The 983,784-nt window shown below is 42.7% G+C and overlaps 10 protein-coding genes across 12 annotated transcripts; 3 read left to right on the top strand and 7 right to left on the bottom strand.

Annotated features, from left to right (window-relative positions):
* Window positions 1-34,256: 34,256 nt before the first annotated feature.
* Window positions 34,257-744,715, top strand: cdh23 (cadherin-related 23). Its single transcript, XM_052041602.1, is given in 75 exon segments — window positions 34,257-34,448; window positions 51,960-52,046; window positions 63,162-63,242; window positions 173,036-173,178; window positions 178,286-178,333; window positions 182,736-182,828; window positions 212,283-212,477; window positions 217,565-217,693; window positions 235,565-235,643; window positions 276,920-277,032; window positions 300,218-300,406; window positions 301,176-301,182; window positions 308,102-308,158; window positions 308,161-308,249; window positions 318,603-318,761; window positions 408,284-408,348; window positions 420,112-420,349; window positions 429,284-429,389; window positions 436,652-436,779; window positions 444,618-444,690; window positions 447,241-447,357; window positions 449,009-449,121; window positions 455,889-455,996; window positions 463,811-464,000; window positions 467,716-467,861; window positions 468,669-468,888; window positions 471,265-471,417; window positions 472,542-472,655; window positions 477,863-478,011; window positions 533,086-533,146; window positions 535,018-535,166; window positions 535,894-536,029; window positions 539,584-539,972; window positions 543,590-543,691; window positions 560,518-560,667; window positions 561,164-561,292; window positions 563,849-563,977; window positions 572,812-573,039; window positions 653,240-653,461; window positions 655,675-655,794; window positions 663,377-663,557; window positions 664,894-665,027; window positions 666,544-666,753; window positions 670,222-670,329; window positions 672,415-672,517; window positions 674,551-674,728; window positions 678,347-678,458; window positions 678,461-678,499; window position 678,739; window positions 683,089-683,550; window positions 684,412-684,497; window positions 684,499-684,529; window positions 688,335-688,511; window positions 688,514-688,558; window positions 690,085-690,254; window positions 691,568-691,639; window positions 691,641-691,706; window positions 696,436-696,555; window positions 705,748-705,925; window positions 707,785-707,996; window positions 710,409-710,600; window positions 712,895-713,008; window positions 714,982-715,108; window positions 716,950-717,201; window positions 719,315-719,476; window positions 721,044-721,300; window positions 724,236-724,315; window positions 728,811-728,949; window positions 732,130-732,209; window positions 733,953-733,993; window positions 735,212-735,272; window positions 735,955-736,084; window positions 736,848-736,970; window positions 737,472-737,582; window positions 739,773-744,715. Coding segments are annotated over 74 exon segments (10,059 nt in total). The 5' UTR covers window positions 34,257-34,448; window positions 51,960-51,982; the 3' UTR covers window positions 740,097-744,715.
* On the bottom strand, window positions 493,789-509,803 carry LOC127584707 (uncharacterized protein C10orf105-like). Its single transcript, XM_052041601.1, has 2 exons — window positions 509,718-509,803; window positions 493,789-494,273 (listed from the first exon to the last, which is right to left on the bottom strand). Exon 2 carries the CDS (start codon window positions 494,263-494,265, stop codon window positions 493,849-493,851), a length of 417 nt encoding a protein of 138 aa, XP_051897561.1. The 5' UTR covers window positions 494,266-494,273; window positions 509,718-509,803; the 3' UTR covers window positions 493,789-493,848.
* vsir (V-set immunoregulatory receptor) lies at window positions 590,545-640,548 on the bottom strand. Its single transcript, XM_052041600.1, has 7 exons — window positions 640,315-640,548; window positions 616,567-616,974; window positions 610,278-610,346; window positions 607,715-607,825; window positions 606,050-606,077; window positions 601,859-602,037; window positions 590,545-597,545 (listed from the first exon to the last, which is right to left on the bottom strand). The coding sequence occupies exons 1-7, from the start codon at window positions 640,388-640,390 to the stop codon at window positions 597,520-597,522; spliced, it is 897 nt and encodes a 298-aa protein (XP_051897560.1). The 5' UTR covers window positions 640,391-640,548; the 3' UTR covers window positions 590,545-597,519.
* A 3,267-nt stretch (window positions 744,716-747,982) lies between the features above and the next one.
* Window positions 747,983-768,292, bottom strand: LOC127584578 (calcium-binding mitochondrial carrier protein SCaMC-2-like). Its single transcript, XM_052041353.1, has 10 exons — window positions 768,280-768,292; window positions 765,811-765,980; window positions 763,689-763,791; window positions 759,012-759,085; window positions 758,710-758,865; window positions 756,692-756,844; window positions 755,750-755,857; window positions 752,732-752,899; window positions 750,571-750,721; window positions 747,983-748,189 (listed from the first exon to the last, which is right to left on the bottom strand). Exons 1-10 carry the CDS (start codon window positions 768,290-768,292, stop codon window positions 748,005-748,007), a joined length of 1,281 nt encoding a protein of 426 aa, XP_051897313.1. The 3' UTR covers window positions 747,983-748,004.
* A 5,366-nt stretch (window positions 768,293-773,658) lies between these two features.
* Window positions 773,659-782,637, bottom strand: bloc1s2 (biogenesis of lysosomal organelles complex-1, subunit 2). Of its 2 annotated transcripts, none has more exons than XM_052041672.1 (5): window positions 782,466-782,637; window positions 780,045-780,161; window positions 778,788-778,907; window positions 775,982-776,086; window positions 773,659-774,597 (listed from the first exon to the last, which is right to left on the bottom strand). In XM_052041672.1, exons 1-5 carry the CDS (start codon window positions 782,605-782,607, stop codon window positions 774,566-774,568), a joined length of 516 nt encoding a protein of 171 aa, XP_051897632.1. In that variant the 5' UTR covers window positions 782,608-782,637; the 3' UTR covers window positions 773,659-774,565. The 2 variants fall into 2 exon arrangements, with proteins under 2 accessions (XP_051897632.1, XP_051897635.1); XM_052041675.1 differs by lacking the exon at window positions 782,466-782,637 and adding an exon at window positions 781,826-782,439.
* A 5,928-nt stretch (window positions 782,638-788,565) lies between these two features.
* Window positions 788,566-817,826, bottom strand: LOC127584579 (heterogeneous nuclear ribonucleoprotein D-like). The gene is made up of 10 exons (XM_052041354.1): window positions 817,808-817,826; window positions 816,146-816,261; window positions 814,735-815,210; window positions 802,657-802,825; window positions 796,657-796,815; window positions 795,557-795,688; window positions 795,203-795,287; window positions 793,612-793,779; window positions 791,049-791,154; window positions 788,566-788,949 (listed from the first exon to the last, which is right to left on the bottom strand). The coding sequence occupies exons 1-9, from the start codon at window positions 817,824-817,826 to the stop codon at window positions 791,084-791,086; spliced, it is 1,395 nt and encodes a 464-aa protein (XP_051897314.1). The 3' UTR covers window positions 788,566-788,949; window positions 791,049-791,083.
* Window positions 817,827-829,695: 11,869 nt separating this feature from the next.
* On the bottom strand, window positions 829,696-861,452 carry LOC127584580 (protein transport protein Sec24B-like). The gene is made up of 18 exons (XM_052041355.1): window positions 861,429-861,452; window positions 860,957-861,083; window positions 859,066-859,175; window positions 857,494-857,606; window positions 855,358-855,476; window positions 854,519-854,574; window positions 851,945-852,145; window positions 850,328-850,451; window positions 847,414-847,572; window positions 844,610-844,783; window positions 842,803-842,913; window positions 838,216-838,391; window positions 837,088-837,240; window positions 836,780-836,884; window positions 834,843-834,935; window positions 833,504-833,607; window positions 831,014-831,116; window positions 829,696-829,701 (listed from the first exon to the last, which is right to left on the bottom strand). The coding sequence occupies exons 1-18, from the start codon at window positions 861,450-861,452 to the stop codon at window positions 829,696-829,698; spliced, it is 2,058 nt and encodes a 685-aa protein (XP_051897315.1).
* Window positions 861,453-887,314: 25,862 nt separating this feature from the next.
* Window positions 887,315-913,232, top strand: sar1aa (secretion associated, Ras related GTPase 1Aa). Its single transcript, XM_052041521.1, has 7 exons — window positions 887,315-887,392; window positions 893,683-893,757; window positions 896,647-896,766; window positions 899,479-899,544; window positions 903,330-903,433; window positions 905,473-905,604; window positions 910,804-913,232. Exons 2-7 carry the CDS (start codon window positions 893,700-893,702, stop codon window positions 910,918-910,920), a joined length of 597 nt encoding a protein of 198 aa, XP_051897481.1. The 5' UTR covers window positions 887,315-887,392; window positions 893,683-893,699; the 3' UTR covers window positions 910,921-913,232.
* A 4,497-nt stretch (window positions 913,233-917,729) lies between these two features.
* Window positions 917,730-929,957, top strand: tysnd1 (trypsin like peroxisomal matrix peptidase 1). 2 transcript variants are annotated; one of them, XM_052041684.1, is made up of 4 exons: window positions 917,730-919,154; window positions 926,365-926,495; window positions 928,715-928,900; window positions 929,554-929,957. In XM_052041684.1, the coding sequence occupies exons 1-4, from the start codon at window positions 917,935-917,937 to the stop codon at window positions 929,769-929,771; spliced, it is 1,755 nt and encodes a 584-aa protein (XP_051897644.1). In that variant the 5' UTR covers window positions 917,730-917,934; the 3' UTR covers window positions 929,772-929,957. The 2 variants fall into 2 exon arrangements, with proteins under 2 accessions (XP_051897644.1, XP_051897645.1); XM_052041685.1 differs by lacking the exon at window positions 928,715-928,900.
* A 10,848-nt stretch (window positions 929,958-940,805) lies between these two features.
* ddit4 (DNA-damage-inducible transcript 4) lies at window positions 940,806-942,393 on the bottom strand. Its single transcript, XM_052041472.1, has 2 exons — window positions 942,124-942,393; window positions 940,806-941,696 (listed from the first exon to the last, which is right to left on the bottom strand). The coding sequence occupies exons 1-2, from the start codon at window positions 942,284-942,286 to the stop codon at window positions 941,215-941,217; spliced, it is 645 nt and encodes a 214-aa protein (XP_051897432.1). The 5' UTR covers window positions 942,287-942,393; the 3' UTR covers window positions 940,806-941,214.
* Window positions 942,394-983,784: the final 41,391 nt, after the last annotated feature.

Consider the following 983,784-nt stretch of genomic DNA (forward strand, 5'->3'; position numbering starts at 1 on the left):
TGGGTAGGAAAGGTTTAGAGGGATTATGGGCCAAAGGTGGGCAAATGGGACTAGCTCAGATGGGAATCTTTGTCAGTATGGACCAGTTGGGCCAAAGAGCCTGTTTCCGTGCTATATGACACTAGGACTCTGATTATACCCGGTAACAGTGAGTTCCACCCCCTCACCATTCTCTGGATAAAGACTTCAACTGAAGGCTGAGCCTTGGCAGGAATGTTGGACCCAAAGAGGAATCTGGAAAAGGCTTTCGAAAATGGAGAGGGATGGAATGGCATCGGAGAGAGTGCCAGAGAAGGGAGTGGATGCTTCAACCATCAGTGGAGTTTGACCTGCACACCACCCTTCTCCCTTCTTCCTTCAGCTAGCCCTCTCAACTCATCCATGAAAGTAAGTACAAATGAAACAGTAGAAATGATCTGGGTGAATCTCATCAGTCATATCAGCGTAGATCTGAGTACTTGTTTGTGGTGAGTCCAATGTATTATGGCATTTGATGAAAATGGTAAACCGAGATAGCTAGAAGATACTGAAAATTTTCCAATTCCTTGAGAAAAGAATAATAAGCCTGTTAGTTTGACATTTAACAGTTAGAATCTATTGTAAAGGATGAATTCAGGAACTTCTATTGACAGCCGAGGCAATAAATCCAAGCTAACTTGGCATCCTACACCAAATGAGCTTGTTGAGAATATAACTGAGTGAGTGGATGAAGGCATTGTGTCTGATATTGTATATTGATTTGCAGAGGAAAATTCAGAAGCTTCTTTGCAAAGGGGTTTGCACTTGAAATGAGAGCTGACAAGATTAAACAAAGTTGTGGTTCGTCAGAGAATGGAAGAAGGAATGGTCAAAAGTGGCAAGAAAATTAAGAAGGGCTTAAATAGAATAAATGGGAGGGATTTATTCTCCTGAGGGGAGAGGTAAAAATAAACAAAAGTTATAGATTTAAAGGAATTATTTGAAGAAATAGAGGAACGAAAAACATTTTTTACTCAGAGGGTGGATGGGTCGGGGACTCCCGATGCAGAAAACCTCATCAAATTTAAAATGTTGTTGTGGACTTGAAGAGCCAAGACCTGCAGGGTTACGGGTCTGATAATGGAAGTTGGCATGATGGCCTAATGTTTTCAGTGGCAGTCCCTACAATGGGGTTTCTTCCAGTCTGGAACTTTGTAACACACAACAATACATGGTTGGCATAATGTTAATAGGCCAATGGGGAAAGGGGAGGGACAGGTAACTACTTCAAAGAGCTGGCAGGGTCATGATGGCTTCTGTGACTCAAGGGCTAACCAGATAAGAGATAAGATATTTTTATTAGTCACATGTACGTCGAAACACACAGTGAAATGCATCCTTTGCGTAGTGTTCTGAGGGCAGCTCGCAAGTGTTGCCACATTTCCGGCACCAACATAGCATGCCCACAACTTCCTAACCCATACGTCTTTGGAATGTGGGAGGAAACCGGAGCACCCGGAGGAAACCCACGCAGACACAGGGAGAACGTACAAACTCCTTACAGACAGTGGCCAGATTTGAACCTGGGTCGCTGGTGCTGTAAAGCGTTACGCTAACTGCTACACTACCGTGCCTGGTGCAGCAGTTAGTGCTGCTGCCTCACAGCTCCAAGAACCCAGTCTGTGTGGACGTTGCATGTTCAAACATGTGGGTTTCCTTGTGTGCTCCACTTTCCTCACACATCCCAAAGGGGTTCTGGTTGGTTAATTGACTCCTGTAAATTACCCTTAGTGTAGACACGTGGCAAAAGAATCAAAGAGTGATGGGCATGTGAGAGAGAATATGTTGTAGAGCTGTGGGGTAATAAGGAGAGGGGGAATGGGACTGATGGGTTTGCTCTTCCAGAAGCTGGCATGGACTTGATGGGCTGAATGTCTTCCTCCTTTGCTGTGGTACGTCAGTAAACTCAGAACAGTCTTTTTGGTCTTAAGTGAGCCTCGGAACTCATTTGTTGTGGGAGGAAAATAATTCAATTTCCAAGGTTTGCTGAGCCAGAACAATTCAAACTGAATCCAAGAAACTAGATTTTCACTTCACCCTTCAGCTCCAGTATTTTACCCCCAGTGGCACAGTCCGTTCTTTGAACATGGGTGTCAAACAAGCTTCCTCCTCAACCAATGAGATTTGAGGAAGAATTGGGATCAAATCAGGTACATAAAGAATAATAAAATAGTTTAGACTAAGCATGCAAGAAAAGTAAGAAAATAATTTAGAATTCTATTACTTTCAAATCTTTAAATTAAGCTCAATTTACTATTGGATTGCAGTTTGAGTAACATTCCAAGAGCATTTCATTACAATGTACATGTCCTCGCCAGCTTACAAGTGCCCAACTTATGTACAACCTGTTTGTATGAACAAGCATTTGGGAGTCCACTGGGACGAATTTGCCAGCTCCTACGGGGCTGCAGGCATCTTCTGCCACTTGGGGACACGGCTCATGACCGCATTTCTGACTTGCAAACTGTTTGGGTTACAAAAAATTCACAAGAACGAGACCATGCTGTAACCTGGGGATGACCCGTACTTAAACTGTTAAGTAGCATTCTTTCCATTGAATTTGCAAACAAAGCACGATTTACAGCATATTTCCTGAAATGCAGTGGTTGACGGCAAGTGCTGTTTTAGTGAGTGGAACAGTGAAGCACATTGGTAATTTGGTAATTGGTTTATTATTGTCACACGTACTGAGGTACAGTGAAAAACTTTGTTTTGCATGCCGTCCATACAGATCATTTCACAACATTAGTACATGGAGGCAGTACAAGGGAAAAGCAATTACAGAATGCAGAATATAATGTTACAGTTATATTAACAGAGAAAGTGCAGTGCAGGTAGACAATAAGGCACAAGCCATGATGAGGTAGATTGTGAGGTCAAGAGTCCATCTTATTGTACAAGAGATCCAAGGGCAGGCACGGTAGTGTAAGGCAGGCACGGTAGTATAGTGGTTAGCATAATGCTATTACAGCACCAGCGACTCAGGTTCAATTCCGACCACTGTCTGTAAGGAGTTTATATGTTCTCCCCATGTCTGCATGGGTTTCTTCCAACATTCCAAAGACGTACGGGTTAGTTGGTGCAGGAAGCGTGGTGACACTTGTGGGCTGCCCCCAGAATACTCCATGCAAAAGATGTATTTCACTGTGTGTTTCGATGTACATGTGACTAATAAAGCTATATTATCTTATCTTATCCATTCAATAGTCTTGCAATACCTCTAACTCTTTGCAATTACCTGAACAAGTTGGACATTAATCAATGGTGAGTTCTATTAAATTCAGTGTCAATTCGGTGGCCTGTGTAAGCTCATTTATTTTGTATTTAGACTAAAGCTTTTGTAAAGGTCGACGCATCACTGCCCAGCATCTCCTTCCAGGTCATTCCAAAGGCAAAATACCGCAGATGCTGGAAATCTGAAATAAAATGTCAGCGATGTTTAGCAGGTCACTTCACTGGAGAGAGGAACAGAGTCAATGGGGCAGATCAGGCTGGAGCTGGCATGGTATTGTGCTTGATTCTCACAGGTTCCCATTGAGGGTAATTTACAGGAGTCAATTAACCCATCAGCACACCTTCGGGATGTGAGGGGAAAGCAGACCATGTTGTGGAAACCCACGTGGAAGAACGTGCAAACTGCACTTACCTTTCTGCAGCCATGAGGCTTCCTGGAGGCTTCTCTGCTGTGACCAACCTGCAAGATGGAAAGGTGTGTGAGCAGCCAACAGGCCACAGGTAGTGGAGAGAGGCTATCACAAGAGGTAAGAGCCTGTTCTTTCCCCTCAGTGTCCTCTGGCCCCTGCTGATGCTGACACCAAGGCCCCACCCACATTTTCCAAATGCAAGTTATAATCAGAGTCATAAACTGTTGAGAAGCACGTAAAGTTAAAAAAATAATTTAATTTAAACCACATTCAACTTTAAATAATTTTGTTTTTTTAAATAATTGTAGATTTATTTAAAAGCATCAAAATTATTTAAAATAAAGCTTAAAAAACACTAATATTTAAGTGCAACAAATAATCTGCTGGAGGAACTCAGTGGGTCGAGCAGCATCTGTGGGAGGAAAGGAATTCTTGATGTTTTGGGTTGAAACCCTGCAGCAGGATCAATGTAGGGGGTCGACCTGAGATGTCAACAATTCCTTTCCTCCCACAGATGCTGCTCAACCTGCTGAGTTCCTCCAGCAGATTGTTTGTTGCTCCAGATTCCAGCATCTGCAGTCTCTTGTGTCTTCACTTACATTTAAGTACCTTTTTAGTGAAGATTGCAGCTCTTTTCAAATGAAAGGGATTATGCTTGATATGTTAGTTACAGTCATAGAGTTATAAAGTTACACAACAGGGAAACAGGCCATTTGGCCCATCATGTCCACACCAACTAGTGGGCATCCATCCACATTAATCCCACCTTCTGGCCCTTGGCCTATAGCCTTTTATATCTAAGCAATTCAAGTGCTCGTCTCGACACACTGTCAGGAACTCTGCTTCCACCACTCTCTCAGGCAGTGCACTGTGAAGTTCTGAGTCCTGATGAAGGGTCTCGGCCCAAAACCTTCGACTGTTCATTTCCCTCCAGAGATGCTGCCTGACCTGCTGAGTCCCTCCAGTATTTTGTGTGTGTTGCTCCAGATTTCCAGCATTTGCAGTCTCTCTTGTGGCACTGTGAAGTCTTTCCAGCCATTTAAGTCAGAATGTTTTGGAACTTCCTCTGGACTTGATAGTGACCCCAAGGACAAAATGGAACGTTAAGTACACTTCCATCTCTCCTCCAGCATGTTCCATACTCCTGGTCCAAAGGAGAAAGTCTGCAGCACACTGGCATGTGCATTGGAGCTTGCTGGTGATTCTCGATGCATTTACCAGATGAACATTAGTGAGTTGTTTAAGGCCAATGACTTTTCATCAGGATCCTTTGTAGTTAGTGGTGTCCTTGTTTTCAGAACTGAAGGATAATGTTTAATTATGACAGAGATGTGAAAAGTTTCTTTATTTCTCATAATTTCTTGCAAAATTGAATGAGGCCATTTGGTCCAATGAGTCTATGCCAGCTCTCTGGACATTCCTGTCTGTCCTATTCTCCCATTTGTTTCCCTTTTACATGACCACATTCCCTGCTCATTCTCCTGCCACTCACCTACATTAGTAGCCAACTAATCTAAAAGCATGTCTCTGGCGTGTGGGAGGAAACCAGAGCACCTGGGGAAAACTCATGCAAACTCCATGCAGACAGCACCTGAGATCAGATTGAACCTGGGTCACTGTAACTGTGCAGCAGCACTTCCAACTGTACCAACAGTGGAAGATGTCCTGTAGCCTTAAGGCATTGCAAATTTCCTGTAGCCAACTGTACTTCCTGTAAGATAAAAACAGAAATTTCTGGATGTACAGAGCAGGTCAGGCCGTATCTGTGAAAAAAGAAACAACATTCAGGTTGAAGAACTTTCCTCTTGTAAAGTGTCTGTCTCCACTAAATACCTTTCAAGTAATCATGAAACATTTCAGTAGGCTCGATGACTAAACCTGTGTTATTCCAACCTCACCTCCTTTCCTGCTACATTCAAGATCATCCAGGACATATTTCTTTTCCAGGCAGAATCACGAATATTTATTTTAATTCCACTTCCCATTCCCAGACCGACATGTCTGTCCACGGCCTCCTTTATTGCCAGGTTGAGGCCAGACGCAGATTAGAGGAACAGCACCTCATATTCCTCCTTGGTGGACTCCAACCTGACGGCATAAACATCGATTTCTCCAACTTCCGGTAACCACTCGCCTCTGTCTCCTCTTTGTTTTCCCTCATCCCACCGTCCCTAACACCCCGCCCTCTCGATCTGCCCATCACCCACACATTCCTCCCTCTGGTTCCCCTCCCCACCTCCTTCCCTTTATTCCACGGTCCACTGTCCTCTCCTATCAGATTCCATCTTCTTCAGCCCTTTGTCACTTCCACCTATCACCTTTCAGCTTCTTACATCATTCCCGCTCTCCCCCCCTCACCTGGATGCACCTATCACCCACCAGCTCTCGCTCCCCCTCCCTCTCCCCACCCTTCTGCACCAGCTATCTCCCCACTTTCTTTCCAGTCTTGAAGAAGGGTCTCAACCCAAAACGTCGACTGTCCATCTCCCTCCATAGATGCTGCCTGACCCACTGAGTTCCTCCAGCATTTTATGGGTTGCTCAAGATTTCCAGCTTCTGTAGTTCCTTGTATCTCCATGAATACTTATATCTGATTTACTTTTTCCCATCTGTTTCTGACACCTGAGATCTTTCCCCACTAGATGTGAGAAGCTTTACAACAAACAACACAAAAAGACATTTGGACAGGTACGTGGATAGGAAAGGTCTAGAGGGATGTGGGCCAAATGTAGGCAATTGGGCATCTTGGTCAGCATGGATGATTGGGTCGAAGGCCTGTTTCTGTGCTGTATTCCTCTGTGACTCTACATTTGCAAGCCTCTGCTACCTCCTGCGATACCTTTCCACAGGGACTGTACTGACCCTAACCCCAAGCTTGAGCCAGTACACACTGGGTTCTGAGAGCTCGACTAAAAAGCAAGCTTAAGAGCTCTTTAATTGAAAAGATCACTCATGAAATAATTGCCAGAGATATCTGACCGCCTCCCTCCCCAAACGTATTTTACTTTAAGTTCTTCTTGTTCCAGACTATAAGTTTCACTGATTTAAGAAGACATCTGAGCGAAAGGTTTTTTAAAAAATTTTGTTGAGAATAATGTCTGAAGAGTAACAGCCGATCAACAACAATAAGGATCTGAAGGATATGGAGCTGCACATTTATACCATTTCAGTATTCTGACCAGTATAACAGACTGCCCGAAGCTTCATTAGATGAAGTTAAATTATAGATGGAGTGAGAAATTTTAAATAATACACAGGCATGGGCAATTTATCTACTGCAAAATAAATCATTAGCCATCTGAGCACCACATAAAATTATCAAGGCTACACAATCATTACCTGGGATTCAGTGAGTAGGAAGTTCATTTCTGTCAGAAGATCATAGGCTGAACTCCTGAGACTTCAAAGCATCACCTTGTCTGAAACTTGCAGGGCCGCGCTGAGAGAGAGGTCCTATCTGCCCTCATGAGTGAATGTGCAATGCCCCTCCTGAGCGAATGTACAATATCCCTTGGCACCTATTAGGAAGAATAGATTTAATTATATTAATTTTGCCACCTTACAATCTCTGAACTGATTGTCTGGACTGTAACCACTACACCACTACCCCAGCTAAATGAGCAATAGGAGAGTCGATGATTGACAGACTCAAACGCCAGCATTTCATGTGGGAAAAGGGAGGAGAAAGCTGATCAAACAACATTGTGGAAAACAAATAAAACTTCACACGCTTGAATCTAAAGTGATTCACTTGCACTTCTTCCAATCTAGTCAGCTGCATTCAGTTTTCACAATGAGACCTGCTCTACAATAGTGAGGAAGGTTGTCTAAGTCTACAGCATGATATAGTGCAGAGGGAAAATTGGTTGACTATTAGCAGATGGAGTTTAACCTCAACAAGTGTGAGGTGATTCATTTTGGAAAAACAAATAGGCGTAGGGTAGACACAGTAAATGGTTGGGCACTGAGGAACGTTGATGATCAGTAAGACCTTGGGGGTTCAAGTCAATTGTTCCCTGAAAGTGGCAAATTGGGTAAATAAGGTGATGAAGAAGGCATATGGCATGCTTGCCTTCATGGGTCAGAGCATGGAATATAAGAGTTGGGACATCATATTGCAATTTTATAAAATATTTGTTTGACCACACTTGGAGTATGCGTGAAGTTCTGTTCGACACACTATAGGAAGGATATGGTTGCACTGGAGGGAGTGCAGAGGAGATTCATCAGGATGTTGCCTGGATTGGTGGACTTTCACTATAAGAAGAGATTGGGTAGGGTTTTCTTGATTTCCTGGAGCGAAGGAGGCTGAGGGGTGACCTGATAGAGGTGTTTAAAATTATGAGGGGCACAGATAGAGTAGATTGTTAGAATATTTTTCCCAGGGTCAAAAACAAGAGGACATTGGCATAGGTTTGAGAGGGAGGAGCCATAAAGGGACCTGAAGAGGTGGCTTTTTTTTTACACAGAGAGTAGTTGATATCTGGAACACACTGCCAGAGGAGATGGTGGAGTCAGATATAGTCACTACATTTAAGAGACATTTAGACTGGCACTAGAGTAGGCAAGGCATGGAAGGATATGGTCCTAATGCGGGAAATGGGATTAGTGTAGGTGGACAAACCAGCTGGCATGGACAGGGTGGGCCAAAGGGCCTGCTACTCAATGACTCTGACTCTATTTGTTCTCTATACCTTTACTATCTCTAAACCTGACTATTCCAGTGTGTGCTCCTGGATGGCCTCCCTTGTTCTTCTCTCCATAGATGTGAGGTTCTTAAACATTGCTTCCTCTGTCCTAACTTGCATCAGGCCACATTTGTCTATCACTACCATGCTCACTTGCCTAAGTTAGCCCCCAGTTAATCAACATCTCAACACCTTGATTTTAAATTTCTCATCTTTGTCTTTGTTCCCCCCCCCACCCCACCCCCCCATGACCTCACCTCTCTACCTCTCCTCTCTAATCTCCTCCAGCCCCAAAATTCTGGCTTCTTAATCATCCCTCATTTTACCGGCTGCATTGTTGGTGGCTGTGCCTTTAGGTTGTGAGGCCTAATCCCTGGAGAGACCTCACCAAACCTCTCTGCCTCTTTTTCCTTCCTGAGACATGTCTCATTAAACCAGTTCTTGATCAACTGATTTAACATCTCCATAAGCAGACTGGTGTTAAATTTTCCAGGTAACAGTCTTGTAAAATACCCTATTTTGCTATACTAAACTGCTGCATAAATACATAGAAGGAAGCTATTCAGCCCATTGTCCATGGCAGCTCCTGGCACAGCAATCCCAGTCATCCCATTTCTCCTCCCCGTATTTTCCCTGCACACTGTTCCCTCTCACATGCCCATTAACTCTCCTTTGGTTCTTTTTACTGCACTGTGGATATTTACAGTAGTTAGTTATCCCACCTTTGAAACATGGGAGGAAACTGGAGCACCCACAGTTGTCCAGTCGGTCCACAGCTGATAAATATGCCTGTTATGGGCAGTTTCTGGTCCTTTTATTTCCTGTGCCAGTGTGGGTCTGATCTCAGCATTCCCCTCAACACTCACGGAGGGATTGGACACCTCTTCAGATCTTCTCTGGAGGTTGGAGAAGGTGATCCTGAGGGTGAAAGGCATGGAGAGGAATTGGGAGTGGGTTCCTCAGTGGTGCTGGTTGGGGACCAATTCATTTCATGGGATTTCTTTGTGGGTGGCATCAGGAGGGGTAGTTCCCTTACTCCCGGATGACCTCCCTGGTTCTGCTCTCCATAAACTTGAAGTCATCTGAAGCTTTGCTGCCCCCATCCCCCATCCTAATCTGAACCATAAAATTCATCCATGACTCCTGTGTATGAAACTAGAAACTGGCTGAGCCTTTTTTCTAAGCAGCTTTCGACTTATCATTCATTAGGAACCGGGGCCAATTCTACAGTCTAACCCTCCACCATTAACCCTCCACAGCTTCTACCCCATGCTACCGCCCTGTCCGTACACAGGGACCGCCAAAGGCCATCAGGGTGTTCCAGGAGTGGGGCCTCAGGATCTGCCACCTGAGGCCTCGTTGCTGCTTGTGAACCAATTCGTTTCATGGGATGGCCTTGGCAACCAGGCTTCTAAGTTGGTGAATCTCATAGATCTGCAAAAGGCAACAAAAGCTGTGCAGAAAGCATTGGGTTGGGGTAAAATTCAAAAAAAGGCTGCAGGCGCTGGAATAAAAATTCCGATTCACCCTTTTGTTCTTCCCATCCCTCCACTGCATTCTCTGCTGTTAAACGCTGACTGGTTTACACTCTCTCCCTATTCTGTTGAAGAGTCTCAGGCCCGATAGGTTAGTGGTTCCTCTCTTCACAGATGCTCTCTCCCTGAAAGTGGCCACACATGTTGATTGGGTGCTAAAGGAGACCCGTGGAATGCTTGCCTTCATTAGTCGAGGCACTGAGTTCAAGAGTCAGGAAGTTACGTTGCAGCTTTACAAAACAGAGAGTGGTGGGTGCCTGGAGTGTGCTGCCAGGGGCAGTGGTGAAAGCAGGTTCGATAGAGGCCTTTAAGAGGCTCTTTGATAGGCACATGAATATGAATGGAATGGAGGCATATGGACCATGTGCAGGCAGAAGGGATTAGGTCTCATTAGCTTAATTAGTTTGGCACAACATCGTGGGCTGAAGGGCCTGTTCCTATGCTGTACTTTTCTATCAATGCCTGATCAGCTGAGTGTTCCCAGCATTTTCTGTTTTTATTGGATTGGGTTCATGAGATCGAACACATACAAGCCAGACTGAGCCCCAGCCAAGCAATTACTTTGTTTGTTGCTCTTTGAATATACTTCCCTGGAGTAACCCAGAGATCTTGCTATATGTGTTGGGATTTGGAGAGATGTTGGGGAACACTGGCGCTGAAGAGCCAGCATAGACTAAAAGGGCCAAATGGAGCAGGCACGGTAGTGTAGCGGTTAGCGTAACGCTATTACAGTGCCAGCAGCCCAGGTTCAATTCCGGCCGCTGTCTGTAAGGAGTTTGTACATTCTCCCCGTGTCTGCGTGGGTCTCCTCCGGGTGCTCCGGTTTCCTCCCACATTCCAAAGACTTATGGGTTAGGAAGTTGTGGGCATGCTATGTTGGCGCCGGAAGCGTGGTGACACTTGCGGGCTGCCCCCAGAACACTCTACACAAAAGATGCATTTCACTGTGTGTTTTGATGTACGTGTGACTAATAAATATATCTTATCTTAAATGGCCTCTTTATGAACAGTGTGATTCTCTGATTCTCAATGATTCCTTCCCAATACTCCTGGAGAATGGTAACATTCCTTGGCAGCCCTTCCTGTAATGGGCTTGCTCCCAAGGAATCACTATAAATGCAAACTCCAGCACAGACACCTGAAGACACTGACACACTCATGGGGTCCCCCCACAGATGTTACTCCCTTTCAAGTTTATCAGTGTAACATTTTTGACCCCAATAGATAAGATAGATAGGATAACATAAGACAAGATAAGATATTGATTTATTAGTCATATGTACGTCAAAACACACAGTGAAATACGTCTTTTTGCGTTACTGAGAACGTGCTGGGGGCAGCCCGCAAGTGTCGCCACATCTCCGGCGCCAACATGGCATGTTCACAGCTCCTAACCTGTACATCTTTGGAATGTGGGAGGAAACCGGAGCACCCGGAGGAAACCCACGCAGACACGGGGAGAACATACAAACTCCTTACAGACAGCAGCGGGAATTGAACCCAGGTCGCTGGCGCTGGAATAGCATTACGCTAACCGCTATACTACCATGCCGGTAACCAATACAAATTCACCGCCCATCCCACTTGTTCCACCTCCCTCTCCGGCTTGAACCAGGCTGCTGGTTGTCTTGGCAACCTACTCACTTCCAAGCTGAGCTTTTGAATTTACATCTACTCCATCACAAAGACTGCTGTTTTCGCTCTGTAACGGGCCAGCTCGACCCTCCTGCTGATGTGTCACTCACCCATGGTTTGAGCCCCATCGTGTCCATTTGTCACCTCTTCCAGTCCTCAGCAACCCCTGGTCTCTCCAACTCTGCTGTCTGCAACCCAACTTTGAATTCCCATCTGAAATATGGCACTTCTGCCAGTGTACATAAGAATATAAGAACATGGAAAATAGGACATGAATAGGCTGCCCTACACCTCAAGCCTGTGACCATGGCTGATCTACCCCAGGCCTCATTTCCTCTGGTGCCAGTTCTCCACAGCCCTCAATTCCCTGAACGACCAAGAAAAACCTACCTCCTCTTTAAATAGATGAAGGATCCAAATGAAGTGTTTCGATATGAAACGTCGACTGTTCATTTCCCACCACACATGCTGCCTGACCCGCTGAGATCCTCCAGCATTTTATGTGTTGCTCCTCTTTAAATACCCCCAATGATCTAGCCTCTGGAATCCTCTAGCATAGAGAATTCCAGGATTCACCACTCTCTGTGAGAAGTTCCTACACACCTTACTTTTAAGTGACCATCCCTTCAGTATGTCCCTTCAGTTGAGATTCTACCACTAGTGGAATCATCTCTATATCTACCCTGTCATGCCCCTTCAGGGTCTTACATGTTTCACTAAAATCACCCCTTATTCTTCAAATTTCAAAGAATATTGATCTAATTTCTTCAGCCACTCACGTAATCCTCTCATCCCAGGAACTAGCACACTCTTGCTTCCTGTTTCAACTTTAATTTTGCGCTCAACTCTTTGGAGGGGAGTTCATACCCACAGTCTTCCGAAAGGTGAGTGGACAACCTCTGGCCCATAGCTGAAACTCAAAGATCCCACGTTCATCCCACTTCCTTGTCCCCTAGTGAACAGCCACCTCTACCTATGGTATGGTTCACAAAGACACCAGACAATGATCCCAATAAATAGAAATAAAAATGAACACAAAATAAATCATAAATTCGTTGTCAACTATAAATGGAATGAAAAATTAACCTTATTACCAATTTTGAGCAATGTAGTGTTTTTTCTCTTGTTTGTACTTAAAAGTTGCAAGTGAAATGTTAACATTAATATGTGATTTTAGATGTGTCTGTAATTCTTCCTTTAAAATGATTACTTTTCCCAGTGGCCAGGCTGAAACAGGTCGAATCTCTATTGATCTCTGTTGCTTCATAGTTTTCCTGTCTTTGTGAAGCATCTCTGCTATATCTGAGCTGTCACAGCAGCTGAGCTCCCAGGTGTAAACAATGCAGAGAAAACAAATCCACAATCAGTATGGAGTGAAGACACACACCTTTGCTTCCCAGATAAAGCCCAGTAGAATAGTATATTTGGAAGTAAAAGTCTCATTGGCACTCAAGTTATGAAGCAATGGTTTGCTCTCATCCAGATCTCTAAATCATTCCATTGAAATTCATTTTGCAATGATCTTATAGAGGTATATAAAATCATGAGGGGCATAGATAGGGTGAATGCGCACAGTTTTTTTTCCCAGGGTTGGAAATCAAGAACTAGAGGACATATGTTTGAGGTGAGTGGGAAGAGTAGGAATCCGAGTAGCAACTTTTTCACCCAGAGGGTGATCAGTATATGGAATGAGCTGCCAGAGGAAGTGGTTGAGATAAGTACAATAATAACATCTAAAAGACATTTGGACAGGTACACAGATAGGAAAGGTTTTCGGCCTTCCAAATAGGCCGCAGTCAGCATGGTTTCCTTAAGGGGAGATCTTGCCTGACAAATCTTTTGGAATTCTTTGAGGAAGTAACAGGCAAGATAGACAAAGGAGAGTCAGAGGATGTTATTTACTTGGATTTTCAGAAGGCCTTTGACAAGATGCTGTACATGGGGCTGCTAAACAAGATAGGAGCCCATGGTATTACAGGGAAGGTACTAGCATGGATAGAAGATTGGCTGACTGGCAGAAGGCAAAGAGTGGGAATAAAGAGTGGTTGGCTGTCGGTGACTAGTGGTGTTCCTCAGGGATCAGTATTGAGTCCGCTACATTTCATGTTATATGTTAATGATCTGGATGACGGAATTGATGACTTTGTGGCCAAGTTTGCAGATGATACAAAGGTAGGTGGAGGGGCAGGATAGTGTTGAGGAAGCAGGGAGTCTGCAGAAGGATTTGGATAGTTTGGGAGAATGGACAAAGAAATGGCAGCTGGAATACAGGGTAGGGAGGTGTATGGTCATGCACTTTGGTATAAGGAATAAAGGTGTAGACTATTTTCAAAACAGGGAGAGAATTCATAAATGGGAGGTGCAAGGGGACTTGGGAGTCCTAGTGCTGGATTCCCTAAAGGTTAACTTGTAGGTTGAGTCAATAGTAAGGAAGACAAATGCAATGTTAGCATTCATTTTGAGAGGACTAGAATATAAAAGCAAGGATGTAATGCTGTAAGCAAGGATAAAAGGCATTGGTCAGACCACATTTGGAGTATTGTGGGCAATTTTGGGCCCCATCTCCAAGGAAGGATGTGCTGGCATTGGAGAGAGTCCAGAGGAGGTTTATGAAAATGATCCCGGGGATGAAAGGGTTAATGTATGAGGAGCTTTTGATGGCTCTGAGCCCGTACTCGCTGGAGTTTAGAAGGATGGGGGGGGGGGGGGTATCTCATTGAAACCTACCAAATATTGAAAGGTCTGGATAGAGTGGACGTGGAGAGGATGTTTCCAGTAGTGGGAGAGTCTAGGACCAGAGGGCGCAGCCTCAGACGTCCCTTTAGAACAGAAATGAGGAGGAATTTCTTCAGCCAGAGGGTGGTGAATCTGTGGAATTCATTGCCACAGACGGCTGTGGAACCCAAATCATTGGGTATATTTAAAGTGGAAATTGATAGGTTCTTGATTAGTAAGGGCATCAAAGGTTATGGGGAGAAGGCAGGAGAATGGGGTTGAGAGGGAAAAATAAATCAGCCATGATTGAATGGCGGAGCAGACTCAATGGGCCAAATGGCCTGATTCTGCTCCTATGTTTTCTGGTCTTACGGTCTAGGGTTTAGAGGGATATGAGCCAAACGCGAGCAAATGCGTCTAGTTTAGATGGGAATCTTGGTCACCATGGACCAGTTGGGCTGAAGGGCCTGTTTCCATGCTGTATGACTCAATGACTCTATAATGATGTTGAAGTAGCTTAAGTAAGTTTTATTTATGCAAACACTACTACATCAACCATTTATATAGTGTTTTTATGTTCACAAAAAAGTCCCAAGGTGTTTCACAGGAGCATTATCAAACAAAATAAAATTGATGTAAGTATTCCAAAGTGTGGTCAAAGAGATGGGTTTTCCGGGAGAATTTTTAAGGTGGAGGAAGTGGGAAGTTTGAGGAGGGAATTCCACAATAATTGAAGAGATTGCTGCCATTATGGTGTGGTTAAATTTGGGGATGAGCAAGAGGTAGACATGGAGTGCAGCTGAGACAGAGAGTTTATACGGCTCATCAAAAAAAAGCAGCAGATGCTGGAAACCTAAAATAAAAACAGACCATGGAACAATACAGCACAGGAACAGGCCCTTTGGCCCATGATGTATGTGCCAAGCATGATGCCAAGTTAAACTAATCCCTTCTGCCTGCACATGATCCACAGGATGCCTGCCACCCTGACCATTCCCTTTTCTCTCTTCTACCTTCTGGGAGAAGAAGCAGGAGAAGAGACGCCAGGAGGACCAGACTCAAGAACAGCTTCTTCCCCACTCCTATCAGACTTCTGAACCAATCACCTCTTTCACATTCTCCTTCCCAGTGGCGCTGCCACGTTCTTGGTCTCTTAATTCTACCTCTTTCGATTATTTCATCAGTGATACTTCAGCATTTCGTTTTGCATGATTTCAGATTACACTACAATCTTTGCAGCATTCTGTTGTTTTGCGTTTATCACTGTATCTATTGTTGTATTTATTATTACCCTGTGCACTGCTTACTCTGTGAGTTTCACGTGAACAAGGAATTTCATGGCACCTTGGTGTGTATGAACAATAAACTTATCTGAATCTGAGTCTGAAGTCAGGGGATCATAATTTGTGATAATGGTTGAGGGGTCAATATTGATCAGGAAAGTGGGGTAACTCCCCTGTTCTTCTTCAATATAGCATCATGGGAGATTTTACACCAACCTGCGAGAGCAACCAAGGCTTCAGTTTAAAGGTAACACCTCCAACAATGTAGTGGACCCTCTGCAACTCTAAAGCAATGGCATAAGATTTTTTGTACTTAAGTCTCTGTAATGAGAATTGAACTGGGAACCAGAGGTGAAAGTGCGAACAATTGTGCCAGGGCTGATGTTTTTGTATTCAAACGTGTAGCCTGGAAGATTCAAACTGTGTTTGAACAATATCGATCGGTGCATTGTAATCAATAGATTTTTAGATATTAAAGGATTCAAGGGATAGTGCATTATTGAAGGAATGTGGTGCTGGGATCAAGATCAGCCAGGATCTTATTGAATGACAGAGAGGGGCCAAACAGCCTCCTCCTCCTTCTATTTCTTATGTTGCTGTGTGTGCCTTCACCAGAAAGACTGCAGCAGTTGAAGAAAGCTGCTTATTATCACCTTCTGAAGGGCATTAGGAATGGACAATAAATGCTGGCCAGCAATGACCACATCCTGAAAAGTGAACATATAAGAAAAAATATTTCATCTCCAACTCCCCCTACCGCTGCCTCAGTTTAGTCTGTCTACTAAAACCTTCATTCATGTATATATCTACATATATGCACAGATGTATGGTGGAGAGCCTTCTGACTCCTTGCATCACCACCTGGTACGGAGGCTCCAATGCACAGGATCACTTGAGGCTGCAGAGGGTTGTAGACTCAGCCAGCTCCATTACAGGCACAACCCTCCCCACCATCAAGGACATCTTCAAGAGGCAATGCCTCAAGAAGGCAGCATCCATCACTAAGGACCCCCACCAATCGGGACATGCCCTCCTCTTGTTTCTACCATCGAGGAGGAGTTACAGGAGCCTGAAGACCCACACTCAATGATTCAGGAACAGCTTTTTCACCTCCACCATCAGATTTCTGAACAGTCCATGAACCTATGAACACTACCTCATTATTCCTTTTTTTTGCACTGTTTATTTATTTCTGTAATTCATAGTAATTTTATGTCTTGGCACTGTACTGCTGCCACAAAACAACAAATTTTTCATCATATAAGTCAGTAATAATAATTCTGATTCTGTTTCTGATATCTGACTTTTCCCAGCAAGGTTTTCCTGCTCCCTCCTCAATCATCTAAGCTAATACCCAGCTCCATCTCCATGCAAAATCATGCCGAACTATTCCGCTCTCTGGCCTAGATTGATTCCAGATTCCCCTACCTCAAACTGAAAGTTTTCAACCTTGGGTATAAACTTATTCATGGCCTTCCCTCTTACTTATCTCTCTGGCCTCCTCCAGCCCAAAATCATGGCCAGACTCACTATCTCTTGTGCAGCCAAACCTCCCTTCACCTATTCTTGATGACTAGGTTTTGGCCTCCTAGAATCCCCTACCTAAATCTCTCCTCCTCTTTTATTTCAGATCCATCTTAAAAGCTGGCTCTTTGATGGAGTTTTTAATCACACCTCCAACATCTTCTCATTTGGCTCGTTATCCTTTCATGTTTGGGTTGCCTTCTAGGAGGCTTCTTGAGATGTCTTTCTGTAAGAATAAGGCAATATGAGTGCAAGTCGTTTTTGATTAGAACTCTTCCTCATAAAAACTAATGATGCATTGTTTATGAACTGGTAATTGCTTGCTAATTTATCACACCATTATGACAACAATCTTGGTTAAAATGAAACTTCATTTCTATGAATAATCAGTACTAACATTTTAACAGTAGTGACTTTAAATACATTTTGTTTTATAAACTGCATTTGATAAATAACTACAAGTTAGCTTCAAAATGATTTGAAATAATACATCACTTCAGAGGTTCATGGACATTACCCAAACCTAAGATTATATTAGAAGATTGAAATCACTGTGGAATGTCTCTCTGTTTATGTTTAAATTGCTTGCAAGATTTTATTCCATTTCTAAGTCATGGGTAGCTGTCATTTTATGACATCAGTTGTCACTCACTCTGTGTCTGTGATGCATACAGTCAGACACCAGAGAGGATTAGAAATTTTGACATCGGTTCTACTGATTTAGGAAGGAATATTTTTCCCTTAATTTACTGGCAGATTCTGATCCATTACAGATACCATACATTGGATTGTACACTTTCTACAGTTTCTGTAATGTTTGCAACCTTCATATAATGCTTTGAATACAAAAGCATCAGCTGTGGCTGAATTGGGAGTTTCGACACCTCTGCTTCCCAGTTCAAGTCCAACCTAGAAACTGAAACACAAAAAAATAGGCTGATGCTTCAGAGCAGTATTGCTACTGTACTCTTTCAGACAAGACACTAACCTCAGCTCAAAAGGTCATACAGCACAGAAACAGGTCATTCAGCCCAGCGAGTCCATGCCAACTATCAACAAGCGTTTACGCTTTTGCTATTTTAATTCTTCCCATATTGTCTCAACTATACCCCCCTCTAACAAATGTTCTACCACTCACTCGCATACCTGAAGCAATTTACAGTGACAAATTAACCTACCAACCCGCACATCTTTGGGATGTGGGAGAGACCAGAGCACCCGGAGGAAACCCACATACTCACAGGGAGAATGTGCAAACTCCACACAGACAGTACCCGAGGTCAGGATTGAGCCGGGTTGCTGGAACATCAAGGTCACAACGTTTCATCTGTTCTTTCAGCTGGATGCGAAAGCTCCCATGACACTATTTTTAAGAATTGGGGATTTACTCCACTGACCTGGCTAATATTGATCTCTCAACCAATATTATAAAAATTGATGATCTGTTCAATATTTGGTGTTTGTTGGATCCCAATGGCCGTAGGTTGGCTGCTGTGTTTCCCACATTGCAACGTAGAACAGGAACAGACCCTTTGGCCTACAATGTCTGTGCCACTCATGATGCCAAATGAATCTAAACCTATCTGCCTGCATGTGATCCATTTCCCTCCATTCCCTGCCCATTCGTGTGCCTGTCTCAATGCCTCTTAAACACAACTATCATGTCTGCTTCCATCATTTCACTGGCAGGGTGTTCAAAGTGCACCAAACACTCTCTGTGTAAAAAAACTTGCCTTGCACATCTCCTTTAAACTTTCCCCCTCTCACCTTAAAGCTATGTCCTGTCATAGCTGATATTTCTACCCTGGGAAAATGACTCTGACTATCAGAGTCATTTGCCCAGTGGTGGGCAAATTACTGGAGAAGATTCTTAGAGACAGGATTTATGAGCATTTGGAGAAGCTTTGGCTGATTAGGGACAGTCAACATGGCTTTGTGAGGGGCAGGTTGTGTCTCATGAGCCTAATTGAATTCTTTGAGGATGTGACAAAGCACATTGATGAAGGTAGAGCAGTGGATGTGGTGTACATGGATTTTAGTGAGGCGTTTGATAAGGTTCCTCATGGAAGGCTCATTCAGAAAGTCAGGAGGCATGGGATCCATGGAAACTTGGCTGTGTGGATTCAGAATTGGCTCGCCCATAGAAGACAGAGGGTGGTGGTAGATGGAGCGTATTCTGCCTGGAGGTCGGTGACCAGTGGTGTTCTGCAGGGATCTGTTCTGGGACCCCTGCTCTTCATGATTTTTATAAATGACTTGGATGAGGATGTGGAAGGGTGGGTTAGTAAGCTTGAAGGTTGGTGGTGTTGTGTAGAAGCTTGCTGTAGATTACAACAGGATATTGATAGGATGCAGATGTATTGGTATTAGTATTGGTTTATTATTGTCACTTGTACCGAGGTACAGTGAAAAACTTGTCTTACAAGCCGATCATGCAGGTCAATTCATTACACAGTGCAGTTACATTGAGTTAGTACAGAGTGCATTGATGTAGTACAGGTAAAAACAGTAATAGTACAGAGTAAGGTGTCACAGCTACAGAGAAAGTGCAGTGCAATAAGGTGCGAGTTCACAACAAGGTAGATCGTGAGGTCATAATCCATCTCATTGTATAAGAGAACTGTTCAGTTGTCTTATCACAGTGGGATAGAAGCTGTCCTTAAGCCTGGTGGTATGTGCCTTCAGGCTTCTGTATCTTCTACTCGATGGAAGAGGAGAGAAGACTGAATGTCCTGGGTGGGTGGGGTCTGATTATGCTGGCTGCTTCACCAAGACAACAAGAGGTAAAGACAGAGTCCAAGGAGGGGAGGCTGGTGTCCGTAATGTGCTGGGCTGTGTCCACAACTCCTTGCAGTTTCTTGTGGTCTTGGGCAGAGCAGTTGCCGTACCAAGCCGTGATACATCCAGATAGGATGCTTTCTATGGTGCATCTGTAAAAGCTGATGAGAGTCAAAGGGGACAAACCAAATTTCTTTAACCTCCTGAGGAAGTAGAGGTGCTGATGAGCTTTCTTGGCCTTGGCTTCTACGTGATTTGACCAGGACAGGCTGTTGGTGATGTTCACTCCCAGTGGGCTGAGAAGTGGCAGATGGAGTTCAACCCAGAAAAGCGTGAAGTGTTACACTTCGGAAGATTGAACTTGAAGACACAATACAGGGTTAATGGTAGGATTCTGTGCAGTGTGGAGGAACAGAGGGATCTTGGGGTCCACGTCCATAGATCTCTCAAGGTTGCTGCGCAGGTTGATAAGGTTGTTAAGAAGGCATATGTTGTGTTAGCCTTCATTAGTCGGGGTATTGAATTCAAGAGCCGCAAGGTGATGTTGCAGCTCTATAGAAATCTGGTTAGACCATACTTGGAGTATTGTGTTCAGTTCTGGTTGCCTCATAGTAAGAAGGATTTGGAAGCTTTAGAGAGGGTGCAGAGGAGATTTACCAGGATGCTGCCCGGATTGGAGAGCATGTCTTATGAGGATAAGTTGAGTGAGCTAGGGCTTTTCTTTTTGAAGAGAAGGAGGATGAGAGGGGACTTGATAGAGGTGTACAAGATGATAAGAGGCATAGATCGAGTGGACAGTCAGAGACTTTTTTCCAGGGTGAAAATGGATAATACAAGGGGGCATAATTTTAAGGTGATTGGAGGAAGGTATAAGGGGGATGTCAGAGGTATGTTTTTTACACAGAGAGTGGTAGGTGCGTGGAACGCACTGCCAGCAGAGGTGGTGGGGGCAGATACATTAGAGACATTTAAGAGACTCTTAGATAGCCACATGAATAAGAGGGAGATGGTGGGCAATGTGGGAGGGAAGGGTTAGATAGATATTAGAGCAGGATAAAATGTCGGCACAACATTGTGGGCCGAAGGGCCTGTACTGTGCCATAATATTCTAATGTTCTATGTTCTATTTACCCTATCATTGCCTCTCATAATTTATAAACCTCTATCAGGTATTCCCTCAGCTTCCGATGCTCCAGAGAAAACAATCCAAGTTTGTCCAACCTCTCCTTCTAACGTACAGTTCACAGGTAATTCATTGGCTGTAAAATGCTTAGGGAGGAGGTGAAAGGAGCTGTAGAAATGCAAGTTGTTTTTAACTTGCAGGAGGGAAAAAAAAGAAAGATATTTATTGGTCACATATACATCGAAACACACAGTGAAATGCGTCTTTTTGCGTTACTGAGGATGTGCTGGGGGCAGCCCGCAAGTGTCGCCACGCTTCCAACGCCAACATAGCATGCCCACAGCTCCTAACCTGTACGCCTTTGGAATGTGGGAGGAAACCGAAGCACTTGGAGGAAACCTACACAATCACGGGGAGAATGTACAAACTCCTTACAGACAGCGACGGAATTGAACCCGGGTCGCTGGTGCTGTAATAGCGTTACGCTAACCGCTCCACTACCGTGCCTGCCATTGCCTCACTGCTGTCTTTACCTCACTGGTACATTCAGATGATGCAGAGCGTTTTATGATGGTTGATCCATAAATACAGCACTGACAGTGTTCCATAAACCCATTGTGTATCTCATTTATAACATAGCTGAGTGATTTTATCAGTTTATATAAGTGTTTTTTTTACTTTGAGTTTGAAAAACATATTCTGTGGGCACAGACCATAGCAGAAAGATGTGCTGTTTTAGGTGACAGCTGATAAATTCAGTGTGGAGATGTATGGGTTGATTAAGTCATTAAGTATTGTAATGGAAATCTGTTCTATTATGAATGCAGGAACGCTTGAGATATGGGCCTTGTACCAAATCCAATAAATGGTCAGTTAATCTGTATGTTAAGCACCTAATGGTAGTCAGGCCTCCAGGAGAACCCTTAGAACATTAAAAATAAAAGCAAAAGCTTCTGAAGTTAGCTTGGCCATTCGAAAAGATCATGTGCAATCCTGTACCTTATCCACATTTCCACCCCATACCCATTTCCACTAATGCCTCAAGTGTTGGAAAATCAATTTCAGCCTTCGAGATTTCTTTTTGTATTCATATTTCCTTAAGCCATAGGAGGAGGCCATTTGGACCATCAGGGTTATGCTGGCTCTCAGAGCAATCCCATTCCCTGACCAATTTTCCCTGCAACTTATCCTCTCCACATTCCCGTCAACTCCCCCCAGATTCTACTACCCACCTACACTTGGGGTAATTTACAGTAGCCAATTAATCTACCAACCTGCCTGTCTTTGGGATGTGGGTGGACATCAGAACACCCGTAGGAAACCCACGCTGTCACAGGGAGAATGTGCAAACTCTACACAGACAGCACTGGAGAGCAGGATTGAAGCCGTGTTGATGGTACTACACTCACACCCCTCCCAGGTATACCAAAGATCTGGGTGAAGAAATTGCTCCTCTCTTAAATTTCTGACCCCATATGCTGAGACCATGTCCTCACCTCCCTAGCTTGAGGGAGCAGCCTCTCAGCATTTCAGCTGCTGATCAGTGTTAAAGTATTCCTTGTGTTCATTTGTATCTCATTTTACTACTTTATCTGAAAGCTGGAATCACTAACAGTGCAGCACACTCACAGTACTGCATCCTTTCATGTTACTTGATGTATCACGTCTCTGACACACCTTTTTAATTGTTACCAACTTTTTGTACACCATGCAAACCAAGTGTGGTTCAATTTCATTAATAATTTTCATATTTTAACTTTTTCTTGCTACATGTATTGTGTTATGATTTGAATGGTAGTGATATCACGACTTATTTCACTTTCTTTCATGTCCAGCTGAAAGGGTGAATGAGATTTTGTGACCTTGCTGTTCCAGCAACCTGATTCAATCCTGACCTCAGGTGCTGTCCGTGTGGAGTTTGCACGTTCTCCCTGTGACCATGTGGGTTTCCTCCAGGTGCTCTGGTTTCCTCTCACATTCCAAAGATGTGTGGGATGGTAAGTTAAATGGCCACTGTGAATTGTTTCTAGTATGTGGGTGAGTGGTAGGATTTTTCTTGAAGGGGATGTAGTTGAGGGAATATGGGAAGAAGTAGCTTTAGTATAAGTAGGTGCTTGTTAGTTGGCATGGACTCGTTGGACTGAAGGGCCTGTTTCTGTGCTGTATGACTTTTTGACCTCTGAGTTGAGGTTGGTGTCTTGTCTGAAAGAGTACAGTAGCAATACTGCTCTGACCCAGCCCAAGTCTTGAGTTCACCTGCCGTGTTATTCCCGTGGTTCCACTAGCTACTTACGATCTTGGAGGTCCGAAGACACTGAGGGTCCCAGCCATCTCATGGAGTGGTAGAGTCTCCAAAGGACAACTAGATCTCAGCTGACAGAACCTGAGGCCCTGCCTCAGGCTTCCCTGATGACCTTCAGACACCTTGTCCTAAATATTTTTAAATGTCTCTGAAGATAATGGATATGAACAATTTCAAAAATTTAAAAGAATATTTCAAAAAATTAAAATATTAACTGTTATTTATCTGATTACTAGAAGGCATAGCTTTAATGTGAGAGGGGGAAAGTTTAAAGGAGATGTGCAGAGCAGTATTTAAGCAGAGAGTGGTAGGTACAGGCTCCAGGGTGGTGTTGGAAGTAGATACGATGATGGAGTTTAAGAGGCATTCAGACAGGCACGTGAACAGGCAGGGGATGGAGGGATATGGATCGCATGCAGGCCGATGAGATTAGTTTAAGTTGGCATCGTGGCCGGCACAGACATCGTGGGCCGAAGGACCTGTTCCTGTGCTGTACTGTTCTATGTTCTCTAAAATTAATCAAACACATTGATGCTAATTAAAACAATGAGGAAGAAACAACCCACTTACCTCAACAATACCGTTTTCATGCAGGTTGGAGACCCTATTCAACTAGTGATGCCACCTATGGCTGGTATAAAACTACAGGGGCCGTATACAAAGTGTAACTGCTGCTCAACTCAGGATGACCTGGAATCATTTTTGGTGGGTGTCTGATCCGAGAGAGAAATCAGATCAATGTGCATTTTATATGTGTAGTGTGTAGCCATGGAAACCATTGGTATACCAACCTGGGAGACTCCCTCCATCCCTCTTCCTCCCCAGTGCTTCTCTTCTGATCAGGTAACTATGGTGTGGGCCCTTCTTTCAAGATATTTAAAGTATGCTTAAACCTTTATCTCTTTTGGTATTCACCTGAAAGCACAGATGATGTTTTAATCAGCTGCCTCTGAGTCAGAAAGTCATGGGTTCAAGACCCTCTCCAAGTAAGAGCATAAACACCTAGACTGGTATTCAATCAAGTGCTCAAGCAGTGCTGCACTGTCAGGCGTCCTGCATTTCCAATGAAATGTTAAGCTGAGTTCTTGTCTCAGACATAGGTAAAATATTCTGTGTCACTGTTTGAACCATTGCAGGTCTGGACAGGATTTAACCCTCAGCTAAAGCACAATATTACTTATTTAAGCTTTGTGAAGCTTGCTGTGTGTAAATTGGCAGCTGTGTTTCCTACCTTACAGCAGTGACTGCATCTCAAAAATATTTCATTGGCTGTAAGGTGCTGTGTTGAGGCCATGAAAGGTGCTATATAAGTGCAAGTACTTCCTTAAATATTATACACATCTAAACAAGATGATCAGTTTTCCCATTCAACCGTTACTACACACAGCATAAATTATATATATTTTTTAAATCCAGCATCTTTCCAAACCTGTTTAAAATATATTTATAGTGCAAATTAGACACTGGAAAAATATACTTTATCCCTGTGAGAAATGATTCATTCTGAAAGCATTGATTGGGAGAAGAATGAAAAGCAATCATATTGCATCTCAAGTGCTTCGTGCAATTAATTACTTTGCAATTCAGTGACTTTTGCAGATAAATACAACAACTATTTGGCACAGAGAAAGATTCCCAAAATAGCAAATAAATTCATTGACCAGTAAATCAATACTTTTGTGTGGTGAGGTAAGAGTGTTGGACAAAACATTGGATGAACTCCATGTTCTTGAAGATTGCAATGGGCTCTTTAATGTTCAAGTAAACCACTGGAGCAAACAGATCATTTTAGAATTCAACTGAAAGGCTGGCACTTTTGATAGTGCAGCACTAACTCAGTGGTGCAATGTTAGCCGAGATGATTTAGCCAGTGTTTGCTGCAAATTTCAATATCTTTATATTCTTTATAAAATTTCTGAAGGGCCTTTGAAAAATAAAATTGTGCTTTGTGCTCCCTGTATTGATCCAGTCATAGACTGACTCAAAAAACAAAGACTAATTACGCTGAAAGGTGACACATTGGCTCAGCTAGTACAGCTACTGCCTCACAGCTCCAGTGATCCAGGTTCAATCCTGAGCTCTGGTGGTATCTGCGTGGAGCTTATAACTTCTCCCTATGACTGCATGGACCACCCTCAGGTCCTCTGGTAATTGGTTCATTATTGTCAGGTACAGTGAAAAACTTTGTTTGCATGCCATCCAGACAAATTATTCCATACATGTTTCCTCCTACATCCCAAAAATATACAGGTTGGTTAGGTTAACTAGCCACTGTAAATTGCCCTGGTGTGTAGGTGAGTAGTAGAATCTGAGGGGGAGGAGGGGTGAAGTTGATGGAAATGTTGGATGAATTAAATGGGATTAGCGCAGATCAGCGTAGGTGGGTGTTTGATGTTCAGCACATGCTTGGTGGATCGAAGGACTCTATGACACTTAGGTTCATTCAACTGCAGGGTAAGTAATTCATTGTGGGCAAATGATGAAGGATAACATTCTTATGTAGTATTTACAGCACAGAGATAGGCCATTCAGCCCAATGGTCTCGGCATGACCCTCCTCCCACCCTCCTTCGTCCTACCAATATAACTTCATCCCACCCCATCAATGTAACTTCTTTTTCCTTCAATATTTAACCAGCATTCCTTGAATGCAGCCAAGCTAACAACAGTAACAACTTCCTGCAGGAATAAATTTCGCATTCTCACCACTCTTTGGATAAAGAAGTTCCTCTTGAATTCCCTATTGGATTTATTAACTACTACCTTATATTGATGGTCTTTGATTCTGGTATTGCCTCAAGTGAAAACATATTTTGTCAACTCTATCAAATACTTGTGTAATATTAATGATCCTTGTGAGGATATCCTTCAATATTCTAAATTGTTAGATTTTACTCCTTCTGGGACTTTCTAAGCAAAGCTGTTTCACATAGCTATATGGATAGCACTTTCATTTTTGAGAATGAAGTTTGTGGGTTCAAATCCCACTACAGAGAATTGAGCACAAAAATCTAGGCTGATGCTCTAGTGCAGTAACGAAATACAGTCTCTGAGGTGAGATGTTAAAACAAGGCCTCACCTGTTCTCTTGAGAGAATGCAAAGGATCTCATTGCACTACTTCATAGGAGGGGGATTAAAAAAATTCTCCCTGGTGTGTTAGGCAATCCAGTATTTACTCCAAAACAGATGAAACAGGCTGGTTCTGGCTCACCATGAATAGTCACATTTCATCTCCAACTTCTCCAGCTTCTGAAATATTAACTGTTCCTCTCTCCACAGATACTGCCTGACCTGCTGAGGATTTCCGACATTCCCAGTTTTTATTTTAGATTTCCAACATCAGTGTTTTTCTGCATTTTTGCTATTTGAAAACCTTTTTCCATCTGAGCGTTAAGAAATAAAAAGTAGAAAAGAATAAAATTAAAAACTAATTAATTACGTTCTCCCATCTAATCTACAGGTCCAGGTGTCCTAATTCAAACAAATGCTGTTACAATTCCTTCAGGATAGGATCTGTCAGGCAGAGTTGTCACAAGGGATCCAGTGAGGGAGCAGAGTGATGGACATGTCAGCAGCTTGTCCCAATCTTACAGTGAGCAGCCAATGTACATCCAGTGTTACTTACCCGGAAGGGGTTGAATGCCTGGTGCTCTCTTCAGAGCCTCTGGTCACAGCCTGCTTGATTCAGCCCATTAGCTACCAGGGCTGCTGCTGTGCAGAAACTGGCAGCTGCATTTCCTATGTCATTGGAGTTACAACCCAAAAAAAATGTTGAATTGATTGGGACTCTGTGACAGGTGCTATAGAAATGCAAGTCTTTCTTTCTTTCACAGTAATAGCTGCATATGGTAAATTACTGGAAACTGTGGTCAGCAAATTATACTACAGCTCTGATAATCTGGCACCCTTGAGACTTATGCCGGACCAGTAGATTTTCCCGACTATTGGACGTTACTCCTATTAATGCCCAAGCACATTTTTATTTTACTTTTTTTAATAAGATAAGATATTTATTTATTAGTCACATGTACATCAAAACACACAGTGAAATGCATCTTTTTGTGTTACTGAAAACGTGCTGGGGGCAGCCCGCCAGTAAGATAAGATTTCTTTATTAGTCACATGTACGTCGGAACACACAGTGAAATGCGTCTTTTGCGTAGTGTTCTGGGGACAGCCCGCAAGTGTCGCCACGCTTCTGGCACCAACATAGCATGCCCACAACTTCCTAACCCGTACGTCTTTGGAATGTGGGAGGAAACCGGAGCACCCGGAGGAAACCCACGCAGACACAGAGAGAACACCCAAACTCCTTACAGAGAGTGGCCAGAATTGAACCTGGGTGCTGGCGCTGTAAAGTGTTACGCTAACTGCTACACTACAAACTCCTCACAGGCAGCAGCCGGAATTTTCCTGTGAATCCAGTGAGTTTAAAGAGAGCGGGAAATATATAAGAACTCTGAACCATGGCTTTGGCTGAAAACTTTCTCACCTTCCTGACCCCTGGTGTTCTGGACCCCAACCCCAGCTCCAGCTGCACACCCAGCCCACATTCTGAACCCCAGTCCCAGCCACACTCCCAACTCAAGTGTCCAGCACAGCTCCGAGCTCCCTTCCAAGCCACAGAACATCAGACCAACAGCATATGTAAGAGTTCCTTCGACATGTGAATGAAGAAGCTGGCCCGCCCCTCACCTTCTGAAGGCCAACAAGAATGGGCAATCTTTAGAGCTTGAAAACAGATGACTAAATATTCACAGAAATGATCCAAAAAGAAAATACTGTTAAATAGGTGAATTAGGCACATAAATTACCCCTGGTGTCGATGGGTGACAGGGCATTCAGGCTGGAGTTGATGGGCCTGTGAGAATGGGTTGCAGGGAATAATGGATTGATGGGATTGCTCCGAGAACTGGCAATGACAGCATGGGCCGAATGGTCTTCTTAGTCATGAGAAGTATGAGAAAAAAGTAAATGGGTAATCCAGTACTCTTCATTTATTTCCTCATAGAAATATAATGGATTACGAAGCTGTATTATTGGCAGATGGGAAATAGTTCATCAGTCCTGCATTGCATTCAAGATGACCCAAGCCCATCCGTTACCTTCACTCTTACGGCCATGTAACTTAGTAGAGAATGTGTCACATTTTCAAAGCAGCAAAACTGGATCTGTTCTCATGGCTTTTACTGGTGGGATCACTTACTGACTTTCTTTAGAACTCATGTTCATCTGGGTTGCAATGGGGACTTTTTAATTGCTTGGCATAAAACTTGCTGTGATGCCCGGAAGGGCTGTGAAGCAGCAGCCCCTTTAAGGAACTGATAAACTGATATATGCTTCCATGGAAAATCAGACCTAATACTTCTCAATTCAGATGGCTTTCCAGCACAGGGACAGTTAAAGTTGTTGCTCGTCAGGCGAGATGCAACACCAGGCATCATTGTTTGAAATGAAGGAAGACTTGTATTCATGGTGTCAGCTGTAGCTCAGTGGATAGCACTTTCACCTTTGAGTTGGAAATTCCTGGGTTCTAATCCCACTCCAGTGACTTGAATACAAGTATCTGGAGTGCTGCTTCTCAAACCTAGGCAGGGGGTATTAAACCGAGCCTGCATCTGCTCATAAGATTGGATGTAAAAGATCCCACAGCACCACCTCAAAAGCAGTGGAGTCATTCTAGCCAGCAGTCATTCCTCAATTAACGTTATTAACTTGGTCATTACCACTTTTCCTGCGCACAAATAGACTGTTGTGTTTCTGGCATTACAATAATAACTCACTTCAAATTATCTGTAAAGTGCTTTGAGACATTATGAAAGGTGCAAATCTTTTGTCACCACTAGAATGGATATCTACAGGAGGTTTTGCAGTGTATAAAATGGTGGCTGCATCTGCCTAACATACTCCACAAAATAACTTGGTCATGACAAGCACCTTGAGAGGTCAAAAGTGCAAATTTTGTTAATCAATCAGATAATCAGAATTAGTGATGGGGGTGCTATAAATGGCTTTGTACAATGAAAGTTGTTCGTGATAATTTTTTTCAAGAAAACATTAGTTTAAAAGAATGGAAATGTCGTTCAGAAAACGTAACAAAGACAAATATAAAAATAAGTATGAGGAATACTACAAAGCATATGTCAACCAAGGTTGCAAAAGATTTGGGAATAAAAAAGAGTATTGGTGCTGCTATTCTTAAAATATTTTGAATGTGGTTCATTTGAAATTATTTTAGATTTTAATGCATTATGCATTGCATTTGATGGCTTTAGCATGTATATCAATATCTCATTAGGAGTCTGTTAAGATTTTCAATATGCACAATATATCTTTTTTGCATTATGCATATGATATGCATACTAGATTTATGCCTGTTTATTAATTTTTCATATTTCACACAGTATACATTACATTTTCATATTGTAACTAATGCCAACATATTTGTTTGTATTTTATTCGTAGTGTAAGCAAATCAATATACTACATGACATACCTCCAATTAGTCGGCAAGCCATTTACCATTGCAAGGTGCTATTGCTTATTATATGTTATTGGTATTAATTTCCATTTACTTTTTGGGGGAGAATTTTTGTTTACCAAATTGAGCTTGTTCACCTTGGTTAATAAAGTAGTTTTCTATCTGATCATTTCATCAAGCGCTCCCAATAAAGTAAAGAAAGACAAGTAGTTCTCTGAACATTGGAGAAGATAAAATGAAAATGATAGTTTTTTTTCTTTTTGGCCCTTTATATTTAATTATTGTTGTCATCCCAATGGCTACATGTGGTAAAGTTCCAATTAATCCTCTGTTTTACCCCCTTTCTTCCACCAACAGTAACAAAAAGTTTAACTTCTTTCATCACTATGCACGAAATCTGAATAAAAATAAAAATTAAAGTACGTTCTTTGGGTTGCATTCGGTATTCCTTACCACAGTCAATGGCTTTGGAATTTTACTCTGCAAATCTTAGTGATTAACAGTCAATGTGTTGAACTGCTTTTCCTTCCTCTGCTGTTTGAGCAGATTTTTTAAGTTCTTGCTTGAGGTGAGATGCCTTTTGTCCTAGGAGCTCACAGCAGAATATTATGAGCAGGGAAAATATGTCTTTCGACTATGCCCACAGAGTGTGAATTACCTTATCGTGGGCAAGGACTTGGAAAACCTAACTTATAACTTGATAAAAGAGTGGATGAAGAATTAACTACCAACAACAGAGCATTATTCATGCTGTCATTCCAAAACCAGTGGGATTTTTTCAGTCTCATTTTTTTTAATTGAAAAACAGGGAAGACAGATAATGTCATTGAGCCCGATAATGTTCTACCTGAGTATGCTGTATTTAATTGACATTACTTCAGTGGAAGAATTGGTTATGTATATGAATAAGTGCAACTAATCATGTAAATTTTGAGTGAAACCAGAAAATATTCAACTTGTAGAATCAGTGACTGAAATAAAAAGCATGATCAATCCAAAACCATACCGTAGAAGGTTGTAGGAATGGGAGGAGGCCAATTAGCTTGTTGGACCTATTTCACCTGGCTGATCAGTGACCTACTTCTGGAATTTTGTCATTGTCCCATATCCCTTGATGTCTTCGATTAGCAAAAATCTATCAGTCTCAGATTTAGAAGTAACAGTTGAACCAGCATCAATTATCATTTGCAGAAGGGAGTTCCAGATTTTTGCGAATGCCTGTGTCAAGACATTTCTCCTAACTTCACTCCTGAAGGGCCTGGCTCTGAAGTTTGGAACAGGCCCCTTCCTCTTCTTCTTCCTTAGACACTCCGTTGGACTTGATGATGACTTGCTTCCATTACAGTGGTTGGTGAGGCAAATGTGGGAACCACAGACTCTGCCACAGGTAGGGAAAGGGGTGCTTGACAAAGTGGGATGGGTGCCTGGTGCAAGTTGGTGGTGATCCTACTGCCTTCTTGCAAGCATTCCATGTGTCCCAAATGAAGAGACCCAAGGTACTTGTGCCATCTTAAATGCGCCTTCTCTATTTTGAGTGAGTGTGTCCCAGGGATTTCCATAACTCAATGGGCATGTGACATTTTCCCAAAGTGGTTCTGAGAACTTCCTCAAATCACTTCCTCTGCCCTCTCAGTAATCTCTTGTCATGGTGGAGCTTGAAGTAGAGTGTATGTATCAGAAGTCTGGTGTTGGACTGTCCATTGGAGCCAACTGAGTGTAGTTAGGGCCTCAATAATGAGAATGGTGGCCTGGTAGGGAACACTCAGAAAATCAAAAATCTGTAGATCCCAGGAACCTGAAATAAAAAAAGGAAAACGGTCAACAGTCGGAAGGTCAAGCAGCATCTGTGGAGAGAAACAGTTAATGTTTCGGTGGAAGGTTCTTCACTGGGGGATGTTCTTGTTGGTTCAGTTATCCTGCCAGTGGTTTGGAGATTTTACAGAGAGAGCATTGGTGATATTCTCCAATGTTTGGAGGCATTTGCTGTGAAATACCCGAATCCTGTATCCCTCAAATCAATGAAAATAATTTTTCACTTACTATCCCATCAGATCATTCATGTTAAAAGGCTTTTTGTTAGATTATTCAAGTATACAACTCATTCTCAAACAATCTGAATCAAATCCAGGGTCTAGATATACCAGGATTATCAAAAGTCCACACTTCAGTCAACACTTTCTGACAATCCTTTCCAGCCCATGCTGTTCACCTTTTCCCAGGAGCTTGAAGGTTTCAGATCTCAATCATTCAATCATTCTTGTAACTCAGATTATTTCCTACTCTGCAAGTGACACCCGAGCTGGTTGAACTCTCTTCTCGACTGTGCTGGCACTCCTCTGGTCAGTCCCTGTTAGATGCTCCCTGGTCAGTCCTTGTTAGGTCACCCTCTTTCTGCATTGTGTTTCTTGTAAATTTCAGTGGAGTCCTTTGGGAGGAATTTGTTCATTGGGTCCTCTTAATATTTTGGAAATTTCAATTAAATCATTCCTGAATTTTCTAAATTCCAAAGATTATTACCCTATTTTGTGCATTACCCTTTTGTAATTTTAATGGTTTCCAGGTATCATTTTTGTGGTGATATTTCAGGTCAATTGATGACTATTTCTGGTGAATGGTCATTGACCTGAAATGGTAACTCTGTGTTTCTATCTCCACAGGTGCTGACCGACCCTCTGAGTGTCTCTAGCAAATTTTTCTTTTACTCTAGGTTTCTAGCTTCTGCAGTATTTTGCTTTGAAGGGCACCGTTGTGCTATGACTTGCTGTAGTCCAGTCCTGACAACTCCAGCTGTGCATTTAACTCCAAACTCTGATGCACAGAGTCAGCCACAGTGTGGACATAGGAAGTCTGTAACCATGATATTTGACACTATAGCTTTGTGGAATCTTTCATGCGCAGTCTGGAGCTGATCCTGTCAGTTTAATTTGTAAATGTTACCCTGCTGATGAGGTGATGCAGTAGGTTATGCTGCTTGCTCAGATCTCCAGCGATCCCAGTTCAATCCTGACCTCTGGTGCCATCAGCATATCACTTCCACCTTCTCTGTGACAGTGGGCTTCCCCTGGGTGCTCCATATCCTAAAGTCATGCTGGTTGGTACGTTAATTGGCCACTGTAAATTCCCCCGAATGTAAGTGGGTGGTAGAAGGTTCAGGGGGAGTTGATGAGCATGTGAGAGAAAATAGGTTGTAGGGAAGCAACTGGGGGTGGGATGGATTGATCTGAGGCATAGACTCAATGGGCCAAATGACCTCCTTCAATGTCATAAGGAAATATAAGAAAAGCTTTATCAGAGATTGCTAGTGAATTATATCCTTAACCACTTGCTAGATATCTCTGGGACTAATCACTGGAGACTTCTTCAAATTGCCTTTGAAGTTCTTGTATGGGCAACCCTTCCCTCGCCTGCCCTGTCTCTGCTCCCAGCACAAGATGTCCTTTGGAATCCGAACATCTCCCATTCTGATGGCACATCCAATCCACCTAAGCTGCACTCTCAGCAACATTCCCTCACCCACAGGCCTCAACATTGATCACAGCAAATTGACTAGAGGGATAACTAACTTGCTCCCCATTTACTATACTTTCTTCCATTTGGGCAATCATATTAATTGCTTCAAATTGTAACCATAATATACTTTGTACTTTTTGCATTTTAAAGCAGAGTACTTGTCTAACTTTTGGTCATAGCATTTCCCATAGTTGAATGTGTCCTCTTTTATGTTAATCAGTTTTAACGTTTATTTTTTCATAATTTACCTCTGATATTATTGAGGATTTGCATAAATAATTTACGTAATCAATCCATGCTTTGGGTGTCCTTGACAGCGCCGTGACTGCAGATTGAGGTGCACCCTGCATTTCTAAAAATATTGGTCCAATAATCATAACTAATTGTAATATGTCATTTATTCCCAATTTGTGCCATTGTTGGCGTATACTTGCATGTTTAATCGTTTGAACGTGTACGGAAAATGAAAGCGCTCCATATGTTGTTACTGTGATCTGGGCTAAATGCAAAGATTGAAACAGTTACAGCGTTGAATCCTGCAACTGGGGAATGACGAGGAACTTCAGACTATACTCCTGTCTCTCATTACCCGACCTGATATTTCGCAAGAACATTTGACTTCGCCAACTCATCAGATGATTGATGAGAAATTAAAGCACTATGTGTATTTGGTCGATACCGAATCTGCTCTTTGCAATTGCATTGTTTTAATCTTTATTTCCCTCCCTCTCTAATTATGATTTTTGTAACTATTTGCACGGTTGCATCTTCCGCTACCATCAGCTTCGCAGGACTTCACCTTTCCTGCAGTCGGTGCGCGCCCCGCCTCGCGGGACGATTGACGGGACCGTGGTCCCGCCCATGCGCCAATCAGCGGCGTCCTCGCCCGTCGCCGGTTGATTGACGCGGCCAGGCCCAATCGCACCTCCGGAGCTCTCCGGTCTTGGGATCTGATTGACAGGAGGTGGCCACCCTGGGGCGTTGATTGACAGGTGGTGGCTGCTCGCAGGTAGCGGGCTGAGCTGGTCGTGCTCCTGTTCCTCGCCTCTCTCACTCCCTGTTCGAGGTGACTGAAGCCCCCCCGTGACAGTTTGCGCTGTGTATGGGCAGATGCTTCGTACAGCAGGTTCTTGAGCTCTTGGCAAGGACGGTGGCGGTGTGGGGCAACAGGTGGCCCGGGTCCTGGACGGTGTTCAGTTCGACACAAGATCGGTAAGAGGGGCTCAGCAGATAGCAGGAGGGACCGGGAACACGGGTGGCGAAATGTATCCGTTACAGACGTATCTGTTTCCCATTGCTTATGAGGTAATTTAGTTGTAACCAGAGCTACCTCTTGTTACTTTGTATCCTGTTCTAAAATGTATCGTTTCCCATTCATCACTTTGTTATTGTTTGGTCCCCCCCCCATTCACCTTTTTTAAAATTTCCTTTTATTTCACCCACTCACGTAAATAAATGACGAGTTTTGCAAACATTGCGAATTTATCATTTTCATAATGTCAGTTTTTTACGGGCGGGCGAGTTTACGAATATCCCATTTTCAATTGAGTCGCGTGAGTTAAAGGGATAAGAAGTAGACTTTTTTTTTGCTGGTCTGATCACGAAGGGCCGAAGGGCCTCTCTGTGTTGTATATTTCCAAGATGCTGCACTAGCTGATCTGGAAATACAGCTTTTCCAAGGATACTGTATTAAGAAGCGGTCGTGTAATATTTATAAACTGTCCTATTTAATTTGCAATGTAGAAAAGTCACAGTATTTAATTCTGCACACCCCTGCAATGAAACTAAAAGGGGGAATACTTGGCACTTATTTCCTCTCCGCGGGTGGATCCCAGCCAACCTCAGGTTATTTAATCTTCTCTCCGAGGGGAGCGAGCGGCGTTTGCGGGCTATTTTGCCGAAACGGACGGGAAGGGTTAACCCGGAGCGGGAGAGGCCAACTCGAACTCCCGGTGCCGGAGCGTCACAGAGTCATCGCTGCGAGATGCAGAGTAGCTGTGCACGCCATTGCATGTACATAGGTTTATTTTCCATCGTAAGTAACTTCCTGAACAGCTGCTGCAGGTGAACAATTGCAGTAGGGGGGATATAAGGGTATTTACTTTTTTTTAATCCCTGCTGTTAACCAGTAGAAAGCGCAAGGCACTGATACACAGCACTGTCAAAACTAATGCATTGCAAACCCTTGGATTGATACTTCAAACATAAAACGCGCGCACAATGGCCGGGGAACTTGCACCGGTTCGCAAGCTTCCGAATCGCCGAACCTGCCAGGACTAATACCGTTTTTTCCGCCGTGTCTTCGGGGAATAGAGGCATTGATTGTAATTGTATATCAATGTATTGCAAAAGAAAAGTGTCGTGTAGAATTTATGTGGAGATGTGCACGGATATTTGTAATCCTGAATCGTAGAATTGCAGTTATGGTAGGCAGGTGAAGATATTTGATGGAGTTATTTTCTGTCGACCTGTTTGAACCAGATATAAAACCTTCCGGATACGTCTTAACTTGTCGAACTAATTTGTCTACATGGTCTCCTCCATTGCAGTGGGAGTGTGTGGAGGTGTTCGATGCTTAATAGCAGTTCATAGCTGCAGAAACGCCAATATCAGATATACGCCTGAACAAATGATCCCAGCTGTTGGCTGGGCTTGCGAGAATTGAGTGGGAAATGAGCTTATTAAATAGGGATATAGCAAAACTCCCAATAACTGTTGTCTGTTGATACTAATCGAGTTATTCATTGATTGGAAGCTGTTTGGGTTGTTGTAGTTAATGATGCTCCTTTATAAATTGTACCCTGCAGGGCTGGCTTTATGCCTTCCTGACTGAATTGAATCTTCATGGCCGGTAACACGTTCTGTGCGTGGGTACTTAGCACAATGGCCGCTCACTTGGCTCTGAGTTAAAGTCCCAGTCCATAGACTTGCCTTACAATTGACCTGGATTTGCACCGCCCTTTCTCCACATCCCCAGGGCACCCCCAAAGTTCTGTGGGGTCAAAGAAGTTCTTCTTCAACTGCAGCCAATGTCATTATATGGGGGACACAGTAAGCTCCCACAAATAGCATTGTGAGAGTGACCAGGTAATGTTCCTGACACCAGGAAGAATCCCTCTGCTGCTTGAAATAACCGTGGGATTTTTGACAGAGCTGAGGGCATCTCATGTTCACTATGGGGTGCACATGTGGTGCGGTCTCCTCTCTCGTCCACAAGACATCGCCTCTATTTCGTTAGGAGTTTGAGGAGATTTGGTATGTCACCAAAGACTCTTACAAATTTCTATAGATGTACGGTGGAGAGCATTCTGACTAGTTGCATCACAGCTTGGTATGGAGGCTCCAGTGCACAGGATCGCAAGAGGCTGCAGAGGGTTGTAGACTCAGCCAGTTCCATCATGGGCACAACCCACCCCACCACTGAGGACACCTTCAAGAGGCGGTGCCTCAAGAAGGCAGCATCCATCACTAAGGTCCCTCCCCATCTGGGACATGCCCTCTTCTCGTTACTACCATTGAGGAGGTGGTACAGGAGCCTGAAGACCCACACTCAATGATTCAGGACCAGCTTCTTCCCCTCTGCCATCAGATTTCTGAACGGTCCATGAACACTACACCATTATTCCTTTTTTTTGCACTACTTAGTTTGTAATTTTAGTAATTTTTGTTTTTACACCGTACTGCTGCCGCAAAACAACAAATTTCATGACGTACAAGTCAGTGATAATAAATCTGATTCTATGTATTGCTCCCTTCAGTACTGCACTGAGGTTAGCATTAGTTTTGCAATGACTTGGTTTATTAGTTTATTATTATTGTCATGTGTACTGAGATATGGTGGAGAAACTTTGTGTGCTATTCAGGCAGAGCTTGCCATACATATGTACATCAAGGTAGTATAAAGAAAACACTTCATATTTCAAATATTTAATAAATGCCCTTTTAGCTGTAATGGGCTTAATATTCTGAGATCATGAAAGCTGCAACATAAATGCAAGTTATTTTTCATAGCTTTGAGAAATATTGGCTGTTGCATCTTTTATATTCACAGTCTATAACATGGATTCAAGATCTGGTAGATGTGTGAAACGATGCCAACTTGGAGCTGGGATGCTGGGCTGATTTGGGTGTGAGTTGCTATGCTCCTGTCGAGCCTCGTCACCCTTAACAACACCAACATTTTAAATAACCTGTTAAAGATAACCTGCTCTGGGGTAGTTTGCAGCGAAAAGGTATTTATTTACTAATACCAGATTTAAGAATTCATTTTTTTTGGGTGTATAAACAAACAGTTGATCATAATTTTAGGTTTGTTTTCTGGCACTGCATACTGGCTTTATTTGAGATTGGTGCACAGTCCTTAAACAACTTAAGTTTAGATTTTTAGCAAATTGTACTTTGCAATTAAATTTAATGCAACGTGCTGAATAGTTATAGGATGATACTGCACAGAAAGGCCACTTGGCCCATCACATCCCTGCTAGCTTTTTGAAAGCTCCATCTAATTAATCAGAGGAGAAGACAAGTGGTTAGCAGGTCATAATGGTATCTATGGAGATTTTCATGTTGCAGAGAACCTTGTATTCAGAATGTCACCAGAGCTGGCAGAAGGGAAGTCATTGTTGTCTTAGGCTGGGACCGAGGACGATTTGCTTTCAGTTCATTTCTGAAGAGTGGAAGACGCTGTGCGTGAATTCTTTCGACATGGCAAGGCCATTGCAAACCACGCCATCCAGATGGAATGAGATCTTGGTCTAGTGGCAAGGAAGTCTAAGGTATTGGAGACTGGGTTCTACTGCACAGATGTGTCCACACATCTACTATGGCCCTGTCTTCACATGCACGCTTTTACCTTGGTCATGTATCCTATTCCTCAGTCATCCCTCCTCCAGTCCATCCCACCCCCGGGTGTAATATTTAAGGCAAGTGGCATCACCTTATGGAGAAACAGGTGCATTTCTTGCAACAGTGAAGAGAGAGGTTATACTCCACCACCCTCTTCTGTCTGGCGGAACTGGTTCTCACCCTTAACAAATTTTCTCCCGGCTCCTCCCACTTTGTCCAAACCAAAGGTGTAGCTGTGGGTACTCGCATGAGCCCCAGCTATGCCTGCTTCTCTGTCGGCTACGTGGAACAGTCCATGTTCCAAGCCTACACCAGTAACGCCCCCCAACTCTTTCTCCGCTACTTTGTTGACTGCATTGGGGCTGCTTCCTGCACCCGTGCTTTGCTCATCAATTTCATCAACTTTGCCTCCAACTTCCACGCTGCCCTCAGATTCACTTGGTCAGTCTCCGACACTCTCTCCACTTTCTGCATCTCTCTGTCTCCAACTCCAGCGACAGATTAACCACAGACATCTTCTACAAACCCACTGACTCCCATAGTTACCTTGACTACACCTTTTCCCACCCTGTCACTTGTAAGGACGCCATCCCCTTCTCCCAGTTCCTCTGCCTCCGCTGCATCTTTTCCCATGTTGAGGCTTTCCATTAACAGGTGTTTCCCTTCCATCACCATCAATGCTGCCCTTACCCATATCTCCTTCATTTCCCACATGTCTGCCCTCGCCCTCGCCCTCTCCCCCGCCGACATAAGAGAGAGGGTTCACCTTGTCCTCACCTACCACCCCACGAGCCTCCGTATCCAACACGTCATTTGCTGCAAACTTCTGCCACGTCCAATGGGATCCTACCACCAGGCACATCTTCCCCTCACCCCCCTCTCCACTTTCCTTAGGGACTGCTCCCTCTGTGACTCCCTTGTCCACTTGTCCCTCCCCCCTGATACCCCCTCCCCCCCGGCACTTACATCTGCACCTGCACCAAGTGCCTCACCTGGCCCTAAACCTCCTCCCTCGCCACCATTCATGGTCACAGACAATCCTTCCAGGTGAGGCAGCACTTCACCTGTGAGTCCGAGGGTGTCATTTGTTGCATCTGCTGCTCCCGGTGCAGCTTCCTGTACATCGGTGAGACCCGATGCAGATTGGGTGACCGCTTTGTCGAGCACCTTCGTTCCGTCTGCCGCAACAGCCAGGACCTCCTGGTGGCCACCCACTTCAATTCCACATCCCACTCCCATACTGACCTCTCTATCCATGCCCTCCTCTACTGCCATGTTGAGGCCAGACGCAGGTTGAAGGAACAACACCTCATATTCTGCTTTGATGTCTCCAGCCTGACGGCCTCAACATTGATTTCGCTAACTTCCAGTAACCCCACCCCACTCCTTTGACTTCCTGTGGCTCCTTTCCCCTGCCTTGATGACCTGCCCGTCTCCTCTCCTCCCCTCCTCCATCCTTTTATTCCATGGTCCACTGCCCTCTCCTACTGGATTCCTTCTCCTTCAGCCCTTTGCCTCTTCTACCTATTACATCTTCTCCTCCTCCACCCACCTATCTCCCCCCGTCCCCCTCACCTGGACGTGCCTAACACCTTATCTCATCCATCCCCTGCTTGCATGTGCTCCTCCCCTTCTTTCACCCCCCCCCTTCTTATTCTGGCTTCTGCCCTTTTCCTTTCCAGTCCTGATGAAGGGTCTCAGTCCGAAACGTCAACTGTTTATCTATTGGACTATTTCCCTCCATGGATGCTGCCCGACCTACTGAGTTCCTCCAGCACTTTTGTGTATTGGTTATACTCGCAAACTGCATTTGTTGGATAATTGAAATAAATTGATTTGACAAGAAGTGTAATGTAATTGCATTTCCTGAGAGCAGGTTGTAAAGTTTTCAGTAAATGGACATCTGATCACCTGAGTGGAACCTGATAGATTCCACCACCAGTGAGTCGTCCTGTTCTGGTCAAGGTGCATCTCTGAGATGTCAGCTGTAGCTCCATGGATGGCACTTTCATCTGACTCGGAATGTTTTTTGTGTTCAGATCCATCTCCTGAAACTGATTGTAGAGTACTAGTGCATCATGGAATGTGCAACATTGCTTGATGTTCAGCTGAAGTCTCCCTCTCTCTCAAATGGATGTAAAGATGTCATGGTGTGATTTTTGAAGAACTACAGCAGAGTTTTCCCTGGCATTCTTCACACGTCACTTAAAAGTTCCTCCAGTTGCTGTCATGTTGCTGATCTAGTCCTGATCAGATTGCTTTTCATGGGAGCTTGCTGTGTGCAGATCAGCTGCTGTGCTGCTTGCTTTGCAGTTGAAGAACTTTGGTTTAACACCAAGCTGTCTTGAAAAAGTTGTGAAAGGAACTAGTGAAATGTATATTATAAGCACTTTGTGTTATTAATTGCACATTTGCACCATGCGGGAACTTGGTGTGCAGACTGTTTGCCTATGTCTTAATAGTGACAACACTTCAAGACCTGCATTGCCTATGAAATGCTGTTGGTTAAATGCAAATTACTTTGCCTCCAAAATATACTGTTTTTCAAAGAATTGTTTCACATTTCTGTAAATGTGGTATGTGACTTGCTCCTGTTGCTTAACCAAGTAGATTAGAGCCACTTTTCTGTGAGGTCTATATGTTTGGTTTGGCAGTGATACCACATAATAAGATTAAAAGTCTATTGTGCCAAGTGCAAAAGGCTTGCAGAAGTTCAACAAAATGTTGGGAGTAACATGATGAACTGGTGTGAGATATTACAGCTATCATTGACTGGTCACTGTACAATCTCCGAGAGGAAAGCTGGGGATTGTGTCTGCAAGTGGGAGAAGCCTTGACCATGCTTGAGAAGGAAAAATCCCATAAATGATCAGGTTAAGTTGCTTAAACATGCAACACAATAGTTCTTCAAACAGCTCTGACCAAGATTGAACTCCCTGATACCCATTGTCATTTATCTAACCCCAATCTCCAAGATCACAGCATTCTCCAATTCTGGCCTTTTGAGCATCCCTAAATTTAATTGCTCCACCATTAGCAGATGTGCCTTAAATTGAAGCTCTGGAAATCCCTCCCCTTAATCCCTTTCCTTACCAAAAACTCATTATCCCACCATGTTTGTGGGAGATCGCTACACCCAATATTGGAAACAGTAGCCAGTTTGCAATGACTTGCTGTCTGTGAGACGGCTTGGGACTTGCTGCATTTTGTTTTAACTTGGGCCTAACTTGTTCATCTGCACTAATATCCCCTATTGTGGCTAGGTGCCAAATTTTGCTGCTTAACACACCTGTGAAGCACTTGGGAACATTTTAAAGTGTTAAATCCACTGATGTTGGCTGAGTGAATAAAACTGCTCGTGCTAAACGACACAGTGGAAGTGTAACCTGGGTTGCATGTAAACTAGCATGTCAGTCTTGAGAAATGATGACATTGTTGAGGGTCAGTGTGTTGACTTGCCTTGCTCAAAGGGAGAGAGATTTTTAACCGTGTTTTGTCAAACATTTACTGATTCATTCCTGTCCCTTATGTTGCAGTGTTCTATTCCCAGTTAGTTAGCAAAGGGGTGGATGACCCCACTTTATTTATCCACTGGTCTTAAGGGTGGCATTTATTAATTATTTCCAAGTTTACTTAAACTGAAAGTCAACTGTGGTTGTCTGGAGTTGCATATTACAGAACAAGAAAAGGTAGGCAAACTTCCTTCCTTGCAGAGGATGTGAGAACCATGCTTTTTTGTAGTAACCTGGCAATTTCATTGTTACCAGTACTGATCTATCTTGGGAGTTCAGGTCTCCGGGTACCTGTGCAGTGGTTTAACCACTCCCTATTGTATCCATCATGCATGCACTGTTCCTCTGGAAATTGGTGTTCAGAGACACATCAGCACAGCTTATTTAACGTGCCCCTCTCTCTTTCCATGATGTGCAGCACCTTGGCTGGTGAAAGTGAATTCTGACATGACTAAATGTGTGACTTCATGCCTAAAGTAAACATTAGCATTCAGTATCGATACAGAGCAATATATTTGTAGACTGCAACGTGTTCAAATATTATTGCATCACCTCATCATTTGGTGAATTAATTGGGTGCTTTAGGAAAATAAGACTCTGAGAATGTTTGAGTGTTTGTTCGTATGAACCAATCTGACTTAAACATTTATAAGTGATGCCTATTTCTCTCGCTCATGCTATTCCCCTATTTCACTCTTTGCCCTCTTTCGCTCCCCTCCCCGGCCTGTTTTATTCCCTCCCCACCTCCTCACAACCTTGTATTGAATGGGGACCATTCAGAATGAATATTGCTTAAGTGGTACTTGATGGGTTGATTTTTCTATTAATAAGCTTCATTTTAATGTCTTTTCTCCTGAAGAAGGGTCTCTTCAGAGGAATAGCACTGCATACAATTCTATTAATGTGACTTAGGGTACTTTGAATACAGTTGCATATATGTATCAATTCTCTTGCATCAGGTTTTGAGCCTCTGAACTGAAAAGGGGTCTACTACTTGAATTGCAATGAGAAAGCTGTTTCTGTAACTGAAGCAAGGGATCCCTGGAGGATGTCAGTGTGTCACTTGCCATTTAGGAGTAAACTATAAGGAGAATTGACGTGGCACAGAACTGACCTGATCTGGACTATGCTGTTGGATTAGGCTCCGTTGCGGAAAGTAAGACTTGAATTGTAAATTTGTCGGAAGCTACTAACTGAGAGGAACGGAAGGAGAGCATCAAAGGCGATCGAGGATCCATTGATGTCCCAAGAGATGAGGACAGCTGTGTCCCAGCAGTGTTGAATGCTGAGCTTGTGCTGTTCGTTTTGAATGTGGTAGTGCAGGGTAAAACCGGATAAATAGATCAGGAGAGCTTTTGTATCTCCCTGAAATGCTTCTTCCACACTGAGCATTGTTACAGATATCACGATCAGACTGTACTAATCTGTCGCTTCTGCAATAATTGCTCTGCTTGCATTCAAAAATAAAATTGGACGGACTTCGATTCCACAGGGGGTGGCTGGCTAAAGGCTTTGTTGTAGGGGGAGGAGGAGAAAGAAGTATTCCTCAAGTTATTTTGCTTCAGGTTCCCTGTGTTCTTTGAACCAGGACAGGTGAGTGAATGGATATCTGTACCCAGAGGGTGGTGAGAATGTGGAGCTGAAGGGAATGACTGCAGTGAAAAGCAGGTATTGGGTTAAGGAGAAGCTTGTGAGATGGAAGGGAGTTTGGGGATGGGGTTCGGTGAGCTGAGGCTTGTAATCAAAACAAATTTGCATCATAACTAAGACCAATATTTTCTACTCGGGTAGGGTCAGATGATTCTATCCCACCTCATCCAAGCCTTTCTTATGAACTTGACCTTTCCAGCAGGCTCCTTCAATCAACACTCAGTAAATTGGAGAGCTTGCAAGAATACTGTCCATACCCTAAGTTGCCCCATGTATTGTTACTCATCTCTACTTACTGAGGTACCTGATAGACCAAGTAGGACTTCCTGTATAGTCTCCCGAACCCCATTGCTGATTCTGTCCTTGGCTGAAAGACCAGCCAAGGATAGTCCACTCCATTTTCTTGCCCTACTTCCCTTACTGATGGTTCATACATGAGTGGGCATATTTACTTTCCTTTTTCTGGTGCCTCATCTGGACTCTACACAGATCTTGTGCACAAAGAACCATATTAAGCATAGCCTGGTGTGCACATAAGTGTGATGGCTATATCGTGCTTCACTGGGGTAGCTGACTTTGGTAACTGAGATGGTGGACCTCAGCATGAACTCACCAGTGGAGTCCAAGCTTCAATTTGTCTCTTCATACAGCACATATTTCTCTGCATGTGTCTGAAGATGGTGCCTTGCCTATGATGTACTATTGATGCACATTTATGTCGTACCATGCCTCTTAATACATCTTGTGCTTTACGCGCATTGAATTCTTTTGAAGTGCCCTTGAAGTATATATGTACATAGAACATTACTAATGTAATAGAACGTTATAGAAACCACGATGTTGTGCCAACCTGTTAGCCCACTCTAAGATCAATCTAACCATTCCCTCCCACATACTCCTCAATTTCTTATCACCCATGTGCCTATCTAAGAGTCTCTTAAATGTCCCTAATATATCTGCCTCTACCAGCACCCCGGTAGCATGTTCCATGCACCCACCACTCTCTGTGTGTACTTAAAAAAAAAAACTTGCCTCTGATATCCCCCTCCTGTCAATGTCTTGTTGTAGCCCTCGACAACCTTCTACACTATCCGCAACACCACCAACCTTCATGTCATCTGCAAACTTAATAACCTACCCTTCCACTTCCTCATCCAAGTCATTTATAAAAATCACAGCGATCAGGGGTCCCAGACCACATCGCTGTGGAATGCTACTGGTCACCGACCTCCAGGCAGAATATGCTCCATCTATTACTACCCTCTGTCTTCTATGGGCAAGCCAATTCTGAATCTACACAGCCAAGTTTCCCTGGATCCCATGCCTCCTGATCTTTTGAATGAGCCTATCATGGGGAACCTTATCAAATGCCTTACTAAAGTCCATATACACCACATTCACTGCTCTACCCTCATCAATGTGTTTTGTCGCATCCTCAATTCAATCGGGCTCGTGAGGCATGACCTATCCCTCACAAAGCCATACTGACTATCCCTAATCAGACGATGCTTCTCCAAATGCTCATAAATCCTGTCCCTAGGAATCTATTCCAATAATTTGCCCACCACTGAAGTAAGACTCATTGGTCTATAATTTGAATGGTGATCCCTACTCCCTTTCTTGAACAAAGGAATAACATTTGCCACCTTCCAATCATCTGGTGGTACTCCTGTGGCCGGTGAGGATGCCAAGGGCTCAGAACTCTCTTCCCTCTCTTCCCATAGTGTCCTGGGATATATCCCGTCCAGCCCCGGGGACTTGTCTATCCTAATGTTTTTCAAAAGTTCCAGCACATCCTCCTCCTCAAGTGACATGTTCAAGTTCATCAGTCTGTTTTACGCTGCCTCACAAACGTCTAGTTCTCTCACAGGTGAATACTGAAGCGAAGTATTCATTAAGGACTTCCCCTACCACCTCCAACTTCAGGCACACGTTTCCTTCTCTATCCCTAATTGGCCCTACCTTCACAGTCCTACCCCCGTCCCACCCCCGTCCCGACGGCCCTCTTGTTCTTCGCATATGAGTAGAAAGTCTTGGGGTTTTCCTCAATCCTACTTGCCAAGGCCTTCTCATGCCCCCTTCTAGCTCTCCTACGTTCATTCTTAAGCTCCTTCCTTGCTACCTTGTAACTCTCTAGAGCCCTGTCTGATCCTTCCTAAACCTTAAGTTTCTTTCTTCCTCTTCACTAGATATTTCACATCTCTTGTCAAACCTGGTTCCATCACCCTACTATCCTTTTCCTGCCTCAATGGGACAAACCTATCCAGAACCCCCGCAAGTGATCTCTAAACAACCTCCACACTTCCATTGTGCATTTCCTGAGTACATCTGCTCCCAATTTACTCTCCCAAGTTCCTGCCTAATAGCATCATAGTTCCCCCTCCCATAATTAAATACTTTCCCATACCATCTGCTCCTATCCCTCTCCAAGGCAAGGGTAAAGATCAAGGAGTTGTGGTCACTGTCTCCAAGATGCTCATCCACCTAGAGATCTGACACCTGATCAGGTTCATTGCCCAGTACCAGCTCCAGAATGGCCTGTCCTTTAGTTGGCCTGACTACATATTATCGTTGGGAATCCTTCTTGGAAGCACCTAACCAATTTTGCCCCATCCAAACCTTTCGCACTAAGGAGGTGCCAATCAATATTAGGGAAGTTGTAATCACTCATGACGACAACCCTGTTATTTTTGCACTTTTCCAAAATCTGCCTCCCGATTGGTTCCTCAGTGTCTCTGCTGCTATTGGGGTGGAGGAGGGGGTGTCTATAGAATACTACCAATAGAGTAATTTGTCCCTTCATGTTTCTGACCTCCACACACACACACAGACTCAGTAGACGATCCCTCCAGGACGTCATCCCTCTCTACAGCTGTGATTAGCAATGGCGCTCCCTCCACCTCTTTTACCTCCCCCGTCCCTTTTGAAACATCTAAACTCCAGAACATCCAGCAGCCATTCCTGCCCTTGTGACAGCCAAGTCTCTGTAATGGCCATATCATCGTAGTTCCATGCTGTAAGTTCATCACCCTTGTTCCTGATACTACTTGCATTAAAATAGACACACTTCAACCCGTCCAACTGACTGTAATTTTGCCCAATCAAATGCTTATCCGTCCTCACAGTCTCTACGTGCTGCATCAACCTGTACGCAACTGCCCCATCCTCTGAGCTATCATTCAGGTTCCCATCCCCCTGCCAAACCAGTTTAAATCGTCTGCAACAGTCCTAGCAAACCTGCTGGCAAGGATATTGGTCCCCCTCCAGTTCAGGTGTAACCTATCCCTTTTGTACAGGTTATTCCTTCCCCAGAAGAGATCCCAATGATCCACAAATCTGAAACCCTGCCCCCTGCACCAATTTCTCAGCCACATTCATCTGCCAAATCAACCTCTTCTTACCCTCACTGGCACGTGGCACAGGCAGCAATCCAGAGATTACTACCTTTGATGTCCTACTTTTCAGCTTCCTACCTAGTTCCCAATATTCACTTTTCAGGACCTCATCCTTTTTCCTTTCTACATCGTTGGTACCAATGTGTACCACAACTTCTGGCTGCTCTTCCTCCCCCTTCAGAATGCTGTGGACCCGATCTGAGATGTCCCTGACCCTGGCATCTGGGAGGCAACATACCACCTGGGAGTCTCTTGCATGTCCACAGAATATCCTGTCTGCTCCCCTAACGATAGTGTCCCCTATCACTGTTGCTCTCCTCTTCTTCCCCCACCACCCCCCCTCCCCTTTTGAGCCTCAATGCCAGTGACCTGACTGCTGTGGCTTTCTCCCGCTAGGTTGCTTCCCCCTCCAACAGTACTCAAAGCGGTATGACTGTTATTGAGGGGAATGGCCACAGGGGTACTCTGCACTATCTGCCTATTCCCTTCCCCTCCACTGACAGTCGCCCAGCTACCTGCGTCCTGCAACTTAAATGTGGCTACCTCTCTGTAGCTTTTATCTATCACCTCCTCATTCTCCCATATGAGCCGACAGTCATCCAGCTGCAGCTCCGGTTCCCCAACACGGTCTGTAAGGAGCTGCAGCTGGATACACCTCCCGCTGATGTAGCTATCAGGGAGACTTGAGATCTCCCAGATCTCCGACATCTGGCAGGAAGAACACACTACTGACCCTGGATCCGTTGTCACTACTTTAGCTGGGCACTAGAGACCGAGAGCGCTGCTTCTCGCTCCAAGTCACGGCCCTTGCGATCTGGAAAAGAGTAATTTGACAGATTAACCCTGCCAGTAGCAATGTTGACGATGCCCGGTTATTGGTGACTGAGAGAAGTGTTGATAGAAAATTAGTGACATAGCTCATTCTTTAAACAGCAATGGGACCTTGAACAGGGCAATAGGAATTGCTGGATGAAAAAGGCCAGTGTACAACTTGAGCAACTTCTACTAACTTGACAGTTGGTCAATACAATAATGGATTTGTTGACTAATAGTAATCAATCTCTCTCAATTTAACGTCCATTTAATATCTCATCTAAAAGGCAATTCCTCCAGCAAAGCAGAACACTGCCAGTATTAATATGTTGTGTGAAAAATATTTAATTTTCCTTTCGATATTCTGGTTACTTCATTACATGTCCTGCAGGCTTGTCAATGCAAAGCATCTGCTGCTTGACTGGCTTCTGTGACAGGAGGATCCACTAATTCTTTCTTTTGATTTGTTAGTAGCTGAGTTTTTTCTTTGATAATTTAGCCACCAGTGCTGGTACCCTAAAACTCCAATAATCCAGCTCTTTGGGGCTTTGGTGCCAGGCTAGCAGATTTTCTGGACTACTGGATGTTACGCCTACTAATATCACTACACGCTTGTAACTTGTAAAATATAGTGGTGTAATAATGTAGCGAACCCGGTGAGTTTAAAGGGACCACTCCGAAACAGAACCTGGTGAATTTCAGCTTTTGTGTTTCAACTTGTCATTCCAGGCTTGTCTCCAGCTGCAAAACTGCCCATGTTCCTGCTCCCAGCCCTGGCTGCACACCCGGCTGGTGTTCCAGACTAATGAGTGGGCTAAATGCAGCTATGTAGGACCCTGGTCAGACCCCACTTGGAGTACTGTGCTCAGTTCTGGTCACCTCACTGCCGGAAGGATGTGGAAGCCATGGAAAGGGTGCAGAGGAGATTTACAAGAATGCTGCCTGGATTGGGGAGCATGCCTTATGAAAACAGGTTGAGGGAACTCAGCCTTTTCTCCTTGGAGTGACAGAGGATGAGGGGGGGCCTGATAGAGGTGTATAAGATGATGAGAGGCATTGATCGTATGGATAGTCAGAGGCTTTTTCCCAGGGCTGAAATGGTTGCCACAAGAGGACATAAGTTTAAGATGCTGGGAAAAAGGTATAGGGGTAAGTTTCTTACTCAGAGTGGTGAGTGCGTGGAATGGGCTGCCGGCAACGGTAGTGGAGGCGGATACTATAGGGTCTTTTAAGATACTTTTGGATAGGTACATGGAGCTGAGAAACATAGTGGGCTTTGGGTAAGCCTAGTAATTTCTAATGTAGGGACTTGTTCAGCACAGCTTTGTGGGCCAAAGGGCCTGAATTGTGCTGCAGGTTTGCTATGTTCTAAATGCCGAATCATTGGGATTTAGTCATAGAGTAATACAGCATCGGCCCAATTTGTCCATGCCAACATGGTGCCCACCAAGCTAGTTGCATTTGGCCCATATCTCTTTTTTAAAAACCCTCTTATCCAGGTATTTATGCAAATGTGTTTTAAATACTATGTCTTTCAAATATCCAAAATTTCTGAACAACTGGATCATGAATTATTGGAGCTTTGCTCTGTTCTGCTTATGGAGAATTGACCACACACAACACATTGAGCTGCTATTACGACCTGCATTTTGATCCCTTCCAATACATTCTGAATAGGATTATGCATTGGGCAACCTTTTATAGTTCGTAAAAGAAGACTTTTATTTCAACAACACTTTTCACAACATTCCAAATTGCTTTGCGGTCAATTACCTCCTTTCTCAAGTGAAGTGATAGCATTTAAAACACAATAGCTATACGCACACAGCAAATTCTCTCTGGTAGTGATGTTATAGTTACCAGGTGCAGTGTTGTTGGATTAATATTGGCAGGACATGGAAGAGCTTCACAGCTGCGAAGCTCTTCCATGTCCTGCCAAGTTAGAACTACTGTCTTTTTCTGTTGATTGGTGCATGGTCAGGGATTAATCTGAGTCAGATCTATGCTCCAAATGGTTGACCCATATTTTCCTTTGGCCTGCACTTTGCACTGTGTGTGATAGGTTATTATATTAAATGAGACTAAGGTAAGCAGCAACTCTTGGAGTCTACGCATGCAAAGTTGAAAGAGAAAGTTCAGAAGCTGCATCTAATTTGCCACTCTTCACACAGTGCTGCACAGCATCCTGCTGTTTGACTTGGTCGTGAAATTCACGCAAGGCTGTGAAATTGTGGCCAACACATTAAAAGCATTTGTGGTGTGTGCATTTAGGTGTAAGTGAACAATTGCTGATAAGTTATAATTACTGCCAAATTACTTAGAGGCTTTAAGTCATACAATGCAGAAATGGGTCCTTCATCCCACCATGTCCACACCAAGTAGCCATCTGTACTAATTCCTCTAAACTGCTCAAGTTATTGCAAACAAAAATGATGTCTCATTCCAACAGAGCTGATAGTTAAGAAACGTTTTTTATTTTCTTTTAGTCTAGTCTTGGTTTTGCTCTTTATTTTGCTTTCTCTACATGACTTGAATCTATATTTTCTTCCTGATTTAGATTCTGTGTAATTATAATGAGGCTTCATCTCTATGACTGAAAAACATGTTGCAGATTTCTTTCCATCTTTCCTACAGAGGATGAGATGATTGCTAATGGCAAGACCACACTCTCAAATGCCTGAGATAAAACTGAAGGGATTGTAGTCATTGTGACATTGTGCCCTCACGCCAACAACAAATGGAAGTTGATAGTCATGGCTTCCTTCACAAAGTAATATGAAATTGGAAAAACAAAATCCAGTGATATGACCAAGTCATATTTTAATAGTGAATCACATTACTGAGACTTTAAACATGCCATCTGGTTAAGTGCACGTAGTTCACTGAGCAGCAATGGCAAGCTGTTAAATGCAGATATTGAGAACTTGCTCCTGAAAAATGAGTTCTCTGTTAAACCTTTGTTGCCAGAGAGTTTGTATTGCCCCAGGATTCCATGAGATGCTTCTAATGAACAGTGTCAGGAGTTGAACACATGAAAGAACAAGGGAGATGCATTCTGCCAAGGTTGAGAAGCAATGTATGTTATGACATAATAGGTCAGTGTTCTCTTGGGTGAAGAGATTGTCTTTTGAGAAAAGATTGGGCTTGTACTTATTGGAATTCCTAATGAAGATATAAAACTCTGCAGGGGCTTGATCTGATAGATGGTAATACAGTGTTCCCACTCATGAGATGGTGGTTAAAATCTAGAACTCTAGGCTGACATCGTTTCAGAATAAAGGTTACTAATTTCAACGTGTGGAAGAAGTTCTTGGAGAATACAAAGGTTCGCAAACCTATCTCGGGCAGCTGTGGAGGCTGAATCATTGAACGTGAGAGATTTTTGGTCTAGAGGGGAAATGAGAGTAATGGATTTATCAGGAAAAGGGAAGTTGAAACCGTGATCTTTACAAATGACAGGCTGGGCTGAAGGGCCATGTGGCCGACTTCTGCTTTGGTTTCTTTTATTCTTGTGTGCATTAAATTTTCTCAAAGCATTATATTGGATATTTATTTTTAAAGCACTCAACTTTTCAATGTTAGCTGGACGTTTGGTTGCAGCATTCATGCCCAAGGTCAGACTCGTGTCCCACTCCAGGGTTTGGGGCGCAATCAATGCTGCTCCTTGGCTGGACCGCTGAAGGAATGCTGTTGTTGTTGGAGGTGCCGTCTTTAGGATGAACTTTTAATCTGAAGGTTCCTGAAAGGTCCATCAGAAAAAGGGAACATTTGTCCTAAAACAAACACTATCAAAACACATTTCATGGCTACTTGAGAAATTTGGTGCCAAAATTGGTTATGTTCATTTATGTGTCTTTAATTTCCATTTATTGACTGTTTAAGTTCAGTCTCAAGTTTTAAATCCATGAAGCAAGTTTATTAAACTATTGCTCCTCCCAAGAAACTATATGAATGCAGAGATATTTTTCAATATCACCAAGCTCAATAAACTTCAAATGTTGCTTATTAATGTCCCACTTATATTGTTTTTAAATATGCATTTATTCTTAGAAACCATAAGGAATGTATAATTTGTTTCAATTCAATCTTCAGTGTAATTAAAGCTAAGAGATTAGTGGGCCCTATTAGCATGAGGATTGACGTATTGGTGTGATACTTTGTTTAACTTGGAATATCGGTATGTTCTAATACCAGTTAGAATAGCTAAGTACCGCCCCACTAAATCAAACACAGCAGTTTGTGATTTTTGGCCTAACACGGGGAGATCTACAGGGACTTAAATATTGCTTTTTAAGAGATGCATTAAATGTACCAGATACACATCTCTGCATCTGTCCTTTAGATTTTAGGCTGGGTTTCATATCCCTGCTGGTTTAAAAAAAACCCTCACCTCCCCTTCCCTTCAGTTGTATACTTCAGTGGGCTAATATTTAGTTTATTGTGCACTTCCTTGGTAATTTCAAGTCGAGTTTTAATTCTTTGCTTTTTCTCTCTGAACTCCCCACCAGGTAATGGGCAATGATAGTCTGAAATGAAGATGAGTCCATTTCCTTGCGTGTTTGGCTTGTTACTTTTTCTGCAGTCTTTATCTCTGGGTGAGTATTGTCACAGAGCGTGTTTGTGTTCCAAGAATCTTGAGGATATGGTTGAGCAAGTAATTGCAATCCAGATCATCCGAAACCTTTGCATCGTGTGTTCCTCTTGGGTTATTTCATTGAGTTGTAATGTTGCAAAGTCAACTGGGTGTAACTGTTGATTGAAAAGCAATGGATGTACACTACAGGTAGTGATCAGTGACCTCAATATTAGTTATGGCTCAGTTTTATTTCATGTGTTTGTTGTTGGCACTGCCAGTGTTTATTCTGTATTCCACAATTACCCCTGAACAGAGGAGGGAGGTAGTCAACCATGATGTGTCTAATCTGTCTCACAGAAACCAGGTAAGGATTGCAAATTTTCTTCCCTAAAGGGCATTATTAACTCATAACAACAATCTGGTGGTTTTATGGTTCATGATACTAGCTCTTATCCTTCAGGCACTTGAACACAAAAGCTGGGTTGACACTCCAGTGTAGAACAGAGGGAGTGCTGCTCTGGTGATGCCATCTCTCAGTTGACACGTTAAACTGATGCTGCACTGTGCGTGCAAGTTGCCCGTGGTGCGGGATCAAAGAGGACTCATGGTTCCCAACCAATGTTTATCTCTTAACCAACAGACTTTGTTATTGCTGTTTGTGGGACCTTTATCTGGACTAATTGTCTGCTACATTTCATATATTGTAGCAGTGGCTTTGCTTAAGAATGCTTCACTAATACCTATCTTGACTGGGACTGGCGTAGTGCAAAGGGATTAAATGGGGCAGAATTTGTTAAGTGTGTCCAGGAAAGTTTTCTCGAGCAATATGTAGATGACCTACAAGAGAGAGGGGGCAATACTTGACCTCCCCTTGGGAAATGAGACTGGGCATGTGGCTCAAGTGTCAGTGGGGGAGCACTTTGGGACCAGTGACCACAATTCTATTAGTTTTAAGATGGTTATGGTAAAAGATACGACTGGTCCACAAGTTGAAGTCCTAAACTGTGGCAATGCTAATTTTGATGGTATTAGCAAGGTTGATTGGGAGAGGCTGTTAGCAGGTAAAGGGATGTCTGGCAAGTGGGAGGCTTTTAAAAGTGAGATGGTGTTGGATTTGGTTTTGTGATTGGACTATTGTTAGCTAAGGAGTACCTCTTATCTCAGGGATAAAAGGTGTTTTTTTTTTGTTAATCACTCTCTTGCCTCTTTTCTCTCTCCGCCCACCCACACCCACCCACCAGCTCATCTTTAGTTCCTTTTGTCTCTGCTCGTCTCCTCGTAGTAAAGCTAGTGTCATGTGCTCTGTGATTGTTTCTTTGTTTTAAACCTTTCCAATAAAACTTTGTGGAGCACCAAGTTGTTTTCAACTCATTCCTGGACTCCTGAAAGAACCTGCGGATTTGAAAATAACCGGATCCGACAGTAGGGAGAGTTCAAGGCCGATGTGTTCCTATTAGAGTAATAAGCAAGGTTGGCAGGATTAGGGAACTCTGGCTGACGAGCGATATTGAGATTCTAGTAGGGCAAAAGGAGGCGTATGTTGGGTTTAGGCAGCTGGGATCAAGTGAGTCCCTTGAGCATAAGGGATGTAAGAGTACAGTTAAGGAAATCAAGAAGACACAGTGTACATGAGGTATCCTTGGCAAATCAGGTAAAGGAGAATCCCTTGAGATTCTATCTCTATATTAAGAGCAAAAAGATAACTAGGGAGAGAATGAGTCCCATTAAGGGCCGGTGGTTTTCTAACATATGGAGTCGTGGGAGATGGGTGAAGTCTTCAATGAAAGCTCATGGAATTTGGGGAAGAAAACAATGACGTCCTGAAACATCGATATTACGAAAGAGGTGGTGTTGGCGGTCTTGAAGTGCATAAAGGTGGATCAGTCCCCAGGGTGAAATGTATCCTAGGATGTTTTGGGAAGCAAAGGAAGAAATTGTTGGAGCCTTGGCAGAGATCTTTGCATCTATCTTAGCCACAGTGAGGTACCGGAAGACTGGAGCATGGCTGATGTTATTGAAGAAGGGCTGCAAGGACAAGCCATGGAACGACAGGCCAGTAAGCCTAACATCAGTGGTGGGAAAATTACTGGAGGGGATTCTGAGAGACAGGATCTAATTGCATTTGGAAAGTCGAGGACTAATTAGTCAGCATTGGCTTTGTGCATGGGAAATTGTCTCATGAATTTAACTGAGAATTTTTTTGCAAGAGGTGACAGAGGATTGAGTGCTGAGGGATAGATGTTGCCTCCGTGGACTTTAGCAAGGCTTTTGACAAGGTTCCGCATGGTAGGCTGGTCTGGAAGGTGACATCACATGGGATCCAGGGTGAGCTAGCCAATCGGATACACAATTGGCTTGGTGGAAGGAGTCAGAGGGTTAGTGGAAGTTTGTTCTTTCAGACTGGAGGCCTGTGACCAGTAGTGTGCTGTAGGGATTGGTGCTGGGTTGCCTGCTGTCTGTTGGTTAAACCAATGATTTGGATGAGAATGTGGGTGGCGTGGTTCGTAAGTTTGCGGAAAATTGGTGGTGTGGTGGACAGTGAAGAAGGTTAAGGTTACAATGGGATCTAGATCAATGAAGAAAGTGGGCAAAGGAATGGCAGATTCCTGACAAGTGCAAAGTGATGCAGTTTGGGAAGTTAAGCCAGGGTAGGGATACCCAGTAAATGACAGGGCTCTGGGGAGTGTTGTAGAATGGAGAGACCTAGCGGTACGAGTACATCGTTCCCTCGAAGTGATGACACAGGCAGGGTGGTGAAGAAGGCATGTGGCATGTGCACCTCCATTGGACAGGGCACTGAGTACAAGAGTGGGACGTGTTACAGCTATACAAAACATTGGTGAGACAGCACCTGGAATATTGTGTGCAGTCCTGGTCGCCATGCTTAGAAAGGATGTGATTAAGCTCGAGAGGATGCAGAAAAGATTCACAAGGATGTTGCCGGGACTGTTAGGCTGGGACTCTTTTTCATGGAATGAAAGAAGCTGAGAATTGACCTTCAAAAGGTTTATAAAATCATGAGGGGCACAGATAGGGTGGATGGTCACCAGTCTTTTTCCTGGGGTTTGGAGTCTAAAATGGCATAGGGTTAGGTTGAGAGGGGAAAGATTTAAAGGGGATCTGAGAGACAACTTTTTCGCACAAGGGTGATGGGTATATGGAATGAGCTGCCAGAGGAAGTGGTAGAGGTGGGTACAATTACAATGTTTAAAAGAAACTTGGATAGGTACATGGATCAGAAAGGTTTAGCGGGATCTGGGCCAAATGCAGGCAAACGGGACTGGCTCAGGAAGGCACCTTGGTCGGCATGGATGAGTTGGGCTGCAGGGCTTGTTTCTATGCTGTATACCCATGACCCTATATTTTGGACGTCCTGTAACTATGTAAGGCTGTACAGAAATGCTCATCCACTTTACATTGTGCATCACACAGCCTGCAGGTCTCTGAGGGAAGTGTGCTCAGTCAGTTCTCAAACTTTATTCATTAGCCAACAACTCTTCTCTCTCTCTCTCTCTGCCAGCAGTTTGAAACTAAGCCATGCTATTCACAATCTTGATGTTGTACTTGCCCCCAAGCTGATGATCTGAACAATATCTGCTCCAGAATTAAGGCACGGTAGCATAGTAGTTGGCATAATGCTTTACAGCACCGGAGACCCGGGTTTAAATCCGGCCACTGTCTGTAAGGAGTTTGTACGTTCTCCCTGTGTCTGTGTGGGTTTCCTCCAGGTGCTCCGGTTTCCTCCCACATTCCAAAGGTGTACAGGTTAGGAAGTTATGGGCATGCTATGTTGGCACCGGAAGTGTGGCAACCCTTGCGGGCTGCCCCCCAAAATCACTACGCAAAAGATGTATTTCACTGTGTGTTTCGATGTACATGTGACTAAAAGATCTTATCTTATCCTGTAATGGCAGCTAACTCCACTATCACCTCAGCTCGTCTGTTGAAGCTCTCCTCCAAGCCTGTCTTGCACCAGAATGTGACTCTTCCTGGCCAGCCCCCCTCGATCAACTCTTGTTAAACTGGAAATTCTGCAAAAATCTCTTCACTCTGTTCCAGTTTCTCCGATTGTTGTTTCTGTCTCTGTTTACTAAAGTAAAAACAGAAAATGCTGGAAACGCCTAGCCAGTCGGGCAGCATCCGTGGAAAGAGGAACACTATTAACGTTGGTGAAGCATTAACTTTGTTTTTCTTTCCACGCGTGCAGAGTGTTTCCAATAATTTTGTTTATTTGATTTCTAGCTTTTTTTAGTTTTTCATCTTTGTATCGTGATCTGTTTAGGCTCCTGATTAAACAATGTTTCAATCTAAAGATTTACTCCCCTGTTTTCTTTCTCCCTCCCACCTCCTGTCACTTTCATCTCCTCATGTGCTGTCATCTTCTAAGATCTTCATGCTCCCTTATTTCAGCATCTTGATCCTCCTCCTCTGCCCCACAGATTCAGTTGCTCCAACACATGGTGCAGTGTCTTCAGCTGCCATGGTCCAAAGATCTGCATTCCCTCCTTGAAGCCCCTTAGTCTATCAGTCCCTTTTAAGATGAACCTTATAAACCCATTACTTCAACAAAAGAAAAGTTTAAAAAAAACTACTAATGCAGGAATGCTCAGCAGATCAGACACCAGGAAAGAGAAACCGAGTGAACATTTCAGTTTGAAGACCCTTCATCCTTTGACTAAGGAATTAATCATCTGCCCAAGCATCTCCTTACGTGACTTGTATAAAATTTCTGTTTGATTAAAGCTCCAGTGAGGAGGTTATACTGAATTAAAGATTCTATAGAGTTTAAGGTCCAGCAGAATTAAATAACTGATACAGCAGTGATCGCACTCGAGTGTGCAAATTTGTCATGGGAATTGGGTGTGTTCCCTGGAGTCTTAATTAGTTGGTTCTTCACAAAATTCCAATTTTGAATTTTTTGAAATTTTATTGATCTTTCTTAAAAGAAACATCAATTTCTTTTTAATATTTTTTTCAATGTTTGCAAATTTCTCCTTTTGACTTCAGAGTCTGTGACCATATACTGAAGAGAGGAATATGGTCTGAGGCACTAACTGCACTGCTCTGAATATCAATTCATCGTTTGACATTCACAAAGCCTCCTTTGTCAGCTGATAGGGTTTACAACACATCACCGGGACTCGCCTATCACCTGCCTGTGTGCGCTCCTGCCCCGACCCTCTTATTCTGACTTCTGCCCTCTTCCTTTCCGGTCCTGGTGAAGGGTCACGACCCGAAACGTCGACTGTTTATTTCTCTCCACAGATGCTGCCTGACCTGTTGAGTTCCTCCAGCAGTTTGTGTGTGTTGCTCTGGTTTCCAGCATCTTCAGAATCTCTTGTCAGAGCTTATGGAGAGGTCAGATTTGGTTTCTGGTTTCAGGATGTGATTGATTGGCTTATGGGACCATTTATTCAGTGATGAGCAATATCTTGGATCAGATTTCTGTGTTCTGGCATGTGGTTGGTTGCTCTGTGGTTCTATAATCTAGTTGAAGGCTCTGTGCAGAACATAATTTGGTGTCAGAAAATGAGGGCACATGAAAAATCCATTTGGCTCATTATTGCCTGATAAGTTTTTTTTTGGTAGAAGTATTCAACTAATCCCACTCCCCTCATTCTTTCCTCTGAGTATTTATCCTGGGCATTTTTAAAAAAAAAATTGGTAGAGCTAGTCTACCTGACTTGATCCTGGGACCTGAATGTGCATTGGGTCAGATCAGGTGGACTTTGAAAATAATTATAAGTTTTCAGGTTAGGACAAGTCCTGCGGACTCTTTTATAAACTGTGCTAATAATCAGGACCTTGTAAATAAATCCTCTACTTTGTAAATTAAATTACAGTAAATCCCTCAAAGGGAAGCATTTCTGGAAAATGCTTGACGAAGCAAAATTTCGTAAGTCATGAAGACTGTGAAACACATTGTATTTTTCTACAGTGTATTGTCATGGTCAGAGAGTTACACATTAATCATCAGAATGATCTGTAGATTGATGACAGCTACCCCCGAAGAGTCAGTGGTGGTGCTATGGTGAAAATTTGTAAATGGAGTGTTTGTAAATTAAGGAATTATTGTATTACATGATAATATTAGAGTCATACAGCACAGAAATGGGCCCTTTGGCCCAACTGGTCCATACCGACCATCTAAGCTAGTACCATTTGGCCCATATCCCTCTAAACCTTTCCCATCCATGTACCTGTCCTAATACCACTTAAATGTTGTTAATGTACCTCCCTCGACCACTTCCTCTTGCAGCTCATTCCATAAACTGACCACCCTCTGGGTGAAAAAGTTGCACCTGAGGTTCCTATGAAATCTCTCCCCTCTCACCTTAAACGTGTGCTCTCTGGGAATTGATTCGCCAAACCACGGGGGGGAAAGGACAGTCTTCATTCACCCTATCAATGCCCCTCATTTTAATATTGCATGATCAGGATTTTCCATTTAGGGACTTCTGTTGTCATGCAATATAATTTCCCAACTTACAATCACTCCATTTACAAATTTTCACCATAACGCCACCGACTCTGAGGATACCTGTCATCAATCTACAAATCGCAATGATAATCTGCATGATGATGGACCTCTGCTCCAGGCATGGCAGTGTGGATCAGATCACAGCAACTTGATTTCTTGCTTGAAAAGAAGTCTTTCCTCCTCACCTGAGCTTCTGTCAATTACCTTAAGAACACAGGACAACAGGTGTGGGAGTAGGCCACCAGACCCCTCAAGCCTGCCCTGCCATTCAATATGATCATGGCTGATTCTATGCTGGCCTCAACTCCTCTTCTGTGCCAGTTCTCTATAACCCTCAACTCTTTTGATCTTTCAAATACTTGTCCCTCTCCATCTTAAATATATCTAATCATCTGGCCTCCTCCACCATCCGGGACAGAGAATTCTACCCTCAGAGAAAATTCTACATGCCTCAGTTTTAAATGACTGGCTCCTTATTTTTCTCCCACTAGTGAAAACACCTCAATATCTACCTGTCAAGCTGCTTTAGGGCCTTATATTTGCATAAGGTCACCCCTTATTTTCCTAAACTCCAAGCAATACGGACCCAAACTGTCTCTGCTCTCCTGATAGGACAACCCTCTCATTCCCAGGAATGAGCCTGGTGAATCTCCTTTGGACTGCTTCCAATGCTTCGACAGATTGAAACTCTGGAACCGCAGCTCCCGCAGTCCACACGCTTCTGTAGTTCAGATCTGTACTAATTAATTCTAACTTGGATGTAATTAAGATCCAAAATTAACTAAGATCTGTACTTAATTAACCTACCAGTGCAACTTTTGCAATCTCAGATGAGTGTTTCTGACTTGCTGAAATTTTGGGTTACCAACGATCCTCAGGAACGCTACCTTGGTGTAACCCATGGAGTGTCCTGCACTGAAAGAACAGTTCTCCTGCTCAGGAAGGTGATCAGGGGCAAGTTCTGGGGTCCTGCACTAATTGGGTCCCAAGGGTGCTGGATGAGAGAAAGTTTCAACCTGTACATCCTTTTTGTTTGGGTAAGGGGGTTGTAACCTCTGGTCACTAGCTCTTCGAATGGAAATGGTCACTCCAAATATACTGTCAAAACACTTCATGATTTTGACCTGTTAATCTCTAAAGTAGTATATAAACAAAAAACATTAACTGAAATATTTTCTGTAGTTGATAACTGGTATTTGAATAATTACTTAACCCTTTATGTCTGGAAATTGCTACCTAGAACAGAGCTCCAAGGGTAAAGCTTGGGGGATGAGTTTTCTGGGACCATCTTGTGAGATTCACACTGGTGCCCAAGTTTGAGTGAATTGATCTGCACTTCCCGTGATCTGGTGATGGGGTGTAATGGAGCAAACGACTTGCAGACTTGCGCTAAACCGACCTTCATTCGAACAGTCTTGGAGTGAAAAACACTCTGTTGTTGCCAAAGGACAAAACGTTGCCCCTCCCTGTGCAGCCACACAGCGAGTGCATTTAAAACACATGCAGGCGCTTTCTACCCTGCTTACTGTTGAATACTTTAAGGGCTGATGTCTGATAGCTTGAAAAATCATTAGTATTCAATCAAGTGAAAAGAAGTGTAATTATATAGTAATGGTTCAGTGAACTGAGTTGCATTGAGTGACAGGGGTCAAAAGTTATTTTCTACATTACTGATCCCTAAGTAGTTTTTTTTTGGGAAGCTGTAGACTGCATAATATAATATCAAAATATAAGGAGTAAATTTTTCTGTGTCCAATTGTGATGTTGATGTATTATTTAATTACACTTTCTAAGTCTTTTATTTTGCTTTAAATTTAAATGGGGATAAATATTCCCAAAATTTCTCAGTGTAAAGTAGAGACCATTTGCCAGATTTGAAATATTTGTCATGCGAAAACAGGCTCTTCAGCCCATTGCTTCAGTGCCAACCATCAAGCATCAATTTACACTGATCCTGCACTGATCCCATTTTATTCTCCACAGATTCCTATAAACGCCCCCAGATTCTACCACTTACCTGCTAGGGATATTAACGGTGATCAATTAACCTTCCGGCCTGCACATCTTTGGGAGTGGGAGGAAGCCCATGTGTCATATGGAGAATGTCTAAACTGCACCCGGATAACATTGGAGGTCAGGATTGAACCTGGGTCACTGGAGCCGTGAATCTACTAAGCTATTACCTATGCTTTTGTTTTGTCCATTAACTGAGGCACAAGGTGTTATCCTGGACCTTGTGGTTTGAGGTTCTCTGCAATCTTTCTGATGTCTGTCACTGTAATAGTTAGTAAAAGAGTGACTTGTATTTCTACAGCATCTGTTGCTTCTGAGTTCTCCAAACCATTCACAGGCATTGAGGTACTTCTGAGATCTAGTCATGGCTATAATGTAGGAAATTCAGCAACCAAAGCAAACTCCCACAAATAGCATTGTGGTGCTGGTCAAGGCCTGGGGATTAGCCAGAAAGCTGGGGAGGACCTTCAGAATGGTGCGGTGGTCTCCTTTGCCTAGGTACAGGCACAAATAGGACTTCTCTATTTGGTTAGTGCAGTGTTGCAATGCTCAGGATGCTGACTTTGAGTTACAGTCTTCATACAAAGGCTTGCTGTCCATCCTTGGATGCATGTGTAAGAGCAGGGACGTTCTCCTGGTGTCTTGGACAATGTCTAACCATCGACCAAGATTAAGTTTGGTGCCCAATTTCCTACAAGTGGGGCCTCTGTAATTGCCTTTTCTGTTGAAATTGTATTTATTCATTCGTGAGATGCGAACATCACTGGTAGTGTTGACGTTTCATTTTCCATTTCTAATTGTCCCCAAGCAGGAGATGGAGTTAAAAAAAATCAGTGACATTATTTGGTCTAGAGTCGTGTATAGGCCAAACTGGATAAGGACTGGAGATCTTCCCTGGAGGACACTGTAGCAAAAACCCATCTAGTTCACCGGTCTGGTTGCTTTGTGGTAACTGAGGCAAGCTTTTTACATTCCAGATTGATATAATGACTTGATTTTTGAATTCCCCAGCTGCAGTTGAGGGATTTGAACTGATCTCAGTATCAATGGTCCAGAGCTGTTGCTGATGTCCAGTAATTTAACGATTATATTGACTGTAAAGTTCTTTGTGATATCGAGATATTGTGAAAGAAACTATATAAATGCAGATCATTTGTTTAGCTTGGGAAGTTTAGTCATACAGTTGTAGAGTCAGAGCCATACAGCATGGATACAGGCCCTTTGGCCCAACCAGTCTATGCTGACCACGTTGTCCGTCAGGCTAGACCCAATTTCCTGTGTTTGGCCCATATCCCTATTAGCCCTGCCCCTCCATGTACTTATCCAAGTGCTTCTTACATGATACTATTGTACCTGTCTCTGGCAGCTCATTCCATATATGCACCACGCTCTGCATGGGAAAAAGTTGCCCCTCAGGTCCCTATTAAGTCTTTTCCCCTCTCACCCCAAACCTATGCACCTTTGTCTTTTTTCCCCTACCCTGGGGAAAAGACTGTTACCATCCACCTTATCTATGCCTCTCATAATTTTAAACACATGTATATAATTGTCTCCTCATTTTCCTACTCTCCAAGGAATAAAGACCTAGCCTGGCCAACCTCTCCCTATAACTCAGGCCCTCTAGTCCTGGCGACATCCTTGTAAATCTTTTCTGCACTCGTTCCAGGTTAACTACATCTTTCCTATGATGGTGGCCAAAACTGTACACGCTACTCCAAGTGCAGCCTCACCAACGACTTGTACAACTGCAACGTAATGTCCCAACTCCTATACTTGGTGCCCTGACTGACGAAGGCCAGCGTGCTAACCTCCTTTTTCACCACCCTGTCTACCTGTGATGCTGCTTTCAATGAACTATGCACTTCTGGGTCTCTCTGTTGCATTATACTCTTTTCACAATTTTTCATTCCTATTTCCTTACAACCTAAGCCATTCAGCCCATTGGATCTGTCAGCTGAGTAATTGTATCACATTCCCACTTCCCCTATTTCCCACTCTTTCTCTCACTTGCTCATTAATTTCACCCTGATTCTCCTCCCAACCTCCTGAAGGAAATCTATGGTAACCAATGAACCAGCATGTCTTTGGAAGAAAACCAGAACCTCCAGGGGAATTGCATGTGGTCACAGGGAGAACCTGTAAACCGCACAAAGGCAGCACCTAAGGTCAGAATCGAACCCCAACACTACCTGCTGAGCCATGTGCTGATCTCTTTTGTAAGCACTAGTTGGTTTGTTTATAAATAGTGTGCTGGGTTGAAGAGTTACTTGGATTGTCTACCCTGTCAAGAGCAAAGTGAGGCTTGAGTTGCAATTGGAGCATCAAATAATCTGCTGGGGGAACTCTGGGTCGAGCAACATCTGTGGGAGGAAAGGAATTGTCGCCGTTTCATTGCAGGGTCAAGACCCAAAATGTTGCAGTCCCTTTCCTCACACAGATGCTGCTCGACTGTTGAGTTCCTCCAGCAGATTGTCTCTTGCTCCAGATTCCAGCACCTGCAGTCTCTTCTGTCACTTTTGAGTTGCAGTTGTTTAGTTATTCAGTGAGCTCTTGCTAATTAGTTGTATCTTTACAAAACAAAGCTCTGCAGAAGTGCCAGTCTCCTTCATAATTCATTTTATTGTTGTTTTTTCTTTGCAGGTCTGACATACAATCAGCTACCTTATTTCTTGAATTACTACTTCGATCAATATATTTTAATCTATGAAAATGTCTCTGTTGGTAAGTATTTGTTGCCTTTTTTTGTTTTAAAAAAAAACGTTTTTTAAAATTGCTATTGCGTACAGGTCGGTAGCTTAAAAATGCAAAGCTGTGGGAGTGCTACATGCTTGCTGGGACCGTTCTTCAAATGGGGCCTTAATCTTGAGCTGTTCTTCAGTTGTTTGTAGAGGTTGTTGTGGCCCTTTCGGAAGAGAGAAGGGAGGATCTGACCAGCGTTCCAGGCAACATTCCTCATCCCAAAGATGGACAACCAAGTAGTAACTTGTCCTATCTACTTTGGCTCCTGCGTCTGTTAGTGTTTTGTGGTAATCCAGCGTGAAGTGTGTGTGGATATTACTGAGGGCGAAAGGATCGGTTGTATAAACAGAGAACCTTTACAGACTGGATGTGAAATTCAGATGAATGTTCTCCTGAAATTTTACTGTAAAATGGATGTACAGATTGTGGAGCAATGAGCAGTCTGCTGGAGGAAGACTGGTCAAGCAGCATCTGTTGGGGTGGCTGGGGAAAGGAATTGTGGACATTTCAGTTGAAACCCTGCATCAGATTATGGAAGTTTATTTGTTGGTTTTGCCTGCTGTCTTGGCTTGATGTTTGAAATTTTGCAGTCAATGGAGAGGAATTGGTGTCCAATGGAAGCTGGACAACGTATTGAAGGACGACAATGAGAATTACATGCACAGCCAATACATCCAATAAGACCAAACTTAAATGCAACAATCTGCTGGAAGAACAGCATCTGTGGGGATGCAGGGTTTCAACCCGAAATGTCGACAGTCCTCCCCCACCAACCCCCCCCCCCCGTCCCCAACACACACACAGATGTTTAACATGTTTCCACTGCCAATCTGAGTGCAATTTGTGTGGTTCTAAAATACATCATTCAAGTTTGGTGTTTCTTCCCTAATCTTGATTCTAATAAGCTGTTGATCACTGCAAGCAATGAAATAAAAGCAGAAAATACTAGAAATACTCAACAGATCAAGCAGCATCTGTGAAAGAGAAATGGAGTTAATGTGTCAAGTCAGTGACCTTTCATCAAAACCGCCTGACATGAGCATTCCAGCATTTTCTGTTTTTTACTTTAAATTTACACCATCTGCTTTGCCTTTCGATTGCAGGCAAAGAATTTGACTTTCCAAAGGAATTGTTTTGCATTTTCTGGCAGTAAATTGGAAGTGGTGAATGAGTTTGTTGAAATCTGTTCAGCAACGTGTGTAATTCAGCAGTAAGTTCTGATGGAGAAATGTGATTAGTTCCCAAAAACCTGTTTACTGATCACATACCAGGTTGACAGGAGGGAGGGAATTAATTTGTTGGAGACCATGTAGAGTTTTGGGCATTTTTATTTTAGAGTTGTATATAAAACAAAAAATAATTCAGTTTTTTTTGTGCATTGCAATTTTTTTGTGAAAAATATGAACAAGAAATTTTTTAGTAAACTACTAGAAACTCTGAAGTATGATTATAACTAAGCACTTAGAGAATCATTGGTTAATCTGAACAATTATTTTCTGAAATACAAACTTCTGAAGTACATAACAAGATTGGATAAATGTCAGAATAGAGAAATTCCAAAGCATGTGGTTTAAATGGATTTTCAGAGTGTATTTAACAAAGTATTACACAAGAACTTTGTACCAGAGACTAGTGTGTGGAACTTCAACATTTTGGCTATGTGAGTAGAGCTCCAGAGCAGAAGGTGAGGCATTAGGAAGGTGTGGTGAGAGGCATTCTCTAGTGGTTGGTACTGGGGACTGTGCTTCTATTTAATAAGTAAATAATCTGGACGAAAGAGTTAAGAGAACAGATCAGAATTTCTGGTTGATATTCAATGGAAGTTGCCTGGGCAGATGAATGGGAGATGCAGTTTAGTTTTCTTAAATGATGGGAAATGTGTTACGTAATGTGAAGTGTATTTTGTAGGATTAAAGAAAATACTCAAAATGTTTAAAATGGAAGATATTAAATAGAGTTGGCACAGGAGGGCAGATACTTGTCTCATAAAGGATAGATGTTTAAAAAGGCAAATGAACTGAAAGGTGGCAAATTGAAAAGATATTAAATCTGATCTTGGAAACACAAGAGACTGCCGAGCTGGAATCTGGAGCAACTAACAATCTGCTGGAGGAACTCAGCAGGTCGGGCAGCATCGGTGGGGGGGGAAGGATTGTCGACATTTCGGGTTGAAACCCTGTATCAGGACTGATCCCCACAGATGCTGCTCAACCCACTGAGTTCTTCCAGCAGATTGTTGCATTTAAATTTGGTCTTATTGGATCTGCTTGGAATATTTTTGGGTATCCCATTAAGGGAGGCCATGAAAGCAGTGAATATGGCTTTGGCTTTGTTGGGTGTTTCCAGGGAGAAGGACTGCATTTATGAAAAGAAGTTTGTGAATTTGAGATACTTTTAAGTTTTAACCAAAATTAAAGCCAGATAATGAAAGGTTGTGTGTTTCCAGGGCTTGGATCAATGGGATATGGAATCCCAAAAAGGTTGAGACTGCATCATGTTGTGAAACTTCCAAATCTGGTTGGATCACATCTTTGGAGCCAGACTGTCACTGTCCATCACATTAAAAGCTCAGACTGAAATGGTGTATGTTATTCATGCAGATTGAGCCAAATCGTGTTTTTCTGCTATTTTCACCAGTATTCTGTTTGCCTTCACCTTTTTTAATGATGCATTTAGGTAATTGCTTTGCTTGTGAGATCTTGTATGCAAGATGAGAGTTAGTTGTAGCTCAGTTCATTGCGCTCTTGCTGCTTGCAATGGGAGTCCCATTCCAGAGACTTGAACACCAACATTGAGGTTGATGTTTCAGTATAGTGGGAGTGCAGAAATACAAAAGAAAAAATTCTGGAAATACTCAACAGATCAAGCAGCTTCTGTGGAAAAAGAAACAGTTAATGTTTCAGGTCTGTGCAGTATTAGCTTGAGGCATGTTGTAAGCTTGAGGAGTAACACCTCAACTTCTCTTTCAGCACGTTGCAACCTTCAGAACATGAATGAATTCTCCAACTTCAGTTAACTTGCTCTTTCTTTCTATATGAGAATGGGACATCTCTGCCTCTCATCCATTTGTGATTTTGGCTCAGTTTTTCTCTTGCCCATTAGTATAGCCTGACCTGCTGGGCTTGTCCTCTTGCCCTGCTGTTTACAGTATGTAACACTGAAAAAGTGTAATCTAATTCCAGGTGTCACATTAACTCATCTGGTCTCACCCTCTCAGAGATATTTCCTGGGTTCTACTTATCTCTCCCCACCTTCTGTTACTGAAAATGAACTTGTTTTCTCCCTTTTCCAGTTCTGATGGAAGGTCTTGGACTTGAAACGTTAACTGTTTTTCTTTCCACAGACGCTGCCTGACCTGAGTCTTTCCAGCAGTTTGTTTTTATTTTGGATTTCCAGCATCTGCATTTTTTAAACACAATTTTCATTTATAATCAGAGTGCTGCCATGTTAGAGACACGAAATGAAGTAATGAACTGAGTCATTGTGTGCCACATGGGTAAACACACAAGGACATCATTGCACAGGTTCAAAGACATCCCCATATCAGGGCCAATCATTTATCCCTCAATTGTCGCTATCAAAACAGATCCCTGCGTAATAAATAGCTTCTAGTTTGAAGGATGGATGAATGAATGGTCATTCCAGTTGGAGAGATTACTGTATTTTCTATGTTACAACAGTGACTGTACTCCAGAAGTATTTTGCCTGTAAAGTGCTTTGCGATGTTTGGAGATGGAATTGTGGTGAACTAAATGCAAGTTCTTTTATATCCAAACCAGATTACTTCCCTTGTGAAACCAAGTGTGTCTGGGGGAGCTTGCAGAGATAATTCATGTAAGATAGTAAGCATTTACAGAATCTATAATCCGTAATATATAAATGCTGTGAAGAACAGATTAAATGCATAGTTGTGGTTGTCTCTAATGTGGCATACAATCCTCTTGTACTTTAGCTAATGTATCTCATTAATTTGTCTTGCAGATTGTGTATTAAATGATGTATTAGTGTATGGCCATAAAACCATAATTGATTTTTAGGTTTCAGGTGGCTACATAATGTGACTTTCTGTTCAATGTAATCTTTTGTTAATCAGGAATTCACAAATATTTCTGGAACGGGCTGAGAGTCCCCGGCACTGATAAGCACATATCATCTCTCAACTAATTATCTCCAAGTTTTAGAAAGTGAAATCATTGCCTTTAAGTGGACCTTAATGGAAGGATTTCAGTAAGTTCCCCTGAACACATTGTGCTTGGTTTCTGGTTTTTATTATATATCTGCCTCAGTTGTTTCTCCACAATAACCAATAATCAAATCTGTACTACAGACGAAGCTGTTATCCAGCACGTTGGTTAATCAAATACGTTGGTTAATCATGATCAATATTGCCCAATAAATGTATTATGTTGCTTAAAACAAAATAAGTGCCTGTATGGAAACTAAGGAGGATACTGGTAGTTCCGCAGAGCACCCACAGCAGTTTTGGAATGTTAGCTTGTCACGGGAGCCTGTATTGTGTGCTTGGTGGCTTGCATTATTGGAGGATGATAAACTGAGAGATTTCTGAAATGCCAGTTAAGAGTGTGCAGGATTGTAAAATGTTAGATAATGAAGCCTTTACTGTATTTGATTACAATATTTTGATTACTTGTGCAAGATCACGTCACCCAGATTTGTTTTTATTACACCCAATTTTCTAAGAGATGTCTTGTGTTCATTAACTGCATTGAGAGGTTTGTGGATTTTGTCCCAATTTCGCGTCCCTTCCTTGGTTTTAAAGGGATTGTTCATGGGGACTTGCTCGTGTTTTGAGCTCTTCAAGTTGTCCAAGGTATAGATACAGATTATGAGCATTAGGATAAATGTGGACACTGGTATGGTAGATGCCATGTTACTCATGCTTAATGACATTAATAATCAGTCCCTAATGCATTTTCAACTCCCCCTTGCCTTCAATCTCATTTGAACCCATGATGGATTTCGATGCTACTTTGACTTGCAATTGATTTTGTTACTTTTTTTTCCATTGTTCCAGACTTGGGCATCACTGGCAATGCCAGTACTTATTACACATCCTTATTTGCCCTTGAGAAGGAAGTGGTGCCCTGCTGCCTTGAAACATGCTGTCCATCTAGCGAAGGCATTCCCAGAGGGACTTCTGGTGTTCAGACCTGGGCAATAGTGAAGGAATGGTGATATACTTCCAAATCTGGATGGTGTGTGTCTTAGGAAGGGAATCTGTGGTGGTGGTTTACCCATGTGCCAGCTGTCCTTGTCCTAGGTGATAGATACACCAGTTTGGGAGATGCTGTCTGAGTAGCCGAGGTGAGAACTTATACATGATACACACTGTAGCTACTGTCTGGTGAAGGCAATGAATGTTTCGGGTGGTAGTTGGGGTGTCATTTGAATAAATTGTTTAATTCTGGATAGTGGTGAACTTTCTGAGTAGTGTTGAAATTTTACTTGTCCAGACAAATGGAACGTATTCCATCTTGTAGATGGTAAAAAGATTCTGGCGTGTCAGGAGCAAGTCAATTGCTACAGGATATCAGGCCACTGAGTCCTTGTCACTGTATTTATGTGGCTGGTCCAGTTGAGCAGTTTTACTGATGTATTTGTTTCATTAAGGCAAAACTAATGTCGAGTTCCATTTTAATTCCCCTGATTTTTTTTGCTTATATTTTCTTCTCTCATTTAGCATCATTTTTGTACTTGTTCTTGATGTGTTCTCCATTTCTCAGTGACCTCCCCCAGCTCTACAACTCCTGGATCCCAGCACTTCCCAGCTGTTTTTTTAAAAATATCCTTGAAATTAAGCATTTGACCATCGGTGCTTCACTTGTCTAAGCCCTATGTTTTGGGCTCCCTCTTACATAAACCTTGCTGTCCTCTGGAAAATATTCCTTCAAACTCACCTTTTACCCGCTCTAACATCTGTTGAGGTTCTGTGTCAGTTTTTGTTATCCTGTGATGCACCTATGTTAAAAATACAAAGAGCAAGTTTTATTATTAAAGATGGGCTGATTAAGTGAAAATAATATTTGTAGGTTTCAAATATAAATGCAGAACGTGTGTAGGTGAAATCGTTTTGGCTCTTGAGTCTGCTTGAAGCAATTCATTTTGGTGCATTATTTGTTTATTCTCTGAATAAGTGTCCAGCAGTTTCTGCTTAGTTTCCATTGTTTCTTGTTACACTGGGGCACTTTGTATCTTCATTTTCCAGGTTAAAGCTTTGCAGTTGGCTAAAATGCATGCTTAAAGCTATTAAGAAATATCTACATGTCTTATTGGACCTTGGCTGCAGTTGAATGGATCTGTGATTCAACCTCCGTGATTAAACTGGTTAGGTTGCCTATTTTCCCAAAATATTGAAAATCCGGTTCTGTTAATTCCATCTGCTTTTTGTAAGAACATTTCAAATCAGAAACTATACTTGCATCATTCTGACCAGATTCCTGCCTCCAGATGTAAAATATTAATTAACATCAGTAGAAAGAGATTATCTGTACTCCACTATCCTGCTGTTTGTTGGATCTTGCTGTGCAAGTCCTCCCTGGGTTACAGTAGGGTTCTGTTCCTGTGAACTATTCATAACCTGGACAGCTTGCACCTCCCACCCGGCAGAAGATGCCTGCAGCAACTGGCAAGTCCATCCACCCAGTCTCCCAAATGTTCGTCCATATGTGTGGGCTGTGCACAAGTCTGGGATTCGTAAACTCGGGAAGACCTGTATTACAATGGTCACCACACTTTCTATGGCTGTAAATCATTCCGTTGATTGGTGACTCAACTTCTTGAAGAGTTCCGACTAATTCCAAGAAATCCTCTAGTACGGTCAGTATATCTCCCTACTTGTTCAGCATTTCTCTTCCATTTTAATTTGCTCAGTATATGCAGTATCACTCTCAATGTAGGAAGAATGACATGCATTTAAGTCGAATCTATCACAGCCTTGGCCCCAATGTGATTTGCAGACAATGGAGTATGTTTTGAAAATGTGGTCACCATTATAATACAGTGGCTGATATCTGTACATTTACAATAAATAGAGTGTAAGGTGCAGATAATCCAACACTTAGTACAGTTAATGTAATCTATGTAATGTTAATACGTAAGTGAGAATGGAGTTGATTTTTAATTTGAGGTGCTCTTGTAAAGTTAACAAACCCGAGTTTTCAATGTTTTGGGGAAAATGGGGAATCTGACTTGCTGAGTCACAGTAAGAAAGAGGCTGTAATTATAAGTGATAGGACAATGATCAAGTGTTTGCATCTTCTGCAAGGAGTCTGGTATCTGACTTATTCCACAAATGGGACTACAGAGTAGAAGTTTTTCCTATTGGCATAAATTGGGTAAAAGATCAGTGCTTGCATTGATGGGCTTGAGTCACGTGGTGTTGGGGTTCATGTATATCCTAGGAGATGCTGGGTCCACCCTCCTGTACCAGGTCACTATTGAGGATAATTGTCCAAAAACATTGTGTTGCTGGTGTGGTGGGTAATGTTGGTGGTTGCAGAGGGAATTGGAAGGCGTCCAGAAACCAGCTTGCATCCCAACTGTTCAGGACAGTGAACAACTTGCTAGTAGCTAACTTCTTTTTCCTCTTGTTCAATCTGGAGCTACACACCCAAATGTTCCAATCTCACTTCCCCCTCAGTTCTCCAGGGTCACCACTTAAGGTATGAAAAGGAGTTTGATGACTTCAATCAGGTATCATTCAATACTAATGGTGCCTCCATATTCCTTGGCAGTTTAAGTGAACTGGCATTAATGTTCTTTCCCAGGCCATCATCCCAGTTTTGAAGTACTGGTCACACTCAACCAGTTCCAGAGGACTGGCTAGATCATTTGTATATCTAACTTGTGGAAGGGGCACTGCTTTGAGCTTTGTCATGGCAGGAGATTACCAGGAGAACAGAGAAAATGCTCCTATGATCTTCTCAAAGCTTGCTTGGGGGAGGGGGCAAGTAACAGTGTTATTAACTGGTAGGAATCCCTGGCCTGTAGCCACTTGATGAAGAAGCAGCATCCAGGAAAGCTCTAAAAACTTGGTCTCTGTACAGGCCCAAAGGAACAAGTGAACATAGCGTAAAGAGCACAAAGCTTTCAAACATCTCCTGCACCCCCACCTTTGTCAAGCACTTCCTGGCCAGTCTGAGCCAAAAATAGGTCTAATCAGCTATCTCCAAACCCACAGAATGGATCGGATCAAGTCCTCCTCAACCGTGAGGGATTGCCTGAGGGAGAAGGAGAGTCCCATTTTTCATACCAATGGTGAGGATAATTGTGATTTCCTGAACAATTTTACAGGGGATAGTGAGATTTACAACAGTACTAGTTCCCATTCATCTCGATTTGGAACACAAATGAATTTCTGATGTTCTTGACTCCATTGCTGTAGTAAGTGCCAAATGGAATGTAGATCCTTTGGCATTTGGGAGACATAGATGGAAAGGATTGTTCAGAAGTTATTTTACAGGCAATTGGAATAGAGTTGGTCCCCCAGTTGAAGCAGGGGAGCTGGAGGATGTGGGGTTTGGTCTTCCTCCATCAATAGCTCAGACTACTTGAGCACTTCATCACCATCTTGCTTCTGAATTCTGTTTCTATTGCTAGCAAGGGATAGCCTATGTTTATAATGTTTAACTGTATTATGGAAGCAAGGAATGGAAGAGAAAGGCACAATATACAGGGAATGAGTTTAAAGGATTTTTTTTGGAGGAAGAAAGAGGTTGCAGTGAGGCAAAATGTCAATAAGAAGAGTGTAGGAGGATGATGAAATAGGGCAAATGGAAAGTAATCACAGAAGGTCGGTTTATGTTGGAAGAGTGATGGCTCTGTGCTGGGAGTTGTGCCTGAGCAAAATGGTGGTAGTGGGTATGAGGTCATGGAGATGATGACGAAGAGTGAGCAAATATTTGGAGACACAAGAGACTGCAGATGTGGAATCTGGAGCAACAAACAAGCTGCTGGAGGAACTCAGTGGGTCGAGAAACGTGTTTGGGGGGGGGGTGCGCGCAGAACTGTCGACATTTCAGGTCAAAACCCTGCATCAGGGCTGAAGGTCCCAACACGTTGACAATCCCTTCCCTCGCACAGATGTTCCTTGACTGGCTGAGTTCTTCCAGAGACTCTTTGAGCAAATGGCAAATTGAATAGGCAGAGTTTACAGTCTGAGGCCTTCTGCTGAATATGATTCTGTATCCAGTGAATTCTGTGCAAGATTAAATTATGGAAGCTAAATGGAGGATGCTGTGTCCTGAGTAGAAGAGCTGCCCGAGGATGTCGTCAGAAAAGTGATTGCAGACAAGTGTACGGCTTCAAGTGCTAATGTAAAAATACATCTTCAGTGGATTGCAGTGTGGATGTTTCCCCTGATGTAAACCAACTGACAATGTTTATAATGTGTTAATCATCCCACTGAACACTCCTTCAGCTTCTCTGCTCTTTACTTCAGTGTTTTCCCCAGAACATGCCGTGCCTCAAGAAGATGGCATCAGTTATTAAGGATCTCCACCATCCAGGCCCTGCCCTGTTCCTGCTGCTACTGTCAGGCCGGATGTACAGAAGCCTGAAGTCTCACACCACCAGGTTCTTGAACTGGCATGAACAACCCTAACCCTACCTCAGCAATGGAACACTATGGACCACCTCTTGCACTGCCATGGAATTGTCTCTGGTGTTATTGCACTAATGTCTTATTTTGCACAGTCTTTTCTTCACTGTCTTGTATAATTTATGCATTTTATGTATAATTTATGTTCTGTGTGTTGTCTGAATACATGTGCCTGTGATGCTGCTGCAAGCAAGTTTTTCATTGTACCTGTACCTCACTGTCCCTGTGCATATTGGCAATAAACTCGACTTGCTTTAAAATTAGATAAACAGATACCCTGCTGTCCTCTCTTGGTACTTCCTTTTATCTGGGGGAAAGAACATTACTTGCATTTCACAATGGGCTCTCCCAAAACTATTTACGTTTTAAAATCTCTTCATTGTCGTCACACTTGTCATGTCAGGAACAAGGTAGTGTATTTGCAGAGTGCGATTTTCCACAAAACAAATGAAGTGACCTGTTGTAGAGAAAGTGTGAGTGTTGGCACTGGTACAGCAAGAGGAACTGTTGCCACACAGCTCCAGTGACCCATGTGCAATCCTGACCCCTAGTGCTGGCTGTGTGGAGTTTGCATGTACTCCCTGTGACCACATGGGTTCCTCCTCGTGCTCCAGGTTCCTCCCACATACCAAAGGTGTGTGCAGGTTGCTCGGTTAGAGAAAGAAAAGACTGCAGATGCTGGAATCTGGATGAAAAACACGATGACGCTGGAGGAACTCAGCAGGCCAGGCAGCATCCATGGAGAAAAGCAGGCGGTCAGGACCCTTCTTCAGGACTGAAGATAGGAAAAGGGAAACCCCAATATACTGTATAGGGTGGAGAAAACAGAGCAGTGATAGGTGGACAAAAGAGGGGAGGTGGGGTGGGCACAGGGTGGTGATAGGTAGATGCAGGTAAGAGATAGTGATAGGCAGGTGTGGGGGAGGAGGGGAGAGCAGATCCACCGGGGGATGGGTCAAAGGTATGGAGGCAGGGGGCATGGGGGGAGGAGAGAAAAAGGAGGGAGTAACAAAAAAAATGGCGAGGAGAAGAAAAGAGAGGAAAGGGAAGAACAGAAGATGCAAGGTGGGGGAGAGGGTGGGTTTACTTAAAGTGGGAGAATATCATATGACCAGGACAGGTCATATGATATGTTAACACCCAGGAATTTAAAGCTGCTGACTCTCTCCGCCGCTGATTCTCGCAAAGCAGACTGGCACATGCTCACCCTCCTTCCCCTTCTGAAGTTGATTACCAGCTCTTTAGTTTTACTAACGTTGAGCAAGAGGTTGTTGTTGTGGCACTACTCAACCAGATGTCCCATCTTCTTTTAAGCTGACTCATCACCACCTGTGACTTGTCCAGCAACAGTGGTGTAGTCGGTGAGTTTGTATATGGCATTCGAGCTGTGCTTAGCCACACAGTCGTGTGTATAGGAAGTAGAGCAGGGGGCTAAGCACGCAGCCTTCAGGTGCACGTGTGTTGGTCAGCGATCGTCACTGATCAAAGTGCCATGAAAATTAGCTTTTTTGCAGCAGCAGTACAGTACAAACATAAATGAACAAATTTAAATTAACATTAATTATTCATAGACAACAAAAATAAACAAACATAACCTTAGTGCAAGTTGTGAGAGAAGGAAAAAGAAATCTAGCCTGAGGTAGTGTTAGTTATCCAACTAGTGTTTACTTACTCCTGCATTGCAAGTTTGGTCTGAATTTTGCACTACTTTTCTGTCATGAGTCTTGCTTCTAATCACGGGGAGAAAAGAAATATAGTTCAACAAACAATCTTCTGGAGGAACTCAGCAGGTCGTGCAGCATCTGTGGGAGGAAAGGAATTGTCACCGTTTTGGGTCGAAACCCTGCATCAGGGTCCCATAGATGCTGCTCAACCTGCTGAGTTCCTCCAGAAGATTGTTGGTCCAGATTCCAGTGTCCGTAATCTCGTGTCTCTAGGAATATAGTTTTTTGAAATAATGACGTGCTGTCTTCTATCTACAAAGGGAGCTGTAGTTTGCCTTTACACCTGGAAATATATTGAAACAAAGTTTGTGCTATGCCTCTTTGGTCTTAACAATAATACAGAGCTTTGACAAAGAAGCACAATTAAGCCATAATTTTATTTTGGCTTGGCTCTAAATTGAAAATTGGACAGGATGTGATTGGGAAAATCGTGATGAAAATCTTACAGTCCCACGTTGTAAAAAATGTAATTTGTTATTCAGTCACTGAAGTGTGGGATTAGAGTTTACTATCTTACAGGCAAAGGATTGGATTTAGTCAATTGACCCTTAAATGAAGGGAATTAAATGTTAATTGTTGGCTCATTCTTTGGAGGAGGATAACCCTTTTAATAGCCAAAGCTAAATGGTTTTCAAGCTTTTTGTAGCCAGCTGTAGATAAGCCAGTACAGGTGCTCTGTAAGGTTGTGGATAGCTGGAAGTTGGTGCAAAGATAATTTAAAAGTGAAGCATTTGGAGGATATCAAACAGCAACCGCTTTGCTTAAGTGGCTTCTGGGTATATTTTGTACTTGGAACTGCAAATTGAAGATTTTATCTGAGTCCATTGCTGCATTTTTGTACCTTTTTTCATATTGCGATCGCAATAAAGTGAAAGTCATCTGTGGCTAGGGGGGATTGCAATTTTGCTTCAGAGTTTGAAGTAGGACCCTTGTCAGAAAGGCAGTGCAAAATTCAGGCTGTACTTCTAATGTCGGGGCATGGGAATGCTGGTCGGCAGGCAGGGTCTTTGAGACAGTAGTCTGCGCTATCCTTGGAATGAGACATTAACCTAAGGCCCCATCTGTTCTCAGATTGATGTGAAAGTTGTAGAATGATACAGCAAGGATACAGACCCTTCAGCCCATCGAGTCTTCTCTGGCCATCAAGCACCCATTTACACCAATGCTCATCCCATCAACTCCACACAGCATTCTACCACTTGCCTACACACTGGGGACTATTTCCAGAGGCCAGTCAATCTATTCCTATCAACCCGTATGGACTGTGGGAGGAAACTGAAATGCACAGTCACAGAGCATGGAAACTCTACACACAGTGGAGTGGAGGTCTGTATTGAACCTTGGACACTGGCGCTGAGGCAGTGGCTCTGTGACCTGTGCTACTGTGTAGTTGTGCAGCATACTTTCGAAGGGAAGCTTCTTGCCAGCACCCAGTCTTCAACCTTGAACCAATATCAGCAGCTTTAACGATGTTAATTATTTTACTGTTGGTGAGAACTTGCTTTGGTTGTCATGGATCCCACATCATTAGTGCCTCCTCCAAATTGTTTGGAAGGATAAGCAAACCAATGTCTGTGACTTCTCTGCAGTTGACAGTATTGAGATCTATGTACACTCAATTGACTGCATTGGACAGGCTAAACGTTTGCATGCTGCAAAGACATTTGGATAACTATGTGAATGGGATGGGTTCAGAGGGATATGGGCAAAATGCAGACAAATGATATTAGCTTGGTGGGCACCATGGATGAATTGGGCCGAAGGGCCTGTTTCCATGCTGCATTACTCTACGACTGTACGTTCAAGGCCATGTTCCATTCCGAACGCTCACAGGAAGAGTCAGAGGAGAAGATTCAAGGATACGTTCAAAGCGTCCTGGAAGAAATGCAACATCCCCACTGACTCCTGGGAATCTCTGGCCCATGACTGCCCAATGTGGAGAAGGAGCGCTCGGAGTGGTACTGAGATCCTCAGCCGTGAGTGCAGAGAAGATGTGCTCAAATGGCGCAAAGAGCAGACCACCTCACAAGCTAGCCACTCCCTGTCCCCTCAGCCACCACCTGCTCCATTTGTGGAAGAGCGTACTGCTCCCATGTTGGCTGCTGCAGTCCCTCAGAACCTGCAAAAGCAGAGTGGAAGTGGGTCACCCTCAACCCGAAGGGACTGCCCAAGAGGACACAACAGTTCAAAAGAACTTCACTCTCTGTAAAGCACTTAGGGATAGCCTGAAGCCTCTCAAGGTTTTACAGAAGTGCAAGCCTTTAATTTTATTTCTTGCTGTTAAGCCAAATAAAAAGGGAAATTGCCTGGGTTGTGTGGGTATTCTTATCATGATGTGATTCGCTGGAGGGTGTAAGTGGAATTTATTTGCATCTCGAGGCAACGTTTTCAGTGAAATTGGTTTGTGATGAGTGTTACTTGGTGCAAAGGAAATAGAAATCCACTGCATCAAAGTCATGGTTTTAATTGAGCATCTTAATTGAGCATTCACTTCAGTGGTATCAAGAGCTTTGAAGTACTTTATTCTGACTTTTATTCAAAAGCAGCTGGCTTGACGATCTTTATTTTTGAAGACCACCTTTGCAACTCGTTGAATAGTAATTCTCAATGTGGAATTTCATTTTGAAAGTTAAAGGACGTTGTGAATGGAATTTTTGTTATCAATATTAATGGCCAATGGATCCTCAAAATCCAGGGCCACCAATTCTAATCCTTCTCTCTACTGCAAGAGATGCTTCAGAATGTTGAATTTTAACGGGAATTTAAATGCTTTTGTTTTGCCTCAGTGGTAGTCTTCACCCAGTTTATAATGATGCAGATTTCAACACCAAAGCTATTTATCATCAGTGAAGTCATTTAGTGTCATAACAAAATATTCAGTATTCTTTATATGCTTTATGATATTTACCTTAATTACAGCTGATGTTCTTCATTGGTGGATCAACTCTCACTTAGTTTTAATTATCAGTTTGGCATATTTTGATGTCTTGATACAAAGTATGATGGGTTAAGCCTCAATCTTGGATTCAAGCCTGCAATTCCTGCTGAAACTCCAGTACAGGACAGCTGACGTGTTGCATTGTCTGCAGTGCCGTGAGCTGAAGCCACGTCTGCTGATTCCAGTGATCTTACAGAAATTTTTGTGCTTTTACTTGAGTGGAATGTATTGCCGTGAACATTGTTCCCTTGCATTACACTGCAATTAACCAATTAATTGTCTTTTGATCACTTTGCAATTTCTTGCAAGATTTAGCTGTTTGCATTATTCCCCTGAATTTACTGTGAGTTGCTTTGAGACATTTTAGTTCTGTGGTGTTTATAAGGTCTTTGTTTGCCTTGGGGAACGTGGATTTCTCTACTAAGATGGCATCAAATCTGGCCTGAAATTATGTATTCCATTCATGAAAATTTGGAAGGGTGGACGAATATTATTTGCTTTGGTTTTGTATTTTTTTGGTGCATGTGAGTCTGACCAAGTAACTGAACACATTCAGACAAATTACAGGATTTTTGGAAAAGCTGTAGCATAACATTGGGTTAATTCCAAAATCGAGGGTGGTTGGAATAATCGAATGTGAATAGCATATTATAGAGCAAAGCTGTTCTCTGGACATTTAAGAAGAGTTCATTCAGGCTTAGGAACATGACATCTTGTCCTCAGCCGGCTGATGGTAACAATACTTTTGTTTTAATGGGAGAAATCTATACAAATGTGAACCTTTTTCTTGTATCTGATTTGGTTGTAAGTTAAGGGCTTGTGTTTTGACTGTGGTGCAATAAATGAATCCCGATCCTTTACCAGTTTGCAGGTAAAAGACTCGATGAACTTTTCGGTATGTTAATGACTTTAACTTGGCTGCTGTTTTATGCTCTCCCTCATTGCCTGGTGAGTCAGCTGGTGCATCTTTTAGACGTCATCAGGCGTGTGTCTGTCCCTGCCTATCTCATGTCCCTTTTGACAGAGCTGATGAGGCTGGGAGAGTTTGCACACAGTTGTGTTGCTGAGAGGAATGCAGATCTTACTTTTAAATCCTAAGTGTCCTGGATACATCACATGGAACACCAGGAAGTATATTTCCCACATGAAGTGCCAGAGTTGTTCTAGATCCCTTTGCTAACCAGGGAACTACATGGGTGTGTAGTAGCTCTTGGTAGGTAATGCAGCTAAATGACAGAGCTGCAAGCAACCAAAACACAACAGACAATTGAAGAAATTGCATTATTGTCTGTATTTGATGGTGTTATGTCAGTCCTGCAAATTATTCATATTAGTAGTAAAAGAAGTAATAGCGTTACGCTAACTGCTGCACTACCGTGCCTGCTTTTGGACACTTGCTTTTAGGACGCCACTTTACAGTGGGATCGGGAGATGTGATGGAACAATGTTCCTGTGAATTGCTCACTATTGATTGCACACCATTCATTAAAAACAAAACAGGAGGCTCTGAAGCAAGAGAGGGATCTGCAATTGGAGGAGAAAGGTTGGAGTAACGGATCAAATCCCAGAAGAATGACTTGCAAAGCAGTTGGGTGAAAGTAACTTTTATTTCTTAATGGTGAACATAACCTACTTTGCCCACCTGTGCTGAATGCTTCAGCCACTTTGTTACTAGCTCCTGTCGCCTTTGCTGCTGGTGTAAGCAAAAGATTGTGGAACATTTGGAATAACAATGGCAGGAGTTCAGGAGCCAGATTCAATACCCAAACCATTGTAAGACCCTCCTTGTAGTGAGGAGAGTTTTAACAATGTTTTGGCTGTTGACTTTTTGATTTATGTCTTTGAATTTACAATCTTAAATTCAAGGGAACATTCATGGTGTGAGCTCTTAAATTGTCAGGTTAATATCCACTATCCAGTCTATCTCCTGGAATTTAATTACATTTAATCATGTATGCACTGACTCAGTTGGTAGGTGCAGTCTGTTTGGAGATGGTCTGTTAGGCTGTCTTGTAGTGCTGGTTATAATCTCAGGGAAGCACCAGGAGGGTTAGAACAAGGATATACTGTGTATTTTCTTGAAGTCTGACACTAAACACTTGCTTGCATAGCAATAATGACGTCATTATACCTGAAACATCTGATTCATTTACATATAAATTTACCACATTGCTTTACCTCCTCAAGTGTGTTTCACTGTGTTCAGTATTAACAGTCAGCCTGTATGTTGTAAAGAAGTCACATTATTTTATTGTACTTCCCCAGGCTGCCTATATAGCTCGCATCATTTTGAGTTACCATTTTGTTCCATTTCCAACCAAGACGGTGCATTCGAGGCTTGTTGATGCTCTGCCCAATTCCCTTGTTATTGATGTGTTTCTCGGTGCTACAGACTGCTGCTACCTGTTTTTCTTTAAATTGCCTCTGCCAAGCTCAGTGTGTACCTGGGCAATTTTCAGTGTCTGAGCCACTTTCTCTTCCTTTGCTGATCAACACATTGACCAATAGATTGCAATGCTCAGTGGGTGTTTTGACTTCGTACTTCGTACCCATTCTTTATTCATCTGGAGCTATTGCAAATCAATTGTTTTGGCAGGAGTTCTATGAGTTGCAGTGTATTTGGAGATGGTCATGAGAGCACCTTGTAAATACTATCTGTAATAATTTCTAGGAGAAGCCAGGAACTTCAGAACATATTTTATTGCAGACTAACAATAACTAACGTGTGCTTGCTTCACACGTATGATAACAAAATTACATCAGATTTACACATGACATATTTGCATATTTCTGCTGTAGGACTCTGTTGCCTTTAAGTTAGTGGACCATAGGTTTGAATCCAACTTCAGAGACTTGAGCACAAGACCCAGGCTGGCACTTCCAGTCTACTGCTGTTCTAGGAGCTGTGTTTATGATGAGATTTTGGACTATGGCATTATCTGTAGTCCCAAGTGGATGTAAATATTCCGTAGCATAATGTTGGAGAGTAGAGCAGGTGCCTGGGTGTCCTGGCCAAGATTTATCATTTACGTCATCACTAAAATCGATTATCTGCTCGTTATCACGATTATTGTTTTGTGGGAGCTTGCTGTGTGCAGATTGGTTGCTTCCTACATTTCAACAAAGTCCCCAATTTAAAGGCACATGGTGTGCCCTGAGATTGTGCGTGATGCTTCATCAATGCAGGGCGTGTTCTTGTATGTTGTTTTATCCATCAGAAGTGAGTTGTTGTGGTTTGAGATAATAAAATGTTAATTTTCTTTCTGAATTTGGCTCTTGATCATTTCCCACCATGTACCGAGTGAATTTGAAGTGTTTGAAATAGATCATATAACAATCTCCAATTACAGTTGTCCCTTAGCCAACTGTTACACTTAGAACCATTCCTTGTGATGCATTTTCAGTGGCCCTGTAATAGGATTTTCATCTTCAGTCTGAAGATTAAGGCAGACCCATCACAGAAAGCTAGAAAATACTAGAAATAATTAGCAGGTTAGGCAGCATCTGTGGATAGAGCAACAACTAATATTTCAGGTCAATGACCCATCTCAGATAAAAGGTACTGATATATCAAACCTGCTTCCTTCTCCGTGGCTGCTGCTTGATTGGTTGAGTGTTTTCATCTTAATTTGATTTCTAGCATCCACAGATGTTGCATTGGTCCTGACTGCAGTTGCAGGAGCCAGTCACCAGGTGGCAGTGTGTTGTATTTTACCCAGTGGCTGAAAAATCATCAATCATCTGAAATTTCCAAGCATCCAACAAAATTAAACAGAAGTGAATTGCTTCCTGACAACCTTCGGTGCCTTTCACCGTGGGACATGTCTCGGCAGCCTGAGCTTTGGTTATTTTTAATGTGTTAACAGTTGGTCAGTTTTCATTGTGCTCAATTTTGAATTTTCAACATCCACAGTTGAAAGGTGTGGTCACTGATACCGTGATAATTTTTAGATGCGTAAATGTCTTGCAGTTGTACTTTAACCCAAAGAGTGAAGGTTAAGAGAGGCACAGTAATGATTTTAATAGTTACAAAGCATTCTTTAAAGGGAGCATCAATCATTGCTTTCATTTGTTTCCACTCAGTTAACAGAACCATGTTGTTTTTGAAATGTAATATGAAGTCTCTTGAATAAATATTGCAATGGGAAATGCTTTTTCAGATTATGTTGCCTGTTATCTTACTATTTTATAGCAAGATGTTCTACATCATAGGCTGGCGCTTTTAAATGTGTTTAAAAGTGTGATGAAGTGAGGCACAGAGGAAGCGATGAGCAACAACAGATCGATTATTGCTCCAGATTCCAGTGTCTGCAATCTCTTGTGTCTTTAAAGAGGAGTTGCGGTCTGGGCCAGATTAGCCATGACCATATTGAATGCTGGGGCAAGCCTGAAGGGTTGATGGGCCTCCTATTTTGTTTTGGACTTGTGTAAATCCTTTAGGCAGGATTGCAAAGATAGGATTGATCTTCAGTGGACAACAATAGGGCTATTTAAGGGAATAAGACTGTAAGGTTTAGTGTAAATGGTATATTGTTTGAAATGTGTAAGTTTAAGTAAAAATTTGATGTCTTAATGTTTTGACATTACAAGGATCATTACCGTTACAGCAATATGTCAAAGGATTGTTAAAGGGAGATTGTTAACTGGTTTTGTGATGAGGACATTTTTGAAGTAATGTATGCTGTTGGGTAAAGGGGAACTGGTGCGTGCTCGAAGACTTCCAAAATTTGGTAAGGTTCCTCCATGGCTGCTGCTTGATCGGTTGAGTGTTTTCATCTTAATTTGATTTTTAGCATCCACAGATACTGCATTGGTTCTGACTGCAGGTTATTGTGGAAAATAGAAGCTCAGGGTATAGGAGGTAACATATTGGTGTGGATTGAAGATTGGTTGGCTGACAGGAAATGGAAAGTAGGCATCAATGGATCTTGTTCATGAGATGTAACTGGTCTGTGCCACAGGGACCGGTACTGGGGCCTCAATGTTTTACAGTTGATATTAAGGATGGATGAAGGTACTGATGGAATAGTGGGTAAATTTGCCGATGACGTAACGGTAGAAAGTAAGGTGTGAAGTGGGTAAAAGGAGGCTACAGAGGGATGTGGAAAGGTTAATTGAGTGGGTGAAGATCGAGCAAGTAGAGTATGAGGGGAAATGTAAGTGTCCATCTTGTGTGGAAAAATATGTATTATCTGATGGTGAGAGATTGCAGAGCTGCGAGATGCAGAGGGATCTGGGTATCCTAGTGCACACGTTGCAGAGAAGCAGGTAGAGGAAAGCTAACACAATGTTTTGTTTTATTGCGAGGGGAATTGAATCTGAAAGTAGGGAGGTAATGCTTCAATTACATGGGGAATTGGTGAGATCACATCTGGAGCACTGTGTGCAATATTGGTCCCCTCGTGTAAGGAAGGACGTTAATGTGTTGGAAGCAGTTCAGAAAACGAAAACCCGGACTGGGCAGACTGTCTTATCAGGAAGGACTGGACAGGCTGGTCTTGTATCTGCTTGAGTTGAGGGCAAGAGGTGGTTTGACTGGGAGATCGTTTTGTGAGGGGTCTCGACAGGGTGGATGTGGAGACGATGTTTCCTCAATGGGGCAGCCTAGAATGAGGGGTCACTGTTTAAAATAATGGATTGCCCATTGAAGACGTGGGTGAGATGAAGTTTTTCACTGAGGATCATGAGTCTTCAAGCGGTGGTGGAAGCATTCTCTGAATATTGTTAAGGAAGAGGCAGATTCTTGAATCGCAAGTGGATGAAAGGTTCCCCGGAGGTAGACAAGAATGTGGAGTTGAAGTTACGTTTTGATCAGCCATGATCTTATGAAATGGAGGAGCAGGCCTCGGACTGAGTGGTCCACTCCTAATTCGTACATCGTCAAGAGTGAACAATGGCCACCCATCAGAAGTTCTTCATTGGCTAAGGGAATTGTTAACTATAGTTCATTTTCTTTTCCTTCTACTATTTGTCCCACTGTAGCCGTTTTAAGATGCTAAGAAGCCCATGTGTGATTGACACCAGATACGTCTTTTCATTGACATAAATTGTATTTTGATTTATTCCTTCATGGGCATTGGATGTTGCTGGCAATGCTGACATTTCCGGCAATGCTGTCCATCCCTAATTGCCTCAGAATTGAGGAAGCAATTAAGAGTCATCCACACGAAAGGTCTGGAGTTGCATAATAGGCCACGGTAGGTAGGTAAGGAGTGGTTGTGTTGTATTCCTGATCATCTGCAGCAAAGGTGCAGATTGTGGGCACTGTCTGTGAAAACATTGTTTACACTGCACAAACAATTTAACTTATCCCAAGACTGAATAATTCATGTGCAGTGGATGAGAAGCAGAGGTTTGAGTAATTCTTTAGCATTGAGGATTCTGAAATGATTCAAAGGGTTGACAAAGCTGTCCAGAAAGGAAAGAATTGCCATTTATTTCTGTCCTTTTATATCCTTGGGATATCCCAGAGCAGAAACACCCAATGCAATATTTTGTTTTGAAGCAGAGTCCTAGGAACGGGTTGGAGAAACAGCAGCTGGTTTGGATACAGTAACCTTTTGCGAAGGTCTGTTGTGACCAGGTATATAATTGTGGGCCAGCTCGCTAGGGATAATTTCTGTTATCCTTGTTGGAATAATGCCATGAGGTCTTTCGTGTCCACCTGAGAGGGCAGGTTGCGCCTTGTATTTGTGTCTCAGCTGACAGTGTTTTTAATTGTGCAGCGTTCTCTTGGTAGTGCCAGAAGGGTCAGTCTAGACTTTTGAGCTCAAATCTCTGGAATAGGACTTGAACCTTCAACTCTTTGGAGTTGGAGGTGAGTGTGCTACCCACTGAGCTATGGCTCATAGTGAGGTGGATGTAGCACTATTGCATTTGGGCACGCAGCCAATTTTCTCATATACGTCATCACAATGCAGTCTCAACATACAGGCCCTCCCCAGCTTATGAAAGCCTGACTTGCGTTCAGCCCGTACAGATGGACAGCGGTGAGACCGGCGGCATGGATTTGCCAGATGCTGAAGGGCTGCAGGCACCTTCTGCCGTGTGTGAACTCGGTTTGCAGTTGCATTTCCGACTTGCAAACTGCCCAGGTTTGGAACAGTTCTTAAGAATGGAACCCTGCTGTAACCCCGGGAGGACCTTTAACATGACCTTTGGAGGTGGGTGAGGTGGTAGCTTTAACATTTGCATTACAATGCAAGAACATTAAGTGAAATGAACATTTACCTAACTTTGGAACTTTTTTACTTCATGGTATGGAATGTGCACAGGCAGTTTGAATAGATTTCCCCAACATCCACCCCTATTCTCTCCACTCAAGCTCCACCGCCATTTCCCACAGCTGCAGTTGTAGAACAGATGCCCAGAGCTGGGTTGCAGATTCATTTCCAAAATCCATTAATCCTTCCTCAGTACTGCTATTGCCCAAGTGACTTTTGCAAACATTTTGCTGGGAATATTAGAGCCCCCTGTGATCCTGAAATAAAAATGCACACTGATTTGGAGGATGTGATGATGCTAGCAGTAGACTCTAAACTGCCATATAGTAGGAGGCCTTGTCTATTGAGGCTGTACAGTATTATGACGTAGAAGGAGGCCATTCAACCCATTGTCTATGCTGGTTCTCAGAGCATTCCCACCGGTCCCATTCCCTCTGTTACGTATTCACTCTCACGTACCTGTCAACTACCCCATGATTCTCCTGCCTCCCGACCTAACCTGAGGGGCAATTTGCAATGGCCAATTAATTTCCTGACCCCAGACATCTTTGGAGCACCTAGGGGAAATGTGTGCGATCACAGGGAGAATGTGGAAACTTCACACAGATAGCAGCAGAGGTCAGAATTGAACCTGGATCATTGGAACTGTGTAGTTGCAGCACTATCTGCTGTACCGCTTTGCCGTTGTCATTTTAGCTACTCTAAGTGAACTGGGAAAGCACTGAACTCTACGATAAGAAGATCCTTGTTACTCCTGTTCCATCATTCAGTAAGGTCGAGCTGATCTTTTACCCTAATGCCACCTTCCAGCACAAACCCCAAACTCCTCGAGTCCTTTAATATGGAAAGATTAAGTTATTGTGGGACCTTCATGTGCAGATTGTCTTCTATAGTTCCCTAAGATGGACAATGTACTTGAAGTGTACCTACCTGGCTGAGGAGCAATCGGAGGTGTTCCGAGGGAGTAAGTCCGTGAATGAAAATCCATTTGTTCTTCCTTTAGCACCTTCTAAGACAATCCTCTCACCTTCTCATCAGATGATGCAGATATGTAAAACTTTGTTGGGGGAGAGAAGAGAAATGGGGGAAAAAATGATCAAATTAGAATCTAACTCAGATGTTGGAACTCCAGAAATATTTGCTCAAGATGGAACTGTTGTAAGAATCTTTCACTTGCTGCCAAGTATCACGTAAAAGAAATTGCCAGTCAATTAATTATATGTGCTTTGGGCTGAATTGTGGATTATGCAGGGAGTAAGTTCTAACCACAATAACATTTATAGGACCCAGGGAGTTTCAAAACAATGGTGTGCACTTTATTCTAGCTTGACAGCGCACCAAAAAGGGCTTGTGTAATATGACATCATCATGTATCCATGTTATATACATAGATCAAAAGGAAGATGGTGTTACTAAATGTTTGACATTGATGTTAATGGTGCATCCAAGTGTTGCAATGGTGTCCACTTTTTATCCTTGTGATTGCAAACTGTGCAAGTAATTTATAAAATTAAAATATACACACACTACGCCATGTAGTCAGAATTTATTGTTCTATTTATATGATTTCCAATGGCTGTACTGCCAAATAGATTTTTTGCTCTGTTTTAACTCTAATCCCCAGGGACCTATGAATACTGACGGGCTTTTCCACTTTCCATGAATATGGTTTATTTCACAGGAAAGGTACAATGCTGTACTGAAGATTTTATTGATCTTTCAGTAAAGAGTGATGTTCTGGTAAATGTGGAAATAATAACCCCATATATCAGATCCACACAGTGAAGAGGCAGTCACTTTATACACAAGGAAATGCCTCATTATCTCACCATCACTTGCATCAGGTTGGAAGGCCCATCACACTTGGAATTGTTCCAACACACACTGCATTTTTGAAGTTGGAAGTTGCTGCTTGGAGTAGACTTCCAGCCAGGTACTATGTGTGAGGCTGGAGCCGCTATCCCTGGGTACAATGTTGAACTGAATTTCTTTGTCTACTTTGGAAGCTGCAGATCCCTCAGTACAGTGTGGTGAGGGCCAAGAGCTCTTCTTGTCTGGTCAATGTTCTTACCTTGGCCAGTACACTGCAACGGGGCACACAGATTTTTCACCTCAAGATATCTCCAGTGTTTGCAGTCCCAAGTCACACAGGCTACATTATTGTATAGAAAGAAGCTGACCCTTTTCTCCCATCCACATTGGCTTAATATTTGGCTGGAACAATAGTTACAACATGAATACAGGGTCTGTTTGCCACTGGAGAGGGAGTTTTTCTCTAAGAGATCTTTGAGTTTGTATCGAGAATGTGATGTTAAGATTCCTTTTCATCGGGGTTACAGCATTTGTGACTAGACAAGATTTGGTTTACCATTTGTGCATTAAGTGCTACGTGGTCCATTTATATCCTGTTAATAACTGCCCTTGTCCTTGGAGGCTGTTGAAACCTGAGGAGTATTGGTTTATTATTATCACTTGTACCGAGGAACAGTGAAAAACTTGTCTTGCATACCGATCGTATAGGTCAATTAATTACGCAGTGCAGTTACATTGAGTTAGTACAGAGTGCATTGAGGTAGTAAAGGTAAAAACAATAACAGTACAAAGTGTCACAGCTACAGAGGAAGTGCAGTGCAATAAGGCGCAAGGTCACAACAAGGTAAATTGTGAGGTCAGAGTCCATCTCATCGTATAAGGGAACTGTTCAGTAGTCTTATCACAGTGGGATAGAAGCTGTTCTTAAGTCTGGTGGAATGTGCCCTCAGGCTCCTGTATCTTCTACCTGATGGAAGAGGAGAGAAGAGAGGATGACCCGGGTGGGTGGGGTCTTTGATTATGCTGGCTGCTTCGCCAAGGCAGCGAGAGGTAAAGACAAGAGTCCAAGGAGGGGAGGCTGGTTTCTGTGACGTGCTGGGCTGTGTCCACAACTCTCTGCGGTTTCTTGCGGTCCTGGGCAGAGCAGTTGTCGTACCAGGTTTGGAGTTCCTTGTTTTGGACAGTGATTTTAGGCCAGGCTGTCATCACTGTTGAAAACGATGAGCCACAGGTAAGTGTTAGAAACAGTTTCTTAAAGACATGAGGTGGGATGGTGGGTTATGTAGGATTGCATTGAAATAGACCTTGCAGCTCAACCTGTGCATGCTAGTACTTATGCTGCACTTGAACCTCCTCCTGCCTTTCCTTATTGAAATCTCCCTTGGATGCCTCTCCAACTCCCCTTAAACTGACCTAGACTCATTGCTTCATCACTCCCTGTGGTGGCACGTTCCACATTCTGAGAGGTTGGAGGTGCCAGTTACCCATTTGTGTCGCAACTTGTGTTGCAGCCCTGCTCAACTCCTGCCAAAACCTCATCTGAATTTGGCATGTAGAAATATTTGGGCTTCCGTGTTGTTTCTGATTGGCCACAAAAAATATCGCCATGGATACTCAAGAAAGAAAAATGCCATTGTAATGAATGTGCTGTTGTCAGCAATCCATGGAAGTGACTGGATGGCAAATAGTGGCGACACAAGAGACCGCAGATGCTGGAAATCTGGAGCAACACACAAGATGCTGGAGGAACTCGGCGGGTCAGGCAGCATCTATGGAGGGAAGTGGACAGTCGACGTCTTGGGTTGAGACCCTTCAGGACTGGATAAAAAGAGGGGAGATAGCCAGTATAAAGGTGGGGGGAGGGGGTGGAGCGAGGGCTGGCGGGTGATAGGTGGATCCAGGTGAGAGAGGGAAGGAAGGTAGGCAGGTGGGGTAGGGGGGAGAGTGGGAATGATGTAAGGAGCTGGGAGGTGATAGGTGGAAGTGACAAAGGGCTGAAGAAGATGGAATCTGATAGGAGAGGACAGTGGACCGTGGAATAAAGGGAAGGAGGTGGGGAGGGGAACCAGAGGGAGGAATGTGTGGGTGATGGGCAGATCGAGAAGCTGGGGGAGGGAAAAGAGAAGGGGTGATGGGGGCCAGTTGGATAACGGGGAAAAAATGGGGGACAGAGGGGAGTAGTTAGCAGAAGTTAGAGAAATCGATGTTCATGCTGTCAGGTTGGAGACTACTAAGGTGGAATATGTGTGGCTCTTCTAATCTGCGTCTCGCCTCAACTTGGCAGTAGAGGAGGCTGTGGGCAGACATGTCGGTGTGGGAATGGGAAGTGGAATTAAAATGGCTGGCCACCGGGAAACCCCGCATGTTATGGCAGACGGAGCAAAGGTGCTTGACGCAGCGATCCCCAAATCTGCGTCAGGTCTCACCGATATAGAGGAGGCCGCACCGGGAGCACTGGATGCAATAAATAACACAGATGGATTCACAAGTGAAGGACTGCTTCACCTGAATGGCAAACAGTACTGTGGCCATTGGTGAAACAATTGTCACCAATCTTCTCTCATGATCTGACGTCCAACTCCATGGGAGTGAGGCACGAGTGGTTTATAAAGAAGCAAATTTTGTAGTGATGTCTTGAGGTCCACCCCAGCCATCTGCTCCTTTATGGGGTATAATGTCCAAAACTGATGATGCCTGCTTAATTTAAAATCTTTGGGTGAATGTTTTTATTGGTGGTCATTTAAAATCTGCATCTTTAATGGTCCAGGTATTCACGTTCTGTCATAAAGTAGTCTGCAGCATAAAGGAATAATGATAAAGAAAGCAGCTGGTTGAGGCTAAGTATGTCAGATCACTTTCCTTTTGCTCCTGAGACGAGGCTTAAACTCTGCACAGATGAAGATGATTAAAGTAGTATCTTTCTGCTTGTTAAGGCTCATTAAGTGGAATGAGTTGGGGCAGCCACAACCCAGTTTTCAACAGGCTTATGTATGAAGCACAGAGCTGTTTTGAATTTGGCACATTGTTTTTTCCTGGCAAGGTTTTGAAGCTGTTCGGCCTATTTGCATTGAAACAGAAGTATGTTTTTTTTGAATGGTGGGGAAATGTTAATGTCCAGGATTTGCAGTTTAATATTTTTAACTACTGTTTCTATATTGCACTAGTTTTTGGACCATCTTTGGGAAAATTGTTTGAAAATACTCAAGTTCAAGTTCATGTCATGGGCATACATAACTAGCTTTTTGCAACACCAGCACAGTACATTAATTTTGGGAGTGGGGGCAATCTTCATTTATGATGGATAAAGCTCAAGGTCAAAAGGGTTTTGATTTTTTTTAAATAATAGGTCTGGTGGCCACACATGCAGCTTGCTGTGTCTGGAAATTAGTTGCTGAGATTCTTGTTTTACCTGGAGTGACTGTGCTTCAGGAGTATTTCACGGAGTGTAGAGTGCTTTGGCGTGTCCTGATAGGGATGCAAAAGTACTTCAGAAGTTTGAGTCGGTCTTGAAGAAAGAAACCAACTTGAGCACAAATCAATAAATTCACCAGAACACTGCCCTGCAGGGTAATGTTCTTGGAATGGTAAATTTTAAATGGTGCTAGGTTGTGAGAAAGAAGTGAGAGTTCTAGGGAATAGGTGTACAGGGAAGAAAGATTTTGGGAAATGGGGAACATCTCCTTAATCTCTCTAATACTAAAGTAAAATACTGTGAATGCTGGAAATCTGAAATAAAAGTAGAAAATGCTGGAAATCTGCCTGATCTTTCCAGCATTTTAGATTTTTATTTTAAATTTCCAGCATCCACAGTATTTGTGTCTTGAACCATCTGCCTGACCAGTTTAGTGATTTGGCAATTTTCTGTTTCTCTTTTTTTCTCCCTCTTTGATTAGCTCCACCAGCCTGCCCCCTGTCCCATTGACATCATATATCAACAACTGTAATGTTTAGTTGTTGCATCAAACTTGCTGCTGTTCATTTAACATAGAATTGAACAGCACAGGAACAGGCCCTTTGGCCCACAATATCTGTGCTGAACATGATACCAAATTAAACTAAATCTCTTCTGCCTGCACATGATCCGTATCCCTCCACTCCCTGCATATTCACGTCTCTGTCTAAAAGCCTCTCAAATGCCAATATCGTATCTGCTTCCACCTCTCCCTTTGCAGCCCGTTCCAGGCACCTACCACTCTGCGTAAAATAAACTTGCCCCATACATCTCCTTTAAACTTTCCTCCTTTCAGCTTAAATGCATGTCCTCTGGTATTTAACATTTCTACCCTGGGAAAAAGATTCTGACTGCCCACTGATCTATGGTAATAGAACTTATAGACTTCTATCAGGTCTCCCGTCAGCCTCCGACGCGTCAACCCAAGTTTGTCCAACCTTTGCAGCTCATGCCCTTTAACCCAGGCAGCATCCTGGTACTCCCTTACCAAAGCTTCCACATTCTTCCTGTAATTTGCTTGGAAACGTTTTGAATACTTCTTTTAAAATAAGCAATAACTTGGTAGCTGACTAAGATTGTATTGTTGTACTGCCCATCATTTTGGTGTCTACCTTTCCAGCCTGAGTTTGCCACCTATCTCCAGATATTCAAGTGACTTATCTTGTTAAGTCAGCCATTGCCAAATGGCTCAATGTGAGATCATCCCATATACAAACCTTAAACCATGGGGTTAATTTGTCAAAGTTCAGCTGATTCTTTGTGGAGTGAAGGAGGGAATTGGTCAAAGGGGACAGAGGGATGTGGGGATGGGCCAGGAACAGGGACACAAGGTTGAGGACAAGGTGCCATCCTCCTGGCTGACAGACTAAGCTCGGAGTGGTGACCTACACCTGAACCCTTTTCCTGTGTCCAGTGGAGTGGACCCTTATCCAGTGCACATCAAACTTGGGAAATGGGGACTCTAACCAATTTAAATCTGAAATATGGTCCAATAATACTTTACAATTCAAGTTTCAATCTATAGAGTGTCTTGTATTCCCCTTGGAATGTGTATGTGTGTGTGTAGGACAAAAAATTACAAAGGACCAATTGCATGTCTGATATGTCCTCGTATGATAAATACTTTGAATACATGTCTTGTCTAATGTATGTCCAGCTCTTTATTAAAATATTAAATTAGCATAAACTACTTTTCCTGTAAGTTTATTGCATTCCATGACTGTTCCTGGGGGAGAAAATATTGTTTTATTGCCTGAGGCTGGTTAATTTTGTGTGCATGCTCTCTAATTCCCTGATCGTAATTTACAGTAACCTGATTACATCTGTCACTCCTGCCTTGCAGCAAATTAAATTATTATTTTTTAGATGTGGTTTTGATCAGAGAGGTCCTCCAGCCCACTTGATCTTTCACTTTCAGACTTAGCGTTATTCCATTGCAACGTTTTAACATTGGTGCAATGAGATCTTAGTTCCAAAAGCCTGTTGGCTTGATTGCACACTAATCTCTAAGTGATGCTGTATCATCCTAGGTTTAGCCTTGAACCCACACCTTTAGTCTAAGGTGGGCACATTACAAGTTGATGGTACAGTACGTGGTGATCCTTCAATATCAGTCTTTGGAATGAAATATAAACCTTTCTCAGGTGGTCATAAAGTTCCATGGCGCTCTATCAAAAAAGAACAGGGTTGTCCCCAGTGTTCTGCCCAATTTTTACCCTTTGATCAGTATTACTGAAATGGATTACATAGCTGTTACTATATTACTGTTGGTGGGACCTTGCTGTGAGCAAATGGTTACCGTGGTTCCCAACACTTGAAAATCGCTTTGGTTAGAAAATATTTTGGGACATTCTGTGGTAGGGGGAAAATGCAGCAGCTGAGCAGAGAAGGCCAGTATTAGCTGATACCAGCATGGAGATATCCATCTCTCAATCAACATTTCATTGTGTGATCCTTGTTGCCCAGCTGTTTGTGAGAGCTTGCTACGATCAAAAGTACTTCGTTGGGTGTAAAGCACTTTGTGGTGTCCAGAAAAGGATTTGAAAAATGTTTGTAGAGAGTTGGACAGCAAGGAAATAGGTCACTTGGATCACTAAGTGTGTCCCACCAATCAAATATCATTTACCCTAATCCTGTTTAATTCACTCCACATTCTCATGTCCCCCCCCCCCCCCCCCCCAGATTCTACCACTCACCTGCGCATTGGGGGCAATTTACAATTGCCAATTGACCTACCACCCCACACACTTGGCTACGGGAGAAGACTGGAGCACTTGGTGGAAATTCACGTGGTCGCAGGGAAAAAGTGTAAACTCCACACAGCACCAGGGGTCAGGATTGAATTCAGGTCACTGGAGCTACGAGGCAGAAGCTCTATTAGCTGCACCACTGTGGTACCTTTTGAAAGTGCTGTATAGCTTTTTTCTTCCTGTTTTAACAGAAGACGGTCAAAGATTAGGAATATGGATAACATGTTCAACTGGCCACACAATTCCCTCTACTTTCTACTGATGTGTTAGCCCTGCTGTAGGCTTCAGACTAAAAAGTGAGCATGTTCCAGGCTGATGCTTCAGGGCATTAATGTGGCTCTGGCGCATAGGATGGACCAAGTGTCCTCCGTCCAAAAAGGAATTGAACTTGTATTCACGGTGTGTTAGTTCAGGATGCTAGCAGATATTTAACAGTATGAAAAGTCTCACCATTTTCCAGGTTATCTGAATATATCTTCCAGCTTCACCCAGGTGCCAGGTATGTATCCAGCAGCTGCAGAATTTCTTGCTGCTCCAATTGTTTCTGGTGGCTTAAACCACAATTGCAATGTGTCGCTTGAGCCCTTTGCTGAAGAAGAGAGGCAAATTGATTGGTTGTGGGGCTGTCAACGTAGTAAACCTCCAGTGGCCTGAGAATTAAACAATTCATGGCAGGCCTCAATGGTACACAAATTCAAGTGAATTCTGTGCTGAATTACGGGAAGGAATCAGGGCTTATTGCTGCCATAATTTATCAGCACTTCAAGGTCATAGTTACATCAAGTTACAAAGTGTTTTTATGAATTGAGCAGGTCTTTTGGCCCATCAGGCTCTTGCTCTACACAAGCCTCAGTCCACTGTACTTCATTAAACCCCTTCGAGTAGAAGTAGATGGATGCATTAGTGCATGTATTGTAACACTTTAGATTATTTGGTGATTAACTAGATGAGTGGGTCATTAGGTTGAGAAACACATTCAGGATTTTACTAAAGATTTACAATGAAAAGAACTGTAGGATAATGCCAAACATTCAAACTCCAGCGTGCGAATATATTGGGGTTAAGGTCACTGATTTAGTGATTGGATAATTGGAAGTGTATTTAATTTTTGGGACTCTGGAATTGTTACTAGTTTTTGGTGATTATATCCCAAGAAGATAGCCTTGCCCATAGTGAATGAAATTCTCCTTCATCTATTGGATAGCCTCATCATAAAACCAACTCAAATCCTAGTTTTCTTTCATGGAAATTTTTTTTAGATGTGTCAGTGTTAGTTTATAACTCTGCCCATTTTTTTTAAATTTTGAAATATCAAGCAGTGATGTTTACCAAGTTTTAAAATGAAGTCTAAATATCCTCTCTTTCCAGTGGTGGGTGGTGTTTCCAGTATTTAGACCTAGCAATGATGAAGGAACAGATGTGCTTCTAAGTCAAGATGATGTATGACTTCCAGGGGACATTGTCAGCAGTGCTCCTTGCATCCAACTGTTACTTTTTGATAGAGAAACAAAGGACTGCAGATGCTGGAATCTAGATGAAAAACATGATGCTGGAGGGACTCAGCAGGCCAGTCAGCATCCGTGGAGAAAAGCAGGCGGTGAATGTTTTGGGTCAGGACCCTTCAGTTACTTTTTGATGGTAGGTATTATGGTTTGGCTGGTGCTGTCAAAGAAGCCTTTGTGATTTTCTGCAGTGAATCTTGCAGATGAGATGCACTGGGGGCATTATTTGCCCTCTAGAGCGTATGAACATTTCTGGTGATGGGAGAGGTGTTTATCAAGTTGGTCTTATTCTCTGCATGAGTGCTTTAGAATGAAAACCATGCAGATCAGAGAGAATTCCATCAGAGTCCTGAGTTGTGCCATGAAGATAATGGAAACGTTTCAGTGGGTGTGGGGAGAAGTGAGTCACTCGCCAAAGGATATCAAGCTCTAGTCTGCTCCTGAAGCTACAGTCGATATGTTTTTGGTTAGTGGGTTGAACCAGTTTCATTTTTGGTGGAATTGTCTGTACAAGAGGGGCAAATGACGAGCCCTCCATCATGGGGTTCACGGTTCATCTGACTGGGACTGCAGTTTGTCCACTGTCTCAGGTTAATGCTGAGCTGTGGACGTGTGAGCACCAGACTTGCTAATATGGAACACTGAATCTTTCGTCCAAAATCTGTTCTGGAATCCACAGCAGTCCACTGTAATCTTTTAAGAACAATAATTTTTTTTTTACTCAGGGTTGTAATTTTTTGGAATTCTCAACTGTGGAGCACTGCGGATTTTGAGGTCTGCTTGGTTGTAAAGTTCAAACCTGAGAGAATGCCAGCTTGAGACTCTTTTCCACACGCTACTTGACCCAACTACATTTGTGCCCAGACATTAACAATAAGTCAGGCTTGAACTGCATGTCTGACAAAAGCCCTCCCACCCTGGGTGAAGCTCCTTGTCTAACCCCATGGGCAGTTATCATCACCTGACCAGCTTTGAGGCTAACTTGAAACAGACACTGGAGAAACACACTCTGATACTGAGCAGCATTTCTTGTCCACTCTCCTACTGGGCATTGCACCTCACCACTGACTTGAGATGAAAACCCGAAAATCACTCTCCGGTCCCCGATCGAGTCCCTTGTTGTCCAGCACAGAGAATAGATTGTACTGTCTCGGACAAAGCACTAGGCTAGATTGGCACAACCTGAAGTGAATATTTCAGAGCAACGTACACCTGACTCAGCGTAGAAATGTAGAAAATAGGGGCAAGAAGAGGCCATTCAGCCCTTTGAGATTGTTCAGCATCATCATGGCTGATCATCTACTGCAGTAGCCTTCTCCCCATAGTCCTTTGACCCTTTTGGAATGTAAAATATATCTACCTCCTTGAATGTACTTAATGGCTTGACTTCTGCTGCTTTCTGCAGTCGAGACTTCCACTGATTCGCCATCCTTTGGATGAAGAAACTTCTCCTGATTTCAGTTCCGAATATCCTGAGGCTGCGATCTTTGGTTTTGGACTCTCCAGCCATCAGGAACATGTCAAATACTATCAGGAGATTTACAGTAAATGGCAGGGACTTAAGGAATGTTGATTTACAGGGGGACATTGAGGTACAAATTCATAACTCTCTGCAAATGGTGACACAGGTGTTTCAGGTAGCAAAGAAGGCATTCTGTACGCTTGCCTTCATAGGCTGAGGCACTGAGTGTAGGAGTTGGGATGTCATGTGGCAGCTGTGCAAACCCTTGGACAGGATGCACCTTCAATACTGTGTACAGTTCTGTTTGCCGAACTGCAGGAAGGATGTGGTAGCATTCAAAAGAATGCAGAAGAGATTTACGAGGATGCTGCTGGGAATGGAGGGTTTTACTTATCAGGAGAGATTGGATAGGCTGGGTTTTTTCTCAGCTGGGGGGGGGGGGGTGACCTTAAGAGAGGTTTATAAAATTATGTGGGGCATAAACAGGACAGATGGTCAGAATCATTTTCCTTGGGGGTGGGGTGGGGGGGAGTCAAAGACTAAAGGGCATAGAATTAAGGTGAGAGGGGAGAAATGTAAAGGAGATCTGAGGGGCAAGTTTTTCCAGAGTGTTTGTTATATGGAATGAGCTGCTAGAGGAGGTGGTAGAGGCAGATACAGTTACAAATTTTAAAAGGCATTTGGATGGATACACGGATAGGAAGGAGTAGAGGGATACAGCCCTAATGCAGGCAAATGGGATTGGTGTAGATGGGCATCATGGTTGGCATGGATGAGGTGGGCTATAAGGACTGTTTCTGTGCTGTAAAACTCTATGACTCTAACGTCCTCCCTACATCTAGTCTGTTCTGACCTGTCAGAATTATATTTAGGTTTCTGTGAGATCCTGTCTTATTCTTGTAAACTCCAGTGAATGTAGGCATAAGTGACCCAATCTCTTCTCGTACATCAGTCCTGCCATCCCAGGAATCAGTCTAGCAAACCTTCGATGTGCTCCCTCAATGGCAAGAACATTCATCCTTTGATAAAGAGACCAAAACTGCACATGGAACTCCAGATGGGGTCTCACCAACACCCCATACAGCTGCAGAAAGACAAACTTTGTCCTCTGCTCAAAACCTCTTGTAGTGAAGGTCAATATACCATTCGCTTTCTGAACTGCTTGCTGCTCCTGAACACTATTCAGTGACGCACAGCTCTCATTGTACCTGCTCTTGTCCCAATCTACCACAACTCAGATAATGTCTTTCTGTTTTCAGAATCAAGTTGGATAATCTCTCGTTTATCCACATCAAACTGTATCTACCATGGATTTGCCCATTCATCCAACTTGTTTAAACAGCATTGGAGACTCTTTGCATCTTCACAGCTCTCATTTCCATCCCCAGCTTTGTCTCATTTGCACACGGAGATGTTACATTTAGTGCATTCATCCATATCATTTATCTTTATTGTGATTAGTTGTGGCCCAAGCACTGAGCCTTGTGTCACCTCACGAGTCACTGCTCGCCACCTGGAAAAAGGACGAATCTTCCAACTGTCACTTTCCTGTCAACCAGTTCTCCAGCCATGCCAGTATGTTGCCTCCACTTCCATGTGCTTTAATTTTACACACATAGAACCTTATATGGGACCTAATAAAGAGCCTTCTGACAGTCCAAACACTTCCATCAATAAAGTTCTCCCTTATTTATTCCGCTGGTTACATCCTTTAAAAAAAAAAGTCTCCAGTAAATAAAGGACCAAGCACAACAAGATTGTTAATTATTGTGGTCTAGGATAGCCTGTTCCCTGGCCAGTTCTTGAATGTATTGACCTAATAACCATCGTCTGCACACTGCAGGAATTCCTTCTCCGCAGTCTCACTGCTACTTTGGTTTGACCAACCTGTCTGAAGATTAAAGACAGCCATGGTTGTATATGTACCTTCTTGCATGCACCCTTGTTGAGATATGGCTGCAGGGTGACCAAGGATGGTCTTCTCTGGCTTGTGGTGTAACTATTTCACTAAGTGTGCCATCCATGCACATCTCAGCATCACAGATGCTCCACAGTGAATCCATCCACGGGTCCTGTTCTGTAATGCGGTGAACCAGTAGTTGCAACTTGGATGTGCTTTCTATGCATATGGTTGCCACAGACACCCTGATTTCCCACATGGTGCAGGAGGAGCATTCTATGTGACTGAGCTCTCTGTGAATTAACTAAATTAGTTTAAATACTAATTACATGAGGCACATAGTCGGGTCTGTTTGGGGAGCTGGACTACGGTGATCCATTGATGCTTGTGTTAAAAGTTGAGATTAATAAGCAATTGAAACCAAGGCAAATGGGGACGGGAGGGAAAGTAGATTTGAAGCGCAGGATTGGCCCAGATCTTGTCGCTGAAGCAGGCATGAGGTGACTGTTACGTCCTACTCTTGGCTGTGTTTCTTGCCTTCCTGTATGCTGCTCTCTATCTCTGCCCTTATTGGAAAAGATTTGATACTCGTTTCACTGTTGTGCAATGAATTTTCAGCACAATGTCATTTGGGTTCCTGTTGGAGGATGGGACACAGCAGCCTGTCCCTTGAAGGCACAAGAGACTGCAGATGCTGGAATCTGGAATAACAAACCAGATGCTGGAGGAACTCAGTGGGTCAGGCAGCATCTGTGGAGGGAAATGGACCGTCGACAGTTCAGATCTTCACATCAAGACCCTTCATCTTTCCCTTGAAATCTTTTGCATCAACCATAGGAATATAGTTAAAATACAGGCTGCATTCAAAATGTCTGATTGGATAAGTGGATGCAGAGAAAGGGATTCTGCTTTTTTTTGGTAGTTATGAGAATTTATGCACTTTGAAATGAAATATTTGCTGCTGGCAATGCACCCTTAATTCTGCTTGGGGTCATCTGTGGTTTCCTCTACACCAACAGTGACGACACTTCGAAACTACTCCAAAAATCTGTGAAGTTCTTTGGGGGAATGCTCAGGATGTGAAAGGTGTTATGTAAATGCCAGGTTCTTTTTTTTTTCCAACATTGTCCTTCAGTTTTCATGGTACTGGTGCTGAACTGGAGATGTCATTCTCGAATACCAACCAACAGGTGCTCTACCAGGATTGAAGTTGAGCACCCATTTGGGTTTATAATGAGGAAATTATTTAAGCCAGTGAGTTATTGAATTGCTGAATGGTTTAAAGTATAAATGGCCTGGTTTTATTATTTGATGAAGCATTGTTATGTGTTTTTAGTATTGTGTCTGCTGATTGTCAGGTGACATATCATCCCAGTAAACTCATTAACTGTTGTGTAATGACGGACATCTGATCTACTTGGAAGTCACAGAATACATACTGATGCTAGAGTTACATACAGTATCAAGGATGTTTTCCTTTTGCTTTGCTTGTTACATAAAGAGTGAAGAATAGTAAAAGTTAGTGATACAAAAATGCACAGAAATATTAACACACATTGCAACATGTTGCTATGGTTTGCAGTCGGGCTAAGCTCTGGGTGCACTGCTACGACTTAGAAGGGCTCTTGCCTCTGAGGCAGAGTGGATTTACATTCATCTGCAGTTACTTGAGTACTCTTGGTGTTGTCTTTCAGATAAAACAAAATTAAAATCATGTATTGTGGCGACTCACCGTCTAGTCGGGCGAACCGGCTCGGCAGTCGGGTTGCGCGGCGTCGGAGCGACAAGGCCCAAGATGGCGGCGGGCCTCGTCTTTCCGAGCGACGGGGAGAACCCACGCGCGGGAAAGTCCTGATGACGTAGGACTTACGTCATTGCCGGTTGTTTTGGGTGGGAACATTCTCCCTTAAAGGGCCCGCGCAAGGCGGGAAAATAAACCAGTTCTGTTTGGCAATCCTCCGAGTAGAGTCTTGTTTTATTCTGCGGTAGCAACCGCTACATTGGTGACCCCGACGGTCCAAACGGCTTTTGGACCTGCGAAATGGACGACAGCGCAGCAGCCAACGCAGTGGCCCTCAAGCTGCTGACCTTTTGGACACTTCGGCCCAGCGTCTGGTTTGACCAGGCCGAAGCGCAATTCCACCTTCGGCAGATCACCTCTGACTCCTCGAAGTACTACCATGTGGTTAGCTCTCTGGACCAGGAGACAGCTGCCCAGGTTGGAGACTTCATCCAGTCGCCTCCGGAGGAAGAGTTCTGTCACATGGAGGAGCTGGGGATTGTTCGCAGGTCAGACAGCCCCTGGGCCTCCCCCCTGCACATGGTCCCCAAAGCCACCGGAGGGTTGAGGCCCTGCGGCGACTACCGCAGGCTGAATGACGCCACCACCCCGGACCGCTATCCCATCCCTCACATCCAGGACTTCGCAGCGAACTTACACGGGGCCCGCATCTTTTCCAAAGTGGACCTCGTTAGGGGATACCACCAAATCCCGGCCCATCCGGATGACATCCCCAAAACTGCCATTATCACCCCATTCGGCCTGTTCGAATTCCTTCGGATGCCGTTCGGCCTTAAGAACGCCGCGCAGACCTTCCAGCGGCTGATGGACGCAGTAGGCCGAGACCTGGACTTCGTGTTCATTTACTTGGACGACATACTGATCGCCAGCCGTAACCGCCAGGAACACCTTTACCACCTCCACCAGCTGTATTCCCGCCTCCGCGATTTCGGCCTCACGATCAACCCGTCCAAGTGCCAATTCGGACTTGACTCTATCGATTTCCTCGGCCACAAAATCACCAGCGACGGGGCAACACCCCTACCCGCCAAGGTGGATGCTATCCGCCATTTTGCCTGCCCCGACACAGTCAAAGGCCTACAGGAATTCCTTGGGATGGTCAACTTTTACCATCGTTTCATCCCTGCAGCAGCCCGTATCATGCGCCCTCTGTTCTCGCTGCTGGCTGGTAAGGGCAAGGACATCACCTGGACTGACGAGGCTGCGGCTGCTTTCGTTAAGGCCAAAGACGCCCTGGCAGACGCCACGATCCTGGTACACCCCAGGACTGACGTCCCGACTGCCCTCACGGTAGACGCGTCCAACACCGCGGTGGGTGGGATACTGGAACAGCTACTCGAAGGCCGCTGGCAACCCTTGGCATTTTTCAGCAAGCACCTTAGACCGCCCGAACTGAGGTACAGCTTTTTTGATCGGGAACTTCTAGCGCTGTATCTGGCGGTCCGGCATTTCCGATACTTTCTAGAAGGCAGGCCTTTCACCGATCATAAGCCTCTGTCCTTTGCCTTCTCCAAAGTCTCCGATCCCTGGTCAGCTCGTCAGCAGAGACATTTATCCTACATTTCCGAGTTCACAACTGACATCCAACATGTCTCCGGAAAGGATAATGTCGTTGCTGATGCACTGCCAGACGTCAAAAATCCAGCGACACACCAAGGTCCCACCACAGCAGTTCGAGCCTACCCGTAGGAGGTTCGACCACATACACGTCGACCTCGTGGGCCCTCTGCCGGTTTCAAGAGGAGCCCGGTACCTCCTTACCATCGTGGACCGGTTCACGAGGTAGCCTGAGGCAACCCCCCTGACTGACATCACAACTGATTCCTGCGCCCGAGCGCTGCTCACAACTTGGGTCTCACGTTTTGGCGTTCCGGCCCACATCACTTCAGACAGAGGCACCCAATTCACTTCCAGTCTCGCAGCTGCACACCACCACGGCCTACTATCCTCAATCAAACGGGTTGGTGGAACGTTTTCACCGCCATCTGAAATCGGCCTTGATGGCCCGCCTGAAGGGTCCTAACTGGGTTGAAGAGCTGCCTTGGGTCCTGCTCGGCATACGCACTGCCCCCAAAGAAGACCTCCGCACTTCGTCAGCTGAGCTTGTATACGGGGCGCCACTAGTTGTCCCCGGGGATTTCATACCTGCCCTTCGGGACCAAGGGGAACAACCCCTAGCAGTCCTACAAAGACTGCGCGAGAAGCTTGGCGCATTGGCCCCGATTCCCACCTCACGGCACGGTCAAGCCCCATCCTGCCAGCCCAAGGAACTACGGGACTGTCAGTTTGTTTTTGTTCGCAGGGGCACACCTCGGGCGCCATTGCAACGACCATATGAGGGACCGTTCCGAGTCATACGGAATAACGGATCCACTTTTATTTTGGACATTGGAGGTAGGGAACAGGTTTTCACGGCGGACCGCCTCAAACCGGCCCATTTGGATCTGCAACAGCCTGTCGAGGTTGCCACGCCGCGACGCAGAGGCCGCCCCCCTAAGCGGCAGCTAGCACAGCCCACGGACCTTGGGGACTGTATCGCCAGTTCTGGGGGGGGTTGTGTGGCGACTCACCGTCTAGTCGGGCGAACTGGCTCAGCAGTTGGGTCGCGCGGCATCGGAGTGACGAGGCCCAAGATGGCGGCGGGCCTCGTCTTTCCGAGCGACGGGGAGAACCCGCGCGCGGGAAAGTCCTGATGACGTAGGACTTACGTCATTGCCGGTTGTTTTGGGCGGGAACATTCTCCCTTAAAGGGCCCGCGCAAGGCGGGAAAATAAACCAGTTCTGTTTGGCAATCCTCCGAGTAGAGTCTTGTTTTACTCTGCGGTAGCAACCGCTACAGTATCTTCTTTTATGGAGCCTTTCAACACTAGTGTTTTAAAGAGCTTCAACAATATCCTCGATGTTCTGGCCAATACTTAGTCCCTCGCGCTGCATTGTTAAAACGGATTATCTTGTCATTGTTACATTGCTGCTTGTGGGATCTTGCTGTGCGCAAGTTGGCTGCAATGTTTCCTTCACACCGGCAAAGATGACAAAAAGCATCTCGCTGGCTTTGGGATGTCCTGTGGCTGTGAAAGGAAATAATAGACGAGTCTTTTCAGCCTCAGTTCTGCAGTCCGTACTCCGATACAGTGCAGCATTGCATCAGGAGTCGATCCTTCAGAAAGTCAGCTGGCAGGAATGAATTATAAATAATAATTTAGACAATATTTGCATATATAAATATGCAAGCTATTTCTGCATGGTAGGTGATGATTTTTTTTCGTTTGAGCCTCATTGAATCTGGTTATTGTTAATGTAAAAGATGTAATGTCTTTGCCGTGATGTGAATGCTGAGAGCCAGTTCTCCCATCTGGGCTGGGAAAATTGTTCAAAAGTCTGATTGCTTTATTCACCTTCCCCATTGCCCCCTCCCCCCCCTCCTCAACATGCACACGTTCTGGGAAAGCTCATTTGCCTGGATCCACTTTCACTGAGCCCTTTGAAATTCCACTTCAAACACGCGTTGAAAGTCAAAAGGCAGCTGACTTTGAAGGAAAGCTACCGCAATTAAAGATGTGCACTGATGTATCATGCAGGGGTGCAGAAGGATTGATTCACCTTGTTCCTTCAGCAATGCATTAGTCATACTGCCCGATACACTCCAGTGTGCATGCCTTGTGTTTGGGATTGGCACCAGGTGTGGGCATTGAAGCTCCATGCTTGGAGCACCATTCTCAGCTGGAGTGCCAACAGAAACATGCCCCTACAAAGCCATGGAAGCAGGATTAGGTCCCTTTGAGCTACTCTGACTTCAGTGTGAATGTGGCTGTTTTGAAGACACAAGTGACCGCAGATGCTGGAATCTGGAGCAACACACGAGATGCTGGAGCAGCTCAGTGGGTTGAGCAGCATCTGTGGAGGGAAATGGACACACAAGAGACTGCAGATGCTGGAATCTGGAGCAACACAAGAGGAGGAACTCAGCAGGTCAGGCAGCATCTGTGGAGGAAAACGGACAGTGCTTTTTATCTTGCGAGGGAATTGGACATTTGGGGCTGTTTTGAGCTTGGCCTCAGTTCCATTTTCCTGCCTGATCTCCATCACCAACGATATCTCTGTCGTCCAAAAATTCCACAGCCTCAAATAGACATAATGACCTTGCATCAGCGGCATCTAGGGTAGAGACTTCCAAAGGTTGACCATTCTGAGCGAAGAAATCCTCCCTCATCTTCGTAAATGGCCAGCCTGTTTGACCTGAGACGTATCTCCTCGATTGAAATTCCCTTGACCAGTGGAGACCTTCTCACTGCATCTACCCTGTCACCTCCCCCTCCCCAAGTCTTTTTTAATATGACTTCCTCTCATTCTTCTAGACTCCAGAGTGCCCTCACAATCTACTCGATGAGGCAAAACGGCTACGATAATGAATTTTTGTGGAAAAAAAACCTTTCACCACCTCATTACAAAGCACCTGAAATACTTCTGAAATGTCATGGTTGTTGTGGAGTAGGGAATAGGGCAGCCTGTTTGTGTACGCAAGATTACATAGCAACAGTGTGTTCAATGGGGAACAGGTTTTGAGCAGGACACTGGAGAGAACTGGCCACCACACTATAGGGAGGTTGTGATTGTGCTGGAGAGGGTGCAGAGGAGATTCACCAGGATGCTGCCTGGATTGGTGCATTTCAGTTATAAAGAGAGATGGGGTAGGCTGGAAGGGGTGACCTGATAGAAGTGTACAAAATTGTGAGGGGGATGGATAGATAGATGTTTCAGGATCTCTTGAGCTTGCGCCTTTAGTTCCTTTAGTGAAGGTTACTAAAACAAGAGGGAATGGGGTTAAGGAGAGGGACCAAAGAGATTCTGCAGATGCTGGAATCTGGAGCAACATGCACAAAATGCTGGAGGAACTCAGCAGGTCAGTTAGCATCTATGGAGGGAAATAAACAGTCGACGTTCTGGGTTGAGACCCTTCATCGGGATTGTAAGGGAAGAGGGCAGAAGCCAGAATAAGAGAGTCGGGGGAGGGGGAGGAGCACAGGTGAGAGGGGGAAGATAGGTGGGTGGGGGAAAGGGGATGAAAGGGAGTGATAGGTGAAAGGAGGAAAGGGCTGAAGAAGGACAGGAGACCGTGGAATATAGGGAAGGAGGTGGGGAATAGATGAGCAGGTCATGAGGACGATGGAGGGGAAAGAAGTGGTGAGGGGGCCACAGGAGTGAGAGAAAACAATGGGGGGGGGACACGAAAAAGGAGAGGGATTACTGGAAGTTAGAGAAATTGATGTTGAGGAGAGGGATGGGAGGTTCCGAGGGGGAATCTCCTTTCACAGTCACTGGAATCTGCAATGTGTTGCCTGAGGAGGTGGTGGAGGCAGATACTTGCCCAACATTTAAGAAGCATCTAGATGAGTATTTAAGTCACAAAGGCATAGAAGGCTATGATGAAATGTGGCTAAATGGGACCAGTATAGATAAATGGTTGGCATGGATGTGATGGGCCGAAGAGCCTGGTTCTGTCCTCTCTGACTTCACCGCTGTTCTTTGGATCTTCCTGGTCTATCTGGGAGAGCAGACAGGTCACCTCTGGCAGTGCAGCACTCTCTTTGCACTGCTTTGAAGTAGTGGCCTTGATTTCTTACTCAGATCTGTGCACTGGAGTGACTTGGGAAAGAAAGCAAATGGTTTTGCTGATGCCCATTGTTTCTATCACCAAAATTTCAGTTTGGATTAGCAATTCAAGGGTGAAAGTAAGCTGGTGTGCATGATGAACAGGTTTACATCTGTTCAGGATGTTTGCTCTGCTAATGAGACTGGCAGCATCTGCCTGTGCCAACCCATGCTCAGGGTTAGAGTCTGTGTGAGTGACCTGCTCACTGACCTCTCTGAGGCATCGTATTTGTTCGTAGACTTGCTTGACATCGGCAAATTTAAGTTTCTTCCAGCGTGGTTTTGGTGTAATTATATGGAATAATTAAATTTGCAAAATAATTCAAGTTTTTAAGTAAAAACTAATATTGATCAAAGTTTAATAAAGTATAAACAAAGCACTGGATTTTCTCTCCCAAAATCAGAATGGAAAAGCAGGACTTATTCTTGAGCTTGTATACCATGGTAAGACTACACTGGGAGTACTGGCCCCCACGTTGTAAAGAATGTCCACAGAATAAGTGATGCAGAGGGCTAGGCGATTGATTTGGAGAAGGGAATTCAACTCCCAGCCCGGCAGGTGAGAAATTTAATTTTAATGAAATTTGGGATACTTTCAGATTATCTTAAAAATCCATATGGTTCTTCGAGAAAGAAATCTGCCTTACCCATTCTGTCCTATGTGACTCCCGACCCAATGCAATGTGATTGACTCTAAACTACATTCTGAAATGCCCTAGAAGCCACCTCAGTTTAAGGGTATCTAGGGGTGGACAGTGGATGCATGTCTTACCATCAGTACCCACATTCCATGAAGCCCTTTTTAAAAATATGCTCCACAAAGAAGGTGCAATGTAAAGATTTCGTAGAATGATGCCAGAATTGAGAGAGTACACACATTGGGAAATAGTAATCTGGTTCTTTTTTTTTAAAGAAAAAAGCTGGTAAAGATATTGAGGAGCATGAGAAAATGGAAGGGGAGAAATATTTTCCACTTGTGGGCAAAACCAGAACTGGGGGCCTTTGGGAATTTGGGAGGAATGTTTTTACCTAGGGAGTGGTGAGAACATAGTTTGGGTGAAATGGAAGTTGGATGAGCAAATGAGGGAGGAAGCTATTGATGTATTGGTAAAGTTGGATGGAAGGGATTGTAGAAAGCTTGTGGAACATGTACCCCATTAGAGTAAAAGGCTTATTTCTGTGCTTTAAATAGCTTTACAAAAAGTCGACACATTTTAAGAATCTCGGATAATGTCACAAATATTTGGGGTGCAGGATTGACCTGAGAACTGATTCGTGATAACTCCATTCCTAAAATATTCCTAAACTTTGTCTCTTTCTCTGCTCAAGCATGGTATTTGAACATTCCTGGCAAGGCCAGCACCTTTTGAGTTTTGAGGTGTTCTGGAGTTGCATGCAGGTCAGACAGGTTAGATGGGGAGATGTTCCTCCTCTTACTTAGACACACACAGACACACCCTCCACCGCCATCCCCCCCCCCCCCCCCCCCCCCCCCCATGGGTGCAATATGCTGAAGGTGACTTTAAGAGACTTGATAGTTTGTGATTCTATTGTTCAACTCTCTGGCGGTTGGATGAACCCACACAAATAAAACAATTTCGTCAAGAGCATGAAGTGAAGAAGCTGCTGAACTGAGTGCATTTTATTTGATGTTTTCAAACACTGAACAGTGTAATGATAGTACCACAATTCTCGATTTTCATATTCTCTGCCACTAATAACTAGTTTCTTAGTTGATTTTTATTTAATGATCTGAAGCCAAGTGTCCCAACTGCTGTGGTAGGATTATTAGCCAAAGTCTTTGGATTGCTCATCCAATAACTTAATTGCCATTGGAGATGATTAGTGGACAGTTTACATCAATTCTTGTTTTTATTTCTAAAATGAGTTATTTCCTTTGACAATCTGGAAGCCCTTTTCATGTAGGTGTTTCCTTTTTTTGTAACATCAGATGTGAGTGATGCAAGGTGGCGTACCTAGGTGTCAGCTGTAATTCAGAGATAGAGTATTGGGTTAAGATTTCAGAAAGCAGCGGGTTAAAGCTCCAGTTCAGGAACTTGAGCTCATGCTCTAAGTGCTGTGTAAGTGAGCTCAGCACTGTCAAGCTCCCTTTTCAAGTTGAGGTCTATTCCTATTGGAAGTAGAAGACTCCATGGCATTTCTTGTATTGGAGCGGATGAATTCACTTGGCAACCAGTTAGCCTCTGACCAGCTTCAACTAGATTATTTACTGATTTATCTCCTTGTTGCTTCTGGGGAGCTTGTTGTACACAAGTTAGCCAAGGTCTTTCCTAAATTGGATCAGCAACCGTTCTTTGAAATTTTTAATTCCAGATCCGGATGAAGGGTCTCAACCTGAAATGTTGACAGTCCATTTCCCTCCATAGACGCTGCCTGACCCGCTGAGTTTCTCCAGCACCTTTTGTGTTGCTGTTTGAAATTTTTAAAATGTTTCTGGGATCCTGAGGTTATGAAAGGTGTAATTAATGAAACATTTGAGTAGCAGCTTTAACAAAGCAAAATATTCAAAGGAGCTGCATGGGAGTGATCATTGAGCATGATTTGGCACCAAATCAGGGTAAATGCAGTCGGTGCAGATCGAAATCTTGGGGAAAGAGGAATGTTTTGAGCTTGTGTTTCGGATGGGGAAAGAACAGTAAAGGGGCTGTGGGTTATAGAGGAGGAACCTCAAACTTGGGGCTTTGGTGGTCAAATACATTGTTCTGAGGACAGTTTTGTTGTAAGTTACAAAATGCAAACCTTTAGATGCCATTCCAAGTCTGCCTGTTTCCTTTAAAAATTCCTGCTGGGAATCTGTTGGAGGATTGGAATGTTTTGGTGCCGCTGGAGTCACAGTTGAGCAGTGAGGAACAGGTTCCTTTGTGTTCAAGGCGGAATGAAGCGCATCATCACCTGCTTCGACAATGTGTCGAAATTGCAGGCCTCTTGAAAGCACTTTATCTGTCAGCTACGTTTGTTTCCTTTGGGATGTATTCACCCAGTGTCTTTGATTAAGACAGCCAAGCTGTTGTGGAAAAGCATTGTTGCTATGATTCCTGTATTCTCAGTTCAGAAGGATGATACTTGCATTGCTTGGGCCTGTTGCATTTAGTGAATTGACAAGGATTGTCTTCTGCTATTACGTTTAGAGTTGTCCCTTAGGCTGCCCATGTCCATGCTGACCTTTATGTGTCCATCCACATAATCCCATTTGCCCACACTTGATCTTCAACCTTCTATGATTTGCCTATTCAAATGCCTGTCTAAATGCCTCTTAAATAGTTATTGTATCTGATTCCACCACCTCTTACGATGGCAAGTTCCAGATATCAATCAACCCCTGTGTTTAAAAAAAACATTCCCTTCAAAATTCCCTTTAAAACTCCTTCCCCTCAGCTCAAACCTAAACCCTCTTGTTTTTGATACCCCTATCGTGGGGAAAAACATTCTGACAATCTGCCCTATCTTTGTCTCTTATAATTTTATATACCTCTATCAGGTCAGACCTCAGCCTCCTTTGCTCCATGGAAGACAAGCCCAACCTATCCAATTTCTCCCCATAACAGACGTCCTCCAATCCAGACAACATGCTGGTGAATCTCCTGTGCACTCTCTTCAGCACAACTGCAACCTTCCTGCAATGTGGCAACCAGAACTGCACACAGTACCACAGGTGTGGTCCGAACGGTGTAATGTAAAGTTGTGACCTAACACCACTACTTTTATATTCTCTGCCCCGATCTATGAAGGCAAGCATGTCATTTGCTTTCTTCACCACCCTATCTATCCGTGTTGTCACTTTCGGGCAACTATGACCTTGAACCCCAAGGTCTACAACATAGGAGGCCATTTGGCCCATCAACATGCCATCTGTCAGAACAATCCCATCAATCCCACTTATTTCACCATAACCTACTCTCTCTCACATAACCATCAGTTCCCCTCCCACCTACACTGGAGATCGATTGCAAAGGCAAGCTAGCCAATCAACCAGCACATCTTTGGGATCCAGGAGGAAACTGGAGCTATCATAGGGAGAACATGCAAGCTCCACACAGAGAGCCAGAGGTCAGGATTGAACCTGGGACGCTGGAGCTGTGAGGCAGCAGCTTTCCCAGCTGTGCCGCTCACTGTCCACTGCAGCACACTACCCGATAGGGTGGTGAGACCAGATTCAGTCATCCCTTTCAGAAGGCAAGTGGGCAATTAATGAAAATTTACTGGATTATGGGGGAAGTTTTGGGAGTGAGATTTAATTGAACAGTTCTTGTAAGGAACTAGCCTAGGTATGATGGAAAGATGGGCCACCTTCTATACGTGATGACTTTAAATTAAACAGCACAGTCACAGGATGATGTGGTCTTGGGTTTACCAGTATTTTCTGCTTCTTAATCAGACTATTTGTAGCCTCTTTTGTTTTCTAATTACATGGTAGTTTTAACATGACAGCAACCTGGGGTGGACAGTTTTAATAAGTATTTACAACCTGCCTTTCAACATTATTTTCCAACAGATGAATGTCTTTTATTTCTGTGTTTTTAATGTCTGTCTACATTTCCAGCAATCAATGTAATTCACCTCAACGTTCCAGTTTGGTTAAAATGTTATGCATGTAAACATTACAAAAGCCAAGTTCAGAAGTCTGATGATCTTTGAATTTTTGGTGTGATGTGAATATTTTTACACAAATTGTTTTTATGGCAACGTGCTACGAAACAGAATCGGGACTTTACACAATAATTTAGTTTTAGTGTGCACTGATTGCTGTGACACAGGCAAATGTGGTATCAAGAGCAAAGGTGATGGTTATTGATTGTGATGGGATGAGGAGCAATTAATTCTCCCAATGTCCTGATCAATGTTTTTCCCTCAACTATAGGTGCTTTAAAAATATCCATTGGGAATCCCCCACCCCAAGTATGTTTCAACTTGATTACATTTCAGAATGCAGGAAATGCCTGGCTTAAATGGGTAATTTTTAGAGCTAGATTTCTGAAGGGGCTGAGTGTCTTACTCCTGCTCCTATTTTCTTATGTTCTTGTGTCTCTTGTTTGTTGTAGGTGTCTTCGTTACATGATGTTGACCACCTCAGTTTTTCTACTGCAGGCTCTCGCACTACCCACTGCCCTCTGAACTCTTGGCTGTCCAGTTGCTGCGGTAGTTTGGCTTGTAAATGTTGGTGTACTCTGCTTCCTTCATAACATTGAAGCCAAGTTGTTGCATTGTTGCCCTTCGTTTCCATGCAACTTCTCTGCGCAATATGCTTGTTACATTTTCTATCTCAGTTATACAACACAGAAATAGACCCTTCGGCCTACATGTCCATGCTGACCATCAAAGACCCGTCTATATTAACCCCATTTATCAGCACTTGGTCTGTGGCATTCCGTGCTTTGGTGATTCAAGTACTCATCTAGATGCTACTTGAATGTTGTGAGGTGGGATACTCCTGCCAATTATGTTGGGCTTCTACGTGCTCCTAATGCAAGGGCTTGAGGTTCACCCTGCCATCTGAAATGGTCCTTCTTGTGATGATATTGAGTGTACTGTCCGAGAGCTCTAAATTTAAGTCAAGACTTTAAGTTCTATCTTGTATAAGTATCTACGAGTACCCTCACTTTATAGAGATTATACTCTATCAACCTACACTCCAAGGACTAGTTTACTTCACTACTTTAGTCTTTACGGAAAGGTCTGGGTGTCAATCCCCCCCTCACAACCAAGGAGGGGATACTTCTAGCTAACAAAGCAATCTAAACACATTTAATTCCAATAAGTAATTCTTAACAAAGATTTGTAACTTACAAAGGATTTCCAAACACAAGTACAATTCTTACAAGTTTAAAAAGTCAGACCAACAAGTTGCAGACGAACAGGTTGTCCGTTGCCGAGGAATGAGTTCTCAGTCTTTCTGTCACCCCTTCTCTCTGTCATTCCATTCTGTCATTCCTAACTACCCTGACTGCCTTCTAATGTAGGGCGACACGGTAGTCTAGTGGTTAGTGTAACACTATTACAGTGCCAGCGACCTGGGTTCAATTCTCACCGCTGTCTGTAATGAGTTTGTACGTTCTCCCCGGGAATGCGTGGGTTTCCTCCAGTTGCTCCGGTTTCTTTCCACATTCCAAAGATTTCCGGGTTAGGAAGTTGTAGGCTGCTATGTTGGCGCCGGAAGAGTGGCGACACTTGCGGACTGCCCGCAGAACATTCTGCACAAAGGTGCATTTCACTGTGTGTTTCGATGTACATGTGACTAATAAAGATGTCTTGTCTTGTACTGTTTTTCCACTAGTTGGCATCATCGGGATGTGCTGTTTCTCAACAACATTCATCAGACCAGTTATTTACTGTACAGTAAATAAAAAAAGCCAACAAATTAAAACAGGGTTTTTATTATTAATGACACTTGTAAAACCCCTACTCTTTCACTAATGCCCTGTAGGGAAGGAAGTTTGCCATCATTGCCCAGTATGGTGAAAACGTGACTCCAGAACGACAACCTACTTGAGGCTTAACATTTGTCTGAAATGACCCAGCAATCCCATCAGTTGAAGGGCAGCTGAGGATGGGAAATAAATGCTGGGTTTACCACTTCCTATGAATGAATAACAACAATTTTAAAAATTAACAATTTCAGTGGTCAGTTGCTTCAGTGCAACAGTTTTCCAGCTTTTATCTGTTTGCAGAATATCGGCATGTTGCCCTGGTCTCCACATCAGACAAGTAGGAAGCTCTGTTTGAGCCTGTTCAAAGAACATGTCAGCAGCTTAAAGTGAATTGGGGACTGCTGGTTGTATAAAGTTTTTTCAATTGCTTACAAGCTCTTCATGGATTGCAAGACTTTATGTAAGTTCAATGCTGATATACAAATGTTAATAAACAAATATGGGAATTTAATCCTCTAGAATCTATGGCCTCCAGTCTTACAGAGCAGTTGAAGAGTTTCCAGCATGGTTATCGGATGCTTTAAAAACCTTCCGAGTCTAGTCTGAGGAAAGTTGTGGCACTTTGCAGCCAATTTTCAAGTCATTTTGTGTGAGGCCAGAGGCTGACTTGCAATGAAAAAAGGAGCAAGTTAATGTGGAAATATGAAATTGCATGAAATTTTGAGATTTGGTGTTAACTAAGTGTAAAGCTGTTAAAGGCATTGGGAAAATATTTGACAGCCTTTGGAAGAGCATGTAGGCCAATCGAGAGCCTTGGTCTAGACTAAAGGGAAAGGGGACCAAGTGGTGGCGGGCAAAGTGGAGGTAAGCACCAGGTGAATATTCAGGCAACCAATTTGCCAAGTCTGGCTGCTGCATCTTTCACAATCTCAGGACATTCCCAAAACATTTCACAGAAAATGAAGCAGTGTTGAATGTCACCACTGTTATAGTGTGGGAAATTTCTGTCCATGCCTTTCCATGTCACCATTTCTCAAAGGCAAAGCAGCATTCCTATAGGAGGCCTCATGCTACAAGGATTGAGGCTGCTATTTTGCCACCCAACGTGCATGTGTAGCAGCTTTACACCTTACAGAATCATTTTGCTCTGATTGACACTGGGCTGGTGTGACAGTGTCAAGGGATGTCAGCCTAGCCTTACTGGGCATCACTCTCAACCCTTGAAATGGTGGATCTGAGTCGACCAGTGCTGTGTGAATGCTCATTTGGATAAAATGTTAAACAGAGGCCCTGTCTCCTCTCTGTAAAAGATCTGCTGGCACTTTTCAATGAAGATCAGGGGAGTTGCTTTCGGTGTTCTAGCCAGGGTTTGTTGTTGACCACTGTCACTGAAAGCAGATGGGCTGGTGATGTTCACAGTGCTGTGTGAGGGAGCTGCTATGCACAACAAAAGCTGCCACTTTCTCTTCATTGTAACAGTGACTTCAGTTCAAAAGTGCTTCATGAGTGCAAGGCACTTTGATTTCCTGCAGGTATGAAGATGTTCTATAAGTGCAAGTCTCTCCAGTTAGCTGTCTCTTTACTGGACCCTGCTGTTGAGTTGATACCTCTTCTGCACAAGCTCATTGTAGTTGCAGTGGGAATACCTCAAACACCATGACTGATGCACGTCTACATTCAGTGGTGCCAATGGCCTTCCTGTCACTTTTAGTGAACGGAGGCAAACCCAGGGGCTAATCATTGTCCATGTTGCTGGTCTTCAGATCTCCTGCTGACTACTCCACTTCATGTTTGCTCTGCTTCAGTTTTGTTTTGTCTTCAAACTTCTAAAGTACACCCTGTGTACAATGCTAGGTTATTTGTGAAGATTGCGAGGTTGTGGATTTGCAACTTCCCAGCAATTCCATTAAGGAATACTTAGAATTCTTAATATTAAGGAATACTTAGAAATCTTAATTCTTAATACTTAATACGTCCCTTTAGAACAGAAATGAGGGGGAATTTCTTTAGCAAGAGGGTGGTGAATTTGTGGAATTCATTGCCACAGATGGCTATGGAGGCCAAGTCATTGGGTATATTTAAAGCAGAGATTGATAGGTTCTTGATTAGTAAGGGTGTCAAAGGTTACAGGGAGAAGGCAGGAGAATGGGGTTGAGAGGGAAAAATAAATCAGCCATGATCGAATGGCAGAGCAGACTTGATGGGCTGAATGGCTTAATTCTGCTCCTATGTCTTATGGTTTTATGGTGTAAGACCAGTGTTTGTTGCCCATTTCTAATCACTCTCAATGGTGGTGCTGAGCTACTGCAGCCCACTGATGAGGGAGTTTTGGGACTTGGACCCACGGATGAAGGATGAAGTACTTGTCATGGAGGGAGCGCAGCGAGGATTTACTAGGCTGGTTCCAGACATATTGGGTTTGCGGTATGAGGAGAGATCGAGTAGACTGGGACTGCTTTCTTTAGAGTTTTACAAGAATGAGAGGATATCAAAACTTATAAAGTTCTTAAAAGGATAGATGCAGGTTGGATGGTTCCCCTGACTGAGGACCAGAGAGCTCAGTTTCAGTCGGCTGCTGAAAACTGAGGTGAGGAGAAACTTCTTCAGTCTGAGTCTGGTGAACTTATGGAATTCTCTACCCTGGAGGGCTTTGGAAACTTGGTTGTTGTGTTTGTTCAAAACAGAAATTGATACATTTCTGTGCATTAAGGGAATTGAGGGATATGGGGATAGTGCTGGAAAATGGCACTGAGGTAGATCAGCCAAGATCTTAAATGTCAGAGCAGGTTCAAAGGGCCACATCGCCTTCTCTTGCTTAATTGTGTTCTGACGTAAGTCGTGATCATGTATTTCCAGGTCAGGCTAGTGTGTGACTTGAAGAGAAATGAGAAGATTATGGTGTTCTTGTGCCTTTTACTGCCTTATCCTCCTTGTTGGTAAAGGTTACAGTTTAGAAAGATGCTGTGGGAGCAGTCTGTATGAGCAACTGCAGTGCATTTAGTAGACTGTACACACTACAGCCATAATGTGCGGTGGTAGAGGTTGGTGGATGAATTGCTACTCAGGTGAACTACTTTCTCCTGCATAGTGGGGAGCTGCACATACCTAGACTGGTGGAGAGTATCCCATCACCCTCCTGCCTTGTGCCTCACAGCTGATGGAAAGCTTTGGGGAGTAAGACCAGTCAGTCACTGCAGGACATCCAGTCTCAGACTTTGCTTCATATATTATGCACAAACTGTTATACATAACCTATCTTGTAAGACAGATGATCAAGAGTGCTCCCAGTGTCCTTGCCAACCTTCATCCCTCAAGCAACACTGAAAATAGATGGTTATTTATTTTAATGCTGTTTGTGGAGCAGAATCATGCCAATTGACTTTATTGTGATGGTGACTGTTGTTCAAAAGTGCTTTATTTGCTGTAGAGCATTTTGGATCATCCTGATTTAGTGCAAGACTTTGTTTCTGTTTTTAGTATTACTTCGATCCTTTGAAAACATGACACAGCTGAGATCCTTGATAGAAATATAGAATTGTGTCTTAATTGGGCCGTATATTTTTCATTTGTGGTGATCACTAGAACCATAATCTCAGCCAAATGTGCAATTCGTAATTTTTTTCAATTTATTTGGGAATAATTTTATTTGAGATCTCGCACAGAGGAACAGAGGCTTCTATTTCAATGCAATTGGGAGGCAGTATATATCACAGCACAGCCAAACTATGTTTCGTTGACACTTGTTAATAAAAGTGTCTACTGATTTGGATCTGCTCCCTGTTCAAATGTGAGTTTGTTTGCATGCTGGCTAGCTAGTAAAAGATTGTGGACGTCAGAATTGGCTTTCTTTTGCCCGTGGTGACTGATATCATTATATCCAAACTGATATTTTTGTTTCTAATTAAACCCTCCAGCTAATGAATCTTGTATCTAATTAGTTTATTTATAATCCAGAAAATTAGCCTGTTTGGTTATAAAATTCAGCTGTTTTGTTGGATCCAACAATTGCTCCTGCATTTTTTTTAAACATGTTAACATGCCTTTATCTCTAAGTATTAAAAGGAAAGCCTCTCTGCTTTGACTGTAAAGTCTCCTGATGTCAATTTGTTTCAATGTGAAAATAATTAACTATATCAGTGAGAGGCAGTAGGGAAGATCAACAGGCGCATATGGCCAGATTATAGAACAGCTGGCACTCTGTGAATCACACTGCTTGATGAAGCAGACTAATAAAGTTGAAGATATGGTCACTGTACTAGCTGCACATTGATGGAAGAAACCTAATATTTTGCTTTAAGCTGTTCAGTTCATTTACTGTATTAAAATTTTCTTTAAAAAAAAATGTAGATGCTGGAAGTGTGCAATAAAATGCTGGAAACACTCAGCAGATCCACCAGCATCTGTGGAAAGAGAAACAGAGTTGATGTTTCAGGTTGAAGACTTTGTCAGAACTGATCTATCCTGAACCACCTCTACTCTCCACCTCTACTCTCAAACACTATAGGTAGATTCAGTCGAACATCCTAAAAGGAGGATAGCACCTGCAACGGTTCTCTTTTAACTCTGACCGTGGGTCTTGACGTGACGTAGGCTGCTCTTAGAGTATTGTGCACGATTCTGGTTGCCCCATTACAGGAAGGATGCGGAGGCTTTGGAAAGGGTACAGAAGAGGTTTACCAGGATGCTGTCTGGATTAGAGGGTATGAGCTGTAAGGAAAGGTTGGACAAAGTTGGGTGATTTTCTCTGGATTGTCAGAGGCTGAGGGGAGACCTGATTGAAGTTTATAAAATTATGACATGTGCAAAAAGGGTAGACAGTCAGAATCTTTTTCCCATGGTAGAGATATCAAATACTGCAGGATATGCATTTAAGGTGAGAGGGGGAAAGTTTAAATGAGATGTGCAGGGCAAGATTTTTTACACAGAGAGTGGTGGGTGCCTGGAACAGGCTGCCAGGGGTGGTGGTGGAAACAGATACGATGGTGGCAGTTCAGATGCTTTTAGATAGGCACATGAATATGCAGAGAATGGATGGATATGGATCACATGCAGGCAGAAGAGATTTAGTTTAATTTGGCATCTCGTTCAGCGCACATATTGTGGGTCAAAGGGCCTATTCCTGTGCCGTGCTGGCTCTATGTTCTATGAAACATTGCCTTTGTTTCTCTTTCTACAGATGTTGCCTGACTTGCTGAATATTTCCAGCATTCTTGGTTATTTCATTTACTGTCTTATCTGGCTTTGGTTCATTTCCTACAGTGTATAGAAGGAAAATAGATTAGCGCCATGACATCCTTAAAATTAAGGGAGGAATAGGTGCAAAATAAGAGTCTCTGACCTAAAATGTTAACTGTTTCTCATTCCATAGATGCTGCCTGACCTGCATTTCCAGTATTTTCTGTTTTTACTTCTGATTTCTAGTGTCTTTGATTTTTTTTCTGCTTTTCATAAAATAATGTTAGCATTTAAGGTCCAGTGACCTTCTCTCTAGGTCCTTACATGGAAGATTATGCAACAGCAGACAGTTGACAGCCAATTTCAAGCTTGCATCAATGACCCAAGTACACGGTTTTCTTGGAGATTTTGGATGTTCCAACTATTCATCACCTTGATAGTGGACTTAGCAAAGACCGATATGGTCCACTCATTCTGCCTTAAAGAAAGAAAACTTCCGTCATTCCCTGCATAAGAGTATGTGTGACTCCAGACCGACAACAATGTGGTTGACTTTTATTTGACCTCTGGCATGGCCTAGCAAGGCACTTGGTTATCAAGAAGGCAGCTCACCGGGACTTTCTCAAGAGCTGTCAGGATTGAGCAGTAAATGCTGGCCTTGTTAGCAATCTGCACATCCCATGATAGAATGGAGGAACATTCACATTGCATTTTATTGCAGAAACCTGTTTATTGAGATGTGAGCATTGCCAGCAAGACCATTTATTGCTAACCCCTGATTTCTCTTGAAAAGGTGGTCAGGAGTCAAAACCTTGAACTGATGACCGTACTTCCACCATGCTGTTGGGAAGAGTTCCAGGTTTTAGACTCAATAATAACGAACGGTGATGTATTTCCAAGTCAGGACAATGCGGGGCTTGGAGGGGAACCTTCAGGTAGTCATCTTCCCATGCACCTGCAGCTCTCGTCCTTCTTGGTGGTGGAAAGTCATGGGTTTGGGAAGTACTGTTGGATTAGTCTGGGTGAGCACAGTGATTGGAGTGCTCTTGTTAGATAGTGAACATTAGTCCTAATGCACTGGCAGTATCTGCCCTGAATGTTTAGGGTATTTGCATACAACTTGCTTTGGTGGTTATAGGAAAATGTAGCAACATTTCACACTCATACTGCATGATTGACCAGTTGTTGGTTGTAGAAGTTTGCAAGGAGAGCTTCAGTGTGATCTTTGCCTGCCTTATGACACCACTTCAGTCCAGCATCTACAACAGTCCTCTTTTGGTAGTTCTTGCAGTCTAGATTGTGGGTCTCAAGCCTCAGAAACCAGGATTTAATCTAAGTGACCATTTAGCATTATTCACATAACTTAGAGTTCATTTTCTAACTCTTAGTGCAAATTCCTTAATGTTACATTTTTTTTATTGCAAATTGTGATTCCACCCCTTGCGCGTATGTGAAGGGGTTAACAATGGCTGGTTAGCATGTACTGCGGGGCAATTGTGATTTGAGGAACAATTTCTTGATGTGTGATTAATTCAGTCTTGGATTAATGTCCTTGGTCTTTAGGCTGATAGTGTGGCAACCATGTCAGTCAACAGTTTACTTAGAGTGAATGAGTAATGTTTGCCACATAATGAATATGTCCCCTCAGCAGCTGGGGACAAACCTATTCTCAATAATAATTTCTCATTTTGCAGCCTTTATTTATTTTCTTGCTAAAAGTCATGTTCTGAAATGTTCCTTTGATGCATTTGTTACATTGAGAAGGTACGTGTTATATGAATCTTGTGTGCTAGCATTGCAGGGGTGTGCATTTCTTTGCATCTAATTTTAAGGAAATAGTTTCCCTTCCAATGTGAAAGACACTAATACTTATTAATATGCCACATAGTTTACCCAAAAACTAGTATTTGTATTGCACCTAAGATCTTCAGAAATGTATATGAGTAAACAATTGTGACAATTGGTAGAAGTCTGATGTGAGTGTCTTGTCCTGTCGATCTCTTCTCCCCACTTGCAAGGCGGTAATGGATTTGGAGAAACTTGGGAAACTCATTCCATGTTGTCATCTACTGACCTTGGCTTGCAGCTGTATCATTATAAAGAACTGCTTACGTACACTTTTGTTCTGAGAGTCTGTGTTAAGTATTGGGAGAACAATGAAATTGGAAGTGGGGGCTATCTTAAAAGATTTGCCTTTTGATTGGAGTTATAATTGGAAGTGCACTCCAAGCATCTTCCATACTTACTACACCATGGACATGTTGGCAAATTGTGCTCCCATTTGCTACAGTTCCTCGCCATCCTTTGTTTTTATCTTGTCCATTAGGTTTACAACTCCAGCACAGCCTCACTCCTCTCTACTTCAGTGATCCCAACTTGAACCCTTTATTGTTCTGCCTCTGATCTATTTAGTCACTGTGGCACAACAGCTAACTACAGCGTTCTTGTGTCTGCAAATGTCTCAGGCTTGAAGTTGTTATTATTCATCCTTGTGCATCATATCCCCTCCCCTCAACCCACCACCGGTGCTTCTTCCACGACTTCAACCATCAACAATTTCTGAATTCAAGTCTGGGATCACGAGCACCAATGGAGTTATCCCTCATGTCTCTGAACCTCCTAAGAAGTTGAGTTATGCCTTGGCCCAGTTCAACAGTGTGTGTAGGTGTTAAAATATGTGGGCTTCATTCATTGTCTATGCCTAATAGAGTGGATAACAGAACAGATAACATTTATATAGCACCTTTCACAACCTCTGGGTGTTTCCAAAGTGCTTTGTAGCCAATACAGTAATTTTCGTGCAAAATCATTGTGGGGAAAATGCATGGTAAGATCTCACAAACTACAGCATGAAAATGACCAGATAATTTCTCTTTGTGTATGTACGTGGAGGGATAAATACCACTTGGGACACCAGCTGGGCTGTTTTGCTCTGATTTTAAAAAAAAGTATAGTCCTGTCAAGCCCACAGAGTGATGGAAGTTTGGATTCTATCTGCAGCATTTATAGTCCCTGACACATTAGCTGCTTAAAGCTTGGAGTCTTAACTGGTGTGTCGCCTTGGGCATTGCTTATTTCTTGTGCTTAGTTAAGAATGCGTTTCCAGGATTCTGCTTGGATACAAGCACAGCTGTAATGTTTGACTGGAAATGCAGCCTTCATGGTGATATTGACTATCTAATTGTAATGTAGGTTTACTGATAAAGTGGAGCTTTAATAATGTTCGTCGCAACTCACCGAGGACATGACCTTCAAGCGTGTCTTTTGGGGAAAAAATACAAACTCCCCATCCATGACTGAACTGGCTATAAATCTACAAAATTAATATTCCTGACCTCCAGGTTCATTGTCCTGTTTGTGTGTGAGTGTGGTTAAAATGTAAGGCTCTCTCAGACAATAATTTCCAAATAATCTGTCATCTTCAAAAGGAAGAAGTTTTTTTTTCTCGTGCACTTCATTACTTGTATCCCAGAACAAACAGGATGTCACCGATACTCCCTCCAGTGAAATGGTAAATAGGCTTTAAAATGGTAATACCCAAATCCTGCTTGAACACTGCTTTGATCTGTTTCCTGAAAGTCCTTCTGAAATGCCTTTCCTTATACTTGCTTTGGCACCTTCCAGAAGTCCTGCATTCATAGAGTTACAGTTGTAAGCAAGTGACACAGAAGTAAGCCATTCAACCCCTTAAGTCTACATCGTCTGAAGACCAGTGCAGTTGGTCCCACTCCTAGTTCGTGCACTACATCTCTGCATTTTTTCTCCCTTGCACATTCACCTTTCTTTGGAAAACTGTCATTGAATCTGCTTCCAGGCTGTGCTTTCCTCACCTTTCCACTTGTATGTAAGAACATATTTTTTTTTGCTGCTTGTTTCTGGATCTGTTGAAATGTGAACAATTTGGGAGCAAATTTTTACTTCTAACCCTGATGTGCTCTCCCAGTTTGCATTTGCCTCGCAAACAAGAACCAGATAACCAGACTTTGGGAGATATTGGGCCAAAGGCAGGATTGATAGGCCTGGTGGTTTGCTGTTTCTCTATCAGACGTGTTGAGGGGATGTGTGGTAGTTCACTTTTGGGCTTCTTTTGACCAAGGAATTCTTTCGGTAAATAGGGTTAGTGTTGATGAATAATTGACAGTGTGGATATGGTGGGCCAGAGGGCCTGTTTGAGTCAGATACTGACAACATTTAAGCAGAATCTAGTAGAGCACTTGAATCGCCCAGCATAGACAGAAATGGACCAAGTACTGGAAGATGGGATTGATTACAGATGGGTCCCCATTGGTCGGCACAGACTTGATGGGCTGAATGGCCTGTTTCCATGCCATGTGACTCTAATTCCATGTCATGTTATGACATGCAACCCACTCATTGTTGACATGCAAACCAGGTCAATCTTGTGCCAAGCAAAAAGTATTTCCAATTTCTGAAAGTGAAGCATTTGGTGCTCAAAGAAATGTGGTTAATGTATACCCACTGCCCCACAATGATGTCATCACATGTACAATATGTGATTGGTCATTTCTATAGTTAATGCACAGTGGTTGAGCATGTGTCTGGCAAATCCTAAACCGAGGGCAGAATTATAATGCAAAAGGGCTGAGCCTGAATGTTGCCCTCATTTATAAAAGCAACCACTGCAATCTGTGGGTGTTCTGATGTTTAATGTTTTGGCTTCAGAAAATTCTTTCTTCCTCCTCAATGTTGGGATCTTTCTTTGCCTTTTCAAAAACAAAGTACTCTGTTTCAAGGTTCAAACTGCAGGGTAATTCATTGCCCTGTTTCCCAAGAATTAAATTCTGGGGCTGCATTCCTTGCATTTTGGGCTTTTGGATCAAGTTGACAAGGTGTTCAGTGGGCAGAGGGTCAACTATTGCTGTTGGTTAGGGAGGCTGGGTTTAAATTAGAAACAGGACTTTAGGGAGTGAAGTTAGCAAACATTTCCACACGCAGAAGGTTGTCGAAGTTTGGAACGCTTCCATGAATAACCATTGATGCATTTTTACCCATGAGTATTCAGAAAGTAGTGTCTGTATGGAGTTAACTCACTGATCGGCTATGATGTGGAATAGCAGAACAGACTCAATGGGAGGTGGAGGAAATATTGTCCTTCTGTTCCAACGTTCTGTTGAAAAGTTGTTCACTTTAATCTTGTCGAATGTTCTTGCTGTACAAACAATAATAGGAATATCAAATCAAAGATTTGACCATGTCTTCTATTTGTAATGCATGTGAGGAGCAATATTGCCTGGGAGTGATTTCAAGGCACAGGTTGAAAGCAAGTAGGAAGCTGCAAGCTGAGAGTGAAATTAGTTTTAATTGTCCTTTGAGTTTAGATATTACCACTTCAATTTTTGTGGTTTAATGCTCCCAGCAGATGTCACAAGGACGAACATCAGGAATTCAGGTGCAGAGATCAAAGGAGCCAATTTGTGGACTACAGTATTTTCTTTGCATTCTCACTTACACACTCAAATTCCCCACGAAGCATTCTTGACTCATTAATCTGTGTCCTTGGAGAATTACATTTGAAGCTTCACCCTCACTGTACCACCCTCAATGTGCTGCCTTTGCGCCTTGCAGCTTGTAGTGTGTGTGTTTGTGAATGGATGATAAGACTTTAAACATTACTTTTTGGCAGCAAGAATTATCAGCTCACCTTCAGTATTCCAATTGTGGGACAGTGTACTTAATTAAGAGAGAAACTCTTGATAATGGGATTTCATGTTCAAAGTTGTGATGAAGAAAATAAATCAGAAATGATCTTTACCGTTTAGCCCTCACTCTCATTGTGCAGCCACTGTGATTCCAATGAAATATTTATCCTGCTGAATGCTGAGACTATTGATTAGCAATAATTTACATGTCTGCCTGTGTATTGTACCATGTGACCCAGGGCCACTCTTAGTCAAAGTGCTTGTGTTTTCTCCTCTCAGACTATTCAAGCCACAACAAGAGAAAGAAAGTAAATGAAAATGCATTGACATCTCTTGACCGAATTAATATTTGTTTCATTTTGAGTCTGAAGTTTAAAAACAAGAATATTACGCAGATCTACATGGCATTTATTCTGAATGTCTTAATCTCAGTATCCTCTAGATTCCAAAGTAATTCTTGTACGTTCGGATGTGCACGCAGAGAAGTCATGCAGGAATGGCAAGGAAAATATAGTGCTCCACAGAGAGAGCTTGGCTGTGATTTAGGAACACTGAAACAATGGCTTTACAACTGTTGTAAAGTGGTTAAGATAACACATTATCTTGTAGGACAAAGGTAAGCCTTTAGTTAAAATGTCACAGCCAATGTGTCTGAAAATGAATCCTGAATCTTGTTTCTTGCAAGCACTGCATTATTGGTGGAGGACTGCAATCCAATTATCAGCCTTAGCTCACAGGTAACATTCCTGCCTCTGACACCAAGGGTCAAGGGTTCCAGCTACTTGACCTCCCAGTGAGCATTGATGCTCCAGGCAAGTATTGAGAATGGGGGCGCTAGCTTTTGATGGAGATAATTAGTCACATTGTCCCATATGGATGTCAAATATCCCATGCTATAGTTTGTAGAGGAGTCTTGGCAAATAGTGTAAATGGCTTTCTGGTAATGAAATGGAGCAGTGTGTGATGACTCTTCAATGCAGGTGATTTGCTTTTAATGCCCATGAAAGAATCTGGATGTTGTTGATCCAGAGAGATCCTTCAAAATATTCCCATGTTCACCTTGGAGTTGGGAGTAGGTTGGTGCTGGTTGGAATGCTTGGAACACCATATGCACTTACATTTCTCCTTTCAAAAACACTACATTTGGCAACCTTCCTTATTTTTGCGAGCAGAATTGCTGCTGTTGTCTTTATTTTTGTTTTTATTTCTTATAAGTAGTGGTTGAAGTTTTTTTTTGTTGCAAATAATAACCCCTTGTTTTGCCAGTGCAGTCATTTGAAAAGATTGAGCTGTCTGGGATGGAATGTAACAGCCCATACTTAGTGTGAAACAGAGCTTGAAGACTTCAGTTAAATTGAAACGAAGTGTTGGTTTCTAAACCATTACCCTTGATCCGAATACAGAAATATTGCAAAATGGTTACAGGGCCATTAGTCAGAAACCTTCAGCGAACACAATCTGACATGAAATAACATTTGATGCTGTACTTGTTGAGTTTTTAGCAACAGGAAATTCAGCAATTTACTTGAAAGGCAAAAGACTGTAGATGCTGGAAATACTCACCAGGCCAGGCAGTGTCAATAGAGAGAGAAATAGAGTTAACATTTTAGGAGGTGAAAGCAACCTGCAATATTAACCCTGTTTCTCCCCTACAGATACAGCCTGGCCTGAGTGTTGCCATCAACTTCTGTTCTTATTTCACCAACTTGTTTGTGGCAGTGCTTTGCGATCCACAAACTTTGGCTCATTCCTCTCATGAAGCCAAGTATTACCAGCACAGATTGGGGCCATTTGATCTGATAAGTCTGTACTGGCTGTTTACCAGGGAAATTCGAAACAAAAGTCAGTACTTTGCATTAGAATTGCAGCTTTGTATTTTCAGATTCAGTCTTACACACTGGGGTGCAATGAAATTCCTTGCTTGTGTGAAGCAGAGTAACCAGTATACATGGTAATAATAAATACAACAATAAATACAGTGACGAGTGCAAAGCAGCAGAGTGCAATCTCAAGTAGTGCAAAAAGAAATGCTAAGGTGACAATATCGGAAGAGGTGGAATTAAGGGTTCGAGAATGTGGCAGCACCACCAGGAAGGGGATCTGAAAGAAGAGATTGGTTCAGAAGTCTGATAGCAGTGGGAAGAAACTGTCCTTGAGACTAGTCATCTGAGCTTTCAAGTTGCTGTATCTTCTTCCAGAAGGGAGTAAAGGGAATGGCCAGGGTGGAGGCATCCTTGACGATGCTATTAGTCTTCCTGAAGCAATGCGTTGTGGAGATGGGAGGATGCAACAAGCTTGTGATGGACTGGGCTGTGTTTACCACTCTGCAGGTTCTGACAGTCCAGAGCAGAGCAGTTGCCATATCAGGCTGAGATGCAACTCGTAAGAATACTTTCTACCATGTGTCTGTTGAAGTCTATTGAAAAATCAGCCACCATCTTATTGAATGGTGGAGCTGGCAAGAGAGGCCAAGTGGCCTTCTGTACTTCAAGTTACCTCATTTAATTGAGGCAGGGAAATGCATGGAATTTTCCCTTTTGAAGTTGCTCTTGCTGCTGGTGAGAATTTGCAGCCCACTGAAGATTTCATTTTGCACCCTGGGCTGAGCAAGGCCACAGTGACTCAACCCCTCTCATCCAGAGTGGTTGTCTCAATCTGCTCTGCACTCTTGTGTGCTGACAAACTATAGAACCCACAGCCACTGAGAGTTAGCTGTCTCAGTCTGATTCTCTGTTGCATGGAGAAAATACCATCCGCTATCGCCCAACCCACTATTCTCATTTTCAAAGGATAAACTTCTTTTCCGTTGAACATGTCACATCACCTCTAGGTTACTCTACTAAAAACTAGTGTTCTTTCAGCAATGGTGTGTAACTACTAAATCCGACTTGAATTAAGTGCTCACTGTCAATCCTCCCTTCTCTCCTGCTACCTTGCATGTACATCACTTTCACTGGGGTTTCTCTTCACTCTGCTGTATGGAGAGAGAGATTACTGAGAGGTATAATCAAGTATGGGAGGCTGCACTATAGGTCCAGGACAGGATTTTGAAATCTGGAGCAGTTGTGGCTACGTAATGGGGGTCTCCAGTCGTAGCAGGCCTTGAGATTTGAATCCTGCTCCTGATGCAGTCAAAGCTCTCGACATCGGCTGGTAGCATATAGTCTTTGGCTATTACTGTATTATTCATCACAGAAACCCCTTCAGGGCTTGTGTGTTACAGTAAATCACAGAACGATCCTTTCTGTTGATTAAATCAACCAACACCACAAAGGGCTGTTCCCCTGTCATAAAAGATAAACCTAATGTGTGACTGGAGAATTACAAACATGTACTTTATTGCTCTTGAAAAGGATTCATATCCATTCACACACGATCTTCAAAATAAGCCTTTTTTGTTTTTCAAATCTTGACTCAAAATTTGACACATTGTACTTTCCTGCCCCATCCCCTCCTCCGTGTTCGTCCCCCTCTCTCGCCCCCTCACCCCCTTTCTGCCCTTTCTCTTCTCTGTCCCCACCCTGTCCCAGCCATCTTTTCTCCCATTTCCCCTGTGTCTGTCACATTCTCTTGCCCCACTCCTGTGTCTGTCCACTTCTCCCTCCCCCACAGTCTTTGCCCCCTCACTTACTCCCTGTCCCCTACCACCTCGTTGTTCATTCCTTGTTCCTCTTCCTACCCCTCTGTTTGTTCCCCCTTTTCTGTCTCCACAGTCCCACCCCCAAGCCCACCATCCCCCTTCTTTGTTCAACTCTTTCCTTCCCTGTGTCTGTCTTCGTCTCTCTCCGTCCCCTTCACCACCTCTGTACCCCTTTCTATTACCTACCAATGTCCTTCTCTCCAGTTCCCCCCACCACTCCCATGTTGTCTGTCCCCCTTTCTCCACCTCCCATATTCTTCCTCTCTCTACCCTCCCCCTCAGACCCCCTCTGTTCTTATTTCCATATGGGCTCCAGATTGTGTCTCTGGAAAAAGACTTGAGGACCTGATTTTATCAACGTTATGTTTCTATTTCCTGAAAGATGTGTAAGATTTAATAGATACAACTATTTTGCAGCATTAATTGCAAACATTTTAAGCTTCCATTTTCAATTTGAGAGCATGATTTTACTCTCAATGTTTCCAAGTGTTTTAGTTAAAGAGAACGGATCATTAGCTGTCTTAGTGACTTTGAATTGCTATACAACAGAATAAGTGTGCACCACATTATCAATGTATAAAAACATTACAGCTTTTGTTTCATTATTAATGGATTGGGTCTGCCATATCATTCATAATACTGATAGGAGCATCAATTGTTTCAGCAAGCTGCATTAATCACCAAGCAAATTGCTGAGGGAAGTATCTGAATATCAGAAATCAAAGCAGACTGGGATGTTGAGCCCCTTGGGGCCCCTCTGTGATTCAGTATGGTGGTTAATTCTCTGCCTTGGTTTACAACAAGCATCATATTCCTCCAACTCCTCTCCTGTCCAAAAATATTTGCCTTGAATAGATTTGCGTTTGCAGTATGTCAGGTATGTCCCAAACTTTTTCTTGAGCTTCATTTTGCTACAACCTAACTTTTACCCTAAATTTCTTCACCAAAGGAGTAGCTGAACATCGTGCATGAGGTACAGAAGCCTGAAGTCCCACACCACCAGGTTCAAGAACAGCTACTTCCCTTCAACCATTTGGTTCTCGAACCAACCGGCACAACCCTAATCACTACCTCAGTATAGCAACACTATATAACTACTTTGATCACTTTGCGCTACAGTGGACTTCTTCTTGGTTCTAATTGTGTTCTTTCTTGTAAAAATTGTGTATAATTTATGTTTTTCTCGTGAATGCTGCTTATCTGATGCTATGAGCCTGTGATGCTGCTGCAAGTAAGTTTTTCATTGCACTTGTGCCTATGACAATAAACTCGACTTTGAAAACAGGAACTGTTCTCCCAAAATGTTGTGGATCAGATGAGTATTTCCAAACTGGGATGTTTTTCAGGCAAGAGAATATTGATGATCGGAATTGGGGTGCAGAGGCAAGGATGAAATATACCACCCAAGTCAATAGCTCGAAGGGTTGAATGGCCTACTGGTCCTGAGCTGGTGATCTGCTGAGAGCTCCAGTCCTGGTCTGAGAAACGATATTGTCATAAGACCATACTTCCAGCAATTCTAGCTTCCCTATTCCCAAGGATCAAGGCTGGCTAGTAGTGTTGACGATTACAGTAAAAATCAATAATTGGGTTTCCTCAGGACTTTGGTGCTGGACTAGTAGATTTTCCAGACTATTGGAGGTTACTCAATACCCAAATATGCTTTTATTTCACTTTTTTACATGTAACATAGCAGTATAATAAAATTTCCATGAATCCAGTAAGCTTAAGAGGAGCAGGAATTATACAAGCGCTCCACACCCATTTCTAGCTGCAAATGTTCCCACATTCCTGACCCCTGGTGTTCCAGTCGCAGATCCCGGCTTCGGTCATGCACCCAGCCCACTGTCCAGACCCCTGGTTTGCATTCCAGACTAGTGAGTGAGCCAAATGCCCGATGACAGGATTTCTAAGCAATTGGACGTCAGGTTATTGGAGTTCCTCTGTAGTGGAAATCAGAAATCTGCAGGGACGGTAAATGGTTGCACGTTACATTAAGTCTAAAATAAACAGATGTTCAATCCAACTGGCCTAAGCTGGTTTATGCTCTACTCCTCTAAATATTTTTAATTTGAATTTATTAACTCCCACGTACCAAACAACCACCCCTCAAATGCTATTCACCTTGGCCACTCTTTAAGACGGTGCTTTCACATTCTGTTCTTAATCTGGAAAAGACTGTTTCTCCTACATGCCTTGTTGGATACGTATTGTTTTTGTACCTGCACAGCTTAAAGGGGGAGGAATTGTTCTGGCTGCAGAGTGCAGTGAAATCAAACTCCTTTCAGGAATAATATGTTCTTGATTTCACTGTGCCTGGCCTTTAGAGCAGTTCTGCATGCTTGATGTCGTGTATTGAACTGTACTACAGCTTGTATTTAACAGATGATTAGCAGAAGTGAGGGCATCCTGTAGGAACCACTGATTGGAAACTGTTGCTGAGAACTTCACCTTGGAATCTGTTAGTACTTCTGCAGAGGAGTTTATCTTGTTACTCTGCCACATCTGATTGAAAGAAAATAAATTTTGGAATGGGAAAAATAGAGCTCGTGGGCAGAGAAGTTGATCATTTGCAATGGTAATATTGATGAACTGCAAATTGGAAACATCTTTGAATATGTAGTGTTTGGCAGTGACAGGGAGCACGATTGGTTAGTTTGTTAGGTGCAAAACAGTAACATTGAAGGGTTGTAGAGTGTACGAAAGGGAGTTGAATTGCAAATACTGAGTTTTTGGTTTTGTAACTATTTATCCCAACTGGTTTTAATTGGGTAACCTTTAGATTGTGACGCCATGTAACAAACTTCATAATAATTCACACTGGGTGATGTGAAAGTGTGGTTAAAGCCAGGTAAGAAAATATCAGAAATTTATTTTCAGGCAGCTCCGTTCGGTTGCTCCTGAGACTTGAAAACAGGGCCTGTGTAAGTGATCTCTCTTAAAATCCTATAAAATTCAGCTTCTTGAGTCTGCACCATGTCATTGGTTGGAGAACATCCTCTGAGGAAGTCTACACTGAAGTATAATGTTCAAATGAAACATTTCCCCGTACATGTTAAGATGGGTCGACTCCAATGAAATTTTGTGCCAAGTGAAGCAAGAGCTGTGAAGTAAATACTTGTTTTCTGATTGTTCATTGTGTGTTAAATGCACATTAAACTGTGTGGTTCTATCTACTTTTACATTTATCTGACTGAAATCCAAGCTGTTTGAGTGATGTATACTGAGGGTACGAATGGATTCTCTATCTTGGAAAATCTGGGCATCGAGACGTTGTTTACAGTCTTTGCCTTGAGATATAGACAGTAGTTGCATCAACTCCTGTCCAAAGATTCATCGGCCAGTTGTCCCAATCTGATGTGCCAGACAAGATTTACAGGCAATAACTTTTGCTCTTGTCCTGAGAGTTGTGATACTTGCAGATTTATCCCCATTGCCCCTCTCTCTCTATTTCCTCCAACCTGATGTCTTTCATTGTCCCATTTATCAACAGTTACTTGGGCGCAGGAAGACATTTGAAAAGCACTTTAATGTTTCTTCCATTTTCGATAACAAGCTGAGGATGAAGGAAGTGGAATCAAAGTGATTGTCATCGAACAAGAAGATTTCTGGGTTAGTAATGGAAACGAAAGGAGTGAAACAGGAGAGCTGTGGTAATGTACAGGAGAGCAGACCAGTGAACAGCATCTAAAGTTACCTGTTGTCTACAGGCTTTCCAATGAGAAGGATGAGAAAGGATAGATTTTGTCACAACTGGACAGGATCAGAGCAAGCTTGATACTGTGGTGAGGGAGGTGCAGGATAGTCCTGATTTGCCTTGTGTCCCCTTGATTACAGATGGTCTTTTTGGCCTTCCTCAAACTTCCACAGTTTGGAAGTTGAGCAGTTGCATTTATATTACATGGTTGCCATGGTTAACTGGCAGCAGGACTTGAGCAATGCTTCAGTGCTGTTGAAACTTTACCATTAACAAGTCCAACATTTGACTAGAGCAGGTTGAAATGTTATTTCTTATCTGTTTTCACCAGAAGGATTACCATCCAGTATCGCTGAAATGGTTGATGTAGCACAATCTCCAGGAAGTACCACCTCATGCTCTTTGCTTAGGTTTACTGAATGGTTGTATGAATTTTGCAAAGGTATGACCAGAGTTTTGGTGCAAACGAGATAGGAACCCAATGTTGAAGTCACGCATCACTGTTCTGCCGGCTCAAGCTTTAACTCTTTTTGATCTATATTTCCCACTACTATTTAGTTTATGAAACAATATATATTTGTTATTGATCAGAATAGTATTCTTTTCTTGTGAAGGGTGATAATATATTCACTCAGACGACTTGCCAGTTTACAAGCCACACACACATCCTCACAATTATGAAGTTTCTCTCTCTTACAAAATGAACACTAGTGTGTTTCCAAATTGAGAAAAATGCTCAAAGGCCATTGTGATATGAACCGATAAGCTTGCAGTCAAATAAAAATCAGCTGTAATTGAAAGCATTTTCATGTTCATAGTCAATAAATGTAGTTAGTAAACAGAGCTTTGTGTAGAATGCACTCTGCACAGAACACACTTGTTTCAGAATATTTGAGGCTCGGTCAGTTCATAAGGTTCAATATTTTTTTTATGCAGCAATTGCTTTTTTTGTTGTAGCAGAACTCTTTTTTTTCTGGTTTGATCCCTAATGGTGTTGTTGCCATTTGAAAAAATACTGGAAACGATTTTCAAATGATCCTTGTGCCAATTCAAAATTGAGTTGCTGTCAAATTGTTCCTTTGATTATTCATGAGACCAGGCATCCCTGTTGATGCCCCACCTACTCAGAGCTGTCGCTTCAATCATCTGTAGGGCATAGGTGACAGTGGTCAACATTTAATAACTTGCGATGGTGAGCTCTTGGATCACTGTACTCTGTGGTGAAAGTACTCCAAAACTATCCTGTGAGTAGGATGGGGTTTAGATGTAATTATGGTAATATATTTAGAATTTCATATTTCCTTACAACATTGGAGCCCATTCAGCCTACTGAAACTATGCCAACTCTCTAAGCAATTCCATTATCTCCAGTTGTTTCCCTGTAACCTATTCTGTCCCACAAACCTGGTACCACTCACCTACCAAAGGGGCAATTTACAATAGCCAATTAATCTGACAATTGAGCATAACGTTTCCAAGTCAGGATGGCGTGCACCTTGCAGGGAGAAAGTCTTTATATGTTGGGGGTTATTTGAAGAAGAATTGGCATGATTTTATAATTCTATCTAAATACTTAGACCTTGAAACATCAAGTAATTCATTCAAATGAGTTTTAAGATGAAATCCAGATGTACTTATTTTATACTGAGGGAATCACTCCCATTTGGTAAAGCAGCCAACATAATCAAAGGCTGTTCCTACCCTGAATATTCTTCTCCTCCCTCCCATCAGGTGGAAGATACAAAAGCCTGAAAGCGAGTGCCACCAGGCTCAAGGATAGCTTATATCCTGCTGTTATAAGACCATTGAACGGACCTCTTGTGTGTTAAGATGGACTCTTGACCTCTCAATCTACTCCATCATGACCTTGCATCTTATTGTCTGCCTGCCTGCACTGCCCTTTCTCTGCAACACTTCATTCTGCATTCTGTTATTTCTGTTCCCTTGTACTACCTTGATCTACTGATGTGATGAAATCTGTATGGTTGGCATGCAGAACAAAGTTTTTCACTGTACCTTGGTATATGTGACAATAATAACCTAATTACCAATTACTGTCTGTCCTTGACTGCCAGTGGGAAATTGGAGTGAGTTGCTTTCTTGAGCCACTGAATTCCATGTGGTGAATGTAAATTGCTGTTGCCGAAGGAGTTCCAGGATTTAGATCCCATAATGACGATGATATGTTTGCAACAGGATGGTGTGCATCTGGCTGATGCCATTGTGTTTGTTGTCCTCTGTTTCCTAGTTGATCGGGAGGCCTGGGTTGTATGCCCAAGTGCTCAAGAGTATCTTGAGACCCTGTCCCGTTTGACTTCAAGATGACTAAAACCTCATTAATATATTTACCTTGTGCAAATGAAGCTTTTTTTGTGGTAGAATTCTTTTGGTTTTAAAAGATTCCTCATTCAACAAGAGTGCCTTGGTCACAGCTGCTCCACGAAAGATAAATGAGTTCACACTTTAAACCTCATTAAGCTAGCTGAGCAAAACAGAAATAATAGTGAAGTAATTGAGTTGGACCGAAATTGGAAAATAAGCTTTACTGAAGTAACTGCTGTGGGCAGTTTTTAATTCACTACTTAACCTGACTTAAATAGACGGGAATTCATCCAAAGTAATAAACCGGATTTCAAAATTGGCTAGTTAATCTGTTCCTATGGTGGCTGAGGGAGGGATGTAGATCAGGAAAACTGCTCTACTTGGAAAATCCTGTGATCTTTAACATTCTACTAAACCATTGGAAATGTCAGTAAATGAAAATAATAAAAACTCCAGATGCTGGAAATCTGAAATGAAAACAGAAAATGCTGGACATGCTCAACAAGTCGGGCAGCATCTGTGGAAAGAGGAATAGCATTGACATTTCAGGTTGTTGAAGACCCTCCGTCAGAACTGGTCTACCCTGAAACACCACAGGTGGATTCAGTCCAGCATCTCAGATGAACGATGGCACCTGCAACAATCTTTCAGTCCTGACAAAGGGGCTTTGATCTGAAATGTTTCTCTTTCTGCAGATGCTGCCTGACCTGCTGAATATTTCCAGTTTTTGTTTAATTGAAAATGACAGGTTGGACCTTAAACTCTTGTCCATTTTATTGTCTGTTGCACATAGTGTTGTTTGGAGTGTGAGAATTAGATGAACTGTATTGTATCTCTTGCCACTATTTTTATTTATAGCTATTCATATTGTAGGTGCTTTGGATATGGTAGTCAATGTACCAGAGGTTTTATCAGCCTCTCTGTTACCATTTAACTGTAGCAGTCTAGGTTAAACCTAGCCCTCTACCCAAGATGTCCTGTTCTAAGAATCTGTAAACTACCTAATTACTGCCTAAGCACAGCAAGTTTGCCTTCTGTAGTTACCATCTGGTTAGATACTAACCCTGCAGACATGTGTCTGCATAAGTGGTTCTTTGTGTGAAGATGTATTTTGAAGCTATTGGCTATTCTGGGAACTAAAATCATGAGAAAATGAATATTTCCATGAGTGCTCTGTGTGAATGCTGCAAGTTATATGTAGAGTGCATGACAGCAATGCAGATTTTTAAAGGTGTTGAGCCTGGCAACCTGACCCTAGACTGACAGGTCCTGATTATATCTGTCATGTTCAGGTCAGACATTTATTTGGCACTTCATCTGAGTCCAAGTGCTGGTAAATGGGATTAGTTTTGAGGGATATGTGATGGTCAACATGCACATCGTGGACTGAAGGGCCTACCTCTGTGCAGTACAACTCTGATGGTGTATTGCTGCTGCTCCTGCTCAATATTTTGTGTTTCATCCTCAAACAGAAGAAATAGGATATTTTAGTTTGTTATATTTACGGTGATGGTTTATTATAAGTCCTGGGGCTCTGGTCAGGTTTGGATCAGCCACAGTCAGATTCGGTTTTAATTTTGTACCAAAATAGACCCTGAATCCATTCGGCAACAGGGCTGTGACAGGCAGAAACTGGAAGTGAAATCAATAGAAGAAATGACACTGGAATTATTACCTCAGTTTGTTGTAGAGGAGTGACTGAAAATTGGCTGCCTTGGTTAATAAATGTTGCTGCATCAGATGATTGGCTGGATGGCAGGAAGCAGACAAGCTGGTCTTTGACCCTTTGATCTACCAGCAACCCCAATATGATGCACAATAGAAAGAGAACGATAGAAGAAGATTATTTACCCCACGATGCGTGTGCTGGCTCATTGAAGGAGCTGCCCAGTTCGCTGCCACATCCTTCGTTCTGGCCCTCCGCACGGTTGCACGCACAAAACGCTGCAACTTAGTCCTTCCACTACTTTGTCTGTCAACGCTCCTGGTAATTTTCAACGCAGGCGCTCCCGGGGTTGCCTAAGTGTTCCGTTCCTGAGAACTGTCCATAAACCGACTCATCCGTGAGTCAGGAATGAGCAACTTCTCAGGAAGGGAAAACAAGTGGGCAACCAAAAGACAACAAAAGTTTACTTTTTTGTAGCCAGCTGCTGCAGATACAGTCATTGAAGAGTCAGAGCGCCTGCAGAGACAATGAAATTCAAACAAGACATTTATTTGTAATCAAGCCACAACTTAAACACTTGGATGTTTGCCCATACAGACATTTTCAGCATAAATTATTCAATGTTATTTTAAACTTTGAAGACTCTACGACAAACCTCCATGATCAAGTATAATTGACAGATTTGTCTTCATATAGACATTGTTTGTACTATGGGAGAATTTGCGTAAAGTTGGTTTTGCATAAGTCAGGTCTTCCGTAACCTGGGGAACCCCAGTAGTGCTGCATGATGAGAGATTAAGTCGACCCCATTGTATTCACTAGTGCTTAGAATGAGAGGGTATCTGATTGAAACTTCCGACAGGGTTAGACAGACTGGATGTTGGGAGGATATTACTCCTGACTGGGGTGTCTAACATGAGGGGCCACAGTCTCAGGAGACTTAGGGCTGAGATGAGGAGTAATTTCTTCACAAAGGGTTATGAGCTGTTTAACAGGGACCTTTTTAACCAAATAGTTCACTCACGCAACATAATTATCATAACCAGGTACCCATAAATCTAATGGTTGGTGCAGTTAAACCCTTAAAGGCAGTGTCATAAGAAAATGAAATTTCATATTGTTGGTGTTACACACTGCTAGTTTAGGCGGGTTCAAAGTAACTGAGGTGAAGGCAGGATGAGCCATTCTCCGTTCTGTGTACCCACATTATCTAAAGGAGTGGAGATGACGGTTGTTCAAACAAAATAAAAAAAAAATCTTCAGTATTCTTCCCTCAAGGATTCCTTGCCATAAACACTATAAGCTAAACGAAAGCACCCCTGTGCACCCCCCAGGTTTTTCATGCCACTCTCCTACTTCAGAATCAGGTTTATTGTCACTGACATATATTGTGAAATCTGTTGTCTTGCGGCAGCAGTACAGTGCAAAGACATAAAAACTACAATAAGTTACCAAAAATAAATAAATAAAACAGTGCAAAAGCGGAATAACCAGGTAGAGTTTATAGACCATTCAGAAACCTGATGGTGGAGGAGAAGAAGCTGTTCCTGAAACATTGAGTGTGGGTTTTCAGGTCTCAGCTCTCGTGAAAACCAGCCTAGTGGACTTAATCTCTTCTACATCGGCCCCCGCCCCCCCCCCCCCCAACCGATCCTTGCTTGGCAACCCACTTTATTTTAAACATTCTGCCAACCCCCAACTTTAAAAACCATTGCCACATGATGCTAAGTTACTTAAGATTGTTAAGAAGGATGGCAGTAAATCTCTGGACGTGAGAGGCGTCAAGGGGTTTGGGGAGAGAGCAAGAATGTGTGAAGGAGACAGAGGATCAGCCATGCTTGTATTGAATGGCGGAACAGGTTCAAAAGGCGTAATGGACTAACTCTTCTATTTTCTTTGTATCTTTCATTAGGCCCCCTCCCCTCCCCTCCCCAAACCTTGTTCCTTATGTAAATGAGAACAGTTCCGTCGCTTCAATCACTACATTGTTGAACTTTGGTACAGGCAGTTGCTAGGTTATGATAGGGTTCTGTTCCAAAGGAATGTTTGTCGGTCGGAAGTGAACAAGAACAGTGCGTGGGAGAAGATCGCAGAACCGGCTGTGACGGAAGAAGGAGCAGGCGTGGGAAGAGTGGCCGCCAGCTGGCCTCACTGACTCAGTGAGCAAGTCTGGTCAGTGCTTCCAGCTCTGCTCGGCTCCACCCAGCCCCCGATTGTTGCAACTTGCAGCAGCTGGCAAACCCATCCCCATCTATCCTTGCCGGCCTCCCAAACGCTTGTTCTTGTGTACGTGGTGTCCATAAGTCGGGTGTTCGTAACCCGGGGAGGACCTGTGAAGTATTTTTGAATTACAATCATACTGTCTCAACAAAAGCCAGTTTGTGCCTGTCAGAGATCCTTCCCGAAGTGTGGTACCTGGAATTGGACAGCTGAGGCCCAGTCAGATGTTAGCAAGAGCTTAGTGTGATTTCCATGTTTCTCAGTAGTCAGTCCATCTGTCTACAAAGTCAGTAAGCCATAATATTAGGAAGGAGCACAAGGCTTGGAACAGCAAAGTGACATGATCAGGTGATTAAATTTTCATTTTCAATAGCAGATTCGAAAATACTGTATCTCAGCGTATTTTCAAGGTGGGTTTTTGTCAATGCTTAATGGGCCTGCTTTTCTCTGAATGCATTGTGTCAGAGACAATTACAGCTAAACACTTGCATTGCCCAAGCCTGGACCTTACTGCTCGAGTGGTCAGTGGAGGCAGGTGCTCCCACAACATTTAAGTATCTAGATGAGCACTTGACTCACCAGGTTATAGAAGCCTACAGACCAAGTACTGGTAAGTGGGATAGGTACTTCATGGTTGGCCTGGACATGATGACCTGAAGGGCCAGTTTCTGTTTCTGTCCCGTATGACTTGCACTTATATTGTTCCTTTACAAATCTGTAAGTGCCCAAAGTTCAGACACAATGTCTTTGATTTGCCATCACTGCTGCTGTAAGAAAGAGGAATGCCAATATACGCACAGCAAGCTCCCATAAAGACCAATGTGATGATGAGCAAGTAACCTGCAGAACTGATGGCTCAGGATGAGACTGGGACAGAGCATGCAACTCCCCTGCTCTTAGAAGTAGTGCCACAAGATATCCTCGTAGAGAGGGAGGGGCAGTGTAATTGGTATTGGATTGCTATAGCAAAGAGCAAATGTGTATATCTTTGCTGTAAACATTAGTGGTTCCCTGTGCAAAAGCTGCAGTTGCAACTACAGTTGAGTGACATTCCAATCCAATTTTAAGGATAAACTTGCATCAGCAATATCTCAGGGAAAGCAGCACACACACTGGTGAATCAGAAGGTTGTAGGTTCAAGTCCTGCTTCAGGTACTCAACCTGAAACAAAGGCTCTTGGCCCAGTGCCATACTGAGCAGTGCAGCAGTGTCAGTGGTGCTGTCCTGTGAACGGCATGTTAAACCAGGCTTCATCTGCTGGAACAAGAATATCCCGTGATATTATTCAAAGTGGCATTGACACTGGTGTCCTGGCCAGTATTAACCAGCAGATTACCTGATCATTCTCACACAGCTGTTTATGGGGGCTTGCTGTGCCTGAATGCTGCATTGAATGCACTTCGAAAGACACGTGGGAGGTGCAGAGCAAAAGAATGCCTTCCTGTCCAGATTCGATTTTGCAAATTTGCTCTGTTGTCTTTGAAAGGACTGAAAAGCAGTCGCTGGTAAAGCAACACTGATTCTGCTCATGCACAGTCTGACTGTGTAAGGGACAGATGGTATTGGAGACAGCTGGCAGGTCCTTTCATATTGTTAGTGTAATACAGACAAGGAGCAGTCTTACCTAAAATCATACTGGAAACCTTAAAAATCTTTTTTTTAAATATATGTGCTGCACGTATTAGTGGTGTCAATTGTCGTCTCTTTTATGCAAGCTACGATATTGCTTTGACCTGTTGCTGTATTGGCTTCTCTATCACCACAGTGCTATGCTATTCTGCTTGCTGCCAGCCAATAACACATTTTAATTCTTTGTTCTCCTGAAATTTATTACCGATTATTCATTTGAATTTGCTTTGCTGTTCGGTTTTGATGAGGTTGCCCAGTTATTGCCTCAAATACTTAATGTTACCCAATATAATTTATTTAGTTATCAGTCACCATACGTGCTACAGTTCCATAATGTTTCTGGCTGCAGATCACACCGGTTAAATATGCACCAGTGATTATTATTGGCCTACTATTATTTTCTTGCCCTCTAATAGTGGAATGCCAAACATTGGGTGGTGTGTGGGTTGGGGTCTATAATTGAAGCTTGGAAATGTGCCTGCTTTCATTAACTTGATGGTTCTCATTTGGCTCTGCCCTCCCTGACTGCCTAATGCCGATTTGCCTGAAGGTATGCAAGAGGGCTGGTGATTTGTCAAGGTGGTTGTCAATCAAGTAACTAGCATGTCTGAATTGGGTTCGGTTGGCTGGCAATGTTACCATAGATTTTGAACACTCTTTGCATTATTCACCATGTGTCATTAAATGTATGAATTATTGTACAAATGTGAAAAATATCGTGCATCTGACAACACTGGCTAATTCAGCAGCAATGGGACAACCAGATGATTAGCAGGATGACAGTTTGAGAGATCCAAGGTGTCAGTGAGTCAAGGGAATGTGTTGGAGCACAGCATTTTCAAAAGCCTTGAAAAGCAAGAGGAGGCTGGTAATTGTCAGTTGTATTCTCTCGTTTCCCCTGAAAGAGCCTTTTTGATATTGAGGCACTGGAGAAGGTGCATTAAAGATTTACAAGGATGATACTGGAACTGAGAGGAACTGCCTGTCAAAAAACATTGAACAAGCGGTAGGTCTCTTCTCCAGAAACGAGGAGGCTGCCAGGTGACCTGAAAGGTTTATAAGATTTTGAGGGGGGGTTGATGATTTGAACCTAGCAAAGATATTTCACTGGGGAGGCCAAAAACTAAGGCCCTATAAATATAAGATAGTACCTGGTAAATCCAATAGGGAATTCAGGAGAAACTTCTTTAGCCAGAACATGATGAATGTGTAGCCCGCTTCCACAGGGTGGTTGAGGTAAATTGTATACATGATTTAAAGGGAAGATAAGTAAGTAGATGGGAGAGGAAGGAGCAGGAGGATATAGTGACTGGGTGAATTGCACTATAATTGTAAGCAGCTGTATCGGGCATAATATTGGCAAACACCATTATAACTGTGTTTCTGTGCTATTCTATATCATTCAGGTGTAAGCTGATAGGACTTGATCAATGTTGTGCTCTCAGCCACTGGAAAATATTGTGGATCCCCAGAATGATTTTCTCTGCTGCCTTTGCGGGAACTGCACCATGCACATATAATGCATAAACAGTCACCACGTTTTGCGTGCAGGCAGAAGAGATTTAGTTTAATTTGGCATTGTGTGCGGCACAGACATTGTGGGCCGAAGGGCCAGTTCCTGTTCTGTGTTTAATGATTACCATGCTGTGTGGGTATTGGATGTGGACACCAGCAGGGCACACATGCTCACTGTAGAATTCGCCCACCTGGCTGAACTCAACCAACTCATTCCTAACAGGATTTGGAACCACCATCCAATCAACAGTAGCAAATGAAAGATTGGCAGCTTGCTGATGCTTCACTGCACTGATAAACTTCCCACTGCTACTGAAGGGAAAGGATCTTTGGTTAACTGACGGGTCTGACCATCTGGGTTACTGCATTCAGTGCTGGTTTTCATTGGCCTCTCGGTGTGAACATGCCTGACTTATCAGATCTTCAACAAAAAGCTTACACATGTTCCAATCTCTTGGTTCAATGAATGTAACTCCAGATCCACAGCATTGTAGCTGGTGCTTAGCAGCACTTTGGAATGACCATTAAACCAGAGGCCATAAATGTGGGGCCATAATATTAGTATTGCTTCTTCATTCCCATGAGGTGGAAGTTGTTGGCAAAGCAAACATTTATTGTTCATCCCTCATTGAGTCAAACTTAAGATAAGATTTCTTTATTTGTCACATGTACATCGAAACACACAGTGAAATGCATCTTTTTTGCGTAGAGCGTTCTGGGGGCAACCCCGCAAGTGTCGCCACGCTTCCGGCGCCAACATAGCATGCCCACAACTTCCTAACCCGTAAGTCTTTGGAATGTGGGAGGAAACTGGAGCACCCGGAGGAAACCCACGCAGACACGGGGAGAACGTACAAACTCCTGACAGACAGCGGCAGGAACTGAACCTGGGTCGCTGGCGTTGCAACAGCGTTACGCTAACCGGTACCCTACTGTGCTGCCCTTGAGCAGATTGCTTGGCAATTTCAGAGGGCAGTTAATAGTGAGTGTGCACGGAGACATAAACTAGACCAGGCAAGGATAGCGGATTTTTGGCAGCACAGAGCTGCTACCTCAAAGCTCCAGCAACCTGGTTTCAATCCTGACCTCTGGTGCTGTCTGTGTGGAGTTTGCATGTTCTCTCTCTGACTGTGTGTGTTTCCACGTTCCAAAGTGTGCAGTTTAATAAGTTAATTAGCCACTGTAAATTACTTGCAGTGTCTGGGGGAGTTAATGGGAATGTAGGAGAACAAAATGGGATTAGCGTAATTGGGTGTTTGACGGTGTGGACTTGGTGGGCCGTAGAGCCTGTTTCCCTGCTGTATACCTCTTTCTCGATTCCCTTCCCTAAATGCCATTAGTTATCCAGGAGCATTTTAACTACAATCACCATTACCGATGCTAGTCTTTTACTGCAGATTTAATTAATTACTTGAATTTAAATTTCCCAGCTGCTGTTTGGAATTTGCACGTGTATTTGGATGAATAGTATAGCCTTTGGACATGAGACCATTATGTTAACCACTATGTTGCCGTATCCTTAGTCAAGTAAATATTGGCCTTGTTAGCGGCACTAGCAAATGATCAAATAATTAAAGAAATAATTTGCCCATGTTATCAGTCCCAGCTATTTTCTGGCAAAGCGGAGAGCCCACTTGAATGTCTCAGAGCCTTTTTCTTTTGCCTAAGTGATTCATCAACATGGAAGAATTAACCTGTGGCTTTTGAGCTCTGATTTGAACTTGGGATGATTTTAAGTTGTATTTCACCAGAGGCCAAAGCACACAGGCTGGCGGTTCTGAGGATTCCTGACTAGGATCAAAGTGCCATCAAAATAAAAGATGGTCGAGTGTTAAATTCCTCGGCACTGGCCCTAGTCAACTGTCGGAAGTAATGAACAAATAGAAAAATTTGCGTCTTTGTTCTGTGGCCCTGAAGCCAATTTTGATGTTAGTTGAAAGTGTGAGGCTTTGCTGTGCAGTATTTCTCGGTGTGTTAGTCTGGTTAATTACTCCATCCTGTTCCATAAGGACCGACTGCAGACTGCTTCCAGGGTTCCATTAAATATGCAAGCAAACTCCTGCATTTTTTGCTGCTCCCTGGGCATTTGCAGGGAAAAAAAATATTGAGAGTGAGTTCTGAAATAATCAATGGAAGCAATCTCGAGTTAACACCATATTCACATGTTCTCATTGCACTCGGATGTCAAAAGTCATCTTGATTTTATTCATTCACTGGGTGTGGGTGTCTGGCAAGAACAGAATTTGTTGTCCATTCCAAGACCTGTTGAGAAAGTGCCACCTTGAGCCACTGCAGCCGATGAGATGCCTTGATTGCTGCCATATGAATAGGTTGGTTTCGAGTCTGAGGTCTGATGCAGCTGACTGCCTTGATGGGCTGTGTGTCTGAGGTCAATATAGAGCAGAATGTGGAACGAAAGAACTCTGGGCAGGAGTAGGCCATTCAACCCCTCGTGCTTGTCCACCATTCTGATAGGACCAAGGCTGATTTCCTACCTCAACACCACTATCCTCTCCGATTCCCCATCCATTGATTCCTCCAGTTTCCAGAAATCAGTTGATGCAGTTTTGTATCCACTCGAGGACTGAATCTCCACAGCACTTTTGCAGAGAGAATTCCCCACCTGATGTCATAAATGTCTTTCTCCTTATTTTGAGATTGTGACCCCTATTTCTGGACTCCTCAGCCAAGGGAAACCCTTAAGAATTGTTTCACTGAGGTCACTTTGCAAACTTTAGAGTGTGGAGGTCCGGCTTACTGAATCTCTCTTCTCAAAAGGCAAGTATGCTATCCCAGGACTCAGTCCGGTGATTCACAACCGCATTCCCTCGGTAGCGAGTATTTCCTTTTTTGGGTTAGAAGACAAATTTTACACACAGCAAACGTCCTTAGTGAAGGAATTGGGTTTATCAATCTGTTTGTTAGCTTTGTAATCGCCCTTTGCAGTACTAGCTTTTTATTCCAGGTTTATTAAAATAGCCAAATTCAATTTTCCAGCCACAGTAAAATTTCAATAATGGAATATCCTATTATCGAGTTATAGAGTCGTGCAGCACAGAGCGGGCTATTCGGCCCTCTATGTCCATGCTGACATTTTTGCCTATCTACACTGCACGAATCGCATTTACCTGCATGAGGACCATATCCTTCAATGCCTTGCCTGCCTATTCAAGTGCCTGTGTAAATACCTGTTAAATATAGTAATTGTATCTGATTCCATCACCACCTCTAGCAGTGTTCCAGATCTCAACTACTCTAAAAATAAAACAAACTTTCCCCTCAGGTTCCCTTTAAAACTTCTCACTTTGCACATATGCTTTCTTATTTTTGATACTTCTACCATGGGAAAAAGATTCTGACAATCTACCCTATCTATACCTCTCATAATCTTATATACCTTCTATAATGTCACCCCTCAGCCTCCTTCACTGCAGGGAAAATCCCAGCCTATCCCATTTCTTTGTGTAACTGAAGTCCTCCAATCCAGGCAACATCCTGGTGAATCTCCTCTTCACTCTCTCCAGCACCATCAAGTCCTTCCTACAGTGTGGCAACCAGAAGTATACACAATGATCCAAGTGTGGCCTCACCAGCATTTTCTAAAGTTGCACCATTCTATTCTGTGCCCTGACCTGCGAAGGCAAGCATGCCATATTCCTTTTTCACCACCCTATCTACCTGTGTTGTCACTTTCAGAGAACTATGAACTTGAACAGTAAGATCTCTCTGTTCATTGACATTTCTCAGCGATCATTTACTGCGTATGTCCTACCCCTATTTGGCTTCCCAAAGTCATCGCCTTGCACTTGTAAGGATTAAATTCCATCTGTCAAATCTCTGCCCAATTTTCCATGTAATCCATATCCTGCTTGAGTTTCAGACAGCCTTCTTTGCAACCCGCAACACCATCGATTTTCGTGTCATCCGCAAACTTACTAATCATACCACCGACATTCACATCCTTGTTGTTAATATACCTCACAGACAAAGGTCCCAGCAGCAATCCCTGTGGCACAGCACATTATTCAGAAATCCTGACAGTTCAGCATCTGGCTCATTGGCTGCTGTTTCCCATGCTCCCTTTAAACTCATTGGGTTGCTGTTCCCACTGTTCAAGCAAACTAGGGTCCTGGTTCCCTGCTTTCTTTAAACACACAGGGACCCCATGCCTATTCTACTTTTTCAACTCACCGGGGCCCTGCTTCCCACGCTTTCTTTAAACTTATCTGGTTCACTGAAATATTTATTATACTGCAGCGTGTCATCTTAAAAAAAAAAGAATTAAAATCATATTGAGAGGACTAACATAGTCTGGAAGATTAGCCAAAGTTTCAAAGGTGCCTTTTAACTGCATTGTGGTGGGATTTGAACTCTGGCTTCCTGGATAATTTCTGCATACCACACCATGAAGTATCAAAAATCTGTAGAGATGCTGTCCTGCACTGATCCCTTCACACTCCCATTGTTTAAGGCATGGCAAATAACCAGTGTGGACTGGGTTGCTAATAAAGCAAAAAAAACCTGCACATGCTTCAAGTACAGTGTACCCCCATGTTATAGAAGGTTTCATTCCTAGAAAACCATTCATCTCATGATTTTCCATAATGCACACCTTCTTTTCCCATTGAATCCCATGTTATAATTGGAGATGCATTCCTACAGGAAGCTTTTCTCTCAACTTCAATGCTCCTGTGAGTGCATGGTCAATAGGTAAGGGAATTCTGATTGTATTGTGGGCAGAAGAGAAAGTGTTGTTCTTTTAATTAATTAAAACTGGAGGTTATATTGTTTGATAACGTATCATTGTACAAATATCAGTAGAAAAGATGATTGCCTTGTTAATTTCCAAAGAAAATGTCTTCAGTAGCCTTCTGCTGTGAACCAACAGACTGCAATAATTTTTTTTGCTTTATGCAACTTTATTAAAAGAAAAACCCAATGAATACAAGCTATTAGTTGATCAGTCTAATGAAAGATGAGAGCCATGTAAAAATGTTGTGGAAACAGATCAACAGATAGTTATATTTTTCTTAAAAGCGGTAGAATCATAGAGTAATACAGCACAGAAACAGGCCCTTCGGCCCAACTTGCCCATGCACGCCAAGTTGTGTACCTGAGCGAGTCCCATTTGCCTGTGTTTGGCCCATATCCTTCTAAACCTTTCCAATCTTATGTACCTGTCCAAATATCTTTTAAACATTGTAATTGTATCAGCCTCTACAGCTTCCCCTGGCAGCTCGTTCCATATATGCACCATCTTCTGGTTGGAAAAAGTTGCCCCTCGGGTCCCTTTTAAATCTTTCCCCTCTCACCTTAAACCTATGCCCTCTAGTTTTAGACTCCCCTACCCTGGGGAAAAGACTGTGACCATTCACTTTATCTTTGCCCCTCGTGATTTTATACGCCTCTATAAGGTCACCCCTCAGCCTCCTGCACTCCAGGGAACAAATTCCCAGCCTATCCAGTACTGTAAATGAAATTTGGTATTGGTATTGTTTTATTATTGTCACTTGTATCGAGGTACAGATCAATTCAGACTTCAACTTCCCAAATACTGATTGGCACCTGCTCAGTACCAAAGGTTTAGACGGGGCAGGGTTTGTTAAGTGTGTCCAGGACGGATTTCTTTCTCAGTATGTTGACAGGCTGACTGGAGGGAATGCCATATTAGATCTAGTATTAGGTAATGAACCGAGTCAGGTGACAGATCTCTCAGTGGGTGAGCATTTGGGGGACAGTGAGCACTGCTCCCTAACCTTTAGCATTGTCATGGACAAGGATAGGAGCAAAGAGGACTGGAAAATATTTAATTGGGGAAGGGCAAATAATGAGGCTATAAGGCTAGAACTTGCGAGTGTGAATTGGGATGACATTTTTTGAAGGGAAATGTACTATGGAGATGTCATTGTTCAGGGATCTCTTGCAGGATGTTAGGGATAAATTTGTCCCAGTGAGGCAGAGAAAGAATGGCAGGGTGAAGGAACCATGGTTGACAAGAGAGGTGGAACATCTAGTTAAGAGGAAGAAGGTTGCATACATAAGATTTAGGCAGCAAGGATCAGATAGGTCTCTTGAGGAATATAGGGTAACAAGGAAGGAACTTAAGGGGCTGAGGAGAGCAAGAAGGGGACATGAAAACGCCTTGACGAGTAGGGTTAAGGAAAACCTCAAGGCATTTTTCACTTATGTGAAGAGCAGAAGGATGACGTGAGTAAAGGTAGGACCAATTAGGGATAAAGGTGGGAAGATGTGCCTGGAAGCTGTGGAAGTGGGTGAGGTCCTCAATGAATACTTCTCTTCAGTATTCACCAAGGAGAGGAGCCTTGATGGCGCTTAGGACTATGTTGGTAAGGTTAATGTTCTAGAGCATGTTGATATCAAGAGAGAGGATATGTTGGAGCTGTTAGAAAATATTAGGACAGATAAGTCCATGGGGCCTGACGGAATATTCCCCAAGCTGCTCCGTGAGGCGAGGGAGGAGATTGTTGAGCCTTTGGCTAGGATCTTTGAGTCCTCGTTGTCCACGGGAATGGTACCGGAGGATTGGAGGGTGGCAAATGTTGTCCCCTTATTCAAAAAAGATAGTAGGGATCGTCCAGGGAATTACAGACCAATGAGCCTTACGTCTGTGGTGGGCAAGCTGTTGGAAAGGATCCTTAGAGATAGGATCTGTGGGCATATAGAGAATCATGGTCTGATCAGGGACAGCCAGCATGGCTTTGTGAAGGGCAGATCATGTGTCACAAGCCTGATAGTGTTGTTTGAGGAGGTTACCAGACAGATTGATGAGGGTAGTGCAGTAGATGTGGTCTACATGGATTTTAGTAAGGCATTTGACAAGGTTCCACATGGTAGGCTTCTTCAGAAGGTCAGAGAGCATGGGATCCAGGGAAGCTTGGCCACCTGGATTCAGAATTGGCTTGCCTGTAGAAAGCAAAGGGTTGTGGTGGAGAGAGTGCATTCAGATTGGAGGGCTGTGACTAGTGGTGTCCCACAAGGATCGGTTCTAGGACCTCTGCTGTTCATGATTCTTATTAATGACTTGGATGAGGGGGGTAGAAGGGTGGGTTGGCAAGTTTGCAGATGACACAAAGGTTAGTGGTGTTGTGGATAGTAGAGGATTGTCGAAGATTGCAGAGGGACATTGGTAGGATGCAGGGCTGGGCTGAGAAGTGGCAGATGGAGTTCAATCCGGAGAAGTGTGAGGTGGTACACTTTGGAAGGACAAACTCCAAGGCGGAGTACAAAGTTAAAGGCAGGATTCTGGATAGTGTGGAGGAGCAGAGGGATCTGGGGGTTCATATCCACAGATCCCTGAAAGTTGCCTCACAGGTGGATAGGGTAATTAAGAAAGCTTATGGGGTGTTAGCATTCGTAAGTCGTGGGATCGAGTTTAAGAGCCGCGAGGTAATGATGCAGCTCTATAAAACTCTGGTTAGACCACGCTTAGAGTACTGTGTCCAGTTCTGATCACCTCATTATAGGAAGGATGTGGAAGCGTTGTAAAAGGTGCAGACGAGACGTACCAGGGTACTGCTTGGTTTAGAGGGTATGCATTATGAAGAAAGACTAAGAGAGCTAGGGCTTTACTCTTTGGAGAGGAGGAGGATGAGAGGAGAGATGAAAGAGGTGTACAAATAATTAAGAGGAATAGATAGAGTGGACAGCCAGCGCCTCTTCCCCAGGGCACCAATGCTCAATACAAGAGGACATGGCTTTAAAGTAATGGGTGGGAAGTTCAAGGGAGATATCAGAGGGAGGTTTTTTTACCCAGAGAGTGGTTGGGGCATGGAATGCGCTGCCTGGGGTGGTGGTGGAGGCAGGTACATTGGTCAAATTCAAGAGATTACTAGATAAGCATATGGAGGAATTTAAAATAGAGGGATATGTGGGAGGAAGGGGTTAGATAGTCTTAGGCGAGGTTTAAATGTCGGCACAACATTGTGGGCCGAAGGGCCTGTATTATGCTGTACTGTTCTAATGATTCCAATTGGGGCATTACACAGAGACCCTCTCTAAGCACATGGACGAATTTAAGATAGAGAGATATGTGGGAGGAAAGGGTTAGATAGTCTCAGGCAAGGTTTAAAGTTCAGCACAACATTGTGGGCCGAAGGGCCTGTATTGTGCTGTACTGTTCTATGTTCTATTTCCATTCTGTGTGACACCAATGAAGACCTTAAGTCATTTCTTTTATTAACATGCATAAAATCCTACATATATTTGAAATAACATTGACACTTTTTCATTCTGAACCATCCATAACAAAGTTATGAGCATGAAGTAAATAGACTCAAGTGCTATTTTTTTGAAGGAAAGTGAAAGATGCTGGTCCTAATTAATGCAACAATCTTTTGAGAATGAATTTGACTCACTTGACTATCAATAGAAGAGATTGCCTTGTCAGTTTCCAAAGCAAATCCCTTGCATTGTTTCTCGCTGTGAACTGGCAGCCTGCGATCCTTGTCTTCAGTAAACTAATTCAGTTCTCTGCATGTATTTTGTGCTTGCTTATTTTTTTGACATAAATTCCATAAGAGTAAATTTTTATTCCATATCTCAAACTTTTTCGTAGTGATTTGTGAATTCTGTAAGGGCAAATTTCCTTTACCTGCACTGCCGTAACACGGGTACACTGTACTCAGCAGGTCAGGCAGCATCTATGATGAGTAACAGGGTTAATGTTTTGGTTTGGCTTTTTTCTAAAGTGTAGGCTCTTGGGTGCAGGAGCAGAGCCTGATTTTGTTTATTCTTGTTTAGTTTTGGGATCTGGACATCACTGACAAGTCCAGCATTTATTGCCCACTCCAAACGGCCCCTGAGTAGCTGCTGGGTGGTCCAGTTGAGTTTGTGGTCAATGATGACCCCTGGGTATTGATGGTTTTGGGTTTGAGAATGTTGGAGTCATTGAATGTGAAAGGTCAGTGGTTAGATTCTCTTGTTGGGGATGGCTGTTCCCAGGCTGTCTTGTGGCATGAATGTCCTTGCCATTTATCAGCCCTGCTTGAATGTTATCTAGGTCTTGCTGCATGCAGGTACAGACTGCTTCATTTGCTGAAGAGTTGAGTGGAATTAAACATTGTAGAATCATCATTGAAGATCCCCACTTCAGACCTTAAGTTGGAAGGATTGATGAAGAATCTGAAGATTGTTGGGCCTAGGACACAGCCCTGAGGAACTTCTGCAGTGATGCACTGATAGTGGATAATTAACCTCTAACAATTGCAGCCATCTTCCTGTGTGTGAGGTATCACACCAACCGCTGGAAAGTCTTCTCTTTTATGCTCATTGACTTCATTTTTACAAGAGCTCCGTGATGCCACGCTTGATCAACTGCTTCCTCGATATCATGAGCAGTCAGTGTCACCTCTGGAATTCAGCTCTTTGGTCCATGTTTGGACCAAGGATGTGATGAGGCATGGAGCTAAGTTTGGCAAAACCTGAAATGGGCATTGGAATGTAGGTTATTGGTGAATAATTGCTGCTTGATAACACTGTTGAGGACACCTTCCATTACTTTTGATGAAAGCACACAAAAAAGTAGGAGCAGGAGTTGGCCACCAGACCCCTCAATCTACCCTGCCATTCAATGTGATTGCGGCTGATCTAAAATTGAGAGTGGACTGAATGGATGGTAATAAGCCAGATTGGATTTGTCCTGTTTTATTTTTGTGGACAGGATGTTCTGGCAATGTTGGCCAGATGTGTCAGTTTTGCAACTGCAGAAGCACAGTGAGTTAGAAAGTGTAGGTTGTCAATACTACAGCTACAGCTGGGATGTTGTCAGGTCCCATTGCCTTTGTTGTATCCAGTGCTGTCAACCATTTCTTGATGTCACATGGAGTGAATCAAATTGACTGGACACTGGCTTCTGTGATGGTTGAGGCAGCGAGGCATCATCCACTCAGCACTTTTGGCTCAACATGGCTGTGAATGTTTCAGCTTTCTTTTTAACCACATAAGGTGGGTCCTGCTATGGTTGGCGATGTTTTTGTAGCTTCCTCCTCCCACTATCTGTTTGATTGTCCACACTGTGGTTGTGAAATCCATCATGAAAGTCTTTTAGAGCCATACCTCTTTGTAGATCCAACACTGGCAAGAAAGACACAAAAGAATTGAATTTAAGTACCACCAATCTGATCCAGAGTTTTCAGAAGGTGAATACTGGTTGAGCTCAACATTGACTTTGTATTAAAGCCAGTTTATTCACCATTGCTTATTCGCATGTTAAACATCCACAACTCACCAATGGTTTCTGCTGCTTAGGACCGTGGTCTCTTGTAACCAAACATGTAAGCCAATAATATTTAATGTTCATTACATTTATTACAGGTGCCTTGAAAACTAGATCAGTGTGATAACTGCATAAATAATTAGGGTATTTATATCAGATTAATTACTGGTGATATTTAAGCTACAACAGTGAAAGATGGTTGAAGTTGCAGTGGCCACTGTTCTTAATGCCAGGACATTTGTGGAAGTTCTTCAGCCTAATCATCTTCAGTTTCTTCATAATGCCTTCCCTTCCAGCATGAGATCAGAAGTGGGGATACTTGCTGCTGATTGTGCAATGTTCAATTTGATTTGCAGAACCTCAGTCAATAAAGCAATCTGTCTATGCCTGCATGCAGCAAGGTCTAGACAATATTCAGGCATGAGATATTGAATGGCTAGTGACAAAAGGACCACAAGATCCAGGCAACAATAAAAATGTCAAAAGCCTTTTCTTGACATTGTCATCACTGAGTCTCTCAACTTCACTATTCTCGGGTCAGCGTTGATCAGAAGCTTTCCTGGTCAGCCATGTAAAAACTGGGACTGCCCGAGTCGAGGGGTTCAATGTGATGTGGCTGATGGAGAGTTTCTTCCCACCTGGTGGTCCACCAGACTTTTCGCCATATGCAAGGTGCAGGTCGAGTGCATGGTGGAATAAAGCCTTGAATGAATACAGCTCCAAAAATATTCCAAGCTTCACACCATCCAGGACAAAAGAGCCATGGGTTTTGCACTGCCTCCACCAGTGTAAATATTAATTTTCTCCTCCATCACTGCACTATAGCTGCAGCATACTTCATCTACAAGATGCACTGCCGTTACTCATCAAGGCTCTGTCAAGATTGCTTCTCAATGCATGACTCTCCCACCAAGGAGGCCACATGTGAATCCACTTGCTAAATGTTCCCTTCCATGTTGTGTGCCATCTGACTTGTATATATCACTGTTCCTTCATCCTTGCTGGTCTAAATCCTGAAACTCCTGCCCCATTATCACTCTCTGAGAACTTTCACCAGAAAAACTGCAGTGGCTCAAGAAGAGAGCTGACATTTGGATTGGCCTTGCCAATGACACTCCGTTCACAGAAACTAGGAGAAGGGATAGCTAATAGAAAGCAAAACCTGAGCAATACAGTTAAGCAGGGAAATCAGGCTGTTTTGTGACAGCCTTAACATGGCAGTAAGTTGTATCTTAATGTGTAATTTCCAGTTCCCAAAGCTACTAACCCATGCTCATTGGGTTTTGAGTTCAGTTGAGGATGAGTTGCAGGACATCCTTTGGCTATTGTTGGTCAATTTAAGATGATTGGCATGCACAAATGGGAAAACTGACAAGTTTACACCACAAGAGGAGGCCATTTGTCCCGTTGAATCAGCCAGCAGGAAAATGTGCTGTCAGGCTGCATCTCACTTTTTAATTCTTGCACTGCAGCCCTTTGTACACAGGACATTAAGTGCTCTTCCAAGTATTTTTCGAATAGGCAGAGGATTTCTGCCTTTCACTCAGACAATTCCACACCCCCACCAACCTCTGGGTGAGGAAAACTTCTCAACTCTCCCCTAACCTTTGGTGTTCAATTGTTGCCTCGACCTCCTCTATTCTAAGTAAAGTGATCTCAACCGGGCTGATGTTTCCCCATAGGGGAAAACTCTCCAGTTCTGGCAGCAACTTTGCAGATATCCTCCGCACCCTCTTACATGCTGTCACATCCTTCCTGTAATGTAGCTTTGGTCTAACTAATATTTTAAGCAGTTTTGACATGATCTGTCTATACTCATTCTAAGTTTTAGTTAATAAAGACAGGTATTCACTGTTCCTTTCCACTGCCACATCCATCTATCCCTTTGCCTTTTGGGAATATGTAGCCACACTCTCCCTCAGTGTTTTTACACTTCTTGATATTCTTAACCACATTTAAAAGACAAATAACAATATTAAATGATATTTGAATCAGTAGATGGGATAGGAGGGGTTTAGAGGGATATCGGGCAAATGGGACTGGCTTGGTGGGAATCATGGACGAGTTGGGCCGAAGGGCCTGTTTCCATGCTGTATTACTCTATATCCTGTTTTGTGATCCCTTGCCTCACTCATTCCACCCCCAGTACAACTCTGTGTTAAATTCCATTTCCCACTCTATTGGCCCATTTGAACAATTCCATTGATGTCTTCCTGCAAACCACAGAATTCTTTCTCTCTATTAATCACGTATTTTATCCTCTGCAAACATTATCATTTATGCCTCCCACATTGGAATCAGGTTGTGAATTAAACCTGTACTCCAGGTTTTACTTGCACAAGCTGGCGACATCTCTTGCAGTGTTGCAAGCATGCTGCATTGTCGAAGGTACTGCACTTTAGCTGAGACATTGAATGAAGGGAGGTTTTGTCCAGCTGTTCAAGTATCAATGGCACTGTTCCAGAAGGTACTTGTGTATTCCTCTTAGAATCAGGACCAGAGGAATAACTGGACTAAACCTTTACAGAGTCAGTAAAAGCTCAGTAGATAGCTTCTGTGGATATTGATGTTCTGGTCAGTGAACTTTCATCCGCCTGTTCAAAATCCTGCAGCACTATTTCAGAATACTTGTGTATATATAAAAAAATAATCTGATAAAGGTCATTGACTTGAGAGTTAACAGTGTTTCACTCTGCACGGTGCCTCCTGACTTGCTGAGTGTTTCCATCCATTTTCTGTTCTCATGTCTGATTTCCAGAATCGGCTGAATTATGATTATGATTTGCCTGTTTATGGGAAGCTTGTTACAAGCATAAGGCTGTCACCATTGCGAAGATAAGTTCTTGCACTCCAATGTAATTTAGTGCGTGTGAAGTAGTGAGCTCAGGCTGAGATATGATGAGACACTCTAACAAGACAAGTCTTTTATTCTTCCCTTTTGTGGTATGACAGAGCGCAAAGTCTCGTCAACCTGTTGTCAGTTCAGACAAATTATTTGGATGTTGTAGGCTGCAGCATCAGAGATACTTAAAAGCTTCGAGTGTTTGTGTTGTTAAGAGTTTGAAATAGAGACAAGAAGCTTTTAGGACACCGATGGATGGGTTGCCATGATACTCTATCTGTCCCTGACTGAAATCAGCACAAAGAATAACCTTTGCAAACAATTTCTTTTAGTTGAGAAGAATTGGATTTAGATTGTGCTTTTGTAACTCTCTTTTTGAAGTGCTGTCATAGCCTAGCTGTTTCCTTTGAGGATGATCAAACACACAGAAACTACAGCATTAAAAGCGTACATGGAGCTTGGTAGAATAAACAGTGACATTAGATCTGGATCGTGGATCCCCAGAGTCAATCTACCTTGGTACTGCTGTTCACAGAACAAGTGCACAGAGGCTTAACATCCTTGTACTTCATTATTTGCATGTGCAATTTCAAAGCCCAATGAGATTAGTGGCTAGGGCTTCAGCGTAGAGAATTCACTTTCTCCTGTTTCAATGAGAGCACTATTTCAAACTGAATATCTCAGCTATTGAAGAGATCACTAGTGTTGTAATGAAAACTTTGGACACTACTACCTTCCAGGCCTTTCTCAGCCATGGTTCAGTTGGTAGTAGTTTCAACTAAGTGAAAAGACTTAATGACAGACACGTGAGTAGGCAGGGAATGGAGGGATATGGACCTTGCTCAGGCAGATGGGGTTAGTTTAGAATGGCATCATAGTGGGTGGAAGAGCCTGTTCCTGTGCTTTACTGTTGTAAAAGGTTTTGGCTCTGTATCTCTTGCCCAAGCAGAAATCGACATTAGCACTCCAGTGTAGTGCTGAGATACTATTGCCCTGTCAGAGGAACTGTCTTTCAAGTGGGATGTTAAACTGAGGCTCCATCTGCCGCCTTGGGTGGGTGTAAAGGATTCCCTGGCATTATTTAATGTGAAGCCGATTTCTACCTGGTGTCCTGTTTGGCCAGTATTCTCCAACAGCACCAAATCAGATTATGCAGCTCTTAACATATTGCTGCTGGTGGGATCCTAAATGTGCAAAGAAGCTGCTCTATTTCCTACATCAGTATTTGTACTTCAGAGGTACCCTTTGGTTGTGAAGTGTTGTGGGATGTCCTGGAGTTGCCAAAAGTATTTCTGAGATGCAAGTCTTGTGTTTGTTGCTTTTTAAAGTTCAAATTTCAGGATTGTGATCAGATTTTAAGGTTCTGTTGCTTTTTTTTGCATTTGTCAAACCCCTTGAAGCAATGATGCAATTGTCTTTACAGCATCAAAGAGTGCATGGAATGTGTTACACTGAATGTCCCACAGTTTGTAGATGAGGCAGATCTCTGGTGGCCTTGCTGGTGCACATGAGTGATTCCATGATACTGTTTCAATGTAGAGCAAAGGAGTTCTCCCCAGTCCCAGGATCAGTGTTTACCCCTCAGCCAATGCCACTGCAGGAGAATATTTGGTCATTGTGACATGCCTGTTGATGGGAATTTGTTGTTCACACCTTGGTTGTTCCCTTCCCTACATGACAATTGCAAGTATATCATCATACTGCAAAGTGTTTGAGATGGTCATGAGAAGGTTTTTTTCAATGGGAGTTTCTTGAGCACTTTGCTGGGCAAGTAGTGCTGCTTTAATCATCATCCAGTTTGGCTATTAATGATGGGAAAGTCTGTGTTTCAAAAGGATTAGTGTGAACTGGGCCATTGGGCTTTGTCGGGACTGGAAATGAAATAACTCCCTTAAACTCTTCATCTGTACAGTTGCTTTTCCACAGGGTCTAGTTTAAATGGAATTTTTAACTGGTGTTTTGGGAAGTCATGTTTGATGAGGACTCTGAAGGACTCTAAACTTGTTATGATCACCAGAGTGCTCTCATTTCTGGTCCATTATGAAGTAATGGACCCAGAATTAAATATTAGTGCACTAAATCCACTGATTATTGGTGACTGAATGGCAGAGTTTGTTTTCATTAGTTCTTTTTCATGGCATGGTTAATGGTGATTTGTGAATCACACCTTCAATTGTGCCCAGCTTTATTGGAAAGTCCTTGTTCTTGGTTCTTTGATTAGTTTTATGTGCTGCAGTTGCTCTTCAATTTTTGGGGTGGAGAGGAGCAATTTAACAAAACAATATAAATCACTTAAAATAACCTTTGCTTGTTACTGGAAAAAGTTCTGTTCAAGTTACTGTACATGAAGTTTTGCTGTTTTACCAGAGGCAGACCTCCAGCATTACTTACCAAAGATCAATGGGTCCCAATGTTCAATATAATGAGTGCAGACTGTGGGAGTCATGGAAGATGTTTGAAGTGCATTCAAGGTTCCAGTGCTGCTTAATACTAATCATCCGATCCCTGCACCAGGTGGTAATGTGAATCTCTACCGTACAGATGGGTGTCTATTATGGGTCACTTTAAGAAGCATCTGGTGTATTAGTTGAAGAGCAACATTGGGAACCTCGTTGATTGAGTTCTGTCAAAAGTTGAGAAATAATGTGATTTAACAAAGTGCTTTGAAAATACTTCTTCAACAGAAGCATTTACAGTTTGCATTGTTTATCCTCCAGTTGAAAAGGATACATTGTGATTTCTTAAATACTAGAAGTATTGCTTAAAAACTGAAAAACAACCAGGGCAATGTTAGAGCAACATGTTAATCCAGACCACATATCAATAGAAAATTGATCGTCATTTTTGAAACGAGGATGCAGGATAATGGAGACTGTTGCTTTCTTATAATTATTGGTTCTCTACGCTGTTTAGTTAGACAATTGCAATCAGATTCTCTGCAGCAATTAGATAACTTCTGTTCATTCGCCCACATGGAGTTGAAGATGTGGTCCACAAGTCACGAATACACGTCCTCCCCAGCTAACATAAGGGCTACTTTATAAAGAACCCTTTGTTATTCAAAATTACGTTAAGCAGGCAGTAGGTTTCCATTATTTCTGATGGAAAAAATCAGTTTGGCCCCAGTGCTAAGAATTTAGTGGTGTGAAGTAAAACAAAAACATTATCAAAATCAAAGTGCTGATTTTTATTCAAGTAAAATGGGCAAAGGCAAACACTTCTGCAGAAGAGGGGAATGTGAGAGGTGGACTGATGATCTGAAGGTTGAGTGGTGGAGGAGGAGACCGAGGTGGGAGAGTCAAGTAATGAGGTAGATGGCTCTGGTGTGATTTGTCCGATGACATTGACATTGATGTGGCAGGCCCTCGTTTGGTGGAGACAGGTGCTGATAGTTTAAGGAGTCTTGAGAAGACTGATGTAATTTTTGCTACTTCCTTCAGCTCTGGGGAACAATCATTGCTTTGCTCACTGCTATGGACAAACTCTATGCAATGCTCAACTTTGAGATTCTTATTTTTGCAAACTGCAATAGCTTTTCCAATTTTACAGAAGATATCCTTTAACAGTTTCATATAAAATTTCATATTATTTTCATATTTCATGCAATTTCATATAAAATCATATAAAATCTTGAAGGCTTCTGATTTTCATCTTCCAACTCGCTTGCTGCCTGCTCCTTCGTTAGATCTTGAATGTCCTCAGTTGCAAGTTCTCAACACATGTTGCAAAAATTTCCTTCATTCCTTCCACATCACAACCATCAAAGCCTGCCTCACTTGTGATCGAAACAATAACTTCCTTGACTTCGGTTACAGTGGGAAAGCCTTTGAAATCATTTACTGCTTCAGGCCAGAACTTTTGCCAATTGCCATTCTTGGTTCATTTCATTCCAAGCAGCTTGTCACTGTGTTGATGGTATCCTTCCGGTGTTTTCTAACAGTCACCCCTGAAGGTCTTTATCAAGTGCTCTCTGGAAGTCCATGTCGATAACATCAGAGAGTCATGGAGATACAGTACAGAAACAAGCCCGTGAATCTGCATCAACTAATTCAATTTATCCTCCCCTCATTTTCCCCAACTCGACCCTGATTCTACTGCACACTAGGGGCAATTTATAGTGGCCAATTATCGTACTAATCTGCATGTCTTTGGAATGTGGGAGGAAACCGGTGCACTTGTATGAAACCACACAATCGCAGGGAGAACGTGCATACTCCAAACAGACAGCACTGGAGGTCAGGATTGAATCCAGGTTGCTTTATCTGTGAATCAGCAACTGTGCTTGCTGCAGCGCTGTGCTGCCCATATATATTTCATCATTGCTTTGAAATATTTAGTTGTCTTCATCAGTCATGCCCCACCCTTTACAAATCCATGCTAACTCTGATCAAGTGCATTTTTTAAAAAAATGTTCAGTCTCTCTTTGCTTAATATAACGTGTTTTGTTATTTTCCCAATAACAGATGTTAGGTTAATTGGTCTATAATTTGTGGTTTCTATCACACCTTCAAGTAGCAGAGTGACAAGAAGCATTTCCCAATATAAAAGAACAGTGCAAATTCTGAAAAAAGTTGAATGATTGTGGTTAGGGGAACAGCGCTGTTGCACACCTGCAATGTAAATCTTTGGATCGGAACCCATCTGCTCCTGGGGACTTGTCGCTCCATGGAGCTATTATTTTCTTTAATACTTTGTTTACAATAATTTTGAAGAGACCTGCCCCTATCAAAAACGTTTTGTTTGGGTTCTTGAAGTGAATTAATTTGGTTCTCCTATTATAGTTCCAGAATTCTTAGCTCCCTTGATGTTCCTGACTGAGCAACGCAAACCAGAGATCTGAGGATCAAGACCAAATTGTGTTGAGTTAATTGGTTTTAGCCAGGATTGCATTGTTCATGTTACTGTTGGTTTGGGGATTGATAAGATAGGAAAGCAGAAACCCAGTCATCACGTTTACTTCTGATGCCTGTGTGGGTATCCCTGCTAGGAAATGTTATGTGAATGTCGCATAAATGCAGCCTGAGGCTTGGATGTTACAGTCCCTGCAATGGAACAATTTGGCTGGGATTCACTGTCTGAGATTTTGCACACAGGATGGTCATTTATGCAAAGCACAGGAAGGTGTTTGTGGTAGCAAAACAGTGAGGATCTGAAAATTTGCAATTTAAAGTGAGGCAGGACGGAAGGGTGAATCCCTCCGTAATAAAGTGAGAAATAGTGTGCAAGAAATAATGGTTTATGGCAAGGTGGTACAAATGGGTACATCAGGAAACTTGGTAAGTATGACAGAACAAAAGAGTCATTTAACAAGTGAGCATGTTCATCAAAGTCAATAATATTGTAGCAAGAACAAATTCTGAAGAACCAAATGCAAGCATTAGTGGAAGCAGACCCAGACATGTACATGACATCAACTGCTTTGTGGCAACACGTGGTCGATGTCCTTTTGGATGAACAGTCAAGAAGTTAAAGTGACACGGACTTGGAAATAATGAATTTGGTCCATTCATTGAGATGCCAGAGGAGGCAATCGGTGATGGCAATAAAATAGGACGTCTGATAGAAGGGCAGAAAAACAGACGTGGAGCAAACCCAGAGAGGTAGCTTGAATACCATCTTCTACAAGATACTTGGCAGTGAGATACACCATCACTTACGCCCACTGACAGATGTTTGATGCCTTCAGTCTCCATTTGGTTGGGTTGTATCTCCCACTAAACACACTGGTGCAGTTCAAAAGGGCATCAGTGTTTCTGATATGGGTCGACTTACTTGTCCCTCAACAGCATGAACAAGGCGTTTGTTTTTCGTCGTCAAAATGCTCCTCCAGACTTGGGCATTGGGGTGTGTGTGTTTGAAGGTTTTCAACTGATGCCATATATGCATGTAGCATTTCAATCTAGTCTTCAATTAGGGTGTTGGGGTAAGGTGGGGCAGGGTTCCTTAAATTGTCACGCAGTGGCATCTTTGCACAGGGAGCAATTGCATCTGCTCATGGTGCTTTTAAGTGTTGGTATCTGAAATGGACCTGGAATATTAACTCTGTTTTTTCTTTCCAGAGATGCTACTTGACCTGGTGGATGTCCGATCATTTCTGTTTACTTCAGATTTGCAGCATCTGCAGGTTTTTTTTTGATTTTTTTTTCCATTTGGTATCTTTGTAGTACACGTCAATATCACCAACTGACCATTGGACGTTCTACCCTAGATTTCCAGCATTAGTGCAAACCTTGACTCAGTTACAACACCAAACTTTTCTCTGTGTGTTGAAAGGGTGGGATGACATTTAAGTGCATTACAAAGCTTGGTATCGGCTTCTTGAGCATAAATAACAAATCCATCGAATCTATTGATTTTCCATGAGTCATTGATCCTTCAAATGGAATTACCCCAACCTATACATGCTCAAGTCTTTGATTTTGGAATTCTCCTGATTTTCTCTGCTTCAGTGGAAATTCTGCCAGGAACTTGAAGCTCTCCTCCCTTGTTTTGTGTCACTCTTATGCATTCTCAAAATCACTTCTTAACTGCTTAATGTGTTATAAGGAGCGGTCTCCAGTTCAGAACTGGCATTCTGACTTTGGGGAGAAGGTGTTCAGGAAACTTCAGCCCCCAATAACAGCTCATGCACCCCTGCAGTACTACAGGAGTGCCACATTGGTGAGATGTTAAACTGTCATCCTGTTTGGCTTTTTGAAAGCAAAAGATCCCAGAGCATTAAGAAATCACCACCTTCTAAACAATGTTCCCCCAGTTAATAGCAGTAATTATAGAACGTAAAATAGTACAGCACAGAACAGGCCCTTCGGCCCACAATGTTGTGCCGACATATCTATTCCCTCCTACCTACAGAATGCCTATATCCCTCTATTTTCCTCTCATTCATGTGCTCATCCAAGCCACTCTTAAAAGCCCCCAATGAATTTGCCTCCACCACCCTATCAGTCAACGCGTTCCAGGCATCCACCACTCTCTTAGTAAAAAAAAACATACCCCTCACGTCTGTTCTGAATCTACCCCCTCTCACCTTAAAGGCATGTCCTCTGGTATTGGATCTCTCAATAATGGGGAAAAGATATTGCTCGTCCACCCTATCTATGCCCCTCATAATTTTATACACTTCCAACAGATCACCCCTCAGCCTCTGCCCCTCCAGAGAGAAGAGACCAAGTTTGTCCAGCCTCTCCTGACTTCAGTAATTATACTGCCACCTCCTATATAGAATCCTCTTTTAATTTCTGCTTTGTTTTCCCCCACCTCTCACTCTCACTTATTTTTCTCCTTTCATTTTGTTTCTTTCTTGCCTTTTTGTCTCCTTTTCCCATCTGTTTTGTTGTTCAGTGAACCCAGTGGCCATTTTACATCCAGCAAGGTCCACGAGGCTGCAATGATACGATTTTCATTTGGTACTTGAAGGAGAAATCTTCACTGGGAGAGCTCCCTGTTCCTTTTATCAATGGTTCAGAGGGTTTAATGTCTCAGCTGAAAGAAGGCACCTCAGACAATCAGTACTGCTCTAATATGTCAGTTTAGATTAGGCACCCGTGTGTGGAGTGGAGCAAGAATGCACAACCTGAGGCTTCAGCCAAGCTGATACAATCCATGAGGATTTGAAGTGACTCTCCCCACAATTACTTCCCTGAATGGGTTTCTCAATCTTTTGAAGTTTGTTTTAAAATCTTAGTGTAGTGGGTCATGAGGACTGTTAGCCAAAAGAGCCTATCAAGTTCACAGATATGCATCATCATGCATTTTTTCCACCAAAGAATTCTATTTATAAAAGTTGATGTGTAATACAGTACATTTGTGTGCTGCCATTCACAAGAAAAGAGATCATTCCTTTATCGTACACGATGTAAAGTATCCTAAGATGGCGTTGGAGCATGGTGACTCATTGGAAGCTGCTCTCTGCAGATCTGCTCATTACTTCTATTATAATCGTTCCACTAGATTTAAGTTCAGTAACTCTAAGTATTACTATAAGATGGACTCTTGACCTCACAATCTACCTCGTCATGGCCTTGCACCTTATTGTCTGCCTGCACTGCACTTTCTCTGTAACCGTAACACTTTATTCTGCATTCTGTTATTGCTTTTCCTTTGTGCTACCTCAATGTACTGATGAAATGATCTGCATGGATGGCAGGCAAAACAAGGTTTTTCTGCTGGACCTCAGTACGTGTGACAATAATAAACCAATTTACCAATATAAAATCAACATTCTGAATTCTAAAGAGTTGGGAAGTAGGTGGGAAGTGGAACTATTCGGAAAGCTCTTTTGAAAAGCCAGTAAGGTCCTCTTTGGTGATGAATAGTTCTATGAAGCCTGGGATGAAAAACTTTGAGACCAGTAGAATCGATTGTGCATTGTCCAGCTCTGATTGCTAAAGAAAGACTAAGTAAATAAGAAAGCAGAGCTGTTATAAGGCGGGCATCACTGAAATATAATGTGGAAGGATTTGTAAGATGTGAAGTGGGAACTTGCGGAACTGGAGAAAGCAGATGCAACATCTGGGCAAGAGAGAGGATAGCTTGCTGTGGAGTCATTGGTTTGGGAGAATGCCACTGTGGAAGAGTTTGCAGCACTCTTGAATTGTCTCCTCCTAACAGTAGTTCTGAGGCTGTGATGCAGTCAACTTTTTAAAAGCTTTACTTCATACAGCATGGTAACAGGTCCTTCTGGCCCAACAAGCCCGCACCGCCCAATTACACCCATGTTAACCTACTAACTCGGAAATCTTTGGAATATGGGAGGAAACCAGAGCACGCGGAGGAAACCCATGCAGTCACGGGGAGAACGTACAATACCCTTACAGACAGCGGCGGGAATTGAACCTAACTGCTATGCTATCGTCCCTTCATTGCAGTGACCACTTTACACTAAAATGGACCTCTCTTTTTGTTCTAATTGTGTTTTTTCTTGTAAAAGTTGTGTTGAATTTGTGTTTTTCCTGTGAATGCTGCTTGTATGATGCTATGTGCCTGTGATGCTGCTGCAAGTAAGCTTTTCATTGCACCTGTGCACACATGTACCTGTGGACATGACAATAAACTCGACTTCGATGGATTAAAAAACAAAAGTGTTGGAAGCACTCAGCAGGTCAGACAGCAATGACCCTTGATCAGAACTTTCCCTGACCTGCTTTTATTTCAGGTTTCCAGCATCTGCACTTTTTATTTTCATTCAACCAATGAAGTCATTCCATAAGCAGCAGTACATTGCTTTTTTTAATATTTCTTTGAAATACTCCAACCTCCCCCTATTTTATTACACACAGGCTTAAATTGAAGCTTCTCCTATCAGTTTAAGCATGACTGCTACTTTTAGTTTTTTTTCCCTTTTGAGTTCCCCTCCATTTGACTCTAGTGCCTTGGGGTGTTTTTATTACATTGTCGTCACCACTTAAAGGAGGGTTAATATTATGCATGCTGATCTAGTTGCATGTTTAATTCATGAACTGGCTTTACACAAGATTGGCTAGAATGTGGAATGACTCCACTGTAGTGTGGGCGAGGTGAACAGCAGTGATGTATTAAAGAAAAGCTAGGTGCATTCATGAGGGAGCAATGAAAAGAAACCCACGTCAATGGGTGGAAGTAGTGTGGGCAGAACCCACCAGTTGGGCCAAATGGTATCTTTCCCTGTGCTTGAAATGCAATGTAATTCCATCTAATTTTGCAGGAACAGTGCACCCTCTCCTGCCTGTGAAGGCGTGAGTGTAATGCGATAATCTCCCATCTTTCTCTCTGTTGTGTACTAACTTCAAATCCGTGCGATGCGGGGAGATGTTTGTCTTGCTTTAACAGCAGGAGATGAAAGCGTCTGCAGTGCTTAGTAAATGATAACAGGTTGGTAGTGTGCCAGACTGCAGGTTCAAAGGCATCATTTGGCATTGCCTCAATGAAGCACTGGCTGTTCATTTTTATTATTTAAAAGACTACCATTTAGAGGATTTAAATAAGTGTAACTCAATGCTGATCAGTATAAACCCATATACAGGAAGACAGTCAATTATCCAGCAATTAATGCCAAATGTGAAAACTCTGACATTGGAAAATGTTTTAAAGAGGGAACTAATTTGTATGTTACTATCATTGACGCTATTGGGAAAACAGATTGAAAGAATTGAGTGGTTATTCAAGCTGAAGTTTATCCTGCTTGCAATGATACTATTCAAAGTCCAAATAAATAAGAGCTGGAGTTATCTGACATCACTGGTCCCTACTGGAGCTGAGTCCATTTGAGGCAGGAATTTTTGTGGTGCAGTGAGTTAACCTGGGTGGTTTCAACTGAGACAGAATTGTATTTGAACTTTTATATGTTTCAGTTCAGACTGTGCACAGGAGGTATGGGCTAGCACAGGTGCCAGCCTGCATCTCCTGGCAGTGTTGCTGGGCTGGGCTATTTATCTTGTCTCGCTTGGAACAGATGGTAATGCTTTTCATCTTCAGCTTTGCATCTTGTTCAATCGGGGGAGCTGGAGGTGACAGACTCAGGGGGTTCTTCATCAAAGTACGGCACTTGTTGCGGCTTGATAAAAGTTAGTGCTGTGGTGGACTTTTTCCTGCACCCCTTCTGATCTCCTGCTGTGATATATGCAGACGTTAGAGAGGAGGGTTGGGGAGCACTGGGTCCAAGTCTCACTCCAGATACTTGCATCCAGAAATTCCTCTGCCATACCAAGGGAGATTTTAATTACGTTTTTCATGGTGTGTGGACTTCGCCAGCATTTATTCTCCATCCGCTATTGTCCCTGAATTGGGGAGGCAGTTAAGAGCCAACCATATTGGTAGGTCCGGGATCACTTGTAAGCCTGAGCAGATAATAAGGGAAGAATTTCTTCCCTGAAGGACAATACTGAGCCAGATGGGTTCATGGTTACCATCAAGGAGAGGAGTTTTAATTCCAGGTTGTGTTAATTATTTGCACTTGAATTTGTGGGATTTGAATTCATCCCTCAGAGTCGATGCTCCAGAGCTCTGGTGACAAAAGAGATTGCAGAAGCTGGAGTTTGGAGCAAAAAACAAACTACTGGAGGAACTTGGGGGTGGGGGGGGCGTGGGAGGTGGTGGTTGGTGGGGAGGCAGGCAGGGAAATGGACAGTCGACATTTCAGGTCAAAACCTTTCATCTGGACTTTGGTGTTAATTTAATAACTTAATCATAACACCACTGCATACTACTGTGCTATCAGATCTAACATCCTTTGGGTGAGATGTTGAGCCAGTAGCCCCTCAGGTCAGTGTAAAAGATCCCACGGCCCTTGTTGATTCAAGTGTTGTGGGTTTCGCAGGCTGAAGCAGCATTTAAATACCCATGTCTAGTTATCCTTGAGAATGTGGTATTGAGCTGCCTTCTTGAATCACTGCAGTCCTTGAGGTGTGGTGCAGTTCAAGAGGGAGTTCCAGGATTTTGACCCAAATACAATGAAGAAATGGTGATATATTTCGAAGTCAGGATTGTGTGCGGCTTGGAGGGCAACTTCCAGGCGGTGGTATTCACGTACTTTTGCTGCCCTTGTCCTTCTAGCTGGTAGAGGTTGTGGGTTTGGAAGGTGCTGTCTAAGGAGTCTTGGTGAGTTGTTTTCCTGTCCAAGTGGTACGGGCCGGTTGCAGCTAACATCAAGGAGTGTCTAAGCGAGACCTTGAATCGTCGAGGCATAGAAGGCAACAGGCCAAGTGCTGGAAGATGGGATTGATATAGATGAATGCCCACTGGTCAGTGTGGATGTGGTGGGCTGAATGGCCTGTTTCCATGCTGCATGACTAACCTCGATTGGTATGGACAATTGTCATACACAATATAGACCTGAACATGTGGGCACATATGGTAATATGAAGCAAGTCATCCTGACCTGGATAAAGAACTGAGTCAGGCTGGTGTGACGTGGTGTGGCCCACGACTGAACATTTTATCAGGATACATGCTCAACTCAATCTGAACCTGACATGTAGTAATCAGTTACCCAGGGTTTACATTCTGTGGAGTCATTTTCTCTTCATTGTTCCCAGTCCTTGTCACTCTGCCTTGGTTTAATGGCACAACGTTATGCAGCCCTAACAAGGGGCCTTGAATGCTCAAATAGGGTATGTCAGATATCTCCTGTGAGTAAAAGAGCAGGGAGTTCCCTTACACCCAGGGTCAGGCTAACCTGTCAGTTATTTACCTGCTGTTTGTAGGGTGTTGTTTCGCATTTCATGGCTGCTGCATTTTCCTCCATTGGTCACTGGAGCTTAAGAGTAGTTTGTCAGCTGGAGATACTTTGAGCAGTTTCTGGATGGAGTTGCCATGCACACAAGCGTCTTTCTAAAATAATATTTTAGCAATTGTCCAGCATTTAATGTGTGTGGTTCTATCAGGTACTGCAATCTGTCAGACTAGTTTTTCCCCATAATACATTATTAGTGTTCATCATCTAAATGCTTGTTGTTTTAAAAAAAATTGTCTGAAATGATTGGAATCCTCAAGAATGCCTTACTAAGCAAATGCTCTGCAAAATTTTTAAAGTGTTATTGATTGAGTTCCTCCAGGCAGGTGGGAAACAACTTGTCAGAAGAAGTCTATGCGTTATGCCAGCTTGTTTTCAGAGGTTTACAGCTTCATTATTCTCCTCCTCTACATCTGTAGGGAGATACTGGGTGAATTTAGTGAATAGCTGTGGGGTTTAATGGAGAAACAGGATTGATGCTCTGCAGGAATTTGCAATGGTAAATGATAACAAAGAAAAAGGTCTGTCAGAAGCTGGCCTGGGGAGAATAGACTGCCCCAGTACAGAAGGATGCTCTCATCAGGAAATACAGTTTGTGGATAGGCTTAAGGGATGATGGCTTGTGAAACTCTCCATCCAGTCTATTCCATTCAAATGGAAGTATTCTGAGACAGACTATTGACCACCTGTTGAACTCTACCTTGAGGGGGGGGTGGGTGGGTGGGAGGAAGGGGGGAAACTAAACCTCTTCTCCCATCTACCTCCTGAGTAATTTTATTTTGCCCTACTTCTGAACAATCTCTTTCATTTTCTTTTAGCTATTTTTCTTTTTGTTTTTAACCTTAGCTTGGTGGAAGTATATTTAAGAGTTGTCTCAATAGTGAAAGGGAAATAATGTACAAGGAAGTGAGTAGAGGCTGTGATCGATTGGATGGCTACCTCAAAGGGTTAGCACCGGAATGTTAGGCCTGATGGCTCCCCCCCCGCCCCCCCCCCACTGCATTGACATTGTTCTAAGTTATTAAATGCAAGTAGAGGAGTCTCTTCTGTATCCTTCCCCTCCCGTCCTCAGATCTCAAGGTCTGGTAAGTGTGCCTATGGAGATCACTGCTGGAGCTTATAAATGATGCATCTCCAAAGTAATTAAATTCATTTCATATTTATCCTTGTTGTTCATAATTAATGAGATGTTTGGGACACGGATGCCCGACAAGATCCCCAGGTAGGATTACTGTCAAATCTCAATGTGCCAGATGACTTAAGGGAGTCGAAGGGCCCCTTTCTGACCTGATTAGAGACAAATAAACGGAATAGAAGAATCGACATTCAAAAATGACATTTATCCTGTATATTTACTTTCCGAGATTAATAGAATTGCAGAAGTTTATAACGTGGGAGATGGCCATTGGCTCACTGTGTGTATGTTGTCAGATGGAGCAATCCCAGGTTATTACTGCTTCCCAGCTCTTGCCTGGTTATAGTGTATCCAGAGCTCAGCTGGGTTAGGGTTTCCACCCTGCCCGTCCCCTCAGTGGAGTTCCGTACGCCCCACTACTCTTCAAGTGAAAATAATTTTTCTTAACTCTTTAACCTTAAATCTATGGCTCTGTGTTGGTGACCCCCTCAAAGGGAATTTAGCCTTTCCTGTACACTCTATTTAAGGACTCTTCTGGCGTGACACTTCGCAATTAAATCACTCCTTAGCCTCAATCATTCCAAAGGAAATAACCCCCACTTAGCCAGCCTTTCCTCATTACTAAATTTTTCTTGGTCATTTCTTTAACCTTTTCTGCACCCTCTGAGGTCCTATAAAATCCTTCCTGTAGCATGATGACCAGAACTAGACACAGTGCTCTGGCTATGGGCCAGTGTGTTCACTGTTTGAGGATCACTTCCCTGCCCTGGTGTTCCATGCCTCGGTCTTTCATTAACCATCCTCTTAAAAGGTTCTAAGACATACCTGTTGTCGTCTTTGCTCCACGTTCTGACAATCTGAGACGAGCTGGTGGTGGACAGCCATTTCAATTCCACTTCACGTTCCCACACCGACATGTTGGTCCACGGCTTCCTCCACTGCCAGGTCACGGCCAAGTGAGAATTAGAGGAACAACATCTCATATTCCTCCTGGACAGTCTCAAACCTGGTGGCATGAACATTGAAGTCTCAAACTTCCAGTGACTGCTCCCCCTCTGTCCCTTTTCCCCTATTTTTCTTTTTTCTCTCTCCTCCTGATCCAACTGGACCCATCACCCCATGTCTTTCCCCTCCCCTCTGCCTATCACCCACAGACTCCTCCCACTGATTCACCTCACTGCCTTTATTCCCTGCCTCACCATCCTCTCCTATCATATTCAATCATCTTCAGCCCTTTGTCACTTACACCTATCACCTCCCAGGCTCTGACATCAGTCCTGCCCTCATCTGCCTATCACTCCCTCACCTGGATCCACCTATCACCTGCCAGCTCTTGCTCCACCCCTTCCCTCCATCTTTTTAAACTGGCTGTCTCCTCCTTTCTTTCCAGTCCAGATGAAGGGTCTCGACCAGAAATGTTGACTGTCCATTTCCCTCCATAGATGCTGCCTGACTCGCTGAGTTCCTCCAGATTCCCGTATCTGCAGTCTCTTGTGTCTCCATTAGGTTGGACCTCACCATTTAGGAACAGGATGGAGCTGGGTACCATTGGTACTCACAGACCCCTCAAAGGCAAGTCCTTTAATCGTATCGAACAGATGCAAGAGTGTGGGCCTTGCCACTGGCAACAAGCTCCAGCCCTTCTTTCTGGCCACTGATTTATATCTCAGTTAATCACTGAAAAATAAATTAGGATTGCAATAAGGTTTAGTTTCTAAAATAATTGTCCTTTCAAAATGGCATGCATGATTTCTGTGAAAATATCCTTGCACCTCCTGTGACTTGGAGTTGCATTTTGATCACACTCTTGGGAACACCCTAGAGCTATTTTACTTCGTTAACGATGCTTTATAAATAGAAATGCTGTTGCTGAAATATGTTGATGGGCACAAACAGAGCTTTAGGTGGTTCAGAGTATTTCTCCGAACTATACCCTCTGGGATTCATCATCAGAAGGCCAATTCAGTGGAGCCTGAGGGTTTTGTCCACCCACCCAAGGGTTTATTAGAAAAGGCACCTTTACAGCTGCATTCAAAATGTCATCTCTCCTAATTTTCTCCCAACATTGTCTGTATTTTCTCTGATTTGCAAGCAAACTAGTAGACATGCTGCCTCTCAGCTCCAGCAACCTGGGTTCAATCCTGACCTCCAGTGCTGTCTGTGTGAAGTTTGCACATTCTCCCTGTGAATACGTGGGTTTCCTCCAGGTACTCCATTTTCCTCCTCTATCCCAAAGATTGGTAGTTATTTGGCCACTGTAAATCGCCTCTTGTGTATAGGTGAGTGGTAGAATCTGGGGGGAGTTGATGCATATATGGAATAAGTAGGTTTCAGGAAAAATTAGTGTGGGATGGTGAGCTGGCAGAGTCTTGATGGGCTGAAATGGCCTCCTCCTATGTTTTATGGGGAATATGGTACCAATACTGGCCTAGGAGATGTGCTTGTTTTTTGAGCAGTTTTGTGTAAAAGGTTAAAGTAGATTGGTAATGCCCTTGTTCAAGGCCATTGGTGGAATTTCAGTTTTCGTTGTGTACTGGTTGATGTAATTGGGAGAGAGAGCGACTTCAGAATTTCCACTTCTCTAGATACATCTCGTGGAAAGAAGATTTATCTTGCTGACAGTTGCACAAAAACACTGAACATCCATCATTGTGATGGTAATATACAGTGACAAACATTGGTTGAAAAATTTGACAAATCTGGCCTGGGAAGTAGGGGCTGAATTGCCCCTTTTTGGCTGAAAGTTGTTCTGATCAGGTAATAAGGTTTGTGCCAGGATGCGTGTGAGCCCAATACAGTATTTTTATATAGAGAGAGACATTTGGACAGCAATAAGCAAGGATCAACAGACAAGCAAACACCTAAATTTGACAGTACTGATTTGAAACAAATGTCCAAAGTTATAATGAGCTCCCATAATATTAAATTCAAAAGTCTGAAGTACATAAGTTCATTGCTGCGAATGGCAGAACTAGTTTCCTCTCTCCACTTTTAGTGATTGTTCTTTCTTATCAATCTGATATGCTTTTGATGCTATTTATTGCAATACTGTGGGGATATGGTTTCCGTATCGAGTGATTTTTGCATATTTTCTGACTTATGGATAAAATCAACTGAAAACTTCTGTAAGAATAGAGCACATTCATATCCTGGGGATGACCTGTACTTAGCAGTCTGGCAGTAGCTGTGGAGAACAGTTGTTACCCCATTTCTCTCTCCACAGATACTGCATGACCTCCTGAATATTTCCTGCATTTTCTCCTTTTATTGTCCAAAGTTCCTGAGTTGAGTAGGATCACACAGGAGCCAAGTTAACTCAAATTCAAGATGTAAGCGACATTAAGCCACATTTAGATTTGCATTTTCACTGAACCTGTATGATTAAACCTGCAACCCATTCACTGTTTCCTGAACAGCTTGTGACTTTGTTCCCACATTATGCTGATTGCAATCCATTTAATTACTTTCTTCTTATCAGTATAATATTATGGAATTAACACAAAGGAAGATTTGCCATAGTGAAACTTTTGAGAAACTTTGGGATTGCAACTCTGCTTTGACCTATTCCTGGAGATTTGATCATGTGACATTTGATCACATGGTATTCAATCACATGGGTGCTTGACCACATGATCACATTGACCAGTTTGTGTGAGTGTTTGACTTTTGTTTCATAGTTTGGATTAAACTTAAAATTACATACAGTAAGGTCAAGGAAGTAAGAACTGGTTTGGGTCCCTGAATTGTCTAGACACTTGTACTTTGAAGACGTGACATTGAGACAAGCAACAAAACCTGGTTGATTAATGCTACAGTGGTACGTGTGTAGCAACAATAAATTCCATTTCCATAGTGCCTATTGATTCACAGAAAAGTGATGACAAATCACTTGGTGACCAGAGACTTGAGTAAAGAGTTGAGGAGAATCCTAAAGGTAAAGGTTGTCAGAAGGGGTAAATCCCAGATCTTGATGCCTAACAGCAGAAGGCATGGCTGCTATCGGAGTGGTTAAATTAAGGGATGTGGTAAGGTCCCAGAACTGGAGGACTGCAGAGATCTTGCATGGCTGTTGGTTTGGAGACAATTAAGAGATGGTGGTTTTAAATGAGAATTTTATGATCAAGATGTTACTTGTCTGTGTTTTCTTTTTGCATGATGTGTGCCTTTTGTAGTCTGATCTTCCAGTAGTAGGGTTGAGAAATGCCACAGCCATGTTCTCTCTGAATCCTGAGCCAAGTACAGTATATTTGTAGGTCTAATGCTTGTTGATAAATGTAATGTGTGAAGTTCAGGACAGAAGTTTGAGCTCCCTAGTAGTCCAGACACGCATACACACTGAATCCTCGAACATGTATTAATACAGGTTGGTGATTACTGGCCTACGGTGGCTCTCACTCCAGCAAGGCTTGATGTTAAAATTCCCATGTTTTGAAATCTCCAAGGTCTTGCCCCATCCAAGTCTCTAACCTCCAATAAAAATCAGAAAATTCTGGAAACACTCAGCAGGTCAGGCAGCGCCTGTGGAAGGAGAAACCGGTGAAGTTTCGGGTCTCAAGAGTCTTCAAATTAGCATGTTAACCCTGTTTCTCTTTCCACAAATCTTGCCTGATCTGAGTATTTCCAATGTTCTATAATATCAACTGCATGGGAAGAACCAAGTAAATACCAATGATTCAATTGAAACATCGTAACTGAGAGTAGTTTCAAAATTTTTATATCATACAAAGTGTCAAAACAAATAGAAACTAATTCAATTAATTAACTCCCACATCCCACCTCTGTAGTAAATCTTCAGGGAGTTGAAGTACAGTCCTTGGAGGGAATCAGAAGAACTGCCCAATTCTTGGGGAAAACAACATATTGTAAAACAATGTATCGCCAACTGACATGAACGTGGTCTCCTGTAGTGTTTAACAGGTGTAAGTACTTAGGTAAAATGAATGGGCAATACAGAGCACAGATTTGTGAGTGTGGATATGAATCACCATTCATTCATCATCTGAGTCAAAATCCAGGAACTCCCTACCCAATAACTCTGTGGAAACATGTTTATCATGTGGACTGCAGTGGTTCAAGAGGACAGCTGAGCACTGCCTTATGAAGGGCAATAATTGCCAACCTTCCCATTTGCAGAACCTGTGAATGAATTAATAGAAAGCTTAGAGCTTTTTCAGTTAACTTGCTAAACTTAATTGCTGCACTGTTTAATACCTCTGTCAAGACCGTGGATAAAGTATCGTACCCTGCATAAATTTAAAGCTAAAAATGTTCAGTGTTCTTCTTGTAAAGTGCAATTAAAGACAACAAAAAAATAGGAAAATATTAAATGAATACTGCACCTTATCATTGGAAACATTTTCATTTAATACAATTTATTCAAAGTGAGGGACTGCTTAGCAGGCAAATGTAGCAGCCGACTATGAAACTCAAGTCTCAAACAACAGTAGGATGGATCATCTGTCAGTGTTAATAGAGGCAGCGGCATTAGCTGGGGAATTTGCTCTCCTTCAAATGGAGTCATTGCATCTTTTATCCCTATCTGATCGTGAGTCTTGGATCAATGTTTCATTAGAAAGGCAGACCTCTGAATAGGCAGCACTCTCTCAGCTGTGCTGGCCAGTCAGCTTTAAGTAATTTGTGAAAAAGAAGCTGGTTTTGTGAAGCAGCCACACAAATTAAATGCAGGGCTGTGGTTGGAATTCCACAAAGTACTTAGACCACAATGGTTTTGTGTCAGTGATCTGATTCTAGTATCCCTTTTCTGCCATCTCCATCAATACATCTTTTCATCCTGTTCTCCCTCTGGTGTTCATTTAGCTTGGCTTTAAATGCTGTTGTGTTATATGCCTAAAGTAATCTTGCAGTGGATAGTTCTACGTTCCCATCACTCTCTGGGTAAAGAAGTTACTTGTTAATTCTTGTTGGATTTATTGATGACCGTCTTATACTTGAGGGCTTCTGGTGCTGTCTGTAAGTGGAAATATCTTCTCTGTGTCAAGACAACGCACGTCAACATATCAATTAAGAGCAGGAGTAGACCACTTGGCCTGTCGAGTCTGTCATTCAATAAGGTCATGGCTGATCTGATTTTAACCTCAATGCCACATTCCCACAATAATCTTTAACCCACTTGCTTATTAAGAGTTTATCTCTGCCTTAAGAATATTCAAAGATTCTACTTTCACTGCTCTTACAGAGTTCCAAAGACTCATGGTCCTCTGAGAAGAAGAAATTGCCTTATCTCCATCTTAAGTAGGAGATATCTTAAACAGTGACCACTAGTTCTAGATTCTCCCACAAGAGGAAACATCCTCTCCACATCCACTCTGTCCAGACTCCTCAGGATCTTGTGTGTTTCAATCAAGTCGTCCTCTCTTGTCCAAACTCCAGCAGGTACAAATCTAGCCTGGCTAACCTTGCCTCAGGAGGCAAGCTTTTCAGTCCAGGTGTTAGTCTGGTGAGCTTTCTCTGAACTGTCTCCAACATGCTTACATCTTTCCCTAAATAAGGAGACCAATACAACACACAGTATGACTGATGTAGTCTCACCAATGCCCTATATAACTGAAATATGACCATCTTATTTTTGTATTCAGTTCCTTTGGCATTAACAATATTTTGTTAACTTTCCTAATTACTTGCTGTACCTGCATTCTCGCCTTTTGGTAATCATGACTAGGACACCCAAACCCTTCTGCATCTCAGAGACCTGCATTCTCTCACCTTTTGGATCAGAGTTGCTTGAATTGAACCTTTTCTTAAATTTAAGAGCTCCTCTTAGGTCCCAAATCCCTCCAGATCTACTTATCAGATCTAAACTGCAAGGTTTTAATGTACATCTAAGGAGTTTCTTTATCTATCAATCTTTTCCAAGTGTTTAGATCTTGTTTTGAAATAAACTGTGTGATACCTGCTTGTTGATACTGAATCCTCATTTCTCTGGTTTAAGTTTGAGGCCATGTTTGAGCACAGGTGAATCTGTGTATCTTTTGCATCTACTCATGTATGGCAGGAAATTACAATGTTGTTCAGGCATGTTTATGAAATTGAAATCGCAAATTGCTGCAGAAATCTGAAATAAAAACACAAGTACTCAGTAGTGTAACTTTGAATTCTTCATGCAGCAACTTGTAGAGTGTGTGGAGTAACACAGGGAAATGCAGGGAGCACTGAGGGGCATCAGGCTTATTCTGGGTTCTTAGACTGGGAATGTGCACATAATGCTGTGATCAAATGTTGTTGCATATGGCATAAGCAGCATCTGGGGGAATGTTTAAGGAAGTTCATGAGAGCCGGAAAAAGGAAAGTAAGTTTTGAGATGCAGAGAAAGGGAAAGAAATAATAAAAGAAATGGAGAAGGCCTGTGATTGGGTGGAAGGCAGGATGGGAAAAGAGCTAATAGTGTAAGGCAAAATAGGATTCATAGGAAACAGATCAAGAAGGGGTGCAAATGGGAATATCAGGAGCACGATCTGAAGTTGTTGAACTGGATGTTGAGCCCGGATCACTGTAATGTGTCTGGGTGTAAACATGAGGTCTTGTTCTTTGGAGGTTTTCTATTTTTGGTTCACACTTACGGATCTGGGGGCTTAAATTTTTCTCGCTTTATCCGCAGGAACCTCCATAACCAAACTGTGGGCCAGAGATCCGGACAATGACACGCTTGTGTTTGGCGTTGCCGGGGAAGAAGCCAGCAAATACTTTGCAGTAGAAAGTGAGAGTGGTGTCGTGTGGCTTCGTCAGCCTCTGGATAGAGAGGTAATTTAGTTGCTCCTGGCAAGGTTGGACGCACAGTACAAGCCTGGACCTAGCATCTTAATACAGGTTTCATTGTAGCGATCAGTGATTTATCTTAACTAAAGCATCTATTAATTAAGCAATATTCGGCCCTTGGGGATAAATTACTGCCAATTTGATTGTGGTGATTTGCAGCAAGTAGCAGTCATCTATTCAATAGAAAAACAAATGTCTGCTAATTGGCAATAATACACTGCAACAAGTGCCTTGTCGTAATTCACTCTTACTTTAGAGTGGATTAACATGGTATGTGACTTTCTTAACATGGTATGTGACTTTCTTAACATGGTATGTGCCTGGCATTCTTAATGATTAAATAATATCATCCGAAGCATGACTCTTGAAACAGTTTTTAAAAGTAAACAGCCCTCTTGCATAGCTTAACTTTTTTTCATGTTGTATATGATTATTTGTTTAAATGATTTTAAGGTAATCCTGTTACTTGCTTCGGTGTTTTTAGATTAACTGAGTCCAGCAAAGATTTCCACGAGATGTTCTTCTCTCTCTCCCCCACTCCTCACATATGTTCAATGTTCGAATGAATCACTATGCAAATTTTGCATTGTTGATCCACTAATTTGTGTGGAAGGAGGGAGGAAGCACGCAAAAAAAGTAAAATATTGAAAAGTTACTGATAGGTTGGAAATGACCAAATTATGGTCATTTCTGCAGCTGATATCTGGGACTTCACTGGAGTCGGTAGGTCGGGAGTGCAGGAGAATGCAGCAATTTACATTTATATGAGAGTATGAAAACTTTGCAAAATGTTACCAAATGAAGTAAGAACTACATAAGATGTTTGGGCTGGTGACTAAAAGCCTGGTCAAAGAGGAAGGTTGTAAAGAGTTTCTTACAAGGGGGTGGATGGGTTTAAGAAAGATATTCCAGAACTAGAATCTTAAGCAGTTGAAAGTATGGTTACCAGTGGCAGAACAGTGACAGCTGGGGACATGTAAAGGGCCAGAACTGGAGGAGTACAGAACTCTGGAGTTGAGCCATCAAAGAGATCCCAGCAATAGGAAGGGGTGGCATTGCAAGGGCAAACTTGGGTGAAAATATCTGACTTTGCCAGTCTGAGTGCCAGTGTGGGTCAGCAAACAGAGATGATGGGTGGATGACGATGTTGGGTATTTCAAGGTGGGAAGAGTGGGCCAAATGGGTGACCTTCATTTCCTGTAGTCAAATTACTAGTGTTCTGGACACATAAGAAGAGCTCTTTCTTAAAATAAAGGTATGTGATTCAGTGTTAACAAGGGTTTATTTCGACTGAGAACTCTCTTTTCAGCCCCATTTCTTATGTTGTCTGATTGAGCAGTTAAAATGTAGTCAGTTATGAGTGGGTCGGTGGGGATTTTGTGGGAGTCCCTCAATTTTCGTTGTCGTAATTTCATGACAGTTGATAAAGTCCCAGACCTATTGATGTCAATCTCTCAGCTGGTCATAGACAGATAGTTGGTGATCTCTGATTCTCCAGGACCATCACCCACCACTGTCACACTTGTATGTATGTGTTAAACACAATCAGGCAACTGGAGGTCACTTCTTTAAAAAAAATCTGAGATCACTCCTTTTGGGCCAACAATGCACTGATTTGTTTTCAAAGATCTTATCAGGACTTTTATTCTCTGATTCATTTCTGTCCCAGCTGCTAAAAAGATGCAATCCATACTCCCCTGTCCAAAAGGAGTGTAGTTAACCCTCCTTTCATCACTCAAACTGATGAATAAAAGTTCATTTTTGCTTACATTTGCTTGATGCCTTCACGAAGTGGTTGGCCTCCCAGTACATTGTGAAGTGGAATTGTCACCACCGCTGCCACCTTTCACACACACTGCATGCTAGTCTTTTCCTTTAAGAGTCAAATACAGCATTTACACCATCCTGTGGTATAAAATCTTGCACATTAAACCATTGCCATCATGTTCCTTTTTCTTCGTTCCCAGAGCGCTCTCTTAATTACACTTTCAGACTCTGATTTGTGCCTTGTAACCTAAATTAAAATTACAGGCCATGTGTTGGCATTTTCCACAGAGGATACAGTGTATTAGTGACTCATGCAGTGCATTAATAACTGTAGATTCCTATTCATTCTTAAAACAGTGTTATACCAGGAGCCACTTTATACTTCATTATTTTTAAAACGAAGTTGAATTTTTAAAAAAAAACAGATGTCACCTTTATAACCAGAGTTTATTTTGTAAAAATGAAGGGTTAAGTTTTAAAGCCAGAGGTCAAATTACTTTAAAGCCAGAATTCACTTTACCTTTTTAAAAAAAAATCACTTTTTATAACCAGGATTCATTTTTATATTTTTTATTAAAAATATAACAAGTATTGCGAATTATAAGGAAGTTAATTTTTTGCACAGATTAGCCCACCTAGCTAAGATCAAAGTCATAAGACGGAACAGTTTCCCTGCATCTCTGTGGTCATTCCATAATAAATCTGTAATCGTGTTGGATACCCTGAACCCACTCAATTTTTTAAAAAAAATAGAATTTGGCAGAAGATGTTGATATGGTTTATAAATTGAAAGAAATTGTGCAACACGCAACCAGCAATTCAAATTGGAAACCAGACAGTGAACAAACTGCAAGGCTTCGATATCAATAGATGGAGTATTGCAACAAGAAAGCCAATTACTGTTACTAATGTATGTATCTACATGTTTCAGCAATTCTTGCCAGAATATTGGTCATATTGCAAATAGAACAAACTTGTAGTGAAAATATAGCCTTCACAATATTCAATGTTTTATCTGCCGAAATGCCTTTTCATTGATAATACACACTTTGTTTCTGGAGACATATAATGTCTCAAAGGTTTTCTATACCCTTGATTATAGTTTTTCTGTCAGGGCAAAAGATTGCCATGCTAAACTGCTTTGTTTCCCATTGTCATAGAGTCATACAGCTCAGAAACAGGTCCTTCTACCCACAATGTATCTACCAGCATCAAATACCTATCTGTATTATCCCTGTTTTCCAGCACTCAGCCCTATCCTTCTATGTCATGGCATTTCAAGTGCTCATCTAAATATTAAATGTGAGACTACCTGTCTCCTCCAACCCATCAGGCAGTGTGTTCCAAGTTTCAACCACCCTCTGGGTGAAAATGTTCTCCCTCTAGAGCTCTTCTAAACATATCCATTACCTTAAACCCATGCCCTCTGTTATGGGGAAGAGCCCCACACATAACTCTGTTATTGACCTGTTGTGGCCTACCGCAGGTGCACTTTCTCTGGCTCTTCACTCTGCTCTGGGCCATTTGGACAGCAGGAACACATATGTCGGGCAGATGTTCATTGACTACAGCTCATCATCCTATCCAAACGTCATTAATCTTCAAGGCCTAGGCCTCTCTACCTCGCTCTGCAACCGGATCCTCAACTTCCTCATCGGCAGACCTCAGTCACTGAGGATTGGTCACAACATCTCCTCCTCGCTGACAATCCACACAGGTGCACCTCAAGGCTGTGGGCTTGGCCTCCTGCTCTGCTCCCTGTATACACATGACTGTGTGGCTGAGCACAAGTCTAATTTCATATCCAAATTCGCCAACGACACCACTGTTGTAAGAGTCACAGGTGGTGATGAGTCAGCATACAGGAGTGAGGTAGAACACCTGATTGCGTGGTGTTGCAACAACAACCTCTCACTCAGTACTAAAGAACTGACTGTTGACTTCAGGAAGGAGAAGGAGGGCAAACCTGGGCCACTCTACTTTGGTTGATCGACAGTGGAGAGGGTCAGCAGCTTTAAATTTCTGGGTATTAACATATTGGAAGATCTGTCCTGGGTCCAGCACACAGATGCAATCACAAGGAAGGTGTGCCAGTGTCTTTACTTTCTTAGAAGGTTAAGAGGGTTTGGCACATCACCTACCACTCTAACAACTTTTACAGGTGTACTCTTGAAAGTATCCTGACTGGTTGCATCATGGTTTGGTATGGCAATTTGAATGCGCAAGAACGTAAGAAGCTGCAGAGGGTAGTGGACTCAGCCCAATACATCACTGGCACGTCCCTCCCCACCATCGGTAGTATCTACATAAGGCGCTGCCTCAAGAAGGCAACATCTATCATCAAAGATCCCCACCATCCAGGCCGTGCCATCTTCTTGCAGCTACCATTGAGCAGGAGGTACAGAAGCCTGAAGTCCCATCCCACCAGGTTCAAGAACGCGCTACTTCACTTCAACCATTCGGTTCTTGAACCAACCTGCACAACCCTAATCACTACCTCAGTATAGCAACACTATGTCCACTTTGCACTACAATGGCCTTTTTTTTGTTCTAATTGTGTTCTTTCTTGTATAATTTTGTATAATTTATGCTTAATTGATCTTTTTCTTGTGAATATTGCTGATGCTATGTGCCTGTGATGCAACTGCACGTAAGTTTTTAATTGCACCTGTGCATACATGTTATCGTGCACGTGACAATAAACTCAACTTTGAAGTTTCTCATTATCTACCCTATCTCTGCCCTTCATAATTTTGTATACCTCAATGAAATCACCACTCATTCTGCTCCAAAGATAAAACAAACCCAGCCTAACCAGCATCTCACAACTGAAATGTTCCATCCCAGTCACCATGAATCTCCTCTGCACCCTGCCCAGTGCAATCACATCTATCCAACAGTGCGGCAAGGAAATGCACAAGGTACGCCAGCTGTGGCCTAACTATGTTTTATATACACAAGTATCGCCTATGCCACCTCAACCTATCAAATTTCCCTGTGCTGACACCTTCAGGGATCTTCTGGCATGTACACCGGGGGCCCCACCGTTCTTCAGTACCTTTTAGGGTCCTACCATTCACCTTAGCCTTATTAGCTCTCCCAAAATACATTACCTCAGTTTTTTGGAATTAAATTCCATCTGCCATATCATTCGTTGCCCTTCTTACCAACAGATCAATAGTATTCTGAAAAATTATCTGGTCCAAGTAACCAATGTGCATCAGTCACTACCTTGATTTAATAACTCTTTATTTATTTCTGTGAAAACCCAGAACTGGTACTTATGTCATTACTTAACACATTCTATTTTTATAACTTTTTTCAGGTGGTATCAGAACTTCAAGTGGAGTTTTCTGTCAGTGATAAGCAAAGTGTAAGTACTGTACGTTCAGCTGAGTTTAAGATTTGTGAAGTTTAATCATTTTCATCATGTTAAAATAAAGCAAATTTATTCACGAGTCTGGATGAGATAAATATGTCCATGGTACAATCCTTCAAGAAATTGGTATATTGGTTTATTATTGTCACATGTACCGAGGTTCAGTGAAAAACTTTGTTTTGCATGCCATCCATACAGATCATTTCATCATGTCAGTACATCGAGGTAGTACAAGGGAAAAGCAATAACAGAATGCACAATATAGTGTTACAGTTACAGAGAAAGTGCAGTGCAGGCAGATGATAAGATGCAAGGCCATGACAAGATAGATTGTGAGGTCAAGAATCCATCTTATCGTACAAGAGGTCCGTTTTTATAATAGCTAATGTTAGTCATAATAGTGGGATAGAAGCTCTCTTTGAGCCTGATGATACGTGCTTCATTCTTTTGTATCTTTTGCCTGATGGGAGGGGGGAGAAGAGAGAATGTCTGGGGTGGGAGCGGTTTTTGATTATGTTGGCTGCTTTACCAAGGCTGCAAGAAGTGTAGACAAAGAATTGTTTCTGGAATAAAGCTTTCTCAAGATTGATTAAATTTTATTTTAAATTTCTTCACCCCCCCCCCCCCCCCAACTCCCAATGTTGACCTCCAGCTGTTTATTGTTATTAGCAGTCAGGGAGTATCATATGAATCGTTGTCCTGTCTGCTGGATAATGTGTATATTGATGGGTCTTCAATTAGCTCTCATTCCATCTGTTCGCAATTTGGTGCAGTAAATAAGACCAACCTAAACTGTAGGATGAACCAGGAAATTCTGGTTGAATTGCAAACAAGATGGACAAACTGAGGAAAAATATTATTTTTGCTTTGTTATAGTGCTAATTTCCAAAATTTGGTTGGCATGTGTGTTTCTTGGTGGGGGAAGAAAGAGATTGATCTAATTCTGTTTTGAACCATTTTAATACTGGATAGTAATGTTGTTGCCTTGTGACTCCTGTTGAGGACCAGCTGCTGCCCTTCCTCAGCCATCTCTCATCAGCAGAAGCAGAAGGTGAGTTGGGGTGTACTTGGTGGTGAAAGCCTGGAGGGTGGATGGAGCTGCTTTAATCCCCCTCACACCGAGGTTGGGGACAATGCAGCCCCAGAAGCAGGTCCCATCAGCCTGCTGACTGCCCCTCACTAGCCGGGCTGACTCCCTGAAGCCTCCACAGGAGTCCACCGCACCCCTAATATCTTACCCACTCTTGATAGTCACATGATCCTCTTCCATCCCCGGCGAGCTCCTCCCTTGTTCCGTCAACTATCTCATGAGAAAGAATCAGCAACTGAAGACCAGGCCAAAAAGTTGCACTGAGTCGTAATACTACAGGTCTCTGCAATTTCTGCAAAATTCCAATTTCGATAGGGTCTTAATACCCACTGTTGTGCTAGGGTGGCTTCTATTGCACAGCTTCCAAATTCTTGGATACCTGAGGAGAAAACTGCACCATTCAGTAAATTGGCAAGGCTGAGAAGGACTCTGTCCCTTTTCAGTTCATCTGTGCTGAAAGAGGCTGCAGTGATTCCTTATTTTCTCTTGGGGTTTATTCTTCCAATCTGGGCTTTCCATTTCTGTACCCAAAACAGTAAGGGAGAAATTCATAAATAGACCATATTGGCAATAAGCACAACTGATGCCATTTCATCTCTCTTTTTTGTGGATGTACAAATGTTCTCCTTCCTTCAGTCTGAAGATTCCACACTGGGGTTAGTGGCAGTTTCCACAATTATGTTAAAAGCAGTGTTTGCACTTGTGCTTTCCAGCCACAGATGCTTCCAGATGCAGTGAGAACACCTGCAAAGCTAACCCGTGCTCTGCTGTTGTCTTAGTTGCTACCCCAATTCAGTCAGAGCTTTTGGGTGACCAATTGAAGGCAGAATACACCGGAGAGGACTTGCGCATGGAAGTTATATGTGGCTCACTGTTCTGGCCATTTAGAATATACATCACAGTATCGAAAGATATTAACCCTGAATTTGCAGTGTTTATGACAGAGAACCCTTTGCTGTTACTCGTCACTGCACCATGAAGCTGACAAGACCTTGGCGATTTTTGCACATGTAGTTTGAACTGGAGATAACAGTGTTGCTGTCGGTGACTCAGTGCCTGTGGGGAGTTCATGAGAACGTGGGGTTAGTGGAGGATTAAATGGCTGCTCGATGGTCAGCACAGACCTGGTGGGCCATAGGGCCCATTTCTGTGCTTTCTGAGTCGCTTTCCATGAGTTGCGCATAAGCTGTGCATGTTGCAGCCTTCCGCAGCAGTATCAGGGAGGAGGAGATCATTCAGCCCAATGTGTTCGTGCTAATAGTAAGCTTTACGGTTGCAAGATTGTTTTCCAGCAAGCTTAAAAAGTAAGCCTGATAGTCAAATGGAATGGTTTCCTCTTTGTGCATTTCTGTGATGCGGACATGGTCGATGAGACCAGCATTTATTGTCCACCCCTAATTGCCCTTCAAGGTGGTGGTGAGCCTCCTCCTTGAACTACCACAGTTGGATGCAATTGGATGGCTTGCTAGACCATTTCCTGGGTTCCAATTTTCAGCCCCATTCAACTCTCTTTTTCCTTACAGGGATCAATCAATGAATCCAAGGGAAGCATCTCCTTCCTTTGACATGGAAACCTAAACTGTGGTTAGGAGTTGTTGGTGTAGAGTCGCATGAAAGCCAAGCTGGAGAAGCATGACAGATTCCCTGCCCTGAAGGATACTTGTGAACCAGGCAGGATTTTACAACAATTAAGCAGTTTTGTGGTTGCCATTCTTGAGGCCAGTTTTTAATTCCTGATTACGTAGTTAACTTAAATTCACCGGATTTGATCTTGCGTGTCCGGATTGTTATTTCTGGATTATTGGTCTGGTAATTTAACTACTGCAGCACCCCTGTACACTGTATTTGTATATATTGTCAGAGAGGTGCCATACAAGACCGGCATGTCCTGTTGCAGTAACGCAGGGCTTTGATGCGACCACACCTGGAGTGGAGGGCGCAGTTTAGGTCTCCGTGTCAAAGGAAGGAGATGCTTCCCTTGGGTTCATTGATTGATCCCTGTAAGGAAAGAGAGTTGAATGGGGCTGAAAATTGGAACCCAGAAAATTGAGAGCGGATCAGCCTGGAAGATACATGAACCTGAGAGGTGTTGGTGAATTCCTGTCTGCCTGTTGAGTCTACAACTGTGAGGAATTTTCCCAAGAGACCAATCCTAAAAGCCTTTTTAGGTTTAAGAATGAGGTTAAAGTGACTTCTCACTTGGTTGTGAATCTTGAATTTCTTTCCCTCTAAAGGGTAGTGGGTGCTCAGTTGTTGAGTATGTTGAAGCTGGAGGACAATAGCATTTTGGAATCAAGGGTTGTGTGGATCTGTCAGATGGATGGGGTTATGGATCAGCACTGATGTTACTGAGTGGCAGAACAGGCTCGAAAAACCATGTGGCCTATTCCTGCTCCTGTTTCTTGCATTTCAACTTAAAATATCTGCCCCAGAAAATGTAAGCAGAAAAAGTGCCAGAAATACTCAGCAGGTCAGGCAGCATCTGTGGAGTGAAAAGCAGCATTACTATTTTGGGCCAGTGACCCTTCTGCAGAACAGCAATTTTAAAAGGGTTTTGAGCTGCCAGATCATCTCTGATGAAAGGTCATTGACTTGAAGCATTAACTCTGTTTCTCTGTCAACCTGCAGCTGTTTTCAGCAATTTTTAAAAAAATTTCAGTTTCCAGCAGCAGTTTTGTGTTTTTTTAGTTATTTTGTCATATTTGTCCAAAATTTCTGTCTGTGAATATATTCTTACTATTGTTTTAAGCTGGTAATTGTATGTGGAATTCTCAGCTTAATGCTGAACATACCATCCACAATAATAAGTGCAGGTGGTGAAGGTATTAAACATTTATGTGGTCTAAATATTGCATGGGCTTTTCGTCTTTTTACTGTAAAGGTTTGAACAGAAACAAATAGAAGCCCACTTTGGCAGGATTCTGTTGAGTGCACATTTAAGTACTGCAGTGAGCTGTTAAATGTACATGCATTACATCAGAGTTCTGAAAATACAGTTCTGATTGTGGTTAGTTTTTCTGATTAGCTACGTAAGCTCATAACTGGTTGCGCAGTAAGTGATCTGCATGAATTAATCAAGCTTAGCATAATGCATATTGATTAGTTGGTTGCACTGTCCTTTCCTGCTTTGGGGAAGAGGAGATGGTGGATAAAGATCTCGAATCAAAGCTTAATGAATGCAAAAGCTGGGCACTTAGCACAAAGTAACAATAAGGTGGAAGAACCCATCTATGTCTAGAGTTTTTGATTCATTCATAATTAAATGTTGTACAATTTCTGAAACCCTTCTTGACTTTTAATTTGCAGGTGATTAAAGGCATTGTCAATATTCAAGTAGGTGATGTCAATGACAACCCACCTGTATTCCACAACCAGCCCTACAGTGTACGAATCCCTGAGGTAGGTGCCAATCTTGGGGAGGAACCTTGTACTAAAACCAATTATTGCCTCATTATTATTAATTTACCAGGAGCCCACAAGGTCATCAAATTTCCTTCCATCATCACCACGTGTATACTGTGCTACCTTGAGAATTCTGTTCATTTTTAATTCTTTATTGACTTTATGAGGGCAATGCGACACAGTGGTAAAACTTCTTGGCTCTGAGCCAAAGGACACTGGATTCGTACACCACTGCATAACTTTAGCTGACATTTGAGTACAATGTTGAGGTGGTGCAACACTTTTGAGGTGGCTATTTTTATAGCTAAGATCTGATAGCTCAAAATTCACTTAAGAGGCAATGGCATTATTTGTAGTAACTGCTTAATCCATTGTTGTTTTTGAGCTAACACCAGCAAAATCAGGTGAAATGGTTGGAATTATTCTTTGACTAATTTCCCTCATTCAGCTATTAACTAGACTGCTCCAAAAGCATGTGTCCCCTGGACAACCTTGCTCTCCAGCTGTCACAGACCTTCCCTCTGTTCTCTCCACCCCACTTCCTCCTCCTCTGCAATTTAACACACATTTTGCCACTGCTTCAGTTCTGATGCAGGGTCATTGACTTGCAAGGTTATCCCTGTTTTTCTCTATCTACAGAATACTGCCTGATCTCCTGAGTCTTTTGGGTGAAATTGTTAGTAACTTCATGACCAAATCTGGAGTTTACGAAGTGAAAAATAGCTGTCAGATATACACATATCAAACCAATGAATTACTTAGGAGACACAGGAGACTGCAGATGCTGGAATCTGGAACAACAAGCAGTCTGCTGGAAAAACTCAGTGGGTCGAGCAGCATCTGTGGGAGGAAAGGAATTGTTAACGTTTCGGTCTGAAACCCTGCATCAGACTGCAAATTACTTAATTCACTGACAACTGTTCAGGCCCTTCGGCCCACAATGTTGTGCTGACATTTTATCCTGCTCTAAGATCTATCTAACCCTTCCCTCCCACAGAGCCCCCTATTTTTCTATCATTCATGTGTCTATCTCAGAGTCTCTTAAATGTCCCTAAATGGAAGGGGTGTTTGGGTGATTTTTTCTTTCCAGAATATTTTTGTGGCTCTACACTGCTTTTTGTGAATTTCTAGGTGCTAGGAGAATGCCAAGATTTTCCTAGTGTCCTGAGAGTTTCTGAAGAGAGCAAGTTTAAGGACTGTTTATTTATTTTACACACTAGGCTTTTGTAACTGTGCATTTGGAAACCATTGCGTTCATGTCCATCCATGGCCCTGTCTGTCTCTATCTCCCTCAACTCCTGACGATGCATTCCCCCCCACTGCTCCAGTTCCGGCCTATTGCATTCCCAGGTTATGGCTGTGCATTCAATGACTATAATCTGAAGCTTTGGAATTTGCCACCAAACTATCCTTGCCTCCTGATCATCTTGATGCAGGGTTTCGACCTGAAGCATCAACAATTCCTTCCCCCACCTCCCCCCACCCCACCCACCAACAGATGCTGCTCCACCCATTGGATTCCTCCAGCAGATTGCTTGTTGCTCCAGATCCCAGCATCTGCCATCTCTGCGTCTCATCTGTCCTTGCCTCTCTACTTCCCTCTCCTATGAGTGCTCCTTAGGATCCACCTCTTTGGCCAAACTTTTGGTTGTCAGCCCTGGTATCTCCTAACCTGGCTCACTGTCAGCTTTTGGTTGGCAGGGGCCCAGTAAAACACATTAGGACATTTTGCAGTGTTAAAGGTGCCAAACAGATACAAGTTGACATCTGCCAACCCTGAGATTAAGCCTTACTCATTTGTAACAAAATATTTATTTTCAACTAAGATTAGAAAAATGGTTTTGAAACACAATTTTTTTTAATGTCATCTTTCCCTTTGGTGAGCTGGAGTGGAGCTAACAATGTAAGAATCTTTTCAATTTTCTGCTGACCTTGTAAGGTATTCTTCAGTTCTGGACAAAAAATTAAGCACGTTATCAGGAAGCAAATTCTAAAATCAGTGGAAAGAATTGTTGTCCATTTGTTGATGCCAAGATGAAAAATATTGCCTCTTTGCATTTCCAATTGCAATTATTGAGTGTGTATTATTGGCTGCTATTTTTTAAGTGTAGTCCAAAATCAATTAGCTAGATTGTGTCCAGAAGGTACAACTTTTCAGGAAGGTTGTGTTGATGAGATTAGATTTGGGATGCAATTACTGTTTGTAAAATGCCATTGGGGTTATAAGTTGCAAAAGAACACAATCTCACTTGTAAGCAACCCCTGTGTTATGGCTGTCTGGGAAACAGAAATTCGCCCTTATAGAATTCACAAATCACTACCCAAAAATTTGAGATCTGCAGTAAAATTTGCTCTCTCGGAATTTATGGTGGGAGAGGTGGGGGAAGAAAGTAAATATATAAACTTTTTTAAACTTGTTTCATGACGTGGCTTCACGTTATGGAAAATCATGATACGGATTATTTTCTAGGAAAACAACCTCCCCTTCCCTTGTAACATGGGAGGTACTCGGTACTGTTAAAAACCAAACAATCCAATGGCATTATTAACTACAAGCCTGCTTAAGATGAGTAGGTACATAAAGATGTTGGTGTCAATGAACAGTTGATGCAATTCAGTGTAATTGTAGAAACAAAAATTGAAATGCTTTGTGGATGAACCTAAACCACTGATTTTGTTGGCTTTCTGGATTGTGGAATGACAAGTGCCTGGAATAATCAAAGCTGGTAGTCCAATAATATATAAATGACTTGGATGAGAATGTAGGGGGTATGACTAGTAAGTTTAAAATTGGAGGAGTTGTAGATAGCAAAGAATGTTTGAAGTTGCAATCGAACATCAGTTGGAAAGTTGGGTGGAGTGTTGGTAGATGGAATTTAATCCATATGTGTGAGGCAATGTACTTTGGGGGGACAAATTCTGGTAGGATACTTAAAATAAATGGCAGGGACTTTAGAAGTGTTGGTGTATAGAGAAACCTTGGAGTGTAAGTTCATAGCTCCCTGAAAGTGGTGACACAGCTGGATAGGGTAGTGTTAAAGGTATTTGGTATGCTTGCCTTCATAGACCAAGGCATTAAATATAAGACTTTCAATGTGATGTTGCAATTATACAAAATATTAGTAAGACCGCACTTGGTGACTAGAACTGTACACAGTACTCCATCCTACAGGAAGGATGTGGTAACAATAGAGAAAGTGCAGAAGAGATGCACCAGGATGTTGAGTGGAATGGATGGCTTTGCTTATAAGGAGTGATTGGACAGACTGAGTTTACCCTTACTAGAATGTAGGAGGCTGAAGGGAACTTGGAGGTTTACAGAATATGAGGGGTATAAGTAGAATAGACAGAATCTTTTTCCCAGGTCAGGGGAGTCTAAAATTAGAGGGCACAGTTTTAAGGTGAGAGGGAAGAAATTTAAAGATCTGAGGGGTAAGTTTTTCCACACAAAGGGTGGTGAATATTTGGAATGAGCTGCCACAGGATGCAGTGTAGAGAGATGCTATTACAAAGCTTAAAAGGCATTTGGACATGTACGGACAGGAAAGTAGTAGAGGGATGGGGGCATAATGCGGGGCAAATGGGATTAGAATGGCCAGGCATCGTGGTCGACATGGACGAGGTGGGCTCTATGGGCCCGTTTCTGCACTGTATGTTTCTATTATGAATAGTGGTTAGTGTAACGTTATTACAGCGCCAGCGACTCGGGTTAAATTGCAGCTGCTGTCTGTAAGGAGTTTGTACATTCTCCCCGTGTCTGCGTGGGTTTCCTCTGGGTGCTTCAGTTTCCTCCCACATTCCAAAGACGTGCGGGTTAGGAAGTTGTGGGCATGCTATGTTGGCGCTGGAAGCATGGCGACACTTGCGGGCCTCCAGAACACTCTATGCAAAAGATGCATTTCACTATGTGTTTCAATATACATGTGACTCATAAAGATATCTTTAGACAAGTGGCTTCAAACTGTTGAGCTATTGAATGAAAATAATTGAAAGTTGCAATGATTGTGGGGGTAGTTTTGTTTTGGAAAGATTTCCAGCTGAGAAGAGGGAAAGTTTCCAATCAGGTAACACCCTGCATTATGGCCATTTGGGTTATGGAAATTTGCCTTTATAGAATTCACAAATAACTACCCAAAAATCTGCGATACAGAATAAAATTTGCATTTATGGAATTTATGTGGGGGAAAAATGCAAAAGAAAAAATAAATTTTGTCAATTTTTATTCTTAGTCCCTCAGTACTGCGGGGCAGTAAGATTTGGATATGATGTCACCACGTCGATTGTGCTGGCAGTCACAGCCGAATCCCTCCTTCACCACTACCCCTCCGGTCTGAGGACACGACAGACCTCTCAGAGTGCAACACTGGCGCGCTCTTTGTGGGGCATTTTCTCCGTCGCACTGCATTGTGGGGAGCCGCGGTCCCCATGGGCAGCTCCCTCGGCCTTTACTCCACTTCAACTAAGTCACTGCACTTTAACCCATCACCCCTTGAACTCCTCCTACACCACCTTTCTCCCATGAACCCCGATCTCCGAATCCCATCCCTTTCCTTGATATCCCCACTTCCTAAACCTTTTCCTAATCCATGAGCCTTGGGCACCAGACTGCACCTGTAAGGCTCTTTAACGGTGCAGGTTATTGTATTCATGATGTACTTCACATCACCATGTAATCTAAACTGTTTTACCATGATTTGAACAATAAGCCACCAGACAAGTTTTTTTTGGAATGGGAAAACATGAAGAAGATCAGTATCTGGGTATCAATGCTGTTTTTACAGAACTGCAAAGATGTATTCTTTGCAGTTACGCTCAATACATTGCATAGCATTAAACCGTAACATTTGTTTTTTTTGTTCCCAGAGAGCCCACTGTCTTGAATTAGTATCCTTTTGACCTTCAAACTGCCTTGTGAATCTTGTGCAAGGAAAAATGTAAACCTGCAATCTATTGTACATGTTACAGAGCCGCCTTTCAAAAAGAATCATGACCTCACTCATGCATCTAATGTGAATTAGATTTAGTTGCCAATCAAGCATATTACTTCATAAAGATCTCCATTTTGCCTTGGCCACGTGTTCTACTGTGAATCCTTTGCCTGATATGCTGAATACTAGCCTTAGGCAGCCCCTTGGGATCCAAGATGACTTCCAGAGGAGCAGAAGGATGACACAGTGGCTCCCGGGTTCAATCTTGGTGCTGTCTGCATGGAGTTTGCATGTTGTCCCTGTGGCCCGGTGGGTTTCCCCACGGTGCGCTGGTTTCGTCCCACGCCCCAAAGACGTGCAGGTTGGTAGGTTAATTGGCCACTGTATGTTGCCCCTAATGTGTTGGTAGAATCTGGGAGGAGTTGATGAGAATGTGGGGAGAATAAAAAAAATTGGGATGAATGTAGGATTATTATAAATGGTTGGCGTGGACTTGATGGGTTGAAGGGCCTATTTCCCTGCTGTTTCTCTCCATGACTCTGAGTGGAAGGTATTCGTGCGTACTTTACTTGGGATAGGTGTTGCACACTTGTCAGAGGGAGGTATTGATTCATTGGCACAGAGATCCAAATAATTGGAGACAAGGCTCTGCTAATTTAACACGTGTACATGGGCATTTTCCTAGATTTTCCTGTACCATGTGTGCCTTGATTCGAGGTTGGCAAGTCAGATGAATGTTCTCTGTAGTTTGAATGATCAGAGTTCCTGCCTTGTGTGCTTGAAGACAAGAGAAAATAATACAAAGAATTGATCGATATTATCCACAAGTGCCCTTGATTTTTTTTTAACCATGCTTGATCTTAGTTATAGGCTTCCAAATGCAAATGGTCCTTGTTGGTAAATCCTAAACTGCTTGGAATAAATGAGCAGAAATTTCCTTCCACTAAGTATTGGAAAAACTGAAGCTATTGGGCCAGATCATGTTAAAGTTAGACTCTGTAGAGAGTCATTGTGTAGTTGCGGTGCACATTCTGGACTTGTACACCTGCAGACTTCAACACAGAATTACGCATTGCACAAGTGGTCAGATGCACTTCACCCACTTGACTCCCCATTGGTATTGGTTTATTATTGTCACTTGTACCGAGGTACAGTGAAAAACTTGTCTTGCATACCGATCGTACAGGTCAATTCGTTACACAGTGCAGTTACATTGAGTTAGTACAGAGTGCATTGAGGCAGCACAGGTTAAAAAAAAACAATGACAGTACAGAGTAAAGTGTCACAGCTACAGAGAAAGTGCAGTGCAGGTAGACAATAGGGTGCAAGGTCACAACAAGGTAGATCGTGAGGTCATAGTCCATCTCATCATATAAGGGAACCGTTCAATAGTCTTATCACAGTGCAGTAGAAGCTGTCCTTGAGCCTGGTGGTACATGCCCTCAGGCTCCTGTATCTTCTACCTGACGGAAGAGGAGAGAAGAGAGAATGTCCCGGGTGGGTGGGATCTTTGATCATGCTGGCTGCTTCACCGAGGCAGTGAGAGGTAAAGACAGACTTCAAGGAGGGGAGGCTGGTTTCTGTTACATGCTGGGCTGTGTCCACAACTCTCTGCAGTTTCTTGTGGTCCTGGGCAGAGCAGTTGCTGTACCAAGCCGTGATGCATCCAGATTGGATGGTTTCTATGGTGCATCGATGAACGTTGGTGAGAGTCAAAGGGGACAAACCAAATTCCTTTAGCCTCCTGAGGAAGTAGAGGGCTGGTGAGCTTTCTTGGCCGTGGCATCTATGTGATTTGACCATTGTCTCCATTGGGGGCCATCAATCACTGAAATAAGGAATTAGATGCACTTTGTATCTCATCCTCAGCTAGATGCTAGCCTTAGCTGGTGTGTCTAATGTGGACCCATTCATTTGACTGGGATTATTGACCTGAATTTTAAAAAGTCAAATTTAGCTAAGAATTTTATTTATTTGTATGTTTGTGTTTTATTAATTAACTGTGGCTTAATGTGTCAATAGTGTTTCGATTTTTAAATTTCATATTTAAATTATTGAAAACAATTCCAATATGCAAAGGCATTTAAAGAAGCAGTGAAATGCTCCTTTGGCAGTAAGAGTTTTGTCGGCTGTCGGGGTGGTGCTGGGGACAGAGCCTCGGGAGATATCGTTGCTGCTAACACCCTGAGACACCTGTGTGGTTGCTGTGGTACCGAGTCCTTGGACATTTGCAGCTATTGGGCTATGAGAGGTTGGTGCAGCGACAAGGCTAGTGTGGAGCAGGGGTGTGGTGCAGGAGGCAGGTGAGGTCATGTATAATCTGGCCTATTGTCTTCAGACCTCATCGCAAACTTTCCCCGAGGCGTCCCTCTCCTCTATGGTTGTCTGAAACTGGACTGTTTGCAATCTGGGTATCACACTTGGCTTCGGGATGAACTTTGGAACGTGTGTCAGTGCCATCTCTGAGACTGTCCATTGTTCCCTCGGTCACTGAAACCTTTCTCCGATCACTGGCCAACTCAATCACCGAAGCCTTTCTCCGTGTCTTCATTCCCTCCAGACTTCACTCTGCACTCTGGCCTCTTTGTTCAATTCTTCATAAACTTAGTCATAGAACAATACAGTATCGAGCACACCCATCGGCTCAGAGTCCACACTAACCATCATGTAACCATTTTTACACTAATCCTACCCAAATCCATTTTATTCTCCCCAGACTCCTGTCAACAGCCCCTCTCCCAGATTCCGGCACTCACCTACATGCTAGGGATAATTTACAATGGCCAATTAACCCACCAACCTGCACGTTTTTGGAATGTGGGAGGAAACCAGAACACCTGGACGAGTTGGGCGGAAGGGCCTGTTTCTATGCTGTATAACTCTACAGAAACCCACCCGGTCACAGGGATAAAGTACAAACTCCCCACAGGCAACACCCAAGGTCAGGATTGAACCCGCATCACTGGAGCTGTGAGGCAGTAGCTCTACTGGTTGAGCCACTGTGCCACCCAGAATTCATTGCTTCTGTCCAAACTCCCCCCAGGTCTCCTCCCTCATCAGCCCTGTGCTTGCTGGCCTGACGTTGGCTCGTGTAATAGAATTTGTTATGATCTGGACGATGGAGTTGAGTTCTGAAATCTGAGCTGCTTTACTTTTGCTCCAGCTCCACAGAGGGACACTTCCTGCCCCACAGAAGCATTGTGTCCACTTAATCCTTGCCTTTGTTGCACCAAGAAATAACTAGCATTTTGGGTCCAATTAAGGAAATGTTCCTTCAGTGTATCCCTCCTTGTCATTCACTAATTCATCACTAATCAACAGTTCCCAGTATCCACATTGCAGGAATGTCATTTCACCACGTATCTGACTCTTTTGGGAGAATTTCTCAGTTTGGTGAAGTTGTCCATATGTCTCCTTCCTCTGTGCTTATGGTGGAGATGTATGTATTTACCTGTTTATGTGTGCACTAATGCCCATGGGTATTTTGAGTTTGTCTGAAGGCCATTGAATTCATGCACACTTTCTCCAATGTACTAATCCACTCTGTTGCTAGTCATGTGAATGGACTGCTTTCAGGTGTTGGCTAAATGCACTGAACCCAGCTGGTTCAATTGATGGTCACGACAGAAAAGGCAGTGACAACAAGGGAAGGCTAGGCAGGTAGAACTTGCCTCTCCTTTGGCACAGGCTTTTTACTTGATAAAATCGTAGCACAAGCCTGGGACGAGGTGGTACGTGGACTAACCTTGCCTAATTTGAGGTTATGTTATGTAGGACGCAGCAGAGAAATAATGAACCAGAGAGGCTAGAAAATAATTATCATTGTAATAGAAAATGTAATGTGATTGTGTCAAAGCAATATCTAGCAGTTCATGATTCTTGTTATTAAAATTAATCCATGTGCTCTATGACTTTGTTGAATTTTCTGAATAGAAACGAGTAAGATGAAACCTTACTGACATTCTTTGCAAGGTGTTCAACTGCAATGAATCCCTTTCCCAAAGGTTATGTTCCACCCCATCCCACACAATTCTTTAATATAGCAATAAAAACACCTGCAATCAAAGTTAATTTCAACAACTGAATATGCATGTAGATGCTGTGTAATACCCCCCTTCCCTTTCTAGCTATCAGACATCAACGACTGATCATGTGCTTATTAGCCATTTGTTTATGGGATCTTTCTGTTCCCAAAATGATGAAGATGTTGTACTTACACTCATTGTAAATCAGGCAACGTGAAAATATTAAAGATACTCAGTAGAAAGGGCAATTGCAGGTAGTCTGTTTTATTAGTCTGACTAATGGCCAGTTACAAATACAAGAATTTGACATCTTCTGGCAGAAACCTGAATCATCAGCTTGGATAGTGCATTTATGTAAATAATTTATGTCCCAGGGATGAATTTATAGCTTAATTTATGAAATCAAAATCAAAATGCTTATCCATGAATAAAATATGAAAATAATTTTACCAATTCCATAAAATTTTCTTTGTGAAACTATAATGATTCTTTCGTCATCTTAAAGGATCATTGAGTATTGGCTTAGCTGAAACTGATTCCTGAAGTTAAACGTGACAAACCTCATTAAATTTGCATGTATTCATTTTATGCTAATCACTGTCCTCTGACTGATATTTGATTCTTGGTAATAGAGTTTTATGACTCTCCAATTTGCAGAATGTGTTCTGTCTATCATGGTGCCCCGCAGTCTTTGTTGCACATTAGTTAAGGTCTGAAATATGTTTCCAACTGACCTTCAGCTCCCATTTGCTGTGGTAAACTTGCAGTGTCATCCACCGTGAAGATTTTGACAGAGAAGGGATGCATACAGTTCTCGCAGCCCATGAGGTGGTACAAAAATTCCCAACTTCCTGGTTTAAGGAAGACTTTAAACTTGGGAAAAGGTTCAGTAGCTGTAACAAATCCACCAAAGTTCTTGTATTACTAATCCTTCACCCCTGATCTCCCAGCGCTAAGCTCAGCCAAGGGACGCACCAGCATCCAGTTAGTCTTCTGCTCTGGTCTGTTAGCTGAGGTTAAGTACTTCATGTTGGGGAGAGGCTTCAACCTGAGAGGTGCAAGCATGCTTCCAACTAAGTTACACCTGACACCATGCTTTGAAAGATTTTTATCAGGAAACAAGAGCAATGTGTTGACTTAGATTGTGCTCTGGCAGATTAGATCCTGCGAGGCTTATCGTTTCAGATGGTTCCACTTCCTGCCTCAGTTTTTATCTGTTGGCTCAGCTAATGTTCGCCATGTGAAGCAAACTGTGGAAGATCCATTATTTCGTACGATAGACTTGGGACTAGCTACGGCCATCCATTATGTTGTTTCACATTACACAGCGTTCCAGGAGGTAAAGAAAGCTGATAAAAACTGCACAGAATCCATCAGTGCCACAGTGCAGAATCTTATTGTGATTTAACTCAAACCAAATGAGTTAACCTCTGTGCTCTTCTGTGGTGTCCCACGGCCACATGTTTGGATTAACAGTAAAACTCCAATAATCTGGTATCCATGGGATTTTGATCGTGCCAGACTATTGGGTGTTAGTCTTATTAACACCCAAACATACTCCTATTTCACTATCGTTACATGGTACCCAGTGGTATAATAAACTTTCCAGTGAACCATTTGAGTTTTAAAGGGAGCAGGAAATGTATAAGTACACCGGTCTTTGATCACACTCCAGGATTGCACTCTGGAAGCCCAGCTCACATTCCAGACTAATGAATGAGCCAGATGCCAAACCATCAGGATTTCTTAACGATTGGATGCTGGATTATTGGATTGTTACATATCCAGATGCTGTTTTGTAGAATCATGTTGTGTGCAAATTAATCTCCAGGCTTTCTGCATTACAATTCAAAGTGGTATATAATATCAGGCTTTGGGATTTCTAGAAGGGGACACTAAGTGTGGGAGAGAATTGCAAGTCACTTGTTTGTTGCTGCTTGTGTTGCTTCAGTTATTCTGCAACCGGGGGTTCTGGGAACCCTTTCAAACTCTGAGCTCGTACTTCCTGATTGGTGCAAAAATAAAAATTCCTCCTTCATTGGCTAAAATAGACCAATAAAAAGCAGGATGCTAATCATCAAGCCCTGGGTGGACTTTGAACAACTTGGTCTCCAAAGAGCAGAAAGGACAGAACTTGCAGGTTGCCGAGAGGAGCTTGTGGATCCTACAGACCAAGAGAACCACTGACCCATCGCTCCCTACAGACTTTTAAAGAACCCTGTGGGTTTCCAATTCAGGCCTCTGTGACATCCCCAAACTTAAATGCTCCATTGTTGGTGGCACAACCTCAGCTACCAAGACCATAAACTCTGGAATTCCCTCTCTAAACTAACCCACCTCTTTAGTATGCTCCTTAAAATCCGTCTATTTTATGACATGTTTGGCCACTGCCCTAACTCACTGTAGGATGGTGCGAAGGCATGTTAATTACATACCTGTAAACCCCCCCTAAGGGGGTTTGTTAGTTGGAGGGTGTGATTTTTATCAGTGCAACTTCCTGTGACCAATATGAAGACAGTTGCAAAGTCTTGAAAAGTTGGTTGACAAATTAATGACACGATAATTTAGATAATAAATATTTCACATGTGCCACACATCTAGTCTGCAACATGCTACTCATTGATAGAACATAAACATTATTTTTGTCGTAAAAGGAGCTGAGGTTAGGATTGCTGATGAAGCTAATTTATTAACACGCATCAAAGATTGCATACAGTGGAAGTGTTTTAATTAAATTCACACATGCTGAGCAAATTTGAATCTGGAACAACTAATTTTACTTGTCTGTATTTTAATAACTTGACTACAAAAACATGTTTAACCATTTTATTTCAACTTCATGGAGTGTGACTTGACATTTGCATTCAGCAAGGGATTTGGATCAGGCGTGTAGTTCCCCACTGAAGGGCTCAGTGTTTTCTGCTTCAGTAATTCCACAAAGTTTTAAATGAAGGGCACAGTGTTAACTCCTCACTTCAGGGGTGCATTGACCAATTTTGCAGGAAGCCACTTCTGTTTTGAGACTTCTTTTCTCTCTGCATTAAACTCTATATAATTGCCCTAAGTGGGGGAAGATGAACTGTAAGCAAGGAGCTGGAATTAGCCATTGGACGTGCTGAACACGTAGCATCTCCAACTATTTCATCATTATTCCTTACCCTCTTGTGTCTGGATAAATCCCACAATATCCTGACTCGAGTCCTTGCCGTTGCTCATCTGCTGAAACCTTCACCTGTCCCTTTGAGATCTCTACATCTGACTCTTCCAACCTACTTCTATTCCACATAAATTTGAGGATACTTAAAATTCTTCTGTCCAGGTTCAACCTCGCAGCCAAGCTCTGTTGGTGCATTGTCCCCAGATTGCTGACCTACACTGGTTCCTGGAGAGATACAGCACAGAAATGGCCCCTTAGGTCTACTAAGTCCACACTGACCATTGACCACCCATTTGCACCAATCTTGCATTTATCCCGTTATCTTCCTTCTCCCCACATTCCCATCAACTCCCCAAGGTTCTACCGCGACCAACACACGAGGGGCAGTCTACAGTGTACAATTAACCTATCAGCCAGCATGTCTTTGATATGTGGGAGGAAACCGGAGCACCTGGAGGAGACGCATGTAGAATGTGCTGAGAGCACCTGAGGTCAGGATTGAACCTGGGTCTCTGGCACTGAGAGGCAGTGGCTCTGCAAGTTGTACCACTGTGCCACCCAGGCTCCTGGTTAAGCAGCGTTTTGAGTGCTTCTACCCTCATTTTCAAACTGATCATCATGCCTTTCCCAATTCCTGTAACCACCTCCAGCTGCACAGTCCACCTGCCTCCATGCATTCTTCCAGTTCCGGCCTCGTGATTGTCACAGAATTTAATTGGCTCACTATTCACAGCTGTATTTTCAGCTGCCAAGCCCCTTCTATTTAACTGAACAGCTCCACCTCTTTCCTTGTTTGAACTTTCTCTCAAAATGCATCATCTTTGACCAAATTGGATGTTTCCCAAATGTCCCAATGGATGTTTCAGGTATGCAAATCCTTGAAGGAATGGTAAAGTATGGCTCTGTGTGGCTTGCTGAAGAACTTGCAAGTGATGCTGTTCTTATTTACCAGTTGGCCATGTTTATCCAAATGTTAGATGTCGGGAGCCTGAGGGCTATGTCAGAGTGCAAGCAAGTTGCTGCAGTTCACTTTGCAGACCTACAGTGCACCAGTGGAGAAGGGAGTCGTGGATGGGGTGTCGCTCTGTCCTGGAGTTGTTGAGCTAGAGGGCTGTTGGGGCCGCCCTCATCCAGGCAAGCAGAAGAGTGTTCCATTGCTCTCCCGAATTGTGACTTGCAGATGTGAGGTGAGTTACTCGCTGCCAAATATCCAGTCTTGGACAGGATAAATTATAGATTCAGAGAGTGTCATCCAGCGCAGAAACAGGCCCTTCGGCCCATCACATTTATGCCAACCTTTTTGCCCACTTATACTAATTCCATTTGCCTGCATGAGAATCATATTCTCTGCCTTGCCTATTTAGGTGTCTGTGTAAATGCCTCTCAAATGTACGTTTTGCATAATTACATCAAACACTTTTGTTATATGAGGTGGACTTTGCCGGCAAGGCCAGCCTTTATTGCCCATCTGTAGTTACTCCCTGAATTGGCTGCTTCATTTCTGAGAGCAAATAATAGTCAATCACAAAAATGCCAGACCTGGTAAGGACACCACATTCCCTTCCCTGAAGTGCAGAAGTGACCATGATAGGTTTTCAATGACAAACCAATGGTTTCATGGCCACCATCACTGAAACTAGCCCTTTCTTCTAAATGTATTACCTCACTTGAATTTAAACTGCTCAGCTGCCATGGACAGATTCAAGGTGTACAGACCTCTGGCTGTGGTCCAACAACAAACACTCTTCTGTCGCATGCACTAATACACAAGTGAATCTCAAACTGCTGGAGGAATTTTAGGAGGACACTCTGAGGATTTCTATGCTAGTGTTCAGCCAAGGCCAAGATGTATTTTTCATCTATTCAAGGACTAAGGGTTATGAGGGAAAGGTTTCTCGATTGTGCATTCAAGGATCATGGTGTAGTTAGGTTTTATATGAGCTTAAAAAAAAACCTGTAATCCACCAGGGTCAATATTATGTATGTTGTACAGGAGGTTGGTGGAGCTCATGCAGGAACCTACAAGAGATTGATGGATGATAAGGAATTCTAAAGACGGATAAACTGGGGTTAATATTTTGGGTGCTGCAATATTTGGTGTGGCACAGTGGAGCTGCATTCTCGCAGCTCAAGTGACCAGGGTTCAGTCCTGACCTCTGCTGTGTGTGTGACGGCTTGCACGTTTTCCCTGTGACTGCATGGGTTTCCACCCCTCCCCCGCCCCATGGGTGCTGTAGGTTCCCTCCCACATCTCAAAAATGCGCAGGTAGGTTGGTTAATTGTCAATTATAAATTGTCCCTAGTGTGTAGGCAAATGGCAGAATCTGAGCAGTGTTGACTGGAATGTAGCGAGAATAATATGGTACTCGTAGGATTAGTGTAAATGGGTGCTTGATGGTTAGCACGGATCCAGTGGGCTGAAGGGCCTGTTTCTGAGTCGTTTCTGAGTCGTATCACTCTTTGACTACAGGTTGGAACTCTCTAGTCCAGCATCTTCGGGACTTGATCGATCCCGGACCACAGAAAGTGCCCCCTGATCATCTTCCTGTGAGCAGGGGAACTGTTCTTTTTAACCCTGCTTTTTCATTTCCTCCCTGGGTTACGTAAGAGTTCCAAGAAATGTCTGTGACCCAAGGTTTCCATGTCAGAATCACTGTCGGCTGAGATTGCGAAAGTTGCACTGGTAGGTTAATTAGCTACAGATTAGTACAGATCTTAGTTAATTTTAGATCTTAATTAGAATTAGTTAATTAGTACATTTCTGTACTACAGATTCAAAACATGCAAGATCAAAGAGTTTCAACTCCATTTACACGCTGTACCAGGAGAGAATTAATGGGTTTTTACTCATTCACTGGATGTGACCATTGCCAGCAAGGCCTATTCCTTACTGTCACTGAAATGAGTTCCCATTTCAAAGGGCAGTTTGAAGTTAACCACATTGTACTAGGTCTGGCATCGCAAATGCCAAATTGCAGAGTGAAACATGAAGGCAGTTTGTCGTACACTTTCCAAATCAGATTTCCAGTCTTTGAAAGATGTTGCACATCGCTGAGCTCCATTTAAAGGCCTTCTTGTGAGGGATCCACAATGCAGCAAGTTAGCTTTGCATGGATCTCCAGTTGCTTTAGTGCTGTCCTCCCTCAACCAGTCAACCCCCTTCATTCCTCCTCCAAATCATCTGAATAGGTCTGGAGTCTTGAAGAGAAGTGTTTAAAATTTTCAAACGTCTCATTGTATTTGTTTGGGTTTTCTGAGAATTAGAATTTATTCCACAGATCGCAAAATCTTATTTTGTTGAATTCCTCCTTGGTAAAGCCTCACTTCAGGAGTGAGGTGTCCTGTGGCTATAAAGTGCTCTATAAATGTAAGTATTTATCTCTGCTCCTTCGATCTTTATGAACATCTGTTGCAAAAATAAAGTTATGGGAATGGGGTGGAGAGATAGAAGAATTTATTTTCAACAAGTGCAGTTACTTATCAATTCAACTCTTACTCACTTTAGTAATTTATGAATCATGTTAATACCATCCAGTGGTAGAACTTTTTTGTGAATGGTAATCGTAGTGGTTGCATCTCAGATTTTCTCTGTATCGTATAACTGAATCAACAGCAAGTTTCAGCTGTGTTGGTTTCTGTTTGGGTTCGTGAGAGGCCAAGTGGGAAATTAAGCCATAAATTAAAACCTTTCAATTAAGTAGTTACAGCACAACTGTGGAAACAATTACTAGGTGAAATACTTAATTGGAATTTCTCATTTACAGAAGCAGGATTAAATCATGGTGAAGCATTTAATTTTCCCCTCACCACCTCCTTAATATATTTTTGCACAAACACCAGCTTGTATTAACTGCTCCTATCACCAGGTCATTGCACTGTTTACCTACAGCGATGCTGACACTTAATAAAGGAGACAAATTCCTGCCACGCTTGGTTTATGGTTTGCAGCAAATCCCACTTGCAGTGATTGCCTTCAGTATTAGCTGAATATTGAGCAGTGACAAATCTTTGGACAAGGTAGGTTACCATCCCTCCACCTTAATTTATCTTTCGGTATGCAAACCAAAATTGAGAGCTAATCATTAGTTTTAATCCCACAATCTGTTTAAACTGCCCATAACAGGTTTGGTATAATCTCTGCTGGCACATACAGTCATAATATTCTAAAATCCATACACATGTTCATTGAGAAAAGTCATGGGGCATTTTGTTTGGGAGTTCCAATGGACAGTGTTTAGCTTGGTCCCTTAAGTTTCCATGTAATCCGTTGCAGTGCTCATAATACTAAGCAGCACCAATTTCCCCACGCACTATTGCATGGAAACTAATAAATATTCTACATTGCTTTGCTCAGCTGTTGAAGATGTTATTGCATGCATATAGCAGCACAGTGGTGCCTCACAGCAGTGCCTCACAGCTCCAGTGACCTGGGTTCAGGCCTGAACTCAGGCTCTGTCTGCTGTGGAGTTTGCAAATTCTCCCTGTGACCAGGTGGCTTTCCTCAGGTTTCCCTGCACGTCCCAAAGATGTGTGGGTTAGTAGGTCACTGTACATTTTCCCTATTGTGTAGATGAGTGCTAGAACCTGGGGAGAGTTGATGGGAATATGGGAAGAAAGAAATGGGATTGGTAAAGAGTTGCTTGATGGTTAGCATTGACTTAGTGGGCCGAAGGGCCTGTTTCAGTGCTGTGTGACTCTGAGAATAAGGATGCAGTTTGCACAAGAACATTGAATTTGACTTTAATGACCATCTACAAAGAACACGTGAGAAAACAAACCCTGATTGTTTATCCATTGATTTGCATTTTGCACTTCCTGTTGCTCTAATTAAAGTGCTCACCTTGAAGTTAACATGGAACCAATTTCCCAGTCAGAAACATTTAGCCCACTTGAATATTTCTGTTACTTCCAGATATTTCTCTGTTTGCTTTCAAATCTATTTTAACATGACCCAGAGGACAAATTTCAAAAACTTTTTCATTTCGTCAAATAAAAATTCATTTATTTTTTTTCAAACCAGCAAGGGTATATGAAATTGTGATGGATTAAACTGATTACATGAACGGTGTAGCTTCAGTTTTTGTGTTCAATGAGATTTAGAAAGCATATTAAGCTGTGAGAGGGATGGTGTCTTTCCTCATGTGATGCAAGTTCAAGTACTACAATAATCCACATACTGCTATCACCTCTGTGCTGACAGTAAAAATGTAAAACTTCTAATTTCTGATCTGAAGATGAATTAGAGTAAATTAGAAAATAAAACTGCTCAAAGACTGCAAGATTTGGTTTAGAAAATGTCGGCTGGTATGGAGCATTTCAGTTATGACGAGACACAGGACAGGTTGGGTTTGTGTTCCTTGAGGCCGATGGAGCTATACAAAATGATGAGAAACGTGGACAGGTAGATAGTAGGAAACTGTTCCCCATAACAGGTATCTAAAGCTGAGGGACATGGGTTTAAGATAATGGGCAAGAGGTTTAGAGGAGAACTGAGGAAGAATTTTTTTCACCCGGAAGGTTGATTGTAAACTGAACTGCAATGTCTGAGTTGGTGGGGGAAGCAGAAGAGTCCAGATGAGCACTTGAATCAGCAGGGTATAGAAAGCTGTCAACCAAGTGCTGGTTAATGACATAGGTAAGGTGGCCCAAAGGGCCTGTTTCTGTGTACTCTTTGATTCTGTGACTAAACACCTGCGAATTGCAGAGAGGGAATGCATCTGATCTCAGTGCAGCTATCAAAAGTGTCAGTTAAACTTCGAGGAAAGTAATTGGTAGATGTAGGATTGTGTATGGAGGCAGTAAAAGTGACCATGACCTCTCGCTGTGCTTTGTGAGGGAGAAGTGTAAGGGAGGATGGACAGGTGACTGGCGGGGGATTGTGTGGGGATGGGTTTACTATGTTGGGGCTAAATTAGTTGTTTAATAGGAAAGGAGAAAGATTTGTGGGGAAAAAAATGAGGGACTGGATGAAAGACTGGAGTTTTGATAGGTGACTACAAGAGAAAAGGCAGTCAAGTGTGGATGAGAAAGACCATATTCTCTGCTGCAGAGCCATGGGGATCTACTTGAAAAAAAATCAATAACCGGAAGTCGATAGTGTTTGTTGCTTAAAGTGGTTCAGATGATGGCTTAAGAATGAAAGTAATGTTCAGGTGGTGTCTGACTGTTTTATATGTTTATAGATGCAGCCTTGAAATTAGTTCTTCCTCCTGTAAGTGCAGTCAGGGGAAGTATATTGTAAGAAGTATGAAACTTCAGAATTAGGAGTAGGACCAGGCCACTTGGCCCTCCAGGCCTGTTATAGAATTCAATCAGACAACGGTTGCCCTGAATGTAACCTCAACTTCACATTCCTGCCCACCCACTGAAAACCTTCACCCTCTTATAAAGAATCTGTCTACCTCTGCCTTAGAAATATTCACAGCAATCTCATTACCTCCAGTGACAGCACATCAATAATAATTGCATATTAGTTATGCACTTTGGTACAGCCTCAGGGCATGATAAGTATATTTATTCTCCATCAAACGTAGAGTTTGGAAATAACCCAGGTAATGTAAAATGGACTTTGCTTCTGCTGTCCTTTGAGGAAGTGAACACCAAAAACTCAGAACTTTGAGAGGAAAAAAAAGTTTCCTTAGTATGTGACCTAAATAGGCAACCCCTTGTTTTTTTTAACAGTAATCTCTATTTCCAGATTCTTATTCAAACAGAAATATTATCCCCACAACTATTCTGTCAAGACCTTCAGAATCTTGTATGTTTCATTTGAGTTTCCCTCTCCACCATACCAGACTGTATCATTGCCTCCTACAGGCTGTAACCAATCTTGGGCATTTACTAACTCATTATAACTTCTTCATTGCTTTGTTGTCTCCTGGACCACCTAACTATACACTGAGAGCTTCATTGCTTCTTTAAAGGAGGAAGGCACTTATGTTGATGACATTAAGAACAGCAATGGGAGTGTTGCTGTTCTAACATTGTTTCCTCTTGAAATTGTACTGTGCACCAAATTTAAGATTCTCAATCTTGTTTTTAGATTCTTCCATCAACTCATTCCTGGCTATCTCTGTAACAGCTGTACAACCCCCCTGAGATGTGCATTTCTCTTTTAGTCGCCATTGCATGCCTCACTGCTTGTGGCAAAGTTTTGGGCTGACAAGTGGTGAAATTCCCTCCTTAAACTTCACCTTTCCACCCGCAACATGAGATGCTGGAGGAACTCAGTGGGTCAGGCAGCATCTGCAGCGCTGATGAAGGGTCTCGACCTGAAACATCGACTGTCCATTTCCCTCCATGGATGCTGCCCGACCCACTGAGTTCCTCCAGCACCTCTTGTGTTGCTCCAGATTCCAGTATCTGCAGTCTCTGGGGTCTTCATCTTTCTACCTCTTTGCCCTTCTTAGAAGCTCCTTCAAGCCTAAACTTGACTATCTATTGGTCATCTGACCGAGAATCGTAAAGGGATACAGGACAAAAACGGGCCCTTTTGGCTCACTGTCTGCACCAACCATCAACCGCCCATTTGCACCAATCCCACGTTAATTCCATTTTTTAAATCCTCCTTGCGTTCTTTACAACTCCCCCTCAATTTTACCACTCATCCAGGGGCAATTTACAATGGTTTAATTAACTTACCAACCTGCACGTCTTTGGGATGTGAGAGGAAACCGGAGCACCTGGGATAAACCCACCCAATCACAGGGAGAACATGCAGACCATACAGGCAACACCAGAGGTCAGGACTGAACCCTGATCTCTGGTGCTGTGAGTTAACAGCTGTACTAGCTGTGTGCCACTGTGCTGTGTGCCACTGTACTGTCCCACAGGCGCTTCATGTGTGGTTGTGTGTCTGTTCCTGTGAAGAGCTTCAGGAAGATCTACTAAGTTCTGGATGTCTTGTAAATGCAGATTGTATAGGTGGACAGATCTTGGTTTTATTTTAAAATCACAGTGATATAATGTGTAATGTAAACTCAATCTTTTTGAAATTACTTACTGTATCACTGCTTGCAAGTAATGCCTTGCAGACACCTCAAGTAAAGTGGATCTAATTGATTAGTTAAGAGATCAAATGTGAGCACTGTTTTTTAAAAAGGGATTTTGAAGTTGCATATTGAAGCAGAGCAGTGATGAGGGAGGGGCTTTAAATGTCCTTCCTGTTCACATAACTGGTTGCTACATTGAAGATGCTTAGTTTATTTTATTTTAAGATATCTTTATCAGTCACATGTACATCGAAACACACAGTGAAATGCATCTTTTGCATAGAATGTACTGGGGGCAGCCCACAAGTGTCGCCACGCTTCCGGCGCCAACATAGCATGCCCACAACTTCCTAACCTGTACGTCTTTGGAATGTGGGAAGAAACCGGAACACCTGGAGGAAACCCACATAGGCAATTTTACATTGCTTGGGTTATTTCCAAATTCCACATTTGATGAAAAATGCATATACAGTACATACCTTGAAGTTGTCCCAAACTGCCTGACTAATGTGCAATTCCTATGATGTGCTGTCACTGGAGGTAATAAAATTGCTGATTTATGCACAGCAAGATCCCCAAAAGAGCAAATGAAGTGAGTGTCTCGTCAGACCATTGCTCGAGGTGGTGAGATCTATCTTCCTCTGGCTGGGGAGGCAATCATATTCCAATATCAGGGTTAGTGATCCATTCAATGGTTTCAGGTGAGGCAGTGTCAATGGTTGCGGTGCCCCCAGAATCAGCAGTGGCTATGGTCTGATGGGTGGTCACAGTCACGATACGTGCTGCTCCTCATGTTTGAAGTGAAGCAGGTGACCGTATCTACTGTGGACTGCCCTCAAGTTGTTGAGGGCTGTCCTGGCTGTCTTTGGAACATTAGAGTCTTGGACTTCATCGCTCAGATGAGCTGTCGGCTTGTGGTTGGTGATGTTTGCAGTTAGCCAAGAGCTGGTTAGTAGGTAGGATGTGGAGTGTTTTTAAGTAGGGACCATGGGGTTTCAGAGGGTGCACGTGGAGGTACTTTGGCTGTCAGCTGATGGTGGATGATGTTGGGAGATATCTGTCGACCATAAGAAGGCAAACTCCTTGGAAATACCTTGCATTCCATAGCCGAGTTCACAAGCTCAAGATATTCCATCACACATTCACAGCCAAAGAAATTGTTTTGATGTGTGTTTGCTGATGTACCGTTGGGAAACAGAGCAGCCTGTTTGCCCATACCAAGTACTCTGATGTAGTAGACAGCTAAGCAGTTATATCTGAAAGAGAGAGATCTCAGCTGCTCTTACACCATTATTGGCAAGGGACATTTATCTGCAAAGGTAGAAGGGACCTCAGTTTGATGTCTCATTTGAAAGATGGCACCTCTGACAGTACAGCTTCCCCTCAGTACTCCTTTTGATTTTATCCTCAAGTTGCAGCTGTGAGATTTGAACCCACAGTCTTCTGACACAGGCGAGAGTCCTGTGAATAAGCTGACATAAGCTGGAGTCGAAGTAGCCCTCTGAGGCTGCCCCATCATTCGATCATATCTCAGCTGATCTCCTACACTGCTATACTTCCTGCCCGACCCCATATATCATGATGCCATTGCCATCCAGAAGTCGATCCTTCTGCCTTGAATATGGTCAGTGACTGGGCTTCCACAGGCATCTGAGGCAGGGAGTTCCAAAGAGTCACAACCCTCTGAGCTTTGACATGCCATGAGATCCATTGTGTCCATTGAACACCTTCGTACAGGTTCTGGACCTAGATTGAGGAAATAGGAAGGACTTATTGCTCTTAATGGAGGATGTAGTTTGAAAGTAAATAGTGGAAGGATTAGAGATGGGGAAACAACCAGAGGTAGTAGGGGCTGGAGAACATTTAGAGTCCTTGGGTGTGTACTGAAGAGCTGTGACCTGCAGGGTTCCAGACCTGATGCTGGAGGTGAGATTAAGTTGCAAATAAAACAAAATACAGATGCTAGAAATAAAAATGCTTGAAAAATTCAGCAGGAGAAACACAGGTGCTGCCTGACCTGCTGAATGTTTCCAGCATTTTCTGTTTTTATTTAAGCTTTTTTTTCTGACTGGCATTGATCCAATGGGCTGAATGGCCTCCCATATGGTACATGGTCTGTGATTCTGATCTGTGATTCAGTACCTCGGTGGAAAGGTGCCATCTCTGACAGTGTAGCAGCTTCACTTTCTGTCGACTGAGGTACCAGCCTGCTTTATGTACTCGAGAGTTGACATTCTGGGTTGGTGATCTTTCCTCGGTACTATTCTGATGAACAGTCATTGACCTGAAAGTGCCATCTGTTCCTGCCCTACCACCTGAACTGCTGATCATTTCCAGCCAGTTATGTTTTTATTTTCAGATCCCTGGCACCTGCAGCGTTTTGCCTTTGTGCCTTTGTGCCTTGGGTATTCACTCTGTTGTCTCAGCTCATAGACCAACAGCTAAAAGTGCAGCTCGGTAGTAGTCCAGGGAATCAGAAACACTGTGCCTCATCGTGCACTCTGATTGCTTAGGCTCTGGGTTCTGAATTATGTCTACAAAGCTTGGTGCCTTAGTGATGTAAATGAAAGGGTAAAGGCTAACGTAAATGAGGACAGTTCAGTCCCTTGGCACTCCCTGTTGGTCTTTATTGTGTTTGGCTCTGCAAATCTTGCAGGCTGATAGTGTGAGTCAATCCACTGGGGGAAATGAAGGTTAATGGTATCTTCTATTCTGCATTTTTACAGTCAGAAAATTACCCATTGTAATATCATTTGAACATCATACATTTTGCTGTCTAACTTATAAGTGGAAGCATTATCTTTACACAAGTGGGCTAATGCTCCGGGTGAAACAAAACAGAGATTTAATATTAACTGGTTATGTGTTCTTGCATTCCAGGTTAGTAGGTCCCATCTCTGACAAGTTTCGTAGTTTCTTGAATAAAAACAGGAAAAACTCAGCAGGTCAGGCAGCAGTTGTGGGAAGAGAAACAGTTAACATTTCAGGTTGAAGACCTTCATCAGGACTGAGAAAGAATGAAAACAAGTTAGTCTAGGTAGCGGAGACGGTGGGGGAGGGCAATGGGTGGAACAAGGAGAATGTCTGTGATAGGATGAAATAACGTAACCATTAAGAGGCTGTTAAGCTCCTTTGTGTAATGTGTTTTGAAGCTGGGTGATGTTGATTTTTTTTCCATAATTCCTTGTACTATTAATCAACACAAAATAAACAGTTGCACTTCAACTAGTTTCCATTTGCAAAACAATTCATTTCTCGTTGATGAAATCTATTTTTGTTTTCTAAATTTATTTAAAGATATAGTTCTTCTTATCCAAAGAATTTCAATGACTTGTGTTTTTCTTTAACAGATAAAACAAATTTAAATTGGGGTCCATTGAAGCACCCACAAGCTGAAGTACTCCAAACCTGCCAGTGCATTTTATTTTTCTCAATACATTTGTTTTACATCTGATAGATTCAATGATGTGTGGCCTGTCACCATCTCATTAATGCAGCATGACTGATGTTCTTTGTACATTCCATCCCTTGGGGGAAGAGTACTTGCTGGATATTTTAGTATCAAGGGGAATAGCAGCAGTCTTGCACCCTTGTGCAAGCACGATGGGGGATGAGCATCTTAATTGACCAGGGACTGTTTTCGAAAAGGGGTAAGGGGTGGTATTGAGTCGATGGCTAAGAACCTCCAAGTCTGCCTTGGTACTTGAAAGGTGATCAGGGGACATATGGTGTATTCTTGCTCCTATTTTTTGTGCTGTTATGTTCTGAAATTAGTAGCCCTCGTTTCTGAATCTTTGGCTGAGAAAGTATGCTTGCCCAGCTGTGGCTCAACAGATACCTCTTGAGGACTTTGAGCTGGGAGTTTTAGTGGGTTCAAATCCCATGCCAGGGTTAGAAAATCTGGGCTGACTATGGTACCGGGGCTTGAGGGAGCCCCAGACAGAGTTTTGAAAAGGAATAGAGGTCCTGTCTCTTTCCATAAGTGGATTTATAATATTCCTTGGTCCTATTTTGAAGAAAATCCAGTGCCCTGCCCAATATTTATTTCCCAATCAACATTGCCAATACTTCCACTGGTGTTGAGTTTTCAATCTCCGACCAAAACCCACTATCGTAGATTATCTGCTCATTGTCGTGCTGCTAATATGGAAACTTGCTTTGCAAAGTTTGGCGACCTCATTTCCCTACATTACAACAGGCACTGCATTATAAAGGTATTTAATTGGCTGTAAAATGTCATTTTAATTAAACATATTTGTTCAAGGATTGTTGCTTTCAGAGTAAATGTTAGTTTTGAAAGCTCGTGTTTATATTGTGCAGAGGACGTGGTGATGCTCAAAAGTGCATTAGGGCCAATGTTGTGCTGTCACAGTTGTAATGTAGCAAATGCAGCAGGCACAATGTGAGCTTCCTCAAACTGAAACCTGCTGATGAACAAGTGACATGCATTGGTGTGTTGATTGGGAAATATTCATCAGGGTACTGAGGAGTTACAACTTAACCCTGGGGCTAAACATTCCTCTTGGAAAATAAGAGAACTTCCTCATTTTCTGGAACACTCAAAATAGTGGATATCCTCAGCCTTGGTATGTGATTTCCAAATAGAATTTCACTTGAAGACTGATCATTGCAAAAATGTGTCATTCTCCCATTTTTAATGACAAAAAAGTTGTCTGAATATAGTTTTAATGTAGACAAATTGAGTCAAAAATGATTATTAGTTCATACTTAAATGTTGTAGATTCTGTCTGTGGAGTGGAGCAATATTTATTGCATTCCCAAAAATCGCATGGTTGGTACAACATTGGTATTTCGTTTATTGTTTTCATGTTTCCTGTTTTATTGCTTTTGCTCTCTCCCCTCTTCCGTGCATTTATGAAGAGTTCCCCTCCTGCAGTGAATTGTTCCCAAGTGCTGCAATTGTCTCAACTCTTCAGACTCCTGTATTGTGTTTCTCTCTGGTCTCTACTCTGCATTCTGCAGCCTCTCTACCTTCTCCTTACAACTGACCTTTCAAATTGATCGCTTGATCTTAGAAATTGGATTTTTTTTAATAAGCTTCTGTTCTATTAAACTCTTAAATTCCATCTCGCGATCTTCAGCTTCATCCCCGTGTGCTGAGTTTTATCTCCCAGTACTGGCCACATGTGACTGCACATTGAAGCCTCATTTTGAATGCAAGATGGCTTTGGGTGATGTTTCTGTATTCAGTGGCGGTCAGTCACTCACAAAGCAGAGACCAAATGGTGTTAAGAAAATTCAAAATGACTTTGTCAAGAGATGAGTACAAAAATAAAAATCTAGAGAGTGAACATTGGGAGAGATTTGAGAGAGAGAAAGGCTCACCTTTTATCTTCGAAATCTTAAATCAAAGATTATAGAACCATAAAATTGGTATAGAGAAAGAAAGAAGTTATCTGATTTTTTTTTTGTCTCAGGCACACCTCATCCCAGGTGTGAGATGTGGCTGGGCCTTGTTATTAGATGAGTTTCACAGGTATTGGCAATGTTCACATTCCAAGTTGGCCCTCTTGAAGAGGAATCTCTTGACACTGTAGGTAGGTAGCACAGCTAGTAGAGTCACTGCCTCACAGCTCCAGTGACCCAGGTTCAAACTTGACCACAGGTGCTGTCTGTGTGCAGTTTGTATGCTCTCCCTTAATCAGGTCAGCTTCCTCTTAGTGCTCTGGTTTCCTCTCACGTGCCGAAGATGTGTGTACTGCTTGGTTAATTGGCCAATGTAAATTGACCCTCGTGTGTTGAATCTGGGGGAGTTGATGGGAATATGGGGAGAATAAAACGGGATCGGTGTGGCTGGGTGTTTGATGATCAGTGAGGATTTGGTGGACCAAGGGCCTTACTTTGTGCTGTATGACTTTCTGACTTTAATCTCTTCATGGCTGATTTTAATAGTGTTGTCTTTTGTCAAAGAAGTGTTCCTTTTTTCCCCAGTGATTGCATTTATCTCTTATTTCTGAAACAGTTTTATTGTGATGCACACTTCCAGATCTTGATCCTGACCTAGGGTAAAAAGTGACCGCTTATCTGGCTTTGCACAAATTGGCGAGACTCGAGAGTTGTAGAATCACAGAATGAAATAGCCTAGGCAGTGGCAATTTGATTCATTGGTTCATTGGTTTATTATGATCATTGTCACAGGTACCGAGCTACAGTGGAAAAACTTTGTTTTGCATGCCATCCATACAGATCATTTCATTACAATAGTGCATTGAGGTGGTACAAGGGACAACAATAACAATGTAGAATATCGTGTTATGATTACAGAGAAAGTGTCGTGCAGGTAGACAATCAGGTGCAAAGCCATGACGAGGTAGATTGTGAAGTCAAGAGTCCACTTTATTGTACTAGGGGACAAGTCGATAGTTTTATAACAGTGGGGTAGAAGACGTCCTTGAGCCTGGGATTATGCTGGCTGCTTTACCGAGGCAGTGTGAAGTGTAGACAGAGTCCATGGAAGGGAGGCTGGTTTCCATGATGTGCTGAGTTGTGTCCACAGCTCTGCAGTCTCTTGCGGTCACAGGCAGAGCAGTTGCTGTACCAAGCCGTGATGCATCCAGATAGGATGCTTTCTGTGGTACATCGATAAAAAATTGGTGAGGATCAAAGGGGGCCATGCTGAATTTCTTTAGCCTCTTGAGGACTGAGAAGCACTGGTGCACTTTCTTGGCTGTGGCGTCTATGTTGTTGGACCAGGGCGGGCTATTGGTGATGTCCACTCCAAGGAATTTAAAGCTCTCAACCCTCTCGACCTCAGCACCAACCCTCTCGACCTCAGCACCGTTGATGTAAACAGGGTGTGTCAATGACCAGCTCTTTTGTTTTGTCATTGCATTCTGGCTTGGCTCTTTTTTTTGTAAAATATGTAAAATACGTTACCTTCCTTGTCCTAGAACCCATCAAATCCTTTCGTTTCAAATGTGCTTCCAGTTCCCTTTTGGAAGCTCTGATGAAAGGTCATTCTTTCTCCACACACAGGGTGCCTGACCTGTTGACATTCCCTGTGCTTTCTGTTTTTTTTCATATTTCTGGCATCTGCATTACTTTGTTTTTTTTTAAATCTCTTTTGAAAGTTCCCTTTCAACCTGCATTGAATCCCAGATCATGACATGCTGCTTAAAAATTAATCCCAGTCAAGCATCTGGTTCTTTTCCCTGTGCTATAAATGAATACCCTGTGGTCGCTGATTTGCCTGCTGGTGCACTCGAGTTCCCTTGGATTCATTTCCTCATGTCAGATGCAAGGTGTACTCGCTATTGCACAGAACAATCCAGATCAGAAGTAAAGTTGCAGCCCAGTTAGAAGACCCAATGAATTTTTTCCAATGGGTGGGATTGTAGTGCAGCAGGTGGTGCAGCTACCTTACAGACCCTGCGACCTGGGCTCAATCCTGAACTCCGGTGCTGTCTGTTTGGAGTCTGCACTTCTTCCTGTGACCACGTGGGTTTCCTCTGGGTGCTCCTGTTTCCTCTCTCATCACAAAGATGTGTGGGCTGGCAGAGTGATTGGCCACTGGGTGGCTGATGGGAGAATCAGGATGAGTTGATCAGCATGTGGGACAGAACGGGTTGCAAACGAAAAAGTGGCATCGTAGGATTGATGAGATTGTTCTGAGAGCCAACATCAACTCAATGGGCCAAATGGCTTCCCCTTCTATGTTGCAAGAAAATATGAAATAATATTTGAAGTTCCAATTTGCACTCGTTGATCTGGGTGCCATTGCTGTTAGCCACCTGGTGGATGAGGCTGTTAGAGGTGCAAGCAGATGCAGTGAGTCAGTGACGAGTGGGTAGTTGTACAAAAGAAAAGAAAACTGCAGATGCTGGAAATCTGAAATCATCATGGAAATAATCAGCCGCATCTGTTGAGGGAAAGAGAGTTAATGTTTTATCTCAATTAGAGCATTAACTCTGTTTCCCTTTCCACAGATACTACCTGACCCGTTGAATGTTTCTAGCATCTCCTGTTTTTATTTCAGATTTCAGATTTGCAGGTGGGTGACAGTTTCCTAGTATCCAATCTAAGTGACGAGCTGCTTTGAGGGAGGATATTTAAAGAGAGGCACTCAATGAATGCGAGACTTCTGATATAAAACTAGCAGATTACCCCCTGGTAGTGTAGTGCAGGCACGGTAATGTAGCGGTTAGCGTAATGCTTTACAGCACCAGTGACCTGGGTTCAAATCTGGCCATTGTCTGTAAGGAGTTTGGACGTTTTCCCCGTGTCTGCGTGGGTTTCTTCTGGACGCTCCGGTTTCCTCCCATGTTCCAAAAGACGTACGGGTTAGGAAGTTGTGGGCATGCTATGTTGGCGCCGGAAGCGTGGTGACACTTGTGGGCTGCCCACAGAACACTATGCAAAAGATGTACTTCACTGTGTATTTCAATGTACATATGACTAATAAAGATATCTTATGTATTCCTCATTCCTTTGTCAGCTTTGTTTCATGAAGTTGCTGTATTTTAGCAGGATTATCCAGTCTGGTAATTAACAGTTTATGCATGATTTACGGAATTGATTACATGGCAGCTCTCTCCAGGAGAGTTAACAGTTATAAGAAAGGAGTCCAAGGAATCCCATTGATTCAGGTGTTGACGTTGGGTTGTTTAACAGGTTTAAAATCTATTAATACGACTAGGTTTCTCCCTCTTCGACAATCCCTCGCTCCCCAACAGCCCCTTACCCTTGTCGCTCCCATCTCCCATTGTACTCAATGTACTGTAGTCAACCTGCTGCAACTTCCACTTGAAAGAGCTTCAGCTTAAAGATGCTAGAAAATGGACAACCATCTGAGGCACCACTGCAGTAAATTTTGGTGCAAAAAAAATTCTTAGCCAATCATCAGCTATAACAGTGATTAGTCAAAAGCTGTTTTATTTATTGTTGTATGTGGCAAACTTTTTGAGTTAATATTTTTATTCTGAAGTTCCTTCTGTAATGGAATGCTTGGAACTGCTGATCAGCAGAAGTGAGGAGATGTGACAAATCTCTGGAAACACTGAGCATGTCAGGCAGCATCTGTGGAGAGGGGAAAGCAGTTAATGGTTCAGGCTGAGAGAATCAGAGTCATAGAGCTATGCACGATGGAAAACAGGCCCTCTGGCCCAACTTGTCCATGCCATCAGAATGAATCAAAGTTAATCAACCTGAAACATTAACTCTGTTTCTCTCTTCACGTATGCTGTCTGACTTGTTGAATATCATGGTTTTTCAGGTTTCCAGCATCTGCACACTTTTGACTAGTCAGATTATACAGCAAAATGGGTACACGGGTACCTTGCTGTGTATTTTTTTGATGTTTGTGTTTAGTCTTCCCTTTCTCTTCCTTGCAGAACACACCAGCAGGGACACCGATTTTCATAGTGAATGCCACGGACCGCGATCAGGGAACCGGGGGCAGTGTGCTGTATTCCTTCCAGCCTCCGTCGCGCTTTTTCGCCATTGATGGAGCCAGGGGAGTGGTGACGGTTCAGAGACCACTGGATTACGAGACCACTCGAGCCTACCAGCTGCAAGTCAATGCAACGGTATGATCCCATTGTGTCATTTAGAGGAGCTTACGAGAGAGCTGGGGGCAGCTTCCTTGAGCGGTGTGAGGCAGACCAAGTACCACATTTCATTTCCCTGATTTGGAGGGGTGGGGGGGGGTTTCACACAGTCATCAATAATGATACTTGAAAAGGGGGTTGTTGTAAAAAAAATTGGACAGGATTGGCGTGTATTTGTTAGAGTTTAGAGTGAGGGAGGACATGATTGAAACATAGTAAGATCCTGTAGGTCTTGAGAGGTTGGATGTGGAGAAGGGGTTTACTATTGTGGGTGAATAATTAGGGCTCACTTTTTAACAAAAAAGTAGTAGGCCATTTATGACCGAGACGAAGCTAGACGGCTAAGTCTTTGGAACTCTCTTCTTCAAAGGGCAGTGGAAGCAGAGTCTTTGCAAATTCTTAAGGAAGGATGGATAGATTCTTGATGAGCAAGGGAGTGAAGAGTCACTGCACATAGACAGGGATACAGAGTTGATGTTGCAGACAGATCAGCCATGATTTTAATAAATAGGGGGAGCAGATTTGAGGGGCCAAGTAGTCTATTTCTGCTATGTATGTTTGCCAGGAGCAAGGAAGTGGAATGCCAGTAACTTGCTCCACTGGAGGGAATAATTTGGTGGGAGTTTTTAGATTTCCCAACAGTCACCAACCACTTACGGCATTTTGTAAAAGTGATGGTCTTGGAGCATTCAGTAACTGCAAGAGGACATTCAGTCTTTCAATCACTGAAATAGATCATGGCTGATCTGTGCTCTAAATCCACAAAATATTACCAGCCTAAAGTTAAAAATTGACTCAGCATTAAATGCACTTGACAGAAGAGAGGTTCAGGCTTCAAGGAAGAGTGTTCCAAAGACACTTAACCCTCTGAAAAAGATTGGCCTCATCCCTGTTGTAAATGCTCTACCCCTTAGCAGAAACCAATCTGCTGAAGGAACTCAGTGAGTCGAGCAGCATCTGTGGAGGGTGGGGAGAAGGAATTGTCCATGTTTCAGGTTGAAACCATGCGTCAAGACAGGTGCAGGATTTTGACCCAATTCCTCCTCGTCCTCCTCGTCCTCCTCCCCCCCCCCCCGCCACACTCCCACCCCCACAGATGCTGCTTGACCCGCTGAGTTCCTGCAGCAGATTTTTTTTTTGCTCCATCTTTCAGCATCTGCGCTCTCTTGTGTCTCCATGGTCTACCCCTTATTTGTTTTTCAAACAGTGAGCCCTAATTACTGTTCTCCCACTTGTACTCCCTTCTCTTGTGTAGAATGTTTCCAAACCGTTCCTGAAAGCATGGTGCTAATTTTTAGATTCACCCCTCGCCCCCCTCCGCCTCAAGTCCTAGACTCTCCAACCTGTAGAGAGAGTTTTTCCATCTACCCCATTAACTGCCCTAATTATGTTGAAAATTTCAATAAAATCTTCCTTAACTTTCTAAATTGCAAGGAATAAAACCCTGGTTCATGTGATGTCTCCTTGAAAGTTAACTCTGGATCCAAGTATCGATCTGGTAAATCAATGCCTTCTCTCCAAGGCTGATTCATCCTTCCTAAAGTGTGGTGCCCAGAAATGCTCAGAGTAGCTCCAGTGTGGTTTAATCTGGGTTTTGCACAGCTGGAGCATAGCTTCGAACTCCTTTCACACTGAAAGCACGGCATTCCATTATGCTTTTGTTTTGAGGATCTATACATATGGATCTTAAAGAATCTACATTTATTCAAAGGCTTCCTTGCATCAGGATGTCCCAGAATTCTTTCCAGTCTTCAAAGTGTTGTCCTTGTCGGGAAATTGGAAGCACGGGAGAAAATTTGTACAGAGCAGGCTCCCGCAAGCAGCTCGGCAATAATGACCAGATTACGTATCTCAATGACATTAAGTATTTAAAGATTGGTTGGGAACACAGGAGGACTCCATTCTTCCCTCTCTCAATAATTTCACGGGACCTTTATAGGTCGTCTTTTGAGAACCTACAAAGGTTCTTGTGGGGCTTTGGTTTAAAAATCTTCTGCAAGACCTCTGACACTGCAGCATTCCCCTGCTCCTGCACTTGAGTCTTCTGTGTTCAAGGCTCTGGAGTGGAGCAAACACACAATGTTTTGATTTCCAATGCAAAAGTGCTGTATACAGAGAAAATAAAGGCATTGATCAACAGATTTAGTTGTATGTGCATGTGTAGGCTGAAGGTTTAGAAGACTTGTTGAAGATGAGAGAGAGATGACAAATTGTGGATTTCCAGTGAGAATTCCAGAGATTGATGGTTGTCTTATTGATTCAGGAAGGAAGAGAGAAATGTAGGAGTAAATGTTTTAGTATGAGAAAATCTATTGAATGTGGTAAAATGCTAACTGCAAAAAGGAAAATCAATAGGAAAAGTTGTACATAAACCAATCAGCATTAAAATTAATTTGAGTGGATTTGTTTTTTATGCAACAGAAAGTGATGGCAGGCAATTTGGTTGCAGTCTTTATCAGTGTTAGCATATTAATCAGAGGTAGTGACAAATAACCTAGAAGTCAGTGTCATTTATTATTCATTTATTTAAAATTTAATTTGCAGTCATTAATGACTTCCGGCACCAGAGAGAAAAGATGCCATTTGACTCGATGCATTTGGAATGTTCACTTATCGTGGCTAAATTTGACCTCTGCGCTTGTGAAAGACTTGAATATATATGCTGCTTTTCACAACCTTAGGATGTTGCAACGTAGCTTATCGCCTGAATTACTTCTTGAGATATGCTCGCTGCTTTTTTGCAGGAAACTTGCCAGCCAGTTTGTGCATAGAAAGCTCCCACCAGTAATGACGAGCCTTTCTTCTGGATGTCGGTTGTGATTGTAATTCTGAATGCTGCTAAGATATTGAGGAGAAATTGGGACTTAAAGTAGGGCAGTGGGATCTCTTGTGTTACGAGAGCACTTGGTGTTTCTCACTGAGAAGCTAGTACGCCTGGCAGTGCAGTGTGGCCTGGGTACAGCTCCAGAGTGTTGGCCCAGTGTTTCTTTTTGTGTTCAAGCATCTGGAATGGAACATAAAACCTGAACTTGTTAACTCCAATGTTGGAATGTAACCCACGAAGCTACAGCTGACTGGTACACCTACTATTTTCTTCAATGATGTAGAGAGATGGTAATAGACGGATAGGATCAATTCCTGAATATAGTGCTCGAGTTCAGATAATTATTGACAAAATGGTGATAAGAGAAGGCGTTCTATTGATTGCATCCTTCCATACCAGCTGGGTAGTTGAGGTCAACTGGGATTTTCAGCTGGAAGTGTGCCTCCTAAAGACAGCTTTACTGCCAGGACTGCAGTTATGAACTTTAGTCATTGTTACATTGAAGCAACACATCAACCAATTTACACTCAGCAAACGCAACAGCAAAGTGACAATGATTCCATTGTTTGTGACACATATTGAGAGATAAAATTCACCATCTGCTCCACCTCTTTTGAAACGTTGTCGTGGGATTTGTATGTCAGCCCGAGAGAGCTGACGGGGCCTCGGTTTAATGTCCCAACTGAAGAGTGGCATCGACATAGAATCTGGATGTAAGAGTCACAAGTGGAAGAAATCTCTCAGCCACTCACAGGAGAAGTGACTGCGTCCATCTATATTCATAGTTGGGCAAAGTGTTGTCCAATAGTAGAAGTAGATTCAGACGTTGTACCTGAGACACAAGGCTAAACGTGCCCTTATTGAATACATTCATTTGGGATCAGTGAAATGGAAATCTGTAAGATTAAACAGAGTGAATTCAAGCCTATTAAGTCAGTTGGTAAGAGATGGTTCATTGGCTAATAAATATGCCTAAAGCAATCAGTTCCTTATCATAGCCTCTCTGAGCCCGTCTTAAATTGGAGATGGTCAACCAATGAGGATTAAACGTGCAAACAATGGGATTTAGAGGATTCTTGTGAATTATTTATCAGCTGCCCACCACCTAGTAGACTGGTGTTATCTCTCGAAGAAACACAGTTCATTCCTTAGTATCTACCTGAGCATGCAGCCGGGCTTCTTGTCTGCAGATTGTCATAGTGGTACATGTTTCACAGTTTGACTTGATATACTAGCTTTGCATGAAAAGAACTGGAGTAATTGCTTTCTGACAATCTAGATTTCACTTGCAAATGAGCAAGTGTGCTGCAGAAACCAAAGGGAAATTTATTGACATTTTTGTAAAAGAATGACTTGGGCTCAGGTGATGGCTTTCCATACCTCGGGACATCCCAAAATATTTTATGATCATAGTTGTAGACTCATAAAGCATGGAGACAGACCCTTTGGCCCACCAAGTCCATGCCAACTGTCAAGAACCCATTGACACATCCTATTTTGTTCTTCCCACATAACCAATGGATATTCCACCACTTACCTACACCCTAGGGGTAATTTACAGTGGCCAATTAACCTGGGGAAACTGGAGGGATCACATGTGGTCACAGGGAGAACATGTACAGAATGTGAGCAGTTTTTACCCTGTATCTAAGGAAAGATGTGCTGGCCCTGGAGAAGGTCAAGAGGAGGTTCACAAGAATGATCCCTGAAATGAAAGGCTTAACATATGAGGAGCGTTTGATGGCTCTGGGCCTGTACTCGATGGACTTCAGAAGGCTGAGGGGGAATCTCATTGAAACCTACTGAATACTGAAAGGCCCGGATAGAGTGGACGTGGAGAGGATATTTCCATTAGTGTGAGAGTCTTGGATCCAAGGTCACAGCCTCAGTATAAAAGGACGTTCCTTTAGAACTGAGATGAGGAGGAATTTCTTCATCTAGAGGGTGGTGAATCTGTGGAATTTGTTGCCATGGAGGGCTGAGGAGGCCAAGTCATTGGGTGTATTTAAGGCAGAGGTTCATGGATTCTTGATTGGTGAGGGGGTTAAGGGGAGAAGGCAGGAGAATGGGGTTGAAAGAAAAAATCAGCCATGATGGAATGATGGAGAAGACTTGATGGGTCCAATGGCCTAATTCTGCTCCTGTGTCTTATGGTCTTGTAGATTGAACAGTTACAAGGTTAAAGCCACCATTGCAATGAAATAAGTTCAGATAAATGTAAATGTGTTCCTATTTGTTGCAGGACCAGGACAAAGACCACCCCCTGTCGACACTGGCTAACCTCGCGATCACCATTACAGATATCCAGGACATGGACCCAATTTTCATCAACCTTCCTTACAGTACAAACATACATGAAAACTCCCCTCCAGTGAGTAGCAGTGTTTATATATCTCTCTACAATTGCCGTTGACAAACAACTGTGGAAATGCAGGTTGGACGAGGATGTTTCAGATGTCAATAAGACAGATGAAAGGGCGAGTTGTGATGACATTGTGACTCTGCAATGGGATAGATTGAGTTAATGGGTGAAAACCTGGCAAATAGAGTTTAATATGAGACAGTGTGAAGTTGTGCACTGGGAAGAGGAATCAAGAGGCAGATTATTACCTAAATGGAATGAGACCACAAATATGCACGAATCACAAACAGGCAAGTGCAGAGGGCAAATAGCATATCGGCCATTAGTGCAAAGGGTTTGGAGTTTATAAATGGGGAAGTGCTGTACATGGTCTCGGTGAGGCCACACCTGGGGTAGTGCACACCCTTGTGGTTCCCCTTCCAAAGCAAGGATATAGTAACCTTGAGGCAGGCCAAAGAGATTCATCACGCTTCATTCATGGGATGAGAAGATTGCTCTATCAAGAGAGATTAAACAGGTTGGGTCTGTATTCTTTGGAACTTGGAAGAATGAAGCAGATAAGATCCTAAACGGGTATGATAGGGTAGCTGTTGAGATGTTTTCACTAGTGGGAGAGTCTCGAAGGAGGGGACATAGTTTTAAAATAAGGGAACAGTCATCGACCGCTGAGGTACAAAAAAAATCTTATTAGAGAGGGGTAGTGAATCTCCGGAATTCTCTGCCAATGAGAGTGTGAGTTCATTAGAAATACATAAAGTGGAGGTAGATAAAGTTCTGAAGGATCAGGTTTTGAGGGCTATGGGGATTTGGCACAGAGCAGAAGTTGAGGCCTGAGGCAGATCAGCCACGAAAGGCCAAGTAGGCTTGAGGGGCCGAGTGGCCAGGGTATCAAGAAAATATTCATAAAAGCCAAGTGTTTTTGTTTCGAAAAGCTAGCTTTACCTATGCTTTAGCTTTAAAGGGCAAACATTTCCCACTCCCCAAAACCACTGTCCTTTGTAGCGCTAGTTCAAATTCACATAGGTGGGTCTATTCTTAACAAGAGTAAAAAATAGGTGGAAGACTCAAAAAATCAGACAGCCCATTATGCTTGTAAAAGCTCTTTGAAAGAGTACTTTCAAAATTACTGTGTGACATATTTATGTGAATAATTTATAATATAAGGAGTCAAATCCTGCAGAATGTACTTAATATGATTAGACAAGGAAAATCACATTTGATAGATTTATTAGAGGATATGACTAGCAGGATGAATAAAGGACAACCAGTAGAAGTAGTATATTTAGATTTGCAAAGCTGGTACCTGGAGCCTGGCATTGGGTTGTCCTCGAGGATCTGTACACAGCAGATATGTAAAGATCCAAGTCCTTGTCATTAATTCTTCAGTTGCAGTTTCCATTGTGTTTCTCCCAGACGTCAGAGAAAACTGGTGATGGCATCAACGTTCACTCCTTTTAAGAAGTTGTGTTTGTCCTGGGGATTCTCATCTGGCCCCTACAACTTTTATTTGGTTTTACGGGAAAATTAGCATTCTTCATCAATGTGATGTGGGACAGACAATATTCCTTTCAGAGATGGGAATACCTGTACAATACAGGATTGTTGACAACCTCAGATCTTGCCAAGCCCGTACCATTGTAACAAGACTTTTTTACTTTTGTTCTTCATCCCTCCTTCAATTACTTGCTCTGCCTTCATTCTAACTTTGCAGTTCATGAGCGAAAACTCCCAAATCACTTGGAACACCATCATTTAATGGTTGTTCTCTATTTAAAGTGTACTTCATTACTATCCTTACCACCAAAGTGGATAACTATCCACACTATACTTCATTATCTGTCACCTTTCTTGCCCACTCACTTAACCTGTCGATGTCCCTTTACAAATGTCTCATCTTCATAACTCTGTCACCCAATAATACTGTCAGTAAACTTGGATATGTTACAATTGGTCTCTTTAATTCATTAAAATAGATTGTAAACAGCAGAAACCTCAACACGAATTCTTGTGGTACTTAAGTTACAGCTTGTTAACCTAAAAATAACCTGCCTATTTCTTTTTCTTCAGTAATCAATCTTCATTAAATATTAATGTATTACCCCAACCCATGAGCCCTTATCTTTTATTTCAAACTCTTGTGTGACAACTTATGAAATTTCTTTTTCAAATCTAAATATACTACATTTTCTGGTTCTCCTTTATCCATCCTGCTAGTCACATCCTCAAATAAGTTTGTCAGATGTGATTTCCTTCCTTAAGCACATAATGCACATCCTGCTGGCTTTAACTTCTCGCATTGTAAACCATTCATGTAAATATGTTGCACAATAATTGTAACTTCTTGTCAGGAGTGGACCCCTGAAACACTGTTCTAGTGCTATGTTAAGCAAGGCAAGCTAGTATAGTTGAATCCTTCAAATACATAAGTGATATTTTTATGTGATCTCAAACTAAATGCGAGTTTTACTATGGATGCATTGCTGTTAACTGCTCAGAATTAGAGTAACAAACAATCTGCTGGAGGAATTAAGCGGGTGGAGCAGCATCTGTTGGGGGAGGGGTAGGGGATTATCGATAGATTGGGTCAAGACCCTGAGTCAGGACTGAGAGGGGAGATGGCCAGTATAAAGAGGAGAGGGGGAGTGATGAGGCCAGAGGTGATTGGTGAACTGGGGAGGGGGGGGGGGGGGGAGAGACGGCCTATCATCCTTCAACACCCCCTCTTCTCTTTGTACCCGCCATCTCCCCTCTCCATTCTCAGTCCTGATGCAGGGTTTTGACCCAAAGCCTCAACAATTCCTTTCCTCCCGCAGATGCTGCTCGATCTGCTGAGTTCCTCCAGCAGATTGTTTGTTGCTCCAGATTCCAGCATCTGCAGTCTCTTGTGTCTCCTGCTCAGAACTAGAAATATTTATGCAAGTTATTTGTAGAATAATTATCTTTACTCAATATTTAATGCATTGAAGAATTGACTTGCTATCTTCTCAGCAGTGGAGGGCACGTAGGGATCTTAGAACATAGAACATAAAAACATTACAGCATAGTACAGGCCTTCTTGGAATTGATCACCTAGTCTAGCCTACATTGGTATAACACTGTCATGGACAAGGTGGATGGTAACTTAATATATTGTTGGAGAGATTAGAGAAAAATTCTTTTATGTATCAGCTTCCCCAACCAGTGCCACTAAAAATAAATGAACTAACTAATCGTTTTGTCAATGTTTGGGTGACCTTGTTTGAGTGTAAGATGGCTACTGTGTTGCACTTCGAAGTAATTTACGTGAAATAATTAATTTCTGAGATGGAATGAGTTCATTATATAAATGCAAGTCTAGGTATCATGTAATTTTTGTGATGCACAAAGGGATTAAAAATAGAGATATTTTTAAATATGTTTATAATGGGTATGTCAAAACATTGGTTTGAAATTACTCTTAGCATTAATCAATTAAGTTTAGGTAATGACTGTGATAAAGTAACTTGTTTGTTACTGATATGATTAAGGTTTATTGTAGCCCTTAAGTTCCAAATAAATTCTATAACCCTGTGAAATTCCTAAGAACGTACAAGCCTTGAACCTGTAATAGAACTGGAACTCCCTATTTATAGATGTAAATGTGTGCAGAGCCACTTGGTTAAAAGCAAACCTTCTTGAGGTATTTCAGTTAATATCCTCATTACAGCCCTATTTTTGTGTACAGCCTTGCTCAGCAGTGCATCAATCCCTTTAATTAAATATTTAAAGATAATTAGAGTGAATAGTAAAGATTAAGTGCTCATGTATCAATGAGTCTCAATCGACCATTTCCTTCAAGTGTTGCATTAATGGGATAGAAGGGCTGTTGTGTCAGGTTTGGCACATTTAAAATTCAACCCATGTGCTTTTGGTCAGAAGTAATTACTAGCATACTGGTGTTACTCTGCTAAAACACAGAATAATAAGCCTTGGTATTCTGTGTCATGATGCAAGGTAGCAGTGCCTTCAGTGTCTATCCTGTGTGTTTTTCTCTGTGTGAGGTTAATGCATTAAAATAGTTAAGAGGGACTTCAAACCAATGCTCTGACCTACCCATTATAAACTTAATTAAAAACAGCTTAATCCTTTTTAAAATCTCTTAATCCTTTTTTTATATTAAGGAAATTACATAATGCACGTAAACTTGCATTTATTTAATGAACTGACCCCATCTTAGAAATTAATTATTTCTCATAACAAATGCTTCAAAATGAACATAAACACAACGGCTGTCTTACACCCCAGGAACATTCTCTGTGACATCTTGTGCTATCAGTTGTCTTGCTTGACCCAGATGTGATCCATGCACCCCTCTGCGGCTCCCACCCCCATCACACAGACAGCCAGGGCTTGTCCTGGTATCCATTGGTCTTGCATCTACTGAGTCCTTGCATTTAAACCTAACAATCGTAGGTTCAAGAAACATGTGAACTCAGCCTGACACTTCAAAGTGGGAAAGCTGCATTGTTAGAGATGCTGTATTGTTGGAGATTCTTTCTCACCTTTCGAGTGGATGCAAAAAGTGTCATGACACTATTTTGAAGAAGAGCAATAGAGTTATGTTTGGTGTTCTGGCTAATATTTTCAACCTACTATTTTAAATGTAAAATTCATTTTATCATTAATGAGATGTCATTGGTTGGAACTTGCAAATTGGAGGCTGCTTTTCTGACGTTAGAACAGGGACAACACTTCCAGAGGACCTGGGATATCCTGAAAGGGGTGTGGAAGGAGACACGAGAAACTGCAGATGCTGGAAAAAGCACTGTTTGTGGATGTACTGTCTGACTTTGCTGAATGTGCCAACCCTTTGGTCAGTACACCCTTTCAATCTGAAACGTCACCTGTCAGTCATGCAGCTCCATAATCTGTCTTAACATTGATCTCTTACTTTGAATTTCTGACCCCTTCCCAGGTAATTTCTTTTTCAAACTAGTGTAGGTTAGCCTCCAAACTAAGGTTCAGTGAAGTGTCTAAGGCATCCTCCATTGTTGTTTCTGGATGGGATCAAATGTTTTACTTTCCAAGGTTAATCATTAGTTCCTGCTTGGCCTTGAATTAGATGGATTTTTCATTTCAGAGGGCAATTAGGAATCAACCACATAGAAAGGTTGGGAGTCTCAATAGCCAGATCGGATAAAGATGGCAGATTTGTGAATGAGAAAAATTTATGACAATCCACTAACTTTATGGTTAAAATTTATACCTCTAACTAAACTTAAATACCCCAGGTGCTGTTATTGAATTTGTCTGTAGATAAATACTCTAGACATTTGGATTATTAATTGAGTTGCTTAACCATTCCCATAAGCAACAGAATTGGAGCTTCTGTTGTTTTCTTGGCTGGTTTTTTTACTTGCTCTCAAATGCAGTTTTAGGCTTTGTAACAAAGATTGAGAATGCACCTTTGTTGTGCGTTAACAGTTTTCTGGAATGGGGATGAGTGATTCCCTCTTCGTAACCTACCAGTCCATTTACCCTCCACCCACATTAACACTCGTTGCCTTGCCAACAGACTTCATATTGCATCTTTTGCCTCCCTCGTGATCCAGGTTGTTCAGTTGACGAGCAGCCAGAGAGTGTGACCAGGTGACGGAAGGGGTAATGCAGGAAAATAGGAGCCAGTAATTGCTGTAACATGGAGACAAGGAGAGCAGATATTTCAGGTGGAGATTGGGGCATGTGGCTTCAGTGCACAACAACAAGTTACAAAAGAGCATACAAGAAGGGTCCTGACCCGAAACGTTGACCGCCTGCTTTTCTCCATGGATGCTGCCTGGCCTGCTGAGTTCCTCCAGCATCATTGTGTTTTTCATCTGGATTCCAGCATCTGCAGCCCTTTGTTTCTCAAAAAAATAGGTGCAGGAGTAGAGCACCTGTCCCTGCCATTCAGCAGGATCGTGGCCAATCTATGTTGGCCTCAACTCCTCTTCTGTGCCGGTTCCCCATTGTCCTCAATTTCCTGATCTTTCAAAAATTTATCTACCTCCACCGTAAATACTTGTAATGATCCAGCCTGTACAACCCTCCAGGATAGAGTATTTCAGAGATCCACTACCTTCTGCGAAATGAAGTTTCTACGCACGTCGCATTCATAAAGTAGTTTTAACATTGTGAAATACGTCAGGGCATTTAACATGAGTGTTGCCAAATAAACTTGATTCAAACATTTGAAGTCATAGATTAATAGAGTCTCACAGCACAGAAACTCTTCAGCCCAACTAGTCAACACCAACCAAGATACCCATCCGAGCTAGTCCCATTTACCCGTGTTTGGCCCATATGAGAAGGAGCTTTACTGCTAACTAGATTGATCCAAGTCATGGCCTCATCTCAAAACCAAGGCAAGGTGGAGTAACCTGATAAGGTCTTGGACCTGAGCGTGGGCTTGCATTACACATTGGGCCAGTTTGGGCCAAGTGGTTTTGGTGTCAACTGAGGCAGGAGCCACAAGCCTCTTACTTGGGCAGAACGATGGGGTTTGGTTTAGGATGGAGCTTTTTAACAATTAACCCCATGCCTTTTGGTGGGAGGGAGCTGGGTCAGGATGCACTGACGAAACACAGGATCTAGGATTGAGACCAAAAATAGCACGAATTTGAAACCCACCATGTTAACATAGATATTTAAGCTTGACCTATACTCTGCAGGATAGCTTTCCTTCATTGGAAATTAGATTACTAGGAGGTTGTGTGTGTGTGTGTGTGTATCAGTAATTAAACGCAAAATCAATAAAAAAAATTGCTATTCAGGCAAGGTGTTAAAATCCATGAAACTCAGCTCAGATGACTTTTCACCTTCAGATGACAACAGAAAATTAAAATTTCAGTAGTAAGGACTAATCTTGGAATGGGGTTTAACTGCAACTTTGCATTTTGTAAGGTTTGATGTAGTAGTCAGTTTTTTATTGACTTGTGAAGTGTGAGAAGATAAGTGTGCAATAGCATCTTGCACAGTTTTAGGACATGTTGAAACTTAGCAGACAACTAAGTACTTTCTGAAGTAGAATCACTATTGCAGTGTAGGAAATGCGGAGGAGCCAATTTGCTTACAGCAAGCTCCCACAAACAGGAGTGATACAAATGGTCAGTTGAGGGATGGATATTGACCAGAGAAAAACTTCACTGCTCTTCAAGTCATGCACTAGGGTCTTTAATGGCCACCTGAGGGAGTGGGCAAGGCCTTTTTGTTTAATGCCCCAACTCAAAGATGGCACCTCTGGTTGTGAAATATTTCCTCAGTTGTGTGCTGGAGTGTCAGCATAAAGAATGTGCTCATATCCTGAGTGTAGTTTGAACAGAAATTGGGAGAGGGTGGACAGGCTAGGAGCAGAGGCTGAGGGATGACCTGATAGAAGCATATAAGATTATGGGAGGGATGGATAAGGTGGATAATCAAAATTTTTTTTCCTGTGGTAAGGGTATCAAAACCAAGAGGGTTTAAGGAGAGAGAAAGGAATTTTAATGGGAACCTGAGGGGTAAGTTTTATAAAGAGAGAGTGGTTGATATCTGGAACTAAATTATAAATTGGTTTATTACTGTCACATGTACCGAGGTACAGTGGAAAAACTTTGTTTTGCGTGCCATCCATACAGATCATTTCATTACATCAGTGCATTGAGGTAGTGCAAGGGAAAACAATAACAGAATGCAGAATGAAGTGTTATAGTTACAGAGAAAATGCAGGCAGACAACAAGGTGCAAGGTCAAGATGAGATAGATTGTGAGGTCGTGTCCATCTTATTGTACTGGGGACCATTCAGTAGTCTTACAACAATGGGATAGAAGCTGTCCTTGATCCTGGTTGGACGTGCTTTCGGGCTTTTGTATCTGCTGCCCGATGGGAGGGGGGAGAAGAGAGAATGTCTGGGGTGGGTGCCAGAGGAGGTGGTGGAATCAGACGTAATTACTATTTTTAAGAGGCATTTAGACACTTAAATAGGCAAGGGAGAGAAGGATGCGGACAAATGGGTTTAGTGTGGATGGGCACAAAGTTTGGCAAGGACGTCGTGGGCCAATGGACCCTTTGCTGACTCTGTGACTCCAATTGTTGTAGAACAGCTTTCATTAATTTTGTTTGGTGTGGCTTTTTAGATACCTTGTGTGTTCAGAAGCCCAGTCCTAGATCCCTGCACTTGTCCTGCAGGTCTGTTCCAGCTCCAGGCCTTGTTTCTGCAGCAGTTCTGCGAGGTGGGGCGACCTGTGAGTGGCAACAAAACCTCACCTGGGGGATCCTGAGGACATGCCCCCGGACTGCCCTGATGGCCTGCTGGTAGCTCGAAGCTGGTTTAAGTCTTTAGAACGTAGAACTTTACAGCACAGTACAGGCCCTTCAGCCCACGATGCTGTGCCGGCCTTTTAACCTTCTCTAAGATCAATCTAACCCTTCCCTCCCACATACCCCTCCATTTTTCTATCATCCATTTAACTGTTTTCAATCATCTCTGATAATCTAACATATTGAAAAGTAGTTGAAATTTATTTGATAATTAAAAGAAAATTAAATTATTATGAAAGTTAAATTTTACTTAAAGTACATTTAAGTGATAGAAATAAAGACATTAATATTATAGCAAAGTGGAGTTGAACAAAAAAATCAGTTTACCTTTTCAATCAAGGTCACAGTAAACTTGATTCCATTCAAATATTGATCCAGTCCCTCAGTTGGGCATTCAAATCAGGAGCAGGAATTGGCCACTGGCCCCCATCGAACCTGCTATGTCATTTAAAAAAGTCATGGCAGATCTGATTATATCCTCAACTCCACTTCCCTGTGATAACGTTTCCCACTTTGCCTTTCAAGAACCTATTTTATTTCTGCCTTAAAAATATTCAGACTCTTCTTTCACCTCCCTTTGAGGAAGGAAGTTCTGAAGGTTCGTGATCCTCAGAGAAGTAATTTCACCTCATTTGTCTTAAATGGGCAAACCCTCATTTTTAAACTGGACATGGTGCTGCCAGAAACGTGTCCTCTCCATTTACTCTGTCCCAGCCCAAACTGTTTTAAACACCACAATTAAATCTCTCTTCAGTCTCCTTTGTTCCACAGAAATCCCAAGGCACTGTTGGAATGTGAGCAGGGAATTTACCCCTGGAGATTTAGCCAATGTTGGTTCCCCAACTTGCGTCTCTTGAGCAGATTACCTGGTATTGTCTTGTTGCTGTCTGGGGAACATTGCTGCATGGAAATTAGCTACCAAGTTTCCAACCTTTCAACAGAATGAATACCAATATTGAGCAATCCAATACCAGAGGGCATGCATTTAAGGTGAGAGGGGGACGTATTTGACTCAGAGTGGTGGATGCCTGGAATGCGTTACCTGACAGGGTGGTGGAGGCAAATTCATTGGGGGCTTTTAAGAGGGGCTTGGATGGGCACATGAATGAGAAGAAAATGGAGGGATATGGGCATTCTGTAGGTAGAAGTGATTAGCTATGTTGGCACAACATTGTGGGCCGAAGGGCCTGTTCTGTTCTGTACTGTACTGTTCTATGTTCTAGAAACATGTTTCAAAGGTGTGTACAAGCTCTAGGACTTCAGGGTTTTTATAGGAATAACATAACTGCAAATTCTTTTGCCTATGTATGTTGCAAACCACTATCTGACAAACCAGAATGATGATGACTATAGGTTCATATTGATGTGTGCGTTGAAGTGTTTTTGCCATCTGTACAATCTCTGTTAAGTGGTAATAGCAGTATCATTCCTTGTAAAGTGGATGGTTGATACGGCCTTTCAGAAATTGAGGTCCATGGGAGTTTATCTGTCTGTGTAGTCTGTCTATACCTGAAGGAGTTTCCTTAGGATTTGCAAGTGGGAGGGTGTGGGGGTGGCATTGGTTGTCAAGATAGTGTATGCAGAGCGGGGGAGCCCCGTGAGTGTTATTATTTTCAGAGGGTGAGCTTACTGTGCCGTTATTTACAAGAGGGTATTTAATGGTAAGCCATTGTGTGAACAGAATTGCAGTATGTCAGTCGTTGATAGCCTTAAGAGTTTACAAGCAACCCTACGAGACAGGTGCAGTCAATTAAATCCAGAACTCTGCTTCCTGCTGCCAGCTTTGGGAAAGAGCATAATTTTTAAAATTTGCAATGTAATGCAGGATGCTATACGTTCTCTGATTTTTATTACAAGGCTTTTGAAATATTACAACATAGTTGCAATGCTGTTAGTAATGCACAATGGAACTGCTTTTCAAACTGTGGTCATTATGGTTGCCAGAGATCTGCCGCCTTGTTTTTTGTATCAGTCGGTTTACTGATGTGTTTGACTTTTCACTGATAATTCTGCCTCTTCAGATGAGTGACACGAATAAGGACGGAGGTCCGAAGGGTTTGTCTGTACGTGCAGGAGCTCACGGTCCTGTTTCCACCCAAAGGAGGTGACCTGGGATTTTTAAGTGATGGGGTGGGGTTGTCCCTGGGAGTGTGACAATACTTCTAGGAGATGGGGAATTTTAGGGAATGTTGGTATTTGCTGGGATTGGAGCTCTCTCTCTCTCGGTGTTTGCAAATGAGAGGGAGGGGAGCCCCTAGTGGTCCAGTATAGGCCATCCTGCGTTACAAACGCTTGACTTGTGGACACCTCTACGTACAAACGAGCTCCCATGATATTATTCAGAAGTCCGACCAACACAAGTACACTTGTTTCTATAAACGGCAGAACTACCTTCTTCTGCGATGAGATGGACTCTTGACTTCACAATCTACCTTGTTATGATCTTGCACCTTATTGTCTACCTGCACTTGCAGTTCCCTGTAGCTGTGTATTCTGTTATTTTTACCCTGTACTACCTCAATGCATTGTGATGAACTGACCTGTATAATTGGTATGCAAGACAAGTTTTTCACTGCACCTCAGTACAAGTGACAATAATAAGCCAATACCCTCTCTCTCCATTTTTAGTAATTGTTCTTGCAAGTCTTGTGGGCCATTCTTTACAACACTGTGCAGGTGTGGCTACCACATCAAGTGATTATTGTGTATTTTCAGACTTACAGACAAAATTGCCTTACGGATGTCTGTAAAAACAGAACCTGTTCATTCCCCTGGGATGTCCTGTACTTGCGGGGCTTGTCCATGGGGAAGGAGGGGTTGATTTAAAGATGAAGTAGATACATGTTTGAAATTGAGAGAGATGAGGAACTGGCACAGAAGGAGTGAACACAGAAGAAAACATGGGGCAGATCAGCTACGAGATAGGCTCGAGTACCCTGCTGCTGTTCCTATTTTCTTCTGGTTGTCTGATGTTACTTGCAAAGAGGCTCTCTGGGAGTGTCCATCCAAACATCCTGGATATTTCACTCAGGCGAGTAAAGGTAAAATGATAACGACTTGGTAAGCTATTTCATCAGATAAGATGCACATTGCTTACTTGATGCAGCAGAGACTCAAAGCACTGGTGGAGATTCTAGCAGACTGCATCAGTAGTTTTATACCGAGCAATCGGCTTTTATGCTCCACAGAGAAAGCTTCTGAAATGTGCTGTAGATTGTGGAGATTGTCCCCCTGAAGGTTACTCCAGCTAACCAGCCTGACACAACTGTCAGACACTGTTTATTCGCTTTAAGAAAATAGAATGTCAGTTTTTCTCTGAACGAGAGATTCTTAGGCAGATCTCCCAGGGCAGTAAATTAACTGCCATAAATTCTAGAAATGGGATGTTGAATATTACACATTGCCTCTATTTCCTGTGCTACCCTCTTTAATACAGTTGCTGATTTGAAAGACATTTACTGGAGTGACTTATTGCCACTAGAGACCATTTGAGTTTGTTCCCCACCCCCTCTGCTGCATCTCTCCATCTGCAAAGGTCAATGGCCTTGGATTTACGGGTGTCACTGTCGAATGCACTTTTGATTTTCAAAGCTTGGTAAACACGGCAAATTAACCTAGAATTTCAGCTATTGCAACAGAGCAAACCATGTGTGTACCTTTCTACTGTTGGACCTCAAGACAAGGTAAATGTTTTTAACAGCTAAAATCCTAATGATGTTTTGAAGCACTGATTGGCAGATGGTAAATTGCATTTTGTGTCAGTATACATAGAGAGTCATACAGCATGGAAACAGGCCTTTCGGCCCACTCAGTCTGTACTGACCATCAAACACCCACCCACACAAAAATCCCAGTTTATTAAAACGTAGAACAGTGCAGCATGGGAACAGACCCTTTGGCCCACGATGTCTATGCCAAACATGATGCCAAATTAAACTAAATCTCCTCTTCCCACATTCCCGTCAGCTCCTCCCAGATTCTATCACTCATCTGCACACTTGGGAAAATTTGCAGTAGCCAATTAACCTACCAACTTGTACAATGTGCGAAGAAACAGGAGCCCCTGGAGGAAGCGCACGTGGTCACAGCAAGAACACGCACAAACTGCACACGGGAGCATCCTGGGTCAGAATTGAACCTGAGTGTCTGAACCTGTGAGGCACATCTCGTCAAAACTTTCTGTCCCAGTTTCTTGCTTGCACCAATTGTTCAAGATAAATCAAGCTTCACGAAATCCTTGATCCTCTTGTTTTACTTCTCTCACCAGGCCAACATTTGTTTCCCATCCCAAATTGTCCTCAGGGTTAATGGTGAGCTACATCAGTCCTGTGAGTGAACCCCCACAGTGTTGTGAGGTGGGAATCCTGAGACGTGGATGCAGCAACCGTGACACAGCGATACATTTCCATGTCAGAATACAGGTCCTCTCCAGCTAATAACCACCCAACTTGTTCATACATAGGGGCTATACACAAGTGTTTGGGAGACCATCGGGATGGATTTGCCGGCTACTGTGGGGCTGCAGGCATCTTCTGCCATGTGGGATCTCAGTTTGCAGTTGCATTTCCGACCTGGGAACTATTTGGGTTACGAACGGTTCACAGGAACAGGACCCTGTCGTAACCTGCAGTGTGGATTTGTAGGGAGCCTGCTGTGCCGGTGTTCCCATGCACCTGATGCCCTTGTCCATCTGGGAGGTGCAGTCTAACGTTGGCAGATAGCTGCAGTGTATTCTGTCGATGGTAGGCACTGTGTGCCAGTGAGAGAGCTTGCTAGTTAATCTCTTGTAGGTGAGTAAGGCTGAAATGGAGCATTGGCCAGGTATGGTTGCCTTTACATGGTGAGGTGGGATTTATCACATTCACCTGAACACCAGTAACGAAGTTCCAGAGCTAATTTCCAGTTAAAGGATCCAAAGTCAAAGGAGCCTTCCGTCATGACCAAACTGTCTGTGACCACCACTGTTGATTGAATTCTACCAATCCTTGTTCACAGCTTTATTCAGATTTAAAGTAACACTGCCCTTAATGCACTGAGGTGTTTTGTTTGGAAAGATAAACCAGACTTCCGGAATCTTGCAGAACTAAAGGAAGCCACTTGGCCCAGTGCTAGCTCTTTGGAAGGATGCCCTAATTAGTCTCACTCCATTGCTGTTTCCCCAAAACACTGCATTTTTTTAGTTAGGGTCCATATTGAAAGTTATAATTGAATGTACTTCCACCATTTTAAGCAATGTATTCTGGATTGTAAAAAAAATACCTCCTTAACTATACCCTGAACCTCTTGCAATTGGGCCAAAAGATGGGTTCCCTGGTAGCAGGAGCATTCACCACTGGAAATGATTACTCCTTTTTTACACTGTTGAACACCGTTCAGTGTTGAAACCCTCTGTTAAATCTCCTCAGTATTCTCTGTTATAAGAAAAGCAGTCCCAAGTTCTCCAATCTCCCTGTGCAGCTGAAGTCGTTCATCCCTGGGGCCATTCTGGCAGATGTCTTCGCACGCTCTCTAAAGCCCTGGATCCTTTCTTACATGGGGTGCCTCAAGCTGCCCACTGTACTCCCATTGATTCCTGAGGGTAATTGAATGATTTCTTCAACTAGAAATTACAGACCTCTTTTGGTTGGATATTAGAAAAAATATAGCAATGTGTTTTATTTGCCTTTGTAGAATTATTTTATTTCTCTTCACAATAGCTGTCCTAACATTGACTGGAATCTGTGAGCTGGTCTTTGACCCTTTACCCTTGACCCCATTGACACTTCCAGGACCCCTTAGCAATAACCCCAGTGCTATTTCCCTGAAAGAAATGAACTGAATCCTCCATGGATCTCTGCAAAGTTTATAAATCAGCTGCTTTGTGATGAGATGAGTTCATTATAAAATTCACTTGAGAATGATTTTTTTAATATATATTGAAGGTCCAGGCTAATTGGTATTGGGATAAGGGTAGCAGTTCTGTGCACCTTTCCTGTCTCTTTCAGGAGTCCCAAAGTGCTTTTCATCAAATTAAAAACTCTAGAGATGTAGTAAGTAATGTGATGTAGGAAGTGCGGCAGCCAATTCATACACAGCAAGCTTCCACACACAGCGACAAGATGATGTCCAGTTAATTGGTCTTTAAAACTGACTGAGAAATGAACATTGGCCAAGAGTACCAGCGACGACTCTTCACATTGGATCTTTGGAAAGAAGAGACAGGGCCACAACTTGCCTCGTCCAGCACTGCAGCACTCCCACAGTACTCCATTGTCTGGAGAGGTACTTGAACCAACAACCTGCTGACTCAGAAGCAGGGATGTTACATACAGTGCCACAGCTGATGGGACTTGAGAGGGAGAGAGAGAGAGCTTGGCGGTTGGATTCTCAAGTGTTTACTGCATAACTGAAAAAAAATTACGTCACTAAGTTTTGTCTTATGTATAAGATATAAGATCTTTATTAGTCACCTGTACATCGAAACGCACAGTGAAATGCATCTTTTGCATAGGGTGTTCTGGGGGCAGCCTGCAAGTGTCGCCACGCTTCCGGCGCCAACATAGCATGCCCACAACTTCCTAACCCGTACGTCTTTGGGATGTGGGAGGAAACCGGAGCACCCAGAGGAAACCCACGCAGACACGGGGAGAACGTACAAACTCCTTACAGTGGCCGGAATTGAACCCGGGTTTCTGGCACTGTAAAGTGTTACGCTAACCGCTACACTACCGTGCCTGCTGTGGTGAGAAAGATCTTTCCCAGAAACAGCAGCATAGTTTTGTTTTAAACCTTACTTGGACGTCTCCTGCCTTATTTACTTTCATCTTGTTTTGAATTGTTAAATCAGAATTTTAAAAAATAATTATAGCTCCACTGCAGTTAAAAGCAGAATAAGAGACCAGTCGAAGGAGTAATGTGCTCTTTGACATTTCAAAACAATTTACTGGCAGTGCAGGTCACTTATGCTGCATCATCTTTGGTTCAGCAATTAAAATATGATTGTTCTGTTTGACATTTTCCACATGAAGGGACTATATTTGTGCAATATTTTGTCCTTTTTGTTAAAAGGCAGGGCGAGGGGAGAAATTAATCAGTGATACTGACTTACTATAAAAATAACTAATGTCTTTGGTAGTCGGGTTTAAATTGGTTTGGGACACTTCTTGCCCAGTGTTGTGGAACTCTTGAATGAGTGCAAATTACAAGGATGTTTGTGGCATTGTGTGGAATTCCAGTATACAGGGAAGCGAAATGAATTTCACTCAGCATTTGCTCTGAAAGCCATTCCATTTCAAGGGAAACTTGCTGTGGCAGCTGTGCATATTTTCACTGAGGTTTGGTGCCGGAATTGATGCTGTACTTCACAGTGGAAGCAAATCGTGTCCTGACTCTATCTGAAAGGAACTGCCATCAAAATTCTCATCTGAAATTGTGGGAGGGTTTTGCTTCACATTCACTTGAAGTTGAAATAATACAGGCTTCGACAAAATGGATTGCTCATCAGAATAACCAAGGGCAGCAAACCCTCTCCCAGTACTGTAGAGAGTCTTGTATTTCTGTAGTACCTTGTGTGATCCCCTAATGCTACACAGCCATTGAAATACCATCAAATAAATGAGGGTTAGCATGGACGATGGACAAATGGTCTCCTGTCATAGGAAAATATAATTAATATGAAATATAGGTACTGATGTAATGCAGGGAATGTGGAACATGTGCAACTTGGCTGCCACAACCTACAGGTGATGATGACTAGATTAAGTTGACTCAGTGGTGTTGTTTGAGGCTGAGAGAAGAGATGGCTTAACCTAGCAGTTAGATGATATAATGGATGTGAGAGGAAAATGGAACGATGGTTTTAAGTCACTGTGATGGTGAGCAAAGCTGGGTTGTGGTGGGACGTAAGGTTACATTGATGGATCGTAGTTCAGGCTGGCTTTTCCTTGTAGTTTAAGTGCAGCCGGGTGGCACTAATGCGTTGCATTGCCTCAGAATGTTTCTTTCTTGGTTCATTATTACTGTTAGCTTTTGCCCACCGCCAACATTCTTGACATTGAGTGATGAGGTTGTAGGCTGACGGAGGCAAAATTTGGGCTGAAGGTTCAATGTAGTACAGAGGAAATATTTAATCAAGACCCTGTCTGTCCCTGAGTAGAAGATTCCTTGATATTCCTTTGAATGTGCAAGGAATTTTTCCTCCAAGTTTTGGCCAGCGTTTGTCACCCAACAGTATTGCTGTTTATGGAACCTTGCTGTGCATAAAATGGTTACCTTGTCAATTTACAACAGTAACTGCAGTTAAAAGAGCAGCCCAGTGGTACAGCAGGTAGTGCTGCTGCCTCATGGATGTTGCGAGTTGAGCTCAATCCTGCCCTCTGCTCTCCTTGTGGAGTTTGCACGTCCTCCCTGTAATTCCAGGTGCTCCATTTTCTTCCTACATTCCCAATTTAATCTTATTAGTAGATTAATTGGCTACTGTGAATTACCTCGAATGCAGGTGGGTTGCAGGAGAATCATGGGGGGACTTGATGGGCGAAAGAGAGAGACTAGATTGCATGGAAATAAGTGCAGGAATGGATGGTAGGAATTCTATGAAAGTTGGTATAGACTTGATAGGCGGAGTGGCCTCCTATATCATAAGAAATAATACAAACATAAAAGGCCACACATAACGACAGAACTAATCCCACCAACAATGGCAGAGAGCGGCGGAGGCTGAGGGAGACCTGATAGAAGTTTATAAGATTATGAAAGGCATAGATAGACAGCTAGTATTGGTTTATTATTGTCACATGTACCGAGGTACAGTGAAAAACTTGTCTTGCATACCATTCATACAGATCAATTCATCACACAGTTCGTTGAGGTAGTACAGAGTGCATTGAGGTAGTACAGGGTAAAAACAATAACAGAATGCAGAGTAAAGTGCCACAGCTACAGGGAAGTGCATTGCAGGTAGACATTAAGGTGCAAGGTCAAACAAGGTAGATTGTGGGGTCAAGGGTTCATCTCATCGTATAAGGGAACTGTTCAATAGTCTTATAGAAGCTGTCCTTGATCCTGGTGGTATGTGCCCTCAGGCTCCTGTGTTGTCTTCCTGATGGGAGTGGAGAGAAGAGAGAATGACCTGGGTGAGTAGGGTCTTTGATTATGCTGGCTGCTTCACCAAGGCAGCGAGAGGTGAAGACAGAGTCCATGGAGGGGAGGCTGGTTTCTGTGATGCACTGGGCTGTGTCCACAACAAAAGATTGGTATCTTTTTCCCAGTGTTGAAATGTCTAATACTAGAGGGCATGCATTTAAGGTGAAAGGGGGAATGTTCAAAGGGGATGTATGGGGCAAGTTTTTTTTTACACAGAGAACTGGTGGGTGCCTGGAATGCACTGCCAGGGGTGGTAGTGGAGGCAGATACAAAGGTGTTTGAGGCTCTTGGATAGGCACATGAATGTGCAGAGAATGGAGGGATATGGATCATGGACAGGTAGAAGGGATTAGTTTAGTTAGGTGTTTAATTAGTTTGGCACAGCATAGTGCGGGAGGCAAAAGATAAATGCAAATTCTTCCTTCCCTAGTAAGATTTCTTGTTTGTTTGCAATTATCTTCCAGGGTAAGACAGTACGAGTTATTACAGCGCTGGATCAAGACAGAGGAAGACCCCGTGGGATTGGTTACACCATTGTTTCAGGTAAGAGAGTATTGAATTTTCCCCTTTTGACCTTTCATTGGTTAAAGAAAAATGAGCAAAAACCTCAATCTTTAATTTGTAGCGGAAGGAATTTGCAATTGTCGCCAACAAGTATGAAAAGCATGGAGTGAATAATAGACTTATTGAGTAATATAACCACTACAAATCAGAACGTTTTGTAAACTCAGTGTGGTGCTTAAGTGGAAGTCCCTTATCATGAAGCCTGGTAGTTGTGACAGGAAAGAATTTTGTTCTCTGTTCCCACACAGTGACATTAGCTTGCAAAATAAATTCCTTTATGTTGCTTTATCTGGAATATAATGCCTTTATTTACAAAAGAATTCAGGGAAAAAGGAACTTCATGCAAAGATATTGAGCTTTTGCACAATCGTGTAACACTCTGTAGTATTGCTTTCACTTGGAATAACACTTGGAGTATTGTGTTCAGTTCTGGCCGCCTCATTATAGAAAGGATGTGGAAGCTTTAGAGAAGGTGAAGAGGAGATTTACCAGGATGCTGCCTGGATTGAGGAGCATGTCTTATGAGGATAGGTTGAATGAGCTAGGGCTTTTCTCTTTTGAGAGAAGGAGGATGAGAGGTGATTTGATAGATGTCTATAAGCTGATGAGGCATAAATCAAGTGGACAGTCAGAGACTTTTTCCCAGGGTGAAAATGGCTAACACAAGAGGGCATAATTTTAAGGTGATTGGAGGAAAGTATAAGGGGGATGCCAGAGTTATGTTTTTTTTACACAAAGAGTAGTGGGTGTGTGGAATGCACTGCCAGCAGAGGTTGTGGAGGCAGATACATTAGGGACATTTAAGAGACTAAGATAATCACATGAATGATAGAGAAATGGAGGCCTATGTTGGAAGGAAGGGCTAGATAGATCCTCGAGCAGGATAAAATGTTGGCACAACATCATGAGCCAAAGGGCCTGTACTGTGCTGTAATGTTCTATTTTTTATTTATGTGAAGCCATTTCTGTAGATTCCCGATAGCAGCTGCATCAGCTGTTCTTTTGGTCAAGTTTACAGTGGGTGATCACTGGCAATGGATGGAGGGAAAGAAGTGATCTACCCAAGGGCTTTGCTCACGTGGAACTGAACTGCAGTTGACACAAGTTATTTGTTATAAGGAAGGCACAATGGTTATGTTACTAGGTTTCAGATGCTTGTTCTTGCGGTCTAGAGAGTTCAAATTCCACCATGATATTTGAATTCAGTTTATTTAGAAAATTTAGAATTGGGAATCCAGAGTCAGTAATGTGACTATGCAATGATAAAATTTCTCCTGGTTCGTTGATATCCTCAAGGGAAGGAACTCTGCCATTCTCCCTTGCCTTGGCATGTATGCATCTTCAGTGTAACAGAAAGGTATTGAGCTACTCAGTGCAAGGGCAATTTTGGATGGGTATTAAATGACATTACTGCCCGTACTGCATGAGCAAGTGTGAAGCAGATGTCACTCTGGCAAAAGTCTGGTGCTGCAGGTTCAATCTGTGCTGGAACTCTAGGCTTATGTACTTTTAACTCCCCCTGAAACTGTCACCATTGCTGTGATGGAACAAACCATTTAAAAAGGGTCTACGTGCAATCTTTTAGTGTCTCAATCTCCACATCCAATTCATGACCCTTATTGCAGCTAAGTTCACTGGTAAAACCAGAGTTACTTCTCTCTGCAAAATGCATTCAGTGGAAGATAGCTACATAATAGTGATGGTGGGCAAAATTAATCCCTGGTCACGTTCAGAAGTGATAAAGTGGAAGAACTGAATAGTCATCTCCATGATTTGACTCACAAATGGGGTGGTTGTGTCCCTTGTCACTTGACCAGAAGGTTTCAGGTTCAAATCTACACCCAGAGAATCCAGGCAGAGTGCAGCATTAAGAGAGTGCCATCCTGCCAGAGATACTGTCTTAGAAATAGAACATTAAACTGAGGCTCTGTCTACTACTCCAGGTAGGTGTAAAAGATCCCATAACACCATTGCAGAAAAGAATCTGGGAGATGTCCCTTGGCCTGGCCAATGGTTATCTGTCAACCATAGCAAACCATATCTATCCTCCAATACATAGTATCTGTGGAAGCTTGTGTGTATATTGACTGCCAAATTTCCTACATGACATCGTAAGTGCAAAAAATGTTATTGACTGCAGGACACTTCAGGACATCCTGAGAAGGACACACAAAATGCTGTGGAAATGCTTTCTGCTTGTCTTCCCGTCATCTTTCGAAAATAGCTCAACAGACTAATTTGCCTCTTTAACCTTTTGGTGACTAGTTGAAAAGCCACTGTTAACTAAACAACTGATTGTGACTGTTTCCCTCTGAAAATGCCAGTCTGTAAATAAACCTATTTGGAAGTTTGATCCCTTAGGAAAGTGACTGATATTAATCATTATCTGAAGAGACGGGCACAGCATCGAAATTCTACATGTAATACAAAATACAACAAATTAGTTTATTGCTTGCTCTGGGCGCACAAACCCAGAGTACTCTGTTTGCAAGGTCTCACTTCATTCAGTTCATAAGAATCGAAAGCCTGCCTGCAGGGAGCTGAATTTTATGTTGGGTTTGAATCATCACAGTTGTATTACAAGAAGCCACGTGACTTCTTCTGGTTTCTGTATTATCAGAATGGACCTGCTTGAGCCCAAGTCAGAAATTAAATGCACTTTTCAGTCAAAACCTTTTACTGTATTTTCTGTGTGTGTGCTTTGTTAACTCTGGAAAGGATTATGTTAAGTGAGTAATTGGATCTTGGAACCTGTTTGTGGCCGTAGTTCATTAATTCACTCAATTTTTTTTTGAAAGTACATGTGCGAATCTTTAATTTTACAACAGCATAATAAGTTATGGCCTTTAAAGAAAGTAGGTCTTGAGGAATCAAAAAGGCCTGAAAATATCATCTTTATAAAAAAAAATTAATCATTCTTAATTAAATAAGAATATATGAAATAGGAGCAGAATAGATCCTTTGAGCCTACTTTGCCATTCAGTGAGATCGTGACCGACACTCTGTCTTGAATCCATATTCTGAGCAGTCCCCATTACCACTTGATTCCCTCAGTGTGCAAAAGTCTGGTTGATCTTAGCCTGCAGAGAGTGACTGTGATATTTTAATAAACGGAAGAATAAAATGTTCATTGTACCTTGAATTCAAAGAATATTCTCCAAGGTGTGAATAAATACTGGAATATTTTTACCTGCCTTGTGCTTTTTAAAAGGAATCATTGCCCACTGATGCCCTGCAGGTTTTAGGAGTGCTGAGTATGTGGAAGATTTGGAGAATATTTTCTGCTCCCAGAACCTGAGTAAACAGATTCATTGAAGCGACTGTGATATCTTTTTAGATCCTGGCATCGTTATCGGCGTTACCTCTGTACCGTGCACATCTGCTGATGCAAATGAGAAGACAATTGCTGTCTCTCAGGTAGTTGGAGGATGATAACAAATTGCAAAGTGGGTAATTGCAAAAAGAAGTATGTTTGACACGTATAGGGTACTGCAGCAGACTGGACGGTTACGAAGGCCTGAAAATGATGGAATCTGATAGGAGAGGAAGGTGGAGCATGGAATCAAGTGGGGAAGGTGGGCATGGCAGATGGGAATAGTTGGGGGAGGAGTGTGTGGGACTGATGGAAAGGTGAAGGAGGGGAAAGAAACTGGCTGATGGGGGCTGGGGTGAGTGTAGGAAGAACTGGGTAGATCAGGAGGAGAGAGAAAAGGGACAGAGGGGGAGCAGTTTACTGGAAGTTGGAGGAATCAATGTTCATGCTGTCGGGTTGTAGGCTACCCAGGCAGACTATGAGGTGCTGTTCATCTTATTTGCGTTTGACTTCACCCTGGCAGTGGATGAGGCTGAGGACAGACATATCGGTGTGGGAATAGGAAGGAGAATGAAAATGACCGGCAACTGAGAACTCCAGATGGCCATCTGGAATTGGCCATTGGTGTCGATGTATAAGGGAAAAAAAATTGTTTACTCAATGCCTTTCATGGCCAAGGGGTCGTCCAAAAACATTTCTGCCAATTAACTACTTTTGAGGTGCATTCACTGTTGTAACGTGCGAAACATGGCAGCCAATTAGCACACAGGAAGCTCCCACAAATGGCAAACTTTGTTTTTGGTGATGTTGATCAAAGAATAAATGCAAAATGCTGGAATATCAAAATACCAATCTCAGCAAAAATTATTCAAAAACATGTGCAGCCCAGTGATGAACAATTAGCAACTGATGTCCTTCCATATGTAAATTGTGTATCTCATGCTGAGATCATGAGTTTTAATTAAAAATTAATGATCTCTTCCTGAGCAAATTAGATTGATATTTCAAACATTTGAAACCAGTAAATTGGTATCTATTAGCAAAAGTGGCAACTATTGACTGGAAGTGGTTATTCCACTTCCTAACGCAGTTCTCAATGCAATTTAATCAAATTCTAAGATGGATTTGATTGTAAATTGAAACTGGTTTCTTTAACATTATGCTTTATTAGTAAGGTCCTGTTTGTAAGTTTGAAGCTCTGCCTTAGGAAGAATCTGAATATATTGGAAATACTTTTGGACCAGAGTGAGACGGATGATTTTACTTTGTTTAAAGAGGCACTTGCTGATCCAAACAGCTTTTCATTGGAGACAAAGGTAAAGGACCCATAGAAAAGCAAAAATAAAAGAGAAAACTAACATAAAAATGGAGAATTTTGGGAGTGCTCAGAAGACCGAGCAGTAACTGTGGAGATGGAAACACATAATGCTTTTGGTAGGTGACCCATGTTCTGTATTTAAAAACAAACAGCGACTTGCATTTATATAGTACCTTTGAGAAACTCAGGACATCTCAGGACACTTTCTGACCAGTGAAATATTTTTCATATGTAATTTACAATTGTAATATAGAAAATATGGCAAGTCTGTTTATGCACAGCAAGCTCCCACAATTAGTAATGTGATAATAACCAGATAATTCATTCCCATGGTGTTAAGGCATAAATGTTGGCCAAGGCTCCAGGAAAAACTCTGCTCCTCTGTGGAATAATTCATGGGATCTTTGGCATCCACTGGAGAGAGCAAATGACCCCTGGCTTAACGTTTCATCTGGGAAGTGGCACCTCTGAAAGAACATGTTATTGGCCCTGTGCACGTGTTGGCCTAAATTTCTGTGTTATTTTTGCTGTGGTACCCAACCAACAATTTCCTTTGAAGAAAGAGAGCTGCTGACTGAGGCATGAATTGTGCAAATACCTTAACTTTCTTGAACGTAAGTTCCAATATAGTTGAGGACAAGAAAGTAGATTGGTTAAAATACACAAGGTTGGATAATGAATAACAATCGAATCAGTGTGTGCCACTGTCAAGATGGAATAAATATCAGATGAGAAAAAAGGCCTCATTGCTGGCAAAGAACAATATTAGAACACACTAAGAAATGTGGTGATTTCCTGCAGTTAATTCCTTGGAATGGAAGTGATTGAAGTGAATGCTGTATATCTGTGAGAACCCTTAGAGGGATGGTAATAAATATTAAAGGTTTATCACCAAGAATATCTCTCTTCTGCTTAATGGCCATTCTCAGTTGATAAATCAGGTTGGTTAAATCCCTAATACTTGTTGGTAGAATGGGGCTGATCAGCCATTTAGCCTTCTCATAGTTACCCTACTGTAAAACGCTGAGCAGTTAAATAATACATGCTTCGATACAGTTAGTTATAAAGTACATTTGCTTAATGTACTTTATAATTTTGTTTAATTCTGAGCCATTTTGGCTTAACTGGCTGTTTTTCTTCTGCTGGGATTTGAAGTTAAAACCGCTGTCAAAATAGTGTTGGTGATTGCCTTTCCCCACCTTCAGGAGATATTTGAAGTTGGGTTGGACTTCTTTAATTTAGTTTCAGGTAGAAATGGATCAATAGTGCAAAACCACCTGGCTTCAGGGATGTGATGGAGGAAGTATAAAGGGCACATTGGAACAGTACACTGGGAATAGAGGGCACTTGTTTGTACAGGAGCAGTTTTATTCTGGTTCATGTTACTCTTTGTCTGGGAATCCCTGATGCCAATGCTGGATGTAAGAACCCCTTCCTTTTCTCAACACTTGCCTTCTCTCATTGAGCAACCACCCCAAGATATATTCATTAAACAAAAGAAACACCATTGAATGTTAAAGTTTATTCCTGCAGTTGTTTCTCTTGTGCTGAATGACTGTTCTCAGTAATGGGGAAAGACCTTATTCCTTCGAGTCATAGAGTTATACAGCTCAGAAACAGGCCCTTCATCCCAACTTGTCCGTGTCGACCAAGGTGCCAACCTGAGCTAGTCCCATTTGCCTGCGTTTGGCCCATATCCCTTCCTTTAAACCTTTCCTGTCCATGTACCTGCCCAAATGTCTTTTAAACATTGTAATGGTACCCTATCACTTCCTCTTGCAGCTCATTCTATATACCTGCCACCCTCTCTGTGGAAAACCTGCCTCTCAGGTCCCCTTTAAATCTCTCCCCTCTCACTTTAAACCCATCCCTCTAGTTTTACACCCTTGTGTAAAAGACTATAACCATTCACCTTATCTATGCCTCTCGTGATTTTATAAACTCCACGAGGTCACCCCTCAGCCTCCTACACTGCAGTCCAAGCCTGTCCAGGCTCTCCTTGTAACTCAAGACCGCCAGTCCCGGCAACATCCTTGTGAATCTTTTTTTAAAATTTTATTTACAGCGTGGTAGCAGGCCCTTCCGGCCCAACAAGTCCGCACCGCCCATTTTAAACCCAAATTAACCTACCCGTATGTCTTTTGCAATGTGGGAGGAAACCGGAGCACCCGGAGGAAACCCACGCAGACATGGGAGAACATACAAACTCCTTGCAGACAGCGACGGGAATCGAACCCCGATCGCCGGTGCTGTAATAGCATCGCACTAACCGCTACTCTACAGTGCCGCCCTTTTCTGCATCCTTTCCAGCTTAATGACATTGTTCTTGTGGATTGGCAACCAGAACCGTGCACAGTACTCCAAGTTGGGAGCTGAATGGGGTTTACTGGGAAGGGAATCTTAAAAGCAGGAGAGTAACACTGGGCGACCAGGCTGCTGATTTAAGAATAAGTATGTAATGAACTGGAGAACACAATTGTTGCCCATCCACTGAACATTTAGCCCAGGCTGGGACCAGATGAATGCTGACTGTTTGCCGCACTGTTGGAGGTGCTGTGCCTCAGATGAGATGTTCAACTTGCTTTGTTCTCGTGGGTGAATATTAAAAAGTCCCATTGCAGTCTTTCAAAGACTTATCCTGCTCTAAGATCTATCTAACCCTTCTCTCCCACATAGCCCCCAATTTTCCTATCATTCATGTGTCTATCTAAGAAGTCTCTTAAATGTCCCTAATGTACCTGCCCCCAAAACCTCTGCCGGCAGTGCGTTCCACGCACCCACCACTCTCTGTGTAAAAAAAAACTTACCCCTGACATCCCGCTTATACCTTCCTCCAATCACCATAAAATTATGTCCACTCGTGTTAGCCATTGTTGCACTGGGAAAAAGTCTCTGACTGTCCACTCGATCTATGCCTCTTAACATCTCGTACACCTCGATCAGGTCACCTCTCATCCTCCTCGTCTCCAAAGGGAAAAGCCCTAGCTCACTCAACCTATCCTCATAAGACATGCTCTCCAATCCAGGCAACATCCTGGTAAATCTCCTCTGCACCCTCTCTAAAGCTTCCAAATCCTTTCTATAATGAGGTGACCAGAACTGAACATAATACTCCAACTGTGGTCTGACCAGAGAGAAATCTCTCTCTTAACCACTCAGAGATGTTATCCAGTTAGTTTTCTGCTGGGAGCAGGTTGGCTGTAAGACAAGTTGGGTTAGAACACATTGGGCCCTCAACGTGAGCCCCATGCCCATACAAACCCTTAGTGGCCAAGCAGCAGAGACCAACCTTAAGGCCTCACTACTGCAGCCATTCTGTGACTTGGAGCAGTCTATGAGCGACAACTAAGCCTCAGCTGGCACAACCTGAGGCCCTATCTATGGACTGCCGTGAGGACCTGTGACTGATCGTGCTGTTGATGGTTTTTTCCACCATTTCCAAAAGTGTGAAGATCAAAGACATTTGGAAATGGTTGAAAGAAAATGGTAAAGAATTAAAACAAATGTTATTCAGAAAATAAAGTAAAAAAAGAAATAAAGGTGAAAACTGCTGTTAATTTAAAAACAAATACATAGTTACGTGGGTTCAGACAACACAGAGTATAAATTTTATAAGACAGTGAAGAGAAATAAAAGACTGTGCAAAACAAGACATGAGTGCAGTCAAGACATTGAACACAGTCAGAGACAAGTCCATGGTAGCGCAAGAGGTGGTCTGTAGTGTTCCGTTGCTGAGATAGGGTTATGGTTGTGCAGGTCTACTCAAGATAGCTATTCCTGAACCCGGTGGTGTGGGACTTCAGGCTTCTGCCTGACAGTAGCAGTGAGAAGGGGGCATGACCGAGATGGTGGGTATCCTTGATGATAGATGCCGCCTTGTTGAGGAGTGCCTCCTGTAGATGCTGACAGTGGCGGGGAGGGCAGTGCCCGTGATATACCGGGCTGTATCCACTACTCTCTGCAGCCTCTTGCATTCCTGTGAGTTGGAATTGCCTTACCAGGCCATGATGCAGCCAGTTGTTGATTGGCATGTATGTTGTGGGCTGAAGCTCCTGTTTCTGTGAGAATGAGTTTAAGACTCTAAAAAGCCATGGAGTGGGTCTAATTGAATAGTACTTGCACGGGTTATGGGTGAATGAGCCTTCTCTGTATTGTGAAGTTCTGTGATTCTACTGTGGTGAATATGGATGGATTGAGAGAATTCCAAATGAACATCTTTGCCTATTTGTCATCCCACTTCATTCCCTGAGCATACTGCCAAGGGACTGAAATAAATAATCTTCTGATGGTATAGTCATTGTATTTAGAGCTGGTTGCTGTCATGTCACTCACAGGCCCAGAGACTTGTGAATTACTCAATATTGGTTCCCAAAACAAACATTTTGTGTGAATTTATGGGTAAGAAATAGAAATGTCCCCAATAAGAATGAGCTTCACTGACAACAGTAATAAAAAGGAACTATTGTTAGGCCCACCATATATTAAGTGAACTGTTTGCGAGGGAGATTATTGTTCCTCCACAGCAAAATGTTGGGAAGGAATTTAATTCCAGACTGAACACTTGAACTCCCTAAGATGCTCCTGTAAACTCCTGAATATTATAGCCCAATTCTTTCTGCATGGCCAGCCTGTTATGCACCACATCTTTGATCTATCGTGTACCTCCGTGGTGTCTCGACATTTTATTTTGCAGCTGGGTCAAGATGCTGGAAAACATGAGGCTCAAAAAGCTGATTTTGAGCAAAAATGTTCTTGTTAAACCTGTCACTTATGGCTATTAAATTAGCTCGTGACAAATGTGCTGTAATTCTTGAAGGGAATCTCACCATTAAGGGAAGAGTTTTCTTTCTGCGTATGTACCGCTTGAGACATGGTGCACATTTTCACGTTTACCTATATGTCATAGATACCAGACAATTAGAAGGTGTGCTGTTGTGTTCTCTGTGACGTTTTACATTTTGAAGCACTCCTAGATTCATACTACCGTTGGAATTGCTTTCTCTGACTGTGGTTTTGATGTAGTTTCAAAGTTCTGTTCATACAAGTTGGTCTGTGACCTGAACCATTGACTTTCTTCACAGATGCTGCCTGACCTGCTGCGTGTTTCCAGAACTTTCTGTTTTGGGGCATTTTCCATGTTTAATTCCAAAAGATGATTTGCAGGAACTTGGCTTATACCTGTGTTGTACACAAAAGAGGATATAACTAACCTGAAAGGCAAATGCAGAGTGAGGGCTGACTCTGTGCTCAGTACGGAAGGAGTGCTGCATTGCCAGAGGTGTGGTCCTGTGTGTGAGATGCTATACCGAAGCTTTGTCTGCCACTTGCTGTTGTACAGGTAGACATTACAGATCTCTTGACACTGTTTACAAAATATCATTTGGTTACCTTGCCTTAACCAATGTGGGTAAAAATAGGTGAACTGGTACTTAAACTACTGCTGGATTTAATGATATCACATTTGGGTTGGATGATGCCTTTTAATGGAATGCATCATATGAAAAGCTCTTAAGTGTATGAGATACATAAGTTTGATAGCTAACATTGAAGTGTTCCCAAATCTCAGCCATTAGCCAGTCTACTTGTGGCTATTGATTAAATTACTTAACTATATATATATATATATATATATATATGTTTCATTCTCCTGTTTTTGAAGTCACCATGGCTTCTTGTTCCCATTCCACCTGACTGAATGGGGTAACTCAGAACCTGCCACTTTCAGCTTTGCTTTGAGGAGTATCTCCATACAGCTTTAAGCATGACCCCTAAGCTTCTGGTCGACAATGATTTATTTCTATGTGACACTCCCATTCTGTATTTGGGGTCCAATACTGTCCCAGCACAGCTCAGCACAAGCTTGAGGAGAGTACCTCATCTTCTGACTGGGGACTCTACAGTCTTCCAGATTCAACAATAAGTTTAATGGTTTCAAATAACTCAGCTGCACCCATTTGCAATTCTCAGTGCGTTTACTGATTCTTGACCCATTAACTCCATCTTTTTATCTTGGCACCACCATCCAGTGAACTTCTCCACATTTATCACCTTTCTCTTTTCTCTGCCTTTCCTCTTTCACAATGTCTCTAAAAATACTTGGAGAGTCAAACAGCTTGGAAACAGGCCCTTTGGCCCAACTGGTCCATGCCGACCAAGATTCCCATCTAAGCTAGTCCCATTTGCCGGTGTTTGGCCCATATCCCTCTAAACCTTTTCTATCCAAATTCCTTGTAAATGTTGTTAATGTACCTGCCTCAACCACTTCCTCTGGCAGCTCATTTCATTTGCATACCACCCTCTGGGTGAAACAGTTGCCCTTCAGGTTCCTATTAAATCTATCCCCTCTCACCTTAAACCTATGCCCTCAAGTTCTTGATTCCCCAACCCTGGGAAAAAGACTGTGTGCAGTGACCCTATCTATACCCCTCATGACTTTCTACACCTCTATAAGATCACCGCTCATTCTCCTAGGCTCCAATGAAAAAACTCTCAACCTACTCAACCTCCCTCCATAACTCAGTCCTCTGAGTCCTGGAAACATCCTCATGAATCTCCTCTGCACTAGTTCCAGCTTAGTGGCATCTTTCCTATTAGTAGGGTGACCAAAACTGAACACAATATTCCGAATGTGGCCTCACTAACGTTTTGTGCAACTGCAACATAACATCCCTGACTGATGAAAGCCAGCCTGCCAAAAGCTTTCTTCACCACTCTGTCTACCTGCAACACCACTTTCAGGGAACCATATACTTGTACACCTTGGTCTCTCTGTTGTTACTTATTCCTTAATTTTCTTCCAGTTTGGATGAAGTCATCATCTGATCCACAAACTATCACCACAGATGCTGACTGTCTGTATATTTCCATTATTTTCTATTTATTTTCATTATAGCTAGTGGAAAAGTACTGCAGAGATGATCAGCAAACAGTGATACAGTTGATGGGCTGAATCTTGTAGTTTCTATTATGGCAGGTGGTGTAATTATCTTGAGGTTCAGACATTATAAGTTAAATTGAAGAGCAAGGAAATGGCTGTGATCCTGGTTTGTGCTCTTCAAGGTAAGTTTAACAAAATACTCACGTCCTTCAGAGAAAAATTATATGTGTTGTCTTTAATGGTTGATGGTTAGCGGACAGGCAGAATATTCATTGACGCACTGTGTGCTGAAATGACAGCTAATGAAGATATGTGGGACTTATCCCAGTTTTGCACAAAGTAAATGTGAAAAGTGCCACAGTGGAGCAGTGCTAAACATGATGCTCAGGAAAACGTCCATAGAGTGCACTGCAGTTTCTTACCCAGGGTACCCCAACTGTCTGCCTCCCAAATCTATAAACTCTACTATCTAAAAACAAAAGGCTGCAAAAGCTTAATTTGAATTCAATTTTAAATACAATTTGGAAGAATTGTATGATATTCAAAATCTTTGCTAGAGTATAGCATTAATTTTTTTGGAAATTTTGGTTATCTTAGAGGGCTAAGAAGTAAATTACTGCATTGATACATTCTGGCAGTAAATAAGGATGGCTCCTTCCTTCTGGTTTCCTCACTAAAGATGCCTGAAACTGAATAAATATAACATTTTCCCTTGCTATTTGCAAATTTTTCAATATGATAGGCTCCCTAATAGCAGTTTTCTCTGATTGTCCTTGTGCCTGACAGTAACCAGTGTTGGAGTAGGCTGCATTCTCTCAGAGTTTGCAGGATACTGTGTGCAGCTTTCATCAAGCTCATCAGCAGCTGCCGTCACTTTGCCGCTGAGTGCAGGTCCTGAACTTGGCCATTTGGGCCATCAGCCTGTGTTGGTGTTTTGCTTTGGATGCCAGTTGCGTGACATGACTTCTCTCCTGTTTGCTGCAGGTCATTTCATTAATATCTCTTTGTTACACAGCTGATTCCCTTTCTGAAGAATATGTAGATTCTGCTTCTACAAAAGTTCTATGTACTGACCACACTCAGTGTAAATCAACTTCTGCTTTGTAATCCATGGGATCATCTGCCAGTAGCCTTGAAGCTTTGAGCTTTGGTTTGTGGTACATATCATTGGCAATGTTCTTGTGGTCTCTTTGTCTTTCACAGGAAACCTCATCCCCTATAGGTCTTCTGTGCCTGCTCTCTGAATCATAGAACCATTAACTTTCAGCTTAACTCTGCTTCTCTGGGCTTCACTTGGTTTGCATCAGGTCTTTGAGAGGATATTTTGCAGGTGCTCACATTCCAACTTGAACTTGACACTATTGATCCTGTGTCAAAGAAAAACAATGTCCCATTTTTGCCCTCTTGCACAGGACAGAAGAAAGTGTTTTTAACCACAATTCTTTGAGCTTGCCACAAATGGGGATTAGAGTCAGGCAGTACTTAACTTAAACTCTGAGAGTGATGGAATTTTGACAGCCAAAGGCATTAATGGATGTGAGGAACAGGCTGGTGTATGTGTGGGTCATAAGACTTAAGGGGCTGAATTGTCTACTCCTCATCTAGTGTTTGATTTGTCAAGACTGCCTCAACTTGTCTCTCTGTATATTATCAGCAGACTCATTTAATTTAGCTTGTACTTCTGTTTGTTGGGTTAACATTGCACTTTGTCACTTCCTTGTTTAACTGCATGATGAGTTTTCTATTTGGCCCATAGATAATCGGGACAATCACATTGGATTCACAACTTCGATTATAATTAGATAGTTAGAGGTGGGGAAAGTCACCAGTTTGGAATGAAGAGTTGCACCATTGGTTCTGAGTCACTGCAACTGCAGCTGTTTACAATGGGCCAAACAGTTCTGGATTTGGACTGGGACCTTTCCCAGAAGTAGTGGTTCTGAAGAAGGATTGTTGACCTGAAAGACTAGCTGTTTCTCTTTCCACAGATGCTGCTTAGCCTGCTGAGTTTTTCCAGGATTTTCTGTTTTTTTATTTTAAGTTTATTGTTATCTTAGGCACATATACGCAGGGTACAAATGCCACGAAAATTAGCTTTTTGAAGCAGCAGCACAGTACATTACAAGACGAGGACAAACGTAAGTTTAACATAAACTTAAATTAACATCATTATACATAACTTACATGTGTACAAAATAAACATATCGACACTAGTGTAAGATTGAGAGAAAGATTAAAAAAAAAGTCCAAGGTAGTGTTAAAGTTTTTCAGAATTCCAGTGTCTACGGATTTTTTTTTTGATTTTCAGGACTTGGGTCATTGTCCGGATTTAGTTTCTTTGGATGTGGATACCAGACTAGCTAACGTCAGAGTGGCTCTGAGATGAGAATTGGCCTCGGAGTTTTTAGAGTTTTCAAACATCTGTGATAGAGATAATAAAAATGAACTTATTCATTTTTATATAAAATAAATGTTGGGAAAAACTGACTAAAAACTGACTAAAAACTGACAAATAAAATATAACAAAATAAGTCAGTCACTTACAGGCACAAGAGATTCTGCAGATGCTGGAATCTGGAGCAACACACACAAAATGCTGGAGGAACTCAGCGGGTCAGGCAGCACCTATGGAGGGAAATAAACCAGTCCTGATGAAGGATCTTGACCGGAAACATTGACTGTTTATTTCCCTCCATAGATGCTGCCTAACCTGCTGAGTTTCTCCAGCATTTTGTGTGTGTTGCACTTACAGGCACTTATCTCTTTGCACAGGATAGAATGGTGATCCCATTCTAATGTACAGAGTGGCCATTCCCACACCAGCTCTCCCTGATGTAAAGCTTGAGGGCCAGATATGAAGGTCATCTGGATTCTGACCTCAGCAAATTGTAGAATGCAAGTCCAGCAGTGGAGTGGCTGTTCAGGTTCATTGGGATGTGACCTTCAGGATATCTCAGACTGCTGCCTCTGACCATGCATGTGTGGATATCCGAGATTTTTTAATGGTTGAATGGCTGATGGCCAGTAGTTTCTTCAGAACATCTGGTCATTTGGTAGCCTGATTCAGCCCATCACTCCATTGTTAACCTCACACATTAAAAGAATAAAATTTGGCACCTCATGTAATCCTGTTAATTGGCATTCATGCCAAGAAATTGCTGGATTTGAATGTGAATTAAACTCACCACAGCCAATTAGAACAGGGACCCTGAAAACAAGGTAGGATACGGTCATCGGAGACACAGGAGACTCCAGATGCTGGAATTTGGAGCAAAAATGACCTGATGCAGGGTCTTGTCCCAAAACGTTGACAGTTCCTTTCCCCCACAGATCCTGTTCAACCCGCTAAGTTCCTCCAGCAGATTATTTTTTGCTTGGGATATGGAGGCTCTTGGGAGGGATAGTGAAGTTGCAGTTTTGTGGCAAGAGTTTTAACACTGATCTTTTTTATTATTTGTCTCTTTCTTTTCTCTCTATATTTCTGTTCCCCCTTTTATTTTGCATGTTAACATAGAACACTACAGCACAGTACAGGCCCTTCGGCCCACAATGTTGTGCTGACATTTTATCCTGCTCTAAGATCTATCTAACCCTTCCCTCCCACATAGCCCCCTATTTTTCTATCATTCATGTGTCTATCTATGAGTCTCTTAAATGTCCCTAATGTATCTGCCCCCACAACCTTTGCAGGCAGTGTGTTCCACGCACCCACCACTCTCTGTGTAAAAACTTACCCCTGACATCCCCCTTGTACCTTTCCTCCAATCACCTTAAACTTATGTCCCCTCGTGTTAGCCATTATCGCCCTGGGAAAAAGTCTCTGACTGTCCACTCGATCTGTGCCTCTTATCATCTTGTACACCTCTATCAAGTCACCTCTCATCCTCCTCCTCTCCAAACAGAAAAGCCCTAGCTCACTCAACCTAACCTATTATTGCTGTTTCTTGCTCTGTTTCTTGGTCCATATCTTCCTGTCATAGGTTAAGCAGATATACCAGTGCCACAACATCTGTGAGGTCTTTGATGCAATGTTGGTGGCCACGACATGACAGGAAACTGTGTTCTAGCAGTTTGCAACCTGCGGTGAGGTGAGGAAGCTCAGTTCACGTCGCAAGTTGTCTTGCTTCACTGGTTTGCAGACCATTATTAATCAATATTTTTTGAACTCGTGAAGCTTCAGGTGCATTTAACAAACTGCTTTTGTGAGGTAGAGACCTGACCTCTTAGCAACCTATTCTTCCCAAGAGGCTGTCACTGACTCCAAATCTTATTCATCTATAAAACAGTGAGTCAGTCAACCAAAATCAGCATTAAACAATCAATTGGCTTTCTACTCCCTGAATCGAGGAGATGATATTTCTGCCTGAGTGGCAAAGGCTTTAGAAAGTTCCAGAAAACTTTTCACATTGTTTCTCATTCAGTGTTAAATGTCTCGCATAGATTTAAGACTTCAGTTTGGATCACAGTCAGATTTGTGAATCTTTAGCCTCAGAAAGCACCATGTGTCCATTTCACCTGCAAATAGCTTGGATTTCTCTAGGTTCTTAGTTTGATTACACAGCCTTCCTTGGTTTGTGGATCGGAGACAGTGCTGATGCCATGGGGAAATGGGATTTCAGCACCATCTACTTCAATGCAGTATTGGCCTTTGGAGGTATGATGAAAAATTAAATAAAGGCCTTGCCTTTGCACATGAGAAGAAGGTGAATTCCCATCCAGACTGAGATATGCAAGATGGATGATCTGGTCATTTTGTTTGCTGTGTGTTGGATCTTCCTGTGGGCAAATTGGCCGTTGCTCTATTGCAGCAGGGGCCATGCTCCCAAAACACTTTGCTACATTTTGAGCCCACGGTTAAGTATGCTCTGCTCTAGCCTTCCTTTCCTGCAACCCCCCTATCCCCACAGCCACTGTCCATCCCCATTCTTTGAGTCTCCACAAAATTTCTAGATCCTGCTGACTGTATCCTCGTGTGCTGTCCTGTTGATAATCGCCTCATCATTGGTTGTTGTGCTTTTAACTGCCTCCATCTCTCTGTAACTCCACACTTCAACCTCCAAGATGGCCATTACAACCTCCTTGTTTGACCGAACCTCTGGTCACCTGCACTTTGGCCCCATGTCACAAGATCACAAGACAAAGGAGCAGACGTAGGCACCCACTGAGTCTGCTCCGCTACCTCACCATGAGCTAAACTATTCCCATCCAGCCCCAATTCCTGGCCTTTTCCCCATATCCCTTGATACCTTCACTAATTAGATATCTATCAATCTCCCCCTTAAATACCTCCAATGATTGGGCCTCTACAGCTGTATGTGGCAACGAATTCCACAAATTCATGACCCTCTGGCTAAAGAAATTTCTTCTCATTTCTTTTCTAAATGGGTACCCTCTAATTCTAAGACTGTGCCCGCTAGTCCTGGACTCACCCACCAAGGAAAACAACTTAGGCACATCTACTTCGTCCAGTCCTTTCAATATTCAAAATGTTTCTATGAGGTCCCCTCTCATTCTCCTGTACTCCAATGAGTACAGTCCAAGAGCTGACAATCACTCATCATATGTAAGCCCTTTCATTCCGGGAATCATCTTTGTAAATCTTCTCTGAACCCTCTCCAACATCAGTACATCCTTCCTAAGATAAGGGGCCCAAAACTGCACACAGTATTCTAAATGAGGTCTCACCTGTGCCCCGTAGAGCCTCATCAACACATCCTTTTATATGTTATACCTCTGAAAATGAATGCCAACATAGCATTCGCCTTTCTTACCGCTGATCCAACCTGGTGGTTAACCTTTAGGGTATCCTGCACGAGGACCCCCAAGTCCCTTTGCACTTCTGTATTTTGAAATTTGAGTGTCAGTTTTCTTCCATTCTTAATATTCTTGTTACTTGTCTGGGCTTGTTCATTTCAGCAGAGGTGCACTACAATTGCACACTGTTGCTTTAATCCCCTTCTGGTCATGTGTGGCAGTTATTTGGGTGGACTTTGAGAGCAAACTACATGCTCTGTGCTTGTTTTCATCATCAGTATCTTCAGTCATTTTGCTCTGAGCCCATGATGGTCCATCCCTTTTATTTGCAATGCCTTTTTATCCTCATTTATTTCTGTTCTATCCCAGCCTTGGTGGTTATCTGTCTGTGTGTTTATCCATCTCTAATGCTGGGTTTCTGAGTCTTGTGTGTGTGTGTGTGTGTGTGTGTGTGGCTTGAGCCAGACTGCATTCTGTCCCTCAATAATAACTCTATCATTATGTTAGACACAAGCTAATTGTAGCCTCTTCTCCAAACAATTATGGCACATTTCAAAGCAGGCTGGGATACCTAATTGTGTGAAGCGTATATTGTCCAACTGGCAAGATCAGAGACCCTTATTATTTATTCAGTGTGAGTTGCTGACTGTAGTGGGCTAAAGTTAACGAGGATGTAATGTACTGTTACTGTGAGCACTGCAGTCATTAGTGAGGGCTACTGTGTATCTGTCCCTAAATCTGTTTTTATTTATATATGAGAATCTTCTAATTTGGAGATGTAAAAAACAAAATCAGAATCCTGCTTCCTACCTGTCTGCTTCCAGATTTAATGGAGGAGCAATGTGGTTGGACACCTCTGGAGGTGCGTTGGCAAATTATTGCTAAAAGGTAAAGAAAACCTTTTGATTTAATGAATTTTTCTAAACATGGGAAATGCCAGGTCCCCTGAGTCCCAGAATGTCAAAAGTGAAGGGAGGCAAGCCAGTTTTTGGGGGTGGTGGTGACGATTCTGCTCTGTGTCTGGGCCAGGAGAAGGAGGTGTGCTTTCTCCTCTCATGCCCTCCACATGATTCCCCCTCCTCCCCATTCACACCCCCTTTCCCCCAACAATACAACTCCATACAACCAGGTTTTTGGCTTCAACCTGCCCTGGCCTCTAGGAAGGGTTTAAAAAACAGCTCAACACATTAACATCTTTAATGTCATGCCTATTCCTTCATAGGGCACATGGTCAAGTTACAAAACACAGTGAATGCAATGACTTAATTGTTTAGTGATGATAAGCCACTAGTGCAACCAGAGGAACTCTGCATAAACTTAGTGAGTTTACAAGAAATTCCTGAGATGTTTACTTCAGGTGAATTGCTTTCACAGAAAGTATGGAAATGTGATCCCATTCCCATTCATTTTGCAATATGAATACTGTTACTATCTGGCCCAAAGTGCATTTTCAGACCCTGACAAGTGAAATTTGAGGCACACTTACTATATTTGCAGAATTAAGGTTATACAGAAATGTATAACCTTATGTTTGAACAGCACTATTAAACAAGTCAATTTTCTTACATTTGCCATTTATTGTATCATGGAACAAGCTGCATTTTTTGAAGTAGCCACGTCAGTAAGGATGTTATATGTGTATGTTGCAATATTGTACATCTTTATCATTTAGTAATAAAAGCAGAAAATGCTGGAAACACTCAGCAAGTCAGGCAGCATCTGTGGAAAGAGAAACAGTTAACATTTCAACAAACAATCTGCTGGAGGAACTCAGTGGGTCAAGCAGCATCTGTGGAGGGGAAAGGAATTGTCAACGTTTCAGGTTGAATCCCTACATCAGGTTAATGTTTCAGGTGTATGACCCTATGTCATAACTGGATACAAGTTGGTCTTTAGTAACAAAGAAGGCAAGGGAGGAATGGGTAGGACAAAGGGAATATCTCTGATAGGGTGAGACCAGGTGAGTTAAATGTAGCAGTGAGGATGTTAGCAGTTTCTCTTTCAGGTCAGAGACCCCTCAATTTACATACAAAGAAGCATAATCACTCACTGCTACATGAACTCATCTCACCCCATCAGAGATATTCCCTTTGTTCTACACATTCCTCCCTCACCTTCTCTACTACCTGTTTTCCCTCTCTCTCCCAGTTTTGACAAAGGGTTTCAGACCTGAAGCATTTATTGTTTCTCTTCCCACAGATGCGGCCTGACCTGCTGAGTACTTCCAGAATGTTCTGTTTTTATTTCAGAATTCCAGCCTCTGCAGTTGTTTTGATTTTCATTTACCATTCAGATTCCATGTGTGGACCAGGACTGAACACATCCAACAGTAGTCTCCAACTGCAATTTGAAGAAGCTTGTGTACAATTTACAAATGCATGCCCAACTTGCCAGGGTTGTAATTGTGAAAGCACTTGTGTTTCAGTGACTTGCTATGATGTCCTTGATGGGATGAGATTTGAAATAATTCATTGCATATTAACTTCATGCCCTATTGAGGAATAGATACACCAGCATAGAGGTGTGAGGATGACAGAAAGCACTTCGATTGCAGCCTTGGACTGGATACAAGGGGTTATGAAGTGATTCGAACTTGAAAATTTCCTTCACAAAGCCTTTATAAAGATTAGTAGCTCCTGCACTTATTTTTAAGCTACATCTTTTCCCAGTTGCATCTCTATAAATCTTTATAAGTAGATCTGGCATTAATCCCACTTTTCCTCCTTAGCAGTGGCAAAATCTCTTAGGTTGCCTCATAGTACTCTATTCAACGAGAATTTTATTTGGAGACGCGTAATAGGGCAGGGGTCCAAAACCTTGCCCAAAGAAGTTTTCACTCGTGGGACAGTATTGAACAAGGGGACATGGCTACGAGGGACCGATCATTAAAATCAAAGGTGCATAGAAATTTCTTTTCACAAAGGTTGGTGAATCTCTGGAGTTCTCTACCCCAGAGGGTTGTGGAACCTGGATCGAAGTATTTAAGGTGGAGGTAGATAAATTTTTTGAAAGATTGGGGAATTGAGGGCTCTGGGGAACTGGCATAGAAGAGGAGTTGAGGCCAGCATAGATCAGCCATGATCATATTGAATGGCAGGGCAGGCTTGAGGGGACTAGTGGCCTACTCTTGCGATTTTCTTGTGTTCTTGCTTTCGTGAGCATCTTAAAGGAAAACAGGTGATGAGGCAAAGGTTTTGGATGGAACTTCTAGGGCTCTGTATCATTGACTCAGTGCCAGTGAGTTGTGATTAAAAATCAGGCTAGATTTAAAGTGTAAGGAATTCTCAGGCAGATCCAAAAAAATAAGTGATCCAATGATTGTTAGCTCACTGCTGTTGCTTCCATTGTGTTAGGAATTGGTGCTTAAGCCTAGGTTTGGTCTTCATGGTTAAATAGAAGAGTTATGTAATATTGTGGCTGAGCTTTCATAATGCATTTGTCCTATGCTTGACGCTAGCAGTGTGGAGGTTCTGTGTTCTTCATGTGTCTGCATAGATTTCTCCGGGTGCTCCGGTTTCCTCCCACGTCTCAAAGACATGAGAATTGTTAGGTTAATTGCCCCTAATTCCAGTATTATAAACTTTACAGTTAACACAGTACATTTGAGGAGCACTTGAGACGGGGCCCTCATGAGTTTCAAGAGAGTGAGGTGAACAGGACCCTCGTGAGTCTCAAGGGAGTGCTGGCACCATTACCTGCCTCTTTGCAGACTGTGGATTTGCTCAGAGGGAGTGGAGAAAGATGCAAGGATCCTTGTCCTGGTTCATCCCAATTAGCTGTGTAAGGGAGGACTAACTGATCCATGAGCTGTTCCCAGGGAGACACACCAAGACAGACATCAAGTGCTGCTGGAACATCATCAACTTGGTGAAAGATGCCCTTTGGTCTGCCCGAAACTTGTTGGTCTTCCAGCACAGCGAGATGTCTGTAAGAGAATATTGCTGACTGGCACAGTCCAGGCTGCAGGAGTACCTGCTGAGGGACGCACTGAAGTTCGATGCAGCCACTGCAAAGGCTTTATAGCGGAAGGACCACATTCTGGGCTTTTTCTGCCGCCGCAGGTGGAGGGGCTGAGTCGGGTGAGGAAGCCCTCAAACATCGAAATGGTGAATCACCCCAGGGGGCCACATGAGTGGCAGTGGCACTGTGTTTTATATTTTAAAAAAAGTGTTAACACTACTGAGTGCAATGACCAAATGACACTAAGAATATAAAATGCTTTTTGCACTGTTTATTCCTTTGTATATATTTTTTTTGATTAAGTTACCTGGTGAGCCAGATCAGGAGTTCCGAGTAGTCAGGTAGCAGATTATCACAGCTTTACTGCATAAATATTCTGTAACTACCTACCTCTAAAACCAATATAATGGATTTTTAAACATTCCTTTAATGTTGCCTTAAGCTTTGCCTGAGTGATAGAGCCACCACAGCCCCATGAATCCAGAAACGTTTTGGTGAACAAGAGCTAGAGGCTGGAACATTGTATTTATAAATGTCCCATTAAGTACAGCAGACTGATGTGTTGTTGATGAGGGATGTGTGGTTTTGGTGGACGGGTGGCGGGTATTCTTGTTTTATTGACTTCCAGCTGCTTTGTCCTTACTCTCAGTTGGACTAAACTCCCTTTGTCTGAATGATCTGAATAAGAGTAATAGAGTTATTCAGCACGTTTGGTGCTTAATAACTCTATCAGCCCAACTCATCCATGCTGACCAAAATGTCTATCTGAGCTAATCCAATTTGCTATACCATGTCCAGGAATAAACCTCAACCAACACACACCACTTGTTCCAAGTTATTGTTCAAGCCTTGTTCTGTTCACTTTTCTCTAAGGCTGTGATTGTTTGTGCGATGAATACCTCAGATATTGCCAAAATTCCCTGGCCTCTTTACTTTGCCATCTTCCTTCGTAAACCCCTCTGACCCTGCTTCCCTCTCTGTAAGTGTACCAAGCAACCCCTCACCTTTACAAGTCACTTTCATGCATTTTTCATGAAGACTGTAATAAAAGCATCTTGATGTTGTAGTTCTGCTGTTTGTGATTGATCTGTTGGTGTAAGCTCGAGTATTTTCAAATGTCAAAACTCTTTCCACATGCTTTCAGCATAATTCAAGTATAAAATCACATTTGCAGACAGTTTAATTCCAATCGTTTAAATTGCATTCACCGCTTTCATTGTTGGGTAATGTGGTAATGACTACAAATTACCTTTTCATTGTTGCCTCTTTAGGACTTGCAAAGTATAGTATAGTGCTTTAGTTTCTGACAAAAAATAGTTGATTTAAGGTTTAAATTTATGTCACTCAACAGCTAAATTTAAGATTGGATTCATAAACTAGATATCTTATTTGCATTGTTTTGAGTTCCAAGCTGTTCCACGGTTAATGAATGAATTTCACTGTCAGAGCAGCTTGCTTGCACACAGCAAGATCCCAGTCAGGATCCAGATATTCAGAGAAACAAAAGACTGCAGATGCTGGAATCTTCATGGAAAACGCGATAATGCTGGAGGAACTCAGCAGGCCAGGCAGCATCCGTGGAGAAAAGCAGGCGGTCAATGTTTCAGGTCTTCAAGAAGGGTCCCTGGCCTGAAACGTTGACCGCCTGCTTTTCTCCACGGATGCTGCCTGGCCTGCTGAGTTCCTTCAGCATCATAGTGTTTACCATCTTGTTGTTCAGTTTTTATATCATTCCTGTTCAACTTCAAAAAAGGTGGATGTTGGGACCATTGGTTCAACATCTCCAGGCAGCTGTCCTGATGCAGAGTCTTGAGCCAAAATGTTGACCATCCCTTTGTCTCCACAGGTGCTGCTTGACCTGCTGAGTTCTTCCAGCCCTTTATTTTTTGCTCCAGATTCTAGCATCTGTAGTCACTTGTGTCTCCTCTGATAATAGGCTTGTCCCCCTGTAGTGTACTTTCGGTGGAGGTTATTGGTGATGCATGAAGCCAGAGACTGAGACAGGAGACCCATCACTGAGCAAGATGACCACTTGGGGCTTATTTTTGGATGAGGTGCTGGGAGGTACTGAGGTGCCAGTGTCCTGAAAGCCCACCACGCACTCAACACTATACTTCTGCCATTTGTTGGGCCACCACTGTATTTGTGGGCGCCTTGAGGTATGGCATCCATACTCCGATAAAATTGACCCATTTCTACTTTTAAACATCCCAGTATTCAGAATGATGACCCAAGTTTTCTTTTGTTAACATTTCCCAACTGCATTAATTTTACTTTTTTAATTTAAAAAACACTAATAGTGCCACACAAGAATTTCTACAGGTAACTAATAGAACCATTTGGTTGGATTTCCTGGAAATATGAAGTTCTTGACTGCAGCCATTTGGTTCCACCTCCAGTAACCATCAGGGAGAAGGACTGAGTATCACCCATGAACTATTTCTTTCTTCAAAAACAAAATGTTCCTCTATCTCTGTCCGTATTCTTCATTCACAGGAAACAAGTTCACCCTTTGAGGAACAGGGAATGGAATGATGTCTTTATTGCCACATTGACTTGCAGAGTAATTTTGGTAGACTTGCTCATAGATCTTGAACTATTGATTCCGACATCAATAAGAGCAAAGTCCAACACGAGTTGGATAAAAAGGAAACAAAATGATTGAAAAATGCTGTATGTGCATCATGTGCATTTTAAATTTAGTATGTTTTTAAATGGCTGTCCATTGAGAGGGTCACTTCAGTCTCTTTGTAGACTTTAAATTGGAAATAACTGATTTTAGCTCTCTTGAGACAGTCATGTGCAATTTCTAATTAAGTTGGCGAGACTTGACTGAAGGTTGACTTGCTGTTTTTCTATTTGAAAAGAGAAATTGAACAGAATCTGTAATATGGCTTCTTCTTTGATGCGATCTTTGTTTTCCAATGCTGGTACAATAATTGGAAAAGTTCTTGAGATTGGAGCAACATCTGTGTTTACAAAGTAGTGTCTGACTATCACAAAAGTGCTCTATGTGCAGTGACTGTCACGTAGCAGTTGTTTTGCAAGCAGCAAGGGAACTATTCATCCGGTGGGATGCAATTTACAAATTGAGAGTAGGTGAGGAAGTTCTGGCTAATTGATAGTGGGCATGGAAAATGTGACATGAAACTGAAGATCTCACTGGGAGGAACCATTGGATGGCTCATGAAACAATGTGATAAATCATCAGTTCGTCTGTTATCATGGTCACATTGATGATTAGAGGAATGTTAATGTGGCAGGAGAACTCTTGCTTTCCAGACACTGTTGTGTGTCCTTGAATTCTCACCCAATGCAGGCTAGTGGGATCTTGGGTTAGTGTCCAATCTGGAGAGTGGACTTGGTGGAAAGGCAGATGGTCCTAGACATTGCACCATCCAGCTACTTCTCTCTTGGAGTCGGACTCAAATTTGCACCTTTAAACTTAGAGCAGAGATTGCCACTGATGAGCCAAGCTGACTGTCTAAGTATAAGCATCTGAAGTACTATTGGTTGACATGCTTTTCTGCAACAAAGACACCATGAAAATGAATTTTGTTTGAAGCATTATTGACATTATACATCTACCACCTTCTATTGCCAACATTGTAACCTTGGTACTCTGAACAGATGCTGTCAACTGAGCTGAACGGTGTCCTTTCATGCAAGTTTACCATGCTATTGTTTTGTATTTAACTAAAGGCAGGATTGTTATCTTGGGTTTGGACTCAAATGAGGGAATTTGTCAGTAAAAGGTAGGATTTGTAGCTAGGTAGGTAGGAAGTTTGTCAGTAAAGGGCACTTGTCATTTTCCTGAAACCTTGCCTTGAATAGTTTGTTCACCTCTGCAGCACCTTCACCCCCTTCACACTGTGCCACCAAGAATGTTACCACTCATATTCAACCCATCTTGTGTTCCTTGTTAAGTTCAGGTAGTCTGATAACGAAGGAGAGACTATTAGGCCAATTCATTAGTTGCTTTCATTACAGAGTTCTGCATTACAAACTCTGTGCCCCCGTTCCCCAAGCTGGCTCTCATTTAACTGGAGTCAAAATTGATGTAGAACATTTGAATATAAGATAAGATATGATCTTTATTAGTCACATGTCCATCAAAACACACAGTGAAATACATCTTTTTGGATAGTGATTTTGGGGGGCAGCCCGCAAGTGTCGCCACGCTTCCGGTGCCAAAATAGCATGCCCACAACTTCCTAACCTGTACGCCTTTGGAATGTGGGAGGAAATTGGAGCACCTGGAGGAAACCCACACAGGCACGGGGAGAACGTACAAACTCCTTACAGGCAGTGGCCGGATTTGATCCCGGATTGCTGGCGCTGTAAAGCATTGTGCTAACCACTATGCTACCGTGCCGTATATTAAGAATATACTTAATTCCAATAAAAATCATATTGCTACAGTTGACCTCCCCTTTCTGGGTGGTTGCTGAGAATTTGGTTTCATTTTTCCTTGGATTCTTTGGAGAAAGGAAACTTGGAATTGGTTTATTATCATCACTTGTACGGAGGTGCAGTGAAAAATTTGTCTTGCATACCGTTCATGCAGATCAATTCATTACACAGTGCATTGGGGTAGTACAGGGTAAAAACAATAACAGAATGCAGAGTAAAGTGTCACAGCTACAGAGAAAGTGCAGGTAGTCAATAAGGTGCAAGGTCATGACGAGGTAGATTGTGAGGTCATCAGGAACAGCCATTTTCCCCTCAGGATGTTGCTCCAGATCTTCATATGTACATTCCACTGAATTCTTTTAATGTTGCTGGGTAAAAGTCCTTCTGTTCAATCATTGCAGGATTGTCGCCCAAGGACTATGGCTAGCTGAGGTCGACCCTGGGGTTGGGCTATCAGTAATACGTACAACCAGCATTGACTGGGTGAAACCTTCAGCATCTCCAACCAGAGCTGAAAGCTCAATGTGGCTTCCTCATTATCAACCCAGTCCCTTGGATTAAATCCAGGGAATCTGTTAAAATAAACAAGGCGGATAGTGACTTTTTGTGTTAATTTAGTTACCTATTGATGGGATTTGAGCAATTCCCCCCCAACCATCTTTGTTGAACATCAAACTATTGCTGTGTGTGATGTGAGTCTGCACAGATACATTGTTTAATGAGGTAGGACCACAGAGATTAGACGTTTAATGAGATGGGATCAGACCAATTCTGTGCTTAATGAGGTAGCGCTGTAGAGGGTCGCCCTTAATGAAAGAGAAAGGACTTCACAGTTTGACATTTAAAAAGTATTATCTGATTATATTGGATAGTGACTCTATAAGCAAGATGTTTCTGTTGGTCTATGTGGAAAGCCTTGTTGCTTGTTGGTGAATATAGAGTGCCTTGGTCACCAAATGATCCAGGAGTCAGTGCAAAATGCAGAAGCTAAATAGCCAATGCTTGATATCGAGAAGATTCAACACTTGGCATAGATATATTGTCACCTGAAAATAGTTCAGGGCTTCCTGCAACCTTGTGCTGTGGCTCAGCCAGAAGAGGAACAGAAAGCCCAGTGAAGTGTTGTTGTTGTGAGCTGTTGGCATCTTTTCTGACTGTGTTTCTGCCGAATTTGCACCAGGCAGCCCGGTGGTGCAGCCAGTAGAGCTGCTGTCTCACAGCTCCGTGGACCCCGGTTCAATCCTGACCTCTGGCACTGCCTGTTGGAGTTTGCATATTTACCCCTGTGACTACGCGGTTTCCTCCAGCTGTTCCTGTTCCCTTCCATATCCCAAAGACGTGTGGGTTGGTACATAGAACATAACAGCACAGTACAGGCCCTTCGGCCCACGATGTTGTGCCGACATTTTATCCTGCTCTAAGATCTATCTAACCCTTCCCTCCCACATAGCCCTCCATTTTTCTATCGTTCATGTGCCTAAGAGTCTCTTCAATGTCCCTAATGTATCTGCCACACCCAGCACTCTGTGTGTGAAAAAAAAACTTACCTCTGACATCGCCTTTATACCTTCCTTCAATCACCTTAAAATTACGCCCCCTCACGTTAGCCATTTTCGCCCTGGGGAAAAAGTCTCTGACTGTCCACTCAATCTATGCTTCTTATCATCTCGTGCACCTCTATCAAGTCACCTCTCATCCTCCTCCTCTCCAAAGAGAAAAGCCCTAGCTCACTCAACCTATCCTCATAAGGCAGGTTAGTTAGCTGCTGTAAATTGCCCATAGTGTGTAGGTGAGTGGTAGAATCTGGGAGGAGTTGATGGAAATATGGAGACAATAATTGACAATTATTGAGGCAATGGGATTGTTCCATGAGGTGGCATAGACTTGATGGACTGAATGTTGTAAGGAATTGTGGGATACTGGGAAACTCCATCTCTTTCAGCTGCACAAAAGACAAGCTCTGCGATAAGTTGAAGACTGAGAAACTATGTCTTGGGGAGGTGTGAAAAGTAGTGATGACTTATTTACACATCCCTCAGGTACAGTATATATTTAATGTATTTCTTCACAAGAAGCTGATGTCATTGGCGAGGCCAGCATTTATTGTCCATCCCTGAATGACCCTAAGCTGAGGAAGCACTTACGTGGATCTGGATCCACATAGAGGCCAGACCAGGGAAGGGAGGTGGATTTGAGGACAGTAGTAAACCAGATGGGTATTTTTAACAATCTACAAGTTTCAGTGTTGCTTTTATTTAAATCCTGTACTTATTTAGTGACTCATTTAAATGCCCCAACTGGTGGGATTCAAACTCGTGTCTCTGGATCAATGGACCAGAACTCTGGCAGCAACTATACTGCATTTCCCTACCCCTTTACTGCTCCCTTTGAGTTGGTGCCACCACTTGTGTCATTCACTCTTTTGTCTCTACGCTACTACAGATGTTCTCTTTTGATCCTTCCACCCTCCCAACTTTCTCTTCAGCTTAAGTTTTTATTTCTAATTGTTCCCAATTCTGATGAACTCGTCAACCTGAACTGTTAACTGTTGCTCACTCTCCGGATGCTGCCTGACTTGCTATTTCCAGCATTTCCCGTTTTCAGATTCACAGCATCTCCAGTGTTTTGCTTTTGGTTATTCTTGGGAGGGAAAGCTGTTGTGGAACAGGAAGGAGAGAGATGGATGGGAATGAGTGGGAAGGATGGAGGTACGAATGAGTAGTTCGGGGCAAGGTTGGGCAGAAGGTATTCTCCCCACATTCCCATCAACTCCCCTCAGGTACTGCCACTTACCTACAGACTGGGAGCAATTAACAGTGGCTAATCAACCTACCAATCGCAAGCCTTTGGTACGTGAGAGGAAACCGGAGCATGAGGAAGACACGCAGTCACAGGGAGAACATGCAAACTCCACACGGACCGCACCGGAGGTCAGGATCGAACCTGGGTCACCGGAGCTGTGAGGCGGCAGCTCCACTAGCTGTGTCACCCGGTGCCTTTGTGCACTGGGACAATGTGTGGGTTGGAGGTGGAGTGACAGAAATAATTATTGGGTAATTCCAGATCTGTCAAGAATGTTGATGTTTGGCCACTGAATTGACTTGGTAGCCAATGCAAGTGTGACTGTGGGTTTACACTGTCAGCTGTTCGTTTGTCTCCTGCTTTCAGCCAAGCACAGTAGACTGAGATGAGATGGGGGTCAATGTTGACACATTGACTTCCCACCCCACCATTGGGCAGCCGTGGAACTGAGAAGAAGGGGTGGGGGCACCTCACATTCCAGCTCACAGCTTGAAGCCTGAGAAGGTTGACCTTTGGGTATCTTACCACTGTGGGCAAGGCTCACTGCTTCTGAGTTACATTAGTGTTTTTAATTATCATTTTGAGATGTTTTTAGTTAGATTTATTTCTTCACGTTTTTAGTAATTATGTACATATATTTTTACAAATGCCTTGGATGATTAAAGATATTTATAAACTTGAACTGGGGGGAATCAGGGGTGGTCTCAGGGTATGCTCATACCCTGCTCTGCCTGTCTGGCTTGGAGCATCCTCTCACTTGGCTCTCCATATCCCAAAGAGGTGACTTTGGCCAGGCAGGAGTCTGGGACAGTGAGTATGGCCAGCCGGCACCTTCCAGTGCTGCGGACGCTGCAAATCTGCAGCTGAAACTAAAAATGCCCCAAAGACTCAGCAGGTCGGGCAGCATTTGTGGAAAGAGAAACGGAGTCAACGTTTCAGGTCAAAAACCCGCCGTCAGAACTGAAGGAGCACTACTGCAGGTGCTATACTGCATTCAGGATGTTGGACTGAATGTAGCTCTGGTGGTTCAGGGTAAACCAGCTGTGATGTAGGGTCTTTGACCTGAAAATGTTGAATCTGTTTCCCTATACACAGATGCCGCCTGACCTTCTGTGTCTTTCCAACATCATCTGTTTTTGTCTCTGATTTCTAGCATCTGCCAATCTTTTTTTTTGATTTTTCAGCTCCCACCACAATCTGGCCTATGTGGTTAACTTTGACCAGTCTCTAATTTGCCGAAGATAGTTAGTTGAGCTCCTTCTACTCCTAATTTTTACAGATGTATGCTTGGAATATTTATGAGTTTGATAGCAATGAATGGTATGTCTGGCTGTAGTCAGGACACGGAGAACAGATGTTTTTTACATGCTAACGGTGTTTCTGTTAAAATGGAGCCCGAGTTCTGGTGATTTTGTGAGGCAATTCAAGGTTAACAGCAGTGTATTAGATGACTGTTCAGGACAACGTAGATGGGTAATTTATATAATGATAACTGTGGCTGTTGAAAGCTCTGTGAAGCACATCAGAAAACATTTATTTCAGGTGAAGAGTCTGACAGAGCAGATTTTGAATAATAAATTCTCTGACACAGACTGGTCTGATGGGCTTTTCCTTCATATTCCTTCAAAGTCACAAGCAGGTTTGCTGAGGAACAGGGGAGGGAGAAGTCTGAAGTGTGTTCACGGGCAACCTGGGCAGACTCCAGATACTGGTCAAAGAGTCCAAAGACTGGAAAAGTGCTTTGTTATTGTGGCAGAGGAATTTTCCTGAAATTAAAAATTAAGCAGCTATTAAATTTGGCGATTAAAGCCCAGAATTGCTGCTCCTTTTCCGGTGACACTGCAGTTTTAGTCCTTCAGCATGGATTTGGCTGTAGATTTTGGCAAAATGAGGCCAGAGTTGTGAACTAAACCTCTGGAGAGTGTTGTTCCTGCTTCAATGTTTGCTCAACAGATGTACATGTTGGGGCAAGGAGGAGGCTGACCACCTCTGACCAACAGAGGCTCCTCACCACTGTTGACTGTTCCATCCTGGGGACCTTCTTGCTGGAAGGTTACTCTCTGTATTTCATAATTATGGATACCTGATCCCCTTACAATGAAATAGTTCATAAATGTATCATAAAATTAGGAGACTGCGGATGTTGGAATCTGGAGCAAAAAAGACAAACTGCTGGAGGAACTCAGCAGGTCAGTCAGCATCTGTAGTGGGGAAATGGACAGCTGACATTTCGGGTCGAGACCTTTCATCTGGATTGGGTCCAGCAGTTTGTTTTTTTTTCCCGATTAAAATTGGGAGTGCAGTTTTGCTGCCTTTGTTGTGCAAGTGAGGCTTCTGTTTTGTAAGTGACAGCATAACTTCCCCACTAGGTTTCTGGCTGACGTCAGAAGGAGAAGGAAGCCCCAGTCACGGGCCAGTGTGCCCACAGCAAATCAGCTGCAACTTCACAGGGCAGGTCTCTGGACCCAGAGGCCATTTACTGAATCGGCTCAGGGTTCATCGTGAGCCGTAGCAGAGATCAGCCTTGAATCAAGGGAATGCTGATGGTGATTGGAAATGACGAGAACTGCATGGATTGTGGGTTTCTGTGTCTCCTTTAATGTCCAAGGGAATGCTTGTTGACCTCACTCTCTTCAGTTCTCACTCTTTCTGCCTTTCACTTGTTCATTCTGTTATCCCTTTCCTTTTTTCAGTCTCTTTCTGTCCTCTCTCACGCTGTCTCTCTCTCTCTCTCCCCCCACCCTGCCCCCCCTCTCCCGCCTTCACCTCCCCCGCCTTCACCTCCCCACCCCAGCTTAATAGCCCCTCTCTCTTTCTTGGTTTTCCCTGCCTTTCTCTCGCTTTTCCCCTCCTCCCCACCCCCCATCTCATCTCCACCTCCCACTCACACCACCTTATGATGTGCTCTACTTTGGAGTCATCAGCTTTAGGAATTGGGTCAAAGTGCAAAGGACGTATAGGAAGACGTGGATAAAGCATTAAAGTAGTATCATAGTAAGCAAGTCAACTACGTTGCGAACTAACTCTGGGGTTTATTTGATGTGCCAGCGGGTGAGGGTCGCAGAGAATTTGGAAATAGTGAAGTGGTGTCAGATGTTACGGACCAGGGTCCAGCTGCTTGTGGGACTGTGAATCACGTCTCCCTACTTCATAAAGTGCAGAAGTGCAATAAATATCTTTTTGCTGGTACCAGGAGTAGGTGATTCCAGCTGTTGGGAAGGATGGAATAAATTGTGCCATCTTGCAGGTTGTTTGTTGCTGAAAGAGAATAGCGAGATTGAAATACCTGATGGGTTGAAAGAAGAACCAGCGAGAAACCTGATATGGACGATGGGGCAGATGGTGCAGAAAGAGCTGGACTCAGAAAGCAGGAGAGGCCACAGTGTCTGAGCAACAAGACATAGCTTGTGAGAGACCTTACCTATTTCCCCCTGTACCTTAATTGTTCTGTCTTCAACTCCTCATCCCTCGCATTACTTTGTCTCTTTCTGTCTCTCACTTCCACGTCTTCTGCTATGAGTTTCGTGCGCCTCAGACCTCACTTTAAACACACATTTCTGTTTCAGGCATTTATATGCGCAATGAAGCTATTAGAAAAAATTGGGTGCAGGAAGTTGCATTAGATGTGCTCCGAGGCTTCATACAGGTGACTGCATATTGTTAGTGATGTGAACACTTCTAGACTGCAAATCCGGTCAGGGCAATGGAGCAGACAAACCAATTTGGAGCCATCATTTTCTGTTAGATTGTATGCCATCACTTGCCTGACAGTCAGTATTCAAGGTTGTCTGCTTATGCAAGTCTATTGAAAATGCAAGCATATCTCTCATCATTCTATCAAGCTAAATTTCAAACAAATCCAGTTCAAGTTTCCTATTCATACTGAAAGCTGTCCTTATGGCAAAAGCAAGATCTGAACCTGAATCTGGTACTGTGATTGTCAGTTGCTGGACACTCTGTTCCCTTGATATATTGGGGCATTGATTAGTATTCACTCGGACACCAAATGTTTAGCTGCACCCTCTGTGGTCGTCCTAGGGAAGTTGAGAGAGGTGCTTGAGTATAAATCTATTGATAGATTTATCATCTATTTGGTAATAGAATCGGTCTGCTGAAAGCAGCTTGCGGAGAGTTGCTGCACTCTGGTGCCATCTCGATTAGGATTTGACTTTGTAACGGATGTGGAACTTGCAGTCCGCCACCAAGGGACTGTGGTATCACTGGAGGTATTAGATGGGCTTTAAACCACAGCCTCATCTCAGGTGGCTGGAAGTTCCTTGGTGTTATTTACAGGAAGTAGGAAATGTGGGGTGAATAAAACGGGATTAGTGTAAATGGGTTGTTGATGGTCAGCCATGGTCTCAGTGGGCTCAATGGCCTTTATCCATGTTGTGTGACTCTATGACATTGTAGAACCTGAGCAAAGCTTGCACTTCAGCTGAAGAATTCCTCTCTGTTAATTGTAGAAGTTGGGAACCTGTTAAATGCCCTTTTGATATTACTCATTAACCGTTTGTAACAACCCCGCTCCTGTCAAATGAGAGCTTGTGGATCTTTCCACACCCACCTGAGAGAGCCGATGGGGCATCAGTTTAATGTCTCTTCTGAAGAAGACACCTCTGGCAGTGTAGTGCTGCATCAGCCCAGGCTGTGTGCTCAAGTCCCTAAAGTGGTGTAAAGATAAAGCAGAGGCAATGATGCAGAAAGCTCATTTCTCTGCTGCTTACTAGCCCACTGATCCTTTGCCCTTTTTGATTTTAATCACAAACAGTAATGGTGGCAAGACTTAAAAAACCTACAGGGACTTGGTATTATCGAACTGCTGTAAAATGCATTTGGGGACCCCTTTGATGTCTGAGTGGAGTGTCTCAGCTTCCTCTCTCAGTAAGAATGAAATTACGAGCACTGGCTGCTTTGAAAAACAGAAAGCTTGCTGAAAAATTGCTTGATGTACCTTTTGAAGCCTTACATCTGGAAACTTTACAATGCAATATTATTTTATAAATGCTCAATCCGTTCCTTCAACATTTCTTTCTGCTGTTTTAATGAAGTCATTAAACTGGATTAATACTGTTGAAATACTGGAGGAGCAGCTAGCGTGAATGTTCTTAAGCATCCATGTGATGGTATTAGTGCCTGCAATTTCCAGCCATTCGAGTCTCGTGCCTTGGAGCATCAGTGATTGACATCAGTCTGACATTCTGAATATAAGTGGCTCCCTTTTGTGGTAAAAATATGCTTTATTAAAAGAAGAAGGGGTTGAATGTAGAATAGAGCTTTCAAGTGGAGTAACAAGCAGCGAGTTCCTTCAGTGCTTCCCTCCTTTCCTCTTGCATTCGCAAATAGGCAAGGAGAGCTGGATTGTTCTGGTAATGTATAGTCAGGGTTTAAAGGAGCTCAGTTTAAGCTCTCTGTTGGGATTTGAGTGCGGTGTCAGCTAGGAGATATGGGGTTGCTGGGAGCTCTTGCATTGTTGGGGATTTTGCCCTACGAGTCCGTAGGTTTTGATACTTCAGTCGATAAAATCTGGAAGCAAAATCCATCCGCCCACTGTGTGGACTTGCAGATGCTGCAGTCTCTCTGCACTCTCGATACTCCAGTCCCTTTCCTTCTCCTCTCCCATCCCCTCACCATCCCTCTCTCATCTCTCCCCATCCCCTCTTCCTCCCCAACCCCCACTCTCGTCCCCCCCCACTCTCGTTCTCCCCCCCCACTCGTCTTTCCCGTCATTCACTTGGACGTACGTAGTTTTTATTTGAAGCAATAAGAAAGTGCTTTTGCTTAATTAAATTAATTGGTCCCTTGTCCCTTATCACTTTTTAGTGGTAGTGGTTTCAAGAGAAGGAACGATGGCCAAAAATACTCATGTAATTTTCCTTGAATGGTTCGATGGGATCTGCCATAAGCATCAGGACTGTTTTAACAACCTTGCTTAATAGCATCCTAGCTGGGGTCTTGAACAACAGATTCAGCATTTGGAGACTTTTCACCATGTCAAAGGCACTACGGAAGTGCTAGCTATGGCTGAACCAAGATAATTAGTTGTTTGATATGCTGTCCAGAATAATATCTATGAGGTACTTGTGTTGATAGTGTGTGATGCTGGCTGTAATTCACATGCAACTTTCTAATTTGTCAGGTCAGCCCAATTGCTTGATGTAAATTGTATTTGGCAAGTGATAACTCTATATCCTTGCAGAGAATTGCTGTAGGCATGCAGTTGGATCAAAAAAAAACAGTTTGAGGTTTTGCATTTCAATTCGCCCAGTAATCTGCCCAAATCCCCTCACACACTGGGACCTGCACCCAGCTTGTCCTGCCCCGACTGCTCCCCGCTGGCTAACGTTCCTCCAAGACATTCAGGTTGAAATGACCCACCGCCCTTAATGACTTCACTTGCCAATCCCTTAGGGTTGCCTCAGAGTCACTTGGAATTTAAGATCTAGTTCCCTGAACTTCTGCTGCAAGCTGTAGCATAAGGAAGAATCATTGGAGATTTTTCAATTTTCAAAAATAAAATTCTTTGGAAGTTTTTGTTATTACAATGTCAAGCATGTTGGAGGAAAAAAAAACCTGATTGACATTCAAAAATCATCCAATTAAAAAAAGGAAAACCTGTTCACTTGCGATTTAGTGGTTGGTGGTTGTGGACATGTTGGTTGATCAATGGAAGGGGTGTGGGGTAGGATAATTGATCAAGTGATGATACCTTCAAGAATATGTTCAACCTTATTTACCCAACCTTGCGACGTTCTTTAGATCTGTTTCTCTCACCAAGGCCTTGAAGAAAAGAATGGCTGATTCTGTGTTATCTTGGGCAAGACATAATTTCCTTCTAATTCATTCACTGCATATTGGTGTCGTGGCAAAACTAGTATTTTTACCCATCATATATCACGAGTTCTGTTTTATGCTGTTGACATGCTGGTCCATCTTTTGCTGTATATTAAAACATTGATTCTGCAATGATAGCTCCAATTTTCATTGATACTACCTTTCAATTTTGGGTCGAGCTGTAAACCAGTAATTTGTCGATGTTTGTCATGGTCCATGGGAAGATGTGCTTTTGGTAGTGCTGATATTTTTAACAGTATTCTTTGGAAGTATTTTAACCATTTATTGGTAATCCATTCACAGGCACATTTAAAAATTCACGAATTGATTTATTTTTTGTTTTTCTTGAACTATTATCGACCTTGGTTACATTCTGGGCTATTTGATGGCTTAAGTTTCTTGCATTAAAACTTTTTTTTTAATTCCTCTAGTTGAAGTTACTGAATTACTAAAATGCGCCATTGTAAGCAACAACAATTTGCATTTGTATGGAACCTCTGATGAATTAAAATGAATTTGAAGTACTTCGTAGCATTAACAAACAAAAATTGAGACTGTGTTACGTAGGTCTTGCAACTACTGTCAGCAAAAATACAACTTCCATTTACTGGGCACCATTAAGCATTCCAAGGTACTTAAAGGAGAGCATGCTAGTGTCTAGTACCAAATGGTACATATTAAAGCATATGGCCAGCAGCTTCATCCTAGAGTCTTGTTAAGAATCATGTTTAAGGCAGGAGAGAGAGAAACGTCAGGAAATGAATATTAAATTTCATGGCCTAGGCAGCTGAAGGCATGTCTGCCATTGGTGAAGTGATGAACACCACGGCTGTTGACTTCTCACTGGGTGTTTGAGAGCTCTTTGTATGTATCTTGCTGGTTTGATAATACAAGCATCCAGTGCCCAAACTGTTGGAAATGTATAGGGGGCACCACAAATCAGATCATACACTTAAATATGGATTTGGGCTCCCACGTAATTGCATAGTTGAGTGACATCTGTGGACTACAACCCCAATATTGATACCTGAAGTTGTGTTGCTGGTGCCCTCCAGCAAAGAGAATCTTGGAGTTTGTAGGGTTGGTGGGAGTACTGTATGCCTACGTCACTGAGGATATCTTTGGCTCTTGCCTGGGCCACACAACCATATTATTTCCACCATACCTAGTATGTCTCATTGCTCCCCCTTAGACCCCTCCCTCTCCTGCCTCGAACTGCATTTTCCTCTTGGAATTGTTGCATCGATAACGCTCTGAGTTCAGTCAATCGAATGCTGACAAATTATACTGAAAGGGATGCCCCTTCTTATCAGAACCGTTATTGTTTGCTGCTGTGGTTTGGATGGTGGGCTTGTCACTCTTGCTAGTTTGCAACATCTGGCAGTTTAAAAGTTTACTGCACGGCCACAGGAAGAACTGTCGCTGTTCCGAGGTTGCCTGCATGTCGGTTCCTCAAATTATAACTTAACTATTTGACGGCCCTTTGTGAACTCAAGGTTAAAGACTATTTCTACCTGATATACCTGACAAAGACTGGGTCAGGAAGGCCAGGCCTTGGGGAAATAGCACAGAGGAGGTGCCGACACCGTCTGCCCTCCCTCTCAGCTTACAGCTGCTGCATCTCCTCCTGTCAAAATTGCAAAGGAGCTTCCATCCAGCCCACGTGTTGCAGTATGCTCAACCACAGGTGGAAGCAAGAGGTTCTGATATGCATTAGAACATAACAACATCAGAAAAAAGGAGCAGGCTCTTCAATATGATTGTGGTTGATCTTCCCCAGACTTTCTCTCTTCTGTGCCATTTCCCCAAAGCCCTCTACTCAATCTTTCATAAATTTATGTTCTTCCTCTTTAAGTACCCCCAACCTTCCACAACCTTCAGGGCAGAGAATTCCAAGATTTACCATCCGCTTCAAAAAGAAGTTCGTATGCACCTCTGTTTTGAATGACTGCCCCCTAATCTTGTAATTTAGTGGGAATAAGAGTGAGCCCTAGAAAGTCAAATCAAAATTAAGCCTGAACAAATAATGCACACACTTAAAAAGTTTAAGTAAATCAGGTAAAGTTTAGGGAAAAAACCTTTCCAACATCTTGAAATAATATAGCGCCTTTCATGTAGTAAATAAATTAGGCATCAAATTAGACCTGAGATATTAGAATTGATTTCCAGAAACGTGGTATGGAGTGTTGTAAAGAAAGGGGAAAGGTTCAGACACAAAGGTTTAGGGAAGGAATTCCTGTGGTTCAGGATCTCAGCAGCTGAAGGCATGGTGACCAATGGTTGAGTGATTAAAATCGGCATGTGAAAGAGATTGGCTTTGGAAGAGTACAGAGAGCTTGGAGGTTACAGTGATAGGGAGGGTGGGGAGGGGTGAGTGTGACCTAGTTGGGAGAATGCTAGTCAGAAGGCTGTGGGTTCAAGCCCTACTCGAGAGACTTGAATGCCAAGCTCCAGGCTGACTACCCTCTGTGCTGTCCCGAGAGAGTGCTGCACTGCCAGAGGTGCCATCCTTCGGAAGAGGTTTTTTTGTTAACAAAGGCTCAACTGGCCTCTGGTGGGTGACATGGCAATACCATAAAGGAGTAGTGTTTCCCCTGCTGCTAATACTTGTCCTTCAACCAATGATGTAAAAGCAGGTTATTTAGTTCAAGGGAATTTACTGTGCACAAGTTATGTTTCTCATGTCAGAGTGGTGACTAGGATGTACAAGGCACTATGAAAATGCAAGCCTTTCTGTTAAAGTTTCTACATGAATGCAAATCATTGTTGCCTTAAGAGGGCTTAGAAATCAAAGGTCTCCAGTGATGTTGGATATTTGTGTGAAAATTGCTGCTTCATGACAGCATAATGTTTTTTTTTCCCCAATTCATTGAATTGACAGCACTGAATGAGGCCATTTGGCCCATTGTGTCCATGCCTGTTGAAAACGAGCAAGGCAGATCTAGGCTCTGACTCCTGGAGTTTGCTGCTCTTCAGAAACCCGTCGTAAACATACAGCAGACTTCTGCCTCCTGAGATAGTGAGTTCCTGACCCTCAGTTCCTCTCTAAGCTTCAACCAGTTACCTTAAATCTATGACCCAGTATTATTATTCATGTGGCTTATTGGGTATTGAGTCTCCTGGTGCACTGGCTTGCTCAGAGGAGTTGCACTTGGGGCTAATTTCAGTGGATAATGGGTTTCTATGAGGACTTGCACCCGTACTGCTGTGCGTGTTTCAAAGTGATATAGTGACAGCGATCGGGGTTCGATTCCCGTTGCTGTCTGTAAGGAGTTTGTACGTTCTCCCGTATCTGCGTGGGTTTCCTCCAGGTCCTCCGGTTTCTTCCCACATTGCAAAGACGTACGGGTAGGTTAATTTGGGTTTAAAATGGGCAGCACGGACTTGTTGGGCTGGAAGGGCCTGTTACCATGCTGTAAATAAAATTCTTTTAAAAAATTTTTTAAAATCTCTGCTACTTTTGCTGCCAGCTAGTGACCAGTTTGCTTAGTTTCTCATGTTGTTAGCAAGAGACTTATCAATTGACTAGAACTCATTCTTACTTGTGAATAGTCAGAGCAATCAAATCTTCCTCTGCTTGCTCTTATCATTTCTGAAGTCACTGTATCTCCTTTCTCTGCACTTGTAGCTGCTACCAAAGGAAATAATGATTACAAACAAAGAATTTTAAAACTTTCTAAACAGTACAATGACAATGGAGTGGTTGGGAAGGGCACTTTATTAATTGTAACCCTTTGCATGACCTTAGTCATTAAAAACATTGTATTTGGAGAGCATCTTCCTCGGTTTCAAGATGTCCCAACGTGTTTTACAGCAAATGAAGTATTATGAAGGTGGAAACAAAGCAGTTGATTTGGGCAGCACTGTCGGGCAGGCAGTAGAGCCACTCCAGCAACCCGGGTTCAATCCTGACCTCCGGTGCTGTCTGTGTGGAGTTTGCATGTTCTCCCTGAGACCACATGGGTTTCCTCCAGGTACGTTGGATTCCTCCCACGTGCCAGCAATATAAGGGCTGGTTAGTTAAGTAGCCACTGTAAATGTCCCCTGGTGTAAAGGCAACTGTCAGAATATGGGGGATGTTGATGGGAAAATGGGGATAATAAAATGCGTTAGGGTAGGATTAATGTTTCAATGGGTGCCAGGTGATTAGTGTGGGCAATGGGCCATAGGGGGCCTGTTTTTATGCTGCATCTCAGTGACTGGAATTTGTGCACAGCAAGATCCCACAGACAGTACTGGGATGACGGCCCACTAATCTGTTTCCGTGGTGTTGATTAAGGGGTAAGTATGCTGTCCAAAGCCCTGCTCATTTTTTTTTACCTTTTGCTGGGAGACCTGACCTGTTTAATTGGGGAGGAGGCACGTTTGACAGGGCAGCTCTGTGTCCCCTGAGACTACATGAAAGTGTTGGTTAAGACTTTTTTTTTGTGGTCAGATCTCTGCTGTGGGATATCAACATAGAAACACTCAACAGGTAAGGGAGTGACTGTCAACAAAGGAACAGAGGTAATGGCTTGAAACATGTTTTTGCTGGTAGCTCAGAAGGGGTTTTCTCCTTTATCCATTATTTTAATTGATATTAATATTTTAATTTGCATCAGATAAATATTTTAATTCAACGTCATTTTAGCAGTTAGATATTTCAACCATCATTCATTACCTCTGATCATAAACATTTTATAAGTAAGTGAAAAGGTGTGAGCTGTCAGAGGACCATCAGAGTGATTGGTGGGAGTGGTCTCAGGATCTCTGAGGGCGAGTCATCGCTCTTGTGTTGCTCCACCTTCCAGGGTCGCCATGGCAGTGAGGACATGCCCGCTGAAGGTGAGTGCCAACAGGATGGGTTTGGGGTGAAATATTCCAGGCATTGGCTGATCGAGCACAGTCCAGCCTTGGTTTCATATTGAAGGCCCTGCATCAAACTTTGAAGAAGTTAGAGATAACAGTAAGTATGGGGCCAGGGGCGAGAGAAAGGGACAAATAAGAGAAGTGTGCTTGGATGGAGGATTGAAGTGATAGCTGCCAGCAGGGATCGTGGAAAAGATTTCCAGTATATTACTTTTGTTATCATCTTCATTGTTAAACTGGACTGTGTGATAAATTAATGTGACTGAGCTTCAGGGAATTGGGAGCCACAGGTTTGATCTCTTTGCTGACTTCCACTATAATGTATGAATTGACGGACGAGAGGCTACAGAATGAAAGGAAATCAGGAAGAGTTAATTGAATTAATATTGCAGGAAGGTATTGGAAGTAGCAAACGATGTGACTGAGGATAACTGAGCACAGAACAACTCGGAGAGGATTAATAAAGAAATGGGAGAGAAGAAATGCTGAATCTTTCAAAGTCCGGGGGCTAGTACAATGTTGGCTGTTCAATGACTCAACATTGAAGTTATGCCACTGGAGAAGTCCATTCAGCCCATCGTGACATGATTGGCTCTCTGGCCCCTGTTTTGCATGTGGTGAGCTGACTTTCATCTGGTGGAAACCGTGCTCTTAAACTGACCTTGAGCAGAAGTTTCAAACTGTCATTTTGCTTTCTCTGTGATCAGCGCATGGTTTCATGGTTTCAAGTCAGTATCATGAATAGAATTGATGCTGTCATTAAATAAGGTGAAGTTATTTTAACATGGTCAGACCAATGTTATTACACCTAGATGATGTCTCCCATCGGACAACAAATGGTGGTGAAGAAATGGATAGATCTATGTGTTTAAAAGAAATTGTTAGCTTATTTTAATTTTTGATGTTCATTTCTTTTAAGTTAACCAAAGCCCAAATCCATTGTATTATACATTTAAGCTGACTTTATTCCTTGATTAGGTGAACACATTGCTTAACTAGATGCAAGTTAACAACTGTTGCTATAGTAGCCACAGTGTGTCTGAAAGAAGAGTGGTAGATAATGGAAACATGTTGAATGTATTTTGCTTGTCCATCTGTTCTGAGTAAATAACAGACTGGGATGTTTATTTTCACAGGTAATACCAACAGCATCTTTGCCTTGGATTACATCAGTGGAGCTTTAACTCTCAATGGCCCTCTGGATCGAGAAAATCCCCTCTATAGCTCGGGGTTTACGTTGACTGTGAGGGTGAGTGACTCCAGTTCAGTTTTCCATTAACAAAAGTGAACGAGATTAGATGCTAGAGAATCTTGCAGAACACCCATCTCACAATGTCTGCTGTATTAGGTGGGAAACAAAATGAACACATGATATTTCACCAAGATGGAGATGCAAGAGGCTGCAGATGCTGGAATCTGGAGCAACAAACAAGGTGTTGGAGGAACTCAGCTGGTCAGGCAGCATCTGTGGAGGAAAATGGACGTTTGACGTTTCGGGTTGAGAACCTTCATCTGACTGAAAGATAGAGGGCAGATGGCCAGCATAAAAAGGTGAAGGGAAGGGGTGGAGCAAGAGCTAGCAAGTGATAGGTGGATCCAGGTGAGGAGGAGTGACAGGCAGATGGAGGAAGTGAGAGTGGAAATAGTGACTGAAGCTGGGAGGTTTTTATACCGGCTCTCTCTTCTCTTTCAGTCCACATGAAGGGTCTCAACCTGAAATGTCGACTGTCCATTTCCCTCCACAGATGCTGCCTGACCCGCTGAGTTCCTCCGGCATCTTGTTTGTTGCTCCAGGTTTCAGCCAGGTCTTCCTGTGGTTTCTGAAGTGAACCCAAAGCGATTGTCTTTCATACAGTGGGGTAAACATACAAATATCTGAATTAGGAGCACGAGTAGACCACTCGGCCCATTAAGCCTGTTCCATCATTCAAGAAGATCCTGGCTGATCTGATTGTAAACACCTTCTCAAATTCTTGGGGTAGCCTTTCACCCTCTTGTTTATCAAGCATCTATCTACCTCTGTCTTAAAATATTCAAAGGCTGCTTCCACCACCCTTTGTGGAAGAGGGTTCCAAAGACTCATGACCCTCTGATAAAAACAAATGTGCCTTATCACCATCTTAAGTGGGTAAGCCTTGCCTTTAAACAGTGACCCTGATTCAAGCTTTCCCCACAAAAGGAAACAACCTTTCATATCTCCCCGGTCAACCTATCGCAACCTTGTACGTTTCAATCAAGTTGCCTTTCACTCTTCCAAACTTCGTTGGATGTAAACCCAGCACGTCTGATTTTCCTCACCACTTGCCCATTCCAGTTATTAGTCCAATAATCCTCCTCTGAATGGCTTCTAAAGCATTTACGTCTCTCTTTAAGGAGACCAGTACTGTACCCAGTGCTCCACGTGTTGTCTCACCAGTGGTCCATGTAAGTGAAACATAGCCTCTCCACTTTCGCATTAAATCCTCTCACAATAAGTGATAACTTTTTGTTCACTTTCCTAATTACTTGCTGTACCTGCACACTAGCCCTTTGTGGATCATGCATTAGGGAGTTCACGTTAAGTTGCCTGGGTTAAATGCGTTGTATGGTATCAGCCACACTACTCAGTTTCTGCAGCCCGGTTCTGTTAGTTTCAATAGAGCTGAACTTTGGAAGAGTATCACAATGCATATCATGATCACATTGCATAATTGACTAACTTCTGTCCTGATTAGTACTTTGCAACATTTCAATGTACTTCGCTGTGTGTCTACAGTTTAATACATTTAAAACTAGGTGCTCCAAACATACTACAAAAGCTTGATGTATTAGTTGTGAAATAAGATTTTGCACAATTTTAACAAATAAATTGATCCGTTTAGTTAGCATTTCAATAATATTGTTTGACAATTACATGCCACATTGCAATCATTTGCTTATATTTCAAGAGCCTTAATTAATTTGGATCTGTTCTAAAACTTGAGCAAGTTAAGGAAAGAATGGTGCCTGCTAATTTGCCATGATTTGGAATTGTGATGCTTTCAAATGAGAGCCCCATGAAACATTGCCAGTTGGAAATACTTTCACTCTTAGTTGCCAAGATCAGTGTGTATTGGTGATCTGATTTCTTTGCAAAGCTGGATTTATCCCATCGGACTTGAAAGGGTTCCAGTGCAACTCTGGAGTTGGATTATGGTGTGAGACTTCGGGAAGCCTCGTCCTTCTTTGGCCTCACACAGACAGGACGTGTGACTTGAGCATAACATCAGGACTAGTTGAAAATGGTATTCTAAGGCTTGTCCCTCTGTTCACCTTAAATGTATATTTTAAATTGGATACAGAGTCCTGATGAAGCGTCAATCAACCGAGCCGTTTTATCTCTATATATGTTGTCGGAACTGCCGAGTAGTGTCAGCATTCTCTGTTTTATTTTCGATTCCCAGCATTTACAATATTTGGCTTGTGTTAACTTGCTGGATTTTCAGTTGCTAACCTGTTACTTTGTCAATGCAATACTTTGGACCAGCTCAGTTTGCGGTAGGTGGGAATCATTTGCTCAGGAGCCAGTGCAATGAGGCCTCTAGCCAGAGCTGTGGAGAACTCTGAATCCTGTGAAGCCTTTACTCTCTTTTATGAAAACAATGATGTCAAAACCTTGCTATAATACAGCATTAGGGCAGGCACGGTAGTGTAGCGGTTAGCATAACGCTATTACAGTGCCAGAGACCCGGGTTCAATTCCGGCCACTGTCTGTAAGGAGTTTGTACGTTCTCCCCGTGTCTGCGTGGGTTTCCTCCGGGTGCTCCGGTTTCTTCCCACATTCCAAAGACGTACGGGTTAGGAAGTTGTGGGCATGCGATGCTGGCGCCGGAAGCGTGGCGACACTTGCGGGCTGCCCCCAGAACACACTACGCAAAAGAAGTATTTCACTGTGTGTTTTGATGTACTTGTGACTGATAAAGATATCGTATCTTAAATATATGGAAGCAGGTGCTTCATATATATTCAAAATATACTGACCAGGGGCACAACTCTGCACATAATACTAAAGTGAAAGAACAAAATGCTGGAGGAACACAGTGGGTCAGGCAGCATCTGTTCATGGAAATGGATAGTCGATGTTTCAGGTGGACTGATGGAGGGGAGTTGACTTCATCTTGACTGAAAGAGGGGAGTTGGCCAGTATAAAGAAATGAGGGGGAGGGGTGGGGCAAGAGCTGGCAAGTGATAGGTGGATCCAGGTGAGGACGGGTTGATTGGCAGGTGGAGGCAGGTGGGAGAGGGAAGAGTTGGGATAGTGACAGAGGCTGGGAGGTGAGAGGAGGAGGCAACAAAGGGCTGCAGATGGTGGAATCTGATAGGAAAGCAGGGTGGAGCATGGAACCAAAATAAGAGAGGTGGGGACGGGATCCAGGAACCCACCAGTATCAAAGTGTTGACGCAAGAGGCTGCAGATGCTGGAATCTGGAGCAACAAACAATCTGCTGGAGGAACTCAGCTGGTCGAGCAGCATTTATGGGAGGAAAAGAATTGTCGAACCTTCGGGGCGAATTCCTGTATCAGGAAAGTCCTGATGCAGAATTTTGACCTTAAATGTGAAAAATTCCTCTCTTTCACAGATGCTGCTCGACCCACTGAGTTCTTCCAGCAGACTGTAGCACCAATGTGCTTATTCCACAGAGTGAAGCCCTGGAGCCCGTTATTCTCATAGCAAGTCTCTAAGAGAGCTATTGCTTTACTCCTATTCCCATGTTTTACCATGTTATCTTTAAAGGTTTATTTCAAGTATATATTTAACCTGTTGCCTTCTGATTCTGCTTCCATCATTTTTCTGATGAGGCATTCTGTACACCCTGCATAGGATGGCATAGTGGCACAGCAGATAATGCACAGCTCCAGTGACCTGGGTTCGATCCTGACTTCAAGTGCTGGCTGTGTGGACTTTGCACGTTCTTCCTAAGGCTGCCTGGGTTTCTTTTGGGTGCTCTGTTTTCCCCCAACATCCCAAAGATGGGTTGGTTGGCTCTCTAACATTACCCCTCATGTAGGTGGGTGGCAGGAGAAGCGAGGGGCAATTTATAGGCATGTGAGAAAGAATAGGTTGCAGGGAAACATGAGGGGATGGGAATGGGATGGATGGGAATGCTCTGAGTGCCAGCAGAGACATGATGGTCTGCATCCTATGTCATGCATTTTCCCTTCATCTCACGATATAGGACATAGAAGCCCCTTCAATCGATGTGGTCCCATGCACTTGCACTACCATTCACTATCATGGCTTATCTGACCTTTGGCTCAAGTTCCATGCCTATTCTCCATAACCCTTAAGAGACCACAAATCTTGGCTTTAAATAAGCTTAATGACTGGACATCCACAGTTCCCGAGGGTAAAGAATTCCAAAGATTCACAGCATCCCAAGAGAAGAAATTTATCTTCATTCTGATATTCTCTCTCCAAGTTCTAGACTGTCTGACTACTACCACAACCACCCCAACCCCAGAGGAATCATCCTCACAGTTTTTGCCCCGCAAGAGACCTCAAAATCTTCTGCATTTCGCTGGGATCACTTGAACAATGAGAGAAGGCCCTCGCTTAACCTTCCCTGCTACCCAATCTTCCGCTGTTTTCCATTCGTAGACTCACGGGGCAACCCATTCATCCTCCTAGAATCCAGCCCAGACACTGAGCTGGAAATCAGGCAAGCAATGTAAATGGGGACAAACCCAGTAACAGCTACTTAATGAAGAGTTTCAGTACTCCTCAGATCTCCACATGCAGATGCAAGCAGCCAGCACAGTTCACTTTAGGTGCTGGAAACAGATGCCTCAGAAGTTCTCACCCCTTGTGCTTTGTTGTTCATATTTAACTGCATTATTTCTGTAATCCCCACAAGTCTCATCGGCGATTTTATTGACCTTTCCATCGAGACGGAGAACATGAGCATCTGTACCTAAAGTTATTAAAATCTGATAGCAGGGCCCAGGAGTACACAGGTAGATGTGTTGCTATGGTTTCACTCCACACCATCTGTTGGAAATTGTGAAAAACAAAAATAAGGAAAATACTTCCAGCCTCTACTCTTGTCTCTGTAAGAAACTGATGGGCTGAATGTCCTCCTCCTATGCTGGAAATATCTCGGACTGAATCTTATCATGCCAACTCCATGAGGTTCCAATTGGACTTTATATTTTTGTACAATGGGTCCCTATTTAACTACAGTTGGGAAATGTACTAAAACTCCTAGAGTAAGTGCCCTCAGATTAGTTGCCCTACCCCTATGCACTGCACTCTATTCCCTTACCCCTTTTGGGTGAGTGCTTCATCTCTTACTTGAAGTCAACTCAATGTGGGAGATGGAATCTTCCTGGTGCATCAGCTAGAACCAAATGGAACCAATCTTCATTTCAGTGGTTAAAAACACAAAACGTGCCTGCCTTAGTAACAGGGAACTTGCTGTCCAGCGACAGGGGCAACACCGATATTTTTAGTGTATTTGGCCTCCCAGCAGGCATCTGATAAGGTGAAGTTACTAAGCAGAATTAGAAAACGTGGGATGGCTGGTGATACATTGGTGTGTATTGGAGACAGGTTAATGGACAGAAAGCTGAACAGGAATAAATGGGTCATGTTTGGGTTGGGTTTCTGTCGCTGCTGGGGTGCTGCAGGGCCAGTCGTGGAGCTCCAGCAGTCCATAATGTATATCAGGAATTTGGATGAGGGGACTAAATGTAATATATCCAAGATGACAGGAAAATGAGTTGTTCTGCACCTGAACTAGCAACATTGGTGAAGTTTAGTGGGTACACGAGTGCAAAATGTATGTGAGATTGTTGGCCGCAGGTTGTGATTATATCCCAGTGTTTGGTTCCGATGCAGTAAATGCTTTGGTGGTAAATACAATGTTTGGCCAGAACTCTCATCCAGGGTTAGGGCTCGTGACTGAAGGTGAATTTCTCCCTCTTTTAAGGTAAGATTTCTTTATTATCACATGGAAACACACAGTGAAATGCATCTTTTGCGTAGAGTGTTCTGGGGGCAGCCTGCAAGTGTTGCCATGCTTCCGGTGCCAACGTAGCATGCCCACAACTTCCTAACCCCTACGTCTTTGGAATGTGGGAGGAAACCAGAGCACCCGGAGGAAACCCACGCAGACATGGGGGAAACATACAAACTCCTTACAGACAGCAGCCGGAATTGAACCCGGGTTGTTGGTGCTGTAATAGCGTTTAGCTAATCGTTACATTACCGTGCCTGCCATGTTTATCATTTTGCCTTCAGTTCAGTCATCTCTTCCCTCTTGCTGAGGAATTTCCAGTGTCTATATATAATCGGTTTATTATTAGCACATGTACCGAGGTACAGTGAAAAAATTTCTTTTGCCTGCCATCCATACAGATCATTTCACAACGCAAGTACCTCAAAATAATACAAGGGAAAAGCAATAACAGGATGCAGAATATAGTGTTACAGTTATAGAGAAAGTGCAGTGCAGGCAGACAATAAGGTGCAAGGCCATAACAAGGTAGATTGTGAGTTCAAGAGTCATCTTGTTGTATAAGAGGGCTGTTTAAGAGTCTTATAACAGTGCTATAGAAGCTGTCCTGGAGCCTGGTGGTGCATGTTTTCAGGCTTTTATATCTTCTGCTCGATGGAAGAGGGGAGAAGAGGGAATGTCTGGAGTGGGGTGGGGGGGGGGGTGGGGGCCTTGGATTATGTTGGCTGCTTTTCCAAAGCAGCAAGAAGTGTAGACAGAGTCCATGAAAGGGAGGCTGGTTTTCGTCATGTGCTGAGCTGTGTCCACAACTCTCTGCCATCTCCTGTGGTCTAGAGTCATACAGCACGGAAACAGGCCCTTTGGCCCAACAGGTCCATGCTGACCAAGACATCTAAACTAGTCCTATTTGGCCCATATCCCTCTGAACCTTTCCTATCCACATTCCTGTCCAAGTACCTTTCAAATGTCGTTAATGTACCTGCTTCAACCACTTCCTCTGGCAGTTCATTCCATACCTCTGTGTGAAAAAAATTTGCCCCTTAGCCTCCTTTTAAATCTCTCCCCTCTCACTCTAAACCTATGCCCTCTAGTTCTTGATTCCCCAATCCTGGGAAAAAGACTGTGGGCAATCACCCTATCTATGCCCCTCATGATTTTTTGCACCTTTTGTAAGATCACCCCTCATTCTCCTATGCTCCAATGAATAAAGTCCTAGCCTGCTCAACCTTTCTCCATAACTGAGCCCCTCGAGTCCCGGCAACATCCTTGTCAATCTCTGCGCTCTTTCAAGCTTAATGGCATCTTTCCTATAGCAGGGTGAACAAAACTGAACACAATATTCCAAATGCAGCCTCACCAATGTCTTATACAAGGGAAAAAAAAGTTGTATGGGAGAAGGTTCATTTGGTGCTGCTAATTTTTCAAAGAGTTGTTGAATAATATGTGAATAAGTAAATAGTCAAGGCACATTACATTGATACCTGAGCTATCCTGATCAGAGCTCTCCGTATCTCCATTACAACGTGATGGTGGATATTAACATTCAGTCAACCCATGAACTCTTGATGTGGCTCCTGGGCAGCTTTTCAAGGCTGGGATTTGAGCAAAGCATTTCTCTCTCATTAGACTGTTCTTTCCTGGCATTAAGTACTTTGTTCGAAATTGATGGAAACGTTTAATGTGCTGCTTTGGGATGCACAAATCTATAAACAGTTTATTGGGAGCTGTAATTACTGAAGTCCGTGAGCTGATGTATGCAAATCTTTAGCTGTAAAACACACTTGGACCACATACAGTCCATGTGGAAACTGTGATACATCTCTTTAAAATAAAGAGCAATTCAGGGAATTCAATAAAACGCCAACACTTCAGGAAGGAAAAGAATGGATATGTTATCAATGGCTGCAAACATCTGATTTTTATTCTGAGCCCTCTATCCAAGAAATCATAATTAAAGCTGCCAGCACATTAATGTGGCAAAAACATTAAGCTTTTAATACCTGACCATAATAGTTCTTTAATCCAGCATTAACTTTAAAAAGGATTTTGTACACATTTACATTTTGGAGTAAAGTAGGATAATTTAAACAGGGACAACATTTATCTACTCTCTGTTTATCTGCTATGTTTATTTCTGTGAAGTCATACCTCCTTTTCTTCTAGTTTATATGTATCTGTTGGTGTTTCTATCTTTGTGTGGCCTCCTATCTGTTCCTCCTGAGGGCCATCCTGAGTAAAAATGACATTCAGGGTCCACATTGTTCCACCAGCCACAGTAAATTCTGCCTCCTTAAAAACATGCCATCTGATCAGAGAGGCCTTGGCACCTGATTTCCAAGACCTAGTTGTGTCTCTTAATCCTCGTGCACTTGATGGCAGGACACCTCTCAGATACATGGCCCAGGGATTCCTTAGCAAACTAGGATCTACAACATGACTTGTCCGTGCCCAGTTTGGTCATAGCAATGCAATTCTTCACAGGTTGGTGTTCATTCTAAGTAGTAAGGCAGTGGTAAAATCTGACTGTAAAGAATAAACACTTTCAGCCAGTTGCGAGAAATGTAATCATTCTTAAAATACTGATGCCAACACCCTGATGGGGTGACCCAGGTTACAAATTTGATGCCCTATTAGTTATTAGGTATTCTTGGGTGACTCACATCTGCTGGATGGTCTAGATCCTCATCAACTCTGTGTACAGATGTGGAGTGATCTCAGTTTCTGTATCAACATCCAGCTAAGTTGTGAGCTACAGTAAAACTCTAAGCTGGCACTTTTAGGACTTTGGTGCTTGATTATTAGATATTGCTTCTTGTAATGCACTCTTAATTCACTTTTGTTAAAGATGTTACAAAGTACTATAATAAATTTTCCACTGAACCTGGTTAGTTTAAAGGGAGTGCTGGAAACCAGGCCCTGCTGTGTTTAAAGGGAGCATGAGAAATGTAACTCTGGAGAGTTCAAAAAGACCACAGGATACAGGGCCTGGTGTGTTTAAAGGGAACTTGGGAAACCGAATTCAGTTGGGATTTCTGAACAATGGGATGGTGGATTATCGGAGTTTTACTGTATCTGGGTATCTGTCTAGAACTACTTGTGTTTTTATGTCCCCAGCAGTCTGTATCTTTAACTATCAGTGTGCATATTTTCTATTTGTTTTCATCCATTTGACTATTCTTTTCCATCAATGCATTCAGCTGAATCTGTGCATTGCTGTGTGGTTTGTGAGCCATTTGTCCAAGTCAATCCATTTATCCAAGTTTCTGTGTTTTATGTGTGCAATAATTTTACATCTTTGATGTACACACTTTAAGGACGGATCATCAGAAGGTAGTGAGGGAGAAATTGATTGGCTTCAGTTTTCCAGGAAGGGCCTTGCCTTTCACAGTCTTGTGTCATCCAAAGCACTTTGCAACCAATGAAATATAGAACCATAGAACAGTACAGCACTATACAGGCCCTTCGGCCCACAATGTTGTGCCGACCTTTAAACCTCACCTAAGACTACCTAATGCCTTCATCCCACATATCCCCCATGTTAAATTCCTCCATATGCTTATCTAACAATTTCTTGAATTTGACCAACATACCTGCCTCCACCACTGCCCCAGGCAGCGCATTCTGTGCACCGACCACTTCCTGGGTAAAAAAAATACTCCCTCTGATATCTCCCTTGAACTTCCCACCCATTACTTTAAAGCCATGCCCTCTCGTATTGAGCATTGGTGCCCTGGAAAAGAGGCACTGGCTGTCTATCCATTCCTCTTAATATTTTGTACACCTCTATCATGTCTCCCCTCATCCTCCTCCTCTCCAAAGAGTAAAGCCCTAGCTCCCTAAGGTGTATATATATCTGAGTATATACACCTGATGTAATGCAACCACGGCTGACAAATTTTACACAGCAAGCTCCCGGAAACAACAGTCTGATTAGTTCCATTTGGTGCTGTTAATTGAGGAGGAAATGTTAGCCAGGACACTGAGGGGAACTCCCTTATTGAGATTTGATAAAGTGCAATGGGATCTCTTATGCCCAATTAATAGGGCCTTGGGTCAATATTTCATCCAAGAGGCAGTGCCTGTGTTGGTGCAGCACTTCCTCAGTACACTGGTGGAATTTCAGCCTGGAATATTGCATTTAATTCCACACACCGGAACTAGAACGCACAACCCTTCCGGCTTTCAGACATAACAGATAGTCAGCTGTACTTGCTGATGTTAGGGTGACAGTGGGAGATTCCCCTAGGGAACTTGCCCCAAAGTATCTCCGGCTGCCTGCAAGAGCTGCTACATCAGACCAATTAAACACAGTAAGTGCACACGAGCAATTAATGGCAATTTTGCAGTCCTTGCGAAAGGCCTGAGGATGCAGATTCAAACTCAGTGGAACTCCTGTTGTGCCTATTCAGCACTTGACCAATTGGCCGTAGTTTGGATTGTTCCCTGAAGGGCCCTGAAACTCTCGTAAACCACAACGTATCACTTCATTCCTGTAGGAGTGAGATTCAGAAGTTGCTTGGTTTCTGGCTGTTTCCAGAACTAGGAGGGCCTGACCCAGTGCAGGCAACAGAACTGACAATCAAAGCGAAGTGCACTTGGTGGTTGAATCTGCAGGGTCTCTCAGTGTCTGCTGAAATATTTTTGTCCCAATTCAAAGCAGTAGTGAAGCCTATATGTTGTGACTGAGGTGTTCAGAAGTGTCTCCTTAATATGGCACAGAGTGACAGGAGATGGGCATATTGCTGTCCCTTGCTCTTGTTGGGTTCTTACCCTCTAGCGGCATGCATTTGGGACTCTTTTTCTTAGGCAGTCCCTTGAGGATGACTTTCCTTCACTCCGGTTCCAAGGCCACTGAAGCACCCTGTACAGGATCCACAGATTTTGCCTCAGGTGTGTGGGTGTGGGAGGTGATGCACTCCTTCCCCACTCCCCCGTTCTGTCTCACCAAACTCGAGCTTGGTTCTAGATGCCGTCTCAGAATCTCCTCCTCTGCTTTGAGTGGCCGTGGGTCAGGGATTCTGGTGTGAGGATGTTAGACTTCTCCAGGGAGGTTTTGAGAAACTTCTTGAATTGTTTCCTCTGGGCTCCTGACAACCTCTTGCCACAATGGGTCTTGGAGTAGATTCGAGAGTCTGATGTTGGCCACGTGAACAGTGTGGCCTGTCCTGGGAGCCCATTGAATGAAAACAGAGCCTCGACGCTGGGAATGTCAGCTCAGGAGAGAACGCCGATGTTGTGCGTGAATCCTGCCAGTAAGTTATTTGAAAGGTTTTACAGAGGCAACATTGGTGACACCTGCCCAGGTGTGGGTGGTCCACACTTTCAAAGGGCCACTGTTGTCTGGTAGGAAATAAGCTTGTGCTGAGTTTGCGGTCTTGATCTTTTGTCTTTGCACATTGATGCAGTCTGCTATCCTGAGATGTGGGAGGGGTCCACATTTTCCAAACAAAGAAAATTCACATACTTGACCCATATTGAACATGCTGGCATTTGGACAAAAACACGATGATGCTGGAGGAACTCAGCAGGCCAGGCAGCATCCGTGGAGAAAAGCAGGCGGTCAACATTTTGGGTCAGAATCCTTTTCCCATCAATCCTGAAGAAGTGTTCTAACCCGAAACATTGACTACCTACTTTTCTCCACGGATGCTGCCTGGCCTGCTGAGTTCCTCCAGCATCATCGTGTTTTTCATCTGGATTCCAGCATCTACGGTCCTTTGTTTCTCTGGCATTCAGGCAGTTGAGAACTCACCAACTTTTTAAAAGCCATGATGTGTGAGTGTGTAAACACAAGTGTGTGTGTCTGCATGTCAGGGTGCTCAATCTTCAGACTATGGCAGGCATGGTTCCATATCAGACTGCAGGCTTCAGGTAGTCTGGGCCTGAGACCAGATTAGAAGTCGCTTGGGTACCTTCAAGTGGCCAATTCATTGAGTAGTGCAACACAGAAGGAGGCCCTTTGGCTCGAGTCGTTCATGCTGACCAGGGCGTCTATCTACCCTCATCCCATTTTCCTCTATTCTTTTCCTATCCGTGTTTCTGTCCAAATGCTTTTTAATTGCTGGGATTGTACCTGCCACAACCACCTCTGGAAACTTGTTCCATATATCTGCCACCCTCTGTGTGGGAAAAGCTTTCCTCTCAAATTTGCTTTAAATATTTCCCCTCTCACCTTAAACCTATGTCCTCTGGTTTTAGTCTCCCCTACCTTTTGAGGGGGGGAGGGAAGAACTGTAACTATCTACCCTATTTAGAATAAGGCTAAAGGTTTTCATGATAAGGAAGGGTACTGGAGAAGGGAAGAAGGAAGAGGCCAAGTGGTAAGGTACGAGAGAGGATGGGGGGGGGGGGAGAGTGGGCAGAAGGAGAGGCAGTTCGGGGATGGGGATGATCAGGAGTGAGAGGTGTCAAAGGGAAGGTGGGTGCAGAGGTGGGCAAGGGCATTTCTATCCGGTACTGAAGGCTAAAGGTCAGCACCATCGATGTAGAAGTCATTCTGTTCAAACTAAATTTTGGTTGTTAGATTTTTAATATAGACGGAGCTTCAGTTCCCAATTAATTGTTGCAGGAAAAAATGTTTATTTTGGGGCTGGTGAATCTGATCCATTGATAGTAACACCAGTAGAGGCTGGATTGAAAATTCAACATGTTCTCTCATTTGTACTTAAGGGTCTTAGAAATATTGTTCACTTGTGCTTACATGGTAAGCAACCACATTTGTATGGACAGGAATAGTCTGAATTTCGCAATAAATCCATGTGAGTAAAGAGCTGAAGTTTTCAAAATGTATTGAGATATTTCTCTTTTCCCCTCTTTCTTTTGCCCTCTGCAATATCTTACAAGCCCTCTTGTTCTCGCGCTACTTGCTATGTTTTGTTTTTTTTTAACTTAGTCTGCACTGCACAAACTCTTCTGTAATTAAAATGAATCTTTCATAAGGTGGGCTGGTGGATCAGATTTGCTGGTTCTGATTTGATTCCAGCAGCAGTTAGCACATTGGTAGCAGGAAACTTGTGCTATCAGGCACACTGTCACCTGTGGTGCACCCCTTGCATCTGATGGGCATTCATACAGTAAATAAGTATCATTGGCATGGGAGGCCAACCTGTCGGGTGTTCATGTTCATAAATGCTGTGAGCAACATTTCTCGTATAGACTTGGTGTCTGAACGGTACTGGTTAGTTCCATCTGAAGCCATCACTCCTTGGCTGGCTTATTCAGTCATGTTGGCTGCTGCCTTACAGGAGAATCATTTAGTTGTAATAAGTAATTACATATTAACCAGTAATGTTGAAGCTTAATTTGGAGCCTTTTGAGTTGCCTGGACAGATGCAGCTCCAGCAACATTCAGGGAGCTCAGTACCAAGGGTGCTGCCTAACAGCTCCAGAGACCCTGGTTCAATCCTGACCTCTGGTGCTGTCTATGTAGTGTGTGCACGTTCTCCCTGTGACCATGTGGGTTCCCCCGGTGATCCACTTTCTTCCCACATCCCACAGATGTGCTGATTGGTAGGTTAATTGGCCACTGTAAATTGCTGACAGTGTGGGTGGGTTGCCGGAGATTTGTTGAAAAGGAGGTGGCGGGGTGGGACGGAAAGCACAGGATTAGTGGAGATGGGTGTTTGATGGCTGGTGCGAATGCAGTGGGTTGAAAGGCCTGTTTCACGGTAGTGTAGCAGTTAGTGTAACGCTATTACAGCGCCAGCGACCTGGGTTGAATTCCGGCCGCTGTCTGTGAGGAGTTTGTACATTCTCCCCGTGTCTGCGTGGGTTTCCTCCGGGTGCTCCGGTTTCATCCCACATTCCAAAGACGTACGGGTTAGGAAGTTTTGGGCATGCTACATTGGCGCCGGAAGCGTGGCAACACCTGCGGGCTGCCCCCAGAACACTATGCGAAAGATACATTTCACTGTTTGTTTCGATGTACGTGTGACTAATAAAGATCTATCTTATCTTCTGTGGTCTGTGACTCTGACCATCCAGGATAGAGCAAACCTTCTTCACTGCTGACCGATCCACCACCCTGAACACTCTCTGCCTCCACCACAGCTGCACTCTGGCCGCAGTATACACCATCTATAAAATTGCTTTCCTAGGCTGCAGCACCTCCTAAACCCATCACCTCCACCACCAAGAAGCACAAGGGCAGCAGGTACAGGGGAGCACCACCATCTGCAGGTTCCCCACCAAATCACACACCATCCCAATCTGGGAATACATTTCTATTCCTTCATCACTGCTGGGTCCAAATCCTCTCCAGGAACACTGGGAACTAGATTCACCAGAAGACTGCAGCATTTCAACAAGGCAGCTCAGCACTATCTTCTCCAGACCCATGAGTAATAAATGTTGGCATGCCAGTTACCCTCACATCCCATAAATAAATGAAGAGTCCTGATACATTTAACACCTGCCCCCTTTCATTAACATGTTCCATTCAATACACCCTATGAAGTTAAAGCAGTCGCCTTTCCTTTGCAAAAAGCTCTGTGGTTCTGTGTATGGAATCTGCAGCACATAATCCACTGGGATAGTGTTCCCACATTTATTCATTCAGAACATCCACTGTAATGACAGGTGTAAAAAAAAATTAAAGCACCATCCCATTTATAACTTGAATGAATTGCATCCAATTCCGAATAAATGTGACAACTGTTTCACGATACAGAGCAGGGAGCAATTTGTTCCAGCAAATATGGGGAGTTGGCATGTTCTGCCTGTGATCACTTGGGTTTCCTCTCATGTCCTGAAGAGGTTTGGGCTGGTAGGTTAATTGGCTCCAGTAAGTTGTCCCCAATGTGTAGGTGAGTGGTGGAATCCAAAGGGGAGAGTGGGAATTGATGGCAATGTAGGGATAATAAAATGGGCTGAAGGGCCTGTTTCTGGGCTGTATTACTCTATGACTCTATGACAGCTCTCGTATTGTCAGGATTGAGCAAGTACTGATAACTTATAATAGTGCTTGACTGTTCCTCAAAAAATTCTCTGCTGTTTTGCAGCCTTGGGTGGAATTAACGATATAAATAGAATGTGAAGAACTACTTATCAGTAAAAAAAACAAATGCCAATTAAAGCATCACTGAAGGATGAGCAGTCAACGATTCTGGTCAGACCACATGATAAGAGGAACACCACATATGAATAACACAGAGCAAATATCCTGACAAAACCGAGGTCAAACGTCAGCACCTTGTGTTCCCTGAAATGTAATTACTCCACCACCTCTGAGCTCTGGGATTTTCTCCTTACATCTTTGTGCCACAGATTCCTTTAATACATGCATTAAAGCCTGCCTCCTCACCAGGCTTTCGATTGTCCTTCTGTGAGTCAGTACCCACCTTTGCTTGATAATGTTCCCCTGAAGCCTTTTGCTGTATTAAAGATGCAATATAAGCTCTGTGGTAAAATATTGTGATGTTTCAAGCATCCAAAATATTGACATATTATTCCCCAAGTGGAGAAAGACTTCCACTTGCATTGCACACTGCTGAGACGCTTTACTGAATTTTGAACTGTGACGTACTTCCAAGACCTGTAACTGTTATTCCCCCAAAATTTCCTCCTTAAATTTATGTCTAATCGAGTTGTGAAAGTATTGTACAAGATGTTGGTGAGGACGCACCTGGAATACTGTCTAGTTTTGGTTATCCCGTCATAGGAAAGATGTCATTATGCTGAGAAGAATGCAAGAAGACTTAGGAGAATGTTGCTGGGACTCGAGGGCCTGAGTTATAGGGAGAGATTGGGCAGGCTAGGACTTTATTTATTGGAGTGCAGGAGACATGAGGGGTGATCTCAGAGGTGTATAAAATCATAGAGGGTGAATGCACACAATCTTTTTCCTAGGGAAAGTGAATCAAAAACTAGAGGGCAAAGGTTTAAGGTGAGAGGTGAAAGGGACCTGAGGGGCAATTTCTTCACCCAGAGGGTGGTGCGTATATGAAATGAGCTGTCAGAGGAAGTGGCTGAGGCAGGTACAATAACATTTAAAAGTAGGGAAACAAAGGACTGCAGGTGCTAGAATCTAGATGGAAAAAACAACAAGATGCTAGAGGAACTCAGCAGGCCAGGCAGCATCTGTGGAGAAAAGCAGGCGGTCAACGTTTTGAGTTAGGACCCTTCTTCAAGACTGAAGATAGGAAAAGGGGAAGCCAAATATATGGGAGGGGGAAAGCAGAGCAGTGATAGGTGGACAAAAGAGGGGAGGTGGGGTGGGCACAGGGTGGTGATAGGTAGATGTAGGTAAGAGATAGTGATAGGCAGGTTGGAGGGAGGAGGGGAGAGCAGATCCATCGGGGGATGGGTCAAAGGTAAGGGGGCAGGCGGCGTGCGGGGAGGGGAGGAGAAGGAGAGAGAAACAAAAATGGCAAGGAGAAAAAAGAGAGGCTTGGAAAGGGAAGTAAAGAAAAGATAAATGAGGCAAGGTGAGGGGGAGGGTGTTGGTTTACTTACAGTGGGAGAATTTGATGTTCAACATATAAAAGTCACTTGGACAGGGACGTGGATAGGAAAGGTTTAGAGGGACATGGGCCAAACGTGGGCAAATGGGATTAATTTAGGTAAGTATCTTGGTTGGCATGGGCGAGTTGGGCCGAAGGGCCTGTTTCCGTGCTGTATGACTCTATCACTCTGACTGACTGTCACTCTCTGATTCTAATGGTGTAGCAAAATTCCAATGTAAAGCTTATCAAACTGTATACAGATTGTGCTATTAATGGAACTTTCCTGTCAACCATTTGTGACATTAGTTGGAGATGGGTCTGCTTTATTAGACTTGCAGTGTGACTGTGACTGGAAAAATATGGCCATGGCCTTTATTCTGTCGTGTCCTCCACTCAGTTTTCCTCCATTTTGTCAGAGCTCCTTCAACTTCTCTTAATCGTTCCTGAATTTAGATGCACCACCAATGGCAGCTGTGCTTTTCACTCAAGGCTGTAAGCTCTGAGGTTCCTTCTCCAAATTCCCTGTCAACTTTTGCTCTGGTGTTCCTTAACACCACCTTCTTTATCCAGACTTTTGGTCAATTGTCCTAATACCCCTTGCATTAGTTTGGATTCTCTGTTTTGACTGTAGTATTATCAGTGGCACTGAAATGTCCTTAGTGCATTACAAACACAATGTAAATGAAGGTTGTTATAGTTGTTTTGTAAATTTGAAATGTTTGATACACAATTGTTTACCTAAAAGGAGTTGATAGGATAGGTACACTGTTTACTATAGTGAGGAATCCAGAACTGGGCCCTAATGTAATAGTTACAATTGTACAGGGTGTTGGTGAGTATTGTGCACAGTTTTGGTCCCCTTATTTAAGTAAGGAAAAACTAGCATTGGAAGCAGTCCAGTCAAGATTCACTTGGGCTGATTCGTGGGTTGAGAAGGTTCTCCTATCGAGAGTGCCTAAAGGAGTTAGACCTGTATTCTTTGGAGTCCAGAAGAACGAGGAATGATTTAATTGAAACATATAAGATCGTGAAAAGGCAGAGTACAGAAAAGCCTGGATAGAGTGGACATGGAGAAGATGTTTTCATCAGTAGGAGAATCTAAGATCTGAGGGCACTGCCTCAGAATAAAGGGATGTCCCTTTAGAACTGAGATGAGGAGGAATTTCGTCAGCAAGAGGGTGGTGAATCCGTGAAATTTTTTGCCACAGAGGGCTGAGGAGCCTAAGTCATTGGGTGTATTTAAGGCAGAGATTGGTAGGTTCTTGATTGGTGAGGGGGTAAGGGTTACAGGGGGAAGGTGGGAGAAAGGGGTTGAGAAAAAAAATCAGCCATGATTGAAAAGGGGAACAGACTTTATGGGCCAAATGGCCTATTCTGCTCCTATATCTATGATCATATGGCATGACAAGATAGGTGTTAAGATGTTTCCATTTACGGGACAGTCTTGAACAAGGGGATCAAGTTACATGATAAGGAGATGGTCATTTAAAGCTGAGGTGCAGAGGAATTTCTTCATGAAGAGAGTGGTGAATCCCTGAAATCCTCTACCCCGGAGGATTGTGGTGGTCGTTAAAGAGGGGGGAGATAAATTTTTGAAAGATTGGAGAATTGATGGCTGTGGGGAACTGGCACAGAAGAGTTGAGGCCTGGGGCAGATAAACCACAAACATATTGAATGGTGGAACAGGCTTGAGTGGCCTCCTCCTGCTCCTATTTTCTTGTGTTTGGGAGTGAAATTGGCAAGCTCTTATTCACCCAAAGTGTCGTGGAAACCTAATGCTTTTGTCCCAAATGACTCGGATGCTGGGAACGACTGGAGCTTGCAAGACTGAGATTGATAGATTCTGAAGGGGTGGATCATGGTATGTGGAGGAAAGGCAGTTAAATGGAGTTGGAGTGGGCATCAGCTGGAGGCATCAGCTTGAAGGTTAGAAGGGCTGAATAGTGGGCCGGGCTGAAGGAGTTGAATGTCCAGCCCTCTAACGTGGAGATCCACAGTCCCAGATATTACTTTGAGAAGACTTCGCTAAGCCTGAGAGTCTACGCACCCAAGTGTCAGTTCAATCACAGTACAACCAGCTCGGTGGCGGATATTGACAGCCTCAAGTTCTGCCGTGAGCTGTGTCTCTGTTTTCAATCAACATTAGTACAAGGGCATTGAGCTGAAAACAACTTGGGTAATTACACAGTGAGATGATAGTTCCCTGAAAGGATGCTCTGGCAGTTCTGCATAACAATGCAGTAATGCACTTCAGTGCAATCTCACTTAACCCACAATCTTCTGAATGTTGAGTTTGCAAGCTTCCAGCTAGAAAAGGGGCTTTAAGGGAAATTGAGGGGAGCAACTTCCCCAGGTATCTTAGTAGTGGTACATCAGATGCCAGGTCCAAGCAGAAAGACCCAAGCAAGGTTGTCATCCTAGTCTTCAACCAGTGGAGGCAGCTTAGAGGGAGAGGAAAGTGAAGGCAACAAATGTTTGATGAATGGAACTTGTTCCTTTTAGCTTGTTGGTGTTTGTGGGAGCTCAATTGTCTGCCGAGTTTTCTGCATTACAACAGTCACAACAGTTCTTTTCAAAAAAAACTACTCCATTGGTTATAAAATCCTTTAGGGGGTGTTCAGAGATGTGAAATCTGTCTTCTATTATTGTTGGGAAGTAGCAAAGTGGAATCCCTGCTGGATAGAGCAATTTCTTTCTGTGCACAGCTCTCACCAAGAGAAAGTATTAAATTGCTTGGATAGAAAAATTGCAGTTGTACTTAGTAGGAAAAAAATTGATTGGATGAAATAAAGGCCTTGATCAAGAATGAGACTTCGAAATGCTGGATTGTTCAGACTTTTCAGTTATTAATATGTTCCTGGCCACGTATACAATTTTTACCTAGTCACATAGTTAAATCCGTGGTCATTAGATCAAACGGTGAGATTCAAAATACACTTTGGTCCTTCAAGATCCGTGCTCAGTTTTATGGAGCACCCAAAGGTTTTGGAAGCAGATTAATTCTGGGCAGTGGTTTAAGTCTGGCTGCCATAATGCTGAAAGATTATGCCTAAAGCATGCAGATTAACCTCAGCCATGATGTGAGATAATCAACCAGTTGTTTCAGTTAGATTTTCACAGTATGTGTTCTGAAGAGCCATATCTTACTTCTCTTTGACCACCCTCTTATGTTATTTCCTGATGCCCTCATTCCAGTCCCTCTTCTTCCCTGTTCTTATGCCTATCCCTTCCACTGTTCTCTTGCCTCTGCCTCCCCCCCACCTCCCACTATGTCCTTCACTGTCTTTCCCTCCCCTGTTCTCCTTTCTCTTGCTCCTCCCTCCCCAACTTTTCATCACCCTCCCCCATTTCTCCTTTCTTCCCTCAATCTGTCGTTTCTTGCCTTAAGGTCCTCTTTCTCCTGTGTGCGAGCGGCAGGCGCGCACATCACACTCGCTCGCGCGTGCGCGCGCGCGCACACACACACACACACACACACACACACACACACACACACACACACACACACACACTTCTGTCACGTCCTCCCTCATGCCCCTGCATCTCCTTTTCCTTGTCCATTCCCTCTCTTTGAGAACTAAAGGACTGCAGATGCTGGAATCTAGATGAAAAACATGTTGATGCTGGAGGAACTCAGCAGGCCAGGCAGCATCTGGAGAGAAGCAGGTGGTCAACGTTTCGGGTCGGTCCTGAAGAAGGGTCCTGACCCGAAACATTGACCACCCACTCTTCTTTCCATGATTCAGTTAGAAGCCTGATGCCTGTTTATTTCCTTCACTTCTACTTGTCACTTACTCATTACCAGGCCACAAGAGAGCCCTGGGCCATTGGGAAGATTCCCATCCCAACGCTGATCAGGTAATCCAACTCGAATGGGCAGAATTGGTCTTTTGGGAAATGTCCGTGAGGGTTGTAACTCACTCTGTAATATGGCAATCAGGAACTTGTCATCCTAGCAAGAAAATTGAGCTTTGATAATTTTGAAAGTATGACCTTAATTATTAAAAATGTCTGTGAAAACTATTAATGAAATTATTGAAGAGTTAGTTACTCAAAAGCATTGTTGTAGGGACTGTGCTTGAACCAGCTCACTCTGAAACTGTCCTGTCACATTAGTGTGATGTGGTGAGTTAGTCTGACTGTAAATCAATACCACAGGGTCAGTCATTTGAGGCAGTGCTCCTGGATTTATAAAGCTTTACAGAGTAAAATATGTTATGTATTCTGACTTCACCTTCAGGAGGCACTACCTTAAATCTTTTTAACTCATCATTCTCATGATGCTGAAGTAACTCAAAACCATTCACTGTCGTAACAATTCCATCTTAGAATAACATGCGGGTTGAAGGAATGCATTTTAGTTGGAGGGAATAAAGAAGCAGAAGTGGTCCTTCTTAGTTTAAGGAGAGATGTTTCAAGAGAGTGAGTAAAGAGAAACCATTTTAACCAGCATTAGAAAACCAGGGAGCACAGAGTTCAGCTACAAGGCAAAAGGAACTGAGGGGAATTCCTTCAGTGCAGTGAATTGTTGTCGTTGGAAATGTGCTGCCTGAAAAGATGGTGGAAACAGATTCAACACTACCTATTGAGGAGACACGAGAGACTGCAGGTGCTGGAATCTGAAGTGACGGACAAGATGCTGGAGGAACTCAGCAGGTCATCCAGTCCAGATGAAGGGCTTTAACCTGTAATGTCAACGGTCCATTTCCCTCCACAGATGCTGCCATGCTGCCTGACCAACTGAGTTCCTCCAGTGTCTTGTTTGTTCCTACCTCGTGAGGGAGATGAATCAATACCTGGCAAGGCTATGACTGGCAGAGACTGGGCAATATAAAACAAAATGTCAGAAATATTCAGGAGGTCAAACGGCATCCATGGGGAGAGAAACAGAGTTCATGTTTAGTCGATGAGCTTTCATCAAAAGTAATTGGATAATTTTGTCGAAGAGACAACAGATGCATGAAGGGCCAAAAGGCCTCTTCTATGGCAGTTGATTTATTTAATCTTACAACTTCCTAACACCAGCAATTTAGAAAAAACATTTTCCTCAAAATTAATCCCCCATTGGTGGTAGTACTGCACCACGTGGCAGTGGGATTAATTTCTGAGGCAGAGCGCAATGTGATCTCTTTACTAAAAAGTACATTTAGTGCATACCACTGAGGATGAATTTTGGGGCAGTAATGCCAAATATTGCTGTAAATAAAAAAAAATGCCCAAAAACTGACGTCTGCAATCATTAAAGGCATCTGATGATCAGTGTAGATGGAAATGTGCGGCTACAAGGAAGTGGGTTCCAGGAAGTCCTGTGGAAAAACCATTGGTAGTGATTGTCTGAGTACAAGTGGTTGCTCACGACAAGAATCAAGCAAGACTTGTCGTACCCACGATGAAGAGGTGTTGGAGAATGATGGGCCAGTTCAGCATTTCCAAGCATGCCAATAGGATGGGGAGGGAGAGATTGCCCTCATTACAGTCATGTAGGATGCCATCGACCAGAGCTGGTTTGGTTCTGTAGCAGTACAGAAATCTAGAGGGATTCGAACAAGGAATTCTGCGAAATTTGCGAGAATAAAGCACGTTCAGGGATTTGAGAGAAATGGGTGGTTGGAGTGGGCATTGAGGTGGAAGTGTCAAGATTATTTTTTGAAGGAGAAGGGTGTTTGTTCATGAGAGACATTAATGGCAGTGAAAGCAGGAGCCAGGAAGTCAAGTTATGTGGCAGAGACTCACTGAAGGATGTTGGTGGTGTGGAAATTGGTGGCAATGTGGGTTTGGAACCTATGTGGCCAGAATTTTGAAAGCACATTTCTCAGTGAATTGACTGATATTTTTGTCAAGAGACAAGCGTAGAATGATGAAGGTTTGGTTTGGAGAAGGGAAACCTGGGTAGAGTGCAGTAGACGGAAATGATTGCGATGGCGTTGCCTCTGGTTGAGATGATGGGAATAGTGAGACCAAGTGAAATGATGAATGAAAGGCGTGTGAAGTTTGAATGGGGGAGCTGATGTGTAGGGAGGGCAATGAACTTGGAGGACTGGGAGGAAGGTGAATCAAGGTGGAGATTGGAATCATAGGGCATGTGAAGTAGTTTGGTACAGGGATTGAGAGGAATGTAGTTAAGATGTCTCAGGAAGAACAATTTTATGGTACTTGGGTGGGCAGGAGCAAACAATGATTTAAAATAAATGTCATGCAATAGAAACAGAATTTGATTCCTTCAATCACCACAGACTCAATAGTTATCAGTTTGCCTTTTCAGTCAACCCCTCTTCTATTTTTAGGTCTCCATTCACTCACTAAATTAAACCTGAAAGTTCAAATAAAATGTGCATTGAAGCATATGCACATCATTAAAAAGTGCTGACTTATCCCTTTGGATTTATGTTTAACTCCCAGGAATTCTTTTTTTAATTAAAATCAATAAGAGAATTGGTGGGCCTACAGAATACATATTTGTTAAATATGGATTTATGACTTGGACTCGAGTTGCCATTGATCTTGGGAGCCTAACAGCTGGATAAGTATTAAAAGAAATATTTATTACACTTCAACAAATGTTACTTATTTAGGCTTGAAAGAGGTGCATAATCACAAGCTGGCTGCCACAGTTGTGTACTATATTATGGCTGGATTCTATCAATAAATAGACCTCATCAAAAAATGATCCATCATAATCCATTGTAGTGAAGTGTTGAACTGATGGAGCCTGCAGCCCTCTGAGGAAGATGCGCTCAGACTCCCATCTCTTCTGGTGTGTATCGGCCATTCCCAGACTCTCCTCCAAAAAAGAACTGGGAATACTTCTGATCTCCTGGCAACCGTTCCTTCCACAGCCAATGCCACCATTGCCTGAGTGACCGGTCATTGCTGTTTGTGAGATCTTCCTGTGTGCGAAAAGGCTGCCGCATTTGCTGATGCGCACCCGTATTCGAGGGTCAATGCTCTGAAACATTATTGAAAAGTTACATAAACTCTCATCCCTCTGAAACGTTACCTTTCTCATCTTCAATGTAGGGAACTGAACTAAACGATGACCGGACACCATCAAACGCGACCGTCTCTACCACGTTTAATATCCTGGTCATTGACGTCAATGACAATCCACCAGAATTCAACCGGTCTGAATACAGTGTCAGCATCACAGAACTGGCCCAGGTGGGCTTTGCTCTCCCACTCTTCATCCAGGTGCAAGATAAAGATGATGTAAGTACAGAAGTACAGCTAGTGAAACTCTCAACTACCTGGGCTTGGGGCATTGATGCCCTTGTTTCGTGCACTGTAAACCCAAGCCAGTTTGCCTCATTCATAATGGAGGAGTCAACGTATTATGTCCATGGGTCACACAGTGGTGCGGCTAGTAGCGCTGCAGAGACTAAGGTTCAATCCTGACCTCTGTGCCGTCTGTGTGGAGTTTGCATGTTCTCCCTGTGACCATGTGGGTTTCTTCTGGGCGCTCCCAAAGGTTAAATGGCCACTTTAAATTGCCCTTAATGTGCAGGTGAATGGTAGAATCTGGCGACACGAGACTGCAGATGCTGGAATCTGGAGCAACAGTCTGCTGGAGGGACTCAGCGGGTTGAGCACTATCTGTGGGGGGGTGGAACTCTCAGCGGTTCGGATTTCCCTGGATATGGGGAGAATAAAATAGGATTGGTGTAAAATGAGTGGTTGACCATCCATGTGGACCAGTGGCCAAAGGTCGTGTTTTTGCTGTATATTTCTATGAAGATACTGAGGGTTTGTATTTACACTGTGCTTATAACAGTAGAATGTTAATTGTGCTTATGAGGAATGTCATCAAATAAAATTTGACACACAAAGAGCTAGTTAGGCAGGTAAAGATCAAAGGCAGGTTATAAGGAGAAGAGAGTGGTTGACAGGCAAAGAGGCTTTAAAATAAAAACAGAAAATGCCGGAACACGCAGGAGGTCAGCATCTGTGAAGCCATGGAGAGGTCATTCTCTCGGACAAGAATCTAGGTGCCTTCCGAGGCCTTACTTCTAAACTAATGTGAATTAACGTTTGGATAATTGATCAAAGATTTAAACATGATTCACTAGTTACCACTGGGAAAAAAAACTTTTCCTAGCTTGTGAAATGATTGTGTACACGATCCTTCCATCAATCTCCCGCCTTTCAGTGTGTTTTATCCCTCTATATCTGATCCCCTGTTTGAAAATGGTTCTTTCAATAGCTTGTCACCTCCTCCAGGAGATTAGGTTGCTGGGAGTCTGTGAAGATGAACAATTGTACATCGATCACCTGGACAAAAGCCAGGTTAATTGGCTTTCTCCATTCCACCACACAGTTGTATTGCCGCACTATCTCGCCTCCCAAATCCAAAAGGCATCACAATCTCTTCCTTCAGTCATCTCCTCTAACTTCTGCTACCAAGTGCCAATATTTCATCTGCCTTGAAATATTTCAATCATTGAGGCTTTGGTACAAGTGCAACAAGTCTTCCTTATCCGCGCATCACAGCTTTTCACAGCAGAAAAACACATCATTTGCCCCAATTGGTCCATGCTGGTGTTTATCCTCCACCCAAATCTCATGCCACTCCTGTTTGATCTAACACTGTCAGTCGCACAGCACAGAATTAGGCCCTTCAGTCCATCACATCTGTGCCGACCATTGCGCCCATCTATGCTAATTCCATTTACCCACATTATGTCCACGGCCTTTGATGCCTTGGTGATTCAAATGCTTGTGTAGATGTTTCTTGTGAGGGTGTCTGCTTTCACCACTTCCTCAGGCAACTCCTTCTAGATTCCAACCACTCTCTGTATGGAAAATCTCCCTCTCAGATCCCCTCTAAGCTTCCTACCTCTCAGATTAAACATGTGCTCTTGTCTTGGACAGCCCCACCATGGGACAAAGATATTTACTATCTACCTTTTTTCCTTCCTTCTCTTTGTACTGTTTTCCTCTGAAATGTGAACATGTATAATGTAGAATGTAATTTCAAAATATGGATATGAACAGGTTCATGATATTTCTCAATCATGTTGGTTACAAGTTTATTTGTTGTTTCCCCTGGGTGCTCTGGTTTCCTCCCATATGCCAAAGATGTTGGGTTAATTGGCCACTATAAATTGCTGCTAGACTAGAGAATGGGGATGGGAGAGGGAAAATGGGATTGGTGTAGGATTCGTACAGATGGGTGCTCGATGGGCTGTCGTGCCGTATGACTCTCGACTGATTTCTCCATTGTCTATTTGTTATCTCCTGCATGTTTCTGGCTGAGAAGCCAGAAATCGTATCGTACTAGGGGACCTTATTCCTCATTCCCAGTGATCATGGTTTTCCAGGAAGTCAATTTGCCGAGATTGATAACAGCCAGGGTCAACTCCTTGAGGACATTTGGGTGGGGACAGTGCAAGTAGTTGAGTTCATTTTGAGCTTAAATTATTTAAATATAACTGAGTATTGTTAATATGGGTGGAGCATTGGCTGGTTGGCAGGAAGCAAAGAGCGGAAATAAAAGGATCCAGTTCTGGTTGGCTACCGGTTACTAGTGGTGTGCCGCAGGGGTCGGTGTTGGGGCCGCTGCTTTTTACCTTGTACATTAACAATTTGGATGATGGAATAAATGGTTTTGTGGCTAAGTTTGCGGATGACACCAAGATAGGTGGAGGAGTAGGGAGTATTGAGGAGATAGGAAGGTTGCAGAGAGACCTAGACAGTTTAGGAGAATGGACAAGGAAATGGCAGATGAGATTCAATGTTGAGAAATGTGCAGTTGTACACTTTGGAAGCAGAAATAAACGGGCAGATTATTATCTAGAAGGAGAGAAAATTCAAAGTACGGAAGTACAAAGGGACTTGGTGGTACTCGTACAGGATACCTTAAAGGTTAACCACCAGGTCGGATCGGTGGTAAAGAAAGCGAATGCTATGTTGGCATTCATTTTGAGAGGTATAGTGTATGAAAGTAAGGAAGTGTTGATGAGGCTCTACGGGGCACTAGTGAGGCCTCATTTGGAATACTGTGTGCTGTTTTGGGCCCCACATCTTAGGAAGGATGTGCTGACGTTGGAGAGGGTTCAGAGGAGATTTACGAGGATGATTCCAGGAATGAAAGGGCTTACGTATGATGAGCGTTTGTCGGCCCTTGGACTGTACTCACTGGAGTACAGAAGAATGAGAGGGGACCTCATAGCGACATTTAAAATGTTGATAGGAAAGGACAGAGTAGATGTGGCTAGGCTGTTTCCCTTGGTGGGTGAGTCCAGGACCAGAGGGCACAATCTTAGAATTAGAGGGTACAGTTTCAAAACAGAGATGAGGAGAAATTTCTTTAGCCAGAGGGTGGTGAATTTGTGGAACTCCTTGCCACGTACAGCAATGGAGGCCAGATCAGTGGGGGCATTCAAGGAGGAGATAGATAGATATCTAAATAGTCAGGGTATCAAGGGATATGGGGATAAGGCCGGAAATTGGGATTAGAGTAGTTCCCACCCCTCCCCCCCATTCCCCATTTCTCATTTCTTTTTTTCCCTTTTCCTTGGAGCAGACTCGATGGGCCAAATGGCCTGCTTCTGCTCCCTTGACTTGTGAAAATCGCAACATTGGAATGGGGAAATACAACACAAGGTTTTTCACTGAATCATTAAAGCAGACTAAGGTAACGCTGAAGATAAATAAATTGACCCACATTCCGCTATATAACATTTTCATACCACAACTAAACATACATTTACTAGGTGGGGTATTTGTTTTAGACTTAATAAAGACATCAACAGTATTATAACATGCCTTGGGATCCTGGTAATGAATTTGATTGAATTGCACCAGGCACAGTCTTAACAAGTCCAAACCACTGAAATGTTAATTTGCAGGAAGTTGGTGGTTCTCTGGTTCTCCCTGGACTCTGTAGAGTTCAGTTGTCCATCTTTCCAATTGTCCTTTCGAAGTTTGTTTACAACGTCTCAAGGCAGCTCTTCAGGTACACATGAGCAGATCGCTGCAAGAAAGATTTAATTTGGCATAGGCTGCGTGGCGTAGTACCAAGAAATAGATTGAAAAGGGGGAGAAAAATCAATGGCTTTAGCCATCAAGCAGAGATAAGCTGGAAACCTGTTGAGTCTGATTGATCACTCCTGTATCTGTCTGTGTGGAACTTGAGTGATAATTCAGAGGGTGACAACAGGACAAGAGAAATAGCAAAATTGTAATGATTCTTTCAGTAACTTTAACTGCTAGAATAAGGCATGAAACACTTGTCCACTTCACTGCCTTTTGCTGCTCATTTAATTAAAATGTGGAGGATTCAAACCCAAAAGGAAATACTTTGTATTTTTTTCCCCAAAATTCCCTAACATAACATTTAGAGCAATTTTTTAAAAAAAAGCAGTAATTACAATCCCTCTTTGTTCAGCATTTCATAATTTATCTTCTTTTTAATTCCCGGCATGAACCCAACAGATGGGGAACAGGTGACCTGCTGCCTCCCTGCCGTTGATGCCACTCATGAGCTCATACTGCTGCATATGTGATGCTCCAAACCCTTTCCTGGTGGAGTTGTGTCAGCTGGGGAACTGCTGACAGAGGAGGAACTTCCTCTTTGGGAATGCATGGACTTAAAAGATTTCTGTAATATCTTCAGAGGTGGAGAGTGAGGGATGGGCATTGGTAGGAGAGTGGTGGTGAAGTGGAGGTTGGGGGATGGATCGGCAGAGATAGGTGTTGTGGGAGGGTGGGCTTATCATGGCTGGATGAGCATATATAGATGGGTGTATGTGGAGGAAAGCCTATGTTTGGGGTAGGTCATCACTTGGATATAAGGCAGTGTTGGGAGAGAGAGTCCAGCAAGAGTGGGAGAAGGCATAGGAACTGTGGGGTTACCAATGTATTCCAATAAGGGACAACTTTGAGGGTGGGGTGTGTTATGTGTGGGTCTACTAAACTCCGTGTATAGCAGAGGATTTCAGATTAGCAGCTGTGTCCTGTAACCATAGATGTTGTCTGACAGGATATTAAATCAGTGAAAGAGCAAAAGGAAAATCTAGTGCAGTCGATGATTGCCTGTTCCTGAAATGTGGCCAATAAACTCCAAAGGCAGCCCGTCCTGAGAAAATACATAAAAAAACAATTGTTTCTTTCAGAAAGCTGGCTGTTTGCTCTTTAATCTAGAGGACAAGGATTTCTCTCTCCCATAAATCGGGAAGATGATCACATGTCCTTCCTTTCTGCTGTCACACTTCACGATCCTTTACAGCAGCAGTAACTTTATTATGTCATCAGTTGCTCCTTCTAAGGATTTGTCGCTGTCCTTGGAATTCCCATCCCTCCTTCGTCACCTCTCTGGTTTTATGGATGAATGGATGTCCTGTATCAACATCCTGCAGAACTGAGAACTTTCAGAAGAATGAAGTCTAAAATAGGACTGTTGGGGATGAAGTGTTGTGGTGGGGGAAGGTTGTGTTTGTGTTTACTGTTGGTGGACACTTTCATTTGCAGAGAGTTCCTGTTTGCCAGCTAGTTGGCTGGAGTTGAGTATTTAACATTGGTACCTTTGGGAACTGGTTAGGCATCCAATCCCATTGTGGATTCCAGGCATAGTCCTGCATCTTTCCACTGCCTTTTGGGTGCACATTCTTCAGGGTGAGGCAGAGCGTCGTACAACACAGCAATGGGCACTCCTCGGCCCACCGAGTCTACTCCACCATGAAGTATGCATTTACATGATACATTATTCTCCCCACATTCCCATTAACTCAGCCCAGATTTTACTGCTCACCTACACATTAGGGGCAATTTACAGCGGCGAGTTAACCCACCAATGGGCACATCTTTGAGACGTGGCTGGAAAGCAGAGCATTGGAAGGAAATCCATGTGGTCACAGGGAGAATGTGCAACTTCCACACAGACAAGCGCCCGAGGTCAGGATTGAACCGAGATCACTGGAGCTTTGAGGCAGGAGCTCTACTAGATGTGCCATTGTACCACCCCAAATGTGTTGAAACAATAAAATCAACAAGCATAGATGATCTCACCTGTAGGTGAGAGGAAATCACTGCCACCAAATATCTTGTGACCCGTTTGATTTTCATTATATTGGGTTTGATCTGTTGGGCTTCTTTGTAGTGTTTTGGGAGGTTAGATTGATGTGAGATCTTATTGTAACATGAAGAGTTGTATTCACTGCACTTAGTACATTGTTAAAGTAGTAGCAGGAGCACAAAGGGTTGCCTTGACTCCGTCCCAGTGATTATTCGATCTTAAGCAATTGCTTCTGTGAGGTTGGAAGGTTTTGGGAGATCCTCACCCTGCAATTGTCCCATGTGCCTCGAGACCACAGTCCCTCTGCGGAGGTCTGAAACTAAACTGCACACAAACTCGTGACTCCATAACCTAGGTAATGAAGAAACTTTGGAGGAAAATGAGGAGGAAGTAAAAGTGAATGGTGAAGTCAGTGATATGTTTATTAAGAGCATGGCAGAGAGGAGAACAGCCAGCAGTTCATGACATCTCTCACATCAGAGGAACCCTGAACATCCAGCTGAGCCACTGAATTAACTTCCTGCTTCTTTGATCCTTGTTTTCTATATCCATGGGTCAGCAGCAGGAGCAGAAACAGGCCGTACAGCCCCCTAAGCCTGCACAACTATTCAGTAAAATCACAGATAATTCTGTACCTCATCCACTTTCCTGCCAGTTCCCTTAATTGATTCCTTTCAGTTGCTCGTCAGAAATAAGATGCACGGCGCTCGAGTTGAATGTTGTTTGAACCTAGCTCTACCACTCATCAGTTTAATCTGCCGACCTTCATTAATAGTGCTTGGTGTAGGGAGGTACAGAAGAGGGTTGGGTGTCGCTGTGGGACAGGTAGGAGGAGGGGTAAAATGGAATTAAAAGGATGAACTGTTTTTATTGTGTGGTGAATTATTGGCATGGGAGCAAATTAATTGCAAATAGAAGGCTTTCAAAGCTCTGCAAGATTGCTGAATTAAAATTCTTGAGTAAATTCTCACTCCTGTGGTCTGGGTGGTCACATCGAGTGGCTTGATGTACAATTCAGAGGGTAATTAAAAAATCAGCCATAATTGTGTGGGTCAGGAGTCTTCCCCTCCCTCCCTCTTCCCCCTCCCTCCCTTTCCCCCTCCCTCCCTCTTTCCCCCTCCCTCCCTCTTCCCCCTCCCTCCTCCCCCCTCCCTCCCTCTTTCCCCCTCCCTCCTCTTTCCCCCCTCCTCCCTCTTCCCCCTCCCTCCCTCACACTTTCCCCCCCTCCCTCCCTCACACTTTCCCCCCTCCCTCCCTCACACTTTCCCCCCTCCCTCCCTCTTCCCCCCTCCACATCCCTCTTTCCCCCCCTACCTCCCTCTTTCCCCCTCCCTCCCTCTTTCCCCCCTCCCCTCCCTCTTCCCCCCCTCCTCCCTCTTCCCCCCCTCCTCCCTCTTCCCCCTCTCTCTGTCCCTCTCTGTGTCCCCCCCCCCACCTCTCTCTATTTCAGTTTTCCCTTCTGTTTTCCAGAATACCTGCCTTTTTGAGTGTGCACCTGTGACTTACAAATCACACCCCTGACAGCTGGCTCGCTCCCTGCTGTTGATGAGTGGAAATTCTCATTGACAAGCCACCTCTCGTTAGCCTGTGCATCCCAAGGCTGGGAGCCCAGACACAGCCTAGTCACAGTCAGGCAGTTTAGCCATTAGTGGCACTCGATGCATGAAATTGGAGCACCGTTTCCTGATGGTTTCCCACTTGATTCTGAGAATTCTGATTATACGCTGTTAGCTTGAGCCATTATGTTGCATAATTCTGACATCATTTCTGTTTCCTTCCCTCACCACCTTTCCCATCCCCCAAGCTGTTGCACAGACCCTGTGATTTGTGTTCAAGGTGTTGATCACAGTTCCAAATCATCATAACCAAACCTCAACTTCATCTCTTCCCAGGTTCCCACAACATGTTTGACGTCCAGCTCATTGGAAACAACTCGGACCACTTCACCATTTCCCCACCTCCGGCCAGGGCAAGATCGATATCCGGATGCGAGTGGCCGTGCCCCTGGATTACGAGCACATCGCTCACTACGAGTTTTCTGTAAGTTGTCTTGTTTGCGTTCGTTTCGGGAACAATGTTCTATTAAAGGGGAAAAACACACACGGACACACTGTTCTGGAAAAACCAAAGCAGAGGTTCAAGAAGGCGGTTCACCATCACCTGCTTTAATTAGGGATGGGCAATAAATGCTGGCTCTGCCAGATCCCAAAAACTAGCATATGAGAAAAAATGCTGGTCATTCAGTGCCTCAAGCCTGCTCCCCCCATTCAGTTTGTGGGGGGATGTGGGCAAGCCCAGCATATATTGCCCACCTTCAATATCCTCCAACAGCACTATTATCATTCTATGGCACTGAGCGATATAGGTGAAGCAGGGACCAAACTAATGGAAACCAGGCTGTGGATGCCTTGCCCTTGCTGCCTGAAACATTAGGAAAGTACTCAGTAGAGGACATAACCAGCAACAGGAGTAGGTCAGATGAGCTCCACCATTCAGCAACATGGTGGCTGATCCTTCAGCTTATTTTCTTGCCAAGTCCCTGTCTATCTTAATTCCCTACTAGCTCCACCATTGGGCAGCACAGTGACCCAGCTAATAGGCTACTCCCTCAGATCTCCTGTGGCCTGGTTAAATCCTGACCTCCAGTTCTGTCTGCAGCAGAGACTGTTCCTCAGGTCAAGGGATTGTTTTTCCTATGACCGCATGGGTTTCCTCCAGGTACTCCAGTTTCCTTCACATCTTTAAGGCATGCAGGTTGGTAGGTTAATTGGCTACTGTAAATTGCTCCTGGTGTGTAGATGAAGAGAGAATTGGGGGAAAGTTGTTGGGAATACTGTATATGGAGAATAGCTTGGAGAGAAAATTAGTGTGGGAATGGGAGTGCTCCATGCATTGGCATAGACCTCGATGGGCGAAAATGTCTTAAGGAAATATGGAAATAGTGCCCAAAATACTTCAAGCCCTCTATTCGGAGCTCACCCTTGCCAGAGATCCCATGGTGGTTAGAGGAAACATCTCAAGGCCGTGCTGAAAGCAAGAGGGGACATCACGAACTGGGAGAAACAAGGCCTCAGTGGGCCCACATCTTCCATCAGGCAGTGGGCCGGTTGAGGAGAAATGCTCCACTCTCGAAGCTGAAAAGGGGGAGAGGAGGAAGGAAAAGGGCGAGAAGCTCCTGCCACAGGCAGCTGAAACCGTGAGGAGATGTCGCACCTTCTGCAGGCGGGTTTGTGGTTCCAGGATTGGACTCCCAAGTCACGTCGGAACCATGGGCAAATCTGCAGCAGAGGTTGTGCCTCAAATCAAGGATTGCGGCTAGGCAGCACCCAAAAATCTGAGGACCTAGCATTCATGGGCACCCTCTAGTGTAAAGGAGGGGAACTGATTTCTCCTGCTGTGCATCTTCAATTCCAAAAAATTCACATTGTTTCTGACAAGATTTTTTCCTCATTTCAATTTGGAATATTGTGAGCAACTGTGGGCCTCCTCTCTAAGGAAAGATGTGCTGGTTCTGGAAAGGGTCCAGAGGAGGTTCACAAGAATAATCCCGGGAATGAAAGATTTAACATATGAGGAGCATTTGATGTCTCTGGGCCTGTATTCGATGGAGTTCAGAAGGATGACTAGGATCTCATTGAAAACCTACTGGATACTGAAAGGCCTAGATGAGAGTGGACGTGGAGAGATGTTTCCATTAGTAGTAGAGTCTAGGATCTGAGGGCACAGCCTCAGAATAAGGAACGTCCCTATTAAAACTGAGATGAGAATGAATTTCTTCGGCTAGTGAAATCTGTGGATTTGTTGCCACAGGGGGCTGTGGAGGCCAAGTCATTGGGTGTATTTAAGGCAGAGATCGATAAGTTCTTAATTGGTAAGGGGATTAAGGGTTGTGGGGAGAAGGTGGGAGAATGGGTTGAAAAAAAATCAGCAATGATTGAATAGCGAAGCAGACTCGATGGACCAAATGGCCTAATTCTGCTCCTATATCTTATGGTCAATTCAGAATGGTCAACCTGAAACCATTCTGCCTGTATCTAGATTCCTTCAGCCTCAGTCAACAGCCTTTCAGTAATAAAACAGAAAATGCTGGAAGCGTTTAGCAGGTCAGGCAGCATCTGTGGAAAGAGAACAGAGTTAACATTCCAGATCTTAGATGCTTCACCAGAACTTACTCAGGGTTGGTCCTCAGGAATGCACTGCATAGATTCGACATGTTGGGAAGAGGCTTCGTGGCAGGGTGCTCTTGTTTATAGCCGCTTCCCATCATGCATTTGGAAGTCACATGACCTGCACCATTCAGCAACATGGTGGCTGATCCTACACATGAGGGGCAATTTACAGTGGCCAATTAATCTACCATCTGCAAGATTTTGGGACGTGGGAGGAAACTGGAGCATCTGGAGGAAATGCACGAGAGACGCGCAAACTCCACACGGACAGCACCATAGGTCAGGATTGAACCCGGGTCTCTGTTACTCAACCCCTCAACAGTGCTGCTCAAGTAGTGGTATATTGGTGCCTTTTTCATGTGGTCCGTCATTCTTTGTGCTTCCACTTGGGTAAGCCAGGGCACTGCACTGGAGACACAAACATTGAGTATGAGTCATAGAGGGGTCACTTTCGTTCTAACACTTTGAGCGCTAAATCTTTGGGTTGTTACAGGGTGTTCAGCCCAGATCACAGCACCAACATGCTCTTCTGCGAGCTATTCCAATATACAGTCGGTTCCCTCGGATTCCGCACGGAATGTCTGGATCTGAGTTGGAGACCATGTTGGGAAATTCTGCTTCTGATGTCTCAATTCCTCCCTTCCAACCTCTCGGTGGTAAAATGGGACTGAAAACAAAAAGCTGCAGTTGCAGCGGAGAGAGCACAGGATTTTTGCACCGTGGAGTTTCTGTTGTTAAAACACCTTGGATCTGAAAATAGTACACCTGGTTTCCAGCAAAATGACATCAGCAAAGCTAAGTGGAGGGAGCAGAATAGCAGAACAAATCAGGGGGAGTTACACAGGAAACTTAATGCTCCATTATTTCTGGTACTCGATGATAAACCAAGAGGTGTTTTTAGACACCAAATGGAAGAACTCAGTTGAGCTAGTTTGCAATCTGCGCAACCAAAAGAATCCCCACAGTGTGAAGTGTACACACACGTCAATCCCCGAACAACAGGACAGCTGTGAACAAAATGCCAGCAGTGTGAAGTATGTGCACAGGGAGAAGTCTCATTAGCAAGTAATTTATGTTCCTCTGTCATGTATGTTTGAGCAACCCTTTTATTTCAAAGTCCTTACCCTTCTTTAACCCCCCCCACCCATGGCTTCCCCCACCCCTTCCCTTATAATTGCCAACTCTCCAGCCCACCAGGGTAAGCACTGTTCCCCCAGTTCCAGCGTCGTTATCATTTCCAAGTTGAATCACTTCATCACCTTCAGTTGCCAAGGGCCAAAGCTCTAGAATTCCATTTCCTGGCCTTTTCCCCCATTGCTTGGCCTCTCCCCTTCTCCCCCCCCCTCACTCAGCCTCTCCCCCTCCCCCTCCCCTCGCTTGGCCTCTTCGCCCCACCCCAATCCACCCCCATTACTCACCCCTCCTCCCCTCTCGCTCAACCTCCCCCTGCTTCGCCCGAGGCAAACATGAACATACTTCCTCTCTTCCCTGTCTCTATTTCTCCTTTTGTAATCTGCTCAGATCTTCTACTTTGACCAAACTTTGTTTATCCGCCCCTAATGGGCTGGATCGCGCTGACAGCCATCCAGCTGCAGTATGTGCATCTGGAATTTAGCCCTTTGTATCATAGTGTGGCAGCATCTGACCTCTTGCTCCTCCCGTGGACTAACCTCATATCCTGGCTGTATCCGGCCACTCGTCTTTATTCCATCCGAGCTAGTGCATTTGTGTGTGACTCCATTCAAGTGAAACATTTTCAGTATATACTGTATTTTTCAGCTAAGTCTTAAAAAAAGATCCAATTTGCCTTAATGTTAATTGGCCCTTTACGAAGATGTTCAGAGGAGACTTTCCTGAGTACTCTCTGATAATCTGTGTGGTTTTGCTGTTCCCAAAATGGCTACTGTATTCATCTTGTTTATAGTCACTGCTGGAGGCCTGCACAAACCAAAGTTGCTGTTTTTTTTCACATGGCCTATTTTCCTTTGAGGTGCTTATTGTTCCTTCGGCATTTTAATAGCTAGTGATTTTCAGATTTAACAGCCCCAAGTATCATTATGGCTCATAGCTGTTAAAACATGGAACAGCTTAATAGTTCTTATTATAAAGCAGGCATATCTGAGGCAGGCCTTGTGTCTTAATGTTAGTCGAGCAGAGATCTGTCATTAACCAATATTATGAGGCCATATGTGCACAGTATGCTTGTTTGTGTGGTTATAATTGCCTCGTCAACCAGTGTAATGATGTGGATAAAGGTAGACATTCTTTTAAAAGTCTTGAAAAGGAGTTGTCTTGGAGGGTTGATAACATAATGATCATTTTGATAGGACTATATTCTAGCACAAATATTGGAACTGCGCAGTGAATGTACTCCTGAGATAAGGCTGTCTCCATAAACCTCCAGTGCAGAAAAAAGCTATTTAGTCCAATTAGTTTGAATTAATTTCCCACATGCTCCTCCTCCCACCTATCATTTCTTTCTCCTGATGTGCTTAACCACCTTTTACCTAGTATCTCTGCTCTTACGGAAAGGGCCTCAAGCTAAGGGGGCAGGGTCTCAGGAGAAAGAGCCGATGTGAGGAGGAACTTCTTCTATTCATGAATTATGAATCTTTGGAACTCAGAACACTAGACAGCCCACATTGGTCCATGTTCCTCAAATGCTTCAGGTGCAAATGAGATCATGTTGTCACCACCTAGGGGTTTCTCCAGTATTGAATTCTTCAACTTTTACGCAGCTCACTCATTCTTTGTGTCCGTTTCGGAAGTGGCCGTTTCTAACCGTTGACATTTTGGTTCAGGTTTTTCTTATTCTGTTCATATAGTCTGGCATGTCTCACAGCCTTGCCAGTTACAACACATGAGAACAGTACAGCACAGGAATGGGCCCTTCAGGCCACGATGTTGTGCTGAACTAATTAAACTAATAACTAAATGTCGAACTAAACTAATCCCTTCGGCCTACACAATATCCATATCCCTCCATTCTCTGCACATTCATGTGCCTATCTAAGAGCCTCTTAAACGCCTCTATCGCATTTGCAATCCCTGACAGCACATTCCAGGCACCCACCACTCTTTGCGTAAAAAAAAAAAGAACTGGCCCCGCACAACTCCTTTGAATTTGCCCCCTCTCACCTTAAATGCATGCCCTCTAGTATTAAACATTTCGACCCAGGGGAAAAAGATAACAGCTGTCTACCCTCTCTATGCCTCTTGTAATTTTATAAACTTCTGTCAGGTCTCCCCTCAGCCTCCGTCGCTCCAGAGAAAACAACCCAAGTTTGTCCAACCTCTCCTTGTAGCACATGCCCTCTAATCCAGGCAGCATCCTGGTAACCCTCTTCTGCACCCTCTCCAAAGCCTCCATGTCCTTCCTATAATGGGACGACCAGAATTGAACACAAACTCATTACGCCAAAAAGTTAATGTACAAGTGACTGCCCCAGTTAACCTATTTGGTCTCAGCCTGTCAGAGACATTCCCGTTGTTTTACCCATCCTTACACCACCACCTCTGCTGCTGAAAATGAACATATTTTCCTATTTTCTCCAATTCTGATGAAGAGTCCCATAACCCAAAACATTAACTCTTTCTCCTTTCACAGATGCTGCCTAACTTGCTGAGTGTTTCCAGTATTTTCTGTTTTTTTTTAAATTTCAGATTTCCAACATCTGCAATTTTAGACATAGAACATAGAACAGTACAGCACAGAACAGGCCCTTTGGCCCACAATGTTGTGCTGACATAGCTAATCCCTCCGACCTATAGAATGCCCGTATCCCTCCATTTTCTTCTCATTCGTGTGCCCATCCAAGCCCCTCTGAAAAGCCCCCAATGAATTTGCCTCCACCGCCTAATCAGACAATGCATTCCCAGGCATCCACACTCTGAGTAAATTTTTTTTGATTTATAAGGAGATTCTTTGGATTTATTTGTGGTTGTTTATTATCTGTGGCCCAAACTTGATTTTCCCACCCTTCCTACAAATGGAAACGTTTGTCTATATCTGTCCCTCTCAAACCTGTTTATATTTTGGAAGACCTTCATTAGTCGGGGTATTGAGTTTCAAGAGACGCGAGATAATGTCGCAGCTCTTTAGAACTCTGGTCAGACCATACTTGGAGTATTGTGTTCGGTTCTGGTCGCCTCATTATAGAAAGGATGTTGGAAGCTTTAGAGAGGGTGCAGAGGAGATTTTACCAGGATGTTGCCTGGTTGGAGAGCATGTCTTATGAGGTTAGGTTGAGCGATGTGAGGCTTTTCTCTTTGGAGAGAAGTAGGATGAGAGGTGACTTGATAAAGGTGTACAAGATGATAAGAGGACATAGATCGAGTGGACAGTCAGAGACTTTTTCCCAGGGTGACAATGGCTAACACGAGGGGACATACTTTTAAGATGATTGGAGGAAGGTATAAGGGGGATGTCAGGAGTAAGTTTTTTACACAGTGGCACGCATTTGCCTGCAGAGGTTGTGGGGGCAGATACATGAGGGACATTTAAGAGAACTCTTAGACACATGAATGATAGAAAAATAGGGGGGAAGGGTTAGATAGATCTTAGAGCAGGATAAAAATTCTGGGCTGAAGGGCCTGTACTGTGCTGTAGTGTTCTATGTTCTATGACCTTTATTATCTCACCCCTTTTGCGGAGATGGAATCCACAGCCTATTCAGTCTTTCCTGGTATCATCAGTGTAGACACCTTGTATTTTTGTTTTCTCTCTCATCTGTGTAATACAGAGCCCAGATATCATGCAATCTGATCGAACTGCTGTTCTATGTGGTTGCTTTTGACTTTGAATTCCAGTCCTTCAGATAATAACTCTGCTCTGCAGTTTGCAGTATTGGCAGCTTGGTTTAACCTTTGGCACATTTACTGGAGTTCTAAATCAGTAATCTTGGACCTATTTGCTTCTCTCTCCCATTGGTTTTTATCTTCCAAGGGTTGCATAACTTCCTCCAACCAAAAATACACCTTTTCAATATTGAAATTTAAGCACTTGCCAACTAGGGTTCTGTCACTGTAAGCAAGTCTGTCTTCAGTGTTTCTACAGTGGGTAATTTCCCAAGGTTTGAATGGCCTGATGCCAGGGTTACCTTTCAGCACTCTAATATATTTTTTACAGTTTGTTGCTGGTGTTTGCTTTTCACAGACTCATGCATAAACATGCATGCCTTTGGGTCTCAATTAGGAAAGAAATGCTGTGTATTCATATCCATTACCAAGGGAGTAATGGAAATCTGCTGTATGATTGAGTAGTTTAGATTCATTTATTAAGATATGTAATTGGAACCAACTGTACATTCTGATACCAAATGCAGGCGTTTTGCTCACTGCCAGTGTTGTACGGTGTATTTTTTGGTGAAAATACAAACGTAGCTGGCAAATCTGCATTTCATGATTCCTCCAACTGTTGTCCTTTACTGGAAACAAAAGCAGAGCTTTGTAGTATTGAGGCAACTTGTAAATGTATGTTGCAAGCTGTATAGTGGTTGGAATGGGCTTCTCCATCTGCCAGAACAATATTTTGAAGAGATGATGGGTCAACAATTATTTTTATAAAAAATTTGTAGTAAGGCGTTTGATAAGGTTCCTCATGGAAGGCTCATTCAGAAAGTCAGGAGGCATGGAATCCAGGGAAACTTGGCTGTGTGGATTCAGAATTGGCTCGCCCATAGAAGACAGAGGGTGGTGGTGGATGGAGCATATTCTGCCTGGAGGTTGGTGACCAGTGGTGTTCTGCAGGGATCTGTTCTGGGACCCCTGCTCTTCATGATTTTTACAAATGACTTGGATGAGGATGTGGAAGGGTGGGTTAGTAAGTTTGCTGATGACACAAAAGTTGGTGGTGTTGTGGGTAGTGTAGAAGGTTGCTGTAGATTACAACAAGATATTGATAGAATGCAGAGCTGGGCTGAGAAGTGGCAGATGAACTTCAACCTGGATAAGTGTGAAGTGATGCACTTCGGGAGATTGAATTTGAAGGCAGAATACAAGGTTAATGGCAGGACTCTTAGCAGTGTGGAGGAACAGAGGGATCTTGGGGTCCATGTCCATAGATCCCTCAAGGTTGACGCGCAGGTCGATCGGGTTGTTAGGAGGGCGTACGGGGTGTTGACCTTCATTAGTCGGGGTATTGAGTTCAAGAGCCGCGAGGTGATGTTGCAGCTCTGTAGAACTCTGGTTAGACCACACTTGGTGTATCATGTTCAGTTCTGGTCGTCTCAATATAGAAAGGATGTGGAAGCTTTAGAGAGGGTGCAGAGGAGATTTACCAGGATGTTGCCTGGATTGGAGAGCGTGTCTTATGAGGATAGGTTGAGTGAGCTAGGGCTTTTCTCTTTGGAGAGGAGGAGGATGAGGTGACTTGATAGAGGTGTACAAGATGATAAGAGGCATAGATCGAGTGAACAGTCAGAGACTTTTTCCCAGGGTGACAATGGCTAACATGAGGGGGCATAATTTTAAGGTGATTGGAGGAAGGTATAAAGGGGATGTCAGGAGTAAGTTTTTTTACACAGAGAGTGGTGGGTGCGTGGAATGCACTGCCGGCAGAGGTTGTGGGGGCAGATACATTAGGGTCATTTAAGAGATTCCTAGATAGACACACGAATGATAGAAAAATAAGGGGTTATGTGGAAGGGAAGGGTTAGATAGATCTTAGAGTAGGATAGAATTGTGGGCTGAAGGGCCTGTACTGTGCTGTAGTGTTCTATGTAGAGTATTGAATTCCGGTTTCCATGATCACCCGTTGGGTGGACACGTGGATCGTTCGGAACTGCAGAGGGGAGGTATTGAAGATTGTTTAGCCAGTTGGGTGATCTTTTGATGCAGCAGAGGTTGTCGTGGAGACAGGGATAGGCATACATTTAGATCATGGTTCTTCTGTGCCTGGTTTCTATTAGCTGGTATTGGTTTGATGATTTCATACACGTTGTACATAATAAATCTAATGTTACTCAGTTTTAATTCCTGGATTCAGCAGCTGGAGTTGATATCTGGCTCCTTAATCCTGCTTGGCCATTCACACAGTCTACAGCTGAACTTCTATACCACATCATACTTTTCTCTCTCTTGGGAACACTCATCTCCCATGTGTCCTCCCCACCCCTCTCCCCCTTTCATTCTCCCCCTTCTGATCTTCTTCTGATCTTCCCACTTTTGTCCCCTTTCCCATACTCCTCCTCCTCCAGCCCCCATCAACACCGTTCGTCCGCCACCCCCGCCTGGTCCCATGCACGGATTATCCACACGTTTTACCCCCTGCACCAGTCTGATTCTGGTTCCAGCTGCTCTATACCTCACCCCTAATGGTTCCTGTTATCAGCTTCCCTACGTACACATTCCAACACTGGTAGCCTTTGTGTTATCAATCAAGATGTCTTCACTCTTCTTGTCCTCCCCCTATGTGGCTCCGCCTCTCAACTTTTTTGTCTGCCTCTATCTATCATCCACCTGCCTCTATCTCCCAACTCCATCCCTCCCACTCCCCTACATGGCTCAGTCTGCCCATAATCCTTCACCCCTCCTCAGTCCATTGGCCCCAGTCCCACCACTCCCCCTCTCCTCCATATACTGGCTATCTTCCCTCTCCACATTTAGTCCTGATGCAGGATTTTGACCTGAAATGTTGACAATTCCTTTCCTCCCACAGATGCTGCTCAACCTGCTGAGTTGCTTCAGCAGATTGTTTGTTGCTCTATATTCCAGCATCTGTAGTCTCTTGAGTCTCCAAAATTTCTCTCTAATTCTCTGCTCCCTCAATTTCCTTAATGTCCAGAAGTCGATCGATTTCGGATCTTGAACCTAGCCATCAACTAAGCATCCACCGCACTCTGAGCTAGAGAATTCAAAGGTTAACAGCCCTTGAGCAACAGACAGTCTGCTGGGGAACTCAGTGCATTGAGCAGTATCGGTGGGGGTAGGGGAAGAGTTGTCGACACAGCTGCAATCAGGACTGATGCAGGGTTTGGACCCGAAATGTTGACAATTCCTTCCTTCTCACAGATGCTGCTCAATCCACTGAGTTCCTCCAGCAGATTGTTTGTTGCCCTAGAAAACCAGCGCTTCTATGGTCAGTGCTGAAGAAGGAGCTGTGTTTGGGGGTGGTGACGATGGCGATTGTTGAGGTCTGGGATATCATTTATTCTGAAGCTTCACCAAACTGCAGTTTTAGTCTCCTCATATTCATTCTCAATTTCTTCCTCTGTCCTGAAAACAGCTCTTTGCGAATGAGACTTTCTCGGATCATGTTGGTTTTGCTCGAGTGAAGATTGACCTCATCAATGAAAATGACAACAGGCCAGTATTCAGCAAGCCTCTTTACAACGTGAGCTTATATGAGAATGTCACTGTTGGAATCACGGTCGCTGATGTTATTGTGAGTACCATTTGTTTTGTTCTGGAATAGCAAGTTAGGAAATAGTTTTATATTGAGTGAAATGTGAAATGACTTCTTGATCTTAAAAAGACATCAAAGCTCTTAACTTGTGCTAGTCAATGGGTTGATAAGTTTAAAAAATGCTATGTGGTTCTTCCAGTGCATTTGCTTTTGATATCTGGCGTGCCTTGATCTGCCTCCTACTTTGTCAGGAAATGAAAGAAAACAATGATTTTCAGATGCTTTGACAAACCAGTTAACTAAATGCATGGCCTTTAAATTATTCTTGTCCTTTTAAACTCTATGACATCTGCCAGAGGGTCATGAGAATTGGCATCAAATATTCACTCTGATTTACTGCCATTGTACCTGCAGATCTGTCGAAGAAGCTTTGTTTTTGTGTCCTTCCGAGAAATATTGGTTGTCTCCAATTGTAGTTGGTAATTGTTGCAAACTGCGAGAGTACTTTGCTCATTACACAAAAATTTGATGTAGAAGGGATAATTTCCAGTACTCCTGACGAATTTGATATAAGGAAGCAAAAAAAAAGTCTTCACTAGATGTGTTATGGTTGGACCTACAGATGGTCTTAACAAAGAATAATTTGCAGGAATTGTACCTCATCCTGTGAAATCGGACTCATTGGAACTGAATCTAAATTAGGGAACATTGTTGTGCTAATTATGGTCCATTTCAAGAATTTCTGGTTCATTGAATGACTGGTGTGTACTGGTTTTTTTTAAAAGGAATACAGAATAGATTGGGGCACCTGTTGTGCCTAGATTAGAATTTATCTGCAGTAAATGTGCGTAATAATTTCTGGTGCAGTGATATTTTTAGGCTGGCTAGTACTGAATGAGCAGAAGTTTTCCTCTAACTGAAGGTGGTGGGTAACAAGTATCTTCAGCCACCACTTTCAAGCCATGCTGTGTGGTTCCATTCTCTTATGGATCTGTCCAAGGCTGAACCAGTCGGCTTGCAATTTTATTTTTAATCTACCATGAGTTTTCAAGCACCAATCCACACGGTTACTGTGACTTTAATGTCACCTGACCACCTGTGCTTCCAAAGGCTGCTGAAACATTTACCCGGTCTTTGTTTCCACTAGGTTTGGTAGCCCAGCAGGCTTTTTGACTGATTTTGTTTTTAAATCTTCCACCCTCCATAAACTGGAGCTCATTCAAAACTTTGTTGCTTGTACTAACACTGACCTGTGTTCTGTGTTCAGTGGCCAATCTCAAGTGAGCAAACCCTTATCTAAAAATTCATGTCCTCTCGTATCTTTATCTCCATAATTTCGTCCAGCCCTACAGGCCTCCGCACCCCTCCAGTTCTGGCCTTTGGTTCATTTCTTCTGCTCATCACTCTACTAGTGAAAGACACCCATTGGCAGCTGAAGATCCTGCTTTGACCTTCTCTCCCTAAGTCTCTCTGCCTCTCTACTTTCTTCCTTAAGGTGCTCCTTAAACCCTACTTTGGCTGAGCTTTTGGTCATTTGCTCTAATATCTCTTTATTTGTCTTAGCGTCAGTTTCCTCTTTAAGAATGGAAAACAAATAAAACTACAGATCGTGGGATCTGAAACAAAATCAGCGAAAGTTGGTCAGTCAAGCAGGATCTGTGGGGGAGAAACCAGTTAACGTTTCAGGTCAGGGATCCTTCCTCAGAACTGGAGAGAGGGAGTGATGTGGAAGACAAAAGACAATATTAAAATTGGTTAAGACAGATCAGGTGTTAAGAAGCATGAGTACTGCCACTAGGGAGGCATTTTATAGAAATGGCATGAAAAAGGAACTCTTGCCCCCAAGCTCTGCCGAAAGGTTCATGACCCAAAATGTTAATGGGTTTCTCTTTCCACAGATGCTGTTTGACTGGCTGAGTCCTTCCAGCATTTTCTGTTTTATTCCTCTTTGATAATATTCCTGTGAAGAACCTTGGCCTGTTTTTACTCAGTTAAAAGTCCTATGTGGTTGGTGTGGGTTGTGTAAAGCAGGACTCTGTGCTCTATGGACTGTTCCCAGGGACAGGTGCTGAGACAAACGTCGATTGCTACTGGAAGATCATCAACTCAGTGAAGGACAGCTTAGTCTGCCCGAACCTCAAGGGTCTTCCAGTGCAAGATATCTACAACCAAATACTGCAGATTGATGTGTTCCAAGATTGTAAACAGTTTTGGGCCCCATATCTAAGGAAAGATGTGCTGGCCCTGGAGAGGATCCAGAGAAGGTTCACACGAATGATCCCAGGAATGAAAGGCTTAACATATGAGGAGCGTTTGATGTCTTTGGGCCTGTACTTGTGGAGTTCAGAAGGATGAGGGGAGATCTCATCGAAAACTACTGGATACTGAAAGGCCTGGATAAAGTGGATGTGGAGAGGATGTTTCCATTAGTAGTAGAGTCTAGGATCTGAGGGCACAGCCTCAGAATAAAGGGACGTCCCTTTAAAACAGATGAGGAAATTTCTTCAGCTGGTGAATCTGTGGAATTTGTTGCCACAGTGGGCTGTGGAGGCAAAAGTCTTTGGGTGTATTTAAGGTAGAAGTTGATAGGTTCTTGGTTGGGAAGGGGGTTAATGGTTACAGGGAGAAGGCGGGAGAATGGGGTTGAAAAAAAGATCAGCCATGATTGAATGGCAGAGCAGACTCAATGGGCTGAATGGCCTAAATCTTCTCCTATATCTTGTGGCCTTAAGGTGCAGAACTGTCTGCAGAGTGATGCAGTGAAACTTGATGCAGTCGCTGTGAAGGTTCTGAGGGGAAATGCCACCATTTAAGGTGATCCCACAACTGAGGGGGTGGAACCTGCCCCACTTACCACTCCTGGAATGTATGTGAAAGTCATGGTGATGTCATCCATCTGCACACAAGATTTACATTATATGTCTTGTAGTATAAATGAACTGCATTACATTATACTTCAAATAAAAAGTAAGTTTTTGAAAGAAAAGTAATTCGGCCCCAGATTGGTGTTTCAACTCAGATTTGTTTGGGACCTGTGCTGTGCTGTGCTGTGCTGGCTTCAACTAGTTACATTCGTGATGGATAGAGGGCCTTCAAAGATAAAAGGTGCTGATAAACCTTGAGCCTCTGCTGCAGAATTTACAAGGAGCACCTGACGAGCATTGGTGATTCCTCGGTTTGGTGCCCCGCTGCTCATGTAGCCAATACAAGGAAATCACTCAGAGTCTGGGATATAGAACTGTCCATTTGTTCCTCAAAAGTCAAGCTAAACTCCACTGAATAAGACAAGGAAATCAGTATCTGACAATTGAGCAAAGGAGCAGTCTGTTTTTCTGTTACCTGTCAAGGAGCTGCCACCTATGAGACTGACTTTCATTTCTAAGAACCCTGGATAGCACGGTGCGAGTCACACATGGACTCATACAGCATGGAAACAGGCCCTTCGTCCCAACTGGTCCATACTGATCAGGATTCCTATCCAAGCTCATCCCATTTGCCCGCATTTGGCTCATCTCCCTCTCAACCTTTCCTATGTTTGTGCCTGTCTGAATGCCTTTCAAATGTTGTTAACGTTCCTGTGTCAACCACTTCCTCTGGCAGCTCATTTCATGTACGGACATGTGTCACACCTGCAGAATAACTAGGTCACAGCTGAATAGAAGGAAATTTACTTAATGTTTCCAAGCCTTTTATTTTGAAGAGCTGCAGTGTGTTCCCTCACAGTCTCATCTCCAGTGAAAATAAAGTCAGCATGAGTCTCTGTGCCTAGAATCATCTTTGGCTCATTTCCATAAACTCTCTCCATGCCATCTATAGGCCTTTGGTTGTTTGCCGAAAGAAAAGTTGTGATCAAACCCAGTCTTATCGAGTTGCATTCTAATGCAACTGTGTTTCCTGTACTACAGCCGTGACCATACTTCAGAAGTGAGTTCATTGACTGAAACACTTCGGGATGTTGTGAGGTCATGAAAGAGGCTGTGTGAAATACAAAGCTTAATGTGGAACACAGAACAGTACAGCACAGGAACAGGCCTTTCGGCCCACAATGTTGTCTCGAACTAATTAAGCTAATGACACCTAATTAAACTAATCCCTTCTGCCTGCACATGGGCTGTATCCCTCCTTTGGCTAGGTTAACCCCAAGACTAAGTTTGAAAGCTTCTTATCTGTTAAAGTGGACGAATTTTATCCAGTGTCCTTGGGTTGCAGCCCGGTGTTTGACCAACTTGTTTTTAACAGCAAGCGTGAAGGACAGTGTATACATTAACAGTTGGCATGTTCATTCACATTGTAGCTACTTCTAGTTTAACAAGCAAACACTTTAAATGAAATGGTGCATATTATTATTTACAAGCTCATTTTAAAACTCTAATCCCATTTTAGATTTTAAATGATAATTAGAAACTCTTTCAGCATCTCTCTCAAGAGTTGAGATCTCATTTGAACCTCTTGTTAGAATACTTATTACCTCATAATCACTCCCAGGTGTCCATTATTCTCCCTTCTTCATTGCAACAATGGTCTGTAAATTTTACATCAAAATTGTGCTTCTGTGGCCCTCAAAACAGTGGGGGTTTTGTTTGCTTTTCTAAAGTAGAGAAGACATATAGAGAATTCATTTGTGATTATTTTATAAACAGATGGTTTTGAATTAGAAATTGCACACAAGATGGCCACATTTGGCAGGTATAATTACTTGAAACAGATGCTCAAAAATCCTAATTGCTCAGCCATTAACAACAATAACATTGTACCTTCAGATTTTAAACTCCAGCAGACCGGTCCAGCAAGCCAGTTGACTCCTTCCAAGCTATTAGTTAATAGTTAAGGCATTGACTGGAGCTATTGAGAGCATAACAACATGAGGAATAGAAGCAGGCATAGGTCATGAGACCCCTCAAGCTTGCTCCTCTACTTAAAGCTTATGGCTGATCCAATAACTCATCCATTTCCCTGCCCAATCTCTGTATTCCCCCGATTCCTTTGATGTCCAAAACTCCATCAATCTCAGCCTTGGTTATACTCAGTAACTGGAATTCTTTCCCCTAGAGTGCCGTGGATGCTGAAAGATATGTAACTCCATTTCCTCTCATCTCCATGCTAAATGGCTGACCCCTATTCCTAGACTAAGCCCCATCTGCAAACATTTAAAGCTTATTTATGGAACATTACCACCAAAATTACAACACAGTTTAGTGAACCTTTCACACCAGCAGTAATTCACATCCCCTTTATTTCCATCAGCTGCCTTTTTACATTATTCTTTCTTGTTGAAGTGGTCTCTGCTAACTGGTCCTGGACCCCACAGCTTCAGTTATGTTTCTCCTGCTGTCTGCAGAGCCCTCAGTGCCCAACTCAGATCCTGAAAGACAGTGGTCCACCATTCGAAGTTTTGGATCATGGTGTCAGCTCATTGGGAGGATTTATGATCACACCACAGTGATGTTGGAAACCAATGCCTTATCTGAGATTCAACAAAAGAGTTCAAAGGGTTTGACTTCCAGTACAAGAGTTGGAGGGCCCTGCATTATATTGGCAGCGGGCAAGCAAGATGAAACAACCTGATATACAAATGGTGGATTGATTATCCCCATGTGTAGTTGTGAACCCAATGCAAACAGTTAATTGTAGGTTTCCGTGCTAAATCCAAGCTGTTGGATCTCCTGTCTTGATCTACAATGCCACCTTGCCAGACTGATCATCCATATCTATCATGCCTAATCTCTCAATCACTGGAAACCATTTGCTTTCAACCACTGTGCCCAATCCCTCTATAACTTTAAAAAAAAGATTCTTGTGCATTCCTCTCATGAAAATATCTTTTTAACAAATTCTTGGTAAATTTCTTACCTCCTACCAGTGTAAGTCCCATTATCCATGTAGTACCCTCTGTAATCCAACTGTGTGAGACACAAAACTTCACACTGAGATCCATTGTGCTTGTACATTGTGGATTCAACATTTTAACCCTAGCATTTGTATTCTGTAGCCCCTGCCGTAAGACCTAGTCTTGCATTCACTCTTGCAGGTCTTAGGTAGCTGACGTGCACGACTGAAGCCTTGTGAATTTGAAACCCATTTCACTCTGTTTTCCTTGTCACTCATTGGTATAAAAGTTCCCACTTCTCACTTACCTTGATCTCTGTCCTAAAAATATCCCCCACTCCTTTCTCAATATCACGGCACTCTTAATATTGCCCATAAGTTCGGACACCACACCTGCTAAACCTATAACCTCGACTCTCTCTGGCCTGTCCACTGACAATAGCCAGCTCTATCTCTCATCATTGACTCTCTCTCCATTCATAGAATCCTACAGCATGGAAGGGAGATTTTTCATATTCTGTCTAAATCAGTTAAGCTGAATTTTCTTTCTTTCACCCTCTGTCTGGAAACTTTTTGTTCCAATCGCAGGGATAAAAGTTTTAATGAAACTAAGTCAGGCAATGTTATTTCCTGAGTATTTTAAACCATGGTCTTAGAAGAATAGAGTCACTGGGCTTGGGTTTGAAATGAAAAGACTGATCCTTTCAAAATCACTGTAATTCTTATTAAGATATTTTCTATGCTTGTGGTTTTCTAATTTAAGGTACTGCAGTGTAAAGATTGCAATTGTGAAAAGCCTGCTTTTCTCCACGGATGCTGCCTGGCCTGCTGAGTTCCTCCAGCATCATCGTGTTTTTCATCTAGTTCCAGCATGTGCAGTCTCTTGCAATTGTGTAAGATTCTCACACAGTGTGAGAAGTTTGAAAGTATACAAGAGTCCATGTGACATGAGCTGGTGTGAGTGATGGGGCAAGTTTTACTGCAAGGAGACACAGGAGATGACAGATGCTGCATTCTGGAGCAACAAACAAGATACTGCAGGAACTCAGCGGGTCAGGCAGCGTCTGTGGAGGGAAATGGACTGTTGACATTTCAGGTCGAGACCCGTCATTAGTTCAAAGGAAGGGTTTCTACCCAAAATGTCGCCTGTCCATTTCCCTCCACAGATGCTGCCTGACCCACTGAGTTCCTCCAGCATCTTGTTTGTTGCTTCAGTTTTATTACAAGTTGCAGACTGAACAATTTTCTTAAATCCTCTTGGTTTCGTGGAATGATGGATACAGTGGAGTAGGAGTCCTTTTGGCCTGTCGTGCTGGTGTTAGCTCTTTGAAAGTAGAGTAATGCTTTAATCCTGTTTGCCCTGACAACTCCTAGTCTTCGGATGCCAGTTCAAGCCCTTTTAAAAATGATTTATGGCAGGGACATGTGCAAGGGTTGTTCTGAGAGATGGGGGACAAGCAGTTACATAGAGTCTTCCAAAAATCAAGAAGACCCGACGTTGTGGAACCACTCTACATTTGCCAGTTGCGTTAAGGATCCGAACACGTCTTCCAAATACCAGAAGCTCAATTTCCTGAATGTGCTCCTGATGTATGGAAGTCAAAAAGTGCAGATGCTGGAAATCTGGAAGAAGAACTGAAAACACTGGAAGCACTCAGCAGGTCAGGCAGAATCTGAGGAAAGAGTGAATGAGTTAAAGACCCCTCATCAGAACTGTGAAAGGGAGAAAGCAAATTGGTTTTCAGTTGCAAAGAATTAGGAGGAAGTTTCTCAGTATCTGAAGGTCAGAAAGCTACAGGTGCTAGGAATTTGGAATTAAACAAAAAAATTGCTGGAAATGCTCAGCAGGTCAAGCACCATCTGTGGAAAGGGGAACAGAATGAACTTTTCAGGTTGAAGACCCTTCACCTGATTTCTCAGTACAGGTCCTCCCCAGTTATGACAGGGTTCTGTTGCTGAGAACTATTTGTAACCCGAACAGTTTGCAAGTCGGAAGTGCAGTTGCTCGGCAGTATATTTAAATAAAAACAATGGCCAACCAAGGGCAACGTGCAGTTAAACCAGGCTGTTAAACTCAACCATTCATATTTCTCTGTAAGGTGCAATGATATTGCCACGAACTGAGTTCCCAGGCGGCAGATGATTTTTGCAGCCTTGTAGCAGCTGGCAAATCCATCCCGCTGGTCTCCCAAATGCTGGTTCATATGTACAGGCTGTACGTAACTCTGGTGCTTGTAACCTGGGAAGGACATATATCTACTTTGAGTCCCTTTTACAGAACTAGTGAGGGGCCCTGGACCTGTAATGTTAAATGTTTCTCTTTCCACACAAGCTGCTTGACCAGCTGTGTTTCCAGCATGGTCAGTTTGTATGGAATCAGATTCCACCACTTTTCAGGTAAACATTAGGAAATTGGAGCAGGAGCAGACCATATGGCCCCTTAAGCCTCCTACTTCAATGAATAAAATCATACTGATCTGATCTTGGCCACAGCTCCACTTTCCTGCCTGTTCCCCATAGCCCTCGTCTCCCCTGTGGTCCAACAATCTGCTTCAGCCTTGAATAGTTTCAATGATTTGGCCTCAACGGTTCTCCAGGATCAAGAATTACAAAGATTCACCACCCTCCAAGAGAAGAAATTCCCTCTTAAATGGGCACTCCCTCATTTTAATTCCAGATTCCCCTGCCTGAAGAAACATCCTTACAGCATTGACTCTGTTAAGCTCTCTTGGAACCTTGTGCGATTCAGTGAGGCCACCTCTCATCAAAGGTGAAAGGAACTTTCTTATTGAAATGGTTGCATTGCTAACATTGCCGATTTAACCTTAATGATTACATTGGCTACTTCCCTACCAGGGTCCCTTACCAGCTTGTACAGCTTCCTTTCAGCTCTGCCTCTTATTCTTCCAGTGAGTCAAAAAATAAACCCCTGCTCTAGCATTTTCATCTACAACTATAGGAGGTGCAACACTTGTTCCTTCACTTCTTCCCTCACTACCATCTGGGGACCTAAACAGCCCATCCAGGTGCAGCAGAGATTCACACGCACCTGTTCCAACCTGGTCTGTTGCATTCGATGCTTGTGACATGACCTCCTCTACATTGGCGAGACCAGATGTGGACTAGGCAGCCATTTTACAGAGCAACGGCCACCCTGAGTTTCCAATAGCAAGTCATTTCAACTCCTCTTCCCATTCCTACTGTCCATCCTCGGCCTTCTCCACTGCCACAGTGAGTCCAAATGCAAACTAGAACAACACGTTGGATTCTGCTTGGTAGCCTGCAACCCAATGGTAACGCTATTACAGCACCAGTGACCCGGGTTCAATTCCGTCCGCTGTCTGTAAGGAGTTTGTACGTTCTCTGCGTGGGTTTCGTCCGGGTGCTCCGGTTTCCTCCCACATTCCAAAGGCGTACGGGTTAGGAAGTTGTGGGCGTGCTCTGTTGGCACCGGAAGTGTGGCGACGCTTGTGGGCTGCCCCCCACAACACTCTACGCAAAAGATGCATCTCACTGTGTGTTTCGATGTGCCTGTAACTAATAAAGATCTTATTTGAATTTTCCAATTACAGGCCACCCACACCCTCTGTGCTACTTACCTCCTTCCACCAGTCCTTCCAGGTTCTTTCTCCACTTGTTCACCTGTTGCATCCCTCCTCCACTCCCCCACATGGATCCATCTGTCCATGATTCCCCCATTCATCTGTTTCCACCTATCACCTACTAGCTCCCCCGCACTCCCATATAGTGCACCCCATCCCCCAGTTGTGATGCAGGGTCTTGACCTGAAACGTCAATGCATCCCTTTTGCCTTCACAGATGCTGCTTGACCCACTGAGTTCTTGCAGCAGTCTATTATTTTGCTCCAGATTCCAGCATCTGCAATATCTTGTTTCTCCTTACTGCTTGAGTCTCCTGGACTCAGCTCCCTAAATGAGAAGTGTCCCCTTTCTGCTGGACTTGTTGCCCATTCCCTTGTGAAACTCCCATCACCTGCCATGGTGAGGGTTAGTGGGAATTAGAATTTGGAAGACACACTTTGCAGTTGAGCTAGAGTGAAGCTATTACTGTTGCACAAAGTTAATAGGATGGAGCTTTGAATTGGGATTTTGATGACATCTTGTTTTGTAAGTATCTGTTACTCGTTACACTGCAGGATGATGAGAATTAATGATGAGAGCAGGTACTTAATGAACAGAATATTGATCGTGTTGTTGGAGGCAGGCACTTATCAGCTTTAAGCAAAGTGACATTTTTTATCCTTTCTGGAACATATTTATGCATCTGGAAAATAAAGGTCCATTATCAGAAAAAATTAAATGACAATTGTCTATTGTTTTAGTTCTATGTTGTCAAACCGAGGCTGGCAGTGAAAGTTATCAGTGCAACGAGCATATTGCTTTTTAGTAATTTGTTTTTTATTTACTCATGATAAAGCAGCTCGTTTCGCCTATCCGCCATTCTCCACGTGGAACAAGTTGCCCCTCAGATCTCCCCTCTCACCTTCAATCTGTGCCCTCAAGTTTTAGATTGCCCTACCTTGGGAAAAAGACTGTCGCTACCCCCTCATGATTTTACGTAGCTCTATAAGGTCACCCTTTCAACAACAACTTGTATTTGTATAGCTTCCTCAACATCATAAAATGACTTGGAGTGTTGTGTGCAATCCTGGTCGCCCCATTATAGGAAGGATGTGGAGAGCGTGCAGAAGGTACCAAGATGCTGCCTGGATTAGAGGGTATGAACTAGAAGGAGAGGTTGGACAAACTTGGATTGTTCTCCCTGGAGTGTCGAAGGCTGAGGGGAGACCTGATAGAGATTTTTCAAATTATGGGAGGCATAGATAAGGTGGACATTCAGAATCTTTTCCACAGGGTAGAAATGTCAAACCCCAGAAGACATGTTTTTAAGGTTAGAGGGGGGAAGTTTAAAGGTGACATGAGGGGCGGGTTTTTTATGCAGAGAGTAGTAGGTGCCTGGAGATGGGTTATCAGTGGTAGTAGTGGAAGCAGGTAGTTCGGTGGAGCTTAAGAGGCTTTTAGATGAATATGAAGGGAACGGAGGGATATGGATGATACACAGGAGGAGGACATTTAGTATAAATGGCATCAAGATTGGCACAACGTCATGGGCTGAATGGCCTGTCCAGTGCTATAAGTGCTTCACAGGTCATTAGCAGAGAAACCTGTAACACTGAGGCTCAGAAGAGATAATATGATAGCTGACCAATATTCTGGTCAAACAGGCAAGTTTTAGAGAGTGTCGTAAAGGGAGAAAGAGAGGAAGAATTTTCACTTTAACATTACAAGAAACTTCAAGTTACAAAAAACTTTAAGTGACAAGAAACTAAGTTACAAGAAACAACTCCAAATGAATAGATGGATGAGGGTGTCGTGGTAGTGGTGAAGACATTAAAATTGTGGATGCCCAAGAGACGAGACTTGAGTGAGTGCAAAGATTGTGTGAATGGAGGAGATTTTAGAGATTGAGGGAGAGACTTTGGACCAAATTGAAAACGTGAATAAAAACTTCAAAATCCAGGACAGGGAAACTTGACAGGGAGAAAGTCAGGACACAAACAGCTAGGTTTGAGGTGTTTTGAATTTTGTATGGTGTGATACCTCTAAGAATTGTATCCAGCTGTCAGCATTGCCATGAGAGACTCCAGTACCTTTGTACTTGCCTTTGGATTCTTTACAATGCACAGATTTAAAATGTTTTGAACAATCTTTCTGATGGTGCGCTTGAGGGCATCATTGAGAAGGGATATTTGGGAGCCAATTAGAATACAGTTCATCTGTTGATTGGAATTTATTGCATGACTGTGGTTATTGGAATTGGTTTATTATTGTCACTTGTACCCGAGGTACAGTGAAAAACTTGTCTTGTATACCGTTAGTACAGATCAATTCATTACACAGTGCAGATACATTGAGCTAGTACAGAGAACATTGAGCTAGTACAGAGTGCATTGAGGTAGTACAGATAAAAAAAACAATTACAGAGTAAAGTATCACAGCTACAGGGAAATGCATTGCAGGTAGCCAATAAAGTGCAACTGGGACACTGTCTACCTCCCCCATCACTGGGGTCATAACAAGGTAGATTGTCAGGTCAAGAGTTCATCCCATCATATAAGGGAACTGTTCAATAGTCTTATCACCGTGGGATAGAAGTTGTCCTTGATCCTGGTGGTATGTGCCCTCAGGCTCCTGTATCTTCAGTTCTCACCATTGGTGATGTCAAATGCCACATTACATTCAAGGGTCTGCCTCTTCATTGTAGCCTTGCATGGGGAAGGCTGAATTTCCTTTCTTTGTACAAGAGCATGCACACAGTAACTGTTAGCTTGCTTTATCATCGATGTGATTTCAAATCATAAAGCTGTGCAGTCACGCCTCTTTGCAGTTCATGTTTGAAATGTTTATTGGATTTCTTTTAATTTGGGGACGCAGTAGGAACTTGTCATGGGTCAAGAGCACAAGGCCATGCACTACAGTACTCCCCATCTACAGGAACCCCTACCAGTGTTCAGTTCCATTGACTTCAGTGGAACTGAATGTTGGAGGGGGAATACATAGGGCAGCTGGTGCTGTAGCATCCATTTGCACTAGAGAATCTGTGCTGTTTGGCTCAAATCTCTGGAAGCTTGCTATTTAATCCACGTGTGTTTAGTTACAAGTCCTTAAGAGTTAATAGAACCATAGAGTTATACAACACGGAAACAGGCCTTTCAGCCCAATTGGTCCATGCCGACCAAGATGCCTCAAGTTAGTGTTTCAAGTGTGAAGTTGTAAATAAATTAAATTGCCATCTGGTCATACGTGGTAGGTATAATGACTCAGTGACACTGTTGAGTGCATCTGAATGGAACCATGAAACCGGGCATGAAGTATTTGGTTTTCTTAGTTTCTGTTATTGCTCAAGATCTCGAAAATGCCCTGAAGTTGTGCACTGAATCAAGCTCTTGCCTCTAACAGCTAGAAGTAATTTCACTTGGCTTAATTTGCAGTGATATTGTCAGAAGTTAGTGAGATCATGAGGGTTCCCTGAACACAGTCAGATTTTGTGGGAACAAGGTATTCATTGTAAAACTGCTATGGCCAGGTCACGCCTGATGGATGTTGAGGAAAACTGCCTGCAACTTCCATCTTGGGCTGTGGTTTGTGATGCTGCCCACTCTTTGGTTTTCGTGTCTGGATTAGCACGTAGGGACGTGTTTGATTTCCTAGTGGTGGAGGAGATGGCTGCTTTTTCCAAGGGTTGTTGGTGAGTGGTTGGTGGCAGTCTCCCTGCCAGACCTGAGCCCGGTGCCATCTTTGTATCACAGGTTTGTCTCCCAGCATTCAACCCTTTGGCCCACTCAACCATCATTCGCCCACTTACGGCAGGCACGGTCATGTAGTGGTTAGCGTAATGCTATTACAGCGCCAGCAACCCTGGTTCAACTCCAGCCGCTGTCTGTAAGGAGTTTGTACGTTCTCCCCGTGTCTGCATGGGTTTCCTCCGGGTGCTACGGTTTCCTCCCACATTCCAAAGCCGTACAGGTTAGGAAGTTGTGGGCATGCTATGTTGGCACCGGAAGCGTGGTGACACTTACGGGCTGCCCCCAGAACACTCTACGCAAAAGGTGCATTTCAGTGTGTGTTTCGATGTACATATGACTAATAAAGATATCTTATCTATCTTATCTTAAACTAATCCCATTTTATTCTCCCCACATTCCCATCAACCACGGCAACCCCCCCCCCCCCCCCCCCCCCCCCCAGCCAGATTCTAACGCTCAAACTTTACAGTGGATAATTGGTCACCAATCTGCACATCTTTGGGATGTGGAAGGAAACTGGAGAACCCGGAAGAAACACCCACGTGGTCACAGGGAGAACCTGCAAACTCCACACACAGCGCCAGAGACCAGGATTGAACCTGGGTCACTGGAGCTGTGAGGCAGCAATTCTACTAGTTGTGCCACTATGCTGCCCCTCTGTCCTTCTGTCAGGTCTCACTGTTGAACATCATTGGGTCAGTGGCATTCAGCTGGTCCTGAAGCAGATTCCTTAATTCAAGTTGAGGCTGTGTGTCGATGAGGGTTTTGTGGATTTGAAGATTTGAGTCCATGCAAGTGTGTTGCATCTTGTAACTTGATGCACAATCTGGACTGATAGACTGGTGCACAGTCTGAAATGTTGCCCTTTGGAGTTGATGTTATACCATCATGAGGTTGAAGTAGATATTCAAAGGAGCCGTTGGCACAGAGTTGTACAGCATAAAAGCAGGCCCTTCGGCCCTCCACATCTCTGCTGACCACCATGCCTATCTATATTACTTCCACTTGCCAGCATTAATTCCATATCTCTCTTATGCCCTGCTCATTCAAGTACCTGTCCAGATGCCTCTTAAATGTTGTTACTGTTCCTGCCTCCACCACCTCCTCTGGCAGCTCATTCCAGATACCAACTACTCTTTGTGTGAAAAATCTACCCTTCAGATCCCTTTTTAGCCTCCTCCCTCTCACCTTAAACCAATGTACTCTAATTTTAAAAAACCCTCACCATTGGAAACCGACTCTGGATATCTACCCTATTTATGTCTCTCATAATGTTATATATACCTCCACCATGTCACCTCTCGGCTTCCTTTGCTCCAGGGAAAACAGCTTATCCAGTGGAGACACAAGAGACTGCAGATGCTGGAATCTGGAGCAACAAACAATCTGCTGGAGGAACTCATTGGGTCGAGCAGCATCTGTGGGAGGAAAGGAATTGTTGATGGTTGAAATGCTGCATCAGGACATTGACGTTTGGGTCAAAACCTTGCATCAGGACACATGATGCAGGATTTTGACGTGAAACGTTGACAATTCCTTTCCTCCCACAGATGCTGCTCGACCACTGAGTTCCTCCAGCAGATTGTTTGTTACCCCAGTTTATCCAATCTCTCCTTCTAACTGAAGCCCTCCAATCCAGACATTGTGCTATTGGTGGAGAATGGTTTTCTCTCTCTCTCTCTCTCCTGACAGACATTTTTCTCTTCACCAACAGCAATGATCTTGTTTAAGTAGCAGTGCTTAATTTTATTTCTTCTACTTCATTGACTCTGCTTGCCTTTTAAGACAAGGGTATTTTATCTTTTATGCTAACAGTCACAAGAGACAACAGAATTTTGTACAGTGACTTTAAAGTAACATGGAATAAAATATTTATCCTTCTCAACAGGCATGTTAAACTTGAAGTAATTTAAATTGTTTACCTCTTGCACATCCCACCCATAATCATCCCCTGTTATACCGCCAGCAATATTAAATCTAATTTCTAATGAACTGCTTGCTGATAAAGCTTTTGTCACTGTACCCTGATTGAATTTGATCAGGAGCTCATCCCACAAATTTCTAATCGGTGAAATTTCTGCTCGTGTTCCCACTTTGAAGTGGAAATCTAATTTTGTAATGAAGTAGATTAAGAAGCCTTAAAACTCAGTCTTTGACCTTGACCATTAAGGTAACGTGGAACATGGCTTGGTTACTTCAGTGCCTCTAGCGATTATAGTTGCTGAAAGGATGACAGCTATCTTGGATTTTTCCAGCTAATTTTTCACAGGTTTGACCTTGCCTTGAAGTTTGTCGTTCCCAGTGTAAATAAGCATTCAGATAAATCTTAACACAGTATGCACTGGTTGTGATATTATACAGTTGCTTTGCACATAATGATCAAATCCCCTGGCTAATATTTTTGTCTAACTAACCCATCTTGAGATAGTACTTTCTCTTATAGAGCAGAGAAAGAAATTTGATTTGAAGACATCAGGTTTTTGTTTTTAAACTCGCCTCCCTGGCTCTCTCTCTGCCATTTGTTCTACACTTGTGCATTCTGTTCTACCTCTCTCATGGTAAAGGCTATTATTAGAGTGATACAGAACAGAGACAGGCCCATCACTCCTTGAGTTTGTGCTGGCCACCAAGCACCCATTTACACTGACTCCACACGTTCCATTTTATTCTCCCCACATTCCCATCAACCCCCCCCTCCCCCTCCCAAGATTCTACCACTCACCTACAGAATAGGGGTACTTATAGTGGCCAATTAACCTACCAACTCACATGTCTTTGGGTTGTGGATGGAAGCCAGAGCACTGAGAGGAAACCCATCTGGTCACAGGAAGAATGTGGTACCTGGCAACACTGGAGGTTAGGATTGAACCCACGTCACTGGAGCTGTGAGGCAGCTCCTCACTAGTTATGCCATTGTGCAATCTATATTGAGTAGTCATTTAAAGACAGCTAGCGTCTGCCGATCTAATCATACCTCAAGAGAAGAACATTTGTCCCTCTGCCTCTCCTTTTCCCATACTCTTGCCAAACTTCCTTTTACTATCTTTGGCATTTCAAAAATTCTTATTGATTTATTTTCTCACCATCCTTCAAGCAATACCTTCCAGATCATCACAACGTTACCGCATTAAAGCCTTTCCTCTTCTCCAATCTTCACCAAATCCTCTTTATCTGCTACGGATAAGGGTGTGGACTTCTCACATAATCAAATTATGTGGATACATCTAAAAGCCTCTCCTTTGTACCCAATATACCCCCAAATAAAGATAAATATGCACTTTAATGTTCCATTAACATATTAATGAACACATTAAAATGGTTAAACACTTAGCAGAAAATGGTATTAATTAACAAACTACTTCCATTGAAACTTACAACCAGTGATAGTTTTGAAATTACTGGGTGCAACATTCAAACGGGACCACTCTGTCAGAACAGGGTACAGCAGGGAGCCACTTGACACAAGTGGTCTGAAAACTGATCACCATTTTTATACAGATGGTAATTGGTTCTTCAATATGTTGGTTCATGAATATGGATATGTTTGTTTGAAAAAAAAATTACGATAGAACCTCGCAAGTATGCAGATCTGAGGACTGAGTATAATCAATCTATATTGTTTGATGGTCTTCCTGCTGGTGTAAACAGCTATTTGTTATCGTTACCCAACATGGCTTTGAACACCTCCATGAAGTCTCCACTTTATCATCTCTCATGCTATTTTCTGTGATGCTGTTGCAAGTAAGTTTTTCATTGCACCTGTGCATATGTGTACTTGTGCAAATGACAATAAACTCGACTTTTGACTTCTTGACTTTTCTTGGCTCTACTATAAATGGAGAGCAGCCTCACACTCTACAGGAGCCTCTCGACACAACTGAAAGCCCTTAGCTCTGATATCATCCCAGTAACTTTTTCCTGTTCTGTCTCCGTCCCTGGTTTTAAAGAAAATATGCACACACCTGCAATGCTGTGACAAACTTGCATACATTATCATTCCAATAATGCCAGAGGTGTTAGCCAAACAAGACTTTTTTCTCTTGCTTAATAAAACAAGATGGGTCACCTTCTGTTTAAATTAATTGATAACTCCACATGGTACAATGTATAGCTTAAAGTCAAATGGTCCAAACACTTAGAAGTTTCTTCAAGAGAACAACAGCAGTTACATTTCAGTTTACAACACCTGGCCTAGCAGATGGAAAGCTACAAGAGAGAAAATTAATTGTTTTTGAATTAAGGTAGAGTTCTGATTCCTTTGTGCTCCCCGTACATTTTCAGAGAGTTGTACAGTGCAGAAACAAGTCCTTCAGCCCATCATGTCCATGCTGACGTTTTGCCCATCTATACCTATCCATTTTCCTGCATTAGGTCTGTATCCTTCTCTGCCTTGCCTATTCAAGTGCCTGTCCAAATATCTCCTAAACATAATGATGGTATCTGATTCCAGCACCTCTTCTGGTAATACATTGCAGATATCAGTCACTCTCTACATAAAAGGCTTTCCCCTCAGATCCCCTTTAAAACTTCTTCCCCTCACCTTAGACTTACACCCTTTTGTCTTTGATACCCCTATTCTATCTATACCTCTAATAATTTTATGTACCTCTATCAGGTCACCTCTCGGCTTCCTTCACTCTAGAAACAAATCGAGCCTTTTCAATCTCTCCCCATAACTAAAGTCCTCCAAACTAGGCAACATCTTCTGCCCTCTCTCCAGTACAACCACATTCTTTCTGTATTTCACGTGCGGTCTAAATAGTGTTTTGTAAAGTTACAACACTATGTCCCAACTTTTATATTGACCTATCCGCGAAGTAATGTTGCAGCTCTATAGAACTCTGGTTCAACCACCCTTGGAGTATTGTGTTCAGTTCTGGTCGTCTCATTATAGGAAGGATGTGGAAGCTTTAGAGAGGGTGCAGAGGAGATTTACCAGGATGTTGCCTGGATTGGACAGCATGTCTTATGAAGACAGGTTGAGCGAGCGAGGGCTTTTCTCTTTGGAGGGAAGGAGGATGAGAGGTGACTTGATAGAGGTGTACAAGATGATAAGAGGCACAGATCGAGTGGACAGTCAGAGACTTTTTCCCAGGGCGAAAATGGCGAACACGAGGGGACATAATTTTAAGGAGATTGGAGGAAGGTATAAGGGGGATGTCAGGGGTAAGTTTTTTTTTACAGAGAGTGGTGGGTGCATGGAACGCGCTGCCAGCAGAGGTTGTGGGGGCAGATACATTAGGGACATTTAAGACACTCAGATAGACACATAGATGATAGAGAAATGGGGGGCTATGTGGGAGGGAAGGGTTGGATAGATCTTAGAGCAGGATCAAATGTCGGCAGAACATTGTGGGCCGAAGGGTCTGTACTGTGCTGCTATGTTCTATGAAGGCAAGTATGCCATATGCCTTCATGATAAGAAAGTGCTTCACAGGTTTTATGTGCAGTAAGGCGGATGGCAAAAGTTTGGGAAGCCAACACAAACCCAGGTCCATTCAAATCTCTGCTGTCCACGTTCTAATTTGCACCATTCAATTTACCCATCAGCCCTTTGTGAGGTCTCTATTTCCTGCCCCTTGGATAATCACATTTTTGTTTCTTGGTTCTGCTTCCTTTATGTCCACACCCCTTCCTATGTCTCTGTTCCCCTCCAACTCAGAATTCTGAGAACTTTGGCAATTCTGCCCTGCGTTCATTCCTGCTGCTCATTGCGAGACAATGATGAGTCCATCGTCAAACAGCTAAGCCCTATATTTGGGAATTCCTCCCTGGTCTTCTCTCTCCATAAGTGTTAATAGGTAATTGTGACTGTAAGTGTGAGGTGACACATTTTGGAAAATCAAACCAGCAGAGGACTTGTACTCTGAATGGTAGGGTACGAGGGAGTATAATGGAACAGAGGTACCCAGGAGTACAAGTGCATTGTTCGTTGAAAGCGGCATCACTGGTAGACAGGGTAGTGAGAAAGGAACTTAGCACACTGGCCTTCAGTCAGCGCATTGGGCATAGGAATTGGGACATTACGTTGCAGTTGTGTAAGTCATTGGTGAGGCCTCACTTGGAGCACTGTGCACAGTTTTGGTCACCCTGTTATAGGAAAGATGTGGTTAAACTGAAAAGAGTTCAGAAAAGATTTACGAGGATGTTGCCAGGACTAAGGGCCTGAGTTACAGGGAGAGGTTGGCCAGGCTAGGTCTTTATTTCCTTGGAGCGTAGGAGAATGAGGGGCAACCTTATAGAAGTGTTTAAAATTATGAGAGGCATAGGTAAGGTGGATGGTAACTTTTTTTTCAGGGTAGGGGAGTCCAAAACTAGGGGGCATAGCTTTAGGGTGAGAGGGGGAAGATTAAAAAATACTTGAGGGGAAACTTTTTCACAGGGTGGTGAATATATGGAACAAGCTGCCACAGGAAGTGGTTGAGGTCGGTACAACAGTATCATTTAAGAAGCACTTGGATAAGTACATGGAGGAGCGGGGCTTAGAGGGATATGGGCCAAACGCAGGAAACTGGGACTAGCTGGGTGGGCACCATGGTTGGCAAGGACTCATTGGGCTGAAGGGCCTTTATCCATGCTATACTACGCTATGACTCCATGAAGATCTAATTCTTGACCAAGTTTTGGATCACATGTCCAAATATCACTTGTTTTAGTTCATTGTAAATATTTGGGGATCTTGTACAAACCAACTAAATTCAAGCAGGATTGGATATATTAGATGAAGGAATGATGTTCCTGATGACCAGTGAGTCCAGGAACCAGGAATCTAAGGACAAGGAGTGAGTCATTTAATACTGAGATGTGGTCTCAGTCCTAAATGAGAGTGGTGAACCTATGGAATTCTGTATAGTTGAAGCCAAATCATTAAATATACTCCAGAAAGAATTAGATATTATTCTTTGGGTATAGGGATTAAGGGATATGGCAAGAAAACTGGAATAGGATACTGAATTTGGATGATCCTCTTATTTTCTATGTTTATTGGTGACCCTCTGTCAGTCAGTGTCTAACAGTGCCATGCAAATTCAAGAGTTTATCAACAATCATTGCACTCATGCTCTGAGGAGGATTCATCAACCTAAAATGTTAACTGTTTGTCTCTGCACAGATGCTGCCTAACCTGCTGGGTATCCTTAGCATTTTCTGTTTTTATTTCAGATTTCCAGCATCTGCAGTTTTTTTATTTGCTTCTCAATTGCATTAATATTTTCCCATTAATATTGTTCCTGTGTGTGCAACTGTGGAGTGGATTAATTTTTCACCCCTGCCTAAGTAATGATGCATTACTTAATTATGCTCAGCAAGCCTTTGGGCAATTGTACAGTGGCCCATTATTTTCAAAATGTCATTTGCATTTCCCTTCAGGACTTGGTCAATGACAAAAAATGATAAATTAGGCAGGGGCTCAATACTAGAGAGGGTTTGTATCGCAAAGGCTGTGATTATATACACACAACCAACCTGCATTTGGAAAGGCATTAATTTGCACTTGCTGTATTTTGTTGTTTGCTTAAAACTGACTACTGTAGACTCATGAGAGGAGTCCACATCTGCCAGAGCACTCGTCTGAGCCGTGGAGAGCTGGGCACAGTTTGTTCAACTGATTTCTGCCTCTCCTCACAAACTTCCTAAGTTTTAAACTGTTCTCAACACTAGAGTTGGATTTGTGAAGATTCATACCTTTGAAAATGAAAGCTGTCTTTGATGGAGTGTGCTCTCATCTCCCAGTTTAGACTGGGGCCGGGTTAAAGAATAGTATTAGAGTCATACAGCACGGAAACAGGCCCTTTGGCCCAACTGGTCCATGCCAACCAAGATTCCCATCTAAGCTAGTCCCATTTGCCTGTGTTTGGCCCATATCCCTCTAAATCTTTCCTATCCATGTACCTGTCAAAGTTCCTTTTAAATGTTGTACCTAGCACCAGAGCGATGGGTGAATGGAATGGTGCAACTTGAGATGTGGTAATGTACCTGCCTCAACCACTTACTCTGGCAGCTCATTCCATATACTAACCACTTTCTGCGTGAAAAAGTTGTTCTATTAAATCTCTCCCCTCTCACCCTAAACCTATGTCCTCTCATTCTTGATTCCCCAACTCTGGGGGAGGGGGGGGCGCGGGAGACTGCACATTTACCCTCTCTATTCCCCTCATGATCTTATACATGAATTTTATTGTGTATAAATTCAGATGATGCTGGAATAGTATAGTGTGTGCATATTACCTTTAATTGGGTTTGACTTTTGATGTACTGTTGTAGCAGTCACTGCTGTTTGAGTGTTAAAACACACTTGATTAGAAGCTCTGTTCTGGTTACTGGCAGAGCCTATGGATGCCAGGGCTGAGCAGTGTCCATTGGAGAGAGAAATACCAAGGCAGCGTTTCTGACCTTTAGTCAGAGCCAGAAATGTTGGCAGTTGTTCCCTGTGTTCGCGGGGCCTGTCTGACCCACTGACCTCGTCTCCATTGTTCCATCAAGCTGAATCCCACTCCTCGGCTATTGGTATGCAGGCGAAGTTAAAGCATGTCAGGTCACTTTGGCTCTGAATTTCTTTTGCCAACTTCTCTATCATTGGTGCAAATTCGGATACAATCTCTAATTCTACCACAATGGATTGTAGTGTACAAAGATGTCTCTTGGAAAGATAAAAATGATTACTTGCCACCAGGATCTAAAGAGGGTGGATCATTTGCAATAATACTGTGCTGCTTCTCAGGAACCATGCCACCTGCTGGACTTCAACGATTGGTAGGATCATTGCTAGATTTTGTTTCAGTTCTGAACTGACCTTGTTCCAACAGGCTTATTGACTTGTATTTACAGGTCCTCCCCAGGTTACGAATGCCCGACAAGTGTTTGCGAGACCAACGTGGTGAACTTGCTGGCCACTGCAGGGCTGCAGACATCCCCTCCTGCCTGGGAACTCGGTTTGCGGCTGCTGTTCTGACTTGCGAACTGTCTGGGTTACAAACAGTTCACAAGAACAGAACCCTTCCATAACATGGGGAGGTCCTGTATACAACCCCCTTAACATAGCAAAATATTCAGGAGGCACTTTGTGGAAGCATTCCCAACAATTGACATCAAGCCAATGATGGCGATAGAGGGACAGATGGTCAAGGATCTGGTCAAGGAACTTTAATGGAGCATCTTAAAGGAAGAAGATGAGGTGGAGAGGTTTGGGGGACAAATTCCAGAGCAGAGATCCTCAGCCATTAAATTGAGCTGTGGTCAAGAAGCCATAATTGATGGAACACAGTTATCACAGAGTGGGCCTGGAAAAGATATGAGAAAGGGAAAAGGCCAGCTGGAGAGCAATTTGACAGCAGCGTTTAACAGTTAAGTTTCGTTACTGTGTCCACTGTAGGGTACCTAGCACCAGAGCGACGGGTGACTGGAATGGTGTGACTTGGGATGTGGTAAACTTGCAGAAACTTCAGATGTTCTGTGGGATGTTGTGTATGGTTTTAATTTCCATGCCTTAAAGTTAGTGCAATCACTGGATTGATTCTTAATAACAAAAAAAATTTGCTTTTCTGAAAGGCTTTAATGATTTAGGATCTCAAATGCAGTCATTTTGTTTTGTAGGATCTTCATTACTTAATTGTACTTAAACTCCCACAGATGATTTTACAGTAATGACCAGATAATCTGCATCCATTTGATGTTGTTTTGAGGAAATAAATATTAACCAAGATGTCAGTGATAATTGCCCTGCTGTTCATTGAATCTTCTATGGTTATTTTTAACCTCTTTAAGAGAGTACGTCCTCAAAGGGATTGAATAGAACAAGTTAATACTCTCTGGAACTTTAAAGGAATGAGAGATGGTCTTACCGAGGTGCATAACCTTCTCAGAATGGTTGACATAGAAGCTAAGAAACTGCTTCCTCAGGCTGTGGGATTGACATCAGGGCTCATAATCTTAGGAGAAGTGATTGAAATTTCTTAACTCAGAATAGTTACCAACCTTTGGAACTCTGTTACTGAAGGGCTGTGGATGCTGAGTCAATGAATACGTTCAGTACTGAGATGGATAATGTTTGGGCCAAAAGGGATTAAACAATGTGGAGAGTGGGCAAGAACGTGGAGTTGATCATAGTGGTTAGCATAATGCTTTACAGTGCCAGAGACCCGGGTTCAAATCCGGCCACTGTCTGTAAGGAGTTTGTACGTTCTCCCCGTGTCTGTGTGGGTTTCCTCCGGGTGCTCTGGTTTCCTCCCACATTCCAAAGACGTACAGGTTAGGAAGTTATGGGCATGCTATGTTGGCGCCGGAAGCGTGGCGACACTTGCGGGCTGCCCCCCAAAAATCACTACGCAAAAAAGATATATTTCACTGTGTGTTTCGATGTACATGTGACTAATAAAGATCTTATCTTATTAATTGGTGGAGTAAACCTCTGCTTCTGACACCAACTTATTCTTGTGTGTCCTACTTCTTCTGCAATTTTCAGTAGGTTGTATCAGAGCTTCCAGAGGGCTAGGAGCTTTCTGAGCATCTTTCACAGCTCTCCTCCCCCCAGATTCTACACTCACACACACACACAAGGGGCAATTTACAGTGGCCTGTTAACCTGAAAACCCGCAAGCCTTTGGGATGTGGGAAGAAGCCGGAGCGCCTGCATCAAACCCACACGGTCCCAGGGAGAACGTGCAAACTCCACACAGACAGCACTGGAGGTGAGGATCGAATCTGGTTCACTGGAGCTGTGAAGCACTGGCTCTACCAGCTGAACCACTATGCCATCCAAATGAGTAACAAAGTAAAAAAAAATCAAGTCGTTAAAGTAACTTCTTTGAACTCTGTTGTTTGTAATGTTTAGAGATGAGAACAGGTACTTTGACCCCAGCCAGCCCTGCCTCTTCAGTAATATATTCAGCCAGCTTTAGCTGTCCTTACCTGGTTGAACCTTCTCAAGAAACCACAAAATGGCAGCTGTCCGATTAAGGAAACAAAGAAGAGACTGAGGTTTCTATAACACCTTTCACGTCCCTTTCTTGACTTCCTAAAGCAATTTAGTACTTCTGAAGTGTACTTCTGGTTCTGCTATAGGAAGTGCAGCTGCCAGTGTGCACACAACTTGCTCCCACAAACAGCGTTCCGATAATAACCAGAAAATTGTTATCCCCTAATTAAGATCTCGTTGTTGTGATATTAGTTAGGGGATAACTTTTCAGCTCAGGGTAACTCCCCTGCTCTTTGAATTAGTGCCAATGGATCCTTTGTGTTTACCTGGGCTTCTTTTCACCTGTGGAAGGCTAAACAGTGCAACACACCTTCGGTGTCCATCTGGATGTACAGTATGTGGCAGCATTGCTGGCATTGATCTTTCAACCTTTTCATTCAGAGGCAAGTTCACTTCCTATTGAACAACAGCTTGCATTTACCATTATTGAAGAGAATAGGTGCTATATTCCATATTGCTGTTCCATTCCCATCTGGCAGAAGGCCCCCAAGGTGATTTGAACTGTTGAAATCCCAGCTGAATGTTAGAAAGTATTTTCATTTATCCAGTGTATTCATAACATTAGGATATCCCCAGATGCCTTATTGTTAAATGCTAATTGAAGTGTTGCATCAACACAGGAATTACTATGCCAAGACACAAGAAATTCTGCAGATACTGGAATCTGGAGCAATACATAAAAAGTGCTGGAGGAACTCAGCAGGTTCAGGGAACATCTATGGAGGGAAATAAACAGTCGACGTTTCGGGCCGAGACCCTTCATCAGGACTGGAAAGGAAGAGGGCAAAAGCCAGAGTAAGAAGGTGGGGGGGAGGGGGAGGCATACACGCAGGCAGGGGATAGGTGAGCTGAGGTGAACTTGTCCTTTGCTATGCATACAACTTCTGGATGTCAGAACAAGTGCAGTTGGAGGCAGAGTTAAGGATCTTCAACAATAGTGTCCTCACTGTGATGTGATATGGCTCGGAGTGGTGCAAGTTTACAAGAGTAGCTGGAGACCGTCCCTAACAAAGGCTAGTAAAAAAATCTAGGAGGTTTTTGCCAGAAAGGTTTCAAGCAAAGAATTGCTTCAGAGAATAAAAACCTGTTGTTTGAATGGTGAGAAGGAGGAGATGGAGATGGTTTGGATGCCTCCACCAGATTGGACTAGGTCTGTTGCACAGGAGAGGCCTGTACTGGACACCAGGAGGGAATGGTAAAGGTGGCCATCCCCTGGAGATGTGGTGAAGGATGGTAGAGAAAGCGTTGAAGGTCTGCACTCCACCGTCATTGGGTAGACCACAGCAGTGGAGCTCTCGTGTCGAAGCCTCTTAACATTGGAGGCACAAAGAGAATTGAAGGAAAGTTTTTGAAAAAAAAAACAATCCAGTGACTTGTTTGTTTGTGGCTAGGCCCACAAGAAACAGTAATCACCTGTTTTAATTACATGCTGGAAAAATTTTCAACACTAGAGGTTGGTGGCCAATTAGCCTTTTCTTGTACTGAAGTTTCCTTACATTTATAAAATCAATGCAACTCTGCTTAACTCGCCCAATTGGATTAGAAAATCTCCTCCTGAATTGATCCTTTGGATGCAAAGGGATTGTGCTGAAAATTACAGTTGATCTGTGGTGTTTGACTGACCACATACAGTGCTTTTTGCTTCTTGTGGAGGGGCAGATGGTTCAGGTGGAACTGTAGAGCAGTGTGGTGTCCCAAGTTGGGAGTGGACCAAGGCATCGTCTCTTGCCATTTCTCTCTGACCATCTGTTCATTTTGTGCAGGGACTTTTTACTTCACATTTTTTTGAAAAAAAAATGGACATTGGCATGTCACTGGAAGTGACTGCACAGATGGGAGGTATAATATGAATAGAGCAAGGTGGGCAGCAGGGAATTAATAATACAACAGGTCGTCAAAAGTAAGATAAAATTACAAAGGTGGAGAAATAGGTCTGGTTCAAGAGTACCAGCATACAGATATACTCAACTCTGTAATGTAAAACTCCAATCCTTTTGGGACTTGGTAGTGCTGGACTAGCAGATTTTCTGGACTGCTAGATATTACTCATATTCATACCCCAACATATTTTAAATTCACTTTTTTTGGTTGGTACATAGTAATGTAATAAATTTTTCAGTGTGAGTTTAAAGGGAGTGTGGGAGACAGGGCCCTGGTGAGTTTTAAGGCAGGGCTGGAAACCAAACCCAGTGAGCCAATGGCCAAACCATTGGGATTTCCAAATAATTCTGAATTATCAGAGTTTTACTGTAATTGGTTTATTATTGTAACATGTACCGAGATACAGGTGAAAAGCTTTTGTTTGCATGCCATTCAGACAGATCGTTCCTCACATAAGTATATTGACGTAGTACAAAAAGGGAAAACAGAACGCAAAACATAGTGTTACAATTACAAAGAAAGTGCAGTGCGGGTAGACAAATAAGGTGCATGGGCCACGACGAGGTAGATTGAGAGATCAAGAGTTCATCTTAGCATATGAAAGGTCTGTTCAAGAGTCTGATGACAGTGGGATAGAAGCTGTCCTTGAGCCTGGTGGTGTGTGTTCTCAAGCTTTTGTTTCTTCTACATGAATCTTCTACATTGTACAATAGCCGTAGTGGAAGTTACTTTGGAAGTGAGTACGATGGACAACCAGTCTTCACTCAGAACCGACAGTCCAAGACCAATGTCTCATTTATAGACTTTATAGAACACAAGCAGGCCATTTGGCCCAACTGGTCTTTGTTCATGCTCTACCTAGACCTCCTCGCATTCCTCTATGTCTTATCATCGTCAAAACCTTCTATTTCTTTTCACTAATTTCAATGGATCTCAGATGTAAAGTTATCAATTGACCTAACCTCAATTGCTGTTAGCGGGAGGGTTCAGAGGAGATATAATTGACGTGCTCGGAAATCTGAAGACTTCTGAAAAAGGAGAGATCATTTCCACTGGTAGGAAGCCTGGTGTCCAGAGGATGTTGTCTCTAGATAATTGAGCAAAGAAACAGAGAGGCAATGAGTTGTGATTAGGAAAAGGTTTGCTGAAAGGGCAATTCTCTGGAGGCACTCAAAAGGGAATTGGATGTAAACTCGAATGGGATAAATAGCAGGTCAGTGGAACATGCTGTGTGGTTGTCAGTGTGTTGTTCTTTCTCTGGAATTCATTTCATTAAAGTTAATGAAATGAGTAACAGAGACTGAGTACAGTGCTGTGAGGGCGCTGCACAGTGCCTTTTCTGCTGTTGACCAAAGATGTATTTCTCGGCATACCAGACTATTTCCCCTTGCCTGACCCTAAACGCCTCAGTGAAAAATGATCGCTCCCTAGCCTTTCCCACTTAACCCCTTCCCCAACCACCCGAAGGGCAGTTGTGGTTTTCTGTTTTTTACAAAGGATGGCAGACATGTATAATGCTATCAGAACTCCCTGATTCTGTAGCTGCATCGCTGCAGGCTGCTTCCTTATGTCTTGGGAGGAGCACATTCAGCCCATTGAATCTATGCTGGCTCTCAGTGCAATCCCATTCCCTACTTTCCCCGCATTCCCTTCAACTCTCCCTGGACTTGACCACTCACCAACATGCTAGAGGCAATTAACCCACCAACCTGCATCTCTCTGAGAAAGTAGGAGGAAACTGGAGTACTCGTGGGGAAACCCACAAGGTCACAGGGAGAAACTGCAGACTCCACACAGACAGCATTAGCGGTCAGGATTAAACATGGGTCACTGGAGCCATGAGGCAGCAGTTCTACTAGCTGTGCCACTGTGCTGCCCTGTGACAGAGTCATACAGCACAGAAAGAGGTCCTTGAGCCCACCGTGTTCACGCTGACATCAATTACTTATCCGTACTAATCCCACTTACCAACGCCTGATCCATAGCCTTCTGTGCCTTGGCAATTCAAGTGCTTGTCTAAATGTTTCTTAAATGAGATCTCCAGCACCTTCTCAGGCAGTACATTCCAGATGCCTATCCATTCTCTCCTTGTAAATAAGAAGCTCCATTCCAGCAGCCTCCTGCTGAATCTCCTCTGCACCCCATCCAGTGGAATTCTGCCAAGTCTGAACATCGGTGATTTATTGTAGCCAAGCTAAAATAAAGAAACACTTCATTTGCTGTGTCTTAGAATTGATATTCAGTGACTCTTGAGGCTTCACTTGGGATCTCCCTTTGGATGAGCTGCACTTGAAGCCAGAACACAACTGAGCTAATCAGATTGGGCTGGAAGTTGACTTCAAAGACGGATAAGTTCCAAATCGAAATGAACAGCAAGTTGTACATGGACAACTGTAAAGAAAGCCAAAGTTAGAAGATTGAACTTGGAACTAAAACCGTTTTCATGAAGCCAGTCAGAGCTAATGTTTAGATCACATTTTTGCAATGAGGCAGTGCATTCGCAATTACTGCAGGGTGCTGCTTGTCAACAGTATGTTTAGTAATGTTGCAGGATGACCTTATTGAAACATAAGATTCTGAGGGAGCTTGACAGGTTTGATGGTGAAAGAATGTTTCGCCAATGGGCGAATTAAAACCAGCTCTCATAATCTCCGGATAAAGGTACACCAATTTAAGATGGAGGTGAGGAGGAATTTCCTCTGTGTTTTGAATCTTTGGAGTTCTCCACCCATCAAAAAAATTGGAGGATGAGTCATTGAATATCTCAAGGCTGAGAGAGAGGTATTTGGACTGTATGGCAGCTGAGGGTGCAGTAAAGCAGAACTGAGGTCAAGATCAGACCAGCCCTGATCTTCGTGATGGTGGAGTAGGCTTGAGTGGCTGTATGGTCTATTTCTATATCTTGTGCTTTTAAAGCTGTCTGCTGTAATAATGTCATTGAACTGTAACCACGACCAGTAATATGGCAGTACATTTGGTTCCTTCACTGAATTGGTAGCGAAGGAGTAAATCGCACAGATGAGGCATTAATTCCATATACTAGAACCTGTCATTGGGAACTCATTTTTGGCGTGAATTTTATTTTGAAGTTAATCATAGCCGACGTGATGAAATCTCACAACTGCAAATTATGCATTTTAAGTGCCATTGTAAGAACGCAAAATGTGGTTATAATCGACAGTCAGGTGGTATCTGGAAAACCAAACACCTAACGTTTCAAGTCAATCTTTGTCAGAACAATCATTTAAATGTTGCTGAGATGGCTTGTAAAATAATTGCTTGTGTCATCCTAATCAGTGTGTTGGTTAAAGGCAGTATTTGACAATACTTTTGGCTGCAGTTATACTGTAACTTCTGATGTGTGGGCCCTGGTCTAGCGTATAAAATTTGGCATTGCTTGTCCTGAATCAAGTTCCAATGCAATATTGTTGTAACCAGTGATGTGTTCCATCTCCAGCATGCACTCTCTTTTACCACATAATCTCAGAACCATACCATGGATGGCACAGTGTATTGCTGGGTTTCTAAACTGTTCAGCCAAGCTGTTGCATATTCTGGGCACTTAGTAAATTTAACTACACATTTATGCTCTTGCCCCTCCTCAGCTAATGCTTTAAATAAAAGGCAGCAACTATAAACACACCTTACATAGAGCCCGTCCACTTAATTGCCTTCAGTATATCAGGGACACACCTTATATGAAAGCTCTTTCTCCCCGTAACTGATCTCTCTAATATTAATGCTTCTGAGAGAATGGTACCCTATCACTGATGCCATCTCAGGTGGACATAAGAATCCATGGCATTATTTTAAAGAAGTTTTAGCCAATATTTATCTCCTATCTGGATGTAAGACAGATTAACTGGTCATGCAGCTCATTTAATGCTGCGCAATTGACTGATGAGAGGTGAAACCGAGACGTTTTCTCCTTCTGCAGCTCAGGAGGATGTTAAAATATTCCATCACACCATCTTCCTTCAACCAGCACCACCGAAAAAATTAAGTTGTCAGTCCTCTCACTGTGGGACCTTAACGGTGCATGAAATGGCTACAGCATTCCCATGCACAGCAAGAATATCTAGACACAAAAATAATTGTGTACTAAATAAAGCAACCGAGGACATTTCGAGACACGATATAAATGCAAATTCTTTGCTCAAGCTGCAGTCTGGTGCAGGGTTTCACCTTGAATCACAATCTGCAGTCCTTGTTGAGTTTCTAAAAATTGGTGATGTGTGTGAAGACACTTCTCGTGCCCCTTGGGAGAGAACACCTCCGGCCCATTAGCGATTAGCCATTAGGAAAACTGACAATCTGTTTTAATCAGTGTGAAGCCTAACTGGAGGAGAATGGAGAGAAAGTACAGGAAGTCTCCCTCTGCATACGTCTTGACCTTTGGTCGTTGTCACTTTATAGACTACTTTCCCATTTTTGCATCATGTATTTTCATTCCAGCTCACAAAATCTCTGGGTTTCCAAGAGTCATTTCAATTTTGGTCGATGCAAATGGAAATTTACAAGAGGAAAAAAATGTCAGTGGAGGGCACAAATATTTATAAAATTATATGAAATGATGGTGAAAGTTGATAAACTAGATAGAGTCATTAAAAATGTAATTCATGTCTATTCTGATCCAGTTGGTAGAAAAACATGATAGTTTATGTGTTCAGATAGCAAGTTAATTTTTGCCTCTATGTTTAAAGATGATGTTTGTGAAACGTGTCCTGAAATATTGCAATATGATTTGTGGTTAAAATGTATAACTCGGAGAATATTTTTGTTTCAAAATTACCTTAATTTTTATTCAGTGCAGCCTGTGGCAGATTAAAACGTAGCAATAAAACTGATCCAGAATTCTTACCATTATTTAAAAGAAAACTTTAAATCTGCCTCACCCTGTCAGTGAAGTGAGGCTAAATAAATAAAAAGAGACAGAAAGGCAAATTTACAGATTGGTTAACAATTTGTTGATGTTCAAATGTGTTTGAATCTTTTTGCATAGACGATTGATGCTTTTTGTAACTTCAATGTAGATATTAGTATCTAATTTCAACACTGAGGTTTGCTACGAGATACTTTTTCTATGTAAATTGAAGAAAAATTGGGTTTCTAAACTTCCTATACACACAAATGAAAATGTAATCAATCAATTTATATCTGTGTGAAATAGTGTATGGAGATATGTAACATACCAATAATCTCTTTGGGTGTAGTATGGGTCTGAGGAGTTAAGTGGGCTTTTCCTGCTTCTATATTTGACGGTCATCTCACACACTTGTCTCTAAGTCTGACTGACTGGACAATTATTAATATCCTCAGAATGTTGCAAAGCTTATCCAGCTTAAGTTTCCTTGTCTTTGGTTTCCAGTCACTCTGTGGTTTGCAGCTCCCTAGCTTTGTAACCCCTACAAAGCTCTGTGATCTCAGTGCTCCTCAAATCCTGGCCTCATGTACATTGCCAGTTTTAGTTGATCCATCATTGGCGACCGTACCTGGGCACTAATCTCTGGAATTGTCACTCGAAAATATTCTGCTTTTATACCCCACTTCACCCTTTTAAGACATTTCTTAAAAGCATCCATCTCCTCAAGCCTGTAACGTTACTCCATTAGATCATGCCCAATCTGTACTTTATCCTTCCTCCTTGGAAGCATATCTTCCAATGCCCTTGTCTAAGAAAGCTCAATCAATATCAGTTTTGATGTTTTATTACAACCTCAGTAGCATTTATTTTTAATGAGGAGAGAGTTCCAGATTTCTAGTAGGATGAAAAGGTCCTTCCTTGCATCATTCCCATACCACCTGACTCTGATTTTGAAGTTACTGTAAGTCCTACTCCTTTGGACTCACTCATCAGAGAAAATAGCTTCTTTCTGTCTAACCTTGAGGAAGCTCAGTGAGTCCTTCCCTTTTATTGATAAACAGCAATGTTGTACCATTCATCTACCAGGTCTTCCCCTTGCCAAAGGCAGCAGCCCATGGATTCTTGTTACCTTGAATTGGCTTGTTGATATAATTTTCTGAAGACATAGAAGAAGGTCATTTGGCCCATTGAGTCCATGTCGGCTCTCGGCAATCCCACCAATTGCATTCCCCTGTAACCCATTCTCTCCCACATGCCCATCTACTCCATCCTGACACTCCCACCCCCTACAGTTACAATTAACCTACCAACCAGCATGTCTTTGGGATGTGGGAGGAAACTAAAGCATCCATTTCAGACCAATGGTCAGAGAGTCAAGGTGTTGGACAACTCGTGGAAAATATTCAAAGTCAGTTTGATGTGCAGTTAAAATTATACCTCTGCAAACTAATTTTCATCCATATTAGGAATAAGTGTTTAATGCATGCTTAGGATTAATCAAAATCAGTTGATTATGAATAAGATGATTGATATTATCTTACCAATGTGTGATCATTCAAATTATAAAATAACGGTTTAGTTGATTGTAGTGCACTATGTGCTAATTATCTGCCATCTATACAGAAACAATTAGTTGTGATTAACTCATCTGTTTAACTTTTTTTTAAGGCTTAGAGGCATTAAATGCAGATTTATTGCATCTGGGGCAAGAAGATTGACTCAAAACCAAGTAATGCAAGTAGTTGCTTTACAAGTAGTTTTTCTCCAGTTGTGTCCTGTGTCTGTTTAATCTTCTCCTGTTGACAGCCACATTGTGGATGAATTATGATTTATGTCCTGTTTATTCAGTTGGTTCCATTAATCGGACTGATCCAGCGAGGATTGGCTTGCTTTTCGAATCCTCTGGAAAATACTCATTAAATGAATACGATGCAATTAGGGAAAAATCGGCTGTAATAACTGAAGGGCCGCTGTGCATTTTAATATGTGGCATCTAAGATATCAGCTCGTTTCGGTTTGTAGAAAGCTTGCTTTTGATTTGGAAGATCATTGAATCAAGACCACTTGAGAAACTAAGTGCATCAGCCAGATTGATACTGGAGTGTAGTCCTGCATTAGTGGAGTTGACCTCCTTCATGTAATGTGAAGCCAAGTTTCCCAGCTCCACTGGTTCAAAGAACGTTAATTGTCCTGTACCACTGATCTGAAGTGGAAGCTTCTTTATTTTGTTGAAATCTCACCTTAAGTATCGGCATAACTGGTTGGTCAAGACTGTTCTGCTGTGCAGATTATGCTTGTGCAGATTATGCTTGTGCAGATTATGCTTGTGCAGATTATGCTTGCTCCCAGAGTCACAGTGAGCTCCACTCAATGTCATTAATTGCAAGTGTAGCATTTTAGTATGTTTCTTTAATAAGATGCTGTATGTTCATAACTTTAGAATCTTGTTTCAGGAAATCTGATTCACAGTTCTGAGTGTTAGTTACCTGATTTGTGTTATAGAGTCATGGAGTAATGCAGCACAGAAACAGGCCCTTTGGCCCAACTTGTCCATGCTGACCAAGGTGCCCACTTAAACTAGTCCCATTTGCCTGTGTTTGGCCCACAGCCCTCTAAAACCTTTCCTATCCATATACTTATCCAAATGTCTTTTAAATATTGTTATTGTACCTGCCTCAACTACTTTCTCTGGCAGCTTGTTCCATATACGCACCACCCTGTGTGTGAAGAAGTTGCCCCTCACGTCCCTTTTAAATCTCTCCCCTATCACCTTAACCCCAAGCCCTCTACTTTTTGATTCCCTTTGCTGAGGAAAAAGACTATGTGCGTTCACCCGATCTGTGCCCCTCATGATTTCATACACTTCCCCTCAGTCTCCTCCATTCCAAGGAATAAAGTCCTAGCCTGCCCAACCTCTCGCTAGAACTCAGGTCCTCGCATCCTGACAACATTGCTTTGTTTTCTTTAGAACAGTGGTTCCCAGTCTGACTGCACAACCCTCTTGGTGTGGGAGATGGTGCAAAAGATTATTTGTGTCCAAGAGGCTTGAATAATATTGCTGCAACTTAATTAGAACATTCACAAAAAACAAACAATAAATAAAATATATACTCAACATGCTAGGTAGGGGGCTCCAAACAGACCCTCAGAGAGTCCCAACTCCTTAAAAGGTGTGGCCCGTGATGTGGAGACATTTATGGGGGGACCTGTGTATTTTACCAAGTGGAGCAAGTTGGGCTTTTGTTCAGAAAGGTTGAGAGCCACTGCTTTAAAAGGTCACTTTGTAATGACCATCATAGAACAGTACAGCACAGGAACAGGCCCTTCGGTACACCATGTCTGTGCCAAATGTGATGCCAAATTAAACCAATCCCTTCTGTGTGCACGATACCCCTCCATTCCCTATATATTTATGTGCCCATATAAAAGCCTCATGAATGCCACTTCTGTATCTGCTTCCACTACCAGCCCTGGCAGCGCATTCCAGGCACCTACCACTGCCTGTGCAAAAAAAGAGGCTTGCCCTGTACGTCCCCTTTAAGCTTTCCTGCTCTCTCTCCTTAAAGCTATGCCCTTCAGTATTCAACATTTCTACCCTAGGAGTAGAATCATACCAGTTTTTTGAATCAGCATCATATTTGCTCGCTTATAAATGTCTTGGTGTTATATGAAGATTTCTTAAGATGGGAGCAACAAATACTGCTCAGCATAATTAATAAATGAATGTTGACCTCTGTTTTCCTACTGGCTAAGAATAGATTTGCTAATTCAGTAAGACTGGGGCAACCTTAGTCTCTTGAACAGTTTGCATGGAGCTTCCCTCGGCTACATTGGCTCCTGGGCTATCAATGATAACATTTTCACCCTTGTTCTTAGATCCTCTTGTGGTCTTGTCTCTCCATCTGTATTACCTGCTCCAGTCTTCGAGTCCAGAACCAGTGATCACAGCCAAAGGATAGAGGGTGTATCACTTAAAACTGGGATCTGGAGAAATGTCTTCACCCAGAGGGTGGTGAATCTGCAGAACTCTCTACCACAGAAGGCAGTGGAAGCCAAGTCATTGAACATATTCAGGAAGGAAGTAGATATATTTTTAATGCAAAGGGATGGTGGGATATGAGTAGAAGGGAGGAGCAGGGTATTGAAGTGGATGACCAGTTATGATGACGTTGAATAGTGGAACACACCCAAATGGCCTACTCAGGTTTTCAATATTTCTACAATACTTTATAATTCTTGCTGCTACACATCCCAGTTTTAATTGCTCCACTATCATAGAACAGTACAGCACCGTATGGGTCCTTGGGTCCATGATGTTGTGCCAACCTATATAAACCTACTGTATGAGCAATCCCACCCTTCGCTCCTACAAAGCCCATAACCCTCCATTTTATTTACATCCATGTGCCTATCTAAGAGTCTCTTAAATGTCCCTATTGTATCAGCCTCTACCAAACCCCGGCAGTGCATTCCAGCATCCGCCACTCTCTGTGTAAAAAGAAAAACCTACCTTTGACATCTCCACACCTTAAACAGATGTCCTCTGATATTGGCCATTGCTGCCCTGGGGAAAAAGCGGTTGGCTGTCCACTCTATCCATGCCTCTCGTAATCTTGTACACCTGTATCAAGTCGCCTCTCATCCTCCTTCGCTCCAAAGAGAAAAGCCCTAGCTCACTCAACCTTTCCTCATATGGCATGTTCTCTAATCCAGGCAGCTTCCTGGATCTCCTCTGCACTATCTCTAAGGCTTCCACATCCTTCCTATAATGAAACGACCAGAACTGAACACAATACTCTCAAGTGTGGACTAATCAGAGCTTTATAGAGCTCCAGCATTACCTTGCGGCTCTTGAACTCAATCCCCTGATTCATGAAGGCCAGCATACCATACACCTTCTTAACCACCCTATCAACGTGTGGCAACTTTGAGAGATCTGTGGACTTGGACCCCAAGATCCCTCTGTTCCTCCACACTGCTAAGAATCCTGCCAGTAACCTTGTACTCTGCCTTTAAGTTCAATCTTTCAAAGTGTATCAGTTCACACTTCTCCGGATTGAACTCCATCTGCCACTTTTCCGCCCAAATCTGCATCCTGCTTATATCCCATTGTAACCTACGACAACCTTCTACACTATCCACAACACCACCAACCTTCATGTCATCTGTCAGTTTATTAACCCACCCTTCCACTTCCTCATCCAAGTCATTTATAAAAATCACAGAGTAGGGGTACCAGAACAGATCCCCGCAGAACACCACTAGTCACTGACCTCCAGGCAATGTGCGCTCCATCTACTACCACCTTCTGCCTTCTGTGGGCAAGCCAATTCCGAATCCACACAGCAAACTATCCATGAATCCCATGCCTCCTGACTTTCTGGATGAGCCTGCCACTTGGAACCTTGTCAAACGCCTTACTAAAGTCCATATACACCACATCCACCGCTCTACCTTCATCAATTTGTTCTGTCATATCCTCGAAAAACTCAGGTTCATGAGGCACGACCTGTCCCAGCGACAATGTCTTCAGCTAGCAAGGTCTTGAACCTGTTCAACCCCTAAACCTAAGCCTTTGTAGGGCCCCTCACTGTTAAGATCCTACCTGTGTATCCAATGCAAGTGTTCTGAAAAAAAATCTGAAGATGCTGGAAATCTGAAAGTAAAACGAGGAATGTTGGAAATAATCAGCAGGTCAGGCAGCATCTGTGGAGAGAAACAGTTAGTGTTTCAGGTCAATGATCCTTCATCAGAGAGTGGTGGGTGCGTGGAACGCACTGCCGGCAGAGGTGGTGGAGGCAGATACATTACGGACATTTAAGAGACTCTTAGATAGCCACATGAATGATAGAAAAATGAGGGCTCTGTGGGAGAGAAGGGTTAGACAGATCTTAGAGAAGGATAAAACGTCGGCACAAAATCTTTGGTCGAAGGGCCTGTACTATGCGGTGATGTTCTATGTAGAACTGGAAAAATGATAAACAAATGGAGAAATTGGACTACAACTGTTTCTGCAAATTGGTGTAAGAATATTAGTGGAATATTGGTCATGATTGACAGGCATATATTCTGCATTCTGGTATTGTTTTCCCTTGTACAACCTCAATGTACTGATATGGTGAAGTGATCTGAACAGATGACATGCAAAACAAAGTTTCGGTACGCGTGACAATAATAAACCAATTACCACGTGCACACATTTAGGGCGAGTGATAAAGGGCAAATCCCTTAGAAGAGAAGAAATCTCCCAACCTCCTCATCTTCCCAACATCTTTTCTTTCACCAGTAGCATCAACCAGAGAAAACATTTTAATATTCTTGTTATCCTGTTCAACACTCAGTCACCTCCCCTGCCCCCCCCACCTTACACAATAGACTGTTTGCCCACCTCATTTACTCTTTGTGGGATCTTACTGTGCCACATCATGTTTGCAGACAAAAGAGCATTGGCTGTATGTCAAAGAAAAGGAGGACTTACTGGCATCAGAGCAATGTAATGATAGTAAAGAAAATTTCTGTCTTCTAAATCGCATAATTGAAAAGGAATGCTCAACTGGGGATTCAAAAAAGTGACACATACTTGTCCAGAGCACAGATTTGCCATTTGTATTGGCAGCACATCGAGTATTCATTTCTAATAGCCAATTACACACTTTTGTGAGTAATGATCCTTTTTTTTTGGCAGCAGATTGGAATGATCTGGGTCATGGTGTAGAGCACTACCATTATAGATGGCAGTCTGTGATTTATGATGGCTGCATTTTTTTTTAAGCAAGGTGATATGACTTGTCTTCCATTTCCTTTCTCTTCAGCTTTCCCTTTGTCATCACTGGGTTAGGTTTGTGGAAACCTCGCCTCTGCATTAGCATGTTTTGCAAGTTCTATTGCAGGAGTGCATAAACCTGCCTTTATTGGAAAGTGCAAGCTTCTGGTGAAAAGTTCAGTTGAGGATCCCTTATTATTTGGCAGTCAGAACGAGGTCTTTCGATTTCATACTCAATAAGTTTACTTCCATTCACCCTTGCCGGTGCAAATGACTTGACAAAGAATGACATTGAGAGAAATTATGGACATTTGAGGGATTTTGATGTATTGAGGAGATATTCGATGGAGGTGTTACTTTCAAACAGGCTGGCCCATACAGTTCCTCCGTTCATCACCTGCAGGTGGCCCTACTCTTGACAGGGTGAAGTGGTCTGTAAGTAGTGTCTAGGCCAGACGTGGCAGAAACCAAGAGCCCGTCCCTGACCACTCTGGTCACCTGACTGCTTCTCTCAAAGGCCTTTTCATTGTCTCTAAATGACTCAGTCAGAGATACTTATAAACCATTGAAATGCATTTAAAATTTTTTTTCAAGTTTAAAATATTGCTATATTAAATGCAATAAATTAACTTGAAAACATATTCAACATTTAAATTAATTGTAAAAATAATTAGCTTAATTAAAATCAAGGAAAAACAAAACAAACCATTTACTTTATAATCACACATGCACGCAAGCACACACACGTGTGTGCCAGTGCCAGCCACCTGGGTTCAATCTTGACCTCCAGTGCTGTCTGTGTGGAGTTTGCATGTTCTCCCTGGGTTTGCTCTTTCCTCCCAGTGCCGCGGTTTCTTTCCATGCCCCAAAGCCGTGCGGATTAATTGGCCGCTAAATTGCCTTTAGTGAGTAGGTGAGTGGTAGAATATGGGAGAAATTGATGGAAATGTTGGGAAAATAGTTTACAGGGAAAATTAGTGGGGGAATGGGATTGCTCTGTGAGCTGGCATAGACTTGATGGGCTGAATAGCTTCCTTCCACAGTGTACGGTAATAAGGGTACTACTTCTATATGGAGAAGCTGCCCAGCCATCAGTGACACCCAGAGCAACGATGATGACCAGCATTGGGGAGAAAAATATATGATTGAAGAGAGTCCCAGGATGGAAACGTTAAATACTAGAGGGCATAGGTTTCAAGTGAGAGGTGGAAAGTTTAAAGGAGCTTTACGAAGCAAATTTTTTTTACACATAGGGTGATAGGTGCTTGGAAAGCACTGCCATGGGAGGTGTTAGAAGCAGATACTATAGTGACATTTAAGAAACATTTAGACAGACACATGAACAGCAGGAAATGGAGGTGACATGGACCACGTGCAAGCAGCTGGGATTCCTTTCGATTGGCATCATGGTTCAACCTGAGCCTTAAGGGCCTGTTCCTGTGCTGTCCGGCTCTATGTTCTCTGTTCTACAGTGGAAATAATTTTACTTAAAAACACAAGAACCTCTGATATTTAACCAAAACATAAATATGAAATGAAAAGAAAAGCTGAACTTGAGGTTGGTGACCTCATTCAGATGGCTGGTTCTCATTGGATGCACCAGCTGTGACTGGTGGGAAGCTGGGGAACAGACAGGGAGTGCATCTGGCTACTGGGTTCAGCAGATTAAGAGTGCCCCTGGACCTGGTCACAAGTGCAGCGGACAGTGAGGGTGAGATGCATCTGTACCTGAGCGATGCAGTGGTCCTAAAGGTGCTGTCTCATGCACAGCAGCTGATGGTTAGTTCTCTACAAAAAGGCTGTTGGACAAATACTTGGTTCAGATCAGAGGGATGGAAAGAAGTGACCAACTGGATATCTCTTTCAACAAGCTGCTTTAGGTACAGTGGCCTTCAGTGCTTCTAATGTAGAGCAAGCTCGACCATATGTACAGTAAAAATGGTGGACAGCCAACTGGTAATTGGTTTATTATTGTAACATGTACCGAGATACAGTGAAAAGCTTTTGTTTGCGTGCCACCGGAGACATCACTTCAAACATAAGTACATTGACAGAGTACAAAGGGAAAAGCAATAACAATGCAGATTATGGTGTTAAAGTTACAGAGAAAGTGCGGCGCAGGTAGCAAATAAAGTGCAAGGGCCATGATGAGGTAGACTGGGAGATCAAGAGTTCATCTTTATTATACTAGATATCCGTTCGTGAGTCTTATAGCAGCGGGATAGAAGCTGTCCTTGAATCTGGCCATACGTATTTTCATGCCTTTGTATCTTCTACCCAATGGGAGAAGAGAGAATGACTGAGGTGGGAAGGGTCTTTTATTATGTTGGCTGCTTTCCTGAGGCTGCAGGAAGTGTACACAGAGGCAATGGAAGGGGGGTTGGGTTTTGTGATAGACTGGGATGTGTTTCCAACTCTCTGCAATTTCTTGCCTGCAGTCTCAGGCAGGGAAGGTAACATGCTTTACTGAGTATTGCCGGTGGCTCTGACATCCATCAACATGAGGTCAACAAGGGGAGATCTGACCAGACTACCACATGGAGTAAGACCTCTCTTCCTCATCTCAAAGCAACAAGATGAAGGGTGAGAGATGGTAGTTTTGTCAACAAGTCCTCACCATGAGAATGGATTTATTTCTTGTTCATACATGGGATTTGGACGCCACTGACAAGACTACTCCATCCCTAATGATCCTGGTGATGGTGAGCCTCCTTCTGGAATCACTACATTCCTTGAGGGTAAAGTTATCCCAGCAGTGGGGTTGGGTGTGGAGTTCCAGGGATTTTGAACCAGGGAAGGGGAAGGCACAGTAATGTATTTCCAAATTAGGGGACGTGTAGCTCATGGGGGAAGTACTTCTGGTGTTCTTATGTGTGCTGCCCTTGTCCTTCCAGCTGATGGAGCTTGCAAGTATAGGAGTTAGTGTCACAGAGGCCTTGTCAAGCAACTGCAGTGCCTTTTGTAGATGCTACAGAGTGTCAGTGGTTCAAGGAGGAAAAAAAAATCAATGAAGTGTCAATTAAAATGAGATTAAATTTACTGAGCTGAATTTGAAGGTTAAAATGTTTCCTCTGAAACGACTTGAACTGCAGTCCGACTAAGAGCTTAGTAGTAGCAGGAGCAGGCCATCTGACCCCTTGTTGCTACTCCACCATTCAGTAAGATCATGGCTGATCTTTTATCTTGATGCCACCTTCTTGTACTAAACCCATTTTCCTCAGTTCCTTTACTGCCGAAAACCTATCATCTTTTGTCTTGAATATACTCAGCAACCAAGCTTCCACACCACTGTTGGGCAGAGAATTCCAAAGACTCTCAACCCCCAGGGTTAAGATACTTCTGATCTATCTACAGGGAGGTGAAGTAGATCATCCGCTCTTCCTGAACTCTGTGTTGTGTCCAGCCCATCATTTTAATTTTTTGGCCCATAATATTTATTTTTTAAACCTGCTTCACAGCAGCATCTGATTTTTAACCAACATACTAACAAATAAAAAGGATGGCCTGATTACACCAAGGTCCATTTATTCCACAGTCATTTGTGTTGTCAATTATTTAACAAGTCGTTACAGGAGAGAAAATAATTTTGTTCGTGATGTATTTGGCAAAGTTCCAGTTTAATTTAACGCTGGTGTGCAAATTAAACAAAAAACTTATACATTTTATTTTCTGCAGATATTTATTTGTGAGTCATAGCTATTTCAATATTTGATTATTTTGTACTTCAGAACACTTCACTCCCATTAGATGAAAAGGATATTGTATTTGAGTTTGATCTGAAATATTATTGTAATTTGAGTTGGAGAGGGAGGGGAAAGAAACTCTACAAGAAAAGCCACAACCAACATGTTTAGGTACTTGATGTCTCAAGTTCCACACTCAAAGGCTGTTGTACTGAATGAAAATGCTCTTCATTTACATCTGATTTATTGAGTCAAATTCTGTGTGTGACTGCTGGCTGTCCTTCTGCAGTGTTTCTCACTTCTTCCTCTTTATCATGCAAAACCCTGCCACCCATATGTCTTGCATTGAGTCCCTTTCACTCGCCCTCACTAGCCTCCCAGTTAAAGAACACCTCAACTTTTAAAACTCTCTCACTTGTTTTCACTCCTGTCTGTTGTCTCCTACTATCATATCCCAGTAATTGCCTCCAGCCCTGCACTCCTCTCCAACTTTGGCATCTTCATGATCCCAAAATTTAACTGCTGCATTTTTGGTAGGAGATCCTGCAGCCGCTGAAGTCTCTAAGCTTTGGAATTTCTTTTTCAAACCTCTTTACCTCTTCATTTCAAAATTTCTGCCTCTGCCAAGCTTTTGGACATTGGTCTTAATACCCATGGACTTGGTGCTGAATTTTGTTTGATCGCCAGTGGCATAGAGTATGAGAGTCAGGAAGTCGGAATGCAGTTGTAGAAAACTTTGGTTAGGCCGCACTTGGAGTATTGTGTGCAGTTCTGGTCGCCCTGTTACGGGAAGGATGTGGAGACTTTGAGGAGGGTGCAGAAGGGGTTTATCAGGATGCTGCCTGGATTAAAGGGTATTAGCTATAAGGAAAAGTTGGACAAACTTGGATTGTTTTCTCTGGAACTTTGGAGGCTGAGGGGGAGACCTGATAGAAGTTTATAAAATTATGAGAGGCATAGATAGGCTAGACAGAATCTTTTTTCCCAGGGTAGAAATGTTGAATACCAGAGGGCATAGCTTTAAGGTGAGAGGGGGAAAGTTTAAAGGGGATGTGCAGGGCAAGTTTTTTACGGAGAGAGTGGTGGGTGCCTGGAACCTGCTGCCAGGGGTGGAAGAGGAAGCAGATCTGACAGTGGCATTCAGGAGGCTTTTCGAAAGGCACATGAATCATGTGCAGGCAAAAGGGATTAGTTTAATTTGGCAGCATGCTCGGTACAGACATCGTGGGCCAAAGGGCCTGTTCATGTGCTGAAATGTTCTATGTAACACTCCAATGAAATACTGTGGGGCTTTTTCCTGTTTTAATGGAGTTATTATAAATGTAAGTGGTTGTTGATGCACTAAATAAGGGCAAGACTTTGCAGAATATATTAAGAGACAGCTGAGACCCTTTGATGATCTAGCTAATTCTTAGCCACGGAGCCTTGGATTAATTGGCAATTTGTTTGCTGAGGAAGTTGTGCAATTTGAGAAATGCTTGTAAATTTGAAGCTGCTCAAATTTTTGATTTATGCTTGAATTATCTCCAAGTAAGCAATTGACTTTTCCCTTTTATAGCAGAATATGATGTCTGGAAAACACAGAGTAAATATTCATGGTGCTCCTTGCAAATTTGTCCTGGGTCGAGCTTCACATTGGGCCCATGGCTCAACAGGAGAGTAACATTTGCAGTTAACACTCCTGTTGGTTTATCCTTTGCTACTTGTAAAAGAGATTTTGTCTTCGGTAGCTTCCGAATCTTTCAGGAGGAAGGGCAGAACATTACATCACTCTGAAATAAAGCAGAGTGCTTGGAATTACCTCAGATAGGTTTAGCAATGACTGTACAGTATGACAATGGGTCACTTGCCCAACTGATCCATAATTGTGTTTAGCTCCCATCTTCCCTCATCTTGCTCCATCAGTGCGTCTCTATTCCTTCTTCACTCATGTATATTCAGCCCTCGCAACTAAAGCGTCTTTGGGAATTGTTTTGGGAACTGATGCATCTTTGAGAATTGTTTTGGTGAATTCCACCTTTCCTTGGCCAGTTTTCCATGTTGTTTATTGAATTGAGTCGAAGTGTCGGCAGTGAATAGAAACACTCACTTCTGTCCCAAAAGATTCCAATTTCTTCCCACGCCGGGTGATTAGACGATGATTGTCTCAGTTTTAACAACAATTTCAGGTAATCTCAAAAGAAGGACTCAGCCATTGAAGATTGAGATGAGAAGAAATTTTTTTACTCTCAATCACTGGAATTCTTTGCCAAAGAGGGCTGTGGAGGCTCAGTCACTGCGCATGTTCAGGACAGGGAATGGTACATTTTTGGATATTAGCTGAACCAAGGAGTATGGGGTTAGCCCAGGAAAGTGGTGCTGAACCATGTATTTTAACTCAGCTCAATAATTAACATGGACAAGTGGCCAAGAAAAGGTGGAACTCACCATAAGGTATAGTTGAAGCATTTCACACAGATGCATTAATTGGGGAGGGCAAATAAACATGATGGAGGAAGGAACAGAGAGAGGTGCTAATGAAACGTGATGGCTTCCTCCTGAAATGGGACAATGCAAGGAGAAGGAAGATCAGACACTTCCATGGGGTGCTGGATGACTGATGTGCTTTTGCCTCAGAACAGTCTTCGATCTAAATCAAAATATAAAGTTTGTTGAATGATGCACGGAGTTAATCTGATAGAAGTGAAAATGTCACTTGACTGAATATATTGACTGAACAGTTTTCCTATTGAGGCTGCTTTACAATAACACTTGGACTTTTAAGATTGTTATCAAGCATTCTTGATAATTTTATCATTTTTCGACAGTGATAAACTTTGCTCCATGAATTCTCTGTAAAATAAAATTCGGTAAGGAGAGAAATTCTTACCAGGGCCAGCCACATTCTCTCAGGTACGGTGTTGTTTTCTTAGGCAGAATTAACTACTCATGGAAACCAATTCATTGGTAATGAAAAAAACATATCAAGGTATATTTGATTATATTAACAGATGTAAAATATTTTAATTTATTCCACTTTTAAATATTCCTTTCCCTTTTATAATGTTGTAAAAAAAACAATTTACTTTTCCCTTCACTTTGAAACTCAATTTCAGATCCATGGCTTCAGGCCACGTGCATCCCAAGACAAATTATGGATTGTTGCTCAGTCTTTGTGGCTTCCTAGTGATGGTCTTCCAGTTAGTGAACCAAGGGACAACTGTTCTTCTATCAGGGAAGATATCTTTATTAGTCACATGTACATCGAAACACAGTGAAATGCATCTTTTGCGTAGAGTGTTCTGTGGGGCAGCCCGCAAGTGCCGCCACACTTCTGGCGCCAACATAGCATGCCCACAACTTCCTAACCCGTACGTCTTTGGAATGTGGGAGGAAACCAGAGCACCTAGAGGAAACTCACACAGAGAACGTACAAACTCCTTACAGACAGTGGACGGAATTGAACCCGGGTCGCTGGCGCTGTAATAGTGTTACGCTAACCACTACACTACCGTGTCTACCCAATCTATCTGATGCCTTGTAAGGTCTGGGCACACAAGGTTGTGCAGAGGAATAAATGCTGAGAACTAAGCAGAGTTAAAATAATTGCAGCTTCTACATTCTAGCCTCATTGTACACGTGAGGAGCTCATTTTCCAGTCGTACATCTTTCTGGAGAAAGCTTCGTTATCTTGGATTAAGATGAACTGCTTGCTTTGTTCTTAAATCCATACACTAACAGAACACGGTGGGGTAAAAATTCATCCTGTCACAGGTACCTATTGTTGCACTCTATTTCCGAAATGTTGCTTCTGTTGATGAACTCTCCTGGCTTTTATGTCCAAAGGACTGGAATAGAAGGGGTAGAGGTTATGCTAGAGCTACTTAAAGTCATGGCTGGGCAACTACTATAGTGTAGTGAGCAGTTCTGGGCACCTTAGGAAGGATATATTGGCCATGGAGGGAGTGGGCTACAGATGTCTGGATTCCGTGGATTGAATTACAAGCAGAAATTGTGCAACCTGGGGTCTTAGTTCAGATTAAGGGTTGATTGGATTAAAAATTCAAAGATAATGAAGGAAACTGATCGGGTAGATTGACAGAAACTAATATTCCTGGTTGCAGAATCTAGGGGAAGAGGACAACATATGTACGAGGACGGACTAATCAGGAAAGTGGGTCAGGACTCTCACTCAAATTCAGGATGCTGAAGGGTGGTCTAGTGGAGGTCTTATACCTTCTGGAAGGGTTTGATAGGATAGAGATTTCAAAACCAGGGGCACCGGAAGAATGGCGACACATGTGGGCTGCCACCCAGCACATTCGCAGTAATGCAGAAAGATACATTTCACTGTGTGTTTCGATGTACATGCGTCTAATAAATAAATATCTTAAGTGTAGAATACGAATCAATCCAATCAGAAGAAACTTTACTAAGTTCATTGGAATGTGGATAACACTACCCATGAACTGTAGGGAGCAGTGGAAATTAATTTTTTTATTAATTTATGGGATATGGGTGTTACTGGAAAGTCCTGCATTTGTTACCTGTCCCTACTTGCCCTTATGGTGGTGAGCCCAATTGGTGAAATTACTCCTGTTGATCTACTGGATGGTGACCCAGAGATGATCAGGGGCCAATGAGCTATTTCCAGATCAGGTTAGTGTATGACTTGGAGGGGGACCTGCTGTCTCCATGTACCTACTTGCCTTTCCTCCTTGGTGGTAGAAATTGAAGATTTGGGAGGTGAGTAACTGCGAGCATCTTGTAGATGGCATGCACTGCTGTCATGGTGGACCAGCACTGGAGGGAATGAATGGAAGGGGCGTCAATCAAATGGGCTGCTTCGCCTGGATGGTGTTAACCATTGGTGGTGTTGGATGACGTAGTTGTATTTGAGGAGAAGCTGGGGAAACTGGAATAGAAGGATTCATTGGTGCAATATGGGGTGGAGCATAAATACCAGCATAGAAGTGTTGGGTTGAATGGCCTTCTGTGTGGTAGAGTCATGCATTGGCTGGGCATTGCCTCACTAAAGGTTAATTTCCAGTAAGTCATCTCCTTTTTATTGAAAGGTATTACTAATGCCTTTTGCTAAGAGTTGGAGTAACTTTCCATGTTTTCACTCACTCCCCCTCGTTCAGGCGGGGTCACCTTTGTCCTTCTGTACCCTCAGAAAGTCTGCCCAAAATTGACAACCCGCCAGGTAAAGAATTAATTCTGCTGTCTGTCTACAAAGAATTTTAATCTCCGAGCTGCTGTTCAAACAGAACAGGCAGCAAGGACCAGTAGCAGCAGAAAATCAGGCTCTCCAAATAGCAGCACAACACAGCTGTCGTCTGTTGCCTTTGAGTTTATTTCCTGCAAAGCTCCTGTTGTCCACTGAAGCAAGTTTCTGCGACATTCTTGATTAAGGCAGAAATTAATTTTCTCAGTAATACCGTGGAACAAATCACTATGAAAACCTGTATCTCAAGCTCACCTGGCAGATCACGTAAACATGATGGTTGATGCTCACCTCCCTTTGAAATATCCCAAAAATATTACATTGACTGCCAGTTCCTGATGGCCATGATGTTAATCAGTGTCCTGGGAATTATACGGTAAACGCAAATTGCTTTTACCTTGCTGGCTATCACTCACACAGCACACTATGTTGAGTTTTGTAACTTTGTGCAACTAGATTGATTTTCATTCAAAAATGCTATTTCCCCTTGAGGAAAGATGGAAGCTGTTTAATTTTATTGCAGGTTCCTTCACTTACTGTGTGAAGTCAGCATATCTCTAAGCAAGGCAGGGGTGCATCCATCAGAGATACTGTACCTGTTCCTCATCGGAAGCCTCTTCTGCTGCGGAGAAGTAAAAGTTAATACACAGTGATGTCTCAAGGGTTCTATTTCTCTCTGACGGTTTGAAAAAAAAGGGGGCAAATACCTGTTTTTTTTCCATTCCATTTAACGTTTTGAAACTCAATATTAAAATGAGAGGTTCCTGAGAATGTAATATCCTGGTGGGAAAGAAAAACATTCAGCGAGTCATGGGGCTTCAATAATAATGAATCTTCAGCAGTTTTCAAGCAACTAGCGAGCCCCTTAATGAGAATAAATGTTAGGAAGCTTGTTAATCTAGTGAGAAATTACATCTTTTTTTGTGTGAAAGTTGTGGAAACAAAAATCCTGATTTAACCAGCAGGCTGTATATTTTCACTGCTTTTACTGGTAGACCAATGTAAGCAATCACACAGTATACCACCTCCACTCTGCACTTATGCCTTATATAGGTGGGCAGATGGGCTGTAAGGGCTATGTTTTGTTTCACTCCAACCCTGAAAAACCGATTGCTCCTGGATTTATAATTGGCCACATATCAAATTCCTATTCTGAGAAATGTTATAGTCAAAGATTCATACAGTATGGCAGCAGGTCCCTTGACCCCCTGAGTCCGCACCAACCATCTAGCACCCATTAGCACTGATCCTGCACAAATCCCATTTTATTCTCCGCGCATCCTGCAACCTACAGATCCACAGTCTTGATATCAATGAAGGGGGGGACAGACTTGAAGGGCTAAATGATGCTTTTTTTTAACTCTAGAATTTTATTCAGTCAACATAAATTTAGGAACTAGATCCTAAAACAGGTGGGATGGTGCAGGAGGGAGGGATTTGAAAGTGTGAGGTAGTTGTTGGGAGGGGGAAAAGGGGAGAGGACGTGGTCACCAAAACTGAGGAATCAAGTGACTGTGGGACATAAAGCAAGTGGAAAGGTATTTTCTATAAGTTGCTTTTGCTTTGCTGACTATCTGTAACACAACACATTATTTTGAGTTTCATAACTCGGCAACTGAGTTGATTCTTGTTCCTGTAATGGAATAGTGATGGACGAAAATGAAATGAAATATCTTCTTGTATTGAAAGGAAAAAAGTTTTCCTAATCCAAAGCGAGGATAAAATCTGAACAGTCTTAAAATCCCAATGTTCTTTGAAGAAATAAATGTGACATCAGGATCTGGTCTGGGCTCTGTATGTGACCTCTGTCCCATACCAAAGTCCTTGGATCTATCCATTCATTGCGATGGCCTAGCAAACCGACATTACCTATTAAAGAAAAGCAGCGCTGGAAATGTTTTCCTGTCAAGAATTTTTTGACGAGGTAAGAATTTGGAGGTGGAGACACAAGAGACTGCACATGCCGGAATCTGGAGCAACACGATGCTGGAGGAACTCAGCGGGTCAGGTAGCATCTGTGGAGGGAAATGGACAGTCGATGTTTCGGGTCAGGACCCTTCATCTGGGCAGTCAAGAATTTGGGTGTTTTTTTTAAAATGCTGTCAGAGTTGCTGGTTTACAGTTTGTGTTTGCAGCAGGAGTGGAGAGAGCTCCCTTTCTACTCCCATCTGTTTGCTATTTCCTTTTTTTTTCAAATTCCCTTCACTGGATATTCCTTTGTATTTCAATTCTTCCCATGAGTCTGGATGTGCACTGAGTGCAAACTAGAAATTGCCACAGAGGTTTATGTGCACACTCAGTGACAAAGAAATTGGTTCTCGGTCACTTGCTTTAAATGTAGTAGCAACTGCACCTCTCATTCAGTGATATTGAAGTCAGTGGAACTGAATTTCAGAAGCAGATGTTGTTATATAATGTGCACTGAATATTAGTGCCCAGTGTGTCTGTGGAGAAGATAATCATAATATACATCCCATTGTTGGATAGATTAGACCTACTCCAGACAGAAGATAAGATGTTATGAAAGTATCCAACATATTATCCTTCACCAACTCCACCATCAGTCACATCTCATCCTGTCTTCCCCCTTCTACATTTTCACAAGCATTTCTCGCTTCATGACTCCCTGGTCTGCTCTTCCATCCCCATCATGCAGCACCTTCCCATGTAACCTGAATAGATGCTCACCTCACCTCATCCCTTCCCACCATCCAGCTACCCAAACAGTCTTTCCAGGTGAAGCAGCGACTTACCTGTGTTTCTTCCAATCTGGTGTACTGCATTCGGTGTTCACAATGTGGCCTCCTCTACGTTGGAGAAACCAAATGCAGATTGGGGGATTGCTCTGTTGAGCACCCGCATTCAGCACAGGTCACCCTGAGCTTCATTCAGAGAGAAGAGGTGGAGAGATGTGTCGAACAAGGGGAACATCTCAAAAAGAGTGAGTCCAAGTGGTTTAATGGGGCACATAACAGCGCTTTAAGCTTCTCTGTTTGGTGTATTGTAATTGGTGAGGCTGTGTTACATGCAAATATATGAATAGAATAAGAAATAAATTGTGCCAACATTGTGGCAGGCAGTAATGGCCTGCTCTGTATAGACAGAAAGAGAGAGCGAGTTACCCAAAGTTGGAAAATTCAACATTGATGAATTGTGTCATCAGTGAAATGGGACATGTGGTTCCACATATTAGTAACCCTTTCTTTTGCACTAAGATAAAAATTGGAGTGGAACATTCAGGTCCTCAAAACCTGTTCCACTATTCAATTAGATCATGTCTGATTTGTACATGAGCTCCTTTTTATTGTCTTGGTTCTGTAATCCTTAATAACTTTAATTCCAGTTGAAGTGGAAGGAAGGAAAAAAAACACACTCCAGTAAGTTTGTGATAAGCTGAAATAAATAGAGATATAATCTACATTAGAGTCTCAATTCCTCTAATTCTGGTCTAACTTTGCAGCATAATTGCTTCATTATAACCTCTCGTGAATCAGGCGGCAGTATTATTCCTTGGAAATGAATTCACAAGTCTTTTCACTCATCAATAGGTATAATTTAAGTTCCATATTTCGCTGTGATGTGAATTTTCAAGTTGTACAGACGGTAGAAGGTAGTGTTAGAGGTGTCGAAAATCATAGTAATAATATGGTAATTTAATCTGGTGGTTCAAATGAAATTCATTGATGATTTGAGATTAATTTTGTGTTGTAGATTAAAGTACCATTCACTCTTGTTGTTGGGTTCCATAGTACACAATGAAATGTACAAGCTGGTGCCTGTGTTGTGGCTGAGTTTGTAGCAATTGCCTCTCTGAGCCAGAAGATCATGGATTCAAGTCTCAATTCAGAGACTTGAGCACAAAAATTCAGACTCAAACTCCTTTACTGAGGGACTGCTGCACTGTCAGAAGAGCTGTCTTTTGGATGACTTTCTCAATGAGATCCCATTGACCTCTTGAAGATCAGGGTGTTCTCCATAATGTACTGGAGAATATTTATTCCTCAATCCCCCACCATCAATTTACTAAGGGTTACTATACACGAAGATCTGAGCTGGATCAGCCACATAAACACTGTGGCTATAATAGCAGGTCCAATGCTGTGATGAGTGACTCGCCTCTTGACTATCGACGAGCCACAGGTCTGGAGGATGATAGAATGCTCTCCACCTGCCTGGATCAATGCAGCTCCAATAACACTCAAAGCTGGACGCCATCCAGGACAGAACAGCTCATTTGATTAGAGCTTCGTCATTCAGCCTAAGCTTTCATTACCTCTGCCACTGGCTGCAGTGTGTACCATCTACAAAATGCACTACAGATACTTGCCCAGGCTGCTTCGACAGCACCTCCCAAACCCTGTATCACCAAGAGGGAACAAGAGCAGTGGGCACGTTGGGATATATGCCTTGTGGGTTTCCTTTCCAGTCAGATGTCATCCTGACTTGAAAGTATAATTCACTTCCTTCATCGTTACTGGGTCTCAATCCTGAACTTCCCACCCAACAGCTCTTTGGGAGCACCTTCCCAGAAGGACTGCAGCGGTTCGAGAAGATGGACCTTCACTACCTTCTCAAGGATAATTACAGATTAGCAATAAATTCTTGCCTTGCCAGCAATAAAAATTCCTGAAAATGAACCAATAAAAAAAAGGCTGGTCAGGGTTACCTTTTTCAGGCTATGTATTATTTTGGTTTCTGCTGGGAACTGATCTAATTATAGAGGGTTTATAAAGTCCACACTGGACTACAGGTGAAACTCTATTCTCCCAACAGGCAAGATCCTGGTTTGGGATCAAACAGCAATAAATATGAACTACTTCCAGTCCTACAGAGAAGTTATACAAGGTTCATTCGTGAAAACCAATATTCATGGAAGATGTGCAACTAAAGGAGAGTATATTAAATAAAAGCAGGAAGGACGAGAAACACTGAGGTCAACTATTATTTGTTGAGAGCGAAACAGCATGTCAGGTCCAAAACCTTTCATCAAGATGATGTAATCTTGGTCACTGTCATCAGACATTTGATATTTGCTGCATCTGATACTTTTTTCTCCTCTGTCTACACAGGACTATAAACTTGTCCTTTTAGCTTATTATGTTTTGAGTGTGAATTTGGCCATTCCATTCTTCTGGTGGAAAGTCTTCTGCTAACAAAAGGGAGGCTGGTGTGGTGCCTCTGCTCCCTAACAGAAGCATGGATTCCAGACTCTTTGTTCTGTTGATAGAAAGCATCGTGTTTGTTTTCAGGCAATAGCTTTATACCATGTAGCATGAGTCTAACACTGAAGTTGAACTGTGTTTAATCTCGCCTCTTTAAAGCTACACATATACCCCAAACAAGCATAAATCAGAAACTGTTGTCATTGGTAAATTGGCCGTCCTCAGTCTTTGACTCGAGCTGAGTTGACCATTAAGGTGCAACATGCTGTTTACATTATAGCCCATGAAATTGATGTTTAGTACTCATTTTTCTTTGGTGGTATTTTATTCATGAAATGATAGAGCAGGAGGCCATTCGCCCTTTCATGTCTGTGCTGGCTTTTTGACAAAGCCATGCAATTAAATCGTGCAATATTACCCAGTAAGTGTAGTGTGATGTGAAAATTAGTAAGAGCATACAGGAAGCAACAAAATTATCACAGATAGTTTAAAGTTTTTGTTTTTCTGCAGAGGATAAAGTTCCTCTTTACTTCCCAGGTATGCACTTTGTTTTTGTCCAGTTTATTGCATTCACTTTATCTGTCATATTTTGCTGCATCATCTGGGCTCAGTTTGTGATGTTTTTTGACCATGATTCGGTGATTTCAAGTCAAAATCACTACCCAGGACAAAGCAGTCCACTCACTTGGCACCTCATCCATGCTCTAGTACAAGCAAGCCATGGCTACAGAGTGTATGCTCCAGGACCCACTGTGGTAACTCAGCAAAGGTTTCTTCAGCAGCACCTTCCAAAGCTGTAATCTCTGTCATCTAGAAATCCAAGAGCAAGATGGGCCTGGGAAAGCCATCCAAGTTGCCCTTTGCATCCTTTTGACTTGAATCCACCTTGTTATTCCATCGTTGCCTTGTCACAATCTTGGACCTTGCCACTTTACCACACTGTGAGACTCGAGCAGCTCAAGAAGGTGGCTCACTGCCACCTCCTTAAGGACAACTAGGAATGGGGTCATCCAGCCTTGGCAATGATCCCCATGTCTCATGAGTGAATTAAGAGCAAATATTTTGCACGGGAATCCATCTCACTGCTGAGGGTGCACTGTACATCAACAATAGCTCGCATCTTTTACCCACTGCCTTTAATATTAGAAATGCAACCAAACTAGTGTTGAACTATCTCAGGAGAGGTAGGTCTTAAGCAGTGGATTAAGTAAAGAGAGTTGAAGTGGTTTAGAGAAGGAATTCCAGAACTTGGGGCCTGCCAATGTGATCAGTCAATTGGAGGATGGCCAAGAAGCCAGGATCAGAGGAACATTGCTTTGGAGGGTTGTAGGCTGTAGGAGGTAGAGATGGCAGGACCTCCTCAGGGGTCTTTGGCTTCAGTTGAAGTTGCCTTATCCTTGATGTTAGGTAAATCTTGTGTTGCCTTACTGAAAAGGATCAGTTACTAAAACACAAAAATGCTGGAAATACTTAGCAGGTCAGGCAGCATCCGTAGAGAGAGAAGGAAAAACAGTTAACGTTTCAGGTTGATAACCCTCAAAGAACTGTCTTTGTGTCTTTGCAAGAAATCCCCTTTCAACCCACATCACCAAACTGTCATTAACTCATCCCATCACCTTAATGTATGTATGTAACTGTGGCAGACACTACCTTTGAAAGTAAATTCTGAATGTCCAGATGTTTCCAGGAGGCATAAGGAAATAATATGAATGTGAACTTAATAATGAATACATTAACAACAATATTTTAACCATCAATGATTTCAAATTATACTTTTTTATTACTAGTAAATCTTTGAAAAGTACTCCAGCCCACAGATAACGACATTGTCTATCTTTCTTCCTCTGACTCAGAAGACTGGGCTTTCAATTCACTTGAGATTTGAGGATACAAATCTAGGCTGACACTCCAGTGGGATTAATAAAATAAAATGGGATTAGTATAAGATTAGAGTAAATGGCTGCTTGATGGCATGGACTTGATTGGCCAAAGACCCTCCTTCTACACTGTCTGTTTCTGTGACTTTATGCTGTACTGAGGAAGACTGCGCTGTCAGAGGTGCTGTCTTTTCAGGTGAGTCTTGAACCCGTGGCCTCATCTGCCCCTCGGAGAACGTAACTAATCCCATGCCACTTTTCTGAAGAAGAGCAGGGCAGTTTTTTTTCCCCTGGACAAAAGTTATCCTTCAATTATCATCACTAAAAAATAAACAAAAGTACAAAATGCTGGGAAATCTCAGCAGCCAAGCAGCATCTGTGGAAAGAGAAAAAGAGTTGAAGTTCATTAATCAAAAGAAGAGTTCCAACAAAGGGTCTTTGACCTGGAACATTGAGTCTGTTTCTCATTCGACTGATGCTGCCTGACCTGCTGAGAATTTTCAGCATTTTGTACGTTTATTCCAGGTTTCCAGCATCTGCAGGTTTTGTTATTTTCATCATCACTGAAAAAATATCTAGCATGCAGATCTATTCGGAGAGCTTGCTGTGTATAAATTGGTTGTCATCTTCATTACAGCTACTACTGTACTTTAGAAATGCATAATTGGTGATTTAAAAACTCTTTGGGAGGTCTTGAAAGAACCAAGGAAGGTGCAATAGAAATGAATATCTTTCCGTTAATTTGTTTTTGGGTTATCGAGCGTGTTCTCGGCAAAGTTGACAGTCATTGCTCACCTTGGGTTACCACAGTCAAGTTGGTTACTGATCCACTCCAGAGGGCATATAAAGGTTAATGGGTGGGGGGAGGTGAAGACGTGTGGGCTGGACTGGGTAAGAAAAGCTGGTATTCCGTTTATAAAGGCAAGCATCGATGTTAGCCAGAAAACAATGATAATGCTCCACAAGCAATGATAATGCTCCACACTGGTCAGGAGACAGCTCAAAGACTTCAGACTGTCTCGAATGATTACCCGATCACTGCTGATTGGCGTTTTACCCATTTAACTGCAATCAACCTGCTCGCTGTGGCCACCAACATATTTATCTCATCTCGTCTAAACATGAATCCCATCTGTGAAGGGAAAGGGACTGCTAATTTAAATATTGACAGCCACACTGTAATAAAGCCAAACCCTTAGACAACTGCCACAGGAACGTAAAGGTTGATGAGGGCTCTGAAGATCATATCCAGTTTTAAACAGCAGCTACCGCAGGATTCTTCTTGAAAGAAAATCGGCAGAGAGATAAAAATAAAACACTGACTGGTTCGTGAAATGCAAAATAATAAATAGAGATTGAAGCTATTTATGATTTTCAGGTAAGCCATTTGCTAATTAATGATTCACAAGAATGTGGCTCAGAGTATGCTTAGTGCGTTCAGGAGATTGACAGCTGGATACGCTAAACATTTTGCATTTTAATTGGCTACTTATTGATGTCTGATGCCCAGACCTTGAGGGACAGTTACATTATTACATCTGTGCAGTAGAGTAATCGGCAACTAGTGGTGGATTGATTTATCAGGTCTGATGTGAATTCTGAGTAACTAGATAGAGGATTTTATTTTTGAAAAGAAAAGACTTGCCAGAAAACCATTCAGACTTGCCAAATTGAATCTAAAATTCACATGATGGATGGCAAATCCTTTTCTGCAGAAGATTTCCAGAAAACCTGTTTTGCTAAGTTCTTTGAGGAAATGAAAATGACTTGTATTTATTTATTGGATTCCATGTCCCTTTCAGAATGTCACAAAGAGCTTCACAGCCAATGAGTGCTTTAGAAGTATAGTCACTGTTATCCTGTGAGAAACGTGACAGCTAATTTGCACACAGCAAACTCCCACAAGCGGCATTTTTTTTCCTCCAAGGGTGGTTGGAATCTGGAATGCATGGGTGGTGGGGAGGCAGGTACTCTCACAATGATCAGTAAGTATCTGATGATTATTTGAATCACTAAGACATAGAAGGCTATGTACCAAGTGCTGGTAAATGGGATCAGTATGGATGGGTACTTGATGGTTGGCATGGAAAGGGACTGATATCAGCCAAAATACTGTGGAGAAATCCAACACTCTGAAAAAACACTCCCGTGAGATTCTTTTGATGTCCACTCGGGAGAGCGGATGGGGCCTCCTTTCAGCAGTTCGCCCAAATGATGACACCTCCAGAAGTGCAGCTGTCCCTCAGTGCTGCACCAGAATGTCAGCCTAGATCTTAATCACAAGTCTCTGGAGCAGTTAGCATGAATGCACAAGCTTATTTGAATTTTAAATTATAAAAATAAATACAGAAAATGCTGGGAATACCCAGCAGGTCAGCTTGCATCTGTGGCAAGAAAAACCGAGACAATGGTTCAGGTCAAAGACCCTTTGTCAGTTCTGATGAAGGATCTTCAACCTGAAATGTTAACTCTGCATCACATAATACAACAAGTTTTGAGCAATTTGAGATCAAACGTCAAAGGACGTCAGACGTCTAAATCGGAGGATGAGTATATTGCAGGTTCATAAGTAGCTCAAAGACATCTTGCAATCTGACTCACCATGAACCCAGAGAATGAGAAGGGAGTATTTTGTCAAAAGGAAGAACATAGTACTGGTGACAATTTAGTGAAAAACTGAGAAATTACTTACTTCCAAATGGACAATAAATGGTTTTCTCTTGCAATCTGGTAAACTTGAGAGGAAAAAATAGCCAAGCATAGATGTGCTCGATATTTTGAGAATTTGTGTAAACAGACACTGTACATACATGATAAGAGGAGTATTCAGATTACAGTTCTGTGGAAGCTTGTATTATTTTTCATTCAGCAAACTGGAAAATGTATTGAGCTGAAGAGGGAGTGAGTGTGTGACTGGCTTCAAAGTCAGAAAGGAAATGTTGACTTTCAAAGCCAACTAATTATGTCTTTGTTATTCTATTGACCAATAGAAAAGGTCAAAAGCCATGGTTTGCATCTGATAGGGTAGAATTTCTCACTGGTAGTACCAACGAGATGGAAGATGTAGATAGATGAGATAGAAGAGGCAAGGAAATATAATTTTATTTATTCAATCAAATTTTGGATTTTGAAATCAAAGAAGGAGGCAAGACAGGAAACTGGGTGAGGGTGTGACCTTCATTTGAGAGGAATGGGGGTCACTGGAAGGTCAAAGGTGAGGTGAGTGACATCAGAGCAGGGCAAGAGGAGGTCGTAGCAATGGATTGTGAAGTTCAGAGGAAAATAGAGGAGGACCAGAGGCAATGTGATAGAGGAGGAAATTGGAACTAAATATTGGCTGGAAAGTGCATGTGATGGAGGACAGGAAGTTGGACCACACTTCATCCATGACTCCAACCCAAATGCACCTTGTCACAATATAGAGTATGAAAGGTGTCCCAAGAGAAGCAGAAGGTGTTGAAGAGAAAGAAATGAGTTCTCTCTTTCATTAGTTAGACTGCAGGATATCAACTGGTGTGCATAACCTATTTGGTTGTGCCACATCCAGGACAGCATAGGTTTCACAGTAACATAAGAAAGAAGCACAGGTTCTTTCAACCTTGAGATGCCCACTTCGAGAATGTAAAAACATCCACTGACGGAAGGTTGGCTATAATGTACCCCTATGGATTTGCACAACTCTGTAACTTCACCAGAGAAAATACCTTGAACTTTAAAGGATAAGCCAGGGTGAGTCTCTTGACTGCAACTTGACTCACTCTGAGAACTGCACAGGTGATCAGCTGCACTTGAGAATTTTGCCTTTTATTTCACCTTCTTTTGCTTCTTTCATGATGGTAGTTGATTTCCTGCTGGTTTCTGTTGCCTTTGGGGAGGTGCTCACTTATTACCAGCCTCTGATCTGCAGACACATATCTCCAGCAAGTAAAGACTGTAATTGAAATGCAGTGTGCCTAGTTCCAGCATGTAAAACCTTATGGAAGGAGACGGCTAGTTACACGGTGCTCCATGTGAGCAGTGGAATAATACTCTATGCTTTACATGGTGAACCCTCCAGTGCTTATTAACTGGTGAATCTTCTGAGTGGCTTTGAAGTAATCCGTGAACATTTAAAAATACACTATGCAGAATCATGATGAACAGGAATACGTGAAGCAAAACTCTGTCTCGGTTGTGCTTTCTATTAAATATTTCAACATCTTTTGACTGTCTGTGGGATCTTGCTGTGCTCATCAAGGCTACGTCCCAAAGAATCTCTGCACTTCAACGCAGTTTTGTTACAAATAAGACGATATCTTTATTAGTCACATGTACATCAAAACACACAGTGAAATGCATCTTTTGCGTAGAGTGTTCTGGGGGCAGCCTGCAAGTGTCGCCACGCTTCTGGCGCCAACATAGCATGTCCACAACTTCCTAACCCCTACGTCTTTGGAATGTGGGAGGAAGCCGGAGCACCCGGAGGAAACCCACGAAGACGGGGGAAACGTGCAAACTCCTTACAGACAGCGGCCGGAATTCAACCCGGGTCGCTGGCGCTGTAAGCGCGTTACGCTAACCGCTACACTACCTTGCCTATACTTGGGAGATGTTGGAGATGCTGTATGTATGCATAGTGTAGGATCAGCTGCCTAACCTGTAAGATTCATATACAGGTCCTGTTTGAGAAATACAGCAAGCATTACAAATCCTGTCCAACTGCCAAAGAACAGCTCTTTTCATGAAACATCGAGGCAGCCCAGCACATGTCGAATTGCTCATAAACTGCACTTTTCCCCAAGCACAGCATCTGGGCTGGTAGTAAGAGAGCTCTGCGTCCTCACAATCACACATGGTGTGAAGTTAGTGTCCTCTCACAGAAACTAAAGCAAGTTGGTAGATTTGTTAATAAGTCAGTAAAAAGAGAGGATTATGGATGACTAATCAAAGCCATCCACATGGCTAATCAAAATGTGGATGGCTATTATGGAGACTCGAGAGACTGTAGATGCTGGAATCCGGAGCAAGAAGCAAGCTGCTGGAGGAACTCAGCAGGTCAAGCAACATCCGTAGAGGAAAATGGACAGTTGGCCTTTCAGGTCGAGATGAGTCCAGACCCAAAATGTCGACTGTCCATTTCCCTCCACAGATGCTGCCTGACCTGCTGAAGTCTTCTAGCAGTTTGCTTTTTGCTTAGAATTTGTATAATCCAGCAATGTAGAAAATAAAAAGTGCTGCAATGATCATTCCAAAATACTTCTATTAAGGTTATTGAATACACAGGTAAATGAAAATGTCAAAAAAAAACTGCAGATGCTGGAAATCTAAAATAAAAACAGGTTGGAGACCTGAAACTTTAACTCTGTTTCTCTTCCCACAGAGGGAACCTGACCTGCTGAGTATTTCCAGCATTTTCTGTTTTTATTGAACACGAAGGAAAAGCACTGAATACTATTTCTGCTTTCTATACTTGCCCCTAAGAGTCCTTGACTATCATTAGGCTGTTCACTGAGGGTTTGTGTGTTGTTGTTTTTATTTGCTCGCATCATAAAATGAAATTAAAGAAAATATTTTTAAAAAATTGCAAATGCTGGAAATCAGAAATAAAAACGGAAATAGTTGGAAACCCTCAGAAAGTCAGGCAGTTCTGTGGAAAAAGAAACTGTTAAGTTTCAGGTCAAAGACCCTTCATCAGAACTGGGAAAGAGAAAGTACGTTACTTTTAAGCTGCAGAAAGGTGGAGGGGTGGATAGGACAAAGGAGTTACTTCACCATTTCACAGCTTTTACATGTCCCTTGGTTTTCTCTCTCTCGCTGTTCTCATTCGTCTCTCAACCAGATGATTCAGATTAGTTTATTGTCATAGACACCAGGGTGCAATGAAATTCCTTGCTTGCCTGAAGCTCGCAGAGAAAACAGTACACATGGTAAATAATATAAATGTACAGGGACGAGCGCAAAAACAACAGAATGTGCAAAGTACAGCGGTGTAAACTGAGGTAGGGCAAAAAGAAATACTAAAGTGACAATAACGGAAGAGGTAGAATTAAGGGTTCGACAACATGGTAGCACAACCGTGAAGGGGATGTGAAAGAGGTGATTGGTTCGAAAGTCTGATAGCAGTGGGGAAGAAGCTGTTCCCAAGTCTGGTGGTGTGGGCTTTCAAGCTCCTGTATCTTCCAGGAGGTAGGATGGCTCAGCAAGCAGTGGACTTACCTGCTGTAGCCCTATCAGAGAGGTTCCCTTTTTCCCATCCGTTCCTCCCTCACCCTCTCTCCAAGTTAAAATTGAATATGTTTTCTGACTTTCCTGGTTCTGTTGAACAGTCTTCAACCTGAAACATTCACTGCTTTATTCTTCTAAGGATGCTTCCTGACCTGCTGAGTATTTCCACTTTTTCTGTGACCACACTTCAGAAGTATTTTCTTTGCTTGAAAGAGCTTTGGGACGTACTGAGCTACACAAATTCAAGTCTTTTTATTTCTCTGAATGTGTTACATGTTGTAGAGTTTATGATTGAATTGGCGCCAGCAAACAATGACAAAATAAATTGGGATAAAAAGGGAACGTAACAGGTGGTTTTGGATAAGCTGAGCAGTTTGATTGTTGGAGTTCACTGGATCAGAAAAGATTCCTACCGTCCTTCTGGGTGACCCTTCTCAAATATGAATAGAACATTAGACTTCCTTGGCTCATAAGTAGAATACCAGCATGCTAGAGCCAGCTTGAAATGCAAGTACATCAGAGCAGGGGACAATGTAGAATTGTCTTGATTGCTGTGATTTCAAAATGATTCCTGGGTCTTACCTCCAGTTGTTAATCATTATCTTTGGACAGTGGAAGGCTTTTTGAAAGTATTCACCCACACATTTGCATTGTCAATAAACCATGGAAGTACCTTCATTAGAGGCAGCTGCAATGCTTGTAAGCAACTCCATTGCCTTCGTCCTCCATTGATAGAGAATGATGGATACCACAGGAGAGCAGGTTGTTACTGTATCCACTGTTCCTGCACTGCCGCTGCCTGTGTGAATGGAGCAGTGTGCTCTTACGCTTAACAGTTCTTTATCTGCATTTGTTGTGTGTTTTCCTGCATCAAGCATGCAACCAAAACCCATCGGAACAGTTGGGACACCAGAAGCTGTAGGCCAAATTGATGTGGTATCCTGTTAATTTTAGAGTCTAATATTGAGTTGATGATATCAGTGTCACAACAATTAAATTCCCGTGCCATTATCACAGCTTCATTTTTCTTTGGAAGTATAACACTGACCTATTTTTGTATGTGGCATGTGAAAACAAACAGTTGTCAACAACATTGTATAATGTTAGGCACAGGGAATGCCTTGTTACCTATATAAGGCTTCATTACCGTACACTAGCCCGTTTTCTCAGTGTTACTATGGCCCTCTGCTCTTCCTACAAAGCCAGCTTGTGTTTATCCGCATGGGCAGTTCCTTTCATTTTCCGTAGCAGCTTTAATTAATTTAGTTAATTTTGCTCGTTTGTTGGTGAGGAGATGTACACACTTTGTCATGATGCCAATTTCCAGTCTGCTACACTCACAGTTGTTGACAGTATTTTAAGATTCACCACTGTCGTGTTCATGTTCCTCATCAACACTGGTAAGTGTTCTTAATTCCAGGGACTTCGTCATTAGACCTTCCTAGCTTTTATTTTCTAACAGAGCTCAATGTTTGTGGGACTTTTTATATTGTTTTGTTGCATATCCTTATTAATCAAAGTGGATATGGCCTATCAGTGCCATCATATTACGACCTTACTCTTGTGCATGCATGTAGGGTGATAAGGACCCTGTAGCTATCCTTAATAGCTTGTCTAGAAACTTGTACTCATTAATACATGAGATCCAAGTGTCAATGGCTAAGCTGACATTTAATGCCTCTCCTTAATTTCCCTTGAGGAGGTGAGTTGTCTCTTTGAAGCATTGCAGTTGCCTCTAGTGAAGGTACTTCCACAGTTGGTGTTAGGTCGGGTGTTCCTAGATTTGCACCCAGTGAGATAAGTGCCCAAGAAACTTTGTTTTTTTGCAACCTGCAGCTTACGGTGGCCCCTTGCACCTTCTGCCCACATTAACTGTGGAAGTCACGTGTTTGCAAGTTGCCACTCAAGAATCCTTGGCAAGTGGGTCCATTTCATGGGTGGTACTGCATCCACGGTACACCACTGACTTAAAATACTGGATGGAATGCTTTGACCAGGATGAAGTCGAGCTCCTCATTAAGATAAATGCAGAGTATTCCTTCATGTTCTTGATTGGTGCTTATAGAAAGTGGAGAGATTTGTGGAGTTAGAACATGAGTAACTCATCCTCAACCTTTGATCTTCTTTTGTAGTTGCAGTATTTATGTCAAAGAGTCATAGAGTTGTGCAGCACAGAAATGGATCCTTCAGTGCACCACGTCATGCCGACCTTTTTGCCCATCTACCCTAATCCCATTTGCTCACATTTGGACTGTATCCTTCTATACCTTGCCTGTCTATGTGTCTGTCTAAATATGGCTGCTCCAGTTAGGTTCCTGTTCATTGGTTATCCCTTGACCGTTGGGTATGAATGATGGTAGTAATGCTGTTGAATGGCAAGGTAGGTGGTTAAAGCCTCTCCTGTTGGAAGTGGTTATTGCCCAGCATGAATGTGCCTTACTACTTATGAGCCCATGCTCAAATATTGTCTAGGTGTTGCTGCATGTGGGTATGGACAAAGTGTGTACATCTCCTCACCAACAAACGAGCAAAATTAACTAAATTAATTAAAGCTGCTACGGAAAATGAGGAGTTGCAAATGGAACTGAAGACTCTGCAGTCATCAGCAAACACCCCCTCTCCTGATCTTATGATGGAGGACAAGTCATTGAGGAAGCAGGTGACGGTGGTTGAGCCAAGGACACTGCTCTAAGAAACAGCCCCAGCAATGTTCTGGGACCGAGATGATTGACTTCCAACAACTGCGTACATCTGGTGCAGAGGTGAAGTGAGTGAATACTGAAGATGGTTGGTGTTGTGGATATTTGAACTTATAGTATTTTCCTTTGTGCTGGGTGTGACTCCAGTCAATGGGCTCCACACCCAGGACCCTGGAATCCCAAGGAGAATTGCCGAGAAGTTGCACGAACCAGGGTTCTATTCAATGCAGTTTCGGTTGACAGGTCATTTGATTTTGAAGGTATTAAAAGGAGGGTAAATGGGAGAAGACTATTTCTGGGAAATCTCAGACTCAGTCTGAAAGGTAGAGGCAGACTTTTCAAGAGTGAAGTTAAGAAATACTTTTACCACCCTCTGTATTTAGAAATATGAAATCCTCCCTCAGTAAGTAATTGATGCTAAATCAAATGTTATCTTAAAAGGTAAAGTTGATAGATTGTAACCAATTGTAAGGGGCATGGAACAAAGATAGGAAGAATGGCATAGATTAATCATGACCTAACAGAAAAGCCTTGGGGCTGAATGGACACCTGCTATTCCTTGGTTCCTGACCATTCCTTGGGTTACTTGTTGCAAGTTTCCTTTAATTTTTTCCTTCCTTGCACTCAATACTTGTCCTGTTCTCAGTGCTCATTATTGCAGGAATTGTACCATGACCCAACTGACTGACTTTGTGTCATAGGAGAGTTTATGTTTCAACGCTTTGTTAAGCTAGAGGGTAGAGAGTCTTAGGAAGCTGTCTCAGAGGGCTGTGGAGGCTCATTGAGTTCATTCAAAACGTGGATCAATAGATTTCTGAATGGTAAGGGAGTAGAGGGATATGGGGATAGTGCAGGGGATATGGGGATAGACCAGCCTCCCCTCCATGGACTGTGCCTACACTTCCCACTGCTTTGGAAAACCAGCCAACATAAAGACCCCTCCCACCCCGGACATTCTCTCTGCTCCCTCCCTCCTATGGGGCAAAAGCTTAAAAACGTGTACCACCAGGCTCAAGGACAGCTCCTGTCCTGCTGTTATAAGACTATTGAATGGACTTTTTGCACAATAAAGATGAACGTTTAACCTCACAATCTACCTTGTCATGGCCTTTGTACCTTATTGTCTGTTTGCCTGCACTGCATTTCCTCTGTAACTGTAACATCATATTCTGCATTGTTAGTGCTTTTCCGTTGTACCACCTGGATGTACTTGTGTGTTGAAATGATCTGGAATGGCATGCAAAAGAAAGTTTTTCACTGCATTTCAGTACATGTGACAATAATAAACCAATTACCAATTAACACTGAGATGAATATCAGCTGTGATCTTGATCAATGACAGGGTGGGCTCGAGGGGCTAACTGTCCTATTATTATTTTCTAACCTTTAGTGTTCCTGTTCTGTGGCTGTTTTAAGATATCTTCTGAAAATTCTTCCTTTGGGGGAAACGCTCGGTTGATGTGATTTGCAGGTGGTGGAGAGAAGTCACACTTTTAACCTCTATGTACAAATAAATCTGTGACCCGCTCAGAAGGTGAGAGGTATCTCTCAGCAATGGTGTAAAAATATAAGACACTGACCTGCCTTCTGACTGATTAATGACTGTCTTCATGTACTTGTAAACGCAATGAGACTACAAACACGCATCTGCCTTGTGATCCAGAATATGTTTAATTTGTTGAATAGATAGGGGAAGTAATGATCTTCTTGGATGTTGATTTAAGCCACTTAATTGAACATAATAGAGAAGATGAAAATCACCTGAAGAAAATTGCCACATTAGTGAAAGACCAGACAAAGGATCTTGGAAAACGTGCCTTTGATTCACTGCTGATCTCTTCACTGTCGGATGTGGTAACATGGAATAACTTTTGAGCATGTTAGCAAGTCTTCAGTCATGGCTGGATGATTTTACTGGTGAATGCTGCTCATTTGTAAAAGGAAAAGATTGTATCTGCTACAGAGGGTGCCATCTCAGGGAGAGGAAGGAGAACTGCACTGTGTTCCTTTGATCATCTCTTGTAAGGGGTTCATTACTGAGGTTCTTGTCAGGTATGGACTTGCATTGTTTTCACCACCTGAAGATAATATCCCTTCTGTGAAACTCTAGGCAAGTTATAATGCATTAAGGACCATTGTGAATCGTGAGTCGGTTGTTGCTGATAAGGTAGGATATCTTTATTAGTCACATGTACAAACTCCTTACAGACAGCAGCTGAAATTGAACTTGGGTTGCTGGAGCTGTAATAACGTCATGCTAACCGCTACACTACCGTGCCTGCTTGATAGAGTGTATGGGAGAGAATGTATTATCCCAAGGGATAGTCAAATCATAAATCTGTTGGATTATCAGTTTTACTTTGGAAATCTTGCAAGCTGATGGCATGGATTCCTTGTCTAGAATCTGAAATGCATTGCCAGTTAGATTGCCCTTGTGTCATTTGCACTGAGACAGTTCGTTAAGGCTTCCCAGCAGCACCCTCATACATCCCGTCCGCCACTTAAGAAGAAGAGGACCCAAGGTGCAAGGGTGCGTCACCATTTTTTAGGCCTCCTCCAAGTTGCGTACCATCCTGGAAATATATTGCTGCTGCTTTGTCAACCCTGGGTCCAAATCCTGGAACTCCCTTCCCAACAAGTCTGTGGGAGAGCCATCACTAGAAGAATTGCAGTGATTCAAAGCAACAGCTCACTGTCAACTTTTCAAGGGTAATTAGACACAGGCAAACCCTGACCTTGCCAGTGAAGTCCCGATGACTTAATTTCAGCAGTTTTATTTCAGATTTTCAACATCTAAAGTTTTTGCTTTCCAATAAAAAATATCCTTTTCTGTTTGTTTTAATCTTGCATCTGATTTACATTACATGTGGTCATTTCTCAGTCTCTGCTCCCTAGTTGTGATTCACAGCGACAATATATAGGGGATCGGTATGGATTAAAAATGTCCTAATTCTCTGATATCTCTCCTTCCTGGGTGAAGGATTTATAACTGAATCACAGTTATTTGGGAGGCTTTGCAAGAGCTGTATATTGGTTGAATATTAATTTTAAACTGCAACAGCCATGAATTAGATCAATTAATCTGAGGAATTTTGTATTTATTTTCAAATCATTGTATTTAAGTTCAAATGTTTAGCTTCTGCTTTTTAGTGAGTGCTGTCTTAGTCGGTTATGAACCTGCTTATAAAGAGTGAATAGAATACTGTGCTAACTGGTTATGAAGAAGAGATGTTGTAATGAAATGTTAACTTCATTGCTCACTGGGGATCTTTCCTGACCTCATGGGTGTTTCTAGCACTTTCTGTAGTTATATTGCTGAGGCTTGCATGCTGAGCAAACATTTGTGACTTGGCTTCTGTGACCCAGGCCCTGCTCACCTGTTATCCCAGTGTGTGTAACTCTGCACCGATTCCCAACTTGGTTTAAAAGTTCTGTTTTCAAATCCTGCCATGCTCAGGCCCCTCCGTACATTTGCAATCACCTCCAGCCCCATATCCTGCCACAATCTCGAAATTCTGGCCTCTTGACCATCTCCAATTTTAACCACATCACGATAGACATCTGTGGCTTCAGTTGTCAAGACTCCTAGCTCAGAACTTCTTTCATTAAATCTCACCACCTCATCTCCTTCCTCTAACAACTCCTCAAAAATGTGACCAAGCATTTGTTCAGCTACCCAACTGTCACACTATCCCTCTGAACCTTTCCTGTCCATGTACCTTTCTAAATGTCTCACCCTACCAAAAAGATGCCTTATTTCCCCTCTTTCCCAGTACTCTCAAAGGATTTCAGATCTGAAACATCACCCTGTTTCTCTCTCCACAGATGCTGCCTGACCTTCTGAGTGTTTTAGCATTTTACGTTTTATTTTGGATTTCCAGCATTAAGTTTTGTTGCACAAAGCACCGGTGAAGTTCCTTGGGGCATTAAGGTTTATAAAATCACGAGGGGCATATCTTTTTCGCAGGGTAGGGGAGTCTAAAACCAGAGGGCATTTGTTCAAAGTGAAAAAATTTAAATGGAGTCTGAGGGGCAACTTTTTCACACAGAGGGTGGTGGGTATATGGAATAAGCTGCCAGAGGAAGTGGTAGAGGGAGGTACAATTACAGTGTTTACAAGACATTTAGACAGGTACATGGACAGGAAAGGCTTAGAGGGAACTATGCCAAATGCAGACAAATGGGACTAGCTCAGGTAGACAACCTAGTTGGCATGAACAAGTTGGACTGAAGGGCCTGTTTCTGTGCTGGAAAACTTGAATAGCAGTACAAAAATTACAGGTATTATGATTGGAAAACACAGTCCTTTGAACTGTCAGCCGCTGTTTTTCCACCAGCCTCCACAATTTCTGTTGTTTTATTTCTTGCTTCCAGGTTGGGGGTAATTCTCAGAATAAGCAGTAGCACAGTTAGTCAGTCTGCTGAATGTGACATATATCGCAACAGTTTTCAGAGTCAGGATGAGAGCGATTGTACTGAACCTTCACTGAAGCTTTATATGTCTGCTCACAATTGAACTGTATCACTGCAGCTGAGCACCTAATCAATGAAAGCCTTCAGGAGCCTGGTGTCGTCACAGGTCATAGGTTGCTTTAATAGCATTCCACATTGCTTTTTGCATTGAGCAGCAAGCTGTGAGCTATGCATTTATATCACCAGCTGTTGTGTAATGAGTTTACCGTGTCTGATGTTGACTACTTGGAATAATGACAGACAGCAACATTGCTATTATCAATATTATTTGATAATCTGTCTACACCTCTCACCGCCTCAGTAAGGCAGCCCACATAATCAAAGACCCCACCCTGTCTGGACGTTATCTCATCTCCCCCCTCCCATCGTGCAGAAGATACAAAAGCCTGAAAGTGCATACCACCAGGCTCAAGGGCAGCTTCTACCCCACTGTTATAAGACTATTGAATGGACTCTTGACCTCATAATCTACTTTACAATGGCCTTGTACCTTATTGTCTGCCTGCACTGCACTCCCTCTATAACTGTAACACTTTTATTCTGCATTCTGTTATTGCTTTTCCCTCGTACTACCTCAATGTACTGATGTGATGAATGATCTGTATGGATCGCATGCAAAACAAAGATTTTCACTGTACTTTAGTACATGTGACAATAATAAACCAATTTATTAGTGTTCATTCTCGTTGATATGTGACCCAACTAAAGGGAACTTTGACATGCTGTAAATTGATCCTTTTTAAACAAAATATTTTGAAGCAAGTAAACTCATAAAAAGATGAAATAAGAGTGAGAGAATGTCATATGGTGCTATTTGAACCTGGTCCAGCATTTAATTAGCTAACTTGCCCACATTATTCCCATATCCTTTCATTCCCACAGTGTTGAAAAATGTATCACTGTGGTATCAGTGTCATTTGTAGTACAGTCTCATGTCTTCATCTGGACATTTTTGTAATAAATATAAATGATTTGGATGGAAATGTAGGTGGGCGGATTAGTAAGTTTGCAGATGACACAAAAATTGGTGGAATTGCAGATAGTAAAGAAAGTTGTCAAAAGGTACAGCAGGATATATGTCAGTTGGAAATTTGGGTGGAGAAATGGCAGCTGGAGTTTAATCCTGATGCGCAAGATGGTGGATTTTGGGTGGTCAAGTGCAAAAGGAAAGTACACACTAAATGGCAGGGCATTAATGTACAGAGAAATATTGGGGTGCAAGTCAATAGCTCCCTGAAATGGCAACACAAGTGGACAGGGTGGTAAAGAAGGCATGTGGCATGCTTGCCTTCATTGGTCATAGCATTGAGTATTAAAGTTGGCAAGTCACGTAGCAACTGTATAAAACTTGGGTATGGCCACATTTGGAGTATTATGTGCAGGTTTGGTTGCCACTCTATAGGAAGGATGTGGAGGCTTTGGAGAGGGTGCAGAAGAGGTTCACCAGGATGTTGGAGGTACAAAAGACTGAAGATGCTGGAATCTGGAACAACAATCAATCAGCTGGAAGAACTCAGTGGGTCGATCAGCATCTGTGGGAGGAAAGGAATTGTTGACATTTTGGGTCAAAACACAATATCTGGACTGCATCAGATCCTGATGCAGGGTTTTGACCTGAAACGTCAACAATTTCTTTCCTCCCACAGATGCTGCTGGACCAGCTGAGTCCTTCCAGCAGATTGTTTGTTTCATCAGGATGTTGCCTGGACTGGAGAGTATTAGATATAAGGAGAGGCTGAACAAACTTGGATTGTTTTCTCTGGAGCTTCGGTGACTGAGGGGCGACTTGATAGAAGTACATAAAATTATGAGGGGCATTGAGAGTTTTTTTTCCCCCAGGGTGAAATGTCAAATACTGGAGGGCATTACTTTAAAGTGAGGGGGCAAAAGTTTAAAGGAGATTAGTGAGGCAAGCTTTTTACATAGAGAGTGGTAGGTGCCTGGAACCCACTGCTAGGGGAGATGGTGGAAGCAGATATGATAGCAACGTTCAAAGGCAGTTGGACAGACACATGAACAGGCAGGGAATGGAGGGATAGAAACCATTTGCAGGCAAGTGGGGTTAGTTTAAATTGACATCATGGGCCAAAGGGCCTGTTCTTGTGCTATACTGGTTGTTCTGTGATCTGTTTGTCTGATTCGCTCCATCCCTTTAAGGTTATATTGGAGATTCATTTTGGAATGATATGCTCTTCTTCTCCGTGGATTGTCAATTTGTCGTGGTGGAGAAGTTTGTGCGGTCCTGAGATCCCGAGAGCGATGCCGTCTGGAGCTATGCTCCTGGTAGGGTCACCCGTGGCGGTAAGGTCGATTGTCAGGTCCCTGACAAAGAACAATCCAACCAAGACCTCAACGGTGGAACAGGCGGACGAAGTTACTTCGGACTCAATGGCTGTGAAGGCGGATAAAGGCCGCAATGAATTCGTCAGCTCCAGTCATCGTGGTTTCCGTGCCATTGGAATCAGTTGGTTGATTTGTGAAGTATCGTGTGCTTTTTGTAGTGCAACATCAAGTACACGTTAAACACAAACACGCGCAGGCGTCTTCGCTCTGTGGGCTAAGAGAAGCAGCAACAACCAAAGCCCGATCTGCCATCTGGACCTACTTGTCCTGAATGTGGAAGAACTTTCAGAGCCAAGATTGGACTCGTAAGCCACTTGAGAGCCCATAAATAGATCAACGGAACGAAAACCATCATCCTCGACCTCGAGGGATAGCCACGACGACGATATGCTCTTGCTTATTTCCATCACCATAACTAGAAAGTCAATATGCAAGTTACGCTTTCACACCTTGTATCTGAATTCTCAAAACATATTTGTAACATATTTATAAGAGGATGGTCCACTGTCATCTTTATGCAACTGTTGTCAATGTTACCAAAGTAGAACCAAGAATTGCTAATAAAGCATTATGTTCTGCGACCTAAGAATTCCCCATCGGAACTGAAGAAACCATTTTTACCCCAAAGGTAATTCCTAATGCCTGTTGCTTGGTTTCTCAATAACTTTTCTCTCTCTCTTCACCAATGTACATGATGCAAACACAAATGGGTTTTTTAGGTATTGCAGCTCCTGTCACATAATAAAAAGCATCATGTACAAGATTCAATGCATGTGTTGATACTAAAAAAGATTCTTTACATAAGTCACAAGCCAATTCTTATTCTTCGTCCTAATTCCATTTTTATCTGCCTTCAGTAATTGATAGAATTGTGTTGGTGCTGTTGTAAAGTCTGTCAAAAATCTGGTATGGGGTACACCATGCATAAGAAGCCTTGACCTGTCCCATATGTGTTCAAGAAGCAGGTGGAAGAAGAGTTAGATAAGCTGGTGTTGAATGGAGTTCCAGGGAAGACAAGACGGTGACTGGGTAGCACCAATATTAGTAATGTCTGAAGCAGACAAAACTGTCTAATTACATGATGATTTACAAAGTGACACTGAATGAAGCAGTTGTTGACGAGCACTACTGATTGCCTATTTCAAAGGATCTATGTACAGAGTTGGCAGGAGTCAAAGGTTTCACCAAACGACATCTGTCACATGCATATGCTCAGCTGAACGTAGATAGAAAGTGTCAACGCAATGTGACAATCAATGCACATAACCACATTTACTTGTATACTAAACCACCTTATGGTGTGAACCTGTTGCAGAAGCTCTTTCAGACTACCATGGACAAGATACAGTAAGGTAGAGATCACTGTCTCTGCAATCTAGATGAAGTACTAGTAGCCACAAGTACTGAAGAAGAAAAATCTTTCAATGTTAGGAGTGTACAGCTAGCTTTATGAACATAATGTAAACCTCAAAGGAAGCAAGTGTGCATTTCTACAAAATGAAATAATTGATTGGTTTTGCTCCTGGCTTGATACAGATATAAGCAGTAATACCCATGTAGTCGTCTTTCATCATTTCTGAATACTTTCCCAATTGTGCAAATGTGATTTTGAATCGTGGATGCAAGGTCAAATGTGATCAGATGTTACAAGTGTAATAACTTGGAATGAATTTTTCATCAGTTAAACCATAAGTAATGTTGTCACGCAGCAAATGATCCAAAAAAAAGACCCAACTTACAATTTCGAAGTAGTTCCTTCACTGAGACATAATATGTCTCACTTAACTTCTGATTCCTAGTTCCACATTTTGTAGCTTTCCAAAGTTTAGGATTTTGTATAGTTTGGTATAGTTTGTATAGTGTATTGACAAAAAGATTTGTCAATACACTGAATGTTTCAAAACCCAATTTAATTGGAAGAATGTTTTTTTTTCACTGTGATCCTGTTTAGCATCATTTTGTGCAGCTATCTTCTTACAATCACTATCAACTTCCACTATAGTTCTTTGCTCTAAGAAGCTTTTCTGTGCATTATTTGTATAAACTGAAAATCTCACACATCCAATTATATGTGCCAGGGTTCCAATGTAACCAGTCTGAGTCCAAGCAGGCATTTTGTCCCATTCTCATTCTCAGAGTTACATGACTTCATTGTTGGAAGTATTATGTACTTTGTCACTATTTCTCCTCTGTTTTCCATCTCATTAGCAATTTAAATTAATCCTTGCATGAGATCAAAGCTAAATCAAGTAGTTGCAGACTTCCAGACTTGGCCCAAAAACTGTTCACTCAGCCTCATCTATGGACTCAGACTTTTGTTGGTCTTCTGGTGTTTTACCTCTATTGTTCATCTATTCTCATCACCAATTTGTAAGGTATTTGTATGTTACTTCTAATCTGAGCAATGAGAAGTATGTCGAGAAACGGGAAGAGAAGTAGAGTCTCTGGATCAATTGCAATTAGTTCATTCAACACTCCATCTACCTGAATGTGTACTACACGAATTATATTAGCAGATATCACTCGATTGATGCAAAAAGTAGAGTCCCTGCATTTAGAGTGAATAAAAAACATCTCAAGATGTTATTACCAACATATGTCTACATTTTAAAAATAAAAATTGCTGGAAACACTCAGCAGCTTAGGAAAGAGAAATAGTTAATGTTTAAGGTCAGGCATCCTTCATCAGAATGCCATGACCTGCTGAGTGTTTCCAGCATTTCATGTTTTTATTTCAGATTTCTAGCATTTTTGTATCTGTACTTTATCCTGTTGCTCATAGATCCCATCAAAGTATAAACTGTTGTATTGCTCCTATTTGTGTACCTTTTAAATGCACGTAAAAATATCTTCCTATCTTGGTTTGATTCAGTTAGAGGTAGTTATGGTAAATCTCAGTGACAGAGGATTCCCATTTGGCTTTCAGTCAAACAGCTTTGGACTATAGCTTAGTTTGTGCAGAGATGACCAACACACAGCTAGTCACGTTGTAATTAACTTTAGAGTGGCTCACAGTGCAAGAACTCTCTCCGATCTAATGAGGTCTTTTAGCTTTTGTCCTCCTTCAGGTAATGGGGGAGATGGAAAATGTAATTTCCTCTTTTATCAAGTGTCAAGCACAGTATAAGTTGGAGAATGAAAGTGCTACTGAGAGGAGATTTGTTTCCAGTATCATTGATCCATTATTTGCTGTAATACGCTCTTGCTGGATATTCTTTTGTTAAAGGTAACCTTGCACTTATGCCAAGGACCAGCTCATGCTCTTCACTTCATAGTTCTTCCTTCACCTATCATTGGAATGGTACAGAATAAAGCTTCACAAGCAGCCATCTGTGCTGATCACCATTGGATGATGCTGACTTGTATTGAGTCCCAGTCCAGCATCACCAGTATATTTTGGAAAACATCTCTTCATTTTCGAATTCCTCCACCATTCTCTTCCCTCTCCCTTTCTCTGTAACCTTCTCCAAGCTTTACAGCGTTACATCTCCGCACCTCTTGTGTAAACCAATTTTAATCTCTCTTATTAACAGGTGACTAAAGATTGGGAGATTTTAATAAACACTGAAGGAGGTTATAGTAAACATAAAGGGAGGGAGACTTTTGCTTAACTATTAATTTACATTGCACGGATGTTGCTGGCAAGACTTGTATTTATTGCCTAAACCCCACTGGCTTTGAGAAGTTGGTGGTGAGCTGCCTTCTTGACTCATTACAGTCCATCCGTTCAGGATACTCCCATAGATATATACCCCAGCACAACAAGGAGCTGTAGGGGGAGAATTCACAACCTTAGGGCCCTGACAATTCAAGTCACAAATGAAGATAACTGCCTGTTACATTCATCTGTGGCTCAGTGTCTAGTTTTATCTGATATACTCCTGTGAAATGCCTTGGGATGTTTTACTAAAGAACTTTAAAGAATTCTGGATTCTCATCATGTTCTTTTAAATCATTGATACAGCAGGCATGTTAAACAATTAAATTATATAATGTGCCAGTTTTTGTTTTCTTGAATGTGAATGCAGTTCAGGTCAGCTAATGCAGCTGGCAATGCTAATCCATATGCAGCAGAGATTACTGTGACTGCGAGACTCCCTTTCATTGTGGAAACACATTATCTTGCTTGGACAATGAGCAAAGAGCTGGTGGGAAGAGAGAAAAGGGAAAACTGTAACAAGCTCCTCCTCCTATTTGGGTTGCCCCATGATTTGGTGAGTTAGGGAGTCGAACGTGGATTTTCAACACGTGAATGCGGAAGGGGTAAAGGACTATAATGATATGGTTATGTCTCTGTACTAATGTCCAGAGGTCCAGATATTGATCTGGAGAAATGAGCTTTGAATCTCAACATAGAACCCTTGAATCACATAATCAGTAAAAGTAAATAAAAGGCTGTTTAGTTGATAGTGTTCATATAACTACCAGATTATCACTAAAGGCCTGCCTGGATCATTAATCTCCTCGTGGAAGGAAATCTTCCAATTTTTCCTTCTCTGGCTCGATAGGCGATGACTCCTGACCCAGCAATTTGGTTAACTTTTAACTGTTCAGTACAGGGGACATTTATTAATCTGTGCTAACTTTGCCTTGATGTGTACTTCAGTGCAGTAGTGAAGAAAGGTTCAAACACAACTGTGTCTGCTGGATGAAAACATTCTTTAGGCATTATTTTTATGAAACGCAGGTATCCCAGCCAACGTTTATCCTTCAGTTAACATCACTAAATATGGATTATCTGTTCATTATTGCTTTGCTGACTGCAGGCAAATTGGCTATTGTGTAGTTTGCAGTATAGTAAAGGACTTTAATAGGGCATGCTGTGGAAACTGTTACATAAATCCACATCCTTCATTCAGTACATTTAATGAGGTTTTTAATGTGGTAAAATGGCCAGGATGACACTGCATTTCGGACTAATAAATAGCATAGGAAATACCATGAATTGTTCATGAAGTAAAGGAAAGTTATGACTTCTCAAGTCGACATTGGGAATACAACAAACACTGATATGTGAATTGTCATTAATCCATAGGCCAGAAAGCAAAGCTGACCCTTAGTCTAATTCACTCAGACAATCTGACCACTAGTGCCTACCTTTCTCACCTTCCTCTGTAAATCTTCTGTTTGGATTGGTGCACCAGTAATAGAATTCAGTTGTATTTGATGGCTTCAGGTCATCACGGCTTCTGACAAGTTTTTGACATTTAATAATTGGATTCCTTTATGACTCTTTTTAAAAGAGCTTCTGGCAAAAGCAATTTGATTTCCATCAATTTTATTCGTAGTTTAAATAAAAGCAGAAGCTCTTTATCTAAAAGCATTCTGTCAACTTTTATTATATTGGTTGTGTCACTCTGGCCTTACAGGAGCGGGTGATAATGAATGGTTTTCTCCATTTTCCATGGTTTAGAAGTAGTACTACCACATTTGGGTTAAAGGGGAAGAGGACACATATCAGCTGGTAGACTGGTCCCTGAGTAAAGCATAATTTTATCTCGAGTCCTGTCCAAGGTGACAGGCTCACCACTGAATCTTCAATTGATGATAATGGCTGGAAGTAATTGCACACAAATCGGAAGAAATGGTGCAGTAGAGGCTGCAGAGTATTTCTGAAGCTGAGGTAATGGAGTGTCAAAGGATACCCAAGCGCTGCATTATCTTTTCATTTCACTGAGGCACTTCTGTCGGATTTAGCATTCATTTGCTTCAAAGCCCATCTCCAGGTGAATCTAAACTGTAGCCAAAATTGAACAAATTAAGATGTAGCATAATTTGTGAACATTCCAGTCTAAGAAACAATGAGGTAGGAATTGAAATGGAAATGATACTGCTGAACAGGCCAGGTGGTGTCTGTGGAGAGGAAAAAGTTTCAGGTCGATGATATTTTATCGGAGAGGTAGCATCACATCTTCCACCTGTTGTGGGCCCTGGCTGATATTCATTTCCTTTGGTGTAGTGAGCATTTATTCTGCTTACAATTACGAGCAAGGTCTTTCGTATTGAATGAAGAGAAATATAGAGCAGCACACCAGTGAGATTTTTGCAAAGATGTGAATGAACCCTTGAACACATGACTGTAGGTTGAAGGATAATCCAAGCATGAATTAACATCATTAGAAGTGAAAATGTTCTTTGAATCATCGAGCACAGAAATAGGCCCTTCAGCCCAACTTATCCATGCTAGCCAAATCGCCCATCTAAGCTCGTCCCATTTTCCCGCGTTTGGCCCATATCCCTTTGAAACTTTCCTATTTATGTACCTGTCCAAGTGTCTTTTAAATGTTTTTAATGTACCTGCCTTGACCACTTCCTCTGGCAGCTTATTCCATATGCCGACCACCCTCTCAGATTCCTATTAAATCTCTCCCTTCTCACCTTAAACCTCTGCCCTCTAGTTCCCAGCCCTGGGGAAAAAGACTGTGTGTGCATTCACCCTATCTATGCTCCTCATGATTTTATACATCCCTATAAGGTCACCCCTCTTTGTCCTGTGCTCCAATAAGTAAAGTCCTAGTCTGCTCAACCTGTAACTTAGTCCCTCAAGTCCTGGCAACGTTTTTATAAATCTTTTTCTACACTCTTCTGAGCTTAATGACATCTTTCCTGTAACAGACTGACCAAAACTAAATACCTTATTCCAAATGCTGCCTCACCAACACCTTTTACAACTTCAACATAACATTCCAACCTCTATACTCAATGCCCTGACTTTAATATCTCCATAAATAAGTCCTTCTTACATTGAACGCGTCCTCTTCATCATTGATTGTGATGTGTAAATTCAAAGAGTAGTTTTGTTTTCTTCGATGGGTTACAGAAGATCACCTGTATTTCAAAGGAAGTCACTAACTAGGCTGAGATTTGTACTTTTATCTTTTCAAATTGGGCTGAGCTGCCCGGTGCGATATCTGAGATTGTCTCTAGATTTGTGGGGCTTGTCGAGGAGTGTTTCCAGGGACACTTGCAGATAGCTCCCCCCGTTCCCCACTCACACCTGCACCTTCCCCACTTGTCCCTCCTCCTTTCCAGCGTAAGTTCAGAACTGGACCACCCACAGGCATATAATGGCTATAAGAAGTGGTGCAAGGCTTGGTGTTCTGTAGTGTGTGACTTACCTCCTATCTCCCACTGTAAACGCAACTCTGGAGTCTGATGGAATACTCTTCATTTGCCTGCATGAGTGAAGCTTCAACAATACTTAAGCTCAGCACCAGCTGGGAAAAACCACTTAATTAATGTCCTGTTCACCACCGTGAACATTCACTCCCTCCACCACAAGGATGCAATCTGTGCCATCCACAAGAGGTAATGACTCACTGAGGCTACTCTGATAGAATCTTCCAAATCCATAACCTCTATCATCTAAATGGACAAGGGCTGTAGGCCGATGGGAACACTACACAGGTCAGCTCACATACAGTCTAACCCAATACTTATAAGGTGTTTACAGCACATAAGGCCTTTTGCTGACAGTAACAGCATATAAGGCACCTCCATGCTGGTCTTCACAGACCTCCTCTCAACCTCCACCATCCATTCCCACTTGTGTTTCATTCTATTCCTTCCCTTTGCATGTACTTAAACTTCCTCTTTAGGGCGTCACTGGCGCAGCTGGTAGAGCTGCTGCCTCAGAGACCCAGGTTCAATCCTGACCTCCTGTGCTGTTCATGTGGAGTTGTACATTCTCCCTGTGACTGTGTGTTTTTCCTCTAGGTGCTCCCAAATCCCAGAAATGTGCAGGTTGGAAGGTTAATTGGTCATTACAAATTGCCCCTAGTGCATAGGTAAGTGGTAGAATATGGAGGAAGTTGATGGGAATGTCTGGAGAATAAAACTGGATTAGTGTAGTATTGGTGTAAAGGGGTCCTTGATGTGTGGACTCGTTGGGCTGAAGGGCCTGTTACCAGGCTATATGACTCTATGACTCTGAATCTGTCCCATCTTCCAACCATTTTCTCTCATTAATTTCAATGAAATATCACCATCACCCTCTGAAACACACTATTGAACACAGGTATGTGAAACATTAAAAGGGTACGTATGTTTAAAAGGGATAACCAGGCAGGGGAAAATGAGCACATTTTTATTTAGGGGCGGCACAGTAGCGTAGCGGTTAGCACGACGCTATTACAGCGCCAGCGATCAGGGTTCGATTCCCGTCACTGTGTGTAAGGAGTTTGTACGTTCTCCCGTGTCTGTGTGGGTTTCCTCCGGGTGCTCTGGTTTCCTCCCACATTGCAAAGACGTACGGGTAGGTTAATTTGGGTTTAAAATGGGCGGCGCGGACTCATTGGGCCGGAAGGGCCTGTTACCACGCTGTAAATAAAATTTAAAAGAAAATTTAATTTAATCACTCAAGTAGGGCATATGATGTTATCCATATACTAAATGTTGCCAGTGTTGCACTGATTCTTCAGACAGGACCCAATTCCAAGACTTTGCTGTTTCTGACCTACGAAAGATCTTTCTATACTGATTCCGCCAGATTGTTTGTGAATGCAATTTTTTCATAACACATTAGACAAACGGATCAGTGTCAACCATCTCCACACCCACCCCAGCCCCCAACTGGTAGAAGTGTGACTATTGGAAAAACATCCTTGCTCTGAAAATGAGGCTGGGGAAATAGTTATGGGCAATAATAAAATAGCAGAGGAGTTAAACAGATTTTTTGCATCAGTCATTGCAATGGAAAATACTATGAATATTCCATTAATGCTGAATTGGTAAGTTGGTTTATGATTGTCACATGTACCAACGTACTGTGAAAAACTGTTTTGCATGCCATCTATACAGATCATTTCATTACAACAGTTCAAAGGAAAACAATAACAGAATGCAGAATAAAGTGTTACAGCTACAGAGAAAGTGCAGTGCAGGCAGACAGGAAGGTGCAAGGCCACAACAAGGTAGATTGTGAGGTCAAGAGTCCATTTTATTGTACTAGGGGATCGTTCAATAGTCTTATAACAGCAGGATAGAAGCTGTCCTTGCGCCTGGTGGTACGTGCTTTCAGGCTTTTGTATCTTCTGCCCATTGGGAGGGAGGAGAAGAGAGAATGTTCGTGGTGGGTGGAGTCTTTGATTATGTTGGCTGCATCAATCTTTACAATGGAAAATGCTATAACTATCCCATTGATACTGAATAACATGGGCAGGAGAGACCATCACGAGAGAATTAGTATTAAACAAACTAACGGGGCAAAAGGCTAACTTCCCAGATGGCTTGCATCCTAGGATCCTAAAAGAAGTGGTTACCAAGATGGTGGATGCGTTAGTTATAATCTGCCAAAAATGCTTAGATTCTGGAGAACTGTCAGAGGCCTGGAAACCTGCCCATGTGACACTCTCTAATTTAAAAAGGGAGGGGAAACTAAAAACCAGGTAACTAAAGGCTGATTAGTCTTAGATCTGTTGTTGAAAAAAATATTAGAATCCATTATTAATGAAGTAATAGCAGCACATTTGGAAAATAGTAATCTAATCAAGTAGAGTCAGCAAGACTTCATGAAGGGGAGCTTGTGTATGACAAATTTATTATAGTTTTTTGAGGTAGTTTCAGTATTTTATTTGGGCTTCCAAAAAGCATGTGACAAGGTACCTCGCAAAAGGTTAAGTCACATAATAAGAAGCCATGGTGTTAGCGGTAACATCTTCACATGGAGAGAGCATTGGCAAACAGGCAGGTAGCAGCAAGGAAAGTTAAGGGGGTTATTTTCAGGCTGACAACCTATGACCAGTGGAGTACGGCACAGGGATCACTACTCAGGTTTACAATATAATAATGCTTGAAGAGGGAAGTGAATGTACTGTAGCCACAGTTGTGGATGACACAAGCATATTTGGGAAGGCAAATTGTGAGGAAGACACGAAGTCCACAGAGAGGTATTGATAGGTTGGGGTGAATGGGCAGGAAGTTGGCAAATGTAATATAATGTGGAAATATAATGCGAACATGTCAATTTGTTCATTTTGGGAGTGAGAACAAAAGAGTATTATTTAAACAGGAAAAAATTGCTGAAAACTGCAGCACAGGCATTTGGGGATCCTTGTGCATGAAATGCAGAAAGCTAGCATACAAATGTGACAGATAATAGGGAAGATGAATGGAGTGTTGGCCTGTATTTCAAGGGGTTTGGAGTATAAGAATGGGGCCGTTTTACTGCAACTGTGTGAAACCACATCCAGAATGCTGTGAACATTTTTGGTCCCCTTATTTAAACAGTACATCTTGGCGTCCAAGTCCGTAGATCCTTCAAAGTTGCTGCGCAAGTTGATAAGGTGGTTAAGAAGGTGTATGGTGTGCTGGCCTTCGTTAGTCGGGGGATTGAGTTCAAGACCCAAGGGGTAATGTTGCAGCTCTATAAAACTCTGGTTACACTACACTTAGAGTATTGTGTTCAGTTCTGGTCACATCATTATAGGAAGGATGTGGAAGCCTTAGAGAGGGCGCAGAGGAGATGTACCAGGATGATACCTGGATTAGAGAATATGTCTTATGAGGAAAGGTTGAGCGAGCTCGGGCTTTTCTGTTTGAAGCGATGGAGGATGAGAGGCGACTTGATACAGGTGTATAAGATTATGAGGGGCATAGATAGAGTGGACAGCCAGCACCTTTTCCCCAGGGCAGCAGTGGCCAATACCAGAGGACATTCGTTTAAGGTGAGTTGGAGGAAAGTTCAGGGGAGATGTCTGAGGTCGATATTTTACACAGAGAGTAGTGGGTGCCTGGAATGCACTGCTGGGGGCGGTGGTAGAGGCTGATACAATAGGGACATTTAAAAGACTCTTAGATAGGTACATGGATGTAAGAAAAATGGAGGGTTATGGGCTGTGTAGGAGGGAAGGGTTAGATTGATTGTGGAGTAGGTTTATGTAGGTTGGCACAACATTGTGGGCCAAAGAGTATGTATCGTGCTGTAGTGTTCTGTGTTCTATTACTTAATCAGAGGCACTTCAGAGAAGATTCATTAAGATATTTGCTCAGAGATGCCATCACTCAAATGACAAGTGAAACCAATGGTCTACCAAGTACATATTAAAAGATTATGTTTCACACTTTTGAAAAATGAAAGATTCCTCCAATAATAGAAACAGAAAATGTTGGAAACACTTAGCAATTCGGGCAGAATCTGTGGAAATAGATCTAGTAACCTTCAGGTCCAGTAAACTTCATCAGAACTGGATTTCACCCCAATGTTCTGTCCTGGGCCAATATTTATCCTTCAGTTAACATCACAAGAACAGATGTCTGATCATGATCACATTCTTGGCTGTGGGAGTTCACTGGTTGTGGAGTTCCTACATAACAAAAGTGACTACACTTGAAATGTACCTCATTGTCTGTAAAAAAAAAAATCTTTGTGATACTACATAAAGTGTACATACTGTATAAAGTGGTTTGTGAATACATGATATTGGTTGAAGCATGAACATTGCACAAATCACTGGCTAATTCTTTTTTTAAATAATGTAATCTATTTCAATACAGTCAAGTTTATTGTCATATGCATAAGTATGCACAGGTGCAATGAAACACTTACTTGCAGCAGCATCACAGGCACATAGCATTAGAGACAAAAAAAATTTGATTATATCTGAAAGAATGCAGGATCTCAATCTTGTCCAGAAGATGCCACTCTCCTGGTGTAGCATCCCTTCAACGCACTGAAGTGTCATCCTAGATCACGTGGGTCAAATAGAGGAGCTTAAGGTTCAAATCTGACTCTTCCCAATCATGCACAAGAGAGAGTTTTGGTGCCAACAAAATAAATTGCCCTTAATTGTTGTCATACTTTACGGTCAACATATGACATTCAATAATTGAATATCTCTCTTTTCATGTGATTGCTTGAGGCTAATCATTAGTAAAACATGTATTCAGTCATGTTGTTTTTGAACTTCCTCAAATCTGCCTGGCTGACATAATACTTATAGCATTCGGTGAATTTCTCACGGGTTCCTCAGGTCTTGCCCGAAATCACAGCGTCTAGGGGATCCAGAGCTGAAGGAAAATCAAAATACTGCAGATGCTGGAAATGTGATATATATGTTCATTCAGGGTTGTGGGCTTTGCAGGCTGAGCCTATCCCTAGGTGCCCTTGAGAATATGGTGGTGAACAGTTTTCTTTAACTGCTGCAGTCCTTGAGGTGTGGGTATGCCTACAATGCTGTTCGGAAGAGAAAGTTGGAAACACTTAGGTCAGGCAGAATCTCAGGATAAAGGGGATCCATTTAAGAATGAGATGAGAAGACGTTCCTTCTGGCAGGGAGTTCCAAGTCTTTCGAGGTTTCCAGCACTGTCAGTATTTAAGATATCTTTATTTGTCACATGTACATCAAAACACACAGTGAAGTACATCTTTTGCATAGAGTGTTCTGGGGGCAGCTCGCAAGTGTTGCCACGCTTCCGGCGCCAATATAGCATGCCCACAACTTCCTAACCTGTACGTCGTTGAAATGTGGGAGGAAACTGAAGCACCCGGAGGAAACCCACGCAGACACGAGGAGAACGTACAAACCCCTTACAGACAGCGGCCGGAATTGAACCCGGGTCGCTGCTGCTGTAATAGTGTTACACTAACTGCTACACTACCGTGCCTGCCCTGGTGGAGAATTTATATCATGTGACAGTTTTGTCAATTTACCTGTAATTATGTTGGTTAGACTTTGAAACAAGGGTTAATAATGGTCTGAAATGTTGTGGAGCTTTGGAAATTCTGTCAGATCTGTATCTTTGCTACATAATCTAAATAGTTATGAAACAGTAATTCGTAAAACTGCAGATGCTGGAAATCTGAAATAAAACAGAAAATGCTGGAAACACCAGCTGATCAGGTTGCATCTGTGGAAGAAGAGAGAGTTGATTTGTTTTCTCTTTCCACAGAAACCACCTGACCTGCTGAATGTTTCCAGCATTTTCTGTTTTTATTATGGTTATTGGTATTGGTTTATTATTGTCACTTGTACCATGGTACAGTGAAAAGCTTGTCTTACAAACCAATCGTACAGGTCAATTCATTGCACAGTGCAGTTACATAGTTAGTACAAAGTGCATTGATGTAGTACCAGTGAAAACAGTAACAGTAAAAACAGTTATGAGACTGTGGTGAGATGGCAGAGTAATGGGCTGAATCAGCACTGCCGACATTCAGTGCCTGACAGGTAAGCGACCCCAGACTTAGACAGCCCTGCTGCAAGTCCAGGATGAGCTGAGTGAGAGTCACATCCAGGTGGAGTTCACTGTCAGATCCCAGGCAGACTGAGCCTGTACTAGGGACAGAATCTCCATTCAATGGAAGGGGAGATCTGGGAGTTCCCACACTGAAGTTCAGGAAGATGCAACTACATTTGCACAATTTGCTTTATTTAATGTTTTAATTATTTAGTAGTGTGTCAGAAATTTAATTTTAATTTAATATGAATTTAAAACATTATTTAAAGCAATTTTACTAATATTTAAATGACATTCTGTCAGGAGGTGAGGCTCTGTCCCCCTCTCCCTGCACACAGACACCCACACCCTCCCTCTCTACATGCAAATCATTCACAACCTGTGCATGTATGCACTCACTGTGCACATACACAAACACACACACACACACTCATTCCCTGCACACGCATACACACACACTCTCCGCGCACGCACACACTCATTCCCTACAAAGCTCACAGTCACTCCCTGCACACACACGCACTCATTCCCTGCACGTGCACACATACAGTGTATACATATACGCGTCCTGCGCGCGTACACACACACACATACACACACACACATACACACACACTCATTCCCACATGCTCCCGCGCTCTCAATATATCTTGTCTCTCCCTCCCCCGCCCTCCCCCAGTCTGTTTTGGAAACTGCAGTGAAGCTAAAGCAGCTGCCCTCATCTTTGGAACACTTTGGACGGGCTGTGCCCTGCATTCCCGAAATACTTTCCAGGTTGTGATGCTATTCGTACCTTCTGAGAGGTTCATAATCAGGAGCCCCCCCCCCCCCCCGTGACCTATGGGCCTCTGAAAGAGACGGACCCTCTGCCCATGCCTGCTCCCAGGGGCACCATACCCACATAATTCCCCTAATATCAAAATCTCTTTCAATCTGAAATAGTCAACAGCAGACCAACTTGAAGCTCACCCAAACTACTCTAGCAACTCCACTCAGACTGGTGGCCTCTACAACCAGGAAGGACAAGGAGGGCAGGAACAGGGGAACACCACCCCTTGTGCTATTCACAAACCACCCCTGCCTGGAAATATGTCACTGTCCTTCAGCATCGCTGGTCTAAATCAGGGAGCTCTAGAACCAGGATTTCAGTAGAATGCAGCCTTGTTAGACCAAACCACCCAACTGCAGGATTAGGACAATGATACACAGGGAAAGGGACACTGAGCACCGTACAGCCTATTGTGTTCAATTCTGGTCAGCGTGCCCACAGAGAAGTTGGAGAAGAGATGTAATGGGAGATTTCTTCTATCTGGAAAAACAGAGCAAGGAAAATTAAGGCAAAATTTTACAGAAGCTTCCAAAATCATTGGGGGTTTTGCTTGTTAAAAAGTCATGGAATGCAGAAACAGGTCCTTCAGCCCATCATGTCCAGGACAAACATCAAGTCCCCATCAATGCCACTCTAGCTGGATCCAATTTGTGTTTAGATGAGGAACTGGAGGTGAGAAAATAACTGGTTTAAAAACTATGGGAGCGACGGGGGTGAAGAGATTTTTACACAGTGAATTGTTATGATCTGAAATACACTGGGTGAAAGTGTTTGATTCTGAAATAACGTTTAAGGAAGCATTGCATAATGTGTTGGAATGGAAAACTTAAGAAGGACAGTGGGGAAAGAACAGGGGACCAGGTCTAATGGTAAAGTTCTCCGGGAGAGCCATAACGGTTCAAACCACAAACCAAAAACTAGAGGGCATAGGTTTAAAGTGAGAGGAGAAAGATTTAAAAGGGACCTGAGGGGCAACTTCTTCACCCAAAAAGTGGTGCTTATGTGGAACGAGCTGCCAGAGAAAGTAGTTGAGGCAGGTACAATAATGACGTTTGAAAAAAACATTTGGAGAAGTATATGGATAGGAAAGGTCTAGAGGGATACGGGCCATACATGGGCAAATGGAACTAGCTTGGGTGGACATCTTGGTCGGCATGGACGAGTTGGGCTGAAGGGCCTGTTTCTGTGCTGTATGACTCTGAATGACTTCTGTGAGCATCAACTCCTGGATATGTGCATGGTGAAAATAATCTGACATGCAAATAGTCATAAATAAAGGTTAGTGGTGGTGTGGTGGTTAAAGTCATAGAACAAGTATCCAGAAGCTTGGACCATTGATCTGCTGTTCAAATCTCTTCACAGCAACTGGTGGAATTGAAATTCCTTTAATTAAACAAATCTGGAATCAAAAGCTGGTGTCGGTAACGGTAGCTGTGAAATTCAGTGATTGATGTAAAAACCCATCTGGTTAACTGATATCCTCCAGGGAGGAAATCTGCTGTCCTCACGCAGTCTACCCTGTTCTGACTGTGTGCCTCATGTTTAAGTAGGATTGGATTTTAGAAGAATGCTAAGTCATTAAATGTACTAATGACACTACTTAAAAATAAATAACATGCTGGTGGGGCAGCAAGGAGTCCCGTGCAGCGCTGGGAAACAGAACCAGTTGAGGTTCAAGGAACTGCCCTCACCTGTGCCTGAGTGAATGGCAGGAAGTGCGTGAACCAGGGTCCCGGTGTCCAGAGGGAGTGCAGGAGTCAGCAGCTGGTGACCCAGGTGCCGACTGATGAGATTTCCAAATAGTCGGATGGTGGATTATTGGTGTTTTACTGCTATAGGACGACATTTAAGGGTATTTTGTATGAAAGGATGAAAATACTTGTGATATTCAGCCACAGCAGTTTAAGCATCACACAAGTGCGTTGTAACCAGGGTTACAACTTCAGACAATAGTTCCATTCAATAACAACTGTGATAGAACATTACAGCACAGTACAGGCCCTTCAGCCCATGATGTTGTGTCAACATTTTATCCTGGTCTAATATCTATCTAACCCTTAGAAGACTAGCAAACAGACCTCTTGTGCGATAAGATGAACTCTTAACCTCACAATCTATCTCGTCATGGCCCTTGCACCTTATTGTCTACCTGCACTGCACTTTCTCTGCAACTATAAAATACAAATACAAACTAAAGCACTTTATTCTGCATTCTGTTATTGATGCAATGATGTGATGACATGATCTGTATGGATGGTATGCAAAACAAAGTTTTTCACTGTACCTCAGTACATGTGACAGTAATAAACCAATTTACCAAGAGAATTTTGAACTAAAGGATGAAAATGCTTGTGATTTTTGGTCACAGCAGTTTGAGCATTGCACAAGTGCATTGCATGTAAATTGCACAAGTGCATTGCATGTAAAATTGTAAGCAAGGTTGGAGAGTTACATCCAATTTGGGAGCTCAGAAACTTTAAGATTAGTCATGAGTCAGAATCCATCGTATTCTCATGAGATGAAAGGTTTATCTTTCTGCTAGGTTTAAGAGTCTTAAATGAAATGAGTTTGACCAGTCAACGGTGTTCAGCAGTCATAATGTCAACAGCTGAAATCTGCCCATAATTTGGCAATAATTGGAATTAAATTGATAGTTTCAATCAGAAATGGAGGTGTCACACTGATTTAATATTGAAGGTTCCCATGAGATTTAAGGTTAAGATATGTTCTCAGCAAAGTAGAGTTGGAGCATCATTTTGCATTCAATTCATGGTACTTTACCTGACCTTGCAACATTTTACTGTAACAAAGATTGTGAGAAGGGAGAATAATAAAAAGGAAACAGTCCTGCAGTGTCCCTGTGAACAGGCAGGAGAATTTGGCTCCCTGGACACAGGTTATGGAACAGAATTCCAAATTTAACACTGTAACATCTGCAACTCAGCACACTTCAGAGTTTGAGAGTTTGCTAAGTAGTTGGACTAGCCAGCCGGAGAGGTAGCCAACAACCAATCAGGGAGAAACTAAGGTAGATTTGGTGATTAGGAAATGGAAAAGTAAAGAATGTAAAGAAAGAAATACTTGCATTTCTCATTTTCAGGGTTTCCCAGAAGTATTTTAGATCCATGAAGTAATTTTGAATTGAATTGATGTCACTGAAGGAAACCCAGAGGCCAGTCTATGGATAGAAAGCTCTCATCAGTGTAATAATTACTTGGTTATCTGTTTGTGTTGTTGAGAGAGGAATAAATATTGGCCAGAGGAAGAACTCCCCACTCTTTCTCAAAGTCATGTCGTGGGATCACTTGTGCCTGTCTGGAAATGGAAATGGCATCTCGGTTTATTTTCTCACCCCAAAGGCATGAATTTGCAGTGTCATCCTCGATTTTTTTTATATTCAAGACCAAGAATGGGATGAACTTCCCTCTTAGAGGCAAGAGGCAAAACTCATTGAACTACAAGCAATAATGCAAAGGGAAAGTGAGTGCTAAATGGGATTAGCCATGATCATGTGAGCCCCTTTATGGTTGTGCAGCTTGCTTAAACTACCTAGCTGCGTGGTTAAATTAGATCTCCCTCTTCTGCGATTCCTAAAGTGGTTACAGATACCACACAAGTAAGAAACTGCTGTCTTTAGTTTTTGTTTGAAATTCCGTGAGATAATTTCAGCTGAACTGGGGAATGCATATCATGGCTCATGAACCACAGAATCCTAGATATCCCTTATTAGCACAAGTGCTGAGACTAGAGTAACTTTGAAGGGCCCTCTCCTCGTTTGCTGTTGACAGCCGATATAACTATAGAGGCAGAGCGGGCAAACCTCTGTGCTCCTATCACTTGATTTCTGTTCACACAGTTAAACACATTACATGACAATCAGGAGCTTGAAAATAAAACTAATCTCTCCCTATCCCCCCCTTCCACCACACTCCCCCCACCCACCCACCAGCGTAAGCTCACAAGAACGGTCTCAACCTGATGGCATCAGCTGAATTAGTGCAATCATTGCTTCAGCCTTTAACCTCAGTACTGACTGTGGACTTCTGTTGTTAATGTAGAGGTCTATCAACAGAGATGGAAACAGGAATCTGGCACATAAAATCATCTGGTAAATACAACTGAAAAGAGGTTATTTGGAAAGCAGGTTTTGGGTTTCAGTTTATATCTTTGTATTCAAAATTTTCCTTCAATATATATTTCCTTCAATAGAGTTTGCCAAATCTGGAGCAACACACAAAAAGCTGGAGGAACTCAGTGGGTCAGGCAGCATCTACTGAGGGAAATAGACAGTCACTGTTTCCATTGGCCCACTGAGTTCCTCCAGCTTTTTGTGTGTTGTTCCAGATTCCAGCATCTTGTGTCTCCATTGGCCCAATCTAGGTTTGGATTAGATTGTGCTCCACAATAGTTCCACATTCTCTCCTTGCTCCTGGATTGGGTCATGACTTGAATCAAATATCCAGTCACTTCAGAGGCTGCTTTGAATACAGGGACACCTTATGAACTTGTTTTGCATCAGCAATGAATGTTGGACAGAAGACCTGTTGGCAGTCTCCTCTCCTCATAAATGCCACAGCACCTGGTATTCCCATCCAAGGCCTATTTAGCTTCAAAGACCAGCCAGGATCAGGTTTTTCCAGCCCAATTCCAATTACTCGATTCACAATCCGTTTTCTCATATAGTGATCTGACGAAAGGAGTCCACTGAATTGACTGCTCCTCCTTCCTTCCCCATTTTAATCTTGATTCTAATAAATGTCCAGTTCCTTCTGGATGAGAGCCAGGACTCAGTCCAGGCTGATCACCTTGCCTGGGTTAAGACCAGTGAAGCTAGTAATATCTCCACTGGCCTCAGTCCCCTATCCTACACTCAACACTGGTGCCCCACAAGACTGTGTCCTCAGCCCTCTATTCTACTCCCTATACACTCATGATTGTGTGGCCAGATTCCGCTCTAACTCCATCCACAAGTTTGCAGATGATACCACCGTTGTAGGCCATATCTCAACAGCGATGAGTCGGAGTACAGGAAGGAGATAGAGAGCTTAGTGGAATGGTGTCATGACAACAACCTTTCCCTCAATGTCAACAAAAGAGCTGGTCATTGACTTCAGGAAAGGGGGTGGTGCACATGTACCTGTCTACATCAATGGTGCTGAGGTCAAGAGGGTTGAGAGCTTCAAGTTCCTGGGAGTGAACATCACCAACAGCCTGTCCTGGTCAAATCACATAGATGCCACGGCCAAGAAAGCTCACCAGCGCCTCTACTTCCTCAGGAGGCTAAAGAAATTTGGTTTGTCCCCTTTGACACTCACCAACTTTTATCGATGCACCATAGAAAGCATCCTATCTGAATGCATCACGGCTTGGTACGGCAACTGCTCTGCCCAGGACCGCAAGAAACTGCAGAGTTGTGGACACAGCCCAGTGCATCACGGACACCCACCTTCCCTCCTTGGACTCTGTCTTTACCTCTCGCTGTCTTGGTGAAGCAGCCAGCATAATCAAAGACCCGGGTCATTCTTTCTTCTCTCCTCTTCCATCAGGTAGAAGATACAGGAGCCTTGAGGGCACGTACCACCAGATTTAAGGACAGTTTCTACCCACTGTGATAAGACTATTGAACAGTTCCCTTATACAATGAGATGGACTCTGACCTCATGATCTACCTTGTTGTGACCTTGCACTTTATTGCACTGCACTTTCTCTGTAGCTGTGACACTTTACTGTTATTGTTTTTACCTGTACTACCTCAATGCAATCTGTACTAACCCAATGTAACTGCACTGTATAATGAATTGACCTGTACGATTGGTATGCAAGACAAGTTTTCACTGTACCTCGTACAAGTGACAATAATAAACCAACACAATACAGCAGTATCAGTTAACTTGAATCATCTACCTTTATCTGTGAATTTGTTCCATCATCTGATGTGAGAGAGAGAGAAATAGAGACAAAGATCTTGTTTTTCTAACTTTGGGCGATACTTCTAAAGTTTGTTCTTCTGTTCCTTCCCCTGATTGTCCATGTTAACTCCATGATTCCAAGCTTACCTGTGCTGTTCCTTGTTCCCCAGTCTTCCCTAGTTCGGCAAAGGTAATGTTTGTCACTTGATAGCCTGACTGGAAGGAATGTTCCTGTTTGAATGAGCTCTGTTAGTATATTATTAGCAAAATGTTAACCAAGTGAGTGACAGTCACTGCTTGCCTAAAATCGGTGGCTATTGGACTTGTGTCTTCTATTAATTTTATATTTCAATGTTCTTTTCTTCAGGCAACAGATAATGACATTGGAAGCTACGGAAACATCCATTATTTCTTCAGTGATGACCCTGACAGGTAGGAACTAGCCCTGGGTAATAAGCATTTCCAAATGTTTGCCTGTATACACGGATAGTGTCAACTAGTTATGAAATATTTGCTGAAAAATACAATGCATTAAGTCTTCTAAATCTCTCAAAGCATTAGAGCATCTGCTAAGGAAAGGTTGAGGTTGGACTGAATCTACAGGAGTTTTGTATCTTTATTCTCTCCCGGTTAAGTCTTGCGGAGTTTCCGTAACATCCAACCCATATGTCGTGGCCAGTCACCTACCCTTTCTCCACCCTCCACCAGACTCTCTTCTTAACTGGGCTTCTGAGTGGACACATGGGTTTCAATCTGCAAGACTGTACAGCCTATTGAGTCGGAGACTATGATTTCAGTCAAAGGCAGCTGGCAAATTAAGCTGCAATCTTACGCCATTTCTGAGGGAGAGTACATTGTTGGAGATCTTGCCCTGTTAGCCGAGCCATTGTGCCTCTGAACTGCCTGTTAAGGAGAATATAAAAAGATCTCGTGGTACATTCTTAGAAGAAGATCAGGACGTCATCCAGGTGTCCTGGCCAACAATCATCCCTCATGCACTGCTGCCAGAATAGATCAACTATCACTTGGTTGTTGCTCTGTGCAAATTGGCAGTCAGGTAAGCAATAGTGACTGTACTTCAGAAGTAATTCTTTGTTCAAGTGCTTTAAAGTATCGTGAGGGAGTTAAAAAGTCCTATATAAATACATGTATTCCTTCTAATGAATGAAGAGCATTGATTAAAATGATCTCTTGGGAGTGATTTCTCTCTCTATCTGTCTTGTATCCTGTTGTGGTGTTTGTATAGTTGTGTTTTTAATAGGGCATTTTCAACCTAACTTGGATACAAGTGAAATCTGAAATTGGTTTTAGGCAGGCAATGTAAAGAAAATCCCAGCTGCTAAAATGCAAAAAAAAGTATCCATGTTGTTCCACTTTGGATATAAGTGGAAAATTTTACTTGAGAAAAAGTCAGTTGGGCATTTGTTTCCCTTTGAGCTGCAAGGTGGGTATCGGAGGGTGTGACGCAGGAGGGCGTCAATCCTGCTATCAGTTAGTTACCTTAAGTTTTGCTTTTACTGAGAGTAACGTGCAACCAGTATTGAAGTGCCATCACTAGTAAAGACGGTACAGGAACAAGCTCCCACAAACAACAAGGTGATCTCAATCAGGTAATTTGTTTTTAGTGATGCTAACAGAGGAATAGATATTGACCAAGATCCCAGAGATAACTTCTCTAATTTTCTTTGAAATAGTGCTGCCAAATCTCTGTGTCTACTTAAGAAGGCACATTGGTCCTTCATCTTACAGCTCATGCAAGAGGTGGTGTCTCCACCAATGCAGCACTCCCTCAGTACTGAAGCAGGGGTAGGATTTCAGCCCCTTTTACTTGGGAATGTAAATGAACCAACTGAGTCTCGGTTGAAGAGTATGTTCATATTCGGTGACTGTTGTAATAGCCAATAAGTGGAGTTTATTTCTAATAAACGTAGAGTTACTCAACAATTAGCAGTTGTGTAGTGCACTGCAAATGAATGATGTGCACAGCTGCAGATCACAGTTGATTCTTGTAGGTGAACAAGTTTGATTTACTGTCTGCATGCGTAAAGATGAAAGAGAGGCTTGCATTTAAATAGCATTTTTCATCCGCATTACAGAATATACCAAGGAGTCAATAAAGTGCTTTTGAAGTGTAGCTAAAGTTGCAGTGTTGGATATGTAACAGTCAATTTATTTGCTGTCTTGTGTCCCTTAAAGAGCATTGCAATAAGGACATCATGAGTTTAGTTAGAGATAAATATTTTCTGTGATACCAGGATTAATTCCCTTGCCTTCAGTGTAATGGAATCTTTTGCATTGCTCTAGAGAGCAGCTGCGACCTCAGTTTAATACCTCACTTGATAGATGATGCCACTGCTACACCCCTTCAGCACTGCATGAGGGAGTTGGCCAAGAATCCCTGGAGTGGATCTTGAACCCAATGATTTGAACCCTCTGAACTACAGCTGGCATGACTCTGAGTTGTGTAATCCCGACTGGTAACTGATAATCCCAGTAACTACAACAGGCTCCAGCACGGTGAAGGTGACTTGGTGATACTCAAGGAGATTTCCCCCAGTAGGTGAGGTAGGTGAGAGACCTAACTCGAGCTCAATGTGATGGGAGGACAGATTCCCTTCGTGGTTATTCCACAGCTCTGGTCCAATTTCGCCCCTTTCTCAACGTTTGGAATTCTTGAACAACGTAGTGGCAAAGCTAAGAGAGCCACTCGTGCTGTCAGCGTAGAGTTTGCACATTCTCCCCGTGGCTGTATGGATTTCCCTTGGGTGCTCCAGTTTCCTCCCACATCCCAAAAACATGTGGGTTGGTAGGTTAATTGACCTTAGTGTGTAGATAAGTGTTAGAATCTGGAGGGAATTGATGGGAAATGGGAATGTGGGGAGAATAAAATGGGTTAGGGTGGGATTAATAAAAAAAATAGATGCTTGAATGGTGCGGAAGGGTCTGTTTCTGTGCCGTATCTTTCTGTGACTCTCGATACTGAGCACTAACCAGTGACACGTCCCTTTGAGCATGGATGGCAGTCACACTGAAATACCCTGCTGCCGCTGTCAAGCTTCACACCTGAATGGTGTACAAAAGGATAAACTTTTGATGGCAGCTCCCAATTACAGAGCCAGCACCCAACCTGAGTGCTGACATTTTCAAGGGAAAGGATGTGGAAGAAATTCATTAGCAAGGCCGAGACATGGAGTAGCACGGACCAGGTGTGGAGGAGCTGTGAACGATCAAGAATTTATTTCCAACTTGAACAAAAGTTGGAGAAAATCTTTTCACATGAGAGATTAAATAAATAGGTGAGAAGTAGAAATGTAAAAACATGCAACAAATGGAATTAGAATGGACAGTTCCTTTTTAAATATAATTTGAACAGATTCTGGTGTTGCAAATTCTAATATGTGTAATCATTTATGCATTTCTAGCATTGTGCAAATGTACTTCCCAGTTTCTTCTGTGCTTCACATTGAATGGAGTCCAGTAATGTGATAAAGCACATCAATTACAATGTAATGTGGAAATAATGAAAAAAACAATTTTATTCAAATCCACATTTGCCCAGACCACATTGTGAAACATAAAAGTTAATTTATTTTACTGTGACGATATTGCACACGCATCACATTTCATTAGATTGTTGCCCAAACATTTAAATATGTTTTGCTGTAAAGTAACGTCATTGATCTTGTTCCACAGCCGTCTTCTAACATTTAGCACAAGATGCTTGATGTCCTTGTAAACCTATCACTTTAATGGGACAAGTGCTTTATTAATGTTTGCAGGCCAACACCACCAGTGACACATTGGGTTTCTTGGCCCACTCCAGAGATCTGAACACACAGATCTAAGCTGACTCTCCGCTGCAGTACTGAGGGAGTGCGGCACTGTTGTAGGTGCCGCACTGTCGCAGGTGCCATCTCCTGCATTGTGCTGTCTCCTGCAGAGTGATTTCAAAGAAAATTAGGGCAATTCTCCCAGGAGTCCCAGCCAATATTTATCCCCTAATCAATCACTTAAACCAGATTATCTGATCAAGATCATGTGAGAGCTTGCTGTGCTAGCAATGGAATTTCTGCATTCAGAGTTGAAACCATACCACAGTGTGCAAGTGCCATCTGAAGCTCTGAAGGGAGCATCGAGAGTCAGTGAGTTCGAGACTCTTTTCAGATGCTCATAATGTCGACTAACACTTCAGTGCAGTACTGAGAGAGTGCTACATTGTCAGAGGTACAATACACAAAAATCTGGAAGAACTCAGTGGGTCAGGCAGCGTCTATGGAGGGAAACAGACAGTCGACGTTTCAGGTCGAGACCCTTCATTTGGACTGAAAGATAGAGGGGAGATAGCCAGTATAAAAAGGCGGAGGGAAAGGGTGGGATGACATGGGATGTTACATTCACCTCCCTCCCTCGATTCCATGCTCAACCTTCCTTTCCTATCAGATTCCATCATCTTCAGCCTTTTGTTACTTCCATCCATCACCTCCCAGCTTCTGGCATGACTCCCACTCTCCTCTCCTCCATCCACCTATCACTCCGCTCACCTGGATCCACGTATCACTTGCCAATTCTTGTCCCACCGTTTCCCTCCACCTTTTTATACCGGCTCTCTTCCCCCTATCTTTCAGTCCAGATGAAGGGTCTTGACCTGAAACACCCACTGTCCATTCCCCTCCATAGATGCTGCCTGAACCCCTGAATTCCTCAGCATTCTGTCTGTTGCTCCAAATTCTAGCATCTGCAGTCTCTTGCATCTCCAAGGTCAGAGGTGCCATCATTTGAGGGGTAAGTCCTGGCCAAATCACTGGGATAACATCCCTGCTTTTTGTAATCTAGCCTTTGGATCTTTTATATTCACCTGGGATATATCAAAACAGCTGCCATTAAAAACCTCATTTCAGAAACAATGGTATTAGTGTTGCTTTAAGATGTCAAAAATCCTTCATATTATTATTGATAACCCATTTTCCGTGCTTTATTGTTTTTATTATCCTCTCAGGTGATCTACTTCTTATGCTACTTCCATTTTAATTGGTATCCTCCCATGCAACAGTTAAGGATCAGGATAGTCCTTAACTGTCCTTTTAAATAGACTATAAAAGGAGCCTGGCAGTGAGTTTAAGGCAGTAATTCAATTCTGCAGATAGTGATGGTCATAAACTCCTCAAGCTTTGTTTTTATGATATCTTGTGAGGAAGTGGACAGATTAAATGCCGCCAACCATCTCTTTTTCTCCTGTCTATTTCACTGTTAAGTATGGGGTACAGTAATGGCAATTCAGATCTCTCATTTGAATAGCCTAAGGGATTAAGTTTATATATAAAAAAAATGGTTCATCTCTGACTGAGATGACAAATGGTTTTCTTGGAATGCCAAGGATTTATTTAATAGCACTTGGGGCAATTATCACAGGTCATTACAAACTCATAATTTTCCCTTTTTCTGTGTTTTATTTGGTTCAATATTGGTTTGGTGGCAGTTAATATTTATTGAAAAGGAACTCATCCATTTCTTTCTTGACAGGCTTGAGAATGTTGATCGTGTTGGTTTCGTTGTCAAATTTTCCCATGTGTTTCAATTTGCATAATGCAAATATGTAAATCATATTTTAATGTCATTAATATGGTCTGATCACAAGAAAGATTAATCAGTTGTTAATGATTGGCTTTCTTTCTTGAATCGTAGAAATGCAGTTTATAAACTAATTTCCTAGAAATGACTGCAAAATTCCTTGTTATTAATTAAGCTAGAGTAATAATTTTTAAAATAGGAATCTCAGCCTGTTAACCAGAATGATTCTCCACTCCTCCCCCACCAACCATAACCTCCACAATTGCCTCCAACGAAAAAATGCCACAGTCCATAAATTTTCAAACCAGGATCATCCCAGGATGATTGAGTACCGATAGGTTGATCAACTAATTATTTCAAACCTCAAGCATAGTGCCTCTCTTAATTAATCATAATGAACATTACAAATATTTATTAGCTGCTCCCTGTGCTGGGAAATGGGATTGGTACAGATGGGTACTTGATGGTTGTCATGGACATGGTAGACCAAAGGGCCTGTTTCTGTGCTGTATTACTCAATGCAGGACTGCACCACAGAGACATCTTGCTCATCTACATTCTGCTGTTATTCACTTTGCAGATTCAGAGATGGGTTGAAACTTCTTCATCTCTGGCTGCGACCAAGTTGTGATTATTCATGCACTTGAGTCTTATTTATGAACTTCAGGCTCACTTCCCACAGCTTACAGATTGGGAAGTAGCACTGAGGTTAATGAGACAGTAAAGCAGGCAAACCGAGCACAGTCATTCCTTTCCAGGGGAATAGCCCTGTAGAGCAAAGCAGTTAACCTGGACCTGCTGAGAACTTCAGTTAGAACGCACCTGGAATATTGTAGTCTCCATATTATAAGACATGGAGGGATTTAATAAAAGTGTGTGTGTGGGGGGAGACGGCGGGGGGGGGGGTGGGGGGAACATTATGGGGATAACCCCAGCACTGCGAGATTTGTCTATTGGAACAAGTAACAGAAACTGGGGCTCCATTTCTGAGGAGAGGAACGTGCTTGTAAATAAATTGTTTGGATGGGATCAATGTGGAGGTTTCCCTCTGTGTATGTTGGATTCCAGACCAGAGCCCTTGATATAAAATAGGAATGAATTCAGAAGAAGCTCCTTCACCCAGGAATTTGCTGCCTTAAAGAGCAGCTGAGGCAAATGTCATAGGCTCATTTGAACTGAAGCTGGAATAATACATGAGGAGGGGAAAGGACCTGTCGGTGGTTAATTAAGAGGGAAGGAAGAAGCTCTTGTAAACTATGAACCTGATGGGTGAGTTGGGCCAAATGTCTTGCTTCAGTAGCTAACATCCAGAAAGATGTATTTAGTGCAGAGTCCTTACAGTAAACTCAAATTTTTAAACTCTGGCATCCTTGGGTTAAATGGATAGGCTGACCTTCTTCCTTCAACTCTTGGTAGTTTTTCCTTTTGAGCCAAGCTACTTTGTCCTTGTGTAGCAGAGTGAGCATGGCAGGTTGTCCTCTCCTGGTCACTGGAAAGTCCATGGTGACCTCCCTGAGTCTAAGTACTAAATTTCTTGCTGCTTGACACAGAATCGTGACCCAGTTATGGAGTGCGACATGGGGCATTAAATCTATAGTATTTCTGGCCTTTTGTATTTTTTTAAGTTAATTTACAGGATGTGGATGTCACTGGCAAGGCCAACATTTATTGCCTATTCCTTACTGCTCTTGAGGAAGTAGTGGTGAATCACCTTCCTAAACAGGTCTTGTCCTTCTGGTGAAGGTGATCCCCCATTTATACTGTTGGGAGTTCGGGAATTTGGACCTAGTGATGAAGGAACGGCGATGTAGTTCCAAGTCAGGATAGTGTGTGACTTGGATGAGAACCTGTGGGTGGCGGTGTTCCAAGCACCTGCTGCCCCTATCCTTCTTGCTGGTAAATCTGGGAGATGCTGCTGGAGTAGCCTTGCTAACTCCAACTGTGCATCTTTATACATCCTGTCTGAATAAAAATACCACAGGAAAACTGTGGAGATCCAGCGAGTAAATATGAATTAGAACCATAGAACAATACAGCGGGAGTCTTTTGGTGGCCTGTATGGAGTAATTCGTATCTTGGCTTTGCTCCACTTACCTTTTAACTCCTTATGCACCACCCTTTATTAAGACTTTTATGTAATACTTTTACAAGATTGATTTTGACTTCTAAGTGTCGGAATGAATACCAGAGCTAAGGCTGGAGCTGATAGCAAGGATAATGGAGACCCTCAACTCACTTTGGAAGCTATCTCTAAATTGGATAAAAAGCTTGACCAGAGATTTGCCACTTTGGAAAAGCTGTTAAAAGATATGGAAGACAGGCAGACCACACTTATAGAAAAATACAGCACAATACAGGCCCTTCGGCCCACCATGTTGTGCTGACCTTCAAACCACTCCTAAGACTATCTAACCCCTTCCTCCCACATATCCCTCTATCTTAAATTCCTCCATATGCTTATCTAACAATCTCTTGAACGAGTTGAAACAGACTTGTCAGACCTCTCGGGTGGATGTAAAAGATACCCAAGTAGAATTTTGCAGAAGGTCAGAGTTCTCTCTGATGTCCAGGCCCACATTTAATTTTCACCCAACAACGTAAAAACAGGTTATCTGATCATCATCATGTTGGAGCTTGCTGTACTTAAGTGGGCTGCCACATTTCCTACATTAGAATAGTGAAATTTGCTGCCTTAATGAGTCATTGAAGCAAATATCACAGGTTCACTTAAACCTAAGCTGGATAAATACACAGGGGGAAAGGAACAGAAGGAAATGTCAATGGGTTAATGAAGTGAGTAGGATGCCCCTTAGACTCTGAATCTGAAGGGTCAGTTGGGCCAAATGCCTTGCTTCAGTGAGTTACACCCAGGAAGATGTATTTTGATGTGTTTAAGTGTAGAGTCTTTGGAATAAGCTACATTTTTAAAACCTTGATGTCCTTGTATTAAGTGGACAGGCTGACATCCCTCCATTGGGATAATGGTGACTTCACTTCAAAAACACATTATTGGCTATAAAGCACTTTAGAATGTCATGAAAAGCGTCACCTAAAAGAAGTCTGTCTATCCAAACCCTCCAAGGAATAGAACAGGATTCACCCACCATATTATGTATGGAGCCTGCAACAGCACTTTAAATGCTGTTGTGTACATTGACAAGCAAACCATTATACGAAACATCCTCACGCTTACTGGTGCATGCAGACATTGGTTATGTGTGCAAAATTAATTTTGGTGTTCAAGGAACTTTTCCAACTGCCTATTTAATGCATTCCCTTGGCACTTAACAGAGTATCTTTAAGAAACAGGAGTGGCAGGAGGCTATTCAGCCCTTAATTCTGCTGTTCCATCATTCAATTATTGGCCACTCCTCTATCGTAGTTCTACCTTCCTGCATAGCCCCCAATCCCTTTCATGTTCAAACATCTATTGATCTCAGGTGAATGGGCTCAGCTACTCAGCATCTATAACCTGCTGAGGTACAGAATTTCAAAGGTTAGCAACTCTCTGAGGGAAAATATATCTGCTCATTGTCAATCCTAAAATGGCTGGCCCCTTACCTGAGACTCTGGCACCTTGTTCTTGTCTCTCTGGACAGAAGAACCAGCCTTTCAATGTCCACCCCTTCAAGCCTTGTTAAAAAAAATTGTGTTTCAGTGCGTGAGAATCTGTAGAATTTCTTTGTCACCCATTTTTCTATGAATACACAGCCTGGGGCTGGAGAAAGGCATTAACACCTCATGCATTTGTATGAAATGACTTTCTTCTCTATTTGAACACTGATGTTAACACATTTATTTTAAATGGCTAGAAAAACAGCTCAGTCCAAAGGCACCAAGGTTTTTTATTTGCTTACATTGCACTGTATAATCACAAAGTCGCCACAGTGCAGAAGGAAGACATTTGGCCTACAAAGTCTTTACCACCTCTACATAAGAGTGATTCATCTAGTTCCATTCCTCCTCCTCCTCCCCAAAGCCCTGCAAATTCCTTCTACTCAAATACACAGGCAGCTCCCTTTCAAATGCTACAGTTAAGTCTCCCTCCACTACTACCCCTGGCCATGCACTCCAGACCGCATTCACTCAGCAGGGATGAGAAGTTTGTTCTCGCATAGAATATAGAACAGTACAGCACAGGAACAGGCCCTTCGGCCCACGATGTTGTGCTGAACTAATTAAACTAGTAATTAAATGCCTAACTAAACTAATCCCTTCTGCCTACACAATATCCATATCCCTCTATTCTCTGCACATTCATGTGCCTATCTAAGAGCTTCTTAAAACCTCTATCGTATTTGCCTCCACCACCACCCCAGGCAGCGCATTCCAGGCACTCACCACTCTGCGTGGGGGAAAAAAACTTGCCCCGCACATCTCCTTTGAACTTGCCCCCTCTCACCTTAAATGCATGTCCTCTAGTATTAGACATTTCGACCTGGGAAAAAGATACCGGCTGTCTACTCGATCTATGCTTCTCGTAATCTGATAAACCTCTATCAGGTCTCCCGTCAGCCTCCGTCGCTCCAGAGAAAACATCCCAAGTTTGTCCAACCTCTCCTTTTAGCACATGCCCTCTAATCCAGGCAGCATGCTGGTAAACCTCTTCTGCACCCTCTCCAAAATCTCCACATCCTTCGTATAATGGAGCAACCAGAATTGAATACAATACTCCAAATGTAGCCTAACTAGAGTTTTATAAAGCTGCCACATAACTCTTGACTCAGCTCCTCAACTAATGCATGCCATACGCCGCCTTCACCCTCTTTACATCAACCTGTGCAGTCACTTTCAGGATGTTGCGGACTTGGACCCCAAGATCACTCGGTATATCAACACTGTTAAGGGTCTTGCCATGTACTGTAACTTTACATTTGATCTCCCAAAGTGCAACACCTCACATTTGGCTGTATTAAACGCCATCTCCCATTTCTCTGCCCATATCTGCAACTGATCTATATACGGCTGTATTCTTTGGCAGTTTTCTACACTATCCACAACACCACCAATCTTTGTGTCGTCTGCCAATTTACTAACCCACCATCTACATTTTCATCCGAACAGCAGAGGTCCCAGTACAGATCCCTGCAGACCACAAGTCACAAACCTCCAGTTTAGACTAAGTCCCCTCAACCACTACTCTCTGTCTTCTATGGGCAAGCCAATACTGTATCCAAATGGCCAAGTCATCGTGGATCCCATGCATCTTAATCTTCCGGATGAGCCTCCCGTGAGGGACCTTGTCAAATGCCTTACTCAAATCCATGTAGATAACATCCACAGCTCTACCTTCATCAGTCACCCTTTGTGGTCTGTGGTATAATCCCATAAGAGTGATCGCACCTTTCTTATTTTTGAGTTCTACCCATATAGACTCAGTGGATGAGCCCTCCATTATTTCCCCTCTGAGTGCAGCTGTGATATTGTTCCTGATTAATAGTGCAACTCCCCCCACCCCCATCTTTTATAAAACATCGAACCCCTGCAACACTAAGCATCCAGTCCTGTCTCTCTCTCTCTCTCTCTCAACCTAATCTCTGTAATTTGGTTCTTTTACCAATCACCTTAATTCTATGCCCCCTGGTTCTTGGCCCCTCTCTCAATGGGAACAGTTTCTCTCCATCTCCTCTGCCAATATCCTTCATGATCTTAAGTGCCTCAGTTGGATCCCCTTGCAACCTCCTCTGTTCTAAAGCCCCTCATGCCTGGAATTGTCTTAGTAAATCTCTTCTCTGTGGCTGAACCAATGTTTCATAAAGGCACATCGTGACTTCCTTGTTCTTTTAATCTCTGCTCAGGATACAGTATGCTTTTTTGAGCCACTTTCCTAATTTGCCCTACCACTTCCAATGACCCCAGATCTCACCACTTCGCACCCTTTTTAAGTTGTGCCACCTTGTTTGCATTGCTGCTTCTCATTCTTCCTACCAGTTTTTGGCAGTAAATTGCCCCCTGTATGCCCATTCCACCAGCCTCTTGTATCTCTTTGAAGTTTGATACTGTCCACCTCACAGTTCCCTGCACCTTCAAGGATGTGATAATCTAAACGGGTTTGCCTTTTTTGCTTATTCCTCAGTAGTTCACACAAATGTGAAACGCCACCATTGTTTCTCCTCCATAGTCTTTGACAGTCCTTAGGATCTGGGATGACTTGGTTCCATTCTGGAAGTCAAATAACATGGATACAGTCCTTGTAGACCAGCAACCTGCCAACCACCATTTTTTTTGTGTGGCTTCCAAAGTAGCTAATGAGAGCAATATGGAAACCACAGACTCAGCGGAGGGCAGGCAGATGGGTAGTTTGTGAGTTGACCCACTCCTTCCACCACTTACGCAGGGTATTTCTACTTTGCTGCGTCACATAGATGTACTTATGTTGCACTTAAGCAGAAGCGTGTACCCAAATATGGAGAACAATATTATAATGAGCTGTCATCATCTTATGGAATTATACAGCACATTGTAACATGATGTCCCAACTCCTGTACTCACTGAGCTGACAAAGGCATGTGTGCTGAACACCTTCACCATCTACTTGTGTTGCCACTCTTGTTTAACTCAGTATCACCTGTCTTGTTTCTTTGTTTTAAACCTTGCTGCAATAGAACTTTCTTTGCTGTTCGGCAGGTTTGCAATTGACAAGGATACTGGCAGGATAACGCTGATCAGGAGTCTGGACTTCGAGACAACGCGGCGGTACACTTTAACCCTAATAGCCAAAGATGGTGGTGGAGAGGAGACCACTGGCCGCCTGCGCATTAACGTGCTGGATGTCAACGACAACGTCCCCACCTTTCAGAAGGAGACGTACCTGGGAACAATTCGAGAGAATGAGGCAGCTCCAGTGCAGGTGGTCCGAGTCCGAGTGAGTAGATTCATTGCGTCAGCTCTGTTGTGACGGCGACACTGCTCCATGCGCAGCACATTCCCAGGTTGCCTGATAGGACCTTGTCTCATCCCTCCCCTTGCAGTGGGACACCTCATTAGCTGGTGGCTTTGATGGAGGGGTTCTGTGTACGTCCTCAGATGTGATGGGTGAATTCTCTCCCCTCCTCTTCTGAATTCCAAATCTTTCCCTCGCAAACCCACCACCAACAAAAAAGAGAAAGCACAAAGCCATAAAACGGAGCAAATAATCTTAAGAGTTATAAAGCACAGAAACAGGCCCTTCGGCCCACGAAATCTGTGCCAGCCATCAAGCACCCATTTGCACTAATTCTACACTAATACCATTTATTTATTTCGCCCCCCCCCCATTCCCATCTACTCCCCTCCTCCCCTTAGCTACCACCACTGTTCTACCCGCTTGGGGGCAATTTACAGTGGATAATTAACCTACCAACCTGCACGTTTTTAGGATGTGGGAGGAAACTGGAGCACCTGGAAGAAAGCCACACAGTCACAGGGAGAACATGCAAACTCCACACAAACAGCATCTGAAGTCAGGGTTGCTGGGGTGAGGTAGCAGCTCTACTAGTTGAAACACTGAGCTGGCAGTGGAAAGCATCATAATTACAGCCACTGTATGCACTTGCATCTTAAATTGTAGTTATTCATATTTATTTATAATTTACAGAATGCCAAAGCAATTTTTTGATGTCCAGGTGATCAGTTCATATATTCAAGGCCTTAGGAGAAGCTGTAATTATAGTTTAATCCTTTGCATAGACCTGACCACTTCATTGGTCCATCCAGCCATTATGTGAAACGGCGCAGTAGTCGGCAAAAATTGTCCATTGTTGTAATGGAGCTAGTGGTTTAATTACCATCTTTCCTGCTAGTGTCCTTGCCACAGATAGTTCATTATTGATGCACTCGGGGATGTCACTGAGGCATAATTCTCAATAATGCCACATCCTACACCAGCCGCTGTGCGTTAAACACACCACATTGAAATGGTATCTGGATTCAAATGCTTTCGGATGGATTTTGATTTATGCTACAGCCTAAAACAGCTATTGACAAAGACATGACCCATTCAGAAAGACCCAAGCAGTTTTGGAAACCATGAAGGTTACTTTTCTGTTGTAGGAGGTGTGGCTATTTGAGCATAACAAGCACCCACAAACAGCAGTGTGATCACGTCTGGACAATCTCTTCCATTGCATTGATTGCTGATGAAAATTGACCAGGACATCAGACATAGTTACAAGGTGTGATGGAAGCATTTTTGTGCACCTCGGGAATTTCTAAGGTCTCATCTGAAAAAGATTGTTGCTGCATAGATTAAAAAAAAACATGATACCCTAAATAGGGAAACACTGGAGGTTGGTGCACCATTGTTGGTGCAACCAGTAACTCTCTTGAACAGATATGGGTCCAGGAGTAGTGCATTGTGGCAGCATATGGAGGACATCCTAGATAAGATATCTTTATTAGTCACATGTACATTGAAACACACAGTGAAATGCATCTTTTGCGTAGAGTATTCTGGGGGCAGCCCGCAAGTGTCGCCATGCTTCTCGCGCCAACATAGCATGCCCACAACTCCCTAACCCGTACGTCTTTGGAATGTGGGAGGAAACCGGAGCACCTGGAGGAAACCCACAAGGACATGGTGAGAACCTACAAACTCCTTACAGACAGTGGCCGGAATTGAACCCGGGTCGCTGGTGCTGTATTAGCATCACGCTAACAACTACACTACCATGCCTGCCCAGCCCAGCCCAACCATAGCTGGGGACTGTCGCTCAATGTCACCCCATGAGCAAGGTGCATGGTGGGGGGTTGGGTGAGGTGTTCTCAGCGATGGAGAGTTGGAGAGGACTGAAGAGGAGTGGGTGTGGGGAGAGCAAGGAGCAGAGAAGAGAGGGGAGGGCTGTTGTGCAGGGAAAGAAAGGGGTCACTAAGTGACAAGGTAGAAGAGAGAGGAAATGGATTGGAGGGACAGGGTATGAGCGCGGCTGGGAAGAGGGCAGTGGTTGAGGGGAGCACTGAAAGAAAGGGTTTCCATGGATACAGTGGGAGTGACCAAGAGTGTGAGCTGAGGCACAGCAAAAACTGCCAGTCCCAGTTCATGTACCGAAAATGGAACCATCAAGTGGGTTGACATTTCTATCAGGAGATTAGATCTATTCCCAGAATTAAACCATTGTTACAATAATAATCTGTAAAATCCCTGCCAGTTTCATGATAAAAGTCTCTAACATAAGATCCCTTGCTTGATATCACTTGATTCACAAGGATTAAAATTACTGAGGTCTGTGGTATTTCCCTTTTGATCTGTCCTTGAGTTTTCCCTCTTTTTGGGTATTTACTGAATTTGGGAGCAGCTCCGGGGTTACAGCTGAGTTGGCAGGACATCACTGCAATAGCCAATGTTCTTGCTGCACTCGTGGTAGGCTGAGTTGGGCATTAACTGCAGAACCTAGACCAATCATCTTCTTGCCCAGCAGCGCTGGTTAATATGGAGCAACAAACAATATGCTGGAGGAATTTAGTGGGTCAAACAGCATCTGTGGGATTGTCAATGTTTTGGATCGAAACCCTGTTTGATCTACTGAGTTCCTCCAGCAGATTATTTGCTGGTCCAGATTCCAGCATCTGCATTCTCTTGTGTCTCCTGGGTAATATGGAGATCCTTGGTCAACAATGACCCTCTTTCTGGGCAGTGCAGCAAACTATACCACAGCCACTGACATCCCACACAAAAAGATTTCACTTTGTAATAATCCTTTAGAAGAATCTTCCTGATCTGTGTGGCATTGAGAGATGGATACAAGTCCTGAACCATCTGAGGGAGGAGTTAGCTGTTTCTCCTCATGATAGGCACTGAGAGTGACTGTAACTGATGCCATTTTAAAGCCTCTTAAAGAATCGTGCTCCATTTCCAAGAGCAAACCTTTTTATACATGTACGTCAGGAAGAGAACTCTGAGATACCCACTGTCTATCAAAGTGGCAAAGGGATCAAGTTTCATGTATCTTTTGTGTTTTTGATTTGTGTTTTATTGAATCAGTTAATGCCTCACTCAGACTAGCAGTCGTGGATATATACATCTTCCTTTTAATGTTAGCAATAATCATTTATATGCCTCTGTTGAGGAGGCTTGTACTATAGTTTTGAACTTCATTGCTGACCTTTGGTAAAACATTTATTACTAAATAAATCACTGTTTTGCAAATGTTGAGTCATCCAAGACCTAGCAGTATTTTGTGAAGAGATGTTCTTTTAAATAACTACAATAGCTTATACTCCCATGTGTGTTATAATTGTACCCATTGCTCCTTGATGGTGCATTGTACCCATTGACCCTTGTCCCCTAAGACAAATGTTAATGATTATCAGATCCACTTCATTTACACTTGGTGATTATATTCATCACCTTGCTGATGTTAGTACAGTTTGATTGGATGAGTTCCCTTGCTTTATTTCTGGAGCAATGGCCACTGGCATCACACTGCATGCATTTCACTGTTTCTGCCTATCACAGAGGCCTGGTGGCTATTGATTCCATTCAGAGATACTGCAGAAATGAAGGGAATGGCAATGATAAAATTACAGCCACCGGTGCACATCACTGCTTGTTTTCTCTACATCGGGTTTGCAAAGGGTGGTGCAAAATGAAGCTACTGGGAGATATCTGAACTGTGGCAAGGAGTTCGGAGCTTCAGCACATAGGTTCAGTTTCTTATTGTGTCGGTGTGGCTTAAGAGAGGTTTTTAGAGCACAGCAGAAAGAGGAAGTTGGAGAAAATAAGAAATCGAAGCAGGAGAAGGTCATTTGGTCACGTGCCCACTCTACCAGTCACGGAGACCAGTCATGGAGTCAAAGTACCAGTCAGACCAGTCATGGCCAATCCTTTACATCATGACCACATCCCTGCACTTATTCCATATCCCTTGATTCCCTTAAGATTTTAAAATCTCTATCTTGAATGTACTTAGTGATAAAGTCTCCACAGACCTACTGGGTAGAGAAGTCCAAAGATTCACCGCCCTTGGGGTGAAGAAATTTCTTCTCAGTTCTTCCTTGACTGGCCAAACCTCTCTCTGAGGCTGTGCCCTCTGATTCTGGAAATCTCTTGACCAGGAATTACTCCAGGTTATTATTGTCCACTTCTCAGCAGCAAGTTCAAAGGTAGTGATGGAGCCCAGGAAACTAGTTGTCTGACACCACGTGTATTGGAGGAAAATCTCTGTTTTTATGATGGTTATTGCTGTCACTGAGCTTGTAGTGAGCAGTCTTAGTGTCTCTCCTGGCTCTGTTTTAACATTTTTATTGTTTGTTTGCATCTTGAAACAATTTTATTTTAATAATGATATCATGAGTGTATGCACGTTGCTTCTGGTACAGGCATCTCAGCTGATCGTCACAGAGTCAGCCACCAGAAATATTACAAAAGAGAGTCAGTGTTATTCAACTTGCTTTCTCTGTTACTAATAGTACAGTGTTGACTTTGTGTGAGATAGTATGGACAAGAGTTAACCAGCACTTACTGTAAGTCATAGCATGATGAAGCACCCAGTCTGAACTTTCATTTAAACTGTGAAATCTTCTCCTTTGATTTATGATAGTTTGGTTCTGCATGGAGGTATGTCATGTAACGACATCCTGGCCTTGTGAGGTGGAAGGTTGTGGGTTCAAATCTCACTCCAGAGACTGGAGCACTGAATCGAGCCTGACACTCCATTCCATTGCTGAGGGTGGGGTCATCTTTTGGATGAGGCATCAAAAGTGAGGCCACATCTGCTCTCTTGGGTGGATACAAATATCTCATGGAACTATTTAAAAGAAGAAAACAGTTTCCTCCTCGGTGTCTGTACTATTGGGGCAAAAAAAACAAGCACAAATTATCTGGTCATTATCACAACTGACTTTGTGGGAACTTACTGTGTGCAATTTGAGTGCTGCATTTACTAAATTGCAATGGTGACGACACATCTAAAAGTAATTCATGGGCTGTAAAATGCAGTGATGTATTCTGACATCATGTAAGAGTCTTCGTAGGTGCTAATCTTTTTATTAAAAAAGAAGTTTTTAACATTGTAAATTATTGCTCATTATGCCACATGCTTTCTATAGATTGGAAATGCTGAACATTGACTGTTTTATGATCCAGCAAGATATTCTAACATTGTTAGCACTTCATATCCAGTAAATATCATTCATTATTCATATTATCCATCATCTTGCACCCTCATCTAACTAATTAAAATATCGACCTCAGTCTTGAGAATTTTCATTGACCCAATAGGGGAAAGGATTCTTCTGAGGTGCAGATTCCTGCCATGGCAGCTGAGGAAGTGAATCAATAGGTGTGAATTTTTTTTAAGAAAAGCTATGTTTGGTAACAGTAGCCATAAAACTACTGGATTGTCATTATAAATCCATCTGGCTCTCTGATGCCCCTCGGGGAAGGAAATCCACCATCCTCGCCCAGGCTGACGTTCAGCTTCATTGGTGTGATTGCCTTGAAACTACCTCCTCACTTCGGGGGTAGTTAATGATGAGCGATGAAGGTTGCCATTGCCATTGAAGTTCACATCCTTTGAACAGATGATTTTTTTTACAAAATCCCACATTTCTGCTGCCTTCTCCTGGGAAAGCTTGTTTCCGGATTTCACTGCTGTTTGGCCTGGCTCTGGTTTTTCTCCTTGGAGCGACAGAGGATGAGGGGGGACCTGACAGAGATATATAAGATGATGAGAGGCGCTGATCAGGTAGATAGTCAGGCTTTTTCCCAGGGCTGAAATGGTGGCCACAAGAGGAAATAGGTTTAAGGTGCTGGGGAAAAGGTATAGAGATGATGTCAGGGGTAAGTTCTTTTACTCAGAGTGGTGAGTGCTTAGAATGGGCTGCCGGCAACGGTGGTGGAGGCGGATACGATAGGGTCTTTTAAGAGACTTTTGGATAGGTACATGGAGCTGAGAAAAATAGAGGGCTATGGGTAAGCCTAGTAATTTCTAATGTAGGGACTTGTTTGACACAGCTTTGTGGGCCGAAGGGCCTGAATTGTGCTGTAGGTTTTCTATGTTACAATTCCCCCTGGATTGAGCATCAGTTCCCTACACCGGGCAGGGATGAGGAGAAGGGGAAACTCAAGGTAGGGGCGTTGGTGGTGAAGTGGATGGTTGAAAGTGGCTGTGACAATAAGCACATGTGTTTTTGTCTGTATAAGTGTATGTGGTCAGAGTGCTTCTGTGTGTGGTTAGTGCGAGTTTCAGTGTGACTGTGTGTGTGTGTAAAATCTGTGCAGCCGAGCCCCACACTCAAGTTAACTTGGACCCCTTGCTTTTGGATCAAGACTGTGTGGTAGCAGATGTGCAATGGCCACTTCACATTGAGTGAATTCACACACACGTATCTTAGATTCCTCAGAACAAGAATAAAAGCAAGTCATTTCCAGCACCATCTGTATTTGTGGCTCCATTTTTTAGCTCTTGCTAGCTTCTTGGTGAAATGTAGTAAGTTCCACATCTTTGGTCATCGACATTAAGATTAGAGCCCTTTAATTACGAGCCTCGCTTTTATCTGTGCATTCTCTCTGATAAAGCAAGACTGACTGGTCCTTAATTACTTGTATTTTTTTAAAGAAAAGCTATTTACTGCACTGTCAGGTTCCCCAAATCTACTGTCATTTCGGTCATTGAGTTTGATTAAGATGTGATTGTGATGCTAATGGAATTGACAGTGTGTTGATTGTGTGGCAGTTTAATTTATTGGAGGTAAAGAGGTAAGCAGGTGAAAGCATTATGTGTTACTTCAAAAGTACTTTTTAAATATAAGGTGTGACCTGTGAAACTGATAGGAAATTTGGGAGAGGATACATCACCTGAAAGGGTCATCGTCTCCTGGGAATTTTGTTCGGCAAACCCCCTGCTTTCACTTCTTAGCACGTACCCTGACCTCTTGAGTCATGCTGTTACATATTATGAGGGCATCTGAAATATTTCACACGTTGTAACAGGAGGAGGCCATTCAGCCCACTGAGTTGATTCTATCTTTCAGCTATGTCACGGGAACACACAAACCTGTGAATTAGGAGCCATTGACTGAGATCATAGCTGATCTGATTGTAACCACATTCCTGCATTTTCCCAGTAACCTTTCATCTGTTGTTTATCAAGAATCTGCCTACCTTGGCCTTAAAAATATTCAGTGACTCTGCTTGCACCACCCTCTGATGAAGAATTCCAAAGACTCATGACTCTGAGAGGCGAAAAAAAAGTCTCATTTCCATCCTAAGTGAGTGACTTCTTAATTTTAAATAATGCCACTCTAGTTCTAGAAGATTCCACCAGACGAAGCATCCTCTCCACATCCTTGCTGTTAAAATTCCTCATGATCTGGATCTTAACATCTGCTTCCACATCCTGTAATTCCCCTGCCTAATAAAAATCTACCATTCTCACTTCTGACTTCTGATTGGCCTCTAGTCACAGTAGGGTTTTGCAAGTGGGAGTTCACAATTTCCACCACCTTTGTGTAAACAAGTATTTCATGACAGCCCCCTTAAATGAGCTAATTTTAAGATGATGCTCTCTTCTTCTGCATTCTCTCCTGACCTGAAGGAATGTTTTCTTACTCTCCCCCCTCCCTCTTCCCTCCCTCTCCCCCACTCCCTCTCCCCTCCCTCTCCCCCACTCCCTCTCCCCCCCCCCTACTGATTTATGGTTTACCAAAGCTTCAAATTTTACACTTTCATCACAACCTGCCTTTATCCATCTGTTGCTGAGACCCTCATCATCCTTCTGTTACTTCCATCCTTTCTTTCCCTTTAGTTTATTTATTCACTAACAGGTATTGCTGGATGCGTCAATATTTATCGTCCATCCCTAAGTGCTTCTGAACTAAGAGCCAATGGTGGTGGTTCTGATATCATGTGTAGCCCAGACAAGATAAGGATGACAGATTTTCTTCCTTCAACTGCATTATTGAACCAGATGGGATTTTAATGACAATCTGGTAGTTTCTTCCACATTTATTTTAATTTCTGGAATTTAAATTACCCACCTGCAAAATAGGGGTTTGAACTTGTGTCTCTGGGTCGAAGGTCCCAAGATCTAGTGGCTAACTCGATTCAATTGTTGAATTTGGTAGTGAGTCCCAAGAGCTGCAACATACCCAGGTGGAAGCAGTGGTGTCGTTCCTCAAGCTTGCATTGGGCATCATTGGAACAGTGTTGATCAGAATCTGGTTTATTATCGCTGACGTATAGGATGTGAAATTTGTTGCTTTGCGGCAGCAGTACAATGCACAGACATAAAAATTACTATAAGTTACCAAATAAATGGTGCAAAAAGAAGGAATAATGAGGTAGTGTTCATGGACCATTCAGAAATCTGATGGCGGAGTGGAAAAAGCTGTTCCTAAATCATTAAGTGTGGGTTTTCAGGCTCCTGTACCTCCTCCCCAATGGTAGTAACAAGAAGAGGGCATGACCCGGATGGTAAGCATCCTTAATGATGGATGCCACCTCCTTAAGGCACCACCTCGATGGTGGGTGGTGGGGTGGGGAGCGGGGTTGTGCCCATGATGGAGCTGGCTGAGTCTACAACCATCTGCAGCCTCTTGCGATCCTGTGCATTGGAGGCTCCATACCAGGCGGTGATGCAACCAAAATGCTCTCCACCGTACATCTGTAGAAATTTGTAAGTCTTTGGTGGCATACCAAATCTCCTCCAACTCCTAATGAAGTAGAACCACTGGCGCGCCTTCTTCGTTGTTGTTGTTGGAGGCTAAAGATGATGGAGGTCACATTGTCATCATCTGTTACAGCCACAGAAATGTGGCAGTGTTTTCTACCCTGTTGACCCACATCATCCACTGATCCGTATGTCTTCTCCCTGTGCTACAGGTGATTGACGATGACTCTCCGCCAAACAACCAGATCGCATACAGCATTTTCAACGCCTCCATTCTGAGCAGCTACTTTGATATCGGAGTGTCAGAGGGCTATGGGGGTAAGATGTCTTGCCTTTGACTCAGAATCCATCGGGCACGTATTATGTGATATGGGAGCTTGCGATTATGTTAATGAATGTGTGGGAAATGCAAAGTGGCTGCGGTTGCCCATAACTGACCCTGCAGGTTATGGCAATGATCAGGGTGCAAGCATTCCATTGGTTCTTTGTTTTAAGTTAATGAGAAAAAGGTGTCTCCCTCCCTTTATTCCAAGCTGCATCTTCCTCTCCTCTTAGATTGCATTATCTTTTAGCCCCTTATCACTTCCACTTATCACCTCCCAGCTTCTGACATCATTCTCACTCTTCCCCCTCACTCATCTGCCTATCATCCCCCTCACCTGGATCCACCTATCACTTGCCAGCTCTTGCTCCATCCCTTCCCTCCACCTTTTTATACTGGCTATCTCCCCTCCATCAGTCAAGATGAAGGGTCTTGACCAATAACATTGACTGTCCATTTTCCTCCACAGATGCTGCCTAACCTGCTGAGTTCCTTCAGCATTGTGTGTGTTGCTCCTCCCATATTGTGTTGGGAATCAGAATCTAGATACCTTGAATCTTTCACTCCCCTGCCCCTCCCCCAAAACCATCACTTTGATTGATTTACGTTTACTTCTAGTTCCGATAAATGTGTGACCACTGTGCAGAGTGATTCAATGGGTGGTGCTTTCACATTTGAGTCAAGAGGTTGTGGGTTCGATGTCCAATCCAGAGTCATTAGCACAATACTCTCTGAAACTCCCTATAGTGTACTAAGGGAGTCCTGCACTACCTGAGGTAGTGTTGATTCGGTGAGATGTTAAGGTGTGTTTCTCTCTGTGCTCTCAAGTAAACGGACAGATCTGGTGATGATATTTTGAAGAAAAGTGGGGGAGTCTCTCCTGTGACACAACCCATATTTTTCCCTCAGTCAATATTTCTAACTTGTAAAACATTGCTGTTTTTGGGAACTTCCTATGTGCAAACTATCGGCAATATTTAAAATTGGTTTATTATTGTCACATGTATCGAGATATTTCAAAACATAAGTACATTGAGGTACAGTAGTACAAAGGAAAACAATAACAGAATGCAGTTACAGAGAGAGTGCAATGCAGACAGACTATAAGGTGCAAGGCCATAACGAAGTAGATTGTGAGGTGAAGTGTCCATCTTATCGTACTAGGGGACCGTTCAGTAGTCTTATAACAGCAGGATAGAACCTGGCATTATAGCCGTGACTACACTCCAGAAGTGATCCATTTGTAAAAACCCTTTGGAATGTCATGAAAAAGATGCAACAAGCATAATGGAGGTACAAATCTCTCTCTTAGGCATTCTCTTGTCAGCTGCTACCATGTGACAGTGCTTGCCTGAACAGTCATCACATGTTAGAAGTTGCTTTGAAGGATAACAAAAGTTTGAAGCTTCTGGGTCAAATGCAAAGCTTTAAATCTTTGAAGCTTTGTGTGGCAAAGGATCTGTTGGTAAAAACATATAAAGGTTAGAATGCCCCCACTTCCTGCCCCCACCAATGCCTCCACCTCCAGCCCCATCCCAAGCAATAACTTTCATTTCTTCAATTGTTTCCCCAAGATCTTGGCCAACATTAATTTCTCAACCAACACTGCTGAACCAGTTTATCATTGGTTTAATATGTTTATGGGAAAACACTGTGTAAAAGTTTCCCCCATCTTGACTCAGAGCCTAAGGATGTGAAAGGTGCCATGACATTATGGACAGACCTATCCTGAACCCTTGTAAGTGAGCATGTTCCCCATGGGTTGATGTTAGGATGTGAAAGGCCACTATTTAAAATCAGGGAAGTTGCAACTTTTAAACTTGGTAAGTTACATTGATTTAAATTTCAACAACAGTTTTAACATTGAAGCATAGAAAATTGGAGTCAAAGAAGGCCATTCAGCCCTTCAAAGCTGTCCTGCTGTGCATAGAACACTACAGCACAGCAACAGGCCCTTAGGTCTACAATGTCTGTGCTGACCATGATGCCAATTTAAACTACACATCTGCCTGCATAGTGTCTACATCCATCCATTCCCTGCCTGTTCATGTGTCCATCTAAATGCCTCTTAAATATTGCTATCGTATCTACTTCCACCACTTCCTCTGGTAACTGATTCCAGGCACCTCCCACTCTCTGTGTAAAAATAAAATTGCTTTGTTAATCTTTAGATTTTCCCCTCTCACCAAAAAGCTCTGCCCTGTAGTATTTCACTTTTCCACCCTGGGGAAAAAGACTTTCACTATCTACGTCTTTGACTATCTACGTTCTCTATGGCTCTCTTAATTTATATACTTCTGTCACCCCTCAGTCTCTGACACTCCAGAGAAAACAGTCCAAGTTTGTCCAACCTCTCCATGTAGCTAATGTTCTCTGGTCCAGGCAACATCCTGATGCAACCTCTCCAAAACCTCCACATTCTTCCTGTAATGCAGTGACCAGAACCGAACGACGTCAGATTTATTATCACTGACTTAAAAGACGTGAAGTTTGTTGTTTTGTGGCAGCAGTGCAGTGCAAAGACATAAAATTACTACAAATTACAAAAATAAATAATGCAGAAAGAAGGAATAATGAGGTAGTGTTGTAACTTCCCAACTTTTATACTCGATTCCCCAACCGATGAAGGCAAGCATGCCGTACACCGTCTTTACCACCCTATCCACTTGTGTTGCCACTTTCAGGAAGCTATTGACTTGCAAATACAATCATGGCTGCTCATCTCTCTCAATACCATGTTCCATCTCCCTCCCCTTTTTGGTGTCTTTTACATTTAGAAATTTATCCAGTTCCTTCTTAATTATGTTCAGCCACTTGAGCTCTGCAGCCCTCAGAATTTATACAAAATATCCTGGGGGGTTTCATTGGAGCAGTAACAAAATTTGCCTCTGAGCCGTATAAAGACATCTTTGATGATTAAAAACTTGGTCAGAGGTAGGGTTTAAGGATTATCTTAAACATGGAAAGGTTTAGGACAGTTTTCTAAAATTTGGGGCACTGGGATCTGAGAACAGGGCTACCAGTCGCAGGAACAATTAAATTAGGACATGTAGAACTGAAAGAGTTAACTTTTCAGAAGTTTGTGGGGTTTGATGAGATTACAGTGGCAGAGAGGGTCAAGGCCACAGACAGATTTAAAAGGGAGAATGAGAACTTGAATAATTGAGGCACTACTAACCATCATTTAAAACACAGGTACATCGAATTTTTGAATCCCCATTGAATCCCCAGAGGGATGCAGAGGCAAGGTCATTAGAAATATTTAAGGCAGAAGTAGATTCGTTTTTGAAAGATCAAGGAAGTGAGGGCTATAGGGAACTGGCACAGAAGAGGAGTTGAGGAGAGCATTGATCAGTCATAATCAGATTGAACGACAGAACAAGCTTGAGGAGTCTGGTGGTCTACCCCAGCTCCTATTTACTTGTGTGATTGGCTGCGGGTCACTGAACACAGGAGTCCTGGGTGAACAGATCTTGGTACTTATAAGGGTAAAGGGTGCAGATTTTTAGATGCTTTAAAGTTCACTGAATAGGAGACCAAGCATCAGCATGGTTGTGTAGCAAAGACACAGATAATAGTTTCAACCACAGATAAACTGAGGCAGGTGCAAAGTCAAGTTTAATATCCCATCCAGAAGATGGCTCTTTTGACAGTGCTGCACTCCCTCAGCACTGCAGCCTAAATCTTCCTTCTCACGTCATTGGAGAAGATCTTTAGCCTACAACCTACCGACTCGGAGGCCAGACACGGTTCCCTGCCAAGCCATCGCCCCAGTGTCTCCAGTGTTAATCTAGTGGATCCATGTTTTCCGGGCCTCTGATTCTGACGGAATTTTGGGACTTGGGATTCTTCACCCTGCTTACTGCAGGTGGTGAAGGAGGAACCAGATGTCTGCCTCCAGCTGCGCGCCTTTCATGTAAAAAAAAAGACCCAAAGAAAGAAGAGTACTCTATTTGAACGCTTTGCACAAGTGTTATCATAAATACAGACACAATGAAACAGAAGGGTCATTATTCTTAAGCTTTCGTCGCAGTGTAATTACATGCAGTGATTAAAAATAGCTCCCTGTTGTGTTGTTAAGACCACAAACTGCATGCTAATAGTATAATCACAAAAGCATGGCTTGCAGTGAGGATGTTCTGCCTGTTGAAATCCTCATCGTTCTTCAAAACATTTCAAGTGAAGCTCAACAAACAGGATTTAGTTAATCCCTCACCTCTGCAACAGCTCTGAAGGTAAAAATCCCAAGCTCTGAAATAAGTGGCTTCTTACAAATTTCTCTATGGTCATTTTTTTGTAAAGAAAGCCTGCGCTTCTCATTTTTTCTGATCTCATGATATAAAATACAGTCAGTGAGGAGAAGGAATGACCTGGTCCCTGTTCTCTGTGAATATGTTCTGAAACTTGCCACAAAGGACAAGTGTAATGAAGGATTTGCCCTGCTATAGCACCATTTATGATCTTGGAAGATCCAAGGTATCTTAAAGGCCAATGAAACATTTTCAACATAAAAACAGAAAATGCTGAGGAGACTCAGCAGGTCAGGCAGTATCTGTGGAGAGGGAAACAATATTAATGTTTCAGGTCAAAGACCTTTCATTGGAACTGGAAAAGTGAGGGCAGAATTGCAGAGGGGGTGTGGGTGGAAAAAACAGAGGGAATATCTGTGATTGGGTGGTGGCCAAGAATGTTCAGGTGATAGAGCTGCTGTTGGTACCATCTAAAGCAGGACGACGAATGCTTGTTAATCATCGCTGATCTGTCTGATAGAGTGCAGAGGGAAACACTTCCAAAGAGCACTCGATGTAGGAATTGCAGGAGCCAGTTTGCTCACATAAACAGCAGCAGGACTCGAAGTAATCATCCATTGTTAGTGCTGATTATGGAAAAAAAAGTATTGGCTAGGTCACCTGCACTAACTCCCCACTTTTCTTAAATATTGGAATACATCATCTCCATCCACTGAAGATGGGGTCTTGGTTTAATGTCTCAGCTGAAAAGTGTTAATGAAGCAACAGTAAATCCTCAGTAACGAACAATCTGCTGGAGGAACTCAGCAGGTCAAGGAGCATCTGTGGAGTTGGGGGAAGTAATTGTCAAAATCCTGCATCAGGACTGAGGGGATCTCGGCTCTACTCTCTTCCCTCTCCGATATTTCCTTTCAGGTAGATAGACCCTTCATCGAGAATTCCTTTCTCCCCCAACAGATGCTGCTCGACCCGCTGAGTTCCTCCAGCTGGTTGTTTGTTGCTCCAGATTCCAGCATCTGCAGTCTCTTGTGTCTCCAGTAGTTCCTCAGTGCCGCACTGAGTGTCAGCCTGGATTTGTGCTCAGGTTGCTGGAGTGAGCTTTAATCTCTCAATTGCCTGACTCTAATCAGAGTGCTACCATTGGCAGAGAAAGAAGCATGGAGAAAAGTGCTTGCTTGGACACGAAAAGCATACTAAGTTACCACGTGATACTACAAACAGTTAGGAAGGTGAATGAGGGGTGATCTTATAGATGTGTATAAAATTATGAGGGGTATAGATAGGGTGAATGCACACAGTGTTCTTCCCAGGGTTGGGGAATCAAGAACTAGAGGGCATAGGTTTAAGGTGAGAGGGGCGAGATTTAATAGGAATCTGAGGGGCAACTTTTTCACCCAGAGGGTGGTCAGTATGTGGAATGAGTTGCCAGAGGAAGTGGTTGAGGCAGGTACATTAATCACATTTAAAAGGTACTCAGACAGGTACATGGATAGGAAAGGTTTAGAGGGATATGGGCCAAATGCAGGCAAATGGGACTAGCCTCAATGGGAATCTTGGTTGGCATGGACCATTTGGGCTGAAGGGCCCATTTCCATGCTGTATGACCCTTTGATTCTGTGACTGTATATGGTGGTCATATTGCATTCAGGTTGCTCTACAAGGGAAATCTTGCTTAAATTGCACTGAACTTTGGTGAGACAACACCTGAAGTACTGTGGAGACACAAGAGATTCTGCAGATGCTGAAATCTGGAGCAACGCACAAAAAGCTGGACAAACTTATTGGGTCAAGCAGCATTTGTGGAGGGAAATCAGCCCAAATGAAGGGTGTCAACCCAAAACATGACTGTCCATTTCCCTCCATAGATGCTGTCTGACCCAATGAGTTCTTCCAGCTTCTTGTGTATTGCACCTGAAGTACTGTGTACCTTGAGGTCTTCACAATTGAGGTAGTACATATAAATTGGAGACAGTGCAGTGTGGATTCTCAGGATTCCTGAATTACTAAGTGAGATTGAATGGGATGGGTTTGTACTCGCTGAAGTTTAACCGAATGATTCCAATATGATTCTGAGAGGGATTGATAGGGACAGAGTCTAGAACCAGGTTCTGGTAGGTTAGGGAGATAGACACTTGAAACTAATTAAGAAGAAATGTCTTCATTTGGAGCATTGTGACTGTTGAGAATGTCCTCTCCCAGTGGCTGATGGATGGTTGATTTTCCAGTCTATTCAAAGCTGAGATTGATGGACTTTTGAACGAAGGGCGTTGAGGGATTTGGGGATTGGGCTGGAAAGTGGAGTTGATCAACCGTGATCTTCATGATAGAGCAGGCTCAAATCCTACTCCTACTCCTTGTGTTCTTATAAATGTAAATACTTTTGGCAGAGATGGCTGTTTTTTTTAAGAAAGTCTTAAGCCTTGTAATTCTTTCAACTGCAAACATCAGCCTCATAGGATTTAATTTTGGCAGTCACCCAGGAATTGCATTCATCCTTTTGACAGCAACTAATGTAGTGCCAGTGAGATCTGGGAAAAGAGAGAAAAATCTATCCTAAGTAGATTTCCTGTCTTTCATGGTTCCTATTTCACATCTACCAGCATGTTGAAATCTTCCACTTGACTGCCTGAAAGTTTCTGTTTATGGATCAGCTGCAGATCACAACTGATTGTCGCTTTGACTTGATGCTGTTAATTACAATTAAGAAATTATTATTGGTGCCTGTAGTGGGCAAGTGCTTTATGTGTCCTTATGATAGTCCTCTTCTGAAATTTTAATTAAAAATGTCCAAAAGTCAAAGTTCCTGTCTCTAGAGATGTATTTTGCAGTGAAGCAGACAATTAATTTTTACAGTAGTCAAAAAAGTTTAAATTGTTTTGTGTTGCTGAAAAGGATATATTAAAATTTGAAGAATAAAATAATCTACTGTTGTGTTACATTTCAGGATGGACAACTCTTCTGAAGTATTGACCAGCAATAATCTTCCTTAATGTCTTTTTCTCTTCTAGTTGTTATTGTCACAAGGCCCATTGACTTTGAGCAGGTACCAGGAGGGTTTGTCTACCTGACTATCATGGCTAAAGATGCTGGGACTCCTCCTCTCTATAGTACGGTGCCCGTGATTGTTGAAGTTTTTGTAAGTATGCGTTAGTCCATGTTGTTAGTTGTTCTATCACTTGTAGCAACACCGAGTCATTCAGGGAAGTGGTGGAGAAAAGTGGTGGCTTTCTTATCTATAATGAATCTTGGATCTTGGTCAATACCTTAGTGCCAATACCAGAGAGGAAAAGAAGAGATTTCCATTCATGTAGCACTTTTCTCAAACCCAACAACAACTTGTATGTAAATAAAAAGCAGAAAATGCTAGAAGCACTCGACAGGTCAGGCAGCATCCGTGGAAAGAGAAACAGAGTTAAAGTTTCAGGTCTGAGTCGATTCATTACTACTGGATGAATCTCAGACCTGAAACAGTTTCTCTTTACACAGATGCTGTCTGACCTGCTGAATGATTGCAATGTTTTCTGTCTTCATTTCAGATTTCCAGTATCTGTAATTTTATGTGGTTTTTCAACAATTTACAAAGCATCAACATGGAAGAGTGTCCAAACTACTCATCAGGAGAGTTAGCAAGCAGAAATGATAAAAAGAATTGGGTCAGATCACCAAAGGCTTTGTCAAAGTGATCGGTTTTAAGGAGTATCTTTGGAAGGGATGGAGAGGCTGAGAAGTTTTGACAGGGAGTTTCAGATGTTAGGTCCCAGATAGCTGAATGTAGGGTTTTCACTGGTGGGTAATTAAATCTGAGGATGGTCAAGAGGCCAGAATTAGTGGAGCCCTGTGTCATGGAACTGGAGGAGGTTAGAGATGAGGAGGCCTGAGACGAAGTGGGGGTAGGAACAAAGGTTTTAAAATATGGGGTAATGCTTATTGGAGCCAAAGTGAGCCACAAGCACAGAGGTAATAGGTGAACAAGACTTGGTGTGTGTCAGAGCACATGTAGCAGCGCTTTGAATGACCTGAAGTTTATGGAGAATCAGGGAAGATATCAGGAGTGTTGGAATATCATGGCCAGAGGTACAGAAGCAAAGGTGAGCTGAGGCAGTATGGGAGTTGCATATGTAGTCAAAACCTCATTGCAGGTTTGAATACAATCTCAAGTTTGTTCACAGTCTGGTTCAGTTTCCAACAGCTTCCAGGGAGAGGGATGGATTCGTTGACAATGGTCTTTCCAGTATTTGGAGGAAATTTGTAAACTTCGGTATTCTTCATCTGACAAACCCAAGGAGGTATTAAGCTGAATGGCGTTTAAAAAAGTTTAGAAACTTATTTCAATGAATGAAGTACTCATAAACTGTAATCTTTATTAAATGTAGGAAATGCAGCAGTTATTTCTGCACAGCAAGATCCCAGAAAGCAAATTAAGATAATCTGATGAAGTTGTTTGGGGGTGTATATTGGTCCTGTTCTTCTTTAAAATAGTGATCTCCTATGCCCACCTGAGTGGAAATTTGTACATGATGTCCCAACTGAAATGTGGTAACCAATTACAGTCTCTCTGGTGCAGCCTTGAATAATTTAAAGTATATCAAATTAATGCATAATGGAAGGTGGCGACACTTGTTGGGGTCACTCTTAACAAACAGCAAATTCACATCATGGGGTGCAAGTTGAATGGCCTTTTATTCCAAGAATTGTTGGTTGAGGTTGGAGAGTTGGCCTGGAGATGAGGCAAGCAGTCTACTTTTCATATCGTATGTGAAATTTCCAGTGTTTTCCTGAAGCTGTGGTGTTAGTTTACTCTGGTGAACGTACGCTGTCTTTTTCCGAGGGAAAGGAATCAAAAACTAGAGAGCGTGGGTTTAAGGTGAGTGGGGAAAGATTTAAAAGGGACCTGAGGAGCAAGTTCCTCCATGTAGAGGGTGGTGTGTAGATGGAATGAACTGCCAAAGTGGTTGAGGCAGGTACAATAATAAAGTTTAAAAGACGTTTGGACAGGTATTGAATTGAGTTGGTTTATTATTGTCTCATGCACTGAGGAACAGTGAAAAATTGTTTTGCATGCTATCCATACAAATCATTTCATTACAACAGTGAATTGAGGTAGTACAAGGGAAAAGCAGTGACAGAATACAGAATAAAGTGTTACAGTTACAGAGGGCAGTGCAGGCAGACAATAAGGTGCAAGGTCATAACAAGGTGGATTGTGAGGTCAAGAATCCATCTTATCGTATGAGGGGACCATTCAATAGCCTTATAACAGCTGAAAAGAAATGGATAGGAAAGGGTGGCTCATTAGCATAACACTATTATAGCGCCCATGATTGGGGTTCAATTCCCACCGCTGTCTGTAAGGAGTTTGTACACTCTCCCCATGACTGCATGGGTTCCTCCGGGTGCTCCGGTTTCCTCCCATATTCCAAAGACGTATGGGTTAGTTGGTTAACATGGGTGTAATTGGGCGGTGCGGGCTCATTGGGCTGGAAGGGCCTGTTACTGTACTGTATAAATAAAGTTTATAAAAAAAAGTTTAAAGTTTAGAAGGATATGGGTCAAACGCAGGCAAGTGGGAATAGCTTAGATGAACATCTTGGTTGGCATGGGTGGGTTGGACCGAAGGGGTTGTTTTTAGTCTATGGTACTGGAGGACCAGGTTTAAAATAAAAAGTATTGTAAGTACTTAGATGCCTGAAGTTCACACCTCAGACTGTTCAGGGAATGTGAGAGTAAGAGTCCAAACTCCTATGAGTGGGCTTGAACTCCTAAACGTCTGGCTCTGAGGCAAGTTTAGACTTCCCCATACTGTGAAAAGCTCTTCATTCAAAGACCCAACGTGGGTAATACCCTCAAGGAAGCCAAGAATGAGCTGAATTATTCTTGAGTTGATATCTGTGGCCTTGACACTTACAAAGGGACATCCCAGAACAACATCTTGTCTGGAGTGAATGAAAGACTTTTTTTTGTTTTTGTAAACAAAGCATGAAACAAGCTTTGTAGATTTTCCATTAACATTTAATAAGGCGCTGTTGCATGATTCTTTGAAATAGAGCTTGTAGCATTTGTTATTTAAAAACCTGGTAGCAGTGTTCATAATGACTTCCTCCTGTCATATACTGGACTATTGGAGGTGTCATTCAATCATGTAACTGAGACTTTATTAGTAAACTGAGAAAGTCCTTGGCCTTTGGTCATGAATTGGCTGCTCATCAAAGTGAAATTCTAACTTAGAAACTCATGTTTGGGTTATCAATCATTGATTTTTTTTAAAAAAAAACTGCAGATGCTGGAAATCTGGAATTAAAACCAAAAAGACAAATATTCAGCAGGTCAGGCAGCATCTGTGGAGAAATCTGTGGTTGAGGTTCTGACGAAGGTTCTTGACCTGAAGCATTAAGTCTGTTTCTCTTTTCTCAGGTCATGCATGATCTGCTGACTATTTCCAGCATTTTCTGTTTTTATTTTATGCTATATCATTTTATGTTATTTTAACTAAGAGAAACAAAATTAACACTTCAGATCAATGACCTTTCTTCAATCAATTCTTCTGTCAGCCCCGATTTTTGTTGCACCTCTGTCATCAGCACCCTCCCCATCTATCCTCCTCTCTGTTTTGGGGTGCTGATTTTGGTGGTGAGGAGGCACAGCTGGGTAGTCATGACTACTTTGTATAATTACCTGTTTACAGTAACTTGCTGCTTTATTGGTTCTTAATTTGAAAGTATGCTTTCAAAAGAAAACATGCTGAGATGATTGCTTGAGATTAATCGATGCATTGGCAGCGGGCAAAAGGACATTCTGCTGTCCATTTGACACTGCATGCACTGAGTGAAACTTTCATTTATTGGGGAAATTACATTTCTTCTGTAAGTACCTGTACTTTGTCATGGCTTAGTACAGCATGAAAGCAGGCCTTTCAGCCCATTGACCCAACACCAACTATCAAGCACCTATTTACACTTATCTTACATTATTCCCATATTATTCCTAACTCGCCCCAGATTCTACAATTCACCTACACTTGGGTGAATTTAAGTAGCCAATTATTTACGGACCCGCATGTCTTTGGGATTCTAGGGGGAATCCCATGTGGTCACAGTGAGAGTATGCAAACTCCATACTGACAACAGTGGAGGTTAGGATTAAACCAGGCATGCTGGAACTGTGAAGCAGCATTTCTACCAACTATGCTACTGTGACACCCAAGTGGAAGTACTTATGCAGTAAGTAAATTCCTTTGAAACTAATTTCAGAAACTGAGTGCAGTGGAGGCCCATTGTCTTAAGAATAGAATTGTTATTCCCACTTCACTAGAAAACGATGCAGAGTCCACAAAGTTCTATTGCTGTGCACCAGATCGATCAGCTGGTTGTGTTCACCTGAAACGTATCAACTGAAAAGTGATCGACAAGCACTGCAGGTCCTTTGGGATGTTTGGTGCAGGGGGTCTTGGTTGCTTCTGCTTGTGTGCGTTGTGGTCGTGGATCCCTTTGATTTCAAGTGTGGTTGTGTGGATGGATGTTGGAAACCACAATCTGTCATTTGCCACACTCCATCTGGGGCTTGACACATTTAGCACATGGTTGCATTTCCCTGGCTGGTTCCCATATAGTGCGAGGTGGACTAGACTTTTGAGGAAAGTTGTAGCCTGGGATTGCCCTCTCTGTGCTTTGGTTAACAAGAGTTGCCACACGTAGAGGTACGGAGAAGTTTCAATCTGTACCAATAAGGTCCACAAGATTTGAGCCATATTCATGCTTAAGTTCCTCTGTTACTGCAAGTCTGGTGTTTTTGCCCATTAATCAGAAGACTTATCCTGGCAGACAGGGATTTGATCTGTGACTCTGTGGGATGCCACACGGGTTCCCAAAATTTTTCCGGTCGCCATGAACCAAATGGCTGGCTTCATCCATAATGAGCACAAGTTGCTGTGGCTTAACTTGCTTTTGTCCTTCAACATGCCTGACAAGGCTGTCAGACTGGGCAGACTGTTTAATCACATTAAGGACAGCCGGCCCCAGTGATCCGTTTTAGAGATACGGAGTCCTGCTCCTGTGTAACCTCTTTAAATATTTACATTAAAGGGAATTGACTGCCACAATTTTTGAATAAAAGTTGCCTACATTAAATGTAAAATACACAGATTGAAGTCATAACCACTATACTGGAAATGCAATAGTATTTAAAAGCTAGAAAAGTATGGCTGATTAATTTGACTCGTAACCTGGGTAATGGAGAGGTGCAGATCCTGTTTGTAAATTTTTTATTATCTGCTTGATTTCATGTTTTATCTGTAGAGAGAAAGACTTGAGTTTATAACAACGAGTGGAACTTCAGGTCATTCCAAAGCACTTAAAAGCCAAAGCAGTGTCTTATTCAAAATATTTTAGTTTTGATGCAATAAACAACAGCTAAATTGTATACAGCAAGATCCCAGTATAATTTTGAGCTCATCAGGTATGGTGAGGAGGAATAAATATTTGATTGGACGTCCAAGATAACTCTTTGACGTAGTGGCATGGGACTTTTTATGGCCATCCAAGAAAGAACAGGCCCTTCAGCCCATGATGTTGTGCTGAACTAATTAAGCCAATGATAGAAAATCACACTGATCTCTTCTGCCTGCACATGGTCTATGTCCCTCCATTCTCTGCATATCCATGTGCCTAACTAAAAGCTTCTTGAATGTTACTATCGTATCTACCTCCACCACCACCTCTGGCAGCGCATTCCAGGCACCAACACGCTCTGTGTATAAAAACTTGCCTCGCACATCTCTTTTGAACTTTCCCCCTCTCACCTTAAATGGATGCCCTCTAGTATTAGACATTTCGACCCTGGGGAAAAAGATACCAGCTCTCAACTGTATCTATGCCTTTCATAATTTTATAAACTTCTATCAGGTCTCCCCTCAGCCTCCGCCACTTCAGGGAAAACAACCCTAGTTTGCCCAACCTCTCCTTATAACACATACCCTCTAATCCAGGCAGCATCATGGTAAAAGAGTAGACTTGTCCTCTCTTTAATGTCCCATCTGAGCAATGGTACCTCTGACAGTGGAGCACTCCCTCAAAATTGCACTGAGCCTAGATTTTTGAATGGGACTTGAACCCCCACCATTCTCACTTAAAAGGAAGGGAAGTAACTGCTAACCCTAATGACATATATGGAAAGTCAAGAATGTGTATCCTTTTAGTTCAAGTGGGGTTGAAGACAGGCTGGTTGAACTAGAGCATACTGATATAATTCAGTCCCTATTTAACATCATAGTTCTGTCCTCATTTCTATGTTATAGTAAATCCACATTTAAATTGAAACTTGCTCCTTGTCACACTGTACTTACACCCTCAAGTGTTGGCTCTGTAGAAATTAAACACAGATATAGGATTTAAAATATTGCTTATGGTGTTGAAGAGAACTAGAGAGGACTTCCCCTTTGGGTTGTGTTTAACGAGATATAAACTTGTTTATGAAAAATGGATTAGCTATTTATTACAGAGATAAAATCTTCCACTGAGGACACCTTTCATTGTAAAAATCCTCCAAATGGTATCTTCCAAATGCAACCTCTGTGTTTTATGGTTCACTATTTGGCATTATTCTTGATGAATTTCAGAGCCGTCACTTCCCACCCCCAAGAGCTCATGAAATAGCAAATTGTACTGTGGATGTCCTGCTGTGATTGGCAGCAGCTTTCACAGCAAGTGATCAAAATCTTGTTATGAATTGAGAAAGTATGTGCCGACTCTCCCCAGGTAAAGGACGGGTTCCGTTTGTACAGACGTCCATAACTGAATTTTGTCCATAAGTCGGAAAATGCACAAAAATCACTCGATGTGATAATTATACCTCCACAGGGTTGTAATAAGTGACATCAAAAACTCATAAAACTGATAAGAAAGAACAATTACTGAAGTGGAGTGAGAGAGAGGAAACTAGTTCTGCTGTTCATAGGAATGAACATATGTAATATATTTGGATGCTTGAATTTAATAATATTATGGAAGTTCACTCTTATGTAGGGGGTGTCCATAAGTGGAGCGTTCGTAACCCCGGGACAGTCTGTGAACAATTTTAGCTAGTTTTCTGATTCTTTGAGTTTAGCCTGAACACAGATGGATAAGATGACACGATCTCAGAGCAGCACAACCCAGAAATCTTTTAAAAGTTTATTAAAACTGAGCAAATGCCACAAACAACATTAAGCCAAACACCACAAATAACATATTGCAAGATATGAAGTGACCAATGATTACATGAACTAAAACAGAACAAACTGTTGTATACTAAAAGAACTCAGCACTTTGCACAACGTGAACCAGGGATAATAACTTTTTTAAAGTCAAGGTGTAATGGGAGCTAGAACCACTGAGCCTTGGCTTAAGGGCAAACAAAGAGCGAGTTCAGAGGTGGGCAGCAAAGTCTTGGGTGAAACTAACATTAATTATTGATAGATGTTTGTGTAGATGTAACCTATTTAATTATTCCTCTGATCTTGTCCGTTGCTTTAAGAATCCATTTGTGAGATCCATGATCCAAACAGAGGAAAGTTCTTTGTCCTTTGATTGAGTTGTGTATGTCAGGGGGGACAAAATAATTAATCTACTCAAATCAGGTAAGTTAGTTAACAGACTCAGCAGCCAATATATACTGTGAGATTTACTGCTACTGCGTTTACCTGTCAGATGCTTGTTTCAATAATCTTCCACATCCCAAACTTTTAAACAAATTCACAGGCAGCTTCCAGAAGTTTTGTTCCATGATTGTTGCTGATTAGCCAGTTCTCAAAGCATATGGCAATCTCTTCTCTGTAGCATTGCCTAGTTCTGTGTCTAATTATGTAGAAGGATCAATCATAGAATTGATATCACACTGCAGGAGGCCATTTGGCCCATATTGTCTCTGACAACTCTCTGGAAGCAACTTTGGGTGAAGGTAGAAACCGTTGCCTAATTTATTCCTATCTCTGCTCTCTCATAGGATGAAAATGACAATTCTCCAACTTTTAGCCAATCTTCCTATGTTATGGCAGTCCCTGAAAACATCATCGCAGGTGAGGGTGGTGAAACATTAGCAATTCATTTTACTTAATCAGCTGGGAGTACCCAGCCATACTATTGGAGAACATTGTATGGTCTCAAATACTGGAGGACATGCATTTCAGGTGATAGGGGGAAAGTTTAAAGGAGATGTGCACGCCAAATTTTTTTACACGGAGAGTGGTAGGTGTCTGGAACAGGCTGCCAGGAACAGTGGTGGAAGTAGATACGAAAGTGGTGTTTAAGGGGCTTTTAGATAGACACGTGAACATGCAGGGGATCTGGCTCATGTGCAGGCAGAAGAGATTTAGTTTAATTTGGCATTGTGTGCTGCGCAGACATTGTGGGTCGAAGGGCCTGTTCCTGTGCTATACTGTTCTATGTTTTAGCAGTCCACACTTGCTGTCAATGTGCATTCAGCACAAGTTTGGCGACAGGAGGTTACTAAATCTGTATTTAGTACTCACACCCACAGGAACGGGTCGTACAGCTCAACTGGTCTGTACTAGCTAGCGTCCTCCCACAAAACTTTATCTTATCTTCTGCTTCATCCTCCCTTATAATTATCCAGTTCTCCCATACCACTTATCTCAATCACTCCCTGTGGGGGCAGGTCCGACAGTCTCAGTCAATGGAAGGAGAAATTCCTCCTGAATTCCTTGGTGATAGTCTTGGATTTGTAGTTTTGCATTCATCACAAGAGGAAACATTATCTCTGGTGGTAACTTGAGAAGATTCTTAAAATCTTCCCTTCCCATTCATTTTACTTGATCAGCTGGGACTACCCATCCATGCTGCCATCTTTTCAAGAGGATAGAGCCTCAATCTGCACATTCTATCATCCTGAGGGTCAATGCCACTGAAAATCTTTATTTTTGGATTTTCGTCACATTGGGGTCCCACGTGCTAAATGCGTTTTACACTACATTGTAAGATAGACAGAAACTTTTTGAAGCATTGTCAATGTTGGCATGTGGGAAGACACATTGACCAGTTCATACATAGCAAGATCTCAAGTAGATTACACAGTTTATTAAATTGATGTTGATGCAGCCCAAGCACAACACTTCCCTGGATATTTTTAATATATCTGTGTGGATGGAGCTTTGGACACATTCCATTTTAAATTTAATCCTTCTGACAATGCTACAGGCCCTCATTACTACCCTGAAGCATTAGCCTAAAATAAGTGATAAGGTCCTGGAGTGGATGCTTGTAAACACACAATTCTCACCCAGAAGCAAGAGTTAAATCAGCACTTGAATTCCACCAACTGGACCTTGGACAGTGGACACCTCAATTATGCAGATGTACTTGATCCTGGGGTAGCCTTGTGGTCTAAGTTGTTAGTTGCAAGACATCATTAAGTCACACAGCAGTTGATCACCTTATATCGAATTTCTAGGAGAGAAACAGGACATGTGGCCTAACTGGGCTTTATTTACACAAACCTCCTCCCCACAACCCCTTCCATTATCTCACCCCATCAGCATGGTTTTCTTATCCCTTATCCTCATCCACTTGCCAAGCTTTTCCTTAAATGCATCCAGCAACATTAAATGCATCCACTACATCAAAGGCAAGAAGGCTTGAGCCTTTACTGTGGACAAGCTTAATGATGCCAATAAGCTTCCACTCAGAGACTGGGAGGTGCCAGTACCAATGGTGTTAGGTAAGGATAGGCATGCATTTCTATAGCGCCTTTCAGGATGTTCCAAAGAGCTTTACACCCAATAATGTCATCTGCATCCTAAAGAAAGAAATCCAACAGTCTTCATGTGTACAGAATGCTCCCACAGCAACAATGTGATAATGAATCGGTGATGTCTATCTGTGGTGTAGGTAGTGAGATAAATATTGGCCCGAGCTTTGGGAAGAACTCATCTGCTTGTCTTCAAAATAATGCCCTGCTTTCTTTGACATTTTGTGGTAGTGAGTCAGGAAAGTAGGAATGGTGAAATGAGTCATTTTGTTTTAAACTCCTGAGATGTTTTCCATTCTTATTCTCTTCCATATTTTCTTCAAGCCCCTACCCAAAGACGTGAGATGCTTCATTAAAAATTCTGCCCCTCTCATGAGAGTAGGTTTGGGAGCAATGCCCACTGAAGGCCCAACTGCCATCCATGTCATTTAGGACTTGGTTGTATTGAGGCATAACTGATGGCTCCAAGTCCCAACCCAGCACACAGCCAGTGGAAATTCAGGAATATTCCACACTTTGTTGGAAATTTGAGAAATTTCAGGCATTTCAGATTTCTTGGAGAATTTAAATGTTACAATGTAGGATTAGTGTGAGTGGTTGATGAACAGTATGGACTCAGTGGACTGAAGGACCTGTTTCTATGTTGTATAGCTCTGAGGTTGTGTAATCCCCATAGTGGTCCTTTTTCCATTTGCCTCCCCTAGATTATTAGATGGGTGGAAGGGAGCTGGGAAGGAAGGAGATTTATTCAGCGGTAGTGGCCCAGTAACCATGAGTGTTAGGCAAGACTACTTGGCATTGGCCATTTCCTCTACTTTGTTCCCATATCATTTTGTGACCCCAGTCTATTTCTCTATCACAGGAGCCACGGTATTGTTCGTAACAGCATCTGATTTGGACCAGTCACGGGAGTACGGGCAGGAGTCGATAATCTACTCTCTGGAAGGATCCTCATTGTTTCGTATCAATACTCGCTCAGGTAGACTGTTTGCCTCTTCGTTGGAAGTGACCAATTTGTCTCCATTGAACCAACCAGTCAGTCAAGATCTTCACAAGCGGGATGAATGATTTTACCAAGAAACAGTCACTGGGTCACCTGAAGAAGCAGTCAGAACCTTAATGGAAATGGAAGAATTCCACCTCTCCTTTATGACTTCACAGAACACCTTTCATGGTCTGTTGAAGAACTCTGAATTACTTTTGAGGTTCTGCCACTAACAAGTATGCCAGTGATAATGCAGCAAATCCCTTCAGCCTAAAGAAAGCATCTAATGAATGGAAGACAACACTGTGGCTGCAGGAGGGCAGGACACTGTGTGCCTGTGTCCTCTTGCTTGCTCAGAGGCGAGTTTTGTTTCCCAAGGCAAGCTGCAGGGTTGCCACTTGGAATAACCCTTCCTCCAGGATTCCGAGGTGCAGAAAAGCCATTTTTAAGTAATACGAAACCTTACAATGTTTCACAAGGCAATGAACTTCCAGGAAAGGAGAGCATGGATTCTATGCTCGATTCCAATAAACTTTTCCCAATAAATAATAAGGCCATTTTAATTTCTGATCTTTCTGTACTTGTAAAGAAAGGCTGTCATTATATGGGAGAGTTTTCCAGCTGTGTGCCCCCATTAAAATGTTGGAAATATTTAAAACAAATATTTAAATCAGTCATGTTACACTGGGAGTTTGCAACACAGGTTTAGAGGTCCACCTGGGTGTAAAACTAAACCCAACCTGAGCCCAATGGCTTGTAATTTTAAGACTATAAGATATAGCAGCAGAATTAGGCCATTCAGCCCATTGGGTCTGCTCTGCTATTCAATCATGACTGATTTTTCTTAACCCCATTCTCCCGCCTTCTTCCCGTAACCCGAAACTACCTTACCAATCCAGAACCTATCAATCTCTGACTTAAATACACCCAATGACTTAGCTTCCACAGCCCTCTGTGGCAATGAATTCCACAGATTCACCGCCTTCTGGCTGATGAAATTCCTCCTCATCTCAGTCTTAGAGGGACATCCCTTCATTCTGAGGCAGTGCACTCGGATCCTAGACTCCTCCAAATGGAAACGTCCTCTTCACGTCCACTCTATGCATTTTCTCCATAGCCAATCTGAAAATTCTCAGTAATTGCTAAGTAAATTGAGCACGCTATAGATCTGCTTGTGGATGAAACACCAAATAATTGATCAAGAACAGAGATTGCGGTGATGCTGAACAGATCCTCCTGAGGTATGCCAATCTGACCCGACCTTAAATGTTCTTTCAGAACCTCCACCTGACACAAGGTTGGCTCCCAATGGGCTTGGGTCGGAGTGTTAGTGTGAATTTACAGGAGGCAGGAAGAGAAATGGTCCTTATTTGGCCTCAGGTCATCCATGCTTATGACGTTTAAAAGAAAGATCAAAATTCTACCTATTCTCGTTAGATACTCCTGTTATAAAAACGGTCAGGCGTTGGGCATTTGGTCCCTTGAGCCTAATCTTGTAATCAGTTAGATCTTGACTCATCTGTATCTCTGTTTGCCTTGTTTCCTTTACACTTTGCCCAAGACGCATATTTATTACTTGTAATTAATGCACTGACTTCATTGCCGCCAAAGTGTTGTTATAATGATCCTGTCCATTTTCTTGCAGGAGAAATAACAACGACTTCACTGCTGGACAGAGAGACCAAATTTGAGTACATCCTGATAGTCAGAGCAGTGGATGGAGGTGTAGGGAACAACCAGAAGACAGGAATAGCCACAGTGAGTGATGTTGCCATACCAACCCACCGGAAGAATTCAAGTCTTGTGATGGGTGTCTCCCCTGATACAGATCTCTTCACAGAGCTAATGCCTGTGTTTGTTCGACTGTCAGCTCCTGGCGGATAGATCTCACTTAGCTGACAGCAACCTCAAAAGCCAGCAGTCAGGATGGGAGATCGACCGAGTCTTCAATGTGGGCGAGCTTTGTGAATCTGGCGAGCTTCTGCTCAGAGGCTCGTACATCGGGAGTTGCCACTTTTTAGATAAAGACAGACCGGCATTGCCATAGCATCTTTCACACCCCTTTCAGGATGCCCCAAAGAGCTTTATATTCAATAGTTTTATATTCAAGAGCTTTATATTCAATAGCGTAGCTCCCAATGTAAAGTAAGAAACTTGGCAGCCTTTATGTGCCTAGGAAGCTCCCACAAACAACAGTGTGATAATGATCAGATGATTTTTTTTAATTGATGTAGGTAGAGAGGTAAATATTAACCGAAGTGTTGGGAAGAACTCCCTTGCTGGTCTTCAGAATAGAGGTTTACAGGCCAAGTGCTGGGGAATGGGTTAGTATAGATGGTCAGCATGGTCCATAAGGCCTGATTTTGTAATATGTTATTCTATGAATTTAGGTATCTGGGAGTTGCACCTCATTGATGATGGTGGAAATTATGCAGAATAATTTGTTCATTGTGGAGGCTGGTGGGGTGAGAGAATGCTTTTGTTGCTCTGGGTGGGAGATGAGTTGGGAATTGGTTTGTTATTGTCACATGTACCGAGATATGGTTAAAAAAAACTTTGCTTTGCATGCTATCCATACAGATCATTTCATAAGCACATCGAGGTAGTACAAGAGAAAAGCAATAACAGAATGCAGAGTGTAGTGTTACAGTTACCGAGAAAGGGCAGTGCAGGTAGACAATAATGTGTAAGGGCCACGACAAGGTAGATGGCAAGAGTTCATCTTTATCATACGTCTCTTCAAGTTGTGAGCAGAAATGTGGGAAAGAGAACAGCTACATAAACTCAAACATCTCATCTACCCAGCAGACATATTAAAGCCCAATGATATTAAATTCAACACTTAAACACTACCAGCCTTTCAAATTTGTGTCAGAACCAGTCAGTTTTGATGAAAGATTGTCAACGTGTAATGTGAACTCAGTTTTTCAAACTCTGCTGATGTTCTTGACTTGCTGGGTATTTCCAGAATTCAAATTTGTACTAACTGTGGTGTTTTGGATCTCACGGTTCCAGCATTGTTTTGTTTCTCTCTCCTTTGTCTTCATTTATCTCCTCCAAACAGATCACCTGTGACTCGCAAGCCTTCTCCAGCCTCTCAGCCAACGCCATTTCGTCTCTCTCGGTACTCATCCTATTACGGGCAATCACTTTGTTCTCTTCACCCCTCCCCCTTCTCCACAACTCTCAAACATGCTTGTTTTCTAACTTTTCCCAAATTCTGGTGAAAGATCATCAACCTGAAGCGTTGACTCCTGTCTCTCACTCCACATCTGCTGCCTGACCTGCTGAGTATTTCCTGCATTTTGTTTTCATTTCATATTTCTACTACCTGAGGTTTTTTTGCTTTCTGATAATCTTTGCATCCTGTTCGGGTACCCCACTGTTACCTGTCTGGAATGCCTGTAGCCCCAAGATAAACTGCAGCTGAGTTTTAACCTTCATCTCTGCAAGATCCCCAACACAAAAGAGCAATTAAGAGAAACCACCTAATGTCTGCAGAAGATCCAAGAGCTGGATTGATGATAATCTGCACTACTCTTGGAAGTTTCCTTGTTCAGTGCAGAATGAACTGTTTGAACTTTGGACATCACCTCTGATTTTCCAATTGTTCTTCTGCCCCCTATAAAAATTCAACACGTCTACAAGGACCCACCCTCCACCAGCAGCATAAAATGTGGATAACTTCGTGAAATGCAGTTATTGTTATTAAGAGGACAAGATTTGTCAAGCACATGATTGGCTGGCAAGTTGATCTATTGTTTGTGTTGATTGAGGGCAGAGTGATTGCCAGGACGTCTGGTAAATTCTGTGCATTTTTCAATAGTCATGCAAAGATATTGACGAATAGGTTGCATGTTTAGTTCTGCTGCACTCCCTGACTGTCTCACTGAGCTCAGCCAAGATTCAGTGTTCATGTCCCCATGGCAGGTTGAACCCTTAAACTATCAGAGGTAGCACTAAGGAATTTGATGAGTGTTAATTTCAATTTGGGATTAAAACACTTATTTATCTAGTTACATCCTTGGAAGTAAAGGGTGTATTGGGATTATCATTGAAGAGGGTGCTGAATGAATGAACTATTCAAATTCATTGCCATCTAATATTTACTGTCTGAGATTAGTGGTTGTATCTGAGTTCGGAGGTTATCAAAGCCTGAGTGAAAATGCTGGGCTCCCAGTTGAGCTCCGGAGATCAGGAGCAGCTCCTCTCATGGCAACTCAATGTAAACTCTGGTGCGGTACTGATGGATTGCTGAGATCCCAGCTGTAGATGTAGATGTAAGGGTTTCCTCAGGGCCATTCTGAAGAAGAGCAAACAAAGTTTTCAGTGTCCTGATCAATTTATATCACTCCATCAGCATCACAGCACAGATTATCTGAACATGGTCATTATGATACTGCTGTTTATTGGAGCTTTCTGTGCATAAATGGGCTGTAGTGTTTCCCACAACAGTAACTACACTTCAGAAGTGTTCTGGGACATAGTGAGAGGCAGGTAAATGATGCTAAAAATTGCAAGTCTTCCTTTTATTTTGCTTCATTTCAAATATTCTCCCTGGAACATTTGCACACGGAATTGGTGCCCAACAAAGACTGACCCTGTGTGTTGGGATCAGATTGAGTATACTGTATATCTTCCTAAAACTTTCAGGTCAGGTTGGGCCATGCGAGGTTTGGCCTGACTTAGTGCACTGTCCAGTTCAGGAATACTTTCCCTGCAAAGACTAAAGAAGGTTTTTGACCTTTTAAGGGATAATGATCACAGTTGTTCTGAGGTCATTTTGGCTCTTGGATACTTGCTCATCGTTATCACAAGCGCTCTCTCTTGATGCCTTGTGATGTATCTACAGCAGAGCACATCTGTTTTTCTACTGTCCTGCAATTGTCTTTAGGTTGGGTCAGTTATGGAAAAAGTTACAAGTCCTTTGCTTCAGACTGTCTGTGGCTGGATTAGAACTCTGCACAGGATGCAGTTCCTTCTTTCTGTACTCAGCCCAGAGCCAGTTAGTTATCTAATGTTGGCCAGGTGTTTATTTTAAACAGCCACAGTATTGACAGGTCCAGGATCCAATCAGGCCAGATGCATGAATCTCCAGGGAAATGCCCTCTAATCTCAATTCTTGCTCAAACCTGACCCAGTTTATTCCATGTGTGCTCACGGCCAAATGAAGTGATTAGAGTCACATTATCGTTCCATCACAGCTTTTAAAAAAACCATTGTCAATTATTCCCCTTAATCATTCTCTGTTCAAAGCCCAACACTGCAAATCTTCCGTCTTTTATCTTTGCCTGTGTTGATAAAGGAATTGTCAGTAGTCCTGTGCCGTAGATCAAAGGAAGTTGAATTACCTTCCACCCGAATCTGTGTGCCTTCAGTCTTCTGTTCAAAGCTTGTAGATAGTTTTCCTTCAGCTGATGAGCAAGATAACTTTCTCATTGGGTGAAGGCCAGGACTGAAAATGACTGAACTTTGTTGTCACATGAGCAATTGTGAGCTTAGACTTTATCCAGTCAGCCCCTGTCATTAGACGTGGATCCCCTCCCGCAGTTTCTTGCTCCTCTCGCATTTGCTCTACCAGAGAGATTTTCAGCACAGATAGGTCCTGGGCTATTTTTTCCCTGAAAAGACTAAAGAAGGTTTTTGACCTTTTAAGGGATAATGACCACGGTTGTTTTAAGGATATTGTGGTGCTTGGATAAGAATAGATGAACAGCTGTGCTTTCCAGGAGCGAATGCCAGGCTTTGGACAAAGAGTGCACCAGAAGTCTGTCAGGAGTGGGTGTTACTGTTCCATGCAAAGTTGAAGAGAGGTACATTATTGCAGCAACTTATCACATCTCTTGGATACATCAAATACAACCTACAATTAATTACTTTGAACTGCAGAAACCACCGTAGCAGGGAAAGCACGGTCTGTTCCATATTAATGGTAAAATGAGGCAGGAGGAGGCTGAGTGTTGCCTTATGAGGGAAGACTGTGCACACTTGACCTGTACTTTGGAGTTCAGAAGAATGAGCAGTGATCATATTGATGGGCATCATGGGGTAGATACTGTAAGGCTATTTCCCTGACAAGGGTGTACACAACTGAGGCTGCAGTGCAAGGATAAGGGATGTGAGAGCTATGATATCGCTATTCAGTATATCCAAGACTGACCTAGATTTTTATCAAGAATTATGGGGATCAAGCAGGAAAATGGAGCCTCTGACAAGCAGACCGGCCACTATCTTCTTGAACAACAGAGCAGACTTGAGGGGTAGTATGGACCACTATTGCTCTGCTGGATCTGCAGATGATATTGTTCAGAAGGTTCTTGGGAAGTCGAGAATGAGGCGCAAATCTTGTGGTTATTAGTTGTCCATAACAGAAGTAGCAGTAAGGCACTGCGAGCAAGTAACATAGCAGGTAACTAACTCAAACTGCAACTAACTCACTCTAACAAAGAACCTGCCTCGTGGTCTTTCTTTACTGAAAACTGGTTCAAGCTGGATAGAGAAGGGAGTCTTCCCTGACAAGGACAGCCTGTGAAACAAGGACAGTCTTGATTTATGCTGCCATGACATCTCAGGCTTACAGACAAAGAAACCACAGAAGTACAGAACCAACTGTACTACAAATTACCGAAAATCCACTCAACATTGACAGACAAACAAGTGATTATACAAACATATAAGCATGAAGAAAGTTAAACTACAAGAAAAATAACAACTTAGACTGTAATTCAACTGCTCCTACTTCTTATGTTCATGTTGACCAAGGCTCAGTGGACAACTCTTTCACCCCTAAGCCACACATTCATGGAGGTCCACCCAGTTGTGGGTGGATATCAAACTGAAGCCCTTTGGGTTGGTGTAAAAGATTCCATAGGATCACCTCAAGGAAGGGAAGGGAGTTATCCCTAGTGGCCTGACATCATTTATCTCCTAATAGTGTGCTTAAAGATAGATTATATAATAATTATTTTATCACTTTTTTGGGTATTTGCTGTCTGCAACTTGGCTGCATATTTCTGCACATTGCAACAATAATTACACGTCAAAAGTTCTTCATTGCACGTGAAGTGCCTTGGGATATTCTGAAGGGTACTATGTGAACTTTTTTCTGCACAATTTAACAGTGTCACCCATAACACAAGCGATGCAGCAGTCACTGTGGAAATGACAGAGTTCTCAGACTGTTGGGAAATAACCTGTAAGTAGTCAAAAGAATTTATGGCACAGAAAGAGGCCATTAACCCATTGTATCAAAAGAAGGTGTTGGTTGAGGAATGAATGCAGGATCTTATTTAAATAATGCAACACATACGTAATAGTTATCACAATAAGCTGAGTTAATGCTTTAATCTTCTGAGTAATGATTCCTTCAGTGTGATGCTGGGGACTCCCAGCAGGACTGGGCTCTGTCATCAGTCTCCACATAAAGTCCAGTGACACATTCAATGCCAGCTGGCACTCTAATTAGTCTCAGGGTCGCAGTGAGCACACGCAAGTCTGGAACACCCCGTTTGGCTGACTGATCATCAGCAGTTCTCATGACAACGACTAGCCACAATGGCACAGCTAATAGAGCTGCTGCCTCTCAGCTCCAGTGACCCTGGTTCGATCCTGACCTGTGGTTCTCTCCATGTAGAATTTGCATGTTCTCCCTGTGATTGTGCAGGATTCCCCCGGGTGCTCTGGTTTCCTCCCACATCCCAGAGATGTGTGGGCTGGTAAGTTAATTGGTCACTGTAAATTGCACCTCGTGTAGATGAGTCGTTGAATCTGGGAGGAGTTGATGGGAATGTGGGGAGAATAAAAATGGGATTAATGTAAATGGGTGCATGATATTTGGCGTGGACGGCATGAGCCAAAGGACTCTAAGACACGTACAACCAACCACGCTATAAAACAAGGAAACAATAAATAGGAGGAACAGTCCTCAGCCTATTTTCACACAGCAAGCTCCAAAAACAGCAATGTTATGTGTTAATAACTAGAGGGAAGAGTTTTGGATGATCTTAAATTTATGCAGAGTAGCATGGGTGACTGAGCAGGATTAGTTGTTTGAAGGGAATAAAACAGAGTCGGGGATGCAGAGGTTGAAATAGGTGGCTGACCAGGAATATAATCTACAACCCAACTTGGGGCCAAATATGAGGCAAAGATTGCAAACTGTCTAGCTCAGAGAGTTGCCAGCAGGAGGGATGGAGCAGGTGATTGGAGGCCAGGAACTTGAGGCCAAGGCCAAAGGGATATTTTAGATCAAGGACCAAAAAACAGGCATTTTCTCTTTCTTCCAATCCATAAACCCTATCTTCCTCCCTCAGTTTTCTGTTCCTTCATTTCGCTCGATTTGAGGCTATTTAAATCAAGAGCAACATGTATTGTTTTGCAAGGAGCCCAGGTTCATACATTCTATCCAACTAAGAGTTCAGAAGAGAACAATATCATTTATTCTGAGGGGGTCAAGTAGTGAAGAAATTGTCTCCTTTCAGTAGCTAACACTTGGAAAATTTAAGCCATTTTCTGAATTATTTCAGGTGAACATAACTTTGCTTGACATTAATGACAATCGCCCAATTTGGAAGGATGAACCATACCTGGTCAATGTGGTTGAAATGTCGCCAGCTGACACGGATGTCATCACTGTAAGTATTTTATTATTACTGCTACAAATGTCTGAATCTGCACATTGATGCAATCACAGAGATAAAAACAGAAAAAGTTGGACATACTCAACAGATCCGGCAGCATCTGTGGAGAGAGAAGCAGAGTTAATGATCTTTCATCTCTCTCTCATTCTCTCTCATTGTCCTTCTCTCACTCTCTCTCTCCCCCTCCCCCTCTCCCTCTCTCTCTTTGTCTCTCCCTCTCTCTCTCTCGCCCTCTTTCTCTCTCTCTCGCCCTCTTTCTCTCTCTCTCGCCCTCTTTCTCTCTCTCTCGCCCTCTTTCTCTCTCTCTCGCCCTCTTTCTCTCTCTCTCGCCCTCTTTCTCTCTCTCTCGCCCTCTTTCTCTCTCTCTCGCCCTCTTTCTCTCTCTCTCGCCCTCTTTCTCTCTCTCTCGCCCTCTTTCTCTCTCTCTCGCCCTCTTTCTCTCTCTCTCGCCCTCTTTCTCTCTCTCTCGCCCTCTTTCTCTCTCTCTCGCCCTCTCTTATTTCTCTCTTGCTCTCTCTCTCTCACTCTCTACAGATGCTGCCTGACCTGCTGAACATCTCTGTTTTTTTCCTGATTTCCCACCTATAGTTTTTGAGTGCAACCACTGATCTGTTTTGACTTGGACACGTGCCTTTAAGCACCAACACAGCTTCATGACTGAAGGCAGCATTTGATGGTGTATGCATTTATCTCAGCATTTACTGTGCTACCCAGTAAATGTGACCTGGAATTCATTGGGTAGAAAGATGTTACTTTGAGCAGCGTCTTCCCAGGCAGAAGATGGGTATTGACCGTTTCTTTGCAACTTTCACTGCTAAATGATGCCATCATTTGTCTATCCATGGTCCAATCATATTTTCTGCTGATGTAACAGGAGGCCATTCAATCCATCAAGTCTGTGCCTGCTCCCAGCACATTCCTATCTGTCCTATTCCCTTCCTTATTTCCTTACAACCTATTCTCTCTCAGTGCTTAACAACATCACCTGATTCTTCTGCCACCCACCTACACTGAGGGGTAATTCACAGCAGCCAATTAACCTACCAGCTCATCTTTGGTACATGAAGGAAACTGGAGCACCAGGGGAAACCCACATAGTCACAGGGAGAACATGTAAACTCCACACAGTCAGCACCGGAGGTCGGGATTGAACCCGGGTTGCTGGAGCTGCACAGGAGCATTACTTTACCACTGTGCTCCTGTGTTGCCTGTGTCCCTGATGAGCATGCATTGCTGATGACAGGTTTGGGGTGAAGATGTCCTCTGGCTACTGTGTGAGTAGATCCACATTTGGTTTGATTCAGACCCTTTGAACCTTTGGAAGTGCAAACCCAGTTAGTGTACCTGTTCTGGTTTCCCTCCACGCTGGCTGAGGGAATCTTGGGCACTGAGAAGGACACTTACTGGGGACTTGAGTCCAACAAAAACAACAACAACCTTCATCTGTATAGCACCTTTTGACACAGCTCAGATGTCCCAAAGTGCTCCACAGGAGTATTATCAAACAAAAATTGACTTTGAACCACAAAAAGATTTAAGCTAAGGTAGATATCTTTATTAGTCACATGTACATCGAAACGCACAGTGAGATGCGTCTTTTGTGTAGAGTATTCTGGGGGCAGCCCGCAAGCGTCGCCACACTTCCGGTGCCAACATAGCATGCCTACAACTTCCTAACCCGTACGTCTTTGGAATATGGGAGGAAACCGGAGCACCCAGAGGAAACCCACGCAGACACGGGGAGAATGTACAAACTCCTTACAGACAGCAGCCAGAATTGAACCCGGCTCGCTGGCACTGTAAAAGCGTTACGCTAACTGCTACACTACAGCGCCTGCCCAGTACAGTACCTGGGGCAGATAACGATACTCTCGTTCAATGGGATAGGCTTCAAGGAAAGAGAGGTTGAGGGAGGGAATTCCAGAACCTGAGGCCTTAGCAGTTGCTCTTGGATTATGGAACATTTCATGGTGTGCGCCACATGGCAATTGCAGATTGCAACACTGTGGACACAAAAGCCTTTCAGCGGTATTTCGCTTCTATTTTGGGCCTTACCCCAAAAAGTCACTCACATTGTCTCACTTGGGGCAATCCCAATGCATCTGTCGCTGCCTCCACTGATAAAGTATTAATAATTGCATCAGCCATTTCCTGTCAGGGTCAAAGGCTTACTGCCTGAAATGTGTATGTCTCAAAACCTTGTTGAGTTCAGATAACAGGTTAGTAATTAGCAATTATTCCTGATAACTTGATTGCCCTTTGTGTAGGCTGAGATCATGGCCAATTACAACAACAACTTGTATTAATGTAGCATGTGATCATAGTAAAGATGTTTCACTAATGTTGTCAAACACAATTTGACACCAAGCCACAATAGGGCAACAGATGACCAGACATTTGGTTAAAGATGTAGCTTTAAAGAGGAAAGGTTAGGAAGAGAATTCCAGGCTAGGGTTTTGGTAATCAAAACCACGAGGACGAATAAGAAAATTGGAGGATGACAGAAATCTCAGCGGGTTTTGGAAGTGGTTAGAGTGAGACAGGGAGAGAGAGAGACCTTTAAAGAGATTTGTAAACTTGGATGCAACTTCCAAATGAATGCAGTTTTTTTTAAAGTTCCTCAACTTGCACTCAACAAAATTTCTCGCATGAAAGTTGTAAGTATGGAAGTTAGATGGCACCCCCAGACAGAGGTTAATGGTCATTGCAATTTTATCAGGCACCCATCTTCAGCCAGGAGGTGTGCTTTCAAGCTTTGTCGCTTGGTCTTCAGCATTTAATCTAAACTAGTACCCATTTGAAAAATGGATAAGTGCAGCAATGTGCCAGCTGAGGTGTGAAGATTATAAAACTTTTGCTTGTTCAGTTGGATGTTACAAACAATTTAGCACTGTAATGACAGGGCAGCTGAGAAGGTTCCCAGCATTCTGGGCATTATTTGTAGCCAAGTGCATTTGGAGGAGACAAGGTAAACATCAGCTGCTGCTGGAAGATCATCAACTTGGTGAAAAAGGCACTTTGGTCTGCCTGAAACTTGTTGGTCTTCTGATATAACAAGATGTCCATTAGGGAATGCTGTCAGCTGGTACATTCCAGGCTGCAGGTGTACGTGCTGAGGGACACACTGAAGCTCGGGTGCAGCCACCGCAAAGGCCACCACAGTCCTGTCACCACTGGACACTGAGGGGCTGGGTCCTCTGTAACAGACTCTCAAATACGTCATGGATAGATTGTTTAAAGAGCAAACATGAGTGGTGTTGCTGCTACTGGTTTGATGACACAATGAATGTAAAGAAAGACGTACTGATTGTAATGTATTTCCTGTGTATATTTTTATGAATAATGTATATTATAGAAATAAAAAAATGGGGAGAGCAAACAAGGCAAGAGAATTTATGATAAATAGTAGAATACTCAGAACTGTAAAGGGATCCTGCTGTGCATCTCAAGAGATGAGGTAGTTAAGAAGGCACATGGTATATTTGCCATTATCAGCAGAGGCAAAGCATACAAGAGCAGAGAGGTCACGCTGGAAGCTTCTGCAACACCAGTTGGGCCACAGCTAGAGATGCATCCTAGTCACTGCACTGTGGAGGGTTAGAGAGAGTGCAGAGCAAGAGCCAAAGAATTATAACTATGAGGAGAGATTGTCTCAGCTGAGATTTTCTTTGCATTAAAGAGAGCTGAGATGAGGTGTATTAAGTGAGCTGGCTGCACAGGTTATAAGGAAGAATCTAATCCTTTAGCAGAGGGGCCAGGAAGTAGGGGTAACATGGATTGAAGTTCTTTGGTAAAACTAGTAGAGGTGAGGAGAAATATTTCCACCTGAAGAGTGATTGTGGTCCAGAATTCACTGCCTGAAATAATGATGGGGGCAGAAATCCTCATCACATCCAAATAGCAAGTAGAGATTCTTGAAAAATTGTAACCGGCAAGGCTTAGAGAGTGAGAGCCGGGAATTGGGATTAACTTAAATAGTTCTGTTTTTGACCATCATAGATGTGGTGAATGAATGGCCTCCTACTGTGTCATGAGTTTCCATGTCTCAATGAAAAATCATTAAAGTAGCAAACAGATCATTCACTATAACATGTTACTGGTGGAGTTCTTGTCATTGTGTTTCACTACATAACAGCAGTTGCCCATTTCATTCATTGAAACAATGCACGAGCTTATTTTTGAGAGCTGAGGCGAGGTGATTTACTATTACGTATTAAGTACTTGACTGGAACACAGAGTTAACTTGCCTTTTGCTTTGACAATGTTTATTGCACAGTAGTTTATCAGACTCGATGCATGTTACAAGATGAATGTTTTATAAATGCTATTTGAGCATCAATGTGAATGTAGAGTAGGTTTAATATCGATGCTCTTCCTGACTTCTTAGCAGTTAAGTTATTGATTGGGTGTCACTATGCTGTGATGATATACTCACAGCTAAAATGCCTGTGTTGTACAGACCAAAAATAATTGAACAATTAAATATCACAACGCATCTGTGATTATATTCATATTGGCGTTTGTGGAATCTGCTCCATGAATCTTCACGTTCTGAAGCTGAAACAATTAAATTGAGAATTGGCAGAGCCTTGTGCATAAACCCATGACAAAGTGAGTTGATAATTAAGGGAGAGTGAGAATTAGTTATGACAGCTAATTTTCTGGGCAATGTTTCTTGGAGAGAATCACACAGTGACTAAATTTGACAGGATTGTGGAATGATTTTTCTTTGCTACGTTGTTGTTGCTTTATTCATGATGGTGATAAGCAAGTTATTAGATGGTTATTTTATCAGTGATTTACTTTGTCTGAAAGAAAGACATATTTATTTTCTTCCTTATCATGTCTCGTAAGGTTTTACACTAATCATGTACTTTGAAGAGCAGTTGTAGATATGTACACAAATAGGATAACCATTTTGCAGTAAATCAATTCTACATATAATAAGATGAATTGCAGTTCATCTATTTCTCTGTTGGTGTTGTTACTTATAGGCAGGGGCAGCACAGTGGCGCAGCTAGTAGGGCTGCTGCCTCTCAGCTCCAGTGACGCAGGTTCAATCCTGACCTTTGGTGTGTGAAATTTGCATGTTCTCCTTGTGACTGCTTGGGTTTCCCCCAGGTGCTCCAGTTTGCTCCCTCATTCTAAAGATGGGTTAATGGGCCACTGTAAATTGGCCCAAGTGTGTAGATGAGTGGCAGGGTCTCAAGGGTGTTGATGGGAATGTGTGGACAGTAAAATAGGATTAGTGTACCAATAGTGTAGATGGTCAGCACGGGCTCATTGAGGCCTGTTTCCATGCTGCATGACTCTATGACAAAGAGCATCGAATTAAACCAAGTAGAGGTCAGTATCTCGACCGGTGAACGGTGACTCTGCCAACTCGGAGCATTCCCTGTGTGCACTGCGGTACCTCAAGTATATGCTTGTGTCCTGGAGTTGGATTTGCACCTACAGCATTCAGATTCAACCAAAACCTTTGTGTAATGCCATCAAAATAGCATTGAACCTATGAAATAGGTGTAGGAGTGAACTGCAGACCACCTCACTTATATCATGGCTGATGTGATTTTGGTCTCCGCTCAATTTTCCAGCCTCTTCCCCAGTGGGCGAAAAGAAAATCTGATTATCTCGGCCTTGAATATATTCAATGACCCTGCCTCCAAATCTCTCTGGGGAAGACAATTCCAAAGATTCACAACCCTCTGAGAGAACAAATTACTCTTCATCTCTTAAATAAATGACCTCTTATTCTAAAATGTTGTACCCAGGTACCAGTGTCACCCATGAGGGAAAATATTCTCTCAGTATCTACCTTCTCAATCCTTCTCAGGATTTAATTTCTTTCCATAAGAACACCCTCATTCTTTTAAGCTCCAATGAGCACAGACACAAGCTGCTCAGTCTTTCCTCATAAGACAACCTTTTCATCCCAGGAATCAACCTAATGAACCTTTCCTGAACTGCTTCCAATATCCCTAAGAGACCTGAATTGTACACAGTGCTCTAGATGTGGTCTCACCCACACCCTGTATAGTTGTACGAAGATTTTCCCATTCCATTCTTTGCTGTAAGGTCAATGTTCCATTTGCCGTTCTAATTACATATTCTACCTGCATGCTAAGGGATATCCAGCTTCCTCTGTACCACTGCATTCTGTGGTGTCTTGCCATTAAGCAATATTCTGCTTTTGGTTTGAAGGTTCTCGCTCTTACCTTCAATTCACTCTGCAGTCTCTGTCCTCCTCTCCTTTTTCCCTGATTACATCCTGCCATACATACTTCAAAAATCTTGGTACTGTTGCAATCCTGACTCTTGAACAGCTTTGTCATGAAGGAGAATTAGGTTGAAAATAAAGTTTTGTTGCTTTCTTTAAATTTGAGCGAATATCGGCAATCTGACCAATATCTTTGAATATTATGCCCGCTCATAAAAAGCCTGTCTTTTGTTTTTATTGACCTGCTGGCTGTCCTAATTTACCATGTTGTTCCCTTCCTATGCTTTGTCTGCTATTCTTCAATTATACCTTCTATTTTTGTTCTGTCTCCTTGATTAAACCTAATTTTGTCTAATTTCTCTCTCCTCCCTAACCCCTCCCACCATCCTCTACCCAGTCATGAACCCCAGTGTCACTGATGTAGCCCAGTGCTCCTAAGCAGAATGTATTTATCCCCATTTCCAATTCCCTCATCTCTTCATCGTTCCATATGTGTTCTATAATCCCTGCAAGGTATCTATAAACCTCAAATATGTTTAGCCCTGCAAAGTATCTTCAAAATTTAATCTCGTTGTCATCCTGAAAGTTAATCATTCCATCACTGGCAGCTAAGCCTCTAAACACAGGAATTCTCTGGCTAAGCCTCTCCACTGGTCTCTCCTCCTTTAAACTGTTCCTTAAAACCCACTTTGACCAACCCTTTGGAAATTGGCCCCACCACTTCCTGACGTTACTCACTGTCAAATTTTATTTGTGCACCTGTGAATTGTGAATTGGTTTCCTGTAATAAAGTCATCCACCTTGTACCTCAATTTCTACCATTGCTAAGCAAAAGATCGAAGAGCTGTTCATTGCTTTCAGGAAGTACATGCTCCTGGCTGTATCAATGGTGCTAGGGTGGAGATGGTTGAGAGCTTCAAGTTTCTAGGTGTAAATATAACCAGCAATTTATCTTGGTCCAGCCACGTGGATACCATGGCCAAAAAGGCACACCAACGTGCCTACCTCCTTAGAAGGCTAAGGAAATTCAGCATGATGTCCCCGATGACTCACCAATTTTTACAGATGCACCATAGAGAGCATCCTATCCAGATGCATCACAGCTTGCTATGGCAATTGCCTTGCCCAAGAACGCAAGAAATTGCAGAGAGTTGTAAATGCAGCACAGAAAACCAGCCTTCCCTCCATTGACTCTGTCTACATTTCCTGCTGCCTCGGGAAAGCAGCCAACAGAATCAAGGACCCCTCTCAACCTGGTGATTCTTTCTTTTCCCTGCTCCCATTGAGCAGAAGATACAAAAGCCTGAGAGCATGTATCACCACGCTCAAGGACAGCTTCCATCAGACTCTTAAATGCACCTCTTATATATCAATGGTGAACTCTCAGTCCACCTCGTTATGGCCCTTGCACTCTACCCTCACTGCACTTTCTCTGTAACTGTAACACGATATTCTGCATTCTGTTTTCCTTTTGTACTACCCTGATGTACTTATGTATGGAATAATCTGTCTGGATGGCATGCAGACAAAAGCTTTTCACTCAATACATGTGACAATAATAAACCAATCACCAATCACGTCCCCTCCACAGGTGTCGGCCTTTGACCCAGACCTGGCTGAGAATGGCTCTGTGGTGTACACTATCAACCCTCCCAATCCTTTCTATCGAATAAACAGAACCACAGGGAAGATTCGGACTTCAGGAGCAGTGTTGGACCGAGAGAATACGGATGCCAACGACGCTGAAAGGATGAGAAAAATCATTGTCTCAGTCACAGACCGTGAGTAATAGATGAGTTTGTTAAGCTATTGAGACATCACATTGAGCTTTGCTGCATGTGCCTTTCAATAGTCATTTAAAGTATTTTGTATCCAATTGGGTGACAAATAGTTTTGTATGAGGAATGGTTTACATGATGCTAAAGCTGTGGATGAAACTTAGACAAGATTGCCTTTGATTGGTTGGACTCTGAATGATCTTCAGTGAGTGGTGACTCACCATAGGGCTTTTCACTGAATAAAATTTGTGCTTACAGAATGTAGGAAAGAGGTTGGGGGCAAAGGATCAAGGGTTGATGATGAAGGACGTGGCCTCAGAGACGCTGGGTGTGGTGACAATCGGAGATGCAAGCAGTGTGGAATCTGAAAGTCCTGCACCAAATATCTTGTGGGATTGCAGAATAATGCCCTGAGAAATCCATAGATATGAAGCCAACCGAAATGTCCAACTTGAAGACCAACACAGTGGTACAGTTAATAGAACCGCTGCTGCACAGCTCCCGAGACCCGGGTTCAATCCTGACCTCAGGTGCTGTCTGTGTGGAGTTCGCACATTCTCCTTTGACCACTGAGTTTCCTCTGGGTGCTCTGGTTCCTTCCCAAAGTCATGCAGATGGGTAGATTAATTAACCACTGTGAATTGTCCTAGTGTGTAGGTGAGTGGTAGAATCTCAGAATGTGGGGAAAACAAAATTAGTGTAAATTGGTGTTTGATAGTGGGTGTGGACTCTGGACCAACGGGCCTTTTTCCTTGCTGTATGACTGACTTCTGTGATGGCAGATGCAGTTTCAGGACAGCACAATCTTTGGGAAGTTGGGACTATGAAGCTATAGTTAAGAGTGAGCAAAAATTACAGATTGAGTTTGATGAATGTTTTACACCTGTTTCTGTTTGTGGTTTCTTGAAAGTGCCAATGTGCTTTTAACACTCACATATTTGTATGACAAACAGTCCCACATTTGTGAAAATGCCAGTGTGGGGGAAAGAAACCAATTATCCCCAACCATGGAATCTTGGTACAATCACAGGACAAGTTGAACAGTTTGTTTCACACTTCTGGTTTTTGTTCCTTCATGTATTCAAGAGAACTGCGATGCTTGACACTCATGGACTCCGTCTGTGTCCTAAATGTTTCACTTCACAGCTATCTTACAGTCTTGAATTTTTCTACATTCTGTTTATTCATTTCGCAATCACTTCCTAAACATTTCCATTGAAGAAGAGAAGCCTTGGGGCTTTGAGGCAGAGGATAGGGGCACTAGAGAAGACTCAGTCCTTTCAGTGGTGGTTCCATTGTCAGAGGTCCGTCGGTCAAGTGAAGGTTGACACCGAGGTCCCTCACCTGGATGAGAAAGAGCCTATGACACTTGATGAAGAGCGAAGGAGTTCTTCCTAATGATGTGCCTGATTTTTATTATATGTCCGTCAACCAATGTCATTAAGAGAATGATTATCTGGTCAGAATTACTTTGAACAGTGCAGCCTTGCAGTATATAGATTGCAAACTGGATTTATTTGTGTAGCAGAGATACTTTGACAGCATGACATGGAAGGTATTATCGAACTTATTTCTTCCTTTATTCATGCAGTGTGATGACATTAATCAAGGAAGGAGAGTCCTTCCTTGTTTGTCAATGTTGTCTCCTCATTCTGTAAATTCAGAGTGGTCCACTCTGATTCAAACCACATGCACTCCTCGAGGAGAGAGAAGTAAGTAGGTAGTGATGTATTCAGGAAAAAAAACATGCTTGCAGTGCCACAGCACAAATTGATCAAAGTTTTCCTTTTCTCCAATATCTGCACTAAAACTTCAGTTGCTATATTTGAGTACTGCCACAATTCATCAAGGCCAGCTCCTTGTTACATCAATGAAAGAATGGTATTTTTTTCTTTTGATACTGAGCTTTCTGCTTGTCAATGGTCCAGTTGCCATTTACCTCCAAGGTTTACGGTTGCAAGTGCTGTGTGACTGACACCCCTCTAATAGGAGAACTTGATGCGTACCTAACTTGATTTGCCATCATTTGGATTTCTCTCGCCTCCCTTGTTGCAGTTGGTTCTGTAATTGGGCAAACACACCCCATGAGCCATCATCCTTGCAGTGCAAAAGTACTTCTTGTTATTTAAATACAGCAGAGGATTTCTACAGATAAAGGAGCCAACCATCCCCAGCACAAACCTCTCACAGTTTGTACCTGATGTTTTATATGCCTTGATTGCTGACAATGCATATATCAGCATCAATTGCATGTGTGGCACACTATCAATACTTGATAAGTGCAAATAATTTTTAATGAACAAAATTTGCCTTTATCTCCTGTCTTCTGTAACTCAGAAGTGACTCAAGGTGCCTTGCAGAGGAACTCCTTTTATGTAATAGACATGGTGTTACATCATCTCAATCCACAGAAAGGAGTCATCCTGCCCAACAAGTCCATGTCTATTTTTATGCTCCATAGCAGGTTCTTCTCATCCTCCATCACCAACCCCATCAACTTGTCCGTCCAATTCCCCAATTAAGTTCCTGCCTTTTGAGCATCACAGAAAAACTCTTCCAATGTTTTTATTCACTTCCACATTGCTGTTGATTTTCTTAATCCCAGCTCCATGACATTCCTGCATTTATTTGCTCTGCCAATAGTGGCCAGGTCTTCAGCAACCGAGTCCCTAAGCTCCGGAAACTACTTTGCCAGCCTCTTTCTCCTCCTTATGACACTCTTTAAAATCTGTCTCTCTGAGCAATCTTTTGCAATATGGCTTGGTAGAAACAGTTGCTCAGTGAAGGACCTCTTGATGCTTGGTGACTCCGCACTTGGAATTTCTCCTCTAAAGCTTTTAAGCAACAGCCAAGTCCACTGTAGGTAGCACTGTGCCTCCTGTGTCAGTACATTGTGGGATCAAGTCCCACACACATTGTCTTGGCTGATGCTCCTGTGCAGTACCAATGGAGTGCAGGTGATATATCATCCCAAGTCCCATCTGCTCTCTCTGGTGGATGTAAAAGCTCCCTTGGCAGTTGAAGAAGAGCAGAGGGATTGTGAAGGTGCTATGTTAATGCAAGTCTTTCTTTATCCCTTGAGAAATCACAATTAAATTTAGATGTGAATTTAGAATTCATTTGTAGATCATTTGCTATCATTGGAATCATCTATTGGAGCTTCTATTGAGGAGATATTCTGCAAATTTTCCTTGAACCTTCACCCAATTTTTGATTGATGAACAAATTACAGGGTCCATCATCAGCTTGTTTTTAAGTAAGAGAGTTGTGAGTTCGCATTTGACCCAGAATTTGAGCATATAATCCATCTTGTACTCCAGTGTGGGACTGACGGAATTGAGGTGTCTTCCTCCAGTTGCAGCTTTAAACCAGGGGCTCCATCTGCCTGCTCAGAGATTGCGCACTACTAGTCGAAGAAGACAGTGAGATTTTCAATAGATCTGCTTCCACCAGCAAGAGTATGAAGGGTTGCTCTTTGTGGGATCTTTGTGTGTATATAGCAGTTATTTAAAAGTAAGTTACTCTTCACAAAGCATTTCATGCTGTTTAAGAGATGTGATAATGTGCCAATCTTGATCTATTTCCAATCAAAGTAGCATTGCAAAGCAGGACTGAGGCAAGTTATAGTTCCCACCACCCCACTCCTTTTAATGAGGTAAGACCATTTTAAGTACAACTGGCAACCACGGTGACTCTATTCACATTATTTCCATTGCAGAGGGAAGGCCAGCTCTCCAAGCGCGCAGCAGTACCATTGTTTCTGTGAACCTGTTGGATCTCAATGACAATGACCCAGCTTTCCAAAATTTGCCATTCACTGCTGAAGTGCCAGAAGGCTTGCCTGTAGCCTCGTCCATTTTTCAGGTAACCGTTTAAGTTGTGCTTACAAAGCTTCCTCATCGTTAAAACATGGGATGTGTGTAACTGCACAGGCGTCAGAGAAGGAAGTGAGCGGGGAGGTGTTTCTTTTAAAGTTTGGGGAGGACTGGGCTTCTTTTGACTGTGGCTCTGTCACAGGTAAAACCACACCGAATGCAGTCCTGAATAAATGGAATATTAATTTATTGAAGATGGAGTGAGCACTAGTTTAGAAGCGCTCATGTGCTTAGTGTAATATCATATTGCCCTTGCCACTGTTGATCTGTTCATTGGAAGCATGGTGGTTATGTTATTATATAGATATCGAGAAGTCTGCACCAACAGCCTTGAAACTTGAATTACTGATTACATCATAGCTGCTGGCAAATTCAAATTAATCAAATTACATCTGTAATTAAATGCTACTTTTAGTGGTGATCCATATTGTTGTAAAAATCATCTGGCTCACAAACCAACTCCATGAAGATGATCTTTCCTTCTTACCTGGTCTGGCCCACACTTAACTACAGTTCCACCACTGCCCGTTGAAACAGCCAAGTGAGTCCATCAGTTCAATGAGCAGTTAGAAATGGGCGACAAATCTCGGAACTCCCAGCCAAATCTATATCTGAGAATGAATGAATGTGGAAGAAACCTCTTCTGTCACTTTGCATCTTTTGATGTGCAACGTTTTATGGATTCCTTCCAACCTGAAGAACAGGGTGGAGAGGCATTGCCCTGTTCCCAAGTTCTGTGAGGGAAGTCCCCACAGTTACCTTCACCAGTTTATCCACAATTCTCCTCTGCTTCTAGGTATCTGTGCTGGATCCAGATGAAGGTTTGAATGGATTGGTTACTTACTCAATGCAAGTGGGCATGCCCAGATTGGACTTTGTGTTGAACTCCAGCACTGGTGTAATCACCTCCACCACAGTGCTGGACCGAGAGAGGATAGCAGAGTATCATCTGAGGTTAATAGCCAGTGATGCAGGGGCAGTGCCGAGGAGTTCCACCAGCACCCTAACTGTAAGAGGTAAGCAGCAACGGTGCTACAAGAGGTTGGGGATCCAGCAGCAATTTACACATCTCTGAACACCACAAAGCCTCTGCAGCACATTAGAAGGCTTGGGTCAGGACTGTGATGGAAAATTCTCTGCTTGCCTGGATGAATGCAGTTCCAGCAACACTCGAGAAGCTCAGAACTATCTGACATAAAGCAGCACACTGGATTGTCACCCCATCCACTACCTGAAATGTTCATTCCCTCTGCCACTGACAAACAGTGGCTGCAGTGTGTACCATCTACAGAATCCACTGCAGTTCCAATCGTAGCCTACTCCCACAGCTCCTGTCAAACTAGTAATCTCTACCAATAGGAAGGGCAAGGGCTTCGGGCACAGGGGAACTTGTTCACTCACACACCAATCTGACTTGGAAAAACATCAGCGTTTCTTCACCATCATTACACCGTTAGGAGTACCTTCACCAAAAGTGTTTGAGGCAGCCACTCACCACCAACTTCATATGGCCAATCGGGGATTGTCAGCAACATCCAGATCCTGAAAAATAAATCAATTAAAAACAAAACCAATACAAGGCCTTTGATCTATGTGCCTGAAAAGCTTTCTGATATTTGAGAGTTAAATGAGTTCATCTGTGCATTATTTAATTAACAGGAAGAATTATCCATGAGATTTCCCCACCTCCCATGCTCCCTCCCCTGAAAGGGTTGCCACTGGATGCTTTTGTTGGCTCAGTGGTTCATTCAAAGCTTGGAGCAGTCAATAGAGCCATACAGCGCGGTAACAGGTCCTTCAACCCCTCCCCCGCCCCGCGCTCTCCCCCCCCCCCCACCGAGTCCCTGCTGATCATCAGACATCCATTTGTGCTAATCCGACACTGAATCCATTTACATTTTCCCCATGTTCCCATCAATTTCCCCCATTCACCCTTACACAGAGGCAATTTACATTGGTCACTTAACCTACCAACCTCCACCTCTTTGGAATGTAGGAGAAAGCTGGAGTAGTCAAAGGAAACCTCCATAGTCACAGAGAGAACATGCCAACTCCACACAGACAGCACTGGAGGTCTGGATTGAATCAGGGTCACTGGAGCTGTGGGATAGCAGCTCTGCTAGCTGCATCACCAGGCCACTGTTTTGATTTTTCATTTTTCAAATGTTCATGTAACAAAATACCCACAAATCGTCAAAACTAGAATTGCCAGAAACGCGTGCTGCAGGCACATCAGAACACCACTGCCAGTAGCTTCCCCACCAAGTCGCCTGTCATCCTGACTTGGAAGTATATCGTCTTTTATTCATTGTTGCTGGGTCCAAATCCTGGAACTCCCTCCCAGCTGCTCGTGAGGAGCACCTTCACCAGAAGGGCTGCAGAGATTCAAGAAGGTAACTCCCCACCCTCTTCTTGTGGCCAATGAGGGATGGGCAATAAACATTGACTTTGCACTGATAAATAAAAGTAGAAACCAGCCAGTTTATCTACCACACAGCTTCACTCCGCAGATGCTGAAGCTTCCGCTGTGACCTTCTCACTTTGAGCATCAAATGTAATTTTGCAGCAAAAGATTCACACCCTAAACATTTCCTTGTTTCATATTTTCAACCAGCAGTTTCTGAATTCTAGCATATTTTAAAATGTAAACTTAGAATTTTACTGTTGAGATATTTTGACTTGGTTTTCGGTCACATTTACATTTTTCCATGTCTTGTTACGTGGCTTCCTGGCACTGTAGTAAGTTGCCCAGCAGTTGGGGGAGGGAGAAGGTGGTAAGCAGACTTTGTCAAGCCTTCCATTCACAGCCAAACTGGGACAGGCTACCTGGCAATGCACAGGAACAACCATCCAAACCCACTTTGACTTTGATCTTCTCTCCCATCCACTTCCGAAGGTCCTTTAAACAGAGTGATAGGTGTTGAGAAAGAGAGTTGAGGTTCATGGAGATATTGACAAATTTGTCATGATTGATTTAGGGCTTAGAATAAATGTGAAATTACCTTGGTATTTGAGAGGGGAATCAATGATTAATCTAACCCTGCATGGATCTGGAAGGGTGGGTTAATAGGTTGACAGATAATACTAAATATGATTTCTTAAGAAATTGAGCAAAGGGTCAGGAAATGATCAGGTGAACCCAATGCCCTTCTGTGACGACTAGAATGCCACAACCATGGACTTAGTTCCTCCTGCATTCCCCACAGCAGATGTAATGAGGAAGCAGGAAAGTAAGTGTGTGCTTGCAGGTAGCTAACCTTTTACTGGGGAGGGAGCAGGGATGGGGCTTTCTCAATCCAGAAACCCATTCACAACTGGCTAACAGTGAATTTGCTCTGCTGAGTTCCCCTTCCTATGTTTTGGAACACTGGCCTTGATTGTTCTTCTTTCAGTGATGGATGTCAACGATGAGACTCCGACATTCCACCCAGCTGTTTACCGCATCTCTCTACTGGAGGACGTGCCCAGAGATTACATGGTTGTTCACCTCAACTGTACCGATGCAGATACTGGTCTTAATGCCGAGCTCAGTTACTTCATCACAGGTGCGTGTCCTTTAAGACCAATAAAGCTGAAGGTTAGTCACAGGGCAATGCCCTGAAAATTTTTGTTCCATTTTGCAACACCCATACCCACACCACCATTTACCAGCACACCATCTTACAAGGCCCAATGCTCCCGATGCCTCTACTTGGAGATGAGCTGTTCCTTTCTGCTTGCATTTTACACTGTTTAAAATTCATCTGAATTAAAATTCTGCAGAATGGAGCTGAGTTTGTGCAAACGCTGGCATGCAAGGAAGCTTTTCCTTCTGATGGAATGTCATTCTCATCTACTTCCACCAGGCAAAATCGTTCTGGCTGTTGTGGGCAGCTTGAAAAAGGCTTAAAGATAGTCGATGCATTTCTATGTATTGTGGTTCCTCTCAGCAGCCTTCCATTAGGAAAAGGTTTTCCATAGCACACTGAAAAGGCTGCTTGATCTTAAACCCTATTCTGTTCCTCAATTAGGGTCGGTAGGTTAATTTGCTGCTGGAAATTGCCCCAGTGCAGTCCACACATTGATAACCCTTCACATCAAAAAAAAACTGAGTCCTCCCTTCTCTGGTCTGAACTGTGGGTTGATCCATTTGCTCAATATTTGGTTTGATCTCTGTTTTGGTGGAACAATGTACCATTGGATGTTTGGCTCCCTTGTGCCAGTAGGGTAATAGAAATATCTTAAATTTTACAATACAGAAGCTAGTCATTCAGCCAAATGGCCCTTGTTGTTGTTAAAAGCCTCCAACTTGACTTCACCTCACCCAAGCAACATATCCTTCTGTTCCTTTCTCCATCTTAATATTTCCTCATAAATTTGACTGTTATTCAGCTGACCCATTCCTTCTAGAAGCGCAGTCTATATCCTACATCCCAAATAAATGAAGTGGCCTCCTATGCTGTATTATTCTATGATTTGAAGCTTTGTCTAATGTCAGCATTGGATTCAACTTGAATTGCAAATGAGAGGTTGCACACAAATGCACAGAGAATTCTCTTTGCTTTACATGTGAAACAAGTTTCTTCTGTTACCATGCAGGAAATAAGACCTGTCCTCTTTAATTTTTCAAATCTGTAGCCTCAAGACAATACATCCATCTCAAAAATAGTAATGCAGATTCATCTTTCAGGTGGAAACAATGATGGAAAATTCAGCGTTGGCTTTAGAGATGGAATTGTCAGGACTGTGGTGAACCTGGACAGAGAGACCCAAGTTTCTTACACACTCATTTTGGAAGCTATTGGTGAGTCACTAATCAGCCAGTTTTCATTACAAAAATGTAGGATGTATCACTGTTGCTTAAAAGACCAAAATATAGAATCTCTTTAGTTTGTGCTTCTCCAATGTTAGCCTCTTGCTTATTCCCGATTCACTCTGGAATTTCCTTCATAAACCCCTCTGTCTTTTCGCCTCTCACTTTTCCATTAAAACACTCCTCATATCCTAACATTTGGTCAACTTCCAAATATCTTGAATGATTTGGTTAACAAAAAATGTTTCAGAGACATGTTACAATTTAAATATTAAAAAGACTCCATTCCGCTACATGGGTTCTTAGTATCCTGATCAATACCTGTTTCTCAATCAATATCCCTAAAACAAATTAGCAAGTCATTTATTGCTGTTTGTGGTAGCCTGCTTTTTTGCCGTCACCGTAGTGACCCACTTCAAAAGCATCCCATGGCTGGACAGGGTATTGTGGCAACCAGAAGTCACAAAAGGCACCATGTAGATGAAAATCTACCTTTCTTCCAACTGTTTATCCTGATTGACGATTTTTGGGTTACCCAGTCTTCAATCACTGTTCACCGAGAGGACTAATATCTGTTCTTTTGGTGTTCCCCTGGGCCAACCAAATATCTCAACAACAGCTTCTGTGCTCGTAATATCACTGCTTCTCCTCACCCGTACCTGTTCTAAATGGTTTATGGTGTTAGTGAAAGGCAAAGTGATTAACTGGAAGCAGTGTCCTGAGGGCACACAGCATTAATTAAAGAGCAGGGCTAGGATGAAAGTTGGGAGCCCAAGGATAGGATAAGATTTCTTTATTAGTCACATGTACATGGAAACACACAGTGAAATGCATCTTTTGCGTAGAGTGTTCTGGGGGCAGCCTGCAAGTGTCGTCCCGCTTCCTGCGCCAACATATCATGCCCACAACTTCCTAAACCGTACATCTTTGGAATGTGGGAGGAAACCGGAACGCCTGGAGGAAACCCACGCACACATGGGAAGGACGTACAAACTCCTTACAGACAGCGGCCGGAATTGAACCTGGGTCGCCGGCACTGTAGTAGCATTACGCTAACCGCTACACTACCGTGCCTGCCCATCATCGGATGCAGAGGTGTTACGCTGGGCTTGCAGCCTGACTGGCCAGCCCAAGCCCGATGGCATCCAACCACGGGAGTTGGGGTCAGTTATACCCTCGGACAAAGCATTCAAGTTGGGTCACACCTGCCCAGTCCCACACCCCGTCCAGGTCAGGACAACCCACCCAGCATCACCGTGTGTGAGCAGCATGTCTGAGACTCATGGTGAGATTGAGATTGAGATGGAGGGAGAAAAATCCGCCAACACTTGGACTCAGATCAGGTCAAGCACAGTCATGTCTGGGTAGCACCCCACTTTTATACCCAAGCAGAGAAAACATTATGGTTTAGGTGGAGGAGGAAAACTGGATAGCTGAACACCGTAGGCCAATGCAACACACCCCTCTGGAATGACCCAGTGCCCTAGTGACCCGTTCACACCATAAAGTGCTTCACAACCAACACAGTGCTTTTGAAGTTGACGCCACTACAAATAAATGAATAACGTACATTTCACTCACACCTTTCGTGTTCCTTTCGGGAAGTCCTAATGAACCACTTTAGATCACTGTTGCAATGTAGCACAGCAGGGTCTCAGAAGCAGCAATGTGATAATGACCAGGGATTCTCTCTTGGTAAGCAAAGAACGAGCTGCTGGAGGAACTCGGGAACCATCTGTGGAGGGAAATGGATAATTGATGTTTCGAGCCGAGACCCATCATCCGGACTGTCCATTTCTCTCCACAGATGCTGCCTGACTTGCTGAGTTCCTCCAGCACTTGGTTTTGCTCCAGATTCCAGCATTTGCAGTCCCTTGTGTCTCCATTTCCTTCCAGTGACATGGTTAAAAGGATAAATATTGCTACCTGCTACCAACTGCCAACTCTTCAAAATGTTTCCATGGGATTGGAGGACAGGCGGAGCCTCAATTTAAATGCTGATCTGAAAGACGCTACCTCTGACCATGCAGTACTCTCCAGTACTAACATTTGGAGAGTTAACCTTGTTTGTATTCTGATCCAGCATCTGGAGTGTGGCTTGAACTCACAAACCTATGACTCAAAGGGCCACCAATAGATCAGGGAGAGAGGTCAGTTAAAGTAATAGCTGATACCTCACTGAGTCAGGATTGGCGTATGGGCCACAGAATCTAAAATAGTTGATAACTGATTTTTAATTGAAGGCTTTAAGTAAGAAACTGCTTATTTTTTTTCAGCATTTTCAGGAGTAGGAAATCTAAGCGAGGAAGGTTATTTGAATTGATGACAACCTCAGATTATCATACCAGGGGCTGATATGATATGACATAAATTGCCTTCTGCTGAGTGCTTTCATCCTTCCAAATTATGTCAGATTTATTTTCTCTATTATTATTTTTGACATTTATTATTAATAAAAATCAGTGTTGTCATAATATCCTATCTGGGAACAAAATCTTTTTTAGCAAGGAAAATATTAATAAAAGAGTTTGTACCTTGCATAAGTTAAGTTTGATTTTGGCTGTGTTTCTGAGCCATGTGAGCAATACAGTGGCTATGGAAATAATCAGTCAAATCCTGGCCAAGGCTTCTTCCTGGTTGTAATGTTAGAGTCAGTTTATCCTTTTTGTCCTTTGTTTATTACTGGTCACTGATTTTTTATGACAAAATAAACTTTATTCATCATAAAAAACAAACTATATACAACAATAAAACAATGCAAACTTTTACATTCATGTACGGATCAGTCATTAGTGTTACCTTATTTTTTCAAACCCACAGCACCGATGCCACTCCTGTGGCTCCCTGGGGTGATACCCCAGTCCCATATTTACAATATTTAAGGGATTTCCTTGCCTGACCCCGCCCCTCCATCTCCAGTGGCAGAAGAACCCTAAACTGTATTACTGGTCACTGATGCACAAGCTCAGATCATGCAAATTACACAGGGGTGAGTGTGGAGCATACCTCTTTACATTCTTCATGACCTTAGAAAACTCTGTGACTTTCAAAAGGATGTAAACTAAGCAAGACCCTTCACTTCCGAGTTAATCCATGCTAAGCAGGTCTCGGGAAATGGGTTCAAGCTAATAGATTCAGGAAGCTGTTCTTCAACACCACAACATATATCTTGGGAAAAGATTGAAGGCCAAATTGCTGGAATCATTTAAGAGGCTGAGATAGGGGGAGTTTCAGATATATATGGGAGAAATAGGTCATAGCACTTACACTTCTGCGCTTGTCATTGTGATTTATAAAAACAAAAACATTTCTTCAAATAACTCTTTGAAGAGTGATTTTCAGTATTAACCTACAGTAAATCTACTTGAAATAATAAAAGTTTATATCCTCAACAATTGTTGTTGCCGGCAGTAAAACTGCTTTGGAATGCTGTGTGTTCATTTCTGACACTATTCATTTTCCTCAACAACTCATTGCTTCATTGATCTGCATAACAATGCCTGTCCTAGAAATACTGAAGCCACGAGGCATGGAATCAGAGGCAGTTCTGTGCCTGAAGCGGGAGATTCAGCCCATCAAATCAACAGCAGTATTTATCTCCACGATTTGATAACCATCCCTTCCTCGCTCTCCGTTCCATTCTGTTCAATGTTCCATTCTTGAGCACCTGTCTAATTTCTTTTTGCCTCAGCAACTGTTTAGCAAAGAATTACTCATTGCAATCACACTCGGTAAGTGAGTTTTAGCCCCTTATAGATGTGATTTCTTACTGTATTTAAATTGTTTTAGTTTGGTGTTGTTCCTGCTGGGGTAACTGTTCCTTCCCTATTCATTTAGACTAGATCATTCTTCTGCTCTTTCTAATTCTTCACTCTCTCAAGAGCCTGGAGAATGGCACAGTGGCACAGCTGGGAGAGCTGCTGCCTCACAGCCCCAGTGACCCAGGTTCAATCCTGACCTCTGGTGCTGACTGTGTGGATTTTTGCACGTTCTCCCTGTGATCACATGGGTTTCCTCCAGTATCTCAAAGACGTGCAGTTTGGTAGATCAGTTGATCTGGTGGGGGAAGGGTGGGGGGGGGGGCAGTTGATGGGAATGTGGGGAGAATAAAAGTGTAATTGGGTGCTTGATGATCAATAAGGACTCGATGGGTCGAAGGGCCTTTGTTTGACTCTATGACTATCTCTGTATGTGCTACAGCAAATAGCATTTATGGTCAAGGCTGCAGCAGCTTCCCCCAATGCAAATAGTGTCATTATTCTTAACAAGTCCCGTGAGCAGCAGATGGTTATATAAAGACAATCTGGTCATTGTGATCTCCAGAAGTAATTGATAGAGAAACTACTCAATCAGATCCATTCTGGCCAGAGAGCATAGTGTTAGTATGTCCAGTCTCACCCCTCCGGCACAAGCTTGCTGATTCTCGGTGTTTTTGGGCCCACACAGCAGGATAGCAAAGCAACTTCCTCAAAACCCATTAACTCCACCGCAATCTGTAATATTTATGGGTGTAATTCTGATCTAATTCACTTCCCGGTAAATAATCCACACCAACTCAACTTCAGTTATTCCATGTGCATTTAATCTGAGGTAAAAAAGTAAATGGCTGCTTGAGGAAAGGGAATAGTGAAAGGTGTGGGAACGAGTGGATGAGGCAGGTGAGATGACCACGTAGTAGAGAGAACCACACACGAGCAACCCTTATGCCTTCAGTGGAACAATGAATCTGGCTCTGAGTGTGGATTTTCTATACGCCTGAGGAAAAAAACTAAATGAGTTTGTCAAAAGATAATTTAAAAACAGCAGGAGATTGAGAATGAATCTCAATCGGCACGGTAGTGTTGCGGTTAGTGTAATGCTATTACAGCGCCAGCGACCCAGGTTCAATTTGGACCGCTGTCTGTAAGGAGTTTGTACGTTCTCCCCATGTCTGCGTGGGTTTCCTCCGGGTGCTCCGGTTTCCTCCCACATTCCAAAGACCTACGGGTTAGGAAGTTGTGGGCATGCTATGTTGGTGCCGGAAGTGTGGCGACACTTGCAGGCTGCCCCCAGAACATTCTCAGTAACGCAAAAAGATGTATTTCACTGTGTGTTTTGATGTACATGTGACTAATAAATAAATATCTTATCTTATATCTTAAAACACACTTAGTTGGCGAGAATGTATGAGGAAGTGACTTGGTACGATCTTTGTGCAGATAACGGGCCCACAGACGGCAGAAAGACTGGGACGGCCACAGTGTATGTCACGGTGATGGATGTCAATGACAACCGACCCATCTTCCTGCAGAACACCTACGAGGCCAGTGTCCCCGAGAACATCACAGTGTCTGCTAGCGTGCTGCAGGTGAGTTGTGCTGAATGCCATTACCTGGGCAATTTGAGACAGAAAGCCAGACCATAAAGGTAAAATAGGCATGTGATTTTTAATCATCCATTTCTATGACCTCATCACCCCTTTAAGATCAACAGGCTCTCCAGTGCTGGGCTCATTGCTCATTCCGTTCCCCACCACTCTGTCTCTGCTATTCCTACATTGTTGACCCTACCCTCTCTATTCTCTCTTGTCTGCCTTCCTGTCCTAATATCACCATGGCTTGATGTCAAATTTATCTCTGAGTGAGCACCCGAGGAGAGCATTGGGACTGTTTACTGCTTGAAACACACATTGTGATAGGGAACTCTTGTTGGTTCATTCTCTGTTTTGTTAATCTAATATCTTATGATATGGATTCAGTTAGATGAAAGAACTTGCCTTGAGAAGGCACTGTGTCAGCTCTCCAAGGATTTCAGAAAGTAAAATGTTATGTCAGAAACTTCCAGGGTAATGATGAACTTAGGAGTACATGGAACAAAATTCCTGTCATGTCAATGAAATAGATGCCCATTCGTTCTGTTTCCGTCAGTATTCTCGTGTTAGGATTATTGCTGGGGAGAGTCGGTGCCAGTTGCATTTATATCTTTCACCTCCAGCTGAACATTTGGCTGAGGCCACGGTGTAATTACTGACCCAAGTATAGCGGCACTGAAAGAAGACCCGTCTGGGGTAACCCATGATGGAGCACTGGAAACTTCCCTGCAGTCGACAACCTCCAAGAATCAAAATTTCTGCTCTCTGGTCCCCCCCAGTTTGACTGAAAACAACCCACCCATCAGACCTCCTGATCTGAAAACCATTCTCTCCAGGGGAAAATGTCACATCCCGTCCACTTAGGCAAAGAGTGATCTCAACTACTGCCCCCCACACCACTTCTCTCACCCTCTGACTCTCCCTATCTCTCCATCGCCACCGCCCCAGGTGTCTCTCCCCTGCCCAAGAATCTTCCCTGTCTCCCCACCTCCTTTGCGTCGCCTCCCACCAGTATTCCTTTCTTCTTTCCCTTCTGCTCGTCCTTTTGTAAACCCCAGCCCTCTTCTCTACTTCAGCTTCGTCCCCTTTCTCTCTCCCACTTCCTTCCCCACTTGATGCACCTCTCTTCTTCCTTACCTCTTACGTCCAGCCCACCTCATTCCCTTCTCCACCCCTTCCTCTTTCCTCATTGGAGAAGAACTAATGTGGCAGAAGTGAAAATAGAAAATGCTGAGAACACTCAGCAGGCCAGGCAGCATCTATGGACAGAAGAACAGAGTTGACAGTTCATATTTGAGACCGTTCATCAGGCCCTTTCTGATTTTACTGCAGTTTTTATTTTTAAGTACAAAATGCTTGAGTACACCACCATTCCACCATTCCATGGAAGGTGAACTTGCTGCTTTTTCATCATATGTCACCTTACCGACAGTTACTTTGGTCTTCAGCCTGGCTCAGTGGGTGATGCTCTTACTCTGAATCAGGACGTTGTGGCTTCAGCTCCTACTCCGGACACTTGTATGTAACAATCTGGGCTGGCACTCCAAGCATACCAAGGTGCTACATGGTTAGGGGTGCACATATAGGCTCCAGTCCCATCTCTTTGGTGAATGTAAAGCATCCCATTAGAACATAGAACAGTGCAGCACAGGAAAAGGCCCTTCAACCCACCATGTCTGTACTGAGCATGATGCCAAATGAAACTAATCTCTTCTGCCTGCACATGATCCATATCTATCCATTCCCTGCATATTCATGTGTCTATCTAAAAGCCTCTTGAATGCCATTAATGTATCTGCTTCCACCACCAGCCGTAGCAGCCCGTTCCAAGCACCTACCACTCTCTGTGGGGGAGAAAAAAGCTTGCCCCGCATACCCCCTAACCTTAAAGCTATGGCCTCCAGTATTCGACATTTCTACCCTGGTAAAGAGATTCTGACTGTCTACCCTATCTATGCCTCTCATAATTTTATAAACTAAGATCGAATTTGAAGGCAGAATACAGGGTTAATGGCAGGACTTTTTGCAGTGTGGATGAACGGAGGTATCTTGGGGTCCACGTCCATAGATCCCTGAAGGTTGCCGTGCAGGTCGATAGGGTTGTTAAGAAGGTGTATGGTGTGTTGGCCTTCATTAGTCGGGGTATTGAGTTCAAGAGCTGCCAGGTAATGTTGCAGCTCTCTAGAACCACAGTTGGAGTATTGTGTTCAGTTCTGGTTGCTTCATTATAGGAAGGATGTGGAAGTTTTAGAGCGGGTGCAGAGGAGATTTACCAGGATGTTGCCTGGATTGGAGAGCGTGTCTTATGAGGATAGGTTGAGCGAGCTAGGGCTTTTCTCTTTGGAGCAAAGGATGATAAGAGGTGACTTGATAGAGGTGTACAAGATGATAAGAGGCATAGATCGAGTGGACAGTCAGAGACTTTTTCCCAGGGCGAAAATGGCTCATACGAGGGGACATAATTTTAAGGTGATTGGAGGAAGGTATGGGGGGGATGTCAGAAGCAAATGTTTTTTACACAGAAAGTGGTGGGTGTGTGGAATGCACTGCTGGCAGAGGTGGTGGAGGCAGATACATTAGGGACATTTAAGAGACTCTTAGATAGCCACATGAATGATAGGGAGATGGGGGGCTATGTGGGAGGGAAGGGTTAGATAGATATTAGAGCAGGATAAAATGTCGGCACAACATTGTGGGCCGAAAGGCCTGTACCGTGCTGTAGAGTTCTATATTCTATGAGGTCTCCCCTCAGCCTCTGATGCTCCAGAGAAAACAATCCAGGTTTGTCTGTTATTTTGAAACAGGACAGGCTACGTGCAGGTAGATGGGATGAGTGAGATTGGCATCATGGTTGGTGCAGACATGGTGGGAAGATGAGCCTGTTCCTGTCCTGTGCTGTTCTGTGTTCTAGGCCAGTGTCCCCAGTGTTCTAACCAATACTTATCCATCATTCATTATCATTCAGATAATTATTGTGAAGCAATATCACATTCCTGTTCGTACAAGCTTGCTATCTGTTAATTGTCTGCCATGTATTCTACGTTATATCAGGGATTACACCACAGTGGCTTCATTGGCTACAAAGTGCTTTGGGAAGCATTAAGAATGTGACAAGTGCTGAAGAAATGCAAGTTTCAGGCTTGATTCATCAATCAAGGCAATGCAAAAAAAGACTGAGGCTTCAAGCATGTGATCCAAATCATTGGTCAGACTGTTTTATTTCTTTCCTCTCGCTGCTTGAAGTTCTGAAATATTTTTTCAGAGAAACCCGCACAGTCAACAGGGTTAAGCTGTTGATGCAGTCTTGAGAAAACATTGGTAAATTCCTTTCTGAAAGGAAAAAATTAACACTTTGGAGCTTCAGGATGAATTTAGGTCCCAAAACCACTTCTATTCTGGAGCAGAATAACCTTCTGCAGTCTGCAACAGTTAGTTTTCAGATTTTTACTGTTCCTTCTGGTGGATTTAGTGATCCTGTTTCCATAAGGTGGCAAACATTGGGAACTTAGTGTAGAGCAAACAAACACATCGATCTTTTAAGTAATTCAGTCGGTCTGTTGTATGTGATTAGTTTCTGCCAACTTGTGAAATGTTTATTCCTCATGTTAGATCTGGCTGTAGCTCAATGGTTGCCTGTTAAAATGTTTAGGCAGATGGAATTCAGTGTACGGTCATGGTGGGGAGCAGACAAGAAAGTAAGGTTGTGTCTTACAGATCGAATTTCAAACACCTGCAGAAAAGCTGCAAAATCTGGATTGAAAGAAGTAGATAGCCCAGCAGTAGAGATGGTGGGGCCTTGAGTGCACTGTGCTTTAAGAGCACCACCCTCTCTCGCCGCCCCTCCCAAAGCCCTGAGCAGACTCATGTCACAGCAACAAGGTGTTCAGATCAAGGGTAGAGGGTACTACTGAACATATTTTTGATGCATCGGTTCAAGATGTCAGTTCTGCAGTTTACAAGATTATTCACCTAATCTTTGTTAATTGATTTAATTTCCGATTGGAATTTTTTATTTCAACTTGCAGCACGGATGAGCTCATTGGGACCATCATGTCAGTGCTGCCAAGACCAGTTAATTTGGTTATATCCACTTCCCAGCTCTCCATCCATAGCCTTGCAGGTTATGGATCTTCATCTGCAAGTGTAATGGGGGTTACTGCCTCCATCACCCTTTTAGACAGGAGTTCCAGAATCCCACTACACCTTGGTTGAAAATATTTTTCCTCAACTTCTCTCTAATTCTTCTACCTAAATCAATGTTCTCTAATTATTTGAATGTTCAGGTAAGGGAAATAAATTGTTCTTTTCTAGGCTTCTCATAATTTTATCCACAATAACATTTCATTTCCGTTTGCTTTGTTCCAATGGAAGTAAGTCCAACCTAATCAGCCTCTCCCTTAACTATAATTCTCCAGCTCTGGCAATGTTCTTGCAGATCTCCTCAGCACCCCCTCTATTGTTGTCTTATCCTTTCCGTGGTGCAGCAACAAGCAATGTAAATGAGACCTGAGCTCTGGCCTAACGAGTGTTCTATACCTGTTAATATGGTTGCAAAGGTCAATTCAGCATGGAAACAGGTCCTTTGGCTCAAATGGTCCATGATAACCAAGATGCCCATCCAAGCCAGTCCCATTTGCCCACGTTTGGCCCATATCCTTCTAAATCTTTCCTATCCATGTACCTGCCCAACAGTCTTTTAAAAGTTGTCATCCTACCTGCCGCCAACGCTTCCTGTGGCAGCTCATTCCGTATATGCATCACCCTCTGTATGTAAAAAAAAATTGCCCCTCAAGTTCATATTAAATCTTTCCCCTCCCGCCTTAAACCTATGCCCTCCAGTTCTTGATTCCCCAACCCTGGGAAAATGACTGAGTACATTCACCCTGTCTATGCCCCTCAGTACTGTATGCACCTCAATAAGATCACCTCTCAGTCTCCTAGGCTCCAAGGAAAAATATCCTAGTCTGTCCAACTTTCCCTATAACTCAGTCCCTCAAGCCCTGGCAGCATTCTTGTAAATCTTTTCTTCACTCTTTCCAATTTAATAAGCTCTTTCCTATAGCAGGGTAACCAAAACTGAACACAATACTCCAAGTGCTGCCTCACCAGCATCTTGTACAACTGATTGATTCAACTAGTGTTGATTCAAAGCCTACAATGGGGCTTCAAGGGGTGATCAAGGCTATAATTCCAGTGCAGTACTGAGGGAGTGTTGGATTGTCAGTGGTACCTTGCAGATTAGGGCTCTGTCAGCCTGTTCGGGAGGACGAGTGAAGGATCTGGTTGAAGAAGAGCTGGAGTCTTTGGTCTCCTGCCCAATATTCTTTGCTTAACAAACATCTCTAAAACATGCCGATTGGTGATTCATTTGATTGTAAGCCTTTACTGTGTACAGAATGTTCAGCTTAATGACATAGATCTACTTAATGGTTCCTGTCAGACTTCAAAGTAATTACAAGTATGCAAAGTACTTTAAGATTCTTGAGACTAGGAGATGAGTTACAATGGAAGTAGAAATGTTTTGCTTCTTTCATAAATGAACTGGAATAGCCTAATGTTAATTTGATAGTTACCACACTTAGAAAATATGCATAAATACATCGAGGAACAAGAGATTCTGGGATCTGGAGCAATAAACAAACTGCTGGAGGAACTTAGTGGGTCAGTTGGCATCCATGGAGGGAAAGGGTTAGTGGACATTTTGGCTCGAGGACTGAGAGTGTGAAGGGGAGATGGCTAGTACTTTAAACTGGCTATTTCCCCTTTAGTCTTCCAGTAGCCAGACGGGACATCGTGATGCAGCACCAGGACTTGAAATCTACAGATAAGGCAGTGAAACAAGAAAACAGTAGGGTGTGTAACTTCACTAAAATATTTTATGATTTTCATTGCTTGTATTTTTCTTCTGTTATAAGTGATTCTGACCACACTCGAGCTTTTGAAATGCATTCTCATTTAAGGGAAATAATATCCTTCATTGCCAGTGATAGGTCACACTGGTGTGGCAGCTGCTGGCATTGTGTTGATGCTGCTCTGCCCTGCCATCATGAAAGGTTGCTGAAGGACTAATCCAGTAGTGTCACCACTGAGGCATCCATGAATCTCAGCATTAAGTGCTGAAAAAGCACTCCGTTAGTCTAGGCTCGTGCTGTAGATTTCAGAAGGTGTTGAGCAGCTTGCAGTCAGTTCTGAAACCACCCAGTCAGGTCTCAGAATGTCCCTTCAAATAGACACAAGTGTACTGAGGTAGTGCCATGCATTGTACTGTGAGTGTTCAACAAATATTGATTGCATCCAAAAGCTCCAATTTATCCCAACATGGTAGTGTTGTGGGAAATCAAGAAAAAGCAGCAGATACTGGAAATCTGAAATAAAAATAGAAAATAATGGAACAGGTCAAATAATGTCAGGGTTTGTGACTGTTGCCGGGAAATTGTCAGATGCCACCAAGGAGAATTATGTTTCTAAGTCTCCAGGCCACTTTCCCAACGAGAGCGTTCATTTGGAAAGTGAATGCCAACAAGATCTGTCCTGACTGTGGCTGCTTTTGGTGTGCAACAGAACAGGTGATAATGGTATGTTTGTGAGGGTTTCCTGTGTACAATTAAACTGCTTACATTTTCAGTGCTAAAGCAGCAATTACACCTTGAAAGTTCTTCATCGACTGCAGAGAACTTTGGAATATCCTGAGGGGGACATGACAGGCACTAGGGAAATGCCTTGCATTATCTCACTGACCTACAGTTATCATTGTGCCATCAAGCTTCTTCTTGGCCTGAAGTAAATAGTGAGCAGAGAAATTACCATGCTGCCAAGCTCGAGTACAAGGGGAAACATGGATTTGCTCAGCATGTCAGACAGTATTGCTGGAGGCAGCAGAGCAGTTACTGTTTGACCCTCATCGAAACACCAACACTGCATATGTAAATTGGAGACGCAAGAGACGGCAGATGCTGGAAATCTTGAGCACACACGAAAAGCTGGAGGAACTCTTGTGGGTCAGGCAGCAATCTATGAAGGGGAATGGACAGTCAACATTTCGGACGGGTTCCGCACCTACCATGACGCCGAGCTCTTCTTCCATTGCCTCCGCCCCTACTTCTTCGGCATGAACTCCCCACCCCTCCCACTGATGACCCCCTTCTCCCACCTCAAGCAGCCTTCCTCCTCTTGGACACCGCCCCCCCCCCCCCCCCCCCCCCGGTCTTCCATCCGCTCAGATCTTTTCATCTCTAACTGCCGGCTTGGGGAAGAAAAAGCAATCCTCATGAAGGGTCTCGACCATAAAAGTCAACTCAGAATCAGGTTTATTATCGCTGACGTATGCCATGAAATTTGTTGTTTTGCAGTACAGTGCAAGACATAAAGGCATACTTGCGGGCTGCCCCCAGAACACTCAACGCAAAAGATGCATTTCACTGTCTGTTTTGATGTACGTGTGACTAATAAAGATATCTCATCTAAAAAGTCATTATAAGTCACAAAAATAAATAACTAATGCCAAAGAGGAATAATGAGGTAGTGTTGATGGACCGTTCAGAAATCTGATGGCGAAGGGGGAGAAGCTGTTCCTGAAACATTGAGTGTGGGTCTTCAGGCTCCTGCTGCCTGACCCCATTGAGTTCTGCCTTGTGTGTTGCTGTTGTATGTAAAGTATAATTTGGACAGGACTGAGTGGATTGGCAGAAGCCCGTAAAATGCCTCCAAATTGCTGCCACTAATTTTATGCCCACTTGAAGCTTCAACTGCCAGACCCCTCCTCTTCCCCAGCCACAATTTGTTCTCTTTACAGCTGCCTAAATGCTAGGCAGACTCTTGAGAGCAATACAGTGGGGGTGGGGGTGGGAGGGGGATGCTTCACTGTTGTAGGTGCCGTGCTGCAGATGAGAAGTTAAAACTGAGATCCCTCCTGCCTTCCCAGTGAACAAGCTGCCATTAGCAGCAACAATACAAGCTGTGAATCCCCTGCTCACAGCTTGTATTGTTGCTGTCAGTGGAAACTTGTTTTGCTTAAATTGCTTGAAGCACTTGCTGCATTATGACAGTAATTCCACTTCAGATGTACTTTATTGGCTGCACTCTGCTTTGTGGCATCCTGAAAGAAGCCATGTAAATGTAGTGTTTAAAATTAGTTTGTTCTTTACATGTGATTAATAATTAAAACACCAAACCCTCAGCCCCAGCAAGATATGCCTATGTTTCTTAGAGATTTACCAAGTTAAATCATCCTTTAAGACATCAAGGAGAGTTCTATCAGCAAATTAAATCTTGAGTCCACACACTTAGAGCGAGGGTTTTTCATTCACTTCCCACTTTCTGTGACGAGCCTTTTACTTGTGCATCTGAATGTTGACAGTCTGCTAGCAGAAAGTTCGTGTTCAATCGGACACAGTTAAATAATTACTGGTATCTATCATCCAGTTGCCTCTCAGTATTTACCCTATACAGACTTCAACTTTGCTGTTGTTTCAGTTGTTTTAATTCTTTTCAGCCTACTTTTATTAGGATTACAGTCATTTAAATTTTAAAACATGGTCATGATTTTTGATTAGTATTTGATTGAAGTAGTCATCTTGCACTTATTCCTGGGAGGCACTGTCTCAGTTCTCTGCTCACTTCTTTTCATGAAATGTGTTGTCCTGGCTAATTCAGTGCAGTTCCTGTTTCCAATGATGTAAACCACAGCATTTTCCTCGGCTTAAAAACACCCCTGGAAATCTGAAATGAGAGCACAGATTGCTAAAAACTGTGCAGCTTCTATAAAGGACCATGGACTAAGATTAAAACGTCCTCAGACCCAGTCAAAAATATTATATTAATTCACAAGACATGACTGTCCACTGGGTTGTTGCCATTCCTCAAGAGAGAGCAGGGGTGAGCCATCCTCTTAAACCACTGCAGTTCTGCTGATGAAGGAGTTCTTGGGCAGGGAACTCTTTAGACCCGGCAACAGCGAAGGAACAGTGAGTTCATTTCGAAGTCAAGATGATGGGCAGCTTGGAGGGGAGTTTGCAAATGATGGCGTTTCCATGTACCTGCTGCTTTTATTCTGCCAGAGGTTGAGAGTTTGGGAGATGTAGTGGAAGAAGTTACAGCAGGTAGCTTTTTATAGCTGCCACACACTGCCACACAGTTCACTGGTGCCAGGTAGAGTGAGTGTTCAGGGTGGAGGATGGGAGAGCAGCAAGGCAGACTCTTTGTCCTGAATGATGCTGTGATGTTGCAGCTGCAGTCATCCAGGCAAGTAGGTGGAACCAAAATACTCCAAGAGCATAAGAGGTTGGAGCAGGAGTAGGTTATCCTGTCCTTCGTTCCTGCTCCGCTGTTCGCTGAGATCATGGCTGATCATCTCCCTCAGAGCCATTTTCCAGTACTTTCCCCGTATCACTTGGTTCCCTTAATTGCCAGAAATCTGTGGATCTGTATCTTCAATCAATATCTCAACCTTCACAACCCTTTGGAGAATTCCTAAGGTTCACCATCCTTCGAGTGAAGAAATTTCTCTTCATCTCAGTCCTAAGTTGTGCCCTCTGGTCCTAGACTCCACAGTCAGGGGAAACATTCTCCCTACATCTAACCTATCAAGCCCAAAGAAGGATTTTGTAAATTTCAATAAGATCTTCTCTTATTCTTTTAAAGTTTGGAGAACAGAGTCCCCATCAATCAATCTCTCCCCAAACAGCAAACTCACCATTCCCAGAACTCCCTCTATGCCAAGTATGTCCCTAAAGCAAGTGTGACCAAAATTGCATCAGTGCTTGGGATGCTTCTGAGACAAGCACCCACCTGTCAGACACGACAGTCTGCTATTTGGGATTCTCCATTCTCATTTCAATAAACTTTTCCCCAAGCTGCAGTTTTATTGAACCAACTGAGGTTCTTGTCCCTGGAAAAGAGAAGGTTGTCAGAGGCCTTTTCTATTATAAAGGGGGTTGATGGGGTAAACATGGGGAAGATGCTTCCCTTGTTAGGGGAGACCCAAGCTCTGATTAAAATTGTCGGTAATAAATGCAAGATGGAATTCAGGAGAACATCCTTTACCCAGAATGTGTGGAATTCTCTAGCACTAGATGTTGTTTGGGCAAATAATGTAAAGTATTTAAAGGGAAGCCGGATAAGCGCAGGAGGGACTTGATAATAGAGTGGTATTCTGATGTTAGGTGTGAAGAGCTGGAAGGAGGGTTGTGTGGAGCAGTAATGCAGGCATAGTTTGGTTGAGCTGAGCACCTGCTATAGATTCTGTGAACATCTCAATGTTCTTTTCAGTGCAATGGTATGTTTCTTTGGGGAACACCAAAATTCCCCTCAAGGAAATTAGGATGTCTGTCCTAAGGACAGTAAGATATAGGAGCAGGAGGAAGCCACCCAGCCCTGGAGCCACCCATCATTCAATAAGGGCATAGCTGATCTTCCACTTCAAACATTATTTTCCTGACACATCCCCATGTTCCTTGATTCCTTTAATATTCAGGAATCTATTGATCTTTATTTTGAATTAATGACAGAGTCTCCTCAGCCCTCTGGGCCAGAGAATTCCAAAGATTCACCACTCCCTGCATAAAGAAATTGCTCCTTGCTTCAGTCTTGAGTGGCCTATTTAAGCTTCTGATCCCTAGTTGCAGACTCCTTAGCCAGGGGAAACATCTACCCTATTGAACTCTGAGAATTTGTGGGTTTCATTGAATTTTGTACATGTAAGTAGTCGGAGGCACTGAACGCCAGCTCAACAATATTGTGACTCCAGCAACTTAGAATCTTCTGCTGTGCAGCAGCATCATTGTAAGAGTCACTCTTTTTTAAATAATACTTGGAAGAGAGAGGAATACCTTATCTGCAAACTGCATCGTGACCCTGACCTTGCTCAAAAGAATCTTGGGGATTATTTGTCTTTGCTGCTATAATAGTTTGGTGTTTTATAAACTATTTCTATTAACCTGTGTGTCATTCATTCACCCCTTGTCATGCTGCAGCACAGGGTGACTTTTCACTTAGCGACCTAGAGCTTAAGGAACAGTACAACAAATGTTCTCCCGTGGACTTTCAATGGGAAATTGTTTATCTGACAACTTGCAAAAAGTCAGTGTCTTGGACCTGCATCAAGTACATTGGTCAAAAAGCCCAACAAATTTGTAAGTGTAGTTGCTGCGGAGACAGCACTTGAAGCAAGCAAGGGCTAGCTAAGGGGTAGTTAGGCTGCCAACTGCACATCAGGAGGTGAAAATCGTTGATCAACTGAGCCAAGCTGCTTTCTTTTTTGAGACTGTAGGTGCTGGAATCTGGAGCAACAAACAATCTGCTGGAAGAACTCAATGGGTCAAGCAGCATTTGTGGTGGGAAAGGAATTGTTGACATTTTGGGTCGAAATCCTTCATCAGGACTGGGTGTGGATATCTCCACTCTCAGTCCTGATGCAGGGTTTTGACCCGAAGCACCAATTCCTTCCCCTCCCCACACCGCCCCCCCCCCCCCCCCCCCACAGATGCTGCTCGACCCGCTGAGTTCCTCCAGCAGATTGTTTGTTGCTGGATTCTTTTTAAACCAATTCAGAAAATCTGATACTGCTGCTGGTTGCCTCTTGTTTATACAGAATAAAGAAAAAATTTACCATAGAAAATGATGGAAATTAACATTGATACAGTTATGCAATGTTAAGCGGATGAGGGTGTATCTTGATTTTGTTTGAGAATGCAAAGCAGTTGACCATGAGATGGTGGTTTAAGTCTCTTCCTCTGAACCTCAATGGCAATAAAAATCAGGAGAGATGCAGATCAGTAAATATGTAACAACACACAAAACACTGGAGGAACTCAGCGGGTCAGGCAGCATCTATAGAGGGAAATGGACAATTGACATTTCAAGTCAAGACCCTTTATCTGGATTGATTTCCCTCCACAGATGCTGCCTGACCTGCTGAGTTCCTCCAGCGTTTTATGTGTTGCCCCAGATTTCCAGCATCTGCATTCTATTGTGTGCCCAGTAAATATGTAAAGCAGGTTGCCAGTTGCATGCATGACACAGCCACTGACAGTGCAATTGGTTCCATAGGGTAACTTCACTGATCCACTCGCAACATCAAGTCTCATTTCAAGAGTCCATTCTCCATCCTTTATGTTGTCAGTATTAGCCCCGGTGCAGAAGGCACCACTCTTACCTCCTGAAGGTTCCAGATTCAGAGACTTGAATGGAAAATAGGAGAACACTCTATTCTGGTACTGAGAGACTACAAAAACTATCAGAGGTGTTTTTGGATGGGATGTTAAGCTGCCAGCTCAGATGTAAAGAAACAACCTCATAACATCACTCCAGAGGTCAGGGGAGATCTTAGTAGCTACTATTGTTCCCTCTGTGAAGACAACCAAAGCAGATTTTCTGCTCTTCTCCTTTTGTCATCTGTGGGAGCTTGCTGTGCAGAAATTGAATGCCACGTAGGTCTTATTATGACTGTGGTTGCACAATTGAGTTCATTGGCTTAAAGCACTTTGAATTGTCATGAAAGGCACCACATAAATACAGGTCTGTCTTCACTTGTGTTTGTCACCTCATAAAGAGCATTAAAATTTAGTCAGATTTCACTCCTTTCCTGGAATTTAGTTTCTGTGTGTTTTTTTCTCTTTTCTGGGTTGGAAAGCCAAGGCTCGACAAATGATTAAGGAAAGAATATTGTGATGTTCAGAACTCTGATTCAAAGCACCATTAACAGGGGAAAGTTGTCCTGCCATTCTCACATTTAGCTACGTTTTATTGGAACATGTCACTTCTGAAGAAGTGCTTAAAAGCATCGGTAACATTTTCAAATATCTATAATTAGAACCCTGTTATTGCCCAGATATGTATCCAGATCGCTTTGGAAAGTGACTTGGTTTGACGCACATCTACTTTGCATGAACAGCTATCGATGATCACGTTCCCTTTGCTATTTGGACTTAGTGTAAGCAATTTTCACTGCCATTTAAAATTGCTCCAGGTGCCTTTTGTTAGCTCTCAGTTGAGATTATATGTTTTCAATCTTATTTCTTCCTCAAATCCGACCTTCAGGATGCTGACTCGTTTGAATTCAAGCTAAAGTGCAGCGCGTGGCTGGAATTCAGCTGCTTAGCAACCTGTCCATTGCCAATTACCTTGGGCATCTTGCCCATCGGTTACAGAATCGTAGCAGGATGCTAAACCACCCCCACCTCACTAGCCCCCCCCCCCCAACCTTTCCCCTTCTCCCTATCTTGAAAGCCCACAACAAGATCTACCACATCTATTTTACCCCACCCACCCCCAACCATTCTTCTCCACGTGGAGACACAAGAGCCTGCAGATGCTGGAATCTGGAGCAACAAACAATCTATTGGAGGAACTCAGCGGGTCGAGCAGCATTCTTCCCTCCCCATACCTGGGTGAGAGACATAGATAGAATGGGATAGATTGTCAGAATCTTTTTCCAAGCAGGGGAGTCTAGATCTAGAGGGCACAGATTTAAGGTGAGACGGGACACATATAAAGGAGATCTGAATGGGGTAAGTTTATTCACACAGAGGCTGGTGAATATCTGGAACAAGCTGCCAGAGGAGCTGGTGGATGCAATTACATTTAAAAGGTGTTTTGGACAGGAACGTGGATGGGAAAAGCCTTAGAGATACAGGCCTAATGTGGGCAAATGGGGTTAGTGGAGATAGGCATGGGTGAGATGGGATGAAAGGGCTTGTTATTGTGCTGTATGTTTCTTTGATTCTATGAATTTCCCTCCACACTTTATTTTACTGGCTCAGCAGTGTTACTTAGTTATTAAACTATTAATGCAGAATTTGTAGAGGATATACAAGCCTACCACACATATCTCAAAGGGACAGTTGAAATTTCACCTCCCCTTAGCAACAAAGGGAATATTTAATTTCTCCCAGGGTGGCTGCGTCATTTTGTTTCTGGGATTATGGTTCAGTCATTTATGACATGCAACTAATTGGATTTCAGAAGTGCGGTCTGTAAAATGGGATTAGTATCCAAGAGCATTGAACAGTTACCTGCTGTTGTGGGGGTTGGTTTGTCAATCATGCTGACTTGGTTGAGTAAGATAGTTAGAGTAAGTGATGGGTAAATTATGCATGGTCTTTGTAACCATTGATATTTGAATAGTTGCTTCTTGTTCAGTACATATTGTGCTTATTATTTTAGCAAAGTGTAGATTTCACAGCATAGGTGTGGAAAAGAAAAATCTTTTTCCAGTCTTAGTCCATCCATTTGAAACAAGCCTAGCGTAGTTATTTCTGGATATGTGTATCACAGAGGCTTATCCTAATGACTGGATGCAGCTCGTGTGATCATTGGCTGTGTGAGAAAGAATTTCCCGTTGTCTTAAATTTTCCTTCTGCAAGAGAATGAGGTACAAACTGGCAACCAGCAGTGAATGAAAGCAGTGGTTTAAAAATACATAAACGTTATATACCCAATTTTTTCTGGATAATGAGTCAGAGAGTTGTAAAGAGAGTCTCCATCAGTGGCAGCCTTATTTGGAACTGACTGGACAATCCTGTGCAGTGCTCTGTGAGGGAGAACCATTGGGTTTATTTATAAAATGATTAGTTCAAAGAACCATCCCACAGCTCCTTGGGTGTCTGAATGAATTCCTGTTTTTCTCATTATTGGATTCAAAAAGTTTGAATTTATTTCTGATGAACAGTAGTTAAAATTCTGCCCTTGAAGGTGTTGTTAAACTTGCTCAAATATTCCATGATTCACCTTTTATCTTGTGCCAAGAACATTTTCTGTTCAGTTTACTTTATCTTTTGATTCACCAGCCTTTGAAAGCTGTAACTTTTGATTACAATGTCAGACCTAACCTCTCAGGATAAGGAACTGATCTCGAGGGTGGCAGAATTCAGTGTAAACTGTTGGAAGGGAGAGAAGGGTGAAAACAATAATATTGTCACCATCTTGCTGCAGATGTACAGGGCTTTGGTGAGACCACATCTAGAGTTATGTGAGCAGTTTTTGTCTCCTTATCTGTGAAAAGATGTTCTTGCTATTGAGGAAGTGCAGCAAAGGTTTACTAGACTGACATCTGTGATGACAGGACTGATGCACGAGGAGAGGTTGGGTTTGTTAGGCCTATATTCACTGGAGTATCGAAGAATGAGAGGAGATCTTGAATATATAAAAAAAATAAAATTCTAACAGGACTCTCTAGTGGGGAGGATGTTCCTGATGGTTGGACAGACCTGACCCAGGGTCACAGCCCCAAGATATGGGATATGCCACGTACAAGGATATCAGGAGAAATTTCTTCATCGAGAAAGTGGTCAACCTATGCAATTCTTTCCTCAGAAGGCAGTGGAGTCCAAGTCACTAAATATATTCAAGAGGGAAGTTGATTTATTCAAGGCTAAAGTGATCAAGGGATATGGGATGAAGGCAGGAACAGGATACTGAAGTGGATGATCAGCCATGATCATGTTGAATGGTTGAACAGACCTGAAGGGCCAAATGATCGTCATCTGCTTTTTGCCATTTTGTTTTATTCACCTAATGAAATCATAGCTCAGAGGCAATGAATTCCATCCGATAGCTAATACGATCTGGTGTCATTACATCCTCTAGCTCATTGTGTTCATGTGTGAAATATAACCACAGATGATCTCATCAGAGCTCATGTGTTTTTCTTTGGATGATATTGTTTACTACATGGTATGAAAGATGCTCAGTATTACCTCACACACTCTATAAAAGCTAACGGAACAATGACATTTTTTGCTGATATTGATTACAGCAGTATTTAATCTTTTACGACTTTTAATCTCTGGTTCTTATCACTAAAGGAGTCTGTGCACAAGTTTTATTGTCACTGGATCTTTACATTTTTGTTGACTCTGCAAGATCGGAGTCATTCTGGTCCGCTTGGCACTGACTTGTAGAATTTTGTTGAGGTTGAACGAGGGATCGATTCCGCCTGAAGCTGTTTATTGACCGTCTCAAGGAACCTAAACGTTTCCACAGTTTTAACCGGGGCTCACTGGCGTCCTCGATGTGGTAGGGCATACATTCATAGGGGCCGTAGCGGGAGCTATCGAGTCCTGCGGGATTACACAAGGTCACAAAACTGACGCATGTCACCAAGAGCAGGAAGATGCATATCAAGGCTATGATTATTGGTAAAGGGTCTGCTGTTTCAGTTGATGGTTCGGTCCTCTGTAGGGCTTCTGTGGTTGTTAGAAGAAGCTTAAGAACATCAGGCATTATAGTTGTCCCATTCTTGGTCTCTGATGTCATTGTTCCTGCTGTTTTGATTTGTAAAAGAAAAGACAAGTTAATTCCTTTGAAGACACAAGAGACTGCAGATGCTGGAATCTGGAACAACAACCAATCTGCTGGAGGAACTCAGTGGGTCGAGCAGCATCTGTGGGAGGAAAGGAACCTTTGACGTTTCAGGTCGATATCCTGCATCAGGACAAATTCCTTTCCTCCCACAGATGCTGCTCGACCTGCTGAGTCCCTCCAGCAGATTGTTAATATCTCTGACATTTACGTGAGGAAATAGAGTTCAGTTCACTGATGCTCAATTAGAATTAGAATACTTTTGCCAAGAAGAACATCATACTTTTGCCAAGAAGAGTGTATGACATACCCAAAGTAGGCAGGAACATGAGGAGGGCTCAGACAGGATACTGTCTGCCATTAATGGGCTGCAGGTTGGATGGGACAGCTCATCTTCCCCAATCCATTAGCTTGGGGGTATTTATATAATTGTGAGCTTGCAAAATAGATTGAACTAAAGGTTCTTCAGCCTCCACATTCACAACTAACTTCATATGAAATGTTCTTTTTCAAATCATCCATCTTGGCCGCAGAAAATTCTGGAAATGGTTGGTCAGGCCACATCAGTGGGGACAGAAACAGAGTTAAAGTTTCAGGTCAAAGATCCTTCATCTTTGTATTTGGACCTGAGACGTTAAAGCTGTTTCTCATCCCACAGATGTTTCCAGTCATTTTTGTTTTATTTTCACTCTAGAGGCATGTGAATGAGAATAGTCTACAGGGAAAAAAGGGGAAGGGATTGATGGGATTGCTCTGAGAGCCAGCATGGAATCAATAGGCTGAATAGCCTCCTCTGTTGTAAGGGAAACATGAATTCACCGTGTCACCAGTCTCAGCCTGTGGCCTTAACATCCGTGGTGGGGCTTTATCCTGTAAACCCTTAACCCAGAGCACAACTGCCAGTGGTGACACTTTTGTGTGTTACACAAAAAACATTTAGGATTATGATTCACTGCTCATTTCTTTGAAATGTTGTTTGTTCAAGAGGCTGACAGCAAATCTCAGGGAATTGTATTGGGAACACTGGGGACAGCATTCTTGTTGGTTTGAAATTGGACCCTACTTATTCCATTTATATGATATTAACAATGGGAAGGGAGAGGTTTTATATTCACAAAAATTGAATCTGCATTAGCTGAGGCATGATCTTGTCTGAAATCAGTATGTTTTGATTCCCAAAATTATAGGAATGGCATCAGGAATGGTTTGAAGAAATTCCTTTGATCATTATTTTGGAAGTATGGTGCTTTTTAGAGTAGAAGAGTAGGGAAGGGGGAGGTTTTATTGTGTTAGATATTCCTTTTCATTGTTTTGCTCTTTTGACTCCTTATCCTATGTTATGAATGTTTTACATCCAAAACAAAGGAATCTTAATTTGGAAAGAATCCATTTTGCTCCATGTCATAAACTATGAAGGTAGTTACATAGTGAAGGTCATAACCATGGCTCATTTTGCACAGTAGGGAGATTTAAATCTTCATGATCTTCATGTCAACTCATCATGACCCTCAGTTCCACTAAACACAAGTAGCGCAAGGAGGATAAAATAAATAATTTGCACCAATTCATCCAGATAATTCTGGATCATAGTTTGTCACAATCTCTTTCCAGGATAAATGTCATAAATAAAACCAAGGGTAGGTGCAGGGGCGCTCAAGCCCATTCCATTCTGCAATAAGAGCATGAACCTTGTCCACTTTCCTGCCCAATTGAATATTCTCTTATTCCCTTGGTGTCCAAAAATTAATCAATCTTAGCCTTGAATATACTCAATACCCAAGCACTCACTGCATGTGAAATAGAGAATTCCAAAAAAATGAAGCAATTTTTCTTCATCTCAACTTTAAATGGTCTTCACCTTATCCTGAAATTCTGCATCTTGGCTCTTGACTCTTCATCCAAAGGCAATATCCTCTCACTATCCATTTGTCAGACCCTTTTGGAACCTTATGTATGATTCAATGAGATCATTCTTCTAAACTCCACTGGGTATAAGCCATTCTCGCTCATCTTCTCACAGCAGGACACATCGTCCCAAGAAGCAAGCTGATGAATGTATGCTGCTCTGCATTCAAGGCAAGTGTGTGTTCCTTCTGTACAAAGACTGAAGCTGCATACTATTTCTAGATGTGGTGTTAGTAAAGCCCTGGACAATCACAGGACTTCCAACCCTCTTAGAGTGAGGTCCAACCTGCCATTCAACTTCTGAATTGCAGGATGTACCAGCACACCAAGGTCTTTCTGAACAAGAACATTTACTGGTTTCACATGGTTTGGAAAATACAATATTTTTCTGTTCTTATGCAATAATAAATATTTTCCTACATTGTATTCTGCCACTCATCTCTTGTCTACGTCTGCAGTCTTTTTACCTTAAAAATTTATCCAAAAGATAAGTATGCTGACTATATTGGAAATCTCAACACTGGGGAGCAGGACATTTCCACCTCACTTGTAGCACTCCCATTAGAGTTGCACTCTCCCGAGTCTGGTACACAGGAAGGTCACATCCGTAGAACCAAAAGTGGCCTCTACTTCCAACCACCAGGGTTGTACCAGAGTGCCACACATTCACCATATGGAGATGTTTATAGGCTCATTGAGCAAAATTGCTAGTTTTATCGGGACTAGATGCTATTTGCTGCCTTATATCAATAGGCACTGGGTTACGATTTCCGAGGCTATCACAGGAAAGATCTTAAGAGGATGAATAGGCTGAAGGATGAGATGTAGTGTTCAAGTATCCAGTCCCACAACTTCTCTCTTCATAGATGGTTGTTAATATCAGTAAGCTTTGACTGAGGTTGATCTTGGAATTGCTTCATTTAATTACGACAATGTATTTGCAACAAACAGACTACAAAATCAGTTCTGAATATATTCCAACAAATGCTGAGAACATTGCACCAATCACCCTTATGACTGTGTGATTATCAATAACCTGTGGTGTCCTGAAGCGAGGTTTCTTATGGTCCGAAAGGTATCATCAGGAAAACATTGAATTTGATCAAATCAGGGATAGAACTGAACATTATTATAAAATTTTACTTGGTCCAAGGCTGTTGTAGACAGATTAAAGGGGAAAATATCAAGGTGGTTAAAACTTGTGCTGAGTTGTGAAGCTGTGTTGATGTTTGCAGTGTTGGTAACACAGCAACCAGAGAAAAACATTCCCACCACATTAACGGTGTTGCCAATGTACAGCATCCAGATGAATCTGATCCTGCAGCTGTAAGCATTCCCACCCCCTTTAGAATCACTGAATAATAATTGCAGGGGGTTATTCAAAAGAGAAATCCAAGGAGCCCCATCCCTGTTCTTTCCAACAGCTCTGCAAATCTTTTCCTTTTTGACTATCTATCTGATTATCATTTGAAAGTTACTCTGGAATCTGAACCCACTGTCCTTTCAGGCAACCTACTCTTGATCTTAACTCACTACATAAATAAATTCTGGGTTGAACCTTTTTGACATGCATGTGCCTGATGACCAAATGATAAACTCCAATGCCATAACTTTTCTCTGATTCTATGAATGGCCTTTAATCTGTTGCCTTCTAGTTACCAACTCTCCTGCCACTGGAAACCCTTCTTCCTTATCAAAAACCTGTGCTAAACCTGCAGATCCTTTTCTCATTCTGAGAATGGCCAGGCTCTTCCAATCACTTCATTAGTAAGTTAGTTGGGCTGTGAGGGGGAGAGGGGAGAAGAAACAGCCTCCCATTTAGCTGCTAATGAAACACCAATGGGCATTCTTGTAAACTTTTCTCTCGGCCTTTCGGTAGTCACCATCTGATCCTCAATATTTTCACTGTGTCATGGCCAGGCCACGTAATCAGGTTAGCATTAGACTCCTGAAACAGGTCAGAAAGCAAAGGCCGCATGTAGCCATGAATGTGCTTCACAGAGAATTCAAAATGTTGTTGTGAAATTTCAGAAAGATTTCTTTTTAGATCAGCCAAGTTTTTTTTCTTGAATTTAATGCTTCATAGGTTTATGGTTCAACATGTGGATTATATTTGCCTTATTAAATTGTCCTCTGGAATTATGTGGAAGAGTTGTTGCCATCTTGGTGCTGAAGAAATAATTGTTTGAGGGCAAGCAGGCAAATTTAGAGCAATTGGTGATGTTTTTATGTAATTCACATTTACACTAAATGCACGGCATTCTTGCTTCTTCAACAGTATGTTGACTTTTCAGTGCAAATCAGTGTTGGTCAAGATGGAAATTTACACGTTCAAATTCTACTCTCAGCAAAGAAAATCGAGGTTGATGTTGTTCTGTACAGTCATTCAACTGCAATGTTAAACCAAGGCCTTGTCTACCTTCTCAGACGGATATAAAGGATCCCATGGCATGACTTTGACCGACTTGTATGTCGAGGTTAAATCACAAATTGTACTGATGTCTAGTCAGTAGATTGTTTTGTGTTTACTGTGTGGTGTGTGATAATTTACAAGTGCTGTAGTGTTAGCCAAAGCATCACACTGAGATCCTGTCTGCACTCTCAGGTAGAAGTAAAGAACTATGCAGGTAATATTTTGTGAATGACCAAGGGAGTCATCCCTCTGTTGCCCTGATCAGTATTTATCCATGCAACATCACCTAGAGAGAGGGTGACAGAGAGAGAGAGAGAGAGAGAGAGATAGGCAGAGTCTTTTTCCCAGGGTAAAAATGTCGAATACCAGAGGGTGTAGCTTTAAGGTGAGAGGAGGGAAGTTTAAGGGAGATTTACGAGAAGTTTTTTTTAACAGAGAGTGACAGGTGCCTGGAATACTCTGCCACGTGAAGTAGTGAAAGTACTGTAGATACAACAGCAATGTTTAGGAGGCATTTAGACAGACACATGAATAGGTAGGGAATGGAGGGATATAGACCTGTGCAGGCAGATGGCATTAGTTTGGATTAGCGTCGTGGTTGGTGCAGATATCATGGGCTGAAGGGCTTGTTCCTGTGGTGTTCTATGTTCTCTGTCAACCATGATTGCATTGCTCATTGTGGAATCTTCTTGTGTACGGATTATCTGCCACCTTTCCAACAGTGCAAAACATGACAGCACTTTGGAAGTACTTGACTGTACATGAAGCACTCTGGGGACAGAACGCATCACATAAATGCAAGTTTGCCTTTCTTCTACTGGGTAGCCACCTTCACTTTGGCCGACACAGGAGACTGCAGATGCTGGAATCTGGAGCAACACACAAGATGCTGGAGGAACTCAGTGGGTCAGGCAGCATCTATGGAGGGAGATGGATTGTCAGTGTTTCAGGTCGAGACCTTTCATCTGGTCTGAAAGCCCCCTACCGCTTGCTCACTCTTGCTTCGCCCCTTCCCTCCACCTTATACTGGCCACTTCCATTTATCTTTCAGTCCAGATGAAGACGAGAGATTTAAAAGGGACATAAGGGGCAGCTTCTTCACGCAAACGGTGGTGCATATTTGGAATGAGCTGCCAGAGGCGGGCACATAAGCAACATTTCAAAGCGATCTAGATAAGTATGTGGATAGGAGAGGTTTAAAGGGCTATGGGCCAAAAGCGGGCAGATGGGACTAGCTCGCTGGACAACACAGTCAGCATGGATGATTTGGGCTGAAGGGCCTATTTCCATGCTATTTGACTCTATAACTATGAGTCTAAGGGTCTCCACCTGAAACGTCGACCGACCATTTCCCTGCCCAACCTGCTGAGTTCCTCCAGTATCTTGTGTTCAACTTTGGCTGAAATGGTTGTGGGTTTGAGCCCTCCTCAGCCTTGACTACATAATCCAGAGAGGCACTTTGGAATTGTACTGCGGGACTGTTCAACTGTCAGTGCCGGATTTGGATGGGCAGTGCAGCCCGGATACAATGTTCCTTGACTCTTGAAGGAAGAAAAAGCTAGCACTCCCGGTGTTCTGGCTGAGGTGCCTTCTTCCTACTCTGCGGTCACAGCTGATCAACAGTAAATTCATTCCACTGTGGGCAATGAATCAAATTCTTAACAGCCAGGAGAGAGCTGGGCCCATTAAGGAGGTGTAAATCAAATCACAATGAGAGGTTTCTTATGGGATCTAGACAGAAAATCACAGAGGGATCAATTCCACAGCCATCCTCTTCATGTAATAAGGGCAATTTAAAATATAATAGACTCTGGGGGGAGGCAGATCTGCCAAATATCTTTTAAGCTGCAATTGCACTGGATCTCAGGGGACGGGGACAGGGGGAGCAATGGGAGATTGCATGACCTCAAATGAGGAGTTGGCTAATGTGCAATATAAACAGAATACATAACCAAGAGCAACAATGATTTATACACATGGAAATTGGCCATAACTCAGCTGAGAGTTATCAGCTTACTAGTAGGGTGTTAATCAGACATCACAGCTCTTCATCACATGTCCTCTGTCACTAAACCAACACCACAACTTTTAGAGGTATGTCACTCAGTGATTGATGGGAAGATCAGAGGATCTTAGAAGTGATAAAGTGTAGACCCAGGTCCTCAAGGTCAGGTTGAAGCCACCTTGCTTTTCTACAAACTCTCTATTGCTAATCCTTTTTTTTTCCTGTGACCTTTTTCTTTGCTGATATTGTGTTAGAATTTCCAGGGGAAACCTGTTCCTATTTTGAGATAAAATTGCAGATTTAGCAAAACAATGGAGTTCTCCAGCACTCAGTGGGCCAGAGGTATCACTGAAATTTCAGGACATTGAGCATATTTTTGGCTTTCCATGCATTGCCTCATAACTCAATGTGTGTGATAAGGTTTCAATATAATATCAGGTCCTGTGTTCATGTATTGCTCAACTGTTCAACCTGAGTTGATAGGATTTCCTTAACAATAAAAATTACCATCATTTTACAAGCTAGCATTGAGGAGCCATCTTGATCCCAACCTGACTGCTCTCACAAGATGAGAGTTTCTAGAGATTTCCTAATTTTTTTTCTTAACTCATATTGTGAGCAATTTTGGGCCCTGTATCTAAGGAAAGATGTGCTGGCCCTGGAGAAGGTCCAGAGGAGGTTCACAAGAATGAGAGTCCTAACATATGTTTGCTATCTCTGGGCCTGTGCTCAACACAGTTTAGAAGGATGAGGGGGGATGTCATTGAAACCTACCGAATACTGAAAGGCCTGGATGGAGTGGACGTGGAGAGGATGTTTCCATCAGTAGGAGAGTCTAGGATCCGAGGGCACAGCCTCAGAATAAAGGGACGCCCCTTTATAACTGAGATGAGGAGGAATTTCTTCAGCCAGAAGATGGTACAGGCTGGCAAGGGTCTGGCTATTCAGCCCATCTGTTCTCTACTAGTTGATGTTCCCATCCAACTTCAACCAAACAGGAGTTTTGTGACGGTATTTTGATCTCTCTATTTTCTTCTCCCTGCCTCCTGTTTCAGTGCAATTGTTTTCATTAGCGTCCATATTCAATTGAACATAAACACAAGTCAAAATTGCACCTTCATTTAAGGAACTATGTCCATGGGTCTCTGTGTTGGAGAAGGTACTCAAGGAAGTTAATAAGTGCAGTACTGTGTGACATCAATTTCTATTCATCAGAGCGTGCAGGCATGTAATCAAAGCAGCTAAACAGTAGGCTCCCAGTTTTGGTTCAAGGGTTCCTGAGCACTGAAGGATCAGCTGTGATCTCAGAGATGCTCTTCATGCGTGCAACAGAATTGGCTCAGTCTGCTGGGCAGACATGAATAGCTGCCCACAAGTAACCGCACTCAACTGAAAGTTAACCCAAGAGAAAGGGAGAACCATACTGGACAGTCGAGTTGTGAAGAAGCAAACTTGAATTTATACTCTGTGTTTCATGTCTGTAGGCCAGGGGAGAACCTATATTCTGCAGTAGTGCTGTGGGGATCTTGCACAGGCACCTGGGACGGTCAGGCAGGCTTTAATATTTCATCTGAAAACTGGCGCCAACAATTGTGTTGCACACCCTCATTATGACTATAGCTTAAATAGTGTAGCGGTTAGTGTAACGCTTTATAGCGCCAGCGACCCAGGTTCAATTCCGGCCACTGTCTGTAAGGAGTTTGTATGTTCTCCCCGTGTCTGGGTGGGTTTCCTCTGGGTGCTCCAGTTTCCTCCCACATTCCAAAGACGTATGGGTTAGGAAGTTGTGGGCATGCTATGTTGGTGCCAGAAGTGTGGCAACGGAACACTCTACGCAAAAAGATTCTTTTCACTGTGTGTTTCAATGTACATGTGACTAATAAAGATCTTATCTTAGTAGGTAGCAGGTCAGTTTCTCCTCCCTATGTCTATTATAGCCTAAATTGTTCTTACTAAATGGTACTAAATGCATTAATATTCTGCCCAGACCCTTTGAAAAGCCAGAGAAGGTAGTGGAGGTAGGCACTCTCATTTAAAAATTATCTGTATGAACACTTCAATCACCAAGGCGTCGAAGACTGTGGACCAGGTGCTGGTAAAAGGGATTTGTATAGATGGGTGCTTGATGGTGGGCATGGACATGGTGGGTCAAAGGCCTCCTTCTGTGCTGCCTAACTCTGTGAGAAGCCTCCATCTCTAAAGCGTTGCCTGTGATTTAATTCTCATTTGCCCAGCTCTCTCCTGTTACAATTTTGATTCACCTCCTGCAAATGACTCAAATACAACAGGTGCTGAAGCAGAGATTTTGAGGAAGGAGTTTTGGCCAGTAGTCTAGGAAAACTTTTTTTCCTTGAAATCTGAGCCTTATTGGGAGTAATGTTGGATCCAAAAGTTGGCAGTGAGCTGTTTCACACCTCGCGGTGTGATCCAGTTTGATTTTATGTGCAAGTCCCTTGAATGGTAAAGAAAAGCAAGTCTTGGATTTCTGCAGCACCTTAAGAGCCTCGGAAAAATCCGAGTGCATTTCAGGTCCGAAGCCAGGAGTACTTCCTACTCAGTCACAGACAACCTTCATTCTTAAAGTACCACAGATTCTGGAAATCAGAAAGCTGGAAATCTCTCCCTGTCTCTCAGTCCTATCCTGACTGAATGTGAGAGAGAGAGAGAGAGAGAGAGAGGTGATGGGATGGTGTTGTGGACTGGATGAGAGAGAGACAGGTGGTGGGGTGATGTTGTGGACAGTGAGAGAGAGGTGATGGGTTGTGTTTTGGACTGGATGAGAGAGAGAGGTGATGGAGTGGTGTTGCGGTTTCTCAGTTCACTGAGATATCAGCATTGCACTTGGGGATTCATCAGCCAGGAAGCACTCTGATGATTGCCTCGTCCCAGTGCTGGCCATGAATGCATTGAAACAGCAAGTTCCTCTGTCAAACACGTTAGACACGTCAAACACTGGGCGCTGGCTCTGGAATTCGCTGCCTAAACTCCTCTACCTATCCACCCTCTCGCCTCCTTTATATCTACCTAGTCGGGATTTTGACATTACCCGATATGGCCCCGTGTCAAATTTTTGTCAATCATCCCTTTGACCGTGTCCTTGGGATATTTCAACGACATACAATGCTAGTGGAGGTGCAGGTGATTGTTCTATTCTGCAGCTAAAACTGGAGTGACGTAGCGCACAATAAAACAGAATCATGCAATGCTGCTGCCTCACATCTCCAGAAACCCAGGTTCAATCCTGACCTCAGGTGCTGTCTGTGTGGATTTTGCACATCCTCCCTGTGACCGAGTGAATTTCCTCTGGGTTCTCCGGCTTCCTCTCTCATCTCCGAGCTGGGTGGCTTGCTGGGTTAATTGTCCACTGGGTTAAATTACCGCCCCCCCCCCCCCACCACCACCACCACCAATGAAGGTGAGTGAAACACTGGAGTTAATGGGCATATGTGACAGAAAAATAAGCAGATGAATGGGACTGATGGGATGGCTGATCCAGCATACACTTAGTGGGCTGAATGGCCTCTTTCTACATTATCAGGGAACAACTGGTGCTAGCAAGGTTGCTGACAGCATATTAGAAGTGTCGAGAAAAGCACTTGAATTGCCTAGGCACAGAACACATTGGGCCAAGTGCTGGAAGATGGGATCCATATGGATGGGCGCCCAATGGTTGGCATGGACGTGATGGGCCAAATGGCCTCTTTCCACACCGTATTGACTCTATATGAATTATGCTGTCCAGCTGCAACAGGAACAAGGATCATGAGCAGAGTGTTTACAGACTGGGATTTGCGTCAACCTTTTTGATTTACAAAGGCACTTTATTAGCACACACTGGCCTTTCTGTTGCACAGAATGTTATATTTTCCAGCCACAGAGTTTTTCCACTGTCCAGTAACTCCTGCCCACAGAACGATGGAACTTTGAAAGCCTTTTATTCAGTGTCTTTATTCCTGACTGGATTTTATGAAAGCCTCCATTTAGTTTTGGGTTTCCGGAGTGGGAGCTCTGTTTGATGAATCTATAGTCTTGTTATTTACCCTGGGTGGCTGAATATTTATTGTAAGCCTCCCCTGGCCTTTCATGTTTAGTACAGCCTGCCTTGCTGTCACTCAGCCAGGGATTGACCTTTAATGTAACTGGAACTGTCTGGACATGTGGTTTTTGTGGAGGGAAATGTTTTTGTGAAATGTTTGAGTTTTTGGTGTTTATTTCATGGGTGATTGACATGTGTTGTGATTCACAGTGCATTTAGTTTTACTTTTTTTTGGATATTCCTTGGGTCTTCCCCATTCCATCGCTTCCTAAGAGCTTTTTAGTAATTTTTCATTTCTTTGCAGGGTGTTGGAGTTGCTTGCAAGGGCAGTGTTTGCTGTGTTCTCCCTATTTGCTGTTGAAAAGGTGATAACTATCTGCTATCATGATCCATTACTGTCCTCTGGTGCTCCCACCTATGCTGTTGACAAAAGAATTCCTGGATTTAGTGAAGGAAGGGCAATGAATTTTCCAGATCAGGATGGCGTGCCAGTGGAGTAGTTCCCATGGCCCTGCTGCACTCGTTCTCTGTGGCTGAAGCAATGAACAGAATTACAGACTGACAGCAGTGTGAAAGGAGGCCATTCACCCCTCCATACTGGCCATTTATAAGGTTAATCCAGCCGGTAGAACACAGAACAGAACAGCAAAGAAGCAGGCTCTTTAGCCCACAATGTCTGTGCTGACCATGATGCCAATTTAACCTGCATATCTGCCTAAACATGGTCTATATCCCTCTATTCCCCACCTGTTCATGTGCCTGCGTAAATGCCTCTTAAACGTTGCTGTCGTATCTGCTTTCCCCATCTCCCCTGGCAGTGCGTTCTGTGTATTTAAAAAAAACTTGCCACATAAATCTCCTTTAAACTTACCCCCCTCACCTTTTCCCCTCCAGTATTTGACATTTCTACCCAGAGGAAAAAGTCTCTGACTATCCACCCTGTCTGTGCCTCTCATATTTTTATATACTTCTATCAGGTCATCCCTTAGTCTCCAACACTCCAGAGAAAATATTCCAAGTTTATCCAACCTCTCATTAAAGCAGATCTCACTCACTTGCCCTCTCCAATGACCCTGTAAATTCTTTCCCTTCAGATAGCCATCCAGTTCCCTTTTGAACACTCCAATTGAAGCCGCCTCCAGTACTACCCCTGTCTCTGCAATTCAGACCCTAACCCACAGGGGAAAAAAACTTCCTTCGTGTCAGGTTTGGTTCTTTTGCCAATCACATTCTATATCCTCCACTCCTTGTCCTTTCCACCAATGGGAACACTTTCCTTTGTCAATACTCTCCATGATTTTAAGAACCTTTTTCCAATCTCCTCACAGCCTCTTCTGTTCTGAGGAAAACAATCCCAGCTTCTCCAATCTATTCACATAACTAAGGCCCCTCAATCCTGGAATCATTTTTATAAATCTCTTCTCCGCCCTCTCTAAAACTTTTGTATCTGTTCTACAGAGTGGCACTCTGAACTGGACACAATTATAACCAAACTAGTGTTTTATAAAGGTCTGTCATGATCCCCTTGCCCTTGTTCTCCATGCTTCCGTTTGTAAAGCCCAAGATCCCATTTGTTACCTCCACGACTTTTGCAGAATGCCCTGCCATTCACAACAAGCTATGCATGTACTCCATCAGATCTCTCTGTTCTGTACTCCTTTTAGAATTGTGCCTTTTAGTTAACATTGCCGCTCTCATTCTTCCCTCCAAATGGAACATTTCTCACTTCTCAGCACAAAATTCCGTCTGCCACCCATCCGCCCCAATTTCAGCCTACTGCTGAAGTCCATTGCCAACCACTTCACACTTCAGTACACCTCCAAGTTTAATGTCATCTACATGTTGCCTTGTACATCTAAGTCCTAATCATGAATATATCTTAAGAAAAGTAGTGGTTCTTTGACCAATCCCTAGGGAATTCCACTTCCTTCCAATCCAAAAATCAAAGTTTCACCACTATTTCGTTTCTCATTAGTTAGCCAATTTTCTATCCCTGCTGCTACAGCTTTTATTCCATGGTCAATCTTGATGGCACTTTAATTATCTGGCATCTTATCAAATGTCTCTTGCAAGACCATATAAACGATGTCAATGCATTTCCCTCATTAACCCTTCCTCTTACTTCATGGGAAAAAAACCCTCTGTTGTTGGTTAAAAACTATTTGCCTTTAACAAATCCATGCTTCCTTTAATCAATCTACACTTGTCCAAGCAACTGCAACTTATGTTCCAGATTGTACTTTCTGGAACTTTACCCACCACCAAGGCTGAACTGAGAGTTCTGCAGTTGCTCGCTTTATCTAAGCACTCTTTTTTGTAAAAGATGTAATATTGGAGTTTTCCAGGCACCATCTGTGAATCTTTAGATGTTTGAATGACATTGGCCAGGGCCTCCACAGTTCATCCCTCGGCAACCTTGGAGGTATTCCTTCTGAACTAGGTGACTTATCCACTTTAACTGCAACTTGTCTGTCTGTCTCTCTCTCTCTCTCTCTCTCTCTCTCCTTTATCAGTTTATAACCCACCTAGTTCCTAAGGCTTCAGCAACAGCATCTTCCTTTGTGAAGATTGATATAAAGTACCCATGTCCTCTGGCTTCATGAGTAAATTTCCCTTTGCTCTCTGATCAGCTTCACTCCTCTTACAACCGTTTTCCTGGTTGCATGCCAATGTTTGATGAAAGTCCTTTTCCATGCTCACTCTTGCTTCCTTTTTCACCTCCCATCAGAACTTCCGGTAATCACTTTGCTTCTCACTTGCATTAACAAGTTGGCATTTGTCATATGCAGATGAAAACTCACCAACCTGAAACATCTGGTCACCACATTAAAGGAAGGATGTGGAGGCTTTGAAGAGGGTGCAGTAGGGGTTTACCAGGATTAGAGAGCATGTGCTATGAGCAGAGGTTGGACAAACTTGGGTTGTTTTCTCTGGAGTGATGGAGGCTGGGGGAAGACCTGATAGAAGTTTATAAGATTATGAGGGGCACAGATAGAGTAGACAGCCGGTATCTTTATCCCAGGGTCGAAATGCCTAATACTAGAGGGCATGCATTTAAGGTGAGAGGGGATGTTCATAGGAGATATGTGGGGCAAGTTTTTTACCCAGAGAATGGTGGGTGCCTGGAATGTGCTGCCAAGGGTGGTAGTGTAGGCTAATACGATAGAGGTGTTTAAGAGGCTCTTAGATTGTCACATGAATATGCAGAAAATGGAGGGATATGGACCTGTGTAGGCAGGAGGGACTAGTTTAGTTATGCTTTTAATTACCAGTTTAATCAGATCGGCATAACATCGTGGGCCAAAGGGCCTGTTCCTGTGCTGTATTGTTCTATGTTCTATCTCTGACCTGATGCATTAATTTTAAAAAATTAAACACATCAACTAAACTAGCAGCAGATTCCTATGAGATAAACACAATGCACTGCTTGCTGGATATTATCCCACAGCATTATTTCATGTCCTAGCCTCTTATGCTGCAAGGAGTCACTGGAATTAACCACTGTATCCTGACTGCAGAGGACTAGCTGAAATAGTGCATGCTTCATCTTCAACTCTTCTGAGATTACTTGCTGTTCAAGGTCTGATACATAATTTCTGAATGGAAGATCATTCGTGGCCATCGAGAGGTTGAGCCTCCTGCCTCATTTGTCATTGTCTTCCATGGAATTATTGTTCTGTAAGTTACATACCATATCCATCATAATGCACAAACATCAGGAACAATTGTCAGTGTTCATAGATTTAATATTTTCAAAATAGCTCTTCCTGCTCACTGAGAAAGGAATAGGTAACTTCCTGATTTTCTTTCTTCCCATTGAAGGACCCATTGAAGACAGAAGCCCACAGGGTTCAAATCCAATTTTTCTTGCCCCTCACCCTTCCCACTCAGCCTGACCACAAGATGAGCACCTCTTGGTCACCAGGTCCTCTTAGTTGAATTTTGCACTGTTTGCTGCAATGGTTAATGATTGAAATCTCACAGACTGAATTTACAGAAACCAACCATCAGCGGCAGCAGAGACCGAGTCTGCAGGTGTCCAACAACCCTATCTGGAGTTGAGAAACCCGAGGGCATTCGTGGACTGTTGGGAATCAGTTGGGAAGAAATTTTGCAACTTCTAGATTGTTGGAAAACTGTTTCTGTTCATGTTCATGGGTAGGTTACTGGGCATTTATTTGAAGGGAGAAAATATCTAAAGGAAAGAGAGACTGAGCCAGTTGGTCAGTCATACCAGTTTGGTTCTATCCTGATCCTTATCACTGTCTTTGTTTTCTGGAAGATCCCACCTATTATGGCTGTGGAATACCTTGGGAGTTCTCCAGTCTCCTGTTGTAACTTCTATCTGGAGACAACATTTGCGCTCTGGAGACCCCAAGATTGATACTAGTGCTGCTCAGAGGATTCATCTTTATGAAGAGATGAGAGCAGCACTGTCTGCTCTCTCAGATGGACATGGTTTTGAAGTAGAGCAGGGAGTTCTGCAGTAGTGTTCTCCCAAACACTGATCCCTTAAATGGTGCCAGTAAAAGAAAATGATCTGGTAATTCTATTGATGCAGGTTATGGGAGCTTGATGTGCACAAATTAGTTGCCACCTTACCACAGTGACGACACTTCAAGAGTATTTCATTAGCTGCAGAGCACTTCGAGAGTACTGGTGCCTTGACAGATACGATACAAGTGCAACTTTTTTCATCTTTCCAGTTTCAAAATGCACCTTAAATCCTTCCCTTCAAATGTACTGCCTATCACTTTCCTTAACTCAACCCCTTCCCCTTGGAGCCTTTGAGGCACTTTGCAAAGTGGAAGAATTGACTGGAATAGCAGGTCAGTAGGTACCTATCTGAAAACAATTTGCCAGCATTACAAACGTTTGCAAGATTGATTATTTCAGTCCTGCAGGATTAAAAGTGCCAGAAAGCAGAACATTCCATAAAAATCCAGGTGGGAACCTCTGCGTAAAAAGAGAGTAGTTTTCCCCTGGCTGAGCCAGTCCACTAAGCACTGACCAGGTTAATAGAAAGGTCATCAGAAGAGTGCCTTTACCTGAAGTTCATGACCAGCTGCTGAATGCTCTCTCTCTCTCTCTCTCTCTCTCTTTTCCGCACTCTCACTCCTTCGTCAGGCAGAGCTGCATGTTATAGGGTGGGAGCTGGCAGGGAGGTGGGGGTAGTGGGAATTCTGTGCCAGCAGCTCTGTAATTCTCAGCGAGCACTGGCCTGAGCTGCCATAGCTCTGGTTTTGATGAACTCTCTCCTGGTTTTCCTTTTGCCCGGGAGAACTGCGTGTGGAAGTTTCGTCTGTCCACCAGCTGCTTTAAAGGAGTTGGATTCCCTCCTTAATTCCTGTGGGATGGAATATTCCAGAGCTGCAGCCACTGCCTGAGCAAGTCTAGGTGGGATTAGCTGAGCAGAGGGGTTGCCAACTCTCTGGGAATGTCCCGGAGTTACCAAGGATTTGCCCGTCTCCACAGCAACAGCAGGGGGGAAAAAAGTCGTAAGGGCTCTTTTTAAAACAAAGTGTGCATCTATTTAATGTTGAATGGCACAGTGGTGCAGCTAGGAGAGCTGCTGCCTCACAGCTCCAGTGACCCAGGTTCAATCCTGACCTCCGGTGCTGTCTGTGTGGAATTTGCACATTGTCCGTGTGGCCAAGTGGCTTTCCCCTGGGGGCTTCAGTTTCCTCCTATATCCCAAAAACTTGTGGGTTGATCAGTTAATTGGCCAGTGTAGTTAATTACATATTTATTCAATTACTTTATAGACTCAATGCCCATTCCCCATTTCCCCTTTGTTAGGGCATTTCAGAAGCAGTAAAGAACCATCGACACTGCTGTAGGGTCTGGAGTCACATATTGGACAGAAGTAAGAGCATAACAAGTAGAAGCAGGAGTGGGCAATTCCGTCCTCGTGCCTGCTGTGCCATTCAATAAGATCAAGGCTGATCTTTTACCTCAGCGCCACTTTCCTGCACTAACCCCATATCCCTTGATTTTGTTCATGTGTAAAAATCTATCGATCTCTGAGCTGGCTGAGGTTTCCTTCACTAAAGTGCATCAGTGAAAAAGGTGAGTTTTTACGCCAGTCTAATCGTTTAGCAACTCTTACTCAGTGGCCAACGTTACAAAGTATGCCCTGTGAAAACAGGCCTTGATCGCAGAAACCCGGTACACATGGAACTGTTTGAGAGGCCAGGGAAGAAGTAACTGCATACTACACATGGTAAACGAGAGAGAACTCCATCTGCAGTTATTGCTACGCCAGTCAGACTGTGGCTGATATCCTCAATTCTTGTCCTTATTTTCTTCCTTCCTTATTTTCCAGGGAAGGGGAACTAAAAACTAGAGGGTATAGGTTTAAGGTGAGAGGTGAAAGAGTTAAAAAGGGACTTGAGGGGCAACTTCTGCAGATAGAGGGTGGTGCGTTTTTGGGAATGAGCTGCCAGAGGAGGTGGTTGAGGCAGGTACAATAATAACATTTAAAAGACATTTGGATAAGTACATGGATAGGAGAGGTTTGGAGGGATATGGACCAAATGCGGGCAAATGGGATGAGCTTGGTGGGCACCATGGACGAGTTGGGCCAAAGGGCCTGTTTTCATGCTGTATTACTCCTAAGACTCTATAACTGATATTGTTACTGAATCCAGCTTATTGGTTGAAGTAGCAGAATTTAAACTCTTCTGTTGTAGTTTTGAGCTCATGTTTCCCAAGCCTCTGAATTGACACTTGGCTACCATTTTATCTAATAGCTAAATTAATGTTGCTTCCATCTGTTCTGAAGCATTCTGCTGCTTTAGATTCTGAATGGGTGCATCACTCTCAGCTCTGCTTTAGATGTTGATAGCAACTCTCCTTTGAGGTCCTGTGCTTGGTTTCTGTTTATTCTCATGTTACCCTAGTTGTTGGTCCTCTTGGTGTTATTGGTAGTGTAGGCTAAAGACCAGACACAGAAAATAAAGATTTGCAATTCTGTAGTGCCTTTCTGGACATCATTAAGTCCTTTACCACCAATGAAGCACTTAGCTGTCAGAACCATAGCAGTTAATCTGTGCACAGCAAGATCCCACAACCAGGAATGTGATGATGACCAGATAATCTGTTTTTAGTGGTGTTGCACGAGTGCTAGATATTGGACAGGAATCCCCTGCTCTTCCTCACAATTGGGCTGTGGAATTGTTTATATCTGTCACACCTGCAGGGAGTGGTGCAGTGGATGGAGTTTGTTAGGTCTCTAGAATAGCAGCAAGCATTGATCCAGAGATGAGAGTTTAAATCCCATCAGAACAGTTGGAGAATTTACCTTCAAGTAGTTAAATAAAAATCTGAAACCTTTTAAGAGAAAGCTATTCCTTGCAATGTTAACTATCAGTTTATCGTTTAAAAACCCATCTGGTTGATGGCTGCCCAACAGGAATGAGATCAGCCTCCTGGTCTGCTGAGTGTGACGCTAGACGCTAGACCCACTCTATAACTCTTTCTCTATCCAAGGTAATTAGGACATTGAGAGCCAGCACTGCAAGCAATGTCCACGTACTAATAGTAAAACTATCCGACTGATGAAACCTCTAGTAGTCCAGATCTCCCTCAGTGAGTGAGTCTCTCACACACAGCAGTGTTTACTTGAAGGCAAGTGTGCTGCCAACTTATCCATGGTTGATACGATGTGATTGAACTTCAGCCAGTGACTTGTATTTCAGAGTTGAATTATTTGGGTTTTATTTTTAGTTCATTTGGAAGTGTTTGGCTTTTTTTTGCTATTCATTGAAATTGTTTAGTTTCAGTAATTGGGAAATATCACTTGATGAGATGCAGTGACTTTCAATCTCTAAGGGGACAACTGAATCACAGTTCCAACACCCATGGGTGCTGTGCAATATCTGAGCATTAGTTCTGCAAGCTGTGAGATGAAGCTGTTTCATGACTTTTCATATTTCCTTATGAGGTAGAAGGCAGCCGTTCGGTCCACTGAGTCCGTGCTGGCTCACTGAGCAATCCCATTCCCCAACAGATCTTTCCTTTATTTTCTCCACATTCCCATTAACAGCCCTGAGATTCCACCATTCACCTACATACTGGAGGCACTTTACAGTGGCCAATTAACCTACCAACCTGCATGTCTTTGGGATGTGGGAGGATGCCCAAGTACTTGGAGGAAATACATGTGGTCACAGAGAGAAAGGTGCATACTCTGCATGAACAGCACTGGAGGTCAAGATTTGAGGAAGGATGTGGAGGCTTTGGAGAAGGTACAGGAGGTTTACCAGGGTGCTGCTTGGATTAGAGGGCATGTGCTATGATGAGAGGTTGGACAAACTTGGGTTGTTTCTCTGGAGTGGCAGAGGCGGAAGGGAAATCTGACAGAAGTTTCTAAGATTATGAGAGGCATAGATAGAGTAGACAGCCAGTTTCTTTACCCCACGGTCAAAATGCTTAATACATTTAAGGGGGCATACATTTTAAGGGAGCAAGTTCAAAGAGATGTGCGGGCATGTATTTTTACACAGTGAGTGGTGGGTGTCTGGAATGCGCTGCCAGGGGTGCTAGTGGAGGCAAATACGATAGAGGCGTTTAAGAGTCTCTTAGATAGGCATATCAATGTGTAAACAATGGAGGGATGTGGACATTGTGCAGGCAGAAGGGATTAGTTTAGTTCAGTGTTTGTTTAGTTCAGTGTTTAATTAGTTCAGGAGAGCAGCATGGGCTGAAGGACCTGTTCCTGTGCTGTACTGTTCCATGTTCAGGTCACTGGGGCTGTAAAGCAACAGCTCTACCAGGTGCACCAGTGTGGTGCCTTGACACCTGCTTACTCCAGTTTAAGAGGAATGTGTGTGTAGGATCTCTGTTCTTTGTCAGACATGGTGATAAAGGCCAGCCTTAACTCTGGTTTTAAGGAGGAGGTAGATTTTGTCATTCATGCTGGGGCTTCATTCAGACATACACGTGAGCTGAAGCAAGTCTAATTTACAATCTGCCAGGAAATGGGTTTAGCACTGATAGTCATCCCATCACTGCCTCAAAATTTCTGAAATCACTCAGACTGCACAACTTGGCAAATTCCTCACTTTTTTTAATTTAACTGCACACTTGGCTCAGTCTTCTTACCCCACGTCCCCCCAACACTTTTTACTCCTCCACCTTTCATTCATTCCTGAGCAGCGCTTCCACAGACAAATGAGATTAGTCAATTGTCTACAGACAGGTTTCAAATGGCACTTACCTACATTTGAAAGCAAGATGCAAATTCTGTGTGGTCACCATTTATTAGCAGCACAGTGTTTTATCAGTGGATAAAAAGAACAATTTGTCCGTAGGCTTGAGTTCCACTTAAATCAAAACTTGAGTATCTCCACTTGCAAAGTCAAATGCAAAATCCATCAATTTATCTGAATCTTAAATTGATTACGGTAACATTGTGGGTGGAGGATTGACTTAGTATCGGTCTTCTAAAATCAAACCGAAACCTATTCATCTTTCCTTTCATTTTAAATCACTTAAAAATAAAAAGCTCAGGTCCTCCTTTTTGTTTTAATTCATTCTCTAACCAGTTCATTATTCCTCTGAATAAAGGGCTATTTGATTTGAATTTGGTTTTTTTTTCCGTGATGCTGGAAGTTTGCAAAGGACTCTTTTGTTATAATTTTCACTGCTGCATTGTAACATTGACAACTATTCAACATTGGCTGTAATGTGCTCATGAGATGGTGTATGGCATTGTAGAAATGAAAGCCTTTCATTTCTTTTTAGCAATGTTAATTCAAACATATTTTCCCCACCCCTTCCCAGAATCTGTTACTGTAAACCACATGAGATTTGTGCAAAATGATGGGAGTTTGCATTCTGATTCTGAGTTGCAACAGGAGTGCTAAGGTTTGGATTTAAAAGAAGGCAGACTGCTTCGTTAAGGAGTTGATGGGTTACATGCTTTGGTCATGTTCCCACATTCTGGCAGATGATCTCACTCAAAAAGAAATGCTTCCTGCTGGGAGTTTGACTGAAATCTTTCAATGGGTTTGGAGCACAGTATTCAACCAAGCTCTCCTGCTTCCGGCTTTGATTATCAGGATGTGCAGGGATTTCCACTGAAGTTGTTTATTATCTCTCATTCTCTCCTGCAATCCCTCCTTCTCCCACCTTCCCTCGGAGACATCCTGCTGCTTGGCAGTCTCTGACCCTGTCTCTGATGCCTGGATCATGAAGCCATTGTTTCCTGTAAGATGCTAGGCCATTTATTAGTTTAACTTCACTGAGACTTGCCAAAATGAACAACAAATCCCATTTGTTTACAATATGTAACCCATCTCCAGGGATGCGGGTTCGACCCTGACCTCTGGTGCCATCCTATCTGTGTGGAGTTTGCACATTCTCCATGTGGCCACATGGGTCTCCCTGGGTGCTCTGGTTTCCTGCCACATCCCCAAGTTAACTGCCCTAGTGTAGGTGAGACATATAATATAGGGGAGTTGATGGGAATTTGGCAGAATAAAATGGGATTCATGTGTTAGTTTAAATGGGATGGTTGGTGTGGACTCGCTGGGTCAAGGAGCCTGTTTCCCTGCTATATGACTCTATGATTCCATCTTGATTTATCAAAAATTACAGCTCCTTGCCTTTAAAATGATTTGTGGACTGGGTTATTGGAACAGCAACTGTTTCACGTCTGTCTGAATCAGATTTACTCTTTCTAACTAATTTCAAGCTCTGAATCCAGAGGGCCTGGGTGCAATGTGACGAAGGAAATTGAGATGGCTTCAATATATCTATTCATTCCATTTATTGCAGTTTTTCTACTCTTTTAAATCTCCTTCAATGTATTTCTGTATGGAATGATCTGTCTGGATGGCATGTAAACAAAGCTTTTCACTGTACCTTGGTAAGTGCAACAATAACATACCAATTACCGTCAACTTCTTAAAGGTAAAGATAGCAGAGTGAAGGGCAGACTAGATAAACTTGGATGTGAAATTACAGCTTCATTTTATTTAAACAGCCCATTGCAACATAGTCTCCAGAGGGGCAGCATAGATATTGTTAATCAGGTGTAAATTTATGATAATTAGAAGAACTAGAAAGAGTTTTAGTAATCTTTTTATGCAGTGAGTTGTGATCTAAAAAGTCGCTGTTGAAATAGCAGTCAATACAACTTCGTTATTATATTTCCAAAGTGATGGAATAAACAGAATCATATAAATTTAAGTACAGGAGGAAGTCATCGAGTCCACGGAGTCCATGCTTGGCTCCCTGTAGTGCAATCTATTCAGTATCTTTCCACTGCTCTTTCCATCTAGCAGTGTAAGTTATTTTCCTTCAAGTGCCCATCCAGTTACTTTTCACAAACTCTGATTAACCACTTGCTTCCCCCACTTCTACAGGCCATGGGTTCATGGGAACAACATTCTTTGCATGTAAAAAAATGGTCTCCTTGCATTCCCTTTATATCCTTTGCCCTTCAGATCTGTAACCCTTCAACCATCAGTTAACCAGCACAGCACTCTATCCTACCTAAACTAGTTGGCATAGATTTAAGGTGAGAGGGGAGCGATTTAAACGGCAAGTTCTTCCACACAGAGGGTGGTGCCAGAGGAAGTGGCAGAGGCGGGTACAATTACAATATTTAAAAGATTTTTGGACAGGTACGTGGATAGGAAAGGTTTAGAGGGACATGGGCCAAACACAGGCATATGGGATCTACTCAGGAAGACATCTTGGTTGGCATGGAGTTGTTGAGCTGAAGGGTCTATTTCTGTGCTGCATGACACTGAGACTAAGAACCCATTCCAATCTTGTGTACCCCCCTCAATCTTCTTTGCACCAAGAGCAACCGCAGTTTCACCAGTCTTACTGTGCACCTAAAATCCCTCATTCCATGAAGCATTCTGCATTCCATTCATCAAACTTTACCTCATGTGTTGAACAGAATCGGATCCAGTATCAAGTTGTGGCCTAACCAGTATGTTATAAAGATTCAACATAACCTCCCTGCTTTTATCCTTCATTTATGTAGCATAGGCTCCCACATGCTTGAACTGTTCTCTCAATGTTCAAAGATTGATGCACATAGGTACATACCTAGCACCTTTTGTTCCTGTAGATTCTTTAGAACTGTATCATTTAGTCCTTAGAGACACAATAAATTGCAGGTGCTGGAATCTGGAGCAACAAACAGTCTGCTACAAGAACTCAGCGGGTCGAACGACATCCGTGGAGGCAAAGGAATAGTTGACGTTTCAAGTTGGAACCCTGCATCAGGACTAAGAGTGGAAAGGGGAGATGGCCAATATAAGAGGAAGGTACCTCAGACTCCTGTCTCACCGCTCCCCTTCTCCTCTTGATACTGGCCATCTCCCCTCTCCACTCTCAGTCCTGATGCAAAATTACCAGCCGAAACATCGACAGTTCCTTTCCTCCCCACCGATGCTGCTTGACCTGCTGAGTTCCTCCAGCAGAGAAGGGAGACACAAGAGACTGCAGATGCTGGAATCTGGAGCAACAAACAATCTGCTGGAGGAACTCAGCAGGTCAAGCAGCATCTGTGGGAGGAAAGAAATTGTCGATGTTTCGGGTCAAAACCCTGCATCAGGACTGAATGGATCTTCGGCAGGCTGGAGTCAGGTAGGAGAGCGAGGAAGTCCGGATGGATCTTCGCCAACCTGGAGGCAGGCGAGTTTATGATCCTTGTGGAAGTCAGGAACACAAAGAGCGCTGGTTGAAGGAATGGATCCGGCGGAGGACGAAGAAGAATTGTGGACTGCTGGCACATTTGGGAAAGCGAGGTCCAGAGGTGTAGGAGAGAAAGAGAGAGGACCAGGATGCACTGTGGAGATGATGGAGCATAGGACAAGGAGAGAAAGCTGTAAGGAGAAGGTGGTGAACTGGAGTTCCTCCAGCAGATTGTTTGCTGCTATCATTTAGTCCTTATTGCCTTTCTTTGTCCTCCTGCATTGTCTCCTCTTTCTTTGAGAAGGAAATATTTGCAGGACAATGGGGATAAAGGAAGGTAAGCAGAGCTCTCTTATGGATGGTCGGCTGAATGGCCTCCTTCTGTGCTATATGATGCCATGTGAACAAGGTCACAGATTTCTGCACCAATAGCAGACCCGGCAATGATGTGCCGACTTGAAGGTTAAGGTGTTTGGCAGGTCTCCAGGAGGTGATTGGCTCTAGTTATCTGACAGTAGAGAGGCCACCATTAGTGCACATTAGCAACTTAATTTACCTCTATCAGCAGGTTAATCAGGATTTGGTTAAAATCATGCAAATCTACCACAATCTTTGCATATGCCAATTTATTATAATAAGCATTAACAAATGTCAGTAATTGTGACTTCAGATCTTGATGGTAAATGAGCAAATGAGAACTACTCATGCAACAAAGAGGTGTTGCAGATGTTCACTTGAAATTTTGGAATAATTATGACACTTAACCCTAAGGAGAAGGATCCCACAAACAAGCAATAAAATCAGAAAGATTTTAAGCTTTATTGAATGTGGGTGGACTCGTCAAGCGACTGAAACAGTCACTGATTTCGAAGCTTTTGAGTCTTCTCCATTTCAAAAAAATTACAATATTTCATTTTCATTGCACTCTCTTCCATTTCAGGAATACCGAGGCAATGTAGATCTCTTCGTGTTTAACTTTTCAACCAGGGGATTTGTTTTTAATGGCTAGAGTTCTGGAATTTTATTTTTTTTAGTATTAATCAGACTCTTAATAAATATCCCAGCTTGCAAAGCATACATCAATAGAAAAGCTGGTTTAATTCACCTTAAAGAATTAAGTGGTTCTTTTATCTGGACATCTACATATACTTTGACATTCCTGCTCCAGCATTCTGGATCTGGGGCTGTTTGAGGAGTTTCCATGGTAACTGTGTGTCACTTCCAATTTCCATTAAGAATTAGAAAGGAGATAGGCGTCAGTGGAAGTAAAAACTGGTATTTAACTGGCATCCAGCATGCAATGTGCCTTCCTGGAATACTCCCATATAATAAATGAAGCATCACATCATTAATTTATATTATGGCTGCTTAAAGGCTGTCATTAGTTCCTCTGGCTTGCAGCTTTCTGGTGGGGGCGGAGAGGTTTAACATTCCTGATATGATTCTTGTATTGCATTCTGGTTGGTACTTATCTGTATTGGGCATCTGAAAGTGAATATAAAAAGCAAGCATGCAGGCTAGCATTTCACATGGATAAGCTTTTTACAGTTTGATTTTGTGCAACGTGTAGAATAAGAGATTGCAAATTGACAGTTTGTTTTACACTGAAGTAAAGGACCCAGTTTTTTTTACCCCCCAATGCTTTTCACGGTCTCATACTGTCTAAACAAACTTCACAGTGAATGAAATATTTTTCGAAGCATAGTCTCTGTTGTAATGTGAGGAAAGAGCAGGGGAATAAGACAGATTGAGTAATTCTTTCACAAAGCAAGCAAGGCATGCTGCATAATAAATTTGTTCTGCATTGTAAGCATTAAATGTGTGATGGCGTAGGAAGCTTTCGGTGTGGGAGGTAACATTGGCATGGATAGAAGATTGGCTGGTTCACTGGAAACAGAGACTAAGCATAAATAGGTCATTTTCTGGTTGGCAAGGTATAATGATGGGTGTGCCGCAGGGTCTGGCACTGGGGACTCAACTTAAAATTTATATAAATGAGTTGAATGAAGGCATTGAAGGTAAAGTTAATAAATTTGCTGGTGACTGAAAAGTAGATACGAAACTAAGTTGTGAAGAGGACACAGGGAGACTCCAAAGGGATCTAGAGAGGATAAATAAGTGGGAAAAGATGTGGCAAATGGGATGTAATGTGGGAAAACATGAAAAGTAAGAAGGCAAATGGTATATTGGCCATTGTTGAAAAGGGATTCGAGGTAGAAATGGAGAAGTTTTTGTTACAATTGTGCAGCTTGTTGGTGCAGTCACCCTGGAGTACTATGCAAAATCCCCCTTACCCAAGCACACACACAGTAGCACTGGAAGCAGTCCAAAGAGATTCACAAGTCTAATTTCTGGGATGAGCGATTGCCCTGTCAAGGGAGACCAACCAGTTGGGTCTATATTCCTTGGAAGAATGATGTGTGATCTGATTGAAACATATAAGGTCCAAAGGGCGTGTGACAGGGTGAATGTCGAGATGTTTTCACCAGTGGGAAAGTCTTGAACGAGAGTGCATGGAAGTATTTAAAGTGATGCTGGATAATTTTTTTTGAAAGATCAAGGGATTGTGGGCCATGGAGACCTGGCGCAGAGGAGAAGTTCAGGTCTGGGGTGGATCAGCCATGATCATATTGTGAATGGTGGGGCAGACTTGAGGATCCAGGTGGTCTGCATCTGCTATTTTCTTGTGTTCTTGGGTATGTAAATGTTGAAAGATCGCATCGCTGTGAAATGCAGAGGAATCTGGATAACTGTGTCATTCACAAAATGTTCGTATACAGATAGAGCAAGTAATTATAAAAGCTCGCAGAATGTCACCATTCACTACAAGGGGAATTAAATGCAAAAGTAGCAAGGTTATGCTTCAATTATACAGGGTATTAGTGAGACCACATCTCAAGTACTGTATACAGTAATGGTCTCGCTATTTAAGGAAGGGTGTTACGTGTGTTTTTGGATAAACTGAGATAAAACCAGATTGGGGAATTTTTCAAACTGTTTGAGCAAAATAATTCACTTGCACTTTATATAAATGGCTTGTCTGAAAATCTTCATTGACTTTGTTCTGCATTGATTCTGCCGTTCCTGCACCAGCATTGTGATTGTGCCGCCTTATTCCAACTGTGTGGAACTAAAAATTTCTTTCTCTCTCCTATCCATGTTAAAAGCATCTTCCTTTCACCCCTCTGAACTCTCCTATTCATCTGCCTTGCCATTTTTGTAAAGCATCTTTTGACAACTCTTGAAGGCACAAGGGTTCTTGTGAGGCTGCACCTGGAATACTTTGTGCATTTCTGGTCCCATTACTTGAGGATGGATATACTGGCTTTGGAAGCAGTGCAGAGGAGGTTCACCAAGTTGATTCCGGAGATGAGGAGGTTACCTATGAGGAGAGATTGAGTTGCCTGAGAATTCACTGGAATTCAGAATTCAGAAGAATGAGGGGGGATCTTATAGAAATATATAAAATGATAGATAAGATAGAGGCAGGAAGGTCGTTTCCACTGGTAGGTGAAAATAGAACGAGGGGACATCGCCTCAAGATTCGGGGCAATAGATTTAGGATGGAGATGAGGAGAAACCTCTTTTCCCAAAGAGTAGTGAATCTATGGAATTCTCTGCCCAGGGAAGCAGTAGAGGCTACCTCATTAAATATATTTAAGACACAGATAGATTTTTGCATAGTACGAGAATTAAGGGTTATGGGGAAAAGGCAGGTAGGTGGATCTGAGTCCATGGCCAGATCAGCCATGATCTTATTGAATGGTGGAGCAGGCTCGACGGGCCAGATGGTCTACTCCTGCTATTTCTTATGTTCTTATGTAAGAGATTGCTGATGGTGGAGCCTGGAGAAGAAGAAAGAAACTGCTGGAGGAACTCTGCAGGTCAAGCAGCATCTGTGGAGGCAAAGGGATGGTCGATGTTTCAGGTCGAGATCCTGCATTACGACTATTCCTCCAGCAGTTTGTTCTTTGCTCATAACTGCTCTTATTGTTAAAGTTATATGTCTTAGTTTATTAATAAACAGTAGTTGCTAAATCTGCATTTTGCTGTGCCTGAAATCTAAGGTAAATAATAATTTAAGTGGAAATTATGGCTCTTGAATCTTGGGTACTGGGGTTCAAATCCCACTCCAGGAACTTAAACAAAATCATCTAGGCTGAAGTGCTGAGAAATCATAGAAATTTATAGCACAGGAGACCATTTGGCCCACCCCGTCTATGTTAATCCTGCTTCCCAGCTTTTGGTATATAACACTACAATCGTTGAAGTTTCCAGGAGTCCTACACTGTCAGAGGTGCTATATTTTGAATACAGACTCTCACCATGGCTGCATCGATCTCTTGAGTGGATGTAAATGATGCCTTGGCACTAGTCCCGAAGATTGGTTGGGGATTTCTGCTGAGTATCCCAGCCAGTATGTATCCCTAAACCAACATCACTAAAGCTCACAGTCTGGTCATAACGTTAACTCTTGATGTGTGCAACTTGGCTGTTGCCTTTCCTATAGTGTCTAATTACAAAATACTTGTTAGCGTGTAAAGAGCCATTTGGTTTTTGAAAGTCACAATATAATTACAAGTTTCTTTTCTTCCTAACGGAGCCACTAACCAATTCCTTCAGTCTATCCAAAACTGGCAATAACTTGTACTGATAAAACTGCAATTATCTGGCACTTTGGAACTTCGGTAGTGCTGGACAGACAGATTTTCCAATCTATTGGCTGTTACTCCTTTTAATACCAAATGCACCTTTATTTTACCTTTTTACATGTTACACAGTAGTTTAATAAATTTTCCAGTGAATCTGATGAACTTAAAGGGAGCAGGAAATATGCAAACACTCCAGATCCCTGCTCTGGCTGCAGACCCCTACCCATGTTCCTGACCCCTGGTGTTCAGGTCCCCTGAATACAACCACACAAACCCACTTGCAGTCTGGACTTCCGGTCACGTTCTGGACTAAGAGAGCAAGATGCCATACAGTCAGAATTTCCAAACAATCGGATGTCAGATTATTGGAGTTTTACTCCTTGGGACCTCCTGACGTTTATAACTTTAAGTCTTCTTCAGTTTTGTTCATTTGCCCATAAGATGGGAACATCGTTGCCAAGACCAGCATTAATTGGCCATCCACTATGGCAGGCAGATTGCCATACCATCTTAGGGTGCAGTCAACAGTCAACAACATTGCTGTGTGTCCTAAGTTACGTATAAGTCAAGGATAGTAGATTCCTTTCCTGAGAGGACGCAAGTGAACCAGTTGAAGTTTAAACAAAGTAAATAATTTTCTGGCTGTCATGACCATTCTAAATTTATTTAATTACTTGGCCTTAAATCTGTCAGTAGCCACAGTGGGATTTTAATTCATGCCTCTAGTTTAATAGTCCAGACCTCTGGATACACTATATACAACATACCCTGCCTACAAATGTTAACAGGATCTATGAGGTTTCCACACACAATAGGTTTACTACTGATATCTCTAAGTTGTTGCTAGTGTTTTGGTGCTCCTTCACAATCTATACTGTTCCACAACCTCTCCACTACAATCAAGGACATTATTGATTTGATGAAAATATCAATTATTTATCCAGTTTGTCATGGCATAAAATACCCTGAAGTGTTGTGCTTTGTTGCATGAAGTGTAACTTTATCCTGATGATGTACCAAGCTGTAGTTACTTCTTATCAAGTTTTTGACCCTTAATAAAGCTAATTTAAGTATGTGAATTGTAATTCCTTGACATAAGTATTTAAAATTGTAATAGATTTTAATTTTTATTTCAGCTTGCATCTTGATCTGATTTATGTGCTCCTCTCTTTATTTTCATTTGTATAAGGTTTAAAATATTAGCTTATAAACTGTACCCCTTCCTTCCTGGTTTGCTGCCTGTGAGAATTCTTTGAAGTGATTGGTTGATGACATCTCTGTCATTGGACCCCAAGAATCTCTTTGAACTGACAGCTGATGGCATCAAAAAAAGGGAAGTCCATGCCACAGAGATCACCCAATCTTTGTGAGCACCCTCCTCCGAGGATGGGCAAGTGCCATCAATTTTTAGTTCTGTTCCTTCACAACCCCAGTTCGATCCTGACCTGTGGTGCTTTGTGGAGTTTCCACATTCTGCCTGTGACTTGTGTGGGTTTCTCCAGGATGCTCAGGTTTCCTCTCACATCCCAAAGATGTGCTGGTTGGTAGGATAATCAGTTATTCTAAATTATCCCCAGTGTCCTTGGGTGGTAGGGGAGAATTGGGGTGGAACTAATAGACATGCGAGAGAGAACAGATTACAGGTGGGAGAATGGTATTGTTCTGAGAACCAATGAAAACTCAGTGGCCCAAATCCTCAGTGGCCCAAATCGCTGCCTCCTGTGTCATGATATAAGATATCTTTATTAGTCACACGGACATCGAAACACACAGTGAAATACATCGTTTGCGTAGAGTGTTCTGGAGGTGGCCCGCAAGTGTCCCCACGCTTCCGGCGCCAACATAGTATGCCCACAGATCCTAACCTGTATGTCTTTGGAACGTGGGAGGAAACCGGAGCACCCGGAGGAAACCCACGCAGACACGGGGAGAACGTACAAATTCCTTACAGACAGCGGCGGGAATTGAACCCGGGTCACTGGCGCTGTAAAGCATTACGCTAACCACTACACTGCCATGCCTTCATAAGGAAATATAAAAGAATTGTCTCTGCTTACAGAAACACCAGACCATTGTTTAATCCTCATTCAAACATTGGCCCAAAAGATTAATAGTGAAGTCATATGGCGTGGAAACAGGCCATTCAGTCCACCATGTCCATGATGACCAGTGAACACCCATTGGTATTAGTCCTGTCTTCCAGTACTTGGCCCATAGCCTTCCATGCCTAAGCAATTCAAGTGGTCAGCTAGAACCTTCATAAATGCTGTCAGCAACCCTGCTTCCACCCCTCTATCTCAGGCACTCCATTCCAGGTACTCACCACTCTCTGGGTGGGAAAAGGTCCCCCTCAGACCCCTTCTAAATCCCTTCCCCAAAATCTATGTCCCCTGGTTTTATCTACAGAGGGGTCTCTCCCTATCCCATCCACTGCTCCTCTGCTCGGGGGAATACTTCCCAGGTCCTTCTCAGCACAGTTGACAGTACAGCATTAATGTGTTGTTGGAAGACACATAGGAACACAACAAAAAGTAACTAAACCTTATCATGCTGCTAGCAAAGTGAAATAGATTTGGGTACAATGGTTCACAAATTAAAATGCAGTGCAAACTTAAGAAAGAAGTGGTACAGAGAAGAGAAAACTGATAAAAGATGGAGCAAAACTGAAAGATAAATAATTTATTTTACTGCTTGATTATGTGTATAACTATGAGACTGCCTCTCAAACACTCTGCAACCTGATACCAGTAACATCAGTGAAACAGCTGAAATATTCTTGCCCTGGAGAGCATGTTCTTAGTGTGATAAATAATGAAGGTGTGTGAAACCCACACAGGCTGAGGAACCACTGGTGTAAGGACTGCAACAGGCAAACAGGAGGTGTCGGCAGGAGAGAGAAGGATGGAGATTAAATGAAAGGATGACAGAGCAGTGGGAGAGAGAGAATGTGGCAGTGTTGGAGAATGAATTACGACTGGCTTGTGATGGGTTCAGAGTGATTATAGCAGGAGAATGAGAGAGAGAAAATATTAAGGGAATAAATTAGCACAGTAAATGAATATTGGGGCAATGAGAGGGATGGTATCAGAATATGAATTTAGAACAGTCTTGGTTTCAGCACACATTACTGAACAGACACAATCCAGTTTTCAAATAAATAATATTTTTCAGTGGAGCTGACTGCAACCTTGCTGGAATGGGCAGAGTTTTGTGTGTGTGGGTGTGTATGTGAACCTCTGTTATTTCTGTCAGCTGGGTGCTGTCAGCCGCAGCAGGGACCAAGCACATCATCCCACATACCTGTATCAAGTCAAAGAGTTATACAGCACAGAAACAGAACCTCCAGCCCAGCTCGTCCAAGCCAACCAAGTTGCTTACCTGAGCTAGTCCCATTTGCCTGCGTTTGGCCCATATCCCTTGAAACCTTTCCTATCCATGTACCTGTCCAAATGTCTTTGAAATGTAATTGTGCCCACCTCAACCACTTTCACTTGCAGCTCGTTCCACATACCCACCGCCCTCTGTGTGGAAAAAATTGCTGCTCGGGTCCCCTTTAAATTTCTCCCCTCTCTGATTGCTAGTTTTAGACTGCCCTATCCAGGGAAATAGACTGTGACCATTCACCTTATCTGTGTCCCTCCTGATTTTATGTACAAGGTTACCCCTCAGCCTTCTATGCTCCAGGGAAGAAAGCCCCAGCCTATCCAGTCTCTCCTTATAACTCATGCCCTCCAGACCTGGTAACATCCTTGTGAGTCTTTTCTGTACCCTTTCCAGCTTAATGACGTCCTTCCTATAGCGAGGCGACCAGAACTGCACACTGTACTCCAAGTGTGGGCTCACCAAAGCTTTATACAGTTGTAACATGAGTCCCATATGACCCCTCTTGCACTTCTTCAAGTAAACTCTTCGATACCACTCTCTGAATGTGGTTATAGTGTTTTCGGGCAAGCACGTAGGCAGTTATTTTATGCACTTATCACAGTACTTGATCGTAACTGACCGGGGCTTCTTCGCCACCTTTTCAACTGAGCCTTGTTTTGCATGTTGTAAAGATAGCAAGGGGCTGAGCTGGGGTTCCAGTGTGTTGAAGCGACGTAGTGATGTGATGACTTCTCAAGAGTTTTCAGTCTCATGCAGCAGTCAGTTGCCCTCAGACTGAGATGGAAAAGTTAGGATGGAGGGCTGCAGGAATGGTGATCGTTTGTGTTCTGGGAGAGCAGACAGACATTCCTCTCTCCCTCTCCTCTCATCTCTCTTTTCTGAAGATATTGTGTTGATTTGGGATTAGGTTTCTTATACATATTTGGAGCAAGAGTAGGCTAATTGGCCCCTCAAGTCTGCTCCGCCATTCAATATGATCATGGCTGATCCTTCACTTCATGTCGTCTTTAGGTGCCTAATTAAAGACACTTGTGCCTGGATAATGACTTTTGAAAATGTAGCTGAACTTCTTGTGGTGCTTAGAAAATATCCGCTGTTTCTGTGCATCAGGAACAGGAATTTACCGCCCCCCCCCCCCCCCACCCAACCAGTCTGGTTGCTAAGATCAGTCAGTCTTGGGCAGTGAGACCAAGTCTGCGTGGTGGCCAGAGCTATAATCCACCAGTGTGTTCCTCAGCTGCAGGTTGCCTTGGCCAACAGCACTACCAATTGTGTTACTTATCACAGAAAAGGGCTCATGGATTCATACAGCACTGAAACAGGCCCTTTGGCTCACTGAGTCCATGCCAACCATTGGGTACCCATTTCTTTTACAGTAAACCTACATTGATCTAATTTATTTTTCTCTGTTTTCCCCTCAATTCCCACTGACCTCACCACTCACCAACACACTAAAAGCAATTTACTAGTGGCCAATTTACTCCTGTTTCCTCAGCCCGAGAACCCTTCTCAAGCTGACCAATTTGGTATCAGCAACTGGAACCAGACAAGGAAGTAGAGAGTGGACAAGACTGGCAGAATCAGAGCACATGCAAACTGTCATTTCCCCGAGATGGTTCCTCAGTGATTGTTAAGCTGAACCTTCCAACATCCATTTTCTCATTACATGGGCTTTGTTTGCCAGTGTAGTCGGACTCTGTGGATTACCACTTGCAAACCTGAGAGGGATTTTGTGGAATCCCAGTAGCACACTCTGGTTTGAATTGGGTCAGGTCTTCAGCATCCAATAGAACCAATAAAGCAGTTTTAAACCCAATCTTTTCTCCAAATGTATCTTCATTAGAGTCTGGCGTTTAAGTATAACTTGGAAATGTGGAAGTTGTCATCTTGCAAGTAAAAGGGCTAAAGTACCTCTGGCATATAAAAGCTTCTCCAGTGCATTGCATTTTGAAAGGGAATAACAATTTGGAGAGAGAGAGAAAATGATAGGTTACCAGGAGAGTGCAGGTGGGATCTGTATTTAGAATAATGCATTGACTTGAATCTGTGTGCAAGCCCTGTTAAAACAGAAACTCAAGCATAACTGGCAATTGTGTGTGAGTGGGGAGAGAGCGAACAGACAGATGGTCTTCAATTTACAGCTTCTAATGGCATGGTGCACTTCAGACAACTCTTTGAATACCGTTGTAATGCTTTTAAGCAAGGATGTCCGAGCAGTTCCTATATACCAGAGCAATTTCTTTGTGTGTTAATGACTGTACTTGCAGTCCACATTCACTGAATTTTTTTCAAAGTAGATGGAGGTTAAAAAAACTTATCTGAACATCACATGTACCCATTGCCTGACTGACTCCAACTTCACTTTATTTTCAAGAAGATAGTGAAATATTGAACCAATTCGTGTTGACTTGTCCTTGTAATGGAAGAGCTCCACCTACAGGTTCACAAAGAACCACCAGCAGATTCAAAATTATTACAATCCCTCAATATCAATTCTTTCTTTGCAATTATTTAGGAAAATCGGGCATGAAAGCATGTAAAAAAATTATCACTGTGTTTAACCACTGAATTATCTGTTTATATTCATGTGGTCTTCCTCATATCTTGATGTCTCACCTGTCTTCATGAGGTGAGATGGATTAATGTGAAATATTTGCTTCATTTTGAGTAGCTGATATTGAGGCAATGGAAAGGCCAGAGCACAATCTTATTGAGGTGTTTCATGCAAATGGAAAATTACAAATTCAGAAAAAAATTGAAGAAATTGGGTCTTTTCTCAATAAAAGCAAAAACAATGAGATAGATTTGTTCTTTGTCTACAGAATGAAGGATTCACAAACATTTAGTGTCCATCCCAAATTGACTTTGTGAAAGTGTGGCAGAGTTGCTCCGGGTAATGCAAGGAAGGGTATTCCAGGATTTGGGTCCAACATTGATGACACAACAGCAATATATTTCCAAGTCAGGATGGTGTGTTTCATTAGAGAGGAGCCTGCAATGGTGGCATTCCCATTTTTGGGAGGTGCTATCAAAGAAATCAAGTTGTAGATGACACACACTGCAGGCACGATGGGATGAGCAAAGTGACGGTGATAGAGATGTGTTTAAAATTATATACGTGTTTGGTCAAGCGTAGACAGAAACAGGACACTTTCCAGTGAATGAAGGAGCTAGAGTGAGTAGATAAAATGCAAAAGATTTAGGATAAAGATGTGAGGCTACGAGTGGCACTGCTGGTAACTTCTGCTACTGCACACTTCTTCAGAAAGCTTTCTGCTATAACAGCGATGTGAGAAATGTTGGATCTTGCAGTATATCTAAAGCAAAGCACAATGAATATGCCATCTGTTATCCAAGGGGTTAAACCAAAGCACAGAGGCACAGCTAGTTGAGCTGCTGCCTCACAGCTCCAGTGACCTGGGTTCAGTCCTGGCCTCCTGTGCTGTCTGTGTGGAGTTTGCATGTTCGCCCTGTGACAGTTTGGGTTTCCTCTGGGTGCTTCAGTTCCCTCGCAGGAAATATACAGGTTAGTTGGCCACTATAAATTGCCCCTAGTGTGTAGGTGAGTGTAGAATCTGGAAGGAGATGATGGGACTAACGTAAATAGGTCGGCATGGTGGACCAGAGAGCCTGTTTCCATGGTGTACTGTTTCTGTGATGTGCCTGCAATGGGCAGACTGACTTCCAGTTCCTTTACAACCACAGTACATTGATGGGTTAGTATGAGATGCTGCAAGTGACAGCCACTCTAGTTAATTACTTCAGTAATTTGATTTGTTCATTTCCTTGACAAATCTTTTCTTCCTTCCCATGCTTTTTTATTTTTCTGAGATAAAACTGACCTCAGAGCTTGAATCAGAAAAAAAATGCTTGTGTCCATAGAGGAGTGTGAGAAATGAACAGTGGGAGTTGTGGCAAGTTGGCTTCAGCACCAACTTAGTAAATATGAGTTTGTGGGTTTGAATCCCAGGAGTGCTTTTAACTAGAACTTGTTACCATACTCTGTTGGTCAGCAGTACATGAACATAGACTAGGTTGGAAAGCAGCAGGTGAGGACACATTTAATCCAACAATTAGGTGAGAAAAATAGTAAAATGGTCACTAATTAATGTCAGAGAGATTGGTATTGATTTATTATTGTCACGTACTGAGATACAGTGGAAAAATTTTGTGTGTCATCATAGAATCATAGAACAGTACAGCACAATACAGGCCCTTCGGCCCACAATGTTTTGCCAACCTTTAAACCTTGCCTAAGACTATCTAACCCCTTCCTCCCACATATCCCTCTATTTTAAATTCCTCCATATACTTATCTAGTAATCTCTTGAATTTGACCAATGTACCTGCCTCCACCACCACCCCAGGCAGCCTATTCCATGCCCCAACCACTCTCTGGGTAAAAAAACCTTCCTCTGATATCTCCCTTGAACTTCCCACCCATTACATTAAAGCCATGCCTTCTTATATTGAGCATTGGTGCCCTGGGAAAAAGGTGCTGGCTGTCTACTCTATCTATTCCTCTTAATATTTTGTACACTTCTATCACATCTCCTCTCACCCTCCTTCTCTCGCAGATGATCTGTCTTCATCTAGACAGATCATGCCATACGTAGGTACATTGAGGTTGTAAAAAGAAAACAGAATGCAGAATATAGTGTTGCTATATAGCTGCAGGGAAAGTGCAGTGTGAGTAAACAAATAAAGTGCAAAGGCCGACAGTCTTAGAATTGAGATTTAAAAGAGTAGAACGATTGTAGTCAATGCAATGAGAGGATCTGTGGGGACAGCTCGCAAAGAGTCCCCAGACTCCAGCGCCATCTTGAATATAAGACATCTTGAGAGGCAGTTACAATAGTAATGCCCTGCACTTGGAGGATTAAGAACAGGGAGAGGCTATTCAGCCCCTTAAGCCTTTTCTATCATACACTGAGATCAAGGCTAACTCCATATACCCACCTATTTCCCCCTTTTCCTTCATTTTCCTTGACAAATAGCTTTCAGTCTCATCTTTAAAAATAATCAATTGTCTTTTTGAAAGAGGTTTCCAAAACTCTGTGTATTTCTTAACTTCACTCCTTTAAGGCTTGACTCCAATTTTTAGACATTGACCTCTTGTCCCCAGCCAGTGAAAATAGCTTCTCTCTGAATACCCTAGTAGTTCTAATGAATACCCTGAAAATTTCAGTCTAATCACCCAATAACCGAAATCTGTGGGATAGTCCCAGGTTATGTCTGTGCAACGGTGAAAAGACATTGATTAAAAAGCTACAAGATATAAATGAAATTCAATCCACTTCTGAAATCATCTCTGCAATGGATTTGAACGAAGGGCAAGAAGGGGGAATAAAAAGCACACATTCACACATATGCATACCTATTGGTGTACATGTGTAAGTCTGTGTGTGTGTGTGTGTGTCTGTATGTGTATATACATGTACACAGGCACATGCTATGCATGAATTCAGAGGATGATGTAGGCAAAGGTACATGGAAAAAGCAAAGGATTCAAGGCTTTCTCAGTAATATTTAATTACCAGACACATTCCAAAAATAAGTGCACTTTCCTGTTAAAGCTTTGTAACACCATCAGCAGGTCTCAAAGTACATTGGCCAGTAGGGGGGTGCATCTGTTTGTGTCTTAGGTCTTTGAAGGAGAGGTTTTTATAGCATACTCAATTTAAGGGAAAGGGTATTAAAATAATCAGGAGCAGACTACTGTTGCATTTTCCAAGACATTCCAACATTGAAACTACCAAACAGAATTTTCACTGAACAGTTTTGCACTCTCCTTTCAGTTAAATCCATTGCGGAGTTGGATTTTGTAGAATTCATTGAGTCTGTGCCAACCGTTACGCACCCATTTACAGTAATCCCATTTATTCTCCCCACATTCCCATCAACTCCATCCTCCGCCTCCCAGATTCTAACCCCAATCTACACATTACGGGTATTTGCAGTGGACAAATAACCTACCAGTCCACACGTCTTTGAATATGGGAGGAAACTGGAGCAACCAGAGGAAACCCACCTGGTCACAGGAAGAATGCACAAACTCTACGCAGACAGCATTTTAGAAGTGGATTGGATTTCATGTGTATTTCATCACTTCTTAATACTTTAATTTCCTTGATCATCACGTCTACAGTTTGACAAAAACTACTCATGAAAGTACTTCATTGACTATAAACTATATGGGGATGTACAGAAGTCCTGAAAGAAGCAAGCGTTTGTTCAAGGTTTTTACCAACGACTCATAATTGATAGACAAGACTTAAAACGCATAGATTGTTCAAACAGGCTTTGATTCCAATGACTTGTTTGTTATTAATTAGTCAACTTCTAATATTTTTATGTTACACTGGTTCAGAATACTAAACAATGCTAAACACAAACCTAAGAAGATTGTGCTCTATGATTTGGATTGAAGGTCAGGGCCTTCCCTCATCCTCGACCAACATTCCACTCCCAGTTAGCAGAGAAATGAGAAAAAATAACTCTTTACAGTGCATGTGGTTGGAATCTGGACTGTACTGCCAGTCGATGTGGTGGAGGCAGGATCCATTGTAGCCTTCAATAGGGAATTGAAAAATACACTGAGGAAAATTTTTCAAGGCTATGGAGAAAGGACTGGAGGGCACACCTAACGAGTTGCTCTGGTTGAGAGCTGGTATGGTCACAGTGGGCCAAATGGCCTTTTTTCCGTGCTGTAGCCATCCCGTGATTCTGAAAGCAGATTTGCCAGACAAGTCTCACCAGCCTGATTGTAGAGTCTTATATTTGTCACGTTTGCCCTTGAAACAATTGCATTGACTTGTTTTGTGATCCACTTCTCCCATCACCAATAAATTATAATTGCAGTGCACACCAGCTCAAGCTAGTTGTCAAGGCTTCTTTGACAGCACATCATACAACCTTTACCATGAGGGCAGCATGTATAGAACGTAGAACAGTACAGCACACAAACAGGCCCTTCAGCCCACGATGTTGTGCCAACTAATTAAACTAGAAATTAAATGCCTAATTAAACTAATCCTGTCTGCCTACACAAGGTCCATATCCCTCCATTCTCTGCACATTCATGTGCCGATCTCAGAGCCTCTTAAGTGCCTCTATCGTATTTGCCTCCACCACCACCCACAGCAGCGAATTCCAGGCACCCACTGCTCTCTGTGTAAAAAAAACTTGCCCCGTACATCTCCTTTGAACTTACCCCTCTCACCTTAAATTATGCCCTCGAGTAATAGATGTTTCACCTCTGGAAAAAGATGTAAGGGAACATCATTATCTGCAGATTGCCCTCTAATATCATGCATCCTGATTTGGCAATCTATTGCCTGTTCCTTCACTGATACATGGTCTAAATCTACAGTGAACACGCCTTTACCAAAGGACTACAGCTGTTCAAAGAGGATGACTTATCATCACTTCTCAAAGGCATTTTGGGATAGGCAACAAATGCTTGCTTTGCCTTCAATGCCCACGTCTTGTGAATTAATAAATGAGAAGATAATCTTTGAGGTGTTTCTGAGAGGGCTGGTGTTTGCAAATGCAAAGTTGTTTAACTTGCTGATCGGAAAAGTAGATTGCAGCTCAATTATAGTTTCAATATCCTTGATGTGTGAAAACTTGGCTTTGAAATTTAACACATCCATGCAGCTAGAAGCTGCTCATTGTGGGGTTTTTTTTGCTGAATCTGTCTTTGCTCTTGCTTTAATAGGTAGAAGCCACTGATGCAGATGAAGGAGATAATGGGAAGATTTGGTACAGAATCCTCTCAGGTAACGTTGACCTGCTCCTGCACCATTTGGTTGACTTGGCATGAAGCATTAGAATCGACTTCAAGGGGCTGTTTCAGCTAGAAACAGATGTTTACCACAGAGTTTGCTGTTTGGATTAACTGGCTAGACAGAAGGGTCACCAGTTTAATTCACATCAGTAAGAGGATCTCTTTCAGAGTCAGCTTTTGAATCCTTTGTATATCAGCCATGGCTCTTTGGGTTCCACTTTCAGGGAGTCTGAAGGTTGTGCCTTCATGTCCCACCCTAGGAGGTCAACTGCACAATCTAGACTGATGCTACTGCAGACTGAAAGAGTGCTGCACAGTTGAGGGTTCTTCACTTGAGGTGAGAGATGTTAAATAAATGCAGCTCTGAGGTTACCTGTCTTCCAGGGATGCTTGATATCAGGTCTTGATTATGTTACTGCTTTGAAGTGCCTTTTGACATCTTACTTTGTTAAAGTTAGTATTATTACAACTTATTGGGGTCTTTAAAATGTTTTGGAGGTTTATTTGTTAAGTACAAACTTGCAGACACAGCATGACACAAGATGGAATTCACTTTCACGAGCAGAAATACCTTAACAAAATTATCTCAACTGATTCCTGAGTTGTGTTTTGCTCTAGGTAGTGATTGTGTATTATAATTCTACAGCTACTTGACCAAGTCCCCATTGAATTGTTTATGTTTACCTATATTTTTGCTCCCAACTTGCTTTACTCACCAAGCTTCCTCCATGCTAACCTTGTATTGAAAAATGCTTCTTTAAAGACTTGCTTTCAAAACCTAGTCCTTCACATATATGTTACATTGAACTGCATCTGCCACTATCTGCCCATCCAACAGCTTATCTTTAGCAACACTCAAAAAGCTGGAGGAACCCAGCGGGTCAGGCAGCATTAATGGAGGGAAATAGACAGTTGGCGTTTCGGGTCGAGACCCTTCATCAGGACTGGAAAGAAAGAGGGGAGAGAGCCGGTATAAAAAGGTGGGGAGAAGAGGTGGAGCAAGAGCTGGCAGGTGATAAGTGGATCCAAGTGAGAGGGATGATAGGCAGGTGACGGGAGGGGGGAGAGTGGGAATGATGTGAGAAGCTGGGAAGTGATAGATGGAAGTGACAAAGGGCTGAAGAAGATGGAATCTGATAGGAGAGGACAGTGGACCATGGGATAAAGGGAAGGAGGTAAGGAGGGGAACCGGTGGGAGCTGATGTGGCAAAGGTTCCCATGTCTAATAAATCTCTAGGAAAGGAAACATAGCTAAGTAGGAAAGACGACAAAGGTCTCCAACAGCTTATCTTTGTCTTGTCTTTCCGACTTAGCTATGTTTCCTTTTCTAGAGATTTATTAGGCATGGGAAAGTTCGCCGCATCAGCAGTTGAGATCATTCCACTTTTTAAGATAATTATTGTTGGAAACAGAGAAGATAATTGCTCTGTAGAGAGAGTAAACCAGTGAGGTGTATACAGTTGGACTAGATGGCATTCTTCTGTTAACTCCTGTTGTTCTACAAGACCATTGCAAGGTAACTTTAGCGGCAAATTGGAAGTAACAGTCAACTTTAGAAAGAAAACTGAATAATATATGATGCTACTTCTGCCATTGGCATGAGTTGATATGCTATCTTTCCGGGAGATGACTGATAGGTAAAGGCTTTATTTATCAGCAACATAGGTTTCCGGGAACTCCAGTGATTTCATGTAACTGTTAGAGCTGATGCAGGCTGCATCCTGTCCCGTGGAGTATCCCACTGCTTCTCAGGAAGCCACGCGAAAATAAGTTATTGCTCATAACTGTTTTGAGGAAAGTTGTTCAAGGAGATATTTTTAGCTTCAGAACTATTGCCTTGACATGTGTTGTTTTTATTTTCAGGAAATTCCAATGATAACTTCCAGATGGACCAAGCCACTGGACTTATCTCCAGAGGAAACCACCCACTGGACAGAGAGAGCAGCACTACCCATGTGTTGGAGGTTGAAGCTTACAATAGTGACTTTGGGAGGATGAGGAGCTCTGTCAGAGTAAGAGCCAAAGTTTCGCTCACATGTATCTTGTGACCTTGTACTGCTCTGGGTCTTCCCATCAGTATCCACCCTCAGGAAAGCATTAGGATCACTTGTCATTGCTGTTTGTTCCGCCCATGGGGACGTAAGCGACTGCTGTACTCACCCGTCAAGGTTACATAGCTAAATCTGACTCGCGCAGCAGGGCTAGTGCAGTACTTCTGCTTTCTGGTCAACATGCACCCAGTAACTGGTGAGCTTTGATTCAACCACTTGACCAGAATGGATGCAGCAGGTTGCCTAGGGCGGTGGTAGACAGGCATAGTTGTCAGGAACGTAACCCAGGGACTGCCTGTACTTCTGAAGCGCAGTCATGGTTGTACTGTGGGAAATGCATTATGTGAGATGGTGCCTCATCCATCATTAAAGACTGCCGTCCCTTGACTGTGCAGCACTCCCTCAGTTGTTTTAGACTTTAGTGTTCAAATTTCTGGAGGGGAACTTGAACTCAAAATCTAGGAGGCAAGAGTGCTACCCGCTGAGCCACAGGGGGTACCCTCTCCTGCCTCACTGGGATCTGTATTATGTTTGCCCTCCTGGTTAATTTCCTTGGCCCTCTATACAAGGGAATAAAATGTTAAGTCATCCTATGGGTGAATATTCGAAGGCTAACCAAATTCTTGATAATTGAACCACCTGCTTCACTTGTCTTTCCATGCCAGTGATTTGACCTTTCCTTGTCTAGGTCATCGTGTACGTAGAGGATGTGAACGATGAGGTGCCTGTTTTTACCCAGCAGCAGTACAACCGACTGGGCTTGAGAGAAACAGCAGGGATTGGCACATCAGTGATCGTGGTCCGAGCAACCGATGGGGATACGGGTAACACTCTTCTTCCAAACCTTGGGCTCCCCTCATCTCCATGTTGAACGAAAAGCAATAACGTTTAAAGAAATGAGACAAAGAGAGAGTTTTTGCGTCAAGGTTGTGAATCCTTGGATTTCGCTACCATAGAGGTCTGGAGTTCACTGAACGTGAAATAGGATCAAAGGATATGGACATTGGTTGGTAAAGTGGAGTCAAGCCTCAGAAAGACTCTCAATCCCACCCTGCGCTGCATTTTATTCTCCATTCATTTATTGGGATCTGGACTTCGCTGGCAAGGCCAGCATTTATTGCCCATTCCCATGAGAAAGTGCTGGCTAAGCAACCTCCTCAAACTCCTGGAGTCCTTTTGGTGAATCTGGTCCCATAGCGCTGCTAGTAAGGAGTTCCAGGACTTAGACTCAGTTACAAGGAAGGAACAGTGATAAATTCCCATCTCAGGAAGGGAGTCAGCTGGTGGTGGCACGCACGGTAGTGTAGCGGTTAACGTAACGCTTTACAGCGCCAGCGACCCAGGTTCAAATCTAGCCGCTGTCTGTAAGGAGTTTGTACGTTCTCCCCGTGTCTGCATGGGTTTCCTCTGGATGCTCCGGTTTCCTCTCACATTCCAAAGACGTAAAGGTTAGGAAGTTGTGGGCATACTATGTTGGCGCTGAAAGTGTAGCGACGCTTACGGGCTGCCCCCCAGAACACTACGCAAGAAGATGTATTTCACTGTGTGTTTCGATGTACATGTGACGACTAAAGATATCTTACAAGGGCCAGTCAAGTTGGCTATTATGCATTGTATGAGACATTAGTTACAGATTGAATATCTCTGGCTTACTTGTTCAAAATAACTCACTGAGCCCAACTTTTCTATGTATTTTCAGGGCTGGATCTTGTTTCATCAGTTGACGGTGCTGGATGCACTTTCTCTAAATTGCCTTTACCTATAGATCCTGGGATGTAGAGTAACCCTTGTGGTGGATCAACTCATGGCGTATCAGCCAAACTAAAATCCAGAACCTGACCAGGAGTCCCAATAGCGGCACTACATGGATAAGATAAGATTTCTTTATTAGTCACATGTACATCGAAACACACAGTGAGATACATCCTTTTGTGTAGAGTGTTCTGGGGGCAGCCCACAAGTGTTGCCACGCTTCTGACACCAACATAGCATGCCCACAACTTCCTAACCCGTACATCTTTGGAATGTAGGAGGAAACCGGAGCACCTGGAGGAAACCCACGCAGACACAGGTAGAACACCCGTAATGCAATAATATGTACCAAGATGTTTCACAAAGAGCCACACAAGATATTGGGACACATTTCCAAAATGTTTTAGTTTTGAATAGCATCTTGAAGGATCAAAAAACAGCAAAGTAAAGTCTCTCCCATGTTTAGGCCTCCAGTGCAAATAGAGGATCTGTGAATTTTTTGGACATTATGCCTGCGGCTCAGTCAAAGCTTTCCAACATTTAGGGAATAAGTATTATTCATCTAAATTTTAGCAAAATGCTTATGATGGAAATTTATGCAAAGAGTAGTATGTATGATACTGAATCAAAGGCTATGGATATCGAGTAAGTGGGGTTAAGCCAAAGGATCACTTGCAATGCTGTTCAATGACAGAGCAGGCTCGCTGTCCTTCCCCTGGTCCTACACCCCATGATTAGGTGGAACCTAGTCTTGTTGGGTCTTAACTCCATCCTACGCAGTGTTTATCTTTGTTCATTATTTTGAATGGGGGATCAGTGGTGTGGCTATTGCCCATCCCTAATTACTCCTGAGGAGGTGGTGATGAGCCACTCTCTTGAATTGTTCAGGTCCTTTTGGTGTAGGTATTCTCTCACCTGTCACAAATTCAGACCTTCCCGAAATACTTTTCTTCCAAGTCACCTCACCCATCCAGATTTGAAAAGATATCACTGTTCCTTTGTTGTTAGGGGGTGTCCCTACCCAACAGTGCTGTGGGGAGCACCTTCACGAGAAGGACTGGCAGGTTGTACTTGTGGTTTCCCACACTAGTGAAATATCAAGTCAGTTTGCTTTACAAACAGCAACAATACAATCTGCTTCACTGGAGACACAAGAGGCTGCAGATGCTCGAATCTGGAGCAACACACAATCTGCTGCAGGAACTCAGTGGGTCGAGCAGCATCTGTGGGAGGAAAGGAATTGTCAACGTTTCAGGTCGAAACCCTGCATCAGGACTGAGAGTGGAGGGGCGAGGTGGCCAGTGTAAAGAGGAAAAGGGGAGTGGTGAGAAGGGAGTCTGAAGTGATTAACTCCATCCTGTGCGGTATTTATTGTGCTGTTCACCAATCACCTTGCTCCTTTCTCAACGCTCTCCTTTTCTTTATGCTGGCCATCTTGCCTCTCCACTCTCAGTCCTGATGCAGGGTTTTGACCTGAAACGTCGACAATTCCTTTCCTCCCACACATGCTGCTCAACCCACTGAGTTCCTGCAGCAGATTGTTTGTTGCTCCAATCTGCTTCACTGATCGTTGAACAATACCAGAGAGGGTGACCCGGCTGCAGTTCAAAAATAATGTCACGGGACCTTTTATGCCCATTCAGTGGGCAGACGATACGAAAAAGCAGTCACTCAGCTCATTGAGCAAGTTCCCGTTCTTCAGCCAAGTTGTTCCAAATCCTGCACTTTCTTAAAGTCTTTCCTTTGAAATAATTATCATTTTTCACTACAGTATTAATTTAGCACCTTCAGTGTCGAAGAATGTCTCATTTCCACCACAGTAGGTCAGGGTTCCACCTTCAACTGATCCTTTGTGTGAAAACATTTGATCAGGTTCCCTCCTCCGTTTGAGTTATTGCATCAGAGTCTATACTCCTGTCTTCCTGTTTTACTAACAAGTGGAAACTGCCTTTCAATACTTATTCTCCTCTACAATCCTTAAAGCAAGTTATAGACTCTGAATTTATATTCTGTTTATATCTCTATAATTTATACATTTCTGTTGCATATTCCTTGACCTTGAGACATCCCAAAGCAGTCTGTATTCACGTACTTGAAATGTAATCGATGTTGTAGGAAACACAGCGATTATTTTGTCCACAGCAATGTCCCACAGCGGCAGTGCTGGTATCTCTTTCAATGATTTGACTAACAGACTTCTCGGCAGCAGGCTTTTCTCCAAAAAGGTGCCATAGGATTATTTCCTTCTACCTGTCAAGAAACTGACAGGGGCTTGGCTTAACATCTCATCTGAAAGGTGGGACCTACAACAATGCAGGACCTCTTCAGTATTTTATTGGAGTTTCAGCCTAGATTGTAATAGTCAAGTTTCTGGGATGGGACATGAACCCATCACTTTCTGACTCGGAAGTAAGAGTGTTATCCAGTGAGACATGGTAGACACAGTTTTCCCATTATATTTCTCAAATATATTCAAGCAGTCAGAGTTTCAGGAGTTTGGCTTAACATTGCTCTAATCAAGACCTTCTACTGTTTCGATGGGATGATTATTTATGGTGTGGGGTTGGTGGTCTGAATGGTCTTGTCTTACTGGAAGTCACATAGAATATTTTGTATCCATTTCCAGGTAGTGGGGGTATAGTAGCCTATACAATTTTGACTGGGTCAGAAGGGAAGTTTTCCATTGATGAGAGTACAGGCCTCATCACTACAGTTGATTACCTGGACTATGAAACCAGCACAAGTTATTTGATGAACATCTCTGCCACGGACCAGACTCCACCTTACAACAAGGGTTATTGCACTGTGTACGTCACCCTGTTAAATGAATTGGATGAACCTGTGCAGTTTACGAATGCAACGTACGAAGCTACGATTACAGAGAACATCGCAACTGGGACTGAGGTGGTTCAGATTCAAGCCCGTTCTGCTGATAACATGAACCTGATCACCTACAGATTCGACCCCGACACCTCTGCTCAAACTCTGTCGCTGTTCCAAATAAACAGAGTCACCGTAAGTATACGTGTTGATGCTGTGCTAATTCATGGTGTGTGAAGTTAAAATTATTCACTGTACTACCTCAAATGCAAGGCTTTTTTTGCTGTAAGCAGTTTCAGGCTTTGAGATTAATTTTTCGTCAGCCAGTGAAGGGGAAGTAATTGTTCTAGATTTTGCAGAAGCAATGTCAATAAACTCACCTGTGGTTGCCTTGCATAGAGTCGTAGAGAGATACAGCACGGAAACAGGCTCTTTGGCCCTCTGAGTCCGTGCTGACCATCAAACACCCATTTGCACTAACCCATTTTTTATTCACCTCACATTGATGTGAACTTTCCCCAGATTCTACCCCTCACCTATACACCAGGGGCAATTTCCAGTGGCCAGTTGACCTACCAACCCTCACATCTCCGGGAAGTAGGAGTAAACCACAATACCGAGAAATCTCTGCATTCATCTCAGAGTCAACACTATGTTGTAGAAACTACAGAGACTCCTGGAACTTGGGACCAAACTTGGATCAGTCCGAGCTGAACGACGGGCTGCCTCTTCCCAGCCTGGCATCAACACTTCAGGGGCACCCACTGGAGATTGTGGCTGCATTTGCCGACTGGACCTGCTGCCTGGGGGATCTCAGCATTAGTCCACTGGAAAAGGTCTCCGGTGTGGCATTTGCTGTCATTCCACTGGGGAACTGACAGTGGTTTTGGGATTTCTTTCATGCATAATGCAGAAATCCTGAAGTTTCTATTGGTAATTCAATGCACCTTGTTTGCAGCCTCCTCCACAGCAGTCAATAGAAATTCCTTGAACTGATATAAATTTCAAGCAGCTTTTGAGCTAATTCCACTGTAAAACACCCTGAAAATTTCTACTTTTATTATCAGATGTAAGTGAGCTTTAGTAACATATTAATACTTCAAAAACATTCTTGTCCCAAAAATGCAAATTTTTCAGAAATGAATTGCAGTTTATTTACATGAATATTTCAACACATTGATTTTAGCTTTTTAATTAAATTTATTTGCAATTTCAACTTATAGTTTAATCAAATTGTTTAGCATTGCAATACATTTAAAAGCTAATTAAGAATTGTGTTTTACGTGCTGTGATTTGTTGTCTGAGAATTGTTAACCGTGATTGGTGGCAGGGCTGGCTTGATGGCTTTGCCATTGTTGGGCACTGCTCTTCCCACCCCTCCTTAAATTATTGCCGGAGTTGAGGAAAGTAAGTTCTCACCAGATGCAAATTCTGAGTTGTGTATCTTCCCACACTGGGTCTAAAGTGAAATAAAAATAGAAAATGATGCAAACTCTCAGCAGGTCGGGCAGCATCTGTGGAAAGAGAAACAGTTAATTCGGACCCATTGTCTGAACTGGGGGAGGAGAAGGAAAACAAGTTGGTTTAAAGTTTGGTTAAAACAGAGTGGGTCTTGGGCCTTGCATCTGCTGAAACAAATCGCTGAATGTCGCAGGCCCCTTTTATGGAATATTCATAGAGTCATACAGCATGGAAACAGGCCCTTCGGCCCAATTTGTCCATGTGTCCTGTGTTGCCCAGCGAGCTAGTCCCATCTGCCCGTGTTTGGCCCATAGCCCTCTGAATTTCTCTTGTCCATGTACTTACCTAGATGGCTTTTAAGTGTCGCTAATGTGCCTACCTCAACCACTGTTTCTGGCAGCTCGTTCCAAATTCCTTGAAATTCTGGGAGAAGATACAGGAGCTTGAAAGCCTGGATATCCAGACTTAAGAACAGCTTTTCTCCCCACTGCTATCAGAGTTCTGAACCAATCACTTCTTTCACATCCCCTTCCCGGTGGTGCTGCCCCATTCTTGGACTCTTAATTCTACCTCTCTTGGTTATTCCATTATTGTCACTTCAGCATTTCTTCTTGCGCTACAGTCTTTCACCATTCGTTTCTTTTGCACTCATTGGGAACAAGGAATTTCACTGTGCCCTGGTGTATATGACAATAAACTAAATCTACACTAATATTTGGAATAGGATAAAATAGGTGAGATCCCCCCACAAGTGCCCATTCCTGCAGCCAGATGCAAAGTTTAGTGTACAATCACTGCACAGGGAAGAAAGAGACCATTTGGTGTCTCAGGCCAATCTGTTCCATCACCCCCCCCCAGCTCCGCAATTCCACCCCCCACCCCCACAATTTTAATTATTTACCCAATTCCCTTCAGGACGTTACAATTGAATCCTTCCATCACCTATCACCTCATCAGACAGGGTGTTACAGATCAAAACAACTCACTGTGTAGTTTGAAAATCAAAAAGCTGCAGCTGCTGGAAATCTGAAATGAAAACTGTAAATGCTGAATTCGCTCAGCAGATCAGGCAGCGAAAAGAGAAACAGAAGTAATGTTTCAGGTCTGGTGAAAGGTGCCATGGTCCACTGCCCTCTCCTACCGGATTCCTCCTCCTCCAGCCCTTTGTCTCTTCTACCTGTCACCTCTCCACTTCTTACACCTCCCCCACCCACCTACCTCCCCCCCCCTCACCTGGACTCACCTATCACCTTGCCAGCCTGTGCTCCTCCCCCTCCCCCAACCTTCTGCCCTCTTCGTTTCCAGTCCTGATGAAGGGTCTCGGCCCGAAATGTCGACTGTTTATTTCCCTCCAGAAACGCTGCCTGACTTGCTGAGTTCCTCCAGCAGTTTGTGCGTGTTGCCCCAGACCTGAAGTATTCACGTTTTCTCTTTCCACAGATGCTGGCCGACCTGCCGAGCATTTCCAGCTTCTTCTGTTATTATCACTCTTATTTTGTAAACTTCATCTCCTTTCTCCCTCATTTGCCATTTATCTTCAATTGTGTCATTTTTGGGCCCAGTATCTAAGGAAAGCTGTGCTGGCCCTGGGGAGGGTCCAGAGGAGGCTCCACAAGAATGATCCCAGGAATGAAAGGCTTAACACATGAGAAGCATTTGATGTGTCTGTACTCGATGGAGTTCAGAAGGGTTGTGGGGGAGGGGATATCTCATTGAAACCTACCAGATACTGGAAGGCCTGGTTAGAGCGGACGTGGAGGGGGTGTTTCCATCAGTGGGAGAGTCTAAGATCCGAGGGCACTGCCTCAGAATAAAGGGACGTCCCTTTAAAACTGAGATGAGGAATTTCTTCAGCCAGAGGGTGGTCAATCTGTTGCCACAGAGGGCTGTGGATCGGGAGAAGTCATTGGGTGTACTTAAGGTAGAGATCGATATGTTCTGGATTGGTAAGGGGGTTAAGGGTTGCGGGGAGAAGGCAGGAGAATGGGTTTGAAAGAAAAATCAACCATGATTGATCAGCCAAATGGCCTAATCCTGCTCCAATATCTTATGGCTATCAACCCTCCTATCACTGGAAACAGCTACTCCTCAGTTGACTGTGTGGAAACCTTTCAACATTTTGAACCCCGTCCACCTTCTCTGTTTTCAGGAGAACAATCCCAGGATTACTATTCAATGACAGATGAATGTTAAAGCATGTATCCAATTCCTTTTTAAAAAATCTATCCTGGGGTATGTTATAAATGTAACTCACAGCTGTCAGTCTGGATGGGAGTTTTGGATCTGGGTTGCAGGCAGGAAGAGTGCTGTTCACAGAAAATCGTGACTTTATTGTTGCCTTCCCGTTACAGGGGGTAATAACAGTCAGAGGTCATGTGGATCGGGAGAAGGGCGATTACTATCTGATTACTGTCATAGCAGATGATGGTGGACCCAGAAAAGACTCCACTGTGGTGAGCTTGCATACTTTAATCAAAACAATTTAATGTATTTACAGTTTGTTATCAATATAAGTAAACATTTTACTCTCAAATTAGTGATATCAGCAATAGCTGGAGTCTGTCTTCTGACCATGGGAAGAAAACATGCCAGTACCATTGAGAAAGGAAGCAACTGATGAAGCACAAGTGCCTAGAAATTGGTGCTGCCTTCAGACACAAGGCGACCTGTTTAAAACCCAGATTTGCTCTCTTAGTTACACTTGGAGTCAGTCATCTAGTCTTACATTTAAACCCACTGCATTCTCCAGATCACTATCAATTGCAGCTCCCTGATCCTCTCCATAGTTCTCTCTGGATCCTTCACATTATCCCTTCGTAATGTTTCCAGTTGTCCTCTCCCAATTCACAATCCTTTCTGTTGTCTCTGCTCAGTCTTTCCCAGCATCCTCTCCCAGTTGTCGGTCCTTCCCAGCATCCTCTCCCGGTTGTTGGTCCTTCCCAGCGTCCTCTCCCGGTTGTCGGTCCTTCCCAGCGTCCTCTCCTGATAACCTATCAGCCCAACTGACTCCCATGTGCAAATCAGTCCTGGGTCCATTCAACTAAAGATCACAATAATCTTGGAAATGTCTTGAATTATCACTGGTGTTCCCCAGTGGTCTGTTGCCACTGCACTGTGATTAGTGTAACAAGGTCTATATCCTGTACTACTGTGACTTGGACCTCAGAGCTTTGGGGCAAAGGGTACAATCCTTGCACTGATTGCCCATTCCATGGTAGGTGTGCTGAAATTTCCTTGCCAGTGTGATTTTTGTATCACCAGTCTTGCACAAAGTATTCAGTTTCCACACAAGTTTTCAATCACAACAGTAGAAGTAGCAAAATTCATTGAAGAAAATTGAAGTGGCACATTATAGAAGCCAAGATTTTACAACATTAAGTTTCTTTAGTGTTATTGTAAAATGATTGATGTTATGACATGTTTGATTAATTGTTTCCTTTGTTTCTCTCTTATCATGGATGTGCAGAAGGTAAATTGTGTGTATCACAGCTGTTTGTGTTCAGTGCATTACCCCAGTGGAGCCATGCATGTTGCATGCTACCTGGTCACGTTTGCTCCCTCAGGAGAATCCTAAGATTTTTCCAACAGCATGTCCAAAACTCATGACATCTATCACTTAGAAGGCCAAGAGAGAAGGTACACAGGGCCTCTCCAGTCACACACCATCTTGGAAATACATTGCTGTTCTTTCATTGTCACTGGATAGAAATCTTTTATCACCCTCCCTTAAAGCATTGTGAAAGTACCTAAATCACAAAGACCACAGAGATTAATTACTACATTCTCAAGAACAGTTAGTGGTAGGAAATGGTGGCCTTGCCAGTGAAGCATATTTCCCTTGAACGAGCAATTAAAAAATAAACTTTGAAGAAGGGGAGGGAAGTTCTTTCCTGTGCCTTGGTCAATATTTAACCCTCAATTGGCATGGTTAAAAGAAGAATTAGTATTTATCATACTGCAGTTTGTGTAATCTTGTTATGTGCAAGTCAGTGGCTGCATTCCCTACATCAACACAGTATCTAGCTTTCACTGTTGGCTGTGAGGCACTTTGGAATATCTTAAGGTCCTGCTGGCAATGATTAGAAATAAAGATGAAAATCAAAAAAAAAATCTGCAGCTGCTGGAGATCTGAAACTAAACAAAATATGCTGGAAACACTCAGCAAGTCAGGCAGCATCGGTGAAAAGCGAAACATTCAACGTTCCCAGTCTGACAAAAGGCTGAAATGTTGACTCTTTTTTCTTTCCACAGATGCTGCCTGACCTGCTGAGTTTTTCCAGCATTTTCTGTTTTTGATTAGAAATATAAGGGTTCCTTTTAGTTTTGGGCACAGTAGTATCGACATCTTATTTTAAAGTAACACGCACAAAACACTGGAGGAACTCAGCAAGTCAGGCAGCATCTATGGAGGGAAATAAACAGTCAATGTTTCGGGTCGAGACCCTTCATCAGGACTAGAAAGGAAGAGGACAGACCTGGTGAGTTCCTCCAGCATTTTGTGTGTGTTGCTCTAGATTCCAGCATCTGCAGAATCTCTTGTGTTTTAAGGTGGTTTGCAGTTAGAGTTTGTGCATAGTGTGGCAAGGACTAATTGAACAGGTGTAAGATTCACAAGTCAATACCTGCCTTTCCTGAGTCCTAGTGTTAGGTTGTAAATTGACTGAAATGCATCAGCAAATGGTCATACAATATTTGTGGCTCTTTGGAAAGAGGTATTTTGTTCTCAGATGTCATGTTGTTTGCTTTTATTTATTCATTTCCTGGGGTATGGGAGGAGATCTAGAGTGAGTGAGGTGGAGGGGAAAGGGTGTTGGGGGTTGGAGGAGAAGAGGGAGGGTGAACCAGGGAGCTTTGAGGGAGGAGTTGAGTGAGATGAGTAAGGCTGAGAGGGAGGTGAAGGAGCAAAAAAAAACTACTGGAGGAGCTCAGTGGGTCAAGCAGCATCTGTAGAGGAAGATGGACAGTCGACCTTTCGGGTCGAGCCTTCATCTGGACTGAGAAAGTAAAGGGGAGAATAGGCAGTACAAAGAGGCGAGTGGGAAGGGTGAGGCAAGACCTGGCGAGGGATAGTTGGATCCAGGTGAGGAGGGTGATTGGCAGATGGAGTCAGGTGGGGAAGGGAAGGATGGAAATAGCAACAGAGGTGATAAGTGAAGGTAGCAAAGGGCTGCAGGAGGGAAGGAAGGAAGATGGGGAGGGATAGAGGAAGGGAACATTGAAGGAGGAATGGGGTTAAAGTGGTGTTGAGAGTCAGCTTCCAATGGGGAGCGTGTGGACAAGAAAATGTGTGTTTGTCTCCGTATATATGTATTGTGTGTGTGTGTGTGTGTTGGTCTTTGCAGTGAATCAACATACCTAGGTACAGTATGTGTACATGTGCTGAGATGATGTACCAGGTCTGGTCTTCAGCAGCTTGGACCTCGTTGCTATTGCATCCAGACAGTGTGGTGTGCAATAGCACTCCATGCTCAAAGGAATAAAGCAGACATCTTCTACTCCAAGAAGAGGAGTGATGTGGGTATCATCGGCAGGGCCAGCATGTTTTACCTATCTCTATTTGCCTTTGAACTGGATGGCTGGCTAGGCATTTCAGGGGGTTGTTGAGAGTCAGTCAAGTTACTGTGGGTGTGGAGTCACATAGCGACTGAGTAAGGATGGCAGGTGTCCTCTCCTGAAGAACGTGAGTGGATACAAAATTCTGGTAGGTTCACAGCTGGAAACCAGCTTTAGAATTGCACAATTGCATTACCTAATTGGTTAAGTTCCTTGCTGCTGTCCTTCAGTGGGATGTGAACTTGTGTCTCTGTGTCATTAGACCGGGCTTCTGGATTCAGGAGCGTAACCATCCTGCTTGCTGCAGAGATTTGTCCATTGTTCTAAACCGGTGTCAGTGCAAACTTAATGAGCTTTGGAACCGATTGTTAGTTTGCATGTGAGATGAGATGAAGGATGTGTCTCTATTGTGTGCCTGTGGTTTATGAATCTCACAGGACCCTCACTTAAGTATTAATTAACTTTCTGGGGTATCACAAATGTGTGTTTGTGATGCTTAGGAAGGAGCCCAAACCAGTACGGAAACACATCTGGTGTTAGACTACCGGGAGTAAGGATGAATTTCATGTTGCTTACTCTTGTAAAATCTGGATACAATAAATTGAGATAAAAATGAGTCACGGATTGCTGAAGGTGATAAAAATCAAACAAAACTTGAATTGTGACCATTCAAAGTGTTGCATGAACTGACTCAGTTTCTAACAACAGCCCACACATCCAGCCGCCTCACGGTTGTGTATAATGGGCTCTGGACTCTTTTTAAGAATGACCCCAAGGATGGAAAAGCCTTGGGAGCCAAAATGCGCTCACCATCCATGAAAGGAAAGCAGCAGCACTGTGAGGAAACGCGAGTTTCTCTCGCATTGATTGAACGCTTGTGGCAGCTGCATCAGATGTGCTAGTTCCAGCATCAAGTATATCCCAGAGGTTTCCTCGCTGCTCCCCTTTGGTAGAAGAAGTGAGTTTACTTGAGTGTTGTCACTGGTTTTGTCAAGAACCAGCAGAGTTGGAAAAAGCACCTGAAGGATTCAGAGCACAAACTTCCAGCAACTGAGAACAAGGAGTAATTATTTTAATCGGTGGCAAAATAAAATGGCAGGGAAGTACTGGCTACCACCTTCTTTTGCCATGGATTATAACAGTAAGACTGAGATGAGGAGAAATTTCTTCTCAGGGAATGGTGAACCTATGGAACACTCCACTGCAGAGAGCAGTTGAAGCCAAATCATATGCAAGAATGTGCTCTGAGGGCTACAGAGATCAAGGGATATGGGAGAAAGCTGGAAAGGGTACTGAATTTGGATGGTAAGTCGTTATCATATTGAATGACAGAGTAGGCTCAGAGAGTTGAATGGCTTACTTGAATGGAAACCTCCTCCTGCACTTATTTTCTATGTTCCTGACTGATAGCAGAAAACAGACCTAAAGCCGAATGTATCCCAATGGATAGAAATGTGAGCCTCCGTGACTGTGAAGCAAAGTACTTTGAGGTGTCCTGAGATTATCAAAGCTGTTGGGTATCCAATTCATTTCTTTGTTTCCCCTTAAGGTCTGGGTAGCTTTGCTTCTAATGACCCAAACAAGCAAGAGTTTCACTGCCTAAAAAGCAGATGTGGAAATAGGGTAATTCTCCACCGGGAGGATCGTCTCTGACATAGAGAATGTGCTGAATGGTACTGAGACTTCTGTGTCCTTGAGGAGAATCCCAACTACAGTGGTATTTGTAAATAGTTCATACATAAATGTTGGCAAAACATTGTGGGCCGAAGGGCCTGTACTGTGCTGTAGTGTTCTATTACCAGGCAAAATTATGAGGGGCATAAACTGGATAGAGAGTAGGAAATGTTTCACCGGAGCAGATGTGTCAGAAACTAGAGAACATAGGTTTAAAGGAAAGGGAAAAGGTTCAGAGAGGATCAGAAGAAGAATTTTTTTCACCCAGATGGTGGTTGGAAGCTGGAATGGACTGGCTGAGTGGGTGGTGAGGGAGTTTACATTCACAACATCGAAGAAGTATTTAGACAAATGCTTGAATTGCCAAGACGTAGAAGGCCACAGACCAAGTGTTGGTGGATGGGATGAGTGTACATGGATCATTGATGTTCAGGACTGAATGGCCTGATCCTGTGCTCTGTGACTCTGACTTTCCTTACAATAAAGACACCAAAGCACAGAACTGCCATCGCCAATATTGGTAAGTTATCTTCTGCCTATCATTTTAGCATTAAGGTATTGAGTCATGTATCTGCATTAGAGCGGAGAATCAGATAGATAGATTGATTGTTCCTCCACTAACTAACCTAAGCACTCTTAGCTTTATGCAGTTGTATTAAGAGGAAACTAATGATAATCAAGTCATTGGAATTGGTTTATTATTGTCATATGTACTGAGGTACAGTGAAAAACTTGTCTTGCATACCGTTCATACAGATCAATTCATTACACAGTGCATTGAGGTAGTACAGGGTAAAACAATACAGAATGCAGAGTAAAGTGTCACAGCTACCGAGAAAGTGCAGTGCAGGTAGACAATAAAGTGCAGGGTCATAACAGGGTAGATTGTGAGGTCAAGAGTCCATCTTAACGTACTAGGGAACCATTCAGTAGTCTTATAATAGTGGGATAGAAGCTGTCCTTGAGCCTGGTGGTACGTGCTTTCAGGCTTTTGTATCTTCTGCCCGATGGGAGGGGGGAGAAGAGAGATTGTCCCGGGTGGGTGGGGTCTTTGATTATGCTGGCTGCTTTACTGAGGCAGCGAGAAGTATAGACAGAGTCCATGGAGGGGAGGCTGGTTTCCGTGACGTGCTGAGCTGTGTCCACAACTCTCTGCAGTTTCTTGTGGTCCTGGGCAGAGCAGTTGCCATACCAAGCCGTGATACATCAGGATAGGATGCTTTCTGTGGTGCATTGATAAAAGTTGGTGAACGTCAAGGGGGACATGCCAAATTTCTTCAGTCTCCTGAGGAAGCAGAGGTGCTGGTGAGCTTTCTTGACTGTGGCGACTACGTGGTTGGACCAGGACAGGCTATTTGGTGCTCTCGACCTCAACACCGTTGATGCAGACAGGAGCATGTGCACTGCCCCACTTCCTGAAGTCAATGACCAGCTCTTTTGTTTTGCTGACATCGAGGGAAAGGTTGTTGTCATCACACCATGTTACTAAGTTCTCTATCTCCTTCATGTACTCTGACTCATCGTTATTTGAGATACGGCCCACTACGGTGGTATCATCGACAAAATTGGTAAGAAACAGAAGCAGGAATAGGCCACAAATCCTCTCTTATAAGCAATGACTGGACAGTCTAGGCTTGTATCCACTGGAGTTCAGCGGAATGAAGGGGAACTTGATTGATGAGTGAGAGGAGTCTTGGCAGTCAGATGTGGAGAAGATGTTTCCTCTTGTGGAAGAATCGAGAACTAAGGGTCACTATTTAAAAATAACAGGTCATCCATTCAATACAGAGATAAGGTGATTTTTTTTGTTCAGAGGGCTGTGACTCATTGGAATTCTCTTCCTCAGAGGACCATGGAAGCAGAGTCCTTGGATGTTTTTAAGGCAGGGTAGATAGCTTCTTGATAAATGAGGTAAAAGGTTACCCGGGGTAGGCAGGAATATGAAGTTGACATTATTCCCATATTAGGTCTTATTAAACAGCAGGGCAGGCTTAAGGAGCCAAATGGCCTACTCCATCTCCAACTTTGTCCATATGTTCAAGCTTGTCCTGCCATTCAGTGTCATGACTGTTCCTATATGCCCATATTTCCATTCAATCCCCAGACCCCTTGATAAACTTAGTATCCACAAGTTATTCAGTTACCAGGCTTCAATATAATAAGTGAGTGTCCACACGCCAGGGTAGAGAATTCCAAAAGTTAGCAACCATCTGAGTAAAGGGCCTTCACCTCACCTCAGTCATTAGGTGACATCTTGAAAGGATGTTCCCCAGTCATATACACTCCATCCTGAAGAAACACTTATCAGCATGTTTCCTGTCAATCTTTCTCAGAATGCTGAGATCTCAGAGAGGCCACCTTAAGTTCGTCCAAACTCCCGTGAGTGTGGGCCCATCAATCTCACCTTCTCAGACAATTGCCCTTGCCCAGCCATAACCTCCAGCCCCTGGAACTGAGCTGGGAATTCTACACTGCATCACCTCCAATTTAAGCACCAAGAACAAAAGTGAGTGCAGAAATTTAGGGTTGAGAGGAGGTGTAACTGCAGCTGTGATCTCAGTAAAGCCCTTGGTTCTCACAAGAAACTCAAATGTATTTGTTCAAGATTGTTGTCGTAGATTAAATCGTACCTCCTTCACAACAGATGGTACAGCCTTAGGTCAAAGTAAACAAATAATCCTCGCAAAATTGTGTAACAGTCATGGGTTGAATCTTCCTGGACCCAGTTCAAAGCCATCTGTGGCCCCCGCTGGCCACACACTCCTGGGCTACATTTGGTACTGAAATCTTTGTGACCATAAGGATCCAGCATCCTGGAAGATTGTGCTCTGAACTCTTCAGCTGCCTTTTACAACTGAGCTGGTTCCCGAAAAACCAACGGCAACACTTAAGTAAACTCGCTTCTTTCACCAAAGGGAAGCAGCAAGGAAACCTCTGAGATCTACCTGATGCTGGAACCAGCACATCTGATGCAGTTGCCAGAGGCGCTTGATCAATGCGAGGGAAACTCTTGTTTCGCCACGGTGCTACTGCTTTCCCTTCACGGATGGTGATTGCATTTTGGCTCCCGAGGATCATCCATGCTGTGAGAGGGCTGGTTATGTGGGCTATTGTTAGGAGCTAGGCTATTTTATGCATCACTTTGCATATTCACAATTCAAGTTTTATTTGATTCACTGACTCTTTTGGAGGTGGGCAGGAAGGTCTCAGCAGCAAACTTAGCCTCAGGAGGCATGGTGCAGATACTCTCCCCTGGAATAGCCTGACAGGGACTGTTTAGTCTAGAGCTTTGTCTTGTATCAGAGCTTAAAGAATTTAACACAGATGCATTCAAAAACCATTACAATTATTGTAATAATTTTTAAACATTTTAACAATCAAAAATGAAGTTAATTAATAGATTTGAAACAATTCCAAACATTTTTTTAAAATAAAACTCAGCTTTTGCTTGTTAATCAATAGGCAGAGTCTGCCTTTGAGCATCCAATCCCATGCCTAGGTCTGGCCACACAATGCCAATGATGGGGTATTGTGACAGATGCAGAACCATCTGTCACTCAGCAAGTCCTGGGCTTGCAGCCAGCCTGCATTAGGCGGGGACGTAATTCCATTGGAACGGCTGAACCTTAGCGATTCCCTTCGGAATCACCGGCACAAGCAGTAGGTTTGCCCCAACGAACAAGCTCCAGGAAGGGCAAAAAATAAAAGCTCACAACTTTAACTGCTTCATTATTCTGCCAAAGCCAAAAGGTATGGTATTTCTTTGTGTTCCTGACTACTTTGTTGAGAGGAGTGTTGGGAGAGTACTGGAGTACAGGTAGAAAAGGAATTACAAGTATAATGAGCTCCAGGAGTGATTGTCAGGGCCAGGCATGTGCCAGGGCTACTTTCTGAGCTGCTACGCTGCCATATTATTCGTTGTCTTTGATTTCTATGATGTGACGTTGTCCCGTGGAGCCACAGGAGTCTAGAAATTGGGTTTCACCCCCTTTTCTAAATAGGATTTGTTATGCTTAATGGACACTGGGTTTAAAGCACAAAACAGTGCAGAAACTATGCTGACTGTGTTGCCCATGCAACCTCGCTAATGCTACCTGCTTGCACAAGGTCCATATCCCTCTTTTTCCTGCCTGTTCAAATGCCCATCCAAATGCCTCTTAAATGTTACTGTCGTATCTGCTTCCACTCACTCCCCTGCCAATGTGTTCCAGGCACCTACCACTCTCTGTGTAAAAAAAAAGTGCTTACCATGTAAATCTCCTTTAAATTTATGCCCTCTCATCTTAAAGCTATGCTCTCTAGTATTTGTCACTTCCATCCTGGGAGAAAGACTCTGACTCTGTACCCTATCTATGCCTCTCATAAATTTAAACACTTCTATCAGGTCACCCCCTCAGCCTCTGAAGCTCCAGAGAAAACAATCCAAGTTTGTCCAACCTCTCCTCATAGCTAAAACTCTCTTATCAGGCAACATCCTGGTGAACCGTTTCTGCACCCTCTCCAAAGCCTTCACAACCTTCCTGTAATGTGGCGACCAGAACTGTTCACAATGCTCCAGATGTGTCCTAAGCAACGTTTTATACAGCTTCAACATGAGCACTACCACCCGATTGGGTCACCTACTAAAAAATCAGAAAATTGGAAAAAGTGATGTTTTAAAATTCATTAGGGTTGTCCACACCCGGACTTGTGTGCTAAATCAGGGCCTGCATGTGCTCCCAGCAGCAGCTGCGCGAAGTGCTTGTAATTGCTCTGTATTTGTCACACTGAACACTGGGAAGATCAACCTTCAAAGAACCCTGCCCTTAGTAGCCACGGACCAGCTATAGAGCAGCAGAGCAGAACATAATAACACCAGAAACATTGTCCAAAACCCAGAAACATTTCAATCACAGTTTTGAATGTCCCCAGCCACTAAGCCTCCACAGCCCTCTTGAGCAGAGAGTTCCAAAGACTTATTTCCATAAGGGTATAGAAATTTCTTCACATTCCTGTCCTGAACTGTCTATCCTTTATTTTGAGACTGTGAGCTGTGGTTCCAGACCCCCCAGCCAAGGAAAGCAGCATCCCTGCATCTACCTTGTCAAGTCACGGAAGAATTTTGTATATTTCATTTAAATTATTCTCATTATTCTAAACGAAGGACATTCTGTCCCAGTCTGCTTAACCTCTATGCACGGCAGAAACAACAACCTCTGATCCCAGAAATCAATCTAGTGAACCTTTGTTACACTCCTATTCCAAGAGTATGTTCCTTTAGGTTGGGGAATTGGGCCTTTATATAATATTCCAACTGTGGTATCCTCAGGGCCCTATGTAATTACAGTAAGGCATCTTTACTCTTGCACACTCAAATCCTCTTGTACAAAGGCCATAAATACTGTTCGTCTTCCTAATTGTGTACTGTCGCTCACGTTAACTTCTAGTGACTCGTTTGCAAAAAGACTGCGGTGGAGGAGAGGGAGAGGAGGGGCGACCTTCATTGTTGTGGGACCAACACCCATGCGATTATCTGCTCTGAACCCAAGTTCTGCGGGTTGTGGGACGGTCACTGATGCAGAGGTCACAACGTGACGCACCGAGGTGTACAACACAACTACGGTTTTTTAAATTTCTAAATATACTTGACACATAAAAATTACAAATATATATAAAATACAGAATATTCCCTTTAACACTTTCAGCACATCATGCTGTTTTAATTACTTAACACAAGCACATCATGTTTATTTATATGTAACCCTTGAGGTCAGATGCGGGTTGGAGGAACAACACATCGTGTTCCACCTTGGGAGTCTCCAAGCCTTAAACATTATATATGAAAATGCTGCCTTTTTTTAAAATTTTTAAAATGGACTGCAGTCCTTCCCCACAAAGCCTTTGTGGTTACTGCACCGAACTTCAGTCCATCTCTCAGCATGGACTCCTGCAACCTGGAATGTGCCAGTCAGCAGCATTCCTTCGCGGACATCTCATTGTACTGAAAGACCAACTGGTTTTGGGCAGACGTAAGTGTGTCTTTCACTGAGTTGATGATCTTCCAGCAGCACTTGATGTCTGTCTCGGTCTGCAGCCCTGGGAACAGCCTGCAGATTGAAGAGTCCTCTGTTACGCAGCTGCTTAGGATGGCTGCAACAAGGCCTTTGTCAAAGGTCCAGATAGTACTGATTGTACATATATCTTCAGCATTGTGAGACAGCTCTGGTAGCTGCTGTGTGTGACACAGTCATGTCAAAACAAGAATCCATTAATTCACTTCCCATTGTGATCTGTGACGGATATTGCTCCTAGCTCTTTTTGTAACCTCTAAATAAAGATCGCAACTAGTTTTCTGCTCCAATTTATGTCAGGACAAATGTGAGTGACTCAAGTGGTGATGTCATTAGGTGCAGGTCTGATGCTGTGAGAACAGCAGACACAACAGTGTGGCTCACACCATCCTACATTTGATCAAATTTCAGGCAAGGATAACTGTAGAACTATAAGGAATTATCAGAACAGTTTCTTTATTATTACCTTGACTGTGGTAGACAAGGATGAAACAGCTTATACAGTACCTTACACCAATTTAGAATATCCCAAGGCAATTCACAACCAATGAAATATTTATGAAGTGTAGTCATTGTTGCTGTATTGGAAGCCTCATTGCTAAATTGCACAGCAAGTTCCCACAAAGAGAGCTCTGATCATGACTAGATGAACTGCAATAATGTGTGATTGAGAACAAAATAGTGGGCAGGACACCAGGCAGAAGTCTCTTAATCTTGATATGCTTGTTTATTACATAAGAAGGCCCATACCTGAAGTCAGGATCAAACCTGGGACCTTTGAGGCAGCTGCCACCTGCTTAAACGAGGGCATGGAATCTTTCACATCCACCTGAGTGCAGAGGGGACCTTGGTGTATTGTCTAATCTGAAGCACACCATCTCTAGCAGTGAAGCACACCCTCAGCGCAGCACCGAAGTGACAGACAAGTGCTACTCGTTGGTGGCTTTCCATTAAGATAAAATCAACAGATCTAACAGGTCTTAAGCAACGCAAAGAGTGGTGGCGAGACGAAAAAACAGATGCATGATCTGTGATGGCGGGAATAATTTCAGTGATGAAAAGGAGGCAGAGAGGATGGGGTTGGGATAAATAAAGGAACAATAAATAGATCCAAAGGGGATAAAGGCAGAGCAGCAAAGGTTTATAACAGTTCCTGGAATGCTGGGTACGTCACCTGAGGGGAGGTTGAAATGATGAGGCCTCTATTCTCTCAGATTTCAAAGATTGAGAGATGAACTCTACAAAATTATGGTGGAGGAGACGCAAGAGACTGCGGATCCTGGAATCTGGAGCAACAAACAACCTGCTGGGGAAACTCAGCAGGGCAAGCAGCATCTGTGGGAGGAAAGGAATTGTCAATGTTTCAGGTCAAAACCCTGCACCAGGACCTGTGGCGGAGGAGCTTGTTTGTTTTGGCTATGGAATCAAGAATTGGAGGTCACATTCTCAAAATGAGGGGTAGGCCTTTTCAGACGGAGATTTTTCTTGGAGGTTGGTGAAACTATGAATGTTATGATCTGAATTTGTTTATTTTAACACTCAATCTAGTTCCAATGGTGCATGCAGAAATTTGATTGGAGCACTTGAAATGTTGGCATGCTTTTACAATGTAGTCTTGTCTTTTATTGAATGCAATGAGTTCAAGAACTCGATAAATGAAACCAGCTGTTCAAGTTCATTTGCAAAACACAGAATTTGTGCTGATGCGAATTTGAGGTCAGGGAAAAAAATTCTCTTTAAAGGCCCGTTTCATAGAATTATGGATATTATGGGATGGAAGGAACCCTTTCAGCCCCTCAAATACAAGCTGGAAAAGAGGTATACAACCTAATCCCACCTCAGTTCGTGGTCCACCGCCCTGGGAGCTATGGCATTTAAATAGTAATGCTGATTTCAGAACATATTATTTGAAACGGTTTCTGTATCCCACACCCAGTAAAGGAGGGAGTTCCAGATCCCATTCCCCTCTGGCTAAAAAATAAATCCCTGGTCTCCCCTCTAATCCCTGTACTTTAAATCTCTTCCTCCTGTTATTGACCTCAGTAGTAATTCTCTGTTCACCTTATCTAGGACTCTCGTTATTTTGAATACTTTGAATTAGACCACTCTTTCAGACCCACCCTGTTCTATATAAAACAACCCAGGTTTAGCTAATCTCACTCATAACTCAAATTATCCAGCCTTGACACATCTTCAGTTGTCCTCTCAACCCTTCTAGTGCAGTCATATCCTTCCTGCCGTGTGGTGAGCAGAACCGTACGCAGCATTTAAGCTGCAACCTGACTGGTAATTTAAACAGGTTCAGCGTGACCTCCTTGCTCTTGACTTTTGGCCAAGGCACAGGCAACAAGTATCCCATGTACCATCCTAACCAACTCATCCACTTATTCCACGACTTTCAGGAATTTGCTTTCATTTTCCCCTGCAGAACCAGGTCAGTGTATTTACAGGTTACTTGTCTCATGCAATTGCCATTGAATGTATTACTGACAGCTAAGAATGACTGTTAGATTGTTAATTGCATCTCAACAACCACAACTTCCTTTAACATTACAAAAACATCCAAGGCACTCCACAGATATGCTGTTAGACCACAATTTGTACGAGGCTGCTGAAGAAAATATTAAGGCAGGTGGTCAAAGGTCTGTTTCTTAGAGGAGGAGTTGAGGTAGTAATGAGTCTCTCTACCTGTGTACAATGCCAATGACCTCTTTATGACTACCATACCGTTGTCTCCTATTTTGTTATGTTAAAACCATTGTATAGATGGGAGTTATTGTGCTCTATTGACCCACATACCTCCAACTGAGACCTGCTGAACAACTGCTTCAGCGTCTCTTCATTGAAAAGCAAAAAGCTGCAGATGTTGGAAATCTGAGATAAAACAGGGAGCAGTGCAGGCAACATCTGTGGGGAGAGGAACAGTGTTAATGTTTCAGGTTGCTAACCTTTTATTAGAATATTGCCACCTTCATTCTCTTTGTTTGCTCACTTAAATCATTTTTCTTTTGTCTGTTGTTGTGCCAAGTGTCCAGTAAACAAGGTAGCTTGTGGCAGAGCTGCTTCCAGGGATCTGCCAGAGTTTCTCAAAGGAGAGTGGCTGATGAGTGGTTGGCTGCCAGATTCACCCCATCATCCTTCCCCCTCACCCACCCCTCACTTTGTGCCGAGACCCCGTACAGTGCCTGTCAGTGGGGAAAAGACTAACGACATGTTGTGGGTGGTGCAATCCTTCACTGTATACCTGAGTAGTGAACAGCACCACCTCTCTAGCTTATAATTTTATGGAATTCTCTCACAGTTCCTGATGACGAGGCCAACATGTATTGCCTACCCCTAGGTGTGAGTGAGCAACCACCTTGAACCACTCCCATCTTTATAAATGCTTGTTACGTTTTTTAGGGCAGTGAGGAGTCAACCACATTGGTGAGGATGCGGAGTCTCGTGTTGCCTGAGTAGAGATGTAGATTTTCCTTCCTTAAGCTGCATGGGTGAACCACAATTTAGTGACAATTTGCTGACAGTAGCATTTTTTAAAACTCTGTATTTAACTCACCTAGCTGTCTTTGTGGGATTTGAACTTGTGCATTTGGATCTATAGTTAGATCTTGTCATTATGATCAGTAATTTCAGCAAATGTTACCCATCCCAAAATGCATGACGTGAACGTGATCATGTCTTCAACTACAACATCCAGCATCAGGAAGAGGGTTGCTGGAGGAAGAGGAGAGGACATGGTACGGGAGGGAAATGAATTCAAAACTTCTAAGCTTGCCTTTGAGGATGTTACATTTACATAAACGAGAAGGGTGACATTTTGAAACCTGTTCACTTTTGGCTGTTGTTGGAGGTGCTCTCCTCTCCAACACCTGGTACCACTGAGGCGGTGAGTGTTCCTGCTTCCTTCACATCCCAAAGGTCTGCGGGTTGGTCGGTTAATTGGCCTCTGCGAATTGCCTCTGGTGTGTAGGTGGGTGGTAGAATCTGGGGGAAGTTGATGAGACTGTGGGTAAAATAAATAAGAAGGATTAATGTGGGATTAGTGTAAGTGGTTGCTTTGATGGTCAGCGTGGACTCGATGGAGGGTCTGTCTCCATGCTTGCCGCACATCACACCATGCTGAGGGTTTACTTGTCTGCTCTCCATAGAATGAGGATATAAGAACAAAAGAAACAGGAGTGGAGAAGGCTGTCCACTCCCTCGAGCCTAGTCGAACTCTTTATAAGGCTGTGGCTGATCTTGCCTCAGCACTATTTTCCTGCACTATCCCTTGATTCCTGTAATATCTACAAATCCATTGATCTCTGTTCTGAATGCAATCAATGACCGAGCAACTGCAGAGTCAGGTTCAGTATCACTGATGTACATTGTGAAATTTGTTGTTTTGCAAAACATAAAAATTACTATAAGTTACAAAAAAAATCAATAAATAGTGTAAAAGAGGAATAACGAGGTAGTGTTCATGGACCATTCAGAAATCTGATGGCAGAGGGGAAGAAGCTGTTCCTGAATTGTTGAGTGTGGGTTTTCAGGCTCCTGTACCTCTTCCCTGATGGTAGTCATGAGAAGAGGGCATGTCCTGGATGGTGAGGGTCCTTAATGATGGATGCCTCCTTCTTGAGCCACCACCTCTTGAAGATGTCCTTGATGGTGGGGGGAGGCACTTGCAGGGTAGAAAATCCCAAAGGTTCACCGCCTTCAAGTGAGGAAATTTCTCCTCATTTCATGCTAAATGGTCTACCCCTTAATTTAAGGCTGTGACCTCCCCCCCAATTTCTATACTCCTTTGCTGAGGGAAGCATTCTAGCCTCATCTACCCTTTTGACCCCTCCACGATTTTGTAAATTTCAGTGGGATTGCATCTCATTCTTCTAAACTTTAGAGAATAAAGGTCTAGCCAATTCAATCTCTCCTCATAGGTCAAACCTTCCATCCCAGAAACCAGTCTGGTGAAACTTTGCTGCATTTCTTCTGGTCATTGTATTAGTATTCGCAGCAATTGCATCCTCTCTTTAGGTAGTGAGACTCAGGTTGTACACAATCCTCCAGTGGTAGTCTCACCAGGACCATATGTAATTGTAATAAAGCATCCTTACTCCTGCACTCATTCTCTTGTAATAAAGGCTAACGTTGATATTGGCATTGATTTATTATTGTCACATGTACTGAGATACAGTGAAAAGCCTTTGGTCTTGTTTGTGTACCATCCAGACAGATCATGCCGTACATAAGTACATCAAGGTACTAAAAAGTAAACAGACTACAGAATATAGTGTTGCAGCTACAGAGCAAGTACAGTGCAGGTGAACAAATAAAGTGCAACTGCCACGACGAGGTGGACTGGGAGATCAAGAGTTCATCTCACCATACCATTTGCCTTCCTAACTATCTGCTGGATCTGCATGTTGGCTTGCAGTAATGTGAACAAGGACACCCAAGTCCCTTCGAACATCAACATTTTCTAATCTCACACCACTTAAAAATAAATAGCACTTCTGCTTTTTTTGTACCAAAGTAAATAATCTCATATCTTTCCACATTCAGCTCCATCTGCTATGTTGTTGCTCACTCACTCAACTTGTCCACATCCCTTGAAGCCACTATTGCATGCTCATCGCTATTCAAAATCCTACTTGGCTGCGTGTTATCAACAAACTTGGATTGTGATGGGAGATCACGTTAAAAGCAATGGTTAGAGAATTACCAGCTTGAAATCACTTTGTATTTGATGGTAAAGCAAATGTGGAGTTTGGAATGTGCTTCCGATAACTAACCAACCCCTTTTGAATGGAGCTGCATCAAAGTTGGTTTATGGAGGAAATTGGGAAAGTACTGAAATTTATAGAAATATTAACATCATTGGTTAATGTTTATTATGAGAAGTCACAATTTCCCACCGATTGGCAAAGCTGTAGTTGGCCTTTGATGTAGCTGGCTTGATGAGTTATGTGGGGCTCTGTCATCGTGACCATTAGCTTCATTTGCTGCCTTTTATCTGACAGGTAATCATTACTGTGGCAGATGAGAATGACAATGACCCCGTGTTTGATGCGAGTTCTGATTCCTCAGTGGAGGTACAAGAGGATGCTCCTATTGGCAAGCGGGTAGCTGTTGTCTCGGCACAGGATCTGGATGCTAAGGAGAACGGACTGGTAGGAACAACTGATTTCCAGTACTGGGAAAGCATTTCCTTCTGGATCAAAATTTCTGCACAGCATTTGTTTTTGGGAGTTGCTGGGCCAACAAGCTACTGCCAATCAAGGGACACACTGGGGGGTGGGGGGCAGCAATTAATAGTTTATTTTTGACATTAAGATCTACCTAAGTTTGCATCCGCATCTAGAGTGGCTGGATAAGAGCCTTAAAAGCTTGTGTCAGTCAGGTTATCAGATAAACCCTTGAATCACGACAGAGGCTTAAAGCCACTCCTGAAGGATACCACAGAACATAAGTTATTAATAAAATGGAAGACTAATTCCAGTTGACTTCAGTTAAGTATTCCTCATCTGTATCTACTTTCCAAATCAAATCATATCCACAGAAAGAAATACTCTCAGTAAAAGTCGAGTGCTCTTTGACAGTTTGTTGTTTTTAACAATTTTCCATTTCCGCCATGTGAAAACAGTTTTGTCTTTGTATAAACTTCAGGTTAACTTCACTATTCTGTCTGGAAATACTAATGGAGCATTTCAGATGAGCACTACTAACAGAAGTCGTGGAGCGATCTACCTTGCTAAACCTCTGGACAGAGAACAGACTGACAGATATGTGTTAACAGTAAGTTCACTGGATGTCACTGTGTGTTAGTTTACCTGGCCTGGAAATGCTGCTGTAATTCTGTAGTTGGTCCTTGTCCACTTGAAGCTTTGCACTGATTCTCAAACTCAAAATCGTAATTCAGTGCAACAAGCTCTTTCTGTATCTATTCTCTCTACTTTGGCACAAATCTTTTGCAAGATGAAGTGGTGGATTTGAATGAATTTCTTTTGCCCCATTGCAAAAATGAATATTTAATGGAAAAAGAAACACAAGTTACAATACCACCTGTCTCATCATTTCCAGGAGAACTCAAGCACATTAGAGCCAATGAAGAACTTCAGATGTATTTACTGTAGTAATGTAGGAAAGCCATCAACTGCTTTGTACACAAACAGCAAAATGATCATGACCAGGTTATCTATTTTTTTAATGATACAAATTGAAGGATAAATATTGGCCGTGGCACCAGGGAGAGTTCCCTGTTCTTTCATGAATATTGCCATGGGATCTTCTATATCTACCTCCAAGAGTACAGCAAGTCCTCATTATCCACTAGGAATAGGGGCTGCAGAGGAGCAAGAGCATGGACTTCTGCATTCAGCTCTCTAGTCGAGAGCAGGACTTCAACAACCTTCTGACTCAGGGGAGAGTGCTTCCACCTGAGCCATGGCTGACACTGTATAAGCTATTGGTGTGTCAATGGGCAGTTAATTCAGCTTACCCTTTTGCCCAAAGTAAAAGTCACCCCAGACCTGTTATAGTGTTGATGTTCATAGCACCTTCTGGTCTGCTACTGTGACTGCTGAACCCCAGCTCATACAAATAAATAAATAACCCCAGCGTATAAATAAAATTTCAGGGATGGAGTGAGAGAGCTTCCAACAAAATTTACCAGCTGCCTTTGGTAGTCCAATAGCTCACACCACCAGTGGATTAAACCTGGGCTTCAGTTTTTTTTTACTATCAATTAATCATAATTGATAGTAAAACAAAACATGAGGGGATATGAGTCAGGAAAGAATAAATGAACTTTGTTTCTCAAGAAAGGTGGTTGATAGGTGATCTGTTGGAGGTCTTTAAAGTAAAGAAGGGTTTTGAATGAGTGGATGCAGAAAGAGTGGTTCCACCTGTGGTTAAGGGCATGAGTGGAGGTCATCAAGGAATCCACTTGGGAGTTCAGAAGAAGCACCAACTCAATGAGTAATGAGAATGTGATCCTCACTTACCACAGGAAGTGCTTGAAACAAATATTTTAAATGTATCTCAGGGGAGGCTGGGTAAACAGGTGATGGAAAAGAGAACAGAGCACCAGGCCGATAGATTTAGCTGGGGTAAGATTGAGGCTTGAGAGGTGTGTAAACAGCAGCATGGACTGGTTGGGCCGAATGGCCTGTTTCTGTGTCGTATATCCCAATAAATGCCTCCTTCTCTTCCAAACATGGAAGAACAAAGTGAAAGGAAGAGTCTTCTCAGGGTGTGGGGTATGCGTTGTGACAGGGGATTGGATTACTTTAATTCAAGAGAAAAGGATCTCTACCATTTTGGTGGAAACTTCAAGACCGACAGGGGTAATTTCTTTTTCATTAAAGAAACTCAGTTATGTTTCTCAGCATGACATTTCCCTGATCCTTAGTCACTGGTTTGCAGATGATCTGCAGATTGTTAGAGGTGTAACTTGAAAACAGGCCATAATTCACGTAGTAAATGTGTTCTGAGAGCTGACTCATGTCTGGTGGTGAGGTTGTCAAGAACACTGCCTCTGATGGGTTACATTTTCCCCCGAGGCAATCTACAGCTATAAGTAAAATGTCCTTTTACATTCTTGTAGGCATGCAGATGCAGCTTGGTTCCTGGTTTCAAACCTGTCTTGGACACTGACTGCTTGTCAGCAGAATGACTGTGCTGTTTTAACATGTTGGTAAATTTCCAGTGTCCTGATGCAAGGTCTCGATCCAAAAGGTCAACTTACACCCCTTGCCTCCACCAATGCTGCTGACCCGCTGAGTTCTTCCAGTGTTCTGTTTTTGTTCCAGATTCCAGCATCTGCAGTCTCTTTTACCTTCAAGCCTGGTTTGCTCCTGGCAAGACCCTCTACACACCTCATTGTATCAGGGTTTCAGGCACTGTGGACCAACAGTAGCAGTGGAAATGTACACCACCACCCACATGACCTCATGGTCCAGGATTTCCCTTGGTCCACCATTGACAGCTGTCATTCCCTTGCTCTACCATTTCCACTACTGCTGTTGGTCTACAGTGCCTTGTGGATGCCTGGTTTTAAGCTGCCTGATCTGTTAGTAGGGCCATGCCACACGATGAAGGGTGTCCTTACTGTGAAGATGTCCAAGGCAAATTCCCTTTCAGCTGTAAAGGATCATAGAATCTTCGAATAAAAAACAGAACACTGGAAGAACTCAGTGGGTCAAGCAGCATCTGTGGAGGCAAAAGGTGTATGTCAATGGTGATATAACAGCAGCATATTCAACATAGAGTCTGGTAAAGATATTGACACTAAGTAATTGCAGCAAACAAGAACCGTGAAGCTACAGGAACTGACATATTGCTTGCTTTCAGGTTCAGGCCTTTGACAATGGTTCGCCACCACGCAAGACAAATCACATTATCGCCATTACAGCTGTGGATGTCAATGACAATGCCCCAGTTATCGTAAACCCTGGCAGCTACAACATCAGCATTTATGAGGTAAAGTTGTTAGTCATCTCTGCTGGATTCTCTGAAAACACAACTGGAGATGAAAGAAATTGCTAAGATTATGGGATTCATAGATCTCAATGTTTCTGAATTTGTCCTTATTAAAAAAAAAGTAGAGCAAGATTATTATTGCATTATTTTAGAAAGACATGGACCATCTCAGGATATCAAAAGTTCTAGATGGAGTACATTTTCTTGGAAGCATAGTTACTGTTGTGATGTAGCAAATACAGCAAACAATTTGCGCACAGCAAGATTCCACAAACAGTAATGTGATAATGACTTGCTAATCTGTACCGTTGTGGATTGAGATGTAAACATTGAGCAGGACACTGGAGATATCTCAAGCCTTTGGTTTTTCATCTTACCTGAAAGTCCAGCACTCAACATCACTACTGGAATTTCTGCTCAAGTTCCTGGAGAGTGGGTCTGTGAATAAGACTATTGAACGGTTCCCTTATGAATGTAACTGCACTGTGTAATGAATTGACTTGTACGATCAGTATATAAGACAAGTTTTTCACTGTACTTCAGTACAAGTGACAATAATAAACCAATACCAATACTTGAACCAGAGGCAAAAGTGTTACCCAGTGACTAACTATCGATATGTGATGGTCTTTATGAACAAAAATATTTTGTTTTCAGTTGCTCCATCCATACATGAAAAGATATTTTAAGTGATTTGACGTGTCTTTCTTATTAAGCACAGAAGGAGGCATTTTGGCCCATTGGGTCCTTGCTGGCTTCCAACAGAGTAATCCCATCATTTGCATTCCCCCTCTTATCTCCCTGTAGCCATGTAAATTATTATCTCTCATATACCTACCAAATCCCCTTCTATTTTTTTTCCACGTGTCTACCCTAATTTACAGTAGCCAATTAACCTACCAGCACATTTTGGGTGTGCGAGCACCCATTGGAAACCCACGTGATCTCAGGGAGAATATCGCAAACCCCACACAGACAGCATCCGAGATCAGGGTCATACTGGGTTCCTCGTGCTGTGAGGTCACTGCATGACCTGAAAATACAGCAGTGAATATTTGGTTTCTCAGTATGTGGTTAGTCGTACACAGCACATTTTCAAGGTAAATGCCTTATTTGGAATGAACTGCTTATTTGGAACAAGCTGCCAGAGGAGATAGTGGAGGCAGATACCATTACAACGTTCATAAAGCATTTATGCAGGTATTTGGATAGGAAAGGAGTAGACTGATACAGGCATAATGGAGGCAAATGGGATTGGCGTGCATAGGCATCACGGTCGGCATGGATGATGTGGACCATAAGGGCCCATTTCTCTGCCGTACATCTCTATGATCCTGTGAGCCTTTGCAAAGCAGAAATTTGTTAATTAAGTGCTCAAGAGAATCAGTTTGATGGTGATAGCAGAAGCAGACACAAGAGACTGCAGATGCTGGATTCTGGATCAACAAACAGTCTGCTGGAGGAACTCAGCGGGTCGAGCAGCATCTGTGGGAGGAACGAAATTATTGGCGTTTCGAGTCGAAACCCTGCATCAGGACTGAGGCTGCTCGACCCGCTGAGTTCCTCCAGCAGATTGTGTGTTGATAGGGGAAGCAGGCTGGAGGAGAGAATAGAAGAGCATAAAGGATAAGGAAGACCATGTTGAGATTGATTCTGTGATTTAAGACTTGTAGTTGTTCTATTTGAGGTCAGAGATGACAGCTTGAGAGAGACTTCAGGAATCTGTATCTGAAGCATTGAATAAAGCATTTGATTAAAACCTCTGGTTTTCCTCAAATGCTTCATAATCAATGAAATGCTTCTCAAAATGTAGGTCACTGTTGTTCTGCAGACCTGTGTGGTAATCGATTCTCATACAGCAATGTCCTATGGATATGAGTGAATGTGCAGTCTGTTTTTGCTGGTTGTTGGTTGAGGAAGGAAATTTTACTGGGACACCAGGAAGAATTCAAAGTGGCCAGCAACTGTGTGAAGATTACCAGTCTGAGCATGGTGGTGGTTATATCTCAGATGAGATTGGGTTTACCACAGCAGCTCCTGTGGCCCACAAACTCACAGTTGGATGCATTCCAAAATAATTAACTAATGTGAAGCGAAAATATCCCAATTGGTTGGTTGACAGTTCTTCTCTGCAACTGAGTACAACTCACTTTATTGGTGTTAACGGTGGCAGTAAAGTGGCTCTTGTTAGCTGCAGTATAAACTGTAACAACAGTGGGTATGTTCCAGAGTAATCCAGAGTCATGAAGCAATGACCCAGAGTGCAAATCTTGTCATGCAAATTGTGGAATATAATATCAATTTGAATAATCTGGAATAAAATTGTTGGAAAATCCCATCTACTTCTTCGATGCCCTTTAAGGACCTTGTGCCACTGGGACTCTACAACTCCAGGTCCTGAAGGGAATGGATAATGAATGTTGGCATTGCCAGCAACATCCCGAGCTAAATTAGCTTAAAAAAAAGTAAAACCACCAACATTTTCAAAGTTTAGCGTTCGAATGCATAAGCACAGCCTGTTGGTGCATACTTCACCTCACTGTTTGTCAAGTCATTTTCACATGAACATGTACATCATTTGATCTCTAGTTTCCGTTCTGAGTTTCACACGTCTCTTGTATAGTTCAAACATTCACAGCTTATGTACACCACAGACCTGTTTGCATATTTAACATCATGTATGCAGTAAAAGGACAATATTTTTATCACTTATTTTTGCAGAGCAAACATTTAACTTTGTCCTACATTTTGAGCAAAAAAAATAATTGAAATATAAATTAGAAAAGATTATTTTTTAAGTGTCCTTCTTAAGAGAAGGAATAAAGGCATTGTTCTGAGGACTGGAACCTTTTTCCTATTCATGCCCACATCGTGCATTGGTCAGGAGTTAAGTGTTGTGGACAGGATGAGACAACGGCTTCCATTCAGACCCCTCAATTTCAGATTTGTGTTCCATTTTGTAGCATGTGGCATTTCCATCTCCCACTCCTCTGCCCATTTTGTGACCACATTGTGACTACTTGCTGGCAACTTTGGTTTGTGGTTTAGGATTTGGTTCCAACCCCACATGCAAAATTACTGTGATGCCTTGAGGCTGAAAGAGATGGTGATGTTTTTTGTTGAAATCTCAAATATGATGACATTGGAACCTACCTATCAGTACCGTAAAAGGTATCTGTGATCAAGTAGAAAGCAAGTGAATATTCTTTCAGAATTCAATGGCATCAACGTGCACAGATTTTAATTATTAAAGAACATATGATGCAGATTATTTTGAATTTTCACTGCCAGGTTAATAAGGAAACTTTTGAGTATTGTGTCTGCTCCATTACAGCTCATGTTTTCCTCCTGTTCCTCCTTTGTTCATCTCCTGTGAGTAACACCAAGCAATACGAACAATGTCCCTCCATTGCTCTATCCTTCATTGTCATTGAGACAGAATCATATAACTCTCCACTTAACAGCACAATGTGTAAGTACCTTCACCACATTGACTGCAGCAGTTCAAAACAGCTCACCACCATCTTCTTGAGGGCGTTTAAGGAGAGGCAATAAATGCTGGCCTCACTAGAGACGATTAATTTACACATACATCCCCCTTCTAATTGGTTCAAATTGAGGGGTTGCATAGTGGTGCAACAGTTAGTGCACTTGGCTCTAAGTGTGAGAATTCAATCCTCACTTTCGGTGCTTTCTGTGTGGAGTTTGCATGCTCTATCCATAACTGCTTGAGTTTCCTCCAAGTGCTCCAGTTTCTGCCACATTGTAAAGATGGGCTGGCAGGTTAATTGACCTCTGTAAATTACTCCCAGTACAAGCAGGTGACAAAAGAATCAAAGGGCAGTTGATGGGCATGTGATGGAGAATAAGTGGCAGGGCTGCTGGGGAATAAGGAAGGAGAATGGGATTGGTGGGATTGCTTTGCTGGGAGCCCACAAGACCCACCGTGTCATTAAGTAAGCGTGTATTTCGTTTGGACAGTAGCAGCAGAAAATATCCCACACCATATAAAAGTATATTCAATTACCAGGAGGTCATTGAGGATATGACGCTTGGATTTGGTATGATGCCTAATTTTTTTTAATATTATTCATTTTTTGGGATATGGGTATCACTGACAATGCCAGAACTTATTGCCCATCCCTAATTACCCTTGAGAGGGTAGAGAAAAATCACCTTCTCGAGCAACACACAAGATGCTGGAGGAAGTCAGTGGGTCAGGCAGTATCTATGGAGTTGAAATGGACAGTCGACGTTTCAGGTTGAGACTCTTCAGACCTGAAACCTGGACTGTCCATTTCCCTCCATAGATACTGCCTGACCCACTGAGTTCCTCCGGCATCTTTTGTGTTGCTCCAGATTCCAGCATCTGCAACCTCTTGTGTAACCACCTTCTCGAACTGCCATAGTGCTTCTGGTGAAGGGGCTTCCATAGTGCTGTTGGCTTGGGAGTTCCAGGATTTAGACCAATGGCGGTGAAGGGTTGGCCATATATTTCAAAATCAGGATAAAACATGTAACTTGGAGTGGACCTGGCAGGCGATGATATTCCCTGCAGAATTTATCCTCCTCAGTGATAGAGGCCACAGACTTGAGAGGTGCTGTCAGAGTAGCATAAGTGAGTAACTGCAAGGCATTTTATGAACAGTACACATGCAGCCACATTACACCATTGGTGCAGGGAATTAATGTTAATGGTGGTTAAAGGGGTGTCATTAACCACATATTCATATAAAGCAGGAGCTGTTTATCTGAGTATTACTTGAGTTCAAAATAAATAAACCACACAATCTAAGCTGCAGCAGTATAGACGGAGCAGCACACACAAAATGCTGAAGGAACTCAGCAGGTCAGGCCCCATCTATGGAGGGAAATAAACAGTCGATGTTTCGGGCCGAGACCCTTCATCAGGACTGAAAAGGAAGAGGACAGACCTGGTGAGTTCCTCCAGCATTTTGTGTGTGTTGCTCCAGATTCCAGCATCTGCAGAATCTCTTGTGTTTTAAGGTGGTTTGCAGTTAGAGTTTGTGCATAGTGTGGCAAGGACTAATTGAGCAGGTGTAAGATTCACAAGTCAATACCTGCCATTCCTGAGTCCTAGTGTTAGGTTGTAAACTGACTGAAATGCATCAGCAAATGGTCATACAATATTTGTGGCTCTTTACGAAGAGGCATTTTGTTCTCAGACATCATGTTGTTTGCTTTTATTTATTCATTTCCTGGGGTATGGGAGGAGACCTGGAGCGAGGAAGGTGTTTTCCTCCGATTCCTTCCCAATATTGGTTTATTATTGTCACATGTACCAAGATACAGTGAAAAACTTGCCTTGAATACTGCCCATACAGATCAATTTATTCCAACAGTGCATTGAGGTAGCACAAATATTCCATTCTTAACTAACGTGTAACTGGGAATGGGTTAAGTGTTCATTCAGCTCTCTGTGTAATCTTGCTGTGTAATGATTGGTTTTGCTTCAGGGGCAAATTAAGGAAGTAATATCTTCATATCCCTTTGGCAGTTGCTTCAAGTGTCCGCTTCATTTCTAATCATACATATTTCTAATCATAGATTGCAGGCAACAATTATTTTACATTAATTTTATGTCCCCAATCACTGAGAGGAATCCAAGGACTTGGATTTTACTTTTAACCTAATTAGCTGAAATATTACCTAATTAGCTAAGAATATTATTAAATTCCCACTTCATTACCAAAAATTCCTTGCAATAGCAGTGTATTCTTAAAGCCCTTCATCAGTAAGAAATGTCAATGGGCACCAGAGAAACAGTGCTGATCATTATGAATACTGAATCAAAGAAGGAATGATCGCAAAGGATGGTTACAAAGTGTGGAGAAGGGTCTTCAAGGAAGAGAGAAGTAGGTGGATGGAGGGGAAGCAATTGCTGGTCCTGGGCATCTTAAGTATGTAAAAAGAGGATGGGGAAGCAAATAGGATCAGAAGATGGAGAGTTTAGAAGTGGGCATTTAGCACTGCAGGAAGTTACAGAGAAAGAAGGACAGAGTGCAGGGGTTTAAAAGTGTAGCAGGAAAATTTTAAATTTGAGGCTTTGAAATAATTACAGCTCAACGTTCAACACTATCATCCCTTCAGTATTAATCACCAAGCTTCTAAACCTGGGCTTCTGTACCTCACTCTGCAACTGGATCCTCGACTTCCTTATCGGGAGACCACAGTCAGTATGGATTGGTGATAACATATCCTCCTCGCTGACAGTCAACACAGACGCACTTCAACAATGCATGCTTAGCCCACTGCACTACTCTCTCTACACTCATGACTGTGTGGCTAAGCATAGTTCAAACGCCATTTATAAATTTGCTGATGACACCACTGTTGTTGGTAAAATCTCAGATGGCAACGAGGAGGCCTGCAGGAGTGAAATAGATCAGCTGGTTGAGTGGTGTTGCAACAACAACCTCGCACTCGACATCAGCAAGACCAAGGAATTGATTGCGGACTTCAGGAAGGGAAAATCAGGAAAACACGCACCAGTCCTCGTTGAGGGGTCAGCAGTGAAAAGGGTGAGCAGCTTTAAGTTCCTGGGTGTCAACGTCACCGAGGATCTGTCCTAGGCCCAACACATCGATGCAATCATGAAGCGGCTCTACTTCATTTGGAGTTTGATGAGATTCGGTATGTCACCAAAGACTCTTGCAAATTTCTATAGATGTACGGTGAAGAGCATTCTGACAGGTTGCATCACAGCCTAGTATGTAGGTTCTAATGCACAGGATCACAGGAGGCTGAAGAGGCCGTAGACTCAGCCAGCTCCATCACGGGCACAACCCTCCCTGCCATCGTAGACATCTTCAAGAGGTGGTGCCTCAAGAAGGTGACATCCATCATTAAGGACCCTTACCATCCGGGACATGCCCTCTTCTCACTACTACCATCAGGGAGGAGGTACAGGAGCCTGAAGACCCACACTCAACAATTCAGGAGCAGCTTCTTCCCCTCTGTCATCAGATTTCTGAATGGTCCATGAACACTACCTCATTGTTCCTTTTTTTTAAACACTTTATTTATTTTGTAATTTATAGTTTTTTATGTCCTTGCACTGTACTGCCACTGCAAAACAAATTTAACGTCATATAGGACAGTGATAATAAACCTGATTCTGATATACTTAACAGAGTACAATGTCTGAAGGTGTGACGCAATGTGGCTGCACGTGACACCACAAGAGAAGACATAGGTGAAGCAACACACAAAATACTGGAGGAACTCAGCAGGTTAGGCAGCATCTATGGAGGGAAATGGACAGTCAACGTTTTGGGTCGAGACCCTCCGCGACATTAGTGAAGATGGCCAGACAGCTAGGTTTTAAGGAATGCCTTAAAGAAGGAAATAGGTAGAAAGGTCTGAGGCATCCAGCAGAGAGAGAATGAGTAGTACCTGGTGCAACATAGGCCATGCATCTTGGTTATTGGCTGTGTTGAGCTTAAGGTTTGGTCACATCGTGGCTAAGTTACTGGACTAGCAGCCAAAGCTCTGGACCACTGAGCCAGAGGCTCAAATCTCACCTTAGTAGCTGGGGAATTTAAATTCAAGTAAATAAATAAATCTGTAACTTTAAAAAAGTTTGTCTCAGTAACAGTAATGACGAAACTACCAGATTATCATTAAAAGAACATCTGGTTCACAAACGTCCTTCAGGGAAGGAAATTTGCTATCTCTGCTCTTCCTGTTCCGATCCGTATGTAAATCCAGATCCACCAACGTGGGAGACCTTTAATTGTCTCTGCAGTTCACGGGCAATTAGCAATGGAAAGTGAAGGCCAGCATGGTCAAAGACGTCTGCATCCCTTAAATGGGCAAAACAAAATTATTTTGTTGAGAGGTGCTGACTGATTTAAAGTATTTGGATCAGTATCTCTGTTAGTATTCATACTTCGCATTAATCAAACAATGCAAGGCAAAGTACCCCCAAAAAAAATTGCACACCTAAAGCATCTTAATGGAACATCAGGGAGGTCTTTACAACTGATTATTATGCTTGAGGTTTGGGAAGTTAAGGAGAGATGAGATGTTTAGGAGATTTCTCAAAGTGGGAGGCAGGGAGTTCTGGTGAGAGGACACAAGGTAGCTCAACCTTTGACCACCATGGGTGAGAAGGGAAGCAGAAGAACAGAGATGCTAGCCGCATAGGGCAAGACTGGTAGACAAGGGTAAGGGTTTTGATTATTGATATCCTGAAGACAGGGATCCATTGGATAGAGTCGAGAAGCAAGGTGACAGAGCGGTCATGTTTTGTCTGAGGCAGTGGCTAAGTAGGATATATGAAGTGAAGTGGGCTTTTCAGCCTTTGGGTATTCCTTTGGATTGTGGTTGATCTGTACCCCTACTCCATTGACCCTGCACCTTTTAATCCTTATCATTTAATAACCCTACTAAATAAATAAAAACTTGTCTCAAGGGTAAAACATTTCATTTGATGTAGTACCACAGCATCATGGGGGAGTAGCTTCCATTCACCTTCCTCTACTAAATGGCATAGCTCTGTGTGTGAAATTCATGTGGGTTTCCTCACCAGAAGAAATAGCCTCCCTAGTCTATTCAAAATGCTTGTTCCATTTTCAATCATTAAATCACCTGAACTTTTTAAACCCAAGGCCACTCAAGGCCAAGCCGAAACCAGCTGCCCTCATAATTTGGTCATTTTCACTCTGGCAGGCCTACTCCTTTCCGGGGTTGGGTATGTTTCCAGAAGTTCGGTCCCCAGAGCTGAGTGCAGTATTCCAGCTTGAACTGTATTGGTTTGTGCTGAAGCTCCATCCACCAACTCCTGTAAAAGGTTCTCTGCATCCTTTCAGAATGTCGGAGGAGGTACCCCGGTCACCAGAGTTCGAGCTATGGACATGGATTCCGGTGCCAATGCTGTGCTCTATTATTACATCACCCTGGGCAACGAAGATCTCACCTTCCGAATCGATCGGCTCACGGGAGAGATAGTTACACGCCCTTCTCCTCCAGATCGGGAGAGGCAGAGCTTTTACCAGCTGACAGTAACAGTAGAAGATGACGGTACCCCTTCACTCTCAGTAAGTGTTACGCTTTAATTTACATCAATATTTATAAATTGGGGCAATGTTACAATGTGGACGGAGCTCTTTGACCCATCAGGCCTGTGCAGCTCTCCAGTTTTTCTCAATCCTATATTCTTTTACAATGATCACTCTAAATGTTCCCTCCCACATTCCAAACATGTACAGGTTAGGAGTTGTGGGCATACTATGTCGATGCTGGAAGAGTGGCGGCACTTGCGGGATGCCCCCAGCACATTCTCAGTAACACATGAAAACGCATTTCACTGTGTATTTCGGTGTACTTGTGACTAATAAATAAATATCTTATCTTGTCTTATGTTTCCCCTCCAAATGTTGATCCAGTTCCTTTCAATAGCTTCTGTCAAATCTGCTTTCACATGGAGCATTCCACATCACAACTGCCTGTGTTTCAATGAATAAAACTTTGCTCTCTTACTTTTGCCACTCAGATCTATGTCTTCTAGTTATTACCTGTGGGTAGGTTTTGCTTTGTTCTATGAGAAGTCCATCAGGATCTTGAACAAAATTTTTCTGCTTTAACAGCTTCTCCAAGCTGAGACAGGTTTGCAAAATCAGCGAGCCATTTTGAGACCATTTCAATGGAATTTGAAACTTCTTCCATTAAGAAGCTCCTTAAAACCAACGTCTTTAACCAAGCTTTTTGTTGTATTCATTGGTTCCATCAGTCTCGTTGTGTCTGCTGTTTGGTTAGCAAGTAAATTAGAGTTTCTGACTAAGTATCCTGTGTTGATAACGAACAACTGCTAATAATGATAGCTGTTACAACAATGTATCCCAAGTCATACCACATGGCACACGTAATTCTTAAAGGTACACATGCACAATATATTCTACAGTTTTGGTCATCTGCCTGAACATGTTTATAAATAGAAACTTGTGACGGATTTGTGTAATTCTCCTGATTTTCCTCTGGCTGGAACGGCTTCTTCCAAGGGTGTTACCATGGCAAACCTGTTGATCTTAGGAACTCTCTTTCTTCAGGGGGCTCAGTGCAAGAGGATTGTGAATCAGTACTGGGAGGTGGGGCTAGATCAAGGACAGGTCTTTCCATTTTAATACAGCAATAGTTGAAGAACATCGACAACAGATGCTAATGGACTGCAAAGGATAATACCATCCTACTGGTGTTTCCTCATTTATGTAAGTCGCCAGAGACTGATGTCTTCACAAATATCATTTCCAACATGTGTTGGGCAATGTGTTGTCCAGCGTAATGGCTTTCATTGTTCACTGTAAGCAGTCTCAATGCTGATTTTATCTTCTGACAAGGCCATTCTTCATGATCCTTATGGTGATGTTGGTAAGATTTTGCCATGAACCTGGAAAAGGGTTGGTTAAGGGTTTGATATCCATCATGTCCAAAAGTTATGCATCCTCTTGCGTCCCAGGGAGTGTTTTTGAGGGAAAGGCTTTTTGCGTGAGTATATACAATAGGTAATTGAGGAATAAAATTTCTATCGTCATGAATATAGTAAAGTTTCCAAGGAAGGAAGTTTTAAAACATGACTGGTTTTATATTCTGTCACGCAAGTCTGAGAGTTGGGGTTAAGAGAATTGTTCAGCTGTTGGTAGAATTGTTCTGTTCTTAATTAATGTAATGCATTTGCTGCACTATTTCAATAAACAAATTACAGCACGCAACCTTTCTATCTATACGTTACACAAAGGTATTCTACAGTACAGTAGAATAATGTAAAAATTATTGGATCCATACCTAAACCTCTGGACTATTAAACTGGAGGCCACGTGATCAGATCCTGCCATGGTAGTGAGGAATTTAAATTCGGGTAACTAAATAAACCTAGAATTGAAAAGCTAACGTGAGTCTCTGTAACCATGAAATTATTATATGTTTATGAAACCTCAGATTCCTTCCAGGATATAAGTCTGTTTTGTTTATCCACTCTGGCCTGTCTGGGACTCCAAATTCACCAAAGCCCCTTAACTACCCTCTGAAGTGGCCCTGCAACCAATTTGGCAATAAAAGTTGACCTTGTGCCCACATCCTGTTAATAATGATATTTCAAAAGCATCATATTTTAGAATATTAATGAATGCCGGTTCATTATGGTTTAGCTTTACCAACACTAATTGGATGTTTGTCATGAGGTTTTATCACATGACATCCAATGCTCCACTTGGTCATACAGACCCTTCACCCACTTGGCCCCGTTCCAAGAGCCTAATTGATATTATTACTAATGACTAACCATAAATAAAAAAATTTTCCTGAAAAGCAGCAGCAGCCAGGGAATTACTTCCACGTACAAAGAGTAATAACGATTTGGAACTCATTCTCCCAAGTGGCAACTGCTGCTTGGTTAAGGGTTAATTTTACACCTGAGATTGAAAGACTTTTATTAACTAAACATTTAATGGGTTATGGGAAAAGGCAGATATATGAAGCTTGGTCGCAGACCAGCCAAAATTTCTCAAATGGCAGAGCAGTTTACTGACGGCCCCTGTCTCCTCCATTCCTTCAGTTCTTGGCGATGACCAGATTGGTTGGCAATGCTATTCTGTGTGTCCCTACAATTGTATGTGGTATTGCTAACCTGCATCAGTTCGAATTATGTGTATCAGGGTCAGAGGGGGAGGGAAAAATGGGTCAAAGATGGAGCAAAAAGTATAGAGATTGTTTTACTCAGGTCACAGAGGTGGGTGTAAAGAAGAATCTTACTTTGTACTGGCTCTTGGCTCCTCATTCATTTAAGTCACCAGAGACTGATGTTTCCACAAACACCATTTCCGAAGTGTTGAGCAACGTGTTGTCCAGCGTCATGGCTTTCATAGTTCACTGTGAATAATGTGAACTCTGATTTTATCTTCTGACGGGGCCATCCCTGATGATACTTGTGGTGGTGAGTTGCCATGAGCTGCTCTGCTCCATGTGCTGAAGATAATTCCTCCGTGCTCTTAGGTAGTAACTTTGGATCTAGTGACAATGAAAAAATTGCCAATCTGTTTTCAAGGCTGAATGATTTGTGATTGTTGTGAAGTCAAACTCTATACCAGTTGAGCTGAGAGTTCAGCACCCCTAACATGGATTAACACTTACGCTGAAACAGTAAGATTTTATATGAGAGCTTTAAGCATTTGTTCCTCTTTTACTGTAGCACGACTGCTTGTCTGAGGTGGGGATAAAACTGATTTTGGTTCCTCTGTGCATTTTACGCATTTCCCAATTTTTATTTGCATCAACTCAGAGAGCAGTGAATAATTGGCAGCAGAATCATTACTGGTAGAGAAACACTTTAACCAAAATGATCTCTGGTGACTTTTTTTTGTCAGAAGCAATACATTTGACTCAGAAGTTAACCAGCTTGGAAAACTTGCCAGGGCATGTGGGCCCTTAAATATGAGGTGTGTACTGTTTTATAAATGTCATTCACATGAAATTGGTTTTGCACTGACCAGTCAATCATAGTAGGAGATATAAAAAATATTGTTGCACAACAATATAACAGTCCAATATAATATCTTTTATTTGTTCACATAATGTCATTGTCAATGTTAGTGTTTAGGCATTTGTTGTGTGTGCCTAATTTCTCCTGAACATCTGTAAGAATGAAATCACTTTCAGACTGGGTTATGGACAGTAAATTTCCTTGACACTAGTGAGCAAAATGTTTTTTCTATGACAGTCCATGGTCACCTTTACTCAATTTAGCTTTTCTTTAAAATTTTAGATTTATTTAGTTACTTGAATTTAAATTCCCCAGCTGTTTTGGTGGGATTTGAAATCGTGGCCCAAATTTCTGACTGCCGTCCAGTAACTGAATCAGTAATGCTTCCATACCTGTATATACTGTGAGCAATATTTTTCTGTGATCTACTCTGGCCAGATGTTAAATCATCCAATCTAACATGTGCTCGGTCACTGCCTGCACGACATGGGACTGCTGCCTTAAAACTGGTTCAGAACGGTCCCCAGTCATTGCACTGCCAACACAACATATGTTCCACGCATGTAAATAAGTTCGGTAATTTGTCACAAGTGACCCCTTGCTGCTCCACAAACTGTTTCCTGGACTAATGGCAGTGGAATATATTGCAGGAAAAAAATCAGAATACTTAATATTCGCACAAAGATTTTCTCAACAGGCGTGGGATGGGAGTGCATTTCAGGAATGTTTAATGTTACATTGGCTGTTGTATGTTTTATTTTTTTTGTTTTGTAAACTTAATAACCAGAGTACTGCCCAGGTAGTGATTCAGTCACTCTGATCACCATAGCCAATTTTTTTGTTTGGTGACTTAGCAAGAGGCCATTCAGCCCATCAAGTCTCTACTGATCTCAGAACAATCCCATCAGTCCCACACACCCGACCCACTTTCCTACAACCTGATCTCAACACATGCTCATTAGCACCCCACTGATTCCCCACCTATAATAGGTGTAACTCACAGTCGCCAATAAATCTACCAGCTCATCTTTCGGGATGTGGGAGGAAACCAGAGCACCCAGGGGAGATGCGCACAGTCACAAGGAGAGCGTGCAAACTCTTCACAAACAGCACCGGAGGTCAGAATCAAACCCAGGTCACTGGAGCTGTGAGACAGCTGCACTGCCTGCAGCACCATTGACGATTCTACATTGGGAGCACAATTTCAGGAAATTGGCAGGTTTTCTGTGTGCAAAGTATCTTGAAATGTTTCTGAGTCAACAGCAAAGCACTGTGTCAAAGTCTAGGCATTGCATGGGCAGTGAATCTCATGCAGGGCAAAGTATAGATATGTGCAGTACGTGTTAAAGCATTGCTCAACATAGTACTGGTTTAGTTACGTAAGAGTATTACATATAGCAGGTCTTACTGAATGTACGAGCAAAAAACAAACTGTTAGAGGAACTCAGCGGGTCAGGCAGCATCTATGGCGGGAAATTGACAGTTAACGTTTCAAGTCAAGACTTTCATCTGGACTGGATACTTGGTGTACATCAACAAAGGTGGAGATGTGAAATAATGGGTATACTAGCAATATATGTAAAGTGAGGTTCATTCAAAATTTATCTGAAAAAATATGCATTTCTGTGGTGCTTTTCATAATCATGACATCCAAAAGCACCAGTCAGTCAATGAAGAACTTCTGAAGGTCAGCCACTGCTGATTTGTAGGAAATCTGATGGTCAGCTTGCACACAACGTTCCCGTGAACAGCCGTGTAATAATGTAATATTGATCAATTTTATTGATGTTTTTTGAAGGATAAGTGTTGGCCAGATCCCCAAGAAGAACTCCCTGGCTCTTAGCAATTGTACAGGGATCTTTACTGCCTACCTGATAGAGCAGGGGCCTTGGTTTAACATCTCGTTCGAAAGACACCACCTCCAACAGTACAGCTGTCCTTTGGTACTACACTAGAGTGACAATCAAGATTTATGTGCTTAAGTCACTGAACTGAGTCAAGAACCCACAGACTTCTGACTCGGGGCAAAACAGCTAAGAACTGAGCTAGAGTATAAGAATGCACCAGGATATGTTAATTGTTTGCAACTGAAACCTTCTACATTGCTGACTGCACACTGTGCTATATTAGTGCCGTGACAAATGTAGTTTGTTATGCAATAGCAGGTGCAGTGTTGGACAATGCAAAGCAATCACAGATGTTTCCGTAGCTTTTTAATTGTCTAAAGACTTTGATCTTCCTCAGTGACATTGTGTTGTGAAACATCCCCATAGTGACAGTTCTATTCAAGTGCCTATCGCTTACAGGAGTCATCCTTTAGGGCCTGCTAAATGACGTATGACAGTGCTTATTGACAAAAAATTGAGAGAGGTTTACTGGATTAATGTGTTTGACAGCAAACAACATTAATCTGATTTCTTTGATGTCATGTGTTTATTTTTGCAGCACAAATTGCTCTTATGTTGATCCAATAAGCTTGCAGCAATGTTGCATCTGGATCTCAAGCATCACGCACAGAAGCTCATCTCCTTAACCCATGAAAAAGTAGGGAAAGAACCTGGAAGCAGAGTGATAGACAGAAAAGTGGCAGCTCAAACGAGAATAAAGAGGAAGAACAGAAGTATGTTAAAAGAAGGAGAAGAACTTTTAAAAGACCATTAGGAACAGTTTTTAAAGTAACATGCACATGGAGAGGATCTTGTAACCCCGCTGTAGTTGGTGGCTGCTGTGTTGGTCCTTGAGAAGAATAACTGGCAGATTGAGTTTGGAAAATGTACAAACCTTCTTGGGCAATGAAGCAAAGAACTAACAGCCACAGTCAAGATACATGGAACAGCATCTTTGCTCTTTTGGCTATCCATATTGGGGTTGAGAGTGACTTGTTGCCACAGAGTAGACGATGTTGATGTGTATGAATAGTTTAATATTAGGTTGCTGCTGTACACATCTCCGTGAGACCTTGGTTCAAAGGCAAAGAAATCCAAGACAACTGGACATCAGGCTCTGCATGAATGTAACCAACACATACCTGCACACACTCATAGACACACACACATTCATAGATATGCCAACATACTCTGTGCACATAACCACTTCCTCAATCAACCACTTCTTTAATCCTTTTCCTCAGTCCCTCTCCCTCTGTTTCCTCTCTCCCTAAACCCACCTTCTTTCCTTACCCCAACCTCCCTAATCCTCCTTCCCTCCTCAGTTCCCCCTCAAGTCCTCTCCCTCTCTTCCTACCTGTGCACCGTACTCAGTCACTCCTCTCCTGAATCACTCCTTCCTTCCTGTTGCCTCCCATCCCTCATTCTCTCCTGCCCTGATCTTCTCCGACACACTCCCCTCTCTGTACTCCCTCCCCCAATCGTGTTCCTCTCTAATTCCCTCCTGCAAATGCCTCAGGCCCCTCTCAACATTTCTCTCTGTCTTGCCCACTCCAACCCACCACTCTGCCCGAACTCTTCTGTCTCTCGCTTCCTACGGATGATACATACTGCAGCCTTGGGGGCCATGGAGGGAGAGGTGATCAAGGTGGGCAATGTGTTGTCGATCACCTGGACTGCTTTGTGCTAGGGAAAAAGTGGAATTATCTTGCTTAGAGATCTGGGGACGTCCTCCAGGCTGTAACTGATGACTGAGTCTCACAAAGTATTAGATGCTGCCTAGATTATAAGGCATGAGCTACAAGGAAGGATTGGACAAACTTGTATTGTTTTGGCTGGAGAGGCGGAGGGTGGGGAGACCTGATAGAAGTTTATCAAATTATGATGAGCATAGATTGGGTAGACGGTCAGTATCTCCTTTCCCCAGAGTAAAAATATCAGATACTAGGGGACGTATTTAAGGTGAGAGGGGAAAAGTTTAAAGCAGATGTGTGGGGCAAAGTTTTTTACACAGAGAGTGGTAGGTGCCTGGAGCTGTCTGCCAGGGGCGGTGATGGAAGCAGATACGATAGTGGCGTTTAAGAGGCTTTTAGACACATGAATATGCAGGGAATGGAGGGATATGGACCATGTGCAGGCAGAAGAGGTTTAGCTCAATTCAGCATTGTGTTCGGCACAGACATTCTATGTACAGTGCAGGAACACAACATTCCCATGATCAATAATTTGACTTGGTAATGAATCACATTGGCCCCATCCTGATCTGCCCTCAGAGTTTATTCAGCTCAGTTTTCAGTAAAGCTATAAATCTCCTTGTGATGTCTTTGTGACATGGAATACTAATATAATGCCATTGGACCAGTGTTGAGGCTTGGATTAAGTTGACCCTCCCTTGGGTGCAAAGGGAAGCCCCTCTCCCCGGGTAGGAAAAGCAGAAACTCGTATCTAATACCAAGCTGGTTCCTTGGAAGTGAGTCATAATTATTAAAATTAGCTAGAAGTGTGAAGCCGCTGTCTAGGCATAGCAGTATAATTAGTTCAAAGTACTTGCATCCTGCTTCCCCTAAAAAGCCTCTGACAATTGCAAAGAGGAGATTATGGGTTCATGCAAATAACACAAAATAATCAGAGACGCAGTGAGAAGGAGTTTCTGCGGCACCATTTCTGAGATTAACCACTTCCCAAGGGGTTTTATGGTCCATTGTTCCTAAGATGCAAAAATTAAGAATAGAAAGCCAACCAAAATGTGGTCAGATCTGACCATTGTAAAGAAATTGCTTTGGTTTAGAATTGCTGGTAGATCTTTTGAACTCTGCACTCACCCAAAGAAAGCTGTAACTGCTCATGTGTATAACACTGTTCACACAGTGAGACTTTAGAGAAGCTGAGATACTGCTTTCAAGGGCCAAGAAGAATCAACATTTGCATGCACAGTGCTGCTTTCAGTGAGTGATAAAGTCCTGGACTGGGCAAGAGGATGAATAGTTAAAGCCTCCTTTCAGAAAGGACCATACAAAGGGACATTAGAAACAGGAGCAGCCATTTACTACCCTTCCACCCTTCACACTTCCTCCATCATTCATCACAATCACAGCTAACAATGGGAGTCAACTAAGTTTAAATTGGAGACACAAGAGACTGCAGATGATGGAATCTGGGATAACAAACCAGATGCTGGAAGAACTCAGCAGATCAGGCAGCATCTATGGAGGATGAGAGAGACATGATAGAGGTGTACAAATATTAAGAGGAATAGATAGAGTGGACAGGCAGCGCCTCTTTCCCAGGGCACCAATGCTCAATACAAGAGGGCATGGCTTTAAAATAATGGGTGGGAAGTTCAAGGGAGATAATCAGAAGGAGGTTTTTTACCCAGAGAGTGGTTGGGGCATGGAATGCGCTGCCTTGGACAGTGGTGGAGGCAGGTACATTGGTCAAATTCAAGATATGCATATGGAGGAACTTAAAATAGAGGGATATGTGGGAGGAAGGGGTGAGATAGTCTTAGGCGAGGTTCAAAGGTTGGCACAACATTGTGGGCCGAAGGGCCTGTATTGTGCTGTGTACCGTTCTATGTTCTATGAAATGGACAGTCGTGCCTCGGGTTGGGACCCTTCATCTGGACTCATTTTTAAAATTTAAATTGTGAGTAAAAATAGAATAGGTAGGCCACATTTTGGATGCACAGGTGGTTCTGCTATAATGCCATAGTTATGTTCCTAAGAAACCTGGGGTTATAGAAGGTCGCGTTATAGCAGAACAGCCTGTAGTAGCCTTCAAAGCACGGATTTAAACAGGTTTTCCCGATTGCGTTATAACCAATGCAGCCCATGTAATGCAGATAATGTCCCCTAATCCATTAGTCACGTCGTAACCAATTCACGTTATAGAAATGCACATTATAGCAGAACTACCTGTAGTTCTTGTACGTGAAGTGTTGATTGTGGTCATTTGATTAAAGTTACCTCACTAAGGCTCCAAAATCTGTTGTGCCCTTTGAATTCAGCAGTTACCATGTGATTAAGCTCTTGTATTAACATAGAACACTACAGCACAGTACAGGCCCTTCGGCCCACAATGTTGTGCCGACATTTTATCCTGCTCTTAGATCTATCTAACTCTTCCCTCCCACATAGCCCTCTATTTTTCTATCATTGTTCTATTGTTCTAAGTAGTTAATCTAAGGAAGTCGACCAATGCAGAAACAAGCTGCTGTTAACTATAAAGTTGAGTATTTGAGGCAGGAACTGGAAAACAGGCTGACAGAAGATGAATGAAATTTCTTGCTGAGATTTCACTCCTGGGAGTAACCCAGATTTTAAAGTGATCAAATTCTTTTAACATGTCACGTGTTAATTCTTTGTACAGAGTTTTGAATAATTAGAATAGAACAGTATTTTCTCCCAGGCCAACATTCCCAGTATGAAGCCCTAGTTACACTCACAGCTCCATTGGGTGGGCCACGTTGTCTGTATGCGTGACACCAGACTCCTGAGAAACATACTGTCATGAGCATGAATACCAGGGGACAGTGGAAAAGATTCAAGGATGTGTTCAAGGCCACCTTGAAGAAAAGCAACATCCCCACTAACTCCTGGGAATCATTGACTGCTTAAGTGGAGTAGGAACATTCAGGAGACACCAGAGACTGCAGATGTTGGAATCTGGAGCAACAAACAAGATGCTGGAGGAACTCAGCAGGTCGAGCAGCATCTGTGGAGGAAATGGACAGCTGATGTTTCCAGTCGAGACCTTTCATCTGGACTGGAGGAAAAACTGCTTCAAAGTGGGCATACCTTGAGGGACTTCGTAGTGGGCGGCCAATGCAGACACAAGAGACCCAGTCCAGATGAAAGCTCTCAACCCGAAACATCGATTGTCCGCTTCCCTCCACAGATGCTGTCTGATCCACTGAGTTCCTCCAGCATCTTGTTTGTTGCTCTAGGAGCATTCAGGATGGCGCTGAGAACCTCGTCCATGCATCAGGAGCATACAGAAGCTATATAAGCGGACCACCTTACAAACTACATACCTGCTCACTCATCAGCCACCACCTTTCCCACCCCCACCCCCCCCCCCCCCCCCCCCCCCCCCCCCCCCCCCCCCCCCCCCCCCCCCCCCCCCCCCCCCCCCCCCCCCCCCCCCCCCCCCCCATCTAGGGAAGAGTTTGCAATTCCAACATTGGTCTCGTCATCCACCTCGGAACCCACAAAACCAGAGTAAGTCATCCTCAGTGTAAAGACCCTGTCTAAGATGAAGAGGGTCTGAAACTGTTTCTCTTTCCTTAGATGCTGCCTGACCTCCTGACTTTTTCCACCATTTCTTGTTTTTTTTAAGAGTTAGGATTACACTTGCTGGGTGATTACTGAAGACCTGTTGGAAGTAAGTAACTTCATCGAGTAGTTGAGCGGGTAGAGTGAAAAGGTCAGCTGAAATCAAATTCAGGATGATCATCAAAGGTATGAAGCAGAAGGGTTATGACATACTTGTTTTTTTTGGGGGGTGGGGGGATGAAGGAATATGGGGAGAAAAAAAGTGTAAATGATGGCCAGCACAGATTCTTTGGGCTAAAGGGCCTCTTTCTACCTCATAGGACTCTACGAAAAGAAAAATAGATTTGTGCAGGTTTGACTGAATGGCTGTGAAGGCTTGAGGACGCTTTTTCCATCTGCAAGTGAAGTCTTTTGAAAAGAATGGGTTCCATTGCCAACTTTAAAATGAGGGGAAAAATATCACCGTTACAAGAGATGACATCTTGAGAAAAGTATACCCGACATAGAGCAGGGGAATAGGATTGGAGTTGCTTTCTTTGGTGTTCAGTACTGTGTATTCGGCACCAATGCAGGTACAAAGGGTTGAATCCCCATTGCTGTGCAAAAGATCTTTCCTCATGTAGTACAGTTAACGCCAAAGAACACAGAGAACTTCTTGGAAATCACAGCTGGCAGCTAACCCTGCAATATATATCTGCACACTCATACAGAATTGCATCCAGTTCTGGTCATCTGGGAAGATGTGAAGTCCCAGCAATGGTGCAGAAGATATTTACTGGAATGGTTCCAGGGATGAGGGATTTCAGCTGCAGGGTTACACTGGTGAAACTGAGGCTGCACGCCTTTGAGCAAAGAAGGTTCAGAGGAGATTTTATAGACATGCATGAGACCATGATAGGTTTAGATCAGGTAGATAGAGGGAAGTTGTTTCCATCAGTAAATCATTGAGGCACAGTTTAATTTTTTTTCAGAGAAAGGTACAAAGGGAAGATGTGAGGAAAATCTTTTTTACCCCGGGCAGCTGGAATTCAGCTCAGTCATTGCCTTCAAGAGGGAAATGGAGAATCATGATCAAGAGCTCATACCAGAGGGCATAGCTTTTGAGGTGAGAGGGGGAAAGTTTAAAGGAGATGTGCAGGGCAAGTTTTTTTTACACAGACAATGGTAGGTGCCTGCATTTAACAGGCATCTAGACAGGCACATGAACGTGTGGTTTATACCTTGCTTCTCTGAAGTTGGGTGGTCAATCAGCAGCTATCTTTGCCTAGAACAGGTCCAACAAACAGCTATGTAAATAAATCAGTTCCCCCACCATCTCCATTGTTCTCAGTCCACTTTCTTGTGGTAATTTAATTTCTCTGCGTACCCAGTCAGACAGTGAGCTTAATTTTTATGAAATTCAGAAGTGAATTTCTGGTTCATGGTTTTTCAGGTGGTTGTCAACTCTCAGAGTTGATTAGGGTTATTCTGCATGACATTACCTGACTTGCATAGATAGTTAAGAACAGGAAACCTCAATGTAACAAGGTACACAGGTTTCTGCACAACTAAGGTCTTGCTTTTTGCATTGCGGCTATGATTAGCAAATTCAGTTGAACTTTCCGGTGCCTCAGTGCCTGCATTTCCTTTCTGATATTATCCAAAATAGTTTTTCAAATTGGGTTTAACTAATGCAAAAAGATATGAGCTGCTTCAAGTTAAGAGAGGATTTTAATGGTGAGAAACCTTTGCAAGTCAAACTTCAAGATTGACTGGGGCATATTTTCCTGTCCTTTCTAACATATTGAGTCAAAGAGACCAGAGTCAGATGCCTCATCTCCTGCCTACGCAAAGCCTTCTGCTATTGACCAGCAGGAGTTCAATGAATACTCTCCACTTACCTTCCTCCAATACCGGTCAAGAAACTTTGCACCATCCAGAGCAAAGCAACCTGCTTGACCGGCACCCAAATTCTCCACCCTAAACACTGCCCCTCTACCACTAACATGCAATGTGTGGCACCCAGGAGATGCATTTGAGCAACTTGCCAATGTTTTAACAGATGAGAAACACGATGACGCTGGAGGGACTCAGCAGGCCAGGCAGCATCCATGGAAAAAAGTGGGCAGTCAATGTTTCGGGTCAGGACCCTGCTTCAGGACTGAAGATAGGAAAAGGGGAAGCCCAATATATAGGAGGGAAAAGCAGAGCAGTGATAGGTGAACAAAAGAGGGGAGGTGGAGTGGGCACAGGGAGGTGATAGGTCGATGCAGGTGAGAGCGATAGGCAGGTGTGAGGTAGGAGGGGAGAGCAGATCCACCGGGGGATGGGTCAAAGGTAAGGAGAAAAAAAGGGAAGTAGAAAAAAGAGGGGCTAGGAAAGGGAAGAAAAGAAGAGGCATGGTTAGGGTGGGGCAGGGGGGTGGTGTGGGGATTACATAAAGTGGGAGAATTCAATGTTCATGCTGTTAGGCTGTAAGGTTCCAAGACGGAAAATGAGGTGCTGTTCCTCCAGTTTGCGCTTGGACTTCTCCTGGCAGTGGAGGAGGCCAAGGACTGACATATCTGTGATAGTGTAGGAGGGGAAGTTGAAGTGACTGGCAATGGGAAGATGCAGATCGCTGTTATGGACGGAGCACAGGTGTTCTGCGGAACGGTCACCTAGTCTGCGTTTGGTCTCACCAATGTAGAGGAGGCCACACTTGGAGCACCGAATGCAGTAGATGATATTAAGGGAGGTGCAGGTGAATCTCTATTTCACCTGAAAGAACTGTTTGGGTCCCTGGATGGAGGTGGTGTCAGGGCAGGTGTTGCACCTATGGCGGGGGCAGTGGAAAGTCCCTAGGGTTGGAGTGGGATGGGTGAGGGGGGAGGAGTGAACTAGGGAGTCGCGGAGAGGGCAGTGCCCGCAAAAGGCAGAAAGGGGAGGGGAGGGGAAGATATGTTTGGTCATGGGGCCCTGATGGAGATGGCGGAAGTGGCGGAGAATGATGTTTTGGATATGTCAGCTGGTAGGATGAAATGTGAGGACAAGGCGGACCCTATCCCTGTTGGCCCCCTTTTCCTCACATTCCCAACAGGGATAGGGTCCCCCTTGTCCTCACATCCCCTATCACTGCTCTGCTTTTCCCTCCTATATATTGGGCTTCCCCCTTTCCTATCTTCAGTCCTGAAGAAGGGTCCTGACCCGAAACATTGATTTTTCTGCACGGATGCTGCCTGGCCTGCTGAGTTCCTCCAGCATCATCGTGTTTTTCATCTGGATTCCAGCATCTGCAGTCCTTTGTCTCCCTAATGCTTTAACAGCTCTTGGCAAATCCACAACCTTAACTACCTTGAAGGAAAGGAGCAGCAGGCACAAATGGAACAAAATCATCTGTATATCCCCCTCCAAGTCTTAGACATCTGAGCTGGAAGTACGTTGCTATTTCTTCATTGTTGCTGTTGGGTCAAAGTCATGGCACTCGCTATCTAATAGCACCGTAGAGGTGTACCTTCACAACAAGAAGAGTTGAAATGTCGAACACTGGAGAACATGCATTTATGATGAGAGGGGAAAAGTTCAAAAAGAGGTGTGGGGCAGATTTTTACACAGAGAACAGTGGGTGCCTGGAATGTGCTGCCGGGTGTGGTGGTGGAGGCAGATACAATAGAGGCATTTAAGAGGCTCTTAGATAAGTAAATGAATATGCAGAGAATGGAGGGATATGGGCCATGTGCAGGCAAAAGCATTTAGTTTAATTAGCATCGTTACCTTAATCAGTTCAGCATAACATTGTGGGTCCAAGGGCCCATTCCTGTACTGTTCTGTGTTCAGAGAACAGCAGGAGGTTGACAGACAACTCACTGCCAACACTGAAGTTTATTTTGCATATATGTGAATATGCAGAATTTACTAAATAAGGTTGGTGAAGAGAATATGATGTCATAGTGATGGCAGAGATGTGGCTCAGAAAGGGGCAGGACTGGGGATTAAATATTACTGGGTATAAAGTATTCAGCAAGGAAAGAAAGGAGTAGCAGCATGTTGATCAAAGAGGGTATTACAGTGCTAGAGATGAAGGGTGTCGCAAAGGGATCAAAGGCAGAATTGGCTTGGTGAGAGTTAAGAAACAGGAAAGGCAACATTACACTGTTCGATGTTTTCTGTCGGTCACCAGTGGGAGAGGCACGAGGAGGAAGCATGCAGGGAAATTACAGAAAACTACCAAAACTCTAGGGTAGTTATAATTGATGACTTTATCCCAACGTAAACTGGGATCGTAAGAAGCTAAAGTCAGAGGGGATGAAGAATTTCTTGAACGAGTCCAAGATAATTTTCTGAAGTGGTATATTTCTTGTCCAATGAGGAATAGGGATTGGGAATGTAGCCAGGCAGTAAGAGAGCATTTTGGAAATAGGACCATCAGTCTGAAGTTTTAACATTATTACGGAGGACAAGAATGGACTGGAAATTAAGGTACTGAATTTCTAGAGTAGGAAAAAGTAAGACCAGCATCCAAGGAACCCTGGATATCAAGGCATGTTGGATAAGAAAAGAAAGGAGGCTGAGGCAGGTTTAGAAAGCTGAAAACATGAGAGGTCAGGCAAGAACATAGAATATGAAGGGTGAGACTAAAAAAAAGTAATTAGGAGGGGAAAGAGGGGGCTCAAGATAGCCGTGGTGGGGTGGGATTAAGGAAAATTACAAATTTAAAACAAAATATTTTGAGAGCAAAGGGTAACCAAGGAAACAGCGAAGCCCTTTCGGCACCAAAGAGACAACCTGTGAAGAAGCTGGAGGATGTAGGTAAGGTCTCAAATGAATATTTTTCATTTATATTTACTATGGAGAAGGATATTTTAGTTGGAGAATTTAGAGAAGGGGGTCAGTGGAATTCTAGAACAAATTACTATCGAAAAGGAGGAGGTATTAGTTGCCTGTGGGCTTAAAGGTGGATAAGCCCCTAAGGCTTGTTGAGATGTGTCCCTGGGCTGCTATGAAAGCTTAAGGGAGAAGATTGACAGAAATTTTTCAATCTTCTCTGACCACAAAGAGGTGCCAGAAGACTGAAAGTCAATGAGCCTTTATTCAAGAATGGAAGCCTGCTGATTACAGGTCACTGAGTATAACATCAGGTGACAGACAACAGGGTTGTGGTGACTACAGGGTTTCTCCAGACTACAGGAAGGTGAATAATATTGGGGCCATCGTTTTTCAAACAATGTCAATGGCCTAGACTTGGGGAAGCAAGCCACAATTTTTAAATTTAAGGATGACACAAAACTTGGCAGTTCTGTGAGCCGTGACGAGAACTGTGACCGGTTGCAGGAGGGTATAAACAGGCCAGCGGAATGGGCAGAAGAATGGCAAAATGAGGTTTCTTGCAGAGGAGCAAGAGGTGAGGTGTTTCGGTCGGAAGATTGAAGAGAGACAATACATAATAAAGGATAGTGTTCTCAGAGGGGTGAGGGAGCTGTGGAGATGTGTGCACAAGTCACTTGGAAGCAGCAGTGCAAGTTGAGAATATGGTTCATACTGCACATGGAATTTTGGCTTTATCAATAGAGTATAAAATCAGTGAAGTTATGCTGAACCTTTATAAAGCACTCATCCAGCCTCAACTGTAGTATTGTGTTTGGTTCTTGTCACCACGTTATCTCCTTAAGCAGTCCCTCGAGTAGTGGATGACTCACCAGTAGTTGCAATATATGGGCATGCAACTAATCAGTGAGGTGATTGGCTAACTCAGTGGAAAGGGGGAGACGAGTGAACCCACAGCATGTAAAAGTGCAGGCAGTTTGCAAGTGCAGTTATTGTTTATTAAATGTGTTAGTAGCAATTATCATTGCAAATTTAGTTTGCCCCTCTAGTCTGCCCCACAATTCAATAAGGTATTGTTGATCTGATTGTAGCTTCATCTCTGCATTCTCAACCAGCCCTGGTAATCTTTCACCCTATTGCTTATCAAGAATCTACCTTCAGTTTAAAATATTCAACTGCTTTGTTTACACTTCCTTTTGAGGATTAGAATTACAAAGACTCGTGACCCAAAAAATCACTTTACTTCTGCCTAAAATGGGTGACATCTTATTTTTTACAGTGACCCTTGGTTCTAGATTCTCCCACAAGAGGAAACTGAAAGTTGACGCCCAATGTTTTCTTTAATAACTGAAAATATCCAAATCTGCCAACTAGTAATGACTGAAAGAACACACCCAAATTAACCTTATGTCAATGCCAAGCATCTTTATAGAGAGACAGAGAAACTGGGGCAAGTCATTTCCCCATTAGTGCATGGCCAATGCAAATGATGGAATGTTACTGTGCAATTATAAATATTTAATTCAACTATACATTTGCACAGGAGGGATGGAGTACAGCCAATTAATTCCGAGAGGAAGAACACTGCTTTTAAGAAGATTCACTTGGATCTGGTAATTACACCCTTTATAAACAATGATTCTCAACCCACTAAAAATGAAAACTTCAAGTCCAATTTAGTTATCTTGCAGAGGCTGACATAGTGTGTAGACTCAGAAATAGGCCATTCAGCCCATCTGGTTCATACTGATGTTAATGCTTCACAAAAGCCTCCTCCCATGCCCTCTCCACCTCATCTTTTCAACACATCCTTTTAGTCTTTTCTCCTTGGCCAGCTTCCCCTTAAGTACATCTCCACAATTCATCTTAAATGCTCCTTGTAGCAAGTACCACACTGTCATGACTCCAAGAAAGTAATAGTCCGGAATCTGGAAACTAATAACAAAACATAAATAAAAGAGTTGGATCCATAAATTTTCAGGTGTTTAGCGGCGTAGTTTGTAGAATCCACCCTGATGTTTTTGTCCAGATAACCAGACAATATTTATCCCAATAATAAGTGGTCAAGTCATTTTTCTCCTCCTTAATTTAAGTCATTGAAGTATGCAAGAACAGAGTTGAGCATTTCTGTGAAAGCAGAACAGGAACTTTTATTTGTTAAATCCTTTCAATTTCTATAAAGCTAATTTTGATATAAAAATGTTACATCTTTAAACTTTAGAAAAGTAATAACAAAAGACTTATGTTCAAAGTAACTTACATATTTCTGAATAATTAACACGTCTGGTTAAAAAAATACATTGTACATTTGTTACATAAAAATATAATCCATGCACGGTGTCCAAGGGCATTTGATATTTGTAATTGTACACTGAAGGGAAAGAGGCAGAGCATTCATTTCAAGAAGAATTACTGAACTAGGATCTGGTAACTACATGCTTTATGAACAATGGATTCTCAGCCACTTTAAGTTGTCTTTTATTCTTGGGTCATTTCTCCCCACCCCAACCTCAAGCATACATGGGGTGTGGAGGTGGCAAGACGATGTCTCCCCCACAACCTTTCCCAAATAACCAATAAGCTCATGCATATGTGCATGTACATGCACAATTTATCTGTTCAGAGCAAAAGTGGTCAGATTTAACTTCTTCTGAAGAGCCTGCCACGTGTTGATGAGGACTTTTGACAGTATTGCAGTGTGTCCATGGAAAAGTTCTGATTTTTTTTCAAAAGGAAATAATATTTACCAACTTAAATTTAAAATAATCTCATAACAGAAAAGGGATGGGGTGAATTTTAAGGTGCTTATTTGTTCTATTGAGTCTCCCCTCCTGTAATGCCATGCTTTTCCCAATATACCAGTGTGAAGGTTGACCATCTTGGCAACAAGAATACCCGTGCGAAGTCCTTTCCCGTTGAGGCATGGCTTTAATGAGTAATGGACAGTTTAGAACAGGTACAAAAGTTGTCCTTGGTCCTTAACTTGGACAGATGGGCTCGCAGTTATGTACAATATCTCTTACTTATATACAAACATTTGAATGGAACAGCATATGTCAACAAATAAGGCAACCATTTCCCATCTCCCACCAAATACTTCCATGGACAGTCAATGTGCATGTGGTTGAAAGAGGAATGTTGGCCAAGCTACCATGAGAATTCTTCCTGGAAGAGCACCACGGCATATTTAAACATCCAAAGTAGAATTTGCATTAAAATAGTAATTTTCACCACCACTGGATTTTGCAAACCACTTCATAGCCAATAAAGTATGTATGAAGTGCTGCTTAAGTCAAAAATACAGGAATTAATTTGTGCTCCTGTAAACAGGAAAGAAGAAATGGCTGGATAGGTTTCAGATGAGGGATAAATAAAGGCCAGTACAGCTCCTCAAATAATGCTTTATGCAGAGGAAGACAGAGACTCATTGGAGCACTGCATCCAAAAGACAGTACCAGACGAGGAATCCAATGTGAATCCTTGAACAGAGGTTCCTGATGTGGACTTTGGATGAATAGAGATTTGGAGACAGGGGTCCTATCAACTGTTTGTGGGACCTTGCAGTGTTACAAATTAGCCCTTATACTTGCTTCATCACAAAAGGCACTTAACTTCAAAAGTGCTCTTTATTAGCTGTTTTAGGACATTAGAAAATGGAAGTTGAAAACGTTGATATAAGTACTCTTTCCTTATTCAGCATTTAAGTAAAATGCCTAGAATTATGATCATTTTCAAGTGCAACATAACTTGCAGGAAAATACTTTAAGTAAGCCCCAGTAGATTTTACACTTTCCACTGACTTGATTGGTAGAGAAACCAAGACTGCTTCAATCATGTTTGAAGGTTCACTGCCACCAGCCTCAACAAACTGCACCATTACGAATACAAAATTCTGGAAATATATAGCAGGTTTGATAGCATCGGAAGGATGAAGACAGGCAAATAGTTCAGGAAGAGTTCGGATAGAGTTTGGGCACTCAAAACCTTAACCTGGTCTTCCCACTGTCGGGAATCCTGGAGAGCACAGAGGAGGCACCGAGTCCATGGCATCCACACTCTTGGTGTGAGGTCCTATTGGTTACAGCTCATCCATTTCAAGAGGGTTTCAGGCAGTAAGTTCCAGTCCCCACCACACTTCACATTTTTCTTAGGCTGTCCTCTGATTTTTCTACTAATTATCTTAAACCATGCCCTAAGTTGTTAACCTCTCTGTTGAAGGAAATATGCCTCGTCATTTTAAATTTCCCTCCATGATCCTCTGTTGCAAAGAAAATAACCTCCCATGTCAACCATTCCTCATAACTAAAATTCTACAAAGCTAGAAACATCCTCATAAATCTCCTTACAGATGCTGATGAGCCTGCCGTGCATTTTAAACATTTATATTTGAGATATTTATTCAGTCAGAACTTTTTTCCCAGGGTAGAAATGTCAAGTACTAGAGGACATGTATTAAAGGTGAGAGGGGGCAAGTTTAAAGGAGATGCACGGGGCAAGTTTTTTTTTTACACACAAAGTGGTGAGTGCCTGGAATGGGCTGGCAGGGATGGTGGTGGAAGCAGAGATGATCGTGGTGTTTAAGAAGCTTTTAGATAGACACATGAATGTGCAGAGAATTGAAGGATATGGATACTATGCAAGCAGAAGAGATTTAGTTTAATTTGGCATCGTGTTCAGCATAGACATTGTGGGCCCTGTTCCTGTGTTGTACTATTCTATGTTCTATTTAATGTGTAATAATTTCCATTTCTTTTGCTCCGTTGGGTAGGTGTGCTCACTTCAATGTGACGTGCAGCCTGAGGTGTCAGGCATGGCTCAGTAATTGCAACGGCATCTCTGATCTTGTCTGATAAACCTCCTCAAACAGTGCCTTAGAACAGTTAACTGTATTAAAGTTGCTGCATGTATTCATGCCGTTTGGACATCACCTTGAAGGAAATAGTGACTTAAATTTCTACAGCACCTTTCACATCCCTTCTAAGGTGCTCCAAAGCACTTTATAGCCAATGAGGTACTTTGGAAGTATCACTGTTGTCATACAGGAAATGCATTTGCCACATATTGGCATGAAGATGGTGTTTATTTTATCTTATTTTAGATTTTGTGCTCTTGTGGTTTTAATTCTTTATAATGCTTGTTAATTATTCAATTATTTATTTGTGGGCAACACATCAGATGATATTACATAATAACTAACATCTTGAACAGTCTGGACTCTGGCTGTTATATTAATGGGTGACTATCCACTTGGTGTCTGCTTTTGTTTTTCCTTTTTTGGCAATTAACATGATGCTAGATGTGGCTTTACTTTTGCAGACGACCTACATTAAAAGTTGGAATTGAATATTGACAAAGACTCGCCTCATGGTCTTTGAAGTAGTGCTGTGGGATCTCTTCCATCCCCTGCGGACTGGGCAGCACTCCTGCAGTGACCTTGATGGGTCTTTAGAAGTGAGTCGTGGCTGACACTGTGAAGATCAGCCAGGAATGGGAGGGAATGATTGAAGCACGGGAGCAGTGGATGGCAAATTACAATGTGAGCCTGTCAGCTATGATTCCCCCTACCCTACTCCTGTCAACCAACAGTGTAGTTATTTATAGTTAAAACATACCAATGGAGATCTTGCACAAAGCAATCAGTTTTGCTCCCCGGTTCATATCAACTTTGACTTGTCAACAGAAGAAAGGTGGAAAGTTGGAGGGAGAAATTCATCTTTAGTTACCACCACTAAGTGCATGGGTGAATGTCAGCTGCCATCTGTAATAAACTTCAGCCATTTGCTGCTGTCGAATTCAATGGAATCAAATGCACAGCAGATAGATGCTTAATGCTATTGACCAAGAAAAGATGCCCCTCCCACCCCATGAGCTTTCCAACCTGTAATGCTACCCTGGCTCACTCATCAGGACACTCCCATTCATCATCTTAAATATAATCATTGGACAGTGTTCTTGTCCATGAAATATTAACTGATTTACCATGAGAAATCAGCTGATTGTGTCATCTCCTGATGTCTGATTATCTGTGTTAAATTAGTACATTAGTCTTAATAATCTATTTTCTAGAGATTATTAAAGTGGTTATTAAAGATGAAACAGGAATGTTAGCAGTCTCATTTAACTTTAGCACTACACCATGCTGTATGACCATGAATTCCCCTGTACAACCGACTGAGACCGGTCTTATCAGCAGTCATAATTATTTTTGATGGTCACATCTTCCCGATAATTGATCTTGGTTCTGAAGGCAACATAATACAGGGTGGAGTCCTTCGAATGAAAGGCAACACAATCTCAATTCCCTTGCTTTTTCTCTCTATCTCCTCCACCCCTCTAACCTTCCCAGATATCTGTGCTTAACACCATGGACCAGATACATTAAAAGTGACCCATAACTATCTGCATCAAGTTCTATCACTTCCATCTAAGATTGCTTCAATCAGTCAGTAACATTTTCCTAAAAACAGAGTTTTTCAGTTCTGTACAAAAGAAAAAATTTAATGTCACTATTGCTGTCAACTGTTATCCTGGTAAATAGCATTTTATAATTTTTGCTTGTTTGTTTACATGCCATTGGTGATACCAGTATTTACTGCCTGTTCCTAATTACCCCTGGACTGATGAGATAGTTAAGAGTTAACCACATTGGTGAGTTTGACATCACATATGGGATGGACTGTGTGAGGACAACAGATTAGTGAACCAAATGGAATTTCCAAATGGATTTGTGAATACTCTTGTTGGGTTTCTATGAATTGCATATTATTAATTAGTTGAATTTGAATTCCTGAGCTGCTTTGGTGGGATTTGAGTTCATGTCTCTGGATCATTGGCCCAGAACTCATGTTGCAGATCTAGTATCTTAACTGCTGCACAAATGCCCCCCTTACAAGTAGAGATGGCATCACACCTATTGGAGAGTGTTTTTGAAAGTGATTTGTAACCCTGACCACCCTAACTCCAGAGAATGGCACAGTCAATTGAGGCCAGCATTGCGTTGAAAAGGCAGTGCTGCCTCATGAAGGTTTATGGTACGTCACTGGGAAAAATATTTAAACTGGAAGCACTCAGTAGATCAGGCAGCATCCACAAGGAGAGAAACAGTTATCTATTCAGGACGAAGACCCTTAAATCAGAACTGGAAAAGTGAGAAAACAAGGGTTCTTTAAGTTGCATAGCAAGAGAGAGGAGAAGAGCTGGAGAGGACAGATGGAAACTCTGCGACAGATGGAAACCAAGGTTGTCAAGATGGCAATTGTTCTAAAAATTGGCAGTTAGGGACAGAAGATAAAAGTGAAGAGATAAAGTGAAACAGAAACTTAAAGCCGCATTTGTGGAGAGAAACAAAAGGTGGTTACCTGAAATTGATAAATTCAGTATCAAGTCCCAAGAGCTGCCATATACCCAGATGGAGGATGAGGTGCTTTTCTTCCAGCTTGCTTTGGGCATTGTTGAAGCAATGTAGAAGGGTACAGAAAGAGAAATCAAAGTAGGAGTGGGACAAAGAATTAAACTGACAATTACAAGTAACGACCCATCTTCTTTTCTCTTACTGCAACAGATGTGGCTGCACCTTTCTGTTTCTCCTTTTTCATTCGCACCTTTCTCTTTTAAAAGTAATGACAACATTGGTCTGCACCCTGTCACAGACGTTCCCTCTCCACTCGTCCCCTTCTCCGCAGCTTAAAACCTGATTGTTTTCTCACTCCGGATTCTGATGAAGAGTTCTTGACATGGAATGTTGAATATGTTTCTTTTCCCATTGATGCTGCTTGACCTGCTGATTTCAGCATTTTCTGTTTTTTTAAGGATTTCCTGCACTTGCAACTATTTGCTCCAATTGCTGTTCTTAATTGGTGAGGCAGCTATGTTGTTGTTGAGAAGCCAGCACTCACACTGACATTGGAACTTGAATGTAAATCCTGCAATGCCCACCAGCTGTAGAAATAGATGTTTTTCTCGTGTTGGGCCCAAGTCTCTCATCTCTTTCCCTCCCTTCCCTACTCAAACTCCAATTCCACATGTCACTGTAGAAAATGCTCAAACACAGCACAAAGGAGGCCTTCCGCACCAATTTATGCTAAATCCAACTTTTTATTCTCTCTATATTCCCGTCAACTCTCCCCTGATTCTAGCACCCACCTACACAAAAGGGGAAATTTACAATGGCCCAATTAACCTACTAACCCACAGACTTGGGATGTGGAAGGAAACTGGAGCACCAGGGGGGAACCAACTCGGTAACGGGGAATGTGAAAACTCCACACAGACTGCATGGAGGTCAGGATTGAACCTGAGTGCTGGAGCTGTGAGGCAGCAGCTTTGTCAGCTTCACTCCCATGCCACCCGCATTAACCCAAGAAGCAAATGAGGAAAGTGTAACATGTCCTGGAGCTATGGTTGTGGTTGAATAAAAGTGTTCATTTTTAAGGGTTTTTTTTTCCCTGATAAAACTGAAGCAACATTGCCCAAGCAGTGAACTTTGCACTTTGCGCGCATATCAGAGGCTGTTAATTGTGACAGGACAAGGACCTTGGGAGTCAAAGCAATAGCTTCCGGCAGAGACTTGGTCTTCCCGAATGCAGGGTTTCGAGCGTCCCTCTGGAGGTTGAGAGTTAGACAGCTTTATGCCCATGGCTGGGTGTCACTGGTCAGGAGGAAAGGAGAGGGAGAAGGACTAAAGGAAAGCACATACAGATATTCAACGCAGAGGCAAATGCAGTAATCAGCATTCCCTAACGAGCCAAATTTTGTAACCGGGTTACCTCGCTTACATCAGTAAACTTTATGACTGTTCTGGTGTACTAATAATTGATAATCGTACAGTCATTACCACAAGTATAGACGTTGACTCCCTGTTAGTAAAACATAATGTGCCGCTACATAGTCCTTCATTCACATCTCTGTCGGAACTTGAATTGGACTAGGAGCGTTGGTCCTGATTTTCCAACTTAGCCTGATTGCCATCTATTACTGCCAGTTTTGGGTGGAATATATTTCATTGTTTGTGTCGCCGTTTGCAATGGTATTCTGACAACTCGCACCACCTCTGCTTATCTGCTCCAACCAAGGCCCCATTTATGGGACAAGCCAAGTGTGCCTGCGTCATTTCGGAGAGTCTGGCACTAGTTCTGCAGGAGGGAAAGAAACAAGATTACTGTTAACATTTTCTTCCATGAGACATGAGATAATAGAGTCAGAACCTTGTAGGATGGTGCAGTGTTTACTCTCAGGATCTTGTGAAGATTTGTTGTTTGGTTTACAGATTGGTACCATTTTGGCATCACCCTTACCTCTAAGTCAGAAAGTCGTAGTTTCAAATCCTGCTCCAGATACCCAAGCACAAAAACCTGGGCTGAGACTCCAGTGTAGCACTGGGCACTGAAGGAGTGCTGCCCTTTCGGAGATGGTGCCTTTGGATTCAAGGCCCGTCTGCTCTCTCGGGTGGATGAAAGAGATCTCATAGCACAAAGTTGTCGAGCCCAAGAGTTTTATACCCAGTTGACATCAGTTAGAAAATAAAGATCATATATCACATTGTTTGTGCTGTTGTGCACCATTGGCTGCCAAACTTATTTCAACGGTGGTCATCCTGCATAAAGTACTTCATTGGCCCTACAGCACTCTAAGATGGTAAGAGGCTATGAAGAGAAATAAGAGGTGGTGAAAGGTGCTTTGGAAATGCAAGTCTTCCTCTTTTTTGTAACTTAGCTCTTCTGATATGTGGCTTCTATCCTAGCTCCATTCCTTCCCACCCTTGTCAGAGGCACCAGTGTTTCCAAGTGTGAGTGATGCACTTGTGTCAGAGTGTGAGACACAAAACCTCCAGGAACCAGAGATCTTGTTTGATGGTTGCAAAGATTTTTAGAAAAAGGAAAAATCCTAGTGTTGCTGTGGAGAGTTTTAAAAAGAGGAAATCTGCTTCTTCTTCGCCACTGGTAGGTCAATGACCCAAGTACTGGGGAATGGGTTCAGGAAAGCCCATTGTTGCCTAGCATGGGTATAATGGGTTGAATGGCCTCTTGTGCATAGATTCCTCTGATTTTGTAAGTTTGATCTATTGGTCAATTTTAGAGGAAAAGTGATGTTTCCACTGGTTCAAGCAGCAGTAATAAGAAATGTAAAATAATCGGCCAAAAAAACTGGATTGGGACAGAGTTATAAGGGGACTTGATTTTTATGCAGCAAATTGTTATGAATTAGAATGTCCTGTGGAAATCATCCACCTGGTAATTTGCCTTGTCTAGAAACAATGCAAAGAAGCATTGCCTCTGATAACTATCAGTAATTAATATTCACGATGGACATCTGATCCTCTGTATTGTCTTGCTGCAGTTACTCCTTTTATAATTCACAAAAAAAAAGTTGTGAAAGCTATGCTTATTCACCTTGTCCAAAGACCAAGGATGATGAATAAGCTGGAAAATAATTGCACAGTTGAAGTAAAGAAGTTGCAATGAAATACCAAACAATGCAATGAATTTCTGTGCTGAGGTCAAATGTGTCTGACTTTATCTTAACAGGAAGTGGTTGTTTTGGAGTATCACTCTGTGAGATGGCTTTTAACCCACTAAGTGGGTTAAGTCCAAGTACTGGGACAAGCTCTTTTACTAAGATTTCATTTGGTGATCATGTTGAAAACACTTTTTAATTTTGATGCAACTTCCGTCTGCCTCTTTGCTATGTTTGCTACTCTTTAGAAATAAAATTGAAAGGTTTTTGGATATTTCCTCCACAGTGTTTGTCAAGGGGATGGATATTTTTACACCTAACTGCCAAGGAATTTTGTGCAGGAAAGCATTTGCACAGAGTCCATTAAAATCTCAGCATCCATTGAATTTCTTCTGTTATTCTAATTTTCTCAGTCCCCCAACCCTCCAAGGTTTTCATGCTCTTTCAATTTGGACCACTTGCTCATTGCAAATTTTACTCACCACCAGCCCAGCTTCAACCACAGCCCCACCCAAACTCTGGAATCCCTCCTTAAATCTCTGGCCTTGCTTTTCCTCCTCTTAAGACACAGCTTACAACTTGGGTCTTGAATAAAAGTCTGGTCATCAGCCCAGATTTCTCCTATTGTAGCTAGATGTCAAATTATGTTTGCTGTCACTTTTTTGCAATACCTTAGAACTTTTAATATGTTCATTACCCAATATAAATGGGAATTTTTGTAGTCCTCTTGAGTTCAGGTGATGTGGAAATGCTTGTATTATTCAAGAAGTGCGCAAATGTAGTGGTGCACTTAGTTAGTATGCATAATCTAACCATTTTTGCAAAGCTTCTAGCTGATAACCACAACACCACTGTCTGCCCAGGTACGCATATGGTTTGGTGCAGTGTTTTAACCCTTGTGTTCAAGGCTAGATTTTTGGGGTTTTGGCACCTTGAAGACTCTTCAAGTAAGATATCAATTAAACACTTCTCATTGGCTTGGCTGTTCCTGTCTATATAAAAAAAAAGACTTTTTATCTCTTCTCTAAGCAGGTTAAACTCTTAAAATGAGTGAAAAATATGTTATGCCAGTTATGTCAAATACAAGAAAGAGTTTTAAACCCAAAAAGTGACCTCAAATTTCGATTGGTCTGTCTTTTTTGATCTCCCTGCCCTCTCCCTCTCCCCCACTTCCCCCTTCTCCTGCTAGTCTTTCATTATGCCTCACTCTCATTCACTTCTTTCCTTCATTCACCTACCTCCTCCAGTTCTCCCCCTCCCCCATTTTCTCCTCTTCAATTCTCTCCCTTCGCTCTTTTTTCCCAGTGCGCGCTCTTGCCCCCAAGCTCCCTGTTCCCCCTCTCGTTCCTCTGCAGACTTTGCGCCCACTCACTCACCCTTTAAACCTCCCTCTCCCTCTCCCTCTCCCTTGTGAATTCTGCAGCTTGGATAAGAAGACAATTAAGATCCAGCATGCAGATGCCTGTGTCCCTTGTCCAGGACTGGACAGAGCACCAAAGTCATTGCAGTTTTTGGATCATTCCAGCATTGGGTGTTTTATTCTGAGTTTTAAATTAAGATAATATATTCCTGATTTTGTATATTTGAACTCTGACAGGAAGCTTACAACCCCTACACTTCAGAAAACTGCCATTAAAAAAAATTGTGAGACCTGTATTTCTATAGCACCTTTCACATCTCAGAACATCCTCAAAGCATATTACACCCAATGACTTATTTCTTGAAATGCAGTCTTTCTTGTAATGTAGGAGATGCAACTGACAATTTTAGCACAGCAGTCTGCCATAAACAGCAGTGCAATAATGACTAGTTAATCTGTTTCTTTGATGTTGTTACGGACTCAGTGAAAGTCCCTTTAAGATAGAGAGTGTGTGTGTATGTGTGTGTGGGGCGTGCTTACGTCAATAGAAGATAAAGGACGTAATGACGTTGTTGAAAAAGTCAGAAGAAGAAGAAGAAGAAGAAGAGAGAGAGAAGGGAGAGAGACACCAGCCTGCTTTGTTTTCTCTATCGATGGATGAGAAACAATAACTGTGTCTGCCACTGAAATCCATGTATGGAAGTTGGAAGTAATCCGGTGGAGTTCAGTTTGTTGCTGACCTGTAGAAGGAAACAGGTATTTGTGTGGACGACCACGATTCGAATGCTTTTCGGGGTGAGGAAGTCACTACCGAGTAAACACTGGAGTGTCGTTTGGGTTCCATCATGGAACATTTGGATTTCGTATGTACTCTCTCTCTGTTTTTCTACATCTACGTCTTATCTTCAGACAACGGTGGTTGTTGAAGAAGCCCTTGCTCATGTTTCACCTTACGGCTTGCGGAACTGAACTTTAAGAACCATTCCGGAACTGGGAGTTTTGGACTTTGCCACACACACACACACGAAGAGTTTAGTTTTGGGGTTAACGTTCGAGGTTTAACATTTTTGAATTCTAACATACTAACATTTTTACTTTTATTTTACGTATTATCATAAGTAGTAATTAATAAAATAGTTTTTAACACTGAATCATGCTCAGTGTGTTTCTTTTGTTGCTGGTTCGTGACAAAGTTGAGTCAAGGGTAAATGTTGACCAGGATATTGGTGTAGACTTCATTGAGTCATTGAGAGATGCAGCAAGGAAACAGGCCCTTCAGCCCTTTGAGTCTGTGCCAACCATCAACCACCTATTTTTACATTAATCTGATGTTTCTGCTTTTTAAATAGCATCATAGGATCCTCTATGTCCATCTATCGGGAAGCTGTTTCCTAGATATAACATTTCATCCGTCAGCCAGACTCCTGTGGTGCTGCACTAAAGCAAGGGTAGATTTTTGCTAAATCCTGCAACCTTCCGTCTCCACAACAAGGTTGCTACTTAATGAGCTCTGGCTGAAAGCTGGGAATTCAATGCATTTACAATGAGTTCTGTCAGTTTGCTTTCCCACGCATGCACGCTTGCCTTTGTAACATGCCCATGCAAGCAATGGATGAAGAAGAACAGACTTACCCAGTACTGGGAAGAATCGCGGCATTGGCTCAGGGGAAAGTGGGGTGTTGGGCTCGGAGAGAAGGTGTTGACCGGATTCGGACTGAATTCGGCTACTGATAGCTGGTGCTCTTGGCTTCATTTCTGGATTTTGCACTGGGATTTCCTCAAATACTGGATTCTCCACTCCTACAGCCTCACTATAAAGTGTAAAAGACCAACATGACTTAGCAGATAACTTTCTTTTGCGTGTGATATTGGATTGCCTAATATCAGGCAATCTATTAGATTGATAAATGATCCAAAACATTTACCACAAGGTAAGAGCCCTTTCAGCCCATGTGTCCATGACAAGGAAAAAGACCCATTCAACTTAGACCCTTGTCCAATCTGTCAGCACTTTGTCCCATAGATGGCGGGAAACTTCCACTTTCCTGGGTATTTGTAAAAATAGTTGATGGTCTCCATCTCCCTTTCAAATGTCAGTTTCAAATATCAGCACCTCCTAAGTTAAAAGATCTTAACACCTTTAATCCATCTATCAATTACTTTAAATCTATTTTCCCCTAGCACCCCCCCCCCCCACCCCTGACCTCCCATCCTTGGTTATTGGGCTAAGTGTTCCAGTCCTTCCAATCTGTGTAAGTGTCTCTTAATTTGATACACGTTGGTGCAAAATAACCGATTATTCTGTAATTCACTCCTGAACTGAGCCTGTTGTGATCCTTTAGTTTTAAAAAGAATTTACACTACCTAATGGGTTTGGCTTTGGTGGGTACCATGGATCATGAAGCCTCATGAAGTCACATGAAAAATACAAACCCATAGTCATCTCCAACAAGAGAGGGTTTAAGTACTTCCCTTTGATATTGAATGGTGCTGCTATGTCACATTCTCCAACATCTCAGGGACAACATTGATGAGAAACTTAACCAGATCATCTAAATAAATACTATGGCTATGTTGGGTATCCAGCATAAGTGCCTCACCGCCTGACTGGACAAGGTAGTGAAAGCCAACAATCCAAAAGGCAAAGTCCGAGTGTTGTAGAATGCCCCCACCTGCCTGGCTAGCTGACTGTGGATTGGCACCCATCCACCACCCTACATACTCCCTTCCCGCACCACCAGTGCACCATGCTTGCAGTGTGCAGCATGTACAAAAGGCACTGCAGCAACCTTGCAGGACCTCTTCAACAGCACCTCCCAAACCCACAAACTCTACCACCTGAATAAACAAGAGCAGCATACACAAGACCACACCAGCACTTGTAGGTCCCACCCCAAGTTGTGTACCACTCTGATCTAGAAATAAATCACCAGCCCTTCATCAGATCCTGGAACTCCCTATCCAACAGCACAGTGTGGGCACCTTCACTGCATCAACTGCAGAGGTTCAAGGCAGTGGTCCACCAGAGATGGGCAATAAAAGCTGGCCGTGCCAGAGATGCCCATATCCCAGAAAGGAAGGATTAAAATAATACAAATTAACTTGCATTGATCTCAAACCGTCCATGGTAACAAATCCCAGTTTGTTGACTGAGGAACTGCCCTCTCAGTGAAGCATTGTTGGGCTGAGGACCACACAGCACAAAACAAACCAAAGAGAAAGAGATAAAAGACATAATCGAGCAAACTGAGCTTTATGCCAGTAGACCCAATGAGAAACAGCAGACCTGGATCCATTTTGCCTTGGCAAGCGGGCAAAGAACTGATGTGAACAAAAGCCTTTATCACCTGAAACCAGTTTGCATAGAAGTTATGAAAGTAGCCTGAAATGACTCTACCCCTCTCTATCAGCCTCTGCACTACAATTAACTCTACCACTGCAGCGTGGAAGGAAGAGTTCCAATGGATGTTCATTTTTCAGCATAAGGGCATTGCTGACAAGTCCAGCATTTATTGTCCATTCTGAACTGCCCTTTGGGAGATGATAATGAGCTACCTTCTTGCACCCCTGCGGTGTTTCTGGTGAAGGTATTCCCTTACTATTGGGTAAGGACTTTCAGGATTTAGACCCAGCAATGATAAAACAATAGCGGTACAGATCTAATTCAGGATATTGTGTGCCTTTGAACTTGATGGATTTTGAAGTGCTGTCAGCAACTGCAGTGCGTTTTGCAGATGGGACTCACTGCAGCCACAGAGCGATGGTGATGGAGTTAATGAACGTTTGGAGTGGTGGGTAGGATGCCAGGCAATTAGATTGTTTTGTCCCGGATGGTGATGAGCTGATGGAATATTGTTGGAGCTGCATTTAACCATGCAAAGCAGACAGTATTCCTGACCTGTGTTGCATAGGTGGTGAAAAGACCTTGGGGTTTCAGGAGGTGAGTGACTCACTGCAGGATATCCAGCCTCTGACCAGCTTTTACAGTTGCAGTACTTATGTGGTTGGTCAAGTTGGGTTTCCGGTCAGTGATGACCGAGAGGATGTTAGTGATGGTGAAGCCATTGAACATCAAGGGTAGGTGGTTAGATTCTCTATTGTTGAAGATGGCCATTGCCTCACAGCTTTGTAGCACACATTAGTCTTTCTTACCTGTTGTAATGCAAGCAGAAGGCCATTCAGCCTATTGAATTTATATCAGCTCCCAGCAGAGCAATCTTACTCCCCTTTTTATTTCCCTGTTACCTATTCGCTCTCACATTTCCATCAACTTCCCCCCCAATTCTCCTGTCATCCACCAACACTAAGGATAATTTTTAATTGCCACTAAACCTATCAGAATGCCTTTGGAATGTGTGAGGGTACTGGTGGAAACCCACAGTATCACTGCAACTCCACACAGACAGCACCCAATGACAGGATCGAACCTGGGTTGCTGGACATGTGAAGCAACAGCACTAACTGCTGCATCCCTGAGTCCCCACCTCTTAACAGCCAATCAAAGCACTTGCCTGAATATTGTCTAGGTCTTGTTGAATGTAGGTGTGGCGTGATTCATTTGATGAGAAGTTGTAAATGGAATTGAATATTATACAATCCTCAGCGGATATCCCCACTTCTGTCCTTGTGAGGGAACGGGATGTCGTTAATGACGCAGCTGACAACAGTTTGATCTATGACACTGCTCTGAGGAACTCCTGCAGTAATGTTCTAGGCCTGGAATGATTGACATCCGACAGCTACATACATCGTCCTTTGTGCAAGATGTGACTTTAGCCATTGGAAAGTTTTCCCTTGATGTCCATTGATTTCAGTTTTAATGGGGCTCTTTGATGCCACACCTGGTCAAATGCTGCTTTAATGTCAAAGGCAATCACCCTAATCTTATCTGTACCATTTACCTCTGGTCTGTGTTTGGACCAAGGCTTTAATAAGGTCTGGAGTAGCATTGTTCTGATGAAACTCAAACTGGGATTCAGTGAAGATGCATGAGACTGCAGGTGCTGGAACCTTGAGCAAAAAACAAACTGCTAGAGGAACTCAGCAGGTCAAGCAGCATCTGATACAGGGTCTTGACCTGAAATGTCGACTATCCCTTCGCCTCCACAGATGCTGCCCAACCTACTGAGTTCCTCCAGCAGTTTGTTTTTTGTTTGGGGATTTAGTCAGGTGTTTGGAGTGGAATGCTCAATAGCATTGTCAACATCAGTTTGTTGATGATTGAGGATAGATTGATTTTAGAATGATTACTTGATTGGATTTGTCCTACTTTTTCAGGACAGGACTCACCTGAGTCATTTTCCACATTGTTAGGTAGGCACTAGTATAGTTACCCTCCTGGAACAGCCTGGCTGAAGGTGGCACTAGTTCTGGAGTACTGGTCTTCAGTACTGCAGCTGGCATGTTGTCTGGTCCCATAGCCTTTGCTGTATCCAGTGCTAGCATCCTTTTCCTGATATCACATGGAATGAATCAAATTGGCTGAAGACTGGCTTCTGTGATGGTGAGGATGTCAGAACAAAGAGGAGATGGAAAACCATAGATGGCGTTGCTATGCATCTCTACTCTCTGACTACCCCAATGTCCCTGTGCCTCATGGTGATGGGAGAAGAAATAAAATTCAAACTGTTTATCATCTATCTGTCTTTGCCGTTCCAGCACATGCCACCTCCCCAGTCCTATCACCACCACCTAATCTATGCCCACTGAGGCTCATTATGATTTCCAGTAGTGGAACCTCTCTGCACACTTGGATGATCTGGCAAAGAAAAGGAGGATGTTCTCAAGAGCATAAAAAACATTGTGACAGTGGGGGGAACTTACCTGTCCATTCGGACAAGCTCGTGGGCTCCTGCAATAAAAAAAAGACCAGGTAAGAAAAAGCCAAATATTTCAAATGCAGGTTTCAGTCGAAATGACACAGACAATATCAAAGTTTTACATCTACAGCACAGCAGTGGATCGTTTAACACAGTGAGCCCATAGCAACATGTATGCTCCACACAAAGCCTCCTCGCACCCCTCAATATCTAACACAACCTTCCACAGTCTGCTCTGTGCACTTCTGCAGGCTTCCCCTTCAATGTGACTCGCCTGGTTAAAGGTTTGTTTCTGCCAGAGACATTTGGCGATGTTGAAACCGATGGTGTCGCTGTACCAGCTTGACTGCGTCATGGAGCAGTGTGAAGAAGGGGGAGTAGGAAAGTGCTGTATGAAGTCTGATTATAATCAGCAGCAGCTGAAACCTCCGAAATTCTTTTGTCAAACCCTGTTTTTTTTTTCTGGTGGGGACGTTACCTTTTAAATGATGCTGATGTTAAACTTTCTCTGACTATCAAACCACAAGCTCTAGTGCTTTAAATCTAAGTTGACACTGCAGAACAGAATTGTGGAGGTGCTGTCCTACAAAATGAGTTTCGTACCACAGCCCGACCTGAGGACATGAGAAATAGCAACAGGGGATGCCTGCTGACTCTTTGAGTCAGCTCCCCCATTCAATAAGATCATGGTTCATCTCAACAGTTTCCTACTTGGTCCCCATAACCCCTGGTGACCCGATCATCAAAAATCTATTGAACTGAGACCTCCTTATTGACTGTATCTGTGACAATGTCAGAGAATCAGCTTGGTCTTAAATAGCAGACTCGTCAACCTAAGGCTATGCTCCCTTGTTCTATATTCTCCAGAATGAGGAAGCAGTCTCTTTGCACTGCCCTGTTAATCCCTCCAAGATTTGTTTCATTTATATTACCTCACTTTTTTGTCCACTCCATTGGATTTGATCCCATTACCCTCTTCATGGTAAAGAGACCATTTGGTTTGGTAATACAGGTGAAAGTGTATCTGGTAGTGCATGAGGTGTTGCAGGGCAAGTTTGGTAATGCATGAACGTTGCAGGTGGGTCTGGGAATGCGTGAGTTAAGTCAGGTAATATGCAAGACTTTGCAGTGTGAGGTTGGTCATGTGTGAATCACTGCAGATTGAGTGTGAGAATGCTTCTTCATTACGGAGTGAGTCTGAGACTATGCCAGTCATGGTAGAGGATGCATGGAAGTATTAGTTATTGCAGGCTGCATATGGCGATGACGCAGTCACTGGAAGCCAAATCTGGAATTGTGGTGGTTGTTACAGGGTGCATCTGGATGTGCATCAATCACTGTCACACATGCCTGGTGGTGTACCAGTGATGCAGGGTGAGTCTGTAAATGTGCGAGTCACATCAGAGTGTGGTCTGGTAGTCCACTGTAGATTGCCTATGAGGGTGTCTGTAATGCAAAAACCCTACAACCCTATATATAGAAGTTGTTGTATATAGGAACTGGTATATTTGTTGATTTTTTTTTGTTGATACTCTGTAATTTTTTTTTAATTGCTGTAATTTCGAAATGGTGTGAGGGTTGCATATCAGCTGTGCAAAGCAGTGAACTTCTGAGCTCTGTGATTTTCAAAGCAGCACTCACGAGATGCTTGAGTTGGTCTGTTACTTACTTCTCCTGGTGACTGTCTCCTGCCTCTGTTTGTATATGAGCAACAGAATCAAGGGAAGCGACAAGATGGTGATCACACATCCCAATGTGGCCAGTGCAATAGCTGTGGTGGCTGGGGGGATAGTCAAAAGGCAAATGATTATTCAGTGTTTGTATCACACCTCAGCTATCTGTACTGTATTGAACTGAGAGACAGAAACTTATCTACAGCATCATAGATTGAAACAGCCCATCTCCATTCTGTTCCTCATTGCTCAGTTAATATTTCTTCTTCAAATATCTATGCAGTTCTCTTTGAAAGTTACTAATACTTGCAATCACATTAACAATTTATGTCTTTCATAATACAACCCATTGTTCAGAATAACTGGATTAAAGAGGTTTCCTCTGACTTGTTTTTGTTTTGCAGACACTCCGATTGCACTGCAACCTTTGCATCATCCTACTGTTTTGTGCTCTGTATTTATTGTTGTATTTAAATTAGATATCTTGATGAGTCACATGTACAGTACATCGAAACACACAGTGAAATGCATCTTTCGCGTAGGGTGTTCTGGGGGCAGCCCAGAAGTGTCGCCACGCTTCCGGAGCTATCATAGCATGCCCACAACTTCCTAACCCGTACGTCTTTGGAATGTGGGAGAAAACCGGAGCACCCGGAGGAAACCCACACAGACACGGGGAGAACGTACAAATTCCTTACAGACAGTGGCTGGAATTGAACCCACGTTGCGGGCGCTGTAATAGCATTACGCGAACTGCTACACTACCGTGCCTGCCATGTGTGCTATTTACTCTGTGAGCTTTTTGCGAGTAAGGAATTTCATTGCACTCTGGTATATATGTGACAATAAACTGATCTAATCCTTGGGGGTGGATTTTGACCATGTGATAGTTTGCCAATGGTGAATTAAGCCCAGAGTGTGTAATGCATTTGTTATGGATGCAGTGATCATGATTTAGAATAGATAATTGTGTTGTTTAAGTTACACGGTGTGCAATATAATCTTCAGTAATCAAGGTGTGCACATCATCTTTATTGTCTGAATTGTCAGTTTCATTTAGTTATTCCAAATACAAAGTAATCTGTCTTCAATCACTCGCATTAAATGCAAAGTCAAAGTCGAGTTGTCATATGCACAAGTACGTGTCTGCACAGGTGCAATGAAAAACTTACTTGCAGCAGCATCACAGGCACATAGCATCAGATACACAACATTCACAAGAAAAACATAAACTTAATTTATACACTTTTTTTTACAAGAAAACATAATTAGATCAAAAGAAACGAAGTCCATTTTAGTACAAAGTGGTCATAGTGTTGCTAAACTACAGTGATTAGGGTTCAAGAACCGAGTGGTTGAAGGGAAGTAGCTGTTCTTGAACCTGGTGGTGTGGGACTTAAGGCTTCTGTACCTCCTGCCTGATGGTAGCTGCGAGAAGATGGCATGGCCCGGATAGTGGTGGATGTTGCAGCATATGTGCATTGCACTCTGTTTCAAGATTCAGTTCTATAACTTCATTGGAAATGAATTATAAAAGCTGAGCACAACGTGCACATGTCATTGTATCTGGTGTTAGTGACTGCAAGCAATTATCTACTCCATTAGCTCCAATACCAAGGTGCAGTATAATAATGAACCTGCCAACATGGGTACCTCAGATGAGAAATATACTTCAGCTGCGAAGTAATGCCTGAAAGTCTACATCTGAGTTCTTCCCCGATCATTGATGTGCAAGTACTTAATCAGTAAATTTGCCCAAATTTTCAGGATGAACAAGGTTTCCCACTTGTGGGTTGCTATTCCAACTGCGGCTCTGCTCGATGGAGAGGGTGTGGGATCAGCTTCTGATCTAAGGGTGAAATAGTGCAGGCTATTTGGTTTGATCTGTGACTGTGGCAGGTCATGCCAAGAGTTTTCACCATATTGTAGAGAATTGGTTCACTATTAGACAGAGAAACATAAGAAGAGATTGGATGAAGCTGTTTTAAGATGGGTTTAGTTGGGGGCAATAAAGAGAAACTTTAAACACTGATAATCAATGCAATGTTTTTTAAGAAAACAATCCTCTGCACAGTTGTATGGAAGTGATTTTCAAAAGGGAGGGGGATAAATACTTGAAGTTGCATGGATATGGGGAAAGAATGGGAATTTGGGATTGACTAGATTGCTCTTTGAAACAGCAAATGCAAACTCAGTGGAGTGAATGGCCTCATCTTTTGCAGAGATGTTCAAAAGAATTGGGTGGACAAACCAATAGCATGGTTTTAGTGTGTGCGTTGGTCGGGGAAAGGTTGTGGATCTAGGTTTCCTCGGCAGATGCGTTGATGTTTCTCTCATGTTCAGGGATGGTCTCATCAAGGGACACCTGTGATGATCTCTTGAAATGAAGGTGCAGAGTAAAGAGAACATGCTCATGTGGGTATGCATGGAATAAACCAAGCAATCATCTGGTTGGAGAGTAGAGGAGTGTGGTCACAAATTGTGGTGTGGTCAGTGGTGTCAAAGATACAGAGAGGTCATGGGGATTAGTTGCCCCAAATGCATGGAGCAATATCTTACCTTCTGAGTCTGATTCTCCAACAGCATCTTGAAAGGTGCACTCTTGATTTGAGGACTGAGTTCCATTTGCTGCAAAATGTGAGAACATTTGGCTTACACAGAACAGTACAACACAAGAGCAGGCCTTTCAGCCCACAATGTCTGTGCCGAATACAATGCCAAATTAAACTAAATCTCTTCTGCCTGCACAAGATCCATATCCCTCCGTTCCCTGCACATTCATGTGTCTATCTAAAAGCCTCTTAAATGCCACTATTGTATCTGCTTCCACCACTACCCCTGGCAGCCCGTTCCAGGCACCTACCACTCACTGTATAAAAAAAACTTGCCCCGTGTATCTCCCTTAAATTTTCCCCCGCTCACCTTAAATGCATTTCCTCTAGTATTTGACATTTCTACCCTGGGGAAAAAGATTCTGTCTACCCTCTGTATGCTGTTTAAGGAGTGATCTCTTCATACTTCACTGTCACAGCTTGGCTGTGGTTCCTTCAGATGCAAAATAATTATAAATTTGGGAAATTTCATGGCAGGTCTCACACATCCTTCTATTTAACTGACCACACAGGTACCTCTGTGGCGTAGCTTATCTGAAAGCTCATTCAGGTGTTGATGCGCTTTGTGTGAAAAAGTTTTCTTAATATCAGATTTTACTTTATCAGTTGAATTAGAACAACTTGCATTTATATAGTGTCTTCCACAACCTCTGGTGCCACACAAAGCAGCTGCTTTGGCAACATAGGAAAAGTACACAGTGAGATCCCACGGAGAACATGTCTCAGTGGCAGCTTACTAGCCAGTCAGAAAGTTGTGAGGCTTGAACATAAAGATCTATTCTCTCATTTCAATGCAGTACCAGAGGAGTGCTGCATTATCAGTGGGATGATCTCTTAGATGAGCCATTAAACCATGGTTCTGTCTGCAATTTCAGCTGGATTTTAAAGAGCCCTTTGATCTATTTCACGTAAGAGTGGACATTTTCCCCCAGTGTCTTGGCCAACGATTATCTTCCAATCATTGTCACAAAAAGCAGATTAACTGGCATTCTCATGTTGAAGTTTGTCAGAACTTGCCTCGCACAACTCACCCGCCAGGTCTTTACATTATCACAGTAACTCCATTTCAAAAGGACATGTAAAGTGCTTTGAACAGTCTTGGGATATAATAGCTACTGTAGAATTGTAAATCTTTCAGTTTTTAGCAGTAAGGAACAACCTATTTCAGTGTTGGTGGTTGGACATTGGTCAAGAAATAGGGTAGACTTAAATGTTGTGTCCTCTTGTCCCGATTTTGTGTTTTACTTTACATTAGCTTTCTGTTTTGCTTCATGTCTCTTTAATTTTCCTTAAGCTCCTTTGACCTGTTTTCACGGCCAGTGTGCCTTGAGTTTATAAGATCTCTTGCAGAGGTGAATGTGATTCCTTGTCTTCCACATTTGAAGATCAAAAATTTGGCGGTAGGTGGCACTTTTGTTGGGGGCAGTAGAGCAAATCTCCTTTCTATCTACATGGGAAATAGCTTTAGCTATACTGTTTATCAGCAAACTGGTCCCAAAAATTAATAGTATATGTCTGTGATGTGCAGACAGCTGCTCGAGAGTGAACGAGAAGCTGATAAAAAAGCATTAGTTAAAAAAAATTGAAAAACTAATGAGACTGAAAGCCAATAAATCCCTTGGACATGCTGATCTGCACACCAGGGTTTTGAAGGAGGTGAATATAACAGGAGATGTATTGGTTGTCATCTTGGAAAATTCAATTGATTCTAAAATAGTTTCTATAGATTGGATAGTCATAAATGTTACCCTATTATTTCATAAATGTGCAAGATAACAAATGGGGAACCACACTGCAGTTAGTCTGACATCTGTAGTGGGAAGACTGTTAGAATCTATTATTAAGGAAGTGGGAACATTGAACTTAGAAAATAATAGAATTGGACAGAGCAAACATGGATTTACAAAATCAAATCATGTTTTTTGAGCTTGTAACTAGCAGAATAGATACGGGCAAACCAGTAGATGTGGTGTATTTGGACTTTCAGAAGGCCTTCATTAGAGGTTATCAGACAGAAAAATCACAGGAGATTGGTCATCATCCATCATGGTGTAGATTAAGAATTGGTTAATGACAGAAAGCAGAGTAGGAATAAACGTGTCATTTTGAGTTGGGAGGCTGTGACGAATGGGATGCTGCAAGGATTGAGGCTGGGGTCACAGGTTTTCTCAATCCATGAAAGGACCAAGTATAATATATCCAAGCTTACTAATCATACAAATCTGGTTGGCAGCGTGAGTTGTGAGGATGATGTGGGAAGGTTTCAGGGTTATAGACCAGTTAAGTGAATAAGCAAGAATGTGGCAAATGGAACATAATGTGGAAACATGTAATGTCATCCATTTTAATAGAAAATGAGAAATAGGGAGTTTTTTTAAATGGTGAAAGATTGAAAGGCGTTGGTATTTAGTGGGGACTGGGTATCCTTGTGTATGAATTACTGAGTTAATATGCAGGTATAGGAAGCATTTAGGAAAGAAAATGGCATGTTGGCCTTTTAATGTAAAAGGATTTGAGTTCAAGTGTAAAGACGTCATACTGAAAATATAGAGGGCAATGGTGTAACTGTACTTGGACTATCATTGTACAGATCTGTCTACCTAAGCAAAGATAGAGGGAGTGCAATGAAGGTTTGGCAGATTGATTCCTGGTTTGACCTATGGGAAGAGGTTCGGCAGACTGGGCCTAGACTCTAGGATTCATAAGAATGAGAGGTGATCTCATTGAAAAGCACAACATTTTCACAAGGCTTAACAGAGGGATTGTGTATTCCCCTGGGTTGAATAGAACCAGGGTCACAGTCTCAAAATAAGGAGCCATTGTTCAGGACTGAGATGAGAAGAAATGTCTTACTCCTGCCTGTAGTAACTCTTTGCAATTGTCTGGAACAAGAAAGCTGTGGAATATATTATAGCTAGAGAACAAAAGATTTGGATAGTAAGGGAATGGAGGGATATCAGATTAGTACAGGACAGTGATGCTGAGCTAAACCATCAGCCATGAGTTCATTGAGTGGCAGAACAAGTGTGAGGGATTGAATGACCTTCTTCTGCTTTCAGTTGCTTGTATTCTTATGTTCCCCTTCAGATGCCAAATATACTGCAAAACAGAAGCAACAAACAATCTGTTGGAGGAACTCAGCGGGTCAAGCAGCATCTGTGGGAGGCAAAGGAATTGTCAATGTTTTGGGTCAAAATCCTGCATCAGGGTTTCAACCCAAAATGTTGACAATTTCTTTCCTCCCACAGACGCTGCTCAACCCCCTGAGTTCTTCCAGCAGATTGTTTGTTGCTCCAAATTCCAGCATCTGCAGTTTCTTGTATCTCTACTGCAAACAGAACCTCAATTTAAGTCTCATCCCAAAGCTGCCATCTCTGACTGTGAAGCACCCCCCTGACTTGGCAGCAGAGAGCTTTCTTTGCCACCTCGCTGCTGCCTTTGGGTTTATTATATGCAGTAGTTGTCTGCGGCATTTCCTGCATCAGTAATTTCAAGTGCAAAGGAAGTGTTGCATGTTTTGACATTAATTCTGCAATAGGACTTTAAATATGCCAGCTTTTGGAGAGGCATCCATATTAATCCTTAGAAATGCTTGCATCCATCCATAATCTTTGTACTATGCCTATATTGTGTTCTTGGATAATAATTTCTTGGTGGTGCGGAGAGTGGGGCCATCGGTCATGTTCCCCTGTTTGTAATGCAGTGCCATGAGCACAGCTCTTCCCTGTTGTTGCTACAATCACAGGTACTGTAAGATGGCTGAGACATAGTATTGTGTTTAATTAACCCCTTGCACCAGTGAATGATACATGATTTAGTTCAGCAGCGACCTGGCTAGACAATAGACTTCCATTTCAATAACACCCTTTGCCTGTATTTCAACAAGTCCAAAGCACTTTACTGCCAATGAAGTGGTTTTGAAGTATGGTATTACTGTAATGTAGGAAACTCAGTGGCCAATTAACATGGAGCAAACTCCCACAAACTGCATTCTCATAAGGGATAAATGATCTACTTTTGTAATGTTCACTGAGTGATTAATATTGGGCAAGACCCCAAGAATAATCTTCCTGAAATAGATCCATAGGGGGATATCTTAAACCATCTAAAGGCAGATGGGAACTGTGGTAAAATAATACAAACGTATGAATTAGGAACAGTAGTAGGCCTCTCTGCCCCTCGATCCTGTAGCACTTAATAAGGTTGCAGCTGATCTGATTGTAATCTCAACTCCACATCCCCACCTACCCACTATAACCTTTTGCCCCCTTGTTTATCAAGAATCTATCTACTTCTGCCTTAAGTGTTTTGGAGTCATTTAAGTCCACCCGAGCTGGGATGCAGGGTTTTGGTTTAATGTCTCATCCAAAAGAGGGCATCACCAGCAGTATAGCATACCCTCATTACTCCGCTGGAGACGAAACCAAGGCTTCTGTGCTCAAGTCTCCGGAGTGGGTCTTGAACCAGGAGCCTTCCAACTCTAACGCAGAAACGTCATTGAATTTACGGTTTACCAAGAAAGATTAATTGCACATCGTTAAGGTGGACAATTTTCTGCTCGTCCATCTCAAGCCTCCACAGTAACTGTCAATTAACCTATCCTACCCTTGAGTGTTTTATGTCTCCTGTTTTATGCCTCAGTCTTTCCAGGTATTGGCTGCTCTTTGTGTGAAGATGTGCCTCCTGATATCTGATCTGAGCCATTTATCAGGTTGTATCTTGAAACCTGCAGGTTCTTCATTTCATATCTGCTTAGTGTCTTACTTGGTTCCATAAGATCCACTCATTTCTTTAGGATTTCACTCCTGAGCTCCTCATGTCACAGTCCTGCCAGCAGTGGAAGATGGTTGGCATGTATTTGTGTCAAATAGGGGTGGGCAAAACTACTACATGCTAGCTTATTAGCAATAATGCCAGATCGTAGGTTCAGGAAGTCTGCATGAACAAGCAATCAGTAGTTCTGCTAAAATTAGGTGTGTAAATTAATACTTCAATTTATCTTCAGTCTTTGCTAATGACCTAAGACTCTGGTCTCCAGAACCACTTCAAAGATTGCTTGCATTGCTTTCAACTCCTCTGGGCAACATAAGATATTTTTAACTTCAAGTGATTAAAAATATAAACCTTTAGAAAGTGTCTGCTGCACATGATGAGGTTGTCACACCACATTCTTGCAATACTCATTTTGTAGCTTCTGCAGGTTATTCAGTATTCATTTCTTTGGCAATGTTTTGTTTAATTGCACATTTTGTGCCAATTTGATGTCAGAGGAATGGACTTGATCAGAAACATGTCCTCTGAATAGTGCCTAGGAAATCTTGGCCAGTTAGCACAGCTAATAACAGTGACTGGTCTTCAGATTTTTTAGAACTAAGCCATGTGGTTCAGGTGAATGTTAATCTTTGTAGGATCTGGCATATTACATAAAGGTAGTGAGAGTCTGGCACTTTCTTCACCTAAGATACTGGGGCTATGTTGAAATCTTAAGACTGAGTTCACCGGATGAATGGTGCCAATGGTTATGGAACAAAATCAGTCATTAGACTTGAAATTCAGATCAACAATTACATCAAATTCCGATGAGCTGCTATCGAATTATTCAGAAACCCCAATGGCTCGACATCTGGTTCAAGTGATGCTTCTGGTGCTCCGTTTAAATCATCGGGACCCCGTTTCCTGTGCTCACCTGAAACTCACCAGGTTCTGTTACCCACACACGCTTTAAGCTCACCAGGACCCCATTTCTCCTGTTCCCTTTTAAACTTACCAGGTTCACTGGAAAATTTATGATACCATTGTGTTTGGGGTATTAGTAGCAATAGCATCCAATAGACCAGAAAATCTGCCAGTCTACCACCACCATAGTCCCGAGCATGCTGGATTCACGGAGTTTTACTGTACCCGACTGAATGGTAGAACAGGTTGGAAGGGCTAAGTGACTTCCTCCCTGTTCCTCCCTATGTTTTTGATATTGCTTTCCTTGAAATCCATCAGTCCAACATGGGCAGCTGTGCCTTCAGTTGCCAGCACCCAAAGACTGGAATTTCTGAACCTCCCCAACCCTCTCTCTTTGCTTGAAATCCCATCTCTTTATCAATGTTTTATGGTCATTTGTTCTAAACAGAGGCGTGCACCAAACTAGGTTTGATAAAGCTTATGCTTTGGCCAGTGGCTATGTATTGAGTGAAACATAAGTGCATGCAGATCCAAAGAAACCACTTTCTAAAGAGACATACCACGTACAACCTTGAGCTCCATGGTCCCGTATACAGTTAGTTCAATCTTTGAGTGTGGCTTGTTTTCTGGCAATCTGTGTAGCTCGTGTACAACGCAGCAGTAAATTCCCTGGTCATCTTGTACCAATCTAGTCAGGGTGACCCAGAATGTTCCCCTGTGATCGGAATTCATGTAGACTCCCTGTGCCTTGTGCTGATGGTGGTTGTCCCGTCTGAATGAAGTGTTACGGATATGAATCTTCTCTGCACATGTATCATTCTTGCTGTGGCTGAAGTACCAAAATTTGGCCAAGAAGTCATGCCTGTCCTTGAGGTGTCCAGAGAGGCTGCACTTAAAGGTGACATTAAGTCCTTCTGGACACGTGTACACTGTGTGATCACTGGATACCTTCAGTTCCACAGCCTGACCTGTAGAAAAAGAAAGCAAAGAAGTATAAAGATGTGCAATCCTACGGTACATTTCACATCAAAAGGTTCCAAACAATCTTACAGATTGTGAATTCTGAAAATTAAGATGAAACTAAGGCCAGTGCAACTGGAGTATTGTACTCACTGTTGTGAACAGTAGCATGTTGGTTGTCCTAAAAACGGCCTTCCATGGATTTGATTCCATGTTCCCTTGATTCACCCATGAGGACATCCCAAAGAGTTTTACAACCCATTGTAAAAGTACTTCTAGTTTGTATTCACTGCCGTACTGTAGGAACACACTACCAATTACGCAAAGCAGCAATGTGAAAATAACATGATGATCTCTGTGGGGTAGTGTAATCCATAAGTTAAGTGATACTGTTTATTTCCTCTGTATTTGAACTTTATTCTCATGTAGAGTTTTATCCATCCTACACTCCTGCTCCCTAACCTATTCTCCCAGGTTTTGGCTTGATGCCTCATCCAGACAGCACCTCCAACAGTGTGGACTCCCTCACAAAGTTTCGGTGAAGGTTGTTGGGCTCGTGTTTCGGGAGCGGGACTTGAACCCATAACATTCTGACTCTGAGGTTGAAACAACAAGCAGAGGGCAATCCTCACTGCTGACGCAATGCAATACTCCCTCAATATTACCTGTGTCGATTTTAGCACGCATTCAGTGAGGTAAGGCTCCCAGAAAGGAGGACAGACTCTGAGTATGGTGCCATGGAGATTAAATTGCTTGACCAGCAATCCAAAACCCCAGACTAATGATCTTTAGATGAGTTCAAATCCGACCAGCATGGCTGGTGAATTTGACTTCAGTTAATAGCTCCAGAATAAAAGCTAATATTAATGGCCATGATCGTGAAACAATTGGATAGTCATAAAAAAGGAAGGTTTAATGAACTTCCAGGAAGAAAGTCTAACATCATTACTTGGTGTGTCCTTTCTATGGCTCCAGTTCCATGGCAACTGCCCTCTGAAATGGCTGCTTCCATAAGGGGCATATGGTGATGGGCAGTAAGTGCTGGTCCTGCCAGTGTTGCCCACATCCCATGTATGAATAGAAGACAACAAACAAAATGCTGGAGAAATTCAGAGGGTCAGACATCATCTGTGGAGGGAAATGCACAGTCGGCATTTGAACAGAACAGATGAAGGTCTCAACTTGAAGCATCGACTGTCCATTTCCCTCTACAGATGCTGCCTGACCCATTGAGTTCGTCCAGCATTTTGTTTGTTGCTCCACATTCCAGCATCTGCAGTCTCTTGTGTCTCGATGAGTTGAAGACAACAGTGTTATAAATGTTCTTTTTGTGACCTTTGCTAAGGCACAAATATAGCTGAGCACTTGGAAAATCTCCCATAATAATACCATGGATCTTTTACATCCATTGAGAGGGCAGATGAGATCTCAGTTTACCCCCACCCAAGTTTATCCTCTGCTACCCAAGTATGTGGAACACAGCCCAAGATCTTAATCCTTTGATTAACAGGTTCATCAATAGTTTCATCTTTAAAACATTTTTTAACATCTTGATTCTTATCAGTCTCTGGAATGAGTGTCAAATGAAGTCTCTTCTTTCTAGCCCAGAATGACAAAATTAGCTAAAAAAGCATCTTATGGGAAATGTTAGTTTTTATTGGACATTGCAAAGTTTTGCTGTCCAGTTGTCCCTCAGTTACACTTGGTCATTGTTTTTGGACACAAGCTGGGTTCCTCAGGTTATTCTGGTAATCACATAACCAAGGGGAGGAGGGCTGTACAAGTCTTCCAGTACTTTTATAAACCAACGAGTTAGCCATGGTATGCCAGATATTCTGCTGCCAAATGTTCTGCTACCAGGGCACAGCTGTGTCCAAGTCATAATTATTTTATTAAGTACAACTAGAATTTATTAGCTATTTAGCTGCTTATAAATTCGTAACTGTACATCGAAGAAATGACTACCATTCCTTTTCTGCCATTTCATGTTTCGAGTACTGGGATACTTCCTGTGACGTCCCCTCAACGACCCCCTGCCCCCAACAAATCTGGTGTAATGGATTCAAAACTTCTTGTTGACAAATATATTCATCAGAACCCCATGGTACTAAGAAAAGTCTGTGTTATTTTCAGAAGATGATTTAAATGTTGCAAGAAGGATTTATTGTGCAATGAGGTGTCTGAAACTCAAAACAGTAAACCAAAGATAAGAAGACAACATGTGTCATCATGTAATGGTGCACCAGTGAATGGGCCCAGTTGGCCCTTTGTGCCTGCACTGGTAGCAATTAATCCCCCTTTCCAGTCCTTCACCATTGCCCTGCATTTTATTTTCCTTTTCAACTGCTTATTCAATTCCCTATTAAATGAGACGATTGTATCTGGTCACAGCTCTCATTCAGTCAGCACATAACCAGATCTCACTGTGCAGAAAATATCTACAGCATGCAACAGACCATTCAGCCCAACCAGTCTGAATGTGTTGCCCCAGATCTTTTTTCCAATCCCTGTGGCTACTGAGCCCTCAACCACTGAAACAGTTTCTGTCAGTGATTTGTGATCGTGAGCAAATAGCTGAACTGCATTGATCACAGTGTAGCTGAATGGCCTCTTTCATTTCCTCATTGCATTGGGAAGTATACCCTGAACTTGGTTCACAGGTGTCTTGTTTGTTTCTGCCCTGCTTCTCCAAATATGAGCTAGCAGTTCACCTCTAATTTAAAAATATCTTCACGTTGTTGGTCAAATCTTCATCCCCCTGAGTAAAACCTGGCAATCCCCACAGCCCCAAGAGGGAGAGGGAGTCCTTGCACTGTTTATTAATAGTAAGTCTGCGGATGATGGCTAATGTTTGCATTCCTCTTGGGCCCATTGTTTAATGAGCAATAAAACAACCCATCCCTGAGTTCCCTGATGCCACACTTGAAAATAGACAAGAAGTAAAGCATTCTTTTGCATCACGCAGGAAAGAATCGCCAAGAATGTCTGCTCATCCCAATAGCTGGGAGCTTATTATTGGGTTTGTCAAAGTGAAATCCAACCAATTAGGTCTTACTGCTTCTGGGGTACAGGAAGTACTCAGTTGTAATTCTTTTAAATGACTGTAGGGCACACTCACTGGCCTCTGCTCCTACATATCATTTTCCCATGTAGTTACTGACTGACACTGCCCACAGTCATTAAACAAAAAGAGATGCAACCACAGTTGTGCAGCAAGGATATTAGTTGGTTATTAGTATATTAGTAGATATTAGGATAACAGTTGGATGTATTAGCCTAGAAGTTCCTTCTCGCAATGCTGAAAAGAATGATGCTATGTTTGCTTAACACAGAGTAGAGCAAAATTTTGCTCATTTTGGAGTCAGTTTGGAGTCAAAATTTTGTCCTACTCTGGGTTATGCAAACATAGCGTCATTCTTTTCAGCATTGCAAGAAGGAACTTCTAGCTGGAAATTTGACAACTTTCTGGCAGAATTTTCTTGAGCACAAGCAAGATTGTTCTGGTGTGGAGGACCTGTAGATAATGCAGTGCCCACTGTTTTCCTCCAGTGTGGTTTCCAGCTGTCCAGACCTGAACAGCAACTCCTCTCCTCTCACAGAACTGCCAGCTTTTCCAAACATTGTTTCCCCTGAACTGGTGCTACTTCAAGGGCCAACATTCAAACTGCATTCTTTGTTGGACTGTCCTGCTGCACTCTGCAGCCCTGCTGTTCACTGTACACACTGCTTCTCCGTACCACTGAGTCTTCCTCACGTCTTCAACGACTTTCCTGTATTCAAGGCTGACTTTGACTGGGGGTTCGTTGACACCCAACACTTGTCTTGCATGCAAAGAGACCATAGGTATCAGAGATGTTACACAACCTTGGTGATTGTATGGGGGCAACACATGGGAGAACTCATCACCCAAGTGCTCATCCCAGGATTTTTATATTATCCAGACTTCTAAGAGGAGCAATGCTTTTGCAGGCTAGGCTTCACCAGGACAGTCACCAGATATGTGATTTTGAAATGCGGCATCAAACACAGGCTCACACACATGACAGGTGGTCAAAGGCACCTGCTCCTCCTAACCTCAGAACCCTTCCAGGCTGCTGCCACTGAGTTGCTCCAGGTTCTGCAGGTTGTTTTTGACAGCTACATTAGGGAAGTCAACCAAGTCTCATACTCAAGGAGAGGAGATTTCATACACTTTTTGCTCAACCCATAGGAGCAGGCAGAATGAGCAAGGGATTCGCTAACAAGTGCGGACTTCTCCAAAGAGCAGGTGTAGCGCAGACTGAGCTCGTGTGGTCTCCTTATTAGAGATCTCCTTGGCAGTTCCCTACTGCGAGGACCTGGCTGTAACCTTGGAGGGCCTCTGCAGCCTCCTTCCATAAAGAACACATCTCCTGCAGATAATGTCCTCCACCATCCTGTATGGGTCTCTCAGAGCACCCCCTTCCCCCTTGGGATCACTCTGCCCTCCCATCTCTTATCATTGCAACATCCATTCAGGAAGCAGCAGTATCCTTGGGAAAGCTGTAGGAATGCTGCTTCTGCTGTATGTCCCTTGAAGGGCTGCCTCCCAAGCTGGGAACGGCAAAGCTGTGCCAGCACCTGTGTGATCTTGCAATCGGTGATTCTGGTGACACATGCAGTATCTGTCACAACACGATATACGTAGAAACCCAGCAGAACCACAATGGGAACCTTGCATAAGAAGATTACTATCTAAAAAGGAGATTCACAAACAGTGTTAAGATGACACACAGCACTGTTTTAACACTGGTAAAAGGAAGAAAGGAGGGAATTTCTAGGCTAGATTCCAATCCATGTTAAACACCATGGACTAAACACAGTAGTGTTGGCTCAAAGTTAACACTCTGCTTCTGAAGTTTGGTTGAAATTAATAGAACAACTTTTCAGAAACAGTGTTTAGCACACAGCTGCAACAATATTGTGAGTTTAGTGTTAGAGCCCAGGGATAAGTACCTACTTACCCATCTCTGAGCTTGAGCTCACTGCAGAATTCATTCGACCCAGAGCTGTTATCCTGTCCTACTATACAATTTCCTCATGATTCCATCTGGCTAATGCCCCAGTGTTTTGGAATCAAGGTTCATTCCATTTGATTGGTTTGTAGTGACAGGACAATTTGTGCATTCTGCATTTGACACAATTCATATTTTCACTCCTCACACAGGACTTGTGGCCACATAATCCAGGCTGACACTTGAGTGCAGCACTGAGGGGGCACTGCACTGAGGGTGCCAACCTTCAGATGGGCTATTTAACTGAAGGCCCCATCTCTCCTTTATGGTAGTCACAAGAGATCCTGTGGTCCTGTTCTCTCATGACCACCATTTCTCCCTCACCTTTTCTGACATAAACAGACATTACTTGCCAAGAGTAGTAAAGTCAGAATATCTGGTCATTAGGGCTAGCTGTGTGAAAAATGACTGTCTTATTTCCCCCTGTAAAGACAGCAGCTATACTTTGCATTTATTTATAAGATGCAAAGTGCTTGGGGGGTTCCCAGAGGACGTGGAAGCTAATGGTCCCTTCAAGGGACAAATTTTAAATGGTCACAAACTCCTATAATTAAAAGGAAGAACACTGCACAGGCTGGAAATCTGAAATAAAACAGAAAATGCTGTCAGACAGGTCAGGCAGCATCTGCAGAGAGAGAGTAATAATTTTTCGGGTCAATGATCCTATAATTTAGCTAAAGTGTGCTAGATTCACTGAATGGTGAATTAGCTTCAAGCCACTCAATAAAAAGTTATTGACCTGAAAAGGTAACTCTGTTTCTATCTCCATGCGTGCTGTCTGACCTGCTGAGTAACTCCAGCACTCTCTGCTTTTAGCTCCAAAGTGGTGCATCTGTTATTAATTTTGGCTTTTTCCCGTCAACCTTCCTGATTTTGTTTCTAACAAAATCTGTGCATGCCAGGATGAAATAAACTTCAAGCCCTGAAGTGAGTGGGCTGCTGCTCTAACTGGAGACTCAAGGAAACAGACGGTCAGTATCAGATTGGTCTTTGGACTGCATTTCATTTACCCTGATTCATAGTCATGACCAAAGCCCACCCTTGGCTCCTCTGGAATATACAGCTTTGGATTGTGACTTATACTTTCCTGTAAGTTTTCAGACTTACACTGCATGAGCCCTTAGATTTTCATCCTGTTTTCATTAGAATTTCTTCTCTCTTTTTCCTGACATAAACAGATGTTGCTTGTATCTGTTGTCATTGTCATAGATGGTAGAAGCTTGGCGGCACAGTAGTGTAGCAGTTAGCATAACACCATTACAGCGCCAGTGACCCAGGTTCAATTCCGGCCGCTGTCTGTAAGGAGTTTGTACGTTCTCCCGTGGGTTCTCCCATGCATTTTGTTCTGCGTGAGTTTCCTCCGGGTGCTCTGGTTTCCTCCCACATTCCAAGGATGTACGGGTTAGGAAGTTGTGGGCATGCTTTGTTGGCGCCGGAAGCATGGTGACACTTGCGGGCTGCCCCCAGAACACTCTACGCAAAAGATGCATTTCACTGTGTGTTTCAATGTACATGTGACTAATAAAGATATCTTAAAACTTAAAGAGCTCAGCAATGTAATTCAAAAAGTAAGATATTGCAGATGCTGAAAGTCAAAAATAAAAGCAGAAAATGCAGGCCAGGCAGCATCTGTGGAGAGAGAAATAAGAGTTTAATGCTTCAGATTAATGACCCTTCATTAGAATGTTCCTGAAAGGTTATTGACCTGGAACCTTAACTCTGTTAGCATTTTCTTTCTTTCGCAGAAGATCTCACCTGCATTTGCAAGACATTAACTGGTTAAATATGGTTAAGATTCCTAAGGAAATTAAAAAGGTCGATTGATTTTAACATTAGGAGGACATGAATGTGTCCAACACCTTGTTACATATCGAAGTGCACATTAATCTCCTGATTTCTGATGCTAAATTGACATTTTTCCCCATTTAAACTAAACAGGCTAGTGGCTCCGTTGAAGAAACTGGCACATGAATGTCATTCAGCCATATCCATCCAGTCACATTACCAACATTTCGTTCTAGACTCACATAAATAGCTGATTGTTATGCAGTCAAATGCAGGAGCCATTTTGTTCAAACTGACATCCATTAAACAGGAATGAGATGTTATGACCGGCTATTTTGTTTTGGCAGCACTGATAAAGGGAGGAATGTTGGCAGCTCAAGTTGTTTTCAAAGCAGCTGGGAAGAGTTTTTGGAGATCTTTCCCGATCTGCTTTAGGACAGAAACATTAGGAAGTGGAGTCAGCCATTCAGGCACTTGAGCCTCCTCTGCTGTCCTGTTAAATCAAAGCTGATCTGTGCCAACTCCTCCCACACCATCCCCATATGAAAAAGTTACCCAGAAATATTCATTGATCTATTGCATCAAAGCACCAATTGACCCACAATATCCACTACCAGACTTTCACTACCCTTTGTGCCTAAAAGTGAATTCTCTCTATCAATCTTTGCCAGTTTCTTCAGTGGAGCCACTAGCCTGTTTAAATGGTGGTGGGTGGGGGGAAGTATTTTCATGTTAACGGAACGATCAAAATAAAAAGAGGAGAGGAAGAACACAAAGGGATGTGTGTGTTTGGGTAAAAGGCAGAAGAAAATGAGTGACAAAAGGGATGAGAGTGCAAGGTATCAAAGGATAATGATGGGACGAGGAATAAAAGGTTGGAGAAGTGTAAATGAGATGAGATAAGATATCTTTATTAGTCACATGTACATTGAAACACACAGTGAAATGCATCTTTTGCGTAGAGTGTTCTGGGGGCAGCCCGCAAGTGTCGCCACGCTTCCGGCGCCAACGCAGCATGCCCATAACTTCCTAACCCGTATGTCTTTGGAATGTGGGAGGAAACCGGAGCACCCGGAGAAAACACACGCAGAGAACGTACAAACTCCTTACGGACAGCAGCCGGAATTGAACCTTGGTCGCTGTCACTGTAATAGCGTCATGGTAACCGCTACACTACCGTGCCTGCCCACATGGAAGTAACAAAATCATTTGAAATTGGCTAAAGAATATTCTGTGGATGCTAGAAATCTGAAATGAAAATGGAAAATGCTGGAAATGCTCATTATCTAAAATTGTTATACCTTGTGTTAAGACCAGAAAACTGTAATGCCCTTAGTAAAAGATAAGGTGCTGCTCCTCCAACGTACATTGACCTTCAGCGCTACAGTGTTGGTGGCCAAGGACAGATTATCAGTGTGCAAGGGAGAGTTAAAGTAACAGGCATGCTTTCGGACTGAATGAAGGGTTCTGCAAAGCACTCACTCAATCTTTATTTACTCGCCCCAATGTGCAGGGGACTATTTTGCAAACAGCGATTATGAGATACAAAATACAATAATGCCTCTCGTTCATCCAGAATTCTCATGCAACCAGCAAACTTTTAATAAAAAAATAAGCTGGAACAGAAAATTTTATTTCAAGTATTATCCAAAATAAATGCAAAAAGATATTCTTAGTTTATTTATGTTTAGGGCAGTGCAGTTGTAGGCTGATTAGCAACAACATTGCCTTTGAAGATTTGGCCCTTCATATGACAGTGAGTACAGTCATTCATTTGATTTGATTTATTTTTCCTGTGTTTTACTTTAATACAGGTTGACCTTAAAATACAGTATTGCAGTGTTATTGTTAGTTAAAAGGGTAAGGAGATGACATACAATTTGTCAATTTAATTAAAGATTAATGCATAGAATGCTATGTATAGTGTGTGATGTGATGTGTTGTTTTGAGCAATTCTCATGCACCCAGTATATTCGTGCAACTGGCATTCCCCCCCAACCCCATCCCCCACATTCACCACCCCCCATGGATGCTAGATGGCTAAGAATTCTCTGTGGTAGATTAATAATAGAAACAGGAAACAGTGGAAGAGTTAGTGAGGGCAGGTATCCATGAAGGAAGAAACAGAGTAAACATTTCAGATCAAAAGATCACTGATCTGAGATGTTAATTCTGTTTCTCTTTGCACAGATGCTGCCTGACCTACTGAGCATTTTCAGTTTCTATTTCCAATTTCCAGCATCTTCAGCATTTTGATTTTGAAGATATGAATCTACTTTCATTCTTTTCAGTAAATGAATAATCTGGGGCAGGTTATGGGGCTCAAAGTCATTGAAGAAGGGGGCTGGATGATGATTCAATTCTGCTTCCCCTCTTGTTAGGTTTGTGCACCATGACAGATAACGTGCTGACACGGAGCTTGAACCCACAGTTTTCTGTAGTAATTCTTACTGAATCCCACAAGATGATCGTCTAGATAATATTGTGTGCAAAGTCATTACAATGCATTAGTTGACGTCACAAGAAAGATAATAAATCAGCCCCAAGTGCTGGATAAAGTTTCCAAACCCACACATCAGTATCAAATTATGACTGTACAAACTATATTACCATTGAACAGTATTGGCATTGGACTATTTTAATTTAAATAGGAAGGTTGGGAATTTTTAATCTAAAATTGTGATCTAGTGGGTGTGCACAGAAGCATGAGCTACACTTTTACTGAGAGCATCAAGAATGGCAACTGTAAAAGGTAAAGGAAGCTAGTTATACTGCAGGATGCGAGTCACATGATGCCCACCAGAAGACTGCTCTGCACCATTGGTTGTTTAATCATTAGAGATACTGCTAATTCCAAAATGAAATGGACTCAAATGAATGGAATTTATGCTGCTACTGGTGCTAGACCCAATGGTGTGAAATAGTCACTCTTACCTAGAGCTCTCATCATTTCAAAACTTCATGTCCAGTGCAGACCTGTAGGTGTATAAAGCACTACGCTCTTTACAGAGCTGCTGCACAAAGACAAAAAGTCAACAAAATTGAATTATTTCACCATGAAAATGAATTGTTGCTGTTTAAAGTGAAAGTACAACAGGGAGTAGATGGTGTCTTTGAGTACCATCATTGACAGGTATACTCGGCTTGAAGTCAGTGCAACATGGATTCCTTGGATTGATATCTGGGATGAGAAAGTTGTCTTTATAAGGAGAGTTGGGTTGTGTGTGCATTGGTGTTTAGGAGATGTCACTGAGAGATACAAGATTCTGAAAGGGGTTGACAGGGTGGATGCCAAGAGGCTGTGTTGTCAGGCCAGAGAAGCAAGACATAAACTCAGGATAAAGGGACTGAGACGAAGGAGAAATTTCTTTTTGCAAACAGTTGTGAATTTCTGGCACTTTCTACCTCAGAAAACTGTGAATGTTCCTCCACTGTGTATGTTCAAGGCCTGAGATGAATAGACTTTTTGACACAAAGGAAATCAAGGGATATTGGTTACAAGTGGAAAGTGGATGAGTTGGAGGATCAGGTATGATCTTATTGAAAATGGAGCAGGCTTGAAGGGCCAAATGGCCTCCTCCTCCAAGTTCCCAGGAGTGAACATCACCAATAGCCTGTCCTGTCCAACCACGAAGACGCCACAGTCAAGAAAGCTCGCCATCGCCTCTACTTCCTCAGGAGGCTAAAGAAGTTTGGCATGTCCCCTTTGATACTCACCAACTTTTATCAATGCACCATAGAAAGCATCCTATCTAGATGCATCACTGCTTGGTATGGCAACTGCTCTGTTCGGGACCGCAAGAAACTGCAGAGAGTTGTGGACACAGCTCAGCACATCACGGAAACCAACCTCCCTTCCATGGACTCTGTCTATACTTCTCGCTGCCTCGGGAAAGCAGCCAGCATGTGGAAAGGATTTGTGAAGCACTAGGGCTCTCAGTATACAACCTTTGCCCATGAAAAGCTTTGCACAAAGATATTTTCCAAAATATTAAATAAAGCCCAAAGATGCTAGAAGTACTCAACAAGTCAAGCAGCATCTGTGGAGGGAGAAGCATAGTTAACATTGTAGGTCGCTGACCTTTCATTGATGCTGCCTCATTTGCTGAGAGTTTCCATCATTGTCTCTTTTTATTGCAGATGTACAGAAAATGCAGTTTTATAGTTTTTGTTTTTCCAAAATATCCTTTATCCCAAATTTACAATCCTGGTAGTTTCTGAGTATGCAGCAAAATAAAAACATTTGAATGAGTCACTAAAATAACGGACATGGTTTCCAGAAGTCTCTGTCTCGAAACAGGAATTTGCTTCTGTTCAATATCAGTCTTTGTGTCTGAATCATAGAGCTCAACACATGCTTTTCGGCTAACCTTAATCTGCTCTTTTGAATATTTCTCACTTGTTGATTTGACCATTCATTATCAGTTTAACACTGCTTCATTGAGAGCTGCTGCACCATAGTGCCCTGTCTTTACGTGGTATAGTCTGCATAATTGAATAGGGTAAACTTCAATGCACAAGGAATTCTTTTAGCCTCGCTTCAGTCCACTTGCCACTAAAACCCACACCCATGCCTTTGTTAAGTCTATACTTGGCTCTTCCATTGCTGCCTCATTCTCAATATACATAAACCTATCCAAGACTTTGGAGCCTGTGTCCGAACTCGGTCCAAGTTCAGGAGACGCAAGAGACTGCAGATGCTGGAAGCTGGAGCAACACACAAAGCGCTGGAGAAATTCAGAGGGTCAGGCAGCATCAAGGAAATGGGCAGTCGACATTTCAGGTCGAGACCCTTCATCTGGACTGATGATCCAGATGAAGGGCCTCGACCCGAAACATCGACTGTCCATTTATCTCCATAGATGCTGCCTGACCCTCTGAGTTCCTCCAGCACTTTGCGTGTCACACCAGGTTCTGTTCACCCATCATCACAGTGCTCTACATTGCATCTTGCCCATATAGTGCCTTAGCTTTGAAATTTTCACTCTTACTTTCAAATCCCTCCCTTTCTTTGTTACTTACAATCCTCCAAGATCTCGGCATTCATCGATTCTGGCCCCTTGTGTGTCTCTGATTTCCAACGTCCCACCATTGAGAACCGTGCCTTCAGCTGCCTTGCCGCTAAACTCTGGAATTACTTCCCTTAATTGTGCACTCATTCCTTTAAATCATTCACCAAGATCATGGTCACCTGACCTATTATGGGGATTATTGCCAAATTTTGTTCCTTACTTCTGTGAGGCGTCTTAGAAGGTTTTATTGCATTGAAGCTGCAAGATAAATGTGAATGATTGTTGCTTTCTGGGGAACAGTCAAACTCGGATAAGTGGGGTTCATTTCAAGCTGTTCATTGAAAAGCAACAATAAAGAACTATTTCTATTGGACAAATGAGAGATTTGTATTGATTTTAAAATGTGACATACAATTCATGCCACTTCTCCATTATATAAATATATATTTAATTAAATATGTTATATACATACAGGCACAGTAGTGTAGCAGTTAGCGTAATGTTATTATAGCGTCAGCGACGCGGGTTCAATTCCCGCCGCTGTCTGTAAGGAGTTTGCTCGTTCTCCCCGTGTCTGCGTAGGTTTCCTCTAGGTGCTCCGGTTTCCTCCCACATTCCAAAGACACACGGGTTAGGAAGTTATGGGCATGCTATGTTGGTGCCAGAACGTGGCGACACTTAAGATCTTTATTAGTCACATGTACATTGAAACACACAGTGAAATACGTCTTTTGCGTAGTGATTTTGGGGGGCGGCCCGCAAGTGTCGCCACGCTTCCAGCGCCAACATAGCATGCCCATAACTTCCTAACCTGTACATCTTTGGAATGTGGGAGGAAACCAGAGCACCCAGAGGAAACCCACACAGACGCGGGGAGAATGTACAAACTCCTTACAGACGGGCTGGATTTGAACCTGGGTCTCTGGCGCTGTAAAGCATTATGCTAACCACTATGCTACCGTGCCTGCTTGTGGGCTGCCCCCAGAACACTACGCAAAAGATGCATTTCACTGTGTGTTTTGATGTACGTGTGACTAATAAAGATATCTTGTACTTTCAATTAACATAAATACTTAAAGCTCCCTGAACATACTTGGAATCATTAGAGATTATGTCATAGGAGGTTCCATCTGCCATTGTGTTTATTCCAACCAGAGAGTTTTCCAAACTCATTTTACTTCTCAGTTCTCAGCCCATAGTCCTCCAGGCTGTGGCACATTAACTGCCCATGGAGGGACTTGTTAACTACAAGGACGGTTTCTGCCTCAGGCAGACTTCCCACCTCGTCCACTTGTTGGGTGAAACTATTTTTCCTCAAATCCCTGCACGAATCTTTTTAAAGCAGTTAGGACTCACTAATTATACCTACAAAGCTTAAAAATTAATCTCACATTCCAGAAATGAATAAGTTGTAAAGTTTTACAATGTTAGAAATATAGGCAGGAAAATTGAGGAAGAGGAATCTGTGAACTTTGAAAGAAACCCTTTTTTAGGCCTCTTTACAGAATGTTTGTCTTTAAACTGAGCACTAGATTTCACAGAGAGGACACACAACAGCTGAGATTAGTTTGGAGGTATATCATTGCAACGGGAAGATCATTGTGAAATACAATGTGGGCTTTGGGAAGGGAGGTGAGGATCTATTTTAATAAAAGCTGATGTAATAATTCTTACAAAACTTGAAAGCCCTTTCTGGGAAGTTGTTTCATGATAAACCAGTGAAACTTCATGTGTCCTGGGAAGTTTTCTGTTGCATGCAAGTACTCCAGTCTGTCATACGGGTTATTCAGCCTAAGGGAGGGCGTGCATTTCATGATTGTACATTTATTAACAACAGGCCTTTTCCTCTCATTCCGGTTTGTGAGTTCATTCATGACATTAACTATCTCACCCTATTCTTTAGAACCATTGTGTGTGAACCATATGTTCCATAATCAGGCGTTCTTTAAGAGCAATCTAGTATTTTCCTCACTGAAAGTTGGATGGAAGTACTCAGATGTGACTAATTCTTTCAGTGTTGCTCACCAAGCAGAACTGATGGCACGTACTCCAGTAACACAAGATGCAATCACTGCAAATGCGGTAAGATGGAGAGTCTAATAACATTTCTGGAAGTAAGCAAGAGGCCAAAGTAAACTCTGTGAAAGACACTTGTCCCACCCAGAGTGGAGGTGATTGGGTAATTTCACCCATCAACCAAGTCTGGTAACCACACTACTATGAGTGACTGCAAATAACCTGATGCACAAAATTTGCATTTAACTGTTCTCCACTCACTACATTTTTTCTGGAGGAATTATCCTGCCTTTATTAGGAGAAGTTTTTTGTAGTTTCTGTTTCATTCCCTTATTAAATAGACTCTTTTCCCTGTGTAAATTGCCTTGTCTGATGCTGCTCGGTTTTTTCATTGCAGTTGGCATGGTTGTAGATTAACTGCATGCCTTAATAAAAATAAAGTGCAGATCTTAAAGGAGAGGTTTTGTGCAATATCTCCCTAAGGTTACATCTAGCCAGCTACACTCTCCAGAGCCCTAACCACCATTTTAGCATAAACCCAACCCCTTGCTCTCTCTCTCTCTCTCTCTCTCTCTCTCTCTCTCTCACACTCTCTCTCTCTCTCTCTCTCTCTCTCTCTCTCTCTCTCTCTCTCTCTCTCTCTCTCTCTCACACACTCACTCACTCACTCAAAAATTGGAGCTTCCAAGTAAAATAGTTTAATAATCTCTCCTGTGGGCCAATTGCAGCCTGTGTGGTCACTTGGAGCACCGACTGCTCTATGGATCTCAGCTCCTTGGCCTATTGAAATCCTTTGAGTCCCTGAAACCGATGCCATGTGATTTCTTCATTGGACCATTGAAAATTGGTGTTTTTCATTGGTATATTTTTTAACAAAGTGGTTTAAATGAGTTATTAATTTCTCTAAACAAGTGAATAACCCTGATTTTGTTTTAAATTCTCCCTGGCAACTCCAGTTTTCTTGGTTCACAGAGATGCTCTCAGCCTGAGTCATTTGGCAGAGGTTTCAAAACTTTTCAAACAAAACCACTTGCAGTGATTTGAAGAACTGGTTTCAAAAGGGAACTGGAGAGATGTTCAAGGGGAGGAGGATTTACAAGTGTACACGGGACTGAGCCAACTGTTTCTTGCAGCAAATCAGCGGGAGATTGATGGGTTGAATGGCCTCTTTCTTCACTTGAACAATTCTCTAATTTCAAGTGTGTGTGAATGAGACGAAAAGAAGGGAGTCTTTTGAGAAGTGAAGGCCAGGGCAAGGGTGAAATCTTAGTAGATTTCATTTTAATTACATGTTATGCTCAAAAGCAGAGAATCACAGTGTATATTTCCTGACGAATGTTATGTTTTAACCCGACTCACGCCCTTAATGATAATTATTCATATTTCCCATGAGGAAGTGTTCTAGCAGGCACAACAAGAGCTCGATTAGAGGCTAATTGCTGTTGCAAGTTCTATAGATTAACAAGTAGACCCTGGTGTCACCCTTTAGAAAAGCTGTCCCCCTTTACCATGTCAGTCTGTGATTCAATTCCACCACTATTCTTTCACTGCCAAAATGGTTTGAGAGAGAGAAAAGGAAGCATCATAGGGAACTGGCACCAAATTGGCAGCACCTGGTTATTTAAATCCCTTTTTTCTCTTGGCATCTAATGTACATCCTTCGTCTATAGGAATCCCTCCTGCAACTTTAGATAACCAAGCTTAGTGTTTACCAAATTGAACCTAACATGAAACCTTGTTGTGTTGGTTCATTGGAATCTCTTAACAGTTTTATAGAAATATAACCAGGGGTTTCTCCACTAACTGAGCAATCCTTTCCCCCCTGCTCTCACCCCAACGCATCAGTAGACCATTCATTCAGCTCATTGCTGCTAATGGGAGCTTGCTGTGCGCAAAAGAGGTCTTTATAAACCAGTCCAAAACTAATTCATTCTGTGATCTTCACAATATCCTGTGAGATCAGATGAAACAGCACAGCAATGAAGCTCATTACGTTAAAGAATTCTTTTATTGTAAAATCCCATCGGAGTTACTCTCTCTTTGTTCAGGGAACATGGTTATCCCAAAGCTTGAGCACAGCTTTGTGCTCCTCACACCCAGTTTTTGTTGATGTATTTATTGTTTATAACCTCACACTCCCTCTCCACTATTAGTCTTCAGTTGGCAGTTGTTTTTTTTTAGTTTGTTCGCTGGCAGGATGTGGTGTTGCTTGCGAGGCCAGCTGGCACTGATCCATTCCTATTGTCCTCAGAGCTGAGCTGCCTGCTCAATGGACAATTAAGATTCAGCACACTGGTGGTTCAGGAGCCAGGTGTGGGATGCCTGAAGGATGTGCACGGACATGCAAGTGAGTTTTTACAACAACATGGTAGCAGTTAGCATTATCGATACCAGCTTTTAATTCCAGATTTAGTTACTTTCATTTAAAATTATCCAGCTGGCATGATGGGACTTGAATTCATGATCAGTGATCTCTGGATGCTACTCCAGTAACTTAACCACGATGCCACCATACACCTACCTGTGGTTAAGGGCAATGTAGTGACATGTCTCTGTGGGGGCCGGTGTTTGTTCCTGACCTATTGGCTCAGGAAGTTGTCTACAAACCAGAGGCAATTTTAGAAAAGGTTTGAAGAATCTCACAGCACAAGAGGAGGACGTTTGGCATCTCATTTTCCCCATTGCCCTGCAAATGACTTCCTGTCCAATTACAACACAAGAGACTGTAGATGTTGGAATCTGGAGCAAAAAAAAACACAAACTACTGGAGGAACTCAGCGGGTCAAGCAGCATCTGTGGAGGGAAATGGACCCCCTTCGTCTGGACTGAAAGAATAGAGGGGAGATAACCAGTATAAAGAGGTGAGGGGAAGGAGTGAAGCGAGAGGTGGATCCTGGTGAGGAGGACTGATAGGCAGATGGAGGAGGGCAGAGTAGAAATAGTGACAGAGGCTGGAAAGTGACAGGTGGAGGCAACAGAGGGCTGCAGATGGTGCGATCTGATAGGAGAGGAAGGTGGAACGTGGAACCAAATAAGGAAGGTGGGGAGGGCCCCCAATTACCCTGTTTCTTTCCCTTCCTCCACCTATTCCATCTGTCCTTCACCCACACACCCCTCCCACTGGGTCCCCTCCCCTCACTGTTCCCGTCTAACCACCCCATCTCCCTGCTCCACCTTCACACAGAGAGCACCAGAAGTCAGGATTGAACCCACGTTGCTGCAGTTGTGTGGTAGTAGCTCTACTAACTGCGCCACTGCGCTGCCAATAACATTCTGTGTTTGGGCAGCAGTGTTGCAGCTTCACCAGGCTGGCTTCTCATTTGTAGGCAAACCTGGACCCGTCACAGCAATTTATCAGTACCTTAACCACGATGATACAATACTCCTAATTCTTATTGAAGGGACTGAAGTTACAGGAGTCTGGACCTGCTCATTACATGCCTCGCTGCATTACTCACTGACCCCGGTTTGTCCCCTGGCTCAATGATAATGGTAGAGCGAGGGATATGCCAGCCCAGTTTTAAGCTGTCTGTAAGGAGAACCCTGAGTGTCAACTAATACTTAACTGACATACTGAAAAAGGGCTGTCATCAAGCCGGTTTGAATGTATCATTCTTGGGAATAAATGAAACACTGAGGCTGGTAATAACAAGTAACAATATTGAATCAATTGCATTTTGCACAAAGGCCAGACCATGGGATGGAGGGTGTCCTCAGAGTGAAAATGGAAGTTAGCCTCTACAAAGACGATATGACAGTCTCTCCCACCAGTACTGTGGTGGGCATCTGCAACAGATACGTAGACAAAGACAAGGCCACAGGGTTAGTTTGGCAGCCCTGTCCTTCAGGACATCTCTGGCTCTTGCTGATGGAAATTGAACCCTCTGTGCAGAGGACATTCTAGACTCCTATTATTTTCTTCTTGGTGTTCAACATGGAGTAGTGGTGTACATGGCGGTCAGCAGGAAGTTTCCTTATTTGTCGTCGACCTGACACCAAAAGACTCCATGTGGTCTCCATTAAGAGCCCAGGGCCTCTCCCTCCTGATAGTATGGCACTAAACCACCATGTTTTTTGGTGGGACAGGTCAAACCAGGGCTTATCGTTCAGGAATCTGAGGGGTTGGCTGAAGAGAATGATTCTGTTAGGCTGTTGTCAGGCTGTGGCTCGACTAGTCTATGGGGCATTTCGCCCTGTTACTGGGCTGGTTAGTAAATGCTGGTTCAAAATGATCATAAGATTTTCTAGAACACTCCATTTAACATAAAATGTCATTTCAGAGGGCAAAGTGAATTACAATGAGGTTGCTTTGGAACGAAAATTTGGGGTTTTGCAAATTTTTTTACTTTCCAGGGACAAACACACACTGTATCCCATGAGTGAAGGAATGTTGAATTATCCTGGAATGTTCTGTGTAAACAAGTTGCATCTATTTCAGTCATTTCAGTGCCTTGTGAGATATTCTATAGGTGTAATGTTCCTTCATCTCTTTCACAAGAGATGTGACCAGATGCTGGACCTATTGAAACAGGAGCATGGAGCTGTGGAAAGATCAGCCAATGCAGTGCAATGGAGATGTACCTGAAGGATTACTGCAGTCGACCCATCGAGACCACATGGGCTCTTTCAAACAACCGACCGCTCTAACGTTTAATCCCCCGTACCCTCATTTTCTTTTACATAAAGTATGTATCAGATAGGGCAGGCACAGTAGTGTAGCGGTTAGCATAATGCTTTACAGCGCCAGTGACCCGGGTTCAATTCTCGCCGCTGTCTGTAAGGAGTTTGTTCGTTCTCCCCATGTCTGCATGGGTTTCCTCTGAATGCTCCGGTTTCCTCCCACATTCCAAAGACATATGGGTTAGGAAGTTGTGGACATGTTATGTTGGTGCCAGAAGTGTGGCGACACTTGCGGGCTGCCCCCAGAACACTCTACACAAAAGATGCATTTCACTGTGTGTTTCGATGTACACGTGACTAATAAAGGTATCTTATCTTATCTTAGATTCCCTTGGAAGGTTACTTCTGCATTTCTTTCCACCTCCCTGTCAGGCGCTGCATTCCAAATCATACTATTTGGTTGCATATATAAATAAAATTCTCCCCATATCAATTTCTTTCCTTTGTCAATCACTGTAAGTCCGTGCCCACTGCTTATCAACACCCAGTCAGTGGAAAAGGTTTATTTACCTTCTTGATTTTAAGATCGCCATCAGATTTCCTCTTAACTTTCTCTGATCTAAGGAAACCAGCCCCAGGATTATCAGTTTATCCCACTGAGTAGTTGTTATTCCTCCTCCCTGGCACTAGTCAAATAAATCACTCTTGTACCGTTTGAAAACTCCTTCAGCTTGATGTTTAACCCCTGCACTCTGTGGTGAGGCTAAGACTGACTAATCATTATTTCTTACTTGCATTTGGTCAGTTGTTTACACTGAATTCAGGCATTCAGTGTATTTTGCCCTGTGTTCTGTAGTCTTAGTTGCACCTTAAACTATGTTATTTAGTAATTAGTATTGAAGGCATTATTTTCAAGTTCCGTATTCTTGAGTATTTGAAACCCAACGTACTGTCTTTTAAAATTGAGTGTATTTTCAAACTAAGTGCTGGTTCTCTGCTAACCTGTGTGGGGAAACATATAATTGAAGCAGATGTTTCAGGTGGTCAGCCATCTGGACTGGACTGGAAGGAAATGGTACTGGGGGCTTTATGTCTTGTTACGTATTTGTTTACTTCACTTTACTCTCACTCCCTCATCATTCGAGAGAGGTTTTCCTCTAGGACCTTGGTGAGGTCCCCTGAGATTTCTAGGACATGTTCCTAGAATGGGCAAAGGCCAAGTTCTCTCAGATATCCTTCACGGGGAGCTCTCATCCGGCAAGAAGTACACCACAGCTTGATGGTTTGGTAATAACATCTGGGGAAAAAACATCAGGCCAAATGAACAAATAGCAGCACACAATTCACATGGATCAGTGAAGAGGAGTATGCCCAACCAGCAGAGGTAAAGCAATCCAAAAGGTATCAACCTTCTCAAAAACAGGAATCAGAGGAGATCAGTTGCAGCAACTGCTTAATCATGTCAGACTTTTAAAGTCACAAGCAATGCTGTCTGCAGAGCTGGTATAAGAACACAAATTTCCACCTCTTTTATACAGCTGGAGACCCATGATGACCATTGCCTGAGAAGTCACAGTACTAGCACGTACTGCAGTGGAAAATGTGACATAGTCAGTTTTTAGATTCAGAGCAGAGAAACATACACAGTGTAATTGATTTTCCATGAACATAAAATGTGCAATGTGTTGAAAACAGCCTCCACATTTTTTCCCCTGCTCTGTGTGTGCGATGTCGCACACACAGATAAAATTCTGGAGGAGGAAAGGATTGATAGACGGTATTTGGGACTTTCTTAGATATTAGAGATGAATTACTGTGGAAAGAGAGGTGGTGTATTAAATTTGGCCATTTCCAGTTCCAACCAGGCTGATTCAAGGAGGATATTGAGCCAACATCCCACATCAGAGAAACCAGAAAGCAAACAGAACAGAAGCTTCCACCCCCACTGTTCCTTCATCTCTCTTCAATACTTGGGAGGGAGGAGAGATGTTGGGCAAGCACTGGTGTAGTTCCTGAAACTAGGAGATGTTTTCTTTGGGAGGTGAGGGAGAGAGAGATGGGTGTAATTGTGGTCTCTCTGTCATCATCCTTTCCATAAAGTGGGTTAAAATGCTTCATTTTATGAGTGGCACTTGAGCAAAGGCAGGTTTTCCAACTTGTGTGTGACCTGATTCATTGGCAGTCGAAGGTTAGTCAGGTAAGTCAGTTCATCACCTTGGAGCTCAGCATCCCGATCCCTTTGACCACCTGCCCTATCCCTGCCTTCGCTGTGGGTTTCTAGCATCACCAGCCCTTGCCTGTCCCTGATTTTGTTCTTTCTCCACCCAGTAGCCAATCACAACCACCACAAACTTCCTCCTGCAGCCCACATGGTGGGCTGGCCCATGGGGACCAGTCCCCTACTGGATGAAGTACTGACTCCCCTCCTCACCCCTCATCTTAGGACCTCTCCATTGCGGACCAGTCGGAATTCAGACATTACACAAGTTTCTCTAAGTTCTGCACTGTGTGCACGTCAAGGCCTTTCTCATGTATGAAAGACTTTTACAAGCACACAGTACGCAAAACTGATTCTATTGCGCATAATGTTGTGACCTCACACACAGTACAATATTGCAACAGGGAGCCACACACATAACATTGGCCCACTGTGCATTGCATGTTTAATACACTCTTTGATGCAATTTCTAGTCACGGGTCTCCATCTATACTGAGCATCTGGTATTACATTAATTCAGCTGGATGGATCATTTTAATGAAGCAGGAGACAAGACCATCATGTCCAACAACCAATATAGCACTGACCCAAGATACTTCATGGACAATTTTGAAGCATTATTGGACACAATTTGACACCGAACCACAAAAGCCATTATTGCAGCAGTTGAACAGAAATGAAGCTAAACTTTAATAGAACGTCTTGGAGGAATAGACTGAGGTGGAAAGACTTGGAGAAAGTTTTTAAGAGACTAAGACCTTGGTAGCTGAAGGTTCGGGCTTTAGTGATGAAGTGTTGGAAATCAGGGATGCATGGAAGGCTAAATTGACCAACATGTCAAATGCTGGCACAATTGCATAATGGATTTTCAAAGTCCATGTTGTTTTCTTTTTGCCCACAATGACATCTCCTAAATAAGTACCAAGTATAGAGGACAACTCACAACGACAGTGTTTATTCAGCCTGTGGGCCCTGCAGATGACACAAGTGTCACCCCAGCAGAAATATGAACCTATAATCTGACACCGCTTGAGACTCAGTCCATTCTTCTGAAAGCAAAAGAAGGAAATGAACTGTGACTTGACCACAGATTGGGACGTAGGCTTTAGTAAATGAGGACTTGATTCCTTGATGTGGTCTATTCTTTAAGAGGGCGAATAACCTTTTTGTTTTCGAATTCTGTTGTACATTTCAAGTTACAGCTACCAATTCTAATTTCATACAATAAAATCTGTAGCAGCACTGAACGATGAGCAGCGTCAGTAAAACAGTTTAGTACATTGTGAGCAGGATGCTCGTTACCTTGTGAGTGTGTTGGGGAAAAGACACAGGACAGAGGATTTCACACACTGTCACGTCTTTACAGATATGAGTCGGTTACTTACTCCGAGCTATTGTCTAGTCTGTTGTACTTTGTATGGATAGCTAGGAATTACTCAATGCTGTAGCCATAAAGAGAACTGGGCAACAGATAACACATCAGTACAACTTCAATAGAGCTTTTAGCATCCTTTAACACAGAACAAAACTAACATTTTTAATCACGTTTCACATGCCCAGAATGACCTTATTTTACAGCCAATAACTAAACCCTGTTTCATGTAAAGGGATATGATTGTGCACACAAACAGCACTATGATAATGATCAATTCCTTCAGTGTTGGGTGGGATACAAGCACTGGCTAAGGCACCTTGCTCTTCTTTGAAGTAGTGGCATAGGATTTTATTACACCCGCCTAAGATGACACAGGGGATGCAAGTTTTATTGCCTCAAGGCAGCACCATTCACGCTACATCGCACATTCAGCATTGCAGCATGAATACCCCCACCTAGATACATTGCTGAGGTCTCTGCAGTGAGACTTGAACCTAAAGCCTGCTGACTCAGAGGCAAGTGACAGGTGCCTACAAAGCTACTGCTGACAGAAAAGACGCAGGCGTCTGTAGTGTAAATATTATGAGCAGTGCTTAAATTTTGCAGTAGCCTTGAGTAAAGTTATTCCAGTTGTACATTTGATGTACTTGCTAGAAGGCACCAGAAGAAAAGGGTGACTAGGTTTTATGCACTTTGAATGGGGTGGGTGTGAATGAGCTGTCCTGACTGTGGTCATTTTGACAACAAAAACAACAAAGAATCGCAGGGTGTAACTGAGCACTGCCTCTTTCAGAGATCTGTAACATCCTGCTGAAGAGTTGCTTGGTGGAAGCCCCATTTAGTGAAACAACTGCTCTTGAAATCCTGCAGAATACAGCTGGCTGTATTAATTTGCATTCTACTATTGCAAGAAGTGTGTGAGGAACAAGAGGACAAGAAATTCAGGAACTAAATAAAGCTTTGGTCAGAGTTTGTCTTAACTTTGCATGGTCTTTAAATTTAAAGACCTTTAAAGTTACACCTTCCTGTGGGGAAGAGTGCACAGTGACAGATGCAACTCAGAATAAGAACTAACTGGGTTATTTTTTTGTGTGTTTTGCTTGGAAACCCACAATTTGGTTTGGAACCAATTTACAACTCTTATAAAAACACCACAACTTGTAAAAATAAGGGAATCACTATTTCAGGTCTGCAGCAAGATTAAGTCAAATTTGACATTGCACTTCAGAACTGGCACCAGTCAAGAGTATTGTTAATCATATGCAGCAATTTTTCACAATCTTTCTTACCTTTTGTAACTGTGCCGAGAAGCAGTATGACAGTCCAGGCTTGAAGCTGAGAACTTATCCTTTTTTGAACATCCATTATTTTGTTCTTCTTTCCCCAGACTTATCTCCTTTCATCTGCTAACTTCCACGTCTGAGTGTATGTGCTTGAAAGAATGAGAAAGAGAAATGCTCGGTGATGTTTACTGTGTGAGCTTTCAGCATTGACTTCAAGCCAGTCTCTGCGAGGGATTCTTTATTTCATAGGCTGTGGCTCGAACACTGTAGAGGAAACTTGAAACTACTCATTTGCATGAGGCGGACTCACGGATTTTTTAATTGGCCCAGGCTTCAGTAACTGGTGCACTATTGCTACTATCAGACAGTACTTTATACGAGTTTATACTGAAGCGAGACAGAAGCAGGCTGCTGCCTATTCCCAGCCCTTGGCAAACTGCTCCTCCAAGCTCCCCAATAATTCAAGGAGGTAATTCAATGAATGCATATGCCAGTCTAGAAAAGTGGGACACTCCATCAAAGCTGAAGCCCAGAGACTGCCCTGAATGCCCACATTATGACACATGAGGACATGTGTTACACTCACTGTGCAGAGACTAGGTTGCTGTCTCTGGTTGACCATGTTCCCAGTGCTCTAATGGCTTTATATCCAAAGTTCATTCACCACCCCCCTCAACAATATTTCTCCCCCATCTCCAATATGATATGAAAGAAAAAGCACAAAGTTCCAGAAATTCTACAGCATCTGGGTTAGTGGATCCAGCAGCACTACCTCCTGGCAGCAAGTTTTGTCACGTATAAGGCCCAAGATAGGCAATAGATCAAGCCGGTTGAAAGGACTTGTCTCCCTCATGATTGTGGAACTAGTGGTGGACAATGGAGAACCTTTGGGTCACTGTATGTGGCAAAAGGAGAAGGAGCATCAGGCCTGGAGTTCGAGCTCCTTCTGGAGGGCTGATGTGATTGGAAGCATCAGAGGGAAGAGAACAATTGGGAGAGGGGGTCATTGATGGGAGGTCAGCTCGTGATCAGGTGTCAGGATGGGTCATGGACATACAGAACAGACATAGATAAAATCCGTTCATATAGCACACAAAAAGCATTGCACTGTCCCAAAATAATTTCTTCTTAATTTGTTTTCATATCTCAGTATTAGATGTATTCGGCTATAAGAACGTAATAGAATTGGGAACATAAGAGACTGCAGATGCTGAAATCTGAGCAAAAGACAAACTGCTGGAAGAACTCAGCGGCAGTATTTGCGACAGTTGACATTTTTGGTTAAGACTCTTCATTTGGACTAAAATAGAATGTGGAGGAGGCCTCTTGCCCACCCCACCATTCATTATGATCATGGCTGATCTTTTACGTCAGTACCACTTTCCTGCACTAAATACACATCCCATGATTCCCATAATATATAAAAATTGATCAATCTCAATCTAAGTATTCTCACTGACTGAGCACTCACAGCTCTTTTTGGTTGAGAATTCCAAAGATTCCTTATCCTCTGGCTGAAGAAACTTCTCATCTCAGCCCAGAATGGTCATCTTATTTTAAACGTGAAAACAATTGGAGCAGGCTAAGCCATTCAGCCCTTTGAGCCTGCTCTGCCGTTCAATACAATCACACTTACTCATTGTTACCCAGAAGGAGGAATCAGGTCCACGCCAGCTCCCAGCAGAACCCTATGTCCCATTCTCCCTCCTTATTTCCCTATAGCCCAACAACTTATTCTCTCTCATGTACCGGTCCACACCTATTGATTCTTTTGTCACTTACCTCCACAAAAGGAGTAAGTTGCAGCAGCCAATTGACCCACCAGAACTTGTGTTGGCCAGATCTACTTTCTCAATGCCATATTCTCACTCCCTCCCCATACCCCTTAATGCCTTTTGTGTCCAGAGCTATATCTCCCTAGGCCTACCAATCAAGATCTCCTTGCCATAAATCCACATTGACGTTCTCTATTTCCACTGATGTTTTATAATAAACTTTTTACAACTTTGTCGTAACACAATCTCGCCCAGTTTTGTGTCGTTGGCAAATTCATAAATATTACATTCAGTTCTCTCGGTGAAATCACTGATGTGTATTGTTAACCTCTGGATCCCAAGCACCAATCCCTGCGGTACCCCACCAATCACCACCTGCCAACTGAAAAGTACCCATTTCTTCCAACTCTCAGTTTCCTGTTTGTCAACTAATTTTCATTCATGTCAGTACATGACCCACCAGTCTCCATTAGCCTGTGATGTGACTGTCTAACAAAGGCCTTCTGAAAATCCAAATATACCTCATCCGCTGGTTCTCCCTTATGTATTCTCCCAGTTACATTTTCAAAAGACTTCAGTAGGCCTACGAACCAAGATCTCCTTGTCATAAATCCACATTGACATCGTCTATTTCCACTGATCTTTTAATAATAAACTCTTACAATTTCTCCCCTACTCATGTTAGGCCAACCAGTTTGTAGTTCCCTGTTTTCTCTGTCCTTCCTGTTTAAATAGTGGGATTACATTTGCCACCCTCCAATCTCCAATCTCTGTGACATACACTTTGTTATATCTTGTAAACCAGAAGAAAAACATCTATGTCAGTTCTCTTTCTCCTGTTAACCAACCGATCTTCTATCCATTCCAATATGTTACCCCTTGCACATGAACTTTTCTGCAATAACTTTTGAAGCAACACCTTATCAACTTCCTTCTGGAAGTGCCTTCCATATTTTCCTGTCTCAGTCTATGAGAGACCCACATTAAGTTGAGTTGATCTTTTCCCTTTTACATACCAGCAGAAGTTCTTGCAATCTGTTTTACATTTCTCCCTAGCCAACCCTTCTGCTTTCCGTTCCAGTATCAATGTGTGGTCCTCCATTTCTGAATTCTGAATTTTTCCCAATCTTCAGGCTTACTGATGTTTTTTGGCAATGTTATAAGCCTTTCCCTTTGATCTGATACTTTTATTAACTCTTGTTGGTCATAAATCACTTGATAACGCAATACTAACTATTGCTTTCTTTTAACCGTCTACTCTTTATAACCTTATCTATTTCATCATAACCACCTCACACCTCATGTATTTGTAGTTTGTTTTTATTCAGATTCAAGACCCTTGTTTAAGGTTGAACTTAATCGCTCTCTGTCATATTATGATTACGGACCCCAGAGGCCCCTTCAATACCAGATCATCAATTAGCTCTTCATCATTACACAGCAGTAGATTTAAAATGGCCTGTTCCCTTGTTGGTTCCTCAACATACTGATTTAGAAAACCATCTCTTATATACTCCATGATTTCATTCTCTAAGCTATTATTACTAATTTGTTTTATCTAGTCTATGAGGTTAAAGTCCCCCATGATTGTTGTATTACCATTGTAACATGCATCTCAAATTTCCTGATTTATACAATGCCCTAAGATTGCATTACTGTTTGAGAGCCGATGTACAACTCCCTCCAGTGTCCTTTGCCCCTTGCTGTTTTGTAGCTCCACCCAAACTGATTCCACATCTTGATTTTCTGAAGTAAGATCCTTACTCTCTACTGTCTTTCTCCCTTTCTTTAATATCGGGGCAGTCTCACCCTCTTTTCCATTTCCCCCATCTCTTCGAAAAGTAAAACCTACTGGAATGTTTAATCTCCACCTTTGATCATCTTGCAACTGCACCCCATAATTACTGTTAGAATGTATCTATTTGCTTTTATTCAGGCATTTAATTCATCTCTCTTACTATAAATCCTGTGTGCATTCTGATGCAATGGCATCAACCTTGTCTTCTTTTCCATTTTTTTCTACCTCTGACTGTAATCCAGGTAAACCTGTGTATTTGTATGCACTGTACCTTCTCCATAGACCCTGGTTATCAATACCCATTTTATTACTCTCACCTATGCCTTGTCCTTTCTCTTTAACTACGTAAACTTGTCCTCACGAGACCACAACCCCCTCACCCCCTCCCTCCCCCCATTCACTTTAAAGCCTTATCTGCAGCTTTGTTGTATTTGCGAGGACACTGGGTAAAGGCTGACTCAGGTCAAGCTCACCCCAACAGAACAGTTCCTCCTTTCCCTGGTACTAGGAATGGTGCTCTGTGAGGTGAAACCCATTCTCACATATCAAAGTTTCAGCAAATGGAACTAGCTTAGATTGGCGTCTTGGTCAGCATGGATGAGTTGGGCCAAAGGGCCTGTTTCCATGCTGTATTACTCTATGAGAATTAACTTTTAAAATGGAAATAAAATGCTCCCAACAATATGCAAGAGATTAACCTTCAGCACCTGGAGATTCGGGTCAATTCTTAGGAGTTGGCATGCTTAGGTGAACCAGGGGTTAACTGAAGCTTCATTTGAGTCACATTTTTTTGAGATGTTAAAGTGCAGAAGATGCACTGGATTTGCCAAAATCCACAGACTTTGTGAATATAATGAAACCTTGCTGTTCTTCTGACTGTTTATGTTGATTCCGTGATTGTGCAGTGCAGCTTATCCTTGCCAGCAGTCAGCCACTATTTCTGCAGAACCTCTGGTATACCTGCAACATAAAATCACCTGCAACTGGAACGTTTAGACAGCATGGGCAAAAGGAATAAAATTTCACCATTTTAAAGAGAAGGAGAACAGAGAGGAACATAGACAAAAAACTTCAAAGACAATATAATGGGGAACCTACTGGTATACCAGTTCCTGGGTTTATAAACAGAAGCTTAAAGTGCTAAGGCAATGAAATTTCAACACTGACATATGGATTTTTGTTAGGTATGAATGTGCGTGGGAATGAACCCAAGTAAAGTAAATGGGGACTAGCTCCTCCTGTTCCTGTATGTGAGTCCCAGCAAGGCTGGAAATAGGAAGATCTGGTGATGTTAAGCTTGTAGGGGTCCTCCTCTGCTTTTGTCTGAGATCGAATCCCTTTCTCATTTACACTTCGAGTGTGAGTACATGCACATGCACACGCATGTGTACACCAAGAGACTTTCTCTGCTTCCTCTTTTATTTTTGGTGCATTGGTTTAGGTTAGTTGAGAACCGGGACTTTGGAAATGTGTTGGCATGCTCAGTGTGCAAGGTACGAGCAGGGAGAAGTGCATGGGTCGCAGTTGTACTTCTGACAGTGGAACAATTTGCTTGCGGGCAAAAATCAGTTTTCATTCTCTGTTCCTTGAGGAGTTTCCTGTATATTGTATTACTTTGAGGTTTAGCTCTACCTCACTCAGAACCTTACAGAGAGTGCCTGAAAGCACACACTGGCTGTCTGCAAGTGCCTCTGTACCTCCAGGACATACCAAAGACAAACGATGGATTAATTAAGACTGATCCCAGAATACAGTGGGTCCTCTTGATTTCGACTGAAGCCAAGTTTCACCCACCTGATCTGATTGATATTTGCCATTCCACCGTTTGATAAAATTGTGGCTGAACTTCTATCTCACCTGTATCTTCCCACACTATCCAAGAGTTAGCAATCCCTGCCTCATATGCACGTAACACCCAAGCTATTCCATACAGTGATAACGCTGGCACCTACACAACAATATGAAAAATTGCCCTGGAATGTGTTATCTGGCAAATTACTGCCCAATCATTCTATTCTCAATCCTCAGTAAAGTGATGGAAGGTGTCATTAACAATGCTGTCAAGCTGCACTGACTCACTAATAACCTGCAAACTGAGGCCTCGTTTGGGTTTTGCCAGGAATATTCGCTCCAAGCATCATCTAAAGAATTCCAGAAGTGACATCAAGGAATATTTGACCAAGTGTGATATCAATGATCTTTGTAAAACTAAAGTCACTGGGTATCAAGGGAAAATCGTTCCAATAGTTGGAGGAAGATGGGTGTGGTTGTTGGAGGTCAATCATCCCCTCCGCAGTAAATCATCGTCAGGAGTTCCTCAGTGTAGTGTCCTAGATCCAAACATCTTCAGTTACGTCATCAATGACCTTCCATCCATCATAAGAATAAGGGATGTCCGTTAATGATTGCAATTAATCAGCAAATGCAGCAACATTCAGGCCTGATAAGAGGCACGTAACATTTGCACTGAGAAAGTGTTTGGGAATAATGGTCTCCAACAAGAAAGAGTTTAACCATCTACCCTTTATACTGAACGACGTTATCACTTGGTCCCACACCATGAACATCCTGAAGGTCACCACTGACCAGAGTTCACTGGACCAGCTGCATAAACATGTGGCTACAAGACCACTTCAGAGGCTGGTCTGAACTGCAAGGATTGGTACCAAAAAGCCTATTGAACATTTTCAAGGCAGTAGTCAGGAACAAGGAGGAATACTTGGATGAGTGCAACTTCAACAATTCTCAGGAAACTCAGCACCATCCAGGACAAAGTAACCAACTTGATTTTCAACTTTTCACCACTCTAACCATTCATGGTGCATAGTGCCTGCAGTGCGTACAGTCCACAAAATAGACTGCAGTTATTCACCCAGGCTATTCCATTGGCACTTCCCAAACCCATGATCTCAACACTAAGGTGGAAGAGGACAGCAGGTGGTTGGAAACACCACCATCTGATGATTCCCACACCATCCTGATTTGGAAATATATCACCAGTCCTTTATCATCACTGGGTCTAAATCCTGAAACTTGCTCCCCAACAACACCGTGGGAGAAGCTTTATCAGACAGACTATTGCAGTTCAAGAAGTCATCTCATCACCACCTTCTCAAGGGCAGTTAGCAAGGGGCAATAAATTTAGGCTTGCCAGATCCCAGAAAATGATTGAAAAACTGAGCATCCGTGACTTTTAGGATAGGGAATTCCAAAGTTTCACAACAATTCAAATGAAGTGACTTCTCCCAAATAGCCAACAGCTTATTTTGAGATTGTGAAGCCCAGCCAGGCTAAACAACCTCCCAGTAATTATCCTGTAAAGTCCCTTAATAGTTTTATTATTTCAGTGAGGTCACCCCTCTTCATGTCAGATATTGAGGGAATACAATCTTGGCCCACTCAGTAGAGTTTTCTCCCTGAGATCTTGGCTCATATTTTGAAATTTAACCCAGAGAAGAGGGAAGTTGTGTAGTTGGGAAAGTGAAACAAGACAAGCCAATGTATAATAAATGGTCGAGTGTTGTGGGAGAAGAGAGAGAGCTTGGCATGTTGTCATAGATCCTTAAAGGTAGCAAGACAAGTCAATATGTCATCAAGGCATACAGGATGCATTAATTTATTAGTCAAGGCACAGAATATAAGATCAAGTCATAAGGTTATGTTGGAATTGTGTACAGCTTGAGGACTGTGGACTGTATTACAGAAAGATGTGATTGTATTGGAAAGGCTAAAAAGGAGATTGACATCAATGTGCCAGGACTGGAAAGAATGGATAAGCTAAGGGTGCATTTTTTTGGAACAGATTGGGGAGGCCTAATTGAGGTACATAAAATTATGAGGTGCCTCAATGGAATAAATTGGAAGGGCCAACTTCCTTTAGCGGAGGAACCAAATACCAGACAACATTGATAAAGTAGAAGAACTGGGGGGGGAGGGGGGGGGGAGATGAGGAACTACGTGTTCATCCGGGGTTGGAACTCAGTGCCTGAGAAGGTGGTGGAGGCAAAAACCATCATCAGAGTTAAGCAGTACTTGGATGTGTACATGAAGAGCTGTGACTGCAGACTGAAGCCACTGATCTGGTGCTGAAGGTAAGATTCACCAGGGTAGTTCTTTTACAGCCTGCTGAATGGCTGCGTTCTGTGTTGTATATTTTCTACGAGTCTGTGAATATTAGAAGACCTTCAGCCCATGTCTTTATAAATAAAAATCTGAATAAAGAAATCAAGAATTTACTAAGAGATCAGGCTTTCATCAGAGCTGATTATCAAGTTGAAGCATTAACCCTATTTCTCTCAGAATCAGGTTTATTATCAGTTTTATATGGCGTGAAATATGTTGTTTAACAGCAGCAGAACCTGAGTGTTTCTGGCACTTCATGTTTTCCTTCTGAATTTCCAGCACCTAGATCACTATAAATAGAATTAGAATATCTTACCACATCTTGAATCTTCTCTTGATGTTTTTTTGTCATCTGCTTGGGTCACCAATGAGTTGGAGAGACCGGTGAGGGCTGAGTCTATCAATGACACAAATGCAAAACAAATTTGCATTTTTATAACATTCTGAAGTGTTTTCACAGCCAATGAAGTGTGATCTCTGTTATAGAAAACACAGCAGTCCATTTGCACCGAGCACAAACAGCAATGTGATCATCTATTTCTTATTCAAGTTGGATGAGGTTATATTTCAGTCAGAACACCTCACCTGCTCGTTGAAATAATGCCATAGGTTGTGAAAATAATAAAAATCTGCAGATGCTGGAAATCTAAAATGGAAATGGAAAATGCTGGAAATACTCAGCAGGTCAGGCTGCATCTGTGGGGAGAGAAATAGAGTTTTGTCATAACTGATGAAGAGATAAAAGACGAGGCTGTAGGGAGGGTTGGGTGGGGGAGGGAGGAAATATCTCTGATAGGCTAAAACTGGGAAGACTATGGCGATATACAGTTATCGGGCCAATGAGTGAATTGGAGCAGTTAGAGGGTGAGGAAATCAACAAAAGAACGTGGGAGTTGTGAAATGCAGAGCGGGAGGTCCTGTCCGGCAGGTCAGGTTGGACATGTCCACTCCCACAGAGAGAAAACAAGCTGACCTCATATCACAGATGGATGACTGAATCAGACCGAGAAATCAAGTTACCTGAAGTTGTAAAATTCAATATTGTCCAGAAGGTTGTAACATGTCAGGTGGAAGATGAGATGCTGTTCCTCAAGTTTGTGTTGGGCCTCATTGTAACAGTGCAGGAGAACACAGACTGAGAGATCAGGGTGGGATGGGGAATTGAAGTGGCAGCAACGGGAAACTCAGGGTCTCCTCTGAGGACTGAACTCAGGTGTACTGCAAAGCAGTCACCCAATCTGTTTGGTGTCTTCAGTGTAGAGGAGACCACATTGTGAACACTAATTGCAGTACACTAGATTGGAATGACGTGGGATGTTTTATGTGAGCAGACTGCAGCTGGTTTAACAGTGCCGTAAGATGTCTGACGTTGCAAAATATCCGCCTGAGCCAGGTTCTCCTTTCCCTGCACACCCTGACACAACGTGTGCCAGCAAAGACCAATTTTCCCTCTGGTTGGTGGGAATTGGAGGAGAGGGGAGGAGATGAGGGGGCTACAAGTGGTGTAAGGATGTAGGAGGAGGGATCTGTTCCATTAGCCATAAATAAAAACCTCAAATACACTTCAAAGGAGACCCTAGGTGTTTCACAAGAGCATTATTGGACAAAAATTGACTCTGAGCCACTAATTGATACGCCAGTTTGCAGACGACACAAAAATTAGGAGAGTTGTGGACAGTGAGGAAGTTTGCAACTGAATCCTTGACTTCGTCATTGGCAGACCTCAATCAGTAACATCTCCTCCTCATTGATCATCTGTGTGCCTGGCCCCCTGCTCTACTCTCTTTGCACCCATGACTGTGTAGCTAAGCCCAGCTCCAGTACCATCTGCAAATTCGCTTACGATGCCACTGTTCTTGCCCAAGTCACGGGTGGCGATGAGTCAGCGTACAGGAGTAAGACAGAGCATCTGGTTGAATGATGCTGCAATAACAACCTCAGGCTGAACATCAACAAAACCAAGGAGTTAGTTGTTGACTTCAGAAAGGGGAAGTTGGGAAACCAAGTTCCGGTTCTCATCGGTGGGTCAGAAGTAGAGAAAGTAAGTACCTTGGTTGGCCTGTCGTGGGCCCAGCACATAGGTGCAGACATGAAGAAGGTGCACCAACTTTCTTAGAAAGATTAAAGAGATTTGGCATGTCACCAAATACTCTAACAAACTTCTACAGATGCACTGTTCAAAGTATGCTGACTGATTGCATAATGGCCTGGTTATGGCAATTCCAATGCACAATAACGCAAGAGGCTGCAGAGAGTAGCGGACACAGCCTGGAACATCACAGGCACAGCCCTCCCCACCATTGACAGGATCTACAGGAGGTGCTGCCTCAAGAAGGTGGCATCTATCATCAAGGATCCCCACCATCTGAGTCATGCATCTTCTTGCTGCTACCGTCAAACAGGAGTTACAGAAACCTGAAGTCCCACACAACTAGGTTCAGGAACAGCTATTTTCCTACAACCATCAGGTTCTTGAATTGACCTGTATGATCCTAATCCTTCCTTAACAACATAGCACTACGGACCACTTCTTGCACTACCATGGACTTGTCTCTGATTGTGTCAATTTTTTTTGCATTAATGTCTTGTTTTTGCATAATTTTTTTTCTTTCTCTTCACTGCCTTGCATAATTTTGGCTTTGTGTGTTGTCTGTACCAATGTGCCTGTGATGCTGCTGCAAGCAAGTTTTTCATTGTACCTCTACCTCACCGTACTTGTGCACATGACAATAAACTTGACTTGGATTCAGCAGGAGAGAGACCAGTTGGAAATGTGGCGAGAGAAATGCCAGTTGGAGTTTAATCCGGAGAAATGTGGGGTGTATCACTTTGGGAGGTCAAATGTAAAATGAAAATATGCAGTCAATGGCAAGACCCTAAGGAGCATTGATGTACGGAGGGATCTTGTGGTGCAAGTCCAGAGCTCCCTGAAAGTGGCAACTCAAGTAGATGGAAAGGAAAGCATACAGCATGCATGCCCTTATCAGTTGGGACACTGACTATAAAAGTCGGGAAGTCATCTTGCAGCTGTATTAAACGTTGGTTTGGCCACATTTGGAGTATTGTGTGCAGTTCTGATCACCACATTACAGGAAGGATGTGGAGCCTCTGGAGAGGGTGCAGAAGAGATGTACCAGGATATTACTTGGATTAGAGAGTATTAGCTAAAAGGAGAGGTTGGACAAACTTAGATTGTTTTCTCTGGAGCGTCAGAGGCTGAGGGAAGACCGAATGGAGTTTAATAAAATTATGAGAGGCATAGATAGGATAGATAGAGTCTTTTTCCCAGGGTGGGAATGTCAAATGCTAGAAGGCATAGCCTGAAGGTGATGGGGGAAATTTTAAAGGAGATGTGTGGGACAAGTTTTTTTTATGCAGAGTGTGGTGTGCCTGGAACACGCTGCTAGGGGAGGTGGTGGAAGCAGATACAATAGCAACATTTAAGAGGCATTTAGGCAAGCACGTGGACAGGCAGGGGATGGAGGGATATGGACCACATGCAGGCAGATGGGACTAGTTTGGATTGGCATCGTGATCAGCACAGATATTGTGGACTGACGGGCCTGTCGTTCTGTGTAAATCTGCCATGCCTAGAGCTTGGTTAGAGTAAATGTTTCTAATTATACAAGTGGCTTGGATAAAAGTACAGACAATTTTTATTTCAAGTCGTGATCAAGTTTGCTCTTCAGAGTTGTGCAGATAAATTCAGGGACGTTCAGCACCCCTTTCACTGTCACTCGTGCTGGACATCGAAGTGCATCGAATGGTTACTCATGTAATTCAACATTCTTCTAACTGAGACTCACTCCAGTGGTCTGCCTTTATAATTGAAGCTTTGTCATACTCACTTGATACGTACCACAATAGCATTCAGTCCGGTTAAATGATTCCTTGAGTCTACTTATAAGGAGCAGAATATGCTGCAGAAAATAACAGATTTCCGATCAGTGAACTTTGTGCAACAGTTGTACAATTCTGCTCAGGGTGAATAATACATCCCCAGCTGCTTTGTCTCTGCTGTAACATGGTGGAATTCATTCATCTTTAATCTGTGCACTGTTCCCTTCTTGACTGCACTGTCTGCCAGAGAAGTCTGATATTGATATTGCCATGTAGGACAATGACAAGCAAATATACCCATTAGACATCAGAAGATAAAATTTAATTAACTACAAACATCAGAAGTAACTCTCCTCTATTAACGCCAACTACTGTTTGACCAGCTATGAAATAACTAAGGATGTTGATAGTGGATTCAAGAGGCTTTTAGACAGGCACATGAATCTGCAGGGAATGGATCAATATAGATCATGTGCAAGCAGAGGGGATTAGTTTAATTTGGCATCGTGCTTGACACAGGTATCATGGGCTGAAGAGCCTGTTCCTGTGCTGTACCATTCTTTGTTCTATGTCAATAGGACTTTATCTGTGCTCACTGTTCCCCGTGAGGAAGAATTGAATTCTTATAGAGCATTCTATATATATTGTAATCTCAACTACAACATATTCAGCTGATAGGAGATGTCTAAATGATATTTCAAAGCACCCCACGTCAACCAGATTACCCTTTCCTTCCTTCCTTGATATTTCCATTAATCCATTTCTTAATTAGTTCTTTCACCACAATCCTTGGTTCCATTTTTTAAGCATTGATTCCATTAATATAAAACCAATACCAAAGCAGTGCAAAACCTATCAAGCCCAATTACAGGCTATAGCTTGAGACGTTGGGGGGAAGATGGGTGGGTGATGTTGTGGCTTTGTATCTCCTCCCTTGAAAGCTATGGAAGTAAAGGTCAAGAGCTGCAAAGAGTGCCAGCTTTCAATTATCAGTTTCAAACTGTTGCATAAATATTGACTCACATTTTGGTTTTGTTTGTGAGATTGTTTCTTTTTTGCTTCTTCAGCACACTTATTCAAAAGGTCAAAATATGAGGGGTTTCAGTTGTGATTAGAACGAGATCATTTCTGCTGCCAAAAGGTTCAATAAACAGCAGGTGATTTTAGTTCTCATAATAACCAGATGTTTTACACTGTAAGGTAGTGTGATCTTGGAAGCAGAATCAGGAGTAACATTCAAAAGAGAATTGGAATAATGCAGGAAAAGAAAGTATCTCCAGGACTTGTAGAGTAAGAGCAGGGGAGTGAGACTAATTGAAGAGCTCTTTCAAAGACGCAGGTTTAGGCGCAGTGTGCCTCCTGTTTCTGCGACTAACCCATGTCCTGTTTCTTGCAGGTGACAACTACGGTGCTTGTAAATATTTTAGATGAGAATGACAATCATCCAGTGTTCCACCAACAACAGTATGACATCACCTTGAATGAAGGTCTATCAAGTTTGGATGCTTTCAATGTAATCGTGAATGCAACAGATCAGGATGAAGGGCCCAATGGAACCATTACATATGCCATAGTGGAAGGGAATATTGACAACACGTTCGCCGTCCACAGTACCACAGTGAGTAGCAAACAGCGACAAATTCCATTTACATGTTGCAAGTAAGATCAGAGTACAGAAAAATGTTAAAAACCCAAATTTATAGACACAACATGAATGAATTAACGGCACAAATAGTTCTAAGTTGGTATGAGCCAAATACCATTCCAGAAACAAGCCTGCAGCCTAATCAAAGTGGGGAACTAAATATTCAAAGTTCAGGAAGGACACACAAAGAGAAAAAGGAGATGGGGTGTCACTGTTAATAAGAAATTACGTTGTTACAATATTTGAGGAAGATCTTGGTTTTCTAGGTATAAAATTAGAATTGCTTCAAGTGGAACTAAGCAGCAGCAGGGCTGGAAAACATTGGTGAGACTTGTTTATCGTGCTTGTGATGTAGGGTACAGTATAAGTGACAAAATTAGAAGCGTATGCAAGACGGGCAATCATGGTGGGCTTTAAGTGAAATAAAAACTGTACATGCTGGAAATCTGATATAAAAATAGAAAATGCTGGAAAATATCAGCAGGTCAGGCAGTATCTGTAGAGGGAGAACCTGTTAACATTTCAGGTCAAAGACCTTTCATCAGAACTCTGATGAAAGCTGTTGGACCTCAAACATTAACAATTTCTCTATGATGAAGTTAACCCACATATAGATCGTGGAAATAAAAATGAATGCTAACAATGAATTCCTGGAATGGATATGAGATCAACTTCGATTTCAGTATGTTGAGGAACTGAGTGGGGAACAGGAAGTTTTAGATGCGATGAGTTTAGTAGATGAGAAGGAACCAGTGGATGTGGTGGACTTTGACTATCAAAAGGTTTTCAGTTAGGTCCATACAGGAGGTTGCTGTAGAGCACATTTAGAGCCCATGGAATTGTGGGTAACAGACTTGCAAATAGGATTGAGAGTTGGATAAGAATAAATCAGTCCTCCTTGGGTTGAAAGGCCGTGACAAGTGGGGTACGGCAGGGATCGGTGCTTGGGCCCCAGCTATTCATAATCTATTTCAATAATTTGGCTGACGGGACCAAATGTAACATATCCAAGTTTGCTGATGACACAGAACTGAACATGTGAGTAGTGATGATACGAAGAGGCTTCAGTAGAAAGCAGAAAGATGAGTGAGTGAGCAACAACGTGGCAGATGAAGTACAAAGTGGAAAAATGTGATGTTATCCAGTTCAATAGATAAGACAAATGCCGAGTATTTTTGAGTGGTAAGAAATCGAGAAATGTTTATACTGAAAGAGGCCTCGGTGTTCTTGTACACAAGTTACTGAAAGCTAACAGGCACTTAGGAGACAAATGGTCCATTGGCCTCCATTGCAAGAGGATTTGAGAAAAAGTGTAAAGATTTCAAACTACAATTATGTAAGGCTTTGGCCAGACCACACCTGGAGTATTGTGTACCGTTTTGGTCATCTTACCTGAAAAAAAAGAACATAAATGTTACAGGGGGAGCGCAGCAAAGATTCATCAGATGGTTTCCTGAAATGGCAGGTCTCACGTAAGAGGAGAGATTGAGCAGGGTAAGTCCCTATTCATTTGAGTTGAGAAGAACGAGAGGTGACTTTAAAACAGCACACAGAATTCTTCAAGGGGTCAACAAGGCAGATTCAGGGAGGATGTTACCATTGACTGTGGTGTCTGGAACTACAGGTCGCAAAATAAGAGGTAGACCATTTTGGGTTGAAATGAGAAACTTCTTTGGTCAGGGGTGAAGAAGCTTTGCAATTCTCTACCCTGCAGGGCTGTGGAGGCTCAGTTATTAATTTCTTTCAAAACTAAGATCAGTACATTTCTGGATATTTTAGTAAGGTATGGGTAGGAAACTGAGATAGAAGATCAACCATGATCTTACTGAATGGCAGAGCAGTGTCAAGTGGTCTACTTCTCTTCCTATTTATTATGTTAAAGCTGTAGCTTTTAAGGACCATCTTGTAGGAGGAGAGAGAAGTGAATGGACTGGGTCAGAATGATGTTAAAATAAAAATTACACCCCTATTCTGACATGTACATTCTTCCAGTATGAATAATATTTTGGACCTGTGTAATTTCACTGTGTGAAATACTGGAAGAATGAGGCAAACTTTGCTCCATGGACTGCTAATGATGAACATCAGAACAGGTTGTTTGTTCATTCTTTTGTTGCATTAAGGATGTAAACAAAGATTTTGCCTGTACATTGAATAAATGCAGTTATGTTATTTTGTTGGTCTAGGGTCAAATCAAGGCAGTAAAAGAACTGGACTATGAGGTGTGCCATGGCCGATACACACTCATCGTTACGGCCACCGACGAGTGTCCAAACCCAGTCCACCGCCTGACATCCACCACCACAGTAAGTGCTTCTGAGTCAAGGAAGTGGCTTGTATGCAAATTGTACCAAAGAAATGCCTCGATAGAAGATCCACCACTTGAAGCTACTCAGTGCGCTCCATCTTGGTGTGGCTTAGGTGGCACAGAATAAATTTACGGAATGACTCCTGGACTCCAAGGTTTAAATTCTAGACTCTGAGGGTTAAATTATAAAGAGAGATTACACAAAAAGAGATAAACGATTAGTGTTGAATCTCTGGAATCTGCAAGATCAGGAAGTCATGTGATCAAAATTTTCAAGATGAAGAGGAGGTAGAGACTATTTCCATAGAAATAGAAAATTCAAGGACAGCCCTTTGAATAATACTATGATATAGGAAGTACAACCATGCATGGAGTGGTAGAATTTTGAACCGATGTCTACAAGTAAGAGTGTTACTAGTCCACTGTAAAACTTTAATCTAAGATCAATGTATTTTATTAACCAAACAGATTAAGAGAAGAGGTACGGGGTGGGGGAGCAGTGGGTAGGAAGGCTAGGAATTGAAAACAGGATGTAAAGTTAGAGAAACAAAGGACTGCAGATGCTGGATATAAAGTTAGGTCACTGTTCAGCAATGACTTCATTGAATGGTGGAACAGACTCAGGGCTAAATGGCCTCTTATTCTGATGTACCAGCAACAAAAGCAAGTACACTGAGCCAACGTTACTATTGTTACTAATGCTGTACCATTCCATATTTTTCACTAATCGCTCTATTCTGTGGCCTCTTTGCCAACTCATGCCAGGTTGGGCAGGTTTTCAAGTTGGGGAATGGGAAATTGGAGACCCAGTACCATGGGATGCCGGGGAACATAATTACAGGGGACGCCACCTGTGACGAAGGTTGAAAATCGAGCGTACCCACGATCTCTTGCCCTTCTCCGAGTTTCTCTCTGCTGTAAGGTACACGGGAGTGCAGAGCTGTTCCCAAGAGGAAGAGAAGTCTGCAACTGATAGAGATGAAACTTCCATCACTCAGATTTAAACCCAGGTTGCAGATGACACTCTGACCCAGTTCAACATGTGCTTTTCTGTTCTAAAGCTCGTTCTCAACACTTGGGCTTCTCTGGAAATGTTAAATCCCTGGCCTGAAGTGTTTCTGTGCCCACTGGGAGGACCTCTCTCTCTGGTGAAGCTACTGCCTGACATGCTGCTGTATTGGATGGATTCACAAGAGCAGGGATGATCGCCATTATAGCTCAGTTCTAACTCTCTCACCTTGGAGTCACATGTCTGTGAGTCCAAGCTCCTCCAGCACAAGACTTGAGTGCATAGTTTACCTGATGTTCCAGTGTACTGCAGAGGGGAGGTTGTAGTAATGAAAGTAGCCCACTTTGGATGAGACATTAGCTCAAAGCACTGTTTTGTCTTGTGGATATGGCACTATCAGAAGGGGTTGCTGAGAGTACCCCACCCCATACTCAGCTCTCAATGAATCCCACCAAAAGTAGACATTGAATCATTGTTACCTGCGGGACCTTGATCCCATATCTAGTAGACTATGAACATTATAGAAAGAAGAAAAGTCTTGCAATTAAACAGCACATCACAAACCTATTGTCATCCTAAATCTTTTTTACAGTCAATGAAGTCATGTAGCCCTTTGAATGCAAGAAGTTCCCACAAACATCATTATCAGAGATGTTTTCGAATGAAGACACAAGAGATTACAGATGCTGGAATCTGGAGCAACAAACAATCTGCTGGAGGAACTCAGCGGGTCAGGCAGCATCTGTGGGGTGGGGATTGTCGATGCTTCAAGTCCAAACCCTGTGTTAATCCTGGTGCAGGGTTTCAACCCAAAGCATTGACATATCCTCTCCCTCACCCCCCCCCCCCCCCCCCCCCCCCCCCCCCCCCCACAGATGCTGCTTGACTCACTGAGTTCCTCCAGCAGATTGTTTATTGCTATATTTTCAAATGATGTTGGCTGGCTACACATTGGAACAACTTTCCACTGGGAGACTGAGACTTGAGCTCATGAGTGCTGCCCAGTGAAACATGAATTGCACTATTTAGACCATGGTGTGAGAATGCTGCTTCTATGAACAACCGCCTATGCTGCTGCAAACAATTGGATCAAATCAAGACTGTAGGAAAAGTATAAATTAAACTACCTTGCTGTCTATCAATATTGTACTGCTTCTAGAGAAAAGAAATTTATGACACTGGAGGTGCATCACATCAGTGCTGTCCAAAAGAGAAGCCATTTAATCTACTTCCACTTCCTGGCTCCTTAGTCCTGTAGGTTACAGATCATCAAGTGCTCATCCAGGTAAATGTTAAATCAGTTAAACATTCCTGCCTCGGGCAATGAGTTCTGGACCCCACCACTCGTTGGATGAAAAGGTTTTCCTCCACTCCTCATTAATCCTTCACCCAATTATTTTAAATATTTGTGCCCACCTGCTTAACTTCCAGCTGAGTGAATATGTCCTTCTCATTCAGGCCTATATTTATGCTTTCCTACACACATCAATTAAATCTCCTCTATCCGAAAGAAAATAACTCCACGATTACCAATCTTTCCTGAAAATCAACATTCTCCAGCCTTCATAAATCTCCTCTGAACACTCTCCAATGCTCTTACACTAGGCCATTAATATCAGCTTTAAGATTCTGCCTGTTTAGTGACTTGCTTTTCAGAGGCAAAGTCATTAGAGAAATTAACTTTGTCAGATATACCTACCTTCAGTTTAGACAGTCAGTAAATGTCATTAAAAGACATAGCTGAGGGAGAAGCTCCTATTCCTCATTCCCCTGAAAGTGTGTGAGACAAGAGAGGGACCCCCATCTTAAACGTGATTCTGCTGCACAGTTGATGGCAAAACCATGGGGTTGTGAAACATGTCTTTGCTCACTTGGGCCAAGTGTTGGAAGCCAGTCATTCTTGCCCCCTACTCATTTGGTTCCATTAACTTCAGGTTAACCCCAGATGTGTGGAGGTGAGTGTTTTCATAGAACATAGAACAGTACAGCGCAATACAGGCCCTTCGGCCCACAATGTTGTGCCAACCTTTAAACTTCGCCTAAGACAATCTAACCCCTTCCTCCCACATATCCCTCCATATGCTTATCTAGTAACCTCTTGAATATGACCAATGTACTTGCCTCCACCACCGCCCCAGGCAGCACATTCCATGCCCCAACCACTCTCTGGGTAAAACACCTTCCTCTGATATCTCCCTTGAACTTCCCACCCATTACTTTAAAGCCATGCCCTCTTGTATTGAGCATTGGTGCCCTGGGAAAGAGGTGCTGGCTGTCCACTCCATCTATTCCTCTCAATATTTTGTACACCTCAATCATGTCTCCTCTCATCCTCCTTCTCTCCAAAGAGTAAAGCCCTAGCTCCCTTGGTCTCTCCTCATAATGCATACTCTCTAAGCAGCTTTCCCAGCAGCTGATCCTCCTCCACTGCCACCTAAAGATGTACTTCTCCTTGATTATCAATTTGAGAAGCTACAGACCCAATTAATTCCTGAAACATGATATTGAGTTATGAAATGAACCGACATTCCAGGGACCATTGGTTCCTCTGGGGTTTGGATTACTTTATTGTCATAAACACCAGGGTGCAATGAAATTCCTTGCTTGTGTGAAGCTCACAGACTAAACAGTATACATGGTAATAATAAGTCCAACGGTAAATGCAACAACAAGTGCAACACAGCAGAATAGTGCAAAGGGCAGAAAGGAGTGCTAAAGTGAAGTGACAATAAGGGAATAACCAAGAGAGGTAGAGTTTAGAGTACGGGAACATGGCAGCACCACTGGGAAGGGGGTGTGAAAGAAGTGATTGGCTCAGAAGTCTGATAGCAATGAGGAAGAAGCTGTTCTTAAGTCTGGACGTCTGGGCTTTCAAGCTCCTGAATTTCCTGCTTGGGTATAAAATTTGAAACTGACCTAATCACAGTCAGTCCAAACCCAACCCCAAGGGTGTCATGGTTTTGATACATTCCTGACAGGTGTAGTCAAGTCCCATTGGGCTTGGGTCAGATCAGGTTCCACTGCACGGTGACATCTGCTTACAGAATGCCAAGAAGTTCTTAAAGCTCCTGCTGTCCTACTGATGACCGTTTTTCATACATTTAATCCTGGTAGTTGTGCTCTCTGTCCTCCTGCCTGCCCAGTTGATTGCTAGATGCAACTTGAGCAGCTGCTCGCAAGATGGAACATGCAGATTGACACAGGGGGAGGAGGGGGGAATGGAGGGCTTAAGGAGAAGGTTCTTTGAGTTGATCTAATATCTGAGCTCAGAGCTGTCCCAGCTTCGATTCACCAGAAGAAGCCTCAGAAGGTTCAAGCACAATTGCAATTGTTGATCTTGTTTAATAATTGTTGCAAATTATTATTGCTTATTTAATATATGTGATCCTCTTACAAGTAATGTTGTGATTGCTGCTGCTTTGTGAGTAAATTATGCCTCCCATTTCAAACAGCACAATAGCCCAGGTTTAAAACTAACTCACCCAGCAGATTTGTTGACAAGCAGTCAGACTTTGCTCTGGGTTCTAGGGGAAGATGCTGAGGAGCCTCTGTTTGATGTCAGGTAGCTGTAATAAGAGACGTGTTAAAATGCAGTTGCAAAACTGCATCCTATTGGGCAGAAAGTTAGTGCACCGCAGAAATATCTGTAAATTCCTTTGTGGTGCAGCTTGCGTAAGCAAATGACAAGATGACAAGGGTAGTACTTACTAACAGAACATCTTTTATTGAAGGCAGTGACTCTCAACAAACTGTCGTGTCTGGGTACAACCATGTATCGAGTTCAAAGGTACCCCACACATATACCTAATATATACACTGCACTGCTTTCCCTTTAGAAATGAAATAAATCCATACAATCAAGTATTATCACACATGAAATTATCCTATTAATTAACCATTTAAGTTAATATACAGTTTGTACGTTCTCCCCATGTCTGCGTGGGTTTCATTTGGGTGCTCAGTTTCCTCCCACATTCCAAAGACGTATGGGTTAGGAAGTTGTGGGCATGCTATGTTGGCGCCGGAAGCGTGGTGACACTTGCGGGCTGCCCCCAGAACATTCTACTCAAAAGATGCATTTCACTGTGTGTTTCAATGTACATGTGACTAATAAAGAAATCTTATCTAAATTCAATCAGTTATGAATTCACTCAATCCTCTGTTTTCTTACGGCACTAGAAACTGCACCTGACATCTCTGAAGTGTCCAGTCCAGGCAATGGTAACTCCATTGAATCACTTTCCCACTGCTTGCCTTCAAGGTTTGCAAATATCCCACTGTTTTGAAACTGCCAAGTCTCTGTGGAGTGACGCCTTTGACTCAGGATATCATTGTGGACAATCTTCCACTGGCCCTGGACCCGGAATGTATTTTCCTCTGAGATGCCCCACGCTGGTCCAATTCCTTGACTGGCTTGTTGCTTTGCTTTGTATGTTTCTCAAATGCACATTAGCCTCTGTAGCTCTTTTGGAATCAGTGTCTTCCAGCCTGGTATTTGACAGCTGTCATGTCACAATGCTTGCTTCACTTTTTGATCATGGACAACATTTTACATATATCCAGCCTTTGCTCTCCTTTTTGTCCAAAAAATATACTTGATTCATAACATATGCAGAAAATTCAATTGTTGTACATCTTTCTCTATGTTCATTGTACCACCAATTCAATACATTCTCTTACAATGCATCAATGCCACTTGTGTTTCCTCATTAAGCAATGTCCCTGTGAGATGCTCAAGAGACTGTTATACGGGCCCAGTTCCTCCATGCCAAGTGGCAGCAGGACCTTAGACTGTGGTCCTTCCCTACGGAGCTTTTGCAGTAGCTGCACCGAGCTTCAGTGCATCCCTCAGCACACACTCCTTCACCTTGGAAAGTGCCAGTCAGCAACATTTGCTTGTGGAGGTCTCATTACACAGGAGGAACAAGTTTCAGGCAGATCAAAGAGCGTCTTTCACCAAGTGCATGATCTTGCAGCAGCAGTTAATCGTCCCCCTCTTCGTGGACTGTGCCAAGAAGGTCTGGAAAGGGATGCAGTGGTCTTTGTGGAGGTTTGCCCCAGGCAGCTGTGTAACACAGGGCACTGTGATCCATGGGCTGTTCCCAGGGCCCAGCATTTACTCTCCAGCAATAGAACAGTCAGCACTGCCATTCCATGACTCTCATAGAATGACTCTCATCGAATGACTCTCAAGTACGATACGATGGACTCTTGACCTCACAATCTACCTCGTTGTGGCCTTGCACTTCATTGTCCACCTGCACTGCACTTTCTCTGTAACTGTGACACTTTATTCTCCACTCTGTTATTGTTTTACCTTGTACTACCTCAATGCATTGTTGTAATGAATTGATCTGCATGGATGGTATGCAAGACAAGTTTTTCACTGTACCTTGGTACATGTGACAATAATAAACCAATTTACCTTCAGTGTACTTTTTAGTTCTCTAAAGGTACATCTTTTGTGAGTGAGAACAGAATGTCGGAAATACTCAGCAGGTCAGGCAGCATCTGTGGATAGGGAAACACCTGTGCGTTTTTGGAGAAAGTTGTCTTATATCCACCCTACTCTCATCCCATGATGGACTTTATCTCACTGCCCCAGAAAAACACACACACACACACACACACACACACACACACACACACTTTCTCTCTCACTCCATTTCTCTCTCTTCTGGATGAGCATCCAATCTACAGGTGACAGGAGTACATGAGGTAAGAGGCCCTGCTATGGATTTTACGGGAACAACCTGACCTTAAAATGCCCACTCAAGGTGGCACAGTGCTACAGTTGTTACAGCATGAGGCACTTAACTGTGCAAGTCCCTGAAAAATTGTGACAGCCAATAATGATAGCCCCCTCATGGCTTAGTCACAAGGGGCAAGTTTCTAGACATTTCTCAGGTGCTGAACACACATTAGATTTAGATAATGAGGTGCAAGCAGCAAAGCTTAATAATATCTAATGCAGAATGATAAGGACAGTACATTAAGGGTGCAGATCTTTTCTCCTGGCCCCCAAAGCCATAGTTGAAGTCTGGATTGCTTTCATGTTTTCATTGGCCATTGGGATGGGTGAGTGATTGCCCAATCCAGCAAAACTTTGTTTTCATAGAATCATAACATTGTTACAGCACAGAAGGAAGCCTATCAACCCATCGAGTCCACAAGGCTCACTACAGAGAGATGCACAGCCCCCTCCACTGAGCCTTCCATTAGCCCAGTTTATATACCCCCAATTACCTATCCAGGTGGCAAGTTCCAGATTGCAAACTCTCTGCATAAACATGGTTTCCATTACATTCATAGCTGGATGCTTTGCCTAACAGTTCTGTTCATCTAAAGAACACAACCCATGATGTATAAGAGACAGAACCACACTTGAGTCATTGTCTGTAGTGGGAGAGAAAGAGCATTTGATTTCACAACTTGTTCTTTGATCTCTCCAATTAAAGTGGAGTTTAACCAAAATCAAATGCGTAAAGACTAAGATTGAAAGGAAATTCCCTCTGAAAACAGAAACCAATTAAATCATCAGAATTTCAATGAGCATTTTCTCCTGTTGTAGGTAATTGTCAATGTGAATGATATCAATGACGTGACCCCAAGGTTTCTTCATCCGTATGAAGGTCCATTTGATATCACGGAAGGTCAACCTGGTCCGAGAGTGTGGACATTCCTCGCGGAAGATGAAGACTCCGGCCCAAATGGGCAAGTGGAGTACAGCATCATAGCGGGCGATCCCCTTAGTAAGTTCATGCAGAAGAAGCTGTGCAATTTCTAATTGGTTATTATCAATAATCTATATCTTGTGCATAAGATGTTGTCTTAATGGTTTCAATATAAAATCTTTGGTCTTTGTTTCCAGTTTGCAAAGCAGTTAAGACAAATAGCTTGATTGCCCTTTGAGGGGAAGCCAGCTACGTGTATGAGGGAGAAAAGAATAGAGGGTTGTGCTGAAAGGAGGACCTGAAGCAATCTGACCAACTTCTCTGCAAGCAACCGTGATTCAGGGATTTCGATCCCTTTCTGGCCTCCAGTGTTCTAAGTTTAAGTAGATCCTGAGTAGATACCTTCCAGCAATGTAAAATAAATACAGGCAGAGTCTGTTCACCAAATTCAGTCACAATTTTTACAAACATGATTAGTGTCTTTGCCTGCGGAAGTTACTCAGAATTACTGATCGACCGGGTCAGCAGCAGAGACTTTGTGTTCATTAATTAAAGAATGAGTTGCTCGTGACTGATGGAGTTGTAGTAATATTAATCCAGAGTAATCTTAATCAATAGTAATCCAGTGCAACATTAATCCAGTGTAATATTAATTCATTGTAATATTAAACCAGAATAATATTACTCCAGTGTAATATAAATTAAGTGTAATAGCCAAGGAATTTAATAAAGGAAATTTCCCCTTTTAAGAAGTATTGAGAATATTTTGTTCATGTAAAAAAACATTCACAATACTTTAAGGTTATTTGTGTCATCCTGGGCATGGAGTATTAAGGAGATGCTGCAGTGTTGGGGGTGTCATTTTTTTCAATATGTTGGGGGTGTCAGTTTTTCAATAAGTCTCACTCTTGGGCATAAATGAACTCATGGCACTATTTTGAATAAGAGCAGTGGAGTTAAATAAGCTGTCTTGTACTGTCTATATTTCTTAATCAATATCTCTAAATCAGTTCAGCTCATCATTATCATATTGCTCTTTGTGGGAGCTTGTTGTGTGTAAATTGGCTGCTGTGGTTCCGACATTGCAACAGTGACTGCACTGTTGTCACTTGGGCTGTAAAGTGCCTTGGGGTGACCTGATGTATGGATAGGTGCTATACCAATACAAGCTTTGCATCTTTCTTATGTCACATAAAGAATGTAATTGCAAGAGATCTTGAATTAGAAGACTAGCAAGCATTATACCAATTTGCAAAATTGTGGAAAATAGAAGAAAGCTTTATGATGAGTTCATTACCTTCCCTCAGTGGGTAACCCCACAGAAACTTAACGCATGGTTTATTTTACATGTTCTGCAGACAATAAAAGATGAACATAATTTTTCCAACGAACATTTCCTTTGCTTGATCTTCAGATGAGTTCATCATTTCTCCAGTGGAGGGGGAGCTTCGTGTGAGGAGAGATGCTGAGTTGGATCGTGAGAGTGTGGCATTTTATAACATAACCATTATGGGCAAGGACAGAGGAACGCCACCACTAAGCAGTACGGTCAGTCAGCCCGTCGGTGCTCTTGGCTCCTTGTGTTGATTAATGTGCAAACTATTCCTTTCGCTAACTTTCACTTAAGATCAATGACATGAACCATGGGCAGTAATTTCTCTCAGGCAGTAATTAGACTTTTAGTGAAGATTGTGCATTTCTTTCCTTCCATGAGCTTCATGTCCTTATTCCATGAGATAAGATGTCAAAGGATGTCTGTCTTCCTTTTTTCATCTGTCTCTAATATTTCTTCTAAATTTATTTCTCTCTCTCTCTCTCTCTCTCATATGCGCGCGCGCACGCACACACATGCTCTCTCTGTCGCACACACTCTCTCTGTTGCACACACACTCTCTCTCACATGCTCTTTCTCTCTCTCACACGCTCTCCCTCTCTGTTGCACACATTCTTTCTCTCTCTCTGACTTTCTGTCTTTCCTAAATTTTCCTTAATATCTTCCTTTCTTCATCTCTTTATTTTCCCTTAATTTCTTTCTCTCCTCTCTTTTTCTTTTCCCTCTTTTTTTCTCTCTTTCTATCGTTTGCCATCTTCTATGAATTTTCTTTCAGAATTTCTTCCTGTCTTTATTCTTTCTCTTTCTTCCCTTTTGCCTCCACTCTAACCTGGCCTCTTCCTTCCTTGCACAATGAATGCAATTGGCCATGATTTCAGTCTTTGGGAATGTTCAGGAAGCGCGATCTGCTTTGGAGAGCAGCAGGGACCTTCTGTTCACCCACAGGCACAGTGGGTGCGTCACACTGGCTGACGTTTGCTGACACTGGCTCCAGTGCTCACCTTCCCGCCACCAAAAAACAGTTGCCAGGATTTTGTGAGTCCTGAATTTCTGTTTCAACCTTCTGGTTCGTGGAGTAATTGAAATGAAACCCCTACAGGCTTCAAAGAAAGCAGAACAATGAGAGAAACAAGGACTGCAGATGCTGGAATATCTAGATGAAAACCACTACGACGCTGGAGGAACTCAGCACGCCGGGTGACATCCAGGGAGAAAAGCAGGTGGTCAACGTTTCGGGTCAGATGCTGCCTGGCCTGCTGAGTTCCTCCAGCATCGTAGTGTTTTTCAACCAGAACAACGACTCCTTCCTCCTCTGAACCGTGAGGAAGAGTGCTGACTAGGTTTACTAGGATTGTTCCAATATTGAGGGACTTCAGTTATTGAGAGAATGGAGAAGCTGGCTGGTTCTCCTTTAAACAAAGGGGAGATTTAATACAGGACTTCAAAGTCCTGAACAGAAACCTGTCAGAAGGATTGGGATTCAGTGGAAAAAGGAGATGAGACAAGGATGGTGTTACTCGGTGAATTTATGATCTGAAATATACTGTTTGGAATAATAATGAAAGCAGATTCAGTGATGAATCTTAAGAAGAGAATTGGGCAGGTTCTTGAAGTGAAGAAATTTTCAGAACACGAGCGGCAGATGTTCAAAGAGCCACCATGATGGGCTGAATGGCCTTGTCCTGGACTGAAGTGTTCACTGTTTCTGGTCTTTGATTCTGTGCCATGTAGGTACTGGTTGGAGTTCGTGTGTTGGATGTAAACGATAATGATCCTGTGCTCCAGAACATCCCACTGAACTGCACCATCAGTGAAAACACGGACACGTCCACAAGTGTGGCCAGGATTCAGGCCACCGACATTGACAGCGGTTCCAATGCCCTCCTCACCTTCCACATCACTGCAGGAAACACTGATAATGCCTTTTTTATCAATGAAACAGTTAAGTAAATTATTGTTGTAGATATCAAAGCTTTGGCTCCCGGTGCAAAGTTTCACATCCTGGTGACCAAATCCCTCCCCCCATGTCTCCAGCCAAGCACCATCTTCCTTTGCTCCAAAAATCACTGCCCCCAGGCCATGCTGTTTGCTTCATTAAGTTGGTCCATCAAGCAGGCACGATAGTGTAGCAGTTAGTGTAGCGCTATTACAGCGCCAGCAGCCCTGCTTCAATTCCGGCCACTGCCTCTGATTTTGTACAGTCTCCCCGTGTCTGCGTGGGTTTCCTCCGGGTGCTCCGATTTTCTCCCACATTCCAAAGACGTACGGGTTAGGAAGTTGTGGGCATGCTATGTTGGCACCGGAAGCGTGGCGACACTTGCAGGCTGCCCCCAGAACACTCCACGCAAAAAGGATGTACTTCACTGTGCGTTTCGATGTACATGTGACTAATAAAGAAATTGTATCTTAAAATTGGTTTGTTATTGTCAGATGTACCGAGGTACAGTGATAAACTTTGTTTTGCATGCCATCCATACAGATCATTTCATCATATCAGTACATCAAGGTAGTTCAAGGGAAAAGCAATAACTGAATGCAGAATATAGTGTTAACGTTACAGAGAAAGTGCAGTGCAGGTAGACAATAAAGTGCAAGGCCTGTGATGAGGTGGATTGTGAGGTCAAGAGTCCATCTTATCGTAAAAGAGGGCCGTTCAATAGTCTTATAACAGCAGGGTAGAAGCTGTCCTTGACCCTGGTGGTACGTGCTTTCAGGCTTTTGTATCATCTGCCTGATGGGAGGGGGAGAAGAGAGTATGTCCAGGGTGGGAAGGGTCTTTGATTACGTTGGCTGAAGTTACGGCCACCCAGAGCAGTCTCCCTCTAGGAGTGCGGTTCCCAGCTCTTCCATCGCAGCCCGGTGCTGTATAAGGTCGGTCTCAGCACAGGCAGCTGGCCGCCCTCACACGGTGACTCTTGACAGTCAGTGAGACCCCGACCCCAAGCTCACCTTCTGTCAAAGCTGTCATTGTGATCAGGGCCACTGTACATTTGGGAGCATTTTTTGACCTTCACGAAGATTTAGTATCATTTGGATTAAAAAATGTTTAAATATTGATTTTGCTTTAAATTTATCACAGAATCACGAAAGAATACAGTTCATCCCATTTTGTAGGAGCCATCCAGCCAGATGCACTTCCTTGCCCTCTCTATAACCCTGAAAATAAGTTCCCTTCAGAAATATCCATCTCCCTCTTAAAAGCTACATTTGAATTTGCCTCCTCTGCTGCCTGGAAGTGATCTCCAGACCTGAACCACTCGGTGTGTAAGGTTTTTCCCCTCGTGTTTCTGTTGGTTCTTTTGCCAATCGACTTCATTCTATGTTGTCTAGTTCGTGATTAGTCCATTAATGGAAGCAGATACTCTCTGTCTACTCTATCTATTCTCTTTGTGATTTTAAATACTATCGGATCCTTTCACAACTTCCTCCCCAGCTCCTGAAGTGTTCTCAGAATCATTTTGATAAATCTCTGCTGAACCTGTTCTAAAGTCTTCACATCTTCCCTGAAATATGGCACCTCGTCCTGGACGTAATACTCCAATTGTGAATGAATAATTTTCTATAAAGGGTCATCATGACTTCCTTGCTCTGGTACCCTGCCTCTTTTTAGAAAGCCCAGGATCCTTTAAGCTTTTTTAACCACTTCCTCAATATACTCAACCAATTTCAATGAAATCTGCAGATGTACCCCAGATCTTTCTGTTCTTGCACCCCTTTTAGAATTGTGTCCTCTAGTTTATATTGGTTTTCCTTTTCCTATCCAATGAATAACACTTTGCATTTCTCATCATTAAATTTCATCTGCTACTGATCTGCCCATTTTACCAGCCTATCTATTTCTTCACTGTCCATTACTGTCCTTCTTACAGTTCTTTAGGCTTCTAAGTTCTATGTAATCTGTGAATTTGGAAATTGTGCCCTGCACACTTAAGTCTGTGCCATTAATATACGTTTAGAGAATTGGTCCTAGGACCAATCCCTGGGTAACTTCATTATATACTTCCTGTCCAAATGCAACCTTTCACTGCCACACTGTTTCCAGTTGCTTAGCCAATTTTCTATCCACTCTGCTACCCCCATTTTGTTCCATGGCCTTCAGTCTTAAGGACAAGCCTATTATATGGCACCGTATCAAATAGAAGTGCACATATGCTACATCTACTACATTGCCCTCATTGACCCTCTCTGAAACTTTATCAGAAACCATAAAAATGATTTTCCTTTTACAAATTTATGCTGTGTTTCTCAAATCACCCTTATCCAAGTTACCGCTAATTCTGTCCCTGATTATTGCTTTTGGAACTTAATAAAGCTAAAACAAAATGAACCCACATACTAAAAATCAATTAAAATTGTTGAAAGTAAACGTAACTAAATCATGAAAGCCCAACACCTACTTTATTCCAGGAGTTCTTGTTTCCCTTCTCACAGTTCCATTCACTTGAATAGGGCAACTGTGCTTGGACCAGGTTCAGCCCAGCACAGGTTCAGGGGCAGAATTTCCAGCACAAGAGCCAGATACACTGCAGAAGATCCTGCCACCCCATCAGGCTCCACAAGGAGGCCCTGGGGACAGCTAGAAGTACAGGCGGCAGTGCGGACTGTCACCAGTACTGGAAGCACACTTCCACAGTGGACACGCAATTAAATCCTAGCAATGGCACAAGAAATGGGGGCTATGTGGGAGGGAAGGATTAGATAGATATTAGAGCAGGATAAAATGTCGGGACAATATTGTGGGCCGAAGGGCCTGTACTGTGCTGTAATGTTCTATGTCCTATGTTCTCAGTGTTGGTGCAGAAGATGTCCCATTACAACCTCTGTAAAAAAAAACCTGACTGGCTTCATATTAAATTTTATCTCATTGTGCCCCTGAGAAGGACCTTGAGAAGTTCCACTACCCTGAAAGTGTTACTTAAAAGCATATGATTTCTGAAGTATTTTTCATGTTCAGGGATCTGCCTTCTGTATCAAAGGCCCATCAATGTGTAGCAATCTTGTTACGATCAAAACACACTGGGTTCCATTTCTCTCCAGGATTTGGGGCCTCTCATCTTCACTGATATGTTATCAGAAATGCTTTTTGTATGGGTAGCTGAAATGGTTAGTTTCGGATTCTGATCAGATCAGGCAGCATCTGAAGAGTCAGAAACAGAGTTATTATTTCAGGTTAAGAACCTTTCTTCCTGACGGATGCAAGTTCAATTTGCTTTTCAAAACTGCTTTCTGGTGAACAACCTTTAACCTAAAACGTCAACTCTGCTTCTGTTCCCGCAGATACCACCTTGAGCTTCTGGGCATTTTCAGCATTTTCTATTTTTAGTTCAGATTTTCATCAGACACTGTTTTGCTCTTGGTTATTTTTAGTTCCTTGGTCGTCATTATTATCTCCTGTGATTTATCTTTCAGATCGGTGTCATCTATGTCAACCGACCACTGGATAGGGAGCAGACTGCTGAATATCGTCTCACGATAACGGTGAAAGACAGCCCAGAAAACCCAAGACATGCTCGAAGAGTAGTTACTTTGAACATTATTAATATGTTGTCTAAATGTCCGTAATATCCCCTTCGCGTTTAGAAATACATCAAAGATGCTACATTTTTGAATGTACACAGTCTTTTTCCCAAGGTTGAGGAATCAAGAACTGGATGGCACAGGTTTAAGGTGAGAGGGGAGAGATTTAATAGGAACCTGAGGGGCGACTTTTTCCACACAGAGGGTGGTACGTATGTGGAACGAGCTGCCAGAGGAAGTGGTTGAGGCAGGTACAATAACAAACGTTAAAACATCATTTGGACAGGTATATGCATAGGAAAGATTTAGAGGGAAATGGGTCAAACGCAGGCAAATGGGACTAGCTACAGTGGGCATCTTGGTCAGCACGGATGAATTAGGCCGAAGGGCCTGTTCCATGCTGTATGACTCTGACTCTACATACTTGGTCACCACGATATGCTTATTTATTAATAGTCAAGATGGCTCCAGAGCTTGGCGACTCTTTGCGAGCAGGCTTCAGAAGATCTACTCATTACATTTAATGACATTTACATCGAATCTTGCAATGATACAACGCAGGAGGAGTTTGGAAATTAGTCTTCCTTCTCTACTGTGTCTCCACATCCTTGTAATGTTTCCCCTTAAAGTATTTGTCCAACTTCCTTATAAATGTTATTGTTGAATCTATTATGCTATACATTGAGTCAGCACGAACCAGACCACACTTGCTGAGTGAAAAGAAAATCACTTCATCAGCCTATTTTGCCAATTAAGCATTACATTCACTGAAACGTACCAAAGGTTCAAGGATGTAACTATATGAAAAGCTGGAAATCTATTCAAGTGGAGGGTGCTCCATCACATTCCTGACTTGAGCCTTGTAGATGGTGGACAACTTTGGGGAGTAATGAGGTGAGTTACTCACCCTAGGATTCCTGGCCTCTGACCTGTTCTCATGTCCGCACTATGCATATGGCTACTCCTTTTCACAAGAGTATTAATGAGAATCTCTGTGTTGTGTTTAGCTGAATGTTTACTTTTAAGTCCTAACCTTGGAGTAGGATTTTAATGAGAATCATGTAAAATAACTTGAGAGATAAATTGGATATGGGCCACTCAAAGGCCTGTATCAAATCACACAAGTTCATACAAAGACAGGCATGCAAGTCTATGGCACCTTTCATATATCTTTCAGATTGTCCCACATCCTTCTCAGTGTAGTCATTGGTGTAACATGGGGAATCTATAATGGATTTGTGCACTGCAAACTCCCACAAACATCAGGGTGCATGCAAGAGGATGTTTTCCCTGGCTGAAGGGTCTCGGACCTGTGGTCACTGACTCAAAGTAAGAGATGGGCCATTTAGAACTGAGATAAGGAGCACTAATCAGGGACTGATGAATCTTTGGAATCTGCACCTGGAGCGCTGTGGTGTCTCAATCAATATATTTATTCAGGAAACCAAAGGATAAGGAGATGGTGCCATTTTCCAGGGCTAAGTTAGAAGATAAGCCATGACCTTGTATGGCAGAACAGTCTCAAAGGGCCAGGTGGTCCAGTCTTTATCTTTACTTCTGCGTTCTTATCGATGTGATGATGGCCAGACTGGCTATTTCAGAAAGGTTGAATGAAGGATAAATATTGGCCAGGACACCAGACTCTTAGTTTCCCTCTGAACTGGCCCAACAAGCCGCTCAGTTCGAGGTTGATAAATACTGGCCTTGCGAGCAACACCCTCATCCCATGAATGAATAAATGAATGTCTTTGAGATGAGGTGTAGGAGAGAGGAAATTGATACTTTTTGATGACGTTCCTCCCTTTAAAAATGCAGTCATTTTTCACCCCCATCTTGACTCCATGCTGGAGGCAAGATCTTGTTTTCAGACTTGTGCGCAGCTACTGGAGGATGGATGTGGAGAGGCAGATGACTTTGGGAAGGAAGTGCCAAGGCAATTGGAAGACATGGGCAAAAATGCTGCCCATCAAATATATAAGTATGGGTGAATGGGTTCTAAAGCCATCCTTTCAACCAAGTCTGAAGAGATTTCTTTCATGCCATGTCGAAGTCTGTGGGTTTAGAGTGCTGTCTTTGTCTTACCAGGATTCAGATTTCCTGACGATCACCATCTCGGATGAAAATGATAACAGACCTGTGTTTACTCAAAGCTCTTATCAAGCTGAAATTTCTGAGAACCCAGCAGCAGGTAAGTCTATAGTTATAATCTCTGACTAAATGTTCAACTCTTGTGGTGCCTTCTGGGGCACATGCAAACTTTGGTAAACACCTCCTCGCATATTTGTAGCACCTTTTACACCTCTGGAGCATGGCCCGTGTTGTAATGGAGAGAAAAGGCAGCCACTTTGCACATAGCAAGATGTTTGTCGGCATGTTTTCAGGTGTCTTGTGAATGAGTCACATCGAATTATATTATCTGAATTATATTTAACAGGCACAGTGGAGTATTGTTTATGTTACTGGACTTACAACCCAGATACCTGGAGAATGATCCAAAAAGGGACTGTATACAGGATTTCCAAGTTGCTGCCTTTTGAGGGATATAGACACACATCTTAATTTTACAAAGCAAGTGTGTGCACGTGCCTGTGATCTCCCAGATTATTGGTGTTGAGAGGGGGGACCTGGCTCGACCCCCACCAAGTCCATATCCCTGATCCAGAGATAAAATGCATGGGAACTTGGATTCAATGGGTTAAAGTAAACACTGGAATGAAAAAACTAATATCCATAATGGTGTAAAATGATGTTACATAAACCCCAAGTGACTCACTAATGCCTAAATATGACCAGACCCATAGCAATGCAGTTGAGTTTTCTGCCATCTGAAATGGCCATGGAGGCTTTTTAGTTCAAGGGCACTGCCTGCTGCTCTTACCAGCTCCATGACTGAATCCTTCACATAAGTTAGGCTTGTAGTCCCTGGAGTATAGAAAGGTAAGGAATAATTTCATTGTGAAAAGGAAAATAAGGACTGATTTCTATAGCACTACTCAAAACGTCCCAAGTATTTTTGATGCATCACCATTGTGATGTTGGAATGAAGGGTTTAGACCTTTTAAAAGGATCAATAAGGTACACAGAGGGAATCGATTTCCACTGCAGGAGTCCAGGAGATGATCATAAAATTAGAGACAAATCATTCAAGAGAGAAGTTAGAAAGCATCCCTTCGTTGTCAGGCTGATAGCGGTATGGTGTTCTCCCCCATAAAGTCAGCTGTTGCCTGATCAATTAATCATTTCAGAGATACTTGTTATACCATTTTCTAGTATGGATCCAGGATGGATATAGGGAATTACGGTACAGATCAGCTTGCTGGAACAGATGTGAGGGGCTGAACAGCCTTCCCTTGTTCTTAACTCCCAAACAGACACCAAAGAATTACTGTCTTGCTCTGAAATAAAGACATCCATTTTTACAGCACATGGTGCATCCTTGGGACGTTGCAAAGTGCTGTCTAGCCAGTGGCTTTCTGATGTACAGCCACTGTTCAAGTTCCCATAGGCAACAACCTGATTATGGACAAATCACCTGTCAGAGTGTTGTTGTTTGAGGAATTAATATTGGTTCCAGGGCATTACAAGTAACCCCAGATACTACCTAATATAGGGCCTCATCTGAAAGACTTTCCCCAATAGTGCAGCCAAAGAATGTGCTGAAACATTGATTGACTTCTCAAATCAAGCACAAAACTCAATTTGGCACCAATACTATTTTAGTATGATTTTGAAGAGCAAGAGAGCTCTTTCCAGTGTGCTAGGCAAATATTAATCCCTCTACTACATTAAAATGTACGCACTCCCTCAGAGCTAAACTTCTAACAGCCAGACCTCTTGAATCCACACCCTCACCAAGAGGCAAAAGTACTAGTCAGGAAACTATGGTTGAACTGGGGGTCAGAATAATACTCTACCCTGTGAAGGGAACCAAGGGACCTGATACATTCAAGCCAATGATTCTATTATACATCACCTTTTGTGGGAATTTCTGGCACAGCTAGACTGCTTCATTTCTTAACAGTTTTCAACAGTGAGCACCCCATTACATTAGTTCATTGGTAATGAAATGCTTTGGAATCTCCTGAAATGTGCTTCAGAAATTACAAATCTTTTGTTCCTTCAGAACCTGTGTTGCAGATGCATTTATCATTTGCGCAAAAGTCACTGAATGAATGAGTTTAACTGAAACCAAAGCTTCTGGTCTCATTGTCCACTTTGCAGGTGCACAAATCACGCTGATAAATGGGCCCATTTCAGCCTTCGACCGTGACGAGGGGCCAAATGCTGTGGTTAGTTACCGATTACTGGGGAACAGGACTGACTTCTTCACTGTCGACGGGAATACAGGTGAGTTATGTCCCTTCAGTCGCACACAATAGGAACGCAAAACCAGAGCTCAGTGGTTAATGCATCCTCCAGAAATGTCCTCAAATGTCAGATCCAAAGTGATTTTCCAAGGCCCACTAATTGTTAAGTTGACAAATGTCGCTGCCATTTTACTTACAGGGAGCAGCGAGACACAAGACCAGTTAATCTCTCTCTCTGGCAGTATTGACTGAGGAAGGGCCAAGCAGTTCAATCTTAAGTTTGATAAAATTGTAGAAGTTCATAACACAGAAGGAGCTCCTTTGGGCCATTGTATCCATGTCAACTGAAAAAGAGTAGTTCAGGCCATTCCCACTTCCCAGTCCTCAGCCCTGGTTACAGCCAGTCAGAAGCTCTCTGGGTTTGTTTTAAACACATAGATTGTTTCTGCCTTCACCACCCTACCACTCCTTGGGAGGTAATTTGTCCTCATCATCTATTCCTTCTCCCATTTATCTCAAGGGAATGCCCAATCATCGTCCTCTCTGCCAAAACATCCACCGCATTCACCCCTCCACCCATCTACCCTTCCACTCCTCCACCCATCCACCCTTCCACACCTCCATACCTCCACCCTTCCAGACTTCCACAGCTCCACATCCATCCACCCAATTCAGATTTCAGATTAGGTTATTGCCATATATACCGGGGTGCAATGAAATTCCTTTCTTGCATGAAGCTCACAGAGTAAACAGTACACGTGGTAATAATAAATACAACAATAAATACAGCAACAGGCGCAAAAACAACAGAATGGTGCAAACTATCCACACACCCATCCACAGTTCCCTACATCCACCCAACCACACATCCACATACCCTGCATCCACACACCCATCCATCCACACATCTCCACAAGAATGAAAGTAAAGTAGAAAATCAAGGACATAAAACAGGCTGCACAACTGTCATTGATTCAAAATCGCAGTTATGAATTATGCTTCCAGTCAACGAAGGAACCTCTGCTCCCCACATGTTCAATCACTTAGCACAGCCAAATCTAGTTAGGATTGAAGGAACACACATCTCCATTCTGGTCCATCTCTCCAGATCAAATGTTTATAACTCCCACCCCCTTTAGGGTTTTTCTGGTCAACCCATTGGGATCCTTTGGGATATGAATTCCAATTTCATCATTGCGCTCAAAAATTCAAAGCCAGAGCTAAAATATGGAGGAGCTTGAACCCCACTGTGCCCCTGTCTGTTGGCTGTTAGGTTCGGGATCGCAGCTTTTGGGTTCTTCTGATCTTGATATCCCCTGACTGATTCTACATGATTATTGCATGAACAATAAAATGGTTACATTTGATTAATTTTTCATCAGTCCCAGCAGAGGGTATTGTCCTTTGGAGGAGAATCACCATCTCAGTGGCATAGAGTGATACAGCATGGAAACGGGCCCTTCAGCCTAACTAGTCCATGCCGACCAAGTTGCCTACCTGAGCTCGTCCCGTTTGTCTGTGTTTTGACCATATCCCTCTGAACCTTCCCTGTCCAAATGTCTTTTCCAAATCTCTTAAAAATGGTAGGCTTAAATGAATCCTTGGACAATTTGACCTTGAAAAAAAGGTCAATGACAGAAAACTTAATTGATGCTAAGATATTTTTTAAATTTATGTAAAACCGCAACAGTTAATTTCTGGACGAAGAGGCAAACCTACATTCTGATAAATCAAATTGAGGATGTTGTCATGAAGTGCGGTAAATAGTGGGAAGGAACCCAAATCAATGGGTTCATTTAAGAGAGGGAGGAGCAGAGAATGCAGCAGGTAGTGCTGCTCCCTTACCGTTCCAGTAACCAGGATTCGATCCTGAACTCTCCTGTTTGCACCTCCTCCCTGCGGCCATCTGGTTTTCTCCAGGTGCTCTGGTTTCCTCCTATAGCCAAAGAAATGGTGGTTGATAGATTAATTGGCAATGGTAATTATTCCCTAGTGTATAATAAATTGGGGAATGGGATTAATGGAATTGCTCTGAGGGCTGCCTTAGATCCAGTGAGCCGAATGGCTCCTTCTATTTCACAGAAAGCATGAAAGTATGAAATTGTAGAGTTCTGGAGGGGTTTAAAGTGCCAGCTCATCTTTTGAAGAAAAATTAACCTGCACAGTTTTCCTCAACTTAAAAGAGAATATTTATTAAAATTTATTAAAATATTTATATTGTTTTCTCATTCGGAAATATATCGGTGTTCATAGAATCATGCAATCATAGAATCGTACAGCACAGAAACAGTCCACCTTGTCCGCGCCGACTTTGATGCCTATCTATGCTAATCCCATTTGACTGCATTAGGGCAGTATCCCTCTATGCCTTTCCTATCTAAGTACCTGTCCAAATGCGCTTTATCTGCCTCTATCACCTCCTCTGGTAGCTCATTCCAGATGATCACTGCTCTCTGCATGAAAATCTTACCCCTCAGATCTCCTTTAAACTTATCCCCTCTCACCTTAACCCTATGACCTATAGTGCCCGACTCCCTGTCCTGGGAAAAAGACTCTGACTATCTATCCTTTCTATACCCCTCATAATTTTTTAAACTTCTATTAATTTACCCCTCAGCCTCCTACGTTCCAATGAGAACAAACCCAGCCTATCCAATCTCTCCTTATAACTGCAGCCCACCATTAAACAGTAACATAGTGGTGAATCTCTTCTGCTCTCTCTCTCTATTGCCACCACATCCTTCGTGTAGTGTGGCGACCAGAATTGTACACAATACTCCAAGTGGGATCTAACCAATGTTTTGTGCAGTTGCAACATGACTTCCCAACTCTTGTACTTAGTGCCTGAGCCTGTGAAGGCAAGAATACCAAAAGCGTTCTTCACTATCCTATCCACCTGTGTCACCACTTCCAGGGAGCTATTGCACACCAAGGTCCCTCCGTACATCAATGCTTCTAAGGTCCCTGTCATTTACTCTGTATGTCCTACCAGAACTTGACGACTGAAGTGCACTACCTCACATTTGCCTGAGTTAACTTCCATCTGCCACACTCTGCCCAACTTTCCAGCTGATCCACGTCCCACTGTATTCTTAGATAACCTTCTTCACTATCTATGACTCCACCTCTTTCCATGTCATCTGCAAACTTACCAATCATACCATCTTTATCACATCCAAGTCATTTATATATATATTAAACAACAAAGGTCCCAGCACCGATCCTTGCGGTATACCAATTCCAGCCAGCAACACACCCATCCACCACTGTCATCTGCCTCCTACCACTAAGCCAACTGTGGATCTAGTTTGCCAACACATCTTGGATCGCTTGTGCTTTAACCTTCTGGACCAGCGGACTATGTGGGACCTTGTTCCCCCACAATCGTCAGAACTATGTACCCAACAGCACTATGGGGATACCTTCACACAACTATTGAAGGAAGCTCACCATCACCTTCTTGAGGATAATTAAGAATAGCAATAAATGTTGGTCTTGGCAGTGATGCTCACATCCTATTGGAGAATAACAAAATAATTGGAAGAATTGAACTTGTTAGCAAGATGCAGACGTTTTCAAGTCAATGTATTTATCTTAAACTGGTCGGATTATTTTACTAATATTTGATGACTTTTGTCCTTTCGATGTGTTTTAGGGATTTGTTTCTGTGACACCAGGAAGGGACCATTGACAGGGAGGCTCTTGCCCAGTGAACACCTGGAGTTCACCTTGATAGCAGAAGACATTGGACTACTGAAGAGTGCAGCTGGGCTCACAGTAACCGTCCTGGACCAAAATGACAATGCACCAGTTTTTCACCCCTACCCTCACTGACAGTACACGTTCGGGAAAACAGTCCTCAGGTGAAAAAAATCTTGTTGCACCTTCTAAATGTCACTGAATTGCTAACGGCTTTGCTGGACACTTGTCAGAGGTCAGATGACTTGGAAGGAATATGTTAGAGTTCTGGAAATTTCCCATGTTTACTGTGTACTAAATTGGGAAATCATTGGAAGGGACAAAGGAGAAAGCTTCACCAATATTGGGCTTGGACACTCTTTAAGTATTTCGTCGGCAGAGCTAAAGGCTGCAGGTGACGGAGGGTTTTCCCACACAGGTTCCCCCCAACTCTTGTGATGAGAGGACGTTGACCTGAAACAGTAACTCCTTGTCCCTTCACTAATGCTGACTGACCAGTATTTTCTGTTTATATTTTTACTTTCTCTTGCACTGCTTTCTGCCTCATACTTCCTTCACTTTTCTCATCTTGCCCTCTGTTTTGTTCATCAGTTCTCTGCGTTGCCCCTATTGTGTACACAGGCAGTAGCAAACAACAGCTGAGCCAATGCTAACGACTGACGGTGTGTGATGGAAACTCACAAATGGACCAAACCTCCCCCTTGGAACATAACACACAGCGTCATTCTTTTTTCAAATCGGAAGTCAAGGTTGAGTGACTCATAAGTCTGTGATATCTTGGAGCTGGATCTCAGCACAGACAGACTAATCAGTTAATTTTTTCTGATGAAAGAACACTGATCTGAAAGGTTAAATGCTTCTCACCCCACATTTGCTACTGCTGGCAGAACATTTACAACATTTTCCCATTTTACATCCACCTCTCTGATGTCTGTAACAGTCCAACTTAAATTAATTTGGAAGATTTTGCTGAGGAAAGTATCCTTCTGTCTTGTCCTGAACCAGGAATCCAAACCTGTATGAGTTTGATCTGAGATTGCCCATGATTCTTGCAAAAACTGAGAGATCAAATCAGAGAGTTCAAAATAGCAGAGCTCATGGGATGTGTCCTGTTGCCACAGGTCCAGTGCTGAGACTGAGAGTCAGCATTTACCCCATGGAAGGTTGACTCGAGAAATTGAGGTTCCCAGTATGGTACAGAAACCAAACATAAGGAGGGTTCTGGTTTATTTTTTGTTATTGTTCATGTCAGAACACAAGAAGCAGGAGCAAGTAAGCAAATCATGTTCATTGACGGGGCGGAATATTACCTACAGATTAGCCATCTTTTGCCTTAATTTAAGTTCTGTACCTTTAACAATATGGACCATCACAGATAAAAGTGGAAGTGCTATCCATTTGCATATGCTAAGTGTTGCAAAATATTCTGACTAATCAAAACCACATACAAAAAATATTATTTCAGCTTTCCCTGGTGTTTCATTGGCCATAATACTGCAGGTTCTCTCACTGAGTAAGGCAGTCTGTGAAGATCGACCATTTGGTGTCCTAAGTCTGCTGACATCCTCAGGGCTGGTGTTAGCAAAACTATGGTCACCTCTCAGTGCACTGACAGGAGGAACTGATCCCATTCCTGAACAGAGTCACAGATTTGTACAGCATGGAGAGAGGTCCTTCAGCCCAGCTGGTCCATGCCAACCAAGATGCCCATCCAAGCTAATCCCATTTGCCGGCATTTGGCCCATAATCTTCTAAACCCTTTCCAATCCCTGTCCAACTGTCTCTTAAAAGTTGTTATTGTACCTGCCTCAACCACTTCCTCTGGCAGGGCATTCCACATCCATACCATCCTCTGTGTAAAAAAAGTTGCCCCTTAAATCCTGTTAAATCTCTCCCTCTCACCCTAAACCTGTGTCCTTGATTCCCCAACCCGGGGGGAAAAAATTGAGTGCATTCACCCTCATCATGCTGAAGAATGTTCATGCTGATTTTTTTTTCTTTTACACAATTAAGGCTCTATTTGACCTTGAGATGGTGGTTCAGGTGGAATCCGTGTGGTCAAAGGTACTTGTGGTCACTATACTGCTGGTAAGGAGTTCTAGGACTTAGACCTAGCAATGACGAAGGAACAGTGCTGTACTAAATGAAGATGATGTGTAACTTGGAGAGAAAATATAATCTTATTGCAACTTCTGGAACTTTCAAAGATGCTCTAGAGCCAAATGAGTACTTTTGAAATGCTCTCTCTGTTGTAATGTCAGTGGACAGCCCACTGGCACAGGATGTAGAGCTGCCACCTCTCAGTGCCAGAGACCCAGTTCAATCCTGACCCTGGCTGCTATCTGTGTGGAGTTTGCATGTTCTCCCTGCTACCGTGTGGGTTTCCCCCAAAAGCTCTAGTTTCCTCCCACACCCCAAAATGTGCAGGTTGTTGGGTTAATTGGCTGCTGTAAATTGCCCCTGGTGTGTGGTGAGGGGTAGAATCACGGAGGAGTTGATGAGAATGTGGGAAGAATAAAAATGGGATTCATGTAGAATTACTGTAAGTGGGTGGTTGATGGTTGGTGCTGAAGGTCCCTGTTTCTGTGCTGTATGATTCGATTACTTGTCATTCCAGGTGGTGGTATTCACAGCTTTGGGAGGGTGTTGTCAAAGAAGCCTTGGTGAGATGCTACGTGTATTTGTGTGAATGATGCACACTGTAGTTACAGTGCATCAGTGGTGGAGTGAGTGAACACTTACGCTGCTTCATCTTGGATATTGTCCAATATCTTGAATGTTGTCAGATCTGCCAAAAGGCGGAAAACATTCCCTCATAGTGTGATTACACTTGTGCATCATGAATGATTCTGAATGTGCACACAGATCTGACACAGTATTGAGACCCATCTCCCAAACCACCACTCCTTGTTCTCTGCCACAGCACACACCAGAGAAAGGATTGGAAAGTCTACCACATCCCACGGATCCAACATTGGATAGGATTATCCTCATGTTAATCCACAGTACCCCTTTGCCTTACACCATCATTAGCTTAAAGGTCCTCTGGATACCCACACTTGTATAAAGCCTAGAGTCTTTAAGGATAGTGTGTAGCGTGTAGTATGATCTTGGTACATTGTTGTACCAGGCACTGATTTTTAGGTGACAATTACCACCTTCAATAAATTGTTCCGTTGATGGCTCTACAGCTGTAACTTGCTTATGGAAGTCACAACACAAAAGAACCTACAGATGCTTCACCTTGATGTAACGTGGAAACCATCCAATGAGAAATAGGAAAGGGGAGCTCCAGTGGCTCTGTCTGATTTGTGATTGGGGAACCTTCATTCAGAACAGCTCAGCAATGAACAGTAATAAACGTGAAGGCAGGGGGCTGAGTGGGGAGTGAGTCAGTGGGTCAAGTCCACGTTCTCTCACAGAACAGTTAAACTGTGGAAGGAGTCCATTCAGCCCCTGGAGCCCATGCCAGCTCTAAGTGCAAATCAGATAGCTCTACCCTCCCCCCTCTTCCCACAGCCCTGCAAATTCCTACCATTCGGTTACTTGTCTCGTTCCATTTTGAGCACTCCAGTTGAATCTGCCTCCACTTCCAGTCATGCCATTACATTCCAGACCCCAACCACTCGATGTTTGTCCTCATATCACTTTTGGCTTTTCCTATGTCCCTTGGTTCTCGACCCCTCTGTCAATGGGAACAGTCTCCCTCAATCTACTCTGTCCATACCCTTCATTATTTTAATACCTCTATCAGATCACCTTTACCTCTTCAGTTCCAAGGACAACAACCCCAACACCTTTCCATCTGACTGAGGTCCCTCATCGCCGGTAACATCTCAGTAAATTTCTTCTGCGATGCCAGTGTTCAGTGGATAGTCTGGACCAACCGCAGACCAGAGATGCGCACAAAATCCAGGCTGACACTTGCAGTGCCAGACCCAGCAAATGCTGCTTTGTTGCAGGTGTTGCATTGTTGCAGGTGCTGTCTTTTGGATGAGACATTAAAACAGCCCTTCTTCACAAGTGAGCATTAAAAAAAATGCCTTGGCACTACCTTGAAGAAGAACAATGGAACCTAGTTAATTTTTATCCCTCATGATCACTGTGACGGGTTATCTGTTTTTTTCTTCTCAAGCTGTTTTTGGGAACTTGCAATGTAGCTGCTGCATTCTCTCCTTTACAGCAGTGGTTATGTTCAACAGAACCCATTGGCTTTAAAGCATTTGGGACATCCTGAAAAGGTTGTGAAAAACATTTTGCAAATACTCAGCTTGCCTCCTACCTATATCCTTCCGTAGAACATTCAACCCGGGGTGTAAACAGGGAAGGCAATAGCGTTATCAGCAGAATATGAATAATTCTGATGCGGGGTTTTGAACCGAAACGTCAGCAATTCCTTTCCTCCCACAGATGCTGCTCAACCTGCTGAGTTCCTCCAGCAGATTGTTCATTGCTCCAGATTCCAGCATCTGCAGTTGCTTGTGTCTCCATTCGAAAACATCTCTGATAATGCTGTTTGTGGGAGCTTCTTGCGTTCAAAGGGCTACATGACTTCATTGACTGTAAAAAGTTTTAGGATGACAATAAGTTTTGTGATGTGCTGTTTAATTGCAAGACTTTCCTTCTTTCTATAATGTTCATTGTCTACTAGATATGATGGGATAAAATTATCTGCACACAAGAATTCTTTTGTTGTGAGGGATCTGGATATTTTCTCTGATGTGTGGTGTGTTTATGTACTTTTGTGTTTTAGGCTTCAGTATCGTTCAAGTAACAGCCATAGATGCCGATGCTGGTGTGAATCAACAACTGAGCTACCGAATAGAGGGAGGCGCCCAGGATAAGTTTATCATTGACCCGCCCAGTGGAGTTATCAAGGTGGCCAATGGAGTGACTGTAGATCGAGAAGAAAAGGGCTCCTACACTCTTGTTGTGGTTGCGATGGACCATGGAACTCCACCATTGTCAGCAAGCGCCACCGTGAATATCATAATAGACGATGTCAATGACTGCCGTCCTGAGTTTGTTAACCCTGTTCAGACCATCAGCATCAGTGAGTCAGTCACAGTCGGTGCCATCATTGCAAACATTACAGCCGTTGATCGTGACCTCCGACCTCGGCTGGAGTATTACATCATCGAGCTCATTGCAAAGGACGACACTGATAAAGTGGTAGAGGAACGGCAGAGAGCTTTTGACATCACTTTTCAAACAGGTAAAGAAAACAGTCTCCACCAAATAAAACACACGCTAACAGCAGGCACTCTCTGAGCTGTTACTTTGCTCAGAGGTGCAGTGTGTTGAACTGGTATTGTTGGCAGGTGAAGTGATTAAAGTCATGCTGCTTTTTACTTTGGTTCCCTGAACTTGGACAACTGGAATGAGCAAATAGCTCAAAGTAGCACCATATCCTTTTGGCTGCATGTTGCTTCAGAAACATTATCTCCTGGTTTGACTTCACCTTTTCTACTTTCATTGAAATACGAAAATGTGATTCAACCAGCAGTTTCTTTTTCCACAGAGAGATTCTTAACAATATAAGTAAAGTGAGCAGGAGTTGGTCTCTTTCCCTGACCCTCTATTGCCATGCAAGAGGTGGCTGATCTCTGTATACCTTCTAGCTTCCCACAAGTTCCCCAAAGCTCTTGATTCTCTCAGTATTGAAAAATGTGTTGATCGGTGTTTTGAGTATAATCAGTGATGAAGTGTTCACAGAAATCTGAAGTAGTGAATTTCAAAGATTCACCTCCCTCTATGTGTAAAAAAAAATTCTTATCATCTTTACATGGAAATCCCTATTCTGGGACCCAGACCCCAATTCCTGACTCTGTACCTTGGGCTGAGTGCAGGTATTGATGGGGAAGGGAAGGAGAAGTAATTCAGGGAGACCACAGGGGCCATAATTCTCTCATTAAACAGAGACAAGGACTTTGATCTAGGAACCTGATCATCCATCATGACAATAAGCCTTCCTTCTGAAGAAAGAAAAAAAATCTCTTGTTGTGCACACAATTACTATTGTAAACACGCTCTGCAAAAGGTTGTCTTACTGATGGACTTGTTTCCTTTAAACCAGGTGCTGTATTTGTAAGAAGGCCTTTGAATCGGGAACTGGTAGCAACCTATGAACTCACTATATCAGTACATGACAACGCCAGTGAGTGTGGTCAGTCATTCTGTCAGTGTTCCCAATGGTAAGGTTTTCTCATTCTTTACAAGTAATTAAGATTCATCACTGCATTTATTTACATAGTGTCAGTTACCAGCCTGAGTATCATCACAGAATTCTACGTTGATCAATCTCAGTGTTTTACAAGCTGAATGTAAGCCCAGTGCAGTGTACTGGTGAGAGTGTTGCCAATACAACCAGTAGGTTGGGTTAAGCCAGCAATGTTAGCAATATGACCCACACCAGTAAGAAGTTATTTACACCTGTGGAGCCTTGGCTTTAACTTTGAGAAGGCTCTAACTGAAGTGTTGGTCTTAGGCTCAGTAGCTAGCCACATTGTGATCCAAGTCCCACTTCAGAGACTTGACCACAACAGTCTAGGCTAATGCCCCCAGTGCAGCACGAAGTCAGTGTGGCTGTCCTTTGTTTGGGGACATTAAACCAAGGCTCCATCTGGCCTCCCAGTGACCAGGATCCCATGGCACTACTTAGCAGAAGACTAGGAGAATTAAACATGGCATCCTGGCCAATATTTATCCCTCAAACAACCTTAAAAGCAAGTTATTTGGTCATGATCAGATTGTTGTCCATGGGAGCTTGCTGTGTGCAAAATGGTTGATGTGACTCCTGCATTACATTGCATGACTATGCTTTAGCAGTGAAGCACTTTGGGCTATGCTGAGGTTATAAAAGAAAGCATATGTACAAGTCCTTTCTTGCTTTTAACATCCGATTCCTCCAGGTTCAAAACCACTCTGAAAGTAACCACTCTGGAACAGCACAGTTCCAGCACAATACCAGTTCCCTTGATTCCCACCTCTGTCTTTTTTTAGCTTTGATTTGTGAGTGAAGTCCTTTGAAAGCATCCTCTGGAAGACAGATTCTATTTTAGAATAACACTTTTATTGCATTTAATGAATAAAAGTTAACTGTGTGAGTAAAGTATTCTGTATAAATATTGTATATTAATCAGACCACTAATGATTGAAACCTTGTCAATTAAAGTATCTGCTTTGAGCACTGAGGAGATGTCCAGGTATTCTTGAATCTTACCATTACCAGATTGGTTCATCATGGACTTGCATGCTTGCCATCCAGAAGCTGACATGGTTAACTTGCTGCCTCTGCTCCTGGACTGAAATCAGGATTTATCAAATTAGATGTGATTAGTATTTAAAATGCCTTCTAAGGAGGATTGCAAACAGCACCAATAGAAATAAATGGGTATTTAGTAGCAGTTATTACAGGGGTAGGTTTGTGAAGTGACCACATTTGGGATTTTTTATTTATAAGATACCTTTATTCATCATGTACATCGAGACACACAGTGAAATGCATCTTTTGCGTAGAATATTCTGGGGGGCAGCCCACAAGTGTCGCTATGCTTCCGGCGCCAACATAGCATGCCCACAACTTCTAACCCATACATCTTTGGAATGTGGAGGAAACCAGAGCACCCGGAGGAAACCCACGCAGACACGGGCAGAATGTACAAACTCCTTACAGACATGAGGCATGGGATCCATGGAAAGATGGCTGCATGGATTCGTAATTGGCTTGCCTACAGAAGGCAGAGGGTGGTAGTAGATGGAGCATATTCTGCCTGGAGGTCGGTGACTAGTGATGTTCTGGAGGGATCTGTTCTGGGACCCATACTCTTTGTGACTTTTATAAATGACTTGGATGAGGAAGTGAAGGGGTGGGTTAGTAAGTTTGCAGATGACCACAAGGTTGGAGGTGTTGTGGATAGTGTAGAACATTGTCGTAAGTTACAACAGGATAGAGACAAGATGCAGAGTTGGGCGGAGAAGTGGCAGATAGAGTTCAATCTGGAAAAGTGTGAAGTGATACACATTGGAAGATCAAACTTAAATGCAGAGTACAAGGTTAATGGCAGGATTCTTAGCAGTGTGTAGAACACAGATATCTTGGGGTCCAAGTCCATAGATCCCTCAAAGTTGCTGCACAAGTTGATAAGATGGTTAAGGCGGCGTATGGTGTGTTGGGCCTTCATTAGTCGGGGGAATGAGTTCAAGAGCCGCAAGGTAATGTTGCAGCTCTATAAAACTCTGACTAGACCATACTTAGATTATTGTGTTCAGTTCTGGTCGCCTCATTATAGGGAAGGATGTGGAGCTTTAGGGATGGTGCAGAGGAGATTTACCAGGATGTTGCCTAGATTAGAGAACACGTCTTATGAGGAAAGGTTGAGCGAGCTAAGGCTTTTCTCTTTGGAGCAATGGAGGATGAGAGGTGACTTGAGAGAGGTGTATACGATTATGAGAGGAATAGATGGAGTGGACGGCCAGCACCTTTTTCCTAGGGCAGCAATGGCCAATACCAAAGGACATCCATTTAAGATGAGTGGAGGCAAGTTTAGGGGAGATGTCAGAGGTAGGTTTTTAACACAGACAATGGTGGGTGCCTGGAATGCACTGCCAGGGGTGGTGGTAGGAGCTGATACAATAGGGACATTTAAAAGACTCTTAGATAGACACATGGACGTAAGAAAAATGGATGGACTGAATTAGGCCATTCAGCCCATTGGTCTGTTCTGCCATTCAATCATGGCTGATTTTCTGCAACCCCATTCTCCTGCCTTCTCTCCATAACCCTTAACCCCCTTACCAATCAAGAACCTATCAATCTCTGCCTTAAATACACCATTACTTGGCCTCCGCAACAAATTCTACAGATTCACCACCCTCTGGCTGAAGAAATTCCTCGGCTCAGTTTTAAAGAGATGTCTCTTTATTCTGAGGCTGTGCCCTTTGATCCCAGACTCTCCCAGTAATGGAACATCCTCTCCACGTCCACTCTATCCAGGCCTTTGTATCTGGTAGGCTTCAACGAGATTCCCCCCTCATCCTTCTGAACTTCATCGAGTACAGGCCCAGAGACAACAAATGTTCAGCCTTTCCTTCCTGGGATCATTCTTGTGAACCTCCTCTGGACCCTCTGCAGAGCCAGCACATCTTTCCCATGATATGGGGCCCAAAATTTCTCATGTATTCCAAATGCAGTCTGACCAACGCCTTATAAAGCCTCAGCAGTAGAAACCTCACTTTTACATTCTAGTCCTCTCGAAATGAATGATAGGTGAATGATAAATAAATGATCAACTAAGATAAACTTAGTTCTGAAGTTATGACACAAAACACATTGGTGAGGGCTAGTAGAGCCACTGCCTTGCAGTGCTAGAGACTCGGTTTCAATCCTGTCATGCTCAGGGCGAGAGGGAGAGTGATGAGCGGGAAAAAGTGACAAGAGGAGGGAGGAAATGAGAGGAGTTTTGAGGGAGGAGTGCAGTGCCTTTGGAAAATTGCAGCCATTTCTGGGATGTGCAGGATAGTAGGTTAATTAGCCTCTGTAAATTGCCCACCTGTAGGTGAGTGGTAGAATCTGGAGGGAGGTGATGTGAAAGTGGGGAGAATAATAAAAAAACGGGATTAATGTAGGATTGGTGTAAATGGTGGTTGGTGGTCAGTCTGGACTTGGTAGGCGGAAGTCTCTCTTTCTGACCATGACTCTCAGCTGCCCATTGGTTAACGCTTGGGGAAAGGTGGTGGGGGGAATTGGATACAAGGAGATCAGAGGGACAATATGAAGCTCAGGTCATGGCAAGTGCTGGACCTTAACCCCACTTTCCTATACCATTCCACATCCTTTGGTTCCCTAACACAGAATTACTAATTCCACTTTGGAGAGTCGATGTGATCTCCACCCAGCCCCACCACTTGGATCTCAGATTTTGACCGACAGCCATGATTGTTTAATACTCCGCACAAAGATGGAGGTAGATGTAGATGTGTCTCTTTGGCCTGTTTCAGCGAAGCTGACAGTGAATATCCTGGATGTGAATGATAATCCTCCGCGATTCAGACCATTCGGGGTGAATATCTTCACTGAGAGGATTCTGGAGGGAGCAACAGCCGGGACAACGCTCCTTTCTGTGTCGGCCGTGGATCCCGATAAAGGTCCCAATGGACAGATCAGATATGAGTTGCTGATCTCCCTCCTGGGGATTACATCAGGCTGGAGGATCCTGCTGCAGGTGAGCATTGCAGGGATTTGTCGAGGTTTTCTGCTCATTTGTGTTAGGTCTATGAACATTTAAAGGGTTGCACCCTTTGTTGAAAATGCATTTCAAAGATCTCCTTTCACTTGCAAAAGAAAGTGAGAAGCAAGTATATGTTTTTCCCTCATCAATGAGTTATACTGACAGAGATCACTGGAACTTAATACCTTAATACTCATGGTGGCCAGGGGAGAAGGATCAAACAAACCTGGTATAGGACTCAATCAAAGCATATTGGGAGGAGGGAGAGAGGATAAGAGTAAGAGGGAGGGGGGCAGGGAGAGATGAGGGGTGAGTGTGATGAGAGGGAAAGGTGACAGGGGGGTGAGGAAATGAGAGAAGTTGTGGAGGAGTGCAGTGCCTTTGTAAAATTGCAGCCGATTTCTTGGATAATATTCAGCACATGAAAAGCTTTCTGAAAGCCATTTGACAATCGCCTTGACGCATCACAAAGGGTGATTTTCCTTCCAGGTATCGAGCAGTCCTTCCAACTGTTCAAGCAAGATCTTTAATATTCATTTCACTGATGGGTTCCCTTGTTACCATAGGAATGAACAGGAAGAGGCCTTTCAGTCTCTTGAGTCTATACAACAGGACTATGACTGATCTGTATCTTAACTCCATCAGCCCATCTTCCTTCCACTTCTCTTCATATCTTTGGCTAATGAAAATCTGCTGATATTTTCACTGATCCCTGCTTCAACTGCATTTTGAGGGAAGAATGTTCCAGATTCCCACTGCATTTTGTGTGAAGAACAGCTTCCAGATGAGGGCGGAGTGGCTTGGCTCCAAGCTGAGCCTTATGTCTCTCCAGGGGAGATAGTTATTCTCTAGTTATCCTATCAAATCCTCTTATCATCCCGAACATCTCTGTTAATTCACCTCTTAACATTGCTACGCCTGAGGTATTTTGGTCTATGGAGCCTGTCATCATAATTTAATTTACCCATCTTCGCTTCAGTTTCGTTCTGAATAATCTGGTCTGCAGCTGCTCCAAGAACAGTACATCTTTCCAGAAGCCATATCCAGAAATGAAAACAGTGTTCTGACGTATGCATAAAACTTCTGTAAAAGGAGGCTAATGTCCCATTATTATTTTTTAACATTCATACTTGGATCCCAAATCTCACGGCTCCTTAACATTGTTGAGCTCCTTGGCATTTGGGGGAAAAGTTCAATTTTCGTCCTTGTTCAGAGGGAAGGGCAGCCCTTTGCCTTGCACTGAGCTTTATTTTCCACTGCTTTGGCTGTTGACATTATCCATCAGCATCCTTGGTGTTCCTGTCCAGGCCATTTACTGTCTCAGCGAACTCAGTGCCATCCGCACACCACACCTGTAGACAATTGCAGGGGTTCTAGCGTCTGAATATCAGTATCTACAGGAAACCACCACAAAAATGTCAGCATTAGATGGGGACTGGTGCAGAGGAGATGTTATCCAAGTGATTATTGCCAACAATCGCTCTGTTCCATCCCATTTCTACTCTCGCGTCTGTCCACAGGAAAAATAGTTGCCAGCAGAACAGTGGATTATGAAGAGGTTCAGTGGCTGAATTTCACAGTGCGTGCGGTGGATCATGGATCACCAGCTCGATCTGTTGAGGTTCCTGTTTATCTACAGATCCAGGACGTCAATGATAACAACCCTGTCTTTGTGCAGGCTTCTTATCAGGTAACTGTTGTTAATGAACAGTGAGTGGCTGCAGAGTGCTAAACTGTAACTAGAGACTAATTTCTCAGAAGTAAGGCTATATGAAACAGGGGAAGGGAGTGGAGCATATAACTCTAGAGTCTGTATCACCATTGAATAAGGTCATGACTCAACCCTTGCCTCAACTTTTCCTTCCCTCCGAGTCCCATGTCCATCAATATCTCTTCATGCCCAAGAATGTCAGTGTCAGTGACTGAACACCCACAATGTCCAGAGATTCACAGCCCTCTGAGTACAGGAAGTTCTTCTCAATCGCAGGCCACAGAAATTGCAGATAGTTGTGCATGCAAACCAGCCTCCCCTGCACAGACTGCTTCCACACTTCCTGCGCCTCAGGAAAGCAGCAACATAATCAAACACCTCTCCCAACCCCAGTCATTCTCCCTTCTCCCCCTTCCCAACAGGCAGAAGATACCAAAGGACGAGAGCATGAGCCACCAGGCTCAAGGACAGCTTCTATCCTGCTGTTATCAGACTCTTGAACAGACTTCATTGTACACTAAAGATGAACTCTTGATCTCCCGACCTACCTTGAATAGCCCTTACACTTTATTTGTTTACCTGCACTGCACTTTCTCTGTAACTGCAACACTATACTCTGCTTTCTGTTTTTCTTTTTACTATCTCAAGGTACTTATATCTGGCATGATTTGACTGGATTGCACACAAAAATGGATTTCACTGTATCTCGGTACATGTGACAGTAATAAATCAATAAACCAACACCAATTCCCTGAAACAACTGATTTCTGACTCTCCAGCCAGTGGAAACAATCTTTGACACCCATCCTGTCAAATCTTTGAAGAGTACAATCGCAGATTTATGTTGGTTCATGGCAAGAGTTGTTTACTTCAAACCTACTGGGATGTAGATCTCTCCAGATGAAACCAACACTGTGAGATCCCATCCCTCAGCCATGCCCACCAGAAGGTCTCTCTCATCCACAGTGAACGCAGTGGAAATGACCCTAGCTCTGAGTGATGGTGTAAAACAAGCAATGTTGACTGGCAGTGATTTCCCTGGAAGTCAGAAAGGAATCCTACTCCTTTGCAGCAACACACACATAATGCTGGAGGAACTCCGCAGGTCCTGCCAAATTCATCCAGCGTTTACATGGGTTGCTCCAAATTTCCAGTATCTGCGGTCTCTCTTGTGTCTTCTGGCCTTTGTAACATCCAAGCAATCCCTGGCTTTTATTCACTACCATCCAGTCGAATTCAAGCAGGGGATAATTCCTCCCCCTTTAAACCGTCTGTTTTGTGTGTTGAGACAGAAGCCAGTATTCGAAGACGTCTCCTTGGGCACTGTAATTCTTCAAGTCCGTGCTGTGGATGCAGATAACGGCAGAATTCTCACAGATTGAATACAGCCTTGTAGATGGTGAGGGCAGGTTCGGAATCAACCCTGAAACGGTAAGCTGCCTTTTATAAGGGGTACAATAGATTCTTTATTAAATATCCTCCTGGGTGAGTGACCAGCACTGGCGATGCCAGACCTTATTGCCTGTCCCTAATTGTCCTTGAGAAGGAGGCAGGAGTCCTTTGCGACCTGCTGCAGTCTACGTGCTGACAGTGCTCCCTCAGTGCGGGCAGACAGAGATTGTCCCGATATCAGCAAAGCTGGACAATTTCCTCTCACTGCTACTAATTATGAAATTACAATCGACGTTGCCAAGATTAAGGGACTGATTAGAGAGAGACGTTAAGTAGAGCTTGGACTTTGTTCGTTGAAGCGTAGGAGATGAGGGGTGATATTACAGTGGTGTATAAAATCATGAGGGGCCTTGATAAGGTGAATGCACACAGACTTTTTCCCAGGGTTGGGGAGTTAAGGGCATAGGTTTAAGGTGAGAGGGGAAAGATTTAATAGGAGCCTCAGGTGCAACTTTTTCACTCAGAGGGTGGTCAGTTTATGGGATGAGCTGCCAGAGGAAGTGGTTGAGGCAGGTACATTAACCACATAAATAACACTTGGACAGGTACATGGGTAGGAAAGGTTTAGAGGGATATGGGGCAAATGGGACTAGCTTAGATGGGAATCTTGGTCGGCATGGACCAGTCAGGCCAAAGGGCCTGTTTCTGTGCTGTATGACTCTGCGTAAATGTGCTTTCACTACAGTGCTGGAAGTGTCCAAAACCTTCCAACCTAGCCAATAAATAGTGAGCAGATGAAACCTTAACCCTATAGTGTAGTATCTGAGCTCGTGGCAGTATAACCCCCTGGGCACCATTAGCCCATCTGTGCCTGCAGACAGGGTGTGCTGGTCCGTAGATTTTGGCACCACTCTTACATTCCACCGAGGAGCATGTACAGTGAGAGTCAGGCTCACCGCTCAATCAGCATCCAAATAAATGAGCAAACTGTAGTTATGGCCAGGCACATACCACCAGGCTTAAGGACAGCTCTTACCCCACTGATAAGATTATTGAACGGTTCCCTTATACGATGAGATGGACTCTGACCTCACAATCTACCTTGTTGTGACCTTGCACCTTATTGCACTGCACTTTCTCTGTAGCTGTGACACTTTACTCTGTATTGTTATTGTTTTTACCTTTACTACCTCAGTGCACTCTGTACTAACCCAATGTAACTGCACTGTGTAATGAATGACCTGTACGATCGGTTCATAAGACAAGTTTTTCACTGTACCTCAGTACGTGACAATAATAAACCAATACCAATACCATATTCACCCTGTACCATTAAGGACAAGTGACAAGACACACACACACCACCAACGCCCCACCCCCCCCCCCCCCCCCCCCCCACCGCAGAGAACAGCACCTGCCACCTGTACCTGGTCTGACTGACACAAGACCCCACTCCAACTCCCTCTCAGATGATCCACTAATTCCTAAAACTGTAAGTCCCAGTAGCAAAGGACAGCCAATGAGTGCCGATTTGCCAGTGTCATGCATTCCCCAGAAGAAATTATTGTTGGATCACTCACAATTCCTTCAACAAGATGTTTCAAATTTTGACTCTAGAGTTCTGATTTATTACATCCATTACCAGACCATGGAACCATTGAACGATTTAGCACAGGTGAGGCCATTGGGCCCATCATGATGGTGTCAACTCTTTAAAGAAAGTTATATTCATTCAACTTTCACCGATGTCCTGCAAAATTTTCTTTCTCAATATTTATTCAATTCCAATTTAAAAGTTACATACTGCTCCCACTGACCTTTCGGGGGCGGGGGAGGGGAGGAAGGGGTATCCCAGCACACACAACTCACCTGGGGTCTCCCAATAAAGCGTAGACCATCCAGGACAGAATTAAGCAGAGGTTACTTCACTCAGTGGGTGGTGAATCTCTGAAATTCTCCACCCAGGGAGTTCTGGAGATTCAATCATTGAATTCATTCCAAACTGAAGTCAAGAGGTAACTGGATATGGGGATAGTGCTGGAAAACAGCACAGAGGGGCAAGATTTTATTTTTCCTTGTCCCCTTTCAGTCCTTTTGACAAAGACTATAAATGTATGTACTCAGATGACTCACCCTTCTACCAGTGGAACACATCTCATTATTTGCTCTCCCTGATCACATCATGTCACTTGTGTATGGAGGAGAACCCTGCTCGTTCTTTGGTCACAAACATCTTGGTTTCATAAATGTAAAAATGAAAGAAGATGATGTTGAAAGTCAAAATTCTGCAGATGCTGGAAATCAGATGATGTTCATTTTATGAAGTATATTTCACTTCCAGGGGTGTGGTAGGGCAGTGGTTCTATTATTGAACCAGTGGTTATGAAAAGAAATCATGTCGGTTAATCTGCTGGAGTTCTTTGAGGATGTGAGTCGATAAGGGGGAACCAGTAGATGTGATGCATTTGGATTTTCTGAAGACTTTCAGTAAATTCCCACACTCATCAACAAGGTTAGATCACATAGAGTTGGGGGTAATTTACTGATGTGATTGAGAAATGGTTATCAAACAGAAAGTAATATCATTTTTCCAAGTTTGCTGATGATACATAATTAGGTGGAGCTTTGAATACAGAAGACAATATAAAGAGGCTTTGGCAAGGGGAGGGAGTAAGGATGCAGAAGATTGGGGTTTGATTACAGTAGTAAAGAAGTTTTATGCAGTTGTACACAGCCATGACCTGGAGTACTGTGTACAGTTTTGGTATCCGTCTGTTGGAGAAAGTGCAGCAAAGATTTACTAGACTGGTTCCTGGGATGGTGGGTTTTGCCTTATGAGGAAGGTTCAGGATACTAGTCCTATATACTCTAGTTTAGAAGAATAGAACATAGAACAATACAGCACAGTACAGGCCCTTCAGCCCACAAGGTTGTGCTGACATTTTATCCTACTCTAAGATCTATCTAACCCTTCCCTCCCACATAGCCCTCCATTTTTCTATCATTCATGTGCCTATCTAAGAGTCGGCAGTGCGTTCCACACACTCACCACTCTCTGTGTAAAAAAACTTACCTCTGACATCCCCCCATACCTTCCTCCAATCACCTTAAAATTATGCCTCCTCATGTTAGCCATTTTTGCCCTGGGAAAATGTCTCTGACTGTCCACTCGACCTATACTGTCACGTACCAGCAACAAAAGAAACACACCGAGTCATGTATAAATGTTAAAAAAATATTTTATTAATAACTGCTTATGATAATTAGAAAAATAAAAGTAAAAATGGTAGAATGTTAGAAGTGAAAATGTTAGATCTTAAACATTAACCCCAAAAACTAAACTCAAAGTGTGTGTGTGGCAAATTCCTAAACTCCAAGTCCAGGAATAGTTCTCAAAGTTCAGTTCAGCAAGCCATAAGGTGAAACGTGAGCAAGGGCTTCTGCAAAACCACCATTGACTGAAGGCAAAACGTAGAGAGAAAATAGAGAGTAATTACGAAATCCAAATGTTCCACGATGGAACCCATACGACACCTCAATCACTGATGATCTCCACTCCTTTGTTCCGAAGTATCTGCCACCCCGTAAGGCATTCGAGATGTGGCATCAACACAAAATATCTGTTTCCTTCTACAGGTTAACGACAAAGTGAACTCCACCGGATTATTCCAAAAATCCATACGTGGATTGTAGTGACAGACACAGTCATTGTTTTTCATCCATCGATACAGAGACCAGCAGGCAGTGTCTCTCTCTCTCCTCCCTCTCCTTCTCTGACTGACTGCTCCAAAAACATCATCACGTCCTTATCTCCTGTTTTTGTAATCACACCACACACACACACACACACACACACACACACACACACACACACACACACACACACACACACACACACACACAACTGTGCTATGTCTTAAAGGAACATTCACCAATAGTAACCTAATCTGTAACAATGCCTCTTGTCATCTTGTACACCTCTGTGTACAATGAGAGGAGATTTCATTGAACCCGACAAAATTCTGATAGGAGTGGTCAGACTAGTTGCAGGGAGGATGTTTCTCCCTGGCTGGGGAGCCTGGAACCAAGGCTCACAGTCTGAGAATAAAGGATAGGCCATCAGGACAGAGATGAGGAGAAATCGCTTTGCTCAGACAGTGGTGAATGTTTGGGATTCTCTACCCAGGAGGGCTGTACAGACTTGATTGTTGACTTCATTCAAAACAGAGATCAGCAGATTCCAAGAGGTAGGGTGACCAATCTGATGGCACCGAGGTGGAAGAACAACCAGGATCTAGATGAACGGTGGAGCAGGCACAAGAGACCATTTGCCTACTCCTGCCTCGGTTTTTTGTGTTTTTGTGCTTATGTTCTTGTACCTGGATTTATGGTATGGAGATGTGTTCAAATTCCACAGGGTTGTTGGAGAATTTGAAATCATTTAATCCCATAAATCTGGAATAAAAGCCTGCTGTTAGTAACGGTTACCACAAAACCAGCAGAGTGTCGTCAAAAACATCTGGTTCGCTTATGTTCTTCAGGGCAAGAAACTTCCACATTTACCCACTCCAGAGCCACACACAGCAAGTGAGGCAAACTGTTACAGTTCTGTGAATTGACCTTAGTTGGGCAATTAAGGATAAGCGAAAAATACTGGCTTAATTTTTTTTTAATTGATGGAATTGGAGCAAAGTGTTTGAATTAAGGTAAATGAATGAGAGTAAAGTCGCCGCAGTAATTAAATGTGCTCTTTTCTTTTAACGTAAAGGGAGATATTTACATTCTGGCTGCACTCGATCGGGAGAAAAAGGACCACTACACATTGACAGCTGTTGCCAAGGACAACCCAGGTGACAATCCAAGCAATCGCAGAGAGAATGCTGTGCAGGTAACTCTTTTACTTACTGACATGTGATTGCAAATGCTTCAAGCTCCTCGTATTTTTATGGGAGTTAATTAGGGAAACAAATCAATTCTGCAACTCTGTATCCTCTGGGAACATCTTCACAGTGTGATAAATGTAAACTCTGGGGCTCTCGCCTCAGGGAAGATGTTGGGTGCAGCACACGTTCACTGGAGTAAATCTGAAAGGACTAAGCTTGGAGTTCAGAGACCAGGGTTGTGTTTCCTGGGGTGTAAAAAGATTGGAGGTTTTAACTGAGGTTCTGAAGATGAATTGGGAATTTTGTTGGATAGCCACCATTCCCTCTGATGGAAGAGTCCAGAACAAAGTATTTTAGTCTCAGAACTACAGCCAGGTCATCCATGGGCAATGTTAGGAAAACATGTTCACACAGAAGACAGTGGGAACCTGGTGAGGTCACACATTTGCCCAATATTTAAAAATGGTTGTAAGCAAAGTGCATAAAACCCCACATGGCACACCGCCTAATACCAGTTCCTCTCTAAGGCTCCAGAACCTTTTACTTCAACCTTCTGTCTGTAAGCAGAGGTGAGAAGCATAGACAGAGAGAGAGACTTTGGAAAGGGTGTGATTGCACTGGAGAGGGTATAAAGGAGATTCAGCAGTATGTTGCCTGGAATAGAACATTTCATTTATAGAAGAGACCGAATAGGCTGGATTACTTATCCTTGGATCAGCAAAGGCTGAAGGGAGACCTGATAGAGATGTGCAAAATTATGAGGAACTGCAGATAGGGAGAACTTCTCTCCACGGAAGAGGTGTCTAAGACTAGAGGACACAGGTTTAGGGTAGTGGGGTTAGAGGGGATCTGAGGAGGATTTCTTTTCACCAGGGTTGGTTGGAATCTGGAATGCACGGCCTGAGGGGACCTAGTGCTGGTAACGGGAGTAGTGTGGATGGTCGTCATGGACGTAGTCAGCTGAAGGGCCTGCTTCTATGCTGTATGACGAAGGCTCAAAGGGAGAGACAAAATGTTCAAATGTCACTGTGAGACATAGATACTGGAAAAGGTCACATTAAACGGATGTGCAAAAATCACCTACGTGATTTGCCTTTCAGTATTTTCCCCGATAATGAATCTAAGATTGCACTCCACACGTGGACCCGTTCAACTTTTGACCTTCCATCATCCCACCTGAACCCGTTGCAACAGGCAGCTGAGCCTTAATGTGTCGCTCCTTCAGTCCACCAACTCAGATCGAAACCAAGAGCATCTGACCCAGAGAGAAGAAGCCAGGCCACTGGGCCCGACCAACACACCCCAGCGTACACCAAGTCCCACATCACCTAAAAAGCCACAAGCCTTAGGGATTTGCTTTCAGGATGTGACTAATTACCTCAACAACAGTGACTGTATTCAGCTCACACATCCATGCCGACCAGGGGGCACGTACCCATATTAATCTCATCTTCCAGCATTTGACCCGCAGACTCCTATGTCCGGGCGATTCAAGTGTTCATCTGGACACCTCTTTAATGACAGCAGTGTCACAATGGCACAGCTTGCGGAGCTACTGCCTCACAGCTTCAACGACCTTGGTTCCATCCTGACCTCTGGTGCCGTTTGTGTGGAGTTTGCACGTTCTCCCTGTGACTGTGTGGGTTTACCCTCCTCCCCGAGTAGGTAGGTAAATTGCCTCTAGTGTGTGGACGAGTGGTAGAGCTTGGGGGAGGGAGGTGATAGTTGAGGAGAATGTGGGGAAACTAAAAGTAGCATTAGCGTAGGATAAGAGAAAATGGATGCTTGATAGTCATCACGGACTTGGTGGGTCATAGGGCCTGTTCCACGTCTCCATGACCTTTATTTCTTGAGGAGAGATTTCGGGAAGGAATTCCAGCAAGCTGAAGACATGGCCACTGTTGCCAATTTGATGCAGTACGTGATAAAACACTAACAACTGTACTAATTTATTAATCGCAGTTAAACTTAAAGACTTACTGTGTAGTTTCAAACAAGACTCATTACCTCTTTAGTTTCACATCTTCTGCTCTGGGTGACCCTGGCCAGGAAATTTTTCTCTGAGTCAAAGACACAAGGTCTTCTGTAATTGTTGGTCTCTGGAGTTATTGCTGCTGTTTTCTTGTGAGGTACCTTTTTATACATTTCTTCACATACCTTCCAGTCCTTACTTAGTTCTTTATAGCCAGTTATATGGTGACAAGTCCAGCCCTTATCCATAGGAGTAACTTTTTTTTAACCCCTTCAGATACTTGCTGGTGTTGTTCCACAATTACCTCAACCCATCATTTCTTTAACTATAAGGGTGCCTGTTTGTTCTTTTGTAGTTCATCAGATTGTCCCATTCTCAAAATGTCATTTCCCAGAACATCCTTATTTTTTATTTCAAAAATAAACTTTATTTATAATAAAATATATATACAGAAAGAAAAATACAATGCTAACTTCTCAGTGTCATTTACATTCAGGGCTGTTAACACTTTTCTTTAACCAGAACACCATTGCCACTCGTGTGACCCCCTCGGGTGATACACCCTTTCATTGTCTGAGGGGCTTCCTCGCTGGATCCAGTCCCTGCATCCAGTAGCAGAAGGACCCTAGACTGTGGTTCTTCCCCACGGAGCCTTTGCATTGTCTGCGCCAAGCTTCAGTGTATCCCTGAACATGTGCTCCTGCCGCCTGGACTGCACCAGTTGGCAGCGTTCCCCCTTCGGACATCTCGCTGTGCTGGGAGACCAACAAGTTTCGGGTAGAGCAAAGAACGTCTTTCACCAAGTTGATGATTTTCCAGCAGCACTTGATGTCTATCTCGGTGTGCGTACCTGGGAACAGCCCATAGATCAGAGAGTCCTCTGTTATGCTTGAACCAAGACAGGGGCCCTTGCATCCTTCTTGTTCTGTGCTTGGGGTCAGCTCACAGCTCACAGAGCTGTGTCGGCACATTGATACTGACCTGGTGTTGATCTCGGTGCTCTTCTTCACTATGCTTCTTTGTTCTGTAGTTTCCTGCCCCCCACACTCTCCCTCTTCCCCCTCCCCCCTCTTCCCCCTCCCCCCCTCTTCCCCCTCCCTCCTCCTCCCCCCTCCCCCACTTCCCCCTCCCCCACTTCCCCCTCCCCCACTTCCCCCTCCCCCTCTTCCCCCTCCCTCCTCCTCCCCCTCCCCCCCTCTTCCCCCTTCCTCTCTCTCCCTCTTCCCCCCTCCCTCTCCCTCAAGCTAGCGAAGTGTCCTCCCAGAGCCTATCCGGGTACTTGACATCTCTCTCGCTGCTACACTGCCAGTGGTGGATTGATTAATTTCAGGGATGAGGAAAGAGTCTACCAATGTTTAATTTCAGGGATAACAGAGAGCCTGGAATTAGAGGGTTGCAGATATGTAGGAGGGTGATAGGGCTGGAGAAGGTTGCAGAGAGGGGGGAGACAATAGAGGGATTTGAAAACAAGGTTGAGAATCCTAAAATTGAGCTGTTGTTCAACCAAGGACAAGGGGTGGTTGAGAAGGCATATAATGTATTGTCCTTTATCAATCATGGAATTGAATTTAGGAGCCAAGAAGTAATGTTGCAGCTCTATAGTGCCCTGGTCAGACCCCACTTGGAGTACTGTGCTCAGTTCTGGTTGCCTCACTACAGGAAGGATGTGGAAGCCATAGAAAGGGTGCAGAGGAGATTTACAAGGATGCTGCCTGGAATGCGGAGCATGCCTTATGAAAACAGGTTGAGGGAACTTGGCCCTTTCTCCTTGGACCGACGGAGGATGAGGGGGGGGCCTGATAGAGGTGTATAAGATGATGAGAGGCATTGATCGTGTGGATAGTCAGAGGCTTTTTCCCAGGGCTGAAATGGTTGCCACAAGAGGACACAGGTTTAAGGTGCTGGGGAGTAAGTATAGAGGAGATGTTGGGGTAAGTTTTTTACTCAGAGAGTGGTGAGTGCGTGGAATGGGCTGCCGGCAACGGTGGTGGAGGCGGATACAATAGGGTCTCTTAAGAGACTTGGATAGGTACATGGAGCTGAGAAAAATAGAGGGCTATGGGTAAGCCTAGTAATTTCTTAGGGACATGTTCAGCACAGTTTTGTGGGCCGAAGGGCCTGAATTGTGCTGTAGATTTTCTATGTTTCTAAGTGTAGGTCGGTGAGCACATGGATGGTGGGTGAACTGGATACAAGTTAGGACAGTGGGGGTTGGCTGGAGGCAGAGTTTTCTATAACCTCAAGTTCATGGAAAGTAGAGTTGATGGGAGTGTTGGAATCATTGCCCAGAGAAAAGAAAAAACATGGACAAAGCGGCAAATAGTTGAAGCAGTGGAGGTGTCATTGGGGTGTATGTTGGGGGAAACATGAGATACATGTGTATGTATATATAGAGGTAGATAGATACATAGGTAGACAGATAAGGAAATAGATACATTGGAAATGTAGATAGATGTTACAGAAGTGGAAACAAGAGAGCTCAGTGACCGTATGGCAAACCAGGGTTGCAAATGCTCTGGTTCAGCTTTAGAGAGTTTCCAGGGAGGCGAATGGAGAGGATGGCTGGCAGAACACATTCACTTCCGTCTTCCTCATATTTAGTTGAAGGAAATATCTGCTCCTCCAGTACAGGAAATCAGACAACAGCATGAACATTTTTGGAAGTGGAAGGTTCATGAGAGGTTGTCATGAGGCAAACCTCAACAGGCAAAGTGCAAACACTCTCTGAGAAAGGGTGTTGAAATCATGAAGTGTGCACAGTGCTTTGAACTTTTCTCTTTAAACTCTAATCTGGATCACATACCGATGGGAAGGAAATCCATTCTGATCTGCGAAAGATGAAAGGGGTCAATCCCTAGAGTGAATCTTGTGCAATAAAATGGACTCTTGACCTCAAAATCTACCTCATCATGGCCTCCCACGTTATTGTCTGTCTGCACTGCACTCTCTCTTCAACTGTAACACTATATTCTGTATTGTGTTCTTGCTTTTCCCTTGTACTACCTCAATGTACTAATGTTTTGAAATGATCTGTATGGGCGACATGCAAAACAAAGTTTTTCACTGTAAATCGATACATGTGACAATAATAAACCAATTACCAATGACCCTGATCCTAGGAACATAGAGCCATTTCTAATTTACAACAACAGCCTCCATTAGTCTGGCACCATTAATGCAGTAAAATGTCCCAGTGCACTCTGCAGAAGCTTTATCAAGTAAGTTTTGACTCCAAGCCACACAAGGAGGACTTTAGAGCAAAAGGGGTAAGTTTTAGGAAGGAGAGAAACAAAGGACGGCAGATGCAGGAATCTAGATGAAAAACGCGATGATGCTGGAGGAACTCGGCAGGGCAGGCAGCATCTGTAGAGAAAAGCAGGCGGTCAACATTTCAGGTCAGGACCCTTCTTCAGGACTGAAGATAGGAAAAAGGGAAGCCCAATATATAGGAGGGAAAAGCAGAGCAGTGATAGGTGGACAAAAAAGAGGAGGTGGGGTGGGCACAAGGTGATGATAGGTAGACGCAGGTAAGAGATAGTGATCGGCAGGTGCGGGGGCGGAGGGGAGAGCAGATCCACCGGGGGATGGGTCAAAGGTAAGGAGAGAAACGAAAAAAAAGAGTAGAAAATAGGAAAGGGAAGAAGAGAAAAAGCATGGTGGGGGGGGTGTGTGGGGAAGGGGGGGGGTGGGGGATTACTTAAAGTGGGAGAATTCAGTGTTCATGCCGTTAGGCTGCAAGGTTCCAAGACAGAAAATGAGGTGCTGTTCCTCCAGTTTGCGCCTGGAATTCTCCTGGCTGTGGAGGAGGCCGAGGACTGACATATCGGTGATAGTGAGGGAGGGGGAGTTGAAGTGGCTGGCAACGGGGAGATGCAGATCGCGGTTACGGACAGAGCGCGGGTTGTTCTACAAAACGGTCACCTAGTCTGCATTTGGTCTCACAATGTAGAGGAGGCCACACTTGGAGCACCGAATGCAGTAGGAAGGAGAGGCAGAGAGGTTTTGGGGTTGGGGTGGTCATAGACCTTGCTCGAATGGGGTAGGTATTGCAAATTGAGGATGTGCAAATGATCAGAAGAGGTGCGCAGAAATCTCAAAGTTGCAGGGCAACACAAAGTAAGGAGACAAGGTGAAGCAAGATTCAGTAACAACGATGAGAACTGAGATGTTACTACACTGGGTCCAAGCAAATGGCCATGTCAATTAGAGAGTGGACAAAAATGAACTAAAAGTCAGTTTTTTTTACACTCTCTCTTCAAAATCTTATCTACTTTTTTGCATTCTTGAGAAGCCCCACTGCAAACATTTCCCATTGCATATGGCATTGCCAGTAAGCCAACTGCACCTACGTAAAAATTCTGATAATATTTACATATGTTGCAAAATAAATTGAAGAGAACAGGATGCAGGACATAGTTCTGATCTGCAGCTCTTTCAACATAGTTCAGGATCTCTTCAAAACTTGTTTCCTTTTCTAGAAGAATTTTTCCTCAGCAATCTGCCATCTACTGAGTTGAGTAGTGAGGTGCTCATACAATAAAGGACAAAGTGTCTAAATGTTCTTGAAGAGGCGGACTTAAAAATCAGAAAGGTTTTTATTAATAACGATACACTAAGTTGTTCTGATGATAACTTGTCAAGCATGAAATTGGGTTCAAGTATTGAACTGCTTGTTCTGGTTAAATTATCCGAGGTAAATCTGGGCTCCAACTCGAGAGCATTGATTTGGAGCCCAGCTGGAGGCCTCTCAGTCCAGTAATCAATGCCCTTCGTGTTTTCAATAATTCATTTTAGCTTTAATTAGCTCCAAGCTCCCAGTCTGAGTCTCCGGTCTTGCCAAGTGAATCTCCTTGCTGGGCTGAGGAATCCCAGAAATTTGACCTCTCTCGTCATTATGCTCATGACTTGATCCTGTCTGCTTTAGACCAAAACCATGGGATATCAGTGCTTGGTTGACACTCCACTCAAGCTTCCTTTGCCACCTCTTTGCATATTTTTCCCAGGGTCAGGGAATCTAAAACTAGAGGGTGTCGGATTAAGATGAGAGGGGAAAGACTTAAAAGGGATATGAGGGGCAAATTTTTCCACACAGAGGGTGATAAATGTATAGAACGAGCTGCCAGCAGACGTGTTAGAGGCAGGTGCAATTATAGTGTTTAAAAGACATTACATGGATAGGATAGAGAGATATGGGCCAAATGCAGGCAAATGGGACATCTTGGTCAGCATGGATGAGTTGGGCTGAGGGGCCTGTTTCCGTACTATATAACTCTATGACTCTAACTCTTCCTTCCCCTGGAAGGCTAAAGCTGTTGTGTTAATTGGAGTCCTCAAGCCAAAGTTAGTAGTGACATGAAAAGAATGAGAAGCAAAGTTGGGCCATTGGACTTGAGACACAAGAGTCGTGATCCAGCTGATAGGTGGAGAAGTTCAAAGGGCTGAATGGCCCAATCCTGCTTCTGATATTGTTAACTTAGTAACATGCTGCTTGCAATAAAATGCAGTTCCCACATTCTGCCATAAGCACTTAAAAGTAGATATAGATATATCTTTATTAGTCACATGTACATCAAAACACACAGTGAAATACATCTTCTTGCGTAGTGTTCTGGGGGCAGCCCACAAGTGTCGCCTCATTTTCCGGCACCAACATAGCATGCCCACAACTTCCTAACCTGTACATCTTTTGGAATGTGGGAGGAAACCGGAGCACCCGGAGGAAACCCACGCAGACAAGGGGAGAACATACAAACTCCTTACAGACAATGGCCGGATTTGAATCCGGGACGCTGGTGCTGTAAAGCATTACGCTAACCGCTGACCAGTCCAGCATTTCTGTAGTACCTTTCATGATCTGAGGACACCCCAAGTGCCTTACAGCCAATGAAGAACTTCTGCAGTGTAGGTGTAATGTAAGATATGTGGGGACCAATGTCACACAGCAAGGTCCCAAAAACAGCAATGTGATAATGTTGCATAAGGGGTAAAAAAACCAGCCAGAAGAAACCAGGGAGAAATACTAGCCTTCACAATTGTGTCATGGAACCTTTTGCATCCACCCTGGAGACCAGATAGAGCATTACTTTGAAGTCTCAACCCAATAATCAGGTACCGTTCCCGTGGAAAAGCCATCTGCTTCCTTCACCGGGGAGGAGGGGGGAGTGGAGAAGGGAGAGGGCATGAGGAACTGGGTGAGATAGACAGCAACGGTAGAGGGGGGAGAGACAAGAGTGCAGAGAGTTGGGGGGGGGGAGAGGTGAGGAGGGAGGAGGAAGGGTTGGTGAGGGAGGAGGACTGCAGAGGAGTGCATCTCATTTTCTTGCTTAAGGAGAGTATTGATCCAACAAATAACAGTGCAGGCACCAAGACAAAGGTCATTTTTACTCTTTATTTTTTTTTTATAAAGAGTTGATGTTTCTGGGATTGCATCACAAGCTTCTGAGAAATGAAAGAGGATGTGGTTAGTTTCGTAATGTGTCAAACATTTGGCCAGTGACGAATGACTTCATGTACGCTCCCTGCTGATTGGCAGAGCTACCTTCAGAGAACATAAATCACTTGTTGCTGAGCTTCTGCGCTGTAATTTCACTCATTTAAATCTGTTTCACAGGCTTCATGTTATTACATCTTTTTTCTTGGTTGCATTTGCCAGTTCTTGCCTAAGCTCCCAGAGGGAGGTTTGCCAAGCACAGTTTGGTCTTAAAGTGTGTCAGGTGTTGATCCAGAGCATTCCTACTGCAAACTTTAACCCCTCCCTTCTCATTCTCTCTCTTAGTCTTCCCTTCATTCCCTCTTCCTCCTGTTCTCCCCCAGCTGCCTCCTACCTCCCTTCCACTCCTTCTGCCCCCTCCCCTCCCCTCCCCTCCCCTCCCCATTCTCTAACACACCCCCTCAGCCCTCCACTAAACAATGTTAACATCACTTTGTACCTGTATATTGGGAGTGGGTTAGATTTAATCTCTGGCTCCTCCCAAGAGTTACTCAGATAGTTACGCAGCTCCCTCATTTGCCCCTTGCACAGGAGTCCCAGTGGAGTCTCTGAACACCCACATCGGTGCTGAGCTTGGACAGTGGCAGACAGGCTCTCTAGTCACCATGTGACCCCACCTCTGAACTTGCTCTCCCTATCCCATAAGGCCAGAACCATCTTCAAACTACTCGAAGCTGACGGTCTAACTGCAGCTTAAGACTCACAGGTTAACGAAAGAATTATTTATTGCTTCAGGTGCTGGTAACTGTCCTGGACGTCAATGACTATCGCCCCAAGTTCTCAAAGAATGTGTTTAGCACCAGTGTGTATGAGAATGAGCCAGGAGGGGCTTCTGTGGTCACCATGACTGCTTCGGATCTGGACGAGGGTGAAAATGCGGAGTTACAGTACAGTATTCAGGGAGCGGGAGCAGGTAACTTCAACTGTTTTATCAATCTCTTTCAGAAAACATCATACGTTTCATTTGCATGTCAGAATTATATTTGAAACTCCTACTTTGCATATCTTTTCAGGGACTGTATGAATGAGTACATTGCTAAGCATTTTTATTCTTTAGTTTGGGGAGTTGCTGGCAAGGTTAGTGTTCAATGTCCATTCCTAACTGCCCTTGAAAAGCTGGCTGTGAGCCACCTTCTTCTGGCTTATAGAGGTTCCAAGAACTTGACTTTGTGTCATTGAAAGAATAACCAATGTATCTGAAATCAGGATGAAGTGTGACACAGAGGGAAGCTTGTAGGTGGTGTTCCCAAGGGCCTGTAGCCCTCGTTTTTCTAAGTGATTGAAGTATTGGAAATAAACTGTTCCCAGAGCAAATCAGAGGGTTACCCTGGAATTTCTGCGCCTTGTGAGTGAGTAGGAAGGGTAGAGGGATGGGCTAGTTCCAGTGGAAGGGGTTCCCTTCTTCCTGTCAGGACCTGCACAGGTTCTTGAACTGACCTGCACAACCCTAACCCTACCTCAGCAATGGAACACTAAGGACCACCTCTAGCACTGCCTTGGACTTGTCTCTGATTGTGTCCTTTTTTGCACTGTCTTGTTTTTACACAGTCTTCTTTTCTCTCTCCCTCTCTTCATTGTCTTGCATAATTGATGTTCTGTATGTTGTCTGAACCTACATGCCCATGATGTTGCTGCAAGTTTTTCATTGTACCTATATCACACTGTACTTGTGCACATGACAATAAACTCGACGCTTTGACGATCTCTTCTCCCATTCACTACCTCCGAGGATTGTTCTCCCCTTTCAGAGATCTACTGATGCCAGCAGGTGTTGCAGGAAGTTAGCAGGTGGGAGGGGTGTGGGCAGGGACATCAACAACAGAAAAAGGGAGGGGTAGCCAACCCCCAAAACAGTAGGGGTGGGGTGGGGAGCAGAGTGAATAAGGAAGCACATGCCATCCTTTTTGACCTCATAGGTTGCACTCCTGTGTAATACAACGAGCAGGACCCAGCCTAAGACAACTCAAGTTTACAGTCAACAAGTTCCATTCGTAATTTCACAATCACATCTCTGGACATCAGCTCCCACCACAAGTTACAATCCTAAAGGAAGTTACAAAACTTTTCACAATCGTGAGGTACAAAGATTGCTTATGTAAGTGTTTAGCATTAACTAATACTAAAGGCCAGAAGTTGGTGGTGCCAGTAATTATGGGTACATTTCCTTTCTCTCTCCCAGCCTTTGTCTGCCCGTGGTAAGAGTGAATGCTTGCCTTGCATACTTCCTTCTCTCTGCAGATCTCTTGCTCCCCCTTTTCAGTTCTTCACTTTCATGCCATCTATCCTCCTCCTTCTTGTTTGCTGTCTCTACTCTATTATCTTCCTTGCTCCCACTCTCTCTGCAGTCCGGCAATTGATCAGGGCTTCCAAATAGGTGGATCTTTTTTTAAAATCTATTTATTTCTGGGATGTGAAGTCATCGACAATGCCACCAGTCATTGTCCATCCCTAATTGACTGAGGAGATAATTAAGAGTCACCCACAATGGTGGGCCTGGAGTTACATCCAGATCAGACCAGCTGAGGATGACAGATTTCCTTCCCTGAGGGCACTGGTGAGCTAGATACATTTTTACCACAAAATGATGCTAGTTTTCAATTCTACGTTTATTTAACTATTCACATTTAAATTCCCCAGTTGCCTCAGCAATATTGAAACTCGTGTCTTAGAGTTTATGCATTTGGTTTCCAGACACAAATCCAATAACTTAATCATTACGCTAGCATATTCTACATGATATAAAGGTGGGTCACCTTCTCTCCCTCATTTCAGAGGCCTTTAGGATTGATGAAGACACAGCAGTGATCACCACCACACGGCTCCTGGAATCCTACGAGAGGTTTAATTTGACTGTTGTTGCCACTGACAAAGGCAGGCCACCACTTTGGGGAACAACTCTGCTCAAGGTCGAAGTGATTGATGTTAACGACAATCGCCCTGTGTTTATCAGGCCCCCCAATGGGACAATACTACACATCATGGAGGTAATACAAGAGCAGGGGGCTGTTTCACTGGCATTGAGACTCATTTGGAAATGTGCCCATCCCAACTCCCAGGGTACCTAGTTGCGAAATGTGAACTTTTATTTAATAAAACTGTTAAATCTTTTTAAATGCAGCATCAGAAATAATACATTTTATTTCAGAACTGATAGTATAACAGGAGATGTACTTTTTTTTAGAAACTGATCAGTGATAGTTAGCCGACTCTCCAGCATAACGGCAAGTCCTCCCCAACTAGAATGTTGCCAGGTCTTCAGGAGTTGAGTTACAGGGAAAGATTGGACAGGTTAGGACTTTATTCCTTGGAGCGTAGAACAATGAGGGGAGATTTGATAGAGGTTTACAAAATTATGAGGGGTATAGACAGAGTAAATGTGAGTAGGCTCTTCCCACCTAGATTAGGAGAGATAAGTACAAGAGGACATGGCTTTAGGGTGAAAGGGGAAAGGTTTAGGGGGAACATTAGGTGGAACTTCTTCACTCAGAGAGTGGTGGGAGTGTGGAACAGGCTGCCATCTTGATGTGGTAAATGCGGGCTCACTCTTAAGTTTTAAGAATAAATTGGATGGATACATGGATGGGAGAGGTCTGGAGGGTTATGGACTGGGTGCAGGTAAATGGGACTAGCGGAATAAAGTTTTGGCACAGACTAGAAGTGCCGAATGGCCTGTTTTCTGTGCTGTAGTGTTCTATGGTTGCAACAGGGTTCGGTTCCTGTGAATGGTTCGCACCCTGAACAGTTCGCACATCAGAAATGTGGCCACAAACTGAGATCCCACCAGGCAGGAGATCCCTGCAGCAGCCAGCAAATCCATCCCACCAGTCTCCCAAAGTCTTGATCATATGTTTCAGGCTGTATGTAGCTGGGTGTTCTGAGGCTGGGGAGGACCTGTAGAGAGAAAAGAGATCTTCATTCCATCAGTTCCATTCTGTCCAGTTTTTTGGCTTTGGGAGTTTTGTATATTGGCTGTGTTGAAACTACCTTGTCTGTCTCCAAAGAAGATACCCACAGGTACACAAACCAGACTAATAGGAACAAGGTTAAGGGATGATCTTCTTCTGAAATTTTCAAAATGTTAAGACAAATTAATAGGGTAGTTGGAGAGAAACTATCTCTGTTGGTTGGAGACACTCACACTGGGGACACAATCAAACATCACATACTCCTACATGGTCACCATATATGGTCACATATGGTTACACTCCACCATAAATAGTACAGATGATCCTGGGTTACAGCCATTTGGGTAACGGAAATTTGCCCTTACAGAATTCACAAATCACTATCCAAAATTTGAGATACTGAATAAAATTTGCTCTCATTGAATTTGTGTGGGAAATAAAGTAAGTAAATAAACAGAAATTTATTTTTTTTAACCTGCATTTCTTGATGCATGCTCAGATGACGTGTCTGCATGTTACGGAAAGTTTGCAATATGGACTGTTTTCTAGGAATGCAAACCCCACCCCCACACCGCCCCCCACCCCCCCCCGTAACGCAAGAGGCACCTATAATTGATGCTCGACCATGTTCATTATGAACCTGAGACTGCTGAATTTTCATTGTGAGGGTGAGGATGGTGAGCCATGGGAGTTAGTTTGCTCAAACAGCAACGATACTGAATGATGGAACAGGTTCAAGGGGCTAATTAGTCTGCTCGGTTTCCTACCTCCCTATGATCAATGGATGTAAACAGTTGGAAAGTGTCAGTGGCATTCTCTGCTCTGATCTCGCATGAGAACATTCCCACACTAGAGCATAGAACAGTACAGGAACAGGCCCTTCGGCCCACAATGTTATACCAAACTAATTTTTTTTAAAAATATTTATTAGTCACATGTACATCGAAACGCACAGTGAAATGCATCTTTTTGCGTTACTGAGAATGCACTGGGGCCAGCCTGCAAGTGTCACCACGCTTCCGGCACCAACGTAGCATGCCCACAGCTCCTAACCCTTGCATCTTTGGAATGTGGGAGGAAACCAGAGCACCCAGAGGAAACCCACGCAGACACGGGGAGAACATACAAACTCCTTACAGACAGCGGCTTACAGACAGCGGCAGGACTTGAACCCGGGTCGCTGGCACTGTAATAGCGTTACACTAACCGCTACACTACCGTGCTGCCCATCATTAAATTAATAATCAAATGCCCAACCAAACTAATCCCTTCTGCCTATGTAATGTCCATATCCTTCCATTTCCCTCACATTCATGTGCCTATCTAAGAGCCTCTTGAACTCCCTGTCCTGCTCAGTTGGATCTTTAGCCCTAAGAGTATCAGTCAGGTCCTTTTGAGCTTGTTGACCTGAAATGCTCCAGCAAAGGAACTGGGCTCTGATCAAGATACCTGCAGCAAGATACCTGAAGTGTGTATTGTGCTCATTCTCAGGAGAGGGACCCCGGGTTCAACGTGTATGAAGTGTTGGCCACCGACAATGACGAGGGTGTGAATGGAGCTGTCCGATATGGCTTCCTTAAGACAGCAGTCAACAGAGACTGGGAATATTTCAGCATCGACCCCATCAGTGGAATCATCAACACCACAGCCAGATTGGACAGGGAGAAGCAGGCTGTCTATAACGTGAGTGAGAGTTGGAGTCCTTCTACTGATGTCCCTGCAGTATAATTTTTATGGTGGGGAGCAGTCACCTTCTGCTGACATCTGAATCTGAAATCTATCTGCAGGCAAATACTGCCTGGTTGTTTCTTGAGGTTATTTTGATGATGTGGGTTGACGAGGGGGTGGGGTGGGGTGGGGTGGCGTGGCAGGAAGCTTGTGCAGAGCATAAATTCAGATGGGTTTATTGCCATATACACCAGGGTGCAATGAATTTCCTTGCTTTGCATGAAGCTCACAAAGTAAACATTATACATGGTAAAAATAAATACAACGATAAGTATAGCAACGAGCAGTTGGGCAGAATGGCCTGTTTCTGAGCTGTAAATTCAATAAGAAGCTGTGAGCTGATGTAAGATTAGAATTCTTCCAAGTTTTCAATGTGTGGCCTTCAAGTGATGAGTTAGTTGTGAAGTACAATTGATAGTTTGCTTGTCCAACAATGCTACAAGGCACTTCGTAACTATACAATACACACAAAGTGCTGGAGGAACTCAGCAGGTCAGGCAGCATCCATGGAGGGAAATAAACAGTTGACGTTTCAGGCCGAGACCCTTCATCAGGACTGGAAAGGAAGAGGGCAGAAGCCAGAATAAGAAGGTGGGGGGAGGGGGAGGAGCACAAGCAGGCAGGGGAGAGGTGAGTTCAGGTGATAGGTGAATCCAGGTGAGAGGGGGAAGGTAGGTGGGTGGGGGAGGGGGTGGGAAGGTAATAAGCTGAGAGGTGACAGGTAGAAGAGGCAAAGGGCTGAAGAAGGAGGACTCCGGTAGGAGAGGGCAGTGGACCATGGAATAAAGGATGGGGGAGGGGAGAAGAGGAGATGGGCAGGTCCTCAAGGCAGGGGAAGGGAGCCACAGGAATAAGGGAAGACAAAGGAGTCGGGGAGGAAGGAAAAGAAGGGCTGGGGGTTACCGGAAGTCGGAGAAATCGATGTTGAGGATGTTGAGGCCGTCAGGTTGGAGACTCCCAAAGTGGAACATGAGGCGTTGCTCCTCCAACCTGCGTCTGGCCTCAACGTGGCAGTAGAGGAGGCCACGGATAGTGGAATTGAAGTGGGTGTCTCCATTTTGTAACTGCACAAAGTGGTTTGGACATGAGTTGATGCAGAAGCAACTATGTAGCTTGAATCCTGATCCAACCTCCAAACACACATGAAGTAAGTATTGGTGTTGGTTTATTATTGTCACTTGTACCGAGGTACAGTGAAAAACTTGTCTTGCATACCGATCGTACAGATCAATTCATTACACAGTGCAGTTACATTGAGTTAGTACAGAGTGCATTGAGGTAGTACAGGTAAAAACAATAACAGTACAGAGTAAAGTGTCACAGCTACAGAGAAAGTGCAGTGCAGGTAGACAATAAGGTGCAATGTCACAAGGTAGATCGTGAGGTCAGAGTCCATCTCATCATGCAAGGGAACTGTTCAGTAGTCTTATCACAGTGGGATAGAAGCTGTCCTTAAGCCTGGTGGTACGTGCCCTCAGGCTCCTGTTTCTTCTACCTGATGGAAGAGGAGAGAAGAGAGAATGACCCAGGTGGGTGGGGTCTTTGATTATCCTGGCTACTTTGCTAAGGCAGTGAGAGGTAAAGACAGAGTCCAAAGGCGAGAGGCTGGTTTTCGTGAAGCGCTGAGCTGTGTCCACAACTCTTTGCAGTTCCTTGCGGGGCTGGGCAGAGCAGTTGCCGTACCAAGCCGTGATGCATCCAGATAGGATGCTTTCTAAGTCCTCTCCCTCGTTCTACAGCTATGATTCATTGTAATCCTGGTGTAAAATGGAATGCTCATCCAAATCCAGGAAATTTGAAAGGTGAATGCAGCCTGTTTAATTGTAAGGATGAGAAGACATAACCAACAGCACTCTCAATGACATAAAGCTACTGCTTGTGCCGATCCCTCTCCGAGCAAATAACATCAGACTCAGCCACTGATGTAGCCCTTGTCTTACCAGCTAGGCTGTACTCCCAGTTTAATGACTAAATTTGTTCAGGCTTGAGAGAGAGTCTGAACTCTACAAACAGCACAGAGTCTCCTGATAAATACAGGGCAATTTCTCCAGCAAAATGCAGTGAACAAAGGATTGTTGCGTCATATGAGGTGTGTGTATAAAATCTGGAGGTAATTGAGTGGAGAATTTACATCAGCTCCAGTCTAGACAGGAAGAAGGGTATCTATATTTGCCTTATGTTATCGCTGTGGAGATCGAATGGTACCAGATAACAAGTCTCTTCATTGATTATTTTTGTTTTCTCTTTAGCTCATTCTCCTGGCTTTTGACCTTGGGCAACCCGTTCCCTATGAGACCACACAGCTTCTGCAAGTGGCTCTGGATGATATTGACGACAATGAGCCGCTCTTCCTCAAACCACCTGTAAGGACAGTTCCGCAAACACACTGAATATGGTCAGAAACAGACTAGCAATTGGGCTCTGTAAGGGAGTTGAATAAGAAATTCTTGCAGTGAAGAAGACAGCCGTTGAACCAGGAAAAAAGTTAGCCAAGTTTACCCAATTTGCACAATAAGTTACTCCTTCTAGCATCCATGCAACCAGTATGTTCCTAAGGACGACAGCTGGCTGAGAGAGAGTAAAAGAAATCTTCTCATCTCAGAACATACAGCACAGGAACAGGCCCTTCGGCCCACAATGTTGTGCCAAATTAATTAAACTAGTAATTAAATGCCTAACTAAACTAATCCCTTCTGTCTACACAATATCCATATCCCTCCATTCTCTACACATTCATGTGCCTATCTAAGAGCCTCTCAAAACGCCTCTATCGTACCTGCCTCCTCTACCACTCTTGGCAGTGCATTTCAGGCACCCACCATTTTCTGTGTAAAGTAAATTACCCCACACATCTCCTTTGAATTTGCCCCCTCTCACCATAAATGCATGCCCTCTGGTATTAGACATTTCTACCCTGGGAAAAAGATACCGGCTGTCTACTCTATCTATGCCTCTCATAATCTTATAAACAGTTTTAAGATAACAGATAAATAAAAACCAGGAGGGATTCAAGCTGATCATTTTTCTCTCGGGAATGTGCTGCCTGAAAGGATATAGAATTGTCACAGCACAGAAGGAGTCCATTGAGTCTACGCCAGCATGTAGTAATGCAATGTTGTCAGTGACTCATAGCTCTGCACATTATTCTCCCAGTGTCTGTCCAATTCCCTTTTGAAAGCCCTGGTTGACCCTGTTCCCACCATCCATAAAGGCAGTAAGTTCCTGGTCATGACCACTCTCAGTGTAAAATGGCTTTTTCTCACATTCCCCAAAACCTTTTGCACAAAATTTTAAATCTGTGCCCTCCCGTTCCCCAAACCATCTGCTAATGGAACAGCTTTCCTCTAATTATCTAAACTAGTCATGATCTGGTGCATCTCCATCAAATCTCCTCTCAACCATCTTTACTACGAGGAGAAAGCACCAGCTTCTGCAGTCAAATTTAATAGGAATCCGTCAGCACTCAAACTAATAAACTCTTCTTGCATTTTCTCTTTGACCTTTGCACCTTTCCTAGATTTGGACCAGATTTCAGGACTTAAAAGAATAAGAGGCAATGTTGTTGCTACGTGAAGAATTCCTTGAGGGGTTAACAGGGTGGATGCTAAGTAGATTCCACAACCAGTGAAGCACCCCTTTATTGCTTTGGCCAAGGATCCATTGCATTGCATCCATTGAAGTTTCAAAGCCAAGCTCAATCTTGTCCTCTGGATAACTTTCTAAAATAGGAAATTGAGCTCAGAATAAGAGCTCAGCTACTTAGGATTTGGTGAGGAGAAACTTCTTCACTCTATGAGATGTAAATCTTTGGCACTCTGTAGCCCAGAGACCTATGCATGCTCAGGCACAGAGTATATTCGAGGCCGATTTTTGGGAACTAAGGGAATATGGTGATTGGGGGGAATGTGGAGTTGGTGCAGAGGATCGGCCATGATCTTACTGAATGGTAGGGATGGTTCAAGGGGCTCAATGGCCTCTTCCTACTCCTATTTTATAATTTTCAGAAATTTAGCGCACTGAAACAGAACGTCCTTACCATCCCAGTCACAGCACATTGCTATGGTGTTTCAAATAAACCAGATATGAATAAAAGAATTGATAGACATGTTTTAAAAGAAGGATGTCCATCTGTTTAGCGTCTTCACGTCCCTGAAACATTTCCGATTCTGAATCATCTGAAAATGTACAAGTGGAATCAAATATTTCCAAAGTGCAGAGAGGAAAGTCAACTTTGTTTTAAGAAGTCGAAAGGTTGTTTCAATTTCATATGTTCTCATTGAGTTTATCTCTCTGAATAATAAGTAGCTGAGCTGATGTGGTATCCCTCTTTTATTAGAGAAGTTTACAGTACCAGCTCCTTTTTGTGGCTGAACACTCTGATCCTGCCACGGTTGTCGGGAATGTGACTGGAGCCATTGATGCAGATGAGGGCCCCAATGCTGTGGTTTATTACTTCATAGCAGGTAGGTTCCCAGTCAGTCGAGCTGTGCCTCGTTGTTTGCCTGAATCTTGTGTATCATTTCCAACTCTACAACTCCCATCTTCTCCTCCCCTGACAGCAAAACAATTTTACCTTGCCTCACTGACCTGGTTGTTCCTACCCTCTGAACCAACCATACTGGTGAGTTTGGGATCACATCGCTCAACCCCAAAATATCCGAAGTCCAAACCTCAGACAGTCGTGATCTATGTACTCTCCCTCCCTTGCACGGCACAGTGGTATTGTGGTTACGTTACTGGATTGGCATCCAGAGTCTTGGACCATGAGTTCAATCCCATCATGGCAAGTGGGGAATTTCAATTCAAGTAATTAATTAAATTGGAATTAAAAGCTGGTATCAATAATGGTGACCATGAAACTACCACATTATTTTAATCCCCTCTGGCTGAGTGTATTTCAGAGAAGGAAGTCTGTTGTCATTAACCAGTCTGATCTATACATGAGTTTTAAACAACCAATGTTGACTGTCAACTTCCCAGTGCCAACTAAAATGGCTTCAGAAAAAGCAATTAAGAGTGAACAATAAGCGTTATCCTGGCCAGGAATGTGTTATGAAGAAATCAAAGAAAAACATTTTGCTAATCCTTGCTGAATGAAGGTCAACACATAAAAATTAAAATTGTCATTCTCTTCCATGTAATCACTCTATGATCTTGTCTCCTTCCTTATGCAAGGTCCTCCTCCCCTTTACAACATGTTCTTATAACCCTTCCTTGTATCCCACTGGTAATTCTAGAGCTCTTCACCACTTGGTCTTAACTGTCTGGAACTTCAAAACCCATCCCCTCAGCCAAACTCTCTGTCACATCCCGTAATCCCACTGTCCCTGCTGTTGTGACAATATCCAAGTGTCGGGAACTTCTTTCAAGATCAAATTAATTATGTTGTTATATTGGAATTTAAGCCTTGCTGTGGTACCTCCACCTTCATTCTCCTATTTCATCACCTAAGGAGAGAGCCCGTCACTAATCCCTTTCTATTGTTTGACCAATGACCCTTACGGTCTCTGGGAATGGGATTATCAGTTAGCCACTTGCAGAAGATTTACAGCATTTAGGGAAAGCATCGTGGCTACAATTGATTAATCTATACAGGCAATAAACAGATGATTTCTGTCCCCTTAATCCCAGCTGGATTTGAGTTCAACTCACAGAGTTGGGTTGTCAATTCTCTTGAATTACCCTGGAACCTTGATGAATAATAGAGATTTAACTCCAGCTCATAGGGGTAACATGGAGGAAAAACCTCAGGCCAATGAAAAGAAAACTTTATTGTAATTTACAAAAATCTCTTTGAATTTTGACTTCCAGCTGTTAAAAATAAACTGATGTGGGAGGAAAATGTCTACGTGACAGGCAAGCAAGGGCCATCCAACTGGGAGAAGGCACAAAGCAACTTTAAAATGAATGTGCTGAAAAACCAGATACATCAGGCATCCCAAAGACAATAGGTTAATTGGGCACTCTAAATTGCTCCCAGTGTGCAAGTGAGTGATAGAAAGGGGAATTGATAGGAATGGGGAGAGTATGAAATAATGTAAACAGATGTGATTAATGTCAGCACAGACCTTGGGGCCTTTTTCTGTGCTGTATGACTCTATGACCAATTGGTCTGGTCTGTCGGAGACGGGTTCTGCGACAAAAGCTCCAGGGACCCATTCAACCTGAGTTGGCAAGTCCACATCAGAGGTGGAAGATAAACCAGCAGCTCCCAGTTTTTTAATCTGTATTTGATGCAGCGTTAGAATGTAATCTTAATGTGTTTAACATAAAGAGAAGCTCATTAAGTTGTTTTTCAACACAGCTGGCGATCCGGACAAAAACTTCCATTTGAACAGGAATGGGCTGCTTAAGGTGCTGAATGACCTGGATCGAGAAACCAATCCATTTTACACCATCATTGTCAAGGCCTCGAGCAACCGGAACTGGAGGCCTTCAAGGCAGAGGAGTCAGGTTTTTGACCCCAGCACTGACCTCACACTCCAGGAGGTCCGAATCTTCCTGGGTGACATCAATGACCAGCCGCCTATATTCACAAAGTCCGAGTACACAGCCGGTAAGGTGCCTCATATCATTATGGATGAATGTAAGGTGTGGGTAAGAGTCTGAACAGTACAGAGGAGCATCAGGATGTGTGTAAACATTAATAAGGGATTTTTTTTAAGACTGAGCACAGCTTCATTTCTAGAGTAATCAAGTGAAAAGTTGTAACAAATTCATTGAATTTTGGTTTGATCATACCTAGAATAGTGGCTACAGTTTTGGTCTCCATGTTATGGAGGCCTGGGAGAAGGCCATGCTGGAGCTGAGAAGTTATTCTTATCAGGATAAGCTGAATATGCTGAGCCCTTTTCTCCAGATAATAAATGAAATGGTTTGATAAGGTAGAGAGGGAGAAAGTGTGGAAATGCCTTTGGGGAGTCCCAAGACCCCCAGGTCACACATGAATCCAACAAGCAGTTCAGAAGAAGCTACTTTCCGAAGGGTGGTGAGAGTGTGGAACTTCCAAGTACAGAGTGAGCTGGAGGAGGATCCCAGACATATCCAGAAGATGTCGGGTAAGTACTTGGAGAAGAGAGAAGAATGAAAGGATATACTGACAGAACTTTCCAAATGTCAGCTTTCATTCTTTCCCTCACTGCATGCTCCTTTAGCAGTTAATCCAAACACAAATTCAAGAAGCAAAATTAATAATTCATTACTTACTGCAAGGTAACTGTAAGTATACCCAAGCAGAGGGCTCTTTGAAATCAGCTGATATTTCCTGATATTGTCAGGAACTTCACACAACCACACTCTTTTGAGTTCTTGATGATAATTTCAAAGATTTAATGCTTTATTGGAAGATTGGAGCTATTTATAATAAATCCAGTTTCTTTGCTTTAGAGAATAGTCTTTACTAGCATTCACTGCAGAAGTGAAAGTCCTGTGTTGAATTTATAAATGCAGCTTCCTTAGTCATCTGCTGGAAAGAGGATAATCCTTCTCATCCATTTTGTCAGACTGGTCAGTTTTATCGTAATGTTGCTGGTTTAAGCAGCACCACGGTAAAACAATGACCAGTTTGACCAAATCTTCAATAGTCTTGCATAAAAGATCATTTATTTTGTGATTTTTGTTTCACCTCGACTGAATATAAATCAATATTGTTCAATAGAAATACCCAGTTGGCCACAGCTATGCTTTCAATGTGCATTTATGGAAGTCCATTAGCTCATTGCTTTCTACCATAATAATGAATTTATACCACTCTCATAATGATGATAAATGTATTTCTATCTGGTAAATATTTACCACTATTCCTTAACCAAGAAGTGAGCTTCATACAGCAATCAAAATACAGTTTTCCATCTCATCCCACCAATAATTGCACAATAAGTTACATGCTTACACCATGTGAATATGAACAGTTAGGTCCGAAGACCGAGAAATATTTACTCTTTCATTAATTAGTTGGGAGTGAAATTAGCCACTCTGAGATTCCCAGTTAGTCGAGTGTGGCTTCTGACTAACATGTGGTCCAAAAGCAAAATACTGCAAGAAATCTGAAGTAAAAACAAAGTGCTGTAAATGTTAATGTTCCGGGGGAGATGTGCATTTATCAGAAGAGGGAAGGCTGAGAGATAAAACAAGTTTTAAGATGCAGAGGAAGAGAGGGAAAAGAAACAAAGTTTGTGATTGAGTAGAAGGGAGGAGGAACTGAGTGGCAAAGTCGTCTGGAATATGTTCCAGATTCCAGCATTCTCTCCAATTTCCTCTGGCCAATCATCAGGTCTTTTCACTTCTCCAGGGCTTTCATTACCTTGTACTGTTAATATTTATTTTGTCATTTACTCTCTCTACCCTCTGTCATATCACCGACATTCCCTTTTCTCCTCTCCCTGATGAGAGGCCATTGACCTGAAGCATTACTTCGGTTTCTGTCTCCACAGATACTGCCTGACCTGCTAGGCATTTGCCACAGTTTTTATACCAGTGGCAAGGTTAACATCAGCTTTATTGTGAGAGGCTAATCTATATTTCTGTTGGTTTGATTGATCTATAAGGAAAGGCGTATTTGGTCCTTATGAATGATCTTCCCCTTTACCAAGGCTATAATGTCATCTGATGTCGCTTTCTTTGGATGCCCTTTCTGTGCGGATACTGTTGGATCTGTCTCCTCCCTGTAGGTGTTGCAACTGATGCTAAGGTTGGCTCTGAACTGATCAGAGTGGAGGCACATGATGCTGATATCGGAAACAACAGCCTAATCTTCTATCAGATTATTAATATCCGCTACATAAAGCTGCAGTTCAATGATTCTGAAGACGTTGGGAATGTCTTCATCATAGGTGGGTCACAGGAGGCGCGTGCTTCAGTGTACCTTGCTTGTTTGCTGCTGTGAAACCTTAATACCAGGCACTTGATGTTATCTTATAATACTGTTACTTAACAACTTGGTGTGAACTGCCTTTCTCCATGTTTTAACAATTTTCCTTAATACCTGACCTTTCATGTAAAAAAAAATTCCCAACCCATTTCACAGAGGCTCACACAAAAACACCAAGGTGGAGATATTAGAATGGGTGACCGGAGGACTGGTCAGAAGGGTTCAAGAGTAGGAGAGATAACCATTGGTAATCGTATCCATGCTTTCCTCAGATCCTAGACTTCCCTCCCTAAATACAGGCTCATCCACTACCAAAGGTACAAACCATTTTTTTGGCCAGATTTCTGCTCTCCTGTCCTTACCTCCTATTTTGATATTTTTTGTGAAGTGCCCTGGAATATTTTACTGTTAAAGGCATTGTATTAATGCAAATGATTGTCACGTATCAGCAGATAACGTGAACAGAGTAAACTACTGCTTATTCTATGAGCTTCACGGGAACAAGGAATTTCATTGCACCCTGGTGTATATGACAATAAATTAATCTGAAACTCCAAGCGGAACAGAGATAGCTGAGGTTCAGATAGCTGCTGTTTGCAGTCAACACACCCTACTTTGTCATGTGGAAAGGTCTGCAGAACTGAACCTATTTCGCAGAAAATAGGACTCCGCAGCGGCGCAGGCTGGGCCTTCTCCCACCTTGGTTATTCTATTTAGTGTCAACTAGTGAGAGGCAATTAGTAAATGTGCAGTTGGCATTCCTTTAATCGTAATATTATAGGAAGATACAGGAGCCTGAGGGCACGTACCACCAGGCTTAAGGTCAGCTTCTACCCCACTGTGATAAGACTATTGAACGGTTCCCTTATACGATGAGATGGACTCTGACCTCAGGATCTACCTTGTTGTGACCTTGCACCTTATTGCACTGCACTTTCTCTGTAGCTGTGACACTTTACTCTGTAATGTTATTGTTTTTACCCCGTACTACATCAATGCACTCTGTACTAACCCGATGTAACTGCACTGTGTAATGAATTGACCTGTACGATCGGTATGCAAGACAAGTTTTTCACTGTACCTCGGTACAAGTGACAATAATAAACCAATGCCAATACCAATTTATGGCATAGGAGGAGGGAATGCAGTCCATCAAGTTCATGCTAGCCAGCAATGGGTTTGGTTGATCCCATCCCCAGCTCTTGGTCCACAGTCCTACCCATAGAGGCCCAGTGGCCCTGTAGCTTTCAGCACTTCACCTCAGTCCTATTTAAATGTGGTGGTTTCACCTTCTATCAAGCAGTGAATTCCAAACCCACCAGATGAAATAAGGTTTTCTTCAATTCCCCTCTCACCCTACCAGTCATTTTAAACCTATGCCCCCCCTTAATAATTGACCCAAGGCAATAGGCTCTTTGTATCCACCCTGTGTAGGTCTCTCGCATCCTCTGATTTGGTGACCAGAGATCGTTGAGCTGTTGCTGAGGAATCCCACATTTTAAAACTATTACCCTTGAATCCATTTGCAGGGGAACATGATGGCATTGTGAGGACCTTCGACCTCTTCACGGCCTACAGTCCTGGGTACTTCCTGGTGGACATCATGGCATCAGACCTAGCAGGACACAACGATACGTCAGTGATCGGGATTTACATTCTGCGGGATGACCAGCGAGTCAAGATCGTCATCAACGAGATCCCCGAGAGGGTGCGAGAGTTTGGCGAGCAATTCATTAAATTGCTTTCCAACATCACTGGAGCCATAGTCAACACAGATGATGTGCAGGTAATTGTTTTACTCTTGACTGCTCATTCTTGACTGCAGGACCAACCAGAACCAAGGATGAAGGGTGTATCATTCAATAGCATCTCATTGATAGCTTGCGGTGAGGTCAGACTTTAGTGTACCAACCCACTCGTGTACAGTGGTGTGGTTGTAAGAAGAAGGATCAGGAGCAGATCTATGACCCATTGTACCTACTCCATCATTACTGATCCTGAACATTGGTATTGGTTTACTATTGTCACTTGAAAAACTTGTCTTGCATACGTTTGTACAGATCAAGATATATTGAGTTAGTACAGAGTGCATTGAGGTAGTACAGGGTAAGGACAATAACAGAATACAGAGTAAAGTGTCACAGCTACAGGGAAGTGCATTGCAGGTAGACAATAAGGTGCAAGGTCAAACAAGGTAGATCCTGAGGTCATAGTCCATCTTATTGTATAAGGGAACTGTTCAATAGTCTTACCACCGTGCGATAGAAGCTGTCCTTGAGCCTGGTGGTATGTGCCCTCAGGCTCCTGTATCTTCTGCCTGATGGAGAGAAGAGAGAATGACCCGGGTGGGTGGGGTCTTTGATTATGCTGGCTGCTTCACCAAGGCAGTGAGAGGTATAGACAGAGTCCATGGAAGGGAGGCTGGTTTCTGTGACGTGCTGGGCTGTGTCCACAACTCTCTTCAGTTTCTTGCGGTCCTGGGCAGAGCAGTTACCAAGCCGTGATGCATCCAGACAGGATGATTTCTATGATGCATTGATAAAAATTGGTGAGTGTCAAAGGGGACATGCCAAATTTCTTTAGCCTCCTGAGGAAGTAGAGGCGCTGGTGAGCTTTCTTGGCCATGGCGTCTATGTGGTTGGACCAGGACAGGCTACTGGTGATGTTCATTTCTAGAAACTTGAAGCTCTCAACCCTCTCGACCTCAGCACCGTTGATGCAGACAGGTGCATGTACACTGCCCCCTTTCCTGAAGTCAATGACCAGCTCTTTTGTTTTGCTGACATTGAGGGAAAGGCTGTTGTCATGACACCATGTTACCAAGCTCTCTATCTCCTTCCTGTACTCCGACTCATTGTTATTTGAGATACGGCCTACTACGGTGGTATCATCTGCAAAATTGTAGCTGGAGTTAGAGCAGAATCTGGCCACACAGTCACGAGTGTATAGGAAGTAGAGGGCTGAGGACGCAGCCTTGTGGGGCACCAGTGTTGAGAATAATCGTGCTGGGGGTGTTGCTGCCTGTCCTCACTGATTGAGTCTGTTGATCAGAAAGTCAAGGATCCAGTTACAGAGGGAGGTGTTGAGTCCCAGGTCTCTGAGTTTAGTGATGAGTTTGCTTGGAATTATAGTATTGAAGGCGGAGCTGTAGTCAATAAACAATAGTCTAGCGTAGGTGTCTTTACTGTCCACATGCTCCAGAGATGAGTGTAGAGCCATGGAGATGGCGTTCCACTGTAGACCTGTTTCAGTGGTAGGCAAATTGCAGTGGGTCGAGGTTTTCTGGGAGGCTGGAGTTAATGTGTGCCATGACCAGCCTCTCAAAGCACTTCATGATGGTGGACGTCAGAGCCACTGGTCAGTAGTCATTAAGGCATGTTACCTTGTTTTTCTTCAGTACCGGGATAACAGTGGTCTTCTTAAAACGGGTGGGAACCTCAGATTGAAGCAGGGAGAGGTTAAATATGTCTGCAAATACCCCTGCCAGGGTGATCAGCACAAGATCTGAGCACTCAGCCAGGGACACCATCTGGGCCAGATGCTTTCCTCGTGTTCACTCTCCGGAAGACTGATCTTACGTCCTCGACGGTGACCACGGGTTCAGTTGCATTGGAAGCTGTCAGGGTGGGTGGTAACACTCCCCTCCCCCACCCCCCCCATCCCAATCCACATAGCCCTCAATTCCCTTGTGCCCATAAATCTACCCAATCTCAATGCTGAATGCCCCATTGATCAGGGTCTGAGTAGCCACAGCCCTTTCAGTCTAGACTCACAGTCTCACAGTTGAGAAGTTCGTCATCTCAGTTCTAATTGGCCGAGGCCTTATCATGGGGCCATGCCCTTCAATTCTAGAGTCAATAAGCCAGGGGGAATGGGATGGCAGCATTTGTCTGTGAAGTTCGCCTTGTGACTGGACGAACAATTTAGAGTCCAGCGCAGAGAATTAGAGGGTGCAGGTTTGGTTGGAGATGAGGAACACAGAGGAAGCCGGGCTGGAAGAGCAGAGGACTTATTGGAATGCAGGGTTTGTGTGGGTGTGGCCAGGACACTTCAGTGGTTACAGACTGATCCCAGCAAGTGCAGAAGAACAAAAACAAGAAATTGCAGAGGGAATAGGCCATCTGGTCCTTGAAGCTTGCTCCACCATTCAGTACCAGCAAGGTTGAGCTAATGTCGACTTCAACTCCATTTTCCTGCCTGATCCCCATAACCCAAAAATCTGTTTCTGTCTTGAATATATTCAATGATTCAACCACCAGAAAATTCAAAGGGGCATTAAAAAGTGGCTTTATTTTAAAGGCTTTTATTTGCTACAAAATTATTGGAATTGCATGGTGATGGAATAAACAGTCAAATATTAACCAATGAAGCAATTAAGGGTCAATTCCCATTGGCCATAAGATGGTTGGGCTTTGGAAGGATGGACGTGTCAGCTCACCAGTGTTGGGAATGTGAGTGCTTGATAGTTGAAGATAGTTGAATGCATTTAACCCAGGTCGGTGATCTCAAGGGTGAACACATAGAGGTGGATGACAGGCCCTGTAAACTGGTCACGAATCAAGTCCAATCCAATCATCCGGATTGTATGAGAGTTCCTGGCACAGGTGGGGCTGGGTGGGGGAAGAGATGGTCTTCTGGCCCTGCTGCAATGTGTTTGTAGTTGATGGGTAAACCATGTGCATCTCTCCATCAATGATTGCTCCGTGTTTTTGTATTTACAGTTTCATGTTGATCAGAAGGGCCGGGTGAATTTCGCCCAGACAGATGTTCTGATCCACGTGGTGCACACGGAAACAACCGCATCTTGACGTGGAGCGGTGAGTCAGCAGCCACACTTCACTCTTTTCCGCTGCTGTAAAGTGTCAGAACAGGTCCCAATCCCCTCAGGCCACCAAAAGCTCCCAACTTCATGGGTTTTTCCGTGTGCACAATACAGAACTTGTCTCCTTAGTGGGCTTGACGTAATTTCCTTACGACAGAGGAAGCCATTCAGCTCTTTGAGTCTACGCTAGCTCACAGAGCAATCCTATTTCTCCACTAGTTTTCCCTGTAACCTATTCTTCCTGTAGCCCCATTAATTCTATCACCCACCTCCATGTGTAATGAACAGTGGGCAATTGACCCACCAGTGGGGACCATTGTCTGGAAGTTTCCTTTTGGTTGGCAAAAATTGTCACAGATTTGGAAAGGCCCCAATCCTCTGCTGACCTTTACCCAGACTGAAAACAAAATGCGATACACAAGAGACTGCAGATTCAGGAGCAGAAAACGAACTGCTGGAGGAACTCAGCGAGTCGAGCAGCATCTGGAGAGAACTGAGCAACCCAAAATGCCAACCATCCCTCTACCTCTACAGATGCTGCTTGACCTGCTGAGATTTTCCGGTAGTATATTTTTTTGTTGAAAAGAAATTGCATTTACATAACAACTGAAAATGCTGGAAACACTCAGCAGGTCAGGCAGAATCTGTAAAAAAGGAAAAATGGCATTGATGTTTCCAGTCAAAGACCCTTCATCAGAGCTGCCTGACCTGCTGAGTGTTTCCAGCATTTTCTGCTTTTATTTTAGATTTCCAGCATCTGTAGTTTTTGATTTGCATCTTTGACGTAGTGAAAAAATTCAAGGCGTTGCGCTCTTTTGGGGAATGACAGTACAGTGGTTAAACCAGTGGACTCATGCCCAGAGCCCCAGACTGCTGCTCTGGAGAGATCATCCTCAGCGGCTGGAGAAGTTAAGTTCAAGTAATTAAATAAATCTGGAATATAAAACTAACATCACTGGTAACCATGAAAAAAAAATGGATTGGTGCAAAAATCTGAACTGGTTCAATAATGTCCTTACCTGGTGTAGCCTGTATGTGACTTAAGACCTACAGCGATATGGTAACTTAAATACCCTCTGAAAAGAACCAATGCAAGACTGACAAAGGATGGACTGTAACCCTGGCTTTGTCAGTGACGTCCGCATCCCACGAACTAATAAATGGAAGTTGCTGCAGTGGAAGTGATGCTCCCTAAAGTGGCAACGAGGGAAGAGGAAACACTTGCATTTCTGCAGGGCATTTCATGACACAGGGCATCCCAAAGTGAAAAACAATCAATGGGCCCTCACGCAAACTGCGGGAGGAACACAATGGGCCAGGCAGCATCCGTGGAGGGAAATGGACCAGTTGATGTTTCGGGTCGAGACCCTCATCTGGACAGGTCTTAACCTGAAATGTCAGCTGTCTATTTCCCTCCACAGATGTTGCCCGACCCGCTGAGTTCCTCCAGCAGTTTGTGTGTCCGCTCCAGATTCCAGCATCTGCAGTCTCTTGTGTCTCCAATCAATGGGACTTACTGAAGAGGGTTTAAATTTAACGGGATTAGTAAAAATTCTAGGTGGTAGTTTTAAAAACATTAGAAACAGAGGATGAAAGTTTGAGGGAAGTGATACTGGCAGTGTGTGCTCTCTGGGAAAGTGGTGTAAAGAACAGTCTGTTTTTTGGAAATCATTCAAATAGAGGATGATATGTTCTAGATCTTTGGACTGAAAGTCTGTCAGTTTGTCCCCATAGTAATGGAGTGAAGTGAATTGCAGTCCAATGAACCTCATTTTAAAAATAAAACTAAAAATGTGAAATGACATCGGCGGGGGGAGGGGGGGAGATTTTATTCAGAGTGAGGAAAAGGGAAGCAGACAGAAGATTTAAAAAAAAAATAAGGTTAGCTGAAAACTGTCTTGTTCACTTACTCCTCCTCGAGCAGACATCCATAAGGGTATAGACACCACCCACTGAAAAAGGAAGATGAATCAACTTTACATTTCTAAAGTTCCTCTAAGTTTCTGAAGTCTCCCAAAGTGCTTTGCGAGGGCATCACAAAGTTTGATGCCAATCCAGTAACTCCCTCGTAGGTAAATGTCTGTCAGTCTCCACTTTGAATATACTAAATGACACCGCCTGCTCAGCGCCAGTGTGGAGGATTCCAAGAGTCACCATCCCCTGAGGAAAGAAATTTCTTTTCAGCTCTAGCTGAAATGGGCAACCCAATAATCTGAAACTATGCCCCCCTGTTCAGTTTCCCCCCACTTAGGTAAACATCCCCTCAGAATCTTGTCTGATCACTTCTCATTCTTCTGTACTCTAATGTGTAGGTTGAGCAGGTCAGGCCTTTCTTCAGATGTTAATGCTTTCATCCAAGGAAGCCACCCATTAAGCCATTTCTGCACTGTCTCCAATCCAAGCACATCCATCCTTGAATATGGAGACAAAACTGCACTCAGTACTTCCAGGTGTGGTCTCACCAGTGCCTGTAAAATTACATCAGAACTATTCTACTTTCACACTCCATACAGCTTCACTTCATTTAAACAGTTTGCTTTCCATTCTTCCTTTCAAACTGAATGACCTCACATTTTCCACATTATACACCAACAGCATCTTGCCCACTCACTTACTGCAAGCTACCTATTATCCCTTTGCAGCCTCTTTTCATCCTCCTCACAATTTCAGTTCCTTCATCCAAGTCTTTCATTTAGATTATAAATAATCAAGGCTCCAGCACGTGCGGGCTGCCCCCAGAACACTCTGCACAAAAGATGCATTTCACTGTGTGTTTCGATGTAGATGTGACTGATAAAGATATCCTATCTTATCAAATGCCTTCTCGAGATCAAAATAAACTGCATCTGCTGATTTGCCTTCATCTACCCAGTTCGTTACATCCTCAAACAACTCTTGCAAATCTTTCAAACATGATTTCCCTTTCAAGTAACGATGATGTTGATTCTGCTTGATTGTCTCTAAATGTCCTTACTTGACATCCTTGTTAATGGATTTTCCCCAATGACAAATGTTAGGCTAACTGGTCTAGGTTTCAAACTTCTTGTCTCCCTCCTTTCTCGAATGTTACATTTGCAGTTTTCCAATTCTCTACAACCTGTCTAGAATCCAGGAAATGTTAGTAGATTACTGCAAATACATCCACAATGCCTGCAGCAGCTACTTTCAAGACTCAAGGTTGCAGGCCATCGAGGTGTTCACTCGTCAGTCTTAGCCCCATCAGTTTGTCAAGTACATTGTTAATAGTGATAGAAGTTGTTTTAGTTCCTCCCACCCTCTAGCCCCTTAGTTGGATTGCTATGGTGTATCATGAAGACTGATCCAAAATAATTATTCAAGATCTCTGCCATTTCTCTATTTCCTATCATTAGTTACCCCAGTATTTCCCCCTAAGGAACCAACATATACTTCAGCTACTCTCTTTTATATGTGTTATATAATCTTAGTATCTGATTTTATATTAGTTGCAAGTTTACTCTTATACTCTATCTTCTCCCTCTCTATAATTATTTTATCCTTTTGCTGTTTTCTAAAAGGTTTCCAAACCTCTGGCTTATAACTCACCTATGCAACATTGTACACCTCTTCATTCAGTTTGATACCATCCATAACGTCTTTAGTTAAATACCGTTGGTGCATCCTTCTCGTGGAGCTTTTCTTTCTCACTGGCATACCCCTTTGCTCAGCCTTACTCCATTCTGCCTTTGCAAAAAGGAGAAAAACCCAGCTGAATCTGACCCTGGCCTGAACACTTATTTTCTGGCTGGACATAAGTGGATCATAAGATCTTTATTAGTCACATGTACATCGAAACACACAGTGAAATACACCTTTTGCGTAACGATTTTGGGGGGCAGCCCGCAAGTGTCGCCACACTTCCGGCACCAACATAGCACGCCCATAACTTCCTAACCTGTACGTCTTTGGAATGTGGGAGGAAACCGGAGCACCCGGAGGAAACCTACACAGACACGGGGAGAACGTACAAACTCCTTACAGACAGTGGCCGGATTTGAACCCGGGTCTCTGGCGCTGTAAAGCATTATGCTAACCACTATGCTACCGTGCCTGTATCAGACACAGGGATCTGGCTAATATTTCCTTATTTATCTCAGGAACACTGAAGCTGCTTTGCTGAAGATTGGCACTATTGGATGTTTCTCTGTGTTAAAGTTACGGTACTTCTTAAGACAAGTTACTGACCACATCAGGCTGGGAATCAAGTCTAGTATATGTTTACCGTGAATGGTTAAGCGATGCCCCACTGATGTTTGAGAGCTTCACCACAGGGAAATTGAAAATGTTGTACCACAAGGATTTTGCACAAGGAAGTTGCGAATCTTCCACAAGTTAGCTCATAGAAATTGTAAATATTGCACCATCAAGATTTGTGCAAGCATTTGGACCACAAGGATTTGCACTAGGAAACTCAGAATGTTTATTCTTTATAATTGTCCGATTTTACTCAACTCACAGTGTTCTCCTGTTGCAGGGTAATACAAATGATTGACGAAAATAAAGAACAATTGAGGAATCTATTCCGGAATTACAATGTCCTCGATGTCCAACCAGCTGTGACGGTCAGAGCGGCTAATGATATGACGTCCTTGCAGGTATTGCTTAAATGGGTATCTTAGTGTTAACAGAAATAATAGGTTTTATTCTCATACCTGATGTTGTTTGGAAAGCATTGTGGAAAAAATATTTGCATTACTTGAATTTTCAGAGTTTAACCAATGACAACTGAAAAGTCACCAGGAAGACCTAATTTGCAAAGTTCTTCAAAATCAATATAACTTTGCATTGGCAAAATATTTTGTAATGCAAGTCACACGTTATACTTTAAGAGTGCCATTTTTAAAATGTGGATTTTGTAGTGAGACTTCTGACTAATTGCTTGTGGACATGTAATGGTCAGTGACCTGACAGAATAACTCACTGGAAAAACCGAAAACAGTATAAGCCAGTAATTACGGTAATAATACCTGCACACGGGTAACTTGCATTATTACCTAACTACTGATTTAGTTTCACTTTATTACAGAAGCAGAAAGGTGATGCATTTCCCTGTATTTTTATAACCTAAAATACCACATGTAATGAAATGAGCCAAACAGAAACCTGAAAAAAATACATGGCCTCATTATTACCACAATACTATGTTGATTGCCACGTAGGCTGCATTACAAAATTCAAGGATGGTCTCAAAGCCTCCTTTGCAAAATTGCAACATTCCTATTGGCTCCTGAGGATCTCTGGTCCACAACCACTCAAAATGGGGAAGGAGCTTTGAGGACAGCAGTAAATACATAGAGTCCATGCACACAGAAATCCAGTGTAAATGGCAAAAGGCCACCACTTCACAACCACTCCCCCTGCCTCATAGCTCCCTTTCTCTGGAAGAGTCCATGCATCCCATATTTGCCTCACCTCAGAACCCATAGAACTTGAGTGGAAGAACTCAATTACTGAGAAAAGTTAATTTGTATGTAACCTTCACCCTCCTCCCCCTCTGATGCAAACTAGAAATTCTGACTGGGTACTAGTTATCTTCCATATAGCAAGCAGACTGCACTGATTGCAACCCAGAAGCGCACTGGCCGCCATAGTTTTTGGTGTCAAGAGTCATTCAGCAAAGAAACGAGCCCTGCTGGGAATCCTGTGTGTCCGATTAACCTGTACCTGTGCTATAGATGGTGCTGCCAGCTCTGGAGGTATCCCTGGAGATGTCCCTCCTCCCCCACCATTAGTCACCTCACATGTCCATCACTACAGAGCCCCGCCTTCCTGTCACTGGGAAAGGAAACTGGCCCTTAAAACCAAGTAGATGATTGTTGGCTATCACTTACAGGGATTTTTTAATATAATAAATGTTCAAAGATCTTGTTTTTAATATGCCTTGTGAGTTTTCTCCCTGGATAATGCAGCCAGCAGTATTGTTGAAGTTTGTTCATCCCTGGAAGGTTGGTATCCTTAGACTCAGCCTGTTCACTGCTGAATAACAAGTATTAAGGTGCTCTCACACTGATGAACAAAATGATTCATATGGAAGTCTGTAATAAAAACAGAAAATGTTGGAAATACACAACAGGTCAGTCAGCATCTGTGGAGAGAGAAACAGTTCATTATTCAGATTGGTGACCTTAGATGATGACAAGGATGGGGCACCCTGAACCCCAGTGATCTGCACTCCAAAATTTCGGGCTAACAGTTCATCAGTCCTTATGGCTAAATGAGTGGGTCATTCATCCTAAACCAGAAGGCCATGGGTTCAAATCCCACTTCAGAACCTCAAATAATAAAAAAAAATCCAGGCTGTCGCTTTACTTTAAGACAGTTAAATGCACGGTGGACATAAAAGATCCCATACCTCTGCTTTGGAGAAAAATGTGCTTCCTTGTCAACATTTATCCCTCTACCAAGATTAGCTCGTCAAATCCTCCATGCTGTTCGTGAGAGTTACTGTGCACCAATGGACATTATAGGAGCGAATGCTCTTCAGAAATAATTGTCTTGAGAGTGCTTTTTGATGTCCTAAGTTTGTGAAAGGCACCACAGAGATGCAAGTATTTCTTCTTATGCATTTAATGACCATTATCTTTCTTTCTTTATCAGAGCTAATGGGCCCAAATAGCACAGCACAGCAGGAGAGAAGTCCTGCTCCAGTGGTGTACAAATTTGACGAGATCTGATCTGGAGAACCAATAAGTTAGTTTCTTTATCCAAGAGGCAGAGTAGTGAATGTTTACTGGGTTGGCTCCTGGGATGTGGGGTTGTTCCACAGGGAAAGATTGAGCAGCATGAACCTTTACTCACTGTGGTTTAATAGAATGGGAAGCGATCTCATTGAGACGATTAGGATTATGAAGGTGGCAAAGATGTTTTCAATATATGATCTCAGCATAAATGGATCACCCATTTTAAGACAGTAATTTTTTTTCTCAGAGAGTTGAGAATATTTAGAATTCTGTACCCAAGGGAGATGCGAATGCTGAATATTGAAGCATTAAAGGCAGAGATCGAGCATTTATATGATAAATGAATCAAGAGATCTGGAAATGAAGTGGGAAACTTTAGTTGAAGCCGATATCGGATTAGCCATGATCCAGCGGTTATATAGTCTACCTCTGCCTGTATTTCTGATGTTCTTGGGTTCTGCAGCCAAATTTGAATTAGTTAAGCACAGATGAATTTAGGAGTAAGCTAAAGGGAGAAAGGAACAGAAAGCTGAGCTGGAAGTGAAAGACGAAGTACAAACATCAGCAGATAAGTCAAATTGTCTTGTTTCAGTACTGCTCATTTTTATAATATTGACTTGACTTTCTTTGTTGCTGTTGATGTGTGTAAGCTGTCCAAGTGCCTTTGTGTCCAATCACTTTATTACATTGAATTGTGTAATAACAGATCAGATGGGATTCAATGGGAGGGACTGAGGAGGCCACAAATATTGTTATTGCTTCCAAGAATCTTCTGTCCAGCTTTGACAGCTGGAGAGTTTCAGCAAATTGGCATCTTCACCATTCAGCAGAAAATATCCAAATTAAAATCTCTAAATTTTACTCAATTAACTAGTAAAAACATAAGCCTTAATGAAAAATAGCTGAGCCGTTTGCTATTCTGATAGTACTCAATACAATTGTATCGGAGTTGTTGATGAATCCTAGCAACCATTTGTCTACAGAGGAGTCAAGTGATTATTATATGAATACACCACAAAAGTGACTACACTTCAAAAAGTAATGCATTGGCTGGGATCCTTTTAAGTGCTATGTAATCTTTCTTCCCTTTTGCAGATGGCAATAATTATTCTCGCAGTGTTACTTTTCCTGGCTACTATGCTGTTCATCTTTATGAATTGGTATTACAGAACAGTGTAAGTGCCTTGGTTTAATGTTTATATTCAACATCATCTCAAAGGTATAATGAAATACACTGTAGGACGTAGTCGCGTACCTGATGCCAAATGTTTGAGATATGGGGGCATTTCTGCAGAGCTTTGCCACCTGTGTGGGTTTTAATGCCTATCACCCTGTTTAGAGTACAGTAGAGGCAGATCACAACCTCACTCAGGTAACATTCTCTGCAGTTGTCGTCTTAAAATGTAAGAAATAGGACTATCCCATCACGCTGACTGCCATTCAGTAAGATCATGGCTGATCTTTTCCTCAGTGCCACTTTCCTGCACTAACCCCATAGGCCTTGATTTCCCGTAATATCTAAAAATCTATCCATCTCTGAAAATATTCAGCAACTCAGCCTCCACAGCCTTCTTGGATAGAGAAGTCCAAAGATTTCAAAAAAAAAGTCCAAAAAAAATCCTCTGGGAGAAGAAATTTCTCCTATCGCAGTCCTTAATGGACAGCCTTTTGTTCTTGAGACTGAGACCCCTGGTTTTGACACCCCATCGAGGACAAACATCAACTTCTCATCTCCCCAGTCAAGCCCAAAAAGAAATGTGGGCAATGTGGGAGGGAAGGGTTAGATAGATCTTAGAGCAGAATAAAATGTCGGCACAACAATGTGGGCTAAAGGGCCTGTACTGTGCTGCAATGTTCGATGTTCAATGTGATCATCTCGCGTTCTTCTAATCACAAGAACAAGGGGTGTTCACACTGAAACACACAGAATTCATAGTCTGCTTAATCTCCCTTCATATGAAAAGTCCACCATTCCATGAATCAATCTGATAAAACCTTGTCGCGTTATTTCTGTCACAAGAATATCCTTCCTTAGGCTGGGAGACTAGTTCTGTATGTAATATTCCAGATGCAGTCTCACCAGGGCTCTATATAATTGGAGCAGAACATCTCTACTCATGTACTCTAATCCTCTGGCAATGAGAACCAGCATTCAGTTTGTCTTCCTAGTTTTGCTGCTGTACCTGTATATTAATTTTCAGAGATTTGCATACACTCAACTCCCTCTGAACATTGGCTTTCAATATTGCATTATTGAAAAGTGTTCTGCCTTTCTACTTTTTTCACCAAGTGGATAACCTCATCTTTTTTCCAGATTATATTCCATCTGCCATGTCCTTGCCCATTCACGGAACCTCTCTGTATCCTTCTGAAGCCTCTCTATGGCCTCCTCACAGCCCACACTGCCACCTAGCTTTGTAAATTAAAAGACAAAAGCACCCCGATGCCACTAGCTCTGCCCCTTCACTCGAGTGATATTTAAATAGCAAATCTCCTTCTATTCCCTCTCCTGCTGGTACTCAGATCAAATCTGGCAGGGTAGATTGAGGGGAGAATTTGAAATCATAGGCCTAGCTGTAGGAAGAGTAGATCTGAAATCACAGTCTGGTGGGGAATTGGAATTGGTTTATTATTGTCACTTGTACCAAAGTACAGTGAAAAACTTGGCTGGCCTGCTGAGTTCCTCATCTAGATTCCAGCATCTGCAGTCCCTTTTCTCACAGTGAAAAACTTGTTTTGTATATAGTTCATACAGATCAATTCATTACACAGTGCATTGAGGTACCTAGATATATAGCCGATCTTTACATTTGGGGTCAGTACTTCTTTATGTGTGTGTCCTTCCTTCAAAATGTGAAAACCTAAAACGTGCATCCAAGTCCAGATAGTGAAAGTATCTCTCTGTTCATTGTCAACAGGCATAAAAGAAAGTTGAAGGCCATTGTAGCAGGTTCCACTGGTAAGTAATGCTCAGGGTAAGTTATCAAAAGCATATTACAATAGATCAGCTTAGCCAATAACCAGTTACAGAGTCAGAAGGTAGCAGGTTCATGCCCCACTATGGATTGAGCATGGAAGCCAGGTTAACCCTTAAGTGGTATTCTGAGGGAGTGCTGCATGACCACCTGTATTTTGGATTGGTTGTTCGTTCAAGGACCTGTCTGACAGTTTCCCTCTCAGTTGGATTCAAAGGATCACATGCTCTATTCGTTGAACACCTGGAGTTTGCCCAGTAGATTGGCTAATGTTCTCACCAGGATGACCTGATACAGTAGTGTCTCTGGGACCTTGCTTTGTGCAAAGTTGCCATCACATTTTCCTACAGTGACTGCAACATTCAACTTACTGTAAAGTGGTATCCCAAAAGCAGAGAAGAAATTCAAATCCCTTTCCTCTCTGCAGCTTTTCTAGGGTTTTAATGGCAAACTTCAGTGGCAAGGTCCCTTAAATGACCTGATTTTCACATTGGATGGGGAAATATTTTTACATCAGTACCAGGCATGAAGCTACGAGTAAGATGCAAAGACCAAGCAATAATCAAATATTGCCTGGACTCTATCCCATGCTTCCATTAGACGTTGAAGCTTTAAGGAAACAGTATTACATTGTGCATTACATTCCCTCTTTACTCTGGCCTTCAATAAGAAACACTTATGAAAATCCACAGTTTCTGCCATAAAGCCATTGTTTGTGTAGTAATTGAGGAAGTTAATTCATATTCACTGAAATTACTTCACCTAGAGTGTTCTGGGGATCTGCAACTCATCCCCCTTAAGGGCTAGAGAGGCAACGTCTCTGTTTATAATGCTTGTCTGATTGTGGCTATGCCCAAGAGCAGAAAGATAGCATTCAGCTGGACAGCTCCTCAAAATGTCCTCCTTTGTGCCATAACTTTCTGTGATTCATGTCCTCCTGATCACCAATATCTTTACCAGCTCTACATAGTTTCACAGGTGAAATGTTCACTTTTATTTAACCCCTTTTCCTGATGATATCCATACAATTTCCCTCTCCTGTTGCATGGAAATAGCCTTTCAGTCATTTTTTGTTGTTCTCCATTACCACTGTGCCTGACAACTTGAAGGTATCAAATCAGGAATGTAGAACGTTCCCATTAACCTGCAGAGCAAACTAGCGCTGTGAAGTGGATTCTGAAACTGTACGTGTTTCTCTTCAGGTAATCAGGGGTTTATGGACATACTAGACATGCCAAACACCAACAAATATTCATTTGAAGGGTAAGTCAAGTATTCCATATGTTGTTTCAGTGATGAGAAGTTAACAAGTTGTCATTGCAGAGATTATTAAACAGAAGTCAGGAAACAAGTGTCTAAAGTCATAGTACTTGAGGTGGGGTGGTTGTCTGGTGAAAGGAGTGCCAGAGGGAGGGGGAGAGAGAGAGAGAGAGCTGTGAGCTATACGAGTGCAAAATACTGTGGATGCTGGAAATCACTCTACTACTGGCAGTTAATACTTTCAAGATCTAGACCATTCTCTGGCTGGATCCTTGGTCACCTTATTTAAGGAATCCACCTCTCTTCCCAGCCCTCCTGTTGTTCAGCTAAATGGCCCTGTTCTAATGCAAGGTCTGAAACATTATTTCCACGGGTGCTGCCTGACCTGTTTGATTATTTCCAAAATTTTCTGGTTTGATTTCCAGCATCCGCAGTATTTTGTACTTGTATGGTCCACTCTGCGCTCTCCTCCATTCATTCCTGAATGCAAAGTTGGTTGAAATTTACAACCTCCTACAAATACTTGATGGTAGGCAATTAAATTAATTCTGATATTCATGAATTCATGTTGCCCAATATTATTGTGATATGGACAGAGTTAGGTCACAGATCAGCCAAGCTCCTGTTGAATGACCTTGTCTTTTTCCTGTATGAGTATCTCTCACTGCTAAATGTCTCATTGCAGGGCAAACCCAGTCTGGCTTGATCCTTTCTGCAGGAACCTGGAACTAGCGGCTCAGGCTGAGCATGAAGATGACCTGCCAGAGAACCTCAGCGATATCACCGACCTCTGGAACAGCCCAGCCAGGACCCATGTACGTTCACTCAGCACTACCCATGACAGGCGACACATTGACCAATAACCTACTCCAAGACACAACAAACATAGTGAAGTACTTTGACAACAAACAAGTGGGTCAAACAGCATCTGCAGTCTCTTGTGTCTCCAAGTACCTAGACATTTGTTTTTGAGAGTGTAGCTACATTATATGAATCACTGGAAAAGCAGAACTTCTGCTCAAATTTGACCCTTTTTTTTCTGGGAAGTATCCAATATGGAAGGGAGTTTTAAACTTCTATCTAGAAGGATTTTGTTGGGTGGGAAGAGAGAGATTTTAAATGGAACCATATCATTTCCTTCAAACTGCTTGGTAAAAGCAAGCAGCACTTTCATGGGAATCAGGCTCCTGGCAATAGAATCACAATTGCTTTTTAGCCTAAAATTCCTGCCAGCTGTTAGCAATGGGCGGAGGACCTTTGTAAAAGGAGATATTTTCTTTGTGATGGTCACAAGGATGTAGGCATCACCTAATTCCAATAACATTAACCAACTATTCCCCATCCCAAATCTGGAGAGCACTAGAGATCTAGGAGCCTATAATTCTACCTTCAGTTTGAGAGCTGTGTAGGAGAGCTGCCTCGGTGTTCTGCAGGTTTGCCCAGTGAATCCACAGAGTGAGACCAATACCTGAAGGGTGTTGTAGATGGATGCTGTTGTGCACTAAGTGCTTGCAGCATTTGTGCTGACCAGCAAAGTATAGTTTATCAGAATATCAAGTCTGAAAACTTCCTTTATAGGGCACATTTGGACGTGAGCCACCCGCATCGAAGCCGGAGGATGATCGATACTTACGTGCAGCCATACAGGAGTATGACAGTATTGCAAAACTAGGGCAGATCATGCGAGAAGGCCCCATTAAGGTACTTTTTTCCTCTGCATTGTGTTATTTCAAGAGTTTTAAACTATTTTAGTCTACTTAGAAAGACAACTTTGTAAGCAGAAGGTTCAGCAGGTTAAATAAAAACTCTTGAGAAACATTTAGAAATGTAGACATCAATAACTTGGTTCCACAGTAAGGAAAACCCACTGAGTGTAGGCTCAGATGTGATAGCGGTGAGAATATATTTTACATCGAATTGTCATGACCTGGAGCACTACTTCAAAGGGTGGTGGAAACAGTAAGTTTCAAAAGTGAATTTTTTCAAGGAAAGAACACTGAGCTGAATAGCACCTTCTGTGCTGCTTCCTATAAATCTATTAAATTCTCAGGTTATTTTCAAGCTATTTCAAAGCATTGCTGTTTTGTGGTATTTACGAGGGATTAGGATATCTGAAAACATTGATCTTCAAGAGAGACCAAAGCAGTGAAAGTGTAGCCAGTCTCCCAACTGTGTGTTTTACCTACTGTGCATTACCTCAAGGGCTCCCTCTTGAAGGTGGTTCTGGATGACTACCTGCGCCTGAAGAAATTGTTTGCAGCTCGGCTGGCGTACAAATCTACCACCAGTGGAGATCAGTCATCTGTGCTGGAGGTACATCTGGTGTGGAATCAGCCAGGTTGCAGTGTGAAGTGTGGCTTGTCACTTTTGATGCCTGGGAGTGAAAATTGTGCAGCTTATCCAGTGTGAATCTGATGAGTTTATGAAGGGTCTGGTCATGGAGAGAGGAACTAATTTAAACCCACTACCCTCTGACCTTCCCACCCCAGAGCTGTACTGTGAACCTTCAGCTGAAGACTGCAACTACCTCTGGTTTAGTGTTCAACTGTTATGGAAAAAAAATAATTCACTGCTGAAGGACCAATTTCATTGGGATGATAAAGGATCTGGTGGGCGTAAACTGGAATCAAAGATTGGCCTTTTTTATCTTCTTTTCTGGTCAGCCAGTAACCTGTGGATTTAGTTGTTCTACTATCCTTCCTACTGCACCTGAACCATCTCTTCAAAGGCTGCCAGAGAGAGAAGGCAAGTTGTCAACCCATGACAACCAGGGAAGTGAAAATGGGTTGGCAGCAAACATAAAAGGGAGTCCAAAAGTCTTGTTGTAAGTGTGTAAATAGTAAAGGGGAGGTAAAAGAAACAGGGACCATAAAGGTGGCCAAGGTACCAAGGTTGGGCAGCTTCACTGTACTGTAAAGTCAGCACAGGCAGTAGTATTCTATTTAGTACTGATGAAAAGTCAGCCAGTTCGGCAGCATACATTTACAACAAGACAGTCAATTAGTCATTGTTAATAGGTGAGTTAAAAAAAAACCTTGCATTAATTTATATTAAAGAATGCCCCATAACAGGGAAAAAAGTTACCAGAATTTTCAAAAAATAGTTATGTCACACATCAGCTTTTGTAAATTGGGTAGGGTCTGATGCCACACCACAAGGTTCATTAACCCAACCAAACTGGCTCCAGTGAGGTTTGACTTTACAACAGATGGAGTGGAGGCAAGGAACTCTCTCCTGGAGAAGTCAATCCCTTTTTTGAGGCAACTCAAGAACATAAATAATGAACTGGTACCTCACTTAGTGCAAAGACGTGGTCCCAGGGATGACCGTGCTGAAAGGAACCATATAGAGATACGAGTTACTGTCAGCGCTGTTGTAGCAGGAACCTGGTGTTCTCTGTGATAAATGTGGGGTTCAGGGCTGCACTCTGTCCAGTATAGTGAGTCTGAGCCAGTGCTGGGGACTGGCATCCCTTGCTCTATGTGTTGACAGACCACCTGAATCCTACCATCTCTCTCATCACCTCGTGGATGGGATAGAAACTGCTAACAGAGGGGCAGGAACAGCAGCTTTCACCATAACCTAGAGGTGATGACAGAGACAGTAACAGCCTGGCAGTCTAGCAACATAAACAACAGCCACTGCCCAGCAATGGCCTGCACTCACCATGCGAATCTGAGCCCCTTCACCGCTCGCTCCAGCCCCCAAGGCAGCCTCTCTCCCGAACCATGGGGTGACTCACTCCAGGTTTCCAACATGCAGCAGAAGTACAGGGTACCTGCAACTGCACCAAGAACCATGAACACTGTAACGAATCAGGATAACAGGGTATCACTACTCTTATTGTTTTGTTAAATGAACAAATTAACAGATGGCAATATCTGTACTAAAATCTTAATTCCTCAGATTAGAAGCCCCAGTGTTTATTTTGAAGTAATTAAATTTGGGATCTACTATAACTTAGTTATTGGATTTGTTACTGATTATTCATGACCCTTTGTTTTGAATTATCCCACAAATAGAAACTAAATTCCTTCAAACTTTTCAACAACCAGTTTAGGCTTTCCTCAAAGGAAGGAGCCCCAGCCTGATTGTTACAACTTCTGGTTTTTATATTAACAAAAAAAATAGAACATTTTACTGGCACCAAATTCAGTACAAACTTACCATAACTTCCTTGCTTTTATAAATGAGCCCCCAACCTTGCTCTGTATTTTTAAGGTTTTTTTGTGTTGCTACTTAGTTCTTTGTTCCCCTTTTAGTCTTCATGACTCCAAAAGTATGAAGCCTCCTTATTCTTCCTAACACCAGCCCATACCAATGTCAGGCAGTGTACCAGAAATGCATGGATTTCTAGCTTGGTGTTAGTCAGAAACATGCCCGTGTGATGCAGTTGTGTGGAACTTGCGGTGGGGTGTGGGATTGGTTGATTCCTCCCTCAGTGCTAGTACTTTAGTATCCACATTAATGCCATTGTTTTCCTTTACCCCTACCCTCTTTCAGCTCATTCCCAGCGACATGGAAGACGATGACGAAAAGCCCCCCAGCCGTGGAACCCTGCGGTTCAAGCATCGGCACCCAGTGGAGCTGAAGGGACCTGATGGAATCCACATGGTACACGGCAGCACTGGCACCCTGCTGGCTTCTGACCTCAACAGTTTGCCGGAGGATGACCAGAAGGTCTTGGTTAGATCCCTGGAGACCCTGAACACAGAGAGTGGGAGCTACATGGACAGGAACGCCAGGACTGAGTCTGCAAAGTCCACTCCGTTGCACAAGATGAAAGAAAGGGTCAGGGACATCCCACTGGAGATCACAGAACTTTGACAGCAGGACCTACCTTGTCTTTTAATACAAGTGATCGTTGGCTAAAGCCTATGGGCAGTATTCACTGGCTGGAGTATTGCTGTTGGGGGAAGCTGTTCAAAAAGAGCCTTTAATCTCCACCACCAGAAAGATTTTGCCCCGGTGCGAACTAAAGCCAGAGGATGTATGGAATCATCGAGATGATTAAATCTGGTGGAACCTGCCACGTGTAAACCGATACCATCAGCTTGAACTCAAAGTGATGTATGTGCGTGTACCTGATGTGTGAAAACTTGTTCTCCCACCCCCACAGTTGTAGTTTTAATTTCAATGGCTCAACTTGGTCAATAAAGACACAAGGAGCAAAACCCAAGTTTGATAGAGAAATCATTGAATTTCTCAGAAAGTAGTGAGGCAGAGTTTGTGTTTTGGGGAATGTGGGTGGGGGGTGCGGGGGGGGGGGGGGGGGGTGTCCATTAGAACTCTGGCTTGCCAGTGTAAATCTGACAGGATCAGGGACTTCTAAGCAAGCTGTCCTGACATTCATCATATGAAAACATTTGGAAATAAAATAAAAGTGATTGAGAAACTGTTTTGTCGTAGAAGGCCAGTGCCCTTACCTGACCCAATTTCAAGGTGATTCCAGTTGTGCACCAATGCAGTTGACTCATCTTCAAAGTGGCTAGAGTTGTGTCAAACTCCAACTTTCTCAGAGGAACAAACAAAAAACACTCACCTTGCCAGTGACACCCACATCTGAGATTGAATCAAAACCATTTGTTACTCATGAAACAGCAAGACAATGTAATCAGGAAAACTCAACAATCCTGTCCTATTAGATAATGCCCAAGTCACAGCTTAAATCCACTGGGCTATCTTTTCATTACCACTATTTTTCTTAAGTTCTTTTAAACTGCAATAAATAGAAAGCCCTTTTCAAAGTAAGGCTACACAACTATCAGTGAGTCCCTCAAGCCTGTTCCACCATCCACACTGGTTAATGTGCATTTCTACTCCATATCCCTTCATACCCTTGGTGAACAGAAGTCTCAGCAGTAAATTATTAAATAAGTATCTACTGCTAGTTGTGCAAGAGGGTTCCACACTTCTGTCACAGTTTAAGACTTAATCACTCATATCATCACCTAATAAATTCTCCTTATGTGCTCCTAAACTTTGGCTACACAATGGACATTCTAAGATGTAGTCAAGGACACAGACACAGCAAACAAATCTATAAAAGTTAGTTTTCAATGATTAGAAAAATACATCCTAATTTGGTATGTACAATCTAGAAAGCTAAAATTCAGTTTATTAAGGAAATCTCATTCTTCATCCTCACCATTTATTTTACTTTTTAATTTATTTAAACCAGCAAGTATGTTAAATGGAAGATGCCCCATTCTCAGACTAGGTATGCATTAGATAAGAAGAAAATATATGCGCCAGGAAAGACTGATCCATAACCATGATGTCAGGACCAAACACTTCCTACCTCATGCTCCACACCCACATAAAACCCTTGGGGGTGAGAGGAACAGGCCATTTAGAGAAAAAACTACCCAGAAAATTCTCTGCTGCAGTCAAGAACTAGGAGAGCGCTCAAACAGGATCACCACTACTGCAGGCAGCAACAACTGCCAGAAGCTCAACATTCTCTGGGAAAAGATGAACCCTCTAATGTCTACAACTATGTAGCTGTAGGAAAAGGTACGAACCCTAGTTCGTTACCATCCTCAAACCAAAATAAACAGCAAGTCCAAAATTACACCCCAATATGCTATTTGCTTTGCTTGCATCCACTCTACAGTGATCACAAAGCCAGAGTGATCTGTGAATGGTAACACTTAAATCCTTTACTCTTCTAGCTGCTTTCAGAATCACCTCCTGTCAATGACTGCACACATCAAATTGCAATTAAGTGCCACTGCTTTACCTTTTCCCCTCAAGCTTTAAATCTTTTGAAGACCGTAATTAGAGTCATACACAGCATGGAACAGGCCCTTTGGCCCGACTCTTCCATGCCCTCTAAGGTGTCTTCCTGAGCTAGTTGCATTTGGCCCATAGCCCTCCAAACCTTCCCTATCCATGAACCTGTCCAAATGTCTTTAAAACACTGTAATTGTACCCACCTTTTCCACTTCCTCTGGCAGCTCGTTCCATGTACCCACCACCCTCTGTGTGGAAAAACTTGCCCCTCAATTCCCCTTTATATCTTTCCCCTCTCACCTTAATTCTATGCCCTCTAATTTTAGACTCCCCAAACTTGGGAAAAAGACTGTGGCATACACCCTGTGCCCCTGATGATTTTATAGACCTTTCCATGAGGTCACCCCTCAGCTTCCTTCGCTCCAGGGAAAACAGTCCCAGTCTATCCAGTGTCTCCTCATAGTTCAAGCCCTCCAGTCCCAGCAACATCCTTTTAAATCTTTTCTGCACCCTCTCTAACTTAATCACATCCTTCCTATAGAATGGTGACCGTAATTGCACACAGTATTCCAAGTGCAGTCTCACCGTCTTGTAGAGCTGTAACACAACGTCCTGAAACTTGTACTCAAAGCCCTTTCTGATGTAGGCATGCATGCCACATGCCTTCTTCACTACCTTGTCCGCTGTGTCGCCACTTTTAGGTCTCTCCCCTAGGTCTCTGTTCTATAACACTCCCCTGGGCCCTGTCACTATGCATGTCCTGCCCTGGTTTAACTTCCCAAAATGCATCACTTTGCACTTTTCTGAAACCTTCACTATCATAACACATAAATGCAAGAATCAATAATGCAACTCATCTTGGCTCAATACCATTACTAATAAACAACAGTGATGAGTCTAAGGCCAACCCCAGGGGGTCAATATTGCCTTCAACTAATCCCAACTACGGGTTACAATTGTACACCCATGTGACTCCAGCCAATGTAAAGTATAAACTCCTACATACAAGATATTACCTATAGAATAACCAACGTGAGGTACCTTATTGATGGCTTTCTGAGAATTGAGGTGGGCTATGTCAAGAAGATTTAATCAACCTGGTAATTTCATCAAAGAGATCTCAATCGACATTTCAAAGCAATGACCACCTTTTCCTGACTATGTGTATATTCAGGTAGTGCTTTCAGAGTTGTTAATCAGTGATAAAAAAATTCCATTGGCCCACAGCTCTGTTCCATGAAGGCAAGGTTGTCCATAAAAATACTAAAACAATAATTTGTCATAAAGCACCTCGAGATGCTTCAAAGAAGTTTCAGGACCCCAAAAGACATTGAACTGTAGGAGATACTAGGTCAGGTACACAAATGGCTTGATCAACAAGGTAGAATTTAAGGAATCTTAAGGGAGGAAAGTCTAGAAAGGTAGTGATCTTAAAGATCTTTATACTTCAGAAGTATCCTGAAATTATTGTAGGCTACAAAACAATTTATTAAAACATAGCAGAAAATTCATATGAACAGAAAAACTTGGGTCTCTAGTTTCCTACTGTGTAATTTCCAGGTTAGCAAACATTTTATAAAATGATACTTTTTTTTAAGAAAAATGATTTGTAAATATGTAGGCTTTCAGATGTGTTAAATTGTTGTGCACTATCGGGTCAAATGACACAGCCACTGATCTCTGCCTGTTTATACAGCCTTTACCATCTAATGGTAAACCAAGTTTTGGATGGATGGTAAAGATCCCACAACAGTTTTCATAGACAACTACCAACTAATCCTGTTTCTATCCAACAAATATCACCAAACACATTACCATTCATTGCTGTCGCAGACTGCTGCCAAGCATATCAGCAGAACGATAGTTGTTGCACTACAAAAACTTAGTCATTGGGTGAAGCACTTTCAAGAATTTCAATACAATAAAAGGCTAAATAAATAATATTACCTCAAAGTCAAGTATATTGTCATAGGCACGAGTACATGTATGCACAGGTGCAATGAAAAACTTACTTGCAACAGCACCAAAGGCACATAGCATCAGATAAGCAGCATTCACAAGAAAAACAAATGAAATATAATATTTACAATTAGAACAAAAAACAAAGTCCATTGTAGTGCAAAGTGGTGTTACTATACTGAGGTAGTGATTAGGGTTGTACCAGTTGGTTCAAAAACTGAAAGAACAAGAAAATCCTGGCAAGAAACACTTTTGCATCCGCACATTTAGCAATTAGATCAGTGGGGAGGAGGCTAAAGAGACTTACTCTGCCACTCTTTCCACTCTCCTGTCACCCCCATCCCTGGCTGGGGCACAATTTCAGGGGATTGGGGTCAAACGCACTCAAAAATCATGGCAATTACTTTAGGTTGTAATATCCTTGAGTTCACGTACCAGCCTGTCTAGCCCTCCAAATGCAAATAGCAGAGATAAAGCATCTTTTTAAGCACCTCTCCAACATATTATTGCCAGCGATGCTGTAGACAAATTTCTGAAAGCTTTGGTTCTGACAGCAAAATTAAGAACACCTCAGCAAGAATTGATAAACAAAAAAAAATCCAGTGTGTAATTACATTGTATTTTGTGAAAATGGATTCAAGTAAAATGTTATAGCCAATTACAGTTGTCATATCATGCCCCAATTGGGATCATGTGATTCTTCAATGGATCTATTAAAGGTTGTAGAGAGAGTGTGGTGGAGTTAGCTTGGATTTGTTCCTAGGTGCTAGCACAGAAACGAGGGAGGAGGTAAGCCTACAATTCTATAGTTCTTTTGTGATGACAGGCATATGGATTCAGGTTGCAGTGTGTTCAATCTAAGGCAGTGGCCAAGAGGATGGATAGAAACTGTGGCAATAGTTTTAAGTATGTGGGAGAAACAAAACCAATGACTTTGGTCTTGGCAATAGATTACTTTAAGGAAAAAGTACCTAAACCAGGATCAGATTTTAGTGACAGAGGAAGGGGTTGAGTGAGGTAGGGCCGAACGGTGACCCATCTCTGCAGATAATGTTTCCAAGTGGCTGCAGGAGGAGATTGGGGGGGGGGGGGGGGTTGGGGGCAATGCAAGAATAGAGGTCAAAATACTACTGGACTAACTTGAAACACAGCAAACATTCAATTAGGTGGCTTTTAGGCACTTTTTTTGAGTGCCAGTAAGTGCTGGTCTTGCCACTGAGCCCAAGGTCCTACAAGTACATTGCAAATTTGACACACAAGCCATCTTACTTCCACTTTCTTTAGCAATCTCCTTCATGAAGCATGAATATCAGATGTACTTCTAGCGGAAGCTGCACTCATTAGTCCTCCTTGCTCTAGAGAAAGAAATGATAATATTTTAATGACCTTGCTTTTGTGCTTGGAGCATCTTGTATTCCAGGAATAACAACCTAAGTGCTTGGTACAAGGCATTCAGACCACTGTTAAGGTGTTAAGGAATGAGAAGAAAATTTTTAAAATATTTACATTATAGATTCTTGGAATGAAACTCCAATGTTTGAGTAGATTAAACCCAAGTCCTGATGTACAAGGGTTAGCTGTACAAATTACATACAATTCAGCAATATCCACACACACACACACGCCACCTTTCATAGAGTGGCCTAAAATACTTCATAGCCAATTGAATACTTTTAAGAGTGTCACAGTTGCACTGTAGGTAATGCAGCAGTCAGTCTGGGCACAGCAAGTTCTGATAAACGGGATGAACAGATAGTTTGTTCCTTTTTAATTGGTTCTGGTTTATGAGCATATTTTGCCTTGAACTTTCCTGCTCAGTTTCAAAATTGTGTCACACGATCACTCGAGTCCACGAGAGATCAGACAGGGGTCTCAGTTTTAACATCTCATCCAAAAGACAGCTGCTGTCACAGTACAGCACTACACCCTCCTGACACAGAGGCATCACTGCCTTTTAAATCTGACAGAAGAGACCCCCATCGATGCAAGTATTAAACTTCCCTTGGTGCAACTGGCAGAAGCACGAGTGCTGTTCCATGCCTCATCAAGCAAGTTACATCCTCCCCTGCCGTGGACATTTCACAACCCTTCCCTCTTGCAGCAGCCTCCCATCCACTCATACACCCTGTTTGGCCAGAGTAAGCCAATGACTCTTACCTGTAGTTCAAGAGTCAAAGTACCCTGGATTCTAAATTTAATTCATTCCTCAGTTAACACAAATACCCCTGGTTTCAAAATGACCCTTAACTTTCACCAGTAATTCCACCAACTTTTAAAAGAAATATTTATGAAATGACACAGAATCCCAGGTTAGAATAGCTTGAAGCCATCTTGTGGAGACAGGCGGTACTGTTCCCAAAGTGTTCACAGCACAAAGTCACTTGATCCAACATGATCCATGCGTACACAAAAGCAAAATACTGTGCATCCTGGAAATCTGAAATAAAAATAGAATATGTTGAAAATATTCAGCAAGTCAAGAATCATCAGGAGAATTAACACTCAAAGTCAATGAGCTCTTGGTCATGTTCTCATGGCCTTTCATCTGAAAAGTCCATAAATATGATCCACATGAACTTCCTTCCTGCATTCTACATGTCAATAGATCGCATTCCCTCCGGCTCTAGCCATTATTGCATTTCCTGCTTAATGGTGAGATGGTCAGGTTCTTTGTCATTGCGGGTGTGCTGTTGATGAGAATGTTCCACAGTAGGAATATCTGCTCTATTGAGAGAACTGTGGGACTTTAAAATGGCAAGTCTGTGGATGTGAATGGATTGAAGGAGCTAGTTTCAAGGAAAGCGAAGGAGGAACTGTTGCAAGTACCATCCACCCGAGAGAAAAAGGGAGCAGTCAACTGTCAGAATCCATGCCCACTCAACCAGGGCCTTTAATTCTCTCTTGCTTCTGAAATGGTCCCATTTCCTCTGTTTACCTTCTGCCATTATCAGTCACTTTCTACAGATTCAAAGGAACTGATGACAAAATTACTTTATATCAATCCAATGTCAGAAAAAGAGAATTCCTCAACTTCACGTTCTTCCATGTTCTAGACATCTTACACTTTAAGCGCAAATTTCACACAGGTGACCATTTAGTTACAACCTGAGCAGCATTCAGGGGACTGACACATTAAGATAAAATAGCTGCAGATATGACAATGACAAAACATGCACAAAAGTACCACCTTCATCATAGTAAAACTCTTCAATACCACTTCACAGGAGCGTCATTGAACAAAATTTGACACAAGAACACGCAAGGATACGTAGTTATAAAATGTCGAAGAAACATTTTCAAAGAGATAAAAGAGGCAGAGCTGAAGGAATGACCCAAGTGATGAAAATCTGAGTTACATTTGTGGCCAGATATAAAATCATTGGAAGGTCTGTGAAAGAATGGAAGAAGAAGAATTTACTATTGACTTCTGTTGCCCTGGGACCCACATCTCCAGCGGGTTCCTTGAATATCTGGATGACTTTCCTCTTCGTTATGAATTACAGAAGTCAGAGTAATACAGCACGGAAACAGGCCCTTCAGCCCAACTTGTCCATGTTGAGCTAGTCTCATTTGCCCACATTTGGCCCATATCTCTCTAAACCCCTCCTGTCCATATATTTATCCAAACGTCTTTTAAATGTCATTATTGCACCTGCCTCAACCACTTCCTCTGGTAGCTCATTCCATAGACCCACCACCCTCTTTGTGAAGAAGTTGCCCCTCACATCTCTTTTAAATCTTTCACCTCTCACTTTAAACCTACGCCCTATAGTTTTTAGTTCCCCTTCCCTGGGAAAAAGACAATGTGCCTCATACCCCTCATTTCAATGAACAATAAATAGTAATGCACGGAAAGAAATTCCTGTGCAAATAAGTTGTTCTCAAACAAAGAAAGGAAATTACATTTATTTTTAAGGTTTTCTTTAAAATAAGTTCATCGAGCATGAGGCACATGACTGAGTGGAGTGCCACTGTTGAACAAAATGAAAAATATCACCATGTCCTTTTTTGGGAGGTGCAGAGAGTGTCTGACGGCATTCCTTAGTGGGAGCGGAGGCCTAGATTTGTCTTCAGGTATTCATACATAATGTAGCTGATGCAGACAGATGGAATGGCTTTGATCATGTTGGCAGTGAACCCACGGTAGAAGCCGGGCAATCCATCCCGAGTCAGAATATTCCAGAAGTATTCCCTCAATCTTGGTTTTCTCTTTCCCTTTTCAATCACTAACAAAAATTTAAAAAAAGATCAGTTTCAAAATTAACTCAAGAAAAATGTCCCATTGGGTTTTGTTACAGGGAGATTTTTGTTCAGCTCTGCGCAACAGGTTCCCAAGGAGCTCAAGTTACTCTTAGACACTGTCTACTGAAGTGAGTGTTATAGAGTAGAAAGCACAAGAACAAAATAGGAGCAGGAATAGTCCACCTGGTCCCTCAAGCCTGTCCCTCCATTCAATGTGATTGTAACTGATCTACGCTGGCCTCAACTCTCTTCTGTGCCAGGTACCATAGGCTTCAATTCCTCAATCTTTCAAAAATTTACCTACCTCCACCTTAAATATTTCCAGTGATGGAGCCTCCACAACCCTCTGGATCCTACATTGACCGCTTTTTGTTAAGAAAGGAAGGAAGAATGTCTCAATTCATTTTGAGGGTTGTAGGCATCTCCAATTGCCCTTGACACAGTGGTGGTATGCCACTTTTCCGAACCACTGCATTCTTTGTGCTCCAAAAGTGCTGTTAGGTAGGGGGTTCCAGGAGTTTGACCTGGCTACAATGAAGGAATGGCCAATCCATCTACAAATCAGAACAATCCACAATTTAGAGATGATTATACCCAAGTACCCACCATCTTTACCCTCCAAGGTGGTGGAGGTTGCAGATATGAGAGGTGTTTAATAGGACTGAGGCCACTCATACCAAGAGTGAATGAGCGTGCATACATGCTGGGGGGGGGGGGGGGGGGAGCTGCGGGAAGGAGTCCAATGGACATTTATCATCTAACTCCTGCAAATATCCCTGGAGGCCCCTGCCTCAAACATGAGGAATAGGATATCCTACTGCACACAGGCCACACGTGACTGGACCCAGGCAAGTGGATGCATTGCTGCAGTGCTGAGCCACAATGATCCAAGTAAATCAGCTTGAAGGGCCTGTTTTACAATAAAACTAACATAGCTGTGAATTTTTAAGTTTCCTCTGGAAGGCAAGTGCAGCTACTTATCCACAATAAGCTACTGTGCCTTTGAATTCTCCAGTGTCAGGATACAAGATGCAGAAAGGAAAAGGTGAACTCAGTTGTGTCATTGTTCAACCAGAGCTGACACCATGTCTAAACCTTACCAGGATATTTGAGGAAAATTGAACAGTATTCCATCAGCTCCTGGTTGGATTTAACATTGGACACATTTTCAGTGGGTTTGTATCACAAAACAAACACATATTTACACATAATGACTTCCTTTCAAAATATCACAAGGCACATCGCAGAAGCATAAGGCGGCAACAATTGACATCAAACTAAAGTGAAGACTCAACTAAACTGACTGCTCAAAATAACATGACTGTAATAAACAAAGAGAAAAAGTAAATTGCATTTATAGAAGCCTTTAATGCAATAAAACATCGAGTCCCTCCCCAGAAGCATAGTCAGACAAGAGTGCAGCCAAGCCAAATAAATACTCCATGACTAAAAGCTTGGTGTAGGAGCTAGATTTGAATGAATTCCAGGATGGAGATGTTTTGGGAGTGAACTCTGCATCTTAGGACTTGGTAACTGAAGCCACTTCTGTCAATGATGGGGTGAAGAGAGTGGGGATGTTCAAGAGACTAGGAGAACAAAGATTTGAAGGAGTCCAAAGGTGGAGGCAAATCACAGACACAGAGAGGCATTTCCACAGAAGGATCCAAACACCAGCATGAAAAGTCAAAACGCTGGCATGCTGTGGGCCCATGAGTCAGTGAGCAGAGAGGGTGATGTGTGGAGTGATGTGCTGGCTAGGATAAAGGAGGTTGAATTTTGGATGAGGTCATGGGAGATGGCAGGCAGGCCAGGGGTTCATTGGTCTGGAGGCAACATAATTGTGCGTGTTATTTCAACAGCAGATGAACTGATGCGGGCATGGAGAAAGGAAGAAGAGACTTAAAAATCTGCAGCAGAAGCTGGAATTCTGATCAATGAATGAACCGCACAGGATATTCTCCACAGGGTCTAAGATGATGGGGTGACTGGTGGATTTATTACCCTGAACAAAGAGGTCAATAAGGAAATGGATTTAAGGCAGAAAGATTCTGGGGATCTGGAACAATGCCTGAAAAGGGAGTGTAGTTAGAAACTCTCATCACATTTGAAAACTACCTTAACAATCTACAAGACTAGAGTTCTGGGAAGTGAGACTTGCCGAAATACTTATCAATAGCATGGGCTAAGTATTCGTCTGGTGCCAAATATTTCTATGAATCTTCAATACTTAATTGACTGAAAACCAAACCAGGGCTCCCTTAGTGATGAAAGATGCTGTATAAATGCAAATCTCTCTCTCTCTACACAAACACCAAACTGATGGTTAGGTTGAGATCCATAGTCGACCGTCCCTTGCTTTACTCACCTTCTGCCTGCATGTGAGTGTGCAGCACCATCAATGGATAACTGGCGAGCTGACCAACTACATTGGAAGCCGAGGCACTGCCCACCACAAGGAGGATGTGGGGCCTCTCATTGCCTGTGGTGTATCTCTGTATCCATAAATTCTTCAGAGTCTACAGGGACAAAATTAGAACTCTTTAACAAAAAAGCACAGCCTCGAAGGTAGAGTGTGCAAGTGAGAAGCATTAAATATGTGCTCTATAAGATGGTGGTGTGTAAACATGCAAGGTAGGAATCAAGAAAAGAATTTAGTCTCAATTGTAGAAAACACTGTAAAATGTTATATGTAACAACTTGCATTTATATAACATTTTTCACTTAGTAAAACAATTAAGGTGATCAGACACAAACTGATACAAATTACACAAAACATTAAGACTAAGAGTTTGGTCATGAGGAAGTAGAAAGGGGCAACAGGGCATAGGAAGATAGTTTCAGAGCTCAAGGACCAGACAGCAGAAAACATGGTCATCAACTGTGGGCCAATAAGATAGATATCTTTATTAGTCGCATGTACAGTACATTGAAACACACAGTGAAATGCATCTTTTACGTCACGTTCTGGGGGCAGCCCCGCAAGTGTCGCCACGCTTCCAGCGCCAACATAGCATGCCCACAACTTCCCAACCCGTACATCTTTGGAATGTGGGAGGAAACCAGAGCACCCAGAGGAAACTCACGCAGACACGAGGAGAACATACAAACTCCTTACAGACAGCGGCCGGAATTGAACCCGGGTTGCTGGCGCTGTAACAGCGTTGCGCTAGCCGCTACACTACCGTTCCTGCCTACCAATAGGTGGGCAAGAGACCAAAGCTGGAGGAAATACAAGAAAATAGGAGGCGGCCACCTGGCCCTCAAGTCTGTCCTGCCATTCAACATCATCGTGTCTCCTCTGCCCAGGCCCCAACTTTTCTGTACCAGTTCCCCATAGCCCTACATTCTCCAATCTTTCAAAAATTTATCCACCTTAAATATTTCTAATGATCTGGCCTTCACAACACACCAGATAAAGAATTCCAGGCATTCAACACCCTCTGCAAGAAGAAACATGAAGGTTTTTTTTGAAGGAAGTAAAGGGGAGAAAGGGAAGAACCAAGATAAGATCTCCGTTTTAAGTGACCACCACCTTGTAACTAAGTCTCCTTGTTCAAGACTCTCGAGATCTCAGAGAGTTGTAGAGCTGGAGGAACTTGTAAAAATAGGGAGTGACAAGCCATGGAGAGAACTGAAAATCAGAATGAAAATGATAAAACCAAAGCACTGGTGAGCCAGAAGTCAAAGTTGGTTAGTAAGCACAACCAACAGGTGATGAATGAATGAACCTTAGTGCACGTTGGAATATGGGTGGAGTTTTGGATGAGAAGTTTAAGAAGGATGGGAGACTGTACAGCAGTGCATTGGAATAGTAAAGGTTAGAGGTAATGGAAGGTATCAATGAGGATTTCAGTAGCTGATGAGTTGAAGATAAAATAGTAAGAGAACGTTACAGCAGTGTTAGTAGCTAATTTGAGGATGCGTGCTCAGGAATCTCAGGGTCAAATATAATATTGTTTGCAAATAACTGGGCTCTGTCTCAGACAGCTGACAGAGAGGAAAGGAGTCACCGGCTAGGGAATGAAGCTTCTGGGAGGGAATGAAGAAAATGGCTTCAGTCATCCCAATAAATAGACAGAAGAAATGTTTCATTATCCAGCATTGGACGTTGTCAAACAGTCCAACAACTTAGAGATGGTGAAGGGAGTCGTAGGAACAGCAGAGTTGGGTACCATCAGCACACAACAAAATGAGGGGCAGCTTATGATGAGACCAAGGTTAGGTCCTTGCGGTACCCTAAATACAATAGTAAACAGCAAGCTGAGAATGAAACCAGGCACTTGCTGTCCCACCATGCTGTCTAAGGCTAGAGGCAGGTCAAACAGTATTTAATTGATTGTACAGCAGTTTAGAGCAGTAATAAAATGGGTTATGTATATACGTTCATTCTTTTATTTTTCCTAATAGTTAATTCTACAGGTCTAATGTATCTCTCTTTGTGAAACTGAGTGTCAAGGACTTAAATAAATGCAAGTTGTGCTTCATAAACTTTTTCACAACTGTCTAAAAATCATACAAATACTAACCTCATACACAGCCAAGTCGATACCAGCATACGGAATGATTCCCATGATATTTGGAACATAGCCTCTGAAGAAAGTGGAAAAACCTTCATACATGAAGATATTCCTGACATGGGCATAGAGTTCTCGAGGCTCTCCTGTCCTTCGCAACATCATTCTGGTTTTCATCATCTAGTGGAAGAAAAACCAATTGCAGAATCATTAATTCCAATGTGCACCAACACAATGCTCGAAATACTCAGGTCAAACAGCGTTTGTGGAGAGGGATAGAATCAACATTTCAAGTCAAAGAACTCTCAGTAGATGTAGAGAAAAACAAATAAAAGCAGTGAAAGGGAGAAGAAGCGTAAGAGCCAAGGTCCATGACTGGGTGGTACATAATTCACAAAAACGTATGATGATGAGGAAGTTGGTGATGGTAATGGGAGTAGGTTGGTCTAGAGGGGTAAATGGGAGAAGCAGAATCATGAACTGAAATTACAAAAGGAAAATATGCAGATATTAGAAATCTGCAGTAAAACTTTACTAACCAAAATGCTAATTATCTAAAATTCTGATCTCAACTATGCTGTTTGACTATGACCAGAATGTGCTACAGTGAAAGATGAGGGGCAATTCCTCCAGGTTGTGCTGAGCATCCTTGATACATAGTAGGATGCCATGAGCAAGAGGACAGAGTAGGACTGGGATGGATAATTAAAGAGACAGTTGACTAGAAGCTCAGCTTCATTCAAAGTCGGACAACAGTGTTTTGCAAAGGCAGACACTTAATGTGTGATTTGTCTCCCCAGCATAAAGGAGCCAGCAAACATAGTATTAACAAATTCAAAGAAAATTGCATGTAGAATTGCCAGCAATTCCCTCCATTATTGTCAGGAAACTCAGGACTTCTGTCCAAGTATGCACAAACACAGAAGTCCTGAAACTTCCTGAGGGACGTTCACCAGCAATTACATGACTACAATCTAGCATTGGACTCCACGTGAAGTCAAGCAACCGAGTGTCAACCTCCTATGATTTCTGAAATGTTACACTAGAAATCTGTGAACCTACTCTAGGTTCAGCAACTCCATTCACTCTTTGGCCGTGAAGGAAAGGGGTACTGTCTGTCCTAAATAGGAGGAGTTATGTTTCAGGCAATTTACGTTTTAAAAAATAAACTGATTTAAGTTATGAATTGAATGTTTTTGCATGTTTGTAAATGTCATAGGCCTTCACAAACATTCAAACTGTTTGACATCTGGTCAACTTGGGGATTTGATTTAACCCTCCATCAGGACATTTAGGGGTACAGGGACTGTTCTGGGCGCAAGTGGTACCATTAATGGCAGAATTTTGCAGACTAGGCTGGAGCTAATTTTAAGGATGAAGTTGCTAATGTTTCGTGAAGGTCCCAGCCATGAAATTCCAATCCATTAATTCATTTCAGTGTTCCATCAAGAGCTTGGGTGGTCGACTCATTCTTTTTTAATTAGAAGTCAGTCTCCGTTAGTATTCAAAAAGTGATGGCAATTACTTCAAGATCAAACGACATTTTATTCAGCATCGGTGGAAAGAACTGATCCCTCTCTCTGTGCTGAATTCATTCAGCTGGTACCAACAAACCTGCTGGATGCAAGTCTGTCCAAAACTGTAGGCCTAAGTATTGAAATCACAAAGGTACAAAAACAACAAACAACTAAACAGAATGGTGGCCTTTACGTGATGGGAGCTCGAATGCAAAAGTTGAAACTATGCTACAGTTAAGCAAAACTCAGGTTGGACTCTGTTAAGAGCATAGCATTCAGTTCTAGGCAATACCCTACAAAAAGGTACTGGCTTCAAAAAAAGATGCAAAATGGAATCACTAAATGATGTCAGGATTAAAGGAGTTAAATTATGAGTAAGTGTTACATGAACCAGGTTTACATTCTTGAGATAAAATATCAAATGGGGAGCTAAACTAAATAGGAGTTGATGGAGTAATGGAAAGACAGGCCAAGAAACTAGGGGGTGAGACATGAAGGAAGCTTAGAACGAGGAAGCATAACTTTGGCTGGGTTATTCAGGCATGAAACCAGGAAGCACAAGGGGTAATTTAAATTTAAAACTTAGCTGTTGATGCTGGTAGCCGATTCAAAATGCTGATCCTTTGACTGACACTTAGCGAAGAATCTTAAAAGGTAGAAAGTCAGGGAGGTTGGTAGTGCGATGATATAATCAGTTGAATATCAATTGCCATCAAAACGTTAGTGTTGAGGGAATGCATGAATAATTGTTTAAATGAAATTCCCCTTTTAGTTAAAGGTATTAACAAATTTAAAATAAAAATAATGAACACCTCCGCTGAAGTGACAGGAAAGTAGCGTTGGACAACCACTTTCAGCATTCATTCATTAGCATCTCTAATGGATCTTAACTAGCTCTTACTGTTCACCTAATGCAAAAGCCCAGGTTATGGTGAGGAAGCATGAACTCTGCAGGACAATATTGTTTGTTTGCTCTTCTCTGAGACAGACAGATTGACACTTAGTTGTTGTCAAATGAAAAAGTGACTATTGTGCCAAGGTTTATATTTTAGAACATGTGCTTTAGGTAAGATCGTTTTTAGTTCCAAATACATATTGAATAAGTAACTATATTCAAACCAAAGTTAAGATTAGCAAGCAATAGTTCTCAAAATAAGGTCTCTCAAAAATTTGTAACAACAGAAAGCAATGGAGTAATGTCTTGATGGCAACACAATGAATCCTTCAATGTTGATGAATGGGAGTTTTAAACAAGCAGAGAATTAAATATTGAACTCTAAATACACATAACTATACTTGCTGTTGCTAATCTTGAGTATTTCAGCAAATGACTTAGTGAGTCTGTTTGCATGCATTTCTGATGACACCTATTAAAATGGTGTGTGTTTTACTGGAGACTTCATTAAGTGATAGGGCATGACTGCTGAAGTACTCTTAATTACTAAATATCATATCATATAATAGTCATATGCACATTTAAATATTAACCAAAAACCTGGTCATAATTTCCTACCTCAGCAGGATACGTGGCTGATTGAGACACTGCACCAGCCATTGATCCAGCAAGAAATCGCTCTTTCATTCCCAAATTTTCTGGATCAGCTGCAATTAGTTCCTTTAGCTATGAACACATTTCAGGAAAAAATAGTTTAAATTGTCGAAGAAATTTTATTTGGTACTTCGAAGCATCATCCAGGTTGTAAAACGACATTCCACCACCAAACCTCATCCTTCAAGACTCAACACAATCAGGAATGGACTCACCCACCTTAATTTTAACAGTAAATTCATCTCTTTTATATACTAAAGGAAGGGGAAACAAGCTTAAAACAGGATTGGGATATTTAACTCCAAAATTAACTCCATTGAAGAAGTTAAGTTACTGACTGATCGATGTAACTATAGCTCATTAGAAAAAGGGAAAGAGATAAGATGAGATTTCTTTATTAGTCACACGTACATCAAAACACACAGTGAAATGCAACTTTTGCATAGAGTGTTCTGGGGGCAGCCGGCAAGTGTCGCCTACCGAGATCAGGGTTTAGTTGTTGTATGGTCAGGTAATTACACCGACCAGTCAGTAACTTAATTTCTTCAATTAAAATATTGCAGTTTTGAAGCTAATTAGCATGCATGGGGAGAAACTTTTTCTGCCAGTTGAAGAATTTAGGAACAGCAGAAATTGCTTAAAATTTAGAACCAGGCTTTTCGATTGAGGTTAGGAAAAAAAAACTACATGAAAAGGGTGATAAAAACTTAAATCCTTCCTCAGCAATTCTTAATTTTAAATCAGAGGTTCTTCTCCATTTCAGGCTACAGCTCTCTAACATTTTAAGACAATTATGCATCTGCAACAAAATAAAATGTCTTGAGGCACAATATAAATGTCTTTAAATTATTAAACAGACAGGCATAATAAAAATGCAAAGCTACAATTAATTTATGTCTGTCTTACCTCTTCATATGCCATGAACTTGATGGCAAGCTCTGGACAAATTTTGATAATATTTGTTAGATTTCCTCTCCACATTGAACTGAAACCTCCTTCTGCAATCATTTGCCTTATGCCACTCGATATCTTTATTTTATTCTCTCGTGTAGAATAAACCTGAGAAGAAGATACAAAAACAAACTTTATTCTGGTGACTATAGGCCCAGTAGCTAGTGCTGACAGAATTCAAGCATTCACCTTTACTAACAACTGCAGGCTAAAAAAAAAATGCATCAGCAAAAAAATAATAATTTAGGGGAATAATTTGATATTAGAGAGCACGATGTTTTAAGTGCTTGTTTATTTTTGTATAAATCGGGGGAAAAAGTTTTAAATTTTACAATGCAAGGCCATTTGTACAGAGAGTCGTAACTGCATGGAATGGGCTGCAGGCAACGGTGGTGGAGGCGGATATGATAGGGTCTTTTAAGAGACTTTTGGATAGGTACATGGAGCTTAAAAAAAAGAGGGCTATGGGTAAGCCTAGTAATTTCTTAAGGTAGAGACATGTTCTGTGCAGCTTTGTGGGCCGAAGGGCCTGAATTGTGCTGTAGGCTTTCTATGTTCTAAGTGTTTTTTCCATCCTTCAACATTAGAGCACAGAGCAAAAGCGAAGGATATGAAATGACCTGGCAGATGCCAGATCTGAAAAATTATAAATATCATAATAGAATTAATAGACAGACTCTTCAGAAAGTCAAAGGTGATCTAAGGTTATGCTTCAACATTATAAAGTTTGACATGGCAAGTCTGACAACTGAAACGTGGTATCATGAAGCAAAGAAGCAGCCATCATTTGCTGCCAGCACGTTGAAAGAGCTGTCCAACTACTCCCTCTCACCCTGCTCATTCCCCGGGTGTGAAAACTTATAGCACAGCTGATCTTTGACGCTAATAACTCCATGAAATTCAGATAATGGAGGCTGACTAAAGTCCCCCCAGCCAGAACACAGTAAATTGTTGGCTCATTTCAGAAGAACTCAAAAGGAAATGCCTTTCACTCTCAAGAGCAAGTAGAAGAACAGAAACTGTACTAGATAAGATATCTTTATTAGTCACATGTACATCGAAACACACAATGAAATGCATCTTTTGCATAGGGTGTTCTGGGGGCAGCCCACAAGTGTCGCCACGCTTCCGGCGCCAACATAGCATGCCCACAACTTCCTAACCCGTATGTCTTTGGAATGTGGGAGGAAACCGGAGCACCCGGAGGAAACCCACGCAGACACGGGGAGAACGTACAAACTCCTTACAGACAGCGGCCAGAATTGAACCCAGGTCACTGGCACTGTAAAGCGTTACGCTAACTGCTACACTACCGTGCCTGCCCTAATGGTTTGCTTCTGTACTACTAAAATTCTAAAATATCTACTCAATTTCTAAGCTCTGTCTTGAGTAACCAGAAACATTGAGGAATATACGTCTGTATCTCCAGGCCCTAAGAATACTTATCTGAAGCACAAAGCTCATCCAACTGGAGTTTGTGCACTTGACTTCCCAAGAACAGGCAATACACATTTTATCTCATTCATTCTTCTGATGCCGGGGGGGGAGGGGGGTGCAATAATGATAGGGTGAGTAGTATTTATAGAAATAGTCTGATATAGAAATGAACAAGGTCAATAGACCTAATATGCCTGTGTCAGCTCTTTAGTAAAGCCATCCAATCCACAAAGGTCTAAGTGATGAATGAGCGGTCTGGTTTCTGACAGAAACCAGCTCACTTAACCCAATATAACTGCTTTTTCCAAAGGTTATCAATATATCTGAGAAAACAACTACTGAAGAGAGCCTCAGTAGCTCCATACATATAAATGCAAATCATGATAAACACGGAGGTCAGTATTTTGAGAATGCCCGAATCTTAGTTACGACTTCAGTATCTCAAAACCTGCGAATAAAACAGAATAATTAGCACATTTAGAGAGCAGTAATAATAATATGGAAATTACAGACACAGCAGCAGTGAGCACTCTTACCTGCATTAGCACTCTTAGACGGTCAAAAGGGGCGGTTACAGTTCGTGAGATAGCTCCAGCCGTGCCTCCTGCAATCAGATGGCACCACCACTTCTCTGGCTCTTCATTCTCTAAGAACTCCTCACAATTGGTTATATCATCATTGATAGAAAAGATCTGTGCAGGGTTGTGGTGAAAGAAAGCATTAAGGTGATAAAGTGACGATTTTTGTCATTGCCTTTTAAAATCAAGTTATTAAAAGCTCGAATCCTCCAGAATTACTGTAATTTAGTTTGTGCAAGAACAGGACTCTGAGTAAGTACTGGACGTCCAACTGCTATTCGAGACTTGAGCACAAAAATGTAGGCTACTTCGTGCAGCACCACGAGACTCCATTCTTTGGGAGGAGACATTACTCAGTTCAATGTTATTCAGAGGCCCCTTCTGTTCTCTCAGGTGGACACAAAACATCCACATCCCCAATATCCTGACCAGTACTTATCTTGTGTTTAACATCACAAAGCAGACCATCTTGCTATCACACTGCTAGTTGTGGAACTTTGTCTAAACCCTGGCTGCTACATTTCTTGTAACCCTAATCCCAATGCACTTCAAAAGTACTTTATTGGCTACAAGTAGTTTTAGGATGGTCCAAGACTATGAAAGGTTATGTATGAAGGTTATTTCTTTCAAATGAAATCTCTTTTTCTATCACACTTTAGGACTAAATGGAACTATCACCAATACTGTTTCTACATTAAGAAAAAGAGATGACAGCACTCGTACACAAATCCTACAGTTTATGTCCTCTTGGTACTTTATAATTTGCAACACTATGTTTCAAGGAAGTCTTAATGATCCTTGTGCTTCTAATCTCAAGGCAAATAACCTCCTAACTATTAAATCAAGATCCCTTCCACTGTTGGACATTGGTCACTCCCAATTACAAATTTTGCATTTTAACTTTAAAAATTCAATCAGCTGACTGCACAAAACCAGACATCATTGGGCTTCTAAAATAATATACTATATATGGAAGCATTTTGAGGTGTTGTTAAGAGACACACTACTTGCATCGATGGAAATTAGTTTAACCAATTGCAGACTTTGGATATATGTACGCTTAACTTCATCATGGTTCAACCAGTCACACAGCATATGACCATTTTGCATGCAATACTTACACTATTATATCTCCAGACATCAATCATATTTCGCATATTGTCCTCTTTGTCTGTTACATAGATCTGCCACCACTCATTCCAGTCAATGTCCATATACTTATCACTGTCCAAGCTGGTTAATTTCAAGAATAGAGAGAGAGCAGTATTTGGTTTTCTGTACCATTTTATTAAATCCATATATTTATACAATGAAAACATTTTTCATTTATTAAAGGCAATGGAAGAAATGTTGATGCTTTCCAACTATGATCTTATGCTATGGTTCTAGCCAACCAAGAGAGCTTGGTTGGGGTAGTGAGCTGTGTGCTCATCAATTGAAACCTATTTCTCCCATACTAACCTTTCAGTTACATATTCAATTCTCTGTTCTTATTTACACTATGCCAATTTGCACATAGCTCAGGTTAGTAATTGAGATGGTCACCTTTATAATTTGGACTCCAGCTGCTCATATTCCTTTAGCAGAACCTCCTCCTTTGTCTGAGGTCATTGGCTCACACATACCTGGGGTAAGTGACCTTTCCTTTCCATTCTAATTTCTCTCCTACATCAAGGAAATGAACTTAACCCTGGCAACAGAATGGGAACATAGCCTTTGGGATTCATATTCACAGAACATTTATCCAACAGTTTCACTCCCCCAGCATGAATGGCCCCTTGTACCACATCGCTGTGGTCACTTTGCTCATCCACTCTTCAGTCTCTGCTCTCATCTACTCAGGTTGTAAAAACCTGTATACCTGTTGGATGAGTACAAAGTCTGAGGCTTCTACACCACTACTTTCTGCATCCTTATACCTGCCTCAATTATATTACACCTCCCTTCCCCTCTTTACAAACAAGTTCCATCGTCCTCAATCTCAGCATTACTCCCTGTGCCAGGAGGTGCTAAGTTTACAAATGAGAAGATAGAACAGCTAAGGGAAAAGCACAGGGGGAGGACTTCAGATATTTGGATAATTGGAATTTCTTCCGAGGTAGGGGTGATCTGTACAAGGAAGAAGCATTGCACCTAAAATGGAGAGGGACCATTATCCTAGCAAGGGCCATTTTCCAGGCCACTCAGGGTGGTTTAAGTTAGTGATATGGTGCGGGGGGTGGTGGTGACACAAAATGATGGTGTAAGCAGGAGAGGAGAGAAAAGCAAATGTAGTAAACGGAGCAGGCAAGTCTAGTAGGCAGAGCAGCCAGAGATGGGTGGGGGGAGCATAAGAGGATTGGTAGGCTTAACTGCATTTACTTTAATGCAAGGAGCCTCGCAGGTAAGACAGATGAGCTGAGAGCATGGATCAGCATGTGGGAGTATGATGTTGTGGCAATCACAGAAACGTAGCCGAGTGAGGGGCAGGAATGACAGCTCAATGTTCCTGGGTATAGTATTTTGAGGCGTTATGGGGGATGGAGTTTCCAAAGGGGAAGGGGTGTTGCATTGCTGATCAGGGAAAGCATTACAGCAGCACTCAATGAGGATATACTGGAGGGATCAGCAAATAAAGCTATGCAAGTCAAAGTTAGAAAAAAGAAACAGGCAATCACTTTATCGGCCTCCAGGTAGTCAATGGGATTTGGAAGAACAAATATGTAGCCAAATAGCAGTAAGATGTAAAAGCACTATAGTTGTAGTAGTGGTTGATTTTAACTTTCCCAATATTGACTGGGATTGCCTTAGTTATAAGGGGCCTAGATGGGATGGAATTTGTTTAATGCATCCAGGAAGGGTTTTTAAGCAGTATGTAGAGAGTCCTGGAGACACAAGAGATTACATATGCTGGAATCTGATGCAAAAACCACACTGCTGTAGGAATAGCAGGTCAGGCAGCATTTGTAGAGGGAAATGGACAGTCAACGCTTCAGGTCGAGATCCTTCATCAGGAATGGATGTCCACACTTCATAGGGACCAGGGACATCCACCAGTCTTGACGAAGGGTCTCGACCCCAAACATCGACTGTCCATTTCCCTCTTCAGATGCTGCCTGACCTTCTGAGTTCCTCCAGCGATTTGTTTTTTTTTATGTGGGGGGGGCAGGGTGGAGCTGTACTCAACCTTATTTTAGGGAACGAGGATGGGTAAGTGGTGGAAGTGTCTAAGGACGGTGCTTTGGGTCAGTCCTGATGCAGGGTCTTGACCCGAAAAATTGACTTAAGACCTTTTGCCTCCAGATGCAGCCTGACTAACTGAATTCTTCTAGCATTCGGTTGTTTATATAAAAAAAAACAGGCGCTTCAATGAGATCTTAAATAGATCATCTCATCTGTGTCTTGTGAACCTACAATATCATCCACTTCTGTGCAATGCAAATGTACTTTAACGGTAAAGCAAATCATTCATAAATTCGACCTCTATTAAGTTCATTAATTGGTAATTGGTTTATTATTGTCACGTGTACCAAGATTCAGTGAAAAACTTTGTTTTGCATGCCATCCAGACAGATCATTCCAAAACATACGTAGATTGAAGTAGTACAGAGGGAAAAACAATAACAGGATGTAGAATATAGTGTGGTGCAGGCAGACAGAAAAGGTGTAAGGACAGTGACAAGGTAGATAGAGAGATCAAGAGTTCATCTTTATCATACAAGAGATCCGTTCAAGAGGGGTATGTGTGTCACTGGTACAACCAGCATTTATCCCCCATTACTATTGCCTTTGGTTTGGCACAACTTGTTCAGTCATTTCAGAGAAGTGTTAAAAGTCAACCATGTTGCAATGGGTGCAGGGTTGTGCGTAGGTGAGATCAGGTAAGATTTACTTTCCCTAAAGAACATCTGAACCAAATGGGTTTTGGAAATTGCTGCTGAAGTTTGCAAAAAAAAAAATTCCAGATTACTTAATAGCTGAATTTGAATTTCCTAGCTGCCACTGTGGAATTTTAATTCACACCTCTAGATAATTAGCACAGACGTCTAGAATTCTAAGCCCAGTAACTGAATCATTCTGCTACTTACTGTTGTATAACCTTTTTTGCTTGCAAGATACTAAGACTGACACGTAGTTTTCCCATGAGATGTATAACCTTCAATCTTCCAACTTTGCCTACAAGTTTAATAGGACAATAGCAAAACAATGCAGATAGTGAAAATATAAAATAAATATAAAAAATAAAAGCATTCATGTCTCCGCCCCACAGGTGCTACCATACATCCAGGGGTTTTAATCCATATTAACTTTGCTTCAAAACTAAAAAAAATGTGGATGCTAGAAATTTGAAATAAAACAAAGTGTAAACATTCACCAGGTAGAAAGTGCAAGCTTCAAATCATTGACCTTTCATCAGAAATTGTATGGGAGGCTTAGTAAGAGGGGAAACTAGACAAGCTCAGTTAAATATGTGCTGAAGTCTTTTATGTCCCAGATGGGGCAATGTTGGCCTAAAGGTAGTATTTAATGCACACTCTCATTATCCCAGGGAAAGTAAGAGTCAGTATGTAATGAGGAGTCCAAGTCACAAATAGGCCTGGAAGGATAAAGATGAACCAATTGGATATTATGGATATTCTACCAGATTTCATTGTTATTTGGTGCCTGGTTTAAGTTCAATTTTCCTGTGACAAAATCACAGGACCACCTGTAAACACAGGTACCTTTCCAGACTGTAACCACTCACCACCCTTGGCCTAAGTGCCACTATAAACAACACAATAGGGGTTGCTGGGTTTCCAAAAGACAAAAGTGTCACTGGGTGCAAAATCACAGCACCCACATGGCGAGGAATACCACATATTCACACTTAGCATCAGTTGCACTTCCATATTTGCTGATATTTGGACAAGCTGAATGGCTATTTCAATGGCACCTTTAGGCTAGCATTGACTCACCAGTTCTCGCCTTTGCAATCTTCCCAAAGCCAAGTTTTAAGGTCTTCTGCTGGCTCGCAAGGTACTTCCGGAATGCTTCAAAATCTCTTTTTTTGAAGCCATCCTGTAATAGGCAAAGATATTTATTGAAAAACAAAGTTTAAGGCCAAAACTTACTGACCGTCACTACCCAGTTCATGGAGATACCCAAGAGAAGATAAAAGAAAGACACACAAAAGGAGCATTCGTTTCAGTCAGATATTCCAGAAGTAAAATATACCATTCAGTTCCTCACAGTTTTAATCTTTCATTATACATTGTTCCTTTCACTTGCCAAATAAGACTTAACCTGTGGAAATTGAATATCATTAAATGCTTCAAATTGAAATTTAATTTTGAATCTAACATGGAGATTACACATTACAACTGGTGCAGAAATATCATAAATTTCCACCTTGTAAAATTTACCAATGTGTGCCGATTAACTACTGCAGGACTTTACCTCGCCTACTGTTACTTCAAAGGGTGAAATTAACAATAGTGTCACCAATGGACTGATGGAGGAACTGCAGCCAAGTTAATAGAGCATTAGCTCCTTTCTATACTAATCAAAGAACACAAATCTCCCAATGTGGAGATTGCTGGTCAGCCTGCATCCAGCTCTAGTCCCCACATGGCGAGTGATAGTGTAGCCTGAAAGCAGGGTAGACCCAGAAGGTGGCATAATTATGAAGACTACAAAATGGTTTGTCTATTGATGACTTAATGAGAACAAAGACCAGAGGATGAGAGTTTAACGCATGGAAGAATAGGAATGGGCTAGTCATCTGAGCATTTTTTTCCCTAGATAGTAACAAGTCTATAGAATACATTGCTGACTATGCAAAGTCTGCTGTCTCTCTCTTTCTCTCAGTCCTTGTGGTTTCAAGAGGAACCTGAATCTGATCTCAACTAGGGTAATAATCACATTAGCTGGAAGGGTCACTATAGATAATAATTGGTCAATATAATCTCACGACTAGATCCGATCACCTAAGGGAGTTGGACTGGAATTTCTCAAGTATTTTCCATTTTTGACTGATGCTAGAGAATCCATGGCTGTGTTTTTTTGGGGGTGTGGAGTGGGAGGAAGCAAGAGTAGAGGAGGTATGGCTTTATGTTGTTCCAGATTCTTTTCAATCTTGCATACAAATACTTTATATCATTTCCAACAACCTTTCCCCTGGAGTGAAGTTAACCTTCAAGGCAAGTAGGAAAGTTTTCACCTTTCGTCTCCACTCAAGGATGTCCTCAGAGCCTGCTGAAGAATATATCTCTGGCCCAGGACCTCTCAAACTGGTGGAGAAGCATGTGGGAAGGCAGTAAGCACTGAGTCTCTCCACAGGTCAGTGGAAGAAGTTCACAACCATCTGAACAACCCTCCCAGTCAAGCTCCACTTGACCCATTCATGCAGTGTCAACTGTTCCATCTCAGAACTGCAGTGGATGTAAGTCTTCCTCAACACCCAAAGGACTGCCTGAAGAAGTGGTGGCGTGAAACATCCTTCACAAGCTAGTTAATCTTGTCCTGTGATTCCATTTCCTATCTTTGTACGTTAGTGGAAGTACCCAAGGAAGGTGTCATAACTTTAAAACTCAGAGGCAACCCAATTAGGAGAGAAGTTAGAAAACATTTCTACACAGAAGTGAGAAACCATCTCTCACAAAAAGCAGCTTCTGACCCATTTTATGTACGAGGCTGATAAACCTTAGCTAGCCAAGGGTATAAGGAAGCATGGCGCCAAGACAGCTGGATTGAGACACAAGAGAGAATGTAGATGCAACACACAAAATGCTGGAGGAACTCAGCGGGTCAGGCAGCATCTATGGAGGGAAATAAACAGTCGACGTTTCAGGCCGAGACCCTTCATCAGGACTCCTGGATTGAGTTAGTTGACAGATGAGCCATGATCATGCCAAACGATACTGGCTTGAAAGAGTACCCATCCTCTTTCTGTATGTGATAGCCTGAAGTTTTTTTTAAATCAAAAGCTGTCTGTAAACTATAGGACTGAATTATTTACGGGTGTGACTCAGTTGTTTTTCTGTAGTACACTGACAAAGTATATAATGGTGGCATCTTAACATCTAACAAATGCTATACCTTTCCAATTCCTTCCAGTTCTTTCCTCAGTTCATCGGCATCCACACGGCCATCCTTGTGGACATTTAGCTTTTTGTAAAGATCTTCCCAAATATCAGGCACGTGTCTAGACTCGCTGGGAATGCGCTGATCAAAGATGTCCTTGAAAAACGGTAACATTGTGATGGCTCCTGAAACACAACAGAACCTTTCAAACTCTACAGTAGTTGAATGAAAGCTACAAGCAGTCGCTTTGCTTCTTTTCATTTTGTTGCTTGTTAGTCATTAAATGCTGTCAATAGCACTTTACCTTGATAACCATATACTAGTTATTAGAAGCTTGGCGTCATTACCACACACCTAAATTGAATAGGTATCGAAGCTGTTTGCCCTTAACTTATGGCTAGTTTCATCCATTTTTGAACAACAAGAAGTTGCACTCACAGCTATTAATTGAAATTCAAAAGAGGTACAGGGAAGCAGATATCATGCAACTCCTCTGAACAATTGTACTAACACGTGATCCTTTTATGGAAGTCTGCTGTATCAGCTTGACTTACTTGTATCCTTTTGACCTGAAGGTGAGGCAAGTTCAATAACCACATACATTCTGATGCACCACCGGTGGCTTCAGATTGACAGCACAGGTGGGTATAAAGAACTACAATGAGAATAGGCAGTCAAGGAGATTTCATCCAAACAATTTCTGCTTTAATTCCATTGCATTATAATCACATGGTTCTACACATAATTTGACAAACAACAAATGATGAATAATAAACGACTGCAATAAGCTTCTGATCAGTGGGCTAGAATATCCATTCAAATACAAATTTAAGTTTCTACTGCTAAACCCAGGAAGTACATTGTAGAATCTCTGTCAATTTCCCCCGCTACCAGTAAAAGATGCGTGGCTTTTTGGTTCCTTTTGATTTTGTTGGAATTTGGCCCATGTGTGCTTAAAATGCAAGTTTTGAATTAGTGGGAGTGTGTGAGAACTGCTGGAGGACGCAGCCTTGCATCACCTCAAAACTAAGTGAGTTGACTCTTAACTTTTAAAAGGTAAAACTGGGATCCACTGTATTTCCTAGCCAGGGTGCATTTGCTCTGCAGTCCTTTGCTTTGCATCTGGACTCGAGATTTGGGAAGCAGATGCCTGGAGAAATGACGAAAATTGAGGCTTATATTTACACTGCAATTGCCAAATTCGTACACTCTGTCAAACAAAGTCTGCTGATCAAGTTTAGAGCAGAAAACTGACTTTCAATGAACTTAATTTCCCATTACTTTTTCATGAAACACCCAAATTAGGGTTTCCTAAGAGATGGCAATACAGGGGTACATTACCCCCACCCTCAAAAGTTTTCAGATCTTCACTTCAATAATCAGAAGACAATATGATTCTTTGCAGGTCTAAAGAAAAACAAAGGACGTAAGCAGGTAGAGAACGATGACTCCTTTCAGAACGTCAATGGAGAAATTAAATAGAGTTTTTTTTTTAAACAAATTAATTGCACAGTATCACCCAATAAGTTGGAGGTGGGATGAATTACTTGTGGCAAGTAGTCTATTATACATCAATGTCAGACCAAGGAAACAAAAACTACAGCAATAGTACCCCCCACCCTATAAAAATAGGGTAATTTCACCAGAAAAATACAGCGAATGGAGGAAAGATTCATATTGTTACCTGTATAAGTTCAATGACTGTCGCAGTACGGTCACAAGCCTTGATAGGAAGACAAGTATTTTAAACAAGATATCGTTATTAGTCACATGTACATCAGAACACACAGTGAAATGCATCCATTGCGTAGTGTGTTCTGGGGACAGCCCACAAGACTCACACAGATATCTCCCCCGCTTTTGCTCAATTTAAGGTGGGAAGGAGTAACACGTAAATCATGGACAGTCTGACAAGAAGCAATTTTAACATTTAATCAAGGTTGCCAACACAGCACATTGCTCTGGACTCTCTAGAAAATTAAGACTAATCTGCAAGGCACTGTTGTAAACAGAAACTGAAGATCAATGTTTTTATACCTTTTTAAAGTTAGTATGAAAAACTGTTGGACCAAGTGCAAAGAATTGGGTAACAAGAGTCTATCCACATTCCAGATAGCTCGGAAAGTCAGAGAGGGTGAGGATAGACACATTGGGCAATGCATAATGAAACATCATGTGATGAAATTTCTAAGAATACAAACAACCAGACTGGGCAGCCCTACATAATACCCATGCACTTTAATAGTCAATAGATTGGCTATTTAATCCTTTTATTACAGGTGCACATCAATCAGCTGCAAGCTCAGCTGCTGGATAAACTCTTTTGGTATAGTTATCAAAGCCCAAATCTTATCAAATATTCCATGGTGAGTTACCGTACAAGAGAATCTGGAATCCTTCCTAAGCAATGAAGTGGTCAATGACGTGGTATAACCTTGATGTCATGATATTTATTTGCATTTGCTATAATGCTATACATCTTACCATCTGGAGGCATCTTCTATTTTATTGGCAGAAAAATAAGAGATGTCACAACGCAATAGTGATGTCACAAAGGATTCAACCAATAGATGGAGCATGGAGGGGGAGGAAAAATACAACCATAATTTAATCTGTACTAAATTCAATGTTTTGAGTGGCATGCTGCACTGCAATCAATGTTCACCATTCTTATATCACTTAACGTTGGCTGGCTTAGTTCAGCTGGTAGCACTAATGTCAAAAGGTTGTAGGCTCAAGGCAACCAAGAATGGTACTCTAGTGATACCAGATTGCAGTGTCACCCCAAGCTAATGGGCAGCTCTTGGGTGACACTGCAATCTGGTAGCATTAGAGTACCATTCTTCAACATAGCATTAAATCAAGGTTCTAGATCATCTTTGTACGTGGTGACTGATAATCCCACAACCATTACTCAACAGAAGATGGGGTTGCTCGCATTATCTTCCTAACATTCTTCCCTCCGATTACCAACAAAAACACTGAGCCAAACACCTGAATGCTCATCAACTGTTAACATGCAATAGTGCTCAAGATTCCCACCTCACAAATTGAAATATCTACCTAGAATATACTTTTCACCAAGAAGTGATGTCATAAACTTTTAAAGTCTACAGAGATCTTATTGAAAACCTAGGGTGATGATGTCACAATGGTTTTCCTCCAAAAAAGACAAAGTTTATTAAATAAGCAATTTCTTTCCTAAATCCAACTGTATTTACTCTGTGATTTTTTTCTCCCCCCCAAAGATTCTTGTTTAGCCGGATAACTAATTCCAACACCTTCCCAAATGATTTCACTGATAATTACAGTAGGGTTCAGGGTTTTCAACCAAAAAGCCTGCCCACAGCAAGAAACTATAAACCTGGAATATTTAGCCTGGAGACGATTCGACGCAATGGCTAAATGGTCTGCTCTAAACCTTCAATTATTTAACTCTGCAAACTGTTTTGAAATGCAAATATCAGGTTTAACTTGCAGCAGTCAACAACTGCCACTCCTCATTTGCAGGAGATTTTCTGAATATTGTACAAATGAACCTTAAAAGCAACAAGAGGAATTCAGAACTAGCACCAGAGGAGGAGGGTTAAAGGGGAAGATTTTGAAAACAGTGAAGGAAAAATGATCTGCAAATGACTTTATACTTGATATCAATAAACAAATATTTTGACCTTTTTGTTTTAATTACCTAACACTAATATCTCTCACTTACCCTACATCTCACATATTCTTCACTAACCTCATTTTCTGTGCATAGTTTGACAACTATAATCTTAGGAAAGGCAAACTTAATGGAGAGAATTGGGTGAAATTAAAATTCTACAAATCCTATGAGAAAAGAAATAGAAGAATTCAGATGCATTTTAAAAGAATGGGTCTGAGGGAGAACTGAAAATGTGTACAATGCAAATGTTAAACAATCCAACAAGAAATGTTCCCAATATTGTGATATGGAACTGTCTAAATTTAACATGCTGCCAATAGGGATGAAATAGGTAATAGCCACTTAGCTTCTCTTGTCTCCATCTCAAATCTCAATGGTTGATGCCTTGTCATAAACTCAAACGTTTATATTATGCTCATCCAAAATGTACTCATTTAAGCAAATAATGGACTCCATCTAGTGGTTCTGTCTAGAGCTAGCAAAGCACAATATGAGTAGATAAATTCAGCTGTTGTTCCATTTAACAAAATAAATAAATATTTTCATAATGAATTGATCTTGAGGGTCTGAAGCCCTTGCTCTTTTGGGACTTTCATGTTCAATGCATGATAGCAATGTTAATTTTACAAAAAGATTCTCAAGCCTCTCTCAAATATAACTATGATACTGGATCAGTCACAACTGAAGGTGATAGTTTCAGAAACTTACTTACATAACTAAACAGTATGAAACTAGTCTATGTATCAGACCAAGATTGATTCTTCCCAACTATGGTAGAAAAGTTGTAAATGCAAGCTACTCAACCCCGAATACAAAAATGCTTTTTAAAAAATACCCAAAAAAAACTTCTTTGTAACATTATACTTAAAATTGTGAGAAAGAGCAAACTTTATAAAATTGCATAATCACGTCTTACATTGATATATACTCACCACTTAACAAACAAAGATCTACCGAAGGCAACACATGGGCCACCACCTTTATATCTGCACACTATGCGTCAAATCGTGACAGCAGCTAACCTTCTGGCTCAGTGTGCCAGTTCAAACCAATATTCACTTCACAGAGTGTTTGATACAAAGTCACAAAAGTAGGGCATATGGCCAAAAGCTCAGAGTTGGAATTTAAGAAGCATATCAGAAGCAAATCGATTTGGATTGAATTTGAGTTTGGGCCTCAACAACTCAGTTATCAAATGTGAGATCATAGAAATCAAGCTGGAAGAAATTGAGAGAGAGGAAGACAGAAGGCCATGGAAGGATTTGAAAACAAGAATGAGAACTTCAAGTAGAATCATGATATTGCTTAACAAAGAAGCAATTTAGGTCCAATGAACACAAGGTGATGGATGAACTGCACAGGATTATTCATTTCAATATCCATTTTCTGCTGCCATAAACCCACTTTGAGGTGATTCCAAAAATATATTTTCCATTAACAGTCCAGCTTTTTTGTGTAATGTACAGATTTGATGCAACAGGACACAATAAAAGCCAATGTCTCACGTTCAATTTATGTACAGAAAGATGTATAAAAAAATTCTACATGATTATCTCCTGCACACTGCTATATAGAAAAGTGGCAACCATGGAACAGGCATAACCTACGAACGGTTCAACGCTAGCAACCTTCAGTTCCGCAGCTGGCATGTGGCACAGCAAGATTTTAAAAAGGAAACAAGTTTTTAATAGCCCTTAAGCAAAAGTCATGTAGAACTGATGCATCACAGTACACAGAGAAGTCAAACAATTAGTTTTCTCATAAAGAAAACGGCATTTATAGTTTCATTAAATAAAAAAGTTGAGGCATGGCTGCTTAACAAAATGTCAAAACTAAACAAAGCCATGTCAAATGGCCACAATGTCACATCCAGTAAGCACCCAAGCAATAAGTCAGTCAAGCAGCAAATCATTCAAGGAACTGGAATCTACAGCCATTGTTTAAGGGTGTGCAATGGAAGAACTTGCAATGGGTTGGAGAGAGCACAGAAGCCCAGACACTATAACTAAGGGTGCAGTGGAGAGAAGAGGAGCAAGGGCCAATATCAAAGACTGAATGAGACCAACTAGTTTATACCAAGCTATTTAGGTACAGTGCAGAATGGAGGAGGGTTGGTGAAGCATTCAAGATTGCCAAGTGGTTGCAGCAGCCTCAGGACTGCCTTGGTTGAACATCATTGCCAACCTGCCCAAACATGAAAACAGCAACACTTAAGGTTTCAAATGCAGGTCAAAGAAATTTCTTTTTACAACAAATTCTGAAATGAACATTTTCTCTGCAGTTACAAAACCTTCAGTTACACCATCTGCCAACTCCTTTGAGATCGGTGCATCCCTCCTGCATTCCAGATCAGGTGGATTAAGATGTATGGTCTTAGACAAGTAATTTGTATTTTTTTTAATACAATCTCAGGACTATGCTGAAACTGGTTTAAAGTTTGCCTTCCCTTAATATCAGAATCCTTCAATTTTGTGTGTGTTGATCCTGGAAGCATCAGGTCAACAATGCTGTAAACATGCATCAATTTCTCATACGGTACAGACACTGGACCAACTGTTTGCAAAGAATTGTTCTTATGGTTATATTGTTCAATTCATACAGAAATAAATAGTTTCAAGTCAATTACAAAAATTGTGGCTACAGAAGAAATGTACGTATACAAACATATAAATAAAGAAAGTAGTTTAATTTATACCATGAGTTGGCAAGTTAAGTGGGAGGGAAGGTAGTTTTAACGAACAGCAGTAGATTGCACTGGGGAAGACATGCATCACACTACTTACTCTTTATCCTCCATGTTCTTTACTCAGAGGATAAGGAACATTTCCGTCAATCATTTTACAGGTAGGATGCATTTGGATACAAGAGCATTGACCTAAATATTAGTATCAAATCAGAGCATTACACCACAGGCTTACATCATACAGCAATACTCCTAACACACACTTCCAAACATACATTTTTAAATACAGATCATGTATAAATTTAATGGACATCATATTATAAAAAATACAGATATGATTTGTTAATCCCAAGCTTCACTTATGGATCAAGATCACAGGAATCCTCCAATTCAGGAAACTTAAGTGCATTCACAGCCAAGAGATGCAGATTTGCATTGAATTATATTTTTGTATAAGGTTGGTCAAAAATACCAGGTTCAAGTCCATCCTCTACTGCATCATCACAAAGACGTAGGCAGAACACAACCTATACAACTCATGCAAAATACCTACTGTGGACATTGTAAGTTTTATTATATCATATTATTCAGCTGCACATTACAACAATGGAGAAGCTGTGGAAATACTGGGGCAGCTAGTGATGGAAAAAGGTACAAAAGAGATTAACTGACATGATACACATTACAGCTATGAGAAAATATTGAACAGGGTAGGGCTTTAATCTCTTTCTATTGATGGGGTCTGATGGAACCTACAGGTAGGGCAAATCAATGCAGGGAAGTCTCAAAGAGGAAAATCCAATGGAGAATTCAAGGAGAAATCTTTATCAAAAGAAAGGGATTTGAATATGGAACATGCTATGGTGAATTGTTGAAGTGGGTAGTATATGTGCATTTATTGGGAAAGCTAAATAAACACGGGAAAAAAATGTGGATGGGTGAGATGAAGGTGGGTGGCAAGAGGCTTAAATAAAGTACCAACACCAGAACTGGACATTTTGGTTAAAAGCCCTCTGTTGTCAATACCATGCAACTACATTTAAGAGCTGCTGAATCCTGTTCTCCTGGATGTCCAAATGCTAACTCTCCACTTGAAATATATCACCACTACCTTCACAGCCCACTCTCCACATCACTACCCGCAAGACAGTAAGATATCAACAAATGTCTACAAAGATGTGGAACACCTCTCCAGGACAGAACTGGAGAACTGACACCACTTCTACACAGACAAAATAGATCCAGAGAGGAAAGTGTAACCAATGATCAGAGAGGACAAGGCAACTTATGGATTCAACTAGCAGCAGAGCTCAAGAAACATGAATGTCCTGTAATATCTGCCATCCAGGTGTTCATTATTAAATAATGAAAGGAACTGCCACTTGAGCCCCGAGGAAGCGAACCACAGCAGTAATTTGAACAAGCAGGGAGGAAGAGGCAGCCCACAGCATTGCAATTTCCTATAAAAGAATAGTGCCAGAATGTCAAGGCAATTAAACATTTTAGAAAAGCAAACTAAGCGAGAAGGAAAAGATATGCTTTATAATTGTTCAACGTAAATGATCAGCATTTCATTCATTATTTTCAATATGCCATGGCAAGTCACCATTAGTACAAACCATAGGTATTTCAAGTTCGACGTAGCACTGTACCAGATTGTACTAACGTTTAACTAATCCACCACTACTGTGAACAGATTATGGAGATCTACACTTCAGTTCAATACTTACAGCACGATAAGGACCATTTGTTCCAGATTGCTTTTTGATTGCTTTCATACAAAACACCAAAAAATCTCCCTTCTATACACCAAATTGATTTGAGAAGAATCTACATTAGTCATCAGCATCTTCAACGAGAATTTATGAACTATTATAAACAATTGATTAAGATTCAATATACCATCTAAAAGCAGTTTTCATAATTTAGCAAGATGGTTGCTGAACCACCTCTGCACACAACTGAGGCTCTGTCTGTGGAAGGGGGCGAGCTGAAGACTCCAAAGCCTTTTCTCACTCCACGCTTGTGCTCATAGGAATGACCCAGTGGCTACACCCCATCGATCACAGAACAGATTCAGACAGAGAAGAAACAACCCAGTTAAATAAATTCAACAGAACAGCAAGTTAAGCTTTTAAGCTGTTTGTACAGGAAACAATTCCTATTATTACAAAATAGTTAGTAACTGCAACATAGCTAGTCCAAATAGTTTACTTGTAGCTTAACTGCTTGCCCGTATATACAGGTAAAAGAATGCTCTAATTCAGTCTTCACTGTAGATTTGTCAGTGCAGGACAAATCAATACTCGCTCCATCACCACATGAAAGTTTCATCAGTTGTCTAGTTCTTTTTCCAGTCGCTTGAACATCATCTACCCACAGGTGAACATACATCATTCATGACACCTTCAATGTAGTGGACGTCATCGTTTCTCTAATTTCTTAAATTTAGCTTCTATAAAAGAGAAAAAAAAATGCATGAGAATTTTGAATTACACTTGGAAAAGGGCTCCAAAAAAGATTTTAACTTTTGTCTGTTATGGATTTGCCCAAACATGTATAGTCACAGCAGGCTCGCACTGTAGGTTTAGCTACATAACACAAGTTTGTTTCATAGAACAAGTAACAATCAAGAAACTATTGGCATCCAACGCACGAAAATGTTAAATCTTCCAATGCATCTTATGTTATATCCAGTAACTCAATTTAGTTATGCATATTGAAATCTATCACACACTTTTAGTACAATGACAGACAACTGGGCAGCCATGTTGAACATGGGCATCTAGAAACAACAACAAAGCAATAGACCACGAGAGAGATCTTGAATGACTACCTGCACAGGTAGTTAAGGACTTTGTCTCTTTCACTAACCTGTACCACATGACATACAGCAAGTAACACACTTCACTAAGAGTTCAAAATCAGAGTTGCAAACTATTGCTGCAGTTTAGCAACTGGTGTTCTAACAATTCATTGTTCAGGAATTGTGTCATTGGGCCGAATTATGAATGTACACTTACAAATATACAAATTCAGAGCAGGAGCAGGCCAAGCAAACCACCCAATGTCTCCCTAATAAGATCGTGATTGATCTGACTGTAACCTCAACTCTTTCTGTCCACCCACGGTAACTTTTTACTCCCTTGCTTATCAAGAATCCATCTTTCCCTACATTAAACATATTCAAAGACTCATTTCCTCAAGGAGTGAAAGAAGCAGAATTCCAAAAACTCATGACCTCAGAGAAAAAAAAACACCTAATCTGCCATAAACCAGCGACTCCTTATTTTTAAACAATATCACCTATTTCTAGATTTCCTTTACAGGATGAAACATCCCCTCCACATCCACTGTGTCATGATGCCTCAGGTTCTTTAAAGTAAAATTCAACAACTAACTCACTAGCCAATACTCTTAAGACCAAAACGAAATGAAAATGGGAAACTTGTCAGCCACAGCTTCAGCAATCTGTTCAGTAACATTTCCCTGGTGATTATACTTTTCACAAGCTCTCTATTCCCTTCCAATTCCCAGTCTGTAACTATTTTTAGGATGCTGCGTGTATCCTCTACAATGAATACTAATGCAAAATACCCAGTTAGTTTATCTGCCATCTCCTTGTTTTTCATTATTAAATCCCAGAACTCACTTTCTATTGCTCTAATACTCTAACTCTACTTTTATTATATGTTTCTACATTTCTGGCTTGCTCTATTGCATACCCTAACTTAGTTCAAAATAATTATGAGCATTCTGTGCTATTCCCAAGGAGTAGAAATGTTTCAAAACCTGCAAAGATTGGCAGATTGTTACAAACCAAAAGCAAGAGTTCCCACCTAGTTTCTTGGAGTACGCATCCAATCTGTATGCTGCTTGTTCCAGCGCTGCTACTTGTTCCTCAATCTGACTAATCTGATCAAGGTACGGTTGTAGACTAGCATCTAAAACACAAAGATTACACAGATTTTAATTAACCAAATCTCATTACACAAAATCAATGTATACTATTTTTTTGTGAAATAAGCAGAAATGATCTGCGGTCAACTGATTCTACATCAGTAAGTGAAAGAGATAGATTCCAGTAAACTTTGTTAGAGGTGACTAAACTTCTGCCAAAATGTTGAAAGCATGATGGCTCAAGGACAGTAAGTAACATATGATCACAATGCAGATACAACCAGCAGAATGAATTTATCAAAACATTTAGAGCATTTTTCTCCTATCTGCACAGCACACTTTAACAAATTACCTACTACACAACATAAAGGTTCAAGTTTGAACACCAACTTTCCTTCTGACCTGCTCCCATGTTGGAGGCATCCGTTTGTACTTGGCATCCTTACTGAAAAACACCCATAGCAGCAGCACTTTTGACATCAATGCAAAACAATTAGACATCAGAAGATTTATGAATTCATGCCTGAAAATGCTACCTTGAACTCTCTCTCTCTCACACTTGCACTATTGTCATCATGTATATTTTGTCCTGTATGCTACGTAAAATTTGTGTTTGTCATGGTTGCAATGTACTGTGCCGCTACTGCAAAATGCTAATTTTCATGGCATCTATACTCTGTGTATTTATGCCTATGACAATAAACTTGAACTTGAAGCTGAACTCAGTGTTGGCCTACTGCCACAACAGGTCTACAGCAGATGCCATCTTACTGGCTCTCCACTCTGCTTTGGAGCACCTAGATAATAGCAAAACATACATCAAGCTGCTGTTCGTCAATTACAGCTTGGTGTTCAACACCATCATCCCCTCAGTATTAATCAACAAGCTTCAAAACCTGGACATCCATACCTTCCCCTGCAACTGGATCCTCCTTATCAGGAGACCACAGTCAGTGCAGATCAGTAATAACATCTCCTCCTCGCCGACAATCAAAACAGGTGCACCTCAAGGATACATGCTTAGCCCACTGCTCTGCTCTCTCTACACTCATGACTGTGTGGCTAAGCACAGCTCAAATGCCATCCATAAGTCCGCAGATGACACCACTGTTGGTAAAATCTCAGATGGCGACGAGGAAGCATACAGGAGTGAGATAGTCCAGTTGGTTGAGTGGTGTCGCAACAACAACTTCATATTCACCATCTGCAAGACCAAGGGGAAGTCAGGAGTACATACACCAGTCCTCATTGAGGGGTCAGCGGTGGAAAGGGTGAGCAGCTTCAAGTTCCTGGGTGTCAACATCTCAGAGGATCTATCTTAGGCCCAACACGTTGATGCAAACATGAAGAAGGCATGCCAGCGGCTCTACCTCGTTAGGAGTTTTAGGAGATTTGGTATGTCACCAAAGACTCTTGCAAATTTCTATAGATGTACAGTGGAGAGCATTCTGACTGGATGCATCACAGCCTGTTATGGAGCCTCCAATGCACAGGATTGCAATGGCTGCAGAGGGTTGTAGACTCAGCCAGCTCCATCACGGGCACAACCCTGCCCACCATCAAGGACATCTTCAAGAGACTGTGTCTCAAGAAGGTGGCATCCATCACTAAGGACACTCACCATCCTGGACATGCCCTCTTCCCATTACTACCATTGGGGAGGTGGTACAGGAGCCTGAAGACCCACAGTCAACTACTTAGGAACAGCTTCTTCCCCTCTGCCATCAGATATCTGAACAGTCCATGAACCCATGTTATTCCTTTTGCTTTATTTACTTTGTTATTCCTTTTCCTTTGCACTACTTATTTTGTAATTTATTGTAATTTTTATGTCTTTGCCACAAAGCAACAAATTTCATGACATACAAGTCAGAGATAATAAACCTGATTCTGATGAAACCCAATTTTACTCTGGTCATACCGCTAAGATAGTTTATACACAAACGTGACATTTGGCTGTATTTTCCCACCTCCATTGGAGATTTACCTATAAACTAATACAAGCAGTCCTTGGGCTACATAAAGGTTCCATTCCTGAGAACTGTAGGCCGTAGGCCGATTTCTTCGTAGATCAGAAATGTCTGTTCGCTATAGTTACCCACGTCACACATACACTTGCTATACTTACTATAATTCTTTCATTTCATTGAATAATCGCCCTGATGCTATCCATATTTAAACTAATGGAATAAATACTGTATCCAGTCATTAATGAATACCATGAAACATTTTATTATCACTAGCTTGAAAAACACTTTATAAAATGTATGGGAGAATTTGCGCAAAGTCATATTTTCATAAGTCAGGTCATTTGCAACTCCAGGAGCTCCTGTACCATGAAAGGACTAAATTTCTACACTACAAAATTCAATAAAGCACAGATGTATTGGATTCAGCCCTGCAGATCCTCATTCATCTTGAGAATATTGAGGACTTCGTGCAGGACAAACATACAGCTAGTGTTCAGCCCTGACTTCACCCATCTACAGCATTCAGCACTCAGCTTTTGATGTGGAATAAAATTCCAGTTAACAATTAACCTTGCTACATATTAACTATATCTACAGACAGTTGAGCCAAGAAACATCAAACAGTTGCTAATCTAGAGGAACTTCCAATAAGTAACCTTAAGATTTATTCAAACAATTCCCTATAAGGGTGTCTGAGAAGTAGCTGAAGAGGTTAGCGTTAAACATTATAACTATGAATGATCCCCTTTACATTCCAGAAATAACAAATACTCACATTTCTGATTTAGATCTTTGAGGTTGCGGTTAATATTAACAGCAATCTCCTTCATCTCCAGGTACTTAAGTCCAGTCAGTTTGTTCATGTTCTCCAATAGTTTGTAATCTTCACAGGTAGCTAAGTAAACAGTTCGGCACACATCAGTAACACAGTGATAAATTATTTCTGTAATGTGCAGCTTAGCAATAAGTTTATTAAAGACAGCAATAGGTGTAAGTTTTCATTACTCAATCAAAAGTGACACTAACAAAGTTCAACTTCAAACCAAAGACAGTTGTCAGATTGATTACAAATGCAACTCTTCAACCAACTTTAACTCGTTTTTCAGATTAACAAGCACAACATCCTTTGACTGCAACATCTAATTTTATTTTAAAATGAACCCAGCATTCTGCCCTCAACAACCTGGCATCCACCACGTCAAGAAATACATCCCAGTCATAGTTTTACCCTTTAGACCTTAACCTGCTTATTTTGTTTTTCCATTATCCCTCAGTCAGGAGATGTACACCAGCTCCCTAACACACTCTCTCACTACCCGTAACAGCAAAAGAATGCAAAATAACCATTCTAGTCATCAACTCTCAGTACCTTCACTCCATCATCTTGTCCTCATTCCCTGGCATGCTCGTACTTTTTGATCTTCCCAATCTTGTGCAGTATTTTAGTGGTCATATCTTCCAAATGTTTAAGTCTTGTTTCATTCCTCCCTAAACTCACTACTCATTACTTTGGTCTCCTCAAATGAGACCTCTGTTTCACAATTCCTCCTGCTTTTATATTAAAATAACAAAAGTTCTTTTCTACAATCAAGGCAAATGGAAATGCAATTTTACTGCTCTGGTTTTCTCCAAAAGTACTGGCTCAGTTAACATCAAGCATGTTGCACCATTAGGAGCCTAAAGTCCAGAATGTAAAGTGTATCTGTTTTGGCCCTATACTTGAAATGTGGAATTAACCTGTACAGTTTTAGCTAGCAGAAACACCCTAAATATGTACTAAATTTCTATGATATTAGAACTATCAATGTCAAAATAATTTCAAAATCTTTTACCTTTGGAATGCAGTGAATTATGCAGACTGCAACTAATTAAAATCCAACTGAAACAAGACAAAATCTCCAGTTGTTTCTAAAAGTTTTATGCTGAAAATGTGCAAGGGATGATTAATCTGGTGTGAAACATAAGATATGCTGCTTGAGTTACAGAGTACAGCTGTGAGTTTTAATTCCTGTAATACCAACATCAAACTAACCTGTAAGCTCTCCTTGCAGATAGACAGACATTTTGGTAAACATATCCTTACAGAGTTCGTTGATGTCTGGTTCTGAAGGTTCTGTAGCTTCCTCTGCTGTCTCCACTCCAAAATCATCTGTAGAGAAAAATTGTACCATTGTATTTTTGGTAAACCCATTGTCTCCAAACCTGGAGATGATGACAGGAGGACAGGGCCATGACCCACTGTCACTTTTTTTAACCAAAGATCTCCAAAAAGAAAAATTCCAAACACAAGGCACCTCTGGAAATGTACAGTTGTTGGAAAAACAAATGAGTAGACCTCAGGTTGTGTATTTTATGTAAAACTATGGAGGATTCCTACACAAAAAGTTTAATGCACATTTAATCTGTTATTATTTAAGACATATAAATGGATTTTAAGTTATTGATAAATCCTGACTGTAGCAGATTTGGAAAGATTGGTATACAACTAGTATACATCTAGAACTTCCAATTTATGTCAAGTTGGACAACTTCAAGAAAGTTCTCAGGGATTTAACAACTTGCATTCTTTCCAGTGCCATCATGGCAAAGAAAAGGACCATCAGAACAATGTACTACAGAGCAAAAATGATCCTTACCCAAAAGCAGATTGAAAATCAAAAACAGCAGATACTGCAAATCTTAAATAAAAACATGCGGATACAACCTGACTCAGCAGGTCAGGCTGCATCTATGAAAAGGAACAGAGTTAACAGAAGATCCTTCAAAAGAACAAGGAAGCAGAGGAAAGAAGCTTGTTAAGCTGCAGGAGGGGTGGGAGATGTCTCTGATATGGTTAAAACCCATGGTCAAAACCCATGGTCACCCCAGTTTTACTATTACATGGTTCTATCCTATTAGAAAAATCTCCTCTCCCAGCAACTTAACAAGATTTTTTCTCTCCTTCCCCGTTCTGAAGGGGAGTCTTCGACCTGAAACATCAACTGTTTCTCTTCCCACAGATGTGGCCTGACCTGCTAGGTATTTCCAGCATTTTCTGTTTTTGTATAAGCAGCAAAGATTACTAAAATGCAAAAATGGACAAGTTAAATAAGCATTACATAAGCAGGAATTAGTTCACAGAAAGTCTATAAAGTTTGAAAAAGTTTCCAGGTACACAAGCATATTTTGGGCTACCTGTCAAACCACCTTAAATTCATCAAAACTATTTTACAGACAACAAAATGCTTTATAGTTGCTGCAGTTAATGTAGGGATTGCTCCCACAACTGACAATGCAACAATAACCAGGTTTTTTTTAAGTTGATTGAGGAACAAACATTGGCCAGACCAGCAAGGTGAATTCCCTGCTCTTTTAAAAAGGGATCTTGCACATCCATGTGAAACAGCAACTTGATTTACAGTCTATAAGATAACATCAACAACAGGACAGCAATCCTACAGAATTTCCTAGAGTCCCAGCCTAAATTTCTGTAGTCGGATCTTTAGACTGGGAGATTAAAATGGAAGTTGAGCAAGTCTGAGGTTGTTTTCTTTCAAAGAGGTTTGGCCCAGTGAACAAAATTCCTCTCCCTCCATTTCCTTTAATAGGATGCATCACTGCTTGGTATGCTCCATCTGAGGCCACAAGAAACTGCAGAGAATTGTGGACACAGCCCTCCAGACTCCCCTCCATCGACTCTGTCTTCACTTCTCACTGCCTCTGTAATGCAGCCAGCATAATTAAAGACCCCTCCCACCACGGACATTCACTCTTCTCCCCCCCACCCCCCCCCCTTCCATCAGGCAGAAGATACAAAAGCCCGAAAGCACGTACCACAAGCCTTGAGGATGGCTTCTATCCCGCTGTTATAAGACAATTGAATGGACCTCTTGTACATTAAGATGGAACCTTGACCTCACAAACTACCTTGTCATGACCTTGCCCTTATCATCTGCCTGCACTGCACTCTGGCTGTAACTGTAACACTACATTCTGCATTCTGTTATTGCGTTTGCCTTGTACTACCTAGATGTACTGATGTATTCAAATCTGTGTGGATGGCATGCAAAACAAAGTTTCTCACTGTATTTCACTGCAAACCAATAAAACAATTTATCTGAATAATTAGGTGCACAGCATTAACTGGAGGAAGGATTGGAGAGGGTTTATATATTTTAACGCAAAAGGTAGTGAGCTTCTGGAACTCATTGGTGAAAGGAAGAACAATACATTTTTAAGATCCTGCATGTGTTGCAACTACGGACAACAGACCAAGAGAGGAGAAGTGGATTAACGGCACTGTTTCGGGTACGGTCACCCCCAGGGCTGGAGCGCGGGCGTCCCTGGCGCTGCCCACTCCTCCCCCGGGCACAGGCCGAGCGGGGAGGAGCTGCTGTGGGGAGAACAATGCGGGAGACGTGATGCTGATCATGGGATCCAAAACCCCGAGGCTTGACCGGCTCCAACTGCTTACCGGTCCTCTTGCCTCCGCCCCCTGCCACCTCCTGCTCCCCCTCATCCCCGTGACTACTGTCCGCCGCGCCAGCCTCAAGCTCCGGGCCCGGGCCGGCGTCGCTCAGCGGCCGCCGCCCCACCTCCACCTCCACCTCGGCCATCTTGTCTCCGGCTGCTGGTCATGTGATGCCGAGGCCACCTGACCAAGCCGCTTTTGAAAGCAGCCCGCCAATCGGCGTCGCCGGATTCTCCCACGTGACGCTACCCCCGGAACGCCTCTCTGACCAATCAGGAGCCGAGCTGCGCCACCGACACGTGGGTTGCTGTCGGGAAGTTCAGGAGGTGAAGCCCAGGAGGTGAAGCCCCTGCGCCGGCCAGCAGCGAGCTGTGCAGTGGGCATGGGTGCAAGCTCCCTCCAGAAGCGGGGGTGCAAGAACGAACGCACTTGCAAGGACGTGATTAAGCTGGAAAGGGTGCAGAAGAGGTTTACCAGGCTGCTTGCTGGATTAGAGGGCATGTGCTCTAAGGAGAGATGCACAAGGGCTTGAGTTATAAGAAGTTGTACAAACTTTGTGGCAGTGGATGCTGAAGAAGTTTATAAGAGGCATAGATAGACTAGATAGCTGGTATCTTCCACCACCCCCCCCCCCCAGGTCAAAATGTCTAATACTAGAGGGTATATATTTAAGGTGAGACCTGACAGAAGTTTAAAAGAAGCATAGATAGACTAGACAGCTGGTATCTTCCAGCCCCCAGGTCAAAATGTCTAATATTAGAGGGTATGTATTTAAGATGAGAAGGGGCAAGTTCAGGAGGTGAAGTCCCTGCACCAACCAGCAGCAGGCTGTGCTATGGGCAGGAGTGCAATCTCCCTGCAGAGGAGGGTGTGCAAGGATGTGATTAAGCGGGAAAGGGTGCAGCAGAGGTTTACCAGGCTACTGCCTGGATCAGAGGGCATGTGCTCCAAGGAGAGATGCACAAGGGCTTGAGTTTTAAGTTGGACAAACTTTGGTTGTTTTCTTTGTGGCAGTGGATGCTGAAGAAGTTTATAAGAGGCATAGATAGACTAGACAGCTGGTATCTTCCACCACCCCCCCCCCCCCAGGTCAAAATGTCTAATACTAGAGGGTATATATTTAAGGTGAGAAGGGGCAAGTTTGAAAGAGATGTGCCAGGTAAGATTTTTTTTATATACAGAGAAACAAAGGACTGCAGATGCTGGAATCTAGATGAAAAACACTATCTTGTTGGTGGAACTCAGCAGGCCAGGCAGCATCAGTGGAGAAAAGCAGGTGGTCAATGTTTCGGGTCAGGACCCTTCTTCAGGACTGAAGATAGGAAAAGGGGAAGCCCAATATATAGGAGGGGAAAGTATTAGGTTGACAAAAGAGGGGAGGCAGGGTGGGAACAAGGTGGTGATAGGTAGATGCAGGTAAGACATAGTGATAGGCAGGTGTGGGGGGGAGGGGTCAAAGGTAAGAGAAATAAAAAGGGTAGAGAGGGGCTAGAGAAGGGAAGAAATGAAGCATGGGGGGGGGGGGGGGAAGATTACTTAAAGTGGTAGAATTCAATGTTCATGCCATTAGGCTGCAAGGTTCCAAGATGGAAAGTGAGGTGCTGTTCCTCCAGTTTGTGCTTGGGATTCTCCTGGCAGTGGAGGAGGCCAAGGACTGACATATCAGAGATGGTGTGGAATGGGGAGTTGAAGTAACTGGCAATGGGGAAATGCAGATCGCGGTTACAGATGGAGGGCAGGTGTTCTGTGAAACAGTCACCTAGTCTGCATTTGGTCTCACCAATGTAGAGGAGGCCACACTTGGAGCACCAAATGTACAGTTTTGGGGGGGGGGGGGGGGGGGGGGGAAGGAAAGCTCCAGTTAGAAAAGTTGGACATCTCGGCTGTCCTGGAGTGGGAAGCCTCATCATGGGAGCAGATGCAGCAGAGGCGGAGAAATTGAGAAAAACGATCACATCCTTGCAAGAGAGGGTGGAAGGAGCTGTAATCAAGGTAGCAGTGGGTTTTTTTTTAAACAGAGTGGATTGCACTGCCAGGGTGGTAGTAGAGGCAAATATGATAGGTGTTAAAGAGGCTCTTAGATAGGCACATGAATGTGCAGAGAATGGAAGGATATGGACATTGTGTAGGCAGAAGGAATTAGTTAAGCATTTAATTACTAGTTTGATTAATTCAGCTCAACATTGTGGGCCAAAGGGCCTGTTCTGGTGCTATACCATTCTATGAGAGACTGGGGCTGTTTTCCTGGAGGGCAGGAGGCTGATGGGTGATCTTAAGAGATTTATAAAATCATGAATGGCATATATAAAAAGGTGGTCACAGTCTATTCCCAGGGCAGGGAAGTCTAAAACTATAAGGCATATGTCCAAGTTGAGGGGGGAAAGATTTAAAGGGAAACTGAGGGGCAGGTTTTTCCAGAGGGTGATGTGTATGTGGAATACACTGCCCAAGGAGATGATAGAGGCAAATACAATTACAATATTTAAGAAACATTTGGACAAGTTTATGAATAGGTTTAGAGGGACATGGCCCCAGTGCAAGCAAATGGGACTAGCTCAGGAAGGCACCTTGGTTGTCATGGATAAGTTGGGCTGAAGGGCCCATTTCTGTGCTGTGAAACTCTGACTCTAGGTTATGCAGGCATGTCCCTGCCAGTCATGTAAATTACAAAGGTCAAACCAGGCATGGCTAATCTGCAGCTTTATATTTACTTGCAGGGGCTCCTTGGTCCTTCATTCTTTTGGCTAATTCTGTGTTCCATGAAACCTGCTGTTATGTGAAAGACCATATCTTCTACCCTACCACATCATCACACATTTTGCCTGAAGAATTTTTTTTTAAAAAAACACTCCCAGACTAGCCTGCTTGATTTAAAATTTACAATTTTAGGTTCCTCCAAAGGAAGAAGTTTCAAGTCTCAAAAATTTCTTTCAAGAACACAAAAAAAACCAAGCAAATCAACATTTCTAGAATAAAAATTGACAAGAAATACTAACTTGTTTAATATGTTCTATGAGGAATGATCAATGATAAAATGTTAATTTGCTCCCCATATGCTGCTGCTCTGAAGAATTTTTTTTACATTTCCAGAATCAACATTTTGAAACATTCATTACACACAATTTCAACAATATTTGGTGTCTAATCTACACAATTATAATGCAATTCCATGTACCTATGAGAAATACCACGTGGTTAATGCAAATAAAAAAGTCTTATTATTTCAGGTTACATCCATTCAGCATTAGAAATCAGACAAACTGAAATTCAATTCCATGTTCCAGCATACATTGAGCTAAATATCCTCAAAATCCAGAAGGTAACATACCTTTGCATCTCTGTGCTTTCTCTTGACTAATTATGCAACTCTGCTTGTATACAAGGGCAACATCCCATTGGAATTTTTCAATGGATGCAGAGGTGACTTTTAGAAAAAGTTAAAGGCCTCAAACTGTACGATAAATTTGTTTTGTCATTTAAACAAATGATTCTCATCCACCCAAACTTTCAGTTCAAGGAACAACAGCACTTTCAAGGTTATCATTTGTTTTGTTTTGATAGTACCAAATGGTTTGCTTTTAGGTTCAAGTTTGCTATGTGCACTGGACAACTGGTTTGGTTATGCCCTTTGGGTATTGAGCATTGCATCTCAATCCTTTGTTTTTAATGATTTTAATTTATTCCAATTTGGAAAGAATAAATGATTAGGTTGCTGCAACAAAGATCCAAAAGTGGACTGTGTGCAGCACAAACACCAAAAACCTGTCAGTCCAAATACTGTGCTTTAATATTTTGCAATGATTTTCAGGCCAGATCAGCAAGCCTTGAATTAACACCACCATTGTTTGAATACAGTCAAAGACTTGGCAAATAAAGAGCACACAAGAATGAAAATGGGCCACTTTTCAATGATTGACACTCTGCTTCTCTAACCTCAAAATTGCTTTAGGTTTTCTAATGAGTATATTCTATCCTTTTGCTGTTTGATTGGCAGCTATTTTCTGGAAATATTCTAAAAACATCAAGAACAATGTGAAATTATGTATTGCAATAAACACACTTAGTGGGCAAGTAGGATCATTACCCAGACCAAACATTAAGACCTAATGAAAACTCATCTCAGACTCCAGCTGTAAAAGTGCTACCATTAAAACACCAGTGATTTGTGAAATGCACCTATTTGGAGTCATTTATTAACCTCCTCAGATTTTTTTTTTGATTTTATAGCTGAATTACCAGTTTCCATGCTTAAGTTTAAGTTACTGCACACCATCTAAATATTTTAATATCACCTATACAAAAAGTTAGGTTGGATAAGTTGGACCTTTCACCTTCAGAGCAAATGGGGTTGAAGGGAGATTTAATATGGTTGTTAAATTTGCAGATGATACAAGTAGTAGGTAGAAAAATAAGTTTTGAAGTTGGCATAAGGAGACTAATAAAGGGATATAGATAAGTTGAGCGGCCAATGATCTGGCAAATGCAGTACAATGTGGGAAGGATGAAATTGTTCATTTTGTCAGCTAAGATACAAAAGCATTTTATTTAAAAGATGGCAGATGGCGGAGTTCTGAGATGCAGAGGGATCTGGGTGTTTCAATGCATGATTCACGAAAGGCTAGTATGAAGGTACAGCAAGTAATTATGAAAGCTAACAATGTTATCATTTATTGCTAGGTGGAATTGAATATAAAAAGGTTATGCTCGTTATAGAAGGGCATTGATGAGAGTATACCTGGAATACTGTGTACACTACTTAATTCTTTGTAGAATGAAGGCTGTTAATGCAATGGAAATACTTTGAGGCTTACTTAACCAATACCCTGGACTAATACAAGATCTTTTGGTCATTTATTTTTTACATGGGAGAATCCAGAACTTTTTTTTTGGGGGGGGGGGAGGGGGGAGGGGGAGTCACTGTTTAAAGATAAAAGGTCATCCTGTTAAGACAGACAAATGACATTCTCCCCACCCTCCACCCCAAGAGGATTTAGTCTTTGGAACTTTTTAACCCCCTCAGGGCAGCAGCAGAGTTTTTTTAAATTTTTAAGTAGAGGTAGACAGATTTCAACAAGCATGGATGTGAAATGTTACCCACAGGTAGACAGGAAAGAGTTGAGGATATGGCAAAACAGCTATGATTTTATTACATGGCAGAGCAGATCCAAAAGGCCAAATTGTCTACTCCTGCACCTAATTTGTTGGTTCCCAGATTACGAGAGATTTAGATAAGATAAAAGAAACTGATAGGTGTTGTGATAGGTATTTTTTTAAATAAATAATGCATCATAATGACCTAGAACTTCTGCCTCCAAGAGTGGCACACATGGTGACAATTCAAAAAGGAAATTAAACAGATTTAAAGTAAATGCAGGGCTACAGAAGTAAAGCAGGAAAATAGAATAAATGACTGCTCTACAGAAAGACAGGATAAATTCAATGAGCCAGCAGCCTCCTTTTTTGCTACTGTGACTAGAATATTCACACTCACCGAGCAGCGTCTGGCAGTTTGTGCGTGCACCATGGATAACAATTTGTAGCTCCGAGGGCACTCAGGCTGCGACAAACAATTTGTTTCTCTGGGTCCTATACTGTTTAGGTTTATCCATCTCTTCATTCCCAGCAAGTCATCCCCCAATAATTTATGGAAATAACATTCCTGCATCAATTTTCCAGCACTTTTACCCTTCTTGTTCAATTGCTTTGCAAAGTCCTGGGGATATGACATTAGTATATTCCTGCTGGTCTTTTCTTATGAATCTACAACTTGAAACCAAAGCATGGCGACAACCCATGGTACAATGGTTCCCAGTCCATTTCCAGGCAGTGTTCTTAATTTTTTTTTAAATTAAGGAAAGCCTCACCCCACCTTGTTCTTAACTAGAAATCAAATGTCATTACAAATGAGATCAAGTGACATGCTCCGAATGAAAACCCCAGATTATTCAAAGCCAACATAAAAACGTTGAGAAAATTCAGTTAGAACTGTGGTAGGGTAAAACTACAATCCAACATCAATGCTGTAGAAAAACCTTTACGTGCTATTAACTTTGAACACTTTAGAGTTAGCAAAGAGTTCAAGGATAAAGGAAGGACTACAGTGGAGATGCTAAGAACATGTACAAACGTTTTTATTTAATCACGCAGGAGGAGTTACAAATGGAAATATTTCACAGAGCTCATACAACAAAAAACACATTTTCCCCTTACATCTGCCACACTGATCCACGATGTGCTCACCAGCAGTAAAACTAAATGGTGGTACATTATATTAGTTTAAAAACTTTACACAAGAACTTTTGTCCCCTTTACAAAAAAATGTCACAGTCAAGTATTACTTGCATTTAAAAAGAAAAATTACAAAGGAAAAAGTAAAAAGTCCAAATTCAACACTGCCCATAATGCAAAAAAAAATCTGTGACCGATTTCTTCACTTAAAGGATTTCAAAAGATGTCTATTCCCTCTTGTTATAATAGTTGTCACCGCCTGAAAAACAGAAGGAACAACCACGAGGTTAAGCCTTAACCTCAGCTTTATAAAAGCAGACACTAACCATGTGAAGTACTGGGCTGGCCGAGACATGTTTACGTTTTATCAATATTTGATTAGCGGAAGGAATTAGTTTGATGAGCAAAACTATATTTTTATTTGATTGGTAGTTATCTTCAAAGGAATTACCCAAGTCCTCCATGCTCTTGGGCCCAGCCTTCAGTTGTTAAGCCAACTGCATTTACAATAATATTAACTATAATCACACACTGCAGATGCTGTAAAAATATACAAGTCCATTAACATTACATTCATCAGTCACGCATCACTACTGAGCTATAGAAAGAAAAAAGCAAGCATTATTTAGCAATTGGTAGTACATTACCAAATTACACACTACTAAAAGAAAGCACAACTTGTAAGAACGGCTTTATCCATTGAAGAAACAGGAGGTCATGGCTATATTACCACTTAACTTGAGCCTGTAAAGAAAATATGACTACATAATTTTATCTAAAAAAGGAAAAACAATGTCTGCGTGAATGAAAGTGTATAATTAGAGTTTTTTTTTTTAAAAACTGTCTTTAATCTTTATGGTGAGACAGAAGGTTGGAAGAGACCATACCACAGGGCATCTCGAATTCTGTCCACAATGTGCAGGCTTGTACGAATCGTGTGGTCATGGTGACATGGCCTGCAATGAAGTTCCCACTGGCAGGTACAAACATAACGGTACAAGTCAGAATTAGACTGGTAGAATTCTTATCAGGCTGTTGCTCTGATGTTCTTAAAACCCATTATGGTACATTACCTGAGATCTTTTACTCATTAAGTGTTCAAATATCTCTAGGTTATCCTTACACAATTTACTGCTGTAAATATTTATGCAAAAATTCAAAAAAGAGCTAAATGGGAGTAAGAGTAAAAAAAAGTTATACCCATATTTAATGCTTAGAATAATGTATTATATATCTGCAGCATAAAGATAAACAATTTATGAATTTAGATAATATTAAGCACAGAAATTAAAGAGCTAGTTCAATCTGGAGACAAATAGTCAAGGTAATACAATACACAAAAGCAACAGATGACTTTAAATCTCACAATCTGATAACCACTGCCCATTTCAGAAGTCTACAGATTAACTTTTAGCTTGCTCAGTAAAGTGCTTTTTCAAAGAAATACTTACAAGATGATTTCAAGTAAATATCATTTATGCTCCACTAATAACCAAGCAGTTCAGTATGGAGCAGTATATGAAGCCAAATTAGGTCATCAGTGATGGCCACAAATCTGCAGTGAATTGGAGCACAATATGTTGTCCTCTCCTTCCTTTCCCCACCCCAAATCTCACAGCTGACCAGGATCCATTACCCAAGTAAAATATTCACTTTGTCCCACAAGGACAGTTGGTGAAATTAGAATCATGTAACATTTTAATACTATTTTAAAATACATAATGCAATAACTAAGAAAGGTGGGTTTGGGTCTTCGCAAATCAGGGTTCAATGTTACTACATGACCTCAATAAGATGACTTTTTAACTCTATCATTCTTGTCATTCCACTAAATAGATCAGAGATATATTTGTGGTGCAGAAGGAAGCTGTTGGACTTGTTGTGTCTGCCCAGAGTAAATAACTATTCAATCTAATCCCACTCTCCAGCTCTTCACTTCTGTATTTCTACCACACTTTCAGGCAGCAAGTTCATGACTAGCACTACCCTCTTCTCACATTCAATACACCTGACAATTTTAAATCCATGTGCTTTATTTACTGAACTTGGATAGCAATCAAGCTCATTTTGCATGGCATCACAGAAGCATAGATTTAAGGCTCTAAAGTGGACTTCAGTAATGGAAAAACTTGGTGGCTAACCTTCAAATGATAGCCAATGAAAATTATATTACAGATACTGTAATGTATGCTCAGGTCAGTGGACAGTGAAGCTTTCGGATGAACTTGAGTCTTTTTTTTATTGAATTTAGGGTATCTGCAAAAGGGTTAATACAAGGCAATTTCAGGAAACAGTGAACCAGCTTTTTAATTCTAAGTGTGCAAACTGGCCTCAAACACCCAAGAAACACAGCTTTACCTTGTTCCTGGAGAGCTTCGGAACAGCCAAGCCATCTAATAAGGCCTATACTGAGTTTGGCCACTTCCTCCTCTCCTAGGAGCTTTACCATAGGTGCCTGGTTGACCTGAAAATAAAATTAGTTGAAGAAAAGGATTTGTCAACTCTCAAGCTGTTGACTACCTTTTGAACTAAACTGCTGTTCAGCCAAAACCTTTGCCAGAAGTGTCAGTTTGGCTCAGCTGGTAGCAACCTCATCTCCATTAAGGAACCAGTGGGTTCCAAGCCCCTACTCGGAATGCAAAATCCAGGTTAATGTTTAAAGTACGGCACTGAATTATGTAGTGAGAGGTACCATACTTCAAATAAGATGTTAAACAGAGGCAGTGTATAATCTAAAAGAATCTCTTGTACTATTCCAAGAAACAGGAAGCTCACAACATTCACTCAACTGCACACAGAAACAAACCACAGCCATTTATTTTACTGCTGTTGATAGCATGCTATGTGTAAAGTGGCTGACAGCTTACCTACACAATGGCAACTACATTTCAGAAGTACTTCACTGGCTGAGGAGTGCTTTAGGACAGCCAGATGAGAATATTGTCATTACAAGCCAGTTCTTTGAAGTCCTTTTTTTTAAAAAATGACACACACTGCAAGTTGCAACTTTCCAAACAACCAGCTAGTTTTTGAAAAGGCAGACTTGCATCCAGCTTTTGTTCCTTTATCAAATACAGTAGCAGAGGTTTGCAGTGTCAGAGGTTCCATTTATTCTTCATAGCATGGAGATATCTGCTTCTCCTGATCACAGAACTATGGATCAAAGTCAAATTCCCTTCAGATTAAATTTGCGTACATTCTATCCTGTATCAGTTCAGCATTCAAATATAAATGGTTATATCTTCTACCACTTTAAACAGCAGAGTAGTGCTGGCAGCAGGCATTTCTACTTAAAGTAAATTTCACTTCAAGATATTCTTCCAACATCCTCTATTCTTTATTGTTTTTAAGAAAGTGCAGACAAAGATACCACTGGGTATGTTAATTCCAATATAGTGCTCCACCAAAGCATCACACAAACCACCGTCTTAGGCTAAGGATATATTCTATTTAAATAAATACACCCAAAACAGGCAGATATAGTTTCAATTTTACTCAGCAACCAAATCTGGAGGATTATCTGGTCAACAATTATGGGGATTTCATTGTAGTCTTACGATAGCATTCTCTTTTTGTGGGAACATAATTATCAAGGAAATCTCAGGATTTCACCAGAGGTCACTCTGGGATTCTAGCGTCTCCAAAATTACTTTGTAATACAAAAAGGCACCATCACAAAATAGAAAAGATGATTTCTGAAATACTACACACTTTCCAAGACACAGGATGCTAGCAAAGAAATGCATATGGAGGCCAAAAGGAAGGGTACAGAACCCTTGTTACTTGACAATTCCTCAGGGATCAGACACCCACTACCTAAACAAAGCTGTTTTAATGCGAGCTGGGACTCAGCACGCTAACCTGATGAATGCACCAAATCCCAATCTCATTCTCAGCTGCCTACAAGTACATGTCCATAAAAGGATCTGGTAGATAGCAAATCTGGGATGAAAACCCTGCCTAATAACCTCTGTCTGACCAAGGGAATGGTGAGACCAATCCTACTTGAAGACATCAGCTATGGCTCATTGGGTCACTTGTGCACCTCAGAATTAAAGTTTTGAGTTCAAGCCCAAGGGCTGAGCATAATATTTAGGCTGGCGCTCCAATGCAGTAATAAACTTGTGTTACCTTGTCTGAGACACAGTCATCTAGAACAGATGTTACATGGTAGCTGTAACTCCCCTCAGGTGGAAAGCTGAGGAAGAGCAGAAGAACAGTAGGGGAATTCAGGGTTATGGGAAAAAGGCAGACAGGTGGATCTGAGTCCACGGAAGTTCAGCCATGATCTTATTGAATGGCAGAGCATGCTCAATGGGCCAGATGGCCTACTCCTGCTCCTATTTCTTATGTTCAAGGAGTTCTCCAGTGGCCTAGCCAATACTTATTCCTCAGCAAATATCTGAAATGGATGATCAAGTCATTAAATGCATCGCTGTTTGTGGGGTACTGCTGTACACAAATTGGGAGGCATTTACTCTATTACCATAACTATACCCCAAAAAAGCATTTCATTGGTTGCAGAGTGTTTTAGGGTGTGATGTGGTTACGAAAACACACAGAAATTTAGTTTATACCTACCACTGTCCAAATGCAGATAATCTAACACCAATCTGGAAATCCAATTGCCTCCCCAGTAAGCCATCAGCCAGGCAAAGTTTGGGGTAAAACTATTCTTTCTAGGTTTCTCCAGGCCACGTAATTTCTACAGGTAGGTGTGTGACTCACTATTAAAGAATAACAAATCACCTGCTAGAGAGACAAAGCAAGTCACTCTCTATTTTGCCACTCCTTTTGTAAATATTTCTCCAAAACAGATTAGCCAAGATCGGCAACTCAACAGACTGACAGAATGAGGGACTACTTACTGGATTTTGTCAAGTAAACTATTGAGAATTTACTCCTGGTCTCTGAAACTTACTGTTATAATCACCATATCCCTGTCCATAACCATAATAGCCATAGTTGTATGCTGGGTAGTCATAGCCACTATATCCACCATAATTCTGGTTATAGCCATAGTTATAATTTCCATAACTTGGGTTCCAATAGTTACTGTTGTAGCTTTGGCCCCAGGTCTGACTTTGTCCTAGAAAAGGGAGAACAAAAAACTGTTAGCAATTCAAAGTGGACAGAAAAAAAATGTCAATAGTAGCACAGTCCATGTTTTATCCTTACAACAGCAATCCAGTTACCTCATCCTCAACTACAGTTGTGAATTAAGTGGATGAATAACAGAAAGCTACCAAGGCAAATAAAAGATGAAGGAATGAAAGCACAAGACTGATGGAGTTGCTGATACATTCACTTCAAGGCAGAGGACTGAATTTGATCCCATAATCCAGAACCTCAGCAAATAGTGCAAAATGAAATTCCAGTACAGTATTAGGTAGAGTTATAGTGTCCAGAGCCACAATGACAGTGATCACAGCTTTCAAGAGAAAGATTAAATGGAGAATTCAGATGACTGCAAGATTATTAATGATCATCGATTTTCCCCACTTCTTGGCCAACGTGCATTCAACCAAGTCAGAGAAACTATCTGAATCATCCCACAGCTGTTTATGGAACCCTGTTTAGTAAAAACTTAAGACGGCATGGGTGATCATGTTGCCCATTGACTGCAGGTGTGATCATTCTGAAGGCATGATTTGTAATTTAAATGAAAGCCTTTTCTATACGTAAATATTCCATCAGCAGCCCCTTTAGCCAAGCAATAAAGATCAGTGGGGAAAAAAGTAAATTGACTGCAGTAGTGGCAGCCATGCCCACCAGCACAGCTAGGGTTCAGCAAGTTGTGATAAAATAACAAATTGTGTTTACATTTCATAACACACTGATACCTTGCCTTGCACTTGGGTTATGTTCCCAGGCACAAGAGAAATCAGCACTGAGAGAGGTTATTATAGCATTACATAGAAAACTGTGTTACTGACAGCACACCATGCAGGGAATCCAGTATGAACTAGACATCCGCATACCTCACCCTCCCCTGCCATTGCTGCACCACACACCTGGCACAAACTATCTTTCCTATCACTTCGTACTGCTCTACTGCAAACTTGGTGCAAACCCCTGCTTTCTGCTGGCGTTCCCTCCACAATGAATTGCCCATGGCTCAATATGGAGAGCCTGACTGCATAGGCTGGTGTTGGGCAAGCAGCATAGCTGCTTACTGACAACTCACGAGCCACTCACAGAGCTCAGGTCTGCACTCAGGCCAGTAGAACAAGTCTATTCTTAATCAATGTGTGACAATGTCCCGACCTTGCAGGCTCTAAATTCACCCTAGTTGGGTGTGATGGAAATTGCTGTCATTCCACCACCACCCCAACAAGGTTTGGCTGCACAGCTCTCCCAAGCCATGGTAAGAAGCTCAATGGCTAGCAGACACCACAAAATTTGCCACCATCGATAAATCTCTGGCTGGAAAGAGTTGTACAGATAATGGCATGTAATAATTGTTTCCTGCTGTGAAGATCACTGTTCTCCATACATTATACCTCCTCTACCTCTTCCTCTTCCAGTGAATCCACCTCGGCCTCCCCACTGCTGTTGCTGGTACACTTCCTTCGGCTGAGCCAATTTGATTTCAACCTTCGAAAAGAAACATAACAGCAATTAAATTTGTGAATATTGACTAGAAACAACATTATATGAAAACATATTTCAATTATGAATGGGGTTTATAAAAACAGTTGAGATTTTCATTGATTCTTTAGTACTTTGTCAATCACTTGTACAGCATACACACAAATCAGTACTTATTACCTAACGTAGGGAAATGGGCCCTTCGGCCTACACTAATCCCATTTCTGTGCTGTACAATTATGACTAATTACCACCAATATAGAAAATTGCTATACCTTGCTTGTTCCAACATCATGAAACTTCTTCTCCATAATTGTCTTCACTGGGTTATCCTCTTTGAATGTGATGAAGCAGAATCCTCTTCTTTTATTGGTCTTGGTGTCCATGGGAAGTTCAATGGATTCAATCTATGAAAAAAAATAACTATTTTTATTCTAAATTCCTTGGGGAAACAACTTTACTGTTCCCTTAACAATTATTTTGGAGTCCTTTACATCACAGGCAACGTTGGTCCAAGACAAACTTTTGGAAATGATATTTTCTTTCGCCTATTCAAATTGATTTCAAATCCACCAACCTCATTTTTCAAATCTATCTCCTATGTTTTTTTCCCTCCCTTTTCTATTTCCACCCATCACCTACTAGCCACCATCTCAACACTCCCCCCTCACCCCAACCGGCTCCACCTGCCCATCATCCCCCTCATCTGGTTCCACCTACCACCAACCAGCCTCCGTCTCACCCCTCCCTCTCATTTCTAGATACTGGCCATCTCCCCTCTACACTCTCAATCCTGAGGGTCTGAGCCCCAAAACATCGACCATCCCCTTGCCTCCAGAGATGCCGCTTGACCCAGAATTCTTCCAGCATAACTTTAATTTGACCGGACAGAACAATAACCAAGCTTGCTTCACTCATAATAGGCCGGAAGATATAGAAACTGGCTTTACATTCATGTGGAACAATTATTTTAAACCAAAACAAGTGTCTGCCCAGAGTGTTACAAAAATCTCACTATCTACATTCATAGGAACTCATATCCATAAGAGACTACATAACTTAATTCACCTGATTTTCTGTTATGCCCTACTTTCCTATGCTATGATGTTCAACAAAACTCAGGATTCAAACAACATTCTTCAAGAAACATCCACATCATTATCAAGTTAAATTACCAAAGCCCCAGTAATAGCAAAGACCAGGCAACAGTGATCAGCTGGGAAAAGGTGAATACAGTCAAACTATGATAAAAATCTTCTTGGACCTGAATTATGTGGATACGGGTTTCCACACCAGATTAATTTGTGAATGCTAATACATTTATTACAAACATAGATTTATGTACCTTTTTGCTGAGTGTAAACCAAGATCTTACCTCTCCAAAGGTTCCAAAGTATTCTCTCACTTTTTCTTCTGGACAGTCAGGATCCAACCCACCCACAAAGATTTTCTTGATTTGCTCCTTGCCCTTCATTGCCTGGGCTCTCTTGGGATCAATAACTCTTCCATCAAGTTTGTGTTCCTTATTTAATACCTGAATGTTAAAACAAAAGACATATATAATGCTTTCGTTGAATTAATCTGGTTACCTGAAGTTATTTTATTTAAATCAGCAAAATCAAATTTACATGTAATTTTTTAAATTCTGAAATCCCTGGAAAAATATTTTTTTTTGAAAAGAGAATTACTTTATTGAATAACACTCACACTCCCTCCCCCTAATCTCGCAGTATATCTTACAAGCAACCTTAAAAAACAAATAATATGGATCCTTCCCTGGGTTACAAACACTTGACTTATGGACACCCCGTACATACAAATGAGCATTTGGGAGACCAACAGGACGAATGGGAATGGATTTGCTGGCTGCAGGCACCTTCTGCCAGGTGGGAATGGGGCATTTCTGCATTCCTTCTCTCCCCAAACCTCACCCCCCACCTCCTGCCAAAGCCACAACAAATAGGGGGCTGAATTGAACCAAGCAGAAGTTGGAGCTCTGATCAGACTCACTTGCCCATTCACCAAGGCCGCTGGTGGCCACTCTTCCCATGCCTGCTTGCTCTCCCATCACACTTGTTTTGGTGACCCTGTCCCAAAAACAGTTTGTGTTACGATCAGTTCTCAGGAAAGGAAACCTGTCATAACTGGGGAACTGACTAATAGGTGGAGTTGGTCACTTAGCCCCTCATACTTACTCCACCAGATCATCGCTGACCTTTTACTTCTATCATTTTCCTGTATTAACCAACTATCCCTCTTAATATTAAAAAGCTATCAATCTTTTTCTTGAATATACTCAGTGACTTAGCCCACACAGCCTTCTTGAATAAATTCCAAAGATTCACTATCCTATGGGTAAAGAAGTTTCTTATCACCATCCTATTTTGAGACCTTGACTCCTAGTTCTAAACAGTCGGTAAACATCGACTCCATGTCTACCCTGTTAAGCCCCATAAGAATTTTGTACATTTCAATTACAGCAGCTCTCATTCTGCTAAAACTTGGGAGTATAGGCCCAGTGTGTTTAAATTCTCCACAAACCTGAAATCAATCTGGTGACTCATTGTTACACTCCCCTCTATGGAAAATATGTCCTTTCTAACATGGGAGGTGCAAGGGGCAGATTTGCAAATAATATTCTCAATGTGGACTCACCAGGAATCCAACTGTAGGAAAGTATTTCATTCCTGTACTTAAGTCTTCTTGCAATAAAAGCCCAAATATCAATAGACTTCCTAATTTCTTGTGTTCCTAAAATGATAACTTTCCGTGTTTGATACAGAGGGACAACCAGATCCCTCTGAACACCAAAACCTCTCAATCCTTCACTCCTATTTTTTCTAGATACATACATTATTAAAGTCTTCTGACTAGAGACCAATATCCCTTTCAAGATAATTGAAGGCATGTGATATTAACTTGGACTGCAATTTGTTCTTGCATCTTCACACAGCTGTCAAAACAGTGCTACAGCCTAGCATCCACAGTACTAAATGGTCAGTTTTTCCATTCACTTTTCATCAATTTTTGCATTCTCAGAACTATTGAAATGCAGTTATGAATATTAATTTAGTACACAGCTGTAAACCAAGTCATATTTAATTCTTCACAATCAATTTTGCCCTCTTCGATTCTGAAGCTTTTGGTTGCTCAAGTATTCAAAGTACAGGGATAGCTATGGCAAAACAGGATGGATGTCATCTGACTGGGCAGACAGGCCAAATTCATGTACATCCAGTTTCTGGCATTGTCTAAGCTGCCATATTATTTCCGTGCATGGATGGCCATCACAGAATGACTAAACCCATCAGCACTCAACCCAAAGGAATTATATAAAATAAGTGACAATGCTGCCCAGAAATCAGTTTTAAGGCTTGCCTGATGTTAGCAAAACCACAGCAGAACAAACAAATTAAGTTTATTTGACCAACAAGCCAAGATTGAAGGGAAAATCAGTACAAGCATTATCAGTGAACTGGTAGTTTCACATTATCTTCCAACTTCCAAGCTGAACTCTAAGTTGAAGAGCTTGCCACTACACTAGTTTGTCATTCTTTTTATTTAATTGAGACCCTAGATCATTTTCAAATCCCACACAACATTTCACACTTAAAATCCAAAATATCAAACTCGTAGAAGTGCCTTCTTTAAAAACGGAGGATAGAATTCATCTTTGTTTCAATGCATTCACATGTCTCAGCTTTGCAGCTGTTTGAGGATTTCATTCCTAGTGCTAGGCCCAGCCTCTCTCAGCATCAAACATCAATGGCAGCCTGGGAACAAAAACATGGAAATTAACTCCTAAGTCTTCACCACCAGACCTAAATGGGAGCATCTTCTCAGAAGCACCAAATCATCCCAAGGTATCAGTTTATCACTACCTTCATGAGAAATCAGACGGACAGTGATGGGAAATATCCACATCTCATCAATGGCTAAATACTTCAGGGCATTTATCAGGAACACCCTGATGTGATGGATCGGAGGCAACATTACCAAATTAATTGACAAGCCACACATTAGTTCATACCAGCAAAAGATTTGTTAAAGATTTAAAGCATTGTTTTGGCAACTGAAGATACAAAAACTGATCCTGATTCAGGTTCCTGACCCGAAACGTCAACCATTTGTGCCACCACAGATGCTGTTTGACCCACTGACTTCCTCTAGCAGTTTGTTTCTTGCTCCAGATTCCAGCATCTGCAACCTCTTGTGCCTCTACCTTTGTATACATGACTTCGTTCCTTCATCAGTTATTACTATAGATTGTAAGCACACTGAATAACTGTTTGCCAACTCAAAAAAAACCCTTTGTTAACCCATCCGCTTACAGTACTCCACCCCACATCCTTATCTTATCACATGCAGAAAGTTACAATACAGGTATAGCAAGTAATTAAGGCAAATGGAATATTGACCTCTATTGCAGAGGATGGAGTAGAAAAAAACCAATATTTTATCCAAATACATTTCTGGGCTCCTCTTTACCTACCTTTTAGATCTTCAAAACACAATATTCTTTTCATTAAAAACCACTGTTTTATTATCACTTAACAAAGGATTCCAGATGTTAGTTGATGCGAATACCCAAGCATTTGCTTAAAATTTTTGTTTCACATTACACATATAACAATTGCCTTCCCTACATACAGCGAGTTACAGCTATCCTGGTCTAGTTTCAAAGCTCAACTGATCACAGTCTAGAGCAAACAGCATCCATGGTGTTCCTCACCATGGGATTAGTGAACAAGCTCTTTACTGCATTTAAAGGCAGAGGTGTCATGTAATGGGTTGCCAGAACTAGCACTTTATGAAACCTCTCGACCATTTTAACCTCAAGAGTATTAAATAAGTGTTGCTGTGATCTGGATGATCCATTAAGCAAATATGCTACAAAATGTATAGCATTTACTGTAGCTCTCAGAATGAAAGCATCTGCTTGGGATTACAATCTGCTTCTATAGTATAAACTTCTTCCACTGATTCTAGCCCCCCCCCACCCCACCAAACAGTATGTTTTACATCCTTTCCACAGGAAAATTGAGGACAATGCAGAGACCCACATTCAAATACAGGTTGTTGTAGTGAGCCAATAAGTCAAAAACTTGATGGCAGAATGCAGTTCGCAAATACTATACATTGCTGATGAAAGTCTTCAAGACAAAACTGCATTGCAATAGTTCCTACAAGTCACCTTCACAATCCTTCAAAACATTAGCAAATAAAATTAATTTCAGCTTTCAAGAACAATTAACATTTATAGCTGGAAATACTGGCTGAGAGCTTTCTGCATTTTAAAAACATTCTTACTTTTCCTCTGCTGGTCTCCAACATGTTGCTCTGGTGAAGAGCTCACTTCCCCAAGCCCCTTTCATTGTGCTCCCAAATGCAACTATGACACTTGTAGCAGTAACACCCAATACCATGTTAAAATGGCATGCTTTTCAAGCACCAATTGAAGACCCAAATACAATCTCGATCAATATGCAAAGGGGTGTAGTATCATCAAAAATGCTTCCTTTCAAACCAACTTCAATACCAACATGGCCAAATGCAAAAACCTTTCAACATTTGAACAATTCTCCCTTATTCAACAAAAACACATCACCCAGCAATCAACTCACTATTCAAACTGGTCTCTATGTTTGAGATCACCAAAGGAATGATATACTGGCCTACAATGAATGTAGTGCAATTCAATCAGAATGGTATCAGGACTAAGGATACACCATACAGAGAAACTAGAAGTGAGTAAGCATAATCACAAGTTAGAAACTGGCCAGTAAGGAATAATAAACAAAAACAAAATCAGAAAAGTTTAAAATGCTAAGATAAATAGAAATTTTCACCAACAGATTGCAAACACCAAGTCTACCAGCATTTTCAACAAAAAATTATTAATGTACTTTTAACCATACGACAGCAGTATAATACAAAAATCTTTAAAGTTCAAGTGTTGGATAATGTCATGTTGTAACACAGATTGGTAAATGCAAGTTCCACAGAAAACGTCAACCAAATTCACAAGTGGATTATTTACTCCCTATGCAAAATTTGACATGCAAAAACTGATCAGATCTGGTCCTCAAGTGTTACTTATAGTCCAGTATGTGTTACCAAGTGTTATTTCCACCCCAACTCCCACCCAATCAGGCCCTGGGACTAGAAACTCTCAGATTCCAAAAATTGGCATTTTCAAGCTTAACCATATAAATTTTCTTTGCGTCACCACCTCAGGAGACCTTTTATTTAATTTTTAAAAAACATGTAATGGAGAGGGAAATACAAGGTGATAGCATATCGATTTGAAATTTCAATTATGGATTTTTTTTTTACAAAGTAAGTCTGAATAAGGCTTGCACTCACTGATTAGTTTAAAAGGGAAAATCAATTTAACATTTATTTAGAACCACAACGTTCAATTCCTAGGCCAATGACTCATAGCCAGAGTTGTCATCCCAAAAAAAGGATTCTGCTGCCTGCCCACTGCAGCACAACCGCAATTCCTATCTACTTTGTAATGCAGGACTCTAGTTAATAAGCCAAAAGCCCAATAAATGCATGAGAACCATCAAAGACAACAACAATGCTTTTAACTGGTCTCTGAACAAACGGAGGAGTCCAAAGAGAAACACCTAGTGGGATCTGAGGAATCCCCTGGGTGATTGACACATGGACATGTGCCCATGACATCTCTTTAAAATGGTCAGTATTCTCATAAATGTAGCACACTCCCCTTGGTAATCAAACAGTTGTGGGTTCAGGCTCCACTGGGACTTGAGCACATAACTGGAGCACTGAGGATGTGCTGCATTGTTGGAAGCATCAGTCATCCATTCTTAACCAACTTTAGGTAGGTAACAGATGGTGTAATAGCCAACAGAAGCAATTCTCTTGGTATTGCAGTCATTTCTCTCAACAACAAAAAATATCAGAATTATTCATCTCATTGTTTGTTATACTCTGCCTTGAGCAACCTGGCAGCTACATTTGGCCAAAAAAGTAAATGAACTTGAATACTTTGCATGCCCAGTCATATAATGGCAGAATATAAATGTAATTTTATTTTTCATACCTTGTAAAATTTGCAGTGCAACTTCACCCTACAGAAAGATGTGGTGAACAGATGGTGTGTGTTAAAATAATATGCTCAAGTGATTTGGGCAAACAACCAGGAAGAGATAGTCTATCCACCATCCTGGGTAAAGAATAGCATTGGCATCAGTGAATCTGAAGAAGGGAGCAAGTAAAATGAAAACAAAAAAAACCCTGCTGTTCAACCTTATGCAGTGTCACAGTTGAATTAAGAAGTCAGGTTTCCTCATTTAACCTGAATGAAGTCAGGTTAAAACTGGCAGTGAATACCAAATCCTACCTTTTCTACACTTTCAGGATCCTTGAAGAGGATAAACCCAAATCCTCGCGAACGCCCAGTCACAGGATCCATTTTGATTACGCAGTCTACAATTTCTCCATATTTAGAAAAGTAGTCCCTTAAATCTTTCTTGCTTGTTTCCCAGCTGAGTCCACCAACAAACATCTTCCTGCACAGTGACAATATAAAAAAAGGAAGTGCAAATCAGTTTTGAAAACAGCGCTAGTACAAGAATATTAACTTAGGTCTGGTGGGGGCGTCAGCACTGCCAATACTGGTCATTTCCTCCACTGCCACTTAAATGCAACCTCAATCTTTGGCTTTGAAGTGAATATCTAGTTTTGGCATTCACTGTTCTGGGGACTAGTTAACATTACTCATGTTACATTACTTAGAAATTTAGATGACATTCAAACTCCAATGGAGTATGTTTGGCAAGAAATAATAACCCTTCAACTACTTTGCATCAGAAACTTCAGTCATTACCTTAAACTACCCAGGACCTTGGACAAATCTTATGTAATAACCAGGCCCAGTAAACAAACAAAAACTAAAAACTTGAGTTGGGATGTTAGAAGCTTTGTACACAAGTGTTGAACTACTTTCACAGATTATGAGCAATAACTGCAGTTGGTAGCCTGACATTTCTTTATCATTCAACCCCAAATGAAAATAAAACATGCCAAAATTGTATAAGAGCTAAAGAGGAGATTCTAAAACCAGATACTTAAAAGAACAATGCAAAGCCCTATGCCATGCCAGCAATTCCAAATGATGCATGCACACTACCTCACGACTGTGAGTGGCATTGTGATATTTTCCCCTCATTGTCATGGATGTTGCCGATTCCTAACTGCGCTTTCACTTTGTACTATGCTTCTTGGCCAACCAAAGACCAAGAGGATGTAGACTCTTTATACCCAGTTCAATCATTACACGCTGGATCCGATCTTGCCAAAAAAAATTGCTTGGAATGCCAAGCATAGCTCACTTTATGATGAAAGCTAAATGTCGATAAGTCATAGATGATTTTTAAAGATGGCCAATGAAAGAAGAAATTACTATGGCAAATGAAAAGCAATGTCAGAAGTTTGTCTTTTAACTGAAATTTTGGATGGGCAATAGCTAGTTCAAAGAATTTGCTTCTTCCAGCTTTACAAAACAGCATTAATGGCGAGATGATCAAATTGAAATGAATCCAACACTAAGAAAGAACCTCCAAGTCTTCGTGTTGGGTGAGACAGCAGGCTTAGAGTACAAATGCCTGGATTCAATGAGTTGTATCATGGTAACCACCACTCGAGAGACATTAGTGGCACTGAAAGGAAGACCATTAGGCCATTAACTGGTAGATTTACTGACTCATGAAACTAAGCTTTATTAACCTAAATATGCTATGAAAAAGCTCCAGTACTACAAATTTAAATGCTGATTTGAAAATTAGTTCTTAAAACTAGAAAGTTAAGTCTTTCTCTTGCATTAAATGGTTTTTATCTATTTTATAAACAAAGCGATAGAAGAGAGATTTTTTGAATGGAATTAAAATCAAGCTCATTCAACAAGATGAATAGTAGAGATTGAAAATGGAAGTAGAATGCAAAATGTACAGAGCTCTGCAATGACCCAAGTATATTTCAAAACAGTTTTGTTACAGAGCTATTCAAATATTCACATTTACTCTATACCCATTGTAACATGTATATGAAAATAATGAATGTTTTTAAAGGTGCAGTGGTGGCCAGAAACCTCAACTATAAGTTGAAAGGTGCATCTTGACAAAGATTCCATGCACTGACTTGCAAGAGCCATCACATGATTCAGACCATCACATTCCAGACAAATAAAATGACAATTAATAGCAACTCTAACAATACTGTTCATTTAGGCCATACATCTTTCTGTGGTGACATTTTTATTCACAGATGTCTACAATACTGTTTAGTTTATAGGAATGAAGCATAACCCAACATTACACCATAACTAGAGCAAGTGTCAAGTGAAAGGAAAACCATCTTTGGTTCCAGGTTTGATAAAGGAGCCAAGGGTGCTAATATTCATTGCAACCTCCCAAACACCACTGCATGAATTGTCAAACTCTACCCCACACAAAAATCTGTTCACCAATCAGCCCGCCCACACCAACCTCTTCCTGCGCTATGCCCTGCTGCATATTAAATACAAAATCAAGTCACTCTATACCTCCTCCAACCACTGCTTCCAAAGGTCTTGTCCACACCACACTCTTCCAACAATGGTCAACTGCATGTTTCAGACCACTATCAACAGTGGATTCTCCCACTTTCAATTATGATATGTTTTGTAGTTTATTATTCACAAAATATTGGATCCTTCAAAACAACTAAATGTACAGAGAGGACTCAAAAATACTGTTTCTACTGTTACGGGTTAAGTTACTATTGGTGAGTGTCCCTTTAAGGAATAGTACAGTAGTGTGTGTGTGTGGGGCGTGATGACAACAACAGAAGATAAGGACGTAATGATGTTTTTGGTGGGGGGAGGGTGGGGCCTGCTAGTCTCTATTGATGGATGAAAAACAATAACTGTGCCTGTCACTACAATCCACGTATGGAATTTTGGAATAATCCAGTGGAGTCCACTTTGTCATTAACCTGTAGAAGGAAACAGGTATTTGTGTGGATGGCCTTTCAGGGTGGCAGATGCTTCGGAACAAAGCGGTGGAGTAGTCACTGCTGAGTAGACACTAAGGTGTCATATGGGTTCCATCATGGAACATTTGGATTTCGTAATTAATTTTCTCTCTACATTTTGTCTTCAGTCAACGGTGGTTTTGCAGAAGCCTTTGCTCACGTTTCACCTTATGGCTTGCTGAACTGAACTTTGAGAACTATTCCTGGACTTGGAGTTTGGGAATTTGCCACACACACTTCGAGTTTAGTTTTTGGGGTTAATGTTTAAGATCTAACATTTTTACTTTTATTTTCCTTATTATAAGTAGTTATTAATAAAATAGTTTTTAAACACTTATACATGACTCAGTGTGTTTCTTTTGTTGCTGGTACGTAACACTACACAATGCACATCAAGCCCTCAGCAGTTCCACTGGCAGCCAGAACCTCCACACCACTCTCCTACATCAGTAATAAATGCCTCCAATTACATCATCGCAAAAATAGTAGGCCATTAGTCTAGCCAGCTCAACCACTCACCAAGATCTTGGCTGATCTTACATCATGACCACTTTATCAACCAATCTTCACATCCCTCAATTCCCTTAGTGACCAAAAATCTAACTCTTGAATATGCTCAATGATTGAGCATTCACAGCCCTTTGGAGAATTGAAATATTTACCATCATCTGATTAGAGAAATTTCTTGATCCTGACACCATACCCACTAGCTCTAGATTCCCCAGTCAGTGGAAACAGGCACTCGGCATTCACCTAGACAGAATCTTACAGGTTTCAATCAAATCAGCTCATCCTGGTGAACCAAAGCCACACTGCCTCCCAGATACATCCTTCCTGGGAGATCAAAACTGAGTAATCCAGATGTGGGCTCACAAAAATCCCACACAATTGCAGAGAGCTTCTCTATTCTTGCATGCCAACTTACAAAAATCAACATAAATAATCCTTCCCAATAGCTTGTGGTTCTTAACTTGCTGCATTTCATGAATTACTAATATTCCATTGTACACCAACATTTAAAAATAACTTCTCATTTTCCCACATTATAATCTATCTACCTTCTTATCCACTTCATTAGCCTGTCTTTTTCCTTTAAGAATGTCTTTAGTCTTCCCTCCAGCTAGCCTGTATGACCAGCAAAGAATACAACATATCCATCATTTCATCCGTTTCAATACAACTTGTAAATTGCCACAGCCTAGTCATGGCCTACGCCCCTCCTACAGAAGAGAGACTGGCAAACCAATTATAAGTAAATTCCATCCTTTTGTGTGCTCCTTTCACATTATACCACATATAGTTTTGCTCCTTATCATGCTAGATACATTCACAAACAAAACTAGTTGACAAAGAATTTCCCTTTTATGAAGCCAATGCTGACTCTTGGTCAATAATTCTATTTTCTCCTATTTGCACTCTTCCCTCATCCTTCCAAGAAAATTCCAGAACAATTGTTACATTTACTACAAATATCCTCCAACTATTCCATAATCCACAGTAATTTTGAAGATCACTTAATGCCACCATTGTTGCAGACACTTCTGGAACATAAGTGCATGAGATTTGAAAGCTTTTAGTCCTGTAATTTCTCCATTTTAAGGGACAAACAGGAGCAGACAGCAGCCAAACAAATGGCCTCAAACTACCTCTGCACACATTTACAGAGACACTTGAATGCACATTGGCAGTCATGGTAGTGAAGTACACTTTAGTTCAGCCAGGTCTTCTGATGGATGACTAAACCAGTTATAAATTTAGTACCACAACAGCATTGATCACTTCTATCCATTGCAATTACAACAGACAGCAAATCCAGCTCCACGAACACAACTTTCCCTTAAGTTTGCCACTATCATTAGATCTTTGGCTCACCTCTATTTCTGTTCAAAAGGCAAGAGGAGCATCTGTTGCCAAAGCTCAAGTCATAAATGGGCATGGAATTCAACAAGAGCAACCCTATGAGTTAGACAGTAGGAAAGAGATGCTAGGAGGAGAATAAACTTGTCAAACTTAAGAATTCTGCAGAATATCAAGAAGGGGTAGTGTACCAGTTGCTCAGAAAAAGATGCAAATGAGAATGTGCTTTAGGCCATTTCAGAGTTGGTGCAGGAGCCAAAACCTAATCAAAGCAGCAGCTTAGGAGATGTGGCAATGGTCACAAGTGAGTGGATCCTGAGGCGCAGATTAACTTAGTGAACAAACAGGAGCAGATACAGCAGCCAAACAAATGGCCTCAAACTACCACTGCGCACTTTAAAAGGAGACATTTGAATGCACATAGGCAATCGTGGTAGTGAAGCACACTGTGGTCCAGCCAGATCCACTGATGGTTAAAAATTTAGTACAACAGCACTGATCGCTCCATTCATTGCGATTACAACAGACAGTAGCTCCACCTACATGAACACAGCTTTCCATTATCAAGCAAAAACAACAAACTAAGTTTGTTTTAAGTTAATCTTTCAAGCTCTGAGCATCTCTGGCAAGGTCAGCATTTATTGCCCTTCCCTAATAAGATATTGCTGAACTGAATGGCTTGCAAGGCTATTTACAAATAAACCACACAGGATTGATCAGGAGTCACATACAAGCCAGATTGTACAAGGGATGGCAGATTTCCTCTCCTGAAGGACATTAGTGAACCGGACAGGTTTTTAAACAAGTGCAAATACACTGTTGGTACTATCTCTAATCCAAGTCAAGTGACCCATGTACGAATTCCAAATTATTTAGATTTTTAGAGCAATGAACTCTGGAAATCTACATCAAGTTACGCTATCAGCATAATCCAAGTCAAAGAGATTGGAAGTCAGCCTTGCAGTTATATTTTACTTAATACAGACACAGGCTGAGATGGACCAAAAGCTCCCTCACTTTTCTGGCACAAAGACAACTTAAAGCTTGTTTGGGAACTTACAGAACCAAATTCATTTTTATTTCCAGGCATAGCTTGTCAAACGTAATACATAACCTTGAGTTTACAGAGAGCTTTTTTAAGCCAGCAAGGAATTGGATAGGAGGCACTAAGCACCTTGCCAACAATGTAACTACATTACTCTCCAATGGCCAAAGCCTCAGAATATTAGCAAAAGAAAAATAAAACTAGCTAAATCTATCTTCAACAAAATCTGATGATACAGAGCAAAAGTTATAAAGTTATGCATATATTTTAGTTTCTAACACACCTGCAAATTACTCTTGAACCAGCCAGGGCGACAAGTTAACCTGGGGTTTTACAGCATTCTGCAGCTCAAAAATTAAGTTTGAGTCAGTTTTGAAATTCATTGTGGTAATTTGAGTTTTTGATTGCTAGGTTGCCACTCTAGTATCAGAAGCAAGCCATTGCTGCACGCCCATTCAAATCAATACCTATATTCTACCCAATGTAAAAGACACTAAATATAAAATAAAAAACCTCTGTATGCATCAAGCTATTTTTGTGGCATTATCCAGATACCAAAAATTTGCTTTGTGACAAAAGATAAAGCAGAGTAATCACGAGTGAATTATTGTAAATGAATTCTAATCCATGGAGAGATCTCAGATATTAAGCATGATTTAAACAGATAGCCAGCTGTATGTGTATTCCTTAATAACCATTGCAGGTAATTTGAATTAAAAGGTGAAAGCATGCTACAAAAGCTCTAACTGCTCAACTGCCCTCAGTTACGGCACACACGCAGTTGCCATAATGATAAATCTATGCTAAATGCAGCTGCAGTTAAGAAGCTTTCCTACCTTCCACTGAGCTGGCATAAAACAATTTCTCTCTGGAGAATGCCAAGGAAAGCACAAATGTCTGCATGAACATGTGACTGTGGCAGCAACCAGCAGCAGTGGTAGTAGTACTACAAAGTCAAATGGTTCACTCTTTACCCACTGCTAGGTGTTGAAGAGGCCCAAGTAAACTCATTGAACAAGCCAAAGCTCCCAGAGGCAGTCTCGTTGAACTTAAAGCTGTCTGCACGTAATTTCTCGCCCACACCAAAAGAAGGTAGCAAAAGTAGAATAGACACTATGCAAAATAAATGCAACTAGACAGTTTTGAGGGATTAAGATAGTTAATTAGATATTAAACAGTGTATTGGATTAGGAAGCATTAAATACATACACCAATAATAGGAACCTGATAGCAAAAGGTGGAAAAGTAAAAAAAAGTTATGATTGCCTGGCAAACGAAAATAAGACAAATAAGCCATTTGAGCCTGTTGTGCCATTCATCAAGATCAGAGTTTACCATTTAACTACCCAACATTTTCCCCATACTGTTGCAACACACCTCAATATCCAGAAAGTTATCAATCTTAGTCTTGAATGACTAAGCCACCACAGTTCTGCAGGATAAAGAATTCTTAAGATTCACCATCCTAAGCAAAGAAATTTCACACTCCTAAATGGTTTAGCCCTTATTCCAAGGGAATGAACCCTAGTTCCAGAATGTAACCTTGGGAAAAATATCCAACTTGCAAATTTCTTACCAGCTGTATGCAAGCTTCAATGAGATCTCTTATCTTCTAAACTCCAGAATGGATGTATACTCTACTCCACTTCTCCTTTTATGGCAAACCCATCATCCCTAGAAACAGTCTAGTGAACCTGCAATGCATTTGTATTCCACCTCCCCCCCCCCAACCCCCCCCCCAAATAAAAAGAATACTACACACAATTCTTTAGGTGTGTATCTTACCAGGGCCCTATATAACCGAAGACTGATATCTTCATTACTAGTAGATTTGAGTACAGGAGTAAAGGTCTAACATCCCATTTATTCAACCTGCATGTTAGTTTTCAGTGACCCGTGGAGAAGGATACTAGGACCTTAGGAACATCCACATTACCCAATCACCATTTTTGTTCTGAACACCAATAGCAGTTAAGTTTACATTGTCCCACAATATATTGCATCCAATACATTCTTGCCTACTCACTCATACCCTTGATGCCTCTTTACAACCTCCCCTCCCCCAGTCACACTCAAACCTAATTTTACATCAAACTTGGAAATATGATATTTGATCTGCTCAGCCAGACTGTTGATATAGATCATGAGTACCTGGGACTCGAGCACTGATCGCTGCACTACTTGCAACTAGTCTTCAATCCTGATTGTTGCAGCATATTTTAGTACAGTATGTCAAAGTAAAAGGCAAAAGAACCAACTGTACCCTTGATTATATCTTTAAAAGGTCATTTATTCACTGAGCCAAAGAAACAGGGATTGTACCAAACCCCAGGGCTCTAATTCACTGACATGTCAGTCAGTCAGCTGTATGAATACCAAATGACACCAAAAAATTGTCCATCCACCTGCAAAAATTAAGTCCTACTGCTTAATAAATTGTTTTGCCTTACAACGTTTTTTTTGAAAATGTAACAGTACAAAAGACAACTTACAAAAACAAAAAGAAAGTTCCCAAAGGACCATAGGTCAGAGCGCCAAAGTTTTGCACTATGTACAAACTGGGCATCCTAAATTAATTTAAAGACAGGAGAGACTGAATGGAGGCACAGAATTAGTCCTTAAAAGTACGCGATGGCAAGCCCTGTGGATATACAATTTCATTAGCATCAAGTGTAGAAACGGAGTGAAGGTCAAAATTAAAAAGGGTCCAATAAAGTGCAAGTTTCTCCATTAGTGACATGGATCAGTTTTTTATCTAAAGGAGCTATTGCTGACTCCTTCACCCTAAAAAGGCTAGATAGCTACAAAAAAAAAGTCCGAATGTCATGCAGGCAAAAGCTAGAGCTATCAAATATTCAAAACCATCACGTGGATTGGGTGTGTTAGAAAATCCACACAAGGAATAAACCAGGATTAAATAATAATTATGCTGGAATTAATACCCTGGAGATTGCTTAATCCTCAAGGAATCAAAAAGCATTTATACAAACTCTTCATTTAGATAAGCTTAGAGTCCACTTAAGGTTGCTGTGCACCATAAATGAAAGAAAAGAGAAGCAAATCTAATGAGCTGAACTACGTTCTTACAGATTTTTGCGATATGGCATAATAAGATATCTCTACCACAGTTGAAAAGTAAACAAACATTTTAAACAAAGGTTCAGAAAGGTTCGGAAACTATTGAAATAGGGTAAGCACAGGCAGATTTTAAATACTTATTTACATGCTTTTGCAAAATGTTTTTTCCCCCCCCCATGTAGTAGCTCAGAGCCGTTGCCAAAGGAAAAAAAATACTGATGTAAACCTTAACAACTGGAATTGTACTTGGAGTCCAAGAGTTGAACAAAAGTCAACAAAGTTCCTTGAATCCACCAAAAGCTGACCAGTTTCAATAACTGTTTCAAACAAAGAATTTCCCATTTTAGTCAAGTGATTCTCAACAGCCTTGATAAAACACATTTTTCTATTAATTTCTATCAGCATAGTGCATATAACACCTATTTAAAAAGATGTATACAGAAATTTCCATACAGAAGTAAAGAATGCAATCCATTCAGTCTATTCAAATAATCAAATCAAGCCTCTTGTGCCATTTAGAAAATTAAACAAAATCAATTAAAGTCTTATTCATTCAAGACTAAGCTGTCTCACAATCCTTCCATAAATTCTACCCTATACCCTTCATCCGGAGGTGTAATGGTTAGCATTTTTGTAAACCTGCTCTACAATGCAAGTTGACACAGAAGGACAGCAAGCTCACTTGCATGGTACAAACTGAACTTCATTTACTACACAGAAGTGAACATTATTACATTCATCAAAACCATATTATTCATATTCTTCTTCTCAGGCAGTTCTCCTTCCACTCCAGTCTGTGCATTGAGGTGGTTGGCAAGACCTGCAATTTTGCCACAGTTAGGACATGAGGTACTTGACAGGGTGTGTAAGTGGATAGTTTGAAGTTGTGTGGCTTCCTTCAATCATTTATGCTGGGCTTATGTTCCCAACAAATGAACCTTAAGGTTTTCAATGTCATCCTGAATGCCCCCTTCTCCACTTTGAATAGTTATGGACTAGGGAATCCTGGGAGAACTTGCACTTTTTTCCAAGGGGACTTTGAGAACACCACCCTTGGATGATTTCTCCTCTCCATCTGCTGACCCCTGGCCATGACAGGGCTTGGTGTAGAGTGTTGGTATCAGACATGAAAAAATATGGCACCCCTGATGTAGCCAAGTAAAATTAAGGGCTCAATGTTGGGCAAGTCAGCCTGGGAGAGGACACTTGTTTGCTTACCCTGGAAGTGGGTAAGTGTTACTTCTCCAGTACTCTGGAGGTGCCTGCTGAATGTAGTCCATGGCCCAAAGGCAAGGGACCTCTGCTGTCTGCTAGATCATGAGTTTTGTACCAGGTCAGGATCTTGAAACACTTTTCCTCAGGCTACTTTGATACCCTGAAGACAATGGTGAATTTCATCATCAATGCCTGCCTTTGCGGAGAGGTGGTTCTTGGGATATGGGAAGCAGTACACATTTTCCAGGGTCTTTTTGTGGTTCTTTAACAGTGTGTTGTTGTGCAATGGAGACAGGTTATCAAATGAAGGAAAAGTGCAGAAAAAAATTACCCTAAAAAAATGGTAACACGAGAAACAGAACACTCAAACTTGCAGGGATTACATTTTAAAACAGCCATCCAACATGGTCTCTAGAAAAACAAAATGTAGACATGTGGGAAACCATTTCAATATTCCTGAAACTAGAGAATTTAAGCAGCTTTGATCAGGGTCCTGCTGCAAATTAATCACATTACCAGCCTCAGACCAGAGCATCAGGACAGCACTGTATTTACAATCTAAACTCAAGGAATCAACATCTGCATACAATAATCACACTATTTTTCTATTTTACTGCAAATTTTCATCACTTGTTCACACTTCTGGGAGATGAAAACTAGAACACAAAAAGTGACAATAATATTCACAGGAACAGCTGACTATTGAATAACTCAATATTTTAAATTTGAATTTCAGTCACTTCTGCCTATGAAATCCAGTTTGGTGAAAAATCAGAATACAAAAAAATTGCAGATGCTAGAAAACAGAATTAAAGACAAGACGCTGGAAAACTCAGCGTATCAGACAATATCTTTGGAAAGAGATGTTGTCTACTATGCTGAGTATTCTAGCATTTTCTCTTTAAATCCAGCTTGGTCAACCTTAAATCAGTTTGTAATACTGTCACCCAAGAAAGAAGCTTGCAAGTCCAAGTCCTTCTCCAGAAGTTTGAAAACAAATACTTAGGGTAATATTTCAGTGCAGTACTGAGGGAAAATTTAATGGTCAGACACACTTTATTTAGGAGGAGGTGCTTAACCGTTCATTTAACCAATGTCTTGGTCCATGCCACAATACCACAGGTACAGAAGTGAAGTAGTTAAGAACTAACTAGCAACCAGAGTTCAGGGCCAATAATCTGGAATCACAAGTGTAAAACCCCACCCAGGCGACTGTGGAATTTAATTTCACAACCAAATAAATATGAATTAAGAGTAATTTCAGTCACTGTAAACAAAGACACTAGATTGTCATAACATACCTGTGGTTCACTGATGTCAGTCTGGGAAGGAAATCTGCCAACTTACCATAGCCTACCCACATCTGCCTCTAGACTCACACCAATGTAGTCAACTCTTAAATGTCATCTCACTTCCAATGAGGGAAAACATTCAAAAAAATTATAGAATAATCCTGAACAATATTACTCCTCAACCAACATCAAAAATATTATCTTGCCATTATCATGTTGCTATTTCTCAGAGCATGCAATGCTATGTACAAAACAGGTTGCTGTATTTGTTTACATTATCCTGCACTGCAAATATTCCTCTTTAGCTGCAAAATATTTTGAAAGGGGTATGGAAGACACATAAATAGAAGCCTCTTTCTTAGGCTGTGCAGACCAATATAAACAAAAAGCCAATGAAGTTCCAAACATTCTTTTGTTCTAAATATTCATTCTTGGATCACTTACATCAACCCAATATCTATCACACTGTTAGGCCATCTCAGCTGAATCAACAACACTGCTGCAAATCAGAAGTCACATTCTGATGAAAGAAAATTGACTTTGAATGGATTAATACCGTTTACCTCTCCATGGATGCTACCCGAGTTTTGTTTTAAGGAGAGTTGTGGACAAAGACCAATGGGTCCCGAAAGTGAACTAGGTAGTTTTTTAAATAACGTGGTCAGCATCACCACTCGAATTCAGGAAATGATACAAATCCCCTCGTTGTCTCGGTGGACGTGAAGCTGATCGCTGGACCCAGGCTGCTGGGTTACCAGTAGTTAAACCACTGCAGCGACAGGAGGAGGAACATTTAAACCCCAGTGGTGACACCAGACCCTCAATGAGCCCCACAAAGGGGTCAGTCCGGGTTCAGTCGGGCTGCAGACTAAGGAACAGGCCCCAACCCACGCCTGGACTCTGCCCCCAGTCCCGCACTCACCCCTCATCCTCCTCGTTCTTGCTGGCGTTGATCTTCGAGCCCTCCATCTCCTTCGTCGTCGGCGGCGGCTGCTGCTGCTGCTCCTGGCTCCCATCTCCCGCCCGCCCCGAGGCCTCGTGGCCCGCCTCGCCGCCCGCGCCCTTGGCCCCGTCGGCTTTCGACTCGGACCCGTCGCCGAACGCCTCGTTCTCTCCCGGGCCTCCGAAGCTGTAGAAGGCGGCGTCGAAACCGTCGGGACCCGCCCCGGCACCGCCGTTCTCGGTGAACTGAGCCGAGTCCGCCATCTTGAGAAGCTGGAGAACAAGCACACGGGCTGCCTGACGAGGGGAGGGGGCGGGATCAGGCGGCGCCTGATTGACGGGCACCCCTTCCCACCAATCGCCAACCGAGCCGCGCCCAGCGGCCGCAGACACCTGACCAATGGCGATTGCGAAGGGCCGGCAGGGCTGGGGGGACAGGCGGACCAATCCTGACGCCTAGCACATCCCCGGTTTGAAAAGGGTTGAGGTCTGAGTGACGTCTGCCTTGGCCAATGGGAAGAGGGAAAGAGGAGCAACAATGGCAGATGTGAGCCAATCGTAGGTCCAATCAGCCGGGGTGGGGGCGGCGATGACTGAAGGAGCCTTTTCTCTGCAACAATTCGGAGGTTTCATTGATGTTGCCATGTCCCCATCTACCAAATATTTCAGAGCAGAGGTCACCATGAACCTCACACGCATCCCTTCTTAAGATTTTTAACACAGAATTCACTTTGCATTGTATCTGTTTTATTGCTTTTGTCCCAAACAAATCATAGTCACGGTTGCCTCGCAATTCTTCTATCACTTACAATCTTCAACCTCTTTAATTCATCTTTCCATTGTCTACTGTAAAGATCATTCAGCCACTTAACAATCTCATATTTTCTCCATTAAAGTAACTACAGATCAATCCACACACATACACCCAAATTTACTTCTATCAGATCCTCCCATTTGATCCAATTATAAAACGCTCCATTATTTAGGTCCATACTGGTGACTGGCATTCTGTGTGCTTCTTGCATTTTCCTATTGTTTGAATTTCTATGAGTAAGTTAAGTGACAAAAGAATCAAAGGGATATACTTTGAAATAATATTTATGTAACGCGATATTATGACTTGCAAACCATTGCGAAAGAGCGGTGGAATCAAATCCACTGCTAATTATTAGGAAAAATCTGGAAGAACGAGCAATTCAGCTATACAGTACATTGAAAGAGAGTTTGGTCACAGATTACCGGTGGCTTTGGTTAGGGATCTGTGTGAGATTTGATTGGATGCATGCAACAGTTGAACCCTTCCAACCCGCTCTATTTCTTGCGGGGATTTAAATGTTCTGAAATTTGACGACATTTAGATTTAAATTTTACGGGAAAATATACCAGCCTACCGTGAGGGCAATCCCGGTCTCCCTTCTTCGCAGCCCAAAATCTAGCCAATCAAGAACATTGCTGGGGAGGGGGCTGGCAGCTGTTACAGTCCCGCCTTGGCCCATCCCACACGGACCTGGTTTGAATTTAAAAGGGGCGTGAATCAAGAAGAGGTTCGAAATGACAGGTGACGTGAACCCGCAAGGAAGGGGCGGAGAGGCGGGGATATTATTGACAGGTGGCCCGAGCCATTCGGGTCCACCCTGGTGACGCCGATGACCAATCGGTGGTGGAAATTTACCTCTCGCTGTCCAGCATAATCAAAGACCCCAGCCACCCGGGTCACTCTTTCTTCTCTCCTCTTCCATCCTGTAGAAGGTACAGGAGCCTTGAGGGCACGTACCACCAGACTTAAGGACAGCTTCTACCCCACTGTGATAAGACTATTGAATGGTTCCCTTATAAGATGAGATGGACTGTGACTTCACGATCTACCTTGCTGTGACCTTGCCCTGTGACACTTTACTCTGTACTACATCAATGCACTGTGTAATGAATTGACCTGTACGATCGGTATGCAAGACAAGTTTTTCACTGTACCTCAGTACCAGTGACAATAATAAACCAATACCAAATACTTTAAACCCAACATCCGATTTTTCACTGTGTTGGGAATGGAGAGCAGTTTGGAACCGAAGTCATCCCTTTTGCAATAGATTTACACATATTAAAGTGAACATTTTGTTCCTTTACAGGTGTCTCCCACAGTGGGTGCTGTCTGATCTGACAAGTGCATTCAATATTCTTGCTTTTTATAACTTTGAAACTTGCAGCAGCGGTGTTATGGGAGAGTTGGGTTTCTTTGCCACAGCGGACTCAGTACTATGGGAAGTGTAGTCTCTTTGTCATCTTCACCAAGAGCCCACCATGCTCAAACTTAGTAGGGAGACTTACAAACCCATAATGCACTTGCGAGGGCTCGCCATGTAACCGCAGAATGCATCATAATTAAAATATAGGTAGCTTCGCCCTTCCTGATTCCTTTCTTCTAAAATGATTGGCGCAGTGTGCAAAAAAATGGCAGCACCGAAAGGTTAAAACTGAGACACAAGAGATTCTGCAGATGCTGGAATCTAGAGCAACACACACAAAATGCTGGAGGAACTCAGCAGGTCAGGCAGCATCTATGGAGGGAGATAAACAGTCGCCATTTCGCGTCCTGATGAAGGGTCTCCACCTGAAACCTCAACTGTTTATTTCCCTCCATAGATGCCGCCTGACCTACAAAATTAAAACTGGTTGGTTTTACAACGTTTCTTAAATATGAAGTATTATGGGTGTCCCAAAGTGGGTAGTTTAAATCTGAAATTGAAATTTTCAGCAGGCTAGGCAACATCTGATATCGATGACACCATGAAAGTAAAGAAAGACATGTACTGATTGTATTGTATTTCCTGTATATATTTTAATAAATTTTATTTATTTGTGGAAAGAGAACAAAGTGACTGTTTCAGGATCATGCCTTACATCATAACTAGAGATGATATTCATCTTCACCAAGTACCCAGCAGGGAAACTACAATCCCAGAGTCTTTGGTGGGTTGCAGATTTTTCTGGAGGATGGGGTGGATTCAGCCTGTGGCTGCCGCCATTTTAACCATCCATGCACACCACCCACTCACCTCTGTGCAGGGCAATCATGGCCCGCTGTGCCAGATGCCATAGGATGAACATCACGAGCTTCTGTGACAGAGGAGTGCCCACATGGTGCCAGAGGTTATAGAGATTGTCCAGGGTGGGGTGGAGGCAATCGGTCCAACTCCAGGAGAGAGCAAATGGCTGAATGGAGATATTAGTGGTAGAAAGGATATACTACAGGCGTCACAGGTCTGTTGCTGCCACTAACTGCAATTTAAAAGCACTTTTGTAGAGAGCTTATATAAACCCTATGAGCAGTATGATTTTTTGAGCTACCATCATGGCCACAACCTCCCTCCCAGATCTTATTCTTATTAGAGCATATGTCCATAAATTGGAAGTACAGCAGTTATTGAGAGTGGTCACAGAAGTAAGGTGTCCAGCTTCGTGACTTATTTTCAATCACATTATCATCAACGAGCTCCAACACTATCAACAACCTGGAGGTCACCATTGACCAGAAGCTTAACTTGACTGGCCACATAAATACTGTGACTACAGAACTGGTTTGGAGTCTGATTATCCTGCAATGAGTCACCCACCTCCTGACACCCCAAAGACTTTCCACCATTCATGAGCCATGTCAGAAGCATGACGGAATGCTCTTCACTTGCTTGGATGTGGGTGGCTCCAACAACACTCAATATCTCCCAGGACAAAGCAGCCCATCCACACCCTAAACATTCATTCCCTCCATCACTGGTGCACCGTGGCTTTGGGGTATGTCATCTACAAAATGTATGTCGTTACTTGCTTAGGCTGTTCTGACAGCACCTGCCAAACCAGTGAGCTCTATCACCAAGAAAGACATGGACAGCAGCAACTGGGAACTCCACCATCTACAGTCCCCCTCCAAATTGCACACCATCCTGACTTGGAACTGTATCACCAGTTCTTCGTCACCACTGGATCTAAACCCTGGAACTCCCTACGTAACAATGTTGAGGGAGAACCTTCACCAGGACTGCAGTCCAGGAAGGCAACTCAAGGGCAATTAGAACTGGGTAATAAATGTTGGCCTTGCCGATAATATCCCATTCCAAAAATGAATATAAACAAAAAATCAATGATTTGAATGAGGGGATCAAGTGTAATATCAATCTTGTTAACGATACAAAGCTAGGTGACAGAGGTGGGTTGTGACGATGATGCATGAGGATATAGACAAGTTAACAGGATGGGCAGGAACATGGCATATGGAAATAATGTGGAAAAATATGAGGTAATCCACTTTGGGAGAAAGAAAATAACAGGCAGACTATTTTTTCAAATGGTGAGAGACTGGTTTTCAGAGGGACATGGAAGCCTTTTTACATCATCTACTGAAAGGCAATACACAGGTATGGCAAGAAATTAGGCAGGCAAATAGTATCTTGGCCTTTATTGCAAGAGGATTTAAGTACAAGAGTAGAAATGTCCTACTCCAATGAAATAAGGCCTTGATGAGACCACAGCTGTAATATCATGCACAGGTTGAGTCTCTCTGCCTAAGGAACGATATACAGATATAAATGAAGGATCATTAGATCGATTCCTAGGATGGCGGCTTTGTCACAGGAGAGAGATTAAGCACATTGTGCCTATACCTTCTAGAAGAATGTGAGGTGATCTCATTGAAGTGTACAAAACTCTTACAGGGCTTGGGCTTGACAAGGTAGATGCAGAGTTGAGGCTTCTCCTATCTTGCATGTGTAGAATCTGGATCACAATCACAAAAGAAGAGGTTGGCCATTCGAGACTCACATGACAAGAAATTTCAGCAACTTCAGCACCCAGGAGAAGTGGTGCACTCCAGACCATCTGGCTTCCTGTCAGCAATATGTTTCTAAGATCCTTCTTCATTAATGGACATTTAACATATTAAGATATCAATAAATCAGCTTCCCTTCACGTTAACTTTTCCCATTGACTGAAATTAATTGACTGTTCTAAATAGATTTTTGCATTGAAAGGGGTATTTATAAAATCAGGTATTTACCTAAAATTAAAACAAATAAGTTGTAAAAAGTTGCTTATCCTGGGGACTTTAAAATAGACTTTGAGAGACAATGATGAACCCTCTGGGCATGCGATTGGTTTTGCGAGCAATAAATGTGGTGCTAAGGTGGAAACACATAGTTCTTGAGGAAAAAGAATGCCAGTTCATTCATCATTGGCTGATTCTGGCCCTTGGGTAACGTGCATGCAAGCCAGTTTGAGGAAATGTCTTTGTTTGTGGATGATTATTGACATATATTGCTCCTGCAAATACCACTCAGTCAAAGGCGAACTACAGAGAGCTCCAGCCTGAGTAGATGTTGACCAACTTGACAATATCTGACTTGGAGAAGGTTTGCAACAAGATTCTCAACCTTGTGCAAGAGACCAGGAAAAACATTATGTCAAGGTTGTTTGAGGCCGGCAGGATTTGTTACAATGACGGAAGGGTCAACAGAATCACTGGGTCTTGCTGTTGATCCAAATTACAGTTCAATTGCCCTGGTCTTGCAAGATGTTCCACAGGATTGTTCACCAGTACCCTAGACTGGACAGTTGTTTTACCAACCCTGCTATGTTGAGAGACCAGGCCTAATTTCCTGCACAGGTTAATTCAGATGAAACACATCTGAGAATAAGACTTGCAGAATATTAGCATGATGGACAGGGAGGGTGTCGAGACCATCCTAGCTGGAACAGTAGCCAACACCTATCAACACAAATAAGAGCTGATTTCCTAGGAAATGAAAAATACATTTTTCAGACTTAACCCTTGGTCTTCAACCTGAAATGTTACATCTGTTTCTCTTTCCATAGATGCTGACTGACCTGCTGAGTACTTCCAGCATTGTTGGTTATATTTCATATTTTCAGCATCCGCAGTTACTTTTATTTCCATTTTCAATATTTTTTTAATGTAAGCAGAACCTTCTACAATGCATTAGTTCAGAAACTCTCTACATATTCCTTGTTCCCAATCCAGTACTTGGTTGCTTAAGAGCTATTAAAGAAAGCCAACACAGATTATGTCCCAATTGTTAGACTGGGTTGGAAGGTTTGCACCAACTTGGATGTGGAGTTGGAAAGCTTTCTCCTGGAGACCTCAAGATATACATGCAATTCAGAAAAAGCTTTTATTTCATAATTTGAACATACGCAGTTCTTTTCACTTCAAAGGATAAAAGAAGCTTTTTTACAGAAGATTTCAATAAACTCATCAATGTTTTATATTTCTTCCTTATTTCTGATACCCTGATTTGAGTCACAGCTCTATTTATTAAAGGTTGAAAGCATTCAAGTCAAGTCAAATTGAGTTTATTGTCATGTGCACAAGTACGGTGAGGTACAGGTACAATGAAAAGCTTGCTTGCAGCAACATCACAGTTAATGAAGGGATTAATTCCTCAAGGATTTGTATGTGCTTACAATGAAATTAGGCTATAAAAGATTTTACAGTAAACACATTCAACAATGGAAACTTGCATTTGGTCTCTATTGTAATAAGCATTTCAAAACAGGTATTATCAAACACTAATCCTCGTAAAGAGATGTTTGAGTCGGTGATCAAAAGCATGATGAAAATGTACATTTCAAGTAATACTTTGAATGAGAAGGGAAGTGGAGAGATTTAGAGAGGGAATTTTTTAGAGTTTGGGGCCGAGGCAGCTAAAAACAACACAGTCATAAAAAAATTGATTTGTGCAAGAGATCAGGTTGGAGGGACAGAGATCTCAGAGGACTGTAGACTGGAAGATGGAAAGGGACAAGACCTTTGAGAAATCTGAAAAGGGTGAGATTTAACTTGCTGGACCAGGTCAGTCAGAAAGCACAGGGGTCAATGGGTGAACAGGATTTTGTGCGAATTGGGGTACACACAGCAGTTTCCGATGAGATCCAGTTTGTTGAGGGTGGGAGGCAGTTAGAAGTGTTTTGGAATATTGAGGTTAAAGGAAACAAAAGCATGGGTGACAGTTTGATGGCCCAAGGCAGGGACAGAGATGGATGGATATTAATGTGATGAAACTAGGCAGTCTGTTGATTCAGAGAATATTGGGATGGAAGTTTGGCATCTTATTTGACTGAGAGCTAAAGTGATGGTAAATCTGATCAATTTCAGACAATTGCCTTGCAGGGCAATAGATTTCACTGGAATTTTGTAACAATGATCAAAGAAGGCTTTGTCTTCGCAATATATAATTGGGAAAATCCAGCTCATCTCTCACTGGTGCTAGGAGAGCTGTGTGATCAATCAGACTGGGAGGAGTTTAGAGACAGGGTGCTGAGAGAGCTGGGTACCATCAAGTAACAGCACAGGAAGAGGCGCCTTTGAATGGTAGCTAAGACTGGATGGAGATGATACTAGGCGAAGATATTCCCATTATAGCTGGACAATGGAGGCAAAGCACTGAAGGAGGAAAGTGTGGGCAAGCAAAGGTTGTAGACAGATCAGGATGGATTAGGAGGAATGTTGAGCCATAGTCCAATCCTTGTGATTTTGAGAAGGGCATTTTTAGTATTACAGTGTGTTCAGAACAAAATAGGTAACTGTTATTACTAATCTGACTCAGCTTCTCTTTCCAAACTTGTCACTCCCAAATATTTTATATTTATTTACCTTTTAGCAAAGGTTGCCACATTAAAAACTACTCCTGTATGATTCTGCTTCTTTTTGTATGTAATATGTAACTCCAACCACTCAGTGGCACTGCATTGAAACTGCAAACACTAACCACAAAGTATTACCTGGTTAAATACAAGAGTAGACAGAAGTCTCTCAATGCACAAAGCCGATTCCTGGCTCTCCCATTCTGCCAGTTAGTTCCAGTACAGGAGGAGGCCATTTGGTCCCTCATGCTTGTGCCAGCCTTTTGTAACATCCTCAAAAATTTTACCTCTCCTAACAAACTTGACAGATTATTCCAAACATTTCTCAAGATTGGAATAAGGAAGTTATTTTTTAAATAGCCAAATAACTTCAGCTTCACCTGTTTTTCATTGTGATGAATCTTTTGCATTAAGTAGCAATGAAACAGATTTAAGAGACAAAAAGGTGACAGCTAGCTGAAACAGTGCTTTGAATAGACAATGAAAGGAAGCATTAAAGAACTGCATTTATATAGCGTCTTTTATGTCTCAAAGCACTTTACAGCCAATGCAGCATTTAAGTCTTGCCATTGTTGTAACATAGGAAATATTGCAACCAGTTGTGCACAGCAAGCTTCCACAAATAACTACTTTGAATAATAACCAGTTAATCCATTATTAGTAATGTTGGTTGAGGGATAAATATTGGTCAACAAATTAAACACACTTAAGAAATAATTAAAATGTGGAACTCTTGCCACTGTTTCCAAAGCAAAGCCCTTCAATTCTTTTAAAAGCCAATTAGATAGTTGCTCACTAAAGGAGAGGATTGAAGGGTATAATGAGACACAGGGGAGTTGTTCTGCACAAGATGGAGCTAAATACAAATGTGGGCATATGATGATGATGACGATGACCTGGTTCTCACTAGCAAAATTCAGTAAAACTGTTGAGATCGACAATAATGAGGGTTCTCTCTGTCCACAAATTACTGACTGCCTTTTACTGTTTCTTGAGTAAAGAAATCTCTCCTGAAATGCCTGCTGGATTTACTACTAACTGCCTTAGTTGCTAATTTTAGGCTCCCCCATTTCTTTACTATAAATCTACCCTATCAAACCTCCCTTATAATTTTAAAAATATCAATTTGGTCACCTTTGGCCCTGAGAAATGATTGTCTTTTCCAAGAAATAAAACTGGCCTTTTTTAAGCTGAAAACATGTTCATTACCACACAAAAGCCCAATGGGCGAATCACTCAACTTTACAAGCACCATTGCTCTACAGGAAATTACAGGACAAATGCAGTTCTTGGAACAACACACCTGTTGTCACAATTTTTTTTTACCATGCTTGTGTCACATAATTGTTCCTTTTACAATTTAAGGCTTCAACATCCCATTGACTTCTGTTTTACCAATGTAGGCGAATTAGACAGTTGCTTAATAAAGGAGAACATTGAAGGTTAACGTATTAATGACCTCTAGACAACTGAAGAAAAGACCAAGCCGTACACTGCCATTGGATATGGTGGATTTGCCACAACTTGATCTTCGCCAAAGAGGCATCTCTTTCAACTTTTAATAGTTGACTAGGAATTTTATGCAAGGAAGCTCAGAGCAAAAAAAGCCAAGTTCATGGTTTCCTACTCCAAGGAAAGAAGATGGGGTTGCAGGAAATCTGATTCATCATCCACGTGAGTGTACTTCCCTGTCCGGGGTGTGAAACTGGTGTTTAAATTGAAACCATGTGTAACTGATGAATGAAAGTGTACTGAATTATATTACTCCCAATCTACTAAATTTTTTTCAAGTTTCAAATTTGCATTAATGTTTTTGTTCCTGAGTCATGTTGGAGATTAGTGTTTCACCAAAATGAACCCTCTGGTATCATTTTTTAAACTGGTCCATGCTATAGTCCATGACTTTCTTTGATTCATTGAATCACCAAGAGCTATTAGAAAGTCACTTAACTGTGACGGGACTTTAATTAAAGAAAGGACATATATAAAGCCCATTCATGAGAGGATTCCCATAATACAATGTCTTTTAATCTGCAGTTCAGAATCATTGAGTTATCTACAATATACTGCAATTAAGGAAATTCGGCCTGTCCCTGTTGAACCTCACCAATTTTTACAGATGCACCATTAAAAGCATCCTATCCAGATGCATCACGACTTGGTATGACAACTGCTCTGCTCAAGACCACAAGAAATTGTAGAGAATTGTGGATACAGCTCCATCCATCATGAAAACCAGACTGCCCTTCATGGACTCTGTCTACACTTTCTGCTGCCTCAGTAAAGCAGCCAGCATAATCAAAGACTCCTCCCACCCCTGACAATCTCTCTTCAACCCCCTTCCTTCAGGCAGAAGACACAAAAGCTTGAAAACACGTACCACCAGGCTCAAGGACAGCTTCTATCCTACTGTTATAAAACTTTTCAACAGACCTCTTGTATGATAAGGATGAACTCTTGAACTCACAATTTACCTTGTCACGGCCCTTGCACATATTGTCTGCCTGCACTGCACTTTCTCTGTAACATTGTATTCTGCATTCTGCTATTGCTCTTTGTACTGCCTCGATGTACTTACATTATGAAGTGATTTGTATTTCACTGTATCTTGGTACATGTGACAGTAATAAACCAATTACTGCAGGGAGTCTTCAGTGAACTTTTGTTTCATGTAGGAAGTAGAACAATTTCAAAGTGAATCCTCACATCTCTAGTTGTCTAATCCATGTTCTCATTTAAGTGTATTTTGCGGCCATTTAGCGAACATCCAGTAGGGATAAATTACCAGATAATATTTAAAAGTCGATTAACAGATAAATATTAAAACACGAGGAGAAATTGCCCAGCTCCTCCTGACTGCTATGGAATCCTTTAGGGTGATCTGAGAGACCAGAGACATCATTGGAATGTGGCTCCTCCAAGAATTATATTCAGTATAGCTCTGAAGAGTCAGTCTTGGTCATGGGCTGAATTTTAGCCCATAATCATTTGATTAAAGTGAGAGTGCAGCTCTCGAGGTAAAGCTGACACCTAATTTTTAATCCATTCTTTATTCCCCTCTGCATTCATTCCAAATAGGGTCACAGGGCAGAATTTTAATAGGAATAATTTTCACTTTTTTTATTTTCTATTTTGCTTATTACTGTGGGATTTGGAGGTGTGTTGTGTTTACCCAGGTGAACTCACACCAAAACTGAATGCATTTTGAGATTGTTGGTTATTATCTTTCCAAATAAGGTGCAAGGACTTATTTTGAATGTTGTTGCTCGCTTCTGCATGCTGCAGGAATCCATTTTGAGGATTCTCTGTGGTTTGTTGTGGATGGCCTGATGGTTCATAAACTGTTAATTAACATCAAAAATTCCTTAATGAGAAATGCAGATGTGCAAACAAACCATTGATTGTAACATGATAGAGTCATAGACTCATACAGCATGGAAACAGGCCCTTCTGCCCAACTCGTCCATGCCGACCGTGTTGCCCAGCGAGCTAGTCCCATCTGCCCGTGTTTGGCCCATAGCCCTTTAAACCTATCCACGTACTTATCTAGATGGCTTTTAAATGTTGCTAACATGCCTGCCTCTATTTCTGGTAGCTCATTCCAAATACGCACCATCCTTTGCGTGAAGAAGCTGCCCCTGATGTCCCCTTTAAATCTCTTGCCTCTGATCTTAAACCTATGCCCTGTTGTTTTCATCACTCCCTCGCTGTCTATGCCCCTCATGATCTTATACACCTCTGTCAGGTCACCCTTCAATCTTCTACATTCCAGGCAATAAAGTCCTAGTCTATGCAACCTCTCCTTGTAACTCAGGCCCCCAAGTCCAGGCAACATCCTGGGTAAATCTTTTCTACGCTCTTTCTAATTTAATAACATCTTTCCTGTAACAGGGTGACCAAAACTGGACACAATACTCCAACTGCGGCCTCAACAATGTCTTACATAACTGCAATACAGCACAATACATGCCCTTCGGCCCACCATAAATGCAACATACTTTCCCAACACCTATACTCAATGACAGCAAAGGGGTAAGGGGATTTGGGACTAATGTGGGCAAGTGGGATTAGCATAGATGGGCATCACAGTCCGCATGGACAAGGTGAGCCAAAGGACTGGTTTCTGTGCTCTAGGATTCTATAGGACACTGAGAGCAAGAGATTCATACCGCAGATGTGGGCTACAGCGCCACACACAGGCAGCAGTTAAGCAACACAACAAGGAAATACTTGCATGAGAACTTTAAAAAACTGCTGGAGGAACTCAGCAGGTCTGTCATCTGGAAGCAGAGGGATGGTCAAGGTTTCAAGTCAAGATCCTGAACCAGAACTCATGAGGATTATCACCTCAGTAAAGTAATATTATGAATTAGCTAAAATAGTTTTCTCGATCCAAAGCTGCAGTAAGTGCATCATCCCTCTCAGAATCATCAAAATTTACAGCATGAAAGGAGGCCATTTGGCCCACTGTGTCTGTGCCAGCTGAAATGTATTCAGCTTAGAGTTACTTCCCAGCTACTGGTCTGGAGCATTGTAGCTTGTGGCATTTCAAGTGCATATCCAGGCGCTGTTTAAATGCAATAGCCCTCTATTATCCCCAGTTCAGTTTTCCTGTTGGGGCACTAATCTGATGTATCATCCAACCATGTCCCACAAACACCAATGCTGTAAAAACAGTTATTATGTTTAGTTTGGGAATAAATACCAACCATGATGGGGATAACTCTCCACGTTGCATCAAATAGCGCCATGGAATCTTTTCACCTCCACCTGAACAATTAAATTCTCAATTCAATATCTTACTTGAAAGGACTTTATCTCCTATAATGTAGCACTTCCTCACTGCCAGCCTCCATTGTGTGTTCAAGGCTTGGATCGTCCCCTAATAGCACATAAAACAGGCCATTGGGCCCAACTGGGCAAGTTTTTGATGCATAGACTTAAAGACAAAAGGGCTCTCTGTAAACCTGAGGATGTACCTATCAACAACTGCTTTTGATAGAGTTCCTCATCCATAGGCAAGTCAGAAGCAAATGAGTTAAGGGACTGGTCAATTTATTTTTGTTGACATTGAAAACTGTTTTTATGTCTTCGTTTTGAGTGTCAGTGGCCAGGCCAATATTTATTGCCTCATGAGAAGATGTTGTTGAGCCCCTTCTTGAACTGCTACAGTCCAACTGCTTTAATGTAGTGGTTATAACACAAATGAGGTGAGATGATGAGATATCTTTATTAGTCACAGGTACATCGAAACACACAGTGAAATGCATCTTTTGTGTAGAGTGTTCTGGGGACAGAACGCAAGTGTCGCCACGCTTCCGGCGCCAACACAGCATGCCCAAAACTTCCTAACCCGTACGTCTTTGGAATGTGGGAGGAAACCGGAGCACCCGGAGGAAGCTCACGCTGACACGGGGAGAACGTACAAACTCCTTACAGACAGCGGCCGGAATTGAACCCAGGTCGTTGGCGCTGTAAAGCATTATGCTAACCGCTACACTACTGTGCCTGCCCATATGAGTGGCTTCCTAGAGCACTTCAGTCAACCACTGTACTGCAGGGCTGGAGTCACATATTGACCAGATTGGGTAAAACAGGCAGATTTTCTCTCTGAAGAGCAGTAAAGAACCAGATAAGCTTTATGTATCAATCTGGGAGTTATGTGGTCACCGTTAATAATTCTGTATATTTGTTTCCTCCTCACACTCTGACTTGGTTTTGGAAAACCTGCAATTATATTCCAGAGACACAAGAGATTCTGCAGATGCTGGAACCTGGAGCAACATGCACAAAACGCTGGAGGAACTCAGCAGGTCAGGCAGCATCTATGGAGGGAAATAAACAGTCTACATTTCGGTCGAGCCCCTTCATCGAGACTGGGAAGGAAGAGGGCAGGAGCCAGAATAAGCTGGTCAGGGGAGGAGCACAGGCTGGCAGGTGACTGGTGAGTCCAGGTGAGAGGTAGGTGGGTGGGGGAGGGGGGATGAAAGGGACTGATGTAAGAAGCTGACAAGTGATAGGTAGAAGAGGCAAAGGGCTGAAGGAGGAGGAATCCGGAAGGAGCGGACAGTAGACCATGGAATAATGGGAAGGAGGTGGGGCAGGTCATGAGGGCCAAGGTGGGATGTGAGTTTCTATCTCTGAATTGCCAGCAGGCTGCTGGTCCAGTAACAACTACTGCACCAAATAGAAAAGTGAAGAAACACACTGAAGAGATTTGCATAGATATTTCCATGTTATCAGCACAAGAAAGTTCTAAAGCACCAATAATTTGAATGGTCAAAGGCTGGGGGAAGCAATGGAGGGCAGAACAACTAGGAAGTTCCTTGCATTTGCATCAAAGAGTGACTTAGTTTTTTATAATCCATTTATATAAGCACAAGCCTCCGCCCTTAGAAGCAAGAATTCAATCAACTACCCCACCCAAACCCAGCTTATCCCTTCCTTTCCCACATCCCAAGCCTGTGCCTTCTAATGCTCCGACACTGGCCTGCTTTCAATACTTCTTACAGGCGGCAGCTCTGCCCTCTGTAACTCCCTCATTGCATCCTACATCCTCAAATGACCTCAAAACTAACCTTTGTAATGAATTATGTCTCTCTAATATTGCAAGTTAGGTTTAATCTGTGCTCTGTCAAGGGTGCTGAAAGTTTTGACTTTACTGATAACTGTGTGTGTGGATGCGTAGACACAAGAGACTGCAGATGCTGGAACCCAGAAGAACAAACAATCTGCTGGAGGAACTCAGCGGGTCGAGCAGTATCTGCGGGGGGAAAGGAATTGTTGACATTTCGGGTTGAAACCCTGCATCAGGACTGAGGGTGGAGAGGGGAGATTGCCAGTATAAAGTGGAGAAGGGGAGGGGTGAGACAGAGGCCAGAGGGGATTGGTGGACTTGGAGGAGTGGTGTGTTGGATAACGGGTAAATCGAGCCAGGTAGGGGAGGGGCAAGAGTGGAGAGGGGAGAGAGGGCATGTGTGGATGTGTCTTGGAAACTGTTTCTCTAACTTCCCTTTTTTATTCCAGTGATAGTCCCCAGATGCTGACTTGCCAACCAGTGGGAAAAAAATCTGTCACTAAACTTCCGCAAGCACTTAGCATTGCCTTTGGCTCAGTGGATAACACTCTCAACTGTGAGTCAGAGGTTGTGGGGGTCAAGTCCCACTCCAAAGGCCTTACCACAACAATCTAGTCTAACACTCCAATGCAGTACTTAGAGGCTGCAGCGTTGGCAAAGGTGCCACCTTTCAGACTCTAAACACTGGTCTCATCTGCTCTGTCCATGGATACATTAGACCTAATGGAAATAATAAAAGAACAAAGGAGTTAAACCTAGTGATCCAACCAATACTTGTTGATCCTTTGACACTAGTATTACACATCATGCAGTCATTACCCTGCCATTATTTATAGGAGTTGGCTGTGCATAAATTGTCTGCCATCTTCCCTGTATTACTACACACCAATAAGTACCGCACTGGCTGTAAAGCACTTTGGGTATCCTAAGGTCATGAATGGTATTATATAAATGTATCTTTTTTATTTACCCTTTCAATATTTTTTCATGATTTTCAAATGCTCTCTTAGACCTTTGTTCATCCTTCATGTTCCGGAGAAAAGGTCAGAAATTATCCAGGATTTTCCACATAATTCCAGAGAGATCTTCCAATTATCTGGTGTTTTCATATCCTCATAACATCCCAAAACAACTTGCATGATTATCTTAAACATATAATTGTGTTAACAAAGTCTTATTCCCGGAACTGTTGAGCAGAATCTGTGCTGTATCCTTTCCCTGGTTATAATATCTTTTTTACATTGGAGTGTCCATCTGGTACACTCTGTGATCTCTGTATGTCAGAATACAGGAACAACTGATTATAAATGGGTATTGAAGCCATAGTGTCAACTGGTATATTGTATTCTGTCAGATGGTAAGACAACCTTTATACCAGACATAGCGAACATATCTAATTTACAGCAAACAGCACATATTCTAGCTCAGTACGAATAACAAACAGAATTCTACAGCAAACAGTAGGCTGGGTCTGCTTTACAGCAGAGATTATTTTAACAGAGTTTATGACTAAATCTATGGCAGAGTGACTGCAGTTTAATCAGATTATTTCTTCAGTGAACAGACAGTTACAAGTTACAAACAGAGCGCATAAGATCCATCCTTTCTGCAGGTTGGATCAACAGGTTTAATAGATAGGTTGATTGTCCAATCACCTCCATCCTGAACGGGCTGCATGACCGTAAATAGATTATTCAGTTCATTCTAACTTCTAAAGATACACACCATGAACTGCAAACATTCCAAGTGTACTGGGGTTAGGGGTGGGGTTTCATGCCTAACGTCCTGTCCCATCCTTGCTTCATTTACGTAACTCCCCAATCAGGTGAAGGTTAACTTGGTTTTACACACAGATGCTAAGAAAATCCCTGTAAGTGTTTTCCATTTCATTTCAAAACCTTCATGATTAAAATACAAACCGAGAGCTTCAAATGAAAGAAAGAAATTTTTGTTTAGGAGCCTTTGTTACTTCAGGGGACTGCCACAGGTGAACCAGTCATCTCTGGAGCCATTAAGGTGGTTGCTTTCATACCTGCTCCTTCAGGTGAAGCAGAAATTCATAGTAGGACATTGCTGATTCTGTGCGGTTATTGATCAGATACTTGATGAATATGGACCGTGACGAACTGTCATCCCTGCCAAGTAAAAGCCAACAGAATCAATCCAAGGCATTGATCCCTGTATTGTGAAAGACTCCCATGTATGATCATCAACATTTCAGAGTGCTCCATCACTGAACCCGACAGTCTTTTCATCACTTGCATGAAGCATGTGACATCTTGTTGTTAGAAACACCATAAAAATGCATGGTTTGTTGTCATTTAGCTCATCTGTGCTAATGCTGGTTCTTTGATAAAGTTAGTGGATGAGTCCCACTCTCCTGCTCTTTCCCCATATTGCTTGAAACTTATTCTTACAGTTTACCGCTGAATCTGCTTTCACCATGCATCAGCAGTGCACAACAGATCACAAAAGTTTACTAGTAAAAGAAAATTCTCCTCATCTTCTCTTTGATTCTGTTGTCAATCATCATAAATCTGTGACTTTTGGTTACCTACACCTCAACCAATGGGAATGGTTTGTACTAATTTACCCTTCATAGTTTTAAACACTTCTCTTCTATCTCCCCTTCTAAAGTACAATCAGACCTTCCCCAGTCTCTCTACATCCAAATGTAAAGGGATAATATTTGTACTCCATAACTTGCACTTAACTAATTGTAGCTGCTACACATTGAAGTCAGTGGTACCAAGATCTCTAAGTGCATCCTCAGATATTACTATATTGCCCATTGATGTCTGATGACCCAACCAAATTTACAGTAGTACCATTTTTCCCAACTGGCCAAAGCCGACATTTACCATCCCTTTCAAACCTACATCATCTCATTGCATCAGCACAGCTGACTGCTCCAACTCTTATGCTTTCATCTAACTTCCTCGTAAGTGTATTAAGGAGAAGAGTTTTAAAAATAAAGCTCATTGTAACGTAACTGAGGTTCCTCATCACTGCAATCATACTGGTAGGTTTCCTCTGCACTCTCCCCAAGGCTAGAACTGAAAATTATCTACCTGGGGCTGATAAAGATTGCATTTCACTTCCTTGCTTTTGATCTCTATAAAGCCTAGGCTTCCATATGATCCCAATACCAATATAATCAACTTGTCTTGATAGCATCGGTCATTTGTATCTGTTCGATCCCAAAGTTACCTCACCCTGGTTAAAACTGTGCCATGTATGTTATAATCGGCTCTCTTCATGCTTTCCTACCAATATGTATCGTGTCACATTTCTCAGTCTGCTCAATCTGCCAATTTTCCAGTCTATGTCCTGCTGATATCTCTTACTACCCTCCTCACTATTTGCTATGCTTCCAAGATTAGCTACCACAAGTGTAAAAGGACCTAAGGTTTGGTCACCCAGTGTGTCCATCAGGTTTGTGTGCTTGGTTCTGTCACAGACGGAGATTCCACGTACTGTGCCTTTGTGGATAGCACAATCCTATGGGTTCCAGATCTTTTCCAGAAAATTGAGCAGGAAAATCTAGGCAGATACTTTAGTGTAGTATTCGGGGAGTGCTGTACTATCACCCCTAGTCAGGAAGACATAAAAGATACCAACGCACTATTCAACGGAGGGACATGGAGTTCTCCCTGTGTCTTGGTCAATGTTGATTTCCCTGCCAACACCTAAAGAGATGATCTTACCGCTATTATTATTGTCATTTATTAGAAGCTTGCTATGAACAAGGGAGTCCTAAATATATTGAACTACCCTGAATTGACAGCAAAGAAACAGGCCATTACTCACAAACTATGAGTAATCCAGATTTGCAACTGGATAGTCTTGGATTTCAGTTAGCTTCTGTTATTACTGGTTGCTCACCCACAGTGAGTGAACTTAAAAATGTTGCCAGGAATTGCTGCCAGATTTCTTTCAGTAGAACCACTGACAGTCTATTCTGAACAGATACATCCAACTGCATTAGCAACGTCCAATATCTTTGAGCTGCAGAGCAACAAATCTCTCTCTCTCTCTCTCTCTCTCTCTCTCTCTCTCTCTCTCTCTCTCTCTCTCTCTCTCTCTCCCCCTCCCTCCCTCCCTCCCTCTCTCTCTCTCTCTCTCTCTCTCTCTCACTCACTCACTCACTCTCTCCCTCCCTCCCTCCCTCTCCCCATAATCTGTAGCTCCATAATTTGGGGAATTGCAGGAATGTGTCAATGGTGTCTTTGTAGGCTTGGGCTATTTAAATATAGGTGTGAAACAGTGGGATGGCAGTGAGAGCAAGCACTTGTCCACTCTCAGCTCCATTTCTCAAACCTATAAACACATAATGATAAAAAAAACCTTTAATATCAACCAAATCTGACAATGTGTGTGAACATTTTCCTGTTGGAAGCACGTTTTCATGCTCTGATCAGTTCACCAATACTGTAAATAAAGTAGTTTAAAGTGACAAAAGAGTGTAAGTGATATACAGTCCAAAGATTTTCAATGAAATTTTGTAAAAACTTATACTCACTTGATGATGAAGCAAGGTGCATGGTAAAGTCTCTCCTTCCTTAAGGATTCCAGCAACATGTGGATGAGTTTAGAAGTTGGATTTTCCAAAATGGGCAGCAAGGTCTGAAACACAGCAAAGGTATTGACACTTGCATTTGCATGGGGTTTCCTCATGTTCACCCAAACACACAGGCTTGGAATTACATTGGAAGTGATTCTGCTACACAGGCAGATTTCGAAGTTTCTCACTCTGACAAAGCCACAACGGCAAAGCAAGGGCAGCTCTTCAGAAGTTCCAGGCACAGAAAACTGGTTCACTGTACTACAAACTACTTTAGGAAATGAATGGGAAAGAGGGGTAGAGGATTTTAGCAACAACAGGATAACCAAACCTCCAATACATGACATGGGTGACTTTTGGAAAAAGGACACCCTGTGATGTTGATACTAATGAAAAATGGACAGCATGTGCTCAGAGTAAAGATCCCAGCTAGTGGGTTACACTGTCATGAGAGACTTTAAACGGGAGAGATGTATTCATCAGAGCAGAGAAGTCAAGTGGGAATCTAAGTCAAGTGCTCAAATTATGAAATGATTGGGAGATTAAATAGAGAATTATTTGCAGTAGTCATGGAATTGATACTGTACGAGTAGCTGGGATTAAAGCATAAAAAGTCCTGAAGATTTAATTTGCTGCTGCAATGGAATACATTTCCACAATTTGTTGGAGAAGACAAGACAGCCCCAAAAATTGTGAGAGATTTTGACAAACATCTAAAGAAAAATATTAAAGGGCGGAAGAAAATCAACGTGCAATCTGATGTAAAAAAACACTGGAAATCAGGTCTTTATCCTGAAGTAGTGACTCTGTTTCTCTTTTCACAGATGCTGCCTGACCTGATGTGTGTTTCCAGCATTTTCTAGTTTTATTAATAGGTAGAATAGTGATTATCTAGTTCAAACACTCCCTGTGGGAGAGTGTTCCATATTCTCCTCTCTCTCTGGGGTAAAACGTTTATTCTGAAATCCCTACTCTTAATCCCTCTTGTATTTATGGCTTCTGATTTTAGTTTTCCCGACAAGTGGAAACAACTTTCTACATCTACCCATCAAATCCTTTCACAAATTTAAAAACCTCTAGCTTTTCCTATCCTGAAGGAAGGTGCCCTGTCTGTTCGGTCTTTCCTGGAAGTTTGAACTTTTCGTTTCTCCTATCACACCTGTAGATCTTTTTTGCACTTTCTCCCATGTTTCTATATCCTTTTGCATAATGAGACTTGAGCCAAATTCAATAATAAAGGGTTCCTTAAAAACCTGCTCAGAAGTAAAGAGAGTGGCAACAAAGATACAGGACTTACCAGAGTGCCAGGCAGTGAGGTATAACTGGTCACACCCAGTACATCGCCAAGGAAACCAGTGTTGCAGTGTCTGGCGACCCAGATGTACAGAACCTGAGGAACACAGCATAGTCCTGCTCACCCATTCACTGCATGGTCGCAGCCATCAACAAAGACACAACATTACATGATCTATCCAGCAGCACTGTCTATCCAACTTAAATACTGTTAGACTTTTTTGAAACTTTAGAGCTTCACTCGCTCAACGCTGGGTGGTGTGGGTGGATAGAAAACGGAAGGCCCAGATACTGGGAAGTCCACAAGATCATTACATTTCTGACCCTTTTAGCTACAGTATCAGCTATGGCTTCATTGGCTGCAGTCTCACCTCTGTGTGAGAAGGTTGTTGTTCAAGTTCCCACTGTGGAGTCCAGAGCATATAAACCAGGGTGAAACTGATGAAGTTGTCTCTCGATCTTCCAGAAGCAGCAATAAGCCATGGATCTTCTCTTTAACAGATCCCATGGCATTGCTCAAAGAAGGAGAGGCTGGATAACCTGGGACTTTTTTCCCTGGAGTGTAGGAGGCTGAGGGGTGACCTTATAGAGGTTTATAAAATCATGAGGGGCATAGATAAGGTGAACAGTCACACTCTTTTTCCAAGTAGGGGAGTCTAAAACTGGGGGTCGTAGGTTTAAGGTGAGAGGAGAAAGATTTAAAAGGGATCTGAGAGGCAATGTTTTCCACACAGAGGGCGGTGAGTATATGGAACAAGCTGCCAGAGGAAGTGTTAAAGAAGGGTACAATTTCAATGTTTAAGAAACATTTGGACAGGTACGTGGATAGGAAAGGTTTAGATGGATATGGGGCTAACACTGGGAAATGGGACCAGTTCAAGTTGACAATTTGGTTAGCATGGACAAGATAGGCTGAAGGGTCTGTTTCCATTCTATGACTCTAAAAATAAAAGAGTTCTTCCTGGTGACCTGGTCAATATCTACTCCCTAACCAACAGCAAAAATGATTACCTGTTCTTTGTTGTTTGTGGGAGGTTAGTACACACTTATCAGCATCTACATTTTACAGTTTACAACAGTGACCAAACTTTAAATGCACTTCAATAGCTGGAATGCACTTCATAGAGTTATGGAGTCATGCAGCACACAAACAGGCCCTTGGTCCACCGAGTCCACACTGACCATCAAGCATCCAGTTCAACCATTTCTACAACAATCCTATCTTTAAGACACAAAATGCTTTTGGGACCTTTAAAGAGGCTAAATATACATAGGTTCTCTTTCTCCCCTCTTGAAAAGTTTCCTATCTTTTGCTCTCCCCACACTCTCATAAGCTCCTCCAGATTCTACTTATCCTGTTCTATTAAAAGCTGCTATAGAAATGCAAGTTTGTTTTCTTTTCTGTTGTTGTACACTAATCATAGTTTCAATTACAGTATTCCTTTGACATTGCCTACACAGCAAGAGGTTTGGAGGGGGGTGGTCAATACTTGCAGTGGTATCAGCGTTATGGATTTTTGCCCTCAGTCCCCAACCCTCACCAATCCCCCAGATGCACAGAAACCAAGTAGCAGAGGAGACTGAACCCAGTGAGAAAAGTTTACGTGCCCACTACTAGCAGGAAAAGGCAAGATTATATTTCCAGACCTGTGATGTGTCTTAAATTCATTGTTGAGATGTGAAAGCATCTTATCATCTCCAATTCAAACCCATCTGGGACTCATCTCAGGATTGCTATCCACTCTCAGGACCCTTTCACTTTTCTAACAGGCAAGGTGTTCTCTTCTCGTGTGCTTGGAGTTGTTTGTGCCACGTTGCCTCCTCATTGGACTTCAGAGTTGGCCATGACACAAAATGCTTCTGGGACCTTTAAAGAGGCTAAATATACATAGGTTCTCTTTCTCTACTCTTGAAAAGTTTCCAGTTGGCATTTACACTTACATGACCGCAGTCAATTAGGAAGGCCCCTTCCAGTGTAAGACTCTCTGCAGAGAGTGGCATCAGGGCTGGCCTCTTTATTGTCTCGGTGTCTACTTCCACAGAAACCTGCTGGCAGAAAGAAAGAGAATAAACACAGCAGACACCCTGTTTGCTAATCTCACCACTTCTTTCTCCCTCCCGCTCTCTCTCTTTCCTGCTCTCTCTCTCTCTCTCTCTCCCTCCCTCTCTCTCTCTCTCTCTCTCTCCCTCTGAGTAAGCATGGACCTAATGAAGCAAGAGACCATTTACTATGTAATCACAGTACTCACATTGTCAGCAGTCTGCCTGTTGAGGTAATCATCAATCCGATACAGATCTGGGTAAACCATTCGCAACACGAAACTCAACGGCTGTTCCATTAGCTGAGACATCCTGAAAACCCGCTCATCCAGGCTCATAGCAAAACTCCTGTGGAATGCAGGCTGGAGGACAAATTATAATGCATTTTAAGGATCTCTAGGAGAAAGGTTAGGATATATATCTTTACATGGAGACCCGGAAATCTGGCCATGTGATGCCCAATTCTCTATATTAAATAGACACCTAAGTCTCCACCATGTAAGAGAGGAACTCCTCTTTCCACCACCACCCTCCCTGATAATGTCAGGTCTCATGATTTCAATTTAGGAACACATCCAAACACCTATACTAGGATAAAATTTCATTATAAATTAAGATTAAATTTTGCTGGTCCAAACTCAAGACAAACTAAAACCAGAATTATTTCTACAACCAAAACAATCACCAAATGTCATTATGTTTGAGTCTAAGTTTCCCAGAGATTTTGTACAGTAAATGTCATTTAAATTCTGTACAAATATATGGCAGGAACAGGGTCAGAGATCTATGGATACACTTGGCTCAATTATCCGCACAACTAGTGCAGAATTTATCAGGTCAGAGTTCAAAAGCAATGCTGTTACATTAAAGACAGAGGAAGGCTCAGACTTACAAATCTGGTCAGTTATCTGACCAATGCCAGCATTGAAACAATACCTCACTGTGCTTTATCAGTTTGTTTAAATTATTCAGCTGCTGCATGAATTTACTGCCAGTGCCTGCCTCAACCATCTCCCTGGGAAGCCTGTTTAACAAATCTAACCGAGTCGAAATCTAAAGTAAATCTGAAGATAGACTCAGTTTCAGACTCTCTACATAAATATTATGGAGTTTTGTTCAAAATTGTTACAGCTCACAGAATGGAAATGGACTGTTATTTACTCCCTTGTTATAGACTAAAGGACATAATCTACAATAATATGGATTGTGGAAGGAACAGACTTCATGGGACAAATTAATTGACCATTCCACTACCACCCTTTAATTTCAAACCATTTTGGGCAAGCTTTTATCCAACTGAATGCTGAATGATCTTCTCCTTATTCTATGCCTCTCACCTGCTTTAGTAGGGCCAGGACGTACAGCGGAAGCTGCAGCAGGGTGTGGGGGATGGTGAGCATGTTCTGCTGCGGACTGCACAGTGAGGTGCGATAGGCAACAAGAATGTCAGTGAGAACTTTGATCAACTCGTCCCTGGTGTGAGAGAGGGACAGCCTCACTGAACGATCCACTGCTGCGGGAAAAATCAGAGAAAGATCTTGTAAAGAAGAGGAGGTGCAAAACAATTTCTTTTAACCCTCAGATTCTTGGTAACCTCTCTGAAATGTGCAGTTTTTATGGTTTTCAGCTGCTATAATAAAAAGTTGAATATTAAGATATCTCTTTACATATCAAATATATGTTCGTAACATTAACCTTGAGGTATTATTTACCTAAGCTGAGCTATCTCTATAATTCCCCCCTACCAATGCTCTGGGATCTTTGTACTTCAATTCCAGCAGCACGCACAGCCCATGGTTGAATCACTCCATCGTTGATAGCTGTGGTCCCTTGTTTTTCATGGTAATGATCAATGATTGGAACTTAAATACATGGGCCATGATTAAGGAGTTTGCCATTTATGTTCTGGGCTCCAAGAAGTTATCAATCAACTGGTTAGCTTGGCATAATGTTAAATGCAGTTAAGTCTAAAATGTAAGGTAGTGCATTTGGGGACAGCACACCCACAAGGAAATACACAATTAAAAAATACTAAGAAGCAGAGACAATATTAAGTGTACACAATAGAAATACTATTAAGTGTAGAAGAATGGTAGGATTTTGGATCCTGAGGAACTGAAAGGTCTTGGTGCTCAGAGGAACCTGGGTTGTTGTACACAAATCACAGAAAGTTAATGTGCAGGCACAGCAAACAGTTAGGAAAACAGCAAATGTTATACTGGCTTTTATTGCAAGAGGATTTGAGTGCAAGAATAAAAATGTCCTATTATCATTATAATGCCCTGGTGGAAACAGACTTGGAATATTCTGTACTTCTGATAGAAGTTTATAAGATCATGAGAGGCATAGACAGAGTAGACAGCTGGTATCTTTTCCCAGGGTTGAAATGTTTAATACTAGAGGGCATGAATTTAAGGTGAGAGGAAGTAAGTTCAAAGGAGATGTGCAGGGCAAGTTTTTTTATATATACAGAGAGTGGTGGGTGCCTCGAATGTGCTGCCAGGGTGGTAGTGGAGGCATATACAATAGAGGCATTTAAGAGGCTCTGAGATAGGCACATGAATATGCAGAAAATGGAGGGATATGGACATTGTGTAGGCAGAAGGAACTAGTTTAGTAAGGCATTTAGTTACTGGTTTAATTAGTTCGGCACAACATCGTGGGCCAAAGGGCCTGTTCCTGTGCTGTACTGTTCTATGTTCCATCATCAGGTCCAGTCTCCCTGAGGGAGGATATGCCAGGAACAGAGGAAATAAAATGAAAGTTCACAAGATTGATTCTCGGGGTGGGGTGCATGGTTCTGTAACAGACTGGGCCTACCCTCCCTTGAGTATCAGGATGAGAGATGCTGAATGAAATATACAAAATTCTTATGGAGCTTTAAAGAGTACATGCAGGGATGATGCTTCTCCTGCCTGAAGTGTCAGGAACCAAGGTCATAGTTTCAAAATAAGGAGCTGGCCCTTCAGGACTGTGACAAGAAACTTCTTCTCCCACAGGGTAGTGAATCTTTGGATTTCTCCAGCCAAGAGTGCTGTGGAAACAGTTCCTCAGTAAGTTCAAGACAACAATGGACAGAATTTTGGATATTAAGGGATATGGGGGTCATGCGGGAAAGTGGTGCTGAGGTAAAAGATTAGCTATTAAAGGGTGGAGTGGGCACAATGGAGCAAATGGTGACCTCCTGTTTCTATTTCTTCTGTTCTTTTGATTCCTAGAACTGGAAGGACACATAAATAAGGTGATTAAGAAAGTACATGGGATATTTGTCATGTATTAGCAAAAGCAAGGTATATAAAGTAGGGTGGTCATGATGGAACTATATGAAACTCTAGCTTGGCCACAGCTAGTGTACCATGTACAGTTTTGATCACCACACTGCAGGAAGGATATATTGCATGAGAGATGACGCAGAGTGGATTTATGAGGATGCTGCACCTTGCAGGTAAAAGGAAAGACTAGGGTTAGGATTATTTTCTTTGAAACAAAGGATATTTAATTGAGGTGCAGAGGAGGTTCAAGCAGGATGAACAGGAAGGATCTATTTCCCTTGGCAGAGAGGTCTACAACTTGGAAACAAGTTAATTGGCAGAAGATTTAATAGGGTTGAGGAATAAATGTTTTCACTTAATGAGTGGTGGGGGTTTGGAACTTACTTCTGAAAGAGCAGTGGAAACAAAGTTTAATCACATCTAAAATCTACCTGGATACGCGTCTAAGAGGCCTACAGAAACACAAATCCAAATAGCTCCACCTTTGGCCAGAATGAACATAATAGGCTGAATGGCCTCCCATGTCTAGGATTCTATGCTTTCAGTTATCTAAGATCCAAGCCGTGGAATCTTATCTTAAACTTCTTTACCACCTCCTCCTTTAAGACACTTCTTAAAATCTGCCTCTTTGACCAAATATTTGGACACGTTGAAATATCTCAGTATGTGGCTGGGTTTCAAATGTTTCATAATATAAAATCATCTGAAACATTTGATGACATTAAGGACACTGTGTTAATACAGTTGCTTTTTTATTATGTGCCACCTTTCATGTTCAACTGTTATAAACCTACTCACACCTAAAATATAATACCAACATTAAATCACTCCTGCCCCAGCTTCCAGGGTAATCCAAAGAGCAGTAGAAACAAAGTTTAATCACATCTAAAATCTACCTGGATACGTGTCTAAGAGGCCTGCAGAAATACAAATCCAACCAGCAACCTTTCCTACCAACCAGCATGTCTTTGGGATTTTGGAGGAAACTGAGGCACCTGGAGGAAACCCATGCAGTCACAGGGAGAACGTGCAAACTCCACACAGACAGCAGCTGAGGTTCGGATAGAACCTGGATCTCTGGCACCATGAGGCAGCAGCTCTACTAGCTCCACCACTCTGCCGCCCCATGCCAGATATAGATGGAGTTTCTCATGATAATGAACTCAGAGCCCCAATATGAGTTAATGGATTTGACTTAAGCTTTACCTGCCAACCAAACATCATTTCTAAGGACATTCCCAAATAGGCATGTCCAGAAAATTCAATCATTAGATAAAACAAAATAGAAATAGAACTGGATTAGGGCTGAATTCCCATCGCTTAGAAACAAAGGAACAACCAGAAGACATTTAGGTCCCCCAATCTGTTGCTACATTCAACAAGACTTTGTGATCTGTATCTTTACTGCACTCAATCGGCTTGGTTCTGATATCCTTAATGATTCTTTAATGAACAAAGAGATTTTTATTTGGTCTAAACTGAACATCTTTTGGGGTAAGAGATTTTCAGACTTCCACTAGTCTTTGTGAAGAAGTATCTCCTTTCATCAGCTCTGGATTGCCTGGCTCTATGTTTATAAGTTATGCCCTTTGTTCTGGATCCCCCCACCAGAAGAAATAGTTCCTCCTGAGCTGACCACTCAAATAACCTTAACATATCACCCCTTGCCTCTCTATATTCAAGGAAAGTCAAGACCAGTCTTTTCGACCTAGTCTCCTCATTATTCATCCCTTTTAGTAAGGAATGAAATGTTGCATTTTTATAGTACCCTTCATATTTCTTTGGGAACAGCCAAAATCACTTTACGGACAACTAAGTACTACTGAAGTATAATTTCTGTTGGTACCACAGCAGCCAAGTGATGTAAAGCAAGTACCCACAAACAGTAATATGATCTTCACCAGACAACCTGTGTTAGTGGTGTTGATTGAGGGATAAATATTGACCAAGGTACCCAGGCTAACTCCCCTGCTCTTTGAAACTCTGCCTTGGGAACTTTTACATCCATTTGAGAGAACAGATTGGGCCTCAGTTTAGCTTCTCATCTAACAGACAACACTTCTAGAGGGTCAGTCTCGATTTTTCAACTCATTCTCAAATATACAACCTCCTGACTCTGAGGGAGAGTGCTATTAATTGAAGATCACTCTAATTATGTAGTAGTACATGGATAAACCACAGATTGAGCAGTTCTAATGATAATACTAAGTCCACTCAATGCTTTTTACTATCTTTGCTCTGCTTATTGTAGCATAGAGTCACACAGCATGGAAACAGGCCCTTTGGCCCAACTGGTCCATGCCAACCAAGGTTCCCATCTAAGCTCATCCCATTTGCCTGCATTTGGCTCATATCCCTCTAAAGCTTTCCTATCCACGTACCTGTCCAAGTACCTTTTAAATGTTATTAATGAACCTGACTCAACCACTTCCTCTTCCATAGACTGACTATTCTCTGGGTGTAAAGGTTCCAATTAAAATCTCTCCCCTCTCACCTTAAACCTATGTCCCCTAGCTCTTGATTCCCCAACCTTGGGATAAAGACCGTGGGCATTCACCCTATCTATGCCCCTCATAATTTTATACACCTCTATAAGATCATCCCTCATTCTCCTATGGTCCATAATTAAGCGCAGTTAATTTGTTGTCTTACCCATCTTGGAAAGAAAGCCCACAATAATGCCTACATTGGCTCCTGCATAAACCTCTGTGGGGGAGCTAACCACCGGGAGGCAGTAGGTGTAGATTCGAACACGCCTTTCGCCTGCAAAACAAGGACATTCAAAGGCATATTCATAATTATCATGTTCCACCAAACCTGGCCCAAGAAACCGGGAAAGAAGCTTGTGGTTGAGAGATGTTGGAACATGGGGAAACCGGGCATTGTTCTACCAAGAACAGTGAAGGTTAAGGTTAGATTTAATAGATGTGTTCCAGATTAAGATTAGTTTTGATAAAGTAAATAAGGAGAAACTGCTTTCAGTGCTAAAGGATTGGTAACCAGGGGACACAGATTTTGGATAATTTACAAAAAAAATGGAAACAACATGAGATTTTTTTTAATGCAGTGAACTGTCATGATGTGGAATGCACTGTCTGAAAGGGTGCTGCAGCCAACTTCAATACGAACATTCAAAAGGTAATTGAAAAATAGGGAAATGTGTGCAGGGATAATGGAGAAGGATAGGGGGATGGAAGTCAATAGATACTTCTTTCAAAGATACGATGGGATTAATGGCCTCCTGTGCTGTATAATTCTGTAATTCAATGACTAAAAATAGGTTGAAGATTGGATTTTAACAGGGGCAGGATGGAATTCCAAAGAAGAGGGAGAAAGAGATGTCGCAGGATGGGGTTGCTGGGGAGATGATGGGATGGTGGTTCCAGGGTGGGAGTTCCAATTAGTGACACCCAAGCTCAGGCACAGTGAGTTGAAGGGTGGAAGATATTTTAGAAGAGGACAGAATGAGAAAGAGTTCAGTGGGGACTGAATGGCTGGAGGACCTAGTACGAGAGAGGGCTGAAGTCATGAGGCATGTCGACAGAAGGATGAGGTTATAAATTTAGGAGACCGAACATAAGACCACTCATTAACCTCCAAACATAAACTGACCCCTGAACAAGATCATAATTTATCAAACCATGGGGAAGAAATTTGTACTTTCAAGGAACTAGCACAGCACAATGGGCTGAACAGCCTGCCTTCCTGCTGTATGTTCGATGATAAAGGTTTGTCTCAGTGCAAAGCACACATCCTGATGGCAAGGAGCACATGCAGTATAAATGTGCAGTGGTTAAATTACTGGATTATTTAATCCAAGTAATTAAATAAATCTCAATTTTTTAAAAATTATCTCAGCAATGGTAACAATGACATCTCCAGTTTGTTACAAAAATCCATCAGGTTCACTAATCTCCTACAGGGAAGGAAATCTACCATCTTTGCCCAGTTTGGCCTACAGGTGACTCCAGACCCACCAACATAATTGATTCTTAGTTGCCTCCTTCGATAAGAATAAAATAAATGCCACGATTGCCAGCAGCATCCACATCCCATTAACAAATAAATAAATAATGACTTTAGCCCCAGAGATACTCTAAGATTTTTGGCATCTTCTCCACCTTACTGCCCCATGTGACCCTGGAGAGCTTGGCGTTGGCACCATATTCAGAAATATTATTTCCTTAGCAACTCTTTGATTAAGGGGAAAAGAATCTCTCTTCATATACTGGTCATCAAGCAGCTGTCAAATACAAATTAAAAGTATGAATGGCTCATAAAAGGTTACAGTCTTGTTCATTTAAGATAGCAAGCAAAGGCCCAGGGGCTCATTGGAGGGAAGGTTGTTGGGTAACCAGTGCTCACTGCGTAACTCAGTTTGGGGGGCTGAGTTCCCACTAGGCTGGTTTGAAAGGGTTTGAACAAAGTTTGCAGAAGTGCTGAGCAGATCCCATTCTACCTTGACAGGAAGTGTAGAGTAGAGAGGACTGGAAGATCACATGCGAACTCTCAGCTGTAGCACCATCTATTGTCATTTGAAAGGCAAACTCTGCCTGAGGATAGACGCAGGGCAGGTACAACATCTGCATTGATTGCAGGAAAGAGTTTCCATAGAAAGTGTCCACAACGAGACCTAAAGAGAGAGACTTGAAATGACAATTATCTCTACAACAACAACAAGCATCTTTAATACATACAGTAAAAACATTCCAAGGTGTCTTAGAGGATGTGTCAGAGTTGACAAAATTTGACACCGAGCCACTTGGGGAGATATCAGGGCAGTTCTCCAAAGACTTAATCGTCAATGAGGGTGAACTTAAGAAGTAGGTTAAAGGACAAAAGAAAGGGAGAGACGCAGAGAAGTTTAGCAAGAGAATTCAAGAGTTTCAAGACTTAGCATTGAAGACAAAGTTGACAGTAGGAATAATCACAAGGTCAGAATTGGAGATTTACAGAGACCTTGGAAGACCTTGGTAAAGGAGGTTACAGAGACAGGCAGATAAGGACAAGGAGAGATATGAAAAGGAAATTTGTGTATTTTTAAAAATTGCAGCATTGATTAACTAGGAATTAATGTAGTTCAGCAAACCCAGGAGTTGTAGTGAATGGGACTTGAAAAGAGATAGGACACAAGCAGCAGAGTTTTAGATGATAGTCATAGAGCCATACAGCATGGAAACTAGCTCACCATGTCCACACTGACCAGTGGATATCCATCCATATTAATCCCGTCTTCCAGCACTTGGCCCATAGCCTTCTATGCCCAGGTTATTCAAGTGCTCATTTAGACTCTTCTTAAATGCTTTCAGTGACTCTGCTTCCACCACTCTCTCTGGTAGTCCATTCCAGGTACTCACCTCTCTCTGGGTGAAAAAGGTCTCTTCTAAATTGCTTACCCCTTACCTTAAATCTATATCCTCTAGTTTTATCTACTTCTAAGAAGTGGGAAAGGATCCTGCAAATGTACTCTATACCCCTCATAATGTTATATAACTAAATCATGTCCCTTCTTAACTTCCTCTGTCCTAGGGAAAACAGGTCTAGTTTCTCCAGTCTCTGGAGCAACTGAAATGCTCCATCCCAGGCAACATCCTGGTTAATCTCCTCCACGCCCTCTCCAGCTCTATAGTATGGTGACCAGAAATGCATGTAGTACTCCAGCTGAGGTCTGACCTGTTTTATAGAGTTGAAGCATAATCCCCCCTGCTTTTGTACTAATGCCATAACTAACAAAGGCCAGTATCCCTTATACCTTCTTAATCACATTATCTACCTCCCCGGCCACCTTCAAGAATCCTTGGACTTATACTCCAAGGTTCTTCTGTTCCTCAATACTCCCAATGACCCAACCATTCATGGTGCATGTCCTCGCCTCATTAGTACTCCCAAAGTGCATCACCTCACATTTATCAGGATTAAACTCCACCTGCCATTTCTCAGCCCATTTCACCAACACATCGATATCACCCTCCACACTATCAACAATTTCACCAATCTTCGTGCCATCTGCAAACTCCGTCCTACATACACATCCAAATCATCCATGTATATCACGAATAGCAAGGGTACCAGCACCTATCCCTGTGGAACACCACTAGTCACTATCGCAAAACAATCTTCCACCATCATCCTCTACCTTGCCCTGTATCCCATGGTCCCTAACCTTTTGAACCAGTCTCCCATGTGGGACCTTGTCAAAGGCCTTACTGAAGTCCATGTAAACTACATCTACCGCGCTGCCCTCATCAATACACTTTGCTACCACTTCAAAAAATTTAATCAGGTTGGTCAGACAGGATCTGCCCTTGACAAAGTCATCCATGCTATCTGATTAGTCCCTGTCTTTCCATGTGATCCTCATGACGTCCTAACTATACAGTGGATAGAATGAAGGAGGCCAAAAAAAGTGTGTTGGACTAGTTGAGTCTACAGATAAAAAAAGAGTTGAAGAGAGGGTCAGCAGCAGATGAGCTGAGGCAGGGGCAGAGTTGGGCCAATATCATGGAAGTGAAAACAGGGAGTCTTAATGATAGATATATGGCCTGTAACTTATCATAGAGTCAAATATGACATTGTTTGCCAGCAGTCTGGTTCATTTTAGGTTCACACGTCCATTGGAAGCATTTGTTATTAAACTCAGTCAATGATTCCTGGCTTCCATTTGGGGGAAATTTCTGCTAGTTCAGCTTTGGATGTCAGAAAAGCAGTAGATGAGAAATAAAAGATGCCAAAGGTAGATGCCAGAGGAATGACAAGGACAAAGAGAAGTCATTGCAGGTGATTCTCAGTCTACAACTAGGTAGATAAGAAAGGAACCAGGCAGACACTGAAGTGCAGGCGATAAGAGGATAAAGAAGGGTGGTAGGTACCACCCATCAATTCAAAGGGTGCAAATAAAATAACGAGAAATGAAATAGCTTTGTTACAATAATATGAATGTTTGATCTTTTTAATTGTTTTGTGGTGGTAACTGTCTCAACAATCAGAATTCAACGTATAGATGGACCCCTTATTTAACAAACAATGAGGCAAGCTTACTATGTATCACTGAATTATATCCCTACTATTTACACTCCCACAGGGCAAGCAATCCAAGAAGAAAGAATGGATATAACTAAGAAGCTTAAACAATGAGTTCATATCCCTCACACAATATCCTGTTACCGTGTTTTAACACTCACTGCATTCTGTTGTAAAATATCTAGATCAGACACATCTATTCAATTTGGTTTCAAGTAAGCTCAGGGTCACTCATCCGCTCACCTTGTGTACACCGAATCCTCAGCGTCCCCTCATACCCAAAGGAGCGGGTCAGGTAAAACTGGAATTCTTTGCGAAGTTTTTCTACCATGGCAGAACTGTGGATATGATGGAATGCTGGATAATAATATGTATAGCCACTTGTGTACCTGGAAATACAAGCTGTAAAAAAAAAATTACCTGTGCAGCAGGAATATTTAATCTTCAGCCAGAAAATGAACAATCGTTTGAACAACCTCTCCCCTTCAATTAACTCTCCTCCCATGTCAGTATCCCAGTTCCAGAAGGTTTTCCACATGCATGCATTCATCCATCTGAGTGGAACATATAAAATCTTCTGCAGATCAGGTAGGGACTCGGTGGGTTGAAGGGACTGTTTCTATGTTGTATCGCTCTGTGACTCTATGACTCTCTGTCCAGCCTGCCGCTCACATTGATTATCAGGTAAACATTTCTTCCTCCCCTCACAGCTCCAACACTCACCCAGCCCTACTTCCCAAATAGAGCTGGCTCAAATCCACAGAATCCACTCGTCAAACCCCACTGTTAGCCATCTCTATCGGCTTCTGAAGCACTTAAGATAGCTTTCTTCAACTCTTCCTTTGATCTCCTTAACTCATCTGCAACTAATCCTCAGGGCCCACTTTCTGGTTAAATGCCCAAGAATGTTGACAGTGTTAATAATGCTCCATAAGTGCGAGTCCCCATTAAGTGAAAAGCCGTTCTGCCAACAAGGATCTGTAATGCTGATCTTGAAGCAGCAAAAAAAGATTGAGAGATCCTGTCAGAAAAGACTGAAGAATGAAGAAGCTCTTTCCTCTAGAAAGGAGTAGAGGGCTTTAAAACTAATGAAAAAGTTTGAATGGGTGAGCACACAGATAATTCCACATGGGTTGGGGAGGGGTTGGTAGGGAGATCAAACTAGAAGGTATTTGAAAGCAATACCAGGAAAAATAAATGACAGAGAAATGAATAAAAATATCTCATAATAGAGTGAGATGAAAACGGGTTTGAGGTTTTGCATGGTTGTGTGGCAAATACATCAGAAATTGCTAAGATACCTGTGCTCCAAATTCAATGTATTTACGCTCTTTTGGTGTAATGTATCACCATTCCTGCAAGCTGCTCAATGAAAATCAGGGAAGGCAATACACCTGGATCTCACCTCCCTATAGTATATGGTTAGGATAGGATGTTATGACACACTAAGTCGGCTGTTTCAGAATAAGCGTTCAGCAGGACTTTGCCTCCACAGTCTTGCAAATGCTTTGTTTGTCTTATTTAATGCTATAAATGTCTTTTGTGTAGAGTGGACTGGAACTTAATTTTAATGCTGACCAACATAATTTTATTATCTGGTACTAACTTGCAGTTCTGACTGGGAGCTTGTTCAGCAAAGTCCAGTCTCCCTCTTTGTCACATTGGATGGTGAGTTTATTAGGAAAAAACACAGATGGACTACACGAAGATTGCTCTCACCTTGCTGATTCTATGATCCCAATTAACAAATATTTACAGAAACTTCCCAGTAACCAAGTCAAATTCAAGTAACTTTACTGCCTCACTATAAGAATCTTCAGATCATGGAAACAATATCGAGTAACTCATTGAAAGGAATCCTGGGCCCACAGCAATGTTGGAAACTAATATCTATCCAAGATCTATCAAATTCCCAAGTGTCCTCTAGAACAAAGCCTGAAGAGTCTGAAACGTATTAGTACTAGGCTAAAAAGATGCAGATCCTTGGTATACAAATGACAGGTTGTTGACATCCAAATCAGAATAGTGACCACATTATAAATTCATGCCCCAAACTTTACATCTTGGGAGTGTCAATGACCTCCATATGACCTCCATACACAATACCATCATATAGATCTCAGAGCTTGATCTACAACTCTAAATTTTATTCTCATCTCTGAAACAGAAGTTTGTAAGTTTATGAGTTCGAGAGACTTGAATCACACCAGAGAAGATTGCACATCCTTTCTGAGGCTGTAATGAAAGAGTGCTGCACTGTTGGAAGTACAGTGTTACAGATGAGACTTTAAACTGTTCTCTCATCTGTTCTCTCTGGTGGATGAAATAGATCTCATGACACTATTTTTAAGAAGACCTGAGGAGGTGTCTGCAGTATTCCAGCTTATATTTATCCACAGTGAATAACAACAATAGATTTATCAGTTATTTCAATGCTGTTTGCTGGAGGAGCTATGTGAAAATAGGCTGCTGTCTCTCTTATGTCATAGCAGTGACTGCACTTCAAAAGAACTTCATTGGCAGTAAACCACTTCATGACACCCTGAGGTCTGGAGGATGCTATAGAAACGTAAGTTAGTCTTAATAGAAGGGGATCCAGTACTTTGACACTCCTCAGCACAGCATGCGGCTTTAATCTGATACATCTTCCAAAAGGGGCCTTCGAAGAGTAACAGCTTATATTGAGACAGTGGCTTAATTGAAGGGGTTGTGGGCTGCTTAGGCCGAAGGGACTTTTTCTGAAGGAAACAAAAGATAAGTAATACTTCCTATGATCTTACAGAACAGGAGAACATCCAGCCTTTGTATCTATGCCTTAAACTTTTGTTATTACACATTGCTGTTACTTGATTTTGCTACCTGAAAGGAGATATGTAGGTTTAGTAGAAAAGAGACTCTGATGTATACTTGAAGTGCTTGGAAGGGCAACAGAGAGTGACACTGTTTTAACCATTCTTTAAATGGTGAGTCAAATGGCTTCATTAGCTGTTAAATTCTTTGGGTTAATATTTCACCTTTGGTCACATATGTTAAATGATTAATAGCATATGCACATTGTACAACATTCATGTGCTATGTTTAGTGTATTTGATTTTCTACCCCGATGATTCTATATCACAGGGCAATGTCTGGCTTTGCCATTAGTCCAAACACTCACCTATGGATGCAAGGTCCGTATACTGCTGGCTCAACAAGAATAGGTCCACCCCAGTCTGCTGTCCACAGAACTCAAGGGCAAGCACCTTGTAGAAATTGATAGCTGGCCCCAAGTGCTTCACTCCCTGGTGGAGAGGGAGGTAGAAAGAAGTGTTTATTATATTTAAATATTCTGAATTCAGAACCTCCTGCATACCTTTTCATAAAAGTTCACACAGTGAAAGATTGGGAGAGGATGCATTTGCAACCCAGAAGCAACAAAGTTGGAAAGTCCCTTGTCCTCTTGAAAATAGCACTGATCATGCTCAACTTATACAGATTACTAGAAATAACAACATAAGCTAACAAGACCAAGAAAAAGGCAAATAAGTACTGGGTTCACTCCTAGAAGGACAGAATTGTAAGGCAAAAAATTATATTAAAATTGTATGGAACATTAGTTAGACCACAAAGACAAGTACCATTTCTAGTCCTTTTATGAATAAAAGGGAGTTTAAAAAAATGTCAACTATCCCTCTCCCTCCACAGATGCTGCCTGACTCGCTGAGGTCCTCCAGCAATTTGGTTTTTGCTCCAGATTGCAGCATCTGCAGTCTCTTGTGTCTCACTAATAAAAAGGATGGGAAAGCGCTGAAAAAAAGAGCAAAATGAGGTTTTACAAGGATGACAACAGAACAAAGTAGTTACAGGAGAAGATATACAGGCTGGGACTCTTTTCTCAAGAGAAGGGAGGTTGGAGAGAGACCAGCTGTAGGATTTTAAAGTTGCAAGAGATAAGGCAGAGCTCAAAGGGTTGTTTCAACTCACGGTAAAGATCAAAATTAGGATCATGGATGTAGAATAGTTACCATTACGTACAAAAGGGAATCCAGAAGAAACTTAGTTACCCAGAACTTGGATGGAATGTGGAATAGGTGAGGTGCGTGGCATAGAAGTATCTAAATAGAAACTGGAGGGAGAAAGGAAGATACTGGTAGAGATAATGGAGCATAAACTAACTGGTTCAAATGGACAGATCCATGTAACCCGTGAGATGGTCTTCCTCTGACTAATAGGACTGCCCATTAAGGTAATGGGTCATAATAGCATGATATGGCAATGAGCTGGAACGTAAGAAGCTACAGAGAGTAGTGGACTCAGCCCAATACATCACTGACACATCCCTCCCCACCATCAATAGCACTGCATCTAGAAGGTAACATCTATCATCAGAGATGCCCACCATCCAGGCTATGCCATCTTCTCGCAGCTACCATCAAGCAGGAGGTACAGAAGCCTGAAGTCCCACACCACCAGGTTCAAGAATAGCTGATTTCCTCTAACCATTCAGTTCTTGAACCAACCTGCTCAATTTCAATCACTACCTTAGTATAGCAACACTATGACCACTTTAACCACTTTGCATGACAATGGTCTTTTTTTTTGTAATAATTGTGTTCCTTGTAAAAATTGTGTATAATTTATGTTTAATTTATATTTTTATTGTGAACATTGCATTTCTGATGCTATGTGCCTGTGATGCTGCTGCAAGTAAGCTTTTCATTGCACTTGCGCACACATACACTTGTGCAAATGACAATAAACTCAACTTTGACTTCGAAGAGAAATCTCAGCCTACCAGAGTACAGTCACCGGGATCTTCCCGTGATTGCAAGGATCCACAGCCGGTGTTGGGTAACTGAGTCAGAAAAGCAGACACACGGCCACCAGAATAAGTCAAGACTTTCTGAGCGACCTGTAGAGCTGGTCCAAAGGCACATGCTTTCTTCTGAGTGTCTCTGAACATACCTGGCAATTCTTCAAGTAGGGAAATGATGAGCTGTGGTACAGAAGTGTTGAATTAGCAGGCAAATTAGAACAGTCACAGCAACATTCAAATATGTGGTTGCCCAAGAACCAAGTCAGATGGTTCTTTGCCCAATTTCATAATCTGATTCAGGTTTTTAAATCACTGATATTCCCAAGCATGTATTTGCAGAGTTGGTTTTCAGGAAACTCACTAGTCTCTAGCACAAGCACATAGAATCAAGAGGTAGAGAAATATATGTATTAATGACTTTCATTAATTAATATTCTAATACAACACATTATATACCTTGCTCATGAGAATGGCACAAATGTCACTCACAAGCTGAGAATTCATCTGAGATTTGTTAGCTGTACCTTCGTGGCATTCCTGTACAAGACAAGGAAGAGTTCCCAGAGTGCTCTGGTATGGAGTATGTTACTATGGTTAATGAAGAATCACAAAAGCCTTTCAATATGAGGGAGCTGCCACCTCAACTGATCTCACCTACAAGTGACTCTGATCCCATTTGTCTCTTAATGATGGGCAGTAAACCCTGCCAACAACAAATAAAGACACTGGCAGAATTAGTTTTTTAAAAACCTTGAAGCATCATGTTGATATCATGATGTGGATTCCATGATGTGCACTTTGACTAATTCCTCACTCACTGTGACAGGTTATTGAATGTAGGACTGTTTTCACCACAGGTGGCTAACACAGGTTGTATGTCTAACAAGCCATCGTATCACCAAAACAGGGATCTCTTCAACCCACATGCAAGTTATCATTAGTGAGACATCCACAAAGCTTCAGCTATTTAACAGCTGTCTAACAGCCTCAGGCTGTGACTTCAGCTGTCAAAACTTCTCAGTGGGATTGACAATTGGAGGCCTCACACTGCACAGGGCTCACTGATCAGATCAGAGTTGGTTTTCTTGAGGAGGTTTGCACATGCTGATTGCCTGTCTACTAAACACACGCTAGGTGAGAATGGGTTTAACAGATAGGCAACCAACAAGTGCAGGCAGTGATCCTGTCTGAGGAAATTTTGGGCCAATAATCCAAAATTCCCAATGTCCATTTTGACTTCCTACACATCCTGTCATAGAGTCAAAGAGCTATACAGCACAGAAAACAGGCCCTTCAGCCCAACTTGTCTATGCTGACACAGTGAATCTGCAATGTCCCAAACGAAGGGTTGAGCAGCACAAGTGTTGTGAAGCCATGGATTCTGTCTGCACTTCTTGCTGCCTCGGTAAGGCTGCCAAGATAATCCCTCCCACCCCAGACATTCTCTCTTCTCCCCCCTCCCATCAGGTAGAAGATACAAAAGCCGGAAAGCACATACCACCAGGCTCAATGACAGCTTCTATCCCACTGTTATAAGATTATTGTACGGACCTCTTGCAAGTTAAGATGGGCTCTTGACCTCACAATCTCCTTGTCATGGCCTTGTGCCTTATTGTCTGCCTGCACTGCACTTTCTCTGGAACTGTAACACTATATTCTGCATTCTATTATTGCTTTTCCCTTGTTCTACCTCGGTGTGATGAAATGATCTGTATGGATGGCATGCAAAACAAAGTTTTTCACTGTACCTCAGTACATGTGACAGTAATAAACCAATATACCAATGAAGCCACCAGCAGACTCAGCTTCTCCCAATCTGCTTATTCCTCCTGTTCCAGTTTCTTACGGCTAGGGGTTTGGAGATCTGTATCAGTCCTGCCAAATCATTGTTAGATATATCGCAAGATAGAGTTGATTCTTTGTGGTGTATATCATTTAAAGGAAAGTTTTACTTAATATTACCAAGTGATTCATCAGGTATTTGGTAACACAGCTCCATTCTTGAGCTTTGCGATAAAAAGTGAGGCTCAGAAGCACTGCACAGTTTGTGCATAGCGGTTCTCTACAGACTTTGGTGAGTAAGTGTGTTTCCTTTTAAGTTTTGTCAAATCTAATGACTTTTAAAACGACAACCTTGTAGATTTGTATTTCAATAATTCAAACAAGTAGCAATCTGGTACCTGATGGAACCAGAAGTCACTTGACTCATCTGGTGTATCAGAGCTGCTGTTATTGGGCAAAGATATCACTTGTTACTTCTCTTTATTCCATTAAACTTCCGATTCCATCAGGTACCAGAAATTTTAAACGGCTGTTAGATTATGCAAGACATTTCCAGTGGTTGAGGCACAAATGGTCAACAGTCAAGATATGATGGCAGAGATCAATAAAGGAAGTGATTGAAGTGTTATGGGAAGAGGGTATGGAGAGTAAACACAACTAGGAACTGGATGGGCTGAATAGCCTGATTCCATGTTGTCATAACGACAACGTGCAATAGTAATTTAATAATAAGATACGTTACATGATCTATGAGGAAAGGAATTGTTTTACCTGTCTACTTTGTTGGAGATTCACCAATATCTCATTTTCGCTTGGAACAAAGATATCTAAAAGGAGACAACTGCATGTGATAACTGTGAAGACTACACCACAAGCTGGCTAACTTCAATTGATTCAAAGTTCTAACCCTAGCTGAATAGTTGCAACAACAACAACTTCCTTTTATCTAGCACCTTCCAATATAGAAAAAACATCCCATTATTTTTCCAAAGGGATTATAAAAAGAAAATGGGAACTAAATCAAAGGGGATAACGTTGACATAGGGGTGAATTTTCCAAAAAATAAGAATCAAGGAGGACAGGGAGAAGTCAAGATTTAAGAAGAGTATTTCAGAGCACAAGGTTTACATTGCATTTAAAAGGGAATTGGATACTTGCAGAGCAATGAAGACAAAACAGGGGAATGAGATAATTTGACAGCCCTTTCAAAGGACCAGCATGCACAAAGGGCCAAATGGCCTCCTTTAGTGCTGCATTATTCTGATTCTATTTCTAATCCTAACGATCTCTTTCTACCAACTAGTCTACAACAGGCGTGAATGGCACAAGGTAAAGCCTGGTCTCACTTCCTCATGTCCAGATTACTTAGACGCAGAGTGGCCAGGAACAGAGTCTAGGGATCCCCAATTATAAACAGTGGTATCACTGGAACTTAAACCCCTGTAGACAGTACAGAGAACTTCAAGGAACAGGTCCAACCGCAAGGTCATCCAAAGCCAAGAGAGAAGCATCCAACCATCCCCTCTAGCTAGTTATCCATAAATAAATGCACATAGATTGATAAACATAGGGTAAACTAATTCCAGCCCATACAATCAATAATGACCTACCATCAGTATCAGCCATAACCATCATGCGGGGTCGAAACAGACTGTTGTGCAATTGGAAGAAATTTACTGTGCTGGCAAATGTAATGAACCCAATCTGGGTTTGTGAATCACCTGGTAACCTAGGCAACAAGAGACAGCAAATAGGATTAGAAATGTGTTTGGTCACTAGTAAAGCATTGTACCCGTTTTCCTGTGAAATGAGCTCTAAGTGCAGGAACAATGTTTTGGGGAGAGATCCTAGATCTGAACAAGCACAGATTGAAAAAAGGTCGAGCTAACCCATAACATCCCCCCTTCCAGGTGATCACTGGGCATCACATCTTAGACGATCTATCTTGGGCCCAAGACATTGATCCAATCACAAAGAAATCACGCCTGCAGCTCTACTTCATTAGGAGTTTGAGGAGATTTGGTATGTCACCAAAGACTCTTGCAAATTTCTATAGATGTACAGTGGAGAGCATTCCGACAGGTTGCATCACCGCCTAGTATGAAGGCTCCAATGCGCAGGATCGAAAGAGGCTGCAGAGGGTTGTAGACTCAGCCAGCTCCATTAAGGGCACAATCCTCCCCCCCATCAAGGACATCTTCAAGAACTGGTGCCTCAAGAAGGTGGGATCCATCATTAAGGACTCTCTCCACCCGGGACATGCCCTCTTCATGTTACTACCATCAGAGAGAAGGTACAGCAGTCTGAAAACCCACACTCAACGTTTCAGGAACAGCTACTTCCCCTCCGCCATCAGACTCCTGAACGGTCCATGAACCCATGAATACTTACCTCATTATTCCTCTTTTGCACTATTTATTTATTTTTGTAACTTACAGTAATTTTTGTCTTTATGTTTTGTACTGTACTGCTGCCGCAAAACAACAAATTTTACAACATATGTCAGTGATAATAAACCTGATTCTGATTCTGATTCCAAGTTGTGAAGTCTATTGAATCAGTTCAATTTGAATTCCATTCAATATTAATGGGGGCCAAATTGCTCTCCCGGTATGGTTTCAATTGCTTGAAGGGTTTGAGAGGAATTCTACGGATGTTTTACTTATGATTTCCCTGGGTTTTTAACCTGATTTACCATCTCTAAGGGAGTAAATTCCTTGGTTCTGAGTGGGCTATAGATTGTCAATACTTGGTGCACAAGGTAGCACATTTATGTAAGACAGGCTGAATGGGCCACCCAGATAACAGCAACTACAAGAACAGGTCAGAGAATGAATATCCTGCAGAAAGTGACTCATCAAAGCTTATCCACTACATACAAGACACCAGTTAGGAGTGTTGATGGAATACTCTTCACTTGTCTGGATGAGTGCAGCTCCAGCAACACTCAAGAAGCTGGAACAGCATCCAAGACAAATCTCCTCTTGATTGGTTATCCACTCACCACCTTAAACTCTCACTCCCTCCTCAACTGGTGCACGGTGGCTGCAGTGTGCACGACCTACAAAATGCACCGCAGTTCCCAAACCCAGACCCTATAGAAGGATAAGGGCAGCAAGCAATTGGGAACACTGGATCCTGGAGATCCCACCCTACCCACCACCCAACATCATGACTTAGAAATACATTGCTGCTCCTTCATTGCTAGTTCTAAATCCTGGAACTGCCTCTTCAGCAATACCTTCACCAGAAGGATTACAGTGGTTCATGGTCTCACTCAAGGGCATTAATGGAGGGGCAATAAATGGTGGCCTTGCCAGTGAAGCCCACATTGTCAAAAATTAATAAAATCTTGAGCACATAGTCCAGCCACCTCCTCCTGCACAGTGGAGTGCCCTTTGACATCAAGTACAGTCTCATTGATCTGTTTGAGTAGTTCAGGTGGATATTTAAAGTCCCACGGCAGCACTTGAGACATATCCCCAGCCTCCTGGTGAAGACGATTCACCGGCAAGTGCAATGACTACTGGTGAGTGGCACCATTTTGCACATAGCACAATCCCAGAAACAATGAAAAGCTGATGTTTCTGGCTGATGTTGGTTTTATGGGAATCTTGGACAGAAACCCGCAATTTTCTGGAGATCTGACATTGTACTAGAAACGATGTTGGAATCAACAAACATCAGTGAATAAATGTTTGCACCATTCTAAAAAGAAATCTAATGACAGCTGTTGTGAGCCTCACCTGTCTATGTTCTCCAGCAGGGTTTTACAGACAATTCCCAGGTAACCAGTTTCCAAGGCACAGTCACTAACATCAAACACAAACAGGTATGTTACAGGCCGAGGACGCCCAGCCTGAACAAGGACGGAGATAACAGTGGAAAATCAGTGAAATTGATCTCTTCCCAATAGGACAGATATACAAAGTACGTCACAGTGATCAGTGGATGGCAGGTAGGTAGTGAGGGTGGGGCTGATCAGTATCAGAACATAGAACATAGAACATAGAACAGTACAACACAGTACAGGCCCTTTGGCCCATGATGTTGTGCCGACATCAATCAACCTACTCCACGATCAATCTAAACCTTCCCTCCTACACAGCCCTATTTTTCTTATATCCGCGTGCCTATATAAGAGTCTCTTAAATGTTCCTATTGTATCAGCCTCTACTACCACCCCCAGCAAGGGAAATTGTTCACCTCAGCTGTCCATTCAGAGAAAGGCGTGGAATACAAGGAGTGACTGCTCACCGAGAGGAGATGAAATATTGCACGTAACCATTATCTGATCCCAGACACCTCCTGATAACCTGACTCAGTTATAGAGTGGGATTGGTCAACTGCTGGGAGCACCTTGTCACTTACCAGTGACAGGGGACATACCTATAGCAGATGTTTTGTACAGTAAGACAGTGTGGCCCTGGTCTGGGTATTCTGTATGCGAGAGATGTACCCAATACCCTCTGTCCCTTCTCCCCTACTTTTTTTCTCTCTCCTCCTAATCCAACAGGCCCCCACCACATTTCTTTCCCCTCCCCCTCCTCCCCCTCCCCTTACCCCCCTTTTGTCACTTCCACCTATCACCTCCCAGCTTCTGACATCATTCCCACCCACATCCACCTATCACACCCTTCACCTCCATCCACCTATATCACCTGCCAGCTCTTGCTCCACCCTTTCCCCCCACCTTTTTATACTGGCTATCTCCCTTCTTTCTTTCCAGTCAAGATGAAGGGTCTTGACTGTCCATTTCCCTCCATAGATGCTGCCTGACCTGCTGAGTTCCTCCACCATTTTGTTTGTTACCCAATGCAAGTGTTCTAGACAATCTCAGGGTGTACCCACTTGAAGTGTCCTCTACAGAGAGACAGGGCTTATCTTGTAAAGTGATTCTGTACTCAGAGATGGAGGAGTCCCAATACAGGTATTCTGTGTGGTGACAGAAGATGTATCTTGAACAGGTGTTCCACACAAACTGGTGTATCGACTGTGGTGCATTGGGGAAGTGAGACTGGACAGCCCTGGTAGAGGCATTCTGAAAGTGGGGAAAAAAGGTATACCAGGTGCAGGTGATTTCTAATATAGGACAGAGCATAAATGATACAGGTGTTGTGTATAATGTGAAATTAATTACCTGGTATATGGATGCTCTGTGTAGTGAAATTGGTTTCAGTTAGAAAAGGCAATTTGTTCAATGATAATGCCTATTCAGTAAAGTACAGGGGGTTTTTACAGCGAGAGACTGTATACCCAGTAAGGCTTCTGGGCAATGAAACAGTGTACCCGGTACTGTGCGGTGAAGGGGCTTGTACCTGATATTCCATTGGCACCAGGAACTCCATGGCTGCATGCTGTAGTTCAGGCCGATTGTACAGATTAGAGTAACTGCCAGTCAGGGAGTCATGGAGGAAATTCCCAGGAACTGGAAGGTTAAAGAACATGGATTGTGAACTCTGACTGATCCAGACTCTGTTGTCACATCCTTTCCACTCTTGCCCCAGTCCCTGCCAACCTTCTGGATGACCAGCCACTCAGTCTGCTGATTTTCCAGTCTTCACACTTGAGAACAGATCCCTCCACAACCACCTCCCTTCATTTAATTCTATAACAACCTTCCCCTTTTTACCTCCACAACAACCTCCAATTCTCCACTCTCCCAGTATATTCCACTGCCTTCCTCTGCTTGACCAGCAACAGAAGTGGTCCAGACATTGTTTGCCTGCATCTGCTTAAGGCCATCCATCTCGCCACTACCTTCCTGCCTTGCAGAGACCCTCATAAGCCAAAGCTCTTGCTGTGCTAGACATCTTCTCGGAACATTAACAGATCCAAGGGGATAACATAGACAGTTGTTACCCCCGGAAGCCAAAAGCTCATTTCAGGATATTTTTAAGAAATCAAGGAATCCTAGCTTCTAATTCCCATCAGTAACCATAGACCCACACTCAGATGCAAGAAGGATGCTCATGCATCACTCGGAATTCCACTCAGAATACAGGCCCATGGTGATGCTCCTCTAGGACTGTATTGCTATCCCAGGGCAGGGAATTCTAAGCATTTCTGGAGCTGGACCAGAGTAGTGAACAGTGCATTGAAATGGGGCGGGAAAATCAATATCAATTGCATGATGTACTTGCCCAGTTAAGCCAGGTGAGCATTAATGGGATGTTCAACTTATTTGCTTATCACACCTTTCACTATTTTAGGATATCCCAAAGTGCTCTACAGCCGATAAGTATTTTCTCAAATTGTAACATAGGAAACACAGCATCTGGTTTGCACACAAGAAGCTCCCACAAAAAGCTATAAGCTGTTTTTTCAGTGATTTGTGGCCAGGACATATGTAGAACTTCCATGCTGCTTTTCCAATCTTACAATGAGATCTTTTGTGTCTCAGTGAGAGGGCAAATGGGACCTTGGCATACATCTCATTTGAAAGATGGCACAGCACTCCTTCTTCACTGGAAGTCCGAGCATAAATTCTTCAACTGCTTGAATTCTCTGGCTTGGAGGTGGATGTGTCACACTTGACACCCAATTAAAGTAAAGCTGGAATAACTTGTTCTTTAACATAGTTTTCAGTTCCCAAAATTGGAACAGGCATTAAAGACCAATGGCCAATACACCGCTGCAAGCACAAGCAAGAAAATACAGGGAGCTATGAAACAAAATTCCCATCTACATTTGCGATTATATTAGTTACAAATCACTCAATATCTAAGACATTTACCTCTCTACCAATTTCTATCAGGATAAGCCTCCCTAAACTGCCCACTACTGCTGATGTTTTGTATATTAAAATGAGACTCTTGACTTCACAATCTACCCCGTTATGCCCTTGCACATTGTCTGCCTGCACTGCACTTTCTCTGCAATTATAACACTTTATTTTGCATTCTGTTATTGTTTTCCCTTGTACTACCTCAATGCACTGATCTGATGAAATGATCTATATAGCTGGCATGCAGTACAAAGGCTTTCCACTGTACATGCGACAATAATAAACCAATAACCAATTACAACTTGAAATTACTGTTCCAACCTGCCCAAGCTTTCTTCCTGTGTCTCCTAGTAACATCTAAATTCTTTAACTTGGACTACGTTCTCAAGATGTCCAATATTCTCCACTGTATTTTGGACCAAGTAAAGCATGGATTTTAACAGTGTGTGTACCCAGAGCAATCAAGACACAAGTGCTACTACCGTCATTGAGGGAGAAACAACTGTTGCATTTCCAGTGCCGCTGATCGGTGAAGGTGACGAATGGGTTGATGTAGGTCTCGCATGTTGAGCAGCGAGGGGGTACATCAGAAATCAACAATGGAGGCTCCTGGAAAACCAGCAACGAACAATAATTGTACCAAAGTTGTCCCAGCACTTCTTATGAAAAATGTGACTCTATCACTGCTCTTTAAATAGCTTTGACTTGCTAACCCTCAGAGTCTCCAGCAGTATAAGACATCGCTGTAAGCAAACATGAAACCATCTTAAAAAGACAACATATGGGGCATTAAACAACATTGTGCTTTATTAAATTCCTTGAACACTTTTCATAGCATCATTATGGCATTGAAGATCACCATTAGCCCAACAAGTCCCTGGCCAACTTTTAGTGGAACAATCTCCACCCTTCCCTCCCCCACCCAACTCCATCTGCCAATCAACCCAGCCTCACCTGGATCCACCTATTGCTTGCCATCTCTTGTCCCACCCTCCCTCCCCCTTGCCTCTTTATACCAGATATCTCCTCTCTACTATTTCAATCCAGATGAAGGGTCTCAACCCGAAATGTCGACTGTCCATTTTCTTCCACTGATGCTGCCTGACCCGCTGAGTTCCTCCAGCAGCTCTTTTATGTGCTCCAGATTCCAGCACCTGCAGTCTCTTGTGCCTCGAACAATCCAATCAATCCCATTCCTCTGCCCTTTTCCCATAATTCTGCAAATTATTTTCCCTGTAATGCTTATCCAATTCTCTTCTGAAAGCCTTGACTGAGTCTCCTTCCACACCCTTACAGGCAGTGAATTCCACCCTCTGTATTTTAGGGGAAAAAAAAGCTTTTCCTCACATCCTCTATGTTTCTTTTGCCACTACTTTGAATCTCACTTTTATCACATCTGATAACAGCAACAGTTTATCCTATCTAAACCTGCACTGATTGTACACACCTCTAAAAATACACAATACAAGGGACCCAGTCTAGTTTAGTGTGAGGGAGCAATGGACATTGGGTGGAGAATCTAGAACTAGGGAGCACGGTCTCAGATAAAGGGTCACCTAAAATTGAGATGAGGAGGAATTTCTTCACTGAGGGTCATGAATGTTTGTTATAACTGTCCACATCATGGACAACATCGGTACAACAGGTAGTGCAGCTGTCTCATAGCTCCATTAACCTGGGTCCAATTCTGATCTCCAGTCCTGTCCCTGTGGAGTTTGTAGGTTCTCCTCGTGGCTATGTGGAGCACCTTTCCCCAGGTGCTCCAGTTTCATCCCACATCACAAAGATGTGCTGGTTGTTAGGTTAACTGGTGACTGTAAATTACCCCTGCTGTAGGTGGCTTGTGGGAGAACCAGAAGGGTGGTAACGGGCATGAGAAAGAATAGGGAAATATGTGGGAGGATAAGATTGATGAGACTGCTCTGAGTTGTCACCGACTCGATGGGCTGAATGGCCTCTTTCTATGCCGAAAGGAAACATGTGGCAGGTGAGGGATGGAGAGGCTGCTGGCTACTGGGACATCATGCATCAGCACCTGGAGCCCCACATATCATTAATGAGGCCCCACCAATAAACAGGAGCGGCTTACCTGAATGATTTCAGAACCATCGAGGGTGAATCAAACCATCAGTTGACCATCAGTTCCCTGACGGCAACCTAGGTAGGAATGAACCCATTAAGTAAAACTGGGAGAGGTCTTCAATATTTGATAAAGACTTGTTCCAGCACTGAAGGTCCATGGCATTTGCAAAGTGCATTTGTACAGTAGAATGTCCCAACAGTGGCATCAATGGTGCATTGCAAGTCCACTGATGTCACCGCTGCTGTAACACATGCAAGGGGATTATGCACACATGGTTCAATTAAAGTTGGTGGCCTTGAAATTCTGCACATAAAATACTCACTAAAAACAGCACTAAATGAGTGACCAGTGGTAGTTTATTGTCAGGCCACAAGAAACAGTAGATGGAGAATCAAGAACAAGGTGAGCATGTTCTCAGGGTAAAGGGCTGCCTACTTAAGACTGAAATAAGGGGGGGGTGCGATTTCTTTTTTGAGGGTTGTGAATCTTTGGAATTCCCTACCACAGAGAGCTGAGGAGGCTGAGTCATTAAACATTCAAGATTAAGGTAGACTCTGGGTATCAAGAGTTATGGGGATCAGGCAGTATGCCAAAGGGTACTATCCGTGCATGGAACTGCCAATCCCAGTTGGTAACTGGCTTCCAGGTAAAATTCTATTGCTTGGTTCATAAAATTGTTATGCTATGCAAAAGAATTTCTTGTCTGGCAATTCTAAAGCAGTTACATCTAGATGGACAGTGGGAGGGTCAACTTATAATGACGGAGGAGATTCCATCAGGGACTATATGACGGAGGGTGAAGTTATAGAAGGATTCTTGGACTGCTTAGAAAAGTGTGCTTTTGCTGCATAAGGCTTTGATCTAACTGAAAGATGCTATGGAAGCAAAAAGAAATACAAAACATTTATAGCAGCTACACCTGTTGCATAACAAGCTCTGTCACATGAATTAGTTTGCCACTGTTAAGAAAATCCACTACTCGTGTCTTATTAAATTTTATATTGACTGCACTGGCAATCCATCTGATCCATGAACAATTGTGTTCAATTCACCCCCTCAAGCTTGTTCCTCCACTTAGTTAGGCCACAGCTGATGTGCACTTCAACCACAATTTCTTATCTCAATTATCTTCCTTAACAAAAATCGATCTTAGACTTGCAAACATCAGATAAAGGGATAAGGATTCTTGTAACCCAAGGGAATGTTCATCTCATCCATTTTTACTTACCCTGGAATCCTTGAATGGTTGGCAGATAAACCCTAGAGGAAGCTTCACCTGTTTCAACAGAGCCTGAGTCTGCGGAATATTCACCAGGGTACACTGAAAGACACTACAGAAGCAAAAACAAACACAGAACATTGAGAGTAGCAGTCCCTGTTGCACTGCAAGCTCTATTACACTGATCAGTTCCTCACAGTTTTGAAAATCCACTTGCCATGTGTGACTGAATCACACCACAACCACATCGTCTGTATGTCTGAATCATACACACCAGCTCTGGCTTGAACAGCTGGTTAACCACGATGAACTGTGCAGTTTAATCCAATCCCATCATTACCAAAAATCCACAAACATGCAATTTCAGCAGATTGGGGCAAGAACTGTGACATTCTCATCATTTTAGCTACATGAGAGAGAATGATTTACATCTTGCCTCTCAGACGTGTTTCAAAGTGCTTTACATCAGTGAATTACTCTGAAGAGCTGAAGTGTGCTCACCATTGGTCTGAATGTCTCTCTGCACCTAATAAGCAAGCCTGACTTACTCTGTTGCGCATCAATAACATAAGTATAATTTCAAGTCAAGTATTGGCAATGAGCAATAAGCTGTTCTTGATGTAGTTTATACTATAAACTGAGCATATTAATTAACTTGGGTAAAGGCAATGATATGTAAACTGATGCTTATGGAGTTTATGCTGTAAATTTAGTGTGTTAATCAGTCCTAACAGAAATGTTGATACCAGAAAATACCACAGTCTGAGCTGACAACGAAATGCCAGCTATTTAAAAGCCCAATACCTTGGTCAAAACGAGTAAGTAATGATAAGCCTCCATAATATTTCAAATGAAAAGAGGTGCCATCTTATATTCGACATGTTCATTAGTGAGGAATAATCTTCAAAGGGAGTACAGACGAGAGTTATATTCCACATTTAACAGAAACTTTCATTTACATAGCATATTTAATGTAGCAGAAACATCCCAAAGAATATTATTAAATAAAAAGTGAGCCATACAATCAGAGGGATGACAAAATGCTTGGTTAAAGAGGTGGGCCTTAAAGGAGAAAGCAGAGGTAGCGAGGTGGGAGGATTGAAGGAGGGAATTCCAGAGCATAAGACTTTGACAGTCAATGATGCAGCAATTACAAGCAGGTTCCTCATTATGTACATGGGATTGATTGCAAGGCTTACTCTATGCTATCCTGCACCTTCTACCACTTGTAATGCATGACGTTTAGCTAAAAGAAGTGGATGCCAATATATAGTTCCACTAAACATCAACTGTAAAGTGAATTGTGGCATCCTGACAATGTGAAAGTTTGATTTAAAAATGCAACGCTTTCTTTCTGCAGATGTTTCTGCCTATGCAAACGTCATGTTTCTTACTCAGAGCAGCGGTTCAGTTTCCGAAAGCGAGGGGTCAGGTTTGGCTCAAATGCTGAGGCTGGTTCTGCTCGTGGGACATTCTGTTGCTGCAGGAGGTTGACGGGCCACACCTGGTCCCGCTGCAGATTCAGGCTGGCCGTTGTCTCCGTCAGCTGCTCCATGGAGAAGGTATCCTGCTAAGATAACAAAATCATTCCGTAGAGCATTTACAAAGAAGAAAAATGGTTAATCATATGCTTTTAATTATTATTCATTATCAGGACGTGGGTGACATCAGCAAAACCCATCCTTACTTGCCCCTCCACAAGTGAGGTTACTTCCTGGAACAGAAAAGAAAGGCTTGTATTTCCATAAAGTTTTCCTGTACTTTTCAGAACACTTTAAAGCAATTTGCAGTCAGTAAAGTACTTTTGAAGTGTAGTCAGAATCAGAATCAGATTTATTATCACTGACTTATATGTCATGAAATTTGTTGTTTTGCGGCAGCAGTAGAGTGCAAAGACATAAAATTACAAAATAAATAAATAGTACAAAAAGAGAGGAATAACAAAGTAGTGTTCATGGGTTCATAGACCATTCAGAAATCTGATGACTGAGGGGAAGAAGCTGTTCCTGAATTGTTCAGTGTGGGTCTTGAGGCTCCTGTACCTCCTACCTAACAAGAAGAGGGCATGTCCCAGATGGTGAGGGTCCTTATTGATGGATGTTGTCTTCTCAAGGCACAGTCTCTTGTTATAAGTAGGAAATGCAGCAGACATTTTGTGGACAACAAGCTCTCACAAACAGCAATGTGTTAATGACCAGATAAATTACTTTAGAAATGTTGATTGAGGGATGGACATTGGTCAGGCCACTGGGGACTCGTCCCTTGTTAAAACTAGTGCCGGGAGATCTTTTACATCCAGAATCAAAATCAGATTTATTATCACTGACATACAACGTGAAAGCAGACAGGGCCTCAGTTTAACATCTCATCTGAACGTGCTGCAGTCCCTCAATATCGTCAACTTAGATTGCTCTGCACAAGTTCCTGGAGAGTCTTAAAATGGAACCTTCTGATTCCGAGGCGAGAGGACTAACCATTAAGCCTCTCCCGACGTACCAGATTCAATCCTCTGCTCAACCAAGGCAGCTTTTGGGGCCCTACAATTGGTCAAAATAGCCTGGAGAGGATAAGAAAAAGAACCATTCAGGGTTTCATCTCTGACCAACATCCAATGGAAGTGAACATAGAACAGTACAGCACAATACAGGCCCTTTGGCCCATAATGTTGTGCCGACCTTTAAACCTTGCCTAAGACTATCTAACCCCTTCCTCCCACATATCCCTCTATTTTAAATACCTCAATATGCTTTTCTAGTAATCTCTTGAATTTGACCAATGTACCTGCCTCCACCACCACCCCAGGCAGCGCATGGTTGACTGCAACTAAAAGACAGGCTGAGTTGAGACAGGCTCTAAGGTCATCTCACCGTTTGGAGGGAGTTGAGAGGGAACTGGAGGGTGCATGTATAAAGAATGTTACCAGACCCTTCAGAAAAGTCAGTCACTTTAGGTGGGTGGGAAGGAAAATGGAAATAGACATCTGTTTCTTTTGGGCATGACACCCACACCCACTTCCTCGGTCACCAATGCACCATGCTGCACTGTGGACCAGCTGCAGGTGAATTGATGAAAGGTCATCAACCCGAAATGTCAATAGATGGTGTCAGGACCTAATGAGTATTTCCTGTTTTCTAATTTTATTTCAGATTTCCACCACCCACGGTTTTATTTCCAGTACCGGCACAGTGGTGCAGCAGTTAGCACTGCTGTTCACAGCTCCACACACCAGGTTCGAGCCTGACCTCAGCTGATATCTGTGTGGAGTTTGCATGTTCTCCCATGACCACATGGTTTTCCATTGGATGCTCCAGTTTCCTCCCACATCCCAAAGGCATGCTGATAGGTTAATTGGCCTCTGTAAGTTATCCCTTAATGTGGGTGTGCCAAAACAATCAGAGGGAAGTAAGGAGGGGGGAATGGGACTGATGGAATTGTTCTGTTGGGAGCTAGCATAGACCAGAAGGGCCAAATAGCCAAGTGTTCTGTCACAGTAATTATGATTATGTATCACCCATGGGATGAGCTGCAGCAACTCCTCAAGGTTTCCTCTGCAATATCTCTGCAACCTTCTCTCTCTAAGGTAGAACCCAGTGAGGCGAGGGGTATTTGGTGGGTGAACACGATGTACCAACCTGAGCTGCTGAACTCCCCAAAGCCGTTGTCCAGAATGACTTGTTCTGCAGACTTTGTCCCGGGTGGCTGTGTGATTGGAATCCAATGGCCCCATTAGAACGCTGAGCTGAAAGGGGAAAGACAGACAAGTGCAGCCATCACCCAGTATGACATGGAACATGTGCACTGAACAATTACCCAGCTCAATCTGACCCACATGATCCAAAATCGAAAACAAGGTAAGAATTTTGAGCAAATTCCAAAACATCAGCTAAGTTTGATGAAATATACAGAAAGCAACTGATTTTTTAATTCAGAAGTTTGTGTTTCTTGATTAAGTAACAGTAGATGATCTACAGCCAGCATAATCAAAGACCCCACCCACCCAGGTCATTCTCTCTTCTCCCCCCTTCCATCCAGGTAGAAGATGCAGGAGCCTGAGGGCACGTACCACCAGACTTAAGGACAGCTTCTATCCTGCTGTGATAAGACTATTGAATGGTTCCCTTATACGATGAAATGGACTCTAACCTCACGATCTACCTTGTTGTGACCTTGCACCCTATTGCACTTTCTCTGTAGCTGTGATACTTTACTGTTATTATTTTTACCTGTACTACATCAGTGCACTCTGTACTAACTCGATGTAACTGCACTGCGTAATGAATTGACCTGTATGATCGGTCTGCAAGACAAGGTTTTCACTGTACATCAGTACTAGTGACAATAATAGACCAATATCAATACAGCCATGCCTCAAGAATTAGCATAAAAGCAAGAACAAAATAAAGCTAAAAACAAGCAAGAGGAAAGATGGAGCCAGAGGAAGGCTGGCCCAGGAGGTGAGCAGAGAGCAGCCACACTGGGAGTGAGGAGAATGTCCAGGAACAATCAGTCAGCAGACCACGTGGGGCTATCTGGGAATAAGCAGAGAGCCTGGAAGTAGGCAGACAATCCAGGAGCAAGCAGAGAAAGGCCAAAGTAAAAATGAGAGGACACAGTCTGAGAGGGAGTGAAGAGCAGACAGTCAGTGACTATGCCAAGAGCAGTAAGTCTGGCACTGAGCAATTTAAAAGGAATTATCTAGTATCTATAATATCCTTGGGGTATTGCAAAGCACCGTGCATGCCAAAAAATTTACTTTTCTAGGACACTTCATTACCAATGTGCAGAAAAGTGACAGACTCACTGAGATACCACAAGTGAATTACTTTGGATGAACTCACTATTGTTTTGTAAGTAACGACATGAACAATTAGACCTTGCAAAGAATAAGTGACCAGCTAATTTGTTCCAGTGGTTTTGGTTGTGAGACAAAAGTTGCCAGGCACATTTGAAGGACACATCTGCACACTGCACTATTGGATCTTGTTATGACCATCTGAACAGATTGAAAGAGTCTCATCTTCATAAACGCAAGCCTCCCTGAAGTGCTAGCCTGGAAAACATGCCCTGGCTTTTGTTACAGAGCCTAGCCCAAATTTGGTTTAGTTGGTAGCATACTTGCTACTGAGTCAGAAATTAAGAGTCCGATCGACTAAATCAAACTTGGCAAAGACGGAGTTGTGTGCGGTGGAGGGCAAGATAGAGACACAGAGAAATTAATGGATGCTTATAGATATATAGGGGCCAATTGATAGATGCTTCCAATATCTTGTACATATATCTAATAAAAGCTGCAAACAAGCAATAATACTAAAATTTATTTTAATGTGTGAGAGGACAAAGAGATGGAAAAGAGCGAGACTGAGCTAAATGCAGCATGTATCATCCTGCAGTACAGATAGATCAAGTGTTTCCAATCTCCCCTGCCCACTCCCCAGTGGGTTTGCACTATTTGATAATAGCTCTGATTTCAGAGGCAAATGGCTTATGAAACAGACACACCATCCACTAACCAAACCATACAGATGGCTGAATTTTAATTAGTTTAGCAGAGCATCAATCATTCATACCAGCAGCAGATTGTATCACTTTTCTCACTGCAATAATCTGCTCATTTGCCTTCTGTTGGCATAGCTACAAAAATAGTTACATACACAGCAACAAGCACAGATGAGTCTTGAGACAGACTGGTCATTCCCTATGCAGACCTACTTAAATACATCACAGAGGGAGTTTGATCTGTCACTCAGACTGAGCAGACTCCAGTGCGATTTTAACAAGGCAAACACCCAAGAAAGAACTTGTGCTTTATAGGCAATTAAGTAACTCATATGTAGCATAGTTGCTGGTGTAATGCAGCAAATGCAACAGCTAATTTGCACATGACTTGCTCCTGCACACAGCAATGTGAAAATGACCAGATCACCTGTTTTTTTAAGACTGTATTAAACTGAATCTGGCTGGATAATTCCTATGCCAACCAAACTTGGTGACCAGGCTGGTATAATTCATTCTATGCACAGAATTTAGTGCAACTATCCTCCATTCACTGCAATTTTCTGAAGAAGTTGCCTTGCTTTCATTGGAAGAATTTGCTGTAGTTTCTGTTTCCTCTATTCTTTAAATTGTCACTCTCGAGTGAGTTTACTTTGTCCGTAGTGGACTGTTTGCTGTGAGTGAAACACTCTGCCCACCTCCCCAATTCATTGGCCAATACAATGGTGTTAATTTAAATCTTTGGGTCTCTCAGGAAATGCTCTGCACACAAGTTGGGTGTTTTTTTATATAAACTTTGGGCAATGGTAGGAAAGAAACAATGATGAATCAGAGAGCTCCTATACCTCACATACCATCTTCCCTTCCATTGTGATCAGCATCACCCCTTTTTACATCATTGTGCAAACTCAAAACTATCCCCAAAAAATGATCATCACATGTACTGGACCTCAGTGTTGGGTAGTGGGGTCAAAACCAGGGAAGCATTTGCAATACAGCTCGATGCTATGATGGACATCAGGGTCATTTTGGTTGGCCAACAAAATAGACTCCTCCTCAAAATTTATCCTGTGTGACTTGGATAAAGTTGGATAAGCTGTTACATCCGTATATTTAGCGTCATTTCAGCCTAAATAGTTTTATTTAGCTCTGTATTCAGGCTTAAGCCATAATGCTATAAAATTCTGAATTGCTATATGCAATTACCCTAGGGGTAGCTGGCATCAGTGACATCAGGAGACACAAGAGACTGCAGATGCTGGAATCTGGAGCAACACACAAGGCACTGGAGGAACTTAGCAGGTCGAGCAGCATCTATGGCGGGAAATGGACAGTCGACATTTTGGGTCGAGACCCTTCATCAATCTTGGTTGTTGGTATCACTCTAATCTCTGAGTCAGTCGATTGTGGACTCCAGTTCCATCTCAGAGGTTGCACTGTGAAAATCTAGGCTGATATCCTCAGTGCAGTGCCGAGGATGTGCTACATGGTTGGAAGTGCTGCTTTTCAGATGAGATGGTGCCCTCTCTACTATCCCAAGTGGACAAATGATCTCTAGGGCATTTTTTCAAAGTAAGGTAGTAGAGTTCTCCCCAGCTGTCCTGCCCAATACTTATCCCTCATTCAACATCAGTAAAGCAGATTATCTGGTTATTATCAGATTGCTGTTTTGGGGAGCTAGCTGTACTTAATTGGTTGCCAAATTTTTTTTACATGCAATGGTGACTACACTTTAAAACTACTTTCTTGGTTGTATACTGCTTTATGGTATCCAGATGACGTGAAAGTTGCTGTTTGAATTTAACTTTTCATTGTTATATTCATTATCCAGTCTCACTCCAGCCTCTCAAAAAACATTCAACTAACTGAAAGTTTGCAGCCCGAGATCATTCAGAGACCCTAGGTGAGAGAAAAACAGATCAATTATTTGGTATTTCATAACAATAGCATAAGTTCAGAGACTCATTTATTGGGTTGGAGGTGAAGTAATTTAAAGAATATTACAGTGTAGATTTGACAACATCCTGAGAGGCAAGCTGAGCAGTTGAAAGAGCATTGAAGTACTTAGCACATCTGCAATTTAGTAGGCACAGTAACACAAACACAATAATATATTTTTCTCACAGGAGCATTATCAACAGTGAACAACAAGACAATATTAAGACAAATGAGCAAGATCATGGTCAAAACAGCAGGTTTCCAGATGCATATTAAATGAGGAAAGAGAGGTTCAGAGGCTTAGAAAGGAAATTACGGAGCTTAAAGCCTCAGCAGTTGAAGGAACAGCCACAAATGGCGATGCAATTAAAATCGGGGATGCTTAAAAGGCCAAAGTTGGTGGAGCAAAGAGAACTTGGAAAGATGTAGACCTGCAGGAGGTTACAAATGGTTACCACACACTGGATTGAACACCTAGTCCGGCAGGTAGTCATTAACTATCTGGTAAGCACAAATCTGGTCAGCTCCAGTTGAGACAGGTGAGATCCGCTTTATGGCTTCAGCCTCCATAAGATTGTTGTTGCTTGAGTTTCCATTCTCTGCAAGAAATAATTTTCTACCTGAACCAACCTGTCTATTCGAAGGGTACTTTTATTCTTATCATGACTAGTTAACATAGTTCAGCATGTAATTCGCTGTAATCTCTTCTTCCATAAATCTTCTCAATGGATTGAGTGCATTCTGTCACCATAGCAACATTCATTAGAGCCAACCAATAAACGAACTGCTCCACTTTTAACTGCTCCCTCACCATCACGTCTCTAGCTCCAGAGTTCCACAGTCCCTAGCTACCAGGTTTCTCTTCCCATTCTTTATCCTAACTATGCACCAGACCTATGACTACAATTCTATCTCAATTTGGTACTCAATGGTATCAAGTACCTATTGTAATACCGATAGCCATGCAAGATCAAGTAAATTATGCTAATTTATTTGGATGTGGCTAAAATACCATTGACCTTCATGTGGATGCAGCAAATATAATATTAACTAAAAAGGTGAAACAAAGTTTTGTTTAGATGCTTTGGAGGTTAAGCAACAAATGTATTGGTTTGACCAGGGGAATGAAGACAGAAGAAAGCTTACTTAAGCATCTTCCATAGAGACTGCTGAGGTCAGGAAGGCTAGAGTCATGTTTCATGAATGGGGATGTCATCAATACATTCAATAATGAATACAGGAAGGACTTCATCCAGAGAATGGCTAAAATGAGTAACTCACTATCACATAAAATAATTGAGTTAAATAGCATTCATCCTTTTAAGGGGAAGCTAGATAAGTACAAGGGGTAAAGGAACAGAAGGGAGGGTAGTAGGATTGGATGAAGTGGGGATAGGAGGATGCTTGTGTGGAGTATAAACATGGGAAAGGCCTGGTTGGGCTAAACAGTCTGTTTCTTTCCCTTCTAGCTCCTTGGGGCTACAGGGTGAAAGTGGCAATTTTCTAGAAAACTAGCTAAATGTGTGAAACACCTCAATTTGCAATATTGCTAAAGTCTAATTTCATATACCAAATGATTTCTTTAAAAAGGATAGTTCTCCTTTTATTTACTTACTTGTTTCATATGTTGTAAGCACAAATTTTAATCTCACCTTAACACAACAATGTTCACACAACTGAATATTCCCTAATCTTTATCAAACACAACTGGCTTCACTTACAGGGGGTTCTGGTAAATATTGAGGAGAAAAGATAAATTAAAATTGTATTTCTATCAGGGTCTTTCATGAGTCCCCAAAGTACTTCATAGCCAATTAGTTGCACTTTGCTAATTACTCTCAGATTTAAGGTGATTACCATATGAATCAGAAGTAACACAATAAATATTAAAAGAAAGATCACACTGCCATGGAGAAAGAGCTAAAGCTTGGACTAACTGGAATGGGCTATGAAGGACCTGGCACAGACTTGATGGGCCAAGTGGCCTCTTTCAGTGCCACACTAGTCTGTTGTTACAAAGCCAAGTGTAACCAAGAATGTTCTGCACAGCCCGAAACCACAAATAGTATCATAGTAAACGTTGCCCAGGATAGCAGAACTCACCCACTTCTCTTCATGAGGAGGCTGTTTGATGGCTTAAAAGAAAACCCACTTCAGAGCGTAAATTATGTGCACACAGCCTCCTCATTCAGTACTGAGCGTTTCCACTGAACCATGATGCCGCAGAATTAGTAAAACGTTAAAGTTACACACCTTTCACAACTTCAGTTGTCCTAAAGTTCTTTACAGCTAATGAAGTACTTTTGAAGTGTAGTCAGTCTGGTAATAATGGAACCACAGTAGACCACTTGTACATAGTGAACCCCCATGAAAAGCAATATGATGATGCCCAGAAAATGTGCTGTACTGATATTGACTGAAGGATAATATTAGCCAGGACACCAGGGAGAACCCACCTGTTCCTCTTTGAAATAGTAGCCTGGGATATTCTGTTTCTTCCAGAGAAGACAGAGGGCTTTCATTTAACATTTCAGTTTGCAGTATTCCACTTCCTAGGTACTGCACTGAGCGCCAGTCCAAATTATGTGTTCAGTTCTCAAGGGAGGAGGCTGGGGTTTAGCTTGAACATCTGTTTTGTGGAAAAGAGGGAGAGGTGCAACAAAGTGGAGAAATTTCAGAAGAGAGTGCACAGTGTTCAAAGCTGACCCCTGAACCCCAGTCCCAAAGCAAGGCAGAGCAGTGAAGGAGGGGAGGATTTTTTATCCAGATTGTCTGTGCTGAGAAAGGTGGCTGGAAGAGATTGCAAAGATAGAGTGGACTGGAACTGTGGACGAATTTGTAAATGTGGAGAAGTATTTTGAAATCATTGTCTCTCTAAACTGGTCAGCTGCCATGGAAAGGCTCTTGCTCCAGCTAACCTGGTTTAAAGTCTTATTTGAAAGATGCGGCTCCAGCCAGGCAGCAATCCCTCAGTGCTACACTAGAGTTTCAGCCTGCACTATTGTGCTCAAGCTGAATTGCCCACATATATGCAACTTAAAATGTGAACTTAACTGCACTAACCAAATTTGATTTGTGGTTTCTCTCATCTATAATCAAGTCCCGTTTGGTACTTCAGAAACCAGTTTGATCATGATTGAATGTCAAGCCATGGCATTGGTAGATATTACCCTGTAAGCTAATACATCAGTCATTTGATTAAGGTTCCAGTCCTATAATTCTGCGTAATAACCCTGACATATATTATGTTGGTGTCACCATTAAAAGGGCAATGGTATCAGAATGAGGCATGCTGTAGGTATCAGTCGTTCCAAGAAGAGCCTGCCTCACACAATTTCCAGTCCACTTTGCAAACACAATGGTAATTGGTTTATTATTGTCCAAGATACAGATAAAAACTTTGTTTGCATGCCATCCAGACAGATTATTCCATACACAAATACATTGATGTAATACAAAAGGAAAACAATAACATAATGCAGAATAGAGTATTACAGTTATTGAGAGAATACAGTGCAGGCAGACAAATAAAATGCAAAAGCCATGACAAGGTAGATTGAGAGATCAAGAGTTCACCTTTATCATACAAGAGGTCTGTTCAAGAGCTTTATAACAGGGGGATAGAAGCTGTCTTTGAGCCTGCACATCTTGCTGAAATGCACTATTTTATAAAAGTATTTTAATATTAGTAGACTTTCTATGGCATTGCTCATTGAGTTGGAAAAATTTATTATATTGCTAAAAACCCTCCCCTGTTACTCTTCAGAATGGCACACTGCCTGAACCACAGCGGTATTGCACCATTGAATCAGCAGAACATTGGTAGATCTCCAACTACGTTTGTATTAATCAGCATGGTAAGTAAGCAGCTCGGTAGGATATAGGTTGACCTCCCCGGGCATTGCTCATTTTACAGAAGAGACTGGCAGATCTTCCCTTGTATTGTTCACAGTGTTACACAAATTATTATTAGTTATGGATCTTCCACTGAACAGTTAACACCAAGTTTTTCACTCAAGTTCCATTTACCTATGGGAAGTTATTAATCTACGCAACCTGCTGTGAAGTAACACCTTGTAGAAAGTATTTTTATATTAGCAGACCTCCATGACATGGCTTAGAGATAGACATTGCCTAGTTTTATAACAAAAGTATTTTGCCATAAGACGACATATTATGCAACATAGGCAGGTATACCGTGGGAGAACTGTCAATGTTATAGAATGTTATAAAGTCCCATGAGAGGTAGTGAATATACTGACTGATTCATTAGAATAAATCAGTTAAAGAGTTGCTGTTCTTTAAATGAATGGGAAAGCTATGGTTGTTTTATGCTAGGCATATAGTGCTGCATATAGGGAGGACATATAAAGTCATAAGGATTATTTATAGTTATATCTTTATATTTTTCTAAAGATATGTCATCTCCTGGATTGATAATATAATCATAGTGGTTACGTTTTTTACTCAAATATCATTACACTGCTTAAACTAATACTATAAATAGGCCTGAAATAAAAATAGAAAGTGCGGGAAACACTCAACAGGTCAGGCAGCATCTGTGGAAAGAGAAACAGAGTTAACATTAATTCTGTCAGACAAGAGAGACTGCAGGTGCTGGAAATCTGGAGCAACACACACAAAATGCTGGAGGAACTAAGCAGGTCAGCCAGCATCTATGGAGGGAAATGAACAGTCGACGTTTTGAGAGAAACATTAATCCTGTTTCTCTTTCTACAGATGCTGACTGACCTGCTGAGTCTTTCCAGTACTTTCAATTTTAGTTTCAGATTCCGTTTTTTTTAACGTTTTGCTTATTATAAGTAGGTCCATTATTTTTACTTGCTCCAGAGGTGACATTGCACCCCCCCCCCACCCTCCTTTCTATGGCAACAAACACAGCTAAAGGAAATACAATTTACAATTTCCTTCAAAGGAACCATGGCTGAAAGGATTCCCCAAAATACGAAGTTTTGTGTATGATGCACACATGTGCCAAATGTTACATTTATTTCAATAATACTTGCCACATCACACTTTATTGATTTGACCTGACAGAATTTAACTAAGTGTCACAACAGAAGTGTCACAGTCCTGGGAGTCTTTCTGATTGGTGATCCTGCAATCACCTTTCACAGAGTAAACTGCCACCACAAACCCCACCAAATAGAAGACCTACTACATGGATGGGTATGAGAATAAAAAGTAACCAATGATAACAAAAGATTTTGAGGTACACAACCTATCATTATAAAATAGCAAATCATCTGAACATTCTTTTTAAGCCATGTGATGCAAGATCAATTGGTACTTAAAGGTTTCTGGTGCACCTCTCACCCCTGAAAGTTTATTTGGCTCAAATACATTCATTTACATCAAGGAAAGATGAAGGATTTTCCCCTCTCCAAGGGACACATTAAGAACAGGTGAAGTTCAAGAACAGCGACTTCTCTTCAACCATTCAGTTCTTGTACCAACCTGCACAACCCTAATCACTACCTCAGTACAGCAATACTATGACCACATTGCACTACAATGGACTTTTTTTTTGTTCTAATTGTGTTCTTTCTTGTATAATTTTGTATAATTTATACTTAATTTAGGTTTCTCTTGTGAATGTTGTGTCTCTAATGCTATGTGTCTCTGATGCTACTGCAAGTAAGTTTTTCATTGCACCTATGCATTCACGTACTTGTGCAGATGACAATAAACTCGACTTGACTTGATGCTAAGATATCTTTATTAGTTATGTGTACATCAAAACACACAGTGAAATGCATCTTTTTGAGTAGAGTGTTCTGGAGGCAGCCCGCAAGTGTCTCCACGCTTCCAATGCCAACATAGCATGCCCACAACTTCCTAACCCGTACGTCTTTTGGAATGTGGGAGGAAACCGGAGCACCCAGAGGAAACCCACGCAGACACGGGGAGAACGTACAAACTCCTTACAGACAGCGGCCGGAATTGAACGGGGGTCGCTGGTGCTGTAATAGCGTTACTCTAACCGCTACACTACCATGCCTGTCCGTATCTTTCAACCTGCTATCTTTCAGCTATACATTATGGACAAATGTTGCCTTCTGACCTTCTGTTGGAATTAATAGAGGGCAGGCCCACCCTTGGGAATGCAGCAAAGGCAGGTGCGACTCCTTCCTTTTCCCCCTTGTGAGAGATGGGCGGCAATTTGAAAATCAAGTTGCCATTCAACTTCCTCACACACCTCCCATTGACTTTTACAAATGAATATTCACCTGGCTGACCTAGATCATTCTGGTCTAGGACCGCAGACCATTCATACAACAAGAAAATCTTGCATTTCTACAGCAATTTCCAAATATTAGGACGTTACAATGTGTTCAAGAGCCAATGAAGTCCTTTTGAAGCACATTCACTGTTGTAACAAAGGAAACACAACTGTTAATTTGCAACACAGCAAGCACCCACAAACAGCAAAGTGATAATGACTAGACAACCTTGTCTGTTTTTATTGATATTGATTGAGGGGTAGTGCATGAAAGGGAGGAAGCACCCAAAGAGACCACAGAATACGTGTGATAAATGGGAGAAGGGGAAACACATAAAAAACTGTTAGAGAGAATCAGTGGGGATTATAATTTTTTACACTGAAGCTGTCTGGTTTGGGTTAGATCATAAGAACTGCACTCATGAATGGAAAGAATAACAGTGGTGGCACAACCTGCAACCGATATCTTTATTGATTCTCAATCAGACCAGAGCAAAAGTTATCATGTTTATTGGAACAGGTGATCTGATAGATGTATAACAGCTAAAGCAATTGAAGTGTGTTGAATTATGTAAATTTTGTAAATAAACCAGTATATCGTAACCAGAAAAGAACATCTTAGGAACCATGTAAAAAACATGCACTTACCCAAGGACAATGGGTGGATTCTCCTCTTCAATTGTTTACTGGACTTGGGAAAGACAGGCATCATAATCAGGCAAAATTCAGCATTCTACAACATCCATTGTCTTTGTCCCAGAGTTTGCTACCTGTAAGATTTATCGAATGTGACTGACGCTGCTGGGATATGGTGCTTGTAACCCTGCCCATCATCTGCTTTCACATTATGCATTTTGCACTCATTGGAGGTGTGGAACCTCCGTCAGTCTCTGGGAAGGCTGCATGGCAGCCCTACCCTTGTCACCGCCAAGGTTTTATGTTACACTCAAGGGAAATGTTGATTACCTCACTTGCAGATCTAGCCTGGAGCATCAAAACCCTACTGTTTGTTGTACAATAAATCATTGGCACTGCGTAGCAATAAAACTATGAATTCCTTTCTCAATTATTTGTTGTACCCAAGAGAGTTCAGAAATAGTCTGATCTTGAGATACACTCCGCATTGTGATTTGAGTGCCTCTGATCCATCAAGCATTAAAATAAAACTACTTATTTCCTGTGACAAAAATAGAAGCATGTTTTAAATAAATCCATGTTTTATTTACTTACCTTCTGAGTCTTAGTTTATTTTATCTGGTATCTCTTTCTTTCTGTTATAATCAGACCCTGCCCCTGTGCAGATATTGCAAGGTGATGCTTTCAGCTGAGCAAAATAGTGGGCAGAAAACACAATAAGCATTGAATAATTTTGTTTTCTTTTGTCAAGCTTATTAAGTTAGAACTTTATAAGGACTGAAACTAAAATATGACTGACATTTGGAAATAAAAGACTGGACATAAAAGAATAAACTGAGCCTAATTATCTTCCAAAAATTATCAATGAAATCACTATTTTCCTCTATGACTAAAATGGCCCTAATTACAAAACATAGAACATAGGAACAACACAGGACAGGAACAGGCCCTTCAGCCCACGATGTCTGTGCTCTCTATGATGACAATTTAAACTGCAAGCCTGCATGCACATGATCCATATCCCTCCATTCCTTCCCTGTTCATGTGTCTGTCTAAACGACTCTTAAATATTACTATCGCAGGTGCTTCCACCACCTCCCATGGCAGCGGTTCCAGGCACCTACCACTCTCTGAGTAAAACAGTTGCCTTGTAAATCTCCTTGAAACTTCCCCACTCTCACCTTAAAGCTATGCCCTCTAATATTTGACATTTCCACCCTGGGAAAAGATTCTGACTATCTACCATATCTATGACTCTCATGATTTTATATACTTCTATCAGGCTTCCCCTCAGCCTCTGATGCTCCAGAGAAAACAATCCAGAAAACATTCTGGTGAACCCCTTCTGCACCCTCTCCAAAGCCTCTGCATACTCCATATGTGGCCTGACCAACGTTTTACACAGCTGCAATATGACTTCCCAACTTTTATACCAGCACCACGACAAATGAAGGCAGGTATGCTGTATGCCTTCTTTATCACCCTATCTACTTGTGTTGTCACAAGTATCCCCCAATATCCCTCTGTATATCAATGCTACTAAGGGTCCTGCCATTTACTGTATACTTTCCTTTTACATTTGACCTCCCAAAGTGCAATACCTTACACTTTTCCAGATTAAACTCCATCTGCCACTTCTCGACGAACATCTCCAGCTGGTCTGTATCCTACTGCATCCTTTGCGAACCTTCCTCCCTATCCACAACTCTGCCAAATTTTGTGCCGTCTGCAAACTTACTAATTGGCACACCTACACTTTAGTCTAAATCATTCATATATATCACAAACAACAGAGGTCCCAGCACTGATCCTGATAGAACACCACTGGTCACAGATCTCCTGTTAGAATAACACCCCTCCACCACTTCCCTCTGCCTTCTATGGCCAAGCCAATTTTGAATCCAATCTATGAAGGCTCCATTGATTCCATGCACTGATTTTCTGGATCATCCTACTATGAGGGACTTGTCGAAACCTTTACTAACACCCACGTATACAGCATCCTACTCTCATCAATCAGAACAACTATTGGCTTCTCTTAATCGCTGGATGTGAATACATTCCTGGCCTGTACATATTTATTTTAACTCCAAAGCTACAGATGGATTATATCTGATCTTCTCTTCTGGGATCGGAAGAATCCGGACCAAAATGTGTCTCATCAACAATCTGGCTTTTTGCACAAATAAGGATATGCTCCAGAACAAAGAGTTGAAAACAAACTGCTGGATTGTTCAACCATCCAAATAAATAATTCCCAAACTGGCTGCAGACATTTCTGTCATGTTGTAACAAAAGCTCGGCAAGAAAATATCAATGCTGGAGTTTCACTGTCAATATCCAATCAACATTTAACTTTACTATTGACATGTTCCATTTTAAGTCCTCTAATTGCCAACAATGATCATGCCAACTTTCCAATATTTTGGAATATTATTGGCTGACAACATCATGTGACCTTCCAACTATTGGAAGTTCAATATTCTTTGTTGTCTTTTTTCAAGCCATCTTATTGGCTGCTGCTAAGTACAACACGCACCTGAATATTCCTGTTGATAGGGTCCTGCACCAATTGTAATAGGGTTAGGAGAGGTCGGCCGAAGGTAATCAGCAAGCTTTGGTTTGTATAGAGTTGGTTCATTGAACCAGCGAATCTGGTGCCAACTGCTGCTAATTGGCTTTAATGGCTGCGTCAGGCCCTTGCACCAACATGACTGAAAAATGCTGGTCAGTCGCTGTCTACAGAAGTCATTGATCATTAGTAGGTTGGGATGACAGAAGGACATTGCATCACAATGACAAAGTGACTTCACTGAGCTATTTCAACTGATTTTCTTGGACAACACAAGTTTCAGTCCATGGTCATGTTGTTTTAACCATGGTGTTACGCATGAATCTATAAAGCATAGGAGCATTGGTTTAAGACGCATGGCCCCTCTTTCTGCCATCTTAAAGATACAAGATACAGCATTAATGGAGCTATTGACTAAGCAAGCAATCATTATTTACAGTAGATTCAGTACTGAGACAAACAAAGCTTGGGATTAGTGGTTACAAATTATTTTGTCTTCGACCCAAGAATGTTGCATCAACCAAATAACATTTCTCAATTACACTTACATCACTTTCCATTTTGTATTAAAAGTAATCTCTCTAATTTCATTAGATATAAGACAATCTGTTTACATCATCTCCCTTGTGAGTTATTCCAAAGGCCAATCACTCACTCACTTGGATAATGCTTGCCAGATTAGGTTTGTCTTTGTCTTTTAAAGATGGGTCATGATCACTGGTTCCACTGTTCTTGTCAAGACGAGGCTGAATGGTCTTCTTAGCAAAAGCACCATGGCACCAACTCAGGTGGGCAGACGAGGCCTAGGTTTAACATAGACCCTTAGGAACTTTGATGTACAGAGGGAGCTTGGGGTGCAAATCCATAGCTCCCTAAAAGTGGCAACAAGTGGATAGGGTGATAAAGAAGGCGTACAGCATACTTGCCTTCATTGGTCAAGGTGCTGAGGATAAAAGTTGGGGAGTCATATTGCAAATGTATAAAACTTTGGTTAGTCCACATTTGGAGTATTGTATGCAATTCTGATTGCCACATTACAGAAATGATGTGGAGACTTTGGAGAGGGAGTACAAAAGTTTCACCAGGATGTTGCCTGGATTAGAGAGTATTAGCTATAAGGAGAGGTTGGACAGGCTTGGATTGATTTCTCTGGAGCGTTGGAAGCTGAGGGGTGACCGGATAGAGGTATAGCATATAAAATTATGAGAGGCATAAATTGGGTAGATATTCAGGGTCTTTTTCCCAGAGTGGAAATGTCAAATACGAGAGGGCATAGCTTTAAAGTAACAAGGGAGAATTTAAAGAAGATTTACAAGGTCATTTTTTTGACAGGGTGTGGTAAGTGCTGAGAACAAGTTGCCAGAGAAAGCGGTGGAAGCAAACACAATAGCAACATTTAAGGGGCATTTAGACAGGCATAGGAACATGCTGGGAATGGATATAGACCATGTGCAAGCTTAGGTTGGCATAATAGTCAGCACAGACATTGTGGGGCAAAGGGCATGTTCCTGTGCTATGTTCTATCTCATCAGGATCAGTGCAATGCTCCCTGTAATGGAGTGTCAGCCTAGACCATGTGCTCAGGCCAAACAGGCCGAAGAGTGGGACTCAAATGTGAAGCTTTCCTCAAGTATTAGAAAGCATCATTTGTCTCCTACTTTTGCTCTCGACTACTCACCACCCTCCCCCCACCCCCCTAGTCAGGTCATCCCAACAGATCTTGAACGAACACAAGATTTGCACTCTTATTATCTCATATAGACTCAGTCAAAACTGCTACTCAGCCAAAACTGATACTTGGCAGTGTACAATTCTGACATACAGACTAATACCACAAGTTCTTAGTATTAATCAGGCTTATTTGGAACATGTGGAGTAGAATTTTTTTCTACACCTTGGCTCTTTTGAAAACTTTTTGCTTTATCTCAAAGTCAAAATAATCGGGAAGAAACGACTGACTGATTGACTGACAACCAGTCTGATGATCCATGGTTCAAGGGAAATTATTGGATTGGGCAAAACAAGCTTTTACATGAAAGCAAAGTAACCAAATAGCCAATGTTGGACCAACATCAGGGAAATTATTTACAATGTGTCCCAAGTACTTCAAAAAAAAACTTTCATTAATATAATGAAATAGTTACAACTTCACAGGAGTGTTATTATTAACAAAACAATTGATGCTCACCACATGAGGAGATATTAGGGCAGATGAGCAAGAATTTGGTCAAAGAGATTCATTTTAGGGAGGACAGAAATGTAGAGGATAGAGGTTTAGTGTCTAGGCAACTGAAATCACAGATGCCAGTGACACAGCAATCAAAAATGCACAAGATCCACAAGAGTTATAGGAAATTATAGAGACTGAGAGGGGTAAAACTGCAGATGACTTTGAAAATGCTAAAACAGTTAAAATGGAGACATTGCTTAGTTCAGAGTCAATGCAGATTAAGCACAGAACTGACATATAAATGGCGCAAGCTAGGGGAGAGGCATTATGGTTTTGGATGGTTTCAAGACCACAAAGAGTAGAATTAGGTAGGTTGGCAAATAATGTATTGGAATAGTCTGAAGTGATAAAGTGTGGATGAGGATTTCAGCAGCAATTGAATTGGGGCAGGTGCAGATTGGCATGTTTTTCAGATGGAAATAGGTGGTCTTTCAGATAGCACAGTTGTGAGGTCCAAAATTCAACTTGGGGCTAAATATGGCAGAGGTTGGGAATATTCTGGTTCAGTTTCAGTTGTCAAGAAACGGGATGAAGTCAGTTGCCAGGGTTATGACAGGACCCGGGTCTCACTCTTCTCGATCTCTGCTGTTTGTCATATATAGAAATGACACAGATGAAAACGTAGATGGGTGGGTTAGTAAGTTCGCAGACAATACATAGATTGGTGGTGTTGTGGACAGTGTAGAAAATTGCCAAAGGATACAGCGGAATATAGATCAGTTACAGATATGGGCAGAAAAATGGCAGATGGAGTTTAATCCAGCCAAATGAGAGGTGTTGCACTTTGGGAGATCAAATATAAAGGGACAGTATACAGTTAATGGCAGGACCCTGAAGAGTGTTGATGTACAGAGCGATCTTGGGGTCCAAGTCCATAGCTCCTTGAAAGTGGCTGCTCAGGTTGATAGGGTGGTAAAGAAGGCATATGGCATGCTTGCCTTTATTAGTCAAGGCATTAAGTTCAAGAGTCGGGAAGTTACGTTGCAGCTTTATAAGATTCTATTTAAGCCACATCTGGAGTATTGCATTCAATTCTGGTCACCCCTTTTAGGAAGGATGTGGAGGTTTTGGAGAGGGTGCAGAAGAGGTTTACCAGGATGCTGCCTGGATTAGAGGGCATGTGCTATAAGGAGAGGTTGGACAAACTTGGGTTGTTTCCTCTGGAGCTGCGGAGGCTGAGGGGAGACCTGATAGAGGTTTATAAGATTATGAGAGGTATAGATAGACAGCCGGTATCTTTTTCCCAGGGTCGAAATGTCTAATATTCTCTCTTCTCTCCTCTTCCATCAGGTAGAAGATACAGGAGCCTAAGGGCACGTACCACCAGACTTAAGGACAGCTTCTACCTCACTGTGATAAGACTATTGAACAGTTCCCTTATACAATGAGATGGACTATGACCTCATGATCTACCATGTTGTGACCCTGCACCTTATTGCACTGCACTTTCTCTGTAGCTGTGACATTTTTACCGGTACTACATCAATGCACCCTGTACTAACTCAATGTAACTACACTGTGTAATGAATTGACCTGTACGATCGGTTTATAAGACAAGCTTTTCACTGTACCTCGGTACAAGTGACAATAATAAACCAATACCAATACCAAGACATGCATTTAAGATGAGAGGTGGCAATTTCAAGGGAGATGTGCAGGGCAAGTTTTTTTTTGACACAGAGAGTGGTGGGTGCCTGGAATGTGCTGTTAGAGGTGGTGGAGGCAAATACGATAGAGGCGTTTAAGAGGCTCTTAAATAGATACATGAATGTGCAGAGAATGGAGGGATATGGACATTGCATAGGCTGAAAGGATTAGTCAGGTGTTTAATTACTGGTTTAATTAGTTCAGCACAACATTGTGGGCTGAAGGGCCTGTTCTTGTGTTGTACTGTTCTAGGTTATCCAGTTGGTGAAAAGTTTAGCTCACTCAGTAATGTATGTGAGGCAAGCAGGTCTCAAAATTTGGAGGGAATGGAGAAGTCTTGAGAAATTATTCTAAATTAAAGCCAGGAGACCTTAATGTACAAATGTGCTTTGGGATGATATCATCAAATAATACAGATTAAAAACATAAGATGTTCAAGGACAGACCCTTCAGAGCTACAAAAGTAATGGTGAACCATTAACTCCAATGGTTAATGATGAGCTGCCACTACTAACTACTGGAGTTATGCTGGAACTCCAAGTAACAGCACAACTCCAAGGATGAATGGTGGCAGCTCACCATCTCCTCAAAGACAATTAGGGATGGGCAATAAATACAGGCTTACCCGTGACAACCACATCCCAAGAATGAGAAAACCACTGAAGGTGATTTTCTGGCTACAACTAGATGGGTGTGAATGATATCAAGCCAGTGCTGTACCACTTAGTTGAATAATGGCAGAGAACCTTGAGAAGGAACCAGCATAGAATATCACATTCACCACAGCTGTTTCTCTCACTCTCCCTCTCCCTCCACTTTTTGCCTGTTTCCTCTTCTCTCCTCTTCATATTTCTCCATCATTCTCTCTTTCCTATTTATTCCCTTCTTCTCTCATTATCTCCTTTTGGTATTTTCTTCTCCATCTCTTTACCTCTCTCTCACTGTTGTTCCTTCTCTTTCTCCATCTCCTCCCTTTCCCTGCACCAAACCTCTCCCCAACTCCCTCCTGACCCAAACCTCTACCCCTCTTCTCCCCACCCCTCCCCTATCCCTTCTCACCCAACCTCCCTCTCCCGACCCCACTACTCCCCCTCCCCCTACACTCTTCCAACCCCTCCCCTACACCCTCCCCTCACCCTGTATTCACTGCCTTTCCCCTGCTCCCCAAACACCCCCACTCCACATCCCCTCTCCCCACACCCCCTCTCCACAAATTCCCTCTCCCCACCACCCCCCTCCCCAACTCCCTCTCCCCCCACCCCAACTCCCTCTCCCCCCCCACCCCCCCAACTCCAACTCCCCCCCACCCCCCAACCCCCACTCCCCCCACCCCCCCTCCCCCAACCCCCACCCCCCAACCCCCCCCCCCCCACACCCCCAACCCCCCCCCCCACCCCCCCCCCCCCCCCCCCCCCCCCCCCCCCCCCCCCACCCCCCCCCCCCCCCCCCCCCCCCCCCCCCCACCCCCCCCCAACCCCCCCCCCCCCCCCCCCCCCCCCCCCCCCCCCCCCCCCCCCCACCCCCCCCCCCCCCCCCCCCCCCCCCCCCCCCCCCCCCACCCCCCCCCCCCCCCCCCCCCCCCCCCCCCCCCCCCCCCCCCCCCCCCCCCCCCCCCCCCCCCCCCCCCCCCCCACCCCCCCCCCCCCCCCCCCCCCACCCCCCCCCCCCCCCCCCCCCCCCCCCCCCCCCCCCCCCCCCCACCCCCCCCCCCCCCCCCCCCCCCACCCCCCCCCCCCCCCCCCCCCCCCCCCCCCCCCCCCACCCCCCCCCCCCCCCCCCCCCCCCCCCCCCCCCCCCACCCCCCCCCCCCCCCCCCCCCCCCCCCCCCCCCCCCCCCCCCCACCCCCCCCCCCCCCCCCCCCCCCCCCCCCCCCCCCCCCCCCCCCCCCCCCCCCCCCCCCCCCCCCCCCCCCCCCCCCCCCCCCCCCCCCCCCCCCCCCCCCCCCCCCCCCCCCCCCCCCCCCCACCCCCCCCCCCCCCCCCCCCCCCCCCCCCCCCCCCCCCCCCCCCCCCCCCCCCCCCCCCCCCCCCCCCACCCCCCCCCCCCCCCCCCCCCCCCCCCCCCCCCCCCCCCCCCCCCCCCACCCCCCCCCCCCCCCCCCCCCCCCCCCCCCCCCCCCCCCCCCCCCCCCCACCCCCCCCCCCCCCCCCCCCCCCCCCCCCCCCCCCCCCCCCACCCCCCCCCCCCCCCCCCCCCCCCCCCCCCCACCCCCCCCCCCCCCCCCCCCCCCCCCCCCCCCCCCCCCCCCCCCACCCCCCCCCCCCCCCCCCCCCCCCCCCCCCCCCCCCCCCCCCCCCCCCCCCCCCCCCCCCCCCCCCCCCCAACTCCCCCCTCCCCCCACCCCCCCCAACTCCCCCCTCCCCCCACCCCCCCCAACTCCCCCCAACTCCCCCACCCCCCCAACTCCCCCAACTCCCCCCACCCCCCCAACTCCCCCCTCCCCCCACCCCCCCAACTCCCCCCACCCCCCCCAACTCCCCCCTCCCCCCACCCCCCCAACTCCCCCCTCCCCCCCAACTCCCCCCTCCCCCCACCCCCCCAACTCCCCCCTCCCCCCCAACTCCCCCCTCCCCCCCAACTCCCCCCTCCCCAACTCCTTCTCCCCCCCACTCCCCAACTCCTTCTCCCCCCCACACTCATTCTACCCCCTACACCCTCCCCATACTCCCTCCCCTACTCCAACACTACCCTTACTCCGTCACCCCCCCACCCCTGACTCCCTCCCCCCTCCCCTGATCAGCTGACAGCCGCTGCCCCCGGAAGCGGTGCTTGTGGTTCCGGGGCGGTGGAGCGGGCCGTGCCGTCGGTGAAGGGATCGGGGGGAGAGCGGCCGAGGCCGGGAGAAGCGCCGTCAGGTGAGGGGCTGCGGGGGGAGCGGGGCGGCGGCGAGGTCCCGCACCCACACCACACGGGGCAGGGGGGAGATAGGAGGTGGGTTGTGGGGGAGGTTGTGAGGCGGGGAGGGGGGTTGTGGAGGACGGGGAGGTGGAGGAAGGGGAGGTGGAGGAGGAGTGGGGGGGAGGGGAGGGAGGAGGAGTGGGGGGGAGGGGAGGGGAGGGGGGAGGGAGAGGGGAGGGGGAGGGGGAGGGGAGGGGGGAGGGAGGGGGAGGGGAGAGGAGGGGGGAGGGAGGGGAGAGGAGGGGGGAGGGGGGGGAGGGGAGAGGAGGGGGGGAGGGGGAGGAGGGGAGGAGGAGAGGGAGAGGAGAGTTGGGGGTGGGATGGTGAGGAGAGAGTGGAGGAGGGGGTTGTGGGAGGAGGGAGAGGGTGGGGGAGAGTGGAGGAGGGAGAGTGGGGGGATGAGGGGAGGGAAGGAAGGGGGAGAGGGTGGGTGTAGAGGGGAGAAGGAATGGGGAGAGGGAGGGGAGGAGGAAAGGAATGGGGAGGGTGAGGAGAGGGTGGGGGGGGAGGGTGAGGAGAGGGTGGGGGGGGAGGGTGGGGGAAGGGTGAGGAGGGGGAGAGGAGACCTTGGGGCAGGGAGAGGGTGGGGTGAGAAGGTGGGGGGAAAGGAGAGGGAGGAGGGGAATAGTGGGGAGGGAGGGAGAGATGAGGAGGAAGTGGGGAGGGGAGAGAGGCTGGAAGGGAGGGGGAGAGGGCCAGGGGTAGAGGATATAGGAGGGAGAGGGTGGGTGGAAGGGAGTGTTGGGGAGAGTGGAGTGAGGAGAGTGGGGGGGAGAGAGGGTGGGGGTAGGGGAGTGGAGGGGGAGAAGGGAATGGAGTGTGGGGGGAGGGAAGAGGAGGGGGGAGGGTGGAGATGAGTGAGGGTAGGGAGGATGGAGGGGGAAGGGATGAAAGGTGGGTGAGGAAGGGAGGGTGAAGTGGGGGAGAGGGGGAGGGTGGAGCAGGGCAGAAGGGAGTGGGGGGAAGAGGGGAGGGTGACCAAGGGGGGACAGGAGCTAGCGTGGAGAGGTGTGGGAGAGAAGGAGGGGTGTGGGGGATGAGGTTTGTTGGGGTAATGTGGAGAATGAGGGATTGCAAGGAACAGGAGGGGGCTTTGGGGAGGGGATGGAGAACAGGAGTATGTGTGAGTAGGAATGTGTTGGGGGAGGAGTATGGGTAGAGGGGGCAGTGGGTTTAGTAGGATTGTGGACTGTAAGGGTCAGGAAAGAGTGGGGTGCAAATGGAGGGAGGGTGAAGGAGTCACGGGAGAGAGGGAATGCAGGAGAGTGGAGGTTGTGGGGAGAGTGATGAAGGGGAAGTGGGTGAAAAGAGGAGCAAGGGAGATTTGAAGAGAAGGGAGTGCTGAGAGGATGAGGAAGGCATAACGAGGAGGAATTGGAAGTGGGGGCTGCGAGAGGTGAGAGTGAGGAGAGAGCTTGGAGTGTGGGAGAGAAGTGAGAATGTGGGAGTTGGAGAGCAGGGGGTGGGGAGTGTGGTTGTGAGGACTGCGTTGGAGTGGTGATTGGGAAGGTGGGAGAGTCAGTGTAGGGAGAAGTGTGGGTTACAGGAGGATTGGAATGAATTGGGTAGGATTATACTGAGGAGGTGGAGAAATAACAGAAGAATTGAGTTAAGGTTATAGAGGGATTGAGGAGCGAAAACAGAATCCATTTCTATCATTATCTTAAAGATCTTAATCATATTTTGCTGAATTACATACCATTTCAAATTTTAAAAATACATTTGGTTCTTGGTCTGTCCTGATAGCCTACTCTGGCTCTTTTCCAAATCCTTGACATTTTCATTAAGTGAGGGAATCAATGTAGAGTGGGATTCTAAATGCAGTGGTCTGAATCTGTGTCGTGATCCCCCACCTCTTACGGTTGAGACACTAAAAACAAAGTCCTCCTCAGGTAGAACATAAACAATCTCATGACAGCATTGAAAGTAAAGCAGAGAAGTCATCTCTTGTCATGACCACTTTTTATTCACTAGATCAATATCAGTGGAGTCAGGTTGCTATGTCATTACTGTTTGTGGGTGTTTGCTGTGCTTAAATTGGGTACTATGTTCAGCAGGTACCAAAGCAGTATCCTGTGCCTGTAAAGCGAATTTGGACATCCTGCTGTATGTGTCACTTTTCGTCTGTACAAGGAATGGATTGTGCTACTTGCTTTCACAAACCTCTGCTACAACTCTAGTGGGCACCAATGAATTCAAGTTCTTCTCCCATCCCAACAGTTCCTCACTTGCATGGCTGCTGTGAGTGTATGACCCAGATTGATCTAGAAAAGGAAAGGCTGAGGGATGATTGTCAGAAAATATAAAGAGATTGCTAGGATAAACAATGAGAAAATATTCCAGTTCTGTGGGAAGTCCAGAACGTGAGGATCATAAATAAATCCAGAAGGATTTCACCAGAAATCTCTTTGTCAAAAGAGAGCTGAGAATGTGGAATTTGCTACTCTCGAACAATTGAAGCAAATAATAGGGTGCATTTGAGGGAAAGCTAATGAAACAGCTGAGGGAAAAGGAACAGAATATGTTGATAGGGTTAGATGAAAATGAGTAGGAGTCGACTCATTTGAAGCATTAAAAGCAAAACAACATTGAAAATGGGAACCAGATAGACCTTGTAGGCTGTTTAGTCTGCTCAGTTGTTCTCACTGCAGTGCTGCACCTCATCTCTGCTGAGGCTCCTAGAGTGTAACCAAATACTCAGCACCACCACCTTTGGGGAGACAATTCTAAAGATTCACAGGTCTAAGTAAAGATACTTCTCCACATCTCTGTCCTATACAGCCAGCCCTTATTCTGAGACTCTGACTCCAAGTTGGGAAAACAACCCCTCGGGATCGCTAGCAAAAATCAAATTGCTGGAGGAACTCAGTGGGTCAGGCAGCACCTGTGGAGGCAAAGGGATGGTTGAGGCCCTGCATCAGGACTCCCTTTGCCTCCACGGATGCTGCCTGACCTTCTTGAGTTCCTCCAGCAGTTTTGCTTTTTGCTCCAGACCCCATTATCTGCAGTCTCTTCTGTCCTCAGGATCTCTGCCACCATGCCCAAAGATTTGACACTTCCAGGAGATCTACCTCACTGGAGAACATGGGCTTGTTCTATTCAATCCTCATAAGCCAGCCATGTGATGTTTGTGGGCTGAATGGCCAATATTTATGAGATAAACTATGTAACTCAATTGCAATTACCTCTGTCTAAATTGATCATGTTGAAGGTCCCATCTTGAAAGAGAGTCAAGGGCTCAATCTCTCAATGCACCTAGCCCCACCAACAAAATATCTTTTTATAGGTCTTTGCATCCATATACCTGTGTGTGATTTTCTGAGGTACGTTGTTCACCATCATCCAGATCATTAATAACAGCAGCAAAGCACAGTATCCCTAACAGCGATTCCTGGTGAACGGTGCTGTGCACAAATACAGTTAATGGTTGTCCTCAAAACCAATTCTTTCTGTAAGGTGAAAGTTTTGGTATGGCAGATTGTTAGGAAGATATGAAAATAAAGGTGCCAAATTCCAATTGAGGTAATTTTGTAACCCACTGTGAAAAGTTCAGTCATTGGTGAGATAGCACCTCCATTCCTATCAGCAGTACTGCACTTCCCTGACATTGTTCCACATTGGAAAGAACATCTCTAACAGTCATTTCTAGCACTTTGCTCACAACTGAAGTTAAATTCATGGGTAAGTCATTTCTTGCTTAAGACGTCGTTTATTTATCTAATATTGGTGTATTTTAAACCAACATTGGAGTACTTTAATCCAGTATTTGAGTACAATCCCAGACGATAGCAAAAGAAAAAGAGCAAACTTAAATTTATGTTCCCTTCAGCACACCCAAAGCACCTTATAGCCAATTAAATATCTTGAAGTGTTGAAAGAAGGCAGCCAGTTTTTACACAACAAACTTCTACAAATGACAGAATGAAAATATCCAAATAACCTATATAAGATTGTTGGATAAATATCGATTAACAGCAAAGATAAGCCACCTGCTGTTCTTTGAAATAGTGACATGTGATCTTTTCTACAGACACTAAAGGGGAGATGGGACTTAATGTTTCAACTGAAAGGCAACACCTCCAATAGGCAGTGTCTCCTCCACCTACATTTTTGCTTTCAAGTCCCTGGAGTAATACTTCAATCTGGAGTCTTCAGATTGGAGAAGAGAGAATCATCAGCTGAGTCACAGCTCATATTAAGTGGATAAAGCACAGTCCTATTTCATTTCAGAGTTGGTGCCATCGGGGCCAGGAGCCTCATCAGCTCAAAGAGACCTAATTATTGTTGTGGCCATTTTCAAGTTCATATCCACACATTCAGTCTTAGGCAGTTCCTTGAGAATGAGAGTGACTTGCTTCTGTAGGTTATGAGGCTGCTAAGTAGTCCTTTGCCAATGGGACAAGTGGTGCTTGATCCAGTGTTTGGGAAGTTGTGTGTTCCTCCCACTATTTGCACATGGCCTCCATTTGTGCTTGTTGTACAGACTTGATGTTCCCAATGCCTTCCAGGATAGACACATGAAAATAGGAGTAGGCCACCTAGTCCCACAAGCCTGCCTCACCATTCAATATGGCTGATCTACTCCGGGCCTCAACATCTCCTCTCTGCCAGATTCCAATAGCCCTCAATCCACAGGTCTTTCAAAAATGTATCTTGCTCCACTGTCAATACTTCTAATGGAGCCAGTCTCCACAATTCTGTGGTGTAGAAAATTCCAGAGATTCGCCACCCTCTGCGAGAACTTTAGTTTTCAGTGACTGTTCCCGTATCTTGAAGCCATATCTACTTGTTTGAGATTCTCCCACTAGTGAAAACATCTCCACAGTAACCCTGTTCTGCCCCTTGAGGATCTTAGATGTTTCAATAAGATGAGCCCTCATTCTTCTAAACTCCAAAGTATCAGACCCAACCTGGTTAGCCTCTCTCAATACGACAATCTTCTCATCCCAGGAATTAGCCTGATAAAGCTTCTTTGGATTGCCTCCAATGCAACCTTATCCTGTCTATGCTACTAAATCCTTTCTCTGTTTTGAGTTGTCACAGGCTAAGGATGCCCACGAGTTAGTGAGGATGTTGCATTTTGTTTCCAGAATGATACTTTAAACCATTTTCTCTGTCTTCCTGAAAACCTCTTCCCATGATAGAGTTCTTGTTTTAGTAGTCTGGTGATAGGCATGCAAATGATGTGGTCCACTTGTAAAAACTGCCTGGATATGATCAGAACCTCGATGTTCACCCAGAAGACACTGACTTGCTAACCTGCCAGTTGCAGAGATAACTTGGTGGTATCTCTGTGGCCCCCCACAACTTAAATAGCTGAAAGATCCCTGCTATTACTCCCATAACCATCCACTGCCCTTTTAAACAGATTCAATCCAATCCCATTGCTTTTAAATCTTCCTCTCAAAATATGTCTGTTTTAATGTTTCAGTTTGTCGTTGAACATTGCATGTTAGTTGTTTTTTTCCAGTGTTAATTTATTTGACCCTGAAAGCACACATGTTTTGCTTTGCATAAGAAAAACAAAGCACTTTAAAACATTTAGAGTGCTACAATTATTCCCCAAATGCTGGAACCACTCCCATCAACCTCCTTGCCTGCCAGCTTTGTAAATTTAGCCTTTTATGGAGATATTGGACTTGCAAAGAAGAGTTATGTCTAATGAGCCAAAATTAATTTTATGATGAACTAACTGAGGTAGTAAGCAGGAATGTGTATGGATAGAGTATACTTGAACTTGCAGAAGGCTTATGATAAGCTTCTACTTCAGAGTCGAGGGCAAAGTTAAAGTTTAATGATATTAAAGGCGAATTCCAGAACTGATTAGGAGAGTGAAAGGAACTGATTGGTAAATAGAATTGTTTTCAGCTGGTTGGGGAAATCCAGAATAAGGCACAGCCTTAAAATCATTTAAGGTTTTAAATCATTTAAAATTAAAAAGTTTGGAGGCACTTCTTCATCCAAAGGGTAGCACAATTCTAGAGGTAGTGAAAGCACAGAATTCTCTCTCACCAAATAACAGTCAATTAACTAGTTTTATTAATAGTTTTATATCTGAATTTGATAGGTTTTTGGCTAGATGAGGGATATTAATCCAAACCAGGTGGTTTGAGTTGAAATACAAACCAATCATGAATAGCAGAATAGTCTTGAGAAGGTGAATGGCCTCTTCCTATACTAATTTAGCACAAATATTTGGCTTTCAGGGAAATCTCTTATAACTGAACTTGTCTTTTCCCTGCTGTAGGTGTGTCTGATTCAGCAATGTCAGGCTTACTCGACTGGCTGTACAATGGCTTCACCAGTATGCTACAGTTCCTGGGTAAGTGGCTACAAGCTGTGTTCTGTTTGTTTCTCACTGTTATTCCCTTCTTCCCTTCCCCTGAATTTGGTGATTGCAGTTTGGAGGTATGCAAGAGTGACTTCATTATTCTGAATCTTAATCTGGCTCTGGGATACTGGAGTATGAGTCTCCATTAGCTAGGGCATCATTAACTCTATGGATTTGGGAGTGCGCGTGATTTAATTCCATTGTTGTATGAGCCTAATTTTATAAATGTTAGACGTCATAAATTCTTGCTAAATGAGGCTTGAGAAATCTGTCCCATTTCTCAAAATGTTAAAAATGGAATCAATTGGGTCAATAATGTGTAGAAATCACAGTTAAGAGTTTATTTCCAATACTGCTAACATTTGAGTAGCAGCATTTTTCCTGTAACAAAGGGAATATCTCTGGTAAGGTGAAGCAGGGTTGTTATGGTGCTGTTATTTATGAAACCATCTGGTAGATTAATGAGGACAGTTAGAGAAAGAGAAAACAAATGTGTAAAAACTGTGAAATTCAGGTTAAAGCACTTGTATAGGACTGAAACTAAAAAGAGAATATTGGAAATGCCCAAAGTCAAAGTTGAGCTTATTGTCATATACACAAGTACACAGGTGCAATGAAAAATTTACTTGCAGCAGCATCACAGGCATAATGTTCACGAGATAAACCTAAATTATACAAGAAAGAACACAGTTAGAATAACAAAACCCAAAGTCCATTGTAGTGCAAAGTGGTCAGAGTGTTGTTATACTGAGGCAGTGATTAGGGTAGTGCAGGTTGGTTCAAGAACTGAATGGTTGAAGGGAAGTAGCTATTCTTGAACCTGGTGGTGTGGGACTTCAGACTTCTGTGCCTCCTGCCTGATGGTAGCTGCCCAACAGAACAACTTGTGTCTATAGAGAGAAGATAAAGACTGAGTTAATATAACAGATGGATAACCTATAGCATACTGGCCAGTTTCTTGTAAAGAGATGACTAATTTAAAATTGTTGTGCTCTATATTGAGTCCCAGAAGGAAGATGAGGTATTGTTCCTCAAGTTAGCATTGGAAAGCAAGAGGCCACTGACAGATATGTCAGAGTGAAAGGGGAATGGAGAATTAAAATGAGAAGCAAATGGAATCTTAGTGTTAGTCGGATTGAATAAAAGTGCTCTGCAAGGTGTTCGCTCAATCTGCATTTGGTCTCTACAAATTAGAGGGAGCAATATTGTTAGCACTGAATATTATGCATTGGAGAAAGTGTTTCACCTGAAGAGACTGCTGGATCCCTGGATGGTGGGAAGGGACGAGGTAAAAGAGCAGGGGTTGTATGGGAAGCTGAAAAGAGGAGTAGTTGATGGACCAGGGAATTGTTAAGTGGGAACTGGGGAAACTGTCCTTGCTCTGGCCGGGAAGAAGAGGTGAAAGTAGAGGTGCAGGAAATTGAGGAGATGCTGTCAAGAGCTCTGTCAACTAAAGGGGAAGCCATGGTTAAGGGAGAAGGAAGTTATCCTGGTAACCTGTGTGGAAAGTTTTGTCATTGGAGCAGATGTGGCAAAGATGGAAGAACTGGGGAAAATGCAATGGGATCCTTGCAAGAAATGGGAGGATGTATAGTCAAGATAACTAGGAGTTTGGACTCTTAATGGATGTTTGTCACTAACCTATTCCCTGAGGCAGAGACAGGTTCAGGAAGGGAAGAGTCAGAGATGGACCCTGTGAAGGTGAGAGCAAGGTGGAAATTAGCAGCAGAAGTCATGAAATTTTTAGGTTGTGTATGAGTGCAGAAAGCAGCAGCAATGTACCAGGAAGATTTATGGGAGGGGACCTGAGTAGGACTGTTCCACATACCTTGGAGAAAGATAGCTGTAGTTTGGGCCCATAACTGCATCTTTGATTTGGAGAAAGTGGAGCTGAAGGAGTAGTTCATTGTGAGAATGTTTAGCCAGGTGAATAAGTGTTGGTGTAGGGCAACTGGTTGGGCTTTGTTCAGGGAAAAAGCAAAGGGCCCTCAGACCCTCCTGATGTGTGATGGAGGAATTGTACATCCATGGCAAAGATGAGCTAGTTGGGACGTTGAAACTTGAAGCTGTCAAGGTGGAAGGAGGGCATCAGAGGTAACATGCATGTAAGTGGCAAGGAACTGGACTAGGGATGGAGTTGAGGTAGAAGCAACCAAGTTTGATACAAGACCAGGCTGAAACAATGAGTCTGCCTGGACGGTCCTGCTTGTGGATCCTGGGGAGGATTTAGAATTGGCTACATGAGTTTGGGAGACTATAAGACTGGAGACTGTGGAGGGAAGATCATCTGAGGAAATAAGGTCCGTGAATGTCTGGCTTGATGTTCAGTGGTGGGTTCGTGGTCCAGAGGGAAGTTTGAGGAAGTATCTGAGAGCTGATGTTTGCCCTCTACTGGATAGAGATCAGTTCACCAAACCAGAACAGCACCACCCTTGTTGGCAGGTTTGATGATATCAGGGTCGTTCCTAAATGAGCAGAATGTTGCAGGTTCAGGAGGGGGCTAGGTCAGATTGAATAGAGTGAATGGGAAAATTAAGACTGTTACTGTTGCATGGACAGTTGGTGATGTATGGATCCAGACAGGGCAAGAGGGAAGGGATCAGGAACTCTGGAAACAAGAGAAAGGATCTACAGTCTGCAGTGAAGACTCGAGGGTGAAGAAATGGGCACAGAGATGATCAATGTAGAGCCTAATGTCGTGCCAGGCCCTGAATCCATTGTGATGGGGGATAAAGCTGAGACCTATTGACAGAAGTATGATAATGATTACATAATCTTTCTGGTGACTTTGAGGGTTAAATACTATAGAATTGTGCCTTGGATTCAACACAATTGTCCTCCTAAATGAGCTGTAATAAATTATGTGTTTTCTTTTTCCAGGTTTATATAAGAAATCAGGAAAATTGGTTTTCCTCGGCTTGGACAATGCTGGGAAAACCACCTTATTGCACATGCTGAAAGATAACAGGCTGGGGCAGCACGTTCCAACATTGCATCCCAGTAAGTAGTTACAATTGAATCGAAGCATGGCTCACTGTTCACCAGTGTCAGGATCTCTCTCTGCAAGAGCTAAGCACTTTTCCTGCTGATGCAGCACTCTGCCTACTTGTATGTATTTATTGTATTCATTGTTAATGGCTTAGTGGTCAAAGCAAGCACCACAAAGGACTGTAGCTGTCTTCAAGCTTAGCCTCAAGTCTTGACAGTTTGTCACAAGAATATGATTTAACTAGCACAGGTTTCGTAGGCAGTGAGATCCTACAGAATTTTCTTAGTTCAGTGATTTTGAAAGGTCTTGTGTCATTGCTTATTTGACCAGTAGGATCTGTTAATTGCAATAACTTGAGACATATATTCAAATTAAAAATAGAAAATGCTGGCTAAACCCAAACAGCATCTGTGGAAAGAGACAATTATTTTGGGTCTGCAACTTTTTGTGTGAAAGATCACATGCCCAAAATGTTAACTTTTTTTCTCTTCCCGCAGATGCTGCCTGCCCTGCTGAGTTTTTATTTCAGGTTTCCTGCATCTGCTGTTTTTATTTGCATATTCAAATTAATAGCAATGTTGTACTTCAGGGCTCCAGGATGAACCTATGTCACCAGCAAAGGCAGAAAGCCTGTATGCTTGTATATTTGAGTCATACTGATGAAAAAGAGTCGTATTTGTTTCTTGATGCTGAAATAGCTGATCAGAACGGTGGGTAGAACTTCTGGGATTGACCTAGAATAGCCCTGAGTTGAGCTGATAAAAGAATAAGCTAGGTATTTTGTTCCTAGTAGTCGGAGGAATGGATCTGGTATAACTTGTGTACAATGCCATTACGCAACTATGAATTTCTATTTTATTGGCATCTCTGACATAACACAAAAAAACTATGGTGCATGAGGCATTCACACAAGAATTGGGACAAATGACCAAGAGCTTGGCCAAAGACACAAACCTTAAGGAGGCGTTTAAAAGAGGTAGCAAGGGAGTGAATTTCAGAGCTTGACAACTGATGGCATAGATGCCAATGGTAGAGCAAATTGGGTGTGATCAAGAATGGGGATGACCAAGAGACCTGATTTAAAGTAATACATAGATGGGTTGTAGGGCTGGAGGAGAGACCATGAAGGAATTTGGGGAGGATAAATGGATGCAGATATTAAAATCAATGTGTTGCTTCAACTGGAGTTGGTGTAGATCAGGAATGGGAGGATGTGAGTTAGGGTACAGGTAGAAGAGTTCTGCATTAGTGCCAACAAGTGAAGCTACTATGTATGACAGAAAGAAAAGAGGCAAAGGTAGAGCCAAGTAACACTATAAAGTCCTTGTGATAAAATGCAGGACATCACCAAACCAAGTGTGGCAGGGTCATGTGAATCTCGGAGACCACAGGGTGCTGAAGGCTTTCCTAGAGAATGTGATCTCCAAGCACTGAGTCCCTCAAGTGCAAGATCTGTACTGCCCTGTATGTGGTGTATGCTCTGAAATACTGGGCCATGTTGTCTGTGGCTTTTGCAGCTGAAGAGCTCTACCCTTTCTACTGAGCACAAAACCAAGACTCTTCTTTTGGGGGGTGGGGGGGAAGGGTGGGACAACGGCACAGCTGCTGTCTCTCAGCTCCAGCGATGCCAGTTCCAGTCGTTACTTCAGTGCTGTCTTTGTTGAATTTGCACGTTCTCCCTGTGACTGCGTGGGTTTCCTCCAGGTACTCTGGTTTCCTCCAACATCACACAGACATGCATGTTGGTAGGTTAGTTGCCCCTAGTATGTAGGCGAGTGGTAAAATGTGGGATTGTTGACGGGCACGTGAGGAGAATAAAATGAGTTTAGTGTAGGATCAATGGAAATGGATGCTCAGTAGTTGGTGCAATCCCAGTGGACCAAAGAGTCTATCTGTACTGTTTGACTCTATAATTTCAAGTTTATGGAGAACAGAGTGTTAGAAGCCAGCAAAGGGTCCACTGGAATAGTCAAGTCCAGAAACTGACACAGCGTGGCAGTAGATGAACTGAGGCAGGGATAGTAGTCTTGGTGAAGGCTTGGATATGTAGTCTGAAGCTGGACTCTCGGATACAACACCAGGGTTATAAACAGTATGAGTGGGTCTCAGACAGTTGATGAAGGGATGGAATTGCTTGGAGGGAACAGTCATTCATTGTCAGTCTTGCCATCATACACAGCAGCTACAAATGCAGGCTGCCAGCACATTTTTAGCTGGGAATTTAATAGTAATTTGTATATTTAAAAAGTAAAATTCCAAGAAAATTAACATAATTTAAATATTATCAGACTTTTTCTGACTGATCAATTGCCTCTGGTTTTGCCCATGATCAGGCAAATAACAACATACCCCTCAGAGAGCTGCGATGATTCCGCATCTATTAGTATGGGGATCTAGAGCTCTTGTAACACACAATATGATGTCCTCAAAGGTTTGACCGTCAATATAACAAAAAAATGCCTCTGCTCTCAAAATTATTGCATGTGTTGTGACACAAAAGAAAGGTACATGAGAGCTATTTAGTTTTAAACTCTGGATTATTCAGTTATGACTGAGCAACCTGTGCATCTACAGTGTGGCATTCAGCTTGTGATTGTACAAAGAACCTCGTGTTGCCCTTGGCTTGTGTGTGTATTTGCTTCTAGTTCTGAGTTTGTTTGTTCATCACATTTGCACACAGACCACTGGGATTGCTTGCTCTAATTTTTTTATTATTGTTGCAGCATCAGAAGAGCTGACTATTGCAGGAATGACATTCACTACCTTTGACCTTGGAGGTCATGCACAAGGTATAATGCCAAAAAAAAAGCTTTATCATGTTTGTGCATAGTAATGTGTTGATTAGTTTGTGCTGATCAGGCTTGGCATTTTCAGTATAACATGCCAGCATGTTAAACTGGAAGATTTGTCTGTCCAAAGCATGTATATCAACAGATTTGGGCAGGTAAGGAGTAACAAATCAAAGTATCTCTTCCTGATCACAATCCTAAACTTCTGTGGTTTTGGTGAAAAAATAGTTAAATTAGCCCTCAAATGTTTCTCTTTGACAAATTGATGGTCATCTATCCTGTTTTGGCCCAGTATCATTTTTGTTGTGACTGTGCTCTGGGGAAGAGTCTCAGGACATTATACCATGTGAAGTATCTGTATAAGGGCTAATTATTTTTGACACTTTGACCTGGAAACTCCTGTTACCATTGTGCAAATATTGAAAGTTTAATTTTAGATGAATCCATATACCATATCCCCCCTCAGCATCTTGTCTTTCATTAAGACCACCTCTCATTCTTCTAAACTCCACCAAACCTTGGCCCAACTTGCTCTACCTTTCTTCAAATGTTACGAGGATACAATAACCCTGCAAAGGGATGTGGATGGGTCAAGTGAGTAGGCAAGAAATTGATAAATGAAGTATAATCCAGGAAAACATGAAGTTATCCATTTTGGAAAAAGGAATGAAGAAGCAAATTATTTTTTAAAATCGGTAAAACTACAAAAGGTTGGAATACAAAGAGATGAGGGTCCTTGTATGTGAAACACAAGATTAGCATGTAGAAAATGCAGGTAATTAGGAAAGCTAATGGAATGTTGGCCTCTAGTGTATGGACCATAAAAGTAAGGAGGTTTTGATGCACTTTAAAGGAGTGTTGGTGAGACTGCAGTTGGGGCATGGCATACAGTTTCATCTCCATGTTTAAGATATGATGCCCTTTCATGGATGCAGCACAGACAATGTTTACTATTTTGATTCCTGGGATGAAGGAGCTGACTGTTGAAGAAAGGTTGAGCCTGTATTTATTGAAGAATAGAAAACTGAGAGGTGATGTTATCGAAGCATATTAGATCCTGAGGCAGATTGACAGGATGGATTGAGAGAGGTTGTTTCCACTAGTGGAGTTATCTAGGACATAGTTTCAGCAAAAGGAATTGCTGTTTTAAGATGATGAGAATTGTATTTTTTTTGAGGGTGATGAATCTTTTTGAAATTCTTCACCCCAGAGAGCTATGGTGATCGAGTCATTGTCGATCTCCATCTTTAATATATGCAGACATTTGAACGACTAAAGAGTTGAGGGCTCTGGGAGAGAGCAGGAAAGTGGTATTTAGATCAAGATTGGATCGGCCATGAACATTGAATAGCAGAGCAGGCTCAAGGGACTGCTTAGCCTGGTCCTGCTTCTGTTTATTCTGTAGCCAAGAACCCTTTCCCAGGGAAATGAGAGAAAACCAGCAGGCATGGGAGGAGATGGTCATTCTTTGAGGTTTCTTTTCCTCCCCATCCAAGCATTTACTAAACTAAGCACTTGTATTTATGTAATCCCTTGCCTCGTCCCACCCAAGCACCTTGTGACCCTTTACAAACAGTGATAGACTTCTATAAATTCACAGCAGCTACTTTCCTTTTTTTTTTAAGTCTCTTGACTATTTAGTCTGTATAGTTCTGGTGTCTATTGGATGTTTCTATTGAGTGGTCTGAGGACTTCATCTTATGTACGGTAAATTATGAGAGCTGTGTTTTAATCCAAGTTTGACGACCTTCATTTGGTAAACAAGTAAAAGCTACAAACATTGGCCAACCTGTGGCCAAATGAAGCAATTTTATCCCACTACTTCAAATGAAACGGTGACATTGATCTTGATTTTATACAGGGGCTGTGGTACAGAAATCGGCCATTTAGTCTATCTGGCCTTTATTTGTTGTGTATGAGCCTCTTCCCACCCTTCATTTCATCCCATCAACATGTTCTTTCTTTCTCTTGTGCTTATCTAGGTTCTCCTTAAATACATGTCCACTGAAATGCACTGCCGGAGAAAATGGTTGAAACTGGGTTTCTGCCAGCATTTAAGTGTCTAGATGAATATTTGAATGGCTTAGGCATAGAGGGCTGTGGACCAAGTGCTGGGCGATGGGGTTAATGTAGAAGGGACCCCAGTGGTCAGTGTGGACGAGTTGGGATGAATGGTTTGTTTCCATACTGTACAATTCTGATTCATTCCATATGGTAGTGAACTCTATTCTCACCACTCCTGCATAAAGTAGTTTCTCCTGAATTCTTTATCTCATTTACTGTAGACAATTTTGTGTTCACAGAATGGCTACAGTTCTGAAGCAGGCTATTCTGCCCTTTGAGTCCATGCCAGCTCTGTCCAAGAGAATTTGGCTGTTTCCATTTCTCTGTCTTCTCCCATAGCCCAGTCACTTTTTTTTCCATTTAAAAATACTTAACCAGTTCCCTTTTGCATGCCACAATTGAACCTGCTGCCACTATCTGTGTGAAAGAAGAAAAAATTCTAGTGTTACTCTTGGTTATTTTGCCAATTAACCTTCACTCTGGTTCTTGACTCTTCCACCAATATAAATGGTTTCTCTCAATTTTCTCTATATAGATCGATCATGGTTTATAGATACCTGTCAGATCCTCTTGTGACCTCCCTTGTTCCAAAGAGAGAAACCCCTTTTCCAGTCTGTCAGTGAACCAAAGTTCCTCACTCCTGGCTTTTTTTCTAGTAAATCTCCTCTTCTGTGCCCTCTCAATCCTTTGCATCTTTGCTAAAATGTGGTCTCCAGAATGGGAGAAGCTACTCCAGTTGTAGCAGAACTAGTATTTTAGAAAAGTTTGGCATGACTTCCTTGCTCTTGTATGCCAATCTTTATAAAGCCCAGGATCCCATATTACAAACAGAAAATGCTGGAAATACTCAGCAGGTCAGCCAGTATCTGTGGAGAGAGAAACAGTGTTAACATTTTCAGTTTGACCTTTCATTCTCAATGCCATTTTAATTATCTTCTGTCTAGGCACTTTGCAACCCTCTGGAATGAACATTGAATTTTCCAACTTTCGGTAAACTGCTCTCTCATTACTTCCCATTATCGTGTTGTGTCCCTTTCTCGCAGTGTTCCTTTTTAAAATGTCTTGCTAACGGTTAGAACTCGTGCTCCTTGTCACCTGATCTGTCTTAACCCATCTCCAAATAAGTTTCCGTATTAAACCTCACTCCAGCTCTGATTTAAATACTGCCCACCCTTCACTCTCCACTCAGTACTGAGGAAAGGTCACTGACCTGAAATGTTGACTGGTTTGTCTCTCCATAGATGCTGCTTGACTGGCTGATTTCTTACCGCATTTCTGTTTTCGTTTAATCAGAACTAATCCTGTAGACTTCTGTTAACGGACTTCTCAACCTCTCCTGCCACTTACAGCAGTTCATGCAGATAACGTGCCAGATCTCTCTGTTCCTGTAACACTTAGAATTGTGCCCACCACCAGCCATATTCATACCTCCTTGCAGCATGTTACCCTTCCAAGGTTTGTGAAGTTTGGAAATTGTGCCCTTTCTACCTATTGATGTGGAGTAAAGGAAGTAATGATCCTAATAGTGAGCCCTGGGAGAGCCACTCCGCACTTCCCTCCAGAATGACAGCCATTCACTACTCTGTTTTCTGACACTTTAGCAGTTTCCTGCTGCTGCTGTCTATGGGCTTCAGTCTTGGTGATGAGCCTATTATGTGGCACTTTGAGAGTATCAAATGCCTTCTGAAATACTGTATTTAAATATCGGCCTTTATTTGCAGCCCGAAGAGTCTGGAAGAACTACCTCCCTGCCATTAACGGGATTGTTTTCCTGGTTGACTGTGCAGACCACTTGCGGCTTGCTGAGTCTAAAGTGGAACTTGATGTAAGTCCAACAATGTTGAAGAATTTCCGGGTAAATGAGAATCCTCTAATAGAATGGCTTCAAGTGTCGATTTTGTGAAAGTAGGTTCCTTCCCTCTCTTCTAACAAATGGCCATTTGAGATGTACAGGTCAGGAAGATGGCCTCTTTATTTCATGGTCTGTGTTCAATTAGCTAGTAGGAGTCGGGGTGAACTGTACCTGACCACACTGGATTTGGATTATCAAACTAAAAACAGCTATTTATTGCAGTTCAGCTCCTTGGTTCATACAAACTGGAGTTATAAGGGCAACTCGAAACCTGGCTGTGATGCCCAAGTCTTGTAACATCTCACATTCCTATCACCTTCACTGGGAAGGATGAAAGACAGATTTGCCTGTTTATAGAAACTAGCATGTCCTTCAAAAATGCTTCAGAATAATTTAAGTGTTTTATGAATTGTAGCATCTATTGTATTGTAGGAAATATGGTAGCCAATTTGCATTCATCAAGCTCTCACAAACAGCAGTTTGAAAAGGATCAGGCCATTTGTTTTTCTTTGGAAATATAATTAAAGGATAAGTATTGGCCAAATCATTAAGGGTAATGTTCCATCTCTTCAAAACATTAACTGGTCATTGCTGTTTCTGGAACTTGCCTTGAGCAAACTGACTGTCAAGTTTCCATTATTACCACTGTGTCTTCAAAAGTATTTCAATAGCTGCAAAACCTTTAGGGTCTTCCTGAAAGATAAGTGGATAGTGTTTTATAAATGTATTTTTTTCTCTCTCTGTGACCCTATCACTTTCCATCAAGATCAATAGATGGCACAGGAGTGAGTTGGGTAAACATTTCCACTAACATAGTTGTGGTGATCAGCTCAATTGCTGTGTTATAAATATGAGTGCTTATCTAATTCTTTAATGGATTGGGTTATGCATTCAAACACCCAAATGTAATTATTCCTTTAATTGGAAAGAATTCTGAAGTAAATTAATTGCTTCATTTTCAGTCATGTTCTATGTATCAGGTAGAGTGTGATAAGCTCACCTTTCTCCCTTGCAGTTCTTTGTTTAAAAAGTAAGTCAGATACTAGATTGCAAAATGTGGTACCATTGCTAGAATTTATCAACAGAAAGAGAGAGAAATTATTTTTTTGGTGGGGAGTCTAGAATATAACCTTAAAATTTAGACCCAGGTCATTCTGGGCAGCAATTAGGCAACCTTTGTGCAATGGTGACATTAGTGTGGAGCATTCTCTGCCCAGAAGGAGTAAGTGCTATCTTAGTTCGTTTTAAATCTGAGAATGATACACTTGCTAGCCAAGGGGGTTCAGGGATACAAGTCAAGGTAGGTGGATAGAGTTAAGCTGCAAATTAGCCACAGTCCCATTGAACGGGGAAGCAAGTTCAAGAAACTGGCCTGAAATGGGCCTTCGCTTGCATTTTAAAATGTGTATGGGAAAATCTTTTGCTTCTATCCTGACATTATGGAGGAGTGTGGAAGGAGGGGCAAGCAATCCAATAACTGGTCCTGATCTGGCAACCATAATTTGTCTCAGCAGCACAAGTAGAAGGTGCTTAAGTGTGATGGGTGGCATATTATAACAGAGGTGTGGTTGTGATCTGCTCCCTTTCAGGTCTCGTCACCTGATGTAATTTGGATGGTTTCCCCATTACAGTAACATTCCAGTAATCCGGCACACTTGGGAATTTGGTGGTGCTGGACTGGCAGACTTTCCAGATTATTGGGTGTTATTTCTATGAACACTTATTTTACTTTTTTTGGATGTTTCCCAGTAGAATAATCTTTCCAGTGAATCGGGTAAGGTTAAAGGGAGTGTGGGAACAGGGGACTTGGTGAGCAAGCGGGAATCAGGGCCCGTGTGTGGGCAGGGACCCTGGCAAACAACTCCTGGTTAGCCAGGTACCGAATATCAGGATTTCCAAATATCGGATAGTGGATTACCGGAGTTTTACTGTCAGCAGTTTTGTGGAGTCTTTTGTTTCTAATAACTGTGTCTCTGAAATAAAAAAAAACTCTTGCATTCACTTTTTTTTAGGCATTAATGACAGATGAAACAATATCCAATGTTCCGGTCCTTATCCTGGGCAACAAAATTGACCGATCAGAGGCCATCAGTGAGGAGAAGCTACGGGAGGTCTTCGGGCTATATGGACAAACAACAGGAAAGGTAATGGGAAGGCTTGGGTTTCTAAAGCATTGTATCATGTAAATGCTTCAAAGAGTAAATTTTTAATGTGCAAGTCTTACAGAAGGTAGCCTGGCAGCAATCTATGCACAGTTTATAATCAATGACCTGTTAATTCAGCACCCTGGGCACTTTATGGTGCAGGAGTAGCAGATTTTCCAGGCTAATAGATGTTATTCCTATTACCCCAAAGCACTTCTATTTCACTTCTTTTGCATGTTGTGCAGTAGTAGAATAAATTTTCCAATGAACCCAGAGAGTTTAAAGGGAGCACAGGAAACGGACCCTGGTGTGTTTCAGCTTGTCAAAACAACAAGCGTGCAAGCTCTCTGGACTTCTGCTCCCATTCTGGATCCCCACGTACCCAGCCTGTATATCGGACCCCAGCTCTGCCCACAAACCTACTTGTATTCCTGACCCCTGCTCCTGCCAAGCACCTGGCCCGCACTCCCAATAATGCACAGCCAACCTTGCAAGTACGTGGATCTGTAGATAACAATTTCTTAGTGATTTAATGAATGAACCAGATAGCTAACCATGGGGATTTCTGGATACTGGATTATTGGAATCTTACTGGTAATCTTTTCATTGGTATTGGTTGAAGGAGGAATATTGGCTAGCTTCCTATTCTCTTATAGTAGCAGGTGGACAATTTAAAGCCTCATCTCAGCAATGTATCCTCAGTGCTATCCTGGATATCTATTTTTAAAAGAAATAAACTTGTTTGCTTGAGCATATGGCATTGATCAGCCTGTCTAATATTTTCCACAACTCATATTACACACGGTGGAGCAGGTGGGACAGATTTTAATAGAAACAAATTACAGAATGTTTATCTTGCAATATCCAGTGCCCAGTTGGATAATCTAGGTATGTTTTTAGTGGTAGAATCACGAAAGAGCTCGAAGGATCAATGAATATGTTATAGCTAAATAGACAAACAGAATTTATTAAAGGGAATGGTATTAACTAGCTGGTGCCCTTTCAGTGAAACTTAAACCAGGTTTCATTTAACCTTTGCCATGTATGAGTTCATTAGTCATCATTCAGTTGTTCAGACATTTAACCCACTGACACAAAACAATTCATTTGGCATAAATAAAAGCAGCTTTCAAAACTCTACATCTGATCGGGGTAAATTTCCAGCTGGGTCTTACTGCAAAGGTAGACTCACGCCTAAGTGGCTGGAGGAACAGCCCTTCCTTAGCATTGTTGCATTTACTTAAAAACCGTTCTCCAACCCAAAGACCAGTTGAGGGCTGATTCTCATCAGGAAACAACTCCAGCCTGATAATGATTTGTGTGTGTGGTGGGGGGGGGTGGAATGTCATTGGTGCATGCCAACATGTGTTGGGAGGTTCACAATCATAGACTATCTTTACCTGATACTAGTTCCTCTGCTTAGGGGGGCTGGACACTGATCAAGGGGGTCCTGACTTTGTCTTTACCACCATCTCCTTTTGGCATGTAGATGTGGAAACACATTGTGTCTGAGACCAAACATCTCAGTAGTTGGAAAGTCAAACCTAGTAATTGTAACCTTTGTGTTTGTGGGTTAGAGAGAGCTCTAGAGGGATGTTTCATGTATAGAATGTATTGTTCTCTATAATTTACAGAAAATGTGAGACCTCTTATGTTGGCTGACTGCAAATTAGGCAGGAAGGTAAGTAAAGGCAGAAGTGCAGTAAAACCAAAAGTAGGTTGGTGCTGCTACAAAAAAAATGTACTGGATGTTTACTGATGACTTTTAAATTGGAAGATAAAATCTGGCTCAACCGTTAACAATATGAAGGTTAAATATCTCTGTAGATAGGCTGTGGGTAGATCAAAGAATTCTCATTTCTGGTTGATCTTTTTTGTGAATGCACTTTCAAAACCATGCAAACCAAATTTCCCTATGATGATACTAAGTGGGTGGCTTGTTTGTTGGTGGGAAGCATCTTTGGCTGTGGTTCAATGAGTAACACTCTTCCCTACAAATAAGAGAGGTTTTGGGTTCAAGTCCAATTCCAGAAAGTTGAGGACAAAAATTTAGGTTGGTTTTCTCAATCAGGGTCCTTCCGCCTTGGTCAGTGGGAGAGTTCTCCATTATCCTAGCCAAACTTTGTTTCTTACTTAACACCAGTATAAAGAAAATGTAGTTTATATCATTGCTATTTGTGATACACAAATTGGTTGCTGGACTTTCTACTGATATTTGGAAAAATGTACTTTGGTTTTAAAGTGATTTGGGGTGTTCTAAAATACACCACAAGTCTAAACCGTCTTTTGTCCTATAGATTAATTAGTTTGCATTTTACTTATTGGGGTGTCTCCTCCACCACCCTTTCTGGCAGTGTATTCAGATTCCAACCACATAGGTGAAAAAAAATTCTTCCTCTGATCCCTTCTAAATTTTGTATCCTTTACATTAACCTCTGTCCTCTGGTTTTTAGACATGTCTACTATGAGGTGAAATTTCTTGCTACCTATTCTCATAATTCTGTACACCTCAAATCAGGTTACCCTCAGCCACCTCCACTCCAAGGAAAACAAGCCCAGCCTATTCAGTCTCTCCTCGTAAATTGAAACACTGCGTCCCAGGCAATCTTTTCTGCATCCTCCCCTGTGCAATCACATCCTTCCCAAGGTGGGCCAAAGGGCCTGTTTCTGTGCTGTATGAATCTATGCCTATGTTGGCTTCATGGGATTGATTTAGAACTGGATGTTGAGTGTTTGTGAAAGTGACTTTTCACATGAAACATGCTAAACTAATGGTGTATGTCTGCTGCATCAGTTTAGCTTTGCATGGAGTGTAAATCTAGAATGGTGTAAATTCCAAGTAAATCTACCTGATCTTAATTTCAGCATTTAAGATTCTCTCCCCACCACTCCAGATTTGCACAAGTTCTGTCTCCATTTGTATTAGATGAGACAGTTCTGCCTTTGCTTTGCGTCTGAGCATGTGCAGCACTTACTTCTGGTCGGTGTGGTTAGATCTTTGGTACTCAGCAATTTTGCGTTTTATTTTGTTTGCTGTTTGGTCAAAACTCGAACAGCAGCACTCCAGCTGTATCTCAAACCAAGGGCCACATGTAAACATTACCAGTACATAACACTGGGCACCAATGCTAAAATAAAAGGCAGTCAGCCCATGTCATATAAAAACACATCACCATCTGCCCATGTCATAACAGCACATCACTGCCTTTTCAAAGCTATGGTTCAGCATCTAATTATTACTTGACAGATTAACATGGAAGTAGTGTTGTGACCTGATTAAGGATGTAGTGCTTGCTAGCTGGCTTTTGCTGTCCAGATACCAGTTCTGCTCCTCTTTCTCGTGCAATCCCCTCCAGCTCAAGGTTCGCTCCTCCTGCTCTTCCCTCACATGACACTTGAAGGATGCCACCATCACTAAGGAGGCAGTTGTTGCTGTGATCTGGCAAGCTTAGAAGTTGCACTATGGATATGGGCCTAGAAATTTTTTTTAAAAAGTAAAAGTACAGTGTTAAAATGGAGAATAAAATGTGCTGCAATTGGCCCCCCTGTGCCAAGCCTGTTTTGCATGAAGATTGTCCTTGACCTTGACTAGCCATGTGCAGCGGCATGGAAGATCAACAAGTAATTTTTAGATGCTCTGCCAAAAGAAAGCATGGGCAGTATCTGGTGGTGAGCCTTGAGCTCTGACGCTGGTAAGACCTTCACTCCTGTAACTTGACATTCTCACACATGACTGAAACTCTGCCTCACCGCCCCAGCTAACCATCTGTCAGCTCGAGGTAATTCATTGACAGTGGCTGGTATGTGGTTTGTGTTAATACGTGAAAAGCTGAAATTGAATTTTATCCTTGTAACTGCACTATTTGTGTACTGAGGGAGCTATAATACATTATTCATTGAACTCAGTTTTGGAGTCTACTCTTAAAGTAATTATATGATAGTAAGGCACTCCAGTTCTGTTAAATATTCACATTGGTCTTTGTATTTCCATTATGGACATATTCAAAGGCCAATTGCAACTTATTTGTGCACACAAATGACCTTAATTAAACCATGTGGCTTCTTCAAACCCATGTGATTGATTATAACTGTAGATTGCATTGCAATTTGGAGATGCCACATTCTTGTACAAGTGTCTCTAGCTGTAATTCACTATGAAACCAGTGGTGTTTTTCCCACAGGACAAAAATTAAATTACAAGCATTTCCAGTTTTCATTGCTCCACCACTTGGAAGCTGTGCCTTCAGCTGAAAGATCCCAAGTTCTGGAACTCGCTCTCGGAATTGTTTTGCTCTAACTTTTTCTACTCCCTTGTATAGCTCCCTAAATCTGCTTCACATCAGGTTTATGTACTGTCAAATCAAATTTTAGCTGATAATGCTCCAATGAAAAGCATTGCAATATTTGACCATGTGCAGCTTGCCATGTCAGTACAAGCTGTGGCTAAATGGCTGCTTATCAGAGATGATTCGTTGGTTATCTGTGCTACATTACCTCTTCATAAATTTCAAACAGTGCTACGAGTTTTGACCCTGCTTGCATTGAAAGGGAATGAAGCAGGACTAAAGACTTCCTTCAACCCACCCACCTCAATTGCTGCAGTTGGATCTTTCTGCATTAGGCTGAAGGAATTGAGGAGGCCTGCTAGAAAGCTGGCAGTACTTGAGGCACCTTCAAGATTGAGCAGTGAGGAATGATTTAAATTCTCTTTAAAGTATGCAGTGCTGAGCTTGAATGCAAGTGACTAATCCTCAAGTTGTGAGAAGAAAACAAAGCACTGGAAGTAATTTGATCAACAGTATTGGATACGTCTTGGCAGGATTTCTAGTTTATCATCAACATCCTTTATGCACATAATGTATGCATTTTATAGATATCTGACGCTAGTTGCACAGAAATTTGGAGCGTGACCAAGAATACACAGTCTTCATTTAGACTGGTTTACGATCTGATAGGAACAAAAGATGACAATCTGACTGTTAATATTTGTGTGGAATTGGTTTGACTTGGCTACCTGATGTAAATTACATGCAGCTTAGAATTATGGTGTGAGGGAATGAAAGCAGCTCCTCTGGGGAAATGTGACTGATTTTTGGGGTTTAAAGACAAAAATATTTGGGATTTATTCTTGTGTGCAAGTAATATGACCTGTTGCTGCATGCTTCAGGAGTATTAACTTTCCTTGCTGATCTGTTCCAGGGGATTGTGCCGCTGAAGGAACTGAACACCCGACCACTGGAGGTCTTTATGTGCAGTGTGCTGAAACGTCAGGGATATGGAGAAGGATTTCGCTGGCTGTCACAATACATCGACTGATCCTGAGAGAAAATTGTGCCACTTTGAACTGAACTAGTTTGCAGCTGTCTACGTGATTTTTCTTTTCCTCTCCTTTGCTTCCTTTCCAAATAAAACAGGTCACACAACTGTTGACAAGATTGGAATGCCAGCCAGGAGAGGTTTCAGATCTAGGTTTTTAACTTCAATTCTGAGGTAGGCGTTTGTACCTGGTTTAACAAGATAACATTTTTCCCCAAGTGTGGCCTGTTTACAACTCCCCAGTAGTAGTCAACTGAGAATTAGCACTTGAGTTTGGCTATGCAACAGTCTTAGAGATACGTGCAAGGGGTTTTTTTGTTTGTGTGTTCCTTTCTTGTGATGCTACGTGCTCCTGAAGATATTTGGGTATGTCTGCCCCTCTGGTGCCCCGTCATACAAGAAAGCATGGACGGAATGGACAGCAGCTAACTGGCCACCCTACAAAGCATTTTACCCAAATCAAGTAATAGGCTGAATAGTGTTCACAAGTCACCTTTCCATACGTGTTCTTTGTCTGCGCTGATTGTGGTAAGAGCCTTTATTCTTGAAGCTTGGAATAGTTTGAGGCTGAAATCAAACATTCGCATAGTTTTGGGGTATGCAAATATGGCCAATGTCAAGATGACCATTCTGGACTTGAAGCTCCCATGAAATGATGCTGTGAAAACTGTTGTTAAAATTTTCAGCTGCCAGTTTATTCTAGGTGGGATGTGCTGTTTACATACATGACTAACATTTGAAGATATGCCAGTGGTATTTGGACTGGTTAAATTTTGTCAATTCATAAATGTACATTCAATTTGGTTAATTATCTGTCAACTCTGTATGGCTGTAGTTGTTGTATTGGTGTATTGTGCATCGAGGTGGATTTTTGCCGGGGTTAGAGTATGAACTGGGGATATTTCATCCCTTCTGAAATAAATAGCCCCAATTGTTTTGGGTATATAGCTGCATATCGGAAAATATGACATTTTAAAACTTAGTTATTTAACTTTGTAATGGAATGATGACTCGGTCAATGAGTTTTCTTTTGCCAATTTGATGTAAAAAGTATTTTGAGAATTGGGAAATGAGCAAAGCAAGTCACAGGTGGATAGAGTGTAATGTGCAGTCTGTTTAAACTTGATTAGCGAGTAATTTTGAATAACACAAGCTGGGTGGCATGGTTTACAAGATGAATTTGTTGCAGAAGCTATTGACTTCCAAGGGGCTCATGAACATTTGGAGGAATTGCACAATATCTTGCACACTTTTAATGTAAAGCTTTTATAAAAATGTGAACAAATTCATACACCTGGTGCTTTTAATGTAACTGTGGAGGCAAAGTGGCATTACACAGGCTATGTAATGCAAGGAACTGTTTTACAATTGCATTCAAAACTAACAGTGGATGTACATGGAACAGGGAGTTTTGGGTCTCTGTTTATTGTATATATAGTGAAATGAGGCAGCATTATCAATGAAATGGACTGTTATCAAACAGCCTTTCCACCAGGTAATTGAAGGGAATAAGAAGTGGTTAGTGAACACCATATTACTTTTTTTTGCTTCTAAACTTCTATCTCTTGCACAGAATGGTGGTATTCTTTCACAGCTGCTGAAAGAATGGAGGCATTCTGTTGTGGCATTCTCTTTCTGCCAAAATTAGAAAATAAAATTGCACCTTCTCCCAGCCTCGGAGTAAATGTCTGTCTTGGAAGCACCAAACTGGCTGCTTTCCTCTGTTAGGGCCTATATCGCCAAACAAGACAGACTCGTTACTTCCTGAAATGGGAATCTGGTGGAAGCCATTTAATGGGAATGTTATGTTTTTACTTTTAATGTCCCTTCAGTCTTTTCTGTTTTTTTTAAACCATCATTTGCTCAAAGTGAGTGATTGGATAAAGAAAATGTCTTGCTTGTCCCAGGAGCAAGGTCATGTTTCCACTACAGAGACATCAACAGGTATCCATCTGAAGGGCATTTATCATTGTGGCAGTCTGTGGACTTGCCTTTTTCCTAAGCATGATTGCAGAAATGATGTATTCTTTCCCCTTCCCCAAAAGCTTCTGGGCTTCTAACATAACAGGTTAGTACTGTACCTGCAGTATTACTCGGTTATTACAGTTCTACATGTTTGGGGTTATTGTTCTCCACTGAGGGTCTTGGTGACTGCTTTAACACTTCACCAGTCTGATGCCTTCACCAATTTATTCTTGGATAATACTAGTTCTTGCCCTCAATATGTTCATTCTTTGTGGTAGAAAGATAACTTGCAACATGTATAAATGTATTATAAATCATTGCTTTATTTGAATAAATGTACTTGTATATCTTCGTGTCTTGAACTTCTTTTATTGACTAATCCATTTTGCATAGTTGATGAGCATGCACCTGCTACAACCAAAAACTGTTGGATATTTCAACAACTTATTTCTGTGTGGCACCTTATCCCATTGCTGATCCTCACTGCTTCACATTTAAGTTAATTACTACACCACAGTGACTTTGATACATGGCAGCCAGAATCCCACAGAGTCCAATGAAATGTATGCCCAGTTAGCTTTTTTTTGTTGCACATAGAGGGAGGAATACTGGCTAGCTGACTGAAATAACTTGTGTCTTCACAAAGTGCCAAGGAATCTTTAACAAACTCTGGCATTAATGCCATTTTCAAAGAACAGCATTACTTCCAGAGCAGTACAGTGCCTGCTGAGCACTGGGGCTCACTAGACTCTTGTCTCCAGGGCATGCTACTGCAGATTATGCTTCTCCCAGCTGCAGTGGAAAGTTAGAAATGGTTTGTAATAAAGTTCCTCTTCAATAATTTGCTTGCCTTTCAGCCTAAATTATTTCTGGAGAAATTACAACGCATTACTTCCAAAATAGTTTTTCCAGAAGGTCAATTTTTATACCACCTTGCCAAGATGGTAAATGCTCACAAGATTGCTAAGGCAGTATAATTGGGTTGCAAATATGAATGTAAGTTTCAAGGTTTTGAATTCAAATCACATTCTTGGATTTAAGCGCATTATCTAGCTCAATGAACCACTCTTGATGTTAGTGTCTGAACATCGCTTGAATCTGGGGTGGAAACCAATTGCATCTATTTCAAGGTTGAATGTGCCATTCCAAAAATTCATCCAGGCACTTTTGACTGCAAATCAATCTTATATCAGTTGCACTTGGGATGAAGTCCTTCCCTCTGCAGTTTCATTGGTACATTGCCTGGGAAATTAGGATGCATCTTTCCAAGGATCGACCATCGTCGGTCACTCCCTGAGTAAATGTTTTTTCATTGTGCTGCTTGGCCTGTAGAGGTAAAGTCCTCCTGGAGCAAGCCCCAGCCCAGTAGTAGAACCCAATGTAGGTAGGTACCCCTTCATCTAACAATTGCACTGTTCAAACTCCTCACTTTATATTCACCCTCAAGCAGACCCTAGCCTCCAGGCACCCATAAAGCTAGGACAAGACTTAAGGACTTCTTCACCCCACCACCTTCAGCACTGCACAAAGAAAACTGCCATAGGTGATCAGTAGCTCTGAATGTCTTGACCTGGGCCACTACAGATGTTTGCGGCAGTGGGTCCAAGATAGAAAAGTCATTGGTGCACTGAACAATGACCTTTTAGTACACCAGTAAAAAATGCAGAGGTATTTTTAGTCCCTGATATAGAAAGGAAAAAAGAATATTAATAGTTTGGATGTCTGAATGGATTTATTCCTAGGTTGAAAAGCTAATAGTCTTAGAAGTGATGTGTTTATTTGTCATTCAGAAAAATAAGAGATGATCTCATGGAAATGTACTCAATTCCTAGAGGAATTCACCAGGTGTTTCTACATGCTGGAGAATCCGGAATGAGAGAGCATCATATCAGGAAAAGGCTTTTATCATTTAAGACCAAGTTGATGAGAAATTTCTTCGCTTAAAGGGTTGTGAATCATTGGAATTCTCTACACTACAAAACTGGGACTGCTCATCATTGTGTATGCTCAGGGCTGAGGTCTTTAGATTTATGAGCACTCGAAGAACCAAGGGCTGTGAGAATAGGTCAGGAAAGTAAATTTGAGGGAAATAATCAGCCTTGTTAAGTAACAGATCAGGTTTGAGGGGCTATATATTTTTGTGCTAATGTGTAAGAAGGCAGTTGGGCCCACACACATTGAAAATGAGTGGGTCCGAGGCTTCCCATGGAAACTCTGAACTATATTGCACAGTGCTGACAGCCACTAATGATCAGTTCTATTTAAGGTATCCTTCTGGCTCTGGTATGAGCATTGTCTCTGAGGCATCAAGTTGTGACTTAAAGCTCCGCTCCAGAGCTAAGCACATAGTCTAGGTTGATAATTTCAGTTTTTCATTGAAGGATCATCACATTTGAAGTGCCTTGACTAAAGACTCTAGCTAAATAAGTAAACAACCCCCTAGTTCTATTCAAACATGTGAATTAGGAGTAGGAGTAGATGACTTGTCTGCCTGAACCATGGCTGATCTGACTGTAACCTCAACTCCACATTTCTGCCTACCTCCAGTAACCTTTAATCTGCTTACCAAGAATCTGTCTGCCTCTGCCTTAAAAATATCCGAAGTCTCTGCTTCCACCGCACTTTGAGGAAGAGGGTTCCAAAGGCTCCTAATCCTCGGAAAGATTTTTTTTGCCTCAATCTCAGTCTTAAATGGGAAAAGCCTTATTTTTAAACATTGACAAACAATCTGCTGGGAGAACTCAGTGGGTCGAGCAGCATCTGTGGGAGGAAAGGAGTTGTTGATGTTTCAGGTCAAAACCCTGCATCTGGACTGAGGGTGGAGAGGAAAGATGGTCAGTATTAGAGAGGAGAGGGGGAGTGGTGGGAAAGGAGTCCGAGGCGACTGGTAAGATGGAGACAAAAGAGAGACTGCAGATGCTTGAAATCTGGAACAACTCACAAAAAATCCTAGAGGAACTCAGCAGGTCAGGCAGCATCCATAGAGGGAAATGACAGTCAACATTTGGGCTGAGACCCTTCATCAGAACTGGAAAGGAAGAGGGCAGAAGCCAGAATAAAAGGGTGGGGGGAGGAGCACGAGCTGGCAGGTGATGGGTGAATCCAGGTATGAGGGGGAAGGTAGACAGGTAGAGGGATTTCTTTTCCTTTTTTTCCTCTCTCTCATTGCCTCTGCCTATCATTCACCTTCCACTGTCTCCCAACTCCACACCCTCCCCTCCCCTACCTGGCACCACCTGCCTGTCATCTTACACCCTCCTCAGTCGACCAATCACCTCGGACTCCTTTCTCACCCCTCCCCTTCTCCTCTCTATACCGGCCATCTCGCCTCTCCACTCTCAGTCCTGATGAAGGGTTTCCACCTGAAATGCCAACAATTCCTTTCCTCCCACAGATGCTGCTCGACCTGCTGAGTTCCTCCAGCAGATTGTTTGTTGCTCCAGATTCCAGCGTCTGCAGTCTCTTGTGTCTCTATTTTAAACATTGACCCTGGTTCTAGATTCTTCCACCTGAGGGAACACCCTCTCCACATCCATCCTGTCAACAGCCACAGGATTTTGTATGTTCATTAAATCACCTCTCACTCTTCTAAACTCCATTCATTCCCTAGATCTGTATAAACATTTGTCCATCAATGTATCCATCAATCATTTATCCATCAATCTGCATAAACATTTATCGCGTAAACAATCCACATAAACATCCCAAAACATTTGTCCATCAATCAGCATAAACATTTATCCATTAACCATCATTCTGGTGAAGGACATTCTGATCCTACTGGTGACTTACTCCTGTGTGTGGGATCTTGTATACAAATTCATTGCAGAACTGAGTGCAAGTATTAAGCCTGACCCATGAAGTATTTAGGAATTGCTGCTCTGTAGGGGGCAGCACAGTGGCTCAGCTCCCAGAATTGCTGCCTCACAGCTCCAGTAACCCAGGTTCAATCCTGACCTCTGGTGCTGTCTATGCGGAGTTTGCACGTTCTCCCTGTGGCTGTGTGGATTTCCCCCAGGTGCTCCAGTTTCCTCCAATATCCCAAAGACTTCCAGGTTTTTTTGGTTAATAATGCCAAAAATTGCCCAGAGTGTGTAGGTGAGCAGTAGATGGGAATACAGGAGAATGAAATGGGATTGATGTAGGAATAGTGTAAATGGATGGTTGAAGTTCAGTGCAGACAATGAACAAAGGACCTGTTTCTGTGCTTTGTGATATCTAGAGACGGCATTTCTCAAGCCAAATGTGCACATAAAAGACCACAGGGTACAATATCGAGGAAGAGTGGGGTTGTCTCTTGTGAGGTATTACTGTTGAAAATTTAACTAGTGTTAACATCATGAGAGCAGATTACTCATTGTTGTTAATGGGAGCTTTCTGTGCACATTCTGGCAGCAGTTTTCCTGCATTACAGCGGTGCGTATACTCAAAAAGATCAAGTACTTCATTGGTTATAAGGAACTTCGAGATAATATGGTAGGGATGAACTGGGCACTACAGAAATACAAGTTTTCCTTTCATTAGGCTAGAGATTTACCTTCAAGAATTAGGTGGATTAGTCAAAACTAGTCATGGTTTGAGGGCTGGCAGGTTAATTGGCCACTGTAAATTGCCCCCAGTGTGTAGGTGAGTGGCAGAATCTAGGGGGGAGCTGGTGGTGATGGGAATGTGGGGAGAATAAAATGGGATTAGTGTAGCACTGGGATTAGTGTGGATGGTCGGTGGAGACCCTGTTTCCATGCCTCTGTTAAAATGACCATCGACGCATGATAAGAAATGGGAAAATAAACCAGAATCGAGGGGCATTCTGATGCAGTTGCATTGTAGGATTGGGACAAGTCGCTTGAGCAGACACATTCCTGGGGTCTTTCCGTGCTGTGGACCATGCAACCCAGTGCAAAAGTGCACGGACCAGCAAAAAGGTTAAAACTCCGGCGTTCACTGACCCCCTCTAATGCTGCCATGTGATGTCAAGTGCATCGCTTCCGGGTTAGTGGTGAAGTCTTTTGCAATGGTCCTCGGCGTGGTGTGGGATCTCCCCGTGCTCTAATGCGGACCCCCACCCCCTCCAGGCTTTCTGCAATGAACTCCCCGGAGCGCTGCAGTTGCATCGTCTCCGCTTCGTTGCGGAGCGGGGGCGAGGGGCTGCGGGTTGCAGGGGACGAGAGCCGGTTTCCCGGGACCTCAGCTGCAGAGCCTCAATGGGACGGATCTTGGGGCTGCAGTGGGCTCCTCCTCGACCGAAAGCGGGGCCTGGTCCTTTGCCACGGTCAGATCTTCTTCCCCTTCCTCCGGCAGACAAAGCAAGATCCCAGCCGCCAGCCACTCCTGCTTCCCGGGGCGTTTCACGCCCACCTGCAGATCCACATCCAGTTCCCTGGAGCCTGCAGCAACACCCAACCTAAACCTGTGTTGCCTTTGGCTTCCAACGATGCAGGAGCACTGGATCCCCAATCAGAATCTCGTAATTTGGATTACAGCCCTAAATTGCCTTCATTGACTGCTGGTCTGGTCAAGGCCCAAAGTTCCAGCCAAGCTGAGATGCTGATGGTGTTCCCATGCCCAGAATTTCGAGATATCTTTAAATCCTTGTTTAGCAAATCAGACAAATGGCATTTCTACAATGAAGATGAGGAACAGGAGCTCCAGGCTGACCCTCTGGATCTGGTCTGGTTTGCCCTGCTGCGGTGCCCTGGTTGGGTAGCTGGTGATGCCGTCGTTGGGGGAGAGACCCTCCGGTACGTGAGGAGCGAGTGTCTGAGGAAAGGCCAGCCGCTCTTCAGTTGTGCATCTCCCTTTGCCTCATTCTGCACCGAGATCTTCATGAACACGTTCAGTAAGGGGATTGTGAGTAATCTGGCAGGAGAGAGGAACGCGATGATTTTGACTGATGCCCGTTGCTTACCAGGTACAGAAGGAGGTGGTGTGTACATCAAATCCCAAGATCTGTACTATCTAGCAGGTTTGATCGTGGCACCTCTGTGCTGGAAAGCCAGTGAGTGGGTTGGACTGACCTTGGTGTGCTCTATAACTTGCATATTGGAGACCATTAGAAGAATTCTGAATGGATTCGAGATATTCGGTCCCCCACCCCTGACTGCCCCAGGGAGTCACGCTCTAACTCAGCTGCTCGGCACTGTGGCCCTGCTGGAGTCTGACAGAGTTTGGGGATCCGGTGTGGTTGTGGGCCCTAGACTGATCATCACGTGTAGACACGTGTTAGACCGAGCGCCATCCGTCAGAGTGAAAATACAGTCGGACTCAAACAGGTAAGAGTCACCCAAAGTACTGAAATTCTCTACTGGTATTGGTTTATTGTTGTCACTTGTACTGAGGTACAGTGAAAAACTTGTCTTGCATACCGACCGTACAGGTCAATTCATTACACAGTGCAGTTACATTGGGTTAGTACACAGTGCATTGATGTAGTACAGGGTAAAGACAATAACAGTACAGAGTAAAGTGTCACAGCTACAGAGAAAGTGCAGTGCAATAAGGTGCAAGGTCACAACAAGGTAGATCGTGAGGTCAGAGTCCATCTCATTGTATAAAAGAACCGTTCAATAGTCTTATCACAGTGGGGTAGAAGCTGACCTTAAGCCTGGTGATGCGTGCCCTCACGCTCCTGTATCTTCTACCTGATGGAAGAGGAGAGAAGAGAGAATGACCCGGGTGGGTGGGTCTATGATTATGCTGGCTGCTTCGCCGAGGCAGCGAGAGGTAAAGACAGAGTCCAAGGAGGGGAGGCTGGTTTCTGTGATGTTCTGGGCTGTGTCCACAACTCTCTGCAGTTTCTTGCGGTCCTGGGCAGAGCAGTTGCCATACCAAGCCGCGATGCATCCAGATAGGATGCTTTCTGTGGTGCATCGATAAAGGTTGGTGAGTGTCAAAGGGGAAATACTGAATTTCTTTAGCCTCCTGAGGAAGTAGAGGTGCTGGTGAGCTTTCTTGGCTGTGGCATCTACGTGATTTGACCAGGACAGGCTATTGGTGATGTTCACTCCCAGAAACTTGAAGCTCTCAACCCTCTTGACCTCAGCACTGTTCACGTAGACAGGAGCATGTGAACCGCCCCCTTTCCTGAAGTCAATGACCAGATCTTTTGTTTTGTTGACATTGAGGGAAATGTTGTTGTCATGACACCATGCCACTAAGCTCTCTATCTCCTTCCTGTACTCCGACTCATCAGTGTTTGAGATACGGCCTACAACGGTGGTATCATCTGCAAATTTGTAAATGGAGTTAGAGCAGAATCTGGCCACACAGTCATGTGTATATAGGGAGTAAAGGGTTGAGGACGCAGCCTTGTGGGGCACTAATGTTGAGAATAATCATGCTGGAGGTATTGCTGCCTATCCTCACTGATTGCGGTCTGTTGGTTAGAAAGTCAAGGATCCAGTTCTGAAGTAATAACATAAAATGCTGGAAATTCTCATTAGGCCAGCCAGCACCCACAGAGAGAGAACAGAGTTACTGTTTCAGATTGAGTTTTTTGTCAGAGGTCTGCGCTGGATAGTTATGTAGAACTGTGCATTGTCACAGTGGAGAATTCTTGTTATTGACGAGGCATGAAGAACAGTTTTGCATTTGTTTGTTCCAGCCACATATGCACCCATCTGAGCAACACAGAGAGGTCCAAGCTTCTGAGTAGACATAAGAGTCCATTCTTTGAAAGGACCCTCAACTAGGGAGGGGAGGGGGGAGTCACATTACACACCTGAGTGGAGATACACAAGTCCTACACTGCTGGGTTCAGGAACAGCTACTCTCCTACAACCATTTGGTTCTTGAACTGACCTGCACAACCTTAACCCTACCTCAGCAATGGACCACTACAGGCCGCCTTTTGCACTACGATAGACTTGTCCCTGAATGTGTCTTTTTTGTGTACTGAGGTCTTGTTTTTGCACTTTTTTTTCTCTCTTCACTGACTTGTATAATCTATGTATAATTTATACTCTCTATGTTGTCTGTATCTATGTGCCTGTGATGCTTTTGGAAGTAAATTTTTCATTATACCTCTACCTCCCCATACTTGTGCATATGACAATAAACTCAACTCAACTTGAATCCAAAGCAGTGGTCTGAATATAAAAGGCAGTGTGTGCCTAGGTTTCCACTATGGACTCATGGTGAGTGAGACTCCCCAGTACAAGCACAGACACACAACAGTCCCCATTATGGTAGTCTGATCCTCTACTGAGGTTCTGAGGGAAATCTGTGTTGTCAGGAATGCCTCTTGTTTGGGTAAGAATCCAAGCCCTTGTCATGTTATCTGTTGATTCAGGTCAATGTCAAAAATTCCTTGATTCTGTTTAAGGTTCTCCAGGTGTCCTGGAGGGCATTATATCCTTAACCAACTCCGTTATGAGGAACGGATTATCTAGTTGTTCACCTTATTGCAGATTATTAAATTATCTAACTATTCAACAGTCACAATAGCTCAAAATTATTCATTGTAGGCAAAGCACTTTGACACTTTCCTAAGATCACAATAGGTGTTGTAAATAGGTCATATATATGCTTGCACATATGACACCTTTAATTTGGTAAACCATCCCAAGGCTTCTCACAGGAATATTATCAAATATAATTTTGCATCAACAGTACCACAGAAAGTAACCTAATAATCTGGTTTTTGGTACTGATTAAAAGGGTATAAATATATTTAAAGGGGAGCTAGATATCCACTTGAATTAACAGGCATGGAAGGTAATTGAAGTGATATATATTTATTTATTAGTCACATGTACATCAAAACACACAGTGAAATGCATCTTTTTGCGTTACTGAGAATGTGCTGGGGGCAGCCCGCAAGTGAAGAAAGGAGACACAAGAGACTGCAGATGCTGGAATCTGGAGCAACAAACAATCTGCTGGAAGAACTCAGCAGGTCGGACAGCATCTGCTGGAGGAAAGGAATTGTCGATGTTTCGGGTCGAAACCCTACATCAGTACCGTTGAACTTTCTACGTAAAGTTATGTTAAAGTTTAACTGAGGGCACCTCAGCCCCACGCTCCTGATCTTTGGTCACCCAGTGTGGAAGGGGGGTGGGGGGGGGGCGGTGGGTTGCTCGGGGGATCTCCTGCTTGGTTTGCTCCTGGGCCTGGCCAAGGTGGCCATTCATGGGTCTAGGCAACAGGCAATTGAGGGTTCTGCCTGAGCTGATTGTCCGCCCCTCTTCCAGGTTACATCCATGCCCATGTGTCCCCCTGGAGAAGGAGCACATGGTATCCATGGGTACAATGGGGATTTTCAGGACCGGTGGGCACCACAAGGGCTCGAGTGCATTCTGGATAGCGATGACTGTGTTATAATTTGAAACTGTAAATAGTGTGAATTGTGGATTCCTGGGAATTATAGACCTGTGAGTCTTACATCAGTGGTGGGCAAATTATTGGAGAGGGTTCTTAGGGGCAGGATTTATGAGCATTTGGAGAAGCATAGTCTTATTAGGGATAGTCAACATGGCTTTGTGAAGGGCAGGTCGTGCCTCACGAGCCTAATAGAGTTTTTCGAGGAAGTAACAAAACAAGTTGAAGGTGGTAGAGCGGTGGATGTGGTATATATAAATTTTAGCAAGGCATTTGACTAGGTTCCCCATGGTAGGCTTATCCAGAAAGTCATGAGGTATGGAATCCATGGAGAATTGGCTGTGTGGATTTGGAATTGGCTTGCTCACAGAAGGCAGAGGGTGGTAGTAGAAGGAGAGTATTTGACCTGGAGATTGGTGAACAGTGGTGTTCTGCAGGGATCTGTTCTGGGACTTTGTGATTTTTATAAATGACTTGGATGAAGAAGTGGAAGGGTGGGTTGGTAAATTTGCAGATGACGCAAAGGTTGGTGGTGTAGTAGATAGTGCAGAAGGTTGTCCTAGGTTACAGCAGGATATAGACAGGATGCAGAGCTGGGTGGAGAAGTGGCAGATGGAGTTCAATGCGGAGAAGTGTGAAGTGATACACTTTGAAAGATCGAACTTGAAGGCAGAGTACAAGGTTAATGGTAGAATTCATAGCATTGTAGAGGAACAGAGAGATCTTGGGGTCCAAGTACATAGATCCCTCAAAGTTGCCGCACAAGTTGATAGGGTGATTAAGAAGGCATATAGCATGCTGGCCTTTATTAGCCAAGGGATTGAGGTCAAGAGCCGCGAGGTAATGTTGCAGCTCGATAAGAGTCTGGTTAGACCACACTTGGAATATTGTGTTCAGTTCTGATCACCACATTATAGGAAGGATGTGGAAGCTTTGGAGACGGTGCAGAGGAGATTTACAAGGATGCTGCCTGGATTAAAGAACATGTCTTATGAAGAGAGGTTGAGCAAGTTGGGGCTTTTCTCTTTGGAGCGATGGAGGATAAGAGGTGACTTGATAGAGGTAGAAAAGTTTATGAGAGGCATAGACAGAGTGGACAGCCAGCAGCTTTTCCCCATGGTGGCAATGGCCAATACTAGAGGTCATCAGTCCAAGGTGCATGGAGGAAAGTTCAGGGGAGATGTCAGAGGCAGGTTTTTGTTTACACAGAGTGGTGGGTGCCTAGAATGCACTGTTGGAGGTGGTGGTAGAGGCCTATATGGTAGGGTCATTTAAGAGACTCTTAGATAGGCACATGGAAGAAAGAAAAATAGAGAGTTATGGGAGGTGAAATGGAGAGGGGTATAGATTGAATATGGATAAGGTTTACCTAGCTCGGCGCAACATCGTGGGCCAAAGGGCCCGTACTGTGCTGTACTGTTCTATGTTCTATTTTCTATGCAGAATACTGTAATAATGTGTACTGTAATCACTGAATAAACCTCTTTTGGAAAAGGAAAGAAAAGATTTACTGAGTAGGGAGATGGTAGGGCAGGAACCCAAAAACTTAGCCATCGAGGTTGATTTTAAGCAGTGTCTTTGAGGCAGGAAAAACAGGAGACAGCTGGTGAGACTTAGGGAGGGAATTCTGGAGCTTAATGTCTTGGCAGCTGAACTCACATGAGGCAGTGCTGGGGTGACGAAGTTTGGGGATGTGCACAAGGCCAGGAATGGAAGAATCTAGAACATTTGGGAGGATTTAGGTTGGGAGGAGGGAGGAGGAGGTGCCGAAACAGAGAGTGGCAAGTTAGTGGAAGCAAATCATAAATAGTTTCAGCGATGATCCCATTGAATCGTGAAACAGGCTTGAGGGGCCATGTGGCCCAATCTTGCTCCCTATTGGATTCTATCATTCTTAAAAGGATGTGCATTTCAAAATTGATGCAGTGACAGATTGGGCGCCATCATAGGTCAACAAACACAGGATGGATGAAGGGGCCAGTAGAAGTTAGGAAGGGAGCAAAGTTTGGTTAAGCTCAAGGTTTTGGAGCTTTTGGAGATTTTTGGCTATCTGTTCAGTAATGTCAGCAAACAAAGCGCATCTTCCGCGTTGCAACTTACCACAGTGAATGACTGGCCCCTGGCGAGTGTTGTAGAACAGAGAGGCCTCAGGGTACAAGTACATGGTTTCCTGAAGGCGGCAACACAGGTAGATTAAAGGACATATGTTTAAGATGAGAGGGGAAAGATCTAAAGGGAACCTGAGAGGCAGGTTTCTCACACAGAGGATGGTGGGTAGATGGAACAAGCTGCCAGAGGAAGTGGGAGAGGTGGGTACAGTTACAATGTTTAAAGGATATTTGTATAGGTACATGGATATGAAAGGTTTAGAGGGATAAGGGCCAAATGCAGGCAAATGGAAGACATGGGCGGCACGGTAGCATAGCAGTTAGCGCAACGCTATTACAGCGCCAGCGATCGGGGTTCGATTCCCGTCACTGTCTGTAAGGAGTTTGTACGTTCTCCCGTGTCTGCGTGGATTTCCTCCGGGTGCTCCGGTTTCCTCCCACATTGCAAAGACGTACGGGTAGGTTAATTTAGGTTTAAAATGGGCGGCGTGGACTCGTTGGGCCTGAAGGATCTGTTGCCACACTGTAAATAAAATTTAAAATTTAAATTTAATTTAAATTTTTAAAAAATTTTGGTCGGCTTGGACGAGTTGGGCTGAAGGGCCTGTTTCCCTGAGTCTTTCTTAGGAAAGGATTATGGTGAAGTCTGAGGGTTGATCATTGTTGGGATACAGTTCCCCAAATATTCTTGTACGTCTGTGATACATCCAAGTGGTTATAATTAAAGCAGTTACTAATAATGCACTACCTCATTATTCCTCTTTTGCACCATTTATTTATTTTTGTAACTTACAGTAATTTTTATGCCTTGCACTGTACTGCTGCTGCAAAACAAGACATTTCGTGACATATGTCAGTGATAATAAACCTGATTCTGATTCTAATGGAAATAGCTCAAACACATCAACAAATAATTTTAAAAATAAGTTCACGTCACCACATTGGCATCTGATTCACATCATCAGTATATTGGACACAAGAGGTGGTGGGGGCAGATACATTAGGGACATCTAAGAGAGATAGTCACATGAATGATTGAGAAATGGAGGGCTATGTGGGAGGGAAGGGTTAGATAGATCTTAGAGCAGGATAAAATGTCGGCGTAACATCGTGGGCCGAAGGGCCTGTACTGTGCTGTAATGTTCTATGTAGGAGTTTTTAATAGATAGAGGAAACTGATTCTGTTAGAAATTTAAAATATTATTTTTGTGAATGATTATCTCTATTAACAACTGATTGATGTTAGTTGGTTAATCGGCAGGCACGGTAGTGTAGCGGTTAGCATAACGCTATTACAGCGCCAGTGACCCGGGTTCAATTCCCGCCGCTGTTTGTAAGGAGTTTGTACGTTCTCCCTGTGTCTGCGTGGATTTCCTCCAGGTGCTCCGGTTTCCTCCCACATTCCAAAAGACGTACAGGTTAGGAAGTTGTGGGCATGCTATGTTGGCGCCTGAAGCGTGGCGACACTTGTGGAACATTCTATGCAATGATGCATTTCACTGTGTGTTTCGATGTACATTGTGACTAATAATCTATCTATCTATCTATAAACGGCCTCCAGTGTGTACATGGGTGGTAAGCGTCTGGGGGGAGTCGACGGGAATGTAGAAGTAACTAAATGGAGGTAGTGTAAATGGGTGGTAGATGGCTGGTGTGGACTCGGTGGGTCAAAGGGCCTGTTTCCGTGCTGTATCAAAAGCCGAAAGTCAAGTTTATTGTCATAAGCACAAGTACATGTATGCACAGGTGCAATGAAAAGCTTACTTGCAGAAGTGTGACTTCAGTGCTGTGCCCCTGTGGCTGCCCTGCATTTGTGAGCTTGAACAGCAAGCATTACGATCTGTGACCAGTCCTACTGCCCTCCTCCTCACACCAGCCCCTCCAACCTCAGCAAGCAAGCATTGTTTTAGGTACAGAGGTCAAAAGGCAGCTTAACATGGTCTGGGTGGACATCATGCCTGGGACCATCTTTCTCCACGGTCCTTCCCTTCACTGTACCTGCAATTGGAACAAGTTGGAAATAGCTGATTAACCTTTCCCTTGTGCTTAACTACAGCTACCTTGTGTTAAAGGGAAGAGTGGTGTTTGCCACAAAGGAAGATTCAGCCTACGATGTGGCAGTGGTAGAACTGGAAGAAGATCTCTCATCCATTGAAATACCCACTATTGCTTCTGATTTTAAGATGGGTAAGGATCGAACAGGGGTTAACTTAAGGAAAGTAATTTAACGGATATAATTCAGAACAAAAATTACATTTGGACCAAATATTCTTACTCTTAATAGGATGGGATAGTGACTATATCTTAGAAATTCATTTAGCCCGTCAAGTCTGTGCTGTGACGGCTTGTAGCAGTGCAATTCCTTCAGTCACATTCCCACATTCGTTTCCCATACCCCTACAAGTTATTCCCCCTATCCAGCTCCCTTTTGAAAGCCCTGATTAATTTTATTTCCACCACCCACCACCCTTAAGGCAATGAGTTCCATATCTTAACATTTACATTAAGCTCTTAATGTGGTGGACTCAATTTACTAAGGATTTGAAATGTTTTATTTTAAACTTCCTTAATAAATGTCTGCAATTTCCTTTCATTACCAATTTTCTTTAAATTCTTTTTTTTAACCATTTTTTATGGATGGTGGAGTGGGATTTGAAGATATAAAAGTCGAGGATTTGGTTTACAGGATCCTTGTCTAAACAGCGCTGTTATCAAAACTGCTACATGTTGACTGAATTACTCTTAACTTTCTCCTAGTTGCGTATAATATCACATTTCACAGCGTTAGCACACTGATTGTGAAACAGCCATCCCCCTTTGAGTAAATGTGCTGATGGGTCAGATATTACAGTGTAACTAACAGGGAACAAAGACATCCAGCAAGGGTTGATAAAAGCTTATCTCCCACTCACAGTGTGAGGATCCATTTACACAAGGGAATGTTCATTATTTGTTGAAGTTTACATTTATGAACAGGACAGTGAGCACTTTTTTAAACAAGGGACTGAAGCATGGAAAAAGTCTTCTGGAGTTCTGGAGGTGTTTGAGCTTGACTTGACAATTTGTATTTTTCCGTGGGGAAGTTATCAGTGAGTGCAATAAAACCATTGACAAGTTTGCGCTTTTCATTTTGACCACACATAATCATGATACAATTTCAGTTCAAAAAGACACAATTTAGAATAGTAAATCCTACTGCAAATTCAGCACAAATCTGAGCGTCTGTGTCTGCTGCGAGGATTAAGGTATCACCAGTCAGGAATCAAGTCAAAAATAGCAGTTGCTGGGAATCCAAATTAAAACACAGAAACATAAATAATTCCAGTCTTCAAACAATACCAGTGTAACATTGCCATTGTATTCTTTAGTGTTTGGAAGAATGAGAGATCTCATTGAAGCATACAAAATTCTGAAAGGGCTCCGCAGGGGTAGATGCAGGAACATACTTCCCGTGGCCGAGAAGTCTTAAGCCAGGGGGCACATTTTCAGAATAAGGTATGGGTCATTTCGGACAGAGGGAGGAGTAATTCCTTCACCCAGAGGGTGGTGAATCATTGAACTTCTCTACCCCAGAGGCTGAGGAGACTCGGACATTGTTTTCATTCAAAACACAGATTGCTACATTTCTGGATATTAAGTGATTCGGGGATATGGTGGTGGAAAATGATGCTGAGATAGAAGATCAGCCATTACCTTGATGAATGGTGGAGCAGAGTCGAGGGGCTAGATGACCTACTCCTGCCCCTATTTCTCATGATCTGTTATAAAGCAGTTATAAAGCATAGCCAAGTGAGCCTCCTGCAGTTGGCAATGGGCTGGAGTGTGCACTTCTCTCAGAAACATGAGAATTTGGGAAAAAAGTGCTTGTGCTTTCCACTGGATGAGGAGAAACTTCCTCCAACTAAACACCGAGAAAGCCGTTGTCCTCAGCCCTGTTATAAATTCTGTCCCCCACCATCTTCCCACTTCCTGAGTTTCTACCTTTTTTTCATTTTAGAATGCTCCTTATTAAACAAGCTTTTAGTCACCTGACTAATATTTCTTTATTTATTTGGTTTAATGTTAACTTTTGTTCACTAATGCTCTTTGGGATGCCTAAATGAAGACACTTTATAAATGCAACTTGTTGTTGTTGCCTTTAAATCTCAGGACATAGTAAGGGATTTTATAGCCATAGAAATACTTTTGCAGTGGTGTTACTGTTGCAAAGTAGGAAACACAACAAGACCTCCCGCCAAGAGCCAAGTAATAATAGCCAGATAATTAGAAAGCACAAAATTCCTGTTCACGTGCAAGGGAAGATAGTCTTTGTGTCATACTCTAACATTGTATAAACAAGCTCATGCTCACTTTCTGCAAACTTGATGTATAATACTTTAAGTGAAACTGTGTCCTGTTGTCTACAGGAGAGGACGTCTACATCATTGGCTACGGGGTTTTTGGCTGTACCTGTGGGCCCTCAGTGACAGCTGGGATTCTGTCTGCTGTGATCACTATGGAGGACCAACCTGTAATGCTCCAGACAACCTGTGCTGTTCACGCTGGGGCTAGTGGTGGGCCTGTCTTTAGAACCAAAACCGGAGAGTTACTGGGTGCGTTGTCCGTCTTTGGAGTTTATAGAGGACATCTTCTATTCAACTATTACGGGACAGGCTGATGGTTTGGTTGTATGTTGGAGAGCAGGGTTGATGGTTCCCCCATGCTGTCTTGGTCAGTATTTATCCCTCAGTTAAGGGAAAAACAAATGGTGATTGCTGTCCATGGGAGCTTGCTGTGTGCACATTGACACAACTGGTAGAGCTGCTATCTCAGAACTCCAGCGCTTATTTATGTGGAGTTTGCATGTCCTCCCTATACTGCTTAGGTTTCCTCCAGGCACAGATTAGTGGGTTAATTGGCCAATCTATGTTGCCACTAGTGAGTGGTTGAATTCGGAGGAGATGAGGGGAATGTAGAGAGAATAAAAGAGGATTAAAGTCAATGTGTGCTTGATGGTTAGCACATACTCAGTGGGCCGAAGGGCCTTTTTCCGTGCTGTATGACAAACTGCTGCCACATTTTCCACATTACAAGAAGAGGCATCCTTTTGGAACGCCCTGAATCATGTCATTGTTTTGTAAGGTACTTCGGGATTTGCAGTACACTCATTCTTTTGTCTCCGCACAGGGAGATTCTGTTGGGAGATTTAGTGATCCTTCTTAACTCAAATGTAGCAGTGTCAGACTTGTGATGTTTCTCCCTGCAGGAATTGTTTCCAGCAATGCCCGAAACAACAACAGGGGAGCCACCTACCCCCACCTGAACTTCAGCTTTCCGATCACAGTCCTGTGTCCTCTCCTGTCCGCCTACGACCAAACGAGGGATGCCACGGTCTTTGAGGGACTGAACAAAGGCAATGAACATCTGCGTGCACTTTGGAGACTCCAGGGCAGAACTTCAACCCCTTGGAGGAGCAAACTGTAACTCTGGCATTCCTGTTCAGTCCCTCAGTTAACAGCACCAGAAACAGAGGGGAGATGGATCCAGGAGAAATGAAGCTGGTGGGAGTTTGGTTTTGACTCCATTTGCCGTTATCTGGAATATACTGAAGCTCAGTGGTAGCAGATTATCCTGTATCTAAGGAACATTGGAATAAATGGGAGGCAGTAATATCCCAGTGCTTGGATCATGATTAAGAACAGATTACAGTTTGATTTTCAATGTGACTTGGATCTTTTAACTTGGCTGTTGCTTAGATTCTAAGCAATTATTGTGACAACCTGTCATCTTAGCTAACTTTGCTGTTACTGTAGCCGGGGAACTTAAAGTTACAAAACATTTCTGCTGATCACATGACCCGGATAAAAGAGAAGAGTTGATGACCATAGTCCCGATCATAATAAGGATTACCGATGATGGTAAACTTCCAACTTTCTAATTGAAACAAATATAACTGAATAAATGTTACCAGTATGAACACAGAACAGTACAGCACAGGAACAGGCCCTTTGGCCCACAGTGTCTGTGCCAAACACGATGCCAAATTAATCTAAATCCCTTCTGCCTGCACGTGGTCCATCTCCCTCCATTCCCTGCATATTTATGTGTCTGTCTAACAGACTCTTAAATGCCACTATCATATCTGCCTCCACCACCACCCCTGGCAGCAAATTCCAGGCACCCACCACTCTCTGTGTATAAAAACTTGCCCCACACATCTCCTTTGAACTTTCCCCCCTCACCTTAAATGCATGTCCTCTGGTATTAGACATTTTTATCCTGGTGAAAAGACTGACTGTCTACCCTATCTCTGCCTCTCGTGATTTGATAAACTTCTGTCAGGTCTCCCCTCAGCCTCCAACACTGCACAGTTGCCAGAAATCTGAAATAAAACCAGAATTCTATAAACGGACAGTTCCGGAGAGAGAGAGAGAGAGAGAGAACGAGAGAAAGTGAGAGAGGGAGTGAGAGAGGGAGCGATATGTTTTGCATTGGTGTGTGCTGGCTTACCAGAGCTCTTTGAGTAACTGGTGGAGATGGTAGATGAGATGTCATGCATGAGGAGCCACATATCAGAGAAGACTGTGGAGATTAAAAGCTACTTGGTAGGGAGCAAAACACAGAATGAACAACTCCCGCAAAGGAAGAAATAGCCACAGCTGCCCTTCAGCAACTCAAAATAGCAGTAATTGGAAACAGGTCATCCCACTCTCAGTCATCGAAAGTTATAGCTTGGTTCTCTGGTGGCACCGCCATCTGTGAACCAGGTGTCTGTTTCACTCACCAGATAGTCCAGACTAGTGCTCCAGTACAATGCTGAGGGAGTGCTGACCTTTGGACCACATGTTAAGATGAGGTTTGCCTACCTGTTCCGCTGGTTCAAGCAGAAATCAACGCACTTTTTTAACGTACAGGGAATTTTCCAGCTATTCCATAAAAGTAGGCAGGAAAGGCCATTTGACTGTTTAAGCCAGATGTGCTGCTCATCAAGATCTTCTATCTCATCTCCATTTTCTTCCCTTATTACCGTTCCCCTTAATTACCTTCATATCCAGAAATTTATTGATCTGTGATTTGAATGAACTCAATGACTGAAACTTTAGTAGAGAATCCCTAAGTTTCACTGTGATCTGAGTGAGGAGACCTCTGCTCATCTCTGTCCATAATGACCAACCCCTTTTTCCAATACTGACCCCTGGTTCTGGCCTCAACCACCAAAGGAAACATCCTCCTTGCCTCCAGCTTGTCAAGCCTGGTGAGAATTTCAGTTATTAAATTGCCAAATTGTCTGTAGTCAGTTAAATGTTAACTCTGTGACACTAGAACTGTCCAAGATTCCAGAAGTATCTTTCAACCTCAGCTGACCAAAACTGGGAGCTCACTGAAACTGGGTTATTTTGCTACTCACAAATGTATTTCAAAAGTTATTATACTTTGAGGTGTTTTGAAGAGATATGAAATTTTCTGAGGTAAAGGAGCTAAATTTTCTGCACTGTGAACTAAATGAAGAAACAGTCAACCCTCAGACCGAAGTTACTGAACTCAAATTACCTTGTAATCCAGAAAAAAAATTCCACTGTCAATTTCTCACTTCTTGGTATTATTTACACTGCTCAGTTCAAACTACTGGATAATTATATGTCATTAGCATTAAGGAAATAACATTGGAATACAGGTCCTCCCCAGGTTAGAAAGGCCTGACTTATGTACAGCCGGTACGTATGAATGAGCATTCAGGAGAGCGGTGGGATGGATTTGCCGGCTGCTGCAGGGCTGCAGGCATCTTCTGCCACCTGGGAACTTGGGTCGCGACCACATTTCCGACTTACAAACTGTCCGGGTTAATGAACAGTTCACAGAAATGGAACCCTGCCGTAACCTGGGGAGGACCTTTATCAAGAATATCAGAATCAGGTTTATTATCGCTGACGTACGTTGTGAAATTTGCTGTTCTGCGGCAGCAGTACAGTGCAAGACATAAAAAATTACTATAAGTTACAAAAATAAATGAAAAGTTCAAAAGAGGAATAACGAGGCAGTGTTCATGGGTTCATGATGAATAGATGTAATTCCTCCAACATTACCTTGCTTTTCTTAGTCATGATGTTCATTTTTGAAAAGTTTCAAAAAAATTCAAGTGCTTCAGAAATCTTTCCTTGTCCTCAAATGGGTCAGTGCAGCATGTTCAGTGATACTGAAAACTGCAGCGTGAAAGAAGTGTACAGCACAGAAACAGACCCTTCAGCCCATTGAGTCCTGCTGACCATCAAGCATTTTCTTGCACTACCCCTGCACTAATCCCATTTTACTCTCCCCACTTTCTCATCAACTCCCTCGGATTCTACTCCTCACCTACACACTAGGGGCAATTTACAGTGGCCAATAAACCTACCAACCCACGCATCTGGGATGTGGGAGGAAACTGGAGTGCCCAGGGGAAAACCCACAGTCACAAGAAGAACGTGCAAATTTCATACAGACAGCACAGGGGGTCAAGTTTGAAGCCAGGTCGTTGGACCTGTGAGACAGCTGCACTACTATTTGCAACATATTGCAGTATCTAGGACGGTGGATTCAGAGCCTATCCCTGGTGAATTACTTGTTCTCCACTGGTATTTAGCTCTGGTCATATTATTGACAGTTCCAGTCTGTGTCCGTTGGTGACTTAGCAGGACTGCCTTCACCACAACTGAACCAGTGAGGAAGCTCTTATTAGTCCCCTGCATGAGCTTCAGAACACATTGTTCAAGAACAGCTGTTTCCTTTACAGCAGAAGGACTGGTACAGACTGTCTTCCCCTACAAACCACATTGTCAGGAGACACAGTCTGCCCAGTCAGATGATTCACAGACATCCAACTGCAACAACTCTTGGTTCCCTCCCTCACGTAGGCTGTCACATGGTCTATGACAACACAACATTGCATCATTTTAATTTTCAATTAGTTTAAGGCACTAACATGGCATGGACTTAATGGGCCAAATGACCTTCTTCTGTGCTGTAATTTTTTATGATTCATTTAAATTCATTTAATTTACATTGTATTTCAATTAAATTTAAAAGCGGTATTAACTATTTCTATTAACGTAAATAATGGGTGCTGAAATCGGATATGTTGCAGAAACCCTCATCCGATAGCATTCCTAGCTAGCCTCCCATACTTTGCTCTCCATAATCTTGAGGTCATCTAAAACCCTACAGCCCATCCATAACTACACCAAGTCCAGTCCACTCATCACCCTTGTACACGTTGACGTACATCAGCTCCAAATTAAGCATCCCAAAGTCCTTGGAGGCAGCAAGTTGCAGTAACTGTTGTCACATAAGAAATACAACCAATCCATGCTCAGTAAGTTTCCATGAACTGTAACGGGATAATGATCTGTTATAGGAATGGTAAGTCAGGGATAACTAGTGGCTAGGACCCCAAGGATAAGTCTTCAAAGCAGTGCCACAAGATCTTTCATCTTCATCTGAGGACAGATGGGGTCTTGGTTTAAAGTATCATTCAAAAGTTCAACCCTGGCCTCCAGTGCTGTCTGTGTGGAGTTTGCACGTTCTCCCTGTGATGGGATGGCTTCCTCCAGTTGCTCTGGTTTCATCCCACACCCCCAAGGATGTACTGGTAGATTAACTGGCTACTGTAAATTGCCCCTCAGAGAGGGTGGGTGGCAGGAGAATCTTGTGGGGTGAGGGTAGGGGGGGCTGAGGGAGGAAGGGAAGGAGTTGATGGACATGTGATAGAGGTTAAGTCACAGGAAAATAAGTTAGAGGATGAAGCTGATGGGATTGCTCTGAGACCCAGCATAATGAGCTGAATAGCCTCCTTCTATGTTGTAAGGAAATATAAGAATACCATGAACAATGAGGACAGGCAGCATCTCTGCTTTGGAGTATTTTGCAGAAGGGATTAGTTTAACTAGGTGTCATTAGCTTAATTAGTTTGGCACAACATTGTGGGTCGAAGGGCCTATTTCTGTGATGTAGTGTTCTATGCACTGGCAAAGCTTTTTGTGCAAGGTCACAGGCAGGAAATGAACGTACAAGCTTCTAACTCAAAACTTGTCACCAGCTTCGAAACAGCTGACACATTATGAGACATAATTTGACATTGAGTTACATAAGGAATTATCAAAACACATGACAACCTTGATCAAATAATGAAGGCAGGTTACTCAAAGTCTGATGAGGTCATCACCTGGAGCTGTCCCCACCTTAAATACCTGTTGCAGCCATGGCCTAGATCACTGTATCAAGAGTGAATGTCATAGGTGATTCCCTACCCTACCCCAGGGCCACAAATACAGTGTTGTAGCGGCTAGCTACACACTACGAAATGAAGACGCAGAGTCGCTGGTTTCGAAATCGGAGGTCGAATGCCGACCAGGGCGCGATGCGCCATTAATAGCCAAAAACTTCCCGCGCTACAGTTCCCGCGCTGACGTCACGCGTGGGTCACCTGACCTTCCAGCGCGCGGGCTTTCCCAGCCCAACGCTGGGGAAGAAGGAGGGCCCCGCACCATCTTGGATCGGGGCCTCCGACGATGTCGCGATGTCGGGAGCCGGTTCGATGCCAGTGTGGTGAGTCGTTACAGTGTCATGTAACTTCCAGTCTGTGGAGCGAAGGTGCACAGTTGACACAAGGTAGCCTCTTTGTAAGAGCAAGGAAGGTCACCATGAGGACAAGGGGGACCCTATCCGTGTTGGGTCTGGGAGGGGTGGGGGGTGAAAGTGGAGGTGCAGGAAATGATAGTGATACGGGTGCAAGCTCTCTCGACCGCAGTCGGGGGGAATCTCCAGTTAGAAAAGAAGTTGGACATCTCGAATGTCCTGGAGTGGAAAGCCTCGTCATGGGACCAGATGCGGCGGAGGTGGAGAAATTGAGAAAAAGGGGTCGCGTCCTTGCAAGAGACAGGGTGGGAGGAGCTGTAATCGAGGTAGCTGTGGGTGTCAGTGGGTTTGTAGAAGATGTCGGTGGATAAGGAATCTCCTGAGATGGCGATGGAAAGATCGAGGAAGGAGAGAGAGGTGTCAGAGATAGTCCAAGTGAATTGGAGAGCAGGTTGAAAATTTATGGTGAAATTTATGAAACTGTCAAGTTCCGCACGGGTACAAGAGGTGGCACCAATGCAGTTGTCGATATAGCAGAGAAAGAGTTGAGGAATGGGGCCAGAGTAGGCTTGGAACAGAGACTGTTCAATGTAGCCAACGAAGAGATTGTGAGGACAAGGGCGACCCTATCCCTTTTGGGTCTGGGTGGGGCGGGGGTGAGAGTGGAGGTGCAGGAAATGGCAGAGATACAGTCTGCTGAGTTCCTCCAGCATCATAGTGTATTTCAGCCTCTTTGTAAGAGTTGCCAAATCCTTACAGTGGGTTTTATTTTTATTTGAAAATAATGCAGTCAATCACTTTGTTATCCCAAGAGACAGTTTGGCCAGGAACAGGTTTATGAACTCTTCTGTTACAGGCTGATGATTGGGAAAAGATTGGAAATGTATTAATAATCACAAAAATCCAGCAAGCTGTTTTCAAGGAGGAGCAGCGGGGTAAACTGAGACCTTTTGTGGGAAGAGATTACCAGGCAGATAAAGAAAAGAGATTCAAGGATGTTCTCAAAACCTCCAGGCACAGTAGTGTAGCGGTTAGCATAATGCTGTTACAGTGCCAGTGACTCGGGTTCTATTCCAGTCACTGTCTGTAAGGAGTTTGTATGTTCTCCCTATGACTGCGTGGGTTTCCTCCGGGTGCTCCGGTTTCCTCCCACATTCCAAAGGTGTACGGGTTAGGAAGTTGTGGGCGTGCTATGTTGGCACCGGAAGCATGGCAACACTTGTGGGCTGCCCCCAGAACACTACGCAAAAGATGCATTTCACTGTGTGCTTCGATGTACATGTGACTAATAAAGATATCATCTTATCTTATCTAAAATACAATAACTCTGCTGACTCCTGGAAGTTCTGGGGTCATGATCATTCAAAGTGGTGAAGGAGCATTTAGGATGGTATTGAGGACCTCAAGGACATGCACTAGGAGGGCACAGAAGCCTTGTGTAAGTGGAACAACAGGTGCAGCACCTCACAAACAGCCAGCTCCCGCCCCATCTGTGGATTCTCACCTTGGCCTCTTCCGTCACCTCAGAACCCACAAGACCACACTGGAAACAAGTCATCCTCGACCCTGAGGAACTGCCTAAGAAGAAGAAGATTATCTTTTCCCCAGGGTCAAAATGTCTAAAACTAGAAGGCATGCATTTAAGGTGATAGGGGATAAGGTCAAAGGAGATGTGCAGGGCAGGTGTTTTCACACAGGGAGCGGTGCGTGCCTGAAGTGCGCTACCAGAGGTGGTAGTGGAGGCAGACATGATAGAGGCGTTTCAGATAGACACACGAATGTGCAGAGAATGGAGGGATATAGACATTGTGTAGGCAAAGGATTAGTTTAATTAGATATTTAGTTAGTAGTTTAATTAGTTTGGCACAACATTGTGGGCCGAAGGGCCTCCTCCTGTGTTGTACTGTTCTATGTTCTAAGAAATAAGGCGTGAGTAGCAATCTGTGGAAGTTAATGAATCCACTGAAGCGAATACCTTAATAGTAAATTACTAGCTCTTCTAAAGAGTTCTTCACAACAGACTGAAGTCTTTAGTTGACCATAGTTTCTATAGATTAACTGCCCCTGTTTGGGAGAAAACTACAGATTAATATTTGCTCTGAATGCTGTCCTGAGTCAAGCGTTGGCAGAAGGTGATCGAAGCATGCCCACTGTCAATTAGTCAAGATCACCAGCAAGTGGGTCTGCACAGCATAAAGTTGTATAGTATCCCAGGGTGTTCCATATAAGGACAATCAAATAAACATTGACTGCAAGCCACAGGAGATGTTAGGACGGGTAGAGGTAGAGATACAAAGAGGTAGGTTTGAAGGAGCTGAAAAAGTAAGGAGAAAATTCACAAGTCTGGGGTCCAGACAACTGAAGGGACCGACGATAAAGGGAAGAACTGGACTAAATTAAATCATCAAGCAGTTTATTTTTGTCTGAGGTTAATCATTCTTAATTTTACATCTGATCCTTTTGGAAAAATCCTTCACGGTAGAGGTCATCAAAGCAAGTCTATTTCATGTCTGCCCATATTCATGGCTCCCTGAATCTAATCATCTCAGCACAGGGCTCTTCGTGATTTTAACTCAGGATAGGATTAGTATCAAGGGGCAGAGTGGGTGAATTGGGGCAGCTAGGGCAAGGAGAATTTCAGGCTCACCTGTTCAAGACCCAAAGAATTCTTAACCTTATTATTACCAACCACTTATTGAAGGACGACCCCACCCCAGCAGTGCTGCAGAATCAGGTTTATTATCACTGACTTATGTCGTGAAATTTGTTGCTTTGCGGCAGTGGTACAGCGTAAGACATAAAGGTTACTGAAGGTTACAACAAGGAATAACAAGGTAGTGTTGATGGACTGTTCATAAATCTGATGGCGGAGGGGAAGAAGCTGTTCCTGAAGCGTTGAGTGTGGGTCCTCAGGCTCCTGTACCTCCTCCTCAATGGTAGTAATGTGAAGAGTGCATGTCCTGGGTGGTGAGGGTCCTTAGTAATAGATGCCACCTTCTTGAGGCACCGCCTCTTGAAGATGTCCTCGATGGCATGCTGAGGGTTCCCACCCCGATGCTGGTCAGAAGGCACTGGAGAGAAAACCCCATCTATGGAAATAGGAGTGAATGCAAAGCCGAGAGTGGCTTCAGGTTTCCTTATAGAGCCTAGTAGAGCACCCATACTCCTGTCACTCTCCTGCTGCTGGTCAACATTCCTGGCAGGTTCGACCCAGCAGGAAAGCCTGCACTGAGGCCTGGGTTAAAGCAGCAGGTAAGAATAACAGCAACACACAAAGCACTGGAGGAACTCAGCGGGTCAGACAGCATCTATGGGGGGAAATGGACAGCTGACATTTCGGGTCAAGACCCTTCATCTGGACGGATAATAGTTTGACCAGCACCTCTAAAGGAGACGTCACCACCTTGAAGTGTCTGTGATGCCTACAGTAGTCATTCAAGAAGAGCTACCACACCACTTTGAATTTTAAATTAAGTGAGGAATTAATGTTGACCACAGCACCATGATAGCTCTCCTGCTCGTTCACATAGTCCCGTGCAACATTACATCTAAGTGATCAGATAGGCCAGAGCTTAATGTCTTGGAGCCTGGAGTTCCAGACAGAGCTTCGGCAGCCTGCAGTCAGGAACCTAGATGCTCTGTCTTGTCTGAAAGACAAGCTCTGACCATGCAGCACGTCCTCAACATTGCACTCAAGTATCAGTCTGCATTGTATTGAATTCTCTAGAATGGGAACTTGAATCCAAAACATTTGAGCCAGAGGAAGGGCTATAGAAGCACATAGAGCACAAGTGACAATATCACCTGCTCCATTTTAACAGCTCTTCCTCACCTGGTTTGACTCAAAATGATGAGACAAGTCAGTAAAGAAAATTTACAAAATCTAATTCAAGTACTAGTTCTTGACTTCACTATGATTACTGAGATCCTATTGTTTTGAAGTGATACATTCAGAACAATCTTTGCTAGCTTGATTAAAGTAGGAGACACAGGTCTCAGTAAAAGGCATTCTATAATACCAGCCTCCCCAGGACAAATAAGCCCCATTAAAATGGGCATTTAATAGCAATGGATCAACTTGAAATGTTCCCCTCTCAGCTGAAACATAACCTGCTGAGCATTATTTTTAAATTCTCATTTTGAACAGTTAAAAAGGTCAAACTGTTGTGAGCACAATCTTTGTTACAGTCAGCAAGTCTTTTGAGTAAACGGCCAACAAGCCCCAGGGACAGGCTCAGCTGTTAGTTAGTTCAAGTGCAATGCAAGGATTATTTTGCAGAAGTATACCAGGACACCAGTGAAGGATAACTATAGATAGAAACATCAAGCACCCATTTATACCATTATTCAACTCCCACTCACCTACGCACTGGGGGCAATAACCTATCATTCATCTTTGATATGGGGTTGGAAACACAAGGACCCAGTCGCAGTGACCATGTGTAAACTCTGCAGACAGAACTAAAGGTCAGGAACGAATCTAGGTGCTGAAGCTATGAAGCAGCTGCCCCAAACATAGGTCAGGACAGCAGAGAATTCTTCACTTTGAAATAACAGATGGTACTTCATGTCCCAAGGGCAAACTACATTTAATGTTCCAGTCACAAGATGGAATTTTTAACATTTAACACAAGTGTTGCCTGAAGTGAAATTTAAACCAATATCCTACTAATTCAAGCAGGATTGTTATCAATTGATGCAGAAAAAAAACTGGAGAAACTCAGGTCAAACGGAATCTGTAGAGAAGTGACAGTTGATGTTTCAGGTGGAGACCGTACATCTGCACTGGCCCCAAAGGGTCTCAACCCAAAATGTTGGGTGTCTTTTTTCCTCTACAGATGCTGCCTGACCCAACAAGTTCCTCTGGCTGTTTTTGTGCTGGAGATTACAGCAACACAGGAGTATGCCTTACGAAAACAGGTTGAGCGAACTTGGCCTTTTCTCCTTGGAGTGACAGAGGATGAGGGGGGGGGGGGGGGGGGGGGGGGGGGGAAACCTGATAGAGGTGTATAAGATGATGGGAGGCATTGATCATGTGGGTAGTCAGAGGCTTTTTCCCAGGGCTGAAATGGTTGCCACAAGACACAGGTTTAAGGTGCTGGGGAGTAGGTATAGAGGAGATGTCAGGGGTAAGTTTTTTTTAAAACTCAGAGAGTGGTGAGTGCATGGTATAGGCTGCCGGCAATGATGGTGGAGGCAGATATGATAGGGTCTTTTAAAAGACTTTTGGATAGGTACATGGAGCTTAGAAAAATAGAAGGCTATGGGTAAGCCTAGTAATCTCTAAGGTAGGGACAGGTTCAGCATAGCTTTATGGGCCAAAGGGCCTGAATTGTGCTGTAGGTTTTCTATGTTTCTATCTGCAGTCTTATATTTGTTAAAAGTTGATAATGGTTTCCCTCCCCCCTCCACAGGTTGGAATTTAAGTGCATACTTCAATCATATACTGACCCTTTAACTAGGAAAAGGAGAATAAAAATTAACCTCATCCCTCAATTTCACTAACTGCAAAGCTATCGAGATTGTGCAAAAACTAACACAAGGAGAAAGTGTACTGATTTAAGTATTAAGTGGTCAGTTAAGCAAGAGAACTGGAATTGCCAGTATATCCTGTAGATCACAAATCAGATTCTTTTAAAGCGTAGTTACACTCAAATTGCAAGGGAGGTGGCTTGGAAATAAACTAGTAAAAAAAGGCATTTGTGATTCCAGAATTTAACTGCTGGCACTCAGACCATGTAGCACATTGCAGTGGCAATTGGGACAGAGCCCAAGCTGATGCAATTCTTAATCTAAACCAAATGTCCAGCCTACCAGCACAGTACATTGAAGCTGCAACAGAGCCAGCAAGTTCTCTCCTAAAATTAGGTCTTTATACAGAGCAATAAATGATCATACAAAGCACGATTCCAAGTTTGTTCTTTTATTCACATAGTACAAACTATAGAATAGCACCAAAGTATCAAAAGAATGTATTGTATGCATATCAATGCCAGTCCAAAAGTAGGCTGCCCTGCAGACCCACTGCCCCCTCTTAAGGGGTATTTACATGTATACACAAGTTAGCACCTTTTTGTTTTTAAACTGCAGCTGTCGTCAAAACAGGTCCCATCCATTTCAGAACTTGCTCCACACTGGTTAACACGGCACACATCTGGGTCTGGGAAAAGGCAACTGCATGCAAACTCCCACCCAAGAGCACTGGTGTGCAGGTTTAAACTTGCTCAGTGAGCGAGTTAATCGTCCCTGGGGTCAGAGCGGAGCCCCAAGAGGAGACTTTCTCCCCCAGCAGTTGATCTAGTCAGTGTCCACCGGCTCAACATTCTTCAACCAAGACCTCGTTGGAACTGTATAGCTTTCTCTTAATAATTCGGAACCTGGGACTGAGTCTGAGCGCTTGGCTGTACCCGGGAGTGAAGGAGGGACCCGAAGTCAAGAGGTCTTGGATCTTGGACCAGATACCAGCTTCTAGTCTCAGCACCAGGGCAAGCTCAAAGGTGGGAGCCAGGCTGCTGTCCACCACTATCCGGTCCACGTCCTTGCAAACCTTGCCGTCCTCCACGCTGAGGTGCAGCACGGCGCCCCGCAGGCCACAAGGCTCGCTGGCCGCCAACCGCAGCAGCTCCTCCGCCACCTGGCCGCTCAGCTCCTCCGGGATGAGGAGCTTGAAACAGCGAAGGGCACCGCGCTTGGCCTCGCTCAGGCTCTGCTCGATCAGCTGCATCACGTCGGCGCACAGGAACTCCTCGAACGGGTCGTCGGTGACAGAGTCGCGGTCCGATTCCAAACTCCCGTAATCTGCAAATGTAGAGTCGGAACAGCAAAGACATTACAACCAAATCAAGTGAGATCAAACTAAATTAGCATAGGATTGGGCTAATAAATAACATTAATACATGCAACGGGAGCATTCAAACAAGGGTCATGTCTGTAACGTACTGTGTTGCTGCAAATAACTTATTTTTCATGGCATTTATACCCTGTGCCTGGACTCGAACTCGAGGGATAAACTAAATTTAAAGTACAGAGGCTGGACGGCACAGAAAGAGTCCAACCGGTCCTTTAAGTTCCGCCAGAGCCTCTCGTTTTCTCTTCTTTCAATCTGTTAGCCCAGCCATTCTATTCCCCCATACCGATTAGTACATTAGGAGAGACAACGTTACACTGAGAGAGTTGGCTGACTCCACCATCGACACAAGACGGGTTCCGGAGTAACAACACTTACCGCTGTCAGTGTCCAGGTTGGGCTCCGCTTTGTGTTCGAGCCGGCCCGGCGGATGGTGGGCCGGGGAGCTGCCGGTCAGATCGGCGATCCGCTGCAGCAGCTTGCCCCAGGAGGAAGGGGGCAGAGGCGGCGGTAGAGGAGCCGCAGCGCGTCCGTGACACATCGCTCAGGCGGAGTGGAGGGGCCGAGCCACCGATGAATGGCAGGAACCGTCCGACTCAATTAAACCCAATTACAACCAGTCCCGACCGAGAACGGAGCACATTCAGCTGCCTCACACGCCTTATATTGTTACACTTGTGGCCACGCCCCTGCTCCATATAAGGAGCAACGTTCCATATCAGAATGTAGCAAGTTCAGCCCAGCCAATCAGCGCGCCGAGCACGTTCACCACGTTCGAGCCAAGTCCCGCCCATTTCTTATGAGCTCCGCAACTGCGCGCAAGTGCCTGAGACAACTTGTACCAGAACAAAACTCGGCGAAGTACAGGATGTTCTCAGTGGGTCATTGCGGTGAAGATCTGCTCGGGTTTAAACCCTGCTTTCTTCACAGGTGCTACCCGAGTGTCTGCTGCTTTTTGTTTTGTTTTGCGGGTTTTACATCTTTTGTTTCAAATGTGCAGATCTGCAGTGTGTGATTCTTGTTCTGGGCCGGGAGCCAAAGGAGAGAGAGAGAGAAACAGTGAGAGTTGGGACATCAAGTCCTTGGCTGCTCGCCAAGCAAGCGAAAGGCTGTGTTTGGCACGTCGTTAATCAGCCCAGCTCAGTACAGTATGCTTTCCCGTGGGGGTTTGCAGAAACCTTCAAAACATAATCCGCAAGGCAATGTCAAACTAATGCGAAACAGATGAGGACTGTGCAGGGAGAATCTTGGTGTGTGATTTTAAAGTTTTCACCGCGGAAAGGCGAAAGGACAACCAGCTTCTACGAGTTGACCTGACAGGATTTGTAACTCAGTTGCATTTTAAAGTTAATTTGCGTCGTTTTACTACTGAAGCATGAAAACTTACATTTACCCGGCTATTATCAAATCGTTCAGAAACATCTTAAAGCATTTAGTTTAGTTTAAGTACGGTGATTGTTAATAAATAACTCGGCAAGATCCCACAAGGAGGAATGAAATGAAGGATGAGTTCATGTTGTGGTTAGTTATATTGGTAGAACCACAGATTATCATCAACAACATGCAATTGCATTCAGACATTAATGTAAAAACTAAATATCAAGCGTACTGGCAGGTATAATGAGTGTTTTAGACATGCAAAAACAGAGGATTTCCCAAACACAAAGGCATCAATTTTAAAATGTCAGCTGTGTTTCAGTCCTTCACAGTATCACCAGTGAGTCAAAGGTGGGTTGAAATCCCAACCTATTGACACGACTACAAAAATGTGGACTAACGCGCCTGTACAGTACAAGAGGAGTGCTGTGCTTTTGGGATATTATCCCCAACGCACACTGCCCTCGGGAAGGCTGCAGTGGGGAAGAGACGGTCACTCCTCTCTGCAGACTGTGGATTTGCTAAGAGGGTGTGGAGAAAGATGCAAGGGTCCATGTCTCACTTCATCCCCAGCAGCTGCGTAACTCGCTGACCTACGGGCTGTTCCCAGGGACATGCACCGAGACAGACATCAAGTGCTGCTGGAGGGTCATCGACTCGGTGGAAGATGCCCTTTGGTCTGCCTGAAACTTGTTGGTTTTCCAGCACAGCAAGATGTCCATAAGGGAATGGTGCTGACTGGCACAGTCCAGGCTGCAGGAGTACGTGCTGAGGGAAGCTTGGTGCAGGCAATGCAAAGGCTCTGTGGGGAAGGACCACCGTCTAGGGTCCTTCTGCTACCGCACAAGGAGGGGCTGAGTCAGGTGGGGGAGCCCCTCACACATTGAAATAGCGTACACTGTGTTCATTCTTTTGTACATATTTTTTATTATGAATAAAGTTTATTTTTGAAATTAAAAGAAGTTGGAGGTGCTGTGCTATGGATGAGGTGGTCAAACAGAGGCTCCATCTACCTTCCCATAAACAGTCCCTTAGCAATATGTTGAGGAAAAGAAAGGGGATTATCACTGGCATTTTGAGGAACATTTATTCCACAATCACGGTAACTAAAAAGCAACCAGCCGGTTATAATTGAAAATCGTAGAAACTGCAGATGCTGGAAATCTACAACAGAAAGTGCTGGACCTCTTCAGCAGGTCAACCTGAAACATTAACTCTGTTTTTCTTCCCACAGATGCAGCCTGACCTGCTGAGTATTTGCAGCACTTTCTGTTTTTATCCAGCTATAACTGCTTTGCTTGTTTTAGGAGCCTGATCTTTACAAATTTGCTGCTGCATTTCTTGTCTTCCAACAGGGACTGTATGTTGAAAAATAAGTACATTGAGAGATCCCATGTTCGCAAACAGTGCTGTACCAGTGCAACCTTCTCCCCTCAGAGAGGAGCAGGAGATGGAGAGTTTAATCAAAGAGTTCGAGGGAGTGTAGTTCAGTTACCTCGAGGCACTCCCGCCAACTGCAAAGTAAGAGTGGGAGCTGCTGAATGTTTTGGAAAGAGATTGTTTATGCTGGCAGAGGTTACAGAGAGTAAATGTTATTGGAGGCCAGGCAGCAGAGGCTGGAGATGGTTAGAGTGTTCCTAGAGCAGGGAACAACACAGGAGGCTGCCTAGCCTGTTGTATCTGTCCCGGTCGAGAGAGACCAATCCAGCTGTCCATAGCTCTGCAGGTCATGTTCCTCAAATATATAGCCCCATGTGATGGAGATTTCTGCTCTGACCACTTTGGAGCAGTGAATTCATGCCCCACCACCTTCTGGGTGAAAACATTTTTCCTCATTCCTCCCAGCAGCATCCTCATATAAATCCTCTTAAGTCTATGGTCCTTATTTTTACCACCTCCATAGATCCTTCCTATTTACTCTGTCTAGGCCCTCCATAATTTTATACACCTCAGCCTCCTTTGCACAGCTGAGGCTAAGGTAATGCCATTAAAGTGGTGGCATTTGACTACTTGTGAAGGCAATGACATAGGATTAGAAGTTCAAAAAGGACACCAGGTTGAAATTATTCTGGTTAAGCCTGATACAGTGGCTAAGGTAGGGGGTGCTGAGGTAGTGGAGTTCACTGGAGGATCTATGGTAGTGTTGTCGTCCTCCTCATTGTCTAATTGCAGTAAATTGCAGCTTTTCCAGTAATAGATGACAGTCTAGCAGGTTGTGAATACAGGAGGCTAAAGAAATTCGGTTTGTCCCCTTTGACTCTCACCAACTTCTATTGATGCACGATAGAAAGCATCCTATCTGGATGTATCACGGCTTGGTACGGCAACTGCTCTGCCCAGGACCGCAAGAAACTGCAGAGAGTTGTGGACACAGCCCAGTGCATCACGGACACCAGCCTCCCCTCCTTGGACTCTGTCTTTACCTCTTGCTGTCTTGGTGAAGCAGCCAGCATAATCAAAGACCCCACCCACCCGGGTAATTCTCTGTTCTCTCCTCTTCCATTGGGTAGAAGATACAGGAGCCCGAGGGCACGTACCACAGCTTCTGCCCCACTGTGATAAGACTATTGAACGGTTCCCTTATATGATAAGATGGACTCTGACCTCACGATCTACCTTGTTGTGACCTTGCACCTTATTGCACTGCAATTTCTCTGTAGCTGTGACACTGTACTATTATTGTTTTTACCTGTAGTACCTCAATGCACTCTGTACTAACTCAATGTAACTGCACTGTGTAATGAATTGATCTGTACGATCGGTTTGCAAGACAAGTTTTTCACTGTACCTCAGTACAAGTGACAATAATAAACCAATACCAATAATGCAGGGAACAATGAAGGTGAGGGAGAAGTAGGTGCTCATCCACATCTTCAAAGTTGAGTTTATTGACAAATGCACAAGTACATGTCCGTACAGGTGCAGTGAAAAACTTACCTGCAGCAGTATCTCAGTCACATCATATAAGCAGCATTCATAGGAAAAACATAAATTGTACACAATTTTGACAAGAAAGAACACAATTAGAACAAAATTAATGAAGTCCATTTTAGTGCAAAGTGATGAAAGTGGTCATAGTGTTGCTCAACAGGAGTGATTAGGGTGGTGCCACTTGGTTCAAGAAGCGAATGGTTGAAGGGAATTAGCTGTTCTTGAACCTGGTGATGTGGGATTTCAGGCTTCTGTAGCTCCTGCTCGGTGGTAGCTGAGGGAAGGTGGCATAGCCCAGATGGTGGGGATCTCTGATGATGGACGTTGTCTTCTTCAGGCAGTGCCTCCTGTAGATACTACCGATGGTGGGGAGGGATGTGCCCGAGATGTATTGCAGCTTCAGATGATTTCGTCAAGAGGCATCAAGGATGAGAAAAAGGTGAGAGCAAGGTAATAACCGTGACAGTTTTCAAAGCTGATGGTAGAGGGCAGAAAGTGGGAAGAATATCTAATTTGGTGTTGCAAAGATAATAAATGAGGTTTTGCCAGAACCACTCTGTTCCAGATCTCATCACAGCATTGGTCCAAACATGGATCAAAGAGCTAAATTCCAAATGGGTTTGAGGCAACAGTAACTCCCCTTGACATAAAGATAGCATTTGACTAAATGTGGCAATAAGGAGCCCTGGTAAAACTGAAACCAATGGGCATCCAAGGAAAACAAAGGAAGATGGTTCTGGTTGTTGGATGTCAATCATTCTAGCCCCAGGACATTGCTGCAGGAACTCTTCATTACACGGTGCATTGAGGTAGTACAAGGTAAAACAATAACAGAATGCAGAATAAAGTGTAACAGCTACAGAGAAAGTGCAGTGCAGGCAGACAATAAGGTGCAAGGTCATAATGAGGTAGATTGTGAAGTCAAGGGTCCACTTTATCATACTAGGGAACCATTCAATAGTCTGATAACAGCGGAGTAGAAGCTGTCCTTGAGCCCGGTGGTACATGCTTTCAGGCTTTTGTAGCTTCTGTCCAGGGTGGGTGAGGTCTTTGATCATGCTGGCTGCTTTACTGAGGCAGCGAGAAGTGTAGACAGAGTCCATGTAGGAGAGGCCGGTTTCCATGATGTGCTGAGCTGTGTCCACAACTCTCTGCAGTTTCTTGCGGTCCTGGGCAGAGCAGTTGCCGTACCAAGCCGTGATGCATCCAGATAGGATGCTTTCCATGGTGCACCGATAAAAATTGGTAAGGGTCAACAGGGACACGCCAAATTTCTTTAGCCTCCCGAGAAAGTAGAGGTGCTGATGAGTTTTTTTGGCCGTGGCGTCATGGTTGGACCAGGACAGGTTATTGGTGATGTTCACTCCTAGGAACTCGAAGCTCTCAACCCTCTCGACCTCAGCACCATTGATGTAGACAGGTGCATGTGCATCACTCCCCCTTCCTGAAGTCAATGACCAGCTCTTTTGTTTTGCTGACATTGAGGGAAAGGTTGTTATCATGACACCATGTTACTTAATCCATTTATTTACAATATAGCTACCAAAAACAGGTACTTATGCCATGTTGACTGTGTCATTTTGGAGTCACAGAAACTCTCCAGTGGTTAGATGGAGCCATGCTAAGGGAAAGGTTGGACAAAGTTATCTAGGTCAGTCCTGCTGCTAGGAAACAGAGAGGTGGTGGAGGAAAGGGATGTGGTTGAAAGCTGTAGAGGTCTTGAGGTGTGATCATACCCTCAAAGGAAATGGTGACGTTGGTTAGAGGTGATTGGTGCTGTGAGAAGGACTGAAATCTGGGGAAGGAGATTTGTACATGAATTTGCAAACTTGATTGGTGAGGATTCGGCAGGCAAGCCTGGCATGAAGATAAAAATACAAAAAAAAATGCAGACACAGGAAATCTGAAATCAAAACTCATGGTGCTGGAAATTCTCCGCAGGTCAGGCAGCATCAATGGAGAAATAAAAAGAGTCAACAATCCAGATTGTTAACCTCCTATTGAATTACTAGAGGAAATACAACACTCCCTCTTCATAACAATGAATTGTCATCTTAGATTTTTTTATAAATGTAATGTTGGACGCAATCTGTTTATATTCCAGACAAATTTATCCTAATCCCATGTGGGGTCATGTAGTCATACAGTTGTACAGCACAGAAGCAGGCCCCATGAACACTACCTCATCATTCCTCTTTTGCACTATTTATTTAATTTTGTAATTTATATTAATTTTTATGTCTTGCACTGTACTGCTGCTGCAAAACAACAAATTTCATGACATATGTCAGTGATAATAAACCTGATTCTGACTCCCTTCAACCCACTTTGCCCATACCAACCATAATATCTGTCTACGTTAATCCCATTTGCCCATATTCGGCCCATATCCCTCTACGCCTTTCCTGTCCAAGTACCTCTTAAACATTGTTACTGTACAGGAAGTCCCCGACTTACGAACGCCTGACTTACGAATGTCCGTACTTACGAACCGACCTTCGTGGTCGATTCATAAGCGGGCCCAGCCCCTGATCCTACCATGGCGACGGTAAACCCTCTTTGGCCCAACCCCGGGCCAAGTGCGCACATGCGGCCGGGGAACTCTGGGCCAAGTGCTCATGCGCGGCCACGATCCCTGGGCCTAGTGCGCATGCGCGGACACTGTTCCGAGTTACATACAAAATCGGGTTATGAACAGTCTCAAAAACAGAACTCGTTGGTAACCCGGGGACTTCCTGTATCTGCCTCATTGGCTTCCTTTGGCAGCTTGTTCCATATAACTACCACCTTCTGTGTGACAATCTTACCCCTCAGATTTCCTTTAACTTTCTCCCCTCTCACCTTAAATTTATGCCCTCTAGTTTTAGACTCCCCCCACCCTAGGAAAAAGTCTGATTATCGAACCTATCCTTGCCCCTCATAATTTTATAAATGCCTGTAAGATCACCCCTCAGCTCCTTACATTCCAATGAGAATAAACCCAGCCTATCCAATCTCTCCTTAAAAGTAGTTCTTTATTCCTCTTCAATCATCTCGCTAATCTATTCTTAAATGTTAATATAGTCTCTGCTTCAATTACAAACTCATGGAACTATCAGCTTCAAAAGGCAAAATTAGAAATGCTAAAAGAACTCAGCCAATCAGGCTGCACTTGTGGAACCCCTCCTGCAGGGTCCCTGAAATGTTTCTCTTTCCAAAGATGTTCAGAATCAGAATCAGGCTTATTATCACTGACATAAGTCGTGAAATTTGTTGTTTTGCAGCAGCAGTACAGAGCAAAGACATAAAAGTTACTATAGGTTACAAAAATGAATAAATAGTGCAAAAGAGGAATAACAAGGTGGTGTTCATGGATTCATGGACCGTTCAGAAATCTGATGGCGGAGGGGAAGAAGCTGTTCCTGAAATGTTGAGTGTGGATCTTCAGGCTCCTGTACCTCCTCCCTGATGGTAGTAACGTGATGGTAGAAATGTTTGTTTTAACTTCAAGAAGGCTTTATGCAAGAAATACAAAAAACAGTGCATGGCTTCCTTTACATTCAGAATGTCATGCAGTCTGTACATTCATAGTGTTGTCATTTGTGGTGTCATCGAGTTAATACATTCAACGTACAAAGCACCAATGACAGTCATGTGGCCTCTTTGCACAATACACCCTTCAAGTGTTCAAGAGGCTGTTACACAGTATCCAGCCCCTCAGTGTTTAGTGGTGGCAGGAATTTAGATGACAGTCCTTCCCCACAAAGCCTTCCCCACATTGGCTGCACCAAGCTTCAGTGTGTCCTTCACAGGCACTCCTGCTCTTTCTGCAGAAACTGCTTGACTGGCTGAGTTCTTCCTGCATTTTTGTTCTGGTTCAGATTCCAGCATCTGCAGTTTTATTTGTCCAGCTTCAAACACCTCTGAGCATTTTCAAATGGTCTCAGCACATAAGGTTTTATACTTCATTCTAGACCCATTCAACCAATTCACACTGTTTAGGTTCTTAAACTAGGTATATACGTAAATATATATGGAAAAGGTTGTACTTATGCCCACCATGACCTCAATGTGTCTCAAAGCTCTTTACAGTCAAAGAAGTAATTTTGAAATGCAGTCGCTGTTGTAATAAAGGAAATATGGCTACAGGACTGATCTTGATCAATCTGCCCAGTGTTACGCAAAGGAAGCTCTCACGGATGGACAGACCGGCGATAATGGCCAGATAATAATTAAAAGCAGTCTCTTGTGTCTCCAGTGACGAGATAATGTTTTTTTTTAGTGATGTCCGTTGAGATTGAGAGCACTAGGGCCCTTCTTCTTCAAAATAATATCCTGAGATCTTTTACATCTATGTACCAGGAGCACATACAGCGCCTCTTTGTTAAATGACTTATCTGAAGAACAGGCAGCGCTCCCTCACAGTTGCACTCAAGGGTCAGCCTAGATTTTTGTGCTTATGGTCTCTGAGTGGAACGAACCAACAACCTTCTGACTCGTTGCCCAGATTGGTACCGACTGAAACACAACTAGCATTGATAGTTAATTATATTTACAGTCCATCAAATGAATAAACTACATGGATAAGCTCTTTCTTGAGTGGTAGGGATATCAAAAACAAGAGGGCATAGGTTTAAGGAGAGAGGAAGGAGTTTTAAAAGGGGATTTGAGGGGAAAATGTTTTACACAGAGAGTGGCTGATACCTGGAACTCGTTGCCAGAGGAGGTGGTGGAGTCAGATACAATCACTGTGTTTAAGAGATTTAGACAGACACTTAAATAGGCAAGGCAGAGAAGGATATGGACAATGCAGGCAAATAGGATTAGTGGAGATGGGCATAAATGTCGGCATGGACATGGTGAGCTGAAGGACACGCTTCTGTGCTGTACGATTCTATGACTCTACAAGCTGGATTTCTTAAAACTAGTAAAGAGATTTTATTGTTCAGATTATAACTAGAAGATATCTGGGTGCCTATAAATGCCTTATCTGCAACTCACTATCACGCAAGACAAACAATTTCAGCCAAAAAAAAGCAAAGAGGCCCTAGTTTAAAATGTTTCCAGAAAGTGCTTTTAAAGCAAATATTGAAAGGTTTTGAGATGGGGGATGGAATGCCATCTTTTTATGGGTTTCTTCAACTAATGTGAAACTTCAAAGACATTGAGAAAACCTGTCCTCTTCTGGAAAAATATTGGAAAGACATTTTTAATATTATTTCAACTGTATTGAATATTGACTTACAACCCCATCCTATTACTGCAACTTTTGGGTTACCAATGATGGATTCTGACCACTTATCCGCTTCTGCTTGTTGTATGATTGCTTTTGTTACATTAATGGCCAAGAGATCCATTCTATTTAAATGGCAGGACCCTATACCCCCTACTACATTTCAATGGTTTTCTCAAACTGTAACATGTTTAAACTTAGAAAAAATTAGGAGTGGTACTGTTGATCCTTCGCTTAGATTTGAGGAAGTTTGGAGTCCATTTACTCAATATTTCCATACGATATAATCCCCTTCAATAACCTTTGAATATAGAGGAGCGGAGCCGACGACATAAAAATGTGGTTTTTTTTAATCGGAGAAATATCAGTCCAGTTTTTTTTTCTTTGAAGTTTCTGGTTTGTTTCTGTTTAATATTATATTTTTTTTGATCTGGGGGTTTTGTCTTATATAATTAAATTTCTTTTCAATTATTTTGTTTTCCATCATGTACACTTAGCAAGAGTGCAGGAGGTCTAGATCACATACTTTACTCCTTGTGAGTGTAAATATTAACTGTTATTATTGTTACCCTGATCTCTTTGCATTATATGTACATTAATTTGAATTAACGTGAAATTCAACAAAAAGATTGAAAAAGACATTGAGAATGGATCTTTATAATTCTAAAATGTTTTAATTTTTTGGATCACATCAGTTTCAGCAAATTAGCCTCTTCTTCCTCGGCACTCCCTTTGGAGATGATTTGCCTCCACTCCAGTTCTGGTGGTTCTGAGGTATCTAATGAGGTCAAAGTGGGAACCACAGAGCCAACCAGAGGTGGGCAGGAGGTGCTTGATGGGGCAGGTGGGTGGGGTTGGGAGGTGGTGAGTTCCTTCTGCTGTTTGGTCAATGAAGAGACTCAAGTTGTCAATGCCACCCTGGATGATCCTCCTCCATTTTGTGCTAAATATATTCCTTCGTCCAATCCATAATCTCTTGCCTGGAGTAAAGTGACTCTTTCAGAATCAGAATCAGATTTATTATCACATGACATGAAGTTTGTTGTTTTGCAGCAGCAGTACAGTGCAAAGACATAAAGTCACTACAAATTACAAAAATAAATAGTACAACAAAAAATGAATAAGAGGTAGTGTTCATGGGTTCATGGACCGCTCAGGAATTTGATGACAGAGGGGAAGAAGTTGTTTCTGAATCATTGAGTGTGGGTCTTCTGGCTCCCGTACCTCCTCCCTCATGGTAGTAACAGGAAGAGGGCATGTCCCAGATGGTGAGGGTCCTTAGTGATGGATGCCGCCTCCTTGAGGCACCACCTCTTGAAGATGTCCTCGATGATGGGGAGGGTTGTGCCCATGATGGAATAATTAGTGGGGAATGGAATTGCTCTGCATGCTGCCACTAGATGAGCTGAAATGGGTTTCCTCTATGTAAGGAAACTGGGGCAGCACTGTGGCATGGGTAGTAGAACTGCTGCCTCATATCTCCAGTACTCAGGTTTAATCCTAAACTCCAGTGCTGCCTGCATTGAGTTTGCATATTCTCTCTGTGGCCACATGGGGTTCTCTCCAGGTGCTCTGCTTTCCTTCCACACGCTAGAGAAGTGTAGGTTGGTAGGTTAATTGGCTCCTGTTAAAATTGCCACTTGATCAGGTAGGTAGGTAGAAGAATCGATGGGACCATTGAGAGGATAGGTTACAGGTGTAGCGACTCACCGTCTGGGCAAGCGAACCGGCTCGGCAGTCGGGTCGCACGGCGTCGGAGCGACGAGGCCCAAGGTGGCAGCGGGCCTTCGTCTTCCCCGAGCGACGGGGAGAACCCGCGCATGGGGAAGACTTGATGACGTAGCATATACGTCATTGCCGGTTGCATTGGGCGGGAACAGTCTCCCTTAAAAGGCCCGCGCAAGGCGGGAAAATAAACCAGTTCTTGTTTGGCAATCCTTCGACTAGCGTCTTGTTTTATTTCGCGGTAGCAACCGCTACACAGGGAAAATTATTTGGAGAATGGGATTGCTCTGTTAGCCAGCATAGACTTGATGAACCGAATGGCCTCTTTCTACGTGGAGTAAATTTTTCCTTTGTAATATTGCAAAAAATATAGTCTACAACAGAATATACACTTGCCTCAACATTGTCTGGAATTTGAAAGGCTGACTGAGGAAACAAGATACTTTTCAGATGTTCTGTAAGGGAGCAAGTTTATGTATCCAACTCATAGTTGAAGTCCTGCAACGACATTTAAACACACAATATTGAAATGCTACTGCTGATTAATGTTTCAAGAAATCAGTGCTTATTTGACGTAGATTATAAGCATACAGGAGATAAATCAGGATCAATAAAGAACTTGTAAAACTTATTTTCAGTTTGTATAGTGGAACTGTTTGGTGTCTATGTGAAATGTAAATTTGGAGTCAGGAACCATTGTGGCTCTGGGAAAATGGAGAGAAAGTGAAGAGGTACCATCCTACAGCCATGTGACCCTGTTCCACCTTTCAATAAGATCATTGTTAACCCTGTCTCTCAAATTTATTTTCCAAACCGATCCCTATTTCTTCTGATGTCCAAAAATCTTTTGACCCTAGCCTTGGATCTGCTTAATGACTGAACATCACAGTCCTTTCAGACAGAGAATCCCAAAGACCTACAATTCGCCAAACAAATACATTTTTCTCAGCTTAGTCCGTAAGACCATAAGACATAGGAGCAGAATTAGGTCGTTCGGCCCATCGAGTCTGATCCACCATTCGATCATGGCTGATTTATTATTTCCTCTCAAACCCATTCTCCTGCCTTCTCCCCGTAACCTTGACACCCTAACTGTATCCTCCTTTATCCTGAGACCATGCCCCTACTTCTCAAGTCTCCATTGGGAGGAACGAGCCTTTGGAATTCCTCTCAGAATTTTGTTTCTGTTCCTGCAGATTCTGTCAGACCTGCTGTGTATCTGCAGCACATTCTGTTTTTATCTTGGTATCAACAGCAGTTTGCGTTTGCAGTAATTTTACATGCCAACCTGGCAGAGTTGCTAACATCTGTCTGTGGACCAGAGGTAAAGTATTCAAACCCCAGTCCATCACTGAACACATAATCTAAATTAAAATCAGGTGCAGTCAAAGAATAAAAGACTTGGGTTTATTTGGCACATTTCACAATACCATGCAATTGACAGACAATTCAACATGTTTTTCTAAGTGGAGTAACTTTTGTAATGTAAGAAATTCTGCAGCACTTTAATCCAAGGCAACTCCCAAACGATCGTGTTGTAATGTTGGTTGAAGCCTTAGGCGATGAATAGGGTACCTAAGTGTGGGGAATGTGGTGGGTGAATTCCCCACTCCCCTGTTCTTCTGTGGAATCATTTACATTCACTAAGAAAGTAGAGTTTTAGCACCATCTGAAAGGAGCATCTCGGACATTACAATACTCCCTCAGTATTCCACTGGATTGTCAGTTCAGTTTATTCACTCAAGACTCTGGAATGGAATGTGAAACCTAAATCGGACTGAGAAGTGGCTGAGAAATGTACTGTGTGCAAGACGTCTCTGATTATATATTCAATCTGCAGGTCTGTCTGAAGCTGGTTACAAAGTGAAGGAGAGTGAGACTTCAGTATCTCACTGATAATTGCAACGTCAGGTCAGGCACATTTTACTATCTCTCTTCTTCTTAGGCAGTCCTTCAGGGTCACTCCATTCTTGGGTTCTGCACTGTCTGATAAGACCATTGTGAGACCTGCATGCTCTGTCACAATTGGGGCAGGAGGTGCTTGTATAATTGATGCTCTGTATGTTGTCTGTACCTACGTGCCTGTAATGCTGCTGCAAGCAAGTTGTTCATTGCACCTGTACCTCACTGTACTTGTGCACATGACAATAAACTTGACTTCGCTTGACAGGGTGAGTGGTGAGGGAGAGACTGTACTCCTTCTAACATTTATGGTGGGTTTCTGTGAACTTCTGATAAAGGAACTGAAGGTTCTCAGTGCCACCTTGAATGCTCCTTCTCCAGTTTGAGCAGTCATGGGCCATGGAGCCAGTGGGGATGTTACATTTTTTCAAGGAAGCTTGAGTCCTGGTGCAGGGGTTTGACCTGAAACCGCGACAATCTCTTTCCCCCCACAGATGCTGCTCGATCTGCTGAATTCCTCCAGCACATTGTTTGTTGCTCCAGATTCCGGTGTCTGCAGTCTCTTGTCTCTCAAGCTTGAAATCTTGAATCTTTTGAAATCCTTGAACCTTTTTCTCCATCCACCTGGTAATCTCATGCTGCGAAGGAGCTTGGAGGAGAGTGCCTGTTTCTGGTGTCTAATGTCAGGTATGGAAATGATGTGGCCTGCCCATTGGAGTCAACTGAGTATAATGAGAGGCTCAGCACTGGCCTTGGACAGCACACTATATCTGGTCACCTACTCTTTGAATGGATAGTGATGACTTTGCAGCAATATTGTTGGTCGTATTTGTCCAGTTCTTTGAAGGTTGTTCTTGACTCCAAACCAGGTGGCGGGCAGGGATCACTGCGGCTCAGTAGACCATGAGGTTGGTGGTACGTTTCAGGATGAACCTTCAAGCACCCTTTTCATCAGACTATGCTGGTGCATTGGAGATAGTGACAAATTTCATCACCAATGTCTGACGTCACTGTGTCCCTTGAAATATGGAAAGTTGATGATACTTTGCAGGGTCTTGCTGTGAATCCTGATTACAGGTGGTGCTTGGACAGTGGGGGCAGGTTGGTCGATATCTTTATCTTCCAGACATTTAGCATAAGGCCCATTTATATCTAGAGTGTGTGTCTGAGGAAGAGCACTAGATCATTACATAAATAACAATAATAGAGCCAGAGACCTACACCAAGTCCATACTGACTGTCAGCCATCCATTTACACTTGGAGACTCCATACAGACAGCACCTGCAGTCAGGATTGAACCCAGGTCTCCAGCGCTATGAGACAGTGGCTATACTAGCTGTGCCATTCTGCAGCAATTGTGACACATTATGTTGCATTTGTGTAGCACTTTTTAATGCTTTCTTATTCCAAAATGTTTCTCATGAGCATCACTAAGTAAGCCAAACTACATAAGGAGAAATTTAGTCAGGTCCTAAAACTTAGAGGAATGGGAGCAAGAAAAAAAAACTGCTGGAGGAAACCAGCAGGTCGAGGAGCATCAGGACCGATGCAGGGTCTCGACCTGAAACAGCGACAATTCCTCTCCCCCCACAGAAGCTGCCCGACCCGCTGATTTCCTCCAGCAGTTTTTTTTTCACAGTTTCCAGCATCTGCAGTTTCTAGTGTCCACTGAGCAATGAGATTTAAAGAGCATCTTAATCACTGAGACACAGGGGTTAAGTGGGAGTGGGAGCAGTTCTGGGGGTCAGCGGCCTGGGCAGTGAAGGTATATCAGCAAAAATGGAGCGTTGGAATTAGGGCAGGTACAGGGGCTGTACTTGCGGGAGAGCAGTGGGTGGTAGGAGCTGTAGACTGCAGAGGAAGTGTGTGGGCCATGGTGGTGAATTGAACACAAAGATGAGATTTCTTGCATTGGGGCATGGGCAGCTGAATTCTGGGAGGAATCAAATCTGAATTACGAGTTTTTACAGAGCATGGCACATTGCTGAGCTCAGTGCTTTAGCAGCACAATGCTAATACAGCATATTCTCCGCAACCTCCGTTTTTTTTGCTTCCAAGTCGATGCTTTGATATACCTCATGCCCACCACTCACATTCACCATTGTTTCTGAAAGGCATTGGATTGTTTGTGAGCTGGGCAATGTTTGAATTGCTCCCTTTGTCCCTGACAGGCCGTATTGCATAAGTTCAAAGGTGATATTCTCCCTTCCCCAACTAAAGATAAATAGTGCCTGGTGGAAGGTTTGCCGCAGACTCAGTTCAGAACACACAGTTCACGTACGAAGCATATCCGAGTGTACCTTGGAAAACGTAGTCTGCAAGGTCCTAGCGCTAGTTGAGTTAAACTCTTAGTACAGCAAAATAATAGAAGGAGAAAAAAAGGTTTACATTTTTTCTTTCACAATGTCCCAAAACACTTTACTGTATAAATATAAACGTGGGTGTAATATAGAAAATCCAGCAATCAATTTGTACACGTAAGCTCCCACCAACAGTAATGACCAGAAAATCTGTTTTAATGATATTAAGTGAGGGGAAAATATTGGTTAGAACACCAGGAAGAATAGTTTGTTCAGGCACGGTAGTGTAGCGGTTAGCGTAACGCTATTACACCGCCAGCGACCTGGGTTCAATTCCCGCCGCTGTCTGTGAGGAGTTTGTATGTTCTCCCCATGACTGCGTGGGTTTCCTCCGGGTGCTCCAGTTTCCTCCCACATTCCAAAGACGTACGGGTTAGGAAGTTGTGGGCATGCTATGTTGGCGCTAGAAGCGTGGAGACACTTGCGGGCTGCCCCCAGAATAATCTACGCAAAAGATTTATTTCACTGTGTGTTTCGATGTACATGTGACTGATAAAGAAATCTTAACTTATCTTATTTTAAAATGGTGCCATGGGATGTTTTATGTGAAATCAAACAGAGCCTTTGTATAATATCCAAAAGGTGGCACCTCCAACTGTCCGGCATTCCCTCAGTTATCACTTTCATCCATGTAAGGGTTGTGCGTATATGGAACGAGCTGCCAGAGGAAGTGGTAGAGGCAGGTACAATAACATTTAAAAGATATTTGGACAGGTACATGGATAGGAAAGGCTTAGCATGATATGGGCCAGACAAATGGCACTAGCTGAGTTGGGCATCTTGGTCAGCATTGACAAGTTGGGCCAAAGGGCCTGTGTCCATGCATATGACCCTATACCTCTAAGAGCTCAGCAGCCTGTTTGCTTCTCAGGTGGTGTATTCAGAGTGATGATTGCACCATGTAGCTCCCAGCAGCATGGTGCAGGAGCCTGCTGGTAAACATTGCTTTAATTAAGCACCAAGGATAATTACTCTCCTGGATCACATTGACAGCAAACTTTTATTCTTTAGAATATTGTTTTAAAAATGAAGTTCAAGTGAAATGAATTTAGTTTCAAAGCTGCAAACTGCGTCCCAAATGCACCAGATTTGCTATCTGAAATTTCAACCACTTCGTTCTTCTATTATGGAGGAATAATGTATCCAGACACCTGAAAATGATGGTAAAAATTGTGTTGTTAGTGCTTCAGCAATCTGTGGAAAAAGCCAAATGTTGATTACTTATTTCAGAATTATTAATGAATGCTGGCTTAATGTAATTGTCTTCACAGTTTTCTGATGGAAATATTGCCAAAAGTATAGTTTCTGTTCTTTATGATTTCATATTAATAATTAATGTATGTTTAAAGGTTAGTCTGCGGCATATTACATTGCATAGTTGCCATAGAGAGAAGAAATTTTCAATCCCTTGGAATTGTGGAGTATAAATAACATGTCATTAAATGTGTGGTAATTAAATGTCTTCATTGTTATCACGAATAATGCAAGCTTTGCAAATTTCGATTGTTTGATGTCTTGCCAGAAGTCAAATAAAAGCTTAGCTGTTTCTATACGAAAAAGATCAGCTCGGATTTTTGTGCTCGTTTGCAGTGTAAGCCCAAAACCTGCTACAATCAGAGGTGAGAGAACTAACCACTGAGCCACAGAGTCTCCAGTGACCTGTTTTATAAAATTTTATAACATTCTCTCCAGCAGGCTCCCTAGATTCAGTTGATTGGCAATAGAAATAAGTGACTGGCTTTCAATAGCAGTGTGATCTTTCCCTTTCCATTTGCTTGTGAAGTCTTGCAGGTTCTCGAATTTCATTTATTTGAATAACATACACCTCAGGCAGCCTCCTTATATAATGAAGGACATCTCAACTTACAGTGTGGGGATTGACAGCTGGTGCTTAGCAGGAGCAAAAAGACAGAAGATTAAGGCATGTAGCAACTGCCTGGATAAAGCAAAGGATTTTGTAAAAGCAGAAACGGAGCTGGTTACTAAGGATGAGACAGGTCCTCCCCATGTTACGAATGCACAATTTATGGACAGCCCATACATACAATCAAGTGCTTGGGAGATTGGCAAGATGGATTTGCTGACTGTTGAGGGGCTGCAGCTTCTTCTGCTGGGTGGGAATGGGGACCCTCACCATCCAGGACATGCCCTCTTCTCATTACTACCATCGGGGAGGAGGTACAGGAGCCTGAAGACCCACACTCACCATTTTAGGAACAGCTTCTTCCCCTCCACCATCGGATTTCTGAATGGTCCATGAACCCATGAACACTACCTCATTATTTCTCTTTTCACTATTTATTTATTTTTGTAACTTATAGTAAATTTTACGTCTTCTACTGCTGCCACACAGCAACAAATTTCGCAACTTATGTCAGTGATAATAAACCTGATTCAGATATTGCCTTCTCCCCCTAACCCCTACCCTGAGCAAGAGCTGGGTAGAGCCGAGGAGAGCTGGGACTACTGAGCAGACTCACTCGCTCACTCACTGTGTCAGGCTGCTCTCCTTGTGCCTCTCACTCTCCTGTCCTGGAAGTTTTGGGCAGACCAAAGTGCAAGCTACCAGCACAGTGAGATGTCCGTGAGGGAATGCTGCCGACTGGCAGATTCCAGGCTGCAGGAGTACGTGCAGAAGGGCGCATTGAAGCTCGGTGTAGTCAATGCAAAGGCTCCATGGGGAAGGACCACGGTTTAGGGTCCTTCTGCTACTGGACAGTGAGGGTCTGAGTCCAGTGGGGAAGCCCCTCAAACAACAGAAGGGTGTATCACCCCAGGGAGCCACATGAGTGACAATTGTGCTACTTAACAAAAAAATGTGCTAACGTTACTGAATGTATTGAATAAATGACACAAAGAATGTAAAGAGCTTTGCACTAGGTTTATTCTTTTGTATATATTTTTATTATGAAGAAGTTTTATTTTTGAAATTAAAAAAAAAGCTGTTTCAGTGATCCTCTCCCACACACTGGTTTTGTTTGTTTCCAACTTATAAATGGTTTGGGTTATGAACGGTTCTCAAGAACAGAACCCTGCCATAACTTTGGGACTGCCTGTACACATTTACGCCGGTATATATGAAAAATAATCCAGTTGGTAAATGATGATTTCTTTAATAATTATCATTTCTTAACACAGAGGGAGGTGAATCTTTGGAATTCTCTCTCCAGGAGGGTTGTTGAGGCTCAATCAGTAGTTCATTCATTCAAATCAGGGACTAATATACTGTATTTCTGAATATTAAGGAAATGAAAGGATATGGGACAGTGCTGGAAAACAGTTCTGAGATAGGAATTCAGCCATGATCCTGACAATGGGCCAAATGGCCTCCTTCTGCTTCTCTCTCTTATGCTTCTTATATAGATCTTATTTGGAATATAGAGACAATTAGCTTTTGAACTCTACTGGCTTGTTATCCATTCAGTGAGCTCATGACTGGTCTGTGACCTAACTCCATGTACCACTTTTTCCCCATATTTCTTAATACCTTTAGTCAATTAAATTCATTCAAAGTTTAAAAATGTGTACAGATGTTGAATGATAGTGTATGTATTGGTATTGGTTTATTATTGTCACTTGCACTGAGGTACAGTAGAGTGAAAAACTTGTCTTGCATACCAATCGTGCAGATCAATTCATTACACAGTATATTGAGGTAGTACAGGGTAAAAACAATAACAGAATACAGAGTAAAGTGTCACAGCTACAGGGAAGTGCATTGCAGGTAGACAATAAGGTGCAAGGTCAAACAAGGTAGATTGTGAGGTCAAGAGTCTATCTCATCGTGTAAGAGAACCGTTCAATAGTCTTATCACCGTGAGATAGAAGCTGTCCTTGAGCCTGGTGGTATGTGCCTGATGGGAGAGGGGAGAAGAGAGAATGACACGGGTGGGTGAGGTCTTTGATTATGCTGGCTGCTTCACCAAGGCAGCGAGAGGTATAGACCATGGAGGGGAGGCTGGTTTCTGTGTGAAGTCCCCTTGGCCAATAGCTTGGGTGACACACAGGCTCTCCCCAGTGTCCTGGCCAATATTTATTATCCTCTAAGCAACAGCATTGAAACTGCTCTCCATTTTGTAAACCAGCCTGTCTGGGACTTTCTATCAAATGCCTTCCGAAAATCCATGTAGACAACAATGTAACTGCACTGTGTAATGAATTGACCTGTATGATCGGTACGCAAGACAAGCTTTTCACCGTACCTCGGTACAAGTGACAATAATAAACCAATACCAATACCAATTATTTCATCAGCCTTCTCCGTTACCATGTCAAAATACCAATTATTTCATCAGCCTTCTCTGTTACCATGTCAAAGAGTCAAATCCTGTTAATCAGGCCTGATTTCTACCTTTAACAAATCTGGGCTGGCTCTCTTTTATTAACTTCAACTTCTCAAAGTGTCCACTAAGGTTTCTAAAAACTTCCCACCACCAAGACTGAACAGATGAGGGAAATCAATTTTCATTTACTGGTTACCAATAAGCAGGCACCAGGACCTGGGTACTTGTGGAATGCAATGCATATTAAAATTACATCCTTTGGAGCAACTGAGACAAGATGAGAGGTGTATTTGCCCAGTGCAAGAGCATCTTGATATAATCTTAAATGAGTACATTTAACTATAGTGCTTTGCAAGTACTGAACTTACATCTAATTAATCCAGTGCCTTGGGATGTTTTACTATGACGAAGGTGCAGTGAATAAACAGGATTTTGCTGTTACAGAGCAATGATTTGGTAACTAAATTAAGTTTCTCATTGCATTACAATCAAACTACTAAAATACAATAAAGCTCTGATAATCCGGTATGTGATTGTCTGGAGATCCTGATGGTAGAGGATCTGGTTCACTCATTAGTCTGGACTGTGAGCCGGTGGTCTGGAGTGAAGCCAGGGCTGGAGTAAGGGCAGTGGGCCAGGTGTACAGCTGGAACCGGGGTTGGGCTCCAGAAAACCAGGGGTCAGGAATGGGCACAGGATCCAGAGAGCTTGTATGTTTCCCACTCCCTTTAAACTCACCAGGTTCACTGGAAGATTTATTATATTACTGTGTAACATGTAAATAATGTGAAATGAATATGTGCTTGGCTATTAATTAGACCAGCATCCAATAGTCTGGAAAACCTGCTAGCCAAAGTCCCAAGGGTTCTCAATTGGAGTTTTATTGGACTCAGAATGTGTTAACCTTTGTAAAGTTGTGTCATTGATTTTTTTTTCAAAAGAAAGGATAGGCACAGGATAAATGATCATGTTTCCTCAGTGTTCACACAACTTCCTATCTGTAGTGTGGGTTCTGAGCAGTTTCCGATTCGCTAAGTGCAATAGCTATCTTGCATCCTTCACATGATAACCATCCTAACGCACTTCGTAGGAGTGACGTCACAGATCTGCTCATTCTCATTTGCCTGGGCTCCTTGCCCAGATAAAAGCACTTCAAAGTAACTTTTTGTAAAAGAGTTTGAAGATGTTTCTGAGATGTGGGGCTGTAGGAATACAAGTCTTCCTCTTTTTAACTCATTGCCTCTAAATGTTAAAATGGAACAGGAACAGTAATTCCAACGATAGAAGGCTGGCTTTTGTGTGGCACCTTTCACAACCTCAGACCATCTCACGGTTCTAGTCAGCATATTAAGTACAGTCACTGTTGTGAGGCAGGAAACACAACACAGTAGCTAATGTGTGCAGCTATGATTAGCAAAATGATGACAAATGTAATGATAGTGATTGGAGACTAAATATCAGCCAGCCCCAAGGAATTTTCTTACAGCCATCCAAGAAGGCAGGCAGGGCCACTATTTAACATCTTACAACCCGACAGCACTACAGTAATGGGAGGTCAGTGTGGATGCCCATTTCTCTGGAGTAAGACTTGAACCTGCAAGCTACTGGGTCAGAGTCTAGAGAGATACCCATTTAGCCAAATGGCATCTTTCACTTCCAGAATCACTAGTACATTGCTGCTATGTAGGTAGCATGGTGACGTGATGTCATGACAACAACCCTTCCCTCAATGTCAACAAACCAAAAAAACTGGTCATTGACTTCAGGAAAGGGGGTAGTGTACATGCACGTGTCTACATCAATGGTGCTGAGGTCGAGAGGGTTGGGAGCTTCAAGTTCCTGAACATCACCAATAGCCTGTCCTGGTCAAATCCCGTAGATGCCACAGCCAAGGAAGCTCACCAGCGTCTCTACTTTCTCAGGAGGCTAACGAAATTCGGTATGTCCCCTTTGACACTCACCAACTTTTATCGATGTACGATAGAAAGCATCCTATCTGGATGTAGCATGGCTTGGTTTGGCAACTGCTCTGCTCAGGACCGCAAGAAACTGCAGAGAGTTGTGGACACAGCCCAGTGCGTCACGGACACCAGCCTTCCCTCCTTGTTCTCTGTCTTTACCTCTTGCTGCCTTGGTGAAGCAGCCAGCATAATCATAGACCCCACCTACCCAGGTCATTCTCTCTTCTCTCCTCTTCCATCAGGTAGAAGACACAGGAGCCTGAGGGCACATACCACCAGGCTCAAGGTCAGCTTCCACCCCACTGTGATAAGACTATTGAACTGTTCCTTTATACGATGAGATGGACTCTTGACCTCACAATCTACCTTGTTGTGACCTTGCACCTTATTGCACTGCACTTTCTCTGTAGCTGTGACACTTTACTCTGTACTGTTATTGTTTTTACCTGTACTACCTCAATGCACTCTGTACTAACTCAATGTAACTGCACTGTGTAATGAATTGACCTGTACGATCGGTATGCAAGACAAGTTTTTCACTGTACCTCAGTACAAGTGACAATAATAAACCAACACCAATACCAATACCAATACTAATAGCATTGAATAGTGAACATTTGCAGAAGGTGTCCTGATGCAGGGTTTCGACCCAAAACGCTGACAATTCCTTTCCCCTCACAGATGCTGCTCGACCCGCTGAGTTCCTCCAGCAGATTGTTGCTCTCTTTTCAGAAGGTAAGTGGCCAGGCAGTTTGGAGAACGAAGATTCTGCAAAAATCTTCCTCATAGAGACACACAGTATGAAAACAGGCCCTTTGACCCACCAAGTCTACGTCATCAACCACCCATTTACACTAATCCTACATTAATCTCATTTTTTATTCTCCCCAGATTCTCTTCCTAGATTCTTCCACTCATCTACACATCAGGGACAATTTACAGTGGCCAACTAATGTATCAACCAGCACATCTTTGGGATGTGGGAGCAAACTGGAGCACCTGGAAGAAACCGACATGGTTACAGAGAGAACATGCAAACTCCACACAGACAGCACCAGATTGAACACAGTTCTCTGGCGCAGTGAGGCTACGGTTCTACTAGCTGCGCTACTCTGCCACCTTCCCTCAGCAGAAATTGCAAAAAAATAAGCTAGCGCGAGTGCGTAACCTGATAGTCACATGGCTCAACTTGACAACAGGTCACTGCAGGCTGATTCATACCTGGATGTTTAGAGGTTTGCAGTGGAGGGGGCCACACAACTGAAATGGATATTGATGCCCTGCTACAGTTACACCCTTTTGCTTGCAATAGAATTTTTAAGCCCTTATCCTTTGTTAAATGTCAACAAAGAGTTATGTAACGTCTGTCTCCAAAATGCCACGAGGAAGTTCCTTGGAACAAGCTCCAGCCTAATTTTCATGTCAGGCAAGGATGGGCAATGCTTACTCATTATATTCTGTTGGCAAGTGTGGCAGATTTTCCACGCAGCAAGTTCGCACAAGCAATAATTTGATAAGTGAGCAGAAAGATTGTTTAGATGATGTTAGTAAAAATAAGTTGGGGTATAGTAGAGAAAGCTTTGGCTCTTCTTCCAAAGTGCTGTGGGATCTTTTATGTCCACCCACAAGGGCAGTCAGGCCCTTGTTTAACATCTCAGCTAAAGAGAGAACTTCAGCGCAATGCACCAGATACCAGCATAGATTGTGCACTTAAGCCTTTAGAGGGTAGACTTGAAGCTTTGACCTTTTGCCTCAGAGACAATAGTTCTACCACGAAGCCACTATGTATACCAAATCAATAGATACTGTAGATGATCAAGTAGCATTTTAGCAGCAAAAATAAAAAGACGCTTAAAGCAGGAAAAATAAAAAGGTGAGAGATTGTGGAGCTCTGAGGGATCTGGGTGTCCTAGTGAATTATTTTTAAAAGGCTAGTATGCAGGACAGCAAGTAATTAGAAAAGCAAGAAAGGACATCGCTTATTGCTGAGTGAATTGTATACAGAAAGTAGGGAGGTTGTGCTTCTATTGTGTATATACAGCGTGGGTGACACAGCATCTGGAGGACTCAAAGATCTCCTTCTTTCAGGGTTGATGTTAGTGAGTTGAAAGCAGTTCAGAGAAAGTTTATTATGTTGACACCTGGAATGGGCAGGTTGTCATATGAGGAAAGGTTAGACAGCCTAAACTTGTTCCTGTCGGAGTTTAGAAGAATGAGACGGGATTTGATGGAAGCCTATAAAATCCTGTGGGGTCTTAATAGGGTGAATGTAGAGAAGATATTTCTGATGTTTGCACTTGTGTGGGAATTTAGACCTGTTTAAAAATAACGGGTAATTTATATAAGTCAGAAATGAAGTGATTTTTTTCTCTCTCAGAGGACCATAAGTCTTTGGAGCTCTTTTCCTCACAGTGTGGTGGAAGCAGAGTCTGTGAATGTTTTTAAGACAATAGATAGATGCTTGATAAGCAAGAGGGTAAACTGGAATGTGAATTACAATCAGATCAATCATGATCTTATTGAATGGCAGAGCAGACTTGAGGGGCCAAATATCCTAAATAAACTGCCATACAGTTGGGGTAGTTCTCGACTTTGATCAATGTTCCAACATGTGCGATGGGCTATAAGTAGATCTTAAAGAGGGAAAAGAGCTGAGAGGCACACGAGAGAGTAGGGCTGAGGTAGCGGAAGGCACAGCTGAGAGGGATGGGAGGGAGATGGTAAAAGAAGTGGAAGATGCACCAGAGTTCCGAACTGGAGGAGTGTGGCGATACCTAAAGGTTGCAGGACTGAGGAAGGTTACAGAGATGGAGCAGCAGTTGTACAAGAGGATGAGAATTTTAAATTTGAGATTGGGTAAATACTTCACCATTTTCCAGAATCAATGGATGTGGGGATCAGGCATCAAAGTGGAGTTGAAGCATTGGATCAACCATGATCTTATCAAATGGCTTGAAGCTCAAGGGGCCAATGGACATAAAGTTATGTTGTTCCTACCGCAGCCCTTAGTTTATATGATGAGATCAAATCAGATGCTGTAAAAACTCACACGTCAAGAAGAAGCAGAATGTAATAATAGATTGAAGAACGAAATGTGAACATGTTGGTGGCAGTGAATGAAAAGAGAGTATCATCTCCTTGAGCTGTGCTTCACTGTCAGAGGTGACATCTCTCAGATGAAGTGTTTAACCAAAACATGTCTGTCACACTAAGGTGAGATGTTTTTACGCAGAGGCTTGTGAATCTTTGTAATTCTTACTTAAGAACATAGAACAGTACAGAACAGAAACAGGCCCCTTGGCCCACAATGTCTGCACCAAACCAGATGCTGAATTAAATCCCCTGTCTGCACATGGTCCATATCCTTTCATTGCGCTGCATATTCATGCGTCTAACAGCCTCTTAAACACCATATCATATCTGCCTCCACCACCACCACTGGCAGCCCGTTCCAGCCACTCATCACTCTCTGTGTAAAAAAAACTGGCCCCACCCATCTCCTTTAAGCTTTCCCCCCCCCCCAGCCTTAAATGCATGTCCTCTAGTATTTGACATTTGTACCCTGGGAAAAGGATTCCGACTGTCTACCCTATCTACGCCTCTCATAATCTTATAAACCTCTTTCAAGCCTCCCCTCAGCCTCTGACGCTCCAGAGAAAACAATGCAAGTTTATCCAACCTCTCCTGATAGCTCATGCCCTCTAATCCAGGCAGCATCCTGGTGAACCTCTTCTGCACCCTCTCCAAAGCCTCCGCATCCTTCCTGTAATGGGCCGACCAGAACTGCACACAACACTCCCAAGTTGTTGAGTATTTCTATTGTTGGGATAGGCTTCTGGGCACCAAAGAAGAAGATGTAGCAAAAAAAACCAAACTGCTGGAGGAACTCAGCAGGTCAGGCAGCATCTGTGGAGGTAGAGGGATGGTCGATGTTTTGGGTCAAGATCTTGCATCAGGACCGGGGATTGGACGTGAAAGCGGAAGAGACAAAAGGTTAGCCATGATCTTCACGGAGCAGGTGCGAGGGACTGAATGGCTTTCTCATGTTTCTACTTCTTACATTGTCCCATTGCCTTGAATGTAGCTCTATCAACTGTATAGAATCATAGAGGCATAGAGCAATACAGCACAGATACAGGCCCTTTGACCACGGTGCTCACCCAACTAGTCCCAATTTCCTGCATTCGGCCCAGATCCCTCCAAGCCCTGCCCCCCCATGTCCCTATCCAAGTGCCTCTTAAATGATACTATTCTACCTGCCTCAACCACTTCCTCTGGCAGCTCATTCCACATACTCACCACCCTCTGCATGAAAAAGTTGCCCCCCCCAAGTCCCTTTTAAATCTTTCCCCTCTCACCGCAAACCTATGCCCCCTAGTTTTGGACTCCCCTACCTGGGGGAAAAGACTGTTACCGTCCACCTTATCTATGCCTCTCATAATTTTAAAGGTTGCCCCTCATTCTTTTGTATTCCAAGGAATAAAGACCCAGCCTGGCCAACCTCTCTCAATAACTCAGGCCCTCTAGTCCTATCAACATCCTCGTAAATCTTTTACAGCATCTGTGCCAACACCAGGTTTAGTCTCATCATATAAACTAAGGACTGTAGTAGGAACAACATAAACTTGAAAAGCCGAACTTTCTCCTCAGTCCTCTCAATGAACTCCTGACATATCAAGTGGACAACAAGGAGAAAGGGAAGGTTGGTGCTTTGTGTCATTGAGTTTCTTCTTTTTGTGGATCAGGTGGTCACATCGTCCACAGCCAGCATGGATTCTGTTGAGGGTTGACTACTGCCTTCAGGGACCTCTGGTGTGGGATCAGTGTGGAGTGATTGCTCCCCTGCACTGTGGAAGCAACAGGAGTCTGTAGCTCAGTGAGTCATCAGTCTGATTGCGGGACTTACTGCCACTGTAGACAAAACAGCAGATCCCATGCAATATGCAGAATGTGGTTTCTGCTTCCGGGCTGTGACATCAATTGCATTAGTCACTATCAGTCCATGCATATTGCCGTACCAACAACATGCAAGACTACAGGAACCCACTTCCTCTCATCTAGAAATTAAATAGAATTGTGTTAGCAATTGATTGCGCAAGATTGCTTGATTCAAATCATTTACTGAAAGAGAAAGGTAGGGCATATTTTTTCAGTATTTTTCACAATCTCAGGCTTTCATCAACCTCATGCTTATTCACCTGGATTTGAACCTCTCCATTTTAAATTCTCAGCCACCCCATAGCCTGTCCCTCTCCTCTGTAACTTCCTCCAACCCTACGAAAAGCCTCTGTTCCTCAACTTGCCCTTCTCTGCACCCACCTCTGCCACCCCCTTCCTGACCCACCAAATCTCACTGACTGTGCCTTCATCTGCCAAATCCCAATCCCCTCCATCAAACTCTCCCTCTTCTGAAATTCCCATTAATACATTTAGCCAAACATTTTATCACCTATCCTAACATTTAAAAGAAAGTACTTGCATTTTGATAGAGCCTTTCACATCCTCCAAACATCTTTACAGCCAATAAGATAAATTTGTATCATTGTCACTTTGTGATGTAGGAAACACTTCAGCCGTTTTATGCAGAGAAAGATCCCACAAATAGCACTGATAATGATTAGATCACCTGTTTTAGTCATGTCGATTGAGAGGTAACAATTGGCCAGGCCAGGATAACACCTCTATTTTTCTTTGAATTGTGCTGGGAATCCCTTACGATGACCCAAGAAGCAGACAGAGGCTCAGTCTGACAATCTATGTCAGTGACAAGGCTAATAGGACCAAATGTTACATTTTCAAGTTTGCTGATGATACGAAGGTAGGTGAGATTGTGACTGGTTAAAAGGGTATAGATAAATTGTGCGTGGGTGAGAGCACAGCTGATGGAATACAATGTAGAAAATTCAGAAAAACAGAATGTTTTTAAATAGGGAGAGATTGTTCCAAGGGACCTGTATGTCCTTGTACACAAGTTACTACAAACACTTTGATAGGTAAGTGGTACGATGGGTTGTATTGCAAGGGGATTTGAATATAGGAACAAAAATAGCTTACTGTAATTATATAAGGCCCTAGTGAGATCACATCTAGTTACTGTTCCGTCATGGGTACAGCTCTTCCCACCATCAAGGACACCTACAAGAGGTGATGTCTCAGGAAGGCAACATCCATCATTAAGGACCCTCACCATCTGGGCCATGCCCTCTTCAGGCAGGAGGTACAGGAGCCTGAAGACCCACACCTCAAGGTTCAACAACAGCTTCTTCCCCACTGCCACCAGGTTCTTGAACCCACCTGAAAAACCTGAACACTACCTCTGACTATATTTCTTTCTCTCTCTTTCAACTTGGACTAATGTTTATTTTGTTCATTTTGTCATGTATGGTATGTATAATTTATGTTCATTTAAACTTATGTTAACTTACATTTGTCGTGTTTGTAATGTGCTGTGCTGCTGCTTCAAAAAGCTCATTTTTGTGGCATTTATTCCCTGGGTATGTATGCCTATGACAATAAAGTTGAACTTGGACTTGGTTTTGTTTCCTTAAAAAGGATATACTTGCCATGATGGGAATGCAGCAAAGGTTCACTCAGCTGGGATGGTGGGTTTGCTGTCTGAGGAGAGGTTGTGTCGTTAGGCCTGCGTACTCTAGAATGTAGAAGAATCAGAAATGATCTCATTGAAAGTTACAACATTCTTTTGGGGTTCCACGGGCTAGATGCAGGGAAGATGTTTCCCAAGGGTAAAGAGATCTGAATCGAGGGGTCACAATCTCAGAATAAAGAGTAGGTCATTTATGATTGCGAAGAGGAGAAATTTCTTCACACAGGGCTGTGGAGGCTCAGTCCAGTGAGTTCATCCAAAATAGAGATCAATACGTTCTGCAATGAGACAGGTAAAATTAACAATCTTGTAGTTAGGGATCCTCTTGGAAAGAGTGATCAGAGTATGATTGAATTTCTCGTACAAATGGAGGGTGCAGTAGTTCGATCTAAAACCAGTGTATTATGCCTAAACAGGAAGACTACAATGGAATGAGGGAGGAGTTGGCTAGTGTAGACTGGGAACACAGGCCATATGGTGGGACAGTTGAAGAACAGTGGAAGCCTTTCAAAGAGATTTTTCACAGTGCTTAACAAAAGTATATTCCAGTTAAAAGCAAGGACAGTAAGGGTGGGGAGAGCCAGCCTTGGATAACTAAGGAAATAAAAGAAAGCATCAAACTAAAAGCTCATGCGTACAAAGTCGCCAGGAGTAGTAGGAAACTGGAAGATTGGGAAAACTTTTAAAAGCAGCAAAGAATCACTAAGCAAGCAGTAAGGAAAGGCAAGATAGAATTATGAAAGTAAACTAGCACATAATATGAAGACAGACAGTAAAAGATTTTATAATTATATAAAGCGGAAAAGGGTGGCTCAAGTGAACGTAGGTCCCTTGGAAGATGAGAAGGGGGAATTAATACTGGGTAATGTGGAAATGGCCAGGGCTTTGAACCACTATTTTGTGTCGGTCTGCATGGTGGAGAACATGTCTAACATGCCAAAGAGAGACCTTATGGATGCAATGGGAGGTGAGGACCTCAATACAATCACTGTCACTAAAGAGGTAGTGATGAGCAAACTAGTGGGCCTAAAGATAGACAAGTCCCCTGGTCCTGATGGGATGCATCCTAGGGTACTGAAAGAAATGGCGGAAGTTATAGTAGAGATATCTGTGATAATTTACCAAAATTCTCTGGACTCTGGGCAAGTCCCGGCAGATTGGAAGACGACAAATGACGCCACTGTTTAAAAAAGGATGTAGACAAAAGGCAGATAACTATAGGCCAGTTAGCTTAATGCCTGTAGTCAGGAAGATGCTTGAAGCTATCATTAAGGAAGAAATAGCGAGACATCTGGGTAGAAGTGGTTCCATCAGGCAGACGCAGCTTGGATTAAAGAAAGGCAGGTCCTGTTTAACAAACTTACTGCAGTTCTTTGAGGATATAATGAGCACAGTGGATAGAGGGGAACGGGTGGATGTTGCATACTTGGATTTCCAAAAGGCATTCAATAATGTGCCACATAAAAGACTTATCCATAAGATAAGGATGCATGGAGTTGGGGGTAATGTATTAGCATGGATAGAGGATTGGTTAACCCAATAGAAGGCAGAGAGTTGGGATAAATGGGTGTTTCTCTGGCTGACAATCAGTGGAGAGTGGAGTGTCACAGGAGTCGGTGCTGGGCCTGCAACTGTTCAAGATACACATTAATGACTTGGAAAGGGGACTGAGTGTAGAGTATCTAAGTTTGCTGATGACACTAAATTGAGTGGAAAACAAACTGTGCAGAGGATGCAGAGAGTCTGCAGAGAAATATAGATAGGTTAAGTGAGTGGGCTAGGTTCTGGCAGATGGAGTACAATGTTGGTAAATGTGAGGTCATCCGTTTTGGAAGGAAAAATAGAAGATCAGGTTATTATTTAAATGGTGAAAGATTGCAGCATGCTGTTGTGCAGAGGGACCTGGGAGTGCTTGTGCATGAATCGCAAAAGGTTGGTTTGCAGGTGCAACAGGTTATCAAGAAAGCAAATGGAATGTTGGCCTTCATTGCTAGAGGGATTGAATTTAAGAGCAGGGAAGTGATGCTGGAACTGTACAGGGTACTGGTGAGGCCACACCTGGAGTACTGTGTGCATTTCTGGTCTCTTTACTTGAGAAGAGATATACTGGCTTTGGAGGCGGTGCAGAGGAGGTTCGCCAGGTTAATTCCAGAGGTGAGGGTGTTAGCCTATGAGGAGAGATTGAGTTGCCTGGGACTATACGCGATGGAATTCAGAAGAATGAGAGAGGATCTTATAGAAACATCTAAAATTATGAAAGGAATAGATAAGATAGAGGCAAGAAGGTTGATTCCACTGGTAGGTGAGACTAGAACTAGGGGACACAGCCTCAAGGTTCAGGAGACTAGATTTAGGACAGAGATGAGGAGAAATTGCTTTTTCCAGAGAGTAGTGAATCTGTGGAATTCTCAGCCCAGGGAAGCAGTAGAGGCTACCTCAGTAAGTATATTTAACACACAGTTAGATAGATTTTTACATAGTAGGAGAATTAAGGGTTATGGGGAAAGGCAGGAGCTGAGTCCACAGTCAGATCAGCCATGATCTTATTGAATGGTGGAGCAGGCTCAACAGGCCAGATGGCCGACTCCTGCTCCTATTTCTTACATTCTTATGATTCATTAAGGGAGTCAAGAAAACAGGATTAGTGCATAAAAAGGTAGTAGATTGGCCATGATCTTGATGAACAGCAGGGCAAATTTGAAGGGCCAAATGGCCTCCTCCTGCTCCTAACTGTTATGTTATGTTATGTTCTTATGCTCTCTCATATAAAATCTGTCAACTTCTATAGGGCAGTACTGGAGTGCCAACCTCGAGTTTTGTGCCAAACGTTTGCAATCCTGGCTGCCTGCACTGATAATGCTGCTCTTAGTGAAAGCAACATCTTTGGTGGAAAATTAGAGACAGCACAGGTGGTGAAAGAGAAGTCAGTATGTCAACATTTCCCGACATAAAGTGTCACCCACGGGTAACAGGATGATGCAGCATAAAGTGTAGCTATTCCTCCCATGGTGCTTATGACAGCAATGTGAAAGAGCTCTCCAATTAGTCCCACTGCCCCTGCTCTATCCCACAGCTCTACAAAATAGTGAGTATTTCCCCAGTTACAACTGAATCAGCAGAAGAAAACATATTTCCCTGAAAATGGGAAATAAAAGCAGAAAATGCAGGGAAATCTCAGCATCTGTGAAGGGTCTTTGACCTGAAATGTTAACTGTTTCTCTTTTCACAAATGCTTCCTGACCTGCCGAGTTTTACAGCATTTTCTGTTTTTATTTCAGATTTCTGGCATCTGCTGTTTTTTATTTACATATTAATAGCAATGCTTCACCCATTTTTCTTGTGCTAAATAGGCATTGCATTTAGCGCTGTAAGCAGGTCAATAGATTCCCAAAAATGGGATTATTGGAGAAATTTAGCTTTAAAACATCAATGGTGTGGTTCTCCTCCTGCATTTCCTGCAGAGTCTGTCTCTGTTGCACAGTAGGAAGTGAGTCAGATTGTTTATGTACACTCCCCCTGGCAGCCCTGGAGATGAGGGAAATGTCAGGGGGAGTGAGGACACAGCTCTCCGCAATGTGGATGAAAACCATCGCATGCAATGGTCTACACTAACTGTCCCACTCGGAATGAATGGCCCCAGCTACTGTGAGGCATAGATAGCATCATGATGCAACCAGTAGTCCCACCATCCTGCAGTGATGCTGTGATCATCTTTATCATACACTGTGATGCATGTCGGGCACACAAAAATGACTTTGCAAAGGTTGTGGGAGAAAAATTTAAACCATGTTTCCTTGATAATTCCTGTTGGATTTGCTGCTTGTTTAACCAGCAGGTTGCAGGTCTGAGATCCACTTCCTGTGAACACGGTATCGACGCGCCCTGTGCACATTGATGACAGCGTGAATGAGCACTACCTGCCAGGATCAGTAACGAGTGGCAATGTGAAGGGCGGACCTACCACTGAATCAGGGCACAGACATGTTCAAAGAAGCACAGAACTAATTTTATGCGGGCTTTGTGCGGGCACTACTGGTTCCACCTAATTGATGAATTTTGAAATTTATTTTACTCGAAGAAATTTGGGTCCTTTAAACCAGATTACCTGCCTTCACTGAAGGTATTCCTGCAGGATTTGCCACTGACTACATGCCCCAACTCCAGCACTGAAACAGGTCCCCGTTGTGTCAGGATTTAGCAAGTCCCAACGTTCTAAAGTGAAGTTAGGTAGAAGACAGAGGAGCCTGAGGGCACGTACCACCAGGCTTAAGGACAGCTTCTACCCCACTGTGATAAGACTATTGAACGGTTCCCTTATACAATGAATGGACTCTGACCTCACGATCTACCTTGTTGTGACCTTGCACCTTATTGCACTGCACTTTCTCTGTAGCTGTGACACTTTACTCTGTACTGTTATTGTTTTTACCTGTACTACATCAATGCACTCTGTACTAACTCAATGTAACTGCACTGTGTAATGAATTGACCTGTACGATCGGTATGCAAGACAAGTTTTTCACTGTACCTTGCTACAAGTGACAATAATAAACCAATACCTATACCAATACCAATACAATGCAATGTGGCGCTGCTGGAAAGCACCAAGTGTGATTCACAGTGCCATGTTTCAGAAGCTTAACGCATTGGCTTCATTTCCCATCTCAGAACCCACAGAACCGAAGTGGAAGCATCCTCCATCCTGCCTACAAAGATGAGGGAGACATGAGGGGCAGAGATAGGATAGAAAGTGAGAAATCTTTTCCCTTAGTAGGGATGTCGATAACCAGAGGGCTTAATTGTAAGGTAAGAGGTAGGAAAATTTAGAGGAATTTTTTTCACCCAGAGAGTGGTTGAAATCTGGAATGCATTGCCCGAGGGGATGATGGAGGCAGGTACTCTCACAGTTTCTAAGGAGTAATTAGATGAGCACTTGAAACACCATGGCACAGTGCTGGAAAATGGAATTAGTAGGGAGAAGTACCTGAAGGCAGGCATGGGGACAGTGGGCCAAAGGGTCTGTTTTCTTGCTGTATGACTCCATGACTTGCACTGTGAACTTCCAGCAGAGTTAGGTGACTGCATTCCAAAGAGTAACTAATTGAGAGACTGAACTCTTGATATTAAAGGATATTAATTGTGGCACAATGCTCTTTTAAATCATTGAAAGCAGGTTCACAAACTCTGTGCAAGACAATCAACATGCAGGTAGAGCAGAAAGGTTCCCCTGCCCGACAGACTCCCTACTCTGTATTTCTGTTGCCTTTAACTTGCAGACAGTAATTATAATTACAATTCATCAATTGAGAAAGTTATATATTCTGATGCTTTTATCTCAATCAGAACAAAAAAATATTCAGGCATGTCCCTGTTGACCCTCACCAATTTTTTATTGATGAACCATAGAAACTATCCTATCCAGATGTATCACAGCCTGGTATGGCAACTGCTCTGCCCAAGACTGCAAGAAATTGCAGAGAGTTGTGGACACAGCCCAGTCCATCAAGAAAACCAGCCTCCCCTCCACTGAGTCTGTTGACACTTCCTGCTGCCTCGGGAAAACAGCCAACATCATCAAAGATCCCTCCCACCCCGGTCATTGTCTCTGCTCCCTCCTCCCATTGGCCAGAATTTTCAAAAACTTGAACACATGTACCACCAGGCTTAGGGACAGCTTCTATCTTGCTGTTATAAGACTATTGAATGGGCCACTTGTACGATAAAGTTGAACTCTTGATCTCTCAGTCTACCTCAGAATCAGAATCAAGTTTATTATCACTGACATATGTGAAATTTGTTGTTTTGCGGCAGCAGTACAGCGCAAAACATAAAGACATAAAAATTACTGTAAGCTACAAAAATAAATAAATAGTTCAAAAGAGGCCTTGTTGTGGACCTTGCACCTTACTAGTCTACCTGCACTGCATTTTCACTGTAATGGTAACTGTAGCACCATATTCTGCATTCTGTTACTGCCTTTCCTTTTGTACTACCTTGATGTACTTATGTTTTGGAATGATCTGTATGGGGGCATGCAGAACACATTTTTCCACTGTATCTTGGTACATATGACAATAATAAACCAATTACCAACATAAGGCAGGCTTGACTGCAGGATATCCCGAAGTGCTGTGCAATCAAAGTGTTACTGGGCAGTGCAGTGGTGCAGCGGGTAGTGCTGCTTCTTCACAGCTCCAGTGAACCAGGTTCAATCCTGACCTCGGGTGCTGTCTGTGTGGAGTTTGCACTTTCTCCCTGTGTCCATGTGTGTTTCCCGCTGAGTGCTCTCTCTTCTTTCCATATCCTAAAGACGCGCTGGTTGGCAGGTTAACTGGCCACTGTAAATCGCTGCTAGTGTAGGTGGGTCAATGGAGAATCAGGTGATTGTTAATTAACATGTGAGACAGAATAGATTACAGGGAAATGGGTGGAGGAAGAGGATTGATGGGATTGCTCTGAGAACAGGAGCAGACCTGCCGGGTCGAATGACTTAATTCTCTGTTGTAAGGAAATACATATGAAGTGTAGTTGCTGTTGTAATGCTGGAAAAACAGCAGCTAATTTGCATACAATAAACTTACCCATGGCCAGTTTATGACCAGACACCTGGGGAAAATCCATCTGAATCTTCTTCTTTTATGTAGGTCTTTTACGTCTACTTGAGATAGAACATAGAACAGTACAGCACAGGAACAGGCCCTTCAACCCATGATGTCTGTGCCAATCATGATGCCAATTTTAATTAATCCCATCTGCCTGCATATGGTCTATATCCCTCCATCCCCTGCCTGTTCATGTGTCCATCTAAATGCCTCTTAAACGTCGCTACTGTATCTGCTACCACCACCTCCCCTGGCAGTGTGTTCCAGCAACCTCCAACTCTCTGTAAAAAAACTTTCCTCACAAACCTCCTTTAAACTATCCCCCTCTCAGAGCTGTGCCCTCCAGTATCAGAATCAGAATCAGAATCAGATTTATTATCACTGACCTGTTTGCGACGGCAGTACAGTGCAAAGACATAAAATTACTATAAATTAAAAAATAATTAAATAATGCAAAAAAAGGAATAATAAGATAGTGTTCATGGGTTCATGGACCGTTCAGACATCTGATGGCGGAGGGGAAGAAGCTGTTCCTAAATCATTGAATGTGGGTCTTCAGGCTCCTGTACCTCCTCCCCAATAGTAGTAACGAGAAGAGGGCATGTCCTGGATGGTGAGCGTCCTTAGTGATGGATGCTGCCTTCTTGAAGATGTCCTCGATGGTGGGGAGGGTTGTGCCCGTGATGGAGATGGCTGAGTCTACAACTCTTGCAATCCTGTGCATTGAAGCCTCCATACTAGGCTGTGATGCAACCAGTCAGAATGCTCTCCACCGTACATATATAGAAATTTGTAAGAGTCTTTGGTGATATACTAAATCTCCTCAAACTCCTAACAAAGTAGAGCCGCTGATATGCCTTCTTCGTGATTGCATCAATGTTTTGGGCCCAGGATAGATCCTCTGAGATGTTGACGCCCAGGAACTTGAAGCTGCTCACCCTTTCCACCGCTGACCCCTCAATGAGGACTGGTGTGTGTTCTCCCGACTTCCCCTTCCTGAAGTCTACAATCAATTCCTTGATCTTGCTGACATTGAGTGCGAGGTTGTTGTTGTGACACCAGTCAACCAGCCGATCTATCTCACTCTTGTATACCTTCTTGTCGCCATCTGAGATTTTACCAACAACAGTAGCATCGTCTGCAAATTTATAGATGGCATTTGAGCTGTGCTTAGCCACACAGTCATGAGTCTAGAGGGAATCGAGCAGTGGGCTAAGCACGCATCCTTGAGGTGCGCCTGCGTTGATTGTCAACGAGCGGGAGATGTTACTTCTGATCCGCACTGACTGTGGTCTTCCAATAAGGATGTCGAGGATCCAGTTGCAGAGGAAGGTACAGAGGCCCAGGTTTTGAATCTTTGACATTTGTATTTGACATTTCCACCCTGGGAAAAGGACTCTGACTGTCTACCCTATCTATGCCAGACAGGACCTGAGTTTAATGAATCCTGTAGAAGACTGGACCTCTGACAATGCAGTACACCTTTAGTACAGGCACTGGGAACTGAGGGGCAATTATCCCAGCATCCGGGGTAAGAAAAATTAGTGTTGCTGCTTCCGATGTGGGTGGTGGATGCCAATTAGCTTTGTATGAAAGATGGCAGGTGATCTCTGGTAATACTTTAGGTTCCCTGGACGGGTCTATAAGAAATTCCCCAAATATGTTCCCTCACTTTTGGCCATAGTTTTTATCTGTTTCCTTTTGGATCACTCTAGACCTCATCAGAAACCATCTCATCTTTCTTGTCTCAAGATCACATGATTTTGGAAAGCATGAAGAGCTTCTATATTATGATTATTCAAGGCAATCTATTCTAGGAGTCCACCGTTCTCAAGTGGAAGAATTAGCACTTGTAATCTAACCTTGCACAGCTTAAAATTGTTTTCCTTGGATCTCTGTAAGGCGTTTAGTTAGAACCAACTGCCATAGGGAAAGTAATCCTATTCTCTTCATTATTTTGTTTGGCCACTGATTGGAAGAATTATCCCTGGGTGGCAAGCCAATCAATCTTGGTTAACATTAACTCTTGCGAGAAGCCGAGACATCGAATGTGAGCTATTGCTGATTCCCTCGCAGTGTTGTATCTGCCAATGGGATTGTCTTGGATTGACTGAGAGTAACAACTGCTTGGGTGAGATGCAAGAAGTCAACAAGTCAACAAGCATCTGTAGCAGAGGGTTGAAAAGAACTAAATGCATTTCCATTAAACTTTCCACAATGTCCAAAACCACTTTATGTCCAATGGGGTAATGTATGAGGAGCCAGTTCATGCACAGTAAGCTCCCATGAACAGCAGTTGCATAGCAGCTGGATAATCTGTTTTATTGATATTAACTGAGGACTATAAGATTGGCTGGAAACTGGGAAAGTTTTTGGATATTTTTAAAATACTTTAATTGGTTAGAGTTATAAAATGTAGATAATCTATGGCAATGGAGGTTATTTTGCCCACCGTGTCTGTGCTGGTTAGAAAAAGAGCCACCAAGCCTTATCCTGCCTTCTAGCGTCTGGTCTGTAGTCCTGTAGCTCCCAGCTCCATTTACACGTCCAAGTGCAACTCAAGTGTGGTGGGGGTTTCTGCATCTACCATCCTCTCTGGCAGCAGGTTCCAGCACTCTAAGACCATCTGAGAGAAAAAGAAAATCCTCATTCCCCCTCTAATCCTTCTTCCATTTGTTGGGCCTTTGACCCCACTGTTAAGGAAATAGTTCCTCTATCTGGGTCTCTCATAATTTTATGCAACTCTCCTTCTTCTTCCACTGAGAGTAACCACAGCCTCCCCGATACTTCCTCACAGCTAAAGTTTTTCCTCCCAGCAACATCTTCATAAAGCTCTTCTGCACCCTCTCCAGTACAATACATCCTTCCAATGTGGCAACCATTGTGGCTTAACTAATATTTTGTACAGTTCCAGCATACTCTCTGCTAGGCTAATAAAGGAAAGTATCCACTGCCTTTCCAACAGCCTCATTGATGTTCTGCTACCTTTAAATGTGGGTGTACATTCCAAGAGCTCTACGTTCCTTCACACCTCAACATCTTCCTGTTTATTCTGTATTTCTTTGCCTTGTTGCATTTTCCCAAATGTATTATCTTCTCTGGATCCAATCCCATTTTCCACTTTTCCATCCAACTGATCACCTACCTTCAGCCTCTTCACAGCCTTTGTATCATCTGCAAACCTCCTTTATCATCTCCCCATACATTTAAGTATAAGGCATTAATATATATTATGAAAGGCATAGGGTCAAGTGCTGATCCTGGTGGAGCACCACTGGCAACAAACTCTAGTCACAAAAATACTTGTCAATCATTACCCTTTGCTTCCTGCCCTTGAGACCATTTTGGAGCTAATATGCCACTGGATTCCTTGGGATTCTGCTATCATGGCCAGTCTGTCACATGGGATCTTGCTAAAATCCAGGTAGACTACATTGAACACACCACCCTGATTGACCCTCCTTCCTACCCCCCTCAGAAAACTTCTGTTGTTAGTGAGAAGGCAGAACCTCAGTATAATGTCTCCCAAAAGACAGCATTTCCAGCAATGCAGAATCCTACCATTATAGCAATGGAGCACGGTTGTAAGGTGACTGCTTTGGGTAGGACACAAGAGACTGCTGATGCTGGAAATCTGGAGCAAAACACAAAAAGCTGGAGGAACTCGGGGGGGTCAGGCACCACCTATGGAGGGAAATGGACAGGACTGGAAAGAAAGAGGGGAGATAGCCAGTATAAAAAGGTGGAGGGAAGGGATGGAGCAAGAGCTGGCAGGCAATAGGTGGATCTAGGTGAGAGGGGTGATAGGCAGGTGAGAGAGGGGCAGAGTGGGATGATTTAAGAAGCTGGGAGGTGATTAGGTGGAGGTAACAAAGGGCTGAAGAAGATGAAATCTGATTGGAAAGGATAGTGGACCATGGACTAAAGGGAAGGAGGTGAGGAGGGGAACTGGTGGTTCACTTTGGTGGGACACATAATTTGTGCATCCTTAATAATTACAGGTGTGGGTAGTGGTAGAAGCTTGGCCCTGAAGGCCCAACCCTGGGGACTCAGGTAGATTTCGTGCTCATCTCCAGAGGCACTCGAAGCCTTTCGCCTTCTGGTTCTGAGCCAAGGTTGCCACTTACTGAGCCCTGTAATGTTGCCAATGGCTGCACCAGCCCCACAGGCTGGAAGCTGATACACTCAGCCAGACAGGCAAGGAGGCATGAACAGATCCCCACAGGGCTCACGGCAACCACAGCACATGCAAACAAACAGTAATTCAACACCACCGTGCCTCCTGAACTCGGCAAACCAGCCGGTGGGGGTCAGAGGGCAGGGAAAGTGCTGACTCTGCACTTCCAGCTGATTGAGAGACAGATTGAACCCTCCCCCTCTGCTGCTCGAAGAAGCAGATGGAACCAGTTAGGAACTTTTTAACCATTTGTGTACTGATATTACTACTTCTTTTAAATCTCATATCTGGGTTTACACACAAAATGCCGGAGGAACTCAGCAGGTTGGGCTGTGTTTTCTGGGCTTTGTGCTTACACTTTCATCAAATTAAAAGCAGGGTTAAACCTCATTCAGATGATTTTCCTTCCCCCCCCACCCCCCCCACCCCCCCACCACAGATGCTGCTCGACACGCTGAGTTCCTCCAGCAGATTGTTTGTTGCTCCAGATTCCAGAGTCTGCAGTCTCTTGTGTCTCCTGATTGACTGCATAATCCAGGTCAAGTACTGGGGGCTGCTGCAGTTGGCATATTCATCTGTTGGACAAAGTGTTAAAACTAAGACCTCTTCTCTATTGGTTGCAACATTGAATATAAAAGCAGGGAGATCATATTTCAATTCAATAGCTAAACACATGCAAATCTGGTCACCACATTGTAGCACAGAACACAAAATAGGAGCAGGAATAAACTGCCTTAAACCTGCTCTGCCATTCAATATGATCATTGAATGGAAAGGCATACAAAGTGGTTAATGATAGGTCAGAGGACTGGGATTTAGGTACTAGCAAAGGGATGACTAAAACATATTGAGGGAGAAGATAGAGTCATGGAATCATACAACAAAGAATCAGGCCCTTCCGCCTACTAAGTCTGCACCGACCATCAAGTAAGATAAGATTTCTTTATTAGTCACATGTACATCGAAACACACAGTGAAATGCATCTTTTGCGTAGAGTGTTCTGGGGGCAGCCCACAAATGACGCCGCACTTCCAGCGCCAACGTAGCATGCCCACAACTTCCTAACCCGTATGTCTTTGGAACGTGGGAGGAAACCAGAGCACCCGGAAGAAACCCACGCAGGCAAGGGGAGAATGTACAAACTCCTTAGGGACAGCAGCCAGAATTGAACCCGGGTCGCTGGCGCTGTAATAGCATTATGCTGACCGCTACACTACAGTGCCTGCCCATTAGCATTAATCCCATTGTATTCTCCCCATATTCTCATCAACTCCCACAGGTTCCACCATTCACCCAGACACTAGGGGCAATTTACAGCGGCCAATTAACTTACCAACCCACATTTCTTTGGGATATGGGAGGAAACTGGAGTACCCAAGGAAACCCACACTGTCACACGGAGAACATTTAAACTCCACAAAGAGTGCACCAGAGATCAGGTTTGAATTTAGGTCAATAGAGTACAAGAGTAAAGTAACAAATGCTATAAAAACAGAGAATAAGAGCTTCTGAACTACATAAAGAGGAAGCGTTGATAAAGTAAATGTTTCTTAAAGCATGAGACAGCCCAGCCTCCCAGAACTTTGTCCTCTGTCGTGGAGGTCTTAGAGGACAGCAAGCGGGAGAGTCTGGATCAGTCACTGACGCTGGACGAGCAGACTGGCTCCATCCATTCCTTTATTCACTGGAGTGTAGGAGAATGAGGGGTGATATTATAGAGGTGTATAAAAGAGAAAGTGCAGTGCGGGTAGGCAATAAGGTGCAAGGGCCACAACAAGGTAGACTGTGAGATCAAGGGTTCATCTTTATCGTACAAGAGGTCTGTTCAGTGGGATAGAAGGTGTCCTTGATCCTGATGGTATGTGTTTTCGAACTTTTGTATCTTCTGCCCAATGGAAGTGGGGAGAAGAGAGAATTACTGGAGTGGGAGGGGTCTTTGATTATGTTGGCTGCTTTCCCGAGGCAGCTGAGCCAGTTTAGCACAGGGTGAATGTACACAGTCTTTTTCCTGGGGTTGGAGAATGAAGAACTAGAGAGCATAGGTTTAGGGTGAGAGGAGAGAGATTTAATAGGAAGCTGAGGGGCAACTTTTTCATCCAGAGAGTGGTCCGAATATGGAATGAGCTGCCAGAGGAAGAGGTAGATTAATAACATTTAAAAGACAGTTGAATAGGTACATGGATAGGAAAGGTTTAGAGGGATATGGGCCAAACTCCGGCAAATGGAACTGAATTAGACAGACATCTTGGTCGGCATGGACAAGTTGGGCCGAAGGGCCTGTTTCTGTGCTGCATTTCTCTATGACAAGGAGAGGTTTATGTGGTTAGCAGAGACACATTAAAGGAGAAGATAGATGAGGGAGGAAGGAAAAGATTACAGTGAAAGGTTGAGGTGGAACATCGGGGGAGGTGTGCTGAGTTCAGACATTGGTGTGATCAGCTGGGCCTTTCTGTGCTGTAAATTGTTCAGGGAGCTGATGATAGTTGATTGTGAAATTTTAATCTAAGCCATTAAAACTTCATTAACGAGATGGCTTCCAAATAATTTCAAAAAGCAAATCAACTACAATAACTACAGTAGCTCAGGCAACTTGGTCGGCATGGATGAGTTGGGCCAAAGGGCCTGTTTCCATGCTGTTTATTTCTATGACTAGTTTTTTCATGCTGGAAAATAGTGACCACTGATACTGACTTCAGTGGAGAGGATTTAGGAGGCAGAGTACAACACACAGCTGCGACTGGAGACACAAGAGACTGCAGATGCTGGAATCTGGAGCAGCACACAAAAAGCTGGAGGAACACAGAGTGACCAAGACAAGGAAGGATACATGGCTGTGGTCGCAAGAGTTGGTGAGAATGTGGTCGAAGAGCTGGAAAGCAGCGGAAACCACAGAGGGGGAGCAG

The sequence above is a fragment of the Pristis pectinata genome, chromosome 30 (assembly GCF_009764475.1).
Source record: "Pristis pectinata isolate sPriPec2 chromosome 30, sPriPec2.1.pri, whole genome shotgun sequence".
In the NCBI taxonomy this organism is placed as follows: Eukaryota; Metazoa; Chordata; class Chondrichthyes; order Rhinopristiformes; family Pristidae; genus Pristis; species Pristis pectinata.

Excerpts from the sequence above, each read along its gene's own strand:
- LOC127584707 (XM_052041601.1), bottom strand. The coding sequence starts at position 494,265 with ATGACATCAGAGACCAAGAATGGGACAACTATAATGCCTGATGTTCTT.
- vsir (XM_052041600.1), bottom strand. The coding sequence starts at position 640,390 with ATGGATGTTCAAAAAAGGATAAGTTCTCAGCTTCAAGCCTGGACTGTC. Across the intron at positions 610,347-616,566 it reads GGAGCTCAAGGTTGTACGTG|CAAATGGAACTCAGTCCTCA; the intron begins GTATGTCTCTTT and ends CACATTTTGCAG. Across the intron at positions 606,078-607,714 it reads GGAGACAGTCACCAGGAGAA|GAGCCCACGAGCTTGTCCGA; the intron begins GTAAGTAACAGA and ends TTTTTATTGCAG.
- LOC127584578 (XM_052041353.1), bottom strand. Across the intron at positions 763,792-765,810 it reads AACTGGAAGGAATTGGAAAG|GATGGCTTCAAAAAAAGAGA; the intron begins GTATAGCATTTG and ends TGCCTATTACAG. Across the intron at positions 758,866-759,011 it reads GAATAGCAGTTGGACGTCCA|ATCTTTTCTATCAATGATGA; the intron begins GTACTTACTCAG and ends AACCCTGCACAG.
- bloc1s2 (XM_052041672.1), bottom strand. The coding sequence starts at position 782,607 with ATGGCCGAGGTGGAGGTGGAGGTGGGGCGGCGGCCGCTGAGCGACGCC. Across the intron at positions 776,087-778,787 it reads CAAAGATCTAAATCAGAAAT|ATGCTAGTCTACAACCGTAC; the intron begins GTGAGTATTTGT and ends TTTGTGTTTTAG. Across the intron at positions 774,598-775,981 it reads TGCGTACTCCAAGAAACTAG|AAGCTAAATTTAAGAAATTA; the intron begins GTGGGAACTCTT and ends TCTCTTTTATAG.
- LOC127584579 (XM_052041354.1), bottom strand. Across the intron at positions 815,211-816,145 it reads AGACCGGGATTGCCCTCACG|GCGTCAGGATTGGTCCGCCT; the intron begins GTAGGCTGGTAT and ends GGGATGTGCTAG. Across the intron at positions 795,288-795,556 it reads ATGATGTTGGAACAAGCAAG|GTTGAAATCAAATTGGCTCA; the intron begins GTATAGCAATTT and ends TTCTTTTCGAAG.
- LOC127584580 (XM_052041355.1), bottom strand. The coding sequence starts at position 861,452 with ATGGCAAGCAATAGGTGGATCCAG. Across the intron at positions 859,176-860,956 it reads TTGTTTCTCCCTCAATGACG|TTCCTGGGAATTTCCTCCAT; the intron begins GTAGTAGCACTT and ends TTAACCTTCCAG. Across the intron at positions 834,936-836,779 it reads TCCTAATTGACTGCGGTCAT|GTTCTGTACATCTGGGTCGC; the intron begins GTAAGTGTAAAT and ends TGTGTTCCTCAG.
- sar1aa (XM_052041521.1), top strand. The coding sequence starts at position 893,700 with ATGTCAGGCTTACTCGACTGGCTGTACAATGGCTTCACCAGTATGCTA. Across the intron at positions 903,434-905,472 it reads AGTCTAAAGTGGAACTTGAT|GCATTAATGACAGATGAAAC; the intron begins GTAAGTCCAACA and ends ACTTTTTTTTAG. Across the intron at positions 905,605-910,803 it reads ATGGACAAACAACAGGAAAG|GGGATTGTGCCGCTGAAGGA; the intron begins GTAATGGGAAGG and ends GATCTGTTCCAG.
- tysnd1 (XM_052041684.1), top strand. The coding sequence starts at position 917,935 with ATGCGGACCCCCACCCCCTCCAGGCTTTCTGCAATGAACTCCCCGGAG. Across the intron at positions 926,496-928,714 it reads TGCTTCTGATTTTAAGATGG|GAGAGGACGTCTACATCATT; the intron begins GTAAGGATCGAA and ends TGTTGTCTACAG. Across the intron at positions 928,901-929,553 it reads CAAAACCGGAGAGTTACTGG|GAATTGTTTCCAGCAATGCC; the intron begins GTGCGTTGTCCG and ends TTCTCCCTGCAG.
- ddit4 (XM_052041472.1), bottom strand. The coding sequence starts at position 942,286 with ATGTGTCACGGACGCGCTGCGGCTCCTCTACCGCCGCCTCTGCCCCCT. Across the intron at positions 941,697-942,123 it reads CAACCTGGACACTGACAGCG|ATTACGGGAGTTTGGAATCG; the intron begins GTAAGTGTTGTT and ends CTACATTTGCAG.